Source organism: Caretta caretta, chromosome 7 (assembly GCF_965140235.1).
Source record: "Caretta caretta isolate rCarCar2 chromosome 7, rCarCar1.hap1, whole genome shotgun sequence".
NCBI lineage: Eukaryota > Metazoa > Chordata > Testudines > Cheloniidae > Caretta > Caretta caretta.
In genome coordinates, this window is record NC_134212.1 from 58,656,131 (window position 1) to 59,800,688 (window position 1,144,558).

General features: G+C 45.8%; 10 protein-coding genes and 1 long non-coding RNA gene across 35 annotated transcripts; 3 read left to right on the forward strand and 8 right to left on the reverse strand.

Moving 5' to 3' along the window:
* Positions 1 to 1,063: 1,063 nt before the first annotated feature.
* On the reverse strand, positions 1,064 to 130,585 carry FRMPD2 (FERM and PDZ domain containing 2). Of its 3 annotated transcripts, XM_048858767.2 has the most exons (47): positions 130,003 to 130,585; positions 103,943 to 104,071; positions 101,420 to 101,577; positions 98,585 to 98,650; positions 96,033 to 96,218; positions 94,191 to 94,308; positions 92,478 to 92,603; positions 88,636 to 88,720; positions 85,909 to 86,059; positions 83,921 to 83,992; positions 83,044 to 83,218; positions 82,186 to 82,336; positions 81,949 to 82,087; positions 80,380 to 80,532; positions 76,600 to 76,785; positions 75,029 to 75,185; positions 71,268 to 71,478; positions 68,751 to 68,854; positions 66,851 to 66,949; positions 64,568 to 64,675; positions 64,328 to 64,444; positions 62,675 to 62,910; positions 60,726 to 60,830; positions 59,017 to 59,110; positions 58,447 to 58,532; positions 58,129 to 58,276; positions 54,474 to 54,688; positions 50,864 to 50,962; positions 48,787 to 49,151; positions 44,276 to 44,561; positions 43,829 to 43,987; positions 42,852 to 43,026; positions 41,733 to 41,943; positions 31,693 to 31,730; positions 23,226 to 23,312; positions 22,695 to 22,759; positions 20,813 to 20,974; positions 19,054 to 19,222; positions 16,867 to 16,955; positions 14,481 to 14,554; positions 11,777 to 11,895; positions 10,486 to 10,634; positions 8,294 to 8,384; positions 6,811 to 7,145; positions 3,752 to 3,967; positions 3,438 to 3,500; positions 1,064 to 2,821 (listed from the first exon to the last, which is right to left on the reverse strand). In XM_048858767.2, exons 2-47 carry the CDS (start codon positions 104,064 to 104,066, stop codon positions 2,741 to 2,743), a joined length of 6,603 nt encoding a protein of 2,200 aa, XP_048714724.1. In that variant the 5' UTR covers positions 104,067 to 104,071; positions 130,003 to 130,585; the 3' UTR covers positions 1,064 to 2,740. The 3 variants fall into 3 exon arrangements, with proteins under 3 accessions (XP_048714724.1, XP_074986829.1, XP_074986828.1); XM_075130728.1 differs by lacking the exons at positions 22,695 to 22,759; positions 23,226 to 23,312; positions 31,693 to 31,730; ... (31 more) ...; positions 103,943 to 104,071; positions 130,003 to 130,585 and adding an exon at positions 22,911 to 22,974 and having other exon boundaries at positions 20,915 to 20,974; XM_075130727.1 differs by lacking the exons at positions 22,695 to 22,759; positions 23,226 to 23,312; positions 31,693 to 31,730; ... (31 more) ...; positions 103,943 to 104,071; positions 130,003 to 130,585 and adding an exon at positions 22,911 to 22,974.
* A 45,761-nt stretch (positions 130,586 to 176,346) lies between these two features.
* On the forward strand, positions 176,347 to 303,598 carry MAPK8 (mitogen-activated protein kinase 8). Of its 7 annotated transcripts, XM_048859122.2 has the most exons (13): positions 176,363 to 176,454; positions 223,133 to 223,218; positions 257,446 to 257,612; positions 262,041 to 262,170; positions 266,513 to 266,571; positions 266,692 to 266,830; positions 271,682 to 271,847; positions 276,676 to 276,747; positions 279,320 to 279,502; positions 284,360 to 284,484; positions 285,669 to 285,732; positions 296,080 to 296,157; positions 298,280 to 303,598. In XM_048859122.2, exons 3-13 carry the CDS (start codon positions 257,491 to 257,493, stop codon positions 298,423 to 298,425), a joined length of 1,284 nt encoding a protein of 427 aa, XP_048715079.1. In that variant the 5' UTR covers positions 176,363 to 176,454; positions 223,133 to 223,218; positions 257,446 to 257,490; the 3' UTR covers positions 298,426 to 303,598. The 7 variants fall into 7 exon arrangements, with proteins under 7 accessions (XP_048715077.1, XP_048715078.1, XP_048715082.1 ...); XM_048859120.2 differs by lacking the exon at positions 223,133 to 223,218 and having other exon boundaries at positions 176,347 to 176,454; XM_048859121.2 differs by lacking the exons at positions 223,133 to 223,218; positions 276,676 to 276,747 and adding an exon at positions 277,091 to 277,162 and having other exon boundaries at positions 176,347 to 176,454.
* On the reverse strand, positions 274,508 to 280,268 carry LOC125640531 (uncharacterized). The gene is made up of 3 exons (XR_007357802.2): positions 280,101 to 280,268; positions 277,878 to 277,989; positions 274,508 to 275,303 (listed from the first exon to the last, which is right to left on the reverse strand). It is a non-coding gene; the product is annotated as an uncharacterized LOC125640531 (long non-coding RNA).
* A 5,143-nt stretch (positions 303,599 to 308,741) lies between the features above and the next one.
* ARHGAP22 (Rho GTPase activating protein 22) lies at positions 308,742 to 547,163 on the reverse strand. 6 transcript variants are annotated; one of them, XM_048859114.2, is made up of 10 exons: positions 546,387 to 547,163; positions 519,762 to 519,961; positions 492,302 to 492,389; positions 366,633 to 366,809; positions 341,084 to 341,291; positions 329,612 to 329,744; positions 322,521 to 322,594; positions 320,243 to 320,364; positions 314,679 to 315,582; positions 308,742 to 309,693 (listed from the first exon to the last, which is right to left on the reverse strand). In XM_048859114.2, exons 1-10 carry the CDS (start codon positions 546,418 to 546,420, stop codon positions 309,465 to 309,467), a joined length of 2,169 nt encoding a protein of 722 aa, XP_048715071.2. In that variant the 5' UTR covers positions 546,421 to 547,163; the 3' UTR covers positions 308,742 to 309,464. The 6 variants fall into 6 exon arrangements, with proteins under 6 accessions (XP_048715071.2, XP_048715072.2, XP_048715076.1 ...); XM_048859115.2 differs by having other exon boundaries at positions 366,681 to 366,809; positions 546,387 to 547,162; XM_048859119.2 differs by lacking the exons at positions 492,302 to 492,389; positions 546,387 to 547,163 and having other exon boundaries at positions 519,762 to 519,877.
* An 11,175-nt stretch (positions 547,164 to 558,338) lies between these two features.
* Positions 558,339 to 799,837, forward strand: WDFY4 (WDFY family member 4). 2 transcript variants are annotated; one of them, XM_048858078.2, is made up of 63 exons: positions 558,339 to 558,393; positions 563,623 to 563,802; positions 571,979 to 572,247; positions 586,628 to 586,742; positions 587,395 to 587,498; positions 589,315 to 589,458; positions 591,997 to 592,186; positions 593,380 to 593,569; positions 597,134 to 597,294; positions 598,962 to 599,414; positions 601,677 to 601,781; positions 605,238 to 605,428; positions 608,636 to 609,249; positions 616,897 to 616,990; positions 634,354 to 634,568; positions 636,008 to 636,120; positions 637,535 to 637,742; positions 638,107 to 638,183; positions 639,192 to 639,410; positions 643,640 to 643,824; positions 647,223 to 647,454; positions 649,823 to 649,974; positions 653,293 to 653,404; positions 654,191 to 654,381; positions 656,199 to 656,351; positions 658,553 to 658,626; positions 659,934 to 660,095; positions 661,641 to 661,732; positions 662,823 to 662,922; positions 663,820 to 664,025; positions 664,649 to 664,818; positions 665,962 to 666,087; positions 666,597 to 666,758; positions 668,014 to 668,211; positions 670,780 to 670,906; positions 671,807 to 671,964; positions 676,890 to 677,128; positions 682,162 to 682,280; positions 683,954 to 684,145; positions 685,306 to 685,445; positions 702,112 to 702,189; positions 703,275 to 703,478; positions 706,345 to 706,381; positions 707,869 to 708,035; positions 718,578 to 718,726; positions 721,147 to 721,267; positions 723,132 to 723,217; positions 724,353 to 724,415; positions 739,352 to 739,394; positions 741,199 to 741,318; positions 742,299 to 742,416; positions 745,016 to 745,125; positions 751,177 to 751,330; positions 753,736 to 753,827; positions 763,130 to 763,342; positions 766,292 to 766,439; positions 774,275 to 774,432; positions 777,341 to 777,499; positions 782,291 to 782,470; positions 790,078 to 790,260; positions 791,038 to 791,125; positions 798,029 to 798,140; positions 799,228 to 799,837. In XM_048858078.2, exons 3-63 carry the CDS (start codon positions 571,996 to 571,998, stop codon positions 799,292 to 799,294), a joined length of 9,585 nt encoding a protein of 3,194 aa, XP_048714035.2. In that variant the 5' UTR covers positions 558,339 to 558,393; positions 563,623 to 563,802; positions 571,979 to 571,995; the 3' UTR covers positions 799,295 to 799,837. The 2 variants fall into 2 exon arrangements, with proteins under 2 accessions (XP_048714035.2, XP_074986830.1); XM_075130729.1 differs by lacking the exons at positions 668,014 to 668,211; positions 670,780 to 670,906; positions 671,807 to 671,964; ... (25 more) ...; positions 798,029 to 798,140; positions 799,228 to 799,837 and having other exon boundaries at positions 665,966 to 666,087; positions 666,597 to 666,728.
* LRRC18 (leucine rich repeat containing 18) lies at positions 728,218 to 735,163 on the reverse strand. Of its 3 annotated transcripts, none has more exons than XM_048858081.2 (3): positions 734,328 to 735,163; positions 732,215 to 732,351; positions 728,218 to 729,223 (listed from the first exon to the last, which is right to left on the reverse strand). In XM_048858081.2, exon 3 carries the CDS (start codon positions 729,214 to 729,216, stop codon positions 728,446 to 728,448), a length of 771 nt encoding a protein of 256 aa, XP_048714038.1. In that variant the 5' UTR covers positions 729,217 to 729,223; positions 732,215 to 732,351; positions 734,328 to 735,163; the 3' UTR covers positions 728,218 to 728,445. The 3 variants fall into 3 exon arrangements, with proteins under 3 accessions (XP_048714038.1, XP_048714037.1, XP_048714039.1); XM_048858080.2 differs by having other exon boundaries at positions 728,218 to 729,316; positions 734,328 to 735,111; XM_048858082.2 differs by lacking the exon at positions 732,215 to 732,351 and having other exon boundaries at positions 728,218 to 729,316; positions 734,328 to 735,158.
* Positions 799,838 to 820,946: 21,109 nt separating the features above from the next.
* Positions 820,947 to 874,795, reverse strand: VSTM4 (V-set and transmembrane domain containing 4). Its single transcript, XM_048858778.2, has 8 exons — positions 874,656 to 874,795; positions 869,053 to 869,451; positions 856,313 to 856,381; positions 853,339 to 853,446; positions 846,934 to 846,967; positions 839,417 to 839,523; positions 838,392 to 838,453; positions 820,947 to 821,157 (listed from the first exon to the last, which is right to left on the reverse strand). The coding sequence occupies exons 1-8, from the start codon at positions 874,708 to 874,710 to the stop codon at positions 821,032 to 821,034; spliced, it is 960 nt and encodes a 319-aa protein (XP_048714735.1). The 5' UTR covers positions 874,711 to 874,795; the 3' UTR covers positions 820,947 to 821,031.
* A 37,338-nt stretch (positions 874,796 to 912,133) lies between these two features.
* On the reverse strand, positions 912,134 to 948,311 carry TMEM273 (transmembrane protein 273). 6 transcript variants are annotated; one of them, XM_048858695.2, is made up of 7 exons: positions 948,041 to 948,304; positions 943,399 to 943,452; positions 942,313 to 942,423; positions 939,351 to 939,375; positions 928,852 to 928,917; positions 916,287 to 916,313; positions 912,134 to 913,089 (listed from the first exon to the last, which is right to left on the reverse strand). In XM_048858695.2, exons 1-7 carry the CDS (start codon positions 948,093 to 948,095, stop codon positions 913,071 to 913,073), a joined length of 357 nt encoding a protein of 118 aa, XP_048714652.1. In that variant the 5' UTR covers positions 948,096 to 948,304; the 3' UTR covers positions 912,134 to 913,070. The 6 variants fall into 6 exon arrangements, with proteins under 6 accessions (XP_048714652.1, XP_074986832.1, XP_074986835.1 ...); XM_075130731.1 differs by having other exon boundaries at positions 928,872 to 928,917; positions 948,041 to 948,300; XM_075130734.1 differs by lacking the exon at positions 928,852 to 928,917 and having other exon boundaries at positions 948,041 to 948,277.
* A 63,879-nt stretch (positions 948,312 to 1,012,190) lies between these two features.
* Positions 1,012,191 to 1,040,570, forward strand: C7H10orf71 (chromosome 7 C10orf71 homolog). 4 transcript variants are annotated; one of them, XM_048859166.2, is made up of 3 exons: positions 1,012,191 to 1,012,374; positions 1,028,648 to 1,028,859; positions 1,030,780 to 1,038,809. In XM_048859166.2, exon 3 carries the CDS (start codon positions 1,030,956 to 1,030,958, stop codon positions 1,035,561 to 1,035,563), a length of 4,608 nt encoding a protein of 1,535 aa, XP_048715123.2. In that variant the 5' UTR covers positions 1,012,191 to 1,012,374; positions 1,028,648 to 1,028,859; positions 1,030,780 to 1,030,955; the 3' UTR covers positions 1,035,564 to 1,038,809. The 4 variants fall into 4 exon arrangements, 3 of the variants coding, with proteins under 3 accessions (XP_048715123.2, XP_048715122.2, XP_074986837.1); XR_007357807.2 differs by lacking the exons at positions 1,012,191 to 1,012,374; positions 1,030,780 to 1,038,809 and adding exons at positions 1,012,453 to 1,012,757; positions 1,040,262 to 1,040,570; XM_048859165.2 differs by lacking the exon at positions 1,012,191 to 1,012,374 and adding an exon at positions 1,012,453 to 1,012,757.
* Positions 1,040,571 to 1,075,381: 34,811 nt separating this feature from the next.
* DRGX (dorsal root ganglia homeobox) lies at positions 1,075,382 to 1,102,854 on the reverse strand. Its single transcript, XM_048857628.2, has 7 exons — positions 1,102,723 to 1,102,854; positions 1,102,015 to 1,102,085; positions 1,097,820 to 1,097,917; positions 1,097,436 to 1,097,537; positions 1,094,745 to 1,094,917; positions 1,094,518 to 1,094,630; positions 1,075,382 to 1,078,836 (listed from the first exon to the last, which is right to left on the reverse strand). Exons 2-7 carry the CDS (start codon positions 1,102,046 to 1,102,048, stop codon positions 1,078,571 to 1,078,573), a joined length of 786 nt encoding a protein of 261 aa, XP_048713585.1. The 5' UTR covers positions 1,102,049 to 1,102,085; positions 1,102,723 to 1,102,854; the 3' UTR covers positions 1,075,382 to 1,078,570.
* Positions 1,102,855 to 1,126,260: 23,406 nt separating this feature from the next.
* Positions 1,126,261 to 1,133,811, reverse strand: LOC125639796 (bone morphogenetic protein 2-like). Its single transcript, XM_048857498.2, has 5 exons — positions 1,133,520 to 1,133,811; positions 1,132,736 to 1,132,875; positions 1,131,666 to 1,131,782; positions 1,130,184 to 1,130,385; positions 1,126,261 to 1,126,712 (listed from the first exon to the last, which is right to left on the reverse strand). The coding sequence occupies exons 1-5, from the start codon at positions 1,133,809 to 1,133,811 to the stop codon at positions 1,126,261 to 1,126,263; spliced, it is 1,203 nt and encodes a 400-aa protein (XP_048713455.2).
* Positions 1,133,812 to 1,144,558: the final 10,747 nt, after the last annotated feature.

A 1,144,558-nucleotide genomic window follows, 5' to 3' on the forward strand; every position in this document is an offset into this window, starting at 1 on the left:
CCTTGTTTACCTATTTGGTTGGTATATGATTCTCAAGCCTCCCCAGGAAAGGGGGTGAAGGGGATTGGGGGAATATTTTTGGGGAAACAGAAACTCCAAGTGGTCCTTTTCCTGAATCTTTGTCTAACTCACTTGGTGGTGGTAGCGATACCATCCAAGGACAAGGAAGAATTTGTGCCTTGGGGAAGTTTTTAACCTAAGCTGGTAGAAATAAGCTTAGGGGGTCTTTCATGCGGGTCCCCACATCTGTACCCTAGCGTTCAGAGTGGGGAGGGAACCTGACAACAGTATTAACTGAAGTGGCTTTAGATCTCTTGATGAACAAGGCTCTATTTTCCATTCTAGTTCTGATGACCATTCGTTGTACCTCAGACTGCACTTTCTGGAGGGATAGCTCTCTCCCACCATGCTGTCCATGCTAACCATCCCAGAGGATAGGAAGTCTGACTCTGTAGAACAGTGTAGCCCTAACACTAAAGTATGTTTTGCCTGAGTACGGATGGCAGGTTTGGACCCATTACTACAGCACTTGTCGCAGAGGTTAAGATGTTGAGGAATCAATCTTTGACAATGTAGGAACATGGTGATTGCCAGAATAGATTAGACCCACATCCATCTAGTCCAGCATCCTGTCTCAGACTGTGGCCAGTAGCAGCTGCTTCTGAGGAAGGTACAAGAAATGCCATAGTGGGCAGAGGTGGGACAGTATGCCCCCAGGGAATCACAGAAATGTAGGGCTCAAAGAGACATCAAGAGGTCATTAGTCCATCCCCCACGCTAAGGCAGGATTAGGTATCCCTGGGCCCATCCCTGACAGGTGTTTTTCCAACCTGTTCTTAAAAACTTCCAATAGTGGGGATTCCACAACCTCCATAGGTCACCTGTTCCACTGCTTGACTATCCTCAGAGCTAGAATGTTTCCTTCTAACCCCCAGGATATAGAAGTTGTTTTATGCCCCAAGGCATGAGGGCTTATATCACTCTCAACCTCTTGTTGTTAGTTTAAACTCTACTATTATTATATCTATTTCATAGCAAGAGACTGAAATGAAACGCAAGCCAGTTTTGTCAAACATCTCTTACTTTAATATCCCTGTAAAACAGGAAACATTTATATGTTCAAACAGCTGCAAAGATGATGCACATGTAAAAAGTGGAGCAACACAGGGTACCACCAGGATTGTCTTTACAAATCCAATAGGTTTGTTCACAGCCATCTTTGTACAAAGTCCAGAATGTTTCCATTGCAAAACTGGTTTAAATCAGTTTAGTACAAAAAGTGAATTGTGCATTAGGTTGTGCAATTTTATCTTACAAAGCAATAACATGTACAGTGCAGTAAATAAAACCAAAGTGAAAGGCCAAAACTCAATAGAGGTAACAGATTTATGAACATTTGGCTAATGATGCTTGACAAATCTGTGCAAATAACGGCTACTCTAGATGCAGCATGCAGAGAGTAAAACAAATTCATAATGCTTTCTAGAAGGCTAAAACTCAGCTAATTCAAGATAGAACACCAGGTTTACAGCCGTGTAAATCTGGAGTTGCTCCAATGACTTAAGAGGAGTTCTGGATTTCTATCACTGTGACTGAATCAGCATCTGGCTTACACTGTAAATTCTATTCCCAGTTACTCTTGGTTTAGCCCAGTGTAGCTGGGGGCAGAAAGCAGAAATTGACCTGGAATCTTAGAATAACTTTATAAGGATGCATTTTTCTGAAAGTCAGGCTTTTAAGTTGTATTTAATGCCATATTCCTCTTCCGCCATAAATTTATCACTCTGATCCATAATAAAATGAAACAAGAGTATTTATTATTATCTTGTAGCTTGCAGAGTGGCTTTGTATGCAAATACCTCTTAATATTACTACTGTCTTGAAATCAAGGAAGCAGTTTTTATACACATATTGCTGTTAATGTATTTCACCACTGTGTTGCCTATTTTTAACCGAAGGTAATCTTCTGTTGCATAGCTAATAATTCTACTTCCATAAATATAACCCTCTAGGCAAAGGAGTTACAATAATATCATAGCAGTAGTTTGCAATTTACAAACATGAACAAATGAACCCCCACAATGCCCCAGGCTGTGAGGTAGGTAAGATATCCCAGAGAGTTTTCCAGTTTAATGCAGATTTCAGTCTCATGGGATGAACTGGAGGGGAGGAAAGGGGAGAACAGGAGAGATTTACTCAAACTGGAACTCTCAGAAATTCAACCAGCTTTCACAAAAAAGATTATAGTACAACAGAGCTATTTAATGTTGCTTAAGGACCAAATTCAACCCTCCTGCCCCCGAAATCAATGGAGCTTTCCATCGACTTGAATTGGAGCTGGATCAGGCCCTCAATAAGGGACTATTAGGTAGTAAATCAATGGGAAGGGAAGAATTGCATGTTTACTATGACAATTATATATACACAGACTCACAGAGCTGGTTTAGTAATACTTTCCCTTTGACATGGGCACAGAATAAAAGGAGCCAATGATATCTAAACAGCTGATATTGCCAGTGATGCTGATCAATTCTTAAGTCAGTGAGCCAGCGTATCAATAATTTACCAACCTACTTTATGCTGATTTAGAAATGCTTTAGAAATCAGCATTTCCTAACACAGCGTGACAAGCAAGATAGTGCATGCAGTACAGCGCCTGTCCGTGCTGGTCTGGCTGCCCGTTAGAATAAGTCTCCAGTAGCCGGGGGCTCTCCAAGATGAGTGGCAATAGCAGAGGTTCTTATTGGAGGAGACGGGATTCCATGGCTTCAATGTTCTGCAGCACCTGCAGCACTACTTCGTAGCAGAACAGGTACTGGTCCTGGACATGTGGAGAAACCCAGTGACATTCCATAGACACATACATAGGACGGCCTGACTTGGGAGCACGTCTGTAACGTGAATATAATCTAGGGCTGCAGGAAACTTGGGGAGATTCTCCTTCCCCTCCACCACCCACTCTCTTGTTTTCTGTCCTCCCTAGCCTTAAGGCCAGTGCTTAATTTCTAAGGAAAGAGGTACTAGGGCTCAAGCAATTTTTTTACATTCATAACTAATGCAGCAAGCCCAGAGGGGCCGGGGCTCTGAGCTGCCAGGCCCAGAGGGGCCGGGGCTCTGAGCTGCCAGGCCCAGAGGGACCGGGGCTCTGAGCTGCCAGGCCCAGAGGTGTCGGGGCTCTGAGCTGCCAGGCCCAGAGGTGTCGGGGCTCTGAGCTGCCAGGCCCAGAGGTGTCGGGGCTATGAACTGCCAGGCTCAGAGGTGCCGGGGCTCAGCCCTCACAAGCCCTGGCACAAATTAAGCACCACTTATGGCCCCGATTCAGCAGAGCACTTGAGTATATATTTAAGTCTCTTGAACTTCAATGGAAGTGAAGCCTATGCCTTGCTGAATCAGGGACATTAGACAAAGTTAGCCTGGTCTCAAGGTGGAGACCTTACCTTGGTTTGAATCATGCCAAATCGCTGAAGCCTCATCTCTCTCACTATCTGCTTGATATTGAACTGTCAGGAGAGAATGGTGTTATTTCATTGCAGGCCAAGTTATTAAAAAGAACATGCTTGATGGGGAAATGTAAGATTGTTCCTTCGCTGCTTTACTATTAATTATTGTCCCGACACTCAACAGAAATCAGAACTTACTACCATTTCCTTTTGAAAACTGACTTGAGTTGATTTACACCAGGGCGAATTGGTGTCCCTCCCCAAGTAAGCCCATGGTAATATTTATAATGATTTGGTTTAGATATACTCACACATAGACCTTTTTCAATGCAGCTCAGCAAAATATCAATACAAAGCAGAACCCCGCTCCTTCCAATCCCAGCGCTGCAGTGGGCGGTTATGGGGCCCGTCTGGTGAACTTTTCTCATGTAGCGAATGAATTTTACGAGATGCTCTATCAGTCTGGGAGTACCATGATCTGGCCAAGTGGTAAACTGCAGGTGTTTTACGAAGCGTTTCTCTCCTGTCTGGAAGAGAGCGATCACCAATGTGAATTTCATTGGAGGAGTTACTCTTGTAAAGTCAACCAGAAAACTAAGGACTGTGGCTACTCACATGGAATAAGCAATAAAGAGAGACCCTGCTTTCAAGACAGATAGTGAGGGATTAGGACTAACCATTCTAAACATTCACAGAGACATTGTGGCACTTTAATATTTTTAAGTGCTCTGAGATCCTCAGATAGAAAGGACTATGAAAGTGTTACAAGTTATAACAAGCCATATCCTGAAGCTTTGTAAGGACTTACGTTCTCATGTTTTTAATAATTTTTCTTCCTGCACAACAGGCATTTAACATCTGATGTGGACTTTGATTTCCTCAGCAGTAATTCATTGTTGCACCTGTATAAGTACCCTTGGGCTCTTGGAGGTTTCACACAGGCATTAAAGAAGAATAAATAGGCTTCCATGGGTCAGTGTCTGATCTTCTTTATGCCAGTGTAAATGAGATCAGCCTCTTTGGCACAATCTACTTCTCTTCCTGGTTTGAGCATTGGGCATCTGCACTGACTTTGTAAATCTGGCCCACAGTTCACAGGTACTGAGCTGAATATGTTCCCAAAGCGTACAAACAACTGCCAGGTAGGGATCTCTACTGCAGTGTTCTCCATAGTGCCTATCACTGTTAGCAGCCATAATGGGCATCTTGGGATACTGAAGGAGTGGATGATGGGGATACTGCTTTAGACAAAAGACCTTCACCAGAACCTTCACCCAAAACTCAAAATGAACCTTTTGAGCTCAAAACTTTTCCATTAACTTTTGTCTATCCCATGGGATCCCTGCATCTCATAGTTCTGGTTAGGGCTGACAGTGAAATGTACTGGTGTCATAAATATAAAGGGAAGGCTAACCACCTTTAAATCCCTCCTGGCCAGAGGAAAAAACCCTTTCATCTGTAAAGGGTTAAGAAGCTAAAGATAACCTCGCTGGTACCTGACCAAAATGACCAATGAGGAGACAAGATACTTTCAAAGCTGGAGGGGGGAGGGAAACAAAGGGTTCTCTCTGTCTGTGTGTTTCTTCTTTTGCCGGGACCAGAGCAGGAATGCAGGTCAGAACTCCTGTAAAGGGTTAATAAGCAATCTAGTTAGATATGTGTTAGATTCTGTTTTGCTTAAATGGCTGATAAAATAAGTTGTGCTGAATGGAATGTATATTCCGGGTTTTGTGTCTTTTTGTAACTTAAGGTTTTGCCTCGAGGGATTCTCTATGTTTTGAATCCGATCACCCTGTAAGGTATTTACCATCCTGATTTTACAGAGGTGATTCTTTTATTTTTTCTTCAATTAAAATTCTTCTTTTAAGAACCTGATTGCTTTTTCCTTGTTCTTAAGATCCAAGGGTTTGGGTCTGTGTTCACCTGTGCAGATTGGTGAGGATTTTTACCAAGCCTTCCCCAGGAAAGGGGGGGTAGGGCTTGGGGGGATTTTGGGGGGAAAGACATTTCCAAGCGGGCTCTTTCCCTGTTATATTTGTTAGACGCTTGGTGGTGGCAGCAATAAAGTCCAGGGACAAAAGGTAAAATAGTTTGTACCTTGGGGAAGTTTTAACCTAAGCTGGTAAAAATAAGCTTAGGGGGGTTTTCATGAAGGTCCCCACATCTGTACCCTAGAGTTCAGAGTGGGGAAGGAACTTTAACAACTGGAAAGACCAGCCTAACTGTATGTCTATGCGAACTGGAAGCAGGAAGGACTGGACATCTTGCCCAAGAGCCTGTTCTCATCCAGCAGATTCAGGAATCTCCGAACGTTTGGACATCACTAGTTTACCAAATTCAGGGTCCATTTTGGTCAATTTCATGGTCATAGGATTTTAAAAATCATAAATTTCATGATTGAAATCTGAAATCTCACAGTGTTGTAATTGTAGCGGTCTCAACTCAAAAAGGAGTTGCGGGGGATTGCAAAGTTATTGTGGGGGGTTTGCAGTACTGCTACCTTTACCTCTGTGCTGCTCCTGATGGTGGTGCTGCCTTCAGAGCTGGGCAGCTGGAGAGTGGCGGCTGCATGCCGGAAGCCCAGCTGTGAAGGCAGAGCCCCCACCAGCAGCAGCACAGAAGTAAGGATGGCCTGGTATGGTATTGCCAACCTTACTTCTGCTCTGCTGCTGGTGGGGGCTGCCTTCAGAGCTGGGCCCTCAGTCAGCAACTGCCACTGTCAGGCCACCCTGTGCTGAAGGCAGTGCAGAAGTATGGGTGGAAATATTGCAACCCCCTTAAAATAACCTTGCAACCCCCCTGCAGCTCCCTTTTGGCTCAAGACCCCCAATTTGAGAAACGCTGGTCTCCTCTGTGAAATCTGTATAGTATAGGGTAAAAGCACACAAAAGACCAGATTTCATGGCAAGAGACCAGATTTCATGGTCTGTGACCCGTTTTTCATGGCCATGAATTTGGTAGGGCCTTAGACATCACATGTGGCTGCTTCTCTGAACTGAGTGCGGATTGCCCATCAGTGCAGCCAAAGAACCCCCCACCCCCACACAGTCATCCTTACTGAGGACAGAGATTTATAAAGGTCCTAATCTGAGCACATCCTGCAAGTGCCCTCAACACCCACTGCAGTTAAAGGCCTTCAGTTCCTGTCCTGAAAACTGCAGGGCCAGATCCACGTTTCTGCACGGAGCTAAGGAAAAATCACCCACTCTATGTGCACTCCTATAATTCAGGTTTTCATAAAGGTGAAAAATAATCAGAAAATCCTACAGAAGAAACTTACTCAACACTGCACTAAATACTGCCAGAGAGATACAATACATAGTGTCGAAGTCCCCCTCTTCAGGCATACAATAAAATATATTTAATTTACCTGCTTGTTAATTATTTCTATTATTCGGATGATAAAATATTCCAAGATCTGGTAGTTGTCCAGCCTCAGATGGAATTCACTGAGGTCTAGAGAGTCCTGTGGAGGTTCAGGCCAGTATCTGTGACACTTGACTTTTCCAAGCTCCACTTCTTTCGTCATCATGGCAATCACATCTGACTCATTCTCCCAAATCATTTGCCAGAAATCAGCCACAGTGCAAGGCAGAGGCCCCTGTGCTGAAATATAGAAATGTTCCTTTTCTCCAATATGCGCTCGGATGTAACTTGCATTAATATAGCCCTTGGTTGCTCCAAGAGGAACCCGTGTTGCATCATCTGGACAGAAAGAAAAAGTCCTCTGAAGTTTTGCTATTTCAGCTGAAGATCCAAATTCATGTCTCTGTCTAGGCTCTAAGGGGAGCTTGAACATCAGGCAGTTGAGTGCTGTCTCAGTGATATTCATGGTGCATTTGGCTGGCCAAGCAACATTAATATCCCTGCTAACAGGCAATTTCTACAATCATATTATATGATTCATCTCTTCCTGCTAAGAACTATATTGTTTCTTTAAGGCACTTCTGTCACAATCTGACAGGCCTTATAACAGGGTCCTATGGTAATAGTCCAAAACACTGCAGTTCACCTACTGTTACCTGAACCAGTACTATATGATACTGTAAAGTTTCTGTAACACAGGGAACTTTAAAAACATATTTCTCCAATATTACACAACACTGCAATGCTCCCGTTGTTGCAGATTACAAAGAGGTCTGTGTGTAAATGAAAATGGCATACTGCTCTCTCTGTAAATAGTGAACGTTCTGCTGTGGCAATCAAATCTTAATTCCAGAAGCCAGCTCCAATTGGTAGTGAAACTTTTGTGCCTTGCTTGAATTGATCAATGGGGATTTGGGGTCTGTGGGTTGGATCAGAAAATATTTATGTTCTCAGATGCTTTGGAACATAGGAAAGAATTTTACCCCTTTTCGGGGGCCTCAATCATGCTGGGACAGAATTCCACTGTATCACAGTCATTTGACTGGCTTTAAAGCACAGCCATTACAGTTAGGGTTAAATCTTCCTGTGCAAAATTTAGGAAGAGGTTCTACGGAGACAGAGAAGGGACTAAACCCCCCATTTCACCTCCCACCTCTCCTGCACCCCTGGGGACAATGTCTGGGGAATCTAGACAGCAGCAAATTCATTAGCCTTACCCTTGCCCTACTCCCAGAAACCCACTGTAGAGGGGAAGAGCAGGAACCCCTCGTGGAGCTGGGCTCTGTATCACTGAAGGGGTCAAAATCTCCTGCATGAACCCCACCAATTCTACCCACTGCCCATGTACCAGATTCCACTGTTTCTGGAGCCCCTGACGACAAGAGGAGGGACTAGATTTGCCTGCTATAACTCAGCCTACTAGCTGTTTTCCTTGGCTCCCATGTATTCCTCAAGTGTTTTTAAGCCCCTTTAGTGTACTTGCTTACATGGAAGGATATCTCGGTATCTGTTTTTCTCCCGGTTTTCTGGCGCTTTCCCAACTTGGCAGCCATCGAGCGGTTTCATGTGTTCTAAAGCCTAGATCAAAGGTAGATAGTCAAGACACTTCATTTCCTGCCTCCAAAGAGAAGCTGCAGGGTTAGCATTAGGACTCGCCATCAATGTATGTGACCTATGACTAGGAAACCGAGTTTCGTTTGGAATACACTCAATATGCTCTACTCTATATTTTCAGGTAACACAGAGGCCCAAAAGCAAGGCACTTTCATTTCCCACCTTCTAAATACTTTGAGAGACCAGTGACATTCTTCAGCCCCCATGAGTGAGTATTTCCAGGGATTTCCCACGAGATTTCAAACCAAGGTCTGAGAACATCATTGAAGATCCCATGGCATATTCGTTAGTGAAGGGCGTGTTCATTCTGGTGTCTTGGCCACATTCCAGCATGGGTAATGAACAAGCTGCTGCCCTAAAAAACACTTGTAATTGCTAGCACAGAGCAGATGTCGCATTTCCACCCCAGTGGTGGCTGCATTTCAGTGATTGGGGGAAGTGATATGTATAGGGCACAATTCAAAGGTAGGTAGTGTAAGTTACGTGATCATAAGTGTTTGTACATAGGTATAATGTTTAACTTGATATAACAAACACATCAAAGAACAGGAAGGTGTCAGTTAAAGTAGTTTCATTGACACCTTTTTGCACTTTCTTGTAAGTTGCTTTTCCTGTTCCTCGTTTTTATCGCCCTGGGGTGAGTTACACCAACTTACACTCTCCAATACCTACTTCCACCCTATTATCGACGTATATGCTACACTAGGGGTTATCAAATTTCTTTACACCGCAACCCCCTTCTGACAATAAAAATTATTACATGACCCCAGGAGAGGAGACTGAAGTTTGAGCCTGCCTGAGCCCCGCCGCCCTGGGTTGGGGGCCAAAGCCCAAGAGATTCAGCCCTGGGCAGGGGGCCTGTAACCTGAGCCTTGCCACCCAGAGCCAAAGTCAAAGTCTGAGCCCTGCTGCCTATGGCTGAAGCCCTTGGGCTTTAGCTTCAGACCCGTGCCCCAGCAAGTCTAACGCCAGCCCTGGCAACCCCATTATAACGGGGTCACAACTCACTTTCGGGTCCTGACCTACAGTTTGAGAACCGCTGTGCTACATACTTTTGAATTTGGCCCACGATCTGTAAAGCACTTGGCAATTCCACAGTGTGAAAGGAGCTCTGGACTAGTAAGGGTACCATGGGCCCAGACCTCATTCAGAGAAAGTGCAAACTGGTTTTGAATGACGGATCAGGTACAAAGAATGGCCTTAAAAAGGGACTACATCTTGTGTGACCAGACCCACAGGACTCAGCTGATAGCTGCTGTAGGACAACGTAGCCAAGAGTGACCTAGGGCACCCTCCTGCCTGAGTCACTGATAGATAGGAACTTTAGAGGCTGTTAGGCTTGTGGGATGGTTAGCAAACACTACACACTTCTGTCAAACACCGTTGTGTTGGCGGGATTTTGTTACCGGACGGCAAGAGCTGGACAGGAGGTAAAAGGAACAAAGGAAAATATAAAATAGGAATTACCATGGAGACCAGGGACAATTACCAGATTCTTCAGAGGAAGGTCCAATCTTGTAACAGACAATTATAGAATAACTTGTCCTTAAGGGAAGTTTAAGGCTAGCCCCCATCAGTCAATGGTTGGCTTATGCTCTGAAGCAGAAGAGTTTATAACTTTTACCATTTTTATCCCAGCTATTGTAACTTCACATGTTCTCATTATCCATAGAAGTGTCTAATCCTCTTTTGAATTCACAGAATCATAGAACTGGAAGGGACCCTGAGAGGTCATCTAGTCCAATCCCCTGCACTCATGGCAGGACTAAGTATTATTTAGACCAGTGGTTCCCAAACTTGTTCTGCCGCTTGTGCAGGGAAAGCCCCTGGCAGGCGGGGCCCGTTTGTTTGCCTGCCGCGTCCGCAGGTTCGGCCGATCACGACTCCCAGTGTCCACAGTTCGCTGCTCCAGGCCAATGGGAGCCGCTGGAAGTGGCGCGGGCCGCGGGACATACTGGCCGGGGGACATGCTAATCTTTGAGAGATTCAGTTTTTTTCACACATAACTCACTTTCCCAGCAGTGCCAAACACTTAGGCCTACAAAAGCAAAGCAACACATCTCACCACAAACTCTTTCAGGATCTCTTGTTCTTCAATCTGCCTCCGAAGGCTCTGGATCAGAACTCTGAGACGAGACCTCAGATCTTCCCCAGTCAGTGATGGCATAATGTGAGTCAGCTGAGTCAGCTCGTCTTCAGAAACAAGTTTTCTGCCTACGTGTTGACAACAAAGAGAGGATGAGTTTAATCTTTGTAGTGCAATGCGCACACACTGCTGGCTTTGAAAAGGAGGGGATTGCTAATCTTCAGTTTCTTTTGCCACCTACTTTTTGGAAGCAGAATCCAGAAACAGTTTCTCAACCTCGTTTATGTTTCCAGCTGACACAAGCATAAGTCAAAACCCTGGATCTAAACACCCCCAAATTTCATGGAAGATGGATTCTGAGCCAAACACTGAAGCTCATGGCCATGTGCATTTGCTAAACACAGCCTAGACTAAACACAATGCAGAACTGTATACTTCAATGCCTGCTTACACTGGTGCAAAAGACTCCACCCACATCTTCACTGTAGATCCTCTACTTCCTACAAATTAGTGCGGTCACTTTCCTGGTGCTAGGAATAATTACTGTACGTTAACTTTCCCCCCAAGTCAGGAAATATATCATGTTCTGTTTGTACCTCTTCCTCCCATTCCAGCCCAGGACTTACAATTTTTCAGCATGTTGGCTGCACCAAAGCAAAGATTATTTTTTATTGGTTGTAGCCCTACCTGAGGTAGGTGTCCCAATTTGAAACTGTGGTCTACTGAGCACATGGGTAAATGGTTAAGAAACCTGCATAAATGTCAAATATTCATACATGAAACACTGCTAGGTCAACGGAATTTGAAGACTCACATTTGGTCTATCTGAATTCTCGTGGGACAATACAGTGAGTCTATGTTCAGACCGCTGGTGACACTGGAACCAGAGATGCTGGTTTGAGTTACTCTGTAGCGCTAACAGCAAATGGAGATTCCTCGTTAGCTCAAGTTACAAGGGCCTGTAATGCTGGAGCAGGACAATCTAAGCTCTATTCCTGCCGTTGCCATGAAGTTCCAATGGCCACAGCATGCAGCATAATGATGAAAGTTGTGTTCCAAGAAGCCACAGGTGGGATAGACAGAAAGAGCCTCAGCTATTTATATCAGTGTAGCACCTAGAAGCCCTACTTACAGACCAATAGTGTTAGGTGCTGTACAAACACAGAACAGACAATCCCAGAATGGGCCTAATTCTGTTGAGCTCATTAAAACTACACTGGGGATCTGGGCCAGTATGTTAAAGAAAAGAGAGAGCCTTTCACACATTTACCCCTGGATAGAACAGAAATCCTCCGGGCCACATCATCTTCCTCACTTATCCAGCTGTCAGTCTCAGACTCCTGACTGTCTGTTCTAAAGCTGCTTTCACACGTGTAGTATTTCTGTGATCTGTAAAGCAATGCTCAGTTAACATTCTAGTTGGGAGTGGGAGCCACCATTACAATGAAGGCTGCATAAGCGTTTGAGTTCTAAGCTCCGTTTTAAACCACTCAGCACTTTCATGAACTTTCTATTTTCAGACACTGGCATGGGTTCTGGATGACAGAAGTCCCCCACAGCAAACGTTCCCTTTGTCTGTAGCAGTGTCTGTAAATACAGCAGCTAATGGTATCCGCTGCTAACTTTATGGAGCTTAATTTTAAAAGGTTGAGGAGACCTTATATGTAAATCCAAACAACTCTTTAACAACAGTTTAAGCGTGGTAAAGTTATGAGCAACTGAAAATAGGGTCTTATAATAGAAGAAGTGCTAACCTACCTTAGCTAATAGGCAGAGCTGGTAGGGCCTCCTAAAATAAATATCCCCCCAGAGTGTTTTACAGCATGGAAAAGAGATAGCCCTGAATCGAAAGTCCCAATCCAAACACCACTTCACTTTGGAAAGTCTGGATCTGAATCCAAACTTTGAGGCTACTTTTAACGATTCAATGGGCCAAACCAAAACCCCAGATCTAAATCACACTAAACTTTGGGAAAGTTTGGATCCAGATCCACACTTTTAGCTGGGACCCATTTCCAGTGTAAATGGTGTATTCTCTATAAGTTGAAATATTTAAATCATGCTGTGAGGACTTCAGTAACCCAGCCAAAGGTTATGGGTCTATTTCAGGAGCATAAGAGGGTCTATGGCCTGCAATGTGCAGGTGGTCAGACTAGATGATCATGATGGTCCCTTCTGGCCTTAAAGTCTATGAGTCTAGTATAGAACTAAACATAAGAAACATTAACTCATCTTGAACTGCAACAGTCCACAATGAAACTGCACTAGCAGGTCACAAGAGGGTCACATTCTCACCTCTTAACTACACAACGTCCAATGCCAGATACAAATATTTGTCTTTTTTATCATAGTTGTTAATTTCACACAGAAAAAAAAAACAATTCCTGTGCCTTTAAGTCCAAGAAAATCACACACAATTTCTTTCTCCGCTTGTATGAGGGATTCATAGATATTAAGGTCAGAAGGGATCATTATGATCATCTAGTCTGACCTCCTGCTCAACACAGGCCACAGAATCTCACCCACCCACTCCTGCGAAAAACCTCTCACCTATGTCTGAGCTATTGAAGTCCTCAAATCATGGTTTAAAGACTTCAAGGAGCAGAGAATCCTCCAGCAAGTGACCCGTGCCCCATGCTACAGAGGAAGGCGAAAAACCTCCAGGGCCTCTTCAAATCTGCCCTGGAGGAAAATTCCTTCCCAACCCCAAATATGGCGATCAGCTAAACCCTGAGCACATGGGCAAGATTCACCAGCCAGATACCCAGGAAAGAATTTTCTGTAGTAACTCAGATCCCACCCCATCTAGCACCCCATCACAGGCCATTGGGCCTATTTACCATGAATATTTAATTACCAAAATCATGTTATCCCATCATACCATCTCCTCCATAAACTTATCGAGTTTAATCTTAAAGCCAGATAGGTCTTTTGCCCCCACTGCTTCCCTTGGAAGGCTATTCACTCCTCTGATGGTTAGAAACCTTCATCTAATTTCAAGTCTAAACTTCCCAATGACCAGTTTATATCCATTTGTTCTTGTGTCCACAATGGTACTGAGCTTAAATAATTCCTCTCTCTCTCCAGTATTTATCCCTCTGATATATTTATAGAGAGCAATCATATCTCCCTTCAACCTTCTTTTAGTGAGGCTAAACAAGCCAAGCTCCTTGAGTCTCCTTTCATAAGACAAGTTTTCCATTCCTTGGATCATCCTGGTAGCCCTTCTCTGTACCTGTTCCCTACTGATCTTGTGGAAAACACAACCCACCAAACTTTCTAACAAAATTGCAGCTACATACTTCTGAAGGTTATGAAAATGGCTGATTAACATCTTCTTTTCCAGTTCATGTCCATATGTGTCTGCTGGAAAGCGGAGCCAAGTATTTATTCAACCATTTGAACTCCTTTTTCTGTTTGTGAATTATCCCCAAATAGACTTTGATTTTTATGGTTTTGTTTGTCATTTGATGAATGACTTATATAAATGTATTTCAGTCAGTGGGCTGCTCAGATGAATTAATTCATTATTCATGCTGTGAGATGGCTGATCTCTATCATGGGGGACTGTTTCTGATCACAGATTCAATGACTTCCAAGGTAGAGCCAAGCAGAACCAGGGACACCCAGCAATGTCAATGGCAGCTGAGGCCATTTCGTGCTGAGCACGAAAATCAGACCACCTGGTGCTGCACAGACAATATAAATCTTAAGACGTTTTTTGTAAGAGTACAATATGCCTTGATGTCCTTGTCTAAAATTCCCCCTCCTGTCACTGCTGTGTGGGGGCTTGTTGGAATCCCCATTGCAGAAGTAGCTGCATTTCAATAGTGCTGAATAAATGTAGCTTGGGACTCACTATGGGATGGATGGTGCTGTATAAATCTATGATATTAGGATTGCTCAAAGAAATAGAAGAACAAACTGGCCATGCTGTACATTGTCATGAATTTTTATGTGCTGGAAAGACTGACCTGTCTGCATTTGCCTCATACTCCAGTTCAGTTGATTGACTTTGCAGGGGTGAACCGCATTTACTTTCTGAATCCTGTGGAAACAAAATAAAACCATAATGAAAAATCAACGGGAGGAAGCATCGAGAATACCGTTAATTTCACTGATAAATTTACTTCTCATCTGACAAAAACATGTCCCTTGTTAAAGCCCGAAAAGGGAAATGGAAAGTTTCCCAGTCAAAGATACATGCACAAATCTCAATTCAGCATCGCAGGACCTACTCAGCGTAAAAAGTCTCTTCAGCTGTATTTGCAAGCTCCACAACAATCCAGACATCTCTGTACAAGTGCACATCATTGAGATCTGGAGGGATCCATATTAATTATTCCTCTGCTCTCACAATGAGAGTACAATCACTTACAGGATTTACGATCCACGCCATGCTCTCTGTCTCCCACATACCGTATTAACTGGCAGCAGGAAGCACCACTGGATGAGCATGAACTACTGGCAATAACTTGCTTTTTATCCCAGGCACAACAATGCCAGCTGCTAGTGGCACAGTGCAGCTGGTCTATGGAAGGAACACTTGACTGGCGGAGAAAGCAGACACTTGATTGTCCTCCAGATGGAGGAGACAGCGTGCAGATCGGTGGCTGATTGTATAGTTCCAGAGTGATAATTGGATTCTGCATTTAGATTATGATACAGAACATCTGCCTTTATCATATGCAAGTTGCTCCTTCTCAGTTGTAACGTTTGAGAGATATTTATCTAGATTTCAGTTCAGGATGGATTTACTCTCATTCTTTCCCTAATTTGTATTTCAGATGCAATCAGAAAACCATCTTTGCATATTACAAAGTGTAAACTGTTGAATCCCCAAAAGTACCTCTACAAAAGTCACCATTTCTGTCTTATTGCCATATATTCAGGCTTATTTTCCCCCATCAGAAATGCAAAATAAGCATGAATTCAGTAATCCAATTTCTACACGTAAGACCAAATTGAGTGGAGAAAACCATGGGGATTTTTGTTGGTCTCTTAGCAGAGAGAAGATATTTTGCTTTGCTCCTTTATTCATCCATTTTTCTCAGTACTTTGTCAGTTTTAAAAGCTACCCGTTGGGAGCAAATGGCAGCAGTGGTTTTGAAAGTAAAGCATATACACTACCTGCTTGAAGGAGATTGGGCTCAAGACATGCTGAAAATAACCAAGAATAAGACATGAGTTTTAGGCTCCCATTCAGCAAATACCTTAAACGTGGGTTGAATGCTAAGCATGTGCTTTGCTGAAAAGGGAGGGACTTAACCGTGTGCTTAAAATTAAACAAGAGCTTTAATATATTGCTAATTGAGGATTTTATTTTATTTTGGGGGCAAACTGATTTGCTAGATCATGTGCACAGCATAGGTGTGATTCTGTATTTTAGTGATCTTGGACAGTTAAGTTCCAGTCTAATCCCTCGCTCAAAACTTTGTCAAACAAATTCCTCCCACCCTGAAATTTTCTCAGCTCGACTCAACTCAAAGATGCCATTTTTGTTTTGTTTTAAATATGTGTGAAATTGGTTGAGCCTTTTTTTTTTTATCGTTTGAGCATGGAAAGAGTTACATTTTGGCCATATTTTTTTATCAGCAACTTTACAGCTGTATAACTAAAAAATGGCCGAAGCTACAAAACTTGGCATATTTGGTAGACCTTGCTGAGGCTTAGATACCAAACTAAGTTTGAGGAAGATAAGTTTTGTCGTTTCAAAGGCTGCAGTTGGTGGTCAGTAAGGTGCAACTTTTTAATATGTATCTCATTAAAAAAAATGGCATTAAAAATGTAAAAGTTGCGAAGTCAAACATTCAGAAGTTAGGAAATGCCAGAATAAAGATTGTCTGTGCAATCTGAATTCAGCCCCCTTGTGTGTCTGTGTTATGAGACAGTCTTTAATTACAGGATCACATAATATGTTTTTTCCATATGACCCCTGCCTCAATCCGGAGCTACCAGCTCTGCTTATAATAGCCCAGTCCCTTCAGCATGGTTTATTGCAGTGGTTCTCAAACTTTTGTACTGGTGACCTCTTTCACATAGCAAGCTTCTGAGTGCGACCCCCCCTTATAAATTAAAAACACTTTTTAATATATTTAACGCCATTATAAATGCTGGAGGCAAAGCGGGGTTTGGGGTGGAGGCTGACAGCTCGCAACCCCGCATGTAATATCATCGAGACCCCCTGAGGGGTCCCAACCCCCAGTTTGAGAACCCCTGGTTTATTACTTTATTAGAATATGATCCTCCACAGAGGGGTGGCCCATTAACTGATTTCTCTTCATTTCCCCAAACCCATGCCACTGAGACACATGTAAACAGGTCACCAGGTAACGTCTAGAAATTCCACTCAGGCTTCACCTTGCTGCACATCTGGCTGGATTCCTCTTCCACTCCTCTGAAAGTGAATGTGTGCTCGGCTTCTAGGCTTCCCTCGCTACCTTGTTCATCTGAACGCAAGAGAGTGAGAGCAAAGAAAAAGGTCTTTAGAATCTGAGAGGCAAGCTCCTCCTCTTCTGTGCAGTGTGACACTGGCAGCATGGAAAGCCCATCAGCAGAGACCTACAGAAGCAGACACTAGCTGTAAACCCCCCAGGCTCTGGACACTGAGCTTCTGGCTCCTCCAACTAGCACATATAGGGTGCAGTCCTACCCGCACTGAAGTCAATGGGAGTTCTGCCAGGGACTTTGTGGGAGCAGAATTTCCCCCAGGCTGTGTATCTGGCAGCTCTTCCCCACCTGCCCCACTTATCCCTACTCCCGCACTGGAGACGAGAGGGGAACAGGTCACCTCTTCCTTCCAGGCCAGCACCTAACACAGCTTTCAAGTCCTGTGGAGAAGAGACTTTTAATGTGACTTGTGGGACGGGCTTGCACCCTCAGCCTGACGCTCAGAAGAACTGGAAAAGAGGGGGGGAAACATAAACCTGCTCCCTATATCTGACTCCAATTCACAGGGGTCACCTGGGGGCCATGTCCCTCATGAGCAACCTAGCCTGATGGACCCCCCATCCCCATCCGACCCGCCTCATTCCTCAACTGCCGCCAACTGTCACACCCTCCAGTAGAACCTTCTCCCACGGTCTCTGTGACATCGCTGGCTGGCACCCCCCAGCACCCAGCCTGGGTGAGAAACCTCTCCCTACACGACACACCGGCAGTACAGTCTGGGCAGCGTTAGGGGAAGGATGGGCCAGCGCTTAAGAGTGCAAGCAAGGCTCTCAGGAGACCCAAGTTGGATTCCTTGCTCTGCCTCAGCCTTGCTATGTGACCTTGGTCCCATCACTTTGTCTCACTGTGCCTCAGTTCCCCACACTGCCCTACCTGAGCGTGGTGCTGAGAGGATAAATACACTGAAGGTGCTCAGATACCATGGTGACGGAAGTCGCAGATAGACTCAAAGAATTAATGGCCATTCAGAGCCAATGGAATGTGGAGATGTCAGAATGAGCAGACTGAGCATAGACATGGTTAACATAAGGATAATGAGCGAGGGAATAAAGGCCCATGTGGATAATGATAGCAGTGAAGAAAAGGAAAACCGTCTCCCTCCTTCTGCGTAGCAAGATAAATCTGCATCTAGTTCCAGGGACTGGGAAATGCTTGCAAGACTTTCTAGAAAACTGCAGCACTAAGAAGTCCCTATCCCCACAGCACACTAGCTCAACCTAAAAGCACCAGTCCCTTGACCCCTGAAGTCATCCACTCCTACCTTCTTTGATGAGCAAGCCAAAAAATGGCCCCAAAAATCAATCCATAACTCATATCCCACAAATTCTTGGACCTCAAAAGGATTATGGGATATCTAGGGCGATTTTCTGACCGTTTATTGGATCGGAAACCAACAAAGATTGAGAACCACTGACTCAGCAATGCCAGTTAGATGTTAAATGGCCAGCTATATATGTAAATTACCACAACTTTGTATACGATCAGTGCAATCAGTGTGTGCAAATTCTACAAGCCATGCTCTCTAGTGCAGCAAAACGTTTGTGTATATATATATAAGCAAGAATTCAGACCAATCTGACATTCAGGGCCTGATTCTTACCCCCGTTACACCTCTCTGCACCACTATGCTGGCTGGCTTAATCAGCTGCCTGGCATTCTCTGGGGCAAGGAGGATTTTGGGTGATGGAGAACAGACACTATGGCTGTACCCCAGCCCCGCTGGTAGCCTCTGGCACAGGGAATGTCTCCGTACTCCAGCTATTCCCAACTCTGGGAATAGCCCCCTGGGAACAGAAGAAACCAGAGCTAAGTTGGTGCATCCCTGTAGTTGCTATAACTTTGCCCCCAGCCATCCTCAGAATGAAGCTTAAAGCCACCTTTGCCTGTTCCCTGGGGTCCTGTGCCAAGCACTGCTTGGTCAGAGAGGAGAATCAGGGGCAGTGGGCCCAATTTTACTCTCACTTACAGTGGTGTAAAGAAGGAGCGACTCCTTTGAAGTCAATGGAGCTATACTGGTGTCGCAGAGGGGAGAGTCAAGCCAAAGCACACCACCTGCCCACTTTGAACATGCAAGGAGTGGACTGCGCTAGTGCTTACCAGACTGGGCTGTTGTGCTCTGGAGGGAAGAGGTATCGCACTGGCTGCCTGAATAAGCCCAATGCAATGCCGCGCTTCGGCAGACAGTGAGCTGAACAGTGCCTTGAGCCTTGCGTAAGAGGTCAATCACCGTATTGCGCGTTAAACCAGACACTAAATCTCCATTCACCTGGAAAGCACACAAAGACAAATGCCTTAACAGCCCTGGAGCAGAAGGGTTTCATATCGCACACTGGCACGGAGCACGTGTGCACACCTCCCCCACAGCTTAAAAAGGCTCTGATTGTCTGCATTCCCTTCACTGTTAATAACTCAGTAGAACCTCTCTCCTAGGTAAACCTTTGTACAGAGCAATACCACCAGACAGCCACCACCCTCCAGGAACTGACACATTTTCAGTTTTCCATGTTTTGCCCCTCTATCCAGTGGAAAGAAGAGAGAAAGGGAGCTGTGGGGATGAAACATGAACAAGAACAAATTTGGGGATTTGGGTTTTTTTCAGCTTTTTGTTAAAAAAAGGGAAAAATTTGGGGAAGAAAAACAAAATCTACAAACCTTCAGTCTGGAGCAAGAGGCCATTTTCTGCTGGAAATGTGTGACCAGCTCTTCAGCTACCCACCCCCTGCGCTCCCTGGGGTGCCCTCCTCCACCCCTCCCAACCTTCCTGGCAGCTGGCCCCAGCCCACACAGTAGTCCCCCTCATTCTTGACTCCTCTGTCCTGCAGATTGCTCCCTCTGTGGAATCCCCACCGTCTCCTCCCTCCTCCACACTTGCTATCCCCAGCGCCCCCCCACCCCGACCTGGCACTAACTGGGGGTGGGGAGTTGGGGGAGGAGGAGAAACCGTAGCTCCTGCCAGTGCTGCCCCTCCTGGCTTGGCCAGACTCCTGCTCTGCAGTCACTCAGCCAAGCTTGGGGTGTGGGGGGAGAGGGGAAGAAGCCAAGGCAGGCAGGGAGTTGAGCTCTACAGAGAGGAGCCCCAGCATGGGACAGAGTGACTCCTACAGGCAGCAGACTGTACTGCAGCTTACTCCCACCTACCTGAGCCCAGGGACATGATGCTCCACAGAGCAGCTTCAGACTTTCTTCTTCGCCTCCCTCCACTGCCTGCCTCCCTTCCCACACAGCCAGCCAGAAGTTAGAGAGGTCACAGATACCACTGCTGCCTCATAGGTTGGAAGTTGTGGAGGGCAATGTATTCCCCCCTCCTCCACAATCCTGCCCTTGCCCATCACTCTGGTATCTGGGTCTTTGTCAGCCTGGCTGTTTAATTAGCCATTAACATTACAACGGCTGGCGTGTGCAGTCTCTGCAGAGAATTGCTCAGCATTTCGGTCTGGGGTTTTGCTATCTCAAGCTAACTCATTAACACAAGCCACTACAGAGAGGCCAGCTGCTCTGAGTCATGTCAGAAGCAGGCCAACCCTTTTCTAGAAACTAGCGGCCTAACGTAGGCAGTAGCTCAGATACGCCCCCTCTGCAGTACATGGTGCCTGCCCTTATGAGAAGCACTATGCCCAGGAGTCGGGATCTGCAGGGTTTTGTAGATTAGGAAGCTCAGCTGCAGCCGGGCTAGCACCCCACCACCCACCCCAATTTTTGACATTTGCCCAGGCAGGTGGCAAGTCATGGGAACTCCTAATTATGATCTGATTACAGTGATCATGTTCAGTGTTTGGTTATGACTGCACAGCGTAACACAAACTCTCCCTAAACTTCCAGGGCAAATCTAGACCAAAGCAGCGAAGTCAAACGTTACCTTTAATAAAATGTCACCCACTTGAAGCCTCCCATCGAGATCAGCAATACTTCCTGGGCTGATGGCTTTAATTAGGATAGCCCGGCCATTTCTGCCACCTACCAGCGCAAATCCCAGGCTCCCGTTGGCTGTTTTCTCCAACTCAATCTTAATGATGCAGTCCTGCAATACAGAAGGGCCCTGTTCAAAATGAAGCTAAGTCAGGAGCCAAATGAACTGACAGTGATCATGACTGGAGATTCCTAATGTTCCCTTCACCCTACAGGATACCAATGTGCTTTACAATCTTCACTCATTGATGGTATAAATTATAGGGAAAATTCTTCTCTTGCGTAGACACGCAAAGGGACTTAAATGGCAGCTGCACACATGTACCAAAGAGATGGTATAATAGATATTTCCATCAAAAATAAACGTATTAAAAACAATTAAAGTGTCTTGAAGGGAAAGCCCATCCACATAAACCCTAAAAAGCAAGAAAATGTCTAGTTCAGGTGTCCTCCTTTAACAGGACAAATTTCACTGATGGGTAAGTCACATATACCTCCAACATGTATAGTAACACAATACACAGCCTCTCCACTGGCCTATAATGCAAAACCTTAGCCTCAGCAACACCACTATTCATGTCTGTTAGGCATTTGTGCACCGGTAAATAGTATGATGAGTTACTTTCACAGGCAGAAGTTTGAGGTCAGAGTTAAGGTTTTGTCAGACAAACGTATATCGAGTGCAATGCCCTGGAAATGTTTAAATTTTGTTCCTGAAAAAATATGTAGAGTACATTGATAATGAGGCACATTCTCTAACACTTGTGGCAATCTGTTCCACTCCAAAAGTCAAAGAATTGCTCTTCAGAAATATTTTAATGAGCTACCCAGATAGCAGATGATGATGATGCAGGAGATGAGATTGAGATGATGTAGGAGAATCCAGTGATTGGGGTGGGGGGGGAGGGTAGCTTCATCAGAAGCAGGGAAGTCATTCCAATTTCCCCTTGAGTCTGGTGGTTGAATTTTAACAAGAGGCCCCCTCCAGCAAACCACCAGCTGCATGACACTAACAAATATATCGTCAGAAAAATTCTACCCCCAAAATGGGCAATTTTAATTCCAAGCCACTTTGCAGCCCTGATATTTTTGCAGAAATGAGTATCTGCAGTGAGACATGGGAAATGTTGTCCATTTCAGTGGGAAGACTGATTTTCCTGCAATTACACATTTCTAATCTGGAAATTCAAACTTTCAAATACGTCACCTCTTCTGCTGGCAAGTCAGACTATATTTTTAAGGTAAAGCCATTTTGGACCAAAAATATTTGTAAAATTCCACAGGTTTATCACACACTGGCCCAGTTCAACAATCTCACAATGACATGCAAAAATCTCATGTTCCAAGGAGTTCTGGGGACTCTCACACTGGAAACGTGTTTCACAGCCCTAGTTACATTCATTTCCGCAGAATCCCCAGCTGTACCGTTAGATCTCTAGCGTCTGTGCCATTTTCCTTCTCTGTTCAGGCTCGATCCTGTGAGGAGCTGGAAACGCTAAACTCCTTGTGAGTGCTCCCAAGAGGGCACTGTGTATGATCAGGGTTTTTTATACTACAGAGCTAGTAATATATCGATATTACACATAGAAAAATAGCAGTAGAGGGACCCAGTCCTGTGAGCTGCTCAGCACCTTCAAGCCAGTGATCGCTCTGCACCTCACAAAGTATGGCCCTTGAGGAATATGCTCACTTATGCTTTCCTTACACTTGCAATGGGACAGAAGATAAAGCAAATACATTCAGTGTCGCTGTAGAAAATCCCACTACCGAAATCTGTATCGAGATCCTTCTGCTCGGCAGGCTGCCTTGCACTTGATAAAACAATGACTTACCTCATAATCTGCTGAGTCAGATGTGCTTTGCTCAACCCCACCACTTTCTTCCTCCGAGTGCTTTGCTGTGAGAAAGCAGGATGAGTTCTTACAAAGCTGCATTAGTTGTAGGTTTTACAGTGTAACACTGGACATCACACTACTATTAGACATAATGCAAGCTATTTTTGTTGTCACAAGCAAAAGACCACCACCAAAAACTCACTCTGCACTTACACGGTTTGCTTGTTCAGTCCCACTTCTTGAGCTGTTAACTGAACCCTGTGCCTGTCCTCTACTGTCCTTTTACCTCCCACATAGCAGTTTCCCAAGCAACCCTTAAAGCTGCACCTCACAGGGTCGGAAACATCAGCTGGACAACTGATAATGTACAAAAATGTTCTGTGATACTCCAGGGGAGGCCGTTTTGCTTACAAATAATTAATCTTTTCCATTCACAGTCAGAAGCACCTGCAGATTTTCTTTTTCTTTGAAAGAGATGGCATGAAACATTACAAAGCCAGACTGAGAAATACAAAGTAATTTCCTTACTATGTTGACGGGGTAGATGTTGCTCTTGGAGACTCACGTTTTCATTTGAGAGAAACACTTTGACTTCCTCTGGCTCAGCAGGTGGCTCTAAAAAACAAGCGTGTAGATTTGCTATAGCTGATAGGCACCCTGCTAAATTTAATGTATGTGAGAGACTGCGAACTAGGATTTAGATTAGCCAACTAGGTGCCAGGACTCCTGGATTCTAATCGCAGCTCCAGTACTGACTCACTGTATGACCCTGGATGAGACACTTGGGGTATGTCTATTAATGCAATGAAAAACCCGTGGCTGGCCTGTTCCAACCAACTCGGGCTTGCACGGGACTTGGGCTGCAGGGCTGTTTCACTGCAGTATAGACTTCCAGTCTCAGTCTGGAGCCTGGGCTCTAGGACCCTGCGAGGTGGGAGGGTCCCACAACTCCGGCTCCAGCCAGGGGTGTCTAGTTGCTGTGTAGACATAGAGTCCCTGTCCTGTGCTTAAGTTTCCTCATTTTCACAATGGTATAATTAATACTTGCATAACTCATGAGTATGTCATGCAGTTTAATCACCATAATTAATGTTTTTAAAATGCTGACAACAAGCACAGGGCAGAGTTAACATTATCTTTGGTTCATGTGGTCAAGTCGGATCAATTTGCTAAGGGAATGAATAGTATGTGTTTGTGAGTGTATATGTGAAAAGTCAAAGTATGTAGATATATAGCTTTACAGTACACTATATTTCCTAAAAAAAACAAACGAGGAGAACTTGTGGCACCTTAGAGACTAAAAAATTTATTTGGGCATAAGCTTTCATGGGCTAAAACAGACTTCAGTAGGCAGGTATAAATACACAGGCCAGTCCTCGCTTACAGACAGCCCCCCAGCCTGAAGCAAATACTCACCAGCAACTACACACCACACAACAAAAACATTAACCCAGGAACCAGTCCCTGCTACAAACCCCATTGCCAACTCTGTCCGCATATCTATTCAAGGGACACCATAATAAGACCTAACCACATCAGCCACGCTATCAGGGGATCGTTCACCTGCACATCTCCCAATGTGATATATGCCATCATGTGCAAGCAATGCCCCTCTGCCATGTACATTGGCCAGACCGGACAGTCTCTACGCAAAAGAATAAATGAAGACAAACAGATGTCAAAAATTATAACATTCAAAAACCAGTAGGAGAACACTTCAATCTCCCTGGACACTTAATAACAGACTTAAAAGTGAGGAGTACTTGTGGCACCTTAAAGACTAACAAATTTAGTAGAGCATACGCTTTCGTGAGCTACAGCTCACTTCATCGGATGCATAGAATGGAACATATATATATATATATACACACACACACATACAGATAAGTTGGAAGTTGCCATACAAACTGTGAGAGGCTAATTAGTTAAGATGAGCTATTATCAGCAGGAGAAAAAAAACCTTTTGTAGTGATAATCAAGATGGCCCATTTAGACAGTTGACAAGAAGGTGTGAGGATACTTACCCAGTCTCTATTCAAACCCAAGTTAATGGTATCCAGTTTGCATATTAATTCAAGCTCAGCAGTTTCTCGCTGGAGTCTGTTTTTGAAGCTTTTCTGTTGCAAAATTGCCACTCTTAAATCTTTTACTGGGTGGCCACAGAGGTTGAAGTGTTCTCCTACTGGTTTTTGAATGTTATGATTCCTGATGTCAGATTTGTGTCCATTTATTCTTTTGCGTAGAGACTGTCCGGTTTGGCCAATGTACATGGCAGAGGGGCATTGCTGGCACATGGCAGCAATATATGTTCCATTCTATGCATCCGATGAAGTGAGCTGTAGCTCATGAAAGCTTATGCTCTAATAAATTTGTTAGTCTCTAAGGTGCCACCAGTACTCCTGTTCTTTTTGCAGATACAGACTAACACTGCTGCTACTCTTAAACCAGACTTAAAAGTGGCAATTCTTCAACAAAAAAACTTCAGAAACAGACTCCAACGAGAAACTGCAGAACTGGAATTAAATTGCAAACTGGACACCATCAAATTAAGCCTGAATAAAGACTTGGCATGGATGGGTCACTGCAAAAACTAATTTCCTTGGTATTCATCTCTTCTTGTCAACTGTTGAGAATAGGCCACTTCCACCTTAATTGAATTGGCTCGTTAGCACTGACCCTCCACTTAGTAAGGCAACTCCCATCTTTTCATGTGCTGTGTATTTATACCTGCCTACTGTATTTTCCGCTCCCTGCATCTGATGAAGTGGGTTTTAGCCCACGAAAGCTTATGCCCAAATAAATTTGTTAGTCTCTAAGGTGCCACAAGGACTCCTCATTGTTTTTGCTGATACAGACTAACACGGCTACAACTCTGAAAACTATATTTCCTGTTTCTTCTGGTTTTGAGTTTTGCATTATTATCCCTTGGCAACTTTCACTGGCTTCACTACGTGTTTTTTTTTATGTTTGAATTAGATAAGCAATAAATGTTCTATTGTGTTACTATGGAACTCAAATAATGCATATAATTAGTACATTCATATGCCAGAAGGGACCACTCTGCTAATCTAACTGACGCCCTTATAACACAGGCTATAGGACTTCCATGCATAAATTCCTATTTGAAATACAGCAGATCTTTTAGAAAAACATACAATCTTGATTTAAAATTTTTCTGTGATAGAGAATCCACCACATTCCGAGGTAAATTGTTCCAGGAGTTCCAATTGTCCACACTGTTAAAAATTTGCATATTATTTCTAATCTGAATTTTTCTAGCTTTAACTTCCAGTCATTGGATTTTTTTATATGTCTGGCTGCTAGATTGAAGAGCCTTTTATTATCAGCTTTCTGTTGTTCATGTACGAACTTATAGACTGTGACCAACTCACCCCTGAACCTTCTCTTTGTTAACCTAAAGAGATTGAGCTCCTAAAGGCTATCACTATAAGGCATGGGTTCCCCCCCGCCCCAATCCTTTAATCATTCTCATGGCTCTTTTCTCAACCTTCTGCAATTTACCAATATCCTTCTTGCATTGTGGGCACCGGAACTGGACACCAGTGGTCGCACTAGGGTGACCAGATGTCCAGATTTTACAGGGACAGTCCTAATTTTGGGGGCTTTTTCTTATATAGGTGCCTATTACCCCCACCCTGTCCCGATTTTTCACACTTGCTATCTGGTCATCCTTGGTCGCACCAGGGCCAAATACAGAGGTAATAAAACCTCTCTACTTCTACTCAAGATGCCCCTGTTCATACGTCCCAGGATTGTATTAGCTCTTTTGGCCATGGTGTTGCATATAAGGAAGTTGTTACCTTGTCAACGCAGTCAATGCACTGAGAAGCAAATTATTATTATTTTTAAAAGGGCTTTGCTAAAAGGAATCATTTGGGATTATAAAAAGAATATGTAATCAAGGAGATGAAATTTATTGCGCCTTTGTGTTGCTTATCATCACAATAATACATCTATGGAAAGATGATAACTGGTTTTGAAAGCATCCTGGGAATATTCGTGAAAAGCTAAAGTCTCACTAAGATGAATGCAAATATGGGCTGGTGAGACATTTTGGTCCAGAAGTGACTTTTTCAGGCCTTCCTCATGTGGATAAAGATTTCAGTTAGCCATCAGGCATCAGAAACATCATCACTTGACTTAGGCCTCACATACATTCAGGTTTTGCACCAATTTAACTAAAACAGTTGAAAACCAGATTTAGTTACATCCATGCAACCCCCTAGTGCAAATGCAATTATAGTGCTAAGAAGGGATTTATAACAGCACCGTTTGTTTCTGTTTTTCTATCAGTGTGGTTACACTGGTGCAGTGTAGACGAGGTCCTAGATGACAAATCACATTGTGCAACAGTGAAGTATGGATAGAAAATAGTCAAAATAGTAATTGTTTGCAATCAACCCAGAGACTAAAATATGTTTGCAGAAAACTTCCATCCAATCTGTCTGAACAATGAAAAAATTCACCGAACTCAGAATCTGAGCATGGAGAATTCAAACAAGGGTTAAATGCCCTGAACAAATTATTCTTGGCCAATAGTTCACCAAGCTCTATATTTTCTCTCTTTTGGTAAAGTGCTGTGTAGTTCTATTCTCACTGTGGGTGTGATTTTAGTAGAAATAATAAATTAAGAGTGGCAATTTATCCACTGCATATTTTAAAATGCAACATATCAACATAGACATGTGGTTGGTGAGACGAAGGCAGCTGGGAGATTAAGGGAGTTCACCAGCAAAGGAATGCAGAGAACTAAGGTTGTTGTTTTCGTTCCCTTAATTTACAGGTACTCTACAAGGAAGAAGTCACAATAGGAGGAAAATGGTGTGCCGCTAACACCACTGCTAGCTCTTCCTTTGTCTGCAGGGGGGCCCTGGCCAAACAGGTGTCCTCCTGACCCTAAAAGCTTCTATCCAGGTCCTTATCTTGACTTGCTGGGAATGCGGCCTGCATGTCCCTGCCAATGAAAGCCAGGCATGGGGAACCACCTGGTGTGAGAGGTGTCTGTTGATGGAGTCCCTCAGGAAGCAGGTAAGAGAGCTGCAGGGGGAGCTGGTACATCCGTATAGCATCCAGGAGCATGAGGATTATGAGGATGCACATGGAGATGTCCAGGATGGAGAATGTTAGCTGGCTACAGATTGCTACAGAGCACCAGAGAAGAAAGGCACCTCTGCTGGAAGGAGACTGGCTGCTGGCCGCCTCAGGCAGTAGACAGTGCTCCACCCCCATCCAAGTTCCCCATCCTTCGCAGTCAAGAACCAGTATGCTGTACTGGCAACAGGCAGTGAGGGGCAGACCCCAATGGCTGAGGAGAAGGTGCCACCTGCCCCCAAAGCTGGGAGGGTCATGGCCACCAGACCCAAGAGGAGGAGGCATAGGGTGCTGGTGGTCTGTGACTCCCTTCTGAGGGGGCTGGAGACATCCATCTGCTGACCTGACATGAAGTCCCAGGAGGTCTGCTGCCTGCCTGGAGCCCATGTACAAGATATTACGGAAAGATTATTGAGACTCTGATCCACTGATCCTGGAAAGATTATCCCTCTAACCAATGCCCCATGCTGCTTATCCACATGGGCACTAATGAAACTGCTGGGTACGACCCGGAGCAGATCAGCAGTGACTACCAGGCTCTGAAGGTGAGACTGAAGGAGTTGGGGAGTGAGGCTATGTTCTTATCCATCCTCTCGGTTGAGGGTAAGGGCCCAGGCAGGAGCACACATCCTGAAGATGAATGCATGGTGGTGCAGATGGTGTCAACAGGTAGGCTTTGGCTTCCTTGACCATGTGATGCTGGGAAGAGATGTGGTCTGCCTGACTAAGAAGGGGAAGAGCATCTTTGGACACCAACTTGCCAATCTTGTGAGGAAGGCTTTAAATTAAGTTCAAAGGGGGGCAGATAAGCCCATAGAGAAGCATAAAAAGGCGACTTTAACAAAGGGTTAGATGTTGGGAGTGGGAGCAGAAAAAAAATTTACAATAGGGGTCATGGGAGCAATAACAAGGAAATCATTGGGGGAATCTGCTCAACATCTTAGATGTCTATACACAAAAGCAAGGAGCATGTGGAATACAAAGGAAGAACTGGAAGTATTAGTACACAAGCTAAATTATGAACTTATTTGGCATCACAAAGACTTGGGGACAAATCTCATGACATGAATATTAGGATAAAGGGGTATAGCTTGTTCAGGAAGGACAGGCAGGGAAAAAGCAAGGAGGTGTTGCAATGTTCACCAAGAATATATTAACACTTGTTCTGAGGTCCAGCAGAAGGGGAGAGGCAGAGCAGTTGAAAGTCTCGGGGTAAAGATAAAAGGGAAAAAAAAGCGGTGACACGTCATGGTAGGAGTCTCCTATAGACCATCAAATCAGGAAGAGGAGGTGGATGAGGCATTTCTAAAACAACCGCAATATCCAAAGCAGAAGACCTGGTAGCTCCCCAGACATTGGTTGGAAAAGTTATACAGCAAAATACAAATTTTCCAGTAAGTTCTTGGAAGCTATTAGGGACCATTTTTTGATTCAGAAAGTGGAGGAAGTAGCCAGGGGGACAGCCATTTTAGACCTGTTTCAGACCAACAGTGGAATTGGTTGCAAATCTGAAGGTGGAAGGCAATTTGGGTGAAATTGATTCTAAGGAAAAGAAGGAGCAAAGGCAGCAGACTAAGAACAGACTCCAAAAAGTAGACTTTAATAAAACTCAAAGAACTGGTAGGTAAGGTTTCAGGGGAAGAAAGGATAAAGGAGAGCTGGCAGTTTCTCAAGGAGACAATATTAAAGACAAACTGCAAACTATCCCTGTGCAAACTAAAGATAGGAAGAATAATAAGAGACCAATATGGCTCCATCAGGAGCTGTTTAATCACATGCAAAATCAAAAAGGAATCCTACAAAATGCAGAAACATGTACAAAATGCTAAGGAGGGGAATAAAAGAATAGCACAAGCATGTAGGGATAAATACAGAAAGGCAACGGCACAAAAAGAGTCACACCTAACTAGGGATATAAAAGGTAATTAGAAGAGGTTCCTTAAATACATTAGAAGCAAGAGAACATGAAGGAAATTGTAGGTCCTCTACTTAGTGGGGAAGGAGAGGTAATAACTGATGCCATCAAGGTTTTTAATGCTGATTTTGCATCAGTCTTCACTAAAAAGATTAATGGCGATCAGACACTCAACACAATTAATTTAACAATGAGGGGGAAAGAATGCAAGCCAAATAGGGAAAGAACAATTTAAAGAATATTTAGATAAGTTAAATGTATTCAAGTCGGCAGGGCCTGATGAAATTCATCCTAGGGTACATAAGGAACCAGCTGAAGCAATCTCAGAACCATTAGCAATTATCTTTGAGAACTCATGGAGGATGGGTGAGGTGCCAGAAGACTGGAGAAGGGCAAACATAGTACCTATCTTTAAAAACAGGAACAGAGAGGACCCAGAGAGTTATAGACCAGTCAGCCTAACTTCAATACCTGGAAAGATACTGAAACAAATGCATCCGATGAAGTGAGCTGTAGCTCACAAAAGCTTATGCTCAAATAAATTTGTTTGTCTCTAAGGTGCCACAAGTACTCCTTTTCTTTTTGAAACAAATTATTAAATAATCAATTTGTAAGCACCTAAAAGATAATAGGATTAGAAGAAATAGCCAGCACGGATTTGTCAAGAACAAATCATGCCAAATGAACCTAATTTCTTTCTTTGACAGGGTTACAGGCCTAGTGGATGGGGGGAAGCTATAGAGATGCTATATCTTGATTTTAGTAAGGCTTTTGACAGAGTCCCTCATGACAGTCTCATAAGCAAACTAGGGAAATGTGGTCTAGAAGAAATTACTATAAGGTGGGTGCAAAACTGACTAAAAGACCATAATCAAAAAATAATTATCAATGGTTTGCTGTCAAACTAGGAGTGCGTATATAGAGGGGTCCTACAGGGGTCTGTTTTGTGTCCGGTAGTTTTCAATCATTTCATTAATGACTTGGATAACGGAGTGGAGAGTCTGCTTATAAAATCCGCAGGTGACACCAAGCTGGGAGTGGCTGCATACACTTTGCAGGACAGGATTAGAATTTAAAACCACCTTCAGAAATTGGAGAATTGGTCTGAAATCAACAAGATGCAAATCAATAAAGACAAGCGCAAAGTCCTGAACTTAGGAAGGAAAAATCAAATGCACAGTTACAAAATGGGGAATAACCAGCTAGGTGGCAGTACTGCTGAAAAGGATCTGAGGGATATAGTGGATCACAAACTGAATATGAATCAACAGTGTGATTCAGCTGCAAAAAGGGCTGATATAATTCAGGGGTTTATTAACACGAGTGTTCTATGTAAGACAAGGGAGTTAATTGTCCCACTCTACTTGGCACTTGTGAGGCCTCAGCTGGAGCACTGTGTCCAGTTCTGGGTGCCTCATTTGAGGAAAGATGTGGACAAACTGGAGAGACTCCAGAGAGAAGCAACAAAGATAATAAAAGGTTCAGAAAACCTGATTTACTTGGAAAGGTTAAAAAACTGGGCATGTTTAGTCTTGAGAAAAGATGACTGAGGGGGGACTTGATAACAGTCTTCAAATATGTTAACGGCTATTCCAAAGAGGATGGTGATCAATTGTTCTCCATGTCCACTAAAGTTAGGACAAGAAGTAATGGGCTTAATCTTCAGCAAGGCAGTTTTAGATTATATATTAGGAAAAACTTTCTAACTCTAAGGGCAGTTAAGCCCTGTAACAGGCTTTCAAGGGAGATTGTGGATCCCCATCACTGGAGGTTTCTAAGAACAGGTTGAACAAACACCTGTCAGGGATGGTCTAGGTTCTTGGTGTACTTCGTCCTGCCTCAGTCCAGGAACTGGACTTAATAATCTCTTGAAGTCCCCTCCAGCCCTTCATTTCTATGAGTCTATGATTCCCACATTCAGACCTGTATTGTGAACCCATAAATAAAAATATAATTAGCATTACTTACTATTCTGCTGCTCTGTGGGAACCACTGGATTGCCATTTCTGCCAAAAAAAGGAAATGTTCTGAATGCTAAGAATTCCAGACTTGGTAATGCAAGTATGACTACTATATGTTTAAAATGCATATAGTTTAGTAATATTTTTACAAGTGTACGTCTATTATTATGTTATTTTTAAAGTCATGTTTTTATAAAGAACTTACCTATAATGAATGTATAGATTCTTATTCCATATTTACCCAACAGCAATACTCCTTAATTATATATGTTTGAGAAAGAAAGCACCTGTTATATATTGTCTGTCTCAATGTAGGACTCATCCACAGTACATTTGGTTGAATCCAACCTCAGTTCCCCATCTGTAACATGTCGATAATAACCTTCATTTCATTTACCATTTGTTTGGCTTGCCCATTTACATTGAAGGCTCTTAAGAACAGTGGGTGTCTCTACCTATGTGCATGTGCATCTCAGTTGGGGCCTTTAACTGCTACTATAATACAAATAGTGGATAATGATAAACTATTCAAGCTTCATGGGAATCCTATTGAGCATACTGCAACAGACTCACTAGTCAGCTCTTTAAGCAAGGTAACTCTTTTTGGTCTGTTTATATTATTTGATTTTCCACCTGAGATCCAGGGCTGGCCTCACCATGAGGCGAACTGAGGCGGCCACCTAAGGTGCCAGACTGTGGGGTGGGGGGGCACCACTAGGACCCAGAGTGTAGAAAATTGTGTCTGCTGCTGGTGCATATGTATTCTCTCTGCTCTAGATGCGCAGAGAGGGTGGAGTGCTGTGCTGGAGGAAGAAGGGCACAAGAGACATAACAGGCAGGCAGGAGAAAAGGTGAGAGGGAATATCAGAAAGCGGCAGGAACTGCAGGGAGAGAGAGGAGGAGGAGCCTTTTATGTACCTCTCTAGCACCCCCAGGAGCCTGGACTGATTAATACCAGCTTCTCAGGGAGCTTCCTGTTTCCTGCTGCTTCCCTGAACCCACTTGAGGAGAACAGGCAGTCAACTGCAGTAGTAGGAGCCAGTTAGGACCTTAAGACGCTGATATCTTCCCTCACTTAGGCCCTGCTACCAGCCTGCTTATTTGTTCCCTTCAACTGAGTGTTGAGAGCCCCTATAGCTGGCACAGAACAGCAGTCATGAGTGAAAGAAAAATACACCCCTCTGGGGCAGCAGTCAGAAAAAGGAAGAAAGCAAAGGAAGCTTTTCTATCTAAGCAGGAAGGAGCTCTCCTGAGATACATAGACACAAATGTTCATGGTGAGCCTTCCGGCCCTGGTGAGGAGATGCCTGATCTTCCAATTAGTTAGAGTGCAGGTGACCTGGCAGCTACTGCAGCATCCATATCTCCATGTCAAATGGATGTAACCATGCACATTCCTGAAGAAAAGTGTAGATCAGAGAAGAGTGTGGTGGAGGCGCAAGAAACAGCTGCTGCTGAGTTTAGTTCCTTACGTCTAGATGATCCAGGACCATGGACCCATTTGAGCAGTAGCCTGAGGGACTTCCTTGTACTGCATGGGCCACAGCAAGTGAAAAACGTCATGTTCCCCAAAGACAATGAAAATAGAAGTTTCCATCCAACACATTACTGGTGTGAAATCCCCAATGGTGACAAAGTGGAGAGGCCGTAGCTTATGTACTCAAAACCCCAGAATGCTGCATACTGTTTTTGTTACAAACTCTTCCAGTCTAATGTTCCAGCCACCCTGGGTTCTACAGGAACAAAGGACTGGAAAAATCTGGCTAGAAATCTGGCATGCCATGAGAAGGCAGCAAATCACCAGAGAGCATTCCATAGGTGGAAAGAGCTTGAGATGAGACTAAGGTTAAAGGCCACCATAGATGATCAGCATCAAGAGAAGATTGCATCAGAGTCTCTTTACTGGCAAAATGTTCTGAAAAGGCTCGTTGCCATTGTGAGAATGCTTGCTACCCAAAACCTAGCACTGCGTGGCACTTCAGATCAGCTGTATGTGCCAAACAATGGAAACTTCCTTAAAATTATGGAGCTGATGGCTGAGTTGGATGCTGTACTCCAGGAGCATCTAAGAAGAGTCACCACCCAAGAAATGTACACACACCACTACCTTGAAAAAAAATTCAAAATGAGATCATACAGTTACTGGCAACAAAAGTCAAACAGAAGATTGTGGCAGATCTGAAGTCAGCAAGATATTACTCTGTTATTCTGGACTGCACTCCTGACATCAGCCATATGGAACAAATGACTTTAATGGTGCGTTTTGTAACAACAACAGAACCTAGTGAAAATGTCCCTGCAATGGTGACTGTCAAAGAGCATTTTCGAGAATTTATTGTCATTGATGATACTACAGGAGCTGGTATGACAAATGTGCTTCTTAAAAAACTGGAAGATACAGGAATTGCGATAGCTGACACTGAAACCACTGAGTGTCACATAATGGGAAAGTCGAGTGATGGCGATAAAGCCTATCAAACACCAAATTGGGAAGATAGATGATGCCATAGTTGCCATTATGGAGGATAATGCTATGACAGGAACTGTTTGTGGGAGAACAGTGGTGGAGGAAAATGGAATCACCAGAAACATGCATAACTTCAAATTTCTGTGTGGCTTAGTGTTGTGGCATGACATACTGTTTGAAATAAATGTTGTACGCAAAAGACTCCAAGGTGTTGACCTTGATATAGCTGGAGCAATGGAACAACTGGACAAATCAAAGTCATACCTACAGTCTTACCGGTCAGATGAGGGATTCCAAAACGTTCTGAAGAGTGCACAGAAGTTGGCAGAGGAACTTCACACTGAAGCTATTTTCCCACCCATTCAAGAATACAAGAGTCACCAAAGAAGAAGACATTTTGATTACAAGGCATGGGATGATCTCATAAGAGACCCCAAACAACAAAATTCAAAGTTGAATTCTTTAACCAGGTGCTAGATTGTGCAATACAGTCAGTTGAAGAATGTTTCTTGGAGCTCAAGGAACACAGCAGTATATTTGGGATGTTGTATAATATTCCAAAACTCCTCACTATACCTGAAGAAGACCTACATCAGCAATGCAGGGCACTAGAGACAGTGTTGACACATGCTGACATGCACAATATTGATGCAAGTGATTTAGGTGATGAACTGAAAGCCCTTTCAAGATACATTTCAGCAGGATCAACTCCAAAGGCTGTTCTGGAATATATGTGCACAAATAAGATGACCACCCTCTTTCCAAATGCTTTTGTTGCTCTGCGCATACTTCTAACACTGCCTGTAACAGTTGCCAGTGGAGAACGCAGCTTCTCCAAGCTGAAGTTAATAAAGACACATCTATGCTCCACAATGATGCAGGAGAGGCTGGTCGGCCTTGCAACCATCTCAATAGAGCATGAGCTGGCCCAGACTGTGGACCTTCAGGAAGCAGTTCAAATCTTTGCAACCAAGAAGGCACGGAAAACACTTTGATTATTCAAACAGGTAAAAATGCCAGTGTTTCCTATGCAGACAAGAAAAGTTACATTTGCTGTTCAGGTGTTTGAAAGTTAAGTGTTTCTTAAAATTTTTGAACAAGGCATTTTAAGTTGTAAGCTCTCCTTTATTGGGGTAGGTAGCAGAGCAGTACCATGAGAGGAGTAGAACAGGAAGAAGGCAGAATTGAGACCTTTCAAAGTTTTGGCCCAAGCGAGGGGGCATGGGGGCATCACTTGAGCTCCCCGCCTCAGGTGCCAAAATGTTGTGGGCCGACCCTGCTGAGATCTGTAGGAGCCGTTTTGGGGTATCATGCTATAGCCTATGCAGACACACTTCATTGAATCAGGGACCAAAATAAATTCAAAAAGACTCAAGACCTGATGAGAGACGCTAGAGGCGCATGTGCAGTTTGAAAACTTCAGTGCTAAATAAAAGGCAGAAATCTGGGAGGGCACATGACCCCACATGCTCCCCCCCCCCAGCACCCCATTTTTCTGCCCTTGCAGCTTTGCACCCGAGGGCAGCTTCCCTTCTTGCCATGCCCTGGTTACTTCCCTAGGCCAGCTGCAGCCTGGGAAACCACAGAGCTGTAAAGTCAGGTCTTGGCAAGTATACAAAGGAGTAAATGCTTTTTAATTACTGCCTGAACAACCCACGACTCTGAGGATAGTTAGACCCTGATCCCAATTGTTGAGTCTCTACAGAATTGGTTTCTATTTGAGATCTTGTACTGTTTTCTTTGTTTTTAAGCATTTCACTTCACCTTTAAGAAAAGAAGGCAGTAATTATAGATGGTTAGGGTCACTGAGTTTGGTTTGCACCTGCTAAGAGCAGGAGCAGAGGAGAAATTCCTCTCGGTCCCATTGCTGCATCTGTAAGATGCTTCAGAGTCCAACAATGATGCTAAGAGCAACACCAAGGAAGAAGGTGCATCCTACACACCATCATTTTATTCTGTTGATTGAACAGATGGAAACAGGCCAGTGATACTCAAACCTCAGTGGTTCCGGAGCCAGATTAGCAATCAACATTATCCAAAAGAGCCACAGTCATGTGAATTTATTGGTTCATTTACTATACTACTATAAATTCAACAGCTCTTCATGAGCAAGGAAACAAGTGATATAGAAAAAGCATCCTGATTAGTTAACAAGGAAATCACACCATGTTTTAATATCATGTGCTGCAAAGAGCCGCAAAAGACTTATTAAAGAGCCACTTGCGGCTCCCGAGCCTCAGTCTGAGTATCACTGGAATAACCCATCCAGCTCCTAACCCACTTTTCTCCCCCCCCCCCGGCATAATCTCTCCCATACCGATCTCTGTAGTAATCTTTTGCTAAGAGATAACTAAGTTACTGCCTCCTAATAGATGGGTAACCCAGTAGTGAAACATTAACTACAAATTACAGTTAATCAGCTACTGGATCAGAAAAAATTACCACTTCTCCTGATAAGAAACAGACCCAAACTGAAACAACAAACATTCCCAGTCATTTGGGGAGTTTGGGTCTGAGTCTGAACTTGATGACTGGGGCCAGATCTGTCAGACAGATCTTAACTGGAACACTGGGAAAACTTCGATCCAAATCCAGATGAAACTTTGCTGGTTGGATCCATAGCTACTATAAATATTTGCCAACAAATTGTTCTGCCATGCATTCAGTGTAATGACAGCACTGCTCCACAGGACAAGCTGACATTCTCATCCACACCTTTTAAGTTGCATTAGAAAACAATGGCTTGGCAATGGGTGCGGGCTGAAAATGAAGTGATGGCTATCTGCTCCACCTAGGAGAAGACTGGTTTGTCCATGTCTCCTTGTTACCTTCACCACTAACTTCCTCACATCACAGCCATCTATGTTAGGTGGTATGGGTGTTTCCTGTTTCATGCGCTGCCTGCTGGGTAATAATAAGCAAGGACTCCATGTTTCTAATACTAAACTGGCTCTTTATTATGAGAACTATTTACAGAGGTGCTGCAATGGCAGCAGGCATGCCAGCCATGTGCACACAGTCTGGCTTCTGTAAGCAATCATGGGCCTCGAATCCAGGCCCACAGGAAGTGCTCAGACCACAGCTGCCATCCATCAGCTCACCTGAACAACTGGAGAAGGGGGCCAGTGAGGCTGTAGCTTGCATGAAGCTCCTGATTGGGGGAGTTGTCCAGCTTCACTGATTGGCTGGAAAGCTCTACTTAAACCAGAAAGAGGCAAAGGAAGTTGTCTGAGCAACTAGAGGGCTCCTTGGCTGGCTGGTACTATGGACCCTGCCTACTTGCCTTCCTGCCTGTTCCTGTCCTCCTTATCCCAGACCCCGACAGTTCCCAGTTCCTGTTTTCCTGCCTTGATCTAGGTCCCTGTTCCTATGCCCTACACTGACTCTGGCTTTGACCCCTGACTTGGCACCTGGATCTGGTTCCAGGCTCCTGATTCTAACCATTAGGCCTGACCGCCGATGCCCCAGTCCCTATACCTCCTCCAGATCTTTCCCTCCTGCAAGCTGTGCTCCTCCTTCTAAGTTTCATGCAGCTTGCTACATTTCCCAAAGTACATTTAAAGTACTAAGGAGAAGTTTGTACTAAGATAATTGGCCTGAAGGTTACAACCAAGGAATAATTGGATGGCCAGCCAGGTGGCTGGGAGGAATTTGAACTCGAGTCACCTGGGATGATCCACCTACAACCTGAGAGTTCACATTGGTACTTATTAATCAAATATGGGGCAACAGGCTGGGGTGAGTGAGGTGCTTCCACCAGTCATAATATTTCTTAACCCCTTGGAGGAAGGACTCTGAAAATGAGGGTCTCTCTGCACTAATCATAGTCTAGAATGAATTCTGCCACCTGGACTAGAAATGTTTTCCTCAGTAAATGATTCACCAGCAATTATTTTAATATTTAAAGTAATTTAGAATCAAACCCTCCCTTATATCCTCCTGCAACCCCACTGTCTTCAGAACTTGGCCCTCTAGTAATAACTAGCTCCGTGAAATTACTTGAAAAACAATGACATCTAAATTGGAGATTCCCCCTCCCTCAGGAGCCTGAGCTAAGGCCTACATTGTGGAGACCCTCCATGTTCTGAAAGACTGACCCGAGGCACATTTGAGCAGCCCAAGTCAGGTCCTACATTTTGTAACCAATTCCTTCCTCTCAATTCACCCTCTATGATTCCAGCCATGAATGTGGTCTGTAATGGCAAAGGACTGAGATGAAGCTTTGCAGATTGAGATTACAAGATTCTCTTTTTCAGATGCTGCCATGTGTTAGAAAAACTGTGTTAAAATTACATGCTGTTACTTTACATTGTAAGGGTCCTGCTTGCAGGTTAGGGGCTCTGAGGGAAGTTGTGTGATCTGGATTCTCTTTGGGAAGTCTGCAAAAAGCCAGCCTAGAGTAAGGTGGATTGAGTTGTGCCTGCCTGCCTCAGGGAGCAGCCTGCTTTGTTTCACTCTGGTTTTGGTTGTTGTGTGTTAGGGTGCTGGATTCTAAAATATAAAGTAGTGTTACATTTCTTACTTCCAGAAAGCAAAAAACCAAAACACTCTAACTTCTCTGTGTGTATGTCATGAACATAACAGATGCCAACACAGCAATATGACTTGCTACTAAGAGCAAGACTGACCTCTCCCACTCACACCAACACGGTAGTAAATCTGTGTAAATGCCTGCATGCCAACTGCAGACACAATCATTTCACGGGCCATGCTCATGTGAAATCAGTGTGGCCCACCTTTTTACCCCTGTTCCAACAGATCACATGCTTTGGAGCCTTCATTGCAAAGGGATTTCTCAAGGAAGAGAAATCTCACAAGATTTAATGTGGAGATCTTGCAAAGAGCCTTATTTTATAGGATTTCTCACAGAAGATGTTCACACCTTGAAAGTTCCTAAAACTGGCAGACTTTGGGAGAGTTTAGCTCTGGATCCAAAGTATGCAGCTTTGTATCTCTGATGGGTACACATGACAAATTTGCACATAAGAACACAACACAGTCATACTGCATCAGACCAATGATCCATCTAGCCCAACATCCTGTTCTCCAACAGTGGCTGGCACTGGATGCCCCAGAGGGAAAGAACAAAATAGGGCAACCCTCAAGTGATCCATCCCCTGTCATCCAGTCCCAGCTTCTGGCAGTTAGAGGCTTAGGGACACCCAAAGCATGGGGTTGTATCTCTGACCATCTTGGCTAATAGCCATTGATGGACCTATCCTCCATGAACTTCTCTACTTCCTTTTTGAACCCAGTTATAATTTTGGCCTTCACAACATCCCCAGGCAACAAGTTCCACAGGTTGACTGTGTATTCTGTGAAGTACTTCCTTATTTGTTTTAAACCTGCAGCCTATTAATTTCATTGGGTAACCCATGGTACTTTGTGAAGGGGTAAATAACACTTCTCTATTCACTTTCTCCACACGATTCATGATTTGATAGACTTGCATTATGCCCCCCCTCTCTTTTCTAAACTGAACAGTCCCAGTCTTTTTAATCTCTCCTTGTATGGCAGCCGTTCCATCCCCTAATAATTTTTGTTGCCCTTCTCTGTACCTTTTCCAATTCTAATATATCTTTTTTGAGATGAGGCGACCAGAATTGCACACAACATTCCAGGTGTCGGCATACCATGGATTTATATAGTGGCATTATGATATTTTCTGTCTTATTATCTATCCCTTTACTAATGGTTCCTATCATTCTGTTAGCTTTTTTGACTGCTGATGCACACTGAGCAGATGTTTTCAGAGAACTGTCCATAATGACTCCAAGATCAATTTTTTGAGTGATAACAGCTAATTTAGACCCCATTATTTTGTATGTTTAGTTGGGATTATATTTTCCAATGTGCATTACTTTGCATTTATCAACATCAAATTTCATCTGCCATTTTGTTGCCCAGTCACCCAGTTTAGTGATTGGGTGACTCTGTAACTCTTCACAGACTGCTTTGAACAAAACTCTCTTGAGTAATTTTGTATCTGCAAACTTTGCCACCTCACTGTTTTCCCCTTTTTCCAGATCATTTATGAATATGTTGAAATAGGACTGGTCCCAGTACAGACCCCTGGGAGACACCACTATTTACATCTCTCCATTCTGAAAACTGACCACTTATTCCTATCCTTTGTTTCCTATCTTTTAACCAGTTACCGATCCATGAGGGGAACTTCTCTCTTATCCCATGACAGTTCACTTTGCTAAAGAGCCTTTGGTGAGGGAGCTTGTCAAAGGGTTTCTGAAAGTCCAAGTACACTAAATCCACTGGATCACCCTTGTCCACCTGCTTGTTTACATCCTCAAAGAATTGTAGTAGATTGGTGATTTCCTTTTACAAAAGCCATGTTGACTCTTCCCAAAATACCAGCTATGTGTCTGATCATCGTGTTCTTTGCTATAGATTCAACCAATTTGCCTGGTACTGAAGTTAGCAGTACTGGCCTGTAATTGCCAGGATCAACTTTGGAGCCTTTTAAAAAAATCAGCATCATGTCAGCTATCCTCCAATCATCTAGTACAGAGACTGATTGAAGCAATAGTTTACACACCACAGTTAGTTCTGCAATTGAATATTTTAATTCCTTCCGAACTCTTGGGTACAGTTCAGATCTAGATCTACAATCAAATGGTGCAGAATGAATTTATCTCTAGACTTCAACTTGCTGTCATACTTTTTCCTTCAAGCTGGTGTTTGAGCAGGCCTGAAAGCTAGATCTTAGCAACAGGAAGTTTTTCATTGACTACGTGCAGTTCTTTGTGGGTAAAATGCACGTCTTGGCAAAACCATTGGAGGGAATTTCACCCAGTGTGAACTGAATATTTGCGTGCCTATGATTTAAAATACAATTTAATTGTATACATCATCTTGCATACAGGAACCACCAAATGCTTTGTAGAAAGTCAGTCATAAAGGGGTGTTTTAAGGTGAGTTATACAGCCCTAATTCATTTCTCTAAAGTGCTTTAGATAACGCAGCATGAAAGAATAAAGATTAACTGAGTTCAGCACAATGAGTTAGACCAGCAGCACCCGCGTTCTGCTTTAACATATCTCTGCACTCCCGGGACTTCCGTTCCAGTAAAGGCTGGCTCAGCCCCACGCATAATTTAGAACAGTCTCAGGGTTACTCTAAATTCTACTGACTTGCAACATCCTCCTAGAGGGTCATTCCACCAGCTAGCAATTGCTCCATCATGCCCCGTATGCTATCAGGATTGGGAGTGGGTGGTACAAAGCCAGCTATGCCATCTTTTAGCAAACTGAGGATTTCCCCATTCCAGGGGATTCTGGGTCCCATGCCAGCCCTAAAGGGCTAAAGCAGGAGCCAGAATCTGATCCAATGTCCAAAAGCCATGTCTATCTGTGTTCCACCATGACTGCCCACTAAATCAACAAATTACCTCTGATGTCATAATCCCACCAGCCACCGAGGAGCTGCACTGTTCACAGAGCAGCGGAAAAGGGGAGAGAGGAGCAGCAACAGACTAGGAGGAAGAGAGAAGAGAGGGAGATGGGGCACTTCACCCTGCACTAACCTGCGGAAGTCTCATTAAAGCATCACAGAGTCAGATTTACCTTGTTGCCCTGATGCAGACATTGTGGCTAGCAGCCTCACACACTCGCACTGCATCGTCCAGGCTGAGGCCCTCTGTCCATAGCCCGCAGATGTAGACAATCTGATCCCGTGGCTGCAGACTGCCTTCTATACTGGCAGGAGAGCCTGGCACGATCTCAAGCACATAGATACCCTGCAATTTGCTCCCGGCTCCTCCTGTTAACTTCAAGCCTGGAAGGATACAGATAACTCTATCATGTCACAGTGGTTTCTGAACGTTCCTTAGCGTGAGACTAGGACAGTGGAACAGTCTCCCACAGGAGACTCAGCTCCACTGACATTAGGCTGGACAAAGCACTGGATAATATCCTGTGGAGAACAAACCTGCACCAGCTGGACTAGATGTTAGAGTATGGGCTGGGACAGTGAAGCACAGGGACATGTTACTGAGAGAAAGGTAAGAACAAAACAATGAAGGGCCTACCTGCACCCAACTACTGGAGTTGTTATTGGATAGTTAGTGAAATCAGACTAGCCCAGGTATTTATACAGCTCTCATTATATCAGCACCATTCTTGAATTGATTTAACCTCCACACTTTTGTGAAGCAGGACTATTATCCCCACTGCACAGACGAGGAAATTGAGGCACAGAGAGATGAAGTGACTCACCCAAAGTCACACAGGAAATCTGTGGCAGAGCATAGAATTAAACCAAAGACCCAGGCTAGCACCCTAACCGCCAGACCACCCTTCTTCTCAAATACACACTTGTGTTTTTTTGGTCTAATGTTGCTTCATGTATCTCAGCTGATGGTAGACGCCAACATCTAGGCATCTGGCCTAAGCCCCTGACATCCCAAAATCTGATATTACAGAGATGCCCCAGAAAATATATCTAAAGCCAGATCTTACTGCCACAATGGATGTTTTGCCCTGACTTCAGGAACAGCAGCGTTCAGCTCCCTGCGTGATCAACAAAGATCTACAGACCTGGGCCAGCTTGAAGAATGGCATTGGGAAACTGGCAAGCTAACCCACCACTGCACAAATCTAGGACTGTGCCAGTTCTCATGCAGCTTACCACTAGCATCGTCCTGGCCTAAGGAAGGGACAAATTTCAGTCTCCACACCACATACCCAGTTGTCCATTGTCGCCTTTTGTGAGGGTGATTTCAGGAATCTCATCTGGTCTAACAGAGGCATAGGGGTCCTCGTTAACCCGGCCAACTACCAAGCTCAGATCGGGAGGAGAGCTGTGCAGCAACGCCAGGGTTTCATCAAAGGAGAATGCTGTGACATCAACTCCGTTCACCTAAGAAACAGAGAGAAGCTACAACCATGTCCCAGGTCTTTTATTAACTGACCACACGTTTCTTCCTTTTACAAAGCTCGGTATATGGGCTTCAGGCAGTTTCCACTCTGGTCTGATTGACTTGTTATAGCATTCACTGTTATAAAATTCTCTTTTCAAATAGACTTTCCATGTATTTTGCCCTGGTGTGTTTCTTCATGATGTACAAAGAAGGCATGAAAGACATTTTTAATGTCTTCCTCTCTTTTTATATATATTAGAAATATCAGCTCTTGTCTATCTTATTTTTGTTGGAGGCCTTTATGGAAGATGGGAGAACTAGCAGGATGACATCAAGAAACTAGGTATGGAAACCCCAGAAATTCAGAGGGGAGGGAGAATCTAATCAGACTGTCTAAAACTCTTTGGGGTTATTTTTTTTCTTTGTTTTTTGTTAACGTATTTAACTCAAACATCTGACATACACTTGCAGGGAAAGCTGCCTTTATTAAAGATTCAAACATTCCCAATACCCATCAGTTTGAGGACCGAAAAACCTCCTGCTCCACTTCTCTACTCATTGAAGGAGTTCTCTAGCAACAACAAGGAAGACAAGGCTTAACCCAACAAGCTGAGGAAGAACCTTTGAAAAACTAGGCTTTGTTTATACATCAAAGGAAGCAAACTATTCTGTTAATGCAGCTTGTTACATTTAATATAGTGAATGAATTAACATTTCTGGTGTCTTACTCCTGCTACAAAGCAAGAGGACACTGGTCTACTAATGTCTGTTCCTCCTTTTTAATTCAAAGGATTTCTGTACCATAATGAGTCTGTCCCCTCTCTTCAGCCTTCCATCAGACAGGGCAGGCTCAGACAGGATTTCCTCCACATACAGGCAGTTGTCCAGTTTGTTAGGAACCACTGTGAATCCATAACAATTGTTCTCCAACCTTGTCACAGTGACAAGCACCTCCGTTTCCTGTCAAATGCAGCACACAACGTGTTTTAACACCTTCCTTTCTATTGCCTTCTTCCTTCGTGTTTTAGATACAAATTAGGGGACAGATCTTCAGCTGGGATAAATCAGCATCAGTTGTAGCTATGCCAATTCACAGCATGTGGGAACCTGGCTGCAGGTCTTTAATGCACCAAGGAATACACCGATTCAGTGTTTGGGACCTGGTCAGATCAGACCCTGTATTTTTGGGCTGTAATAAAAATAAGGGTCACAGTCTAGGATGGGGCTATTACAATAGTTATCACTTACCCTGATATATTCCTCTTCCTTCTCCTCTCCCTCTAGTTCCTCCATGTCCTCCCACTCATTGTCACTATTGCCCAGTTCTCTAGCAGGCAAGGGGGCCGAGAAAGGGCCACGTGGCTGCGGGGTGGCGATAGTGGTGGAGGCCATGTCCGAGCTCCCGCCACATGAGAGCGAGGTCAGAGACGTGGAGCTCAGTGTGAGATATTCCTCATCGATAGGGGTGGGGGAGAGAATGTCAGGGACGCAATAGGTGCTGGCGAGGTTATCATCACTCCTCTCAAAGGCAGGGCTGGGAAAGAAAGAAAAACCCGTTTGATTGCAGGGCAGGAGGGACTTGCCTCCCAGAAACTTCACCAGAAGGACACTGAAACCTCTGCTGTAGGTAAATCATCTCCCTTTTGTCTTATCTAAACACTTATGATACTAAACTGCTCTCCATGGCCTCTGGGAAGTATACGGCTACGCAATACAAGTAATCAGTCATGAGAACAAGTACTGCATTTTGTACACTTACCCAAATCATTTCAGGGTTCAAAATCTGTCTGTAAAACAGAGACACATTTTTCACAAAGCATTTACCCCCAAATTTTCCTCATTTTGTGACTAGTTCTAGGGTTTTTTTTATTAAATTGGGAAGAAAGAGTCAATAATAAAACTTAGCTCTTATCTAGCACTTTTCCTCCCTCGATATGCAAGTGCTTCACCAAGGAGAGCAGTTTCATTATCCCTATTTTAAATATGGGAAAACTGAGGCACAGGGAAGTGACATGACTTGCCCAAGGTCACCCAGCAGGCCACTGGCAGAACTGGGAACAGCACCTAGCTCCCCTGAGTTGCAGTCCAGTACTCTGTCCCTGAGGCCACATTTTCAGTTACCCTGCTAGCGTTATAAATTCATTCATCTGCCATTAAGAGAAAAAGAATGAGCAAGTAACTTGTCCAACACATAGTAAGAATTTGTATTGCAATGTCTTGTCAGTTTTCATCTCCACCTTCTCCTTATTTGAAAGGCAATGCCTAACACATACAATTCCGAGCATGGCAACCGTGGTTCATGGGACCAACAAGTACATTATGATGAGGCAGTCATCTCTCTATAGTTAAGGTGGTAAATAACTTTCCACTACAAGCCCGCTTTTGACCCCATTGTGCTTTTTTGATGTAAAAAAAATATGCAAACAACATTTAAAACAATCTCAAAATGGTCTTTGATATGTGTCATTTACAAAGAACCCTGTTTCACAGAGGATAGACATTTTATTAATAATAATATCTTTTGACATTCTCCCCATCTCTTTGATTACAGATTGCACTGTTGCCTGGCATTCAAAAGCAAGTGAATAAATGCAATTAAAAGGAGTGTAAATTATCCTTTCCTATTTTAAGCCCGAGGGCCTAAGAGCTAAGTTTTGTTCCAGCTGCCATCTGTGGTTGGCCAGAAAACTGAAAAACACAGAGAACCCTTCTTAGCTCATGTGATCAGTCCCACTGAGCCATCAGATGGTACCGACAGCTGTTATGTGGAATGCCCCTGTGGAATGAAGACCCATTCCTGTTGGCTCCGGTGGGTTTCCCGGTAAGAGTAAGAGTGGCTGATGTGAACGAGGAAGAGTTTGGAGGAGCGGGGTGTGTATGCAGCTCAATGAAGAGAGCGATAGTGCTTTATTAGCTCATTGCTATAGAGAGTTGAAAGGGAGAGGAGCCGGCCATCTCAGATAACACCGCCACGCGGGGGGAATGAAACGTGTCACTGCAGGTGCTTCGATAGGGTGACAGATATTTATGATGTGCTGGAAGAGCACCTCGATAATTTAATGAAATATTTAAGAAGGGCAGCACACAGGCCTGGGGAGAAGGAGGAGGTCACAAGTTTAACAGAGATCTCAACCATTAAGCATATGGCAGAGGCTGTGTTACATGATAGTGAAGCACTAGGCCTGGAACGTACTTGGCAGACCTACAAATGCTCATGGCAATCAGCCAAGTAATGGCTCATACCACTGCAAGCAAGGGCTGCTTCTAGCCCATCTCTCCGGGCAGGGAAAACACTGAGATCCTGACCCTGGTCTCTCTTACAACAGCATAAATCAGGAATTCTACCTAAATCTATGGGCTGGATTCTGCATAGCCTGTGTATAATGAGCACTACAGCTGCAGTTTCCTTGGTAATTCTGGGCATGTCTACACTGGAGCTGGAAAGTATAATTCCCAGCTCAAGGATACATACCCACTTTAGCTCCCAGCGAGCTAGCATGCTAAAAATAGAGGGTAGCAGCGTGAGGGGCCAGCTGCCCATAATATGTATCTAGGGTTTCAGATGGAAGTGTACTTGGGGCAACTCATGCCACTGTGGCTCCACTTCTGTTTCTAGCATGGCAGCTTGATCAGAGCTAGCACAGGTACGTCTCCTCAAGTTGGAATTTACACCCAGTTTGAAGTGTAGATGTAATACCCACAAACCCTGCTCATCGGCGGGCAGAATCGAACCTGGGGTATCTGAAGCTTAATGCATGAGCCTCTACTACATAAGCTAAAAGCCACGTGGCTTTTTTAAACAAAAGACTATCTGAAGTTGAAATGAAATGAAAATCGCCTTTTTGAATGGACATTTTGACATAAAGTGTCAATTGTGTTTAGGTTTATTTAAACCCAGAAGCTGAAACAAACTGACTTTTTAAGTTGATACCAAACTCAAATTTCTATTAGACATTTTTCACAGGAAAAAATAAAAAATCATCATTTGAATTGCCATTTTCCTGCAAAATCTTCCATTTTTGATCAAACTATTTTCCGCCAGGAAAACTTCCAACACAATAAATGCCTATTGGCTTGAGTTTTCACACTAAAAATGCTCGAGTGCATAAATGCACAAGAGCTTTTTGAGGAATGGGTGAGCTAAAGATAGTGTGGTGTTGTAGCCACCCTCTGAATTGACCCTGGGCAAGGGTACTGGAATCCCTGAATTTCTGGTGTGGTCGCTGCTGTTAAGGGATTCTGGACAGCCACACCAGGATCTCAACTGGCTGTATGTGAGAATAGGCACAAGCACCTCCTAAAGCAGAGGTGGGCAAACTACAGCCCGCGGGCCATATCCGGCCCGCGGGAACCTCCTGCCCAGCTCCTGAGCTCCTGGCCTGGGAGGCTAGCCCCCAGCCTCTCTCTCACTTTTTCCCCTCCCCCATAGCCTCAGCTCACTGCGCTGCTGGCGCAATGCTCGGGGTGGCAGGGCTCTTGCTGTGCGGTGGTGTGGCTGGCTCCGGCCCGGCGGCACGGCTGCCTGTCCTGGTGCTCTGGGTGGTGTGGCTGTAGCACCGCCAGCCACCGGTGCTCCAGGCAGCGCGGTATGGGGGCAGGGAGCGGGCGGGAGGGTTGGATAGAGGGCAGGGGAGTTCGGGGTGGCGGTCAGGGGTGGGGGTGTGGATAGGGGTCAGGGCAGTCAGAGGGTGGGGAACAGGGGGGTTAAATGGGAGCAGGGGTTCCGGGGGGCAGTCAGGAAGGAGAGGGGGGTTGGATGGGGCAGTGAGAGGCAGTCAAGGACGGGGGGTCCAGAGGCGGTAAGGGGACAGGGAGCGGGGGGGTGGATGGGGTAGGGGTCCCTGGGGGGCCGTTAGGGGACAGGGAACAGGGGGTTGGATGGGGCAGGAGTCCCGGAGGGGCCGACAGTGGGCTAGAAGCAGGGGGCGGTGGATAGGGGGTGGGGGCCAGGCCACACCTGGCTGTTTGGGGTGGCACAGTCTCCCCTAACCGGCCCTCCATACAATTTCAGAAACCTGATGTGGACCTCAGGCCAAAAGTTTGCCCACCTCTGTCCTAAAGCAAATATCTCATAAATCTGCAGAAGATGACCCTCTGGAAGAGCTCTAACTCCTACGCTACAGTCCCAGAGCTCCCCTGCCATCCGCAGCAGAGCACTCATTTCACGGTGTCTCCTCTCTCATTTCTTTTGAGATGGGGAAGAGGGCTGGAGAATTTCACATTGCAGAATGGTACCTGAATGAACTTGGTATTCTTTCGTCTGTTCTTTTAACAGCCTTTCCTTTCTTTAAAAATTATGAACACTTTATGCTTTTAATATTGGTAAGCTTCGGCTGGGAAAAGACCATAGGCCTGATTCTCATTTACTCTGCAGCCCTTTTATACCACTCTGGTAGTACACAGGGACCTTAAACTAGATCTCAATTACTTTAATTCTCAGTTAGGTCAATAGGGGTCCTTCCATTGAGTTTAATGGAAGCTGCATGAGGTCCTGGCTAGACAATGCAGTTTATTTCCATAATGCATTATTCATTCAACTCTCTCACAATACAGCTTATTGCACAGTTCCAGGAAGGAGGCCGGAGAAGGTGGAGACAGCAGGCTGGGACAGGCATGAACAGCTGGTAAGGGGAAATGTTGGTTAATTAACACAGCAGTTAAAAGCACAGAACCTTGTGTTTAACCCCCAGCACTTCACTTGGATGCAAAATTCTAAGGGCCAGTGGAAGCAGCACAGGGGGGAGCTCCGCCCTTCTTACCTTTCAGCCCTTCCGCTCTCACATGGCGAGTAGCAGTTCCGCATCACCTCTTCCTCCAGAGAGAGGAACGTCTCAGAGGCAATGGCTTCCTGATGCCATTTCCAGAGGTGCTTGTAGGAGTGCTCACTGTGGGCTCCAGGCCTGTCACATGGCTTCTCTTGGGAAGGTTCCATGCCCTGCTCCTCAGGAGACAAGTTCTCCTCCTCCGGAGGGTCACCGCAAGAGGCCACTGCTTCAGAATCCATATGGTCTTCCAGTTCTGGAGAGGTACTATCCCTCTCGCTAGCAACATGAGCACCACGGCTGGGCTCTGGGGTAGCTGGTGTCACGGTCCCAAACTCCTTAACCGGAGAAGGCACTGGGGTCTATCAAAACGACAGAGAGAGGGATTAAACTAGCTTCGCCTCCCTTGCCCATCACTCCTTCACAATCTTCCTCTATTACAGGCCAAGAGGAACACAGCAGAGCCAATATCAACTGGCACTCCATGCAGGACACCACAGTGCTGGTGGCATGGTGGAAGCATACCTCTGAGACACTATAAAACACTGAATCTCCAGGGAAGGAGAGATATGGAAAATATTTTCCCCAGTGAAAGTATTGTTAGTGGGAGGTACCCGATTCCCCACTCTGGAGACTAGCCTGGAAGTTCTCGTCATCAAATAGATGCAGTATGAGCAGCAGCAGGATACATTTTCAGGCCCCACTCTCCTCCCCCTTTCACTGCCCTCTGGTGTGTGGACAATCTCCAGTTAGCAGTAAACGGCTTCCCGCCAATTTGACGCCTGTGCAAGAAAAAAGAGCAGACAGCCCCTGAAGGACAGTGGTATCGGGGTCTGTTTATCCCATGGGGACTATTCTAACAGGGATCTCCATCCACCCAGGCCCTGCGGCAGTGAAGACTGGCATGATGGTGGACCACAAGGTGGTCAGCCTGGCCTGAATCAAGTCTAACCCAAAAGCCTGTGCACCAATGGAGTGCTTATGTGTAGACATGAGATGTGGTACAGCGCAGGAGAAGTTTGGCTGGTGCACCAAATTTCTCTAGTGTAGACAAGACCACAGGAGGGAAATTAGGTTCAGGCTCCTCAGCCCATTCACACTTTGGCCTTTCTGCTGTCCCTGTTAATCAGTACCAGTCATGACAGTGGTTTCTGAGAGGTGGACATCTGCACACAGAAAATTGGACCGAGATCACTGGTGGCATTTCGTGAAGTTCACTAACTAGCAGCCTAGAGGTCAAAGGTTCAATATCTCATGTCCAATCTCAATAACGGTCCAGTCTACTCAAAGCTCCGGATTAGCACCCAGAAAACTGCTGCTTAGAACATTTGCAATGTTTGGGCTCGGCTAGAATGCCACAGTTCTGCCCCAGAGCCCTCCAGAACCCTGCCGTCACCCTTTGGCATCCCGCTGGCTCAGTGCTGCAGTGCCACAAGAAGATTAGACTAGAAACACCAGCGGGGCAGATCTGTTCCCCTCTTATTACTATGGCTACTGAGAAAGTCACTGCTCAGTTGTGGGAGCAGGGTTTGTTGTTGGGAGAGCGTACCAGGGCAGGCTGAGTCAGCACCCTGCCACTCCAATCCCCACTTGTTTATATTAACTGAGCTTTGAAGGTGGGCAGTTGAAAAAGCAGGCCAGTTATCTGAGTGGAGAGACAGCTGAGGGGCTCACTGGATGGAAGTATCCCCAGCACCTAGCACTATATAAGCACACAGGAAGGAAGTGCTGCACAGAGAGTGGAGGGCCTGGAGGAAGGCAGAAGTAGGTAGGATGGGCTTCTGCTACATCCCTTCCCCAGAAGCAAGCAGGGAAACTGGCTATTGATTGTAAATATAATATATTCTAAAGCACAGCAGTGGTTAAGAAAACCTGGTAGTTTTGGTCAGTGGCTGAGGCTGGAAAGTTCTCTCAGGGGACCACCCCAGGACAGAAAGGAAGGGAAAAGAACAGAGCTGCCTGATGGAGGGGGGAATAATCCATGTCCTTCTTGTTTGAGACTCACTAGCAAGTGCTGCAGTGAGCGTTTCCAGGCCTACGGATGCAAGTGCAGTACTAAGAAGGCTTGTCTTACCAGTGCACTCTGGTCTATTTCTGGAAGAAGACCTTTCGGAGGTCTGCAGAGAAGAAGCGTGACTTGTTGAGGAGCTCCTCTCAGCAAGTGCAGGACATCCTATGCAGAGGGGAAATATTGTTAGCCTGGTAAGGTAATATACAGCCCCCAAGCTGCAGCCCAATCCTTCTCTGCTCACGATTAAAGGAGCAAGGTTAATTGTGCCGCTAGTCAGCAGCACTTCAATGCCCACAATCTGCTCTAGGACATGCATCTGGAGGCAGAATTAGCCCTTTTACACTAGCTCAGGATTTGGCCTTCCAATGGCCACCTGGATTCAATGGCTCTTTGCTTTCAGTTGCAGTGACGGGTGTAAGTTACATACAAGGGGTATATACCATGTAACCTATAACTCAGTTGAAAATACAAACCCCTTGGGCACAAACACCGCCCCCACCCACAAGGTTTCTCCTGATTTGGTACCTTCTGTAGGAACTGCAGGCCTTGTTGGAGCCCTCGGCATAACTAACAGTGTAAACCAAAGGCTATGAACCAGAGTAGGCCTGGCCTTGGCAAAATAACAACACACCAGGTATTGGCTAACCAAGTAAGCACATTCCTGACCACAGAGGATGGTGCAAGGACACCAAGAGTTCTCAAGTAACTATGGAAACAAGTTCCCAAGGGATGGTACAGGAACACACTGGCCCCTCGTAAGATAAGGATGGGATGACAGGGTCATGGTTGAGGATGTTTTGTTCAAACTAGCAGGTACAAGCAGAAGGGTGGTAACTAACCACATTGGGAATGTAATGCGTAACTTGTTTGTATCAGCGTATAAAAGGAGAAGTCATAGGAGGGGCACCTTTGCACTCACCAGGGGACAGCGTCCTGGTGCTCTGATGAGCGGGTGCCATTGTATCTGTAACCCCGGAGCCAGTGGGCGAGCACTGTGCTTCATCGGCAATAAACCTGGCCGGGTGCCTTAGCCACCGAACCGAGCCTGTGGCGTTTCTTTATGAACAACATCGAGGTTCTGCTGAATTGGCCAGCTGCACTCTCTGCTCGTACAGCTGACATCAGAGTTCCCACAACAGCAGCACTGAGCAGCCGCAGCAATTCTTCACCGTGCTAACAACAGGAACAACGACCTAAAAGGCCAAACCCTGATTTCTGTGCTCAGACTGAATAAAGGGGCTGTGCACAGGGACATTACACAGGGAGCTAGAGGGGAGGGAACACTTTTCCTCAAGCCGGGGGCAAGGCATGACATCCATCTGCAGCCCTCCACAGTCGGCTTCCACAGCTGCTGCATGTGGGTTTTGGACCTATGTATTCTCAGGCCCATGGGCCATGAGACCATTTTTTTCCTCTGCAGACCTGCTGTAGAGGCCTCTGCAGAGTGGTGCTGATTGGTACATGGAGATAGGGGGAAATCCCACTGCCTGGGCTCTCTGTACTCTGCCTCTCCACGCACAGAGGAACTGTGCTGAATCTGCTGGGTTTGCCTCTGCCTGTGCCCTTCCCATGCCTGGGACGATCTGTCCCTAGCAGCGTATGGAGAGGATATCTAGCCAGATATGGGGAGGCCACTGACCAGAGGGGATGTGAATTCAGCACGCGGACAGAACACCGGAACCAGCGCAGAACATCTTAGCCCCAGCCTTGCCCACTGCACAGCGGGCACTGCCAGAAACCCTTCTCCACAAACATAGCGTGAAGACCCAGGAGCACTTTTCCTGCCCATTGAAGGCTTGCTCTAATGCTACAATACAGGTTACATCATCATACAAGAAGGATTGGCAAACCCCCCAGACGCTAGGATGATCTTTGAAGCTCAGCTGAGCAGGCTTCCCCTGGGGGATTTCTAGTACGGCCTGCTTCTAACCAAACTGAGGATGTTGCGGGAACAGCCCCTCCCTCGAGCCATTCCCACTTCCTGCCCTGGCTAAAAACTGGAAATGCAGAAAGGAGAAAAACGCTACTTTCCCCCTTCAAACTTATTCTCTAGTTATGTAGGGGAATATTTGCACTGGCAAGAGGGGCCTGTCTGAGCACTGTGAGGGCCTCGGACAGACTGCCAGGAATGCAGCCTCACATACTCATGTTGTCAGCAGCAGCAGGCAGGATGTGCACTTTGGGGGCAGCAATAAGGGGAACTACAGAGCATACTGCCAGAAAGTCCCCCTTCCATACACAAGGCAGAATGCCTCGAGATCCCTCAGGCTGTCAGCACTTTGCTGCCCCCTCCCAGAATGCTTCGCTCTCAGAGGGACGAGGACTGGAAGAGCCATGGAAGAGGCTTTAAAGTGTGATTCTACCATGGAATATGGCAGCTGGGGTTCCATATTCCATGTGTCTCACTGATTTCCGGGTCAGAGCTTCCCCGTTTGCTAGTCAAACTATGGTTTTTCCTACAGCCAGTTGTGCAAACTCAGCCTGGGATCTGAGAGTCAAGGTGGACTCTCTCCGTCTTGGCCAACAGTAGTGGCAGGGAAGATTGGGTATGCCAGATTACATTCACTACCTTCAGTTTATGCCCTCAGTGACGCCAGTGTTAGCCCACTTGGGCTACACAGTTATTTCTGAGGACATAATCTGAAGAAATTGGGGCTTCCTCAAGTGTCACTGGAAGACTAATTTGGCCTGCAAACCCTTTCTTATGGCGATGATGCAAAAGTGGAGGGGACCCAGTTGGACTCTCAAATCCTAGGTAGCGTTTGCACAGCTGGCTGTTCAAACCATACTTTTAAATGTCACCTTACCCAATCTGAACTTGAAACCAATGCAACATGGTGAATACGGAACTCTATGGTGTCATTTATACAAGGTCATTTTTTAACATAGCATATGAGTAAAACAATAATATACTGTTATATAGCCCGCTCCATCAGAGAAGCTCGAAGTATGTAAATATTATTATCTTCATTTTACAAATGGGGAAACCACTGCATGGAAAATTTAAGTGACTTGCTAATGGTCACATAAAGCATCAATGGCAGAACTGCGTTTCGAATGCAAATCTTCTAACTCCCTGTCCCTTGCTCTAACTATTTAACCACACTGCTATGCTTTCAATAAGAGAGTTACATAACATTACTCATCAACCCTGTTCAGCAATAGGCATCCTCATTAACCATGGTTTTATTCATGTAGGTCTATCAGGTGATTTCACAAGGAAAGAAAATATTATATTTTGAAAAATAAACAATAAAGATAGAACTGAGATCCAAATCTAAACCTATTGGGGTAAATCTGGAGTAATGCCCATTCAAGACAAAGGAGTTACTCCAACTTTATACCATTACAACCTGAGACCAGAATCTGCCACTTGGTATTTAGCATGACATTATAAAACACACGTGAACCCAAGGGGAAAGCGTGTCAACTCATATCTAAAAGCAACACAGACTGCAGTAAGTAACTGGTGTGTGTTTGCCAACAGATTTTGTATGTCAATAGTGGAGAGCAAGGAAATTAAATAGTGAAGGAAATTCTGCATAACGATTTTATCCAAACTCAGTATTGTATTGAACCCTTTGGGCAAGCATAAAATAGTGGGGTGAAACTTCATTTACACTTAATTAATATGTTACACAGAGGGAGGCCCATTCAGAGCCCTGCTTGGTACCTGATACGAGAGTCCTTGAATAGGTTTCTCATTAACAGCTAAAATGACGTCTCCGACTTCAATCTCTCCATTCTCTTCAGCTGGCTGCCCTGGAAACAGTTTTTTGATCCTCACAATCTCTCCTCCGAGGTGTTCACAAGCCTCTCTTTCCATCTGCAGAAAACTGAAGCCGAGGCCTCCGGAGTTCTTCGTCAGCTTGACTTCAAACATGTTATCTGTTCAAACAAGGGACAGGAACCTGAGAGTGCTCCACGGCACACACATCCCATAAAAAGAAAAGGAGTGCTTGTGGCACCTTAGAGGCTAACCAATTTATTTGAGCATAAGCTTTCGTGAGCTACAGCTCACTTCATCGGATGCATACTGTGGAAAGTGTAGAAGATCTTATTATATACACAGAAAGCATGAAAAAATACCTCCTCCCACCCCACTCTCCTGCTGGTAATAGCTTATCTAAAGTGATCACTCTCCTTACAATGTGTATGATAATCAAGTTGGGCCATTTCCAGCACAAATCCAGGTTTTCTCACCCCCCCGCACCCCCCCCCCCACAAACTCACTCTCCTGCTGGTAATAGCTTATCTAAAGTGACCACTCTCCTTACAATGTGTATGATAATCAAGGTGGGCCATTTCCAACACAAATCCAGGTTTTCTCACCCCCTGCCCTCCCCCACACACAAACTCACTCTTCTGCTGGTAATAGCTTTTTTTTTTAATAGTTTGTGGGGGGGGCAGGGGGTGAGAAAACCTGGATTTGTGTTGGAAATGGCCCACCTTGATTATCATACACATTGTAAGGAGAGTGGTCACTTTAGATGAGCTATTACCAGCAGGAGAGTGAGTTTGTGTGTTTGGGGGTGGGGGGTGAGAAAACCTGGATTTGTGCAGGAAATGGCCCAACTTGATTATCATACACATTGTAAGGAGAGTGATCACTTTAGATAAGCTATTACCAGCAGGAGAGTGGGGTGGGAGGAGGTATTTTTTCATGCTTTCTGTGTATATAATAAGATCTTCTACACTTTCCACAGTATGCATCCGATGAAGTGAGCTGTAGCTCACGAAAGCTTATGCTCAAATAAATTGGTTAGTCTCTAAGGTGCCACAAGTACTCCTTTTTTTTTTGCGAATACAGACTAACACAGCTGTTACTCTGAAACATCCCATAAGGTGCCGTTCAGCTCTGAAAAGTGCCTACATAAATACGACGCCCTCTGCCTCAGCAGATCCGCACCTGGTTTGCAGCAGAGGCAGCCTGCTGTCGGTAATGACCAAAATAATATTTTTATTCCTTTCAACTCTGTGAGCCCTGCAGTGTTGACTCAGTTCAGAGGGTCAGAGCTGCATTCTGTTCCACCATGTGCGTCCCCAGGTATAGTAAAGCCGAACCTGTGTATGACCACTGATTGAGAGGAACATTCATAGAATCATAGAATATCAGGGTTGGAAGGGACCCCAGAAGGTCATCTAGTCCAACCCCCTGCTCGAAGCAGGACCAATTCCCAGTTAAATCATCCCAGCCAGGGCTTTGTCAAGCCTGACCTTAAAAACCTCTAAGGAAGGAGATTCTACCACCTCCCTAGGTAACGCATTCCAGTGTTTCACCACCCTCATAGTGAAAAAGTTTTTCCTAATATCCAATCTAAACCTCCCCCACTGCAACTTGAGACCATTACTCCTCGTTCTGTCATCTGCTACCATTGAGAACAGTCTAGAGCCATCCTCTTTGGAACCCCCTTTCAGGTAGTTGAAAGCAGCTATCAAATCCCCCCTCATTCTTCTCTTCTGCAGACTAAACAATCCCAGCTCCCTCAGCCTCTCCTCATAAGTCATGTGTTCTAGACCCCTAATCATTTGTGTTGCCCTTCGCTGGACTCTCTCCAATTTATCCACATCCTTCTTGTAGTGTGGGGCCCAAAACTGGACACAGTACTCCAGATGAGGCCTCACCAATGTCGAATAGAGGGGAATGATCACGTCCCTCGATCTGCTCGCTATGCCCCTACTTATACATCCCAAAATGCCATTGGCCTTCTTGGCAACAAGGGCACACTGCTGACTCATATCCAGCTTCTCATCCACTGTCACCCCTAGGTCCTTTTCCGCAGAACTGCTGCCTAGCCATTCGGCCCCTAGTCTGTAGCGGTGCATTGGGGCAGATGAGGACAGAATCTGCACCTGGTCTGGGCTCCCTGTAAATACTTCGCAGACCCCAGTAGTGATTTATAGTATATTTACTGAGACTAAATCAGATGTCACTTGCACCAGTATCAGTCAGGAGTAAGGGGCGGCGGGGGCACTAGAGTACATCTAGGGCCGTGGAGAGCAGAATCAGACCTGTTGTTTTCTTCCAGGCTAGACAGAGGGACATGTCCTCCTCCCGAGACATATAGGGCTAAATCCTGGCTTTTGCATCAAGAGGGGTGCTGGGAAGGAGGTGAAGGAGTCGGAGGGTGGGGACACCCTGCGGACTGAGTGCTTCTGGGGGAACAGAGAAAGGGACCTGCTAGACCAGAGGAGGGCTAACTACGGCCCACGGGTTTCTGCTGGGGCAGCAGATTGGGGCCGCACCACGCGGCTTGGCCTTCAGTGCTCCAGTCAGGGCGCAGGTCAGGGCCACACCACGTGGCTCCTTGAAGCCATGGCATGACCCCACTCTGAGGGTCGGTGGCTGCTCCACACCTAGGAGCTGGAGAAGGGACATGTCACTGCTTCCGGGAGCCGCTTGAGGTAAGCGCCGCTCGGAGCCTGCACCCCTGAGTCTCTCCCCCACCCCAACCCCCTGCCCCAGCCCTGATCCCCCTCCCACTCTCCAAACCCCTTGATCCCAGAATGGCACACCCTCCTAACACCCCAAACTCCTCATCCCCAGCCCCACCCCAGAACCCACATCCCCAACCAGAGCCCTCACCCCCTCCCACACCCCAACCCCAATTTTTTGAGCACTCATGGCCCGCCATACAATTTCTATTGCCCAATGTGGCCCTCAGGCCAAAAAGTTTGCCCACCCCTTGTTAGACCATCAAAGAAGGGCAGTAACAGCTCTCCTCACCTCTGGTTTCCTGGCAGGGTAAGTGCATCATAGGCCACACCCCCACCCCAGGCACTCCTCCTCTGGCAAGAGTAACATGGCCACTCTGTCCTCATGTTCATGGCAGCGTCTGGCTGCCCCTGGCATGAGGATGCAGTGGAGGAGGAGAAAGGGGCTGTTTGCCCCATCCTGACCGGTGCACCCCTTCACAGGGAACCGTTATTGTTCCTTGATCAATTAACTGTGCACATGTAGTGCTTCAGCCAGGGGATAAAGCAAAAAGTGCCACTCACAATACCTGGTAGGCCTGATTTTGCTCTTGCTTACACCAGGAGTCACTCTACAGACCTCAGTAGGATTACACTGGTGTAAATTAGCTGGTGTATCTAAGTTGTACCCAAAATGCTTCAGAAATAACAAATTTATTTTAAGTCACAGACTAGCATCACCTGTTATGCTTCTATTTATTCAGTATGTAATTTACACTGTATAATCGGCAGGAAATATTCTGGCATATCTTTTTGTGACCAGTGCAAATCTCACATGATCTTCCATTCACTTCTTACAGAAGGGAATGAGTAAGTGGGAGGAAGACACCCCGGGTGCCTTTATCATCACTCACCATCTGTTGCAAAGGAGTAACCGTTGGGACCGGCTGACAAGGGCATTGCCAAGGAAACGATCACAGATTTCTCGTCCGTTCTGTCTTTAGCAGCTGGACACGGCTCTGCAGATTTGTGACGTCCCCTTTCTAGAAGCAGCCTGACAACCTAGCAAGATGATGGACAAGTTCCCCTGACACTCTGCATAGTCAGCATCGGCTTTTCATTTCTCTCCAACCAACAGAGCAGAAAATAAATGTTCCTGGGCCCAGATCTGCCACCCAGACTCACATGAAGTAGCCCCTTGCTCTATCATTGAGATCTCCCCTTCTACAAACCTGGCCAGATTTCTTCAGGCATTCCACAGCCTGCTTGTGCGTGATGCCACAGAGGCTGATCCCGTCCACCTCCAGCAGCCGATCACCTGAGGCAGACAACAATCGGGGCAAGTCGCTTTGGCATTTTAATCGAACAGGAATGAGCTACTAGCACTTTGCCAATTGTGACTGACCTTGGTGAGTTAGGCTTTACAACTGCGTACTGTTATTGCTGTTTGCCGTACTTCCTAGATAGCCCTTGTATTGAGAGACCCTTCAAATTATGCACTGATGTAACCTAGTTACCAAAAGCAACACTGAAAGATGTTCACGAGCGGAGTCACTGAACATATATTTGAGAACCACTGGTCAGATGTGTGGTTACGTAGAGCTCCCTGATCTGCAAAAAGACACCAGGTATTTCCAGTGTGAGCTACAGGAACTGCATATTCTGAATTCCAGACAGCTGGAAGTTCATAGCTGTCTGCCCCTCCAACCAGTAACGGTTAACACATTTCAAAGACCCCTAGAGAGAACGCAGAGCCAAATATTTAGTTCTGCAGCACAGAATCGTACTGTCAAATGCCCTACCTTTTTTTATTTGTCCATCCTTATCAGCTGGTCCTCTGGGGATAACTGACTTCACGTATATTCCACCATCACGCACGCTAGTGTTGATCCCACCCTGCAAAATATTCGCCCATCATTTACTTTAGTGCCTGAGCATGGTTTTCTCCTCCCTTGATAAAATCAAAGCCATATTTTGATATGTTGCCAAGCAAATTCTAAACAGAGTTTTTCAGAAATCAACAATGGCTTCAGAAATTACATATTTTTAAAATTGGGAGGGGGGGACTGGAAACAGATACTACTCTCCCACTTTGTGCCTAGTTTGTAACATGCTCCTCAAAGCAACAGTCATATCTTATTCTCTCTGTAAAGCACTGTGAAGATCGATAAGGCTACACACAATTGTTTAATCATATTCATTCATAAACACTCCCCATGCCACTGGGAATGTGGTTACATCTCAAAGCCTGCTAACAGCCCCAACTCCCTAAATCTGTGCAATGCACACAGTAGCTATTAATGTTTCAGAGGAAACATAAAAACAAAGTTGTGACTCCTGACCACTTGGAGCCATTCACAATCCTATGGCACTTTCCACAAGAATAGAGATGTTAGTCCCCGGGGAAATTCCAAACTCGCTTAATTCCATTCTGCCAAACCACATCCCCAGGCAATTTCAAGTGGACAAGACTAGATGCCTTTCTGGAAGATATACTTTAGCCACAAGTTATTGGGCTCACTAAGTATAGAGGCCACAGGATGGGATTCTCTGGCCTGTGTTATACATAGGTCAGACTAGATGATCGTAGCAGAGGCAGATTAGCCACTAGGTCAACCGGGTCCATGTCAATTGGGGCGCCCCCACAACCCGACCCACTCTGCCCACCTGGCGCTCCTGCTGGGGAGCAGGGTAAGCCCCCGCGCCCCAACTCCACTCCCTGGCAGGAGTGCCAGGCAGAGGGTGGGCCAAACCCCAACCCATCAGGAGTGCTGGGAGGAGGGGAGGGGACTGCAGGCAGAAGTGGTGGGGAAGGGCCTCCACTTGCTCTGGCTCAGGGCCCTACAAACCCCTAATCTGCTTCTGTATCACAGTGGTCCCTTCTGGCCTTAAACTCTATGAAATCTATGACACACTGTTAAATGGCTGTTGTTTTCCACCCCAGTGGCAGCTGCATTTCAGTGGCAGGTGAAGTGATCCTTGGATCTATGTGGACGACCGATTAATTCCCCTGATGCAGTAGGGGGTATTATCTCCCAGTGAAGTAACATGCAGCATGGCCATTTCTGCCCACCCTGGAGCTTCTGAACTAGGGAAGGAAACATTACATTCCCGCTGAGACCCCATGGTAGCCCCACTAGCAGACACTGTCTAGGGAATACTCTGAATTGGTGCATTTCCCAGATGTATTGGCCAGGCCCCTCCCTGGCATACCCTGACACTTTCAAGCCTTCAGCTGCATTAGGGTTTCAGAGTGCTTATGCTGCTGTGACCTTTATCCAGGCTGACTTTCTGACACTGCAGCCCCTCAGCCCGTGTTCTGATGGCGAGAATCGGGATGACTAGAACCCATGGTTTATAATCACTTCATCAAGCACTGGGATCTCAGGCTGAAATTCATGTGCTGGGTATCGCTATCAGTACCATCTTCCTCTAGAGCTGCACTATGCCATGTGGACTGGGTAACGCCACAGTGTTAAGGGTGCATTGTACGATCAACAATTGTACTTGCAGTCACACTGATTCCAAGAGTCCCGCCTTCTTTAACCAACTCCACAGAATAGATTTCATCTGAATTGCTTTCGGCAGACGATGGAAAGTGGGAGGAGTTGGCTTCCTGTCTCAAAATAGAAACACGAATGAGACTGTTACACGGGAGATCACGAAAAATATTCCAGCAGAAGTGAAAGGCTCAATCATGCTCTCATTTACGCCAGCGTAAATCCAGAGTAACACCACTTATATCCACAGCATTCCTCCAAATTTACACCAGCGTCACTCACAGAAAAAGGTGGCTCAAAACATGTAAGCTACAGACAGATGGGGAGGTCATTCAAGGCTAGAACCATCAGATTTTCTGCCTGGTTTTCTAGAGCTGGTTGAAATTTTCTGAAAAATGTGAATCAAAATCTTGACATTTTCACAGAAAAAATAGAAAAAAAAAACCAACAACATTTTTGTGCAACCTTCCCTCCCCCTCCCCGATTTTTGACCAGCTTTAGACTTGGCCAATATTTCCCCAGTTCAAAACTTTAATAAACAAAATCAGAAGATTTTTAAGCAAAATTTTCCCTTGATATTTCCCCCTCATTTTTTGACCCAGGGCCAACGGGCAGAAAGCACAAGGGGTGCATAGGTTTTACAGGGATCCCCTGGGTCAGATATATGCACAAGAGTGCACTGAGGGGTGGCATGTGAAGTGTCTACCGAGAGCCAGTAGCCTACTGGTCATCATAATCGTTGCAAAATGTATGTGTGGATAATATTTAAGGAATTATGTATCGATAACGAAAATATGTTCTCAAGGTCTTTGAGTTAAGGCAGGTCACCAGGAGGTGATGTACCTTGGAAATGTTCCTTTCAGGCAGGAGGTAACAGACACCTGTCTCCCTGCCTATCCACTTGTGTATTGTATGCCTCATAATGTATGCCTATTTGCATACTGAGCAAGTGATGAAATGAGAGATTGTGAAATTGACAAGACGATACAAACAGCAGCGGGTGTCCTGTTTATGAATAAAGACAAAGGATTGTTCTCGTATATCTTGGAGTGTAAGGAAACACACTGAGTCCTTCACCTAGGAGGCAAGCTGACAGCATGTCTGTCTCACGAAAGGAGGGTCACAGCCAAACCTGGATCTAAAATGCTGCAAAGATTTTGGGTGAACAATACTCTACAGACATGAGAATATCTTGTTAATTAAATCTAGGTTCTAGAACGTGTGTTATGATTTTGGTTTATATGTAACCATTTGTTTCTAATACGTCTACTTGCTATTACTTGAATCTCCATGCTTTGTTAAAGAAACTTATACTTGATTTCACTAAGTGCTATGTGTTAAGTGGAGCGGTGATCTGAGGTGGAACTGGTATGCTGGGGTGTATTGTTCCTTTGGAAGCAGCAAATCCGCAAATATTGTGAGTGTCCAGTGGACCTAGGGTTGGACACTTCAGGGAGATGCTCGGCAGGCTCAAGTGTTGGAGTGTGCGTATCGCGAACCTGTAGAGTGACAGCAGGGCCTATGAGGCCTAGAGTGGAGTGCTTGTGTTGCCCGTGGCCGCTGAAGTCAGGGATCTGATTCATGGCACGCAAAGACAGGGCTTCCTCATGCTAAGGGCAAGTGGTAGCGAGGTGCCTCACAACTCTGGGTACCCCTGGGAAGCGTCACAGTAGGATAAGAAGGAATCAGCTTAGTTTGCAGCAAGAAAAATGTAGGTTAGGTGTTAGGAAAAACTTCCTAACTATAACGCTTGCTAAGCACTGGCACAGGTCACCTGAGGAAGTTGTGGAATCGCTATCATTGGAGGTTATTAAGAACAGGTTAGAAAAACACCTGTCAGAGATGATCTAGGTTTACTTAATCCTGCCTTTGTGCAAGGGGATGGATCCTTCCACTAACATTTCTATGATTCTTTATTTGACGTAGTGTCACAGCTGAGCAGTAGCAAAACTGTGGTTACCTCCATATCCAAGCTGTCAACTGAAAGAACAGGAATCTTGGGACCCAATTTTGGTGCTAAATTCCAAGAAAGAACCTTCTTGAGTTCATCCGTATTTATGACTTGTTCTTTGGAAGGTGCTGTATGACAGTCTTGAATCCTTTTTCTTCCACTGTCTGCACAAGAGATCTCAGACCCACTAGTGCTGTTTTTTCTTGACAAATTCTTCTCCTCATTCAGTCCTTCTTCAGATATGTCTATGAAAACAGAACAAAAACAAACATTGCCAGCTGCAAAAATCTGGAGAGAAATATATTATTATGTATTGGCACAGGAGGAATAGTTAACTTCAAAAGTGGCTAGGTCCTGAAATCTCAACGAGATCTACAAAACAAGCTAAGTTTGAGTAATATTGATACAGCCATTGTGGAGATAAGCATTTCTGCTTAGAAAATGTGGGGCACATGTATTCATTTCACCCTTGCAGGACTCAAAAATTTCAGAGACTATTTTGCTGAAACTTTAGATAGAATAAGCCTTGTCCTTGCACTAAGATGGAGCATGGAAACTTTTAGCACAAAAAGAATTTTTAAGAAATGTATTAGCTCCTGAAAGGGGCAAGAGTGGATGGGGTTTCTGAGGGAAATCACATTTCAGTCTTAATTATTTTGATTGATAATGCAACTGCTTTAACAAGCTATAAACATTTCTTATCCCTATCATCTTTTTTGATACAATCACTATTTATTAAATACTGTAGTTGCTGAAGATAAGCACCTTTTCTTAACCAATGCAGATATCAGAACATCTTTAGGATTTTATGATTTCACATGTCCAAAATTTTGTTGTTGTTGGGTTTTTTCCACTTTTGAGTGAACTGATTGCTGGTCTGACAGCATCAGGGTCTCAATCTCCTTATAGCCACAGAACAGGTAAAGCACACAGCCGGTAGCAACCGTGTAAGCTTTACAACAGGGCCCTTCCAGTGTGCCTCAACACTGCCCTAGAGGGAGCACCAAGAGTGGATTAAGAGAGGAACTTTCTACTCTCCTCTATTCAGGCTCTTATACTGTGCCCTTCACCTTGGTATATGAGCTCCTGAGTACCTGGACGCTGGGATCCACGCCTGATGCAGCAGTTACTCTATGAGACATCAAGACCTTATGGGAATGCTGAGAGGGAAAGATCCATTAGATGGAGGAGAGCCAAAGAGGATGAGTCAGAGACCTGGAGGATGTAGTTTAAGGTATCTATGGGGGGGGACTGATGTTTTCTGGGAATGCAAAGTATGGTGCATCTGGGCCCTCATTAGTTTTAATCTGCTGCTTGTAACCATCTCTATAGCACATTCATTTCTTGGCCACTTGAGACGGGTGGTTTGCGAGATGGACACCTGCTGACTAAGAACTGGACAGTGGGATCAATGCTGAGTCCATAGAAGTCAATGGACAAGTTCCCAGGCTCAGGTCCTTCGAGCATCAGCTCATTTCACAGTGACTGCTGGACAGCTGGACAGGGTATCTACTTTTGGTCACGTGCACTCACTACCGACCTGGGCTGAATTATAACCTGCAGTTTAGAGGCAAAAGCCTCCAAAGGTATCCCATTACCAGTGCCCTGAGCCAATCACTCCCATGGCCCATAAAACCATTCACCTCCCAAGCCCTATTGTACCTTTGGGTTGAGAGATGATCAGTTCCACATCATCAGGAGAATTCTGTATAATTTTAACCGCTGTATTAAAAGAAGCACCTTCGAGGCTAACATTATTCACGGAGATGAGTCGTCCCCCTAAGAACAGGATTAAAACAAAACATATCGGGGGGGGGGGAGAGGGGGGGGAAATAAGGCCAGATCAGTTCATTTTAAACCATGAAAGCATTTGAATTCTAATTAAAAACTGGGGACAGTGACCTGGTTTGATATGCCCAGCTCTGTCTGCAGGTCCCCCAGGGATAATTGATGCGATAAATATTCCGAGGTCTAATTTCCCCACATTTTCTCCTCCAATAATTACGAAACCTGCAAAAATGAGATAGCATGAGAAGTTGGAAAAGCTGGTATTATTAGAAAAATGAACCTTAGGAGAACAAAAGCATCTTTTCCATTGCCATAAGTTATCTGCATACTCTGGGGAATGGAGCTCTTTGATTTTGCCTCATCGAAGCCCTGGTTCGGGAAGCACTTCAGTTTACATTTAACTTTAAGTATGCACTTTTTTTCCCCATAGATTCATATATTCTAAAGCTAGAAGGAACCACTGTGATCATCCGGTCTGATCACCTGTATAACACAGGCCAGAGAACTGCCCCAAATTCATTCCTAGAACAGATCTTTTAGAAAAACACCCAATCTCCATTTAAAATTTGTCAGTGGTGGAGATTGCTCCAATGGTGAATTACTCTCACTGTTAAAAATTTACACCTTATTTCCAGTCTGAATTTGTCTAGCTTCAATTTCTAGCTGTTGACTCGTGTTAGACCTTTCTCTGTTAAAGACTGAAGAGCTGATTATTAAATATTTGTTCCCCACTGGACCAATCCCTGGGGGACCCCACTGGAAACAGATCCATTCAATGATGATTCACCATTTACAGTTACATTTTGAGACCTATCAGTTACCCAGTGTTTAATCCATTTAATATCTGCTATGTTAATTTGATATCATTCTAGTTTTTTTCATCAAAATGTCAGGCAATACCAAATCAATCTTGCCTTACAGAAATCTATGTACATTACATCAACTCTATTACCTTTATCAATCAAACTTATGACCCACTGACTTTAGCGGCAAGTGCTTAGGTGCCCTTCCCGAATAGGGGTGCTTTCCTGAATCAGGGCCATGAAGAGCCATGCTCCCAAGTCATAGAAGCCAGTGTTTCCCAAACCCATCAGTGGGTTGCAGGAAAAGTCTAGGTGGGTTGTGCCTCCCTGGAGGTGCTCATCCTTCCGCCATGCTCTCACTGCAAGCAGCAGCATGGGGAATGGGATCCGGGCAATGGCAGAGGAAGCACCTCCAGGACATGCGCAGGATGGGGACAGATTACTGACTGCTGGCCCACTGGCTCCATCCGTTTCCTCGGCGCTACTGCTGCCTCCTGGACCTAGCTCTCACTTCCTTTGGGCAGCAGCATGGGGAGCGGGAGCAGAGCCACAGAAGAAGTGGCCAGAGCCAGCAAGCAGCCAGGTAGCGATTGCAGCCCCTTGGTACAGCTGGGAATAAAACCCAGATCTCCTGAGTCCCAGGCCAGTGCTCTAACCACTAGACCACACACTGGATCCAGACCAGACCTTTCGCAAGATTCAAGTTTGTTTGGATCCAGGGTTTAGTTTTGGGCTTAGCTCTAAATAATAATTCTGTACATACTCTAAGAACTCCCCACATGGGTTGTCAGCTGGTTTTGAACCCAGAACTTTCAGTACAGATCTCTGTCACTTAAGACTTCAAAGAGTAACTGTGTTAGCTGTCTGCAGTAGTAGGCTGCTATCCTCTAGTGGGACAATAACTAATAGTGGATGCAGCACACAGTTTGCCAGTGTGTTACATAATATAATATTAAGGTTGTACAGTCAGGCATTTAAAAGTCAGATAATATCCACGTTAAGGTTGCATAGTCACTATGCAGCTATGTAAGCTACTTATATAACTGCACAATGCATGCATTCATGTCACATGTTGGTATAAAGTGCTAAACAAACAAAAAAAAATCACATTTCCTAGGTGACAGATGTCTGTCCAGAACCTAGCACTTTTGATTCTACACCCAATGCCTACCCCATTAGTCCACCACAAACTTCTGTGTGTTGGTTACACCTGCTGAAAAACAGTGGCTAAATAATGATGCTTTGCCATTTTTAACCTGTAGACCTCAAAGTGCTATGCAAAAGTTGGCAGTCACATGGGATCAGCAAGATCAAGGAAGCTACCAACTTGCCCAATTTCACATAGCAAATATCTTTGGATAGAGACAAATTGCAACGTTTCTGTAACTGCTGATACCCAACCTGGAAACAGCTTATCTTGTTCACCAGATTTATTTTTCTAAATAGATGTCTAAAAACTGTATTGAAAGAAAGAAAGAAAGAAAGAAAGAAAGAAAGAAAGAAAGAAAGAAAGAAAGAAAGAAAGAATCTAAAGGCCTATATACATGCTCGGACAGTCCTGGTAACAAACATACCATTCATACCCCTTACTCACCAAAGCCATTTTTAGGATCTCGTTTTAAAGTGACACAAATGATTTCTCTTTCTAATCCAGCCAGCATATTCTCTCTTTGACTGATTGGGGAACCTGGGACTGCAGAAACAAAACAGCTGGAATAAACAGACAAGTGCAGACAAGGGGAGGACATGACATTCTTTGACCATTCGGGTGTTTAGAAGTTAAGATGCTTAATTTCAACATCATTATTCCCTTTTTTACATTAATATGCTGCAGATGAGAGGTGCTAGATGGAGAGCCCTGGAGACTGGCATCCTGTATGTATCTACAGAACGGGTAAGCACTACAGTGCAAGCTTCCCCGACAATGTCCCACCTATGCATATTTCCCCTCACTTGGAGGGACCACTTCTATTTAGACAGTCAGGGACCACCTTTTGTTCTGGGTTTGTACAGCACAAGATGTCCCAGTCCATGACTGGGGCTCCTAGGCGCTACTGAAATACACCTAAAAATGTACAGTGCCTGGCACAGTGGGGGCCTGGTCCATGACTGGTGCTATGATAATACAAAGAATAAATAGCAGTAAGGGGGCTGGGCCAGGCTGGGATCTTTAAAGGAGTTTATGGGAATTAAGTATCCAAATCCCACTATGCCTAAGGCCTGCGGTCATAAAAGACATTTAGGTTTTGCAAAAAGAACAGGAATACTTGTGGCACCTTAGAGACTAACATATTTATTAGAGCATAAGCTTTCGTGGGTAATCAAGATGGCTGATTATCACTACAAAAGTTTTTTCTCCTGCTGATAATAGCTCATCTTAATTAATTAGCCTCTTACAGTTTGTATGGCAACTTCCACCTTCTCTGTATGTATATGTGTATATATATATATCTTCTTACTATATGTTCCATTCTATGCATCCGATGAAGTCGGCCGTAGCCCACGAAAGCTTATGCTCTAATAAATTTGTTAGTCTCTAAGGTGCCACAAGTACTCCTGTTCTTTTTGCAGATACAGACTAACACGGCTGCTACTCTAAACCTGTCATTTAGGTTTTTCTACACTCAGCATTGCAACACCTAGCAGATTTAGCAGCCAAAGTCCCATCAATTGTCAATGGGATTTTGGCTGCCATCCCTGTTGAAAATGAGATGTCGGCTTCTAAATTAGTTAGGCATTGCCATGCCGAGTGCAGAAACGCCAAAGCGCTTTCTCAAATCGGGGCCTTCATCTCCATGCCCTTCCTGCCGGCTGAGGAGGCCGGTGCTGTCATGGGATCCAAACAGCACCAGTTGTGGCAATGGCTTTTTGGTTGGAGTCATCCGTCATACCACGTCACTTACTGCAATGTGGACATTGAAAATGTGGCTCTGCTCTGAAAAGAGGCTGTGTAAAAATGACAGCTTCGTCTTCATCAGATCTGCCCTGGCATGTGAGAGAGCCAGAGCTGCTGATTTCAGTGTCTAACATCGGTTTCTACGGCTTTTTACTCCTGCAGTGCCAGCACAGGCATAGAAGGGGGAGCTGCGTTCTCTGCGACCTCGTGCATCAACTACAGAAATGTTGTTATATTTCCATTGGAAGGCCAAATTCCGCTCTCACTAACACCTGTGCTGCCTCATGTCAGGCCTTTAGATACAGCTAAGCAACCTCACTGAAGACAATGGGGCATCACTGGAAGAATAGCTTGGTCTGCCGGGCCCTTATTACTAGTGTCAATGAAGGGGAAATAAAGAACCCAGCTTGAGTCGCTGAGCCCAGGGTTAATTTGCAGGCCTGGGTGTGAGAACAACGATCTTTTACATTGTAAAGTGAGTATATCTGATCTGCTATCATTGAGATGCGATGAACCTTGAGCCCCATGGTGCCAGTTGTTATGTTTCCTTTTCAGATCACTGCTGAACTCCGAGTGCATCACAATCTAGCATACTCACTGCGGGCTGTATTCGGAGTTGAATGGATAGAGAGATAGTCATAGCTTCGTTGTTTTTCATTTAAACTAATGTGTACTTCTGACTGGGACAATCCAGAGTAAGAGCTAGAAGCAACAAAGAAGACTGACATTAATGTAACAAATAGACAGCAGCACTCTCCATCTTCAAAAAACTTTCCAAAGCAGGTCAGAGCCAAGATGGGAACAGAGAAATTCCTGGCTCCGGACATATGCTCAGGCCACTAGATCTCCTTATCAGAGAAGGCTGGGCTTAGTCTGGCTGGCATTAGCTTTCAATTGATATCCACTACTCAACCGCTCATTAAAGGACTGCTATGGGGTGTCCACCCCACACAAGCCCTGAGCGAGTTAATGTTGGCCCGAAGCAGCCAGTTAACCTTGGATGCTGCACCTGGAGGGGAACCAGGAATTGCTAAGCTTGAATGGCAGGTAAAGCCCAGCCCGGGGAGGAGCTGGGCTAGGAGTGTAAAGCCAGGAAGTGAGAGCAGGAAGGAGATCTGCAGTCACTCCCTAGATGGAAAGGGAACTGGCCAGGGACAAGAAGAAGATCCATGGGAGAGTACACCCTGGGGTCCTGCCCTGGACTGGGGGGTCCTGCGAAAGGCCAAGAAGGGAAGCAGAGGAAGCTCCCAGAGATAGGCAAGGAGATAGACAGTTGGGATAGAAGGGGTCTGGGGAAAGAGCAACAGGGTCTGAGATCTGGATTGCTACATATATGGTCCCTGGGCTGGAACCCTTAGTAGCAGGCAGGCCTGGGTTCCCTTACCAGCCACTGGGAAAATGATACCGAACCTCAAGTCAGAATGGAAGACTGCCTGAAACAGCATACAGACAGTTTGTCTGGTGGGACTCTGTTACCCTGGAATGGGGGGCTCTATAGTGATCCTCTCTCTTCTAGGCTTTGTTCTACTTCATAGCACTTCAAATGGCATTCAAATCTCTTAAAGGCCTCAGGAGCCTTGTGCAGCTACAGCAACCACCCACACACTGGTGCATGTAGTAATGTCAATGAAAGGAGAAGTTCTCATTCTGTTTTCTATGTACTGCACCTTTAAACATAGAATCATAGAAGGACTGGAAGGGACTGAGTCCCCAGCACCGAGGCAGGACTAAGTATTATCTTGACCATCCCTGACAGGTATTTCTCTGACCTGTTCTTAAAAACCTCTAATGACAGAGATTCCACAACCTCCCTAGGTATTTTATTTCAGAGCTTAACTACTTGACAGTTAAGAAGTTTCTCCTGAGGCCCGAACTAAACCTCCCTTGCAATTTAAGCCCATTGCTTCTTGTCCTGTCCTCAGTGGATCAGGAGAACAATTTAAATAACAATTTACGCTCCTCTTTATAACAACATTTTATGTATTTGAAGACTGTTATGTCCTCACTCCGCCTTCTCATCTCCAGACTAAACACCCTACCCTTGTTCATTCAGGCCAAATGCTACCTGTCACAGAGGAGACACACACACACTGTGCTTTCTCATGAAGACTTCACTTTTGTTCTCTCTTTTTTTCATTGTTTCCCTTAATCCAAAATGAAAGGCATTCAGTCTGAAAGTAAATGGGTTGCTTTTTGTGTCTGGAAACAAACATGACACCAGTTCTGACTCAAGTTCTTACTTGTTAGATTGTTCTCTCTTTGTCTTCCTCTGTGTATGTACAGCATCTAACCCAATAGAGAACCCATCCTGATGGGTGTGGCCTTTGGGCGTGAACACAATACAAATATTAACAAAGGGCACAGGCTAGCTCTGAAATAAGGGGCCTGAAAGAAGTCTGCAGTGACCTGAAACAAAATAGTTAATTTCAGCCCAAATGGCAGCAAAGCCTAGGGACACTGTTATTATGACTAGACCATGTGATGTAGAGCAGGAAACTGGTGCTAAACAAATAAGTCCCCTGCCCAGGGCACAAGCTGGTAGAGAAGAGGACAGCACAGGAGCAAGGCAGTGGGTCATCACTTTAGGTGGAATGCCTCACAAGTTAACATCTGAAGGGAGAGGATGCACTTTGGTGGAAGCATATTGTGAAATGGGGTTGTATGACACTACAGAAAAGGCCAAGTAACTTTAACCACACAAGTCCAGGCTATCGTATTGGCAGAGTTCCCACCGTACTCTATATAGAATACGCACACATGAGACCTCTCTCTTTGCCTTTATTAACTTAACAATAAAATATAAACCTCAACCTAAGCTTTCTCCTAAATTTGGCTGCTTTCTAGGGTTTCTCACTACAGGACCTCTTCTGTGTCTGCTGCTAGTCCCCTCTGGCTCAGAGATTTTCAAACCTTTATATGCTCCAGGATTGGAGCTAATAGGACCCTCCTGGTCTGACATCAGAGTAAATCAGCAAAAGTAACACTGCACCTCCATGCAGGGTTCTAGAATCTGACCCTGTCAGACAAAGGTTTTAGGTAATAAATACAAGCCCGGTTGTTGAGCCAACATCTGCTTTTTAGTCCCATTCAGAGGAAAAAGCCAATTTAAACTCACCTGCCTAGATTGCTTTTGTCCCCGATCCCATTGTTGGTTTCCACACTGAGGTTATCGCAAGACTTGCTCATCATCCCAGCAGACATGTGCTCCAGGTTGGCCCCGTACAGGACATTTTCTGAGCAGGACAGTCTCTGAATCAGGGCAAGATGTTCGTGCTGAGTTGCATAAGCAGAATTTGATTTGACTATTTCCATAAACTTGTTGTCCTCTGAGGGAGAAGGGCGAATGAGAAAAAGATAAATCCACTGACTTTCTTCCAGCCTTTTATGTTCAGAACTGCTTTCTGTCTAGCCTTTTCAACATGCCAGCCTTACAAAAAGCCTGACATTATCTATAGTTGTTCTGATATTCCTAAACCTATCAAGAAGCTGGAGTGTGAGAAAGGGTTTTCAAGTATTTTCTATTATATCATAGGAGATATTGTGTTTTTCATTTGGATTTGGCTTTCATTCATGTGAACTTTTCTGCAAATTCAGTCTCCACCAAGGAAGATGCAGTGTGCAGCCCCATTAAACCTGAATGCATTTCTGAAATGTACATTTAACAAATCTGTCAATGGAACTGGAAGGTTCTGTCTGCAGAGGTCTGGAGCAGCTGTGATCAGCTGATGCTCACCTGTGTCATGGGCCACCAGCCCAACACATGTGTATCTGAGGAGACATGCTCCCACGACATCAGAGAGGGATCAGGGAGTGGGTCCTCAGCACCTGCACACTCTGTACTGGTGAAGAAGGGACTATTTTGGTGGCAGTGAACGACATCTAACTTCACACCTCTAAGAGAAACCACCAATTCCTTGTTGATAGCCAGATTTAGGGGCAGCAATAAAGGGGTCGGAGAAGAGTCATAAGAATGATTGAAAGATTAGAAAACATTCCTTATTATAGTGATAGACTTAATAAAGAGATGATCACGGTCTAAGTATCTACATGGGGAACAACCATTGGATAATGAGCTCTCCAATTTAACAGAGAAAGGTCTGACACACTCCAATGGCTGGAAGCTGAAGTTACACAAATTCAGACTGGAAATCAGGTGTCAATTTTTAACAGTGAGGTTCATTAACCATTGGAACAAGTTATCAAGGATTGCAGTGGATTCTCCATCACTGGCAATTATTAAATCAAGACTGGATGTTTTTTCCTAAAAGCTCTGAGCTAGGAATTATTATGGGGCAGTTCCTTGGCCTGTGTTAGGCAGGAGGTCAGACTAGATGGTCTCGGTGGTGCCTCTGCCCTGGGAATTCTATTAATCTATTTACATCCCTGCCTCCAGGCCCAATGGAAGTTAAAGCTGACGAGTCAATATTAATTTATTCAGGTTCTCTCTCAGTGGGCTGGAATACCCCTTAAAGGGGACTTGGGGGCAGCTGATAGTTAAGGACATACCTAGAAGTACAACAGAATCCCTGCTGCCATGACAATGCGGGTTGCAAGTTGGAGGGCTGGAAATCAATATGGCTGTACATTCCCCACTTCCTCCCATTTGACCCTGATCTCCAGTGCCTCTCCCTACTAGACATTTTTGTAGCCCTCTGGAATGTTGCTTTTTAGTTTCATTACACCTAGGCTGCCCGTTTCCTCAGTGGGTTTGATCAGAGGCATTTGTTAAGAGGCGTTGAAAGGGTTAACTGTCCATCTTCTCAGCAAAGTCTGAGAGTTGCCATAGTGATAGCTGAGTGGGGAGCTGCATTAAGATCTGCAGAAAATGTGGCAGATGCATCTGAGCCAGGCAACAGTAAAAGGGGAGCTCTCCTAGCCACTCGCGTGGAAGGGATTCTGCCTTGCTGGGGAAAGACCTGCACTGGGTTGCAAAGAGAGTCTAATTCTGAACAAGGGTCACTGCCACCTACCTTCAAGGAACCAATCCCATCCAGGAGGACCCACAAGGACGAGCTAACTCTGCACTCAGGATCTGCTGCCCCAGCCCATCAGGCTAATGGCTTGCACAAGACTGAACAGTCTGTGATTTTAAATGCTTGTAATCAGGGCTTGCATTATAATTTTTCTGCCTCCTAATTAATTTTGCTCCCTCATATCTTGAATGTAATCATTTTCATTACAGAATATTGTTGCTCAGCAAGCCTGATGGTGCAATTTCAGGTCTCATTTGTAGACTGATCACAGCTCTCTGGTGTTAAATCAGAAGTAAAAGGAACCCCAACAACACAGGGGGTTCCATGGACATAAGTAGGGCCCTACCAAATTCATGGTCCATTTTGGTCAATTTCACAGCCATAGGATTTAAAAAATAGTAAATGTCATGATTTCAGCTGTCTAGATCTGAAATTTCACAGTGTTGTAATTGTAGGGGTCCTGATGCAAAAAGGAGTTGTGGGGGGGTCAGAAGGATATTGTTGGGGGGGTTGCAGCGCTGCTACCCTTACTTCTGTGCTGCTGCTGGCGAGGCGCTGCTTGCAGAGCTGGGTGCCCGGCCAACAGCTGCCGCTCTCCAGCCACCCAGCTCTGAAGGCTGCACAGAAATAAGGATGGCAATACCATAACACCCCTAAAAAGACCCTGTGACACACACACACCCCCCCGCAACTCCTTTTTGAGTCAGGACCCCCAATTTGAGAAACACTGGTCTCCTCTTCCCCTCCCCCCATGAAATCTGCATAGTATAGGGTAAAAGCACACAAAAGACCAAATTACACGGGGACGACCAGATTTCACAGTCTGTGACGTGTTTTTCATGGCCGTGAATTTTGTAGGGACCTAGACATAAGCCTCCTTTCTGCTACTTTCTGACACCTCTGCAGAGTGATTTCCTGTTAATTAAATTGTACAAGAACTTTGTCTCCTATGAAAGAATTTTGGAAATATTAACCATTCTGTGCCCGTGATATAACCTCATTGCCCGGCATGCAACACTTCCACTTGAAAGAGGGGCAGTCTGACCTAATGGCTAGCACACTTGTATGAGAGTCAGGGTTCCTAGCTCTGGCACTGACTCACAGGGCCAAATCTGCAGCTGGCAGAAATTAGCATAACTTCATTGAAGTCAGTGGGCCAGATCCTCAGTTGGTGTGAATCAGTGTAGCTCCATTGAAATCAACAGAGGTATGTGAAACTTTGGCCAAGTTATTTCCCTCTCACCTCTGCCTCAGTTTCCCCATATATATTACATTTACCCACCTCTGCAGAATATTTTGAGAGCTGTGGATGCAGAGGGCTATATAATAATCATAACATCATAGAAATGTCAGGCAGGAAGGGACCTGAGAAGTCATCAAGTCCAGCCCCCTGCGCTGAGACAGGACCAAGTAAACCTCACTTTTGGTCCTCACTCAGGCAAAAACTCCTAATGGACTAAATTCAGCCCTTACACAAGTAGGCACAACAGCCATTGACTGCAATGGAACATGTCTCTGCTTGCACCAGGGCTAGATCTGATCTGTTGTCCTCAAAATTCCCAGCACAGTTCCTGCAGCTAAGTATAATAAAGCTTATTTCATACCAACCAAGTTTTGTGGCACACGTCACCAGAGCACCTCCCAGTGTTAATTCAGCCTCACAGACTCCCAACCCCTGTGAGGTCAGGAAACATTACAGAGGGACAGTTGAGTCAGAGTGAGATGAACTGATTGCACAAGGCCCATGGGAAGTTTCTGGTGGAGCCAAATGGCAAACCCAGATCTGATTCCCAGCTCAGTGCCTTACCCAACCAGCATCTCTCCTCTCCTTGAGCTTCCTCCATTCCTTACCAAACCTCCCTCACCTATTCCCCGTGTGACTGACAGTATCTATGGCACTCACCGGAAGAAGCTTGCTGAAGCTGCCTGGAATACATCTGGGCATTAAATTTGTGCTGGGCAGAGCAGAGGTCCAGTATATATTTGCAAGTCTTTGCCGTGTCGGTGACGAACGTGTGTTTTTTGCCACTGAAGTTGCTTTCAATCGTGAACTTTTTTCTCTAAAGGAAATAAAAATGCACCTTTCACTTTAAAAAAAAAAAAGGAGTACTTGTGGCACCTTAGAGACTAAGGTGCCACAAGTACTCCTTTTCTTTTTGCGAATACAGACTAACACGGCTGTTACTCTGAAACCTTTCACTTTATATTCCACCCAGGACATTTCCCAGAGGAATGCAAGGCTTGCCGATAGAATCATATTAGTTTGTTCAGGCATATATCTGCCCTGGGTCTATGCTCTGAAAGTGCAATGAACTCCTTCCACAACTCTGATATGGGTGAGTGGGGTGTCACTCATTTGCATTTGGGTCCTATCCTCACATCCACTGAAATCAGTGGGGTTTCTGACATGGACTTCAGTGGCAGCAGGATCAGCAGCCATCAGAAAACTTGGACCTAAGAATGATGACATTTTAGCCAGTCGGACTGCAGACTGCAAATGCATTAAAGGGGCAAGCAGGCTAGTGGTGGGAAGGGAGTAGATGGCTGTGTGGTGATTGGCTGATACACTTCTAATGTCAGAATGCCATGGCAGGGTGGGGTGTGGTATTGCAGTCCCATAACACTGTTCATAGCACATCAGTGTATAGAGAGGCAGGGGGACAAAGAGGGATCTGGGAGAGGAAGGGACAATTGCCACAGTGACCCAATACAGTAGCAGAGGGATCAAAAAAAGAGAAAGGCAGAGAGGGAGGAGAGGAGAGGGGAGGGAGAAATGGATATGGGTTAGAGCAGCAGGCTACCAGCTGTCTGATAGAATCCCTCTGCTATGGCCCACACTGAGGGCTATGTTGGAGCCATGTGACTAGCTGATTGTTCAGTTTGGTGGCTGAATCAAAAAAGTAAAAAGTGAATTAAAAAAATAAAAAAAATTAATTTGGGGTCAAATGAAATATTTTGTTTCATTTCTGGGGTTGGGGGGGTGTTAACACATTTTCACATGGTTTTAGAGGATATTTTTCTCCAAGATCTGGCCTTGGAATCTATGAAAACTGGGGGAAATTCCAAAACAAAAAATTCTGACATTTCCCCACCAAAAAAACCTTTCCTCCCTCCCCCAACTGAAATCGGCTCAAATTTGTGAACTGTTTTGGTTGACTTCAATTTGCATTTTTGTCCAAAAAATGTTTTACACAAATAATGTTCCTCAGGTCTAGGTTACGCAGTCCTACAGGGGGTGAACATCAGCTCCTAGAAGTGGGTTAGACCTCAAGATCCAACCATCACTGAGCATTGGGATGCTCAGAACCACACAGCTGGATCCCAATGTTTTTTGAACTGGGTCAACAATGGGCATGTCTTGTGCCTAATGATTCTGAGCATGGCTCTGAAGTAGATGTCTGTATTTACCAAAGGAACAGACCGAGGGGAGTAACCCAGTGTGGACGGGTAAGGGTTCATTGGGATCACACTCACATGAGCTGAAATCCTCTCCATTTCTCTCCATTGAAATCTTAAACTGGCAATTCTGGTGTGGTTTTTCATCTCGTACACAATGATGCCCTTGGCACAGATTCCCAGGACAGTGTCCCCTCCAGCTGCCTTCTTCTCTTGGGACACCCGATGGAACAGCACCCCATACTCCGGGAGTTGCTGAGTCACCTTTTCAGAGAGGAAGAGGGGTGCACTTACTCAGCGTTATGTGCAATCCATGCTAAATATCACACAGAGCCCAGTGCTGTGATCCAAGGATGTGAGCAGAAAGCAGCAAATCCAAGGGGAACCAAGGCAGATGATGAGCAGGGGAGATAGGGAGCAGTGACTCCCCTGTGTGCTCCCACGCTCTGTAAGTCTTGGAAACCCATTCAAAATTCTTGTCCCAGCTCTCCCACTGACTCACCATCTGATCTAGGGGATGTCATGTCACCTCTCCCTGCCTCAGTTTCTTATCTGTAAAATGACCGTAACCCTTCCCCTCCTGCCTCACAGGGGAGGCTGTGAGGACTCGCTACTTGTCTGTACAGTGCTCTGACAATTACAATGGATGCATGTGCTCAGTATCACTGCTATTTAGACACAGTGCAGATTCCTGAGCAGAAGTCTGCTTGGGGGTTAATGCCGCTCCACAAACATTCAGTTTTGTTCCTTCCCACCTTCTTCTCCAGGTCTTTGTTCCCCTGATCAAACTAAGATACAAAATGCAGCAAACACACTGATAGTGCTAAAACTGCTAAGAGATGGGTATCAGGAGTCAAGGCTGCCCGGGCACTATGTGCTTATGGGATTTGTTTTATGCATCGTAAAGAATCTCTGGAAATCTTAGCATCAAGGAAAAAACAGTTCTCTGCCTTCCATAATCTCACTCGGAGCTACTGCCCCACAGTTCTTCTTTCTTTTTTAAAAAAAATATACATTACAAGCTACTGACTCACCAGGAAGCTTCAGCTCTGAGGCTCGCTAAATTGTAATTAAAGTGCAGGCCAAGCCTGACAGCAGCTTTGGAAAGAGAGATTTGGTTTCCACCAGGACTCCATCAAATTCCAGAGCAGTTGTTCAGATCCATGCCCTTCCTGCACAAGGCTCAGCTCCAGGGGAATGGGAGCAGTGCTTCAAGGAGCCAGCACTGCAGCCGGGGGGACCAGCACTGTCCTTGCCCTGGAGCTAGGTATGCAGGCTGGAGTAGAGTAGGAGAAGCACCCAATTGTCCTCTTATTCTACAAGCCCTCCCCCCAACATCTCTACACCTCCTCACCCTGCCACAACATGATGAATAATCATTCTGTGACCCAAATCTCACAATCCCTTCCAAAGGGCTGGTGGGATATGGCAAGCCACAGGGTGATTTTTTCATCCATTTTGTGAGTTGCAGGCCAAAGCAACGCTGAGAACTTGTGATCTAGTTCATTCTCCGGCAGGCCAATCCAGCCTCTTAGCCCAAGCTTCTCAAAAGATTTTGGGAGACCAAAAATGAGTCACTTTAAAGGGGCCTGGTTTTCAGATTGTGCTCAGCGTCTGTCCTCTGAGAATCAGGACCCTTTACAGTGGGTTGAGCTGGGCACCCAAAATCTGAGGCCTTCAAAACCAATAGCCAAATCTTGGCCTTAGTCTTTAAATCCCGTTTCATATTTGGAGGAAGAATTTGCATGTCCTCGCTTTATGCACTAACTTTCTCACCATGTGTATGGCATGTTGGTGACACTTTATACAGATGTAGTCATTGAAACACAAACTAACAGAGCTACTTTTTTTCATTGGGTTTGCTATGCATGATGGGATAGCCATTAAATATCACCAAGAAAACTAATACTATGAGAATCAACAAACAACATGAAACACCCGGAATACTTTCTGCAGCTAATGGAGAAGAGGTCTGGTAGTTCATGTATCTTGGCAGCACTGTAAGTACAACAGGTGGAACAGATGAAGACATAAAGCCAAAACAGTGAAAGCCAGACATGCCTTTGTAACTCTAAAGCGGACCTAGAGAAACAGAAATCTTGCCTCCAAACTAAACTTTGAAGATTTAACACCATTTTAAAATCGGTCTTATGATATTGTGCAGAAACTTGGAGACTTATTAAGACCTTGCTATCTATACTCCAAGTTCTCATAAACAGCTGCCTCAGATAAATCCTCAGTATCAGATGAAAAAAATCACAAATGAAGAACTCTGAAGGACGACGAAACAGAAGCCAATCAGACAGGAAATTATGGAACGAAAATTGAGATGGCTTGGACACACAGGGAGGAAAGACCGAATAACATAATGAGACGTGTTGGACTGGAACTCTCAGGGCAAGAGGGAACGAGGTAGACCAAGGATAATATGGAAAGACACAGTAGAAGCAGAACTGAAACCTATCAAAATGACATGAGAAGATGCTAAGACGGCTGTAGGAGACGTGCAAAGATGGAAGGCCCTACGCTCCACATGGAATGGAGTGGCAGAAGAGAGAGAGCGAAATCAGCCCATCTAATCAATTCCAGTGACAGTGTTAGACAATAAACTAACACAATTAAGTAGCAATTCAGCTGAACTGATTATATAAATAAAGGCATGTGTCACTGCAGGAAAATGGCTAATGTTCAGAGAAGCTCTGATCTCAGATATTTCAGATGTAAGGGGAGGGAGAAGACAAGTTAAAAATCACACACACACACACACAGATAACTCACACCTAGACAAACAGTGGTGTTGTAGCCATGTTGGTCCCAGGATATCAGAGAGACAAGGTGGGTCAGGTAATATCTTTTATTGGACCAACTTCTGTGGATGAGAGAGACAAGCTTTCGAGCTACACAGGGGCTCTTCTCCAGGTCTGGGAACAGTACCCAGAGTGTCACAGCTAAATACAAGGTCGAACAGAGAGTTCATTCACTGCAACAATGGGGAGGAGGTTGCAGGAATGGACCCCAGAGCAACTAAAATTTTCCCAAAGAGAGGATCCTGCTATCAGGAGAGTCTGTGATTGGAAAATCAGCTGGCAAATGCAGTAACCCTGGAGAGTAGCATTCCCTCACACTACCACAGTGAAAGCTTTCTGGCCACAATGGGAAAGCTTGGAGATGAAATATTGTATAGGAGATAGGAGAAACTAGCATATGATGGATACAGGTACAAGATGGATCTAGTTGTACCAGATACATTGAAAAAGGAGGTTCTGAGGCAGTACTGGGTTTACAATGGCACCAATGGCCCACACTCAGAAGGGGCCCATTATGGTTGCCAGGCAGAAGCACCAGAAGCTCCCTAGAAGTGTGGGGGCCACCAGACCTGGACCATAGTCCCACCCCCACTCCACCCCTCCCCCTGAGGCCCCACCCAGTCTTTGCTCCCTTCTAAGGCCCCGCCCATGCTCCACCTGAGGCCCCATCCCCATTCAGCCTCTTTCCCTGAGGCCCCATCCGCTGCTCACTCCTCTCCGCCCCCTGTTCCGCGCCACGTCACTCGCACTTAAGGCAGGAGAAAAGTTGGAGTGCATAGCAATAGAGTAACCGCAATCAGCCTTTAGGTGTCTTGTCAGTTTATCCATAACTCTGAATGTCCTGATTTTTCCATGGTTGCTTTGCTAACTCCAATGTCTTTGAAAGGATTTCTATCCCTAACCTGCCGATACGTACTCTCAGCTTGCACAGATGTTCTGTCACCTTTCTGATGTTGTATCAGACTGGCGACAGAGAAACGACAGCCCGAGGAGAAAGAGACAGGGCCCTTCTGCAAAATAAATAAATAAAGTTGGATGCATTGGAGGATACCCTTAAAAATTCCAGCTCGGCTTCATCTTCAAAGAGGGAGTGGTTCATGCGGTGCAGCTTGGCGAGTTCTCGCTGTATGGACTCCAGGGTCATTTTCTCTATCCGGCTCACGGGAACGTAGTCTTCAACGCGAAAATAGTTCTTCCCATGCATCTTCAGGAGGGAAACAGAGAAACGAGAGGGGGAAAGGTTAGTTCCCAAGGCGCTGTAGATAGGGCTGAAAATGCAGTTCACGCAAAAGCGGAAGAGCTGTCGAAGGGAAGGTGCAGCGATCTCCAGCGTGCAACATCACAATGGCGTGGGGCCCCATTCTGGCTTTTGCTGCTGGAGGCGTGCCAGGAGGGACGGCATGCAGAGCCATAGCGGGCAGACGCAAGGAGACTGCCTCAGGGGAGTGTGAGGAGCACGGCTTCTCACATCCACTGCACAAGTGTGTAGCATCTCTCTCCCGCATGCCTGCCTCTGGGTACTAACTGGTTCATGAGGCGAGAGGCTCTGGCTTCCATTGCTCTTGGAGCACGATTAGTTCTGTGTCAGCTGGCCCCCAACATGCTTTCAGGAAACTAGCCCCATTCTGTCTGGCTCCTGTGCAGGTGTTCTTGGGAGAGGGAGGAAGAGATGTCCCCTGCCCTTCTTCTCCCTTTCCTTCCCCAAGACAACTGCACAAGACAATGCAGAATATAGCCTACACTGTAGTCTGGAAACTCTATCTATATTGTCCAGTGTACATAGCAACGTGTAGTGCCTCTGTTCCCTGTGTACTGCATCTTTAAATTCTAAAATTGCCTGTGGCCAGAGACAGCAGCCATTCTGTTCTCTGAGTTGCTGCAGCTGTTAGAGAGGAGGACAACACTCCCAGTGAGATCCCTATCACGGGTACTTTATTTCTGTTCTTTCTTGACTTTTATATTAGATTAAGGAAAACAACAACAGAGACTGAGAGCCAGATCCTCAGATGGCATGAATCAATGTAATTTCACTTCAGGTGATGGAGCCACACCAGTTGGAGATCTGGCCCTGGACTTAAACATCTGCTCTTTTGATATGAAAAAAACATCAATTATTACACCCAGGGATTGGACAACTGGTTCAGAAATATCTTCACTGACATCCCTATACCTTTGCCTATTCCTACAACCCAGCCCAAATGGCAACATTTAGAAGGGGCTCAAATGTTCAATTTCCACCTCTTCCTTATTTTTTCATCTCTGCAAACCCCTTCTGCACTTCTGAGTTGTATCCATGGCTGGAATTACTCTGGAGATATTCTGGGATTTCTGGCCTTACCATGCAAGCAGGAAGTACCAGGAATCTCCCAAGAAGGACCAGTCTCCAAGATTTCCAGCCAAGCTTGGCAGATTCATGAGTGCTGCATAGTCAGGCAAACTTTAGGGACAACTAATCTGAACTTGAAATGTGAATCCTTTGGGGTTCACTCACTCTATTGAGAAATGCCAGCAGAACTGAAGTCAAGGTGCCATTTAACTTGCATCTTAACTGTAAGTGATGGGGAAAACCACACAGGCTGATGGCGGACACCTCTGAGAAGAGGTGTATTATTTACCATACCTCGGGAGCATAATTTCCAAGTTCTGCCTGCAAGGCTAAAGCACCTAACTGCAGGGAGGTCTCGTCATTGCAGTACAGCCGCTCCTCCAGAATATCTTTACGAAGCTGCAGGTAAAACTGATGCCTTGTCAGACCATGTCTGAAAAACAAGAGAGACTGGGACTGTCACAAGAGCTTCGAACCCCAAAATTAAATGCCACCTTCCTCTTTGGCTGCCGACAGAACCCTGGCACTTACTGGATGATGTTAAAGTGGTTGACGAAGAATTTTATCCTCAGAAAGAGCGTGAAGTTAATGATGAAGGTTTTCTTCTTGGGTTGGTCATTCCAACCTTCTGGGGCTACTTTGTAGAGTTTAGTCTCATCGTCCAAAAAGAAAAACTCTTTACCTGAAATGAGAATTTGAGGTTCCGTGATGAGCGAAGCAGAAGGAGACCATCTGATAAAGCAGAATTCCACTGCTTTTCATCCACCCCTTCAGCAGATTGCCAGGAAGGGCTCAGAGAGTCACAGACCACCCTGCCCTCCATGATGGTTATTCATGGCTTATTCTACCCTGGAAATACCCAGGATAACTCCCTGTACAGCTAGCCAGATGTTTGACTAGGCCCTTTGTTGACACTCAAGAAGTGGGGAGGGCATAAAAAGACCCTGACACTTCACACAATCCTCATGCTCTGAGTACAAGGACTGCTCCCCACCAGCTCTTCGTGGGTGCTAGCCACTCCAAAGGGCCTTTTAAGGGGAGTAGCTGAGACTGCACTTCCCCACCAGATGAGGAAGCTTTTGGAGGCATGTGGTCTGCCTGAAGCACAGAGCTTCCTGGAACTCCTGATGAGGCAACATGGCTCTGCCCTACCTCAGGATAAGTCTGGGTCTAAGGCCTTATCTACACTGAGATCGCATAGCTCCACTGGTGCACACTCCTGCAGTGGACTCGGTTTACACCAGAGGGGCTTAATCCTGTTTGAAACTGAACTTCTAAAATGCCTTCCACCTGAGGATCTCAAAAGGTTCCACTCACACTCATCAGTACAGATTAGCATGACTCCTATAGTCATGAGCCACTGTGCAGCCACTAGACATGGCCATGTACCTTTCAGGTAAGCTAAGCCGAAGTAGAAATGTTCCACCAGGTTCGCGTAGGCCATGGCTGTATTGAAGACATCTCTCACCTTCGATTTGATGTCACATTTCACCTCGAGGCACTGCCCGCTGAGCAGAATCACATTGAGGTCCCTTTGAGACAAATAGGATTTCCCTTTTTTAGTCTGAAAACACAAACCAGAGAGTTGAGAATGAGTGCCGTGTTCATGCAGAAACACCTGCCAGATTCCTGGTCTCTGGGTCTCCTGGTCCCATGGCCAGCCGACAGGAATCAGCTGCAAGGCCTGCTGCTGCCTAGTCATGTCACAAGCATTGTAAACTTTTCGAAAATGTATGGAGTCCCCAGGCACACAACCAACCATTTCCAGACAGCGTCTGGGGTTCTTTCAAGTTGGACCTGGGTTTCCAGTACTTGTTTATTTCATAACACTGATATTCCTGTCAGGATTTTTACCACAACATCCCTGCTATGCACCCTCAGCTTTAGCTCCAGCTTAATGAAGTTTTTTGTCTGGGAAGTACACTACAGGTGTTCACTGCTTTAGCATAGGCAGCATAGTGTACATGATGTGCTGGGTAATCTCAGAGGACATCTATCCACCTCCCCAAAGTTTTGCATCAGAATGGCTTTCCCTAACTGAGGCTTGATGGATGCTCCATCAGTTTCACTCTAACCGCAGCAACAGGGATCAGGACGTAGCAATGTGAGGTGCTCACCTGTCTTTAGGGTCTCATTATGCTATCTCTATAGGACTCTCATCACAGGGAATACTGGCCTGGGAATTAAAGGCAGGTCTTACAGGTTAGCATGGAGATTTAATTTAAGAGTCACCAGATCAGGCCAAAATTCCAAACATTATATTTACCATGATGGATCCAGGCAGTTGTAAGGTCACTGGTGGTTCACTGGACAGAATGATAAATTCTGGCCCTGAAAACTGGGAAGAAGCAATTTAGAAAGTTAATAAAATGATTCATTCATATTATGAAGATCCCAGCTCTCTCTCTACATACACCCAGCAAAGCAGGGATATGAACCTGGCTTTTCTACATTGCAGGTAAGTCCCTGACCTCCAGGCTATTGGCTATAGCAGGGAGCAGCTTGCTCCCTCATTTTGCACAAAAAAGCTCCAGTTTCAACCTGCTGCAGAAATGGAAAGTTTTTGAATTCTCAAAATTGTTTGTAGGCTGGGAAAGCCCTGCTGAGCCCTACCCTTTACACTTCTCCAGTGGCCAAAAGGGGTGGGACCAGCTTAGGCAGCCCTGAGTCCCCCACTCCTGGGCATTCCCTGGCAGAGAGTCATGCTGGAGCGGTGCAGGGGCTTAGGAGTGACCTGTTTGAGTGTACTGGGTATTGTTAAACAATTCCAGGATTGGGATTATCAAACAATCCCTCTGACTCTATAGAACTATCCAGAGAAGCACAATAGATTTTCTATCTTTCCTTCACTATTGTTTTATACTTATACTGTCAGCTGTTTGGGGCAGAGACGATCTTTTTGTGCTGTGTATGGACAGCACCCAGTGCACTGGGGGCCGGTTCATGACTGGGGGCTCTGAGGTGCTACTGTAATATAAACAGTAGATAAATAATAGCTTGCCCTGCCCATCCACTTCATGCTCCCTCTTTCTTTTCTCTTGCAAAGTGTTTTATTGTGCGATTATTGGATTCCAATTACGAATCTGACCACACACAAAAAAGGTAACACTATTAAAATCTAAATTCCCCTGAAGAACAATTATTTTTCTCTCTCTAACAAGCTCCAAGTGCTGACACGGGTGGCTCTTGATCTTCAAAGCCCTGCCACTGCTCAGGCCCAAGACAGGAGGGAATTTGAATTCTCTGGGAGCAGCAGCACTGATTTGAAAGACAGAAGAAAGAGGACCACACCAGCAGCCCAAGGGGTGACGCAAGCAGCAACAAGCTTGAGTCGCTTAGAGGAAGACTGAAGACTGGACTTGGCATGAAAGAAATAAAGTGACCTGCAAAGGAGACCTAAAAGAGAAGTATATTTCCCAGCTCCACAGAAATCTGCTTGCCAGCATCTTTTGCTGCAGTGTTATGCAAACAAATCCACCCAAATTAAAATAGCGAAAGGCTCCTCTCTCTGTGTGTACATGCAGCTGGGCGATTGACAGTTCTGGAGGCTGACCTCCTCTGCTCTCCATAGCACAAGGATACCACCATCAACCACAGCTGAGGATGAAAGGGGAATTAAATCCTGATGGATCATTTATTCCTCAGCTTCTATGCTCAGACTGCTAAGCAAGTATCACCACCCCCATTTTACAGACAGGACATTCATAGCCACAGGTTATACAACATCTTAATGGTGGCACTACCAATAGCTCCAAGCTCACCCAACTATCCCATCAGTGTGTTAACTTCTATGCTATGCCTTCTGCCTGGGTGTACATTGTAAAAGAAGAGCAACATGGGATTGTTCTAAAGCTCTTTGATCCCTATTGACTGCAATGGGCTTTGGATCCAGCCCTTCTCTGATGTGTTGAAGGCACAGCTAAGGTGACTGATGGAAACACCCCTTAGTATGCATTACTGGTCACAGAAAGCATAACTAGAACCCCAAGAGGGAAAGTTGACCTTTTAGGGTTCAGTCCTACAGCTCCTAGTCCTTATGCAGACAAAGCTCCCACTGACGTCTCTGGGAATCTGACTGCCGGACTGAGCTCTTTATCACACCCAGATCCTGTGGTGCCCCTTCTGGGCTCGGCCATTATGGAAGGCCATTCTGATGAGCTGAGTCAGCTATCCAATAGACCCTACACCGTTGGGGGGCAGGTATCTGTGCGGGCTTTACATTTTGCAATCAGTGCACTCATTTTCACTAGTCACCTTTTCTTTCCTTTGAAACAAGCACTTCAGCGAAGCAGCAGCTGCTAACGAGTCCTTGGCAGACACCGAGAAGGTAGAGCCTAAACTCAGAAGGTTGGACTTGTCATTCTTCTGAGCCCCAGCAGGGATTTCATCCACAGCACTTGCTGATCTTCAAAGGAGTGAACAGTATTTCGGATTGCATATCCAGAGTAATAGACAGAGAGTTTAAAAGTCTTTGAGTGACACTGTCTTATGCAGTAAAGGACAATCTCCATGATCTACATGGCATGACCCCTACAGAAAAGTGTTATATGGATGAAACTATGAAGGTTCTACAGAAATTAATCTAAAACTCTATAGGATTTAAACAGAAGATGTGTTCCTTTCTATACTGCCTGGGCCAGATCCTCAGTTTCTGGAAATCAGCATAGCCCCACCAAAGTCAGCGAAGCTATTGCCAATTTACATCAGCAGAGGATTTGGCTGCAGGTTGTTTGAATTATCCTTGAGAAATCTACTACAGCAAGGATGACATTTTCTATTAAATTCTACAGGGTGATTAAAAAACAACTGGGGAAAGGATACCATTCTTCATTACTTTCTATAGGCTATTTTCAGGATGGGAGTCATTGAATCTAATCAAATAATTGAGGTTTCAGACAATCAAGGGGATTGTTGGTGTAATTAACAAATATTGAGTGCTGTGGAGAATCAAGGTTCAGATAATGACACCATACTGATGTTAAAACACTGATGTCGTCCACACTGCCAGACAAATGTATGCTTAGCAGAAATCTATACTGCGTATACACTGTTATATATAGGGAATGGACAATGGCGAGCTGCAGGTACGAAGGTTTTGCTGGCATTAGTTTGGGTTAGTTGTGTTATTAACAAATGGTGAGTGAGTTATGCCAGTCATTCCAAACTTCTGTACCCACCACACTATCATATATTCTGTATATACCACGTGTATTACAGCAAATCAATTTGAGAGATGTTTTGAAGGTTTCTAAATGTTTCCCTGAGAATATTTGTTGTATCTTGCTGCCTGGTAAATATCTTTTTTACCATCAGTCGAGCCTCAGAGGGAGAGAAAAATTAAAGCCGATGACCTAAAATAGCTTTTCTAGACATAAAAATGTCATGAGTTTGAAGCCCAGTGCCAAGCATAGTGGGTCCAGTGGGAAGATGAGAGTATCTCCTTGCCCATAGGAGAAGGCTGCCATTTCTCGTCCTGCACGGGGTGAGATAGCAGACTTCAAAGCTGTGACATTTTTATGTACAGGCTCCAATTCTGCATACACTCGCAGGCATGCTTCATTTGAATATGCTGAGTAGTCCCACTGAAGTCAATGTGGTAAAGTTAAAACACACGCCGATGGGCCTTCAGGATTAGAGTCATAGATCGTAAACCCGTCATGCGCCCAGGACTCTATATTGCCCATCCTGGCCCTGGACCTTACACCATAGTAATTTGTGAAGTGATTTCACCTTTGGGCAGAGAAGGAGAAAACACTTCTCTGGCAGACAGAGTTAACAACAAAAGTGTCAGCATGTTGACTTGGACCGCCCTGACAGGGACGGTTGATTGGGCAGAGGGCTAGTGAGATGCTCAAAAAGCACATGATAAATACACTGATCAATTTAACATGTGACTATCACCTCCACATGAAGTGTGTGGATACATGATACCAATTCCCCACAAAAAAACATTGCTGTCCTGGGGCATGCACTGCATTGATTTCTCATTGTATGTATGGGGGAACACGGAGTAGCTCACAACCCTGGTAATTGTGGTTAACTGTTGGCTGTTTAATAGGAAGTTCAATCAGTTTACTCAGGACATGGTTAATGGAGAAATCTAAATGCAACACTTCCCCTGGGTCTGAATTAAGTCAATCATGCTTGATGGCAGGAACTCCTGTTTAACTGGGACAAGAATTCTGCTTAACTGGGGTACCTATCATGGATTAAGGGGTACATAAATAGGGGATTCTGGTCTTTGTGATGCTCAGAGGCTAACCATTCTTAGGCCTTGTCTGCACTTGGATTAGCCCCAACTGCAGCTGCAGCATGCTAGCCCCCTGATTTAGACATCCCACGATAGGCAGAGGTGCAGCCTACCCTGTTTTCAAAAAGGAATTCACTCCAGTGATGCAAATCACAGTGTCCCTGGTTTAACTTGGGGTTTGCACTGGAGCAGTCACAACTGGCTGCTGGTCACCCATGGCTGAATCAAGGCCTATCCCACAAGTAGAGACAAGCCCTATAGCTTTCTGCTGGTGGCATCCGTCGGTTACCTTTAACTCTTTAGTGAGCTAGGGGGGTTGAAATAGTGACTCAGTCTGAGAACCTATAGGAAAAGCTAAACATTACTCTGAAAACCATGTAGTGCAAACTCGGCCTATCAGGGCCCGTCTCTTATAAATCAGACCTCTCATAAAAGACCATCAGCACAAGCTGGGGGCCCAAACCTGAAGTCTTTGCTCCATTTTCTCTTCGCCCTTATTCAGGAAAACACTCCCTGAAGGGAATGAGAGGTTTTCTCTGAGGAAGGACCGAGCAAGAGTGCAGTGAAGTCTTCAGGATTTGGCTCTAGATGAACAGTGTCTGCTACCTGATGGCTAACGGATCCAGTTGCTCCCTGTAGTTTCACATCAGAGCACTGGCACACTAGATCCCTTGTGCCTCCCGCAGTCATAAAAAAGTCCATCTTTTAAGGACAAAAACTTTACTGATTACCTGTTAATGAAGAGCTTGTAGCTACTGTGTGTCCTCGACCCATTCAGGTTTGGGTCCCACGCCCGCTGTGCCTGCGGAGCTCTCCCTAACGTTAAATCAAGGGAATATCACAATCACTGTCACTGAAGCAGCGCCAAAGGTGGCAAAAGCTTGCTTTACATAGGGAGGCAGAGGGATGGGAGGGGGAGTAGGGGTGGGTGCTCTGCCTGGGGAGCGAGGAGGGGAGCTTCTGAGACTCAGTGGGATGGGACAGCCGGCTCCAGGCTGGGAAAGGGGTCCTGGCAGTTCATGTCTCACTTTTGCCAGCCACCAGGTGTAGCTGCTCCCAGCTCCAGCCCAGTGACCCCAGTTCCCACCTGCTACCCGGCCCAATCACAGGCACTATGGTGGCTGCTCCAGCCCCTCCACGTCCAGCTCTCACTTCTATCACCTTCCTACCTAGTGCATGTATTCGTTCCCAGAATGCAGCAGAACAACACATATGGTGGAAAGATAGATCTGTCCCCCTCCCCAATATTTCCATTGCGAGGACACTAGCCCCAACTGCCCCCCAGTTCCGCCTCCCCTGAGGTGCGCACAGCATTAGATCCTGGGACAATATGGCAGGGAGAAGATTTGGACTGTCTGTCCTGTATCCTTGTTTGGGGGACATAATAAATGACTGCACGACAGAGCTGGTTGAACACTGCATTCAGAGCGTCCGTGACTAATCCTTCATATTGGGACTGGTTGTCTAGTTCAGCCATATCTGAAGCCCTTGTTATTCACTATTCATGGACGTTCAGATGAATGAATTTGGGGGAATGGCTGTTTGTGTGCGAATCCCTATATTTGCGTGAATATTAGGATCTTGTGTGCAAACAGGAGCATTTATTATTCCACTGATAGTCCTTATTCTTCTGTTTAAACGTTTTCCAGTCATCCGATCAAGAAAGAGAAACAATATTATGTGACATAGGTCGCCAATCACACCCCAGCAATACAAAACAGCTGAAGTGAACTGTTTGCAGGATATTTGGCCAATAATTTGCAGAAACAATTTGGTGAATACTTCTGAATAACTAATACAAGCACAGAAACCAGGGTTTGTTGGGGAGTGATTTGCAAATGGAAATGAGCTAGAGATGAGTGGGGTCTAATTCCCTCCAATTATGGGGGAGCTAAAGTCAGGTGCAGAGCCAGAAATGAGTATTATTATTGAGGCCTCTTTCTAAATGGCAACACAAAAATACAGTGTTGGATTCCAATAAAGGCATTAAAAAAAACCCAGTAACTAGGAAATCTACAGTTAACTTATGTTAAATAAATAAAGCTGAATAGCCACAAACTTTGGGGAAGTTTGGCTCTGAATCCAGACACAAACTCTGTGGGTACCTCTACACTGCAATAAAAAACCCCTCGGCACCAAGACTCAGAGCCTGGGTCAGCTAACTCAGCATTGTGGGACTTGGGCTGCTGGGCTAAAAATAGCAGTGTAGACCTTCAGGCTCAGGCCCCCTTGCAGGGTCTCAGAGCCTGGGCTCCAGCCAAAGTCTGAAGGCCTACAATACTGTTTAATAGCCCTGTAGTCTGAGCCCCTGGAGTCGGAGGTAGCTGACCTGGGCCAGCAGGCTGTGGGTCTTTTCTTACAGTGTGATTCCTGGTCCCTTGATACACAATACTAACTATTAAAATCTTGTGGAAACCCAGGTGCAGTAGGGTAATTGACATAGGATCCATAGTGACAAGTGACTGATTGCAGACCACAAGGCATTAGCCCAAAGATGCTTTTCTAATGAAAATCTGAGCCAATCTCTCACAAGACAGGTCATACCATTTTAAACATGTTTGGACATTTGGAGCTAAAATATTTAAAAAATTAATAGCTTAAACATAAGCCTGGTGAACAGCAACAATGGCATATGCAAAAACAAACAAATATGTAACTATAAATAGACTAAAAGAAATCGAAGTGTATTTTCTCAAACAGCAGATGGCAGTATTGCAAAGTCAGGCTCTTTGGGTGACTGGAGGCGATGGTGCTGGCAGTGAGAAATGAGAGGCTGAGAGACATGCCTGATATCAAGGCCAGATCCTCCTCTGATATCAGTTAACTTAGGCCCATTGAAGTCAACATAGCTGTGTTGATGTACACCGGCTGCGGTTCTCAGGAGAGCACATGTTTACACTCCTTTCTGATAAGACAGCCTTGCAAGTCTCTACTCTCCCACTCGCCCAGGACAAGTTACCTGAATGTATTCTTTGACAAGCACTTCAAATACCCTTAGCTTTTCAACATCCGATTGGGACAACCTGATTAATTCACAGGCCTCGATGCCATGCTTTTAGCAGAAATCAAGCCCATTCCTTGTTCTGCAACAGCCTTCCAGTAGGAGCAGTAGGGAGAAACAATTTATCAAGAGCCATCAGAAAATGAGTTAAATTTATGAATGGGATTATATGATGGGGTTGTTTGTGATTGAACTCGGTGACCCAGGAAGTCCCATCCAGTCCTATATTCCTGATTTAAGACTAGCACGTGGCTCTTGAAGAAGTTGCTTCACATGAAACAATGAATTTTTAAATGCAAATGAGCTTCCAGAGTACAGGCTAGAATACTAGCAAAGATCACTGAGGATATGGATCTCCCTTGATCATGGTGGTCTTTTCCTGGACTGTAATAGCCCCATGGGGAGGAGAATGTCTTTTTCGGATATATTATCCTGGGAAAGGACGGCTACGGTGAGCAAACTCTCCGAGTCTACTTGTGTTACTTAATATACTGTGCTTTTAGGGCCCTCTCCTGCAAAGTGCTGAGCACCCTCAACTGCCACTGACTCAACAGGAACTGACTGTACGCCATCCCACAGGACTCAGCCCTTGGTTCTGAGCATTACGGCCAAGATTTTCAGAAAGGGGCTAGCCCCTAAATCTACATTCAAGCACCTCAGTAAGTAGTGGCTCCCACAAAAATCAGCAGGAGCTGCATGCACACTGAAGCATCCATGGTCTGTTGTAGGTTTATATTGACTACAGTTTTGGAGCTTTAAGTATCCACCTCTCTTATAGGAAGGAAAGATCTTTTTCCCCCCTTGGTGATGAGGCAAGGGGTGGTTTCTGTGCTGTGCATCTTACAGGTGCAGCCCAGAACTTGCAGCCCCCAAGGAGTGGGAGTGGGATAAAGGGGGCATTAAAACCTCTTTATATTCTCCCAGACCTGGGCTGCTCTGGGAGCTGTAATAGCTCCTGGACCAAGTTAGACAGTCTGGGGCCTGTCTAATTATGGGCAGATCCCTCTGGCTACCCTATGGGCCTCAGTGCTACCCCGATGCCTTCTCCCACTCCCAGCCCCACTCAAGACAATCTGTTGTCTAAGGCAAAACTTCAGTGGGCCGCCCCCCTCCTACCTGCCTGCCTCAGCTCAGCCACTCTCTCTCTGCCCACTGCTAATTAACAAATCTGATTGCAATGCTGCATGGAAAGGAGAGCTGTGCCACCGGACCCCCTCCCCCAAAAACCCACTACAATCCAGAGAAGTTTGTCATCAGTCAGGCTGGGAAGGACCTCTCCGAGACACTAGTCCCCTGTGCTCTGGAGTGTGGTTTTGGATCAGTTTACTTCTACTATTTCAATTGCCTTTTACACACATAGCTCCCTCTACACCACCACACACAAAACAGAACCAGCAAAGTGGTTTCAATAAAATTTCAGGATCAGCCAACTTGTATTTGCATGTTTGCTGGCACAACATTGACCATTCAATACCTTTTCCAATTTCTGCACAGAAGGAAAGCTGGAAGTCAGTCTGGAGTTGACCTACTGCAAGGATAAATCATAGTAACCATTTCAAAGTAAAACTCTACCTCTCCTGCGGCCCCTGTTTGACAATGTCAAAGATGTGCTCTCCGAAATGCTGCTGGAGTCACAATAATCCACAGAAAGTTGTCTGTAATCCTCTGCCGACCGACTATAATTCAGTAACTTGGCCCCTGTGTTTGGAAACAGAACAGAAGCCTGGTAAATCACCATATTCTGTTTTGATTCTAAAATAGCAGTATCCGAGTGTCCACTTAGCTATCGCTTGGTCTTGGCTCACTTTGATCAAGTCTTCTTTGCTGTTGAATGTCTTGAGTGCTTTTCACTTCCCTCAGGAAGGCATTCACCAGCCTTTGGCAGAGCTGCTTCTGCTCCCTTGTACTTTTTAGAGCCCTACTCTGACAGAAAGCAGTCCCTTCAGCCCCTTCAGCAATCCTGGCCAACATGAGTCTAATGTACACGTTATTTCCGTCACGTTTTAATTGAAAAGTGTCAGGAAGCTTCAAGTAGCCAAGGAACAAGTTCTAGCTACTTCTGTCCTCCAAAGTCACACGTCTGAGAGACCCCAGCTATCTCCCTCAGGAGTGCTCCATATTGAGTGCCAAGACACAGATCCACCATACAGTGCAACTGCAGCAATTCCCCAAGAATGATGACCTAAAACATCAAAAAGTTTCAGCCACTCTTTGCTTCTGTTATATCCTACTCCCATCCTTTTCCCAGGCCTTACAACTTGGGGTGGTAATTTTCAAAGCAGAAAAATATTCAATGAAATGCACCCTCAATAGAAAATGCACCCCGAATGTCCCACACTTTAAAATAACGAAGGTACCGATTTAGCAAAGCATTCAAGCAAGTGTTTAACTTTAAGCATGTGCTTAATTCCTAAGTCAATGAGACATACGCATTGCTCACATGATTTGTTGAATAGAGACAAGGCTACTCATATGTTGTGCATAAGACCTTGCTGAATTGGGGGCAAAACCAAGACAGAAATACACTGATATTAACTTCTGCTGAGGTGAACATCAAGATTTATTGACCTGAGAGGAAACAAAAGGATATGAAGCCGAAGTCAATATTTATCTTGCAGCAGAGTTTTACCTAGAGGGACAATAACATCTTGAAGTTCAGTTAAAGTGAACCATGAAGTCAGGATGGATTGCTGCGTACATTCTGACCAGGGATCCAAAAGGATGAATCCCACTCGCCTTTCTCAGGTGGGTTGTCTAGTTGGCTACAGTATGGCTGCCTACATGGGTATGATGAGCAGAATTTGGCCTTGTTTCTTAAAACCTCTCTAGGAGTAAAAAAATCTTTTTGAAAGGAAGATGTAATTGTATGCTGACCTTTACTGGGCTATTCAAGAAGGAAAGATGTGATTATGCTCTTGAAATGCTCCTGAGCATGGATTCAGGGAAAACTATTCTTCACCTTTGAGCATTCAGTTGGATACATAGAATACCAAAACACTTTTTTTTGGTATAGTGTCTTTCATGCAGACCGTTCTAAGGAGTCAAATATATGCATGCTGATCACTTAACATTGCTCCATAGCCTTCAGATCACAGTCCTTTGAACCTGTAAACACTGGAAGTCTTGCCGAGTTGTCACAGATTTTTCTCCATCATACGCTCATTCAGAGGTAAAGCAATAAATAACATATTCAATTCTACATATAGTTGGCCCAACACAATTTGAAACAATTCACCTGGCCCAGGAGACCCTCTGAGAAGTGCAGTGTAAACCAGAAGCCTTTACCTTGATGAAAATTCAGCTGGGAGGGCAATGCTGAGCTGTCAGATGCTTTCTCGTGCAGCCTTTTCCTTATCACATGGCTTCTGTTCAGCTGGCTGTCTTCAGTGGCTACCTCTTCTACCTGCAAACCAATTGCACTGCAAGTCAATGTCAGTAGACCAGGGGACTTCAAACCTTCATGAGGAAGTGCCTCTTGCCCTCAGCTTGGTCTAGGCTCATCAGTGACACTGTATGTGAGTGTGTGTTAAATAAATGATACTTCCTACTGGAGTTGGAAATAAACTAATTGCAAATGGACTACTGGACAATTATTAATTATAGCTGATCAAACAACAGGGGGCATTTTATTTGAAAATCTCATTGACTTTCTCTTCCATTATTTGCCAGTCAAAATGTCAACAAAAGTGCTCCTTGAAAACATAAACTCTTGAAAACAATTTATCGAGCTCATTTATTAATACCACCACCTTTCAGGCTTGATTGTGACTTTATGGCCCAGCCCCACGCCAAGGGAGGTGCAGGGAGCTCACAGATATTGTACCTGATATAGGTAGGATGTCTTTGAGCTTGTAGAATGACATAGACCAGAGTGGCAAGTGGAAACTCTTTATATAGGGGACATTGCTCTCCTCCCTTGTGAAGCCAGTTCCATTGGCCAGTGTAGAGTCTCAGAGCCTGTGAAAAAGCTACTATCACTGTGGCATTAGCCTGGAGCGTGAAGTCTGGGCAATGATCCCATGGAGACTGGATTTGTATCTCTCCATGCATGGTGGTACATTGTAGGGGGAAGGCAACCTTGCCTCATCCACATGCCCAGAGGTCCCAGCATTCTCCTAACTAATCTCCCTCTATTCATCTCAAATTAACCCAATCCATCAACCTAACATAAAAATCAGTCAACCAGCTCTAAAACTTCAGGGCTTGCAGTCTTCCTTTAGCACCCTGTCAGCCTGGCCTGAGACTCTTGCCCCTCTGCTACCCCAAGCCTTTCTGCTTCCCTATCTCACTCTGTTCTCCTTGCTTTATAGCAGGGCTTGTTTTCCTTATTGGTCCCAGCTGTGGCTGCATGCTGCCATAGTTCGCAGTGCTGGCAGCTGTGCTGGGAAGTAGTCAGCCTGGTTGCCTGAAAGGGGGGAGGGTGCTCCTCTCCCTTTTGCATATGCCCAGATGGGGTTTGTAAACCCCAGGACAGCCACATAGTCTGGGTTTTTGGGAAATTTGGGCCAAATCCTCCCTCCTTTACTCTCACAAGTATTCCCTTTGAAATACAGTGGGGTTACTTGGATGGGTAAATCCAGCAGGATATAGACCATAATCCACAGCACAGTTGCTTTAAAGGTATTTAGCTGGTCTTAAAAGTCATCCAGCATTCAAGGTTTTCACCATGCTCTGGGCTGGGGCTTTTATGTCTGAGAATCCTAGGAGTAGTAATATTGTAATCCTGGGATTAGGGCCATGGCATCCCAATGTTGACAATACGTTGTATTCCTAAAACTTAATAGTATCTGGGTATAATTTTCAAAACTGCCTACCTCTGTGATTTAGGAGCCTAAGTCCCATTGATTTTTCAGGTGCTTTTGGAAAAATTCACCCCTTGCTTCTATGGTGTCAAAAATATGTAGAAGCCCAATAAAAAAATGCAACCTAAGCACTGAAGAAAGTACATGCACCTTCTTCCATGGCACAAGAGTCGTTCATTTCAAGCCATCACTGACTTTTTACAGGTTGTCTTGCTCTAAAATATTCTACCCTACTGTCCATACTCCCTGCCCCCTACTTCCCCCCAAAAAACCAACCACGACTACTATAGTATTGTCACTACTGGGAAATAAAAGAGATACTGACCTCAGTGATGCTTCCTAGCACACATTTGACCATTCTCTGGATGTAAACACTTGCAGGAGAAGAGGAAGATTCCTTCTGGTGCACTTCACATGCCTCCAAAATGGATTCTGGGGAAAGTCTTTTATGAGGCAGATCTTCACACAGCTTTAGTAGCAGGGTGTGTAACTGATCACTCAGCTGAAGGGACTGCGACAACAGGGAGATAATAGTAAATAATAGCTTTCATTTAGATAAAACACTGTAAAATGCTCCATGAACTAGGGCTGGAATTTTCTGAAGGACCTGTGAGTTCCAATGAGAATTCACTTAATTCCCTTAGCCCCTTGGGAAATCCCAGTCTAGATACATAGAGTACCACTGAAATGAAGCCACCCTGGAAAGGAGGATGGCACTGAAGGTAACTGTCATATATTATGACGCAGAACAGAGCATTGAGGGGGAGATGTGGTTACTAACAGCAACTGTGGCAGCTCTACATATCTGAAGTTTAGATTATTCATTTTTAACATCTCATCCTCAAACTGCATGGTAGTCCATCTATCAGTCTTGGAAGGGTGAAGAATTGAGCTACACAAATCTCTGTTTCTATGGAGACCAGATATTTAAATTCTATGTGGTTATTTAGCTTATGGGCTCCCTACACTGAGACCACGGAGAAGTAAAACATCCTAGAAAGGGAGCTCAGATGGACTAAATACTAATAGCTTCCCATATCACCAATGCGCAGTTAATAGCTTGGAGGATATGTTAGTGAAATAAGAGTGCCTCCTGCATATCTCTGAAGAGACACTGAACTGGCTGAGCAGGAAATGGTTGGCTACTAATAGCTGTTCTGGTGGTAGAAATCTGCCCAGGGAAGAAAGAGAGATCATTAGTCACTTCACAGTGTTGGACCATATTAAAGAAGTTCTGTATTAAAATCACAAATGAGTTTGATTCCCCATAGTTTAAATTCCAGGGTATTACTAATTAAGAGGTCTCTTGGTTTTTGGTACTGTTTCTCTCCCTCTCTGTGTGAAACTTGCAAGCTCCTAATTGTGTTAGTACATTCTAAGACAGAGTCTGTTCTCAAAGCAATTCTTTGTAACAACTACTCACACACAGAGAGACTCAAAGCAATACTCTGTAACAACAGAAACAGCACCCAGAGACTCCCCGCCCTTTTGTTGTATTCATCTCGCTTTGTTAATAATTGTGATTAAAATAGAGATAGAGGATGTATGTGGATGGATGCTTGGCGTGGATAATAAATGAATGATCAGGGAGGTGCCAGCCTAAGAATCCAGTGTCCATCGGCTGAAGAAGGAGTCAAGTGGAAATAACCAGAGGACCCCTGGAGGGCAGACTGGAATCCACCCAACAGCCTCAAGAATGGGAAAACCAAAGAACAAGATAACATCTGGCAGCACAGAGCCGTCGGGAATCTGCCATCTGCTGATTGATTCAGCAACAGCATGATGAAGCAATTCCCACAAACTGGCATAGGAATAAATTCCTATAAAAATGGACTCTAGAAACTGAGAACTTTGGGCTCTGATTCTGCAAACCAACTTCCAGGAGCATCAGATGTGCATCTGACAAGGTCCTCATGTCCAGGCCACCTGGCCAGTAGCTTGGCCTGAGCAACTCTAAGGCTGGTAACTATGATAACAACCTTGCAGAACCTGTGTGTGTGTGTGTGTGTGTGTGTGTGTGTGTGTGTGTGTGAATGAATGTGTGAATAAATATGAAATTGAATGGAATGTTATAGCTATAACTAACTGCTTACGATGATTCTTTCTGTATTCACAATAAATGTGGCATTTTGCCTTTTCTCCTTTAATAAGATCCTGCTGGTTTTTATTTTATTGGTATAACAACAGCCATCCCATGCTTTGAACAAAAGTCATCTTCATTTGCACGGAGCTGTGCATCCAATATACATACAGGTCACCAAAATGATGCAGATGTGACTTTCTTCAGCATAAGAACATAAAAACAGCCATATTGAGTGAGACCAATGGTCCATCTAGTCCTGTACCCTGTCTTCCAACACTGGCCAACACCAGGTGCTTCAGAGGGCATGAAAAGAACAGGGCAATTATTGAGTAATTCATCCCCTGTCGTCCACTCCCAGCTTCTGGCAATCAGAGGTTTAGGGACACGCAGAGCATGGGGTTGCTTCTCTGACCATCTTGGCTAATAGCCATTGATGGACCTATCCTCCATGAGCTTACCTGATTCTTTTTTTGAAACCAAGCTTGAAGCCCTATTTATCTTATTTCTGGTATGAAGGAAATTCCCCTCCCCTTGCCTTGAGGGAGGGGCTAGGGAATCCTGACTCTTAAACGAAAGATACAATTCAAATGCAAATCCTGGATTTGGATAATCCTGAACTTTGGCATCTGGCTCTGATTTTCCCAGCTGGTCCTGATCTCTCTAATGGACCAAGCCAAAACACAAGCCACTAACTTTCCACCTGGACTACGGAAAGTTCAACTCATACCTCCAAACATTCCAACCTGCCAATGTGTGACAAAATAAAGGAAAACAAAGATATTGATATTACTGACCTGGTTTGGAGGAACCTGATAGTCTGCTGACCAACAGAGGGTCATTCCCAAAGAATACACCAGCATCTGGCAAACAAGAACACCCAACCAACCAGTTATGAATTATATGTCAATAATTACAGAGAACTCACCTGGCAATGAGATCTTTGAAGCTGTGAGCCATTCTCCAAAGAGGAGTGATGGAAGCCTCATTGATTGGGACTTTTAAAGCTGGACTGGATAGAGCACACGTATATGTACAATGGGACACAGGCCTGACTAGCAGAGAGATGGAATAGGTGGGACATAATAGATCTTCATCTCTATGGGACAGATTGTCTCCTATGCATGAAAACACATTCTGGGGATGCTTTGACAGTCTGGCGAGCTAGCAGTTGAATGACTTAGGCACTAACTAGTTCCCCAGAGAAGTCCTGACTGAGGGGCGGAAGACAATTACCTAATCAGACTGTGGGCTGATGTGCTCAGGGGCTACTTATCCCATCAGCTGAGAAGCTGGTTGTAAAGCACAAGAAGGAAGTACAAAAAGGAAAGAGAGGAGCTAGCAAAGCCCAGGGGAAGCCAGGCCTCTGGCGGGTGAGATTGCTTCCCCTCCTTGGAGACAGCGCTGAGGATTACAGTGCTGCACTAGGACTGTGATGGCAGCGTGGTGGTAGGAGTATCAAAAAACACTCACAGAGGGGTTGGCAATCAAGAGGCATCCAAGAGTGTTTGTGAGTGATCCCAAGGCAGGAGAAAAGCCTTCCCTGTTACAGATGGAGAACTCTCATCCACTCCAAGGCCTTGTGCCTCTGCACACCAGCTGGGGTTGCTAGTCACAGGGGTGCATAGATGCTGTATGCCTTCCCCTGGCTGGTGGGATTCTTGGAGCACAGCTCAAGAACAAGATCTGGTGCATATTTCTGTCTTTGGAGCTAGGCCCCCACCCACCAGGGAGCAATGCTGCCCTACAGTTTGTACAGGAGAAAGTGGGTCCATTCACCTCTTTTTCTGTCCTTGCATAGCAGAAGATCTGGTCCCCATTGCTCTATGTCTTTTTCCTCAGCGCTACCATGGCCATTTCCTGCATTTCTAGAGTCCTGAGGAGGTTTCCGTTCTGTTTTGCAGCCCTGACATTATCCCTGTTTATTACCGACTGATTCCATTTGCCAGCGGGCTGCCACAAGAACAAACCTGGTAAAGATGTCTATTAAAATGTCTTTTAGTCTCATCTGCTTCAAAGGGCCAGAGCTCAGTTTGCAAATTACCCCAACAGAGCAGAGCTGCCAGGGACACCCATTTTGCAGGGTGTCTATTGAACAGTTATTAAGCAAAATCAGTTTGAAAGATTAGCACGTTCCTGTCTCATGTTTATACAGACAAGCTGCTTTCAATTAGCCAGGTTTCATACAGTCACTGATTTAGTAGGCAACTTGACTTTAAGACAGACCATTCCTCGCTATCCTTACTCTAGGATCCCTCTTTGCCACGGAAGGATGGAAACTCAATCCATGCAGAAGCCGTATACTTCCACCTAATGGTTTCCGGCCCCGCACAGCTCTGCCCAGTTCCTTGTCAGCCCAGATCCAATGAAGCCAGTGGCTGCTTCTGGGATCCCCTCTTGAGCAGAGAGGTGCCTCAACTAGAACAGTCCTACAGTTTCTGATCCACACTGAGCTAGCCCATCCTGCCATCAGCCCTCCTCATAGACTCATAGACTTTAAGGTCAGAAGGGACCAATAGTATCATCTAGTCTGACCTCCTGCACAACACAGGTCACAGAATCTCACCCACCCACTCCTGTAACAAACCCCTGACCTATGTCTGAGCTATTGAAGTCCTCAAATCATGGTTTAAAGACTTCAAGGTGCAGAGAACCCTCCAGCAAGTGACCCATGCCCCACGCTGCAGAGGAAGGCGAAAAACCCCCAGGGCCTCGCCAATCTGCCCTGGAGGAAAATTCTTTCCCGACCCCAAATATGGCGATCAGCTAAACCCTGAGCACGTGGGCAAGACTCACCAGCCAGACACCCAGGAAAGAATTCCCTGTAGTAACTCAGATCCCACCCTATCTAGTGTCCCATCACAGGCCATTGGGCATATTTACAGCTAATAGTCAAAGATCAATTAATTGCCAAAATTAGGCTATCCCATCATACTATCCCCTCTATAAACTTATCAAGCTTAGTCTTGAAGCCAGATATGTCTTTTGCTTCCACTGCTCCTCCTGGAAGGCTATTCCAGAACTTCACTCCTCTGATGGTTAGAAACCTTTGTCTAATTTCAAGTCTAAACTTCCTGCTCTTTCTATATACCCCAAAATGGCAGGGGGTCCTCCGCGGTAGAGAGAGTGCTGAGGAATAGGCTACCCATCCGACAGGGAGAGGTGAGATAGGCATGGAAGGACCCTCTGGATGTGAATCAAGGGAGCACTATCCTCCCACAGTATCTGACATTACAATGACCTTATTAGATAAAAGTCTTTTTTTTTTAAATGTTTCCTTCACAATGTGTGTGTGTGTGGAGGGGGGTGACTGGAAGTGTGGGGGGTCACTTCTCACATGGGATGAGGTGACTGGTGCAAATCACTTTGGCCCATTTCCACCAGACTCGTGGGGCCGTGGGATGATGTTTGAGATTGCAGTAGAACCCCAAATGCCCCTTCATTTCAGGGGGTTCTAGGTTCCAGGCAAACCTTTCTCGCAGCCTTAACTACAGTCTAACTTGGTTTTGTTTGCTGCCGTTGTGAGAGGGAATCTGATGTTAGATGCTGGGTCTGTTGTGCTGACACATTGGGACCTGGATATTTTGCCTAACAAACTCCAAGGTACAATCAGGCTGGTTAGAAACCCTCACCTTTGTCAGTCCAACATGCCTGTTTTTATTCTGTCCATGGAGCAGTTCTGGTGCCCTGAAAGGGGCAGCCTCTGGGTGAGACACATTGTCTTGGAAAGACAAACTTCCTCTGGCTGAAAGTACCATTGACCATGGGCAAATCACATGGATAAGTGGGTCTGAAAAACAGGACCAGCAGGAAAGCAGGGTTAATATGGTTCAATTCACTCTGCTAGGACAATGAGCTGCTGAGGCTGTAGCATCAAACTCATGTGGACAAATCCACCCATGGCCTGGCCAGGAGAACTAAACTGAAGCCACTGGGACTGTGCCCACCTGTGCCAGGGCTGATTTTGTCACTTGGATGCTCAGGGATCTGATTCTTGTCTCACATACACCACTTTTACACCTATATAACCCCATTGACTTCAGTGGAGCTATTCCTGATTAACACCAGTGCACAGGAGAGGAAAATCAAGTCAGTCACACGTGCAGACTGTCTGACCTCTACCAAGACATTTAATTTGTGATTCTTACTAGGCCTTGTAGGTCAAACCACATGAGGCTACCTGGCAAGCAGGAGTCATCTGCTAGTAAAGCATTAATACACTCAGGTTGGCATTTTCAAAGGGGCCTAAGAGAGGTAAGCACCCAACTCCCACTGAATTTCACCAACAGGATACTGAACTCTGCCATTTGCTGGGCCACTTTTTGCTCTATGCTGTCGCTCCACAGTCAACCAGCTCGACATGTAACCCTGCATCTTACAATAGTGACCCTGCAGTTGTTGACCAATTACTATCAGATACTATTGTGTTTTTTAAATGGAAACTCCGGATCCAAACCATCCCGCATGAACTTTGGGGAAGTTTTTATCTGCATCCAAGTTTCACAACTGCCCCATAAAATGGGTCAAACCAAACACCTGAATCCAAATCCCTGCTACTCTAGGTATGTTTGTATTCAGGTTTTGTGGCTCAGCCTTCTCTCTGCTTTATATACATAGTATATTTCAACCCAAAGGATCCAAAAGCACTTTACAATTGAAAGTTAGGCTCCCAAATCCATACTTAGACATCTAAATAACTGGCCAGATTTTCAGAACTGCAGAGCACCGAACAGCTCCCTCTGAAGTCAATGCTGAGTTTTGCTGAAGTGTAGCCCCCTCTGGCATGAAACTGGAGTAAATCCAACCAATCCATACACAGCATGCTGCAAAACAGAGTGTGTATGTGTGTCCGTCCATCCATGTGAGTTTGACCAAACACACCAAAGAGGATGGGTTCAAATGTCCATAAACACAACACAGGGGTTTATCAAAAAGACCCACACAGACTCAACTTGGTTTATTTCCATTCAAAAGAAGAAGGACTGAGTTGACTCTGGTAGTATTTGTACTCGGGGCTCCTGACCATGTATGTAACAGAAACAGGAGACTCGGGCTACTAAGTCATTCCCTCCAGCCTAGACCATGTAGACGGAATGAGGGTCTTGAAAAGATAAAAGCTAGGGTGTGAACCCTATATGCCTCTGTCTTTTGGCATTTTGACAAAAAGATTAATCATCTTCAGTTTACATTTGAAACATGACTTGTGCATCCCAGACATGAGGACAAGGAAGGAAAGATTAAGGAGTCATACAGCCATAGGGGTACACAGCCAAAGGAGCTATACACTCAATACTAGTGGCAAGTTCTGATGTTTGTAACAGCTTGGGCATTTCTTTACTTAAAAAATTAAAGGCCCTTAAAATAATAAAAATCAATTAACCCTGTCCCCATCTGCTTTCCCCCTCCATAGCACTATCAGAAAGCAATTATTAAGCTTGGTTGTTTAGACCTTTTATCATTTTACTTAAAACCAGAGACATTCAAGAGGCTTAATAACACCTCAAACTGTCGCATTCGCTTGGCATGACCGATACGTAAAACGTAAGCGACAGAATACTCAGCCCTACACCAACCTAGACTTCTGCTGCTGCCTGTTCCCCTTCGTCGTGACCTGCCTCGCAATTCTCAGCCCATCTGCTTATCACCAAGAAGAATAAAAGCCTCCTACTAGCTGAATGGGTAGCCACCTGGATTTGTCTTGTCTTCCCTTATTGCCAACACAGGAATGTTAGTTACACACTTTGATGGCCTAGCACTTTGCGTCATTGTAGCAGGGTGTGCCAGCTTTTTAACAGAGGACTGGAAGATACTTCCTGGAAGGGATTTCAAATCTCCTGCTGTCACAGACAACTCCATCATAAAGAATACCTGTGGGACGCTGGGCAGAGGACGTGACCTCAGAGCAGCAATTTAGCGCTTGAGGAAAAAGCTATCCTGTAATGAACTCCCTGCTGGTGTCCCAGCAGATTACACAAAGATAGCTGTCACATTTAAAAATGTCTCAGTCTGTTCTAAAGGATCCTACCTTTCCCATCACTGCTCTCTGTCTTGGTAATGGGGAATCCCATGAGTCCTTCAGAACAATATGAATGTTCCAGGGTGACCAGTGTAGGCAGGTAGATGGAGAGCTACCAAAACATAAACCATCCACTCACCTTTGGGCAGGTCCTGGAGAAGATTTTCTGTGGCCAAGTGTAAGAGAGCCCATATCTCTTCCTCCTCCAGAGGGTTTCCCTTCAGCTGCAGGACCTCAGCCAGAGTCACACACGAGCTGCTCATCCTTGCTACAATAGAAACCAGACAGCTGGAGCTGACGGAACTGTTCAGAACAAATCACATTCATTGCACATTTATCCCCTTTTCAGGGTAGCAAACCATTCACGAACCTTATTTATTAGACCTTAGGCAGCATGTATAACACATCACCGGATTGTTTGGGGCAAATGATTTCCATCAACCAGATTCTTTGTGGAAGTGGCTGGTATGATTATTCATTATTCAGGCTGCATGAGTGGTCACCTGAATCACATGACATCATTTCTGCTGCCTGATTGGATGACTTACACTTTCTAAATCAGAGGCATGGCTGAACAAAGCATTGCTGCTGTGATTTTCCCCAGGGAGGTGGTGGATGGGCCAAGAAGGGAGCATCTGAGAGTGAGAAAGAGCTGGAGAAGAAAGAGATGCCATGAGACAAGAAGGCCTATTAAATGTATGACATTTAAAATCCTTCCCTTGTGCTTTTTTGCACAAGAAAGAGCATAATATCTGGCTATCTACAAGGACCCTAGATTAAAAAATATCTGGGTTGCTTCCTTGTGAAGGAGAGGTGAACATAAGAACGACCATTCTGGATCAGACCAATGGTCCATTAAGCCCAGTATCCTGTCGTCCGACAGTGACCAATGCCAGAGGGAATGAACAGAACAGACAATCATTGCGTGATCCAACCCCTGTTGTACACTCCCAGCTTCTGGCAATCAGAGGCTAAGGACAGTCAGAGCATGGGGTTGCATCTCTGACCATCTTGGCTAATAGCCATTAATGGACCTAGCCTCCATTAACTTATCTAGTCCCTTTTTTGTATCCTATTATAGTTTTGGCCTTCACAACATCCCCTGGCAATGAGTTCCGCAAGTTGCCTGTGCATTGTGTGAAGAAGTACTTCCTTTTGTTTGTTTTGTTTCAAACCTGCTGCCTATTAATTTCATTGGTGACCCCTGGTTCTTGTGTTATGAGAAGGGGTAAATAACACTTTCTTATTCACTTTCTCCACATGAGTCACAATTTTCTAGACCTCTCTCATCTCCCTTCTTTGTCATCTCTTCTCCAAACTGAAAAAGTCCCAGACTTATTAATCTCTCCTCATATGGAAGTCATTCCATACCCTTAATAATTTTTGCTGCCCTTCTCTGTACCTTTTCCAGTTCTAATATATCTTTTTTGAGATGGGGCGACCACATCTGCATGCAGCATTCAAGATGTGGCTGTACCATGGATTTATATAGAGGCAATGTGATATTTTCTGTTTTATTATCTATCCCTTTCTTAATGATTCCCAACATTCTGTTTGCTTTTTTGACTGCCGCTGTACATTGAGCACATGTTTTCAGAGAACTATCCACAATGACACCAAGATCTCTTTCTTGAATGGTAACAGCTAATTTAGACTCCAACACTATTGATGCTGGTGAGGCAGATCTCCTATTGCCTTGAGACCCGTGCTTTTTCCTCCCTCTCCCCTCAGAAGATTGCATAGAGAAGGGTTTGGAGGCTCTCGCCGATTCGGCAACTGACGACGACTGAGGTCTGGAGCTCAGGGTGGACATAGCTCAAGGGTTTCATTCACCTTCACCCAGCATGACCCCATGGTGCGGGGCTCCAGATCTAATGCCCAGATTGACAGAGCTGCCTTATGGTCCTTGTGTCAGCAAACTCTGAGCACCCCTAGACATGAGATCACTGCTTGAGGGTCACCAGAAGTGAGTCTAGCTGGACAATCACTCAAAGGAGAAAGAACAGTTACTTACCCTCCTGTGGGCCTTTGAAATGTGTTGTCTATATGGATTTCACAACCTGCCCTCCTTCCTTGCTGCTGAGGAGTCCTATGTCACCTGGAATCTGGAAGGAACTGAAGGGTTCTTGCAGCTAACCTGCCCTTTATGCCCTCAGCTACAGGGCACCACAAGGTATTTGGGGCGCAGGCACAGCCCCAACAGACACTGCTATTCCACAGAATCTGATCTCACGCACATAGGGTGCATGTGCACTAGCAGTAGAATACCTGCAGACAGTCACTCAAAGAAGTAGTCAAGATTGCCCATGCAACCTCAACTCTGCCCCCTGTACAAAGGCATCATTACCACACAGATTCTAATTACATACTGAGCACATACTATTCCTTAAACAATATAAATGCATGCAGTTTTTTTCCTACAGTTGTCAATACATGTATGTAGCATTTTGTAGCACTATTCAGCACAGGCCAGACAGTCATTTATATACAAGATGCATCTTACAAGGTTGTAGCTACCCCTAGATGATCACAGTGAATGATCTCCCCTGTGAAGCCCAGCTTCATTCAGTAATACACTTCACAAGAAGTCTACTCCACAACTTTTAGTCACACACAGCCTATCTTCCTTCCAGAGGCAGCTTAACAAATAGGGAATGGCCTTCAATAATGCACTCCTCATATCTTTCTGGGAATTACTTTCCTTGTATACCTGCTATACACTTCTTCTTTGCCCCCAAAACATGTAAGTTACACCAGTGTAGACTCACTTGTTCTCAATGGGCCAAATTCAGAGCTGATGTGTAAGAGAGTGTAAGTTACAGTGATGAACAGATGTTAGTCTAAGTGAGTCTAACTTACATTTTATGGTGCCAAAAGGCAGTGTGAATTACCTCAGTTTAGATTCCTTTATAACCATTTACACTGAGATTCACCTTTGAATATACCCTGAAGTTTCTAATACCCTTCCGGCTCAGACTTTCTCTTAGAAACAAGCAGATGTACAAAAATCCACATGAGATATTCTAATCACCACCTTAACTCTAACTCCTAAGATATAACTATCAAGAGTCATAGCATTTCAGTTTATATGTTATACACAGACTGTTAAAAAAAGGCTTAAAACAAAAATTGCAGCCTATTAAGTGCAAATAAATCCACAGTAATTATAACTGCCTCGCACCAAACTACACATGGAAGTCTATGGCATACATGTACTCTGTTGAAATACATTTCAAGGTTTATTGCAGAATATTAACATTGCAATTATTTTGACATTACACAAAGAACACTGTTGTGTATCTAATATTGGTATTTAACTAAGACAAATCTTCCTATAGTACATCTTCTGATATACATATACACCCTACACAGTGTATATGTACATACATCTTCTGCTAAAATTACACCCAACACTGGCTTTATTCATTGTCCTTATGTAAGTTATGCCTTATAGCATACCATAAATATAAAAAAACATTGTTGGACAATTATATTACATAGCAAGATTACAAGGAAGGAAGAATTAAGGTTGCTCTTAAAAAATTTAATGTGACTTTTCACATCTATCTATTCTGAAGTGAATGTGTGAACAGTACGGGCATGAGAATTTTTAGGCCTGATTCTGGTTTCACTGATTCCAGTTTTACCCTTGTGTAACTCTGTTGACTTCTGTAAAGTTGTTCCTGATTTTTACCAATGTAAGTGAGAGCAGAATGAGACCCTTTTGCCTTCTGCCACCAATCTTACCATCCAATTCACGTGCACACATGAACATTATAAGAAAAGAGAATTTCTTTAGGGCAGATTCTGCCACTCGTACTCATGTTAAGCAGCACCCTCTTTAGAAACAATAAGTGGACTACTCATGCTACACAGTGTGAGTAAGGGGAGCAGAATATGGCCCTTAGTGACCCACACCCAGATAACCTTAACTCTGCTCCTGTGTTCTGCTAATCTTTTTCTGTGCCTTTTAAATATGAATTTTGGGGAATGCAGTAAATGCCTATATTTTCCACACGGAGAACTGAAAATGTGATAGATAGAACCAATTTGCATAATTGGGATTGTACATATTTGTTCAGTATATTAAGTGTGATCATTTGTTGTGACACTACCAGCTGATATTTTAGCACAAAGGACAGAGTATTATGCTCCTACATAGGAGTTAGGAGTAGGATATGATTTCATTACACATTAGTTTTGTGTCTCATGATATGGGTACATGGCATTGTTTGGCCAAATGGGAAAACACTGCTGATGGCATGGAGTCTGGAACTGTTAACATAGCTTTGTTTTTGCAGACTGTATATAGTTGCATAAAATCATGCATAAGCGTGACGTGTTAATTCTGCATGCACAGCTACGAGAGCAAGTTTTGCAGGCTATACATGCCTTGTGTGTGCCACTGAGCGTGGTTCCATGGAGCTCCCAGCACATTGTCCTATGTGAGTCGGATATAGGAACTGCCATTATGGCAAAGGCTGGTGGTGCATCTAGTCTGATGTCCTGTCTCACCAGTGGGCAACATCAGATTCTTAAGAGGAAAGTGTAAGAAACTCCACAGTGGACAATCTCCACAGGGGCAGATTCTTCCTAACCCCAGGCAGTTAGAGGCTGACTTGTATCCTGAAGCATGAAGACTTATATTCCTCAGCATGCTTTATTCCATTGAACAAAACTGCCGATGTTTTTGTTATTCACAGAAGAGTCTAGTTCTTCTCTCACTGACCCCATTACTATGCTGCTATTGACTTCAGTGGAGTCACTCCAGTCACTGGTGACAGTAAGATTGAATTCAGACTTAAAAAATGTCTCATCCTGTTTTGGAATCCTGCCACGCTCTTGTTCTCAATAATCTTTTGTGACATTGAGTTCCACAGGTTAATTGTGTGTGTGCGTGTAAAGCCTTTGTATCGGGTGAGTAGTGGCAGGACAGTGGCATGCCGAAGAAGAGTGGAGGGGACGGATTCGCAACTGTCCATATCCAGCTGCCATTGCCATCCAGGAGTAGAGGTGTTGGAGTTAAGGATGGTATTGCAGCTTTGAGTTTACCCCACAGCCTGAAAGCTCTGCCCTTTTGGGACACCCCTGTGCATAGTCCAGTTGCCACAGCTGCTTGCTTTCTGCACAGTGAAGAGTTTGGTAGGTCCAGCAGGCTGTTCCTCACCCAGCTTCTTCTTTATAATGCAGTCTTCACCAGGTCGCTCTGTGTATGCTTTGGTGTTCTGCATTATTTTCACTCTGCTCCATAAGGCTCTGTCCCCCGGATTCACTATCTTCCAAACCGGAAGCCACAGCTTTGGCAGTAAACTGAGCCCTGGATGCCCTCTCTGTGGTTTTCTCAACCAACTTGTTGGCATTTCAAAGGGGACCCAACATACTAATTTTAGTCCATGTGGCTTCAAGGAACAGTAAAGCTTCTTAAGGCCCAATCTTAATTAGAAAAGACAGACAAAATCTTCTTAATCTAAGCCATCTCCATTCTCTCCTAGTAATAAATTGCTGGGGCAGCATTTCATTTAACTCTGTGGTACTGGGACTCAGCAGCCAGTTCAAATCCACAATGCTAGAGTTAAGATGTTCCCCCCACCATAGGGTTAATCCACCATGCAGCTTCCTCCTAAAGAAAGCTGCTGTATCTATTTTAGTTGGAAACACTTCTGCCAAGTTAGTTCAGCATAGATGCTTCTAACTAGCTTAAATGGCTTAGTAAACTAAAGTGGAGGGTCAAGGCCGCCCTCGGTGGCATCCGGTCAATGAGGCAAGTGGAGTGACACCAGTTCTGCTTAACCTTCAGAAGGCACGTTTCTCTGAGGAGTCAGGCACGTGTCCCGGATCAATATTAAGCGTAAGTTAAATAAATTCTGCTAGCACTGACGTGCAAAGTTCTCAGAAGAAAATAATTAGGTTGTGTGGACAGGGACATCAGAATCACTTTAAAGGGTAATAAATTGTTGCTTTAATGCTCCTTTTCACTGCAGGGTCAATGCTTAAGCAGTGTTATTTTAAAAGCAAATTAACAATTGATTTTTAAACACACAACCCAAACGTTATTTATTTATGGAGTGTACTTTTGATTTTTGACTTTCAGGGTCAGTGGGAAGTGATATTTCTGTACCATGTTAGAAACAAACACAAAATTGTCCTCATTTTAAGGCGTGTATGCATTTTGTCTTTTTCCAGCCAACCCGGGACTTTTATATAAAGCAGAGGAGTAAAAGGGAGATATTCTCATTGTAGTGCCACACATGTGCCTGGTCCTTCCAATCAATGAAAGACACGATCCACGCCCCTGGCGGTTTCAGTCTTTAGTTGGACATAACACAAGTGATAAGACACAATGGCTAGGTTAGGAGGAAAGGCAGACAAAGTTAACAACTGTGCAGACTAAGGATCTAACAGCTCACAGTGGTTCCATATAATAGGAAGTGAAGAAGAGTAAAATTGAGCCTCCAGGGGGAATGTAGGTCAGCAGAAAGTAATCACCCACATGGGAACTTGGCCAGGATGCTGACGTTAATATCCCTGCTCTGATGATGATGAAAAGTAACAAAGGACCTTTAGCGCATAATCCTGCTGCCACTGAAGTCAGAAGCAAATCTTCCATTGACTTCAATGGAAGTGGGGGGCAGCTCCTTCACCTCCAAACACACAGATCTCAGTCTGGAAAAATCAGTGTGAAGGACCCTCCCCATTGCACAGATTCACCCATTGCATAATCCCTCTGAGATCAATGAAGAATTTTGTCTCATATGTTTGTGTAGCTCTCAGTAGTGCAATGAGAACAGACCTCAAAGGTCCTTCCTCCGGTACCCACAGGTTTATCATAGTCCCTTTTGTTTTGATATATTTCACATTTTGGCCACTGGGGGTCTCCTCCTATGCACACCTCTATCTCTCTGTGAACATTCATGAATTTGGGGTCAATGAAGGTAATAGAATTGATTATGCAGGATAATGAACTACAGCTTTGTACCTGAATATGACACTTCATACACCAGGGTCACTTTATGTGCAATTTGGCTTTATTAGATTTGCCAATGTGATTCAGTAGCATGTAAGGGAACAAGCTCACTTTTGTCAGCCTTCTCCTTTATTTTTGCTGTTTTATTCACCATGTAGCAGGAAAGAATTGCAAATTATGATTTGCATGCTAGTTAAACAGGCTTTCCTGTCGCAGACACAGCTAGGTGGATTTAAAAACCCAAGAGAATGGGGATATTTAGAATCTTAACTAAGGGAGAGGCATTTTTCATAAAAGCCTTTCAGGGGGACTTCACTGGGGATTTGGTTCAGCTGTGAAAGCAGTTTCTATATAATAAAGGGCACTGCTTGAGCCATATCCTTGATAATATAGTAAAAGGCAGCTGAAAGAGAGACTACAGGACTCAGTCAGTCCTTGGCAAGGTGCTGGGGAAAGAGTGGGACTCATTGGCTCAAATATTTCCCTGCTGTTGCTTCAAAGGGCTTGTGCCAGGGATGAATTTGGCCCATCAAGTTATTTGAGCCGCCTGAAAGAGACCAATAACCAGGAGGAGATGAAAAATGAGATAAATGCTTTGTGCATAAATAGTGGAGGGAAAGTAAAGCATCCATCTCAGGCTACAATCCAGCCCTCTGTGAACTGACAGGGGACTCTGCCTACTCCAAGCCATCTCCCAAATCTCACTGCCAAGGAGCCATTCCTGGAGAGTGCCTTGCCTTTCCTCTGACCAGGCCTCCAGTCCTGCTTCATCACTCCATCCCCTACAGCTGTGAAAGATCTGAGACAGGACCTCCAGTAATACCAACAAGTGAGATTGCTGCCTTGTCTAAACACACAAGTTCCACCTGTTTAACTAACAGGGGTTTTTTATATGCAGTGTGGTTGTAGCTGTGTCGGACCCAGGATATCAAAGAGACAAGGGGGATGAGGAAATATATTTTATTGGACCAACTTCTGTTGGTGAGAGAGACAAGCTTTCAAGCCAAACAGAACTCTTCTCCAGGTCTCAGAAAGGTACTCCAACCATCACAGTGAAACACAAGGTGAAACACCTCAGAGCTCCAGTATGAAACTGGAGAAAAGCCTGTTGAGAGTCTTTGGGTTAAGTTTAGAGGCAAGAGCAACAAGGGTGATGTCAGGGTGGGCATGTGCTACAGACCACCAGATCAGAAGGATGAGGTAGACGAGGCTCTCTTTGGACAACTAACTGAAGTTTCCAGATCACAGGCCCTGGTTCTAATGGAGGACTTCAATCACCCTGACATCTCCTGAGAGAGCAATACAGTAATGCACAGACAATCCAGGAAGTTTTTGGAGAGTGTTGAGGACAACTTCCTGGTACAAGTGCTGGAGGAACCAACTAGGGGCCATGCTCCTCTTGACCTGCTGTTTACAAACAGGGAAGAATTGGTAGGAGAAATGGAAGTGGGTGGCAACCTAAGCAGCAGTGACCATGAGATGCTTGAGTTCAGGATCCTCACAAAAGGAAGAAAGGAGTGTAGCAAAATACGGACCCTGGACTTCAGAAAAGCAGACTTAGACTCCCTTATGGCACTGATGGGCAGGATCCCCTGGGAGGCGAATATGAGGGGAAAAGGAGTCCAGGAGAGCTGGCTGTATTTTAAAGAAGCCTTATTGAGGGTGTAGGAACAAACCATCCCAATGTGCAGAAAGAATAGCAAATATGGCAGGCGACCAGCTTGGCTTAACAGTGAAATTTTCAGTGAGCTTAAACTCAACAAGGAAGCTTACAGGAAGTGGAAATTTGGACAGATGACTAGGGAGGAGTATAAAAATATTGCTCAAGCATGCAGGAGTGTAATCAGGAAGGCCAAGGCATGATTGGAGTTGCAGCTAGCAAGGGATGTGAAGGGTAACAAGAAGGGTTTCTACAGGTATGTTAGCAACAAGAAGGTGGTCAGGGAAAGTGTGGGACCCTTATTGAATGGGGGAGGCAACATAGTGTCGTGGAAAAAGCTGAAGTACTCAAAGCTTTTTTTGCCTCTGTGTTCACAGACAAGGTCAGCTCCCAGACTGCTGCACCGGGCCATACAGTATGGGAGGGAGGTAAGCAACCCTCAGTGGTAAAAGAACAGGTTAAGGACTATTTAGAAAAGCTGGACATACACAAGTCCACGGGTCCAGATCTAATACATTCAAGGGTGCTGAGGGAGTTGGCTGTTGTGATTGCAGAGCCATTGGCCATTATCTTTGAAAATTCGTGGCGATTGGGGGAGGTCCCGAACAATTGGAAAAAGGCAAATATAGTGCCCATATTTAAAAAAGGGAAGAAAGAGAACCTGGGGAACTACAGACCGGTCAGCCTCACTTCAGTCCCCAGCAAAATCATGGAGCAGGTCCTCAAGGTAAGGAGTCCATTCTGAAGCACTTAGAGGAGAGGAAGGTGATCAGGAACAGTCAACATGGATTCACCAAGGGCAAGTCATGCCTGACTAACCTAATTGCCTTCTATGATGAGATAACTGGCTCTGTGGATATGGGGAAAGCGGTGGATGTCATATATCTTGACTTTAGCAAAGCTTTTGATATGTTCTCCCACAGTATTCTTGCCAACTTCAAGTTAAAGAAGTATGGATTGAATGAATGGACTATAAGGGGGATAGAAAGCTGGCTAGATTATTGAGCTCAATGGGTAGTGATCAATGACTCGATGTCTAGTTGGCAGCCAGTATCAAGTGGAGTGCCCCAAGGATCCGTCCTGGGGCCAGTTTTGTTCAACATCTTTATTAATGATCTGGATTATGGGATGAATTGCACACTCAGCAAGTTCGCAGATGACACAAAAATGGGGGGAGAGGTAGATATGCTGGAGGGTAGGGATAGAGTACAGAGTGACCTAGACAAATTGGAGCATTGGACCAAAAGAAATCTGATGAGGTTCAACAAGTGCAGAGTCCTGCACTTAGGAAGGAAGAATCCCATGCACCGCTACAGGCTGGGGTCCGACTGACTAAGCAGCAGTTCTGCAAAAAAGGACCTGGGGATTACAGTGGACAAGAAGCTGGATATGAGTCAGCAGTGTGCCTTGTTGCCAAGAAGGCTAATGGCATATTGGGCTGCATTAGTAGGAGCACTGCCAGCAGATCAAGGGAAGTGATTATTCCCCTCTATTTGGCACTGGTGAGGTCACACCTGGAGTACTGTGTCCAGTTTTGATCCCCCCACTACAGAAGGGGTGTGGACAAATTGGAGAGAGTCCAGCGGGGGGCAACGAAAATTATTAGGGGGCTGGGGCACATGATTTATGAGGAAAGGCTGAGGGAACTGGGATTGTTTAGTCTGCGGAAGAGAAGAATGAGGGGGGATTTGATAGCAACTTTCAACTACCTGAAGGGGGTTCCAAAGAGGATGGAGCTAGGCTGTTCTCAGTGGTGGCAAATGACAGAACAAGAAGCAATGGTCTCAAGTTGCAGTGAGGGAGGTCTAGGCTGGATATTAGGAAACACTATTTCACTAGGAGGGTGGTGAAGCACTAGAATGGGTTACCTAAGGAGGTGGTGGAATTTCCTTCCTTAGAGGTTTTTCAGGCCTGGCTTGACAAAGCCCTGGCTGGGATGATTTAGTTGGTATTGGCCCTGCTTTGAGCAGGGGATTGGACTAGACGACCTCCTGAGGTCTCTTCCAACGCTAATATTCTATGATTCTATGTTTACTATAAGTAGTTAGCACATAATATAAGGGACCTTCAAGGTAGAGTGGCCCATTTTAATTAATTTAGTTACACTGGTGCAAAGCCCTGTGTGGACACTCGGTTGATCTGCAACTGGCTAATATTGATCTAGCTTAATTCAGGTACTAAACTTTGAAGAAGCATCTGAACTTTTGGGTGCCTATCCAAATCTAATAGGATCATTCTTTTGAGCATTGCCTCTTTTGATGAAGGATAATTCCATTGCTCATTTGCAGGGGCAAATTCCATTGCTCATTTGCAGGCTAAGGAGGCAGCCTCTGGCACCATATCTGAGGAGGCACCTACAAAGCTACTCACCAGCAGGCCAGGCTTGGACCAGTCTTCTTTAGCTATGATGTCACTGGCCTTCTCATCTACCCCTTTCAACTAGTGTCCTAAACTTCTCAGCTATGGGCCGTGGGCATCCTTTGGGTCACCTTTGCATTGTCTGCTATGGCATGATTTTTGAAGCACAGCTGCAGTCAGGACAGGGAACTTTAAGCACCCACTGTAAATAAGTGGACAGAAACAAGGGGGCTCAATACAGGTCAAAGGTGGAACTCCAATTAATGTCAGTGGAAGTAGAATTTGGGCCCAAGGACAACATTTTGGAAGAAGAAATTACACCATCCTATAAGACGCTGTGAGCACTCCACTTACTAGTCCAAGCAGGATCAAACACCAAGCAGGTAGCAGGAAGGTAACTTGGAGAGATCTTTCCTAACGCAGTGACAGAGACCAATTACAGTCTTTATGTTGAGGGACTGATTTTACTGCCTTTGAAAGATGTGATTGTCTGAGAGGTGGCTTAACAGTCTAAACATCTAGTCTCGCAACACCAACAGTCTCCACAGCCACAGGTTGCAATACAGTCAAATCAGCCTTTATCCTTCTTGGGGCAGATTGGGGAGATGAAACTTTAAAAAGCCTAATTCGGTGAAAGGTCTCACAGTGCTTCCTGTTACATACTCAGATGCTACAGTTCTGGGGTGACATCCCAGCCCCCTTTAAGCCAATGGCAAAACCCCCACTGACTTTGATGGGGCCAGGATTTTATCCATCCTGCCTGTATATGAACTTAGATAATGGATGGCTGTAGCTCAGTGCTGCTCTGCATACACAGTTTCGAAGGGAAGGGGTGGTATAAATGTAAACTACTTTAAACGTAAACTGCTTTACTGGAGCAGAGGGAAACGATTCCATAGCTGGGACCCTCCTCCCAGATGATGTTGTGGTATCCTCTCGCACTGAGGATACTTCTTTGGGGGAGGGTACTCCAGTTATTAGCAAGAGACAGGTATTAGTAATGGGCGATTCAATCATTAGAAACATAGATAGCTGGGTTTGCAATGATCAAGAGAACCGCATGGTGACTTGCCTGCCTGGTACGAAGGTTGCAGATCTCTCAAGACATCTAGATAGGCTTATGTGTAGTGCTGGGGAGGAGCCGGTGGTCGTAGTACATGTAGGTACCAACAACAGGGGGAAGGATAGGAGAGAGGTCCTGGAGGCCAAATTTAGGCTGCTACGTAAAGACTGAAGTCCAGGACCTTTATGATAGCATTCTCTGAAATGCTTCCAGTTCCACACACAGGTCCAGTTAGACAGGCAGAACTGCAGGGCCTCAATGCGTGGGTGAGATGATGGCGTAGGGAGGAGGGGTTTAGATTTATTAGGAACTGGGGAAACTTTTGGGAGAGAGGGAGCCTATATATGAAGGATGGGCTCCACCTAAACCAAAACGGAACCAGATTGCTGGTGCTTAAAATTAAAAACGTCGTAGAACAGTTTTTAAACTAAGGGCTGGAGGAAAGCCGATAGGTGCAGAGGAGCATGTGATTCGGACATCCCTTAGAGGAGGATCTATAAATGAAGATTCCCTGTGGCCTAATAAGGAGGAGAGGATGGAAAATGATAAAATACAGGGAGGATCTGATGAGAAACAGTCAAATGAAAAAAGTCCCATTCAATTACGTCATGCAATAGGGGACAGCCAAAAAATGACAAGTTTTTAAAATGCTTATATACCAATGCTAGAAGTCTAAATAATAAGATGGGTGAACTAGAATACCTAGTATTAAATGAGGATACTGATATAATAGGCATCACAGAAACCTGGTGGAATGAGGATAATCAATCGGACACAGTAATACCGGGGTACAAAATATATCGGAAGGACAGAACAGGTCGTGCTGGTGGGGGAGTGGCACTATATGTTAAAGAAAGCATAGAATCAAATGAAGTAAAAAATTTTAAATGAACTAAATTGTACTATAGAATCTCTATGGATAGTAATTCCATGCTTGAAAAATAAGAATATAGCAGTAGGGCTATATTACAGACCACCTGACCAGGATGCTGTTAGTGACTCTGAAATGCTCAGGGAGATTAGAGAGGCTATTAAAATAAAAAACTCAATAATAACAACAATGGGGGATTTCAACTATCCCCATATTGACTGGGTACATATCACCTCGGGAAGGGATGCTGAAATAAGGTTTCTTGACACCTTAAATGACTGCTTCTTGGAGTAGCTAGTCCTGGAACCCACAAGAGGAGAGGCAATTCTTGATTTAGTCCTAAGTGGAGCACAGGATCAGGTGCAAGAGGTGAATATAGCTGGATTGCGTGGTAATAGTGACCATAATATAATTAAATTTAACATCCCTGTGGTGGAGAAAACTCCACAGCGGCCCAGCACTGTAGCATTTAATTTCAGAAAGGGGAACTATACAAAAATGAGGAGGTTAGTGAAACAGAAATTAAAAGGTACAGTACCAAAAGTAAAATCCCTGCAAACTGCGTGGAAACTTTTTAAAGACACCATAATAGAGGCTCAACTTAAATGTATACCCCACTTTAAAAAACATAGCAAGAGAACCAAAAAAGAGCCACCGTGGCTAAACAACAAAGTAAAAGAAGCAGTAAGAGGCAAAAAGGCATCCTTTAAAAAGTGGAAGATAAATCCTAATGAGGAAAATAGAAAAGAGCATACACTCTGGCAAATGAAGTGTAAAAATATAATTAGAAAGACCAAAAAAGAATTTGAAGAACAGCTAGCCAAAGACTCCAAAAGTAATAGGAATTTTTTTAAAAAATACATCGGAAGCAGAAAGCCTGCTAAACAACCAGTGGAGCCACTGGACAATTGAGAGGCTAAAGGAGCACTCAAAGAAAATAAGGCCATTGCAGAGAAACTAAATGAATTCTTTGCATCGGTCTTCACTGTTGAGGATGTGAGGGAGATTCCCAAACCTGAGCCATTTTTTTTGGGTGACAGATCTGAGGAACTGTCCCAAATTGAGGTGTCATTAGAGGAGGTTTTGGAACAAATTGACAAACTAAACAGTAATAAGTCTCCAGGACCAGATGGTATTCACCCAAGAGTTCTGAAGGAACTCAAATGTGAAATTGCAGGACTACTAACTGTCATCTATAACCTATCATTTAAATCAGCTTCTGTACCAAATGACTGGAGGATAGCTAATGTGACGCCAATTTTCAAAAAGGGCTCCAGAGGTGACCCTCGCAACTACAGGCCAGTAAGCCTCACTTCAGGACCAGGCAAATTGGTTGAAACTATCGTAAAGAACAAAATGGTCAGAAACATAGATGAACAATTTGCTGGGAAATAGTCAACATGGTTTTTGTAAAGGGAAATCATGTCTCACCAATCTATAGAATTCTTTGAGGGGGTCAACAAGCATGCGGACAAAGGCGATCCAGTGGATACAGTGTATTTAGATTTTCAGAAAGCATTTGACAAGGTCCCTCACCAAAGGCTCTTAAGCAAAATAAGCAGCCGTGGGGTAAGAGGGAAGATTCTCTCATGGATTGGTAACTGGTTAAAAGATAGGAAACAAAGGATAGGAATAAATGGTCATTTTTCAGAATGGAGAGGTGTAAATAGTTATGAGGAGAGGCTGAGGGAACTGGGGATGTTTAGTCTACGGAAGAGAAGAATGAGGGGGGATTTGATAGCTGCTTTCAACTACCTGAAAGGGGGTTCCAAAGAGGATGGCTCTAGACTGTTCTCAGTGGTAGCAGATGACAGAACAAGGAGTAATGGTCTCAAGTTGCAGTGGGGGAGATTTAGGTTGGATATTAGGAAAAACTTTTTCACTAGGAGGGTGGTGAAACACTGGAATGCGTTACCTAGGGAGGTGGTGGAATCTCCTTCCTTAGAAGTTTTTAAGGTCAGGCTTGACAAAGCCCTGGCTGGGATGATTTAATTGGGGATCGGTCCTGCTTTGAGCAGGGGGTTGGACTAGATGACCTCCTGAGGTCCCTTCCAACCCTGATATTCTATGATTCTATGGTGTCCCCCAGGAATCTGTACTTGGCCCAGTCCTATTTAACATATTCATAAATGATCTGGAAAAAGGGGTAAACAGTGAGGTGCCAAAATTTGCAGATGATACAAAACTACACAGGATAGTTAAGTCCCAGGCAGACTGTGAAGAGCTACAAAAGGATCTCACAGAACTGGGTGACTGGGCAACAAAATGGCAGATGAAATTTAATGTTGATAAATGCAAAGTAATGCACATTGGAAAACATAATCCTAACTATACATATACAATGATAGGGTCTAAATTAGCTGTTACCACTCAAGAAAAAGATCTTGGAGTCATTGTGGATAGTTCTCTGAAATCATCCACTCAATGTGCAGCGGCAGTGAAAAAAGCGAACAGAATGTTGGGAATCATCAAGTATGGGATAGATAATAAGATAGAAAATATCATAATACCTCTATTTAAATCCATGGTATGCCCACACCTTGAATACTGCATGCAGATGTGGTCGCCCCATCTCAAAAAAGATATATTGGCATTGGAAAAGGTTCAGAAAAGGGCAACAAAAATTATTAGGGGCATAGAACAGCTTCCGTATGACAAGAGATTAATAAGACTGGGACTTTTCAGCTTGGAAAAGAGGCGACTAAGGGGGGGATATGATAGAGGTCTATAAAATCATGAGTGGTATAGAGAAAGTAAATTAGGGTATGTCTACACTACGAAATTAGGTTGATTTTATCAAAGTCGATTTTTAAAAATCAATTTTATACAGTCGATTGCGTATGTCCCCACTAAGCGCATTAAGTCAGCGGAATGAGTCCTCACTACTGTGGCTAGCATCGACTTATAGAGCGGTGCACTGTGGGTAGCTATCCGACAGTTCCCGCAGTCTCCATTGCCCATTGGAATTCTGGGTTAAGCTCCCAATGCCTGATAGGGCAAAAACATTGTCGTGGGTGGTTTCAGGTACATGCCGACTGTCTCCCCTCCCTCCATGAAAGCAACGGCAGACAATCGTTTTGCGCCTTTTTTCCTGGGTAACCCGTGCAGATACCATACCATGGCAAGCATGGAGCCCACTCAGCTCACCGTCACTGCTGCTGTTCTGAGCATTGTAAACACCTCGCGCATTATCCTGGAGTATATGTAGAACTGGGCTAAGAGACGCCAGCACAAGGAGGATTTTGATGAGGACATGGACACAGACGTTCCTGAAAGCACAGGCTGTGGCAATTGGGACATCATGGTGGCAGTGGGGCTGGTTGATACAGTGGAATGCTGATTCTGGGCCAAGCAAACGAGCACAGACTGGTGGGACTGCATAGTGTTGCAGGTGTGGGATGATTCACAGTGGCTGTGAAACTTTCGCATGCTTAAGGCCACTTTCCTGGAACTCTGTGTGTTGCTTTCCCCCACCCTGAAGTGCAGGAATACCAAGAAGAGAGCTGCCCTGACAGTTGAGAAGCGAGTGGTAATAGCCCTATGGAAGCTTGCAAGGCCTGACTGCTACTGGTCAGTCGGGAATCAATTTGGAGTGGGCAAGTCTATTGTGGGGGCTGCTGTGATCCAAGTAGCCAATGCAATCATTGACGTTCTGTTGTTGGATCATATTAAAGAAGTTCTGTATTAAAATCACAAATGAGTTTAACTCCCCATAGTTTAAATCCCAGGGTATTACTAATTAAGAGATCTCTTGGGTTTTGGTCTCGTTTTTACTGTTTCCCTTCCTCTCTGTGTGAAACTTGCAAGCTGTTAATTGTGTTAGTACATCCTAAGACAGAGTCCATTCTCAAAGCGATACTTTGTAACAACAGAAACAGGACACAGAGACTCCCCGCCCTTTTGGTGTATTTATCTCGCTTTGTTAACAATTGTGATTAAAATAGAGATAGAGAATGTATGTGGATGGATGCTTCGCGTGGATAATAAATGAATGATCAGGGAGGTGCCAGCCTAAGAATCCAGTGTCCATCGGCTGAAGAAGGCGTCAAGTGGAAATAACCAGAGGACCCCTGGAGGGCAACACCCAACAGCCTCAAGGATGGGAGAACCGAAGAACAAGATAACATCTGGCAGCACGGAGCTGTCAGCAATGTGCCATCTGCTGATTGATTCAGCAACAGCATGATGAAGCAATTCCCACAAACTGGCATAGGAATAAATTCCTATAAAAATGGACTCTAGAAACTGAGAACTTTGGGCTCTGATTCTGCAAACCAACTTCCAGGAGCATCAGATGTGCATCTGACAAGGCCCTGCTCTCTCCTCATGTCCAAGCCACCTGGCCTGTGGCTTGGCTCGAGCAACTCTAAGACTGGTAACTATGTTAACAACCTTGCAGAACCTGTGTGTATGAATGAATGTGTGAATAAATATGAAATTGAATGGAATGTTATAGCTATAACTAACTGCTTACGATGATTCCTTCTGTATTCACAATAAATGTGGCATTTTGCCTTTTCCCTTTTAATAAGATCCTGCTGGTTTTTATTTTATTGGTATAACACTGTTATTAAGGGTAGCGACTCTGGGAAATGTGCAGGTCATACTGGATGGCTTTGCTGCAATGGGGTTTCCTAACTGTGGTGGGGCAATAGACGGAACGCATATCCCCATCTTGGCACTGGACCACCTTGCCAACCAGTACGTGAACCACAAGGGGTACTTCTCAATGGTGCTGCAAGCACAGGTGGATCACAAGGGACATTTCAGCGACATCAATGTGGGATGGCCAGGAAAGGTGCATGATGCTTGCATATTTAGGAACTCAGGCTGTTCAAGCAGCTGCAAAAGGGACTTACTTCCCAGACCAGAAAATTACCATTGGGGATGTTGAAATGCCAATAGTTATCCCTGGGGACACAGCCTACCCCTTGCTCCCATGAAGCCTTACACAGGCAGCCTGGACAGTAGTAAGGAGTAGTTCAACTATAGGCTGAGCAAGTGCAGAATGGTGGTAGAATGTGCCTTTGGACATTTAAAAGTTTGCTGGTGCTATTTGCTGAGTAGGTCAGACCTCAGCGCAACCAACATTCCCATTGTTATTGCTGCTTGCTGTGTGCTCCATAATACCTGTGAGAGTAAGGGTGAGACATTTATGGTGTGGTGGGAGGTTGAAGCAAATCACCTGGCATCCGATTTTGAGCAGCCAAACACCAGGGCGGTTAGAAGAGTACAGCAAGGTGCACTGCACATCAGAGAGGCTTTGAAAACCAGTTTCTTGACTGGCCAGGCTTCAGTGTGTCAGTTGTGTGTGTTTCTCCTTGATGCAAACCCGCCCCTTTTGTTGATTTTAATTCCCTGTAAGCCAACCACCCTCCCCACTTCAAAATAAAGTAACTATTGTTTTGAAACCATGCATTCTTTCTTTATTAATTTAAAAAAAAAAAGAGATAACTGACAAGGTAGCCCAGGTGGGGGTGGGGAGGAAGGGGGGATGAGGGAAGGACAAGGCCACATTGTTTATTGTAGCCACACTAAAAATCAAACTGTTTGAATAACAGCCTTCTGTTGCTTGGGCCATCCTCTGGAGTGGAGTGGCTGGGTCCCGGAGCCTCTCATCCTGCGTTCTTGGGCGTCTGGGTGAGGCGGATATGGAACTTGGGGAGGAGGGCATGTGGTTATACAGTGGATGTAGTGGGGGTCTGTGCTCTTGTTGGCTTTCCTGCAGCTCCAACAGATGCTTCATCATCTCAGTTTGCTCCCCCAACAGACGCTTCATCATGTCCATTTGCTCCCCCATTAGCCTCAGCATCGTGTCCTGCATCCGCTCTTCAAGCTCACTTAATTCTTTCCTGGCCTCTGCCACTGAATGCCTCCATGCATTAAGCTGTGTCCTATCAGTGCGGGAGGACTGCATGAGCTCGGAAAACATGTCATTGCAAGTGTTTTTTTCACCTTCTGATCTGCGATAACCTCTGGGACGGAGATGATAGTGGGAGCATAGAAACATTTGCACCTGGGGGGAGATAAAAAGGGAGAGTAAAATTTAAGATGATACATTTCTGAAAACAAAAGGGAGACTCTTTCACAGTGAATCAAGAAATTCACAGCAGACAGCATATGTGCTTTAGGTACAAGGTTGCATTTTGCCTTTTATATTGAGCACCTGCTGGTATGGAGACACACGGCTGGGCAACAGAATTCGGTTTCCAGTCAGCCATGGGAAACCTTTTGGTATGTGGGGTTGGCTTCTTATGCCTTCATAACATGTGCGAATGTTTTCAAACTGCAGCGCCCTCCTTTCCCAGAGCAAGCAATGGGCTGGGTTTCACATTTAAAAGGAGGGGCTGTGGTTTTCGGGTGGATGTGAAGCACATACCTACCCCCACCCCACTGCGTGGCTATTCTCCAGGATGATCCCTTCACCCCTCCCCCACATCACATGGTTATTCTCTGAGATGATCCCTTTTATCCAGATGAAAACAGCCCAGCATGAACGGAGTCCTTTTACTGTTCCCTTACAAAAATTCCCCTATTTCAACCAGGTGACCATGAATGATATCACTTTACTGAGGCTAACACAGAAAGATATAGACCGAATGTTGCTTGAATGCAACCAAAACCCAGGACCATTCGCTGCCATGCTTTGTGCTGCAATGATTCCAGAATACTTGCTACTGGCTTGACATGGTAAAGTATCCTACCATGGAGGACGAAATAAGGCAGCTCTCCCCAGAAACCTTCTGCAAAGGCTTTCAGAGTACCTCCAGGAGAGCATCCCAATTCTTCAGGGCAAATCAAACATTAAACACGATTGCTTTTAAACCCTGTACTGTAGTTACAAATGTGCACTCACCAGAGGTGCCTTCTCCGGCTTCAGGGTCGGGGATCCCGCCTTGGGAGGGTATTGGCTCCAGGGTGATGAAAAGGTCCTGGCTTCTGGGGAGAACAGATTCACTGCTTGCCTGCTGCGCATTCTCCTCCTCCTCTTCCTCATCCCCATAATCCTCCTCCCTGTTGCATGAGACTCCCCCCTCTGCAGGTGTCCACGGACAGTGGTGGGATAGTGGTAGGGTCCCTCCCTAGAATGCCATGCAGCTGATCACAGAAGCAGCATGTATGGGGCTCTGACCCAGAGTGACCATTTGCCTCCTTAGTCTTTTGGTAGGCTTGCCTGAGCTCCTTAACTTTCACGCAGCACTGCTGTGTGTCCCTGTTGTAGCCTCTGTCCAACATTCCCTGTGAGATTTTGGCAAATATATTTGCATTTCTTCTTTTTGATAGGAGTTCAGCCTGCAGAGATGCTTCTCCCCATACAGCAATCAGATCCAGTGTCTCCCTTTTGGTCCATGCTGGAGCTTGTTTGCGATTCTGGGGGGACTGCATGGTCACCTGAGCTGCTGAGTTCGCCGCGCTGACCAAACATGAAATGAAATTTAAAAGTTCCCGGGGCTTTTCCTGTGTACCTGACTAGTGCATCGGAGTTCAAAGAGCTGTCCAGAGTGGCCACAATGGAGCACTCTGGGACAGCTCCTGGAGGCCAATACCATTGATTTGCGTCCGCACTACCCCAAATTTGACCCAACAAGGTTGATTTTAGCGCTACTCCCCTCATCGGGGAGGAGTACAGAAGTCGATTTTAAGAGCCCTTTAGGTCGATGGAACGGGGTCGGTTGTGTGGACGCAGTCATTTTTAAATTGACTTAACGCGGCTAAATTCGACCTAACCACATAGTGTAGACCAGGCCTAAGGAAGTGTTATTTACTCCTCCTCGTAATATAAGAACAAGGAGCCACAAAATGAAATTAATAGTTAGCAGGTTTAAAACAAACACAAGAAAGTATTTTTTCACGCAACGCGCTGTCAACCTCTGGAACTCCTTGTCAGAGGGTGTTGTGAAGGCCAATACTATAATGGGGTTCAAAAGGGAGCTAGATAGATTCATGGAAGATAGGTCCATCAATGGCTATTAGCCTTTGCCAGAAGCTGGGATTGGGTGACAGGGCATGAATCACTTGATGATAACCTGTCTGTTCATTCCCTTTGGGGCACCTGCCATTGGCCACTGTCAGAGGACAGGATACTGGGATTGATGGACCTTTGGTCTGACCCAGTATGGCTGTTCTAATTGTTATTTTAAACAATTCAGGGCAAACTTCTCCAATCCAGATGCCCAAAGTTGGGCTCCTAAATCCATATTTAGACACCCAAACAAGTGGCCTCATTTTCGAGCAGCAGTCCACTTCCCTCCCTGCAACTCCCCTGCCTCCCCCCCTCTAGTCTCACTTTCTCCTCTTCATTCCCACACACCCCATTTCTCTGATCTAGTTCCCACCATTTCCCTGCCGCTTTGCCTCTCTCATTCTCTGATCCTGGAAGACTTTTATAATGTCACACCCCTGGTCTGCACTGGGAAAAGGTGTTAATTAATACACCTTTAGCTAACTCATTTGCTAAACACACCTCATTCTTTCCTGTGAAATGCCTTGTGCATGAGCAAAAGCCCATGCTGATTTTGCAAACAGCCATCTCTGTGAAACAAGGAGCTCAGAAAACTCACCACTGCGGCTGAAAATTCATGGGAGACTGGGGAAAAAATTGAACTACAAAAAATATCTGATTAAGTACAAAAAATATCTAATGTTGAGCCTTCCAAATTCTCAAAGAAAATCCTTCCAGCCAATCTCAAACACCCCATTGTGCAGCTAAATCAGATACTCCAGTTCAAAGTTAGAGGGGGTAAAAAACAGGGCAAGGATGGAAGTCCAGACTCAGCCATAACTCTGAAGTCACTACCAGTGCCTCCACATTAAGTGTATAGGTTTGAGACATATTGATAAATGTGAATACACACAATTTTTGCAAGTATAAAAATCAGTCAATTCAAATTTATACATATACAAATTAAATGCTTATAATTTAAAAGAAAATGTCTGAAGCTGGATGTGGAGGTGGGGCAGTGGATGGAGGTGGAAGGAATCTGCTTAGGACTTAAATCAGGCTCTCAGGAATAGAGCTAGCTCAGGAAACAATCAATTCTGCTTTGTTTTGAAGTTTACACTCTCAGAAGAGACAGCTTCAAATGATGCTGAAACCTCTTGGTGCTCAAGACTGCAATGTTCTTGCTGCTTCAAGTGCAGCAGTGCCATAGGGGTTGTTATACCACGGCTGTACAAGCTAGCATGCAACTATGGGACCTTTAAGGACCAGTGCCAGTTGGAGGTCAACTCATCTATCAATGAGACCTCTCAACACACGAGTTCAGTCTCACACTCATATCTAATTGGCTGGTTTTTTGCTCTGGTGAAGACACTGGACAACCATCAACCATATTAGACTGTTACATGCACAAATGGAAAATCAAGGATTTGCTACAGGTGTGAATGTGGAGACCTCCCAACCATTGGACACACTGTGAACAAGTGCCCCATCTTTTCATTTCCAGGAGGTATCAAAAAGGTGCACTCTGCATCTCCTGAAGCCCTCGACTGGATTTCACACCTTTCTATTAACTTGTCAATGTTGCTATTTCCATATGAAAGAAGCAGAGGTGAAAGTAAGCCGGTACACCCCAGTACGATGTACCAGAAAGCAGCAGAGGTGAGTTATATGGGCTCATGGCTCCAGCAATATTGAGGGCCCAGGGACCCGGCTCCACCAATGTTTGGGGCCAGGTCTCCCACTGCTGCCGCCCCCCGCATGCCTCCCCCGAGTGTCCCCTGGTCCTCTCCCTGCTGCCCCCACGCCTCCCTGAGTCCCTGGGCAGAGCATCCCCTGCAGCTCCATGCTGCCTCCCTGCATCAACTGCCGCCGCAGGGTCCTAGTGCCCCCTATCCCCTACTGCCAGGGCAGGCTGCCCTTCCCCTGCCCTTCCCCCCAGACCCTTTCATTTTCTGGAGGGACCCTCCACCAGTACAGCCACCCCACCCGCGGTCACCACTTCTGCTCCATGCTGGGCAAGGGGCAGTCCCATCCCCCACCCCCAGTGAGGCCACAATGAGGGGCGGCAGCAGCAGGGGACGAGGTGCACATGTGATGGCAACCCCCCCAACACCCATCACAGGAGAGGTGAGGGAGATTCCTGGACCTGAGAGGGGCCCTAGGAGCACATGCAGTGACAGCGGTGGGGGTGAATATGCTGCCGGGGGGGAGAAGGGGGCCCCTACCCCAGAGCTCGCTGCTGCCGGTGGGGAGAGGGCTGGGGGGAGTCCTCCTCTCTGGCTCCATCCCGGGGCAGCCTGCCTGTACCCCAAGCTCATTCCCAGCCCTGCCCCACCCCAGAGCCCATACTCCGAGCCAGAGCCCTCATCCCCCCACACCCCAACCCTCTGCTCTAGCCCTGAGCTCTTCAACACCCTAAACCCCTCACCTCCAGCCCCAGCCAGAGCCTTCATCCCCCCGCACCCTAATCCTCTGCCTCAGCCCTGAGCCCCCTACCACACCCCTGCACCCCTCATCCCCAGCCACACCCCAAACCCATCCCCAGCCTCACCCCACAGCTCTCACCCCTGCACCCCCTTCCATCCCCAAACTCCCTCCCACAACCTGCAACCCCTCCCTCCACATCCCAGGCCCTTTAAATAGCCACCAGAGTCCCGTCGCCATTACCCCAGGGCTCCGGCAGCAGGGCTCCGGGGACAATTTAAAGGGCCCTGGAGGGTAGCAGCAGCCAGATCCCTGGGCCCTGCCCTGGACCCCCGGGGCTCTGTCGGCAATTTAAAAGGGCCTGGGGCTCTGCTGCGGTAGTGGCAGTTAGAGCCCCGGGCCCTTTAAATCTCCTCCTTTAAATTGCCCCCAAGTCCCAGGGGTCCCAGCCACCTCTGCAGCTGGGACCTCAGGGGGTGATTTAAAGGGCCCAAGGCTCCCAGCTGCTGCTACCAGAACCATAGCCCCGGGCCTTTAAATCCTGATTTAAAGGGCCTGGGAATTTAAAGGGCCTGGGGATTTAAAGGGCCCGCCTCTTCTGGTAGAGGCCATGCCTCTTCCAGTTGAGGCCCCGCCCCCTCCTTTGGACTCCGGAGTACCAGCAAGTCCTTTAAGCTACTTTCACCCCTGGAAAGAAGAAAAGTTCCACACTACTGTCTCATTACAACCTACAGAGCTGCAACATGCAAATTAGCTCTAGAGAAAAGGTAATGATTGGGTGAGTTATTTCTTATGTTACAGTGGTCCCAGTTAGAAGTGATCTAAGCTGTTAACCTGGCCTTCTCTATGTCCTATATTACGGAGGTGCCAGTCCTGGCTTCACAGTTGAGTTAAGTTTTGTACTTGAAGCAGACATTCAATCTCTTTTTTATATATTTAAAAATACCATATCCTCCCCAAATTAGAGAACATGCTCTTTGAGAGTAGAATGAATGTTCCAAAAAATTACAAATCTATTAATTAGTTTTTGAATTAAAAGTAATGCATAATTGTTCCTCTAATAAATGTAGCTCCCTGTGAATGTAAGGATGAGAAAGATGGAGAAACTGAGTCAAACATTCCAGCCGCCGTGCTCCACTGTAGCAATGCAAGTCAGCTCTAAACCCAGCTCAGTTGTCCAGTATTTTCTAGCAGCTTTGTGCAGCTTTGGAATGTCAAAGCCTCCAGAGCGCACAGGTGAATCTGGTCCTAAAAGCTCAGCATTTTAAAAATGATTTAAAATTGATACTATATATCTTCAAAACATCAGAACTATCACATTCTTGTTGGGTTTGCTGTTTGTGTATGACATTTTTAATAATTAAAAACTCCCAAGTTAATTCTCAAACAAAAACCAAGTTAAGACGGAGCTAAGAAAGATGGTACATATCAGTAGCTGAAGGTAAAATACATTGCAGAGGTTGAAATTATCCCCAGAACAATGCCCTTTAGTGCCATCATGATAGGGGAAATAGAAAACATCTGTGCCTTTAAAAATCAGTTTCCTCCCACCTTCCCTTTGGCCCAATACCTAAGGGGAAATGGCATTAATTCCAAAGTCCTCTCAGAATGTCTGTCTACTAGGGACTGGCTCCTGTCATTGTTTTATTTTCTCCAAACATCTCTCATAAAGAGCAGGTGTAAAAGGAGAACCTTTGAAGCAACCTATTTACCTGTAGGCCATCAGCTAAATCCACTTGCTAATGCATGCCAAGATTAACCCTTCAGAGATTTGCTCCCTGTCTCTATAAGGCCAGCTGTGAAAGGGCAGTAGAACTCACATAGTGCAGTATTATTTCTCTTTTCCATTTGTGGATTTTTATGCATCAGAAGATCCACCTCTCTTCCCTCTAGACTACTGTCTTTTACCAACACCTTTATCGTAATAATTCTTTGTAATGCAGTGGTGTCATCCCCTGGATAGCATACTGGACTACGAGTCAGGAGACAAGGATTCTTGGCTTTGCAATCAGCTGTGTGAGCTTGGGAAAGTCTCTATGCCTTAGTATCTCCATCTGAGAATGGGGACCATGAGATTTACTGTCTTTGGTTATGTACTTTGAGATCTTTGGATATAAGAGTTAAGAGCTAAGCATGATTATTAGTTGCACTCCTTTGGGATCTTTCATCTAAAGATTTCAAAAAGTTTTACACTTATTAGGTATACTTCACAATATCCTTGAAAATAAGGATTAGCCTTATTTTACAGATGGAGAAACTGAGGTTCAGAGCAGTTAAGTGACTTTCCCAAGACCAAGTAGTGAGACAGTAGCAGAGATAGAAACAGAACTTGAGAGTTCTGGTGCCCTTTGTGCTCTAACCTCTAGAAAACACATCCTCCCTTTCTCGGGTCTGTAGTATAAGGGTTAAAAAAAATTATTGTGCATTACAAGTCCATGAACAGTGATAATAGAGTCTCCCATTGAGTCTGACAGATGAGCTACCGTCATTATTATTATTATTATATTGTGGGTCCTGAGACCAGCAAATATAACTTAAAATGGTTTTATGGAACTTTTTGAGTTATGTCATATAAATGCAAAAATATTCAGCATTATCTGTGCCAAAAGAACAAACACCATCCAGCAATTTCTTTTCCTTCACTTTAAAGATTTATATCCAGATTCAGCCCTGGGATGGATGTTTCCAACTTCTCTTGAAATCAGTAGGAGCTGAGCAAAATCTGGCCATCCTAAATTACTGTGTTTAATACAAGCAACCGTCCTGTACAATCTAAGCAGCTAATGGTATGGGAGAAAAGAAATGATCTTTATTCTAAAAGCGAGGGTAGCTATTAAATACTGCTGTCCTAAGCGAGGAAGCCTCCTAATTCTTATTTAATCAATAATGGTATGAAAAGAAACATACAAGAAACTACCTGCAACAGCTGGACAGATGCTGCATCCAAAATAGTCCAAAATCTCGGATATCTTTCCCTGAAACCTGTAGCCTAAGTCTTCATAGACACAAACTTCCCAGTGAAGTGCAGGGTTGGTTTGTTTTTTGATTTCTTTCTTTCTTTCTTTTTGCTGCTTTGTTTATGTTTCGTAACTAAGCACTGAGTACTCTGGCAAGTGGCTAAGCAAGTGAACAATAAGTTCCCTTCTCTCAGTTGCACGCCCAGCCTAGTACCTCCTGGGTTGGAGTTGAGGGCAACGACATGGCTGCTGCATGTTGTTTACGCTTCTCTCTTTTTTCTTTCCCTCTTTTTTTTTTTTTTGACAGTTCACCTTCCAGTTGAAGCAGTCGGCATTTAGCAGCTGGCTGAATGGGAATCTGTGGGGCCGTGGGCATGTAAGAACTCAATTGGATTACCTGACGCACAAGGCAGCCTTAGCTCCAAAGCTCAGCAGCCGGTCTGCAGGCTGATGTCTCTTTCAGACCACAGCCGGTCCAAAGAGGGAGACTATGCACCAAAGAGCCGACTGACAGCCTAAGGTAGAGAATCTTTCTTTTATGATCAGGAAAATCGTCAGTCCTGAAGGACACCGATGAGGGCTTTTGAGACACTTCCTAGGAGAAAAAACGAGTGAAAGTTACAAGGGAAAACAACTGACTGGATTGCAATGCAACGCTCAAAATAAGAAGAGAAAAATCAAGGAAAACCCTGTAATACCACAGGACAGGTCTGACTTGGGACTGGTGCACATAAAGAGGAAGGGATGTGAAAGCAGGGAAGCTTCCTGCAAAGCAGCTCTGAGGTGAGCACCAGAGTGTAGAGAGGAGATAGCAACATAGGAGAAGGATTTCTTGGACTGATTCAATCAAACCCTCTGTCAAGGTTCCTCCCCCACTCTGAACTCTAGGGTACAGAGGTGGGGACCTGCATGAAAAACCTCCTAAGCTTATCTTTACCAGCTTAGGTCAAAACTTCCCCAAGGTACAAAATATTACACCCGTTATCCTTGGAATGGCCGCTACCACCACCAAACAATTACTGGTTACTGGGGAAGAGCTGTTTGGACGCGTCTGTCCCCCCAAAATACTTCCCAAAACCTTGCACCCCACTTCCTGGACAAGGTTTGGTAAAAAGCCTCACCAATTTGCCTAGGTGACTACAGACCCAGACCCTTGGATCTTAAGAACAATGAACAATCCTCCCAACACTTGCACCCCCCCTTTCCTGGGAAATGTTGGATAAAAAGCCTCACCAATTTGCATAGGTGACCACAGACCCAAACCCTTGGATCTGAGAACAATGAAAAAGCATTCAGTTTTTTACAAGAAGACTTTTAATAAAAAATAGAAGTAAATAGAAATAAAGAAATCCCCCCTGTAAAATCAGGATGGTAGATATCTTACAGGGTAATTAGATTCCAAAACATAGAGAACCCCTCTAGGCAAAACCTTAAGTTACAAAAAAGATACACAGACAGAAATAGTTATTCTATTCAGCACAATTCTTTTCTCAGCCATTTAAAGAAATCATAATCTAACACATACCTAGCTAGATTACTTACTAAAAGTTCTAAGACTCCATTCCTGTTCTGTCTCTGGCAAGAGCAGCACACAGACCCTTTGTTCCTCTCCCTCCTCCCAGCTTTTGAAAGTATCTTGTCTCCTCATTGGTCATTTTGGTCAGGTGCCAGCGAGGTTACCTTTAGCTTCTTAACCCTTTACAGGTGAGAGGAGCTTTCCCCTGGCCAGGAAGGATTTCAAAGGGGTTTACCCTTCCCTTTATATTTATGACACGCCCCCCAAATCTCAGCTAGGGTGAAACACTGGCTGGGATTTCTTCCTGGAGCTCTAGGAAAACAGAGTTAATAAGACACATGCATCTCTAAATATACTACCAAGTACATAAAGACTAACAATATTTTCCACATCTCAAGGACGATTTTAACCAGTTGATTCTGGGAAACTTTCACGGGAGAGTGCATCAGCCACTTTGTTAGAAGCTCCTGAGATGTGTTGGATGTCGAAATCAAAATCTTGGAGAGCTAAACTCCACCGAAGAAGTTTTTTGTTAGCTTCTTTGATGGTGTGAAGCCACTTTAGTGCAGCATGGTCGGTTTGCAGGTGGAAACGCCGTCCCCAAACATATGGGCGTAGCTTTTCCAGAGCGTAGACAATGGCATAACATTCTTTTTCAGTGACTGACCAGTTGCTTTCCCTCTCAGACAGTTTTTTGCTGAGAAACACTACAGGGTGGAATTCTTGATCAGGTCCTTTCTGCATTAAAACTGCTCCCACACCACGCTCGGATGCATCTGTGGTTACTAGGAACGGTTTGTCAAAGTCTGGGGCCCTTAGTACAGGGTCAGACATGAGTGTCGCTTTAAGCTTGTTAAAGGCCTTCTGACACTTTCCGGTCCACTGAACAGCATTTGGCTGTTTCTTTTTGGTTAGGTCTGTCAGTGGGGCAGCGATTTGGCTGTAGTGCGGTACAAATCGTCTGTAATAACCGGCCAAGCCTAAGAAGGATTGAACCTGTTTCTTTGACTTTGGGACAGGCCACTTTTGGATAGCATCCACTTTGGCCTGTAGGGGGCTGATAGTTCCTTGACCCACCTGGTGTCCAAGGTAAGTCACTCTGTTTAGGCCTATTTGACACTTCTTAGCCTTAACAGTTAGTCCTGCCTCCCTTATGCGCTCAAGGACTTTTTGTAGATGTTCCAGGTGGTCTGCCCAGGAATCCGAAAATATGGCCACATCGTCAAGGTAGGCGACTGCATATTCTCCTAATCCCGCTAGGAGACCATCTACAAGTCTTTGGAAAGTGGCGGGTGCATTTCGCAGCCCGAAAGGGAGTACCTTAAATTCATACAGCCCGAGATGTGTGATGAAGGCTGACCTTTCCTTGGCAGATTCGTCTAGCGGTACCTGCCAGTACCCCTTGGTTAAGTCCAAGGTAGAGATGAACTGGGCCCGTCCCAGTTTCTCTAATAGTTCATCTGTGCGTGGCATGGGATAGTTGTCTGGGCGAGTTACAGCATTTAGCTTACGGTAGTCCACGCAAAAACGTATTTCCCCATCTGGTTTGGGAACTAGAACCACTGGAGATGCCCATGCACTTTCAGAGGGGCGGATTACCCCCATCTGTAACATATCCTGGATCTCCCGTTCTATAGCAGTTTTAGCTTGAGGAGACACCCGGTAAGGTTGGACCCTAATTGGGTGAGCATTACCTGTGTCAATGGAGTGGTATGCCCGTTCAGTCAGTCCTGGGGTGGCTGAGAACGTTGGCGCGTAGCTAGTGCACAGCTCCTGGATCTGCTGTCGCTGCATACGCCCAAGGGTCATGGAGAGGTTCACCTCTTCCACACCACCAGCACATTTCCCTTCGTAGTAAACACCTTCAGGCCACTCAGCGTCGTCTCCTCCCTGGGCTGTAAACTGACAAACCTTTAATTCTCTGGAATAAAAGGGCTTTAGAGAATTAATATGGTACACCTTAGGCTTTCGGTTGGAGGTGGGGAATGCTATGAGATAATTAACAGCTCCCAGGCGCTCCTGGACCGTGAATGGCCCTTCCCACGATGCTTCCATTTTATGGGCCTGGAGCGCCCTTAAGACCATGACCTGGTCTCCTACTTTGAAGGAACGCTCTCTGGCATGTTTATCATACCAGGCTTTTTGCTCTTTTTGAGCATCCTGTAAGTTTTCTCTAGCAAAGGCTAAAGAGGTTCGGAGGGTGTTTTGTAGGTTGGTTACAAAGTCCAGAATGTTAGTTCCTGGAGAAGGTGTAAATCCCTCCCATTGCTGCTTCACCAACTGCAATGGCCCCTTAACCTCACGGCCATATACAAGTTCAAATGGGGAAAACCCTAAACTGGGATGTGGTACAGCTCTGTAGGCAAAGAGCAACTGCTGCAACACTAGGTCCCAATCATTGGAGTGCTCATTTACAAATTTACGTATCATGGCCCCCAAAGTTCCATTAAACTTCTCCACCATGCCATTTGTTTGATGGTGGTAAGGAGTGGCAACCAAGTGATTTACCCCATGAGCTTCCCAAAGGTTTTTCATAGTTCCTGCCAGGAAATTAGTCCCTGCATCGGTGAGGATGTCGGAGGGCCAACCTACCCTGGCAAAAATGTCTGCTAGTGCCTGGCACACACTTTTAGCCCTGGTGTTGCTTAGAGCTACTGCTTCCAGCCATCGGGTGGCAAAATCCATGAAAGTCAGTATGTACTGCTTTCCTCTGGATGTCTTTTTCGGAAAAGGACCCAGAATATCCACAGCTACTCGCTGAAATGGAACTTCAATGATGGGGAGTGGCTGGAGAGGGGCTTTGACCTGGTCTTGGGGTTTTCCCACTCTTTGGCACACCTCACAAGACTGGACATAGGTAGAAACATCCTTGCCCATTCCCTCCCAGTGGAATGACCCCCCCAAACGGTCTTTGGTCCTGTTCACCCCAGCATGGCCACTAGGGTGATCATGGGCTAAGCTCAAGAGCTTGGCCCGGTATTTAGTTGGAACTACCAACTGTCTCTGAGGATGCCAGTCTTCCTGGTGTCCACCAGAAAGAGTTTCCTTGTATAAAAGTCCTCTTTCTACAACAAACCTGGATCGATTAGAAGAGCTGAGAGGCGGTGGGTTGCTCCGTGCCGCCGTCCAAGCTCTCTGGAGGCTTTCATCTGCTTCCTGTTCGGTCTGGAACTGTTCCCTTGATGCTGGAGACATCAGTTCCTCATGGGATTGTGGACCTAGGCTTGGTCCCTCTGGAAGCGATATAGGGGATGGAGCTGTTTCTGTTGACTGTGAACCGCTCTCCGCTGGTGCACTATGTTGGGATTCAGGCTCCGGCTGAGCCTCTTGGGTCGGGTTATCGGCTGCTGCCAGTTCAGGTTCGGTGGGGCCCTCTGTTGTTGAGGTTGCAAGTACTGGATTCAGTGCTGACACGGGGTCTGGTGTTGGTTGTTCGGCTGGTTCCGGTTCTGGGACTGGTTCCGTCTGGGTCTCTGGGACTGGATCCACTACTGCTGTTGCAGACATTGGCCTGGGGTCCGGGTCCATCACCTCTGACTGGGTCCTGATAGAAGTTTCCGGAACAGAGCTAGGCCTCACGGCTTGTTTAGCCTGGCTGCGGGTGACCATTCCCACCCTCTTGGCCTGCTTCACATGATTGGCCAAGTCTTCCCCCAACAGCATGGGGATGGGATAATCATCATAGACTGCAAAAGTCCACATTCCTGACCAGCCCTTGTACTGGACAGGCAACTTGGCTGTAGGCAAATTGAAAGAGTTGGACTTGAAGGGTTGAATCGTCACTTGGATCTCTGGGTTGATTAAATTGGGGTCCACTAAGGAAGCATGGATAGCTGACACTTGTGCTCCGGTGTCCCTCCACGCGGTGACCTTCTTCCCGCCCACACTCACAGTTTCCCTCCGCTCCAAGGGTATCTGGGAGGTATCTGGGCCTGTGGACCTCTGGTGTGATTCCGGTGCAATGAACTGTAATCTGTTGGGGTTCTTGGGGCAGTTGGCCTTTACATGCCCCAGCTCGTTACATTTAAAACATCGTCCAGCTGACGGGTCACTGGGGCGAGGAGGGCTGCTGGAGAACGGGGTGGTGGGACGATAAGGGGTCTGGAGGGCTCTTTGGGAGGTAGGTGGGGCTTTGGGCGGCCCCCGGTAATAGGGTGTGGTCTGGGGTGGTCCCTTCTGGTCTCCGCTCCAACTGCGACCAGTTTTCTTCTTCTCTGCCACCTCCACCCATCTGGCTCCAATCTCTCCTGCCTCAATTACAGTTTTGGGTTTCCCATCTAGGATGTATCTTTCTATTTCCTCAGGAACACCCTCTAAGAATTGTTCCATTTGCATTAGGAAGGGCAAATTTACTGGAGATTCAACACTTGCTCCTGATATCCAGGCATCCCAATGTTTCACAATGTGGTAGGCATGTCGGGTAAATGACATGTCTGGTTTCCACCTTAGGGCTCTGAACCTCCGACGAGACTGCTCGGGTGTTATCCCCATTCTGACTCTCGCCTTGGATTTAAACAGTTCATACTTGTTCATGTGTTCTTTAGGCATTTCAGCTGCCACCTCAGCTAAGGGTCCACTGAGCTGCGGCCTCAGCTCTACCATGTATTGGTCAGCAGAGATGTTGTACCCAAGGCAGGCCCTTTCGAAGTTTTCTAAGAAGGCCTCAGTATCATCACCTGCCTTGTAGGTGGGGAACTTTCTGGGATGGGAAGTGGTACCTGGAGAAGGATTGCTAGGGTTTGTTGGTATATTCTGCTGGGCCTTTATCCTCTCCATCTCCTCCACATGCTTCCTCTCTTTTTCCCTCTCCTCCTCCACATGCTTCCTTGCCTCCATTTCTTGTTCCTTCTTCAGCTGCATGAGTTCTATCTGTCTTTCATGTTCCCTTTGTCTTTCCTCAGCCTGAAATTTGGCTAATTCGAGCTGTAGTCGAGCCGCGGATTTTGCCATTCTAACCTCTCTGTTTTTACTAACTTTACACCCGAGGTTTAGAAATAAACAAACAAAACTTGGCTGTAAAATTTTGCTGTGCTGGAATAGAATACCTATTCTCTGATAGTGATTGTCAGCCTACAGAAAAAGACAATTCCCTTGTCTCTGCTCTGGGCCCAAATTAAAGCAAAAAACCTCCAACTGCTTGGAAACCTGCTTACCCAGCCCAAAGAAAAAGCAAATGGGTAGAACACACACCCCCTATTTACTTTTAGGAAGAAAAGAAAAAAAAAAACCCTGGGTTGGAAGACTGTGAATTTCCCTGCTGGAGTTAAGTACCCTGCCTCCAGGCAAAGAAAACCTGCAATTCACAAGATAATCCCCTTTTGTCTCTGCTTGGCCACAAAGCAGAGAGAAACCAAGCTGCTTTCAGTTTCAAAGCTGCTTTCTGGACTTTCTTTCCAAAGAAAAAAAAATTTCCTTTTTAAAAACTGTATTTCTAGTTCAAAAAATCTCAACTGGATCTCAAATGATTTCAGGTTAATCCCACCACTGTGCCACCATGTCAAGGTTCCTCCCCCACTCTGAACTCTAGGGTACAGAGGTGGGGACCTGCATGAAAAACCTCCTAAGCTTATCTTTACCAGCTTAGGTCAAAACTTCCCCAAGGTACAAAATATTACACCTGTTATCCTTGGAATGGCCGCTACCACCACCAAACAATTACTGGTTACTGGGGAAGAGCTGTTTGGACGCGTCTGTCCCCCCAAAATACTTCCCAAAACCTTGCACCCCACTTCCTGGACAAGGTTTGGTAAAAAGCCTCACCAATTTGCCTAGGTGACTACAGACCCAGACCCTTGGATCTTAAGAACAATGAACAATCCTCCCAACACTTGCACCCCCCCTTTCCTGGGAAATGTTGGATAAAAAGCCTCACCAATTTGCATAGGTGACCACAGACCCAAACCCTTGGATCTGAGAACAATGAAAAAGCATTCAGTTTTTTACAAGAAGACTTTTAATAAAAAATAGAAGTAAATAGAAATAAAGAAATCCCCCCTGTAAAATCAGGATGGTAGATATCTTACAGGGTAATTAGATTCCAAAACATAGAGAACCCCTCTAGGCAAAACCTTAAGTTACAAAAAAGATACACAGACAGAAATAGTTATTCTATTCAGCACAATTCTTTTCTCAGCCATTTAAAGAAATCATAATCTAACACATACCTAGCTAGATTACTTACTAAAAGTTCTAAGACTCCATTCCTGTTCTGTCTCTGGCAAGAGCAGCACACAGACCCTTTGTTCCTCTCCCTCCTCCCAGCTTTTGAAAGTATCTTGTCTCCTCATTGGTCATTTTGGTCAGGTGCCAGCGAGGTTACCTTTAGCTTCTTAACCCTTTACAGGTGAGAGGAGCTTTCCCCTGGCCAGGAGGGATTTCAAAGGGGTTTACCCTTCCCTTTATATTTATGACACCCTCACATTCATTGTTTTTTTAAACTCTTCCAAAATATATTTCCTTTAGCATTTTATTTCATTTCTTCAGTCTTTGAGTAGTTTCCTTCTGGTTTGAGTTGAATGGTGTAAAACAGGCGATTTATTTTGGAGAATTAAAATAAAAGTTACATCAATAGATATCTTTCATCCCCAAATACCTACACAACCACCAAAATGCAGCCACCTCTGGGGTAGAACAACCAGATAGACAACTGGTGCTCAGCTTGCTGCACAGCACTGTGGGAAGGAGTGAAGCATACTGAGGCAAACCTGGCTCTTGTGAAAAGAACCATGGCATCTTTAAAGTTCTTGCAGCATGGCCAGGGCCTTCTTTTTAAAGAATACCCACAGAGAGTACATTGGATGGATTTCAAATTGATGACACACCAGAATGAAGACATGATACAACACAGACCATATAGATGAAAGCCCAAAATTTATATTAACAAACTACCCAAAGGTGACTGTTAGCTAGCCCTTGCAGTCCAGTTATAAGGCAGACATGAGTCAAGACATACAGTACTTACCACCTTCATTAGGCTATTAGAAGCTGAAGCAAACCCTACTCCGTTCTCATCCCCCTCAACTTGTCAGGTGCCTTGGGAACTGCTAATCACACTTTTCTTCTTGATATCTTGTCCTCCCTTGGCTTCTAAGGCTCTCTGTGCTCACCTCTCTAATTGCACCTTTCACAGGGCTCTGTCATTGGTTCTCTTCTCTTCTCCCTCAGCACCTCACCTCTAGGAAATCTAATCCACAAACACAAATTCAACTTTCATCTCTATGCTGAAAACTCACCGATTTACTTCTCTACTCCAGACCTCTCTCCTTCCATCCAAACTAAAATCTCTGAGACATCTTTGATTCAGCCCTCTCTCTCGACCCTCACATCCAGGAGGTGTCTAAAACTTGCCGAGTCTTTCTGAAGAACACCTCTGAGATGCAGCCCTTCCTATCCATCCACACAGCTAAAACTTTTGTTCAGTCTGTCATCATCTCATGTCTCAATTACTTCAGCCTCCTCTTCTCTGGCCTTGACAAATGCAATCCTGACCTGCTCGTATCTATTCAGAATGCTACTGCAAAGATCATTTTTTTACCTTGCCATTTTGCCTGTATCACCGCTCTCTTTGCATCCCACCACTAGCTTCCTTTTCTCCATTGCTTGTCTTCTCTTACAAGGCCCTTCATGGCCTATCCCCAACATACCTAGCATGTCTCATTCACTATTGAAATGTCAGCTCCCATCTCTGATCTCCCCAGGAGGCCAGCCTCCATCACCCACTTCTTATGTTGTCAAACAAGCCCTTCAGTGCTTTCTCCCAAACAAAACCCTCTCAAAAATGGTAGGCAGCTGGTGTTCTGAGGCCATCCTGCTGACCAATAGTATCTCATTGTTTCTTTGTATTCTCCTCTTTGTTTGTCTGAATCCATCTTTGGTCTCTTGTCTTGTGCTTAGATTGCAAACTCCTTGGAAATGACAGTCTGCTTTGAGGTTATATAGCACCTAGCACAATGGGGTCCTGTCCATGACTGGGGCTCCTAGTTACTACCATAATACAAATCATAAAGTAGTGTCTGAAGATTAGGATTCAAACATACCCCCTAGCAGAGTCGACCTGATTGCCTTTCCCAAGGAAGTACTGTCAGGGTCTGTGGAAGACCAGTGCTGGCCACCAGGACGTGGGCTGTCTGGCCTGATGGTCAGCATAGTGTTCAGGAAACGGAAGCCAATGGGCAGGACCAGTGTCAGGAGCCAGGTGTCAGAGCTGTGGTCAGACAGGACAGAGGAGCCAAAGCCGAGGGGCAGAGCTGAGTTAGAAGCCAAAGAGCCAAAGCCTTGGGTTGGAGGTGGAGCAGTTGGAAACCAGGGTGACAGGGTTCAGGGAATGGAACAAGGCTGAGGGCAGAAGCCAGGAACAGGATAGGGTGGAAGTCAAGAATCCAGGACAAGCCTGGGAGCCAGGTGGCAGACGGCAGGGTTTGTAGCAGCAGCAAGCCAGGATCTGATTTGTTGCCTGTGTCGCCTTCTAGTTTAAATAGTGTACTCAGCCCAAGCAGGGACTCCGGAGCTCTTCCAATCAGGTCCCGGTGGGCAGTACCTTTAGCGGAGCATAAGGCCTTAGGGCTCCCAATTCTCCAGTGATTAGTAGAGCCATTAGGTAGTGTTGTGAATGGAGCAGTGGCCCAAGAGCCTGTGGGCCCAGGTCAGGACTCGCATATCCGCACATCTAGGGACCAGCTCCCCCCATCTATCCATTCCTGCTATAGAAACAACAATTACAAGACTACACAGCCCGCCCACCAAGAGACTCAGCTAGTGCCCTGCCTGGCTCCAGTCCCCCACACATGCATCAAAATAACCCTTCTAACCATGACCAAATACCCACACTGAAGGTTTCCAACCAACTGCTGCCCCATCTGTGTACAGCATTCCTTAGGAACTGAACACTAGTGACCATGGGTGGTGTGCATGGTTGGGACCCTGGGAACATCCCTCTATTATCTTGCGGGCCACAAAGCCTTTCCAATAGGTCCCAATGCCATTCCATTTGTGAGAGGAGAGACAGTGGACAAGTGGAAGGCAACTGTTGAGCTAGGGAAACCCTGAGCACCTGGCTGAGCTCAACATGGTCCTCTGGTGTGGGCCACTCCTACGTGTAAACATAGCATAAAAGGGTTGTACCTGCTCTTTCTGTGGATAAGGACTGTGGGGGATAGATAGCACTACTTATAGTGGTTTATTCGGTAGGTCCCAAACGAAGTTTAAGTTGATAACTCTATAAGGGTGTTTGTACAGTTAATAGTGAGGTTTCCTGAATCACTTTTCTAGAAATAATCTGTTGTGTGAGTTTTCCCTATTATAATAAAGTTAAATAATAATAATAACTACTATGTCAGGTGCAAACACAGATTTTATTAACGCATCAACATATCTAAATATTGTCACCCCATTGCTATAATAGACCTAACCATCCCAGTTATGAACCCCTGTGGCCAGATTCTGATCTCACCTCCCCAGGTAAATCAAAACTAGCTCCACTGACTTCAGCAATTATTCTGGGTTTACATCTTGTTAATGAGATCAGAATCTGGTTCATGCTTTGTCTTCCTGTGTCCGAAGAGAAACTTTCCTTTTCAAAAGTTCTTTTGAAAACAAAGAAAATTAATTCAAGCGCTGAACTGGTTTGAATCTAAATGGTATTTCAGAGTCATAAACACACCTCTCTCAGAAACAGAATATTACCATGTGAAACCTGCAACTGGTTTATTATGCATCCATAGTACCCTTTATTGGATGACAATGATGGATGCTCATGGCAAAGTTTACATAACTAGACCACTGTGTAAGAAGGTTAACTAGATTGAAAGGTTGTTTAGCCTGGTGGAGGAATTGCTGGATGAAGGCTTAAAACTCCCTTATGTTCCATCCAGCTTTCTGAGAATTGGCAGGGGTTAGAATCCAATTATTCTCTGACATTAATGCCTTTTCATCCCAGCAGTGAGGCCGAAGAGCGGGAAGTGCTTAACATTTACTTAAAGGTAAGGATTATTATTTACACCTCAGCAAAGGCTGGTTCCAACAAGCTGCTAAAACGGCAGCCACAGGACAGCTCAGGTCAGAGGGGGACTCACACCGCCAATGTAGGGTTCTTTGTTTTTGGTCTAGGGTTACATAGTACAAGGTGTAACTGTGCCTTTGTTGGTCACAACTGAGAATGAAAAATGCAGGACAAACTGCTGAGAAATAGGGCAAGCACAACCCAAAACTGGTGGTTATTCTTCCATAAGATCTACCAAACCAACAATAAAAGGAAATTTCTGTCTCACCATACTGGCTAACAAAGAAGTCAGGAGAGCAGTTTCCTAAGGTATTCCAGACCTTGTATCACCACCAAAAACACAGGATTTAAAGATGAGTGGTTCTTTAAAACCAGGCTCATCAAACAAAAGGTTCTTCTGACCAGCCACATACCCCAGTCAATATATAACTCAGATCTTACCCAAAAATCATGCTGTTGCCAATCCTTTAGTATCTAAAATCTAAAGGTTTATTTATAAAAAGAAAGAAAGGTGAGAGATAAAATTGCTTAAAGAAATCAAATACATACAGTGATACAGCATGACCAGAGGGCAACAGGAGAGTGGTTTTTTTTGAAGCAAAAAAGGTGTTTTTATTTGCATAACACACTTACAAAACAAAAACAACAGCATATGCAATGTGTAACACAGCAACCAATCACAATTGTTTTCTCATTAGCTTCAGGGGAGGGAAGTGTTCAAGCTTGCCTGGGCCCAGGACCGGGGGCTTCCTCGACTCTTGTGGTCTTCCACCCTTCCGAGTTACCTGGTGGCCCAGAGCGAGGGGGCTTCATCGACTCTCAAGGTCTGCCAGCCCCTCGAGTTACCTGACACCACGCCCAGTGTCACCAACAATTCTCTCCTTTGAAAGCACCCAACAAGAGGGGCAGGCTGTGGGGTGGACAATCCGGGGGGGGGGGGGGTATGTGCACCCACATGTGAAAGGACCCCTCTAAGGTGGTGGTGTCCGCAGCAGCAATGGCTGGGACAGGGGTCCCTTACTCTCTCCCCCAATCAAAGGGTCAAACAAAGGGAACTGGATGGCGACACTGAGCAGAGAACCTCGGACAGTGCCCACCGCTCCTCAAAAGTATCAAGGGAGTTGGTGGACGCCACCCATAGGAACTCCGCCCGGATACGTGAAAGGACCGAGGATCGGAAAACAGCCCCACAGTCAGAGGAAACTCCACTGGCCAACCTCCTCTCTCTGGTTTTATAGATGGCTGTTTTAGCCAGGGCCAGGAGGAGGTTAACTAGGAGATCCCACGACTTTGTGAGGCCACGGATGGGGAGTGCATAAATAAAAACATGAGGGGAAAAATGCAACGAAAAACATAATAGAAGATTTGTGAGGAGCCGGAACAGGGGCTGCAGCCTGGCACACTCCAAATATACGTGAGCCAGGGTTTCCCTCACACCGCAAAAGGGACAAGTATCTGGGATGGGGATGAACCGCGTCAAGTACGTGCCCATGCTCACAGCTCCGTGAAGGAGCCGCCAACTGATATCCCCGACAGGCCTCGGAACCAAGGTGGAATATAGGCTGGCCCACCAAGGCTGCTCACCTTCCAAAGGTCGCAGAAGGTCTCACCACTTTGTGTCAGGGCGGGACACTAGGGTGAGGGCGTGAAGCACGAGTGTGTATAGATGTTTCCTTGGCGCGGTTTGGAAGCATATCGGCTTCAGTTCATGCAGCCGGCTTGCAGTAAAGGGGTGAGGGGGTCGATTGGGTTCACGGGGCAGGGGTCCAATTAAAAGGTCTGGTGGGCCTCGGGTAGAGGGTGAGTGGGGCGTGCCCTCGAGCAGGACCCGGTCGAGGTAAGCTCTAGCAGCGGGCGGCAAAGCAGCCTTCACCTCCTGAAGTACGCACCGGGGGGTACGAGGTCTGGAGAGCGCCATGCGCCAAGCGAGCGTCAGGGGATCCAGCCAGTCTCACCGGTCATAGTCCAGGAGGTCTCCGACTCTCGTGACTTCTGCCAGGATCAAGCTCTGGTGCACGGAGCAGGACTCTGCCACCTGCACACGGAGCTGGGGGTTGTGTAGCAGGGGCTCTGCGAGGAGATCTGCCCCCTTGGTGGCCGCCACAGACCTGGTCGTTAAAAACAGTTTCCAAGTCCGGAGGAGGTCCTGGTAGAAGACTGGCAGCCCAGAGAGGTCTTGCAGAAGACCTCCCAGACGGAGATAAAAGAGCTGCCGGTCATAACGGAGCCCACGGATGCGGCACAGGATGGCGTGCCGAACTGCCTGCACCATAAAGGAGCCTCTGTAGGGCCTGGAGGCAGAAGACGCGGACCTTAGTGTGCAGACACTTCAGGCCCTGTCCTCCTTCCTTCAGGGGTAGATGAAGAACCCCTACAGGGGCCCAGTGCATTCCTGACCAAAAGAACCCCAGAAACGATGTCCGGAGGTTGGTCAGGAAAACCGGGGCCAGGACCAGGGTGTTGAACCGGTACCAAAGCATGGACAGGACTAGTTGATTAAGCACCAGCGCTCTCCCTCGGAGGGAGAGGCATCGGAGTAGTCCCGTCCATTTCCGGAGCTGCTCTGTCACCCCGCCCTCTAAATTTTCCCAGTTCTCCGGTGAAGAGGGATGCGTGGCAGAAAGGTAAACGCCGAGGTAGAGCAGCGGACACGCGCTCCACCGGACGGTCTGAAGCGCGGGTGGGAGGGAGCTCGTCTGCCGCCAGTCTCCTACCGCCAAGCCAGAGCTCTTGACCCAGTTGACCCGGGCGGAGGAGGCTGCCGAATAGATGGCCTGGCAAGCCTCCACCCACGCCAAGTCGCCCGGGTCCTGGACCAGGAGGAGCACGTCATCGGCGTACGCCGACAGGACCAGCCGCAGCTCTGGCTCCCACAGCACCAACCCTGTCAACCTCCTGCCCTTGGTGCAGCCCCGTGGCCCACTAAAACGGGCAAGCAGGGTGCAGACCCCCAACAGGGTGCCTGATGGGCTGGAGCTTCTAGGCCCGCCTCAAACCCGGGGGCAATAGGGGGCAGTGGAGGGAAAATAGCAGGCCCTAATGGGTCAGGGCAGGAGAACACAAAGGCCGCTCCCTGGTCATCAGTTGGAAAAGGGAAGGAGACAGCCCCGGGGGCGGTGATAACATTGCAGGAGGTAAACTGGATAGGGGTAGGGGTAGGGGCAGGGGCGAGGTTCTGGGTTTCGGGAGGCAAGCAGCTGGATGGTGGCACCTCCCGATCAGGCTCGAGGGTTAAGGGGGTGGGGAGGGAGCTCTCAGTGATACCGGGCGCAGGCTCTATGGTGGATTTAGTGGCCACAGCATCAGGAGGTGGATTATCTTCTGTAGGGCCCCCGCCCGAGAAGGAAGTTGATTGCTCCGCACCAACAGGGGGTGCCCCTGGCGACTCGTGTCCTGGCAGCGTGGCGCCGGCTGTCACCTGAGCAGCCTCGGTGGTTGTCAGCGGGGTGCCATCAGCGGCCGGGTCGATGGAGGAGTCCAGGGGCTCCTTGGAGGTGGGAGCGGAAGCAGCAGTTAAGGGGAGGGAGCATGGGGAAAGGAGGGATGGAGTGAGGTCGCCCAGATCGAGGTTTGCTGGCAAAAGGTCAACCTCCCCCTGGGCAACCGGGGTCAGATCTAGGGCTCGATCTCCTTGAACATGGAGGAGAGGACACTTTCCGCCACCCCAGGGTTCTCCCCGCTGGCACCCGCCACGACGGTTGCCTCAGGGTTCACGGGGGCTTTGGGTAGTGTCAGGACAGAAGGGGCTTCCTCGAGGGTCTCGGAGGGGAGGGTCTCCCGTGGAGGGGAGACACTACCTTCTGGTGCTGCCACGTCTTTCCCGGCTGACACTGGTGGATGGGACGCACTCATGGGCAAAGCGGAAGGCTCGGCATCAGTGCCCCCCTTCCTGGTCTTCCGGGGGGCCTCCGCCTCGGGTGGATGAGGCAGAGCTTGAGCCTTCCGCTTGCCTCGCTTCCCCTGAACTAGGGCCCGGCCCTCCATGGCATCATCTGGTGGCTGGTTAGCAGGGGTCGTGTCAGGGGGTAGAGGCAATGGCTCAGGGACTTGGGGGGGAACGGTGGGGAAGCATAAAGGAGAGAGGATTCTCCCTGGGGCAGGCTCTCTCCCATGCCTGGCGGTATCTATGCCACACCCTCCTCCATAGGCCCCGCCAGAGTGTCAGCAGCGAGGGCGGGGCTCTCCCGCTCGTCTGGGCATTGTAGGGGAGGTGCCCCTTGGGCCTGAGCGGGAGTAGTGGTGGTCTGAAGAGGAGGGGGGGCAGGTTCGGGTACCGGGCAGCCAGGGGAGGCGGCAATGACGGGGCCGATGTCCTGCCGGGTCTCGGGGATCTCACGTGCCCCTCCTTGCCGGGCTAAGGGGCAGTCCCTCTGGACATGCCCCAACGCCTGGCAGAGGTAGTACCGGGCTTCCCCCGTGGAGAAGTACACCCGGTAACGAGCCCCCTGGTGGGGGACTAGGAAGGACCCCTCGAGCGCCTCTCCATCACGCGCCGCCGACGGCAGTAGAAGCTGCACTTGCCGGCAGAAGGAAAAGATGTGACGGAGGGTGGGGTCCTTGCAGCCCAACAGGAGAGGGCTGATAACAGAAACAGGGTTTCCCCAGAGTGGAAAGGGTGGGTAACAGGGCAGCATTGGGGAAAAAAGGAGGGACAGAGGTCAGGACCAGGCAGATGCCCAGGTCCTCTAGCGGCTGTAGGGGGACAAACACTCCCCCCACCGCCAGGCCCCTCTCCACCGCTTCCTGGGCGGCAGCCTCCGATGCTAAGAAGAAGACGACCTTCCCGTACATTTTGGAGGCCGCCACAATGGCTGAGGGCCTCACCACCCTCGCCAATGCCCACACGTAGGTCTCCACGTGGGGCGAGGCGGGCACCAGGAGGCATCGGACACCGTGTTTCCTTGTCATGGTGGGAAAGGGGCCCCGGCCGCTATTGATGGTGGCGGAGGCGGTGGGCGGGAGAGATGACGAGGCGGCAGGTGGGGGGGGCTGCCGCCGCCCAGGCATATGTCCTGGGGGCTGAGGGAGGGACACCCAAAGAGCTGGTGGAGGGGGCAGCAGGGAAGGATGCCGTGGTCGGTGGCTGGGCTGCAGCAGTGGGGGTGGCCCCTGCCACAGAGGGCCTGGTGGTTTTAGCGGGGCCCTTCCCCTTCTTCTTGCCCTGGCCTTTCCCGCCGGCTGGGGGTGCTTCCCTAGAGTCTGGGGAGGCGATAGGCATGACAGCGGCAGAGGTCACCCCGGTGCCCTCCATTGCCGATGCCCCAGCAGGGGCGGTGGCAGGTGGTTAACAGGAGTTGGGGTCAGGTAAAAAGGGACAAGCTGTTGGGTGGACAATTCGGGGGGGGGGGGCACATGAACCACCGTACGCTTGTACGGAGAGTTCTGTTTGGTTTGATGGATTGGGGGGCAGCTCTTTGCCACACCCCCTGTGTCCCTACAAACACAGTCAAGACACAGTCAAGGCCTCCCCCCACACAAGAGCACAGTTCAAAAGTTACTCAGTCTTAAGGCCCCCTCCACGGCGATTTGTAGATTCCCCGGGCGGTGTTCCTCCGGTGAGCGGCTTTTTCCCTTTCTTTTCTGGGCTTTCTTTGCAGCTGTAGCATTCCAGGGATGCCGGAACAGATGATAAGAGTCTCTCTCGGCCGGATACGGGTCCACAAACAAGCAACAAGCGGCTGGGTCCCTCCCACTCCCCCACTCCGGGGAGCGGGCCAGCAGGCCCCCCCTCTCTCAGGGGGCCTCACTTGGAGCAGCAGCAGCTTCCGAGGGAGGGCGGGGGGGGAGGGGCTGACAGCCAGCCGGCAGCCGACCAGCACCCAAGCAACAGCAGAAAAACACAAAAAAGAAAAAGGGGGGAGAAGGGGGGAGAGTGCCTGGCCCGGTCAGGGGGGAAGCTGAAAGCAGGGGCAAAAAGCAAGGAAAGCCCAGGCCAGAGGGCAGCAGGAGAGGGCCAGAAGGGAGCCTTCTTCCCTGTAGAGGGAAGAAAGTTTGCTATAGATTAATTAAAGCACCTGAAGCCAATTAAAGCACCTGAAGCCAGTCACACGATAAACCCCCCCTGCTTCAATCAGACAAGAAGAGGAGTTGAAGCAGAGTGGATTGGTGCTGAAGCAGAGGAGAGTTTGGAGAAGTGCTGCGGTAGGCTAAGAAGACCAAGACCCTAGTTAAGGAACACCTGGTTTGTGCAGAGGGAGGGTAGGAAGCCCCACAAGCTGAAGGGCAGGAGAAGGAAGTAGCCCAGGGGAAGGAACTGCTAGTTCAAGTGGTTTAGCACTATCCCTAGGGCCCCTGGGGTGGGACCCGGAGTAGAAGCGGGCCCGGGTCCCTCCCTCTCCACTCCCCTCCTCTAGGACACTAGTGGGGCAGTTAATACCCCAGTTCAGGGACAAGAAATGGTGCCCTGAAACCCCCCCCCCCAAGAAGAGAAAGTGTGGGACCCATCATAGTAGTGCCGGCAATTTGCCACAATACTATAAAGCAAAGTTCTTAGTTCAGGCTTGTAGCAGTGATGGAATAAACTGCTGGCTTAAGTCAAGTCTCTGGTTGCTTCCATATCATTGGAAGGACCTCAGTCCCTTGGTTAGAATGCTCCCATTAGTATAAGTCCATAGTCCAGAGGTTTGAGCAGGAAAGAGGCTGGAATAGAAAAGAGGCAAAATGGAGACATTTCCAAGGCCTTTTATAGCTTCTGTCATGTGGAAGAAAATCCATTGTTTCAAAGAAAGCTCTCTGTGGAAAATTACAGGTAGCAAGATGGTGTTTGGAGTCACATGGCATGCGGCCCATCAGGGTAATCTGATTGCGAGCCGCAAGTCATTTTGCTGATGTTGATGTTGATCCACAGGCACAGCCCCCCGCAGCTCTCAGTGGCCGCGGTTCACTGTTCCTGGCCAATGGGAGTTGTGGGAAGTGGCAGCCAACCTCCTTGCACTGGGATTATTCTTCCAAAGCCAGATACACACTGCCTCTATGGCTAGATTCCACCAGAGGTGGAGCATAAGGCAGCCACACTCCATTGGAAGGTCTGGGCAGTTAGCTTTCTTTAACTTTATCACCCTTTGGGAGGATAAGAGGGGGACATGGGTATAAATTAGGGCTGTCAAGCGATTAAAAATTAATTGCGATTAATCACACGATTAAAAAATTAATTGTGATTAATCGCACTGTTAAACAGTAAGAGAATACCATTTATTTAAATATTTTTGGATGTTTTCTACATTTTAAAATATATTGATTTCAATTACAACACAAAGTGTACAATGCTCACTTTATATTTATTTTTATTACAAATATTTGCACTGTAAAAATAAAAATATTTTTCAATTCACCCCATACAAGTACTGTTGTGCAATCTCTTTATCATGAAAGTTGAATTTACAAATGCAGAATTTTGCACAAAAAAAACCTGCATTCAAAAATAAAACAATGTAAAACTTTAGAGCCTACAAGTCCACTCAGTCCTACTTCTTGGTCAGTCAATGGCTCAGACAAACAAGGTTGGTTACAATTTGCAGGAGATAATGCTGCCTGCTTCTTGTTTACAATGTCACCTGAAAGTGAGAACAGTCATTCGCATGGCACTGTTGTAGCTGGCGTTGCAAGATATTTAAGTGCCAGATGTGCTAAAGAGTCATATGTCCCTTCATGCTTCAATACCATTCCAGAGGACATGCTTCCATGCTGATGATGGGTTCTCCTTGATAACGATCCAAAGCAGTGCAGACTGACACATGCTCATTTTCATCATCTGAGTCAGATGCCACCAGCAGAAGGTTGATTTTCTTTTTTGGTGGTTCGGGTTCTGTAGTTTCCGCATCAGAGTGTTGCTCTTTTAAGACTTCTAAAAGCATGCTCCACACCTCATCCCTCTCAGATTTTGGACGGTACTTCAGATTCTTAAGCCTTGGGTCAAGTGCTGTAGCTATTTTTAGAAATCTCACATGGGTACCTTCTTTGTATTTTGTCAAATCTGCTGTGAAAGTATTCTTAAAATGAATATGTGCTGGGTTATCATCCGAGACTGCTATAACATGAAATATGTGCAGAATGTGGGTAAAACAGAGCAGGAGACATATAATTCTCTCCCCAAGAAATACACTCATGAATTTAATTGACGTTTTTTTTTTTTTAATGAGCATCATCAGCATGGAAGCATGTCCTCTGGAATGGTGGCCGAAGCATGAAGGGGCATATGATGTTTAGCATATCTGGCATGTAAATTCCTTGCAATGCTGGCTACAAAAGTGCCATGCAAAAGCCTGTTCTCGCTTTCAGGTGACATTGTAAATAAGAAGCAGTCCGCAGTATCTCCCGTAAATGTAAACAAACTTGTTTGTCTTAGCAAATGGCTGAACAAGAAATAGGACTGAGTGGACTTGTAGGCTCTAAAGTTTTACATTGTTTTGTTTTTGAGTGCAGTTATGTAACCAAAAAAGTCTACATTTGTAATTTACACTTTCACAATAAAGAGATTGCACTTCAGTACTTGTATGAAGTGAAATTGAAAAATACTATTTCGTTTATCATTTTTACGTGCAAATATTTTTAATAAAAAATAATATAAAGTGAGCACTGTACACTTTTGTATTCTGTGTTGTAATAAAAAATCAATATATTTGAAAATGTAGAAAAAAATCCAAAATATTTAATAAATTTCAATTGGTATTCTATTGTTTAACAGTGCAATTAATAATTATTAATTTTTTTAATCAGTTAAATTTTTTGAGTTAATTGTGTGAGTTAACTGCAATTAATCAACAGCCCTAGTATAAATTAGAAATGTGGTGGGGGGAGGCAGGAGATCTGTGAACTCAACTGTGCAAACCTAAGAGATCCACATACTTACTACTCATCTTTCCCAGCCAATAAAAAAAGCATACGAGCAATTGTCTGTGGCACACAGACATTTGGATGTGTTGCCAGGATCCAGCCCTAAATATCTACCCAAAACAACAGGAAGTCCAGTTGTCCAATATTCTGGGCATATAAAGCCAAACCTTGAATTCCTTCCTAAGGCCTGCTCCACACTCAAAAATTAGATCAACCTAACTATGTTGCTCAGGGCTGGGGAAAATGTCGTGCCCTGAGCACCATAATTAAGTCAACCTAACCCCGGAGTAGATGTGGCTAGGTCAGCAAAAGATTTCTTCCATCGACCTAGCTACTGCCTCTTGGCGAAGTAAATTAATTGCATCAACAGAAAAACCCCTTCCATTCATGTAGAAAGCACTTACACTATGGCAGCACAACTGCTGTGACATTGCTATGCTACTGCAGCAGCTATTGCGCAGACATGGCCTTGGTTTCGACATAATCTTTACCCAAAGATTACTCAACCTCCCCCCTGAGTAAGGACTAATAGTGAGGGTATGAATAAAGAACCCACAGTGTTTTTGTATTATAAAGCATATATGGAAGTAAGAGGAGTTTAGAGTGGTATCTTAAACCTTGAAATCCCTTTCTTCTTTGGATTAAGACAGACCTCTTGCCCCTTAATAGTTTACAGATATTTCAGACACATTTACATTGCTGCCAAACACACTAAGTACATCCATTAATTTAAATGGACTGTTAAAAATGGAATTATAGCAGTTCAGGAAGAACCACACAGGACCAGAGACGAGGTTAACATATGTGACAGTTCAAGGAACGTATGGATTTCCTGGCTGGACATGTATCAAAGTCACTTTTGCTGGGCTGTAGTATAACTTCAGTGATCTCCACGAACAAGGCCCCAGTGCTCACATTCATAGCCTGTCCCAGGGTGCCCCATGGTGGCTGCTTTCCATCTATTACAACCTACTCAATTTATTTTGACATTTAAGAAAGCTATTTAAATTCCCAGCTCCTAAGTCATGCTTCTTTGCTAATATCCATTATAGCAGAATACAGCAATATTTTAAAATAAGAAACTGTTTCCAGTTGTTGTTAAAGAAGGAATGATGATTCCTTCCCACCAGTTACCTGGATTTTGCCTGTTATACAGTCATTAAAGAGACAGTCAGGTTAAAACTATTTTTAAACACAAATGTCTTTACCGTGGTCACTACTGATCCCTTAGATGATTACACCTGAAAGAATTCTCAACATTTAACTTACTTGCCGCCAGTTAAGATGTGTGTTTCTTTTTAGCATTTTTCTCAGTTTGGCCAATGATAACAGACCAACCAGTTTCACTTTTCTTTATAGTCAGTTTCTAGTGAATTTCAATTTCTCCTCATGCAAAATGCTGCAATATTTGGATTCCAAAAAAAGCTTATTAATTTAAATTGAATGATTCCCACCAGATTTTGGGGAGGTAGGTGGGCGGGGGGGAAGGGTGTCTTCATGGAAACGCTCGTATTAGTCCTAGGTTTTTGTAGAATTTGTTTTAAAATCAAACCAATGTTTTGTCCAAAATTTCATTTCTTACTCAAGATATTGAATGATCTGTTCTTATAATGGAACATGGATGGGGGTGCTGATTCTAGGCTGATTCTGGGCCTGGGTCTACAACCCTTATGAAAGTGCTACTCAAAATGCATCAGAGTTGCAGAGCTGGGCCCCCGAGAGTCGCTGAGCACCCACAATTCCTGTTGATTTCCTCTCAGTTAGGCCATTAGTGAGGACGGTAGGAGATTACCAAACCAAAGGCTTATGTTTTGTAAATTTCTACATGACTGCTTTCACTGATGTAAAACACCTGGGTGCCTTTGTGACAGGAGCCAACATATATGTCTAAAATAAATAAATGATAGAGCCAGGAAAGCTACCTGTTTGTACAGATACATCAGCCTGGAAAACTGAAGGAAATGTGATTTCCCCCCCCCCCCCCCCTTCTGGGGAGGACTGGTTAAAAGAAGAAATGTGAGAAGTCATTGCTATTTTCGCCCTTGCAAATATGTATAAATATTGTGATTCATTTGAAATAGATTATTTAACTACCATAAATACAAACTTTTTTTCATGTATGCAGCAAACAAAATATGTACGCTCTAGAGCAGCATATCTGAATGTTGCTGTCAGAATGGAGGAAGGATGGTCTCATAGTTTGGCACAGGCCTGGGTGCCTGCAGACCTGGGTTCTACTCCCAGCTTTATTGCAGACTGACTAAGTGATCTTGGGTGCGTTATTTTGGCAGAATTTTCAATTTTAGATACCTGGACTTTTTAATGCCCAGCTTTAGACACCGTGGGGACAGGATTTTCAGAGCCATTGATCAGATCCCAGTGACTCGAGTTTGCGTTGTAGTTGCTCAGAACTTTTGGAAAAATTAACATATATTACACCACCACACAGTATCCAAAATAGTGTTCGCTGCTAAAGAATGTAGTTGGTGTGTTTAAATAATTATAAGCATGTATGGTGTACGTACACTTACCTAAACGTACATTGCCATATAACTGCCACATTTCAATAAAACAGATCAATAATTCTAATTCTATTGATAAAATATACTTCCATACCAACACATTACAGGGAGAAAACCTGAAGTAGTTTGACATAATGCAGAGTTTATACATACTAACAAATATTTTAAATCAGCAGTATACAGACAACAGTATATTTTCAGTGTTTCTCAACCAGAGGTCCTGGGGGTTGTGGGATGGGTGTAGGGGGGGACTGCAAGCAGGGCAGGAGTTAGGGGGTAGGAAGCAGGGCAATTACCTGGGCCCCTGTGAAACTAATTTATATGTTTCAGCCCCATGCCGCGTGGGGCTGAAGCCCCAACCCCTGAGCTTAAGGCAGGGGTTGAATTTTTTCTAGTAAGAGGGTCACAATTTATTTTTTAAATACAAAGGGAGCCGCTGGCACAAAAAGGCTGAGAAACACTAGTACATTTCAATTATTGAACAAATGATGGAGCAAAATTAAGGTTGTGTGGGCAGCAAAAGTGGGGTGTGGGGTGTGACAGAATGGTGTATGATTACATGGAAGTGGAGAACTCTCTGCATTCCCATAACTATCCATTACCTTGACTTGTGAGATTGTTAAATATAACATACGGTTGCTCATCAAAGTTTTTGTGTGTGAATTTCCTGTATTTGTATTTCACAAAGAAAATTCAAGTTTGTGAATAAACATCTAGAGACATTGCTTTCACATACATAACCCTGCTTCCCCACAGAGCTATACTCCTTCCCTCATAGCGCTCTGGAAAGTCTGTTCCCCCTTCTGCCACCTCTCCATGCACAGCCTGGATTGCTTGCATATCCTTGCCACATCCTAGCCAGGCTCTAACCCAACCCACTTTATGTTCATTCCATTTCATTGCTCCCTACTGAGCCCCCTAATTCTCTGACATGTTCAGGGTGAAATCCTGGCTCCACCTACATCAGTGGCAAAACTCACATTGACTTCAATGGGACCAGGATTTTATATATTTTTAAAAAGAACAGGAGTACTTGTGGCACCCTAGAAACTAACAAATTTATTAGAGCATAAGCTTTCGTGGGCTACAGCCCACTTCATAGGATGCATAGAATGGAACATATAGTAAGAAGATATATACATATACAGAGAAGGTGGAAGTTGCCATACAAACTGTAAGAGGCTAATTAATTAAGATGATATTTTTAAGCATCAGTCAGCACCTCAGAGAAAACACAACCTTCACCTGGCCCCATTCCATACACATGTAATATCCATCACACTCACAAGCAAAAGCCTCATCAAAGCTTGAAAAATGCCCCATATAGTGATGCTGGCCTACAATCTTCAGTTCTTTGTTCCTTTCTTTGATTTTTTTTTTTAATTTTTTTATTTTTTAATAAACCAACCCACCCCCTATTCACACAATTAAGGATGTCCATAGTTTTACTTTTAGAGATGCATGCTCTCAATGTGCAGTGGCAGCGGACTACTTTTTTTAAAGAGGTAATTTAAAAATGTTTTTCAACTAAATAGATTATTTTTTTAACTGATACAGAGAAGTCATTGGCCCATGAAGGACTGTGTGAAACTGGGACCCTCACTCCGACTTCATGTTCTACTTTAACAGGACTGTAGTTTTTAACTGCAAATCTCAGTGCAACTTTAACTCTGGGGCAGCTGCTAAGGTGCCTCTACAAGAAGGAAGGAACAAGATATTCTTGATATTGTTAGGGGGTAACATGATTAACATGTAAGATGCCTCAACAAGAAAAAACCCAGAGAGAAAAAAAACTGGCCAATTCAAATGAGGGACATCCCCTCCCAAAACTTTAGAAGGCAGAGAAATTGGACTCCTCTATCTTGGAAACAAGTTCAAGAGCATGGAGAACTCAAAACAGGAACCTGTCCTAGAGATCAAGTCCAAGCAATAACACTTTCTGATTCTGTAAAGAGAGGACCATGTGACTGGCCTGCAGCTGTCTGTAATAGAAACATCTCATGAAGTGAAGGCTGCCTTGACTTGAATCAAGTGAGCCTTGACATGGCCTTCTAATTATAGACCAAAACAGGTTATAGCAGTGTGAACTGAAATCAGCCAGGCATTTAGACATGGTCTGCTTTGTAATAGCATTGCCAGCAAACTGGTGACAAAATAAAAAGTGGGATGGGCTTTCTATGGACTTTGCTCTGCTCCAAACAGAACTTCAAAGACCTTTTAATGTGGAGTGTTTAGAGAAAGGCCTCACTGAGATGGGTGTGTGAGCATGGGAAAAATATTAGCACAATGGCAGACTCATTAAGGGGTCAGACACCCCATTGGAGAGGAATTCTGGATAAGCAGCACCACCTGTTTTCTCTAAAACATGGTAGTATGTGGATCAATGACAGCAAGAGGAGAGGGATACCAATATAAAAGGTTTCCTGAAAACCTGATTCTGTAACCTAGCAAATAGTTCTCAAGACCCCTTTGTCTGAGCTGACCAGGGCCCACCTGGGATACAAGGCTGGCAAGTTGTTTGTAGTGACAAGCTGGCTATATGCTTGGGAACCATTCAGAAATACTCAGGATTTTATTGCTAGGTGAAAAGGGCTTTAGGACCCTTCAACTTTTGTTAGCACTGTTGGGGCTAAGCATCCTGTGAGAGTGGGTACCAAGCTCCCTGGAAGCCAGGCATCTGTGAACGCCAGCATACAAATGGAGCCATTCCCTTCCTTTCTCTCCCCTCTGAGGGGTGCCTAAGGGACAAGTCTCCTTTGCCAACCTACTCCCGAAGGAAGTTCTCTCTGGTATAAAGCAGGCCTTCAAGCTTCTTTTGGAGCTCTTGATAGAAACTGTAGACCTATAGCCAAGCAGATCCACACCTGAGGAAACATCTCTTGCCACTGCATTACCTTTATCAAAAACTGCCTGGGTCAGGTTTGCATGCTTTTGCACAAGCTTCTTCAGCTCCTGGTTTGTTTGTTTGTTTTTTCCTGCCCCTTGGGGAAAGATTCAAGCACAATGGATGCCTTCTCTCTTTCATTGCTCTACCTGATCTTTGGTCATGAGGGCCTGATAATCCATGATTACAAGTGCTGTAGCCACGAAATAGTAAACCCAACACCCCAAAAATCCCAGGCCCAAGTATCAGGGTGCTGGGTGGGTTGCTACTGCAGCCTCCATCACCAAGCTATCATGTTTCAGGGCAAGAGACATAGCCAGAGTCACTTCATAAAGGCAATTCTTTTTTCTTAGCCACTTTTGAGACACAGAGACGCTGTGCAGCACAGTGTCTTCCACACATTTTCAGTCAGCTGTTAAAACAGGAGAGGGGTAGGGTCTTGAATCAGGAACCTCTCAGTGGTGGCCTTTCTAGATTCCTGGACTGGTTTCAACTCAGGTCAAATGTAGCTGTCTTGGATTTCTTTTGTAAAAGCTGGGGAAGAGTCAGATCTCCTCAACACAGAGTTGCCATCTTGGTTTCCTCTGCAGGGAAGATGATGTACTTGGTATCTGAGGGATCCTCTGGTTCCACTGAATCCAAGTAACATCCCTGGAGTGTTGAGTGATTCAGGAGTCATTGAGACTGGCTGAGATGTTTCCCCCATCACAAGAAGCAGCCACTAATGAGGCCAGAACTTTCTGCCTAAGACCACTGACTCCCAGGGCACAGATTTGGATCTCAGCAGAAAAAGTGCTCCCACCACTGGGGGAGATTACCTTGAAGTTAGTATCATACCTCTCACTCTTGAAGCCTGTCATTGTATGACACAAACCACTAAAATGTGACAAATGACCAGAACGTGGAACAGGTTTTTTTTCAATTGTGCCTCATACCATAACTGACAGGTTATATATATTTACATTTAAATCTGTTTGTAAGGGTGTTTTCTCTTTGTGTAAATTAAACAAGTTTTAAATAAAGAAAAAGGGGGAAAAAAGAATTTCCATAAGGACCACCTTGTGGGTTTGAAGGCTGGACCTTCAGCACAAATTCTGCCACTTCAGCTAAAAGAATAACCACTAGCCTCCAGGAGGATCACCTACGAGAAGGACACATGTCATACACTTTGCCAGTGGATTATGCAACTATTTGTAAAACAGCAATAGAATGCTGGGAACCAGGATTATTTAGGGTTTAGTCCTGGCTCTGGGAGGAGTTTGTGGTCTCCTGGCTAGAGCAATGGTTGCAGACAACATAAGCTAAGCAAATAGATCTGGCAAATGCATTTAGTCTGAAAGGAAGTGTAGCTGAATGGAGGTGTCTTGAATCTACTGTGTTTGAGACCTGGATTCTAGCTCCAGTTCTGCTAGAGGTTGTCCTTTTGCAACCTGTCAGTTAGTTATTTGTAACAAGTGGGTAATGCTACTTGCCTGCCTCTGAAATTAAGGGTATGAGTGAGGCCTTGCTCAATAACAAGGGCTGTGAAGTACACAGAAATATGAACAGCCATCAGTGGAAGAGGTAAAATATGAACTGATGATACGCTGGCTCCCACTTCCCATAGGCTAAAGGGTCTGTCTCTCTTGCTTCTTTGCTCTCTGTGGTGACGCAAAACAAAAGAGCCTGCTTCAGCTGAAAAGCCCCGTACGAGGGCTTTGTGACAGAGAATCAAGTGGTTATCTGGGTAGGTCTCTGTCACAGGGTCTGATCTATGCCCCAGCCTTCAACCATCCTGGGAATGGGCTGGGCCCCAAGGACCCACATAGTCCATAGGACAGGCCTATAGCTTCCAAGACTGGGTCTCTGGCACCAGCGATCCCTGTCTCTATTTGTGGCTCCCTGCCGAGAATCCAGCCAAGCCAAATTCCTGTGGGAGGCTTGTACTGTAGCCCTTCAGGGCGCAATGCTTTCAGTGAGTATTTAGTGTCGAGCTGCCTTTCCAAAGAAAAGGTAACCATTTATTATCACCTGCAAGTCCTTAGGTTAGCACAGAGAGGCAGAAGTTAAGCCATAGTCCACTCTGGTCAGACCAGAGCCATGATGAGCCAACCAAGCTGTGATGGACTCCACCTCTTGCTCACTTGTTCTCTCTGTTCCTCCCTTTGTCTCCCCAGTTCTGGCTCCTAAGTCACTTTCTTCCAGTCACCTGACACCTTGTTTTCCAGCTCCATTCCCAAGTCCCACCTGCAAGGATTTCCTGCTGTTAGGTGTTGATTGTTCAGCCGTGGGGCATCTCTTTGTCTTGCTGGACCCTTTGTTGATTTGGATCAGTTTGAGCCAGATTTTAATGACTGTATTTATTCCACCCAGACAGCTAGGTGACACACAAACACTTCCTGCCGTAGGGAGCAATCTAGAGGCTTCGGAGCTATGCTGCCAGGAGTCAAAATCCTTGAGAGTGGCATGTCAGAATATGTCTACACTGCATTAAAACACCTGCAGCTGGCCCATGCTAGCTGGCTTAGGCTCATTGGGCTCAGGCTGCGGGGCTATAAAACTGCAGTGCAGACGTCTGGACCTTGGGCTGGATCCCCGGCTCTGGGACCCTTCCCTTTGTGGGGTTCCAGAGCCCAGGCTTCAGCCTAAGCCCGGACATCTACACTGCAATTTTATAGCTCTGCATCTCAAGCCCGAGTCAGCTAATATGGGCCAACTACAGCAGTTTTATTGCAGTGTACAGGGCTGGCTCTAGGTTTTTTGCTGCCCCAAGCAAAAAAATTTTGGGCTGTCCCCTACCCCAGCCCTGGGCTCCCCCCCCACCACGCGCACCCCCTGCCGCCCCAGCTCTTCACCCCCACCAGTGCCCTCCCCTGCACCTCACCCCCTTGCTGCCCCAGCCCAGGGTCACTGGTAACTCGCTCCCAGGATGGGTCATCAGCATCCCACTCATGACACTAGCAGGGGCAGAGGCTGCATCCACCAGACTCCTTCCCAGCACCCTGACTCTGCCTGCTCCGCTGTTGCCTTCAGCTGGTCCAGTGCTGACAGGGTAGGAGTAAGCAGCGGGGCTCCTGGGCCACGCCTCAGCCCAGGGTCCCTCCAGCTGGGGCTCCCGCCTCCAGGACTGACTGGGAATTGGGAGGGCAGAGCTGAGGGGACCGCCCTGGCAGGGGGCTGAGGAGCCGGGGCAGGGGAGCCCCAGAGAGATTGGCCGGCGGGGAGAGGAGCCCCGGAGAGAAGAACGCGGGCCCTGCACAGCAGCGCCCCAGGCACCAGTCCCCTCTATGGCCCCACTGCTGCTGCTGCTCCTGGCCGCCCTGCCGCTTCACCCAGCCCCGGCTGCGGCGCTGGGGTACGGCCGCCTTGCGGCACTTGCAGACGGCTCCATGCACCCCACGGGGCGGCCCCCAGCCTGAGTGTCCCACGCTCCACGTGTTGGAGCCCGCTGGCGGCGCGAACCACAGTGGCCCCAGGGCACCCCCGCACTGCTGCTGCTGGACCCCAGTCCCGGGGCCAGCTTTGGCCACCTGCTGCAGCTCTTCCACCTGGACTTCGGCGGCAGCTTGGGGGCTGGGAGAGTGTCTACCTGGGTGAGCACCCACAGCGCTGGCCCCCAAGCAAAAAAAAAAAAAAACAATGGCCAGAATGCCACCCCTGCAAATGTGCTACCCCAAACACCTGCTCGCTTTGCTGGTGCCTAGAGCCGGCCCTGAGTGTAGACGTACCCTCAAAGGCCCATGGCCTCCCTGTCAATGTCTCTCTTGCCTCAGCCTATTTTGTGGAATCTTCAACTCAACAAATGAACTACTGCTCAGAATGACAGGTTTCAGAGGAACAGCCGTGTTAGTCTGTATTCGCAAAAAGAAAAGGAGTACTTGTGGCACCTTAGAGACTAACCAATTTATTTGAGCATGAGCTTTCGTGAGCTACAGCTCACTTCATCAGATGTTTACCGTGGAAACTGCAGCAGACTTTATATACACACAGAAATCATGAAACAATGCAGGAAATAGCCCGACTTGATTATGTAAAGAGTTGTCACTTTGGATGGGCTAGCACCAGCAGGAGAGTGAATTTGTGTGGGGGGGTGGAGGGTGAGAAAACCTGGATTTGTGCTGGAAATGGCCCACCTGTTGATCACTTTAGATAAGCTATTACCAGCAGGACAGTGGGGTGGGAGGAGGTATTGTTTCATGATTTCTGTGTGTATATAAAGTCTGCTGCAGTTTCCACGGTAAACATCTGATGAAGTGAGCTGTAGCTCACGAAAGCTCATGCTCAAATAAATTGGTTAGTCTCTAAGGTGCCACAAGTACTCCTTTTCTTTTTGCTCAGAATGGTTAACTTCATGCCTCAGAGGCCCAAGGAGCCAACACTAGGCGGAGTTGGTGGTGGCGTGGTACACTGTATGATGAGGTAGCTCCACTGGCCTGACCAGAGGGAAGGTGGATTCGTGGTGGTCGAATGGTGCAGATGCTGAGTTCTGGTGCTCAGCAGTCGTCAATGACTCATGGTCCAATTTTGGTGGTTTACCCTTTGGAGCAATCTGGCCAGCCTTGTAATGAACTTATGGGAATCTCCATGCAGTGCCTTGAGGAGCACTTGGAGGTGCTCTCCCATGTCTTTAGTGCTTGGATTTAGATTTGCCTTGGCTCCCCGCTGCTCATCAGCGTCATCTCCAAGACAGATGACACAATGAAAGCATTTGTTCATCACAGACATGCTTCCACCACACTGACAGGGCTCAAAGCTGCTGAGGAGCCTCCCTTCTGCTGAAGCCTTGATGTTACTGCAAGAAAGAAGAGCACTGAAACACCAAATGAAGTGGTGCAAGGCCAGAACAAGCAGCTGAACTTCACACTCAGTCAGGCACTGAGAGCCAAAGACACTCGAAGTGAGGCACTCAGGAATCTTACACCGAGGTAGCACCTTCAGCTGTCACCTTCAGCCCCCAACTACACCTCTCCAGCGCATCATCAAAGATTTACAACCTATCCTGAAAAATGATCCCTCACTCTCACAGATCTTGGGAGACAGAACAGTTCTCACTTGCAGACAGCCCCCCAACCTGAAGCAAATACTCTCCAGCAACCACATGCCACACAACAAAAACACTAACCCAGGAACCTATCCTTGCAGCAAAACCCGATGCCAACTCTGTCCACATATTTATTCAAGTGACACCATCATAGGACCTAATCACATTGGCCATGCCATCAGGGGCTCATTCACCTGCATGTCTACCAATGTGATATGTGCCAGCAATGCCCCTCTGCCATGTACATTGGTCAAACCGTACAGTCTCTATGCAAAAGAATAAATGGACACACATCTGACATCAGGAATCATAACATTCAAAAACCAGTAGGAGAACACTTCAACCTCTCTGGCCACTCAGTAAAAGATTTAAGGGTGGCAATTTTGCAACAGAAAAACTTCAAAAACAAGACTCCAACAAGAAACTGCTGAGCTTGAATTAATATGCAAACTAGATACCATTAACTTGGGTTTGAATAGAGACTGGGAGTGGCTGGGTCATTACACATATCGAAGCTATTTCCCTAAGTTAAGTATCCCCACACCTTCTTGTCAACTGTCTAAATGGGCCATCTTGATTATCACTACAAAAGTTTTTTTCTCCTGCTGATAATAGCTCATCTTAACTAATTAGCCTCTCACAGTTTGTATGGCAACTTCCAACTTATCTGTATGTATATATATATCTTCTTACTATATGTTCCATTCTATGCATCTGATGAAGTGGGTTTTAGCCCACGAAAGCTTGTGCTCTAATAAATTTGTTAGTCTCTAAGGTGCCACAAGTACTCCTGATCTTTTTTCGAGGTAGCACTGGAGATTTAGGGGGAAAATGGTGCCAAAGCAGTTGTAGGAGCAACAGAAAATATTAGCACCAGTAATGCCCCGGGCATCAAAGTGCTGAGATATGGTGCTGTGCAAAACTCACCTCTTGAGCACCTCCTAGTGGCTGGGTGTGGACCACAGTCCTTTTCTCTCCCCTAGCACCTTGTTTAGGCTACCAGACAGCCTTGGTGAGTCTTCCATGGCTTGGTCCTCTGACCAAGTCACAAAGTCCACAAGAACCCCTTCCGGAATAGTAAAGAATCCACTAAATGAACAGTCCCGTCATCCTCACTAGGATCTACAGCCCCAGCTCTGTGCCATTTAAATGCAGCCCTATGTTCAGGCTCTTGGGATTTATGCCACTGTGGCTGGTAGGGAAACCCAGGTCCACCCACTACTGTTCTACCCAGGGACCGTATACACAGCAGCTATGCATGCCTCAGTTTCAGTTTGTTGCTGCTGCTTCTCTGGGCCTCTTCAATAGGGAGCCGCAGAGGCCACGCACACCCCGCCACGTGCTGATATGCCAGGTAACAATCACTGAAGCGTGGAGGCACCAGAACGAAGGAGGCCGACTGGCGTTGGACAAGCAGATGCATAAGTTCCGTGCCTGTGGGCCAAAGAACTGGATGAATGGGCTGAAGGCAAAGGCCTCAGAAAATATACTGTTTCTCAATGCACGTGACCGGACAGGAAGGAAGGACTGAATTCAGGAAAGGACACCAAAGTGCCTCAGAAGGAACTGGGTAGGAGAGCTACTGCACCAGCCAGAGCCATAGCAAAGATCTCTAGTCTCAACTGTCAGCAAGCTCCCTCCCCGTTCTGATTTTTCACACTTGATGTCTGATCACCCTAGGTGGGGGTAATTGGTGCCTATATTAGACAAAGCCCCAAATATCGAGACTGGCCCCATAAATCAGGACATCTGGTCACCCTAGCTGGGGAGCTCGTCTCTCCCCTGGGCTGGCAGCGATCTTTCTCATCTGCAGGGGAGCTGCGCAGGGCAGGATGAGCTGCTGTGGCTCCATGGGTGCCCCGTCCCTGAGATCAGATGCTGTGCTAACTTCACCATGGTCTGTTGGGCTGGCGGTGGTACCCATTGGCGTGTGATTGGACCTGAGGGTTTGCTGTTGCTACTCTGCCCCCCAAGAGGTGGATTTTGTGGTACTGCAGTTTTCCACCCATCTCCTCCTCTACTGCAGCTGTTGGACCAGCAGGCTGGGGCGTGAGTGAGTCAATCATGAAAGCAGTACTGTGCTGCCATTTAGATTGTCATTTAACAACTTTGTTTGCCAAAAATGCTTGCTAACAATCCTGAATCCAATTTCAATATTTTTTTTTAAAAAAAAATCAGTATCTTAGCCAAAAACAGAAAATTGTTGACAATTATTTGTGACAAGTTTGGTTTGGGGCAGGGAGTGGGCCAGTTTTCATCAGAGAACCAAAAATGTTGACTGGCTTTCCTATAGCCCTGTTACCTCTAAATAGAGCCCTCCAACAACTGTAATATGATCATCTCCTTACTAGTGTATAGAGTGACCATATGTTGTACTAAGAGTCTCTTGCTTTTTTTCCCAGTGAGTCAGCATAGCTTTTGCCAGCCCAGACATTGGGCAGCCAATGTCTTACATTTTCACAATGTTTTGTCCAACTTTCATAAAGTAAATACATGGTTAATATGAGTTAAAAAGGCCAGGGACACTTCCTTGTGAAGAATCTGTGCAGCAGATCATGCTAGAGCTGTGAAAATGTCAGTTTTTGATGGAACTTTAGAGGCAGTGATTTATCTTGTTGCCCAAAATATGCTGCTAGTGCTAATGTCTTTCCAAACAAAACTAAGGCACAATAGGACTTCTGTAACAGTTCTGTGCTGCCTTAATCTAGATGAGACGATTCTGTGCTGACTTCATTTTGGTCACTTTGTGCTTTACCTAGGAGTAAAACTAGGGTTAATTTTGCCACTGTTTGGAAACCCAGCTTATTAAACTGGATAATGCCATTGATCTATTTACAGTATAAGGTTGATATACAGTTGTAACTAACATTAAGACTGAATCCCACTACACATTTAAAAGTAAAAAGTGGCTTTGTAGAAATGACATGGGTTTCCAACTCTACTGTGTCTCCATCAGGGTGGAGCGCCTTGTGAGGTGTCTTCACACTAGCTCAAGGTCACAGGCTCACGACTATCCTATATTAGTTATTTTAAATAATATTTCTGATAATCTGATAATTTAAACAGTTATTTCTTTAAAAAACACCCTTATAAGTTATGTCATATCGAAAATAACTTTCCGTGTCACAAAAAAGAAAACGGAAAGATGAAATAGGATTAGCTGTATAAGCACAGAAGGGTTCTATACTTAAGTTTGTACATTATGAAAACAATGAAGTTGATCAAGATCATCAAGTAACTGCCGAAGAAAATATTTATGCAGACGAAGCTCAAGAAACGCAACAACACACAGAACAATCATTTGAAACAGATGCAGACACAAAACAAGAAATTACAACAGTTGAAACTGTGCTAGCATGGGATATAGATGACATTGGCACATGGCCGCAATCTTTAAACAACGAATTCCATGCCATTATACTTGAGAAAGGCCCTGGGAGAATAAAAGGTCTTGAATATCCTAAAGACACTAGAGGTAGGAAATTCACAGAAAACAATTAGTACAAAAGACTTTCTAATGGGGAAATTGTCAACAGACAGTGGCTTGTGTACTCTAAATGCAAGGATGCTGTATTTTGTTTCCCATGCAAGCTTTTCAATAGTTGCAATTTTAAGATAGCAACCATGGGTATTAATGATTGGAAAATCTTAGTCACATATTACCGCAACATGAAAAGGCACAACACCACATTGAAAGTATGCACAAATGGTGTGAGCTGAGTGTAAGCTTAAAAAATCAGACAACTCTTGATTCCCAAAATCAAAGATGGCTGGAGTCAGAGAAGCAGCATTGACGTCGTGTTCTTGAACGTCTATTATCCATTGTTGAATATCTATCAAACAACAATCTTGTTTTTAGAGAAAGCATTGAGAAATTATTCCAGCCCAAAAATGGAAATTTTTTGGGCCTTGTACAACTGCTGGGAAAATTTGACACAGTAATGAGTGAACATCTCCGAAGAGTAACTGAAAATGAAATACATGACCACTATTTGGGACCAAGAATTCAAAATGAACTGATCATTCTAATGAGTGATAAAGTGAGAGACAGAATTGTTTCATTGGTTACTTTGGCGAAATATTTTGCCGTAATTCTAGATTGCACTCCGGACATAAGTCATCAAGAATAGATGTCATTAGTAGTGAGATTTGTCGACATTAGTGATTCAGCACTGTCATAAATATAAAGGGAAGGGTAAACCCCTTTAAAATTCCTCCTGGCCAGAGGAAAAATCCTCTCACCTTTAAAGGGTTAAGAAACTAGGATAACCTTGCTGGCACCTGACCAAAATGACCAATGAGGAGACAAGATACTTTCAAAAGCTGGGGGGAGGGAAAAACAAAGTGTCTGTCTGGGTGATGCTTTTGCTCGGGACAGAACCAGAATGGAGTCTTAGAATTTAGTAAGTAATCTAGCTAGATAGGCATTAGATTATGATTTCTTTAAATGGCTGAGAAATTAAGCTGTGCTGAATAGAATGGATATTCCTGTCTGTGTGTCTTTTTGTAACTTAAGGTTTTGCCTAGAGTGATTCTCTATGTTTTGAATCTAATTACCCTGTAAAGTATTTACCATCCTGATTTTACAGAGATGATTCTTTTTTACTTTTTACTTCTATTAAAATCCTTCTTTTCAGAAACTGAATGCTTTTTCATTGTTCTTAAGATCCAAGGGTTTGGGTCTGTGGTCACCTATGCAAATTGGTGAGGATTTTTCCCAAACCTTCCCCAGGAAGTGGGGTGCAAGGGTTGGGAGGATTTTGGGGGAAAAGACGTTTCCAAACAATGCTTTCCTAATAAATAAACCCAGATAACCGTTTGGTGGTGGCAGTGGAAGTCCAAGGGCAAAGGGTAAAATAGTTTGTACCTTGGGGAAGTTTTAACCTAAGCTGGTAAAAGTAAGCTTAGGAGGTTTTCATGCAGGTCCCCACATCTGTACCCGAGAGTTCAGAGTGGGGAAGGAACCTTGACAAGCACAGATTACAGTTAAGGAATCATTTATCACATTTTTAGACGTAGAGGACACTACAGGTTTAGGACTTCTTCAAGCTCTCCTTGATAAACTAAAACGAATGGGATTGTCTGTAATGAACATTAGAGGACAAGGCTATGATAATGGTGCCAGTACGAGAGGATGCATTTCTGGCGTGCAAGCTAGACTGCTGGCAGAAAATCCACAAGTCTTTTTTGTTCCGTGTGCATGTCACAGCCTTAATTTGATTTTGTGTGATATGGCCAAGTTTTCTGTAGAAGCTATTTCTTTTTTTGGTTTGCTGCAACACATTTACGTGCTCTTTTTAGCTTCCACTCAACAATGGCAAATATTCAAAGCACATGTCAATGGTATTACAGTTAAGCCTCTATCTGAAACACGCTGGGAAAGCAGAGTAGAAAGTGCAAAAATGTTGAGATATCAATCTGAGGTAGTTTACAAAGCACTGGTTGCTATTTCGGAAGAAGCCAGAGATCCAAAAGCTAAAAGTGAGGCACAGTCATTGGCCTCTGAAATATCCAGCTTCAAGTTTCTAACATCTGTCATAATCTGGTATAACATTCTTGTTAAAATCTCTAGTGTAAGCAAAGTAATGCAGAGTCCAATGATGCAGCTTGATTCAACACTTACCTTACTAAAAAACACACAAGACTTTTTAGTGAAGTACAGAGAAAATGGATTCAAAGAAGCACAGGTTACAGCGAGAGAGCTTGCACAGGCACTCCGTGTAGAACCAAAATTTCCATGTCCACACGTGACAGGAGTTTCAAGGAAAAAACGGCAAGCGGAATATGAAGGCGCAGATGAGCCCATAGACAATCCAAAAAAGAAATTTGAGGTTGAGTTTTTTAATGTTGTGATGGATAAAGCAATATCTGCCGTTGATGGAAGGTTTAATCCTTACGAGCATACCATGAACAGTTTGGATTTTTGTATGACAGAACTAAATTCAACGAAATAGGAAAACAAAAGCAGCACATGACAAAGTGCAAGAACCTAGAGAGCCTCTTGAAGCATGGTGATAGTTTTGATTAAATGGACTTGAACTGTATGAAGAATTGAGTACATTGTCATCAATGTTGCCACATGCAAAATCGGTGATGGACGTTGTACAGTTTATTCATATCAGCAAACTTGTTGACATATAGTCTAATGTGTACATTGCCACTCATATTCTACTGACAATTCCTGTAAAAGTAGCATCAGGAGAACGGAGTTTCTCAAAACTAAAGCTCATTAAAAACTATCTTCATTCTACAATGAGTCAGGAACGATTGACTGGTCTTGCTATTCTTGCAATCGAACAAGACATCACTTTGTCTTTGTCATACAATGACATTATTACTGATTTTGCAGCCAAAAAAGCCAGAAAGATCGCTTTTAATTAAAAACAAATCCTTGTTTCAATACCTCTTCATAGAAATTTCCAATAAAATGTTGACAAATTTAAAAGATTATATTATTTGCATCATTCTGTCAATAAATCAGAATTTTTTCTATAGCGCTACTTCTTTAGTGCTAGTCCACCAGCATTACAGTGTGCTTAATGAAGTTAAAGTGTTTTTAATAAAGTGCATGTGGCAAGTTTTCCAGTACTGTAAGCTTATGTTTGTGTTGCTAAGAGCAAGTCAGGCATAGGGGCACCAGTTTAATACTCCCGCCTAGGGCACCATAAATCCTAAGGCAGCCCTGACTGAGGAGCTGCTGCAGCCTCTGGCTTGGAAGAAGAAGGAGCAGCCTGCAGCAACATCCGTGCCATCGTCACCCAACCTGATGTGACGGGGTCGAGCATCCCCACAGCCCCAGAGGAAGGTGCCCATCCACCTAGATGCCTGGGGCAGGTCCACAACATTGGCAGTCATCAAGGGGAAGTTCGGACAAGTCAGCCAAAAGCTGTTAGTGGACACTGGCACCTCGGTCTCTATCCGTTGTTTGGAGAGAGACCCCATTATAAATATAATTCCCGTTCAAGACACTAAGGTATTGGAAGGGTGTTGCAGGGGGCAACAACACTGTTTCCTTTACCATTCCAGTGACCTGTAAGATTAAGGACTTGGTCATTGAGATCACCTTCGGTATCCAATGTTTGGGTGGCCAAGGGATCTTAGGGATCAATCTTATGCGACAATTAAGGGTCATTGTGGATCTTCCCAATGGCCAATTCTTCCAAGCAGCAGACTGTGATCAATATAGGGTAACTGAGGTGTCTCACTGAGTCGCAGCCCTCAAAGCACCTGAGGACATCGAAAAGCTCAAGTGAGAAGCCGATGTGTCTGCTATAGCTCAGAAGCATTCTGGAGTGTTTGCCAGCAGCAAGCTCCAGTGCGGCAGGATCAACGCTGAGGTCCGGGTGGATGGCCTGGATCCAAAGCCGTTAAAACAATATTGATACCCTGCTGCAGCTGCAGAAGGCGTGAAGCCAACCATCGAGGCCGTTTTGCAGCAAGGGGGGCTCATAGAATCGGAGAGTCAGTGCAATTCTCTGATTTGGCCCATTCTGAAGGTGGACCAGAAGACTTGGCCCTTGACTGTCGACTATTGGGAGCTCAACCAAGTTACACCTAGGTTGGCCCTGCTAGTGGCAAAAAACAATGAGATTATGGCAGCGATCTAAACAGGCTTCAAGTGCTTGTCAGTCCTGGACTTATCCAACGCCTTCTTTAGCATCCCTCTACATCAGTCATCAATGCACAAGTTTGCCGTCACATATGAAGGCAGACAACTAACTTTTACCAGGGTTCCACAGGGGCTACACAACGCTCCTTCCATCTGCCATCATTTTGTGTTGGCCCTGTGTTCCATGGTGTGGAAGTCCCTGACGAATTGGTGTAGTACTCTGAGCTATGTGGACAGCATACTGATCGCCACCCCAACCAGGGAAGAGAACCTGGATATACTGGAAGAGGCCCTGGGGAAGATCCAGGAGAAGAGACGGTCCTTATTGTAAACCCGGCAAAAGCCCAGATGGCTCTGGACACTGTAACTTACTGGGAATCCATCTGCGTCCGGAGGGACAGAGGCTGGATCAGCAGTGCATGGAGCTGATCTGCAAGCTCCCAGTCCCACATGATGTATCAGCCCTCCAGTCCTTCCTAGGGCTCACTGGTTGCTCAAAGGAGTTTATTGACAAGTATGCAGAGTCAGCTAAACCACTATACCAGTTACTTTGGAAGGAGCAGGAGTGTCAATGGGAGGAAAGCCATCAGCAGGCTTTCACCATGCTGAAGCAGGCTCTGGCCAAAGCACCGGCCTTAGCCTACCCTAAACCGATTGTCCCTACTATTTGCAACTGGGAACATCTGATAGTGGCATCAGCGCAGTCCTCTTGCAGAATCAGGGGACTAGGCTGCAGCCGGTGGCTTATGGCTCCAGAGTCATGAGTGAAGTCGAGAGGCAGTTCAGTGCCTGCCAGCGGGAGGTACTCACCTTAGTTTGGGCACTCAGCCACTGGGAGTACCTGGTGGGAATGTCCCCCATCATCCTCAGGACTTCCTACAGCCCAGTAAGGTACGTCCTCTCTGGTCGGGTGAACGAGGGAAGGGTGTCATCCCTTCGTTTGGCCAACTGGACCCTCAACCTCCTGAATAAAGACATCACAGTGCAGAGATCACCCCAATTGAGCATACTACTGTATGCACTACAGAGCGAAGGCCAGGAACATGAGTGCCCACTTCCAGCACTGGACCCAGTCATCGTGTCACCTTTCCGTATCAAACCCAGCTACAGTAAGGCAAAGAAGCAAAAGAAGCAGGGTTTAACCATCTGGGCTGTGGATGGAAGTTACTATTACCAGGATGGCCACCCAAGAAGTGGGTATGCTGCTTTTCAGCCCTCTTCCCAGCAAGTGCTGCAAGGAACTGTCAAGCCCCATTCAGCACAAGCTGAGGAAGTGGTGGCCATAGTAACAATACTGTATGAGGGGGACAGGAGCAAGCACCTGTGCATCTGTTCCGACTCAGAATGGGTGGTGCGAGCAGCACTTACATCGTGGATGCCCATCTGGATGCAGTGGAGCATGAGATCTGCCAATGGAAAGCCAATCAAGTACACAGCGTACTTGAGGCGTGCATGGGAGCTGGCTTCCAACCGCAAGGGAAACACAGTCCTGTGTAAAGTAAAGGCTCACTGGAAGGACTCTGCCAAAGCCTCTAGATCAGAGGTTCTCAAACTGTGGTCCGCAGACCATTGCTCCATTCAGGTGGTCAATGGATAGTTCCCTCTAAGGTGCGCGGCTGCACATAACACAATGAAGGGCCACCCATCTAATTAGTGGAGCCACGCAGGCGTGGCACTCATGTGGTTCCTGGACCCTGTAGAAGACGCACATGTAAGGTGAGGTGGTGGCCTTGGGGGGAATAGGAGACAGGTGGGAGGGGGCAGTGGGGTGAGAAGAGGAGGTGGGGGGAATTTGGGGCGTGCAGGACTGCGGTGACCAGAGAAAGGTGAATTTCCCCCTCTCCCATCCCCAAACTCCCTCCCAGAGCCTGCACCCCCTTCTATCCTCAAGCTCCCTCCCAGAGCCTGCACCCCCATCGCCAGCCCAGAGCCAGCACCCAAACTCTGTCCCAGAGCCTGCACCCCTCACCCCCTCCTCACCCCCACCCCCACTGCTTGCCCAAGCCCAGAGCCTACACTCAGCATCCAAACTCCATCCCAGAGCCTGCACCCCCACCCCCTTCCCACACACCCTCTCCTGCCCCCAAACTCCCTCCCAGAGCCTGCACCCCAGCCCTCCGCACTCCCTCCCAGAGCCTGCACTGCTCACCCCCACCTGTACCCCCACCCCTTGCATAAGCCCAGAGCCTACACCCAAACTCCATTCCAGAGCCTGCACCCCCACTCCCAGCCCAGAGCCAGCACCCAAACTCTGTCCAGGAGCCTGCACCCCTCACCCTATCCTGCACCCCCACCCCGTGGCCTAGCCCGGAGCCTGCACCCAGCACCCAAACTCCGTCCCAGAGCCTGCACCCCCACCCCCTTCCCACACACCCTCTCCTGTCCCCCAAATCCCGCCCAGAGCCTGCACCCCAGCCCTCCGCACTCCATCCCAGAGCCTGCACCCCTCACCCGCTCCTGAACCCCCTGCACCCCTCACCCCCTCCTGAACCTGTACCCGCACCCCTTGCCCAAGCCCAGAGCCTACACCCAAACTCCATCCCAGAGCCTGCACCCTTCACCCCCTCCTCCACCCCCAGAGCCTGCAACCAGCACCCAAACTCCATCGCAGAGCCTGCACCCCAGACTTCCTCCCCCCCCAAACTCCCTTCCAGAGCCCAACCTCTCACCTGTCCTGCACCCCAATCCCCTGCCCCAGCCCAGGGCCTGAACCCCAGACCTCCTCCCTGCACCCAAACTCCCTCCCAGAGCATTAAGCAGGTGGGGGGTGGAGTTTGGGGCAAGTGGGGGATAGAGTTTGGGGGTGGGTTCTGGGCACCACCAAAATTTCTACAAACCTGCCACCCCTGCCCACAGATCAGTCACATCAGACCATAGTGGTAAATGAGAACTTAGATGTCTCGTCATCTCAGACCCTCGGTATTCCGTCAAGAGAGTCAGCGTCAGTCTGCAGGTTTTAGTCAGCAGCATGGAACTTAAATGCTTGCCTTTTGTAAGATCTGCAGTGCTAGGTTGGGAAGCATGGGTTCAAGGTGCGGAGCCCAGGTACCGAGATTGTGGGAGACGAGACCTTGCCGCTAAAATCATGGGAGGAGTTGGAGCTGGACTTGGGCTTGTAAGCTCCATAGAAACTGGGTCCCTAGCCGTAGAGTTAGCAATTTAGGTCGGAAAGTGGCCGCATTAAACCAGACCCTTTCTGAGGCCCTTAATAAGATTGGTGACCTTGGATACGACTTGTCCACCGTCATCAAGGACTGGTACCATGCCCAAAAGCAGGACACCACCAGGATCCTGCAGGGTGTCGAAGGTCTACAAGGTAACCTGTCTTGGGCCCTTGCTTATACCAAGGTAAAAGGATGGATACAAACTGTGTCCAGCGGTATCCTTAGGGCAGGCTTTCAAGGAACCCTATCTATAGAACTGAGGAACATCATGCATAAGAATGTCTCTCCATTTGAGGCTGAACATCATGCCTGGTGGAAGCTCCTTGACTTTGCGTACAACCTGGACACAAAGGTGGTCACAGCTCGAGTCTTAACAATTATGAGCAGCACTGTCCAACGGGCACATTCGCTGCTCCCTCTTGGTATCATAGCAAATGGCATCATTATGATGCCTACTGCTCTCCCCCACTGGGTAATCCGAGAATGGACAGACTAGCATGTGGTAGATGTCAGCTTGTGCTTATGGGAAGATAATCAGGGGTACCTATGTCCATCAGAGGTATTCCTAGGGAAGCACACTTGTCTAAGCACAGATGAAGGCAGGTGTCATTACGAGCTACAGCCCAAGACACCAGAGCATTCTCAGGTGGTGGTGATCAATGACAACTGTGTATGTCTCCACAGTACCTGTAAGTCTCTGGTGGTAAACACATTTAATGCCATCAACAATAATGTGTATTCAAATTTGTGCTTATGCTTTGTGTTGATGATTAAGGGATGTGATATTGATTTTCAGTCAGAGCAAATGACATACAGAAACATCAAGACTTCATTTTACAAGTATGACCATGTTGAACCTTTCAGTTTGGGCCTTAATACTTCACTCAGTCAACTAATGGAGCATCCTGAGCTGACTAGGCATTTGAAGTGATGGAACGGGGTAGCTCTACTTTAATCACCGTCCACCACTCGTCCAATCAAATTGAAGCATTCCTAAAAAGGGTTAAAAAATCAGCCTCAACCAGCAGATGGTGGAGATCTTTGTTCTCCGACCCCACCAAAGTGGTGGATGCCTGGCATTTGCTTGCACATGCATTGTTTGTTTTGTTTGTGTTACAATTTGTAATGTTTGTACCGTATCTAGCGCAATGCAGGTGGTCGCAACATAAGTTTGGTAAACTGAGGCACAAGTCAAGGTGTGCCAAATGTGCCCCCATGTAATTGTGTGCCGGCATTGGAACTCCCAATATAGGGTCCCTCACTGGCAAGGAGGGGAATGTAGGGGGAAAACTTCGGTGCTTAACATCATTGGTGCACCATCCTGAAATGCCCAAACAATAACTAGGAATCCAGCTTGGCTGCCCTTCTTCGCCCTCCTGAGGTATAGTTTCCTGCCCTTTTTACTGAAAGGCAGGAAACCACCTACCTGAATGGAGTCCGGAGCTGTCCTGTCGTCTCGAGAGTCCTCTTACCTGGGTCCCGTCCTAGGGGAGGGAACTTACCCCCAGTCACAGTCAACATACTACTGGTCCTGTACTTACCTTTATATCACCTGTTGTGAGGGTCCTTGCTTTACCTGTGTTCCTATTCATTTGGTTCACCTCTGGTTTACCTTGTTTAGAACTGTTGATGGTTTAATAAATACCTTGGTTGTTTACACCCACACATCCTAGTTGGTTTATTTTTTTTAAGTGTCTGACAACAAACCCCGATGATAGATGCAGGTAGGGGGACATTCCTTTAAATTGGTTCTCTGTCAGTCTTACTAACCAATCAACACACTGAGGTTGGGGGGGTCTGGTAGGACTACCTGTTCTGTTCTTTCCCTCTGGGGCACCTGGAATTGGCCGCTGCCAGAAGACAGGATATTCGGCTAGATGGACCTGTGGTCTGACCCAGTATGGCCGTTCTTATGATCACCTGTCCTTTACCTTAAGGGACATTCCTTGACTCCCTTATTTCATTGATTTGTCACAAGTAAGGGAAGGCCGAATCTGATCTGTGCAGATGAGCACTAAGCCACATAAATGTTGATCGAAGCTTGTTTTCAGCATAGAATTCAGCCTGAAGAAACATGGTCTTTTAATAAAAACTAACCACAAAGCTAAAAAATAAAAATAAAAAAAGCTTCACCTAAGACTATGCTGAATTGTACACCTAAAATAAAGATCATGGATGTTGCTTCACATTTGACACTTTGGCTGTTAAAACATTAAATATTCAGAAGTTTTTCCACCCCGGCCCTTTGGTTTTGCACTTGTAACACAGGTAAGGAAATGCTAGGACTGATTTAGAAAACTTCTGGAAAGGGAAAGGTTCATGAATGGCTAAGTAAACAGCAAATACTAACCACGGGCAGCACTGCTATGTTTTATTGCAAAAAAGATTCAGTGAGTACCGTATGCAGGGGAAAGGACAGGGCTTTGAACTATGGTAGCCTGCTTATTCTTCTCCCAAATTCTTAAAATTTGTGGAATTTATTATGTTCATTCCAACCTCAAATGCAGCAGTGGAAAGAATATTTTCCTTGATACACAGATATGGAGAGACTGCAGAAACTTGCTAAATATTGAAGCTGTTAAAGCTGAACTTCAAGTTAACGTTAATTTTGATTGGACATGTAAAGAGTTTTATGAATTGACATAAAAAACCCCACAAAGATGTGCTGAAATGTTTTAAAACAGGTAAGTACCATTTTAAATAAGCTTATGATGACTGCACTGTATGTTTGAGGGCAGAGGAAATGTACACATGCCCGAAAAATACCTGCTGTGCTACGGGAAATGGTATTTCCCTAAAACATCCCTTAAAACAAAGCTTTGTCCCTTACCTTTGATGTGGTTTTCCCTTATTTCCATCCAACAAAGGTGGTCACCCTTGGAGCTGGTCCCTGTTGGGGGAGGAACACTTAGCATGGGGGACTGATCCGTGTTGAGAGGCTCCGTGTCGGAGCTGGGGGTGGGGCTGATTCCTGTTTGGGGCATATGGAACTAGGGGGTCTGGTCCAGGGGGCATGGAGTGGGGCTCTGGTGCCGTGGCTGTCCAGTGGGAGGGGCACATGGAGCACAGGGGAACTAACCTGGTGGGGCAGGGCTGCGGGAGCACACAGAGCAAGGGTCTGTCCCGGGGGGGCACATGAAGTCGAAGGGGTATGTCTTGGGGGGCCTGCCAGGGCGGGGAGGAGGAGCCGATGGGATCTGTCCCAGGCATGGGGGGCATACAGAGCCGGGGGGGCTGTGTGCGGTTGAGCACCTGGAGCTGGGGGTGGGGGAGGCTGTTCTGGGGGCCTGTGCGGGAGGGCACACGGAGGCAGGAGGGATGTCCTGGGGGTCTATGAAAGGGGGCACACAGAGTGGGGGGGCTATCCTGGGGTGTGTGTGGAGGGGCACGCAGAGCGGGAAGGCTGTCCTGGGCCAGGGGGAATGCAGGGGGAGGCACACGGAGTGGGGGGATCTGTCTGGGGGGCCATGCAGGGGGGCACATGGAGTGGGGGGCTGTCCCGGGTAGGGGGGACACATGGAGTCTCAGGGGGCCATGCGGGGGGCACATGGAGCAGGGGAGCTGTCCTGAGGGGCCTACAGGGGGCACATGGAGTGGGGGGGATCTCTCTGGGGGGGCCATGTAAAAGGGCACATGGAGTGGGGGCTATCCTGGGGAGCATGGGGGGCCACATGGAGCAGGTGCATCTGTCCCATGCAGGGGGGACACACAGAGCTGGGGGGAGTGTCTGTCTCTGGGGGCCATGTGGTATGGGGAGGGCTGTCCTGGGGGGGCATGCGGGGGCACACAGAGTGGGAAGGCTGTGCGGGGGGCACACGAAGCAGGGGAATCTGTCGGGGGCACACGGAGCTGGGGGGGGTCTGTCCTGGGGGGGCACACGGAGTGGGGAGGCTGTTCCGGGGGGCATGCGGGGGGCACACGGACTGGGGGGCTGTCCCTGGAGGGCATGTGGGAGGCACACAGAGCAGGGGGGGTTTGTCCTGGGGGGACACAGAGTGAGGGGTGCGGGAGGCAGACAGAGCAGGGAAGCTGTCCCGGGGGGCATGCAGGGGGCACACGGGGTGGGGGGGCTGTCCAGGGAAGCATGTGGGGAGGCACACGGAGCGGTGGGGTGCAGGGGGCAGACAGAGCGGGGAAGCTGTTCCGGGGGGGCATGAGAGGGGGCACACGGCCTGGGGAGGCTGTCCTGGGGTGGGCATGCGGGGAGGCACATGGACTGGGGGAGCTGTCCCGGGGGGACATGAGGGGGCACACAGCCTGGGGGGACACGGAGCGGGGGGGGGTCTGTCCCGGGGCGGCACAGAGCTGGGGGGTGCGGGAGGCAGACAGAGCGGGGGGGGTCTATCCCGGGGGGGCATGCTATGGGGGGGCACACGGGGTAGGGGGGCTGTCCCGGGGCGGCACAGAGCTGGGGGGTGCGGGAGGCAGACAGAGCGGGGGGGGGGTCTATCCCGGGGGGGCATGCTATGGGGGGGCACACGGGGTAGGGGGGCTGTCCCGGGGCGGCACAGAGCTGGGGGGTGCGGGAGGCAGACAGAGCGGGGGGGGGTCTATCCCGGGGGGGCATGCTATGGGGGGGCACACGGGGTAGGGGGGCTGTCCCGGGGCAGCACGGAGCGGGGGGGTGCGGGGGGCAGACAGAGCGGGGAAGCTGTCCCGGGGGGGGCACGCGGAGCTGGGGGGCTGTCCCGGGGGGCAGCACACGGAGCCTGTGGGCTAGACTGCCTCAGGGCCCGGGGGGGAGAAGCTCCCGCTCCCTCCTCCCTCGCGGGCCGGCGGCGCAGGGGGCGGGGCGCTGCGTCTCTGCGCGCGGCCCGGCCCCGGCTTGTTACTCAGCGGCCGCAGCTGAGGCAGGAGGCGGCGGAGCGGTGAGTGCGGGGCCGCGGCCTGTCCCGGGGCTGGGGCCGCGGGGAAGCTCGGCCCGGCCCGGCCCGGCCCGGCCCGGCTCGGCGCGGGGGGTGGGCCTGACCCGGCCGCTCTGTGGATGTTTTTGTTGATCTGGGGTTGGAGAAGGGGAGGCGGGGCCGCGATTCCGGGCTGGGGGAGGGGTGCGGCGCCAGCACAGGGCTCTGTGGGGGCGGGGGTATGGGGGCAGTATGTGGGTCTTTGGGGGAGGGGCAGCGGGACGGGGTGCAATAATGTTCTGGTGGGGGCAGCTGGGGGGGCTCCGTGGGGGAGGGGCAGCTAGTGTAGATGCATGTAATGGGGAGGAATGCAATTATATTTGGCTTACGAGGGAGGAGGCAACTGGAAGGGGATAGGTGTTATGGGCCTTGGGGCAGGGGCAGTTAGTGGGGGTACGTTGCAAGGGGGTGGAAGAATATTTGGTTGTTGTTGGGGGGGGGGAGGGGCGGCTGGAAAGGGATAGGTCCAATGGTTTTTTGGGGCGGGGCAGCTAGTGGGGTGCATGCGAGGGGTGCAATAATGTTTGGTTCTTATGGGGCTGCAGTAACAATAGTGGGGGCAGCTGGAGAGAGAAGTGATCACAGTGGGGTGAAAGAGGAGATATAGAGGACAGTGGTGGGAAGAAGGGGTACCAGAGGCCGGGGTCTGTACACATGGGGTTCTTGTTGTCAGCCTTTGATTCAGGGACCTTCATCATCTGTTCAGCACCTTACACCCCTCTTGAATTTTATACATTAATCAGTAGCAGGGGGATGGCTCTCCACAGCTGTTCTGGGTTGTTGTTGCACAGGGGCTGGGTGACATACTGGGGATCAGGAGAGCTATACAAAACATGGGGATATGTTTGCAGGGGGGAGAGAGAGGAGGAATATCTCTTTGTTGGTTTGGCAGTACAAGCATTAGGCACAATGCACAACAGAGGGACTTTTCTCCTTGGGAACAAGGTAACCCAAGCTCAAGCTGTGGAAGGATCTTCTCTCAACTTACATACCTGCCTGAAATGTAGGCTTGGCAGAATTTAATTTTAATTTTTTAAATAATTTTGACAAATAATATAAATTTTATTTTAAAGTATTTGTTTTGGTCGATTTAAATGTTTGCAGTTGTGGGAAATGGTGGAGGCTGGTCAGACAATAATTTAATAACTGTAGACATTGAGATTCAAAAAGTTACAGTTTTATAGCCATTAAAACACGAACTGTCAACATCACACCAGAATCTACAAAGTAAACATTCTTAAGTCAAACTCTAAGAAGTTCTCAAGCAGCATTTTTCTTACTTGGCGCATCTGTAAATTTTGGAGGTATCTTTGGTTTCTTTGTCTACAGTAAAATCAGCATTTATCAACATTTACAGTACAGATAATTATTTTTTATCCAAACCTACTCATATTTTATTGTAAGCTTTTTTGGGGAAAGAGGCTTGAGTTGCTGAAGAGTGCAGCAGTTTGAAGTGAATGAGATCTGTAACAACATTCCAAATCACTGCTTTTGGAAAAAATGCCTTTTTGTTCCTCTGGGATATTTGACCTCCAAAGACAGCTGCTTAGGGAGTTTGGCAATATTTTTTGTCTCTTCTGCATTTTAATCCTGATACTTTTTGTCAAAAGTGAGTGAAGTGTTTGTTTGCAGCTTTTCTGTTGCCCTCCTCTAGCTTCTCTTTATCTCTCCTAGTGTCAGAATTCAGAGTAACAGCCCTGTTAGTCTGTATTCGCAAAAAGAAAAGGAGTACTTGTGGCATCTTAGAGACTAACCAATTTATTTGAGCATAAGCTTTCGTGAAAGCTTCTCATTTCTTCAGATTTCTCTGTGCAGTGGTTCCATCAATACAAAGTGTAAGAGTCTGTTAACTGGTGTCTGTTAATAAGCTGCAAATGTGAATCCCACAAGCCTTGTTTCTTCCCAATTATGGTGGCATAGTTGGGTTTATACAGTCTTGCTGAATTTCAGTGTTTTATAGAGGGGCCTTGCAAAATTATTATGAATATTTTTTCAGCCCAGGCAGAATATCTGCTTACCTAGCCTGACCATAATTATGTAAACACAAATGATGTTTTACTCACCCATCTAAAGAAATTAATTGCTCTAGGGCAAGTGTGGGAGCAGAGTTTTTCAAGCTTGTATTACAGCTTGGTTTTATTTACAGGTTTGGAGATTACTTTTGGTAACAGTCTGCGATTAATTCATTGAAAAACTAGTTTAATTTTCAGAGTTGCAGGCAAATGCCTCCTCTTTGGATGAATCGGGTGTTTAAAACAGTTCTGTAGCATGATTTATTTTGTTTACATAAACTGGTGCACACTCAAGTATTGAATTTATTTAGAATTAATTGAGATTGTAGCCTGAAGGAATATTGGGTCAAATTCCTAGCTAAGGGTACTAACAAAAAGTGAGTTCAATGACTTTTTAGACCCCTCAAATTGTACGTTCCATGAAGAAGAATATATAATAACAAAGACACAGCTGATGAAATTCAAATATGCCTATGCCTCTGTTTTGATCTCAGTCAATGGAGGCAGCCATCTTAAATTATTTTTCTCACATCTGAATCTAGTGGCGCTCTTCAGTGTTTCTATCAAGTAAGTTCTAATGCGTAGAGCAATACATTTTTCTTTGTATGTATATGTATTTTAAACTGTTTGTTTTCTTCACAGGTGAGGCCCTGTACTGGCAGAGTGGTGAATTTAGTGCAGGATTTTTATTGTACACTAACTAGTTTGGTGTCCAGTCTAGTTTCTCATATGTTAAGCAGTGCGATTTACACATGTAGGGAGAGGGTGATTAGGGAACCTGTTTGTGATGATGGATGAAATGTCCGGGCATGGAGTTTGGCTTCTGGGGACGGACTCTGAGATATTTCAGAGAAGTGACTTTTTTCTGAAAAAGCATGAGGTCTGAAGGATGTAGATTGTATTTGATACAAACTCACATACACAAAAACTTAATAACTGATTCCATTTCATCCAAACACATCTTTCTGAGTGTCCTGTTTCTCTCACTGAATGTATTGGAGTGAGAGTTTTTCTGTCTTTGTTAGCAGGTACCATAGCATGATTGTCTCTTAAGTTCTGACAGAGTTGTTTAACTTCGAAATGTTTGGAATAAATATCAGTTTACCCTGAAGTGTGGAGAGTGGGGTGGAAGAATGGACAATGGAGATCTAAAATTTTAGAAATGCACAAGTCGTTTTTCAGAATAAGATTATAGTCTTTTAAGAAGGACTATAGGGCAAAAAGGGCAGCATCTTATGTGGTAAATCTGCATCCTGTGCATACTCAAAACCATATAGTCTTGCTTTTTGCTGCTAATAAGATTTTACTCCTGTTGGCCCTGGAGAGCCAATTCAGCAGTGGTAGGATGAACAGGATTCACTTCTGGTTTGTGCATCATCACTGACAGAATTGCTAACCAGATTTCTGATTGTAGAATCCTCATTGCTGATGATTCAGGAGCCAGAAGGAACCCAGCTTGGCTTTCAGATTCCAGATCAGTTTTCAGAGTTGGCAGTTTGGGGGGGAGAAATCTGTTTTTGTATACTGACCAAATTTGAACTGGAGTTGATGAGAGAGACCAAATGTTAAACTTCACAATGCCATTTTTTAGATTCACTTTCCAGAGTAGGAAAATGAGTCTTAAAAAAGTCACAAAAGGATTTTCTAGGAAAAAGTATGGTTTGTCAAACTTGCTAATTTTAGGGAACAGTGCTTTTGAAGTTTTTTAGAAATGCAGGTACAGTTTATTTAGTAAATCCAGTAGGTGGACTTGCTTATAAGGTCAGGTATCTTATTTTAACAAATTTAATCATTATACAGTAAAAGCTGTGTTATCTGGCACTTTACCAATTGGAAAGCTCTAGAATTTGGCATTTCTGATATCTCCTAATACAAATCTTCAATAGGGTTGCCATTAAAAGTCTGGTTGGCGCGGGGCTGGCAGGCTTCCTACCTGGCTCCACGTGGCTCCCCGGAAGCTGCGACACGTCCCTTCTTCTCTTAGGCAGTGGAACGGCCACAGGGGCTCCATGCGCTGCTCCCGCCCCGAGCGCAGGCTCCACAGCTCCCGTTGGCCGGGAACCGCAGCCAGTGGGAGCTGTGGGGGCGGCTCCTGCACGCGGAGGCAGCACACAGAGCCACCTGGCCACACCTCTGCCTAGGAACCAAGGGACGTGTTACCACTTGTGGGGAGCTACTGGAGGTGAGCGCTGCCTGGATCTGGCACCGTGAAACCCCTCCATTGCCCCAGCCCCCTGCCCTGAGCCCCCTCCCTCACCCAAACTCCGTCCCTCCGTTCGTAAATATAACTCTTCGTTAACCGGAATTTTTGACTAACCGGAACCCCCCCATTCTTCCAACATGCCGGATAACAAAGCCTTGACTGTATTATACAATGTTTTGGTTCTCCATCTGGAATACTTATACCAAGTTTCAGATACTTTCATGTCACTAATGGCATGCGCCTCTGCAGCAGTTCTTCAGCTACAGGGATTATATTTTTGATGTGGCTGTTTTAAGCAGTGTGTTAATGTTATAGAAGCATTTGGGATTGTATTTCTTTCCATTTATTGTTCAATGTCAGTTTGCTACCTTTGATTCTCAGCTATAAGTACTTTTTCAGTTCTTACAGACTGTTCCACGAGATGTGTGGAGTACACATTGAACTTTCAGATAGTGAATGATCAGATAGTGTTGTGTTCATGTACCACAGAAATTACATGTTTTTTTCTCTTAACATCTTATTTGTAGTGTGTTGAGAAATATACTAAACTGTCTCTTAGAAATTCTCTCTCCTAGGTTGTGATTGAGGGGTCTCGTGTTGAGTAGAAATGTACTGTGTATTCTTTGACAAATTATGCTGCTGACTTTTTTGGGGGCCTAGGTGCCCTTTTAAGAAGGGGTATAACATATTTCATCTTCAAAATGAGTTAAAAGAACACTAATTCAAAAATAATGTTCTAAGTAGATTTCTTTGGCTGTGTTACTAATAATATCTTTTGGTTATTAAACAGAGACATTTTAAAAATCCAATTGAAACTGTGAATGCTTCTTGTTTACTTCTGCATTTATCTCAGCGTGGACAATGAAAAATCCATGACATTGTTTACACTCAGTGTTCTTAATACTGGGACATTAGGCTTTCAAACACTGCACGAAATTATTTGATAAAAGCAACTGTTTCCATTTATGTGTCTTTTTAAGGTTGGGAATGCTTCTGTTGGTTGTCTTTGCATAAGTGTGAGCTAAAGTTAAATTGACACTACCTCTTTAAATGCATTGTCTGGCAAGCCAGAAATCTCAATTGTTCTCTCTTGCAAATCTTCTCTTTTAGCAGCGAATTTAGTGTTTGTGAAAGATGTGAGGTTGGTGGTCTCTGGAATGCTTTGGGACAGATGTACCATAGGCAGCCTCACTACTTCCCCCTGCACTACTCTATTCTGCTGGTATTCCTCCGTGGGGTTATGGAAGAACCCCCTTTAATGCTGAGAAGTGTTCGCTTTCTAATCCCACCATAGACTGAAAGTGTGGTCACTTGTACTGGGAGAAACACCTGTTCATGTCATGTGGGGAACTGAATATTGACCTAGAACAGATGTGAGCTCATGACTTAGGGCTTGTCTGTACAGAGGACTTTCACTGATGTAGCTGAACCAGTGCAAACCCATGGGTTTACACCAGTCAAAAACTGGCTGTGTGTTTCTTACACCTGTAAATTTGCTGATGGAAGCTAAACCGATATAAACCAGATTAAAATGGATATGGCTGCCTGTCTACAAAGCTGCACTGATGTAGCTAACTTGGTATAAAATCACTCTTAGTTAAATCAGTGCAATTTTGTGAGTAGATCAGCCTTTGTGGTGAAGGGCTCCCTATCTCATTACCAATATCCTGAGCCATTTTAATTTGCTTTGTCTTCAAAAACTTCACTGGAAGCATGTTAATCTTAGAATTTAAGAATAGGTAACAATCACCAGGAGCTTTGGCAGAGTTCTTTTGCCCCAAGACTTGAGCAATAGTTATAGGGTAATTCGGCATGTTGTTAGTATGTGCCCCTGAAGTCGAATAAACTTGGAAATATTTGAAACAATCAGAGGGAAATCTTGGGTAAACTACCCTTGAAAAGGCAGAGAATTCCTCCTTGTAAAGCTGCTTTGCTTTTGTGATAGTTATCTTTAGGATGTGAAGTTTGTGCCTGTGTGTCTGTTTACATCATCCTCATCTATCTCTATTGAAGAAAGTTAAAATTGATCCAGATTGTTTTTATGGAATGTTCCAGATCATGAGGAAACTTGTCTATAAATAGAATTAAAATTTTTTATTCTTCCTAGGGAGTACAGTACTAATAATAGCTTATTTTAATGGTATCTTATAATATTTAGAAACTGATAGTTAAGGCCTCTCTCCAGGGAAAGATTTCCACTGGAATTCCAGTGGCAAGTCATCTTTATTTAATCTCTTCCTCTAATATCTATGCAGAGTAGATAACTTTAGAGATACCACCTTTCTCTCTCTCTTTGCCCCACCCCTTGCATGAAGTATGGGACTCAGTTTATCAGCTGGAATCTGAATCTGTGGTTCATGGGGGCATGTTGACAATAAGATGGTTTGAAGTGTTCAGTTCTTGCAATTTATTGGAGGTAAATATTGATGACTGCAGCTCTGGATGATGATATGCCTTTTAAAAATTAAAGGGAACTATAACATGAAACTGTAGGGTATGCCCAATGTGCTGTTTGTATGCTCAGTCTTTATTATCTCTCTTAAAAACTGAGATGTTTGTTTGACTTTGCATGTTCCTGTGAGAACTTCCCATCTGTGTAAAATGCAAATGTATTGAGAGCTGCTTGTTGTTTTTCCCCTCCTTCTATCTACTTTAAGTTGAATGTGGGTGAGAGCTGTTGCTGGCTAGCCAGTTTTCAGATGTATAGTGCCATTATACAATTGGGCACTGCATGGCTCTTAGAGCTCCTGATATTTGACTTGGGTACTATAGAAAACCCAAAGATTGTATATCACCTTGTTTGAGACTGGTAAAAAGGTAGCAGGAAGGTCACCTTCAAAGGAAAAACAATTGAAATTGTGTTCCATATGATCTATTTAAAAAAAAAAGGGGGGGCCTTGAGGGTTTGTTCACTAAAAACTACCTGGGTTGGTTTTTTTTTTGTTTATATCTACTCTTTATTGGAAATTCAGGTCTCATTTATCCTTGAAGATTCTATGATGACTTGAGAATTAGTTCAGCTATGAGATCACAAGAGAGTGAAGGTTGAGTAGTTGAGAACAGAATTTTTAGACTGCTAAACTTTGCCTTTTGGGTTTGTTTCAATTATTTTTCTGTTAAAACTTGTTTAACTTAAGCAATTAACATTGAGTAGAAAGGAAATGTTAAGATGTGAGAGCACACAATGCTCTGAGGGATGTCTGTAGTGCAGTGTGAGGTGTGATTGCAGCTCAGGTAGACATACACACACTAGCACCGTTAAAAATAGCCATGTAGATGTGAGAGCACAGGCTTCAGACAAAGCAGATGTCCAGGGTCCCCAGCATGCACGTACAGCCCAGGCTGAAAGCCTGTGCTGCCACATTTACATGGCTATTTTAACCCTGCTATTGCGTATGCGTCTGCTCGAGCTGCAGTCACGCTTCACACGGCAGTATAGACATCCTTGAGACATCCACGAAGTTCTCCAGTAAAACCAGAGTTAACATTGCTAATATTTGTGAAGTTAAATAATAAAAGCAGGAAAAAGAACACATTGAAAGCTTTCAGAATGCCTGTATACATCATAAAAAGACAAACAAAAAGGCACAATCCCTAAATCCAGATAGGATAAGTTTAAAAGGTATCCTGAAAAGTATAGGCTTCAAGCAACCTGGAAAAGAGAAAGTACAGACTTAGGCGGAGGTGTCATGCTGTGGAGAAAACCAAATGAACACTTAAGACCCCTGGGCTGGGGCAGCAGTATTCCACCCTCCACCATCTGTAGCAGACCTCTCATTGCTACCAATAAGATTCTGCAATCAAAGATTGCAGGTAGAATATGGCTCTGAAGAAATTAACGTTTTAAGCCTCTATACTCCAGAGGGTTCCATGACAGAGCGGGAGGGCCTTACACTTGTGTGGTGTGACAGCAGCATTGACCTCCATCTGCTTGGGCATAGGGGTCTGTCTACATAGATTCCTTTGCAGGATCAAGGTTTTGATAAAGTTAACTTGCATTCAGCAGCTCACAGTAGAAAAAATGATGGAGGGTGATCTTTAGACCACTGATGTTTCTGCCCTTTGTTTTCCTTCTGGGCAGAGAAGCCTAGGAATGGCTAGTTGCTGTCTGGACAGTTAGTGGAAAATTTGGTTGAAAGCTGGGGCTAAATATTGATAGTCTTAGAGGGAAAAGACAGCATGTTAGAGCCCTTCTATTTACTTCATTTTAAGCTTCTAAAACTCTATTTAGGAGCATTTAGTGCCTCACCTCTCTTGCATCCTAACACGGATCCATGGGATGTGCTTTGCTTCTGACCTTTATGTACTGTTCCTGGGAGCATACCGATAGGATTAGGCCTGGGGACCTCTACTTTCTTGAAGTGGTGAGCCAATCCACTACTCAGAGACTGGGTCCCTAGCTTCAGCAGTCCAATTTTTCACCATAGCTCCATCAGCAGGTCTAGATGAGCACGGACCTTGTTGGAGACTTGCCTTTGAGAGCTGTGCAAGCAGCAGATGTTTTCAGTGATGCAGGTCAGCCTTCTCAAAACAGCTGGAATACAGTATTTAGGGACATTGGATTAAAAAGTAAAGCAAAGCCTAAAAGCATCTCTCTCCCCTCACTCACCAACTTCTTCTTGCTTGGTTAGGTGTGTCCCTCTTTGCTCTTGCCTGAAAGGCAGACTGCATAGAATCATAGAACTGGAAGGGACCTCAAGAGGTCATCTAGTCCAGTCCCCTGCACTCAAAGCAGGACTAAGTATTATCTAGACCATCCCTGACGGGTGTTTGTCCAACCTGCTCTTAAAAAATCCCCAATGATGGAGATTCCACAACCTCCCTAGGCAATTTATTCCAGTGCTTAACCACTCTGACAGTTAAGAAGTTTTTCCTAATGCCCAACCTAAACCGCCTTTGCTACAATTTAAGCCCATTGCTGCTTGTCCTATCTTCAGAGGTTAAGGAGAACAATTTTTCACCCTCCTCCTTGTAACAGCCTTTTATGTACTTGAAAACTGTTGTCATGTCCTCTCTGTCTTCTCTTCTCCAGACTGAACAAACCCAATTTCTTCAGTCTTGCCCCATAGGTCATGTTTTCTAGACCTTTAATCATTTTTGTTGCTGTTCTCTGGACTTTCTCCAATATGTCAACATCTTTCCTGAAATGTGGCACCCAGAACTAGACACAATACTCCAGTTGAGGCCCTAATTAGCATGGAGTAGAGCGGAAGAATTACTTCTCATGTCTTGCTTACAATACTCCTGTTAATACATCCCAAAATGATGTTTGCTTTTTTTTTTTTTTTTTTGCAACAGTTGTTTAGCTTGTGATCAATCCACTGTGACCCCCAGATCCCTTTCCACAGTACTCCTTCCTAGGCAATCTTTTTCCATTTTGCTTGCTGCAAACCTCCCTAGCCTTACCTAACAGTCCTGGTTTGGATTACCCCATCTGCTGGGAGAGCAGTTTACTTATCCCTGTCTCCTAAGACTTTTAGTCCTTTGTCTCAAGTCACAGTCATGCTGTTTTCAAGTATATTGCTCCTCCCTCTGGTTCAGCTGAGGGAAAGGGGTTGTGGTCAGATGAATAATTGCCCATCTACATCCAACAGATCCCCTTGGCTGGCACTTGTATCTCCAAGGTATCTGCATTCACATTTCTTGGTCGACTATTCGCCCAACCCAAACATATCTACCTGACCCACATCCAATCAATTCACTGATTATGTCCTAGTCTCTGGAAAGAAGTTAATACCTTGCTCTCAAGTAGTTAGCAGTACAAAAGCTAGTGAGTAAACTGAGTCAAACATTTTCACAAAAATAATAGACATTTCTCATGTTCTCTGCACAGCTAACATTATCTGGATGTTTCTGCAGAAATAATCAGCAAATATTAACTTTGACGTTTGAACCAGCATCATTATGCTTCAGAATTAACACCTTACTTAGAAAAATGGGACAGTTTACACCTTTCAGTGCTGTTGCTTCATATAGTATCTGCAGACTCTGCAAAACAGCACTGTCTGGTCATATAAACAAGGTTATTTTTGCAACCAGATGGGCTAGATGCTTTTTTAAAATTGAAGCACAAGATCTGCTAGATGCAAAATCGATGTGGTGACTGGATGAGTATATCAAAGCATACCAACCTCCAGGCAGGAGTTAGAAACCATTGCTCGAATCATAAAGGAAGGAGCTGAACAGTGCTCCAGTTGACCATTTATTTCCAAAATGGCTACCCTAGAGCAGGACCCAGATGCTGCCCTAGAATTTAAGAAGCCTTCTGAAGGCTTTTGGAAGGACTCCACTACAAAAGGAGGGAATTTGGAGCTGATGGAGTCTGGGAGATAGAACAGATCCATGACTAATGCTGAAGTACCTATAAAGTGAGTGACAGAGTTGTCAAAACCTGAAAGACGGGGTGCTGATTTGAAATCCCTCTTGCACAGTAAGTATGTCCTTTTTGCATGTAACTTGTATAAATTCTCCTTATACACTTTTTTTTACAATGACATAACACTCATCCCAAAGTGCTCTATAAACTTAACTCTCTGATATCCAAACAATAATATATCTTACTATCTAGAGACTGAAACCCAGAAATTCTCCGAACACTGGCATCCTTCACTTTAAGTCCACTACTCTACCCTCATGTAATGTATTCAGCATTAACAATGGTCTGTGGCTGATGTGTATAAGAGACATTATTTTGTGATATATCAGGTGTTACCATTACCTTTTTTAACTTTTTTGTAAGCTTGGGAAAGATGTTTATTATTTCTGTGTACAAGTTTTGTTATAGTGCGGCCTACCTCTTCCATCAGCGTATGAGATCAACTGATTTATCTAAACTATGTATGTCACATACATTAATCTTTCTAACGTTTTAAAATAGAATATAGTGTTTCTAAGCTTTTATCTTCCCCAATGGTTATTGGACAAAGATACTGCTAATGTTCCATATTGTATTTCAATCAACCTTCATTGCATATAGACTTAGCAGTATAATGATTAATCCTCACATTTGTGTTGCCTATTTTGTTGTACTTTTGCAGTTGCATAGAACTAGCTTGATGTGCAACCACACTAAATGCTTATTCATCCCCTACTCTTGGGTACCATAAACTAATGCCATAATGGATATTAGCAGAAAATGCAACTTTAAATTACTTAATGGTTGTGATACTACATACTAACTCCTGAGTGTGCATGTTTCAGATGAACAAGGAGAAAAACATTAATTCCACAGCACAGCTGGAAGGCCTAATCACTGTAATTATGGATTTGTGTGTGGTGGTTTTTTTTTTTTTTTTAAAAGGCCATATACATACCTCTGGCAACGTCTCTTTATTTAATTAAACATACTATAGAAAGCATTACAGCATACAGTACAGTAGTCACTAATGTCTCTATAAGACCAAGATTTAGCTTTTAAGCAGTAAGACCATAATGTGTATATGGAAACATATATATTGGGATAACGTTGTGATGGCTGAGGTGCTTCCATTCTAAGGGTATGTCTACACTATGAAATCAGGTCGAATTTATAGAAGTCGTTTTTTTAGAAATCGGTTTTATATATTCGAGTGTGTGTCTCCCCACAGAAAATGCTCTAAGTGCATTAACTCGGCGGAGCGCTTCCACAGTACTGAGGCTAGCGTCGACTTCCGGAGTGTTGCACTGTGGGTGGCTATCCCACAGTTCCCGCAGTCTCCGCTGCCCATTGGAATTCTGGGTTGAGATCCCAGTGCCTGATGGGGCTAAAACATTGTCGCGGGTGGTTCTGGATACGTATCGTCAGGCCCCCGTTCCCTTCCTCCCTCCGTGAAAGCAAGGGCAGACAATCGTTTCACACCTTTTTTTCCTGAGTTACCTGTGCAGACGCCATACCATGGCAAGCATGGAGCCCGCTCAGGTAACCGTCACTCTGTCTCCTGGGTGCTGGCAGACGTGGTACTGCATTGCTACACAGTAGCAGCAACCCCTTGCCTTGTGGCAGCAGACGGTACAGTACGACTGGTAGCCGTCCTCTTCATGTCTGAGGTGCTCCTGGGCAGACATGGGCACAGGGACTAAATTTGGAGTGACTCAACCAGGTCATTCTCTTTAGTCCTGCAGTCAGGCCTATTGAACCGTCTTATGGTGAGCAGGCAGGCGATACGGATTGCTAGCAGTCCTATTGCATCATCTTCTGCCAGGCAGCCATGAGATGTGGATGGCATGCAGTCCTTCTGCACCGTCTGCTGCCAGCCAAAGATGTAAAAGATAGATGGAGTGGATCAAAACAAGAAATAGACCAGATTTGTTTTGTACTCATTTGCTTTCCCCCCCACCCCCCCGTCTAGGGGACTCATTCCTCTAGGTCACACTGCAGTCACTCACAGAGAAGGTGCAGCAAGGTAAATCTAGCCATGTATCAATCAGAGGCCAGACTAACCACCTTGTTCAAATAAGAACAATAACTTAGGTGCACCATTTCTTATTGGAACCCTCCGTGAAGTCCTGCCTGAAATACTCCTTGATGTAAAGCCACCCCCTTTGTTGATTTTAGCTCCCTGAAGCCAACTCTGTAAGCCATGTCGTCAGTCGCCCCTCCCTCCGTCAGAGCAACGGCAGACAATCGTTCCGCACCTTTTTTCTGTGCGGACGCCATACCAAGGCAAGCATGGAGGCTGCTCAGCTCACTTTGGCAATTAGGAGCACATTAAACACCACACGCATTATCCAGCAGTATATGCAGCACCAGAACCTGGCAAAGCGATACCGGGCGAGGAGGCGACGTCAGCGCGGTCACGTGAGTGATCGGGACACGGACACAGATTTCTCTGAAAGCATGGGCCCTGCCAGTGCATGCATCATGGTGCTAATGGGGCAGGTTCATGCTGTGGAACGCCGATTCTGGGCTCGGGGAAACAAGCACAGACTGGTGGGACCGCATAGTGTTGCAGGTCTGGGACGATTCCCAGTGGCTGCGAAACTTTCGCGTGCGTAAGGGCACTTTCATGGAACTTTGTGACTTGCTTTCCCCTGCCCTGAAGCGCATGAATACCAAGATGAGAGCAGCCCTCACAGTTGAGAAGCGAGTGGCGATAGCCCTGTGGAAGCTTGCAACGCCAGACAGCTACCGGTCAGTTGGAAATCAATTTGGAGTGGGCAAATCTACTGTTGGAGCTGCTGTGATGCAAGTAGCCCACACAATCAAAGATCTGCTGATATCAAGGGTAGTGACCCTGGGAAATGTGCAGGTCATAGTGGATGGCTTTGCTGCAATGGGATTCCCTAACTGTGGTGGGGCCATAGATGGAACCCATATCCCTATCTTGGCACCGGAGCACCAAGCCGGCGAGTACATAAACCGCAAGGGGTACTTTTCAATAGCGCTGCAAGCTCTGGTGGATCACAAGGGATGTTTCACCAACATCAACGTGGGATGGCCGGGAAAGGTACATGACGCTCGCATCTTCAGGAACTCTGGTCTGTTTCAAAAGCTGCAGGAAGGGACTTTATTCCCAGACCAGAAAATAACTGTTGGGGATGTTGAAATGCCTATAGTTATCCTTGGGGACCCAGCCTACCCCTTAATGCCATAGCTCATGAAGCCGTACACAGGCAGCCTGGACAGTAGTCAGGAGCTGTTCAACTACAGGCTGAGCAAGTGCAGAATGGTGGTCGAATGTGCATTTGGATGTTTAAAGGCGCACTGGTGCAGTTTACTGACTCGCTTAGGCCTCAGCGAAACCAATATTCTCACTGTTATTACTGCTTGCTGTGTGCTCCACAATATCTGTGAGAGTAAGGGGGAGACATTTATGGCGGGGTGGGAGGTTGAGGCAAATTGCCTAGCTGCTGGTTACGCGCAGCCAGACACCAGGGCGGTTAGAAGAGCACAGGAGGGCGCGGTACACATCAGAGAAGCTTTGAAAACCAGTTTCATGATTGGCCAGGCTACGGTGTGAAAGTTCTGTTTGTTTCTCCTTGATGGAAACCCCCCACCCCTTGGTTCACTCTACTTCCCTGCAAGCTAACCACCCTCCCCTCCTCCCTTTAATCATTGCTTGCAGAGGCAATAAAGTCATTGTTGCTTCACATTCATGCGTTCTTTATTCATTCATCACACAAATAGGGGGATGACTACCAAGGTAGCCGAGGAGGGAAGGAAAATGCCACACAGCACTTTAAAAGTTTACAACTTTAAAATTTATTGAATGCCAGCCTTCTTCTTTTTGGGCAATCCTCTGTGGCGGAGTGGCTGGTTGGCCGGTGCGCCCCCCCCCCCCCCCACCGCGTTCTTGGGCGTCGGGGTGTGGAGGCTATGGAACTTGGGGAGGAGGGCAGTTGGTTACACAGGGGCTGTAGTGGCAGTCTGTGCTCCAACTGCCTTTGCTGCAGCTCAACCATACACTGGAGCATACTGGTTTGGTCCTCCAGCAGCCTCAGCATTGACTCCTGTCTCCTCTCATCATGTTGCCGCCACATTTGAGCTTCAGCCCGCCACTTACTCTCTTCAGCCCGCCACCTCTCCTCCTGGTCATTTTGTGCTTTCCTGCACTCTGACATTATTGGCCTCCACGCATTCGTCTGTGCTCTGTCAGTGTGGGAGGACAGCATGAGCTCAGAGAACATTTCATCACGAGTGCGTTTTTTTTCTTTCTTTCTAATCTTCACTAGCCTCTGGGAAGGAGAAGATCCTGTGATCATTGAAACACATGCAGCTGGTGGAGGAAAAAAAAGGGACAGCGGTATTTAAAAAGACACATTTTATAAAACAGTGGCTACACTCTTTCAGAATAAACCTTGCTGTTAACATTACATACATAGCACGTGTGCTTTCGTTACAAGGTCGCATTTTGCCTCCCCCTACTGCATGGCTACCCCCTCAATCCTCCCCCCTCCCTGTGGCTAACAGTGGGGAACATTTCTGTTCAGCCACAGGTAAACAGCCCAGCAGGAACGGGCTCCTCTGAGTGTCCCCTGAAGAAAAGCACCCTATTTCAACCAGGTGATCATGAATGATATCTCAGTCTCCTGAGGATAACACAGAGAGATAAAGAACGGATGTTGTTTGAACACCAGCAAACATACACTGCAATGCTTTGTTGTACAATGGTGCCTGGAGTGGTAAAGGGTCCTACCATGGAGGACGCAATAAGGCTGCCCTCCCCAGAAACCTTTTGCAAAGGCTTTGGGAGTACATCCAGGAGAGCCGCGAATGCCAGGGCAAAGTAATCCTTTCACATGCTTGCTTTTAAACCATGTATAGTATTTTAAAAGGTACACTCACCGGAGGTCCCTTCTCCGCCTGCCGGTTCCAGGAAGCAGCCTTGGGTGGGTTTGGGGGTTACTGGCTCCAGGTCCAGGGTGAGAAACAGTTCCTGGCTGTCGGGAAAACCGGTTTCTCCACTTGCTTGCTGTGAGCTATCTACAACTTCATCATCTTCGTCGTCCCCAAAACCTGCTTCCGTGTTGCCTCCATCTCCATTGAAGGAGTCAAACAACACGGCTGGGGTAGTGGTGGCTGAACCCCCTAAAATGGTATGCAGCTCATCATAGAAGCGGCATGTTTGGGGCTCTGACCCGGAACGGCCGTTCGCCTCTCTGGTTTTCTGGTAGGCTTGCCTCAGCTCCTTAAGTTTCACGCGGCACTGCTTTGGGTCCCTGTTATGGCCTCTGTCCTTCATGCCCTGGGAAATTTTGACAAAGGTTTTGGCATTTCGAAAACTGGAACCGAGTTCTGATATCACAGATTCCTCTCCCTATACAGCGATCAGATCCCGTACCTCCCGTTCGGTCCATGCTGGAGCTCTTCTGCGATTCTGGGACTCGATCATGGTCACCTCTGCTGATGAGCTCTGCATGGTCACCTGCAGCTTGCCACGCTGGCCAAACAGGAAATGAGATTCAAAAGTTCGCGGTTCTTTTCCTGTCTACCTGGCCAGTGCATCTGAGTTGAGAGTGCTGTCCAGAGCGGTCACAATGGAGCACTCTGGGATAGCTCCCGGAGGCCAATACCGTCGAATTGTGTCCACAGTACCCCAAATTTGAGCCGGCAAGGCCGATTTAAGCGCTAATCTACTTGTCAGGGGTGGAGTAAGGAAATCGATTTTAAGAGCCCTTTAAGTCGAAATAAAGGGCTTCATTGTGTGGACGGGTGCAGGTTTACGTTGATTTAACGCTGCTAAATTCGACCTAAAGTCCTAGTGTAGACCACGGCTAAGTCCTGTTCTGTGGGGTGGGTCTGAATAAAAATATCCTTTATTCTGAAATTTCTCGTGTTCTTTCTAAACAAAAGCAATAGTGGTGTTTAGTTTATTTTAATAATTTTTGACAACTTTTTGTGATATCAAATCAAAGTGCTTATAAAGAAATGTGTTGGGTTTTTGTTTTTGCTATAAGCTCTTAACGCCCTCCTTGTAAAACTTCAAACTTTGTGTGCATGTGGGCCTGATTTGGTCAGGTGCCGGGAAAGCTCATTAGTTTAAGACTATAGTAGGACAAATTTTTAAAAAGCACTGCTAGACAGAGCCACCAGTGACAGTTTTTTAAGCCTAATTATTAGCCCTGATGCTTGGCAATATAACTTGTCCAGTACAGCACTCAGGTACACACCTCAGTAAAATGAGTCCTGTGTATGACTTTTTGTGCGGATTTGGGTCCTGATTCCTAATGTATACTGTAAGGGAAAGCTGAATCTCTTCCAGTGAAATGTGTGTAGACCATTCTGCCCCCCCACCTGCCCCGGCCTGGCAGGTCATAAAATCACATAATTTATTATTAACTTGCTTTGTTTCCTTCCTACCCCCAACCTCCCACTTCAGTTCCAGAATTATTTCTGTGGTAACTGTATCAACTCCTAGAAGTAAAAACGAATACTGTCACTGTACATTACCGGAAAGCCTGGAACCCATCTTTCAAAAGTCGTACAATTGTATCCTCTAACTTCAGCAGTTTCAAATCTGCTGCTGAAATCCATGAGGAAGCTGTTGAAAAGGGAATGGTGGTGATATGATCTGCAAAGGACAGTGCCCCACTACCTGTCAGATGTAAATATGCTTTGAAGGAGAAGTACAAATGGCTGCAGAACCAATGATTCCCTCCTCCCCCCTTCTAAGCCCTCGTCCAGAGCTAGTGGTCAGAAATGGGGTTGGCGAAACCCTGATCCTTAAAATAGTATGGTTATAGAAATGTTACTTAGACATAGCATAGTTACGGAAGTTTGAAAATGGTACGTATACACATGTACAAATTGCTGCATCAGGTAAAAGAAACTAACCTTTCACTCTGACACCCTGCTTCCGCCCATGGTGTGTTCACACACTGGCTTCTTTTTGCTTTCTTAAAAAAAAAAAAAAAAAATGCCCCCTAACTAATTTAATAAAAGAGAGAAGAATAAAATCTCAACCATTCCAAGTTGAGAAATTCAACATTCTGGTTTCTACTGCATCTGTAACTTTTGTTTTACACTAACTCATTATAAAATATTTAGAGAGAAAGAGAAGAAAAAAACCACAGAGACACACTCTCTATAATGTAATGCAGCATAATACACGCAACGGGGCAAAGTTATGGTTTTCAGAGTAGCCTTAACATTGAACTTCATGAGATTTGCCTATAAAATCTCAACCATAAAAGTGCATAAACATTGTTTCTTAATATAATTTGAATGTTATGTTCAGGTCGATAACAATAAAAAAAGATATAGTATATTGGTATGTTGATCAGCAAAAATCAAGTCATAATTACATTCACTGCTTAGGATATTCTGGATGTGGGGAAATAGCTGTTTTGTTTTTTTTTTAAATGTAGTTGAACACAGGAAAGATAATATTTTTAAACTATTTTTTCCTGAATGGAGGTGCTTTGTTGAAGGTCAGTTATTTGAACTAATTAGTCCAGTGATCTACAAAGACAATTATTGGTGGCATTATATAGTATCTAGTGATGTGTGTGTGTTTGTGTACAGCCTCTAGTAAGAAGGTTCTATGGGGTACCAAAGTTTGAGATGTTCTTTTTAATTATTAAACAGTTTTAACTACTTCCAACCTCAACAGTGTATTGCCCTCACTAGTTCATCAAGAGACTGTCCCTAAAATCACCCATTTCTGCTTAATAGAAAAGTCACTAGTACTGCTCTAATTGAACAGAACATTTTTTTTAATAATTGCAGCGTGACAAGATGTTGCCATATCTTAAAATACAAATAATATAGTCGAGTTTGGAATAAAATGAGATCAGACATATTAAAGTTCATTGAGATATATGTTAAAGTGTAGTGTGTCCCAGGAATTATATAAATAGGGTGAAAAATGTGAAAACTTGAGATTATAAAATGTACGGGATGATGCTTTAATTTTGTTTCCTGCTGTACAAAAATTGTATTTTTTTTTCACACTTGTCACTGTAGCATCTGATTTATCAAATACCGATGGTTCTTCTAATGTGTGTAGCTAGTTACTAGGTCTTCCCTGCTAGGACAGAGTGCTAGGCTATCTTTTGGGGCCTTAGGGAGGAACAGAGCAATCCTGCTCTGCTAACCCACAATACCATCCTTTAGTAGTAGTTCCTATTTATAGACCATTATACCTGGGCAACGCACTTTCTAAAACATCTGAAAAATCAAGGCCCTTATCTTGAAGTCTACTGTCTGACCCAAAATTTCTCCTGTTTGTACCACACTATAGGAAGCCATGACAGATTTGACCATGAGAAGATCATTATATTAGTAGTGGAATTTGTTGTTAGTTTATAAGGTACTAGTGATAAATACCTTTAGACAAAAGAATTCATGGAATACTAAAATATCTGAGTGTCTTATATTACTAAAGTACAAATTAACTTAATGAGAAGTAATATTCGCAAACAGACTTAACTGACAAGTTCCGAACTTGTGTTCTGAGTGTTCACATTGGTTTCTGCAAGCAACTTTGATTCAAAATTAAGATATTTAGGAATTTCCTTTGTTTTAAAATGAACTATCATACCAATATTTAACTTTTTAAATCTAAAGTCCTTTCTCAGCTATTTTATATCTCCATATTTCTTGCAGTGCTCTTCTGTCTCTTTGCTCCCTTTTGTTATTGAGAACTTAATGCCTATTCCAGATCACTAGATGAGGAAGCAGACAAGAAAGCTGAGAGACGAGAACCTGGGGTTCTATTTTTTTTTTCTGCTACTGACTTTTCTTAACACTTTGAGGCACACAGCAGTTAAGCGACTAAGCGAACTTCCTCCTTTTTGAGATGGGGTAAAAATACTTGTTAGAGAGCAGGCTTCATTTTCAGTGTTGTGCATCTCCCATCAGAGGATATTAAAGTATGATTCTCCCCACCCATAACACTAACTCCAGTATAAAAATTGTGACATCACCAACATTAAATATCTTTTAACCAGTGCTACTGGCCTTCTGTGTTACTGCTCCTCTCTCCAGCCTGCTCACCTTCAAGTTAGTGAGGCCCAAAACTGCAGGCGAAATATAACTCTGTGCTCTGTATAAGCAGATTTCTTGAAATGGGCTGAGACTGATTCCTAGCATATTTGTGCAAAGGACTAACCCTAGTAGACCACTTGAATTTTGTGCTATAGGAGAAACCACTCTGATAGGGTTTCTTGTGTATTTTGATAGGAAAGCAGGCAGTGTCAAATGCATACTTGTTTGATTGGCTGCCAGTTTGCCTATTTAAACTCCATTACTACTATGTCAATAGGATGGGGGTTGTCAGAGAGCCAGTATCTCCAGGGTAAACTTGTCTCGTATTGTATGACAACAAGTAATGGTTCCGCACCTAAAGTATTGAAGCAGAAGAGTGCCCGGGTTTTTAGGGTTTTCGTCTATTACGAAAGAATAGAAATGAGGAAAGTTACTTCGAAAACTGATATTTTCATTTTAAAACTTCAGCAGCTTCATATGCTTGGGTGCATTTTATACATGATTGGATGTGAATTCTGCATGAGTAAGAAGTTCCACTCGGCTTTGTGTCAGCTTTTTCATCTTTGCTGTTAGCACTTCTTAGGAAGCTGGCTTGAACATGTCTTGTCTTTTTTTAAATTCTGAAAATTGATCAAATCCCTTAGATTTTCACAAACTTTCTGCTTGTATGTCTAACGATACAGTGACACAAAACTGAGAACCTGCTTTGCAATTTAGTACTTTTAAGTAGTCAACAGCCATGGTTTAATTTAGTGCTTCCATACTTTAACATTAAAGCCTTCTTGAAACACCCATCAAACTTATATTTCTCCCTCTCCCCCTTTATTTGGGAAAGGATTAAGGGTTTGGAAGATGTCTTTTTCCCTCTCTCATTATCCTGTTATTTCTATAAGAGAACTTTGCTAAGAATACTTTTTTAATCTGCTGTCCTAACAGCTCCTTTGCCAAACTGTAGAATTACACTTGATGTCTTCTGATGGAACCATTTTGATCACAGCTTATGTGTGACAAAACTGACCTGAAAAAAAATAGTTGGCAAGGTGTCATTTTGTACCTTGTGATAATAGGATTCGTCAGAGAACCATCTGTGGTGAAGTCTCGCTGGACAATACACTGTAAAGTGTAGTGCAATAAAGCATTTATTTTTCTGACTGTATCATTCTAGGACTTTTCTCTTCAATGATGCTTGTCCCAGAAAAGTGACTTTTGTGAAATGGTTTTAATTTCTTAATTCAGGACACAGTTTGAAGGTTTGCAAAAATACTTAAATTTAGGAAAAAGACATTTCCGGTAACGTTTAACAAACAGCTGGTAAGCTGTTGATTGTATTCTGTTTTGTAAACTATACTTTTTCAATATCCTCCTGTTGACACACAGATTTTAAAAAAAGAAAAGGAGTACTTGTGGCACCTTAGAGACTAACCAATTTATTTGAGCATGAGCTTTCGTGAGCTACAGCTCACTTCACGAAAGCTCATGCTCAAATAAATTGGTTAGTCTCTAAGGTGCCACAAGTACTCCTTTTCTTTTTGCGAATACAGACTAACACGGCTGTTACTCTGAAACAGATTTTAAAAAGTCTTGAAACTAGATGAATAGCTTTCTTTTCCATCTTAATTGTTTCAATAGTTTGTCTGAAAAATGTATGCTGTCTAATCTATTCTTAATTAAACAAGTTTCTTAAGAATACAGAATATCTTAAGTACTTCACAGATACTTTCCATTAAGAGTAGATCATTCCAGCATAAAACCCCACCACAGTAAGTTTCAGTACCTTTAATGGTAGGCTTTAAGGAATGAGAACCTAGCTGCAAACCTTTGTCTATACTAGAGAATTTACTGTGCAAAGCAACACATGGTCCCCATAGCACAGCTGTCATAAACCTAATTCTAAAGTGAATCATGAGTAAGGCTATGTTTTAGTCATGGATATTTTTAGTAAAAATCATGGACAGGTCAGGGACAGTACACACAAATTCACGGCCTGTGACCTGTCCATGACTTATCATATACCCCTAACTAACACTTGGGGTGGGAGGCCGTGGGTACTTTGGGGGGAGGGGGGCGGTGTCCGAGGGCGCTGTGTGTGCTGGGGGAAGGCAGCCCGGGAGCCCTGCTGATGCTGGAGGGGAGGTGGTGCAGGACCCCCGCTGGCGCTGAGGGGGAGTGGGTGGTGGCGGTGTGCGGCCTGGGACCCCCGCTGGTGCTGGCGGGGGGGGGGGGGGGGGGGGTTCGGCAGTGGCAGCCCAGGACCCCTGCTGGTGCTGGGGCGGGGCAGGGTTGGTGGAGCTGGCAGGCTCTGTACCCAGCTATGACTGGCGTGTCCCTATAGCTCCTAGGGGAGGGGTGGCCAGGGGGGCTCCAGAGCTCCTATTGGTCGGGAACCCAGCCACTGGGAGCTGCGGGGCTGACGTCTGTGGGTGAGAGCAGTGTGCGGAGCCCCCTGGCCCCTCCGCCTAGGAGCTGCAGGTACATACTAGTGGGAGCTGGGGAGCCTGCCCCACCCCCGCCTGAGGCAAGTGTCACAGCCAGGCAGCCCCCAAACCAGCACCAGCCACTGCAGAAGTCATGGAAAGTCACAGAACCCATGACCGATACGCAGCCTTAATCATGACTTACTACTCTTTTGGTTTTTTTTTCCCCAATATCTAACATACAGTACCAGCAGTAAGTGTTGGTTATTGTTCTTGTGCTCATCTATGCCTCTTTTTCAGAAAGTATGTTCTCTTCAGTTAAACTAGTGTCACAGAATGGCCATGTAAACTCACCAGTCCAGATCTGGACAGTACACTTCAACTATTGACTGTGGTGAATGATGTTGAAAAACAATTATTCACCTGTCAAAATAAACCTTACTCATTGTAGATAAATAGGATATTTCAAGGCTGAATGAAATGTCAATAGAACAGCTACAAGCCTTGGATTTTTAATACTAGCAAAGTATGCAAAACCTACCTCATGGCATTTTAAGCACTTGTGACAATGATTTTGCCCTGGAATTCATATGCCGGCTCCATAGGCAGTGGGAATTCCAGATGGCACCAGGCTTTATATACACGATAGGGCTTTACTTGAACAAGATACTCTCAATGTTCTAGGTTTCACCCATTGTTCTCCCCTAATCCCAGCTTACTTCTCTGCTTGTCCATATTCCTCTTCCTCTAGCAAACATGGAATTTAAAATTTTATTGGGGCTGATAGCATGTACATGTGTGTACTTCTTGCTGCCTTTATTCTAAAAGTGGGGAAGTATATGGCAGAGAGAGAAACAGCAACTTTAGTCCACCAGTGCTAATTTAAAAAAAAAAAAAATTGCTCCTCTCCTGCTATCTCCAGGATAAGAGTTTTAGTTCACTTTGAATCAGGCAGATCTTTGAAAGCTAGGCTCCGTGAACAGTCAGGTTGCCACAGGATATAACAGCATACTGGCCTCCAACCAAGAAGAATGTTTGTTTGTTTCACAGGTCTTTGCATATATTGTACCCCACAAGTAGTCTTATTTTTGGACAATGTAATGAATTTGACTTCCTTTCTGAGTATCTTTCTTTGTTTTTGATTCTGCTGTTGCTACATACTGCTTGGGGAGAGGTTGGTGGCTCTATGGGGTCCATAATGCATTGTGGTTAAGTGCTGTGGAAGCAGAGTGTACATATATGGGGGGGGGGGGGAGGGATGGTTGGGCCGATAAGACTACCGCTTTTGTTTGTGTATCTGTGTGCATGAATTCACCTGTGAGCAGCTGCTCTCGGGATTGCTGCGAGAAGAGAGCGAGAGAGGTGTGTAACATTCAAAGAGACCAGGTAAATAGGCATGGGACCTGTGGGATCACATTAGCAGTCAGAAGGCTAGAAAGCTGAAGGGTGAGGCATCTTTATCTGCCCCCAGTGGTTGTCTTCTGCTGTAGCCTGGTATCCCCACGGTTGGGAGATACTACATCAACTTTTCATGATTAACTTTATACTCATTAGCACAAAATTCAGATGCAATTTGTGTAATCTGAAAAGCTTGCATTGCTGACCTACATGTATTAGTAGTAAATCCTGGATACTGGTGTCATACCTGCTTAGTAACAGACTAATTTTGTGTTTTGAATTCATGTATGTGTATACTTTGGACTTCTGAAGAAAATATAATCTGAAATTGCCACAGCTGCCTAATTCACACTCTACAGGGAGCTATGTTTGAATTCACTGCTTGAAGTGGGGTGGCCCTATCCACGCCAGCTGGCCAAACAGTGTTAAATAATGAATCCACTGAACCATTTAATAACATCAGTATTCATATTGCTTTTGGAGTGTTTGGTTGGGGCCTCACACTGTTGCCTTGAAGAAGGGCTAACAACAGCTTAATATTATGATAGTAACTATCCTCATTTTATTACCATTATTCAAAGGCCTTTCCTTATGGGTGAACAACTGAAAATTTTAGTTAGCCCAAAATAGCATCTGTAGTAATGCAAGGGATGGAAGTGAAAAGCTGATTCAAAGTCTTGCCTAATGCAACAATAAAATCCATTCTTATTAGGGCTGTCAAGTGATAAAAAAAAATTGTGATTAATCATGCTGCTAATAATAGAATACTATTTATTTAAATATTTTTGGATGTTTTCTACATTTTCAAATATTTTAATTACAACACAGAATACAAAGTGTACAGTGCTCACTTTATTTTTTATTACAAATATTTGCACCATAAACAAAAGAAATGTATTAGGTGAACTGAAAAATACTAAGTACTGTAGTGAAATCTTTTTCATGAAATGGAGAACTTACAAATGTAGAATTATGTACAAAAAAAAAAAAACTACATTAAAAAACAAAACAATGTAAAACTTTAGAGCCTACAAGTCCACTCAGTCCTACTTCTTGTTCAGCCAATTGCTCAAACAAGTTTGTTACAATTTACAGGAGAATACGCTGCCCGCGTTTTGTTTATGATGTCACCTGAAAGCGAGAACAGGCGTTCGCATGGCACTGTTGAAGCCGGCGTGCAAGATATTTATGTGCCAGATGTGCTAAACATTCGTATGTCCCTTCATGCTTCAACCACCGTTCCAGAGGACATGGGTCCATGCTGATGACGGGTTCTGCTTGATAACGGTCCAAAGCAGAGTGGACCGACACATGTTCATTTTCATCATCTGATCAGATGCCACCAGCAGAGGGTTGATTTTCTTTTTTGGTGGTTTGGGTTCTGTAGTTACTGCATCGGAATGTTGCTCTTTTACAACTTCTGAAAGCATGCTCCATACTTCATCCCTCTCAGATTTTGGATGGTACTTCAGTTTCTTAAACCTTGGGTTGAGGGCTGTAGATATTTTTAGAGATCTCACATTGTTACTTCCTTTGTGTTTTGTCAAATCTGCTGTGAAAGTATTCTTAAAATGAATGTACTGGGTCATCATCCGAGACTGCTATAACATGAAATATATGCAGAATGTGGGTAAAACAGAACAGGAGACATACAATTCTCCCCCAAGGAGTTCAGTCACAAATTTAATTAATTAATTTTTTAGTGAGCATCATCAGCATGGAAGCATGTCCTTTGGCTGAAGCATGAAGGGGCATACGAATGTTTAGCATATTTGGCACGTAAATACCTTGCAACACCGGCTACAAAAGTGCCATGCGAGCATCTGTTCTCACTTTCAGGTGACCTTGTAAATAAGAAGCAGTATCTCCCATAAATGTAAACAAACATGTTTGTCTTAGCGATTGGCTGAACAAAAGAAGTATGACTGAGTGGACTTGTAAGCTCTAAAGTTTTACATTGTTTTTGAGTGCAGTTATGTAACAAAAAAAAAAAATCTACATTTGTAAGTTACACTTTCACGATAAAGAGATTGCCCTAGATTAATTGTATGAAGTGAAATTGAAAAATACTATTTATCTTTTTTACAGTGCAAATATTTGCAATAAAAATAATATAAAGTGAGCACTGTACATTTTGTATTCTGTTGCCATAAAAATCAATGTTTGAAAATGTAGAAAAACATCCAAAATAATTAATAAATTTCAATTGATATTCTGTTAACAGTGCGATTTTTTTGTTTGAGTTAATCGTGTGAGTTAACTGCGATTAATCAACAGCCCTAATTCTTATAAATTAGTTTCTCCTACTTTCCATTATTAAACTCCCTCTTTCCTGGCGTCAGTGTTTCAACTTCAGATTCAGATGTTGCAGGATGTCACTACATTTAGAATGGGCTATGATTTTTCAGGCAACTAATCTTTGAATATAGATTTGATGTAGGGAATCAAGGTGGTAGAAAGTTGTGTATGAAGCTGTGCATGTTCAGCATTAAATTTGCCTAACCTTTCCCAAAACTCAGTGTGAATTCCCTGTTGGGACGGATAGCAGGGCTTCTATTGAAGTGTCACTTTTTTACTCTACCAGCGCTTCTGAAATATCCAGGAGGGGGTTTTCAAATTTTCTTTCCTGGCCTCTGCCTCCACTTCTTCTGGCTTGAGTTCAGTGGCTCTCAACCTTCCCAGACTACTGTACCCCTTTCAGGAGTCTGGTTTGGCTTGTGTGTCGCCAAGTTATACCTCACTTAAAAACTACTTGCTTACAAAATCAGACATAAAAATACAAGTGTCACAGCACACTATTACTGGAAAAAAATGCTGACTTTCTCATTTTACCATATAGTTATTAAAATAAATCATTTGGAACGTGAATATTGTTACTTACATGTCAGTGTATAGTATACAATCAGTCAGTATAAACAAGTCATTGTCAATATGAAATTTGTATGTACTGACTTTGCTAGTGCTTTTTATGTAGCCTGTTGTAAAACTAGGCAAATATTTGGATGAGTTGGTGTACCCCTTAGAAGACCTCTGCTTGCTCCTATGGGTACATGTACTCTTGGTTCAGAACCACTGAGTTAGAGGATGCTGGTGTTGCTCTGACATCTGAGAGAGCTCTTTAAAAGAGCAGTACTACAGACAGGCAGCATCCCAGTTTAAAGCGCCTGCTTGCATCCAGAAATGCTCCTATAAAAATAACCCCAAGAACCTAGCTTGAGGGACACAGAGGGACATCCTCTCCCTGGAGTCTGTCTCCACGTGTGCAGGGAGGGGGACGGGAGTATAGAGGGAGGCAGAACTCAAGGAGCCCAGAGAGACCACAGGTTACCAGCAGTTGCTACTAAAAAGCTGCATGGGAAGCAAATATGTTCCTCTCCACTAAAGAGACTCTTGACTGACTGCCAGGAGCAACCTCTCTCCCCCCGCCCCCGGCCATTGGTGGTTCCTATAAGTCATGCCTGTTCACCTGCTTGCTCCTCTGGTGACTGCAGCTGTCCTCACAGTCTCCTCCATAGGAGCCAGGGAGTGGCTGCAGCTGCCAGAGGAAGGAACAGGTGGAATGGCTCAAGATGGAGGATGGGCAGCATAATGCAATGTAAGGTGTGTTTGCTCTACGTTTCTGTAATTTGTAATGGTTTAAGGGCCACCCTAATGCTTTATATCTTGGCTTTCAGATATTTGTATTTTTTTTTTTTAAATTCGATGGAGCCATTTTCTCCTCCCTCCTTAAATAGCAATGTGCATTTTACAAACATAATACCAATTTAAACATGTTTAGCCTTGGATTTATAATTCCCTGAATGACTCTAGAGAACATAGATATTAAGGTGGGAAGGATTTAAATTAAGGAAATACGCTAATATAACTGGTTTAGAGTAGCAGCTGTGTTAGTCTGTATCCGCAAAAAGAACAGGAGTACTTGTGTCACCTTCGAGACTAACAAATTTATTAGAGCTTAAGCTTTCGTGGGCTATAGGCCACTTCATCGGATGCATAGAATGGAACATATAGTAAGAAGATATATATACACACACACACGTATAGAGAAGGTGGAAGTTGCCCTACAAACTGTAAGAGGCTAATTAATTAAGATGAGCTGTTATCAGCAGGAGAAAAATAACTTGTAGTGATAATCAAGATGGCCTATTTAGACAGTTGACAAGAAGGTGTGGGGATACTTAACTTAGGGAAATAGCTTCGATATGTGTAATGACCCAGCCACTCCCAGTCTCTATTCAAACCCAAGTTAATGGTATCTAGTTTGCATATTAATTCAAGCTCAGCAGTTTCTTGTTGGAGTCTTGTTTTTGAAGCTTTTCTGTTGCAAAATTGCCACCCTTAAATCTTTTACTGAGTGGCCAGAGAGGTTGAAGTGTTCTCCTACTGGTTTTTGAATGTTATGATTCCTGATGTCAGATGTGTGTCCATTTATTCTTTTGCATAGAGACTGTCCGGTTTGGCCAATGTACGTGGCAGAGGGGCATTGCTGGCACATGATGGCATATATCACATTGGGAGATGTGCATGTGAATGATGTCAGGTTTCAGAGTAACAGCCGTGTTAGTCTGTATTCGCAAAAAGAAAAGGAGTACTTGTGGCACCTTAGAGACTAACCAATTTATTTGAGCATGAGCTTCCGTGAGCTACAGATCGGATGACGTGAGCTGTAGCTCACGAAAGCTCATGCTCAAATAAATTGGTTAGTCTCTAAGGTGCCACAAGTACTCCTTTTCTTTTTGTGAATGATGTCAGTGGCACTGCTGTGGGTACCCGCATGGCCCCACAGTATGCTAACATTTTTATGGCTGACTTAGAACAACACTTCCTTAGCTCTCGTCCCCTAATGCCCCTACTCTACTTGTGCTACATTGATGACATCTTCATCATGTGGACCCATGGAAAAGAAGCCCTTGATGAATTCCACCATGATTTCAACAATTTCTAGACCACCTAGACCAATCCACGCAAGCGGTCCATTTCCTGGATACTACTGTGCTAATAAGCGATGGTCACACAAACACCACCCTATACCGGAAACCTACTGACCACTAACTATACTTACCTAAAAGAAAAAGAGTACTTGTGGCACCTTAGAGACTAACCAATTTATTTGAGCATAAGCTTTCGTGAGCTACAGCTCACTTCATCGGATGCATACTGTGGAAAGTACAGAAGATCTTTTTATACACACAAAGCATGAAAAAATACCTCCCCCACCCCACTCTCCTGCTGGTAATAGCTTATCTAAAGTGATCACTCTCCTTACAATGTGTATGATAATCAAGGTCCTATCTCGGGGCTTCTCCTTCAGCCCCGCCACCCGCACAAACATGATACAGTTCTGTGGTGACCTAGAATCCTATTTTCGACGTCTCCGACTCAAGGAATATTTCCAACATACCTCTGAACAACATACTAATCCACAGAGACCTCCCTACCAACACTACAAAAAGAAGGATTCTAGGTGGACTCCTCCTGAAGGTCGAGACAGCAGACTGGACTTCTACATACAGTGCTTCCGCTGACGTGCACGGGCTGAAATTGTGGAAAAGCAGCATCACTTGCCCCATAACCTCAGCCGTGCGGAACACAATGCCATCCACAGCCTCAGAAACAACTCTGACATCATAATCAAAAAGGCTGACAAAGGAGGTGCTGTTGTCATCATGAATATGAACAAGAGGCTGATTGGCAGCTCTCCAACATCACTTTTTACAAGCCATTACCCTTTGATCCCACTGAGAGTTACCAAAAGAAACTACAGCATTTGCTCAAGAAACTTCCTGAAAAAGCACAAGATCAAATCCGCACAGACACACCCCTGGAACCCCGACCTGGGATATTCTATCTACTACCCAAGATCCATAAGCCTGGAAATCCTGGGCGCCCTGTCATCTCAGGCATTGTCACCCTGACAGCAGGATTGTCTGGTTATGTAGACTCCCTCCTCAGGCCCTACGTTACCAGCTCTCCCAGCTACCTTCGAGACACCACTGACTTCCTGAGGAAACTACAATCCATCGGTGATCTTCCTGATAACACCGTACTAGCCACTATGGATGTAGAAGCCCTCTACACCAACATTCCACACAAAGATGGACTACAAGCCGTCAAGAACACTATCCCCGATAATGTCACGGCTAACCTGGTGGCTGAACTTTGTGACTGTCCTTACCCGTAACTATTTTACATTTGGGGACAATGTATACCTTCAAATCAGCGGCACTGCTATGGGTACCTGCATGGCCCCACAGTATGCCAACATTTTTATGGCTGACTTAGAACAACGCTTCCTCAGCTCTCGTCCCCTAACGACCCTACTCTACTTGCGCTATATTGATGACATCTTCATCATCTGGACCCATGGCAAAGAAGCCCTTGAGGAATTCCACCATGATTTCAACAATTTCCATCCCACCATCAACCTCAGCCTGGTCCAGTCCACACAAGAGAGCCACTTTCTGGACACTACGGTGCTAATAAACGATGGTCACATAAACACCACCCTATACCGGAAACCAACTGACCGCTATTCCTACCTACATGCTTCCAGCTTTCACCCTGACCACACCACACGATCCATCGTCTACAGCCAAGCTCTACGATACAACCGCATTTGCTCCAACCCCTCAGACAGAGACAAACACCTACAAGATCTCTATCAAGCATTCTTACAACTACAGTACCCACCTGCGGAAGTGAAGAAACAGATTGATAGAGCCAGAAGAGTTCCCAGAAGTCACCTACTACAGGACAGGCCTAACAAAGAAAATAACAGAACGCCACTAGCCGTCACCTTCAGCCCCCAACTAAAACCCCTCCAACGCATTATTAAGGATCTGCAACCTATCCTGAAGGATGACCCAACACTCTCTCAAATCTTGGGAGACAGGCCAGTCCTTGCCTACAGACAGCCCCCCAACCTGAAGCAAATACTCACCAGCAACCACACGCCACACAACAGAACCACTAACCCAGGAACCTATCCTTGCAACAAAGCCCGTTGCCAACTGTGCCCACATATCTATTCGGGGATACCATCACAGGGCCTAATCACATCAGCCACACTATCAGAGGCTTGTTCACCTGCACGTCCACCAATGTGATATATGCCATCATGTGCCAGCAATGCCCCTCTGCCATGTACATTGGTCAAACTGGACAGTCTCTACATAAAAGAATAAATGGACACAAATCAGATGTCAAGAATTATAACATTCATAAACCAGTCGGAGAACACTTCAGTCTCTCTGGTCACGCGATTACAGACATGAGAGTTGTGATATTACAACAAAAAAAACGTCAAATCCAGACTCCAGCGAGGGACTGCTGAATTGGAATTCATTTGCAAATTGGATACAATTAACTTAGGTTACCTTGCATAATGACTTAGCCACTCCCAGTCTCTATTCAAGCCTATTTCCCCTTGTTTTTTCCTACCCCCCCCTCCCCTCCTCAGACATTCTGGTTAAACCCTGGATTTGTGCTGGAAATGGCCCACCTTGATTATCATACACATTGTAAGGAGAGTGATCACTTTAGATAAGCTATTACCAGCAGGAGAGTGGGGTGGGAGGAGGTATTTTTTCATGCTTTGTGTGTATAAAAAGATCTTCTACACTTTCCACAGTATGCATCCGATGAAGTGAACTGTAGCTCACGAAAGCTTATGCTCAAATAAATTGGTTAGTCTCCAAGGTGCCAGAAGTACTCCTTTTCTTTTTGCGAATACAGACTAACACGGCTGTTACTCTGAAACCTATACTTACCTACATGCCTCCAGCTTCCATCCAGGACACACCACACAATCCATTGTCTACAGCCAAGCTCTAAGATACAACCGCATTTGCTCCAATCCCTCAGACAGAGACACACACCTACAAGATCTCTATCAAGCATTCTTAAAACTACAATACCCACCTGCTGAAGTGAAGAAATAGATTGACAGAGCCAGAAGTTACCTACTACAGGACAGGCCCAACAAAGAAAATAACAGAACGCCACTAGCTGTCACCTTCAACCCCCAACTAAAACCTCTCCAGCGCATCATCAGATTTACAACCTATTCTGAAAAATGATCCCTCACTCTCACAGATCTTGGGAGACAGACCAGTCCTCACTTACAGGCAGCCTCCCAACCTGAAACATATACTCTCCAGCAACCACGCAACAAAAACACTAACTCAGGAACCTATCCTTGCAACAAAGCCCAATGCCAACTCTGTCCACATATTTATTCAAGTGACACCATGATAGGACCTAATCACATAAGCCATGCCATTAGGGGCTCGTTCACCTGCACATCTACCAATGTGATATATGCCATCATGTGCCAGCAATGCCCCTCTGCCATGTACATGGGCCAAACCGGACAGTCTCTATGCAAAAGAATAAATGGACACACATCTGACATCAGAAATCATAACATTCAGAAACCAGTAGGAGAACACTTCAACCTCTCTGGCCACTCAGTAAAAGATTTAAGGGTGGCAATTTTGCAACAGAAAAGCATCAAAAACAGACTCCAACGAGAAACTGCTGATCTTGAATTAATATGCAAACTAGATACCATTAACTTGGGTTTGAATAGAGACTGGGAGTGGCTGGGTCATTACACATATCGAAGCTATTTCCCTAAGTTAAGTATCCTCACACCTTCTGTCAACTGTCTAAATGGGCCATCTTGATTATCACTACAAAAGTTTTTTTCCTGCTGATAATAGCTCATCTTAATTAATTAGCCTCTCATAGTTTGTTTGGTAACTCTCTCTCTCTCTCTCTCTGTGTATGTATATATATTAAAAAAAACCTTCTTACTATATGTTCCATTCTGTGCATCTGATGAAGTGGGCTGTAGTCCACAAAAGCTTATGTTCTAATAAATTTGTTAGTCTTGAAGGTGCCACAAGTACTCCTGTTCTTTTTACTACTATAACTAAAAGTAGGTCCAAAAATTAAAATAACTTGTTTTCAGGTATATTTGTGTTTCTGGAAGGAAGTCCTCTCCTTTCCTACCTTTGAATCTCTACCTGTTTAAGTGATTTAAAAACAGAACTTGATTCAACTTCCAGAATGTCTGAAAATATCGGGCTGACCCCTCTCCTGTCAAAGGGCTACTCTGAGCTACTTGGCGAAGAGACCTGATAGGTTGCTTCTGTTAATACAAGCAGCCTTTTTCCCCTATAGTTTTTGCCTTGAGCAACAGATACCCAATGCATTAGCCTCAGCAAATTTTGAGTAGTTCTTACTTCTACTTCAGTTCCAGGGCTGGACATGATTCACTGCTTCATCTGATTGTAAAACTAAATCTGGAAGTTTGTCCTTGATAATCAGTAGGTTTGATGGTCAGATTGGCCAGGCATAAAGAGATCCATTTCACTATGGATACACCAAATGTAATTCTGGCAGAGCTTTTAGTTCCCTAATACCTCCAGGTATGGGTGAAGTGCAGATTGTTTACCTATTGAGGGGTCTCACAAAAGGCTTGCGTACTGCCCAGATCGCTACATCTGAACTCCCAAATGAGCCATTTACAAATGGAGTCTCTACTTCCTCCCTTCTAACAGCCTCTGAATCGTGTATAATCTCTCCAAAGAAATTTCTCTGAGTTTCCAATTATCTCTTCCTGGTGGAGCCTTCTCCTCCTCCTTGATCTTTCAGCTGCTTTTGATACTGTTGATCCTTTCCTCTCCTTGATACCCATGATATCAGTGTCATAGAATCATAGAATATCGGGGTTGGAAGAGACCTCAGGAGGTCCTCTAGTCCAACCCCCTGCTCAAAGCAGGACCAAGCCCCAACTACATCATCCCAGCCAGGGCTTTGTCAAGCCTGACCTTAAAAACCACAAAGGAAGGAGATTCCACCACCTCCCTAGGTAACGCATTCCAGTGAACCACCACCCTCCTAGTGAAAAAGATTTTCCTAATATCCAACCTAAACCTCCCCCACTGCAACTTGAGACCATTCATTACTCCTCGTTCTGTCATCTGCTACCACTGAGAACATTCTAGATCCATCCTTTTTGGAACCCCCTTTCAGGTAGTTGAAAGCAGCTATCAAATCCCCCCTCATTCTTCTCTTCCGTAGACTAAACAATCCCAGTTCCCTCAGCCTCTCCTCATAAGTCATGTGTTCCAGTCCCCTAATCATTTTTGTTGCCCTCTGCTGGATGCTTTCCAATTTTTCCACATCCTTCTTGTAGTGTGGGGCCCAAAACTGGACACAGTACTCCAGATGAGGCCTCGCCAATGTCAAATAGAGGGGAACAGAGCAGTACCCCTACTTATACAGCCCAAAATGCCATTGGCCTTCTTGGCAACAAGGGCACAGTGTTGACTCATATCCAGCTTCTTGTCCACTGTAACCCCTACGTCTTTGGCTAGGCAGCAGTTCTGCAGAAATTTGGTCCCTAGTCTGTAGCAGTGCCTGGGATTCTTCCATCTTAAGTGCAGGACTCTGCACTTGTCTTTGTTGGACCTCATCAGATTTTTTTTTGGCCCAATTCTCTAATTTGTCTAGGTCCCTCTGTATCCTATCCCTACCCTCCAGCACATCTACCACTCCTCCCAGTTTAGTGTCATCTGCAAACTTGCTGAGGGTCCAGTCCACGCCATCCTCCAGATCATTAATGAAGATATTGAACAAAACCGGCCCCAGGACTGACCCTTGGGGCACTCAGCTTGATACCGACTGCAACTAGAAATGGAGCCATTGATCAATACCCGTTGAGCCCAACTATCTAGCCAGCTTTCTGTCCACCTTATAGTCCTGTTGTCTTGGCCACTTTCTTTTTTACTTTGGTGGACTCCCCCTACTTTTCCTTCCCTCTAGAGTCCCACTGGACTTCTTCTACTCCTTTTTTCTGGAGTCTTTGTCCACTACCACTGCTTTAATGTATTTCACTACTGCTTGGCCAATCTGACTCTCCTCACATCAGTCTAATTTGCTGCCATTCTAGTCCCGTGTAGTTAACTGGCATATTATGTATAGCACTTTCTAGTGATGGGGTTTTTTTGAATCAGCCTGTAATGATTTAAATCACCTTGTCTATCCCTTTTTTTTCTTTTTTTTTTCATATCAGTGTGAAATTTTGTTGTAATTTTAAATCCCCTCCCCAAGCATTGTTTGTTAGTATGGCAGAGTGTCTTTCTTGAATTCGGCAAAAAGATAGCCAAAGAACAAAGCATGGGAAATTAAGGCTTCGATTTTTTTGCAAACACCTGAGCATGTGAATAAACTTATTCATGTATGTAGTCCCATTGGCTATGAATGTATGGTGACTTTTTCATTAGTATTTTGAAAGAATGTATGCTGAAGGGCCCTGTCCTGCAACTGGGTCTACATAGGCCTGAGCTTCAGTGGTGGAACCCTGCTGTGCTAGTGGAGCACTGTAGGGTCAGGGTTCTGGTTCATATACACACGTTTACCAGGCAGTCTATGAAAATGTAAGTCCTTTTTTTTTTTTTTTTTTTTTTTTAATCGCTTCATCCAGAGCATGTCCTTGCAAAACCTAATACAATATAGCCTTGTGGATGTCTGGCTTATAAGGGACATGGTTGCAAATATAATATAGCTATTTATTTATCTTGCATTTTGAGTTTGTGTGGTTCTTGCAATACAGGATGTTAATGAATCCTTGGAACTTGTCTCTTTGGGGGTTGATGGAAAATTTTAAGTGTCAAGCTTCTTAGCACAGCTTTACATTTTGCAGAGTTTTTTTTTCTTTTTTCTACTTACAGTTGGGAAACTAAACAAGTGAAAAAAATCCACATTAGCTGTTTAAGGGTATAAAATGAGGCGAGAGGTAAACTAGTTATGTCACCAAAAATGAAGTAAATAAAAGATTTTTATTGTGCACTTTGAGTATACTAACTTGCAAAATAACACTTCTGTAATAATGTCCCAGTTTAGTTTTAAAAGGATTGATTGGATGTTTTAAAATCTTGTTGTTGACAAGACAAATGTCAACTTCTCATTTTTTCAGGCCTACTCATGCCGTGTACTTGGCCAAAGTGAATATGACCTTATATCTAATGGTAGAAGCTAATCACACATTTTAAACCCTTTTTGCTCTCTGCCTCGTCTACAGGTGGGTGAGGAGCTGTTGCCCACAATCAGATTGAAATCCAGTACACCGTACAGGTGCTGTTTGCATCAGCCTGTAGCACTTAAGAGGTGAAAAGCTATATTAATTGGAGGCTCCAAGCGGTCTTCAGAAGGTAGTCCTTAAGTAGAGCATATTACAGTATTGAGTCATTTTAGGTGGTAATGATATTGAAAATCACGGCAAGTATGTGTTAGACAAGAAAAGATAATTTATTTCTCTTTGCTGACTCTCAAAAGGTCTTGCAGGCTTCATATACGTCGTGGTGTTCCATCATTCAGATCAGACCAAAGCTGTCTCAGAGGGAAACAGATGCTTATTTCCTTCATGCCTCGCCACAAGACCACAAATTAAGAAATGGAGTTACTAACTGTATGAGTTCATAACTCTGACACTTAAATGGTTACAATCATTAGGGAGATTAGTAGGTTAATATTAATGGGCTTCATGATCTCTTCCATCCAAGAAAGTCATCTGTATATAACATACTGAGACAGCTTTGTTAAACTACATCTAGCTTTAAAGCTTCTTCAGCAATGACATTTCCTGAACAACTGAGGCAATTCGCAGGTATGGAACAGCTCACACTGTGTTCTTATATTAGGTTACATTTTGCCACCAAGTTTTCAAGATGTTTTTCACTAAAGCTGTATATCTGTTTTCTGTGGAAGGCCTGTCAAATGTTTTAGAATTATTTTTTAGTGCAGAAAGCTGTCTGGTTGTTCAGCAAGCCTGTTAAGTCAAAGACTTGTCTTTGAATTTTCTATAGGAAATGAATACCGTGTATGCATAGGGAAAAACTATATAATGGCCTCAAATTTAAAAGGAGTAAAATATATCTTAAGTAGTCTTCATTTTCGCTTGAGGACATCTACTTCTGTCTGCTCCTCCCATTTCTGAGCGCAGCCTTCCTGCCTTATTTTTCCAGCTAATCAAGGGCATATACAAGTTGCAGTAAAGTCCAAATGTGGTCCTCACTATGTGTGTCCCTGCCTTCTCTGCTCCTTTTACTGTGGGCCAGCATTACAAAAATCTAGTATCAGCGTAGCATACAACATCAGCATAGTTCTTAAAGGGCTGACACAACGATTGACTAACGTTGACTGCCAGCCAGCAAGTATGTTGAGAAATATGTTGTTTTCCCTCTTTCCGGAAAAGCACCTCAGCTGCACTTCAAGCCTTCTCCTACTATAGTCACGAGTCCTGATAGCACTCTAAACAAGTCTTATTTTACCAAATGGGCTGCAGTTCTAGCTTTAAAAAGCTTTAACTTTGCAAATACATAGCGTACATCAGAATCTTCTGTAGTGTAGCTATCGATTCTTTGAGGTACAGGAGAGTCAACTCCAACATATGATGGAAGATTGCTCAGTAACTGAATTTGATGGTGGCGTTGTCTGTCTGCATGAAATGGGCTCAGAGGTCAGTCTGTGGCTGTGAAATTGTCTCATGCCTGTCTATTAGTGACATAAGGTAAATAGAGAAATCATATAATGGAGATGTACATTAGACTGAGTGGTAGGCACTTTCAGTGTCAATTAATGCACAATCAAGAGACCTCATTAAACGTATGTCAGCACTAGCAGAAGCTAAGGCAATGAACCAGAAGTTGTTCAACTCATAACCATCTGATCTGTGAAGACCTAATTTAAATACTATGCAAAGAAAAAAGAAAGGGGGGGGGGGAACCTACAACAAACCAACAGGCCTTTTCATTTAGAAATGAGCTTCAGACTCCTCAGAGACCCGTACAGTCATAAAGGTATAGTGCAACCTTACTGCAGTGTTCTCCCAATTAAGATTTACTACTTATCTCAAATCCCTGATCTGTGTTTTAAGTGAGATTTAATAGAACTTCAATCATTGTGGAATTCAACTCTTCAGTTCCACAGGCAGCATGGAAGGTGAAAATGTTAATAAAACCAATATTGCTTTCATATATCTATGCAAATTACAAGATTGTTTTTAAGAAGCAGAGTAGTTCATTTCCAGCTTTTTCCCTTTGAGCATTTTGAAGCTTTCATTTGACTAAACATCTGAGAAATGGCTGCATTTACAATACACAATTTAGCAGATGTCCAGAAGCCTTTAAAAGTGACAGCTGAAAATTAGGCAAGCATTCAAGGCAACCTCACCATGCATGTCAATCAACTATGTATAAACTGAATTGCCATTTCACAAAGAGCTAAAATGGCAAAATCATTAATACTAGAGATTTTAAACACCACTGAATGGCACTTGCTCGACTTTCAGTGGTCTGCTACCATATATTAATAATCCCATCAGTATTGTGCTACTTTTTAGATCAATTAGTAATATCTTCAAAGATCAATTTTCTATACAGTTACAATCACTTAAATTATTGTAAACTGAGAAACGTACAAGCGGAAATTACTTCTCCTTGACCCTATCTGAAAAAAATAGGGTGTTAGCTCACAGTTTTTCAAACTGGCATAATTTAACCAGGGCTCCTATTTGCAGCTACTTGGTTTGCAAGAAATAGTCCCCTTGGAAAACTGGCTCCAAGAGTTACTACTAGGGAAGGGCACTATCATAACTTCTTTTTAGATCTTCTGCAATATATACTGGATGGCAAAAAGTATTGTCGGAGCTGCATTTTTTTTTTTAGTACTCATTAACATTGTAATGGTATGAATATGGAATCTCCATTAATTAGGTGTTAAAGTTACCATAATGCTATAGAGTGTGGCTTCATAACATGATGCAGGGAAATTCTGCAATGTGAGAGGCTGATGGAAAGTCAGAGTTGCTTTTTGTTTTCTAAATTGTAATATCAGATAATCGATGATTTTTTTCCGGTAGTAGCTGCTCGCCAGTCAGAATTAGTTAGAAAAATGATGCATTGATATCTCAGTAGCTTATTAAAAACTGCATACAGTTTCTAAAATGACCTTTTCAATTATGCCTCTTCATCTGTTCTGATCATCTCTTCTCTTCCTTCTCTCTCCCCACTCCCCAAAGTTCTGTTTTAAAAAGCTGATTGTTTTCTGCCCTTCTAAGTTTCCTAACTTCTATGGGAATGACTTTTCCAGCACAAATATTCTTGCTGCTGTCATTCAGTGGTATTGTGGTAGCTCCTAGGGGCTCCAATTATAGACCAGGAGTCCCACTGTGGTGGACGCTGTACAAACACACTATAAAGAGATGGTCCCTCCCTGCCCCAAAGAGCAAGAGCTCTGCCACCTACCTAGTTCTTGTTCTCTGACTACACCTCTCCATGCTCATCCCTGGGGTGAGACTTGATTAGTGGACATGAAATCTGATAACTGAATGTCTACTAAACATAGCTTCCTCTTCAAGATGCCTGCCTGTCTTTCCAACTGCTTATTTTGTATCTCATCTCAGGCTACCTGAGTTTATTTTCTTACAACTAACCCTAGTAGTGCCCGATGATATATACCATTTCTTTTTTGTTATGTGTGTGGAATGGATGCAGAAAGTGACTACAACATATTATGAGAGGAAGTTAATGTTCAATATAAATAAAATTCACTGTAAAAGAGACTTAAGTGTGCAGGTTGCAGAAGTGTTTCCACTGAATGGTGCTGCGATGTTTTAGTGACAGCTATTTCAGCTCATTGAATGTTAGTGTGGAACTGAACTTAAGTGCTGCGATGTTTTAGTGACAGCATGTTTCTCAAACTGGATTCCATCTGTGGAATATATGAACCTGCTGCGATTTCATTGGAAATGCAACTCTAAGCATTTCCTGTGGTGGGGAAATTTACCCAAAAAATTCCCACTAAAACTCCTGCCATTTCAGCTAAACCAGTGGGAGCCCTGGTGAAGACAGGCTTCTTGTGGCTGGAAGTATTTTTACTGCTGAGTTTGTCAGATTTCCTGAAAGTAAAGCTAATGATATGGTTGTTAGAATGGGTCTGGCTGCTGGAGGGAGCCCCTAGCACAGATAAGCCTTCAGTATTGATACCAGTATAACTCTAGTGGCACTAGCACTGATGGGAATATTTTTGTTAATTTCTGAAATCTAAATGCAACATTAGAGATGAGTGTGGGGAAAGATAATGAAGTCTAGTCTAGTAAGGTTGGTTGTATTTGCATGGTGGTATTTGTAATAGTAAAGTGTTCAGTTTGTAACTGGTCTCCTTGAAGGCACAGTAATTAGCTGTCTGAATGCTTTCCCGATGTGCCTATGTGACTGATCAGTGGGAGCTGTGGGTTCATAGCACTTCTGAAAATCTGGTCAAATTAAGTTGGCTGCCTAACTTTAGACAGCCACTTTTATAATCTTGGCCCTCCTATGTTTGGGCATGGAGAGGAATAGTAGCATGATGAAGGCTCAAAGATGGGAGTGGGAGAAAGCCAAAGGGGAAGCTGGTATTGTTGGAGCAAAAGAGCCGATTCGTGCACTGCGGTGTTGTCAGATGCTTCCTCCACATTATTGGCTGGAAAAGTCATTTTGCGTTAAACTACAACTGTAGGTCTAAGCACACTAGGGGACTTTCAGTATTCAGCAGCAGGGTCCACATGGGCAATTAGCGTGTGGCATGCTAGAGCGCTGTAGACTTACACCCCAGCTTGCTGCTCACTGACATGCCATATAGATATGCCCTTGCAATATAAACTCTTCTGGGTAGCGCCCATGTCTTGTGACGCTGTGACAGGTTGGATCACAGAAACTCCCTTGGGAGCTGCCGACTGATGTCCCAAGACTACTTCTGCCCCTGCTTTCCGTGCCAACTTAGGACTCCAGCACCCTGTCTTGCTGAGTCAGACATGCCAGTCTGTTCCAACATAGACCCAGGATCTGAACCACGCGCCCCAAAAGCTTCAGGCTTGATTGAAAGCAACTTAAGAAGTGTTCCTGCCTTTAACACTCAGAAGCCCAACTCCCAATGGGGTCCAAACCCTAAATAAATCGGTTTTACCCTGTATAAAGCTTATACAGGGTAAACTCATAAATTGTTTGCTCTCTGTAACACTGACAGAGATGGACAGCTATTTGCCACCTTCTCCCCCCCCCCCCCCCGGTATTAATACATACTCTGGGTTAATTAATAAGTAAAAAGTGATTTTATTAAATACAGAATGTAGGTTTTAAGTGGTTCCAAGTAGTAACAGACAGAACAAAGTGAATTACCAAGTAAAATAAAATAAAACACACAAGTCTAAGTCTTGAACAGTAATAAAACTGAATACAGATAGAATCCTCACCCAGTAAGCTTCCTTTTACAAAAAGAAAAGGAGTACTTGTGGCACCTTGGAGACTAACCAATTTATTTGAGCATAAGCTTTCGTGAGCTACAGCTCACTTCATCGGATGCATACTGTGGAAAGTGTAGAAGATCTTTTTATACACACAAAGCATGAAAAAATACCTCCCCCCACCCCACTCTCCTGCTGGTAATAGCTTATCTAAAGTGACCACTCTCCTTACAATGTGTATGATAATCAAGGTGGGCCATTTCCAGCACAAATCCAGGGTTTAACCAGAACGTCTGAGGAGGGGAGAGGGGGTAGGAAAAAACAAGGGGAAATAGGTTACCTTGCATAATGACTTAGCCACTCCCAGTTTCTATTCAAGCCTAAGTTAATTGTATCCAATTTGCAAATGAATTCCAATTCAGCAGTCTCTCGCTGGAGTCTGGATTTGAAGTTTTTTTGTTGTAATATCGCAACTCTCATGTCTGTAATCGCGTGACCAGAGAGATTGAAGTGTTCTCCGGCTGGTTTATGAATGTTATAATTCTTGACATCTGATTTGTGTCCATTTATTCTTTTATGTAGAGACTGTCCAGTTTGACCAATGTACATGGCAGAGGGGCATTGCTGGCACATGATGGCATATATCACATTGGTGGTTGTGCAGGTGAACGAGCCTCTGATAGTGTGGCTGATGTGATTAGGCCCTATGATGGTGTCCCCGAATAGATATGTGGACACAGTTGGCAACGGGCTTTGTTGCAAGGATAGGTTCCTGGGTTAGTGGTTCTGTTGTGTGGTATGTGGTTGCTGGTGACTATTTGCTTCAGGTTGGGGGGCTGTCTGTAGGCAAGGACTGGCCTGTCTCCCAAGATTTGTGAGAGTGTTGGGTCATCCTTCAGGATAGATTGTAGATCCTTAATAATGCGTTGGAGGGGTTTTAGTTGGGGGCTGAAGATGACGGCTAGTGGCGTTCTGTTATTTTCTTTGTTAGGCCTGTCCTGTAGTAGGTGACTTCTGGGTCCCAGCAGTCACTCACACCTCCTGTAGTTACTGTCCTTTGTTCCAGTTTCTTTCAGGTATCCTTGGGGGTGGGGAGGCTCTTTCTTTCTTATCCAGCTGAAGACCAAATGGAGGGAGTCTCCCAGGGGTTTAAATAGACTTTCTCTTGTGGGTGGAGACCCCCTCCTCTCACCTATGCAAAGTCCAGCCACAAAATGGAGTTTTGGAGTCACCTGGGCAAGTTACATGTCCATGCATGACTGAGTTCCTTACCAGCCAAGCCACATTTCTGGGAAAGCTCAGATGTGGATTGGCGTCTCCCAGTTCATTGTTGGCTTAAGGGCTTCTTGATTGGGCACTTACGGAGAATAGTCTTTTCTCAGGAAGCTGACCAACTGCTTCACTAAAACCTACTTAGAATCAGACAAGTATACAGCCAATATTCATAACTTCGAATACAAAAATGATTATATGTATACAAATAGGATGAATAGATTCAGTAGACCATAACCTTTACAGAGATATGTTACATGCACATGTAGCATAAAACATATTCCAATTATGTCATATCCTATAAAGTATTATGGAGTACAACATCACAGATACATGGACACTTAACTAATAACAATGTTCTTGCGCCCACCTTCAGTATTTGATCCCCTTGGGCAGCTGCAAGGTATCCTCGTTAGACCAGTCTTGGCTCAGAAGTTCAGTCTTTCCTGAATTCTGCCAGAGCCTGAATTTGTTCTTTTATTTCTTTAAAGAGCACAGTACATGGCACACTTATTCATTTATAAAGGTTTCAGAGTAGCAGCCGTGTTAGTCTGTATTCGCAAAAAGAAAAGGAGTACTAGTGGCACCTCAGAGACTAACCAATGCTCAAATAAATTGGTTAGTCTCTAAGGTGCTACTAGTACTCCTTTTCTTTATTCATTTATACTTTTTTCAATTTGGGCCTGTAGAAAGGGGTGAGGATAGGTGGTGGCCACTATCCTTTCAATGGGTGAGGGTGGTAGATATCTGCTAGTTCTCCTCCTAACTTGCTTGATTGTTCCATACGCATCTTTTGTAAAGGCTTCTCATCTTCCAGGCCCACCACACGTATCATTACATCTGTTGATGACCCTCAGGGTCCTGCCTTTGGTCTCCTCCTCTTCTTCCTTGTAGGCTACCTCAGTTGCTTCTGCAGTTCCAACTACCACTCGTGTGGCTTACTCCCAGATCTGTTGCTCTCACCAATTTCATGTCTCCAACTGTCTTTCTGCATTTGCCACTATCTATCTTAAATACTTATATGCACTCTCCCCTATCATCATAGTGCCTCACAATCTTTTAATGTTTGTTCTCTCAGTACCCCTGTGAGGTAGGGGATGAGGAGTGTAACGATCCCTATTGTACAGAGAAGCTAAATGACTTGCCCAGGGTAACATCTGCTTCAGATTTCCTGTGTGAGCAGGGGATAGAATCCAGGTCTCCCAAGTCCTTATTTATTGCATTAACCACGGGATCACCCTTCCTCTGTAATGGCAACCATCAACTTAGTCGAATACTGAGTGCTTCTGTGTCCCTCAGTCCCTGTCCTCGTTGACAGCTTTCCCGTCTTCTCTGGTTTTAAATCTGTTGCCATCTTTATGCTCCCCTCTTCTCTCCTTACATCCAGACTTTTGTAAGTCTGCTGCTAAAATCATGCCTTGATGACTTCTTCTCCAGCTCTTCCCCTAGCCAGCAGATGTTCTTTTAGTTGTTTTGTCCTGCAGTGCTGACCCTCTTGCTGCCTTCCCATGCCTTGTGCATGTTCCCTACAACATCAGATTCCTTGTTTTCACTGCAGAGGCCCTTTGTAAACTTACTCTAGCTTACCACTCTGTCTCTTCTCCTACTCCTCCCTATGTCCCTGAGCGCCATAGTATAGTTCAGTTATTAGATGAGGACTGTAAAATTGTCAGTAACAATTGAGAAGTGTTCAGTGAATATTCCTGTTCAGTATTTGGAAAGAAGCAGGATGATGTATTCATATTTTACAGTGATAACTAAATGCTTTCCATTTTGACAGGAAGTAGGGATGCTGTTAAATGGCAATTACTTAGAGTAACACACTCTCAAATCTGCAGGAGGTGATGACTTACTACCAAGAGTCTTAAAATAATTGGCAGAGGAGCTCTCAGAGCCAGTGATGTTGGTTTTTAACAACTCTTGGAACGCTGAGAAATTTTCAGAGGAGTTGAAAAAAATTATTATATTCACATTTGTTCTTTAAATATATTAAGACTCTGGTAACTGTGTAGGCCAGATAGACTGACGTAAATGATGAAAAGCCTGACGTGGTACAGTCAGTAAAGGACGGCAGTGTAACTGTTGCCTGTCAAAATGGTTTTATGGCAGCTAGGTCTTGTCAGATTTGATACTTTTTCATGAGATTACAGATTTGGTTGACATAATACTTAAACTTCTGTAAGATGTTTGACTTAGTATCAAACAAGAAGCTCAACCCCGAACAAGACCGAGACAATGATGGTGTGTTGGGAAGCAGCTGAAGGGATGACTAATATCAGACATTAGTTAACAGGGTTCACAATGTAGAGGTGTTTCTAAACCCCAAACCAGTCATAGTACAGCAGTGGCCCAATCATCATTTTTTTTACTATTTGCATCTGGCTGGGAGATCGTAACCTTTCCTTTTGGGTGCGGACCTTGCCACTCTTATCCATGTCTTTGTTACCTCAATATTAGACTATTGCAATATGTTCTAGATGGGATGCACCTAAAAATCATTCGGAGCCTGCAAATGGTACAGAATGCAGCCAGCCCACTTATTGAGCAGGGCATCTTTCTGGGCGCATGTGACCCAGTGTGCTGGGATCTGCACCGTCAGTCTCTGGGTAGAATTTAAAGTGTTTATTATGTCACAGAGTCCTAAATGACCTGGGGCTGGCCTGCACGAGGAATTACCTCTTTCCCTGTGCCATACTGCCACAGCTATGGTCATCCGGGTGGCTGACCTGAATCCCCCTCATTGTAAAATAAATGTGGAGGCTTGCAGGACATTCCTTGAGACTCTCTGGCACACTTGCTCTCTCCCCTGGTCTGAAAAAGCCTAGATTTGGTGACTTTTGGGCATGCTTCAAAACTTGGTTAGGGTTTTGGAGAGGGTGAAGGCATGTTTCCCGTAACAATGAAGCGGTGGAAAGGAGTTTCTGTAGGTGTTGAGTTCCTGTTGAAATAACTCATTCTGCTGGGATTGTATTGGGTCAGTGATGTTAAGGTGCCTAAAGACTTGTATAGACACCTCTTTATTTTAAATCTAAACAAGTGAAGTTCTGATTTAAAAAAAAAAAAGACACTAGCACTATTCAAAATTAATGTAGTATGTACTGAATAGATTAAAAACTGGTTAACTGGTAGACCTCAAAGTAACTCTAAATGGGGAATCAACCAGTGGCAGCTTCTGATGGGGTCCTACAGGCATCTTTTCTTGCACCAATGCTGTTAAATATCTTGATCAATATCTGGAAGAAATTTATAAATTTATCACTGGTAAAGTTTGCAGAGGACTCACAAATTGATCTGTCGTATTTACCACTTCACCAGTTGTGCAGACCAATCTGGGCTCATTTAGACAGTGTGCACTTTAATACAGCCAAATGCAAGGTTGTAATCTAGAACTAAAGAATGTATGTTACATGTACAGAACAGGGGACTGTATACTGGAAAGCAGTAACTGTGAAAAGGACTTAAAGGGTCATGTTAGAAACCACTAAACATGAGCTTCCCATTGCAATGCTTGAATATATTTAAAATTTTTATTAAAGCTAATGTTTAAAATAAAATTTACACAATCAGTTACAAGGTTCACAAGATACATACATAGCCCATAACCAGCATAGACCCAGATTGGGGTGCGGGAGTTTTTAACGTGTCAGTGAATAAGTGATCTCGGGTAAGCCACCCATAGAATGTATTTAGAGTCTAAGTCAGTATTGTTATAGCAAATAGGTACATGGGTGGGGTGTGTCCCTTGGTTTGTCAGGGGAGGAAGTGGGTTATTTCCCTGACTAGCGGGCTTGTTTACTTGTCCTAGTACTGATGGTGTCCCATGATGTGCTCTGTGCAGATGTCTCTGGACCACCTGATGGTGTCGGACACCATGAGCTGTCTCATGAGCCGGGCGGGCATAGTGCCGACTGACTCCACATGCTCTCAGCACCAGCTTGTTGTGGGGGGTCCCACGCACCCAGGGCTTCCACAACCAGGGCGTGGATCTGGACCTCGTAGCCCTGGGCTCTGAGGGTGTCGGCCAGCGGGGTGTATTTCAACACCTTCCGAGCTCGGGGCTCATGGAAGGCCAGGGACCTGTTTTCAAATGGCACTGTGATGTCCACCATGAGGTGGTGGTTTTTTTCTGCATTGGTCACGACAGTGTCGGGTTGCCGTTAGCTATCCATTCCCGGGATGGCGGAGTTGACAGTGATTTTTCCCAGGGATGGTGGGATGGCTTTCACCAGCTGGTTCTGGATGGTGGTGTGGCAGAATCACTAGGCTCCGGAGTGGTGCTTACAACCACACAGGACGTGGGGCAGGGTCTTGTTGGGGTAGCCGCACTTCTTGCAGGGCTTGTCCCGGTTTCCATGGCTGATGTCTCTGTTGAGGGGAATGCAGTTGAGCTGGGCCTGGTGAAGCTGCCCCCGGGGAAGAAGTGGTTGCTGCCATCCCACTGGCTGGTCACCTTGAACACTTTGCCCTGGTCCGGTTTCCGCTTAAGGTTTTCAGTATAGTGGCAATGGATGGCATCTTTCAGGGTTCTTTCCAGCATTGTTCTGGCGGTCGGGGTGATGATGGTGTGGTCCGAGGTCTTTATGCGCAGCCTAAGTGCTCTTGGCGCTCCTCGCACTACTTCCAGTGAAAGCCGATACTCTTTCCTAGACATCCCGAGGCATTGCGGGTGCAGCACCAAAGAGAGGAGAGGTCTCCCCTTCTCTCCCGAATTCGGCCTCCAGGAAGCTACTCAGGTAAGTGGCGACGTCCTGCTCGGAGGGGGCCCTAGCGATGCGTTTCCTGACCACATCCCATATGGCTTCATCCGCGATGCTCCTCTCCATCGGGCCCGGGCACGTCAGGAGGCAGAAGACCTGAGTGATCACTCCGTCGCTGCACAGGTCTCCCATCCAAGGCACGTGGTCCCCGCCTGTGTGAAATACAGATGTCAGTACTGGCCCTCTGGGGAAGGTAGAGCCATTTCCTCACCAGCTGCCTGATGGTGCTGTCAGCCTTGTTCAGGGGGACCTTGGCCGCAGCTGATCCCCTGAGGATGAAGGAGATGTGGGGGATTAGGAAGGTATTGAGGGCATTGATCTTTTGCCAGGGGGCGAGCATATTCACAAATAAAATAAGCTATACTGGCAAACGCACTTTTTTGCTGTTATAACTACATGTACGCTGGGGCTTTTTGCCAGCACAGCTATGAGCTGTATCAGGGGTGCGGTTCCTTTCCTCCTGCACTCCATGTTCATAGCTGACATAGAATAGTTATTCCAGCAAAACTTTTAGTGCAGAGTAGACCTTACTTGAACTGTTGTTCCTTGTATTGACTAGTAAACTGCAGGTTTTCTGCATCATGGATCATGTCTTATAGTTCTGTAAAAATCTGTGGTGCTCTAAAAATATTTGTGAAATATAGAAGATAAAATCGGCAACGTGGACTACGTCTCATTTATAACAAATCCCTGGATGTGGCTACCTGCCGCAGTTTAGAAGGAAACAGATTTCTACTTTCTTTGAGCCTAAAGTCTTTCATTTTAAAACATAAAATTTACAGCATAGCACAAAAGATGTTCTGAAGATAGGGGCTTATAACCTTTTTTCCCTTCCTCCCCCAGCTCTGCATCAACCCATAGTTTGTTTTTTTTTATTTTTGTAAAGGTACTATATTCCCATAGAGATGTTTTATAGCCCTCACCAGGGAAATTCTCACATTGCTTGCCCACCTCACTCTCCCCCCCAGAGAGCTGTTCAGTAATAAATTCAGGTGCAGATTAAAATCAAAATGCCTCTTCGTGGCATGACACTACAAAAAAATCAACATTTTTTCTTCATAGATGAGTATTAAAATATAATGTAAAACTTGTTGGATCTTGAATACCTTTATGTATATGCAGCCCTACTCATACAATACAGTTAAAATGTTTAAGGCATAGCTTTTTCTTTAAGTAATACCAGTAACTACAGATTCTTCTTGCATATACATGCATGAAACAAATTTATTTTCTATACTGAAGTTTTTGTTACAGTGAAAAAAACTGAGATCTTCATACTGTCTAGGCTAGATAGGTAAGTTTTTCAGCTGATGGGGTAGGGGTAGGAAATTGAATGGTAGAAATTAATTATAGCATTTTTTCTTTGAATTTTTTGTTTTCTTGGTGAACAGTTACAAATAGTAAAACATGTCTGTAATCTTGGAGCAGAATATGAATAATGTGTCTAATACAGTGAGGTCAGGGATAATGACTCAGTCAAGAAGTGCAGGATAACTGGAGGAAAACAAATTATTGAATGCTTCTAGGTATTGCAGCTTATAAGGGGTCTGCTCCCAGTTTGAATTGATAGAAGAGAAATGCAAATTTTGTTTTTCATCAAGATCTAACCTAGGTAACAGCAAGATTGCTGTACTATTTTTAACTGTAGGAAGAACCCATTATTATAGGGGTGGGGAGGGGGGGAATTGTTGTGCATATTCACATGGCTTGCTGCAATGCAGACAAAGACTTCCGAGCTCTATCTCCTGGAAAGCATACTGGCTTGAATGAAAAATGTATTTCCTGCCTGCAGTGTTGGATTTGGGTAAGCCTAATGCTTCCAAAGAGAGAGTCCTCAAACTCTTTCATAGCGGAGAGAGTGGCTTGTGGACACAATCCCTCCCATTTGTCAGTGCATGGACCCACCTCCCTTCCTGCATGGATTGCATAACATTCCTGTGAATAGAAAAGGAGTACTTGTGGCACCTTAGAGACTAACAAATTTATTTGAGCATAAGCTTTTGTGAGCTACAGCTCACTTCATCGGATGCATTCAGCTGTAGCTCATGAAAGCTTATGCTCAGATAAATTTGTTAGTCTCTAAGGTGCCACAAGTACTCTTTTTTTCTTTTTGCGAATACCGACGAACACGGCTGCTACTCTGATTCCTGTGAATGTTACAATAGTTACTCTCAGAGATAAGTAATACTAGGAAAATATTGTCTGCCTTTCTGGTGCAGCGTAGAAGCTAGAAATAAGAGCTGGCACCATGTGACCAGTCAACTCGCTTTCTACGAGCCAAATTATTGTTTCTATTAAAAGAAATAAATAAATAATATCATGGGATAGTGCCATCTTGACTTTCAAGTTGTTTACAGGACTTTTCTGTCTTCAGAAGTCCCGACTTCTGTGGTATTCATGATACATGGGTTTCAAATCATTTCACCAACAACTAGTTTAGCTTTAACTGAGTTAGGACAGGAGTTTATAGGATAGGGATCACTTCATCCACAAATTAAATACAACCACCTCTGGCTATGTTCCATCCCACAAGTGGCTATTTTTAGGTGGTTGGGAAAAAGGATTTTTTGGGGGGCATTCACTCAAAATGTAACTAACTTCATCCTTGGAGCTTGGGACAGGGTCACTATGAATTATTTTTGTAACCCTAACTTAGGGCTTGTCTATACAAACAATTGGACTGTATGAATCTACCCTACACTAACTTACTGTGGTCTAACTGGCAAAGAGTCCTGTGTCACCTTATAGACTAACAGACGTATTGGAGCATAAGCTTTTGTGGGTGAATTCCCACTTCGTCGGATGCAACCGATGCTGCATCCAACGAAGTGGGTGTTCACCCATGAAAGCTTATGCTCCAATACGTCTGTTAGTCTATAAGATGTGTGACAGGGTTGGGCCGGATGGCTACAGGAGAGTAATAGAAGGCAGATATATTAGCCCCAGGCTAAGTAGGTCCCTTTCCCCTGCGTAAGGTAACAGGGAAGGTTCCAGAACAATCAGGAACCTTCTGGAGACAAGACAGACAGGCTGATTAGAACACCTACAGCCAATCAAGAAGCTGCTAGAATCAGTTAAGGCAGGCTAATCAGGGCACCTGGGTTTAAAAAGGAGCTCACTTCAGTTTTTGGTGCGTGTTTAAGGAGCTGGGAGCAAGAGGCGCTAGGAGCTGAGAGTGAGAACGCATACTGTTGGAGGACTGAGGTGTACAAGCATTATCAGACACCAGGAGGAAGGTCCTATGGTGAGGATAAAGAAGGTGTTGGGAGGAGGCCATGGGGAAGTAGCCCAGGGAGTTGTAGCTGTTGCACAGCTGTTCCAGGAGGCACTCTAGACAGCTGCATTCCACAGGGCCATGGGCTGGAACCTGGAGTAGAGGGCGGGCCCGGGTTCCCCCCAAACCTCCCAACTCCTGGTCAGACACAGGAGTTGACCTGGACTGTTGGTTCACAAAAATGGCCAAACTGAGGGCTGCCGTGAAGCTCCAAGGTGAGCAAATCCGCCAGTAAGTGCAAGACCCACCAAGGTAGAGGAGGAACTTTGTCACAGGTGCCACAGGACTCTTTGCCGCTTTTACAGATCCAGACTAACACGGCTACCTTTCTGATACTTGTGGTCTGAATATTTGTGTGCACCCTGCTGCTGTGCATATCAATTTGTATTAACAATTTGTTAATACACTTTGAGTCGCATTTACCATTGTCTAATTGTTGTGTAGACAAGCCCTTAATTGAGCATGTATTTTTCTTTTTTTTAAATGGAGGCACTGGTCTCTTATCGTTTAAGGTGAGTTGAGTCTTGTACTTGAGGCTGAATCTGTTTTATTTATGAAAATACAGCATATTCTTGCCAAATTATAGAACTTGTTTTATGGGTACAGAATAATTTTTTTTGAGAATTTGCAACTTACTCTGTTGATTAGTTTGAATTAATTTTAACTTAAAATGGATCCTTTAAGTTAACACTTCTTTTATGGAGACAAATTGGGACCAAAAATGTAATAACAAACTCTTTCCATATAATTAAGGCTCACTGAAAATTCATGCATAGGAGACATTTTGAAAATATTGGGTTGTAATTAAGCTAAGTTGTTAGTCATGTGTATTACATTAGTGCCCACTGCCCAAGGATCACGCAAGAATCAGGCTTTATTGTGGTAGACACTGTACAAACATAGACTAGTAGCGGTCCTGGCCCCTATGAGGTTACAATGTAAAGACAAAACAAACACAGGGTAGGGGCAATAGGTATAACATACAAGAAGAGATAACAGTGCCATGGTAGCAAACATCACATTAGGTTTTGCATTAGAGAGCAAGTTGGGTAAAGTGGTGATATGTATTACCTTTTGGTATCTGGTAGAGATGGAAGTGAAAGGCTTAGAGAACAGGAGTGACTATTGATTATTTATCCCAATGCGAATTATGTTAAAATAGAGTTAAAGTTGAGAGTATGCGTCAGTAATTTAAGGTATAAAACATTATATGGATGTTGTAATTATCCCCAAAACAAGTATTATAAATTTTGGATTTCCTTTAAGGTTAGCTTTAATGCTGAATTTCCTAACATAAGGCACCCAGACATCTTATATTGACATCAGGAGGAAATAATTCTAATGTGGGTTCTCCAGCATGAATAGGCATTAATTATAACTGTATGAGTTGCTAAATGATATCACTGCAGGGCAGGGGCAAGGTTGTTTGGGTGTTCTTACTGTGCATTTTCGTACCTTAACGTGTTAGAGTTTCTTTTAAGGTTAGCCTTAACTTCTGTAATTTGTACTGAAAACAAGTGTTATAAATGTAGGAAATTGTGTGTCCATGTAATGTTGTTTTAAGTTATTGAGACATACACCCCCTTTAATGCCAGCTGGGAATATAAAAATTGGTTGGGGAATTATTCAACTATCTATCGCTTCCTGCAGCAGAAGTGAACACCTGCTGCTCTTACTGGAATATGTGCATAGTTGGCAGCATGTCGTAAAGGTTTTCAAAGGAAACATCTCAGATAAAATGGGGTGTTCCCGGCCTTTGGAAGCTTTACAAATATTAACTTAGTTTTTAAAAGGGAATACAGTAGTCGCCCATTAAGTTTTCATTGCTTTAGATCAAATTGTGTCAGTATTTGCAGTGTTCATTGTGTATTTCTGTCATTCTTATAAGTAGAGACAACATTAATTAATTATCTATGGCAATTCAACAGTTAAAGGCAACCACTGTACTTATCTCGGTTTCAGTTATGGGGAAACTCAGGTAGAAAGGATAAGTGACACTTGCCACATCAGTATGGAGAAGTAGTGGTCTGCGTATAGAAGTAGAGGGCTCTTAAAATAGCTTCCAAATGAACTCTGTACATTGTTTAGTACTGTTTGACTTGGGGGGGGAGGTAGCAGCTTCCAGCCAAATTGACCCTTGGTCAGTGGAGTGCTGAAAGGTGACCAAACAAGACACTTCTACAGTAACTGTTGCTCTGTAAGACAGCAATGGAGGGGCTGTTGGCTTTGAATATGTTGTTGTAGTGGGATGTGGCCACACAGGCACACAAATCAATTGAGCTAACAGTGATTGAAGCTCATCCCTGCAGGGAATTGAGGTAACTAATACCAGTGGATGGCCAGCAAAAAAGCCGGGGCATTTTCCAGTGATGGAAGGACGTAATCAGCCAATTATTTCTCTCTCTATAGTAGCTACTGTGTGAGTTAGTGTCAGCGCTAGGGGCTAGATATAGAAATGCCTTGATGTTAATACACTACTAGACTGTGCTGCTTCTCATGCTGTTGAAGTGCAGCTCCTTGTGGCCATAGGCCACAGCTGCTCAGCAAAGAAGCCAGCTATGGTACTGGGAGCAAGCTTGCAGCAAAATTGGCATTATCAACAGAAGTCCAGATGTCACTGCCCCCAAAGCTATGAATTGTTTTTAAGGTCTGCTTGCTCTCTCTTCTGCCCTGTTAGGAAAAACGGAGGGCATCAGCAGGGTGCAGGAGATGAATGGCAAATAACTGATTGTCAGCAGAAACTATTGACAAATGTTGAACCCTAAACCAGTGAACCTTTGAATCTTTGTTTGTCACTTCATATGTTCAAGATCTTTTGCACAAATAAAAGAGCTAGAAACTTTTAGATAGTGAAACCTGAGGTTTGGAGTACTCCAAATGCTGGCTGTCCATAGAAATTGAAGATGGAAAGTATAGAAGAATCCTATAACAATATGCAACTGTGGGGGAATTTAGGAAGATATGCAATTACCAGAGTTGGGATTTGGTCAGGACACTAGAGGTTAAAACTCCTACCTGTGAAAAGGTCCATAGGCTCTTCCGTGATCATGTGTGGACAAGACTTCCTATTTTACGTCTCATTTGTGTCTGAGTTAATACTGAACCAGAGTCCCACCTACTGTACTGCCAAAACCATGTCTTGCGACACTCAGCCCTGGCCTATGTTTAAAATTTTAGATCAACTTGGGGTGTGTGTGAAAAACTGACACCTATGAGCGCCATTGTTTAGCTCCGTGGTTCTCAACCAGGGGTCCCCTGTGGGGGCCATGAGCAGGTTTCAGGAGGGCTGGCATTAGACTTGCTGGAGCCCAGGGCAGAAAGCCAAAGCCCTACTGCATGGGGCTGAAGCCAAAGTCTGAGCAATTTAGCTTCATGGGGCCTCAGGCAATTGCTACTCCCTAATGGTTTGAGCATTGGCCTGCTAAACCCAGGGTTGTGAGTTCAGGCCAGCCCTGGCTTTTATATGCAGAAAAACAGTTGTTGCGTCATAGGCGGGCTGTGGCGTTTTTATAGCATGTTGGAGGGGCCTCAGAAAGAAAAATGTTGAGAACCCCTCGTTTAGCTGACCTATTCCGCAATGTAGGCACGGCTACACTGATGTAGGAATTTTCCTACTGCTACTAGCTACCATTTCTTGAGGAGAAAGGGTTTTTACGTTGATGTAGGAATTGTCTATGCTATATCAGCAGCTGTGCGACTACTGCATCTGTAGAATAGAGGTGCCTGAAGATAGATCTGGGAGGTATTTCATTCAAATGCTGACCCAGTCTGTCTCCACAGGCCAGTCCTTGCCTACAGACAGCCCCGCAACCTGAAGCAAATACTCACCAACAACCACATACCACACAACAGAACCACTAACCCAGGACTAACAAAGCCCGTTGCCAATTGTGCCCACATATCTATTCAGGGGACACCATCACAGGGCCTAATAACATCAGCCACACTATCAGAGGCTCGTTCACCTGCACATCCACCAATGTGATATATGCCATCATGTGCCAGCAATGCCCCTCTGCCATGTCCATTGGTCAAACTGGACAGTCTCTACGTAAAAGAATAAATGGACACAAATCAGATGTCAAGAATTATAACATTCATAAACCAGTCGGAGAACACTTCAGTCTCTCTGGTCACGCAATCACAGACATGAAGGTCGCTATCTTAAAATAAAAAAACTTCAAATCCAGACTCCAGCGAGAAACTGCTGAATTGGAATTCATTTGCAAATTGGATACTATTAATTTAGGCTTAAATAGAGACTGGGAGTGGCTAAGTCATTATGCAAGGTAGCCTGTTTCCTCTTGTTTTTTCCTCCCCCCCCCCCCCCCCCGAGGTGTTCTGGTTTAACTTGGATTTAAACTTGGAGAGTGGTCAGTTTAGATGAGCTATTACCAACAGGAGAGTGAGTTTGTGTGTGTATGGGGGTGGGGGGGATGTGAGAAAACCTGGATTTATGCAGGAAATAGCCCGACTTGATTATGTAAAGAGTTGTCACTTTGGATGGGCTAGCACCAGCAGGAGAGTGAATTTGTGTGGGGGGGTGGAGGGTGAGAAAACCTGGATTTGTGCTGGAAATGGCCCACCTGTTGATCACTTTAGATAAGCTATTACCAGCAGGACAGTGGGGTGGGAGGAGGTATTGTTTCATATTCTCTGTGTATATATAAAGTCTGCTGCAGTTTCCACGGTATGCATCTGATGAAGTGAGCTGTAGCTCACGAAAGCTCATGCTCAAATAAATTGGTTAGTCTCTAAGGTGCCACAAGTACTCCTTTTCTTTTTGCGAATACCGACTAACACGGCTGTTCCTCTGAAACCTGTCACTTAGCTTTTGAGATCCACTGCATCACAGCATAAGGTGGCATGGCTGCAGGCAGCAGCAAATGACACATTTCATTGCTTTGACAATCTTCTTTGGAGGCACAGAGTCAATTAAAAGCTGTGACTCATTCAGGGAAAACAAAGTGCCTAGTGATCTTATTCTTGGGCCATAAGATCATTAAATTTACCATGAGCACTAGTGGTTTATGATCCTGAGATGTCAGCAATGCATTTCTTATTTCCAGTCTTCGTAACGTTGTTTCCTAGAATTGATGCAGGTTTTAACAATAGAAAAACTTTAACGATCCATTATTAAATTTACTGGAGACACTCTGCCAAAGGGATTTTTATTTATATTATTTTCTAATATTATAAAAATGGCTTCAGTTAACAGTATTCAGTCTCACTTGCACTAGGAAGATGTTCAAATCTATGTCTGTACGGTAGTCTGTGTAGGGTGTTGGCCTGCAGTAGTAGACTAATGCGGTTCTCAGATTGGTTTGTCTTAACGTGAAACACTTCTGATGGAATTTGTACAGATGTTTAAGAAAGAGAAGGGGGAAGATGTTTCAGAAACTAATCAATTTTTGCTTCCTGGATGCTTTTTGTATGACACCTTTTTGTCACCTGTATTAAAACCCTACTTGTCTGATGTCTTCAAGAAAAGCTCAGCAGTTGCCATGGGAGGGAGAACAAGATGGTTTGGGGGATCTCTCCCCCATTGCCACCAGTGACAACATTCTAGCAGACTCCCTGCTGGTGATGGCAAATGTTAGCTTTCTCATTAATAGGAAACATTTTAATTCCACATTTCTTCTTTCTTCCCATATGTGCTTCTATAAATATCACTTGAAACTGGAACAGAATCTTAAACTTTAAAGAGGCAAGTTTATCTGATCTAGTTTAACTACGTTTAACTCACATATGGAGACTAGCTGTAGAAGAATTTTAAAAGTCTGCCTGTTTCTAAACTAGGTTTAGGTTTCTCAAGTATTCTTGAACCCTTAGGGTATGTCGGCATTGCAGCTGGGAGGTATAGATGTACATGCACTAGCTGCGATCGAGCTAGTGCGCTAAAAATAGGGGCGTGGCCATGGCACCGCAGGCTGGTATTGCGGTGGGGTTGTACTCGGATGACTATGGCAAGGCGCTGCCTGTGCTGCCATGGCCCCACTGCTATTTTTAGTGCGCTGGCTTGCTCAGAATTAGCGCAGCCGTGTCTACGCAAGCTGTGGTTACATCTTCCAGCTGTGGTGTAGACATACCCTTAGTGTTGGGGTGTGTCTACCCTACAGCAGCACAGCTGCAGCTGTTGTAGCGTATACAATGTGTTAGGTTAAGAAATTAGTAGAAATTCGTCTTTGGCCTAAGGTAGGCTAAGTATAGAGGAGTATGGGAAATTGAATGTATTAGTATGAGCAAAAGCTAGAGAGCAGTTGGAGACGTGAGATGGGAAAATCAAAGTTTGGTTATAACTGGTTTTAGCAGGATTTCTAATGAGTGAGAATTTAGATTGTAATATTAAAATGCTATCTGTATTGATAGCATTGGGAAGAACTGCAGATGTTAATTTAAATAATGTGTAATGTAAAGAGCTGGCAGAAATGTAGATGTGGTAATTGATAGGTTTATTGTTAATTACTGTTATAATGGGTTATAAAAAAAGAGAAGCCTTGATAAAATGCCGGAGAGCCCCAGTTAACACCAAAAGGGTTACCATTAAGTTATGAGTTATACTTCATTCTGTTGTCAGTGGCCTGATCACCCATTGATACACCATTCTGTCTTTGAATGTGAGAGTAATTGTAGTACTTGTGTAAATGGCAATTGCATGCCTCTTTGCTTAACTAAAGTTTAGTTCTATCATTCAAAGTGTCATCCAAGGTCCTCTACTAACTTAAATTGTCTGTAACTGACTTCGAGACTCAAACCTGAAAATTAAGTTTGTTAAAGTTTAGAATGCAATAAACCAATGTAATAATTGGGAACATTTTAAAATTCAAGGTTACAGTGTGCCATTAGTGTCGTAGCATAGACATTTCCTACGTTGATGGAAGTGGTTAACCTACCTCTCTGCGAGGCAGTAGCTAGTCTAAGGAAGAATCCTTCTTTCCACCTAGCCACATGTACACCAGGAGTTAGGTTGACCTAATTTCAGTTCTCAAAGCACAAAGTTTTCCCAGCCCCAAGCAATGTAGTTAGGACTATCAAATTTTTGTGTGTAGACCAGTCCCTAGGCTCTTTCAGCTTGCCATTGTGCTGGGCTGTTTCGAAGTCAGACCTCAGGAGACAAGGCACCAATAAATAAGCAGGTGAAGGAGCTAAGGTCTTTAGGCTTTATTCTAGGTAGCTCTGTTTACAGAGCTAGGTAACAGTAGGTCTTTCTCAAACAAAGAGATTCCATGCCAAGTGAGAGCTCAGCAGACAGAGTGAGCACAGAACAGTTTTGACTGTGTGGGAGTTTAAATTTAGAGTCCATTTCCCCTTAATGCTTAACTGTTAGTTGACTGAAAAACTAAAACTTCTAGAATCACACCTATCAGGGTTCCTTCCCCACTCTGAATGCTAGGGTACAGATGTGGGGACCTGCATGAAAGACCCCCTAAGCTTATTCTTTTCAGCTTAGGGTAAAAACTTCCCCAAGGTGCAAACTCTGCCTTGTCCTTGAACAGTATGCTGCCACTACCAAGCGTTTTAAACAAAGAACAGGGAAAGAGACTACTTGGAGACATCTTCCCCTCAAAATATCCCCCTAAACCCGACACACCCCCTTTCCTGGGGAGGCTTGAGAATAATATCCTAACCAATTGGTTACAAAATCATCACCAAATCCCTGAACCTTGGAACAATGGAAAAATCAGTCAGGTTCTTAAAAGAAGGATTTTATTTAAAAAAAAAAAAAAAAAAAAAGAGGTAAAAATCATCCCTGTAAAATCAGGATGGAAAATACTTTACAGGGTATTCAGATTCGAAGCACAGAGGATCTCCCTCTAGGCAAAACCTTAAAGTTACAGAAAACAGGAATAAACCTCCCTCTCAACACAGGGAAAATTCACATAAAACAAAAGATAAACTAATCCGCCTTGCCTGGCTTACCTATACTGGTTGCAATATTGGAGACTTGGATTAGGATGGGTTGGAGAAGATGGATTTCTGTCTGGCCTCTCTGTCCCAAGAGAGAACAACCACGTAAACAAAGAGCACAGCAAAAGCCCCGCCCCGCCCCTCCCAAGATTTGAAAGTATCTTGTCCCCTTATTGGTCCTTTGAGTCAGATGCCAGCCAGGTTAGCTGAGCTTCTTTACCCTTTACAGGTAACAGGATGTTGCCTCTGGCCAGGAGGGATTTTATAGCATTGTATACAGAAAGGTGGTTACCCTTCCCTTTATATTTATGACAACACCTGTCCCTGAATAATCAGACAACAAAAAATTGAATGCATCTTTAGTTGGTCAAAACCCAGTTTAACTATTGTGGCAGAGCTCCAACCTTGTTCCTGTGGGTCCCGTGCCTCCAGGCAGTTTATGCTAGCCTCAGAGGCTCACTGCGACCCTCCATGTAGCCCTTCTCTCTCTAGGGCCAGGGGTACAGTCTTCTGAGCCCTTTTCATCATAAGCCAGCAAGGAAGGAGGTTGGTGAGAGAACTCCCACAGTCTCTGTTGTCCCTATTGGTTTATTCCATAATAATTTAGCCTCCTGCTCTGACAGGGGCCTATCTTCCCCTCCCAGGAGGTGTTTCTATAGTGGCAGGTTGGGGGGAACCTGGGGCCACCCTCTACTTCGGGTTCCGGCCCAGGAACCCTAATGGCAGCAGCTGTTGGCAGCCGACCTTTCACTGCCAGAGTTTCTACGTTTCCCTGGGTCACTTCCGCAAAGCTCTCCCACTTCTCTCTTCTTCACCCTTACCTTAGGGCTCCCTTACTGATGGCTTAAGGGTGTCTTCCTTACTGAGTCCTTCAGCCTCACTTCCTCTCCTCTGGCTCCCTGGCTCTCCTCAACCTGACTGGAGTGAGCCCTTTTTATAGTATCAGAAGCAGGGGTGGTTCTAGCAATTTTGCTGCCCCAAGCAGTCGCCGCTGAATTGTGCAGCAGAGCTGCTGCCCAGAAGCCACAATGGTGGGAAAAGCGGCGGACCTTCTGCTGAATTGCTGCCATGGGACACGGACTGCCGCCCCATTCTAATTGCCGCCCCAAGCACCTGCTTGGAAAGCTGGCTTCACCTGACTCTTTGCAGGTTAATTGGAGTCAGGTGTTCTCATTAGCCTGGAGCAGTCCCTGTTCTGGTCAGTCAGGGAACAGAAAACTGCTAATCCAGTGCCCAGTATATCTGTCTTCCACTACTCTGTTGTACCCAACTGTCCTGGGTCCAGGGCTGGCTCCAAGCACTAGCGTTCCAAGCAGGTGCTTGGGGTGGCAGTCCCTCCCACCGCTGCGGCAATTCGGCGGCAGCTTTTCTGTGCTGCTTGCTGCGGCAGCAAATCAGCGGCAGCTTCTCTCCTTTGCAGCTGCAGTGGCAGTTTTTTTCCCTGCTTGGGGTGGCCAAAAGTGAAGAGCCAGCCCTGCCTGGGTCTATCACACTAAGTAGGCAAAAGATGAGCAGCAGACTAGTCAGGGTGGGCACCATTAATTTTAATGCACAGAGTGCAGAATATGCAACCACTTGCCTTATGACCGTGTGGTGTATGTATGCACTGGAGCAAGTAGTTCTCAGGCGCAGTATCTTGAGGCTAAAAGGCTAGAGTTGGTGACCTGGAGAAACAGAGAGGTGGAACTACATGTAGATGCGGCATATAGGGATGCTGTTGAGTGGGCCTGCATCAGAGCTGACTCCCCTAATCCTCCAGTTGAGGAAGCTAGTCTCATAATGGAAGGGACCTAGGTGGAAAGGGGGAACAATGTTCTCCTTCCAATTGAGATGGTGGAGGCTGGCAATTCCTCATGCACCGAGACACAGGCCGGCACAGTTTTGGCAAGCTAGTCAATTGACTGGTCAGTTGACTACCTGTTGTTTGACTGTGGTCAAATATTGTCAAATATCCAGCAAGAATACTCTGTAAGTTGTGGCCTACCTTGTTGATAGCATCATGGTGCCTACTTAAATGTCTTTATTGCTCACTGTACAGCAATGCCACCTGTTGGGGAAAGGTGACTTAACTAAAAGTGGAGCATCTTCCTTGTCTGGAATATTACACACAATGTTTGTTTTAGCTGTTTCATGGATTCCAAGGCCAGAAGAAACCACTGTGATCCTATAGTCTGACCTCCTGACAGAGTGGATTTGATTTAAATCACTAGTCAGGAAGACTCGATTTAATCATGAGTTTCTACATAAAAGTGAATTCTTGTTGGTTGTTATAACCTTAATACATATTCTTCACAACTCAGATAGATGTAGGTTTCATTTTTAGAAGGTACACACTATACATTTTTAAAGTGATTTATTTTGAAAACTTTTCAGGTTAGTTTTACAGGTCTATCAGAAAATGAAAGATTGTTTGGTTATTTCACTTACCAAAGGTAATTGAAGCAGATATTTATGAAGTCATTGGGAGGTGAACTATCTCCATTTCAACAGGTTAATCATTAATATTTGGAGGATTTTCTTGCTATGCTGTATTAGGAGGAGAACATCACCAGACAGACATTTAAATTGTTTTATTTAACAAAAACAACATTATGTATTCTGGATTTTTTTATCAACAACAAACTTACAATTTAACAAAACAAGCATATGAATTTTTGAATTTAGTTAAACATTCAAGTTTTTAAAAATCAGGTTTGTTTTTGTTAAAATTGTTTAACTAAAATAGTTTAAATATTAAAAAAAAACAAAAAAACAAATAGACTGTCAGCCAGGACAACATGAGAAACTTAAAATATTGGCTTCTGCAGCTAACTTAGTCGTCACCTTCATTTTCCTGTTTGTTCATAATCTGGAAAAGAAAAATAAGCTCGCCTGCTTTTTCAAGTCCCAAACGATTTCTCAATTTGGAATGAATTAGTCCAAAGGAAGAAAATATTCTTTCTACACCAGCTACTGCTACTTAAAGTGAGATTATCACTTCAGCAGTCTCTGGTGTGACTCTTTTTAAAACATCATCAGCAAACATATATTTCTTGAATGGTTCACCCTTAGCTCTGAAGTTTATTATAGTAGGCATTATGGAGGGATGATTGCTGAATGCTCATGTCATAGCCAACTCCTCTTCTTTAGCAGTTAAGGTTTGACCCTGGTACCAAGTATTGAGAATATTTGCAAGAAAATGAGCTGGAGATAGTGCTTGTCCCATTTGTTTTTTTTAATGCTTGTAATTTAACTCGGTCATTTTTTATTTCTCTTTTTAAGATCTCACTCAGTTCCTTCCAAATTTCATCAGCAATAAAACCGCTGTTTCCCTGCATTTTTGTTCAAGGCTACAGAAGTAGGCTTCAGGGTACTCAGCATGTGTTCAACATTTCTCTTAAGCCCAATGTTGAGAACTTTGGCTGTGACAGTGCCATCTATTTTTTCACGATTTTGTTCACAAACTGTCATCAGATTAGTTCTTGAGATAGTGCTCAAAATAGTCCACTACTGAGTTTCATCGCACGTCTTGTGGGAGAGTTTGCTTGGTTCCTCCCACTTTTTTCAGAGCAGCTGCTGCAAAGTGGTTGTTACGGAATTATTTTGCAGTTTCAACAACATTAGCCTTGATTTCTGGAACACGGAAGTCTTTGGCTAGGAGGTGCATCAAATGAGCACTGCAACTGTATGTTGTTGGCTTGGGACTCTCGTCTAAATAATTTCTTCTCATTTGCAGCATTGTCTGTGACCAAGTTGCATACTAGACATTTTGAATTTTTTTCACAGTTTGTTATAGCTTTTACTGCTACTTCTTGTAAGTATTCTGCTGTGTGTGCATTTCCTGATGTATCAATTGTTTCTGTAAGGAAGACATTCTCTTCTTCTGTTGTCACACAAGCACATAGAACAGGATCATTGTGGACATTGCTCCACCCATCAAGACTCAGGTTAACAATTTTACCCGCTAGACCTTTTGCACACTGCTTAATTTCTCTTTCATACACTTTATCCAGCAATTTGCCTGCGACATCTGCTCTGTTGGGTGGACTGTATCCTGGTCTTAATGACTGAACCATGTTAATGAAGTGTGGGTTCTCAATCACACAGAAAGGAGAGTTTGTTGCATAAACAAACTGGGCAATTTTTTCATCAATTACCTCTTTTTGTAATCTGCTGGTTCTTATCACATACTTATCTATGGTTGTTTCTGGATGATGGAGATTTTTTTTTCTTTTGCTACAGGTGATATACCGTGGCTATGTGACATACATGATGTGACTGAAACACTATCATTGGCAGATAACTCTGAAACTATAGAAAATGATGGTGATCTTGAAGGTGGATAGTCTTGAGAATCCTGTATGTTGAGGATGGATTCTCCTAAACAAAAAAGTCAATGCAGTTGTTCAATTATTATTACCATACTGCTCATTTAGTATTACTCATTGCATTCACTGACACTCAGTACTACTTTAAAGGTGAAATTGTAAAAGGAGGATCTGCCTACTTCAGCTATTTATTTTTTTTATCACAACTGCATCTAAAATGATAGTACCATAGAATAACAACTATATTTTTTGCTCAAACATGAGAATTCAAGAATAGTCCAGAAGGAAGACAGTCCTTAAGAAAGAAGTATGAAATAAAAAAGTTTACCAGCCTGAAGATCCTGCATGTTCAGACATGTTCCTTTCATCATCTTCGACGCAGCTTCCTTCTGAGAAGGAACACTTCTTATGATGTTGTTTCATTCAGGCAACCAGGCCTTGCATTTCTTGCACTGTATGCATTTTGCACGTATGCCTGTCTTCCCCACAGGTAGAGGAACTTCATTAAAATATTCCCAAAGTGGGTCTCTTTTATGGCCTGCTGCAGTGGCAGATTTAGAATTAGTGGGGCCCTGTGCTCAGCTTCATTTTTGGGGCCCCTCCTGAGGACCCAGCCAAGAAGAAGAGCATTTTCTCTGTCTCTCTCCTTCTTCCTCTCCCCCCCCCCCCATTTTTCATTCTTTTTTTTTCTTCATCCCCCCTCCTATAAGTAATAGGAAGAAAATGAAAATAAAGTGTGGTACCTTGTTTGTTTTTGTGGTCTAACTTATTTTTCCACAGACCACTTGAAAATCGCTGAGGGTCTTGGTGGACCACTTAATGATCTTTCCAAATATTGTTTGTACCGTAAGCTAACTATTGTAAAGCACTTTGGATAAGAGCGCTTTATTAAAAAAAAAAATGTAAAAAAGCGTTGGAGTGCGGGGTCTGGCCAGGAGTTATGGTGCGGAAGGGGGCTCAGGGCTGGGGGGTGCAGTGTCTGGGAGGAAGTTAGGGTGCAGGCTGGGGGTTCGGGTGTAGAGTCTGGCCAGGAGTTAGGGTGTGGGAGGGGGCTCAGGGCTGGAACAGGGGGTTGGGGTGTGGAGCACTTACTTGGGGCAGCTCCCATTTGGTGCGAGGGGTGCAGGTGGGAATGTGGGGGGAGGTGCAGGAGCTCCCATTTAGTACTTGGGGTGGGGGGTGCGGTGTGTGTGGTGGGTGCAGGAGTTGGAACGCAGGGGGCTGAGGGCGTGTGAGGGGGGTGCAGGAGTCAGGACGGGGGGTGGGGGTGCTCCCAGCCCACGGCCCATAGCGGCTCACGGCTGGGGGGTATGTGCGGGGGGGGGACCTTTGCTCTGCCCTGCCCTGATTCCACCCCCTTCCCCAAGTCCCCCCATCATCCCCCACCCCGGTCTCTTCGCCGCCGCCTCCCCCTCCCTCCCCGAGTGACCTGAATGCAGGCAAACAGCTGTGTGGCGGCAGGGGAAGCACGGGGGAGGGGGAGCGGGGCTGCAGCACGCTCGGGGGAGGAGGGAGCTTGGCTGCTGATGGCAGGGGGGTGGGGGGGGGAGCCTGTAGCAGGAGCCCCAGGAACTGGCAGGACCAAGCTTCTGCCCCTGCAGCTGTCCAGCCCTGGGGCCCCCTGTCGTTGGAGGGCCCTGTACCAGGGCAACCTGTGTTTCACTGTAAATCTGCCTCTGGCCTGCTGCCATTATAGGTTTTCCCTTCTAGTGAGAGGATGGTATGGTTGGTCTTAAATCAATGAGGGCTGCGCTCAGAAAGACCTCAAGACTTCTGGAATACGTTGCTCAAACAGTTTCCCTTTTGTTTCTACTGCCTGTCCCTCCCTTCTCACATTTATCTCCAGACTACTTCTCCTTGTCCAGATCTGTTCCGCCCCCACCAATCTTCTATTCATTGAACTTTTTGAAACTTTGCAGTTTTAGAGAGAGATAAGAGATTGACTCTGTGTACACAAATTTGAAGAGGGACAGTAGGGTTGAGGTCTGATATTTCTCACCTATATATATATATATATATATATATATAATATTTAAAAACATTTTTGCTGTTAACAAGCATGTTATCTCTGGAGACACAAATCCACAGTTTTGAGAACTGCAAAACTAAGCATCTCTGATGGTATCTTCTAGACTGAGCACTGAGTGCCATTGGGTAAATAGAAAGATTAACCTAAATAATCTATACAGAAGCCCCTGGAACCCCATAAGATTGGGTCTCTAATCCATGAACTTTTGGAACTCATTTACAAAACTTTTCTTAATCATTACATGAATATATTGTCTCATACTATAGAATTAGAATTTATAATGCCCATTCCATGATGAGATATCTTTGAGCTGTAATGTAGGTTAATCAAAACTATCTTTAGATGGATTTTTTTTGATAAAATGCTTTTTGAGGAAAAAACCTAATTTAAATTAAAAAATCTATTTTTATCCACCCTGCTCCTCTATAACATAAGCTAGTGGCACTCAACCTTTTCAGACTACTGTACCCCTTCAGGAGTCTGATTTGTCTTGCTTAACCCCCAAGTTTTACCTCACTTAAAAACTACTTGCTTACAAAATCAGACATAAAAGTACAAAAGTGTCACAATACTATAACTGACAAAGTGCTTACTTTCTCATTTTTACTATATAATTATGAAATAAATCAATTGGAATATAAATATACTTACATAAGTGTATAGTATATAGAGCAGTATAAAGAAGTTAGTCTGTATGAAATTTTAGTTTGTACTGACTTCGCATATATTTTTATGTAGCCTGTTGTAAAATTTGGCAAATATCTAGATGAGTAGTTGTACCATCTGGAAGACCTCTGCGTACCCCAGGTGTATGCATGGCCCTGGTTGAAAACCACTGACATAGGCCGTAGAACTTTTCCAAATAATTCCCAGAGCAGATCTTTTAGAAAAACATCCACTCTTGATTTAGTAATGGTCAGTGGTGGAGAATCCACCATGACCCTTAGTAAATTGTTCCAATGGTTAATTACCCTCACTATTAAAAATGTATCTAGCTTCCCAGCCTTTGGATTGCAGGGGGGCTGGAATGGGAGGGGGGTGGGCAAAGGCCCATGTCTCTCCCACTTGTGAAAGTGGATGGGCCTGGCCTATTCACTTTTTGCCATGGGCCGAGGTCCTGCCAGGCAGGAAGCTGGAGCCCGACTTGGATAAGACTGGCCTGGGGAGCCTGGGCAGCTGTGGGGAGCTGCAGACCCTCCACATGCCTGGGGTGCCCCCCCCCCCCGCAAGAGCAGCACCCGGCCTGTGTCCCCAACCTCCAGGGCAGAGGGAGGGTACATGGCTCTCCACAGCTGTCCTCATGGCTCTTATGGTCTGGCTGTGGTTCTTCAGCAGTGAGACACTGTTCCCAAGCCAGGCGCCGGAGCTGAGTTGGAGTAAGAGAGTCACAGGCTGGTGGAGGAGCCCGGGCTTTCCGGCCTAACTCTGGCTTTGCAAAGGGTGGTATCTTGTGGGGAAGAAGAGGGGCGGGGTGGGGCCACAGAGGGGGGACCTTGTGCCCCCCTTCCCCACACTTTTAGGAAGAATCAGTTGCTCCTGTTGAGATAGATAGATATAGATATATTTTTTTTGCTAGACTGAAGAGTCAATCATCAAATATTTGTTCCCCATGTAAATACTTATAAATTGTAATCAAGTCACCCCTTAACCTCCTTAACTAAATAGATAGACTCAAGGAACTCAATCACTATAAGATAGGTTTTTTAATCCTAACATTCTTTGTATGTATATCTTTATTTGTGTGCCAGACAGTCAATGATACATCATGGTTTACATGGTAGGTTAAACATGTTAAAAGACTTGCTTCCCTGCCCCAAAGAGTTTACAATCTAGACTGACTAGACAAATATACAGAAATTAACTCCAAAAGGAGGGAGAGGAGATTCACAGTCATGAAACTTTGTCCCCCAACACAAAGTGAAAGCCAGTTAAGCTGCTGGAAGAGTTAGCCTGCTGCCTGCCTAGTAAAAGTGCATTTAAAATGACTTTTCTTTTGTAATTGGTTTGTTCTTATTTCTGTTCAATTTAATTTTTCTTTTGTAAGTGTTCAACCTTGGGGAATGTTCATATTTAAATGCTAACCTAACATTGCGAAAAAAAGTAATTCTTTAATTTTTTAGATCTTGATTTTATTGTTACATTTATTTAAGTTAAAATAACTAAAGTAAATTTGTTGTAATTAGGCACAAGTATCTAAGGCTAAACCTGTTGGAGACCTGCTCTTTTTTTGTTGTTCTACTAAATAGTGCTTTAAAATATTTGACCATTTTTGACATGGACTGGTCAGATGCCCAACTTTAGGCAGACTGTGGTGGTAGGTAATTTGATCATGAGAAATGTGGGAGAGTTGGGTATGTGGTGACAATGAGAATTGCCACTTCACTTGTGGCAGGCATCATGAAATGAACTTCTGGGGAAGAACCTGTGGTCACGGTACCTGTTGGTACTAATGATGCAGCGATACGTGATAGAGGTTCTGGAAGCTAAGTTTAAGCTGCTAGGAAGATGGCTTATGTCTTGGCCTCCGTGGTAGCTTTCTCTGACATGCTGCATGTTCAGCTAGGTTGAGGGTGTCAGGGTCCCAGTGCATGGTTGAAAAGATGATGTAAAGAAGTGGGGGTTTGTTTTTATTTGGGGAAGAAGAGCCTTATACAGAATCAGACTCTTGGTGCGTGTTTTAAAAAAGGGGGTGAGTGTTTAAACTTAGTTGGGGAAAAGTTGACAGCAGAACAGGGATGGGATAAGAACACAGTGGTAAATTCTGTAAAATCAGTAGGATTTCAAATTAAGGCGTTAAAACAGTCACCCAAGAATAAGTAGAGGTATTTGCATGCAAATACAAGAAGTTTTAAAAGCAAAAAAAGTGAACTAGGATGCCTTGTGATGGACAAGAACCCTGATACAACAGGCATATGGAAACTTGGTAAATTGCAAAAACCAATAATATGCTGCTGTACCTGGTTACAAACTACCCAGGAAAGACAAACTAGGATGGGGAGCAGTGCTGTATCTAAAGGATTACATAGAATCTGATGGGATAAAAATTCTGAGTGGAGATGACCACACAGTTGAATCTATGTAGATACAAATTTCAGTAGGGCTATACTACCTGCCTCTGGATTAAGAAAAAAGAAGTGGAGTGCACAATTCACCGCACCCCTCTCCCCCCCCCCCCCCGTATGACATAAATTATGTCAATATAAACTATAGTGTAGCTATAGTCTAGATTAGTTGGGACCAGAGAGAACTGTGAGGAACTTCAGAGAAAACCAGAAAAGCTAGGTGAATGGGCAACATGATGGGAAATGAAATGCAGTGTCAATAAATGCAAAGTATTGCATTGGAGGAAGAAAATTAAACTGTTTGTTCACCTTAATGTTTTAAATTTCAGCTCAAGAAAGGGACCAAAGCATAATTTTAGATATCACAATGAAGACCTCTGCACAGTGTGCAGCTCTGGGATGTTGGGATACATAAGGAGTGGGATGTTGAATAATACAAATATTATAATGCCTTTATATTAATTAATGGTGCAGCCTCATCTGAAATAGTGTAGTATTCTTTCAGCCCATCTCAAAAAGGATATTGCTGAACTAATGAGATGACCAAAGAGCGGTGACCAGAATGATCAAGGGCCAAGAAAAAACTTTTGTATGAAGAGAGATTGAAAAGACTGGGATTGTTTACCTTAGAAAGAGGATACATAACCAGGGACATGATTAAAGAATATAAAATAATGATGGATAGGGAAGGGTGATGGAGAGCTTCTGTTCTTGTCTCATAACACACAAACAGGGTGACTCAATTAAATTAAAAGGGGCAAAATTAAAAAATGGATAAAAGAAAATGCATTTTTGCAGTGTGCAATGTAAACTTTGGAACTCACTGCCACATGATGTTGAGGCCAAGAACTTAACAAGAACCCAAAAATGATTTGACATTCATATGAACTGTCAGAGTTGTTTGAGGCTGTGGATGGCATTGTGTTCTGCATGGCTGAGGTTATGGGACAAGTGATGCTTCTTTTCCACAATTTCAGCCCGTGCACGTCGGCAGAAGCACTCTATGTAGAAGTCCAGTCTGTTGTTTTGACCTTCAGGAGGAGTCCACCCCGAATCCTTCTTTTTGTAGTCTTGGTAGGAAGGTCTCTGTGGGTTAGTATGTTGTTCAGAGGTGTGTTGGAAATATTCCTTGAGTCAGAGACATCGAAAATAGGATAATCATACAACACATTCTACAAACCATTATCCTGTGATCCCACTGAGGGTTACCAAAAGAAACTACACCATCTGCTCAAGAAACTCCCTGAAAAAGCACAAGAACAAATCTGCACAGACACACCCCTAGAACTCCGTGCAGGGGTATTCTATCTGCTACCCAAGATCCATATACCTGGAAATCCTGGACGCCCTATCATCTCAGGCATTGGCACCCTGACAGCAGGATTGTCTGGCTATGTAGACTCCCTCTTCAGGGCCTACGCTACCACCGCTCCCAGCTATCTTCAAGACACCACTGACTTCCTGAGGAAACTACAGTCCATCGGTGATCTTCCTGAAAACACCATCCTGGCCACTATGGATGTAGAAGCGCTCTACACCAACATTCCACACAAAGATGGACTACAAGCCATCAGGAACAGTATCCCCGATAATGTCATGGCAAACCTGGTGGCTAAACTTTGACTTTGTCCTCACCCATAACTGTTTCACATTTGGGGACGATGTATACCTTCAAATCAGCGGCACTGCTATGGGTACCTGCATGGCCCCACAGTATGCCAACATTTTTATGGCTGACTTAGAACAACACTTCCTCAGCTCTTGTCCCCTAATGACCCTACTCTACTTGCACTACATTGATGACATCTTCATCATCTGGACCCATGGAAAAGAAGCCCTTGAGGAATTCCACCATGATTTCAACAATTTCCATCCCACCATCAACCTCAGCCTGGTCCAGTCCACACAAGAGATCCACTTCCTGGATGCTACAGTGCTAATAAGCAATGGTCACACAAACACCACCCTATACCGGAAACCTACTGATGGCTATACTTACCTACATGCTTCCAGCTTTCATCCAGACCACACCACACAATCCATTGTCTACAGCCAAGCTCTACGATACAACCGGATTTGCTCCAACCCCTCAGACAGAGACAAACACCTACAAGATCTCTATCAAGCGATCTTACAACTATAATACCCATCTGCTGAAGTGAAGAAACAGATTGACAGAGCCAGAAGAGTACCCAGAAGTCACCTACTACGGGACAGGCGCAACCAAGAAAATAACAGAACGCCACTAGCTGTCATCTTCAGCCCCCAACTAAAACCTCTCCAACGCATCATCAAGGCTCTACAACCTGTCCTGAAGGACAACCGATCACTCTCACAGATCTTGGGAGACAGGCCAGTCCTTGCTTACAGACAGCCCCCCCAACCTGAAGCAAATACTCACTAGCAACCACACGCCACAGAACAGAACCACTAACCCAGGAACCTATCCTTGCAACAAAGCCCATTGCCAACTGTGTCCACATATCTATTCAGGGGACACCATCATAGGACCTAATCACATCAGCCACACTATCAGAGGCTCGTTCACCTGCACATCTACCAATGTGATATGTGCCAGCAATGCCCCTCTGCCATGTACAATGGCCAAACTGGACAGTCTCTACGTAAAAGAATAAATGGACACAAATCAGATGTCAAGAATTAGAACATTCATAAACCAGTCGGAGAACACTTCAGTTTCTCTGGTCACTTGATTACAGACCTAAAAGTGGCAATTCTTCAACAAAAAACTTCAAAAACAGACTCTGAGAGACTGCTGAATTGGAATTAATTTGCAAACTGGACACCATTAACTTAGGCTTGAATAAAGACTGGGAGTGGATGTGTCATTACACAAAGTAAAACTATTTCCCCATGTTTATCTCCACCCCCACCCCCCCACTGTTCCTCACACGTTCTTGTCAACTGCTGGAAATGGCCCACCTTGATTATCATCACTACAAAAGGTGTTTTTCTCTCCTGCTGGTAATAGCTCACCTTACCTGATCACTCTCATTACAGTGTGTATGGTAACACCCATTGTTTCATGTTCTCTGTATATAAAATCTCCCCTCTGTATTTTCCACTGCATGCATCTGATGAAGTGAGCTGTAGCTCACGAAAGCTTTTGCTCCAATAAATTTGTTAGTCTCTAAGGTGCCACAAGTACTCCTTTTCTTTTTAAGAATATCTAGAGTTACCATAAGTTATTGATCAATTTTGTGGAAAGGCTGTTGAGCTCAGACTTAATGTCTTATCTGGATCTCTAATAGTTAGAGGATGTCTTGAGATCTAATGTGAGTGGTGATGAGGGGAATTATTCCACATCTGCTTACTGAGAAGTTTCTACATCTGCCCCAGAAGCATCTTGTGCTGCCAACTGTTGGTGACAGGATACTGGACTAGATGAACTGTGGTCTGATCCAGTCTGGCAATTCCTGTGTTTGATTACTAATAACAGTGAAGTTTTGCAAACTGAGATAGTAAGGGTAAATTAATTTTAATTTATTGCTTCTGGAAGTCCAGAAGAAAATTGTTTTCACACTGTGCCATACACAGCATTGTACAGCTGGATAGATGCACATATATTTTCTTTCACCCATCCCCTTTTCATTTCCTTTTTGCTCAGCTACTGTTTGAGAAACTTGCATACCTGCTCATGGACCACTGCTTTACTCCAGGAGAGTCAGTTGTACATTCCTAAACATATGTTGCATTAATTTCCTCTCTACTGTAGGTAGCTACTTTCTGAGGGATCTCTCAACCCGAATTTCATTCACTGCTCAACTTTTTTCACCAGATAAGCAGTAGATAAAGTTAAAATGTTGCAACCAAAATTGTTGCGGTGTGCTCTAAGCTATAATACAGAATTAAAGCTCTGCACCCTGGAGCGTACACAGGCTTCTGCCAGCATAAACTCATGCACAGATTCCTGTTAGCAGGAAGTCTGTCATGGTTCCAGCTGGGAAATGTTTTTTAATTAATAATAAATTTGCTGAAAAATGCAGTTTAAGGGCAACCAAAACTATTTAGCAAATTTGGGTTGAAATTGTCAAATAGTTTTGGACAAATTAAAAAAAAATTTGGGGAGGGGGAGGTCAAATGTACATGTCAAATTGTAATGTCAAATTGTTTGGACATTTTACAGATTAGCTATGTTGTTGATACTAATTGACTGACCCTGCCCCCCCCCCCCCCAAAGTTTGTTTGAAATGAACTGAATTGTTTTTCAGATTTGGGCGGGGGGGTGGTGGTCACCAACTTCTCCCCCCCCCCCCATCAATTATTCTGTCAGCTCTCGTCACAGTGGGAAGAGAAGGTGCAACACAAGCGTGACTTCCCCTTCTCCAGGCAATTTGTAGGCATAATCCCAAGAATTGGTGTGGTGTGAAGATAAGAAGGTGGAATGTGCTCATGGAGCCATGTTTACGTACCCTAGCTGTAAACTAAAAGCACATTCACTGCTATCCTTTCCCTCTGCTCTCCCCAGCTTGCCAGTGACATGGTCTGCCCTTCCTCAGTTTATTTGCTGGTGGCATTGGGAGACATGGTTTATGCCTTCCTGTGCTTCAGTGACTATGAACCTAGATGTGCATCACAGGAAAATTATGTATTCAATTAAGGAACCAATAAGAAACCTAACCACAATAGTTCTGGCTACATACAGTTGAATTGTATCAGTTTAGCTACATGTGGAATCCTAGGACCTGTTACTAAAGTACTTATTATTTTGCTGTTAGATTGGATACTGCTTCCTGCATACGTACCAGATATTACCTTGCCATTAGTTGGGTGTCCACTAGGGTTGCCAGCCCTCCAAGATTGTCCTGAAGTCTCCAGGAATGAAAGATTAATCTTTAATTAAAGATTGTCATGTGACGAAATCTCCAGGAATATGTCCAACCAAAATTGGCAGCCGTAGTGCATTCATCCTTCTCTCATGCCATGAACAGTGTAGCATTCTGATGGGTGTTAAACAGTAGTGTTCTTCCACCGCGGATGAGTCTGTATTTCAGTGGTGGCTGCACTTTGGAGTGAAAGGCACTATATATAAGTATAAGACTAAGATGAAACATTAAGTGTGGAAAGTAGAGCTAAAGCTGGTCAATACACGTTGGTTTGTTAGATGGAAACATTTCCAACAAGATCTAGCCTGTGTGTTTTTGTTTGTGTTGTGGTGTGCTTAGTTTGATTTCCAAAGTGCCTGTTAATGTGAAGTTTCTCATGAATTCTTTCAACCCCTTATCTTCTGTACAGGATTTGAAAATAATCCCCTTCCCTGAAGTAATGGCTTATTGAGCATACAGGATATGTTCAGCTTTATTGAAAGCAGGAGAGCAGGGCTGTTTATTTTTAGCAGCTTATTTCTTTTATTTCTCCCACTAAACAATTTTTATGTACTTGCAATCTCAGTGCTGGAAAAAGGCTCTCCATCTCATTTTCTTACTCAACTCCCAGGGCTTGAAAATAAAATTGAATGATTAGAAGACAGCCAGCTGAGGAACATTTGAAATTCCAAGTCTATGAAGGCCAATTACGTTTGGAGCTTGGGAAGCAGCAAAATCAAAGTGGGATTAGCATTTTGATCTGCAAAATAGATGAAGTATACCTTTATAATATGGAGATTTTTTCACCAGCAGCAGAGTTTCTTGGCTCACAATGTGAATGTATCATTAGAATCAGCATGGATTGAAAACCATAGCTCACTAAGGTTCTTTAATTGACAAAAGAATTGAATAAGTATACACCTACATCTAAGGGAATTGACTGAATTACAGGGTAGTCTGAATAAAGGAAAGGTGTAGAACAGTTTTGGGTTATGTTCTGTTTTGTTCAGGTAGAAGGCAAGCCTCTTAATATCATTTTAAAAGAACCTAATATACAGGATATAGGATTTTAACTTTTAGTGTTTTAGTACAATATTATTGTATGGATTTTGCGGTCTGTTACTTGAAATGCTAATTTGTTCTTTACCTATTCGTTTCTCTCGATTTTTCCAATGCTAACTGTCATGATTGATTGTGAAATTAAACTGGTAATATTTTTTTTAACAGGGTGCAGGCACATTTAATTACAGCTGCCTGGTTGTCACTGAATCATCTCCCTCAGACACCTACCCAATTCTTTTTTAAACCAGAATCATAATTACACTGCTGGTGCTATGAATGTTATATTTTGTGTGGAATTAACAGATAGTCATATAATCCTTGAGATTTGGAAGGATTAGGGGCATTTCTGAATTGCTTAACTATTACTCCAGATTGTGAGGCAACGTGTCAACAATGGCTTTGGGGAACATTGGAATAGCTCTGGTAAAACTTTAAAAAAAAACCTCTTTGGATAGGATTAAAAGATTTCAAATTCGAAAACTAATCGTTTAACCTTTATTTATTAAATTAGATGTTCCCTTCCTCCAGTTAAACAATCCAACTGTAGTAGAAATTTTGTTCTCACTGATTTAACCCTTTGATGCAAAAATATCTTGCACTTGAATTGAGGCTTGGTCAAACCTGCTTGCTCTGAGCAAGCTTAAAATTTGTTTGGATGAGTGAGGGATAACTGTCACCTCCTCTGGAGGGGAATGGGAAAGCAGGGCGCAGAGCAGACCAGACTAGATGTGTGGGTGGGGGAGGCAAGGGGTGGAAGGCCCAGCAAGAACAGGTGGGCCTTCTGTATGCCCAGGAGGGCAGCAGCAGAAAGAACAACAAAGTAACTCGGTAAAGACCCTAATATTAAAGCCTATCATTTATTTGGTTTGGGGGAGTAAGGGTCAGGGAGGGAGGAGAGCATTAATTAGCCTCATGCATAGGGTGTTCTAGACTGATGGGTTACCTGTTAGAATTACCACACTCTGGGTATTAACTAAAGCAGTTTGTAGGTCAGATGTTTTGGCAACCAAGTGCTTGTATGTCAGTAGGAGTTGTGCTAAAAGCCACCTCCATTGTTCTCTCTGACTGGCAGGTGTGATGTTACCAGTCCAGAAACCTGCCGTCAGATCTCAGTGAGGTGTGGTTTTCATGCATTTGTTCTTGTTAGATTGTAAGATCCTGGGGGCTGCGACTCTGTTTTGTACAGTACTGAGCAGAGCGTTGCTTAGTGACCACATTTTACCGGGTACTCATCTGCTATACCTGTCGTTCAGGCAAACCACTGAAAAATCCTACACAGTTAGCAATTGTTACCAAAGAGATGCTAAATATGGTCTCTTATAGAATATCAGGGTTGGAAGGGACCTCAGGAGGTCCTCTAGTCCAACCCCCTGCTCAAAGCAGGACCAAGCCCAAACTAAATCATCCCAGCCAGGACTTTGTCAAGCCTGACCTTAAAAACCACGAAGGAAGGAGATTCCACCACCTCCCTAGGTAACGCATTCCAGTGCTCCACCACCCTCCTAGTGAAAAAGTTTTTCCTAATATCCAACCCAAACCTCCCCCACTGCAACTTGAGATCATTACTCCTTGTTCTGTCATCTGCTACCACTGAGAACAGTCTAGATCCATCCTCTTTGGAACCGCCTTTCAGGTTGTTGAAAGCAGCTATCAAATCCCCTCTCACTCTTCTCTTCTGCAGACTAAACAATCCCAGTTCCCTCAGCCTCTCCTCATAAGTCATGTGTTCCAGTTCCCTAATCATTTTTGTTGCCCTCCGCTGGATGCTTTCCAATTTTTCCACATCCTTCTTGTAGTGTGGGGCCCAAAACTGGACACAGTACTCCAGATGAGGCCTCACCGATGTCTAATAGAGGGGAACGATCAAGTCCCTCGATCTGCTGGCAATGCCCCTACTTATACAGCCCAAAATGCCATTGGTCTTCTTGGCAACAAGGGCACGCTGCTGACTCATATCCAGCTTCTCGTCCACTGTAACCTCTAGGTCCTTTTCTGCAGAACTGCTGCCTAGCCATTCAGTCTCTAGTCTGTAGCTGTGAATGGGATTCTTCCGTCCTAAGTGCAGGACTCTGCACTTGTCCTTGTTGAACCTCATCAGATTTCTTTTGGCCCAATCCTCTAATTTGTCTAGGTCAGACTAGATGATCACAATGGTCCCTTCTGGCCTTTGGAATCTGTGAATATAGGGGAAAACCTCTGAGATTCTGCTAGTCAAACTTTAATCCCAGATACAAAACTAGCTTTTAATTTTAAAAAGGAATTATGGTTATGTATGAAGGGGGAAAAAACCCAGCTTGAATGCAAAACTTATTACCAGGAATTTGTTTGCATTCACCTTCCACTTCTGCAAGAGTGGATTTACCTGAACCTTTTAGCCATCTGTCATCAGCACTACTAAAACAAGGATTCCTACAAATGTCACAACCCAGAACCCTTATTTAAATAAGATCACAGCTGTTCTGAAGAAATGGCTCTGGTTAACATCAGAGTAATACTTAAAACTAAAGAATAAAATCTGTAGGCACTCAAAAACCTGAAGCAGGCAAAGTCACTGGAAATTTATGAACTAACATTGCATGGAAAATGAGTGCACACGCTTTTTGGCATACACTAGCTATTGTCCTCTGGAACCACCATATACACAATGCATTTTTATGGCTTCATTGTTAAAAAATAATATTGGCTATAAACTATTCCCCCACCTAGAAGAATCAGCATGTAACCACAGTGCCCGTGGCAAGTTCTAATACAAACACTTTCAGTTGAATAAGTTTGATGTAATTTAAGAATAAAAGCAGTATTCCAAACCTGTTACTAAAACTGTATGCCATCTCCTACAGGAGTTGGAAACATTTGCCATTCTAGGGATAAAAGCAGACAACATATGCTTGGGGTGATTATGAGTTCTCTGAATACTTGCATTCCCTACTGTGTCTGTTTTTCAATGGTATGATTTCTGCAGTTTTGTAGTTTGCTGGTAGTATTAAGCACACACCAAAAAAATGTAAAATGCCCACTGTTAATGGTTAACTGGCATGACCTTCTGGTTACGTAAGTGAGGTAGCACATTACCCAAAAGCACAGTGCATGCACCTTTTTTTTAAAAGGTGATCTACCTATATATTTGTGTCTGTCTCCTGAGGTATTCCCAGTCACCATATATGGTAGAAACCTTTAATCCTCCCTTCTCAGAAGCTTTTTGACCCATTTTAGCATCAGTCGACCCTGGGTTCTTTGAGTTTGTGAGGCCAGCTACTGGCCAGGTACGTAATACAGTAGACCTTATGACCTCTAGGAAGTTGCAGATAATTATAGGGAACCAATTTTAAGAATAGGCAAATGTTTTATTCCAGGGAAAGAATGGGGCAAATTAAATAAAAACAGGAAAGGTCAGGAACCAAGGACAGAGGAGAAAGACAAGGGAATCGGGGATAACTAATAACTAGTCACACAGCAATAATTAAACATTCCCTTAATTTCTGAACCCCCTTCAAAAAACCATGAAAATGCACCCCAAGCCTCCCTACAGGCTAGTGGAGTTGGAGATGGATCAGGAGGATTAGTGCATTCCTTGTTGGAAAGTTGGTAGCTGTCTCTTTTGGCTGGAGTGGGTCTCTAGCTGGCTCCCGGTGCAGAGGAGGCCCACTGGGCTCAGCTGGCAGTCACCATTGTGGGCGCAGCATAGTATTGCAGCTCAGTCTCTTCTCTGGGTGCTCTGCATTGGCCTGACTGAAAAACAAATGTTCTCCTCCTCTGTTGCAGGGAGCAACTAGTAGGTTGTGTCTCCTGCTTATAGTCAGTGCCCTGGAGTCACTCCCCTTCTCCAAACATATGTATCTCTCCATGCACATGTTTGGGGGTCCAGCCAAGTGCAGGCTATCCGGACCTGCTGTTGATTGCCCTGGTGTGTCAGTAAGGCCTCTGGCCTGGTAATTCTTCTTCTGTCCTAGCCTCTACTACTGGGGTGGGTCTCAAGGACAGATTAGCAGGTAATTTTAGTTCCCCAACTATTGCCTCTGCTTTGTGTCTTTTAGACAGCACTTATCTGCTCACTCAAGCTCCACAAATGGTATGGGGTGACACACTATAAAAATACTTCAGCCTTGTAGACTGAAGCGGTGATGTACCTACTATGGAACTACAAATGAAAGTTTTGAATGGCTTAAACCAAAAGGGTTTTTGTAGTTATTTTAACGAATATGCCACCGGAGGCTGTGTGGGGCTGAAATGTGACCATTTCCTGGTCATTTGTGCTAAAACAAGTAAACTAAAGTGACATTTATATTATCATTAGGTTTTGGAATTAAGACACTTGGGGCTGTTCATGCTTCTTAGTACTATTGTTTCATACAGTGTGCAGACTGAAAAAAACAATGTTACTTCAGTTTGGTTGGTTCATGCGCAAGTTATGAGGGCTAGAACCAAATTGTATTTTAAAAAATAAAAGCTTAAATTCTGGCTCACAGTTGTACCCCCAGGAGAGGAGGATTCTGTGGTAAATCTCATGGGTCTGGAATCAGCTGTGTAATGCTGTGGTGCACTATATGAAGGTCCAGTCTCAACATGATGCATTTGTTTCTGTATTGTTCTCTGGTGGCTTATTTCTTAAATGTATTTTTTAAATTCCTCCTCCTAAAAACAAAACAAAAAAAAAAGGGTGATAATCATTCACTGAAGGGGAAACTACTACAGCCTTGTTTATACAGAAGGTAAGCTCAAGTGATGTAAATTGCAGCTTAGCTGGTGTTGACTGTGCAATTTTGCTGATTCCTGATGGCTATCCCTTAATATAACAAGGCTGAAGTGTTAGTGGAATCTTGGAAGAAAAACCCAAGTATACAAAGGAAACAGTTTGGGGACTTGTTTCCTTTGCTCCATGTAAAGGGGGGAAATAGGACAAAATGAGGTGGAAAAAGGAATGGAGTTGTGCAGAGCCTTGAAGGTTAGGGATGCAGAATGTGAGAGAATTTGAGCAGCAGCGTTATCTGTGTGCACTTCAAACAGGTCATGAGGAAGATGATCCCTAAAACAACATTTTGGGTGTGGTCGAGGGGAGCAAGTTGTCCATCTGAGAAGCCAGGGAGGAACCTGTTGCTGTAGTGGAGGTGGAGATGACATAGCAATGAGGAGGACAGGACAGATTTTTAGAGATGTTGCTGTAAAGGAAGAGACCTAACAAAACTGGTGCCAGGCTCGGTGTGGGGGAGTGGAATCTGAGCTGACACCAAGCATGGGTATTAGGATAGCAGGATTGACAGTGAGAAGGGTGATGAGCGGATTGTGGGAAGAGGCAGCGACTCCTCACTGTACTAGGTTTGAGTTACAAAAGCACTTGTCAGAAAACCATAGTCTGGAGGCTGAACAGGGTGGGAGTTGTCACCATATAACTTGGGGCTGAAGCCAGGCGAGCAGGTAAGCTCATCCATGAGCAGAGAGAGACCAAAGAAAAAACCCTGATGAGCATTTACAGAGCAGGAGAAAGGAGGAGCAGCCACTGGTGGAGTCATGTACTACAGGTCTAAGGGAAGTAAATACAGATCTGTATACTTGTCTCCATCCTTTGTTTATGGTGTGGGCTCAGAACTTGTACACAGCTTTCCTTTCTTGTCTTCATGACAGTCCTGTCTGCTCCAGTGAGGCTTTCCATATTGCTGATGAAGGGGAACCTCTACATCCTCTTCAGTGAGCTGACATCAGCTCCTATAGTTAGTGAATTGAGCCTTTGAGGTTTGTGTGACACAGATACAATTTAACAGTTGCAAAGAGCTAGTTTCACAAGCCTTTCTTCTCAGATAGATGATGCCCATGATGGCAGTTTATTTTAGATTATATAATATACTAAATAATTTAAAAATACACTATTTTAGTCCTCTGTAGTTCCCTTTATTTTATTGGAGCTGGTAGCTGAATTGAATGCAGAACAGCTAACTGAGAACTGAATTTGCTGAACTTTTAGATTCTTGAAGAATTCTAAGTTTAGAACACAATAGATTACACTAAAAGTATGACTTCTATGTATATAGATTAACCACAAACACCAATTTCTGATTCTCTCTCTGAATCAAACATTGTCCCCATTTTCAAATGTCTTAAAATAAAGCAAGTATATATAATACAAATAAATAAAATGCTGCATAGAACCTAAGAACCTGTCATTATTTCTGTTAAACAGCTGAATAAATGACTAAAGTAATGTATTAAACAACATGCTCTTTCTTAGCCATTAGAGTCAAACACTTCTTGTTCTAATCAAATGTGTGAGAGGTTTTAATATTAGATACCCTTCTAAGGACCATTGACTATTAATTCCACACAAAACCTGTATTAAAATAACATTAAGATTGCACAGTTAGCATTCATCCAAAATTCATTCACAACCATGCACAGGAGAGAGGAGAGAAATATTATTTAATCTCAGACTCTGGCAGTGCCTATACAGAAAAGAGGAGAGTTAAGGTTGCATAACGTAACATTAATATTTTTTTTTGACTCTTTGTTGGTGCAACTTTAACCTAGGGATCTTTAAGGAATATGTATCCTACGGTAAGACTTCCTTTCTTCCTGTGAAGGAAGATAAAAAATTTTTCCTTCCTTTCACTGATCACTTCTTTTTTTTGTCCATGTCTGTTAATCAGACCTTTTCCCCAGTTTTTGTAAACTGTTAAATTTCAGGGCATTTGAAAGTTACTCTTATTAGGTTAAAAGGTAAATCGTACTCCTTCCCTGGAACTCTTTGATTTGCAGTCTCACATTGTTTCAGGTTTGGGAGTGCAATGCTGTGGTAGGCCTCTGTTAGGTAGGATTTAGTTTTTAGCCTCAGGAGGTATATTAATAGTTTGTTTCTATTGCAATAGTCCCTCATGGGACCCTGATCCAGATTGGGGCTGGACAGATATGTACAAAGACACTGTCTCTGTCCTGAAGACGTTACAGCAGTGGTTCTCAAACTTTTTTCCATGGACCACTTGAAAATTGGTGAGGGTCTTGGCAGACCACTTAATCTTTCCGAATGTTTGTACCATTAGCGAACTACTGTAAAGCACTTTGGATAAAAGCGCCATATTAAAAAAAAAAAACTTTTTTGTTCTATAACTAAAAGCACACAACTCATATTTTAATACAAGTAGTCTTACCTTTCTAATGTGATGGATGTGCCCTCTCTTCCCTGCCGTGGCAGCTCCTGGGCTGGGGCTGTGGAGGAGGGAGGTCTCTCCTTCACCGCAGCGGGCACAGAACTGGGGCTGGGAAGGAGGTCCGTCCCTTCCTGGCAGCCGCAGCCCTGGAGCTGGGGAAAGTCGCCTATTTCTCCAGCCACCGCAGGCCTGCATGTCTCAAATTCCCCACACCCCCTTTTCTCACCCCACTGCCCCCTTCCCCCTATTTCCCCCCCAAGGCCACCACTTCACTAATTAGGTGCCTGGACCCTGGAGAAGACACGCATGTAAGGTGGAGCCATGCCTGTGCAAGTCCACTAATTAGGTGAGTGGCCCTTCATTCACTCGTGTGGCCACCCAGGCGCGTACCTTAGAGGGAATTATCCGTGGACCACAGTTTGAGAACCCCTGCCTTACAGTCTTAAACCTCAGAGTGGCAGATCTAGTGTCATCTCATTGGAGATGTTCCCTATACAATTGACAAAAGTGGATCTAGGCGAAGAAATCCTCTGAAAAGGTAACCTTTTGTATTTGATACTTAGAAAACCAAAGTTTGACAATTGTTTTTTTTGTTTTTACAGGTTGAGAGTTAATTTTGGATGAAGCGCTCTAACTAAATTGTCGTCATGAGCAGAAGCAAACGTGACAGCAATTTCTACAGCGTAGAGATTGGAGATTCTACTTTCACTGTACTAAAACGATATCAGAATTTAAAACCTATAGGATCAGGGGCACAAGGAATAGTATGGTAAGTTTTCTTTAAATTTGAGCATAAATAATCTTAATTTAGAAGAGAAAATTGAAAGTGACTACTGTATCTTACTGAAAGATAGGGTAGAGACAGTAGGATGGTGTGTGTGTGTGAGAAAATTTGATCCTCAAAGTGAGGAACTAATTGTAATGACATGTAATGCCCCTTCCCTCTCCAATTCAACCAGTGCATCTTGCCTCTAACCTAGAACATCACCTTCAGTTCAAGGTTGGAGCCACTTCAATACAAACACTGCCAGTTATGAGAGAGTTCTGTAATTTGGCAAACAAATGAGGGCCTGGAAGATTAGGATAGTGCTAAAAAACTGATTTCCCCTCCCCGTGACTTAACCCAACCCTGTTTGCAATGGAGTAGAAGCCAGCATTGCTCTTTGTTTGCACACTCTTGGTGTAGTACATGCTTACAGTTCTCAGAGTAGCTTGGTAGCTGCTTGAAACTGAGTGAATCCATTGCTCATCAGTCCCCAGGACCAGCCAGCTGGTACTTGTGATGTTGTCTGTCCACAAAAACACTGAAGGTCTGACATATTTTCAAGCCAGATTTCCTAAAGCTACCTTAACTGATTTGGTTATGAACAGTGCCATATGGACTGAAAATTAGGTGAGGGCTGCAGATTAAAGATAGTAATTTCAGGCAGAGAACTGGAATTGCCCCATGGATAAGTGTTAGGTCCAGGCTTATTTTATATTTTTCTGAATGATCAGGGAGAAGATGTAAACAGAGCATTCGCTTTCAGCTGATACTAAATCAGGAGATAATGCAGATACCAAGAGGACATAGAAATGACAAAACACTTAATGAAGTTAGGAATATGGGCAAGAAATAAAATTGCCTGAACCTCTACAATGGAACCTGTTATAATCTGTATTTATAAAGTACTGTGTAAATTTCTGAGAGTCATATGGACAAAGGAAAGCTAATATCTTTGAAAAAATGCAAGTAGTGCAAGTGAGACACTTGAAGAGTAACGATGTTGAACAAGGTATTATTAGGGTTGGTAGTTGCCAGCAAAGTAAAATAGGAGCTTGCACTGTGATGTGGTAGCAGAAGAGCTAATGTAAATTCTGGGTGGGTCTACATTCTCATGGATAAGGACAGCGACAATTTTCTTCGCAGTTATATTCAGTTTGGAGCCCCTAATACCAGAAAGGCGTATTACGAATTATTAAATAGATAGAGAGTAAAATCTAAATGTACGTAACATGGCTAAACTGGGGATAGGGAATGTAGATATACTTGTCAAATACTTGAAGGCAGTAGACACAGTGAGGAAGAGGAATTGTTTAGGGTACTAAAAGTGAGTATTACTAAGTGCAATGGGATGAGTTCAAAGGAAAACTCAGGCTGAATTTCTGGAAGAACATCCAGACTGTACAATAGGTTCTCAAGGGAAAAGGCAGAAGGCTCCTGTCACGGGGTTCACGCACTATTGGGGCATCTCCTCCCGGCCACTTTGGGCATTAGCTCTGCCAGGTCTATGACCCCCTTCTGCTGCTCATCCACATGCCCTGCCCCTCTCTCTGTGCAACTCGGGGTGCTCTCTTTATGATTTGCTTCTATTCTCCCCTTGGTTTCCTCCTTTCTCTCCCTAAGGCTACAGAGTGACTGTAGCCACTTCTGCTGCCAACTTCCTGGCTCTCTCATAATCCCACCTGTCCCTTCTCAGTTGGGCCCTGTTGCCAATCAGGGGTTGTTCATCCAGCCTAATTCCCCTCAGATGTGACCTATTAAGTTAATTGGCTCCCTTCTCAGGCTCATTAACCCTTTCAAGATTGGTATGATGTGAACCCCTGTCATAGGTTATCGGTAGTTCCCTCCCCCTCTGGGTCAGTGGGAGGCCACTCCACCTCACTGGACGTTACACACAGTCAGAGAATTAGCAAAGCACTGCTTCGACAAGAGCTCTGGCCTGCAATCCAGGCCGAGCCACAAATCAGTCTCTGGGCCCCAGGCCCTCGGTCGGGGCAGGGTGACAAACAGTCTATGGCCATGGCCTGTAGTCAGGACAGAGCAGCAAACAGTTAGGGGCTCTGGCCCATGATCTGAGCAGAGCAGCACAAGTCTATAAGGCTGGGCCCTCAGTTAGGGTGGGGCAGCAGTTTAAGGCTCCAGCCTACAGTCAGGGCAAGGCAGCACAGGTGTTGGGTGTCCTAGCTCCAGCTGACAAACACAGGCCTCTTGGCTTAGAGAGGGGAGGTTGCCACCCCTGGGGTGGGGTGGCCGGGATAGGAGAGCCCAGCCCACCTGACTCCACCAGGCCCTGACCCAGGACCTTAACAGTGGTGAAGTATTTCACAGCTGGGTCAGCAGGGAATCCAGGTGCAACATGCTGATCGGGTCTCTGGCAGCAACACAGCCAGACTGGGGTCAGCTGCCCCTGGGCCACTTCCTACCCTCCCCTTAGGGTGTACCTGGATCCATGGGGGGTCCTCCATTTCATCTGGGTAGAATGCCTGTGGCAGTCCCAGCAACTCCTCCGTGCCTTGGCAGCAGGCAGCTCTAGTCAGTGTTCAGCTTGGCAGGGATCTGCTGCAGTTTCCCAGCTCAGGAGTGGGCAGGAGGCATCTGTCTCCTTTGGCAACTGCAGCTAAACTAAGCTCCAGGAGGACCTGCCCTTTATACTTCCTGTCCTTCCTCCTGACTTCTGGTGGGAAGGGTGATCATGGCCTGGCTCCACCCATCTGGGTTCAGAGAGTGATCCCTTCCTCTCTGGCTCAGTGGGAGGCCACTCTGTCTCATTACAATCCCCATCACAGTTTCTAACTCAGTGCATGTAAAAGTAGACCATATGCAGTAGGGGACAATATTGACAGGAGCATGAACTAGATGCCCAAATAGGGCTCTTCCACATCCAGCTTTTGCCTTTCTGTGAATGCATACAATGCGGACATCAACTCAACTATCTGCCCTGCCTGCATGCCTCCATCCTTACCTGGAGAGACAGTCTAGGAGTTCAGTCTCTAGTCCAGTGCAATCCTTGTATGTGTCTGTCCTTGTGTCCTTCCCATCACAGTGTTATCTGAGCATTTTAGGGTGCAAGCAAAGGGGACCAACTGTAACATGCACTTAGAGGTAGACTGAGACACCACAGACTTGTGTCCTAGTAATCCAGGGGTGCAAAGACTGATGCAATATTGCAGGAATCCTGTACTGGAATCCATCTCTGCCCACCCCTCTTCACTTTTCATTTCCTCATCCATCCATCCATCATTTAAAAAAAAAAATCCATCTTTACTAAGGGGGACTTCAAACCAATGCAAATCTCCAATGTGTGTTCATGTTTCTTCTATTCTCATTAGAGTCCAGTCAGTCTTGATTAACTTTTTGGATTACTATGGTCCAAATCAGATGGTGATTTATAACATATTTGTTAAAGTAGCTAGTTTTAATTTAATAAACACTGAACATTTGCTGGTAGCCGATTTTCACTGAACCTGTTACCCTCGGTAATGCACAGCTGCCAAGACCTTTGCATCTGACAAATATCTACTGACTCTATACAGCTGTCATATTGCGTCTTGCAGCAAACAAATTCAGTGCCTGCCTGTCACAGAGGTGTGGTGATGTGCATGGGAATTGTCCCTTGTAATGATCTTCACCAGTAGCAAGAAAAATAACGGAACTGAAGTTAACAGCCTGTGTTAATAGGTAATATTAGTGTCCTGAATTTAAGCCATAAATAGAAAGAAATTTGGATTGAATCCTTTTGCAACTCGTTCAACTTTCCTCATCATCAGGGAAAATCGGTGGTGTCAGGCAGTTAAGTCTTCCTGAACCCATTTTCCCCCTTTGTATTGTGATATTGCCACTCAGGTGGCTTCTCCAGTTGGGAGGCCAGGGTACCATAAAATTGTGGTTAGCAGAGTACCTAAGCGCTCTGGAGCTGTTAGCCTGATGGCAGAAGCTCCTTCCCTTTTGTAGATTTTAGGTAAAAACCTACATGTTTCTCATGTTTGATGTCTTTGTATTTTTATGTAGTCTAATCTACAATGCCTTGATGTCCATTGGCATGTAGCAGGAATTCTCTGGCTTCAGTTAAGGAGGCTTTGATGTTTTGGGGCTCTGAGTTCCTGTTACTGTCTGAGGAGATGGAGCTGTGTAAGACTGGCAAACTGTGAAGCTGGAAAATCTTTTCTGAACACAGTTACTGCTCATTATGAGGGAGACTCTTGCTTGTACACTCGTTGTATTGGAGTTTAATATTAATGGGAATTCTGGATCACCTGCTGAGTTGCTGTGTGACCTTGGGGATAGTACCTTAACCAGTGTCAGATTTACATCTGTGAAATGGGAACAATGCTCTTCCTTCTCTCTGAGATGAAAGAGCATGTCTAAGGAATAATGAATTTATAAAGTGCTTTGAACCCATGAAATGATATAACAACGGTCTACTTTTAATTGCAGTGCAGCCTATGATGCCATCCTGGAACGAAATGTTGCAATCAAGAAGCTAAGCCGGCCATTTCAGAATCAAACCCATGCTAAACGAGCCTACAGAGAGCTTGTTCTCATGAAGTGTGTAAATCACAAAAATGTAAGTGAAGCATCTTGCCTTAAATGTTTGTGTTAAGAAAAAGGTCTTCAGGTACCGTATAGGTGGCTCTAGAGGGTAACACCTTACATAGGGTAGAGATGTGTTTAAGGGGTGGCCTGTGTGCATATAAAGTGTAGGAGGATGCTTCAGAGTGCCACCACTGTGCTTTTCCTTAACTCTTGTCCCCACCCTTGCTTCCAGGCTGAAGGCTGGAGTCATGGTGCTGCTCTGCTAGGTGTGGTACAGGCAGGCAATTGGCTGATGTACTACAGGTAACCATTCTCCCTTCTGTGCTGCATCTGCTAAAGAGTCTGCTTGAGAGGGATAGAAGTGGCAGCAGATTTTGGTGCGCAAGTGGGCCAGGTGGTCTTGCAGGACAACAGCAGAGCATTTCAGGTTCTGGAGATGGCAATAAAATCAGAGCAGAGCAGGAGAGGTACTGATAGGCCAAGTGGCTGCTTCTCAGAACTGCCCTGGAGATAGCTGGTAGGAGCCAGCTCCTTCCTTCGCTAGGGGCTGCATGCTATAGAGCCTTAATACGCCACTTGAACCCAGTGGGATCCAACTACAAGTGTTGGTTTCAGGTCAGATTGGGTCTAAAAACCTTGCCACTCTCAGGTCAGGTTGGGTAATCTCTGATCACCCCCTCTTGCCCCTGGGGCTGGCGTGGCAGTGGCCGCGTGCCATTCTCCTGCGGGTCATGCTCTGCTAACCACCGCCACCTTGCTGCGCTGTGTGCTGCGGTGTTAGTGTGCCGACAAGTCTCAGTGCCTCTTTTTCCAAAGCATGTGCAGTATGTCAAGGGTGGCTGCCAGGAATGGGGTATGCAGTCACCACCATGCTAACCTCACAGCCAGGAGTTGGCTGGAGATGGATTGTGGGCTTGAGGTATGTGGAGCAGGAAGCCCCCACAAGGCCGAGCCCCAAGGACAGGATGAAGTTGACGCAGGTTCGGGGGGAAGTGTCAGGTTCAGGTCTGACTTGAAAATGACTCAACACTCTTGGGTCGGGTTTGGGTTGTCTGTGCTCGGGTTGGTGTTTAGCTCTGGGTCAGGCTTTAAAATTAGCCCAGAGCACACCTCTAGCATGCTGTCCTCACCACCTCCTCTCCTGAGCCCCATGTGGGAAGTTCCAGCTTCCTCAGGCTGATAGGCGAGGAGGGCCACCATCTGCAGGAGAAGCTTCCTTCTACCGCAGACACCATCGCAGTGCCACACTGAGAATACTGCCTGTATGATCTCTAAGCCAGAGATTGTTACCCTCTGTGTATGGAAACTTCCACGCTCATTTTGGATGTTACCACAAACTATATAATGATGACAACGGGCCCTTTCTGCTCTGTGACTCTTGATGATTAGCAGTTGCTTGACCTTGCACTGCATTCCCCATCCACTCACTGCAGTTGGCAGATATTGCTTATCATCTGTGGAAGTTGGCTTCTATCCTCAAACTGTCTTATTGTACTTACCTGTAATAGGGAAGCTTCTGCTTGGGCAGGGTTTATCAGTTGCCTGCCTGTTCTTCCTCTGATATCGCTGAAGCAGCATCCCAGCCCTTTCAGTCTGGAAGCATAGGCAGGGGCTGGAGAGAAAACAAACTAGTTCTAAAGCACAGTGCAGCTAGTCTTACTCTAAAGGCCCTTCATACATGTATGTGTGTGTGGTTTGGAGAGGAGGTGGTAAATGTATGACCACCACTCTGACGCAGAGCAATAACATCTTAACCATGTTCAAACTCTTTAAACTGCACTGAACTTCACAAAGCTGCTTTGGAACATCCTGTGTTAATTCTGAAACATTGATTGCTGTAGGGTTATAATTTAGTGATTGTCCACATGGATTCCACTTCTGGTGTGCAGGCATTCAATGCACAGGAGATCTGATTCTTTTGCAGCAATGTCCTTTGGGGCTGTACCAGTAACCTGGGTGCCCTAGTGTTCCCCCACTTGAGGGCACAAGGAGTGCATGGGGCCAACCATCTTTCAGTTCCTTCTCGCCACCTATGGTTGCAAGATGGGAAGCCTTGCAAGATCTACTTATCTACTTGCTGTGTGATCTTGATACCCCTGTGTGTGTGTGTGTGTGTGTACATAAATAAATAGCATAGTTGGCATAATGTGTTTCTCTTTTTTATACCCTTTGGCAATATTAAAAAAAAAATGCAAAACAAAACTTATATTAAGGACTTCCCTGGTACTGGGATTTAGCAGCTATGGCTGAAACAAACTCCCCAGCATTCAAAACTTGCCTCTCTTGTGATGTGGCTGTTTCACTTAATGATGGGCACTTGAGGAGCCTATTTTTGGCTAGTTTTCTTCCCTGCTGTAATCAGGAAGGAAACCAAAATGCACACCCTGGATGTGATCAAGGCTTTTTCGAATTACCTTGACAGCTCCTTCAGGAGCACTCCCAGGCTGTCTGTAGCATTTGCAGACAGGATTAAAGGTCCAACAATATCCACCCAAAGATTGTCTACATTGACATTTAATTGTATTAAATTATGCTATGAGATAGCTATATTAGATCCACCCATGCAGGTTAGAAGCCATTCCACCAGGACTCAGATAGCTTTGGCTTCTTTTCTAAAAAGCATGCCCATCTCAGAAATTCACAGGGTAGCTACATGAGGATCAGTCCACATTTTCACCCAGCACTACTCCTTAGTTGTGGCCTCAAGATCTCACTCCCACTTTGGTAGAGCTGTCCTGCAATCCTCATTTAACTAGGACTCCTAGCACCTACCTCCTGATTTGAGAGCACTGCTTGCTAGCCACCAGAAGTGGAATCCATGTGGACAATCACTCTAGGAAGAGAGAACGATGACTTATCCTACAGTATCTGTGGTTCTTTGAGATGTTGTGTCCACTTGGATTCCGTGATCTGTTCTCCTTCCCTGTTACTATGGAGTCCTGTACCATCTGGATTCTCGATTGGCGAAGGAATTAAGGGACAGTTGGGGCCTACTTTGCCCTTTAATCCCATTAAGTCGGGGAGAGGATGAGGACATCCAGGGCACAAGCACAGCCCCAGCACTGCTGGCCAAAATATTCTGATCTTGCATGCATCAGAGTCTTCTCCTTTTTATGCTGAATTTGGTGGGAATTATAGTGTGGCATTTATAAAAGCAGTAAATTGGTTGCTTGAATGACTCTACTATAAATTACCTTAACTGTAAAACAGTTAGCCCCTCCTGCAGTGAAATGGTAAATCCAGTGTCCGATTTAAGCATACAAAGATCTGATATTTGTATGGTGGTGCTTATGTCATTTTCTTGTCCCTCAGCTAGAAGATAACAGGCTTGGGCTCAGCATAACTGTGTTCCCTCTTCATACACAGCATCAGTAATCATGGTGACTAGTAGTAACTCATGCCCTTCTTGTATGCAAACACTCAAGCTACTTCCTCTTCCAGCCATCCTTCCTTTGGAAGCTCTGGTTTCCTCTTCTGCTCGCTTATTCTTGTGCTTTTCTTTATTAAATGAAGTGCACCACTGATTTATCACAAACACTGAGTGTGCTTCCTAATCTATCTCTGGATTAATTTCTAATGAAATATTATGTTACAGGTAAACATACCATACCTCTTGAAGGGTTATTACCCTGCAGTAGCTGTCCTTAGAGAACCTGTATGCAACCCGTTCACTTCAGTTGAAGCATTTTAATCTGTCGTTCTGGCTGCCTGGCAATGTAACTCTTACTTCCATCACTCAGTTTCCATGAATATTATAATTTCTTCTTTTAGAAGTTATATTTCACCTTGAGTTTGAACACCACAAAACTTCCGGTACGGCACAGAGTCCTCTTCAGTTCTTCCAGTTGTCCAGGGCGCAAAAGAAGATTTTCAACCTTCCTGTGTCGCTTCATCCTGTTAATACATGGGCAGTTTATTTGGACATGCACTTTGCCAGTGATCATGCGCGTTACTGTGCAAAAGTGTTGTAGCCTCTGACTTCAGAGGTTAGGTTGGAAATAGGGTTACCAGTTTAGGTTGGACATATTCCTGGAGGTTTCATCACATGACATAACTTTAATTAGAAATCAGAGTAGCAGCTGTGTTAGTCTGTGTCTGCAAAAAGAACAGGAGTACTTAGTAAAGAGACTAATCTTTAATTCCTAGAGACTCCAGGATAATCCTGGAGGGTTGGCAACAGTTGGAAAGCTGGTAAACACAATTCTTAACAATGACTATTGGATTATGCGTACTAGAGAGCAAAGTTCACTTGTATGATCAGGAGACTTCTTAGGTCAAGTTTTACTTCTTTCCAGCCACCAATTTTGTGTTTTTGCACAGGTAAGCAAAATCTATTTGTTGACCTTTTGTGAGTTTTCTTTTTCTCTCCACAGATAATTGGCCTGCTGAATGTGTTCACACCACAGAAATCTCTGGAAGAATTTCAAGATGTGTAAGTCTAATTTTTACCCAGATTTGTAACTTGTCACAAACGTATGCAGTGGAATGGACTTCAGACAATACACCTTATCTTCTAATTACTCACTTCTTGTTGTTGTTGTTGTTTCATAAGTTACATAGTGATGGAGCTCATGGATGCAAATCTCTGCCAAGTGATTCAGATGGAGCTAGACCATGAACGAATGTCGTACCTTCTTTATCAGATGCTGTGTGGTATCAAGCATCTTCACTCAGCTGGGATTATCCATAGGGTTAGTGGTATACTATACTTTTTAAAATCCACCTAATGTTCTTGCCTTCAGTATTAAGGAGCCAGGAAAAATTCTATTAATATGGAAACTGTATATATACTTTCAAAGACTGCATTGTGTGTGTTTAAATTTGAAACAAAAGTCTGAGTCCATCCTGAACTGGATCTCAATTTGGCTAGACTATATTGTCCAAAATCTGTATAATAGGTTGCATCATCTCCTCTAATTTGCAGTAGAATTCTTATTCCAGTGGATATCAGAAGGAAAGAATACCTGGAAAAGAGTGACTTTTTATACTAATTGGTTAAACCAACTAAGTTTCTGTTTCATTTTTTGGTAACCAAACCTGAAATTCCATATATTTTTAAACTATCATAATGTAATCTTTATTTCTGCATTTTTTTAAAATAACAAACACATTATACATCTCTAAAATTCTCTGCATAATCAAATATTGTCTAGTCCTGTGAGTGAAACTTTATACAACCGTGTAGCTTGGAAAATTCTATCCTGTAAGCCTCCCAACTGTTTCCTCATTGTGTTGTTTATATTAAGTCAAGGTAGCTTAATTAGGCACTCGGGTCAGGAAATTGTGAAGTTAAGTTGTCCATGCATTACAGTACTGTCTACAGGAACATAATTGTGTATGATTTCTAAAATAAAATATATATATTTTTTACAATCTTAGTAATATGTAGCAACTTATAATACTTTGTTTGCTTATTCTGTTTTCATTGTTACAATATTTAATTATATATATCTGTGTATTGACTTCTTAAATAAGGTCCCATCTCGGTATGCATTTAATTATTTTTCAGCACCCATATACTATACATTCTCTTCAATCAGCAGTGCAGCCTTCCTTATGTGCAATTCGGGGGATGAGACAGTTAGCTATCCAAGGTAATTTACTTGGATATGTATATGCCAGGAACGTTTTTATTATTATTCTGATATACTTACCCTGTTGTACTTGACCTGTAGTTTCGTGTGCTATTACTATTTTTCCATTTACTCTTCCATTTCAGTGTTTGTATTACCCTTAGCATACCAGATAAAAAACTATAGAATATTGCATTTCTTTATTTAGGATGGTGCCAAAAAATTGATTCATACTATGTTGTATGATTTTTGTGACACTATTCTGTGTCGTCAAAGTCTCCATCATAATGCATCCACCCAGGGGTGCAAAGAAAGGCCACACATGCAACCTTGGCGTTTCCTGTCTTTTGAGTGCTTAGCTTTAGAAGCTTCATCTTTTTCAGAGGTTTATAGTATGGATTTTCCTAGGGTTTTTTCCCTGAGGAAAAGAAATCCCAATAGAATGGACATACTTGGCAAGAATGCCCTCCCCTAACCCATGTTGAAATACATAGGAGGGAGCCCCTGTTCTGTCAGTTTTAGGAGTTGCAGGGCAGTCTCCTTTCAGACCTTTTAAGCACACCATAACACAGAGCCCCTGCTCTCCGAGAACCTGCAGGTGAATGGAAACGTTTATGCAATCCTAGTTATAACAGGAGCTACTTCTCCACTACAGTGTTCAGTTCAGTTCCAGATATTATTGGTGGTGGGTGATAGTTTGAAAATCAGGAAATCTAGCTTCAGTGCTTCCTGGTAGTTGTAATTTAGAATTTGTACTGACATTCCTGAAGCATTTGAATTGCTTCGCAGCATAAATTCACAAGGTAACCTGTTCTGGCAAGGCAGACTTTTAGCACAAATGTAAATAATGATCTTTGAATGCGTTAAATGTGTTAATGGCTCTGAATGACACAGATGGATCAATTTCACCTGCAGGTCCTCATATTATGACATATTAAGATCAGCCTGCTGTTCATGAAAAATGTTACATTGCTTAATTTTGCATCGATTAATCATTTGTACTTAAAGGTATAAAGCTTTAGTGTTCCTTGTGTCTATCAAGCAGATAACAACAAACCTTCTGAAGAAAAGGGATTATTTGCAAAGGACCTTAGCTTTATGTAGAACACACAGTTTCAGCAGTGATTTTATTTAGCTAGGTCCTCAGCAACAATATTATTAATATGTAATGCCAATTTTCCTGTTGGCACTGTTCATCCCATATTATCTTTTTCTGTGGTTGTGTGTGGTGCGTTCGGAGTTTTGGTATGTCATGGCACCTGGGAGTCAGGAACTCCTGAGTTCTAAATCTTGCTCTGCCATTAACGAAGCGTAATTGGGTTATTTAGCTTCTCTATGAATTAGTAAAGTTTACCTCATATAGGTTGAGAGTTAATATTTGCACAATGCTTTGAGGGTGTAAAGTGCTGTATAAATGCTTCTATGCAGGACATATTGCATTGCTTGTGGAAATACTTGCTTTAAGCAGTAACATGCCAGAAACACAATACATGTACAGTGTAAAAGCTAAAAATGAAGGAAAGCTCCCACAATTTTTACTGACTAAGCAAATTGTACAGAGTGCACACATTTATAATTAAAATGCATAGCTTTCACATCTTTACTTCTCAGTATAGATTTGACTATAGATAGCTTAACCTTATTAATACCTTGTACATGAACACCTGTTCCCAGAATACTCAAAGCATTTTACAAGGGTTGAATCTGCAACAGCTCTAGAAATATGCTTTAGCCTCCATTTTGCAGGTGGAAGATGGTGATTGAGCTGAGTCCCAGCGATGTCTGAAGTGACTTGCTGAAGGTCACGCAGAATGTCAGTAAGATAGTTGGATGTACAATCCAGGAGTCTTCATATCAATTTCCTGCTTTAACCACTGCATCACTCCCACATCGGGCTTTTGAGCTCCTGCTATAATGAAAATGTGTACACCTGAATGAGATTTTAAAATGTACCTTGTGGCAGTACTAGCCATGAGAATTCTGAAGCATGTTAGGCTACATGTCTTGTTAATTTATATTTGCATTCAAATTTTCTAGACTTTCTGGAGGTCAGATACTGGAAGGAAATTGAAGAATGAATATGCTTTTGTAGGCATTAACTTTCTGCGTGCAAATGACATGGGCATCCTTGTGTGAGTGTGTGCATGGAATTATTTCCTGTTGATGATGATGGTAAATTCTTTCCTCAGTTCTAGCCTCACAATTTTGAAGAGAATGAATTTGGTTAATACAACAATATTGTGGCAGGCTGAGATGCCACATAATTTATTGATGGGGAAAGAGGACTGCTTCAGAGGTCCTATAATTATTCCATCCCTATAATAGAAACCTGCATATATACAACAGTAACTATTAAAACAGGATATAAACACAACTCCAGCACAATCTAAGTATTGTCTTAAGTAGCTGAAATGCCTCATCACACTTGAATAAGATAAATAAATGTTGAGTATCTTATAAGCAGAATACTAATCTCTAGAGTCAATAGAAGCCTTCATTATGCATCATATTTTCAAAAACATTCGATTTAGGGAGAGATGGGAAGGTGACTGACTTCACATGTTCCTGTACACTAGTTTGATTTACTTTATATTTTGTAGTAAGTGTTGCAGCATTTTTGTATATCTGAGAGGCTCACTGGAAGCCTGAAAATTACCATATTAAAAACTACCTATATCAGTATCTTCTCTCTCTCAAAGGGGTGCCAGATCTTGGTCTTATATCCCATGATAAGTCTGTCTTTTGGGGATCACTCCTCTAGTGATCAGTTAGGTGGGAATGAGAGATCTCATGATTTTTTTTCGGACAAACCTTCTGACGTTATGGCCAGCATTTGCTCTCTGACAGCTAAAGGTGTGGAAGATATGGCTTAGAACAAAATGGTTGCTTTGTATGCTTCTGTAGATGCTGTGTGAGTATGTAGCTCATAGGTTTGTAAAGCATCTTGGGAGACAGTTTAAAAGGGGCAATGGAAAATCAAAATCTGGTTATAGAGCTCAACTGAAGAGTTCAGTTGCAAATCTTCCATCTAATGTGCCTTGAAACTTTGAAGGTATTTTGGAGTAGCAGCCGAGTTAGTCTGTATCTGCAAAAAGAAAAGGAGTACTTGTGGCACCTTAGAGGCTAACAAATTTATTTGAGCATAAGCTTTCATGAACTACATCCGATGAAGTGAACTGTAGCTCATGAAAGCTTATGCTCAAATTTGTTCATCTCTAAGGTGCCACAAGTACTCCTTTTCTTTTTGAAGGTATTTTGATTCCTGTTTTTAAAGGTGCAGGAAGTTCTTCTGGAAGTTTTTGCAATGGCAGTTCAGAGTTCTGTCATTATTAAACTTAAAGTTGGTTAACTGATGACCAACCAAATCATTATTGCAAACCAAACCTTTGCAAGCATGAATTTCCTTCTGATCATTCAGAGAAATATCTACAACAAATCAAGAGGTAATGCAACCTTGATTGATAGAGTTGATGAAGGGTAACTCATTTTTTTAACAGATGCATTTTAACTATAAAAAGTTTTGCTTGATTAAATCGTAAGAATCTTCGTGTTTTGAATACCATTTAGGATGAAAAGTCCTGCTGTGACATTATCTCTAATAATTCAACCATTCTTGTTCTCCTTTGGTACTATAATTCCCTTGAGTAATTTGTAATACTTGTCTGAGTGCTAACATTTCATACTAACCCCAAATTATTTCAAACATTGCTAATATATCTGGTAACATTAGTTGTGTTTTTCTCCCCCTACTTGTTACATAAACTGCTGAAGAGTAATACCAGAGGTTTAATTCTTTGGTTGGCTGAAGATATAAACATTAATTCATACAAGAAAAAAAATTGGAAGAATGAAGTTATAATAATGGCCCAGTTTTTCATTTTTTTATGCCAGTGGTTATTTTCTTTAAGGTGTGAACTGCAGAGTGTTTTGTTCTTGTCTTAGCAGTCATGTATGATGTTTCTTTTTAAGGATTTAAAGCCCAGTAATATAGTAGTAAAATCAGACTGCACTTTGAAGATTCTTGACTTTGGACTGGCCAGAACTGCAGGAACTAGTTTTATGATGACGCCTTATGTAGTGACTCGTTACTACAGAGCACCAGAGGTCATCCTAGGGATGGGATACAAAGAAAACGGTCAGCAAATATAGTCTTTCTTTGACATAGCTTTTATTTTTTGTTTGGCACACCACATTTTACATGTTAATGTTTTTCAAGCTGTAGACACTTTTTTTTAAAGTAACACTGTGGCCAAAATGTGTAATATAGTTACACCCAATAGTTCATATTTAATAAAACCTATATGAAATGTTTACATTTGATCTAAAAAAGAAATTGGGGGTCTTGTTTGTTTAAAAAGATAAATAATCTACTTGGGACAATGGTTTGTTTCACCTGCAAAAATTGAGAAATGCACTTTCCCCATATGTAGTATCTGCCTTAATCTGTAGAATATCTTGGGTTGAGAGTTCATCACTGAGCAGGTTGGTAACTAATGTGACTGCAAATACTTCTCCTAAAGTGACATAAGAAAGGAAAAGGCTACATTGGAATATATTTGCTACTTCTTGAAAGAGACACTCCAAAGAGGGATATGCAAGCTGAGCCCACTCACTACTGGCATTAATTTGTTTCTATTTTAAAATGTGCCAGTTCTAATAAATTAGTTTCCTCTTTAGTTGAGTGTAAAAGAATTTACCAGGGCAACTGCCATGATGATGCAGAGCATGTTCTTTAAGAGGTGTTCTATTGGGGTCCATAACAAGTTATAGGTTCAGAGATCCAAAGAAAGTTCATGAGGTAGGCCAGTGTTCGCTCCCTCCCTTTTCTTGCTAGCCTTTTTATCACTTTAAATTGGTGATACTCTTCCTCTGGCTCTTCATCTGTAACTATATTATTAGTAGGTTTCAGAGTAGCAGCCATGTTAGTCTGTATCCGCAAAAAGAAAAGGCGTACTTGTGGCGCTTTAGAGACTAACAGATTTATTTGAGCATAAGCTTTCGTGAGCTACAGCTCACTTCATCTGATGAAGTGAGCTGTAGCTCACGAAAGCTTATGCTCAAGTAAATTTGTTAGTCTCTAAGGTGCCACAGGTACTCCTTTTCTTTATATTAGTAGTAGTAAAAGAAAGTAACAGGGGTGCCAGACAACATTTGTTTGAGGGAAGTTACGTATTCAGGTACTGTCTGGAATGTGTAACACCCTGGCTGTCATTCCTGAAATAACAGCATTCTGTTCCCAGTTCTGCCACTGGCTCAGCAGCCTTGTTTACCCTTGGGCAACAATTTCTCTTCTTTGCTGTCACTAGTTCAGGTCCACTGATGTTGGCACCATGGGGAGGCCTAATTTATAAAAATAATTTATTAAAAATAAGATGAAGCAAGGTCTCTTGCCTAGCTTGGAAGATTTGCTGTTCTATACTATTGCAGAAGGGCAAGAAAAAATTCCAGTTCACTAATTTATAAGGGTCATCAGCAGCTGCAGGCCTTATTGATTAGACCAACTCTGAGCATGGTTAAATGACATGGTGCTGAATGTGCTGTCAGCAGTCATCCGCTTATCTGTTTTAGGGCTCCTAATGTTGCTGCCATCAGTGGAGCTAAACCTTTTTTTCAGCATGACGGGGAAACTTTCTGAAAACTTACTCTAGGCTCGTTAAGGCTACTGTGTGGTGTTGGGCAAATCAGTTCATCTCTTGATTTCCCCGGATTGGTTTAATATTTATAAGCCTAGGAACAAAAACTAGTCAGCTGCCCTTATGAAGACTACTGCTACACTAGAGAACTTACAGCAGCACAACCGCACCGATGCAGCTGTGCCACTGGAGGCTTTCTCTTGTAGCTGCTCTAAGCCAATGGGAGAGAGCTCTCTTGTTGGCTTAACTACTTCTGTCCTTGCGAGTGGGAGTAGCTACGTTGGCAACATAGCGCTGTCTGCATTGACACTTATGTTGGTGTAACTACATTGTTCGGGGGGTGGTTTATTCACACCCCTGAGTGGCATACTTTATGCCAACATAAGTTGTAGTGTAGACATAACCTAAGACAGTGATGAAAAAGTTACTCCAGGTGGGTGAGTAAATAGTTTTTTGTGAGGCTGGGGCTATGTTTTCCTCCTAAGACTGTTAGCTTGTATTAGTGTGTATGTTCCTCCAAAATGCTGTATAAAGAGCTAGGTAAGAGCTATGCATTTGGTATTATTTAGAAACCCAGTGCTGAGTGAGGCAAGCAAGGGGTGAAGGGTTTTTTTGCTCTGATTTTACCTAGCTGATCAGGCTAGCTCAGGCACTTATTTCTTTTTTTCTGGGGCTTTAAAGTGGCTAATTAGAGAAGAAAAGGGACAAGCAAACCTTTTTAAAAAACAAACAGAACTTTTCCATGAGAAAGAAGCATTCTTTAAAAGCAGCATCTCATCCTTTGTGTTGTTTTGGCCTGTTGTACAATTAGGTATGAGACAATTATGTAAATCCCAATCTGGCAGCAGATTTCCTTTTTAAAAAATAAATAAGGGTTGTCTTTTGGGGGGCTAATAGTATTACCAGCCTGTTGACAGGAATTACCTTCTAACATACTCTGGAATGGAGCAAATGTATTGGTGAGTACAGACGTGTTATACAAGAATTAGTACACTTTAAAATTTCAGTGGCAGATTCCCCGGTGCACCAAAGGAGTCAGAACACACTGGCCAGTTAAAAAGTGGAAATACAGACTTATGTTGGAAATATGGACTGGGTAAATTAAGGACCAGATTTACTATTGCATGTTGGCTGATCAAAAAGAGCTGTAAAAGATTTAAGGTTGATAGTATGCAACTTTAATAGAAATATCACATTGTAGCATTCCCTTTGGGTTTCTTGTTAAGTGTTTTTGTATGAAATCTTAATTTTTAAAAAACAAATTAGAGAAGCTCCAGACCAAAAACTGTTAAAATGGAGTTACGGTTCAGCATGTGTGCCAGTAATTTAAGGATAAAAAACATTACAGGGATTATCTGAAACTAAGTATTATAAATCCAGGAAATTCAAACATTCCTGTAAAATTTTTACCCTTTATTACCAATATGTAATGTCAACTTTACTTCCACTTTAACATAGTTTCCCCCCCCCCCCTTGAGATTTAATTAGGAGTAAGTGCTTCTCATGTAGGGATTTTAGACAACAGACACTTTCTCACAATTAGAAGAACAGGAAAAGTGATATGAAAATGTTTAATCGAGATCATCTTTGACCTGAGATCTTTTATTCCAAACTTCCTGAGACCATCTCTTAAGGCTTGATTAAATTTTAGCTTCACAGAATCTTTGTAAAGAAACCTTTGTAATTGACAGTGTTCTTCAGAGCAAACTTCTGGAAATTTTGAAGGGTGAGCAAAGAAGTTGTTTCTAACATTAACTCATTTGAGCCTGTTAAAATCCCTGGCTTTCGATGCATGAAGAGAAATCCTTGATGCTCATATACTGTTGCTCTTCCCTCCACACAATTCACTTTTATCATTTTGGGCCCAGGCTATTTCCAGTAGGTTTCGGGTGCATTTCTCTTCACGAGAGCAGAGGGTTGCTTTGCAGGTGAAACGACCATTTACAATCTTCATTAAACTGTCAAGAACAAAATTTTACCTTTTTCAGTTTTGTGCCAAAAATGCTTTGGTCTTAAATACCTGAAAACAGTTTATAAGACAATATTAATACCAATCTTCAAATGTAGTGGCGATTTATATGCCACAACTCATGTAATTATGATCTGGGATTTAAAAGGAACAAACTTTTTAAAAATGAACCAGGCCCTTAATTTTAACACCTAATCTGTAGAGTTGTGATTGTAATCAGGAGATTGATTTAGGTAATATTTTAGAGGAACTCTTAAACATGGGGAAAGGGAATATTTTGAGTAAAAAGTTGCTCTGTTTGTAGTTTGTTTAACTCTGTACTATTGCACGTGCTTTTATTATGCAAGTGTTCTCACTTAAAACCCATTGTTTTCTACTTCAGTGAAATTCTAAGCTAGTGTCTGACAAGGAGCTAATAGTAATAATAAAAATTCACCACTCTGATTTCAAGAAAACTCTTGCATAAAAATCAGCAACAGTAGCAAAGAAAATTGGCATACCTGTAAAAAGTAAACTTGTACTTCAGTGAGGATGTCTTCCACGGTTGTTGAGGTTTTTTGAGAGAAAGTGAGAGGTAGGGCAGAAAGTCTAAGAACTTTTTATATACAAACTTGTATTATTATGAGTGTTTGTTTCTTTTGTATCAGACAATATTATGTTCCGATGTTGCTGGAGAAGTATTTTTAAATCAATTATTTCTAGTCTAACTACTTCCAGGAACATACTAATCTTGTTAACTGATCCTCTAAAATGCTAAATGATCTTTTACTGCTTGTATTCCTTTTTGTTTAAAGGGAGAGAGAATTGCACAGTAAAACACTTTTCAGGAAATACTTGGCAAAAGTTTCTTCTGTTCCTGCTTAATCGAATTTAGCCAGTAACCCATAAATTCTGCTCTAAAAGTATGCACTACTGAAACACGCTTTCTTCTTTCAAACAACAAGTTGGTTTGCTAGCTTTAAAATGACTGACTCTTGCAAGCACCATGAAACATGTAAACAAATATACTTATCTTTGCTATTCCAAGCAAATCTATTTGTGGAAATAATTACATGTTATTTCAAACCCCAGAACTTCAAGATGGGCTTTAAACTGTCTGATGTGTGTGCATCTCTCTCACTTTATCTTTAGACAGTGTTTTAAGCAAAAGGCTATTCTTCTGACTTTTCTTTATGAGCCAGATGAAAAGATCATCCTTAAAGATACTGTGTGTTAAAATAGTTTCATTGCTTAATACCACGATGATTTCTTTCTTTCCTTCCTGTGCTGTCTGCAGTTGATAGGATGCAGTCATGTTATGCTTCTTTAATTTTAAATGACCGTTTGCTTTGCTTTTCCTTCTTTTTGTGCTACAAACATAGTGGATTTATGGTCTGTGGGGTGCATTATGGGCGAAATGGTTTGCCACAAAATCCTCTTTCCAGGAAGGGACTGTATCCTTGTGCTTCTGCAGCAGGTTGAATTAGTTAGGTGATTAATGTTCTAATGTTCTCTCATGAAAATGCATATGGGTCAATTTTTTTCTTAAATGGACATGAATTTTTTTGTGATACATTTCAAAAATTGTTGAGGTAAGAACTTCAGTTATACTCAGGCTGCATCTAGCAGTAGGACATAGTCTCTGCTGGTACCGTAGTTAGCACACATTCATCCTCACTCATTTCCATTGTACACTGCTTTTTTATAATTACTTCACGTATGTGTGGATTATTTTTTAATTTTATTTTATTTTAATAACTACCTTTTTATGTTAATGTCATTGCATTTTGTTTTCAGTTGACATTTGGTCAGTTGGGTGCATCATGGGAGAAATGATCAAAGGTGGTGTTTTATTTCCTGGTACAGATCGTATCCTTACCTTTGGCCTAGGATGTAGTTTTGAAAGGTCCAAACATACAGCAGCATTTCAGGTCCATGTCAGAGTAGACTTTGTCTGCTCCACTGCTGACTGCTACGACATTGTTTAAATTACTGTTTCAAAATACCATTTGTGAGTTCATGATTTTTAATTTTGATTGTCACAAAGTTGTTTATGGGAATATCATTTTTAAAAAAGCAAAGTAAATAACTGTAGCTTGCAGTGCTGCATTTAGCAATTCATGCAGACTAACTTTAGAGAGACGAGAAGCTATCCACTTGGACACACTGAGGTTTTTACCCTTTTATTTTCACTTTAGATTTTTATATAGTGCCTATCCATTGCTTCTGGGTGTTGCGATAATTAAGTTGGACTTCTTTTGTTGTACAGTGCTTTACCTATTATATGTTTTGATTTTCCTTTTTAACTGAACATTTTGTGGAGTGATCTACTATTCTACTAATCTCAGCTACTGCCTAAATACTTCAGCAATGTTGCTTTTGTGTTTGTAAGTGGACATTTAAAAAATTCCTAACCAGTCCGGCTTGTGTCACGTCTCAGGTTACGCTTTGTACGCTACTTTAAAGGAAAGCTCCAGAGATGATGATCTTAGATAGCTGAATATATTGATAGATAAATCTATATATATATAATATAAAATATAGTAAAAAGTGAATCTTCAAAGCATCTTTTAGAAATACCTACCAGACCTGTGTTTCCATTCAGTGAATGAGTTGTTGTCTTTCTCTCTGGGTATTGCCATATTAAAGATACTTCCAGCAGAGGACTTGTTAGATGGAAACTGGACTGAAAGAATCTGCATCACCAGTAAACATTACTAAGAGTCAGAAGTTTTGTTTGTGCAGAGTTCTGTTCACTTCCTCCCCCAAACCCTTTTGACTAATTTCATTGGTTAAACCAAGCATTAAATTCCAGATTTGTTGGTTTTAAAGGTAAAGCTACTGGAAAAAGCCCAAACCCTTACATTTTTATTTCCAATATTTCCAGATAGGAACAGAATTATCGGTCTTGCTCTGCATTATCCAACTGTTGGGGCTGCAGTTATTTATTTGAGACACTGGCCCTGATTCAGCCTAATTTCTTAAATACATCTTAAATATATCTAACTTCACGCACATGAGTAATCTTATTCACTTCTGTGGGTTTTGTTGCATACTTCAACACAACAAGTACCTTATTGAATTGGACACACTTTCTGTTATGTTAAGACTCGAGGGCCCACATTTTGAAATATGCATGCCCAAGGTTAAGGTGTCTTAATAAAAATAGCTTCTTTTTTTTCCCCCACATCTGCTGAACAGTCCCAGTTTTTGTTTAGCTTTAGAGGGAGCTAAATTAGGCCCCTCTTATTTATGCACTGATCTTTGTTCATTCAAGTTTGAACACTTGGCTTTCATTTTATGCCTTATTGTGGGAATTAGAACTTTCTTGCACTTATGACATTTTAAATGAGAACTGCAATATATTTATGGGGCTTTGTTAGATACATCTGTATTCCATAGGCATTTTATAATGTGCTCATGACTGTAGTATCTAGCACTTAAGTGGGTAGGAACACAGGCAGAGTTCCCATTGACTTCAGTGGGGCCAGGATTTCAACCCTGTTGTGCACACCTACCTTGCCCAAATGTGACCTCTCTCCTAATTAGTACACACTTCATGTGTTGCACAGCCAGAGCTTGAGTCAGGCTATTGAGTATATAGATAAAACACCAATGAGTGGCTTTTCCCTCTAATGCCTTAATGATGCTTAGCATATTTGGGAGTTGAATCAAACAGAATTCAACTCTCTGGACAATTATACAAATAGTAAACGTGGTAGGTTTCTGTTAAACTTATATTTGAGATTTGCTTTAGCTCAGTGGGTTTTTAACTCCCTGTACTTTCTACAAGTGTATCGTTTGGCAGGTCTGGATATTTTATGGGCAAAATCAATATTAGCTGCACTGCTCTTCAGCCAAGCTTACAATTATTCATCATCACTGTTCTCTTGAACAAGCTGATAGTGTCTTTTTATTTATTATGGCCTGCTACCTTCATCTCTGTTAGATATTTTGTATTGTTTTAACATAGCCTTTATGCTGGATGTTAGCCATGCTATGTTTTTCTTAGCTGCTTGACCTTAGATATTGATCAGTGGAATAAAGTTATTGAGCAGCTAGGAACACCATGCCCTGAATTCATGAAGAAATTGCAGCCAACAGTGCGGACTTATGTGGAGAACAGACCTAAATATGCTGGATATAGTTTTGAGAAACTCTTCCCAGATGTACTTTTCCCAGCTGATTCTGAGCACAACAAACTTAAAGGTAAGATCATGTATGTTGTATCATTTTTCATATTGTAGTAGCCTCGTGTCAAGGTTCCTTCCCCACTCTGAACTCTAGGGTACAGATGTGGGGACCTGCATGAAAGACCCCCTAAGCTTATTCTTACCAGCTTAGGTTAAAAACTTTCCCAAAGTACAAACTTTGCATTGTCCTTGAACCCTATGCTGCCAACACCAAGTGTGTTAAACAATGGACAGGGAAAGAGCCCACTTGGAGATGTCATCCCCCCCAAACCTTCACCCCCTTTTGTGGGGAAGGCTTGATAAAAATCCTCACCAATTTGTACAGGTGAACACAGACCCAAACCCTTGGATCTTAAGAACAATGAAAAATCAATCAGGTTCTTAAAAGAAGACTTTTAATTAAAGAAAAAGTAAAAGAATCACCTCTGTAAAAATCAGGATGATAAATACCTTACATGGTAATCAGATTCAAAACATAGAGAATCCCTCTAGGCAAAACCTTAAGTTACAAAAAGACACAAAAACAGGAATATACATTCCATTCAACACAGCTATTTTACCAGCCACTAAACAAAAGAAAATCTAATGCATTTCTAGCTAGATTACTTACTAACTTTTTAGAGGAGTTCTGAGCTGCGTTCCTGATCTGTTCCCGGCAAAAGCATCACGCAGACAGACAGACCCTTTGTTTCTCCTCCCCCCACTCCAGCCTTGAAAGTATCTTGTCTCCTCATTGGTCATTTTGGTCAGATGTTAGTGAGGTTATCCTAGCTTCTTAACCCTTTACAGGTGAAAGGGTTTTGCCTCTGGTCAGGAGGGATTTTTTAGCACTGTGGACAGAAAGGTGGTTACCCTTCCTTTATATTTGACACCTCGTGAATGAAAGTATAAATTTTGTCCATTATCAGATGAATCTTTTAAAGAGTTAAACTTTAAAATGTTGTTACCAAGGGATGTATGTGCTGGGATTACTTCTATCTCCTTTTTCTTGTTTTCTCCTGAGCTACTGCTACGTATTCCTGTAGTAGGTTCTTTGTTATCCAGAAACAGATATTTTCCTTTATAGCTGACACTCAAACTGCTTTGAGAGGGGTGTGGCTGAGGGAGGAAATGTGGGGTGGAGGGAAACGGCAAAAAAGAAGGCAATTGTTGTAAACTATGTAGCCAGAATTCTTTTCTCTTTAGAGATAAAGTAACATATATGATAACATGTAAATGTAATGTACGTCCCTTTTTTGTATCCTGTCTAACCATGCCTTTGGCTCTGGGATCCCTTCGTTCTGGAAATAAGAATTTCTTGGTGCTAGAAGTTAGCTGCTACTTAGCACCGTAGACTAGCATGGGCTCATCGCATTTTGTACTCTAGCAAAAGATGATTAACCTGGTAGTGCTTTGAAGCAATATGGTCTGTTGTTGCCGGGTCTTACAGAGCTTTGGAAAAAGTCACTTGAGACTCAAAGGAGGATGGAAAGTGCTCACTATTATAGCCCCTGCCTGTCCTCAGGATAGCCCAGGTTGTATCTCAAATGGGGATTTTTCATTTCCACTATCAGCCAAGGAAGGGACTGACCAGCACTATGACCATAGCCCACTTAGGGGTAAGAGGATTCCTGGGAAGAAGAAAGGAAACACTGAAATGCTCATAACTCTCCTCTTTGCCTCTGGGATTACACATGGAGAATGGTTTCTTGTACCGTTTATTTATGCAGTGAGGTAATTTTGAAACACTGGAAGCTCCACATTGTATAAACACTTGCAGTGATAGAGGCTTTTATACTGAATTAACTGAATTTTAGTATGGCTTCCCTAATATGACTAGCTCTGCTGTCTACAAGATTTTACTTATATTTACTTTCTCTAAATATCCTTGCCTAAATAAAGAGTACATTTTTAATTAGGAGAGTAATTAACCATTGAACAGTTTACCAAGGACAGTGGTGGATTCTCCCTCACCGACCATTTTTAAATCAAGATTGGATGTTTTTCTAAAAAATCTGCTCTAGGAATTATTTAGGGGAAGTTCTCTGGCCTGTGGTCTACAGGAGGTCAGACTAGAAGATCATAATGGTCCCTTCTTGCCTTAAAATCTATGAATCCTAGGCACTATATATTGAAAAGTTATAATCTAGCATGTCCCTCTCCTAACCCTAACACTTCCTAGCTACTGCGAGACTTTCTCCTACATTACTTTATCCGGTTGAGTTCTGGGTAACTCAAGTGATATGGATACCACCCATTATTTTGAGAGACTGTTCTATGGTTCAGTTCCAGAGTCAGTCAGAAATATTTCCCCCTGTTGTCTAGACATTTTTCACCCTTTTACTCGTAGTTCTACCTCTGTGGACAGCCCTAAATGATTCTTTCCCTCTTCAGTGTTTACACACGTCAAACTCTTGTAAACTGGTTTTCAGATTCCCTTCTTTTTAATGTCGTGAACCAGCACAACTAAGCTCAGTTACCCTCTTCATCCCCCTTGGTTGCTTTTTTTTTTTTTTTTTTAGCGACTCTGTGAATTCTCACCCATTCTGTTTCTTTCCAGCACTGAGATGCCTAAATACAGCCTTCCCCTATGGTTGTGGTTTTGCAGGAGGGGTACAGCGTAGGGGGTGACTTATGATGACTCTGTGTGTTGCATCTCACATGTCATTGGCCTTTTTAGGTGTTTGCCACAATATTACGCTGCAAGCTCCCACCCAATTGCTTTCCTAGTATATCCAGCTTGTTAAAAGGATAGGGATGTTTTTTCCTAGCTGTACTAGCCCTACACACTTCCCCTTGTTCAGTCACATTTTATTTCCTGTCCATTTGTTTAGCTCCTCGAGGTTTGTTTCTCTGACCTGGTTGGAATTTGCTCTGCCTCACCTCCCAATTAGTCTGCTTTTTCACCATCTCCTCCAGGTGATCAATAAAGACGTTAAATAACATTGTACCCAACACTGATAATTTGACCATATGGTTGGAGACTTCTTCCTCAGTACACTGGTCGATCTCACCCACTTGCTTAGGGTCTAACTGTTTGCCATATTTGGGGTCAGGAAGGAATTTCCCCCCCAGGTCAGATTGGCAGAGACATTGGGGGCGGGGTGGGGGAGGTTCACATTTCTCTGCAGCATGGGACATGGGTCATTTGCTGATATGAATTAGAAGCCTTTAAGTCATGATGTGAGGATTTCAGTAACACAGCTAGAGATTATGGGCCTATTGCAGGGGTGGGTAGGAGAGATTATGCGGCTGCAATTTGTAGGTCTGTGATAAATGGGGGAGTGGGCGGTGGCATGGGAAGCTCCCTTTTATGGACACCCAGCCAGCCACTTAGCTGTAAAATCCCTCTTGGTAGCTGTTATCTGCCTGCTTTACCTGCAAAGGGTTAAAAAAATCCCCTAGGTAAAGAAAAGGGGCACCTGACCAAAAGAGCTAATGGGAAGGCTAGAAATTTTTAAAATGGGGACGGAAGCTTTCCCTTTATGTCTGTGGTGGTTCTCGGGGGAGGAGGGGAACAGAGCAAAGTCAGGGCTATGACTACGCTATAAGCAGCTTTAAGCCAGGGATGAGAAATCATTAGATTTTTCCTAGAATTACTTATTTGAAACCCCCCAAATATGTAAATAAATTAGGAATGTTTAGAAAGACGCAATTAGGTTTATTTCTGTTTATTTTTAAGGCTTGTGGACTTCCCTGTGCTAACCCCAGATGTTTTTGTTTGCTTGTAACCTTTAACGCCCAAGAAAGCTGTTTTGGGTGCTTAATTTTGGAATTGCTATTTTAAAATCTATCAAAAGCCTAAGTTCCAGATGTATTTTCTTCCTTTCTGTTTTTAATAAAATTTACCTTTTTTTTAAGAACAGGATTGGATTTTTGGTGTCCTAAGAGGTTTGTGTATGTTGTTTGATCAGCCGGTAGCACAGCTAATTTCCTTTGTTTCTTTCTCAGCTCTTCCCCAAAGGGGTGGGGGGGTGAAAGGGCTTGAGGGTACCCCACAGGGAGGAATTCCCAAGTGTTCCTTCCTGGGTCCAAGGAGGATTTTTGCATTTGGGTGGTGGTAGCATTTACCAAGCCTGGAGTGGCACATATTAATTTTTAGAATCCTTGCGGGCCCCCACCTTCTGCACTTGAAGTGCCAGAATGGGGATTCATCCTTGACAAGGTAAAACTAGATGATCATGATGGTCCCTTCTGACCTTAAAGTCTATGAATCTATCAACCTTTTTTCATACTTAGTCCAATTTTGACTCCATGTCACAAGGCTTATATACAAGCCAATTTTTGAATCCAATCTAGAGTTTAGTTGCTCTGAATTCACTCATCCTGTATGTGATGACAGATTTATTTGGGGAGAGGGGCAGGAGGAAAGCCTTCTTATTAAGGAATAGTTACTTATCAGATACTAGTTACCAGGTTTCTCTTTTTTACTTTGTTTGATGTTCTCTATCACATGGACATTTTTTTAGTCTTCTGGTAGCTGTCCAGCTTCTGATTTTTTCCCCCCAGAAATTGCAATTTCAATAAATCCATCTAGTCACTGGCGATATATGTATCAATAAAACTTATCAGACGTGAAAATATGTCCAGTTGTCATGTTGCCTCCTTTGCATGAAGGAGGACAGTGACCAGGTACTGATTAGTCTTCCATGTGAGATTTTGTTCTTGTTACATGTGACATAAATTCAAAACTCTCTTATCAGTTTTACTCATTATTTTGACTTTGCTTTTTAATGTAGTACCAGCTTTCCTAAATCCTGAATTCTGTGCAGACCTTAAAACTGTAATTTGTCTGCTCTCTGCTAAGCCTTTTAAGTGTGTCTGTTCATAAGATTTAAAACATTGTCTAATGTGGATTCAGCATAAACCTAAATAGAAAATTTCACTCTTGCAGCCAGTCAAGCAAGGGATTTGTTATCAAAAATGCTGGTTATAGATGCTTCTAAAAGAATCTCTGTGGATGAGGCTCTGCAGCACCCATACATCAATGTCTGGTATGATCCATCTGAAGCAGAAGCAGTAAGTTCTTGGCTGTGGTCTCTTGATAATGGGATACTCTACGGAAGAAAGCAAACTTGGAATGTGGTGATTGGTTTAGTTGCTTGCCATAATAATGCACTACATTTCTGACCTGCAGCTGTCAGAATTATAGCTGAAATTGGTAGATATGTTTGTTAGAATTTTCTCTCTAGGGGCCAAAATTTCAGGCAGTTGTGGTTCACCTGTATTTCTATGCATAATCATGGTGATTGTACCTACAAATAAGACATGCAAATATCACACTTAAATCTTCTGAAAATCAGGCCCTGGATTTATTAAACCAAATATTTGCCTCAGTCATTCCTATGCATACCTGTTACATTTACCAGGAATATGAGCCATTGACTCCTGGGTAAGAAAAGAGGAAGAAGGTATTTTTACTAGTTAGGGCAATTTGGTAGTATCTCAACACTAAGTAACAAAATAGGAGCCAGAGGCAAAACTCTAGTGTAAGAGCATGTGCTGTCAAATATCACCACTGGTGAATGTGATTTAGTTGAAACATAAAAATATATCACTTTTTAAACAATTAACTTCTAGTTTATTGAAATAAGATGAAAAATAAGTGTCTGAACAGAAGGGGTAGTTGGCTGTGACCTAGTAAGAACTGAAGAAGACACTTCAGTATCCTAAACAGGATTTCATGTAAATGGTGCAACTAGAATTCTACAGAATATTTACAGTAAATGTCCCAAAGAGGCAAAAGGGCAGTCAGGCATGGAAGATGCTGTACCTAGATACGTCTCCATTTAGCCACCTTTGTCAAACATAACTGTAACAATGCGAGGAAAACTATTAATCACTAGGTGTCTGAAACATCACATGAAGTATAGAAAAGTGGCCAGACATGAGATGACTATCATAGAATATCAGGGTTGGAAGGGACCTCAGGAGGTCATCTACTCCAACCCCCTGCTCAAAGCAGGAGAAATCCCCAATTTTTTTTGCCAAAGATCCCTAAATGGCCCCCTCAAGGATTGAACTCTCAACCACTATGTTTCTAACAGTTTTGGTCAGACATGATGCTGTATGTTTAAAAGATTGGGTTGGGATTCTGAAAGCTATTCTTTATACAACAGCCTTCCGGTTAGGTGATGTGCATTTTCCCTTTCATTTCACTGTAGTTGTTTGAGTTCTTTATCATGCATCAATTCTGTTTGCAGCCTCCACCAAAGATACCAGACAAGCAGTTAGATGAAAGAGAGCACACAATAGAAGAATGGAAAGGTAAGAACAATGTTTTAAATTTGTCTTTGGGGCTTGACATCCAGTATAAGGATTATTGTGTTACCGGAGTTCTGTTAAGAAGTTGGAATGACTAGCAGCTTGTGTCCTTCACAGCTCAGAAACCTGCATAATATTTAAGTATATGGTAAGGTTACATTATTGTACCTCTTCTGAATTCATATGTTAAGTGACTTGCACATAGCATGGTTCCAATTCTAATTAAGTTTAGTTATTGAGCCTTCTTAAAGGCACAGTTATGGTACAGTAGTTCTCTTCCATGGCATAGATCAAGTTCATACAGACATCAGGTAAGATGGTTGGGTCTCTGGCCAGTAAAGATTGCCCTGGTCCAGGAGATAAAGAACATGCTTTCACCCTTGGCACTGGTCTAACCTAGGAAAATTACTTGTTGCTGATAATGGTGTCAGCTGTGAGTGAAGCTGACCTGGCACTGAGTGTGCTTTAACTGCAAGTGTAGCTAAGGACAAGATCATGTTCAGCACTGTTTCTGGAAGTGTGATTGAAGGATTGAACCATGGCTTTGGGAATGGTTTTATTCCTTAATTATGCTCCCTGAAATGGTCTGGTTACACATGGTCCATATCTGAACGAGGGAAACCACACCACCTTCGAGTAGATGCAGCTGAGTATTCCACTTCGGCTTTGGTGCGCTATGTGTGCACACACCTAAGAAATTTGCCTGCCAGTACCCGGAGAAGGGAAGTATTCACACTTCGTGGCCATAACCCTTCCCCTGGTTACATGAGGCAGTGCCGCCCCAACCCTCCCTCAGTTCCTTCTTACCATCTGTGGCTGGAGTCAGGGCTCTGTGTGGTCTTAACCTCACAACCTTCAGCTAGTTTAGTTTTTTCTTATTATATATACTGTGAAGTAGTACCCTTAGCGTTAGCTTAGTGTTAATTGTATTAGTTTAGTTTCTTCAGTGATGCTCTTACGGGGGCTAAATGTTGTCCTTTGTGTGGGAGTGTGATCCCCACCAGCAATCCCTCCACATGGTGCTTGCTGTCTCAGCGAGGCCCATGTTAAAGAGCATTGTGCAATCTGCAGATCGTTCAAGAAATAGACTCAAGTGGCTCGGGACCTTTGCCTAAAGCAGCACCTGCTTGAACAAGCCATGTGGCCTGCTTCAGAACCAAAGCCCTTATCAGGTCAGAGATCGCCTTCAGGTTCCAAGAGTGAAGCTGTTTTGTGTTCAGGAGCAGGCACACTCTGAAGAAACGGAGGAGACATTCCCTGTTATCTGCATGGAGGAAAAGGTCAGATAAGACCGATGGAGACTGCTCCAGGTCTTGGGGAACCTCTTCCGCTTCCCCCAGGAAAAGCGTTAACTAGCACAGAGTTGGTGCCAGTGCGCAGGATGGTGTGGGTACCTCTAACCCTTCCCTGGTACCGAGTAGGGAGGTTAGAAACCCTGTACTGCTGACTTGGGTTCTGGCCTCTGCCTGTCCATTGAATCTGGTACGGACAAGGTAGATGCAAGTACTGTTTCCATGTCAGCTGCACATTGTCTACTTTTCGGCCCCGACCTTTCCTTATTCCAGGACTTTGTCAGGGCTGTGTCATCTATAACCCTGTCGACTCAAGCCATTGGACCCTTGGGTCAGTTGGCACTGGACCCCAATGTTCCCCTTTCACGGTTGTGGAAGCAGGGCCAGCACTGGGATTGGTCTGGGGGACCTGGGTACAGTGAATCTCCTCAGCACCATTGCAGTCAGCATTGCAAATGTTACTGTGGCAGCTTTCGCTGCCCTTGAAATTGGTGCTGTCAAACACTCCAGTACCGCTGCTGACTTTGGGATTGATAGCACTTCTGGCACCAGCTTGCTCAGGACCAACGGTACTGCTTCCAGTGGCAGCGCTGCTTCCTGCTTAGTTCTGGATGATGGACAAGTCCGACTGGTTACTTGCTGCCTCTGATCTCGCTCTGCCCTCATCCCAGTGATCCTGAGGCTCCTTGGCATCCAAGTCAGGGTCGTCCTCCCCCCATTGTCCATTGTTTGACGAGCATTGGGGGCCTTCGATGGACTGTTACGGGTACTGGGATTGGTGCTCGTCTCATGGCTGGGACAGTGGCCCCTGGCCTGGCACCTACTGGCCACCAATTTCTTATCCATGCCAGTGGCCTCCATGGAATCTGTGGGATGTTCCTTGGTCATGGAGGTCCCATTCTTTGTTTCACTCAAAGGCGAGATCACCAGCCACGTCTGTGGTGGTGACCATCGATCTTCCACCAGCCCAGGCACCAGCATTCCTCCTCCCTGTGGAGCCTCCAGAGTTGTCCCATCCAGATCTGTCACCCCTGGAACAGGATCCAATTTTAGCCCAGTTAAGGGCCTTTTCTTTGTCTCTGGACAATACTGTGCTACCTGGTTCATTCCTCTTTTGGTACTGGAGGATTTTAAGGCATACCGATACCTTTCACAACCTTGTAGCTGCTTCTCTTGGTATCCAAGTGGAGTTTTTGCAAGAGAACAACCACAAATTAGTGGATAGCCTGCAGCCATCTGCCTCTGGGAGAGTCTCCCTCCCTATCAATGATGCGCTCCTTGAACCTGCTAAGACCTTCTGGAGCATGCCGGCTTTGGTACCACCTGCAGCTAAGCGGTTGGAAAAGTGCTATTTTGTTCCTGTGCAGGGATCTGAGGGGTTTTACTCCTGGCCAGCACCAAATTCCCTAGTTGTAACTGCAGTGAACAACAGAACCACCCAAGGATAGGGACTCTAAGCAATTGGACAGGAAGATTTACACCTCCTTTTCCTTACAGATGCAAATTGCTAACCAGCATCCAGAGAATGTTTGCCAAGGTGGTCCCTTTGTCCGGCCCTCACCAACCAGATCAGTTGTTACCAACACCTCCCAGATGAGTTGGGGGACACACACAGGCTATGGTCAGCGCAGGAGGCCTCAGTCCGTATCAGTGTGCTGGAGCTTTGGGCCATCTACAATGCACGTCACACTTTTCAGGACTGTATCAGAGGCTCACATGCTCACCAACAATACCGCCGCAATGTGTTATGTGAACAAACAAGGGGGAGCACGCTCCAGGTTGTTCTCCCTACAGATGATTGAGCTGTGGCAGTTCTGCACCGAGGAAAACTGCTACTCTGAAACCTGTCATTACCCTGACAGCCATTCACTCACCTGGAGTTCAGAATCATCTTGCGGATTCATCTCAGTAGGTATTTGTGTCTAAGTCACTAGTGGTCCCTGAAGACAAGTGTCCTCTGGGTCACCTTTGCAGCTTGCGGTTTCCCACAATTGACATGTTTGCTCCACAGGACAACAGGAAGTGTCCCCGAGGGGGCCTTGGTCCAGACTCCCTGTCCCATGCTTTCCACCTCACCTGGCAGTTGGCTCTCCTGTACACCTTTCCCCCGATCCCAGTCATCCCTCAGGTCATCCTTAAGGTCATTCGCGTTGCCCTGACATGGCCGAAGCAGTGCTGTTTCTCTGACCTTCTCACACTCTCTATTCAGCCTTCCATACCGCTTCCTCCCCATCCCAGCTTACTCACTCAGAACCACGGCTGCACCTTGCACCCTGCGCTCAGTCCTCTGTCCAGGACATTCTGGAGTACCTGCTGCATCTTCAAGTGTCGGGGCTTGTATTTAGTTCACTGAGTGCATCTGGCAGCAGTATCAGCTTTTCATCCCCCCCGTTCAGGGAAGATCAGTCTTCTCCAGTGCCATGGTAGCAAGATTCTTATAAGGACACCTTCATCTACATTCTCCAGTCCAAGAACCAGTTGGACCCTCTGTTGGACCTTAACTCAGTCCTAGTGGCCTTAATGGGACCTCCGTTCAAGCCTCTGGCATCTTTTCCCTTTCTGCTTTTGTGTCAGGAAACTGCATTCCTGGTAGCAATAACATCTGCAAAGAGAGCGTTGAGAGTTGCAGGCTCTGATGGCAGAATCTCCTTATATACAATTCTCCAAAGGTGAAGTGACTGTATGACTGCATCCTATGTTTTAGTCTACAATGGTTTCTCAGTTTCATTTGAACCAGGTGGTATATTTACTTGTGTTCTTTCCCAAGCTGTATTCGTCTCTGAGAAGTGTCTCCATACGTTAGATGTCAGGCAATGTCTAGCTTTTTATCTGGACAGGATTAAGCGTTTCATTCTTCCCCTAGTTTCTTTGTGTCATATGCAGACCACATGAAAGGTCAAGTGGTTTCTTCACAGACAGTCTCCAAAGGGATAACATCCTGCATATGAAATAGCTTTGGCTTCCCCCCCTGAGCAGGAGCGAGCTCATTCTACGAGGGTGCAAGCAACATCCATAGCATTCCTCAGTGACGTTTGCATATTGGATATTTGCAGCGCTGCTGTGTGGTCATTGATCTATATGTGCACGAACCATTATGCCATAACCGCATCTTCCAGCCCAGGGTGAATGCAAGCTTTGCTAGAGCGGTCCTGCAGTCCTTGTTTAGGTAGACTTTGAGCCCCTCCTCCTGGGGCGTGGTACTTCTTGGGTCATTTAAAAGGAATACACAGCTGCATCTACCTGAAGAAGAAGAAATGGTTACTTACTGTAATTCTGGTTCTTCAAGATGTGATGCAGACTTGTATTCCAAGACCCACCCTCTGTCCCTTCTGCATTGGAGTCTCATTTTCAAGTGTTCGGAGTGAAGGAACCGACGGGTGGTCAGGGCAGCACCGCCTCATGTAACGAGCGGAGGGGACTGTTGCCGCAAGGTGTGAACTCTGCCCCTCTACCAGTACTCCTGGGCGCACACACACCTAAGTGGAATCACGTCTGTCACATCTCAAAGAACCACAGTCCCGGTAAGTAAACATTTCATTCAGTTGCACTCAGGGGAATCTTTTAGTGGACAAGGCGTTTACTGCCGTGTTAGTTAACCCTTCTAAGGAGCAAGTTTTAATTAACATGGTAGCTTTTTATTTAAAAGAAAGCGACCGTTCTCACTGCCTAAAGTATTGCTGGACTTGTACATGTCTACATGAGGACTAACACCAGTGCTGATGAAACAAAGTTGGAAAATTGGTGAGAATATTTTTTCCCCCTAAAATTCCATAAGGTAGACAAGACCTTGCAAGTCAGCTACAGCCATTGCTAACACTTGTTGTCAGAGAGGAGTAACTTTCCTAGGCTTGGGTGCACATCCGTATTCTGCTTCATGACCTTCTGTTATGGTGGTAAAACTTCTCAGTTCTAAAATGCTTCGGGAAAGTAGTGGCAAAGTATTCACTCTCCACTTCTAAGGCCTCCCTACCACCAAGAAACCTAAACTCTCCCCTGCTTCCTGTAGAGGCAGCATGCTGAGATTCTGGGGGAACAGGTCCAGCTTGTGGTGTGTCAACAATAAGCTTTGCAGATTGAGGGCTTGGCTACACTTGCAGATGTAGAGCGCTTTGGGTTAAACCAGCTTTCGTACAGCGCAGTAGGGAAAGCGCTGCAGTCTGTCCACACTGACAGCTGATAGCGCACTGGTGTGGCCACATTTGCAGCACTTGCAGTGGTATTGGAGTGGTGCATTACGGCCAGCTATCCCAGCGTTCAAGTGGCTGCGGTGTGCTTTTCAAATGGGCAGGGGGTGGGGTGGAGTGTGTTGTGTGTATGTGGGGGGAGAGAGTGGGTTTTTGGGGTGCTGAGAGTGTGTCAGCATGCTGTCTTGTAAGTACAGACCCCCCCTCCCTCCCCCGCCTCTCTCTCTCTCACTCAAAGCAAACATTAGCTGTTTGTTTTTTTCTCGGAGCTGATAAGCAGCTGCTCCTGTACTCGAAGACAAGAGAGGCCACTTCAGTTAATGGGATTATGGGATGTTTCTGGAGGGCAGTCGCGCTGTAACTCCTCGTTCACACTGACGCTGTAGCGTCTCACCCACTATGCAGCAAACCTCATCCCTCGTGGGGAGGTGGAGGACCAGCAGCGCTCTAGCCAGGGAGTCAGAGCGCTCTACGTGCCTTGCCAGTGTGGACAGGGAGTGAGTGAGAGCGCTCTGGGCAGCTTTATTGCATTATAACGTGCAAGTGTAGCCAAGGCCTGAGCAAAGAGTAGGTTGGGGGGGGGGGGGGAGTCAACTAAGCCTCCCTGCTAAGAGAAGTTTTTTCAGTAATGCAGGTGATCCACAAAAGAGATGGGAGGAAACTTAACATACCAATAGGCTTTCTCCTGTAGCCATAATATCAACCCTACTTCCTCTATAGGGTGTTTATACGTTCATTTACATTTCTCCTGAGGGGAAAATTAGTGTGTTCATTTGCATTTTCCTCTTTAAGGAAACAAGCATTGGCCTACGTCCAGACTAATCTTCTGATAGCAGTCTCGCTTCTTAATAACAAGTTCGTATATATTCTCCTGTCACGCCGTATTTGGTTTTTAATCTCTCCTTGCTTCAATTGCTTCTTATCGTCACTTGCATTGTCTGAAAGAGGCTCAGCCTCCTTTAGTTTTACAGAGCTTCCTCAGCTGTTTCTTCGAATAGAATTTTTCTTCAGCAAAAGTAAACGCTGCAATTTGATATACACTTCTGCTATTAAAGGTGGATTTTTGGTTCCATGTAGATGAGACTAATCAGTTATCATTGGGGAAAAAATGGGGAAAGTCATGACTTTTTGTGGCACAAAATAGAGATGTCACAGTTTTAGCTGAAGGAAAAAAACAGTGTATTAATTATTTTTGTGTTGTTTGTCATGGGAAGTTAAGAGGTCAAATCTGTTTTACAACAAATTGTTTTAAAACCTTTCAGTAATATCTGAAAACCACCCTCAACTACAAGACAAATATAGAGCCAAATTTAACACACAAAAAAAAGGAGCAGCATTGCTGTGAGTTGCAAAGCCCATGACTCTTGATATACCACCGTGCTCCCTTACCTCAAAAGGCCCAGTGTTTGTCACAAAGATCGTGTTCTCGCACATATAGCATTACTTGCGGAAGGTAAATGTAGGCCAGTGTTTTCTTTCAGGTTTCAGAGTAACAGCCGTGTTAGTCTGTATTCGCAAAAAGAAAAGGAGTACTTGTGGCACCTTAGAGACTAACCAATTTATTTGAGCATGAGCTTTCGTGAGCTACAGCTCACTTCATCGGATGCATACCGTGGAAACTGCAGCAGACTTTATATACACACAGAGAATATGAAACAATACCTCCTCCCACCCCACTGTCCTGCTGGTAATAGCTTATGAAGTGAGCTGTAGCTCACGAAAGCTCATGCTCAAATAAATTGGTTAGTCTCTAAGGTGCCACAAGTACTCCTTTTCTGTTTTCTTTCAGTTAAACATCTGCACCCACACAGACGTCAATAGCTATACCTATGGCAATACTAAGGCGTAGCACCACAGCAGTGACTAAAGCCTATACATTCTTTCTGGGTTACTTGCATGCATGATCATGAAGCCTTCTGTAAAGCCTCTACTCTTGAATTTTTTTGCACAAAACCCATTGTATGTTCACAGAACCTATGCAACAAAGAGGTACTTTCATATGCTGTTTCTGTATACTACCTAGTTGATACTAACCTTATGACTTTAGTCATACAGCCGATAACATTATGGTAGGTTTTGCGATATTGTTCTCAATGACCTTGTATCTCTTGGATTTTAAAGAATATGCTCGCAGCAAGTGGCAGCTACCTCTTATAGATCTGCACTTTTCTGTATCTCCTCCATAAGTTTATCAAAATCGATTGCTAAATCAGAAGACCGCTGATAGCAAATGTCACACTTTTATCCTCTTGAGTGTGTGTGTGTGTATGTACACATGTATGTGTATATATTTATACGTTATGTAACAGTAAATACACCACTCACTCTTTTGTGATGAGGTCTGAATGCTAACTTGGTAGAAAGAAGTCCTCGATCCAAGCCTCTATTGTTGACAATTGCCTTCAATGCATTACCGAATCTCTGTGGTTTTAAAAGCTTGAAAGAACAAAGAAGGGACTTTCATTGCTGCGTCCTAGATTTCTTGCTCTTAGGTTTTGTGTCATTCACTGCACTGGTGAGCAGGCAGGGGTAAATGTTTGTGTTTGTTTGTTTAGAAAAGTCTCTTTACAAATAACCAGAATACCCTGCCCCCAACGCATGCCCCCTCCCCAGTTGGACCTTGTGATCTAGCATATGACAGGATTTGGACAGCTTCAGGTTACAGACTTGGCGAAAGTAGTCCTGCCTTGTGTTGAGGAATAACAGGCACAAAGTTCCTTCCCTATCAGTTACATCTTGCAGAGTCACTTAGCAGGAGCTCAGAGCAGCCTGCATTTTCTTTTGTACATGAGTCACATGCTGTGTCTCTTGAGCCCTTTGACTCTGTGCATCATATTGCAGATTCAGCTGTCAAAGTAAAGTTGTAGAAGGTCCCACACCATAACCATCACCTGTTCCTCTGCCATGGCAAGTAGGCTTGGAACCATGTTTTTCTATTTGCAGAGTTTGCTTGTTTATCTAAAATTTCTAGTTAATTTTCAGTTGTTTGAGGTTTTTAATAGGATTAGTGATAGGATCCATTAAGATGGATCCAGAGAAGCATTAAAGTGTAAAGTGCTACATTTAATATGCGAATATAATGCATTGAATAGACAGGTACCGTTTTAGGTGCTTAAAATACCTGGGAGAAAGTTCAACCGTTACTGCCAGAAAGAGAAGGAGGTAGGAGGGGTGCTTCATGGTCCACCCCGGAGAATTTCACTGTGCATGCAGATGCCAGCTCTGACCTGCTAGCATAAGAATGTATAGGCCTTGTGCCAACCAAAGGCTTACCGCAGATAGTCTGGAGCCCTTTGCCATTAGACTCTGGACATAGTCTTCAACATGGGGGCCAAGCTGGAAAGGAAGGCAAATGCTCTGCTAATCTGGTTTGATCACCATCACCTCAAGAGTGAGGCCATGGCTCTTCCATTTCCCTCTTGAGGTAAGAGATGTGCAGTTATGAGCTTCCCAAGGAGACTGATGTAACCTCCAAGGGTGCTTTGAAACACAGTATGATACCTCTGTCCTGGCCTAGTGCCAAGTGCGGGTAGCCACGTGGGTTGCTATGCTACCCCAGTCTGTTGTCTCTGACCATTGATAGTGGCTCCTAAACAATTCCTTCCTCCATATTGTACTCGGAAATCACTTCAGTTTGCCACTTTTAATCTGTCACTGACAATTTGCATCTAAGGTATTGGTCCTTTTCTTCTACCAGTGCTTCTACCCAGCCAAAACCTCCTCTGGGTGGTTGGCCATCTTATCAACCTAGAGCACCCCTTGCTGACTTTAGAGGCATCTTTTTCATCCTGTGTGTGGCTTTTAATCACCACAGAAAAGGATGATCTGATCCAGAGTGACTTCTGGATATTTATGGTGACCTTCAGATTGGGATGGTACAGCTATACCGCTATCCCTTAGTGAGTCTCAGCCAGTGTCCTTGTGCCCACCCTCATCTGACCTGGATCTGTGGATATTGTAGCTGATCAATATCTGATCCTCCTGTTGGAAAGGGTTGTCCACACATCTCAGATAGGGTTATCTGCCAGCATCTCTCAAACAAGTTATGGCTAGGCCTCTGCTAAGAAAAAAAGATTGGACGAGACTGCCTTGGTTAGCTATCATCCAGGATCCTTCAGGCAAAGATATCTGGGAAGGGAGGGGCAGTCCAGCACCAGTAACGTTCGACACTTAGGTTGTTTGAACACCATTCAGTGCATCAGGCTTGGCCATGGCATGAATTTGCACTAGTGAGGAAAATCCGTGATGGGGTTGGGGCAGGGGAACATTTGTTCTTCAAGAAATGTTATGGTTTCTGATGCAGAGCAGTCTTGCAACTTGGCACGTAACCCCAAGTGTGCTTCCAAGGGGATAGTTATGGACTTATATAAACACAGTCTGTCTGTCTAGCAAAGAATCGTGGTGTTGCTGGGTACTAGTTCTTCTCAAAAATGTTGCCTTGAGCCATCCTAATCCCAGCTAGATAAGGCCTTCTGCGCTCCTTGTTCTTCCATCAGACCTGTTCACCTGTGCAGGAGGCCTCCATAACATTGAGTGAATGGATTGCCTCAGCCTCGTGGCTCTACTTCGACGTCCTCCATCTCAAACCGACCCGGACAAAATCAGCTACCAAGCGGTGAGCAATTTCAGTGCATTCTGTGAGCTCCAAACCTTTGACCTTGCAGCAGAATGGTGCTGTAAACTGATGCATCACTTTCAGTTCTAAATATGTTCCTTTCTTTGCTATCTTCTTTGTAGTCTAATATTGTCTAAAAATAGTTCTGAAGAGTAATAATCCTATGAAACTGGAATGTTAATGATGAATGCACATCTTATTAAAATGATCGGTTTGAAGTATTGGATTGGTATAACTACTATTTTTGTCATGTTTACAGAGTTGATATACAAGGAGGTCATGGACCTGGAGGAAAGGACCAAGAACGGGGTTATACGTGGACAACCAGCCCCTTTAGGTTGGTTACAATAAAAGCACTGTACAAGCCTGATCTATGTGGTAAGCTAGAAAGGCGCAAAGCTGATCGAATAGTAATAGTTAATATAGCTCAAAGTATGACTCTAGAATTTCAAGAACACTCTGGCAGAAGCTGTTTTCAGCTAATTCACTTCATCAGTGGTGATAATTGATGCTGGTGCTCTGCTTTGGAAATGTAAAGCACTATACAGAGATTAGTTAACTACCCCTCCCAACACCCCCATGAAGCAAGGCTTTGGGACAGGGACTGTTTTTTTTTGTTCTCTATTTGTCCAGCACCTTGCACAGTGGGATTCTTTCCTATGATTGAAGGTACAGCTACACGGGAAGCAGAAACCCTCAGAAGCGAGACTCAGAGCCCGGGTCTACAGACTCAGGCTCTTGCTACGGTACTAAGAATAGCTGTTTAGACATATGGACTTGGACCCAACCCCACCTAGGCTTCACAGCCCGAGCTCCAGCCCAAGCTGCAACAGCTGTCTTTAGGACTGTAGCATAAGCCCAAGTCTGTAGACCCAGGCTCAGAGACTAGCTGTTGCAGGTTTCTGCTTGCTGTGTAGAATACCCAAAGGCTCTTAGGAGCCACCACAATACAAAAAAAATCCCCATTTTACAGGTGGAAAACAGTGCATCTGGGCCAAGGTAACACAATACGTCAGTAGCAGAATTCAGATTAGAAATCAGTTGCTAGCCCTCTCTGCTCATCCATTAGATCAGTGTCTCCCAAAAGGGTGACTAGCTAATGAGATTCCAGTGAGCATCATCAGAGACGGGCATTTAATCAACGCATTCACACCAAGGTGGATGCCAAAACTTATCCTCCTAAATAAGCTTGGCCTGAGTTTCAAAAGTATTTAGTGCCCACTGTTTGTATTTCAGTGAGACTCCGTCTTCCTCCTGCAAATTCTTATAGCAACAGTGCCTGGGTTTGCCTGGCCAATGTAGAAAACTGCAGTGTGATGTCATAAAGAGGTCAGCCTTTACCAAACCCTCCTGAAATCTTGGCTGATCCTGATGAGCATGCTGCTCAAAGTGCTTGTTCCCATCCTCAGCTCTTCTGTCTTTTAATTTTGGGGCACCTGACACTGCTCCAGGAAATACCCCTTTTTATTTTCTGTGGTATTCTCTCCCATCAGCAACTCCTCACTACTTGACATTAATTTCTTATGTTCTGCTCTTGGGAATCCTATTATATATTTTAATAACTTTTCTGCCACAGTTCAATAGCTCATGATTAGACATGAGACTTGTAACTGTTTCATACCAAGCTGCTTTCCTCTTGAATTTGCTTTAAAATCCTCATTGTAACTTTGTTACATCTCTGCATAGCTACTATAAAAGTACACTTTAACACTTGCATTTAATGTCTACTAAATATTGAGATCAAATTTCTCACTCGTACTGTTTGCCTGAATAATTATTTTCTAAACAAGAACGGCCTTTGTAAGCCACTCTTGTATTTTTGTTATCAAATACAGCTGGGTCATTAGAGTACCCCCTTTCCATGGTTGGAGGATCTGTGGCACAGGGTGGGATAATAACTGCTATTGTTTCCCTATGTAATCTTGAGCAGCTGAAAGTGAGTAAAGCACCAGGAGTCCTGACTCCAACACCACCATTTTCTCAGGTGGCCAAAGTTCAGAAGTTTTGAGCACTAAGCAGTTCCCACTGAGGTCATGGAGCTGATGAATGCTTGGAATTTCTGAAAATTCAGCCACTTTTAGGCTTAAGTGTATAGTTAGGCGCCTGCTTTTAGGGTTTTGGAAAATCTTCTTGGGCTTATGTAGAACTACTTGCCATTACCTCCTTTTTCTCTCAGCCACACTTCCGAATTTGGCACTCAGCTGTAAGTGTTTATCTCAGATTTACAAGCATCCTGTACTGGAAGTTCCATGGTTTTTGGCACAGATTAATGGTTCAGAAATATAACCCTTCACTTAAATAAAAAAATCCTCAAATCTTATTTAATAATGGACTCCAAGAAATCTCTTCTTGAGTGGCAAGAAAAATTAATGACCAGTAGAGCGAGAAGTACTAATGCAAGTATTAAACCATGCAACTGTATCTGCAACTGATTTGCTGTTTTGTTTCTCATAGCACAGGTGCAGCAATGATCAATGGTTCACAACATCCGTCGTCTTCTTCATCTGTCAATGATGTGTCTTCAATGTCAACAGATCCAACATTGGCCTCTGATACTGACAGCAGTCTGGAAACATCCGCTGGACCTCTGGGTTGCTGTAGATGACTACTTGGTCTTTTAGGGGGGAGGGGAGGGGAGTCCTTTAGTAATTGATAGGGCACCTTTAAGAAAATCAGTGGTATTATTTTTGAGTGTTTTTTCAAAAATAATTGTAGGATTCATTTTAAAGTGCTGTAATTTTAAACTGTAAGTTGTGTTAAAAGCAGCCACAAAAATGTATTTTTTTTTTTGCTGTAATTAACTCTGTAAAATATTAAACCTGATAATTTTATCATGGTTTTAAGAAATCTGCATATTTGCTTTACTATTATGCTGCTGAACTTTTTTTTACTGAATTTGTAAGATTTGTTTGATCAAAGCACACATTAATGTTGTCTCTGCCGTATCATGTATTATTTAAGATTTTATAGGTTTTTCAATTTTTTTATTAGAATTTTTTCCAAATATTTTGTTCATGATTATCCTTCAAAGTTATATGCTTGGTCACTTGTCTTACCCATGTGGAAGAGAAATAATACGTTGTAGCCTGTCATAGCTTTGGGTATAGCTACTGTAGTGGTAGCAGTAAACACAGAATCCTTTAATTCTGTCTACTTGCCTATAACAATTGAATAAAAGCAGCAGTTAGTGAGTTTCATTAGGGAAACCGTTTATGACCCATGGCAAAGTCACCTCATCTGAGAGGCAACATAAACATAAAGCAAAGCATATCTTTATAGCTGCAGAAGTATCCAGCCTGCCAAAAGGGTATGGTGGCAGAACTGTGGCATGCTGAAGCTTATGATCTCATAAAACAAAAAGAGGATACTTCATGAATAATACGTTGCAATGCAAATAAACTGTTTACTTCTTCTAGCTGTTAGCCTGTTTTTGTACACAAAAAACAAGGTAGGCCCAGGATATCTAGATTGCCAACAGGGAAAACTATACCTGTAGTTATACTTTCACAGAGCATGTGGTTCTTTGGAGTTTAAGTTCCTTATTTTCTGTGTTAGGATAGAGCAGTTTTGTGTTGGGTGTGTGTATAGGAAACCCCATCTTTTTGACCACTCTTTCTTCACCCAGAGTAACTTATTCCTGTAAACCAATCACTGGTGGGAGAACCTCAGGTTGTAAGATTTCTGTAGCTAATGCATTAAGAGAGCAATATATGCCATGGTAAAAATGGGGGGAAATAGCAGTGCTGGATAAATCGTTTTTCTCTTTCACTTCACTGTCAGACCAGCATAGCAGAAATCTTAATAATGGTTCTTTTTAAGCCATGAATGTTCAGTATCTTTCAGCATTGAAGCCCCAGCTGTCAATGCTCTTTTTTAAAAAAAAACAAACAAACAAACATGTAGATCACTTGCTAAGTAGTCATGTAAAATGGTGCTGCTCCTTACAGAAGTATGTTAACTGTTTACATTTTATATTTACAGAATGATTTGTGTGTAACTGACTGACTTTGTTTATGAATGAGTAAAACAATCATCCGGAGTTTATTCCTTTGAAAAGTGCAGATTTCTCAAGAACCTAAGCTATATTGATTGCCTTGTGAAGATAAATATTTTGTGTAGTGAATTAAAATGTGGAAAGGGATTTAAATTAGTGACACCTACAGAAATGAACTTTTAAACGAAAAGCACAGGAGTCTTGCCAGGCACAAAGCTGAAGAGAGTGTCTAGAAATAGCTACTGAGATCATCCAAGAATGAAACTAATGCTGCTCAATGTCTGGTCTTTTAGAATTTGTTGGATAAATAGAAGAAATATCCTTTTTTAAATTTATAATTGGAAGAGGGAAAATTGCCTTTACCCACTTTATCGTCCCCAATTACGTTTTACTGTTTTCAATATCTAACAGAAATTAGACTTTTTAAAAAAATAAAAGAAGGGGTTGCAAGAAATAGTAATGTCTCAAAGAAAGCTGACAGTCAGTTGTTGAAGTGCAAAGTTGTATTTTCGCTACCTGGCTAGACCACTGGTAAGCGATAGCGGTGTGTAGTTTTGCTGTTCTCACTTATATCTGATATTTCAGTAGTGAGCTTTAAAACACACACTTACTAAGGCAATTATTTTTACAGAACCCCGCCAAACTGTATGTTACCTAAAAGCTGATAGGCCATACAATGGGGATTGGAGTAAAGCATACTTTTTTTCTTGTTGTATTTGGACCAACAGGGCAGTTTATTTTGTGTCTATCAAATTTTCAACTGTGACATAAAGCCAACTGTATTTGGTCATGTATTACAGGATAACATCATTATATAGGCCAAGATTATGTTCTGGTACACTGGTGTATACATCCAGAGTAACTCAGTTACAAGTAATGAAATTACTCCTGGTTTATGTCAGTGTAACAGAGCACAGTTTGGCCCCAATCATTCTTGTTTTAGCTGAACTCTGGAATGGTAGTCATCTCTGGCACACACACACACACCCCTCGTCTTAGATTCCAGTTCACTTAATTGCTCTTATTTAAGTGCTCTTAAATGAGTTGTAGTAAGACATTTTATTGGCTCCTCCTCCTCTCCCGCCCCCCCACCCCCTCTCCCATCTTAGATTTCTCTAGTGCTCCCCGCAGTAGGTACCGGAAGTGAAGAGGCCATTTATAGAGCAAGAGACCACTTCAGTCAGGATGGGGCATACCAGCACCCATAGTCCTCCTGGGTCCCACCTTTCTAATAAGTATCCAGATTATTGCGGTCTGTATCTTATGCAAATTAGGTGCCCATCACAGGCTCCTGGCAAATTTCCAGTGAAGCCCGCTCAGCCAGGCCAAGTTAGGGCTCTGCAGGTCTAAGCCATTGCAACAGTTTGCTAGTCTGAATTCTCTTTTTAGTCAGCGAAATTCATTTTATATTTCAAGGACAATTGCATATGGATGCAAACAATAAGCAGGTGGCTAGCTAGAACTGTCCTGCTTGTTCTTTAGAATTGTCCTGTCCATTGCTGTTCTCACATTATGTCTAATATCCAATACACGTTATATTTCTGATGTGTTAAGTATCATTGAACTTGGTTTATTATTTTGATAAATAGTTCCATAATGTTTCCATCCCAACAGTCTGTGCTAAAAGATACACAGCTTTTCCACCTCTGGGCTAGACTGCAGCTGGAATCCTAGACTAGTAGTGAACGAAAGTGACCCACATCTAATGTCCTATGTCAATTGAGGTGGACACCTGCCCACTAAGAACTGAATGAATTCACGCTTTCTGGCTAGTTGCAACAAGTCCCAGGACTGAACAGACAACTCCTCCTAGAAGTGGGTCCTTCCAGGTCAGTATTAAACACACTGGTGGGAGAAGTTTGTACTGTCTTTGCCTGTGCTTCTACCTGTTTTGTGTGTTGAGGACTTCACTCAGTGCAACACAAGGAGGCAGACTGTCTTTAGCTATCTTATCTTATATAAACTTCTGTGTGCTTAAATCAGCTAAAGTCCGTTTAAATCACACAACAATACTGATTGGTTTAATAACCCTGTATGCTAACATGGTTAGGCCCAGTCTCCACCAATTAGCTCATTCAGGTAAATGGCCCAATCTCTGATCCAGGGTAACTTTTCCAGCTTGGGGATCTAAATTAGAAGAGATTTTGCTATATATGGAATAGCAGCTTTCATGGTATAAATCCCCACAAAGCAAAAGAATAGCTGTACAAATTATCTATAAAATGTCAAGGAATTTGTTTAGGATAGAGCAAGCCTTGATTTTACAGGTTATGGGTGACAGTGCCCTCTACTGGTATACTGCACAAGTAAGTAGAACAATGAAGTTAGATGTGTAGATTTATGATAGCAGCGTTGGCCCCCAGACTAACCCATTCCAAGTTCGAATGCAAGATCTAAGCACCTGACAGGCCAGTCTCTAGTCTACACATGACTGTGCTGGTCCCACATTAAACATACAATGCACCCATCTCAAACTTAGATACACTCCTATAAACCATCAAAAATACTAGTAGTACACATAAACAGTGTTATACGCACTGTCAGTTCAGAACATTTGGGAGGAAGAGAACATTCCAGTTTGTGTCTGGTTTTCATGACTTGAGTCGCTGAAGTAGTCCAGGATGGACTGCCAATAGCTGAATATTTTTCTAACCCGCTTTATAGCGGTTTCTGTTGTTGTGTTAGGTCTTTGTATATTCCCATTAATGTTTCAGTTGACCTACCTTTCCCTACATAGTTATAAGTAAGTTGGAAGACTGGAGAATGGAGATGAATTAGAAGTCATCTGCATTTTTTCAATAAGGCTAGAGGTTCCTATTGGAGGAATATGTTGTATGTGTAACTCTTTTCAAACTTTCCAGCTCACTTAATTGCTCTTAAGTGCTCTTAAATGAGTTTCAGTAAAACATTTGATTGGCTTCTCCCCATCTTATTTTTCTCTGCATTACAGAAATTTTCTTTGAATAAAGTTAACTTCACACATTTCCACTTCCACTGCTAAAAGTGAAACTAGTTTATTATGGAACTACCTCACACAAACTTTCTGTGCTTTCTTGAGTAAACAGAGCTAACCTTCACTATTGGATCTACCCTGAATGTGAAACATAAAGTACATTTCCCTTTTTAAAAAGCCCAGCCTATTGGCCAATGTTGAGACAATATCCGTAAGTATGTATCATGTATACTTCCCGTACGATGTTCATGTGTAACATATAGCTCACATACAATAATGTACATCCAGAAAATTGTGTTAGATGTAAATTGGTGACTCTATTATTGTAGTCTGTTTTTTGTAGGTAAAAATAACTTAACTAGTAATATCAGTCCATCCTTTACATTTTACAAAAGGAATAATTCTTGGTAAGCTTTGCATACAGATGAATTACTTTTGTAGGCCCAATATCTAGTCTATTTTTGAGAGTTCTTAAACTTTTAACTTGTTACTAAAGTTGAGCAAAACTGGCTGAATTCTCGTGATCGCTCCTCCTGCCCCCTTCAATGTGGATATGGAAATGTATTCTGTCCTGGGAAGTGTGGAGGGGAAGGACACACCTTTTAAATATGGAAAAATGACAGTTCGTTTTCTTTCCCATGTGCCACCCTCCCCTCCCTCATTCTTTTCTACCCCTTCCCAATAAGCCACTGGTGGGGAAATACTGAGATCATTGTGGTTTTTATCATCTATGCCATCGGTCATGACACGTGCACCACTGGAATGTATACATTGTTATCTAGTATGTCAATTGGTTATAATGATATTTTAAATAAAAAAGGATAAAAAGTTGTTTGATGACCACTCTGTAGTTAGTGTTTCTTCATTGCAGCTCTGGGGCTCTAAAGCACCGTGTATTTGCCTCAGTCGTTTGGGGGAAGACTCTGTTCTTCATGGTGCCCAGGTCTGTTACGGTGGGTATGTCAGCCTGCTTGAGGGCACAGCCAGACCTGTCAGACACTGGCAACAGGGGAATGCACCACCCCCTCCTTCTCCCACCCGTTTTGGCTTTCCCAGCACTCCTTGCTCTCCTGAGGAGAATTCCAGTGTTGGAGGTCTGAGCTCTGCCCGCTGGGGTGATTCAGGCTCTGCAGCTCAGCTGTGGCCTCAGACTGTGCATCTACCCCTCAGCCGCACTGTCCCTGTATTTGGCTGGGGAGAGAACCAAGGGCATTTCTGTGGCTGCTCCTCCACTCTCCTCTGTCAAGTGTCTTGTATGGGAACAGCGTCTCCTGTTGAGTGGGGAGAAGGTCGTGTGTCCTGGTCAGGGCTGGGATGGATCTGAAAGGGTGTAGACACTGGACACAACACTGACCCTGATGCCGGAGAGTGCAGTAAGGGTCTTTGGGTCCCTGATCCCTCCACCTGCCACCACCTCTAACAGGCCTCCTGAAGCTTCCCTACTGCTCTCCCAGGCAGTGGCTCCAGGGATTCAGGCTCCCATCCTAGGCAAGGTGGGCCTGGGGCTTCAGGTTTGTGCACAGGCCCATTCTCACACTCCAGCCTGCTCTAGGAAGCCCAGACAGGAGGAGGGACAGAAAGACTTGCCTCTTTTGAGAGCCTCTCAGATATTCTGGGTGACTGGTGCTCACTGCACTGCTGTGAGAGATCCCTGTGACGGTGCCATGGGAAACTCGGCATATGAATCAATCCCCTATCTTAATGCAGCTCTCTGCTTTCTCCTCCAGCACACTCGGGAGAGTTATTTAAACTGTGAGAGATTTCTTACAGCCACTGCTGTGTGTCTCTGATGGGTAGAGTATTTTCAGAGGGAAAGGTGCCTTGTAAATGAAAGTTACCATTAATCTAGTCTGTGCCACTTGAGTAAAGTGTATGGGGACAGCTGTATTAGCGGCATGTCCCCTGAGGAAATACTGGTAACTTAACGATGATTGCTGTTTAATTGCAAAAGCATTCAAATAAATTTTTAGCAGGTGCCATGTAGTTGACTAATGTTGATAGCAGGAGTGACAGTCTAAGCTCAGCCTGAGGCTTTGGGTTTAGCTGGCTTTGGTTTTGGTGACGTCTAGTCAAATAGTTCCAGATCAGGGAAGGTATGTGGCTGTGGTCTAGCTGAAACCTCAGGTTTGGTTTTGGTTTTGCAACCCAGCAGTGCTTTGAACCCTTGGCGGTTGTATTTTATCATCTTTGCTCTCCCTTCAGTTCTGGCTAAAATGCAGCTCGGGATGGGGAGGGTGAAGGGGGCCGACTGGCATCCCATAGAGATCCCTTGTAAATTTCTGCCGAGATCTCAGCTCATTAACAGACTGGGATTCTCAATAAATCAAAAGAAATCTTCAACAAGAAGAGTGTGTTTATCTTGACCCTGTGTGGGGGGGTTCTTTGGTTTACAGATTTTTTTTCCCCTTGAATATAACAAGTTCTGACATAAAGATAGTGGCTAGATTCTTGCATGAACAGTGTGCCTTGCTTTTTGGGGGAGGGGCCCTAAAAGTATTAAACTCATTTAAAATGTCATTAATTCTAGGAGTGGCTATCTGGGTTCTAATAACCCTGCTTCACACACTAGAAGCATCGCAAGCAAAGAACCGAATAAAGCCGTTCGGCCGCTGGCTGTCTCTCCATTCAGCCCTGGGACCCAAGGAACATTCCTCCTTCCTGAGTTGCAGCCGCTTGGCTTTGTTGCCTCATGCGGAGTCTTGTATTTGCTTCATTGTTAATTTCATTTCCTGCCTCTCTTCCTCTCCCCTCCCCCATTGTTGGCCTTGTGCACGTGCCACCTGTTTTAGAGGGGGGTGGAAGGGAGTTTCTCCACGTGGGATGGTGGTCAAGGATGCCCTCCATTGCAAGGGCAGGCCTGCATCTTTTGGAAGAGTGTAAGAATGAGTCTGTCCCTTGTGGAATAGGCTCCACTCACTGCTGGGTCAAAGCCAAATCATTCTTTGGGGGTTGTCATAACACAGGATCATCACCTGCATGAAAGAGTCTTGATGACGAGGGGGCAGGGGCCAAAAATCTTCATGAAGCTGCTTCAGATGTCAAGGTGAAACAAACAGAGCTGTTGGCTCTTCCAGCACGTATGGGTACCCCAAAAAATTGAGTAAACCAGGCTCCCTCCTTTATGTCCCTGGAGCATGAAAGCCTAGAACAGCAGCCTCATGCAAACCTCAGTAGGAGCTCATCTCCCCCAGGCTGTAGCTGTTTCTTTTTGTGATAGTGTCTTGGCTCCCGTAGGAGCAGAGGTGTGTGTGGGGAGGGGGGGGGGGAAAGGAAGAAAGTGGTGGTACCTCCCAACACCACAGCTGTTAGATGGCATAGAAATGCACAAAAAATGCCCCTCCTCTTTCTTGCATGCTTTGATCAGCTGTGAATGGCTAACATTGGAATTGTCATTGTTAGGCTTCAGTGTTAACACCCACTGAGCAGCTCCTCCAGCTAGGGTTTCAAATGGCCTGCAGCCTCTGACAGACACCACTGCAGTGGTTAACGGACAGACTGAACTGAACGTGTCCTGCGCAACCGTAAGGGTTAGCGGCATCTTTACCAATCTAAAGCACCGTATAGGAACTGGATAGTATGTATAAAGAGAAGTTTATGCACACGGTAGCCAGCAGGGGGCGGTATTGGCTCCCTGAATTGCCTTGTCAGCCCAGTCTGACTTGCGTAAGTGAAACCACCACTTCATGTAACAGAGGCTGCTATGCAGGTGCCAGAGAGTAATGGAGGAAGACTGGATGGTTCATGTGGGATTTGGGAGAGAGCTTCAGTTCCCTGCTCTGCCATCGCCTTCCTGTGTGACCCTGGACAAGTCACTTAGCCGCTCTGTGCATCAGTGCAGTGGGATCGGTAGTACTTCCCTGCCTCACAGGGCAGTGTGAGGATAACTACATGAAGGACGGGGCGGTGCCAAGTTACTGTCGTGATGGGGGCCATAGATGTAAAACATCACAATTTGGTTGCTATGTCTGTGGATCAAGTGCCACAGAGAGGAAAATCTCCTGCTCACATTATGGAGCGGTCTCCTTGATTGTCACTGGAGATGCTAGTACAACATGTATCCCTCCTGCCTTTGCTGTCTAGTCACAGGAGGGATTTGTTTTATGATAATGTTGTAGGAAAAGTGGCCTGAAATGACCAAGGAGCCACTTCAAATGTTACTTATACATTGAATTTAAAAAAACTGGATCCTAATTCCCCTGGGTGCGTGTCAGGTGGCTGGAATGGAGTCAGCTGAAACAATTGCCAAGGCAAAATGCTGACAAGTACAGCTCCTTTTCAGGCCCTGCAGATGGCAGGCTACTCCCAGGAACAAGCAGCTGATCGACAGCTCTTTAGAGCACTGCGCTGGGGCAGAGGCTGGGTGTGGAAAGGCCGTTGCTGGCAGGGGAGGGGGTGTGTGACTGTTACTTCAGCAATTTCACACTGAGCCACGTTTTAAAGCAGTGGTTCTCAACCAGGGTATGCAGAGGTCTTCCAGAGGTAGATAAACTCATCTAGATATGTGCCTAGTTTTACAACAGGCTACATAAAATTGTATCTGCATCTGATCTGCAGAGATAAAGTGGATAGCTGCAGATTTGCAGAGCTCTATACATAAAAAGCACTAGCAAAGTCAGTAGAAACTAAAATTTCAAACAGGCAATGTCTTCATATATTACACCTTGAAATGTAAGTACGGTATGTATATTCCAATTGATTTATTTTATAATTCAATGATAAATGAGAAAGTCAGCGTGTTGTCAGCAATAGTGTGCTGTGACACTTATGTATTTTTATGTCTGATTTTGTAAGCAAGTAGTTCTGAAGTGAGGTGAAACTTGGTGGTACACAAGCCAAATCAGACTCCTGACAGGGGTACAGTAGTCTGGGAAGGTTGAGAGTCACTGTTTTAAAGTATCCAGCGTGGTAACAGAAGCTGCCCTCCTGCCAGAGCCTAGCAAGGTTTGAGTGTTTGGCAGAGGAAGGGGTTTCACTTTGCTTAACTCATTTGCCACACGTTCATCACTGTGGGAAGAAAGGGGAATGGTGGGATGGGTGTGCACATGAGCCAAAAGGAAACAAAGCGGCATGGACTAGCTAAAGGAGAAAAGCATGCCTCTCCTGCTGGTTACAGGGGGGAAGGCTGGGTTGGCACAGGGGAAGCTAAATGTAATCCATCAAGTCTTTGAAAAGCCTGTTAGGGAGAGAGAACTCAAAAGCAGCTCTGAAAATCCTACAGCAGCCCCAGCACTGTAACCCTACCCAAAGCATCCCTTGGGCACCCAGCCCTTTCGGGGCTAGCAGTGCCGGCCTCCTCTGCTGCCAATTTCTCCTATGCGGGCTACTGAAACTGTGGGGGCAGAACAGCGTGAAGAATGGGGCATGTTGCACCCAGCCAAGGGGAGCTCATGACGCTCAGGTGACGTCAGTGACAACATGCAGGGTGCACATGGTCCTGGGGTCAGGACCCAGCACTGCGCTGCGGTGGGCAGTTGGGCCCCCCCTCAGTATTGGTTGGAAGCTGGTGCCCTCTCTCCGTGTCTTAGCAGTGGGGCGGGGGGACAGCTGATACAAACTTCCTTGTTGAGAGCCACAGCCACACCCAGGACTGAATAGATTTGTCACCTCGAGCTCGGAGAGTGGCATTCCCCAGAGGAGAACTGGGGTAAATTGGCAAGGAACAGACTCTCTCTCTCTTCCATTAGAGCTGTTGAGAGAATAGCAGCCTTCAAGTACCAGTGGGTCAGTCAGGTCCCTTTAGGCCTACATTCAAAACTATTCTTCTACTGCCGTAACCGCTCTGGTAGTTTCAGTGCTGTGGCCTTTAACTAACACGGGCTTATTCATTTAAAACAAAAGCAAGAAGGAGGTTAGAAATCTCTCTCTCTCATCTCCCCATGTTGAGCTTCATTACTACAATTATTGGTAAAGTCGTCATTTCAGAACGAAGAAGAGAGAAGAGCCTGGCTGCAGAGGACCCTTGTGGCCAGATGTGTTTAGTTCAAGCTCCAGGGAGGTTGCCCCTCCAAGGTATTTATTAATCACATATTTTATTAAGTCACATTTGGTGCAAATAATAATATTTAGAGTCATAGTTTGGGCATGGCTGGGTTGGGGGTTAGAAATTGGGTGACTAATGAAGGCATGTGAAAGTCTGACACTTCGAGTGCTTGTCGGCTAGTTTTGCAAAACCCCTTCATAAAATAATACCAAGTACAGGAATAAGAACTTTCACCAAGCAGATTTTTAAACAAATTTCATGAAGATTGGAAAACCTGCCAAGTTCAACTTGATTCATCACGAGCTAAATCCGCTGCCAGGCTAGCGGTGTGCTCCTTCAGCTCCAGCCAGCCTGCCTGCCGCTCCCTTAGGCCATGGCAGCAGTGTTGGGAGCATTACTGTTGTCTCTGGACCAGCAAAGGGTGGCCCAGTAAAGCCAAAGACAGGGCTATGACTGCAGTGACAGAGTTGTCCCTTTGACATTAGGAAAGAGAGGCCCAGCTCTCTGCAATTTGGGGTCTACAGTTTCAAGCACTGCCTTTAGCAGTCAGTTTCCCTGACAGCCCACATACTATAGCATATGTAAACAAAACAACATAGCAAAAATCCTTAAGAGCAGGGACTCACTGCAAAAATACTCATGATGCACGAGTAACCCAGAACAAAATGACTTGTGCTGGAATTAAAAAACACGGTCGCTAGTGTACTTCTGCTGCCTTTACTTCGCCACTTTAGCTCCCCGGCTTGCAACAGTCAAATTTCCTAATGTCGAAAAAAACTCTTCCATTTCTGTCTGCAGGAGCTGGTTTCTCTTTTCAGCATCTTCACGCGCACGCTCCGAATTCCTCAGTTTGATCTCCAGCATTGTGTATTTCTTTCGCTCCTGGTCCAACTCCTCTTCCAACCTTGTCACTCGTTTTCTCAGGTCAGCGCTTGTTTCTTCAATTCTTAAAGCCAAGAGAAAACAAAGAGCATTTTAGTCTCGACAACTGCTACGGTGACTGCCATGAAATATACACGTTTGCCATATGACAGCTAGAACAAACATCTTAACGTGATGCCACCAACAGTGGGGTTTGTTATGGAGGTACCAACTATAACTTGGGAGGTAACGTTGAGTTAAGTTTTGTATGTTGATCAATGGTTCAACCTCTCTTTTGGGTATAAAAAAGACAGCGTGTCCTCCCCAAACTTACAGCACGGGCTTTGTGGGCAGACAATCAATCAACCTTCTCAGAATTTACAAATCAATCCATTCACGGGTTAGAGTAAAAATTAATTTAAGCAACTCTCATCTTTCTTCATGCCATTGCTTTTCCTTGTTGAGATACCTACAGGAATGTAACCTGCATTGGAAACCAGGAGTTCTAGACTCACTTCTATTAAGTCTATGCCCTTCAGAACCCTTATTAAGCAAAGAATCATAGCTCTCTACTCACTGATGGGAATGGAGCCCAAATCCCGTTCAATTAGAGCATGCTTTTGCATGAGAGGCAGCATGACTGTCTCTAACATGGGCCAGCTCACTGGTGACTTGTGCATAGCATAGTGCGTTATGCATCTCCCTATGGTGACAGGTTCATATGAGATCGAATCCCGGTGCTTCTGACTAAAATAGGTCTGAGTGTAGCTCCAGAGGTGAAACATATCCTTTAATGCTGGAGTTTTAAATCTTATTGACGGGGAAAGGAGTTGCAGTTGTGCATAATAAACATTTAATTTTTTAATGGCAAAAATAACTCTAGGAAGTTACATTAAAAAAAAAACCTACATCAGAAGAACATTAAGGTCGCAAAGTCAAGCACTCAAAAAGGCTAGACAGACGCTTTAATTCAGCCCCCTTGGGCTTATGCAGAATGATCCAATCTTTAATTACATGATCACTGACTATTTTTCCCTACAGCACACCTGCCTCATTCAGTGCACAGGCTGGACCTGGCTCTGCAAATGAAGCAGCTGTTAAATAATGAGGATAAAAACAACATATTAAACATAGCCCCATCTGTCAATCACACAACACCATCCACATCTTGCTCAGAACACAAACTAAATAATTTCCTCAGTGGTGTTTCTAGGGCATCTGTCACTAGAGTAGAGGGGTGCTTTGCCAACAACAATGAACTTCTCTTCACAGCACCTGTGGCTCAAGTGGGACTAGAACGCTTCTGTTACAGAAGGGAAAACGGAGACAAAACTCCAGGGACTTATCTAAGGCTACACCATGAACCAACAGCCCAGGCAGGACTGGAACGCAGAACCTTGTGACTCTAAACCCTATGCCTCATTAGAGTCAGGCATGCACAATGCTTGGTTTTGGGATCATTATAACTGTCACCATTCAGGGTACCTGCGCCTGTATTTCCCCTCACTGCTGCAACACGGGCACCCCGCCTCATGCTTCCGGCTCCCCAGCGGGGTCACCTCTGTGAGGGGAGACCTGCATCTCACTCCCTGCTGACTGAGGTACTTCCAGGCTGCAGAGACAGGCTGCCCAAGCACATCTGTTTGTTTTCTCTTCAGAGACTGATAACGGGGATTGTTAATACTTCTAGGGTACCACAGAGTTCTTCCTGTGCAAGCCTATTTTATTCTTAAGATAAAAGCACTACAGAGAAAGCAGATTAAAAGCAATAGAAGAACCTACACATGTGCTAATAAGGTTACCAGAGAACTCCCCACCACCCCTCTATTAGGGGCTCTGGCAGGAGCAGTCTCAACTTTCATCCATGGGGTTTCCTCTGTGGTCACAAGTTCATCACAGCTTCTGCTCAGAACAAGTTTAGTCCACCCTTTACACAGTTCAGGGATTCTGACATGGAGTTTCCAGGAGCAGGTGATTAGTAGCAAATGGGTTTTCCTTTCCTCCCTAGGGCCCAGCTTCAAAAGGGTGGAGTCCAAGTGGGTCATTTGCATGGCCCTCACCCCCCAGCTATTTCCTAAGAAACCCACTTTACACACATTGTCCCAGAAAGTCTTTTGATGGTCCTAACAAATACATTACTTGAGTCCCTAGAAAAATTACATACAATCTACCACCATCATGAACAAGGGCATTTTCAACATCCAAGGCACACAATCCAATTCAATAAAACTTATCTAAACTCCATATGGTTTGTCCAGGACATACAGGATACTGTCAGTCTGGCACAATAACAGCGCTATGATGTTTTTGACCCTTAAGTTATCAACACATTCTCTGAGCCTTAGCTCCATCTCCACCACGTTTGTGTCTGGGAACACAGTGGCCTACCAGTCATCTACCTAATAGTCTGCAACCCAGGTCTCCTTATGGGCCTACTTTGTAGCTTCATGTGTGAGTTAAACTCCAGCCAAGTCTCCTTGGGTTGGATGAACAGTTGCTCACAAGTATCTTTTGAATGCTCTTCTATGCAAGGAAACAAAGCTATTTCAAAGCAGTTCCATCACCTCCAATTAAGGATCACAGCCTTATCAACAGCACCTCCCATCAAAAATAACCGACAGACTTAAGAGTTGGCCAGGACACTGATCCTCCTCCACAGCCAGGTGATGGCCAACCACTGGCACCCTTTCTGTTCCCTACCCAGATGGCCCCAATGCCAAGGAAATCTTGCAGACCACTGCCTCGCTTGCTGAACAGATTGAGTGCTGGCCTGCTGGAGGGTCCTACAGTTATAACTGGGAATATTCACATATGTCCTGAAACAAATAACGGTCCAAGGCAGTTTTCCTAGCACCCAGCAGATTAGCTAGGGAAGAAAATCCAGCTTCTGTTTTGGAAAAGCCCTGGAGAATTTAGAAGAAAACTCAAACCTTACTGCAGAATTTTTAACCATCCTATAGCACTGACGTGCCAATTAAATCCTCCACCCGCCCGCCACACCCTCATGCGATTCTATAAAACAGCTGAAAAGCCTGCACTACGAGTCTCATTCTCGGCTAAAATACTAAATTACTTGAGTACCTTTCTATGCAGCCCTACAGCTTTCATCCCTATTACACTCTACAGGACTTTTCCATGAGGAAAGAATCTTTCCTGGAGCTGCTGCTATGCAGTCCTGGCTGTAGCTGTCCTTTCACCACCTGGCATTCTAATAGAGGGAGCCTGATCATTTTAACACCCGCAAATTGCTCTGGCACAGATTGCGCACAGGGCAGCTATAAAACCTGCCTCTTTCTGACTAAGAGTGAGTGAGAGAGAGAAAACAGGCAAACAGCAGCCCTTCCATCAACAGGGACTCCTGCCCCTGCCCCAGGCAGTGCGTTCACACACGCTCAGCTTCTCTTTGCGCCACAAAATAAAAGCGCAGAGTTCCTCATTAAACCATACCTTGCTACTGAGATGGAGCTCTGAAAACCACACAAGCACAGCCACAGATCCAAAACAACCAGCCAGGAAAGAGGTTTTTAGACAAATGGATTTAATCCATCGCTTTTTCCTAAATAAATAAAGCAAGGAGGCATAGCCAAAATTCATCTAATTCCGCCAGGCTGCATGCCCATTTCTGCAAGCCTGAGCCACTGCTCCTGCAGAAGTGGGCACTAGCTATGCAAACGGTTGCAGATGCACTCAGAAGGGGGGGGGGGCACCCAGTCACCCCCCCCCTCCCCCCGGCCCAGGCAGCCAGGCCAGCACTTAGTGTAGACTGGCAGCCAGTGCTTGGACTCCACATGCAGCATGCAAGAGTGAAGTCAGCTCAGGCTTTTCTCAGGAGAGTTATGCAAGGTGGGTTAGCACTTTCCGAGACAGCATTCCCTCCTCTACCTTTACCTGGGCTTTAGTCTCTGCAGTGGGGGAAATGTGCTGCTCTGGGTGGCTGTTTTCCCCCATTCCCAGGCAACCCCCATTTTTCCCACCTCACCTGTTATCCACCCAGATGTTTTGCAGGGGGGACACATGAAAGAGTTAAGATTTTGTTCCTCCCACATGCCTGGGGCCAACTTCAGCTCTCACTCACATGTGCACGAGTCCCTTGGATTGGGATGGGAGCTGTGTGCAAGCTGCTTGGTTTTGAAAGGAAAACTCTCTTCAAAGATGGGATGATTATAAACAACTCCAGCTTGGAAACCAGCATGGGCAGAGGCTCAGCAACTCACGTCCCAATCTGTAAGGGACCTGATGGCTGAGGAAAGCAGGCTGCACTAAAGAAGAAATGACCATTTCTCTGAGCATCTCTGAAGGGCTAAGTCACAATGCATAAAAGAAAGGAGTAAAGCCAGATTTCTAGCGAAGGAAACGTCTGAGCAAATATGTGTGTGTGTGTACTCAAAGAGGAGTCCCAGCCCAGAATGTCTAAGCTTTGAAAGTACAAGAACTAAGTTGTAAGTAGGGCTGGTCTAAAAATTGCAACTGAAATACATTCCTGCTGGAAAATGGGGCTCTGTCAAAAATCACATTTCCACCCCCCCCCCCCAAGAAAAGATGGATTTTGGTGGAATTTTCCACAGGTAAAAATCTTAAACCAAAGCTTTTGTTTCAAGCTGGGCTGACAGTCTTGGCGTCAGGCTGAGCTGCCACAGTGCCTCATGGGAGTAATAGTTCAGGTGCCCCATATGCCCTCTTCCCCCCTGTGCGCTGGGCTCTCCAGCTGGACTACACCTCCCATGAGGTCAACAGACTGAACTAAAACCCCGCCAACGTCCACTGAAAATGACAAAATACTGGAATTTCCCACAGAACGGAAATCTCACTTTTCAGCTGTGGCTAACTGGAAGATATTAGAGATGGGAGCGAAGCCGGAACCAGTCACCACTGAGCTTTGGGGGAGATCAGATCCAGATCTGTATCTAAACTTCACAGCCCCTTCTCCTAAGCCAACCTCAATCCCCACGTTGCAGCTCAGGCGCATTGCGGCAGAACTGGGTCTATTCCCCGTTTGGAGCAGGAATGTATTGCTCAGACAAGGACAATGCTGCAGTGAGAGATCCCGCTCACAGCTGACAGTCGTGTTACCTTTTGATACTAGACTCATACTCAGTCCTCTGTTTGCTCAGTCCTGTCTTTAGCTCTGAAACCAGGCTCTGCAGAGCCCTGGAGCATTTCGCTGAGTCTTTGGACGCAGCCGCCAGGTCACTCTGCTCGCTGCAGCTGCTGATGCACATTTCGAACCTTTCCATGCTGTTCTCCAGGTCCACAGTCTTGACCTCGCTCTGCGACAGCGAGCCCTGAGTGGCCCATTCCGTTTTGAGGGAGCTTAAAGCAGAGGAGTCACTGGCCCGGCAGGCCGGGCAGCTGCTGACAGAATCGACGACAGAGATCTCACAGGACGAGGTGGACCAGGCAGTGCTGGCGATGCTGTGTGTGCTCAGGGAGAGGCTGGAGGAGGGGACGTTGTCGTAGGTGGAGAGTCTTTGGGATGAACCTGAGTCTTTCACCCGCTCCCCAGAGGACGTCCGGCGGTGGCCTCGGAGAGAGTACAGCCCATTCATCAGCCAGTTCCCGCTGGAGGAGAGATTAGGAATGTCTAAGGACGAGCTACCCAGCTTGGGGCTGACAGACCTTGCCCCCTGTTGCCGGAAGGAGTACTTCCAGGTGGGTAATGTCTGCACCCTCTTGCTGGGGCTGGTGGCAGGCTGGGTGGCTTTGCTGCTGTGCTCCTGAGGGGCGTTTTTCGCCAGCAAGCTGGGCGTGGCGTCCGGCGCCATGGCACTGCTAGAAGGCAAGTCGGCAGGGCTGGAGGCGCTCTTCTCCGACCTGCTCTCCTCCCCATCTTCCTCGGAGATCCACTCCACCATGCTGCGCTGCAGCACAGAGCGGGCTTCGGGCTGAGCCCCGGCCACATCAGCCTGGGAAATGGCAAAGATTTGTCCGTGTTCACTTATCAACACCGTCATCAAGTGCTGGACCAGCGAGGTGCCTGCGGGGAGAGAATAGAGGCAAGAACTTAATGCGAGAAACAAGAAGGCCTTGGATATTCATTTTCTATCTGAAAGAAACCCGAGGGCTCTTCAGGGGCATGTCCTTGAGCACCAAGCACAATGGGTCTCTATAAGCAATACATAGCAAGGACTCTGGCCACCTTTCCTTCAAGGACTGCAGAAGGGGAGTGAGTATCATTGTTCCCATTATTAGAAAGGGGAGAAATGAGGCACAGAAGACCCTGATCCAGACCAGCTACCACAATACAGATCATTAACTCCCAGTCCCCCTTGCCCTAACCACTAAACCATGCTTCCTCCCCCAGTTAAGCAAAGAATCCTGGAGAAAGCTTGACACCAGTGTAATTTTCCTGTACATAGGTTATGTGGATGGGTGGATTCCCATATGTAAGCAGAACAAATGGTTTTCTGCACCATTCAATCCAAATACCTGTTTCTATACTTCTGTTCCAAATGGAGTTGTTGTGATCTTCAATCCTGTCCTGAAGTGTTAAACACCTGTGATGTCCCAACCTCAAAAGTGGCTGCTTTTCAAGATAGACAAAGTCACCCCTCGTTTACATATCAGTTTGGAAAGTGCCATAGAAATAAGATTTTTAAATTACTGGGATAGATTCATTTTTGGTGTAACTCCATTGACTTCAGTTGAGTTACCCTACTATAACTCATCAAAGTTGAGCAAAATACTCTATGCAGAATGTCAGAAAATTAACAATGGCCAATCCATAAGTGAACTCTAATTGTTTTTTCAGCAGTGAAACAGAAACTAGTAGAAAAAGCCATTTATCAAAGTATTTTCTACCATATAAATGAGAAAATCACAATCAACAGCAATTTCATTAATTACAGTTTATCTTTTTTGTTGAAGATCAATGAAGAATAAGGCCAAACTTTTCAAATATGGGCACTTAAAAATATGTACTTACAACTATATAATAACAACAACTCAATAAGAGGCCTGATATTTTGAGATGCTGAGATCCTACAACTTCTATTGAAGTCCACAGGAGATGGGAGAACTAAACACTTATAAAAATTAGACTGCTTATTTGGTACCTAAACACGGATTCAGGGCCCCAACTTTAAACATTTCGGTTTCTATGTTTAAGAAAAGCCCCCTTTTAAAGGTATATTGTTAATGGCTCAGAGTATTTCTCTGTATCTTTTTACACAGAACATAAGAATGGCTATACTGGGTCAGAGCAATGGTCCATCTAGCCCAATAACCTGTCTGATGGCAGCCAGTGCCAGATCCCACTTTACTCCTTGAGCTGAAGAGCAGCTATATTAGGCAGAATCCCTTCCCCCTTCCACCATTTATATCTAACTGATCTTTTGCCCTCAATGGACAGTAACATAAAGCATCCCTCATGTTGTCTGCTTAGGACTCGACATGTATTCTTTCCAAACATGGTCACAGGCTGCAAAGTTTAGAGCGGGATCCCAGCTTTTCTCCAGGTTGGAGATATTTGAATCCAGGATTCCGGTTCAAGTCAGTATCTAATTACTTCATTTGACAGTTTGAGAAGAGTGCACCCAAGTAAGGAACCTGTGGAAATGTACATACAGTATAAACACTATGATCAGCAGCTGAGCTCCGTAACATGCCCTGGGTCGTCATCACCTGGGCCCTCTGGCTCTAAAAGCATGGGACTCAGCTCGCTGACCTAGGTCTGTCAGCTGAGGCAGGAGATGGTATAGCACGGGCTCATCATCCTCTGTGTGTGGCCCAGCCACCATTAGAGAGGGACAGAGTACCCCAGTGAGTGGGTGTGGGTACACCTAATCACCCATGTGAGCTTGGGGAATAATCCCAACATGTGCAGCTCAACACAAAGCACAGGGTCTCAGAGACATTCCCCTTTAAGTTAAGTGTCAAAGTTACTGCTGGTAACATGGCCTATATCCTCTTGCTTGGCCTCCAGCCACTAGCGGGCAGTGGTATTTGTCGGACACACCGGGTGAAGTTGGGCCCATAGCAAGCTGAGCCTTAACCTCCTAGGCCTCCATTCATAGAGTGGGAGACCTGAAGGAACCATTGTGGTCATCTAGTCTACTCCCCTGTGTAACACAGGCTCGAGAACTGTCCCCTGCTAATTAAGGAGGGTGCCCACTCTCTGTGTCTTTAGGAAGCTCATTTGGACCTTGGACTAAAGGCAGCTCCTTTTCAGAGGATGAGAATGACTGTTTTAGCCGAAGTAATTCCATCACACATAGCACACTTCCCCTGACACTCCTGGAGTTCAGAACAGAGCAAGGGGCAGATTTCAGCCACTTTGCAATTAGCATCTTGGTGCCCGACGTTGGATGGCGCCAGCAGAACTGCCCCTGTTGCTCAGCCTCTGCATTGGTTGCACGTGTCTTGCTGAGATGTGCACCACTGTGATTGTAGACCACAGTTCCATGGAGCAGTAGGCTGTTCCTCGGCTCTAAAGCAGAACTGCAGCCAGAGAAAGCACCCAAGACCTTTGTTAGCCCTTGAGGAGGTGGATATTTCAAGCTTTGGGTGCTGGGACATGCTTCAGAGATGGGGAATTTTGTATGTTTGTGACAGAGACTTGTACAGAGCAGGGAGCGTCTGGTGCCATACAGCTCATTGTTTTCTGATTAGTTTTCTGCAGCCTCCTTCCTTTTTGAATAGCCTCTCTGATTTCTCTCGTGGGTCTAATAAAAGCAGAGGGCTGGGCGAGGAGACGATGTAGCTGACAATGTACATTACAGGTTTCTGTAAGAGGGTGGGTGTAATTATACACTGAGAAAGGCATAAGGGGAGGGAAAAGTAGCAAAAACAACCAACAGGAGATGTAAGAAAGTGCACAGTACAGCCAAGATGGCCTGAGGTACGTTGATTTACTGCTGAGTAACAAACACTGCCATTTACCACCATATCACATTGCCTCTGAACTTGGCTGAAGGGCCCACAGAATATGTTTGGAACACTATGATTGCCCTATATTCCAGAAATGATGCTTGGTAATAAATGCTTTGACCCAAGTCCCCATTTCTTGGCTACCACTGTCCAGCATCCCCAACTGAAGGGGCTCAACTTCAGAAGAAAAATGAGCAGATCATCACAAAACAAGAAAGAATTAAAGTGGGGAATTGCTTTTTAGGTGCTGATCATTGCCCGGTGCTTTGTGCCTGGGTTTCTCAGACAAATCCTTGGATCAGCCTTCATCAAACAACAGATATTTATAACTCCCCAACAGGACTAGGTCCCCACTGGTGCTGATCCCAGTCACGGGAAGGAGAAAGTGTTCTGCACCCCAGGAGATCTGCACTTACATGGTCTTGAATGGACAAATCTGCACTCAGCTCAAATGGCAATGAAAATGTTATTCTTAAGATTATGCATTTGTACAGCAAGGTCTGCATTAGGGGTGTGATTCAGGTGGTGTGAACAGTCAGGCTAAAACTTATAACAAACGAGCAGCCACTTTATAACAGTCACTGTGCTGCTCTCAGAGTTTCATGGAAACAGGGAGAAAACTCAGATCTTCCTGCTCTGAAAACACAGGCCTCTACCACTGGAGCTACACAGTCAAGTAGTTCTAAATACATCCACTAGCAGGGCAGTAGCACACACATGCGATACAGACCTGTCTGTGCAAGCCATCCTTGCGCTGGCTGGACCGACAGCAGTTACTGTGGATCTCGCACACTCAATATTGCCCCGTCTGTGTTGAGATGATACCAGCCACACTGCCCCCCTGGGAAGAGCCCATGCCTCGGAAGCCCAGAGCATGTGGAAGAGGAGAAGTCTGGCTCCCCCACCCCCTGCCCACACTTTTCTCACAGCCTATTTCACCCCATCATGCCACGTTCCATTCTCCCCAGCTCAGCAATCCCTGCAGTAGATTGCAAGAAGGACGCCCTACATGCAGTGAAGAGCCAGCTGCAGCGCAACCAGATATTTGTGGGCGCTTTTCTCTTTCTAGCTGAGCCACAAACACAGGAAAGGGACATCCTCTCGGTGGGACCGGCTTTATGAGCCAGCGTCAGGAACGACTCCATAGTTATGGCTGCGTCCAGGCTTCCGTTCTAAGCTCTGTTTTCTGCCCTCCTCATTTTGAATTGAAGCAACCGATTTGTTTGGGACATGTCAGGAACAGAATTTTTCTAGGGATTTTGTAAAGTTTAAGATTAAAGACTTTTAAAGGCAAGTTGATCCAAAACTAACAGTGATTTTAAACTGATGCCCTGGGTCTTGCCTTTGTCCCACATGTTCTCAGCACAGCAAGCATTTTGGAAGCCCACGCTTGGAAGGGTACATCTACACTGCAGCTGTGAGGCATATTTCCAGCTAAGAGAGACCTACGCGCACTCTCTCTGCTCAAGCTAGCACCTAAAAATAGTAATGGCACTGGCCGGCTGAGTCCAACCCTGAGGTACATATTCCCATATTACCTCACTGCAGAGGTGATACGGGAGGCTGTTCCAAGTGCTAAGGGAAATGGTGTGCCCCATGCACAGGCATTGACGGAGAGGATGCCCAGCTTGCTGCCAGTGATGGCTCCCCCCATGACATTATCTGTAGTGTATATGACAAATGGCATCTTATTTCTGGCAGCAACACTTTACAAGCGGCTTCCCTGCGGGTCCAGAACATGGCCCCCTCTCCTTAATGAGAGCACCTACCTTCCATGATGGTGACTGGATCTTCCATTTTGGGCCGCAGTATATTTGGGCCGAACACCGTAGCGAGGTTCTGGACGCTCATCTTGTTCACACTGGAGTGAGCCTGAACTTCATCGAGGAATCTTCAGGAGCCCCCAGAAAAAAGAAAACACAGCGAGAGAGAGAGAGGAGTAAATGGCACATGAAACCTTCCATCTCACTAGTTCCTTGTGCTCCTGTAGTCACCAGTTGTCTCTCGTCTCAGACTGTAAACTCCGTGGGCGGGAGCTGTCTGGATCTGTTCATACAGCACTAAGCGCAGTGGGGTCCCGGGGCCATAACCGAGGCTCCTCAGCGCTGCCACAGGACAAATATATAATAATAGTAACCCCAATTCCACTGGAACGTGGGAAGAGGAAAGGGCCAGCAGTCACTAGTGCTGCAGACATGGGACCATTTAATCTGAGTGAAAACTGAGGTTCTCGCCTCTTTTAACAAGGATCCACGATACACCACATCACCTGTAGGTGAAAGCTTTTCACAAAACAACCAGTCCATATCTGATCTCTCAGTCCTCAAAGGAAACCGACACAACCCCTTCAAAAGACAAGCTTGGGAACTTCAATTCATAACTCTGCTATACATCAAAAATCAGACACTTTATAAAGACACTGGATTTATGGCTCAATCTGTAACCCCCCTCACCCTCCTTTGTCCTACGACTGTAGCAGCGTTAGCTGACCACTTCACTTTGAATGGGCTGTTGCAATGTGTGTTAACTCCATATCTGTCTAGCTGTGACACACTTCGGCCTGCTCTACACTACAGAGTTAGGGCAGGTCTCCACTACAAACTTGCATGTAATGCTTCTGGTGAAGACACTCTAAGCCATCGGCTTATTAACTCCAGAAGTTATGTCGGCAGGAGAAGCTCTACACAGGGGGTTAAGGTCAGTATAACTATGTCACTCAGGGGTGTGGATTTTTCACACCCTTGAGTGACACTTATACCAAAGTAAGTTCTAATGTAGACCTGGCCTTCGGTTGACACAAAGCTGCTTACATAGACCTATCTATGAAAGTGTCTACATGTAAATTTTGCTCCTGTCGACATAACTGTTCAGCTATGCCAGTTTAATAACTCCATCTCCATGAGCTGCGTAGAGTCAATGTAGCTAGGTCGACACAGGGTTATCTATGCTGTATTACTTATGTCAACTGTTACGGTCTTTCAGGAGCCTTCCCACAATGCCCCACACTGACAGTACACTCAATACAAGCGCTCCTGGTGAGGATGAGCACCGCCAACACAAGGAGAAAAGTGTAGACCACACACAAGCAATGTAATTACTGTGGTGGCTGTATGCCGACCAAGTTAGGTCGACTTAATTTTGTAGTGTAGACATGGCCTAAGTACCTGTCCCAGACCTGAGGAAGAACTCTGTGTAGCTCGAAAAACTGGTCTGTCTCACTGACAGAAGTTGGTCCAATAAAAGACATTACCTCACCCACCTTGTCTCTCCAGGAATTCACAATGGTAATTTGAGCAAATTCCTGCCGTTTCTTACCCAGGAACACGGCAGAAAAGAGCAAACCACCATTCCCAGAAGAACTGCCATTCTCACCACCCTTTTTGTTTTGTTTTTTAAATCATCTGAGGAAAAACAAAATTCATTTTTGTGGAAAAGGGTGAAAAAACTGAGGTGAAAAGCCTCCCCCCCCCCAAAGTCTTGCTATCTTACAGTATGGGGGATGCTCTATTTAGATTGTAGAGAGACAAGGTGGGTGAGGTGATATCTTTTATTAGACCACTTTCTGTTGGTGAGAGAGACAGGCTTCTGAGCGTGCACAGAGCTCTTTCTCAGGCTGGAGAACCGTACTCAGAGTGTCATAGCCACACAGAAGATGGAACAGATTGTTTAGCATAAGTAGTTAATTAGACTGTAACCACTTTAGTGCAAGATCTGTCTGCTCCTCTGCATTAGCACAGTGTCTAGAGCAGTGTGGGCCCAGTCTTGGTTTGTCCCTAGGCACTACCATAACAAATGTGATTAATACCGAGGCCTATTGGCAGGGCACTGGGTGAGAGCAGCCTGTCCTCGAGATAAACCAAGCGCTTCATTTATCAGAACTGCATGAGCATTGAATCCACACACATATTTAAAGCAGGAGTTTAGTTATATGCAAATTAGTTTCAAATGTGCAAATCGGCTCATTAAATCATTTGCATATGATGTCACATGAAGCCGAACAAAAATTGGCAGCTCTGGCATTCCTGGGCGCTAATTAATGCCACTTACTTGCATATGTATTTGAGGAGGTTGTAGTTTGCCTGGGGCAGGGTCTTCACCTGTTTAGCCAGCTCTCGGGTGCCCTACAGGAGGAGACAAACAACTAGAACAGTGATGTAGAGCAGAGTGCAGCCTGGGCAAATCCTCTTCCCTCAGCCAAGCCCATGCCATAAGACACTGAAAGTGGGGTGCTCCATGGAACCTCAGGGTGGGCATGCCCTGTCACCCCCAGCAAACTGGTACCCCCCCAGGGTGGTGCACTCTACCTTGGGAAAGAGGAAGAGAGATAATGACATTGCAGATCTACCAGCTCCACCCTGTCTTCAAACGCACCCACCCCGGAGGAGAAGCTGGGTATGTGCAAGCCCCATGTGCTGGGCTCCAAGGATCTGCACTGTTTTGCTGCAGGCGATGGCTCCTCACCCCCAGGATGTTACCTGCTCAATGCTGCCTTCAAAACTCGTAAGAATATAAGAACAGCCAGACTGGGCAGACCAATGTTCCATCTAGCCTAATATCCTGTCTTCCAACAGTGGCCAAATGCCAGGTGCTTCAGAGGGAATGGGCAGAACAGGTAATCATCGATCCATCCCCTGTCGCCCATTCCCATTCTGGCAAATAGAGGCTAGGGAGCATGATTTTGCATCCCTGCCGATCCTGGCTAGATCTACCCTCCATGAACTTATCTAGTTCTTTTTTTGAACCCTGTTATAGTCTTGGTCTTCACAGCATTCTCTGGCAAGGAGTTCCAGAGGTTGACTGTACCTTGTGTGAAGAAATACTTCCTTTTGTTTGTTTTAAACCTGCTGCCTATTAATTTCATTTGGTGACTCCTAGTTCTTGTGTTGTGAGAAGGAGTAAATAACACTTCCTGATTTACTTTCCCCACACCAGTCATGATTTTATAGACCTCTATCATGTCCTCCCTTAGTCATCTCTTTTGCAAGCTGAAAAGTCCCAATCTTATTAGTCTTTCCTCAGATGGAAGCTGTTGCATACCCCTAATCATTTTTTTGCCCTTTTCTGAACCTTTTCCAATTCCAATAGCTCTTCATGTGCATAGCTGGGGGAGGGGGGGCTAGAATTTGACCACTGATTTGCAAACTCAATTCCTGCCATCAATTTACGTAAGGAGGCACTGATCTGACAGCGAGATCCCCAGCTCTGTGACCCACTGGCACCTCCCCCCGACACTATCCAACTCTACTCTCTGCATCTCCCAATTTCACCAGCACAAATTCTGCCACTGGCCTTAGACAAGACACTGCACCTTGGTGACTCAGTTTTCCCACCTGTAACACAGCACTTACACCATCCCTGTCTTGCAGAGAAGCAGAACTCACTCCTGCCAATAATGACCCTTTGCACTTCCAGGATGTTTTCCATGCAAGAATCTCAAGGCACTGTACAGACACCAATGGATTTAGCCTCAACAGCCCCTGGAGAGGTAGGGAAGTATTATTCCCATTTTACAAGCAGGGAAACTGAGGCATGAAGAGGCAAAAGGACTCCTCCATGGCAACACTGTGGTAGAATCAGGAAAAGAATCCAGGAGTCCTGACACCGAGTTTCATGCCTAACAGGCAGTTCTACTCTGAGCAGTGACTGCAAAAATGGCTTTGTGGGGCTTCTTGTTTAGTGCCTTTCTATGGGACTTGACCAAATGTGGTCACCTTATTAGTAAAGCTGGGGGACTGGGAAAAAACAAGCTGCGTGGTAGGGCACCACCTACTCCTGTAGCTTGCCCCTAGCCTGCCCCTAGGTCCCCATGAGCCAATGCGCACTGCATCCCCATGAAGCAGGGATACACACCTCTTGGAATATACACACCTTGTACACACCCCCCGCCCAATCTTGCCCCAGTTTGTGCAACAGAACCTCACTGGTTCTGCTGGAAAGTGACCGCTGCATCTGCATAGTAAGCAGCAGGAGTTATCTCTGAGCAGAGTACCTGGGCTGTTCCCCAGTCTGAAAACTCCTGCTTGGAATTTTCTGAAAAAACCACTCCGTTGGGGAAAGAGAAAAGGGCGGGTGGGGGGAGAAGAAACACACTTGTGGTTTATGAAGTGAAACAAGCTACATGCTCTCCAGTTCACCACGTGAGCAGACTGATTCCTCCAGTAGAAAAAGCACATACTGTCCAAAATGAAGAGGTTGAAAAATTCTGTACATCAAGCACCAGTAGATACTGATCAAGTCACTAAACCTTTACTGCTTGAGTCAGCGCTCATTAAAGTCAATGGAAACTGCCCCATGGACTTCAATGGTTGGTGGACAGGCCTTAGCTAGTTATGATCTGCCCTTAGATACCAACACAATTTGACCATCTTATTTGCCTGCTTAGCTAGCAGTTTGCTATGAACAGTGCAACTGATGGCTTGGCAGGAACGCAGGTTTTAAAAACGGACAACAGGCAACTGCTCCATTTTTCATGCAATGAGCTGTGACAACCTTCTTCACCACCATAGATTTGGGGTAGACAGCTGGATTTTCACATTAAAATGTGAGGAGACAAGGCCTGTGACTTATTGCAACTTCCTCCGAGAGATTTAACAAACTCCCACACAGCAGACGGTTGGAAGAACAATTCCTTCTTGTGCTGATAGACCAGACGGTGCATTTGAGGACACTAAATTATGGATTATTAAGTAGTGATGGGAAAACTTAACAAAAAAAGAGGCTAGTTTTCACAGGTTAGGGAAAAACATTTGATAAGCTTCAGAAAATAGTCCAAAGAAAGAGAAAAACACCCTTCTTGTAATATTTCACTATTTCTGCTTCCATTCCCAGCCTAATCCAGTAAATTCCAAGACATGGAGTGCAGAGAAATCTAGTTATTAAAAAGAAAAAGTTAAAGGCCAAGATTTTCAAAAGTGACTAGTCAGGTGCTTTAATATCTGGAAGTCCAACTTGAGACACTCTAAAAGGGTCAGAGAAAACAGGTGCTTAGTACTTCCTGAAAATCAGGCCTGTTTAATGGTGTCAAAAACTGCGGCATACAAAATCACCAGTCACTTGTGAAAATGCCAGCCATAGATGTTTGAACCTCTGAAAAGGTTCGATTCAGATAAAGTTGTAGCTTGGGATGAAAGTTCAGCTCAGTTTTTAAGTTACTCTAAACAAGTTATTTTACCATATTTTTAGAGATGGGCCTGATCTACAAGCAATTGAACTAACAGGGCAAATTCTTCCCTGGCTTTCACTTTGTGCAACCCTATTCGCTTCAAAGGTATCGGTCAGGGCAGAATCCGGCTTTGTGTGTTGATAAATTGCTCCATGCCATGGCCCCACAGGACTGAGCAGAGAGCTTTGCAATGGGAGCTGCACCTGATCCTTCTCATCAGTTAGAGGGTTAGTTTGATGCAGGGCCCAAAGGCGGTAGACAGAGAAAATGGGGTTAGAAAGATAGCATCCACGGACCGATCACAATGCAGATAAAACTTCTATCTTTACTGCTGCAGACTTTGCAGGAGCACTTGTCATTTTGTCACAAGCTGGCATCCATTGACAATGAGACCAACCCCTGCTGAAAGCCTGGGGCTAGCACCTCCACCACAGGAAAGTGTGAAAGCCATCTTCCTGAATGCAAACAGCGCCAGGCACAAATGGTCTAATAGCACTGGGCATGCGTGATGGTTGGGATCGTCCACAAGAGCCAGTTAGCTCCAGTACTCTTTCACTTACTAGTGCAGTGTGTTTTATCAATGGCTCAACCCTCTGGCATGACACTAATGTAAACTACCGTGTTTTGCACCAATCCCTACAGGAGACTGCTTCACAAGGACAGGTTTCAGGAATCTCCAAGGTGCAAAACAGACTAAGGCTAACATGAGAGCCCCCAGCTGGGCTAGGAGAACCAGGGTTTAGCAAAGCAACTCACATCTTTGCCCCAAATCTCCTTTTTAAATGTTCAAAATCATTTACTAGCTTATTTATTCCATGAATGCTGGGTTCCATTTGGAAATGGAGAAGCCAAAAATACTACCAGGAGAGCTCAGCCTGAACTCTCATGATTTTTTTAAAAAGTTTCAAAGTGTTCCCCCAATTTTTCATTCTCATGCACCTGGGCACTGCCCTGCCCTGCACTGGCTGGGACCAGAACCAAAGTGTCAAAATACCCTGAGAAAGAAAGATTGTGCTCCTGCCATTGTCCCATTTACAGCACTACAGCCATGCCAGCCATCGTTCAAGGACGCTCTTAAAAACCCGCCTGCATGATAGCCGCCACACTGGGGTTGTACCGGAGCTGAGGGGCCTCGATCAGTGTTGGAAGAGAAGCTGGGGAGCTCTGAGCAATCTGGATAACACACACAAAGTTTAGGACAGCTCCTGAGGCTGGTTTGCTGCAGTTGGTGAGGGCAGATGCATTGAGCAGTACTAAATGTTTTATATAACGATACCCATCTTTGCTCAAAACAGAACAGCGCAAAGGATCAGAGACATTTTTAGTGGCGTAAATTTTAAATGAAGAAAGTTTTTGGCCAAAAAATTTCAGTTCCCATGGGAAATTTCAAACGGCTTCAAAACCAACTTTTTGAAACAAAACAAAAGTTTTTGTTTCAATTTAACAGGTCATGATATTTTCAAGCAAAAGTTTTTTGTTAGTTTTGTTTTGAATTGACCTTTTGACTTAAAATATCAGTTGTTTTCAGTTTGAAACAAACTGAATGAAAAGACATTTTGACTTTTTAAGTCAAAACATCCAATTCAAAACAAAGATTTTCATTTCGTTCAGAAAAATTGAAAAACTGATGGCTGAAGTCAAAATGAACATTTGTTTTTGGGAGTGTTGATTCAAAACAAATTCTGGTTTCAAATTCCCCAGGGGAAACCTGACATTCTTCATCAGAATCAACATTTTCCCCATGAACAACTTCAGTTTCAATGAAACTGCATTTTTCAGAAAGAAAACCTTCCACACAAAGTTCAGCCAGCTCTATGGGCCAGTGCAGTGTTCCATGCTAAACTGTGCTATCGGCTCCACTGGGTACATAACGACTTTGGGGAAATCCCTGTCTGTGCTGCATGTGTTCCAGTTCCTTCAAGGAAACAACCCACACTGAGACTCCAAATCTTCTTGACAGCTCAGAAGTTGTGACAAGTGCATTTTCAGTAGTGGCTTAAAGAGACACCGCCAAGGCACTGGCAATGTTCTATGCCAGACAGAATAATCCAATACAATTCTGTCTCGCATCATTCACACAAAAGCAACTCAGATTGCTGCTTCCCAGATCATTGCAGCCAGGACAGACAAATACAGGCCAACTGTGTCGGTTATAAATTAAATGAGGATATAAAATGATGTTTGCCAAACTTGGCATTGAGTCTGCTCTTGTGTAACAGGCTTCGGAAATCCGAATCTCTCTCCGCAGTCTGTGCAGGTTAAACCCCGTCCACATTACCACCAAACTAAACCATCTGAAGTGCTGCTGCTTTTTATAGGCAGAGCGGCTGTGCTTGTGTCATAGAGTAAGAAATCTGTGTGCTGAATACAGAATCCAGGCCTGGCAGCTGCACCACATGCTTTACAAATGGTGGCCTCACCTGTACATCCTCAGCAGGGATTGAATCCGGGACCACCGGCATCACTACGCAGACCTTTGCCACTTGAGCTAGAGCATAACTAACTGTGCAACTCGCTTTAAGTAGCAGGTTTGTATTACAGGCCACTAGGAGCAGCTAACAGAGGGAGATATGGGCCTGTACTATGGACCACACATACATGGAAGAGGTGATGGAACCCAAGACTCTTGACTCCACAGGCATCTGTTCTTCTTTGGCAGACACTAGAATCAGGCTTGTAAAATCCCCACTTAGAAAGTGACAGTCATGCACACGACAGCAGCTCTGACATGCCATCCAGTAGAGAGCTCAGATATCACAGGGATAGGAGCAGGACTCTTGGATCAGATCTATCCCTTTGTCTATCACCCTGCCCCACCTAACAGGTCCATGGGAGGAACAACCCTCCCGAATCTCCACCACCACCAGAGAGCTGGAGGGCTCCTTCAGTCCCTTCCATTGCTTGGAATAAGATAGGGAAGAAGCTGAAGAAAAGACCCTCAAATGAAAGGTGCTGTAGAGGTGCTGTTATTTCCCCTCATACCCACATGGGAAAATATAATTTGCCCTTTTCTGGCTCCTTTCCTCTGAGAAACTCAAAGCCCTTTACAAACGTCAGTTCGAAAAACCTCCCCATCCCCCTGTGCGGTAGGAATTATTATCCTCAAGGAAGAGATGAGACACTGAGGCAAATGGACTTGTCCTAGATCACAGAGCAAGGCAGGAGCAGAGCTGGAAATAAAACCCAGCTCTCCTGACTCTCAGTTGTTACTGCAACGCCTAGAGCAGTGGTCCCCAACCTTTCTGTTGCTATAGTATAGTTTATATATATAGTATAGTATAGTATAGTATAGTATATATAGTATAGTATAGTATAGCCGCTGAGGAGCGCAGCTGCCGGACAACCAGCTGCCGAAATGCCACCTAGAAGAGGCAACGCCAAGAAGCGTCGCCTCTGAAATGCCGCCGCTGGGCATCCGGCGCCCACCACACTCTTCTGGAAACCTTTCCAGAAGAGTGTGGTGGGCGCCGGATGCCCAGCGGCGGCATTTCAGAGGCGACGCTTCTTGGCGTTGCCGCTTCTAGGTGGCATTTCGGCAGCTGGTTGTCCGGCAGCTGCGCTCCTCAGCGGCGGGTTGTCCAGCGGAAGCACTCCCTTGTCAGTAGGCAGGCGCACATAAATGCTCCAGTGGGCGCCATGGTGCCCACAGGCACCGCGTTGGGGATCATTGGCCTACGGGATAGCCCTGCTAAGGAAGAAACAGCCATAGCCCAAGAGTACATAAAAACGTGCACAATGGACACAGAACCACAGGATTTCAAGGCTAACTTGTGAAAGACGCCGGCTCCAAGCTGGAGCTTAGACTGTTAAGGCCTGATTCAAAGCCCATCAGAGTCACAGGGAAGGTTCCCATGGACTTCAGTGGGCTTTGGCTCAGGCCCTGGAGGAGAAAATGGAGAGGCTGTTGTTCATTGAGTCGCGAGGCTCCAGGAATGGCATGGAGGGTAAAAGGAGGAAGGGTAGAAGGAGCACTAACCTCTCCCTTGTCCTTGGAGAGCAGCTGTCCACATGACAGGAAGTCTTCATATTTGGCAAAGGGGATGACGGGCTCTGGCAGCTCTCGGAGATAAAGCTTCAGGAGGGATGCCACAGTGTGAACATCCGTGTTGCTGCAACAGGAGGAAAGAAGGGTGAATTTTAGAAACCTGCAAGCTGACTGTCCCACAAGCCCTATGCACCTTCTCCGGGAGGAACGCAGGGAGGTGGCTAACAGGCCCTTCTTATGATGTATGAAAGGGCAGGCCCTGAGAAGTGGAGGAGGAGGGCACTCCTGCCACATGTCCAACCAACATGGGCAAATCTACTTGAGGGAGTCACAAAACGCTCAGGCAGGCCATCTGGGAGCCCATGCATTCCTTTGCCATGGCCTGCCCCAGAATTCATGCCCTCACTCCTCACCACACAGCGTGACAGAGACAAAGCACTAGATCAGAGAGGAAAGCGCCTCCGTTGCTCAGCTGCTTACAGGTGCGTCCTGTTGGTGATGGGAAAAATCTCCGCATCTGTCAGGGAGAGTGTGTGAAGCCAGGTGAGCGGGGGAAGCAGGATGGTGGGGGGTGCGCACTCTTGTGAAGTAGGGAGAGCAGAGAAGGGTGCTGCCCAGGAGAGCATGCTGTTGTGACTGCTGTGCTGAAAATAAAGCTTTGTACCTTCTAAAAACCAAACTGATCCAGCGTTTGGCACAATAGTGTAACCTTTGCCACTTCTGATAGCTGTCGCTCTCCCCAGCCAGTGCCCATTGCTGTGACTGTCGGAGCAGAATTCAGCCATTCTGAGCTGTCTGCACCCTGCATGCTGTACGGCAGGTGACACTCCTGCCCAGGTTCCCCCCTTTGGCTTTGGGGCTCTCTGCCTCCCAAGCCATGCCATTTGGCACTTGCTGTTTCATACTCTACACTGGAGCACTAGCCCAGTGTCTCTCTGCTCCACTCACACAGCTCCTATTGCTCTGCTCAGGGTTCTGCTTTCTGGGTTATCCAGACAAGCTGACCGTGCTTGGGACAAATTGCTAAAGGAGAACAAAAGAATAGCACAAGCATGTAGGGACAAAATCAGAAAGGCTAAGGCAAGAAATGAGTTATACCTAGCAAGTGACATGAAAGACAATGAGAAGAGGTTCTTTAATTACATTAGGAGTAACAGGAAGATGAAGAAAAGTATAGGTCATCTATTTAGCAGGGAAAGAGAGCTAATAACTGAGGACATCAAGAAGGCGGAAGTGTTTAATACCTATTTTGTTCAGCTCCTAGGCAGAGGCGTAGCCAGGCAGCTCTGCATGCTGCCTCCAACCAGAGCGCTGGCTTCGCAGCTCCCATTGGCCAGGAGCTGCGGGGCAGGTGCCTGCAGGCTGAGGCAGCGCGCAGAGCTGCCTGGCAACAATATCCGTCTAGGAGCTGAGTGAGCAGGATGTCGCCACTTCCAGGGAACACCCAAGGTAAGCGCCGCCCAGAGCCTGCCTCACCCCGTCCCGTGCCCCAATCCCCTGCAACCTCCCACACCCAAACTCTGCTGTGTGGGGAGGGGGCGGTGGCCCAAGTCTGCCCCAGCAGCGGCCGGTGCCTGAGCTGCCCCTAAGCCAGGTGCGCTGGCCACTGCAGAAGTCACAGAAAGTCATGAAATCCGTGACTTCCGTGACAAACTTGCAGCCTTAGCCATGATTAATTGTTCTCCATGTCCACTGAAGGTAGGAGAAGTAGTAATGGGCTAAATCTGCAGTGAGGGAGATTTAGGTTGGATATTGGGGAAAACTTTCTAACTAGAAGGATAGTTAAGCACTGGAATAGGCTTCCAAGGGAGATTGTGAAATCCCACCCCCCATCACTGGAGGTTTGTAAACCGGTTAGACAAACACCTGTCAGGGATGGTCTAGGTTTACTTGGTCCCACCTCATTGTAAGGGGCTGGATTTGATGACCTCTTCCAGGACCTCCCAGACCTACATTTCTATGATTTTATAATGTTTTCATATTATTCTTAATCCCCTTCCTTGTGCATCCTAACATCCTGTTTCCTTTTTTGGCTGTAGCTGCACATTAAGCAGAGGTGTTCATTGAGCTATCAACAATGACACCCAGGTCTCTTTCTTGAGTGGGCAGAGCTAATTAAAACCCTGTAAGGTTTGAGTAATTTCTATTATTCCCTCCTATGTGCCTCACTTTGCATTTATCAACATTGAATTTTATTTGCCATTGTGTTGTCCATTCCCCTAGCTTGTTGAAGTTGCTCTGACGTTTCTCACCAGTCCTCTCTGGTCCCGCCTAAATAACTTTATGTCCTCTACAAATTTTCCTACCCTGCTGCTCACCCGCCTTTCCAGATCATTCGTAAGTCATCAATTAACTGAAATAAATCAAGTAAAGAACACAGACCCTAGTCTGGAACCTTGGTGTCCCCTGCTGTTAACCTTCTACCGTGATGACAATTGACCATTATGCCTACTCTTTTCCTTCTGACTCCTAGACAGTTTTTGATCCAGGGCAACACTTTGCCTCTCACCCCTGACTACTCTAGTGGTACTACAGTGGCCCCTTGTGTGAGGCCTTTTGGAAGTCTAAATACATTATACCAAATGGCTCTCCTACTCTGACATGTTCAAAGACTTCTAAGAAAGGTAGACCTGGTGACAATGGGGAACCAGAGGGGTAGAGCCGAGCACCTCAAATCCTCGTCTTTGCGATAACGCCCCATTCTATTTTGTTTGGTTGCTTTGTCATCAGTTTTTGTAACATTAACAACTCCATCCAACCTCTCAGTTTTTGCTCTTGCATGCAAGACACACAGCTGTGGAACTCAGGGGTTACTGGACAGCCATGTTTTCCATGCAGCAGATTAGCATCAACCCTCTGGCTCTCTCGCCCGTGCATTTCCAGCCGTTCTAATAACTATCCTGTAAGGTACCATAGTTTATCACATGCAGGGCTGGATTAAATTTGATGAGAGTCTGCAGATGTTATTCTCTTTGCATATTCAGTTCCTTCCCTTTACTGTTTTACCACCACCCTGTCTGATGCCAAACACTCTATTGTTAAATCACCTTGGTTATTTCAGTTCCAGGTTTTAAATGTGATAGACCAACTGTAAAGCTGCATGAAAGCCGAAGCAAACAAAACCATTTTAATTTCAACACTTAGCTGGCAATAATAAATATAGTAATGCCACAGCATTAATTAATTACCTACAGCAGTGGTATTCAAGGACATTTTCAGGTGGGCTGGATAAAGCAATGTCCAAATCTTGGCAGGCCAAATGGCTCTTCAGGGGTTTGCTCTCTAGTGAGCCTGCCATCAGCCAGGGATCGCAACGTTTCAAGAGTTGTGTGCTGGGTTGTACTTATTAATCTCAAAATAAAAGGTTAATTGTGCCACTATACAATATTCCAATTAAATCTTGAAAACAAACAAATAATTATACAAATACACTGTACTGAGATTCAAACAGCATGCTATTCATTCTATTAAAACTAATTAAAATTAGAAGTTAAACGCACAAGAAAAACTGACGTCTAATTTCTCTTTCTTATTGACCGAAATGTTGACACTCACTCATACAGTCCCTTTTTTGGAAAAGTACTGGGCAGCACATAAACAAGTTATCTAAAGAAAGCACGCAAGTTACGGATCACTTTGTGTTGCGCAAGTATCTAACTAAGTGCCTGATTAAAAGTGTACCACTGGAAGTCAAAATGCATCAACACAATCTAGCGCCAGTACATTTAAATGTAAATGAAATGTTTCTAAATTCAAGACATGGGATGAGGGTAAACACAGGGAAAACAAATCGAAGTGCGTCTGCCCAATCCCAATCAATTCATCCCCCAGTTTCCAACCGTTCTGCATCTATCTCCCCCCACTCCCCATCTGCCCAACCCACCATCAGCTGTGCCCACCTCACAATTACCCCTCTGCCACCACGGGGGTTCTTCAAACCCCTCCAGGCTGCAGTAGGGCCCCCTTCCTTCTTCCAGACAGAGGGGAGCTCCATGTGTTCTTCATACCACTCCTCCTTCCCAGGCGTTACAGGGAGACAGGGGGAAGGAGCAGGGGGGCATCCTTGCTCCTAGGAGGGGAGGACAGAAGAGGGCATGGAGCCATCATGAATTGCCAGGTTCCTTCTGCTCCCTCTCGTCCTGTCCCCTTCTGTGAGGGGGCACAGCACCTCTGCTCCTCCCCACTCCACATGTAATAGTTTGAGGGTGATGTGTGCAAACAAGGCCTCTTAGCAAGGTTTGGGTGTGGCATAAAGGGGATTTCTTTCACCCCAAAAGCAAGTGACTGAATCTCACTCAAAGCTGCAGAAAAACATTCACCTCTGGGCGAGACCATGCCAGGACGCTCTCTGACAAGGACGGAAAAGGCCAGAAGGAATGGAAACTGCAGAGGCAGGAACGGAAGCGGAAACGCAGCCTTAGCTATACTGTGCAATGCTCTGGCCTGTGCACTGTCCACACGCTTCACTATACACGGTGCCCTCTCCTTGCCCATGTGCTCCTCTCTGCCTTAGCTTTTCCGTGTGCTACCCACTGTCTTTACCACACTGTCCGCTCCCCTCCCCCTTAGCAATGCTGGGCACTCTCCTGGCCCATGTGCACTCCTCCACCAAGCTCAGGCTCAGACCTTAAGGCCAGAAGGGACCATCATGATGATCTAGTCTGACCTCCTGCGCATCACACAGAACCTCGCCCACCCATCCCTGCAATGGACCCCTAACCTCTGGCTAAGTTATGGAAGGCCTCAAATCATGGTTTGAAGTCTTCAAGTTACAGAGAATCCATCATTTACAGTAGTTTAAATCTGCAAGTGACCAGTGCCCCATGCTGCAGAGGAAGGCAAAACCCCCCGGGGTCTCTGCCAATGTGACCCATGGCAAAATTCCTTCCCGACTCCAAATATGGCTATCAGTTAGACAAGGGATCTCAAACTCAGGTCACCACGAGGGCCACATGAGGACTAATACATTGGCCCAAGCGCCGCATCACTGACACCTTTTCATACAAAAATACAAAAGCCCCCCCCCCATCTGCCCCTGGCCCTGCCCCCACCCCTTCCATGAGGCTCCACCCCGCCCCGCCTCTTCTCCGCCTCCTCCCCTGAGTGCTCCGCATCCCCACTCCTCCCCCCTTCCCTCCTGGAAAGTCCTAAGAGCAGCGGGAAGTGGTGGGAGGTAGGTGGAGGAGCAAGGACGCGGCACCCTCGGGGGGGCCGAGGTGGGAGATGAGGGGAGCTATTGCGGGCCACAGAAAATAACTCCGCGGGCCGCGTGTTTGAGACCCCTGAGTTAGACCCTGAGCATGTGGGCAAGACCCGCCAGCCAGACATCTGGGAAAGAATTCTCTGTAGTAACTCAGAGCCCTCCTCATCCAGTGTCTCACAGCCGGCCATTGGAGATATTTGCTGCTAGCAGTCACAGATCTGCCTTGTGTTATTGTAGGCAGTCCCATCATATCATTCCCTCAATAAATTTATCAAGCTCCGTCTTCATGCCAGTTAGATTTTTTGCTCCCACTGCTCCCCTTGGAAGGCTGTTCCAGAACTTCACTTCTCTGATGGCTAGAAACCTTGGTCTAATTTCAAGCCTAAACTTGGTGATGGCCAGTTTATAGCCATTTGTTCTTGGGTCCACACTGGTGCTTAACTTAAATAACTCCTTTTCTGTTCTGGTATTTATCCCAATGATGTATTTATAGAGAGCAATCACATCTCCCCTCAGCCTGTGTTTGGTTAGGCTAAACAAATGAAGCTCTTTGAGTCTCCTCTTGTAAGGCAGGTTTTCCATTCCTCGGACCACACTAGCAGCCCCTCTCTGCACCTGTTCCAGTTTGAATTTATCTTTCTCAGCCATGGGAAACTAGAACTGCACACAGTATTCCAGATGAGGTGTCACCAGTGCAGTCCTGTGCGCGCCCCCTGCCCAAGCACTACCCACTGCCTTCATTCTACGGGGTGGTCCCCTTGCCCGTGCTGTCCTCTAATGGGGTCAGCTGCCTCCCATGCACGCCCTCAAGGCCTCAGGGTCATGCTACAAGCAACATGCTTCAGTTTTCCCTCTTGGGCTGTTCAAATAAAACTTCACCTAGGCTTTTTATGGTCAAAAATACCCCTCCTTGGGGGCTGGGTTTATTTATATAAAATAACTCCAAACCAAAGTCCTAGAACAAAGCCCACAAAACAAACATTTCTGTCCCTCCCTGCATTGGCAGGCCCCTTCTAGCCCCTCCCTGTCTGGAGTCCCAGTCCTGACTCCCAAGACTCTGTCACAGCCTGCTCACTCCTAACTGTCTCCGATCCCTTAGGATTCCCACTCTCTGCAGCTTTCCTGCAGAGATGGGTTTATGTTTTCTTCCAGGTTAGTGATAAAAATGTTAAACAACATGGGCCAAAAACCAATCCCTTCGGGACCCCACAACCAACACAGCTGTTCAATGATGATTTCCCATTTACAATTACATTTTGAGACCGATCAGTTAGCCAGATTTTAATCCTTTTAATGTGTGCCATGTTAATTTTATATCATTCTAATTTTTTTAATCAAAATGCTGTACAGTACCAGGTCAAATGCCTTGCAGAAGTCCAAGCATACAACTGTATACTATTACCGTTATCAACCAAACTTGTAATAAAAAAAACAAATTTGTTTGAAAGGATCTATTTTCCATAAGCCCATGTCAATGGTCATTAATTATATTACTCCCCCTTTAATTCTTTATTCATTGCATCCCATTTCAGCCCCTCCATTATCTTGCCCTGGATCAATGTCAGACTGACATGGGTCATCCCATTTACATGTTTTAAATATTGGCACAAAATGGGTTTTCTTCTAATCTTCTGGAACTTCGCCAGTATTCTAATCAACAATAAAAGTCAAGCCAGTCCCTCAGCCAACTCTTTTAAAACTCCTGGAGGAAAGTTATCTGGCTCTACCAATTAAAAATTTTTAAACTGTCCAACTTTAGTAGCTGCTGTGTAACATCTTCCTGAGATACTAATGGTAAAGGTGCTATCGTCATACGACGAGACTACATCATCTGGTTTTTACCCATATACAGAACAAAAATATTTATTCAACGCTTCTGCCTTTTCTGCTTTATTATTGATAATTCTACCATTTCCATCTAGTTATGGGCCAGTACTACTGTCAGGATTTTTTTTGTTCCGAATATACTTGTATAATGCCTTGGTGTCCTTTGCTCTGCTGGCCACAGCTTTGCTTCCCTTATCAATTTTCTACAATTCTTAATTTCTGATTTATATTCCTTACAATCAACTTTCCCTTTCTTCCAGTTGTTTTTTATATATATACACACATACACACACACACAGAGTATATAAGTAATCATTACTTGATCACATTTATAATGTGCAAACAGAATAAAGTCCAGTCCAGTGCGCACACACACACATATACAGGCGGTGCTTTAAAAAGGCCAATTTCACAAAGCAGGAAACAATTTTGAGTCAGATCTGCTGACAGAAATAAATGGGAGTGGTAGTTGGGAATTGTTATAAGAACATTTTACTTAGATGCCCAAAAAGCCAACGGTGAGGAAGAAGATATTGGTTTAAAAAATACCTGGTTTAAAAGGGCAGTGAAAGCAGCTATAATTATATTCCTCAACATTGGCTTTTTGGGCATCTAAGTACCATGTTCTTAAAACAATTTATGATTAAATTATTCCTGTCAGCAGATCTGACTCAAAATTGTTTCCTGCTTTGTGAAATTGGCCTTTTTAAAGCACCCGTGTGTGTGTGTGTGTATATATATAATCACTGGACTGGACTTTATTCTGTTTGCACATTATAAACGTGATGAAGTCATGATTACTTGTACCTAAGCTACCCTTAATTTTTAGTTCTGTGATCAGTTCCTTTTTATCTGTTATGACAAGGTCTAATCTAGAGTTCCCCCGGGTTCACTGTAACACTTTGAGTTAGGTGACAATTTCCTACAATATTTAGAAATTCCAGGGATGTTTCAGTACTCGCAGCCGGAGACCGCCAGCATATGTCACACAAACTGAAGTCCTCGAGGATCATGAACCTTTTTTGCCTACATATTACAGTTAGACGTGTAAGGAGCTGGTCATCCTGCTCCCCATCCTCTCTCTTCAGCTTTAGCTATATACCGTGCACTTTCATTGCTGGTCTGCTCCCACCAGCCTTAGCTATACTGTGTGCTCACCTTGCCATGGATTTTTTTTTTTTTTTTGGTGTAACTTGAGTCGATTAGGAAGAGGTTCATGCTAAACTGAAGTAAGCTACTCAAACTAAGCGCTGGTCTTCACTACTCGGTGATCGACGCTGCAGCAATCGATGCAGCAGGGATCCGCTAAATCGACGGCAGAGCGCTCTATGATCAACCCCGGTACTCTACCTCTCCAAGAAGTGTAAGGGAGTTCGACCGGAGAGCATCTTCCATCAATGCAGCACAGTGAAGACACTGCAGTAAGTTGACCTAAGCTACGTCAACTCCAGCTGGAGTAGTGTAAAGTAGGTCCATTTACCCCAGTAGTCAAGACAAGCCCTAAGATAAGGGCATCAAAACAGGAGTTTAAACCAGTTTACTCCCAAGCTTGCACCGGTTTGGACAATGACAGTCTCCACCATAGCTGGGCCTCTGCTTCTTGGGCACATGTAAAGAAAGGTCTGATTGTAATACAGAATAACAGCATCTATGCAGAGGAGATGGGCCAGCAAATGGGTGATCAGAGCCACGATAGGCTGAAATTGGGGTTCACAGTTTGAGCTCAATTCCAAATCTGGCTTTGGGTTCAGATATGCCAGCAGCAAATTCTCAACAGGCCCAAGAAGGAAGAAAAATCTCCTAAAACCAGCTTAGCTCACAAGCTGTGTTATCAACCCCTCTCACCCCCACTTCTCCCTTTCCCTTGGAAATTACAAGACCCAAGTCTCTTCTGCAAAAGCAAACAGAGCCACTTCTCCCTACATAAAGAGCCAACTTCTGCCCTGTGATAGGCACCTGCAAGTTGGATTGAATTCAGTGGGAGCAGTATCAGAGCGTCAGAGAAGCTTGCTCTAACACTGCCAGGGCTGCACCTGGTCTGGAGCTACAGCTATCTTAGGACTTGTGTACTAGGGGACAAGCTGAATTAACTAAAGGTGTGAAGTTATAGTGCATTAAACTCCTGCATGGACACTCTCATTCAGAAGTAAAGTGACTTCAGTTTGTTGCAGCTGAATTCCCTTTGAAGGAGGCTGAAGCTAAAGAAAATTAAATTAACTTTGCGCCTTTAACTAATTCATCTTCACTTTCCTGAGTATCCCCATACAGACAAGCCCTAGGAGACGCGAGAGGAAGGCGTGGACTCAATCGAAACTTCCCCAAAGAGAAGAGCAGAGGCAGTTTCATGGGGTTTCATTCCCAGCAGCACCATTGCAAGCACCCAGAAGAGTGGCAGGTTGATTTTTCCCATCTGCTGAGCTGGAGGATGGAAGCCACGTGCCTTCCCTCCCATCCCCTTCCCTCTTCCCAGCAGGAAGCTGAACTACAGTGTAAGGAGTCATCCAGCCATGTGGGGGAGGGGGTGGACTCCATTTGGATAGTGCCATTGAGTGAGCAAATATTGACTGTGGTTAAGAATCAAAGAGGGAAGGATGGGTGGCCCGGAAGTGGAGATGGGGAGGGAAGAATTAGAAGAATGTCTTCAGTAAACTCTTAGAGACATTCCTCCCAGGCTGGAAATGAGCAACCCTGCGTCCCCCACTCAGGCCCATGCTACCTCTTCCTGCAGCAGCGAGTGTGGTGGGCAGACAGACAAAGTGTAGGCTGGCTTGCAGGGGCAATGAGATGGTGGCATCATTGCTAGGGGTCTGGCCACAAGACTTGGGTTCAAGTGCTGCTTAGATCACCAGTGAAAATTATCTCACCCAGCAAAATCACTAGCAACAGGTCACGGTCACGATATTAGGATCCAAACTCCCCCAGCGTCTGGACCTGGATCCATATCTCCCAGGGGTTCAGCTGTGCAGGGTCACTGGTGGGGGCCCAATTCTAAAAGCACTGTGCAGTTTGACAAACTGCATGTATGTTCAGGAGAGACTCAGGGCTGCAATGTTGGGTGTATTTGGCTAGACATTTTTCTCCCCACTGTATTCTGGGAGAGTTTTTTAAATCTCTTTCCTCTGAAGCATTGGGGTGGCCATGGCTGGAGATGGGACATTGGATGTGACGGGACAGGGCTCTGTGGGGGCACTGAACATTCTCTCTCTCAGGTGCATGACTGGCTAGTTCCTGCTCACATGCGCAGGGTCTAATCCATTGCCATAGGTGGGATTGGAGGGAATTTCACCACCGGTCAGATTAGCAACAAGCTTGGGGTGGGGTTTCACCTTCCTCTGCAGCATGGGGTGCGGGTCACTTGCCAGGATTATCTGGATATGTCTCAATCATTTCCCAGCCATTATGGGGACCTCAGGCCTGCTGCACCTCTTTCCCTCCTAGTCTCTGCCTGTGGCACATAAGAATCTCCTGCGGGTTGACCACTTGGTCTCATTTTGGTCCTGGGGTTTAGTGCACGGGGCTGGTGGCCTGTGATATAAAGGAGGTCAGGCTAGAGCATCTGGCCTTAAATTTGATGACACTATGAAAGTCACTTGGCAGGTCTGGGTGGGCCTGCTTTCCCTCCACCACCCCCCCACCGCCCCGCATGCACGCCTCATTTTTGGATAGGAAATGAGTTTTCCCCTAGTGAAAATTTCCAATAAAACCAGAAATCATCAACATTTTTGTCAAAATTCTGACTTTTTGTGTAAGTAAATGGAGAAATGTTTCAATTTTCTCCCATCCAAAAGCAGCCATTTTTCAATTTTCAACCCAAAACTGTTCCAGTTGCTGGAATTTCAGGGCAAACATTTCCATTTTTATCAAGAAGCCATTTTTGTTGAAAAAAATTGTTTTGATGGACAATTGTTAACCAGCTCTCCACACTTTAGGTGTAATGGCCAGGGGACATCCCTTTGATGCTTCTGACTGAGACTTCAGATCAGTCAAAGGGGAAGAACGAACCAGCCTAGGTCTTGCTGGAGATCTAGCACGTGGTGAGAGGACCCTGTGGGAACAGGTGGTCAGACACCCTGCTCAGACACAGTGTCATTCATGCGACATCTGTTCTATGGCTTGATCCCGTAAACTGCTGAGCACTCCGGCCCAGCAAAGCACTTCAGCGTGTGCCTATCTTTAAGCACATGAGCAGTCTCATCAGCTAGGCACACGCTCAAATTTCAGGTCATTCTTAAGCACCTTGGACCAGAGCCCAGTGGAGCTTGCAGGACTGAGCCCATAGAGAGCGTGTTAAATAAAGAGAACCACAGTCGGAAATTAGCATCTTCCAAGACTGACACATCTGGGATGTTATCAGAAGCCAGGGATGTTACAGAGACATGTGTTAAAGATCAAGAGTTTGGTGCTCACCTTGAGCGACTAAGATACCAACTTACCTGTCAAAGAGGGGCTTCTCTCCACAATCAAATGAATCCTGCAGGTCCTTGACAAGGTTAGCTTGACCAGGCATGCGAAAGAGCCCTTCCTCGGTGAGGCCTCGCTCCCGGATAAAATCCACACATTGCTCCACCAGCAGTGGGGCCAGCCGCAGGCCGTACTTCCGCTCGTATTGCACCGTGTCTTCCAATCGCTGCCCGAAGATCCCTGCCAATGAGAGACGCACGCTGGCATTAATTTTTATTCTCCACAAGCCAGCGGATGGGTGGGAGTTATATTTCACATGAAGGAAGCAAAACTGGAACATGAATCCAGCTATTGCCTGGATCAGCAAAAATCAACCAGGAAAAATTACAAACTCATAATTTTCTTCTACTTAGAATGAAAAATACTATAGGCCAAATTCTGCCCTGACATATGCAACAAGAGCTTCCACTGAGGTCATTGGCAGGTGCCCAACTAAGGGCAAAATTTTCTCCCAAGAAAGGCATAAAAGAATTCAACACTGGTTTTGATGACTTGCAGCTGTTCTCCATCTTTATGTTAGACTGAGTGATTGCATTGACACAGCGCCTTTGATCCAAAGGACAACAAAGCCCCATTTTTAAATAGATGCACTGACTTGGCACATCAGAATCTACCACTGGTGCACACCCACCTCTGGGAAGGGACACAGCTGCTATTTAACAGCTCACAGCAACCCAGCCCAAGAGCTAGGATAGGAAATGAAGCTTGGGACAGGAAGTGAAGACTAATGTCCCCCACTGACACTGCCAGGGGTACGGTAAGCAGGCAGGATGTAATAACCCATGCTGGAACCATTCACAGACCCAGGAATTAGTGGTAACACACTCACTGCTGTGAAAGATCTTTTCTGACCAGGGGCCTTTACTTTTACATGTCATTTTCAACCATCTCAGCTAACTAATCAGTCTCCTTTGCGGCCTTCACTGTGATTATTTACCATATATTGCAGTAGCATCTCGGGCCACCACCAGCTTGCGCCCCAGGGTGCTAAGCACTGTACAAACATATAGCAAGTGACAGTCCTGCACTGTGCTGTATAAATGGAGTCATGTTTTCTTGAGAGAAAATCCCTAGTGTAATATCCCTGCAGATCAAATACTCCAACCCAAAAGAACGTGGAAGGGGCTCTGGGGGTGCAGTTGAATGCTGCCTCTCCATGGACCTGTTCCACCACACACACACTGAAAATTAACTGAAAAACTCCATCATAAACACAATTAAGCTGCCTTCCTAGAAGAAGCAGCAACCCACACTATTCAATCATATGCACCTTTACTTACCACACACTGGATGCACCCTAATGAGCCATACATACAGTATGCTCCTGTACAGTCATGTGTAAATGTAAGCCACACCTACTCCATGTATGTAACCCACTCCGTATGGCACTCTGTCTCCCTCTAGTGGTGGCTGGGCCTGCTCTAGCCGGAGCTAACAGAGCATGATTTCTTAGCTCAGACACTACAGCCTCATGCTTTTAGATTCAAAGGTCCCAGGGTCAATCCCCACTGGTAGGGTCCCCAATCAGCTGCATGGCCTAACATATGCATTCTGAACCCTTAGTTCTGTTGCTCAAGATGTGGCCGTGGGGGCATAGGAGCAGCAGCATTCAAGCAATTGACCCTGCTCAGAACAGAGATTTCAGATAAAGAGTATAATCCTCAAATCTATTCAATTTCAGATGCAACCAGACCATGGCACATATGCAGCCTGATCCCAAGCACACTGATGTCAATAGGAGACTTTCCATTGTACTCATAATTAATCTTATGGCTCTGAAAATACAGCAGCATACAGAACTAGATTCTTATTGTACTCAGAGCCAATTTACTAGGAGTAACATCAGGTATGTTCTGTGCATAAGATTATAATATGCCAGAGAAAACATTTCAGTCAGCGTTATTAGATTATGTTGTTTTTAACACCCCACTTACTATTCCAATATTAACCACAGGACCTCATGTTCCATGTTTATTTTACTGCTGCTTTCATGGTTGGTGCAGGACTCCTAGCAGGAAGTTTTCCTAGCCACCACTCACTGTCTTTCAATGAAGCTGCCATACTAGATCAGATATACGATCCATATTTGGCCCAATTCTGTACACTAGTCCAGGACGCTGTCTCTGCTAATGATCAGTAGTTGAGGCTTCAGAGTAAGGCTTAATCTCCCCCGGTAATATACCTAATTGTGCATTACTGTATCATGGTTGGTGTGCAGGAAGGAACTCCCCTGCTGACCCCAACTAGTGATCAGTTTATGGAAGCATGGGGATTGGTCATCCTTGTCATTCTAATCCTAGCCAGTGTCCATGCAGATTTAAATTCTTATTTATATCAGTGTCTAATTCACTTGTGAAGCTTAGCTATATTTCTCAATAATATCCTCGGGCAAGGAGTTCCACAGGTTAACAATAAGTTCTGTAAAAACAATTTTTATTTTTTTTTTAGCTGTTGCTTTTTAAACTAATCAAGCGGCCGGGGCCCCCTGTTCTTGTGTTATGGCTCAGGGTAAACAGAAGTGCCTACTCTATGACACTCAGCATTGTATGTGGTTCTAAAAGAGGTCTTCTTTTAAAAACCAAAAACTACGTTTTTAAGTGAATTTTGTGCTGGACTGACAGCTCTGGTGTCCAGAGTCCCCACAGCACCTGACACTTTTAGCATGGGCAGCAGCAAAACATGCTTCCCTACACTATCCTATAGCCACAGCTCAACCCCGACTCTACAGGTGAGAAGGGATGTCTCCATAGCCCCATACAGTCTTGACTTCCCTGCTGAGGCTGCCAACAAGCAGGGTGCATTTGGCCTCTCTCAGGAAGGTAGGTTTTGTCTACACACAAATGGACACATAAGGGGAATCTCTAGTTACTGGAGTACCCCAATAATAAGGCTGCTCACTAGCTATGAATGGAGGAGCAGAGACTTTTACTCTGTTAGATTCGGTCCCCCATCTTTGCAGCTCCCTTCACAGCCTCTGTTTATTTTCCACTCTACTCTGCCTGTTTCCAGGCTTCCTTTCCTAGCACCACCTGGTTTTGAGTTGAACTTTTGATCCCATGTGCTGAGTGGGTTCAAAATCAGCCCAGACGATTCCCCCTCTTCCTTTAGTCAATTCTGGCTTTTGCCATGTTCCAAGCAGCAGCCCTGAAAGGCTTCATCTCCCATTATCTCCCACCAGCACCCCTCTTCCTCTTGGAACTGAGGATCTCGCGTTACAATTGCTTTCTTCGGGGAAAGGAGATCCATGTTCAGAGGATGCTCAAGCTATGGGAGACTTCAGGGGCAGTGTCACAGACAGCAGCCTTCCTGCCAGGGAGCTCCAGTCTCTATCAGAAATCAAACTGTCTTCTACCACCAGCCCCGTCTTCCCAAATCTCTCCCCTCCCCACCCCCATGCTTACACATCCCTCTCCCTCCACCCTGCCTGTCCCCCTCCCCCACATAACTTGCCAGTGATTTTCAGGGCCCTTTCTCTTTCTGGTTACACACATGTGGCTGGGAGGGAGAGAAGAGGCAATATGGACTCTGCGAGGAAGGTGGGTGAGGATTCAGCCACCTCTTGGGAAGACGATGGGATTAAAGCTACTTTATTGCTGCTCCGGAGCAGACCCCAGGCCTCTCCTCCCCACAATGTGGCACTGTGCTCTGCCCCCAATTGCTAGACCATACAGCAGTTCCGGGGTCTGCTACTGACCTCCAGCTAACACCCCCAGGCAGTGTCAGCTGGTGCTTTCACATCCGGAGCCCGGGCATGGCGTTCCACACCACCACCGGAGGTGGAGGGTACAAAGCGAGGTGCTACCGTGCTCTCTTTGAATTGGTCTCCCTTCTGCATCTCCTAACTCATCCAGCCCTGCCCAACAAGGGCTTGTGAAAAGGAGGCAGCCACATGGTCCCGTCACCTCCCCCACCCCGAGGCTGGATTGGCTTTGTCCTCACTTTGAAACAAAAAGCAAACTAAGAGCCAATTCTACTCAGCTCAATCCGTTGGCTCCTGGAGGCTCAGGCCTGTTTTTAATCACCGGTGCCTGCAGCTCCCGCTGAATTTGGCAGTGCTTTGCTCTCAGTCTTTGATGATCCTGTTGGAAGATGTTACTGCCCTGTGCTGCTCTCTCTTCCCATCCCAGCAGATGTGGGAGCCAATGCCACTCAGCCTACAGACCCGCCTGCCAGGGTTAGGCTAGAAATCAGGCCCAAAGCTATTGGCACCTAAACAGTTAACTCCTCTTGTCCTGTCCTTATCTAGAGTCAGGCGTTTTGTTTGGTTTCAAAGCAGTAAAAGAACATGCCTGGGACCACATCTTTAATCTCTGGAAGATCCAACAGATACCAGACAAATGGGTTAGAACAATTGGGGGCTGGGGAGTTCCAACAAGCTGCCTCTGTTCTTTAAAGAGTTAGGTGGATCTCTGCAGAAAACCAAGCCAGCAAGGATGCACTGACTCACAGACTGGCTCTCTGTCCCGGCCTAAAGGGCTCACCCACCGGCTCCAGGCATACAAACATGCTGTTCAGACATGCAGTGGGAAGAAAATATGTCTTCTCCATCCCAATGAAACTACAGAGAGAAACAAGGAAGGCAGATCTTGGTTCCCTTTAGCTCAGATTGCTGCTCCAGGAGAACACAACACTCAGTATATGCTCAGAGTGAAAAGATCAAAGCAGATGTGTGTAGCTAATGTGTGTGTGTGTGATTACACACACACAGCGAGACAGATTCAAGCACACATGCTCAACCTTGCATGCACATATATTCTCACCATGGACATGCATACTCACACACATCTGTCAGACTCAGACATAAATGACCACAAACACACACAGACCCAAGAGCTTGCACAGGGTTACATAATATGCTAACCCACGTAGGGACACCTGCACTATCTATCTCTTACACTCCTCCCACCCCCCATCTGTCACTCTCACATACACAAAATCATGGATGGGCACAGGGTCAGCCACACCCACACACCCCTCATTCCCACACACCATCATGCATGCTCATCTCCATGCATGTGGACACATGAACACACATTCACCATCATACACAGACATACTCGTTTTCCTCACTTGTGTATATCAACACACACTCTCCAGTGCACGTCATTAGTATTTCAGTAGCAGCTACAGGCCCAATTGTGCAAAGCACTGCGTGCACATGCACACACAGAGGAAGTTCCTGCTCCTAAGAGCTTATGCTCTAACTAGACAAGGCAGACAGAGTGGGAGAAAGGGACATAACAGACTATCAAGACTGGAGGAACAGAGAGATTATGAGACTTGCCCAAGGTCAAACAGGGAATCCCTGGTGGAGCTGGGAACTGAACTCTGATCTCCTTAGTCCTAGTCCCTTCAACAAAAGACCATCCTTCATACGTATTAGGACATGTTCACTCTCATGCTTATTCGTACACACACACACACACAAATACTGATGCAAAAAACTCCCCCGAAAACCTCCTTAGCAGTTTGTTTGGGGTCGGGGGGGGGGGGGGGGGGGGGAGTGAAGACAGCATTTCTGGCCCTAGACCATATCCTCCTCACTGTTTTACCTCTGTAAAGATCAAAGTTATATTTAGCCTGTGTCTGAGTTTCCCCAAGTATTAATGCAAAGATCTGCGTTTCCTCTAGCAAAAGGAAACCATAACAACAGTAAGCTCTGGAAAACTGTCGCGTACCTCTGGTTCTTGTGCAGCACTCAGCTACATGGCAGGCACTGAGCTTCAAGCAGAAGCCAGGCAGCGTCAGACAGCAGGAGCGGCAGAGAAAGAAAGTCCTGACTTCAGGCATCAGACACATTCTGAGTCCCAGCACTGGCAGCCTTCCATGCACCCAACGCTGGAGAGCGGAGAGCAGCCGGTGTGCCCTGGGAGATAATCTCAGCAGCACATCTGGTCTCAGCTCCACGACTCAGCATTAATTATGACTTGTGAAGAAAGCATTTGAAATATCCAATGAGATGCAGAGCTAGCCAGCAACCTCAGCAAGGGGAAAGAGAGACAGACAGGCAGGTAGGATCTTGCTCACCCTCCATGCTGCAGCCTGTGTAAACAGCTAAGTATGGGTCGCAAGTTTTAACAAAGGCATCCCCTATAGGCTGTGTAATATATTCATGCTCTAATTGCTTGTCAGATCTATTCCTGATAGCCGGGGGAAACTCAGCAACAGTTGCTGTCTGCATGTCATGCTCTTGGTCCCTTCATGCTATTAGCTGCCCCACAGACAGTCTGTTGCCCCCACCTAACATTTTGATTGAATATCAAGTGCCAGAGTCAGAAATGCATCCCTCCCCACCTGAATCAGTCATGGGGCATCCACTCAGCTCCAGGTTAATTTGTAGCTTCTCACACGGTCTAACAGAGGCAGAGTCTGAGCAGCAGGCCCAGCATAGCCTTACTGGCCAAACCACATTTGTTTTAGTCATCACCACAGAAGCTACCCAATGTTACTGTGAAGCACTGAGTGGGATAGTCAACAGGACAGAACAAACTAAGGGGCCCAGCCATATGGGGAGGGGTTTGCAAATGTGAAGGCAGACCCCAGATATTGAACCCATGACCTCCAAGGCTAGAGGCATGAGTTGCTACAGCTTGAGCCAAGAGATCCACCCACCCTCTGGATCAAGCACAGCAGGAGAATGCGTAACACACTGACCAGTGGGTTCCAAAGAGCTTGGACACAATACAGTAGCTTTACTTCACTCCATTTAAAAAATGGATCATAGAACTGCGGATCGGTGACCCATAACCCACCGGTACCATCACCCCAAAATTGTGAGATGTGCTGAAGTTTGGCTAACTGTTCCCCCCAGATAACTCCCATGAATGTAGCTGCCTATTCGCTTCTGGATATCTGGGGTCAAAATACCGCATATAAAGTCATTCATACAGCTTACGTTCATCTGAACTGAGAAGTCTAATGGTTCCAGCAGGGGCTTTCTAAACCTGATTATAACACTAACATGATGCATGATCATGCACAACTTGCTTCACCTCTCTAGGCCTCAGTTTCCCCATATATAAAATAGGGGAAACGCTACTGACTTACCTCACAGTCAGGCAGTTAGAGTTCAAGGTGGTTGCCACCACCACCACGACTCAAAAGACATGGGTTCTAATCCTAGACCTGCTAGGTAACCTTGGGCAAGTTGTTTCCCCTCCCACCATTTGTCTATCCTGTCTATTTAGACTGTAAACTCCTTGGGGCAGAGACTATGCCTTACTATGTGTATGTACAGCGCCTAGCACAACAAGGGCCATAATCTTGGTTGAGGCCTCTAGGTGCTGCTGTGATCCCAGTAACAATAATAAAACTCAGTGTTCGTTAGACTATTGAACTCTTGAATAGAAAATGTTTGCAAAGGACCTGGAATTGGTTCTTGTCCCACCAGGTGAATATGGCAGGCTACAGCTTACGGAAAACATGACCATGAGCTTCTGGAGGTCAGTAGGAAGCATGGGTGATAACTTGATGGTCCCATAATTATTCATAAAGGTTTCTGGCACTGCTTCCTGGAACACTGCCCCAAATTGTATCATGTGCACTAACAACAAGATAACAGAGACTGGGACTGCTGGGATGGATGCCCAGAGGATGGGAAAAGGCATGTGGAGGTTTTTATTTTTGTATATAGTGCTTCATTACTAACCCCTCATAGGGCACAGAGGGTCATCCCTGGTCACCCTCTCTCATTCAATGAAATGGAAAGGCAGCACCCAAAAAACTGATGAGGGAATCCTTTTGTACACAACACACAATTAACCTGTGGGACTCATTGTTACTAGGTACAAGTGAGGCCAAGACCTTAGCAGGATTCAGACACTGATCAGACATTTATACAGATAATGAGAACATCACCAGTTGCACTAGGTAAGATATAACCCCTATGCTTCATCAAAGGAAGAAAGAACAAACAAAGGCTCCATGCGAGACAAAACAACCACACTGGCTCATATGGCAACTCAGCTACGGTGACCAGATGAAATGGACAAAATATCAGGACACATGCGGGAAGCAAAAAAAGAGGCCGGAGTTGCCAAGGCAAAAAAAAAAAAACCAAAAAATAAACCCACCAGAGCAGCCAAAGGCGCAATATCATGCATCGGTCGGGACGCGGGACTAAAAATCGGGACAGTCCCGATTTTATTGGGATGTCTGGTCACCCTAAACTCAGCTGAAACACAAAATGGCAGATGCCTCATAGTTGTTGCCTGCTGGAGACCACCCTACAGTTCAAGGTACAGTACAAGGGCATGGGAACAGCAGGACAATGTCATATTGCAGTTACATCTGCCACTGTTACCATCTGATCTCCATTGGGTGGCCCATGTGAAGTAGGTCTCAGTCTAATTCAGAAGGACAGGATGCATGTTGAATACAGTATTCCCCATCCAAAAGCACGCAGAAATCATGAATCAAAGGCCAATCTGCCATGAGATTTTTCTTTTGTCTTTGGGTTTTGAGACACTAGGCTGGACATGGATCACACTTCCAAGCTTTTCTGGGCCAGCACAAGGGCAAGAACCATACTTTTTAATCAATATGAAAGCTGAGATTCTCACCTAAGCAGGAGCTGTGGATTGATGAAGGACACCCGGTATTGCTAGACTCATGAGAAGGATTTGAGAGTTGGTGTGAATGGGTTATCCCTTCAGTTCCTGGAACCCCTAGCTGGCAGGACCTCTTTGGGAATCAAGCAGACACACACAGTCCACAAGGGTACCATCTCTTTATTACTGCTTATACGCCAGGTATTTCATAACATAGCAGCAGTTACATGGAACCCCCTTCCTGCCTCCTAGCTCAGCCTTTCCTACTGCTTGTTTTATTCTCAGAGCTATCCAGCTGGTGAGCTAGTTACCTCATTAGCTCATCAGGCTCCCTACAGGTGCAAGTGTTCCCCTTTACCCATCCAAGCCCAAACTACCTAAGTCCCTCCTGCTCTAACTACAGCCAGAGCTCTTTGTGTTCTCAGCAACCAGGTCCTGGCTTCCAAAGGGCTCAATTTCTAGCTGCTAACAGCAGCCTACCTCAGCTGGCAACACTGCATACAAATGACCATCACAACTGGCACTAGGTTCTCCAGCTGGGCAACGGAGACTGACCACCTCTCTCCCCGGGGAAAAGGGGCTGCTGGGGGAAGCGTATGCTGCCACTACCTGGGCTGCTCTTGTTCTGTTGCTAGAGTCTTGATCTCCAGAGCTACGTGGCAAGAAAACCCACCATGGATGTTCTGCTGGGGAGCTGAGCTGAGCTGTTTGGGTCCCTGATACCCCAGCTTCGGCACAATGTACGGCTGGGGGTGGAGTCTCCTGGTATGCGCTCACGAGCAGTTAGTCCATAGGGACCACAGCTGTAGGAAAGGGACCTGGCTGCACATGTCTTTACAAGCTTTGAGACTCAACCCAGGCTTGCTGGGAAGTTCACTCAGGCTCATAAACCCCCACAAAAACCTGGGCAGGTTTCTAGTTTGGTATCTGCCATAGGCCAAATTCAACCCTGAAACCAACAGCAGAACTCCAGGACGGTGAGCCCCCAGGAACTGCCATAAGGCTCCACTCCAAGTCCGTGTGAATGGAACTTGCCTGCCTTCACAGCTCCCCAGGGGGGTGCAGGTAGACTGATTCTGGGCCCAAGCTGCTACATTCAGGGATGTAAGATCCTGGGGTTTGTTTTGCTTCTTTTTAGAGGTAGGGCCCAGTCTTAAAGTTTTAATCCAGATCTGACCTCCCTCAAAGTTTGGGCACATTCAGATCCAGAATTTCCTCCTAAGGCCCATTGGGCCCGGGGTGCTTTTGTTCGATCCCGCATCCGCCTCCTTCGGGAGATGGATCGCAGCTCCCGCTTCTTCTATGCCCTGGAGAAAAAGAGGGGGGCCAAGAAGCATGTCAACTGCCTCCTCGCAGAGGACGGCACCCCTCTCACGGATCCGGTGGAGATGTGCGGGAGGGCCAGGGCCTTCTACGCAGGCCTTTTCTCCCCGGATCTGACCGATCCTAACGCTTGCAGAGTACTCTGAGACGAACTCCCGACGGTCAGCGCGGGCGACCGAGACCAGCTAGAGCTGCCTCTCACTCTGGCCGAGTTCTCGGAAGCCCTCTGCCGCATGCCCACCAATAAATCTCCGGGCATGGACAGGATGACCGTGGAGTTCTACCGCGCGTTCTGGGACGTCCTCGGCCCAGACTTAGTTACCGTCTGGGCCGAGTCTTTGCAGAGTGGGGTCCTCCCTCTTTCGTGCAGGCGAGCCATGCTCGCCTTATTGCCAAAGAAGGGGGACCTCTGCGATTTACGAAATTGGCGTCCCGTCTCGCTCCTCAGCACGGACTACAAGGTCGTAGCGAAAGCCATCTCGCTGCGGCTAGGGTCCGTGCTGGCGGACGTGACCCACCCAGACCAGACCTACACCGTCCCGGGCCGCACCATCTTCGACAACCTATATCTGGTCCGGGACCTTTTGGAACTCGGGTGTAGGGACGGTCTGTCATTCGCCCTCCTGTCCCTGGATCAGGAGAAGGCATTCAACAGGGTGGATCACGGGTATCTCCTGGGCACTCTGCGAGCATTTGGCTTGGGTCCCCAGTCTGTGGGTTTTCTCCAGGTGCTGTACGCCTCTGCAGAGTGTCTGGTCAGGCTCAACTGGACTCTGACCGAACCGGTCAGCTTCGGGCGAGGAGTACGGCAGGGGTGCCCCCTCTCGGGCCAGCTGTACGCTCTGGCGATCAAGCCCTTCCTCTGTCTCCTCCGCAGGAGGTTGACGGGGTTGGCGCTACGGGAGCCGGAGCTGCGGCTGGTCCTGTCGGCATACGCCGACAATGTACTCCTCGTGGTCCAGACCCGGGCAACTTGGCGCGGGTGGAGGCTTGCCAGGCTGTGTACTCGGCAGCCTCCTCCGCCCGGGTCAACTGGGTCAAGAGCTCTGGCTTGGTGGTAGGGACTTGCGGCAGGCGAGCTCCCTCCCACCCGCGCTTCAAGCCATCCGGTGGAGCGCGGGTCCACTGCTCTATCTCAGCGTTTACCTTTCTGCCACACATCCGTCTCCGCCGGAGATCTGTCACGGTTTAGAGGGCAGGGTGGTAGAGTGGCTCCGGAGATGGACAGGACTGCTCCAGTATCTGTCTTTTCGAGGGCGGGCACTGGTGCTCAATCAACTAGTCCTGTCCGTGCTCTGGTACCGGCTCAACATCCTGGTTCCGGCCCCGGATTTCCTGGCCAACCTCCGGAAATTGATTCTGGAGTTCTTCTGGTCAGGACTGCACTGGGTCTCTGCAGGGGTTCTCCATCTACCCCTGGAGGAGGGAGGGCAGGGCCTGAAGTGTCTCCGCACTCAAGTCCATGTCTTCCACCTCCAAGCCCTGCAGAGGCTCCTTTATGGTGCAGGTAGTCCGGCGTGGAGCATATTGGCGCACGCCTTCCTGCGCTGGCTCCGATATGACCGGCAGCTCCTTTATCTCCATCCGAGGGGTCTTCCGCGAGACCTCTCCGGGCTGCCGGTCTTCTACCAGGACCTCCTCTGGACCTGGAAACTGTTTGCAGCGACCAGGTCCGTGGCGGTCTCCGTGGGGGAAGATCTCCTCGCGGAGCCCCTGCTACACTACCCCCAGCTCCGTGTGCAGGTGGCGGAGTCCTCCTCGGTGCGCCAGAGGTTGGTCCTGGCAGAAGTCACCAAAGTCGGAGACCTCCTGGACTACGACCGGGGAGACTAGCTGGATCCCCTGACGCTTGCTCAGCGCATGGGGCTCTCCAGACCTAGTACTGCCCTGCGCGTACTTCAGGAGGTGAGGACCGCTTGGCCGCCCGCTGCTCGGGTTTATCTCGACCAGGTCCTGCGAGAGGGCGCGCCCCACCCACCCTCCACCCCAGGCCCTCTGGACCTTTTCATCGGGCCCCTACCCCGTGGACCCGAATGACCCCCCCCGCCCCTTCACCGTGAGCCGGCTGTGCGAGCTGCAGCCAGTCCGGTTCCAGACCGCGCCAAAACAACATCTCTACACGCTCGTGCTCCACACCCTTCAGGTCCTCACCCTCACGTCCCGCCCTGACACAAAGTGGCGGGACCTCCTGCCACCTCTAGAGGGTGAGGAGCCCCGGTGGGCCAGCCTCTATTCCACCTTAGTCCCGAGGCCTGCCGGGGATATCAGTTGGCGGCTCCTTCACGGGGCCATGAGCACGGGCATGTACTTGGCGCGGTTCACCCCAATCCCGGACACCTGCCCCTTTTGCGGCGTGAGGAAAACCCTGGCACACGTCTATCTGGAGTGCGCCAGGTTGCAGCCCCTATTCCGGCTCCTCACGAATATTTTGTTAAGGTTTTGGTTGCACTTTTCTCCTCACCTCCTTATCTACGCACTCCCTGTCCGTGGCCCCACTAAGTCGCGGGACCTCCTGGTCAACCTCCTCCTGGCCCTGGCTAAAGTGGCCATCTATAAAACCAGGGTGAGGAGGTTGGCCGATGGAGTTTCCTGTGACTGCGGGGCCTATTTCCGATCCTCTGTCCGTTCACGCCTCCGGGCAGAGTTCCTCTGGGCGGCGTCCACTGACTCCCTTGACGCCTTTGAGGAGCAGTGGGCGCTGTCCGGGGTTCTCTGCTCGCTGTCCTCGTCCGGTTCCCTTCGTTTGATCCTTTGACCGCACTCCCGTCCCTGTTGTTCATTAGTTGTCCCCCGTAATTATTTGGTTTCCCAGGTCCTGTGGATCTCCCCCTTAGGCTGAGGGGGGATACTTTAGCAGTGGGCGAGCTTCGCCCACCCACTTCCTGGATCCCAATAAGGCCCATCTCTTAACCCAGCCAAACTCAGGTGGATGGATCACTTCCTTATGCCAACAGAAAGCTGCCAATCAAATAATTAAGAACAATCAGTCATACTGCTAAACTCAGCAGAAAATGATCTATCAATCCTCCTTCCCTGGGCACAGAACTATTCCCTTCTATTCCCTGCTCTCCCAAATGTTTGGGATAGATCCTCTTAACAAAACTCCACCTCACCTTGGCCCAGTATTCTGGACCAGGGAATAATTTACTGGTGTCTGAATGAAAATCAAAGCCTCAGCGTACAGAATCCTCTGTGTGCTGACTGAAATAACCTAGCAGTGTCAACCGGACCTGCATTTAGGACAAACATGAGACACAGCGCAAGCACTGAAAGGTTATTAAACATAACTGCTCATCTTCCCTTAGCAATGGGGGAGACTCAACTAATCCTGTCTAAACAGTTTTTCCATCTCTCTGAAGTATGACGGGAAGGAGCCTCATTAAACAGCGCAGTAAATTACACTGCAGCGGACTCTGCAAGGCTTATTCTCTGAACTGAGCTTATAACTGTTTGCATGGAGAAAACAAAAAGATGATAAACAGCCCTGAGCATTGGTTAGCCACAACATCCAGAGTGCCATGCCAAAACTAGCCACTTATTAGTCTGCTTCTCTCTAAACAACGACAAGAAATATTTGGAGAATGAAATGTCGAGAGCAACATAAAAATACCTTTCAAATGAACAGCAGTGATCTGATCTGAACAAATATTCCTTGGAAAACTTGATCCTCCACACAATGCTATAACAACATGGGGAAACATACATTTGGTAAAGAGCTCTTCAATCTATCAGGCAAAGGTATAACAAGACCCAATGGCAGGAAGCTGAAGCTGGACGAATTCAGACTGGAAATAAGATGTAAATTTTTTACAGTGAAGGTAATTAACCATTGGAACAATTTAGCAAGAGTTGTGGTGGATTCTGCATCACTGTTCATTTTTAAATCAAGACTGGATGTTTTTCTGAAAGACCTGCTCTAGGACTTATATTGGTGAAGTTTTGTTACACAGGAGGTCAGACCAGGTGGTCACAATGGTCCCATCTATGAAACCTTTCACTTCCATCACACCTTTCATCCAGGGACTTCTCACATTCATTCATTCTCACAACTCACTTATGTGGTTGTCTCCCATTTTCAAGATAGGGAAACTGAGGCAAGAGATTAAAGTCCAAATTTTCAGAGTTATCATTAGTTCACTTTTTGGATATCCAGCTTGGGATAGCTGGGTCCAGACTGGCATCTCACTCCCACGAGTGAGGTATTAGCTTGGAGGGTCTGGACCCCAGACCTTATTTCCCAGAGCTGTAGGCACCCTCAACTTCCATGGACTTTAATGGCAGTTTTGTTTGTACAAAGCAGCTAAATGAGATAGGAACATCTCTCCCCATTCCACTTCATCTGGAGCTCCCTGCTGCCTAGAAATGTATTATATGGATACTGGGTGTTAGTGAAGATCAAAATATGTATTACACAATAACATCTATTCCCACTAAAGAGCCTCATCATTAGAAAAGGGCTTGGAATCCTGCCCCCAGAGCCAACTGCAAGGATGATGGAGGGGTTCAGAATCTGGTGCTTGATCCAGGTCTGAATGTTGCTGCTGATCCCTGTCTTTTTAGTGGGCCAAACCAAAACCCTGGAAAGCCCTTGAACTTTGTTAGATTTGCAGGCTGGCTTTGGATCCAAATTTTGCAGCTTGGACCCATTTGAACTTATGGTGAATCTGTGACTTAGTGGGTAGCACACTGGACCAGCACTCAGTACTTGGCTTCTATTCCTGGCTCTGCCACTGGCTTGCTGGGTGACCACTTTCCCGTGCCTCAATTTCCCCATCTGTAAAATGAGGATAATCATACTGACCTCCTTTGTAACTTGCTTTGTGATCTCGGGATGGAAAGCAATAGATAAGAACTAGGGAATATTATTTTTTCAGACCAGTGATATGTAGATCACTTCACATAAAGTACCAATCAAAACCAGTGCCCCCAAACCTTGCCAGGGCCGCAGACCTCAGCAACTTGGGTACCTGGGAAATGAATGGGGTGATCACTGGAGTGCTTCTCCAAACCAAACCTCAGGAGTATCTGGCTCTGCTGGTAGCATACCCCCATAAACCTCTCATTGCTGAGTCAATTTCACACTCATAGTTTCACTTTGCTACATCCTTCAGGCTCAGAAAGAAAATCCAATCTATTTGCTAATTCTCATGCATGGTCTTATCTCTTAAATTTAAGTTGCAATGAACACAAAGCATAACTGAACAAGCCAAACCTTCTTTCTTATATGTGAAGGGTGAATTTCAGGTAAAAAAAAAAAAATCTAGCATAACCATGACACGCAATGCAGTAACCTACTCTTCCCATCTATGGAGCTGTTTGTGCTTGGGAGGCTGGAATGGCTGCCATTTGGCACTTTGAATTGCAAAAAGATTGGAATAGATATTGATGATTCCTCTGAGATCTGCATTTACAATGCAGCCCCGAACTCCTCCCACTTGTGAACTGATTCTGAACTGCCTGCCTTCCGTTCCCTTTAGAACAAAGGTGGGCAAACGACGGCCACATCCGGCCCGTGGGACCCTCCTGCCTGGCCCCTGAGCTCCTGGCCCAGGAGGCTAGCCCCTGGCCCCTCCCCTGCTGTTCCTCCTCCCCTGCAGCCTCAGCACGCCGCGCCGCCGGCACAACGCTCTGGGCAGCCATCAACGCAGTTGCAGAGCCGCAGCCTGACTTGATGCTCTGGGCGGCCCGGCTGTAGCACCACCAGCCACCGGTGCTCCAGGCAGCGTGGTAAGGGAGTAGAGGGGGTTGAATAGAGGGCAGGGGAGTTTGGGGGCGGTGGTCATGGCTCGGGGGTGTGGATAGGGGTCGGGGGGGTCAGAAGGTGGGGAACAGGGGGGTTGGACGGGGCAGGGGTCCCAGGGGGCAGTCAGGAATGAGGGAGGGGGGGTTGGATGGGGCGGCAGGGGGCAATCAGGGGCAGGGAGTCCGGGGGCGGTCAGGGAACAGGGAGCCGTGGATGGGGCAGGAGTCCCAGGGGAGCTGGCAGGGGGCCAGAAGCAGGGGGGTCAGATAGGAGGCAGGGGCCAGGCCACGCCTGGCTGCTTCGGGAGACACAGCCTCCCCTAACCGGCCCTCCATACAATTTTGAAAATCCGATGTGGCCCTCAGGCCAAAAAGTTTGCCCGCCCCTGCTTTAGAAGAAAGCACAGAACTGGGCAACAGTGGAGACTCATTCCCAGTTCTGCCAGTGACTTTCCCTGTGTGACTGCTCTGTGCCTACTAATACTTCTCTAGTTCACCAGAGGGTAGGGAAGCTGATTTACCAATGGTGCTCTCCATCCAGACTAAGATTCTCTGATGGAAGGTGTTCATAGCTTGCCTTCTGCTAAAGATATTTGTGGGCAACTAACTCCACTGCATCCCTGTCTGTCCAGCTAGGAAAAATCCTATTCTCTGAAACTGGGACAAGCGAAGTCGAATCACTCACTGCTCATGGGGAAGCTACCGACCTGCACTGAGAAACCACATGTCCTGACTGAACAGCAGTGTCCAGCTTGATGCTGAAAATGAGAACTGACCCCAGGCTCAGTCAGTGTCCTTGTCCGTTCCCCCGCAGGGTGGGATGTGGTAGTGGGGAAGAGAACACACACAGTTAGCACTGTGCCCCCTGTCCCCTGCTGCAGTCTGGGGCATAACAGGGCCAGAGAAGGAGTCCAGGAATCAGGAGGAAGGCTGGTCTTCTGGCTAAAGTACTGGCCTGGGAGTCAGACCTGGGTTCTAATCACAGACCTGCTGTATGACTTTAGGTAGACTCTCTGTGCCTTGGGTCTTCTTCCTACCCTTTATCTGTCTGGTCTGTTTTGAGTGTGACCTCTCACTAGGGGTATACACAGCCCAATGGGGCCTCTGCTTGCTATTTTAATAACAACAAAGCAGCACAGGTTCTTATTCAGATGGCATTTACTAATGAGGCAGGAACAAATCTTGTCTCAGGTCTGACATGCTCAATTTGCCTAGAATTGGTAAAGTTAGATCAAAATCAGATCAGTAACAGGCCCATTGCTGCTCCCCCTGAAACTCCTGTACACAGGTGAGCTGCCTGCTGCAGTTCCTGTACCTCCTCCACCAGGCCAGGTGATCCAGCATTAACCTGGGAATCAGGAAAAAGGAGGACAACTTCCTTGAGCTTAAATCCCAGTGGACAATGAGCCTGCATGGGTCAGGAATGTTACAACACAGAGATACGCAGTGGCTTTCACCCCTAGGGCAACAGCTGGATTCCAGCCAGAGCCCTTAGTGGCAAGCAAGGAAGAACCTCAGAGGAGCTGGAAAAGCACTGGAAGGTTCAGAAGTTTATTAAAACATCCTGGGGATGGAAAGAGCAGGGAAGCTGCCCTGTTTTGTGGCATTCAGGCATTCCTGAACCAGGACATGAGGAATTCTGTTTAAATAAGTTAAAACTTTTCTGAGCTGACTCAGCAGAGGCTCAGGACGGAGTGGGCCACGGCCCGGCCCGCAGCCCAAAAGATAGCAGGTGGGTGGGGACTGTAAAGCTGAAGGCCTACTACTGGGAGGAGGGGGGAACTTCCAGTACTTATGAGGGTCCCAGAGTAGCTGAAGAGATTGGAGGGTCCCACAAAGGGTTAAATCTGCTACCTACAGGCAGCTAGCTACCTTTCTCCTTTAATACAGATTCTCGCAACATTCAAAGAAACAACACAGAGATATTAAAAAACTTGCCTGCAAGCTGAGAAACACCACAGGTACATATTTGGCCTATTAATCACCCACTGCCATGGCCTGCTCTGAGAGCCAGGGGGGCTTTGAGCCTGTCAGCTTTCATAAACCTCGCACAAACATGGCCAGTGCTCGCAGAGGAGGCCTGTGCGGGAAACCAAGAGTGTGGCAGGAAGTAATGTGAATGACACAGTCAGGGGGCACTTCCCCTTCTGAGTCAGCCCCCAGACACTGCCCCTAGCAGGGCTGGAGGCAGACATTAAAAAATCTAATGTAACAAATCTGTGGCCATCTAAGATTTCACCGTTATCACTTGGTGGTGGCACACTATGGCAAACAGGAATGGAATTCAGATCAGTCTTCTGCCGAACACAGGCTCCCTCATACTTGATCTAGAGGAGAATCACCATCAGCAGCACAGGGCATATGAAACAGACATGAGCAGTTCTGATTGTCTCCAGTAGAGGGCTGAGGTACACATACACATACGAGCCTGTTGATGAGAATTTGTAATGCAATAGGGGCTCTTTTGGGAAAAAAACGTGCTGCAGTCAGACTATCTTCAAGGAAGGGATTGTGATTTCTGTGTCCACCCTGCACAATGGGGCCTGAGGCCTTTGGCCGCTGCTGAGAGCTCCATGTAAAGAGGAACCTCTTTGCAGGACACAAAAAGTGTTATTGGTCCCACAAAATCCAGGAACTATGCTACACATTCTTGAGTGCCATCTATTGGCACCTTATTTACATATATGCATTCAGACATCTTGTTAGAACACTCCGATATCAGGAGCTACTGTCATATTAATAATTTACTAGCACTGTAGTAGTGCAGAAGAGGCTGTGTGGCACAGAAACAGGGTACTACTACTTCTAGCCAATAGAGGGAGCTTGTGGTTTGTGGGCTAGTCCAGCACACCCTCTAACACAGTACAAGCCCCTGTCCTTTCATGGGCCCTAAGGACTTACGTGCTGCACTGTGACTATACCTGCCACTATATATAAGGAAGATACTATATTGCCCAGCAGACACCATTCTTGGCCCCTGGTGCCCATGACCTCACAAGCTAAGAGACAATGAGCCAGGCCCCCAGCTGGTGGAAGCCATAGAGCTAGTCCAATTTACAGCACCTGAGGGATCTGGCTCATTGTCTCCACTCTCTGCAGCAGCATGAACACTAGCCTTGCCCGCAGCTTTCAGCTCCAAGGTTCTGGGGGCACGTGTCCCTCCCTGGTTGGAGTGGTGCTAACACACTTCATATGGTGCCCCACACCGCTGGGCGCTGCTCTGAACCTTCCATATTCCTGGGCTGTCACACATCTCTATCTGGAGCCAGGCAAAGCTTGGGTGTTTCCGCGGAGTTGCAAAGTCATAGCTTTACAGACTATAAAGCCAGAAGGGTCCACTTTGACCACCAAGTCTAAGCTCCTGGGTAGCACAGGCCAGAGAACTTCCCTGAATTAATTCCTAGAGCAGATGTTTTAGAAAAAACGTCCCATCTTAATTTAAAAATGGCCAGTGATGGAGAATCCATCCCAGTCCTTGGTCAATTGTTTTCTGGAAGCTTAAAAGTCATATGTGTGGAGGGAGTGAACCCCACATGGCAGAAACCTAGGAGTTTCTCATGAAGCCCTGAGAAATGGAACAGCTCTGGTTCATCTCTAGACAGTAAACTCAAGGGCACTGGTTTTCAAACTTTTTGTATTGGTGACCCTTTTCACACACCAAGCCTTTGAGTGTGACCCCCCCCCTTATAAATTAAAAACAGGAGAGTAATTTAATGTAATGGGGGCTCAGGGCTGTCTGCCCACAGAGCTGAAGGCCCACGACCCCCATGTAACCACCTTGCAACCCTCTGAGGGGTCACGACCCCCAGTTTGAGAACCACTGCTCTAGGAGTCAGGGCTGTGGAAGCCCCCTAGGTCACTTAGGAACACAAATCCCATTGCTGTTCACTCCGGGCATAGTCTTTGCCTTGTAAGAGTCTATATGCCCTGTTCCAGTAGCGGTAACCTCCTCTGCAGTGGACCAGCGCAGGGTCAGATCCAGGGCTCATGCTTTCTGCAAGTCTGAAGTCTATGCAGGATCTGATTAATAGGTCCATCTTTATCTCTTCTCTAGTACAGATCAGAGACAGTAGCCAAAGGGAAGGACAGCCCCATGGTGAGGGTGCTAGCCAGAGATCTAGGCCTGCTCCATCACAGACAGCCTGTGTGATGTTGGGCAAGTCACTTGGCCTCTTTGTGCCTCAGTTTCCCCATCTGTACAATGGGGATAATAGTCGTGCCCTGCCTCACAGGAGTGTTGTGAAGATAAATACATGGTGAGGTGCCCAAACGCTATGACAATGAGCCCATAGGGGTACCTTAGATATTAGGTAAATCAGGTCTCATTGTATTCCAGGGGCAGACTTGAGAGGCAAAGAAGATGCGGAACAGACTGCTGTGTTTGGGGGGGGAGAGGTGCAGATAGCTTGGCCCCATACCGGACTCAGTCTTCTCCCAGTCCCGTGCCTCAGTTTCTCTATCTGTAAGAGGAGATCCTGACTTCTGCTGCTGCAAATATTGACTGGGGTTAAGCAGATCATAACCTCCTCACAGATACTTTGTCCTTCCACTTGTCCCAGGTGGATCTTTCTGAATTCATCCATTCCCTTAAGACAGACCCCTCCTCTATTCCTCTTCCATTGCCTGAGTCTGTCTCCCACCACCAGACAACACTAACTCTGGGTTGGAAGAACAAACAGTGATAAAACTAGCCAGGCTCCAGTTGTATCTCTGTGCAGAGATAACACCACACACGGGAGGCAAGGCAAACACCCAGCAGCTGCTCAGGGAGCAAACCAGGTTCTAGCCCGCCTCCCAGTGCACCCTTCCCTGCCCCATGTGAAGGAAGGAAAACACGGCACATGCGGTGCCTGCACAACAGAGACATGGATGGAACAACGCTAGAGGAGTCTGGCCTCCACTTCGTTCCAGGGCAGCATCTCAGCTGTGTAATTACACTCGGCATTGTGAAGATAAGAGGAGCCATCTACCTGGCCCATATTGCTACAGTACTGTGTGCACCCACAATCCTGAATGGACTCTGTGCTCACAACAGTCCCACAGGGAAATCCCCATTGTACACAAGGAAAACATAGGCACAAGACAGTTTAAATGATTTACCCCAAATCACACTGAATCTAGGGCTAATCTAGGATCTGAACCCTCCCCAAATCCGAGCGCAGTGTCCTAGCCACTGAACTGCCCAGCTTCCCAGTGGGCATGTGAGTCTGATGGGGATATCTGGCACTCCAGAATAACCGTGTTTTGCCTTCATACAGCAACTTCCATGCAAGGCAGAGTCATTAATTCAGCCTGGGTGGGGCGATCCCCGAGTCAGCAGTGAGGGCACAGACACAGGGACCCAGGTGCTCCAGGCAGGTCACTCAGCTGCCTCACCGTTTCTGGGAATTCCTGCATTTCCCTGGACAGATCCCAGATTAGAGGATCTGGATCCAAGGTTCCCCTGTCGGCTGAGCGGAGGGTCTCAGCGAATTAGGGTTTGTCTACATGGGGCAACTGACTGGAACAGCTCCTTGGGTGGACGCTCTTTTTCAGAATGAGCACGCTAATTACCCTGGAATAAAGTGCTGCATTGCAGAACAGACGGCAAACCCGGAGCTACTCCTGTCTACACCAGGAAATTGACAAGTTCTTAAAGCAGGGCTGGCTCATTCTGCTTGAGGCAAGCACACTCCTGCCCCTGGTGGTCTGATGCTAGCTATGGCCATGGCAACAGCCCCAGAGCAGGGAGATCTGTGTACTTGGGGGCTGGGGGAGGAAACCAGGAGGCAGGAGTGGCAGCAGAAAGGCCTAGCGTGGAGATGAGATGCTATCTAAGCTAGCCAGACCTTGCCAGGCTCGGGGGTGGGGGATAAGCTGGGCTGCCGGGGGCAGAGAAGGGCAGGCATTGCGTCGCAGACTGAACAGGGGGAATGAGGGGGAAGAGAGAAAGGGGAGCAGGGAGCCACCCATGTCCAGAGAGATCAGGAGGAAGAGAAAAGAAAGGAAATACATAACTGTGTAGCCCAGCCTAACGCAGTCTGGCTCTCTGCCAAGCTAGCACTGATCCAGCAGAGAGGTCTACGCATTAGCTGCAGCCTCACAGGTCCCATGCCCGGGTTTTCAGGCAACAGAGGCTCATGCTTTCAGAAGCACGTGCCCTAGCTTCAATCCCTCAGCCAACCTGAGCGGGGTTTCATTAGGTGAGACAATGAAGGAACAAGAACCCCGGGGGAAGTGAACAACCAGCCAGGCCCTGCTTAAAGCAGCCAATACTCACTGGCTTTTACTGGAATGAGCAAACATTACCATGCCCACTGAAGCGAAAACCTCACCCTTCCCCTCTGCCAAAGCAGCATCACACAGCTGCTTTGGTGGATGCTGGAAGGTGCAGCAAAACACAGCATTGTGCAGCAAGTCTGTGGTACCCTGCATCGCCAGTCTGTGCTGTAACCACTAGACCACACTGCACCATTCTGCAGTGCTGCTGCAAACACGCTGTAAGGGAGAATAGGGAAAAACAGCAGGACTGTGGGGACTGGAGGCAACTCTCCATTTAAAGAGAAGGGCACCCCTAGTGGCAAGAAGGGGAGGCATGAAGCAGCATTTGTGGGTCTGACTTGCATGTCTGTCATGGAGCCACACACAGGTGCCCCACAACGGGCAGATTCTGCTCTTGGCTACGGGGCATAAATGCAGAGTAACTCCATGAACGTCAGTGGTGCAAACTAGATTTGTTCCTGAGAGAGTGAGGCAGGGTCAGCTGGAGTTTTAATGAAGCCTGGATAACACTTCACAGCCCAGCTGTATCCATTCATTTTAAATGTCTGCTCTTTAAAATAAAAACCAGCCACAAACAATCCCAATGCACACAGCTCCTTTCTAAAGCTGAGCTCCCAAAAACCTCTGTTCTGGCTGCAACTGACTAGGCACAGGGGAACCTGTTAGAAACCACATAGGCCCTAAACAAGCCAGCCTTCTCCAACAGGCTCAGGAGCCCACGGATTTTATTTTAAGGCCGAATTTAAAAGTTGTTTCAAAGCATAAACTCTGTGTGGCATTTAAGTCTGCACCGGTCTCCAATTAATGAGGTGGGATTCTCAGCAGCTTTGGGGTGTTTTCAGATTCTTTTTTGAAAGGCTGTGCCGGTTCGTGTGCCCGCACCGACATGTCCCCCATCCTCTTTGATTGAGGACTTTCTTCAATACATCCACAAAGATGAAAGCATGTGGCTAAGCCGCCCCTTTTATCTTGGCATAATTCATTTTCACATCCTATCAACCTTCTCCAGGGCTGGATATTTACATAATAATAATAATAAAGCCTGATTTTTTCCTCCCTAGTTTCAAATATTAAAACGTGTCGACAGATAAGACTTGGAGTTAAAATTATTCGGTTAAAACACAAAGAGACCAGCTTTGTTTACAGCCTTCCCATGCCGTGAGCTAGGCTGAAATACCACATACAAAGAGCCCTGCTCTGATTCCAGGCAAAGGGGTGTGTGTGAATTTGGTCATTTCCTCAAAACCTGATAAATACTTCAGAAATGAATGTAGCAACTAGATCTCCTGGTGATTGGCATGCTATAAATACTAGGGAAAGGAAAAGAGACATAGATAAAACAGGCAGGTATGATAGCCAGAATGGGGTTAGGCATTATTTACAATTAATACTGGTCAATGAGCTGAAGTGAAATGACCAGAATTTTTTTTCCCAACTGCTTGGCAATTACATTGTAATGGCTCTCTGACCTAGTGAATAGGGCAGTGCAATGGGGCTCAGGAGTCCTGGGTTCTAGTCTTGGCTCTGCTGTTGGCCTATTGGGTAACCTTGAGCAAGCCACTTCCCTGCTCTGTGCCTCCATTTCCTCATCTATACAATAAGATAGGGATACTGACCTCCTTTGTAACATACTTTGAGATCTACTGATGATGAGAGCTAGATATTAATATTATTACAGGGCCTAATCTAGCTCTCACTGACATCCCTGGTAGCTGGGTTGGGCCCAGTGTGTCTGAAAACAGTGACAGAGGAACCACACTGCCTTTCCTTCTTTATTATCCTGCTCCTAGTCTACAGCGTTGCCACCTCTCATGATTTATTCTCAGTCTGATTATAGCTGTTTTTCCCCTAAATCTCCAGCTCCTGGAGTCATGGGATTATGGGAGAGCATCAGATTTAATTCTTAAACCCCCCCTACAAGTTTCTAGCCCTCATGGTTGCAGAGAAAAGCTTGGAAGCTTGCGTGCACCTCAGAGGCTCAGAAACCAGAAAGCCAAGCAAAAATACCCAAAAATGTATTTAAAAAACCTCTTGATTTTGAAGTCAATTTTGAGCTTTTTGGGCCTAAATGCAGATTTTTGGATTCCTTAGGGTTGGCAATGCTGAGTCCAGAGCCAGTGGATTTACCCTTAACTGTAGAAGTCAGCCTAACATTACTTCAAGAGAGTCATAAGTCCTTGGTCATGTTGACAATAAAAATACCCAAACACACGACAGCAGGAAAACTGACGCCATCTGCCCTGGAGGAGGACACTGTCACAGAGACATCTCCTGCACTGAACTGCTGCTTGTCTCAGTTTTCCTTGCAGTGTTTGCTGTGTGGGCCCGCTAAAGTGGTCTCTAACAGACCTACGAAGGCTCCATCAAAAGCACAATCTCTAGCTGTGGTTGCACCGATGCATTTTGGGATTCCTGACACCCCTGGAGGAAGCATCTTTGGGGTAAACTGAAAATGTGGGCATGGCACTGCGTACTGGGCTTAGGAGGAGCAACTGAATCAGTGCATCCTCTTGCTTGTGGGGACCCCGCTGCAGATTAAATTACATCCAACCAAACTGGGGCAGAGGCCTTGTCCTAGATATTGCGATGGACACTTATGCCCATGGTACAAAAGCTATCCCAGGGGTTTTACAAAGCACTGTACAGATACCGCAAGCAAAGACCACAGTCAGATAGGCAGCAAGGCCTTTGGCCTAGCTTGTCAGAGGTATTTAGGTGCCTAAGTCCCATTGATGGTGATGGAAGTTAGGCACCTAAATACCCTTGAGGATCTGGATGCTTCTGCCTAGGGTAGGCAGGGCCTCAGAGGAAGGGAGACATTACTGTGAGACTACCGCTGCCTCCCGACATTCCTCAATACAGCCGAATCTGGGCATTCCAAATCATGAGTCAGTCCCCGCCAAATTCAGCAGATAGGCATAAAAATCATGAGATTAAAAAAAAGTTGGGTTTTGTATTGGCCTTGGGATGACTGAGCCTTCTGGCTAGACAGGGGTCACGTTCTCAAGCTTTTCCCCACAGCCAGGACGGCCAGAAACTTAATCTCAGCATTAAAAAGTCTTGTGTAATCACAGGGCTCCAGGAGCAGGGGATTTAGGTAAAACATCAAAATCGTGAGACTGGAGATAAAAATCACAGGAGTCGGCAACACTGATTACCCTCTCAGGTGGGTCCTGGGTCTGACCCTGCAGTTCTTACATAGACAAAGACACCCACTGAAGTCAATGGGAGTTTCACTTGCACGCAGACTGCAGGATCGGGCCCTATCTTTGTCAAGTGGAAGTGACCCTGCCTTTCAGATGTCCTGAGAGTTTGGAAATGGGCATCTGGCCCAGTGGTGGAGAATGGAGGTGACTGGACACCCTCCTTCTCAGCAAAAAAAGGAAACAGGAGGCGGAGTCAGGGACTAAGGAATAAAAATAGCTGTAAACAATGAGTTAAAATAATAATAATACAATGTTATTTCTTCCACCAATCAGCTTCTTTGGTGGGGGCAGTTTTACATACTGCCGAGGAGGAGAAATGTGCGTTCACCCCCACCCCCAAATTGCGCTTTACAAAGCTTCAGGAAGAGGAGAGTTTAGCTAGGCATTGCAGCGATTTTACAGTGCTACATGTACCCTAGTATCACAAGAATATGTTTTACCTTGAGGCAACAGTTTTAATTTATGTGCATGTGAGCTATGTGCAATACCTCCACCAAAGGGAGCCCATATGACCCGCCGGATGGCTTTCACCCAATCTTCCATCTCGTTCTGGGAATTAGCCATGAGCAGGAAGGCTTCATGATTGACAGGCATCTTTTCTCGGTCCCCCGCACCACCTGCAAAACAAAACACACACCTCGGTTAGCGTCCAGCCCAGGAGTGAACCCTTGTCTCTAAAACCACCACAGGCCTCGCCCAAGCTAGCCTTGCTGGGTTCGCTTGGTGCCCACTTTGCACTGATGTACAGGATCACATAGGGCACATGTCCGTGGCCTGGCGTGAAGCCAGTGTCCCAGTGGGTGCTGCTGGCAGAACGTGCCACTAGGCTCACCAACATGCAAGGGGATAGGTGTAATCTGCATTATCCTAAGGACAGTGCAGCCCAGCCCTCCTGCCAGCGGCCAGCTATACCCATCTGTGCTGAGGTATGGAGAGGGTTGGCTCCATCCTCTTTAGTGTGATTCAGTGCCCTTGGGGCGCCAGAGGGAAGACGGGGCTAGACAATCTAGTTGTAGAAGTCACATGCTGCAAGAGAGAGGAATCAAGGTGTGGGCATCTGGCTACGATTACCCCAGTGATAGATTTAACAATCAAGATCATCACTGGAGCAGATCAGAAAGCTAGACATGCTGCATGATGAGCGTACGGGCAGAATTCAGAACCTGCCATGTCCAGGAAGATCCAGATCAAATCTAGACTCCAGCTTTGAGCTGAACCAGATATAGAGCTCAGGCTTAGTCTGGATGGCCCTTGGAACCTCTGGAGCGGTCATCAAGGAGCCAGAGAGATTATGAGATTTTAACATCTTGAGCAGCAGAAATCTCACAAGACCAGCTGTTCTCACGAGATTTTCAACATCTGGAGCCACTTCTGAACCTGGAGCTGGAAGAGTGCCACCCCCGCATTCCCATCCCTTCTGGTTTTGGATCCACCCCAGAACCAGCATTTTAGGGAGCTTAAGATTTGAACCTGACTCTCCTGTCTGAAATTCAGAGGATGGGATCCAATTTGGAATTCAGATCCAGGCCTACCTCTGCTTCGTACAGGATTGACTGGTGACACCCCAGAAAAGCTATTGGCCAGGACATCAAATACACACAGTCTGCCCTGTATGCTGTTCACCCAGGGATGCTCAGAGTACCACCATCCATGCCCATTCTCCCATTACAATTTTCCTCTCCGCTGCAGTACACAAGGCCCAATGCAACGCCCACTGCAGTCAGTGGGAATCTTCCCCTCCCCCCACCTCGTGCCCCAGACTTGGATACACTCCAGTGAGAGCCCACATGAGGACACACAATAGATGTACTGGAGCAACTTCTACCTAGGGGATGAAGAGACTGGCCAACCCAAAAGCTGTCACTAATGGCTTGCAGTTTCCCCCTTCTACAGAGACTGCCTTTGACTTTGTTACGTGGACAGTGTCTTTATTATTCTGTCACTGTCACCTCCGTACTCACTTGTCTCTGGAATATTAGGTCTATTGAAAAAGCAGGAACTGTCGCCCTGAGCTGAGCTGCCGAGATTGCTTGTTCATGGAATTCAGAGATAAGAATAGGGACAATGGTATGCGCTGGTTTCTATGGAATTACCTTAATATAAACAGAATTTACACCTACTAAATCCTAGTTAATCTGGGGAAGGGAGTGTGCTGGAAGGGCTACAAGCTGCCTGTAAGCCAAGGAAATGTTTGTTCTCACTATTAATTGTTGCTTAGCTTAAACAAACTCACAGGCCGGGCACTGATTTGCAAAACGAAAGGTGCTGCATGAATCCAAGCTCCTAGGGTTTCGTTGTTTTCTAAAAAGGAATTAACTTGAACCAAGAAGCCGATGGAATTTTAGCACATAGGATAAGGCAGCATGGCAGTGTAGATACTGTAGGAGAAATGAAAGCCTGGGTTCCCCTCCCAACATGCAGGTCTGACCCTTCTCACACCAGCCTCCTAGCCAGCTTCACAGTGTGGATTTTTCAGATGATTTACGTCCTGTACAATTTATGAACTAGGATTCCTATTAGAGGGGAGAATCAGGCACCAAGCCCAGATACAGCTCTGGTTTTTATGCCCCCTGCTTGCTGCCTTCTGACAGTCAGAACTGATCTATCTGATGCCACAGTCTCTACCTGCCCTGCTTCTTCCCAGCTCCCCACCTGTCCTCCCGCTCTTTATATAGGTCAGGTCAGGGATTCCCCCTCTGTTCTCTCAATCCCACCCCCCACCCAGCCTGGTTTAGTCAGATGACCTCAACACTCACACCCTCCACCCGGGGAAATAAGCTAACCATGGCAAAGGTGCAGCTGAGCCCCGACCCTCGTAAAAGGACAGCTCGCCCTGCGACAAGCCACTTCTTATTTCCCTTCAGTCGCTTGCTTTCTGAGTAACCCACCCTGTCCCCTCCCACCACAGATGACAGGCTAGACAATCCACCTGCCCTTTTCCTGCTGACCTTCTGGGAGCCCACGTCCCTACCTTAGTGCTCGTGCCCGACTATTACTCGAAGCACTGACCCCGTACCCATCACCATGGTAACTGGGAGCCTCGCAGGTTACAAAAGGAGACCAGAGTTCAGGAACAGAAGCCAAAGCTGCTGCTGCCTGCCGCTTTGGCTCTGAAGGAGGAGGCTCTACATCACCATGCTTGGATGCAGGGGGGCCTCAAGGATGCCCTCTCCCTCATACACACACCCACCAGAGCAGAAAACCAAAGGATGAGGAGGTCCTCGTGTAGCCCGACTCCTCCATTAGCACCAGAGCTACAGCAGAGTCCACAGGCCTCACTCTCACACCCCACCTGACAACGACCTCAGAGAATGTCGCTCCCAGCCCAATTTCCAGGCTCTCTTCTGGGGGAATCAATGGGTTACCTTGGCCAGATTCCCTGCTGGAGTGCAGATCCCTACTAGGTGGCCTCTCACAGCCCACAGTGCACATAAAAGCGGAAGCTCAGGGCTTGGCTTCTCACCCCAGTCATCAGAAAAGAGGCCGGGAGGTGTCTTGTAAATGGCCTGGTCTCCCAGCAGGGGCTATTTGCTGGCAGAGTAACCCAGCTTCCCCCAACAGAGTAGACATTTTTAGAAAGGGAGCTTCATTTTCAAGGGTCTTGGCTTGCTTGGGCAACTGTCATGGAGCCTATTCTTGGATTCAGGAGGATCAGGCTACAATCCCCTGTTGTGATAACTGGGCCTATAAATTTACTCTAATTGGGAGCTCAATTGTGAAGTAAGCAAAAGTTCCTAGGGGTACTTTAAATAGGAGCATGGTTGTGAACCTACAGCTGTTTGCGGGAAAACCCATCATCACTAGTCACATGGGGATGGGCAGAGTAATTATAGCTGCACACAAGGCAGAAAAATAGAGTGTGCTTCAGAAACGGTTCTTAGAAGAGGACATGTTAGTTTAAGGCTCATGCAGGGCAGTGGAGCACCTGCTGCCCTATCTAAAGGGGACTTTTCTGTAATGACATTTTGGACATGTTCCTTTTCTTCCCACTCACTGCTGGCTCTTCTCACTGCAGCCTAGAGGCAGCGAGCAGGACAGGTTAGCGGGTTCCCCTGACAATTATACCTCACTACTTGTCCAGCAAAGGGCATGTCTCCTTATTTTGTTGTAATATGCATCAGCTTTTGGAAGGCTTGGAATTCACAGAAACTAGAGATGTTAGCAAGATTCAAACCCACAAAGCTAGAACCCCACAAACTTTTGAAATCTAGATCCTAGCCTGAAATTCATGGCTTCTCCTTTTCCTGGTCCTGAGCCAAAAATGGATCTGGTTCTGGGGTTTCAGATCAAAGTTTGTAGCTCCAAGCTATCTTTATAATGATACGAATCCAAACACCCCGGGGTCTTTGGGAAAACTCTGATTAGGATCTGACATTCAAACTTCTTTGTCTGGCGATGTCCGGTTCTGCTCATTATAGCTATATGAAGTTTGGATCCAGATATTGAGCTCAAGCCTCCTCTCTCTCTATAACAGGCTGAACTGAAAATGCTTATCAAAAAGTCCTCATTTGGCTCTAGACTGGAATCTGTACTTTGTGGAAAGGGTCCATTGCTAATATAAACTAATGTTCAGCTGCAATACTCAAGGCACAAATTCAAGCCCATAGTAGTTAGAATAGTCTAGCCCTGAGCTGTCTACACCCCTCAGTGGAAACTTTAAGGTGACTGTGTACCGCCATTACTTCTTACTGTGAGGAATGAACAGGGTGCTGACTGCATTGCCTCGTGTAGGGGGAGAAAATACCCTGTTAGACACAGGTAAACATAGACAACTCCCATCCCCACCTTAACAGAACTTCTCATAACATCCTTAATCAATCTTCTGTCCAAATACGACTGGCCCTTGTGCACACACAGCCATCTCTCCTTAGCTTGGGCCAGCGTTTACCACAGCAGGCATTCCCAGCACTTTGGCTAAGAGTCATTTTCACTACTAGATTTATAAAAAATCCTGTTACAAACAGTCTGGGAGCGTGGGCAGCTCCATGGGGGTGGGTGATGGGGTGGTCTTGCCTGCACTTACAGAGGGGAAGAAAAGGAAGCACTGTCCAGTGGTTAGGGCACTAGCCTAGGATTTGGAAGTCCTGGGTTCAATTTTCCATGTGACCTTAGACACCATCTTTGGTGGCTTTGTGCCTACAATGGGGATGATAGCCCTGCCTTATCTCCCAGGGGTTTTGTGAAGATAAATCCATTAATGAGCGTGAGGTGCTCCAGATACTGCACTAATGGGGGTCACAGATGTACCTTAGATAGAAGCTTTCCACCAGGGCGCTTGAGTCCACAACAGGATACATTGGCTTGATCTGCAGATGTCACCAGACATGAATGCTTTCCCAGCCCTGCCTGGGGAGTCTACAGACTCATTGCTTCTGTGTATCCTGGTAAAGGTCAGCAGTCACTGTGTAAATAGCCATAAATGCACTAATCATGTACAACACCCACTCCCTCAGTTAGAGCCCCATTACCTTAAGGGACTGGATGCCCCAGGAGCACTGGTAATGGGATATGGAGCCTTTCATCTCTAGGTAACAGAGTGATCCTAGCTAGCAGTGCTCTCAGCAGCTGGCTGGTGACCTCAAAGCTTTTGTCAGCAAGTGGATATCCACAACACCTCACAAAGCCATGCCTGCAACTGGGGTGAACTGGCCCCCTTATTGCCATTTCAATACAGAAGCCCTTGACAGAACAGCAAGGAGAACAAACTCCTAGAGATGGTCCCTTCATGGCCTGCATGGAGGGGAAGCTTTCTCTAACATTGCCAGTGCTGCACTGTTCAGTAGATCTATCTATTAGTATATATACAGCCCTCATCACCACAGTACCTGGGCATCTCAGTCTTTACTGTATCTAACCTCACATTCCCCTATGTGGCGGGGCAGGGCTATCACCCCATTATACAGATGGGACCTGGGGCACAGACAGACAAAGTGACTTACCCAAGGTCACACAGAGAGTATGTGGTAGAAACAGGGACATGAACCCTGAGTCACAGGCCAGCAAGCTAACCATTGGACCATCCTTCTTTCTTCTCCCTGGACCATTGTTCCTCTTTACTGCTGGTTTCAGAGCTCTGGAGATATAAATTCACTAGGAACTACAGAACAAAGCACAAGTCTGCCATCACCCCCTATCAGAACTGCCCTGCTCTGTGCTCCTGTTCCAAGCTAGCTACAGCCGCAGCTCCACTGGGTGTCTCTCTTCACAGAGCTAATTCCCACAAGGGATACTCACAAGAACAGATTCATACACCTGGAGTCATTCCTCATCCACTTTCCAACCACCGCAACAAGACTTCACCTGCCATGCACCCACAATGAGCTTGGCTTTCCCAAACAGTTCTCTTGTGAGCCAGCATTAGAAAGGTGGAGTCCGCCCATTCTTGTGAAGGTACACAGCCCAACCCTGCCGCCACTGAAATCAACAGCAAGAACTGCAGTGGGAACAGGATTGGGCCCACTGTACATGGAAATGGAAAATAAAGGGGCGTTAGAAGAACACTTCTGCTGCTCAGTAAAACTTTGGGGTCAGGTAGAGTTCAAGGTTGGGATGAAGAGGCAGCTACATTCCTTTTATATCCACTAAGCTTTGCCTGTCCCGGCCTAGAATGTGTCTGTGTGTATTTGCACACCCGTGTGTTTGTGCACACCTAGCTCTGCATGTGTGTGCATGCCTGGAACTGCATGCACCTTAATGCCTATGTTTGAGCAAACAGACGGAGTAATATTTTAATGACATATTTTATTTTAAATATTTTAAAACCTAATATTTTAAGGTTTCAGAGTAGCAGCCGTGTTAGTCTGTATTCGCAAAAAGAAAAGGAGGACTTGTGGCACCTTAGAGACGAACACATTTATTTGAGCATAAGCTTTCATGAGCTACAGCTCACCTCATCGGATGCATTCAGTGGAAAATACAGTGGGGAGATTTATATACACAGAGAACATGAAACAATGAGTGTTACCATACACACTGTAACAAGAGTGATCAGGCAAGGTGAGCTATTACCAGCAGGAGAGAAAAAAAACCTTTTGTAGTGATAATCAAGGTGGGCCATTTCCAGCAGTTGACAAGAAAGTCTGAGGAACAGTGGGGGGTGGGAGTGGGGGGGATAAACATGGGGAAATAGTTTTACTTTGTGTAATGACCCATCCACTCCCAGTCTTTATTCAAGCCTAAATTAATTGTATCCAGTTTGCAAATTAATTCCAATTCAGCAGTCTCTCGTTGGAGTCTGTTTTTGAAGTTTTTTTGTTGAAGAATTGCCACTTTTAGGTCTGTAATCGAGTGACCACAGAGATTAAAGTGTTCTCCAACTGGTTTTTGAATGTTAGAATTCTTGACGTCTGATTTGTGTCCATTTATTCTTTTATGTAGAGACTGTCCAGTTTGACCAATGTACATGGCAGAGGGGCATTGCTGGCACACGATGGCATATATCACATTGGTAGATGTGCAGGTGAACGAGCCTCTGATAGTGTGATGTGATTAAGCCCTATGATGGTGTCCCCTAAATAGATATGTGGACACAGTTGGCAACGGGCTTTGCTGCAAGGATAGGTTCCTGGATTAGTGGTTCTGTTGTGTGGTGTGTAGTTGCTGGTGAGTATTTGCTTCAGGTTGGGGGGCTGTCTGTAAGCAAGGACTGGCCTGTCTCCCAAGATCTGTGAGAGTGATGGGTCGTCCTTCAGGATAGGTTCTAGATCCTTGATGATGCATTGGAGAGGTTTTAGTTGGGGGCTAAAGGTGATGGCTAGTGGTGTTCTGTTATTTTCTTGGTTGGGCCTGTCCTGTAGTAGGTGACTTCTGGGTACTCTTCTGGCTCTGTCAATCTGTTTCTTCACTTCCGCAGGTGGGTATTGTAGTTGTAAGAATGCTTGATAGAGATCTTGTAGGTGTTTGTCTGTCTGAGGGGTTGGAGCAAATGCGGTTGTATCGTAGAGCTTGGCTGTAGACAATGGATCAAGTGGTGTGGTCTGGATGAAAGCTGGAGGCATGTAGGTAGGCATAGCGGTCAGTAGGTTTCTGGTATAGGGTGGTGTTAATGTGACCATCGCTTATTAGCACCGTAGTGTCCAGGAAGTGGATCTCTTGTGTGGACTGGTCCAGGCTGAGGTTGATGGTGGAATGGAAATTGTTGAAATCATGGTGGAATTCCTCAAGGGCTTCTTTTCCATGGGTCCAGATGATGAAGATGTCATCAATATAGCGCAAGTAGAGTAGGGTCGTTAGGGGACGAGAGCTGAAGAAGCGTTGTTCTAAGTCAGCCATAAAAATATTGGCATACTGTGGGGCCATGCGGGTACGCATAGCAGTGCTGCTGATTTGAAGGTTTACATTGTCCCCAAATGTGAAACAGTTGGGGTGAGGACAAAGTCCAGCCACCAGGTTTGCCATGACATTATCGGGGATACTGTTCCCGACAGCTTGTAGTCCATCTTTGTGGGGAATGGCCCACCTTGATTATCACTACAAAAGGTTCCCCCCCCCCGTTCTCCTGCTGGTAATAGCTCACCTTACCTGATCACTCTCGTTACAGTATGTACGGTAACACCCATTGTTTCATGTTCATAAATCTCCCTACTGTATTTTCCACCGAATGCATCCGATGAAGTGAGCTGTAGCTCACAAAAGCTTATGCTCAAATAAATGTGTTAGTCTTTAAGGTCCCACAAGTATTCCTAATATTTTAATGTATTTAAAGGGTTCCACTATATTTCCAGAATAAAATTTCCAACTGATTTTGCCATTCCCCCATTACTCACAGAGCTCTGCTGTGTGTACGTGTATGTATGTGTGTCAGAGGTTTTGAGCATTTGTATATGTGTGCATATGTGTGCGAGTGTGTATTTCTGCATTACACATGGATGACTGTGTGCACTGGTTCATAGGTGGGTTGCAGGGGACTAGTTGTGTGTGTGTGTGTGTGTGTGTGTGCGCGCACACACACATACTGTTGCAACCTGGTAGGAAGTGAATGGAAGCCACAGGCTGCATATCCAAGTGTTGGCAGGAGCGTGGGGGGTGGAGGAAAATGGTCACACCATGATGACTTGTTTGCTGTGTAGGCTGGGGAAGCTGCGACAGGCAGCCTTTGATTGCAGGAAAGCAGCAGTGATGATCTCGACAAATGGGCAAAACTAGCATCCACAGCTAAAAAGATGGGCTGCACTGATTCCTCGTTGCTGGCCTGCTCTTTGTGGTTGCCAGCAAGGTGACTAACGCATTCAGGGCTTGAAGATTGCATTGCTAAGGAGAGAAGGTAAACAATGAGGTGGACGAATTCTTCCAAGGTTAGTTGACAAGATTGGGGGATCTGTTTCCGCAAGGTGGCACAAAACCAGTCTTGATCTTGGATTTCAGAAAAAGGACAGATGAACTATAGGTGTCCCAGTGCGAGCAGGAGATGCATGGTTGCTATGGAGCGGGTCAGTCGCAGCATTTGGGACAGTCACTTGAGCAACTATTTCAGTCCTGCCACTCACTGCCTTTGATTATGGCTGGCATTGATTCCCCCACCGAACACCACTATGGCTAGAGATGGACTCAGGCTGCAATACCCAGATCCAGATAACTCACAGCTGGAGGCGTGGGATGTGGGATTTTGGCCCATCCCTAACTATAATGGGATGATCGTGGAGTGGGTGACTTTTCCTCTCTGCTGCTGTTTATTCTGCATGTTGGCCCTTTGACAGAAGGGAAGGATTGTTGGGAACAGAAGCATCCGTGAGGTGAGAGGTGAATAGGAAGCTGATCTTGGAAAGTTCCATTGGGGCAGGCTGCAATCATCTGAAAAAAATACGAGCCGCAGGAAGGCCCTGAGGGAGAGGCAGGGATAGGGGAACAAGCAGCGGGCGTGTGGATTGGAAGAGCTCTGTGAAGAGCTAAGGCTATGTCTACAATACAGAGCACATATCGCCATCGCTATGGCAGCACAGCCCCCTACCGTAGATGCTGTCTGTTCTGATAGAAGCAGTTCTTCTGCAGACACAGTAACACTATCTCCTCAGATGACACTAGCTAACCTGACAGAAGCACGTATGTGTCAGCAGAGCCGTGTCTATCCCAGGGTTGTGCTGGCAGAGCTACGTCACCGAGGAATGAGAATTTTTCACATCTCCAGCTAATAGCCATGCTGACAGAACTTTGCAGTGGAGACCCTACCAGAGAATGGACAGTAAGAGGGGACATGCTGTTGAAGTACATGTCCCATCCTACATTTGTTTTGACTCAATCCATTTGGAGGCAGAGCTGAGCCGGGAGTTGCTAGAGTGGGTTTCTGGAAGTTGGTTGGTTGGCTTGCTGTTTTGCTCTCGATCACACTGTGGAAAATGAATGAAACCAAGATATGAGTGAAGCATTTTGTTAAAGTGCTTTGGAATTCTTCAAATACACCGAAAGGGTCGAGTGAAACAGATGAGCTCCAGGAGCCGAACAGTATTATCTGTCTCAGTTCTGGTGGGTAACATAGCAGCAGCCTTTTCTAAAGAAATATGCAAGTTATTTATGTAGCCACCTAGGGGGATTTGCTGAAAAGCTACCACAGGATGTGTCACATAATCAGGGACTGCGGCTTGGGATGAGTTTGACTGGTTTCTCAAGGAGACCTTTTCCGTTGCATGTCAAAATTGGGGAAAAATACGTTGCAAAATCAAACACCCCTTGTTGTGTGGGAGCGTTCACTAACTCCAGCTGAGAGTCTGTCTGGTCACGAACTGACATGGTTCACATTTACATCGGCTGGGGTATTCAAAAAAACCCTGGGTACACAACTCCCACTGACTTTCCATGGAACTGGGCCCCTAACTCTCATGGGCTCTTTTGACAACCGCAGCCTTAGTCTTGCTCTCCACAAATGGTGACCCTTTGTGTGGCATTTCCGAAAACACTTAAGCGATTTAGGAGCAAAAGTCCCAGACCCAAGTCCGAGAAGACATACTGCAAAACACACACACTCCATCGTGCTCTCTCCATAAACTCACCAGTCTGCAGAAGCTAACTTTTTTGTCCGGTGCTTTCAGAGCAACATTTCTGGGAATTTCAAATTCCCTAGAACTGCTTTAGAGAAGCATCAACAACATGCTTAAGGCCACAGAACTGTGGTTTGATTTACAAAGAGTTGGACAAAACATAACACAAATAGAAACCCAGCCCCATCAGAACTGCACTAGTACATAAGATACAGGAAGTGATTACAAGTGGAACATGAAACCAGTGTGGTTTGTCCCTGAGCTCAGGGCTAATGCTATGATCAGGAATAGCATATGTAAGTAACACATAACAAAAGAAGAAGAAATCAAGTCTTAGGCCTTGACTAACCATGAAAATTGTAGCAGTTCAATTTAAATCAGTTTTTAAACTGTTAATCTGGTGCAAATCCATGTTTAGATACTCTTTATTTGAGTGTAAGAGTGGCTAATATTGCTTTAGCTTAAACTTTTTTCTTTTTATCTGAATTAAGATAAATTGACATATCCAGTTAACCAAATGTAAGCAGGATCTGAATGAGCTCTCCCCTGACATCTAGTGATGCACCGTGGGAAAAGACTTCAGGAGCAGACTATATTTGCATATAGACACTTACTCTGCCTATGTGCTCAGCAGATAGAGCTGCTTTGCCAAAGTGATCTATTTTGGCTGTTTTGGGGTTACAGTTCACTTTAGGCAGGGGTAATGAAATATTGTTATCCTTACCATACACGTAAAGGGCAGCAAAACTGTGCTTAGCCTGTCCTGATTGAGGGGGTCACCGTAAAATGAACCTCACTGGCTCAGCAGGGAGCAGAGATTCCAAATTCCTCTGAAGATAAAAAGGAGTGGGGATAGGTTTTTCCAAAGAGTCCTAGATGTCACTTGGCCCTCTCCAGTATATAGAGACAGTTGTGACGGGTCTCAATGGAGATGCTTGTTTCTGGTCAGTGACTACTAGAGCTGAACTTGCTGATGAGCAGGACTAAGCAGGAGCAAGATGACCGATGTCAGCCTTAGCATGAGCACAGCGATGCAGTGAAAGACAATGAAGACGCAGCAGCATAGAGGTTCCCTGCTACCCAGTGAAATCCGTAAGAGCTGGGCTAAATGGCAGAACCTCAGAACATGGCATCAAGCGACAAGCAGCAGAGGCAATGGCAGCGACAGCGATCCGCCAGCAGAAATAAGCCAGTGGAGGCATCCTGTTCAGGAGTAGGAGGGGACCCCACCTCTGAACTCTGGTTCTTTGCTGACTAAGGACAACCCACTGTGAGTGGCATGCAGCAGAGGGAAAGGGCAGCAGCGTGTTAAAGGGACATTTGTTCATCAGACTTTCACACTGCAAGGTGGGGAACTGAGGCAAAAGACACTCCCAATGTACTGTGGGGTAGGTGTTTGCTTATGGCTACCTGCTTTTGATTCGTAGTTGTGGTGTTTCTCCAAATAAATGCTGGGTTCCCTTTCCCTTTTAACATGTGTTTCCTTTTGTTATACACAGACTCAGTGCTTGCCAGTGGGAAGCATTGCCTCTTAGAGGCGTCTGGGATGGGGTTTAGTTTTCCCAGATTACTGGGTGGGGGGCTCAAGCTGGCTCTTTCTTGTATTGTTAAGAGGAACCCCTAGATGTCAAACCTTACCCTTGTTGCTGCCAATTCCACCTAGCAGAAGTGTTACACCTACAGTATGTTTCTGCTAAAGAAGCATCCAAACCAAACCCCTGCATGTGAACAAGCCAAAACTTTGAGGAAGCCAGATCCCAGCTTTGTAATTCAGGCTCATTTTTAGGCTCCCAGAGATGGGATGTGAACAACAAGCTAACAGCAGAAATGGTGCAGAATGAGAGATTTTTACAGTTCTTTCCACGGTAATAATCCCAGGTGTTATTATAGATGGAGTGGATAGTTGCCTGACGTTGCCTTACACTTTCCATTATAAAATCCTGTGTCGGTTGCATATGACTTTGCAAAATGTTAACTGTTTGGGATGAAGTTTTCCATACTGGGTGTCTGCTGAGGCTGAAATTTGTAGAAAAATTTCAGTAAAAATGGTTCAGCTGTTTCTGATATGAGATTAGAGATAAATTGTTTTGCACATGTTTAAAAAATATCTTGAAATCATTTTATTAGGAAGCTCTAATGTCCTTGGGTTTGGAGCACAGACTTGAAATTTGGCTGGGACCTAGGATCAGGAATGAGCCTTTTGCCATTCCCATGGGAAAAAGAAAAATAAGTGTAATTACCAACAAAAGGAAGGCGATTTCTATTGTTTCATCTGCACAGTCAGGGCCAAGGTTTGGCAAAGACTTTATGTGCAGCTAATTTCTTTTAGCATACCAAACCACTTGCACCAGTGTAACTCTGGCCCCACAGCCCCCAGCCCAGTTTTTGGAGGTGGGGAGGAAGGCTGTCTGCCCCTTAAAGGTAGGGTTGCCAACTTTCTAATTGCAGAAAACCGAACACCCTTACCCTGCCCCTTCTCCAACACTCCTCCCCTGCCCTGCCCCTTCTCTAAGACCCTGCCCTCCACTCACTCCATCCATCACTTGCTCTCCTCCACCCTTGCTCACTCGCTCTTTTTCACTGGGCCGGGGCATGGGGTGTGGGAGGGGATGAGGACTCTGGCTGGGGATGTAGGCTCTGGGGTGGGGCTGGGGTGAGGGGTTTGGGGTATAGGAGGGGGCTCCAAGCTGGGGCAGGGGATTGGAGTACTGGACGGGGTGTGGGCTCCGAGAGGGAGTTTGGATGTGGGAGGGGGCTCAGGGCTGGGGCAGGGGTTTGGAGTGCAGAAGGGGGTTTAGGGTGCAGGCTCTGGGCAGCACTGACCTCAGGTGGCTCCCGGGAAGCAGTGACATGTCCCTCTGGCTCCTAGGTGGAGGGAAAGACAGAGGACTCTGCGCATGCTGCCCTTGCCTGCAGGCACTGCCCCTGCAGCTCCCATTGGCCACAGTTCCCAGCCAATGGGAGCTGCGGAGCTGGCACTCAGGGCGGCGCTTGCAGATTAGGGCATCATGTGGAGCCCCCCGGCCGCCCCTCTGCCTAGGAGCCGGACATGCCGGCCACTTCCCGGGAGCCAGGCAGAGCCACACAGGAAGCTTGCCAACCCCGCTGTGCTGCCAAATGGACTTTTAACGGCCCAGACAGTGACGGGGTGTTCCGGTTGAAAACCGGACATCTGACAACTCTACTTAAAGGGCATTACCTTTTCAGCAGCATCAGAACAGACCCAGCTGGCCTCTTCCCTAGAGATGTTTCAGGAGCTGGGGTGCCCAGGGCATGAAAATATCTACTGCCAGTGCTGTCAGTAGTTCCCAGTTTAACAAAGACCTTCAGCTGTACTGCTCTGGGCTTTGTCCATATTAAGTACTGTTAACTAGCTGCAAGAGATGAAAGCCCCACAAACACAGTGATAGCTAACTCAGGAAGCCAGGCAGCACCTACTCCGAATATAAAGACAGGTTTCAGAATAGCAGCTGTGTTGGTCTGTATTCACAAAAAGAAAAGGAGTACTTGTGGCACCTTAGAGACTAACAAATTTATTTGAGCATAAGCTTTTGTGAGCTACAGCTTATACTCAAATAAATTTGTTAGTCTCTAAGGTGCCACAAGTATTCCTTTTCTTTTTCCAAACATAAATTAAACAATGCTAATTAGCACTAGGAGCAAGAGCTAAACTGATTAATACAGCATTTACTGGTAACTGCGTGACACAATTCTGTCTCTGCCTTGACTTGAGTGCTTCATCCCGAGCATGAGCACTCTAGTGCTTACATTCCAAATATCTCCAATGAGGATGCTTCAGGGCTTGGATCATCAAATAAGTGATGGCTCACTCAAGTCAATTAAACTCTTGTGGCTGAAAACCAGAATAATAGGTTTCCTGATAGGGAATTGCTAACATAATGCAAATGTGTTCACTTAGAAACCCAGGTCATTAATGGAATTGGCAGCATGATGTGCTAACCTCTTAGCTACAGATTTCACTATAAACTGGGCACTGTGGCAACCTCTTAAAGAGACATCTGCAGAAGGAATAGACTAGAAGATATTGTTGCCCCTCTTCCAGAATTAGTAGGTCACTGCTAACCAATGTTGTCTCCCTGCTGAACACCCACACGTATTCAGAGCCTTCCAAGTTGGCTTCCCATTGGAGGAGAGATCAAGGACATTGAATCTTGGTATATTCTTAATGTAACTTGTTTTATTTAAACATACACCAGCCCTGGAACAGAGCCGGTCAGAAACAACATGCAGGCAATCCTCTCTCTCAAAAATCTTCTCAGCCCAATACCTATGAACAACTCCCAGGGAGCAACCAGTCTCAAGATTTACCTCTAGCTGGAGCAATGAAGGCAGAGAGAAAATTCTCCTGCTGCTGGCCACAGCTCCCCTACAACAATAAACTAAATACAATGCCCCATTGCTTCAAAGACTAAAAACTTGCATGCACTATAAGAAAAACTTGGACTACAATGTAACTGCCATCTGGTGACTCCTACCATAACAAAAACAAAACAAAACTGTAGTCTATAACCTATCATTTAAATCAGCTTCTGTACCAAATGACTGGAGGATAGCAAATGTGATGCCAATTTTTTAAAAAGGGCAATTACAGGCCGGTAAGCCTGACTTCAGTACCAGGCAAACTGGTTGAAACTACAGTAAAGAACAAAATTCTCAGACACATAGATGAACATAATTAGTTGGGGAAGAGTCAACAGCCAACAGGGCTTTTGTAAAGGGAAGTCATGCCTCCCCAATCTACCAGAATTATTTGAGGGGGTCAACAAGCATGTGGACAAAGGGGATCCAGTGGATATCGTGTACTTAGATTTTCAGAAAGCCTTTGACAAGGTCCCTCACCAAAGGGTCTTAGGCAAAGTAATCTGTCATGGGATAAGAGGGAAGGTCCTCTCAAGGATTGGTAACTGGTTAAAAGATAGGAATAAATGGTAGGAATAAATGCTCAGTTTTCAGAAGGGAGAGAGGTAAATAGTAGTGTCCTGCAGGGGTCTGTACTGGGACCAGTCCTATTCAACATATTCATAAACGATCTAGAAAGAGAGTACTGGGGTGGGGCCGGGGATGAGGGATTTGGGGTGCAGGAGGGTGCTCTGGGCTGGGATCGAGGGGTTTGGAAGGGGATGAGGGCTGGGGCAAGGGGTTAGGGTGCAGGAGGGGGCAGGCTCTGGGTGGTGCTTACCTCAGCCAGCTCTAAGAAGCAGCGGCATGTCCCCACTCCAGCTCCTATGTGGAGGCGTGGCCAGGCAGCTCTGCGCACTGCCCTGTCCGCAGGCACCACCCCTACAGCTCCCATTGGCCATGGTTCCCAGCCAATTGAAGCTGCAGAGATGGCGCTTGGGGCAGAGGCAGCACCTACACCTAGGAGCCAGAGGGGGACATGCCACTGCTTCCATGAGCCATGCGGAACCATGGCAGGCAGGGAGCCTGCTTTAGCCCCACTGTGCCTCTGACTGGATTTTTCATGGCCTGGTCAGCAGTGCCGACCGGAGCTGCAAGGGTCCCTTTTTGACTGGGTGTTCTGGTCGAAAACTGGACCCCTGGCAACCCTACTTGTGCCAATATAAATCAGGAGTAACTCCACTGAAGTCACTAATGTTAAAGCCATCACAAGTGAGAGGAGAACCAGGCCACAGAGACAAGACCAAACTGTGTTACGACACAATCTATTGTGTTGTAATATGGTGCCCCAATACAGTACCAATTGTACGCTGGGCCCATAACACTGATGTGCTGTGCACAAAATTCCCATTGTCAAGCATTCAAATATCATGAGTCAGCCCTCTGCCTCTCTACAATCATGAGAGCATCTTAAAAATCATGAGATTTTTAATGACAAAATCATAGAATCATAGAATCATAGAATATAAGGGTTGGAAGGGACCCCAGAAGGTCATCTAGTCCAACCCCCTGCTTGAAGCAGGACCAATTCCCATTTAAATCATCCCAGCCAGGGCTTTGTCAAGCCTGACCTTAAAAACCTCTAAGGAAGGAGATTCTACCACCTCCCTAGGTAACGCATTCCAGTGTTTCACCACCCTCTTAGTGAAAAAGTTTTTCCTAATATCCAATCTAAACCTCCCCCACTGCAGCTTGAGACCATTACTCCTCGTTCTGTCATCTGCTACCATTGAGAACAGTCTAGAGCCATCCTCTTTGGAACCCCCTTTCAGGTAGTTGAAAGCAGCTATCAAATCCCCCCTCATTCTTCTCTTCTGCAGGCTAAACAATCCCAGCTCCCTCAGCCTCTCCTCATAACTCATGTGTTCCAGACCCCTAACCATTTTTGTTGCCCTTCGCTGGACTCTCTCCAATTTATCCACATCCTTCTTGAAGTGTGGGGCCCAAATCTGGACACAGTACTCCAGATGAGGCCTCACTAATGTCGAATAGAGGGGAACGATCACGTCCCTCGATCTGCTCGCTATGCCCCTACTTATACATCCCAAAATGCCATTGGCCTTCTTGGCAACAAGGGCACACTGCTGACTCATATCCAGCTTCTCGTCCACTGTCACCCCTAGGTCCTTTTCCGCAGAACTGCTGCCTAGCCATTCGGTCCCTAGTCTGTAGCTGTGCATTGGGTTCTTCCGTCCTAAGTGCAGGACCCTGCACTTATCCTTATTGAACCTCATCAGATTTCTTTTGGCCCAATCCTCCAATTTGTCTAGGTCCTTCTGTATCCTATCCCTCCCCTCCAGCGTATCTACCACTCCTCCCAGTTTTAGTATCAAAAGAGAAGGCAAATTAAAAAACTCAGAGGTTCAGGGATTTTTTTGACCTTTAGAGATTATTACATTTTTCAAATTTTCTCAGCAATCATGAGGGCCAGAAACTCTCATTTTTAATTCTTTTAAAGAAGGGATTCTCTTATGATCACATGACTCCTGGAACTGGCACTTTAAGATGGATATCAGATCTCACAAGACTCGCAAAAAAAAAAAAAAAAGAAAAAAGAAAAATCCATGAGAGCTGGTGACATTGTGAAGTTCTTATAGAGTCATAGCATTGACGGCCAGAAGCAGCCACTAGTTCATCTGTAGATCAGAGGCCACCAACACCACCCAGCACCCTCACACTAAACCCAACAACCAAAGTGAGACGTAAGTATTACAGTTCAAAGTGGTGGATCTCAAACAGGGGCCTGGGGCCCCCTGCGGGATCATAAGTATGTTTCAGGGGGGCGGCCAAGCATGGTCAGCATTAGACCTTCTGGGGCCCAGGGCAGATAATCAAAGCCCCACCGCATGGGGCTGAAACCCCTGGGGCTGCAGCCAAACCCTGAGCAATGTGGCTTCGTGGGCCCGCCCCCAGCCTGGGGCCCCAGACAATTTCCCTGCTTGCTACCCCCAATGCCATACCTGGCTTTTATGTGAAGAAAACCAGTTCTTGTGGCACAGGTGGGCCATGGAGTTTTTATAGCATGCTGTGGGAGGGCTCAGAAAGAAGAAGGTTGAGAACACCTGCGCTATCATGTGCCACAGGCAGAGAATAGGAGGGACTGAGGTGCAGCAGTGGCCGAGGCCCCCAGAATGGCAGGGAAATGATTAAGTGAGATACCCAGATAATCCTGGCAAATGACCCGCCTGCCGCAGAGAAAGGCGAAAACCCCCCAAGCTCGCTGCCAATCTGACTTGGGGGGAAATTCCTTCCCAACCCCACATATGGGGATCAGTTAGACCCTGAGCACGTGAAGAAGAACTAGCCAGCCACGCACCTGAGAGAGACGAGGCATAACAAAGCAATATACATACACCTCTCAAAACAAAAAAAGTTACAGTTCCGCAAGAGCTAAATATTTAAAGAAAACGAATGGATTCCTGGATATTAATCCAAAACCAGCGGAAGCAATTTAAGCATTGCTCGCTCTATTATCCATGCATCACAGAGGAAGCAAAGTGCCCCTTGAGATTTAATCTTAAATTAAGAAGGGCTGGACCTAGTCAGTCCTTGGGTAGAGAGATCGGCAGGGTGCAGTAGTTGGAAGTCAATTCTAAACCAGTGTTACCCCATAGTGCTGGGCTTTCCTGAGGTCCCTCCTGACTATTTGTGATCATTACAGACCTTATGGCACTGTTTGCAAGAGTGAGAGAGAAACCATATTTAACAGTCCAAAGGTCAACTAGGGATCATGGTAGATAACCAGCTGAACGTGAGCTTCCAGTGTGCTGCTGTAGCTAAGAGGGCAAATGTGATCCTTGGACATATAAGCATGGGACTATCATGTAGGTGTAGGCAGGTGGTGTTACCTCTATATAAGGGATTACTGAGACCATCACTGGATACTTTGTCCAGTTCTGATGTCTGCACTTCAAAAAGGATGTTGAAAAATTGGAAAGAGTTCAGAAACTAGCTACAAGAATGATTCAAGGTCTGGAAAAATATGCCTTATAATGAAGGACCAAAGAAGCTCAAGCTACTTAGTTTACCAACTGGAAGGTTAAGCGGTGACTCATTCATGATCTACAAGGGGAAGATTTCTGACAGCAGACAACTCTTTAATCTTGCAGAAAATAGCATAACAAGATCTAGTGGCTGGAAGCTGAAGCTAAACAATTCAGATAAGGAACAGATTTTTAACAGTGAGCATAATACACCACAAGAACAACTTACAAAGGGATATGATGAACTCTCTATCACGTGAAGTCCTTAAATCAAGACTGGATGTCTTTCTCTAGTTCAAACAGAAGTTATGGGCTTGATGCAAAAGTTATTGAGTGAGATCTGCTAGCCTGTGATATACACGAGGTCAGACTCGATGATCATAATGGTCCCTTCTGGCCTTAAACTCTATGAAACTATGAACTAAAAACAACAACAACTGAGTTTATTGAGAGAGACTAACTTCTATTAAATATAAGTGACATAACATGCACCCAATATGGAGTCTCCTCCCAGATTCATCAAAGCCACCCTCCCCAACAAAGGAATGAGTGACATTAACAATCATATCCATCAATGATACAGCACCACATCAGATAATTGAACATTACATCAGAATATTGTCTCTCATTGGCGAATCCTGAACTGAGAACACTGCTGGCTAGCAACTACTAAGAGATGATTAACCCTTTTATGGCTGACATACACACGACAGGTAAAAAGTATTAGCTTAGGTACCCTGGCCAAATTCCAAACTCGGGTAATTCCCCTGGCGGTTCTACATGGAGAAGGCCTTCCTGCAAATCATGCTGAAAGAGACAATGCTACAGAAGGCCACTGCTCTCCACCACAGAAGGGACTGTGTATCAAAGATGGGCCTGTACCAAAGCTGCAGACCTCTGAGGTTATTCCTGCCCTGATCCTGCGCACTTCTAGGCTTCTTCATTATGGCCAGAAGAGAAACCAGAAGGGTCTAAATAAGAAAGGCTCTTCCTGCAGAATTTTGGTTTCCAGCATGACCAGAAACAGAGAGTGTCTAGAATTTTTAGTGAGGACTTACTGCAAATCTAATAAGCAAGTCTGCTAAGTATTGCCAATTCAGAGGTTAGGTAGGTTTAGACTGTTGAATTAATATTGGCATAGCTCTATTGGAGTCTGTGGCACTACACCACTTAAACCAGCTGAGAATTTGGCCTGTTGGTTGTGTGTTTTATTCCCTATAAGCAGAAGGCAACCATATACTTTTAGTATAAAATAGAGCCATCCGAAAATTGACAAAAAAATTTGTTGGAAAAATCTGATTGATCAAAACCCAAAACTGTTTGCAGGAAAGGGTCTGCTTTGATAAATTTTCCATTCTGAAAATATTTGGGCGGGGGGGGCGGGATTTCAAAATTTAATGCCCTGTGCTATGCAGGTCAGGCTAGATGATCTAATGTTCCCTTCTGGCTTCACCATGGAACTATGAAACCTATACTCGTCCACACACAGAGACCCCTCCACATGTGCACATATTAGCATTCACCCAAAGACACATCAATGCAGCCTCAAACACATCAGCCCCCTTCTCTAGCCACTCCTGAGGTGATCACTGGAAGGATTCAGTTCTGTCTGGTGGCATAGGCCAGAATAGCCTGAATGACTACTTAACTTGTCAAGATGTGTCCTGGAAAGCCCTTCCATTCTCACTAGTAGGTTGCATCACACTCATCTCCACCATAGTCCTCTGTTCTCGCTGAAACTGATACTACCTTTCCTAAACATAACAATGCCTGCCGGTAATACCTCTATATCTCTGCTAGCCATTGGGAGTCTCATGCTGCCAAATGTAAAGCCCATTCAAACTGTGGGTTTATATTTAAATGAGCTCTCCAAACTATTGAGATTTGGGTTCTGGTTGTCCCTGCTGCAGTATTCTCTGGGTCACTCCAGGCCTTTTATATGTTTTCTGTTCAAAAAAGACTTGTATACTCAAAACTCCCAGCTGAGCCAGTGGGAATTCTGTGTGGTCCAGGCACCCATGATCAGGGGACTTGACACAAGAATCTGTTTTTTACATTAAACTTCCCATGAAAATCCACAATGTAGAATAAAAGAAAAAATGGCTCATTAAACTCAAGAGAATTTTTGCAAACTGCCCCACCCCCCGAGCAAAGTAAGACATCCACGTGGTTTGAGGAACTTCACACACTCCCAGGGCTGCCCCATCCCCAGCCTGTATGACCAAAATCCTGCAGTCCCCATGTAGAAAAATATTCTCCCATGCCCACCAAGGAACAGATGGGAGCCCACAAGGAGTGAGGAGTCCAGACTGGGTGAGGGGAGGATGCCAGCTCTGTTGCATGCTCCCCCGTCCCTCATGCCCTGCAACAGCTCTTCAGCTGGATTCCTCCTGTGGCCTGAATCCCACAGAAATTCAGGAAGAGATAGAGCTATGGAGTAGCTTTTCTCCACGGCATGTTCCCCTTGCATCTCAGATTTCCCACTGGAAGTCACATTGGGATTTAATGCTGCCATTGCCATTGCATTGGACGCCAGCAATGCACCCTGCCAGTGCACCCCACATTGGTGTTCATGAACGTCCCTCTATGGCCTACCTCTAAGGCCCGCGTGATGATCCTTTCTGGTTGACATGTTCACATGCACCTTGGGTGGGGGAAGACAAGTGGCACACGTGTCATAAATGGCCCCAGCACAATTTGGGAACCCCATTTGTCCAAACCCTACCATTATTTCAGGGACATTAGCAATCTTCATCGCCTGTGGATGGCCCAAACCTCCATCACCACAGCACTGGCAAGTGACTCGCCAACACCAAGCTGATTAGCCACAGACCCCCCAGCAGTCTGGAATAGCCAGCTTCCAGTGGGTTACAGCAACCTGTTTGTGGACTGTTGCAGCCCCCTCATCTGCATGTCCTGGTGCTCCAAGGCTTGGGCAAGCTCCTTTATACAGCTCCAGGAAAGTGGCCTTCCTTATACAGAAGTTCTGGAGCCACTGCTGGTCAAGGCTGTGATCCCCCCAGTCTGTGCTTGAGGTCCTGCTCCAGAACCTCCAGTCAGCTATTAAAACCTGCATCAGCTGTCTCCAGTGCATGCAGCCTGCATGATCCCTCCAGCAGGGCATGACCCCCCCCACCTTCTCATAGTGACAAGTTGCTGCTGAAGTGACCTCCACAGCATCTTGCACCCAGTATCGGCCTCCTGTTGCCAAAATGAGAGTTGCATTAAGGCCAACAACTGGAACAGGTCAGTGTCATCAGCTGGATTGAGTCTTGGCACTGGATGGAACACAGACTGTAGACGGAAGTCTAAAGCATGACAAGCCAGAAGTGATTTATTTTACTTAGTTGGCAGCTAAGAGCACTTCTGCATTGTCAGTCCCGGGCACCACACATTTGTCCCACAATACACTGGAAATTAATTCATAGAACAGCACAGAGCTGAGAATCAACCATGGCCCCAGAAGTCCCAGCACCTCACATGGGTGAGTGCAGCACCAGGGTGGATGCAGCATCTTGGCTCTGGCTTGAGTGTGGATTTGCAGTGTGGACACATACACAAGCTAGTCCAGGTGCCTAGACCTAGGTATATTTTGCTGTAAGACACACCCTAATTGTCCTTCTTGCTGGAAGTCTTAGCAGAAAGGTTGGAGCCTGAATGGGATAGGCTGAACTCCCTCCAGGTTAGGGTTAAAGCACATTTGTGAGGTGACTGGGAAAAAGCTTTATTCATATTATGCAGACTGCGGGAATGCCAATGAAGTGCCACCCAAACACACCAAGAGAGACAGTTCCCATCTCCAGCAGCTCTTAGTCTTCCTCTTTGCAGCCTGTGCTGTGCTAGTTCTACAGAAGAAAACTCCACGGCTGACAGTCGGGCACCTTTCGTCCACATGACACAATGTATAAAAGATTAGCTACACCGATTAGATCAGACAGATTCAGCACTCGGGAGAGAAGTGGGGAAAGCATCCTCCAGATTGCCAACGGTGCTAGCCACTGTACATATGAGAGACTCATGTCTTTCTATACGTATCTGAACAATCCGTCCGTGGTGTAAACCCACCCGAGTTGCACCAGAGATGAATCTGGCCTAGTTGGTGCACTGAATACATTGTGAGCAAGAAACAAAGAAAATCTTTGGAGAGGGCTTCTCTGTTCTATGGTCTTGAAAAGGCTCAGGCTGAGCAGAGAGAATTTAATAGTCTTTTGCCCAAGGGATGGCTCTTGTTGTAGGATTTGTGTCTCCACATTTAACGGCAGGATGACAACCAGGAGACCAGATCTGCACAGCCAGTGACGCGGTATATCAACAAGCCTTCCGGGTTCTGTTTCGAAACAAAGAGCTCTCGATCAGCCTTAAGACGGCAGCCTCTGCCTACCGTGCGCTGCCTTCTCTACCTCGAGGACACCTGCTGGGCCACTGCCTCTTTAATAATACATTACAAAAGTGGCTTTCCGGAGAATGAATTATGCATCTGCCGTGCAAGCACTGGGACGCAGGGAGCAAGGAGATGCAATAACTGCTTGCGCTGCTGGTACTGCTGGAGAGAGAATCACTGCCAGCTCTGTGATTTGTCTGATCCCCCAAAGGTGGGGGGCCATGAGATGGCCTTTAATTGTGCCCTCCCAGTCTTGCATCCATAGATGGAAATCAGGTTGGCGTGTGAGTTGCTAAGGAAGTATGTGACTTTAAAGTAAAAATGACAGGGCCACAAGCAGCCACTTGCATTGCTTGTGGCCACAGCCAGCTGCGTTGGGCTCTCGTTAAAGACACAACGCGTCTATTTAACAAGTATTTTTATTTCAAGATTCACAGGCGTGAGAGCAGGCTATTAGCTGCAGCCAGGCACAGTCTGCTCTTCCCTGCAAATCCCCAGCCCAGCCGCCCAAAGTGAAGAATGGCCTTCAGCCCCTGCCTGAAGCCACACCCCATATTGTTACACAGCAGGGCCCCCGACTCCAGACACCAGCCAGGCTCAGTGGATTTCACAGTCATCTTGCCTTTGTTTCTTATACCCAGAAGGTTTTGGCTTTGGACAGCTATGCATTAAAATAGTAGTTACCACTAATGATTATTATTTAAGAATAAATATTCATAATACATTGTCAGCAGGCTTTGTGTACAGACTGTTCCTTTTGATGGCTCCCCAGATGTTGAAAAATCTGTGTTAAAGCTGAATAAAACCCTACTCTCAGAAGCAGGCACACAGTAAAAACAGCTCTTCACACCAGCTCAGTTCTAAGGACTGGTCTATGTTAGAGCCCTGCGCGGGACTATTTTTTAAATCCTGCCCCCATCCCACCTCACAATACCCGCTCCCAACCGTCCTGTATTGTTTCTTACATTTTTATCCCACTCCCACCTGCAAAAACCTTTGATTCCTCAAGAAGAGATTCCCTCGTGATACTAAAAAAAAAAAAAAAAGTTGATTATATATAAATGGAATTCAGACACAATTTTTACCTCTGAAAGAATAAAACAAAACTTGCTTAAACCATGTAAAAAAACCCTTTAATTCCTGTTATAATAGACAGTCCCTCTGCAGGGCTCTAGTCTACACTCTGGAGACTGTACTGGCATCACTAGGGCACTGTAGCTATGCCAGCGTAGCATAGATGCAGAGGACACTGAGGAAAGGGATTTTTCCATCAGTGTAGGAAAAACCCGTCCCCCCCCAGACGACAGTCAATGGAAGCATTCTTCTGTCGACACAGCTGCGTCCACACTGGGGGTAAGTCTGCATAACTGTATTGCTCAGGGCTGTGGCTTTTTCTCACCCCGCCTGATGTAGCTCTGTCAACCTAACGTAAGTGCAGATCAAGCCTAAAATTCAGACTCATCCGATCAGGAAATATGAACAATACTTTGTTACCTACCCATCCAATCAAAAATATCCAACACAGCTTGAATGGCACACTTCAGACAGTGAATAACAACACCACACTGATTGCAAACAACCTACAGACCAAGATCCATTCATAGAAATGAGCTGGGTAATAGTTTAGAACAACGAATACCTCTGAGGAAATCAAAGACTGGTCATGCACAATGAAATTCAGAAAACAAGACTACATTGAGGGAGTCCATTATGTGCTATGGATTATTCACTTAGTTCTGATTATCATCATCTTAATTTTACAGAAGGGGAACTGAGGCACAGAGAGACTAAATGCAGCTGACTGGTGGTTTTAAAAATATGAGGCGCACCTAGGAACCGATCTGCATCTTTACGCACCTACGCATCTTTAAAAATCTGGCCTTTAGTGACTTGCCCAAGGTCACCTAGCAATCGGCGGCAGGCCAGGAATGGAACCCAGCTCTGCCAAGTCCTACTGCCTTGCTTTAACCAAACGCCACTTCCTGGCAGGATAGGAATAACGCTGCGGGAGCTTTGATCTTGCCCTGGGCTGTGCCCAGTGACACATGCTGTAAATGCACAATGCCAGTGCAGGAGGGCATGAAACGGGGCAGAGCAACAGGCAAGGCAAGACAAGAAAGGCCTGGGGACATCAGGGAAGCACCCACAGCATGGGATGGGAAGCAGGCAGCTTGCTGACCAAAGGAGTGCCCTGAACAGTGGGAAGTTCCTTTAAAAAAAAAAAAAACAAACCCACAACACAACTAAGGGAGCCCATCACTTTCTTACCGGCTGCCTCCTCCCCTACTTGGAGAGCTTTAACTCATGAGACAGAGTCACTGTTCTTTCAGCAGCACGTGTACAGTGCACTGAGTGGCATAGCAGTGTGTTGGCCAACACTGCTTCCCTAGCGCTGTGCTTCTTGGCAGTGCTGGGCTCACTAGCAGACGAGTCGCAGAGCCCCGCTGAGAGAGTGGCCTGAATCCCACATGGTCAGCTGCTCACTGCTGCCTGAAGAAAGAAACCGCTAACATTTTAACAGCCCTCACGGTATGGACTCATGCTGGAGCCACCTGACTACCTGAGCTGCTCACTAAACGAGTCTCAGAGGCGCCCCGCCAACTCCTTTCAGAATCTCTGGGGGCCAGGAGCGCTGAGCTCTGCCTCCTGGCCTCCCTCAGCATTGCAGCGGCCGATCATGCAGAATCCAGCAGTCAGGATTTGGAAAGAGTCAAGAGTCTCCCTGTATTACGTTCCGCCTAAGGGCGCCTGTCAGGCCGGAGTTTTTACATTCATTTTGGGTGAGACGGGCCAGCCTAACAATCCTAGAAAGTTATTCCTTGCACCCACAGAACAGGGACAGCTCAGGGAACAGCAGCAAGGCAAGCTTTACCCAACCCTTCTGATCTCAGTCCGGGCCTGAAGGCACATTTATATAACAGAGGTAGGATCATCCCCCTCCCCCCACCATTAAAAGTAATGGTCCTGCTCTGCTTCCTCTGCTACATTATCCACCAGGTGCATGGGGAAAACAGTGAGGTGGAAGGAACCCGGACGATGCAGCCTGGAAAATAATTCCCCAACGCCACGAGTGCCACCTGGGCCTTCGTAGCAGCAGAGCTTGCATTGGCGTTCGGTTGCCATTCAATCCCCAGCCTAGCTACCCATGACAATGGATTGCTGCCGTGCTGTTGGCTGGACTGGTACTAATATTGAATCACAATAGCCGTAGGCTTTAGGGCCCTTTCCCAAGAGATCACAATGGGAACAGCAGCTGCTCCACGATTCTCTTGAACTCCAGTCCTGGCCACCCTCCCCCTCACACACCAGAGCGCCCAAAGTACTGGGCTTCTGCTGGCTGAGCAGCCAAACCAGTGCTCGCCTCAGTGAAATCCCCCTCCTTGCACATAAACACCCCTCTGCACACACAAGGGGAAGGGAACAACCAGGCCACATCAGTGAGGGAGAGAGAAGGGTGCAGTTGAGTGGGCGGAGCACAGGCCTAGGAGCCAGGACTCCCCTGTGTCCTTAGAGACGAACACTCGGTGCCTCCAATCCCTCACCTACATGGTGGGGACACTGGGAGCATCCAGCATCACCACTGTGATTCGGAGTGGGAATCACTAGAACTTCTGAGGCCCTGGCTCACTGCTCCTCCCAACTAGCAGCCAGAGCTTCTGCCATCAGCAGCAGGCCCGTCACTTGTCTCACGCACACAGCATCTCCCTGTCAGACCCATTTGCTGAACACAATGAGTGTGACCGCAACATGACAGAGCACAAGTGAACGCGTCCTCTCCTTTTAAAAGAGTGATTGTTTTGCTTGTCTGGCTAGGAACTGAAGCTGATCCTTAATCATCTGACTTTGAAGTACTATAAATCTACCGCTGCAGCAGAGTTGGAATCACTCGGCAATAGAAGATGCATTATTAATTTTCTGAATTGAGGAGGACAAGGAAACAACATATTCGGAGAAGATGAAACGTCTTTTCCCTTTGGAATCAACAGGCAGGATAAAATCAATAAGGATTTTCATGATTTGACTGTTGCAGGGCCCCACCTTGAAATTTCACCACTCCTAGCAACTCCAGTGGGGATTGCAGTTGGCCAGCATTGCTCAGGATGTGGCCCATGTTACAGCGCTACAAGTGTACACGGGGCTGGACAAGATACATAGAGACAGAGGGATCTTTCCCCAAAGAGCCAGCAAATACTGTACAATTCATTAAACTGCTCAGGCAAGAGAAGGCGGAGATATTATTGCTGAGGATGGAGCTCCGAAAGGTTGGAGAAAGAAGTGGGTTTTAATGGCAAATTGCAAAGAGGAAAACATTGTTGCTCCTGGCCTTGACAGCACCTATAGTGGGGTGTTTGTGTGTAGCTGGCAGAGGCTGACATGAGTTGAGATTGGTTGGGATACCAGTGAAGTGTCATTTCCACCTGGCCAGGGTGAAGTAGCTGGACCCCTGAACTGTGTGTTTCCAGACTCTGTAATGCTGGCGGGTTTATAAGTGCATGCTACAGAGGCTAAAAACACACTGCTGGGTGGGATCTGTGGGAAACGTTGACCCCTTTCTTTATTCACCACCCATGACTGTTTGTGGAAGAACAAAGCAGCAAGAAAGGGCCCTGTGCTTTTGGGTTGCAGTTCTCCTTTAAGGAGGGAAGGAGAGATGCTCCATGCACAGGAAATGGCAGCTGAGTCCAAGTGGGAACAGAGGCGCAAAGCCGAGAGCAGGACAAAAACAAAGGGCCTGATAGCAAGAGGTACGTAGCGGCCCTGGCTCCTGTCACAGCTGGGATCAGGCCCAAGGAGAGGAGGGATATGGAATTGCCTAAGGGAGCAGGGGTGATGTAGGATGGGATGAAAGCAAAGTTCACCATGGGACATGTACACACTTAAGTACAGTTTAGAACTTCACTGCACAAAGCCCTGGAAAAACATGCTACAAGGAACACCTGGCTATCTGATAGGTCTGAAAATTATGTAAATGTAACAAATTGTCGAGTGGATGTGTTTCCAGTGGGGTCCCACAGGGACTGGTTCTCAGCCTTACGCTATTTCACATTTTTAACAGTGACCTGGAAGAAAAGATAAAATAGTCACCGGTAAAGTTTGCAGACGACACAAAAATTGGGGGAGTGGTAGATAATGAAGAGCACAGGTCACAGATACAGAGTGATAGGGATTGCTTGGTAAATTGGATTTAATCCCCCCTCTGCCACACACTCCCTGTGTGACCCTGGGCAAGATCCCATCACAGCTGAATCTGGATCCAGGGGTCTTCCCTCTGGCTCCAGAGAGGACTGACCTTTCCAAGGCACAAGACATCTTTCCTGCCCTCCCAGCTTCCTACTGACCAGGCTGGCTTCTTGCCCATGGACCATTCCTTGCCCTCTGGCCATTCCCGGGCATGGGGGATGGTAGCTGCCACCGCTCACTACAGATGTTTCTGCCCAGAGGTTTGCGAGTAGCGAGCGAGGACAGACCCAGCGGAGCCTGTGGTGACACTAGCCTTAATGCAACCACACTTTTGACACAAAGCCCAGGGCACTTTAGAATCATTTAATGCCTTTTAACAGCCACATTTACTTACTGGAACAAGTGGCAGCCTCCTGCCTCAGACGGCAGGAAAAGCCCTTTGCTATCAAAGTGAGCTCTGGAGGGAACGCAGCAGGGAAGCACACAGGAACCGGATGGAACTCCTCAACACTGGCAGGAATCCAGCTTCCCTCTGACACCACTCGTGTTGGGGCAGAGGGACACCTAACTAGCAGCGAGTAGGGCGGCAATGGGCTCTCACATGGTGTTTCGGTGGCTCCTCTCCAGGAACTGGGGTGGAAGGAGGCAGAGCAGGATGGGAAGAGGACGAACGAGCAAATGGAGCTCGTTTGGGTTTGGGCCTAGCGATGCGTGAGGGTTCTGATTCTCCTGAGCCACGTCTCTGAGCAGGAGCTATTCTGAGGAGTTGTCCAGGTTACAGAGACTGATGAGTCTTTGCGCACTCGATGCAGAGAGAGGAATCAGGGATAGGCCCAGGAAGAATCAGAGTGCGCGCACGCCCAGGAAGAGGAGTTTGGGTTGCTGCTTCCTAAGGATTTGCACAGCATCACTGACTCACTAGGTACAAGAGTCCTGCATTGTTGGCTGAGCCAGCTGTGGCAGTCTCAGAAAGCCTGAGGTCACAGTCAGCCCTGCCACACACAGGGAACAGGAACGTAACAGCTAATCTCAGCTTCCAGTTAAACACTAAGTGTTCCCTTGCAATGAGCCTGGGCAACATATTCAATGTTGCAAGCCCACTGCCTGCCACTGGCTCTTCCCAATGGTGCCAGCTTAGTTACAGCATCTTACAGCCTCCTAGGGCTGGACTATGGGGCCAGTAAAACCACATCCATTGCTCCCTTGACGCTTGGGAAGGAACCAGAAGCCACGTGAAACCAGGGCAGGCGGGGAGCCTACCTTAGCCCCGCTGCGCCAGTGACTGGACCTTCAAAGGCCCGTCAGCAGTGCTGACTGGAGCCACCAGGGTCCCTTTTCGACTGGGCATTCTGGTTGAAAACCAGACACCTGGCAACCCTACCTCCATGTCTGGGAATGCTCATTGTAACCTCCCTGAACCGTGGCTCCCATCTTGGTGAAGCACGATTGGGATAACCTGTCCTACAGCAGAGGGATGCGGGCTGTTCCCAGGACCCTCTCCTGGGCATTCACTCACACACACACACACATACAGAGCAAGAACTTGGATCAAAACACTTACTCCAGTCACATTCTGACCTGAATTGTAGTAATTCCCCCCTCTCTCTGTGGCTTGTGCTCACTGCAACCGTCAACTCGAGTGAGGACACTGCAGTCGCTCCACTCCAGCTAGCCTAGCTCCAGGGAGAGCAGCCACACTGTCCCTTCCCACCCCACCCACCCACCCCCAGACCGTAATTCCAAGTGATGCATCCCCCTTGCATCACTAGCTCCAGTGTCAGCCTTCAGACTTCATCCTGCCCCCTCGATGGGCTAGACAGCTCGAATTTAAACCAACACTTAACTCAAGCTAGAAAGGTGTGTGTGAGAATGGGAGTCAAGCCAGAGATAAAAGTAAACAGCTCCAGATAACAATGCAGATGGAAAGCCTTAACACACACACACTCACACGCTCTGAATGCATCCAATGAAGTGAGCTGTAGCTCATGAAAGCTTATGCTCAAATACATGTGTTAGTCTCTAAGGTGCCACAAGTACTCCTTTTCTTTTCACACACTCTCTCTCTCCCCGTCTCTTAACAGGACACCTTAAAAGCTTTCTGAATTCCAAGAAATATATAAATAACAAAATTGGATCCCCAAAAAATTTAAAGTCATCCCTAAAAAGTCAGACCCAGCCAATGGCAGTAGGTTTGCTTGGTCCAGACTGGTTAATTCTCATTCCTTGACTCCATTAGTTCTGACTGCATGGTCACCTAGTCCACACCAGCCCGATAGAAAAGACAGCTTGAGGACAAGACAATTTTCATGTTCAAAATCCTTTGTCCAACTTTAAATCACCTTTTAAAATGCATGATTCTGCCTCTGAGTTTCGCCCTAGAACCAATGTCCATTCAAGTGATGGATCCCACAGGATCGCATGGGAATGAGTGTGGTATAAACGCTTAGTTAGGTAGCTAAGACAAATCTTAGGGAACTGATGGTTGATTCCCTACTATGAGAAATCACTGCTGTTCTCCTTATTGCGGGACTCGCATCCGGACTGACGGCTAGATAACCAGTCGCAATACAGAGATAAGCAGCAGAATGAGTCAAACCTATTTTTAATGTGATTTCTCATGCTGAAGGCTACAGCCTTGTTAATTTTTACAATGCTAGAAGCAAGCGGCTCTCAAACAGCTATACATCTACCTGAATGCAGAACAATTACATTGCTGAGGAAGACACAGACAGCCATTCTGAATGAAAACATCAACACAGCCACCCAAAAATCTATGTACAATCATGCACTCATGTCTCTCAAATATAGGGAAGGTGCTTGGAGAAAATGCGATTTTTCCATTTTGTGTCGTTATCGGTTATCATCTCAATCCAGAGAAACATGCAACTCCTTTTTGTTAACACAAATGAAAATGCTAGAGAGCGCATTATCCCTGTTCAGATGCATAGCTAACTTACATGAAAAAGACAAAAACGGAACACACACCACATGGGTTTTTTGTTCTGAAATAGAAAATCAGTCCATGTGACAGAAAATGCATGCAGTGTTTACAGGGTTAAACATTCTTCTGATTAGTTGGTTTTACTGAATGTAGAAAGCATAACACCACCACATACGATATCTCAGATCAAAAATGCACAGAGCAGAATAAAGCTCCCTTTGCTAACCGAACTGCTGCATGCATAGCTCTATTCCCTCTGCATGTTAATACAGGATAAATCCTTTCCCGTGATTTAAAGTAAAACACACAACACTGAACACATCAAAAATATCATGACTTACCCTTTCGGAGACACTTGCTTTTCTTAAGATATTTGGCAGTGAAAAATGGCATAGCTGCAATAGCAAGGTTTCAGCAAAAGCTGACCTTTTAGTTCCAAGTGCTAAGACCAAAATGACTGGACCAAAGAGAGAAAGCCAATTATTTTACCAGATCTTTAAAATGCTCAATGATGAGCAAATGGAATTCAGAGTGGGGTAAAGTATGTCAAGTTGCACAGTGGGGATTGCAGATATCTTTCTGCTCATTAGCACTGCTGTTCGAGTTATTTAAAGTGTGCTCAGGGGAAATGAGGACAATTTCCATAACAATATGTACAGTATCATATAAGGAGGAAGCATTTTTTCAGGCAGAACTTCTGCATTACTCAGCTGCCACAGCAACCAGCAGTATGTTAAGAAGGAAAGAAAGGGGGGGGGGGGAAGAATCCATCAAATCTGGGAAGGGTAAAAACTGAGCCTATTAACCAGCTCATGTCCCCAGTGGAAAATGTGCTACCACACACCTTCATACTAGCATACTGGGATACCCTCTTGTTTGTTCTTAGCAACCTCTCCAAAAAGGAAGCATTGTCAAGTGCTGAGAGTCAGCCAATTGATTCCTGGCTCTGCTACAGATATGCTGTGATCTGGGACAAGTCAAGTCAACTCTTTCTGCCTCAGTTTCCCCCCCTTTAAATTAGCTGTAATAATACCACCCTGACTCATGTGAATGCTGTACTGCTTAGTTCATTAAAGTTCATAAAGGGCTTTGAGAATCTTGAGTGGAACACAATATAAAGGTACAAATCATGATAAATAATAAATCCGTGGTGTTTGTGCTCCATCAGCATGCCTGTTTTTTAAGGCAACATTTACCCTTCAGAATAAAATGCCACTTAGTGTATCTTTTTTCTTACTCACCTACATCTCCTAACTTCATCTAGGACTCGTCTATGTGATCAGTTAGTACGCGGCAAGCCGGGGTGTGAATGTACCACACACTAGCCTGCCATGTGCTCACGGGCCATGTGATCTCTGCTACCATGCACTAGAGTTCCTGAGAGCTTTGATGTACTCCTGTTTCAAAGCACACTAAGTCAAAGCACACTATATGGCTTTTTAGCATGTGGTAGCAGTGTCCACTGGGCCAGTGAGTGAGTGGCAGGCTAGTGCACGGTACATTCGCACCCTGGCTTGCTGAGCATGAACTGGCCAGGTAGACAAGCCCTAAGAGATCATCATCTGTACCCTCACCATCTCCTCTACTTCCTTAGAGAACTTTACGGAGTCCAGAGCTGGTTTGGCACCCCTGGAACCTAAAGTCTTCTATTTCCACACAAGAGAGACAGCACACAACATGGCAAGGAAAGTATGCCACCCATGTGCCTCTCATTCACTGCCTCTCTTTGGAGTTCAGCGGCCTCCTTATGTCACAGGGTGCAGTTCAGCTGCAAGAAGCAGCAGCATGGCACCGTGAACAGACCACAGGATTGGGTTGGGAGATTTGGATTCTGTTCCTCGCTGAGTCACTGTGTGCTCTAGGGCAAGTCTGTTAGCTTCTCCATGCCTCAGTTTCCACACCTGTAAGAGTGAGGAGAGACGGATACCCCACTTTTATAACTCTGGGCTCTTTGATGAAAAGGGCTACATAAATAATACCAAGGATTAGCATTTCCTTGGCCTCTTGGATAAAGCTATTGCTTGTACGAATTCTGTCACCACTACTCTGGTGAATACTGAAACTAGTCACCTGGAGGCAAAAGGTGCCAACCTCCACAATCAATCACTGGCCAAACTCAGCTCGGGTTTAACACCCTGGATGAGGAGTCGCTCCCTAGCCTGGAAAGGCAAGGGTTCTGACTGAAGCCTTCCCAAATAAGTGACAAAGTCCACATACCGGCCCATCTCGGGGTGGGTAGCCAGAGTCAAGGTTTTTAAAATCAATCTGCTCTTAGTACATCCATATTTTATAATGAGAGCTTCATAAATTCAAGCTCCAAGGCCTAAGAAAACCCAGACGATTAGAGGTGCTCTGCCTTTGGTGGAAGATCTTCCCGCTGTTGAGCAGCTTCCGCATCTAGGAGGAGCCCAGATAGTCCAATGAAGCGCTGAGGAGGAATCTGTTGGATTCACTATACTGGAACAGAGCAGCGACCTAGCTAGCTGCTGCTCCTGGGAGCTGCTGATACCTCAGGCTTCCCAAGCTGAAAAAATCCAATTTTTTAATCAGTAACCACCTCTAACTGCACCTGTTGCACTCAAGGTCAGACCATGTGCAATGGTGGCCATCTATCCCCAGGCCAGGAAGAACCATGCCCAGAATCTGGCCAGGCCCTTTCCCCAGGGCTCCAGCTTTGTTTCTTCCACATAAAAGCTAGCACAGCACATCAATCATCCCTTTCCCCAACCAGGATCTTTTGCAGGGGCCTATCTATTCCCTGCAGGTTTCCACTCTACAGGCCACTCGCCCGAGAGTCATACTCTGCTTCAGGGTCTGCCCCAGGAGCCAGCCTACTTCCTTTCTCCCCTGGCCCAGAAGCTTCTTGCCAGATCCTCCTTGCTGCTTGACAGCTCTCTCCTTAACTGAGCTCCTTGCTGACTTTTTTAATCACCTAATCTCTAGCTGATCAGTCTCAGCCTGGAGGCAGCTGATCCATCACTGGTGAGGCTGGATCCAACTCCCCTTAACGGGCCAGCTACCCTATGACAGGTGATGATGGGGATATTGGGATGGGGAGGAGTGAAGAGTTGTCCATTATTCCATCAGTCTCCATCTGTCCCCATTTCAAACCGGGAACTATGCCTTGGTCCATTATGTTGCCTCACATACAAAGAGCAAAGTGGTACTTTCAGACACAATTATCTCTATTTTAAATGACGAGAACAACAAAACAAGAAAGAACAAAAGTAGTCCTCTCATGCAAGAGAGCACAGTCTGTGGTTTCCTCTGACATTCTGCACTGGGCTCTGAGAACAGAAAGCTTGCTGAACTGTGCACACTGAATGCCTAGAAAATGTAAAGATACAACACACACAAGAGAGCACCAGTTTCATAAAGCCAAATACATACAATCGATGTATGATACTTATTACTGTAGTATTTGAGCCCCTCACAATTTTTTCACATGTATTTATCCTCACAACACCTCTCTATGGGGTACTACTATCCCCATTTTATAGAATGGGAATTGCAGCAAACAGAGATTAAGGCTATGTTTCCACTAGAAACACTGCAGGGTAGATACTCACTATTTAGCATAGAACCCCTCCCGTTGCTGTAGTTAATCCACTTCTGAATTCTTCTGTATACCTAGCACTGTCTAAACCAGGGGCTAGGTTGGCTTAACTACATCACTCCTGGGGGTGGATTTTTCACACTCCTGAGCAACAACATAGCTGGGTCATCCTAACTTTTTGGGGTAGACCTGGCCTAAGTGACTTATCCAGGGTCACCCAGGGAGTCTCTATAGAGCAGGGAACTGAACTCAGGTCTCCTGAGTCCCAAGTTAGTATCCTAACCACTGCACTGTCCTTCCTCCAGTCAGGTGCTGCCTTTTCTCTCACTCCTCCCCACCCAAAGCCCTGCTAGGTCATGATTAGTAGCTGTCCCTTTGCTTCCCCCCTCCCCCCTCCTCCTTTTTTAGATTTAATGGAGGGAGATTTCTTTCCTCTAAAAATGAGAATTAAATCCAAACCTCCCCTATGGCAGACACAATCTGGTGCAGATGCCTCTTCCCACAGATGGCTGAAACATTTTGGGGATTTGCAACACCTCTCCGCTCACAACCAATGTGTTTACCTCAGAATCAGGCTACTTTAAAGCACTAATTAGACCATTTCTCTGAAAACTTCACTCCCGATGCCCACGCCTCCTCCTCCTCCTCCCTGCTGTCACAGCACAGCACACGGAAAGATTCAGAGAACAAAACTACAACTATAACTTCCCCTTTATCCTTTGGCTTCTTCGTCTCCCCATCGCTGCCTACTGTCCTCCCACAGAGCGATACAACAGGTGGGGCTTTTGCTGGAGGAAGCTGTCTACATTTCATTCCTGGCAAAAAAGTTCAGCTGAAACCACAATGACCAGAAGGGAATTTCTCACCCTGCACTTTAGTCAGGGCCAAATTTAGACCTATTTCAGGTTCTAGGGACCTGCCTTTCCAAGGATCTGTCACTGCACACCCCCTACACTTGCCAGCCACAGGGCCTACCCCACGTCCCCACCTGCAGCTGCATCTGACGCTGGATCTAGCAGGCAGAAGCTGAATTCCTGGAGTTACTGCCGCACCCCCCATTACTGCTGCACCCCTTGCTTCCCAGAATGGGGCACCACCCCAAGATTTCCAGAGAGAACTTGGTTTGTCTCCATCAAACAAGAACAGTCAGCCATCAAATACGTTTAAATCAGGACAATAATATACACACACTATCCGTATATATCACTGTAAGGACAATGGGGGCCTGTGCCCTGGGGAGTGGGAGTTACACCTTGTGTCTATTTTGTTTGCGCTGGCGCAGCTGTGTACTTCCAGCTGTCTGACATGCCAGCAATCACGTCAGAAACACTTTTCTGCTGAAATCTGCAGGCTTCAGGGAAAGATCTGAACTCTGAAGTTTACCCCGCCTTGTATGGGCTCTCCTTTCTGATCACTGATTCACTTAACAGATGCCACAGGTGTTTTTAGAAAGGGCTCCATGTAACAGAAATCCCTTGGGATCTGAATATCCCTGTGCTACGTAACGGGATCACATGACACCATCACTCCAGAGATTTCAAAGCACCATTCGTGACGAATCCAACCCCGCTAGCTCTGCTGGGGGGATTAAGCACAATTACCCCCCGTTTTGCAGATGGAGAGCCTGCTGCACACAGAGCTGACATTATTTGCCCAAGGTTATGCGGTGAGTTACTAGCGAGCAAGGAACATAACTGGGGGGGTGTCTCGATTCCCAGACTCCATGCTGTAGCTGCTACACAAGACTACTTCACTGCCTGAGAGGAAGAGAGAAGTGGCTGATTGAGATAGTGGTACAGACATGAAAATTATCCCCATCCACTATAGCCACTTGGTTGCACCCACACATTGGAATTTTTCACTGAAACACAGCAGTGGGGGACTTTCTCTTGTTATCTCCTACTGTGCAAAGTGAGTGTGAAAGTCTAGGCACCAGGCACTGGAGAATCAGGCCTGGGGTTTTTACATCTGAGCAACAGTTAGGTAATGTGTCCATGTGCTAGGCAACAACAGCTAGGCAATGTGTCCATGTACTTCTTCTTGCTGACTCATCTTCCAACCATTACCACTGCAGGATGCAAATCAACTGAAGAGGAAGGGAGAAGAGCAAAGATGGGTGTGTGTATGTGGGCAGGGGGGAAGACAAGTGCCTTCTGTCCCCCAGCAACAAGGGCTTATAGTAGGATTCCCAACTTTCTAATTGCACAAAACTGAACGCCCTAGCCCCGCCCCCTCCCCCTCCCCGGGGCCACATCCCCCCACTCACTACATTCCCTCTCCTCGGTGGCTCGCTGACCCCCACTCCCACTCACTTTCAGTGGTCAGGGGCAGTGGGTTGGAGTGCTCTGGCTGGGGGTGTGGGCTCTGGGGTGGGGCTGGGGATGAGGGGTTTAGAGTGCAGGAGGGGGCTCCAGGCTGGGGGGTGGGGCCGAGGGATTTGGAATGTGGGAGGGGGCTTCAGGTTGAGACAGAGGATTGGGGTGTGGGAGTGGGGTATGGACTCTGGGCTGTGCGGTGCGGGCTCTGTGGTAGAACCAGGGATGAGGGGTTTGGGTTGCAGGAGGGGGCTCCAGACTGGGGGGGGGTGGGGCCAAGAGATTCAGAGTGCGGGAGGGGGCTGGAGTGTGGGAGGGGGTGAGGGCTCCGACCTGGGGGTGCTGGCTCTCGGGTGGGGGTGGGGATGAGGGGTTTGGGGTTCCTGGCCAATGGGAGTGCAGAGCTGGTGCTTGGAGAGGGGGCAGCACATGGTGCCCTATGGCTCCCCCGCCTAGGAGCTGGACCTGCTGGCCACTTCCGGGGTGCAGCACAGTGCCAGGACAGGTAGGGACTAGCCCGCCTTAGGCCCGCAGCACCTCTGACAGAATTTTTAATGGCCTGGTCAGCAATGCTGAGCAGAGCCACCAGGGTCCCTTTTCGACCCGCGTTCTGGTTGAAAACTAGACACCTGGTCACCCTAGCTTATAGGGTGACTGCAGATGGAGGGACAGAGCCTTTGAAGCAGGATGCCTGGTGAAGGAGCGGCCTGCTTGGCAGGGTACATGCTGTGTGAAAGGGGTCGAGCTAAGTGAGCCCTGAAACAGCCATACAGGAAGATGATTGCAGCAAAGCTCTCCCTGGCCTGTCATTCAGCATCCCTCCCTCAGAGGCATATGTTAATGAATGGAATAAATGTATACATTGGGTGGTGGTGGTGGTGGTGGTGGTGGGGAAACGAGAGAGGGGGATCATTTGCAAAGATTTCTCATTATCTGAAACTGCCAAATAATTAGCAATCTGCAGGGTTTTTGCAGCCGTGTTGTTCCCAGGATATTAGAGACCCAAAGAAGAGCTCTGTGTAGCTCGAAAGCTTGTCTCTTTCACCAACAGAAGTTGGTCCAATAAAAGATATTACCTCATTCATTCCAATAATTAGCGAGTGTCTTCTAATTGTACTTAGAGGTGTCTTTATAGCTTGTGCAATAATCTTTGTGTTGTACACATTATATTTCAAAATCAGGATGGCTTTATTCTGTAGTTATGTATAAATTGTATTGATAGAACAAAAGAATCTCAGACTCGGTTAAAAAACTACGTGACTACAATATACTTCTGGGAAGCCTGGATCTATATATCCTTACTATTGCCTTGCAAACTCCTGCTTACTCATTTGCTTGGGGCCAGTAACTGTTTACCAAAGGCAAGTAAAATAATACATGGTTTTAGCATCATTGATTCCAGTCACTGTGGTTGAGATGATGTCTGGACTTATAAAAGTTCATAGCAATTTAGAAAGGCTGCCTTATTCTCTTATTGGTGTGTTCCCATCGTAATTTACTAGGACTTCCTTACAGCAACGCACCGTGACTCAACAAAGTGACGTAATTGTGTCTCTGATCCTGCAAACAGATCCACACAGTCGGAACCTTGGCACCTGTGTGGTTCCAGTCGCAAGCCTGGGGTCTAAGGTCTGCACTGTTCCTATCTGTATGCATGCGGATTCATGACTGAACTCCCAAAGCTGCATCCCCGTGGGCACAGAGTAAAACCAGGGACACAGACAATTTTGCTGGTTGTTTCAAAGTCCTGGGCGGAGACCTAGAGGGCATTTGCAGGACATTGGGGCTGGGATTTATGGGAGTTAGGTGCCCAAATCCCACTGACTTCCAGGGGGATTCCTAACTCCCTTAGCCATCTTTGCAAAGCTATCCATCTGAAAACTGGAATTAAAATTTTGGACCAATTCCTGTCTTCCTTATTAGCATCCCACTGACATTCCTGGGAGTTTTCCCTGGATAAGGACAGAAGAATTTGGCCCATATTTTTTTAAAGCTTTAAAGAAGAAAAGCAATGTAAGACATTCCCCAGGACAGTCCCCTTGGCTTCTTTCACTCCCTAAGGCTCCCTAAAATGAAGAGGATGATGTGTTGAAAGCCCCTTTGATACCATAGATTAATACATAGCATGAAGTGCATTTAAAATTTCCAGCCAGCATTTTTATCTTGATCTATATTTAAATGGTGTGTTTCTAAATGAAGTGACAAGCTAGAGTCTATTCTCCTCCTGCAGAATCTGGCTTCTGCGATATGGTTAACCCCAGACATTCCAAAATCTTGAGTCAGGCTGCAAAAATCATGAGAATGTTTTTATTTCCCTGATGGTTTCTGAGCCTTTATGGGGTCATGTTTTCAAGCTTTTCTCTGGAACCAGGAGAACTAAAAACCTCGCTCTCCAAAAAAAGGTATTCATAGGTAATAACATGACTCCAGGAGCTGGGGCTGTAAGAAAGAAAAAAGAATTGGCTATACTGTATCTAAGTTGCCTTCTTGCTGCCTTCTGACCACCCCCTTGCAATTTCTGTGGATTCAGCTCTTGGGGAGAATGTATTAAAAGCAGAATTCTGCCCAAGCTGCAACTTTTAGGTCTCAATCCAGATCTGAACTTTTCCTAGGTCTGGACAGGGTGCTACCTAGGCAGCTGCCCATTCATCAAGACAGGCCCCACCTGAAAGCATAGATCTGGATTCTGTTTGAGTGGTTCACATCAGGAGGTTTGGTTCAGACCCACTGATAACTGAGTGATGTACTGAGGAAGCTAGCTGCCCCAACCACCTTCCCATTAGTGTATTGTGTTCTCACTGGTGCTGCACTCCCCTGTGTCCCCCAAGAACATCTGGGGGCACATGCCAGGGTTCTTTGTGCTGCACTGAACCAAGCTGCTCTATGATTCTTTCCCAGTGAACTGTGGGAGAACGTGTCTGTCCTTCTGGGCACCTGGGGGAGAATTATGGGGAGGCACTGGAGAGCTATCAGCACTGAGTGGTTTACCCTGCATCCTCACTGCAAAGTGGGCAGGTTACCAGCCCAGGTGTTAGCTTATGCCCCCAGCCAAGCCAGCTAGCCCGAGTTAAAAACCATCACCACACTCCACTCAGAGAGTTTTTGTATGGACGGGAGGGGAGTTGAGGACAACACCAAAATAAGATCCTGGGCTAACTCTGTAGTGAAGACACAGCCTTAGAGTTGCCCTCCAAATGGAGATGGTTTGAAACACCGGGGGCGGGAGCTCTTTAGGACTCTGTCTGGCGATACATACCCTCCCCCAATGATGCTGCTGCTCTGACATTAGGCTGATCTAGCACTGCAACAAAGGCACTCACTTATTTTTTTTTTAATCCTGAGGAAAGGGACTGCACAGTGGGCTCTGAAGTCCCCTGCTTAAGTACAGAACATTTCCACGCTGGGCAGCACCAGTGCTGAATCTCTCTCGCACACTGCCCTGTCCCTTGTGCATACATACTGCAATCCAGCGATACTGGCCTGTTTCTTGGCTGCCTTGCCATGCAAGCCCCCAGAGGCCTTTATGGGAATAATAAAGGGAGGATGCTCAATAAAAAAAATCAAATAGCAAGATGCAAATCAGCCACACACTGAATTTCAAAGCTCCTCTTAATTCTTGTGTCTTCCAGTTTCTGTAGATGCTGCAAGCAATGCTCCAAGCCATACTGATGAACAGAGTCCTGATCACATTGTTAGCCTCACCCAAGTATCTAACTTCTTCAGGGGCAGTTCCTTTGTCTCCAATGGTTGCTGAATTAGCGGATGCGATCGCACTGAAATATCAGAGCCCTGCTGGATCATTTTGTTAATGCATTTACATTTCCACATCCCTCCACTTGTTCCAGCTCGGGTGGAGACAAAGAGATTGTGCAGTATTTGAGTCTCATGAAAAAGCAGGAGGCGGAGGAAATATCATAAAGCATGTTCTTGGGAGATTTCCAAACCAAGCAGCTTCCTTGATGTTTCTCAAGGGTTAAATTGCTATTCTGCTCTTGATCTGCACCTGACCTAGTCAGTCCTCAACTTAGAGTGAGGTGGGACCCCTTCTTTGTGGCTGATCCTCCCTCCACCCCCTTCTTCCAGAACTGACAGCAGGTAAATAGTGCTCTCTTCAGGGACAATAACAGTCAGGACTGTCCTGGCAAGAATAGGCAGTTTCAAATGAGATTCCATCAAACAAAAGCTGTCTTTATTTTAAGGTGCTGTAAAGGAACCAGAATGCAGAAAATAGTGATGCTGAGCCACATTCTCAGCTGGTGTAAATTGACGTAGCTCTGTCAAAATCAGTGCATATACGTCAACTCACCGTTAAACTGAGGATCAGGGTCTGTTTTTAAAAAAAATAAAAATACTCAGCATAATTGCTATGGAAAGTTTCATACATGCTGGCTGAACTCAGAGTAGTATCTGGTACTAGATTAGCATATAGAGGCCTATCTACATGGTGACGTTATACTGGTATGAAGTAGGGTGTGAAATGAAAGCACTATAGATGTATCAGTACAACTCCCTGTGCAGACACTCTTATTCTAGCCTAACATGGGACATTATAGCGGTGTAACTATACCAGTAGAACTAAATCTGCTGTGTAGACAAACCTTTAGGGTCTGATGGATAAGACTCCCATTGTTTTCAATGGGCTTTGGATCAGGCCCTATGGGTCAGCTGTGCTATGAAAGGTCCCATTGCTGACAATGCTAGGGTGGATGGGACAAAGCCCTCACCAGCAGCATTGCAGTGGCAGTGATGGAGAGCCGGAAGTCTGTCACGCTTCCAGTGCTGGTGCTGGAAGATGTTTTGCCCTATCTACCCTAGCAAGGGGGACCCATTGCTGATGGCAGCTGTCAACATCTTGGTCATTTCCCTAATGTAGACAGGCCAACAGGTGTGGTTACTGCTAGTCTGGGTTTAGACTGCCTGGCTCCCAAGATGCAGAATACTGTGACATGCTCATGCCACTGTGGGGAAGTGGACTGTAGCCTCTCTACATTGCATTTAGAACCTGGCAGTTCTAGCTAGAGCCCCGTATACTATACAAATCCACCCATAGCGCCCCCAATTGCACTCCACAGTCCAAGCTGTCATATGGAAAACATAGGTGCTCATTCTCATTATCCTGCAGAAAACCATCCAAACAGTGCACCTAACACAGTGATGTCTGCTCAGCTCTGCACAGCCAGAGACAATGGCTCCAAGAAAGGGGATCTGGGGCATTAACTCATGAATGCAACAACCATGTATGGATCAACATGGTTAACTAAGTCACTGTCGATCACTTCAGCACAAGCTAACACGCTTAGCCTCACAATTCCAGACTGCCTCCTGCATCATCACAAGTGCCCCGAGCGCCAGCTGTCCCTCCCCAGCTGCAAAAAGCTCCCTGGCTGCTTCTGCGATGCATTTCCAGTGAAGAGCTCAACAGCACATTGAGAATTTAATATTTGTTATTTATTATGGATATTACCATAGCATCCAGAAGCCTGAATCAAGAGAAGGTTGACCAACACAGAACCAACACATACCAACACAGAACCACACACAGAACACAGCCTCGACGGCACATGACACCCAGGACATATTTACTTTCACAGGGAACTCAATAAAATCCTCTGCTTTTAAGCTATATGTAAAGCGGCCCCAATCTCCCGCTAGTTGCGCTGCTGTGTGAGACGCTAGGCCCACTGCTGCGGAATTTAGGTTTGGCCTGCTACACGGTACACAGGATCTTGTTTGTAGCTATGTTCTGCCACCACAGTGCTAGATTTTAAAGCCAGAAGGGACCATTATGATCATCTAGTCTGACCTGCACCCCAAAAGATGGCAACTGTGGCTAGATTTAGGGTAGGGGTGGGCAAACTACAGCACGGGGGCCATATCCGGCCCTTCAGACGTTTTAATCCGGCCCTCAAGCTCCTGTCAGGGAGTGGGGTCTGCGGCTTGTTCCGCTCTGCGCGTGCCGTGGCTCCACGCAGCTCCCAGAAGCAGCAGTATGTCCTCCCTTAGCAGTAGGATGCCATAGTTTCCCCTCTGGCTTTCCACCACTGCCTTTAGGGCTAGGCAGTAGGTGGTTCAGGAAGGCATTGAAAGAGTCACTCATATACTGAGTGTAGGGGGACTGTTGCCCCCTTACTAACATTGAGTGGGGGGTGTTTCAGTTACTAGCTCCCAGTACTAAAAGGGGGAAGGGTCGATGGGGAATCAGGACCCTGAGACTGACACCCCCCAGAAACAATGGGGAAAGGCCAATGCTCCAGGTCAGCCTGAAAGACAGGGCGGGCAGGCTATTCAGGGAGTCAGGAGGTCTCATCCTCCGCGTGAGCTGGACTTGCCTGGGTCAGACAGAGTGGGGCCGAGCTAAGGAGAAAGCAGGGGCCTGAGCTGAGCTGGGAAGCAGAGCTGGGCCAGATCCAGAGGGGCCAGAAAAGCAGCCCAGAGAGAGCAGACCCTGTCCTGGGAGCAGAGCTGCAGCCCCAAAACCAGAGGCACAGCCCAGAGAGAGCAGACTTGCCCTGAGAGCAGAGCTGCAGCAACCAGAGCCAGAGGGGCCAGAAAAGCAGCCCAGGAAGCAGGTCAGTGCTGGGAGCAGAGTCACAGAAGCAGCCTGCAGAGCAGACCTGTCCTGGGAGCAGAGCTGTAGCAACCAGAGGCAGAGGGGCCAGAGAAGCAGCCCAGGGAGCTGGAGGCAGAAAAGCAGCAGCAGCAGTGCTGAGACCGAGTGGTGGAGCTAGGGCTGGAGCAGTCCGGAGCTGGGTGGGGTGAGCATCTGGGGAGAGCGAGGGGGACCCTGGGCAGCGGGCCCAGCACTGGGAGACGCCTCAGCCAAGAGGCTCTGCAGGCCAGGCTTGGATCGTAACCCCGACAGGGGGGCGACACAGGGAAGAAGGGTCCTACCACTTAGAGCCTCAGAGTGTGTGGCCACCATCAGAGCAAGTGTCCAACCCGTAGCATCCCTGCAGCACAGCCAGGGCCTGAGAAGAAGGCCTGGGACTTACAAGGAACAGACTGTGAACTGCCCGGACATTCCAGAGACACTGTGATGTTCCCTGCCACAGAGCGGATTGATGTGTTTCCTTTAACCTTTCCCATTTTTCCTTATTCTTTTTAAAATTAATTGTTGATTAAATAACTTGCATTTGCTTTAAACTGTATGTAATGGTCAGTGGGTCAAAGAAGTGCCCAGTGCAGAGAGAGCACCCCGGAGTAGGGACACCCTAGCCCCTGTCCTAGGTGACCACAGCAGGGTTGGGGGTCGAGCCCCGCAGGAATCCTGGGCCCAGCCTTGTTGGGGTTACGAGGACTCTGCCAGACAGGAGAGTGGAAGGGGAGTCCTCGAGGGCAGGGAGGCCACTGGGTAAAGGAAGTGGGAGCGAGGACTCAGATCCTTTCGCTAGCCCACTTCACCGGGGTAATGCAGAAGCCAGGAAAGTTCCCCATAGTAGCGGGACTACTCCCCCGCTTATACGAGGATAGAAAATAAACCTGTGGTGTCTCAATATGAATAGTTCAGGGAGAATGACCACCTACCTCCTGGGCAGACCACAGGGGGGATAGAGAGAGGGCCAAAATATTAATAGCCTACTCCAATATTTCAGACTCACTACCTCCTTAATGATACCTGATGGCCTTCTCCAATAGATCAGCATCCTTCTGGTACTGAGGGGGCCAAAATATTTCCTCATTGTCTAAATTCCTTGTTTTGCTATTCCCCAGCCCCCCTCTAGTAGAGGCTTTCCATTTGGAAGCTGCGCATGGTTTCAGAGAATTCTGTTTTTTGTTGTGCAATTCATGACTGGGAGCCACGGTTGGCTATTTTAGGGTATGTGAGAATGCTTCCTGAAGCTACCTCCTCAGGTCTTCCTAGAGTTACGGGAAGGAGGAACTTAATCCAGGTGGCTTCAGCCCTTGGCTGCTGGACTGGTGATACACATACAATATACAGTATTATTGGCGATCTAACTGTGTAGGCCATATCTGCAGCTGCTGGGCTGTTCCTACCAGCCCTGCTGCCAATTGATTCAAAGGGGAAGCTTAAACCAAACTGCAGAAGCTGTGGATTGCCAGAAAGGACTTGTCACACCACTTTCTACCCAGCTGCACTTATTATGCCAGCTTACAGTGGTTTTAGGCTATGTAAGGATCCCCGATGGGTAGGAGCCACTTTGTATTGGTGCAGCAAGGCTAAGCAGTCAGCATCCGGCCCAGGACGGGGATCTGTAATTTCATGATACAAAAGAACCAAGGGGCCAAATTAAGACTGGCATTGCCAGACTTTTCAGTGCTGAACCGTGTAGCCTTAGTGTTTTGTATTAATAGGTGCAGATGGTAGCACAACTTGTTATTAAAGTTGCCTGACACTTCCTATTATAAGACCCTGTTTTTAGATGCTTATAACTTTGCCAAACTTTAACCCTTCAGGCTGGAATTTTCCATGCTGGGTGACTGCCTCAGGCTGAACTGTTTTGAAAAGTTTCAGCCAAAACCGTTCAGCCACTTCTGAGAATAAGTGAAAACACATTGTTTTGCCATATTAAAATAAATCTGGTGATCTTTTCTCTGAAAAGCTCTAGTGGCCTCCAAGCTTTGGAGCAGGGGCTTGAAAGCTGGCAGGAGGGTGGGCCTTTGTGTCAGGGATGTGGTATCCCTGTGAAAATCTGCCTAAATTTGGCCAAATTATAACCCGGGGGCGGGGGGAGAGAAAAATCAAACCTCGCACATGCTCAGTAGAGACTTAAAACCAAAAGATTCCATCCTTGCTGAGCATGCGCCATCCCCCCCATAGCGCCTAGTGTGGAACTCAGAGGTGGGGAAGAGAGACAGGGACTGGGCAAGGAGACTGGGAGCTCTGAGGAACTGCAGGGTGTGGGTAGAAGAGTGGTTGAAGAGCCATTGTCGGGGGAAGAGAGGGATTGGATGAGGAGCTGTGGGGAGAGGAACTGGGACTGGCTGGGCAAGAAGACTGGGACTGGAAGTGGGAGGAGAGAGATGGAGACTTGGACAGGGAGCCCCAAGGGGAAAGACACCTCGGATCTGACTTTCCAAAGTACTTATTATATAGCACTTGTCATGTTCAGCGCACAGCTCCCATTGACATCAGTTGCAGCTGAGAGTGCTCAGCACTTCTGCAAATCAGACTGCAGGGTCTCAGCTGGGCATCCAGAAAATGAGGAACATACTGTTTGTGACTACATGTGAACAGTTTGGTTTAAGTCACTTTCCCAGCATTATACAGGAACTATGTGGCAGAGGCAGAGATAGACTCCTGTTCCCCAGCACTCAACTGCCTTAACCATGAGATCATCCTTTCTCTCCCTGTAATCCCCAGCTTGAGTCACTGCACCCTTCTCAACTTCTGCAATGAATGAGGCAGGGGTCCTACAGACAACAGCCTCCTTCACTGCACAACGCTGGCTCATCATCTTTTCTGTGCACTGAATGAGACAGGGATCCTGTGGAGGAAAATAGCATGTGATCATGTCATTAAAGATTGTATCATAATGCATGCATACGAGGGGGCTGAATTAATGTTGCAGGGGGAAGGTTAATTCTGAAATTTCCTAACTTCTGAGTGCTTCACTTGGCAACCTTAGTGTTCTTTTAATATACGTGTGTGTAAGTAACAGATCATAAAGCACCCCATTTATAATGCCCTCTGGGATCATGTGGGCTGAGGGGTCATATTACAGCAAGTACTCTACATTTATACTAAACCTAGCTAAAATCAAGGATGCATTTTATAACATACGGGTGATATGGTTAAATGCTCATTTCGGCAACTGACATTCAGAGGTGCTGACTTTCTAATGTGCTGTGCTCCCCACTGGCTTTGCCCCAGGCCCCATGCCTGCCCCCACCCCACCCTTCCCCCAAAGCCCCACCCCTATTCTGTCCCTTCCCCACCCCTCCCCTGAGCACATCCCACCCTCACTCCTCCCCCTTACCCCCCAGCGCCTCCTGCATGCCACTGAATAGCTGATCACCGGCATGCAAGAGGCACTGAGGGAAAAGGGGGAGGCACTGATCGGGGAGGCTGCCAGTGGACGCTGAGCACCCACCATATTTTTCCCATGGGTGCTCCAGGGCTGAAGCTCCCACGGAGTTGGCGCCTATAACGATATTAACACAGGCTGGATCCCTAAAGAGACCTTTTGACAACAATTAGTACTAGGCAATGCAGAATCCCCAAACCATCTCGTTTGGGCATCATTACTTTTCACGGTCAGCCTGAGGGAAAGTTGTTCTTGGGATTGAAGAGCTGGATTTGGACTTAGGAGACCTGGGTTTGATTTCTGGCTCTGCCAGAGACTTCCTGTGGGTCCTTAGAGAAGTCAAGCTGCGCCTCGGCTTCCAGATCTGTAAGAGGGGGATAATAATCCTGCCTCTCCCTCCTTCTCTATGTATATTGTATGCTCTTTGGGGCAGGAACCGCCTCCTACCAGCACACTGGTGCCCTGATTGCAGCTGGGGCTCTAGGCACTAGCCTGTAATACAAGTGATACACACTAAGAATTTTGACTGGTCACTAGGCGCCAGATGTTTTCATTTCAACGGGCACATCCCCTGATTGTAGGCGATATAAACATGAAGAGTCCAGACAGTTGCCTTAGGTGCCCATTCTTGGAGTCTCAACATGACAGTAAAGACTCCACAGCATCTGCGTGAGAGGGCTCAGAGCTAGTAACCTTGAATCATCCTTCAGTCTCCCACCACTCTCTGCGTGGAAGTGGGAAGTAGAGATTATACTATCCACAGCAGATCTAAAATAGGTACTATTACCCCAGGGGCTTAGGGGGTCACTTTTCATAGTTCTTTACACAGCACACAATATGAAGGAACCACATGGGCACAGTGGGGTCTAAATAACGGTGTTTACTAACCATAAACCAGCAAGGCCTAGCAAAATATACACCTCACTTTCTGGCAAGTTTCTAAATAGAAAACATGGTGAGTGCCACTAAAGGGCTCACAACCTATTTAAAGCAATACCACTAAATTTCACATCTCACTTTCCTAAGGACAAATGAGGATGGGGGAGATAAGGGGCAGTGAATAGAGACAGGAATAAAGAAAGAGAAAAGGAGGGATATGGAGATTTCCCTCTCCCAGGACACTGGGGAGTGAAGGCTAAAGGTCAGAGAAATTCCTTGAGCAAACCCTGGGGTATGGAGATTGTTCAGAATCCAGAGCACTGATAGTTCAGCCATGAATGTGGCACAGATATTACTCTGGTCCCTCTGCATCCCACATGGGTCGCAGACACAGTGAAGACCAGCAGAAATTTTGGAGCCCTAAACACCAGTGGGTAACAATCTGCTGATGGAACAGGATGCCAGCAGTGTTGGAATGGGCCCCCTCTGCAACCCGCAAAGGTGACTCAGGACTGGCTGTGAAGCTGTTTGGTTCAGAGCTGATCAGGTGGGAATAATGAGAACCTGCTTGTAGGCAGTCATTCACAGGAGGTGACTAGTCTCCAGCTACTGTCACTGTACCCTGCAGGCAGCACATCAGTGTGCTGAACAGCCATGACATTACTCTGGTGCCTGGCCATCCAGTAGGCAGCTCTTCTCTTGGAGAAGCCCAGCCTGAAAGCCCTACCCCAGCAGGACAGTAGGGATTGCTGTGCTAGTTGGAAGAGCTGAGAGAGAAAACTGTGGACATCCCCACCATGGACATCACTGGCTGCATAGTGACATCAGAGTGCCACGTGACATTGAACTAGACCAGCAGGTGAAGGCATTGTTTTGTACAGAAATGAAACGTTAGCGTTGGGTTTTTCTCCTTGGGGATTTCCCATTATTCTCTTACTGTGGTACTCATAATTGTCTCACTGTTATCTGGTGCTCCTGCCATCTGTCTCCCCACGTATTGTCTCTTTTCTTGTGCTTCCAGGTAAGCACTTTAGGGCAGGGACTGTCTTTTTGTTATTTGCGTGTACAGCACTTGGCACATTGGGGTTGATAGCTGATTGGGCCTATAGGAGCTACCTCAATATGAATAATGCTGCTAGTGAGACTGTGTGCGTGTATGTATGTGTGTGTGTGTATACACACACATCACTGCCCTCTACAGGATGGAATCAACAAAATTCTCCTGTGTGCCATAGACCCTACATGGCCAATACCAAAATAAAGATTCTCCTTTATCTTATGTGGTTGGGGCCTGTCCTTCACCAGTAGGATCTGGATTACATCTCCCTCCTCTCCCAATCGCTGTCACATTTCATCAAGCACAGTGATAAACATGAAGCTCTAGGTTAGTATTATCCTTACTTTATAAGTATAGTACAAAAGGAAAGAAGAATGATCCTGGAGCTACTGCCCCAAGTCTGACTCCTCCCCAACCAAATAAGAAATATTAGGCAGGCCAGGGCAAATCACTAAGCAACAAGATGACAAACATGATGAACAACAGAGACAACACAGGTTTGTAAAGAACTAATCATCCCAGACAAACTGGATTGTTGGTTTTTTAAAATGAGATTATGGACTCAGCAAAGGAAGGAAATGCTGGAGAGGCAGCGTGCTTGGAGTTGAGTAAAGCACCAGATTCAGTGTCTCCTGAACTCTCCCCAAATTAACTCAAATCACCTGGGATATTAACACTGTCACAGGGATTCAAAACTGTCAGAAGGACTGTAAAAAAGGCGAATGATATCTGCCCCCGATGGGCTAACGCACAAGGGCTAGAGAGGAATGATGGTCTTCTGGCTGCTTCACTTTCTCTCCCCGGGCCTCAGTTTCCCATAGGTAAAGTAGGGATACTACCACTACTACCACCACCACCTCCTCCTCCTCCATCTGACTTATCTGTTTAGGTTGCAAATTCTTCAGGCCAGGGACTGTCTCTCATTACAGTGATATACAGCACCTAGCACCATGGGACCTAGCTCCTGGCTTGGGTTTTTAGGCACACGTGCTAACAATGCTACCGCTGCTCATTCGGAGTGGAAGCTTTTGTCGGCAGGAGAGCTAGCTCTCCCCTGCCGACAAACAGCGGCTACACTGCGTACCAGCACAGAGAGATGATGTTGGACAACAAATTGGATATGAATGTGCGATGTGATCGGATACAGCAGCAAAGCCACTGCCATTTGGGCTGCTTATGCAAAGGCATCAGATCATGAAGGCAACATTCCTGTTCTAAATGGCACTGGAATATTACCTTGAGTTTTGGACACCATCAGACAAGTAGAGAGAAAAATACTTCTTTGCTTCCGTGGCTGAGCTGTACACCCAGCCAGGTCTTTGCCTGATCAGAACCTCAGCAATTTTGGTGAAAACTGGAAAAGGAAAATACTCTGGTATCTAGCTGACCAGAGTAGGGGCAAGGGCTGGCCAGAGTTGGATGAGAGGCCACTAAACCTAACCCTGAGGTCAGTGCATCTCCCCCGTTTCCAGAGTCACTCTGCTCCCCTGCCACGGATCCCTGCAAGATCACTGACTCGCATCTGAACCATGAGGGTCCAAATGGCACCAAAAAATCAGCAGGGTTCTGCCCACTGGTGCCTAGAACACTCCCGAGAGTTCTGGAACGGATCCTAAGCCATTTTCAAAAATGATCAAGTTACAGACCAACAGAGAAACGCCATTGAGCTGAGCGATGGAGGGCTTGATTTCAGAAGAAGGAGGAACACAGATTACTAGCGTGGTGCGGTTGTGAGGCCATAATTAAAGGCGAGTGCAGTGTTGCACTAAAAGCCGGGATTTGACTTCTTTGTTATGCATGGAAAACGCAGCGAGTCCGCCCCCGATGTACAGCACCCACTCGTTGGGCACAGAATTAATTCTCTGAGAATTTACAAGTAAATTTGTTCACTATTTTAAAAGTTTAAATTAATTGAAAATTGGGCCCTTAAAGAAACACACCATCGTGTGATAGTCTTGTAGCTCTGAAAGCTTTTGCTAACAGCACAACACAGACTCTTCAAACTTTCCATATACTTAAAATTCATCAACATCTTACACCTAGGCTACACATGAAGAAATTACGCTGTAATTAAGCTACATTTTGATGATTGTGCTCATTGTCATGAAACAGGCTACAGGCGGGGTCAGGTGGACAGTTCAGTGGGGCCACAAACCCCTTCTGAAGGACGCTCCCTAGTTTTACTAAACAATACCTGGTGGATCTTTTACTCCAGTGGGGTCAGTCCAACCAGTAGCTGGAGGTGTTACACTTTGGGCAAACAGCTCAGGTAACCCAGGGAGTCACTAAAACTGTATGGAGGTGGATGCAGAGCCAGGATTTGTCTCTCACTCTAGTTCCTCCTCCCCTGTCTCCCCCACATCTTCACCCAGCCCTGCCCCCTGTCAGGCTGGCTCTTACCCCTTCCCCACCTCTCTTATTCACTCCCCACCTGCAGGTAACCGGGGCTGGATGCTGCAATGACAGTTCTTCATTTCCATGGCCTCTCTGGATGGATTTGCAGTGATTAGTGCTGGAGCAAGTACGCCTTTTGACTGCCTTTATTAAACTAGTCCATCTTCATGCACATTCCCCACTCACATTTCTATGATAGCCAACCGCCATCTCATTACAGCAACACTCCAGCGCTTTGAACAAATCAACAGGGCCCAATGAACAAAACTAACCTTCCCAATACCAGAGCTTCTCCACTGAGACATCATTCAGCTCAAGCTCTTTGTCTTCTAATTCAGGCCTTGGGCTGCGTCTGCATGAGTCTTGGTTTTTGATCTGTCTAGATATTTATGTGGCCCTCCTGGTTGATGTAGTGTATTCAGTAGTGGATTTTAACACCTCGCCCTGCCCAACATCCCCGTGAGGTTGGAGGATGCAGGTGGGGACCTGAGGCAAAGGGTAGATTAAATGATGTCTACGCTGCAATCAGAGGGGTGATTGCTCGGGTCAGCAAACCTGCACTGGCTTTATTCTAACTAGTATGGCTAAAATAGCCATGAAAACACAGTGACATGGGACCCTAGTAGGGGTTAGCAGCCTGATCAAGCCTGCCTAGAACCCTGGGTACTGAAATACCCCCTACTGAAGCCCATGCCACTGCATCTTCCCTGCTGTTTTCCGCTATGCTAAGCTACAGTAAAACTAGCTTGGGTCCAGCTATGGCTGAGCTAGACATACCCAAAGGCAGTCTGTGGCTGAGCTGGGGTTTAAACCCAGGTGTCCTAAGTCCCAGCTCAATGCCCTATCCACTAGGCCATGCTTCCCCCCTGCCTGGGCAATCTCTCGCAGTTGCACTGCTGGTGCAACTAGTGAGAACAGGAGTCCCAGTACAGCCCCGCCAGGGGGCTTTTGTCATCACAGCACACTCAGGGCGGGTCTATACCCCAGGACGGTAAGAACTCCGGCTGCCAGGGCTGCTCTGAGACTGCCCCCATGGAGTAGAGCTGCACTAGTAACAGTGCCTAGTGCAGCCAAGGCAGACAGACAGGGGCCAGCAGGGTAGCCCATGCCTAGAGCTGGCATGGCACCAGAGTGCTATATTAAGCCTGGGCTTCATTTTCAGCCCTGGGCATCACAGCTACAACCACCTGCAACCCATGTAACCCAGAGATGAGCTGCTGGTTAACCCTTTATTTGCTGAAGACACACAGGAAGAACCTGATCTGGCAGGCAGAGCACACGGGAATGGTCCAGACTAAGGGTTAACACCAAGCTATTTGAATGATCCAGAAAGCCAGCACCACAGCTGGCATCCATCAGCATAAGGGAACTATGCTGATTTACACCTGCTGAGGATCTGGCCCATGCAGAGGGAAACACCTTGTGTTTGTATCAGATCCACAGGAGAACATACTGCCAATGTCACTCCACATTCAGATATAAGAGTTGTGAGCAGGCATTCATTGGAGGTCGTGAACTGCTAGCCTCTCCCATGCGCCTCACACACACAGCAACTGGCAGCGCTCTTTGGGAAACAGGTACTTATTGGCACTGGAGGTGGGCAGCTGCCTCCTGCGAGCCCTCTCATGGGCAGGGGGAGTCTCCACACTCCCCTGCTAACCACTTCTTCCTCAAAGCCGTCTTCAACAAACATGACACCGACCTGTCCTGCCCACACCCCAGCCCTTCTCCAGGATCCAGGTTTATTCCCATAAATCAAAGTCCCAAGCCCCAGGTCATCAGTTTTACCCCACAGGCTCTTCCTGTCCGTCTGTAGCCTCTGAAGAGCAAGCCCACACCCCAGCCCTTTCTGCTGGAGCCTGCTCAGCCCCAACAGTCTCCAGTTCACCCTACTCCCCACCAGGCCCTTTCCTGCTTTGGCAACCACACGCAGGCCCTCCCTGGATGAAGCTTTGGATTTCTAGCCCCACCTAGTATCAGGGTCTCGCCTGCAGGAGCCTTTTTTACTTCCTGCAGTTCCCAGCACTTTCCCCTTCACTGCAGCCACCCACTGCCCTTTCTAGGGAATTACCTTGATCTCTGCCAGCTGGGGCTAATTCTGCAATCAGGAGCTTCAGCCCTCAGGGGTGGTGAGCGCCCCTGTTACAGTAATCGTATCACGTGTATGGCAGTAGCACCTCTGGGCCCCAGTCACGGCTCAGGTCCCGCTGCGCTAGATGTGCTACACACCCAGATGGGGGAAACAGGGCAGAAGGAGGTGGCAGCCAACATTTCCAAATGTGGTCAGTGGCTTTGGGACTTTGGACCTGCTTTTCCAGAGGGGATGAAGCTGAATAAAGCACCCTCTCGGGTTTTCCCCTTCCCTTCCTGCCTCCTCTGACTCTGTACCTTCCCTCTTTCATTCCCTCCCTCACATTCCTTGCCACTTACTCTGCACTGCTCCCTCTTCTCTTCCTTTCCCTCCTTTTACCTCTTTCTCCCTTCTCTTTCTGCTTGTCCCCTTTGCAGTGGAGGGGAGGGTGGGAAGGTGGCCTGGCAGCAGGAGGTGGGGGAGCTACATGGAGGGCAGCCTTTGGAGCAGGTCTCTCTCTGGGGAATGCTTGTTCTGAGGGGGCACCTGCACAGGCGGGGGGCCTAGTGCTCTGCAGCCACTGAAGTCAATGGCAGCTGTGAGGGCTCAGCACCACTGAAAAGCAGGACCAAGGGGGCTCACGCTGGGCTCCCAAAATTACTAGCTACTTTTGCAAACATTGGTGTGAGTAGCAAATAGCCCCTGAGCAAGATGGTGTTAGCTTTGGGATCAGTGCTTGGGAGCGGAGGGATGTCTATTCCCAGGCCTGCGCTCCAGCCACTAGACTCTCTGTCCTCCGCCTGGAGCTCCCTGAACACTGAAAGCAGATTGGTGCACAGCTGAGAGAAAAAGAATGAAAATAAACAAGGGAAAGATCTCTATTAATAATAGCCCAGTGGAATGAATGAGCCAGGCGCGTCCTGGGCCAGGCTAGGGAGAAAGGGCAGCGTCGGCTTCGGGATGCCAAAGGGAACGTGGAGCTGTGAGAAAGAAACTCCCAGAATTAAACATTCTTTAAAAATAAATCCCCTCCTTTTTCAGCATATATATTTCCTATGCCGTGTACAGCCCTGAGTTACTGCCCACAGCAAAGGCTCGGGACTCCAGCCAAAGAGGATTTGAAAACTGTAGATCCTTTTTAAAAAAAAAATTTCCCCCTGGTTTGCCATATTTTTAAGCATTCCCACAGCTGGGAAAACAATGATGGACAAGAGAAGCTGGTGCCTGGGGCTTTGGGGGTCTCAGACAGACCCAGACACAGACACAGCTGGAATTGCTGATGGGGTCCCAGGGCAGCCCACGTTACAACCCTTTCACTGCCCTGCTCTGCTGCCTTGTAAATGGGGGCAGTGATTTGAAACTTTCCCATAAGTTTCTTACCGGGCAAAGCACAAATGATTGGAAAAGCGAATTTTCCCATAAGCTGACCTGAAAAATGTCTGGGTATTTCCACGTGCCAAGGGTTATGGAAGCACCGTGAATTCCCAGGAAGATGCATTATTGAGTCACTGCTGAGCATAATGGAGCCAAGGAAAGAGTTAATATTTATATTACAGTGGTACCCAAGAGACCTCAGCTAGAAATAGGACCTCACTGTGCTCTACAAGCATATAACTGACAGCCCCTGGCTCACAGGGCCCGCAGACGTAACAAGCAGTTGAGACAAACGCACAGCCGGGGTGGTGTAAAGGACAAGAGGTAACAAACAAACATACATGCCAGGATAGGTTTTTTCCCCCCACAGATTCAATCAATTTCAAGGCCAGAAGGGACCAGTGTAATGATCAAGTCTGACCTGCTGTATAGCACAGGCCATGGAACTTCCCCCCAATAATTCCTAGAGCAGATTTGTGAGAAAACATCCAATCTAGATTTTAAAATGGTCAGTGATGGAGACTCTACCACGATCCTTGACAAATTGTTCCAATGCTTAATTACTCTCACTGTTAAAAATGTATGTGTGGACAGTTCTTAGCCCAGAACAAGAGCCAGGCCCTGCCCTGATGAGCTTCCAGTTTTCCGTGCCATGGGAATCTGTTTTCCGTGCCGTGAGCATTTTCTAGATATCAATTTTTTTCCCCAAATTGGGACAACAGATGAAAATCTCAAAAGTTTATACAAGCCAAAAAAGTTTTCAATTCAGGTCAGTCAACACATTTCATATATTTGGAAACATTTTCTTTAGATGTTAGAGAGACAAGGTGAGGGAGGTGATATCTGTTACTGGACCAACTTCTGTTGGTGAGAGAGACAAGCTTTTGAGCTTACACAGAGCTTTGAAGGTAACCCACATTGTCTCTCTAATATCCTGGGACCAACACAGCTACGACACCACAGGGCATTTCGACAACTTCAGAAATTTTTATTCAAAACATTTTTAAAGTTGGGAGTTTCATCAAAACGGCTCCTATTTCATGAACAGTTCTGGTTTTGACTGTAACGGTTCTGCCTCACCACGGAGGCTCCTCCTGCTGGTTTTTCTGGGAATTAACTCGTCTTTTCGCAGGGCACTCTCCTCTGGTGGTGTCTCGCCTGCTGTTACTTCTGCTCCAGACCCGCGTCGCCTCAAGGATCGTGGCTTCCTCTTCAGGTCACAGACCTCCAGCTGTGCCCCATTCCATTCTCCCCCCTATTCCAGGGGAGCAGCAGTCCTCTATCCAGCCACTCGCCTCTGTGGCCAACTGCAGCCAAAGGTTCTAGCCACTTGCCTCAGGGGCAAACTGCAGCCCGTCACTGGCCACTCCACTAAGCGACAAATAGGGGTGAGGGAGAAAACCCAGGCCTGCCCACCACACTGGGTCCTAACCCAGGGACCCTCTAGGCAGCAGCCACATGCTGCATCTCCTTCAACCCCCACCATCCATTTCCCTGGGCCACCTCCCCGTAGCCTTAGAACCTCCTCTGCCCCTGTATCCAGGCTGAGGCTTCCTTTGATTTGATTTGATTTGATTTGCCCCCGGTGCCCTTAGCCCTTCAGGGTCCCAATCCTTTCTCCCTTGGCTCCCAAGAGGAAACTGACTCTTCTGCCCTGCAGCTTTCTTTATATATCGGCCTGCTCTACCCTGACTGGCTGCTCCTTGCAGCCCCTCACTGATTGGCTGTCTGCTGTGCAGCCTCCCCAGGGCTGCTTTTAACCCTTTCTCCACCAGTGTGGGGCAGATGCCCCATCACATTGACCAATCAGCATTTTTTGCTGAAAAAATTCCTGATCAGCCCTACTTATATACACAGACTAGATTTGTGAGGCGGAACAAGCTCAAAAAGAGGGAGTGATTCACCCCAGCCAGTGGGAGAGCTGGGACTAGAACCAACATCATCTGACTCCCAATCCAGTGCCCTACCCACTAGATCTATTACCTCTTTAGTGAAGGCTACCGTTCCACTACATATATCAATGCAATTCCTCCAAGCTTCTACACTTCACACGTGTTAGATTGTCTTAAGTACTATGTATTGCTAATTTCTGTGAGTTTGCTTGTTACACACTAATAATAAATGACTACACTTTTAGACTACAACACAGGTTGTCAAAAAAACAAAACAAAACAAAACTGGATACTTTCATAGAGTTACCACTTTTGGCCTGTGCAGTTAGCCAATTTCACGGTCTTTAGAATTGTTTGTGTGAAGAGGAGAAATTGATAGATCAGGTATTTCTTTGTAAATAGGATTGCATCAAATGCCTGTTTTCCTTGAATAAAGCAGGAATCAAACAGGACACAGTTTCTTTGCTTATAGCTCCAAGCCTCATTCAGCTGGCACTCTGCCCAAATCTTCTCTCTCTTAACTTTTTCTCAGGGTCACACTCTGTGGTTCCAAGCTGTCTCTTCTCGCTCGCTTGCTCACACACACACAGCTGCACTCAGATCAATCCCATGTCCCTGTGTTTATTATCAGACCTGTGGGGAACCCCTCTGGCTGCATGGCAAGACACTGCCTAGGTTTCAATGCTGTCTAGCCCTTGGGTGGTGGTTTTCCATTGTTTCAGCTATCATTGAACAAAGAGGAGGTTAATTGTTGCCTCATTACACACAGAACTGTTAGCTGAAATGTTAAATTGGTGATAGGTTTCAGAGGGGTAGCCATGTTAGTCTGTTCAGCAAAAACAACAAGGAGTCTTTATGGCACCTTAGAGACTAACAAATTTATTTGGGCATAAGCTTTCGTGGGCATAAGTCTGTATCAGCAAAAATAACGAAGAGTCCTTGTGGCAAAGCCAGAAGGGTAACCAGAAGTTACCTACTAGAGGACAGGCCCAACAAAGAAAGTAACAGAATGCCACTAGCCATCACCTACAGCCCCCAACTAAAACCTCTCCAGCACTTCATCAAGGATCTACAACCTATCCTGAAGGACGACCCATCACTTGCACAGACCTTGGGAAACAAGCCAGTCCTCGCTTACCGACAGCTCCCCAACCTGAAGCAAATACTCACCAGTAACTACACACCACACAACAGAAACACTAACCCAGGAACCAATTCCTGCAACAAACCCCATTGCCAACTCTGTCCGCATATCTATTCAAGGGACACCATCATAGGACCTAACCACATCAGCCACACCATCAGGGGCTCGTTCACCTGCACATCTACCAATGTGATATATGTCATCATGTGCCAGCAATGCCCCTCTGCCATGTACATTGGCCAAACCGGACAGTCTCTATGCAAAAGAATAAATGGACACAAATCAGACATCAAGAATTGTAACATTCAAAAACCAGTAGAAGAGCACTTCAGTCTCCCTGGACACTCAATAACAGACTTAAAAGTGGCCATTCTTCAACAAAAAAACTTCAGAAACAGACTTCAAGGAGAAACTGCAGAACTGAAATTAATTTGAAAACTTGACGCCATCTAAAGACATCTAAAGACTAAAGACTGGGAGTGGCTGGGTCACTACAAAAAATAATTTCCCCTCTGTTGATACTCACACCTTCTTGTCAACTGTTGGGAATGGGCCCCATCCACCCTGATTGAATTGGCCTCGTTAGCACTGACCCCCGCACTTGGTAAGGCAACTCCCTTCTTTTCATGTGCTGTATATTTATACCTGCTTACTGTATTTTTCACTCCATGCATCTGATGGAGTGGGTTTTAGCCCACGAAAGCTTATGCCCAAATAAATTTGCTAGTCTCTAAGGTGCCACAAGGACTCCTCATTGTTAATGTTAAACTGAAGAGTCAAGCAACAGGAAAATTGTTAAATGTAGAGGCAAACTTGCTCTCGGTGCACAATCTGATCACTTAGCATAAAGACCTTGTCGACACTCAGTTTTTTGCACTGATTTAACTAAATATACTCGAAAAGGAATCCAGTTAAAATGGTGCCAGTCCCTTAACGAGGCCACAGTTATAGTGAGATTAAAGCATTTATATTGGTATGGCTTGATCTGGTGTCGAATTAACAAAATTGATTTTTATAATGTTTTAGTTAAACGGATGGAATGTAGAGCAGGCCTAAGCAATACTAAAATCTCATCAATGAAATTATTTCTACCCTGGGCTTCCCCAGCACACGGGTGGCTGGGCTATCTCACTGAATAGGCAGCCTTGTGATATTGGTTTCATAAATCCTTAATTATGTGTATCGCTGATAGAGAACCCATCAACTGTGTCCTTTAAAAGATATCAGAAAAACGCAGGAGGGGGGGCTAATGGTTGGCTAGGTGTGACCCAGCAGGGCTTTCTCATCTTCATCGCCTATGTGTCACAATAAGTGGGGGCAGAATAACTGGAGGGGCACAATTCCCCTTCCTGGGGACTCCGGTATGTAGAAGAATGCTACCCTCTCAATAATCCAAACCATGAGGCTCTCTCCCGCTTGAAGTCTCTGTGAAGCCTTGCTGCGGTGCTCCCCCTTGTGGCAAGAAAACCTATTTGCTTCATTCCTAAAAATATTGGTCCACTACTCTAAATGATCCTATCTTCTCTGCAGGTAAACATCTCCTGGCGTTAGTTGAGGCACATTCCTGGGTTAATACATGCTGTGCTGTACCTGATCTGCAGCTAAATAGAGGACTTCTGTATTCCAGAGCTGTCAACCTGGCACCTTTAAGCAGCAACGTCCCATTATTTAAAGGGCTAAAATAGGCAGCATATGGAATTCAAATGTAGTGTCTATTTTAGATACAAGTGCATAAAATGGTACAGTACCTTAGCAGCACTAATTTGGGCTAGAAGCTAGATCAACACAATCCCTCCCCCAAGTTGCTTACTGTAAATAGCAGCGAGATAAGTGTTTGCACGGGAGCTGCGCATTCTCTTTATATACATAGAACAACATGTTCAGCCCAAGGCATCACCAATACCAACAAGATAGAAAGACACTGGAGGGAAAATGGAAAAGGGCAACAAAAATGGCTGAGAGACCGCACAGACCTGCCTGACAGGGAAAGTCCAAAAGAACTAAATTTAGACTGTCAGCTCCTTGGGACAAGGACTGCCTCTTTGTTCTATGTCTGTACAGCACCTAGCACAATGGGGTCCTGGGCCATAAGCGGGGCTCCTAGCTGCTACCGCAATACAGAAAATACGTAATACTGCTAGGTGTAGCTGCAATGAAGGAGGCGCATGATAACAGTCTACAGATATCTATCTACTAATTAGGCAAATTTGAACTGAAAATAAGGCCCAGGTCCGTAGCACAGCAGATGATTAAACACTGCAGCAGCTTACCAAGGGACATGGTGGGTTCTGTGTCACTTGGAGTCTTGGCATCAACATGAGATGCCTTTCTAAAAACCGGTCTAGGTCCACCACGAACGGATGGAGGAATCATTGGTGAGGTTCTGTGGCCTGTAGTATGCGGAGGCCAGACTAGATGATCATAATGGATCCTTCTGGTCTTAAAACCTACTCTCTCTGAAAGGTGTAAACTTCAAGGAGAAAGGGGACAGTACAAGGGAGAGCAACTAGGAGTACTGGGGTGGAACTGAGGACAGGTAATATGGAAACTAGGAAACTATCAAATGAAACTCTGAAAAGGATGTGTAGGCTGAATAATAGGAAAGCCTTCTGACAGTGGACTCTCACAGGCTGGGGAATAAGCTCCAAGGAAAATGGCTCAAGATGATTAAACAACAGGACAAAGCCCAGGAAAATATACCACTGGGGACAATCATGCACTGGTCTCCAGCAATGGGTGGTTTAGATGTGATTGATTTAGTCCCTCCCATCTATATTTCTATGAGATTTTCATTCGCTGGGACAGCAGCAGTGGCATTTCTGCATGGAAATGTGTGCAAAGTTAGAGGGAACATTTCTCCAGGTTTAACCTGGACCTTTGAAGTGGTGTATTCCACCTATGCTAGGACAGTCTCCCAGTGGATTCAAGCAAAGGGGCAGATACTAGACTAGCTGGAGTGTTTGGATAGTGGGCACTGGAATTACGTTTTTTGTCTGAGCGGACACCCTGGGGATGTTTCAAATGGAGCAGCAGAACTTGGCACCCACATGTTATGTTCCATGGGCAGTGTACACATGTTATGTTCCATTGGCAGTGGTGAGGAGTACCAGCACTGGCCACCCTGGTACCTACTCAGGTTTGGGCCCCCTGGCCCCTGTCGTGATGGGGGAATGGCGGGGCCAAAACTGAGTGAGTGGCATTGTGACCTGGTACATGGGGGTCTCAATGGCTCTGGAGCCATTCCAGCATGAGTGGCATTGCGACCTGGTATGCGGGAGCTGCAGGGCCAAACCTGAGCAGTGCTGCAACCCCTGGGCACCAGGTCGCAACACCACTCACTCAATTTTGGCCCCACTGTCCCCCCATCGCGATGGAGGGGTGGCAGGGCCCAACACAAGTAAGCAGTGGGCAGCACTGCTTCTCCTCACCACTGCTGTGGGGCCGGCTCCTGCACCAAGACTCCCCCACAGGAGCCTACCCAGCTTTGCCCCACTTCCAGCAGCCCATGTCCCCTCTCTGGAATGGGGAGTGACAGTGCACCTGGGCGGACCGGGCTGGAAGGCAGTGGCTGAGCGTGGATTAGGCTGGCAAGGTGCTGGGACCAAAGGTTGCGGCAGAGATGGCTCCACATGGATTGATAGTGCATACCATGTGGAAAATTTCTGGGAGTGCCCCATGTGGTATTGAAATTCCCTTTATAGTAAATCTGACAAACCATCTGGTGTGTGAGATGGGTAGGAAGAGAGAGATACAGGTACCCCATAAGGCCAGCTAGTTGGATGGCAAAAAAACAGAACAAGAATAAATTGCTTGTGGAATACCCCAGACTGATCCTGACAAATGACTTCTGCTCTAGTGGTTAAACCCAGTCTCCTTGCATTCTGGCCTGGGGGCAATCCGAGAGGTCAGCAACCGGCTTAACCCTATTTCTGAGAGCTTCACTCTCCGTCCTAAAGCATCTATGGCTCACTTGCACATGAGTACGCACAGTAACCCTCATGCATGCGAAAACCTTTGCTGCTTTACAATTCCTTGCACTTTGATGCCTAAGGGATATGGGAAACAATTCCATTTAAATGCTGATAGGAGATCGTCCGTGTTTTTGATACGATTAGGTCACAACCATTATTGTTATTAGTATTTATGCAGTTCCATAGACATGCATGACAATGTCCACAGCACCCTTTTATGATCTAAAAGAAGCAAAACAAGATAACACCAGAAGGGAGGGTGATGGCCCAAACAATATGGCAAACATCTTCAAACCTGGGCACCTAGAAATAGGCACCTAAATTCACATTTAAGCAACCAAATAACTGCCCTGATTTTCAGCGGCTCTGAAAATTAGGCCTCTTATTTAGGTGCCACCTGGACTTGGATGCCTAATGTGAGTTATCCAAATTTGGAAACATTGGCAATGCTGTCCCTGCCATGTTGGCTTTTCACTGGAGCTGGCTCTGCTGTCATTTTACAAGCCAAGAGACTGGTATGGAAGGAATGACTGCGCTTTAGTTTCAGATTACCATAGCATTCTCAGTGCATCACACTGAGATGCTTGAGAACAATGTTACAGAGTTTTATGTCTACTTAGAGCAATTGGTTTTACTGCCCACTATCTAGCAGTTTATAGGCTTCAGGCTAGGGGAGCCCATTTTCTATAAAACATGGCTTATTAGAACATCTAACTCCTTAAGAGGTGCTTCTGACATGAATCTCAGTAACAGGATGTGAATGAGGCCTATTACCTTGATATGGAGTTTTCACTGTAATTCTTTCCTGTCAATGTTTAATAATCAAATGAACAAAGGTAACAAATAGCACAGACAACTATCCAGTGTATTTCTCCCCAGCTATATTATTTAGTGCCTAAACATTTAATATAGCAGTTAATCTAGACTTCTTCCTTCAGAGTGGAATACTAATAGGATGGCAGAGCTTATGCACACTGTGAGCCCCGCGGGCACTTTGTATGAGAGCAATAGCATTAGCTAAGCTGCTTAAGAGACCTACAGGCCCAACACCTTTCGCTGTTCTATATGAGGACCAGGCCAGGATGGGGAACCTCCGTGGGAGACCTAGGTTCCCTGCAAAGTGAGGTTGGTCACTCAGCTAGGTAGGGGATACCCCTGTGTGATGGTAAGGGGTGCTGTGCTGTGACAGGCACTGTCCTTCAGATGGGAGATGCAACCAAGGTTCTAAATAAGGGATTCTAAACCAGCTGGCTTAGCAGGGTTTCCAGCCAACTTCGTGTCCAGTTTCAAGATGGAGCTTGATAAAGTTATGAGTGGGATAATATGAGGGGGTTGCCTGTGACAGCGGTGCACGGCACTCAATGACCTAGAAAGTGCCTTCCAGTCCTGTGTTTCTAATCCAAGTCTCACAATCACTCTGAATTTTGGCGTTGAATGAACCCCCAAGCTTTAGAACAAAGCTCTGCCAAAACTGCTTAATTTGCAGCTGTTCTTAATTGAAACGAGAAATCTGATTATTTCAAGAAACCATGAACCAGACCTGCAAGCAGGGGACAAATGCACTTTTAGGTGTGGCTGTCCTGAGTTCATAGCAAACCCCAAAGGCAAGTGAGGAGCCTTGCACTGGGTTCTGCTGCAAACAATGCACATGGCTCCGGTTCTGTCTATCCCAGATCCCAGCACTACTCAGTGGCAGGGAGACAACAGAGGTGTCAGGGATCAGGGCCTGCAGCAGAACCAGTCTCCAGGCAGCCTGAGGAGTGCAGCTGGCCTGTAGCAGGCTGCCTGCCTGGCAGGAAGAGACAGCAGACCAGCTCTTAAGCCCAGCAGCAGCAGTTTAGTGGCTGCTTATAGCATTTGCCCATGACTGTGACAGCTCCTGCTCTAGCCTTCGACCCAGCCTGGTCTCTCCTTGCCTTGCTCCAGGTAACCCGGTTCTGACCTTCGCTCCGCTTGCTGACTTCGGACCCTTGGCTCTGACCTCCGAGCTTGGGTTCCCATTCCCGGCTACTGACTCCTGCTCTAACCACTAGGCATGGAAGCACACATCCCGGTCTCTGACAAGAGGTGCCCAAAGATGCCTTTGCGTGAACCAGGATCTGGCCCATGATCAGAATGGCTCTGGCAAACCCCAGTCAGTATTGCTAGGAGAATCAGCCTTCTGGGATGGCCACAGATTGCTGGAGCTTTTGCTCGTAGTGCAGGCAATTTAATAAAAAGCCCTTTGCCTGCTGCTGAACCTATCCATATTATAATAGTGAGCACCATGGCCACTGGAAATTTGGTATAGGGAGGATAGAGCTTGAGTCCAAAAGCACAGCGCATGAACACATGCTCTCTCTCTCTCTCTTTCGCCAGGCCATTACAATAACACCCCAGTACCAACACTTAGCACTTATATATGCTTTATATTTCCAAGGCTCTGTACCTGATTAGGACACTGGAGAGAGTGTAAAGTCAGCACAGTCTGTACATTTTAAATGGCCTGATGTTGTGAGCTGCGACTCTGTCTTCCCTTATTTTTACAACCCAGCTGCTAATGCAAAATGAATTAGCGTTTAATAGCAGGAGAGCGGAAACTGCTGCTTCCCAAAGGGGAGAAGAGCAGAATCCTCCTAAATCACTGCGTGGTGATAACCACCCCTATATTGCACAGAACAAGCTGCCTTCGGATAACGCAACACAACACTGCCCTGCCAGGAAAGCCCCTTCTGAAGCTCTCCATCTGGCTTTATGTGCTTGCAGTCGGATGTGGCTGCTGCTGTCCTTCACTGAGACTCTCTTTCAATTAGTCCTGCCCCCCCAGCAGATTGCATCGTGTACTGGAATGAACTGAATTGGCTCACGGGCCCCCAGGCAATCCATCATCCTGATGGGCAGCAGTTGGGAAGGCATCAAGTGCCGCGCACCAGCCGGATGCTTCCTGCTGTACTAACCTTTGCCTGCTTCCCTGGCAAGTAGCCATGAGAAGGAGAAAAAACAAACAAATTGGCCTTAGTCAAAGCAAAACAACTGCGCTCCTTGCTGGCAAATGACTGGAGCAACCTCTTTTAAAGATAAGCAGAGTCCTGGGGCCAGAGGGGTTCGCCCTGAGGACAGCAAAAGCCAATTCAGAAGTAGCGAGGACTATTCCAAATGTAACCCACACACCTTCTGGGTGTGGTGTTCTGTCCCATCTCATGGCACTGAGACCGCTTAAAGAGAGAAATAAAATGAGTCTGCTCTACAACCATAGCTAACAGCTTGTTGGCTTTTAGCTCATGTGGTAGAGGCTCCTGCACTAAGCTCCAGAGCTCCCAGGTTCGATCCTGCCCAACAACGACCGGGGTCTGTCGGCGTTACACAAACACTTCCCAAAGCCCTTTGTAGGGGGCTAAAAAAATTTTCATTATCCTCAGTGATTTGCACTGTGATAGTGCCTCGCAGCCCCAGCCCCGTTGTGCTAGGCGCTGTACAAACCCAGCACAAAGCGATGGGCCCTGCCCCAAGCAGCTTAGACACAAGAACAACAGATGGATACAGCAGACAGCAGGAGAGCGCAAGAGAACAGTGAGAGGGGCCCAGCACACCAGCTGACAAGCGTTTTCTAGGCATCACAGCAGAGGAGAACTTTAAGAAGGATGGTGAGGTAGAATTTTTACAGGGTGCTCCTCCTATGCACGGGAGGAAATGCAGAAATGTTGGAAAATTTGATCCATGGACAATTAAGACTGTCACCATTAACAAAGCAAAGGTAGGGGTCAGGGGCTCAATAGCGTATCAGATAAGTATGGTGGGGATAGGCTGTGAAGGGCCTTGAAAGCAAAGACAAGCCTGTTTGTGTTTGATATGCTGGAGAAGGGGATCTGGAGGAGGGATGTAAAGAGGAGGGTGACGTGGCTGAAGCAACAAGCCAGGCTTGGGGTGTTTTTGGAGCTGCATCTTTCCTTTGCTGACTCCGGCCATGATCCCAAATGTCCCGGGAAGCAGGATGTTTTGCATCAGGATTCTCCCTCCAAGCCCTATTCTTAAGAAGCCAACCCTTTTTTTTTTTTTTTCAGAAGCAGGTTCAAAGTAACGTCCAAACATCTGAAAGCTTCCTTGAACTGCACATCTCTGCTTTGTTGGGGAAGGAGGTTCTTGCTGGTCATGGATTGGAATGGGACTTGGGAGTACAGCTAAGCAATTTTTGGGGTTGCTGGCAATTCCGAAAAGTTAAAAAAAGAAATCATTGGGGGTTGACCCCAACCCCCCCCCTTTTTTTAAAAATTTTCAGCCAATCAAAAATAAAATGGCTGTGGGTCAAATAAAGCATTTTGTTCGACCTAAAATGAAATGGTTTGTTTCAGATTTGAGCTGGTTTTGTACCTTATTTTTAAAATAAAATTGAAGGAAATTTCTAAATACTAACTTGGTTCAACTAGAAACAGTTTGATGTCGTCAAATCAGAATTTTTAACTGAAAAAAAATTTAGCTAAAAAATTTCACCCATCTGTGCTTAGAAGATGTGAGTTCAAGTCCTTACTCTGCCCAGGGCCAGCTCTAGATTTTTTGCCCCCCCAAGCTCAGGTGGGGCTGGGGCTCGCAGGCGGGCACTGGAAGCGGAGGGACTGATGTCACCTTCTCCCAGTGCCTGCAGGGGCTTTACCCCCTCCCCCGCCTGGCTGCGCAGAGAAGACCCGATATAAGGGGTGGCACAAGGCAACGCAGCAGCCAGTGCGCAGATGAAGCGGTGCAGCCCCGGTTCCCCGGCAGGACTCGCCCTCTCCTCCCCAAGTAGCGGCTGGGCCCTGGCAGTTCAGGATCCCAGGGCTGGGGCTTCCCCTTCCCGCTGTGACCGGGGGCACGGCACCCTCGTCCCATCTAAGTGGCGCTGCTCCAAGAGCGCAACTGCCCCGAAAAAAAAGGATGGCCAGAATGCTTCCCCTGGAAATGTGCCGCCCCATGCACGTGCTTGCTTTGCTGGTGCCTAGAGCCAGTTCCGACTGTGCCGCAGACTTCCTGTGGGATTCTGCACTTGTCACTTCCCCTCTCTGGGCCTCAGTTCCCAATCAGTCAAATGGGGATATTAATATCTCCTTTCTCTGACTTATTAAATGGACTGTAAGCTCTTTGGGGCAGGGACTGTCTCTTACTATGCGTCTGTACAATGCCTAGCACAATGAGGCCTGATGTTAGTTGGGTTTCTAAATACTAGTGGAATATTAATAATAATAATAGCTTGTCATTCACTAGCATTGCACTTTAAATATAAAATGCTGTAGCATAAAGTGGGATCTCTATAAAATGTCATTTATCCATCTGATTTCAGTGGAGTTTTTCCTTTTCCTTTTAAATCCACGTGGACACTCATAGGTATTAATTCACACAAATTTCCAGCTACCATCTTTTGGGGGACTTGTACTGCATGTATTACATGGAGAGTCTTTTCCCTTATTCTTGGGGTAGTATCAGAAAAAGGAAGACTGTAATCCTTCAACATTAAACATACAAACATGTTAGCACCTTGTAAAAACAGACTGTAGCTGCCATAAACGTCAGCATATATCAAATGACAGCAAAGCAAAGACCTGCCATGACTGCATTAAGGAAGGTGGAGGAAGACTAGTCCTAGCAAAAGGGAAAGCCATTTGCATGATTCATTTAGGATATAAACCTGGTCCATGCAATGCTCAGCACGCTGCACTAAGCAATCCGGAATATCCTATGGACAACTTGAAACCGCTGCTGATGTGGAGTTAGCGCTTGTATTCGTTCTCTATACTAGATATTTACACGAGGAGAAAAGATGACATACACCGTTCACACCTGCCTTTCCTCCCCCTAACATGAGCAGTGCAAAATGGGGTTATCGCATAGCTGCCAATCCAGGCACAAATTGTTGCATCTCTCTTGACTTGTTCTAGTTTTGCTCAGATGTGCTGGCACCATGGCTGATTTCACAAATTCCACATCAGGATCACAAGCTTGCCCAGGCCCTGTGGGCTATTGTTTATTTGCATTTACATGCACACAGTGCAATATATTTGAATGTATTATTTTATTGCTGCTGAATGCTGTAATGTGCTGGCTGTGATGTATTGTGCTAGTTCTGGTCTTCTATCCCACAGAATATCAAGCCCATGTAAATGGTTTCAGTTATGAGACCTCCTAATGGCTGAGGTCTCTCATGGAAGCCCCAGCTGAAAGCTTCCAGCTAGTTCCCACTGGTTCCAATTGACATCTAGGTTTTGGAACAGAACAACAGGTCTACCAGACTGCTGTAACTGGGACGAGCTTACTGGTACTGATCAAAGCGCAAGCAAGGAGATGGAGAATTCTAATGGAGTCTATTGCAACTTTCACAAGGAGAGGCCTGCAAAGGAGCATCTAAAACTTAATACGGCTGCTCTAAGGGAGGCTCCATGTGATTTTTCAAGTCAAAGATGCTGGTTTTTATTCTCCCCGCACACAGCTCTGTGGCTTAACTGAGTCTATACTCATGCAGGCATGGAGTCATTACCGAGCCCTATGTGTGCCCTGGCAGAATTCACCAGTCCTGCTGCTGAATATTCCCGTCATGCACGTCTTTCTTAAGACGTCAGCCTTGGCTGACATGGTGGGATCTGAGATTAGCACTGTGTCTCCTTCTCCTCCTCTCCCACCATTAGACCCTGTAGTAACAGCAGGCAGCTGTTGATTTAACAATGATTTCCAACTGTGAGTGCAGGTAAATCACTGAATGTTCCAGGTACGGCCTGGTAAATTGCACCTCCTCTGCTGTAGAATGTAATATCCTCACATTCCAGTGGCTTAAGCGGAACGGTTACAGGCAGCGCACAACAGGGTTTGCCAAGATCCAGCAAAGAATGGGTGTTTAACCAATGCCCAGGTCATTTTACTGCCCTACGGACCAATTGTGCACCCTTCTCATACTACACAGTGACTTTACAGCTGGTAGAGAAATGACTAAAAGGGCGGGGGGAATTGTCATGCTCTGAGCACCTAGATCTGCTCTTTCAATTGTCCTTAAAGACATTATCCAGAACGCCCAGTGACCTTCCCTTCTGGGGGATTCCATCTATCTCAGCTATATTAAATCGCCACCGTCTGGAGCCATGTTACACCTTTACCCTCAAAGGATTGGATGCACAGTATGAAGGAAATTAAAAACTGCACAGAAGTGATTGTTCGAGGGGAGATTTCCACTGCAGTTTAAAACATTCACAACATTCCAAGGCAGAAGGAAACCAAGGCCCCTGGGGATATAATATGGAATTACCTTTGGTGGTTCATTTTTAATCAAAATGTGTTCCCCCTCCACACATTTGCCATGCGAATGATCTCTCTGCACACCTTCTGAATCTATAGGGCACAAGAAGGGAGTTACTGCTTAATTTCCCATTGCAACTTCTTTCTTCCCCATGGGTTTTTACCCCTTCCCTAACTGCACAGTACAGAACAAAGCTACACTATCACCAGGCCAAGAGAACTATGCACCAGTCCTCCAATTCATCGCTGCAGTTAAGCGTGTGCCTTGCTGAACACGGAGGGACTGGGAGGCAGGATACCTGGGTTCCCTTCCCAGCTCTGCTGTTGACTTGCTGCACCACTTTGAACACGTCACATATGCCTTGATTGTAAAGATGTCAAGCACCCACTGCTCCCACTGACTTCAGCTGGAGGAGCAGGGTGCTCAAGGCTTCTGAAAGTCAGACTCTTAACTGCTCGGTGCCTCAGTTTCTCCATCTGTAAAGTGGGAATGAATGAGACTTGCACACCATCTGAAGCCTGCTGGCAGTGGGCGAAAAGCAAAGCCGATGGATGCAGCAATATATTCATTTCCCATCACTGCATTGTTCTGAGTCTGTGAAACCCGGGGCCATAGCCAAAGATTTACAGCTGCTGTGTGAGGTTTCCTCAGCAGTGCAGTTCTGGGAATACCACCTATTGTTCTAGCTGCATGTGCCATGAAGTTCACTAGTAAATTGTCCAGTAATTACTCTGGTTGGAATTCTCTGTACAACAGGTCCTGCTGGGAACTGAACCTGAACTTCAGTAGGTCACGTACAGCCGGAGCAGAATGTACAATGTGCCCTTCTAAAGAGCTGAGCTACTGTGCTGCCAGCTTATTAAACCTTTCCCTGGGAAACTTGCTGGCAAATATGTACTAGGCCAGGGGTGGCAGACCCAGCGGGTAGATTGAGCAAACGCCCTCACAATGGAAATATTGTGGGGGCTCTGCCCCCACATAAACTCACATGCTGGGGGTGGGGGTGAGGTGGGGGAAGGGGTGCTAGAATGAGCCCAGGAGTAGGGACTCTCCTTCCCCAGCCTGGATCTAGCTGTCCCCCGGCTGAGTTTCAGTACCTCCCCTCACTCCCTCTCCTATTCCTCCACCCCCACTCACAGGGAGTTTCCGGCCTTCTGCCCTAGGCTATGGTAGAATGGATGGTATCTGGATTTATAAGCTGTGTTTTCTCTCTGAGAAGAACTGCCTTGTCTTAGAGCCACGGACTTTCACACAGACATCAGACTGTAGGCAGATCATCTCACCACTTCAGCCAGGCACCATGTACAAAACTGAGGTTCTTGAGAATTCATACATGGATTTTTCTTCCAAGAGGGAGATATGGTTAAAGCATGGACCTGGGAGACAGGACTCCTGCCCTGACTCACTGTGCAACCGTGAGCAAGTTGCACCACCCTGTGCCTCAGTATCCCTACAGCAAAATGTGCACGATGCTACCGCACAGAGGGAGCGATTCTTATTGAGCTCTACATGGCCACACAGGGGCACAAGGGAGTGAAAGTTCCCCCACATCTGCCCGTGTGGCCATCCTGCATATGGAGTCCAGGCATTTTGAGGCAAACAGGTTCCATGAGGCCCATACTCCCCCACTGCAAGCAAGCCGATGGGATGGGGACAAAGAAGGGTAGGCTGGTGCAGCTAACAGAGTGCTGCTGTTGGACTGGCACAGCTGTGTACCACCCTTGCAACAGGGTTTAGATCTAGCCCAGAGATGGGAGATGCAAATCGCTGAAGAAAGTGCTTTGAGGTGCTCTGAGGAAATTGCCAAGCACTTGTGATATTTAATGGTCCATTAACAATCCTACCGGCTCCTCCTCAGGAGAGTGCTAGGGAAGGAACTGCCAGTGAGTGAGGAGGTGGATAGTAAAGCAGGGTCTGACCCTCATCTTTTGCAATGACTGCGATCTGAGGGCTTGGCAGAAGAAACAAGAACTTCTGCCCCCTGTTTCCCAACACAAGACCCTGGGGTACTTTGCATGAAATTAAAAAATGGCAAATCCAAAACCGATCAAATGACAGCATTTGAAAAGGGATGGGATTAAAGCTGTGCCAAGAACTGCACTGTTCAGTTTGCGGCAGCGTTGAAAAGTCAAAACAATATTTGGGTTTGACCCAAACAGAGTATTTCTGAAGAGTCCAGAGTACTGAAGTCAAACAAAGCAGAAGCTCATTCATATCCAAGCATTTGATGCCTGATCCTGAGTTAGCAGCCACAATTCACTTCACTGGTGTCCAGATCCTGAGCACCTGTCGTGCCCAGAGTGGGAGCAGATGGCATTCAGCCCTCCCAGGGCTGGGCTAAGAGGCTAGGAATGCAGGCTCAGGTCTGCTGTTAGGTTGTACCTTTCATTCTGGACAATCAGGATGCTGTTGCCCTGGGCGGGGGGTGGGAGGGGCTGGGTGGGGAGATGATGCAGTTGATAAGGCCAAGAACTTACGTGGGTGGCTGGGCTGCATGCAGCAGAGAGGATACAGAATGGTGCTGAGTGGGGATCTCAGAGGCTGCACACAAAGAGATGTGCTAAAAAGCAGTAATTTATACACCAGCTCTCCAGCTCTGTTCTCCGTGACACAATCTAACAGCCAGAGCAACTCTAGGGGCAGCATACCTAGCCAATTAAGCCCCTTTGTAAAGGGGAGACTTCACATTCCATCCCCCACACCGGACCTCTCTCCCCACGCACATCGAAACCCCTCCTCCTCTCTAGAATACAGGTTAATTCACAGGAGTGTCAGAGATCCCAAATGAAAAAAAGCAACCCATCAAACAAGAAGCACACAAACTACTCCCTTGGGAACTCCAGTGAAGTCAATGCTGTTAACACCAGGGGCAAATCTGGCCTAGGCGTGTCTATGGCTCAGACTAAACCAGCTACGACCAGTCAGGTAAGAGCCCCCTCCCGTACCCCATTGCTGTCATCTGTGTCTGCATTCCCAGCATTCCCCTAGACTCTCATTCTCTTCCCCACAATGAGTATGTTGCTACATTTTTAGCTTCCCAAGGGAAACATTGGAAGCCCCATCACTTGAATCACTTAAGGCCAGGCTGGACAAAGTGCCAGAGACGAGGCTGCAGGGAACAATGCCTCACATGGTTTCTCAGCAGACAAAAAGGGCCAGTAGTGCTCGCTCTCCCTGTGCTACTCTTACTCCCCAGGAGCATTTAACTTTGGGGGCTAATCAGCAAGGCACGTGCCCGCAGTTGCTGGATAGGGGCACCCAGAGCAGGGAGCCACAAGGAGACTTCCCCACATATAAGGTTTAGTCAACAGGGAGGCACAAACTTCTTAATCCATTACAGAAATCCCCTCATTACACTGAAACCAATCGCTGTGGATTACAGGGTAGGATGGGATGGCCATCGAATGACAGGGGCCAGACAGAACTTTGGGCATGCTCTTTCCTATCTAGTATTATCAGGTTTCTTGCACCTTCCTCTGTCCCTCTGGGTGCTGGCCGCTTGCAGAGACAGGACACTGCCCTGGTATGGTAGTTGTCTGTTCCTTGGCTTAGTCCAAGCACCAGTGGAACCACAGGTTCAGATCCCAGCAGGGTTAAGTGGGCCCTTCTCCCCCTGAATAGATGCACTGTGTTCTGGGCTCTTTACTGGAAGCTCTCAGACCCACAGCAGGCATTACCAATCCCATGACAGTCTACACGAGTACAAATCCACCCCATGTGTTTGGCCACAATGCCAGCTCCCAGCACTGCTGCATGGGGTGCTTGTGCACTGGCCACCCCCCAGATGTCACATAGTGTTTCAGGGAAGACACTGTCTTCCCTGGAACACTATGGGGAGAATGCAAAGGCTGCAAAGGCAATGCCAAAGGTAAGCTGCACGCTCAACCTGAACCCTGCCTGTCGCCCTGTGTCAGCACTGTTATCTTGCAAGATGCTCATGGCAGAAGAAGTGGGGGATGTTGGAACCAAAGGCAATCCCAGCCCTAATTAAAGCCAAAGGGCGCCAAGCACACTTTCAGGCTCAACAGGAGGAGCAATTATGTAGTAAAAACAGCTGGGGGCTGCAGGACAAAGGCATGAAGCTGCATGGCCAGCCATCCTGTGTGGACTGAGGGATTTCCCTGGGTGCAAACACAGTAGCTAGGATCAGTTGTAGCCCCTGTGGGTTTCTGTCACTTAAAGTCAGCAGGAGGAGTTGTGAGTGTGACCCTGAGAAGAAGCACAGGGCCAGAGCTTTTGGGAAAAAGAGCTCACCACGGTGGCAGGGTTGGAAATTTCTGAACAAGGAAACTACCTGCTGTTTGTTCCCACTGTGTTTAGGGAAACAGGACTTAGTGCATACTTTTTTAACAAATCACATTACACTAAGAACAGACCCAGCTCCCTTCACCAATTTCTCACCCTAATAGAAACAACCCTGCAAGACTCCAAATTTTGGCTAGCTATTTGGGCCAAAAGACAACTCTAAGATTACAATAGCTTTCTAGGATGTGATCACACATTGTTTCTCTAATACAACATCATGCACTTTTTTCTACAGCCTCAGATGCTCACTAACAGGTTTCAGAGTAGCAGCCGTGTTAGTCTGTATCTGCAAAAAGAACAGGAGGACTTGTGGCACCTTAGAGACTAACAAATTTATTTGAGCATAAGCTTTCGGCTCACGAAAGCTTATGCTCAAATAAATTTGTTAGTCTCTAAGGTGCCACAAGTCCTCCTTTTCTTTTTGCGGATGCACACTAGTAGCTCTTATAATTTTTTCCCCATTCCTCTGCACTTACACTAATTTTCCTGTCCTATTGATCCAACTACATTGCTACTGGCTTAGGGCCAAACCTTTGGAGCGACTGGCGACAAGACGCTCTTATTTGCTTTAGTGGCATTTTCAGATGCTCAGCTCCTCTCAGAATTTGATCCTTAGACATTTGATATGGTTGGCTCTCTGCTTTCTAGGATCTGCATTGCAATGATTTTCTCCACACCCACATACTATACAGATAAGAGGGCATTTTCTTCCCACAGGCAGAAAGACACACCACTGAAATGTTGGCTTTTATGCTGGTGTCTTGGAAGAACCAAACACACAGCATAATCTAACCCAGAGGTGGGCAAACTACGGCCCCCGGGCCACATCCGGCCCGCGGGACTGTCCTGCCCGGCCCTTGAGCTCTCGGCCGGGGAAGCTCACCCCCAGCCCCTCCCCCGCTGTCCCCCCACCCCTGCAGCTATGCTGCCACACAAGCAGCACGGCTTGCGCCCGCCCACCTCCCAGGCTTTCCAACAAGCCTGTCCTGCCGCTCTGAGCGGCATGGTAAGGGGGCGGGGGAAAGGGAGGACAGCAGGTCCCGGGGGGCAGTCAGGGGACAGGGGGCAGTGGGATGGGATGGAGGTTTGGGGAGGGGAGCGGACAGGAGACGGGGTGGTTGGATGGGGATGGGGTCTCGGGGGGGGTACAGGGAGTAGGGGGGGTTGGATAGCGGATGGAGTCCTGGCGGGGGCAGTTAGGGACGGGAGTCCTGGGAGGGGGCGGTCGGGGACAAGAAGTGTCTGGGGGGGGGTGGATGGGTCAGGGGTCCGGATAGGGGTTGGGGAGGTCAGGGGACAAGGAGCAGGGGGGTTGGATGGGTGGGAGGTTCTGAGGGGGGCAGTCAGGGGGCAGGAAGTGGGAAGGAGCGGATAGGGGGCGGGGGTCAGGCTGTTTGGGGAGGCACAGCCTTCCCTACCTGGCCCTCCATACCGTTTCGCAACCCCAATGTGGCCCTCGGGCCAAAAAGTTTGCCCACCCCGATCTAACCCCTAAGCACCTTAAATGCTCCACAGAGTCTCAGCCAAGCACTCTATTCAGCTCCTTACCTTACCCAATGCATAGAAAACCTCACATCTTTAAGTGCTTATGGACCTTTTGAGTTGGCCCCCAATGCCTTTTTGCACCATTTTTCACTTCACAGCTAAATTAGCTAATCACACACATGAGCAGCAATGTCTTCCTTAGGGGCCCAATCCAACTCATGGGATTCAATGGAAAGGTTCCCATTGATTTAAATGGGACCCAGGCCCCAGACACACACTTTCTGACCTAATTAATATCCCTTGTGTAAAATGTAGTGCACCACATAAATTTTTCAACAGGTCACACAACTCTCAAATCAAACCCAGTTTACACCAGGAAAATTACATGAATTTCTCTCAAACGAAGGCTGATTCCCTTCCAGACCTCAGCTTTCCGCTCCCACTCATTCCTGCGCCAGAGCCATTCCAAACACAGTCATAAGAATGTTTGTAATAACAGGAAAAGTATTTTAATTGTCATTCTCCTCATGTTCTCAAAAGGCAAGAGTGATTTCGCTCAGACTTCCAGAAACCACCCCACGACTTCACCTCTGGGCAGAGACCACACCTAGAAAATATTTGCCCAGAAGGTGAGCAATTCAGAAAGTTAGGAATGGCTGAAAACAGGGAGTTAGAATGGAAACTGTTATGCAGCCTTAGCTATAGCTATCGTGGCCACTCTAATACATCACTGTATATGCTGACTACATTAGCTTATGCTATATTGCAAAGTATCTACAAATACTGCATGATGTGCCATATTCTATTGGATCTAAATATGATAAATCTCTCTAATATGCTATATATTTCCTAACACACTATCGGATAGTAATGCCAAATAGCGTTATATCCTACATATTATATCCTATCTAGCCATATTGCACAGGACTTCACAGACAGATATCCATATATATTAGGTATGTCTATAGTTCTCATTATTGTAGTACCTGAGTACCTCATAGTCTTTAATGTATTCATCCATTCACAAAATGCCTGGAAGGTAGGGTTGTGCTATTATCCGCATTTTACCAATGGGAAAACTGAAACACAGAGCAACTAAGTGACTTTCCCAGGGTCACATAGGAAGTCTGTGGCAGAGCAAGGAATTGAAGCTGTCTCTCTCTTAAGTCCTAAGCTAGCGCCCTAAGCACTGGACTATTCTTCCTCTGTTACAATGTTTCATGACATCTGAAATACTCAACCCATCCTGCATGGTATCTGAGTGGCAGTAATTTGGGAGTGCAGGAACTGATAGTGTATTGTCTCTGGCATTTCTTGAAGACATAGCACTTTGGGACCAAGCACCACCAGATGTGCTGCCCACGGAGGGCATGACTGGCATGCTCCCAGGGTTCCTGAGTGGCCCAGGTGCTCTCCTGAAGTCTGGATGAGACACCAGGAAGTTGTTTCAGAGTAACAGCCGTGTTAGTCTGTATTCGCAAAAAGAAAAGGAGTACTTGTGGTACCTTAGAGACTAGCCAATTTATTTGAGCATAAGCTTTCGTGAGCTACAGCTCACTTCATCGGATGCATACTGTGGAAACTGCAGAAGACATTATATACACAGAGACCATGAAACAATATCTCCTCCCACCCCACTCTCCTGCTGGTAATAGCTTATCTAAAGTGATCACTCTCCTTACAATGTGTATGATAATCAAGGTGGGCCATTTCCAGCACAAATCCAGGTTTTCTCACCCCCCCCCCTTCCAAAAACCACACACACAAACTCACTCTCCTGCTGGTAATAGCTTATCCAAAGTGACCACTCTCCTTACAATGTGTATGAAAATCAAGGTAGGCCATTTCCAGCACAAATCCAGGTTTTCTCACCCCCCCCCCAAAAAAAACCACACACACACACAAACTCACTCTCCTGCTGGTAATAGCTTATCCAAAGTGACCACTGTCTCTACAATGTGCATGATAATCAAGGTGGGCCATTTCCAGCACAAATCCAGGTTTTCTCACCCCCCCACCCCCATACACGCACAAACTCACTCTCCTGCTGGTAACAGCCCATCCAAAGCAACCACTCTCCCCACAATGTGCACGATAATCAAGGTGGGCCATTTCCAGCACAAATCCAGGTCTTCTCACCACCCCCCCCCACACACACACACAAACTCACTCTCCTGCTGGTAATAGCTCATCCAAACTGACCACTCTCCTTACAATGTGTATGATAATCAAGGTGGGCCATTTCCAGCATAAATCCAAGTTTAACCAGAATGTCTGGGGGGGGGGGGTAGGAAAAAACAAGGGGAAATAGGCTACCTTGCATAATGACTTAGCCACTCCCAGTCTCTATTTAAGCCTAAATTAATAGTATCCAATTTGTAAATGAATTCCAATTCAGCAGTTTCTCGCTGGAGTCTGGTTTTGAAGTTTTTTTGTTGTAAGATAGTGACCTTCATGTCTGTAATTGCGTGACCAGAGAGATTGAAGTATTCTCCGACTGGTTTATGAATGTTACAATTCTTGACATCTGATTTGTGTCCATTTATTCTTTTACATAGAGACTGTCCAGTTTGACCAATGTACATGGCAGAGGGGCATTGCTGGTACATGATGGCATATATCACATTGGTGGATGTGCAGGTGAACGAGCCTCTGATAGTGTGGCTGATGTTATTAGGCCCTGTGATGGTGTCCCCTGAATAGATATGTGGGCACAGTTGGCAACGGACTTTGTTGCAAGGATAGGTTCCTGGGTTAGTGGTTCTGTTGTGTGGTGTGTGGTTGCTGGTGAGTATTTGCTTCAGGTTGGGGGGCTGTCGGTAGGCAAGGACTGGCCTGTCTCCCAAGATTTGTGAGAGTGTTGGGTCATCCTTCAGGATAGGTTGTAGATCCTTAATAATGCGTTGGAGGGGTTTTAGTTGGGGGCTGAAGGTGATGGCTAGTGGCGTTCTGTTATTTTCTTTGTTAGGCCTGTCCTGTAGTAGGTGACTTCTGGGAACTCTTCTGGCTCTATCAATCTGTTTCTTCACTTCCGCAGGTGGGTATTGTAGTTGTAAGAATGCTTGATAGAGATCTTGTAGGTGTTTGTCTCTGTCTGAGGGGTTGGAGCAAATGCGGTTGTATCGTAGAGCTTGGCTGTAGACAATGGATCGTGTGGTGTGGTCAGGGTGAAAGCTGGAGGCATGTAGGTAGGAATAGCGGTCAGTAGGTTTCCGATATAGGATGGTGTTTATGTGACCATTGTTTATTAGCACTGTAGTGTCCAGGAAGTGGATCTCTTGTGTGGACTGGACCAGGCTGAGGTTGATGGTGGGATGGAAATTGTTGAAATCATGGTGGAATTCCTCAAGGGCTTCTTTTCCATGGGTCCAAATGATGAAGATGTCATCAATATAGCGCAAGTAGAGTAGGGGCGTTAGGGGACGAGAGCTGAGGAAGCCTTGTTCTAAATCAGCCATAAAAATGTTGGCATACTGTGGGGCCATGCGGGTACCCATAGCAGTGCCGCTGATCTGAAGGTATACATTGTCCCCAAATGTAAAATAGTTATGGGTAAGGACAAAGTCACAAAGTTCAGCCACCAGGTTAGCCGTGACATTATCGGGGATAGTGTTCTTGACGGCTTGTAGTCCATCTTTGTGTGGAATGTTGGTGTAGAGGGCTTCTACATCCATAGTGGCCAGGATGGTGTTATCAGGAAGATCACCGATGGATTGTAGTTTCCTCAGGAAGTCAGTGGAGTCTCAAAGGTAGCTGGGAGTGCTGGTAGCATAGGGCCTGAGGAGGGAGTCTACATAGCCAGACAATCCTGCTGTCAGGGTGCCAATGCCTGAGATGATGGGGCGCCCAGGATTTCCAGGTTTATGGATCTTGGGTAGTAGATAGAATATCCCAGGTCGGGGTTCCAGGGGTGTGTCTGTGCGGATTTGATCTTGTGCTTTTTCAGGAAGTTTCTTGAGCAAATGCTGTAGTTGCTTTTGGTAACTCTCAGTGGGATCATAGGGTAATGGCTTGTAGAAAGTGGTGTTGGAGAGCTGCCGAGCAGCCTCTTGTTCATATTCCGACCTATTCATGATGACCACAGCACCTCCTTTGTCAGCCTTTTTGATTATGATGTCAGAGTCGTTTCTGAGGCTGTGGATGGCATTGTGTTCTGCACGGCTGAGGTTTTGGGGCAAGTGATGCTGCTTTTCCACAATTTCAGCCCGTGCACGTCGGCGGAAGCACTCTATGTAGAAGTCCAGTCTGCTGTTTCGACCTTCAGGAGGAGTCCACCTAGGTGGATTCTCATCTGGCTGCTGTCACAGACCCTATTCCTCTGTCTTGCCCTGGTTCCTGGTTTCTGACTTGGGCTCTGACCCTCAGCTTTGGTACATGGTGTCTGACCTTGGCTCTGACCCTTGGCCCGGCCCTACCTTCTAGGCCTGACTGCCCATGTCCCAGCCTTGGCTTTTCTAGCTTTCTGATCAATGTCAGGATTATGACATCGGGGCAGTTCAGCCAAGCAGTAGAGGGCTGGCTCAGTTCATTTGCATACTGCAACCCCCTTGGTTAAAATGCTGTTTGAGTTGTTTCTTGCCCTCCAATGAACTCCCATTTCTCTGACTACAAAGGAATGGCAGAGAGGTGATATCACACCTCCTGAGACCACCTGAGTTATGAAGTTTGACTTTCTGGCTGTTGGGTTGTTACAGTGTCTGTTTCACGACCTGGGCTGAGTGAGTGGCAGAAATTAAACAGACCACAGAGGTGGTGAAAAGTCCACTGGATTTGTCGTAGCCTTTCAGACAGAATCATCTAAAATACCTTTGATTACTAGGGAGAGGACTAAACTAAAACCTAAGCAATTCCTGAACTGATGGCTACTAAAAAAACTTGCCAATCGTTAGCCCACTGATGCCACTGCCTGTCATATTGACCAGTATTGTTTCCTTGTACTCCCCCATCAGTCTGTCTGTGTCCAGCTGTTGTCTCTTGTCTTATACTTGGATTGTCAGCTCGTGGCAGCAGGGACTCTGTGTTTGTACAGCACCTAGCACAATGGGGAACTGGTCCATGCCTGTGGCTCCTAGAAATTACCATGAACACCAAAAAATATACAGCAACTGCGAATTTAGGGCAGATTTGGATTTGCATCTGGTCCAGACTTCTTGGTTAACTGGATTCTCAATAACAAGCCAAATCAACACCCCAAATCTCATCTCACCCAAACTCTGGAAAACATCTGACTCATAGACTCATCTCTCTTCATAATATTTCTGGTAATTATTTTATGGTTCTTAGATACCACAGTGATCGCACCTTAGAACTACCTAAGAGAGAGGCACAGGTTCTGTAGATAGTTTTTAAAACACGTGAGTTTTCTTGCTGGTTTAACCTTTATGCTTTGTGAGACAAAATTACAGCCAGTCAATGATGTAAGATACTTTATTATCCCAGCAATAAACAAAATGTTCAAAAAGCAGGTTAAACAAACAGGAATTAGTCCTGCCACTGAACTTAGTCAATGTAACGGATCTCAAAAGCCCTTTTGCTTATGGCAGCTGCTAACAGCAATGTGACCACCTACAACAGCCACAAGCAATCCAACGTTAACGTCTGACCCAAGGATAAAATATTAATTACAGTGAAACCAGTTGATAACAACAATACAGCTGTTGTCAACACATGCCACAGAGGAGTGTTAATCCCTCCAAATCTGAGAACATGTCCCAGCACAGGTTCTAAGAAGACAGTTACTGAATCAGAGACTATTGGGGTGGAACTCACCTCATAAATCATCTTGTGCAATCCCCCCCACAACGGATCAGTACAGGATCCTTCCCTGAAATGTTTCTCCAGTCCTGTTGTAAATGTGCCAAGCAATGGAGCTTCCAAAGGACTTCTCCAGTCTAATAAATCTCACCATCAGGAACTTCCTTACGGTATTCAGCCAACATAGTCCTTTATCAATTACATTCCATTAAGACTCATTCTAGTCCATCATATCACCCTAGAGCAACTCCTTTCCCTCCATAGCATTCACACCATTCAGACAGCTAGAGAGAGTTAAGTCTCCCCCACTTTAATTATCATTGTGGCAAGATAAACGTACCAGGGGTGTAATTTAGTTTGGTTGAGATTTTGTTGAGGAATATTTAGTTATTTGAATCCATCTTGATCACCAAATCTTTATTTTTTTATGATAGGGCTCACCAGGGCTCAGAGTCTTCCAGACAGAAAAGGTGGCACAATCTTGGCCTTAACCTTGAGGCATAATCCCAGCCTTGTGGCTAAGGCACCTGGGACCTGGGAGACCTGGGTCCATTCCTGGCTCTGCCACAAACTGCCTAGGTCACACTGATCAAGTCACGTAGGGCTTGCCTATACCTGAAAATTAATCCAGCATAAAGCAGCGTGTGAATTTAACATGGATTAACTATTGCTGATTAACTCCTTGTGTGGATGCTCTTATTCCAGGGTCAGAGTGCTTTATTTCAAATTACCTTAAAGCAGAATAAGGCACTCTTACTCTGGAATGAGGATGTCCGTATGCGATAGAGATGGCAATTTCCTGCAAATCCTTGGGAGACCTTGAATTTAGTTTAAGTATCTTTGGGATCTATTGTTTTAAATGAATGATTTATGTATGACTGTGTCCTACTCCAGGAGGGAGGGCTACCACTGCTCCTTCAGGAACTGAAAGCAGTGGGGGGGTGGGATAATTGAGGCAAATCAGCCAGGTTGTAACCCACCAGACAGGTGTCACACCACCTGGAGAGGCTCACATATACTAGGTTCTCCAGAGATCAGCAGACAAAGAAAGGACTTTGGGATAAACAGCCTGAGTTTAAACTGATTCAGGCTCTGCTTTCTGATCCAGCACACAGACAGGACCTTCTGTCCAGAGGGCCCGCCCAAGCCTTAGGGAAGGGTTGGAAGGACTGACACCTGCCAGCACCTGAGGTTGGAATGGGGTGATTACCGGTGACCTTATTAGCATGCTTGTAGGTTCTTTTATTGTTTTTAATATGTTTTCTCTGTCCTGCTTTCACCTTAAGAATAAACATGCTTGCTTAGAAAGAGCTGTGGGGTAACTTCTAAATACTGGCAATTAACCCTGTCATAGCCTCTGGAGAGAGCAAAGCAGAGGCGCCGGCCTTGTAGGCAGCCTGGCTTGCAGGGAAATTCACAGTGTAGGCAGGGAACTGTGCAGCCTGGTCAAAACTCACGTCAGGAGGGAGAGGGACGTGGTCTCTACCCGAGAGACGTGATGACTGAGGAGCCGTCAGCCTAGAGTAGGTGACCTTGGTAGACCACAGAGGGGGAATACAGGGGCAGTTGCCCTTCACTGTGACACCATATATGGAGTTAACCAGGAACAGTGAGTCCAGATTTTCTTCCCTTGCAAACAAGCCCTGAGTTTTTCCTGAGCCTTCCAAACTCCTAGTATAAAATGGGGACAATAGCACTTCCTCTCTCCCATCCTTTGTCTGTCTTTTCTGCTCAGACAGTAAAATCTTCAGGGCAGGTCTGTTTCTTACTATGTGTCCATGCAGTACTTGGCACAGTGGGGCTCTGATCTCAGCTGGGGCCTCTAGGAGGCTACTGTAATACAAATAATAAGCAATAATGTGATCCACACAGCATAAGATACAGCTATCCAGACAATCCCTGCCCTGGGCAGTTATTCAGTCCTTCCCAGTCAAGCCAATGACATTTAAAGACACACCAGACATATTTGGCCATAACAAACCTTCACCCCACACTTACCATGACTCTTATGAGTTTTGCCCATCCCTGTAGGCATATGCTTGGATTCAAAGAGACATCTTATTAAAAGGTTCTCCTGGATGAATAGGGCTGTGAAGGGGTTAATATTGCAATATCACTTAGCTTCTGAGAGTCCTTCCTTCCATTGCTGTGTCAAGCCCTTATCAGACTGAGTTTATCCATTTGAAATGTAAACTCCAAACAGTGTGACCCTGACTGTCCCCAAAATAAAAAAAGGGAGTTATCTAGGGTAGGTTGATGCTAGAGTGCAAACTAAAGCAGGAGTTAGATGTGGGGTGGGGGGTTAATTTCTATCAGGACTTCTTTCATGTAGCACAACTTTTTATATCTGTGCCCCAGAGACAAATTAATGGTAGGCAGAGATGCATCAACTCTGGAACTTCAAATTCCATAATATTAAAGTGTGTTTAACTCTAGAAATTATTTAAAGAGGTTTTGGGCCAGTAACAAAGATTAAAATGAGTACCCTTGCAGCTACATGGTCACTAGGAGCAGTGCACTCAAGTGAACAGAGCAGTGCAAGAGGACTCTAGGGACCTGGGCTCTACATTTCCCCTCTCTATGCCTCAGTTTCCCCATCTGTAAAATGGGGATAATGATCATGACCTCCCTTGTAAAGCACTCAGAGATCTACTGATGAAAAGGGCCATATAAGAGCTAGGTATTATTATATTTGGAGTAACAGTGTCATTTTGCATCTTCTGGCTCCCTAGATGCCCTAGCATCTCATTTAGCTATGGGAGCAGGGGGGCTGCAGGACTAGCGGGGGGGGGGGGGCAGGAAGGTTGCCATATACAGACCTGTAATGTGATTGCATTTGATGTGAACACGTCCACAGAATAATCCTATTTTCAAAGGGGAGAAAAGATCTTTGTTTCAGAAAGTCTTTGCACGGCACATTTAACTGATTGATGCATTTATATTACTGTGCACCCGGGTGTGAGTTCTGACTGTAGACAATACAAGGTTTGGCTTGCACCAGCATGCCTTTAAAATCAGGACACAATTAGGAGATTTGGGTAAGTAGGCACTATATCAAAAATACAGAAAATGATAGAAAGCGATGAGAGAACAGAATCTTCACAGTTTTTTTTAACGTTTTTATCAGAAATGATACATTCAGAAAGGGCAAGATGGTGGCACAGATACACCTCTTACCTTACCTCCATTTAGGTAACTTTCCTGCGGCAAAGGCAAGATATGGGAATAGAATGAAGAAGAAATGTCACTGCAGGTGCCTCCAAGAGCATACATGAGCCACTCTCTAGGGAGAGCCTGAAATCAGATCAGATACTAAGTCAAGTCCATGAGCTGTAACCATTTAAACAAGCCAGAGGTCATGGATTTGGTGGAAGTTATGAAGTCTTCAGGTGTTAAGTTCAGTTGTACAAGGGGTTAAACATAGAAGGCCATAAAAGGCAGTTCATCCAAGGGGCACGTAGGCTGCCTGTTTGCCAAAGGAAGCTGGTGTCCAAACGTCTCAGCCAAGCCAAGCAGCTAGTGTATCCTCATTGTCCTTGCCTGATTGCTCCCACATAGCCCGCCTCCTTTTTCTCCTTCACATTGGTGCCTGCTTGTACACTGCCTGCGGCTGACTTTACTTGATCTCAGCAGCCTGCCATTGCTCTCTGCCTCATATAACACCCCTAGGGTGACTAGATAGCAAGTATGAAAAATCAGGGGACCCCCTATCCTGCTGCCACCCATGCAGCATGCCCAGAGATGCACATTTTGGGCGCAATCCTACAAGATGACCAGTGACCTTCACTACCATGGATATCAGTGACAGCTGTACTCAACCCTCTCAAAAATGTGTTTCATTTTCTGTGAAAAAAATCCAAACCCCTAAAAAGAAAAAAAATCAAAATTTTTGCAGGTGGTTTCTCTCAGAAAAACAAAAATGATGTTTCTGTTTTCTCCAACCAAAAACGGGGAAAAAGATGTTTTAAATCAGAAATCCATTTTCCATTAAAAAAAAAAGGGTGAAAGGAAAACCTCTGACCAGCTTTCCTCAGCAAGCACCCAGCCTCAATCTTAGAATGAGCACAGAGACTGAGCAAAAGCCTGAACACATGAGCAACCATGCAATGCCTTTGTAATGATATTGGTTAATTTCCCTCCTCTTTGGTGCATAAGGGATGGAGCCCATGAAGGTTAATGGGACTTCTGTATCCTATTGATACAGGAACAGTTTCACTTGCTTCAGGACAAAAGGACAGCGTTTGCTTTTGTGGAAACAAACAAAATCACAGATGGGATTTCCAGACTACAGTTAAAACTGCACGAATGCTTCCATGATTATATTCCTTATTAATTAGAGCTGCTCAAGTGTTTAAAAATTTAACTAAAAATTTGGAATTTCAATTAAAAAAGGGAATGGAAATGAATTTTTCACAAAAAAATCCTGGAATTTCATCCCGTTTTGACCAGTTCTATTATTAACTACAAGGATAAAAATAATCAAAGGATGCAGGGCTAGCCACCAAGCCACTTTAGGGACTGTGCAGTCTCATCTCGGCTGCTTTAGAGTGATCCTCTTTCTAACCAATGGCCTTCCCAATTCGGGCTCAATCTAGGAATAAATTCCATGCCCCGTATTATACAGGTCAAACTGGCGACCATCTGGTTCTATGCTTGTCCAGCACCTGGTCCATGACTGGAGCTCCTAGATGTCATGGTAATAGAAATAATAAATAATAATAATAGATGATCATAGTGTCCCTTCTAGCCTTAAAATCTACAGCCAAATTGTAGTAACTATTATTATGACAAAGACGAGGAACTGGGCTGACACTCACCAGCTCATTTGGCCCTCGGACACTGTCCCCAGGCTCTTTGATGGTAATAATCTGCTCACTGCTGACATGGAGCCTAGAGATTAATGGCTCCGCACTCCATTGCAAATTCAGCTGTTTGGCTAAGCACTGGCCTGGCAGGAAAGAGGTGTTTCCTAGCTATGATACAGCTTTTACTTCTCAGTGAGAGCATCTTAACAGGAAATGATTAATTGTGTAGTAGTTTGATCTGAAGCGGCTGGAGGACAAGATAATGGCTGCCAAGGAAGAACTTGTACAGGTAAACAAACAAATTGGTCCCTTCCCGTAAGCCATCCAGAGCCCCACAGCTGCCATTGTATATTGATTAGCTGCTGAGATGAAGGAAATCACTTTACATACCAGCGCAGGACGTGCATGCCTGATTTAGGAAAGGTACCTGGCTGTAGGAAAGTGCTTCAGTCCTATTAAACATCAAAGGAAAACATAACACCTCCTATGAAAGAAATGAGATTTCAGTGTGACAGAGATGCATACCTACCCCACACACAGCCCAGCAGCTGACTGCCTGAACCCAAACGGCTAGAAGTGTGCTATCTTTCACCCCATGGCTCTGCACAACCTCACCATGGGGGAGCCAAAGAGTGAAATCACAGTCAGTAACCAGGCCACAGTCCCGTTTGCCAGACATATCATTTTTTTTGGTGGAAGACTTTTTTTTTTGAATAAGAACTATGAAAACTGGAAAAAAAATCTGGAAAATAATGAGAAAAAAGTGAAAAGAAAAGACAGTGAGCAAGAAACTTCCCCAAGTTTTTGATTCTTAGGAACACTCCATTCTTTAACTCACAGAGGTAATATTATGAGACCCAACTCAGTGTTTGTAAAGTGCTTTGAGATCCTTGGCTGAGCTAGGTTAAATGAAGCTTAAAATATTTATTATCAATAAATGTATTGCTAAATACCATCTTCCCTGATTTTCTTGTCTGCTCTATCACAACAGAAGCTCCCCTATTCTTTGGATGGGCAAATGAATTCTTTTAATGGCTTTCCCCGCTCAACTCTCCACATCAGATTACAGGTGGAACCCCAGCTAGCTGTAATATTTCAAATAAAACCCCAATCTCTCACTGTGCTCACTGGACTTCGGCCTTAAGCACAGGATCCAACCACAAAGCACTCAGTGGCAATCAACAGCCATTCTGACGCCAGATAAAATCTAATAGGCAAACAGCAGCTGGCTGCGAACTTGAAAGGTCTGGGCTCATGTTTGCCTGAGCTTGGAATTCGTAGTAACTAGTTCACTGGGGTTTGATTTTTATGGCAGTGAATGCACTATATATCTCTTAGCAGAGTTAACTCAAACAGAGCAAACTGATGGCCAAATTAATGGCGGCAAACGGAATATTTGTTGATCTTCACAGTTATATTGCCCCATTGGAAAGTCACTTATAGAAAAATGCTCCTGTTATTGGTTTGCAGATATTTTCCTGTAGGTGTTCTAAGGGAACAACAACTGATGTCAAAAAAATCAAGGACAAAAAAAGGAAGGGATACAATTAAAACGAATAAGCCTGGCTCAGGGGACTTGGCAAGGGGTCTGGTCACTTTCACCTACAAGATGCATGTCAGAATCTGGCCCAGGCTAGCAGGGACTGCAAGCAGCTGGAGGGTGGCCTCTCTCTCCAGTTTCATTCCAATTCCTAGCAGTCACTCTCCCTCATCCCCCCAAAGTCTCATCACCTTTACTGACAATCATGGATGGACAAGATGCCTAAGCACTGGACTGATCACTCCTCCATGGCAAGCACACGGTCTCAGTGAGCCTACTGCGTAGATGCCGCGCCACAGCCAGTGAATCTAGCACCTTTCACAAGCGTGGCAAACCCACTTGTGTAACCACTGCTGCAAATGCTGTTGGCCTTTCTTTGCCACTTATTCCTACCTCTTAACTGTTCTGATGAAGATGTTGCTACTCATGCATTACCATTTCAGATTAAGTGGACTTCTTGTTACTTAGGTCTCTCTCCTGCTGATGGGCAAGACAAGCACACCACAGCTGTTTGCATGGGCTCAAATTTCTTTCCGCACTAATCTCTCCTAAAGCAATAACGTGGGGCCTTATGTTATGGCCCGGGACGTAGGCAGGCTTGCCTAGTGGTCAGGGTAAGAGTCAGGTCTAGTGGGCAGAGCAGGCGTCCAGGTTGGGGAACGAAGCCAAGGGTCAGCACCAGAGTCAACTGCCGACCATCAGAACCAGGAATCAAGCCAAAGTCAGAGCGAGGAATCAAAGCTGAGGGTCAGTGCAGAGGTCAGGTATAAAATGCCAGAGCCAAGACTCAAATTAGAGCCAGAACTGGTAACTGATGGAAGCAAGGTATAGCAGCAGGAATCGGAGGAGAAGCAAGGATCAGGAATGGTGCAGGAGTATGGTGGGAGCATAAGCGAAGGCATGGGTGAGTCAGGAATCAGGAACAGGGGTGCAGGAAGCAGGCACAAGCAGCGACCGGTGCAATCACAACAGGAAGTTACCTTGCTTCTCAGACAGCTTCCTGTGCCTCCTTTTGGATTAAATAGCCTGTTAGGACCAATCAGTGAAGCCAGGCGATCCTTCAATCAGCGCTCAAGTGGGTGGGGCCTTGGCTGAGGCTCTAGTCCTATGAGCTTCTTGGCCCAGCAGGTTTTAGCAGACATGGGGTGGAGGTCAGGATGTGGTTGGGTGTCTGGGCACTCACAGGCCTGGGTGCATGACCTGGGACACCACACCCTTGCTGATCACTCACAGACATGGAGATCTGTGATTTGGTCTCCCTCCAGGTCATAATCCACTCACCTGCCAGCCGCCCTGAGGTGCCAGGGACAGACCGAGCTGTTCTTTTTACCAAGGCTGAAACTGGCAGGATCAGCACAACAGCCCAAGGTGTGCAACCGTCAGTGCCTTGGCCACAAGCCATGCCATCTCTCCTGCATCCACCACAAGGATTGCCAGAGCCCACCAACAAACGGTGCCAGTTAAAGCGCACGGGCAAAAGGCCAGAGCAACAGCAGCACAGAGCCATGCTCTGAAACCACCCGCCAAGAGCACAAAGTCTGCCAACAGCGCTGCGCTGCAGCAGCAACAGACCCAGAGAGAACCTCCACGGAAGCTGGTGTGAGAACAGCATGGGGATCAGAACCACACACACACACACACACACACACACACAAACACACACAGGCAATCTTACTTCAGTGGCACCACACCAAAGGAGAAGTTGGCTGAGATCCCAAATCCAGGCCCCAGTTCTGCAGCTGAGGCTCATCTCTAATATGGATTGAGGTGGAAAATACCCAGCCTCTCTAGCTGCCCATAAATCAGGTTGATACAGTACAAAACTTGCACCAGTCTCCAGTTTTATAAAAGCTTGTTTGTCCATAACCAATATTGGGAAAGAAATTTAACTGGGACTTTTTCCTTCCAATCAGCCTGAAAGAGAGAGTTGTTACAGTGGGAAACATTTATACTGTACTAAAAGAGGCATCACGTATACTTTCAACATAAAATAATCCGTGGCAGGCACTGCAATGGGCTAAGCTGGAAAGAAGGCCCTGCAATGTCTGTTAGTATGAGGTACTCCTATACTGTATTTTCTGGCCTCTCTGCCTGGCCAGGTGGCTCTGTAGATAAAGAACAGCCTGACTAATGCTGGACTTTCATCTCAACTGGGATAAAAGTCTGTGGTGTTGCCAAGCTTTTCAGGCTTAGTTAATGGTACAGATCTGACACAGAAACACTTGACACTTCTGAGCCTAAATGAAGTGTGCTGACTAAAATGCTCTCTCTTTAGAAAGGGTTTCCCCTTGGGCGGGGAATGATGTTGGGGGAGTGATGTGGATTAGTGTATTAATCTTCCCCTTTTGAAGACATAGAGCCAGATTCTGATTTAACTTGTACCAGTGTAAACTGGAGTAATTTAGCTAAATTCAATGTAGTGACTCTGGATTTATACCAATATAACTGGGATCAAAGAGTTTGGACTCTGGGTTCAAGCCTCATTCAATCCAGGAATGAAATTAGTAGAACTCCAGAGCCAAAACTCAGGGTTGCTTTGATCTGGGGGTTTGGTTTGGGCCCACCTGTAGTGAGGAGAGTGATACATCTTATCGTGGGTCCTCATTTGTGAGCCTTAGCAGAAGGGATAATCAGCTTTGGAGTCATGTTAACCAAGTGTCTGTTGTCTCTGAGTTAAATTAAACAAGGCACATTTATGATCACCTTGATTTGACCCTCGCCACTTCTGAGCTCCCATCCGAGAGAGAGCCCAGGGGGACAAATTGCGCCTCATCTGGTTTGGATTAACTCCATTTCAGCATCTGCCCCTTTCAAATGTAGCTGATTAGACAGATATCACCTCATTATTTGTTCTTCATTTAGCTTTCTTCTTGGTATCAACTTTTATTTGTTTGAATGAAGCTCATACATTCTGACTTATGACTCATTGGAATAATAAAATTGTATGGAGTGATGGACGTATAGAAGCTACATGTTGCATTAATGCTGTACCAAACATTTTATATTTTTTTTTAAAGATCAAAATCAAATACAATCTGTTTAACACCCTACAACAGTGGTTCTCAAAGCCGGTCCGCCGCTTGTTCAGAGAAAGCCCCTGGCGGGCCGGACCGGTTTGTTTACCTGCCGCATCCACAGGTTCGGCCGATCGCGGCTCCCAGTGGCTGCGGTTCACCGCTCCAGGCCAATGGGGGCTACGGGAAGTGGCACAGGCCAAGGGACATGCTGGCCGCCCTTCCTGCAGCCCCCATTGGCCTGGAGCGGTGAACCGCGGCCAGTGGGAGCCGCGATCGGCTGAACCTGTGGACGCGGCTGGTAAACAAACTGGTCCGGTCCAGCAGGGGCTTTCCCCGAACAAACGGCGGACCAGCTTTGAGAACCACTGCCCTACAACTAAAACTGTGACCCTGAAGGCTAGAGCTCGTCAAAGAGTCTATTTTCACTTTCCAGGAAAAGTTTAAAAGAAAACGGACATTTTTTGACTATGTCAAAGACTTCCTAGAATGTTTAGGGTTTTGATCAAAAACCTGAAAAATGTTGGTTTTCGATTGTCGAAAGACATTTTTTTTTTGGTTGTCAAAAATGGAAAAATTTTGGTTTTTTGACAGCCTCTTCACAAATTATTTATTTTTTTCAATGAACCCACCAAAAAGATTCAGTGAAAAGTGTAATTTTCTTACAACGGTTTCTGTATTGTAAAAAAAAAAAAAAAGCAGTTTTTCATCCCCCAAAATTTTGAGATGAAAAATGTTTGACCAACTTTGCTGACGGTTTAGTTGCCAAATCACATTGTTCTTTCCAATATGTGTTATAGTTTAATTTGAATACGGCTACAGGACCAGTCAGGACTCCTGCTTGGAGAGAGACAGAGACAGAGACAGAGAGTCCAGACTCCTTTGGCTTACCTGCACCCTGAAACTATTCCTAATCCCCTGAAGGTCTTGTTCTTCAGAAAAGAGCTAAGTCTCACAGGAAATAAATGGGAACAGATGAGAAATACAGTGCCTGACTCCCCCGGGGCAACCTTTGTAGTTTATTTGTCTAGTTTCACTTTACATTTTGGAAAAAGAAAAAAGATTGAACTGTATTTTTAATATAATTCACACCCACAGCGCTTTACCACTGCGGCTGTTTATTAACCATTTTAGAAGTGATCTCACCTTTCAAAGGATTTGATAGTCTCAGAAAATAGGGGGAAATGACCCAATTCGCCATTCCACTGTATGCTGCTAAAACCCAAGTCATATATATCCAACTTACACTAGGTTAGGTAAGATTGGACAAGTAATAAATTGGGGTGGCAAGACCCAGTTTCGACCCATTAATGATTTTACAGAACACCGATCGCATGCACTCAGAGTCCGTGAAATGTACATATTGTGCACTGATCACCGATGGACTGAAATAAAAGTGAAATAAACTGAGAGCAGCCACTGCCGCCCCCCCGCCACGCCGAGCCCCTTCAGCCAGCATCTCCTAATGTAACTGCTTGCTTTGGTTCAGAAGCTGGCGCGTAGCAAGGGGCTGCCCTTGCAGCACTGCCGCTGAATAGCATTGCTCACATATCTCAGCACTGGGTAAAAGGGGGGGAACAAAAGGAACGGCTCTCGTTCTGACCGAATCAGACATCAGGACATTAAAACTGAACTTCAGAGATAGGAGCCTTTTCAATGCCAATGTGGCTTAATGAGGCCACAAGGTAGTGCCATTCCAGAAGCAATTATACTATGCAAAATAGCAACCCATGGGGGAGGCAAAGGTGGGGGAGGAGGAGGAAGACTTGCCTCTGAAGCCTGCAGGGAGATTTTGAAAGGCAAAGTTACCTTTGGTCTCCCGAGAGCGGCCTTTCCAGTCTTTGCAGCAGCACAGCCCCATCTCAGGTGCTGTGTCTCTCCAAGCCTCACAGCCAACTGGTCATCATTATTCCCACGAGACTGCTCCCCATCACGTAGGTACCCCCAGCAGCATCCTAGGCAGCAGGTACCACAGGAGGATGTAAAGGGCCAGAGCTACATCGCTGGCCCCAAATTGAGTCTTCCCGGGCCGTCGGCCGATGCTCAGACATTCTGTTCTCTCTGATCCCCCTGCACGTTTGTAACACTGCTGGCTGGACAGTTTCTCCTGCTTGTTTCCCAACTCACACCAACCCTCTAAGATGTGCAGCCCAAGCTCATTCCCTGCCAAGTCCTGCAAACATCCCAAACACAAACAGACCCTGCTAATCAATTTGAGAACTAGCAGATTGTTGCCTCGGGTCTCTGCTCCTTTATCTCCTATATTTCTGGCTGGCCACGGCGCATTTCACTGGCTCCTTTGCCTATTAAACTTCCACCGCTTATTAATTATATGCGCCCCTCTCTGAAGGAGTGAAAGGCCACGAGAGGGGGCTTTATGTGAGCAGCAGATGCCTGTTCTCTGATAGCCGGAGGGCAGCAGACAGACTCTGAATGTAAACCCTAAGTGTGCAGAAAAAGACACCAGAAAGGCCATGTAACCTCATGCAAAACGATGTCAGCAGAAGAAAGAAACGTCTCATTCCCCTGCCTTTCCCCAGATTAAAGCCTTTACAGTATATCTCTGAGACACTCTACTGGGAAGCACCAAGGCCTGTGGAGACCTCGCTTTCTCTTAAAGGTCAGTGCCACTGTAGCAATATTCCATGGGGTTATTTAAACACCCCCTTTTAATTGCATTAACCCAGCAAAGCACCAGCCGCACAGACGAGGCACCAGTCACATTCTGACGTTTGTTTCAGGTCAAAGGGAAAAGGTTATTAATCACACTGAGGTTTACTGACTCTGATCATTCCAGGTTTGTTTTCTAGGCCGTTCAGCTCTCAGTTTTAAAACAGGCATGGTCCCTGTTTCTTGAAGACCTGCTGCCTCGGAGAGTGTATCCCTGCTGTATGTTTGACAGCGCAATAATGCAGCTTTGTTTTGCTTTGAGCCTCTGATACACCTGGGCCCCTGTAAAAAGCTAGGGTTGAGGAGCTCAATAATAAGAGACAGCAGAGGGAGAGAAATTAGGAGGCACAAGCGAAAGATTGGAAAAGAAAGATACAGGAGAGCAGTTCTGGGGGCAGGAGGCCAAACTGCAGAATTGACGGCCTTTCAACAACAGCAATGAAGACACGTAGGGGATCAAAGAGACAGAGAGAGACTGGCTGGGGCAAGATTATGGAGGAGTTTAAAAACAAGGAACCCCATCTTGAAAAACAATTAAATCTATTCAGGACAGGCCTGATCCTGAGAGGCATACAGGACCTGTATCTCCTATTGATTTCAATAAGAGTCTCAGGTGCCTAGAAGGTCTCTAGATTGGGCTCCCAAAGCAGAAGAGATTGTCCCAAAGCACCCAGAATGAATTATAGGGTGGAAGTTTACTTGCTCTCCGACTAGTCAAGGTTCGTTTTCTAGGTGATTCAGAGGGAAGAGGTCCCTGCTGGACACACTGTTGCTATTGTTAGTGAGAGTCATCCCTAAATGCCAGCATTCTGTACTGACCAAGCACCAGGTGGTAGGAGATGCAAGTCCATCTTTTCCAAACCAACTGCTGCAAGAGAATTAGTTATTCTGTCTGTCTCTTCTTACTCGCAGAAACTACTGCAAGCCACTCTGAAATGAACTACGCTGGGCAGGCAAATCCTGTTCGGAAATGCCTTTTAGCCATCAGCATCTCTGAAACCTTTCACAAGGAGAAAAGAGAAGTCTGTGCAAAGAACATTAACAAAGCAAGAACCCGCTCTCTTCTCTGAAGCAAGATTCATTTTCTGAGCTTGCACTCCAGCCAAGGAGTGGGAGGGTGGACACACAAACCACCTGTCCACAATGCCTGGGTATTAAGCTGGCAAAATTCCCTGAGTTCAGCACAAAACCAAACTCCAAACAGTCCACAGGAAAGAGGAAGCTTTCTACTTACCGGGCTCTCTATATAACACATTTTCACTAGATCCCCCTGACTGCCAGGTCAGAGAGGAGCGGGCAAGGGTTGTGGTCAGAGCACACTGTGCACCAGCAAACACTGTCTAGCAGATGGGCCCTTGGGAGCAATTACAAGCAGGTATACTTTAAAGCAGTTTCTAGCCTCTGGCTAGCAGGTACTCAGCCTTTATGCATTTTAAGGTTTAACTATTGCTAAGTACCACATAATCTCCAAGGCAGGCTGTGGAATCCCCATCACAGGAGGTTTCTAAGAACAGGCTGGACAAATCCCTTGTCAGGGCTGGTCTAGGTTTACTTGGTCCTGCCTCAGTGCAAGGGGCTGGACTTGATCACTTCTCAAGGTCCCTGCCAGCCCAACAGTTCTATGGTTCTGTGCTCTCAGGTTGACCAATAGAGGCCGCTGTTTAGTTAAACACATTTCTCTTTTAAACAATCCAAATGTCAGTGTCACTTATTGAGAAATGCACATGCCTTAGAATGTGTTATGAATGTTTACGTTTACCAGGTGTCACTTCTTCACATTTAAATTCTAAGTACACTAAAGTGTCCCAAGGAACCTTGGGAAGCCAACAAGAAGCTTTTCTCTGTTTCTTTGTGAGCATTAAACTAAGTGGTCCCATGAGAATGCAGACAAGGTTGTTGTCGTTGGATTTCACATACAGTGACACTGTGATGCTTTTAGAATAGAAACCTTTTCAAAATACAGTCTAAATAAATACAATGCCAAGAGAAATGGGGGCGGAAGCTTCTGATGTGTTGACCACGTGGCACTTGAATGCATTTTACATTGCAGGAGTTTTAGAATGAGTATTGTTTCTATGCACATAGGCAGGGATTTTCAAGAGTGCTCAGCATTGGTCTAACTCTGTTCCCACTGAAGACAATGGGAATTTTACCAATCATAGAAACATAGGGCTGGAAGGAGCCTCAAGACAGATGCTTGTCTAACCTAATCTTAAAAATCCACAATGAGGGAGATCCCACAACCTCCCTAGGTAACCAGCTCCAGGGCTGAACTATCATTATGGTTAGGGAGGTTTTTTTTCTAATGGGAGCAGAGTTAAGCCAGTGCTGAGTGCTTCTGAAATCTCACCGATAATTTATATGCCCAGGGCTTATTCAGACTCCCATATTCACACAAAACCAAGTCTCAAGATCCTCCAAATCACAGAAGCAAACTCCTCACTCTGAAAAGTTCTTTTGTAAATAAAGCTCTTTACCGTAAGAGATTTTCAAAGTGTGAGTTTCAGAGGAACAGCCGTGTTAGTCTGTATTCGCAAAAAGAAAAGGAGTACTTGTGGCAACTTAGAGACTAACCAATTTATTTGAGCATGAGCTTTCGTGAGCCACAGCTCACTTCATCAGATGAAGTGAGCTGTGGCTCACGAAAGCTCATGCTCAAATAAATTGGTTAGTCTCTAAGTTGCCACAAGTACTCCTTTTCAAAGTGTGAGTGTATGTTTATCAAATATTGGTTGGCAAAAAGAAGAAGGAGGAGGAGGAAGAGGTGGTGGTGATTAGGAAAATGCTCAAAGAACAAAGGATTAGGAACATTTCACATCATTATAGCTGCAAAGTTATTTATTCCTACCAAATAGATTGGGGGTGAGAGGGGGAATTGCATCCAGTTTAGCTGTGAAATTTCAGTAAAATAGCTGTGGTTTGAGAGAGAAGGGGAGGTTAGAGGGAGGTTGAAAATAGCAAGCTACAGACAAATCATGTCTCTCCCTAATAACCTAAGACTCTGTATACCCAATACGCACTATGTACCCATAGGACCCTCTATATGCCCTGTTAGTATCTACAGAACCTGAAAACCCCATATACACTAGTATATCCTACATACAACAGCATGTGTATGCTGCATGTATTCTGTATACATTGTTCAGAGTAGCAGCCATGTTAGTGTGTATCCGTAAAAAGAAAAGGAGGACTTGTGGCACCTTAGAGACTAACAAATTTATTAGAGCATAAGCTTTCGTGAGTTTATGCCATTGAAAATCCTGGCCTAAAATCCACGTTGGTAACTGCAGTTCAAGAGAAAGATATACAGTTAATATACCTTTAAAAGGCCAACATATTAAACACTATGGCAATCCCAAGCCAGTTTGAGTGATTCCCACGAATATTACGCAGAATAATGGTCATCTTTAATTGACCATGATGAGAATATTACTTAGCTCTTCTATAGCACTTTCCATCCTTACATCTCCAAATGCTTTATGACAGATGTCAGTATCATTATCCCCATTTTACATATGGGAAAACCGATGCACGTGGAGGAAGAGTCTCATCAAACAACTTCATTACCAGAGAGCATTTGGTTTCTATGGCTGGAAAGATATGACTATCTCCATATGTCCCACAGCACAAATTGTCCTGTGCTTGTCCCAGTCTGAGGTCAATGGAGTATATGGGGAGCTGTCCGATCGCATGGCACTTGATCTTCCTCCTTGTTTCCATCTCAGAGAAACAGAACAGATGGGAGGGAGCTGGCTGCAGGCTGCCCACTCAGCCATTCCATGAAGAGCAGGCACTCAGGGGAAAACTGACTAAAGCCCTGCTCTCCTACTTGCATTCTGGGGATGCTAGGATCATGCAGTTATGGTTGCTGCTACTTCCCTGCCGCAGCTCAATTCTGGATTTTATGGTTTGTTGGTTTTTGTTAGAGGCTCTTTTAGCAGCGTTTACTTTCCATTTCCTAAAGTGGAGACAAATGCCCCCCAAATGATCTTGCTGCATGCTTTTCACGATGCCCATATGTGCCATCGCTCTGGCTGCTGGGAAGACCCTCCTCTTTTTCATTTTAAACACTGCTGCTGTGTTTACAGTTTCTTTCTTTTTGTTTTCAAATCCTTCTTCAAGGACAGAATTTGGTTGGATAGTGATCAGTGTCAGTGTCACTGTACATCCCTAAAGGAAAACAAAATCAACTGTAGGCCCCAGACAGAACAGCAAGAGACATGAGCCAATCTGCCAGCTACTTTACAGCAGGTACATATCGAGAAAACTAGCCATCAGGCTTCTACGATGTCTGTACTGGGAATTAAAGCAGGAATGAGTTAACATTGACACAAGTTTTTCCAGATAAAAAGCAAGGGGTCTGCTTCAGATGATTTACATAGGTATTTATACCATGCTATACACCACAGTATCTGAGCACCTAGGTGGTCTCTTCTAAAGCTAACCACCTAGGAATCTAGAGGTGATTAAACTCTCTCGTTTGCTCAAAAGTTAGAGGGAGTTAGACAGCCTGTCACAGGGTGAGCTGGCCCTTTATGGGCAGTTGGGCTCAGTCTGGATTTGCCCACTTCTCAGGTGATGGGACTAAAAGGCTGGGGCATGTTACGGTCACATGACCTGTGGGGCTACCCTATATAAGAGAAACCTGTGGATGAGCCAGACAGAGCTAAGGTGGGCTGTAAAGGACTGTGACTCACTGTGGGGAGGCCTGTATGGAGGGCAAAGCCCTGGAAGATTGGCCTTTGCTCCAGCAGAGGAGAGTTAATACAATAGTATCGGGGGGAGGGGAGGGGATAGAATTGGCTGGGAAGAATGTAGGCTGAGGCAATGGATGTTGGATGAGGCAATGGAAGGGTTTCTTCAGGTATGTTGGCAACAAGAAGAAAGCCAAGGAAAGTGTGGGCCCCTTACTGAATGAGGGAGGCAACCTAGTGACAGAGGATGTGGAAAAAGCTAATGTACTCAATGCTTTTTTTGCCTCTGTTTTCACTAACAAGGTCAGCTCCCAGACTGCTGCGCTGGGCATCGCAAAATGGGGAAGAGATGGCCAGCCCTCTGTGGAGATAGAGGTGGTTAGGGACTATTTAGAAAAGCTGGACGTGCACAAGTCCATGGGGCCGGACGAGTTGCATCCGAGAGTGCTGAAGGAATTGGCGGCTGTGATTGCAGAGCCATTGGCCATTATCTTTGAAAACTCGTGGCGAACGGGGGAAGTCCCGGATGACTGGAAAAAGGCTAATGTAGCGCCAATCTTTAAAAAAGGGAAGAAGGAGGATCCTGGGAACTACAGGCCAGTCAGCCTCACCTCAGTCCCTGGAAAAATCATGGAGCAGGTCCTCAAAGAATCAATCCTGAAGCACTTGCATGAGAGGAAAGTGATCAGGAACAGCCAGCATGGATTCACCAAGGGAAGGTCATGCCTGACTAATCTAATCGCCTTTTATGATGAGATTACTGGTTCTGTGGATGAAGGGAAAGCAGTGGATGTATTGTTTCTTGACTTTAGCAAAGCTTTTGACACGGTCTCCCACAGTATTCTTGTCAGCAAGTTAAGGAAGTATGGGCTGGAAGAATGCACTATAAGGTGGGTAGAAAGCTGGCTAGATTGTCGGGCTCAACGGGTAGTTATCAATGGCTCCATGTCTAGTTGGCAGCCGGTATCAAGTGGAGTGCCCCAAGGGTCGGTCCTGGGGCCGGTTTTGTTCAATATCTTCATAAATGATCTGGAGGATGGTGTGGATTGCACTCTCAGCAAATTTGCGGATGATACTAAACTGGGAGGAGTGGTAGATACGCTGGAGGGGAGGGATAGGATACAGAAGGACCTAGACAAATTGGAGGATTGGGCCAAAAGAAATCTGATGAGGTTCAATAAGGATAAGTGCAGGGTCCTGCACTTAGGACGGAAGAACCCAATGCACAGCTACAGACTAGGGACCGAATGGCTAGGCAGCAGTTCTGCGGAAAAGGACCTAGGGGTGACAGTGGACGAGAAGCTGGATATGAGTCAGCAGTGTGCCCTTGTTGCCAAGAAGGCCAATGGCATTTTGGGATGTATAAGTAGGGGCATAGCGAGCAGATCGAGGGACGTGATCGTTCCCCTCTATTCGACATTGGTGAGGCCTCATCTAGAGTACTGTGTCCAGTTTTGGGCCCCACACTTCAAGAAGGATGTGGATAAATTGGAGAGAGTCCAGCGAAGGGCAACAAAAATGATTAGGGGTCTGGAACACATGAGTTATGAGGAGAGGCTGAGGGAGCTGGGATTGTTTAGCCTGCAGAAGAGAAGAATGAGGGGGGATTTGATAGCTGCTTTCAACTACCTGAAAGGGGGTTCCAAAGAGGATGGCTCTAGACTGTTCTCAATGGTAGCAGATGACAGAAAGAGGAGTAATGGTCTCAAGCTGCAGTGGGGGAGGTTTAGATTGGATATTAGGAAAAACTTTTTCACTAAGAGGGTGGTGAAACACTGGAATGCGTTACCTAGGGAGGTGGTAGAATCTCCTTCCTTAGAGGTTTTTAAGGTCAGGCTTGACAAAGCCCTGGCTGGGATGATTTAACTGGGAATTGGTCCTGCTTCGAGCAGGGGGTTGGACTAGATGACCTTCTGGGGTCCCTTCCAACCCTGATATTCTATGATTCTATGATGTGCCCAATGCTGCACCTGGTAAGCTGCTGCTACAGGCCCCAATGAACACAATGCCTCCTCGCCCATGAGATCTAGTCTGCAGAGGAAACTTAATCCTAGCTTCTGACCTTCCTGCCTCAGCCAGCTGTAGAGTTATAGTAATTATCTGGAGATGTGTGCACGTCCTCTAAAGGGACATAGTAAAGCCCACTGAATGCATCTTAAAGCACAAAGAAAGCAGCACCCTGAGTAATGCCCAGGGGAGAGGAGCAAGGAAAAGAGACAGTACTGGGATGGAACAGAATCCTTTGGGTGAAACTGAAAGGATGAAGATCCTACTGTGGATAAGGAACACAGGCCTACGTTGGTGTTGGGTGGTACCCAGCTTGAGTCACCTTCATTTTCAAGAGGACAGGGCAGGGTGCTCAGCGCTTTCTGAAATTCAAGCACCCTCAAGATGTCAACTGGGCACCCAAAATAGCAAATCACTTCCTAAAACATAGACACCTCTGTGAATTTGCTCTCATTTTCTGTGATGGTGAAAAGTGCTGGAGAAAAAACCTTGAAAACCAACGGTCTCTATCTATCCAAAGGCAAGGGATAGCACTGTCAGTATCAGTGCAAGCAAAGGACTGTGGACACTTTTTACAGAGTTATGGATGGGATAACATGCTCTTGCTCGAGATTACTGAGGTGGCCACAAGTGGGTTCCTGATACTATCCAAACTCAGAAGGTACACCTGATGTGATATGGCATCGTAACATCGAGCAGATTCAAGATTTACCCCCAAAACAAAGACACCGTCTGTACCTGCTCTGGTTGATCTGAATTCTGAAGTTCAGGACACTGCAGGTCCATTGATTACTAGCATGAAGGAACCAGAACATGAATTGTCATCTGAAGCATCTGCTCAAGGGTCTACTCCAAAACCTGAGAGGTGTTACCCTGTGCACCAAAGAAAACCACCTGAGCAACTCAGTCTGGAGTTGAAATAGTTGATAGTTAAGGCTGACGGGTGATACAGAGGCAGAATAATCCTCTCACTCTGTCTGGAGTGCTCAGATGCTATATTCTGACCTCCTTAGTTACACTGGCAATTTATAATGTTAGGTTAGACATGTTGGGGGCTGGGGTAGCACCTCAATAAGGAGGGAGGACTGTAATTGTGTGTGTTCTCTGCCTGATCACTAGAGGGCACCTGTAGATATCAAGAGCCCTAGTAGTGGAGCAATAGAGAGAGTGTCAGAGCAAGAAGCAATGCAGTAGCTGAATAAAACAAGCAAGCTACTTAGCTCTCTGTCCATGTATTAGCTACTAGTCAAGCTGGTCAGTGACGCAACCCCATGCTCTGGGTGTCCCAAAGCTCCTACTGCTAGAAGCTGGGACTGGATGACAGGGGATGGATCTCTTGATAATTGTACTGTTCTGTTCTTCACTATGAAGCATCTGGTACCGGCTACTGTCGGAAGACAGGATACTGGGCTAGTTGGACCATGGTCTGACCCAGTACAGCCCGTCTTAATTGGCAGGTCCCTGGTTCCAGAGGTAACAAATCTAACAACGGGGGGTGGGAGGGGCAGGCACACCACTGCTATCCCTGCACCCAAAGGCCCTTTGCTCCTAGAGCACTGCCCATCTGAGGATCTCAAGTGCTGCACAGGCCTGAGGAAAACCACCCGCCCCCTGGGCCTACAGGGCATACAGGAAAAACAAAATTCATTCATGTCAGCTCCTGATCCCTTGATCCCCTCCTGATCCCCAACATCACCCAACTTGCAACTCCTGTATTGCCAGTTACTCCCTCTGTGATACCTTCATGGATCTCAAACAGGCTCATACTAATAATGTTCAGGAGAGAGAATTGCTTATGCCAAAGAAATATCTTGAACATGGCGCCATCTACCATCTTCACAGCTGTTACATGTTTGGGTCACAATGCTGGCAATAAGGTGTGGGTGTTTCTGTTGCTGCACTGGGTGTGGCCATCAGCAAAAACTGATGAGCAATCAAGACCTCTGAATCCACGGGGACAGAAACAAGGGCTGTACAAACCCCATTGAACTCTGGTTTGTTCACCAGAAATAAGAAGGAACAGAGTTTGCACGAGGAAGTTTGTTCTCATGAGATTTTCTGCTCGGCTTTGCAGGTCCAAACAGGGTGACCAGATAGAAAGTGTGAAAAATCAGGACAGGAGGATGGGGGGAGGGGAATAGGTGCTTATATAAGACAAAGCCCAGAATATGGGACTGCCCCTATAAAATTGGGACATCTGGTCACCCTAGGTCCAAATGACACAGACACGGTTCTACAAACCTAAATGCTCCACTGTTAGCACCCAGGGTCTGTCTACTTGAGAGATTTTTGCACTGGTGTAACTTGACTGGCAGACATAACTACACCATTGTAACTAGACTGGTGCAACTCCATGTAAATGCCCTGCATTGGTGTCAAACGTACATCACTGCAATAGTACAGGGGGCCTGTATCTTCACAGGAACTTTGCATCAGTGTCGCTACATTGGTGCAGGGGTCCCTAGTGCAGACAGGCTCTTAACAATCTACCAGTTTCGCAGCAGCCACAGGTTGGCCATGTTAAAAGCACAGCTCAGATCCTGGGGAGGCCAACAAGGGTTGCAAGATTGTCTGTCATTGCAAAGAAGGCAGGTTCTCTTTTTACCAACCCTATTAGCCTAACCTCCCAGACCTTCTCCTGTAATGTAGGACTCTCCCACTTTCAAAGCTCTTATCTCCATTAGCCCCCACTTATTTTTTTTCCCCAGACGCATTTAGCGTCAGACACCTGGTGCTTTAAAAGCAAAAACAGAGCTTACGAACTGGGCTTGAGTTCAGCATGATATAGAGCCTGCCTGGTACTAGGTGCGGGTGCAGTTATCAGCATCTTAAGTGGATTGCAATTAGATCAGCTCTGGTTTATGGATGTCAAGCACACTATAATCCTACATTTACAAAGCAATCTGTCTACGCTGGCTGGGATTCAAGTCAGCCGTTGAAAGAATGTGCATGCCGGGAGGGGGTGGGGGTCAGGGGGTTCTGCACCTGCCAAGAAAATGGGGATGGAGGAAGGATGCTTCGGGGAAAGTAAATGTTTAGAGCTGGTTAAAAATACAAGTTACAATTAGCATGACCTGAACTCTAGTTTCTTTACGGAAAAAGCTATGTTCCTATCACCCCTAAAGGGTCTCGAAGGAAATAAGGAAAGCTGCACTTCTTACAAACATGCTACAGTAACAGGGCTTGAGTCTGATCAGTTATTTTATCACTGTTTATTTGTATTACAATAGCACACTGAGCGATCTCGACCAGGTTGGGGTCTTGTTGTGCTCAGTGCTGTACAGACGAACTGTAACCCATAACCCCTTCCGCCAAAAGCTTACAGCAGCAAATCTTGTGCAACTCCACTGAAGTTTACACCAGTCATTCTCCACAGAAGCTGCTGCATGCTGAGCTCTTTTGAAATACTGCAGGTAAACACACAGGCACGAAACGAATGTATGTGCTTAACTTTATTCATAGATTTTTAAGCCCAGAAGGGACCACGCTGATCATCCGCTGTGGAGCACAGGCCAGAGAATATCACCCAGTGATTCCTGCCTCAAGCCAAGATTTTGTGGCTGAGCTAGTGCATACGTTACTTCAACACTTAAGTTAACAGGTTGCAACATATGAATTACACTTACATCACCAGGACCACGCAGGAGGATAAAGTTAAGCACATCTGCTGAATGAGACCCTTAAACACCACTAAAATGAATGGAAATTGAGCAGCCAAGACCCATCAGCACTTTTGAAAACATCAGTTCTACCTAACAGGCACTTTAGAAACACATAGCAAAAGTTAATGAAAGCCTTTAAAATTCTGTTTCCAAAACAACAGTTCTGTTGCATGACGTAAACACTTAAAAGAAAAATACAAATCCGAAATGTTCTGCCCAACGCTGCATGCCACATCTTTGTCAATCTCTCCCCTGTCTTGTTTAGAAAGCCTGGTGCAAGCTGGTGCCCACTGATAGCACAGTAGCATTTCTGGAGAATTTCAGATGCAAACACAAGGAGGGCTTTGCGTGGGAGATCCCTGCAGCTGTTTGACAGTGGGCCAGCTGCCACTTCAAACTGGCTTTAGTAGATCGTTCAGAAAGAAACAGGTTCATAAACACACCGGATAGTAGTTTACCAATTAGAATTCCTTCTAGATGTCAGAGTGGCACATTATCAGCTCTGCCTGCCCCCCTCCCTCCCACACACCTTTGGTGCTTTCTTTCTCCTACCTTCATGCCAAAGAATCACTCCCAGCTGATATTTTCAAGTCAGTATATTTTACTGAGCAGTTAAGCTGCCAGCACTAACAGGCACTCCAACTGCACCAGAAACATCACTGTAGCTTTCTGGATTTTTTTCCCCCCTTAAATAAGTACCTTGAAACATTTAACTTGTTGGAGCAGAGTTTCCTTCACTAGCATTATGAGGAGCAAAATGCCTGGTCTATGTTTGATCTGCATGCCGTGGGGAAGGGCTCCAGCAGCAAGGAGTCAGTGTAAATAGCCATGTAGTCATGGGAGACACTGCGTGGGCATGTGGCGAGCCATACAAGGTATATATCCTAAGGCTCTGGCGTGTCTTTACTAGCCTAAGCAGTGCCTCACCATGCACACTGCTATTTATACGGGTGCTAAAGGGTGTGCAGTGTATGTACTCTACACGCTGCTGTATGTGTAGACTGTGACAGTTTGGGTCACAGAAACACCCTTGGGACTGCCACCTGATGTGCTGGGACTACCTCTTAGCCCGTTTTCCCTGGCAGCTTGGGACTTCAGTACCTTGCCTTGTTGAGACAGAGACACTAGCCTGCTACAAACACAGGCCCAGGTCCAAACCACGTCCCCCAAAAGCTGCAGACTAACTGAAAACAGCTTAAGAAGTGCTCCTGTCTCCAACACCCAGATACCAAATTCCCAATGGGATCCAAACCCCAAATAAATTCATTTTACTCTGTATAAAGCTTATACAGGGTAAACTCATAAATTGTTCACCCTCTATAACACTGATAGAGAGATATGCACAGCTGTTTGCTCCCCCAGGAGTTAATTACTTGCTCTGGGTTAATTAATAAGTAAAACGTGATTTTATTAAATATAAAAAGTAGGATTTAAGTGGTTCCAAGTAATAACAGACAGAACAAAGTAAGTTACCAAGCAAAATAAAATAAAACACGCAAGTCTAAGCCTAATACAGTAGGAAACTAAATGCAGGTAAATCTCACCCTCAGAGATGTTCCAATAAGCTTCTTTTACAGACTAGGCTTCCTCCTAGTCTGGGTCCACCAAGCACTCACACACCCGTAGTTACTGTCCTTTGTTTCAGTTTCTTTCGGGCATCTCTTTAGGGTGGAGAGGTTATCTTTTGAGCCAGCTGAAGACAAAACGGAGGGGCTTCCATGACCTTATATAGTCTTTCTCTTGTGCAACATCACAGCCACAGGATAGGGTCTCTAGCCACCTGGGCAAGTCATATGTCTATGAATGATTCAGCTTTTTGCAGGCCGATGCTATTGTTTACATGTTAGTTTGAACGTTCCCAGGAAAGCTCAGATGTGGATTGGCGTTTCTCAAAGTCCATTGTTAGTTAAGTACTCCCAATTACGTAAATAACCCCTTCACTCTATGTTGACCAAATCTGTCTTATGTGCTTCCTACAGCAAACACTTTAAATACAAGCATAGAGCCAATGCTCATAACTTCAGATATAAAAATGATACATGCGTACAAATAGGATGAACACATTCAGTAGATTATAACCTTTGCAATGATATGTTACATGGCATATCTAGCATAAAACATATTCCAGTTATGTCATATTTACACTCATAAGCACATTTCTGTAAAGCATTATGGGGTGCAACGTTACATAGATGTAGCCATTCACAGAGCCTGCAGCTACATAGGGTTGCCACCTGTCCAGGTTTTACCCAAATAGTCTGGTTTGGCTTCTGTGTCCAGGTGCCATTTAAGGTTGCCAGGTGACCAGTTTTCGACTGGAAAGTCCTGTCAGAAAGGGGACTTGGCAGTGTCCAGTCAGTACAAAGTCCAGTTAGCACTGGGTTGGGAGAGGTGCCAGGTAATTAACCTGCACCAGCCTCTGCTCAGCCAGGGCCACTTCCTACCTGCAGGCAGGCTGCTTGTCAGGCTGCAGTAGCTCCTGTTCCAGGCCTAGAGTAGAGGGAGGTGGAGGCAATCCAGCAAGCAAGGGGTCTGGAGGTGGAGAGGATCCAGTGAGCGAGGGAGCTGAGACTGGAGAGGAGCGAGCAATGGGCGGGGCCTTGTAGGGAAAGAGGCGGAGCAGGGGCGGGGCCTCGGGGATCCGGTTAACAGCAATTAGAAAGGTGGCAATCCTATATCTGCTGCATGTCAGATCTATGAGACCCACTCTGCCCCAATGCACAAGGCTCTGTGAATTTGTGGCTCAGTAGATCCACAGCCATTGCCCCTTGTGCAAGTGAACACAAGTGTTACAGCAGCTCTGTGAATGCAGAGCGGGGTGGCGGTGGACACCAGCCATCTAAGATACCTTCTGCATTTATCCCCTCCCCTGAAGATCTTTTGCTGTAAGGCATGAAGAGGTATAACAAAGGGGCAAGGGGAGGGCTACAGAGTAGGCCAAGGGACAGAAGATATTTGAAGGAGGAGAGGGAGGCTGTTCCAAGGACATGGGGTGAGACATAAAAGCAGGCCTCAGATGAGGAGTGGAAGGAGACAATACACAGGAGAATAAAGCAAAAAGCTTGAGTGGACTGTCATGAGCAGCCGGGGGAGGCAGGATTAAACCAGGTCCGAGATTCAGGAAAACGTCTGTGCGGTCTCTGATCTGGGATCAATGAGTACTCACAACCCTGAGGGCCTACTCCCACTCCCACTGGAGTCAATGGCACTGGTGGGGCAGGGGCAGACCTGAGTTGCCTTGGTACAGAACAGCTTCTTGCTTGGCTCTTGGTTTTCCCCCATATGCCACGGGTCTCTTGTTGGGCTCTGCTGTTTGTTGGCCAAGATGTCCTTTGACTGCCCTCCACATGGCTCATTACAAATGCTTTAAAAGTCCTACACCAAACAGGCTGTTGCACCAGCGAGCTAGCCTGCATGGGACCACCATCGTACTAATACATGCGCCGAAAGCAGCACATCAGCAGGGTTTCTAAGACCGCCAGAGAGGCGGGGCAAACCGGAACAAAACAGGTGGCGGGAGGAGAGAGAAACAATCCGGGTCGCAGTTGGAGCGGATAGCAGAAGGGACAACCTCAGACCACACCCTACTACCGGGGGCAGCCCAAGGCCCCAACTACACCCCAAGGAACACTCCAGACACCTTATCGTCCCGCCACACCGTTCTCCAGCAACCCACCTCGCTCCAGTTACCTGTCAGCTGGACAATGTTTTAAATGTAACGAGCCGGGGCATGTAAAGCCAACTGCCCCAAGAACCCCAATAGATTACAGTTCATTGCACCGGAATCACACCAGAGGTCCTCAGGCCCAGATACCTCCCAGATACCCTCAGAGCGGAGGGAAACTGAGAGTGTGGGCAGGAAGGTCACAGCATGAGGGACACTGGAGCGCAAGTGTCGGCTATCCATGCTTCCTTAGTGGACCCCAATTTAATCGACCCAGAGGTCCAAGTGACAATTCAACCCTTCAAGTCAAACTCTTTTGACTTGCCTACAGCCAAGTTACTGGTCCAGTACAAGGGCTGGTCAGGAACATGGACTTTTGCAGTCTATGATGATTATCCCATCCCCATGCTGTTGGGGGAAGAATTGGCCAATCATGTGAAGCAGGCCAAGAGGGTGGGAATGGTCACCCGCAGCCAGGCTAACCAAGCTGTCACACCTAGCTCTGTTCCAGAAACTTCTACCAGGACCCGGTCAGAGGTGATGGAACCGGACCCCATACCAACATCTGCAACAGCAGTAGTGGATCCAGTCACAGAGAGCCAGACAGAGCCAGTCTCAGAACCAGAACCAGCGGAACAACCAGCACCAGACCCATTGCCAGCACTGAATCCAGTACTTGCAACCCCAACACCAGAGGGCCCCACCGAACCTGCACCAGCAGCAGCCGATAACCCTACACAAAAGGCTCAGCCGGAGCCTGAACCCCAACATAGTGCACCAGCGGAGAGCGGTTCACAGTCAACAGAAACAGCCCCATCACCTGCATCGCTTCCAGAGGGACCAAGCCCAGATCCACAATCCAATGAGGAACTGATGTCTCCAGCATCAAGGGAACAGTTCCAGACCGAACAGGAAGCAGATGAAAGCCTCCAGAGAGCTTGGACGGCGGCACGGAGCAACCCACCGCCTCTCAGCTCTTCTAATCGATCCAGGTTTGTTGTAGAAAGAGGACTTTTATACAAGGAAACTCTTTCTGGTGGACACCAGGAAGACTGGCATCCTCAGAGACAGTTGGTAGTTCCAACTAGGTACCGGGTAAAGCTATTAAGCTTAGCCCACGATCATCCTAGTGGCCATGCTGGGGTGAACAGAACCAAAGACCTTTTGGGAAAGTCATCCCACTGGGAGGGAATGGGCAAGGATGTTTCTACCTATGTCCGGTCTTGTGAGGTGTGCCAAAGAGTGGGAAAACCCCAGACCAGGTCAAAGCCCCTCTACAGCCACTCGCCATCATTGAGGTTCGATTTCAGCGAGTAGCTGTGGATATTCTGGGTCCTTTTCTGAAAAAGACACCCAGAGGAAAGCAGTACATTCTAACTTACATGGATTTTGCCACCCGATGGCCGGAAGCAGTAGCTCTAAGCAAAGTTTGTACCTTGGGGAAGTTTTTAACCTAAGCTGGTAAGAATAAGCTTAGGGGGTCTTTCACCCTAGAGTTCAGAGTGGGGAAGGAACCTTGACAAGCTCCATCTGACTAATCAGCAGCCTACCAGCTGTGGTGGTGAGGCCAAGGATCAGGTGACAGCTTGAAGATTACCAGGTCCTCATAAAAGCCAGTAAGTAGCTCAGTGGGGCATAAGACCTGTAGGTAGTAGAAGGCTCCTGCGGGAATCCCTGGGTCAGGGGAAAAGAAACTCGGTCCACATCCACAAAGGTGCCCATTGAAACCTGGGCTCTATTTCCTATGCTGTTTTCAGCAGACATCCTGTAGGGGACAGAATAGAGCTGGATTTTCATGGTAAATAGTAAATTTGCACCCCACCCCCCAAAACCATCTGGGGGGGGATAGGTCATTGAAAGTAGTGAATTCAGGCCAAATGCAGCCAATAATTTTAAAGCTGAAAAAAAAGGGAAAACAAATTAGAAAAGTTGAAATGTTTCAGTTTGGCCATTTCAAAAGGGAACATTTGAACTTTTTGTTTTGAAATGTGTTTCACTTTGAAATTTAGTTATTAAAAACAAAGCAAACACCCCAAAAGGACCTGAAATGAAAACGCCCCCCAAAACTTGTTTTGACCCCAAATTAATGTTTTGTTTGACCTGAAACAAATGTTTCATTCAACCCAAAATAAAATTTGGGTTTTTTTCTTCCATTTTGGTACCCCCAAAAAATCAAAAAACAAACCAATTTTTGTCAGATTTTGTGGGCAGGTCCCCAAACTAAAACAATCAATGATTCACTCAGCTCTGGCATAGACTCACTTCTGCAGAAGGTTCTAGGTCAGGGGACATGGACCTTATTTGTATTGTGAGTGCGCCTAGAAGAACCAATCGCGGACCAGGACCCCATTGCGCTATGCGTCATACATACTGTATGTCACACATACCCAAAGATTTGACAATCTCAGTATAAAACAGGGGAGTGTGAGAAACAGCCTAATCATTGTTGAGTGTTTTATAGTCAGCACAGCAAAAAAGCGTTTGGGAATCATTTCGGTTTAGGCCTATCCCTAGTAATGGACAGTACAAACGGATGATCTGTGCCCCAAAGGGCTTGCAGTCTGATGGCTGAAAATACTGAACTTATGTTAAATAGTTTTTATTTTGAAAACAAATGGCAGTGGGTAATTAATGCCTGTTGTTAGCCACTCCACAGATTGTTTTCACTAATGCACTGGGAAGTCTGTTGGGTGGACTATTTATGTGTCTGGCAGAAATCAAATGTTTGTTTCACCCAGAGAGAGCAGCTGTGACTTTTCCTTCCCTGGTTAAATTTGCTTCTCCCTTCTAAACATACTCCTGCACCTAGAGTAATGGTGAAGAGTTACTGTAACAGCAGTCTGGAGGTCACCTATGAAAACTACTGAGTATAAAAGTAAGAGATTAATTCATCTGAGCTCAGCTGAAATTGAATGAGCTACTGGAGGGGAAGTATGCCACAGAAACTCATGGTGTGTCTATGGCCCCGTGATGGGGCAGACTGGCCCCGCACTGGGACTGAGGGGGTTAACTCTTCCCTGCTGGCAGAGGAAGCCACGCCCCTGAGGCTCTTCTGGGCATGCTCCAACAGGGAGTCAAGTATAAAAGCCTGCAGAGCTGCTCAGTCAGGGCTGGTGGCTGAGGAAGGAGGAAGCCTAGTGGAGGTTCCAGCCCAGGAGCTGAGGTGACTTGTGCAGGAGGGAGATGAGGGGTCTGGAAGTGGGACCACAGACTGGTAGCTGTTGGAACCCCAGGGAGCGCTGGGGAACCTGAAGACCCTGATGCCACAGGGACTGCTATGTTTGGAGAACTGGTAGGAAGTGACTCGGGGAAGGGAGTGGTATTTCCCACCACTCTGAAGGCAGTGTGTTGTGGTAGGATTCCCCTCTGACCTGGGGTGGATCACACAGTCAATTTCAGGGCCCTGGGTTGGAGCCTGGTGAAAGTGGGTGGGCCTGGGGTCTCTAAACCCCCCCACCTTTTTTGTGATGACATAGTTCACTGACCCTCCCTTACCTCAAAGGAGATAAATGAACTCTGGGCTGCACTATCCTACAAGGGGAAGAGGACTTAGAGGGACTCTGGCCCTTGGGCCTTGCTGCTTTAGGACTTCAGCTGCTAGGCCATGCTATCCTACCAGGGGAAGAGAGTTTTGGGAGACTTGGGCCATACTGCTTTAGGAGTGCACTGTAGGGACTCTGGCCACTAGACTGTGCTATCCCACCAGGGGAAGAAGATTTAGAAGGACTCTGGCCATTGGGCCATACAGCCCTGGCTACCAGAGAGGTGGTAGAACCGGTGTAGGAGGTGGGGTTAACAACCCCCCCTGGAATCAAAGGGTTTTGACGAGGTACAAAACCCACCCCAGGCCCTGATTACCATGATATCTGAGAGCCTTAATGTGTTTACTCTCACAGCACCCCTGTGAGGTGGAGCGTTATCCCCAGTGTAGAGTGAGGCACAGAGACTATGGGCTTGTCTGCATGGGGAAATTGACCAACATGACTACAGCTGTATAATTCCAGAATAAGTGTGTGCTTAGGGAGTCACATCACTATAGTGATGCCAGAAGACAAGCCCAAATCTAGACTTTTAAAGGTATGCAGGCGTTGCTGTACTCAGCATTGCAAGGACTCCCTGATTTAGGAGCTCACCTCTCATTTCCAAAAGGAACTTAGGCTCTTAAAGGCCTAAATCCCCTCTGAAAATAATTCAGGCTCCTAAATCAGTAAGGTGTTGCAACACTGAGAACAGCAATGCCTAAATACTTGTTTAAAATCTGGGCTTAAGTGACTTACCCAAGGTCCCACAGGAAGTCTGTGATGAAGCCGGAGTTTGTACCTAATCTCACAACTCCTCGGCTAGTGCCCTAACCACTCATCCACCCTGCCTGGGTGGGAGGTCTAAATGCGCTTAGTGTTGGCCTAATGCTGCTCCAGTTGAAAGGTGTGGGAACTTTACCAATAGGAGCAGTTAGACCATTGTGGAGGAACACTCCTAAAGTGGGAATCGGAAGGATGCATCACAAGGCAGGGTCAACTGTGATGGCTGATTTACCAAGAGGGCAGGACCCAGCTCCTTAGGGCATATGGGGGGCAGCTGACTTCAAAAAACTAATCCTTTCACGGGTACCCCTGGGAATTGCTTGAAGATATGCGACCCAAGCATACATTTAAACAGTCTATTTGTCTCTCCTCCAAGTTATCCTCCTCGAGTGAGGAGCTGGGATATCTATGCAGGGTGTCTGGCTTACAGAGGGTGGAGGCCAACCTGTCTGGGAATAGGAGGGAGCCTAGTCACCCAGAGCAGAGAGGACAAGACACACACAAGGGCGGGACAGCGACACCAGACTACAGACTCTTAAGAAATCCGTGCTACTTGAAATGTGTGGTGGTGGAGGGTCAAAAACAGGCAGGCATGTTGCAGGCATGTCCCCAACATCAGTTGCTTTAGAATTAATGGCAACAGCACACAGAGCCTGTGGCTGCATGTGGAGCCCACCTTCTTTCTATCAGAGGTTTGGTAAAAGCATTTTTTCCTGACAAAGCCAAAATTTCAGGCCTGATCTACATTACATCATCATCCCTTTCAGACGAAGTGAGCTGTAGCTCACGAAAGCTCATGCTCAAATAAATTGGTTAGTCTCTAAGGTGCCACAAGTACTTGTCTTTTTTCAGACAGTAAGGCTCCCTGCTGCACCACTGGAGTTGGTGGGAGTTCAGATCCCTATTTAGGCAGCACTGTTCCTTGTGTTTTGGGGCTCAGTGCAGGAAACGCTGGGGGAAATCCTCTGGCCTGTGTTGTGCAGGAGGTCAGAAGGGATCATTATGATAATCTAAGATGGCCGGATGTGGCTTTAAGAAAATATCCAGCATAAGAGAAGCCGTTTGAGAGTGAACTGCATGAGCAGCTTTCTGCTTCTATTGCTCTGCTTCAGCGTCTCATAAATTGAATATTAAAAGAACAAATGGCAAGACAAACATAAGCATTAATATACTGCACCTGAAACATTATCTGCCCCCTGGAGACACATTGATTTACTCCTCCCACTGTCAGAGTGAAAGAAAACGTGCAGCCTCGGCAGATATTCTGACCACTGGACATCTCAGCTGCATGAGATCAAGAGGGAAGACAGCGCAAGTGAACCTACCTGCCATCTCAGCTCAATATTGCTGGTAGGCCCTGGCCAAAGAGCCCAAACTTCATTATAGCCATAATACAAGTTATGCCAAACCAGAAAACAGCCTTGTGTTTAACTCATTTAGGGCTGTGAGGCCATATATCAATTACACAGACAGGCCCTGATCCTGCAAACACTTGTAGACAAGGGGAGTCCAGCTGTCTTCAAGGGGACTTCTCATGGGAGCATGTGTGGGATCAGGGCCTAAACCCACACGTAGCTCATTCATGGATTTTCTTTTCTTTCTACTCAGTAAAAGGGAATTTCAGGGTTGGCATTTACTATCATCTACAGTAGTGGTCCCCAACCTTCCTGTGGGAAGAGCATATTGCTATTCCCAGAAGACTGTGGTGGGCGCCGAACACTCTGCTGCCGAAATGCCGCTAATGAGCGCGGCCACCTTGGGGACCACTGACCTACAGTGTAATGTGAGCTATTAAAGTGCTGCACGTAGTCCATTTTATTGCACTATTTTATATAATACCCACCTCTTTAGATCTTAAAGCACTTTATAAAGGACTGTTTTATTATCCCCATGTGGGGAAACTGAGTCACAGAGGTAAAGTGACTTGCCCAAAGTCACCCAGTAGGTCAGTGGCAGAGCTTACAGAAGTCAAGTCTCCCTGGGTCCACTTCAGCGCTCTGTCTATTAGGCCCATTTCTATAACACTGATGATCCTGAAGAATCCCAAAGCAATGCATAAAAGGGATATGCCAAACTGCATCAATCAGATCATTCACCCAGCAATTAAATGCAGCTACTTCTGGGGTGAAACACACTGTAATCCCACTGCACAACATGCAGGAACAGGTCAGGAAGTGAAGAACAATACTGCTTCTGACTGAAATTGGCAGGAAACTTTATGAAGGCAGAATACCTCTACAATTGTTATAAATTGTAATTTGGCCAGGGCACTGGTACCCAATAAAGCTGCTCTAGCAAAGAATGCTAGAGGGGTCTTCAGTGGTCACAAGAGGCTTTGGCCTTTCATTTCATCTTGAAGGCAGTGCCCTCAACAGTAGAGCATGCCTTAACACCTAGCTGGAGCACTGGCTTACTGGGAAGAAGCTGCAGGGGTTGATAATGTGAAGCTCGTTACAGTTTTAAGTGGAGTACTTGTGGCACCTTAGACTAACCAATTTATTTGAGCATAAGCTTTCGTGAACTACAGCTCACTTCATTGGATGCATTCAGTGGAAAATACAGTGGGGAGATTTATATACACAGAGAACACGGAACAATGGGTGTTACCGTACACACTGTAACGAGAGTGATCAGGTAAGGGCTCTCCCTAATCCAATCCTTATAGATAAGGGTCACACCATCCGTGTACAGCTAGCCTGGCCCATTGTTCTGCATCAGCCAAGCTGCTGGGTACATGTTACAATACACTGTCTATTGGGCCATACATATTTCCCGTTGGTAGACACTGGGCTTAAGGAATATAAAGTGTTAAGGAAAATCACCTGGGAACAGCTGGTGAATACAGTTTAACAACACTCTGCTAGCAGGAAATTATTTATGAAGCTATTTAGGCTTAATGCTCCTCTCCCACTGGGCCATGTGTTGATTTGTTTGAAGTTGTTAAAACAGCCCTTTCTCCTGAAAGCCGGTGTGTGCACTGAAAGACAGCCAGGAAAAGGGGTGCCCCTGAGAGTGCCTGTAGCTATCTGAAGAGTAAACATGCCGGCATGAGACACTATTAGCCACGGAGCTGGTTGCTGCATGCTACCAGAGGCTACAGGGCATTTCCTCCCAAAGGAAGCCAGGTTGCTGATGCTTCCAGAGGGAGGGCAGTAGGGTTGCCAGGCGTCTGGTTTTTGACCTGAATGCCTGGTTGAAAAGTGACCCTGGTGGCTCTGGTCAGCACTATTGACCGTGCTGCTTAAAGTCCAGTCGGCAGTACAGTGGAGCTAAGACAGGCGCTCTGGCTCCACGAAGCAGTAGCATGTCCTCTCTCCGGCTCCTAGGCGCAGGGGTGGCCAGGGAGCTCTGTGTGCTGCCCCTACCCCAAACACTGGCTCTGTAGCTCCCATTGGCCAGCAACCATGGCCAGTGAGAGTGGCGCCTGCAGGCAGGGGCAGTGTTTGGAGCCCCCTGGTTGCCCCTCTGCCTAGGAGCCGAAGAGGGGACATGCCGCTGCTTCCAGGAGCCGCCTGAGTTAACTAGAGCCTGCACCCCTCACTCCATCCCACACTCCAACCCCCTACGCCAGCCCTGAGCCCCCTCCCACACCCAAGCTCCCTCCCAGAGCCCGCACCCCCTCCCACACTCCAAACCCCTTGGCCCCAGCCTGGAGCTCCCTCCTGCACCCCAATCCCTGGCTCCACCCCAGAGCCTGCACCCCCAGCTGTAGTCTGCACCCCAACCCCCTGCCCCAGCCTGGTTAAATGAGTGAGTGAGGGTGGGGAGAGAGTGAGTGATAGGGGGGAGGGGGTATGGAGTGAACAGAGAGTGGGGCCTCGGAGAAGGAGCAGGGCAGCGACTGGGCCTAGGGGCATCGGTGTTTGGTTTTCTGCAATCGGAAAGCTGGCAACCCTAGAGGGCAGCTTTAACTTGAGGCCTGGGTTTCAAAAGCCCTGCTGGCATATTGGAGCTATGGGTCCCAGGATTGTGAGAGCCTTGCATTGTCACTGCCCCCTTTCCTGGGGGATTTTACACTGCCCCTGAGCCCAGGGTCATGCCAGCTGGAGCCAGCATAACTTGGGATGGATTAAGCATGCAATATAACTGAACCAAGGCAAAATCAGTTTATAATCTGGAATAAAAGAGTTCCTGGGGTCACTGTCCCCTAGATGTCCAATGCAGACGCAGCCCGTAGGCCCTGCATACCCTAGGAAAGGAACCCATGATTGACAAACTATGGCTGCCTCCTGGTTCCCCTTGAAATATGTTAGTTGCCAGTATAGGCTGGCCCAAACCATTTTCAACACCAGCTGCAGAAAGCATGAAAGGAGGTCTAAGTACACTTTCAGTAAGTGGAGTTGGAAGTGGTTTGGTCTTGTTGGAGAGGGTCCATGGGGTCCCATGGCTGAGTCATTCTCCCAAGGTCAGTAGTCCTACACAGCACTGTCAGATCCTGAAGGGTTGCATGAGTGCAAGGGACAGGATGTTCCAACTGGAAGTAGAAATTGATAGAGCCTGTCCCCAGCCCTGGGGCTGCAGCAGAGAGAAATGCCTCTCCCCCCGCCCTGGGGTTTTTTGTTTTTGCTGGTGGCATACATCACCTTAATATTGGTGCCACACAACAAAATTCATTCCTCGTATGGGTAGAAAAAATTAGAGGAAACATTGCTCAGGACTCCTGGGTTCTGTTACTGAAATCCAGGGAACTACAGGTGCTCAGGGCTATAAATACAGCCCATGGATTTATACAGACAAAGATACCCCAGGAAGGGAGCTCATCTCGCCTGTACTGAGTCACTTTTATTATGGATGTTGAATCAAAATCATTTAAATTCATTTTAGTGAAAAGCCAATGCAAAGAAAGAAAATATAAAATGCCAGACTTTGTTCACAGTCCCAAGTGTGTGGTAGCTCAGTGTGTGTGGGACAACGCTACTGAAGAACTGTAGTGTATTGATGATTTGCTTTTGATCACTCAATGACTGTGGTTAATAATTTTTCATTTAAAGAAGCGCTCTGATTGAAAGGTTCTGGTCACTTAATAAAATATAACTGAAAGTGAGCCCTAAAGGCATGGCAGCAAGAAGCAGCACCATCTAGTGCTCAGAATGGGAGTGGAACCTGCATGAGTAAAGGCAGCTGAAAAGATATTGCAGTGTGGGCCAAAGAGACCATTTCTTGCAGACCACAACTTGAAAGGTGGCAATTCAGCACAGGAACACAGGCAGGCTCAGGCTGTGTTTAGCTTGCACGTAAAGGGACCTGCAATTGACAAAAGCTAAGCAGATCTCAAACGTTATTCCCAGGCAAGATGTTATCTTAAAAGGGACAGCAGTCCAGGCTCTAGGGCCGTTCTAGAGCATGTTTTCCCAGGCTCAGTGTCTGTGCAACTCCTGGCAGAACATCTTTAAAGCCACCGCAATCCTCTTTCCCTGCACGTGTGCCAGAGTGATGGGTCACAAGACACACCTTACCCCTTCACTTGGTAAGAGGAGAAAAATCTATCTAGCTTTCCCAAAGACAAAGCTGTTACTAATGATACAGAAGGGCTGCTACATGTTAGCACATACTCTGAACCATGGGAGGCTTGGGCAGGGGGTAAAACCAAAGCTGGGGAAAGGTCCTGTAACCCTGACCCCAGTGCAGGCACAGCAGCGTTCGAAGCTACTGGCAGCTCTCCACTCTCTGTCCCCAGACTGTGAATGCAGAGCAAAGGAATTTCTTAATCACAGCCACTTTTCTCTAAAAGCACTAGGGAATTATAGATCTCTGGAAAATAAAGTCCTGATGGCAACCTCTCAGCCTGATCTCAGTCTTTCTGTAAGTCAGCATCCTTAGGTGAGTCAGAGTCTCTTCCGCTTTCACTCCCTCCAGCAACTCCTGCTGACATATGGCAGTAGAAAAGCCCCTGGCTTAGATCTGTCTCTGTCCCATTTCTGCTCACGTGCTGTTGCAGGGGAACTGCAGCTTTTTGTGTAGGGAGCTCATGGTTCTTGTGGATGGGTCAGTAGCTGAGAGACAATCAGAGTTGATTCCCCCTTTATGGCTTTCACTGAACATCTTCTCTGAGGTATCCCCCATTCTTCGGAGCACCCACTGTCTAGTAGACACTGAACTTGTCAGGACAAGGCTGTTTTTTTCCAACACACCCTGGATGGTTTAATTGATGTTACAGTGTAAAAGGGAAGGTTACCATCAAAATGGAGTTTGCAATTTGACACAAACACCCCCAGTGGAAAAAAGGGACATTTGGGAGAGAGGAAGAGAACAGAGGGAAGGTGGGAGGTAGAGGATGGGGGCTGGTCCTGGAGTGACAGACAGGGAGAGAGGTAGGGTGTGAAGGGCAGAGCAAACAGCCAATCAGCAGATGGCACATGTCCTGCAAACTGAAGAAGGCAGAGTCTGATGACATCAGCCATGGTCAGGGGTTTATGAAAGCTGCTCCAGCCAGGGGAAGTCTCTCTGCTTTTGGGAAGACATTTGGGCTCGGTGCCCCAGGGGGGCGTTCCTTCCTCCTCAATCTGATCTGGGGTGCACTCACTCCGCTGGTCATACTGCTGCCTTCAGTCTCATTTCATGCAGATCAAAAGGTCAAGATCATGACATACTAAGTGAGAACACTGGCCTGTGTCGCAGAGCTTTAGTCTGGGGGTTTCTTCCAGCCCAGAGTGATAAGTATACTCCCAGGAGGCCGTGCATACAACCCCTATGAACTCCCTGCTCCACCAGGAGCCCCTTACAATACCCAGAGGAATCAATCCCATGCATCTAGTGCGAAACAGAACACCCTGCTTGGAGAAGCACATTAAAGCCATGAGAAAAGGAGTACTTGTGGCACCTTAGAGACTAACCAATTTATTTGAGCATAAGCTCATGTAGCTCACGAAAGCTTATGCTCAAATAAATTGGTTAGTCTCTAAGGTGCCACAAATACTCCTTTTCTTTTTGCGAATACAGACTAACACGGCTGTTACTCTGAAACCTGTCATTAAAGCCATGGCATATCTACACTCTGCGTCTATAAGCTGTGAAAACCAGCCATGGGGGTGGGGTGGGGGGGTAGGTGAGCAGCAATGGGTATCAGGCTCTCAGGAGTAACTGATAATAACTGGAACTGCCGTAAATCAGGCTGAGCAGAACACAGGGCTTTCAGCACTAAAATATTCCTCAGACCTGCCAGCCACAGGGAGGGCATTGGGGGACTGATCCTGTAAACACCAATGCTCAGAAGTAATCCTTACTGGGATATCTCCACTGAAGCCAGTGTGGTCACTGACATACTTAGAGACCATGTGTGAGTGTGTGTCGGATTAGGCCAACAATTTAAAGTAAGGCTGATTATGGGTCCTCTAGTTTTACTGCTTCCTGTCTGGAACCATAAAAAAAGCCCAGTGTCACACAAATGTATGCCCAGAAAAGCAGAGACAGTTGCCAACACTGGGCTTCTGGAGTTAACTGAACTTCAGGCAGCAATTCGGATTTCCTGCTGTAATTAGAACATTGAATTATATTTAAATGGAGGCATTAAGCAATTTTTTCCCTCTAATTATTTTAATTAAACCCTGACATGGTAAGGACTGGGGAGGAAAGGATGAGATGACTTCACATGTCTTGTTCTGCTGGGCCACACACAGCTCTAGGATTTCAGGTGTGTGGGTGACGTTCATCTTGCCATGACAAAAGAAAAGCTAATGTCTTTCAACCTATGGCCTGATCGCCTTTAGTCATACGCACCAGCCCTCACCCACTGGAGGCACAAAAGTCAGTCCTTGGTGCTGCGTTGCGTGCTGAACTCCGGGAGGCAATGTGGCAGACACAGATGGAAGCCCTCCTGGGGAGCATTTGCAACACGATCCATAGAAAGGGGGGCAGCATCCTTGCTGCACTGCCTGGCCCATTCACCCTGTTTCCCCACCACCACCACCACCCCTTTTGGGCATACAGTGCATGCGGGAACAGGGTCTCTTGTGGCTCTGTGCAAGGTCTGGATAGGACCCAAATTGGGTTCCTCACTGCACAAGATTTGGCCAGAACCTGGCCCTCAAATAAAGTGGCTTCGGTAGAGCTACTCTCTTATTAGAAGCCATTACTCAAGTGTAATGATGGCAGAATTGGGCCCATAATCTTTTATATCTGCTGTGAAAGTCATGCTACAAAACATGGAATTTGAGCAAATCGCAGTAATTCCATGGCTAAATTTTCTTTTTAAAAGGGTTGCCAAAGCCCTTGTGGTTTTGAAGATAACCTTCCAAACATGTGGCAAGTGTAACTGATGCACTGATGTCTGTCTGAGTCTGCAGGCAGCCTGAAACAACAGCTCTAAGGAGAGGTATGAACTGCTCCATTCACCTCAAGGGGCTGTTAACGCTGTTGTCATTGAGTTTCAATGTAAATAGCAATGTTATTAACTATCACATCAGCAGAAAGGCCTGGTCAGTGTATTGATTCATCATGGTTGGATGCAGCGGGGGCTATTGGGGTGGGAGGCAGCACAGCAGTTGGTTACCATCGGGGCTGTTCAGAGGCCTGAGGTACTCTTGCTCCATCCTCCAGCCAAGCACCTCAACTGCCTCCTCAGCCCCATTCGTGTATTCCTTCCTTGGTCCCAACAGTTCTTTACCCTCCACCCTATAACAACCTCTAGGGTAAGCTTGCCAACACAGAGATCTCTGCCCTACTGAAAATGGAACATTGGGACAGCTTAAAATCAGCTGAACTTACCAGGGAAATCAATATCCCAAGAGGCACTGGGGAGACACTATCATTCAGATTCCATTGTAGCGCTGACTGTGCCTGATCCTGCAGAGGAACTTCTAGCCAGTGTCAGACTGCTGCAGAAACCAGGAGGCCTGGCAGCTGAACTTAGAGCCAGCTTGCCACAGGGCATTAAAGTATCACTGCTGCCAGATCAGAGGCTGGGAGCAGTCGTTATTCTAGCAAAGCTCCCCCTGATCTCTAGCGAGACCAGGCCCTACATCTCTAAGCGTGTCACTCTATTACAGAAGTGGGCAAACTATGGCCCACGGGCCACATCCGGTCTGCAGGACCGTCCTGCCCAGCCCCTGAGCTCCTGGTCCGGGAGGCTAGCCCCAGGCCCCGCCCCTGCTGTTCCCCCTCCCCCGCAGCCTTACCTCGCTGTGCCGCCGGCACAATGCTCTGGACGGCATGGCTGCAGAGCCTGGCCTGACCCAGTGCTCTGTGCTGCGCGGCTACCTGTCCTGATGCAGCTGTGCTGCCAGCCACTGGTGCTCCAGGCAGTGCGGTAAGGGGGCAGGGAGTGGTGGGGGGGAGGTTGGATAGAGGGCAGGGGAGTTTGGGGGGTGGTCAGGTGCTGGGGGGGTGGATAGGGGTTGGGGTGGTCAGAGGGTGGGGAACAGGGGGTTGAATGGGGGCAGGGGTCCTGGGGCAGGCCAGTCAGGAAGGAGAGGAGGGGTTGGAAGGGGCGGCAGGAGGCAGTCAGGGGATGAGAAGCACGGGTGGGTCGGATAGGGGGCGGGGGCCGGGCCATGCCTGGCTGTTTGGGGAGGCACAACCTCCCCTAACCGGCCCTCCATACAAGTTCAGAAACCCAATGCGGCCCTCGGGCCAAAAAGTTTGCCCGCCCCTGCTCTATTAGATGCTCCCAGCATTGCTTACAGCATTTTACCATCCTGGTGTGCCCTTGTAATCCAGGCTAACACTGTGGCTGTGTCTTCCACCACTGTCCAGATTTGAGTCAGCTACTGCCTTCATGGTTTAAGTCTGCTACTGCCTCCATGTTAACAGAGCTGGTCCTTCACCTCCAGCAGTAGTAGTTTACTCCTTTAGATCCAGAGATCCTAAGTTCCCTGTAAACTGCACGGCTGCGCAGCATCCTATTAAGTGCTGCGCAGGTGCTCAGGGAACCGGCCACAGCTAGGGGAGACACGTCCCTCCCCCAGCCCCAACTCAGCCCCGGGCTGAACCTGCATCCCCCGGCCCCAACCCAGCCCCAGACCTGCCGGGGCCGGGGGACAGGCACCCCTTCCCTGGCCCCAACCCAACCCCGGACCAGATCTGCCGCGGCTGGGGGAGGGGCACCTATCCTGCAGCCTCAGCCCCAGAGCTGCCAAGACAGGGAGAGGCGCCTCTTCCCCGAGCCCAGGTGCTGCTGCGGGGAGAGAGAGCTGTGGGGAGTCTTCTCTTCCTACCATAGCCCTGGGGCAGCCTTCACCCCAAACCCCTCATCCTGGCCCCACCCCAGAGCCCGTACCCCCAGCTGGAGCCCTCACCCCCCACCCTCTGCCCCAGCCCTGAGCCCCTCATACCTAGCCCAGCCGAAGCCCTCACCCCCCACACACCCCAACCCTCTGCCCAGCCTGAGCCCCCTCCCACACTCCGAACCCCTCGGCCCCACCCCCACCACATGAATTTTGTTATGTGCACCAGTGGTTGGAGCAGTGGAAATTGGGCCTAGTAGTCAGTGCAATGGCAGTCAGCCCAGGAAATGGAGCTGGAGGTCAGACCCAGAATCAGGAGTCAAAAGCAGAGTCCAAACAAGGCAAGCGTAGGACTGGGAGCTGGACTGGAGCAGGTGGAGTCTGTCACCACTATCAGACAGGGGAGAGTCCCAAGGGCAGACTGAACAGGTGCTATGGCTCCTGTGAGGCTTATACATCTGCCCTGCAGTCACCAGACCAGCTCCTGGCTTGTGGATTGACTGAGCCTAGCACAGGAATGACTCACCCACTGCATGTAGCTTAATCAGGCTCTAGTTCAGGGACTCCTCATGCAGCCAGCCTTCTGCCTGCCAGGGAGTGGGTCATCGAGCCACACCCCCAGCTCTCTAACTCTCCTTTGGCTGGAGAGTAGCTTCACAGCCTCTCTCATGTCCCTAGTTAACCCTCCCCCCAGCTGCATTATACAGCTTGGAGAGGGACTCAATGAAACATGAATAATACTAAGTGCCCATCATTAGCTCTTGTTACGCAGCAGAAAATCAATACAGGCTCTGTTACAATATGGGACATGCTGTTACTACTGGCCCTGTGTTTTGAGGACACTGCTACAGCAGCCTGCAGCATAGAAAAGCTGATAAAGGCCGAGCAGCAGTTCTGGGAACTAGGCTACTGCAGCCCTGGCTATTAATCACACATTTATTTGCAGGTGGCTTGTGCCAGAAAGACTTTACGGAGCCTCAGCATTTCCTTGCGGACCAGGTAAGACAAAGCTTTCACCCTTCCACTGTACCAGACACTGGGTTTCTGCAGATACCTGGTGGCAGCAATATTATCAGTAAGGATAACATACTTTGGTCTTGAATTTCTTTCTTTAAACAATTCTCCCTTCCAGTCACATGTACAATAAAAACCATTAACACACACAGATTGCCCTTGTTATCCCAAGATCCCAAACTCCACTATGAAGAGTGAGTATTGTTATCCTTGCAAGTGTATAACCCCCATTTTACAATAGGGAAAATGAGTCGCAGGGTGATGAAGTTCCCCCAGTCACACAGCTTATCTGGGTCAGAGCTGGGGACTGAACCCAGATGACCTGACACTAACACCTAAACTTTAGCCATACAATCATCCATCCTTCCTCTTCTATACAGCATCCATTAAAGAGCTGTGCATGGCAGGCCTGGAGCTGTCCACAACCAAAGCCATTTCAAATAGCACACGCAAAACAATGACATCTCAGGCCAAACACAGCCTGGGGCAGGTGCGATGCAAGCAGGATATGGACAGCTCCAGGCCACATCCACCAATGATGCAAGTGCCAAGTGACTCTCTGAGGATGTGCATTAGCTAAATATAGACTTTTCAATAGCCTCAACATCATGCTGTCTGAGCAGCTCAGAAATATTAATGGCCATAGCCTCACAGCACTCCCACTACGTAGGGAAGCTTTATACAAATTTTCCACAAGCTGAGCTGAGGTACAGAAAAGTTAAGTGACTCACCCAAGATGTCTTTAGTAACAGCAGGTATTGAATCCAGATCTCCTAGGTCCCAGTCTAGTGCCTTAAACACAAGGCCACCCTTCCCCTGTGTGCAGGCTAACAAGCTTCCTGACCAACAGCAGTCTTTATCCCAAAAGAGCCCAAATCACTCTGCAAGCTAGTCACATGGATTGCTGCACCCACCCCACGAAATGCAGCCACTTCTAGGTTGTTTAATAGGACACAGTAACACCATCTAACAGTTCAAGGCAGGAAGTGAAAAAATAACCTCTTACCCCAGTTGAATTTGCAGGACAAATGGAGAGCTGCCAAAAGCTGAAATTCAGCCAGGACAACAGGGTTAATACCGATTGCTACTCTAATAAAGATGCTGTGAGATCTTGAATAACCAAGCTTTGCTTTTATGGCTCATGTGAAAGGCACACCCCAGGCAGTACAAGGATAAAAGGGTGAGAAAAATCTGACCTGGGAGGAAAAGTTTAAAAAACCCAAAAACTGGGCATGTTTAGCCTTGAGACAAGACGACTGAGAGGGGGACCTGAGAAGAGTCTTCAAAATATGCCAAGGGCTGTTGTAAAGAGGATGGTAATCAATGGTTCTCCATGCCCACTGAAGATAGGACAAGAAGTAATAAGCATAATCTGCAGCGAGGGAGAACTAGGATAGATATTAGAAAAAACTTTCTATGAGGAAAGGTAAACATTGGAATAGGCTTCCAAGGGAGGTTGTGGAATTCCCATCACTGAAGGTTAAGAACAGATTAGACAACACTTGTCATAGAGAGCCAGCTCTAGGTTTACTTGGTCCTGCCTTTGTGCAGCTGGGCAGGATTAGATAACCTTGTGAGGGCCTTTCCAGCCCTATGTTCTCTGAGTCTATGATAGCACCACGCTGGGGAACTGGCTTAGAGGAAGGAACCCCAGGTACTAATTGCTACCCCACTTCCTGGAGGTCTCCCAGCTCCCATGCAAATAACGACCCAGCCCCCACCCCCACTTGGGGTGTGGGAATACAGCCAGTGTGGTGCAGCCTGTCTGATGGGTAACTCACATGAGTATTTATGACAGACAGTGATGAGGGAGAAGAAAGTGTCCTTCTCTTCCAGGAAACTTCTAGCGAGTCAACTAGAATGCTGTTGCGGTGGCGTATTCCGATGGCCTGGCTGCTGCAGTAATTGAAAGCTTTTCAGCACTATCTGTCTCCCATACTCTGCCGGATACTGTGACAAGAGGAGTTAAGATAGAACATGGGCCGTGGAAGTCCTGTTGGGTTAGATAGCAGGAGCAAGGCACCCCGACACACTGTTAAAAGCACACCTGCCTCCAGTGCTAATGCACAATGCCTGGACAAATGTACCCTGCCTTGGGAGAGCCAGTCCATTTAGATGTAATTGCATTAGGCTGGAGTTTGTTGAGATACGATAGCAGCAGCAGCACCCTGGGGAAACAGAACACCAAGGAAGGAGACAGCTAATCCATGCAGGGGAGATGGACAATGTGAACAGCAAAGCAAGCAACCCACCAGCACATATAAACCACTGCTAGAGAGTGCACGGATAACCTCAGACACCTTCCTCGGCTCCCCATTCCTTCCAGGAGCTCATTCATAAATCCTTCCACCAACTAGCTCCAGCCAACCTTACTGGTCTCATCTATCTCCCTTCTCTCTCCTCTTGCAGTGATCTCAGTTTCCCTGCTATTGGTGTAAGAGCTTGCTCCTCTGCAGCTCCTGCCATCTGCAACAGTCTCCCTGAAGCTCTCAAATGCATTTCAAATTCCAGCAGAAGGCATCCTTGTTCCCCCTTGCCTGTGCCTCTAAATTGCTCTCCCATCTTCCTTGCATCCATCTCTGTAACTGCATTGCTGAGCTCTGGAAAGCCTTTTGGGATAGAGCCCACAGAATAGACGTGAGACAAAATAAAGCTGTAAAAGGGAAGAGTCTCTCTTCCAGAAGCTATGAAAAGGCGCATAATTTTCAGCTGCAGGGAGCATACAGGAAACAGGGGACAAATGTCAGCCACATACTGCCCCTGGAGACACCTGTGAGATGACCTAACAAGGACTCGACCTGGGTAACAGAATGACTGACAATAACCACAGAGTCTTAAGGCTATGATTTTCAAATGCTCCCTTTGAACATCCCAGTCTAAATGACTGTGAACCACTTATGGGTCCTTCTTCCCAAATTCACCTACAGGTTACAAAATACTGTGTACTGGAATGAGATAAAAACATTGTGAATTATTTATTTTCACGGGATCAGTGAAAACTTTGAAAAGCCAAAGAACTTCCTTCCAACAGCCAGGTAAATCTGTGACAGAGCAGAATGTGTCCCTAAACATACCTAGAGCTATCAAACCAGTCCATGGTAAGTGATTACGTGGCCGATAAGGCTAGGTCTGAGCTGGTCTACAACAGAACCTGATGGTTGGATACTGTGCACATGGCATCAGACCTCTCAGAACAGAAATGGGCCTGGCTGGTCAGTTACTGTGTTAAATGGCGGTTGTGAGCAGGACCACGTCAGGTATGAAGGAAAAGGAAATGCTGGCCTACCTGGGGCAATTTCAAAGAGGTGTTTCCCTGGTTCCTCAGCATGAGGGGTCAGCTCGCTCACCTGATTGCCTTGCAGTGGAATGAAACCCTGTAATGGACACAGAAATACCAGTGAAGGGGGAAAGGCCACGAGGAAAGCAGGGAAGGGATGATAACACAGAACAGGGTTTTGCAGATTTAGACCCCTCTCTCTCACTGATAATCTCTCTTTTCCACCCCACCCTTTTCTTTCTGGTCTCTCCCTCCTTCTCTGGGTCTGCCTGTCTAACACTTGCCTCCTCTGTCCTTTCCCACAATCTGGCCACTGTTGATGCAAGAGTCTTCTCCTCTCCCTCAACTGATATTTCTTACTGAGCCCCAGCATGTTCAGTGCTCTACAGTCAGATAAGGAGATACTCGCCACTCCAAGGATCTCTATTTCTGACATCAGCACTACCTCTGCCATTGGGAACAGCCTTCCTGTATCTCCTGGTCTGCTAATGCCATTTCTTATTCGTCTAGTCTGAAAACATCTGTTCTCCTTAACTTCTCTCTCTCTCTCTGATTGTGGTCTGAAAGCCAAACTTCTCATTCGCAGGTGGCTAAGGTTACACACCAACATCCATATTTAGGTGGCCTGATTTTCAGAGGTGCTGCACACCCAATTGCTCTCACTGGCTCCCTCGCTGCAGAGGGAGGCATTTGAAGCAGATCAGCTGACCCAAACTCCCGTGGACCTTGGAGGAATTTGAATCCCAGTCCAAACTCCTCTCACTAGTCCCAAAATCGCAGGCTGTATCTCAAGAGAGGGCTGAGCCACTCCATTTGCTTCCATGTCCAAATGCCCCCAGAGTTTATGGCTGTCTGCAGCTGGGGGCACTGATGGTTCAATGGTATATTTGGATTTGCCAGAAAGGCCTTTAGAGGGATGTCACAGCCATCCACCATCTCCCAGTGGTGCACAGCTGGGCCGCCCATTACCATGGAGAGGAAAGTCCCTCCCCTTATTATGGGCTGGGAGAGGAAGCAGCACTTCCCTTTGAAGTCCTGCTGTGGGAGACCAGAGGGAGCTGGCTAAAAAGTTCCCACTTCAGGTTCTTAGGAATCTATGTGAGGTAAAGAGTGGAATGGCGGGCCAGAGTGGCTGGCAGATGAGAAAGGTGGTGAGGGGCAGATGGGCCTGTCCCCCATGGATGTCCTGTCCCCAATGAGCCCACCTGCCTTTGCAGGAAGCTGTTTGTGGCCCAGTGACAATTTTTTCCACTACAACATCCATGACACCCAGATTCCAAATGAGAACACAATGTTCGCCCTGCAGTCATAATTTATATTCATGCACACAGTTGTTATCGGCTTTCAAATCATTTTAACAATAGACAAACCCAAGAGACAATGGAGCGTGTATAATATGCAATGCTGATAATCAAAATCAATCCCAATTAGATTCTCCATCTGCTTCCAAGTTTGTGTTATTCAAGTAACACAATTCTGGTATTTGATGGGGATGAGAGAACCCAGAATTTCGATTAAAGGAATAAAACCTGCAATGTGACCTTTGCATTCTTCCTTGGGTAGCTGGAAAGACAGTAAATTAATTTTTTCATTTATGTTATTGCATAATTTTTTCTCTAGGAATAATGTCTTTTGCACAGTTGCTTTCTTTGGAGAAATTACTGTAATAAACCAAGGAGCCAGCTGGTATTAAATGTAAATGAATTAAGAGTTTACTCTTTTCTTTGAGTGTATAATGTTGAAATTACCAGACATAAATTACCGAAGCAGCAATTCTTGACCTGGAAAATATCGTCAGCTGGTAAATAAGCTCGGATTCATCAAGCCTCATGATGCAATGAGTTGGGACTCACTTTCATACAGCCCACTTCATTAAAATAACTCACTGCTCTGAATGGATGGATCATCCTGTCGCTATAGAGGGGGCAAACAGGCATCTCACTAAAACCTGGTAGGGAATGAAGAGTCGGGTCCACTCCTAACACAGTGGTGGGGGAGGCAGCCCCCTTGTCTGAGTCGAGTTGTCTGCCGAACTCTTGTCGTGGTATCTATGGACTCTGGAGGGAGCTTTATTCAGCTCCTCTTAATGAGGGAGATTAGTGTCAGTTGAGAATGGTGACACTCAGGAAAGAATCCACTCCAGAGTTTGGTACTCCATTCCAGTGAAGTACATGTTACAATCACTCCAGAGTTTATAAGGCTACAGTCCAGTGAACTAATAACCCACTCAAGATTTTATGGGACTCCTCAACTAGGGAACAGACAATAATAAATGCTAAAAAACCCACCAACCCTATGTTGCTGCATCATTAAGGTTAATAATCGCAAAAAATTGGGAAATGCAAAAGTTAGTTTCAACAGCAAAATTACCTTGGTTACACTGCACATAATACCTAGCTCTTATATAGCACTTTTTCATTCATACATCTCAAAGTACTTTACAGCAGAGTATCATTATCCATATTTTACAGATGGGGAAACTGAGACAAAGTGACTTGCCCAATGTCACCCAGAAGGCCAGTGACAGAGCAAAGAACTGATCCCAGGTCTTCCGAGTTCCAGTCATCTATCCACTGGGCAACACTGCTGCATCTGTGCTGTATATTTAATGAAACACACTATTGCTGTTCCTTTGTAGAGAGCAAGAGGAACAGTGTACCAGAAGAAGAGGAAGCAAAATAATATCACCCAGCCTGGTTAGGGGTTCTGCTGGGACTTTAAATAACAAAAAGGCAGGGGCTGCAAAAGTGAAACTGTGCAGTCTTAATGCATTCATGTCATTTTCTCAATTTAATTTCCCTGGATTCTCAAAGAATCCCCCCCCCTGTACTTAATATAATTACAACAGATGGGTTTGCCTGGGTTTAAAAAAAAATTGTTAAATTCTTTATGGAAAATTTGACATGGCTTTGAAAAATGTTCATTTGAAAGAGAAAGGAAGGATGGAGTTGAGTCACAGAAAGCCAACAGCTGGCACACAGTGCTTGAAATCAGAGTGCTAAGAGGGCTGGCCAAGCTCCGGGAGGGACTTGGACCATCTACTGCTGGATGGCCCACCCATGGCTCCTGTGGCAGAGCAACTGTCAGGAGGAGGCTGATGAAGAGGTCTCAAGACTTTGGGGTACATGGGAGCAGCCCATCTGAAACACTGGAAAGGTGGGCAGAGCCCACCAGAAACTAAAGGCCCACCCCCCGCAGGCAAGGGAGGGGCCACAGGATAGGAATCAACTGACCGCATAACTTAACTTAATATTGCACTACTGCTGTATTCTTGTTTGGATTGGAACGTTTGTGTTTTTACTAACAGTGTTAAAATATTGAAAACTCAGCTTTTCCTTAAGGGTGAGTGATGCCACCATGCAAGTTGCGGTTCCAACCAGTCAGTACTTCTAATTCTACTGGGCCTGAGAGTCTGGTGCTAGAACTGATCAAACCTCAGAGGTCTCATCAGTTTGCTAATTAGGGATTTTAAATAATCAATATAGCCAATAGATGAAGCAAGACTCCTCAGTCACAGAGAGCTTCCCTGTGAAGCTTCCTCCTCCTGGACTAGAAGGGGTTGATGAGGAAGTCTCACGCCAATGTGGAACATGATATCAGGCTGATGGTCCTGAAGATTGAGGTCCTCTATTTATCCACATCTAATGGAGAGACCAATCTCCCCAGTGCTGCCCTGTCAAAGAGCCTCATTGCTGAGCTAGAGGGACCATGTTTAAGGGTGAGAAGGGAGTTCAGTTTCCATGGCCCATTCTTTCTTCGGCCTCTTGTTTTTGACTTGCATCAAGGGAGCTAGTTACATAAAACAAGACAAATACAGATGGGTTACAACAACTCCCTTGGCTTCAGTTGAGTTTCATCTGCTTACACCAGGATTAGATTTTAGAGCTAGCCAAAATCTTCCATCAAAAAAAAAAAAAAAAAAAAAGGGTTTCCTTCTCTAAAGGTAAAAATGTTTTTTGATGAAGATTTGTGGTTTTGTTGAAAATCCAAAAACCCAAAGATTTTTCCGTTTTAAACCCAAATTTGTGTGAGCTTTTGGTTTGTCATCAAAAACTTGAAATTTATCACATGTAAATGAAATAATTTCCCAGACAGGTCTACTGAATTTGGCCCAGTATTTTGGCTCTCCTAGACAGAGAACCCATTCTCTTCTAGGATTTGCACATTATTTACAGTATGCCAGGTTTAGCCCAGGAGGAAATTATTTAGATGAAATTAAGATAATGAATATACTGCTACAAAGATCTTCACCTAAACTGCAAAAGCACAACATGGCAACTTAACAAGTTGAGCTTCCATTAGCCAGGGAGCTGTTGGATCCATCATTCCACGTCATTAATGAGACTAAATGCCACAGCTGCAACAACTGGCTTCTTCCTCTTGAACTCTGCATTTGTCAGCAGGACACAGATCAGGAATATGCCAATGAGCACTAAAATGTCATTAATGCAAACACGCTGGGAAAACACAATGATTCAACTCTCTATCACAGAGACAAGTGCGCAGAAAGGGCCTTTAAAAGGGAAAAGAATTATCAAGAGAGCACAGAACTGACTCAACAAACTTTTTCATGCAGTTGAAGGCCATGTGCTCATCAGCCATTCATCGGGATGCATATACATGCAAACCATTGGCAGATACAATATAATATAGACCCAATCAGGAGTTGATCATCCAGTTATTTTTAATTAGAGATGGGCACAAGCCTCAAAGTTTGGACTGAGATTCCAAATTTTCCCAAAGCTCAGGTGTGTTCTGGTCCAAGTAATCTCAGATTTTGGCCTGACATTCCATTTTATTTTTTGTTCATTCTAACATAATATCTATGACTCTCATATTACATCAGTTCTCGCCTGCCATAAGGCACATGGACTTCCAAAAGCTGCTGGCAATGATGGGAAAAAGGATAAGGAAATTACACAGGGAAGCTAAAGAGCAACGGAAAGGAATTATTAGCCAACGGGTGTTTCAGAACTGCTTTCCGGCCCCTCTCCCGACTCAGCAAAGCATTTAAACACAAGCTTAACTCTCACTAATTTCAATGGGACTTCAGCACATGCTTAAAGTTCAGAATAAAGACCATTAGAGTTTCCTCTTTTGGGACTTAGTGCATTCCCCTTCCGGGATAAACAAAGAGTAATGATCTGACTGGAGGATGAAGCCACAGAAAATGACAGATCATCGTGGAACCAGAATGGCTAAAGGGGGCACTAAACTAGAAAAGCGGCTGCAACCCCACACCTGAACGTGCTCTGAAGGTGAGAGGGTTGTCTACAGGGACATTTTGGTGGGGAATCAATGAGGGTCTCTTTTGCCCAGCCTGGCTTTTTCCAGGCAGTTTGGAAATCAATACAGCCAAATCAGTTCTATTCCAGACAAAACCCAATATCGACACTGACGTGTCAGCATTAGCTGTTTAACTACTGATCGTTGTAGAGAATGGAATGGGGGAGGGGGGAAGACTTGGACATCTAAAGCAGGGCAGGTCAAACATTTTCCATTAGCACTGATTTTTGAGGGAAAATTGGGTTTGTGTCTAAACAATGTTTTTTGTAAAAAGTGTCTTTCTGCAGAAAATTTAGATTTTTCATTGACAACCCAAATGCCCGAAAACTGGAATATTTTGGACAAAATGTGGATATAGTTTGCTGTGGTGCCTCATGGGAGTTGTAGAGTGGTTTTCTCCTCCCCCTGTTCTCCTCCATGGGCTTAACAGCCAGATTACTTCTCCCATAATGCACCTTAGCCAGAGAGACCGGTGCATCACAGGAGATATAGTCTGACCAGGGAGCCTAGCCTATAGGGGAAAATAGGACCTTGAGGCACCTAAACCACATCTCCAAATCAAGATGTTTTTGTTTTCACTTTTTCACTGAAAATTCCAACTTTTCAGTGAAACTTTTTGATTAAAATGAGTTTCCGTGCATGGTCTTTAATATTTTCCAAGGCAAAAAGCCCATTTTTCAACCAGCTCCACTGCAGAGGGAAGAACAGTGGAGACACACAAAGACAAGGAGGAGAAGGAAAGACAGAGAAAAGGAGGGCGGAGAAGGAAAAGAAATACAGGGTGGTGAGACAACATAGCAACAGAGTGATGCTGAACAGGACTATGAGGTAATGAATAACTAGAAGGCCACGTATTAATGACAGACCATATTTTACCCTTGATCTTTGTCCCAGCTTCCAACTGATATCCGCGGGAGATCAGCAGTGGATCGAGGGTGACATGTCTTCAGTTCATCCCCCAGCCCATAAAAAGGTACAAGACACAAGCTTGAAATCTGAATTCAGATTTCGGACACCCTTGAATTTAGGTAGAGGTTGGATCAAGAGCTGCAGTTTGCCATTCAGGCCTCTCTCTGGAAAGTACTTTTAGATCATGGGTCCATGGCGAAGGGACAGATTGTCACAGCAGCCTCCAGTATGGTCTTCCCCACCTGCATATTGTCTGACTGACCTGGGTGGAGTTGCTCTCTCACAACAGCTCCCATCAGGTGATAAGAGACTTCTCTGGTGGATAATAGAGTCTAGCTCACTACTGTCCAATCTTTCTGGCATTTCGTAAAACACCCTGTAAATAAACTAACAGAAAGTCGGAATGGTATGAAGAATCTATATAAACAGGCAGGGCATATTGATTCCCACAGCTGCTCTCACTGGTGGTGAAACATTACTGAATTTAAACAGATTGATGTGACTTCTCCACCAGTCAATAAGGTTGCATTAGCAACCTTACTCAGGAGCTAAATTAACAATTTTTTAAATCAGTTTCAATATCACAGGGTCCAACTTCTGTATACCAAAGCAGAGTAAACTCCAGCAGGTCCAGAAACAAAAACACACCAAATCCTAACTAAACGTACCTTCCTGAGCATTCTCTGAGGGTGGTCAGTTAGCCATAGAACACTGCTGGGTCAGAGGTTCAAATCCAACCTATGTCAATACTAGCTGGAGTTACCACCGTCTCTATGAAATGAGTTCTGAGGACAAATCTACACATCACAGAAGCCCCCATTTGGATTGTGTCAACAGAGAGGCCAAGTACAGTAAAAGCTTTGTTATCCGGCATGTTGGGGAAATGGATTTCGGAGTGCAAGAGGGGATGAGGGGTGCAGGCTCTGGGAGGGAGTTTGGATGCAGGAGGGGGCTGGGGGCTGGGGCAGGGGCTGGGGTGTAGGAGGAGAGGTTAGGGCGTCCTGCAGCTCTCATCGACCACAGTTCCTAGCCAATGGGAGCTGTGGAGCTGGCAGTCGGGGAGGGAGCAGCGCACGGAGCACCTGTGGCCGCACCTTGGCCTAGGAAGCGGAGGGAAATGCCGGCCGCCTCTGGGAGCTGCATGGGAGTGCTGACTGGAGCTGCCAGGATCCCTTTTCAACCAGGGATTCAGATTGAAAACTGGATGCCTGGCAACCCTATCTACATCAGGGAATGTTACAAAACATTTCCCACCAGTGCAACTGCTGGTTCAGCTGTACCAGCATGGACCCCAATATAGACAAGTCTCCTGTGGCCAGACATTTTACTATGTTAGCCTCCTGTTGGTGCTGGTAGGATTTTTTTGCAGTACTCCTCATGCCCATAGAGTCAAACTGCAAGAAACACTGCTGAGTGAAACCCTGGAACACAGCCACTTTCTGGAGCTATATGAGCTTCAAGCCTTGGTGGGTAGATTCTAAGGCCAGAAGGGACCACTGTGATTATCTAGTCTGACCTCCTGCATAACACAGGCCAGAGACTTCCACTGCTGCTGCTTTGGTTGTTTGATATATTTCTGCGCTCAAAGGAACAAGAACTCCACGCTTATTGGGAAAGCAATGCAGCCTAGGGAAAAATATCCTGAACCTGCAACTACTCATTTCTCTCCCAACAAGGAAAAAACTCACTCCTGGAGTCCAAACTCCTTCCAGTGGCTTGGAAGCAGTGACACCGTTACAAGGACAAATCTGTTCACCACACCTCCTGTTCCGCTCTGACCCAGGGAAGATGGACAGCTGTTCATGGTGAATCTCAGGCAATCAGCCGGAGTGTCTTTTGGGAAGAAGAAAGGAAAGTGGGTCAGAGTCCTGTGTTTCTTACTAACTTTTTTTTTGGAAGGGGGCAGTGTTTGCATGACATTAAAAATTTGTGGGTGGCTATCTTTAACCTGAGACAACAGCAAACCAGGGACCTCCAGAGTCAAACACATCGTTTATGCTGTAGCAGCTCAAAGAGCCAAGGCTCTTTAACTAGGGCTGTACAAAATTCACATCCTCTGCCCAGTCAAGCCCAGCAGGCAACCCGTAAGACACTCTGTCCAGTGGATTACAAGAGCTTCAACAGTAGGAGCAGTAGGCCATTGATAGAGTGTCCAGTCTGCTCGATCAATAAATTGCATGGATGCATTCTGGCTATTTTTAGAGGGTTACCTGCTGTTTGCGGAAGCAGAGACAAGAAAAGAAGATTCCCAGAAGCGACTGGCTGTCCCCACAGTGGTTTGTGGCAGGATAAAGCTCCACCATACTTTACATAATGTATGATTTTGCCCACTTTGAAACTGCCATCACGCTGCTGCTAAGTGCCGTGCGGTATGTTAGGGCCAGTGGGACTGTGTTGTATAGATGCTCCTGCCAACACAAGGGGTGGAAAATGGAAGTATGCAAACAATCTTCAGGTCTCAGAGCACAAGGAGCCAAGCAGAGAAGTGTGCAGCTCCTTAGGTGCTGGGCTGAAATGTCTGATTATTACCAGGTGTCATCCGGCAATTTACTAATCTCCATTATCTCAGTGAGATAGCTCCAGAAGAATCTAGAATTCCAATCCTAAACAAGTCAATAAAAACATTTTGCAAATGCTTGACAATGTGCTTTGATCACTGCTTATTATACTCATTATAATGGCCCCACTGTTCCTCTGTGCTCCTGTCTGCTCATTGCTGCATCCACCTGATGTGCCTCATTTCAGATTGCAAACTCTTTTGGGCAGCCACCATTTTGTTACATGTGCGTACAGCACCTACCACAATGGGCCTTGATCCCCGAATGGACCTCCAGGAGATACTGCAATATAAATAATTATGATGACAATGCAGGGCTAGATTATCTGTCCAAAAACCACACACATCTGGGGATGGAATCTAGGAAGAAGACAGAACACCATCAAAATCCAACCTGAAAGTTGTTTGTTTTTTTAAAAAAGGAATGGGGATCAGTTAAAAAAAAATCGAAGAGATCAGAATAAAACAAAAAACAAAACAAAAAAACACACACCCACAAAGCCATAAGCACACTGTGAATGAGGTTCACTTAAGATAGAAGACACACTGAAAGCATCTGTAAGATACAAAATGGGGAAGCAAAGGAAGGTCAGAGCCAAAAACAATTCCAAGGAAGAGAATGGAAAAACACAAGAAAAATCAAACTGAAGCCATCTCCGCCCAAGTACAATAGACAGAGCCAGAATCCTGGCATGTTTTGGGTGCTCGAGATCCTTAAATCATTTTCAATATAAAATGTTCAATACAAAAAGAGAACAACAAATTAACTAGAGACCTGCTCCTGCTCCCCTTGAATCAAAGGGAATTGTGCTACTGGCTACCAGACCCACAGCTTCTTTAAAATACTCTAAAATACACACCCATCCATCCCTTTCCCATGAAGAAACCTTGCAGGTAAACACAAGGGAGCACCTGCTACCTGAATGGCAATGTTCAAGAAGGGCAGTGCCTATAAAAGTTCACTCTGCGACTTAGATTGGGGAGTTTTGTTTGTTTGATTTAAAAATCAAAACTTTGCCACTCTTCTGGAAAGCACCCATCTATAATTCTTACAAGAGCCTTGGATCAGCCTCAGTACAGACAGTACAGTGCCCAACTACTCTGGCACACATCTTCTAAAGAAACAATGCATGCTGGGAGACACTAGCTCTGGGGAGTGTTCTGTCATGTCCAGGAAATCTGCTGCCAAAGCTGGAAGGATTTACTAAAATTGGTTGTTTTATGTTTCCATACACAAGGAGCAAAGAGATGCTTTCAGCCTGAATGAATTCCTTTAGATCAAGAGGGCAAACAACCAAGAGTTAAATCTCTATGGGAGAGAGAGCACGGGGTGTGTGTGTGAGAACACTTCCGTACACAGACAAACCCATAACAGTTTCAACCATATGCTTCACCTTAATTACTAGTGCATCAGCTAGAGATGGCCCAGAAACTGTAAGACACACTCTGCTCTCCCCTGAAACTTTGCACATATCTAGAATCAAACTAAATGTTGGGTTAATTACTCTTCCCCCACACACACACTGTTTTTTTTTTTCTTCACATGCAGCAGAAGTGATGAAATCCCATGGCTGAGATTTTCAAGACCAGCCACTTAAGGGATTTGGATGCAGAATCTCTATTAAAATTAATGTGAATTAGGTATCCAAATCCCCTAGGCACATTTAAAAATCTCAGGCTGGATGGCCTCTGAGCTGGTGGCAGGAGGTATTTTCTTGAGGAGCACAGTTCTCCTGAATTTTTTCTGCCAAGGTTTCCCAGACTCAGGACAGCAGGGTAGTTTGGAAGCGCATGCAAACTTATGCGTGGGTGTGTGTATAAAAACCAAACCTTCTGAAACTGACTCCTCACACTTAACTCTGGGCTCTTGGTTCTAGCATGTAGCCATAGTTCTAGCATGTATAGCTTCCCACTGGCTCAATAATGGCTCCCAACGTGTGGGTGTGAGGTGGGGGAGCAAGGAGTCCCTTTGTTGGAAACCCCCCCCCCCCCACACACATATATTCCTTCTCTACTGCTAACACCAGAGCCCTATGTTTCTCATACTGTCATTTCTCTAAGGGGAACATATTTATAGAATTTCCTGTAGAGAGCTGGAGTCACAAGATTTCCTTTAAGCAAACAATGCAGCATCCATAAATGAAGTTATAAATGGTGTCATCCAAGGTTCGTTATCCCTTGTAGTATTATGGCGGCCTCTGACAAATCTCAGTAGGCTTCGACCAATAAGCAATCAACACCTGAGCCTCCACAGGAAGTCAGATAAATAACCTGCAGGAAAGATCAATGGGATGGTGAAAAATTCTGCTACGCTAAGCTTTCTCCCCACCCCCGGTAATTGCAGATGATGCTGAATACTGATGTTGGCAGAAACACAGATTTTAAAAAACAGCAAGCGTAACCTAAGAGCTGGAGATAATTAGGGATGAAAAAAAAATTGACCTAGCACCATGAGGTCTTCAACAAGGAAGGTCTCCTAAGGACATAGCTGACCTGGGAACAGACAGCTAAGTTTTCATGGGTCATTTCCAACCCATGCCCCTTTAAAGTCCCAATCCACAATTATCTATAGGGATCTGAGAAGTCACACACTTCCAGTGATAAAATTCAGCAGGTGCAGTTCCTATTGATGTAAAATGGTAAAGAACTATCCTATCAGGCACTCTGACTTGACTTTCTCATAGGACATGAGGTCATCCCAATGACTAGGCAATGCATTCAATATTGAAAGGAAATACCTTTTCAATTACCTGAAAGTTAATTTGGTCAATAAACTTGTGGAACTCACTGCTACAAGTTACAACTGAAGAAAAAGATTTTGGGGGTCATGGTAGACAATCAGCTGAACATGAGCGTCCAGTGTGATGCTGTGGCCAGCAAGGCTAATGTGATCCTAGGATGCATCAACTGGGGAATGAATCTCAAGTAGGACTAGAAAGGTTATTTTATCTCTGTATTAGACACTGGTGAAACCATGTTGGAACACTGTGGCCAGTTCTGGTGCCCACAATTCAAGAAGGATGTTGATAAATTGGAGAGAGGTCAGAGAAAAGCCACGAGCATGATTAAAGGATTAGAAAACCTGCCTTATAGTGATAGACTCAAAGACCTCAGTCTATATAGCATAACAAAGAGAATATTAAGAGATATAGAATGTAATCAAGTTAAGTATATGGGGAACACATTTAATGAAGGGCTCGTTAACTTAGCAGAGAAAGGTCTAACATGATTCAATGGCTGGAAGTTGAAGCTAGACAAATTCAGACTGGAAATAAAGCGTACATGTTTGACAATGAGAGTAATCAAACGTTGGAACAATTTACCAAGGATCATGGTGGATTCTCCATCACTGACAAATTTTTAAATCCAGACTGATCCATTTCTAAAAGATCTGCTCAAGGAATTTTTGAGGGGGAAGTTCCGTGGCCTGTGCTATACAGTTCAGATGAGATGATCACAATGGTCCTTTCTGGCCTTGGAATCTATGAATAAGCAAAGAACATAGCCAGATTTTTAAAAGTTAGTTACGTAATTCTCAGAGATCGCATAGAGGCCACCAAAAGCATTCTGTACCTGTTTGATGTTCTGTCCTGCGCCATATCTGGCATGTTACAAGGTAAGATGTCTGTGAGGGACAGATGTCTGTTGATGCCTTCCAGCCAAAGTGTTTTAGGTTTTCAAGGAGGTCTTTTCCAAACCCCTTTCACCGGGAGGGGGAGGGATTTGAAAATGATTCTTGCAGGGAAGTTGGTAATCATTCAGAGCAAAAGACCATACCACTTTAGAAAGCTTTGGATGACCGTTTGAGAGAGCAGGACCTATTAGTTAGAAGACAGGTCTCTTCATTTGACTTGAATTCAACCCATTTGACATTTTTGATCATTCACAGATGCTTCATCTGGATGATGTCCAACTTCTTGTCAGTCATGAGGGCCATGTTGAAGACCCATAGGTCAGGATACTGACAACTGAAGCATTATATATCCTCAGCTTCATCTCTCAACTTATCAGGGTGTTTGGTTTACAAAAGACATTCTTGAGGAAATGCCCCACTACGGACAATGCTTTCGCAGTGCGAGGTTCAAGTTCTTTCTTGATGCAGCCCATATTATACATTTATATGAACAACAAGAAATATATGAACAACAAGAAATATTACACTAGTGAAAATAAAAACATACAGAGGCAATAAAGCCTCATGCTTCATTAGCCAGCCACTTGCTGATGGGGGCTAGGAAGAAATTGCTCCTGAGGGCAGGTTACTCAGAAATCTTTCCACCTGGGGATTTTTACACTTGCCTCTGAAGTAGCTGGTATTGGCCATTCTCAGAGTCTGGATGAAATGAATTATTGGTCTGATCCTGCTTGGCAGTTGCTAGGAGGATTAAGGCAGGTTCTGCAGCTCTGGGCCCCTGACACAGTAATGTGGATCCACAGGTAAGTGCCACCACCAGAGACAGCTTCAGCCTGCCATGGGGACTGCAGTGCAGAATGAAGCCCGCAACATGATAAGGGGCGAGGAGAGCAGGTTAATGGCAACTTCCTGGCCAGTTCCCCAGCCGACTCCGGCTCTGCCCACACCCAGCCAGCCAACAGCAATGATATTAGGAGTCTGGGTGCTATGTGCAGGCTGCCAGGGAAGAGAGAGCAGCTGCATGCTCCCTTGCCCAGTCCACTGGAGCTTGCGACAGATTTGTTTTGGCTAAAAAGGGCCAGAGCAGGATGGGCCCAGCCTGGGATAATGGGTAGTTCAGCCAGCCCAGCCAGCAGAATATCTGTGCCACTGGGAGCTGCCTGCACGCTGCAACCCACTGTAATGCAGCAAGCTAAAGGCCAAACGGTGCACGCTGCTGATAGTATTATAATTACCTGTACTGCTGTAGTCATGGACCTGATCATGCTACCTCCATGAAAGCCCACACACAGTCTAATTAATGCCAGTATGTCAGTGGGTGAATGGTAATGGACACCACAGCCTCCTGAAAACAGGACTCCTCACTTAACATTGTAGTTATGTTCCTGAAAAATGCAACTTTATGCGAAACGATGTTAAGTGAATCCAATTTCTTCATAAGAATTAATGTAAATAGGGGGGGTTAGGTTCCAGGGAAATTTTTTTCACCAGACAAAAGACTATATTATATAATATATACATACACACACACACACACACTATAAGTTTTAAACAAACAATTTAATACCAGTACACAGCGATGATGATTGTGAAGCTTGGTTGAGGCGGTGAAGTCAGAGGGTAGGATATTTCCCAGGGGATGCCTTACTGCTAAATGATGAACTAGCAATTGGCTGAGCCCTCAAGGGTCAACTCAGTGTTGTTAATGTAGCCTCACACTCTACAAGGCAGCACGAATGGAGGGAGGGGAGACAGCATGGCAGATAGAGACACACACCCTGTGTGTGTGAGAGAGAGAGAGGTGCATTGCTCCTTTAAGTACGCTGACCCCACTCTAAGTACACTGCCTTTTTACATCAATCAGCAAGCTGAGACCACAGTTGCTGCAAGGAAGCTCCCTCTGTCCTAAGCCCTGTCGTGTGTCCCCCATGCTCTATGGAACATGGGGTAAGTGGGGTGCAGGAGCGGGGGGGGCAATATCCTCACATTAGCCTCCCACTTCTCCCCCCACCCCTCCACACAGCAAGCATGAGGCTCCCTGAAGCAGCTCCAAGGCAGAGGGCAGGAGCAGCACAGAGCAGTGGTGGGAGGGACAGCTGAACTGCCAGCAATTGATAGCCTGCTGGGCAGCTGCCACACAGGGAACTTAGGGGAGCGGAGAGCTGATGGGGGGCTGCCGGTCCACCCTGGTTCCAAGCCCCCACCAGCTAGCTGCAACGGGCTGCTCTTCCTGCAAGCAGTGGACAAAGCAAGCAGCTACCAAATGACTTATAAGGGAGCACTGCATAACTTTACGAGCATGTTCCCTAACTGATCAGCAGCGTAACAACAAAACGTTAACTGAGACGACTTTAAGTGAGGGGTTCCTGTATTTGTTCAGCAGTGACAGAGTGCTCTACGCTGTCCAAAATCCAAGAGAGCATCTACCTAGCAACGTAAGCTGTTGTGAACACATGATGCTCTGCTCTCTGTGAAACTCTTGACCAATAGCAGGAGGCTCAACCCACAAGCTATATGAGAAGGGCAGCTGACTGATGACCAAGCCAGTTCCTTCCCAGGATATTCAGGCTGTGGCCAAGTTGCAAACCTAATTCAGTACACTGAAGATGGTTTTGAAACCTGTAAAATTACAAGGGCTGCGTTTGTTGATCTGTTGGCCGCTTATGACACTGGAAACAATCATGCACTTTTACTGAAATTGGCAAGAATTTTGAGTAATAGTAAGATAATCCAGGTCATCTCCTTGCTGCTCAAGAACTTACTTTTTTTGTTGAGGTGAATGGTTAGAAAAGGTGACGGTGAACTCAGCAGAATGGATTGCCTAAAAGCTCAGTGGTAGTACCCTTGCTATTTAATGTCTACACAAATGACTAACCAGAATTACTGTGAAGATTCATTTACGCAGGTGATCTTTGCATCACCATCCAGCTGGAAAGATCTGAGGACCTTGAGCTCATCCTAACTGGCTCCGAGCGTACTTGGAGAATACTATCACACATGTTCCCTGAATGCCAATCCCAGCAAAACACAATGGTATGCATTCCACCTGAAACATCAGGCCAAACAAAAACTCCAGACATCATGAGACGGTACAATCTTTGAATACTACAACTGAACAATGACATACAAAGAGCATATCAAGAGGCTGAAAAAGAAAGTGAAGTGAACTTTAGGAACTGTGTACTCCAGTAAGCGGCCAATACAAAACAGGGAGCTGATCCCAAAGCACTCCAAGCAACCAGTGTTGCCTTGTGCTACTCAACTGCAGAATACTATGTCTCAGTATGGTCACACTCAAGCCATGCATACAAAATTGATTCTGAATTCACTCAATCCCGTAGGATCATCACAGGGACCATGAAACTGCCCTTCACACTGTCGCTGTACTGCCTGGCAAGGATCGCATCACCAACAGTGAGGAGGGATGCTTTCAGCAGAAATGAGAGACAAAGGGTGACTTGGCAACAAAATAGCAGATGAAATTCAATGTTCATAAATGCAAAGTAAGGCACATTGGAAAACATAATCCCAACTATACATACAAAATGGTGGGGTCTAAACCAGCTGTTACCTCAAGAAAGCGATCTTGGAGTCATTGCGGATAGTTCTCTGAAAACATCAGCTCAGTGTTCAGCGGCAGTCAAAAAAAAGCTAATAATGTTAGGAACCATTAGGAAAGGGATAGATAATGAGAGAAAAATACCATGATGCCTCTATATAAATCTATGGTATACCCACACCTTGAATGCTGCGTGCAGTTCTAGTTACTCCATCTCACAAAAAGATATATTCTAATTGGAAAAGGTACAGAGAAGTGCAACAAAAATGATTACAGGTATGGAACAGCTTCCATATCAGAAGAGATTAAGAAGACTGGGACTTTTCAGCTTGAAAAATAAATGACTAAGAGAGGGGTTATGATAGATGCCTATAAAATCATGACTGGAATGGAGAAAGTGAATAAAGAAGTGTTATTTACTCTTTCACATAACACAAGAACCAGTTTAGTTGTATTCTTATCACTTAGCTAGTTATAGAGGTATAAAAGAAAGAAGAAAAGGAGTACTTGTGGCACCTTAGAGACTAACCAATTTATTTGAGCATGAGCTTTCGTGAGCTACAGCTCACTTCATCAGAAGCAAAATCACTGTCTGCTGGTGTAAGGGACTTCTCTTACTGTGACAGTCTGAGGCCCTGTTCTTAGGCTAAAGCCTTTGGCTAAGCAGCAGAGGCAGCCATAAGCTGGGAAGCGACCAGTCACATCCTCACATTCCGAACTAGTCATATTGAAATAAAGTGCTATTGGGCTGTTAGGAACACAATCCTGTCCTAATAGTGCCCATCACCTCCAGAGAAAAGGAAGAGCCTAGAAGATGTAAAAGGAAACTTAGTTTGGATAGCATCCTGTCTGGCAAGAACTCACTTATCAATAGCTAGGATTTGAAATCCTCATGTCTTTGTTGTTTATCAGTGTAGTCCCTATTTCCCTATTGTTTGTCCGTATAATCTCTGTCTGGTTCTGTGATTGTTTCTGTCTGTTGTATAATTAATTTTGCTGGGTGTAAACTAATTAAGGTGGTGGGATATAATTGGTTAGATAATCATGTTACAATATGTTAGGATTGGTTAGTTAAATTTCAGTAAAATGATTGGTTAAGGTACAGGTAAGCAGAACTCAAGTTTAGTCTGCAGTCAGTCAGGAAGTAAGAGGGGGGGAAATGGAAATTAAGTTTTGCGAAGTGATGGGAATGGGAACAGGGACAGAGGCAAGGCTCTGTGGTTCAGAGCTGGGAAGGGGGACACTAAGGAAGGAAATTGGAATCATTGCTTGCTGGAAGTTCACCCCAACAAACATCGAATTGTTTGCACCTTTGGACTTCAAGTACTGTTGCTCTCTGTTCATGCGAGAAGGACCAGGGAAGTGAGTGGGTGAAGGAATAAGCCCCTAACAGATATAAACCCAGAGCAGAGAGTACATTTTAAAAAAAAAACTAAACCAAAGAAGAGCCCTATCAAAACAGAACACTCCACTGTGCACAAAATTCTCCTTCTGGGGGGAGGTTGAGAGAGAAAATAAACCATACGTGACAGATGTTAGTCACGTTACTCAATGGACCACTGAAAAGCGCTCAGATACTACAGTGATGAGGCCCCCATAGCATAGGACTTAGATTTCCCTTATATGCATGCATACAAACAAACCTAAATAAAAATACACCAAGCCTTTTCTTCTACAGGCTTGAAACAAAGGCAAAATAGAAAGAGCTTGCACTTTTAAATATGAGGGAGGAGTGCAGATGCTCTGGTAATGTGGGTCATTTACATAAAAGAGGGATCTGTGTAGTTACACCTGTGACATCTGGGAAATTTTTGACATACGTTTCTTCCCCCATCCCTCCATCGTGAATGGCAGTACATCTGGAAGGGAGACAAGGAAAAGTTTTGATTTAGCATCTTGGATAAAAAATTACTGGCCTAAATAGCCAACATATGGACAGGAGTGTTAGCCTTACCATAAGACATTTTGCATTTCTGCGTGGGAGCATAGTGCAGCCAGCTGTCTGGGTTCTGAAGGAAAGTTACTGTCAAAACATGGTATTTAACGAGCTGAAGCCTGAGTAGCTGCAAAGTGATCTGTTCTGCTCAGGCAAAAGCAGGGACCTCTTGTTCAGTCTATTGCTGGGTTCCACACCCAAATCCTTAGCAGTGCCAGCCTGGTTACTGGGGTTCACATGCAACCTGCTATGGGTGTAGATGGTACACTGAGTTCTGTTTAACTGCCTTGGAAGGTATATTGCAAATGCAGCCTTGGCTCTCCAGGCCCACAGGGACAAAACGCAGCTTCCTGCTCCAATTGGCAGAGTACAACTAGTCTCTCCCTTCCCTGCTGTGCAGCGCTCCTCCAGGGCCCAAACCTTTCCTTTTAAAAGCCTGCTCTTAAACAAGCCTAGATGTCAGCTCTTCCTCTCTCCAGGGCTGACAGCATGGCAGGGTCTTTTCCTCCCAGGTCAGGAAATTCATGAAGTCTATTTCCTGGGTGTTTAAATCTGATCTCCTACCTCTGTGATAAAAAGGGGTTTTTATTCCCATTAGCCCTGCAGAACCAGCTCAGGGATGGAGCAGGAAGCTGCGTTTTGTCCCTGTGGGCCTTGCAGAGCCAACCTATCCATGGGAGGTTGGGGAGCTGGATTCTTTTTACATGTACATCAGTAGAATTGTTCACTGAATCACTGTCACACCTGTGCAAACTCACTGAAGGCAGTGAAAGTGAGAGAGAGAGAGAGAGTATGTATGTATGAGGAGTGTGTTGCACAGATACCAATGAAGGTCTAATCTGGCCTGCAGACTTTTGTTGTTATTATTATGGTGGCTCCCAGGGACCAACCAACAGGGCCCCCTTATACTAGGCATTGAACATAGTAGCAGACAGTCCCTGCCCTGAAGCACTTACAATCTACATAGACCAGCCAGACCCAGGGTGGTGGGAAGGGACAGGCATCTCAGCCCCAATGGATGGTGTTCGACTAGGAGGGGACTAGCTAATGGAAGGACCAGGGAAGGGGTGAGGGGAGGAAGACAGAGGGTCTGAAGGGCAGGTGTGCAGTAAGGCTCTATAGCTTGTGATGAGTAAAGAATGCATCTTGACTTTCTAATCCCAGGGTGAGGTTGCAGGGCTGCCAGGAGCGAAGATGTTTTCCCTAAGCACAGCCCATACTTGAGCCAAAGGCACAGAGAGAAGTCTTGGGGTCCAGGATGCTATTTTCCCCACAGAGAATAACTGCACTCTATTAAGCAAATGTAGTGCTTGTTCAGGGATCATCCCAGCCATTTAGTCCTTGCTATTGCCTTGAAATCCCTAAGGCAGACATAATCCACTAGTCACTACGGGGTTTGAACTTTTCTGCTGCAGGCAAGGTGCTCCATAACAGTTACCAATCCACAGAGCCATTCAGAACCTTAGTCCTCCTTTCTGGAAAGGTGTTTGATGTCCATGAAGAACAAGTCTTCTATCTAAGAAGGTGCAGCATGATAGCGTCCGTACACTTCTCCCTGTACAGCCCTTCCAATTTGCCTCTACCATTTCTAGAGGCAAGAGGGTGGGTCTAGTCTCTGAGGCCCATGCAATCCTTGTCATTTTCATTGACACTATAAAGAAGGGTGTCAGCTGGCTGACAGGTCTCTTTGGCCATGCCCACATTTACATAGCTAGGTCAGCACAGCTCCCTAGTGTAAGGCGCAGCACATGCAGACAGAAGGAGTTTTTCTGCAAGCACAGTACCACTACCTCCCCAAAGGAGGCTAGCCGTGCTGACAGAAGCACTCTTCAGTCAGCATAGCTGTGTCTGCAGTGGGAGTTTTGACAACATAGCTACGTTGCTAGAGGTTGTGTATTTTTCCCATCCCTGACCGACATAGCGATGCCAACAAAACTTTGTCATAACAGCCACCAGGACAATCAGCACTAAGAATTTGGTTAGACTGTGTTTCAGGAAAATGCTGGAGCCAAGTCTCATTTTGTGGATCTGGGAGAATTTATTCCCCAAAGAAAGAAGAACTGACAAAATTCTTAAGGTTGGGACAAATCTCTAGTGAGTTACTTAGTCCATGAGCTCTCCAGGATGGCAGAGCAGATTTGGAACTAGGTAATCTCATTTTAAGAGATAAAATGGTACCAACTTCTTCCTATCCATTATGCAACCTTCCTCAGATATTCCTGCTGGATCAGACTGGAGGAATATCTTGAATCCTGAATCATTGAGATTTATCTGTAGCATTTTACTCTTCAGTCATAACCAATATTTTAATAATTATCCCTCATAAATGCATGGATGGTAATGGTATAGTATGGAAGCTTGAGCTGTTGCATTTGCTAACCCATCAGACGGCAGCAGTTCAGGAACATGATGTCTGACTCGTTCAATTATCTTCTGCCTTCTATTCATTGACTTTAGTTTTATGGCATCTGGATAATATGCAGATTTTGTGAAATATGCTGCATGACACATCACAGCAGCCAAGGAAGCATTTACCCCAAATGCCATTATCAAGATAGGTACACCTGTCCAATAATTTATCAGAGAATTTAAATATGAAACTATATCACAGTAATAGGCTTCATAGCAGCTTGTAATATAGAACTACACAGCCTTCTCTCTCCATTCAGAGTCACACAAATGGAAGCGATCAATTAGCAGTAGTACATTAAACAAAAAGCAGTAAATTTAGTGGAGAGTCCAGACTGACCATTGCTGGGACTGAAGGGCTGCAATCATTCACATCCAGAAGCTACGACACCTGCCCCATAACAACATGTCACAACAGTCTTCTGGAGGGATCCCAGCTAGGGCTGAGAGGATAGCTTGGTTTCCATGTCAATTTTGCAGACTTTGGGCACCAAAATCCCTGTTTTAGGCACCTGTGTCCCAGTTTGGGAACACTGCAATGCACAAAACCCTGTAGGAAGCTAAACTCACTGAGCAGCAAAGTTTTTGCAGTAAAAGTTTTCCAGGTGTCTGTATTTCTGCCTCTGGGCCTGCGCATTGCGGCCTCCCAATTCCGATCTCCTGCCTAACCCCCAGAGCAATTCACAAATCACAAGGATTTTCCTGTCACAACACCTAACTCCTTTTATGCATTCAGGCCTTAGTGCGTGCAGCGACTGTCGACTTTGATGTGGACACTTGTTCCCTGGAAATTGGGTTGAAAACCACTCAAATCTTTCAGTAATGGTCACTGAAGAACATTGATAGTGCAATGGCTCTCTACAGAGTTTCTCATCAAGGGTGGACCGGCACCAGTGATCTAGAACAGTGGTCCCCAAACTTTTCATGGTCGTGCCCACCCTTTGCCCTGTCAGCATCCCCCACCCCGGGGAACCAGTGCCGGGAGCGGGGCCATGGCTCCTGGGAGCAGGGGGCAAGGCTGGGGCCAGGAACGGAGCCGTAGCTGGGGCCAAGAGTGGATCTGAGGGCAGAGTGGGGAGCAAGGCCTGGGCCAGCCCCTACATGTTCCTCCACACACACCCCAGGGGGGCATGCCCCACAGTTTGGGGACCTCTGACCTAGAAGTGAGAGGAGTTGCATTTCCTGTGTCTCAGACTATGTCAGAATAAACTTCCTGTTAGGAAGCATCAGTGTGATGGGGTGCACTCCCCTCATGTGACCACTTCCTGTTGGCCACGTATGAACCTAAACTCTTCGCTCTTCTTTGCTCTCCTTTTGGCTGTTGCTCTCATCAGACGGGTCTTCAGTGGCTCAGCCCTCCGACCAAATCACACACAGTCAACATGTGAATGAACAAACCCCCTCCAGGGTAACAATGTTCAGTAAATGGTTGGCCCTCTTCAGACCCATCCCTGGGCCTCTTTAAACTCCAAGCCCCTTTCTTGGGCTTTTAAGGCAGCGTCTTATCCCCTCCTTGGGGCTTAAGCTACTTCCCCAGTGGCTGGTGGGGGGACCTAGGCCAGCCTTCAACTCTGAGTCCCAATCCAGGGACCTTACAAACAGCAGTCCCCTGCTGCTTCCTTTAACTCCATTGCTGCTGTTATGCCCTGGGCTGCTTCCCACAGAGCCCCTTCCTCTTCACTTGTACCGCAGGGTTCTCGGTCTGCTCCCTGCCTGAGCAGAGTCTCTCCCAGGCCTCCTTACCTGGAGAGTCTCACAGTCCTTCCTCACCCTTCTGGTCCCAGCCAGCAACTAACCTGCTCAGGCCCTGCAGCACCTTTAAAGGGAACCTGCTGTGCTCTGATTAGCTGCTTCCCTGCAGCCTTTCTAGGCAGGCCTGGAAGACCCACCTTCACTGCTCCTTTTCCAAGGGCAGGATATGGTAGGACTGGAAAGCCTTCAGCAGAAGGGTACACCCTGTCACAATCAGTAAAAGGTGCTTGGCCAGCAACACGCAGCAACGCAGATACTGTAACAAGAGAGATTTGTAAAGAGAACTATTCCGAGTACATAGCATCCACCACACAAATAGCCACCAGAGTTTTCCAGCAGGATACAATTTTGAAGTTGAGCATGTTCCCAATATGTCCTTTGAAAATCTGCACAGTGACTAATTATCTATTACTCTGTATCCCTGGCAAGTCTAGCCCCAGAGCTGTTCAGCAAATATCAAATTAGAACTTCCTGAGCACTAGTTTGCAGTACCAGAGTGCCCTGGAAAGCTGTCTCCGGCACACATCTGTTGTCCTTCAAAGGAACTCAATTAATCAGGAAAGTGAAAATCAGATGATTAAGTAGACCTTCTTCAGTTAGCTTTATTAAGTCATTCTCTCACTCCCCCTTCCCCTTCCAAATAACCACCAGCTATTTCTCTTCTCCTGCTTAAGTTCCTTAACATTCTTCTCTCACCATCCTCTCCCTGACGTCCTTTCTTCCTTGCCTCTGGCCACCTTCCCTAACAAACGCACACTCCCATGAGCCACCTCTGCTGTCTCAGGACTCCCTTTCACTCCCCCAACATTCCTTTTAGGAGAACTCCTAATTAACTTGGATTGTTTGGCGAGGCTCCCTTCTCTGTTAATCACTAGCATTGCAAACTCGGAAGAGGAGCCGTGGGCGGGTGGGAGTCCCCCGGCAAAGGGGTTATGCCACTTTCCAGATTTGCTGGATGCCTGCACGTAAAAGAGAAAGGCTGAGATTTGCCCAGCCTTGGCATGACAGTCCTTAGGTCCTGAACCAACATGGCAGCTGGAGAGTCCCCTCCCACAGGAGGCGTCTTCATCAACCTGCAGCGGGACAGTGATAATGCTGAGGAGGCCTTTCCCCCCCACCGAGGACGATGAGGATTTGGATAAGACCTTGTCAATCCAGAGGTTTGGGGACCTGATAAGCAAGTCAGCATCAAGGGATCTGGAAGAGCAGAGATGCAACTACAGTGAGAGAGATTTTGAATTCCATTGCCAAACCTCCCACCACATCCACCATCCCCTTTCCACCCACCTGCCTCCTGCCCTCAAGTTCCAGAAGAGGCTCTCCCATGCCAACTGGAGGAAGAGGAGAAAGAGAAAAAAGAAAAAGGAGCAATGGATGCCTGCAGAGCAGGAAAAACACATCATTTACTGACACACACCACTTGGCTAGCACCGATACTACAGGAAGAAATCAGTCTGAGATGCTGATGCTCCAAATCTTACTTGGGTGCCAGAACTGTCTTTAGCAGGACTTGGAACTTTTCTGGCACCTTTCGCCCCATGATCTCAAAGTGCTTTCCAAACAAATGAAGCCTCCCAATCCCCTAGGACAGTGGTCTGCAAACTGCAAGGTTTGGGCCAGCAGGGCATGGGCCTGCAGTAGGACATGGGCCAGCATGGCAGGGCCCGGGCCAGCCCAGCAGGGCCCAGGCAAGCCCCCACAACAGGGCAGGAAGGGAGCGCCACCCAGTCCCGATCTGCTCCCAGTACTGCTCTGACGCTGGCCCCAGCCACAGCCCTGCTGCAGGCATCAGCCCCTGGTCTTGGCTCCTGGCCCCTGCTCTCGTCTCCCGCTCCTGGCCCCAGCCACAACATAACACACCCGAGCGACATAAGTTACACCAACAGAAGCGCAGTGTCAGCACAAGTCCTTCTGCCACTGACAGAGCTACTGCCACTCGTAAAGGTGGTTTTATTATGTCAACAGGAGAGAGCTCTCCTGTTGGCTTAGAGCAGCTACATGAGCGATCTTACAGCAGCACAGGTGCATCATTCAGCTGTCCCGCTGTAAGCTCACTAGTGTAGACATGGCCTCAGTCATCCAGGATTGCAAAATACTGTAACATGTGTTATTGCAGTCTCCGAGGTGGACAATTATTAATTCCTTCATCTGTAAAATAGGGATAACTGATGCACAGAAAGGGTAAGGTCTAGATCTGAAAGGTATTTTTGCAACTCCTAAGATGCCATAGGATCCCAAGGGCTAGGTTTGTAGAAGTATTTAAACAAACTTAGTGGGGGGTTGCAATGCTGAGCAGAGCAATGCCTAAATATCTTTACAAATCCCTGGCCTAAGTGACTTGGCTGTGATCACACAGTGACACAGCACCGGAGCCAGGAACCCAGGAGTCCTGAGTACAAGCACCCTTCTTTAATCACAACACACACTACCTTCTAGAAGAACTCAAGTGGCATCCAAAAACAGAAAATAGAAGTACTTTTTAAGACAATGTAGTGTAGACTCCCAGCACATCTTGTTCCCTTAAGGTATCTGGAATTTCATCCCAGACACATGGAGTCAAGCCAGAACAATTTTTGCAAGGTTACTACTGCACGTGGTGCGCTCTCTGGCTACGGACACCAGCGGAGCCATCCTCAGCTAGTTAAGATCATATCACTGTTAGCAAGAACCTGAAACTCTGAGCTCCCAACAATGAAGTAAGTGATTCCAGCCTGTGTTTTTCAGGGAGCAGCATGCTTGAGGTGGAAAGAATTGAAGCATAAATGCGTTGTTCGCATCTCTTTACACAATGGCATATCCATGTGGGTTTAAGGCCCTTTGACAGCATGACCTTCATCCATCATGGCTTTTCATCAGCCAATCTGCAGACAAGAGCTGATGGAGACTAGAGTGTTGAGTGGGAGAGTCTTGTGGGGTGAAAGTCTGTTTTGCGTCAGTGGGAGGGGTGGTGACCCCAAAGGGGCCTGCCCCTGTAGGAGAGAGATTTCCTGTTATAGATATTGTTCCTTGGAGCCTAACTTCCATGGCTCTAGAATTCCAGGCACGGAATAAACAACAAGAACCAATGAACTGCTAAAGAGCCTGTTCTCATGCAAAACATTACTGCTGGGACATAGTCCAGGTTTCGTGCCTCACCTTCAAAGTTCTCCATGGGTCTGGGGGCAAGGTTACCTAAGGAGGAGGTGGTTTCACTCTGCATGATTGGAACCACCCAGGACAGCCGCCATCCTCTAAAACTGTCAGCCCCAAGAGCAAAGTTCCTGTGTGTTGGACACAGAGCTCTCACAGTGACCAGCTCCTGCAACTGAACTCACTCCCAGAAGAGAGGAGGCAGGATGTCAACAGGAAGGGTGGTGCAGTGGTGAGGGTGCTAATCTGGGATTTGGGAAACCTAGGTTCAATTCCCTGATCCGCTACAGACTCCCTATGTGACCTTAAGTCAATTCACTTAATCTCTCTGGGCCTCAGTTCCCCAGCTGTATAATGAGGCTAATACCCCTGCGTCATAGAGTGAGAGGATAAAAATATTATTGTGTATGTAGTATCAGGCCCTGATAAGTACTTATGCTACCTAGAGAGATGAACATTAGCCATTTCAGAGCACAACACAAATCCCGCTTCTCTGACCTATGTTCCTGCAAGATGTGGACAAATCCAGCCCAGGCTGACTTGTGGGAAGAGAGAGAATGTCTGTTTTCGTATTCACTTTTTAATCTTGGAAGATGCTCGGATACTATGAGGCTAGGCACCATATAAGAATCTAGAGAGACAGAGGGGTTAGCGCAGAAGGGCTAGGGATTGATAGCAATGAAAAATAAGGGCAGAAAAAATACAGACTATATGGACAATACTAATGAAATTATCTCTAAATCAAGACTCATAAGACATCAGCAGCTGTTTAACAGACCCATCAGATCCAGATGTTTAACAGAGGAACCCCTTGACAATTACAACTTGTGCTGGGAGCCCTTTCATTAAAGAGAATTCAGATGACAGATATTTACTGTGGTTTCTGAACTGTGATCAATGCATATTTTTATTGAAACCAGATGGCTCAGATTAGTCCATAATAAATAATAACACACTATTCCATGTAATTGGACTTCCTTGTCAGGAAAGCTGCAGGGTAGAAAACTAAAGATTCACCTGGGAAACTTAAAAACCTTAGTGATCCAGTAGGAGGGCTGCTCCATTGCCAGGCAATACTGAGAAGTCTGGGAACAGTTAGTAGGAAAGGTAAGAAAGCCAGGGGTGCTAGACTAGGTCTGTCTGACTTGCAGCAGACTTCTGACCCCCATGCCTCTTTGCGGTGCTGGTGAGCCATGCAGAGGGTGCCGCTATGCTCTCTGGAGTCCCATCCCATAGCTTCATCCTGAAGGTGGTACTGCCTCTACATCTGAGGGGGGCTTAAGGTTTAGATCTGGATTTCTAACAGTCCTGAGTTTGGAGGAATAAAAGGAAATACTTTTGCATGTAACAGGGAATTAGCCTGTGAGACTTACTGCCACAGGAAGTTCTTAGGCCAAGAATTTAGCAAAACTCAAAAAGCAATTGGACATGTATATTGATACCCAGAATATCCGTTATTATAATCATTACACATAAGAATTTTGGAAGAGATATTAAACCTCATGCTTCAGGGCTTAAGCCAACTGTTAGAGACCAGGGTGACACCCATTTGGGGGTGGGGGGGGGCAGATTATCTCACAACTGCTACTGCAGGGTTTCTGGCACTTTCCTCTGAAGCAGCTGGTGCTGGGCACTGCCGGAGACAGGCTACTAGACTAGAAGGACCTCAGGTCGGATTGCCTCTGGCCATTCCTATGTTCCAGATCAGATCCATTGTGTCCGTCTCCTCCACTGGTTCCCACCCCAGCATCCATCCCATTTACAACCGCAGCCCCCTCTGTGGATGTGCTTTCTCCTACCTCCCACTGCCGGGGCTTAGGTCCTTTCCTCCTGGCCTCATCCCTTCATGTGTGTGTGTGGGGGGGAGGGTCTCTCCAGCTGGAACTCCAATCTGTCTGTCCCTCAGAGCCACTTCTTACTAGTCTGGGCTCCCATTCCATCCCATGCGGGCAAGGACACTCTGGCAATGCGCCCTGTGCCAGTTGCCTTGGGTCTGGTCAGAGGCCCTAAGAGCATTAGGTACTCAGCAGATTGCTGCCTCCAGGGAGCGGAGCTAACATGGTGACCTGCTTTGTTAGTGAGGAATTGCCCAGCATTTCCTGGGCACTCTGTATCCATGATCACCACCCCGCGAAGCCCCAGTAGTGCCTCCTAGCTATGCTATCACTCTTGCTGTTGAGCCTTCCCAGCACTGGGAGTAACCAGAAAAGGCTCTGAGAGAGGTCTCAAAATGGAAGACTGGTCCCACTCATACCTCTGGGAGCAGGGCCGGTGCACAGTATCACAGTGTGGCCTTACCTGCGGTTTGGTTTCCTCCTCATCCTTATAGTAGAAGAGCTGGTCCCCACGCAGCACAAACCACCGTTGCTGCCAATTCTTCATGATGCTCCTCTGCTTCTTCAGCCAGCCAGACTTCAGCACTCGATCCTGTGGGCTAGGGGATGATGGCCTGGAGGGTAGCCCGGTCTGCTCGCCCATCACCAAGCTCTTCGACCGGGCTGAAACACAAGCACACGCTGCATGAAACCGAAGCACCAAACACGGAAGGAGACGCCATTTTGAGTATGAAGAGAACATTCTAAATTCAGCCTATTTGTCCAACTGCTCAGGTCTGGCTTCCTGGGCAGGGATGCCCCCTTGATTCCCTGCCCCCACTACATTCCCCTCTATGGCCCATCCTCCTAGCAGGGTTGCTTCTCCCGCACAGCTCTCTTTACCTTGAGGGAACACCTGCTTTTCAGGAGTCTACCCCTGAGTTGATACTATTCAGACACATCCCTATTACCAGTTCTAATGGTATTGCACATGCTAGGGACCATCCAGGCACTAGCTATCACCTCCATGTCAGCGCCACTGCTCACTTTATTTCTTATGGAAGCAGGTCACTTCCCTTCTCAGTGAAAGAGGAGTGATGACCCTGGCTCCCCTGCTGGGGGGTTGGGAGGCTCAGTCAGTGAAGGTGTATAAAACGCTTTGAAGGGTTTGAAGCAGAGGGGTAACGGAAGTAGAACGGGGTGGAATTAAAAGATAAATCCAGGCTGGATCTCAGGAAAAGCTTCTGGACAGGGAGGCCTACAGAATGGAACAGTCCCCCACAGGAACTGGTGGGAGTCTCATAGCTCGGGCCATTTAAAACCAGACTGGAGTACCAGATACCATAATATACCGCACAGTGCAATCTGGTGCCCCGGGGTCTTCTCCATTTCTACTCCCTCTCGGTTTTATGAACAGAGCAATAGCAATTATTATTCACTACCCATGTCATTTTCCTTCCCTAGTACTAACCTGAGTCCATTCCTTCCCATGTACACACGGTGCTTTTCCAGCTATAGGAGCCAGTTGTGTTTCCCAGCAGCTCCCTTTTTCTGAATGGAGTATTGGGACTGTGCACAGTGTATGTGGCCTATTCCAGTCTGCCAGCGGCCAGGTGGGTGAGAATCTCTTTTATCAGACCAACTTCTGTTGGTGAGAGAGGCAAGCTTTTGAGCTAACATGAAGAGTGCTGTGTGGCTTGCATGGGCGGCAGGTACACCAAACATGACGCAGCATACCTCCCTGTGAAGCGCGGCCACTGAAAGGGCACTGGGGCCATGGCCCTGCCCTCGCTCGCCCTCTTCCCATCCCCACTCCTCCCCTACCTCCATGGCCTTCCCCACCTGCCACTTGCATCCCTCCATCCCGGTGGGCTGGGTAAGGACCTCTGGGGAGGGGGCGACGAGTAGAGTCCTGTGCAGATATAAAAGGTATATCCGCAGCTCGCACAGTCCCGGCCAGGAGATGCAGACCGCCGTGTGGCCGGGACTCCTGTCTGGGAGCGTGCGAGCTGCTTGCGCGCACCAGCGTGAGCAGGGACAGTTTCCAGGCAGCCGAGTGCCTATCCCAGAGGGCAGGGCTGGCGGCGGTACAGCCACGCCGGAGGAGCTGCTGGCTCGAGGTGCTGGCTCCTGGGAGCGTCAGCCCGACAAGCTACTGCTTTCGCCGCTGTGGTTCCCAGTAGAGCCCTGCAGCTCCGTGAATATAAATTCTGTATCTGCTCAGGACTCCAGTGAAGAGACACAAATGGTGAATGAGGGGGATGCCCTTGCAGGAGGGAGCAGAGCATGGGCAGAGCTTCAGAGGGGAGGAGGCCAAGTGGGGGCAGGCTTCCAGGGAAAGAGGCTGAGCATGGGTGAGGCTTCCAGGGAAAGAGGCCTCAGGGTGGAGCAGGGGGCATGGCCACCCCACTTCTAGGGAGCGTCCAGTGCTCGCACCCAGCCTCCCCAAAGGCAAGAGTCATGCATCGCCATAGTGGCTCAAAAGCTTGTCTCTCTCACCAACAGACGGTGGTCCAATAAAAAGATATGACCTCCCCCATCTAGTCTCTCTGATATCCTGGGATTGACACAGCTACGACAACACTGCAAATACCAGAGGCCATGCAGTTTTATGTGTTTCCTGTTCAGCTACCATGTACCCAACCAGTCTTGTCCTCTAGAGGATGAGTTGTGCTGTCACACAAGTTTCCCGAGGTGGCCTGGGCACACACAAGATGGTGGCCAGCCAGTCGGAAGAGGAAGCATTCTAACAGACAACTGTGCCTTTCCTCGCATTCCCAGATGCACGGGCGCTCTGACAGGAAACCACTACAGGCTATTTCAGCAGAGACGTCTGTGTGTGATCTTACTGGCTACTGACAGTAGCAGTTAATCAGCCACAGACTGTGTCCTTGGCCATGAGACCAGAGCAAAGATGCCATGAGGTAACTTCTGACCTTATTTGGCTGATGTGCCGCACTGGATCTCAGAAGATCACGGTCACTCTGGAGTGGGGAGGCACTTAACATTGAGACTGTAGCTCTCACAGAATCGATGCTGGCTACTCTTGCCATGTTTCAATTGTTCATAGTAAAGCATCTGCCTCTGCTGTAACCACATGTGGCTCTCTGGGCCGCTTGCTGCTGCCTCTACCATGATGCCACATGGCGTGGGACTGGCTGGACGCCACCTCCAGAGAAAAGAGGAAGTGAAGGTGGCCAAAATTTTGTTGGTAGCTTTGTACATGGCCCTGCAAGCTGCACAGCACCTTCTTCTATGTGGCTAGTAGGTGATTGGCCAGGAAGGGCTCTGAATCTCAGCACAGCAGGTCCTGGCCTTCTCTATTTTTTTCTTGCAATTCCTCAGTGTAATCCACTGTTAATGAACATGTTGTTCTCCATGGCAAAGCCTGTCACTGCCTCCACCCAGTAGCCGGGCCACTGCCTGTAGCTTATCATTGGAAGTATAGAGCAACAGCACTTCTGGCAGGCTTACCCAACAGCAGTTCTGCCCGGACTCTGCTCTGCAGGGTCACGAGCTGAGGGGTTTCCTCATTATCCTTTCCTGGAAAGCTCTGTGATTGACAGCATCCCCCACTCATGTAGCAATGGGGAGCTTTTCCACTGGCCCAGGAACCTACTCGTCTCACGTACAGTGGCCCAGCTGTACGGCCATTCTGCAATCTGCTCAGTCCCCAGTTTTGCAAGGGGAAGACCCTGTGGTTTCATTATCCCTTGAAGTGTCTGGTACACAGCAAAAGCCTTCCAGGAAAACACCATGGGAAATTGTGTTTCCAGAGCGGTTTGCAAGGTGAGCTTCACTATCCTCACTGATTTTTATTCTTTTCACATATCCAGAAAGGATAAAAGCTCCTTTCAGACAGAATCCACTTCAAATAGCCACAAAATCCCAGCCTCAGATATAGTTGGGGGAGGATGGGCTGCCCATCTCACCATATTTATATTCATTTCTGGGCTTCATAAAGGATGGGACGTGAATGTGTAACGTTTCGAAGAATCCTTAACCACCACTAGCTCCCCTGTCTACATTAACTATCCCATCCTCTTATCATGCCTGCTGGACATCAAAGTACCCTCTAGCTCCCTCTGGTGGATATTTACAAAAGAAATACTAACTTTTTTCCTTTTCCCCCCTCAATGTTTATGAAATGGAGGAACCAGATCACCCCGCACATGTGTACAATCAGCAAGAGTTAGTTCTCACTGAATTAAGTCGACTTTGCAAAAGGTCTCTAAAGAATTCAGATGGTTGAAGTAAACCCTTTGGCTTTACCAGGGACACACATTTCATCAAGGACTAAACTGACATTTGTAGTTTAAAACTCCAGGGGAACTGCTTGATCTTCCCCTTCTCTTTGTTAAACTAAATAGATTGCTTAATAGTGATTGAGCTCCTTGAGTCTAAGTTTTCTAATCTTTTAATCATTCTCGAGGCTCTTCTCTGACCCCTCTCCAATTTATGGACACCAGAACTGCACACCGCATTCCTGCAGCAATCATACCATTGCCAAATTCAGAGGTAAAATAACCTCTCTCCTCCTACTTGAGATTCCACTGTTTATGTCCCAGGAGCACATTAGCTCTTTTGGCCACATCACACTGGGAGCTCATATTCAGCTGATCATCCACCATGACTCAAATTTTTTTCCAGAGTCTCTGCTTCCCAGGATAGAATCCTGTATTGTGTAAATATGACCAACATTCTTTGTGCTTAGATGTATACACTTAGCCATACTAAAATGCATATTATTTGCTTGAGCCCATCTCTCCGTATCAGTGACCTGTCCTCTTTACCACTCCCCCAGTTTGTGGGTCATCTGTAAACTTTATCAGTCATGATTTTATCTTTTCTTCCAATTCATTAATAAAAATGTTAAATAGTGTAACACCAAGAACCGATCCCTGTGGGACCCCACTAGAAATACACCCATTCCATGTGGATTTCCCATTTACAATCACATGTTGAGACCTACCAGTTAGCGTTTAATCCATTTAATGTGTGCCATGTTACATTTATATTGTTCTAGTTTCTTTTAAATCAAAATATCTTGCTGTACCAAGTCAAAAGCCTTACACGAGTCTATTACACCAACATTGTTCTCTTTATCAACCAACCCTGTAATCTCATCCATAGACCCATGTTGATTGGCATTAATTATATTATCCTCCTTTAATTCTTTATTAATTGAGTCCCATATCAGCCACTTCATTATCTTGCCCAGGATTGATGTCAGATTAATAGGGCTATAATTACCCAGGGCATCCCTTTAACCAGTTTTAAATATTGGAAAAAAGTTGGTATTGTGCCAGTCTTCTGGAACTTCCCCTTCCCTTTTGCCAACTTGATCCTTCCTAAATGGGTTTGTAATCATTGACTTTAACTTTCCAGTCATGGGAATCATCCTACCAGGTTTCAGTCTTACCAAATGGATCAAATTTAAGCTCATAAATGAGCCATTCAAATTTCTCATGTTTGTTATGCAGGCTCCTAGTGCTGGCATAGAGGCAATTCAAGAATTTCTTCTCATGTCCTTTGGCTACTTGATTAATTTTGTTCTCAGCATCTCAATTTTGTGCTGAGTGCTCAGATCTTCCCTTTTTTACCCTCCCCTTTTGCTATTAGTTCAATAGCTGACTTGCTGCAGGGAAGCGTTAAGGGTGTTTGGGCACTTGGGAGGATTGTTCTGTTAACCAGCACATGCATGTGACTTGGATGTAGGTGTCAACTGTTCACATTACCTTTGTTTTCGATTTCCTTAGGGTACGTCTTCGGCAGGTAGTGATCGATCTATCGGGGATCAATTTATCGTGTCTCATCTAGACACGATAAATCGATCCCTGAATTGATGCCTGTACTCCACCTCGGCAGGAGGAGTAAGCAGAGCTGACGGGGGAGCCGCCGCCGTGAGGACAGCCAGGTAAGTCGAACGAAGATTCTTCGACTTCAGCTATGCGAATAGCATAGCTGAAGTTGAGTATCTTCATTCGAACCCCCGCAATAGTGTAGCCCAGGCCTTAGACCCTATCTACACTACAGGGACTACACGGGCATAGCTATGGTGCTGTACCTATGCTGGCATAATCCCGCAATGTAAGTGCACCTCCAGGGACAGAAGGGGGTTTGCTACCAGTGTAGAAGCACCACCTTCCTGAACAATAGTAGCTAGATTGACAGAAGCATTCTTCCATTGACCTAGCTGTGTCTACACCAGAGGAATTTTAAATGCAGCCCTCAAGTATCTGATGTTTGAGGGGGTACTAGCACGGTGTGTAATGGTTCATGTGGTTAGCAGCCTCATCAGTAAGTTGGCAAAGCTGTTTGGATGAGAATTTTAAAATGAGCTAACAACGTATTAGGGCTACACAGCTAAGGTAGTGGGAATAACATCTCATGCTTTAGAGAATAAAGTGATCGCCATATAGGTCAGCAAGGAAAAACTTTCCTGCATGGACATCACTGCACAATTGATTAGGGGGAGTTGTCACCTTTCTTTGGAGCAGCAGTATTTAAGATCCCTGACTTCACAATCAATCCAATATATCCTCAATCAATTCAATCGTGTTCTTAATGGTGTTGTGTTTGCCTGTCTAGAGGAGTGACCACCAGAGCATAAGGGAGAAGGTAACTGAAGTAGTGAGACTGTGTGGTTCTTTATAGCTTCCTGAAGCTGACTCAGCAAATACTTTAACATGCTCTGGAGTTCTAAATACAATAAATTCCTTAAGTAGCCCCAATTAATTAGGTTTTGCTCTTCACATTTTCATTAACAATGTAATTAAAGTAGCCATATGCAAAAAATCTGCACAGTAACCGAGAGAGAGGATTTAAGCTTCTCCAGGAAACAGATCAGAATCCAATTGCAAGATGCAGAGGTTGCTGAAACACAAACCCAATGCTCTCTGCAGTGAGCTGGAGCCATAGCTACTTTGTGGTCTGCAGAGCCTGCAATGGGCCATTGACCCAAGCAGACGTGCCCCATAGCCATACCAGAGCTGACCCAGCTATCCAGCATGCTAGCTCCGTGACAGCACTGAAGGAGGGACCTTAAAGCTACAAGGCTTGACAAGGCTCCCGGGACTAGAAGTGGCACTGGCATATGGAGGCTTTTGCATCTAGGCCCGCAGAGAGGAGCCAGCGAGGCTGAGAGTGAGGTGTGACTGAAGGCTGCCACTCAGTCAGCTGTGTGATGGCCTGTGGTACATGACGTGTGTTGTTGGGCCGAGGGGAGATGGAAAGTCCCTAAAAGTGGGAGGTCACCTCCCCAAGACCTTGGGCCCTGCTCACTCCTCTCTGCCCCTCCCCCACATTGCTTGCCCTTACAGCCAGTAAAAAATGATGGGGTCATAGTCCCTGAACCCCCACCCCTGTTCCAGCACACCTGTTTCGGCCTCACACCTATTGTTAGTGGCCAAGTGCATGCACACACACACCCCACAACTGGCATGATGCAGCCCCTTTAGTAGAAGGCCCCACTCCCCAGCTCCCTGGCTTTGTTCATCACAGAGCACCCACCTGCTCCCATATAGGTTCTATGCAATCGATGGGAACCTATTTAAATTGAGGACATTGGAATCAATCAAATCAATGCCATGCAATATCAATTGAAAGTGTCATCTTCTACAATTTCATAGACAGTTAGCTTGAATCAATAAACTCATTAAAATTGATTTTCATTAAGATCTCCTGGCCTTCAGCACTCTGGTCTAGTATTACTGGAGAATTTGGTTTAGTGCATTATTTGTAAGGTGGTCTTTGTTTAAGCTGAGAGACATAAGGGGAGATGATTCAATGAACAAGTGATATTTTCAACTGTTTGGTTGTAGCCTACCTTTGAAAGACTTAAAGAAAAGATTTCACTCAATATATAAGACATGAACATTATAGAAAACTCTTAAACCTTTACATAAACTATTGCATTTCCTTCAGATTAGATTTCAGGAGGCTGGAAACTCCCATCTACACATCTGTATTTGTGTTTGGATTTGATCGCGGAGATGTTGCGAACATCTGTTTTCATCTCCACTCAGTGTGGAAGCCCAGATGCACTTCCCCAAAGCAAATTTAAGAGAATTTATCATCTTGGAAGACCACAAACACAAAGAAATTACTAAGAGGGGACTGGATGCCTGAAGTGAATGGAAGTGAGGTACATCAGGGTCATCTGTTTAAATATGGACCCAGTCTGTAGTGAGCAAAGATCACTGTGGTGTACAAAGTTATTCAATTAGTCAGACTAGTTACATAACTGAGTGTAGTTTGTAGAGACAGGTAGCGATTTTTCATTCAGCACAGATTGTTACAGATCCAGGAATACACAGACTTTGCTCTCTCCTAGAGATTTTACCCTTTCCACCTTGTTTTGTGTCTTCTTCACCCAAAACAAAAGGATCTAAAGGACCTGTTTGCTCTTTGCCCAGAAGGATAGAACACAAGAGGCAAGCTGTGAGAATGTGAAAAAAAAAAACACGAAAACAGAGAATGCTTCCAGTTTAATATGAGAAAGAGAAAGGATCTGAAATATACACACAGATGCTTAGATAGTGATATTATACAAATGCTACTGAAGCCAGGGAAAGAGGGCGGAAAACAGATGTGCAAATGCTGGTTTGACAGTATGTCATTTATACCTGTGCAAAGAGAGAGTGCACAAGGCACAAGCTGGGGGGCAGGGGAGAATCAGGCACATTGGTCCCCAGGGAGGCAAAACTCCACCTTTAGCACTAGTAAGAATGCAGAGATGGGGCTTCAATCTTAGCTGCAAGGTACAAGCCTTCAAATGCATTACCCTAATCACCACTGAGAATCCAGACCCGACAAGAAGTAAAATCATCCAGCAGATGCTCTTTCCTGGAGGACCTTCCCCCTACAGCCAATGGGGTAGAGATGTGCTCTGCTCTCTCTAGCAGCATGGAACAGTCAGGACAGAATGACTGTTTATCCAGAGGCTCCTGAAATCAAGTTCAGGAATTCACGGCACCTGGAGCTCCAGAGCAAGGGAAGAATTTGCTGAGTCACCACTGAAGCAGCATGTTAGTTTCTCTGTTACCATCTCACATGGGACCTGGGGACCCCACTGCTGACTTCCCTAGTAAATGAAATAAATTTACAGAGCCTGATTCATCTCTCAGTTACAGGGGGATCAAGCTGTGCAGGCTCCAGTCAAGTCTTACCCCTGGGTGCTGATCACCCCAAGTTAACTCTGCAGAATAAAAGGCTAGGGGATTTTCAAGGGCACCTAAGCAAGTCATGCATCCAGTTCCCCTTGAATTGCAATGAGATTTTGGCACCTAACTCACTTAGGTTCCTTTGAAATCCCCCAGCCTTTTATGCTGCAGAGTTAGCTTGGGGCGATCAGCACCCAGGGGATAGCAGCCACTGTCCAAAGCCTGAGTGACTGCATCCTCACTGGTGCTGAGCTGCCCTGTGTGTGGCTCTAAGACATCTGGGGGCACGTCCCAAGGATCTTAGCACTGCCGTGAGCTGAGCCACTCTGATTCCTTCCCAGTGATGTGTGGGATCTCTGTCCCTGTGGGCACCAGGGAGAATTGTGGGAAGGCACTGGAGGACTACCAGCACAGATATACCCTGCGTCCTCACTGCAAAGTCGGCGGGTTACCGGCCAGAGCAAAGCAGCACTTGCACTTTAGCCTATAGCCCCTTCACACTTAGGTGAGAGGGTTGTGTGTGTGGACAGGAAGGAGAGTTAGGAGTTCACTCTGCTGTGAAGACAAACCCTTAGGTAGGGAAGGGCTATTACTATGTACAGATGAGGAGCTGAGGCACTGAGAGGCTAACTGACTCTTCAAGATCACACAGGAAGTCTGGGACAATGCAAGGAACTGAACCCAGGTTTCCCTGAGTCCCAGGCTAGTTCTCTAACCACTGGACCATCCTTCCTCTCAACTGATGTTGCCACTAGAAACATACAGGTTGTGTGTTTCAGCTCAGCCAGACAATAGCTCCAAGAGGTGTGAACTGCCCCATTTATGATAAGGGGTTTAACTCAAACCTAATTATGACAATTTAAGGCAATAGTAGCCATTTTGACACTGATCATTTAGCAGAAACAGCCAGCTTCTTTGGGACAGAGCAGAATCGGAGTACAGTCCCATCCCTTGTCCACTGTTCCCTCGCACTCCCTGCTGTCTCTGTTTAATCTGCTGGCTCTTGTCCTACTCCTAGATAACAAGCTCTTTGGGGCAGGGCGCATCTTTTTGGTTTGGGGTTGTACAGCACCTAACACCATGTGTGCTGCTCCATGACTGGGGCTCTGAGGAGCTACCACAGTACCCCATCATAATAATCCAGCCCTCAGGATCTGTCTGTCCTCTATTCTGTACCCCTCCTTTTACCAGGAACTGACTTCCTCTCCCTCCAACAAGGAAACTGCTAATAGAGTTTTGCAAAAGCTGCTGTTGGCCCTATTTTGAAGAAACACCATTCAGTCTAGCCATCTCTAACCCACGCAGATACCATTGGCTGAGTGCGAAGAGGTAATAACCTATTCCCTCCAGGTCAGGGGGCAGTGCTGCAAGCTCCTGCCAGGTATCGAACACTAGTCACTCAGTGATAAATAAAGCAAGTGAATATTATGTGTTAGGTAAGCACAGGAAGGGGGATACTAGCTACTGGGTTATGTCATGATGGATTATTTATGATAATCCATTCCAATAGACAGCAGGTTCTGCTGCGTTTCACCTTCAGATGACAGGTTCGATACATTATTCCTTTTTTTTTAGCAAGAAAAAAAATCAATAACAGAAGATTTTTGCATCTTCTCTTTTTTTTTTTTTTTGGTGCTGAGCAGGAGTGAATTCAACATGCCATGGGTCAGGGCCCAGCTTCCATCAGCTTTGTCCTTGGTTATTGCAAGATCATGAATACCGAGGCCTCTGCTGTACTGTCGAGGAAGTTTGTGTTCAGAGCCCAGCTGTCAGGTTAGGTTGGGGTGGGGTGGGAGTAAGGGGGGAAGAGGAGGAGAGGGGAGTTGATCCTTTCCTGCCAGCACCATCTTCAGAGAAGGATTTCCTACTGGGCCCACTGCAGAATGTTCAGTAGCTAGCTGGCTCCACACTCAGCCTTTTAGCACCACAAAAGAAACTATGAAATTAAAGTGTCACCGCAAGACGCTGTATTGCGGCTTGAGTACACACACCTAAGCTAGGTATCTCTGGTGTCAGAGCAGTGAAGCTGTGGCAGGGCATGGACTAGTGCCACAAATGGTTATCCAGGGTTCTGGGCAGTCTTGGACAGCCCATGCTTCACTGCTCTAGACCGGAGCTAGTTTGATTAAAGCTAGCAGGGGTATGTCTGCACGAGCTGACCTCACACCCCAGGACTGCAATGTAGACATACCCGGAGTGTGAAAAGGAGTGTTGTCTAATGGTTACAGCAGGAGACAGCCACAAGGTTCCCTTTACAGTTCAGCCTTTCGCTTATTGTGTGATCTTGGCAGGAACTCGCTTAATCTTCTGTGCCCGAGTTTCTCCATTTTTAATAGCAGGATAGTTATAATTACCTGCCTGGGAAGAGTTTTGCAAGGCTTATGTCACTAGTGTTTGTGCAATGCTTGGAGGTTCCTGGGTGAAGAAGGCTCTAGAAATACCAAGTGCAAATATTTTAAAATAGTGTTGCCCCTTTTTTATGAGTGGCTAGTCAAAGTTGGGAGCTCTGGGGACATTCCAGGAGGAAGCAGAAATATATGGAGTTTGGTATTTTCTTTGATGCAGTCTTGTTAATTTACAAGGAATGTACAAAGTCCTGTGTCTCCAAATGCAGAAGGAACCAAGAATGGAATAAGCAGTTTCTTCCAGCTTCCAAGCCTCTTTCACTAACACTAGACCCAAAAGCTGTCTCTCCCCACTGTGCTTACAGGTCCCTGCTTGCGTTTGTTGCTTCTCCCTCTGGTCTTGTCTGTGTGATCTCTCTTCCTCTCCCACCTATCCCAAACAATACTCCACCCAAAGCCCTCGGCAGGTTGACATATCTTTTGTCTTAGGTGGGGGCTTATGCTTACAGTTACGTTAACTGAAGGGTGAGTTCATACCTATCCATCTCAATAGGGTTTTAATTCAACCCATAACAAGGTTACACTCAGCTCATACAATATCAACCACTTTCCCTTAGCCAGACAGTAATGGCTTGCAGACAATAATGTGTTTGCACAACAGTTGACGAAGAAAAATAGCTCAAAGAAATACTGTCTTTGCTGTTAAACCCTCAGTTTTGGGGGGCAGGGACTGTCTTTCTGTTCTATTTTTGTACAATGCCTAGCAAAATGGGGTCTTCATTCATGATGGGAGCTTTGAGGTGATACGACAATACAAATAATAGAGTGGGCTGTGGTGGAAGGCAAGGTGGCTACATCTAGTTCACCACAGCTCCCAGTGACATGGGGCACTGACATCAGTACCTAGCACTCCTCTACCTCCTTTTATCCAGGCACTTCGGAAACATTCATTCCCAGCACTCCCCTCTGAGGTTGAGAACTACATGTTCACCCTTACTCTATTCTATAGAAGTTCTTATCCTGCAATCACCAACCATCTGAGCACCTTCCCCACGTGCCTTAAGAAACATTTCTACACATCTGCCACCTGCGGTTTGTCCTCTCAGCCTTTCCCCAGGGGGAGAAGCCTGTGCAGTGGAATGCCTGGTTTTGGTAGAGTTATTATTATTATTTTAAACAACACATGTTGCTATGTAGTTACACTAGAGAAGTCAAGGTCAAAGCAATGCACAGACGCTGCAGGGGCTGCAAATATTGCAGGTGGTGCAAAGCAATGAATGTGTGGCAAAAGTTGACCACTACAGATGTGATCTACATCGAAGGGGCCCTCCACAGAATGACAGGCAGAACTTCCAGAACAACAGTTTGGAGGTAGAAGAGCCAAGCAGGGGAGAGGAGCAAGTAGCATATTCCTGAGATATAAGAATCTCAGCAATGGGGAAGACATCCAGGCATGAGACAGGAATGGACAAATCAAGAATTCTCAGATGGTGGATCCAGCTGTCTCACAGCTGAGATGGTGGGAAAAGGATCGTCTAGCCCAAGAAGCCTGAAGCAGCAGTCCTGTCTCCATCTTTTGGACTCACTTCTAGGAACAAACTTTGGAAATTCTAGGGCAGTGATTCTCAACACATGGGCCACTTCCAGCCCAATCAGCACACAGCTGCAGCCCATGTGACATCCTCATGGCCACACAGGTAGTATATATATATGTGTGTGTGGATGCGGCCCACAACAACACAGGGAGCTGCATATGTGGCCCACAATGGTGAACAGGTTGAGAACCACTTTTCTAGGTTAACTTCTAAGGCTGATTATATATTTGCACACATTCCTGGGGGAGATGAGAGTTTTTAGTAGGACTCCACCAAGGGCTGGAGCCTTCAGAGTCCATCGCTTGGCATGCTTTTGATACAGTCTCCCACAATATTCTTGCCAGCAAGTTAAAAAAGTATGTATTGAATGAATGGACTTTAAGGTGGAAAGACAGCTGGCTAGAGTGTCGGACTCAACGGGTAGTGATCAACAACTCAGTGTCTAGTTGGCAGCCGGTATCAAGCGGAGTGCCCCAGGAGTCAGTCTTGGGGCCAGTTTTGTTCAGCATCTTCATGATGATCTGGATGATGGGATGGATTGTACCTTCAGCAAGTTCAGTAAACTGTGGGGAGAGGTAGATATGCTGGAGGGTAGGGATAAGGTCCAGAGTGACCTAGACAAATTGGAGGATTGGGAGAAAAGAAATCTGATGAGGTTCAAGGACAAGTGCAGAGTCCTGCATTTAGGATGGAAGAATCCCACACACTGCTACTGGCTGGGGACTGAATGGCTAAGTGGCAGTTCTGCAGAAAAGGACCTGGGGATTACAGTGGATGAGAAGCTGGATATGAGCCAACAGTGTGCCCTTGTTGCCAAGAAGGCTAACAGCATATTGGGCTGCATTAGTAGGAGCACTGCCAGCGGATCAAGGGAAGTGATTATTCCCCTCTATTCGGCACTGGTGAGGCCACATCTGGAGTATTGTGTCCAGTTTTGGAGCCCCCACTTCAGAAAGTATGTGGACAAATTGGAGAGAGTCCAGCGGAGGGCAACGAAAATGATCAGGAGGCTGGGGCACATGATTTATGAGGAGAGGCTGAGGGAACTGGGCTTATTTAGTCTGCAGAAGAGGAGAGTGAGGGGGGATTTGATAGCAGCCTTCAACTACCTGAAGGAGGGGTCCAAAGAGGATGGAGCTTGGCTGTTCTCAGTGGTGGCAGATGATAGAACAAGGAGTAATGGTCTCAAGTTGCAGTGGGGGAGGTCTAGGTTGGATATTAGAAAAAACTATTTCACTTGGAAGGTGGTGAAGCACTGGAATGGGTTACCTAGGGAGGTGGTGGAATCACCGTCCTGAGAGGTTTTTAAGGCCCGGCTTGACAAAGTCCTGGCTGGGATGATTTAGTTCAGGGATCTCAAACTCAAGTCACCACGAGGGCCAAATGAGGACTAGTACATTGGCCCAAGGCCACATCACTGAAACCTTTTCATACAATGATACAAAAGTATAGTCAAAAATGAAAAAAAAAGTAATATAGTATGCTATTAAAAGTCAGTGTATTAACTTTTTTAAAACTGTAATGCGAAGAGAGGTTTTAATAAAATATGAACACTCAGTAATGCACCTCACTCAAACAAAACACACATTTACTTTTAGTATTACTTTGATTAAAGCCTCCCCCCCACTGCCACCGGCCCCACCCCCACTCCACCCCTTTCATGAGGCTCCTCCCCTCCCCTACTTGTTCCCACCCCTTTTCTGTCCCCATTCCAACCCCTTCCCCAAAGTCCCTGCCCCAACTCCACCCCCTCCATGCCCCTATCCAACCCCTTCCCCAAATCCACACCCTGGCCCCACCTCTTATCCGCTCCTCCCCCTCCCTCCTGGAAAGTCCTAAGTGCCGCCAAAAGCGGGGACACAGCGCACTCTGGGGGGTGGGGGGAGCTTGGCTGCCAGTAGAGTTGGCCCCTATGGTGGGCTGCAGGAAATAACTCGGTCACATGTTTGAGACCCCTGATTTAGTTAGTGTTGGTCCTGCTTTGAGCAGGGGGTTGGACTAGATGACCTCCTGAGGTCTCTCTTCCAACACTAAACTTCTATGATTCTATGCCTATAGCACAGGGGTGGACAAACTTTTTGACCCAAGGGCCACATCAGGGTGCAAAACTATATGGAGGGCTGGGTAGGGAAGGCTGTGCCCCCGAAGCAGCCTGGCCCCTGGCCCCTGCCTCCTCCCACTTCCTGCCCCCTGACTGTCCCCCTCAGAACCCCTGACCCATCCAACCCCCCCTGCTCCCTGTCCCCTAACTGCCCCAATCCCTATCCACACCCCTGGCCCCTGACAGGCCCCCTGGGATTCCCACGCCCTATCCAACCCCCCATTTCCTGACCCCTGACCACCCCAGAACCTCCACCCCATCCAACCGCCCCCTGCTCCCTGTCCCCTGACTGCCTCCCGGGACCCCCCTGCCCCTAACTGCCCCCTGGAACCCCCAACCTAACCTTCTCACCACTGCACGCCACTGCCGCCCCCTTACCATGCCGCTCAGAGTGGCAGGAGCTCACAGCCCCGGTGCCCATCTAGCAGTGTGGCTGCAGGGGAGGGGGAACAGCATGGGAGGGGCTGGGGACTAGCCTCCCGGGCCAGGAGCTCAGGGGCCTGGCAGGACAGTCCCGCAGCCCAGATGTGGTCCACGGGCCATAGTTTGCCCACCTCTGCTATAGCACCTGCCTCCAAGCCTGCAATACAGGCAGCACTCCAGATATATATCACAAAGGGTCTGGTGTGTCACAGCGTGCAGTGACACCCCACCCTTGGGTCACTTATCTTTTGCCCTTTCCTAGTGCCTTTCATCCAAGCACTTTACAAACATTCCTTCCCTCTCAGCACACCCTGTGACACTGATAAGTGTATTGTATCAGGGGGTAGCCATGTTAGTCTGTATCCACAAAAACAACAAGGAGTCTGGTGGCACCTTAAAGACTAACAGATTTATTTGGGCGTAAACTTCCGTGAGTAAAACACCACTTCTTCAGATGCATAAGTGTATTATCATCTCTATTGTACATGTGTGGGGGTTGAGGTGGGGGGTACTGATGCCTAGGGCTATGGAGCAAATGGATGGCAGAGCCAGAAAGACATCCAGGAGTCCTTACTCCCAATCCCAGCAGCCAAAGGACTACACTGACTCCAGCAGGAGTTTTGATCAAGTAAGGAGTTCAATATTGACCCAAGATTTTCAGTGCCCCATCCCGACAGGTCACAGTCAAGACTAGAACCAGGCAAAAATCATTTTTCACATCCTTTGAGAAATTTGATATTCGGAAAATTTTTTCCCACCCTGAACTGGGACAAAGTCAAGATCTCAAACTTTTGCAGGCCAACAAACGGAAGAAAAAAAAATTTGGTTGGCGGGGGGAGGGGGGGGGGGAAGGAAAGAAGTTTGTTTGGTCAATTAAAATATTTTGTTTTAGATAATTTTGAAACATTGTGTTTGATTTTGACCTTCTCCTTTTTTCAAAAAAAAACTTTGATAGAATAAATTAAGTTGAATTTTGAGATAAAAAAAATCATTTTGAACCAAAATCCCAAAACTTTTTCTAAAAAAGAGAATGTCAAAAGGAGCCATTCCAACACATTAAAAAAAAAGTTACCATTTCTTTGTGTCAGGAAATTTGTCAGACTTTACCTGTTTCCATGAAGAGTTTCAGTTCTGACAAATCAGTATTTTTCCATGAAATGACCAGCCAGCCAGCTCTGTTCAAGACTCCAGTCAGTGACAGATCACAACACAAACCTCTCCCCTAAAGGGTGAGTGATTCTAATCTAACATCAGTTCTGCCTTGCAAACTCTTCCTCTGTTCACTTAACCCCTTTCAGTGTGCAAATGTAGGTGCCGTTCTGGGAATCAAATTTAAAAGCAGCCTTGTCTCATTGAAGCATAAATAATTCTTACCGCATGCATTTAGGAAGCAGGATGTTATCAGTTACTTTCCCAGATCCCACCAACAAAGCACTAATCTCTTCCTAAAAGGGATTATTAAGCAGATGTTTATACGGAAGAAGAGGACCAACACACGCTAGTCAAATCTGCTGGACTTTAAATATCTTGATGCTCCGAAGAACCACAAAATAGCAACTAGCTAAATTTTCATCCTGCAACAGACTGAACTGGTCAATGGCCTACGTGAAAAGGGTCTGAGTCCATCTCCACGGCCCAAAGCCACCAGCACAACTGGCATCAACTGCATCTTTTGTTTATACTCTCAGCAGGTTAATTCTGAGCACACATGACAAGGAGGTTTGAGAGGTGTAAATCAGCTGTTACCACTCAAGAAAGATCTTGGAGTCCTTGTGGATAGTTCTCTGAAAACATCCACTTAATGTGCAGCAGCAGTCAAAAAAAAAGCGAACAGAATGTTGGGAATCATTAAGAAAGGGATAGATACTAAGGCAGAAAATATCATATTGCCTCTATATAAACCCATGGTATGCCCACATCTTGAATACTGCATGCAGATCTGGTGGCCCCATCTCAAAAAAGATATATTAGAACTGGAAAAGGTTCAGGAAAGGGCAACAAAAATTATTAGGGATATAGAACGGCTGCCTTATGAGGACAGATTAAAAAGACAGGGACCTTTCAGCTTGGAAAAGAGATGACTAAGGGGGGATATGATTGAGGTCTATAAAATCATGACTGGCATGGAGAAAGTAAATTAGGAAGTGTTATTTACTCCTCCATAACACAAGAACTAGGAGTTACCAAATGACATTAATAAGCAGCCGGTTTAAAACAAACAAAACGAAGTATTTCTTCACCCAGTCAGTCAACCTGTGGAACTCTTTGCTAGAGGATGTTGTGAAGGCCAAGACTGTACCAGGGCTCAAAAAAAAAAATAAAAAAAAAAACAAACAAACTACATAAATTCATGGAGGATAGGTCTATCAGTGGTTATTAGCCAGGATGGGCAGGGATGGTGTCTCTAGCCCCTGTTTGGCAGAAGCTGGGAATGAGTGACAAGGAATGGATTACTTGATGATGACCTGTTTATTCCCTCTGGGGCACCTGGCATTGGTCACTGTTGGAAGACAGGATACTGGGCTAGATGGATGTTTGGTCTGACCCAGTATGGCCGTTTTTATGTTCTTAACAGCAGTGGAAATGATGGTGCTTATACTGCTGTGATGGCAGGCAAAGGGTTGCCAGCCGGTGACCACTGAGGGGAGGGGAAACCTGTGGGGAAAGGAATCCTGGCAGCCAGAATCCCCTCTCCCTGAGCCTTGCACTACCAGCTGTCAGCAACATCGCTGCCTGTAATGTACTCATAACACCTTGGCTAAATGTATCACATTCTCCTCTAGGGGCTGCTTGGCATAGAAGTTAAGAACCTATTACTGTTACCAGCTGTCAGTTATTCTCTTAGCCCCTTCCCAGCTCTTTGTTCTATGCCCAGAAGCCCAGCTCCCCTTGGAGTAGGGGTTTGTGGTCCCAAAGTCCCTCTCAACTCAACTTCCTCTATGAAGAGCACAGGTTGGGACCACTGGATAGTGCCAAGTTCCCCTTGGCCTCTGCTCCGCTCCGCTCAAACACCCTCCTCCAGATCCAAGGAAAAACTGATCTTAGTCTAGCCCTGCAGCTCTTCTTATACTAGCCTACTGGGTCCTGATTGGCTGCTTCCCACACAGCCACTCTAGGCAGCTTGGAGGACCTCTCCACTGTCCTTTTCTGGGGCAGGGTGTAGCAGGGTACCGAGGTCTCCAGCAGGGGGCCTCCAGACCTAGTCCATCCCGTCACATGGGGTCCTTCCCCTGTAATGACTGAGCAAGTGTCAGGCACGGAGGGTCATTAGGGTGACCACCTATCCCATGTTTTACTGAACCATCCCTTAGGGTGACCGCCTGGCCCTTATTTTAAGCCATGTTGAAATGTATTAAGTACCATTTTAAGCATTACATTGAAGCTTACGATGACCGATGACTGCACTGTATGCTTGAGGGCAGCAGAAATGTACACACGTGAGAAAAATATCTGCTGTGCTACAGGAAGTGGTATTGCCCTAAAATGCCCCTTAAAACAAAACTTTGTCCCTTACCTTTCATGTGGTTTTCCCTTATTTCCATCCGACACAGGTGGTCACTGTAGGGGCTGTGCTAGCCGCTGTGGCTCATTTGGCCAATGGTAGGGGGAGCTACTGAACATAGAAGCCATAAGCCCTGGAGGGGAAGGGAAGGGTTGGGAAAAGCCCCAACTGGAGAAGAAAACCCTCTCCTCCCTCCGTGGGGGGAGCAGGGTTAGAGGTTTCCTATAAGAGGGAACAGAGCGGAGATGCTGAGGAGGAGCGATGGCACTGACCCTGCTGCTCCCCAGGGCCGCCATGTTGGTGGAGGACGGGTGTTATACACTGCGCTCTCCCCGGGTTCTGTTTGAGCCATGCTGAAGAAAACTGTGCTTGCGGGGCTCCACCGTGGACCAGGCCAGAGAAGCAGTCTTGCAGCTTCCTTCTCACTCAAATGAGGCTGAGGGAAGCTCTGACTGATGCACTGACTTCGGGACCTGGTAGGAAGGACCTGAGGACTCCAATGCTGTCTGCCTGGGCTGGGCAGTGTGGTCCAGTAGTACCCTAGCTGCTAGCCCTTTATATCCCCCCAGCAAGCTGAGTCAGCAACTTCACACAGGCCTGAGCTGTGACAGCAGCCCACAAACTGGAGATGCAACTGTGAGCTCACAGAGACTTACGACTGGCCATCGGCCTAGCAGGTTGGTTATGGATAGTCAGCCGTAATAAGAGGAAGAGTGCCCCCTTCCACTGCTAAAAGCATCAGGAGCCTGGTCCTCCTTTTTACTGGCTGGTGGGATAAACAAGAGGTCCTCAGGCATGTCACTGCACTGAAAGGGAGCAGCAGGAGGTGTTGGTGCCTGGCTGAGGAATGTCAGGATTGGGCCCTTTATCTGGGCTTGAGAGCTAGCCCTGCAGGTAGATCAAGGAGCTCAGATGAGTTGCAGTAGGACTGGCCAGCCTGCCCCTGATGGCCGAGTTTGGCAGCTGCAGGAGATCATTGGCTGCTCAGTGCTTCCGCCTGCAGCAGTGATTGGTCTCGCACAACCCTGTGCTGGTCCTGCCTCAGCCCTGCTCTTGGTTCCTGATTCCAGCTCTGCCTCCTAGGGCTGGTTCCTGACTCTGGCTCGGACCGTTGGCTCCAGTTTCCTGTGCCCTCAGCCTAGTTCTAACCATTAAGCAGGACTGCCAGTGCCTGGGTCTGACAGGGAGTTCACAGGGCTCCAGCACCCACATTTGACCGGAGAAATATTGTCCATGATGGGTGTCTCCTACCTGCCTCCTGTCTCCCCCAGGAAAGTCTGTTCTCCACCCCTCCCCCCATCTAAAGAGGTAACCTGCTCACAACTGCTCTGACCAGTGAGCAAATGTGCTGCTGGGCTTTTTCACATCTTAAAAAGTGATCCAGTGATGAGCAGGGCCAGGTACTTTCCTCAGCACTGAAGGATTTTGCCTGAGATCTGCCATCATTATCTTCTGTATTGAAAAAGCCCTGCCTCCAGGATGGAAGGCCGTACTTCCCAGACCCCAGCGCTGTAAGGAAAGGGAGAGAATGTGGACATAGGAGGCATTTTTCCCCTGCAGTCCCTTATTTTAGAACCCAGGACTCTCTGATTACTGTAGGTAAAACACTGCAGATGAGAAGAATAATGCAAAACCCACTCAGGCCTAGCCAATATGAAAGATTTTCCATTATGCCCATTATGCTTTTCAATCTATAAGGTTTTACTCCTCACATAAGTCCATACTGGGTCTTATGAAAAGATAATGTGCATCCAACTGCATGTTTCTGTACTGTATGGTCTTGATTTAGTGGGTGTAATGACTGTGACTCTGGCAGACCATGTGCCAGCTCATGCCAAGGCCTCTAGGCCTCACTGAATGCTGACAAATGCAGAGCTGGAAACCAATCTGGCTCACCCGTGTGTTAGCATTGTTAAAACAGATGTTAAGTTGATAAGAATATGTTTAGACCTGATTAAATGCTTCTAGGATGCTGCATGCATTGATCTCACTGATCACATCTGTAGTCTATGGTATAAAGTTATATTGAGGGTTTGGCATTGTAAGTCTCTGTAACTGAGTAACTCACCAAACAGGAAAGAGGCATTAATTACATGTAAAGTGCTGGTCCTGCCGACAAGAAGGGCCATTGAAACCAAATAAGCCATTGTGAAAGATCAAAGGACAAAGACTTTGCTGAAACCCCACACACATGCCCATGAAGAGGAGACGGCGCCATGCTTGTTCCATCTGCTTGAACTCTGGGGGAAGGGAATAAAAGTGCCTGATGAGAAGAATTGCTGCTTAGAATCTGGAGAGGGCAAAATTTCTAAGCATAAGCAAGGGATCCCCAAGCTGCTTGGCTTGGGTTAGCCCTAAGGGACACATAGAACTTGCATATATTGCAGCTACTATCAACTTTTGGAACTTAAGACTAACTCATTTGTGTGTGTACAGGGCCGTACCTAGCTATTTTGGTGCCCTACGCAGCCCCAGGCCTCCGCAGGGGGGCTTTGTGGGGCCCTGCCCCAGGCCTCCACAGGAGTAGTGGGGGGGGCTGGCCCCAGGCCCCGGGGACCGGGGGGCCTGGACACTTCCTGCGGGAAGTGGAGTGACCCAGCCCAAGCCTGCTCTGCTCCCCTGGCTCCCAGGCTTGGAGGGAGGGGGAAACCGCCCCCCAGCACTTGCCGGTGGCACGGCTGGGAGCCAGGGGAGCGGAGCAGGCTGGGGCCAGGTCACTTTACTTACCCATGAGTGCAGGCCTGACCTCTTCTGGAGTCCTCAGGGGAGTCGGGGTGGGGCTGCGGCGGAGCAGGGGTGGAAAGAGGCAGAGCAGGGGCTGGAGCAACACGCAGCTGCCCAGGGCCCTAGGAAATTTGGTGCCCCCAATTTCCTGGTGCCCTATGCAGCTGCGTACTTTGCGTATGGGTAAGAATGGCCCTGTGTGTGTATGTTCACCTGCTTTAACCTTGTAAATAACTCTCTTCTTTTTCTTAGTTAATAAATCTTTAGTCAGATTATTACAGGATTGGCTACAAGTGTTGTCTTTGGTAAGAGATATACGGTGCACTTGACCTGGGGTAAGTGACCGGTCCTTTGGGAATGGGAATAACCTGAATATCATGATTTTAGGTGCAAGGGACCATCTAGCACAAAGGCAGACTCGCCTGGCTGGCAAGATAGAGGATGTGCCCAAGGTGACTGTCTGTGACTCCATGGTAAGGCTGTTATAGTACTTTAGGAGTTCACAGTTGAAATCTAGTTATAAACCAGTTTGGGGTTTATGCCCTGGTTTGCGACAGTCTGCCCTGAGGTTGGCACTCATAGGGGTGAGCCACTCTAGACAGCTTCACAATGACCACATAACTTTGGCAATACACTCTAGCAATACAATGTAGCTTTTGTTGCCTGTACCATCTTTTATAGAAACCAAGAGCTGGACTCAAGATGCCAGATCCAGGTCCAAATTTGGAACCTCTCTCTTTCCCCTCCCTTCCTTTCCTCCTCCACCCCCCACCCAGCTTGGTTTGGGACCATCCCAAACTCAAACTGTATCTTGAAACATTCTAGACTAAGTAATAAGATTATCATAGAATCATAGAATATCAGGGTTGGAAGGGACCCCAGAAGGTCATCTAGTCCAACCCCCTGCTCGAAGCAGGACCAATTCCCAGTTAAATCATCCCAGCCAGGGCTTTGTCAAGCCTGACCTTAAAAACCTCTAAGGAAGGAGATTCTACCACCTCCCTAGGTAACGCATTCCAGTGTTTCACCACCCTCTTAGTGAAAAAGTTTTTCCTAATATCCAATCTAAACCTCCCCCACTGCAACTTGATTACAGAGTTAACTGAACAACCCTAGCCATGGGAGACCCAGACACAGGCAAGGGGGGTGGAATAGGCTTTCAAAGGAGATTTGAAAACATGTGGAGAGCTGCTGAAGCTGAAAGATACAAGAAAGCCCATTTGGACAGCAAGGAGATACAGAGAAGGCTCTTGCATCAACGCGGAGGGGACTGTGTGAGAGGTCAAGAGGGGAAGACAAGAGAAGGAAGTGGATTTCAGTAGGCAGTCTCCCCAGCTAAGTATTTGTGGCACCTTAGAGGCTAACCAATTTATTTGAGCATAAGCTTTCATGAGCTACGGCTCACTTCATCGGATGCTCCTGAAAGCTTATGCTCAAATAAATTGGTTAGTCTCTAAGGTGCCACAAGTCCTCCTGTTCTTTTTGCGAATACAGACAAACACGGCTGCTACTCTGAAACCAGCTAAGTATATATCAGGATTGGGTCCAATATCAATAGGCCTTTTGTTTTAAGCAGATCCGGAGTTCCCCTTTAAAGTGTATCGATACTGCCTGTGGCTGGATAATACCCAAAGCACATGGTAAAAATCTCCTGGACAAATCAATGGCAGTCTTGATGCGTTATACGGCATTGAACCATACTAGATTTAGGGTCTGCCTGCTGGCTCCTGGGTGAGCTATGAAATAGGTTGGGTACAGGCTAGCCTATGTCTAGTCAACAGGGGTCCATGAGACCAAATCCACCTGTGAACAGGTGCCATTCCCAATAACGCCTACACCTGCTGCATTAAAGTCATATTTATCCCCCTTCCCAGGGTTTGGCTTTATTACTGACAGCAGTGGAAATGGAATATAAGCCCCACGTATGCTTTGTCCTTAGGCCTGGCTGTTCTGAGCGCTTCCTGCAAGCCTGCCCTGCCTCTTCTAGTTTTCTCTAGCCAGACATTAGACCCATCGTTCTTAGAGTCCTAGGTCCTGGTGAAACTAACACTGCAGCTGCCACTGAGAGTCAGCAGATTTTACACTAGGGGGCTACACTGCGGGGGGGGCGGGGGAGTTTCGAACTAAGAAATGCAACTTCCACTACGCTATTCGCTTAGCAGAAGTAGAAGTATCTGAGTTCGAGTTATCTGGCCATCCTCATGGCGGCGAGTCAACCACGGCGGCTCCCCTGTTGACTCCGCTTACTCCTCCTGCCGAGGTGGAGTACAGGTGTCGAATCGGGGATCGATTTATTGCATCTAGTTGAGACACGATAAATCGATCCCCGATAGATCGATCACTACCCACCAAGCCGGTGGGTAGTGAAGACGTACCCACAGCTGTCTGCAGGGTTTTTGCTCCTGTTGTCCCACCCTGATAGTAGGAGATCCTGGTGCCCCTTTGCTGGATCGTAGATCTTGATGCCTGTTACACCACCGATACCGCATGGACCCTTGTTAGCAATCTCCAGAGAGGCCAAGGGGACTGACCTACCATTTCCCTCTTGGCCCAATGCTACAAAGGGTTCATCACCTTTCAGGAGGCGCTCAGCTTCTTCAACTCCTGGGTAGGTCAGAAGGAGCAGAGGGCACTCTGGCACCTTGCAAGATTCGGACCTCCTGCAAGCAAGCCATTTGGCCCAGGGTAGCAGCACACTGAGGAGGAACTGCGTGGGTGGGAAGACTGCCCTCCTGCGTGTGCGCACTGTCCCAGCTCTGTGGATAGACAGAGGACCCTTCGTTTCCAGGGCCAGCAAGCCTTTCAGAAGTCTGCAGCTGACTTAAAAGAAGAATCCTACTGGAGCATGGCTCTTACTATGAAAAACAAATACTAACAGAGCCAAGGTAGCTTACTGTCCACCAATTCCAGGGCACCACAGAACTACAGCAAAGTCCATGCATCTATCACACATGGGGATCATGTGCAATACTCACCCCAACTATACCCCTGTTAGTTGAGTGCTAATATAACTTATCTTCAAGATGAGCTGAAAGAAAGATTAGTGCTAGCCTCGAACTGGGGCGTGTGTGTGTGTGTGTGTTTCCCTTCCCTGCTCTGCCACAGACTTCCTGTCTGACCTTGGGCAAGACACGTAGCCTCCCTAGCAGTAAAAGAGGGATCATAGCACTGCCCTGTCTCACAGGGGTGGGGGAGTGGGGTGAGGATAAATACAGTAAGGAGTGTGAGGTGCTCAGATACTACAGTAATGGGGACCATGTACCGTGGTAGATAGGCAGCACTGATTGGAATGCAAACATCTCCCAATGCATATAAAAAAATCTGTCTAATGAAAAATCAAATGCATATGTATTTACTATGGCAGGGATGGTACACATGTATTCCCAGAGCTCCAGATTGTAGACAGGCTCTTTATTTTAAGGAACTCTGTGTTATTCAGTGGACTTTGGGTGTTTAAGGATGTATGTATACTGTATTGTGCTACATGTATTTTACTGTATGAACCACAGTAACATTCACCTAGAAGCGCTCCTCTCTGAATTACTGCAGGTAACTATTAAACCATTACAATGTTATCCCTTCTTTGTAAAGAAGCTGGTGTGCTTGAAGAAAGCTCTGGGCTGGTCTACCCTGAAAACTTATGTCCACACCCCTGCGAGATGTAGCTATGCAAACCTATCCCCCAGTGTAGACAGTGCTAGATCGATGGAAGAAGTCTTCCATCGACCTAGCTAACGCCTCTTGGGGAGGTGGATTAACTATAGCAAAGGGATAACCTCCCCCTGCAGCCCATCGCTGTAGTGAGTGTTTACACTGAAGCGGTACAGATGTGCCACTGTAGCGTTTGAAGTGTAGACATAGCTTCTAAACCTTAGGTTTTCTTCCACACTTCCCGACTGCACACTGATTCAAGTCTAAATGATACTGATCTAGTCTCTATTTCTGATGCCTCTGAGATTGCCACGAGGCTGTGAATGGCGAGGATGCTCAGCACAGTCTGCAAATGTGATGTCAAGCTCAGAGCTGCTACTGCAGCACGAGATGACACAATGCACCCCCTCTGCTAGAAGATATCCATCTTAAGGGAGGGAGGGTAGACACAAGCCATGGCCAGAGGACAGCAGTTCTGTAACATGGTGCTGCCTGTGCGCCATACTTGTGAAGTTTGCAAATCTAAGCTTCTGCACTCTGAGCTGTTTCAGAAACAGGACAGGTTTCCCCTCCTTTGTCTTCTTCAGCAGCAATCACTGAGTGACTTTCCCATTTCTGCCTGCTGAGCTGGAGGGATAAGGTGCTAAGATACTTGCTAACAACTACTTCTTCAGGATGCTTTGGGCGAGGCTACCGTACCACAACTGTCCATCTGATCGTATTAAGTGTAAAGATTCCACGGCATGTTCTGCACTAGAACGGTTCCAGAGAAACACAGTGTAATGAAATATGCACACCTAACTACACATACCCTTTCTTAGACTCCGGACAGATTAGAAGTGATGTACAAGTGATGCAGCTCTAATTCCGAGCTGAAACGGCACACAACGCTACTGATCAAAAGACCAACTCCCCTGCTCGTAAGTCGCAGGCAGAAAAGAAATAACTCATTTGACTAAGTGCGGTTGCAAGAATAACTAACTCACTCTGCTAGTTTAATGTAGTTTAATTTGGCAATGGAGCGTAATTGTGCGATGGCACACTCAGCAACACCGCAGCAACTCAGCTGACACTGCTTTCACAGATTCATGGATTCCAAAGGCCAGAAGGGACCATTTGTGATCATCTAGTCTGACCTCCTGTATAACACAGGCCAGAGAACTTCCCCACAATAATTCTTAGAGCAGAGCTTTTAGAAAAACATCCAATCTTGATTTTGAAATTGCCAGTGATGGAGAGTCCACCGTCACCCTTGGTAAATTGTTCCAAGGATTAATTACTCTCACTGTTAAAAATGTACACCTTATTTCCAGTTTGAATTTGTCTAGCTTCAGCCTCGCTTTGCAGAGTATCTTGAAAAAATGATGCATGTTATTGAGGATGCTACAGTAATTAAAGTGCAACAGCATTCAGAATATGAGCCATCTTACAGGGCAAAATTCAAAGAGTCAGTTGATGTGTCACCATGGAGAGTAATAAAAAGTTTCCTTCTTGTGCTGATTTGGAACAACCCCCCTCCTCCCCCACCTCCCACCCATCCCCACACACCTGGGTGTATTTTTCAGGGAGCAAATCCCAAGATATAGAAGAGATCCTGTACTCACCTCTCCTGGCCTGCCTTATCTTGGGACTCAACATATTCCTGGTTCCAGCGTCACCTTCCTCGCAGCCTTCAGCATGCTGTCATCCTCCTTCCCAGCCTCCTCACCCTGTTGCAGCTCATCACGGCACAGCCTGTCCTGCCGGTAGCAGCCTCTCCCCAGCCTGCTCTGCACTGAAGATCTACTTCCCTGCACTCCCAGTACTGGCTCGGGAGCGAAGCCTTGCATTTGGCTAAATAAACCTTAATGCATTATTTATCCAGCCCAGAATTAATTCCCATCCAAACTAGCCATTAAGTGCCTCAGTAATTACTGTCGATAAATCACTAGAGCCAGAGACACAAGGCTGGACCTGGCTCCTTCTCCTAATTGGACATGCATCAGTGTTATTAATACGTCCCTAATAGGGAGTCCAAGCAGAGTCCCTTGCAGTATTTTTCTCTGGCTGCGCTGAACAGAAGCTTCGATTTGACAAGAATCAGATCAAGAGTTGAACCTGCTCGAGCCAGAGAGAAAAGGGCACAAAGACCACGGCAGTGTATAGCTCGCAGCTCTGATAAGGTTGCACATTAGGAGAAATAATAAGTGCACTGGTCCACAGGGAAGTGGCATGCTGGGTTGCTTACTGAGTAATGCATTCAGAGAGCACACAGGCTGAATCAGAGCTGGGTTTGTATTTCAGAGCGAGAGACACACCGGCATCGCTGAAGGCAAGGCAATTATTGCGGGGAAGAAAAAAATCCCTCTTCCGGCATGCGTAGGTTTGCAGGTTGGGCGCTGTGGAATGTCATCATTCCCTCTTAGCACAGGGGCACGCGGTCATTTTTTAAAGCTGCCTCCCCTCCTGCTGAAAAGGGAAAAGCCGGGAATCAGCAATTACAGGGGAAGGACAAAGAGATGATGTAACAGGGAAAAACCGTTAACTGGAGGGGAATCTAATCTGTCCTGCTAACTGAGATGCATCCTGCACGCTGCTGCTGTTAGCATAGTCCTGCCTCCCCCTTTCCCTCTCCCTGCAGGTCCCTGGTGTAGAAGGTCCCTCTGCCACAGGGAAAGGGATGTAGCTATTTTGCTGGCAAGGGGCACACCCTGCCTGCAGTGCTCTGCACTGCTAAGTAGCACTTATGAAGAGTAAATTTATGTGCTAAAAGCACTGCATGAAGCATCCTCTTTCTCTGGGCGACAGTAATACCTTGGATGCTGAATGCTGCGCGTGCCATCTTGGCATCTCCCCACAGCTAATGAGCTTATCAGAGCCCCAGCACAAGCCAAAACCCGGCTGCCCCAAGGCTACGTGGGGGAGCCGCAGCAGAGCCCAGGCTGTGCTCTGGGCGCACCTTGGACCGGATACCTGCTAGACACCGCAGAAGGAGGGCCGGCCATGGGCCATGGAGAGACAACAGGGCAACAAAGAACCTGTCCAAAAAGACAGGGGCATGGCCCGGGCACTCATCTGGGATGTGAGAGACCCAGGCTTGAATCCCTGCTTTGGAGCAAAGACTTGAACCCGGGTCTGCCACATGCCAGGTGGGCACCCTACCTGCTGGGCTGGAGATTTAATTATTTCTACAAAGTGGAACAGCTTCAACAAGGGACCTAGAGAGACCCCACCCAGGATACCCCATGGTCCTGCGCTTGGGGCACTCCCCTGGGATGTGACAGACCAGGATTCCAGTCCCTGCTCCAAATCAGACAGAGCCAGGATGTGAACCTGAGTCTCCTATATCCCAGGGGAGAGCCCTACTCACTGGGCTGTTGTCTACTGCAGGGTCTTGTTCCCGGGTTTATCACTGGCAAGGGCTGAGCTAGCCGAGGTGCCTAATTCCAGGAAAGGGTTCGTGGCTGAGAATCCCCACCAGAAAGAAGTGCCTGTCACGGGAGTGTTGGCCAGGCGCTCCAGGCCCAGGTCAATGGGATTTAGGCACAACTCCCCATTCAGCTTGCTGGCTCTTAAGAATTCCTTTCTTCAGCGCTAACTCTCCCCACACATTGTGTGGGGAGTCTGGGACCTAATATGACACTCAGAATTCCCCTAGTAGTAGGGGGACCAGAGGTCCAGATTTTATAGGGACAGTTCCAATATTTGGGGCTTTTTCTTATATAGGCGCCAATTACCCCCACCCCCTGTCCTGATTTTTCACACTTGCTATTTGGTCACCCTACCTAGGAGTGAGGTGTTGCAATGCTGAGTGCAGCAGAGCAGTGCCCAAGTATCTTTGTGAATCTGGCCCCGGGTGCACAGATTTACTCAGCTTGGGCCCAATCCTACAGGAGACCCTTTGCCTCTTGAGTGGTGCTGAGCATCCCTTCAACTCCCTGGCTGCAGTGAGAGCTGGCAGTGCTCTGCATCTCTCTGGAACTGTGCTGGATCATGCCACTTGCAAGCACTTAGGGCTAGGAGCTGGAGGCCCGGTGTAAATCTGCAGTATTGAGTGCAAGGGAGCTATCCTGGATTTACACAGGTGTAACTGAGGACAGAATTTAACCCAATGGGACTGGAAGTTTTGTGGATAGGCCAAATGCGCAATTTGGTGCAACCCCCACCCATTTGGTCTCCCTGCAAATTTTGCCTGTACAAGTATGAGTCAGCACTGGGCTCTGTATAAAGTACCAAAACTTGTGTTTTCATTGACCAATCCTCTTAGCAAGGCTCTGCCCATAGGTGGGCTATGAGGGATGGGAAGGCTTCAGAAGGATCACAGTTCAGGCAAGCTTGGCTTTGCTGCCCTTACTCCTGACTCATGCAGCAACGAGGTCCACAGCACTGGAAATCTCCTAAAAGTCTGTTCCTTTCTCAGCATTGCTTCCAGTCAGGCTGAACAGTGCGAGAACTGCCTTTCTGGTGGCTTTTAAGCCCATCAGCTTCTGCCCGAAAGCAGGAGGTACAGAGGCGCGGGAAATAAAACACAACAAGGAATCATGTTAAATGAACCTCTAACCTCACGAGAAACTCAGGGATCGTAACACCTCCAGGCCACTTAATGTGAGAACACGACCTTCTCCTCTTCTGCTAGAAAGGGAAACACAGGTGAGGGCTGGAACAGGCCGTTGCCAGCTGGAAGAGAAAGAGGGATGCAGTCAGCCAACAACTACTAGCTAAAAAATGGCCTCTTTAAGGTTACAGCTGCTTTGCTCCGCCCAGTTTAAAGGGCTAACTGCAGAAAGGCAAGCTGGGAAAAAAGGTCCTATAAAGAGGGAGTCCTGCAATGAGGAGAGTTAGAAGGAATCAGTTGCTAAGAAAGGTCCTTCTAGGGAATGTTTAGCCTGCTCTCTTGGCAGCATTTTTTATTTGGCTGGGCCTCCAAAGATGTCCAAAGTGATCATACCACTGAGTGCACACTAGAGTGTAGAAGAGACCAGCTGTAGGCTGGAATGTGCACAATTTAAGGGAAGGAAAGTAGTAACAGTGATCTGGGGTCCAACCCAGGTGTTCTTTGCTATGGCCTGGATGCAATGACTTTTTAAATCAGCAGCTACTTCAGCAAGGGGAGTGTAAAGACACCGTTATAACAGCTTCAACTGCCAGTACCAGCACCTGCATCAGCTGTTGGGAAGTGCAGCATACATACAGAGAAATTAGATAAACACATAAATACTCTTGCTGGAGGGTTGCAAAATAACACTGCTTTATTTCAGAGACTTCAGAATGATAACACCAGAAAACAGAGAGAGACAAAGCAGGCTGCTCCCTGAAACAGCAAGACAAAGCTCAACCCACTGGCTGTTGACTGACTGTGATCGCAGGCTTCCCTACAGAGCCGTCTCACCACAGGTTTCTCAACCAGTGGGTCACACCCCAAAATTAGGTCACCTGCATGTATCAAAGCGTTCTGTGGAAGGCATGGGGTTGCAGATCCCATCCCGCAATTCACCCCACAATGGCAGTTCTGTTTCCGCAATACTGGCTGGGCTTATCTCCCTGCTCCGGGTGCTGTGACCTGGTGCATGGGGTCACAGCGCCACTCACGTCTGGCCCAGATGCCCCTCTGTCTGGATGATGGGGGGCATGGTCGGGCCAATTTTGTGTAAGTAGCACTGCAACTCCATGCGTCAGGTTGCAGTGGCACTCACACAAACTTAGTCTGGCTGGTTCCCCTGTCAGGGGCTAACCCTGAGCAGCGCTGTGACCCTGGTGGTGGCAATGCCCGGACAGAGGCGCCCCACTTGGACAGTGCCGCAGGCCAGGAGCGGTCACTACGGTACACGCAGTGTGCTTATTTAGTACTTATTACTGTAGTGAGGGACATGGCCTCCCTCCTGGACGGAGGGACAGCCACAAGGCTCTCCTCCTCCGCCTGGTGGACGGAGCTGGGACACCTACACCCGCCCTGCCGGAAGCAGAGGGGCAGGACAGGAACCAGAAGTATAAAGGACAGCCCTCCAGCTCAGTTACAGAGGAGCTGCTGGAGGAGAAGGAGTCTCTCACCCGCTGCTGGAGCTTGGACCCGGCAGCAACTGTTGCAGCGCCCGAGATCTGGAGGAACTGCCAGAGCTGCCGGTCACCGGAGACCTCGAGGAGTTGCTGGGGCTGCCATTAGCCGTTTACTCCAGCAAGACAGACGACGACGGATCCAGGTAACCCCCTTGAATGGGAGTGTAGGAGGTAGCCTTGGGGAGCTGAATATCGTTCAGCTGTGTTGCTGACTGACAGCCGGCCAGCGTGTTGCAGCTGGATTTCCCCACTGACCCAGCCACTGTTAGAGTCCTGGAATGGGACGTAGCGGAGTCAATGGGACTGTGTCCCCCTACTCCTGCCATCTCACCACGGGGGGTGGGGGGAGCAGCCTCCCCACCACAGGCCAAGAATCATAGAATATCAGGATTGGAAGAGACCTCAGGAGGTCATCTAGTCCAATCCCCTGCTCAAAGCAGGATCAACACCAACTAAATCATCCCAGCCAGGGCTTTGTTAAGCCGGGCCTTAAAAATCTCTAAGGATGGAGAGTTCACCACCTCCCTAGGTAACCCATTCCAGTGCTCCACCTAGTGAAATAGAAGCCTGCGTTTGTTGGCAGTCTGTCAGACCCAGGACCCCTCACTGTTTTTGCCCCACCCTGTGTGAGGGCCTGGGCTTTAAGACTTGTTATTGCTTGGTCCTGAGTACAAGTCCGAGTGTCCTGACTTTGCTGCCCAGCCCTGTTTGAGAGCCTGGGCAAATAGACTGGTTACTGCATTGTCCCAAGTACAGGCCAGCACTTTGGGACTTTGCTGCCTGCCCTGTTCGAGGTCCTGGGCTAATAGATTCCTTATTTGCTCTGTCCTGAATACTGGCCAGGGCCACCTAACTGCTTGCTGCCTTGCTTGCTAATTCCTCCCTGAATTGTGCTCTTCCAGAGGACTTATAGCGAGGGGGTACAGCCTCCCACCCAGATGGACGGAGGGACAGCCGTGACCGCCTTACAGTTACGCTAATGTGTACATTATGTTGTGGGTAAGACCTATTTAGTAAGACAGATTGTTTTGCACTAAAGCTACTCACTGGGTCGCGACAGCCCATCAAGATTTACAAATGGGTCCTAAGCCCCAAAAGGTTGAGAACTGCTGCTCTAGCTTGCAAGCAGGACTTGGACCTCTCCCTTTCTACTCTCAAAGTGCTAGCTTGCAATTCTAGCCCAGTCCTCAATACACCGCAATCATTGCTCCCACTAAGAGAAAGTACGACAGTGACTGTTCAAATCCTGCACAGTTGCTGTTACTGTAGGACACTGGCACATTCATCTAAAGGGCTGAGAGATGGAAAGCAGGGGTGCCGGAACAGGGGGAGCCATGGGGCCCTGGCCCCCTCACTTTTTACTAGCTGTAAGGGCAAGTGGAGGGTGGAGGGGAGGGGCCTTGTGGGGAAGGGGTGGTGTGGGGGCAGGGCCTTGGGGGCAAGGGGCAGCGCTGGGGTGGTGAGGCCACGGTTCAGGCGCCCCCCCACTTTTAGGGACCTTCCGCCACTCCTGATGGAAAGCTGTGTATAAACTTCCCTGAACTACACAACAACTAGAGAGGATGCTCTCCCCTCTGCCTCCCCTACAAATGTTAAAATAAAGGCCTAGATATTCAAAGGTATTGATTTCAATGGCTGTTAGGTGCCTATATACCTTTGAGGATTTGAACCTACATGTCTATTAACTACCGATTTACGGCAGAGGAAAGTCATGGCCTTTGACACTTCTGTAGTGTACCATTCATAGCAGCTAGTCGTAGCTCTTGGCAGAACAAACATAACCAAGGAAGGTTGTGTGGACTAGTGGTTAGAGCCCAGGAGTAAAGTTGGGAGACAAGTGCTCTAGACCTGAGGCCACTGACTTGGTATGCTCACTAGCCAGCCCTTTCCCCTGTACCCCGTCCACCTGGGTAAAGTGCTTTGCAAGCCTGGGACAGGGGATGCTATAGCAATGCAGAGGGTGTTGATTGCTACAGGATCCTGCAGCTGTAACACTCGCCAAACACGAGTCAGCAGCTGGCACCAGTTCTGGTGGTTCTAGGCTACAGAACATCTCGGGCACTTTGGAAGGGAGAGCATGTGGGCCAGCGTTGCTGCTCAATTCCTGTTTCGAGGGCTGAGTGGAGCTATCCTTCCCCAGGCTGCACACGCAGAATGCTGCTGCTAGCCAATAACTGCAAAGGATGTCTTCCTCCTCCTCAGCTTCTGCTTCCACATGCTAGCCAAGGACATGTTGTAAATAGGTGATTTATATAGTCTTACTCAGCAACAGAGATGGAGCTGGGCCAAAGCCCAGGATCTGCTCACTCTGGGGGGGGTGAAATGCTCATCTGATTTTTGTAGCAGAACCTGCTGTTCTTGATTGTAACCGGTTAGTCTCTCCCTCTAGGAGCCAGGGGGCCAGGCCCCATTTGACTATCAGACCCAGCTGGGAAGGGGTCGGATAATTCCTATAAGACTGAGAGAGCTTGAAGGGCCTGAACAGACTATAAGTGAGGGGGTTAGTCCTTCCTGGGCTGGGGTTCAAGGTCCAAAGAAGCAGCAAGACCTTTGGAGGTAGCCAGCAGAGCAGTGGCAACAGCACCATCTTTCACAATGGAAGCTACAGGGCTGGCGTAACCATGCCTGTGGGAACTGTGGGGCTTTTCTTGCTGGAGAAGGCTGGACCAACATTGTGGTATGAACGGCTCGAGGGACTTGTAATGGGTTTCTGGGATTTGCGTCTCCAGGTCAAAGAGTCATGTTCAGATCAGGTAACTAACAACCAAAAGCTGCTTCTGTGTGAAGGCCTCTTGGTCAAGCGTGGCATGATTTGTGGTTTAGGGTGAGGTAGTCATTGGCTTATTTCCTGGAGGAGCCATCGCCTTTGTGAGAGTGCAGCGTGGCGGTCTGCATGAAATGGGCTGGCTGGGTTCAAGCCACTTCACAACCGACTCTAATCAGTCCTCTTTGTTGGTCGCCTCAGCAGAGGGACCAAGGAACAGATGGACTGTGGTGAGTGTTTCCCCCCCCCCACCCCATTGTCCCCTGGGTCACACCAGCTGCTGTTGCAGGCTGAAGAAGGCTACACGGTTGCTCTAGACCTGTTTTGGAGATAACTAAGAGGTCATTTGTCTCCAGAGTGTTCCTCAGCACAAGGCTCTCTTTGCAAAATGTACACTGTACAAATAAGCTCTAGTCCAGGGATAACCCTGTGACCAATCTGTAGTGTAACCGATGCCTTGTGATAAACTGTAAGCTACAAAGCGCTTTGTAGAAGCTCATGCTTGGGTAAGCAGCACTGGTTTGTAGAGGAGCCATTCAAAGCAGTGACCATACCTAGGTTGAGGAGGGTCTGGGCTACATGAGTGGAAGATACCGTAGGATTTCATCAGTCCAGATTCTGGGAGGATGAGGGAGAATTTAAGTGATTGCCCATGAGAATTGGGGACAGAGTCTTGCCTTTTTTCAAAGCTTGGTAGTCTCTGGGTGTGACAGACCTGCTGCAGTTGCTATTACTCCTCATCTAGACAGGCGTCATTGTGTTAACCCGAGTGGGCCGCTCTGATTTCAAGGAGGACGTGAGTAATTTCGGATAGCTCAGTAGGGGGGAGGGATAGCTCAGTGGTTTGAGCATTGGCCTGCTAAACCCAGGGTTGTGAATTCAATCCTTGAGGGGACCATTTAGGCATCTGGGGCAAAAATTGGAGAGGAAAATTTGAGCAGGGGGTTGGACTAGATGACCTCCTGAGGTCCCTTCCAACCCTGATATTCTATGATTCTATGATCAGGTGAGACAGTTCAGTCCAGCTCAGGCTGCGGGAGCAGCTCATCTAGCAGAAATCACGTTGATGGAGAGTCTGAAACATGAAAACTTAGATCAGTGACTTTAATTCATTCGCTGCCCTGCCAACTTGATGAGAATAATGTCAGCAATGTATTCCTTAGTCCGCCTTTGCAGTGTCTCAGGGATCAACCACCACAGAAAGCAGCAGTTCTAGCATTAATCTGGACAGTCAGTTATCCTGGATGTGTCAGCCAGGCGCCTGGATGAAATGGGGTCCTCGTTTTAGAGAGCAGCCACAGAAGTGTGTGGTTTAAAACTGAAAAGCAGCATCCCTGGAATGGAATTTGTTTTCTTCTAGCAGCAATAGCCAAAGCATCTGCACAATTCAGAGAGCGTGGGCCGGGGCTGGCGATCTCTGGAGCAGCTACTATCCTGCTGTCTCAAGGAAACATACAGTCATTTGGGCAGATCTGATTCAGAGTGAACCTGGGGGTGGGAAATGAGAGCTGGCTGGTGAACAAATTGAGCCAACAATTGCAAAGCTGGTTTCATTTCAAAATGTTCCATTTTTTGTTCATTTAAAAAAGATTCATCAACATTTTTAGCAGTGAAATTACTGAGATTTTTCCTTTAACAAAATCCCTACAGCACTGGACTGGGACTCAGGAGACCTTGGTTCTGTTCCTGGCCTGGCCACTGCCCTGCTGCAAATCATTGGCCCTCCCTGTGCCTCAGTTTCCCTATCTGTATAATGGGGATAAAGATACTGACCTCCTTTGTAAAATGCTTTGAGAGCTACTGCTGAAAAGCGCTCAATAAGAGCAGGCTAGGCGCTGAGTAAGCACAAAAGTTGGTTAACCTGTCATTGAAAGTTTGAGCCAAACCATTATTCACTATGTCATGAGGTATCTTCACCATTTTGAGGGGATAATGTCAATTTTTTGGACAAAAATTTCATTTTGGGGGAGAGGCCTTTTTTATGAATACACTCTTTGTCTGGAAAAATTCTGATCAGCCATAGGACAAACAGTCTTGGAATTCCGGTGATCAACAGCTTCAGTGCGGCATTGTGAAACATGTTTTCAAAACAACAAACAACTCCATTCCTTAAGGTTAATTAAAAGGAATTGTGGTGGGTTGGGGCAGTCTTGCTCCTAGCTCCCCACCATACTTCTGGGGGTGCTCCCATGGTTGCTTATCACAGATCCATTGCAAGGAGGAGTTCACTTAAACATGAATCATGCTCACCTCTCTCTCCTACGGGGGTCTACCCTTCCTCCCTCCGGCAGGGAGATTTTTTTCTAAGGCTCACCAGAGCTTTCCATCCAGCTGGTGATGAGTGCTGGGCTCTCAGTCATGTGGCTTATGGAACAGCCATGTTGCAGTCATGTCTCATTTGTATTGGTTGCTGTTTGTTTACAACACTCAGTCCCACAGTAAGTAGGAGGATATATCAAAAACTAATATACACATTTTTAACAGTAAGGGAGACTATTGGAAGAAAGTGCCAAAGGAAGCAGTGGATTCTCCATTGTTTGGTGTCTTCCAATCAAGCCTGTATAGTGTCCTGAAAGATGCTTTTGTTAAACACCAGTGATTGGGCTTAACCCAGGGGTAACTGGGTGATATTGTCTGGACTTTAAGCTTTATGAAAAGAGCCACAACTGGCTGTTTTTTGGACCAGACCAGAGCTTCAGGAAAGTTTAGTTCTGGGTCCAAACTTCAGTCTTTATCATTAGCCAAACCTCAGGCTCCAAATCCCTCTGTACTATGAAGATGTTTCAATAATCTGGATCTGAAGTTACTAGCCCAGACCTATTAGTCTAAAAATAAAAACAGAGCCCTTGAATAATTAAACTTAAAAGGACCTGTTTAAAAAAAAGAGCGAATGTGTCTCTAGGGTAAGAACAGTGCTTGCCATTTGCACAGATTGTACCCAGTGTAATGCTTAAATACATGTTTGCATCTTATCACTGCAGTTGGCTGGCAGCAACCCTGACTCAAGAAATGATTCTGCCCAGAGTCTCAAGGATAGAATAAGCTTTTCAGCTCCTGCTAGCTCTTGAGGGTGGTGTTTTCCTTAAAATAATTGATTGACTGAGCATCCCAACTTTCCTTTAAAAAGTACGTTTCTAGCCCTCGTGGTTGCAGAGAAAAGCTTGAAAACATGATTCTGAAGGCAAATAAACAGAGCTCCCAATGTATTTGGCTTAAGAATCATGATTTCAGAAATAGCTCATGATCTTAGGTACAGGGGGCTGATTTATGATGTAACAATGAACTGCACCCCAGTAACTATGCAAGGGCTAACCCATTCAGAGCAAGGCAGACCTTGTCAGGATTTCTGTCCTGGCGCCACCTGGTGGCACCCAGATAAAATGGCACCCAGCACAGCATGCAGGGATTGCTCAGGGTGCATTTACCCGTGTGTGCTGAGCCCAGCTCAGGACAGGAGCTGCTGAGGAGTGTATAGCTCCTTGGGAACACTGAGGGGTGAAGGCAGGCAACTGCACTGGCATCAGGTCAGGAGGGTGGCTGGAGGGTCTGATGAAGGAAGTGGCAGCATCTCCAGTTCTACTTTTTGCTCAGCATGGAGGGAAACGCTGCAATGGGGGTCACTGTCCATTGCTCAGGTGTTGGTGTAGCTGCCACTAATTCCAGGAGGGGGACCAAGATAGCAACTGTCTCCCTCACTGCAGCGAGGGCTTCCCGTTGTGGTGGCTCGCTGAGCTCTGTGCTTGCTGGTCAATGCCCTTTGCTTGGCCGGCCACTCATGCTCTGTGCTGGCTGCTGCTGAAAGTTCTGCCCCTATGGGAAACTGAGCTGGGGTGTCCTGCCCCAGTCATGCAGGGAGTCTGGCAGAGCTGGGGCTTCATTAATACAGGTGGTGGAGGATACTGAAAAGTCAGGAGTGATTAAAGGCAGGGGATTATAATGGAGACAATTTGGCCACTTGGGCTATAGTGGCAGTTATTAATGCTCTAGCCATCCCCCAGTCCTGGAGCTTCCCAGCACCAGGGAGGAAAGGCTACTCAATGGAAGGGGCTTCAGCCAGGACTGTGTATCCTTCAGGTGATACATAGTTTACCTGTCTGGCCACTAGGTGTCAGGATTGCTCAAGATAAATGGAGCGAAAAGCTGGCTGGCCAGAATGTAACAACCCAGGCCAGAATTTAAATGGTTCTTGAGCCACAATTAGGGTCAGATTGCAAATGAATCCAGCCTTATGGGGAGGGGTGTTGAGCTGTTTGGAAATCTGCCCCTCAGTGCCATACTTGGAGCTGGGGGGCACTGGGCACTTTTGAAAATCTAGCCTCTGATTAGCATCTAACTGGGAGCTGAGCTCTCTGGAAACCCTAGCAAACGCAATGACCCTCCTGTTCAAAGTGCTCTTGAAAAGGGGTGGCTGCTGGCAGCCCAGTCCTCCCAACCCCATGTGTTCATAAATCACAAGTCAGGCCCCCAAAATCAGGAGATTGAAAAATAATAATAAACGTTGAGTTTCTTTGTCTTCTGGTGTCTGAGCCCTCATGGCACACTGGGGTTACCTTGTCAAGCTTCTCTCTGCAGCCAGAATGGCTAAAAACTTATTCATTTACTTCAGTGCAAACTGAGATTCTCATCTAATTCTGTAACTCCAGGAGCTGGGACTTTAAGGAAAACACCAAGTGTTGTGAGATAAAATTGCAAGAGTTGGCAATGCTGCTGGGCTGCCTGCCCCTCCCCCGCAAATCCTACCAGTGTGCCTGGGGCAGGGAGGTTAGACAGCATTTGAAAAGGAATGGCTGAAGCTCACAAGCTAGTGGTTTCAGGTGAGACTGATTTCCAGGTGGTGTGGGGGATTGATGGTTTTGATGAAATGTCGGGGGGTTTTCTTGAGTTCAAGCCAATGTCTGAACCCTCAATATCGGAGTCACTCATTAATTCCTCTGCGGGGTCTCAGGTATTGTGAATCTTTAACCCAGCTGCACCTGTCACCAAATAAGGGCAATTGAACAAGTCCACGCTGTGATCTCACAGAGGATTTTGTGATACAGTAACTCCTCACTTATCCTGGTCCTGGTTAATGTGTTGCATTGCTGATCAATTAGAGAACATGCTTGTTTAAAGTTATAAGGGAGCGTTGCACAACATTGTTTGGCAGCTGCCTGCTTTGTCCACTGCTTGCAGGAAGAGCAGCCCGTTGGAGCTAGCTGGTGGGGGCTTGGAACCAGGGTGGACCGGCAGCCCCCCATCAGCTCCCTGCTCCCCTAAGTTCCCTGTGTGGCAGCTGCCCAGCAGGCTATCAATTGCCCTGCAGTTCAGCTGTCCCCCCCTGCACTGCCCTGTGCTGCTCCTGCCCTCTGCCTTAGAGCTGCTCCCAGGAGCCTCCTGCTTGCTGTGCAAGGGGGAAGGGGGGGGGAGAGGGGTGCTAATGTCAGGGTGTCCCCCTTCCCCTGCTCCTACCCCCCACTCCTTTACCCCATCTCCTCAAAGCTGGGGGAATGGAGGGGGAACAGGATAGGGCTCAGGATGGAGGGAGCTTGCTGGCGCAACTTGCTGATCTACTTAAAAAGGCAGCGTACTTAGAGTGGGGTCAGCATACTTAAAGGGGCAATTTACATTAATTCTTATGGGGAAATTGGATTTGCTTAACGTCATTTTGCTTAAAGTAGCATTTTTCAGGAACACACCTACAATGTTAAGTGAGGAGTTACTGTAGATGTTTGAACCAGTCGGCTGTATTATGTACTTTAGTCGCCTTTGGACCAGGGGGCACTGCAGTATTAGCCCTCTAGTACAACTTTGCCTTGAGACAGTTCAGGGAAAATCTCTCTTTTTCTCAGTGTAAATGCCTACAAAACTATGAGCTGTGTGAGAAGTGCAGCCAAAATTGTTGTTCAATTAATGAAACACCAACAGGTTGTGGGAAAGAATTTCTTTCATTTTGTGAGCGACCAAGAGAACAGCTCAACCTGTGCTAACAGGAAATAACCTCCCATGCCAGACCTGCGTGTAAACCTTAGGGAGGGTTCTGGAACCCAACTCCCAGAGCAGAGCACCCCTCAGCCTTTAGATCTTTGCATCACGTCAGCAAAACCCCTTTCTCTCACTGAGTGGCAACTATAAAATCCTTGGTTTCAGAGTAACAGCCGTGTTAGTCTGTATTCGCAAAAAGAAAAGGAGTACTTGTGGCACCTTAGAGACTAACCAATTTATTTGAGCATAAGTACAGCGCTGTAGCTCACGAAAGCTTATGCTCAAATAAATTGGTTAGTCTCTAAGGTGCCACAAGTACTCCTTTTCTTTTTTTTTATAAAATCCTTGACAAACCAGTCATGCCCAGGGGCAAGCTGGCTGGAAAATGGCAAGTATGCTTTGACAAGTTTGAATGTTCAGAGTTTTCTGACAGAAAAGCAAAAACTGATTATTTAGGGCTGTTCCCTTCTCTCCCTTCCCTGCACCCTACGATGCCACTGGGGGGGGAAAAGGGTGTGTGTGTGTGGGGGGGGGAGGGTGGAGTTAAAAAAGGAAGGAAACCAAACTCAAATATTTAAATTTTGTTTCTGTTGAAAAGTTGTTTTATTTTAAAGAAAAGTTTGTTTTAGAAAAGAGGCCTGGCTTCTCAAAGTCCTGCAGGTTAGGAGCCTAACCGCTTTTGAGGATTTGGGCCAAAAGAGAATTTTGAGTGGAGCATTCTAACGAAGTCTACTCTTGGGCCCTCTCGATGGTGCCTAAAACTCAATTTCTTTCTCACGGGCAGGGCTGTTCTCTAGTGACGTTCCGCCCCAGTGCAGAAGCAAACGTTGTGGAACTGTTGGTTAGGCAGATGAAGGCGTTCCACCTGGGCAGTCCTGGCAGCTGCACTAGAAGTTGCCATGGCCATGTTTGCTTTGATGGCCAGGGGTGGAGTGGCTAGCTCTGCAGGGTAGTGTCCTTCTGGGACACCTGTTTTTAAATTCACTGTAAGTGTCCTTTCAGAGGAAACATGCAGCCATTGAGAGCATCAAGCTGGGGGAAAGGAAATGGCAGCTAGCTTGTAAGGATGGCTAAGTGATTGCAAGGCAGGGAGAAGAGACCAGGGTTGGTTAGAATATAAAGGGGCAGGGGTTCTCTCCAATTCTCAGCATCATGCTGCCTCATGCCTGGCTTTGCCCATCCAGTTGGAAGTAGGATGCAGTCTCTGTATAACCGATTGCTTATTTCAGGCAGATCAGCCGTTAGCTTTCTTTGCTGGCTTCATATAACCACACAGGGCCTGCTTTTTGAAATGTGCTGAGCAGGCCCCCAAAAGTCTTCTGAGGGTAAGCCAGCCTGAGGATGCCTGGCCGTGCAGGGATCAAGGTTTTTGTCCCAGGAATGCTCTTCAGTTGATCTTGAGTGGCCTTCTGGTCAGTTCTGGGAGAGGCCTTCCCTTAATGCAAATGAGTCTGGTGCTCCTTGGCTAATGTGGCCTCTGTCAGTATCCCTTTCCTGTGAGGTGCAGGCCAGACTGGCAACGACTTGATCTGTTCTGCTGTTCACCCACCAAGACGCTAGGGACTCAGGAGATGGCTATAGAGCCCACCAGCTGCTTCTGTGCTGGTCGGGTCCTTGTCCCATTCTGATGTCAACGGAATGTTGGGTACAGCCAGCAATTTATGTCGCACGGTGCTGTGATGGGGGTGTGGGCTCTAACAGAGCAGGGGACTGGACTGGATGGAGGCCAGGACTCCTTGGTCCTGTCCTTGCCTCTGCAGGTGTCTTTGGGTCAGTATCAACCTCATTGTTCCACAGCTTATCCATAAGACTAAATGGCACCGAAATCTGACTCTGAATCATGTCCGGCTCTCGGGACCCAATCTTGCGCTCCCTATTGAGGTCCGGCACCCATGGACATAACTGGGGATTCTGCCTGGGGAAGGCACTCAGGGCTGGGTCCTCTTCTCTCCGGTTCACAAAGCTGACCACTTCCGTTACATGCCGACTTCCTATACACCCTGATGGAGTTAGGCATTGACCTTGCTAAAGCAATGGGGATTATTGCCGTAGATGTCCCAGTGGAGACGAGGGCTAGGCACTGCACAAACACACTGTGTGAGATCGTCCTGCTCTCAGTCTAAACAGATGCAGGTGAGAGAAAGAGGATTATGACCCCCATTTTACAGATGTGGGAACGGAGGCAAAGGGATGACAGATGACATACTTAGGGTCGGGGGCTCTGGGCCACAGCTAGGAGCTGAACCCCAAGGTCAGGCCCATGTCTGAGCTGCAAACTTATCCTTCCTCCCTTGTGCAATTTTTACTCCTTGATCACAGCTATTCTGCTGCAGTGATGTGGGGATGATGTGAGAGGCCCAGGGGTGCTGTGGCCTCTATGCAAAATGAAGAGAAAAATGGGGTGGCTTCTACACTCTGGCTTTCAGGGAGATTTTCTTCCAGCTCCCCAAAGCACAGACCTCTTCGCCAGGCCCTGTTGCTCCCGGAGGTCATGGCAACACCAGGCGAGGGCTTCCCTCTGGGATAGGAGAAAACAGCCTGAGAAGAACAGGTCCCTGATCACATGGCTGCAGCCAACAGCAACAGACCATTTTCGGCTCTGGTTTAAGTTGACTGAAAAGGGGAAATATAAGCGCAAATGGTAACATTCGGGCTTGTCTCAGAGCGAGGCAAGAGGCATGTTTTGTGAAATTCTCTCCTGGGCCGTGCAAACTCTTTCTCTCTGCCTGAGCGTCATCCCCTCTGACTTGTACTTTACCTGTCTGGCTTTGTGCTGACTGGAGTTTAGAAGGAATTAGCCAACAGCCTAATGCAGCCTAGTTTGTGGAGCTTGCCCCTTCCAAACCCTGATTTGCCCAAGGCCTATATCTGTCTGTGGGGCCTGACATGGAATCTGTTTTCTCTCAGGCTCCATTGGTGCAGTACTGCTTGCTTTAGAGCTACAGGGCTGGATTAATCCCTGGACTAACCTGCACTGGCCTTACACAAGGGAGGAACTTGGCCTACAATGTGTTGCTGCTGGCTCCATCACTGCCTTCCCCCTTGGTAACTGCACTCACACATGCAGTGAGGAGAACATGCTGTGCACCAGGCATACTGCTGTGTGGAAATGGAGCTGCCAGTGGCTGAGGAGAAGAGGAAAATCCTAGGCTCTCTCCTGTTAAATCAGCTGTGCCCCAGACACCAAGTCCTTTCCGTACAGTACCATGAGGGCGTGTTGCTTTGGAAACATCAGGAGTGTTACATCTACTTTGCCCTGGCTTTGCTGGAAGAGGGAGGAGTTTTAACAAGGACATCTTTCCTCCCAGTTATTTTTCAGGCATTTGAGTTAAATAAGTGTTAACAAAAAACAAAAGGATCTAAACACCCTGCATAAAATCCCTTTCCCTCCTCAATTAATCAGGTTTCACTTGCTTGATATCTCTGATGCCATAATCCTAGTTCTCTAGTTGACCACAAAATCTGCCGGGTAGAACAGACTAGAAAATACCTGAATTTCTAATGTTAAAAAATAAATACATAAAATAAATGGCAAGCTTTAAAACTAAAGAAAAATCCATCCAGGCCTGTTGTTATAATGAAAGGGAGTGGGGGGGGAGGCAAAACCCCTTTGTTTTTTTTATTCCTAGGTGGGTCACCAAGTCCAGTTGTGTCATCAATGCAGTTTATGTTGTCAGCTTCATAAAGCCACCGAGCAACCCCCTTGTTAGCAAGCTCAGTGGGGAGGCCAAAGACTCAACAGCATTTAGAGGTGACCTCTCCAGATCAGAGGCACTCTGGTGAGGGAAGCTCCTGCTGCTTCTTGCCCATGTCCTGTGGATGGAGAGAGAGGGCTTCAGTCTCCGGGGCTATCAAGCCAGCACCTTGCCCTAGCAATTCAGCAAACCGTCAAGAAAACACCATTTATTTGTTAATATTGGAGCAAGGAAACTCTCTTATGTATGGGGCCAGAAAGAAGCCCAGCTCCCTGGCAGCTCTATACACCAGCTGAGCTGCTCTGAGTCATATGAGCTGGTTTGAGTGCCTCTTGGCTCCAGTAGCTTGTGGTTCATTTTGTGCTTCTCCACTTCTGCTTTCCCCAGGAAATAAGCACAGCAGCTAACCAAGTGATTCACAGTGGAAAGTTTAAAGAGTAGAGTGGGAGCTGTTGAATGCTTTAGGATGCCTGGCAGGACAACTGTGTCACAGACAAAAGAAGAAAAGCCGGTTTTCCTGGATATAGCAACTGCTAGCTTTGGAAGTCGCTGAACCTGCATGCCCAGGTATGTCACCTGCTTTTCAGATTTGCTTTGAAATTGGAAGTGACGGGTTCACTGCTCTAGCAAAGCAGGTGGCGTCTGTCGTATTGACCAAACACTTTGTTTTGGCAGAGTCACTTTTAAATGGGAGAGGCTTTTGTGAAAGTTCAGCATGGTGTTGGGCTGTCGGGAGAGAGTGGAACAGCAGGGATACACACGTGAGTCTGTGTTCTCTGTTCTAGGGACAGCAAAGGGATTATAGGTGCAGAATGTATCAGCTGCTGTTGTTAACAGAGTTATTTGATTTGCTGTAATTGCCTCCAACTCTCATATACTTCTGTTTTTGTGTGATTTATGTTGAGCTGGCTTCCATTCTACTCTTCTTGAGGGTCTTTCTCGGAGATTAGTTTTTATCGTTAGGCTGCCTGTGGGTAACTAGCAGCTTACAATGTTCTACTTAGCATCAGGGAACAATATTTCACTGACGGCTGGACTGCACCTTACAAGTGCAATTCCTCACTGCATTATCCCCTATGCTACTCCGACTGACTCTAACAGGTGTGCAGGGTATATTAATCAATGTAGAATCTGACCTGACAAGGTGATTGCAAGCTCTCTCTTTCCCGCCCCACCCCGCCCCAGGGGAATGAACGAAAGCAGGCCAAACCTTAACATTCCATAACAAAGTTTTTGTTGTGCACGGAAATGCTGTCCAAAGCAAAGCAAACAGAGAAGCCCTTAAGAACCTGAGAAAGAATTAATGATTTGCCAAAATGCCGTATAGAAAGACCTGCTTTGAAATACAGGCAGCAAACCACCCGCACAACTGAAATGTGGTCTAATAAGAAGAACATGTTGAGCCAAATTCAATCTTGATGTAAATCTATTGGCTTTAACGGAGTCACGCCTGCTCATGCTGTGTCTGAACTGGACATGTTGTAACATTAATCATATTGCTGCAGAAACCAAGGACCGTATCCTATGAAAAGACACCTGTCCTTCAGACAATGTACAACCCTCTCTACATTTGTCAGTATGTTTAATAGTCCATCTTCTCTTATTTTTTGTTTAGTGAATACTTAAGGGCCCCAACAAAGAGAGGGCCCTACTGTGCTAGGTGCTGTACAAACACAGAAGAGAGAGGGCATGCCTCAAAGAGTTTACAATCTAAAGAGACAAGACAAAACGTGGAAGGGGAGTTGCACTTAGCAACGTTAACTAAGTTCTTAGTTTTTGTATAGCATATAGTCTGGGTTCACACTGTAAATCTATATGTTTTTAGATTTTCCTTGTGAAATGTTATTCCCAGTTCAAACACTAGATGCATGGTTGAAAGTTGTAAATAACGGATCAGATCAGAGGGAATTCTGGGAGGAGGAGCAAAGATGATTTAACTGGGAATTGGTCCTGCTTCGAGCAGGGGGTTGGACTAGATGACCTTCTGGGGTCCCTTCCAACCCTTATATTCTATGATTCTATGATTAGGAGACAGAAGAGATTGACTAAATGGAATGATAAAGGAAAGTAAATATGTAGCATCTGACCAACTGACTATTATGAGGGAATAGGATGCTATCTACAAGCATGGAAGGGCGCAAACAACCAGGAGGGAGAGAAGTCGTGGTGGATTCTTCATCAGTGACAATTTTTAAATCAAGATTGCATGTTTTTCTACAAGATCTGTTCTAGGAATTATTTGGGCTGTGTTATACAAGACTAGATGATCACAACAGTCCCTTCTGGCTTTGGAATCTGTTAATTTATGTATTAATTGAGGGAGTTAAGAGTGAATAGACCTATAGTGTTTGGGATGAAATTAAGTAAAGGAAAATGTATACTGAATATCAGGAGACACTTTCAATCAGTGAGATCTGCCAGGCAGTAGAATAATCTCTGGATGGAGCTGGTTGAAGCCTCATCATTTGGGGCATTTAAAACTAGTCTCTGAGTATTCACTGGAGAACAGTGGTCCTTGCCTGGCTGGAGAGGAATGGAGTAGGGGACCCAAGAATGCTTCCAGCTTTGATTCAGTGACCTAGCTGTTTTTGGTGCTCTCCAGAACATTGGAGTTTATTGTACAGTTGTAGCAGAGAACTGCTTATGGAGAGCAACCCTGGCTGCAGAGTTTGGAGCCAAACTTCCCAGATGTTTTGATCCAGCATCTTGCTTTGGGACTTGTCTCTAACTGACTATTTTCTCATTTCACAAGATCGTTTGGTTGAATCTCTCGAGCTCTGAGCAGTCTAGTAGTTGGTAGACAGAATAGAACAGTGGACCAAAATGTGGTCTGGTTGGGGGATTGGTGCTGTGTAGGAACAACTTATTCTCCATAAAGTGAACCACAAAAGAAGAGCTACACTATTTCAACTAGTGAGGCTCTTTGATTGTTTCTCACCGCCAGACCCCATTTTCCATTTGCCCCTTTTCAGTCAGAGAAGGCCCAGCCACTTGCACTGTGATTTCTTACAGATGTCATTTAGAACAAAAGATAAAATTGTACTAGTAAGTATCACTTCCCCTTTTTTTACTTGCTGCTACTTTCTGAGTGACAGCAGTGGGCCTTTTGTATATTTTTACTTTCATGTCCCTTTTTAAAACCACTATTGTATTTTAGAGACTTTTGTTCCATGTCTTCTTGCTATGTAAAAATGTTTCATAACTTGTCAAAACTAAAAAGAAAACAGTGCTTAATAGCTAGATCCGAAGCGATCACCATCAGTGTTGAAGGTGGGCTATAACACAAGCACAAGGGGCCCCTTAAATCTGTTTAGACCAGTGGCTTTCAACCTTTTTTCATTTGCGGACCCCTAAAACATTTTGAATGACGGTGCGGAACCTTTTGAAATCTGAGAAATAGTCTGCGGACCCAGGGGTCCATGGACCACTGGGTGAAAACCGCTGGTTTAGTGGTCTCAGATCCTAGCTTCATGGTAGCAGATCTTCCCAACAGAATAATTGTCTTTTAAGAGGAAAAGAAAATTCAAGGGATTCAGAGATTTTAAGGCCAGAAGGGACTGTTATGATTAAGAAGGGACCATTATGAAGAGAAATATTTGTTCAACAGCAGTCAGCGGAAAAGTTGGGACTGGACTAACTCAGTGTCTCTTGGCTTGAAGTTTAATGCATCTTCCCCCTAGACTAGAGGTTTGAGTAATGGGATAGGCTATAGCCTCCGTTTTGAAGAGATGACATGTACACCTAGATTTAGACATCAGTGGTTTGTGTTTTCCCTATATAAATTTCACTTCTGGGAGGGAAAGAGTGAACTGAGTCCTAAGTGAAAGGGAATGTAACCAAGCCTGGGCTTTTTGAGTTGCACAATGATCTCCATTTAGGGTATTTTCAGCCCTGATTAGGTACGGGCCACTAATACTTTCCTGTGTTTTCCTCTCTTTACTTAACTTTACAGACTCAGAATGACAGAATCATAACTATCAGGGGGCAATCCTTGCCCCATTGAAGTCCCTGACAAAACTCCCATCGACTTCAGTAGGGGGCACGATTTCACACTAAGGGACCAATACTTCAGTGCCTTACTCATGTGAATAGGCCTCATTTAAGCTTGGCTAATACAAAAAAAAATTAGTTTTAGTTTTAAAAAAAAGAGTTCATAAATTTGTCAATTATCAAATAATTTTATATATTTCTGGATCTGCCACTGGCCTGCTGGGGGACCTTAGGTATGTCACTTGACCTCTCTGTGCCTCAGTTTCCCCATCTAGAAAATGGGGATAATGATCCCTGACCTCCATTGTAAAGTGCTTTGATGTCTAGTGATGAAAAGTGCCATATAAGAGATAGATAGTCTTATTATTGTCATTGGATCATCTCTGGTCTTTACTGATGCAAGTAATCCTGCTGAGTTCCATCGGACTATACTGTGTTACTAACCTGAATAAGCATTTGCTGGATCCAGCCATAGAGGCGGAAAAATACCTAAATCCGGTGTTCTCCCTGGTGGTGATAACTGGCTTTACTTTTGCAGTGCCACCACCAAGGTGGTGAGACTACTGTTATGAAGAAGGGATGCCCTTCAGACTTGTTGCGAAGGGCAAGGGCTGCCTCTTTGACAACGACTGGCTCTGAACACACTTTTCATTAGCCCCCTTAGGAAAGTCCAGACTCTTCTGAGGCAATACACAGCTCAGAAGTGGGCTGAGGCCAAGCAATGTCGTTTTACCAGAGCCAAAAATGAAGCATGACAAATGGTTCGCCCGCTCAGTCATGGGGCACATGGTCTTCCTGTCTATCTTCTGCAGTACTGTCGTTGCACACATTCTGCCCATGGCATGGTGTTGTCTTCATTAATTACTTATTTTTTTTAAAAACTGGATGCTGGTGACAAGTGGCAGATCAACAGCCTTTGGAGACGGACGTCTCCTGATTATCCACGGTGATGGAGCAAGCTTCCCCTTTGGTGCCCTACCTACAGCCCTGACTTGAAGGTGCAGAACTAACCTCATAGTTCTGTCTCCATGTCCATTTCCCCCTTACCTTCCTGCTGTGACTGCTAGCAAAGAGTATTGACTAGTGCTATGACCACCGATTTGTTCCACATGGGCCACTGAACAGCCATGAAATGGCAAAAATATCCCCATCACTGGAGCCCTGGGCTACTGCGTGAGAACCAGGGACTGAAACTGACCAGGCTGGTCTCAGTGCCCAAGCTGGGCAAAGTGCCAATAGTAAACAAGCAGCATACGTGCTGGAGAGCAAATGAGCATGAAGCTTTAACAGTTTAATCTGGCTGTGGTGAGGGAATTTAAGGTATGTTTAGTAGAGATGGCTGGGGATTTTCCCTCAAAATATTTTTTCAACAGAAAGTACAGTTTCAGGAGAACAAATTGAAATTTTCCAGCAGAAATGTTTTCTGTTGGGAAAATCAAAATAAACTATTTCATATCATCCCCAACATATTGATGTTGACTATTTCATTTTGAGTCAATTCACCATTAATCTTCTATGTGCCTCATGTCCCATATTCTCCTTTAGAGTTTGGGCTCCGTGGTTGTACTACATCTCCCAGGGTGCACTGTGGGTCTTCTCTCTGGTTGAACTGATGTGGTGCATCACGGGAGATGTTTGGTTGGGAAGCATAGCCCATAAAGAAGAATGGGGGCAGGAGCCACTCGAACTACAACTCCCATAAGGCACCAGGGCACCTCAGGGGGAAACAGATTAATATCCAGCCAACCTGAAAGTAAGTGTTTCAGTTTGGTTCACAAACCGAAATAAAATATGTTGATTCAGAAATGTCAAAATGTTTCCTGTATTTGGAACTATTGAAGTGAAATCTTCTGATGTTTCTGAACCACAAATTTTCAGAACTTTGTTACATTACACTTTTTGATATTTTGACTTTTTGTCCCAAATTGGGATAAAAACAAATGCTGAAATATTGTAATTTCTCATGGAAATTTTTCCAGTTTTCAGTTAGTTCTATTTTTTATCTTGAAAGTGATTACAGCATTGCCAATTTTCATGATTTTATTGCGAATCTCATGATATTTGGTGTTTTTAGTTAAAGCCCCAGCTCTGAGAGCCATGTGAATATATGAAAATCTCAACTTTCATTAAAAAAATAAATAAATAAAAATTCTAGCCCTCATTGTTGGTGAGAAAAGCTTGGAAATGTGACGAGGGCTCAGAAAGCAGCAGGTAGAAAATAGAAAGAATGTCAAATATAGTATTTTCTTAAAATCTAATGATTTTTAAGCCAAGCTCATGATTTTGCAGGGCCATGAATTTTGACTGCTTGGGTTGGCTATACTGCCTTTAACATTTTTATTAACTATCTGGAATCAAGAGTAAGCAGCCCATGTAGAAAAACTTGTATTTCATATGCATAGGAAGTATGCCATTGTTTTTTTTATATATTACTTGTGTGGAGTGTACTGTTGTACTAAAGGTTCCGCTCTCATGTTAGTTCATGTATTAATAAATTGGGCAAGTGAAGTGAGCTCTTACATTCAACTCCATGGCATTTCTCTGTCTGTCTCATGGTAGTTTTTTGAAAAATGCATCTGATCAATTCCAAAATTCCAGGGAATGATCTAGGTGTCAGTGGGCAGAATCTTATTGATGTGGGTGAGAATTGGAAAAACCTGATTTCCTCTAATCTAAGTATTATGACTCTGGATACAGGAGTGAGGCTTGACCTCACAGGGGCCCATGGCAGGGAGCAGACCCTCTGGATATAGGGACAAGGCAGTGACTTCAGGGAGAGAATAAGTTTAGGGCACCATAGAGCTTCCCCTGCCTGCAGCACCAAAAGGGCGCCCTGTGGGCTTAAATTGAGGCTATTGGCAGACTCACTCCCCTACTTTGGCCAGTTCCCCCATCAGTGGGTCCCTCTCCCCGACTCTGGCCTGCATGGGCATCAGCTGGCTCTAGTGGTGGCAAGGTTCTGACTGTCGCCTGTGTGGGCGGAGCTGTACATTCGAAGTGTGCCACCCTCTAGTAATAATCCCTCACTTGTAATCCATAGACATCCGAGTGTTTTACAAAGCAGGTCAGCGTCTTTATCCCCATATTACAAATGTGGAAACTGCGGCACAGAGTGAGGATGTGACTTGCCCAAGGTTATCCAGCAGGCCAGCGGCAGAGCCAGGGCTAGAACCCAGGTCTCTTGAGTCCTAACCTAGTGCTCTATCAATTGTCTCTGTCCAACAGGTAAAGCCTATGCGAGTTCCATAGCATTCGCATGTTGCGCTTGTGAGGGTTGCTCTCAGCAATGAGTAGAGAGCTTATATGTAACAAACGGTTGCAAGGAGAGATGGTAGAAAGCGGTAACCAGACCCTGCTGTCTTCAACAGTCTGCAGGTCCCTGATTTCCCCCGATGCCACCTTTCAAGGCAGAGGCAGGATAGCCCGGTATCATGCATTCCCCCAGCCCAGCCTGAATTGCGTGTGGTTGGCTGAGCTGCAGTTGCACCTGGTGGCCACTAGAGGCAGCCGTGCTGCATGGTGTTAAGTGGCTGCCAGTGTGGAACCTGCCCGGAGGAGGAAGTGGTGATGATGGCAAATGGAATAGACAAGGAGTGAGGTGGACGGGGGGAGGGGGAGGGGGCAGATGGAACTGGGCTGAATGAGAAGGAAGAGGCTGGAGGGGAACTGAGGCAGGGAAGCACAGAAAAAGGGGGGCAGGCTGTGACTGAGTGGGGGGAAGAGGGGCACAGAATAGGGGAGCTGCTCCAGTCACCAGTGATCAATCCCCCCCTTCGTTAGGGTTATATGCAAAGCTATGCCAATCATCTCATTACACATGGCAGCTCCGAGGAGGACAACCCCATCCAGCAACACACTGAAGCAGGCACTTGACTTTAAGTACGTGAGCAGTCCCACTGACATGCTTACGTGCTTTGCCGGCCAGAGCACTCCACATCCTGCAGGATCGAGCCCAAATGGCCAGGAAGGATGTGGGAAGCAGTAAGACTTAGGGGTGACAGTGGACAGAAAGTTACATCTGAGCTCACAAGGGGATATGGCAGCAAAAAAGAGGCACTGAGTGAAACCCTGGCCCCAACTGAAGTCTATTGGAATTTTGCCGTTGACTTCAGTGGGGCCAGGACTTCATCCCATGTGATTTGGTGATTTGTGACCAGGTGAGATCGTGTCTTGGAGCAGGGAGGCCTCTCTACATGAGTCCATATAGACTGCATATAAATACTGCATCCTGTTTGGAGCATACTGACACCCAACAGATGTGCACAAAGTGAAAGGGATTAAGAGAAGACCAAGAAAAATAACTATGGAGCTTGGGGGCTGATTAGCCTTTCTGACTGGGAAAGATTTAACTAACTAACGACAGGGATCTGTTACTCAGCAGCTTCTGAGTGTTGAGACTGTTTCTGGGTATCGCACCTTCAATGGGCTGCAACTGCCATTTGGTGAGACAGCAAGTGCAGCATGTTACAAGTGAGACCAACACCGTGTGCTCTCTCCTGTAGAGTTTATTCTGGTGGCTGCCCTTAGTCTGAAAAGAAAGCCACTGAGATTCAGTCTGGCTGTTTCCCCTGTGCAAAGAGCAATAAATCAGCTCTTCATGGAAAATCCTTCAAGAAAATAATTAAGGTTGACAATTTTGGTTGGACATATTCCTGGAGGTTTCATTGCATAACATAATCTTTAATTCCTGGAGACTTCAGGATAATCCTGGAGGGTTGGCAACCATAAAAATAACCCTTGTTTTTAAACTCAGGTCTGTTTGGCCACGGCATGGACCCAGTAGAAGAGCTCCCAAAGCAGCAGGGGGATTTTCTGGACGAGACAGGGCAGGAGCCGGGACCTGACAGTGATGTGGAAGCCCCGGCACTGCCTGAGGCCAGCGGGGAGAGGCAGCACCAGTGCCCTGCTCTCCTGTGGGAGACCCTAGCCAAGGAGTTTCTGGAGTACAAGCAGGCGTCTCCCTACCTCATCCCAGAAGAGCAGCAGAGGAGGCTGCTGGGCTTCCTTCCCCTCTTCGTAAAGGTTTGCTCTTCTGCTGTCTTAGTGGCCTGGCTAGAGGCTTTACCCCTAATTCTCTCTTGCCCTGCACCTAGCGTGGTCGTCATTTACACTGTGGGTGGGGGTATGCCCTGTATGCTACAGGGTCTGTTCTGTAGCTCCTTTGTGGGGTGCTTTTGTCCTTCAGCCACCCTTCTAACAGCCCCTGCGGTGTGTGTGATTACATTGGGGAGCTGTAGTTTGGGGGACTGGGCAGATGGAAGCAAAGGATCTGCCAGTGGATGAGCATGTTTCAAAACGGGAATGGAATTGGTGTGGCATGGGAAGGGTTACACCAGCGGTGCCCCTTGTTAAGAAGGGATGAGGATCCGGTCTGGGTACAGGTTAGGCTGGGATGGGCAAACTGTTTGGTTTATGCAACCTGATGGACAGAGAGCACAGAGTAAATGATGTCCGGATCAATTCTTGGAATAATAATACCTAGCTCTTACACAGCCCTGTTCATTGGTAGATCTCAAGGTGCTTTACAAAGGAAGCAAAGAGCACACTTCTGCACGAAAGCCAGTTAACTGTAACAATCATGCTGTTGATAGTCCATGTGTCTGTTGCAATATGTACTTTGTGCTTTAAGACATTTTACAGAGGGGAAAATAAGGTACAGAGAGGTGATGTGACTTGCCCAGGGTCACCCAGGAGGCCATTGGCAGAAGTAGGAATAGACCCTTGATTTCCTGAGTCCCAATCAAGTGCTCTAACCACTAGACCATACTGCCACTTCCTACAGATGCTTCTCCCAGAGCTCCCATTTGCAAGAGGTTTTCAGGACAAAACCTAGTGATTGCTGCTTCCAGAGGGGCTACACCCACCATCTCCCGCATCCCCTGCTGTTGATTGAAACCTGGAGTGCTGCTTTTGTTTGACAGGGGCAAATATGTACCCACAGTGGTGAAAGAAGCTCTGCTCTTACAGCAGTAGACACGGCAATAGAACCTAGTGGGATGGATAGAAAATTGTTCCTAGTTTCAAATACGTTATGGCTGCATAAATGATGCTGTGGCTTCAAACTCAATCTAGCTGCAAATCTCAGCATGTAACAGTCACACTCTGCTATTGAAGATCCAAGTAGTGATGGGTCAGAACATTTAGATCCAGATTTCAGGCACCACCTCCCACAATGACATTTTCCTGCAAAAGAGTCTTGGTTTTGATGGCAGTCCATTTTGGGGGCAAGTTTTTGCTATTCATGCTGTGTGAGTGATTAGTCACCAAAGTCACTGTTTATGCTCCCCAACTAGTCAGGGCAGTGTTTCGCAATAGGAGTGTGAGGAGGCAGGAACCAGAGGTCTGGACTGTTCATAGCTTTTACATACCTGCACAGATTGCTGTATGCAAATTGTGCCCCCGGGGGCCAAATGGCCCCAAAGGAGTTGGGAAAAGGCAAGGAGTGGGAGCATGTTGCACCATGTGTGCTGGGAGACACAAATTCAATTACACCTGGCAAGGGACATAAAAGGCAATAAAAAGAGGCTCTTTAAATACATTGGGAGCAAGAGAAAAGGAAGGAGAGCTTATAACTTATGACATCAAGAAAGCTGTGGTGTTTAGTGCCTCATTTGTTTCATTCCCCACTAAAAAGTTGAATGGTGACCGATTACTTCTGAGTAACTGATCTTCAATAACTCCGGGAGGATGGGTGAGGTCACAGAGGACCAGAGAAGGGCAAACATAGTGCCTGTCTTTAAAAAGAGGACATGGGAATTATAGACCAGTCAGCCTACCATTGATACCTGGAAAGATACTGGGACAAATTATTAAACAATCTGGGGGATAAGGTTATAAGGAATAGCCAGCATGGATTTTCCAAGAAAAAATTGTGTTAAACCAACCTAACTTCCTATTTGATGCAGTTCCTGGCCCAGTGGAAGGGGGGAAAGCAGTAGATGTGATATATCTTCATTTTTTATTAAGGCTTTTGACACAATCCCATGTGACATTCTCAGGGAAATGTGGTCTAGATGAAATTGCTGTAAGGTGGGTGCACAGATGATTGAGAGACCGTATTCAAACAGGTTTCAGAGTACCAGCCATGTTAGTCTGTATTCGCAAAAAGAAAAGGAGAACTTGTGGTACCTTAGAGACTAACAAATTTATTTGAACATAAGCTTTCGTGAGCTAAAGCTCACTTCATCGGATACATTCAGTGGAAAATACAGTGGGGAGATTTATATACATAAAGAACATGAAACAATAGGTGTTACCATACACACTGTAAGGAGAGTGATCACTTAAGATGAGCTATTACCAGCAGGAGAAAGGGGGGGGTGGGAGAGAGGGGGGAGAAAACCCCTCCCACCATCAACCTCAGCCTGGACCAGTCCACACAAGAGATCCACTTCCTGGACACTATGGTGCTAATAAGCGATGGTCACATAAACACCACCCTATACGAGAAACCTACTGACCGCTATTCCTACCTACATGCCTCCAGCTTTCACCCAGACCATACCACACAATCCATTGTCTACAGCCAAGCTCTACGATACAACCACATTTGCTCCAACCCCTCAGACAGAGACAAACACCTACAAGATCTCTATCAAGCATTCTTACAACTACAATACCCACCTGCTGAAGTGAAGAAACAGATTGACAGAGCCAGAAGAGTACCCAGAAGTCACCTACTACAGGACAGGCCCAACAAAGAAAATAACAGAACGCCACTAGCCATCACCTTTAGCCCCCAACTAAAACCTCTCCAACGCCTCATCAAGGATCTAGAACCTATCCTGAAGGACGACCCATCACTCTCACAGATCTTGGGAGACAGGCCAGTCCTTGCTTACAGACAGCCCCACAACCTGAAGCAAATACTCACCAGCAACCACACAACAGAACCACTAATCCAGGAACCTATCCTTGCAACAAAGCCCGTTGCCAACTGTGTCCACATATCTATTCAGGGGACACCATCATAGGGCCTAATCACATCAGCCACACTATCAGAGGCTCGTTCACCTGCACATCTACCAATGTGATATATGCCATCATGTGCCAGCAATGCCCCTCTGCCATGTACATTGGTCAAACTGGACAATGTCTACGTAAAAGAATAAATGGACACAAATCAGACATCAGGAATTATAACATTCAAAAACCAGTCGGAGAACACTTCAATCTCTCTGGTCACTCGATTATAGACCTAAAAGTTGCAATTCTTCAACAAAAAACCTTCAAAAACAGACTCCAAGGAGAGACTGCTGAATTGGAATTAATTTGTAAACTGGATACAATTAATTTAGGCTTGAATAGAGACTGGGAGTGGATGGGTCATTACACAAAGTAAAATTATCTCCCCATGTTTATTTCCCCCCCCCCACTGTTCCTCAGACATTCTTGTCAACTGCTAGAAATGGCTCATCTTGATTATCAGTACAAAAGTTTTTCTCCCCCCCCCCCCCCCGCTCTCCTGCTGGTAATAGCTCATCTTAAGTGATCACTCTCGTTACAGTGTGTATAGTAACACCCATTGTTTCGTGTTCTCTATGTATATAAATCTCCCCACTGTATTTTCCACTGAATGCATCTGATGAAGTGAGCTTTAGCTCACAAAAGCTTATGCTCAAATAAATTTGTTAGTCTCTAAGGTGCCACAAGTACTCCTTTTCTTTTTGTGTATTCAAACAGCAGTTATCAATGGTTTATTGTCAAACTGGGAGGGTGTATGGGGTCCCTCAGGGGTTGGTCCTGGGTCCAGTACTATTAAATAGTTTTGTTAATCCATTTGGATAATGGAGTGGGGAGTATGTTTATAAAATTCGCAGATGACGCCAAGTTGGGAGGGGTTGCAAGCACTTTGGAGGGCAGGATTCGAATTCAAAACCACCTTGACAAATTAGAGAATTGGTCTGAAATCAATGAGCTGAAATTCAATAAAGACAAGTGCAAAGTACTTCACATAGGAAGGAAAAATCAAATGCACAACTACAAAATGGGGAATAACTGGTTAGGTGGATCTGGGGGGTCTAGTGCATCAAAAATGAAATGTGAGTCAACAATGTGATGCAGCTACAAAAAAGGCTAATATCACTCTGGGATGTACTAACACAGGGGTTCTCAAACTGGGGGTTGGGACCCCGGGGGGTCACGAGGTTATTACGGGGGGGGCTGTCAGCCTAAACCCCTCTTTGCCTCCAGCATTTACAATGGTGTTAAATATATTAAAAAGTGGTTTTTATTTATAAGGGGGGGTCGCACTCAGAGGCTTGCTATGTGAAAAGGGTCACCAGTACAAAAGTTTGAGAACCACTCTATTAACAGGAGTGCTGTATGTGAGACATGGGAGGTAATTGTCCTGTTTTACTCAGCATTGGTGGGGTCCCCACTGGAGTGCTGTGTCCAGTTCTGGGTGCCACATTTTAGGAAAGATGTGGACAAATTGGAGAGTCCAGAGGAGAGCCACACAAATGATAAAAGGTTTAGAAAACCGAACATGTAGAGAGAGGTTAAAAAAATTGGCCGTATTTAGTCCCAAGAAAAGAAGACTGAGGGGGGACCTGATAAGTTTTCAAACATGTTAAGGGCTGTTATAAAGAGGATGGTGATCAGTGGTTCTCCTTGTCCACTGAAGTTAGGACAACAAGTAATGGGCTTCATCTGCAGCAAGGGAGTTTTAGGTTAGATATTAGGAGAAACTTTCTAACTGTAAGGGTTGAGCTCTGGAACAGGCTACCAAGGAAATTGTGGAATCCCCTTCATTGGAGGCTGTTAAGAACAGGCTGGACAAACACCTGTCAGGGATGGTCCAGGTTTATTTGGCCCTGCCTCTGCGAAGGGGCCTGGCCTTGATGACTTTTTGGGTCCCTTCCAGCCCTGCATTGCTCTGATTTCGTGCTCCGGGAAGGACTGTGAAATCCACACCTAAGCTCCCCCACCTCCAGTTCTGCCCATTCCCTAACTCAGGCCTGTGCCTGTCAAGTACAACATGGCCCATGACAGCTAATCAGTAACATCCTTTCTAGTCCATGTTTTCAGAGAAATAGTTGCTTGTGGTAAAATCCATGACTCTTTCAGGTTTGGCTGATATTTCACCAGTAAAACGGCAGCCGTCTGAACTCTCAGAAGCCATGAATGATCTGACCCAATGAATGAATGAGCAAACACTTTGTGTTCATCCATCACTCCTTTTTTGTACTGCTTAACCAGCCAACGGCCTGTCCGGTCCCATTGCGACTTGAAGATTTGCTGCTGGTGAGCCTGAGTGTTTTAAACCTGCAGCTTCCCCCACTGCACCTGTGTGTTTCTGTAGCACAAAGGCCTGGTTAATGTTCTATCAGGTGAAAAGTGAAAGCCTCCCTCAGCTGCCACTTTCTCCTTCCCCTGGGGCTTTGTTCACATACAAGCGTGACTGTCCCAAGTTCAGGAACCTGCCTCCTCCTGCCTACAAGCATTGAACAGACTCTGTATGTGTCGGGGGAAACCCTTGCCCCTCTGAGTCAATGGCAAAATTCTGACTGACTTCCAGGGGGCCAGAATTTCAGCCTTGACCTTTAAAAGACACACTACTTTGACTCAGGCGCTTATCGGCTTGTCCGGTTTCTGTCAACAGGGCCCATGTGCTTTTTAAACACTGTTGCACTGCGCCATGCTGCGCTCCCCTCCCCATGCATTGCCTAGATCAGTGCAACAGTGACACACAACCCTTGCAGAGGGCACAACCTTACTCTGAGTTTCTGTTCTCCCTTCGCTAGCTGCGCTTCTCTCTGGGTTCCCCCTTTGCGCTCCAATTGAATTAGGGGACGCCCACTCCTTAGGTAGGCTTGGCCAGCCACAGCCCCCAGTCAGTATCTGGCCTGGGCTGGCACACACCCAGGAATCAAGGCTTGTTAAGGGAAGGAGAAACCATCTCTGTTGGGAGGGAAAGAAATCAGAAGTGAAGCTGCTTTGGCTTTGCGGCTCTTGCCCCTAAGCTAGCTAGATTAACGCTCGCGTGGGTATGTCTACACTGGCTGCAATTGCACCTCATGACTGCAGTGTAGACATACCCCTAAAGGCAGGTTGTTGAGGCAGCAGAGTGGAGAGGACAGGGAGAGGCAGCTGCTCTTCTCTAGAAGGCAAGGGCCCAATCCCACCCAGGCACCCACATCACCCTGTCCCCTGCGAGGACGAGGAGGCTCTGTCGTTTCACGAGACTCCTTGTGGTAGTAAATTTAGAGGATTGGGCCCTAAAAGCTGGTTGTGCAACCCCTACTCTTAGGGACTGGGGACTGGTTTGGCCCTGGTATGGGTTAGGGCATCCCTGACCTCTGAAGTGGCCCCTCTGGGCTACCGTAAGGGTGTAGAAATCACTGGGGTTCATGTCCTGCCATTCTGCCTCCTGGCTTGATCCACCTCTCCCCCCCCCCCCCCCCCCCCAGCCCCGTCCCCATCCCAGAATGCTGGCAACGCAGAGCTCGTGGAGCTGGCTCTAGGAGTGGACCAAGGATATTCCCTAGGAGAGGTTGTGGGGTACTTGCTTATCCTCCGGTCCTAGTACACCAGCCTAGCTGGCAATAAGGGGCCACACGGGGCAGTTGCGATCTGGCCCCTGGTCAGCAAGTGTAATTCCTCATGGGTTCTGTGGGGAGGGGAGTCCTGATTCTACCACCAGAGACCTGTGGAAGTGAAATTGTTCTGTAAAAGCTCCCTCACGGGTCCCTTTAGGCCATCCCAGGACGGTTTAGGCAGTGTCTCAGCAGTAGTGAAAATTTTTTTTCCGCAACACTTCAATGCAAAGTTGGATTTGTCTCAAGGAAATTTTAAAATCCAGAATTTTAAACCTTGAGGGTTTCACCCAAGATGGACTCACTTCCATGTGTAAAAACAGTTACTCCAAACTGATGCTATTTTGGAGCAAAACATTGCAAGTTTCTTGTGACTGATAGGGAGGAAAAACACAAAGTTGCAATGAAACACAAAAGCTTCAGACACCAAGCAATCAGAGCTATGTAGGCCTGGAAGGGACCCCAAAAAGTATCAAGTTGCCAGTATTTCACACAGCCTTATTCAGGAGTTCACACCCCAGTCAATCAACAAGAAGTAAACTGGAGTTAGCCAGAAGTGACTGTATATAGTAGCTTCAGAAAATCTTCTTTGCTATTCAGTATTACTTCTATGGAAGGGATTTTTTTTGGAGTGAAACTTTCAAAGGATTGAGGATGTTAGACATCCAGCTTGCTGTTGCAAAAGTTCTTTTGAGTGTCCACCCAAAGCTAGAAATCTAAGGATTTAGAGCTATGCAGAAAGGCAGGAAGTCATGTTTTTTTTTTTTATCTACCACTATGAAGAAAAAAATGATCTTTAGCACACCTAGGAGGAAGGGTTTCTCTTCCCCATGATGCACGCGCAGAAGTGCAGAGACAGTCACATTTATAAACAAGGTCTCCTTGGACATATTCACACCCCTTGTGCGTTTGCTTTCCGCACACATCCTAGTATGACTGCTGGTGGAAAGTGGATTCCCAGAACTCACTACTGCCCACTGATAGTGAACTTTAAATTCCTAAGAACCTTGAATGGCTACGCTGCAATCCAGAGAGGGAGCCGTGAACTCCTTGGGCCATAAGTTCATTATAGTGTTTTCAGTGAAGAGTTTTCCCAGTTCCCTGGGATGAATCAGCAGAACTTTGCACAATGTGAGCATTCTGGGCCAGATGACCTAGAACTCTGCAGATTTGCATCACAGAGAATTGAGCCCTTTAACTCTAAAGAGAATCAGGATTTTTACCATGTGGTCTTTTTCTCCTTTCTTGTGAAATCCTCCCTCCCTCCCTGGCCTGTACTTGGGGACGAAAATCCTAGCTCAGTTTGTGTATGTCGTAAGATTTTCAGCCACGGGAGGTTGCCTGGGGGCTTGTAAGCCCCAGTTCCTCGTTCTAATTAAGATGACTGCCCTTTGCAGTACCTTCCTCCCCATCTTTGCTTTTCCCTTCCTCTGTGCATCACTCCATGGCCATTACACGTTTGGAACCTTTGCACTTAAGCAGAGTTTTGGTTCTGTTTCCCGCGGCTGTAGGCAGGAGGAGGGGACGGTTGCTTCACAGGCGGAGCACAAGGGCTCCATGAGTCATCCGGGCCCACGGTCTGACAGGGTTAGTGGAAACATTGTGCATGTGACTCACACCCAGGGCAGGGCAGCGTGACCCCCACAGCTTCTCCTGTGGCTCTTCATGCTATTGAGAGCATTGGAGTTATTGATTTATTATACGGTTGGCCTTTGATCCAGCCAAGATCTCCTATCCTGCCATCCAGCACTGGGCAGGAGCTGATGCTCCAGAGGAACATTAAGTCCTCCCCAATGGAAGTGTGACAAGGTCTATGATCTTGCATAGGAAACCAAGGCTCCTCTGTTGAACTACCTTGTTAGTAGAGTTAGAACCCTGTGTAAAACCGCTGAGTGCATTTTGTTGATTCACTGAGGCAGGTGCAGCTTGTTTGCGCTAGCAAGATCCGAGAGCTGGGCATGGCCGATGCCACAGAGACAGGGAGGTGTCCTAGGAAAGAAACCTGAGGAATATTCTGGGTTGGCGAGAGAGCTCAGGCTGAGGTTTGTTATATGAGTTACCAGTAAAGGAGGGGAGTCGGTTTGACCTTCAAGTCTAGGAGCAAGTTGGGCATGACACCTGGTTCTGGGGAGACAGAATATCCAGAGTTGGGAGAGTGGCCCATGTTTAGCCATTGAATCCAACTCCTCTCTTGGAGTATACAATGGGAGCATGGTGGCCTTTCAGCAAGGTTTTTGCACTAGTACTGTGTTATGATGAAGCTGTGGGTGTACCATTGCTGGATCCAAATGGAACTGCACAGCTTTGTGTCCTGGGCCCTATTCTGCTAGTGGCTAGTGAGTCTTCTCCTAAGTGGTAGGGGCTTGTGCTTTCAGAGCAGGAAGATTGGAGATCTATTCCTGTTTCACCCTGAAGTGGCAAGGGTACGCAGCATAGAGACAACCATTACATCTCAGGTTTCAGAGTAGCATGTTAGTCTGTATTCGCAAAAAAGAAAAGGAGTACTTGTGGCACCTTAGAGACTAACCAATTTATTTGAGCATAAGCTTTCGTGAGCTACAGCTCACTTCATTGGATCTCAGTAAGGGTCCCCATGGATTTCTTGCAGTTCCATTTGCCCAGCTGAATGATCCCCACCACTACAAACCCCTGTGTCACATGCAAGGGCAGTGGTGAAGCAGTATATGACCAAATATCTACAACACAGGTTCTCAGTTACAAGAACATTATTTTAAGTTGGCTTGGCACTTATATACACACACACATTTTATATATATATTATTGATTGGGTTAAAAATTGAACTGGTAGGGGCACAATGCAATCACACTCTCTGCTCATTTGTAGCAAGGATGTACAAAGTCAGTACAACTTATAATGTACTGACCCAGCAGGCCTGGAAATAGAACCCAGGTTTTCTGAGTCCTACTCCAGTGCTCTGTTCACTAAGCCACACTATCTAACAACCAGACCAGGGAATGGGAGATCAAGGCTTCTGGGTTTTGTTGCCAGCTGTGCCACTAACTCACTGTCCAGCCTTGGGCAGGTTATGTATTCTCTGTGGTGTGTCTTTTCCTCGCCCACCCCCGCATCTGTAAATATGAGAGAATACACTGGCTCAGAGGTGCTTGCCATGCTTTGTGGAGTGGTTGCAGACCCTGGGCTGTGAGTGTCTGTTGTCATTAGTTGATTTCTGAAGTGTTGAAATATTTCCTTTAGTCAGATTTAAGTTGTACCAAAGAATCAGTTTGTCAGCTGAGTGAAATAAGGCCCTGTGCTCAACTCAGTGGCATTTCTCTGTCTGTCTGTAATGTGATAACTCTCTTGAAAACCGCATCCGATCAGTTCCAAAATTCCAGGGAACATTCTAGAGAGACAAGGTGGGTGAGGTAATATCTTTTATTGGACCAACTGCTGTTGGTGAGAGAGACAAGCTTTTGAGCTACACAGGGGCTCTTCTTCCGGTGTGGGAAAGGTACCCAGAGTGTCACAGATAAGTACGAGATTGAACAGATAGTTTTAGCATAAGTAGTTAGCACATATTCTAAGGCAGTGGTATGCAAACGGGGGGCGCAAGAGGCTCTCTGTGGGAGGGCACAAAGGAACATTGTTAATATCACTTTTCACAGCAGACTTACTAGCGCCATCTTGCCACCCTTACTTCTGCAGTGCTGCTGGTGGCGGCACTGCCTTCAGAACCGGGTGGCTGGAGGGCGGCGGCTGCTGGCCGGGGCAATGTTCTTTGCGGAGCAGGATTTAAAACGTATTCCCACACAGGGCACTACAGCTAGGCACAGATTTTGGTGCCATAAAAAGTGCCAAGCAAAGACTCTAGGGACAGTCAGTATCGACTGCACGGTTTATGTACGTATTCCTAAAGGTTAGTTTGATCTTTTTCAAACAAAATGGTTAAGCTGGTTGTGGATGGTAGTAGTAAATGTTGCCGTGTTTCTGATTCCTCATCGGATACTAACGTTACTCCAACAAAAGTTAAAAACAAACGAAGAAAAAACCAACAACCCACTGATATGGAGGGTAACGCAGCTGTATGGGAACCTTCAACAAGTCTTAGCGCGAGTGAGTCTGCTGTGAAAAGTTATATTAAAGAACCCTAAGTTTTAACTTAAGAAAATGTCAAATTACATATATAAAACTGGGATTCTCATGGACTCTTGTCAAGCATGAGCAATGACAGCTATGTGTTTTGCGTTTTGAGGTGTTAGCAAATGACAGCATTAAACTGTCAAAGCACAGATGACACATTATGATTGTAATGCTTCTGCCAGGTGGAGCCGGCAGCAACCAGGGCTGGGTTCAATATCTAGGGATTCCTCTTCAACAATAAAATACAGAACAGGCTCGAGCCCCCACCCAGTAACCTGGGAAAATTACACCTCTCCCCGGGCTCCTCTGAGAGGAAATACTTCCCCACTCGCAAGTACAGAGTCTGAATGTAGAAAAGAAACTTTTAATGGGAGAAGGGAAGTCACCAGGCCATAATTAGGGGAAATGCCACAAGCAGGATTCATAAACATAAAACTGTGAGCAGGACACCCACTCCAGTGTGTGTGGGGCAGTGTCTTCTGCCTCATGTTCTTGAGTTTTACAACCAAAAGTTCCTTTACTGTGCCCCTCTCTGCTCCCTCACCGGACCGCACTCACAGTGGTTGTCCTTGGTCAGTGAGGACCCAGAGTTCAGAGGTGCAGCTGTATGCGTTCACCTCCCACTTGGGGAAGAAGGCACTGTGCTTGCTCTGCTATCTGAGCACTTGCTATAGATGGCTGCCCTGCCAGCTATGGTTCCTCTTTGCTGGCTGCCCTGCTAGCCACTTTTCCACTCACTGGTCACCTTCTGCCACCTGCGTCTCTGCTGTGACCTCTGCAGGTCAGACCCTTGAAATTCCACCCAGCTCTTAGTGATTTTCAGCTCTGAGGCTGGGCAGAGATGCTGTCCCACCACAAGTGATTGTTAACTCTTTTAAGCACTTATAATAACAAAAAGACTCCTAATGGAGCCTATATAGATTGATTGTTGAGCAATGGGGAGGAACAGGTTAAACCAGATGTGGGACCCTTAGGGAGAGTCCACATCTCCTGGTTGGGATATCTCTGTCCAGCCCTTGTACTTTCACATGGCTCTGGCATTCGAGCCCCTGGCTTAATGGGGTCCTTTCAGATGAGAGTGACCCCCTCATTTGGGACAGGTTAAGCGCAGTTCTGCTCCCCTTTATTCATACAATAAAGACAACAACATTGATAACAGCATTTCACTACCCCTGCATTCAATATTAAAGTGATTTGTAACCAAGCACCAGCCACTTGATCACTTTGAGCGACATCTGATGGATATCTATGCAGAGTAGGTGGGTTCATGTAAATACAGTTTGCTCCTGAAGTCTCTCCCTTTCCCAGCTAGCTGTTAGGGGAGAATTCATTTATACCCTGCTTACATCCTCCCGCCTACAATTACGAAACATTCTGAACGTGCAAATAAGATAATTTTTTTCAAAAGCCATGCTAAATTATTGAGCGGTCAAAGAGACATGATGAAAAAACAAGTGAGTGTGCCATTAAAAGCTCCGAAAGCATCCCTGGAAGTAGCATATTTGATTGCTAAGTGGATGAAGCTGCATACCATTGGTGAGGTATTAGTATTACCAGCTGCGGTAAAGATGTGTCAAATTGTGCATGAAGATAGATATGGTGAAACTTTGGAAACTATTCCTTAGTTATGGGATACAGTGAGCTAGTGGATCAATTAACTTTCTGAAGCTATCAAATTGAAACTTTTGACTAGAGTTAAACAAAGTTTGCCAAACAACTTGGTGAGAGCACTGATATTGGGAATTTGGCTCAGTTCCTTGTGTGTGTTAGGTATTGCTATGAGGAGGAAATTCTGAAAGATATGCCGTTCTGCAAATGAATTGACGGGCAAACTATGGGAGAAGACATCTTCAGTCTTGTGAATGAATTTTTCAGAGCACATGGCCTGTCAAGGTTAATTGCATTGGCATGTGTACTGATGGTGGAGCTGTGATGGTGGGTCCCACGAAGGGTTTCATAGGGAAAGTACTCAGCATTGCTCCCTACATTAAATTCACACATTGCAAGATACACTGTGAGGCTCTGGCTACTAAAAAAACTAGAACTTGAAGCAAACAAGGTTTTGAATGATGCAGTAGTAATTGTTCACCCACAGGTGATGTGGTGTTTTTGTCTCTTTCCTGTGTGAGTTCATTCGAGAACATAGTGATTGTCTGGTTTCATCCACATAGTTGTTGTTGGGGCATTTAGTGTACTGGATGAGATACACCACATGCATGTGTAGGACCCATGGATCTCTTGAAAGGCATATTATGGTTGATGTTCGTCATTGTAGCACTAGAGCTAAATCTGCAGGTTTTGCATCTGTTGTTCTGGCAGATTCTGGTGCTGCTTTGAGTTGTTGTGTGGGTAGCTTGCTTCTGATGAGGAGCTTGGTGAGGTTGGGGGGTTGTTTGAAGGCCAGAAGAGGGGGTTCAGGAAAGATTTCTTTCAGAATGGGGTCCCCATTGACTATGGGTTGTAGTTGTTTGATGATATCCTGCACGGGTTCCAGTGTGAAGTGGTAAGTTCTAGGCATCAGTGGGAAGAACCCTATTGATTTTGGTGAGAATTGGGAAAACTGGAAAAGCCTGACTTCCAGTAAAATTTTCTGACGAGAATGGTGCGTGAGGGAACTGTCCACACTGGGGGTGAGGGCCCAGCAGGGCATATGGCTCAGCTGTATTGAAGTGTGTACCCCTCTAGTTTTACATTATTGTAGCTAAACCCTACCCAGCTAGGAATTTCAATTGCCGCTATGCTGGCCTACTATGACCTCTGAACTTCATAGACATAAGGGACCTGGAACTCAAGCTCCCAGTCCAAAAGCACAGTCTATTACCTAATGAGCCAGAGGAGCATGGTTGTCCTGTCCCTTTCCCCACCCTTTGTTTTGTTTCCTTGTAGACTGTAAGTAGAGCTGGTTGAAAAACGGCATTTCCATCCTGCAGGAAATTCTGATATTTCAGCATTTGTTTTCATCCCAAATTGGGACAGGGTTGAAATGTTGAAACCTTCCAAAAAATTTTTGATCTGGAAATGTTGAGTTTTGCTGATTCAATCCAAACAAAATGTTGATGTTCTTGACTCAAAACATTTCAGTCTGCCAACCTTTTCTTTTGGGTGAACATTATCTCTGAGTCAATCTGCCCTGCTGCCGTGCCTCATGGGAGTTGTAGTCCTGGATCCCTCTGTGGTTTGTTTGTGCCTGAGTTGACACGGTGCCTAGGACTTTGACAGACCAAAACGGTTTTATTTAGATTTTCTCGATGGAAAATTCCACCAAAATCTCTCTCTCTTCTTTTGGAAGACTTAACTGAAATCCCATTTTCCAATAGGAAAATGTTTTGTTCAAAATTTTTCAAACAGTTCTAAATGTAAGCTCCCCAGGGCACGGAATGTGTCTTATGTGTTTGGAAAATGGCTAGTGCGTTTTGGGTGCTACTCAACACAATTACAGATACCATTGGCAGTGAGCAGTATAGGACCTATGAGACATAGTTAAGCAATTCCAGTTCTATCTGGTAGGGAGCAGTGGCATATGCACACGATCACCGGTTCCTTACATTATTCAAAGTATCTTCTTGGACCTTGTTTCTAACTTCAGACTCCTGCAGTTTGAGTCTGGCAAATGTTGCTTGAGGAATTATCTTGGTGGGATTGGCTAAAAACCTTTGGTTTGGCCAATTTCAGCTCTGCCCACTGGGCTCAAGTGCTTCTCCAGCCACACAGACATCCTGCATCAGCAACACCTAAACAGTTGCTCCCATTTTCTGTATTTCAGGCCTGGGAAGAGTCTGGCGGGATAGTCTCTTTCCCCAACGTTCAGTTTTTAGCAAGTGAGGTTTCCAAACTTCTGACCAAAGAAATCAAGAAGAAGCTAAACGGCAAACCTGCAGGTAATAGCCAGAGGGCACATGGCCTGGGATGTGCTCAATCCTGTGTGTTTTGTGGTCCAAATTTAACCATCAGCTGTAATGTATTATGCTATGGATTTAGGAAGGGCTGGGAAACAACAATAGAAAATACTAAGCCGGATCTTCAGCTGGTTTAAACTGGCATTGACTTCAATGGAGCATCGCAGAGTTACACCAGCTGTGGCCCTGGCTCCAGCTGTGCCAAGTTAACTTGCTTTGAACCATCTGCATTCCCTGGTTTTTGATCTACCTGGGGACCATTGTAATAACTCTTCACATTTTATTTCTTAAATGTTTGTTCTTTCTTAAAAATAAAAACAAAAGATCATGAGCCTTGCATTGCTTTCCCGGTGACCATTGTACATTCCTTGAACTATTTGGCTGGCAGAGCTTATGAACTACGTTGGCATTGCCAGGGGAGTTTGTAAACTCCACCAACCAACTAATTGGCATTACCTAACTGCTCACTTGGTGCCCCATCCAAAGCCTATTAAAGTCCTTCCACTGACATCAGTGGGCTTTGGGTTAGGCCCTTAGTTAATGTAGCTTTGCTAGTTTCACCCAGTGCACTAAGAGTTGCTCAGTACAATGCTGTCAGCTTCCTTAATGGAACTGAAGTCTACTGTTATGATAGAGGACGCTCGGCTGGCCGTGGCGCGGTTGCTGCGGCTGAAAGGGGAAGAGGAAGATGGCTGCGTGCTTCTGAGATCGGTGTACCTCCTCTCACAGATTGACTCGGTAAGAGAAAGCAAAAGCACCTTCTCCCTGTAAAGGCCTGGGAGCTAGAGGAGTGAGGCAGCCGCTCCAATAACAAAACCCCCAGTTTTCAGTAAGTGAGTATTGTCTCCAAGGCTTTATCCTTGAGCATTAATGTCAGAGTTTATATCAAAACGTTATTCCAAGCATAAAATCAAAGATAAGATGCCCAGTGTGGGTTACAAACTGGCCTTCAGCGAAGACAGGGGAGTTCTGCCCCACTCTGCCTGCCAGGCAGCTGTTTTTGCTCCGTTCCCCTGAATCGGCTTCATTCCTGCTTTATTATTCCAAGCTATACACCTAGGGGAGACCTGAGCAGGGCACTAGTGATCTGCTGCTGACATGCTTGGAATCTGCACCCTTTCACCCTGAAGAATCCTAAAGCACTTTGCAAGCTGTCTACATACAGCAGCACTGGAATGCAGCCACCTCTGGAGTGGAGGATGGCAGCAGCAGCACCACTGCACAACAACAGGGGAGGGAGAAAATCTGGCCCAGGGTTCCATTGCATCCGATGAAGTGAGCTGTAGCTCACGCAAGCTTATGCTCAAATAAATTGGTTAGTCTCTGAGGTGCCACAAGTACTCCTTTTCCTTTTTGCGAATACAGACTAACACGGCTGCCACTCTGAAACATTGCAAACCCTGTTTCCTATGAAAAGAGCCAGGTGACAGTTGATGTCCATGCAGCACAGACAGGTTTCTTTTCATCCAAATATATGACACTAAATCGTACACACAGCCGTTAAAGAACATTATCTACGTAACTGAGAGAGGCCATTTTGGCTGATTTATTGGTAGAGGCACAGTGTGATAGCTGCGGTGCGATTTGTGCTCTTCATAGAGTTTAAAAGTTTGATGTTTCATCTAGCACAAGATGTCTCTAAGCTTTGTACACTACCCACCCCCTCCTCTATTTAGCTTGTTTCTGATCACTTCCCTGTAAGCCGAAGCAGCCTCACTGTTACGTCCTCATTCCTGCGGTTGATTAGTTAGTACAAGGCCTTGTTGGAGAAGGGAGGAAATTAATTCATTAGTGCCAGAAAAGTCAAGTCTCTTGGAAAGGTTGCCTCTTACTTTTTTAATCATGCTCTTCCTAAAATGTAGGTGCAATGACTCAGCAGACTGCAAACATGCAGTCATCACAGCCCTCTGCTAAACTGCATACATGCTGCTCCCAGCTTAGCATCACAGATCTCAGTTGCTATAGTCTGTTCCCAGTGGCTAAAGATGAGGCAGACATTGATATGAGCTGCCTGTCAGACTGATGGTTGGATCCCTGGCATGACTCCACTACAGACTTCCTAGTGCAGGACATTTCAGGTGTCTGTATAGTAGGGGTTCTCAAACAGGGGGTCGGGACCCCTCAGGAGGTCGTGAGGTTATTACATGGGGGGTCACGAGCTGTCAGCCTCCACCCCAAACCCCGCTTTGCCTTCAGCATTTATCATGGTGTTAAATATATTTTTAAAATGTTTTTAATTTATAAGGGGGGTCGCACTCAGATGCTTGCTATGTGAAAAGGGTCACCAGTACAAAAGTTTGAGAACCACTGGTATCTCGGCTCGGAGCAGCCATAAACACAGAACGTGGGCTGTAGGAGGTCCTGTAAGGATGCCTGCTGCCCCCTACCAGGTACTGCCCAGCTACATGACCTTATCACTATGCTGCACACTGTCTAGGACTTTCGAGTGACAGTAGGGATAGGATGCAGGAGTCCCAAGGCCGCAGGGTAAATGGATAGATACTCAGGGAGAAGTAGAATAGTCATTGTATGTGACGTTGTTTTCTGTATTCAGGGAACGCTGTGGAACATCATCAAATCCGGCCTCCCGGTCGCTCTGATGCAGTGCCTGTACCTTTTCTTCACCTTTCCTTTGGGGAAAGCCAGTGATGGAGAGACAAGGGAGGAGGACGAGCAAGTTCAGGAGATGTTTGTTCAGGTAAGGGATCCCCTCTAGTGCTCCTTGGTTTTGAGTGCTCAGGGACCCTGGAAGAGGAATGGATGCTGGTGCTCACTCAGACTTTGGGATGGAGTTCGAATCAGTTTATCATGCTAAGCCGGACGTGCTTGGATTGTGCTGTTCTTTCCAATACTAGCTTGAAACTTTTCTGTCCAAAAGTTTCAGTTTTCCTATGTTTTGAACCAGCTGGAAACGAACGTTTTTCTTTTGAATCAACATTTTGACTTAAAATGTCAGTTTGTTTTGTTTTTTAAAAGGAATGTGACATTTTTAAGTTGAAACAAAAATGTGTTCCTACGTATCAGCTCAAAACGAGTCTTCATGCTGACATTTCCCATAGGAAAATCCAAAGTTTTTCATCAGAATTGACCCATTCCTGGGAAAAACGTTGCTTTGGCTGAAGCCACATTTCTCCTTGGGAAATGTGCTGCATGAAAAGTTCTGAGCAGCTCTGTGTCAGAGCCTGCTTGTTAAGTTGCATGAGTTTCCTAAAAAAAAAAAAAATGTTTGCAGAATTGTTGTAGCTGTGGTGATCCTAGGAAATGAGAGAGACAAGGTGGGTGAAGTAATATCTTTAATTGGACCAACTTCTGTTGGCGGAAGAGACAGAGACAAGCTTTTGAGCTACTAGAGATTGTCCTTGTCTCATCCACCAAAAGAAATTGGTCCAATAACAGACATTACCTCACCCATCTTGTCTCTCATTTCCTGAAAAAGGGCACTGTTTTAGTCTCGTTTAGGTTTGCCTTTGTCTGCAGTGATGTAAGTGTACTGTTGGCTGTCCCAGAACTCAGAAGGCTGCATGGCTGTACCATGAAACCCATGGGAAGCATATTCTAGACATTTGAGGGGGGGATGAAATCTAACAGCTATTGAGTAGCATGTGAGTAGCTTTGATCTGGTGGGAGTCCAGGACTGGAAATCACACCTCCAGGAATCATTAATTGCCTGAGCTCACTAAGGTGGTGAAAGAGAGTATAGGGAAGAAGCAAGGATTCCTGAACAGCCTATTCAGTCCTTTTGAAAAAGACCATGGGACTTAATAGAGAATGATAACTTTCCATAGAATTTTTAAGCCATCCTATAGAATTCTAGAACAAGGGTCTATTGTTCTCTGACATTCTGTATGTTGTCTTAACAGCTCTAGAGAAAGGATATCACTGTCTGTCAGATTCTATAGAGTTTGAGTAATATCCATGGAGCCCTATTGATTTAATCACTGTCAAGTTCAATAGGGATTTTCCATAAGTACAGTTTGGACCCCTCCTTCATGAGAGATTAAAGGGTGTGAGCAGTAAAATTTCTCAATGGGCCAGAAGAGAAATCCAAAGGCTCCCTCTGGAGTGGTACTTCATTGTATCTGTAGTATGTTGCTGGCACAGGCTAGCCCAGAGTTTTGTGTTACACTGAATTACCAAGCTGATTTTCCCCCTACGTGTATTGGCTGAGATTTCCAATGCCAACATAAACACACAGCCCCCATTGAAGGTAAATGTTTGCTTTGAAAATCTCAGATACTGTTTAGAAATCTAAGTGACAGTAAAGCATGTGACGATGCTGACAATTGCGAGGGGGTCTGAGTGGTATCTTCTGACCAGCCCACAAAATAGGGCCTAGTTCTGCAAAATGCCAAATGGCCTTAATTCCCATGGAAGCTAATGGGAGGAGACCAGGTCTGTACCTTGGACCTCCTGTAATGTAATACATGATATTTATTATGAGTCTGCCTTTGGCGTGCTATGTGCTTGGCTTACAACGAGCAGTGAGCTACATATAAGCTACAAGCAAGGGCAGGGAGAAGGTAGAAAGATGCCATCTATCCTGTATTAAGTATGGGGCCAGAGATCCTTACTAAATGTGATTAAGGCAGGGATCACTATTCTTAGGTATTTGAAGGTGCAACGAGGGATTGTGTAGGTGCAGGAAAGATTTACATATTAAAACTAAGGAGACGTTCTACTGGGCAGAAGACATTTCTTGAAGGATCACTTCTGCTTCCAGCCATGAGGTCCTATGAGAGTTCCACCAGAACAATGACACTGTCAACCAATTAGCAGAGACCAGTGATAGTGGGAGACTGACCTTCCACTGGAGCTGGGACCAAGCTGTGGAACTCCCTGCTGCAAGAGATAAGAATGACCCTGGAAGTGGCCAGTTACAGAAGAGAATGAAAATCTCATTCCATCAATTTATCTTTCCCTCCAATTTTTACACCTGCATGGCCCCCTACACACCTGAACTATAAACTAATCATGTTACGTCTGCAGACTGGGAATGAAGACAGATCTTCTTGTTCTGATGGTTAGATACTTGGGAGAGGCTCTGATATTATGGTAATAGGGGCCATAGCAGTAACTAGTTACACAGCATAAAGTATTCAGCTGCTTTTGTTTTCAGTAGAACTGCATCCACTAATATAGGGTCAGATTTGACCCAATATATTCAAGTCTATGGAGCCCTTATATGCTTCCCAAAATTCTGCATTTAATTTGCATTGCAACCAATTTTCTTTTCCAGACAATGCTCAACTTGTACAGGGAGGAACAAGGTTTAGAGGAACTTCTGTCAGCTGCCGAGCTTCAGTCTCTAATTATAGCAATGGCCTCCCTCTGGGACCAGTGCAACCTTTCATGGAAAGCACCCACAGGCCGTGTGCTTCGAACAATTTCAAAGGCCCAGACCAAAACTGCCGTCATGTACTTACAAGGTTTGGTTTTTCCTGAGCACCTGTGGAATGAATTCCTCTAAGAAAAATCACACTTGGCTAGGTTTCATTTCTACGTACCTCCATGAACTTCTGGACTAGAGCTCAATTTAGTGCTGGTGGGAACTGAAGTCCTTTATTTATGCATAGAACAGAAAGTTACAGGCAGCAGCATGTCATGTCCTGTCCCACTTCCACCAAAGGTACCCAAGCCAAGAGATACATTAAAGAGTTACACGTCACATGACCCAGAGCCAATTGGCATCTCTGGGGTTCCCCAGCATTCTAAGTATTGCTCTCCTGATATTTGCATGGCACCTTGCTGACGTTTAGTCAGCTGCAGCGCTTAGTGCATTGGGGAATCCTGACTGGTTGCCAGTGATAGTTTGGCTTCTTCCTAGAGGGAATTTTCCATTAGATTAGGAGTGTTTTCATCTTTAAAAAAATGCAAAGATTACTTAGCTCCACCCTGCAATAGAAAAAACAATCCAGATAATTTATAATCAACATCCTGCCATCAGAACCTCCTCATAGGGTGTAAATGTGTTTTATTTTTTATGCAAAAGTGCCCAAACATGGTTTCTTCATTCACACTACTTGTAAGATCAGGTCCTTGTGTAGTAAGAGGTAGTCCTGACAGCAGGTGAGTTGTCTAAGAATTGCCAGCATGATCACACTTGGAAGGTGGGCTACTAGACTAAATGGAAAAGACCAGTCACCAATGGTAGCTTCAGAACAAAACGTATCCTCCTCCTCATTGTGCAAAACTATTAATCTCTATCTGAGTATATGTGATGATCTTAATACAAGATAATTTAATTGTCCATCATCCACTTACCATGTATTAAAAGGGCTGGACTCACAGTATGCAGATTTAATTGGGGGCAGATTTATATTCATGAAGCTGCTTGTGTTTCTGTGGGTCAAATACAGAAATGTAATGGGAGTTGAGGAATGAAAGTTTTTGGGTTTTTTTAAATTTTTTTACTCTAGTTACTAAAGCTAGCAGTGTATTCCTGTATTCTGCCCCCCCCCCCACTTCCCCCAAATCTCTTCTCCAGCCAGAAGAGGAATTAACTGCCCTGTTTGATTGGGAAATGTAATTTCAAGCATGTTGTTGCGTTTTGTCTGTGATTTTGCAGTTGTTTGTAACATCAGGCTGTCAGTACTAAACATGTGCCCTCATTTATTCACAGCTGCGGACTGCATTAAGATAGCCATTCAGAATCTATTCAAGTTGGCTGACACCTTGCCGGCTTCTGACATGTGTGAGGCAGTTAGCATCATCCTATGTTTTGTGAAGGATTCCTATCCTATCTCCTCAGCTTTGCTTTTGGAGTTTGAAAATAATGATGGATACCAGCTCCTGGTAAAAATTTTACTTAGGTGAGTATGGAGTTTTCACTGGGTTTCTAGGGGATGATAAAGCATGGGTGTAATTAAATATAATTTTCAGAGGTGATGATGGCTTGTTTTAAAATTTCAATTGCATTTTAGAAAGATGCAGGTAACATAGTGGGCAGATGAAGCACTAAGCTGCTGATAACAAAGGGTCACATTTAGCAAACCACTAACAACACCGCAATGCTGTTTAAAGAGCAGAACCACAGCGTAACTTCTCCAGGAAGAGTACCCGGAAGTCACCTACTACAGGACAGGTCCAACAAAGAAAATAACAGAACGCCACTAGCCATCACCTTCAGCCCCCAACTAAAACCCCTCCAACGCATCATCAAGGATTTACAACCTATCCTGAAGGACGACCCATCACTCTCACAGATCTTGGGAGACAGGCCAGTCCTTGCTTACAGACAGCCCCCCAACCTGAAGCAAATACTCACCAGCAACCACACACCACACAACAGAACCACTAACCCAGGAACCTATCCTTGCAACAAAGCCCGTTGCCAACTGTGTCCACATATCTATTCAGGGGACACCATCATAGGGCCTAATCACATCAGCCACACTATCAGAGGCTCGTTCACCTGCACATCCACCAATATGATATATGCCATCGTGTGCCAGCAATGCCCCTCTGCCATGTGCATTGGTCAAACTGGACAGTGTCTATGTAAAAAAATAAATGGACACAAATCAGACGTCAAGAATTATAACATTCAAAAATCACTTGGAGAACACTTCAATCTCTCTGGTCACTCGATTACAGACCTAAAAGTGGCAATTCTTCAACAAAAAAAAAAATTCAAAAACAGACTCCAAGGAGAGACTGCTGAATTGGAATTAATTTGCAAACTGGATACAATTAACTTAGGCTTGAAAAGAGACTGGGAGTGGATGGGTCATTACACAAAGTAAAACTATTTCCCCATGTTTATCCCCCCGCCACCCCCCACTGTTCCTCAGACATTCTTATGAACTGCTGGAAATGACCCACCTTGATTATCACTACAAAAGGTTTTCTTCACCCCACCTCGCCCCCCTGCTCTCCTGCTGGTAATAGCTCACCTTAAGTGATCACTCTCGTTACAGTGTGTATGGTAACACCCATTGTTTCATGTTCTCTGTGTATATAAAATCTCCCCACTGTATTTTCCACTGAATGCATCCAATGAAGAGAGCTGTAGCTCATGAAAGCTTATGCTCAAATATATTTGTTAGTCTCTAAGGTGCCACAAGTACTCCTTTTCTTTTTGCGAATACAGACTAACATGGCTGCTACTCTGAAAACTTCTCCCATTGAAACCACAAGGGGAAGTGCCAATTGAAGAAGTTAATCTAGAGGTAGGTTAGGGAATTACCTAAATTGAGACACAGGCCAGGTTTTGTTAATCAAACACTAGGATACGGATAATATCAGGAGAGACCTCAACCGGACCCACTTTGCTCAGAAAGGCTCCCCTGATCGTGAAGTCTTTATCCAGAGGAAGCATTTCACCTGATGGAGCAGATCTCTAAGTAAAAAGGTAAATCCAATGGGCATGTCTAGGATTAATATGCTCACACCTGAACAAGACCCACGGGTTACCCTGGGTAGAGTGGGCAAAATTTTTTGACCAAAACTTTTTTTGGTGAAAAATGCAGATTTGGCAACACTAAAACAGTTCACAAAATGTTGATTTTGCCAAATTGTTTCAGTGAGGATAAAACATTTTTTAAAAAATTCTGAAAAAAATAAAAATGTCATCAACATTTATGATACATTTTGATTTTTCAGTTCAAGATGAATTTTTCTTTTAAATTTTTCTCTTTTTGTAGAATTTAATTTTTTTTTAAAGGCTCAAAATTGATACCAAGTGTTTTTGTTTCAGGTTGAAAGAAATGTTTCTTTCAACCTGAAACAATTTTTTTTTTAAATGGGCTCCGTGGATATTACTCAAAAAAATAAATTGCTTCAGAATTTCCACAAAATCAGAAAAATCCATTATTTGCCCACCTCTGATCTTGGGTCAAAACACAAAGCAGTTTTGTCTGCTGTTTCCACCATTATTGCCTTCTTCATTAAGGCCCTGAGTTTACTACATCAATAGCCGGTGGAATAACCATGAACCAGTTTCCCCAAAAGCACTGAGCAGTCTTGTTCCCACAGTTACGTCCTCAAGTTAAGAGGGTCCCTCCAGACTGTACCATCCAACGTAGTTTCCACCACAGCTGCCAGCCTTTGTATTGCGATTTTCCTTGATAACCTGTTTGATTTTGATAGTTCTTTTGGACAGGCAGGGGGAAAACACTCTTCCCATCTCAGTTCACAAATTTAGAGCAAACATTTTCAAAGTTATAAAGCAAAACGTACATATTTCCTTACAGAATGGCATACAAACATTACAAAGAAGATAAATACGTTCAGCCACTTATAGCCTAAACACTAAATACATTCTTATAAAACCAATACCTATTTTGCACAACACTAATACATAAGTAACCTGGTCTGGTCTCCAGCTATGAGTTTGTCTGTTCTGAGCTAATGCGTTCAGCTTTGGCAAGAGCTGCCACCTGGCCTGCCAGTGTCACAACCAGCTCCCCATCACCCCCATTGGAAACCCTAGAGGGGGAAAAGATGGTCTTTTATTCCCTGAGGCTTTTTTAATTCCTAATGATAGCTTGTTCTGGCATACACCTGCACACAAATAGGTTTGAGGAGAAAGATTGCATTAGTCTCAATCGTAAGAGCACTGGACGTAACAACACGATACATGGCTGACTGCTTTTCACCACTTGCTCTTTCTCCCTTTGATCTAAGCTACTGCAAATCTGGGAGATGTTTGGAACCAGCCTATGGCTTAACAGAGACTTCAATGCATTATCCATGTGTCTAATACCATATGGATAGCACACATCTGAGATTAAACAATGTCTTCCCCTTCTAGTGGGCCCATGGGTCTGTAAATCTCAGGCAGTTTTGTAGAAACTAAAGAATTATATATGTTATATATTTGCTAATTGTGTTTCTTTTTTTATTTTATTTTTAAGTACAGGGCTAGCATTCTGTGTTGGATCTCTAGAGCTGCCTGAAATATTCTAAATTTTGATTTTTTTAAATTATAAATTTGTTAATTTTGACCCAAAAAATCGGGATATATATTTTATGAAAAATTTCCCTTTTTCCAGCTGGTGCTGTGGATCGCACTTCTACTGGTACATGTAATGGGACTTAATTTCAACATTGGCTAGTTTCTTTCCTCTTTTGTAGTCACTTATTGACCTCAGCCCTTTAATTATCTGGTTCAGTTTTTTAGTTCTTCCCCAATCCAACTTTGGAGTTAGTCAGACTGTAAGATTGTCTGGAGAGCAATTCAGTTCAATCAGTCGTCCAATCAGTGTAACAGAAAGCATAACAGATTACTGTGGTGGAGGGATCTGGGGGAGGGAGAAAAGTGAGAAATTGTTACTTCAGTATCTGAAGTCCCTGTAGAATGTGTTAGTGAAAGGACCGGTTATTTTAAATATTACTGAGCCACAAGCATATGACTACCCCGTTCTTTGTTTTAGATGGGAGGGATCTCTGCACAGTGAAGGAGACCACCATGTCGAAGAGGTGCTGGATATACTGACTTGCCTCACAGTCTGTGGGAAAACTGAACTGAAAGTTTCTGGCAACGTTATACATCCTCAGCTACCGCACTTTGATTTTGAACAGACACAATCCTCTGGTACTGTATATACACGTACAAATATTACTGTGGGCTTAGCATGGGAAAAGCAATCATTATGCACAGCATGTGCATGATAGAGAAGAAAATGTACATGATCGCATGTGTGCACCTGCAGTGCTAAGGTGGAGAATTTAAACATGCAAATCAGGAAATTCCAAAGTTAACTAAGGTTACATCGACATTGTGACCCGGGGTATGAATGGCAGCTCATGTCTGGTTTAACGGCAGCTAGTTTGCTAAAAATAGAACTGAGAACTGTGTGATGTGGGATTCAGCGTGGGTTGCACAGGCCTGCCTGACACTGCTGGGGTATGTACATGCTTGTGCAGCCAATGCTGAGACCCGGGCACTGCATCCTCACTTTTATTTTTAGCAAGCTAACTAGAGTACAGCTAGTGTGGGTACATCTACACAAGCTGCCGTTCACACTGCTAGCTGCAATGGAGAGGTGTCATAACCCACCTGGCATGGATAACATGGTCAGTACAGCTGGCTGGAAAATGGACAAAATATCATATAAATGTTCAAACTCATTTATAGTATTTCTTTTCAAAAAAACATGAACTGTGCTTATATTAAAAAAAAATTCTCATTTTACAATGAGAAATGTAAAAAAAACCCAGATTATTCTATCACCATCATCACATAGTGGGACTGTTTAAAAAAATCACTTTTGAAAACTTTCTTATTTCTAAGGCAGTGGGGACTTATGCAGATGTGTAAGTGTTTGCAAGATGGGGGGGGGGCCTAAAGGATACATGGAAAATTTGATGAAAACTTAGCAAACCAACAATTTTTCATAAAAAAATGCTGACATTGTAAGAACATTCAAAACATTTCTATTGTCTCTAAATGCAGTTTTTTACCTTTTCTGATTAGTAATTTGGTACTGTCTGTGGACCACCCACAATTGTACCACCCACAAAGTCCCTGACCTGAACAGCTTACAGTCTAAATAGACAAGATAGGCCCAGCGTGGAGGAAGGGGTAGAACCTACAGAGGGATCAGTGGGATGGTTTCCCAGCACCATGCTAGCATCACTATTTCTGTTTTTGTTTCAATTTTGTGGAGTGGGATTTGGTTGGAAGGCGACTAGCTAAGCCGAGAGACCAGGAGAGGGCGGGAGTGGGACAGGGCAAGGGAAAGAGGCTATGGAGGGCAGGTGGAGTGAGGCTGAGGTGCAGAGACTGGGAATCAGAAGGCAAGAGGGGCCAGGAGCAAACAGCAAGTCAGCACAGGACAGAGAATATCTGGAGTCAGACCTGTAGAAAACACGCTCATGGCATCTGCCGTGCCTGCCAGTCCTTCCTGTGGTACCCACTGCGTGCTCTTGTGCTTGCTCCTGCCAACTTCAGCTTCTCTGGCCCCTGGGGCTGGCTCCTCCCTGGAAACTTTTCTTCTCCAAGCCCACATGGCTCAGGGGAGTTGGGGCACTGCATAAAGTTATGATGAGGGTCACCCCTGCACAGTTCTGGGTCCTGAGGATGATCAGGAGAGGGGTGTTCCCACTATTCGCCTGTTCCCCTATGCGCCGATACTTGCTGAGATTGGATCTGTGTCTGACTTGTGCTCTTAGATATGCCTTAATAGTGCAGATAGGGCATCTGTATTGGGCCTGAGGTAAGCGTGGTTAAAATGATCTGGATTGATTTCTGTTTCTCAGGAATGACAGTGAAAAACCTCCAAGCTTTTCAGGTGTTGCAGTCCATCTTCCAGAAAACCAGTGACCTGCACCTCTGTAGGAGAATCTTACTGGCTATAAAAACCATGTGGGCCTGGGACACAATGAACTTCTTCCTCTTGGAATGGACGCTACAGCCCATCTCCCAGTTCACTGACATTATCCCCCTCAAACCGCACCTGGTTCAGATACAGTTCTTCCAGCTGGTGGAATCAGTGGTGCTAGAACTGTCCTACATCCCCCATGAAATCCTGAAGAAGGTTGAGTGTTTGATAAAGGAGAACTTGGTGCCGTTCTGCACCATAGCTGCTCTGCGGTGTCTTCACAGCATCACCAAGAGGGACTTGCTCTTCACTGACATATTTAGAGACTCGGGGCTCTTGGGCCAGCTGCTGACTCAGCTGAGGAAGCAAGCCAAGATCTTGAGGAAGACAGGTACAGCTTGTTTCATTGGCAATGAGTGGTTGGGCAGGCAGAGTTGTAGGAAAGAGATCTACACTGAGCATGTAGAGAGGCCAGTGTTACATGCCAAGGTGCTAGAGTTTGTATGGAAGCTGCCTGGCCCTGGCTTAAATTCCTGAGCTGCTGATGCCACACCAAACTAGTTTTCTCCTGAAATCCAACTCTCTCCAGTTCCACGCATCATATGACCCAGCTTATGGGCTATGCATCAACCACAGGACTTAACCTCTCAGCAGTTTCGTCTCCAGTGGCAGCCATTAAAAAGGGGGCCCAAGTTACCAAAATTAGCGTTTCAGTTTGTGTTCCTTGGGAGCCCAATGGGTTCCTGGGGAGCCCAACTTGAGAGCCTGGGCTTGACTTTCACAGGTGCTGACTATTCTTGTTTCCAGTTAAAGTCACTGGGTGCTGTAGCATTCAGCCCCTCTGAAAATCAGGCTTAGGTTGTCTCATCGAGGGCGCTGCAAGGTCCCCGGAGCACCCACAGCCACTCCCAGAGTCTCTTCCCAGGCCCAGTTTTATCTTCCAAACAGAGAGGAAAACAAGGAGAGCATGTCCTTGGCTCCCTGGGGGTTTTCCCCTACCCTTCACTCAGTCCTTCCTGCTTCGGGCTCACTGCAGTACGCTATTGACTGAGCACTGCCTCCCAGGGCTCTCCCCCAGAGGCCCTGTTCCTCATTGCCCCTCCTTCCAAGGGACTGTGGCAGCCTCTCCAAGGAAACTTACTGCTGTTCCTGCTCCCCCTTCCTTATCGACAGCCTGGCTTTTTATAGCCTCAGGTGCTTTTATAGTCCCTCTTAATTGGCCAAACTGGGCGCATCTGTTCTAGACAGGGGAGCCAGACTGGCTTCATTTAAAGGGCCAGTCACCCCGTGCCTGGCACTGCAAAAGTAAGGTATCCTTAATGAGAGGCCACAGCTCTAATTGTTACTGTCGCAGGCAGAAAACAAGGAATGCACACAAAGCACATACAAATCAGAGCAGGGCACCAGATGTAACACTGGGGTTGAGATCTGGACTTCCAACGCCCCAAAGATGGGGTCATTTGGATGTGGGATTTGAGCTGGTCTTCTCTAATTATCAGGGCTAAAGATTCTGTCAAGTGATGGATTCAGATTTTGAACCCGCTTGGGACAGGGAGTTTGCAGGCCCACTTTCAATACTATGTCATAATACATGAAACAGATTACTTGGATATAGATTTCCAAGGAAAGAGATCATGGCTCCTGAAAACTCACATCCTGGTTAGGAGTTATGGTTATGAGTGAGCTTGTGAGTCTCTCTCCTATCTTTGCCTGAATGCCATTCAGTTATGTCAATTTTCTTGGCTGATTTCTAGTCTATAAACAAAGATAATAAAGGGCAAATGAGAACATGGCAGTGTGGTCATTGCATTAGTATGTTGGTTTTTAGAAATGTAAGATGTCCTTTGCCATAGTGTATGAACTCCTAAAAAAACCCAACACATCTGACAATGTAGGGATTTGATCCTGGAAACACTTAGTTGTACTCGTGGGAAACAGGCTCTAGGTACAAAAGAAACACTGACAGGAAGGTTGGAAGCTGGTTTCACTACAGGGGCAGAGGTTGTTTGGGTGCTTTCATGGTGCGTTTTCAGACTTTAAAGTGTTTGGCCTCCTTTTAAGTATCACCTTAATTTTGAATTTCCTGGGTGGGTAACAATTTGGTTTTTGGTCACTACTATATTCTTTAATGTATTTTCATCCTTATGTCACTGACATGTGCTCAGTCAATGAGCCTTAATGAAGAGTCTTGTCTGGGAATGGAAGGAGGTTCTGATTATTCTGCCAGCTGAAAAGACAATATGGACATATCTATCATAGGTCCCTTTACCATACTGTCTGAGCACCTCACAGTCTTTACGGTATTATCCTCACAGCACCCCTGTGTGGTAGAGCAGAGCTATTATTTACATTATACAGATGGGGAACTGAGGTGCAGAGAGACTAAGTGACTTGGCCAAGGTCACACAGGAAGTCTGTAGCAAAGCAAAGGTATTGAACCCAGGTCTCCAGAGTTCCAGATTAGCCCCTAACTATTGGACCATCCTTCCTCTCTTTCAGTATTTTATCAGGTGCTGTAGGTTTCATGTAGACTGTGCCAGCATTCAAGGGAGTTGTATTTGCTGAGCACTTGTGCTGCGAGGAATTCTAGTTACAAGTAACCAGGTGTCTTGTGGGATATTTTGGGGGAACTCTCTTTGTTTTGAATATGCAGCCGGGACCCAAGCACCCTGTCTGGAGCAAGGCACTGAGCAAGAGCTAACCTGTGTGATGCTGAAGATGGTTGCTGCCCTTGTCCTGGGATCTGTGAGGAATGCTGGTAAGAGAAGGTGATGATTCAACTGTCACAGCATCGCCTTTGTGATACTTGGTATTAGATGGCTTGGGTACAGCAGAGAAAGCATCCGACTCCCTTCTTCTGTTTGTATGTTTTATTCAGAAATCATGTTGGACAGCCAGGAATGTAGCAATGGCCATATTGCATCAGGCCATTGATCCATCTACTCTGGCTCCCGTCCTCCAGCTGTGGCCAATACCTAATGCGTAAGAACATAAGAACGGCCATACTGGATCAGACCAATGGTCCATCTAGCCCAGTATCCTGCCTTCTGACAGTGGCCAATGTCAAATGCTTCAGAGGGAATTAAGAGAACACTGCAGTTATTGAGTGATCCATCTTCTGTTGTCCAGTCCCAGCATCTGGCAGTCAGAGACTTAGGGACACTCAGAGCATGGGGTAGCATCCCTGACCATCTTGGCTAATAGCCATTGATGGACCTATCCTCCATGAACTTATCAAATTCTTTTTTCAACCTTATTATACTTTTGGCCTTCACAACATCCCCTGACAACAAGTCCCAGAGGTTGACTGTGCGTTGTGTGAAGAAGGACTTCCTTTTGTTTGTTTTAAACCTGCTGCCTATTAATTTCATTGGGTGACTCCTGGTCCTTGTGTTACACGAAGGAATAAATAACACTTCCTTATTCAATTTCTCTACACCAGTCATGATTTTATAGACCTCTATCATACCCCCCTCTTAGTTGTCTCTTTTTCAAGCTGAAAAGTCCCAGTCTTATTTCTCTTTCCTCATATGGAAGCTGTTCCAAACTGCTAATCATTTTTGTTTCCCTTTCCCTATACTTTTTCCAATTCCAATGTATCTTTTTTGAGATAGAGAGACTAGAACTGTGCTCGGTGTTCAAGGTGTGGGTACACCATGGATTTATATAGTGGCATTATGATATTTACTGTCTTATTATCTTTCCCTTTCCTAATGGTTCTTAAAATTCTGTTAGTTTTTTTTGACTGCCACTGCATGCTGAACAGATGTTTTCAGAGAACTATCCACAATGACTCTAAGATCTCTTTCTTGAGTGGTAAAAGCTAATTTAGACCTCATCGTTTTGTATGTATAATTGGGATTATGTTTTCTAATGTGTACTACTTGGAATTTATCAACATTGAATTTCATCTGCTATTTTGTTGCCTAGTCATCCAGTTTTGTGAGATTACTTTATCACTCTTCACAGTCTGCTTTGGACTTAATTATCTTGAGTAATTTTGTATCATCTGCAAACTTTGCCACATCACTGTTTACCCATTTTTCCAGATCATTTATGAATATGTTGAACCGCACTGGTGCCAGTACGTATTCTTGGGAGACCCTTGTATCTACGTCTGCACTGTGAAAACTGTCCATTTATTCTTGCCGTTTATTTCCTGTCTTTTAACCAGTTACTGATTTATGAGAGGACCTTCCCTCTAATCCCATGACTGCTTACTTGGTTTAAGAGCCTTTGGTGAGGGATCTTATCAAAGGATGTCTGAAAGTCCCAGTACACTATGCCCACTGGATCACCCTTGTTCACATGTTTGTTGACCCTCACAAAGGATTCTAATAGATTGGTGAGGCATGGTTTTCCTTTACAAAAGTCGTGTTGACTCTTCCCCAACAAATTGCGTTCATCTATGCATCTGATAAATCTGTTCTTTACTATAGTTTCAACCAGTTTGTCTGGTACTGAAATTAGGCTAACTGGCCTGTAATTGCCAGAATCGCCTCTGGTGCCTTTTAAAAAAAAATCCACATTACAATAGTTATCCTCCAGTAATCTGGTACAGACAATGATTTAAGTGCTATGTTATATACCAGTTAGTAATTCTGTAATTTTACATATGAGTTCCTTCAGAACTCTTGGGTGAATACCATCTGGTCCCGGTGACTCACTACTGTTTAGCTTATCAATTTGTTAAAACCTCCTCTTCTGACACCTCAATCTGGGACAGTTCCTCAGATATGTCACCTAAAGGGAATGGGTCAGGTATGGGAACCTCCCTCACACCCTCTGCAGTGAAGACGGACACAAACAATTCATTTAGCTTCTCCACAATGGCCTTGTCTTCCTTCAGTGCTCCTTTAGCACCTCGAGCCTCCAGTGGCCCCACAGATTGTTTGGCAGTCTTCCTGATTCTGATGTACTTATTATTATTTTTTTTGCTGTTTAGTTATTGTGTCTTTTGCTAGTTGCTTTTCAAATTCTTTTTTTGACCTGCCTGATTGTACTTTCACACTTGACTTCCCAGAGTTTATGCTCCTTTGTTTTCCTCAGTGGGATTTGACTTCCAATTTTTAAAGGATGCCTTTTTGCCTCTGACCACCTCTTTTACTCTGCAGTCTTGCCATGCTGGCATTTTTTTTGTCCTCTTACTATTTTTTTTTTAATTTGGGGTGTACATTTAATTTGAACCTCTGTGACAGAGTTTTTAAAAAGTTTCCATTCAGCTAGCCAACATTTCATTCTTGTGACTGTTCCTTTTAATTTTCCTTTAACCAGCTTCCTCATTTTTGTATAGTTCCCCTTTTTAAATGCTACTGTGGTGGGGACTTCTTTGGTATTCCCCCTCCCAAGGATGTTAAATTTTATTACATGCTTTAGAGCAGCAGCATGAAAACCCCCATAATCCACTAGGCCAAGAGGAAAACTTCCTCTTCATTTTTAAGGTTCATTTCCTTTTCTTTTCAAGGTTCATTTCCTTTCATTTCATTAAGTTTCTCTTAATAGTTCAGACATTATTACAACATGTTTAATTGTATTACTGTAGTGCTTGCATGCCCCAGCTGAGATCTGGGCCCCATTGTACTAGGTACTGTACAAACACTGAGCAACAGGCCCTGCCTGTAAGATCTTGGTCTAAATAGGCAAGACAGCCAAAGGATGGGAGGAGAAACTGCAGCACAGAGAGATGAAGTGACGTGCCTAAAGTCACCCAGTCGCTGAGTCAGGAATAGAACCCAGGTCTCCTGAGTCCTAGTCTAGTGCTCTATTCACTAGATGCCAAGAAGGAACTATTTTAAAAACATTCATATCTTTACAATTAGTGAGCCCCTCCCCCAATAATCCCTAGTTTGTCCCTAGTCACCTACTCTGTAGTGATACCCTGGGATGATTTATATAATGACTTGGTTGTAGACTAAGGAAAATAACACAGCAGTCCCTTCTATTGGATTTTCTTGCATGGTACCTGTTACCAGTTATCTACATATCCACTTAGATACTAGACCAGTTGTGTGCTGTCACTAGTAACTGATCTGTGCACACAAACTGGATACTTTTACACACACACTAGGTGTGTGCAATTGGAGCCTTGTGATAGTGCGCAGTTGACATGGAAAATTTGCCTTTGTGTTCAAAACCATATTGTGATTGGACATCAATTGGTGCCCATATAACTGAGCATGGTTTAACTAACAAATGGCATCTGATTGATTCCCAGTTGTTATAAAAGATTATGGGATGGTACCATACATCAAGATATTTCTGGATGATGAATGCTACCGAAGTGACACCCTCTGTATCTTGGAGCAGCTGTCTGTCATCAACACCGAAGAGTACATGAGCATAATTATTGGGGCCCTCTGCTCTTCCACTCAAGGGGAGCTGTACCTGAAACTGGACCTGCTGAAGGTGATTAACATTGCTTCCTGTTTGCTTTGTTATCTGCTCTGAATGTGCCTGGTTTAGATGGCTGGTGGCTCCCAGCCTAATTACCAGCAAGAAGGTGAAGTCAAATTCAGGGGCAGAGTTAAGGTTGTTTGGGTGCTAGTTACTGAGTGTTTTAATCATTGGTGTGTGAACAGCCATTCCACAATGTCTTGAAAAATGCTTTAGAGAGTTAAAATAGATGGATAATAGAGAAATAACAGCTACAGAATTGCAGTGTACGTACTGACAGGTTTCAGAGTAGCAGCCGTGTTAGTCTGTATTCGCAAAAAGAAAAGGAATACTTGTGGCACCTTAGAGACTAACAAATTTATTTGAGCATAAGCTTTCGTGAGCTACAGCTCACTTCATCGGATGCAATTTGTTAGTCTCTAAGCTGCCACAAGTACTCCTTTTCCTTTAGTGTACATACTGTTGAGTACAGCTACGGCAGAAGGAGAAAAGAGAGACAGATGGGAGAGGAAGCTGAGACTTGCAAAGAGGAAGTCAGAGGAAGTAGAACAGGGTAAAGGTAGCAGCTGAGTTGGGTGTGGGGATGAAACAAATGGCTTGATTCATGTTTCGTTTGCAGAGGTGTAACTCCATTGACCTCAATGGGGTCATCGCTCACATATACCAGTGTAAATCAGAAAAGGATCTAGTTTCAGTTGGAGAGAAGGTGATAAAGAGGATGGAAAGAAATTTACTCATATTCTCTAATGCATTCCTAGAGGGTCTGATCAAAAATCCATAAAGTAAATGAAAAGAATCCCAACGATTTACTCTGGATTAGGCCCTTGGTTGGCAAACTAGAAAGCAGCAGCATTGTGAGCATTAAGCTGGGATTGCATTCCACACTCATTAGCTGGCCGTATTTGAAGTCCCCTCTTAGCTGCTAATGCAGCAGCTAGTCTTTGTGGTACAGTAACTGTGCTCATTAAAACAATCTGACAAACCAGGGGACAAAGCCTGTTGCTCTGACCTGAGCAAACAAACTTTTGCCGTAGTTTGTGGAGAAGTTAAGTGCAGCTCCTGAACTGATATGAGAACAAATGCAACTTTGATGTCTAATTCTGACAAATGATAACCATGTTAAAACATAATGTAAGCAAATTAATTTATTATCTGTGCCCTTTGGGACTGTGATTGTGTTAGGCACAAATTCAGATTGATTTGCTAATATATATTTAGCTGTTAAACTGCGAGCCCAAATGTGATTAGCTCTCCCGTATTCCAGAGTGGCATGTGGACAATTATGAGGAATAACAAATAATGGAATGTGAAATAAATTCTGTTAGCTATAACTGAGTTAGGAGTTTCCAGCAGGCATCCAGTTGTATAGATTCAAGACAGAGGAATACTAACTCATAGGCGATTAAATTGTAACTGAGTTAGAGCTGGAGGAAATGTTGTTACTGCTGACCTTTCCTGAAATGTGTCAAAGCCATCCTGATAACTTCAACTCCAACTTATTAAATTTACTCCCTGTTCAGGAGTCTCTGCCTGGTTTGATACATTATCATGCGAAATTGAATGACAGTAATAAAGTCCCCCTTCCTACAGTTCTGGCAAGCCCTTTCTCATTGTAATAGCTCCTGTTGTAGAGAGATATTTATGATAGAAATGCTTCTCCTCAGTGGGTTTGGAATTAAGCCTCTCGATTTGAGAGGCTTTTCTGTGTGACTCTTGGCCAACATAAGGTTTAGTGCTCTTCGAAGTAGCAAGAGACAAACCCAAATGCCAAGTGTGTTACCTCTGTTTATCTTTTGTGGCTTCTGCATTTAATAAATTGCACAAGGAAGAAAAGTTAGGGATGGGTTAGATGCAAATATACTGGGCCTCATTCTTCTCTCACTGATTTTTACACTCAAGATTATTCCAGTGTAAGTGAGGCCCGAATCAGGTCCAAAGTATCTCTGACTTACAGTGGAATGGCTTAGGTTTTAAATACATGCAGTGATACATGGCACTCATTTATAGCCTGATACAAAGTCCATTGAAATCACTGAAAGACTCCTATCGACATGCGTGGCCTTTGGATCAGACCCACAGCACTTTTTGTCTCCAAAAGATTGTACAAGCATTAACTAAGTTTGTCCCTGGGAGACAGGAAACTATTATTGCCTGTTTAGTGCTAGGAGAACCTACTCTCTGCAATATATTTTGGACCATGTTATGTTGCTGGGTTCTGGTTAACACCTGATGGGCCATTACGGCTCTGTATGGTCACTCTATCCGTGCTAATTGAATGTGGAATATTTTTCAATACATTGGTTGTAGCCATTAGTAGACTCTGTTGGAAAAGTCCCATCAGCCTCTAGGAGTTTTGCTTAAACCACTTTAAAATAATCTCTGCTCTAAGGTATGTGGAATGCTCCGGGCTGGTTTAAGGCCTTGGCACTGTGGGCCCATGTCTATAGCCCTGTCTCCTTGAGTGAGGCGATTACGCTGAAATCTCAGCTCTCACTTTTAGACAAAAGTAGGTTTCTAGCCCTCCTGGTTGTGAAGAAAAGCTCACAACCATGAGCAAAGTCTCTGTTGTGGTGAGCTCTGCCTACATCTGCAGACAACCTGAAGTGATAGCTCAGAGACGGAGTGAACTGCCTCATGCATCTCTGTTGGGTATTCACTCCAAGCCTTGCTGCTCTGGGGCACCCCGCCAACCTGCCCCACCTCATCAGGGGGCTCTTTATGAGTCAGGAGGAGATGGGTGCAGCTGCCCCCCCCCCCGCAGTAAAGCAGATATACTCTGGCTGCTGGGGAAAGCAGTGGGGGCACCTCTTCTAGTGCTGTTGACGTAGAGTTCCCTGTAAGAGCAGCATGAATCCTCCCTTCTCCTGGAAGTTGGCTACTCCTGGTCTCCGCTTTGTCCAAACAGGGTAGCAACAGGCCGTGTTTAGGACTGGAACTTCGCCCGCTGGGTTGGAGCCTTGTAAGCACCATCCCCGAGTTGCAGGGCTGGCTGCATAGATGCCTTCGGAAAACATGTTAAAATCACTGATGTTTGAGGTGGTTGAAAAACAGGCGGGAAAGTTTTGCAAAAATGTCATTCCTCCTGTCCCCCGCATTTTTGATCAACAATTGAAATTTCAGTGAAATCAAAATTCTGAGAGCATTGTCTAGTCCCACTTGGTACCGTAGGTGATGTGAGGTTGAATGCTTGCTTTGACTCCCTTCTCTCTGATGCCGCAGTCTCTCCTGAGGATCCTGGAGAACCCCAAGTGCCATTCGGCTTTCAGAACATGCAGTGGATTCAATGGACTCCTGTCCCTTCTCTCCGACATGGAAGGTGCATTACAGGACCCACCGTCTGGGGCGTGGGCAGCCACGGGGCATAGCCCCATCCTGGAGCTTGTTTTGTACACGCTTCAGGGGATAGCCGCTGCTCTGCATCTGGACCCCATCAACAGTGACTTCTTCCAAAGGAATGGCCTCTTTGAGAAGCTGGCGGAGGATCTCGGCTCACTCGGCTGCTTCTGGACACAGGAGGGGCAGCAAGTCCCCGTGCAGCTCGAGAAAGGAAGGACATTTGCAGAGTTCTTGAATGCAGCCTTGTACTCGTCAGAACCTTTCCCAGCATGGCTCAAGAGCTGCATACAGATTCTGAGTTTCCTTGACCATATGATCAAAGGGACCTTGCATCTGGCGAGCTTCCTCCCGGAGATAAAGCCTGCTGCAGAAGAACCACCATGGGATGTTCAGAAGGGACCACAAGATCAACAGGAGGGGCATGGTACTAGCTTCAAACAACTGGAGAATAAATTAGCTGCCTCCGACTACAGGGCATGGGCAGACCCTGAAGACAGGTAGGTCTTTGATTCTTTATTATAGAAAGACCCCAGCATCCAAGAGCAGTAATACTTGGGTGTTCTCTGGTGTCACTGAGGACCCCACAGCATTTTACATGTAGTAGTAAAATAAGCCTGACAAAGCCCCCTGAGCTGCAGGTTGATAGTATTATCTGCATTTTACAGGGAGAGTGGTCATAAACCGAGGCCCAGAGGTGGTGTGACTTGCCCCCGGTCACACAGTGAGTCAGTGGGAGGGTCAGAAATCAAGCTGAGGAGTCCACACTCCCAGGCCTGTGCTCTAGCTGGCAGACAATGCCACTTTATAAAAGGTGAATGACTGCAAACATCACAGCATAAATGTCTGTTTGACTTCAGAGGGACAAAGTGGGTGTAGCACAAGCGTGTCTCTTTTGCCAACAGAGGTCGGTCCAATAAAAGATCTGTCCTCACCCACCTTGCCTCTGTAATATCCTGGGACCAATAGGGCTACAGCACTGCACATGATTGTTTGGTTCAGTGGGACAAGGGGCTACGAGAGCTTTTTGGCTTATCCCTGGGGTCTGGATTACATACCGGGTGATCTTTGAGAGTGATCCTGTGTCTTTGATCAAATACCAGAGAGAAGCTATTGGTCACTGGAATTTGAAAACCATTTTTTAGCCTCTGCTTGAAACCACCCAAATCAATGTTGACTCCTGCAATGGGATAGAAGACTGCTTCCAGTCAGTGGGTGTAATGTAAATAGGCCTAAATCACTATTATTTCAAATGCTCTGTACCGGAAACATGAAGAAGGAAGCAGCCATGCTGTCTGCCTCATTATATATATCAAGACAAGAAGGTCAGGGCTGCAGCCAGACATTCAGGGAAGGCCGGGAGATTTCCGCAGCACTTTGAAGGTCAGTTCTGTGTTTCTGGGTATCTTTTATTAAGTAGCGACTTCCCGCAACGGTTACATTTTTTCTCTTAAGAGACAGGGGAAATCTCTGACAGTTTCCTGTGTCCCTGGCTGCAGCTCGGATCTCCCTGTGCTCTTACATACTATCCACTGTATTTCTGGTTGGAGCTAGAAACCAGGCGGCAGGGATTACAGAGCTGGTCATGTTGCCATGGAGGGAGGCGTCTCCAGCTATCTTTAAATGTGACTTAGTCATTTTACTTCTTTAAAGGCCGAACCTTGACGTCCCGACTCATAGGAAATGCTTATTGAAGTTAATAGGAACCTTGGTCGAGTAAGTGCTAAGTGCAGACTGGGTTAGCACCTCAGCATTTGGCCCTCAGTGATTCATCTGTGCATTATCTGAAGCTGTGTGAAAAATCCTTGTAGTTTTCCTTGGCCAGCAGAATTGCTTCAATCAGGTCACAAGAGATCCCCTGCTTCTCCCTGGTTTGTACTGAAGGTGGAATTCCCACTGGGGATGGGCCAGCTAATTCAGATGAAATGCTCTGGTGACTAAGCTGAGTGGCATATTCGCTAGTGTTCTTCCCCTGGCCTAGGAGAGACTTGGAGGGACCTAGGTCAGCAGACAAGGGGCTCGCTCAGGCTGGGCAGTGGGCTGAGCTGGGGCAGAGGCTGGGTGAGAAGCAGAGAGCCAAGCTGGGACTGGCAGCAGCAGGGGACAGGAGGAATGACTGGCAACCAGGAGTCATGAGGCAACAGCTCTGGCTGGATGACAGCAGGACAGTGGACAGCTCCCCCTCCCCAATGTCACTGATGACATGTTTTGTGCACTGAGACGCACCAGCCTGTAGTTAGGTTCCCTTATGAGAGGGAAGGACTAGAATGCTTACTCCGGGACACTAGGCCTTAGAAGTGCCCCAGGGAAAAGCCCTACTTGGACCCCTCTCTAGTACTGCCTCCCAGGGACTGAGTTAGGAACTGTGGGGTTGTATTATGGGACTCTGGCTGGATCAATCAGATACAAGTGGCCTCTGATTTTGGGTGCCTCAGCTTTTTGACAGGTTTCAGAGTAGCAGCCATGTTAGTCTGTATCTGCAAAAAGAAAAGGAGTACTTGTGGCACCTTAGAGACTAACAAATTTATTTGAGCATAAGCTTTCGTGAGCTGCAGCTCACTTCATCGGATGCATTCAGTGGAAAATACAGTGGGGAGATTTATATACACAGAGAACATGAAACAATGGGTGTTACCATACACACTGTAATGAGAGTGATCAGGTAAGGTGAGCTATTACCAGCAGGAGAGGAAAAAAAAACCTTTTGTAGTGATAATCAAGGTGGGCTATTTCCAGCAGTTGACAAGAACGTGTGAGGAACGGGGGGGGGGGAAGGGGGGGAATAAACATGGGGAAATAGTTTTACTTTGTGTAATGACACATTCACTCCCAGTCTTTATTCAAGCCTAAGTTAATGGTGTCCAGTTTGCAAATTAAGTCCAATTCAGCAGTCTCTCATTGGAGTCTGTTTTTGAAATTTTTTTTGTTGAAGAATTGCCACTTTTAGGTCTGTAATCGAGTGACCAGAGAGACTGAAGTGTTCACTGACTGGTTTTTGAATGTTATAATTCTTGACATCAAAACTTCAAAAACAGACTCCAATGAGAGACTGTTGAATTGGAATTAGTTTGCAAACTGGACACCATTAACTTAGGCTTGAATAAAGACTCACAGTGGATGTGTCATTAAAAACTATTTCCCCATGTTTATTCCCCCCCCCCCCCCCACCACCACAGTTCCTCACACATTCTTGTCAACTGCTGGAAATGGCCCATCTTGATTATCACTACAAAAGGTTTTTTTTCTCTCCTGCTGGTAATAGCTCACCTTACCTGATCACTCTCATTACGGTGTGTGTGTGGTAACACCCATTGTTTCATGTTCTCTGTGTATATAAAATCTCCCCACTGTATTTTCCACTGAATGCATCCGATGAAGTGAGCTGTAACTCACGAAAACTTATGCTCAAATAAATTTGTTAGTCTCTAAGGTGCCACAAGTCCTCCTTCTCTTTCAGCTTTTTGAGCTCCCTTGAGCCTGGAGGAGATGGTGCATGGAGACATGAGCGGAGCCATGTTCACCAGAGGCATCAGCAGAGGAGGGTGCTGAGCTCAGAAGCCAAGAGGCTTGCAAAGAGGGTGGGGAAACTTTCACTGCCACTGCCTAGGCCTCAGCTCTGAATGCTCTGCAAATAGACATGGGAAATCCAGTGCACACAGTTGGCTTTCCTGAGAACCTGCAGCTTCCCTTTAGCCACTTCTCCCTTTTCGCACCTCCCCCATAAGAGGCTGCAGCCTCTGGTGCTCTTCTAGGTGGGGCAGGTCTATAGGGGGAACCAATGTGCAACAACCATGCGTGGCCTCTGAGGCCCCAACCTGCAGGCGAGCATTGAAAAGTTAGTGAAAAGTAGGTGCGTGGGGAAAGGAGGGGGTGAAGTCCAAGGGCCTGGTGACTTCTGCAGTCACTTCCCCGTGTGCCCAGTGGGTGTGAAATCCTGCTATTCTGATCTGGTAGTATTCCACGCCCGCTTTGCCCTACTATAAATGACTATACAGGGTGCAGAGCCATGCAGGATTGGGCCCTTCAATCTCATCTGAAGTGCAGCCTCTTTGAGTGAGGACAAACTCCTTTGAAACCACTCCACAGTTCCATCCACAGGCTATGGCCTATGAGAAGATGCGGGGGGTTTCTGGCTCCAGTGCAAATGCCTTGAGCAATTTGTGTGACAGATGCGTGCTTTCCCTCTTGCGTTCCTGTGATTAGAGAGAATATTTTGCTGCAAGCTGTTTTAATGGAGGCTGATCTCTGGGAACCAGATTGCCCCCTGCTGCAGAATGGTGGCTGCAACTGCCTATCCATAGACTTGCTGAAGAGTCATTAAGCAAGGTTTCAACGGGGCAGCTCGCTTTGTCCCTAGCGCCCCCTCTGTCTTAGTTTTAAATAGCTGTGCCTCCCGACTGGATTTGGGATCAACAATGTGATGGCACCTGATGGCCTCGGGCAGGGCCATGCAGTGGGAAGAGGGAGACGGCCTTTCACAGGGTAGTAGTGGGGCGGGAGCTGTGGCCTGTTGGAGTGTGGTAGGCAGGGAGATGAGGCCTATTGGAAGATCATGGGGGAGGTAGGTAGGTGTTGTACTGAAATTGCTCTGAAAGGCCTAAAGAGTTAAAGGTGTTTATAAACCCTTTCACTATCCAACATTAAACAGTGATATGCAGGTAGGGTTGTCAAGTTTGGTGGAAGTATTTGTGGCGGTTTTATCCCATAACATAATCTTTAATTCATGGAGACTCCAGGACAACTCTGGAGGGTTGGCAACCATAGGGTTTGGGGTTGTTTTTAAACAGAGTGCTTGGTTTTCCTCATTTACGTGGCAAACAGCCCAAAAGCTTTCATTCAGATTGAAACTTTATTGATTTAACACATGAAGGTAAAACTAGTATTTCTGTTGAAACTTTGGTGAGTGATTGTGCAAAACAAACGTCGTCAGACCTTATTGAAATCTGTTTCCTTTTGGAGTCAGAATATCAGAGTCTTTTATTTTCAGAACTTTCCCTTGATGAAAAGCAAAGGGTTAATTTTATTACACCCTGGTGTGTAGAGGGCATTCACTTATCCTGCTCTTAACAAGCAGACAAACCCAAGGAGGAGGAGAGACAGGATAGAAAAGTTGGGGAAATACGTCTTGTGTTTGATGTTTTGGGAACTCGGGACCGCTGGTTAGTTACAAGTGGATGCTTTGGCTGGCAAGTCAACCATGAGACCTGCTGCTTTGATCCTGGTTAGTGATGGTCTGGTTGGATTCTCTTTCCTTAGGCGAGGCAGGTTTGGATGAACACAGAATAGTTGACTTCAGGATTCGATGAAAAGCCAAGAGAGTGAGAGAGGCTAGGAGGAAAGAAACAGCGTGGCGAGAAAGTCACACAACAAGGGAAGGGAATATAATATAGGATCACAGGAGCCTTTGTGGTGCTGGTAATTTGATCTCCCCACTGATGGGCTGAGGAGTGGATGTCCTAATGTGATGACTTTCAGCACTCACAGGTGAAAACAAAGTTCATTAAGCAAGAGCAAGGCCAGCTGGCTTCCTGTCAGGAAGAAAGTCCCTTAGATGGGTCGAGATGAGTTGCAATGCTGGCAGGTCGGGGAACAAGCTGGGAGGGGAGGAAGATGAATTTTTTTTTAATCCCTCAAAGTCTCTTCTTAAGAACGCCAAAAAGGAGTAAAAGGTTTGGAACATTGTGTCCTCATTATTTTGTCCACCAGTTAAACTCATTTCCATAAGGCCCAGCTTGGCATAGTAACTTTGTTCCCAAATTTTATTTTTGTACCAAATATGATTTCACCACAGTCCTTGACTTATATCAGTAGCCGTTTTCATTAGACTTATACAGTTTCTCCATCTGGTTTTGTTGCACCTATTACAATAGTCATTTATTGAAAATAACTTGACCTATGTTTCATTGTTATTGTACCCTCTTATGAACGTTCACATACTTTTTACAGCTGAGCTTAGGGTAACTTTGTAAGTCCAATAATCAGAACAGGTCTTTTGGATGATTGTGGGGAAGAAAGGGGGTGGGGCCCATTGGAAGATCATGGGGAAGGGGGGTTGTATGCAGACCTTGTAGGTGCAGTTCAGGAATGGGCAGAGATTCAAGCTGGTTCTTCTTTGTGATCTAGCCCATCCATAATTATGGCACTATTTGGGCACTTGGACAGCATTGTCAACCCAAAGCATTCAGAAATCATAAGTCAGGCTCTAAAAATCAAGAGAGAGGCTTAACATTTTTTAAAATCATGAATTTAGCTCTTTTTATTTACCTCCTAGTGTTTGAGCCTAGCAGGGGCTGGTTTTCCAGTTTTTCTCTACAACCACGAGTGCTAGAAATGTCTTTCTTTTTTAAACGAAAGCTGAGTTTCTCATGTAATCACAGGACTCCGGGAGCTGGAGCTTTAAAAAAGGCACCATATATTGATAGAATGGTGATAGTTGGTGACACTGCTTGACGTTGTCTCTTCTACAGTTTTGCTGGCAGGTTCGGTGTTATAACATCCCCAATCACAAGGGCTCACTTTCTCCCTGGTGTAACGAATTCCCTTGATTTCAACTGCCTTATGCAGCAGATGAATTTGGCCGAAGGAGCACAGCCAAAGAATAAAAACTACAAATAATGAAATCCTGGCCCCAGTAAATTTAATGAGAGTTTTGCCCTTGATGTCAGTGGGGCCAGGATTTCACCAAAATTTTGTGTTTGTTTAAAAAAGGTGCCTCCTTGCTTGTTTAGCCATCAAACACCAGAGCCACATTCCTCCTTGGTGTAGATGTGAAATCAGTGGAATTGCAGCATTTGCACTGGAGCTGACTTATTAAGCTTAAAGAATAACAAACAAGTAATTTTTTTCTGCAAGCACTATTTAACAAGTATTTGCCTTGAGGGTGCAGTAATAGTCATTGGTCACTGTGGGGCAGTGTCCCACATTAGTCACTTTGCACTGGTCTGTTAGCATTGGCTCCTGGAAATGGTAAACAGGGTGTTTGTTAGACATTTTTCTCTCTTAGTTTCATTATAAAGGCCTTTTTTATTCCTATCCTGTTATTTATTCTTCCTGTTTTACACAGTTTGATAGCGCTTGCTGTTTTATTTTCACATCCGGATAGCGCTGGCAGACACTGTCTGAGTTTCGTCCACCAGGATCTATTGGAAAGAACAGTGTATCTGATAATACTGTACTGCACCGTTCCCTCTAAGCTGTGCGCGCGCACATAGATCCTAAACCCCGCGCACACGGCGGAACACCGCATGCACAAAAATTTGCACAGAAGCACAATTTGCACAGAAGAAATTTTTTGCGCACACGGCCTGTCAAAAATTAGAGGGAACATTGCTGTACAGCCCACATCTTTCATCTGGCTGGAGCTTTGGTTCAGCTAGTAATTTGTGTGCTTCTCCAAACATCCTGAGCCTACAAAGCCTGAGCTAGAAATCTCATGAAAAAGCAGCTCTCTCATCATGTTACTGGAATGTCCTTCTTCTAGCCAGTAAAATGCCGTGAGCAGACTTCCCTGTGAATTTTGATGCTTCATTTTCCTCTCCCTGAATGGGCAGAGGCATGTGGCAAAAATGAAAAATGGTGGGGAAAAGTAAATAACCACAAACTCTTTCTCCCCCTCTAGGCAGGTTCTGAGTTGGTTTGATGTTTGGGGAAGGGTTTAGTTGCTCAGGAAGGCATTCTGAGTTTATTTACGCTCTGTACCTTCCCCACTTGCTGCTCTTGGTTTGGGGAATCCTAGAGATCTTGCTCGGTGCTGGATCCTGGGTTGTGATCTTGGGATCTCAGTAATAGAGAATGTGGCACTGGCTCTGGAGGCATCTGAGACTTTTTGTAGCTTACTCCTTCTGGAGCAAATTCTTCAAGCCTGGGTCATTTGAAAAATGGTTCTGCACACCTGGGTGTCTTTCACGTCATGATCCATGAGGTCAGATTTGAGCTTTGGTTATACCTTTTGGTGCTTCTAGAGGGTGCATCTTGGTGGTGTTTCTGTTTCTGGCCATCCCAGGTTGCTGGTCCATTGGTTTATTTTTTAGCACTGAATCTGGTCAATGCAAGCAAAGAACAATGTGGTTATCTGCTGGGGAACTGGCTCACCTTGTGTGACCTTATCAGTAATGTTGTTACAGTTTCTCCTCATATTTTTCCTGCAGGTTGGAAGGGGGAAACTGTGCCATTATACATCCAGGTGCTGTCTGTGTCATGGTGAGGCTGCTTCCAAAGCTCTACAAGGAAGAACACCCTGAGGTAAATCTCTGTCTAGATGGTGCTTTGAGCTGTCTTTCCTCCACCCCTTTGACCTGGCCCGTGCTGTAAGTACCATTCACTCCTGTACACAAGCATCACTGAAATCAGTCCAGATAACTAGCAGAGAAATAGTTCATTGTTCTCATCGGGGCAAGAACAACAGAAGAGCTCTTCTTCCAGGGAGATCATAGAGCCAGAATTAATGGATCTTTACATTTAGGAAAGCAGTGCCCTGTGGGTTGATTAAAAACTTGCATTTATATAGCACCATTCACATTAAAGGATCTCTCATATCAGCTAGACTGTGTCCTTGGGTTCTGATCTGGTGCAGAATACAGCCCCTGCTGCTCCCTGGATACTCCCTGCAGCAAATAAGAGGGCTGCTAGGTGGAGGCTTGGTTCCATTCCCTCTACTAGCTGGCCAGAGTACCTGATCAGGCACGAGGGGATGGGGGAATAAGCTGCACCCTCTGGTCAGCAGCAATTTATTTCCCTCCCAGAGCAATAATGGAGACGGAGGGATTGGTCCCTCTGTGTCCTCAGTGCTTCCCATGGCTAGTCATAAATGGGTCTGGTTATGCTCAACGATCACTTCAGTCACCACTAAAATGCAGCCACCTCTGGGGCTGCATATGGCTGCTGTTTAACAGAGGCACAGCAACTTACAGAACAGTTTAGTACAGGAAGAATGTCAAATCCATTGATAACCGCAGGGGGGGATTGAGGTAGAGTCGGAAGAAGACACCCACTTTGTCCAGGACAGCTGGGGCTAACGACTCTGCTTTTCAGATGAGTGGGTCTCTAACTGCCATCAAATGAACAGTGATCAGAGACCAGGCTTCTGTCTGATTTGGATTGTTAATAGCCCGATGTGTTCAGGAGTGCATGGATTCATGCTCTTTCTTTAGCCAGTGCAAGCAAAGCCACATCTTTCAAATAAAGGGGCAAGGGACAGGTTGGTTAAAGCAGGAGGGACTTCTGAGTTGCATTGGACTTTAGGGTCACATCTCATCCAAAAGCATCCTCTCCTAAATTAACCCTTTCTTATCTTTTATAGCCCCCATCACTGGACTATTTTGTCTTCCGTGTAGCTAATGTATTTACCCTCACACCCTCCTGTGTGGTAGGGAAGTGCTGTTATCCCCATTTGACAGATTGGGAAACTGAGTCACAGGGAGTAAATGACAAGGTCATAGGTCACACTTGAAATCTGTGGCAGAACATGAATAGAACCCACGTTTCCCATGTATCAAATGGTAGTGCCCTCACTACTGGCCCCTCCTTCCTCTCTTTCTGCAACACGCATCCAACTACTGGCTATGTCTGACTCTGTTTTGTTTACAAGGCTGATGTGATTGCAGTGTGGAAGTTTAATGGAGAGGGTGGCAGATAGAGATGGGCAAGAACATTTTTGGATAAATTTTCAAGTTTGGGATGTGTACCTGCCTCTTTGTGGAGCTGAGGTCAGCTGCGTTACAAGGCCATACTCAAAACTCCCAGCACTTCCTGGGTTAGGCTGAGGGGAAATCCAGCAAGATCTGCCTCTCCTGTAGAATTCTGGGATTCTTGCTGCCATCCCACCAGGAGCCAGGGAGTGCAGAATCACACAGTTGGGGGAGGGGGGGCGGGAATGAAAGGGCACCATTCCATGGCCCAGGAAAGGGCTGGGTATGATTCAGCTGAGTCTAGGACAACGGGTCACCTTGGATCTTATCTTCTCCAAACAGCTTTACTGATTTCTACTAGCAAAGTACCACACAGTCAACTCCCTGTTCTTCTTCCTTTTGAGGCGAATCAATTTCCTCCAAGCACATCTGATCTGTAGTGGCCTTGGATTGAGTCCTGGGGCCGGATTTTCCAAAGAGCTCAGAGACTGGTTTTGAGAAGCTCAGCACCCACAGAAGTGCTCAGCACCCACTGAGCTCACTTCTCTAAACTGTGTGGCTCCAACTGTGGGTGCTGAATGCTTCTGAGCCTCTAGTTCCTAATATAAAGGGGCGGCCACTTACATGCTAGGGCACCACTGTGCTACCATAATACAAATAATATATAATAATAGCAAATGTCATTAGTTGGAGGGAGTTGAGATCTCAGGGCTTTGCCCGGTTGGTCATTAATTGCTAAGAACTGTCTATCTTGGCGGGAGTTAATGCTGCTGCTTTAAAAGCATGTGAATGTATTCAGTTAGGAACATATAAAGGGTGGATTTAAAGGCCTGATCTAACAAAGTAAGCTGCATATATGGACAGCTGCTTCTGCCACTGTCTTCACGGGTTTGGGGGGGGAGGTGTGTGTGTGAGAGAGAGTAAGGGCGTGTGGTATGGGGGTCTCTTTGCAGGCATCCCTGGGGGGGGGGATTGTGCTGGGAAAAGGAAAATGGGGTGGCACTCCTGTGGGTGTCCCAGGAGGCATGTCTGTTCCATGTAAACTACATGGACTCCTTCGTAAAGCACCTATTTACAGAGGTGCTGCAACTTGGCATTCCAGCCATGTGCACACGGACTGACCTCCTGGTGCTAACTACAAACCCTTCCCTCCTGCAGCCTCCCACTTGCCACTGCAGAGGCCAGTGGCGGGCATAGCGCTCTGGGCGCAATATACTCACTAGTGACCGCTGTGAGCTCTGCTCTATGGATGGGGTTAAAACTCTCTCACCCACTGGCTAGCACACAGCAGAAACCAGGGAGGTGCTTTTCTCAATCCAGATATGCCCCATCTGGGTAGGTACTCCCCACTCCGCATCATTCTCCTAGGACCCAAGAGCCCACATGAGAGGGAATGGGCTTCCCGCACCTCACCTGTCCTGCAGTGCATCTCGTGCATGTACAACACAGCAGCTGTTGTTTGGGCCAACACTTGGGATTAGGGTGAGCAAATGTGAAAAATCGAGACGGGGGTGGGGGGTAATAGGAGCCTATATAAGAAAAAGACCCCAAAATTGGGACTGTCGCTATAAAATCAGGACATTTGGTTACCCTACTTGGGATCAGCACTTTCCCTGGTATCTCTCTCCAGCAATGCATGATGCATTTTTCTGTTTGCAGTCCTGGGGCTCAATTCTGCTCTTGATTACACTGATGTCAATCGCTTAAGCCAGTGGGGTGATACCAGGGCAATTATGGTATACGTAAGATCAGGATCAAGCCCTGGCCTCTTACTAGGAGTTACAGACTGGTGCAGCAATTAACAGGAAATGGGCACGCAGTTAGCTTCATCACAACTAGGAATCTGCTCAGGTGAAATTTCCTTTTTTAAGGCTCGCCCCACACACACCCTGACCGAACGAGTAAATTATCCAGTGTATGTCTGCTGCCTTTTCTGAACTATTTGGATTCAACAAGCATATAAATGGGAGGTTTGGAATAAAACCAGATTCCTCATCAGCATCTCTGGAAGGTGGGAGTGTAATTAACTGCTGATGTTTCTTGACTCTTCATTGCAAGCCAAGCCAGCAGCTATTAAAATTTCGACAATTACTGTAATTAATTTCTGAAAAACAAGTAGAACAGTTAATTGGATGTGAGAGAGGAGCTGTCAGGGAAGTTGCTGTATCAGAGCTGGCTCTGCAGCTCTGCTGGATGAGGCAGGGAAAATGAAAACCCCACAGACTTTCAGTAGATGGCAGTGTTATTAAAAATATGAAGAGCTGGGAAACAAATTCCATCAGTCTCAATAACATATTTAAATCTATTAATCTTTCCTTCCCTTCTCTTTTCTTCTTCCCCCTTCTCTCATTTGATAAGGAATCAGTAGTAGTTGTAATTTATTTAGTATTATAACAATGGAGATCAGAGCCCCATTGTACACGCTTAATAAGAGGCAGTCCCTGTCCCGAAATGCTTGCAATCTAAACAGATGCGAGAAAGGGTGGGAGGGCAAATAGAAGCATAGAGAGGTGAAGTGACTAGCCCAAGATCACATCGGCAACACAGACAGGAATAGAACCTGTGTCTCTAAGTCCTCTGCTTCTGTCTGGTAGAAAATGCTGCCTTCCTTAATATATGTGATTTGAAGTCTCATTATAATCTGAAGATGAACTCTGTGAAGCTGATTGTGTGAATCTCCATATTTTATTCTTGCTGTGATTTCTGGGCCAAATTTGTTCTGCATACAAGCTGTACTAGCAGCTAGTGCTTCTGAGGTTTTTCTGCCTCCTAGTGTAACCCGCGATTATGATGTAGTCTCCCGAAATTCTCTGGTGATGGGTGAGACACAATAGACTGAAGCTCTGCCATGGCTGTGTCAGCTTTCTGGTGTCAGCCTCTGACACATTCCTGGTATTGAACAGTGCTGGGAGCCCACTGGCAGAGCAGCGAGCTACTCAGGCATCAGGGGGTCATGGTCTTGTGCAAAAGCTGTAGCTCAAGGAGCCCTGACAGATAAATAACTCCCCATGGTGGTGGAGTGGTAGCAGATAGAAGGGAAATGAGGAAACCTCTTGAAAAGCCAGCAGGGGGCTGTGGCACCCTGTGTGCACGTCACACTGGACACAGCATGCCAGTTGTTCTTCCCTTCCCATCCATACGCTGGTTTGGGAGTCGTATTGGAGGTAGCTGGAATGTTTTATGGTTGGACCTTTCCAACAGTGGGCCCCATGTACTCAGGGTATCTGTCCTGTAAACGGGCAGCATCCTACCTGCTGGAAGGGGAATGGGCTTTGGCATGTGTTTGGCCATATAAATGCTCCTTTATTTCTGCTTCCAAACAAGGAAAGAATCCTTGCATGTGGCTCACTATGTGTTCTCTGCCTGACAGCCCAGGAAGCAGCTGCAGCAAGGAATGGAGATGCCAGTTGTGTTTTTCAGTCCCTTATGCGGCTATACCGTGGTGGTGGTGTGGCATATGCTCCCTGTGCCCAATTCCATCTTGCTGAAATCATAGAAAGGGCTTCCGCTGAGTTCATTGGGGACTGGATTGGGCTCTCTGCCCAAGGGGGCTCTTACAGCTGGCTGGCTGGTAGCGCTTGTGCTTTGTCATGAGGCACATCTGAAGACCAGAAGATGACAGAAGACAAAGCTCTCCTCTGATAGCTCAGAAGTGGATCTTGACTCAGATGTTCAGCTTTCCCAGAGGTAGGAGCCTGTTTCTAAGGAGAACAAAATGTCTGTCAGGATCCACACAAAGGTCTGGGAGAAGGTTTTTGGCCTAGAGTTTGGGGCTGAGTTGAACAGCATGTTCTTCAACAGCAGAGATGGACAATGAGTGGGCGCTGAGCACCACTTTGCTAGTCTGAATGCCATGTAAAAACATTTTGGATGGAGCATGGAGTTATCTTCCTGAAGGAATCAGTCCAGCTTCATATACAAATCCTTCCATTTCACCAAAGAGGGGAACCAGCAAGCACTGCTCTGCAGAAGCATTAGTGGAGCTCAATAAACATTAATGCATTCTGATTCTGACCTAAGGAAATAGGATCCATTCCCAGTTGGATTTGCTGCTTCTTGGTGACCTTTATCAGACCAAAGCAGTGATTTGCTGAAGTAACACTGAGCATGTCAATGTACTGAGAGTGATAATAAGTAGCAAGACAGACAGGAGACTCGATCTCACACAGCAGCCTATTCTTCTGACCTGACCAGTATGACAATTAACAGCTGATGAGAATAGATCTGTGGTTGTGTGTTGCAGTCATCTCTACTGGCAATTAAAAAAACATATGGATGTCAAATGAGACATATGAAAATTTGCTAAAAGCCCTTAAAAAAAAAAAGGCAGAGGTGCTGTTTGAGTCTTTAAAGGAAATTTATCGAGCATCACTCATGTGAGCACTCAACCCTGGTGCTTTTGCAAACTGTGTCCATTCATTGTAATGACCCCATTTATGCAAAGCAAATATTCTCTTTCCTTAAATGCAAAATCATCAGTGTCAAAATGAAATTGATGCCTATTTGGAAAGCTAACGGCAAAATAAACTTATTTACCGTCCCCCCTAAGCAAGCTTTGTGGCGCAGGGCATTTGCCACAGAAAGATATTTATATTGAACTTTTACATATTGCTTCTCCTCTTTAAAGTTATCTCGGCATTTCCTGCTTTCTGGATGATTTCCCAGGATGAAGCCTCTCAGATGCCAGAAGTGTCACTGCCGGGCCTGGTCTTTGTGACATCACAGAAAGATGCATTCCGTGCTCTTGTCAGTGAACCAGGAAGTACAAAGAATGTATTTCCTAGGGGGAACAACACTTTTTAAAATGTATTCCTGTGCTGAATGTTCCTCGTGATCAGTTTGTAGAGTCGTTCAGTGATGACTGGAGGTGGAGGAGTTGACTCCTTCATTCAAAACCTGTCACACAGTTCATCATTTAACCAATCTTACAGATTAGCTTTATCTCCGCAGTCTGAGTTTGGCCCAGTTTTCCATTTTGTGCTGCAATTACCTTTAGCAGGTCTCTCTCGTGATCAGGTTGTATTTGGGAGCTTGTGTGTGACTCGGTTGTATGGATAGGGGAAGAAGGCTGTGCATTCTCAAAAGATTGTGCTGACTCCCTCACTCCAAGCATACTGAGATCCAGAGAGACAGACAGTGGTTGTTTTAATACCTACTTGCATCTTACCCAGTGGTGCTGCTTTTAGGCCTTTTCTCACTACTTTGCCTTTGGAGGTAGTCCTTGATTTAACCGAAACTAAATGGTTTGCTCTTGTTGCTAACTTTCATAGCAGGGCACTTCACAAAAACTGCACAATTGCACTTTCCAAGTGGTGAATTGCTGCTTATAACGTTGTGGCAATGTCATAATTAGCCACTTTCATGTTTCATGAGTTATGTTTTGATATTTGACACTTCTCACCCCATGAGCATTTACTATTATTATTTATATTACAGTAGCACCTCGAGGACCACAACCAAGATCGGGGCCTATTCTGCTATAGCCTATACACAGGCACATAGGAATAGATTGTGAACCCTCCAGGGTCAGAGACTATCTCAATAGACAAGACAAAGGGAAGTGGGGGACACAGAAGCCCAAAGTTGGGAAGTGACCTGCACAGTAATGACAGAGTGAAGACTAGAACTCAGCTCTCCTAGCTCCTACTCCGGTACTTTCTCCACTATACTGCCTTTTTAAAAAGAAGAAGGTGTGATTTAAAGTGTCATTATCATAGAACCATATAACGGAGGGCTGGAAGGGACTAGGAGAGGTCATCTTGTACAGCCCCCTGCGCTGAGCCAGGACCAAGTAAACCTAGACTGTTCCTGCCAGGTGTTTGTCCAGCCTGTTCTTAATAACCTTCAGTGACGGGGATTCCACACCCCCCATTATAGCATCTATATTCTGTTATAATCTCTGTTCTCATGGGGTAGCATTTTACACTGGTGCAAGTGACCAGGGGTGCTGGAACAATGTGTATAGTGGGGGTGCTGAGAGCCACTGAAACCCTCTATATGATGGAAACCACAGGAGGTGTGGCAGCCCCCCCAGGATCTGTAGTTCCAGCACCTATGTAAATGACTACCCAAGATGCAAAGCAAATGAAGAATCTAGCCCTAAGTCACAGAGTTCAAGGCCATAAGGGACACCCCAGATCATCTAGGCAGCAGTGTCCAATAGAAATTCGATGCTAGCCACGCTTGTGGTTTTGAATTTTTCTTATTAGCTACATTATAAAAAAGCCACAGGCATTAGCCACAATTCAATAGCCTATTAGCCACATGTGGCTAGTGGCGAACGTATTGGACACCGCTGATCTAGAGTGACTTGCCTAAGCAGAGCCAAGAACTGAATCCAGATCTTCCCTATCCAGAGTTAACCACAAGGTTACCCTCCCCCTCTAGCATTGATCTCTTCTTCCTGGGGATGTATGTAGATGCTGTATCCTTCCTTGCTGCCATTCTCATTTGGACTTGTTGGGCTCCCTTTAATTCTATGTTTATACATTAATTTTAAAAAGTCAATTGCAGATGAGAGAAACCAACAGCCAGGTGTCCTGCATGTAGAAGATGGGTTTAGGCAGCATTAATAATGGAGTAGCTGAGGGACAGAGAAGGACCTACCTGGCTGCTCTGTATCAGGGGTATCTTACTGTTCTTATTAAGCTGTTGAATTGTCTCGGATTGCCAGACACAGTTAGTGGGGTGGGAGTGCTAAGGGGTAGATATCTCCCCTCCCATGTGGAAAAGGAGATCAGCTGCTGTGATAGCACAATTTCTTTGGAGTCCTTCAAAACTCTTCTCTGGGCCTGGAATCTGTGTGTGTGCCGAGGGGGTGGGAGTGGTGAAATGGTCTGGGTGGAGGCACATCATCTTCTCTGTTAATGCCATAGCATTCCTTAGCTTATGGTAATACACTCTTTAAGGGGTCCCCAAGGCATCTGAGGTCAGGGTTCAATTCCTCCTTTGGAGCTGCACTGCCAGGGCCTGCAGAGAGATGTGCCTGGGGCACAGAGCTGGACAGATGCATGGGCTGGGGAGATCGGCAGGGTGTGGGGGCAGGTCCTGCAGCCTGTTTTGGGGAGCTGGGAGCCAAATCTTCCTCTCGAGCACCCCCCCTCCCCCGCCAAAGGCTTTACCCTTGAAGGAGGGGAGCTGACCCAGCTGACTTGTCTGGCTTTGAGAGATGTCCATGCAAAGATGTCATAGCATCTGGAGGGCTGCAGGATTGACTTAACATGAGATTCTCTGTGTAGATGCTGTCCCAACTGTAACAGAACAAAAAACCTGCAGGCTGTCTGCACATCATCTCACTGTGCTGCTCTGACCCTGGTGCAGTGTAATGTGCTCTTCACACTCTCTCCATAAAAACCATCCAAACTCTCTGGAATCACCCAAACTCTCAGAAATGTACATTTGCTTAAAAATCAAGCTCCAACTATGGAATCTTCCAAGAAACCCTAGCAAATTATGCAGAAATGTTCTCTTTTTGCTGCGCCTTTCATCCAGAAAGATCCTACCAGGTTTTACTGACTGTATATCAGGACCACTACATCCACCTATCAGGCCAGACTCAGAGGTCTGATGGCACAGCACTACAAAGAATTTAGAACACAGTGTGGAAAAGACAGTATTCAGCCGAGTCTGCAGGAGGATGTTAGGGAAGCAGAATGTAATTCAATGAGTTAGACTTTGGGCAGGACCCCAGAGTTAATACCTCTGCCCTTAACTTTCCAAGAGGTCTTGATTGCCTTGATTACTAATGGTTAAGTCCCCAGTTGTACATCTCTTCCAAAAGGCAGCACTGCTAGCATTCTTAGCACCAGGATGGTTCGATGCTGATTCCGGGGCTGGGAGGGACATCATCGACTGATTCCCCAACAGGAATTACTGCAGCCCAAAGAGACACCTTTCATCCTAGCCCTGACTCCCGCTTAGAGTGTGAGATTCAGTACAAGGTGGAATGGCTGCAAGGCAGTCCCAGCAGCCCTTATCTCAGTGCTGATCTAGACTCTGAAGCTGTGGTGCAAGCCATGCCATTTCTTTAAAAGCTCACTCCAGAACTTCTCAGGAACTGTGCTGGGTGCAGGACCCTCTGGAACAGGAAAGAGCCCCAGGAGCACATGGGTGAAAAAGCAAGGTAGAAATGGTTCATTCAAAGAAGTCAGACAAGCCATCTTTGTATCTATATGGAAGCGAAGTATATACAATTCATATTCATATACAATTCATAGGAAGTGCCTACTTCCTGCTCCCCCTTCTCACCACACATGGATGCTGCAAGCCATAACGTATGGCTTCAGTTGCACTGTGGCATGACAGAGCCCAGTTCTGCAAGCATTCACTCAAGCAGTTCTTACTCATTAATACCAATGGGTAAGCTCCTAATTAGTAAGCTGTTGTGCTAGAGAGGGACTGTGTCTCATGGCTGCAACAGGGGACTCAAGTTCTGGGTTCTTGTCCCAATTCTGGCAGTCCTGGCTTGGTGTGACTTACTCGCTCTGGGTAATATTTTCAAAAGCACGTAAGTGAGTTAGGAGCCTACGTCTCATTGAAAGTCAGTGTGTTAGGCTCCTACAAATGGGATTGTCAAAGGTGCCGGGTGCTTAACTCTCAATAATTTCCAGGGCAGTTAGGCACCATAGCTGCTTTTGAAAATCCCTCTATAAGTGGATCAATGAGATATAGCATCAAATAGTACCTCCCTCAAGGGTGTGTTGGGAAGTTACTCAATGAATGTGTGCAAAGGGCTTTGAGTTCCTTGAATGAGAGGTGCTAGGGGAGTGCAAGATTTATTTGTTTTTTGTGGGTCTATGCCTATCTCATTTTTAAGCCCAAGGGGACCGTATCCTGTCAAAATGAATCCACACTTTGAACCTTTTGAGGCATTTGTCTGTCCCCTAACAAACCGACATCATTTGGAAGGGAGAGAAATTCAACTACCGAGTTTTGAAGTGATGAATTGTTAGAAGGAGGAAGCTGGGACTACTTAAGAATGTCGGGCAAATTACTAGATGACATTTTGCCCTCAGACTTTAATCTGATGCAGAGCTGTGAGCCCTGCTGTGTTCTAATTGAACCTCCAGTTCCCTGACTCATGGTGCAAGTAATATGTGTTAGGAAAATCAATCCATGTATATGGGGAAATGTAGACTGGTTTCCTGCCACCATTAACGTTTTCACTAAAAAAACATTTTACTGGAACTAATATTCCTGAAAACAGCACATTTTATTCAAAACAAGGCAATCTCGATATTGACAGCGCTGCTGTGATAATGAGAACAATCAATTTTTTTGTACTCCATTATGGTTCTATTGGATTTATTTTGGAGTAAACCTATAGTTTCACTTAGCCAAGATCTGTATCTTTTTTATCTTTTTTTCAACTTTACGCAGATTGTAAATAATAATTTGTTTTCATCCCGTGGAAGAGTAAGTGAAAAAACGGCAATAAAAATATAAAAGAGTTATAAACTAGACATTCATTTCCACAGCTCACCCAGTCCTCTTGCTAGAAGAAGAGAAATGTGTATTGTATCCGGAAGGGATCTTATAAGTGTAGTGAGAGAATATACGTTTCTGCTTGTGTAAAGATAAAAGAATAAATCATTGAGATTTAGAGCTAGATTTCTAAAGAGCTTAATTTCCATTGAGACACCAAAATAAGGGGGCAGATTGTCCAGAAGGCTCTGCAGGTTGGGTGCTGGGAGCTGTCTTGAAAATCTGGCCATTAATGTTGCAGTGGGGGCTGCCAGGTGGGTGCTCAGCACTTTTGAAAATCTGACCCTAATTTAGGGTGCCTGAATGGGAGCTGAGCTCAGGCCCTGATAGTGGGCATTGAACATGTCAAATTCCAGCCCTGAGCACTTCAGAATCTAGCCTACATGGTCAAAGATGTGAATCTCCTCTTACTGATACCAGTGTTATACCAGTCTACTTCACAGTGAGCCTGGTGGAGTTATTTCCAATTAACATTGCAAGATCAAGCCCAGAATGTGGACATCAGCTACATTTTCTGCATGTCTGATGTCATCGGAATCTTGCGCATATGCTCAGGGTTCAGCTGATCGCCATATTTGGGGTCGGGAAGGAATTTTCCTCCAGGGCAGATTGGAAGACGCCCTGGGGGTTTTTTGCCTTCCTCTGTAGCATGGGGCACGGGTCACTTGCTGGAGGATTCTCTGCACCTTGAAGTCTTTAAACCATGATTTGAGGACTTCTATAGCTCAGACATAGGTGAGAGGTTTATCACAGGAGTGGGTGGGTGAGATTCTGTGTCCTGCGTTGTACAGGAGGTCAGACTAGATGATCATAATGGTCCCTTCTGACCTTAATATCTATGAATCTATGTCATCATCTGTAATTCTTTACTACATAAAGTTTGTATTAACTATTTCCCTCAACAATATTTAACACATCCAAATGCTTCTCCTGTGAGAAATGCCCCAATCTTACAAAGATTTATGGTGATATATACTATATACAGTTACTCCTACAGAGTCCACTTGGGTCTCTGGGCCTTCCTACATCCTGGCTGGCCTACAAGCTGCTTTAAAAATCAACACAAATTCAGTTTTTTAAAAAGTGCTTAAGAACAACTGAAGGCCTCCATTCAGCAAAGCACTTAAGCGGTGCTTAAAGTTAAGCAGGTGCTGAAGATTTTTACTGGATCAAGGCCTTAATTCATGGTTGTTTCTAAAGCACTGAGTAGGTCACATTAAGAAAAGGAGTACTTGTGGCACCTTAGAGACTAACCAATTTATTTGAGCGTAAGCTTTCGTGAGCTACAGCTCACTTCATCGGATGCATACTGTGGAAAGTATAGAAGATCTTTTTATACACACAAGGCATGAAAAAACAGGTGTTTACCACTACAAAAGGTTTTCTCTCCCCCCACCCCACTCTCCTGCTGGTAATAGGTTATCTAAAGTGATCACTCTCCTTACAGTGTGTATGATAATCAAGGTGGGCCATTTCCAGCACAAATCCAGGGTTTAACAAGAACGTCTGAGGAAGTGGGGGGGAGTAGGAAAAAACAAGGGGAAATAGGTTACCTTGCATAATGACTTAGCCACTCCCAGTCTCTATTCAAGCCTAAGTTAATTGTATCCAATTTGCAGATGAATTCCAATTCAACAGTCTCTTGCTGGAGTCTGGTTTTGAAGTTTTTTTTGTTGTAATATCACAACTTTCATGTCTGTAATCGCGTGACCAGAAAGATTGAAGTATTCTCTGACTGGTTTATGAATGTTATAATTCTTGACATCTGATTTGTGTCCATTTATTCTTTTACGTAGAGACTGTCCAGTTTGACCAATGTACATGGCAGAGGGGCATTGCTGGCACATGATGGCATATATCACGTTGGTGGATGTGCAGGTGAACGAGCCTCTGATAGTGTGGCTGATGTTATTAGGCCCTGTGATGGTGTCCCCTGAATAGCTATGTGGGCACAGTTGGCAACGGGCTTTGTTGCAAGGATAGGTTCCTGGGTTAGTGGTTCTGTTGTGTGGTGTGTGGTTGCTGGTGAGTATTTGCTTCAGGTTGGGGGGCTGTCTGTAGGCAAGGACTGGCCTGTCTCCCAAGATTTGTGAGAGTGTTGGGTCATCCTTCAGGATAGGTTGTAGATCCTTAATAATGCGTTGGAGGGGTTTTAGTTGGGGGCTGAAGGTAACGGCTAGTGGCGTTCTGTTGTTTTCTTTGTTAGGCCTGTCCTGTAGTAGATGACTTTTGGGAACTCTTCTGGCTCTATCAATCTGTTTCTTCACTTCAGCAGGTGGGTATTGTAGTTGTAAGAATGCTTGATAGAGATCTTGTAGGTGTTTGTCTCTGTCTGAGGGGTTGGAGCAAATGCGGTTGTATCATAGAGCTTGGCTGTAGACAATGGATCGTGTGGTGTGGTCAGGGTGAAAGCTGGAAGCATGTAGGTAGGAATAGCGGTCAGTAGGTTTCCGGTATAGGGTGGTGTTTATGTGACCATTGTTTATTAGCACTGTAGTGTCCAGGAACTGGATCTCTTGTGTGGACTGGACCAGGCTGAGGTTGATGGTGGAATGGAAATTGTTGAAATCATGGTGGAATTCCTCAAGGGCTTCTTTTCCATGGGTCCAGATAATGAAGATGTCATCAATATAGCGCAAGTAGAGTAGGGGCATTAGGGGACGAGAGCTGAGGAAGCGTTGTTCTAAGTCAGCCATAAAAATGTTGGCATACTGTGGGGCCATGCGGGTACCCATAGCAGTGCCACTGATTTGAAGGTATACATTGTCCCCAAATGTAAAATAGTTATGGGTAAGGACAAAGTCACAAAGTTCAGCCACCAGGTTAGCCGTGACATTATCGGGGATAGTGTTCTTGACAGCTTGTAGTCCATCTTTGTGTGGAATGTTGGTGTAGAGCGCTTCTACATCCATAGTGGCCAGGATGGTGTTATCAGGAAGATCACCGATGGATTGTAGTTTCCTCAGGAAGACAGTGGTGTCTTGAAGGTAGCTGGGAGTGCTGGTTGCGTAGGGCCTGAGGAGGGAGTCTACATAGCCAGACAATCCTGCTGTCAAGGTGCCAATGCAGGAGAGTGGGGTGGGGGGAGAGAAAATCTTTTGTAGTGGTAAACACCCATTTTTTCATGCTTTGTGTGTATAAAAAGATCTTCTACACTTTCCACAGTATGCATCCGATGAAGTGAGCTGTAGCTCACGAAAGCTTATGCTCAAATAAATTGGTTAGTCTCTAAGGTGCCACAAGTACTCCTTTTCTTTTTGCGAATACAGACTAACACGGCTGTTACTCTGACATAGGTCACATTAGTGTGACTGCCCATGTGCTTAAAGTTAAGCATGTGCTTACATGCTTTGCTGGATCATGCCCTGTGTATCATGGGAGACTTTAACTTCCCAGATATAGACTGGAGGACGAGTGCTAGTAATAATAATAGGGCTCAGATTTTCCTAGATGCGATAGCTGATGGATTCCTTCAGCAAGTAGTTGCTGAACCGACTAGAGGGGATGCCATTTTAGATTTGGTCTTGGTGAGTAATGAGGACCTCATAGAGGAAATGGTTGTAGGGGATAATCTTGGCTCAAGTGATCATGAGCTAATTCAGTTCAAACTGAATGGAAGGATTAACAAAAATAAATCTGCAACTAGGGTTTTTGATTTCAAAAGGGCTGACTTTCAAAAATTAAGGAAATTAGTTAGGGAAGTGGATTGGACTGAAGAATTTATGGGTTTAAAGGTAGAGGAGGCCTGGGATTATTTTAAATTAAAGCTGCAGAAGCTATCGGAAGCCTGCATCCCAAGAAAGGGGAAAAAATTCATAGGCAGGAGTTGTAGACCAAGCTGGATGAGCAAGCATCTTAGAGAGGTAATTAAGAAAAAGCAGAAAGCATATAGGGAGGGATCAGTAAGGAAAGCTACCTTATTGAGGTCAGAATATGTAGGGATAAAGTGAGACAGGCTAAAAGTCAAGTAGAGTTGGACCTTGCAAAGGGAATTAAAACCAATAGTAAAAGGTTCTATAGTCATATAAATAGGAAGAAAACAAAGAAAGAAGAAGTGGGACCGCTAAAAACTGAGGATGGAGTGGAGGTCAAGGATAATCTAGGCATGGCCCAATATCTAAACAAATACTTTGCCTCAGTCTTTAATAAGACTAAAGAGGATCTTAGGGATAATGGTAGCATGATAAATGGGAATGAGGATATGGAGGTAGACATCACCATATCTGAGGTAGAAGCGAAACTCAAACAGCTTAATGGGACTAAATCGGGGGGCCCAGATAATCTTCATCCAAGAATATTAAAAGAATTGGCACAAGAAATTGCAAGCCCATTAGCAAGAATTTTTAATGAATCTGTAAACTCAGGGGTTGTACCGTATGATTGGAGAATTGCTAACATAGTTCCTATTTTTAAGAAAGGGAAAAAAAGTGATCCAAGTAATTATAGGCCTGTTAGTTTGACATCTGTAGTATGCAAGGTCTTGGAAAAAATTTTGAAGGAGAAGGTAGTTAAGGACATTGAAGTCAATGGTAAATGGGACAAAATACAACATGGTTTTACAAAAGGTAGATCGTGCCAAACCAACCTGATCTCCTTCTTTGAGAGAGTAACAGATTTTTTAGATAAAGGAAACGCAGTGGATCTAATTTACTTAGATTTTAGTAAGGCGTTTGATACTGTGCCACATGGGGAATTATTAGTTAAATTGGATAAGATGAGCATCAATAGGAAAATTGAAAGGTGGATAGGGAATTGGTTAAAGGGGAGACTACAACGGGTCCTACTGAAAGGTGAACTGTCAAGTTGGAGGGAGGTTACCAGTGGAGTTCCTGAAGGATCAGTTTTGGGACCAATCTTATTTAATCTTTTTATTACTGACCTCAGCACAAAAAGTGGGAGTGTGCTAATAAAGTTTGCAGATGATACAAAGCTGGGAGGTATTGCTAATTTAGAGAAGGACAGGGATACCCTACAGGAGGATCTGGATGACCTTGTAAACTGGAGTAATAGGAATAGGATGAAATTTAATAGTGAGAAGTGTAAGGTCATGCATTTAGGGATTAATAACAAGAAATTTAGTTATAAGCTAGGGACACATCAACTAGAAGTAACGGAGGAGGAGAAGGACCTTGGAGTATTGGTTGATCATAGGATGACTATGAGCTGCCAATGTGATATGGCTGTGAAAAAAGCTAATGTCATCTTGGGATGCATCAGGAGAGGTATTTCCAGTAGGGATAAGGAGGTTTTAGTACCGTTATATAAGGCACTGGTGAGACCTCACCTGGAATACTGTGTGCAGTTCTGGTCTCCCATGTTTAAGAAGGATGAATTCAAACTGGAACAGGTACAGAGAAGGGCTACTGGGATGATCCGAGGAATGGAAAACTTGTCTTATGAAAGGAGACTCAGGGAGCTTGGCTTGTTTAGCCTAACTAAAAGAAGGTTGAGGGGAGATATGATTGCTCTCTATAAATATATCAGAGGGATAAATATCAGAGAGGGAGAGGAATTATTTAAACTCAGTACCAATGTGGACACAAGAACAAATGGATATAAACTGGCCACTAGGAAATTTAGATTAGAAATTAGACGAAGGTTTCTAACCATCAGAGGAGTGAAGTTTTGGAATAGCCTTCCGAGGGAAGTAGTGGGGGCAAAAGATCTATCTTGCTTTAAGATTAAACTCGATAAGTTTATGGAGGAGATGGTATGATGGGATAACATGGTTTTGGTAATTAAATGTTCATGGTAAATAGGCCCAATGGCCTGTGATGGGTTTTTAGATGGGGTAAGATCCAAGTTACCCGGGAAAGAATTTTCTGTAGTATCTGGCTGATGAATCTTGCCCATATGCTCAGGGTTTAGCTGATCGCCATATTTGGGGTCGGGAAGGAATTTTCCTCCAGGGTAGATTGGAAGGCCCTGGAGGTTTTTCGCCTTCCTCTGTAGCATGGGGCACGGGTCACTTGCTGGAGGATTCTCTGCTCCTTGAGGTCTTCAAACTACAATTTGAGGACTTCAATAGCACAGATATAGGTGTGAGGTCTTTTTTAGGAGTGGTGGGTGAAATTCTGTGGCCTGCGTTGTGCGGGAGGTCGGACTAGATGATCATAATGGTCCCTTCTGGCCTAAATATCTATGAATCGTGAGAGAGCAAGTGGTGTTATCTCTGTCTTATACAGGGGAACTGACTGACTTCTACCTTAGTCCCTTCACAAACATGGTGTTTCTGCAAGAGAGCTTGACCACAGATGACTGAGCAGTAGTCAGATGGGAGAAGATGGCTGGGCTCTCCTGATGCTGAATTTTATGGCACAGCCACTAATGGATTTAATCAAAGCAGTATTGCTGTAGACGCCGATCCTGCAAGCTGCTGCTCTTGGGTGGACCTCTGCAGCTCTCTGGAGCCCATTGAAATCAAGGATCCGCATGGAGCCAGTCTGTGGAGTTAGGGTCTCAGGCACACTGACACCAGCCCTCTCTTTGTTTTAGCTTTCCCAGGAAATCCAATGCGCTGTGGCCGATCACGTCCAGTCCTTGGTGAAATCGGAGAAGAGCCGTCAGGTGATGTGCGCATCCGGCTTGCTGAGCACCATCATAACCTCCTGTCAGCATGCTCTGAACAATGACAGCCACCCATTGCACCTGCCTCTCATCAGGATTTTTGAGAAGCTGGCCTCACAATCCATTGAGCCAGATGTATTAAGGTACCGGATCTGTATTTAGCAAAGTGGTTTTATAGTGTCTTTCTGCACTAAGGCTGTGGATCCTTTAAGGAAATAGACTAACACAAACTAGCACTGTGATTCAGCAAGACACTTCACCCAGCTGGGACACCCCACAGGGTGAAAGTTAGGGACATGCTTGAATAAATTGCAGAATTGGGACCTAGGGTAGTAAATCTTTGCATTTCTGTAGAACCTTCCACCCAGGGATCTCAAAGCACTTGATAGATGTTAATTAATTAAAGAAGTGCAGTACACCTAGGAGGAAAGGATTATTTTCCTGTTTTTCAGATGGGGAAACTGAGGTGCAAAGAGATGCATTGATTTTCCCACATTTGCGCACACTGTCAAAGACAGACCCAGGAGTCATATTGCTCAGTCTCTTGCTCACATCAATAGACCACACAGTCTCCAATAAAGCTAACAAAGGCCAGTGTGGCGTGGGCTTTGGAAGGAGTGGAGTGCAGGCTGGGTTTGAATGCGCACCACAAATTTGTCCAGATTCTCCGAACATCTTGTCCAAAGCTGAGCTGTAGATTGTTTTCTTGTGAGATTTCTAAAGCTTCCTCCTTCTGGTTTGGCTGGAAATTCAGCTTTTCTCATGGCACTGTGGAACTTTGTCTGCAAATCGCAGCCAGCACCAGACAAAGCAAAGATTTGGGAGAGAGAAAAATATTGGGGAAGATATAACCAGCCTTGTGGTGCTAATATTAGGGATGTTGAAATCCGCGACTCCATCACATCATATCTGAAATGCAGAGGATAATCAAGAGGCAACTGATTTTTTTTAAGGATTTAGGGGACACCTGGTTTTAGGAATGTCTTCCTTTAAGAGTGTCAGGTGGCTTGCAAGATCCTTATGAAATCAGTGGCCTCTTGATTATCCTCTGCATTTCAGATATGGTGTAGTGGTGTTACTGATTTAAACTCATGCCCAGGCCGGTGTACACATAGGCTTTTCTGCAGAGCTGGTCAAACAGCTTTCTTTCTTTCTTTCTTTTTTTTTAAACCAAAAAATAAGAGAAAATCCATTTATTTCATTCCATTTGAAACTTTTCCAGGAATTTTTGAAAAAAAGAAATTTGATGAAAACAATGAATATGAAGATTTTTGTTTTGTTTCAAATGTGGATTCCCCCCTCGCCCCCCCCCCCCAATAAAAAACAAGTTAAGAAAGTGAGGGATAAAAGAAGATGAAACAAACAATGTTTTCTTTAATTTTGGAAAATGTTGATTCCGCCAAAAAGCCATTCTTTTGTGTGGGGAAAAGCTTTAGAGTGTGATTTCTATTTTTTGTCCCACTCTGCCTTTCAAAGTAAAGTTGGCCTCACTAGCTAGAAGGCAGTAACCTCAGGGCTTTGCTGTGTATGCATTGATGGCAGTGCTCCCATATATCCTATACAAAGGTGTTTGTGTTCTCAGGCAGTTCCTCTGGCTTGGGACCCCTCCGCCAGCCGTGACTGGGGCGTGCGGAAACCCGGCTAAGACTCCATTGTATCAAGAGACTAGTTTGTGTAAAGCAGCTTGCAGTGAAGGTGAGAGCAGCAGCGTGGAGAATGGAGTTGGTATTCCGGGTGCGCATGCTGGGGAAGGAAAGCTGCTGCCAGACCTACTTGCTGAGAAGCCAGGCACAGCGCAGATCTAGCGTGCCAGAGAACATTAGTCTCTAGAGTGGGCCACTGTGACAAACTGGCATGTTGATCAACAGCAGGAGCTGAGCCAAGAGCGTTCAGAGCTCAAAGCCGAGGTTTGATAGCTTGAGCTCATGATAGACTCTGTCCCCGAGGCTGTGATAAACTCAAATCCTCACACAGAGTGGGATGCTGACCGGTGGTTTACACTAGCTCATCCAGCAGTGCTCCCCAAAGGTGTATGGCCTACTGGGCTGGGGGCATGAGCATACCTGCCTTCTCCTGTGGATCTAGAGGGAGTGCATCTATACGGAGCATTATTCACTTCAGGCAGCACACGCCCTGTGCTCCTCACCGGTACAAAACCATAATGATAGAATTCCCACCCCATACACGTGTTTTGCACATGCGCCAGTAACTCCATAAGGGGCAGGGTGGTGGAGAACCAGCTCCACAAGTTCTGCACAGGCACAAACGCAGCACTCACCTGCCCGTTGGGTTTAGCCCTTCAGCTATTGAATGATGGAGGTGGGGAAAGGAACCAGCAGGGTTAGGCACCTGCCCCAAGGAGGAAGAGGGCAGGGAAGTGCACTCCTACCTGAGGAGCTATGTTGGGGAAGAAGAGCTGCTTCTCAGAGCTCTTCTCGCAGACCTCACCTACAACTGGGGGACGCTTTTGTCTGAAACTTTTTTCGCTGACCAATGCAGGTTTGTTGACACTGAAATACTCTGTGAATTTGTGCACCAAACTGTTTGTATAAAACAAAAAAAAAACCCCTACCACCACCGCCGGCTCCTTCTCCCCCCACCCTGCCCGTCCCCCATGGCAACGTTTTGATTTTTCAGTTTGAACCAATGTTTCTTTTCAAAATTTCCTTTAATTTTATTTCAAAGTTCAAAAACATTCAAGAAACGTTGACATCAAAATCAAAAGTTTCAGTTTTGTCCAAACAAAACGTTCCGTCTGATCTGAAAGGAAACTTGTTTTGGCTTTTTTTCGATTTGCTGCAAAAAATTTAAAATTTCATTTTCTGTTCAATGTGAAAAAATGTGGTTTTTTTTCTGATTTTGCAAAATTGCTGACTGACTGAACAATGCATCATTCCCCCAGCTCCACTCCTATTTCACCCCCCACACCCTCTGCAGCACCAGAAAGATTTCTGCAGCCCACTGAGGACTAATTGAGCATAGAGGGAGAAGCTGTGACTGATCAGATGCATGCTTTGTGGCTGCAATCAATGAATTGGAAAGAAGCATGCTACAGAATGGAAGCAATGACAGCACTGTGCATTGCTAATGACGGGCTTTATTGTCATAGATTCAGGAGCAGCCGTACCAGACAATCCTGTGGTTCCTCAGCTAGCCACGCGGAACACCAGTTCCCCACGGGCGTCCAGGGGCTCTGCGATGGCTCTCCAGACATCTATGAGTCTCATCTCCATGACGTCGCCGCGGAACTTCCAGCCACACAACACTTCCTTGGCACCGTCCTTCGTGGAGTTCGACATGTCCCCTGAGGGATACGGGTATTGCTGCGATTCATGCTGCTTTTTGTATCACTTTACAGAGCCTCCAGTCTCTTATTTTGGACCAAACAAGAGAGTCATAGCAGATCTTCCTGCTCCCATAATTCCCCTCCGTGCAGCACTGCTAGCAACTCATACAGTCTACCCACAGCCCTCCTAGTGATCCTGCATTGGCCCCTGGAGGATCTGCTAGGTCTCCTCCATCTCTGCCATGCTCTTACCCTCATCATCAGCCTGGACCCACTGAGGGGCTGAGGCTGCAGGATTGTAGTCAGTGGGAGGTTGGCGTGCGGAAAGAGCACAGAGCCAGGTCCTTAATAGCTCGCTGAGACAGGCTTGAATTTCTGCTTTCTTTGTTTTGCAGCTGTTTGTTCCTCCCCACGCTCTCCACTGTGATGGGCCCCAATGTGGAACACTCCATCTCAGGAGGGATTGGAATGGGTAGGTACCTGCTGGTTCACATGGAGCCTTCTGAGAAAGATGAACATAGCCCTCCTGTTCTCAGGCATCCTGCGGTAGCCAGAGATGGCCGCATACAAGACCACTGCTTCAACACCCTCCCAACTCTTGCCTCAGATTCAGCTCTGAGGTATAGAGCGCAGGCCTCTCTCTGCAACAGGCCACGCTGCAACATCTGCTCTGACTGTTAGGAGTAAAGGCGTGACTTAAGGCAGGGCAGATACCAGGAAAACACTCTAACAGGTGAGATCCATTAGACTGTGGGATAATCCCCCAGAGGAAGGGACAGAAGCTGCATCACTTGAAACATTTAAAACTAGGCTGGATAAAACACTTGGAAACATCCTGTCTGTAAGAATCTTGCATTGGCCCCTGGAGGATCTGCTAGGTCTCCTCCATCTCTGACCTCTAGAATTCTCTGAACTCTGGGGAAGCTCGGTTCCAATTCCAGATCTGGACTCCCCCCACAGGAGGCAAACCTCTAAGTGTCTCTCTCCTTAGTCAGTGGCCTGGTGACCCCATTTCTCTTCAGGTTTCAGAGTAGCAGCCATGTTAGTCTGTAGCTGCAAAAAGAACAGGAGTACTTGTGGCACCTTAGAGACTAACAAATTTATTAGAGCATAAGCTTTCATGTATCCCATGAAAGCTTATGCTCTAATAAATTTGTTAGTCTCTAAGGTGCCACATTTCTCTTCAGTTAATCCTGGGCCACACACATCCTGTCTGGCACAATAGTAAGAGAGGCAGTGCTGTCTAGTAGGGGGGCGTGGGAGGACTTGGAATTAAAGCTCCTGGATTCCACAGTTACTGCTTCCACTTACATGCTGGGGGACTTCAGAGAAGTCATTTGACTGCTCTGTGCCTCACAGGGCTCTAGATTAATATTTGAAAAGGGCTCTGAGATCCTCAGATGAAAGGAACAAAGCCCTGTTGTTAGGGACGGGGCAGGGGAGCCTGTTTCCTCACATTCATTTTGTTTCCTTCCTGCAGGTGCTAGACTGTTCCCACCCTCGGGCGGCCTGACTGTCTCCTCCTGGTTCCTGGTCAGCAGGTTCTGCTCTGTCCGCGATGCCCACCGCCTGCGCTTCCTCACCGTGGTGCGGCACATGTCGAGGATGGAGCAGGAGTTTGTCTGCTTTGCTGTCAGCTTCTCCCCCACAGACCGCTCCTTGGTCATCTCTACAGAGGAAGTGGAGTTCCAGCCACTGGGTAAAGCTTTCCATGGTCAGCCGCTGGGCACCACAAGGCCAGGGCCTCAGTCATTCGGCGGAACTAGATATTTAAAGGGCAATCTCTACTTTCCTTTTAAAAAGGAATTCTAGCCCTCTGCCTTGGAAAGAGCATTGGAAAACAGAAACAGCTATCCACTAATCACTGGGGTCGAAAGGGAAAAGGAGTGGAAGGGTGGGGGACCAAAGATCCCTTCCCCCTCTTACCTGTATCTATTTATCTCTGCGTTCTGTACTGCCACCCATCACTGCAGCATCAGACGCCTGTATTCACAAAGGGACTTCAGCATTATGATGCTGGGTGTCGCAAGGCTTAACTTCCTGGTGCCTAGAAAATCCTGCAAAGCCTGAGTGAGGCACCTCCGCTCCCTAGACAGTAAATGGGGAGAGACAGCCCCCTTTGACAGTGATTCACAAAACCCAGTGCACTAGGCAGCTCCTTGCCTAAGCCAGCCAATGGGAGGGGCCAACGAAAAGGCTGTGCACTGAGCCTGTGGGGATAGGTGCCTACATCTGGGCTGCAGGGCGGCACCTAGCTCTGCTTGTGATCCACAATGCAGGAACCTTCTTTGGAGTTAGGCATCTCAGGAGCTCTGAAAAGGAAGCTGGGGGGTCACACGCTGTGGTGGATGATGCTGGATGACCTCCCTCATTATTTTTAGCCTCATGGTTGGGGTACTCACCTGGGATGTGGGATTCCCCTCATTCAAGCCCGCCCCCTCCCCCACCCCCCCCTGATGAGGAGAAGGGATTTGTACAGGGATCTGCCCTCACCACTGTGCCATGGGATACTGTGATGTGCGGTCTTTCAGTCTCTCCCATGGAAGCTGTTCCATTGTGGATACAAGTTACAAGGGAGGTCCTCCTCCCCTCCCTGATCTGGGAGGTGATCTCTGAGCATGCCCTCCAGCCTGGACCCCACACCTGGGTTAGGCAGCTGAATGCCTGTCTTCCCCTGGTTTGGGAATCGCTCTGGAGCTTAGGCAGGAGATGGGTGCCCAGGAGCCTAGAAGGAGGCAGCAGCACATAGGCCAGAGGCAGAAATGGGCACGGAGTTCAATGGGAGTTTTGTGAATTGCAGTGGAACCTAAAATGTAGGTGCCTAAATGCTTTTTGAACCTAGCCCTGGGTGCCTTCCACATACAATCAACAGCACTAGTTGGCCAAGTGAGAATTCCCTGGGGTGGTGGAGCTGCCGGTGTGTCTGGTCGCTGTGCCAGCCCCAGTCCAGTTTTAGGGGGTGGGAGAGGGCCAGGGCCAGAGTGCATGCGATCCCTTGGGGAGCGCTGCTGGCTGGAATATGTAATGTCAGCCAAGTAAGCTTGAGGCATGTCTGAAAGAATCATCTCGCTGTCCCTCCGCCAAATCCTCAGGCCGGACTCGTGCAGAGTGGTACAAAACAATCTGCGTCAGGTGTTTGGGGGTTGTTGCTGTACAACACTGTCAGCAGCTCGTGAAGCAAACACCAAAACGCATCATCTGGTGTGAGTCAGTGTAATCCTGGATCCTAGCAGGACATAGATGGTGGTCTAGATTCTCGGTCCTGCTGAATTTGTGCTTCGTACAGCAAAGACATGGAGCTGCTACATCTCCCTGATTCTCAGGGTGGATCTGTGCCAGCATCCGTGTGGGTTAAAGTAGCCCCCAGGCTGCTCTGTTATATCCCAGATGACAACCAATCATATGTATTCTGACATTCTCCTTTCCCAACCCCTCTACCAGGATTAGATTGGGGCTGGCTCAGTGGCCAGGCACACGAGATTTGTACTCACCCAAAAGATCTGGAATTCACCCAAGAATTAATATCGATTCTATTTATTACTCCACTTCTATTCTTTGCACTTGATTTTCAGTGCTCTACTTTGGACAGTATAGTTTATTGCAATTAGCAGAACTTTGTACTGCTTGGAGTGAAAGTGGAGTGAAATTGATGCAGATTTCATTGCAAATTAAACAGATACATTGTGCACTGTGTGCTCTTTTATTCTTCTTTTTAATTACATTTCTGATTCCTTTCCCCAACCCTCAAGAGAATCACTGAACACGTGTGAAAGATCCTGTCTCCTACTTCCATTATACAGTGTGTGAATAGCATTGTGTTATCCCAGGTGGGATCTGTAAACCTGACATCAAAAACAGAGGCCATCTGGCTGTATTTAAGCAATCATTTGATTTGTCTTACTCAGAGCTGAGCAGATCATTGGGTTTTTTTTCCAGTTTGGCCACTGAACAGAAAAAAAATCCGTTCATTTTGAACCAAAATGGATTTTGTTGTTGGTTTTTTCCTCGACATAATGAAAAACTGAAAATTTTATCCAGGTTGAGTGAACCATTTTGAACATCTATTCGAAGCAACATTTTCAAAATGAAGTGTCTAAAGGATTCATTTAGAAAATGTCAAAGCAAACCGTTTAGGTGTTTTTCAGAAAAATTATTTTCATTCATATTTGTCCGATACTATTCACAAAATTCAACCTTTATTCACAAATGAGTTTGTTCACCCCAAAACTGCATTTCTGGCACATTTACTATTTAGCCAAAACATTTCACCCACCTCTAGGCTTAGTAAGAGTTGGTAGCGACTTATAGGTCCATGTTGAGCTCCTGCAGAAATGGTTATGTTAGGCTGTGGAGCAGTGCATTGAAATGTATTGGAATATGACGTAAGTTCCCTTTGATGTTTGGTAGAAGGTGTTCTGGAGCTTGCTCGTGTGTTGCTGTATTACTGTGACTGGACTACAAAGTCCCAGTTGTTGAGAAGTACCTGGAGTGAGGGTGTGTCTCCATGCATGCGTGCACGCACAGACAATACGTCATTCTAGGTTACTTCTAAAGAACAGAAATTCTGTAGTCCAGTTGTATATGTATGTTACTGTGTGGCTGTGTAAGAGCTAGTATTATTGCTGTAAGAAAAGGAGTACTTGTGCCACCTTAGAGACTAACAAATCTAAGGTGCCACAAGTCCTCCTTTTCTTTTTGCGAATACAGACTAACACGGCTGCTACTCTGAAACCTATTATTGCTATGTCTGCCCTAGTCACAGTATTAGATAATATAGATCCCCTTGTTGCTGTACCCTGGCACCTGCACGAACATCTAATGTGTATCTTCCCCACAAGAATGTGAGTCTTCTCCAACAAGAATGGTTTCTTAGGTATGTAAAATGACACCCCTTTTGCCATTAATATTCTGCTGTTGAAGGAGACGATGCTAAATTAATGTGCTAAATTGTGCCAGGTGCCCAGAAGTCTTTGAGAATAGTGCAGTGTATAAATTAATACCTGTTCTTATTCTCACTGATAATGACATGAGGGCCGTGCACAGATCTGGAGCATAGAGGGGACTGAGATGGCAGTGAACACCCCCTGATCTCCTGGCTTCCAAAGCAAACAGCTAGTTAGTTTCCCTGATTTTTGAATGGCTATTCTCAGGCTGTCACTTATCCATTTCTTCTTATCCAATTATCAGAGCTGTGCTTGGTAATTCACATGTGACCCTGATTAATCCCTGGGAGAAGGGGCTGGGACTGGGAGTAGGGGGTACAATGCAGCTAGGATTTTCAAAGAAGTCTAATGGAGTTAGGTGCCTGATTCCCATTGAGCTGGGTGCCCAGCTCCCTTAGGCACCTTTGAAAACGCCAGCTTACCTGTCTCCATAATGCAGTCACCACATACAAAGGATCTGCACTTGTTCAGCCTCTAAGAGATCCTTTCCATAGCAACTCAATCAATGAAGACTTGAGGCTTTGTCTTGTTTAGAATCAGTTTCATTTTACAGCACTCAGGACTTTGGGAACAAACCATTGTTCTTGAGAGCTGGCGGTATTTGGGAGCTCAGCTCCGGTACACACTGTGTGAATTTCGAGGCTTAGGGAAACCTTAGGTCTTGATAATAGGACTCCAGTAGTTTAGATAATATATACACTGACTTTTATTGCTCCCTCCCTCCCCTCCATAACTGCTTTCCAGAAGCTCCGCAGTCCTATCCCTGGCTCTGACACTGACTGACTCTGTGATCTTGGGCAAGTCACTTCACCTCTCTGTGCTTCAGTTTCCCAGTCAGTACGTTAATATTAGTTGCATTGAAATAATGCCCAGAGGTCCGCATCAGGATTGAGGCTGTATTTTGCTGGGCCTTGTGCAAACACACAGTAAAAGACAGCCTCTGCTCTGTCTGCCTGCCGCTTAAGTGCTTGTTCTTTCTGTGCAGACATCATGGAACCTGAAATGGAGGTCCCAAATCACCCCTCAGCCCCAACTCAGATTGAGTTCAGCTGCACCCAACAGCTAGCCACAGGGCAGTGGCATCACCTCACAGTGACGCTTGCTAAGGAAACAAAAAGGAGCTGCATAGTTTCGGCATATATCAACGGACAGATACTTGGCTCCGCTAAGGTAAAGGTTCTCTTCATAAAACCGTACTTGGCAGCTGGTCATTTGCATTTCTTGGGTCGGTTTCTCCCTGTCTTGTTAATCCCACAGCTAGGAGACCTCAAAGAGCAATGCTGTCCATCTCTGTTGGAGCACGTGGTGCTCAGGCTGGCACTGGAAATCACACGAATCCTTAGAGATCGAGGCTCAGATTTTCAAAAGTGACCAGTGATTATGGGGGCCCAACCTGAAACACCTTAATAGAGCCATTCTTAGGAATGCTGAGAACTCGCCCTCTGAAATTCAGGACACATTTGAGTCCTCTCAAATTGGGGATGCAAAGGCTTTAGGCCTGTATTTTCAAGAGGGAATAGTCATTTTGAATGTTTCAATGTTGGAGTTGCAGGAGGAGGCCCTGGGGAGCAGAGCAGAGACACTGATCCTCTGTGTTACTGCCCAGCCTTCCACAATAGTGCTTAGACTGATGGGATTTCCCGCTATGTCTCAGACATCTATGGGTTTGGTGTGTCCCACGGATCCCCTGCCCTGCCTGCTGCATCCAATGGAACACTCTAAGTTTCACATCCCTCAGGCGGTCATTCCCTGCATACCGGCCAATCTTCTCCCAGCTCTAGTATCAGACCGTCTGTGAATTAGCTCTTCTCCTCAAATAATAGACTTGGTCTGTTTCCAAGAGGTATGTTCACATGGGTTAATATGAAATAAGAAAGATGGCTCAAAATGAGGGAGGGGGGGAAGAGGATTGCAAAATACAGTGATTTTTTTTGCAAGTCTGGCAAAATTTAGTTATTTTTAATAAAGCCCCAGCTCCTGGAGTCATGTCATTTCGCAAGTGTCTCAGCTTTCATTACAAAAAATAGTTTCTTCACCTTTTGGGTGTGGGGAAAAGCTTGAACTCAGTGCATCTTGAAGGCTCAGAAACAAGAAGGCAAATAAAAAGAACCACCGATTTATTATTTTTATGTTACTTTATTTTAAATCTCAAGATTTTATAGCCAATCTCAGGATATTTTTGAGGCCTTACTTGTGATTCTTTTTAAACACTTGTGGTTGGCCATGCTGAAACTGTCATCCAATTCTAGGCAGTCCCTAGATCCCTTCCCCACTCCGCTGTCATTCATTTATAGCAACCTTGGTCTCTTCCTTCTCACTCCTCTATTCCGATGTACGCAAAGCTTGCCTGTGTGTTATACTTTCCCTGTAAAAGCAATCTGTTTCATTCCCAATATTCTCTTTCCCATACTTGAGAAAAATTATGTCTCCACAGTACCTTGTGGGACCTATAGCCATTCTGAGAATGAAAATTTAATTTAATTTGCCTTCTTTTAAACGAGACTGGAAGTCATGGATAAAACAAGCCTTGAGCATCACAATGGATTAAAGGATTAACAGCAAATGTTTATCATAAGTCAAAATAAAAATAAAACAAAGCTTTAGTAAAATAAGAGATGGGCCCAAAGTCCGTGTCTTGAGGAAATGAAGTGATGCTTTTTTCATGATATGGAAAACAAAGAGGAAATCGGGCAACAAATCAGAATTACACAAAGGTCATTAATATCTAGGGCCAGGATTTTAGGATCATGGGAATTGGAGACAGGATCAGACCTGAGAGCCATCTGATCCAGTCTCCTTCTGTCCCCAGCACCAAATGCTTCAGAGGAAAGGATAAGGACTCTGCAGTAACAGATTTGGGATGATCTGGCCCCATAAAAGTCATATCCCTACCCTAATGGAGGCTGCATTAAGCTCTGAAAACTATTGCTTAGTATTTGTGATTATAACTGAACATTTTTCAAAAATTGGCAGGCACCTATGTCCATATTTCAGCACTTAAGTGGCCAGATTTTTCAAAATGCTGATCTTCCATTGAAGTAAACTGGAGCTGCTGAGTGATCTGCACTTTGGGGAAAATGGCTTGTTTAGGTGCCTGGTGTAAATGTAGGTACCTAGCCTTTAGGTTCCTCTTGTTGAAACTTGTCTCCTAGGTCATTATGGATTTGCAGTAGCCTCTCTACAGTTATGGTTGCTACACAGTTTCCATTACAAGCCTGATTCTGGATCCTTCTCTAAAGTCTATCCCCCCCAAAAAAAGAACATTGGCCTCAAGGACGTTTAAATCTGGGATTAAGGCAGAGGATTTTTCTACTATATTTGAAATGAACTGGATGGGTGTTCTTTAAGAAAGACACATTGGGTGGGGTTTTCAAAAGTGCCTACGTGACTTGAGGAGTGCAAGTCCCGATGGTACTTTTGAAAGTGATTTAGAAGTATAAATCACTACGATGCTTTTGAAAATCTCAGCTCTAAAATAATTATCTATTAAGTTGTTAATTATAGTAGAGCCTAGGGAGGGACTAACCAAGAACAGGGCCCTGCAGTGCTAGGAGCTGTACAACCACAGAGTAGTACATAGTCCCTGCCCAGGAGATTTTACATTTTAGATGATCTAGATCTCAGTCTAGATTTTATAATCTAGAGGAGCACAATAGAATTGCTCCTCAGAGTCCAAAAAGGCATCTTAACTTTTTTGCTGCATTGTAGTTGACTAGCCTTCCTCAGAGCCCAGCTGCAATGTTGACTTGATTACGATCAAAGCTGAAAATTGACAAGTTATTAAATGATAAGCCCCGGTTCTGTAACTTGATCTACCCCTGGCAAATAGCCCTGTTGAAGTTGATGGGGTGCAGGAGCAGGGATCTGCACAAATGGAACACGTTGCAGGACTGGGGCTTTAAATAGTCATGTAGAGTGACAGCTGATTCCTGGAGGCCAACACCAGGATTTCCAAGTTGCTTAAGGAGTTAGGAACCCAAAACTCATTATTGAACATCCTTGTTACAACTATAGTAATTGCTGACATGGATATCTAGCATCAGGGAAGTATTTAATGTCGATTTTGCTTCTTTGCTGCTCTTTAGCAGCTGAGAACAAAGAGGTGATTTAGCAGGCCCATGGGAATCAGAAGGTCTTCACAGATCGCTGGAAGTGTACTGTAGGTCACCAATAGCACACAGAACACTCTTTGGAGACTGTTGATCCCACTAGGGGTCTACCTGTTATCTTGTTCCAGGAAGGAGAGACCAGATGTATCAGGTGACTAGGTTACAAAAGCCTAGTTTAAGTGCTGCAAAGAGTGGACCAAATTAATCCCTGGTGGAAACCTGCTCAAGTCAGTGTGATTGTACCAGGGATGACTTTGGCCTGATGTGGTTATGTCTCGTGTTAATGTCAGTCCTTATGTAACTGGGATTTTCAGCAAGTAAGGACCTAATCCTGTGACGTCACATGCAGAGCACCTGTGACTTCCCTTGACTTCAGAGGGGATGAGGACAGACAGTATCTTGCTGGGCTGAGGCCCTACAGCTCCGCAGATACACAAGTGAATTCTTTCTCTGGAGCAGATGCAGTACATACAGCCCTTACCCGGGAACAATATTTCCATGGAACCATCCTCCTTTGTCGACATCTATGGCTATATAGCTACCCCCCGCGTTTGGAAACAGAAGTCCTCCTTGGCTTGGCGCCTGGGCCCGACGTACTTGTTTGAAGAGTCTATCTCTGGGGAAACGGTGGAGGTGATTAACAAGCTCGGGCCCCGGTACTTCAGCAACTTCCAAGCAGTGCAGCTTCCAGGTAAGCGGGGACTCTGACGTGCTGCACCGGACATCTGCCGTGGTTTATTATTATCATCCATTATTAACATTACCAGTGTGCCTAGAGGCCTCCAACAAGATGGGGCCCCATTGTGCTGGACGTGTAATAAGGCCTTATGATCTAAATAGACAGGACAGCTGAGAGTGAGTGGAATGAAGTTCCTTAATAATTATCCCCATTTTACAGGGCAAACTGAGGCACAGAGAAGCCTCCGCTAGGAGTTAGGGACCTAGTGGGGTTTTCAAGAATGCCGGAATTCCTATCTGCATCTTCAGACACCTAGATACTTTTCAATATCTGGCTCTAAGTGACTCGCCCAGGACATCTGTGACAGAGTCAAGAATTAATTAAGATTGATTGATCTGTCATGCCTCTATGCCCCTCATCGCCATAGTATCTGAGCTCTTGACAATCATCAGTGTATTTCTCCTCAGAATCCCTCCCCCCACACCCTGTTGGGTAGGTTAGTGCTTCTATCCTCATGTGACCCGTGGGAACTGAAGCCGAGAGAGACTCAGGCTATGTCTATGGTGTCAGTGGCATGTTGAGTAGAGACACTACACGCCCCCCTAACATGGGTATAAATCGCAGCATAGATGGTGAGGCACTGCTTAGGCGAGTAGAGTACAGAGACACCAGAACCCTAGGGTGTATACCCTCCATGGCTTGCTACACGCCCCAGCCATGCCTCCCCTATCTATACGGCTGTTTTTAGCAGTATAGAGTCGTGCTGCCTCCCTGTTGCCGGAGCCTTTCACTGCTCCCTCCCCCGGCTGCTGGAGCCTTTCACTGCCTCGTGTAGCTATACGCTGCAGTGTGGAAGCAGCCTGCTTTTCACTGGGGCGTGTACCTTACACACTGCTGCCAGAGCAGACCAGGCCTAAGTGACTTGCCTGGGGTTACACGGGATTTTTGTGGAGGAGCTGGAATTGAATGCCAATCTCCCCTAGCCCAGACTAGAACTCTGTCTCCTGAGTTCCAGCTCAGTGACTTGATCACAGGACCAACCCTCTTCATTTTCTGTGGGCATCTTGTTATTTATGGAGACTACAGTCTGGGTGAGGCAGACATTAAGGAAGAACCTTTGTAACTGGGATGTGCAGTGCTAGACAAAAACATAGCAGAAAAGGAAACAGCAATCTCCTTAGCTGCACAGGCCCTCAGAGGAGAGTGGTGCAACACAGCGGGGGAGAGAGCGGGAGGCAGGGAGCACAAAGTTACATTCAATTTAATGAAGAAGCTTTTTAACTAAAGTATACTGTTAGCTTCAATTATTAAACAGGCAGACAGAGCATCTCCAGTACATTTTAGTTATTGATTGCTGCTTGTTCAACTGCTGAGTGTATCCACCTCTGCATTAGGAAGTCAGTGGGCTGGGGATGTCTTCTCCCACTTGAAAAGAGTGGAACAAACCCATCTGCTGAAGCTGCAGCCTAAAGCAAAGGGTATGGGAGGGGTGAAATTTTTCATCAAAACTGGTTTTCAATGGAAAATTGAGTTTTTTTTTATAACAAAACATTTTTCATGTAAAATGTCTGCTTTCCAGGGAAAGCTTGGATTTCTTTTTCTTTTTCTTTTTTTTTGGTCAAAAAATTGAATGCCTGAAAATCAAACTATTTCAGCCAAAATATTTTGATCCTGCAGCAGTTCCTTGTGGGAGTTGTTGTTTGGGAGCCTCGTGCTCCCATTCTCCTCTACAGACTGGGATCCCCAGCCAGACTTCATTTCCCATGATGTTCCATGGCCATGTGACGGCCGTGATGCACCACCTCCTCTCCCCAAGAAGGGGGAGACTACTGTGTAACAAGTGAGGTGTAGTCAAATCCGGGAACCCAGTGACCTGACAGTTTCCAAGCACAGGGCTTCGGAATCACTTGGAGAACAGGGTATAATCGCTATCGGGTAAACCATTCCCCAGCTCTCAGAGGGTGGGTGTGGAAAGTCCTTCATGGTGTGGCTCCACTGCCCAGCTCTTTACTTGGATCGTGTGGAAAAGCAAGGATTTATCCTATGAGAATAATTATATAGTGACAGACACCTCCTTAATGAAACCTGCACTGTGTGTCGTGCTCTCAACTCTTGGGTTCATGGAGATGCTGGTGGTAAGATCTGCAAAGAGCAGTTTCCAGTGGAGAAAAGCTGAGTGCAGCTCCTACTGGTGCGCATGCTGGCAAGCTCCAGCTTCTGGGCTGCAAAGATGTAGATACAGTTCTGGTTCTGGTTAGATCAAAGTGGAGCCCTTTCTAAACGCCCCTTTCTCCCCCACATTTTATCCACTTACCTGTTTTAGTCTCACGGGCTGAGAATGTGAAATTGCTCATGGGTTTAAAAGTCTCTCTTGTTTTAGCTAATGGTCACTCCAAAGAGCCTCAGCTCACAGCCTTGGTTGCAGAGGAGAGAATTTCATTTGGGATCAACGCCATGTGCTCATCTACCACCACCATCCAAGACATAAAGAGCTGCTACAACGAAGTGGACGGTCGGCTGATCGCCAAAGAGGTCACAGGCTCTCTTCCTTTGCTTTCAGCCAGGCACCTTTGCATTTAGATTTTCTTGGAGCAAAGTCTCTGGTTTTGTTGTAACTTCCTCGCTCTGGTGCTTTCCCTGAATTCCTGGATCTCAGTCTCTTCCCATGTACACCAAATTTACACTAATATAAATCCATTCATTTCAGCGGAGTTACTCCTGATTTGCATCGAAGGAAGCGAGAGGAGATTCGAACCAATTTATGTTACAGGAGGAACTTGTCTTCTTAAACACTATGCGCACCAAAGGCTGCTATGTAATTGAGAACTAGAGCTGAGTGAACAATTGGTTTTGGGGTTTGATGGTCAAACCGAAAAATAAAAATACCCTGTTTTATTTCAAACAGAAACAGAATTGTTTCCTATTGTTCTTGATTAAATGAAAAACAAACAAACAAACAAAAATTGGCCAGGTCAAATGAAATCCTTCAAATGTCTACTCAAAATAATATTTTCAAATCATGGTTGACATTTTAAAAGGACATTTTCTAAGTAAAATGTTGTTCTGAGTCAAAAATAGCATGACGAAATGAAATGTCAAAATGGCTTGTTTTAAAAACTGCAAAACAAAACATATTGACTTTTTTTCAGCTGAAACTATTTACTAAATTGGACCCGAAATAGTTTTGGAGTCCTGAAAAATGCATTTTTGGCAAAATTTCTGTTTGCTTGAAAAAATTCATCCAGGTCTATTCATAGATTCCAAGGCTAGAAAGGATCATCTTGTGATCATCTAATCTGACCTCCTGTATAACAGGCCAGAGATCTTCCCCCCAAATAATTCCTAGAGCAGATCAATATTAAAAAATGTTGTCTAATAACCAACAAACTGGGTTGGTACATTTGTCCAATAAACCAAATGTTTGTATCATAAGAACACAGGGAGCATAAAAATCACCATAGTGGATCAAGGCTATGGTACATCTAACTCAGTACCCTATATCTGACAGCGGTTAGCACCACATGTGTCAGAAGAAGGTGCAAAAATTTCATAAAACAAAATTATGGAATAACTTGCCCATAGGAGCCTTTTTTTCTTGATCTCAGTCAATTAGTGGTTGGTTTATGGCCTGGGGGTTACGTTATATGACTGTAATTTTTAAATGATTTAAGGTCCATTGTTACAAATCTTCGATCCATTAACTGTCACGTGGTAGCATTCTCTTTTAGTATCTTGTTGAGTGCTCATGTATGAAATTGTTTGACAAAAAGAAAATTCCTAGGCCAAAAACTATATGTTAAAACTGGAGTTGAAATTGAGTGTATATCGATAACTTAGGGGTTAAAAACGTTACAGGTGTTTTGTAATTATCCCCAAGTGAACTGTTACAAACTCTCATGATTCAGGATGCAAGTTACTCTTAAAAGAAATGCAGACATGGCAATGTAAGGGATGCACAGTTAAAGCTCTCTAACAACCTTAACTCTGCTCTGGAGTGATGCCAGGAGGAAAAAACACTTGATTGGCTCATGCCTCTGCATCTGAGACGCCTGACCATCCCTTCATCCAGCCACAGTCTAGCCCCCAGGGGAGTCCGATGAGAGGCATTAGAGTACAAACACTACGGTATTTCCTCAGTGACAGTCTTCAAGTCCCTCACCCACAAATGTCAGGTGGGGTATTATCTGCAGTGTTCTACATGGGGGAGCCAGATGGTAGCAGACTCTGGATGTGTACACACCCTTTACCACCACCAGCTCCTCCAACAATGGGTACAGAGCAGAACCGTTCCATGCCTAGGGGGTTAGGTATGGTGGTGTCTTCCACCAAGAGAATCTCTTTGTTCCAAATGTGAGGGAAAGGGAAATGGTGGAGACTCCAGGAAATGGTGGAGAAGGATGCACTGCGTCACATCCGTGAGCTACTATGAGTGCAGTGAATTGTGAGGAAGCTGCAGCCCACTGCAGCAGTGTGGGAGTAGTGGACTAACCTCCCCAGGGACTCCTGTAGCTCTACAGATATGCTAAGTTCTCCAGGATTTCCCTCATCCTCAGCCCAATGTGTACAGGGCTCCTCAGCCCCACAGACTTTCCTTAGCCTCCCACATCCTATAAGTCTATGGTTCTTAGGTAGCTTCCCTGATTGCTCTGCACATCCCTTCTCTGTTTAACAAAAAGTTTTTTGCCTAGGAATTTTCTTTTTGTCAAACAATTTCATACATGAGCACTCAACAAGATGCTAAAAGAGAATGCTACCATGTGACAGTTAATGGACCGAAGATTTGTAACAATGGACCTTAAATCATTTAAAATCAGGCTTGAAGTCCTGATTCCTCCCCCACTCCCAGATTTTGCTGCCGGAAGACTTCTTAAATCCAGAGGAAGAAGCTTTGGATCTTAGTAGAGTCAACACTGGGCTCAGTATGGCTGTTTGGGTACCTTAGCTCTAATTTCCAAAGGTTTTTTACCCTTAAGTTACCGGCGAGCACTCTTGACCTGAACTCCATCTTCTCCATGTTTTCGTTTTAGCTGGAGAGGGACATACAGCTCGAGCTCTGACAGTGCTCAGGCAGTGTAAAAATCCTGGCTTGAAATAATGACAGAAGCCGGGTTATTCATGCCTAAGGCTGTGTGAGGGGGTGTGCTGTGCCGGTGTGCCCCTGGAGGCCAGGGGAACAAAACCAAACCCACTAATCCAAATGAGTATGTCTCCTTTAATAAAGTCTCACGGAGGGAACGTTTGTAAAACAGGTAGAGAGGCCCTTGCTCCTCAGCAGTCAGGACCCCTGGTTAAAACACCTCAACTCAACATCCTCCAGCAAAGTCTCTGAGCCTGGTCCGATGAGTCCCTGTGAGCTGGGTGGCCTCTAGTCCTCTCCTTGCTGCTCAGCAGCCTTTCCTGTTTCAGTGGGGCAGGGACCTCCTTGATCATACCCAGGCGGGTCTGATTGTCAGTGCCTGATTGGCCCTGGAAGGGGGAGTGCACTCTCTCACTGGGTGCCTCATTTCACTCAGCTGTCCCTGGGGTTTGAAGCGTATACTATAGGCTATCCACATTGCTGTTCTGAGTCCCTTGCAATGCAGTACCCACAGCAGGAACAGTAAGGGGCATGTGTGGCGGAGCTGGAGGAGATATTTGGGCTGGATGAGCAGTTCTGACTTTGAATCCCCTTGTGTTATTCATTTTGATCAACAGTTTATCTTTGTACATGAAATGTTCTATGATGGTCTAAAAATACTAAAATAATCCCAAACAAATACAATCCCCGATTCCTTGCTTCCTTCTCTGCTCCCCAACCCCCAATTTAACCTCCAACAATGTTTCCTACGAGGTCTCTTTGGTCTATTTTAGATGGGGATCATCTCTCGTGACAGTTCAACACCTGTTTTCCTGGCTACAAACATTGCTGGACACCTCGCTGGTCCCTTACGAACTATTGGATCGGTGGCTGTGGGCCAATTTGGTAAGTACAAATTGGGGAATGGAAAAGTAGAACATGAGAGCTGGGGCTAGTCAGACTGGATCTTCAGACGTTTATATGTTCTGTCCTGAAAAGTGTACATAGGACTCCCAATGTAATCAATGGGATCCCAGCATGTACGTGTATCTGAGGGCATAACTTGCCTCTAATGCCTTAAGCTTCAAGGCACTTGGTAGTGATCTTGTTCAGATATATGTAATGGATGTGGCTCCAAAGTCTCATAGGCATCATTGGGAATGATGTCATGGTCACATACTGTAGAGCAATGAGTCCTTTTGCCAGACTCAGTTAGTTAATGGCATTTCTACCTTTTCCTCTTGCAGTTTCATTTCTCTTCATCTCTCTTATGCTGCGTTTTCTTAAAGATGAGCCCAAACCAAAACCCTGGCTCAGAATAACCTTGAACGTGGGAGAGATTCAGATCTAGAACCCAGCTTCATGGCTGGTCCCTACCCTGACAATAATGGCCAGGACTAACATTGCAGATTGTCTTTCTCTGGAGTTCTGATCCCAATTCAGGCGTTGCTGCTCAGACCCATCTCTCTCTTGGTTGGGTTGTTTAAGCAAACGCACCACCCTCACTTTCAGATGCAGCAGAATTCCGAGATTTACTGCAGTCTGCTCTCGGGATGAAAGTTCTCCCCTGCCCAGAGATGCAGCATGGTAACAGGGTGTCTCTGTTGTACTGCAGTCATGTGCCCATTAATGTCCAGCTCTAGATTTGTTCCATATCGGTGCATGGATTAGTAACTGTTGGTCTCTCCCCAGGAGTACGAGTGTTCCAGTCTTGCCCAGCAGCTAACAGCCTGAACTTTATTGGTGGCCCAGCTATTCTGCTAGGCCTCATTGCCATGGCCCGGGATGACCATGCGATGTACGCCGCAGTCAAAGTCCTGAACTCCGTCCTGAACCGCAGTCCCATGAGTGAGAAGCTGATGAGCCACATCGGCGGATACCAGGTGAGAATGAGCCCCTCTGGTTTCAGGTGTTGTTTGCCTCACTTGCATTATGTGTTCTCGGCCTCTCTGAGGGCCTGGCCCAAAGGCCATTGCAGCTAATGGGAGTGAGGCATTAAAGGCCTACAGCCCTTAAGGTTAGTCCCATGGAAAGCCTGAGAGTAAGACCTGCAGGACTGAGCCCTAAATCCTGTGCCCATCATCTCCATCACAGCTCAGCTGCTGCTGGTGAAAACAGCCAGGCAGGGCTCACTCCCAGACACAGCCAATGAGACTCACAATCTTCAGAAGATTCACAGCATCTTTGCTTACTTGTTACGATAATGGAAGGTGTCACACTGGCCATTGTATTAAGACCTTACCCTCAGAGCAGGTAATGCATAGGCAGCAGCTGTGCAAACTCCCCCCAGGTACTGCCCTCTGTCAGCATGCTTCAACCCTCATCCGGAAAACTGCTTTTAGGGCAAGAGCTCTGTTCCTTCTCCATGGCCTGTGAAGTCCTCAACTTCTCTCTGCTGAGCCTGCCAGTAATGGGGACGGTTAGTGATAATTGTGGAGGGTCTTTTTTTTGCTAGGAACTGGGCTGAGGCAAAAATGTAGTCTGCATCTCAGGATGTAACATTCGAGCTGCCCCAAACTCAGCGGTACCGTGCAACTTCGAAAGTAGGGTTGGCTCCCAGAGTTTTGAATGAACTTGGGGTCTGGCTTGTGGAAGAAGATGATGATGTATATTCTACTGTACTTTGGGGTGGAAATCAGGTGCAAGTCTGCAGTTTCAGCAGAGTGTGTCATTGGGTAAGTGAAATGATTGGTGTCACCCAAGATAAAGAGAGATCTCAATAAATAATTAGTCCTACTGCGCATAGAAGGTATCTTTAAAAGAGCAACAGAGAGGACCCCCTGGATCTGGAAAAACACACTGCATTATTTGAATGAATGTTAGAGCTGGCTGAATTATTCATTGTGAATGAATGATCTGATGGATTTAGCCCATTTTCCCCATCCGATTCTGATTCCTGTGACTGTCTTCATTATTTGTAAGTGTTTGCCAGTTTTTGCAGTTTGTCAGACTCTGGATTCTTGACTCTTTGCTATATGTTGTTCAGTCTACGCGATTGGTTACCTGTGTCACATGGAATTGTTTTTGCTCTCTGTTTGGATTGCTGAAGCTTTCTAATTGGGAGACTAATCAATGGTGAATTACCCACATACACACTTTCTGGTGCATATTTCTGGGTGAATAATCCTTCCTTCTAACTTTTGTGAAACTCAGGAGCTTCTTGAACACTTTCCAGATACAGCAGCGATCACCCAAACACTCACGACTAGACCCAGTTGAAAAACGAGAAAATTTTCACAAAAACGTGTCCCCGTTTCTCATAAATAAAAGTTGAAATTTGAATTTTTGATCTGCTCCTCTCACAAACAACTAATAACATGAGTAACAGTGTAGTGAGCTCTCCATGTGTATTCACACGTTGTTCTTGGTAACTTTCCTGCAGCACAAGTTTATATGTGTTTCACTCCTTCCTGCTGCTTCTTACCCAAAAATACTCCTGCTCTGCTGTTAAATTCCTCCTGCAAGCCAGCCTGCCAATTACAACCCCCCACATTTTCAATGTATATTTAAAAACTTCACTCACTGCTTGAAGTGACAGTCTTATGCTGCATGTATGAATACTGTGTCTGGAGTGTGCTGGGCATGTCATATTTAGTAATAACGCTGGATAATATGCTATAAGGTCAGTGAGGCAGACTGTATTTTCTACTGTGCTTTCTACAGCTTTTGGGCTCAATGAATGCACAATAACTCTTTTCAGCTCCTGGCGTACCTACTAAGGAGGAAGAAAAAGCTGCTAAACAACAGGATTTTACAGCTGGTGCTCTCCATAGCAGGCACGGCAGAGCTGGGCTTGGAATCCTCGACTATAAAGAACTACAGTGCATTCCAATACGTTCTCAGTAACTTTGAGGTAAAGCTACTAAATATTGTATGTGTTCCCTTAGCTATATTAAAGGAGGCTCTAGAGTATAAATTTAGTTCTGTGGCTGTATCTGATGAGAAGGCTACAACTTATCCGGTGTGGGTCTGAACTAAAACCCTGCATATAAGTACCATCCAGACCTGGGGTGTTTGAAGTCTGAATTCCAGTACAGTTTGGGTCTGTCTCTAGATTCCCCCAAGGAGAGTAAGTTATTTTTATGTCTTGCTCCAGCCAACAGATCCAGAATAGTATTTTTGTAATTTGAGATGGGCTGGGGATTAATTGCTTGTCCTGTTGGTGCTGCCACCCCGTCATCAGTTGTCCAAGTGCCCTGATCATTCCAGGAGCTGAACAAATATGAGATTGTTTCCTACTCTGGAGCGTGGAACCTGCTTGTAGGGTGAAATTCCCCCCAAGGCAGAGGGCCCGTACAAAGCTCTATACATCACTGAAGTCAGGGCTTAGGGATGGATTCTGTGAGTAAATGAGCATCTGCTGGGTGGTGCTGTCAGCACTACCCTGGATTGGGTCAATAAATGGGGTTTATGTGCTGGATGGGCCCTGCTTTGGGATCCTAACAGTGGGGTGAATTTCTTCTATCATGCACTCAGATGGGGTGAATCCAGTTTCATAGAAATTAGTGATGGGAGAGACCTATAGTTCATCTCCTCCATTCCCCCCCCTCTCCACCTACTGGGCCAAAGCAGGATAGGTCCCTGCAATCTGTTTTCCAGTGCTTTGTTTCCAGGGATGGCTCCTTAGGCACTTCCCCTGGGAGAAAAAGGTGAAAGTCCCAGATTGGCTGAGTGTGTTACCATGTGTGCCCTGCAATTCAGGCTCAGGCTACACTCAAACCTCCACTTAGTGTGGAGTTGTTCTTTGGTAAAGATGGCTCCCCTGCAAAGAGTTTCAGCTCTACCAGACCTGTCACAAAAAGTCTCATTGAATAAACCCACCTTGTTCTGCACTCTGACTGAGAACTCTGACCACAGAAAACCCCTGCAAAGGAGGAAGCTTCTGCATTTGTGAGCATTAACCAGGCCAGTTCCGACAGTCCTGCTGCTGTCCACGTGCCTCTGAGCTGAATCTGAAGAGTTCTTGGTGTTCCAGGCCCCAGGGTGGACCAGGCTATGTGATAGAGGAGGATCTTTATAGAACAAGGAGCCTCCAGAGTTGTTCTCTAGCTCTCTTCTAAAGCACCTGCATTCTGCTGTTACTCTGCTCACGTTATGTGATCTCAGTGCCTGCAATAGTCCCTATTCAGGGCTGCACAAGTACGTGTTTCAGAGACAGACTCATGGCAGATCTCTCTGGGGCATGTCAGTCAGAGTGATTGTGGAAGCTCATTATCTGGGTGCAAACTGCAGCTTGCCTGCTTTTGTGCACCGTGCGATCAGATATATTTTCTCTCCCTCTCTCCGTGATCATTCATTTCCATATTTCTGAAATTATCCTTTTTTTGTGCTTTATTTTACTCCTTTCCCCCTAAATCCAAGACACACTTGATGCAAATTGAAAAATGTCATTTTAAGTTCACTTAAAAATGTACTCTATGGTATATATATTTTTTCCAACATAGCTTAATCCATGTGCTTTTACATGGTATAAAAATACATATATTTTATACAGCACTTTTCAGCCACAACACTTTACAAAGGAAAGTATTGTTGTCCCCATTTTGCAGATGGGAAAATGGAGGCACCGAGACCTCATTTATATGGCAGAACAGTGACAGAGTCAGAACCCAAATGCACTCAGTCCCAGGCCAGTGTGCTTTACACTGGGCCACACTTCCTCCAGGCATTTCTGACTCATACTAGATTGTATGTGTTGCATGTTTTCTGATCTGTTTTTAAACCAAATGGGTGTAGTTGGGATGCTATCAGTTGGTCAGAGAAGAAAAAGTGGGAACCAGGACACCGGATTCTATTCTCCTCTGCCACTAACTCACTATAGGCAAATAGCACTGTGCCTCAGTTTCACCATCAGTAATAGACACACTCTGTTACCTCATGTGGATGTTGTGAGGCCTCACTAATGTTTGTAAAGTGCTTTGAGATCTCGGGATGAAGGCATGTGCTGCAGAAACACGTTTGATTTTTTTAAAAACTTATTTAATCTCATGTCAATAGAGAAAAAGGAGCTGAACTCGAGAAGCTGTGAAATCTCTGGTTTCATTTGTCTTTCAGCTTTGGTCAAATGCACCAGAAAATCTTGACCTTGCCCTCTTTTCACATCTTGTGGAGATCCTGCGGCCCTCAAGGTACATAGTTGGCATCTATGGCAGAGATAGGATGAACTAATAAGCTTAGGCTGGGATTTTTGAATGTCTCTAAAGGAGTTATGTGCCCAGATCCCATTGAAAATCCATGGAAGATGGCAGGCAACTAGCTCTTCTAAGGCCCTGTGAAAATCCAAGCTTTCATTTACTGGTTCTGTTGGCCATGTCGCAGAATCATAGGACCAAATTGCTAGCTGAAGGCATTGCATTGTCTTCAGTGGGGTTACACCAGCAGAGTACTTGACCCATAGCACTTAGAGAAAGAAAGTAGGTCATCTTGCCTGATTAGACTGGATGGTAAGTTTTTCACATGTTTCCATTCAACAAGTCCAGATGATTGAGTTTGGTAGTTACAGTCTAGCTCTATGCACACAACTGCTCTGGAAAATGGCATCTGTAAGGACTGGTTGGAGCAGTCGCTATTCTGCAGTGCAAATCTCGGGACGTAATGCCCTCAAAGGGAGATCAATTTAATGTCAGAATTCTTCAGATCTTCAACTTTTAGAGGGAGAAGATGGCTTATTATTTTTCATTGGTTATTTATTCAGTGCCCAAAGTATGCTGGATACACTACAGACAAGTCCTAATAGAAAGCCAGATGTCTATTTATTCATTTGATTTTTTAAAAGTAATGAAGCTGGTTGAAAACATCTTTGCCAAAAAAAACCCCAAAACCTTTTAGTCAAAACATTTTCATTTAATCAAGGGTGAAATTCCCCCTCCCCCCCCCCCCAATTTTTTTAATGAAAGATTTCAGGTTTAAAACTGAAATTTAGACCAAATAATTTTGAGATTTTTAAGAACGTTCCCAACCCAAATTTGCACAGAGGAAAGAATAATTTCCCGACCAGCTCTACGAGAGAGTTAAATATTTTTGGAGAGACAGGGCGAGACAGACCGGCTGCCCCAATGAGGCCTGTAGATTCCATTCTGTTGGCACTGAAAAGCCAGGCATGATCCCATCTGATGTCTCTTGCTGAGTTTTACAAGAACAGCATTTATTTCCACCAATTCAGGGCTTTCCAAGTCAATAACTTTGTTTTGTTTGAACTCGCTGAAAGGCGGACGTTTCCGGGGAAGGGCGAGGGGGGAGGAGGAACACACTGAGAAGGCTTCAGATCCCCATCTCCGACACATATTCAATTTGTCTGTCGGAGTTTTGATTGGTTGCCAAGGCAACATCAGAAGTCCGTGGTACAAAGAGTGAACGCAGAACCCTTTTAGCAGAAACTTGGCAGAATTGGCTCTTTCCAGTAAAGGCTTTTAACGTTCCTCTTGCTTTGATGCAGAGATGGATGTCGGAACGCCAAAGTCGCCTACCAGATGCAAATGGTGCCCAAACTGGTTTTCCTCCTCAACGACATCGAGATCAGTTGCTCACGAGTCACCACTATCTGTACCATTTTCTCCTACCTGCTGCAGGGCTATTTCAACACCAAAGACATTCTTAGGTAACCCCAACCATGCAGTATTTTCTCAGCTCACAAGTGAGCAGTCCCCCTACAAGCACAGGAATCCTATTGTGTGATCACAGTCGCCACATCCAGCCCTGCTTGGTGCTCTGGACAAAGACAGAATCCCTGTAGATCCCTTCCAAGGAATCGTAGGGGAAAACTCCACTGACAGCCAATTCAGCATTTAATTCAGCCCTGTTCAAGTGAGTGAGAATCACCCCCGGCCAAGTTGTGACCCTTACAGTGAATATAGCACAGGTAGCCCCTTGACCTCAGTGGGATGACCCAAAGCGTAAGGAACTACTCAAGGTAGGTAAGATTACCGAGGCTGATGGGTGTCTGATCCCGTTGCTTAGATGATGTCCAACTGGCCATTTTATTCTTGAATCTCATGGAGACTGCCTTTGCCGGGACCTTCTGGAGAAGAGAATTCCAACCCTTGATTGCTGAGGAAAGAGCTGCTTGAAACACAATACTGCAGTATTTGATAGCTCATGCCCAGACTGGTCAGTCTCTACCCTTTAGACCAGCTGAGACCCATCCGGTGCTGTCCACAACCCTCACACATAGGGGTGCGGGCCACCAAGATGACACAGGCCAACATTCAAAGCTCTATCTTGATTTTAATGAAATCACTCTGGTCCGGATGCAGCATTGCATTCTGGGACATGCAGTCTCTATTGGCAGCCTCTTTCTTTATTAAAGATGAGGGTGGCTGCAACTTACTAAGTTTTATTTATTGTTAATTGCTTGGATCTGACAGTGTGCATGGTGCTGTACAGTGTGAGCAAATAAAGACAGCCCCTGTCCCACAGCCTCCAGGAGAGCAGCTCGTGCAGCAGGCCCCGAGCATCATTAAAAAACAGGGGACCTGTACTGTCCCGAACCTGGGGGAATGCTAAAGTATGTTGTCATGTCTGGAGTGTTCTTATAGTGTGGTATTTTAGTCTATAGGGAACACCACTCCCAGAGTCAGATGAATGCACATCACTCACTTGCTTTGTGCGTGTGTAACGTTCATCCATTTATGATGAGAACTGAAAAATGGTATTCAAGCATTTCACAAGTGAAAAGGAGTTGTCACAGCAGTTTCCTGCTGGGCTGCTAGAGATTCCATGTTGGGTGTTGCATGCCTGGAAGCCAGTGAGGTGTCACTCAGAAACACTATGAGGGGAGCTCCCAAGGGGATATGGACACCAGGCACGAGCAGTATTGCTTTCCCAATATTACCAAATCCATTGGTTCAAAAATCATGAGTCAGGCCCCCAAAATCACAAAACTGGCTTTAAAATTATGAGGTTTTTTTTTAAAAGGGGGGATCATTTTTATTTTTATTTTTGAGTCATTAGGGGGTCATATTTTCAAGCTTTTCTCCACAAGGGCTAGAAACGTACGCTATTAATGAAAGCCGAGATTCTCACATAATCCCATGACTCCAGGAGCTGAGGCTTTAAGAAAGGCAACAACTATCATGAGACTCACAGTACAATAGTAATAGTTGGAAATGCTGCTAACCAAAATGATTTCCTCTTTCTCTGAAAGGATTGGATTGTTCCTTGTTTACACTTTAAAGCCCTCGTCTGTGGATGAAAGTCAGATATGCCTGGATGGGATCTCTGATCCGCCAGGAGAAGGTAAGGAGGTCCCTTTGGTGAATGAATTCTGATGGATGCTGCCCCTCATCCCTGGGGCAGGTCCTAAATGCAGCAGGGCTGTGCTCGGGGAGGGCAGGGGAGAGGAGGGCAGGAAGGGCAGACCCCTGAGGGACATGCTGCAGAACTACTCAGGAGTCCAAATTTAATTGCTTTGCTGGGTCAGGGCCCTACTGTGAACAGCTCAGGGGTAGTAAAGGGACAGAGAATAGTCATGTCTGGGAAGGTCTGTTCTAAAGCCAGGTGATGTGCTTAGTTATGCTTTCCCCCCCTCTGGTATCTCTCCTGCAGTTAGGTTGGCAGAGCTTGGTCACTGCACCAAAAGCCCCTCAAGTGCTGGTTTTCACAAGTCTCCAGGAAGAGAAATGTCCATTTGGTTGAAATTTCACAGAGAGCAATGTTTGTGGGTTAAAAACAATGGAATGAAAGGGTGAAAGTTCCCTCCCAGGATTCCATGGGAATGTGGTTGTTGCTGCTGGCCCGCTGTAGTTTTTGCATTGTGCTGGAGTCCCATGTGGGTGAAGGGGCATTCTCTAGGGCAAGTGCATATTGCAGTGCAAGGAGCCATGCATCTTCTAAATGTCTACCCCATTTGTGTCTGACTTGACGGCTGGGAGAGCCAGCCACCTTGACTTCCTGTTACTTATTGTCCTATGAGTGGTCCCAATGGAGGTCCTACTGGATACAACACATCCACGCAACAGAATACATTATGGAGACACTGGTAGCCTGAGCTTCAATGCACAGAGTTTAGAGGTGGAAAAACACCTCTGAAGTCATCCATTCCAGCCTTCTCTTCCACCCAGTCTAGAATTGTTCCCTACAGATTATTCATTGCCCAGCATTTTGTCCAGTCTAGTTTTAAAAATCCCTAATGATAGGGCTTTGGGAACAGAACTCAGAAATGACTAGTACTTACAGTGGCAGGATCCCCACTTCCAAATGTTCACACGTACTTCACCCAGTTAACAACCAATTATATTTGTATTGGCTACAAACAAGGTTGTTCATCAAAGTGCTGGAAACACGTTTTGTCTCCTCTTTACTTTTTATTTCCTTCTGATTATTGTAGCCTTAAGCCAAACATCTGGGAAGACAATCTGGCTCCGAAACCGGTTACTGAAGATGCTGTTAGATGTAATGTGTTCAGACAAACTTCATCTGTCCTCTGAGTAAGTAGAACCATTTGGGGATAGAGTGGGCGGAGGAGGGACTGTGGCTCCTTCGCGGTTCCCCCTCTCTCTCTGTGTTTGACCAGTGCTCAACATCCAGTTAGCATTTATGAGTGTCATCAGTCAATGAGAGAGAGGCGGAATGTGTCAGGTGTGGGTTCAAAGTTTTTTTTTTCCCCAGTGTGATATCTGAGGTTTAGAGTGATATCTATTAAATAGACAACACTTTTCCCACAGTTGCCAAACAGTCAGATCAGAGAGATCACGGTTTCCATATCTGTTCTGTGAGGGGAAAAGAAATCCGATGTGTCTTTAAAAAGCAGTTTCATCTAACTGAGATTACAAATACTACAATGTCTTAATCCTAATCACACAGTTATTGCATCACTACAGGGCAGAGTTAAGGTTGCTTGGGTGCCTTAAGTGTGCATTTGCATACATTAGCATATTGGAATTTCTTTCAAGTTTAAACCTTAATTTTGAATGTTCTAGGTTTATAATGCTTGGGTTGGGATAATTACAACATCCCTGTCCTGTGTTTTACACTAAATTACGGAGATGTTAACCTTAACTGTGACTCCATCTTGATGTAGTTTGTCTGGGAATAAATTAAATTGGGTTTCATAGGGATCAGATGGCTCAAACTATGTGGACAAACAAGCTAATGAATCTCCTTAGCACCAGATTGTGGGCACGATATCCAGAGCGTAAGTGACTTAGGGGCCTAAGTCAGTTGCCCAGATCCTCAAAGGTCTGGGAGTTAGGCACCTAAATATTCTTCAGAGTAAGGGCCTAAGTGATTTCAGAGAATAAACTCTCCATTGTGATGTAGGCTCCTAGATCAAATCTTCCCCAGTGTCTTTAACGTGTTTACTTCTCATGCTGTGTTTCTCCCAGGGCTCAAGAAGAGATGTTCCTGGCGCTGGGGCCTGATTGGTTCCTCATGTTCACACAAAGCCATCTGCACCCAAGCACCGTTGTGATAGGGGTCAAGTTGCTGCTGCACTTCCTCCACAATCCCACACTACTGAGCAAATTCAAGGAGGGAGTGGTGGCCGGGCGCTGGGTAGAAAACAGCTCCATGGGGCTGGATATCCTAATGGGTACGTCCCAGATATGAGACTCACTCCCAAAATAGCCTCTTCCAGGGAGAGTTTCATGAAAACTATGTTGACCCTGGTGCAGAAGCAATCGGCTGGGGCTACCAGTCCAGTTGCATAAAATAGCAAATCTCCCATTGACTTCGATGTGAGCTTAGTATGGTCCAAGCAGCAGGATGATCTCTTACTGCCGGGCTGGGAGATACCTTCTCCATCATACTGCAGGCTGGGGATTCCAGACCAGAAATCACTGGGTGAGGAGATTGTGTGGTCTGATCTGTGCAGAAGGTCAGTCTAACTGGTCTGTACATCTGTGAGTTGGTCAGTCACCACCTTCTAGTCCCTCTGAGATTTGCTGCAACCCTGTTCTGCTCACTCCCCCAGGTGAGACTGGGGAGTGCACAAGGAGAACGTCACACCATGCGTATGAGAGTGGAGGGTGGTTTTCTATTTTGTTAGTGTCAGAGAAATTCTTCTAACGGCTGGGGTTGTTGACAGTAGGAAGGCAGGGTGGTTTGGGCCCCAGAGAACTGCCGGTCGTTGTCAGTCAGCCATCCCTCTCCACTGCACCTAATGCAGGATGGAAACTGAGCCGTTCAAAGCATGTTTTCTTCCTTTGCTTCTAGACAATTTGAAAAGAGGGCCCCCAATGCCTGACTATGGCCCCTACCTAGTTTTCGGACTAACGGTGCTACAAGTATGTCTGATTAATCACATTCACCTTCCTGAGATCTACCTGCTGGTCTCTGGGCTATTCCTGGGAACCCCACAATGTGACCCACCAGAAGCGTCCAAGGTAAGGCCCCCACAAAGGCCGGTGTGGGGGGTGAATGAGAGTTTGCACCTTGGCTAGGTGACCCTGCTGTGCTCCCTAGGATTCCTAAGCTGCTTCTCTGTAGTGGCTCCAAACGGAGAGGCAGCCCAGCAACGTCTGCCCTGGACAACACAAGCATCCAGGCTGGGGAAGCTTGTGGTGGTTGGAGCTACAGTAGAACCTCAAAGATACGAACACCAGAGTTACAGACTTACCAGTCAACTGAACACCATGTGGACCCGGAAGTCCTTGATCAGGCAGCAATGCAGACCCCCCACAAAAAAGCAAATACTGTACTGCCTTGGGGCTGCAGCACCTGGGGAACTGGGGCTGCAGCCGCAGGGTGTGTGTGGGGGGGGTCAGGGCTCCCGGCGGACGGGGGGGCTCAGGGCTTCCGATCTTCGTGAGCACCGAGGCTCAGGGCTTTAGACCAGAGGGGAGCGCCGGGAGCTCTGCTCTCAGTTTCAGCCAGGGGTGGGGGGACGACTGAGGATCGGGGCTTCAGCCCCACGGCTCTGGTTTTGGTTTCAGCCCCCCAGGGGGTGCCAGGGATCAGGGCTTTAGCTACGGGGCGAGTGCCGGTTTCAGCCCAGCGCTCCCCCGTAGCTAAAGCCCCGAGCCCTGGTGCTCCCCCCTGGCTGAAACTGGGAGTGGAGCTGCGGGGCTGAAGCCCTGATAACTGGCGCCCCCTTCAGGCCTGAAGCCAGAATGGAGCTGCGGTGCTGAAACCCCAAGTCCCAGCATTCCCCCCAGGTCTAAACCCCTGAGCCCTGGTGCTCCCACAGGGCAGAAGCCCTGAGCCCCCCTCTGGGAGCCCTGATGGCCCGTAGGGTCAGAAGCCCCATCCTCCAGCCCTGCAGCTGCAGCCCCAACTTCCCCCTGGCTGAAGGCTGTAACGTCTTGTTCATAGTTATGGACCATTTCAGAGTTATGGACAACCTCCATTCCTGAAGTATGCGTAACTCTGAGGTTCTACTGTCCTTGTGCTTGATGCGGCTGGATGTGGAAAGAACAGGAACCTCCTGGAGGTTTCACCCATCGCTCTAGACTGCTCCGAAAGCAGTGAAGGGTGCAGCCGTGCCCCTGTGAGCAGCCTCCTCCTCGAACGTCTCTCCCTTCCTTCAGGCAGATCTGGACTCCATGCTGCAGTGGCTCCTGCAGAACCACCAAACAGAGGACGTCCTTAAAGCTGGGCTGTGCACAGAGGCAGTGGCCCTGCTGCTAGAGATGGTTAAGGCCACAGTGAACAAGGTGAGCAGCCGGCTGTGTGTGCGCAGGCCCACAGAGGGAGTGGAGGAGAGTTCTGCTTGAGGCAGCCCATTCCCTCCCCAAGGGGTGACAGCACAGTGGTGGGCAGGGAGCTGATGGCTGCCAGCTACTGACCCGGCCATTTTATCATTGCTGGGAGTAGGGGGCTTCAGAGAGACCCTGTCTGCGCTTACGACTAGGATCTGAGAGTTGCAGACTGGATCCTGGCCCCTCCTAATGTGCTTCTGGGCCCCAGCCCCTGCCCATTCTGAGTGGAGAAAGCCCCAGCTTTGTGGTTAGAGCTGTGTTCAGGCTCAGGAGAGGAATGCGTGGCTCTAAGCAGCTGCTCCCTGTGGCCCTTGGAGCAATTCGTTCGTGACTTCTCCAGCTCTGGCCAAGCCGAGGCCACTCAGATCTCTGGGGACTGCTGAGAAGAACAAGGCAAGGTGTGCCAGCTCAGCACGCGTGCAAGTGAAGCGCTGCCCTGACGAGATGCACCTGTCGGTGTTCAGCCCTTTGCAGGTACAGAGGGCTCCTGGGAGGTGGCCTATCCTGGGAACGTCATGCAGTTCCTGTGTCTCATCTACCACAGCTACCCCCAGGACCCAGTGTGGTGCTGCTCAGACTTCCTGCAAACCTTAGCCAGTGTCGTCTTCCATGTGGGGGCGCACCAGGTAAGTGTGAACCAGCTTGGACGGCTGTGACTGAGCCAACTGAGCCAGGTTGGACTACCAGCTGACACCTTTGCCCTGGTAGTCCAACCGAGCCCCTGCTGATGCTGTTGTGAGTCGTACCCGGTCAGAGCTGTGGGATCTATCCCATGGTCCGTGCCCCTCAAGCTGTCAGCCTTTGTGGAACCTAAATGTAGGGGCCAATGTATTGAATCCAGTGTTCCCTGCTGGGTGTCTTCACCCTTCCCTGTCTCCTTCCTCTTAGCCATGGCCTGGATCACTGGTCAGTGATAACTAATGGGTGGCTCGGCTCCAGGTGTGATGCAGCCAAACTCTTTAATCCCAATGCTCCTTGTGGGGCTGGGGCCATCCCTGTGCACTGCCATCCTCCCTACTAAAGAACCACCCCTCTGAGTGTGACCCCTTCACCAGAGTATGTAGCACTCATTTCCCTCAGCCAGCTGCTCGCCCCTCACCCACTGGGGACGTTGCTTCTCCCTTGCATCCCTACCCCAGCAGCCGCCCCAGCCCCACTGCACTCACCAAACCCCACTCAGCTGCCAGCTGATTCCCCCATTCCTGATTTTAAAACAAGTCGGCGGAGGGGTTAACAGTGCTTCACACATACTGCAGCTCCTTTAATCTGAGTGCATCCTTCAGCTTTGCTACCATTATTGTTATTTGGCACCCTTGGGGCACTGGTATGTGTATTAGGCATCACTAAACCCTTCTTGGTGTTAATATTAACAGCTGAGGAAACTGAGGCACTGAGAAGTGAAATGACTTGTCCATAGTCAGAATGATTGTGGGTATGTCTACGCAGCAGCTTGGAGGTGTCATTCCCAGCACAGGTAGAAGACATGCACTAGCTCTGCTAAAAGTATCAGTGGGCTGTGGCAGCTCGGGCTGGCCATCTGAGAACAGTCCTGCCCAACCTCCTGGATACACTCTCAGACAGCTAGCCCAAGTTGCGCCCATGCCATGGCAGCTGCACTGCTATTTTTGGGGCACTTGCTTGAGCGGACATAACGCACGTATATCTGCCCGTGCTGGGAAGCATCCGCCCGGCTGCTGGGTAGGCATACTCAGTGTGACACAGGCAGGTATAGAATCCAGGAGTCCTGGCTCTTAGTTTTTATGGCCATATTGCATTGCCTCCCCTTTGCTCTCTGTAGCAGCTGTGCTCAGTTGTGGGGAGAAAGCAATGCTTTTAAAATAAGCTCCCCTGAGTGCCATTGTCTCTGCTGTCTTTACTCAGGGAGGCTTTGAAGGCCTGTCGCCCCTCAACAGTCCAGCTGCCGCTGAAGCAAACAGCTGTCCCGACCCCCCGGCTGCCCCACTGCCCCAGCACCCTGCCAAGAAGCAAGTGTGGGACTTCCTGCGCATCCTGCTGATGGAGAGTCTGGCCAGCATCCCGGCGCACAAACAGGGGCACCCGTTCGAGCTACTTCTTGAGGTCTCATTGCCGTAGACTCCAACCCTCGCTACTCTGCATTGGGAGTCGGGGAGGGGGGATGACACAGGAGGCATCCTGCAGTGATGTAGGGACTCAGAAGGGTCTGCACCCCACCTACTCCTTTCAAGTTCTCCAGGATAGAGCTGGGCGGGTACCAGATTTTTTTATTTTGCGAGATATTCCACAATTTCCAAAACTTTCCTTTTCTGAAACAGAACAAAAAAAATGTTGAAATTTCCCACAAAACAAAATTTTTAGAAAAGTTTGTTTCGGGTCAATGGAAACGTTTTGTTCCGGGTTTGACCTTTGTGAACTTAAAAAGAATAAATTAAAATAACGAATTTGACTTCGAAGGCTGGTTTTGACATGACAAAATCAAAACGTTCTGTTCTGAAAAATGTCAGAATCTTCCACTTCGACATTATCAAAATGCTTTGTTCCTTTTTTCAGTGAGAATTCATTGAAATCAGCATGTTTTTCAAACCGCTTAGATTCCGACAAAAACATGATTTTTCATCAAAAAAACTGTTTTGACAAAAAAAAAAAAATTCTGAGCAGCTCTACTCCGAGAAGGGGTTGTCTGCAGTTCCTCCTAGCAAGCACCATGTGATCAAGAGGGCCTGAGGCCAGACCACACTGCTGGGATATGGGGCACCTCCAGTTATGTTATTCAGGATAACCAGCTAGAATTGAAAGCCTAACTGCCCTGTAGGGAAGAGATTCCCCTGTGCTGCATGCATTCATATAACCCAAGGCAGGATGCTACCTGTACACAGCACCAATAGTAACTTGCATTGGAGAAATGTATTATGCTGGAGTTAGATCTTGGCCAGTAAAAAATCTTTCCCTGTCCGTTTATAATGTGTACATGACATTCTAAGGCAGCCCATGGATTCTGTTAATGCCGTGAGATCCCATATGGGGTTGTCTTGTGTGCTGATTTACTTAAAAAATCATTTATTTTCAATGGACAAAAAAATAAATAAATAAACCCCCTTCTAAGCACAGATGGATGGATGGCTGCTGCACCAGTTGAGTCTGGACTCAGGTTGCACACACTCCAAAGCAGGGGTTCTTGGATCGACCCACTATAAAGAAGGGAGTAGTTGCAAATTTAGTATCCAGGTTTATATTTTGAATATCCCAAGTGCAGGTGTGTCTAGATCTGGGGTTTTGATTCAGGCCAGTCACTGGTTTTAAGACAAGTAGAACTGAACCTCAGCTCTTGATTTTGGCTTCCATTTTCTGTGAGTCCGATCCACTCAGAAGAGACGAGTGAGGGGGAAATCTCTGAAGGCTTAAAAAGTAGTTGGGGTTCAGTCCAGAGAAGCTGTCAAAAGCAGGAACGCTTCTCCAGGCTATCCAAATCTCCTGAGCCTGCCAAAAGGGCTGTGAAAATCCCCAGAGAACCGGTTCTCTTGGGAGGTCGCTGGGAGTCCTGCTGCTGCTCTCTGTGAGGATGGCCTTTCTCATGGTGCTGGGATCCCTTTAATCTCAGGAGCGCATAGGGCGTGGCAGAAATGCATTAAGCTTTATCAGAGCCTCCGTGAAGGTTTGGTTGTAGAATGAGGTTAAGGGTTGGCTGAGGCGACAGCCCTTGTTTTCTCTATACCAGTTCCCACCTCCCTAAGAGGGGTGCTCCAGGAGATCAGAAACTGGCATTTGGACCAAAGACATCTGGAGTTATACCCCTGTCAGGCTCCTGGGTGAAGGCAGGCAGGACTAGTGACAGGAGCTTGGGATCCTGTAACTGAAGCCGGAGTCAGAGCCAGTATCAGGGTCAAGAGTCAAGGTGAGAGTCAATCCGGAGTTGGAGTCAGATTCAGGAGGTAAGCCAAGGGTCAGAGCCAGGAATCAGGCCAAGGCTCAATACCAGGTATTGGGGTCTGTGTTGGGATTCCAGGGGTCAGTCAGGAGCCTGAATCCAAATCAGCACCAAGGTCAATACCGGGAGTTCAGTAACAGAGAAACAGGGTGGTCGCAGCAGCTAGCTAGGGATCTGTGTTGTTGCCTGGACCCTTCCTGCTAGGCCCCATGGGCTGATATAGGGACCAAGAGCCAATCAGGGATTGCTAAAACCATTGTCGTCAGATCCCTTGAGGCAGAATGTTCCCCTGGGATCAAACCTTTGTGGATTGTGGTACAAAGGGTGTGGCTGGGTTATGGCTGTTGCAGTGTGGGGATGTTAGTTAGGAGTAGCCCTGTGGGTCTGGGTTCAAGTCCCACCAAACCTTACATCCCTGAACCCAAATCATCCCATGTTGTTCTGAGCTTGCACACTAGCCATCCCACATTATCCTGGGCCTATACCCTGCACTAAAACTATCTGAGATTATCCTGGTCCTAAACCATCCCAGATTAAAGTGGGCCCTTAACCTCAACCCAAACCACCCTGGATATATTGGATCATACCCTGCAATCCTTACTCAGTTGAGGCAGATCCTCAGCTGTGTATATTGTCATATCTCCAGTGGACTTTGCATGAGTAAAGGCTGAGTGAGGTGGTCAGCGTTTGTGCCCTTTGTTGTGTTAGCACTGTGCTGATGGTTTCGTGCTGTGGTTGTGCAGGCTTCTGCAGAAAACTCCACCAGGGAGCAGAATAGACATTTCCAGACAGAAGTCTTGCGTTCTACTATGGATATCTTCCACATCATCAGCCAAGGGGGTGGGAAAACTGGCTCCTCCAGACCGAGAGGTAAGTGATGAGCTTCAGATCTTCAGCTAGATAGTTTTTAGGTTGGGGTATCTGACTGTGTTCTCTTAAGAGATTTAGAAACACCAGCTGAAATATCGGTCTGGTATCTTAGCATTGTAGGCTGCATGGGGCATTCAAATGCTCCCAAGAGCAAGTGCATTGAAAGTACTGCGGTCCTGCCATGTGACCGGCAAGCTTCTCCATCTAGTGTTCCCTGCTATAAGAAAGATTAAAAATCTGGCATTGAGAGCAAAGACTCCATAGGGGAGGCAGTGTGGGTCTAATGGACAGAGCCCCTGACTAGGACCCAAGAAACCTGGGTTCTATTCCTGCCTTGGCTACTGGCCTGGTGGTTGACTCTGTGCCTTGATTTCCCCATCTCTAAAATGAAAGTAATGATTCTGGCCCTCCTTTGAAAAACTCTAGGGGTTGCTGCTGTTATTAAAGCAGACTTAGTGAGAATGGAGCTGAAGCATGGAATCTAGCGCAACCAAAATAGGACTTAGCTGGCTGTGCTATTACCTGCCTACAGGCATAACAGCCGTGGCTGTGATCTCAGATGAGACCTGAGTGGGCTTGCACCTGGGCACTACTTCAGTGGGAAACCTTTAAGAAAAATCTAAAGCACTTCAGGAAGTGGAGTGGGTGACTTACTAGCTGTCCCTCTTGTGTCTCGGCGTGGTAGTGGGGAGCAGTCCACTGTGGGATGGATTCCAAATTGGCCAATGGAATTATGCCACTACTAAACCAATAACATTCATTGCTGCAGCACCTGCATTGTTCTTGGGGGTCTCCTGTCTGAGTCCCCCAAGATCCCCGCCTCAGATGGGACAGCGCGATGGTAGCATGGCTTATGCTCCAGCATCTGACAGCGCTGTCCCCCTGTTGTATTCCCTGCAGGCGACAGTGACCCTCATGGCGGGGCGGAAGTAGCTGTGCCTATGTCTGTGGTGAACGTTTCCTATTTCACTCAGAAGCTGGCGGAGAAGCTTTACAGTGGAATGTTTGCTGCAGACCCGAAGCAAATCCTGCTCTTTGTTACCGAGCAGGTCATGGTGGTGAGTGGGACACTGGGGTTCCTTCTGCTGCTGTTGATGTATTTTGATGTTTCTTATGTCATGCTAACTCTGAGATCTGGGAGTTCACAACACAAAGGGCATGATCCACTGGCTTCTCATCCTCATTGCTTGTATTGCACTGGCCTCAGTCAAGGATCGGAGTCCCATGGTGCAGACAGGCCCGGACAACCACAGTTCCTGCCCGGAGTACCACACCATCTCACTTTTTCACCCTCAGGTTTCACAATGTCTTTACAAAAATCCAACCCTTCATCACTGAGCAATTTAAAAAAAAAAAATCAAAGAATGGTCCCCTTTTTATTATGATCATTTGCGTTGCTGTGCCACCACAGAGCTCCGGATATGGACCAGGGTCCCACAGCACTAGCTGCTGTATAGACACGCAGTCACTGCCGGAAAGAGCTTGCAGCCTAAGAACTTCAGAGCCGTACAACATGAGAATCTATCTTCAATAATTATTTGGCTTCCCTTACTCTAGTATCTGAGTAGCTCATCCTTTCTAATGTGAGGTCAGAGATGCAAGATCCTGGGTCTTGAACGGAGGCCTAAGACCCCCTGAGACAGCTGCTGCATCCTGGCCTCTGCTCAATGCCTACTGAAACCTGCTGGGCTGAGAAGCTAGTTGTGCTATAGCCCCAGCCAAGGCACCCCCCCCCCACGGGACCTCTGATTGGAGGATCTCCTGGCTCCATCGATTGGTCCAACTATGCTATTTAAGCCAGGAGGAGGCACAGGAAGTTTGTCTGAGCAACAAGATGTGTGACTGCATTGGACCCTGCTTGTGCCTGCCTTCTGCTCTGCTCCTGTTCCCACTGTGTTCCTGCTTCATGCTTGATCCTTCCCTCTCCTCAAGTTCCTGCTCTTACACCTCCCCTTCAATCATCAGTGACCAGTCCTGGCTCCAACACTAGCCTCCAACTTCTGACCCTGACTCTGGCTTGACCCTTGGCTCTGGCACTTGGTATCTGACTTCGGTTCTGGCCCTTAGCTTCAATTATTGGTTCTGACTCTGGCTTGGCCCCTGGCTCGGGTAACTGGCAGCTGACTCTGGTGCTGACCCTTGGCTTTGTTCCTCACCCTGGATCCCTGCTCTGCCCCCTAGGCCTGACTCCTGCTCTGGCCACTAGGCAAGACAGCCTATATCCCGGTCCATAGCAGGACAGTGCTTTTATCCCCATCGTACAGATGGAACCAAGGCATGGAGAGACAGAGGGTATGTCTGCACTTGGAGCTGGGGATGTGACTCCCAGCTCAAGGAGACATACTCGCACTAGCTCTGATTGAGCTAGTGTGCTAAAGTAGAGTGTGGCCATGGCCGGGGCTAGTCCCCCACCGATATACCTGGCTGAGACACTGGGCACGCGCTTCGGGAAGCTAGCCCTTCCTGTTGCTACAGCTGTGCTCTATTTTTAATGCAGTAGCTTGATCAGAGCTAGTGTGAGGATACCTGCTCAAGCTGGAAGTTACACCTCCAGCTCCTAGTGTGGACGTACCTTAAGTGACTTGTCTAAGGTTACAGAGCAAGTCTGTGGCAGAGCCAGGAATTAAACCTGGCTCTCCTGCGTACTAGGCTAACACTCTAACCACTGGACCATCTCCTGCTGCTCTGCTGCAATTGGGACCTACCAAGTACATCCCTGATGACCTCCAAGGGGCAAAAGGCAGCTGCCCTGTTGATTTCAGCTCCCTGAGATATAAAGAACCTAAGAACGGCCATACTGAATCAGACCAATGGTCCATCTAGGGCAGTTGCTGGTACCAAATGCTTCTGAGGGAATGAATGGAAGAGGCAACTTCTAGTGATCCATCCCCTGTCATCCAGTCCCAGCATCTGGCAGTCAGAGGCTTAGGGACACCCAGAGCATGGGGTTGCGTCCCTGACCATCTTGGCTAATAGCCATTGATGGATCCATCCTCCATGAACTTATCTAGTTCTTTTTTGAAACCAGTTATACTTTTGGCCTTCACAACATCTGCTGGCAACAAGTCCCACAGGTTGACTGGGCATTGTGTGAAGCAGTACTTCCTTTTGTTTGTTTTAAACCTGCTACCTATTAATTTCATCAGGTGACCCCTAGTTCTTGCTTTATGAGAAGGAGTAAATGACACCTTCCTATTCACTTTCTCCACACCATTTGTGGTTTGTATAGACCTCTATCTTCTTCCCACCTTCCTTTTCTCTTTTCTAAGCTGACCAGTCCCAGTCTTTTTAATCACGCCTCATATGGAAGCTGTTCCATACCCCTAATAGTTTTGGTTGCCCTTCTTTGCACCATTTCCAACTCTACTATACCCTTTTTTTTAAATGGGACAACCAGAACTGCACACAGTATTCAAGGTGTAGGCATATTGTGGATTTATATACGGCATTATGATATTTTCTGTTTTGTCTATCCCTTTCTGAATGGTTCCTAACATTTCTGTTAGCTTTTTTTGACTGTCGCTGTACATTGTGGATAGTCTTCTGAAAACACCCACATAATAACAGCTAATTTAGCCCTCATCATTTTGTATGTGTAGTTTGGATTGTTTTTTTTCCAATGTGCATTACCAACAATGAATTTCATCTGCCATTTTGTTTTCCGGTCACCCAGTTTTGTGAAATCCCTTTGCAACGCCACAGTCCACAGTCAACTTTGGACTTGACTATCATGAGTAATTTTGTATCATATGCAGATTTTGCCACCTCACTGTTTACCCCCATTTGCAGATCATTTCTGAATATGTTGAACAGCACAGGTCCCAGTATAGGTCCTTGGGGCCTTGCACTATTTACTCCTCTCCATTGTGAAAACTGGCCATTTATTCCTACTCTTTGATCCTATCTTTGAACCGGTTACTGATCCAGGAGAGGACCTTCCCTCTTATCCCATGACTGCTGAAGAGTCTTTGGTGAGGGACCTTGTCAAAGGCTTTCAGAAAGTCCAAGTACACCCTTGTCCACCTGCTTGTCGACACGCTCAAATAAGCTAATAGATTGGTGAGCCATGACTTCCCTTTACAAAAGCTGTGTTGACTCTTCCCTGATGTATCGTGTTTATCTATGTGTCTGATCATTTTGTTCTTCACTAGAGTTCAACCAATTTGTCTGGTCCTAAAGTCAGGCTTCCCTGCCTGTAATTGCCAGGATCACCTCTGAAGCCCTTTTTAAAAATTGGTGTCAGATTAGCTACCCTCCAGTCATTTGGTACAGAAGCTGATGAAAGTGACAGGTTACAACCACAGTTAGTAGTTCTGCAATATCATATCTGAGTTCCTTCAAAACTTGTGGGTGAATCCCATCTGGTCCTGGGAACATATTGTTGTTTAATTAATTAGTTTGTTCTAAACCCACCTCTATTGACACCTCAATCTGGGACAGTTCTTCAGATTTGTCATCTGAAAAGAATGGCTCAGGTGTGGCCATCTGCCCCCACCCCCTGCCATTCCCTGCAGTGAAGACAAATAAAGTTTGATAAATGAGGAAACAAAATTGCTGGGCACAAACATTTTATTGTTAACTTTCTAAGACTGTGTTACAAGTAAAGAAGAGTCAATGGTAAACCAATACTTGTCCGTGTCTCTTTTTTGAAAGTATAAGGAATGGACCAGGAGTGGACTTAAAAAAAAATTATTTATGCATCATACTTGGCATTTAAAATCCAGCCAATATGAGCAAGATTTTTCAGGGCTCAGCCAGATTTCCAAAGAGCCTAGCTGCTATTTAACCACAGATTTTTCCAAAGTGCTCAGTGCCCGACAAGCTGAGCTTCTATTGGCAATCTGGCCCTCACTGTGGGTGCTGATGGCTTCGGAAAATCTACCCCAAGACAGCTTGAGGATTCATTGATCCTATTTCAGCTGGGATTTCACTTCTCTTCCTTGAGATCCTTGTTTTCTCTTTGACACTGATCCCTCGCTCCCCAGCTCTCCTGGTAGGCTGTTGAGTCAGGAAATCCCCAGCCACGCACACCAAAAGGTTAAGGTGCTTTGAAGTTGCACTGTGTATGACACAGCTAGTTACTGTTGCTCTGCAGTGGAAAGTTTTGGCAAACTAGAAGAGACTGTTTTTGTGTCTCTTGCACAGTGCCAAAATAGCAGCAACAAATATATAACAGGATGGAGCAGGTGGATGAAATCAGCATGCCCTTTGGGTTAACACCACTGGTGCATCAGGAAACGGCCTCCTACCTGCCCCTTGTGGGCTGCTTCAAGATCCAGAGGAATAAGGAGGGAACTGTGTTTCCTTAGAGTGCCGGGGCTGCAAGCCTGCCTGGATGTTATGTGGGCTGCACAAAGGGAAAGGCTCCTGTGCCCCCTGCCACACTGTGCATCTGTGTAAGGACCAGGCTGAACTTGGTCCTCAAACTAAACAAGAATTAATATGCATGGGAGAGTAAGTTACATGGTGGTAACTGGGTCCCAGCCTACCTCTGAGAATATCTGCACTGGGGTAACTTAAGTGCCAAGGGAGCTGGGACAAGTTGTTACTTGCAACAGCTTAGACACACTTTGATTCACCTCTGATTGTTGCCTATGAATCAATGAATAGTGGGTGCAATTTTCAGGAGTGCCTGAGGAGCACAAGTCCCACTGAAGGACCCTGGGAATTTTGCTCCTGAGTCACTTAGGTGCTTTTGAAAATTCCACTGTTCAAGACCCTCCTTCCCTCCACAAAGACAAATAGTCACCTTGGGAGACAATGAAAGTGTCAGTGTTTAAAGGCTTCCTCTCTTTAACAGGGCCAGATTTATCCCTGTTGTAACTCCCAGGGACTTCAGTGGTGGAATGGTTTTGTCCCATAGATCATAGGGGACATCAGGGTGGAATGAGCGTACAGAAGCCCAAGTGGGAGAGGTGAAGTGGAGGGGAAGAGGGTCTTGTACCAGCCATGTGCCAGATCATGCTTTGCTGTGTTTTAACAGGTCATGGAGAACACCTTTTCCCAAAAGGAAACTGTCATCAGCACCCTGTACAGCAGTTTAAACCGAGCCATCCTGTATTGTCTGTCCAGGCCGCAGCAATCACTGCCTGAACAGCTGAGTCTCCGGAACACCCTCCACACCCTGCAGGAGCAATGGGACATCATCTTTGCAACTTACAACTCAAATATTAGTTTCACCATCTGCCTTATGCACTGTCTGTGTCAGCTGAGCTCTGGGAGGTACATGCACTGCGCTTGGTGTGACTTCTGATTAACTTTCTCTCCTGATGTTTATTGCAGTGGGCGGTGCACACAGAATAGGAAAGATTTCACATGCTCTTTCAAGGTCATGGTGCCAAACGTTCTGAACTGTGGAAGTTGAGAGCGCTCAGTGCCTTGCAGGATCTGGGATTTAGGATGTACTACATCCTAACAAATTACTGGCCCAATCTAATAGTCTGGTGCTACATGTGTAATTGCTTGCATGGGCCCACGGGTCCTTACTGATTTGCTCCCATTAAGATTACTAAATTGAGTTGCATGGGAACATGGGGTTTTTTTCCCTCATGAAAGCTTTTGACAAAAACATAAAACGCATTTCTTAATTTCAGTTTCAACAAGACGAAAAAATATTTAAAAATGTCAATATTTTTATGAGAACCTGAAAGTGTTCAGTTGACAATGGCATGTTTTTGTGAAAAATTCTGTGTAGTCAAAAAACTGTTTTCCTGTAAAAAAAAAAAAAAAACCACCATTTGATGGAACAACTTCTACCAGTTATATTGCTAAGGTGTTGTCTAAAAAATATATACAATAGTATGCGTAATGAGAAGCATCGGGTATTAGCAATGGAACTCTTGATTTCCATTTGTTATTTTGAAAAGTGATTGTGTAAACCTCCAGAAAAACACCCAACTGATCTGAATTTTATCTGACCCGTCTAAAAACTCTGATGGCTCAGAACTTGGTCTGGATATCTCACAAGAATAAGCTTTCCTATGGTGTGTTGGCACTGCCCCTTCCAGCTGAGGCCAGAACATGCAATTACAGAGACTAGACCTGGGCCCAGTCTGAAAGTATGTCTCTAGACTTCAAATATCCCTCCAAACCTAGGGATGTTTTTTTTTGTGGGCATGGTCCTGCACCCATTGAATTCACTGGGAGTCTTGTCATTGGTTTCAATGGGTGCAGGATCAGACTCTGTGTGAGAAGGTTATGGGATGGCTGACCAGTGTTGGTGCGCGTTTTGAAGTTGTCAGGGAATATTTTGTTGCAGGGCAGGTCGGGTTCATTGGGAGCTATCTGTGAGGATTTTTCTCTGGTGTGCGGAAAACTAGCAGTAGGCATTGTTGGTGTAATCGTTGTGTGTGATTTCCGCAGTGTTCACTGTTTGGGTGTTTCTGGTAACAGCACGTCTTCTTTTGTAACATGGGTAGCAACTTTCACTATAAGCTAATGAACAGCTTTGGGGGGGAATATGTGTAGGGGCCAGCTACAACATTCAGATTCGAGGCCACTTCAGAGGTAATTGGGGTAGGCTCGTAGCTAGCAGAGAGAAATGTGCAAATGAAAAGCAGATCATTTCTGAACCTTCTGTTGACGACGACAACAACACAAAAGAGCATGTGTGGATGTCACTTGTATCTGGGAAAAGTCATGGCTGGTTCCTATTTCATCCAAATGGCTTTGTTCGTCCCTGATTATTATGTCTTGTGCTTGGATTCTGGGGTTTTCTGCTGCTACATGAAATTCTCCAGAAAACAAAAATGAAGGTGGGGGGGTGGGAATCATTACTGAGTATGATCTCTGTAAAGGAGACAGGCAAAGCTGTGTCTGTCCCCGCAGAACAAAAAGAAGGAATTCTAGGAATAACAGAAAAATTAAACAGGGCTCCTCTTTCATTTCTGTACACTGTAAAACTTGGCACTACTACAGCACCCTACCCCTGAGCATCTCAAAGCACATTTACAGTGGTGACAATGCATTGCCACTCCATGTGACAGGTGAGGAATCTGCACAGAGGTGTAAAGTGATTTGCTCCAGGTCATACAGTGAGTCGTTGTCCTGGCTCATCCCTCGCTCTGACCATTAGATCACGGTGCTTCTTGTGAACTGCAGAAAAGCAGAATACTGCAGTGGTTGCATCCTCAAGAATTCTGCACACAGAAGGGGGCCTCAGGAGGTGTGGATGGAATTTAAAGGCACCACACCAACAGCCGGATGAAAAGAGATACTCCCCCCCACCCCCAACATACTGTGAACATGAGTTGATCACTGCTGCAGGATAATATTGAAGCAAATTATTTAGTAGGCAAAACAGGATTAGATAGCTGAGGAATCGGTGAAAGCTCCTGAGGGCAAACAGGGACTACCCTGTAGACTGTATAACAGATTCTTTAACTGCTACTGTGAATTGGATTTTTATGAGCATTTTTATGCGTCTGCTGTGCATTCCCAGCAATGGTCAGATTACGATCGGCCTCTGCTGATGAGAAAAACAGCTGCAGTTGCATGAGCTTGGGTTGATTTTATTGGGATTGACCTACCAGCTCCTCACCAGATGGGAGTCTGGAAATCGTTTCTCCTCATGATATAATACTACTGTTCAGATGCATTACATATGCATTTAGGTGGCCGTTCTCTGGGAACATCTGTTACTGGTTAATTTTGGAGACTGAGGACTCAGATGGACCATTCTGCTCCAGCATGGCAGTTCCTGTGCTGCTAGATTTAAAGCAAAGAAAGCCAATGCATGAGTCTTTTGAAGCATCTCTGAGTTCATTGCTATTATTACTGCTTCTTGCACACCGGGGATGAAGTCCTGACTCTGTTGAAATCAAAGGGAGTTTTGCTGATGACTTCAGCAGTGCTAGGAACCCCCCCCCCCCCCCCACCCAGCATGTTGACTTTTCTCACAGGTGATATACCCAAGGAATTTTTACTAACTTTAGTTGCAGAGTAACTTTAGAGTCTTTTTGGCAAAAGAAGCAAGTGCTTGGCATTTCTTTATTCATCAGAATGGTGCTAGAACTAGTTACTTTCTGTGCTCTGTGGAGGTTTAGGAATCCATTTAATGTATCCTAGCTAAACTGAATCCAGTGAAACAATAGAACATTTGAGGTGGGCCACTTTTCCACATGGCTTTTTCAGATCTGTTTTTGTTCTTATTCCAATTTAATAATTCCTAGACAAAAACGGTTAAGGTTGAGAGTATGTAGCAGTAACGTAAAGGTAAAAAACATTATAACAACACTGCAATTATCCTAAAACCAGGCACGACAAACCAAGGAAATTTGGGGTTACTGTTACCTTTGCATCTTTGGATTACTTTTAAGTGTAAGAAATGCCCACATAAGGTACTGTGACAGGGTCGGGCCAGATGGCTACAGGAGAGTAATAGAAGGCATATATATTAGCCCCAGGCTAAGTAGGTCCCTTTTCCCTGGGTAAGATAACAGGGAAGGTTCCAGAACAATCAGGAACCTTCTGGAGACAATTAAGACAGACAGGCTGATTAGAACACCTGCAGCCAATCAAGAAGCTGCTAGAATCAATTAAGGCAGACTAATGAGGGCACCTGGGTTTTAAAAAGGAGCTCACTTCAGTTTGTGGTGTGCATGTGAGGAGCTGGGAGCAAGAGGCACTAGGAGCTGAGAGTGAGAACGCGGACTGTTGGAGGACTGAGGTGTACAAGCATTATCAGACACCAGGAGGAAGGTCCTATGGTGAGGATGAAGAAGGTGTTGGAAGGAGGCCATGGGGAAGTAGCCCAGGGAGTTGTAGCTGTTCCAGGAGGCACTCTAGACAGCTGCATTCCACAGGGCCCTGGGCTGGAACCCGGAGTAGAGGGCGGGCCCGGGTTCCCCCCAAACCTCCCAACTCCTGATCAGACACAGGAGGAGTCTGTGGGTTCAGAAAAACAGCCAAGCTGAGGGCTGCCGTGAAGCTCCAAGGTGAGCAAATCCGCCAATAAGTGCAAGACCCACCAAGGTAGAGGAAGAACTTTGTCACAGTTCCATAACAGACTTAACTCTGCCCTGTAGTGACGCCATCCAATAACATACCACTATGATTAGGGCATTGTAGTGTTTGTGGACCCACATTAAATTAAACTGATTTTTAGACACGGATCAGATTTTTTCCCCATTATTCTTCTGTTTATGGCATCACTACAGGGCAGAGTTAAGGTTGTTCATATGCCGTCCATTTCTTACCTTACCATGGTTGGATTTCTTTTAACTGTCACCTTACCTCTGAATTTCCTGCCTCCTGCTACCCCATACTGTGGTAAACTCACTCCAAAAAAAGGTTTAAGAACATAAGAACGGTCATACTGGGTCAAACCAAAGGTCCATCTAGCCCAGTATCTGGTCTTCCAACGGTGGCCAATGCCAGGTGCCCCAGAGGGAATGAACAGGACAGGTAATCATCAAGTGATCCATCCCCTGTTGCCCATTCCCAGCTTCTGGCAAACAGAAGCTAGGGACACCATCCCTGCCCATCCTGGCTAATAGCCATTGATGGACCTATTCTCCATGGACTTATCTAGTTCTTTTTTGAACCCAAAGGCTTGTTTGTTATGGTCTCAGCACTTTTGGTGGTAGCACCATCATTACTATTGTCAGCCACGTTTACTAGGTCTTTGCTATGGATCAACCAAGAGCAGGGACCCATTATGCTAGGTGCTGTACAGACACAGAGCAGTAGACAGTCCCTGCCACAAAGAGCTGACAGTCTAAATAGACAGAACAGATGAAGGGTGGGGGAAAGGGGTATATAGCTCGCAAGAGAGAGCCATCAGTGTGATGGCGGCAAACGCTATTGGGCCATTATCAGTCATCAGAAGCTCAATTGTGGCTCTGTAGTGATTTTGCCTCCTACCTTAAGTACAGGAGGGGAGGCAATGTGGCCTAATGGGTAGAGCACTGGACTGGGACTTTGAAGATCTGGGCTCTATTCCCAGCTTAGCCATTGGCATGCTAGGTGATGTTGGTCCGATCACTGTGCCTCTGTGTGCCTCAGTTTCCCCATCTGTAAAATGAGACTAATGTTATTGACCTCCTTTTTAAAGTACTTTGAGAACTACAAATGAAAAATGCTGTGGGCTCTGATTATTGTAGGTATAGAGGGTGGGGAATTTTGGCTTTTGAGTAAATAAAACATAAGAGGTTAGGTGGAAATCCCTGGAGTGTGTAGTGTTCGTATTCTTCGCATTGATGGGATGCTGAAGGGGTCTGGGTTTCTCATGTTGCCTGTTGTTCTGTTTGCTCCAGCTATCCAGAAGGGTTTGGCGTGGATGCAAAACCAACACTAGCTTCCTATCGCCAAATTTTTCTGGCCCCAAGTGAAGAGGAGAAGGAAAGAGGGGACAGTCACGCTGCTGCGGGTGATGGTAATGTATGACCGAAGGAATTCACTGTCCCCAGAGGAGCACGACAAGGAGTGGGTCTAAAGGGATCTTTCAAGCAACTTTGACGAGTGCTTGGAAATAGGGAAGACAAGGTGTCTCTCTAATACCTTGGGGCCAGCACAGCTACAGCAACACTGCATACAACAACGGAAATAAGACGATATTTTGCTGTGTAACAGCTACCTCAGAGAACAGAGGGAACTGTGATGTGGTGGTCAGAGAATGATAGTAGGAGTTAGTATCTCCACAGTCCTAGTTCCAGTTGTGATCCTGAGATCTGCTGTGATGCTGGGCAGTCTTACAGTGCCTCCGTTTCCCCATCTGTGAAATGGGTACAGTAAGCCTTCTATAGTACACAAACCCCTGTGAGGATTGGTGGTGCCACAAATGCTTTCACTTTGCAGGAACAATGGCAGCTGGCAGCAGGAGGCTCAGATATACCAATTATAATTAAAAGCTTCATTTCCCAGCGCAGCTCCTTCCCCCTACCCCGGTGCTGGGAGAGGGGTGACTCTGCTCCGTGGGCTGCTGCGCTGAACTGGGAATTTGAAGAAGCTTTTCTGTGCAATTTACTTTACTTTAAAAGGCTCCCTGTTCTGAGAGAGCTGCCACTCTCGTTCTGCTCAGCACAGCAGCCCCCAGAGCCTCAGGGGCGAGAAAGGGCCTGTGCTGGGAAATGAAGCTTTTAATTAAAATTGACATTTCTGAGCCTCCCGCTGTCAGTTGCCGTTGTTCCTGCAAAGTGACAGCATTTGGGCACCAGCAGTCTGGCGGCCGAGCCAACTGGGAGAGCAGGACACTCGGCAATTTCTACCTTGGTCTAACACTTGTTAAATATCAGGAAATTTCACAAGGGGTTATTTTAGCTCACTTACTCCAGCTTCTCTTTAAGGCGGTGTAAGCTATCTCTGCTCTCCACAGAGCACTCACATCAGAGGTTATTGTCCAAAATTATCCCCCCCCACACACACACCCTTTTGAGGTATCCTGTTATTTTTAGATAACCACAAACATAAATCCTAGCCTGACTTTCCTTTAGAGCTGGCTATTTCTAGGATTTTTCCCAGCTGAAATATTTAACCCTCCCCTGAGTTCTCCTTTGCCTTAGAGAGAGGCTCAATTTTTTATACTCCTGCTGTGATCCAATTGGTCTGGTTTCCAGAGTGAGTCAGCAAAATAGCTCTGCATCTCCATGTAGAATATCCAGTCACAATGGCCACAACAGTTTTACAGTCCCTGATGTGTGGCTCACATCCTGCCAGGATTTCTATTGACGCTGTCTCAAGGATTAAAAAATGTCCTATACGTGCTTTAAACCTTATATTTCAAATGTTAAGTGTCCAGAGACAGCTGATCAGGTGCTTATCCAGAGCAATGCATGATTGAATCAGCTGTTACTCCCACTGGTATTTTGGGGGTTGGATATGGAGGAAGAAAGGTCCTATTGATTTTCCACAAGGGAGTTGGTAGTGAAGCTAAGAGGCCTTTTTAGATAGTGCACAAAATGGTGATAATCTAGAGTAACTCCAGTGGCTTCAATAGAGTCACTTCAGATTGGCACCAGTATAACAGAGAGGCACTTTTGGCTCCTACGCTGCTGACTTCACATTCTCAAACAGAAGGTCATTCCTCATTGACAACTCTTTGGTTTCTAGTTCAGCAAGAGATTCTGAAAACAGTCGAAGTCATCTGGAAGCAGCTCATTTCTCAGAGGCGGCAGGCCCTGGAGGACACCTACAAGATAGATCTCTCTGTGAAGCCAGGAGACAGAGAGAAGGAAGTGAAGATAGCCGAGATCACTCCTCTGTGGGAAGAGACGATGACGAAGGCTTGGCAGCACTTCATAGGTCTCTGTTCTTTAATGGAGCACTTACCTCAGTGAGCAAAGGCATTGCAGGAAGCATCCCGATTAATGGAAGGATGCTGACGCCTCAGTTATAGTCTCCCATTGCACATCATAGGCCAGATACCTTGGGTCCTCACTCTGTTTTTTCTCAGTCCAACTCCAGAGTTAGAAGGAGGGATTCTGTCCCACATGCATCCCCTTTACACTGCTCTGGTGATGTACAGGCATTGGCTTGGTGCCACAAGGAGTTGGAAGAGGATTCCCCTGGTGCAACCACACAGCATAGGGCTCCTCAGAAATGGCCATGCCAGGGCCAGAGGGGAGCCTTGGCAGCATATACCACTGCAGTGATTCTGAGCTGCTCCAGATTGAAGAGCAGCGGTTGGGAAGCTGCTGTGCATTAGAGCACCCCCAGGGCTGCTCTAATTTATGCCAGGGGCCATTTTGGCCCCCTGAAGCAGCCCACAATCCCAAAGGCACAAAGCCACCATTGCTTCCCATCTCCAGGGGATCTTACATCCCCAGGAATAAGTACCAGACTGAATATAACCTGAGTAAGGCTGAGTAGAGCCCCATACAAATCTCACCCACAGACATTTGGAGATAAGCAGAGTGAGCTTCTCTGCAGATGAATGACCACGTGATTCCTGACATTTGCTTCAGTATTTGAAAAGCCTGAGAAGCTCTTGTAAGGGTTTTCCTGATGGTGCTTCCCATCTCTGCAGAGGGCGACACTTGGAGACGTTGGGTTAATTTGCCTCCAGTGTCTTCTCTTGAGGTCAATGAGTTTATGCCTGGGGTACATTGGACCCCATTAGTTTTGTTAGAAATAAAGTAGTACAGGTGGGTTGGTGGGGGTGAGGTGCGGCTTACCCTCACCAAGCTTATGGAGATACTAAAATAGGGCTTTGTAGTAGAAGCTGGTTGCAACCATGTTTGGCCACAGAATTGTACAGCGTGTGGTCTGAGGTAGTACATAGTCCATCGGCTACAGGGCCTGAGAAGCACATGCTGATGAGTGAGTGAGATAGCACAGAGATAAAGCATGTGGAGTTTGCACCATGGTACTGGGTCATGTCCCATGCAGATGCCAGCCTGCCACTCATGCTCAAGACCTGGGTCCACTTTTCCTTCCTAAGCATTTTATTTTCTGGTCTACAGCATCTGAGAAGAAGACTCTCCAAAGTAAAGCAATGCCAGCCCAGTCCCAGAGCAAGCCCAGTTCCTGGAGCGAAAGCTTGTCTTCGGCTATGAGGTTGATGCCTGGCAAGAATGTAAAGGAAACAGTGTGCAAATCTGAGGTAATTTCTATTTCCCTATTATTAGCCTACATCACCCACTCGGAAGCTTAGGGGGATGGATGGCTGGGTTCAGGAGGCATCAGCTAAGATTGCCTGGGGTGTTCTCATAAGAATCACGTTAGTAATTATATAATTATAGGGATAAGTATAGTAGTAATTATAGGCATCTGTATTACCATTAAGCTTCCTTTCATAGATGTTCAGGCTAGAAATGACCATCATGATGATCTTGTCTGACCTCCTACATAGAAGAGGTCAGAGAACCTCACCCAGCTTTAAGCCCAGGTCTTGTAGTTGACCTCTAGACTCTCCTTTCATCTCAGGCTTGGTTCTTTGTTGGTAACATCTCTTTATTAAAAGGCTTTTAATCAAGTAAGGCTCTCATTTAGCAAGACGCTTAATTGCACGCCTAAATTTAAATCTTTGATTAGTCCCAGTGGGTTTAAAGTTAGGTGTGTGCTTACACACCTTGCTGCATGGAGGCCTAATTGCAGAAAATAAGAATAGAACATTGCACTCTCCCACTGACGAGAGGGGTGAGGCATTCCCAGGTGTTGCTGCTACTTCTGGTTTAGATCACTGTGTGGACCCCATCTCTCTTGACGTGGTACAGGGGGCCCCATCCAAGGCACTATCCTCTCCTCCTCTGCCCACGCTGGAGGCCCCTCCTTGGGGACTAGGCAGGCTGGGAGGAGGAGTGTGTATACCAGGCATGGGGCCAGAGGGCATGCATGTCACTACCCCATCAGCTCCACAGCTGTTCTCAGGGAAAGACAAGGACAGCCAGACTGTCCATGCAGCTGCCCAAGAGGAGTGAGTCTGGATTAGTTGGAATCGGACCATGTTAGCAGAGCACTCCTATCTTCTCTGGCTGGGAAGCAATAATGGGGTCATGGCTCCCTCCAAGCACCTAGCGGACACTTGTCCATATCACCAGTAAAGAGCACAGGTTAGTGGCTGTTAGCAAGCACTTCTTAAATGGCCCCTGGCATAGAGTGGTGGAGGATGCTGCAGGGCAGGGTGCAGTGCATTGGGAGGGTATCCTGGGCGATGCGTTCCAGCCCCTAGGATCCTGGATTTAATCCACTGGTGAGTGTGTTACTGGTCTCTACCCTCCCTTGCTGATTGGCAGAGGAGATGGCTCTGTTACAGCCCCAGCTGGGTGCCTGAGCTCCTTACGTCAAGCTGCACCACCCCATGCTTTTAGCTGTGTAGAGTCCCCGGTTCAGTCCCCACTGTGTCAGCCAAGATGGCAGCCCTCATATAACCACAGCACTCACCAAGGTTTCTCTGAATAACATCCTACTCATTGCTTAAGATCTCTTTGTTGGTTACAGAGCGAGCAACTTCTTCCCAGGTACACATGTAGCCTGTGATGTCATGCTGCCAGAGCACCGACTATTTGCCCTGGGGTCTGTTTAATTATTTTTTAAAATTAATTTTGATTATTACAGCTGATTACACCTCAGTGAGCAATGTAATTGATATTTGTTAATGTATCCCAAGGAACATTTTGTACAACATGCTTTTTGCTGTTGAAGGTTAAAGACTCCGTTATTGGTTTTTCCCTAAATATGCCCACATCATTAGTTCCTCCAGTGAAAAGGTTGCCATCTGGAAAAGGCAGCATGGAGACATTATTCAGGCACAAGTGCATGAAATTGGTGTTTCTGCATCTTCTGTCTCTCTTCTGCAAGGGAGAGGCTTGTAATTAAAGGAGCTGGGTTGGAGGAAACATTACTCATTCGGTGTTATTCCTTATCATGTCAGCGACTGACAGCTCTGCAGCGCTGACAAATTGTTCCTCGCATTGAGACACAAAATGACAATTCCAAATGTTCTTCTTCCTCCAACTTCTCTTTGCGAGAGTTAACAGCACTTTTCAGCCAGACCTACTTGAGAAGCGGGAAAATGGATCTCCAAGCTTCTCTGCAGCCTGCAACAGTCCCTCTATACAGGATCCATTCATAGAGTATATGGGGGAATCTTCAGAAGTGCCTAAGTGAGTTAGAAACAGAGATCACATTGGCAATCATTGTGCTCCCAACTCACTTAGGTGCTTTTGGCAATCTCACCCCGTTGAGCTCATTGGCAAAGTTCCCTTTGACTTCAGCGGATGGAACCCATGGTTTAGTTGCAGATATAACATAATTCCTGTGGCCAGACCCATCTCTACCTTTTTCAGTGGCACTGCTCACATGAGTAAGGTGGGCAGGAGTTGGCCTTTGGTCAGGAGGGCTGCTGCTTTGGTACAGTTCCCAGAACTGGTTTAGCTAAATATTAATGAATGGGAATACCTGCTGCCAAGTTGGGACCATATGGAAATGATGCTTAGTGGGCAGCATACTGGCAGTGCCTAGGGTTACGTGGAATTGAACTCGGTATCAAATTTTGACCTCTGCTCTTTTCTCCTTATTGCCAAATAAAGTCTATGGAGAAGGAAAAAGGGGGATGACATGTAGGGATTCTCACTTGTTAGTTGTCCTTGCATTTGTTTTCAGTGCTATATTGTGCATAGTGTTATGTCTTTTCATGCTGCTTGAAAAGCTCAGATTCTTCTCTTAATCAGGAGAGCTAATTGGTCAGGATGTCAGGTCTCCACCCAGGGGGTCTGAATCAAGAGGATTACATTCTATTTATGAAGGGGAAATAAAGCATGAGATCAAACTCTCCATATTCCAAGCCTATTGTTAACGAACCTGTCAGTCTCATATGTGCTACTTCTGGCCAATATTTTCAAATTTAGGGCCTTTTCTTTTTAAATGGCCACCTAAAGTTATGCTTTAAAATCCACATTTGGACACTAAATAAAAGTGACCTAGTTTCAGAGGGTGCTGAGTACTTGCAACGTCTCATTAATTTTAGTGGCAGCTGGGGGTGCTTAGCAGCTGTGAAAACCAGGCTGTTTTTATGTAGGTTGCTACTTTTAGGCACCTCAGTTTGACAATGTTGGTCATAAACTTTATCTTTTCTTATCTTTCTTCAAAGACTCTGGTTGTTCCAAGATGTGCTGTAAAGGGATTGTCCTTCATGTATTGTCCTGTCTTACTTGGGGAAAAATCTTAGAACAACCAACTCTACCCCAAGCGCTTTTGACCTTGAAAAGGGGTAAGGGCCAGGGAGTCCATGGAGCCCCGTTGGTTTTATGTGGAAGCCACTCAGATACTGTGGTGAGGGGAGGTGGTATGAAATCCTATGGTAAGATAAGATAAAAAATGTAGGACTACTGGTTAAATAGTAGGGGGAAAAACCTTAAAATCCAAACATCCTAGGGCCAAGTACAAAATTCCTGCTTCTTTTTACTCAGGGCTAAGTCCTGTGGACCCTAATTGAGCAAAAGTCCTGTTGGAATCAAGGGGAAATTTCCCTGAGTCAGTAAAAACTCAGTGAGCCCCTCAGGATTTACCTCACAGAAACCACAGATGAAAGGGATCTGGTTGGGTTATTAAATCCATTCCTCTGCTCCCCAGAATGTAGCTAATAGAAGGTGGAGAAGTACCCGTATTTGATGTGATAAAAATACATTTCTAATAGCTTTTTTTTTTCCAAATTGTTGGTCATAAAGTAATCCTAATCCATTGAGCTGTGCTGATTTACACCAGCTGGCTCGCCATTCCTGCTGCACCTTTCACCCCAGGATCTCAGTGCTTTACAAACAATGAATCAACCCCCCGTTTCCACTGCCCGGCTGTTCATCCGTGGGTACTGTAATGGACAGAGAGGCTAAGCAACTCTCCTAAAAGCTGGGTGGGCTCTCTCATTCATGCCCCAGCTCTGTCCACTAGCCACCCCCCGCTCCTGTGCATCTGTTGCAGAACGTGTGCAGGGTTAAAGAAGAGTTTGCAAAGCCAATTGATGGCATTTGTGGGAGGAGGGAGAGAAGGAGCACAGTCTGGTAATTGCTCCATTTTTCCTACTTGGAAGCCTGAATAACCATGCAGGAGCCACAGGAGCGCTGTGCCAAGCCATGTGATTCTTTGAGATCTGTCAGCTGGCAGAGGGGGAAGGATTTTCCCATGTCTAGCTCCATTCCTGCCTTTCAGAGCCATCTCAGAGGGGAGTGTGGGATGAGAGCTTATCTGCCGTGAGGGCTCTCGTGCTTGGTCCTGCAGGGTTCTGATCTGCCAGCCAGTCTGTTGACCCTCAGCACATCTTGCGCAGGATTTTGGTGTTGGGGGAAGGAGTATTAGGGTTATATTTAGATTTGATTTTAGGGTTAATGTTGGCTGATTAATTTTGTTTGGCTCCTTTAACAGAGACAATTGTAATGGGTTCCTTATTCTTTTTCTAGTTCAGTGTGTATGTTCTTTTTTTCCCCTCCAAGGCACAGATGCCTTGAGGGGCTGGGGAAAAATAAATCTTTTAAACTCTGAACTGCAGAATAAAAAGCTTAAGCTGAGCCCGGGCTACTTACACTGCAAGAGCAGAAACAACAGACTAGCTTTTTAGTCATTTTTTAGTCTCTTCCACGGGAAGGTGCAAAATTGCATTGGCAGATGGATGTAGCACACCCAAACTGCATCTGTAGAGAGGGCCAGATTGTGCCTTGGCCATTGTGGGAGCTTGAGGTGAACAGAGGGTGCAAAGAGTCTTCACTCATCTTGGACTCTTGTGTATGGGGCCAGGCACAGTATTGCTTCTTGGGGGGTGTCTAGTACTGAAGTCATGTCAGCAAGTGGAGCAGAAGCAGCACAGTGGGGAGCCTGTCTCTGGCATGCTGGGAGCAGCCAGTAGAGTGTGCCGCCCCTCCTCAGACCTCTTTTGTGGCTGTGTGGTCAATGACCCAGCACCCCTCAATCTGACTGCTAGATCCTAGCATTCAACAGAATGTAATCAGCACTTGCATTAAACCCACAAGCAGTGGAGGCAGGGCAGGGTTGTGACTAGGGTGACCAGATAGCAAGTGTGAAAAATCAGGACGGGGGTGGGGGTTAATAGGTCCCTATATAAGAAAAAGCCCTGAATATTGGGACAGTCGCTATAAAATTGGGACATCTGGTCACCCTAGTTGTGACTGAGGGTAGAACAGGGCCCCTTGATTTCAGCGAGATTGCACTGCTGTAACTATGGCACGTATATTCTTTGATTCCTCTGGCTAGGTACCTACATACCCCCATCACCACAGCCTTACAACACCCCACTAGGCAGAGGAATGTTCGTTCCATTGCACAGATGGGAAACTGAGGCACAGAAAGACCCTGGAGCTTTCCCAGGGTTACACAGTGGCAGAACCCAGCTATCCTGAATCCCAGGGATTTCTTAACCACAAGCCAGTCCTTCCTCCTCTCTGGATTGGAAATCAGGGTTGATGTTTGCACCCCACTTCCCGAACAGTGTTGGAGACACCACAGCAGAAAGAGAGACTGCCTGTTCTGAGCAGTAAGCTATATAGGTGCTCAAGCAAGGAGATAAATACTGTTAGAGGGGGGGAGCAAGGGATTTGAACTGAAATGGAGAACCTGCTGATTTCTACAGAACATTTTAGAGGCAGAAGGAACCTGTTGATTATAGCAGCCTACAAAGCGTGTGAACTGAAGATGGGGGTAGATGAACCAAAAACACTTTAAAGCAAATATTTTTCTTACCAGTCGTTCTGTTTGGCCTTTTCTCAGTTATTTCAAACCAAACTAAAACAAGCAAACATATAATTATGAAATTTCTTTGCAAAGTGCATCATTTGTGTAACATCTTTATCTTTGTAATAGAAGGATAATTAACATAACTAATTATCTAATTAAGTTCATTAAGCATCCACCAACAGTGCACCGTGAAGTTGACATTATGTTCTACTGTCAACAAATGCTTTGATTTCTTAGGAAGTAATTAAAATGTAAATTAGCATGCCGTTAAATGCACAAGGGAAGTGTGGAATTTCATATTCATTTTAAAACTGCTCATAGCAACATAACTTTTTTCCCCTTGCAATGAAAGCAGGCACTTTGCTATTAATGATGTATATTGAACAATTCCCATTATAATATTATTGTCTAGTTTGATAATTGACTCACAGCTAAATTGCACTGGCCTGTGGCAAGCTGGAGAAAATTAAAGAAACTTTAAACAAAAAAACTTTTTAGTTCCTCTCAAACAAACATATCCAAGTCACTGTGCTCAGTTATCACCTTCGTATGAGGAGTGTAAGGGAAATAATATAAGATCTGTGCATATTATGAATTAATAGAGGTCGGTCTATGTATCTATCATCGCATGGAACCAATCACCATACTATCTTAAATATAAAGAATCTATATATCCTTTTAAAGTAACTATTTTTATGCGAAATTGGTAATGAAGGTGCCATTTATAAGCACATAAGCGTGGTTAGATAGGATCAGCCTGAGGTCTGTCTAGCCCAGTATCCTGTCTCTGACAGTGCCCAGAACCAAATGTTTCCAAGGATGGTGCAAGAACCCTACAACAGCAGACGTGAGATAACCTACCCCTCCCCCAGCCAACATTGTCACATCCTGATCTCTATTAGAGAGCAGTTTTAAGCCCTCATGCAGGAAGTTTAGTATCCATTCTAATATCTTACCATCACTAATTATGATAACTCTGGACATTCCTGTTCTCCATATAGGGATCAATCTCTGTTTGAATATTATTAAGTTTTTGGCCTCAATGACATCCTGTAGCAGTGAGTTCCACAGTTTAATCACACATCATATGAAAAAGTATTTCCTTGAATGGATATTTTCTGGGTTTTTTCCCAGAAGTATTTTCCTTTTAAGCAACAGAGTATTACTGGATCAGATTTAGAGGGGCTTCAGGGTTTGAGTCTAATATTCAGAGCCAATGTTCTCGTGAAGTTTTACATCCAAATGGCAGAAAGCTGTGAAGATTAGACAATTTATATTTGTGTAGATAAAAACAGATCCTTATTGAGATCAGGAGAGTTCTCCATGCAGGAAGAAGCTTAACAGCAAATGCTGACTACTCAAATGTGTGTGTCTAGAGATCTAGATACAAAGTTTCAGCAGAGGTGAAAGCAGATGTGCGGTGGGAAGTATTTTGCATGAGTGAGCTGGCCAGAAACTAGATAGGTAATAGGTCCAGCAGTGCAGACATGACCCTAGGAAAATGGCTGGAAATCTGCCAGATTCTCACTGATGGAGTTGTGAGGTGGAGAATTTAAATTTGCAAAACTCCAGAAGTTCCAGAGTGAATTTTTTTTGCACTTAGACACCATGGTGATAGTTGCAGCATAAAAGCCTGAATAGAAAGTGGTGTGACTATTGGCAGCACTGCTTATATGAAATATTTTATATAAAGTTACTCTTTTTAATAGCAAGGGTGGATCTAGTGGGAAGTACAAGTATGGGAAAGCAGGAGACTTGGTTGTATTTATTGTTAGCAATGCCAAAGACTCACTCCCCCTCCCCCCCCCCCGCCAAGGAAGGTCAGTGTCATCATCCCCATTTTAAAGATGGAGAAACTGAGGCACAAGGTGGTTGAGCGACTTGCCCAAATTCGCACAAGAAGTCATTGTCAGAGCCAGGACTAGAGAACCCAGCTGTCCCGTTCCCCAGGCTTGTTCTCTGCCTACTAGAAGATAGCCTACTTCTACCTGTGTTAATTTCCTAGGTAATTTTTTTATTGCTATAAAGTCAATGCTGCTTCCATGCTGTCTGCTTTTAGCTGTGCAGTATGCTCTGGAGTTCTGTTCTCTAAGGTCAAACACAGACACCATACTTTTGTTTTTAACTCTGCAAAGCCACCCTTGTGTACGTGGTGAATTGAAATTTGGGGCTTTTTCTCATTAAGTTTGCTATTCCCCAGCTAACTGGTGATGCCAGGAATCTGTCCATGATCCTTAGGAGCAGTTGGCAGTATGCATTAGCCTCCTAGAGGGTCGAGGCACAAGGCTTACATGCAGCATTTAGCTTCTGGAGCTACAGTCTGTTGAAAAGCTAAATGAGTTTTGGCTGTGTAACGTACAATCAAATCTATGCAGTGATGACAGTGCTGTAATTAATAAGAGCGTGCCAACAGCTCTCAGTGACGGGGGTGTCTGCTAGTGAAAAAGAGTAACTCTCTTTTTGTGCTAAAAAAACCCATCCTTTCCTTTAACTTTACATTTGTAACCTGATGAATAATAGAATGTGCCCTTTGCTACGAACTGATCATCTGGCTTTCTCTGTCCCCGCAAGTCACTAGAAAAGAAATCTGATCGCAAGACTTAAATGTGGCTTATTGGTTAGAGCAGAGGACCGGGCATCAGGACTTCTGCAATCTATTTCTCAAGCTACCACTGATTTGCTATCTGCTTTGGGGCAAATCTCGGTGCCTCGGTTTCTCTGTCTGTAAAATGGGGGAAACTATTCGTCCTTCACTGGGGTTAGACTGAGTGATAGAGCCAGTTGAGCTGTCCATGGAGGAATTCAGCCCCTTTCTTTTGCAAGTGAATTGTCCATGGTACAGTCCTGGGTTTTGTATGTTTGTTACTTGTAAGGACTTTTTGAATTCCGGACTGACTTTTTGTTCTGTGTCTGTACAGTGGCTAGCATAGTGGGGTTCTTGGTTCATGACTGGCTTCTAGGGGCTACGGAAATACAAGTAATAAATGATCATTATGATAATAGTCCCTGAAGCAGGCACAGAGACTGTTGAACATTGAAAGCGCACGTGTTGCATGTGTTACAAAAATCAGTGCATATGCCCAACGTGTCTTTTTAAACTCTCCTAACTTTGAAAAAGCACAACAGTTTCGCAGAGCAGTGGAAGAAATCCCTGTGATGTAGGAACCAAGCTAAAGCTGTTTAGAAAAATCCAAGTTTTTATAATGGCCGGGGGAGGGGAGTGCATTTTTCCTTATTTCATTCTGGAAATGGCTGAAAAGTTTCTCTTCACACTTTTAAAACACAAAACTCCCAGACTGAGACCAAATGTGATGGATTTCAGCCTATAAGTAAAAGATTGAGGTGATGAATAACTGAAAATGTCCTGTTGGGAACCAAATCAGGAAAGCACTAAAGCCCTTAACATTGAAATGAGTGAGTCTAAGTTCACACTTACAGTGCTTTCCTGAATCAGGGGTCCTAGAATGGAAATGCTTATGCTACCTCAGCTGTAGCTGTCACTCTGCCTACAGTTGTTGCCTTTCCACCCACAAACCTGTCTACCACCCAGTCCAAATAGTACAACAGAACACACCCCAGTAAAATAAGTTGGTGCACACGTTTAAAAGCCAATCCATTGCTAGACACCAACCCTTCCTGTATGTATAACAGCATTACATACTTTCATACACTGATTCCTGACCCATCAAAACAATCAGTACATCGGTCCTGATCCTGCAGTATAGTCATAGGAATGCTTCTTACTCATATGCATAGTCCCATCAACTTCAGTGATACTCCAGGAATGCCCGTTAATCATGGGAGTAATTCTGACATGGTCACACTCAAGTTTCCATGATTTCCAGTAAATCTGCCCTTGCCTGTATCTTTGGAATCATTCTCTCCTGCGATGCAATCTGTACTCACCTCTTCAATCCTGCTGAACAAAGGCCGGAATATTCTTTGCCGTTATTTCTCCAGCTCAAATCCATGTTGCTTTCCCTCAGGAAGTGCTATTCAGATCAGGGTGTGGAGAGAGAGAGTTGGTGGGCTGTGAAGTCTACAGCGAGGATCATCTTCATTTCCTCCTCCCCAACATAAAACATGTGACTGAACCGTCATAAAGCATGGAGAGGGCCTGAGTCTTCTGTCTTTCCTACTGGTGTAAATCAGGAATAACTCCTTTGAAGTCATCAGGGTTGCACAGGGATAAAACCCATGTAAGCGAAGAGAGAATCAGTTCAATAATCACCAGCGTGTAGCTTCATGCAGTTCTGGAAGGCACTCAGGTGGTGGTGTGATCAGGATGGTATGTGAACCCAAACAGAATGGAATAGGAGGTGGTATCCACACCTCCATATTGAAATCATACATCCAGGTGCAAACTGCTACAGCTGGTGCCGATACTATTTACGTAAACATTTCACCTAGAACTGGACAGGAATTTTCCATCCAATTTAAGCGCGTCCTCTTTAAAATCTCTAGGCATTACTTAGACATCTATGGTCTGATTGGGAAACTTTCATGTGCAAAAAAAAGAAAAGCCAAACGAGAAATGATCCTTCCAGCAATAGGAAATGTGACATCTGTCAAATCAGCCCTATTAGAATAGTATCAGGCATAGCAATGGTCAAGTTACATACAATATCTTCCATTGTTGTTTGCAGTGTTGTTGTAGCCAGGTTGATCCCAGGATATGAGAGAGACAAGGTGGGGGAGGTGATGTCAGGAGATTGAAAGCTTGTCAGTTTCACCAACAAAAGTCAGTCTAATAAAAGATATTGTCTCTCCTACCTTGTCTTTCTCAAGTTAAAGCTGCCTTGGTCTCCCCTCCCGAGTTATGGGTGGGCAAATCAGTTCCAACGGTGGCTAGTTTAACTTAATCTTAACAGCTCTTTACTAAAGCTGGCTGAAAATCTTCTGCTGAAACTATTTTCCTTTGGATGGAAAATTGGGGTTTTGACATAATTTTTTTTTTGGGGGGGGGGGAGGAAGGGGGACCAAAATGCCTCAAGCTGAAACATTTTGACTGGAAACTGGGTTTTTGGCAGTTTTTGACACTTTTTTCAGTTTTGGGCTGAAATTTTTTGATGTGCAGTTGCTAGAAACCAAATGAAAAGTCCACATTTTCTGCTGAAATTTGACAAAAATTAACATTTCTTTTGCTGAAAATTTTCCACAGGAAAACAAAAATTCCACCAGCTCTTTTGCTTACTTAGTAGATGAGTTGAGACGTGAGATCTCTTTCACATGACCAAAGTCCTCTCTACTTTTTTTTCTACATTAAATCTCCCCTCCTACTTTTCATAAAAGCAAGGGTTTTCCTGGAACTTTGACTGAAATAGCTCTCTCCAGCACCGTTGTTAAATGTTCTGGTTGTTGCCACATTCTACCCTAGAGATCGTTATGCTGCCTGAGGGGAAGTGGGCCTAACGATATAACACTGCATTGAGACTCAAGAGAGATGGATTCTATTCCTGTCTCTGTCACTGGCCTGCTGGGTGACTGTGGGCAAGTCATGTCACCTTCTTGTGCCTCAGTTTCCCCATCTGTTAAATGGAGGTGACCTCTGTTGTAAAGTGCTTTGAGATGCACTGATGAAAAGCACTATGTAAGAGGTAGGTATTATTTTTGCTGTATGTATGTAAGTGCTGTGGGCTTGAAAGCTGCTTTATAAATTCCCCTACCCCCCCCCCCCCAAAAGAATTAAAGTTGCAGACACATATCAGCAGTTGGAGGCCCTGATTCAGCAAAGCACTTAATCACATGTCTCACTTTAAGCATGAGTAGTCTCATTAACTTCAATGGGACTGCTCATCTGCAAAGGTGTGCATTGCTGGATCAGGGCTAGAGCACTCAACACCATGCAGAATTAGCCCAGACAAAGGATCTTAGCCACTTGGGCTCTCAATTTGGCACTTCTCCTAGGTTGTAAACCCCCCTCTCCTGAGCTACTGGCTTTGGAGTGTACTGTGTGTGAGAGGGATCATTGTATTATGGGCCTATAATTCCTCTAAAGAAAGCACCAAAGTGCAGAGCTGCAATTACATCACGTTTCTTTAGGAGAGAGCTGTGTGTCACCCATGCAGCGTCTGTATCATGCAGTGGGAGCTTGTTATGGCAAGAATGAATTTTTGTGGACTGTGGTGCTGTTTAAAAGTCATATAAAAAATTAGATATAAAACTTTCTAGAGCTCAGTACAGCAGGATATTGATAACTTAATAGTCACACTTCTCGCTGAGCAATTATTACAAGTAGTACCTCTGATTCCTCTCACTGACAGAGATTAGGAGAAATGGGTCTCTGTTCTTTCAGTTTGCTTATGTTGTACATTTGCCAGTTCTTTGTGCTGTCTGTTTCTCTTTTCCTCAGCATTAGTCACTTTCCCCAGCATTAGTCACTTTCCCCTTGTTTGCATGGGCCTTTTGCATAACAAAAGGGGGAAGGGAAACATTTTTTTTAAAATAGGAAAATATAATTGTAAACCCAATTGTACTGTAAAACCACAAAAATTGGCAGGGGACTTGTGAGCAGCAAAATAACCTGAATCTACTTGTAATGTAAGTGACAAGAAGAAGTCATCTAACGGCTTGTCAATATGAATATTTAGTTTTCAGTAAGCTGTGGTGGGAATCTACCCTGCATTTGCCTGCCACGCACTGACTATCCAGGTGGACTCTGCTGATATGCATTAACAGTTTGTTAACGTGCCTTGATCTAGTCCTGTTGCAAAGAGGGCTAGAACAAAGTGCGCTAGTGCAGGGTAGATTCACATCCCAGTTTGCCATGAACTAAATGTTGCCATAGAGAAGCCCTAAGTGGGACGTGTAGCAGGGTGATGTTCCTTCATGTTAAGGGTATAAGGGACTGCCATGATCATCTAGTCTGACCTCCTGCATAACACAGGTTAGAGACTTTGACCCAGTGAGTCCTGTATCAACTCATGCATGTGACAGCCCCTATCTTAAACTATTATCATCCACATACTGACAATGCAATATTAACAATGACAAAAACAAATTTATCACTTCTAGTTTTAGCCAGATATGCTGCAACAACACCATTGTGTTTATCCACTGGGCAAGGTGCTATGTTAAAAGATAAACCTCCTTATCTTGTTCAGGACACATTGTTTCTGGGGATTTTTTTAAACTGGAAAACCATTCTGTCTTTACTCAAAGCAGACAACAGCAAGCCTGGTATAGTTATTAATATTCTTAAAACATGGTCAGATGCATGGGTTTTGGTCAGAGTATTGGAGAAATGGTAATCAGATATCTAGATATCTGTTTAATATTATTATTTATATTATCGCAGTGCCTAGGAATTGCCCTCTCTTTTGCTGGGTACATCTCTCACGCATTAATTTTTCTCTCCCATTAACCTCCTAGATTTTTTTTACCATTCTTCTAATTTTGTGAACACATGCTTGTCTTGTGGTGGTAATCCCCTGGGGTTTGCTCCAGGATAGGTGATTCTGGTTGAGGATGGTTGGATACAGCTTCAATACCAGTCCCCAGCTGACCACAAATGGTTGCTAGAGGAACCCTTCTTCCCTCGGAGTCAGCTCTAAAGACACCTAAGCCCTGCCAGCTCCAAAGCATACCTAAACCCTGTGGGGCTGGAACCTCATCCAGAGCCTAGGGAAGTCTGTGGGAGTCCTGGATCAGAGCTCTGAGGGTGATGGAGCATCACTGAAATGCCGAACATGGACTGCTTTGATATGGCTGCCACTGGATCACTGACCTGGCCTGGCCTTTTAGAACTCTGGGGGGGTCTCTGACCGTTGCAGGCACATAAAGGAGGTTCTTGTCTGATCTGTGTGGTTTTTGCCATAGTTCTGTAATGCTGGAACCTGAGCTCCCCTTTGGCCTGGGCCCATCTTGGCAGCATGGGAAAGTGATTGCTGTCTAGGTCAGTCTTTATGGGAGTTTTATATGAATTTATGGACTAGTTTTGTGAGGCCGCAACTGTGATTACAGGTTTAATGATGCTTCACACAAACAAAATGTAATGGCTTCCATCAGTGTAAAACAGGAGCTTCCTGCAGGGAAACACCACTAAATGGGACTTCGCGGCAGGGGGACGGAGCTGGTTCTCTGCCAGCACCACATAGACCTTGTGTGTTAACTCAATTATAGCACAGCGCCAGCAGCAGCTAGGCAGTTTGCTTTGAGGAATCGCTGCCCAAGTGGCATGGAGTTTATGCATTTAAAAGTTACCCATCTGATTCATGGCTTTTGGTTGAGAAGGGCTGGGATTAGTACACTCAGCTCAGTGCAATCTGACCTCCCTGACCCTTGGAAGAGTACTGTGTGTGGGTTCTGGTGGGATGGAGGTCTTTGCGTGATAGTCAGGCTTTCTGCAGTCAGGGGTTTATTTGTAGGAGATGGCTGAAAGGAACACTCCTTAGGATCACCTGTACGGGCTGTGCATTCAGTGCCTTCCTGGCAGCAGGGTATTTCCCTCTTCTCTTCCAGTTTGCCCGAGGATCGTATTCTCCTGTGCTGAATACATTTGAATACTCTCCTCACCTTGCCCTGCACTTCTGAGGTCTTTGTGCAGTGTTTGTCCCAGCCAGCCTCAGCAATCTGTCAAAGACATCACTGTCTGTGAAACTCCCTGCAACTTCGCTGATGTTCAGCAAACCCCTTGTCTAGCCGTCTCCTGGCTACAAGTTGCTGTCTCTAATTGCTAAGAGGGGAAACAGTTCTTCATCTGCTTAAATACCATCTACAAGTAACAGCGTGTCTATTCTGTGTGCGTGCAACTGCCACATTGGGGCACCTGTTGTGTACGCAGGTACCCTTATATTATTTAGGATTTGTACTGTGGTAGCACCTAGGAGTCCCAGTCACGGACCAGGACATCGTGGTGCCCGGCGTGGTACAAACACAAAACGAAAAGACAGTCCCTGCCCCAAAGAGCTTGCAGCATGGAAGGTGTTAAAGCAAGTGAGCATCTAGCTGCAAAAGGCAGATGGCAGCGTCTAGTAGTTAGAGCAGGGGGCGGCCAGGACCGTTTTCAAGCAAAGGTTTTATGTCTCCCTCAAGAGAATCTTTTGTGTGTGTGTGTGTGCACACGCAGGTGTAGGGATGGGGAGGACTACACCCGCCCTCAAGAGTTACCTTGCCTGAGGCCACGTAGGGGCATTTGCCTACATGATTAGTGTTTGAGTGGGAAAAGGAGCGAACTCACAAGTCACAGTACTTAGCTCGGCCCTCTAGCATGAACGGGCGGGTAACTCTGCAGCACCCATCAATTCCTCACTGCTCCCTCTCCTCAGTCTGCTCCCTCATGAGACCCCACATGCTTCTCAGCAGGCTAGAAATATCATGGAAACAGCATTTTCACGTCACAGCCCTTCTGGGACGCAGATATTCAGAAGCAGCCAAAAGGGTAAACCTGCCATTTCAAAGCGGAAAGTTTGGATTGCTTTGAGTTTAATGCAAAAGTTTGAGGGGTTCTAATAATAATGATGAATACTTTAGGCCTGATTCTGCTCTCACATGACACCAGTTTTCCTCCTGCCTAATTGCATGGCATTGGGTGGTGTCACTCCTGATTGGAGATCTCCCTAAAAGTGAAGTTTTAACTCAAACAGGAAATGCTGGATGAAATTCTGTGGCCCGTGTTACACAGATGATCACATGGTCTCTTTTGGCCTCAAAATCTATGGATCTATGATTTACACGGGTGCAAGTGAGCCCAGAATCTGGCCCAGTATGTTTCTTTAACCCCCTACCGCTGAGACTCTCGTAACACTTCACTAACATTAATGAATTTAGCCTCACAACTCCCTGCGAGGTCCGGATTCTTGTCCCCATTTCAAAGATGGGGAAACAGAGGCACAGGCAGGTGCATAGGCACAGGCTCAAGATCACATAGCAAGCTATTGGCTGAGTTGTGAACGCAACCCATATTTTCTGACCTGCCGGTTGTACTTTCCTTGGACTAGCACAGAGCTGCTGAGTTTGAGAGACGCATTCAGATAAAAATGTCAATGAAATAGAGAGGTGGTGTTAGATTAATTGTTGTGTGGGACAAGTCCAAACCCTCCTGCCTGGGGCAAGGGAGGCTGGCCTTGTGGGTGTAGTGCAGGAGTGAGACGCAGTAGCTGTGGTTCCATTCCCAGTTCTGCCACACACTTCCTGTGCGACCTCGGGAAAGTCACTTAGGATATGTCTACACTGCTCTAACTCAGGTTTGAGCCTGAGCCCCATTTCCATCCACACACTGATCAGTTTGACTCAGGCCAGGGAGTACTCAGGACCCACCTCCGAAGACCCTGCTGGAGGGAGAGGGGGGTCAGAGCCTGACTCCTACTTTCCAAGGCTGTGTAGACACACCACTAGAGTTAAATTTTCAAAAGCACCTAAGTGACTTAGGAGTCCAAGTCCCATATTCAGAAGTGATTTAAGAGTCTGAGTCCTATTGACTATCAATGAGACCTGGGCTCCTGCTTGCCTAAATCACTTTTGATAATAGATGGAGCCTCCTAAATCACTTAGGCACTTTTCCGGCTGTTGTCCTTAAACTCTCAATTGGCCATCTGTAAAGTGGGGATAATAATCCTTCCCTTGTCTGTCCCATCTATTTAGACTGTAAACTGTTTGGGTCAGGAACTCTCTGTTATTGGGTGGATGTGCAGCGCCTAGCACGTTGGGGCCTTAACCTCAGCTGGGGTTTCTCGGTGCTGCAGGAATAGAAAAAATATTTCTAATCTTGCGCTATTCCTGTGCTGTTATCTCATTCATTTAAACAAAGGAAGCCTGAATACTGGTTTGTGTATAAATGTTGCCTTATTTGCTCTACTTTCTTTCTCCTTCTAAATAATTCCAGGGCCAACACATGTGTTGAGTTCATGGATATATTGGGCTCACTCAGGGTTCCTTTCATTGCTCTGCTCTCATGGGTTGTAAACAGAAGAACTCCTGTCATCACCCCATCATTCTGCTTTCAGGAGAGTTCCCCAAACCCACCTGGTCTACACTCATAAAATCCCAAGTGACCAACGGTTGCTTAACTCTGCTTCTGACCCACCACCAAACCTGTGCATGCAGTGCCTGTTACTGAGCATTGCAATGTCTTCTGGTGTTTCCTCCAGGGCTTTGTGTCATGTATGGAAAAGTACAGAAGGAGTGGGCAGGAGCTGTACGCATCTTTGTACAAAGATCATGTACAGGTAAGGGATTGAAGATCTCATAGTTTGTTTCTATTGTGAAGATGACATTTTTTAACTTCTCAGACTGCCCAGTCAATGCAATGTTGTGTCAGAGGTGAGATGTTGTCCCTACTGTATATACAGCCTGCAGAGTGCGTGGTGAAAAATTCTGGCTCATAACTGGCTGAAAACAGTCATGTGATGAGTCAGTAATTTTATATTTACCTCCTGTGTGAGTAACAGTACTGTGGAGTAGCATCAGTCACCAATCAGATTGCACATCCCCAGGTCTGTCCTCATTTCCACTGGAGTAATTTAAAGACTAGTCCAGATTTACATCGGTGCAAGTGTGAGTGAGAATTTGGCCGTGTTTCCTGATTGGCTCTTCAGCTGTCAATAATAGTTTTCATGGAACTCAGCCTTACAGACAGTTAAATCCCACATGCAACTCTTTGCTTCCTGATTGGCTCATCAGAGCTCAGTGCCCTGGAATTCTAATCTCATCTCCCCTTCAGAACGGTCGTATAAAACAAAACCCAACCTGGGTATACTTCAATTCATGGCCACAATGGAGAGATTTCCAGCTGTTTCTGATGAGACATTCAGAATGTTTGTAAAGGTATGGATACTGCCTGTGTTTTGGTGAATATCAACATTTGCTGTCACTGGAGATGCACACTGAGCAGGACAAGCACAGGTGCATAAACTTTGATGTTCATCTCAGACAATGTCAATATCTGTTATTTCATGTTATTTAATATTTTATTGCAAAATAGTTTTGTGTTTCCTATTTTACTTGGTGACTTTGTGTGATGTTGGGTTAAATATATCTGGTTGAGTATTGCTATTCAGTGAAATGTAAATGGTTCCATGAGGTTCCAAGAGTTCCAGTATTTAGACTTGATCATGTAGAGTTCAGTGAGGGTCACTACCTGCTGGATTGGCAACACTCCTTCCTGCCGTGTCTGGGGTTTCCATGGAGGGTTCCATCCCAATCCCAGCTCATCGGGGTCATTAGATCCATTGAGATTGCAGAGATAGAACAGCTGCGGGTGGTCTGGGAAAGTGGAGCGTGACGGAGTGATGCGAGTGATCCTTTCCTACAGATGCTGCAGTGTGGTTACAGCAAAGCGGCAAAAGATTGGGCCACACTGGAGGAGCAGCTGTTCACCAGAGGGGGCCCATGGGGAGCCGTATCGGGGTTGTCAGCCCCACGGTGGGGTCTCGATGGGTACGAAGGGCCTGAACGGATGCGGAAGAGGATTCGGTTCGAGAGGTCCTATGGGACAGTGATGCGAATGAGAAGCGAGGTAACAAGCTTTTGGATGTGGTGTGCAAATTCTCTTTCTTCCTTTCCCCCTGGAATAACCCACAAATAACACTCTATGCATGTGGCTTTTTAATCCTCTCCGCCCAACTAGTCCTCCTTTCCTAATCCCATTGTCTTGACTCACTGGGTCATGGTCCTCAAGGTTGGAAACTGCAGCGGTCCCTCGCTCTCAAGTGGGGAGGGAGGCCACTCCACCTCTCTGTATTAGGCAATAACTTTTGAGCTTGGGCCTCACTGCCGGGGTCGAGCCGCACGCAGTCTATAGTTTGGTAGCCTGCTAGCAGGGGTAAACCAGCAGGAACAGTCTAGCCCTCTCGTCCCCTTGGGTGAGGCAGGGCAAGGCAGTGAGCAGTCTTTATCCCGCAGCTTCTTGGCTGGGGTGGAAAGCAATTAAGAGTTCGGGCTCTTGCCCTTTGGCACGGGGCCCAGGAGGGAGCAGGCTTTAGCCTCAGCGTGTAGGCTTAAGGCAGCCAGCTAACACACAGTCTAAGGGCTCAGGTAGGGGTGAGCACCCAAACAGTCTAGTGTCCCAGCATGACAGGCTGTAGACTTACACAGGCCTCCTGGCCTAGGGTGGGGATGCTGCCACCCAAGGGGTGGGATGGCAGGAGGAGGAGGACGCCAGCCCGCCTGACTCCACTGCGTCCCAGCCCAGGGGCCTGGGTGATTTAAAAGGGCCCAGGGCCCCCTGGCCACTGCTGTGGTAGTGGTGGCTGGGCGCCCCGGGCCCTTTTAAATTGTCTGGGCAGGCCGCTGGGCTCCTAAGCATGCACAGGGTGGTACCAGCAGCAGTAAAGGCAGCCAGGTGGGCATGTGAAAGCCCTAGCCGTGTCAGAAGAGCGTGCCCAGCAGTGCAGCCGGCAGCAGCTCACTGGGCACCAGCCGGCGCAGCACCACACACAGACCCACACAATGCAGTGAATGCCATTGTTGCTTCACATATTTGTATCTTAAAAAAATATTTAGCAATATTCAGGAAGGCATCTTTGGCTATGATGTTTTCAGGCAGTTCAGTAAATCACTATAAATAAGATTGCTCTCTGGCCAAAGATACAAAGCCTCACATTCAGCACATGCATACAAATGACTTTTCCTCTCAAGATCAGATAAAGTCCAATATTTTTCATAGCAATGAAAATTTGTGTTGTATGTTTTATTTCAACTTCCTTTTCCATAGCATATGTACTGTATGTGATCCTTCATATACTATAAAGAATTAATTTCATACCAGGTAATTGAAGGCTGCTATCAAATCCCCCCTCTTTCTTCTCTTCTGCAGACTAAATAAGCCCACTTCCCTCAGCCTCTCCTCTTAAGTCATGTGCCCCGGCCCCCTAATCATTTTCGTTGCCCTCTGCTAGACTCTCTCCAATTTCATTCCATAATGTATTTATTTAATTTAAATATATAATTCAAAATAACAAATTCTACATCTTATATTTAGGCTCACAATTTGTTTAATACTGGTGCTGTAACTGGAAAAAAAAAGTTAACTACATCAAGCATCGCCACAACTTATGTATATTGGGTTCTAAGGTGTTAGCAATAGGATAAAAAGTAGTGTCGTAAACCTCAGCCATCCCTTTCTAGGGGGCCCATTGACTGTTCTGCCCCGAGGCCCGGAATTGCTGTCGGTGGGCCTGAGTGGCAGAGAGGTCAGTGAGGATCCAGCCGCAACACGCTGACCTAGGGTCAGTCAGCCAGCAATTTAGCCGGACAGTCGTTGGCTGCCCCAGGGCTACTTCCTACCTCCCTAGGGTTTGGTACCTCTCTAATCTCCCAGTCCTCTGGATCCTCTGGGTACACAGCGGATGGCAGTCCCGGCAACTCCTCTTCAAGGTCAGCCTCCTCTGGGGGCAGGTGCTGCAGAGCACAGATTCAGCTCCTAGGTGCTGCAGCAAAGTGGAGGAGTCCTTCTCCTTTCCTGACTCCCACTCAACTGAGTTGCAGGGCCCTTCTTTTATATTTCCTGTCGTTCTCCCCCCACACCCCCAACATACTTCGGGTAAGGGGGGCAGGGCAGGTTTGGCTCCACCTACCAGGGGGAGTGTAGTGGTCCCTCGCTCTCAAATTCGGAGAGAGGCCACTCCGCCTCTCTACAGAAACCCATTGAGATTAGCCATTTTCGAGGGGCTTACGCGAGGCTGCTACATGTTTAGTAGTGGTGGAATGACTGGTAGGCACTATATGGAATGGCATGCACACTCCTGCCTAGTGAGATCTTGCAATTAGACAGGTTTTCTTTCTCTCTGCAGTATCCCAGAATTATAGCATGCCCTCCTGGTGGCATTTTGTTTCCTGAAGTCCAATGTAGAGAAGGTTACTCTGCCACCGCAGGCTTTAGTGCATCAGACTGACCATCCTGCTGGACAGTGGTTAAATGAGTCTTGCTTGTGGAATTAGAGCAGTCTGAGTCAGGTGTCCAACTATCTTATCTTAGTCTTATGTCACTGCCCATCACTGTAGGATTTGAGATCCAGCTCCTATCCGCAAGAAGCAGAAGGACTTAGCCTGAGTATTTCAGAATATTCGCTTCTCCTGTCTTTGTGATTTACAAATGGAGCTCCAATTCTGCAGCCCTTCCATAGAGTAGAATATGACTTTGTCCTGGCATTGGCACTGTTCAGGAGTCAGCAATGAGGTCCTGATTTTAAGAAGAGTGTGGGCTTTTCCCCTTTGATTGTAGCGCATGAATGTTCATTTTTATGTTGTTTTGGTCATTTGGGATCCCCTCAGAGGCATTCTTTGCAGCTCAGCTCTGAGTCTGCAATCTGTGCCATAGCTTGGTGTTGGGGTATGTTGCCAGCCTGCGTATTCCATTCTAGTGATGGCTGTTTTCTTTCCAGGTTCACCAAGCTACCCCAATTCACGGAGAAAATCAAGGTAACATTTAAACTGATTCATAGAAGAAAATGAGCTCATAGGTCCAAACTTTGAGCTGAAGTAAGCAGATGTGACTCCAGGTCTAAATTTGTCCCGGGGATTATAATATGGTGGCAAGTCTAGTCTACTGCTGTCTAAAGTGATCTGAATTTTTTAGGGTAAAATTGAAGGTATCATTACACATAGCACTTAACCAGATGCTGATTTCATTACTGTCTTGTGGCCAGTGGGAGAAAGAAGAAGCCAGAAACCGACTCTAAAATCAAAGATTTAGGCACCTCACAGAGAGGACTGGAAAGCACTTGCCTTTAAGGGGTGTGTGTTCAGCAGATTAACTGTTGTTTGCTGAATGTTTACCTTCTACAGCAGCACCTTCTCTGTTGCACCCACTACTTCTCCATCCTCTGCTGCGTGCCATGAGACACCCCTTTAAGATATCGTTTGAAAGGAAATGAACAGGGCACTAATTGGCTCAGGGAATGATAATAGGAGATTGTGACTTTCAAAGAGCTGGAGAAAAAATGGGGGTAAAAATCCCAATTTTTTTTTTGACTTTTCAAAGTTATTTCTGTTTCCCTGGATTCAAAATGGAGCCCTTTTTTTCATTTGTTTCTAAACTGTCGACATTTTTTCCAAATTTTTCTTGCCCTAAGTTTTGGTTTTTCAGTCAATACAGGAGATGTTTGGATAAATTTTTTTGCGAAAAATGAAATAGTGTGAAAAAGTCACTGAAAATTTTGTTTTAGGAAGAAAGGCCGTTTTTGGGGTGTAAAAATTTTTGGTTTGATACATTTCAGCTTCCCATGTCGCTGCACTGGGGCAAACCTTTAGGGTAGGTTGGTGAAACTGTTATTATTAAGTATGTTTGTTATGGTAGGGCCTAGGTACCAACAGAGAACGGGGCCCCTTTGTGCTAGGCACTGTACAGAGTACTAAGTAGTCACTACCCTGAGGGGCTTACAGTCTAAATAGAGAAGGCAGACAAAAGGTAGGGGAAAGGGATGCAACATACACAGAGATCATGTCTGCACTGCATGAGTGTCTGCACAGCACTACGTGAACTCCCAACGTTCTGTTGCAGCATACGCTGGGCTCTGTGAGTGTCCCCAGGATATTACAATTACCAGTTCTTCCTAGTTTCATCTGAGCAGCCTCTTGTTTGATTTTTTTTAAGTACTTTTGGTATCGGCCAGAGCTAGTACAAACATGGAAATAAACATGTTTTTTTCAGTATTTTCCAATCTTCAACTATTATCGGAGCTCAGTTTGAGTTATGGTTGAATGCTGGGGCCAGTTCCTAGTTAGTCCTTCCCTAGCAATTAACAGATTTCACTTCTCTCTTGCCTAGTTTAACCATTGTGGGGAGTGGGGTTTGGCAAATAAATAATGCCATTTCCCAAGACAGAACAGATTGGGTGAAAGTCTAATGTTGCTGTTCGTGGCATTCGGCTGCCACTAAAACTGTGATCTCCTTCATATTGATGTAGAAGAGCTGATGCTAAATGGAGCAGAAAGGGAGATGGATGAGAGGGGAATGGATTGTAGCCAGCTGACATTCTTCCCTGCCCTACATGAAAGTTTCCACTCAGAAGACTTCTTGGAACTGTGTGTGGAAAGACAAATTATCCTGCAGGAGTTTGCTGAGAGGGAAAAGGTACCGTCTGACAAACCGGGAAGATCTTTTGTGGCAGGAGGCACTTTGTGGTGGAGCTGGGAATGGACAGTGGGTGTTAGGGGACTTGGGAACAGTCTATAATGACACCATTGTTGTTGTTCTTTTATCTGTATTCCTGGGAGTACCCACAATTTGCTAGACACTGTCCAGATATGAAGACCTGTTCCTGAAGTGCACACGAGGTTATAAGGTCTTTGGTTCTTTTTGTTCTGTCTCTGTACAGTGCCTAGCACAGAGGGGTCCTGGGCTATGATTGGGGTTCCTAGGGGCTACCACAATACAGATAATAATATTAATCAAAATCAGCACTTACCCTGGTGGGTTATTTATTTGACTTTCCCCTTGTACTTCAAGGCCCTGGAAGAGCAAATATCACATTAAATTTAACCACTAGGGACAATAAAAACTGACTGTAGTTTTTGGTGGCGCTGCTGGAAATCTATTCCCATACCTTCAGCAAGGAGATTAGTGGCCCATGTCTAGGGGGTCAGGGAAGGTTTCCGACAGCTGGGAGATAGGATGGGTCAGCATTCGCTCCAGACATACTACATTCAAGGTTCCTAAGATTCCGCCCCAATTCCGCCCTGCCAGAAACCTTTCCCAGTCCCCAGTGCAGTGCCCTGCACTTGACTCGCTTCCCGGCTGCCTTGGGACATGCCAGTTCTGTACAGGCAACACTTTGTTGCTGCCATAACTGCTGTTTGAAATGATGGTCAAATGGCTGTCACTTTTCTTCTCTGTTGCTCCAAGAGGAGATGCCTTTAATGCCCTCAGCCAGCCCTCCCCGCCCTTCCCCCTCCCCCAGGTGTGCTGGAGCAGACTCCTACTCTCTGAGCGTGCACACAGCCTCCCAGTCCCCACCCTGACTGTGTCCCACACCTAGCCACATCAGTGCTGGTGCCTCCTGGATCCCACTCTTACCATGCTGCCCTTCCCCATGATGCCTCCTAGGATTGGGGAGAGGACAGGACCCAGCAGTGTGGCCCATGCACTAGACATAAGGAGTCCCAGCAAGGGGCAGGTGAGGCAGAATTGGCTCCTTCCAGTAGCCCCAACCTACCCTCCGCCACAGTCAGAGACCCTCACTTCTCCCCATCAGATGATTCCCATGATAGCCACTGTCAAACCCTAAGAGAAGGGCTAGTTCTTGGTGTGGGAAAGAGATAGGGATTAGCCATTTTCCAGGGAGTTCTGAGAGACCCATAAACGTTTAGTAGCTATGGCCTTATTTTCTGCCACTTTGCCCTATACATGCTTCTTTCCAGTGGGTCCTTTCCTGGCGTTTGGCCCTTCAGTGTGGGAAGCCCAGCAGTTTGCGTCCATCTAACAGTGAAAGCCACTCGTGAAAAATATGATTTTACATTCTCTGTGATTAAAATGTTCCACTTTGGAGGCTCTATATGGATATAGATTAGAGTTGGCTGGGAATTTGCCGCTGGAATGATTTTCTGATGGAAAACATCCTTTTCACACCTTCAAAACTTCCCTGGGGAGCATTTCAGTTTTACTGAAAAAAGGCTCCCCAGGGAAGTTTTCCACCAAGACAGTTGAAACTATGGCTCCCCGGCTGCCCACCTGGGAGAAAGTGAAGTTGATGACAGCCTTCCAGTTTGGTTCTTCTGAAACTGAACTTTTCTGGAAATCCCTTCCTCTGCAAGAAATCAGTTTTGACTTTTCATCCTCATTCGGGGTGTAAAAATGTTCAAAACAGCAGAATTTTCTGTGGGAAGGGATTTTCCATTTGCTGGCCAGCTCTAACAGAGAGAGAGAGAGCTTTTATTTTTTTGTATAGCTTTTTGTGGCACTTTCCCAACAAACAGCAGTCATGTTCTGTCTCTCCAATGCGCTGCCTCCCCGTCCCATTTTAGCTGTAGGTACCATGTAAAACAAGGCACCATAATTAAACATTCCCCACCCCCAGCAGAAGGAGAAGGGGATGAAAATGTGAAACATGTTTTCCATGCCTGGTCCTAATCTCATTCGGAGGCTTCAGGCTCTCGCTCTCCTCGTGTAACTCCACGGGAAGCCATCAGAAATGCCAGACGTTTTCCTCCAGCAGCAGTCACTACATTGCCAAACTGACAGAGTATTAAAAAAAGCAGTAGGGGGTGACATTAGCTGTCCTGTGCTCACTTAGTACGCGGCTGCCTCATGAGCTGTTTGCGCTCTAACCACGCAAGTGGAACTGGCTTACCTACCGTATTGCAGAGAGATGTCATGGCGATGCCTTGGCAGCTAGGAGATTGATTTGCTCCAGCGCAGGGTTGCAGTGGCTCTGGAGAGCACTGAGTGTTTTATAACGTTACAAGGTTTTGTTGCTGTGGCACAATCAAAGAGAAACCTTTGTAACATTTTCAACTACACAGCCTCACTTTACACACAGCTGCAAATTCTCTGCTGGTGTGTGACACCGCTGAAGTCAGTGACGTTACACTCGTAGAGCATTTAGCTGCACTCACTGCAGCTGAGTAACACTGTCTGCAATCTGCTCGTGCCAACTCCACCTAGCCCCAGGCTGGCAGGCATTTGCTGTGTGCTGGGACCTGATCTGAAAGCCATATTTCCTGCACTGCCTAAGGATAAGATGTCTTGTGTGCCATCACTGTCACCTGCCCCCTTGGGTGCACAGAGGAGGAGGTGGGTATAGGCCAGCCTGAATGCTCACGCACCCCTCTGAGCTGCTTGCGGAGACTGAGTCTGAATGCAAGGAGGCGAGAGCAGGCTCAATGCAGTGGCCACTTTCCCCTTAGCAAGAGAGGGGGGAGAGGCAGGTCAGTGGGGGACGTTTTTGCTGCACCCGCTTCCCTTTTCCTCTGATGCAAGTAGAGTCCCGCACAAGCGGGGAGTAGCTGCATCCTTTGGAGGGCTGCAGAAAATTGCTTGCCCCCTGTGAGTGCAGTGGGGAGCAGTGAAGGAATTTTGCTGCTGTCATTACCCAGGGCCAGGAGTTAGGTCACAGTCTCATCCTCACAACAGATGAAATTGGCACTATAGTTATGGAAGGGTAGGGGGCAAAGTGTAGGGTTTTTCTCTATTGGAGTAAGTGTGTGTAATATGCTGGAATGTGTGTGTGTGTGTGTATCTAAATCTCTGTGCAAGGTGTGTAGAGAGGATGGAGCATTAGTCTGTGTGTGTGTATATACAGTATGCTGAGGCTGTGTGTAGGTTGGCTGTGAGGGAAGCTGTGTGCATGGGAAAAGGCATGTTAGGTGGTGTGTAGCTTGGCTGTGAGGGAAGCTGTGTGTGTGTGGGACAAGGCATGTTAGGTGGTGTGTGTATATACAGTACGCTGAGGCTGTGTGTAAGATGGCTGTGAGAGAAGGATGTGTGTGTGCGACAGGGAGTGTTTGTGTTTGTGCAGATTGCTTGGTTGATGCAAGAGAAACACGACATGAACCCGCCCAGCCTGTTCTCCCTGGGCCAGCCCTTTAATAACCCTGGCTCACCAGATGAGCAGGGGAGATTTGATTCTTGTACATGTGTTGGGTTCACATCTGCAGCCTGAGCCCCCCTGCTGGAGAATGTTTCCCTGCTCTTGGCAAGTCTTGGCTACTTGTGCCAGGGTATTAATGTGTTGTTTGCGTGCCCAGACTGAGGAGGAGCAACAGCACAGCTTTGCTGACCAGGACAATCCAGGGGGTGGTTTCTCTTTGGTGGAGAGATTGTGAGTTTTGGAGGAAATAAGCCATCAACTGCCAGCGAGTTACCTGAGACCAGAAGCAAGTCAAGCACCAGTGGGTAATGTGTCTGGTTACCAAGAGGCCTACGGTCTAGCAGGGATGTAGCACCAGGCCCTTCCTTGAAAGGGGGCTGAAGGTGCCAAGGACAATAGAAGCAAGTAGCAGAAATCAGGGAGCTGGACACATAGTTGTAGAAAACGAGCTAGTCAGTCAGGGCATCCCTTCTGGAGGTGAACTGCCGTGAGGTCATCGAGGGTACTAATACTTGGGGCAAATAGGGGGGCTGGCCTGCATATGCTTCGATGCAGCCAGTGTTCCTAGGTACGCCAGCCCTGTCACAGGGACCTGCCAGTTCAGTGTGGTACTGACACGGGCAGTTTTCACAGGGGCACCATTATGAGCTACCACAGCACAAGGACACAGCTGTGGAGGGTTTGCACAGTGTTGAAGTATACTGGAGACAGGAAGCCAGAATAGTTATCAGAGCAGGGAATTGGAAAGGAAGATACCTAGGTTCAATCCCTGGTCTGGAGAAAGTCAGGTCTTGCCCCTTGCCTCAGTTTCCCCATCTGTAAAATGGGAATACCAATGGCCACCCACGTCACAGGGAAGGGTGGGGTTGAGTGTTAATCAATGTGTGCAAAATACTTTGAGACCCTCAGATAGCAGGAGCCAGAGATGGGCAAAGTTTTTGTATGAACTTATTTTCTCCACTGTCAAATCAAGGCTGGCCCTGTGTGCGTCTTGCTGGGTTGGAGGGGGAGCCGGGAGACCCTTCCCCACCAGCACTGGTGCACAGCAGGTAGCTGGAGTCTGGGTGGCTGGGCTAATAGCGCAAAGGACAGGGATTCACTAGCTCGGGCAGAAATGCTCACCAGCTCCGTGTGCTAGCCAGGGCTCTGACAATGTAGAGGAGCACCAAGATGTGGTCCATGTTGCCACTCGTGGCCCCGAGAGGCATTTTGCCCTGTAGACTCTCCCTCCAGCACTGCAGTGGCTTGTGGAGCCATTCTTCGTCCCTGAATCTGCAGAGCTCTTCACAGACCCCAGATCTTGGACAGCCATCCTGGGTGACAGCCCTGGCTCTTAGCGCAGCAGCCTCGTGAGTCTTACTCACAGCAAGAGTGGTCAAGGCTGAGGAGGAGTCGATAGCAAGACATCCAGCTGGGGGGATGTGGCCAAGGTTATTACCAAGTGGCTAAGGGGCATGAAGTCAAGGGAACCGGCTGGAGGGGAAATTTAAGGGCTCAGCTGGCTGGTTACAGGCACAGAAATCAAAGCTAGCGCATGGCCCCAGGTTTCTATGGCCGTATATGAGAATGGGACCTGGAATTGGGTGGGACGGGCACAACTATGTGTGTTTTGCAGGATGTTTTTTCTCACCCCTGTGTACAACACCTTCCCTAACAGAACTGAGCAGTGCTGAGGAAGTCAGCCAAGCCAGACAGCATGCCCCCCTTAGTCCATGGTTTCATTTCTACTGTGTGTGAGCAGTGCTGGGGGGGCGGGATCCCAGCGACCGTCAGCACTGAACTTCTGTTACATTTTGTGTCCTGGGCTTTCCTGAGGTCTCCCGTGTTACAAGGTGAATGGGAAGAGCTGTGTGCATGGGCGAGATCCTTCCCCAGGGTGGCTGCATTGACTTCAGTGGAGTCATGATGACAGCAATTAATTTGGCAGAACCTCAGTACTTGTGATGGCTCACACACAGATGAACTTCAGACTAGTGCCCCTAATACTAAAGACGGGGTCAAATAGATTTCATTTCCTTTAGTGGTGGACAGATGAGGTGCTTGAAGCAGCCACATACCACTGTCCAGAGCTAGTAGGGCCTTAAATGGCCTACGACCTTCTTAAACTGACAGAGCACCTTTCCCCATGCCATGCTGCCACAGCAGATGTGCTCCAGCTGGAGTTCTTTGGCATATAGGGGAAGGGAGCTGCTGACAGGAGAGGTGGGCATTCACCTCCCTGCCTCTGAATTTGCTGTCCTTTCTTGGCACAATGCAAAGCCTGTCTTTCTGAGCAGACCTCTGGGTCTGGGTGAGTGAGGTCTGTTTGGAAAATGTATAAGATGGGATTTGGATTTGCTCTGTAAAATATTTTGCCCCCTGGTGTTGTGTGTGGGGTGTGTGGAGAACTTGTTGCTCTGATGGTTTTGTGGTGGTGTTTTTCTGGGGTTTTTTTTGTGTCATACTTTTAGCTGAGGGGAAAGGCCCACAGGGCCAGATTATCCCTTTGAAATCTATGGGAATTAGACTAACCTGCTCTGGAGCTATTGAAAATCACATTGAGTGCCTGTCTGACTCTAGGCTCCTAACTGGTTGACCTGATGGTTGGAAAAGTGCCGTTCCATTGAAATGGATACTTGTTGTGGGTGGGTGTCCATTTGACAACATTTTGTTTTGGAAAAAACAAACAAACCCAAAAGGAAGGATTCTGAGACTCTCAGAACATCCTGCTTCAATATTTTTGGAATGGAATGTCTTGATTTTTGATTTTGAAACGTTTCATTTGACATGCATCTTCTCTTTATAAAAAACAGTTGAAAAGTTGAAAATGAAATGTTTTGATTGAATGGAAAGAAATTTTTTCAAACCTTTTGTCTCCCTGGAAATTTAAAATTTTTGGCTTTTTGGTCCAATTTGGAATGAAAAAAAATTGAAATGCCAAATTCCCTGAGGCACAGAAATTCTGGTTCCTTACCAGCTCTACTGAAACACCTTTAAAAACTGGCCCCTGGACTCCCGGTTAGATATATGGGTGTTTGTTTAAATCCAAATAGATTCATTTAAAAAAAAAGTAGCAAACCTTTACCCTCTAGATGATATCTACTCTAATTCCTTTCTTGCGTCTGAATGAGCGGAACAATCTGTAGTTGCCTTGCTTTAGGCAATACCTTAGAAGGTAATTATTCAATTATTTTATGTCACCTTTGCATCATTGATTAATGATTCTAGCAACCAGTGAACTCGATTCTGTTGTGAAAAAAAGGGGAAGTTTATTTAATCTATGTTAATTTCAGGCTGGCTGGTACCTCATTAGATTGGGGCCCTGTAGGTACAGGGATGTCCCGGTGGGTACACCTCTTTGTTGTCAGATCTTTGTTACTCGGCGGGAATGAAATTTGCTCTGAGTTCAGACTGGGAAGAAATACCTCAGCCCAGGGCTTTGTTTATTTTTAACAACATGGATATATATTTTGCTAGAGGGCAGTGGTTGTTTTAAAAGAAGTGGATTTAGCATTAATGACAGGTATCGGATTGACAATGCAGGAGGCAGAGTGCTTCTGTTTATTCACAGCGCCAGCCCACATCTGAGAGAGATTCCCTGCTGCCCCAGCCCCACCTTGGGTGGTCTCCTCCAGGGGCCATTCCAAAACACCCCCATGAGCACCAGTAGGACCTAATATTGGGTGCATTTCCCTCATGACCACCACTAGGTATTGTGAATAGTTAGGTTGGGAATAGCTCGGAGGCCATAGGGCTGCGGCATTCCCACCATGCCACAAACCACTGGGGCAAGTCTGTTGGGCTGATCTTCTGCAGACTGAGCCCCCACCTTCACACCCTTCTGATTGTATCAGTTTGTAACAGAGCTCCTGGTGAGTCTAGTTTTTAACCCCATGTTGCCCACAGGGCTATGTCAGGGCCATGGGATGGAGCACTCTTGAGGGGTTCCAACCCTTCTAACGCTGTTGCTCAGACCTCCCAGGCTGGTTTTGCAGCTGATGACCCCTGCTGGCCTCTCCTCCTGTCCCATGCATGTCACACCTCCCAACTCTGACCAACACCAGTTGCAGCTCCTCCCCTGTGCTCTGCCAGCATGCTGCTTCCCACTTCTCCATCTGTCTTGTCTGCACTAGAAAGTTATACCACTTAAATATATCAGTGTAGTCATTCTGATACAACCCTGAGTGTGGATGCAATTATACTAGTGTAAAGGTGACCTATACCTGTATAGCTACTCCCGTACAGAAGGGAGAATAAATTAAGCGGATACAGTGTACCTTTATACTGGTATAACTGCAGCCACACAAGGTTTTTTAAATCAATACAACTAAATCAGTAACATATTTACCTACTGGACATAGCTGTACCAGCATAATTGTGGAATGGTAATTAAGACTCAAATCTTGAGCACACAGAAAGTGTGAGATACAAAGGTTGTATAATATAATCAGTAGCTCCAGAGGTGGGTTGATAACCAGTTTTCCTGGCAAAGTGGTTCAGGACTGGGAGTTTTATAAAGTCTGTATTGGAGGAGGAAAGAGTTTCGGGTACTGGCTGTCCTGGGTGGACTGAAGGGGTGGTAATTAGGTAAAGTAGCTATAACCTTGGCTTAGGCCAGCAGAGAGGAAAGGACTTCCGTGATTGAGTCATATCTGAGAAAAAGGTATTGTTAGCCCTGTGTACCACTAAACTCATTCACCCCGGTGGCTGTGAGAGCCTCTCTTCCCAGCCTCAGACATCCAGATGAGAAAACCAGCCTCGCAAAAGAAAGAGATGATGTTAAAATGGCTTCTTGTTCAGTACAGGAATTCACCAGCTCTATGGTGTACCTCTCAAACAAACAAACAAATAAACCTGTGGAATAAAGGCTTTCAAATGAGAGATGAGACCAACCCAGATGCTCACATTCCCTTTGGTGGTTGTGGGGAGAGGATCTTCACCCACCCATACAAATTTGGTTATGTGTTGAATCCAGAAATGGAAAGGGCCTTGTAACAGATTGCAGGGCCCCACACAGGAATGCTAGGCTCTTCCACCGACTCACCCTAATGGTTGGTGCTCAGAGCACCTTCAAAGATGCAGAGCTATTTATTGTCACTCATGGCTATGCTAGGTGGGTCCCAGGAATGTGTGTGTCTGAGGCCGAAGGAACTAGGTGTGGAGGCAGAGAGGTCCTGCAGGGAAAAACCTAGGTGTATCCAGGTTTAGGAGAGTCAGGTCTAATCTGTGTACCTTGTCCATATCAGGATGGGAATTCCATTGGCCTGCTGATACCAGTACTATTTCCAGGCCCATTCTGCATGTGGATGAAATCTTACAAACCAGTTTCATGACATTTGGAGCCAAGGAGGTGAAAATCTCGTAAGAGCTGATCTTGGGACACTGGACCCCAAATGGCAGAGGTTCTCCCCAAAACAGCTCTGAAGGTTTCTGAACATGTCCTGTCACCTACATCCATTTCAGGTCCAATTGCACTCTGTGCAGGCCGTCTCTCATTCAGGACGAGCTTGTGTTGCAAAATTTTGCAATCCAGATCTGGATTCCAGGCCTCCCGGAGTATGTGAGGTTGTGGGTCAGGGCTAGCTCTAGTAAAATTCCAGCATAGGTGCTGGAACTTCGGGTGCTGCCGCACCCACTGCCTTGAAGTGGTTTTCATCATATACAGGGTTTGCAGCTTGATTCAGTGGCTCTCAGCACCCCCACTATACAAACTGTTCCAGCACCCCTGCAGTGGAGTGAATTGGTTCAGGAGGGGTACGAAACAAAACACAAAACTTTTGCCCTTTCTAGAACTGACCTCAAACCAAGGCATTTTAAATGTGATGATTCTGGAATCCCATAGCTCCTGTGCTCCCTGACTTTCCATCCTGAGTTTGCTGGCTCAGCTGGCCATATAGCTTGGATAATATTGGGATAAATATCTGGAATATCAGCTGCTTTCCCAGTTCATTCATTGCTCCCTGGAAACCCACAGCAGTGCTTTCTGAGCTATGTATTTCACTGGGGTCCAAACAGGAGTGTCTGGTTTTTCTCTGTAGAGTAATGTGAATAAAGATCCTTTTACAAACAAAAAAGATTGATAACCTCAGCAGTACCCTGGGGGTTTTCTGTATGGAGTTCCCATCTGTGTGAATGGGTATGTGTTTGTGTGTTAGTTAAAGAGGGGGCTAATTACCCTTTGCATCAGTGGGTCTTGCTCAGGTTCATGGCGGGGGTCACTGAAATCAGCTGGCCCCAAATCTGGGGACACGCAGAGCCTCATTTTTTTGCCATAGCTCATTGCTCATGGCTCATTGCCTGTAGGTGCCCCACAAGAATTAATTTGACACGGAGGCTTTTCCCGCTGTGTTGCTGGTGGGAAACCTCATTCGGTTTGTCTGTCCGGTGTTCCTGCCAGGGCTCTGGGCACATGGCGGGCCAAATGGCACCTTGGTGCTGACCATGACTTATTACCACCTGATTGCTGTTGGGAGGCCCGAGCGAAATGAATTGGTCTCAAGTCAACTCCCAATGGGCAAGTATCCAGGCCACAGAAACCAACACCACAACATGCACTACCTGCCCTGCTGATTGACCGTCCCAGGAGGGAGACCAATGAAGGAGTGAGCCAGGGAGACTCACTTCCCTTCTGATTCCCAGAGGGGGATCTGCTAGGTTAGGGGTGAGGAACACTGGGGGAAGCTTGCATTGATGCATCTTGTGCCATATTTGTTCAGTGGATAAATAGAAGACTGCAGCCTTCAGACTGTCCTTTCTGAAGCCTTCCACCAGCACATCTTTGTGTGTGTGTCCAGGTATAAATGCCGAGTTGGTTCATAGTGGAAGGATGGCCTCCTGGCTAAGGCTTTGACTCCTGTAGTTCAGAGACTCATGAGATATACCTGTGTGACTGCGGGCAAGTCATTTCAACTCTCTGTGCCTTAGCTCCCCCTCTGTATCATAGGGGTCACACTTCCCTGCCTCATAGGGGTGCTGTGAGGCTAGGTTAATGTTTACGAGATGCTCAGATGCTACAGGGGGGCCTGATTGGTAACTAGATAAGCAGTGTACAGTACAGGCAAAGTGTATTACCAAGTGCTGGCTACATCTCTTCCTTCCTTCCACATTAGGTTACATTTAGATACTCCGTGGTGATTGTGCAAGGACACATGGCATCAGAAGGGGTGCTTCTCCTTGGCAAAGAACACTTTTACATCTGCGAGCACTTTGTCCTCTCCCAGTTTGAAGAGGTTTATTGCACCAAGCACTGCTTGTCCAGGTGAGTCATTCTTCCCTTCCTGCAGGCACGCTTGGCCAAGCTCAGAAGTGACGCACCCGGCCTTTGGGAACCCTTTGACTTCAGAGAGCTGCACAGGGTGTGCATCAGCGCCAAGTATGGCCCACTGTGCTTTCCTTCCGGCTGCAAAGGTGCTTCTAATCTTTAAGGAGGGGGAAATGGCCAAAGGGGCTGGAGGGTCTGGTCAGTATGGAGAAGCACCCCAAAATCAGGATGCTGCTCCAAATGTGGCCTGAGACAGGGCTTCTGGAGCTGGATGCTACCATTGCTTCCTGCTTTTGATCCATCTGGAATGGCTCATGGGAACCCACTTTCTCATGTCTGGTCCCAGCTGGAATCCAGAAAAAGCAAGGCAGCTGCAAAAATGGAACTGGGTGAGAAAAATGGACCAAACCTTTGTGAGGCCTGAAGGCTCAGCTTGAGCTTTGAGTAAAGGTTCATGATGGGGGAGGAGAGGGTCTGATTTTATCCAAATCACTCCTGCCATTCTTAATATAGCACCTCCATCCATGGGCTGAAGGTGAGACAGACCTGTGACAGAGAGACCAACCGGCAGGACGAGAGAGTGTGAGCCAGGGCTACAATACAGACTAAGGGTTCCTGCACAGCCCCCACAGCTATGACCCTTCTGAGAGAGGATGGCAGCTAGTCACAGCACAATCTCTTCCCGTGCTTCTAGCCCACTAAGGCAGAGGACTCTCTATGTAATACAGTGCAGTAAGGTATGGACTCAGGAATAAACCCGCTGACCACATCTGGATCCAGGGAAAGGAGGAATGGACAGCAATGAGAGAATCCTAAAAGGAAGGACTTTGGAGTCCTGCAAACAGCCACAGATGAGTTCTGTTGGGAGCTGCTCAGGGACCACATTCCAGTGTCTGCGTCCACGCCCAACCTTGGGGCAGCATGGAAAGACACCCTCGCTTATTTCAGATGCCTCAACAGGACATAAAGCCAAGGATAGTGCCTCAAGTACCTGGATTACATGGGGCCAGATTACGATACCCTTGCTCCTGTTGAATAGACACTACTCATGGCACAAGTAAGATCACTGCAATCAATGGCACTACTTGACAAGAAGGTACTTATTGCTCAGTGTGAGTAAGAATATCACAGACTGAGCTGAAGGGTTTATACCAGCACTGGACTTCCACCTTCAGCTGTATTGATCTTTACCTGCTTATCAGTAACAAGCATTTTCCAAACATCGTTTAGAGTGAGGAGTACTTAGCAATTAGAGTTGTTTTACTGGATATGGCTATTATTTATACTACAGCACCACCCAAAATGTGCTAAGCATTTCGAGAGAAATAGGAAGACAGCCCTATTACAGACGGAAATTATTCTCTTTTTCTGGTGTCTTTAAGTGTTGTTGGTTCTTCATCTCTCCCATCTTTAATTCATATGGAACATTCTTTAGAAGAGTCTTTTGCTTCACTGGTTGAAAAGTTCCTATTTGTTTCTCCAAGGCCAAAAGGATCATAATTAATACTTTGCACACTGACACCGTTTTTATGATTCTTGTTCTATTGAAAATGGGTTTGTAGGCTGGCTTTCTGCTCATGCTCTGTGGATGCATATGGGTGTGTTTGTGCTCCGAGTCCACTGGGAAGTGAGTGACTCATTGTTTTTACTCATTGACCCTGCATCGATGGTCACTGCTTTACATCCAGTTCCTACCGGATCAAATGTTAGTGATCGGATGAGTCCGTATGATTGGATGAATCAAATAGTGACCAGATCGGCTTCTGGGAAAACACCGTCTCATGCTTTCACTGGATTTCTTTTAAAGGACGTGATCATTTTGGACCTGATTATTGTACCTGTTATCACACTGAGTAGTATGTGAAGACCCTTTCAAGTCAATGGGACTATCTGAGAAGTAAGGTACTACCAAATGGGGGTAAAGATATCACAGTGGAGCCCTTTGTGGTCAACAACATCCCCTGGCCATGGCTCTACTTCATCCAGACCTCCATCTCCTCCCACCTCGACTACTGCAAATCCTTTCTCTGCAGACTTTTTGTGTGTAACTGCTTTTCAGACAGCGTGTACAGAATGCTGCTGCTGTCCACTTTCATGTCCCAAAAAGCATGATCACACCAAATGCACCTTCATGCTCCATTAGCTCCCTCTTTGTTTCAGGATCCAGTATGAAATTGCCTTCAGGGTGCTCGAAACCTTCCATGCTCTGGCTGACATCACAGACCTCCTAGGATACCAGGCTGTGTAGAAACGTACATAAAGCCATTTGTGCATGGATGGAGGATGCTCCTAGACTACATGGTGGTGGCTGTATATGGGGTTATGCCTGAGGCTTCCCCCACATCCAGCATGTTTGTTGCAAAGGCCTTGCTTGTTCTTGTCCATCTCAAACACATTTCTGTTTTTACCTCTTTCAGCATCACCGATCCATTTATTTTCAGCTTATGCCACAAAGAGCAGGGCATGGGAGATCAGGCATGTTCCCGTTACGCATACAGTGACATTAAAGAGATACGTCTGATGCGCTTTCTTCTACAGGTAGGTGTCAATATGCCATGTTGTTTGGGAAACAGCTGCAAGAAAAGTGCTAAAATATGACCAGGAATCAGAGCTGAACCCTACCTGCTAATAGTGAGGGTGGCTGGGGGGCGGGGGGCAGAGTGAGGGCAGCTGGCTTCAGCAGAGTTACTGGGCATGCTCAGTGCAAGCCAAACAGCATATCTGGGGGGCCATGTGACCCCCATACCCCCCCATGGCCTCTGCCAGAAACTATTTGCATTATAACGCCTCAGGATTGGACTTGCTCCGCCCCTACAGTACTGTTCTTGTCCCCATCTCTGCTTTGCTAGCAGTGGATGTTGGAAACTTCTGTCCCTGCTAGCCAAAGTGTTAGCCCTGTTATTCCAGTGTATGACTCCTCAGGAACTGAATCAGTATTACCAGGGAAGAATTGCTATGGAGATGTGTCGCTTATAATTCAGGTCAAGATTTTCAAAAATGGGTGCCTTAAATCAGGCCATTAAATCCTGATTTAAGCTCCTAAGCAAGTGGACCCATTTTCCATAGTGCTCAGCTCCCATAGACACACAAGGAAGGAAAACACAGATCTCAGTTGTTCCTACTCTTGCAGGATAAGTTTTCAGACAGTGAATCTGAACCGCTACTAGAGCTGAGTGAATAATGGGTTTTTCCGTTTGGGGGACAACTCAAAAAATATGAAAAAAAAATTGGTTTGGTCTAAACTGAAACTGAATCGTTTCAGGGTTTTGGGGTTTCTTTTTTGTCAAAATGAAAAAATGCAAAAATAATTGAAGTAGAACGAATCATTTTGTGTGACCCAAAATGGATTCCCCCACACACACTTTTCATTTACTTTTTTTGAGTGTTTTTCACCTATTTCTTTCAGTTAGCTACGTTTCTCAGCAGAACCGCATTCTGTTTCAGAATGTCAAAATGTTTTATTTTGACATCACTGATTTTTTTTTCAGATAAAACTACTAGCCAGATACAACCCGAATATAGGAATACTTTTAGTGCTCCCCACCCCATGCATTTTTGGATAAATTTACTATTCACCAAAAAAAAAAAAAAAAATCACTGGCTCTAGTCATTATGGCTGCAACTCCTTTGCCTTTAGTAGAAATACATCAAGGTTGCCCATTCTGTTTAGTCTGTTTTAGCCTTGATCTTGCAATGAGAATCCCACCAGAAGTCCTTTCAGAATCAGACTCTTAACTTGCCATAGAGCATTTGTGAGTTGTTTATTACAATCACTGCTTTCCTATTGCCTCTTATCTTATACTTAGATTGTAAGCACTTGGGGGCAGGGGCTGTCTGTTCTGTGTGTGTACAGCACCTTGCACAGTGGGCTCGTAGGTGCTATTGCAGTGGAGATAATAAATAATATTAATGCATTTAGTAGAGCAAGTGGGAAAAAACAAATTGATTTGGCCCAGTATAAATAATAGGTTTATAAACAAATTGTCAATATTTTCAGGGGAAGGGGGGCAAGGCAACTTTAATCACTTAAAGCTTCACTAAAGAATAGCATAATATCCACCCAGTTTGGAGGAGATGTCTCAAAGGTTTTCCTTTGAGCTTGATTCAGAGTTTAGGAAGGGGTGAACTTTCTTGGTAAAAGACCTGTTTTAACTAGTCGATGGGCCAAAGGTTTGAAGTTTGCATTTGCCTCTTGAACTCTGTCCAGTCCATTGGATCTTGCATATTGGACTGGGAATATTGTGAAAGTCGTCCCCCGTGATCCCACCCACACAGAGCTCATTACAAAAATTGGCCCTTAGTGCTGAAAACCCTGTAAAATTGGGCAAATGATACGTTTCTCTCTGCTTTGCTCAGCCCTTGCACCAGGGGTCTTCACGGTACAAATGGTTTATCCTTACAGGAGATCGCTTTGGAAATATTCTTCAAAAATGGCTATTCCAAGTTTCTCGTCTTCCATGACAGCGATAGGAATAAAGCTTTTAAGAGGTAATTACTGCTTAAGTCTGGCACGTTAGCACCGAGGTCACAGCAGCCGGTATTGTGTTACACTTGTGGCATCATTCCCCCCCATTCACATGTGTCTCCCGAACAACAACCCTAAGGGTTCACTCTAAAATTGCAGCTCCTGGGTCTTTGGATGGTTCCATGTAAGCAAAAAAAACATCATTCCTCCCGGCCAATGTCACTTTCCCCTTGCAGAGTTGTAATTTTTTTGGAGCATTACTTATGATTTTTTTCTCTTACTTATAATATTTGAAGTAGCATTAGGTACTTAAGCTGAGTTTGGTTCTCTGGCCTTTACTTTAAATCTTTGGCATAAATAGAGCTGACATGACTTTTTAAACAGTGACGTTTTTGTCTAGGAGTGAAGGCTTTTCTTTTATAGCTGCCTTGTCCTGGTGGCGTTTTCCTTTGCTGACATTAGAGTACAAAGTGGATGATTTGCACATTGCTTTTATATCAGCCACATTAATTTAACCATGATGGTCTGGAAAAACTGCAGCTCTGGTAATATCATTAGGTATAATTTGGCTGTCCTTACCAAGGCAAAATGCTCATGATGCAGAAATTCCCAAGTGAAATTCTGTGGCCTAGATTGATCATTATGATCATTTAATCTAGCTGATCAAAATGATCCCTTCTGGCCTTAAAATCTATGGATAGGCCCCAGTGGAACCTTGCCTAAGTAACAACTGCAGGTTTGGAACCATTTTTCCTATCTAAATTCACCTTGCTGTTTCAGTTAGATAGGGAAACCTGCCCTAAAATGCTGCATACTATATCCATTGGCAATTAACCGGCAGCTAGATTCTACCCCAGAAGCAGCTGCATTTTACTGATGGATGAAGTGCTTCTTATCTTTGTTGACTGAATATCAGTTCAAGGCTCCGATTCAGGAAGCTCTTAAGCTGAAGTCCATCCCTATCCAGGACAGCATGTAAGTGCCTAGTTAACTTTAAACACAGCAGATGTCCCATTGACTTGAAGTGCTGTCCTGAATGTAAGGGGCCTCAGTTTGTAAAGTGCTTTGGCATCCTTGGGGATTAAACCTCAGTGATTATTACAGGTAATAATAACCAGTTTAAAGACCATGTTGATTTATTTTCTCATCTCTGTTTAGATTTTGTTCATTGCAGCCTGTTTTGAAGGCAAAAGGAATAACTGAAGAGTCCCTGAATATAAGGTAATAAGCCGGAATCATTCCCAATCGTTCCGATATTTGTCTTCAATAAATGTAATTTTAGAAATAAGTTCTACTTTAACAAAGGACACTATAAATCAACATTTTTGTTCCCTTTAAAACCTATTTTGAGTGTTCAAAGGCATCCCAAAATCTCCCCAAAGCATTTGGCTGTAAAATATCTTCATTACAAAGGCATGAGGGATGCATTAAGTAGCTGTTATCCATAGTTAATTAATAATGATTATCTTTTTAATATGACTTTATTGGTAAACTCTTATGTGGATGGTTAGTGTGGGGAAGAACAGGGAACAGACAGTCAATGACGTGAGGTTAGAGAGCTAATCCATAATGCTGCTGCTGCATAATGGCCTCTTTAGTGGGCAGTTAGAGCAGACAGTGACAGATGTGCCTCACGCACAGTAATGCTGCAGAACCAACTATAATAGCTTCACAGTAGAGATCCCAATGTGCTGCCCCTTGCCAAGTGGGTTTATTTCCAAGCACAGGGTGATGTGACTGGGTGAGTATTCTGTGCTGATCCCGAAAACCTGTGTACCCAGAACTTCTCTTGAGCTGGATGCCCAAGGAATACTTCCTTACGCTCCTAATTTGCATCTTCAGTATCCCTGGGTGACCCTCCCATGGGTTGGCAGCTCCTTTTGGTTCGGATAAACACTCAGAAGTTTGGATGCTTCTCTTAACCCACCAGATTGTTTGGGCTGGAAATCTCTCAGGAAGAGCCACTTCCATTACTTCCTCCACCCAGGTTCTAATGCAGGTCACTGGGCCCCAGACCCCACAGAGCTTTGTAGGCATAGCAAATGGCTTAAGCTGTTCCTGGAAGGGAACAGGAAGCTTGTGCAGAGCCAGGAGAACAACTCTTACGTTGTGGGTCCCAAATAGTTAACAGTGTTGAGATGTAAATGATCACCATGGGGCATGAGCATCATCAGATGAATGGGGCAGGTTGTGCCTCTCTGAGCAGTCGTCCCTGGTCCTTGTCAGGCTCACATAGGTGTCTCCATTGGTTACTCTCAGATCATTGGTTTTAGGTTTACAGTTACAGAGTTACTTTTTGGGACTTGAAAGCTGACACTCCAGAGTGAGAAGGCAGGTTAAGACAAGTACCACCAGTCCTGGCCCAGGCTGAGCTCTGCTGGGAGTCATCTGTGTCTCTGGGAAAGCCAAAAAAGATCCTAGATTCAGTGTGGAGCAGCACATTCCGCAGTACTAGGTGACTGATATCTCTAGACAGAGTGAAACAGCCCAAGGTCTGGTGCCATAGGGATAGATTTATCCTATGTTTACCTAGCACTCATCGATCAGTAATTTTCCGAGCCCTCCTGGATCCTGTCTTCATGACCTTTGGGCTGGAGTTGGGCTCACTGGTAGGTGAGAGAGGTATAACTTGTGTTAGGCCTTATCTTTGCTGAGCTTTAAGGAGCCTGATGCTGCCTGTTCTGAATCTTGGAAGCACAGCTAAGCACAAAGGGTTTTTAGTCTCCATGGGGATCTGGCTGGAATGTTATCCCCTTGAGGGGAGAGGACCTCGCCTACATTGTCCCCTCTGAGGAGCGGGGCTAGAAGCTTGGGGAGGGCTGGCACAGCTCTCTCTGGGCCACACTGTAGTGTGTGCTGGGAGACACCAGACGCCACATGCTTAAGCGGAGGATTAGAGAGAACATCCTCCTACCTGGAAACGCCTCCCTGTAGTAAGTGGCCTACATAATCGCCTCTTCTGCTCTGGGAAGTGGAGGGCAAAGAACTCCATGCGTTCATTGTATCTTCACTTTTGCTGGTGTCATTCCTGAGTCAGAGGGTGGGGTCCCTCACGAGGAGCACAAAGTCCTCCCTCCCCAGGGGATAGACATGCTGCTTCCACAGCGCCCCCAGTCCTTGCTGTCCCAGCCAAGCTGCGGAGTGGGACCTGACTCTCCCTCCTTGCCCCTGAATGCTTGTGTAATGAACACACATCGGATAGCAGTATCGCCTGCTACTCATGCAGCCCTCTTCACCTGGGAATCTTGCAGGGCTTTATCAATTATTATGCTTTGCGACACCCTGTGAGAGAGGAATAATCATTTTAAATTGGGGAAACTGAGGCATGAAGGTGCAGTTTCATGTAACATATTAAAGTAGTTGAAAGCTGGGAATAGAGCCCAGGGGTCCTCATTTCCCAGTCAAGTGCTCTTAACCACTAGACAATGCTCCCAGAGTTGGGAGTAGAACCCAGGAGTCCCAATTTACTCCCTCCAGAATGGGCTGTTACTAGACTACTGAGCAGTTCCCCACCACCCCACCCCATTTTATTCTTCATTTAAATATGTTTAACTCTCTGCCACCTCCCATATGTCGCTGTGGCCTTAGCCAGCACCTTGTTCAAGGTCAGCTTGGCTTGGCTGCTTTGATAATCTACTAGTCTAATGCACCTGTATGTCACTGTCTGCCTGCTGTCGGCAGGGTATGCCCTGAAGGTGCAACAAAGAATGCAAGTTAATTTCTGTGCAGAGGTGAAAGAGAGTGAGAGTGTGTGTGTGTGTGAGAGAGAGAGAGCAAGTAAGAGAGAGAAACACACCATGGGGACACCAGGATTGGGACTGGGGGTGAGATTGTAAATTCACCTGCTGCCACCCCGAGATTGCCAGAGCAAGAGAGGGACCTGGATTATGGGCACTATACAATGCACCTTAAAGAAGGATCAGAAGACACTTTGGGCTAGAAGGGAGTTATTTCCTGCCCCTCTCCCTTAGGGAGGAGGTGAGTCCGTGACAGCTTGGAAGTGAATGGGGGATGAGGAAGCCGTGCGAGGGGAAATGAGGCCAGTTGTGATGTCTGTGATAAATATTTCAGCTCCCTGATACACGGATGCAGCATCCAGCACTGAAAGGCCGTGGGACCTGCTTGTGTGTCTGAGCAAAGAATGTGGCTCTTTGATTACAGTCAAGGAGTCAGAATTGTGTATCATTATGCATTGCGTTTCACACCTAAATTACTCCTGACTAGTGTCTGTGTCGGTACTGACTGCTGGTGGACAGAATTGAAACTGTATCATAGGCCCTGTACTGTTAACAGCTAGTGAAGATTCTCCTTTAGATGCAGCTCTGGGGCATGTGCTATGGCAACAGGAGAGTCTGAGGTTTATCTCTGTTGGGTCCAAGTGCTATTCATTGGGGAGAATTTCCACAGCCCAAGTCCCCAGGAAGATCCAAGGGGCTGTCTTGTGGAGCACACTGGCAGTTATGTGGTTCCTAAAGAGAAAGATTTGTGACACTTTCACATGATAGGCTTGTCCACTCTGCTTTCCCCTCAGCCCTACAGAGTCCCTGCCCCCAGAAGACAGATGGAGTGGGACTACAAAGAATCCAGCTTTGCCTGCACTCTCCAGAAGTGAGATGCGAGGAAGGTTTCTCTATGTACAATGATCTTGTATAAAACTAGTAGATACTGGTTCAGATCCTGGAGACCAGTCCTTCTGCCCAGTACAGCTCTGGGCCATAAAGGAAACTTTCAGCAACCTTTATGCCTGTCTGGCCTAAGGTTCTCCAAGTCATGCCAACTGGTCACAGCCCTCCAGGGGACTGAGGGCAGTTGGTGATAGGCTGGATGGAGCAGTTTCTTGGCCCTGGTGGATGGGGGAAGAAGGGTTGCAGGAGCCTTATGCTACCTGGAGGTTTCATTACGCTGCAGAAATCCCCAGGCAGCTGCTTCCTGCTTCATTCTGTTGAAGCAGCTCAAAGCAGGGGGGACAGGAATCAGGATCTGGCCCATGGTGTCTCATAGTAAGTAAAAGCCAGGAACCAAGCATGCTCTTTCATCTTTATTTTTCTGCACTTCTATTGCTTTGGGGCCCATTCACTGGTTTAGGAGAAACAGCAGGTCCTCTCCACCTAACACCAAGCAAACCCTTAAATGAAGAGAACTGTGGTGAGGGGAAGAGCCGTTTATTGGTTTGGGCTGGACACTGTAAGAGTCGAATGGACAGACTCTGTGTAACACTGCCACCTTCGTGTGACCCGTGGATGCTGCCTCTTCACCGCCACTCTGTTTGGTTATCCTTTGCCGTGGAGTTGGGCGTCATGAGGGAAGAAAAATTTGGCTTCCTCAGAGAGGTGGGCACCGTGTTCTTCAGCTTGTTCAGCTTGTCCCTCTCCTCCTGGCATTTCTTCAGACAGGGGCCACACAGGTCTTTCTCATCCACCAAGTACAGGGCTTCAATGCGCTTGATGGTGTCGATTAACAGTTCCTCCTCTGTTGGCTGGGGGAAGGGGTTCCTCTTCACATTCATCTTCTTGAGCTTGGGGAGCTTTGCTACACTGTTGGGGATGGTCGTTAGGTAGTTGTCAAAGAGGCCCACGTCCTGGAGCTCCTTCAGGGCCCCAAGGGTGGTGGGGAGGTTGTCGATCTGGTTCAAGCCCAGGTTGAGGGTGCGCAGGTTCTTCAGCTGGCTTAGCTCCACTGGCAGGCTCCTGGTCGTCAGCTTGTTGTTGCAGATGTTGAGGTAGAAGAGGTTCTGGAGCATGCCGATCGTCTCTGGCAGCTTCTCGATCTGGTTGCTGTGCAAATCCAGCCAGCGCAGGTTTTGAAACTTCTCAATGAAGTCTGGGATTTTCTTGATCATGTTCCTGCTCAGATCTAGCTCGTCCACATCAGCCAGCTTGAGGATGCACTTGGGGAAGGTGGTGATGCCCATCTTGCTCAGGTCAAGGCGGCGTTTTCCATCAAACGTGATCTTGATGGAGTTTTTGGCGACTTTTAAGGTGATCTTTTTCCCCTTGGGGCCTTTTGCTTTCCCCTTGGCCATTTTTTTGCTGGGGGAGAGAAGTGCGTCAGTTTATGTCAGTAAGGAGTATTCAGATGGAGGGGCCCAAGTGAAATCTTCTGAGGTTGCTGGCTGTTAAACCCTGGTTCGAAATAAAAAGTGACCTCATTAGAAGTTAACACATGACCACTGGACTCTTTAGAGTCACAACATTTCTCTAGGGGCATGAGTTCTCCATCTGGGGGGCATGAGTCCCAGCAATGTCACACATAGGTGTCGGGGTCATGACCCAGTGCAGAGGAGGTTTTGAACCACTGGTCTGTGGTGTCCCAGGGTTTTAGTGATGGAGTATAGGGACTATGGAGCCTTTCACCACTAGGGTGCTGGTTTCAGTCCAGCCTGTGCTGATAGGGAATAAAAATGAATGCTACCCATTAGCTCTTTCGTGGCCTGCGTGAAATAAGTGGTGGGTCTCAGTCCAGCCCCCAGGGGGCACTTGTTCACCTCACAAAAACATATTGTCCAAAAGGGTATTAATTAGATCAGATGCTTTAGAGACCAACTGGCCATACCCCTTTGAGGGCAGGTGTATAGCAGCGCCCTCTTGCCTCAGTGCAGCCTGGTTACACAGGCTGGACAGAGGGACCAGGATTGGGCCCGAGGCCCCTGTTCAGCAAAGCACTTGTGTACTTTAGGCACATGCTTAAGAGCTTTGCTGAATGGGGGCCTTGAGTTGTCGTCAAAGTAAACATAATAACAGAGCTAAATCCGGCGCTATTTTGTACACCTTCCCGTTTCCATTGACTTTAACAGTGCTACAGCCAACATAAATCTAGACACAATTTGATCTAATGCTTTAAAATGAAATTGTTACCTTGGGACCATAAAAGAGACTTTTAAAGAAAAGAATGTCTGTGTTCCTTAAACAGCACCCGCAGCTGCCCTTCCTGTGTGCAGAGAGAGGGCACTGCCGAGCAGGGATGCTGCAGGTACAGCGTACCCCTAGGGAGCACAGGAAAGTGTGTCCTAGCAGTTCAAAATGTTTTGATATCAGCTGAGAGGTGATGCTACAGAAGGGCAACAGGAAAGGCTATAAAACCCTTATAAGGCCTGGTCCGATGCCCGTTGGAGTCAATGGAAACCTTTGGCTGCACCGATTGTGACACTGGTGGGCAGATTTTCCAAAGGCCTCTCCACCCAGATACTACGGTGATGGTTGGTGGTATAAAACCCTAAGGTAGAACATCCGATCTACCTCCAGTTGTGGAGTGCTTCTGAAAATCTAGCCCATAATAAAGGACAGGACTTTGCTGAATGGAGGCCTAGGTGGCTGCTAATACACTGCAATCGCAGAGGTGTTATTAGTAGGTGAGGCTATCAGAGGTAACTAACAATATGCATCAGCAGTAAAAGAAATAGGAGAATTCATTGGCAAGGAGTGACAGTGACTGTAGCTGCTGGGGAGCTGAGAGGAGCACAGGTTACAGCTGGCTAATCTCCAGCTGATCTGGGTGCTCCCGCATTTAATTGTAAAGAGTCAAATCACGGCTTTGATGAATGATTGTTTGGGAAGCAATATGGATTTGTCTACAATACACTTCTCCATTAGAAAGGCTTCATTACAAACCCTTCAGGCTTTTTGGCTACTCATTAATCATGTGCAAGTACATCAAGGGGGAGCTCAGACTGGAGATAAGACATATCGGCTCCTTTCAATTATATGCCGTAGCCCAAAATAATGCAAAGGCAGGGTATCTGTGCCAGTCACCCGCGCCCTGCCAGGCCTTCAGAAGTGAGACAGACTCTTCGGGAAGTTCGGGAAACAGTGCTGGGTTTCAATCTTCCTGAGAGTTGAATGCATCTTTCGACCGCTTTTATTTTTAATGTTGTTAGATAGATTTCAGTGCCTTTATCAGTCTAGCCCCATACACACCCATCACTCTATCCATCTATTGTGCTTCTCTACCATGGTAGTCTTTACTGCATTGATCTTTACCCACCCCTGAGAGCTAAGGCAGGGCTGTTATCCCCATTGTACAGATGGGGAACTGAGGCACAGAGAGACTAGGGGACTTGCCCAAGGTCACACAGGAACTCAATGGCAGGGCAGGGACTTAAACTCTGGTCTCCCATATCCCAGCAATCAAGGTGTCTGTATTGGTGTTCTCAGGAGGGAGGGGGTGGAGTTAATCTCCAAGGGGAACAAGGGATGATGTCAGGATAACCACAAAAAGAAAAGGAGTACTTGTAGCACCTTAGAGACTAACAAATTTAAGGTGCCACAAGTCCTCCTTTTCTTTTTGCGAATACAGACTAACACGGCTGCTACTCTGAAACCTGTCATTAGGATAACCACAGTGATGTTCATCCCTAGTGCCACTCCACTGACGGTAGGGGATGAATTTTGGCCTCATCCTTCCCTGTGTTACTCATAACACCTCAGAGTCCAAGCTCTGGGCCCAAGTTGCACTGTCCTGGGGAGAGGCTAGGAGGGGGTGGTACCAGGACCCTGGATGCTCTAGGAGGGGGACTTGGGAACAGTAGAGGGAACCTGAGTGAGGAAGGCAAGGTGGCTGGGGCTGTTATTTGAATAATGAATCCAGTTTAACCCTTCTGGGTGCCTGTGCATCGATGTCCTTGGCTGGGTCATTTGTAGGGATTGAATTTGGGACCTTTGGGGGCTGGATGCATAAGCCTCTATTGCTCAAGCTAAAAAACCAGCTGCATTCGCTGGAAGGAAGCAGCTGACTCATTAACTGCATTGTGTGATTCCGAGGGGGACAAAGACACACACTGGGTTAACGTGGGTTGTACTCTGGTTCAGATTTGTAAAGGTATTTAGGTTCCTATCTGCATCTTTAGGCACCTTGAAAAATATGGCCCATCATTGCTTCAATCAAAAGGCAATATCCTCTTCTCCTCCCCCCGCGCCCCCGCCCCGTGTGCATCTCCACCACAGGATCTGGCTCCAGGAAGCGTCTGGAATCTCTCTGAGAGACGTTTCCTTTGAAGTAACGTAGTGGCTGGGTTTCATACTTACAACAATTGTGATTTCCAAGCCCGCCAACAAGGTTGAGCATTAGAGCTCTTCTGAAGTTCTGGGGTGAGGAGGCAGCTCAAATGGGATGGAAAGCTTTCCTCTCCGCAATGGTGGTAAACTAATTAGCAGCGGTAGGTCTGCGGTTGGAGATAATGAGAGCTTGTTTAGCCACGTCTGGGACTGGTTCGAGCTGAATAAAAGGGCTCCAACTCCTTAGCTATTGACATTAAAAATTCAGGAATGGCAGGGGCCAGCCTGTGGTGGCTGTTAATTATAAATATTGGATATCACAATTACACTCCCGGGGAGGAGCCGGAGAGTTCGGGCTGGAGACTCATGCCCTGCCACCCGAACAAAGACTCGGGAACACAGCAGACCTTTCTTTTAGCAAACTTTCTTTCTTTGCTCACCCTTGGTGTTCTCCCTCTGAGTTACTGTGGAACCTGTGCCAAGGCGGCACTGCTGGAGGCGCTGACTTGCCAACGAAGCTCCTGACCATAAAGCCCCCTTTATCCATACTCCCTGGCTAGATTGGGCCTTTAAAGCCCAGGGCTGAGATTGCAGATGGTGCAGAGCTGTGCTGCCTAGGGGGGTTGTGCTTCCGGGTTGTCCAACCTATCTCCCCGTTGTTGCATGCAGAACGGTGATGTGCAGGATGTACCCGATGCATAAGGTGTGTGTGTAGGTTAGAACCATGGCCCTGCCTCCTTTGGGGTGGTGCAGGGAGGGGAAAGACCTTATGTTCCCTGAAGCACTGGGACTATGATTCTGACTGGTTGGCTCCCATGCAGGGTGTGTAATGGGTGGGGACTCCTTGTTCCTTCCCAGCCCCTACGCACCTGTGCAGGGCCAGGTATATGACATAGCTGCTTAGACCCCTCTGATGGGTGAGTGGGAGCTGAACTGTCCCCAGCCACCAGGAGAATTCAGATCCTCTCTTGGTCCTGATGCTCTCTGTGCTGCCCCATCCCCAGTCTCCCCTTTCTCAGAAAAACACTCTGAGGATCAGCCCCTCTGCCCAATCGCCTCCCACACAGTACTTTGTAGAGGTCTCCCTACTTCAGAGTCTCCTCCCGCACCAGGCTCCCTGAGCCCAGTGCTGGCTTGGTCTCTGGAGCTCGCTCAATAAATGCGCTTTCTCTGGCTGCAGCAGTGACTCCTCCTCTACACCAAGACTCCTTCATCTCCCACAAATGCCACGGGGTGCATATCTGCTCCCTGCCTCTCTGTGCCGCCTTTGACCTTAGCTACCACTTGACCCTGCTTAGGCTCACTCAGCTGTACATATCTTTCAGGACTTTTAAGGACTCCTTCCTTTCCATTTTCTCTGGTCCCTTCCCATCCCCCTTCCTGTGCTGATTTTAGTTCATCTCCTTGGGGCAGGGGACATATCCATAACTGGATTACATGGCTAGTGCTACATAAATAATAGCCATACGGGTAGGGAGCCCATGGATAAACCTTTCTCTTTCACGTGCTGTAACTTAGACTTGTCAAATACAAGAGATCAGCTACCGAGCTACCCATTCTCTACAAATCTGGTGGCTCAGAGCTACACCTTTTGTTTGCTTTTTGCCCAGACACGAGAGTGACTGGGCCTATAGACCAACCTGAGATTGATACACGATCAAAAGCCAAACCAGGTGCCATTTGTGTTTTGCATTATGCCCTTCACGCAAATCATAGTAGAATTCATTTTCCTGTGTACTGTTTATTTGTTGTCGGCTACAACGTAATGTGAAGGAGAGATTAATCCACTGACTCTCTTAAACTCAGTTTCTGCTAACAGGGACTGGCTTAGATTAAATGGATTCTGTTAGCAAGCAGGAACTGCAGCTCCCTTTAAATTCCCTTAATTTTCCACACTTCTTCAGAAGTAGGGTGACCAGACGGGGGTGGGGGGTAATAGGAGCCTAAAGAAGGAAAAGACCCAAAAATCAGGACTGTCCCTATAAAATCAGGACGTCTGGTCACCCTATTCAGAACAACCCTGTTAACCTGCAGCACAAACACTGACACCCCCCCCCCCCCCCAGAAAAAAAGTAAAGAATATTTCATCTAAACAAGTCTCTGGAATTGCAACGCTGCTGTATAGAGCTGTATGAGATCTTACCGGCTGGCACCTAGGAAGCATCTACTCCAGATGCGTACACATCGCAAGCTGCCTGCTTTGTCTGTGCAGCAGAATGAGCTTCCATGCTCTGTCAGTGTGCAGTTGTCTTCTATCTAGTCTTCTCTGAATAGTGAATTAGTCCTTCTCCCAGGTTTTGTAAATAAAACCCCAGTGTGCAGGGGAAACCTGGGCAGATTTGCTTTTCGCAGGCCTGTAAATTCTAAAGTGCGACTTCCTTTTTTTTTTTTTTTTTTTAAATGGCAACCTTTCAAGAAATCGTTGTGTGTGTGTGTGTGTGTGTGTGCATGCAGGGGGGAGGAGGGGTTCGAAGGACTTACCCAGCTACAGTGTCACCCTATTCAACTCTCCTTCCACAGCCTGTGAAACTTCTGTTCCTAAGCAACTGGAATCCCAGGTCCTTGGAGATCATTAGCATAATGTTTTGTTCCAACGTGCAGGTTCAGACGAGAGCCGGACAGGACTCAGCGGCATGCACGTCCTGGAAATATCAGATTTGGATTTATGCAGAGAAGGAGACCATTACAACTGGGTTAGGAAAGTAGAAGTGGATCGAACTGTTTGCTAGCTGGGTGCTTTAGTTGTGGGTTTCAGTTATTTGGCCATTTCATCAGACTCTGCTGTAGTGCAGGTGCTTGCTGTGTGTAGTTCTGATCTTACAACACTTACGATATCATCCCCTATGTCGATCCATGGCAACCCAGCTAGGCGAGTAGACACAGCAGGGAGTAGACATGGCAGAGAGAATGACCACAAAGTAACCCCAGTGCTGCAGTAGTTGGTATGAGCTGCTGTCCGTATGCAGCTGCCTCTGATCCCCTCGGAATGGAGTTATTCATTCCACCATGACTCCCTAGTGGATCTTCTCCTGTTATGACGTGTGAATTTACCATAATTCTTCTCCTACGCCTGGAGTAACAAGCTTGTGTTTTCCATGGCCGGGTATGATGGCTTCAAAGTGGAACCAATAAATCACTGGGGAAAAGAAATAGCTCTGATTTAAATATGTGGTGCAAGGGGCTGCCGGAGGTGCTGTCTTTCACTTGAGGTGTAAAACCAGGGAACTGTTTGAAACATTTGTGGTCATTAAAGATCCCAGGATGGTCTGAGCATGAAAAGGGTTAGTGTTAATGCTGGTGTGCTTGACCGGTTCCAACACTGGTGAAAACAGTCTGCTTCCATCTCACTGCTGGTTACAGTGTACTCAATATATTTGACTGCCTGTGCTTCTCTGCACTCTGGCTGGGTGCTACATTTCAGTAGTGGAAAAGGTACCCCGATGTCTGTATAAGTTGTAAAAGGCCTGTGGTGTCAAAGGCATTCTGTAAATATAAGATATACTTTTGTACCACTCCAGGGTCTCAGCACAATCTGACCAAAATGAGTTAAGCCTCACCACAATCTTGTGAGGTGGGTCGATAGCGTGACCCTCATTTTGCGAAGAGGTAAACTGAGGCACAGAGCAGTCACTATCCACCTCAGGAATACAGCCACAGTCTTGTCACCTATTGATATTTCCCTAATGCTCAGGGAAGGGTTGGGAGGCTAAACTGACTGATGTTCATAAAGCACTATAAGATACGCGGGTGGAAGGTGCTACAAAAGTTCAAGCTCCTAAATTCTTATTATTTACATATTTCATATTTTCCCACCATCGTTGGAGTGGTAGAAGAATATCAGGGACAGGTAAACTGGAACAGTCAAACAGCAACCTTGCATCACTGCCCACGTGTCACCTAAACTGAACCTCACTAAGGCTTGAGGAAAAGCTGTCTAACTTTAAAGGGAAAGCAATTATTTCCCTGCACCTCTGCTCTTCTTGGTTGGTGCAGGGAGCAGAAGCTGGATTGTTGATACTCCAGGGCAAGGTTTGTTCATAGAGTATTTTCAACCCAATGCAGAGTAGGTAAATACTGGAAATTCCTCAAGGAAGCTGCTGCTTATGAGAATTCCTGCCCTGTTTTGCAGACTTTAGAATTTCAGATAGTTGAGTAAAAACAACAGGAGTGAAATCCTGGCCCCACTGAAATCAAGGGGAGTTTTGCCATTGACTTCAATAAGGGCAGAATTTTACCCCAGAGCTTTGATGAAATCTTTTGAGCTTCACCCATTGCTAATGCACAGAGAGCTCTGGCTGGCTGTAACTTGAGTGAGGCCAGAGGCTGATCTTCATGGGACAGGGATTAATTAATCACTCCATGGATGGCCCAGGCAAAGGTAAATCATCGTGAGCACACATACATGGTGCTCCGATATTACAGTGGTCAGCACCCTGGAAATAGCATACAGTAGATGGACACTTCTGTTGAATCCAGGTAAACTCACCCCTCAGCTATTTATGTTTATAAAGCTCCTGTCCCCCTTTCCTTTTTGGCACTAGCCCTGGGTTTTGTTTTAAGTGCACTCACTGCTGTGTGGTAGCTGCTGCTGATCTACTCTCAGCCTCCGCTGTGTTAGCTGAGGAGGTATTGGCTGGAGGCACGTTGTTTGATGAAAGATGGTCAGGAAAGTGGGAGGAATTGTCTTGACCATCCCAGGCCTGTGGCCAACATTCTGACCTCTGTGAGTCGTCATGTTCTGGCACAGAATTCCAGAATCTTTGAGACTGGGAGGGGCTATTGAGTCTAGCCCTCTGCATCCCAACAGGATATGCTTGAGGTGGGAATATCTAGACTTAGCCTTGAATACCTTCATGAGCATTGTTGACTCTTCAATCTCTTTAAGTTCTGCAGAGACCACTTAGAACTGTGTGGCACTGGCAGAGGTCTAAGTGGCCCTCAGAGAATTCCCGTTAGCTGTTAGGAATATAGAGCCTATGACACACAGCTGAACAGTTCTGTTTCCATCAGTAGAGGGCAGTGGCATACCCACATAAATATATGTACACTTGGCCAGTTGATTGCAATATCTTATATTTTAACCCACCCCCCCCACACACACACAGAGGTGCCTCTTTAAAACTCTGAAGGACTGAAGGGGTGCAGCAAGTTCATACGTTGCAGAACTCCTTCAGAATTCCCCACCAATGAGTTCGCCATGGACCCTCGATTAATGTCAGCAGCCTGAGCATCCTTGCTAACTCATCCACCCCAATGAGAAGCAGGTCGATCCAATCTTGCCTGCCAGCTGCTAAAACCCAACCTGATCCCTCTGTGACAGGCTCCCTAATCCAATCCCCCTACAGCCTCATAACCTGACCACAGACAAGCTCCTTAACTCCTCTTGTAGCATACCGTCTGCTTTCCTCCCTTCCAGAATGTGCTATGGAGTTTGCAGAAGTCTAGCTGAGGCGATGCACAAAACTCTGCAAAACCTACACATAGGAACATAAGAACTGTGTGACAAATGGCAGATGTTTATAGTACCCCAATTTGCTACTTTAGAATTCCTAAATTCCTGGGCCAAATTCTGCTCAGAATCAGTGGTGAAAATCCAAAGTAATCCCATTGCAGTCAGTGGAGTCTCTCCTGATTTACACCATGTAACGGAGAGCAGCATTTACCCTCTTGTCTTTAGGGCAAAGAGCCAAGATCCATCCTCCCGTATCAGATGTGAATGACACTTGTTGTTTGTGTGCATGGTTGCTATAAACTTAACCTGATTGGCTGGTCACGCAGGGGAATTACACAAAGAGGTGTATGAGTTTTAGTTCATAACACAGAATCAGTACTAGATTTTATTGTTTGTTCAAAGAGATTAACCCATAATCTGCACTAAAAACATTGCCTAAGCAACAGGGAAAATAATACCCTTATTCTGAGACATTTGCTTGTCCAATAGAAATTATACAGCAAGATAATGATAGAGAGAGAGTTGGGTGAATAATTGATTTTTCAGTCTAAGGAAAAATTCATTTCACACTGAACAAAATGTTTCATTTAATTTTAGAGTGTTTTTTACCTTTTTTGGGGGGGGAATTAAATCTTGCTATTTTTTAACAGAACCCCATTTTGAAACAAAAATCAAAATGTTTCATTTAGTAAATGTAAAAATGTTTCTGTTCTGTTCTTTTGCCAAAACTATTTGACAAATTTGACCCAAAGCTGTATTTTTGGGGGTGAATAAATTATTTGACAAAATAAATTGCTTGGTTCTAATTATATAATCATTAGGGTCATGTTACATGGATTTATTCCTAATAATTCATTAAATAAAAAGTGATGGTGAAAGTAGAAAATTCTAGGTTTTCTCCTAGATCATTGATTTTATGGCCAGAAGGGACCATTATGGTCATCTACTCTGACCTCTCGCATGAAACACAGGCCAGAGAACTTCACCCAATAATTCCTGTTGCAAGCCCATAGCTGGAGTTGAGCTAGAACATCTGATTTTATTTCTGGAGAGTTAGTAATTCTGTTTCTGAGAGGATCACCATGCTGGGGCAATGTGCTCATAAGAAAAAGCCCCTGCTGCCCAACTGAATCAGCAGTACCACACGGCCACCCCTTGGCAGGTGACATCCGTCCAAGAACCAACCAGGCACTTCCCTACTTAACTTTTTGGATTGGACAAGAGCACAGCCCAAGGTAATAGGTTTGAGGGAACTGCTACTGAACAACATACTTGGTTTTGGTAGCACCCCACTATTTAAATATATTCTACACCTTATTTTAATTTGCTGAGAACTTTTGATGCTTTCACCTTTAAGGCTGAAATTTCCCCAACTTCTTCAGAGCTATTTAGAAAAAAAAATTGAACAAAAGTTGCTGAGCATTTATGAGAATGAAGAGGACAAGGATGGGCAAATACACTTTCCCCATTATTAAAAAAATACAAAAAATACAAACCTGGCAACCATTTTTTTCAGAACTGCTCTAGGTCCAAAGTGGCTAGGGTGGGAAAGCAGATATTTATATGAAGATTGATTGGGAAATGAGCAAATTGTTAATGAGCAAAGCCTATTCAAAGGAAGTTGGGGTGCGGGGGAGGGATTGGAATATTAATGTAATTTCTTAATCATTCTCCAGTGGTTTTGAAGGTGACAATAAAAACTTTGTTTCATGCAGGAAGAACACGGGAGGGGAAAAGACAATGCTCCAGAAGTGGCAGGTAAATGTAGACAGATCTCTGGCTAACTCTCTGATGAATAAAACCATGTCAGTACCTAGCTGAGGAAAGAAAAGGATGGACCAACTCTCTCTGCCCTACTGCAGTGTACCAGGAACCCAAACAATACTGCTAAAAAGACAAACCTCATCCTGCAGGGTTTAGAGTCAAGCTCTCACTATTGGGATTGGGGTGAGACCCTTCATGGAGTGCAGATTAGCCCACACTGGGTTATTGCAGGGTTCTTTGCACCTTCCTCTGAAGCAGCTATTGCTGGCCACTGTTGGAGACAGCACACCAGGCTAGATGGACCTCGGGCATTAGTTCTTTGCTGCAGTGATGCCTAAGATGGCCACTTTAGTCAAGATGAGGGGATGTGTAGAAGGAGATCTGCAGCAGGTGTAAATAAGCAAAGCTCCATTGATTTCACTGGAGTGACATTGTCCTATACCAGCTGAGTACCTGGACTGTAGCTTCCAGTGGCTACATGCCTCTGATAAAGATCTTGATGGCCATAGAAGACAGTGTAGAAATCCATGGGCTACCTCACATTTGGCTCTGCAGGATGTTGGCCAGGATTCTCCTGCACATGGATAACAATAAAACAGTTGTGTGTGTTTGGCTCTCCATCAAACCATATGAAAGCAATACAGTACCCTATTACATACATATACCACTAGCGCATTTAGTGGTTTCAGCCAGTATGCAAATTACATAGTCTGAAGAAGATCTAATGAGAAAACTTATTTAACATTTCGGTGAACTGATTGTTATAAAATAGTAGCAGGCTCATGTAGTCTTGTGCTGATTTGAATAGAGGTTGCTGATTGATTATAGCATTTATAACACCGTGGCCCAGCTGAACAGAGGCTCCTTGGAGTTCTGAGAATGCTTCCAAAGTTTAAAAGCAGCTGCCGTCTCTGATGGCTCAGAATCCAGGCCAATGGGCATTGCTACCATCTGAGCATTGTTACCAGCTGAGAGCTCTTTTTAATGCATGTGAAATGAGCTGGTGGGTTCAATCCAGTTTCTGGAGCACAGATGTCCAGTGATTGTGTGTGTGTGCACACAGCACCTAGCAAAGCACATGCCCTTGATCCCAGATTGAGCCCCCTAGGTGCTAACACAACATAAATATTAATAATCATCATCACAAGAGCTACCATTACAATTGGCACCCTTGCTGGTGTTTCAGCACAGAGATCTGGGTGTACAAGAAGAATGAACTCCCCTCTCACCCAGAGAGGAGATCTCTCCAGGTCAGGTTCAAGGCACTTTGCCCTGTGCACACTGGGACAAGGGGACAATGTGTGGGAAATTTGCCTTGTCAATTTCCAGGCTGTATTTGTTTTGTGAATTAGTAAGGGGACTTCACTTGCCAGGACAGTCACTCTGGCACCATTCACAATAAATTGAAAGACCAAAAATCATGCAGTGGCTATGGGTAGCGAGTAGACCTGGTAACTATTTTTTCTTCAAAACATTTAAATGAAAACTGGCTTTTTTGTCCAAATGGAAATTTATGCTGGAAATGCCCAATTTTGAAGGCAATTTTCATGTTTCCATTGAAAACCCATACACCAATTTTTTCTGTTGCTGTTTTTCACCAAAAACCCAAAAGCTTTGTGAAGAAAAATTTTGGAGAAAATAGAAATTTTTAACTTACCAATAAAAACATTCCCATGTCCCAACTGGCTGTGCTAATGAGTTGTGTTTAGCCTGCGCCGGGTTGGCTCTTACTGATTAACATGGAGCCAAGAGCAGCTTCACCGTAGGGGTTTGTGATGATTGTTCCCTGATATGGCAGAAGAGAGAGATCAGTAACTTTGACTACCTGATGTACCTGAACACGCTGGCCGGGCGCACATACAATGACTACATGCAGTACCCCGTGTTCCCCTGGATCCTGGCTGATTACCACTCCCAGGTGAGCTCTTCATGCTTAGTAGCTTTTCTGTACTTTCTGCAGTAGAAGCCATGCAAAGCGTTCTTCACTGATGTGAATGCTGGGGTGGGCCTAGTTCTAGAACCCACTCCTGAGGTCTCGAGCCAGGGCTGGACTGTGCCAGAGAGTGGGCTCAGAACAGGGCCAGGGCTGTGACCCCTTCTGCTTCTTGCCCCTCCAAAGGGCTATGAAGGGAGCAGGCCCTGTGCTCCCCTGAGAGCAAGTACTGCCACTTGTCCCTTCATGTAGGCTGTGCCAGTCTGGGTACATCTACACAGCAATCGTCTGGGACCCTACAGACCTGGGCAGCTGGCCTGTGTCATCACGGCTCCATAGCTATGTATTGCGAGCTAGCTCAGTCCAAGCTAGCTCATGTATGCCTACGTGTGCTGTCCTGATTGCAGTGTGAATGTACCCTCTGGGTGGGAGGCTCCTTGCACACACTGAGCTCTCGGAGGCACACGCCCTCTGCTTCCAAGGATCCTTCCCTCTCCCTTGGGAGGCGGATGTTGGTAGCATTGAACCTCTGCCCAGAAAGGCAGATATGCTGTGGTTTCTGCACTATATGCTGGAGTCACTCCATGAACCAACCAGCAAAGGGGTGATGCTGAAGGCAGGGCTCATCCCCTTTCCCCAGGAACTGCGGGTGTCATTTCTACCAGCTTATACCTGCCCAAGGCTTAGCTGTGATGCATCTCCCAGTTTGCCGTGGCCATACTGACTCCCTGCACAAGGTTAACGTAGTTCCCACAGAGTAATGGGGAGGCGTTCCATGCTGGCAAGGGCATCACACCGGGTTTGAAGGGGTGAGCACCAAGCTCAGTGAATTCCCCTGGCTGTGGGTGTGGCTGACACACCTGAGCCACCACAGCTAGGCAGGTCACAGAGCTGAGCCTGGTCAGTGGGGTTCCAGGAGAGTTCAGCTGCTCCCCTGCCCCCCCCCCCCGACGTTTGCCTTGCAGATGCTGAACCTTGCTAGCCCCCAGACGTTCCGAGACCTTTCCAAGCCCATGGGAGCTCAGACACTGGAAAGGAAACGCAAATTTATCCAGCGCTATCATGAGGTGGAGAAGAGCGAAGGTGAGTGCTTTCGGAGAATCACGGGAGGCACAAATCCAGCTCCCACTGAACCCCTTGGACGCTAGGTTAATTCCTAGGGAGATGTCTCCTGCAGGAGGACCAGTTGATTTTCAGGGCTTGGGCAGAGTCAGATGAGAGAGGGCCTTGGGTTCCTGGGACGTGCCTGCTATGAAGAGTGACTCCCATCCTGTCCCCCATCCCGATGTGTCCTGCACTGCTAAGTCCCGTCCCCATCCTCAGGCCAGAGACCAGTATTGGGCCGGGGGCTTAGCAGCAGAGGCCACTTGCCCAGTGAGGGTCCTTGCAGGCATCCTGTCTGATAGCTGCAGTGGGGGATTGGGGGAAGTGAGGCAATTTGGCCCCTGGGGAGTGGGGCTTTGCTGGGGGACAGAGTGATGTGGGAGAGAATGGGGGTGGGGGTGCAGGGCTTAAAACGGGCTGAAAAAGGTCTGTGCGCTGGGAGGAGGGTCTGTCATTTTCTACTAAAATGAAAACAATGTCACCTCTGCCTGTCCCCCATCCCACAGCAACTCTTCCCCCCACCTCCCCAACCGTCCTGCCCCCCCTCATCTGTTCTGCCCTTTCCAGCCTCATCGCTGCTCCCCCTGCAGCTCCTGGGGTTCTTCAGCCCCCTCTCAGGCTGGGCGGGCCTAAGCAAGGTTCCCTCTCCCCCTCCCAGGCAGGGATGGAGGGGGAAAGGGAGGGGTAAAGGCCTCACAGGAAGGGAGGGGAGGGAGGGCGAAGGAACCCCCTAGCTGCTAGGTTCTTACCCCCTCACCCCCAAGAATATCTTTGGCCCCTGGGGGTAGGGGGGAATTGCTTCCTGCAGCAGCCCTGGCTGGCTGCTTGTGCCCCGAGAGGCAGGGCTGAAATGTGCGCCCCCCCAGGGACCTGGCTCAGAGGTAGACATTTTATATTAAGTGTGCCAGGTCTGTGCCCCTTTTGACCTGGCACACTTTAAGCACTGGGGGGATGGAGCAGGAGCAGGCAGGATGGCATGGAAGGAGGAGGGCATTTGGGATCTAGCTCCACTAATGTTAAGGCACCTGTCACCGTGGTATCTGCATCATCTGCCAGGCCATAGGGATTACATGGGACTCCATCCCGTCCTTATGTGGCCACGTAGCTGATCACTGTGGAGGTAACCCTCTTGCAAATGCAACAAAATAGCAACTAAGGACCCCAGAGACATCAAGGGGCATGGGGTGAGGTACATAGACCCTTTAGGGCCTGTGCTTCCCTCTGGTATTACATTCAAGGTGTGTGCAATCACATGTAAAGGGGGTACGCACAGTGGTGAGCTGGAGCCAGTTTGCACTGGTTTGCTGGAACCGGTTGTTAAATTCAGAAGCCTTTTAGAACCGGTTGTCCTGTGGAAAAGTGGCACCCACGGGGAAAATTTGGTGGGTGCAGAGCACCCACCGGCAGCTCCGCGCCCGGCCCCAGCTCACCTCCGCTCCGCCTTCACCTCCTCCCTTGAACGCACCGCCCCTCTCTGCTTCTCCGCCCCCCTGGCTTCCCGTGAATCAGCTGTTCGCGCAGGAAGCCAGGGAGGGCTGAGAAGCAGGCAGCAGCTTTGCACTCAGCCCCAAGGAGGTGGAGGCGGAGCGGAGGTGAGCTGGGGTGGGCGGAGCACGAAGAGGGCTGCTCGCACTGCAGCAGGTAACCCGGGGGGGCGGGGGAGGGCGCAGGGGACCTGCTCCCTGCCCCAGCTCGCCTCCGCCTCCCTGGGCCTGAGCGCCAAGCCACCGCCTGCTTCTCAGCTCTACCAGGCTTCCTGCGCAAACAGCTGATTCGCAGGAAGCCACGGGGAAGGGGGGCGGAGAAGCAGAGCGGGGCGGTGCGTTCAGGGGAGGAGGTGGAGCAGAGGTGAGCTGGGGCTGGGTGTGGGGCAGGGAGCTGCCGTTGCGGGCTCTGCACCCACCAAATTTTCCCCATGGGTGCTCCAGCTTCGGAGCACCCACGGAGTCGGTGCCTAAGGCACCACTTTTGATGTGATCAGTGGGGGGAGCGGTCGCTCCCTCTGCTCCCTGCCTAGCTAAGCTACCCCACCCTTAGGAGTCAGAGGGACCTGCTGGATGCTTCCCAGGAGCTGCCCCAGGTAAGCACCGCCGCGACTCCCCGCCTCGCCCCCCGGCAGGCCCCTCTGGCTCTTAGGGACGGGGTGGGCACCCACCTCGGTGGCCCACGAGACCCTCCTGCCTGGTTCTGGGGGCAGTCAGGGGACAGGGGAGGGGGGTGGATGGGGCAAGGGTCTGGGGAGGGGGCGTCAAGGAATGCGGGGGGTTGGATGGGGCCGGAGTCCCGGGGGGCGGGGGCGGGGCAGGAGTGGCGGGGACAGGCCACGACCCCCTCGTGGGGTGAGGAGGGAATCGGTTGTTAAGATTTTGGCAGCTCATCACTGGCAGCACATGTAGCCAGGTTGCAGTGTACCTGCCTGGTTGTGTGAGCACACATCCTATCGGGCATGCCCTTGCACATGGATCTTTGCACACCTGTTTTTCAAACCCTGCCCCTCACAATTGTGTTGTCGTAATTTGCAGCTGTGCCTTCAAATGGCAATGTTTCAAACTGAGACCCGATCACCTCTAATTTACAGGAGACCCGTCAGCCCAATGTCACTATTGCACCCACTACTCTTCGGCCATCATAGTAGCGTCGTACTTGGTCCGAATGGAGCCATTTACGCAGACCTTCTGCTCTCTTCAGGTAAAAGGACCTTCTATGCTACGTAGAAAACGATAGCTGATTCCAGCTACTGGCTAATGAGCTGCCCGTTCGTTCTTATGTCACAAGCAAAGTCTGGGATTGGCAGAGGCCCCATCCTGTTCCCGCTGAACTCACTGGCAAAGCCTCAATGGGAGCAGGATCAGAGCCGTGTGTATATATTACATTCTAACAGAGAGTCCAGTCATAGGAGGGGGGAGGCTAGATTATCCATCACACCCTTACACACCCTTATGGGCCTTACACACCCATCCCAGTGCACCTGTTATGCCCCTTGGGGCCGTAGGGATACGTCTGCACTGCAGGGACTGTTGTGTGGTGAAGGAGGGCTGGCCGCATCCCTCTCCAGTTGCTTTGCTTTGCTGCAGCTCTGCTTTGTTTTGTTTTTTCTTTCAATGAGCTAATGTAAATAATGTGCTGTGTTAATTAAGCAATAAGCCCCATGAAATCGGTTGTTCCCAGCGGTGGGTGATGGGCTTGTGAACCACCTGAGGCAATGCTCTTCCACGGCGCTCTGCAAACCATATGTTAGCTGCAGTCATCAATGACTGTGGAGCACTTAGCGCTGTTGTAAACTCCAAATGCTGCTCCTGCTCACCGGGATGCTTTTTATCCATAACAAGCCACCAGTCTGTGTGGCTGCATTCATGTGTGATTGGTAGATGACTCCAAAAGCATCCGAGATCTAGATAAGCACCCAAAATTTTGCATTGAGGTGAGTCCGGTTAAACCACTGACTGGTTCCACCAGATGCCTCGTTCCTCTCGTCTTGCACTGATGCATGTGAATCAGAGCTGGTATTGTCTTTCCCCCACATATACCTGGTCCTGTAGCAGCTTAGGGACTGCTAACTCTCGGGTACAGTCAGGAGAGCAGCAGACTTGAACAGCCTGAGCTACACGATTGGTTCAGCCAGGACTTGCAGCAATGTCCATAGCACATAGTCTAGCTTTGCACACCTGTTTTTCAAACCCTGCCCCTCACAATTGTGTTGTCGTAATTTGCAGCTGTGCCTTCAAATGGCAATGTTTCAAACTGAGACCCGATCACCTCTGGTCACTGCAATCTAACTGTAGCACCTCCTGCTGGCAGGGCTACTACATGCTGTTGCTGAAACAAATCTCTGTACTAGATGACTGAAAGGTAGCTAATGTAATGCTGATTTTTTTAAAAGGGCTCCAGAGACCATCCTGACAGTTACAGGCCATTGTGCATAATGCAGTACCAGCCAAACTGGTAGAAACTATAGCAAAGAACAGAACTATCAGACACATCAACACGATATGTTGGCAGAGTCAACATGGCTTTTGCAAGGGGAAATCATGCCTCACCAATCTATTGGAATTCTTTGCGGGTGTCAGTAAGCGTGTGGACAAGAGTGATCCAGACCACACAGTGTACTTGGACTTTCAGAAAGAACCTTTAATAGGGTCCCACACTAAAGGAAACTAAATAGTCATGTGATAAGAGGGATAAGAAGGAGGATGAGGTGAGGGCTGCCTCTTAAGAAGAGGAGAGGCTTTATTGTGATGGGCCTGCTCCAAACCCGCCAGTCTGAACTCATCTGAATGGGAAACACAGCATCTCAGACCCAACTCCCTTTAAAAGGGCAGAGTTGGCTGGAGATCTTAATTCCCCTAGTCCACAGAGCTGATAGCACCCGGCAATCCATGGGGGGCTAGGACAGTCTTGTTTAGTAAGGTAGCATACAGAAAAGGGATTCCAGAGCCTGTAATACTTCATTAAGTATAATGGGCCTCAATGTGAGTGGAAGGGGACTGTTGTGTTGAGACGCTGCACTGGGACTTGGGAGATGTAGGTTCTATTCCCAGCTCTCTCAATGACTCCAGATGAGTCACTGAAACTCTGCCTGTAAATGCAGATAATGACTGGTTAGCCTCTCTTGGGAATTTGTAAAGCTTCGTCTCTTTATAGCCATCTGAGAAGTGCTTTGAGCTCCTTGGATTTAAGGCCCTATTAGGACCCAGTATTATAATCCCTCAACATTATGATCAATGGCACATGCTCGGCCCCCACAGAATCAATTCTTATAGGAGCGCAGTTTGATTCTTACTTAGATTCTCCCCTGTGAACTCTTTGCCTAACTGCTTTGCACAGCCCCTATCATACTGTGACTATAACAGTATTTAATTTAACCCGAATCCCTGATCACTGAAATGGCTTCGCTGAAAGGAAAAAAACCCTAGGTCTTACTCCATGCGGCCCATGAAAAAGCTGTCAGAGTTTATGTTAATGCGCAGTTGAAAAGCATAACGTAATTCCAGATTTTCTTTTCCCCTCTCAGTGCAGTTTTTGTATTTCAAGAGAGAGAAAACCCATTAATTCTGATATAAATATATGCAAATAAATGTATTAATATAAGAAATGGGAAAATCAGTTATTGCTTCCTTTATAAATAATACAGGCTTAAGTTTTAAAGATATTACTTTTCCTTAAAGTGAATTAGACAGCCAGGGAAAAAATCACATTTTTTCTTGGTGGTAATATCTTTAACCAGATTTGTCACACTAACAGCATTTCCTATGTATATATTATTTTTATTTAATACAGGTAATCTTTTTATTACAAATCATATTGTTTCTCAGGAGATTACCATCAGTTCTCATAAAAGCTGCAAAAAAAGATGAAAAAGCATCAATCACTACCAGACACAGTGCGCTGTGTGAAGATTAAATATACAAAGCCCTTTAATATGCTTCAATGAGATACTTGTTAGCTGTTGATTTATTTATAGTCCTCCTTCTACCCTGTTTTAATTTCCATGTGAATTTGACTCCAAGGGTCCCTGCTTGATACTGATCAAGAGCAAGATGACCTTGTGCATCAGATTGTCTCCTAGCTAGGCTTGCCTGTGTGATCTTGGTCAGAGGTCCGTTTGTGATCCCTTGAGTTGGAGTGGAAAGGCTCCATGATGCTCAGTGGGCGGGGTAAGAAACAAGGAAGTGGAGTGGAAGTCATGCACGGGTGTTGTGAATTGGAGATGAGGCTGGACCAAAATTCTGATCCAAACCGGCTTTGCTAAGTCTACAGCTGGGTGTTTCCCTTTGTTATAAATAAGGGACTGCGGCCAGGAGCGGCCTAGTATAGATCTTCAGGGACAGGAGCAGAACAGCCATATTCCAAACTTAAGCTCCATTGACTTCAGTGGCATGCACCTGCTTACCCAAAGGTGGAGTTTGCTCTGCAGTGTGATATGGTGGACGGATAGATGTCTCGTTCTTTGCACACACACAGCTCCTCTCTTTGGACTGCGTGGATGCTTATCTGACACTTTTATATTTAACAGACTGAAAGGTAAACCCCAGTCAACTGTAACTAGATAGAAGGGACATATTAGTCTTGATCTAGCTCTTGAAGCAAACAGGAGGAGGAGAGAGGTAAACAGAGGAAATAAGGTTATCCCAACAAGTCAGCAACAGACAGAACCTTCCGGGCTTGCTTGCAAATCTGGCACTATTTGTGCTTATGCAATGCCCCCCCTCCCCTCTCCGGGACCGAACTGGGGATCTCCAGTGTTAAAAGCATGAACTGCTACAGCTTGAGCTAAAGGGATGTCCCTCTGTAGCTGCGGGCTGTCACAATTCATATCCGCTACAGATCAGCAGAGCTAGGGACCTGTAACACACATGCACCAGTGGGTTACACTAACTTTATGTCAGTGCCTGTACAGAGCAAGCTGATTGCATGTAGGAAAGTAGTGGCTAGGAAATTTAGTCCTTCACAAAATTAATCACTGGGGATTCATGTCAGCTGAAGTGCGGCCTGTAGGCATCCAGGTCAAGTTTACTGTTACCTGGCCTTTGACTTCTCAAATCCAGCTTGGGAAGCTGCCATATGTGAAATGAATTGCCCACATCACCAAACCCTTACATAAAATTAGGCCCAAAGAAGCCTGAGTGAGAACGTTTTCTCTGGAGAGGCGTAATGGTCTGGCTAGCCCAAGTGCAGCTCAGTGCTAGAATTCAGCTTCCAGAAATAGCATCCCTGGATCCTCTTTCATTTGGTCCAGTCTCCCAACATAAGAATGGCCAAGGGTCAACCTTGGATTGGTGAGGCCTAGCCCTGCTATAAATGAATCCAATGCAGACTGTACCTGAAGCTACCATCTCTCTTGGTGAAAAGGATTGTGGAACACAGTAGCTGAACTGGAAGCTGCTGTTAATTGCCCTATTATTCCTACCTTCCCTATGGATGGAATTTAGGGTGCTATCTACTGGCTGAGCATAGGGCTGTTCCCATGGTCCCCAAAAGCTTCCTGGCTTCTCTATAACAAGTGGGCAAATAGCAGGAGTGAAATGAGCTCCATAGATTTGTCCAGGTACTTCTATGTTCCTCATCACTATAATACCTGAGCACCTCATAATTAACAGAGTCTATCTTCACAGCACAGGCAGTAAGGAAGGACTAGCCACATTTTGCCAGTGCAGAACTGAAGTGCAGACTAGAATAAGTGACTTTCCCAAGATCACACAGAGTATCTGAGCCTCCCGAGTCCCACACCTCTGCCACATCCAGTGGACCATCTTTCCTGCCCCAATAAAGTAACTTCTATATCCAACCTTTCCTTCAAAGATACTAGGAAAGCCCATATTCTCCAGGATTTGCCTGGGACTTGGAAGAATTTGGTGTGATATTCTGTGGTGGTGTTTGGAGAAATATTCTGAGTTAGATGGTGGAGTTACCCCAAGCCCCGAACTAGAGGCCGTGCGGAGTTGCGTTTCATCAGTATCTCAATGGGTATGTCTGCACTTGAGGTGTGATTCCCAGCTCCCATAGACATACCGTACTGGCTGTCATCAAGTTGTTAGTGTAGCCGCAGTGGTGGGAGAGGTTAGCCATGCTGAGGGAAAGCCCATCTAGACCCCATGGGTATGTTCTCAGGTGGCTAACTCAAGCCACTGCCTGTGCGACTGCAGCTGCACTGCTATTTTTAGTGTGCTAGCCCGATGGGAGCTAGCAGGGGTATGTCTGCTCCAGCTGGGAACCACACCCTTAGCTCCAAGAGTCAGCATACTTGAAGTGCAACCGTTTTGAATCTTTAATCCATGTTTCTAGGATAAAGAGGGAGTTAAGAAAAACAGCCTTCCGCTTTGAGTCAGGTCTCACTAGCTAAGCAGGCTTGGGCGGTCGTGGATGGGAGACCTGCAAGGAAAGACCTAGGTGCCTGGGCAAGTCCTGAGCACTTCCAGTCAATGGAGATCCCATGGCAGCAGGGGCATGAGACCGAAATCCTTAATGGGGCAAATTTCCCTCTGCAATTTAAGTGAGGCATGGCTGTCTTCACTATTGGATAAAGTGGCTTAATGCTGATCGTTACTTTATGCTAGAAGTACATGTGTTTTGATGGTGGGGGTCATGATCCCAGTACAAATATAAGAGGGGCGGGGCTTTCTAGATGTGCCTAAGTGACTTGGGAACACAACCCCCTTTGGGAGTTAATAGGACTTGTGCTCCTAAATCACTGTGGCACATTTGAAAATGATGACCTGAAATATATCATGGCCTCCATCTGAGGCAAAACTCCCGATTTAAATCAATGGGAGGTTTTCCCGAAGGCCCTGATTTTATGAAACCATCCCTGTTCAGGAAGGGCATTTGCACTTAGCGCCCATTAAATTAAGCGTGTGTCTGTGGTGTATGTAAGCATGCGTTTAATTGCTTTCCTGAGTCAGGGAGTAAGGAAGTTTCCCAGAGTCAGGTCCATTGTTTGTAAAGCACTTGGATGTAAGAGGCGCTGCAGAAAGCCATGATCATTATCAGCATTAATGTAGGAGAGCCACATTTCTGCTTGGTTCCAAGTTCCTGCAAGGGAGACAATGTCTCCAGGCCTGGTTGCCCTCTCAGTTACACCTGCATAGACGAGGGCAGAGTCAGGCTCTTCCTGATATGTTCCTAGATTATCGTTAGAAAACAGGCTGTGGTTCAGCATTTGCCTCTTGGTTAGTGTAAGGTCACAAAGAACATTGGAAATCCAGCCCTGATCACTGCCTGGTGCTCTCTGTCTGTCTGCAGGGGGGAAGTTTTGATGTAGCAGACCGGATGTTTCACAGTGTGAAGAACACGTGGGACTCGGCGTCGAGAGAGAACATGAGTGATGTCCGGGAGCTCATCCCTGAGTTCTTCTACTTGCCTGAATTCTTAACCAACTGCAATCACTTTGAATTCGGTAAGTACTGGGTGGAATGTGGGCGCTCCTACCGGCATTGTGCTGGGAGATGGGATCTGGCTGCCTGGGCTGGCTGACCTGGGGCTGAGCCGTGAAATTTGGATCCAGACCCAAAGCATCTCAGTTTCAAGGGGATTTAGTTTCAGTCTCCCATTTTAGGGCTGTCTTCTGTGGAGATATTGAGAAGGCTTGGCAAGGGTGGCCCACTAGTTAGGGTATTGCCCTAGGTCCTTGGAGAACTGGTTTCAGTTCCCTGCCACAGACACCCTGTGTGACCTTAGTCAAATCACTTATCCTCTGTGTGCCTCAGTTCCCCATCTGCACAGTGGTGATAATAGATCTCCCCTTAGTGGTGTGCAGAGCTGAGTCCATGGAAAGATTGTGAAGTGCTTCGAGAAGAGCTATATAAGGAATTCATACACGTTCAGCAGGGACTATTGTGATCATCTAGTCTGGCCTCCTGCACAGCCCACGCTACAGAATGTGTAGCTGTTACACTACAGTTACACTCATCTTCTGCAGATTTCCCTCTCCAGGCAGGTCAGATTTCCCATTAAAGGAAGGCTCCATAGGGACACACTTTCAACACTGGCCATCTAAGTTGTTCCCACAAAGGGTGCACCTCCAGATCCTGCCTTTCCAGGCTCAAATGGGCTTGTGCTTCCAAGTTGTCACTGCGCCTGCTGAAATGTCTGTTTTATCAGATGCTGGCAGGTTTTTGCTGAAGCATTTATGTGACTGCTTTTGAAAATGTGGCCCACGTTGTGGTCTATAAACCACCTGGTAATTTTTACTTCATCTAGGGCTCAGGAGTTGCTAAATGATTTTGATGGTGGTTCTTTTTTACTGTGTCTTCTCCCATTGGTCAGCGCTGCCACAGGCAGCCTCGCCTCCTTCCGAAAGGCTCAGGGTACATGATCGGTCTGGAGTGTGGTTCCTGTTCTCAGTAAATGGTATCCTGAACGCATCCCCTGCCAATGGGCCCTTTCTCAATCAGCAGTGGGGGCTAGCAGAGAGTCCAGGATAATTCTCAGTACATAAGAGCTGGCCAGGCAGTGTTCTGTTCCTGACCCAGGACATAAGCAGCTCACTCTGCACGCAGACTGTGACCTTTGCAAGACAAGGCATCTCACTGCAGTGTACATTGGCTGGTTAGTAATTAAGGGGAAAGACAAATGTTTCACATCCTTATGTGAGAATCATCCCAGATTCATGCCAGCCAAGGCAACTTAACCAGCCATGTCAGTGTCCAGCTGCATGTTGGTCACATTACAGTATTTAAGGTCTAGGTGAGGTGAGCCATGGGCAAAGGAAAGCCAAGGCGGGGAGAGATTGCTAACAGGCAGCAAGACCTAGGATGATTTAGCCTTGAGAGGAGAAACTTTAGAAAAGCAATGGACCCAAACACAGTCAAACCCTTTGGGTGATTGAAATCAGAACCCAGACCCTGATCTGAATGGAGCCAAATGGGGTGAACCAGAATGTAGATCTGAAATTTACATTTATACCTTCTATTCAGCCTGTCTCTATAATGGGCAGAAACCCAAATCCACACACTCCTAAATCTTGGAGATCTTTGTTGTCCGGACCTTAACCTTGGTCTGGATTTTGTGATCAGAGCCCAGCTCTAGAGAGATGGGACTTGGCTGAGGTATTTAAGGTGATGATCGGTGCAGTGAAAACTGATTTGCACATCCCTGTGACACTGTCCCATGATGCAAGAAAAAGGGGACGCTCTATGAAAGTAATGGCAGGCAAAGGATGATTACAGATTTTATAGGGCAGAATCCTTCAGGGAAGTCCTACAGCCTGTGTTAGGCAGGAGGTCAGACTAGATGATCACAAGGGTCCCTTCTGGCCTTGGAATCCAGGAATCTGTGAAAATTGCTGGCAATGGGCTGTTTTAGCAATTATCTCCAGTGATTAGCACTGGCCAGTGCTGAGGCCCATAGAATGATAGTGTTTCAATAAAGCAGGTGCTGACAGGTTTGCCTGGATCCAGTCCATAGTCAGGGCTAGAACAGAGCTCATGTTGAGAACATGTGTGATTTTATTATGGTAATGATGAGAAAAGAGAGATCTTTCTCAGGTTCTTCTTTGGGCAAGCACCCGCGAGTTTGCATTCTCACTAAAATGTCCTCTCAGCTATTTGATCACTCTAGATGTACCAAACTGGACTGGGAATCCCCGGAGAAACAGCTTCCTGCAGTATTTTAGGAGACCTCATCCATATTTTCCTAGAACCCAAAATTGCACAAAGGAAAACCAGTGGGAATAGGGAGTTATCTGACCTTCTTCAGGCCCCCAAGCTCTCTTGGATTTTGGAAAAGCTCGATTTCCATTTGCAATTGGGCGATGACTCCGGCTCGTTCTTGTATCTAATTTTCCCTTTGTAAATGTTGCAGGCAGCATGCAGGACGGAACTGTGTTGGGGGACGTGCAGCTGCCCCCCTGGGCGGATGGAGACCCTTATAAGTTTATCCACTTGCATAGACAGGTTAGTATGTAGCTCAGCTCTTTGTTAATAAACAAATAGTCTAGACGCGATAAATCGACCCCACTGTGCGCTCCCATCGACTCCCATACTCCACCACCACAAGAGGCGCAGGCGGAGTCTACAGAGGAGCGGCAGCAGTGTAAGGCTAAGTGAGTTCATGGATGAGAGCGAAAGTTAGAAATGGCTACAAGCAAAAGTGAAAACACGCATCTAAAAGTCTAAACTTAGTCTAGCGAGTTTTGGTTGAAGGCTTTGTTCAAGATGGCCTTTCTCACCCCAACCCCCGGCCCCTGTCTTCCAGCAACATGTGGCTGACCCCCTTCGTGGTCAGAATCTCTCCCATAGCGCCCAAAAGTGCTGGTGCCTTTGTCTTCTCAGATGAAAGAGAGAACTTGGGGTTTTCTGCCCTTTTTTTTTTGTGGTCCATTGAATCTTTGAAGTGGATTCTTCTGAAGGATCCCCCCACCTCCCAAGTCAAGTTTATTCAAGCTGTGCAGAAGGTGACATAGAGTCTGGTGGAGAAGGAAGCTCTGTGCTCTTTCTTTCCCCGCTGGTGTTTGCTCAAATGCAAATTGCTCTGTCTCCTGCCATCTCCTCCCCCTGCTGTCTTGATGGTCCTGTTTACTGCTTACATGTAAATTGAGGTAAACACACATCCCTTTAAAGAAAAAGAGTACTTGTGGCACCTTAGAGACTAACCAATTTATTTGAGCATCAGCTTTCGTGAGCTACAGCTCACTTCATCGGATGCATACTGTGGAAAGAGTAGAAGATCTTCTTATACGCACAAAGCATGAAAAAATACCTCCCCCCACCCCACTCTCCTGCTGGTAATAGCTTATCTAAAGTGATCACTCGCCTTACAATGTGTATGATAATCAAGTTGGGCCATTTCCAGCACAAATCTAGGTTTTCTCATCATCCCCCCCACCCCGCACAAATCCACTCTCCTGTTGGTAATAGCTTATCTAAAGTGATCACTCTCCTTACAATGTGTATGATAATCAAGGTGGGCCATTTCCAGCACAAATCCAGGGTTTAACAAGAACGTCTGAGGAAGGGGGGAGGTAGGAAAAAACAAGGGGAAATAGGTTACCTTGCATAATGACTTAGCCACTCCCAGTCTCTATTCAAGCCTAAGTTAATTGTATCCAATTTGCAAATGAATTCCAATTCAACAGTTTCTCGCTGGAGTCTGGTTTTGAAGTTTTTTTGTTGTAATATCGCAACTTTCATGTCTGTAATCGCGTGACCAGAGAGATTGAAGTGTTCTCCGACTAGTTTATGAATGTTATAATTCTTGACATGTGATTTGTGTCCATTTATTCTTTTACGTAGAGACTGTCCAGTTTGACCAATGTACATGGCAGAGGGGCATTGCTGGCACATGATGGCATATATCACATTGGTAGATGTGCAGGTGAACGAGCCTCTGATAGTGTGGCTGATGTTATTAGGCCCTGTGATGGTGTCCCCTGAATAGATATGTGGGCACAGTTGGCAACGGGCTTTGTTGCAAGGATAGGTTCCTGGGTTGGTGGTTCTGTTGTGTGGTATGTGGTTGCTGGTGAGTATTTGCTTCAGGTTGGGGGGCTGTCTGTAGGCAAGGACTGGCCTGTCTCCCAAGATTTGTGAGAGTGTTGGGTCATCCTTCAGGATAGGTTGTAGATCCTTAATAATGCGTTGGAGGGGTTTTAGTTGGGGGCTGAAGGTGACGGCTGGTGGCGTTCTGTTATTTTCTTTGTGAGGTCTGTCCTGTAGCTCACGAAAGCTTATGCTCAAATAAATTGGTTAGTCTCTAAGGTGCCACAAGTACTTCTTTTCTTTTTGCGAATACAGACTAACACGGCTGTTACTCTGAGACACATCCCTTTGTTTAGGATAGGCCTGTTGAACCAGTTTTCCCTAAGCAGGGCTGTGTGGTTTTGAACATGTGCTAACAACAACAACAGGGGAAGTCCGTAACTTTGCATATAATGTCGCTACACGCATTTCACCATGATATTATTGACCAGTGAGTTATTAGTTTTCAAATGATGCCTCACAAGCATGTTTTGTACCAAGATAATTACAATCATGTGTAGGTTGTGAATACAGGGGTGCTTTGGGTTGCAGCTGTGTTACACTGGTTTTAGTGCAGGTCAGAAAGCAAACAGCTCTATAATACTGGGGCGTATGACAGTCAGTTCCATTTATTAATGACTAGAAAAGTCCTGCAGTGTCTCCTGTGGGACAGACAAAATTAGGTGATGATGAAAGCAAAGGGGATTCTGTACTGAGCTTGCTGGAGATGGACAGACTGTGTGGTACTGTTGAACTCCCAGAATGATTAAACAAAGCTTATGCGGCCAAAAGTCACCGCACAGGATCTCATTCGATTAGGGACTGAACTAAGGATGCAATGGGCTATGCTGCAGTCCCCCTGCTAGAAGTTGTCTGGGGCAAGATGTCTTGGATGTGCCATGGTGCTGAGCTCTCATCAGTGAAAGAGTAACATGTTGCTTTTGACACTGTGTATGCATTCTGGTGTCATACCGAGTTTATTACAGAGGGGGCCAAGCCTCAACATTCAAAATCAGGACTCCCGCAGAGTTCAGGGTGGTTCAGACCTGGAGTTTTGGTCCAGGTCTGTCTCTAGCTGTGATCTAAGTCAGGTACACTGCATCCACTGACAGATGTGGAACAAACCACAGACATATCAACGACCTGATGCATAGGCAGCATCAAGCCCGTCTTCCCCATGACACAGTGTTCCTGAGTCCAGAGTGCAGGATTTCCCTGCACATAGACTGGGAATTACCATAGCTGCGTTACCTCAGATACCGCTGTGGGGTAAATGCTAGTAGAAGCTGACTTTTTAGTGCGAATACATACTTGTGAATTGTGAGATATGCAGGTTCTTGTGGTGTAGAGCGTGGCGTGGTGACCCATAAGGTCATTGGGGGAGAGTGAAGGCTCTACCTAATTTCAGCATAAATAAATAAAAAGCCAGTGGTGTTCATGACTCTGTCCTGTCCTGATTTTCCTCTGGCGTTGCTCTCAGTGTCCGTTTTTTGGGTTCTTCTCCCTGAATCCCTGCTCTTCATTGAGGTCTCACAGGGCTCTGCCCTTGTATGAGATTCTGGGGTACAATCCAGACCAGTGAGGGGCTGGGTCACCCTTTCCCTGCAACATGGGGTGCTTCACAACACTTTGCTCCTGCAGCACCCACCTGGGCTGCTCACAACCAGCCAAACAGCAGGCAGGTCACACCCTGAGTGTCTGTACATGCTCAGTCCAGCAGCTCTGACCCCAGTAGCTTGTCAGCAACACACCATCCACACACCAGCAGCCTAGGTTATTACCTGCAGGGTGACCCCAGCACACTCCCAGTCCTGAATTTCCCCAACAATGTGTGTTCTGCACTGTCCAGCCTTCTCCTGGGCAGTCCAGATATATTAGGTCCATTGCCCTCTACGATAAATGGAGTTACCCGCATAGTTGAGTTTAAAGACAACACTGGATAAGTTCTAATGAAAGAATAACACAAGTTTATTGAACTCCAAGGAGATAGGTTTTAAGTGAGTACAAGTATAAGGCTTTAAAGTTAGAAATGGTTACAAGAGAAATAAAGATAAAATGCTTCCTAGTACTAATACTTAATTAACTAGACTTGGTTCAAGGTGAAGTCCCTTCCCACATGTTCCCAGTAACATTGCTGACCAAATTCTCAGGCCAGGATCTGCTCCCAAAGTCCAGAGGCTTTTTATTTTGTTGTGTTAGGTAGAGGAGACAGAGATGGATAGGGAGAGTTACCTTTGTGGTGTTTTGCCCCTCACTTTATAATCCAGTTCCCCTTTTGAATGCATTTTCCTGAGGGTTACTCCTACATAAAGTTCATCCCTGCTATGAGGTTGGAGTCATGGAGTCTCATGATGAAAGAGCTTTCATGCTGTTTGCTAAGATTCAGATCTGTACCTGACCCCCTTCCTTGCTAAAGAATGGCTATTTAATAGGTGATGGCCTACCAGCTTTGATGACACCTGGCTAAAGGCGTCAACTTGTCCTTTGTCTTTGAGAAACTGGTTTACCTAGACTTTTCTGGTAAACACATTTCAAACATTATTTCAGCTTGTGTTCACAACTTTACATATAACATTGCTACACACATTTCACCATGATATTATTGACGAGCGAGTTATTAGTTTTCAAATGATACCTCCCAGGGCATATTTATTATAGTGTGCAGGGTGTGAATACAGGGGTGCATTCAGTCACGTCTTGGCCCTCTCCTCTCTCCCACTACAGCCTGTCTTTGGGTGATCTCATACACTCCCATGGCTTCAGCAATCCTCTCAACATTGACCACTCATGAGTCTGCCTCTCCTGACTTGTCTCCATTCCTTTCTGCATTTCGGCCTGTCTGAGGCGTCTCCCCCTGACTGTCTCACTGTACGTTTCTCCCCGAAGTGGCACCAAGCTCCTGTTCTTCCCTCCATACCACCACCTGTGTCATTGTTGACATCACCCTCCTCCCTGCCACTCAGGCCTGTAACTTGGGGATCATCTTTGCCTTTCCCATGTCTCTTACCCCCCCCCCCCACCTCTGCTCTAGGCAAAACCGGCTGTCTCTTCCTTCACAACACTCCCAAGATGCATTCTTCCCTCTTGTCCACACCCACATCCCCCACTCCAGGCCACACAAAGACAGCTGTGAAAATATCTTCCGTGTCTGTCATTCGGACCAAGTCTCCGCACTATCCTTTGAGTCTCTCCACTAGTTCCCCCTCCGCCCTTATCCTCACCTTCCAAACAGCTTCCTTCATTACCTGCTCTTCTCTCTTTTTCCATCACCTCCTTGCCCCCTCCCCTCTGCTTTGCCAGCACCGTGTGTGTTAGCTTCTCCACTGCCGTCTGCATTCAGATCCCTCCAGAAGGCCATTTTCTGCTGTGGCGCCTGCACTATGAGAACTGACTGTCCCTAAATACCCACAACCTCGTCATAATCAGTCTGTGGACCTTGCAAAAAGTAAATTGTTGTTAAAACACTGTATTCCCAAGACATGGCCAATTATCACCTTCTGCAGTTGGCTTGTAGGTTTCCCCCATGTCCTGTACTTTCTGTCTTTTAAACCCCAACCCTGCAAATGCTTATGCTTGTGAGTCACTCTGGGCATGCGAGTAATCCTGTTGAACTCAATGGGGTAGTGCGCCTGAACAAAGGTAATCATGTGAGTATGTGTGCGTGTGATTGGCAGCTTAGTTTGTACGGTCTTCAGGACAGTGGCTTTGGCTTAATTTCTGCTTGGAGAATGCTCAGCGCATCCTGGAACCCCCAGAAACATTAATGAGAACCATTAATAAGTGTTTTTTGTTGCTTGCAATAAACGGATCATACAACACACTTGTTCTCTGTGGTACCCTTTATTTTCTTTTATCAAGATGCTCCATTTAGTCCATATTATGGATTAATGACCTGAATGTTTTCGCTTTAAAACCATGGGCAGTTATTTAGTGTAAAAGCTAAATACTATCCCAAATGAGTTAAATTTCTACCTCTCTTCCTTTAGCTCCGTTAACTTAAAAATGACTGAATAGCTTTTGGATATGCTTTTTAAAATACGTTCCCTTTGATCACCTTAAAAGGATGATGAAAATGATCACCAATGGTTGCATTTAACCAGATCTCAATCTGATGTCTTGATGCACAAAAGCTTGTGAATTAATGATCTTCCAATTTATATGAGATGGAGAATAGTTGCTTCCTATTATAAGTGCTGTGGTCTCAAGTGTCCCCATGCCTAGTAACTTGATTCAGTTATATATTGCTACACCTTTTAGTAATCTAAACCAGTCCATTTAATTTACAAGATATTCTTTAACTAACCAGTCTCTTTACAGAAGCTACAGTAATATTCTTGTTTGTTGTTGTTTTACTTGGGTTCCAATAGCACCTAGAGGTCCTGATTGACATCAGAGGCCCATTACACTAGGCATCATACAGACACACACATAGTGAGTAGATTGGATCAAAACATTGTCAACGGAACACTTTTCCATCAGAAAATGCAGTTTTGTCAAAATCAAAATTCTGGTGGGAATGTGCCAGGTTTCAATTAAATTTTCAACAGGAAAGAGTAACTTTATCCTTTTGTTTTCAACTTTTATGTTATAATGTAATTTTTAATATGTTGTATTTTATCTCTTTAATATTTTATATGTATATCATATTTTATATTCATTATAACATGTTAGAGAGACGTGGTGGGGGAGATCATATCTTTTATTGGACCAACTTGTGTTGGAGAAAAAGACAAGCTTTTGAACTTATGCAGAGCTCTTCTTCAGATCTTGGAAAGGTAATCAAAGTGTCACAGCTAAATACAAGGTGGAACAGATTGTTTTTAGTGTAAGGACTTAACACATCTTGCAAGAGACAGTTCAAGGTGAAGCGGGCAATTAGCACCTCTGCAGTCGTAGGACAAAGAGGGGTTAGTGGGTTATAGACTGTTGTAAGGAGCCACAAATCCAGTGTCTTTATTGAGTCCGTAATTTTTAGTGTCTCGCAAAGTTATGAATTGAAAACTCCCAGGATCATCTTGTGAAGGTGTTGTGCCGGTTTCCGTTGAGGATGAGAACTGAGAGGTCAGATACAGAATGGTTGCTTTGTGAGAAGTGTTCACCCACAGGTGATGTGATGTTTTTGTCTTTTTGTGCGAGTCCATTTGAGAGCATAGTAATTGTCTGGTTTCACCCACATAGTTGTTGTTGGGGCATTTAGGAATCAACACGGCTACAACAGCACTGCAAAAAACAATGGAGGATAGTGAATGTTGCCATTTATAAAGCATTGGCATTATCGAAATGCAATGATTTTAGGTTTCAGAGTACAGGGTTTTTGGACTCTCCGTTCCACAAGAAATTCAGAAATTTCAGTGTGTTCCAATTGGGAATGGACACAAGTTTTGAAATGCTGGAATTTCTCGTGGAACAGGAATTCTGTTTCCAGCCACCTCTCCAGTGAGAATTAGCCCCTGCCTCAGAGAGTTTACAGTTTAACCACACAAAGGGAGAGAGAGAAGCATCATTAGCCCATTGTGCAGATGAGATGAAGTGACTTGCCCAAGATCACACAGGAAGTCTGAGGCAGGGACAGACCAGTCCTTACCCAAATTTGGAGGCTGAGGGTGGAGCACCCAAACAGCCCCTCTGCAGAGTTGTAGAAGCATCTATACCCACTTCCTGCTCCCATACATGTAGGTCTGGCCACTAGAGTCCAGTAGACATGGATTCCTTGATTGTACATCCCCTGGACTTGCTTATCAGGCTCTTCCCTGCCTCCAAAGAAGGCACAGGGATTCCTGTGATTCAGGAGACCTGGATTTAATTTCCTGCCCCGCCACAGGCTTCCTGTGTGACCTTGGGCAAATCACTTAATCCTTCTGAGCCTCAGGTCCCTGTCTGTATAATGGGGATCATAGGCCTGACTCCCAAGGGTGTTATGAGGATATGTTCATAGATATTTGCAAGCTGGTCAGGTACTGCTCGCCATAGAAAAGACTGGAAACACACAGTGGATTTTACACTGTCTGCCTGTTTAGACTGTAAGGTCTTCAGGTCTTTAGTGCCTTTGGTGTTTTGTGCAGTGCTGTGCATGCTCTTGGCACTTAAAGAACCACAACTAAAGCCATGTTCCTTGTGCCAAATGGCTAAGATTCTCATCTGGGTGCAGTTCACCAAAGAAACAGTGTCAAGTTTACAAGATTGCCCATACACTGATCTGCAGTAGACCAGGTCAGACTCAGGCTATAGCCCAGTGTCCTATATCTGACAATGGCCAGCACTGCAGCTTCAGAAGAAGGTGCAAGATTCATACAGTAGTGAAATATGGAGTAATCGGCCTCCCAAGAAGGTCTCGCTCTAACCCTGAGTAGTCAGAGGTAGGCGTGAACCCTGAAGTACAAGGGTTTGTGTCTTTTCCCAAATAGAACTGTTCTAACTCTGGATGTTTTTGTTGTCTGTATAAATGCCCAATCCCTCTTTGAATCTCGCTAAGTTCCTAAAGAAGACCATTAAAAAAGTCCATTCCAACAGCGTTGAACACCCCAGTTCTTGCTTCTGAGGAGATGGGAAACAAAGAGCTGCTCTTAAAATAAAGTTGTGATGAGCCAGTTCACCCCAAAATGAGGAACTGTGAAGCAGCCCCCAGGGTTGCTGTTAAAATGCATGTTTGTCTCCCTGTGGCTAGTGGGGCTGGGGAAAAATGACTTTCAAACACACACTGAACAGCTGCTCTGTCGCCTCTGAATCTGTCAGGCGCTTCCTTGTGCTTTGCTGACCAGCGCCAAGCAGTTTGCTGTATGTAATTCATACGCTACCTGCTCTCACTAAGGAGAACAGCTTTGGAGCCCAGGCGTTGTGTGTTTTTGTTGTTCAGGTTGTATGACATGCCTGTTCTCTAAGCTACCCTTTAATCCCTGTCGCTGCGGACAGAGTAATTTAGACGGGCTGCATTTGGCTAGTTGTCTGCTCTGTAAAATGAGCTGTTCTTCAGGCTCCCATTAACTCATTTGTTTCTGCTGCATGCTGGGTGGAAGGGTGCTCTTCGGAGACCCGCTAATGCAGCACCAGGCATCGTCACAGGGTCAGGCCAGAGAAACATGGAAAAGCTCTGTCAGTAACGCGTGGCACTGGCATGGCGTGTTGCAGTTTCAAAGCACCGGGTAAATATTTAAGTGCCTTCAAGGTGCAGTATGGTGGCACACAGCCCCACTGGGAGTTCCCAGAGCACAGGGATGGCAGGGAGCATGGAAACGACACTGTATTGGCCACAAGGCAGGGCAAACTCTGCCCTGCCAATGCCACTCAGTCCTCACTTGCAGCGCCCCCTGCTATTTGAGCAATGGGCTTCACCCAGCCCTGCCACTGCCCCTCTGTTCTGACCTGCAGTGCCCCTGTACTTCTGCACCTCTCCTGAGTAGCAAAAACTCATTTCTTGGGACCGTGCATTGATTGTGTGATGGAAACAAAGTATCCTCTAGGTGAAAGCCACTGAGCTTGTTTGACTTGTGACAATGACCAGGCCTGGAACGCCTGTCTGTAGAGGTAGAGTTAGCACCTGAGCCCACTTACCCGCTTTGGGATAATGTCCGCTGAGCCTGCCTGTGCTGAGAGGTGACCGTGTAAGAGGAATTAGAAGCATCCAAAGGAGCTCATTTCTGAATCTAAAAGCTCTGTATTTACCCAACCAGTCTGAAGGGCAGCCTGGCAATGTATCTAAAACAGATGCACCTTATTGAACAAATTTTGGCTCTTGGTTCCAGGCGCTGGAAGGTGACTATGTTAGTGCACATCTCCATCAATGGATAGATCTCATTTTTGGTCATAAGCAAAATGGCTCAGCTGCAGTGGAGGCAGTGAATACCTTTCACCCTTACTTCTACGGAGACAAGGTGGACCTCAACAACACCAGCGATCCTCTCATTAAAAGCACCATATTGGGATTTGTCAGCAACTTTGGGCAGATACCAAAACAGGTACAGCACCGCGTTTGTTCTTCCACATCTGTTTACTTTGTTGTTTTAATTACAGGGGCTGGACACGAGGCAGGTTAAAAAGGAGAACAGATGACTCATTCAGACCTGGTAGTGTGTTCCCCCCCCCCCACACACACACACATTTTGCACAGGTGTAAATGACAACGCCAGCCGTGAATGGGGAGAGAGGGACAAAGAGTTTGTCTAGGGGTAGCTGAGAGCAGAACTAGAGACCGTTAGGTTGCATAGGTGTCGCTCAGAGTACGATTTGGACTGCAGAATTTTTATCACTGATGGTGGTGCATGAAAAGAAAAGAGCTCAGCTTGACTCTCTCAGCCCAGGGTGTGCTTGCAGGGCTGGCAGCTAGACAAATTATATTTTTACTTGTGAACTGAGCAAATCTGATCCGGGTTCTATGACAGCCAGTACATATGGTCCATGGTACCATTTGCACGTAGTTGCCTTTAAATGCTCTGCAAGATGAAAATTAAGGGCCCGATTTTATTCTCAAGTGCATCTGGTAAATCGGGCATAACTCTTCTTAAATCAGTAAGGTTGTAGCTGTGTAAATCTGGTGCAAGTAGCTCAGAGTCAGGTCTGAAGATTTCCACTCCCTGCCGTACACTTAATAATATGAATAATACCGGTTTCCTATATAGCACTTCTCTTCAGTGGATCTCAAAGTGCATTGCAATCTTCAGTGGGGTTATCCTCACAACACTCCTGTAAGGTAGGGCAATTATGCCCCTTGTACAGAGTTGGCTGAGGTATAGAATGGCTAACTGACTTGTCCGGGGTCACACAGTAAGTGTTCTGTGGCCAACACACTCCTTTGTGAAGTGAGATTTATTCTGTGTGGTAGAGAGATCACCCCCTTTCTGTACCTAGGGAAGAAAATACTGTCTCAGTGAAGGCACTCAGATACTACAGTGATGAGTGTAATATACAAACCTGTATAGTCTAGAACAGAATAGAATTAGAGATGCACCCAAAGAAAACACATGGGTTAAGTTCCAGGGTAATATTTCATCCCGTCATAGAAGAAGGGGCCATTTTCAAACACCAGAGCTGGCTCTGGGGTGGATTTCAGACGCCCCTTATTTGTGGGATGTTCAGATCTCAGCAGAGAATATGTGAAACCTTGCCAGGGCATAAAGGTGCCACATGCACAGTGCTTACCCCAAGCTCTGCTGGCTGGAAGTGGGATTGCATGTGGAGAAAGACAAGCTGTGAGCAGGGGAAGTGACCAGCTTCGGAGAGTAAAGTCTCATGCAGCGGAGGAAATACACCTACACACTGTTCTCTGGACTAGATCCTCAGCCAGTAGAAATCAGTGTAATGGAGCTTTACACCAGCTGAGGATCTGGCCCTCTGTTTCTCCAGTCTGTGCAGTACACGCATACACAGGGCTTTCTGGCCCATGTTGTCTTTGTACCACAGAACAGTAAAGGATTTCCCATTTCCCAGGGCAGTCCTCAGGAAAGTGCCAGGTTCAGGGTGTGTACGTAGATGGGCAAAGGTGGTTTAGAGCTGCCTATGCCATCCTCTCATTCTTGAAGACCCTAAGATTTAGCTGTCTATTTTCCTAGTGGGTGTGTACAATGTATGAACACACACACACACCCTGCTCCTTCCCTTCAGTATCTATGAATTATACACACACACGAAGGCAGCTCGGCGTGCTGACTCCTAGCATCTCCGCAAGTTTTACTTTACATTGGGATCTAGGATGTTTGCTTTTAGGCAGAGATGGAACCGAGTTGCCAGGCTTTTGGATCTGGATTCAGATCAGAAAATCCAGGTTGTTCTGGTTCAGGCCCATTACAGAGATGGGCCTAAGCTGCAGTGTCCAGACCAGCTCTGGATCTAACCCTCCCCGGACTTTAGGGGGGTGAGGTTGGGTTGAATCCAAGGTTCCACACCGGCTCCATCCCAGGTTTTCGTCCAAGAGTCGTCAAAGCAGCAAGGATTCTTTAGAAGAGAGCAGGCTTTCCCCGGAGCAGCTTCACCCCTGGAGTGTTGCCACCCGTAGATCTCTGGCCTGTGCCTTGCCCCCTGTAACACACGCCGATTGCTCTACTGGTCCAGTGGATCAGCACGGCAGGTCAGGAAGCAGCACAAGTCAGGCTACACTGGGCATCCTGTGCAGCCCAGTCGCCCTGGCTTTGCGTTCATGGAGAAGCTAGGATTGCTGTCGGATTTGCAGAAGTAGGTAGAGGGGGCTATTTGAGCTGCATGGTCCTATTGCCAACATCTTTATCCTCTTGTTAAACCATTTTGACATTAGTTTTAGCTTGGGGGAAAGAGGCTACTTCCTCACCTCATTGTGCCGCCTTTACTCGGCACCCTGTAAAATCTGAAGCTCTGTCTTCTTACAATCAAAGGCTACAGCAGCAGAAAGGCTGAGAAGCGGAGATATAAAAAATAATAATAATCCCCCTTAAGAAAAGCCACTCAGCTATTTTCTCTAGACATTTTGTTGCTGAGTACTTCCTAGAGATGAGGCTAGATGGCTGCATTTCCCCTGAATCCCATCAGAGCGAGGAAGAGCACAGAGCTGGGAGGGAATCAAGCTATCGGCAAAGCAATAGGAAGGCATTCACAGGGCAAAGCTGAGACCACCAAACTCGTTTCATTTGTGATCTAATCATAGTTAGGGTGCTAGCCTGGGTCTCTGGAGTCCTGGGTTCAGTTCCCAGCTCAGCCACAGACTTCCAGTGTGCCCTTGGGTAAGTCACTTAGCCTCCGTTCCCCGTCTGTAAAATGGGAATAACAGCTCTTCCCTACCTCACAGGGGTGTTGTGAGGATCAATCCACTGAAGTTGGTGAGGTGCTCAGATACTGTGGTGATGGGGGGTTTAGAAGTACCACAGAGAGACAGATGTGTCCACTACACATAGTGGCAGATTGTTTTAAATATATTTTTAAGTGTTATCCCTTTGTTTTAGCTCTTCACTAAATCCCACCCATCCAGGAATGCCACGGGCAAGAATGCACCAGGGAAAGAGGCTGCGTCCTCAATGCGATCAGCTGGACATGTGCCTCCATTGCTCATCAGCCTGCAAACTCTGAAGCTGTCTCCTGTCACAATCAAAGGTGCTTGGCAGTGCCACGAATTCAGCCGTCTTCCATGTAAAAATCCGTGAAAAGTCCTTGACCAGGCAAAGAGCTGGATGTGTTTGAACCCTACAGCTGGGCATAGCTTTATTTTAGCAAACTACTGAATTGATCCCTTCAAGGTCCATGTTGCCATGTCATGTAGTTTTTATTATTTATAGATAGAGAGGGAGAGACTGAAAAGGGGAAGAAATAATTTCATGAAAAAATTCAAAATTTTGAAGTCATTCTTTTTTCATGTGGTCCAAAGCAGAAAAACATTTTAGGGTTTTTGTTTTTTAATTTTTGCAAAACTTTTTTTTAATTTTGAATTTTTGAAATGTTGTTTTTTCTTCTTTCTCTCCCCCCCCCTTTTCTGCATGGAATGTAATAAAATGAGTGATGTCCGTGGTTCCCCCCACCCACACACACTTTTTCATTTTCCTCCCTACCATCCCCCCTTTTTCTATTCTGTAACTTTTCCCATGTAGTTTTGAAAAGCTAGAAAATTTAAAAAGGAAAAAAAATTAAAAACAATCAAACCCTCAAATCCCTTCACTCATTCTATTGGCTTCAGGGGGAAATAGGGAGAAAAAATAAAATATTGACTTTTTGATAGTTGAAATGTTCAAGTTTTCAGTTTCATCAAAAACCAGGACATTTTGCAACACCAAAAAGCTTTTCATGGCATTTTTCATTTTTGAAGGAATAAAAACTATTTGAGGGGCTGGAGAAACATTTTGGAAAGAAACATTTTGACCAGTTCTGCTCTCTCTCAGTAGTGCCTACATGCCCGGTCAGGGTCAGGGCCCCATGTGCCAGGTGCTGTACAGACAGAATAGAAGATGGTCCTTATATTCGAAACAGACACGCTAGACAAACAGATTGAGCCAAACAACAAATATGCAATTGTCAAAGGTACAGAACTTGTGTGTGCTTCTTTGAGTGATTGCTCATATCGATTCCAATTAGGTGTGCGTGCCGCGTGCACAGTCATCGGAAACTTTTCCCTTAGCCGATCCTGTCAGACTGGCTGTGGAGCCCCCTGGAGTGACGCCTTCATGGCACTGGATATATGACCCTGCCACCCTGGCCCCTACTCAGTTCCTTCTTTACGATAGTGGTGGTCCTTGGAACTGCGGTCACTTGCATAGCAAGTGCTTCCCTTAGCTTACTTTGTAGTTGTTTGTTAGTAGATTTGTAGTTGTTAGTTAGAAGGTTAGGTAGTGGGAGTGCGGTCTAGCCCCAATCCCGTATCCTTCCCCTTGGTCCCGGGGCATGCCTCAAGGGTTCAAGCCCTGTGGAACCTGCAGTAAGCCTATGCTGATAGGTGACCCCCACAACTTTTGCCTCAAGTGTCTGGGGGAGCACGCCAAACAGAGAGGTGCAAAATCTGCAAGGCGTTCCAACCAAAGACAAAGGAGGAGTGGAATTTCTGACTGAAACAGCTCCTAATGGACTCTGCTCTTCGTCCCCAATCTGCCACTGATTGTCAGGACCCAGCATCGGGCGCGTCCATGCGGAGTGCCCCAGTTTCAGTACAAGACACAGTGCTGAAAAAGGACTCGGGCCAAAGTGACCCTCGGCACTGGTGCTCCCTGGCACTGGGACTGTGGAGAGAAACCGGCACTGATTCCACTCTCTGGTGCTGCATGAGTGGCACAGGAAAACTGACAAAGGCCGTTCTCCTGGGTTGAGAGCGACTGTGCTGGCGAGTGTGACAGCAGTGTGTCCCAGGCAGGAGCATTTGGCGCAAAAACCTCAGTAATTGGGACTGTCGACTTCGGGCCCATTAAGGGAACCATTGAGTCTGGTTCCCAGCAATACTCCTGAGAGACAGTGTCGGGTGGAAGAGTTGGAGCTGCCATCCACCCCGGACACTTTTGTAGCTGTGAGGGATCTGATTGCCATGACGGCACCTCAGTCCCCGGCAGGTAGAGACAAGCCTCCAGTGCCGCATCATCCAGTACCATCTAGAGGCAAACCTGCCATGATGAGGCAGTTGCCCTCTCAAGATCAGCACCGCTCTCCATGGCATTGCTCCAGAACACCCCTTTCTTGACACCAATCGCCAGCACCAGCCTCCAGGAGGGGTTCCCCAGCACCATCAGGGTGACGCGAGCCTTCCCTGTCACCGACAGGGGAGCAGCGCTGGTCTCCAGCACCAGGTGAGTGCCAACGGGTAAGCGGCACCAGTCTCCTGCACCAAGGGAGTGGCACTGGTCCCCCGCCCTGGCTCCTCGTCACCGGTCTCCAGTGAAGTATCGTTCGGCGCCACCGTGGTAGTCAAGGTCTAGGCCTGCCTCATCAGACTCTGACGCCAACTTGTTCTATTCCTGGCATAGCCGGCACATATCAACCCAACGCAGGCATTTTAAGCCGCAACAACAATGCCCCTATCTTTCTCGGACGAGGCAGGACTTCTATAGAAGGGGTGGGGGTAGAAATGGAAGGCGCAAGCCTTCCCATCCCCGCTCTGGGCACGGCCAAGGCCTGACCAAGCCATCGTTGGGCTCAAAGCAGACCTTTTGAAGGTGTGCACGTGAACAGTGAACCTGCCATGACACCGGATCCTTCCCCTTGTTTCATGAATCATCTACCCACTTCTACCATGCCCTGTCCCAAATAACATCAGACCACTGGGTTCTTCGCACTGTAGAAGTGGGATATTCTCTCCAATTCTGCTCCTTCCCTCCCTCCCACCCCCTGTTCCCTGTCCCTCTCCAGGGACCCTTTTCACAAGCAACTCCTTATCCAGGAGGTGCAGACGCTCTTTGGTGGAGGAGGTTCCTCAGGAGTTCAGGGGCAAGGGGTTCTATTCCCATTATGTCCTAATCCCCAAAGCCCAGTCTCAGACCCATTCTAGACCTGCGAGGACTCAACAAGTTCAGGGAAAATTTGAAGTTCTGCATGGTCTCCCTGAGTGCTATTATCCCTTCCCTGGATCTGGGAGACTGGTATGTCACCCTCGACATGAAAGACACGTACTTTCACATAGCTATATGGCCTACACACAGACGATTCTTCGGGTTTGTCATTGACCACAACCATTATCAGTTCATGGTCTTCCCCTTCGGTCTGTCGATAGCCCCCCCGAGTGTTCACCAAGTGCATGTCAGTTGTAGCAGCCTTCCTCTGAAGGAGGCAGGTGCAGGTATACCCCTACCTCGATGACTGGCTGCTCAGAGGCTGCACCAGGGAGCAGGTGGAGTTTCAAGTTCGATTGGTCAGATCCACTTTTGAGAGACTGGGTCTCCTCCTCAATGTGAGTCGACTTTGTTACCAACCCAAAGAATAGAGTTCATTGGGGCGGTACTGGACTCGATATAGGCAAGAGCATTTCTGCCCAAGGCCCGCTTCCAAGTGATGGCAGACATTATTCAAGGCCTCAGGCAAGGGGATGCCTGAGTCTCCTTGGCCACATAGCAGACTGCACCTACATGGTCCGGCATGCCAGAATGAGGCTCAGACCCCTCCAAGCATGGCTTACGTTGATCTACTGCCTGGGGCATGACAGCCTGGACTCAGTAGTCGCTGTGCCAAAGCAAATACTCGAGTCCCTCCAATGGTGGCTCGACCCTCAGACAGTGTGGGAGGGCGTCTCCTTCAACAGCCCCCAGCTCTCGTGTCCCTGGTAATGGACACATCAGCTCTGGGATGGGGTGTGCATTTCGGAGATCTCCAAACACAGGGCCTATGGTCGCAGGACAAGCTCTCCCTCCATATCAATATCAAGGAGTTGAGGGCTGTGCGGCTAGCATGCAAAACTTTTCAGGCCCAACTACAAGGACAGTGCATGACAGTTTTGATGGACAACACCACTGCCATGTTTTACATCAACAGGCGGGGTGGAGCCCGTTCCTCTCCCCTATGTTGGGAAGCCCTCCGGCTATGGGAGTTCTGCATAGCCCATTCCATTCACCTGGAGGAATCATTTCTACCAGGAGCTCAGAACGAACTAGTGGACCACCTCAGCAGGTCCTTCTGCAGTCACGAGTGGTTCATCTGCCCGGATGTCATACACTACATCTTCCAGAAGTGGGGATTTCCCCAGGTCAATCTGTTCACCACCCGGAGCAACAGAAAGTGCCCGCAATTCTGTTCCTTCCAGAAACACATCCAGGGCTTGCTTGCGGACACATTCCTGCTCCCCTGGGCAGGACGTCTGTTGTACACCTTTCCACCAATCCCCCTTGTCCACAATGTCCTACTCAAAGTCTGCAGAGACAGGGCACGGACGATTCTGGTGGCACCAGCATTGCCTCGCCCACATTGGTACACCACACTCCTGGAGCTGTCGGTGGATGCCCCGATCATGTTACCACTACTTCTGGACCTGATCACATGGGACCACAGTTGTCTTCATCACCCCAACCTCCAGTCCTTCCACCTCATAGCCTGGAAGCTTTCTGGCTAAACCCCATGGAGTTCCTCTTCTCAGAACTGGTAAGAGAGGTCCTACTCGGCAGCAGAAAACCCTCCACTAGGGCCACATACCTCGCAAAGTGGAAGAGGTTTACATTCTGGTGCACTCAGCATCGTACACCCCCACTCCAGGTGCCCATACCACTCATCCTGGAGTACCTACTGCACCTGAGACAGCAGGGTCTCACAGCGTCATCCATCAAAGTGCACCTTGCAGCCATTTCGGCCTTCCACCCAGGAGTGGCCAGGCATTCCGTCTTCACCAACCCCATGGTTGCCCATTTCCTCAGGGCCTTGAATGGTTATACCCACAAATTGGACAACCGGTCCCTGCGTGGGACCTTAACCTCGTCCTCTCCCAACTAACGGGGCCCCCTTTCGAACTGCTGGGGACTTCCTCCCTTCTCTACCTGTCATGGAAGGTAGCTTTTCTGGTCGCCATTACCTCAGCAAGAAGGGTGTCGGAGCTAAAGGCCTTCACATCCGACCCTCCGTACACGGACAACGTACAACTTAGACCTCACCCAGCCTTCCTTCCAAAAGTGGTGTCACATTTGCACGCCAACAAGGACATTTTTCTGCCTGTCTTCTTCCCTAAGCCTCATGCTAATATCCAAGAACAGAGGTTCCACTTATTGGATGTTCGGCAGGTGCTAGCCTTTTACATCGAGCACATGAAGATGTTCCATGAGTCAAACCAGCTCTTCGTGGTGGTGGCAGACCAGATGAAGGGACTCCCGGTCACATCTCAGAGAATCTCATCGTGAATCACATCCTGCATCCAGACATGTTACGACCTAGCCAAGGTTCCAGCCCCGGCTCTTACAGCACACTCCACAAGGGTGCAGGCTTCATCGGTGGCGTTCCTGGCCCAGGTCTCAATGCAGGAGATCTGGAGGGCAGCAACGTGGTTCTCGGTGCATACGTTCACCTCTCATTACACCACCATCCAGCATGCCAGAGATGATGCAGCATTCAGCAGAGCAGTGCTCCAGTCAGCGATTCCATAACTCTGACCCCCCCGCCTAGGTAGGATATGGGAGTCACCTACTTGGAATCGATATGAGCAATCACTCGAAGAGGAAAAACCGGTTACTCACCTTCTCATAACTGTTATTCTTCTAAATGTGTTGCTTATGTCCATTCCAAACCCACCTGCCTTCCTCTCTGTCAGAGTAGCCGGTAAGAAGGAACTGAGGAGGCGCCAGGTCGGCAGGGTCATATATCCAGCACCATGAAGGTGCCGCTCCAGCGGGCTTCACAGCCGACCTGACGGGAGCTGCTAAGGGAAAACTTTCTGACGACTGTGCACGTGGCGTGCGCACACCTAATTGGAATGGACATGAGCAACATTTCTCAAAGAACAACAGTTACGAGAAGGTGAGTAACTGTTTTTTACAACCCCCCCCCCCGCCCCACATAACAGCCTTTCCCACAAACCTCCCATCTGGCCAGCTCCCAGAGACAAACGCCTTCCCAGCCCTAGTTCACCCCATGTGCCCGCCCTCTCCACTCTCTAGGGAGCACTCTACCACAGTCTGGGGTGGGGAAACACAAAGTGTCTGCAGGTGGGCCCTGGACTCTTCTCTCTTCACCCCATCCCATATGGCTGGTGTCTGCCCCCCATCAGTTCTGGAGTGGTGGCTCATGCTGCTTCTTCCCCTGCAGGGGGTGAGGTGGGTGTTGCCAACTTAGCAACTTTGTCACTAGATTTAGTGACTTTTTGGTTTCCCTAGCGAGAAAATAAGTATCAAAGTGACCCGTGACAAATCTAGCAACTGTCACTGCCAATTACAGGTTTCAGAGTAACAGCCGTGTTAGTCTGTATTCGCAAAAAGAAAAGGAGGACTTGTGGCACCTCAGAGACTAACTAAAATTTATTTGAGCATAAGCTTTTGTGAGCTACAGTTCACTTCATCGAAAGCTCATGCTCAAATAAATTGGTTAGTCTCTAAGGTGCCACAAGTACTCCTTTTCTTTTTGCCAATTACAGTGACATTCAAAGAAAGAAGTCACCAATATCTATAGTCACAAAGTCCTTCACAAGCAGCTCAATAGTGTTAATCCATTCCATGCTTTTCTTACTACATTTTGTTGCACACCAAGTCAATGTCATTACCTCTCAATTGAGCATGTCCTCGGAAGGAATCGCATTCCAGGGCTGCTTGGGCTGAGATCGCTATAATCTGCAGGCAAGGAAAAGACATTTGTGGAGGCTAATTAAATACTTTGCTAAAGCCAGGCGCACTTTGGAGAGAGCAGCACATGAGCCAGGGCTTGTTTTTACCCAAATGTGGTTCTTTCTCGCCGCTCCATAGTAGGTAGCACACCCTGTGATGCAGGGAAAGACGGCTAATGAAGCAGGCTGGGCAGGGGAGGCAGGTTAGCCAGTGAGGAGAGCCGCACGGATGGAAGGTGGGGTGGGATGAGACAGGGCCATGTGCCCCAATGCGTGGGGGGCATCGTGCCTCCAGGAAGGAAGCCCTTGCTACAGGATCAAAGGTGGAGCTATTTTGCTTTCAGTTGCCCTTTACTCCTTCTCCTGGCTTGGCCTGGGGTTAGCTGCCCAGCTCTTTCCAGAAATGAAACCCTGGAAACCCTGATTTTTGTTTTTAAATCTACTTTCTTGGCTCCCGACAGCACCGAGCTCAGGTAAGGCGAATGCCCTCTTTCCCCCGGCTCTGGGCTCTCCCTTTCACTAACCTGCCGGCTCCAATCCAGGCTGGCAAGAAAGGGAGGCTCAGCTGAATTAACCAACCCCAGCCAACCTGGGCTGCAGTGTACAGAGCGCCCTTCCCAATGAGCACCTCAGGGCGCCCTCCTGATGATGACAATGTGCTGTTGTAGTTGCTTCAGGTGTGCAACAGTATATTGTAAGAAGAGCATGGAATGGATTTTATTAACACAATTGAGCTGCTTGTGAATGATTTTGTGACTATACTTGCCTGTGTGTGCGTGCGTGTGTGTATAATTCTCTGGAAATTTTGTTCGATGACATTTTTGACGCCTTTTGAGTGCTTAAACAGCTACATCTAGCAACTTTTCAGGGTTTGTCTGGTGACTTTCTGCTATGTGGAGTTGGCAACACTGGAAGCAGGAGGAAGCGTGTGGCCCATATGGCTTCACTTGCACTGTGAAGTTTAATGTGATGGAATGAAGCATTGTGCATAGATGATGGGACTTGGTGCCACCTGGCATGACATACCTTCCCCCCGGTGTGTGTCCATGTGTTTCCATAGCCCTGTCTGGAATGTGGCTGCATCTCGCCCCCAGGGTGGCTTTTAGCCTCTGATGCTGGTCATATCACCCAGCACAGTTACGGAGACACGCACACCTTGCGAGGGCAGGGAAAGTCACTCTTAGCACTCTAGAAACAATAGGATGAACTGTGATCTCCTTCTTCTGTTCAGAGGCGCCGAAGGGAGCCATCGGACAGATCATCCATACCGAGAAAATCATTCTGGCCGTCGAGAAAAACAAAGTTTTGATCCCCCCGCTCTGGAACAAAACCTTCTGCTGGGGATTTGACGATTTCACCTGCTGCCTTGGAAACTACGGAACTGACAAGGTAAATGAGAACAAAGGCCAAGGGTTTTGAAACACTGGAGATGGTGGACCAGTGCTCTGAGGTGGTACAGAGAATCCTCTTTCAAGATGCTTGGTGAGTCTTGCTCATGTGCTCAGGGTCTAACAGATGACCAGATTTTGGGGTGAGAAGGAAGTTCTCAGGTCACATTGGCAAGGACCTTGGGATGTTTCACCTTCCTCTGCAGCTTGGGGCACGGATCACCTGCTGGGATCATCTTGGCATGTCCCACCTAATCAATTCCCTGCCAGTGCAGGGGCCTTGGTCATTGGTGGCACCTCAGTCTCTCCCACTCTCTGCCTGTGGCTCATAACAGTGTAGTCTGCTGGGGACTGAAATGCTTTAGCCTAACTAAAATCTTTGACTTTAATATGGGAGTGTCTGGGTGAAATGTAATGGCTTGTGCCATACAGGAGGTCAGACTGGATGATCTAAATGTTCCTTTCTGGCCTGAAATTCAATGGAAAGTGGCTTGTGATTTTGGGTGTCTTGGTGTTTGAGGTGCCCAACTTGAGACATCGTAAAGAGGTCTCATTTTCAGAGGGTGGGTGCTCAGCACCTTCTGGAAATCTGACCCCACTGAAAGTGTCTCAGATTGGGCACCCAAAATCAGTAGTTCCTCTTGAAAATCTTGGCCAATATCGAACTGATCTGAAATTCTTCTCTAGTTCCAGTCACTATATTGTCTGTTACACTGAAACCGAAACTTGTGTGATAGGACGTAACAACAATACAATGTCTCTTGGCCCCTGATGAGAAATTTTGTGATGCAGAACTTTCTGCTGGGATTAAGATAGGACCATCTGTCAATTTCCTCCACCCCCCGAGCTTAGCACAGTGCTCTCATTCAAAACACTAATTCAGCTTCCCCTAGAAATCTGTAGAGCCCTGCAAATCTGCAGATATCCGCTTTATATCAGCTGATATCTGTGGACCATTTTTGCTGATAGTGCGGATGTGGGTACAAATTTTGTATCCACGCAGGGCTCTGACTGTAAGAGCCGGGCGGACAGCTGTAAGGAACCGTGGCGCAGACCCTCCACCTGCCCTGGGTGGGGGCCTGGGGGGCAGGGACACTGGGTGGGGGACTGCTCAGGCCCCCTGCCAAAGGCAGATGGAGGGTCCAGCATGGCTCCCCGCAGTTGCCCACCTGGCTCTTAGCGTGGCCGGGCTGCGACTCTGAGAGCCGCCCCACCCCCCCCCACACACACACACAGCTGGAGCTGGGTTGGGGAGAGCCGTGCTGGCAGCTGTCGGGAGCCTGGGTCCCTCCAAGCCCTCCCTGTGCAGGGGTCTGGGGGGCATAGACTTGGGCTGGAGGCTGCTTGGGCCTCCTGCCTAGGGCAGTTGGAGGGACCCAGGCTCCCCACATCTGCCAGCATGGCTCTCCCCGACCCAGCTCCAGCTGTGTGTGTGGGGGAGGAGGGGGGTGGCTCCGGCCAGAGAGCGGCTCTTGGAGCTGCAGCCTGGCCACGGTAAGAGCCAGGCGGGGAGCTGTGGCAGATCCTCCCCCTGCCCTGGGTAGGGAGCCCGAGCAGCTCCCAGGAAGTTCCATAGGTCGCCCACCTGGCCAGATCAGTGTGGAGCCCAGCCAGGGAGCCATGGGGAACCCTGGCGGACCCTCCACCTGCCCTCAGTGCAGGAGATGGGGGCTGAAGCAGCCCCTGACTGTGTCCCCACCCCCAAGGCTCCCCGCCCGGCCAAAGGTAGGTGGAGGGTCTGCGACTCCTCACAGGTTCCTCACAGCTGCCCGCGGCGCTCTCGCCGACTCGGCTCCAGTGGGGGGTGGGAGGTGCCTCGGAGCCTCAGCCCAGCCCTGGTGCAGAGCCCTGCAAATCCACAGATAGCCACAGATAATTCTTGCAGATTGGATGCGGATACAAATTTTTGTATCCATGCAGGGCTCTAGAAATCTGATCCTCTGACTTCTTTACTGTAAGAAATCAACAGCACACATGGCAGTGCTGCATGCATGCTGGAGTGCCAGCGGCCAAGGAGAGAGCAGTGTTCTCTCTTAAAAGGAGGGATGGCCAGTGCTAGTGTGGGGCTCGGGAGACCAGCGTTCAGTTCCCTGCATAGTTCATCAGACGTTCAAAGTAGCAGAAACCTTTCCCTTTCCCCTGGAAAGCTAAATGTATACCGAACCATGTGCTGGGAGAACACAAACAACCAGGGGTCACCAGTGGGGACAGAACCCGGGGATCCCTGTACCAAAAGCACCGGCCTCTACACTTGAGCAATTCCTCTACCTATGAGTAAGTAGCAGGTTGTTCTCCTCTCTATTTTAAGTACTTACATGGTGCCCCATCACTGTAGAATATGACAGCATCACAATCTGTAATGTATTTATCCTCACAACATGCCTGTGAGGTAGGGAGCTGCTTATTCCTATTGTACAGGTGAGGAACTGGGCACAGAGAGACTAATTGACTCACCCAAAGTCACACAGGATGCCTGTTGGAGAGCAGAGAATGGAACCTGTTCCTTGAATCTTAAGCTAGTGCCCTAATTGCTGGATCATCCTTCCAATCCAGCCAGCAGGTAAAGGTTGATCCACTCCCACACCAACATACACATAACCATGCTGTTACACATGCAGGCTGTGAGAGCAGAACTGAGAGGAAAATTTAGTCTTTAGTCTAACTTCACTGTGAGTTGAGGATGCCCTGCACCTTGAGGGACTGGGCCCTTTCTTTGGACTGACCTTTGATCCCAACCTTCCTTTGGTTCTCAAGAATGGGTAGGAGGAACATTCCTTTCCCAGTCTCGAAGGGAAGATGAGAGCTTGGTTCTCAAGCCCCAAATCTGTTCTCTGGTTTAAATATTGACAGGCTTCAATCAAAGGAATCTGTGCCACAGAAATGACTGCCAGTGTTTTTACCTTCTGCAGAACACAGTGACACTCGAATGCATGACAGATTGGGGCAAGTGCCTCTGTGCTGTATGTCCCACACCAACTACTGTCATTACCTCTGGAACGAGCACCGTTGTGTGTGTCTGGGAGCTTTCCCTGGTCAAGGACAAAGTGAGATGCCTGAACTTGAGACAGGTACAGTACCACAGCTAACCTGACGTGCCAGCTTAGTAAGTGCAGGTCTGAGATCAGAACTGGGAAGGGGTTTTGATGAAAGCTGTTCCTCTATCAGGGTGACAAAGAAAGATGGTATAGATGGCATCACACAGCATATCAACCTGCCACCCGTTTAGGCATTGACAGTGACAAATGGACTCAGGGAATCTAACCCAGAGTTGTTTTGACAAAACACTTTTTCAACATAAAATGCCATTGTGTCAAAAACAAACGTTGTTCTGCAGAAACATGTCATTTTCAATGAAACTTTTGTTGGGGAGGTTTCTCAGGTTCAAAGTAAGGATGCTCTGGGTCTCCCATACTGTAAGTGTGTGTTTAGTGACTGGGCTATTGGTTATTCTGGGGTGGGGCTCAGGGTCGTGATTCACAGCATGGATTGATCTTTCTCTCAGGTGAGTACCCTAACCACTGGCAGTTGGCTGTTCTGTGATGAGTGGGCGTCTCTTTCATTCTCTCAGGTGTTCAGCTGAAAATTTCAAAAGGTCTCAGGTTTGATACAAAACCAAATGTTTGAAACATCAACTTTTTGCATAAAATAGAATTCTTGTTTCCGGCCTTCCCTATGTGTAACCCCATATGGGGTTGGCCGTACCTGCCTCTAACAGACTTCTGAGCAGTCTGTCTTTTTCTCACACTTTAGCAATGCTAGTATAGCTTGCTATGCCCTCAAGTCTTGAAAATAAGAAATATACCCCTCCACTCCAACCGCCCGTGGACCTTCACCCCACCCAGCTCCATCCGAGTCGTTATGTATTGTTCAAATGGTTCCCATTTCCTTTGTTCTAGCTGGGTCAGGAGGCAGGAGCACCAAAACGTTGTAAGACTTCTCTAACCAGATTTCCAGCCCAGTATTTCTGATCAAGAAGGTTCAGATAAGTAACCAGAGTTCTGGATACTTTACCTATCCTGAATTTGGGACCTTTGTGAGGTCCATCCATCACTCCCATAAGGTGGAAAATGGCCCAAGTGGCAGAATATGGATCTCTATCCAGATCCAAACTGCCTTTCTCTAGCTTTCTGCTGGGGTAACTCCATTGTAACCAGGATTTAGACTGCCATAAAACTGAAGTAATGCCATAGACATTCAGGCCTGAAATTGTGACCACCTGGGCTGCTTTTCTGAATACGCTTTTGATGTTCTTCAGTGATATCTAAGGAAATAGACAGCAACTTGTTCCCTTTTCCCCTTAGACCAAATGAGATAACTCTCCTCTGATACTCTCAGGTGAAATAATAAGGGGAAGCGTTCGTGGGGTTTGAGAGACATGAAGGTATTCAATCCGAAGAAATATGCTCTGTCCATTAGTTCCTGCAGAAAAGACTCAGGAAAAAATGCAGGTTTTCCCAGGTCCAGGACAAGAACATATTTCATTTGCCATAGGTGATGGGGAAATGTCAAAAGGCTGAGTCTGGGTTGAGCTTGGAGAGGCCCCCAGAATATTATCTATTTAGCTAGACCTCTTGGCCCTGCAAATTGGAGCACAAATTGACATGAGTTTCTAATACTTCCTGCTTCTGAAGAGGCTCAAAACACCATCAGAAGGCCTTGTCTCATGAACGTTAGCCTGTCTGTTTCCTCTCAGAACCCAGGACACAGATATGGAAGGGAAAGAAACAGCTCTAGGGTAAAATCTAAGCAACACATTTTGGAGATCAAGAAAAGTTCAGTTCAGGGTCAGTTTGCATTTTGGGCAAAGGTTCAGGGAGGTTCTTTGTTTTACCTTTACTGGTTTGCCAGTCTCATTAGCGGCCCACAATTTATGGCTGACTTTTGAGGAGCCGGTGTTGCTAATGTGTATGCTGCAATTAAATGATATTGCCCATATTCCACAAAGTACCGGTGTGAATCACGCAATGCCAAAAACGGCCTGGATTTCCTTTCGGTCTCTACTGGCAGAAGGCATTAATCATTTAGATGTCTCTGTGGCCTAGATGTCAATCTGAACTATGCCCCTAAATGACTTCCAGTGAATTACGTGCTGTTGTTTCATGGTCGTTGTTTATTCTGCTGAACAAAACTATTGTATCGTTATCCCTGAGATACTGAGCTTCACTTAAGTAAAGCTGATGTGCTATAAAGCTCATGCTATTCACTTATCAGCCTTCTCAAGGGACTAATCTGTTCTTGTTTGAGTTGGAGTAAAAGACAGAAACTGTGTTTCAGCAGGAAGATCTTATTCCCTTCTTAACGGGCTGCCTCCAAAGTTTTGTGTAGCACTGAAGATGCAGCGTAATAGCCACGGTATCCATCTGTGCAGTTTTATCTGTCTGAAAAAGAGTGGCCCATGTGACTCACACTCCCACAACTCTGCACCAAGGGAAACACGTAACCGGTTCGGATAAGCATCCAGAAGAGCTGTGTTGCGCCTTTCAAGCACAGACCCATGGTGGAGTGGGTGCAGCAAAGCTGCAGCACACCCCTGCTGAGTCACCCTTTTTGCGGGTGCAGTGTTTCCTTTGTGGCTGGCCAGTGTATGGAGGGGATGAAGAGACCACTGACTACTGCTGCAGGCCAGGTGCAGTCTTTGTGCACAAGCACTGCAATCAGAGACCAGGGCTCTGTCTGTCCTGAATTGGCAGCACTGACTGGCTCTGCCTGAACGGAGAAGTCCTGTGATGGTGGCTTCCCTTGTGCTGTCGCACTGCTGTCCAGCCTTAGAGAACAGGGACCTGCAAACCAAGAAACTAACGGCAAAGGTCTGAAACCTGGAGAAGAGCTCTCAGCAGGTTGGTGTGAATGGTCTGTTTCCTGCTCCAGAGATGCACTCACTGCCAGCTCCACAGCCTGAGCCCCAGGAGCCCAAATCAGCGAACCTGGGCCAGCAAAGGCCGCGCCGCCAGTCTTGCATATCTGTGTCGATGTAACCAGAGACTCAGGCTCACATCCCTGTTCTGATTCAGACACGGAGTCGCTCTCTCTCTCTGCAGCCACTGAATATTTAATTATCTATAAGTGGAAGAGCTCCGACAGCAGATACGGAAGGAGCAAGAGGATGGCTCAGTAGCGTGGTGGTCAGGACGCTTACTTGGGTCTCCCACGTCCCAGATGAGTGCCTGCACCGGTGCCTACACCGGCTATTCAGGAGTGAGGTGTATCTCACTCTCTTGAATTCCATCCAAAATTCCACCCTCAGAAACTTTCCCAACAAAATTTTTCTCGAAATCAACATGTTTCCGCAACAAGGCTCAGTTCTGATGAATCAGCATTTTCTGACAAGTTAAAAAGTTTTATTTTGTGTGAACCAAAAAACTCCAGGTGAAACTGATCAGCAGCCACTGTGTTCTGTGTCGCATGGGAACAAACTCCACTGGGTTTTGTCTGGTTGTGACCTACAACCATAAATCGCTCGCAGGCTGCCCTGAAGTTCCAAGCCTGCCCCAAACTCGCCCCACAGCCTGGAGCCCCCCAGAGCTCAGTTGGGAATGGGCTTCAAGGCTGGGATGAAAACTTTGCACAGCTTTGCTTAAATCCCCTCTTCTGCCATTATCTTTTACCCATGAGCTCATACTTTGATAGGGTCTAAAATTATATCAAACCCTGTATCTCAGGCCCATGTCATGCCTGTGACACCTGAAAGTCATCTCGGTCCCATACAGCCTGGTGCAACAGAGCATGTTGACCCGAGGGGTTCATATTTAAATGCTGTTGTCCGAACAACCTTGGCAAATAGCATTTATTAGGCGGCCAGCAAGAAGTTGGGCTGACATAGGAGGAGAGTATATACCATACGTGTTCTGAGAGGTCAACAGGGACGTTCAGGACCGAGACCCACGCTGAACCGAGTCAAACCCTAGAAGTTCATTGATTATTCCATGCAGAGAAAGCCAGCGGGGAATTCACCTCTCCAGTTAAAATTCGCATTAAAACTCTGGTGTGACATTCAGGGAAGTCGAGTCACAGCACTCATTGACTTCAGTAAGACTGAAAATCAGGCCCAGGAATTTTAAAGAAAGCAAGTAGGGCCCGATTCTCCATTGTCCAAAACCTTGTACCCTCATTTACACCACTGCATGTTGGGTGTAAAATCAGATCGGCATATCACATCCATTAAGTGAAATGAATGTATTAGTTTCTGTCTGTAAGACATTGACTAAAATTAAGGGGCTTTTTTATGGAAGACCTAAATTTTGGGGCTAAGCTAAACTGGCAGTGTCTCTTATGATAGAGATGCTTACAAAATAGGGGGGAGGGGTAAAAGAAAGTAATGTTTAACAGAAAGGTTCCCAGAGAGGTTAATTTTAATTTCGCAAAACTTCAGTATTAGAAAAAATATTGAGACGGTCTGTATCGGGTAGAATAATCGGGAGAAATGTCTCCAAAATGTCATTGAAAATATTTTTATTTAAAAATTTTACAAATGTTGAACAGCTCTAACCTCTGAGTATGAATTTCACCTTGATAAGGCCAGAAGGGCAGAGGTAAGAGACGTTTTACACTGCTAACCAGAGCTAAAAGTGTTTTATATGAGGCAGTATGGTCAAATAGCTATAACACAAGTCTAAGGACAAGGAGATCTGGGTTCTGTTACCACCTCTGATTCACTGGGTAAGTTTAGGAAAGTCACTTAATCTCTCTGGACCTCAGTTTCCCCATCTTTAAGTTAAGGACAAGGGAGCTTTGAGATTCCATTTTAGACTCTGATTTTGTGGAGTAAATCACATGTTCTTGCTAAACTAATCCCAGTGGGAATGTGGATCCCTAGTAACCCAGCTGCTTGGTTATGGTTTGGGGTCGCTTTGTACTCCCAGGCTTTGTATGGACACACTCAGGCCGTGACCTGTCTGGCTGCATCTGTGACCTACAGCGTCCTTGTGAGCGGATCCAATGACAGAACCTGCATCATATGGGACCTGAACAAGCTGACATACGTCACCCATCTCCCTGCCCATAGGGTCAGTCTCTCTGCTATTGCCATCAACGATTCAACGGTAAGAACTTCATTTATCATCTTCCTCCTGATGTGTCCATGAGCATTTCATGATAATGTAAGGGGTGCTCTTCCCAATGTAAAAACATCCTGAGATGCTGATCAATTGATTTTCCCTTTTATAGAGGTTGCTAATAGTATTCTTAAGGATGAGAAGGGAGCACTAAAAGGTACAATATAGACGAATAGCTAAGTAGAAGCATCCGTGTGTGGCTGGATAGGAAGATTAAACCTCTTGATTTGTGAGCTGGCTTGAGAAGCATAGCAGTATAGTCCCTTGCACTTCTGCCTTTGGCTCACATGTGACCCTTCTGCTTCCAGTGATTTCTCCTGACATGCATGTGTTACGGCTGTGCCAGGTGGGACTAATTACACCCAAGTCCTGATCCACAGTCTACCGGCTCTGGATGTTCCTGAATCAGCGGTCTCAGCCAGCAGACAATTACCTGATGTGCTATTGTTTTCCTTCCCCCTCCAACCCTCTCCACTAGAAAGGGGCTCATAAGAACAGCCGTACTGGGTCAGACCAATGGTCCATCTAGCCCAGTGTCCTGTCTTCTAACAATGGCCTGTGCCAAATGCTTCCAAGGTAATGAACAGAATGGGGCAGTTATCAAGTGATCCATCCCCTATCATAGAAGATTAGGGTTGGAAGAGACCTCAGGAGGTCATCTAGTCCAACCCCTTGCTCCAAACAGGACCAACCCCAACTAAATCATGCCAGCCAGGGCTTTGTCAAGACAGGCCTTAAAAACCTCTAAGGATGGAGATTCCACCACCTTCCCAAGTAACCTATTCCAGTGCTTCACCACCCTCCCAGGGAAATAGTGTTTCCTAATATCCAACCTAGACCACCCCCACTGCAACTTAAGACTATTGCTCCTTGTTCTGTCATCTGCCACTGTTGAGAACAGCCGAGCTCCATCCTCTTTGGAACCCCCCTTCAGGTAGTTGAAGGTTGCTATCAAATCCCCCCTCACTCTTCTCTTCTGCAGACTAAATAAGCCCAGTTCCCTCAGCCTCTCCTTGTAAATCATGTGCCCCCGCCTCCTAATAATTTTCGTTGCCCTCTGCTGGACTCTCTCCAATTTGTTCACTTCCTTTCTGTAGTGGGGGGGCCCAAAACTGGATGTAATATTCCAGATGTGGCCTCACCAGTGCCGAATAGAGGGGAATAATCACTTCCCTCCATCTGCTGGCAATGCTCCTACTAATGCAGCCCAATATGCTGTTAGCCTTCTTGGCAACAAGGTCACACTGTTGACTCATATCCAGCTTCTCCTCCACTGCAGTCTCCAGGTCCTTTTCTGCAGAACTGCCGCTTAGCCAGTTGATCCCCAACTTGTAGCAGTGTATGGGATTATTCTGTCCTAATTGCAGGACTCTGCACTTGTCCTTGTTGTCTATCGTCCAGACCCAGCATCTGGTAGTCAGAGGCTTAGGGACACCCAGAGCATGGGTTGCATTCCTTACCATGTTGACTAATGGCCACTGATGGACCAGTCCTCCATCAACTTATATAATTCTTTTTTGAACCGTGTTATGCTTGTGGCTTTCACAACATCTTTAGGCAACGAGTTTCACAGGTTGATTGTGTGTTGTGTGAAGTGGTACTTCCTTTTGTTGGTTTTAAACCTGCTGCCTGTTAATTTCATCGGGTGACTCCAGGTCCTTGTGTTCTGTGAAGGGGTAGATAACACTTCCTTATTCACTTTCCCCACGGCATTCATGATTTTATAGACGTCTCTCATAACCCTCTCCCCTTAGTCTTCTCTTTTCCAAGTCCCAGTCTTTTTAATCTCTCCTATTAGGGATGGTGGTAGAAACGAAAAATCCATCTGCAGTCTGTTCCCAGAAACACAGCTGCTTGCACATCATTATGAAAATAATCTGGATTAGATTTAATTGTAGGCACTCAACTTGCTTGGATGTGAATTCCCCCAAATCTCTGCTTCCTGAGCAGGCTGTTTATATACGCCCGTGTTTCTGTGTTCAGTTGATCTTCACAAAAGAGAGCAGCGGTTGTCAAGTCACAGAGTACTGTGGCTTGTGCTGAGAAGTGTTAGGGGTGTATATTGAGGTCATAGCAATAAGAAGTCCCAAAACATCTGTGTACCCTAACAACTGAGGTTGTCAGCACTTTGGGGCAGGGACTGTTTATTTCTTCTGCATTTGTACAAAACCTAGCGTGAGGGGACTTTGTCCATGACTGAGGCTTCTGGGGTCCATGACTCCAATGCAAATGAATAATAATAATAATAATTTCCACTAAAGCCCAAGGAGTGGGATTTTCCATACACTTAATGGCAAATACCAATGGTCAGTGGTAAAACTCCCACAGAGTTAGGCCAACACTTGACTGTTCTTGTCAGACCCCCGCAAAGTAAACTGGAGAAGCCACACATTTTAAAATAAATAGGAGTGCTGGTGAAAGATGCTGGGTTAAGATGCTAGAGGATAAAATTATCTGTTTCCAAAGCTTCCTCCACTGTGTCCCACCATAAGTTTCCCCTGGAGGGAGAGTGGGGTCCATTGTCTATAGCCCATGCTGTCCTTGATTCCTTTGCCAAGCAGTGGGCCAAGCAGGGTCCATGACAGTGGTGATGATTGTTGTGATGTGGAATTAGTGCACTAGGGATTGGATTGAGACAATCAGTACTTTGATGGGGGTCACTGAGCAGCTGTTAGATCGGTGCTAATTGAAAATTTTCCAACAGAAGGCTTTTCTATCAGAAAACATCATTTCATTGAAGCCAATACATTGATTTTTGATAAAATCTCATTTTGGGGGGGAAACCATGAGAATAGTATTTCTCTAAGGTCAACACGTTCCATTTCAGTTTTTTGAGAACATAATATTTCCATTTTTCAGTCTGAAATGACTTTTCGTTTCAACATGCTTCATTTTATATTGTAAAGACAGACATTTAAAAACGTCGAAACTGAAATGGAATATGTTGAAACATATTAAAGAAACATTTGGCTTGATCCTTGAGGATTTTTTTTTTCAGAAAGTTTGTGTCATGGGAAATTTTGAATTTCTTTGTTTTCATTCTGATTTGAAATAAAACAAATTTTGAAATGGAGGAATTTGCTGAAAAACAGAAATTCCAGTCTCCACATAGCTCTGTGTTACATTCTTATTATTTGTCCTGTGGTAGCAAGTAGGGCCCCAATAATAGGTCTATTGCAATGACACCCGGGGCCACAGTCATGGACCAGAACCCCATAGTGCCAGGTTAGGCATGGTACATTATTAGGTTTAATACGGTAGTGCCTAGGTGCTCTAGTCATGGAGCAGGACCCTGTTGTGCTAGGTGCTGTACAGAAATAGAGCAAGAAGGTGATCCTTGCCTTGGAGAATTTACAATCTGAGTAAGAAAGTAAAGGTTTTCTGTAGCTGCTGATCTCTGTTGGAATTCAGTCAGCGATGTAGACCTGAAAAACTCTATAGCCCATTACCAAATCCCGGAGCCTCCCAGGCTCCCATGCAGTTAAAGTAGTTTAAAGGCTGGTTTACACTGAAAAGTTACGTCGGCATAGCTACATCTCTCAGGGGTTTGAAAAATCCACAGCCTGAGGGACATAGTTAAGCTGATCTAACCCCCAGTGTAGACAGCGCTAGGTCAATGGAAGGATTCTTCTGTTAGCCTAGCCTACCACCTCCTGGGGAGGTAGATTAACTATAGCGACTGGAGAACCACGCCTGTTGCTGTAGTCAGTGTCTACACTGAAGCACTACAGTGGCACAGCTGTGGTTGTACCAGAGTAGAGTTTCAAGTGTAGCCAGGGCCCAAGTTTCAATTCTTTCCGTACTGGCCATGCAGTTTCAAATAAACCCTTCTCAGTCTGTCTTGATTTTTTTCCACTGCGATGTGAAGAGCCCTGGTCCAAAATCAGGAGGAGGGAAAGGCGCAGCAGTAGTTAATTTAAACCGGATGCACGCTGCTTACTTCAGGACACACCAGCCTCTGCCAGGAGCAGGTGGACTTGCTGCTGCTATTCTATTTTAGCTGGTTCCTAGGGGTTGGAAAGTTTGGATGGAATTTATATCGGGGAGGATGAACCCAGGAAGTTTAATAAAAATGCACTTGTAGATAGATCAGGGGCAATATTATAAAGACCGCATCCTAGAGGCTGCTCCTGGAGCTTTGAATATCTGCATTTTCCTTGCTCTTAAGGCTTTGGAGATCTGTGACTTTCTGCTCCCACTGCACACACACAATTGCCCTTAAAGCTGTACACACAAGCATTACAAGGAGAGGAGAGACTCAGTTGCGAAGGGTGTTATTGGCACTGTGAGCCAAGCTCCCATGAATGCAGAGCTCTCCAACCATATGTGAAACATAATTTTAAAATACCATAACACTAAACATTCTGGGGGGCAGAGGAGGATGCTGAACTGGACAGAGGTTTAGGAATCAGTGTCCACATGGTGAATTACTGATTTATGAGAATGTTTATTAGTAGTAGTATTTTGTATTTGTATCTCAGTAGCATAAGAATGGCCACACTGGGTTAGACCAATGGTCCATCTAGCCCACTGTCCTGTCTTCCGCCAGGGCCAGGTGGTTCAGAGGGAATGAACAGGAGAGGGCAATTTTGGGTGATTCATCCTTTGTCATCCACTCCCAGCTTCTGGCAGTCAGGGGTTTAGGGACCCACCGAGCATGGGGTTGTGTCCCTGCCAATCTTGACTAATAGCCATTGGTGGACCTATCCTCCATGAATTTGTTTAGTTCTATTTTTAACCCAGTGGAAGCCCCAGTCAGAGACCAGGACCCCATTGTGCTAGGCACTGTACAAACACAGAATGAAATGCAAGTCTGTGCCCTAAAGAGCTTACAATTATCTACATTAAAAGTTAAGGCTCAAATCCTGGGGCAGTTCTTACTCTCCCCTTGTTCCCATGAAGTCACTAGGAGTTCTGCCAGAGCAAGGACCTAGTGAAATCTAGTTAAGGAGCTAAGGATTCAGCCCTCAAATTTTATTATTATTTTTCCTTTATTATCTACATTTTCTGTTGGCTGTGTTTCTTTTTTAACCCTTCAGGGTTGCCAGGGTGTTTGGGCATTAGCTTATCTGGTCTAGTGTTCAGTGAAGCAGATGGTTGCTTGTATCAAGACCGAGTCTTGCATGTTGGGACCAGTAGGATCTACCGGCAGGCTGACTGCCTCCTTGCCTTCAGGATGGCTGTAGCTGCGCTGTAGACCAATAGCAAATGTCGGTAATGGAACCCGAGGCTCTGTTTGCACTTTGGGATGATGCAGGCACCACTTTCCCCATGATCCGGCACGGGGCTTTGGCTCGGCTCCAAGGTGGTCCCCAGATTTCTTCCACTAGATGCTACAGCAGCTACAACCCATCCCAACCAGAAGGAGGCATTGGCAATTGCCACATTGCAGACAGGTGGGGAGCAGTGGTAGTGGTGATTATTTGAACAGAAATGCCAAGCCAAGTTACCCAACACTCAGGAGCAGCCTGGGATGGGACAGTCTCCCCTGCAGGTTTCAGGCTTTTGCACACGTGATAGCCAAACCACTATGCCTACCATTCTAGGTTACAGCCTAGACGTGTCCATGGAGGGGAGGCATACGAACCACATGCAAGTTTGGTTGCTCTGCATCTATCTATCGCTCTGTCCTTGGGGTGTTGTTGAACAGAGTGGGATTACAATTAGGTAAAAATCCCTACTGTTGAGGAACAGGTTCTGCTGGCCAGTTACAACAGCCTTGTATCAAAGAGAACATCACCATTCGGTGTCTGAGTGAAGGGCACCTGGGGTTCAGGAACACGCCCCGTTCTGCAAATCTCTGGGGTCATGAGGAATTTTGCAAAGCAAATTTTGTTCTTCAAAATGTCTCCCAGCTTCATTCTGTCTTGTAAACGATCGTCATCAGTCTCATGGAATTATTCAGTAATTTGGCCAAAATGTATGAATATCTCTGTGACAGGTTCCCTGGGGTGCAGCTTGGAATTGGGGAAACCGCTGAGCCCTCTAGCTTACCAACCTGGGCTCCCTCTCACACTGTGAAGTTGTGACAAGTGTAAACCTCTCTAGGTACTGCACTTACACAGACATCCACAGGCAGGGACACACACAGCTGAGTTATATGAATGCTTTTGCCAGCCACTCAGCACCAACAACAGAGAGGCTCCAGCCAATTCCTCCAGCTCCCCAGCCTAGGACCCCAGAGCTGTACCATCTTGCACTGGTCAGAAACCTGAACAGTGTAAATTTATTACCCAGTCTGCCACTTCTATAAAGGAAAGTGGATGTGAACCAACCCTTGCAACCTGAGCAGATTTCCCAAGCACTTCAACCAAACTGCACTGTTTTAGGTAAAATATAAAACAGATTTAATACCTGCAGACAGATAGATTTTTAAGTGATTATAAGTAATAAGAGTACAGATCAAAGTTGGTTATCTAAGAAATAAAAGTAAAATCACAATTTGAGTTCTATAAACTAGATAGTATTTGAATCAAACAGTGTCTCACCCTGACGGATAGTACAAGCAGGTTACAGATCTTCCACATACAGTCTGGGACTCTCCTTTAGCCTGGGACCACCTCCCTAGTTCAGCCTTTTACCTCCAAACGTGTTTCCAGGTGTTGAGCTGGGGGGGGGGGGGGAAGAGAGGCCAAGCGGTGATGTCACTTCCCCTCTTTTATAGTCTCTTCCAGCTTGCTGGAAAGACCCTTTGCTATGATGTGAGTCAAGCAGTCTCCATTGTCTACGTGCTATCTCTGAGAAGTCTCCATTGTATACGGTTCCTTGGATAGTCCTTGGGAGTATGGTTTCCTTTAATGGGCCTTCAGTGCATCTGGCTCCTCCACTGTCGCACCTGAAAGACTGGTTGTGGGTGTTCCCAACTTTACAACATATTTCAGTAACACATGCACAGCAAAACTTCATATCTTCATCCAAAGGCATCATCGTTCCAACACTGGTATTGTGCCTATTCCTTTGGCAATACTTGACAGCCTCGGCTTTCCAACACCCGATGTTATTTTTCTTATTTCTTTGCTAGTTCCGATGCGTGAAGTTTACTTGCATGTACTGCCTCAGCTGACTTTTGTCCCTCAAGAGCAGAATGTAGTAAAAAATATCAGGCTGTTAACTAGAGCTGCTGGAAAATTTTCAAATGAAAAGTCATTTTGTAGGGAAATGGCCTTTTTTAAAAAAAACAATTTTTCCGATTTTTTTAATTATTTCACAATTTTATGTGATTTTTTTAATTGAAAATATTTTAGAAAACGTAATCAAAAATGGTTATCAGTGTTGTTCGTTTATCAAAAACTGGATTTCTCATTAAATGAAAAAGAACCGTTTTGATAAAACTTTTGATTAAAAAATGCAACAAAAAAAGTGAAGAACCTGCAAGTGAATCTGTTTCAAACCCTGCAAAATGAAATTCCAGAATTTTTGCTTTGAAATTCTAGAATTTTGAATAAAAAAATTCATTTTTTGATCAGCTCTTATGACAAAAAGAGTGGAAGAGAAATAAAATGAAGAAGGGCAAATGCCATAGATTACAACAAGGGCCTAACAGCCACAGGTGGTGTTGGTGGGATCCTGAAATAATGCTGCTTGGTGTGTTCTAGGGTGACATTGCCTCTTGTGCCGGATCCTATTTACATTTGTGGACCATCAACGGCCAGCCTCTGGCAAGCATCAGCACCGCCTGCGGCCTGGAAGGAGCCATTGTTTGCTGCTGCTTTGCTGAAGTAATGGAGTGGGACACATGTAGCGTCATCATCACGGGAGGCACAGATGGAATTGTGAGGGTAGGTGTCATGTTTTTGCTAAGCCAGCTGTGGATAAGAGGCAGAATTTCCCATACTGAGTGGGGCGACAATGGTTTTCATTAGCTTCACATCTCCCCCTAGGCACATTACGAACAGAGAGCGATAGCGTAACCCAGAACTGAAGTGGTGTAATTTGTGGCGCTGGTGTGGAAAACACTAAGTATTCCCCACAACAAATTTAGAAAGAAACCAAACGATGTCATTTTGTTTGAAATAGTCCTCAGAAGTTTTCAGTACCAATTATTTTTTTCCGAAAACTGGAAAATTGTGTTTTTGACACAAAAGCTGACAAAAAGGAAATAGTTCGTTTATCAAAAAGACATTTTTCATTGGAAAAAAAGTGTTTCAGTGAGTTGTTTTTCACCCGCTCTGATCATTTGGAACAGGGGGAAGGTTTGGGGGCAAAATTTTTCAAGAGGCCTCTCATCCTCCTAAGAAACTGTTTTGAAAATGCTGTTCACTCTGGTCTATTCCAAAGGCAAAAACAACATCGCTGATCAGAAGCGTGTTTAGGCTCCTACCTTCAGGCTGGTGGTTGAACTTCAACAAGGGAGTGCTCACTCTAACAAAGTCCCTGTCTAATTCTCTAGCAATTGCATGGAACCCAGCAGGCCAGCTGAGCAGGGACAGAGCAATACCAACCTCTGATCCAGCTAGCGTACCTTTGACCTTATAGAGATTCTACGAGCCCCAGAACTGATGACTTACTTTCTTACACCTCTGCATTTTCTAACCCCTCCTTTCTTACCGACACAGTTATGGAAGACAGAATATGCAAAAGCCCCAGGCCAGGATGTTGGATCAGGATCACAAAAAGCCACAACAGAAGTTCTGGATAACAAAGGTACAACCTTACGATCCTGAAACGAAACACTGCTGTGTCGTGTGCACTGCATACTTGTGAAAGAGAAGCAGCTAGGGCTAGGAAAGGGTGTGGAGATTCAGAAAAACTGAGGGAACCCTCCTTCTCCATCCCCGACAAAACCTATCTAGATCTGAACCTGAATCACACTCTGGTGAAGGTCCTGAAGTGACCCATGGGTTTCCAGCCTTTGTGATGTCTTGGCTCTGGTGGGGCCGAATGCTGGGTGAGTTGCTGCTGTTGCGGTGACTGGTCCAAACCATGGCAGAAATGCTGGAGGCGGAGGGAGAATTCCCAGCCCCAGCTTCGCCAAAGGCTCAGGTAGAAGCATCGGAAAGTCCAGGTGCTTAGCCTCGCCTGACCCCAGACTGGAACCTCTTACACTTTGCCTGCAGTTAGTGAAGACCAGAGGCGGGCCTGAGCCTGGAGCCTGATCCAAACTGTCCCTGTGTCTGTGGGTTTGGTGGGTTCTCCTCTGCTACAGACACAAAGAAGGTCTCTCCCATGGGCATGGGGAGCACGTACCCTGTAAAAGGCACATGGCAGCGGAGAGGAGATGGCTTGAAATCCAGCTCTTGGACTGGATTGAGTTCACCTTAATGAGATGAGCTGTCTCTGGCAAGGAGCCTGCACACCGCCGCAAGGCAGGGCAGCTTCTCTCCCCCTCCGCCTGGAGGACAGGACCACTATGCCACAGTCAGCAGCCACAGTTCTTTTCCAGTACCTGCAGAGTGACTGTGGGTTCACCCCTCCCATCACTCCAGGACTCTATGCAGCTCCCCATTCATTTCTGGGTCTGAGTCAAGCTCCTGTCCCTAATCTCAAGGTGCCACAGTGAAGCAGACACTAGCTAGCTTAGAGACATGCCTCTCTGGGATGCTGAAGCTGAGGGCAGAGCATCCTGGGTGTACATAAGAACGACCAGACTGGGTCAGACCAAACGTCCATCTAGCCCAGTATCCTGTCTTCCAACAGTGGCCAATGCCAGGTGCCCCAGAGGGAATGAACAGAACAGGTAATCATCAAGTGATCCATCCCCTGTTGCCCATTCCCAGCTTCTGGCAAACAGAGGCTAGGGACACCATCTCTGCCCATCCAGGCTAATAGCCATTGATGGACCTATCCTCCATGAACTTATCTAGTCCTTTTTTGAACCCTGTTATAGTCTTGGCCTTCACAACACCCTCTGGCAAAGAGTTCCAGAGGTTGACTGTGTGTTGTGTGAAGAAATACTTTCTTTTGTTCGTTTTAAACCTGCTGCCTAATAATTTCATTTGGTGACCCCTAGTTTTTGTGTTATGAAAAGGAGTAAGGAAAAGGAGTACTTGTGGTACCTTAGAGACTAACCAATTTATTTGAGCATAAGCTTTCATGAGCTACAGCTCATTTCATCGGATGCATAGTGTGGAAAATACAGAAGATGATTTTATACACACAGACCATGAAAAAATGGGTGTTTATCACTACAAAAGGTTTTCTCTCCCCACACCCCACTCTCCTGTTGGTAATAGCTTATCTAAAGTGATCACTATCCTTACAATGTGTTTGATAATCAAGGTGGGCCATTTCCAGCACAAATCCAGGTTTTCTCCCCACCCCCCCACCCCACCCAAAACCACTCTCCTGTTGGTAATAGCTTATCTAAAGTGATCACTCTCCTTACAATGTGTATGATAATCAAGGTGGGCCATTTCCAGCACAAATCCAGGTTTTTGTGCTGGAAATGGCCCACCTTGATTATCATACACATTGTAAGGAGAGTAATCACTTTAGATAAGCTATTACCAGCAGGAGAGTGGGGTGGGGGGAGAGAAAACCTTTTGTAGTGATAAACACCCATTTTTTCATGGTCTGTGTGTATAAAAACATCTTCTGTATTTTCCACACTGTGCATCCAATGAAGTGAGCTGTAGCTCACGAAAGCTTATGCTCAAATAAATTGGTTAGTCTCTAAGGTGCCACAAGTACTCCTTTTCTTTTTGCGAATACAGACTAACACGGCTGTTACTCTGAAACCCGAAAAGGAGTAAGTAACACTTCCTGATTTACAGTCCAGTCCAGTCCCTGGCTGTGGAGTTCCTTCCAAGTGGGGGTCAACAAGGCCCTAGCCAGGGGCACGGGAACAGGGGAGGCCAGTGTGGCATAGCCCCATCACTTTTAAAAGCGAGAAGGCTAAGTAAGGTGCTTAGATACTGCCATGATGGGCCTTCAAAAATACCTAGACAGCTAGGGCAGGATTCCCTTCTGCCCCACCACCTTGTGTGCACACACAGCCATGTGCTAAGTTGGGGTGAAACGCTGCCACGCCAGGAGGGCTGCATTTCACCCCCACTCTTTGCAGGGGTGCAGAGCTACCCTGGGACTCACTTCCCGTTTGTCTCACATTCCTAAAGCTCAGGCTTTAGGGTTTCAGCTGCCCAGGCATCAGGAAGGGAGTCTCATCCCGCCACAGTGTGTTCTGGGTTGTTCGTTTATGTCCGTCCTTTGATGCATCAGGGACGGCCACAGCTGGAGATGGGACATTGGACGGGGCGGGCCAGGGCTCTGAGGGGGCACCGAGCTTTCTCCTTCTCAGGTGCGTGATTCGCTGGGTCCTGCTCATGTGCATAGGGTTTAACTGATCACCACAAGTGGGGCTGGAGGGAATTTCCCTTCAGGTCAGATTGGCAGGGACCTTGCAGGGGTTTTGCCTTCCCCCCACAGTGTGGGTGTGGGTATGGGTGTGGGTCACTTGCAAGGATTATTTGGGTATATATATATGGCTCCTTCTGGCCTTAGGCTCTATGCCTTTCCCCTCCCTATGCGAGCAGTCAGCCAGTCCTGCTGTTGCCCTGTTCTCCTCCCACCCTCTTTCATTTCCTCCCTGGCCCACTGAGAAGCCCCCTGCTGCCCTCTGGTGCCATCCCCATCATGGAGATCCATAGCCATTCCAGCAGGCCAGCCATGTGTCCCTGTCCTGTGCACTTGCCCCGCTCAGAGCTGCTTCTGACTGCCTGGCGCGCCAGCATGCACAGGTCAGAATGCAGGGCCAGAGTCCGGCCAGCCGGCATGGGGATCAGCATGACAAAGTGTTCAGCCAGCAGGGGCATCACTGAACATAAAGCACCAGACTGGGACCCAGGAGACCTGTTTCCTTTAGAAATGTTTGGGCAGAGTCAGGTCTGCATTGCCTCTCTGCTTTCCACCAAATAGTGTCCTTGCTTCCTGTCCTAAACCATGCTGCAAAATGGCTACACCAGGGGTCCTAAACTTGAATCATCAGGAGGGCCACATGAGGACTTGTACATTGGCCCGAGGGCCGCATCATCCCCGCCTCCCGCTGCCCCCAGCCCCCACTCCACCCCTGCCCCTGCCCACGGGGTGCAGCAGGGGGCTTGGGTGCAGGAGGGAGTGTGGGGTGCAGCAGGGGGCTCAGGGCAGGGTGCTGGGGTGCAGGAGGGAGTGCAGAGTGTGGCAGGGGTTTTGGGTGCAGCAGGGGGATCAGAGCAGGGAGTTGGGGTACAGGAGGGTTGGGGGTGTGGCAGGGGGCTCAGGGCAGGGAGTTGGGGTGCAGGAGGGAGTGCAGGGTGTGGCAGGGGGTTGGGGTGCAGGCCCCAGGGGGAGGGGGAGCAGAGAACTCCGTGATCTGTTCTTGCCTGGGGGTACCTCCCCCGAAGCTCCCACTTGGGAGCTTGGCAGGCCACAGGGAACAACCCCATGGGCAGGATGCAGCCTGTGGGCCGTGTATTTGAGGCCCCTGGGCTACACGTTCCACCCCAGAGGTGGCAGGGAGACCATTCCCCCACATGTGTGTGGACAGCGCTGTGAGAGCCTTGTGCTCTGTGAATGGTGCAGCATTACCGTGGAATGTGCATAGCCGGGGGAAGGCCTGCCCTGCCTTGGAGATATGGGGCAGCACTTAGACACAATGCAATGGGCAGATCCTGCCTGGAGCTGCTGATGCTGCAGCCAGGGGAGCTCAGTACTCACCTGTGGCAGGATCAGGCCCTAAGTGAGCCCTGGTTACCGGCTCAATAAACGTAATGTGCTTAATAAACAATCCTACTGCAAAACTATTTACAAGAGGACACTGGCTGAAAGCCCCATTGTGTCCAAAGGGCCTGAGGAACTGCAGAGAATCTTACCATAACATCTGTGCTGTTGGCTGTAATAAAGTGCCCTGGCCTGATTCCAGGAAGGAGCCGTGCCAAACTCAACACCTGGCTGGAGGGACAGAGTCTGGCTCTGCTCAGGGTACTGCCTTTGCCACCCACAGTGAAGTCGGGAGGCTTTTCAAGGCAGTGTGAGGCCAGCAGGGGGCCCCTGGAGCCTGGGTTTATTTATGTTTCCCCAGCTGTATTCCTGAACAGCCAGTGGTTATGCTGAGCTGATGGCGAAGCTATTAAAGGTAGCTCCGCAAGCCGGAGGCCTACGATGTGTTGAAAGCTACAACACTGTCATGGTAATAAAAGTAATCGGAGTTAAACGTTCCTGACCTAGCAGATACAGGCGCCAACGCCTACCAGGGATCTTTAAAGCAGGGCTCCGTTATTTTCCCTGGGTATTTTAAAATGCGTGTGTGGGGGACAGAGAGAGAGCAAGAGAGAGACCAGGTATAATTTATAACATTTATTTTTGTGACTCTCATTGCGGAAGGCATTCGTGCTGAAGGCACTCCCTGTTTTTCCAGGATTAGGTTTACAGCTTGGTCATCTGAATACTAAGATATTCTACAGTAATCAGACATTGCGGGGGGAATTTTCAAAAGCACCTTGGTGACTTAGAAGCACAAGTCCCATTAATGGGACTTTGGCTCCTAACTCACTTAGGTAGAAGGGTTTATAAACACCTATACAGGACCATAGGATTTAGCAGATTGGATCAGTCCAGGGGTCCGGCTAGCTCAGTATCCCATCTGCAACAGTGGTCAGTACCAGGTGCTGTGGAGGAAAGTGTAAGAATCCTCACTTGCCAGTTGTGAGATAACCTGCCCCCCAAATTAAGTCTCAGCCTGGTTTCTAGTAGTCAGAAATTGACTTAAGCCCTGAAGGAAGAGATTTAATAGTCCTCCTACATTTTATTGGAACTAATTATGATACGTATGATATTTGGTATCCATATTAATGTCCAATCCATTTTTGAATCTTTGTAAATTCTTGGCCTCACTGACTTCCTGTGGCAATGAGTTCCACAGTCTAATTACATATATATAATTATGTTGGTAGATCTAATTACATAGGTGTATCTTTATGCAAACTATGGCCACATTTTGGGCTTTAAGCCCTGGTCAGTCAGGAAGGGCTTTCAGAGCAGAATGTGTTTCCTGGGGGAAGTCTGAAGGCAAGGAGAGCAGCAAGAGGGGTGTGCCGTCTGATCTTAAACCAGAGAGTTGGGGCCAGAGGGCTGAAGGTGGGAGGTGCCTGCTTGCTCTAAGCTGGATTTCTAACTAGGGCTGAAGGCAGGGGAGCAGTGGAGGGGTTTACCTGATGATGTCTCCACACCAGAGAGCTGAACCCAGGGAACAGGGGGAGTGAGGGATACTTCCCTGGTAAAGATGATCTCCCAGCAGAGAGGCTGGGGGGTGGGGAAGTCCTGTTAGGAAGAGTGGAAGGGCTGGGATACCTGTCCTGGCAGAAGGACAGAAGAAGACTTATAGAGTCCCAGTGAGTAGAAGCTATCAGAGAGTGGAAGCTGAGGTGTGTCAGGATGAGCTGTCCTGGGATGTACAGGGGGTGATAAATGGACTTTGGTCTGTTTACACTATGGTTTTGTACTAAACTAGCCCCAAGGGGGCAACAGAGTCCTTGGGTTACTGGGTAGGGAAAACTGAGGCAGGTGTACCTGTCATGCCGTGGGCTGTCACAAGAGGGTGTTCTTGTCGGGGCCATCATATGTTAAACCCAGAGACTTTAGTTAGACTGAATCATTTTAGTCCTCAGGAGATAAAACTCTTGTGGCTGCAGACAAAGGATGGGAGAGACTGAGGTGTAGCAATGCCTGTAGTGGTGGCCCCTGCAGTGGCAGGGGATTGATTAGGTGAGATATGCCCAGAGGATCCCAGCAGGCAAACCTCACGCCATGCTGCAGAGGGAAATGAAAAAAAATCCAAGATCCCTGCCAATCTGATCTGGGGAAAGTCCTTCCCAACCCCAAATCCAGCCATCACTTAGAGCCTGAGCATGTGAGCAAGAACCAGCCAGCCAGGCATCTAGAAAGAGGATCTGTCATTTTCTCACACGTGCACCCACAAGCAGCATCATTAATTATTAGCCAGTCGTGATGTTTAATTACAGCAACGAGACGCTTCCCAAAACTCTTCGAATGACTTCAGAATGATTTTAGATGGCCTAAATATTCCCACATCTCATTCTATCCATTAAAGGAAATAAAATTTAAGTCAAAATGTGGCGATTAAGAAGACTGAAGTAACAATGACTGAGTTACATTGTTGGGGGCGTGTGTGTGTGTCCGTGTGTGCATATGCACACGCACATTTAATTATCGGTTCTGTTATGAGCGGATTTAGATAAGTTGATGATACCGGGCTTTATGTAATTTATTTTTAGTAGGCAATTATAGGCTGCATTATATCCTGGCAGCAAGGTATTCTGGGGCATCTTATTAAGCATAGAGCCAGTAAACACTGATGAACAATTTTGCTGAACTAGGCATGCAATTTAGAAAGCAATAATACACAAATCCAATTTAGCGCACAATTGGTACAGCCGCACGTCAGCACATGTAACTATCATCGCCGCAAATTAAATTGGGATGGGCCTATTCTGCAACAGCACAGGCCAAGATTAAATATATTTGTTCTCAACTTAACAACTTGCTGACCGTAAATAATCACGCACACACACCCACCCCTGCCCCACAAGCAGTTTCTAAATATTTATTCTGCAGGTAACAAGTGGGGGCAACATCTGCTTCTTTGCCGGGAGTTGAACATCAGTGTCACCTTGACTGGGAAACCAGCTAAGAATAATCCCACAGTGACGGCTCTTGCGGTAACCAGGTACAGTAATTTCCATTGCAATGTATCGTTTGTCCAGCAGAGGGCACAGTAGCAGCCCCAGTGATTCCAAGTGTCTGTCCTGAGTTATCGCTTATTTTTATTATTTCTTAAAATATCCACGTGTCCTAATAAGATGCAGCCATCCTGTGATATGGTCTTGTCAGCTCTCCCAAGCTAAGCATGGTCAGGACTCAGCTGGGAGACCGCCAAGGAAAGAACCAGCTGTTGTAGGAAGCTGTTCGTAGTTGCCACTCCTACCTCTGAATCGGGTTGAAACCGCCGGCCCAGTACAGTGCTAGGGGCCACTGGAGTTGCCATCTCTTGTCTTCGGGGAGATGTGAAAGTGAGGCTTAGACCAGAAGTGCTCTGTAAAGATCTTGTGATTTTATTCTCCAAAATGAAGAGGCTGTTGGACTCCAGTCAGATTCCCAGTAGCATAGCAAGTTAGCATTTGCCTCACTAACTACCTCCTGCCATTTCAGTTGGCTCTGAGGTTCAGCCTCATTTCCTGTCCTGTCCTGTCGCTATGCACTGGTAAACAGGTGCTGTGCTCCTCTCCAGAAGTGGTGGCTTTTCAGCGGTCAGCCAAGTGATTTCTGTAAACAGCATCATTAGATTGCAGGAACTTTGGGAGCGGGGTGTATCTGTCCCCTGCACTTTTGAATCTTCTGGGGCTCCCGAGTGTGTACAGGATTTAGAGATGTCAGAGAATAACTTGATTCCTATAATTGTCTGCTAAACAGATTTATTGGGGGCTGTGCTTCATTGTATTGGAGATGAATGAATCTTCGAGCTCTTGGCAGTTCAGATCCAAATCCCAACTGGCCACAATGTCCATAATTGGCCAGACCAAACCTCGGATCCTAACCCCGTTGAAATCTGGGAAAGTTTGGCTCTGAATCCAACTCCAGCCTTTGGAAACTTAGACCTGTATCTAGTTTACGTGAGAGTTATTCAGGCTTTAATGGTGGGCGCTCTCTGTCCCAATTGCTGCACAAACCAGAGAGCATCTCAAACGTGCAGCACCAGTTTTGCCTTTTGTTATTGAATGCTATCTTTTTTTTTTCTTTTTCTTTTCTTTCCCAAGAAATTCCTCCAAGATCCTAGTTGGTGATGAGAGGGGGAGGATATTCAGTTGGGCTGTGGATGGGTAGGAAGAAACAACAAGGAGCTCTTGGTCTCCTCCAACCCTGTGTGGTGTCTATGGATGGAATGAAAATTATCCTTCAGAGTACACAAGATTTGTAAGGAAGAGCGGAGTGAAACGAATCTCAAGAGAGTCACCAACCTGTAGGGTCAAGTTGGGAGCAGAAAAGGAATTTGACATCCTCTGATACAGCTCTGCCCTGTTATTAAAGTAAAAAGGTATGAAGGTCTAGTCCTGCCCCTGCCGCATATACAACCCCCGTCACTGAATTTGCCAATGAGAATCACTGCCAGTGGTATAATGCAGTGTGCATGTTCTATCTGCTGTGTCTCAGTGTCCCATCCTGCTCCCAGTGAAATCAATGGGAATTTTACCACTCTTCAATGGGAACAGATCTGGGCTCTGAATTGTGGGCCACTGTATAGAATACAGCAGGTAAATGCTATCAAAATGTGTTTAAAACTGATCCTCGTTGGCACGTGCATTTGAACTGCACATGAATTTCCTCTGTACAAAGTGGTTTTTGCGTTAAATAAAATCCAGCTGTTTATTTGTGTGGTTTAACAGGATGGTAATTGCTCAGTGTACTCAATTGATGGTGGTCTGTGTGTGTGTTTTTTTTTAACTTGGATCCAGAGGATGGTACGCAAACCTCGTGCTGGGATGTAGATTGAACCTCTCAGACACACTTCATGCTGGGAGGTTCCAACTGCAGGGCTCCCAGAGTGATCCTGGCCAGGGTTTAGATTTTATGTCACTGTTTGGGGGGAAATTTCACCCACTGAAGTGGATGGAGCAGCAGCCAGGCACAGGAGCTCGGAGTGTGGCCCCCTGGAAGGCCAGGAGGGCGTTAACATGTGAAACCAGCTGGGACCTATGAAACAGTCTTGCTTGTGGATTGGTACTAGGGTTTCTAGAGGAGAAGATGATACACGTGCATTAGAGATGTCAGTGCTGTGCGGGGGGGGGGGAGTGTCAGTCTGTGTAGCCTGGAGTCCAGAGAATGATCTCTTCAGAGCCCCTTCCCGCCGAGCAGGGCTGACAGTCCATCCAGCAGGGGGCAGAGGTGGCACTCCTGCGCCTCATTATTGCTAAGAGGTTGGTTTCCACCCATCCTGTGCTGCTTGGTCCTGGGCTGCACCCCGAGGGGTTCAGGAAGAGGGTGCCAGGGGCTGGGGACCGGAATCTCCCAGGTAAACATTTAATGCTGACCCGCTTCCTCACTGGCTGCTGCTGAGAGAAACGGAGGGAGAGGAGGAATCAAATGCAAGTTGAAAAGGAGAGAGAAGGAGAAGATCTCTCCTGCTTCTCCTGTTGCAGCTATCTTGCTGTAGCATCTGTGTCTGAGCCCCCAGCATCCACATGGTGTGCCGCCCCAGGCTTGGGAGCCTCCTGGGACCTAGCCAGGCCAGGCCCCCTATCACAGGGGCTTAGCTCATCCCGAACACAGGCCCTGTGCAGAAGGGCCCTGAACATTGGTGGCGCCTGGAAAGACCCCAGCACTGGGGTATATTTGCCCAATAGCACTGATACAGGTAAGCAAGTCTGGGGGGATGGAGGTGGATCAGCGTGTGGATTTATAAGGTGCTCCTCTGAATGAGGAGGATAAAAAGAAATGCTGGGCGGCTGTCTTAGTTCTTGAGCCTGGCCCATTCTGTGCCCACGAGGAGGCAGGGGTCACACGTTTAAAGCTTGAATCATAACCTAAACGCGCAAAGGGCTGAATTAAGTTTGCACGGGCGGCCTTAAATCTGGCATGGCCTCACTTTTGAGTGGCTGACTTTGCAAAACCTATTAAGAAAACATTCTTCTCTCACAGTTCTTGGCTGTAATTTCTTCAATTTTTTTAAAAAAGGAAATCAGGGGCACCCAAAGCCCCACCTATTCCTCTGTGTACAGGGTCATGCCGTCCCCCAGCTGTTGAAGGACTCCTACGCTAGCGATTAAGATTTTCAGCAGCACGGCGTTCCCTGAGAGACGCCAGCAATCCAGGCCCTGGAAGAACATCCCTCCTTAACAAAGTGCTTGTCTCCTGAAGCGCAGCAGGGAGAGGGAGCTAAATGAACTGGTGCCAAGAACCTCAAGCAAGAGCCTGGATCTCTAATGAGAGACTAGCCTGGGGGAAGGCTTGGATCGCCGGCAAACACCACATGTTCTCTCATGGGCGGGAAGTGGGTATCACTGTGAAAGAGTCCTCTTCCTTTGTGGGACGCTAGGCAGGGTGACCACAAACAAGGCAGCCAGAAGTGATTGAGCGCAGGTCCAGTGGCGTTGCCAGCAGGAACTGCTGAATGCCTGTGGGTTTCCTATGCTGTGCAGCCTCTGGCAAAGTGCTGGGGGGATCTGCTTCCTCTAGGCAGAGAGAACATGTAGATCAGCAGCAGTTTTTGCATGTCAGTTTTGCACAGCTCTGAGCTTCCGCTGCAAACCGGACCGTGACTCGCAAACTTTCTGACGGGTCGCTTATCCTACAGGCCAGCTTTCTAGCCATGGTACTTATCCCACCCTCCTTCCCATAGTATCCGTGCACCTTACTGTCATTACAGTATCATTACAGTATACTGTCATTACAGTATAATTAGCCTGCAGAAGAGAAGAATGAGGGGGGATTTGATAGCTGCTTTCAACTACCTGAAAGGGGGTTCCAAAGAGGATGGCTCTAGACTGTTCTCAATGGTAGCAGATGACAGAACGAGGAGTAATGGTCTCAAGTTGCAGTGGGGGAGGTTTAGATTGGATATTAGGAAAAACTTTTTCACTAAGAGGGTGGTGAAACACTGGAATGCGTTACCTAGGGAGGTGGTAGAATCTCCTTCCTTAGAGGTTTTTAAGGTCAGGCTTGACAAAGCCCTGGCTGGGATGATTTAACTGGGAATTGGTCCTGCTTCGAGCAGGGGGTTGGACTAGATGACCTTCAGGGGTCCCTTCCAACCCTGATATTCTATGATTCTATGATTCTATCTAGTATCATACACCCTGTGAGGTAGGGCAGGGCTATTCTGCCCGTTGGACAGATGAGAAACTGAGGCACAGAGGGCCTAAGGTCCAGATCTTTTCAAAGGTTTTGAGGCTCCTAATGTCCATTGATTTCAATAGAAGGTTTGAGCCTAAACATCGCCGAGGTACCTGACCACTGGACCAATCTTCCTCTCCTCTGATACAGACACCTCTGCCCTCTGGAAGACCATGGCCAGCGGGTGAAGCTTCCCCTTGGAGAGGCTAGCTCCCTGCCCCGTTTCTTCCAGCTGAGGCCTGCCACCCCTGCTCACTGCTCTCAGGCCCCCGCCATGGCCCCAGCCAGGGCCGAGTTCTAGACTTAGCCTCAACTGGGACCACGGCAGAGCTCTCGGCCCTGGCTGGAGCCCCGAGCCCACCCCCCATTCCACCGCTTCCACCTCCGGCCCCACCCCCATTCCGCCCCTTCTCCCAAGGCCCTGCCCCGCCGCACACTCCTTCCCCTCCACCCCCGCTGCGGCCCCGAGACCAGAAAAGCTCTTTGCTCCCGCCGTGGCCCTGAACCCCTGGCTGAGGAGATTTTTCAGGCTAGACTGGAACGACTGCCCTATACCCAAAAGGCTCCACTTCCCTTTACCAGCCCTTTGACCTCCCATTCCTGCCCAGCTGCTCTTTCAAGATAAGTATGGGGTGAATTATATTTTCCTGTTGATCTTGGCCCCTGGCTATCAATAAACTTGGCCAGGGCGCTGGTGGTTCGTCCTCTTGGGTGTTACCAAGACTACAGGGAAGCAGAGATGAGAAGGCCCCTAAAGTTAAGTAGGAGTTGATGCCTTGCTAATCATAGTAATTCCCTTCCTCACGCCCTGCCCCTCCAGTCCTTGCCCAGCCTCAGCTCTTTCCTTGGGGCTGCTGCCAGCTCCCAAGTTAGAAGCTGTGTCGAAAGCTGTGCCTGCAGAGCCCCTAGTTTCAGGGAGACATTTTGTCCCAGTTCCTTGCCAGTGCTGGGGAGCTCCAGAAATCCCTGCATCAAACCTGCCAGGACAGGGAAGTTGCTGTGACACCCAAATTCCCAGTAGCCAAGCTCTAAGCCACAAAGCAAATCTGGGGGATGGAGGTGGATCAGCATGTGGATTTATAAGGTGCTAACCCACCCTATTCATCTTAACGTACGTTGTGTTGGTGAGACATTAAAGCACTGTAGGGCATAAGGTTCAACAAGTCAAAAGCAAAATCCCAGCTCCTGAATGTGGAGAATCCAAACCCCAGTCTGGATCTGATCATCACAGCAGGCCCCAATGCACTGAGCCACGCTCCCAGATCTGAACCTGCAGGAACCCATGCTAACACAGCCTGCGTGAGAGAGGTGGAAAGGCGAGGGCCTGGAGCCCTGCATTTTCCTGCCAGCCCAATTTCTATCAACTCTACAAAGCCCTGTCACATGGTGACTGCGTGGCCAGCAGGGCAGAGGGTCCATGGCACCTACTGGAATTAACAGCTGGTGCCCAGCATCCCTGGAAAATCAAGTCACTGTGACTCTTTGGGCAGTGAGCTGCTGGGGCAGGGAGTGGGAGTGGTGATGTGGTTTCTCAAAAACAACAAGGAGTCCGGTGGCACCTTAAAGACTAACAGATTTATTTGGGCATAAGCTTTCATGGGTAAAAAACCCACTTCTTCAGATGTGGTTTCTGGCTCTCCCTGCATTCAGACGCACATCACCTAAGGATCAGGCTAATTGTCACCTTACCACTTTCAGCCGCCAGAAGAGTGTGCAGTAATTACTGTCATCAGAGTCATTAGGGTTGCTGGGAAGGCAGGGAGAGGGGCTGGAACTGATGGAAGGCCAGCCTTCTTTGTGTGCTCTCTTTACAGGAAGGTTGTCATTAGTATCAGTTAGAGGCCAACTCTACCCGAGTTTTATGAGACACCTGGAAATTTGATGCACAGGATTTTTAAAGGCACAGACCCAAGCCAAGCGTAACAGAGAGGGCCGCATGGTGCGGGCGAGTAGAACCAGCCACGCGGCGGCAATACGGATGTGTGGGGAAACCTTGGGGAGCAAAGGAAGGGGTTGCTGCTGTTAGTGATGAACAAATGTAGCGGATGAGGGGATCGCTGACCCACGCGCTCACGTTTACACGGCACGTTTCATGCCAAATCACTGTACTAACTCCATGCTGTGTGCATGCAGCGCTGGTGCAGGGCAGCCACTCCTAGGGCAGGGGGTGGTGAGCTGGCAAACCCCTGCTCTTAGAAACAGCATCAGGGTTTCCAGTGACTATCCAGAATGGGGGAGACACACACACACCCCATGTGGGGACTACGGCTGAGCAAATAACTGATTATGCAGCTCGGGGGCTGAACCAAAAAAATCAGCAAAAAGTATTGGCTTGGAGCAAAAAAACCCACCCAAAATGAAGCAAAGCTGAAAAAACCTGAAGTGACACTTTTTTGGGTTTCATTTTGTTTCAGTTTTGGTTGTTTTTCAGCCCCAACCCTTTTTAAAAAATAGAGCTAAATTTTGAAACCAAACAAGTCAAAATGTTTCATTTTGAAACAGCTGAAATGAATGTTTTCGGCTCTTTGGTGAAACTATTTGTCAAATTCAGCCCTAATTAGTGACTGGTTTTGGTGCACTGAAAAAGGCAGCATTTTGAACTCACCCTGTGCCACTTCTGGGTGTGTTTCGTTGCTCGCTTTGTCTTGGTGGGGGATGGGTCTGGAACACTCCCATTGCCCTCACCTCTGCAGAAATGGCAAGGGGCTTGCATTTATGAAATACTATATTTAAGAAGGGAGAAAGGGTTCTTCTTTCTAAATGTGTCATTGAAATAGTCCCATTAAATGCAGGCTGGCTTGGAAAAAGTATCCTAAATATGCATCATGGGGCACCAGGTTTATTGGCTCTCAGCAGCTTCACATCAAACCTGCTCAGATTACAAGCAAAAGGATTTCTTTTTTACCCAGCTGCCAGCCCTGCAAACAGCCTGGGATCTGAGAGTCAAGCTGGGCTACTTCTTTCTTATTCATCATTAGTGTCAAAAGCTCTGCAGGCCAATTTATGACAGCAGTGATATCTGTTTGACCCTGTGAGCTTCAATGGGCTTAGGCTGATTGAGAATCATCAACAGAGTCCTGCCAATCAGGAACAGACTCCCACTCGCTTGTTCTCATCTTTACTGGTTCTATGGGACAAACCACAGTGAAAAAAACTGTAAAAACGTATTTGAGTCACTAAAGTCACTGCGACTCTCATACATACAGGGGGCGGATCTGTTAAGTAAGAAAGTGCCATAGTTGCAGATGTGCAGCGTTGTTGTAGTCGTGTTGGTCCCAGGGTATTAGAGAGAAAAGGTGGGTGAAATAATATCTTTTATTGGACCAATTTCTGTGGGTGAAAGAGACAAGCTTTTGAGCCACACGGAGCTCTTCTTCAGGTCTGGGGACTGCACTAAGCGCAGGTCTACACTGAAAACGCTGAATTGGCACAGCTGCATGGATGCAGATGCGCCATTGTAGTGCTTAAAGGCATGTCTACAGGTACAGTGCCGGTGCAGCGTGTCTGGTGAAGACTCTCTCTGCTGATGGGAGACCGTTCTCCCATCAGCATAATAAAACCACCTCCACAAGTGCCAGTAGCTATGCTGCCGGGAGACGCGCTCCTCTTGACACAGCACTTTCTACACAAGAGGTTACGTCTGGTAAAACTACGTCGCTCAGAGGTGTGGATTTTTCACACCCTTGAGCAAGGTAGTTAGGTCAACATAGGTCTGTAGTGTAGACCTGACCTCAGAGTGCCACAGCTAAAAACAACGTGGACCAGATTGTTTAGTGTAAGGGATGTACACATATTTCAAGGGACCATTCAAGGTGAAGTGGCCTGTTAACACCTCTCCGGTCATAGAGAAGAAAGGAAGGAAAAAAACGCTGGAGGTGTGCGGGGGTTTGTGGGTTGATGCAATAAGCTATAAATCCAGTGTCTCTGTTCAGTCCATGGTTTTTAGTGTCTAGCAAAGTTATGAATGTAAGCTGTCAGGCTCGTCTTTTGAAAGTCTTGGGCAGTTTTCCATTGAGGATGAGGACTTATAGGTCTGATCTAGAGTGATCACTTTGCGAGAAGTGTCCACCCACAGGCGATGGGGTGTTTTTGTCTTATCATTTCCCTGTGTGAGTTCATTCAAGAGCGTAGCGACTGTCTGGTTTCACCCACATAGTTACTATTGGGGCATTTAGTGCACCGGATGAGGTACGCCACGTTGTGATAGTCATGTGTAGGACCCATGGATCTTGAAAGGTGTGTTGTGGGGGAGTGGGGTGCTGATCATTGTAGCAGTGAAGATACGTATACAGGTTTTGCATCTGTTGCTCTGGCAGGATCTGGTGCCGCTTTGAGTTAGTGTGTCTTGGTCCAGGGAGAGCTTGCGTCTGATGATGAGTTGTTTGAAGGCCAGTAGAGGGAGTTCAAGAAAGATTTCTTTCAGGATGGGAGTCCCCATCGACTGTAGGTTGCAATTGTTTAAATATACCCTGTATGGGTTCCGGTGTGGGGTGGTAGGTGAAAACTAGGGTTGTGTAGTTGGAGGGGATTTTATTTCTGCATTGAAGCAGGTTATCTCAGGATATTTGGGTGGCCCATTCCATGACATGATTTACTTCTCTGGTGGAATGTCCTTGTTTTGGTGAAGGCAGTTTTAAGTGTGTTAAGGTGTGTATTCTGGACATATTCTGCAGTATCTGAGTGCCTGGCTGTAGATAACAGATTTCTGGGTGTCCTTGAGTTGGTTGCTGGATCTGTGAATGGAATCTGGATCTGTGGCAATCCTTGGATTTCTTGTACATAGTTTTCTGTAGGGTTCCATTGTTGAAGCTGATCATGGTGTCCAGGAAGTTGCTGCTGGTGTGGGAGTACTCTAGAGAGAGTTTGAGGGATGGGTGGTGGTTGTGGAAGTTGTGGTGGAAATCTATGAGGGAGTTTAGGTTGTCTGTCCAGATGATGAAAACATCATTGATGTACCTCAGGTATATCACTGCTTTTGTGGTGCGTTTGTCCAGAATTCTGCCTCAATACAGAGCCATCCTAGTACCCCTGGCTGTTCCCATGGTTTGGACAAAGTGTTGTTAAATGTAAAATTGTTATGGGTGAGGATGAAAGGGGTGAGTTTGGCGGTGTGTTTTTGGTGGAAAGCTGAGGGTGGTCCACTGTCCACTGTCTACTTGCAGAGTCACTTTGGGCCAGACCCCCAGCCGGTGTGATCAGGCACTACACCAATCTACATTAGGGTCTATTATTTCTGAATTTTGGCTGTTTTGCTATCAGCCTCTGCCTTCGTTTGCAAAGCTAGTCTGCCTCCTTTCCCAGACCTGAGGAAGTGCTCTGTGTGGCTTGAAAACTTGTACCTTCCACCAGCAGAAGTTGGTCCAATAAAAGATATGACCTCACTCACCGTGTGTCTCTCAGATCCTGGGACCAACACAGCTACGACAACACTGTAAATAGCATGACACTCGTTGATCTCATCAGTTCAAGGTATCAGTTGCAGACTACATGTCATCCAATGCCACATGGTTCTCTTTGGCTTCCGATGGGGGATTTTGGGTAGCTCTGAGGGTTTTGGATCCCAGTTCTGAGCTGAATATGCATTTGATATTTGGGATGTATATTTACAAGCCCTTCTTTGTGCCATGCCAGAGCTGTGATAAGTGGGAGTAGGCCCTCTAGAAATCTACTCAAGCAGGTCTAATTGTACCAAATAGAACGGCTCAGTAGAGTGGAAAATAGTCCTCATATATCTAACTGAAGAAGATAATGACCTTTTAAATAACAGAAGCAATTTTATTTCAATACCCCAATTACTCTGAACTCTCAAATGTCAAAGTGCTGGGCACTTTCAAAATAACTTAATTTAGACATTTATAGCACTTGGACACTGCTAGTTTCTTATCTAACCTAATTATGGGTTGTACAGGAAATTGCAAAGCATCCCAATTAATGTTATTTTTTATAGTGATACATAGAAGCGGCCTTTGACATTTGCCGCCATCTCGCGCGCCATGATTTACTCAGTAGGGTTTTTGATTTAGCTCCCTTGAAAGACGAAGCTCTTCCAGTCTCTGGTATCGCTGGGGAGCAGCTGAAAAAACTGGTGGCAGAAGTGGCTGTGATCCTGTCTTGCTGATGGCCTCCATCTAAAGGACATGCTTGTTTCCATGAGAGCAGAGCGCCTTTCCGTGGGCGGGGCACTCTGTGCCGTGCATATGATAATAGTGAACGCTCACTTCACTGACTGACGGATTCTCACAGGCCAAGGCACCCAGGGAAGAGACATCCCTGTTTTGACTCTCTTGTGCTATGATGGCAGCATATGGGGGCTGTGAAAGCCTCTTAGCTGGCTGAATGAAAAAGACCTCCTCACACAGGTACTGTGTAATTCCCTTCTCCCCATGTAGGGGGCAGGATTGAGGTTGGAGGGGTTGAGGCCATAGCACACAGTGGTAAAGGGTATTCTGGGCAGCCTGCTATAACTTAAAGCAGCTATCGGAGCTGCTTTAAGTTATTCCAGGCACCACACCAGCACAGAATGAGCAGGGCAAAAAGATCCCTTTTAGGGATCAATCTTCTGGTATGCTCAGCGCACAAAGTGCCCATGGACTTCTGTGCGGGACACAGGCACCAGCAGTTTGCAGTGTCAGACTTTTGATAATCAGGAGGTTGAGCTGCTTATTATAGGCAGGGCTGGTAGCGCCACCTATTATTATTAAGGTTGCCTGACGCTTCCCATTATAAGACCCTGTTTTCAGTTGCTTAGAACTTTGCAAAACTTTCACTGTTTGGGCTGAAAGTTTACATACCTGGTGTGTGCCTCAGGATTATTTTGTTTTTTTGAAAATTTCAGCCAAAACAGTTTACCTGTTTCCAAAGAATTCCGCTAGGGAAAAATACAATGCTTTGCAATGTTAAAAAAAAAAAAATCTGGCAAGCTTTTCTTTGACCAGCCCTAGTGCCCTTTTGCTGCGCTGGATTTGAAATTTGGCAGGAGGTGTGTGGCTTTTTGCCAGGGATGGCCATGTCCCCCTGAAAATCCACCCAAGTTTGGCCAAGATATAAACCTTTGAAAATTGTAGTTCACACATGCTCAGCAGAGACTTCTTTGATTTTGGCATTTAAAATCAGTGAAGAGTCTGTGCTCACTGAGCATGCTCCATCCCCTCACAGCTGTTGTGTGTGATCAGATTCTGCATGCAACTGAAGAACAATTGAATATGCTCCAGCCAGGGGCTGAAGGGCTGAAGCTGGACTTGCGCTGTAACAACTGCACCAGGCGGGGTTGGGGCTGGGCATCAGAACTGAGAGCAAGGAGCCTGTCTCTCCTGTGCTTTTGATGGCCTCTGCTGGCACCTAGGCAGCATGGAGGAAGAGGCTGTGAGATTCAAATACAGAGGGGACAAGAGAGGGACCTTGGTGGGAGGGGGAATAGATTGGGAGCCAGGGAAGGTAAGAATGGGACTGGAGGCAGGGGGTGAGGGAAAGTGGGACTGGGAGTTGGGGGTGTGGGGAGACTGGGACTGGATAGGCAGGGAGACTGGAGTGGGAGCCAGGGAGGCAAAAGGGACTAGGAGCCAATGGATGGGGGAAGGCTGAGATTGGGTGCAGAGCCGGGACGGAGACTGGAACTGGGGAACAGTGAGGTAGAGGGTAAGAGGGGGCTGGGGAAAGGGCCAATGGATCTGATGTGGCACTGAGGCAAAGAGACGGGGACAATGAGCTAGCTGGGGAGGACTTGGAGACTGGATGAAGACACTGGGATTGGGAGCCACTGGCACTGTTGGCAACTGAAGGTGGGGGAGGGAGACAGCTTGGATGGGGAGATGTGAGGGGACTGGGACGGCCTGGTTTCTTTTGAACGTTTCACCAAAATTGACACTTTCCCATGGGATGTTTTGAGCTGAGGAATCGGCATTTTCCGATGTGACTCTGTTCTGGCGGGAAATTTCTGACCTGCTCTAGCTGCAACACACTCTGAGCAGTGGGCTGCACTAGCTCTGGCTTTAGTGACTGACTGCAGACTCCATTTCCTGAAGCCCAGTGAGCCATCCTTTCTGGTACTGCTGGAAACCACCATGTGTTTCTGATCAGACTGTCCCTTTCTCACACACCCCTTTGGGGAAGGCATTTCCCCTTGGGGTAAAGGAGAGACTAGAGATCGACCTGAGCTACACAGCTGACATTTGCATCCAGTCTGCCCAAAGGGAACCAGCCCTGACCCACTAAGGTCAGTGGAATGGGTGTCTCTTTCCAGGAGACACTCTAGCGCCGCCAAAAGTTATGGGCTTAATGCGGGAATTGCTGGGTGAAGCTCTGAGGCCTATGTTACGCAGGAGGTCAGGGTAGATGATCACAACCGTCCCTTCTGGCCTTCAAAGCTATGAATCCATGTTCACTGAGACCTGAGAAGTCACACACTGCCTCTGTCTTGGTCAGATTCCTGCTGTGCCAATGCAATTCGTGGGGGGTGGGGGGGGGGGGAACGGGGAAGTTCTGTGCGATGAGGTGTGCAAACTCCACGCTGGCACTGAAAGGGTTAGGGGAGCTGGAGAGCTGAATTAGTGCACCTGGAGGGTATGTGAGGTTTAGTGAATGATGAGACCCAGCTGAGGAGGAGCGGGGTGGCTGATTTACAGGGAGGGAGGAGCTGCCGGAGGGAGCTGGTATCCTAGGATGGGCCTTGGAGGGAGAAGGGGGACCCCAGTGAAGGAGCCCTGAGGGTCAGTGGCCTGAGAGAAGCCAGGCTGAAAGTCCTGGAAGGCAGTGCTCTGTAGCAGAGTGGGAAAGTACAGTGCAGAGCCTGGGAGGGAGGGGATGAGTTTGCTAAGGATTGGGCCCAGGCAGGGTGGGATAGTTCAGTCCTATGTGTTTCGTTTGGACTTGGTTCTTCGGCTAGATCACATTCTATCCCAGCCCTTCCAGGGCACCCCAAGTCACAGGAAGAAGTGGACCACTAGCAGGTGTTTGGGGGAGACAGCTGTGGAGAAAGCCCCTGCAATGCCATGGCCAGCCATGCTCTTTTACCCTTTATGGTTAAAATCTTCTGGTAGAGAGACAGCAAGAGACCAGAGTTACCTGCCAAAGAACCAGATTAAAACAGGGTTGTTGGCTTTTGTAATGGTTGCAAAGTACTTTGAAGGCCAAGCGGCTATAGATGTGGAAGAGGAGAGATTAAAAAAACTGGGACCATTCAGCTTAGAAAACAGGTGATTGAGGGGGGATATGAGAGAGGTCTATAAAGTCATGAGTGGTGGTGTGCACAAAGTGAATAGGGAATGGTTAGTCACTTTTTCACATAACACAAGAACCAGGGGTCACCAATGAAATTAATAGGAAGCTGGTTTCCAACAAACGAAAGGAAGTACTGCCAGGGGATGTTGTGAAGGCCAAAAGTAGAACTGGGTTCAAAAAGAATCAGATAAATTCATGGAGGATAGGTCCATCAATGGCTATTAGCCAAAATGGTAAGGGATGCAACCCCATGCTCCGGGTTTCCCTAGCCTCTGACTGCTAGAAGCTGGGAGTGGATGACGGGATGGATCACTTGGTAATTGCTCTGTTCTGTTCATTCCCTCTGAAGCACCTGGCACTGTTAGAAGACAGGACATTGGGCTAGATGGTCCTTGGGTCTGACCCAGTATGGCCGTTCTTATAACTGGCCATTGGCTTGTGTAATGGTTGTAAAGTGCTTTGAAGCCTTAAATAGAAGCTGGTATAAAAGTGGAATTGTTATGGTATTGTAACTTAAATGATTCCCATAATACACTGTATTCAAAAGCCATAAGGAATAGATAATATCCATCATAGGCGCCGACTTCTACTGGTGCCAGTGGGTGCTTGCCCCCCCCCCCTCTGCCCCTGGCCTCACCCCAACTCCACCCCTGCCCCGCCCCCTCCATCCCCCATTCCAACCCCTTCCCCAAAGTCCCCGCCCCAACTCTGCCCCCTCCCTGTCCCTATTCCGACTCCTTCCCGAAATCCCCACCCCAGACCCACCTCTTCCCCGCCTCCTCCCCTGAGCGTGCCACGTTCCCGCTCCTCCCCCGCCCCTCCCGGAGCTTGCTCCAGCTGTTTGGCGGCGGCAAGCGCTGGGAGGTAGGCGGAGGAGAGGGGACGCAGCGCACTCAGGGCAGGAGGCGGAGGAGGAGGTGAGGCGGGGCTTGGCATTGAGCTTGGCTGCCGGTGGGTGCAGAGCACCCACTAATTTTTCCCCATGGGTGCTCCAGCCCCGGAGCACCCACGGAGTTGGTGCCTATCATCTCCCTTACATATATAATTCTGCCAGTCATCTCACATGGACCTCTCTGGTACAAAAATGTTGCCTCTTAGTTTTTGAGGTGATAAGAAAAATCTCCTGGCACGCTCTAATTTCAGTTTCCTTAGTTCCTGAGCCCAGCCACTTTAACAGAAAGCATCATATATGTTTGCTGGAGAGCTGCCCATCCCACCACTGTCTATCTTGGATGAGGTGTGGGAAAGGTTTTGTAACAGAAACAAAGTCCAACATGCTGTAAATGCTGCCTCCTGCACTCCATCGGTGGCAACTGGCGTCAGATTCTCTCCCGTTCTTGTGGGTGGGCTCCTATGTGTTGCTCAGACCATCAAATGCTGCCCCATTCCCTGGGGTAGTCTGAGGGCAAATGGCAGAGGGAGGCAGCCATGGCAACATTTTTTATTCGGATAGATCGGGTGTCCGATGTGAGCTGTGTGCAGGATGTGGAGTCAGCAGTGGCTTTCTTCCTGAATGATTTTGGCTGCTTTAATAAAACTTTATAGCACCTTCCAATTGAGTCCTCAAAGCATTTTCCCAACACGAATTAAACTAACCTCACGGTACCCCTTTGATACGGGTGTTTATTGCCATTCTACAGCTGGGGAAACTGCAGCCCGACAAGGCAAGGTGACTTGCCCAGGGTCACACACACAACTGATCTCAGAGCCAACAATAGAACCCAGGTTTTCTGACTCCCAGACCCTGCCCAGCCATTTCAATCTGTTAGGACTTCCTACTGTAGCTATGCTGGCCTCTTGGCAGCAAGTCGGCCAGGAAGAACAACTGCATGCACTAGTGGGAGTACACTTACTTCCTCTGGAACTACTTGTTCCTAACCCACAGGCAGGATTCTCACTGGAAACCATTAGTCTTTCATATAAGGCATAATACAATAATATGACTCCTCCCTTTACACCACATCATTCACTAATGAAATGCAGCTTTTGCTGGGGTGGAACAACACATAGCATCACTACTGTGTCCTAGTGGAGAGGGCACTGGAGTGGGAGTCAGGATTACCTGCTTTCTAGACAAAGCTCTGGCACTAGCCTGCTCAGCAACCTTAGGCAAGTCACGTCTCTATGTGCCTCAGTTTCCCCATCTATAAAATGGGGATAGTAATACTGACTTCCTTTGGAAAGTGCTTTGAGATCTACTCATGAAAAGCGTGACGTAATAGGTAGGTGGTATTACTAAAACACAGGAAGTCCAGGAGAATAATTGCAACTGCAGGAAGCATTAAGGACAGAAGAATGGAATTACACATTTTATCCTGCACACTGGGACTAAACACCCCAGTCTTGCAAACGTGCCATGGGGTAGTCATATCCCGATTCTGCAGCCCTTATGCACGTGAGTTGAGGTCCAGGGGAGCACTCAAGGAAGCAGAATTGGGCCCACAAATCACTATTGGGGTAAATATTTGAAATGTCCATCTTATCCGGCACAGCACTCTTTAGCACCATGCTGGGATGCTGATTCTGAATTACCCAGCTCTGCTTCCTGCAGCATCTTTATTAACCCAGTCACATCCTCGGGCTCTTCTTTTGGGTTTTATGCAGGCAAAACTCCCCTTTACTTCAGCTTGAGCAAGGACTGAGTTGAAAACAAAATAAAAACCTCAGGACGTGACCCATGCATGTTAACGCAATGGCATTCATTCTGAGTTCTGCTGTATGGGCAAAGCCCTAGCAGAGGACATAAGTCGACTGTCCTTAACAGAGAGAACCCCACAATGATGTTACAGTTATTCTCAGACAAATGATCTCTTTGTAAATGGGGAGATAACGACATTCCAGCCACACCTATGAATTAGAAAGTTGTAATCAAGAATAATAACCCTCCCCCCTTTCCTGGAGCTGCAGAATCTGCCCCCACACAGCATCTGACACTAATGTGATTTACTCCTGTTTGCTGATGGAGGATTCTGGCGATAAAATTTAATGTGGAGGAACAAGGTGCATTTAAGCAAAGCTGTAAACATCTCTAATTCTATTTAAAGCTATAGAGTGCAGCTCATTAACATTTAACAATCTGCCACAAAATCGGTGTGGCGCTAATAGAGCTGCATTTGTTAAAATTTCGGCACCAGGCCATGTTTTACCAATGACAACAGAAGGAGTAGTCCAAATAGTATGATTCAGCAGAGTCCAACCGCTGCTCCATCAGGTTTTAAAAGAGTCCTCTTGGGAGCTCCTGGCACCTAAAAGGAGGGCAGGCCACATTCAACTCTGCAGTAACTCCACGGAAGCCAGAAAAGTTGGACCGGAGATGTATTTGGCCCTGTGTTTCCTATTAAATTGACTGGACACGGCATTCTCCTGTCAAGGGATGTTATGCCCAATGAATTTTCTTGTTTGTACGTCTTTCAAAATGAATTGTAAAGCTACTTAAAAATGGACCATTATTTGGAGGGCAGGGACAGGGTTTTTTCCCTATAACGTGCTCTGAAATTCCTAACTCTGGGGGGACTCTGCTAAGAAAAGCCTAAGAATAGAGCTACGTGAGCACAGCTTTGGTATGTGGTTCTGCTAAGAAAAGGGGCTGTGATAGTCCAGCCTCCCCTCCCTCAAATGATCTTCTCCACCGGGCTAGATTAACCCTGCCATCCATCCCAAGAAAGGGAATAGCCCAGGAGCAGGGCAGAGGCTGAACTCTAACTCTGGCAAGCATAGTCCCGTCTCTGCTTTCACTCGCTCCAGGAGGAAGTAAACTGCTGTGGTACATCTTACTTCCTGCTCTGCGCTGGCTCACAGAAGGGGCGAAGGCTCCACCTACTCCTTGCTCAGGAAGGCTAGTAGCAGCCTGTCCATGACTGCTCTCCTCCAGTGCAGGGTCTGCCCATGTGGGGTAGCCCACGCAGAGGATGATGAGAGCTCATTACATCCCCTTATAGCCTTGCAACCTGGGCTCACAATGGAGTTCTCTCTGTTTGGAAGTCTATCGGCCTCCTACAGTACGAAAAACTATTTTTTATTCTCATTGCGGCAACTTCTGAGGGAGAAATGGAGGGGGGTGCTGGGTTCCATTCTGCCTCATCAGTCAGTCTCCAACATTGTCAACAGCTCGCAGCTTGAGCGCATGGCGTTGAACACTTGGGAAATGGAACAGAAATGAGAGGGAATGGGCCCACCGTGTCAGGACCATTTAAAAAAACTAGGGAAATTCCCATGCAAAAGCATTGGCATGGTCCAGTTAAGGTTGCAGCCACAGAGTATGTTTTGAGTGTAAGTTACCATTTAAGAACATTTGGAGTTAAAGAAAAAAATTAGAAACCCAGGAAATTCAGAATTAAGGTTAAACTGACAAGAACTCAAGTATTTGAACGTTTGTAAATTAACAGGTAAGGTTCCCAAATGACTTAACCTCTGCTCCCCATGGCCATCCCAGTTTTCCTTTTGTCGTTCCTTTTGGTGGCTACTTGGTAAGGTATGAATACTGTGGAATAAAAGGTATGAATAAAAACATTTTCATGTCCCTCACCCCCATTCTAGAAACAAGGGGAGGCTCTTTCTTTTTTTTCTTTTTTTTGTGTGCAGGGGAAAATGGGATTAATGCGTTCTTAAAGTTAAGCACATGCTTACGCACCTTGGTGAATCTTTCTCAATAATTATTGGAGCTAGTCGGAATTTTTTTTATGGAACATTTCTCTGTTGGAAAATGCTGATTTGCTGAAGGCAAAACATTTCATGGAAATGTGCCGAATTCGATGAAATTGTGTTTCAAGAGAGAAATTTTTTAAAAAGTGTTTTGGTAAGGTCAAATTTTGACCTCTTTGGAATGGAATGTTTCAATTTTCTGTTTACAAACAACTTTTCATTTCAATTATTTAACATTTTATGTTACATATGTTTTTTTTTTTTAAAAGTCAAAATCACAAAGACAACCTTTTGATTTAACCTAAATTAAATGATTCAAGGGACTCCAAATGAATTTTTGGATTTTTTTTTTTGCAGGAAATTCAGATTTTTTTTTTGTTTTATTCCATTTTGGAATGGAAAGTCGGAAATCATGGAATTTCGCACTCAATATCCATTTGACCTTTCTACAGCAAGCAAAAAATTCTACAGAGGCTGACTGAACTTCTCACCGAAAAGGAAAAGGTAATTTATTTAGCTCAATCAACTGTTAATGTGGGAAATTAGATATAGGCAAGACTACACATAACTTTAATACATGAACAAAGGTATTCATTAAAATATTGGGCAAAGATTAAACATGGAGTAGTGCATTTTTCTAAACAAGGGGCCCAATGTCCAGCTGTTTGTGACTAAAGTTGTTTAAAACCTAGATTTTGGGATATTTTCATAAATAAAAGCACATGACCAGTTCATTGATGTTTATGGGGTCAGATTATTCATGAAAATGAAATTCACCAGTGTGCACATGGACAAAGCATCTTTTCAGTTTTCTGTACAAGGTGAATTTCACCTGTTGGGGGCATTCAGTTGATAACCAGATGTTCCAAAAATGTCCATAATAATCCTTGAATGTTTCATGAATTTTAGCACAAATTATTATTGATTAAAAGATTCCACTGGAAGAGTGTTGTTAACCTTTGGTTAGTCTCACATTCATAATGTGTGTCACCCAATGAGAGAGCAGGAAAAATATCATCCCACTTAGATAGACAACACCATCCTCTGAATGGCAAAATGAACATTTTCTCAACAGCTCACAAGCCTGAATATTATTCATTCAAATAGTTACTAGCAACAAACTACTTACAGAAATCGGGGCCAGCTTGAGAATGATTGGTTGTTCTGAAAAGGGGCTGAATATGGTATTAATATTATACAACAAGTTTACCTAGTTGTTCTTAACATTTTCTCTTTCCAAAGCAACTTAGCTAAGATGGAAACACACAGATGACTGCATTATACGTACCATGTTTACAAGATAAATTATGTTGACTATGTAAAATATTATGTACCCATTTAAAAAAAGAGGTTTAAAAACCTGATTTATACAAAAACTAATCTCTTCCAAGGGAACCCTCATAAAAGGCAAAATTGTGCTCTCTACATGCAAAACTTCTGCCATCCTAGCTGTGCAATGGGTGAGGCAGGGGTTCTGCAGAAATAATACAATGTGATTAAAAATTGTATAGTAACATACTATATATTCAACAGCTCAGTATTAAAGTTGCATACATGACCTCAACTTTATACTTCCTGATTTATTTATTTTTGAGTTCTTGACTTTGCAACCTTAAGTAGAGTGCTCTTAATGTAGTTTCTTTGCATGATGACAGGTTTCAGAGGAACAGCCGTGTTAGTCTGTATTCGCAAAAAGAAAAGGAGTACTTGTGGCACCTTAGAGACTAAGGTGCCACAAGTACTCCTTTTCTTTGCATGGAATTTCTTAGGTTGTTTTGACACACTAAAATAAAATAAAGTAGTGCCTTACATGGTCAGTTTGGTTAGGCAGTGTAAGAATGCCCAAAGTGAAAAAAGGGCATGCCATAAATACAGGCGTGATCTGTCTGTGTGCACCTGAGAGCACAATTTTGCCCAAATCCACCACAGACAAAATATCAACTCACAATCTTAGGCAAAAATGAACGAGTGGGGAACGTGATTTTAGAATACAAGGGAGAGATCTTCAAAAGCACTAAGGGATTTTGGAGTGCAAATACCTTCTTCTTTCAGTGGGACTTGTGATCCTAAACAGGCAAAGGTCAGCCCCTCCCACACCGCACACGCACCTGTTGCTGCATCTGCAAGAACTTTGGAGAGGGTTTGCAGCTACAGGCAGCAGGGGGCGCCACACACTGCATGGGGGACTCTAACCTGCCCTTTGGGCTCTTAGGTGCCTTTCTAAAGCTGCATTGCGAGGGGATGGGGGGGGGGGTTCATCAGAATGGCAAGGACTGTTCAAATCCCCAGGCAATACCAGAATTGAAGCATTAACTACCGCATGCTACATCGATGTGAAACTGTCATTCTAAAATGGCTAGTGCCCATTCCCAGTCCTTGCACTTTGGCCTGTCGCTGGATTTCAGCAGCTACAATGTATGTGTTAACCGGCTGGAACCGATCCGGATCGGACAGGGATAGAACCCAACCCACACTCTGCATCTCATGCTGCCTTGGGTGACTCTAGCTAAGTGCTATACTTGAGGGGCATCCCCAGTGCAGGAGGAGTGGAAAATACTTCCCATAGGCTGCAAATGAGGATCTACAAGGGTCCAATCCAGCGGGGACATCTGCTACTGCTGGTCTATAATTCTGTGTGGCTTCCTTGGCTCTGCTGCTACAAGCCTCTCCCCTTGGGAAGGGCAGAAGGCTGTGACTTCACTCAGGCCACACGCCGCCCGTGGCCCTCAAGGCTGCAGAGGGAGAGGGCTGGTGTTCTGCTCGGTGCACTAGCCCCTGCTACCACTGGGAGACTCCTGGTTGTGCTCCAGCGCCATCAGGCAACCCTCTCCCTGCAGCAGGTGGGCTCCAGGCAGTAAGCAGAGCCCAAAGGGCAGGTTAGAGTCCCCCATGCAGTGTGTGGCGCCCCCTGCTGCCTGTAGCCGCAAACCCTCTCCAAAGTTCCTGCAGATGCAGCAACAGGTGCGTGTGCTGTGTGGGAGGGGCTGACCTTTGCCTGTTTATGTGTGTGAGTGTAGGTCAGGGGACGCTGAAGGGGGGGTAGCCAAGCAGGAAAGGCTCCCTGTGTGTGGATTGGGTTTCAGAGCCTGGGCCAGGGGTTAGGAATCTGGGGGGATGGGACCTGAGAGAGGTTTCACGACTGGGTTGGGTTGGGAAGGAAAGGGGGGTGAGGAGTGCTGCACTTTGGAGGGGGTAGTTTTTGAGCTAAAGGGGAGCTTCTCCTTTACGTTGTCACCCTTCTTCCCCACTCCTCCCATCCCTGCAGATACCTCTGACCTGGTTTTCTGCGTCCTCCCCTCATCAACATCTCTCCTCTCTTCCCCTGCACTTGGCACACTGGCTGCAGGGTAGCGTCTGACCATTTCAGAAGTGGGGTCCCAGCTGCGCACTGTTGGGCACCTGGCTGTGACATCATCAAAAAGGCCCAGCCAGCCCGTGAGGATGCAGCTTTTGCCAATCTGGTCAAGATTTTCAAAAAATAAGGGCCCAAAAGTGCGGCTCCAAAGTCCATATGTAGGAGCTTCAATAAGTGGCCTGATTTTCAAAAGTGCTGAGCCCCCAGCAGCTCCCGCTGACGTCAGAGAGAACTGCTGAGGGCTCTGCACACTCAAAACAAGGGGCTCGGGAGCCTAAAGGGGATGTAGGAGCCTAACATTGAAAATCTTGGCTTTGGTGTCCCCACCCAGAGACGAATTACACATGGGCCATGACCTGGAGAGGCAGAAGGGAGCCCAACTCCCACTGACCTGCAATGGGTGTTGTGCCTTAACACTCACATGTTCTTTTGAAAATCCCAGCCCATGTCTCCTCCCTGGTGGAGCGCTCTGCAGTGCGTTTGCCAGAGATCAGAGAAAGAGAGGCCCTGGGGCTCAGCACCCACCTTCTTTTAAACTAAAGGAGAAAGGGGATCCATGCTAATCAATTCAGAGAGCAGAAAGAAGTGAGATGTCTTAACATCCTGGGCCCAACTCACAACACATTAGGGGGCTCTAGGCTCAACTCTCTACCCGCCCTGGTCTGGGCAGATTTGTAGAGGGTGAAGCGAGTGGATGAGTTTGCCTAGACCTGGATGGGAAACAGCTTTCCTTTCCCTATGCTTTTCAAGATATCCCCCCGCCCCAAAAATCCCATCCAAAATCTGGATAAGTCAAAATCTTCACAAATTGGGAATGTGGAGGGCAGGTGGCCGGAAATTGGTTCGGGTCAATTAAAATGGTTTGTTTCAGTAATCTCAAAACCTTTTGTTTCAATGCTGACCATTTTTAATTCTTTTTTTTTAACTATCGTTAGCTTCGATTTAAAAACAAAAAGTAGTTTTAAACCAGAATTCTTTAGTTAGAAAATATCAAAATGAAAAGTTTTGACAATTTCAAAACTTGAAAAGAAAATTTTTTTTTTAGTTGAAAAATTCATTAAAACCAACTCTTTCCTGGGCAAAGTTCTGGTTTTGATAAATTGGCATTTTCTGATTTTTCACTGAAAAATTCCTCACCAGCTTGACTCTTGCCCTGGGCGTCAGGCTTACCGCGGTAGATCCAATCACCGGAGCTTCTGGGCTTGCTTGGCTATGGACATCTCTATCTCAACTGGTCTCTTTTGTGTTCAGATCTCAGATTTGCATGGAAGTGGAAATAACATTGCAAATGACCCAGGGTGCTGCTGAGTGCTACAGAAAGGGGTTCTGTGGCGATGGTTTGTCATTTTACACTTGCTACATTTCCTTTCAACTACAGTTTTTTAAAAAGTCTCATAAAAAATCGAAGTGCATGAATGGAAGTAAAAAAATAAGAACATTTGTATGATTTTTATAAATAAACAGCACAGCAAGAATTAAATACAACGCGGCCAAAGAACATTTAGCCAGACACCGGCTTTTACAGCTTGTTCTCCTCAAACAGGATCTGGGCGTAGACCGTCGTGGTGGGCACACCTTTGGCTGCCTGATGGGGCTTGATCAGCTCAAGTTCGGCGTACGTTAAGTTCTCCTCTGCAATTTTAGGCTACAAAACAGAACCACAAAATAGAACCATAGGGTTAGAAAGGATTGCAAGGATCATCATATCTAACCCCCTGCCAAGATGCAGGATTTGTTGTGTCTAAACCATCCAAGACCGACGGTTATCCAGCCTCCTTTTGACACAACCGCCCTAGGCATCTGTTCCACTGTCCTACTGGCCTTACGGTTAGGACGTTTTGCCTGAGATTTAATCTAAATTTAAAATAAATAGTTACAAGGTTCTTATGGCCCTCCCAGTGGAACGGCTGAGTACGAAGGACTGCTGTAGTGTCTTACCCAATGAGCCAGATTTTAAAGGTGTTCAGCTGCCTACCTCCTATGAATTTCACTGGGAACTAGATGGGTAAATACTTTAAAAAAATCTGGTTCAATAGGCCTTGTTTTCCTCTCAGCTCTATGCTGCAGCAAACCAGTTTACTCCTCACTAGAACTTGCTTGGGGTTGGCGGGAAGGAAGAGAGAAAAAAATCATGAACATCTGTCAAGGTTCCTTCCCCACTCTGAACTCTAGGCTACAGATGTGGGGACCTGCATGAAAACCTCCTAAGCTTACTTTCACCAGCTTAGGTTAAAACTTCCCCAAGGTACAAATTAATTTTATCCTTTGCCCTTGGATCCACTGCCACCACCAAACTTTAACTGGGTTTACTGGGAAACATAGTTTGGACACGTCTTTCCCCCCAAAATCCTCCCAACCCTTGCACCCCACTTCCTGGGGAAGGTTTGGTAAAAATTCTCACCAATTTGCATAGGTGACCACAGACCCAAACCCTTGGATCTTAGAACAATGAAAAAACATTCAGTTTTCTTACAAGAAGACTTTTAATAGAAGTAAAGGAATCACCTCTGTAAAATCAGGATGGTAGATACCTTACAGGGTAATTAGATTCAAAACATAGAGAATCCCTCTAGGCAAAACCTTAAGTTACAAAAAAGACACACAGACAGGAATAGTCATTCTATTCAGCACAGTTCTTTTCTCAGCCATTTAAAGAAATCATAATCTAACACATACCTAGCTAGATTACTTACTAAAGTTCTAAGACTCCATTCCTGTTCTATCCCCGGCAAAAGCAGCATACAGACAGACACAGACCGTTTGTTTCTCTCCCTCCTCCCAGCTTTTGAAAGTATCTTGTCTCCTCATTGGTCATTTTGGTCAGGTGCCAGCGAGGTTACCTTTAGCTTCTTAACCCTTTACAGGTGAGAGGATTTTTCCTCTGGCCAGGAGGGATTTTAAAGGGGTTTACCTTTCCCTTTATATTTATGACAATATTTTTGGGGGGAATTTGTACCTATTTTTTTTCCAAAATTTTGCAATTTGAATTTTTGTTTTTGTATTTCTCAATTCAAAAGTTCAGTATTTGAAAAGTGGCCACCAGCCGTGTGGTTGGTCAGAAAAATGTTCCATTTCCCCCTTTATTTTCAAATTTCGAAGTATTAGAAATTTCTACCAGCTGTGCTCCTCACATGCACCAGTGTCCATCACACAACAATCAGACTCAGAGGCAGCCACTTTTACTCACTGTTATTGGTATGTCATGTTTTTACATTACCTAAAACTCTCCTCAGTGCCTTACAGAATAAGCCAAAGGCCAGTTTCTCCTCTTACCCTGACTGTACACCACTGTGGTGCTTGACTTCAATGGGGTCTCTCCTGTTTTAGATGAGGTCAGACTTAGGCCAAGGTCCCTGCCCCAAAGAGGCTAAAGCATTGTTAAAATTGGTGAATGTTTGACCCAAAACAAGATACAGACAACTGAGTTAACATGTGTCGTTTTATTTAACTAATTATAAATATGCCACAGAACAGCCATCAGGTGATATATCACTGTTCAATTCATCTGGATTCAGACTGGTTTCAGGACATGGGACCTATATCCTGGGTCTTCCAGTCTCTCACACTCTGAAGTGACTAGTGTTGATATATGCAGTGTTGTAGCCGTGTCGGTCCCAGGATATTAGAGGGACAAGGTGGGTGAGGTGATACCTTTTTTGGACCAGCTTCTGTTGGTGTGAGAGACAAGCTTTTGTGCTTACACAGAGCTCTTTTTTGGACTCTGTGACTATTCCCTCTGAGTCAGTCCCTTAATCCTCTTCTGTTGCTATTATCTGGACTCTCTTCATTTTTGCCTTGAATATCATTCAGTATCTGTGTTTATTTTCAGATATACTCGCTTGCGTTTTTCCAGCACAAATCTCATTTCATTATATCCTCTCCATAGGTCTGTTCCTGCACCCCTGTCCTCGGGTTGAGTCTGCTGAGGAAGTGGTATCTCGTTGAAGTCAACTCACAGGAAGAGGGGCTAGGTGGGTGAGTAAGGGTGGTTTGCAGGATTAGGACCAATGGCCTCACTCCTGCAAACACTCATGTGTTTATCTTCGAGTACATGAGTAAATCCCATTCAACCTCAATTTCTGCATGGCACAATGCTGCAAAACTGGGGTATCAAATTTCTGTTCATTTTCATAGATCATAGACGTTTAAGGCCAGGAGGGCCTATTGTGATCATCTAGTCTGGCCTCCTGCATGATCACCCAGTGATTCTTGCGTCAAGTTCGGACCTCGTGACTGAGCTAGAACATCATTTTTACAAAATGTGCATCCCATCTTGATTTGAGGACTCCCATGTTGGAGAATACATCACATCCCTTGGTGGATCCAACAGTTAGTTACCCTAACTCTTAAAAAGGTGCTCCTTATTTCTAGCCTGAATTTGTCTAGCTTCAACTTCCAGCCATTGGATCTTCAGCCTTTCTCTGCTAGACTGAAGTGCCCTTTGGAGGTTTCATAATCGTCTGTGCCCCTCACCCCACCCCCAAGCTGGCTTTTATTTAATACAAAACCTAAAATAGGGAGCTCTGCTAATTTAATGTCCCATTAATCAGAACAGTAAGAATACGCAAATCATTTAGGCTACAATGTAAAACATACAGCACGAGATCCACCCTAAAAGCCTGAAGTGACTGGGAGTTTTGCCATTGCCTTCAATGAGAACTGGAGTGGGCCCTAAATGTAAAATTGCATGATGCAGGTGGAGACTCTTCCAAGACTGAATCTGGTGAGCTTTGGCAAACTGGTCATTGCCAGTTTAAAGCTCTGCATTGCTCAAGACTGTGCCAGTTCATCCTTTGCAATGGAAATGTTTACATAGCTTTGTAGAAATCAATAGCTAGGGGCAAACTCAACCCATGTTTGCGTTCCCCTCTGCTGTTTAATTACATTTCACGTTTGTTTCCATTTAGAAAATGCCGTGTGTCCTAAAATAGCCACCCGACGCCCAGCTCATGTAAATTTTAGAACTAAGATTCATGAAATCATATTGTCCAGGTGTTTTATTATATTATCTCAAAATTGCATTGTTTTCTAGTGTAGATTATCTCTTTATTCCTACTTTATTCTATTATGTTTGGATATGAAAAATAACACTAGATTCCCCAAAACAGGTCATCGGGCAACGTTGGCTGATGTGTTGCTTTCATACATTTTTATGATGTTCCTATAGTAAACATAATTTAATAAAGCCAAAACATACTAAATAAATAATTGCATCTAGAAAAGCAATAAAACCAAATAAAATTAGTACTTTCATAAGTGGAAAAGGTACTGCAATTACTGCTACAAGCAACAGCACACCATAAAATGTGTAGAATAATTTCCCATATGCATATTTCTAGTATGTAATAATTTGATTGAAAATATGAGGAAACACACAGGAGGTTCAAAATTGAGAAGTGTGTACGGCTTTCAGCAGAGGATGTGTAATAACAGTACATGGGAGCCAACACTATTTTAAAGGTCCTATAATATCTAGGGTTTTGTGTGTGTGTATGTGTGTGGGGGGGTTCCAGGCACTTTTCTGTATTTCACTCATTGGCCATGTGTTTAATACTATTTTGCTGAATTTGCTTATCTGAAAATACATTTTCAGACAGGCAGGCAAAGAAAACGAATTCTGCAACTCCACCTCTCGTTTACGTTTGATAGCATTTTGGCAAGGTAAGAGCTGGGAAAATGCCACCCCTCTGTTACCGGAACGGTACCACCCCCTTAATAACAAAAAAACTCACCAGCAGGGCTGGAAGATGAGAGAAATGAACGACTGGCCATTCACCCTCTATGTTTCAAAGAAGTGTGTGGGTTAGTTAGCAATGCAACCACAACTATGACTGACCACATTGCTACACACTTTGGAAAATTAGACGGTTGGTCTAAAATGGTGTCAAAAATGAATTCTTCGGAATCTAAATCACTTCCAAAGCAAGGTTTCTAGATTCAGAGCCTTCATCTTGGTAAATATCATTTTTTCAGGTTTCGTGATCAATACAGTGTAACATACATCACAGAATCATAAAACTAAAAAGAACCATCATGATTCTCCTTCCAAGTCTTCTTCAGGTTAGTTTTTAAGTTACTCCAGTAATGAGGCTTCTCCAGGGAGACTATTCCATAGAGCTCACCGCTAGCTATATCTTTCCTGATAGTCAGCCTGCATAACTCACTCTCTGAGATGTTAGAGTTGAGCTGGAAAAGACTTTTTTTAAAGTGGGTTTGTACCATTTATCGCTTTTTTATGGCTTACAAAAAAGGCCTGAAAGATGTGAGGTTTAAAAAAATAATTATTGTTTAATTTTGACCTTAGAATTATCAGGAATGTCAAGTCTGGCTTAGCTAGAGAACTTCTGGGAGGTCTCAGGGATGTTGATTGTGAGCTCTAGCTGAAGGAGTGAAGGGTTTAGAACCTTTAAGCAAGGATATCTTTATCCAAAGTGGTAATTTTGAGCAGTCTGACAAAATAGCCCATGTTCCCCCCCTTCTTAATAGCTGAACTTTCACTCTCTCGGCTCTTGTGATCTCACCATTTTGCTAGCTCTCTGCTTCCAACCCCTGCTGAATGTGAATTTCTAATTTAAAAAACAAGCAGATTTTTTTTAAACCAGCCATTTGGGCTTCCTCTATCCATCGTAAAGAGGCAAAAGAGGCCCAAACCTGATCGATTCCACTTGGGGGTCATTTTTAAATCTCAATGGACAGAAAAACTTTGGCAACTACTGCATCAGCTACAGATGTTAGCAATGAAGTTCAGTGTCTCCACATTCTTGCACCACTATCAGACTGCCATGGTGAATGACTCTAACAAGGGCGAGATGGAGAGAAAGTGTTATATTTACTTGCCCCGGTGAATTACCACCTGTTTATTTTCTGGCCTGCACAAATACATGAGTCCCAAACAGGTACCTCAGAGAGCTGCGTAAATATAAAATTTATACTAGCTCTTGTGTACTACAGAAACCCTTCAGAGTGAAACCCTCCTCTGCCTGGCTGCACTGAACTGGGGGTGTGTAAAGACTAGGAGAGCGGGAATGAAGCAGTACCAGTTGTACATTAACTCCCAAAGCTGTCTTGCCAACAGCTGACTCGGTAGCTCAGGGTGGGTGACTGCACTGTGCTGTCAGGTGTCGATTGCTACTTCAGAGAAAAGATGATTAGCTTAAAAATGCCACATGTAGACATGAGTTGTGACATTGCTTCTTTGATCCAAATGATCTCTGACATGAACCTTTCCAAGTCTCCCCCCACCCCAATCCAATCTGGTCTCTCAAGAGTTGAGTTTTTCAACCATGCCCAGATGCTATAAATTACTTTTTCCTTGGTATTTTCCCAAATGGACACTCTTTCACTCATTTTCTTTTGCACATGCCAGACACAAAGCTTGGGTCCTTTCCACTTGATATTTGAGTAACATCCTGTTTTGCACTCCTGCTCTGTGACCGCTCCACATGAAGAGGGCTGATGTTATCCAGATGGTGCAGCTCAGACGCATAAATATACAGTGTCACATCCAAATATTTACAGCAGCAAAAAGCATTGACAGGCCTCTCCAGGCCAGATGAAACTGTCCCAGCCCAAGGACAGATCATTGGTCCTCTCTGCAGAAAGGCAGCATAAATCACAGAGTGCAAGGGAATGAAACTGAAGAGACACCCTCAGTCCAGATAGTCTTTTGTGCAAGCCCCAGGCTGTTGGAGCCAGGACTATGTGGGACAGCTGCCATGTGGGCCAGCCCTGGGAATTGAACTAGGGACCTCCAAAGGGAAAAACATGAGTCTCTATAGCTTGCGCTAAAGAGCTAGTATGTGTAGTGGGGGGCTGTAACAGACTCTCATCTTCTCTCAGGAGGGTGCGGTGGGAGGACGTGTAGCATCCACTGGCCAGTGGCTTATACATGTGCCCTACAGAATGCCCCGTAGGAATTCCCATGGTTAATGTTGCCAGATGCAGCACAAACTCCTGCTCAGTAGCTTCAGCCTCCTCCTATGGGGCACAGGGGGATTGGAGGGAGCAGCACACAGCTCTTTGGGGCAGAGCCATTGGCATCATGATACACCGTGTGGCTGTTCTGCTACAGGGAATGAGCTCTTTGGAGCCACAAGCTTTCCTCGGGATTCTCTACAGATCCTTAGGATGGTGGGGCTGACGGACCGCGTGCCCCACCCCTGAAGAGGCTGCTTTAAAGCCTCCTTTTCTCCAGCTGCACCTTTTTTCCCTGGTTGGGGGGACGGAGTGGCGGATTCAGCTCACTGCATTCTTATGAGTCCTCAGGCCTTCAGCAGCCATAAGCCACATGGGACTTTGCAGGAAGGAGTCTTCCTGGCTGCTCCGATCTCCTGAGCCTCTGCAGGCCCTGGGACGGTGGAGCTCTTTCTGGGGATTTCCCCCTGTTTAGCAGATGGGGTGAGCACACGGGGGGCAGAGGAGGTTTTATTCATAGATCCCAAGGGCTGAAGGGACCATTGTGATCATCTACTCTGACCTCGTGTATAGCTCAGGCCATAGAACTACAAAATAAATTCCTAGACCGGAGCTTTTAGAAACACATCCAGTCTTGATTTTAAAATTGCCAGTGATGGAGAATCCACCACAACTCTTGGTAAGTTGTGCCCATGCTTAATTATCCTCACTGTCAAAAACGTACGCCTTATTCCCAGTCAGAATTTGCCTAGCTTCAACTTCCAGCCATTGGACCATGTTAGAACTTTCTCTGCTAGATAGAAGAGCCCATTATTAAATATTTGTTCCCCATGAAGGGACTTATAGACTGTGATCAAGTCACCTCTCAACCTTCTCTTTGTTAAGCTAAATAGACTCAAGGAGCTCAATCTATCACTATAAGGCAGGTATTCTAATCCTTTCGTCATTCTTGTGGCTCTTCTCTGAACCCTCTCTGATTTATCAACATCATTCTTGGATTGGGGGCATCAGAACTGGACACAGGATCCCAGCAGTGGTCACACTAGTGACAAATACAGAAGTAAAATAACCTCTTTACTCTGACTCGAGATTCCCCTGTTTATGCATCCCGGGATCACATTAGCCCTTTTGGCCACAGCATCACACAGGGAGCACATGTTCAGCTGATTATCCACCATGACCTCCAAATCTTTTGTTTTTTGTGAATGCTAGTGCAAATCCCATTGACTGTGAGAAGCCCCAGGGGATTCTTGCTACCCAGGTGGCACACAGGAACTTGGGCTCAATATTCAAACCTGAGTGACTAAAGCGAGGTGCTGAAATCCATATTTGGGCACTGTAGTGAGACAGAGTGGCCTCCCTCCGAGTAGGAAAGTGAGGGACTACTACACTCCCCATGGTGGGTGGAGCTACATCCGCCGCACCCCCTCCCCCCACCCCACTGGAAGTCCTGAGTCTGGACAGGAAGTATAAAAGGACTGCCCGGAGCTCATCTGGGGCTGGAGCACCGGAGGGAGCAGACGGCTCTTCCAGGGAGTTGGGCTCTCAACAGGATCTCAAAAGAGGCTTTGAGTGGAGCTGCGTCCTGCAGCCAGAGGAGACAAATAAATGCCCCGAGGAGCTGCCAGGACCACCATCAGACGAATGCCCTGAAGAGCTGTGGGGACTGCCGGCAGCCGAGTACCCCAAGGAGACAGAGGACCTTTGGACTGCAGAGCCCTACGCTCAGACTGCGGAAGGAAGTAGCCCAGGGGAACCAGACTCTGGTCCAGTTCTGCTTCCGGAGTGTGAGTCAGCGTGTTGCAGTGGGATTCCCTGCTGACCCAGTGGCGGAACACTCTGCCACAGTTAGGGCCCTGGGCTGAGACGCGGTGGAGTTGGGTGGGCCCGCATCCCCCTATTCCCTGCCATTTCACCTCTGGAGCGACAGCCTCCCCACCTGAGGCCCAAGAGGCCTGCGTTTGTCTGCCGTGCACCCGAGCCAGGACGCCAGATCCCAGACTGCTTTGTCTGCTGTGTCTGGTCTGCCCCTGCCTAAGGGCCTGGAGCTCACAGACTGTGCTCCGCCCTGCCCAGGGAGACAGTACTCCCTTATAGACTGTTAATTACTGTTGGCCCCAGCCAGAAGGTGCCGGGCTATAGACTGTGCTCTGCCCCACCACGGGCCCGGAGTTTCTCCTACAAACTGTGACTTGCAGTCTGCCTGTACTGAGGCAGAGTGACCTCCCTCCCCATTTTGTATGTTCCACACAAAGGAGCATGGGCAGGTGCAGAAGGTTTCCGAGACTCCTGCAGTCCTGTCCTTCCAGAGATCCCAAGAGCTAGGGAGGATGGACCCTTTCACCCTCAACACCGTTTGAGCAATGAAACAGTTTACAATTCAGAAGCAGAGATAATGCTACAGCCTTGGATCGAAAAGCCTGAGCTAAAAGATCCCATTTTGTTAACCAAGGCTTTAGCAGTCTCATCAACAACTATCTGTGATCCAACCACTGAAGGGGGTCAGTGTGCAACACTGAGAGCAAGTGGCCTACAAGAACACTTCACTTTCATTGAAATTTTCCAAACTGCTTGGTGCTGGTTTAACTGGCAAAACTCCTGTTGGCTTCAATAAGAGCAGAGTTTGGCCAACCCAAGGTGCTTTTGACAATCCCACACTTTATACCCAGCGGAAAATCCAGCCAGAAAGTCAGATTTTCCCTTGGAAGAGAGGAGTTTTAAAAATCGCTTATGCAGACACTTGTGACAAGTTAGCGCTTCTGCAAAGATGCAGCTGGATCTGCAAGTTGAATTAGTCCTTGGAAATGAAAGCAAAATGCAATTGCTGGCCAATGTGAGCTCTGAAATGTCAAGGGTTCAATTGAGTTTCCACATGAAGGGATCAATAAATATGACATTGGAATGTCAGATGCTGTCCTTAGAGTTAGAAATATGAATCGAGCTTTCCACGGTGGGGACGTCTGCTTGCCCAGGACAGAAGGGTCGTTTCTCTCACATAGCGTTCCCCCTCTCCAAGATAATGTATGTGCCCATTCTTTATTCACCAGGAAAGTAACTGCTAGAGGAAAATCCTACACTGTCATTGCACAGATGGACTTTGGCACTAAGCAGGAGGCTCGTCCATCCTTAGTTCAAACAGGTTTTAGCCCCTCTTAGTGTAATAGCTCATCCCTAGTATAATGCCACCAAAGTCATCAAAGTTACACTAGGGATGGATTTGGTCCACTGAGTCCCATTTTGATCACCTCCTCTTAAGAAGATATCATGGGGATTAAAAAGATCCCAAGAAGGGGAATAAAAATGGTTAGAGTTCTACTGGGACTTTCATTAGAGAGAGACACATCAAAAATGTCATTACACAAACCTCATCTGCTAAGGGGTTTTGTATATTTTCAGTGCTTAGCCCAGTTCCATCCAAAGGTCTGACAAGGTTTCACAAACTGTTTCTGTTCATATGTGAAGCTAGGAGGATTTTTGGTCTTGGCGTGAAAGCCGCTGTGACTCAACAGGTTTGAATGCATTGTGCTTTGAATTTGAACCTGAATGTGAATGCAAACTTCAGGGAGTGCAAAAGAAATGTCCTCATGAACCCCTCAAATTCCCAACTGCTAATTTCACCACAACTCCTACAACGTGTCTCTGAGAAGAGATTGCAAAAAAAAGATTTATCTAGTGTGGAAAGGAGATGAGTAATGGGACTGGATGAAAGGCTTCAAGATGACAGAGGGACTGTGAAAATGGATCAGTCCATTTTTCTATGTATATTTGCTCAATTTCATATCACTCCTACAGAGATCATTAATATCTTGAGAGTTCACAGCTGAGTCTGACACATCCTGGGAAAAATAACCTTTCCAAAAACACATGGCACAGTCTTTGACTCCTACTCAACAAGGGGGAGCTCATGTCTGATCATTCATGTGGTCAGACTCACCAGATCACTATGTCTATATATATATAATGTACAACATACTTTTCACTCAGGGAATGAACCAAACTCATCCCTGGTATAACCCCAACTGGAAAAATAATCATGCAAACGTACCAGTTTAGGCATATAATTGACTGCCTCACTGTTACCAGGTTAATAATTGTAATGGGGAAAACAACCTGAATGGCATTTTATTCAATCATTAAAAAAATCTCTCACCCAAGGCACATAGATGAGTACAATGTTGTAGGTAAAGGATGAATTTGTTCCCATGCCTGCAAGAGGCTACAGCTATAAAATGACTAGTTTAAAAATGTCACCCCAAAGTCACAATCAGATATTGGAAAGTGTTTCACCAAGCAAGGGTTTGTAAAGCAGCTAAAATCATGTCTTTGTATTTCACAAGCTTATATTTCTGAGACAGTAATTGGATTGTTTCTAGTTCACGGATACTTAAACCCCTTAATTATGCTATGGTGCTAGCTCCTAGGACATACTATTCATGTTCTCCCTGCAGTGAGTGTGGAGTTACTATGGTTGACTGTAGTGCCAGGAACATTTTCCTGGAAGCTAACCGTCAAAGGGATGTTTGTTTAGGAAAACATAAGCTGTAATGCTTTTAACCTGCTCTGTGTAGGCATGCGCTCTCAGTGTCTTCTTAAGAAGATGACAGTGATGTGAAATATTTAACTACATTCACTATACTTAAAAGTAAATGCTTATTATGGGGAGCCACACTGAAGGAAAAGTTTGATTTATAGGGAAATATATGCACTAAGAAATATGACCAAATCATATCTTCCTTGGACATCTTCACTGGTTTCCTGTCCTCCTAGACTTAAAAAAACACCCCCGAGGTTTTGGAGTTGTCCTTTTGGAAGAAATGTTTGCAGGGGCTAGTCATGTTGATGAATTAAGCATTAGACTCTAATTTCTTCAGGGCAGGGCCTGTCCTTAGTGTTGTGTACTGTACAGCTACTGAGTGGATTGTCAGCGCTTAACACAGAATAATAATTAAGGCTGAGCTTTTCAAAGCTGCAACAAAATTTGGGCACCCAGTTAAAATTAATAGGAATTGGGAATCCAAAACTCCCCGGTGGCTCTGAAAAAAATCCAGTTTAAAAGTAGGAGCTTTATAAGCATATATCAGAAAAGGGAGCCTGCATCAGCTTTTGGAAGTGTTCTGCCCTTGCTTACCTATAGCCAAAGTGACTTCTTTAGCCCTGTCTCAGTCTTCTATAACCCTGGACCTCTCCCCTCTCTCAGATGGCTGTGACATCATCAGAAAAGTCCAGGAAAAGGTATGGAAACCAAATCCTGAAGAAGTAAGACCCTTAATAATGAAACGGCTAGTGTGCTTTACCTTTCCAAAGCACTCGACTACTGTAGCTGAGGGAGTCATTTGTAAGAAATAATTTATCTGACCAATTTGGAGGCATGGAGAAGTTACGTAATTGGGCCACGGCCACACAAGTCAGTGGCTGAGCAAGGAATATTCCCAATCCTGTGTTTTAACCCCCAAACATTCCTCTCTTTAAAAACCTATGTCTAGGTGTTCATGTCAGTGCTTGATTAAGGATTGCAGGCTATGGGTCTGATCCAAAGTCCATTAAGCCCATGGGGAGTCTTTGACTTTCATGGCTCAGGCCCTAAATTTGCTAAAGCTCAGCAATGTGACAGATATCAAAGATGTTTTATTGAGACTCTGTTCTGAAGCTGGAACTCTGTGCTCCTCCGAGGGCTTGGGCAACCAAAGCCAATCTCTGCGTGACAGCCGAAGGCCAGGCAAAACAACACAGATGAGGAAGCGTAAAACCATAAGACCAAACACTTCTGGATACGTGCAGACAGGACTCCCACTGGCTACAACAGAAGATCCCCAGGGGCATGGAGGGCAGAATTTGGCCCATGGCTTTCGGCCTTTCTTACTCTCTGAGCTTCTAGCATCCCATAAATATACATCCCTCCTTGCATTTCAGCATCTCTGCTTCCTTTGATCTGCGCACATCTCCTGCTGTCACTAAAGGGAAAGGACCGCAAGGGGAAGGCATAAGCATCAAGGGGACCATATAGTTTTTATTCCAGATAAAAGAAGAGCAATATGACTTGAGAAAAGTTTTTTAAAAGGCTTTTTGCAGGGCTGTGGATTTGAATGCATTATTATGTTTTTGGGGTTTTTTAATTTTCAATTGAGATTATGTTCATATTTTACGCAGGTTACCATATTCGTTTCTTTAATTCTTTTGTAAAATTCAACTGCAACCAATTCTAGCATATTAACAACAAAAGAAATTCTCTAGCTTATTATAAACATCCTTCCAGAAACCTAAAGCACATGTCCTCTGGAAACAATTTTGCTGGTATTTAGGTTATTATAAAACTTCTCCCACAACACTGGAATTATTTGGTAATGTGGCTCTGAGGCCTACCTTGATGGCTTAGGATTTCCCGAGCACTCTGTTTCCATCATAGTTGTGGTACCTTATCTCAGGTTGGGGGATGGGGAGAGGCTGCAAGAGAAGCTCACAACGCAACAGCTCTGTCTAAGCAAGTCTATCTTTCCACTATCATCAAGTGACCATACAGCACCTGTGAACGCAGATCTAGTGCAGAAGGCATTACTATGATGTCCTTTAGCCTAGCATAGGTAGCTGTGCCCTTGGGAGAATGCCAATAGGAAATATGCAGTAAGTGGTGCAAACAGCCCTCCATCCATGGCACACCTCCTCCTCAGGTGTGCCCTCAGATAAAGAGTGAACTGATGCGTGATTGAGGGTCACACAGTGCTGGGCTTCTTGAGAAGTTCTCCTGTCCAAATCCCTTGGGGGAGACAGCCTGCTCTGATGGTCAGTGAGAAAACAGGTGTCAGGACCTCTGGGACTTACTTCCAGCTCAGATGGAAAACTGCCTGTGGGACCTCTGGCAAGTCAGTTAAGATTTCTGTGGTCCAGCTTATCCATCAGGGATCATAAGGACCATCTCCCCGAGGTGCCATGAGTGGTCACATGTCTAGAGCACTTTAATGATGGAACATGCCACATTATGCCCTGTTGTGTGGAAGGGGAGAGGAGTGCGTGTGTGTGTGTGTGTGTGTGGGGTGATTCCCACAGGGAGCATTAGGATAGTGCTGAGTTTCATTAAACTCTGCAAGGAGAAAAATGAATATTTCCCTTCTCACTTTCCCCTGTGCCTATGTAACTCCACTGATTTCAGGGGAGTCACTCTTGATTTCCACTGCTGTAACTGAGCTCAGAATTAGACCCGAATTTTCCTCTCACTTACCCTCATAGCAATAACTACACTGATTCACACCAGATTAATCAAAAGCAGAATTTGATCCTTAACATTCAGACCTCTTTGAGTGATTTTTTTTTAACCAAAATCCTTGTGGTGGGCTTTTCTTGGGCATATGTTTTATTCCATTTTTAACAGCCCAAATCAAATTGCTATGGCCTACTTAGCGCTGTTCACTAATTTGGAATCTTAATTTTTGAGCACGCACCTTCAGTAACTCAGCTGGGGCACCTGAAATTTCAGGCACTTTTGAAAATTTGCATCTTAAATGTTTTGATGGAAATCTGAACATAACGGCTACAAATTTCTTGGTAATTTTTATGAACTGGCATAAGGAAATTGCTACAAAAGTGTAACAAATTCCTTGCACATTCATGTCTGTTAATTCATTTAGGCTGCATTATTAATCTGATTATGGAGAGATGTAATAACTGTTATTGATTATGGGACCTAGGCTTTCATTCCCATGCTGTTTATAGCTTTAACTAGAGCCAACCAGAGGATGACAATTTCTTGTGACAGCAACACTTGCTTTTAAATTTGGTTTGGTTCTGCACTGGTATGAAACCAGAATGTTTTTGCGAAAACAAACTTGCATCAAAATATTTTTGGATCATAACTGGAGCTTTGCAGGTCTGGAAGGTCCGTGTATGTGGAACACGCAGTTCAAGTCCCTGCACCGCCTGATTCCCAGCTGAGTTTTTCATCCCAGAACACTACGGATCAGGAAAAACAGGAAATTCTTTCCTCCAACTAAAAAATTTTGTCCAACCAGTTCCAACCCGATGTACTGTTACCCCCAGCGGGTCTGTAATGTCTTCTTTTTACACTCCACATCATGAAAGGGACATTTTCTCATTGATAAGAGACATGGCTTATCAGAGGCGCGAACTTTGTGGTTTCCCCAGGGGTGCTTGACTCCCGCTCCACCCCAGGCCCCTCCCCCACTCCACCCCTTTCCCCAGGGTTCCGCCCCTCCAAACCCACCCCGCCTCTTCCCTTCCCATTCCACTCCCCCCCCGAGCGCACCCCACCCTCGCTTTGCCTCTTGCTGCCCCCGTTCCTCCCCCTCCAACCCCATGCCTCCTGCACACCGCTGAACAGCTGATCACTGGCAGGCGGGAGGTGCTGAGGGAGGAAAGGAGCTGATTGGTGGGTGCTGAGCACTCACTATTTTTTTCCTGTGGGTGCTCCAGCCCCAGAGCACCCACAGAGTTGGTGCCTATATGGCATATTAAGTCAGATTGTTTCACCAATCAGCTTTGCTGTATGAGGAGGGTTACTATACCCAGGAATGGCTATTAGAGTGTGTCTATATAGAGGCTGTGACAAGTATAATCCATTTTGTGCAGGTTTTGACTCTGCTGGGATATTAGGCCAGACCCTCATCTGGTACAGATTGGGTCGCTACACTGAAATCCACAAAATGATGCCAATTTATGCCATCCAGGATGTGGTCACACACCTTTACTGCAGGCATTGGGTTCAAACTTTGCCCGGGAACTTATATACGAAGGCTAATGGCACCTTGCAAATACCTGTCTGGGAAATTTCCCACTGTTGCTAACACTGCAGTAGTTCTAGTAGGCCTGTACTTTCACATTGTTTTTGTTGGGTGAATTCTGTTCTTTAAAAACAAGCCTGGATCAGCAGATGAACTGTACTCCTCATGCTCCAGTGGGTCCCCAGGTGTAATCTGATGTGAAAGAAAAGACAGCCAGGGAGGGAGACAGCTTCCAGATTAAAGCCTGACAGCAAGGCACTAACCCAGAGTCTGCTGACTGCACGGAATGGGAGTCTTCACTTACTTTGGAAAAATGAAGCAGATCACTTTCTTTGAAAAGCCTTTTTTTCCTGTCCACCTCCAAAACAGACAGAGAGACTGAGCCTCAGCAGGGGCCATATGTGATGTAGCCGGCTGGAGAGTGAAAAAATATTTGGGGCCAGATTCACCAGCAGCATTCCAGAGAGACGAAAGCAACTGGAATCAAATGTGCTTAAGTACAGTGCTGAACGGAGGGCTAAGTCTGGCTGCTCATGTCATCTTTAAATAGGAGGTCTGAAGAAGGAAACATCTTAGCTACAGCAGCGGCCCTCAGGCACAATAAATAAGAATAATAGTAATTAACATTTGTGTATTTATATCGCATAGTCTATAGGGTGGCAGCAGTCTCATGATTTTGAGTGTTTTACTCTGTGACCTCAATGTTCTTTGCACAAAGCGTTTGGATCATATAATAACCTCCATTTATGTAATTCCTTTCATGCACTTTGCAAACTTCACACCCTGCACTAGTGAAACCTGCCCACTCTGGGGAGGAATGCAACAGCCTTTCCAGGAACTCTCGCCTGGCAGGATGTTAATGAACCCAACTGGAATTAGGCCAGGACTCCACAGTTAGCACCCATTCATGCATGAAGGGGCATGGAACACTGAACGACCACTGACAACCAGGTACCCAGTTTTTCTCTTATCTGAAAGCAAAGCCATTAAACAGAAGCTTTGGGGACACAGTGCTCCAATGCCCTGCTGGGGTATTGATTCATTAGCAACAGTGAAAAATGTCAGAGTCTGCTTGGCTTGCTGGAGGTTCAGTCCATCAATGGCTATTAGCCAAGATGGTGAGGGATGCAACCCCCATGCTCTGGGTGTCCCTGAGCCTCTGTTTGCCAGAAGCTGGGAGTGGACAACAGGGGATGGATCACTTGACGATTACCTGTTCTGTTCACTCCCTCTGAAGCATCTGGCACTGGCCACTGTCAGAAGACAGGATCATAGGCTAGATGGACCACTGGCTGTTCTTATGTTCTTGATCATTTGAGCCTGCAGACTAACCCTGAGACCAGGACCACATTGTACTAGGCGCTGTAGAAACACGGGACAAAGACAGTCTCTGCCCCCAAGAGCTGACAATCCAAGTATAGGACAAGAGACAACTGATGGCTACAGACAGACTGACAGGAGTACATGGAAACAATGAGACAACATTAGTCAGGATGCCAGACAGTGGCATCAGTGCAGCAGTATCTGGAGGTTAGTTTGTTTTAAAGACCCATTCACCAACTGTCTTGGAAGTTTTCTTTTCTCTTAAGCTTTACAGATGGGTAAGGTCACTTACCTTTGTTACTCCTGATTTCCCCAGTTTGGAGCAGAATCAGGCCCTATATTTAGTATTGGAAAACACTCAAACCAATGTTGCCATCTATCAAGTTTTGTGTTATCTGGTATTTTTCTCAAAGCTCCAACTCTTGGAGGCATGTGAGACTCAATCTCAGCTAAAAGAAAAGGAGTACTTGTGGCACCTTAGAGACTAACCAATTTATTTGAGCATAAGCTTTCGTGAGCTGCAGCTCACTTCATCAGAGTGAGCTGCAGCTCACGAAAGCTTATGCTCAAATAAATTGGTTAGTCTCTAAGGTGCCACAAGTACTCCTTTTCTTTTTGTGAATACAGACTAACACGACTGCTACTCTGAAACCTGTCAATCTCAGCTTTCATTTAAAAAAAATTACATTTCTAGCCCTTATGATTGCAGAGAAAAGCTTGACAAGACCCAAGTGTAAGCTAAAGGCTCAGGCACCAGAAGACAAAGGTGAAATATCCAAAGTGTATGACGTTAAAATGATCTCTTGATCCAATCTCACAACTTTCTGAACACTGGGTGTTAGCAATACTGCCAAAATTATATTGAGAGAAACAAATACAGGGGAAAATAAAGTTATATAAAATAACTACTCACCAGAATAATTTTTCTTTGAGGTTTCAACAGCTTAGGTTTCTGAAAAGTATTGGCTATTGGAGCTATAAAAATAAATATCAAGAGATTACTTCACATAATGCAATTTGGGATTACTTTTAGCATGTGCACCAGCAGTTATACACCTGGATTAATAGCAGGTTAGCAACAGCAGCAAAAAACCTACATGCAAGTCTTGAAGTGTGAAGCACATTTGTTATTAAAACCTGTAACATAGAAAGAGCACAATTTTCAAAGCATGGTCCTCGTTTGTGTGTAGAGAGACGTGCCTGTGCGTCTCTGAGTGCTATGACTCTCACGCACTCATGAGACCCAGGCACACTGCACCCCTTGCATGACACGGGCAATGGTGCTCAGAAAGTCACATACAGTGGCCTGCATGTATGGAGTTGGAAACCCACTTTGAAAATTAGACCCTGAGGACTGGACTTTCAAACACTCAGTCTCTACAACCCAGGCAGGATTTTCGCAGGAGTTCAGCATGCTGGGTGCATTTTCTTTTGAAAATGAATGGGAGCTGAGGGGAGCTGGGCCCATTTGAAAACCTGCCCCCTGCCGGGGTGCTGAGCACTTGACAGTCTGGCCCTAGATGTATAAACAGGTCTAAACAGCATGACATGCCCTAGCAGATCTCAGGTAACAAAACCCCTCTCTTCACTGCCTTGCCAGTGAGGATTACAAGGCCCAGAGTCTCTAAGGCATTTAAGCGCCTATCAATGCAAGTTAGGCATCTAAATACATTTCAGGATGTGGGCCCAAAGCCTTTCACAAACATTGGTTACACATCATAGCACTCGTGGGAAACACTCTAGGTATGTAGGGCCCCCATTTGTCATGTGGGAGATCACAGGCATGGAGACATGAATGAATTTGGCCTAGCTCATGCAGTGAGTGGTAGAGTCCAAGATAGAACCCAGGAGTCCTGGCTCCCAACTCCTTGCCCTCCCTGCTCAATCACACCCCTTGGCAGAAATACAGCTCTGTGGGCTGCGTTAGTTGCCTCATACCTTTCGCTGGGATAGCTGGGGGTTGCTCAGCCTTCTCTTTCTTTTTCTTTACTTTTTTGGGCTGTAGCGGGGACAGACTTGTCACACTGGTGACCGTCTCCCCTGAGCTGGAAAGCAAAGAGAAGAGAAAGGGGATGGTTATGGCAAGAATGAAATCTGTGCACTGACGTGTTCCAACTGATTGTTTTCACACAAACAAAAAATGTTTTCATGGTCCGTGGCAAATGACTTGGATTCTGACTTCAAAACATTTTGAAAATCTCTAATAATGCTTTGTAACAATGTCCCACTCCACCAGGCCCCACTCCTTGTCTAGTACACAGGCTATACGGTTGATAGACTTGTAGCTTCATCTGCTCTGGCTACCACAGGAAGTGCACGGTGTCCACATGGCCAGATTTCGACACAGGTTCATTTCAGTGGCAATTGTACCTTTAGCTATGATACTTACATGACCCAAGAACTACAGTATCTGCACATGTTACAATTTGTAAACTCCCACCCCTTGGAGGTAGGAAAGTGCTGTTTTTCTCATGGGGACCACAGGCACACAGAGACTAAGGCCCAGTGATTTAAATGAGAGTTAGGCAGTTGGAAGATCTGGGAATTGAAGGATCTGGGCCGATGTGACTTGCCCGAGTCAGATAGAAAGTTTGTGGCAACATGAGGTCTTGACATCAGGTCTCTGATTAACACTCTAACCGGTGGACCATCTACCCTGTGAATTTTTGGAACTGAGAGAAGAATTTGGTTCAGTATCTGGAGGGACATGAGCCTGCAGTCACAGAAGGTGTCAGAATGACTGCAGCCCCTACAGGTAAGGTCAAGAATTTCTGTGCTTACTCTTAAGCCATTAACTAGCGTCATTATGGGCCTAGCATGGGGCTGAGAGCCTCCCAATGTCTCTTCTTCAACAGGACTTGTGGATGCTCAGCGTGACTCATGAGCAGGCCCCAGTTTTCAGTGGATCAAAAAGTGCCTTAAAAAAGAGCAAACATGCTTAACATCGGACCCTAGTCTGTAACGGAAGCACCTAGAGTTCTGTAGGATGTCTGTGCTCCTGAGCACTAGTTGGTTTGGGGGATTATGATAGCTATGGCATGTCATAAACACACCTGTAGAAAGAGGACCTCTGCCGTTGGGCCACTACGGTTCAGCAGCCTATAAGTCCCACAGAGTTCTCTTAGCTTTGCCAGCGTGATTATCAGTTCTGAAGGCCAGGATTAAAGCAGTCCTTCCTGGTTTGAATATGTATGAAAGTATTCAGGCATGTAAGCTGATTGGGTCAGGGACTGTCTGTCTGTTCTGTTTGTACAGCACCTAGCACAATGGGGTCATGGTCCATAACTGGAGCTCATAGCCACCACAATAATAATTAATAACAACACTAAAATCTATTCATCCTAATGCTTTTTCAACTAAGCTTCATGAAGAGGCAGTCACATCGTCCACTCAAGAGTAACAGAAATCAGGCCACATTCTCATTTTAAACAGCTGTAAAGCTGGGGTAATGCCATTGCCTTCAGCGGAAGTACTTTGGATTTACACATGCATCCCTCAGAACAGAATCTGGTTCACTGTTTTTGATGGACACCATGGTTGGAATATTTAGCCGGAAGTGTAGGTTTATGTTAAAAAGCGCTTTTGTAAAAGTGCATGTTCAGTTTTTTTTTTGTGATTTTGAAAATTAATTTCAGCTATGCAAACTAAGTTTGAGGGCAATTTAAAAGTTCCCCTGCACTATTGTGAATCTGAACACCACCAGCAAATTGTTACTGCATGAAAACCACAAAGGGAAACTGACCTAAAAACCCCCAACAACAACAGGCAACGCAACTGAACAGCCTTTTTTGACTAATTGAGCACAATGCCAAAAAGGAAAGCTCAAACCATAATGAAAAGGAAATTTGATTGTTTTAAAATTCTTCTGCATTGAAAGCGTTGTTAGAGCATAAATACGGTTTAAACATATGATTATCCTGATGTTGGCCAGTTAAGGGCAGCAATCAGAAAGGGCTTAACGTCAATTCAGTTCATTCATTATTATTCCTGCTTGGCCACTTTAAAGACAAACCACTGAGAAACTTATTTGTGGCTTGCCCTTTTAATTATAAATGCAGGGATTCTGCAGGGTTAACTAGCACCAGAAGATACAATAATTGCACTTGCAATCTTAGAAGCTAGGTCCTCAAACTAAACAAGGAGATTCATAAAGACTCCTTGGCTCAGAAACACTGTGTCTTTGTCTTGCTTCTCTTGTCCAGAGTTGAAAGGAAAGATTCTTTTTTAATCTTGGGATTCCCCCCACGGCTACCCCCACCTCCTGGTTTGTACTTCAGGTCACATTATGCTTTCCTCATAGGATCTAGCGGGCTTTTAGAGAGCAAAGAACAGCAAGGAATTTGGAAAAAATAGGCATGCAAGTTGTCTTAAGATTAGAGCACCGGGAGAGAGAGTGATTTGCGGGTCTGTTATTGATGTTGAGCATCAACAGGGCCGGCTCTAGGTTTTTTGCCGCCGCAAGCAAAAAAAATTTTGGCCGCCCCCCTTTTTTGGCTTTTACACATGTTTGCACTTTGTAATGCTTTTGTTTTGTTTTGTTTTTTGGCTGTTTAAAATTTTAAAAAAATGAAAGCAAAGAATTTGTAGTTAGTGAAATAAAACAATTTCCTAGTAGTGTACTCATTTAATTTTAACAAAATCACAATTACAAACAATTTGGGTTCAACTATACACTGTCCTGAAAAACGTTAGTGTCTTCGGATGTGCCCAGTTTCTCATAAATTAAAAGAATTGACATGAACTGAATTTTTCTGGTTTTTATACTTGCGTGGTCTTTTAATAATTCAGCGAAATCTAAATTTTTTGCAATGGTACTTTCAACTGAAATTAATTTTAGCCCTATAACCACTGGCACCGACGCGACACGGAAATTGGCGTGAATGGCGCCGATAGGGCGGCACAGTACACACAAGTAATCGTGATTCCTGATTTAATTAATCAATAACCGTTAACATTTACACATTTACGCACGTTCACATTATGAGTGACCGTGTCATGACGTGACACGATAGTTTTCACGTCACGCTCCTATCACACTACTGGAGATTTTTTTGATCTTCATGTATTTTTTTTTTCCGTACATTGGTGGATTTTTCCGGAAAAAAAAAAAAAAAGGTGGCCGGAATGCCACCCCTGGAAATGTGCCGCTCCAAGCATGTGCTTGCTTTGCTGGTGCCTAGAGCATCAATGCACTGTGTTTCTGAATTTCAGACTCTTGCGAGAGCTGGCAACATGCTGAGTTTTAGGGTTTTACTATCCACATTAATGTCAAGAAAGCACCACTTCTCCTGTGTTTGCTTTGATCAAGTACTCTCCCTCCTCCAGACTGCTGCAGGATAACAAGAGATTGGACCAAGCCATGAAATTTGCACGTGGATTTGAAGCAGAATCTACACTTTCCCAATGGCAGTGAGATGGAGGGGTTTCCAAGGGGAAGACTGGCTGTTTGGTATTGGCTCAGAAAAGAAGGCTGGCTTAGAGTTCAGAGTGCTACTGTGGGACTCAGGAAACCTAAGTTCAATTCCCCACCCTGTCACAGACTCCTTGAGTGACCTTGGGCAAGTTTGAGTTCAGATCCTCAAAGATATTCCAGATCCTACATTCCATTGATCGGAATGGAAATTGGGATCCTAAATACCTTTTCTGAGGGTCTGGGCCTTAATCAGTTTGTGCCACACTTCCCCATCTATACAATAGGGCTAATAGCACTGTCCTACCCTACGGGGGTGTTGTGCAGATACACACATTAAAGACTGTGAGGTCAGGTGCTCAGATATGACAATAATCAGGGCCATACAAGTCCCTTTGCTAGCCCTATCTGTGCAATTGGGACCTGGATTTTGGTTCAAATCTGAACCGTCCCAAAGGCTGGGTGGAGAGTTGGATCTGTCTCTAACCAGGATCTCAGCTATACACAATGCAATAGTTAGGATTTGCAAGAGTCTTGTGTAAACTGGTTCAAGGGGTTTGGTTCGATGGATTCTCACACCCCTAGATGCATGCTCAAGTCCCAAGCTGAATTGAGGCACTTTATTAGCAAGTATTTCTCAATCAGTCTCTCCTGGATGGATTGGATAGATTCTATGGGATTCATGATCATGTTCCAGGAGAGAAATTATCTTGATTATAGGGTGGAAAATAAAAATGATATGCACATTATACGTTAACTAAGGCCCAGATGTGGCAAACACTTAAACACCGGAGTCAATGGGAATAGTCACGTGCTTAAAGTGGGGTATATGTGTAAGTGTTTGTCAGATCAGGGCATCATACTAAAAATGCTGTTGCTTGCTGATTTTAATCCTGTTTCCTCCCACAGTTTTTGTTTGCTGTGATTCCATTCCTCCCTTCCCTCCAGCGTTCAGTTATATGTGTTTCCTATTTGATTTTTACAATATTATCTCTGCTACACCAGGCACTGGTGGGACGGCAGACTCTGACTTACCAAGGCTTTGTATCTAACTACCATACGCTTATTTTTGTCTCTTTGCACTTGTGGGCTTTTTCAAGTGGTTTAATTTTCTCCTTTCACTGTGTTCTCCACTGATCTCTTTTCAATTTTTTCCCCTTCCTGCTTCATCTGAGCTGCTTTCAAAACAGAAACAAGTGGCAATCATCAATGAAGGGAAAGATGGAACTGCTGAGCTGCCTCTTCTGAATCCATGCTGCAGTTGCCGTGACTGGGAGGGTCACAGAACAGAGGTCATTCCAAGAGTAACATCAAAGCCTTGGGCTGCATTGACTCTTCTTGAACTATCAATTGCTTTATTGTGAATTCACTTAGGGCTCAATGTAGGGTAGGTTGCTATGCATGAATGCAATAATTATCCCATTAGAGGGGATTGAACATTACACTGGCAGGATCTGGGATATGCTATACTTAGTCCAGGACCAGAGCCAAAAAGCACTACTAGACCGAAGGACTAGTGATAGAGTTGAGGTCCAACATCGTTCAGACTATAAGAGCTAGAAACAAATGCTTTATGTCACTGGAAAGCTGCAAACCTCTGCTTTCTTTGCACTGATATGAAGCATCCACTTCTGGGCCTGGCAGGTCATATGACATTTGTCATTTTTTGTTTTTATTTTAGTTCCAGTATTATTTATATCTCAGGAAACTCAAGAGTTGGGAATCGGTGATTAATACAATCTGAAAACTGGAATTCTGCCCTCACAGCTGTGCAAAGTAATTAACCACAGCAGCAGCTTATCAAGGGACCTGGTGGATTCTCTCCAGTCTTAGAAGTCTTTAAATAAAGATGGGATATCCTTCTTAGAGATCTGCTCCAGCTCAACCACAAGTTATTAAGCTGTTTGCACAAATCATTAATAAAAATCGCTGGCCTGTGCTGTGCCGGAGCTCAGACTAGATGAGAAATGGTTCCATCTTAGTCCGACAGGGCCAGATTTCTAAAGGCATTTAGGTGCCTAATTCCCATTGAAATTAATGGGTGTTTGGTGCCAAATAACTTTAAAATCTGACCTTAAGTGACTTAGAAACTTCTGAGTCTTAGGTTCCTAAGTCACTCAAGCACTTTGAATCCTCCCCCCTCCCGCAATCTATGATGACCCTACAAAGCTGCAAAATCAAGAGTAACTCCACTGAAACTAATGGAGTACCACCACTATAACTAGATGACTTCCTGAGGTCCCTTCCAACTCTGATATTCTATGATTCTGTGAACTCCCATCTGAGGTTGTAAGTAGGTCTCAGGTCTTCAGAAATTTAGGGGCACAAATCAATGGGACTTGAGCTCCTAAATAACTCCTGAAAATCCCACCCTGTTTCTAACGCTAAAAGTCACAGTTGCCATAGAGGGTCAAAGTAAATGGGAATAGGAATGTTGTGATTGCAAGGGCTGCTCCCCGGTGTTAGGAACCCTGCGGTGGGAACGACAGCACAAATATTTACAGGAGCAGTAAAGTTATCTGCGCACAAGTCCTGCCCCTGCTCTCCCAAGGGGAAGACCTGTAAGATCCCAGCTCTCCTTTTTTAAATTCAGTGCTGACTGTTACATGTTGTTAAACTGTTAACAAACCAACTGCTGCACACAAACACGTCACGTGTGGTGCCACAGAGGCCATACAGATTTTTCCAGTTTTCACTCCAGCAAGGTTGATGGTTCAAATCCCAGCAAGGACCGATGGTCTGGTCACACCGGCATCCATTTCATGCCTTCTCTCTCCCTTCTGATGTCTAGAATGGAATTGTGCCCATGCCAAGCAGCCCTTCTGCTGGGACAGCTCAGAGTCTTTATGCACTGGGGATTAAGTGCTTTCTTAAGGGGGAGGAAATACATGGTGATGTTGTCCTCTAGTGGACAGGAAGGAAATACCATAGCTAGCTGGTGGCATTACCATCTGGTAGCACGCTGGCTGACCACCAGCAGTGAGAGCCCATGCTGGAATAAGCCTATATTGCTCTCTGATTGGGAGACCCAGCCCCTGATAATTTGTTTTGGAAGTTCATGCCTGTGGCCCTAGGCATGGTGTACTTGTGGCAGACACAAACAGGAATATCAGGATGCAGTCTCTGTTCCATCTCCTAGAGGACATCCTCCTGCAATCCAGAGTTGAGGGATTGTGTTCACCCCCAGCATACCACACTGACTTTACCCAGCTTCAACCAGGGGCTCTCCCCTTCCAATCCACCCACCCCCATTGTTCCCTTGTCTCAGTCAGTGTCTCTCAAATAAACAATGTCCCAAAGGAGGCCGTGACCTCGGCCATTAACATTAACCAATCAAAACACATTTCAGTGAGTTCAGCTATAAACATTCCCTCCCACTTCAATAAGCATTCCACTCATTGTCATGTCATCCCATGACCCTTCCAGGCGACTTGCAGACCCTTGCAGAGTTCTTTTCATCTAAGCATGTCCAGTTTCTACCACTCTGTCTGTCTCAGTGATTCACTGACTTTTATAACCATACCAGACTATGATGGGCTTTTCTAAGTTGTCCATGGTAACAGTACTGGCCTCTGGCCTGTGTGTCTTTGATTGCCGCTGGGCTAAGTTTCTGCTTTCAGTAAAGTTTCACTTGCACAATGGGATCTTGCTGAAGGAGTCAAAGGCAGGAGACAACTATGTTTGTGTACCTTTGCTGTGCATTCTGTGCTAGAGATGAGAACAGCTGATCTTTGAGATGCATGAAATCCAGAGCTGGATTTCATCCAATATATGTCTGAGAATGGACGTAGTCATGTCACCATCTTCACCACCATTATTTATTATCTATACAATGCATGACAGAATGCTGGGTGCGTTACACACAACCCATGCAAAAGACATTGGGTAAGATTTTCAAATGTGCCTAAGAGATTTAGGAGCCTAAGTCCCACTGACTTTCGCTTAGGCACATTCTGAAATTTTACGCATCTTTTTTGGAGCCCCAGTGAAAATAAAACAAGATTGGTACAACAGCTTATAATAAACAGAAGTGCATCCTCATTACCTGTTCTGGGGACTTTTCACCAGATAATGCTTCACTGTTAAAGAAAAAAACAACAGCAATAAATAAAGAAATGTGGCTTCACATATCCAGGATTTATGCGCTACAAAGAGACACAGCAGATAGGTCCTAGCATAGCCACTCCTGGAACGGTATAGATGCCAACTTTTTACCACCAGAAAGCTGCTAGCTATAACCATGCATTATGCTGCAAATTAGAACATATTCTAACTTGAATAAGATTGTAAGGCCACGGAGAAAGAATGTAGCAAACAAAGCTAGGAATTGCAGGGCTGCACAAATTCCAGTGGTTAGCCCAGGCAAGGGAGAGCAGGCTAAGGAGAGCCACTAAAGGCTGAGTATCTGTCTTAAAAGCTTTTGATTCTCTCCTGGTGCTTCAGTTCTGCATTCTGTCCCCAAACTTCCTTTTTAAAAAATGTATGTTTCTGAAAACCTGAAGTAAAAAATAAACCGTCCGCCCACAGGAGCTGATTGAGTTCTTAACATACGGCTAGGTCGTGGCTTTAGGCACAGAGGCATTGCCAGATGGGATCAGCACCAAAGGCCAATATCTTGTCCCTGCCAGTGCTCAGCACCAGCTGCTGCAGTAGCTGGTGTAAGAACCCCACAGTAGCAGATGTGGGATGATCTGCCACCCGGGAAGGTATCATCAGACTGGCTAAGGCCCTGAAGCATGAGGCTTTATATCACTTACAAAACAATTTTTTTTAGCATTAACTATTCTAACTCTGGGTGTCTTTGTGATCCAATCCCTCTTTCAGCCCTGAGCCAGTGGTGTGCCCCCGCCCTTGAGGAAGGACTGAGGAGATATTGCCTCATTGACACCCTTCTGTGGGGCAAGCTCTGCTGGCTGCCATGTGGAGCTCTGACTTGCCTTGCCCACTTGCAGGGGGGAAGGTTGGGCATATAGCTCCCATTCTCTTCCCCATGCCCTGAGCCAGGATGCCTGGTCTTATGTGGCATATTCCCCCAGATCCCCTGAATGGCTGTGTAAGACTGGGGCCCAGTCTAGCCCACATCTCTGATCAGGGTGTGTGGGCATATCTTTGTTTATGTTAGGCCCCACAATGCTTCACCCATTTGGGGAAAAAATGGTTACCTGTCCTGAAGGACTGCATTTTAGCACTAAAAGGAAAGCTGATGACTCAAGGGATGGTCTTGCTAAACTACAGCTAGGTCCCCAAGTCTAATCTAGTTCAGGTACGTGGTCATCAAACGTTGTTACTACTTGGCAGCTGTTTGGTGGCTGACGTGATATAAGTAGAACTGGTCAGGAAACAGAATTTTTCCCCACACAAAATGTTGGACTTTTCAGCAAAATATCAAAAACTGAAATATTTCAGCCAATACCCAAAATATTGTCGTTCAAAATGGCTCCTCAGTGCCTCATGGGAGTTATAGTTTAGGTGTCTTATGCCCCCATTCTCCTGTATGGGCCAGGCTCTTTGACTGACTACATCTTCCATTAAGCATTATTTTCCTCCCTTTTGGTGAAGGGAGGGGTGCATCATAGGATTCCCTGGCCATGGTGCCTCATGGGAGATGAAGTCTGGTATGGAAACCCAGCCAATTGAGAAGAATGGGAGGCATAAGGCATCAAAAGTACAACTCCAATGAAGGCACTGTGGCAGCATTTTGAATGAAATATTTCAGTTTTTGGCCAAAATATTTTGGGTTTTGGTTGAAAACCAAAAATGTTATGGTTATCAGGTATTCAGATTTTTAGTGAAATGTTGAAATATTTTGAGGAAAGCAGTCACTCAAAAAACAGTTTTGAGGAAAATTTTTCACCAGCTCCAGATGAGAGTTTAGTGGCCTAGAGGAGATCATTCAGCGCTTCATATCCAGGGGTTATCTGGAAAAGTCTAAACCATTGTTACTTGTCCTGTGATTAGAGAGTGGACTTCAGTCTTTACTAGAGACACACAGGGCTTTTGAACTGCACAAGTTGCTACTCTGCGTGATGGGCCAATTTCCTCTGTGACACAACTCCACGGAATTCAGTGAGTTAAACCTGTGATGAATTAGCCCCAGTCTTACACGTTTTCACATTAGTGCCGTGAAGCTAACCACAACTTTGGTCAGGTTTTTCACACTGACACCACAGACATCTACTGTTTCACCTGCTGTACATCATTATATGAGTTGCTCATTATTACAAGGTGGACTGGACCTTTAAGGGAGTTGGGGTCAGCCTCACCTTTGGCTATTTATCCACCTGCCAGGTGATGGACATGGGTTGGGTCAGGTGATCATGACATGGTAGCCTGGGTGTGAGGCTCCTATAAGAAGAAGCATGAGCTCAACAGGTGCCTGAGTGATGATAGGAGCAAGGAAGGGCTCTCCAAAATCAGGTATAAAAGGCCTGCAGGAAGCTAGTGGGTGAATCAGCTAAGGGGCTGGGGAAAAGACAGAGAATCTGGCATGGGCTGGACCACCCATAGTGGGTTTAGGAGACTGACTGACTGACTGACTGACTGTCCAGGAAAGGGTTACAGGAAAAGCTATGAGACAGGCCAAGGTAGGCAGTAGTCCAGGGAAGTGAAGCAAGGAGCCAGAGCACTTGGATCTTCTTTGCTGCAGTTGGGTCCCTGGACTGGGACCTACAGTAGAGGAAGGGAGGGTCTGGGACCCCCTACAAGGTCCCAGAGGAAGGAGGTGTGACAGCCCTGAGATGTGGGATGGCAGGATTATTGAGCCTGAATCCTGGCTGAAGACACAGAGTGATATTGCTGCATGACTATTTTGTTGGCCTTTCTGTTTGTTCCCAGCTGGAAGATGGGCTGGGCTGCACGATTTGGCTGGAAGGGCCCATCATGAAGAAGCCTGTCCCAGAAGGGGAAGCTGACGTGTGGAGCACAAGGACCCAGAGAAGGTAAGCAGATCATATCACTGGGTATTATTGGGGGAGCTGGGGAAGCCAATTAAAGTTGGCTCTTGGTGTTATGTTCTGCATGTGAATGTCAAAGGGAGAGGGAAGCTGTTGAATGAGAAAAGGCAGATTTGAGATTCAATGGGAAGGAGCCAGAATGTGACTCGTGGTACTTGCCTATGCAGGGGATGTAAGGAGCCCCTCACTCCCCTGTGCTTGCTACCTGTGTCACACCGTGAGTAGGGAAAGGAGCTTCCATGGCATTGCTGCTCCTGTGCAGGTTGGCAGAGAGTGGCTGGGTTGTGCCCTGCCCCACTCCCACCTCAGTTGAGCCAGCCCACCAGGGGGATTAATCTGGGCTGGGCATAGTGGTGGTGCAGACTAGATCCCCACCGAGCAAGGGACCAAGCTGTGATTCTCAGAGGCAGGCTGGTTCCGGCTCTGCTCTAGGGCTAGAGACAAAGCCAAAAGTGACTCCTCAATGTGGACTTAGGAGAATACATATTCATGGGGCGCTGGTCTGAGCAGACACTTGCCCTAACAGTATTGCCAATTATCAACATGTAGCATACTGAGAGCCTCTCCCAGGTAAGGTTCACCCATCCAATACAGAATCATAATGTTGGCACTTCTTGCTTGGTGATGGTCAAGATTTAAATAAAAGTTGAATTCAGCCTGCCATTCATTTAATTCTAGGGCAGCCTAGGAAAGACAGCTTTCACACACACAGAAGGAATTACACGGGCCAGGACCCACCCTACATTAGCGCTAGCTCAAGAGAGGGCTTTTCTCGAGGCTGCTCATTCAGTTACCCCAGTGTCCATAAACAGAATTGGGAGCAAAATCTTCCCAGATGTCTCTTGAAGATCGGCCAGAATAAATTAGTGTGTCTTATCCATGTGACTCATTGTACAAAACATTTAAGTTAGTGTTTTGTTGCTGTCTTGGCACAGAGATTCTTCTACACTCTGAAGTGGTAGGAAAAGTACTGTGTGTTTCTTTTGGTTGCTATTCCTATGAAATCAGATCGATTTGGGTACTGGTGGCACCTCAGTCTCTCTCCTGTTCTCTGCCTGTGGCACCCAGTGTAGTCTTCTGAGGATTAAAATGCTTTTGTCGGAGTAGGATCTTTGGGCTCAGCACAGGAGTAGCTGAGTGAAATGTAACGGCCTGTGGTATAGAGAGGTCCAACTAGTTGATCTCATGGTCCATTCAGGCCTCAAACTCTGTGAAACTATCAATCCGAAGCAAAGCAACTTGGTTAGGTGCTCCACCTGTAAAAGGCAGCCCCGGCTTGAAATGTGCTTATGGTCAGACAAGATTACCTGTATAAATTATCCCTCTTTTCCCCGACATGTCTGTTCTGTGTGTATCTTTGAGTCATGAGAGCCTTCCTTACTGACACAAACATATTAGTCCTCAAGAGCCAGCACAAGATAACAAGATGGATTCTCTTCTGTCTAATGCACCACAGAGAAAATCACTAGCTAAGTTCCCATTTTAGGGCCTCTCTGTCTCTTAATGGGGATGACGTGAGAGGCATTTCATAGCTGGGCTTTCAGATCTCCAGGTAGTTTGCAAGACTGGCAGCTGGAAAACTACTCTTTTCACTTACAGTAAATCTGACATAGATCCCACTGAGAGAGAATAAGTATAAAACAGAGTCTGGGTCCAGATCTCAACATAACCAGGATTTTGGGCAGGTTCAAGCTTCTCACTAAATGCCCAGTCATTTCACTTTTCAAGTAACAGCTGCACTTTAAACACGAACATAACACGTACAGCCACAAAGTCGCAGCTTAGAACAATGCCTTTAAGTAGAGCTGGTCAAAAAAATTTTGGCAAATAAACATTTTGTTCAGACTAGCTCTTTGATTTGCTGAAATTAAAAAAAAAAGTTTGGGGTTGAACCAAAAACAAACCTTTTTTCAACTTTTTTTTCCAAACTGCCAATGAACCAAAAAGCCATTATTTACCCAGCCCTATTTCTAAGCACAACTGATTTAAAAAAAATTATTTTGTGAGAATTTGTTAATTTAACTGGTTTTGGGTTTTTTTCAAATTTCAGTGAGATTAAATTTTTTTTTTCCAAAAATTGAAAACCCCAACCAGTTCTAGAGCCAGTTGATGAAAAATTGCTAGCACTTTTCAAGGTTTCTTTTCTACCACTACTTGTATTTTTGAAAAATATAGTCCTTCAAAAGTCAGAACATTTTGACTCTGCTAATGCAATTGCTCCCGGAAAGACTCAAAGTTTATTCCGCTTAGAAGGGCATTATTGCTGGGGTTCACCTTCTCATGCATTAGAGATTCACATGTACCAGAGGCAGGATACAGAACTCAATAGACCAAATGTGTCATCTGATATGGCAGATCCTCAGAGGTGCAGATCACCAACCTGCTCACTGAAGTCAGTGGGCCTTATCCAAGCACAGCTTAAAGTCAATAGCAACAGATGAAGGAACTCCTTAACAGCAAGTTTAGTGAATATTTTAACACCCCCTCCTAGAAGATATAATAAGTAGCATTATATCTGCAAGGAAATAGGCTAAATGACTGAAGTCCCTTCCACCTTTATATTTCTATGATTCAACACTCTCTGATCTATGAGAGGCCACAATTCTACTTCGGTATAGAATATTTTGTATAAGTTTTTGTTTTACGTGAATTACAAAAGTATTAGCTTATGTCTTGAAAGATCACTTCTTCCTCACACTTGCTGATACTAAACAGCCTTCAGGACAGAGTGATCCTTTGGTGGTGGCAGTAGTATTAACATTGGTGATGTCTCCTATTTCTAAGAGTATGGAGTAGAAGTCTGAGGTAATAACTGGGAAAACAAAAGGGGAGCTAGCCTCTGCCCACTGCCACCAAGTGAGTGGTGGGGCTAGATCCTGAGGGGAGAGACTGGTCTGCTTTCTCTGGACAAGCAGGCAGTACAGCCCTGTCTATACAATTTACAGACCTAGGGCAAGTCTGTTTCTCCCCCCCTTTCCCCTCCCCCCCCCCCCGACACACCCTCTGCACACATCTCTTCAAACAAAGGGTTTTTTTAACCTAGATGTTAACTAGCGCTGGTCACATTTTTAGTTAAAATGGAGTGGGGGGGAGGGGGACAGTTTAAGTCTCAATATTTTGCAAGAAGTCTGATTCAACAAAATTCAGGGGGGTTTTGATGGAAAAAATGAAAACATTCATTTTGTTCTGAAAACCAAAGTGAAGCAAATTTCAGTGCCAAGCAAAATTAAAATGGCTTTTCTTTTTGATATAATTTTTAAATCTAAATTATTCCCTGAAAAATGTCAGTACAAATTGTTCAAAATTTTGGCAGAAAATAAATTGGATTTTTTCCCCCACCTTTGAAGCTGGAGGACTGTATTTGTAACTTCAAGGAAAGCTGGTTATTTTTTTTTTTGTCTCCTCCCTCTGCATCATCTGCCGCCTTCTCATGTTTTTGTTCTCTTCTACAATCCAATCCCCTCGTGCCAATGGGCTGACGCTTGTCTGTCACTCACCTCTGGATTTTTTCTTGTTCAGCAGCGACTGGCAGAGAATGACAAGTGTAAAAAGGAGGACGCTGATGATGCCAATGGAGCACACAAACACTGCATATACATACAGGTCTGAAAGGCAAGCAGAGAATTACTCAGCCTGGCTCTTGATATGATTAACATTTAACACAGGAAAAAGGATCACCTCTGTGCAAGACAGAAATAAACAGGCCCTGCCTCATAGCATAGGGTAACATTTTCAGAGGTGTCTAAGTCACATAGGCACCTAAATTGAAAGTCTATAGGATTTAGGCACTTACCTGTCTCTCACAATCTTACCCCCAACCTTTAAACTGAGCAAGACAATTAGGCTGGGGGTCTCAAATGTACCCACCGTTGGCCTAAATCTGCTCCCATTGAAGTCAGTGAGAATTTGAGCATCACAGATTTTGGCCAACATGGAGCACTTTTGAAAACTCCTGCCTTCTAAAATAGGGCCTCATGCTTCTTCTTGTTCCTGCCTTTCATATAACAATGTACATAGCCCATTTTATTGAAGGACGCTTTACACACACTAATTGCCTTCAATGCCCCGGTGAGGTAGGCCAGTTTTACCTCTGTTTTGCAGAGGGGAAACTGAGTCAGAGTGTTCGAGTGACTTGTAGAAAGTGGCAGAGGTGGGAACAGAATCCTGACTGGTCGCCCTCTGCTCTACTCACCAGTCCATACTCCCTCTGCCCAGGACAGTTGTATGTTTTGTAAACTGTGTTTTAAAGAATGTAACAAAAGCTCCCAAGTGGAACCTTTGTACATTGTCAAATATAGCAGCAACTGAGCAGACACATACCCAGAATAGCTGTGAACATTTGCAACACCTGTCACTTAATCTGGACTGGCATGCATTGGAAAAAGGTTGATTGATCCCAGTACCACTATGGTTACTCACCAGTCTGCCTTAAGTACTCTACTTGGTATTTGCTTTATAATGGGCACTAGAAATAACCAGCCGGTGGATCATCTCACCATAGGTGTGGTATTATCAGGTACAAGTGCAGTCCAAGAACCCGACATGGGGGGTGTCGCTGCAATCAGTGTTCTTCTGGAGCAAGAGCAAAGTGCCAAAGACACACACTGTGGCAAAGTGATATATGAAGGCTGCAGGCCAGACTTCTAAAAATGTAGGGGTTGAGGTTCACATGCCCCCACATTTGCAGAACTAACTGTGTAATGGCATGCCAGGTCCTGAACAAACTGATTGCACTGAACAGGTTTTTGCTTAGGGCTAGAAAGGTTCTTTGCTTAGGGCTAGAAAGGTTGTCATGCAACAGACCAGGCATCATTTGCTTGGGTTGTTACTATAGTGTACCGTTGCATGTCCCGGAAGTGTTAAACTCACTCAGCCAGCCTCCACTGAAGTCACTGGAAGATGAGGAAGCTTGGAATGTCTTAAGAGGTGATCAGCACCAGGCTGGATTGAGTTCTGTTTGCATGGCAGTCTTGCCTACAGGCCAGATACAAATTAGTTCCCTAATGGTCTTAAAAAGAGAACCCAGTCATATGAGAACTTGGTGAAGTAGAGACCTTTCCCTCTCTGGTTTCCCACACTCTGTAACATAAGAATGGCCATAGTGGGTCACACCAAAAGTCCATCTAGCCCAGTATCCTGTCTTCCAACAGTGGCCAATGCCAGGTGCTCCAGAGGGAATGAACAGAACAGGTAATCATCAAGTGATCTCTCTCCTACCATCCATCTCCACCCTCTGACAAATAGAGGCTAGGGACACCATCCCTGCCTATGCTGGCTAATAGCCATGGATGGACCTAGCCTCCATGAACTTCTCGTTCTTTTTTGACCCTTGTTATAGTCTTGGCCTTCACAACATCCTCTGGCAAGGAGTTCCGCAGGTTGACTGTGCATTGTGTGAAAAAATACTTTCTTTTGTTTGTTTTTAAATCTGCTGACTATTCATTTCATTTAGTGACCCCTAGTTCTTGTGTTCTGAGAAGGGGTAAAGAACACTTTCTTATTCACTGTCTCTACACCAATCCTGATTTTTATAGACCTCTATCATATTCCCCCTTAGTTATCTCTTTTCCAAGCTGAAAAGTCCAGTCTTTTTAATCTCTCCTCATATGGCAGCCGTTCCATACCCCTAATAATTTTTGTTGCCCTTTTCTGAACTTTTTCCAATCCCAGTATATCTTTTTTGAGATGGGATGACTACATCCGTATGCAGTATTCAAGATGTGGGCATACCCTGGATTTATAGAGAGGCAATACCATATTTTCTGTCTTATTATCTATCCCTTTCTTTATGATTCCCATCATTCTGTTTGCTTTTTTGTTGACCGCTGCATGTTGAGTGGATGTTTTCAGAGAACTATCCACAATGACTCCAAGATCTTTCTTGAGTGGTAACAGCTAATTTAGTTTAGTTTACTTTGCATTTATCACCATTGAACTTCATCTGCCATTTTGTTGCCCAGTCACCCAATTTTGAGAGATCCTTTTGTAGCTCTTCTCAGTCTGCCTGGGACGTAATTATCTTGAGTAGTTTTGTATCCTCTGAAAATTTTGCTACCTCACTGTTTACCCCTTTTTCCAGATCATTTTTGAATATGTTGAATAGGACTGGGCCCAGTACAGACCCTGAGGGACACCACTATTTACCTCTCTCCATTCTGAAAACTGACAGTTTATTCCTGCCTTTTGTTTCCTATCTTTTAACCAGTTACCAATCCATGAGGACCTTCCCTCTTATGCCATGACAGCTTATTTTGCTTAAGAGCCTTTGGTGAAGGATCTTGTCAAAGGCTTTCAGAAAATCTAAGTAATTCACGATAAGCACTCTGGGAGCAGCCAGGCTTTGTACAGCCCTTAGCACAATGGGGCTCTGACCCCAAACAGGGCTCTTGGTTGCTACCACAATATAACTACAGCCAGCGTCTTAATGAGAAACTGCATGTAAACAAATGATACATTTAACGTTATCTTTACCTTCAAAAAATTTCCAGGCCTCATGGTTTTTCTCAAAAGTAGGATCTTCTGAAGCTTTCGATGAAATCACTGTGAAGGACAAATAAACACGGTATACTGACTATGCACGTGGGGTGAAATTCTCTCTCCATTGAAGTCAATGGGACCAGGACTTCACCCATACTGTCCAACAGAATGTTCATCTCTCATGATGAAACAACTGAATTTATAAAATGGCAAAATCTCTTTTGGCAAGACTTGATCCTTTTTGGCACCAAATATCTGCCACTCTCGTAGAAATGGCAGGGAGCTCTCCAGACTGAGTCCTGGGCTTACATGAGGAAGACACTCAATGATGCAACAGAATGAGCTGGCAGCCTGCAGCTCTGTCCCACCTTGGACTATGACAGGAGATAAATAGACTGATCCGTGATAGCAATATGTTTGACTGATCTGGTGCTGTGGCAGAGTGAACTGTCATGGGGGAGAGAAAAAAACCTGAGCAGTTGACTCCAGTTATCTAGTCCTCTTGAAGGCTGCTGCGAGTGGGAGGGGTCTGGGGACTATATAAACCAGACCCAGCTCATTCCAGAGGGGAGGAGAAGAGGTAACACCTAAGAAGACACTGGGATGTTGGAGGAAAACCAAGGGGCAAGCAAGCACCAGAAATGGACAGGAGAGGCAATTACCTTGTGAGCATGGGCACAGGCTGAGTAAAGTGAGGACTTGCCTGAGACATAAGAGAATTTATGGGGAAATAGGACAAAAGATTTCGGTGTAGATGATGATAAATTAAATACTGATATGCCCCTTTTATAACTACTTCTACCTTCTCTCTGCTTCCCTTTTTCTTCCTCCTTCATCCCCCTTTTTTCTGTGGGGATCAGGTCATGCTGGCCCTCCAGGCAATTGCACGGTAGGGTGACCAGATAGCAAGTGTGAAAAATCAGGGTGAGGGTTAATAGGTACCTATATAAGACAAAGCCCCAAATATTGGTACTATCCCTATAAAATTGGGACATCTGGTCACCATATTGCACAGTGACTGGTGACTTTCAAGTATGGCTCTCAGAGTGCATGACAAATACAATTTGATCAAGTTGTGCCCCAGCTCTGTGGGGCAGGTGGAGTATGGCAGAAAGCCCTGTCGCAGAGGCTGTATATAAATGTTTCCATTCTGATGCCTTGCTTTCGTCAGAACTCTCCAAAAGTTCTGTCTTAGGGGAGGTACTTTTCCAAACCTCATCTCTGTCCCAAAGTGAACTATTCTGGAAAAGTTTGTAGGCCAACAAGGAGAAGAGAAAAACATAATTAATTTCCCACTTACATCTCCAGCAACAAAAGTCTCTTTTAAAAAAAAAATAACAGGTCTCGTGCTAAAATGCCAGGAGTAAAATAGCCTCCCCGAGGAGACGTGCTTTGAAGAGTTCCTGAGAAAACTGACTTGGGTTGACCAAGTTAGGAGCCTTTTCAACATGATAGTGTATAATAATGTGACAATTGTTCTAGCCACATTCAAAGCTAAAGGAGTCACTGCAGGCTTAGCCTTGCTCCACAGCTAACTCCATAGTCCCTTGAACAGCTAGGACTCTCCCAAATATTTCAGGGACACGCCAGTCCTGGTGAATGGGACACTCCTACAAAAACATTGTGCCAGGATAGCTGCCACCTCAGCGCACACACACAGCCTGGGGTGGCTTTGCAGCATTCTGCCTCAGTTTCCCTCTCTCACAAGGCTCCCCACTAACCCACCCAGTCCATATCCTTTTAAAATAGAACTCTTCTGAGGGGATCCATCCTATTCAGTCTATACACACAATACCCCACAGCCCCAGCTGGCCATTGGTTCCAGAGTTCAAACAGTTTCCTGACCTTGCGTCAGGAGTCCCCAGCCCACCTTTCCAGTATTGGGTTATCGTTCACACTGTCCCTTTACTGCCTGCAGCTGCTTCCTCAGCCAGCTACAGCCTCCCAGGAGTCTGTCATGTCTGGCACTCTATGCTGGAGTGTTAGCAGCGCCTCAGGCCTCTCCTTTACAAGAAACCTGATTTGGTCACCTGACCTTCATTCTCCCCACCTGAGGAGGTGAGTTAAGCCTGTCGCAGGTGGACTGAGGCCCATCTCCCTTAATGAACCAGCCACCCTGTGACAAGCACCCATTCAGTCCATCACAATGAACTCTGGGCTGAGTGTTAGAAGCCCCCTATGGTTTATTTCAATTACAGGTTTCCGTTTTCTCCATGTGCAAACCCTTCCATACCGCTCCCAGCGGAGCCAGGCCAACCTCTCTGCTCTGCAGAAATGGTAACTGAAGCACAGCGAAACATTGTGACTTGCCAGGCAGCGTGTAGCAGAGCTGGGGAGAGGTCCTTATCAACCAGACCTCAGTGGCTCTGAAATACTGGTTCAGCTCTGTGTACTTAGTTACATTGGTCTAGAGCTTCTCAGATGGTGTAAATGGCCAGAGCATCAATGAGTTCAGTGGAGCTGCTCCAGCTGAGGAGCTGGCCTTCCCATCTGTACAATAGTACAGCTCACGCTTACACAAGTGAGTGCTACTACCAGGTCAATTTTAAAGATGGGAGAACTGTGACACAGGATGACTGAAGAACTTCAGACTTGCCTGAGGGGCAAGAAGCTGATTTGAAAATAATGAGAGAAGACACCTACAGCTCTTCACACAGGACTACATTCTCCATTGTACAGAGAAGTGAACCTCAGCCATGAGGGGCTAAGAGACATGTTCAAAGGCACAGAATACATCTGCCACACAGGCGGGACTAGAACCCCCAGGCTGTGACTGGCAGCACCTCACCATGCTCCCCAAACAGATGTGTAGTCATGCCACAACTCTGGCTAACCTCATGTGAGAGATTATCCCAGCTGAGCCTACTCACTGATTGCCAGTAAACAAAATCCAACAAAACTGCAATTTGGTAATAGAATATCATTTTCCAGCTAGGTGGCTCCCAGACCTAGCTCTCCAGAGAATGACTTTCTAATGGCTTGCCACTTAATGCTCTGTTCATCAGCCAACAGCCAAACTGCTTGAAGAAAGACTATATTTCAAAGAGTACTTTGGGAGTATGTCAGCATGACCCAGCGGGCAGGGAACTGGCATAGGGGTAAGAATCATAGAATATCAGGGTTGAAAGGGACCTCAGGAAGTCATCTAGTTCAACCCCCTGCTCAAAGCAGGACCAATCCCCAATCCCCCCCCGCCCACCCCCCCGAGTGACCCCTTCAAGGATTGAATTCATAACCCTGGGCTCAAACTACTGAGCAATCCCTCCCCCGAGACCATGGTTCTCGGGCTAGCTCTGCAATGTGACCTTGGGCAAGTTATGTCACCTCTCTTCGCCTATTTCTTCTTTCATGCTTTATTTTTCCTGTTTAGATTGTAGGCTCTTTGGAGCAAGGACTGTGTACAATGTCCATGCCTTGCCCAATGGGCCCTGATCTCAGCTCAGGCCTCTCGGTGCTACCATAGCAACTATCATTGTGGCAGATTTGGAGCTACCTGTAATAATTTATGAATATTGTATCTTGACTGGGTTATTGTGTTTATTGCATGCATATATTGAGTTAATTCACAAGCAAGTTTGGCAGAAAACACACCCAGAAGCACACTGATGCTGAAACTGATGCGGGTGCTGAGAGCCATTGAACCAAAGTATCAACCCTGTATATGATGGAAACTACTTCAAGCCAGGAGGTGTGGCAGCACCCCCAGCACCTATGCCAGAAGGAGCTGAGCCTGTGTGTATCCTGATACACACTTCAGGGACCAGTCAGAAGTCATTCACTTTGATGCTCTGGCTCCAACCCTCTGCAGAGCTCACCAAACTGTTTTTGTATTAGTAAGGGAGAGAGAGAGCCCAGGAAGAGAGCTCAAAGACTCTTTCTAGAAAAAATCCTTCAAGGCTGAGCTAAGGTGAACCTAGACCCCAGAGATTGGGGTGTGTGGAGTAAGGTAGGCTCACCTAGGACTCTATGTATATGAGCCATGTGTGGATCTTGTATTGTTTTCGTAACCTCTTCTCTCAGGTTCTGCTTTGTTCCTAGCGTTAAGATTAAACAATACTTTGATAAAACTGCTAGGAGGTGGAGATTCTCTCCAAGAAGACAGTATCATAGGAAGGCTCAAACCTGGCTTTCTTGTGAGGAAATTATGTCTTAACTGTGGCACTTTCAAGGAATGGCATCAAACCCACCTGTGTGCTAATGACTCAGGCCCAGTCTTCCCCTCTGCTACTGTGTTTAGAGGGGAAGCAGTATCCTGATGTGGATATTATGCTGTATAAGAAATGACTGGAGCGTATTTTAATGTCACTATCTAAACCAATGGTATACCCTGATTTGGAAAATAGTTTGCAACACTAAGTGGAATTGGATGGAGAGAGTCATATGGGTCATATGCTGAAGAGAGGCACAACCTACCCTGAGATATGGCGTTACTACAGTTATTTGCAATCTGTTAGCAACCATATACTGTCGACACATAAAGACACAGTCCTTGCCCCAATGAGTTGACAAGCCAGGGATGGAATATTCAAAAGTGCCTAAATCACTTGGGGTTTGGGCTCACTTAAAAATCCCCTTCCCCCAAAAGGATAAATAGTCAACTATCCTTGACTGTTCCTTAGCCTAAACAATTATTCGTAGGGTGGCTTCTTGCATGCACCACAGAAGTGTATCTTGAGGAGAGGCTGAAAAGGAGAGGACAGTGGCATCTCTCAGGTGGTCAGAGCTGGGGGTACGGGTGGGATGTGGCAGAGTACCACCAATACTTTGATTCCCTGTCATTGCTTTTAACGGTATTTGTAAATATGGAGAGCAGGATTTGACCTTCTGGCTAGATTCAAGATTTGCCCTTCTTCTTTCCTGGAAGAATTAAACTTATCTGAACCTCAGACTTCAGCTGTTAACAGCAACTTGACAGCTGTCACTTAGGACTTTTCAGAGGTTTGTATAGTGCAGGTATCATGAGTCTGTGAGGCTATTAGAGATACAGAGCAGCAGTCTGCAAGGGTGCCTGCCCATATTTTATAGTGTCCTTTGTTCTGCTGCCAATTACCTGGAACATGTTCTCATTCCCTATCCATGTGTTCCACATGAATCCATGTGTGCCTGTTTTGCAGGCATTCAGGAAATTCCATTGTTCAATATGTGAAATACACAGACGAACATCTCTTTAATGGCCAGGCTATATTTAAATGGCTTATGTGAACTGTGTGGAGAAATGTTGCATAAGCAGAAAGGGCCTGACAATCTGACCTGGTTGAATAAGGAACAAAAATGACCATGTATTTCACTTGCTGTTAGCCTTATAGTCCTGCAGATCTTGTTCTCCATTATTTGGATGCATTCCTCATAATACTTTGCAGATCCCTGAAGTTTTCCAGATTCATGCCAGAGATGCTATGGCCAATTTTAAGCCACGCTTCACTTGTAAATGACTGTATGAGCACGCAGCTCTGAACAGGGCTGGAAGGTTTGCGGGAGATCATTTAGCATGCACCCCAAATGTAACTAACCCTTCGCAATTCTATTTATTTGCCTTTTTTGCATCCCCACGCCCATTCCTTCCACCCCACCTACCCTACCAGTTTGTCCTCTTCTCCTATGGCCATGCTCATCCCCACTTCCACAAAGCCCCATACTCATGGAACGGGCATGTGACACATGACAATTTCCTGCCATGTCTTTAGGAGCTCTTACTGTATTGTGTTTAGGTATCATCATGAGTCAGGGACTGTCTATAATTCCAGGCGAGGAAGGTGACCTCAGCCCTCTAGGAACTAAGAACAGTGAGGGGTAATTAGACAAATTCTCCTAGGTTGTAGCACCTCAAGGTACCACCTCCTGGAGAAGCTCGCATACACCAGTTCAAATTGGATAAATCAGAGACCAGTAGATCAAGAAAAGTCTTTTGATTAAACCGCCCCAGTTTAAACTGACTCAGAATCTTCCTTCTGATCCAGCAAGCAGAGAGGCCTATCTGTCCAAGGGGAGCCCCAATCCTTAGGGAAGGGCTGGAAGGACTGGCACCTGCCGGCACCTGAGGCTGGGGTTGGGGTGTTGGATATAGGTTCTGTATTGTTTTCTCTGTCATGCTTTCACCTTAAGAATAAATGTGCTTGCTTAGAAAGAACTGTGTGGTAACAGTTATAACTGTGGGCACTTACATAGTTAACCATCTCCAGAGAGAAGCCAAGCAGGCCTACTTAAGCAGTCTGGCTTGCTAGGAATATCACTGTATAAGAAAGGGAACTATGCAGTCTGGAAAAACCCCGGTCAGAAGGGAGAGAGAGACATGGGTCTCTGACTAAAATAGGTGATGATGAGGGATTGGGAGCCTATTGTGGCCTTGCTGGACCATAAAGGGGGAACACAGGCGCAGTTTCCCTGAACTGTGATAGCACATACATCCCTGAACTGATCTGCTAAAGCACTTATCTCTCCTTCCCATCCCGCCTCACGACCCACCAGCAGAGATGCCCACAACGCATTACCCCAGCTGGGCTAGCTGAAATGGACAGGAAGAAGCAAGTAATAGAAAATACTTATTATGGGCTGGGATCAGCTCTGCATTCAGTCAGCCCCTGATGCTGCACCTGCTCTCCAGCTGCCCTCTGGGCAGGGGATGCCTTGGCAGAGGAGTGGGCTAAGACTCAGACCGCAGCTGCTAGGGGGTTTCCAGTAGCCCAGTGCCCTCAGCAATAGCCTGGTGGGGGCTGCTCGCTACAGATGACAACTGAGCCAGCATCTTCCCAACAGCCCCCAGAACAAAGGCCATGGTTTTACTGGCCCCATAGCTCCTCGCAACCTCTGGGCTGGGCTGTGACTAACCTGGCATCATTGGGAAGAACCAGGGATGGGCAGCGAGCTTGGAGCATTGGATACGTTGTCCAGGCTCTTTGCAAGGGAAGGGGCTAGAAAGTGATTCTGCTGAGCATGAGCTCCCAGTGCCATGCTGGGGCCAAAAAGGCTAATGTGATCCTGGGATGCATAAATAGGGGAATCTTGAGTAGAAGCAGAAAGGTTATTTTATCTCTGTATTTGGCACTGGTGTGACCACTGCTGGGATACTGGTGCTGATAACTTGGAGAGAGCTCAGAGAAGAGCCACAAGAATGATTAAAGGCTTAGAAAACCTACCTAATAGTGATAAATAGATAAACTCAAGAAGCTCAATTTTAACAAAGAAAAGGTTAAGGGGTGATTTGATTATAGTCTAGAAGTACCTACACAGCGAACAAATATTTGATAGTGAGCTTTTCCATCTAGCAGCAAAAGGTATGACACAATCCAATGGCTGGAAGTTGAAGCTAGACAAATTCAGGCTGGAAATGAGGTGTGAATTTTTGACAGTGAGGATAATTAAGCATAGGCACAACTTACCAAGAGTCGTGATGGATTCTCCATCACTGACCATTTTTAAATCAAAACTGGATATTTTTCTAAAAGATCTGCTGTAAGACTTTTTGGGGGAAGCTCTCTTGCCTGTGCTATACAGGAGGTCACACTAGATATTCATAAGTCTTTTCTGGCCTTGCAATCTATGAAATGGAAGCTGAGATTCTCCTTTACATCCCTTGTCCCTCAAGTATGTGGAAGAGTTGCCACCTTTCTCATTGCTGGCAACTGGATCCCCAGGCCCCACCCCCTGCTCCGCCTCTTCCCCCAAGGCCCCGCCCCATCACTTGTTCCTCTCTCTGCACTGCTCGCTGAATCACCTCCACCTCCCTCCTTCTCCCCCAGCTGGGTTCCCTCTGCTCCAGGACTGGGACAGGAGCTGCTGCAGCCTGACAAGGAGCTTGCCTGCAGGTAGGAGGTGGCCCCAGTTGAGCAGGGGCTGATGTGAAAGCCAGGCACCTGGCAACCCAAAATAGCCCCTGGACACAGAAGCCAAAAACCGTCCTGTCTGGGTAAAACCCAAACGGGTGGCAACCCTAGGGTGCGGGGGAGCTGGCCATGGGCTTTGCCAGGCTAAGTAGTCTGCTGAGAGAGCAGGACATCAGTAACGGAGCTTCCTGCACAGGATTTACAGAGGCCTCCAATCTCTGCGGGTGGCCCTTTTCACCAGCCCAGAGTTTAATTAACACACACGCAAGGAGCAAAACTCTTTGTTCAGTTTTTTAAAAAAATCCCTAGTAGACGCAGTTTGGCCAAGCAGCCATGGAGGCCTCTCTCCAGCTTGCTGCTGAGTGCTGGTTGCTTGGCAATGCGCCCCTCCCGGCACGGAATTCAGAGCAAGGCTTTTGCCAACACTCCCCTTCCTTTCCCAGACCCCTACACAGCAGTGAGCCCCGGCTCTCCCCCTTTCCCTGTATGGACGGCAACTCTCATTGAGCTTGTGCCCACTCTGACTTATTAAAGGGACTGTCAAGTGCAGGTAGCCGAGGCCCCCGCAATCTGTTTATTTTAATATACAAATTCTCCGGCTCTGCTGGAAACCTCGGGCTGGCGCATGAGAAGTGGAGAAGGAAACGAGCAGGGATTTTGGGGCAGCTCTCTGGGTGACACCGCGTTGTGGCTGGATTGGAGAGGAAGAGGCAGAGCCTGGGAGCTGGAGGAAGCACGGGGTTGGATGGGGCATGAGGGTAGCCAGAGCTGATGGTTTTGGGGCAGTTGATAGAGCAGGGTGGCTGGGCCGAGGGGGTGGCATGGGAGGGCCAGTGGGAACTGCGTGAATCTGAAGGGGAGCAGCAGGAAGTGGGGAATAGGACCTCATGCAGAAAGGAACAAGGGGAATGAGAGGTTGGAAGTCATTGTCCTTGAGGACTTCAGTGCTTGGGGATTGGAGATGTTGGGGCAGCTGATGCCAGGGGCCAAGGGGAAGTCAGGGCTAGTTCCCATATTCACCCAGCATTCCTACAAGATGTGCACAGCCCAGGAGCCCACCTCAATCCTGCCCAATGCCTTGATGTCCTGCACAGCTCCAGTGCCCCACGCCCTGCTTACACATCCCTATAGCCTTAATGACTAGACACAGCCCTAGCGCCCATGGCCCAGCACAGCCTTGGAGCCACCAGTTCTTCACATCTACTGCCCACAGCCTGCTTCCTAGTTGCCCACAGTTGGGAGGCTGAGGCAGCTGCCCACCTCTCCTCCTCACTTTCTTTTTAGCAGTGGCTGGCTCTTTCATGGGGGCTGGGAGGAGCAGTGGGAAGGGAGGAGGAGAGTTGGCATGTCATCACCGTGGCTGGCCAAAAGCCTAGTAGGAACCCTGACTGGTGCTGGGCTGGACATGTGACAGCTCAGCAGGGCTAAGGTTATGAGACATGCAGTCAAGTTGCATTGCACACAGTTGAGTCATAAAAAAGACTGTGACTGGCCACAGTCACCTGACATAGTCAGAGCTACAAAGACTAATACCCTGAGTGGGTAGATCACCATGTTCCAGAGATGCTCAGATCCAGCAATTTGCTTCAGCCCGGTGCAAAAAAAAGTGGGGGGTCACTTTTGAAACTTGGCCCCAGGATTAGGTTTGGAACATCTGGGGGTGCTAACTCTTATGACTTTGATTGCAATTCTTGCAATATTTGGTGGCTTTTTCCCTCAAAACCCCAGCTCCTTGGGGCTTGTGATTGTAGGATAATCTCAGCTTTCTTTTTTGCTGTGAGAATTTCTAGCCCTCCAGAGAAAAGATGGAAAATGTGACTCAAAAACCAGCAGGCACATAAAGAACCTAAAATGCATTTTTTTTTTAAATTGTGATTGTTTTAAAATCTCATGATTTCTGGGTCCAGATTCATGATTTATGTTGAATTCCTCTTACAGATTTTGAATCTTAAGATTCCACTTGCTCTGTAGTGGGTGAGTGTCCTTTTTTTGTGCATGAACGTCATGTTTCCCAATAAAATTCCCCCTTCAGGACAGGTGGATTTTTAAGGTCATTTTTACCAATCATTTTGTAATGGCTACCATTAGGGGTTGTCACAGGGATTTGAACTCCAGACCCTAAAATCAAGATCCTCAATCACTCAACTAAAGGACTGACTCCAGTCAGTAGCTGTTGTATGACTTCTGTCCTCTGCTCCAGTCACTGGAGGGGGCTATGTAGCACAGCCCAAACAGTGGATTACAATCAGTTTTCCTGGCTGTGAAAACTCAGTTATTTTCACAAGTCACCATTTAACACCTTTGCTGCCCTCCTTTGGCTTCTCACACATTCACTGTGAGCTTTTTATTTTAATACGAGGGTCGGTGGGCACGACCCAATGCTCACTGACATTGGTGGGAGTCTGTCCATGGACTTCACAGGGTGTTGGATCAGGCCCATGTCAGGTTCTATAGGAAATCCAATTGCAGCTGGAAGGTCAGAACTCCACTGTTGATATGCTGATGTGTGGAGCCCTGCTTTGAGGACAAACACACCACTTGGATAAACGAAGACAAACACCCTTGGCCAAAACTCAAACTAAACACGAGCTTTCTCTGTGGTCTGGGGAAGTGTGACAATCCTCTCCTCCCTTCTCTTCCCAGCGCCCTGGTACCTTACCTATTTGCATTCTCTGTGCTTCCTTTCACATTTTGACCAGGACCTGAAGCAGACATGCCAAAATAGTAGAGATATTTTGACACCATTGAAAGGGAAATGCAAATCTAGCATTGAACTGCTCCAAAAACTGGGGGAATTAAGATCTGGGGTAGTTAGCTAGGGGCCAGAGGAAAAGAACAGATCCAGATTTGGATCTGTACATTTCCCCCAAATAAGTGAGGGTTGCTTGGATCTGAGATTTCAGATCAGGTCACTCTTCTCACATTATGGCTGGCTGGCTGCATACAGGAAGCATACAAAATCTTGCAGAAATCTTGCCAAATTTTGCAGACCCAAGAGGATCAGATGTTTTAGATTATGACTTTTGAAAAAATTCACATTCATACAATTTGGTACTGAGCCAAACTGAACTTCAACTCTAGATCTTTGGAAAAGCTTCCACAGCTACTAATAACTTCAGCTAATTACCTTACTTTAATCCTCTGATTTTAATCAAGGCACATATAAACATTAGTGGGTAAAATGCAGCTGCTATTTATTTCTGATCATATATTTTTCATATTCTGTCTTTTATCTGTGAGATAGCAAAGCAAAAACTTGTGATGTCTATGAGCTATCAATAGAGATCGTCTGTTGCACTGTTTGTCTCCCTCTGTGTGTTAGTACAAAGATGCTATAGGAAGCTTAATTAGAACTATGAAGCTAGCACCATGGGAAACATGGTTTAGGTTTCTCTGGCACAAGATATTAACGAAATGAGACCTTTGGGCCTGATTCTGATCTCCCAGCAGTTGTAAATCAGGAGGAACTCTGCTGAAGTCAGTGGAGCTCCATCAGTCTAAAACTAGTATAAGTAAGAGGAGAATCAAGTGCATGCCCTCCCTCACCCCAGAAACACATACTAGTTAATTAGGAATACATTTTCCTAAATATTTACTGCTGCTTCTTAATTTAAAAAAACCCACCCAACAAATCAAGTGCCAACAGGGCTGGAGGAAATTTCATGAGGTGAACCCCAGAGTTTTCATCCGACAGGTTTTTCTGTGCTGGGTTGGTGATTCCCCCGTAGGTCGTGCAGACATTCACACCCTCCAGTTCCAGTAACTTAGGGCCTGATTCCCACTGACTTCAGTAGTCTTTGGATCAGGCCCCAATGAACTTAGTCAACACTTCCTTTTACCACACACCCACATCTATGAGGAGACCATCTATCAGATGCAGAGGAGCGTTTCCCAGCCAGTATTGACACTGCAATGTTGAGCATAGCTGCCTTCTGACATGAGCCCAATCTATGAAATCCAGATCCAGAACACAACCCTCTCTCAAAGTCTGCGTATGTTTGTACCAGGGGCTTTGATATGGCCCACTATTAAGAGGGGGCAGCTGTAAGTGTGGGATCTGGATTTGGAAGGCCCACCTCAGATCATATTTACGCTGGATTTCAACCCAACCTTTCTATGCAATTCTGGAACATTCCAATCAGTGCTTTTCCACTTTCAGGCCAAGACTAGAGCTGAACATCCAGAAACTGCATTAGAGAGACTGCTCCTGAGCTACTTCCAGCTGGGACTAGAAATGAAAGCAATCTCATAAGGAACATCTATTCTCTGGAGGTTTCTACAGGCAGAATGGAGAACTGGGACACAGGAAAGCCAGATTCTATTCCCAGCGCAGACACTGACTCATTGTATGACCTTTACTCTTTCTGTGCCTCAGTTTCCCCAGGTTTAAAATGGGGATAATATTGTTCAGTCCCTTTTTCAAGTTCTCTGAGACCTATGCTTGAATGAGTGCAAAGTATTGTTAACTATCATCATTTTGGCTGAACAGCTACGGTAATGACCTAGAAATCTACGGCGGTGGATTTCCTGCCTTTAATTTTTCAGTTGTGAGGTAATTATTATTTATGAAGCTAAGTATTTATTTCTAAATGATTTTGGGGGAAAAAACCCTAAATTCAAGCATCTTCTGGACAGGGCCGGCTCTAGGCACCAGCAAAACAAGCAGGTGCTTGGAGCTGCACATTTCTAGGGACGGCACTCCGGATTTGGGGAAGGGGTTGGGAAAGGCCGGAGCTGGTGCGGGGGCACACAAAAAAGCGGGGGCGGCCAAAAAATTTTTTGCTTGGGGCGGCAAAAATCCTAGAGCTGGCCCTGCTTCTGGATTAATTTGACATGGGGAGAAAACCAACAATTAACGATAATGAGCAAGAAAAAGGTTAGGATCAGACTCAGTAGCATCAGATGCATCCTCACCTTTAACTTCAGTAGCTGCTGTGCCATTTGACCATGCAGTCCACTTATTCCTGTGCTTGCCAATTTCCTGGACTTTGCATATATAATGGCCTTGATCCGTTGGCTGGAGATTCAGAATTAGGAATTTGTACGTTGCTCCGTGTCTCTCTTTGAGAAGGCGAAGTCTTTGCTTGTGGAAGCGGTGGGTGTAATTTCCATAGTACTGGACAATCCCAAATTTAGTCATTTTGATCATCAGATACTCCTGTGTGGGTGAGAGGGCAAAAACCCATCGGACAGCAAGTAAGTTGTCTGTCCGTCTCTTCTGTGAAACGTGACAATAAAGAGTAGCATTGTCTCCCTCGGCGTATTGCACTGTCGGTCCTGGAGAGACTGTCACATTCAGAGCCTCGCAAATATCTGCAAAGGAGAGAATGGATCATGAGACTCTTCCATGCATGGCAGCACAAAAGCACCTGAATCAGCGAACAGTTAGATTGGCAGGTGACTCTGAGGCAGATAAATTGAGGTCTGTGCAGGTGAGTTTATAAAGACTTTCTGATGAGCTTTTAAACCCTGAAATCTTGGGTGCTCTCCATGGATATTAAAGATCCCATGACATTTATTTCAAGGCATTTGCCCTAGTGTTCTTGCCTAAACTTTCCCCATGTAGGAATTGCCAGACTGGGATCAGACTAGTGCTATGTCTAATTTGCTATTGTGCCTCCAGCAGTGGCCAGTACCAACTGCATCAGAGATAGGTGGAAGAAATCCCGTAATAGATAGTTATGGCATATCTACACATACAGGCAATTGCTTCCTGACCTTGTCAGACAGATAGTGCTTGACTTATACCTTGGAGCACGAAAGATTATATTCCTATTTCTTCCTTTCTAATAGAACTATAGATGTTCTCATTATCTATTATCTACTTTTGAAGTCTACAAAACTCTTGACCTCAACCTTGTCTTGTGGCAATGAGTTCCACAGATTGTCTCCAATGTGTTATCGAATAGTGTGCTGCCCTCTACCCTAGTTGTAGCTGTATTTCAGCAGCAGACAAATGGTCCTTGCAGTCCCCTTTGCAAAGTACTTTGGGGTCCTTCAGGATGAAATGCACTTTGAAAATGTGAAGTATTATTCTGGCCTCTCTGCCTCATTTGTACAAACAATAATGGCATATACGCAACCAAGGGCAGAATGGCTCTCTCCCTTCTAGTTACTTTTTCAGCACATCAGCAAGGAACAGGATAACCAAGAGAGGATGAGCGTTTGGTAGAGGATTTTGTTTGACATCAACTCCTGAAACACAAACATATACTTATCTTCAAAATAAGCAAGTCAAGTATTTCCATCTACTGTTGCAGGAGTATTGGAAGTAGAGGTGCTAGTTCTAAGCTGTGAAACTGAGTGTTGTGCTGTGGTTATATATTTTATTTTAGTAGGCTATGACTTCAAATAAAGCATTACATATCACAGATACTTAAATGTAGACCCTTTATTCAAAAAGTAGGGTGGCTTAGTGAATCAAGCACTGAATTAGGACTCAGGTGATGTGCATTCTGTTGGTGGTTCCGGCTGCTGGCTGACCTTGGGCAAAGCATGTCCCCTTTCTGCCTCAGTTTCCCCATCTGTAAAATGGGGGTATTGATACTGACCTCCTTTGTAAAGTGCTTTGAGATCTACAACTGAGAAAAGCTAGGTTCTGCTATTACAGTAACGGCTCCAAACACTACAGTAAAACCATGGATTCCTGTACTGTTTTGGGCCTTTTTTATAGACCATTCTCCTTTTTTGTGTTTGGTTGGTTGTTTTAGAAAATAAGGGCCATTTAAAAAAAGAAAATGAGAGGAAAATAAAAATATCATCCTTATTATCCCATAATACTGAATGGTTCTTATTTGAATTGATTTGTAAGAAGATGTATGACCCAGCTAGGCATAGTCTGGATCAGCTATATTAATTGAGGGATCATGATAACTGTCCATAAACACAGAAAATTGTAAATCCCAAGGAGAGAGGTTATTTTGGATTGTGCCGGGGTATGAGTAGAAATAGCAGCTTGCAATAAAGAAAAGGAAATTTAGGCTGAATAGCAGGAAAAGCCTGCCTGCAGTGTGGTGATGATGGTTTATTACTTATTTGTCTAACACTAGCAGAGCACTAACTAGGTGCTTTACTGTGAGATATGGAAATAGGCTTGCTATCTCAAAAAGCTTACACCCTCAATGAGATCTTTAAGGTTGTGGATAACGCTGATCAAAAATGAGAAATTTAGTTTCATTAAAAATATCAGGGCTTTTTCTACATTTTCATGACCTATTTATCAAACGTTATTAAATATTTGAATTTTTTGGTTGACCAAAACCATGTTTTTTCATCAGTTGAATACACTATAAAACGTTATTGGAAATTATTCAAACGTCCTGACATTTTTCCGGACAAACCATTTTTATGATGTCCTTTTTTGATATGTAAACTTTTTGTTCAAAAAATGCTGACCAGCTCTAATTGTGGCCTAGTTTCCCAGAGTAAGAGACTGTTGTTTGAGTAATTTAAAACTAGACAGCACACAATGCCAAAAAATACACAACAGAGTACATAAAAGAGGAGTTCAGATACTGCCGGTGGCAGAGACCAGCATAAGCAATTCAAACTGCTTCTCCAATTTCTCTGATCACTTCTACCTGATTATTGGCCCCAGTATAAAAGTTTTCTTTTCTTTTTTTATGTCCATGAGTCCAAGTTTTTGGCTTTTTGATAGGTTTTGGGGTTGTTCCAAAGAAATGATCAAATTCAGCTCTCCTCTCCCAAGCAAGAAAGCCCATAGACTCTAGAGCACCAATTGCATGGGTAAGGCATGTAGGATTTGGTCCAAACACTCAACAGCAGACTCTTTTTCCTTAAACTTCCTGCTGTTGCTATCACCAGAGCTGCTCCGCAGGGGTAGCACTAGGGAGAGCTTTATGTATTTGAAGCCACTAGCATTTTAATCACCGTGTCAGCTAATCCTGCGGCAAGCAGAGTTAGGTAATGCTGTATTTAAAACAAGCAAACATAGTGACTGATGGAGCCAGTGGGGCACCAGTGGAGCCAGCATGATAGTTGTAACAGTAGGAGATTTGGGGAAACTGAGGATATTGTAGACACATTCAGTAATGAAAGCTCTGACCCAAAGCACATTGAAGACAGTGGAAGGCCTCCCACTGACTTCGGTGGGTTTGGCTCAGCTCCCAAGCGAAGGATACTCCTGTAACAGGTTCCTTTCCAATAGAGGAGAATCCTCCATCAATTAGAGAGCAGCAGACCTTCGCGTGCACACAGTGCTGAGTGTGCAGACTTTACACAATTGCTGCTTCAAATGGGGAGCAATTCGGGAAGACAGGGAATGAAAACTATGTGGCATGGATGACGCTGCAGCACAGACAGAGCTCACCACAAGAGTTTAGTCTTGCTGTTCCACTGCCTGAGAAGGGAACTTATAGTACATGGAAGAAGTAAAACAAACAAACAAAAGAGTCAAATATTCAGGACTCATTTCATACATTCATAGATTCCAGGGCCAAAAGGGACCACTGTGATCATCTAGTCTGACCTCCTGTATAACACAGGCCAGAGAACTGCTCCACAATAACTCCTAGAGCAGAGTTTTTAGAAACACATTCAATCTTGATTTAATAAATGTCAGCGATGGAGAATCTACTGCGACCTTTGGTAAGTTGTTCCAAATGTTAGTTACTCACTGTTAAAAATGTACGCCTTATTTCCAGTCTGCATTGTCTGAATTGCAACGTTCCTAATTGTCAAGGGCCTTTGTCTGGTCTAGCTTTATTTACAACTGGCTGCTGTAATTGTCAATGCTTTAGTCTCATTTGTCTCCTTTGGCTATCCTAAACGCCTTTTTCCCTGGCTCGCTGGGAGGCAGCCTGGGATAGTGGATTAGTTGCAAGACTGTCTACACTAGGGACATCTGGCAAAGATTTCCCCCTGCTGCTAAGGCCAGGTCTACACTTACAAGCTTACAGCAGCACAGGTGTACCGATGTAGTTGTGCCACTGTCAAAGTGTTTGTGTAGCTGCGTTATGCCGACGGTAGAGAGCTCTCCCTCTGACATAACACTGTGCACACGAGTGCTTGGGCCAGCAAATGTATGTCACCCGGGGGAGTTTTTTTCACACCCCTGAGCAACAATAATAAAATATTTAATAAAAATAATTAGTATGGGGCAAGAAAGATCACAACAAGCAACCAGCTGTTTTCAGTTGGACTGAGATTTTTTTTAATTTTCAACAGTTAGGAGGCCCCTCTCTCAAAGAAAACTTCTCAGCCTAGCTCCAGAATTTGGCCTGAACCTCCATTCATCCTTCAAAACTTTGACAGGCAGATGCAGATCCAGAACTCAAAGCCAGACAAACAAAAATCCCTCCTTGCAATATCCCCACACTGTGAAGTTTAGGTTTGGAGTGGTGTGCGCATCAGAATATTAATTCTTGTTAATCAGCAGTGCCCAGGTGAACCCCATATCTGGGAAGCATAGAAGTCACCGGTAAAAATTACAAAAGTGCCTAAATCCCATTTTCAGAAAGGACTTTGAGTCTCATTGAAAGTCTGTGGACTTTCTCATTGGACTTAGGCTGCTACATCACTTAGATGCATTTGAAAATTGTCCACCAAATCTCTCACTGCTACAGATTCACCTCTAGTCACACAAGAAATGTTTTCATGTTTTTTTCTTAAATTCAGTGGAAACATGATCTTTTATTAAGCCCTCCCACCCCCTCTGCAGGAAGCAAGCAAGGCTTATGTTAGTGGAACTGAGTAGAGAAGTCAAAATGACAAGTCTAGTTTCAATTGCCCAAGCTGAGAGAAATGCAAAAAGTGACCAGGAAACCTAATGTAAAGTAAACTAGAGGTTTAAAATTCCTGAAGCTTTAGTACTGTACAAGGTGTTAGTAAAGAGAGTAATTTTGTTGTGGTTTTTTAAATATACTGTGAGCTGTATGTTGTTCCTGCCCTGTTAAACAGAAAGTGACAATTGTCACAAACTATATATTCGGGGGAGTGGGGTGGGGAGGGTTTTTAACCCTTTCAGTGTCTTTTCCTTTTCCTCCCGGTTTTGTTTACGAAGTTGAGGCATTGTCTGGAGTTTGGGGCCGAGTATCTGCACCAGCTTCCAGGGTCTGAACTGATCGGAGCCGAAGCGGCCCGGAGCCGAGAGAGAGCCTGAAGAAATGACTGCGAAAGCGCAGGGACCCCGCTCGGGTTACAAGCGGGTCCCGGGGCAGGAGTCGGATCAGCGGGCTCGGGCTCGGGCTGGGCTTGGGGGATCGAACAAAAACCGTGCCAAGCAACGGGCCGAAGTCAGCCCGGCCCCGGGGTGCGCGTCTCGGGGCGGCGCGGCCCCCTTTCCTGGGCCGTCCGCGGGGTGGGCTCGGGGCAAAGCGCAAGGGGGCTGTAACTTCTCCTTGAACAGGCGCCTCGCAACCCCCCCAGTTATTTAACCTGAGACGCAGGTTTCCCCAGAGCCAGCGCGGGGGACAGGGGTCCGCTGCCGGGGGGAGGCAGGTTTTTTTGGGGGGGGGGGGAGGGCAGAGATTCCGCCCCCGCTCCCCACCGCTCCTTACCTGGGGTGGGCGATTGGGCCAGCAGCGCGGCCAGGGCCAGGGCCAGGAGGCGCATCGCCCACAGCGCACAGGGACCCTTCTGTTTCCTCTCCTAGCCTGAATCTCGCCTCTCCTCCCCCTTCCTCTCTCCTCCCTCCTTCTCCCCTTCCCCTCCATCTCCTCCCCTCCTCCTTCCCGACTCTTCCCCTTCCCCCTCGTCCCGGATCCCAGCCTCTTTCCTCTTGCTCTCCTCGCCCCCGCCCTCCCAACAACTCCCGCTAGCCGGGGGAGAGCGGTGGAGTTTCTCCAGTCCCCCTGGGGAGGTCTGTGGGATCCCTCCCCCAGGACCTGCTCTGTGTGGGGGGTGGGGGAAGAGAGCGGAGATCTCCAGCAGTGGCTGTGGGACCCATCCCAGGAGGGTAACTGGGGATCTGCTCTCCCAGGACGCAAAGGGTCTGGGGAGAGCTCCCTTCACAGCTGAGGCTCCCTGCTGGCGCCACGGTATTTGGAAGGGGAAGAGGGGGCGTTTTTCCTGCCTCCAGCCCTCTCTCCATTGTTGGAAGAGTTTGAAATCTTTCCCACACCGCCCCTGGTTTGCCCTCAACACTGATGGAGTCCAGCTGGAGATCCCAGCTTCTGTAGAGTTCACTAGGTGCATTCCCGGTCACAGGTCTAGTCCAGGCCCATCTCCATTTTCTTGGTGTGACAGGGACCACAACTACCACGGTAGTTGGCGGGGTAGCTCGAACCTGGGACCTCTGAAGCTAAATGCAGGAGCCTCTACTGCATGAGCTAAAAGTAACTGGGCTCTTAGTTAAGGCTGTAGCAAACTCAGTCTCTAATTGGTGGGGGTGCCACTAGAGGGGACAGAACACCACACCCAGGAGGTGTGCGGGTTACAATGGCACTCAGCCTGACTGCAGCTCCCTGGGGAAGGTGTAAAGCCCTTTGTTTTCATGTTTTACTGACTTTTACCCCCCAAATTCCTGGGTTTTACCAATGCTATTACTTGATTTTAACTGACTTTTCACCCGCATTTTGGACCACTCAAGTACATGAAAATACTGATTATGTTAAGAAAATGCAATCCATTACGTTTGGTAGATGTGTTTATGCTGATAATAAATTAGTCTAAGTCTAAATCCGTGGCTGCCTGTTAAAGAAGGCAATGTAGTGGAAGACACACAGGGGCATGCATCTATGTACACACAGTTAATGTGTAGTTCATGAAATAAACAGCACTATTAAACTGCTTTTACTTTCAGCACCCTGATATTTCTCTATTTGTTGCTTTTTAAACTGTGAAGTTAATTTTTGGTACCAATTTTCAGCCGCTTTTTATCTTTTGTAATCAGCTGATAAATTCCTGGGAAATTTTAAACAAAAACCAAAGGGCCTGACATCATGTGCTGTCATTTAGAGCTGTGCAGGGTGGGTCTAAAACACAACCCTCTTGGGTTGCACTGGACAGGGTTATAAATGGCAACACAGGATGCAGGGCAAGGGACCCAGATGGACCTTCAAAGGTATTTTGGTTTGAAATCAATAGCCATTAGGTTCCTAAACATCTTTGAGGATGGGGCCTAAGTGTCTTAAAAAAATGATCAAACTGATCAGTCATCTGGTATCATCATCATCAGTGATCCCACAATTTGAGGATGATCTCTACAAATCGTCTGGTATAGCAGGATGCGCTTAGGGTTTCTCACCACATAGATATTGCACTGATTTAGTTAAATTCATACGTTCATAGAGTTTATGGCCAGCAGGGACTAGTTAGTCTGACTTCCTGCATATCACAGACAACCCCTGGGGTGCAATCTTTTGTCTGGAAATTTTTAAAAACTGATTTAGAGTGGCTACTGTCAATGCTTCACATGCTGTGTTGAGGGGGGAGCTGACAGTGTCCATCTGTGCATCCAGAGGTGCTCCAGGTGATGAAGATGTTTGAACTCCTGTGGTACAACCAAAGGATTGCCAGGTGTCCAGTTTTCGACCGGAACGCCTGGTCAAAAAGGGACCCTTGCAGCTCCAGTCAACTGGGCCATTAAAAGTCCAGTTGGCACGGGGTTGGCAGGCTCCCTACCTGGCTCCATGAGGCTCCTCGGAAGCGGCAACATATCCCTTGGCTCCTAGGCGGAGGGATGGCCCTGGGGGCTCCGTACGCTGCCCCCACCCTGCTCCGAGCATCAGCTCCACAGCTCCCATGGGCCATGAACTGCAGCCAATGGGAGCTGCAGGGGCAGCGCCTGCTGGCAGAGGCAGCATGCAGAGCCGCCTGGCCGCATCTCCGCCTAGGAGCCGAGGGACATGTCGCCACTTGCAGGGAGTCGCCCAAGGTGAGCACTGACCAGAGCCCACACCCCAAAACCCCTCCCATGTCCCAACCCCCTACCCTAGCCCTGAGCCCCCTCCCGCTTCCAAACTCCCTCCCAGAGTCTGCACCCTGAAACCCCTCCCATGCCCCAACCCCCTGCCCCAGCTCGGAGCCCCCTCCTGCACCCCAAACCCTCAGCCCCAGCCCTACCCCAGAGCCCGCACCCCCAGCCAGAGCCCTCCCCTCCCCAACCCCTTGCCCCAGCCTGGATCCCCCTCCCACACCCTGAACCCCTTCATTTCTGATCCCACCCCAGAGCCTTGACCCCCGCAGCCCAGAGCCCATACCCGCTTCTATACCCCAATCCCCGCCTCAGCCCGGAGCTGGTGCCAATCAGAGAGGAGCAGCACCAGCTGGCTCAATGGGGAAAAAAATCACAAGGTTCCACCCTAAGGGCCCAATCCTGCTGGATGCTGAGTACCCTTGACTACTCCTGATTTCAGTGGAAGTGGGGGGGGGGGGGGGCGGGCGCAGATACCATGGCTGAGTAGTCTGCAAAGTGAAGTGATTTTTAGCCACATGATGTCAAGGTCTTTGGTCCACATCCTTTAGCAATTATTAATCACGTTTATTGTGGTGGTGCCTAAGAGCTAGGCGCTGGGCAGAATAGCAGATGATCCCTGCCCCGAAGTGCTTACAGTCTAAACAGATGTGGCCCCTGCAGCGCAGGGAGAGGGGGTCTCGCAGAGTGAGCAGTGTGACGGCCGTAAGTGGCCTGTTAGTGCCATGATTTGGGGTTGGGGAGTTAGTTAGGAGGGGATCAGCGAAATGGAAAGGGAAGGGAAGGAGGTGAGGCGGTTGGGGCAGGGTATGGGGGGCAGGTGTGGAGTGACACTCAGGTGAGGAAGCTGCGAGGGAGGGGAGGGTTAGAGCAAACAGCCTCACAGCACAGGGCAGAGACAGTCGTGTCACAACTGTAGAAAGTTTTCTGCATGTCCAGCACACCTTGCTTTGGCACCATCTCTGCTTCTGCTCCGACTGGCTGGCTCAGCAGCTCTTCTACCTGCAGTTCTCCCCCAGACCACATGGTGGGGAAGGGAAGGCACCATCTGGGACTTAGTGCCCCCAGAGTTGGACAGGGGGCTGCACAGTTCTGGGTCCAGGACTGCCCTGATTAATACCCTGTGCAGTCCCATTGACTTCAGTGGAGGACTCATCAGATCCCTGTGTTCTGAGACTGGACCACAGTGCCCTTCTTCCCTCATCTCCGGCCAGCCCCACCCTGACACAGGGCTCCTCCAGGCCACCCCACCAAAATGGAGAGACAATCTGTTTATGGGGGGAGAGGGGCAAGGCTGGCAGTCTCTCACTGCCCCTACCCTCTCCCCATCTGAGGGTGTTTATCACTTGGCGGCCCACAAATATCCAGAAGTGTCAGTTAATCCTTTTATTGCCAGTTGTGTAGGATCACATCAAATGTTAGTGTTAAACCTGTGTGATGCGTGCATGGTACAAGCCCGTTGGAATCCTGGCTTCCCTGCTTAGGGTAATTAGCTGCTCCATGCCAGAGCCAATAATCTTCTAGTCAAAGCAATACGTGTCTGTTTTATGAAAATTGGGCACCTCGAGGGACTGACCCTGAGATGTGCTGAGCAATTCCTGAGTACCCTTAACTTCCATCGACGCTGCTGGGTAGTGAAGGCCACTGCAGGACTTAAATCCTCAAAGGCATTGAGGTGCCTACCTCCCATTGAACTAAATAGCTTTGAGGCTCTAGGTGTATATGGCCCTTCGTTTTCAGTTTGTATTTTATTTAATTTTTTTCTGGGAATTTATCAGTGTTTATTATCACAACAACAAAAACAGGTGACCATTAGTGCAAAAAACTATTACTAATTTTTCTGGGTAAATATCAGGGTTTATTCTGGTGGACAGAAAGTTGGCAGGGAAAGTAGGCAGTAGATTAATGCTTTGAATTCCGTTCATCAGTGCGGTTTGCTGCAGAACTAAAACAGAACTCAAAACACAATGCCACCTCTGAGTTTAAGAAAACACTATATCCCTAATCCCCAAATAAAAGTTTTCATTTGAATAAACAGTTTACTGTTGTAGACTTGGAACTATTAGCCTATATTTATATTTAATAATTGGGCCAAACCATGTGCAGTGTGTACACTCAACTTCATCCTTTTCTCCTGTTTGTTTTTTTAAAACTTTTGAATACTTCCTTGAAACGTATTCTCATACAGATTTTCATTTTCTTCCCATTTGAATGTGTCAAATCTTTAAACCGTTATCTGCTTACAGCTTGAAACATGTATGTGGTGGGTGTGAGATTCATCAGTACGTTCAGATGTGCATGCACTTCATAGCTTGCGCGTGTGCCTGTTTCTTTATTGTGTCTAGCTAGACTAACACATAGCCTTACATCAACAGGCAGCTTTGTGTGTACACACAGACTAATTAAGGTATTATCATAATACATATATCTCATCCAATGTATTGTATATTCCTAATAAAACAAGTTTTTTTAATACATTTGAATGATACAAAAGAAGGGTGAAAATTGAAAAAAAAAATTTTTGTAAAACCCAGGAATTTTTCAGTAAAAATCGGTTTAAACGGAAAACGAAGGAGCTTACTAATGTGCTATACGGTTGGCTGGGCCATTGGCCAGTCTGGTTCTTTCAGTAATGGTCTGAATATGCATTAATTGCCATCACAGTAGATCAACATAGTTGCCCAAATGAACGCCCCATGTTGGTGGCATACCAGAAAGAATTACAAGGCAGGAAGGTCCTGAGCACAGAGGCACTGGAATTAGCATTACGAAAAGTTAATACACAGGGAATTCAATGGGAATCTGTCAATCTAAATCTTCCCCTTTTTCATGAGAATTTCCAGGACTTTGATTCCATGGCATCAATGGGGCTGAGGTTAATAACTGAGCAGTGAGCAATGTAAACTTTGCTGTCCCAGGCCTATAGGCAGCATGATCGATGGCAGCATTTAAATCCCCCAAAGCTGTGGGGCTGTTTTGTTTGGGGGGTTCAGTAGGTCCATTGCAGAGGTAGACATCAGCCATAAATGCAGACCTTGCTGAGGGTATTAGACTGCACGGTCCTGTGATTAGAAAGCCATGGACTTTCTGGACTTGGATTCTGGACTCCTGAGTCCTGTTCTTGTCTCTGCCACTGACTCACTGTGTGACTTTAGGCAAATCATTTCACTTCTTCTCTGTGTCACAGTCTCATTATGTGACAAGCTTCTGCACATCAGGGTTGTGAGGATTTATTGATGGGTATAGAAATGCTTTGGCTCTGGGTAAACGCTTGCACTTATACAATACATATCTCTCCGCCTAACCTTATATCTCTTTTCTTGATCCCTTTGTGGCAATTGAGGTTTTTTCTGCTTTTGAGACGAGGTTTTCACTCATCTCTGTGCCTCCCAATGGAGCCAGCTTCCAGTGTAGCCACACAGAAATGACAGGTCCCCAGTGAGATTGATGGGTGTGCATTAGACTCTCCCTGACCTGGCATAAGTTGGCATAGCTCCATATGCCGATGCACGCCCCCTGAGGCTCCAACCCTCTGGATACAGCTTCCACTGCCTTGGCAGCACCTATCTGGCCTGTTTCCTGTCAGAATGGGTCTGTTCTAACCGGGAAAGGGCCTACGCAGCACTTTCCTGGGGCAGCTGACTCAGATCAAATGGCTTTCTCAATCCCAGTTTGGAGCCCTCATTCCCTGGAGAAGCTGCTATTCAAATTCCTCAGCTATCGGGGGGAGAGGGCTTCAATTCACATTCCTCCTGCTCTGCTAACCCTTTGCAGAGGGGTGGATTTGCCGCCCCCCCCCCACCCCTTTCCCACCAGCTGCTCTTCTCAGTCTAGCTTTTCCTATTTACCTTCTTTGCAGCCCTCCCAAAACCTCCGTCCTCCCTCCACAGAGCCCTGGCCGATTTCAGTCGCTGTGAGCAGGGATGCGTGACTTTCCCTTATGACCGTTTTGGGGGAGTAAAGGGGCCGGAGGGGGGCTACCCACATTGTGGTGTGGGGTGAGCATGCTCCGTGAAGCTCCTGGAGCCATACAGCTCTGTGCCACCTCTTACTCAGGGCAGACTGTAAAGTCACAGTCAGCAGCAGCTCCCATGGCCACTAGTGTCCAGTTGATGAATGAATGTTTTTAGTGATCAAAGATGAGGCCAAGTCAAACCTGTGATTTGGGACATTGCCAAGTATTGGGGGAATTTGGATCTGCTTCTGAACTTCACAGCTGCCCCCACCACATGCTTGTGCTCATAGGGCCATGGAAGATCCAACAGCATAGAGCCCCAGAGAGCTTGGAACTAGGGTGGAATACAGGCTGGCTCACTGGGTCTCCTCACTCTCTAAAGGTGACAGTAGGTCCCGCCAGGGATGGGACACAAGGAGGAGGAAGTGAACAGTGTGGAGCACAAGCACGTAGCAGTGTTTGCAGGGTGCAGGTCAGAGACAGACCAGCAGGATGGCATTCAGCCCGCTCGGGTGGTTCGTTGGGGGCAGCTAGGGTGGGGAACAACCTCCTGCAGGACCTGCTGTAGATAAGCAAGAGAAGCAGAGATCAAAGCTGCCCATGGAGTGCATGGCAAGAAAAGTGCTGTTCCCGCCTCCCCCCTGTGGAATGGACCAAGCTAAAGTTTGAACCTTAAAACCCTAGAGGTTCAGAAAAGTTTGAATCTCGCTGCAAACTCAGGCTTTGGGGTTTTCACATAGCTTTTGTGATGGGAAATATTTGAAGGAGGAAATGAGAAGAGAGGAACTGGTTTAGGGTGGTACAAGGGGATAGAAGTAGCCACCTTGGGTTGAAACAAGGAATGGGAAGAATGTCCTAATTGAGAATACTATCCTGTAATGGTGTAGTCTCTGAAAGGAAATGGTGGAAGCCCCCCCATGCAAGGGCCAGACAGGGAAAGTGCTTTGTGAATGCCTCCTCTCCCATTTGTGATTGCACCACGTCCCTGTGGCTATGTCCTTGTGGCTATTACAGCACTCACTCCGATGGAAATGTAGATGGTTATTTTTAACCAGACCCCGAGGATAGTTCCTGCTTCCAGCGGCCGCTGGTGGAGACGTCCAGGCTGGCTCATTCTCCTTGTTTCCAGCTGCTTTTAAAGGCATCCAGGGAGGCTCCTCTTTGTCTGGGCATCTTTAGAAGCCACTGGAAACAGGAGATGGAGCCAGCACTATGTGTGGTCACCTGCTGCAGATCTTCAGCAAAGTTCTCCATGGAGCACCAGCGTTCCACAAACTACTGTAGGTAACAATCCTGCATCAACATAACAGGTTATACCAGGGCTGCCAGAAGGTGAGAGTCAAACCTGCAAGTCTCTGTCACAGGTGAGTACAATCTGCTCACAATGGGACTTCATACTGAGTTTGTTTGTTTGTTTGTGTGGGCTCATTTGTTGTTACTGTCCATTTCTGATCTGGTGGCATGCTGCTAGAAAGTATTATGTCATTTCTGCCATGTCTTTCCTTTTACCCAGGGATGGACACAGTTTTTTCCTCTTTGCTTTCAGAGCTTGGAGTGGCATTGCTTTTTTTGGGTGGACACTGATATATTTTTCTAGAAAGCAGAAATCCTTAATGCTGGTACTGTTATGGCAGGTGTCACCAGGTGTCACTGTTACACATAGTTTCCCAAGTTCTTTTTTCATCGAGTGCGAGCGAGTTTTTAGTCTGGGAAGAAATGCTTAACGTATTGTAATTTCTGGTTAGAAAAGGTTCTGGTTAAAGGTCACTATGAACAGCAGGAGAGTTTTTTCTGAGTTTCTAATTAGAGTCAGTTCTTGAGGCAGAGTTGCTCTCTGCGTACCAGTCATTAATGCTGGGCTGAAATTCCCATAAGAACGGCCATACTGGGTTAGACCAAAGGTCCATCCAGTCGAGTATCCTGTCTGCCAACAGTGGCCAATGCCAGGTGCCCCAGAGGGAGTGAACCTAACAGGTAATGATCAAGTGATCTCTCTCCTGCCATCCATCTCCACCCTCTGACAATAGAGGCTAGAGACACCATTCCTTACCCATCCTGGCTAATAGCCATTAATGGACTTAATCTCCATGCATTTATCTAGTTCTCTTTTAAACGCTGTTATAGTCCTATAGCCTTCACAACCTCCTCAGGCAAGGATTTCCACAGGTTGACTGTGCGCTGAATGAAGAACTTCCTTTTATTTATTTTAAACCTGCTGCCCATTAATTTCATTTGGTGGCCCCTAGTTCTTATATTATGGGAACAAGTAAATAACTTTGCCTTATTCACTTTCTCCACACCACTCATGATTTTATATACCTCTATCATATCTCCCTTTAGTCTCCTCTTCTCCAAGTTGAAAAGTCCTGGCCTCTTTAATCTCTCCTCATATGGGACCTGTTCCAAACCCCTAATCATTTTAGTTGCCCTTCTCTGAACCTTTTCTAATGCCAGTATATCTTTTTTGAGATGAGGAGACCTCATCTGTACGTAGTATTCAAGATGTGGGCGTACCATGGATTTCTATAAGGGCAATAAGATATTATCCATCTTATTCTCTATTCCTTTTTTAATGATTCCTAATATCTTGTTCGTTTTTTTGACTTCTGCTGCACACTGCGTGGACATCTTCAGAGAACTATCCATTATGACTCCAAGATCTCTTTCCTGATTAGTTGTAGCAAAATTAGCCCCCATCATATTGCATGTATAGTTGGGGTTATTTTTTCCTGAAAGAAGAGATTGCCCTTCATCTGTTTTGGTAAGTTCTGCAAGTCTGTTTAGAGTCTCTATCATATCAGATACTCTCTATGCTTTATTTACACTCATTATATTAGTTCAGTATAGGTAAAGTTGTATTGAATGAAACTTTCATGCACACAGACATTTCCTCAACTCCATATAAAGGTACAGAGCAGTTTCAATGCTTTGTCATATAAGGCCCTATAAACAGTGCACTCTAATTCCATCTCAGCTGCATAAAGAAATTAATATTTGGCTTCTAGCTGTTCTTGTTTCTGGCAGGTGATGTCCGTGTTACCATAAAACAGATTCCAAGGTCTGTTGAATACATTATATGAAATCAGTTTCTGGCCACACCTTCCCATTAAGAAAAGGAGTACTTGTAGCACCTTCGAGACTAACCAATTTATTTGAGCATAAGCTTTCGTGAGCTACAGCTCACTTCATCGGATGCATACTGTGGAAAGTATAGAAGATCTTTTTATACACACAAAGCATGAAAAAATGGGTGTTTACCACTACAAAAGGTTTTCTCTCCCCCCACCCCACTCTCCTGCTGGTAATAGCTTATCTAAAGTGATCACTCTCCTTACAATGTGTATGATAAACTAAACTTTCTAATCTACTACATGCCACAAGGGGCCACAGCAATGGTTCCCTCAACCCACCCAGCAATATTGTTAATCTATCCAACTATACTCTTAGCCCAGCAGAAGCAGCTGTCCTATCTCGGGGCCTCTCCTTCTGCCCCTCCACCCCCACGAACATGATACAGTTCTGTGGTGACCTAAAATCATATTTTCGACGTCTCCGACTCAAGGAATATTTCCAACACACCTCTGAACAACATACTAATCCACAGAGACCTCCCTACCAACACTACAAAAAGAAGGATTCTAGGTGGACTCCTGCTGAAGGTCGAGATAGCAGACTGGACTTCTGCATAGAGTGCTTCCGCCGACGTGCACGGGCTGAAATTGTGGAAAAGCAGCATCACTTGCCCCACAACCTCAGCTGTACAGAACACAATGCCATCCACAGCCTCAGAAACAACTCTGACATCATAATCAAAAAGGCTGACAAAGGAGGTGCTGTTGTCATCATGAATAGGTCGGAATATGAACAAGAGGCTGCTCGGCAGCTCTCCAACACCACTTTCTACAAGCCATTACCCTCTGATCCCACTGAGAGTTACCAAAAGAAACTACAGCATTTGCTCAAGAAACTCCCTGAAAAAGCACAAGATCAAATCCGCACAGACACACCCCTGGCACCCCGACCTGGGATATTCTATCTACTACCCAAGATCCATAAACCTGGAAATCCTGGGCGCCCCATCGTCTCAGGCATTGGCACCCTGACAGCAGGATTGTCTGGCTATGTAGACTCCCTCCTCAGGCCCTACGCTACCAGCACTCCCAGCTACCTTCGAGACACCACTGACTTCCTGAGGAAACTACAATCCATCGGTGATCTTCCTGATAACACCATCCTGGCCACTATGGATGTAGAAGCCCTCTACACCAACATTCCACACAAAGATGGACTACAAGCCATCAAGAACACTATCCCCGATAATGTCACGGCTAACCTGGTGGCTGAACTTTGTGACTTTGTCCTTACCCGTAACTATTTTACATTTGGGGACAATGTATACTTTCAAATCAGCGGCACTGCTATGGGTACCCGCATGGCCCCACAGTATGCCAACATTTTTATGGCTGATTTAGAACAACGCTTCCTCAGCTCTTGTCCCCTAACGCCCCTACTCTACTTGCGCTATATTGATGACATCTTCATCATCTGGACCCATGGAAAAGAAGCCCTTGAGGAATTCCACCATGATTTCAACAATTTCCATCCCACCATCAACCTCAGCCTGGTCCAGTCCACACAAGAGATCCACTTCCTAGACACTATAGTGCTAATAAACGATGGTCACATAAACACCATCCTATATCGGAAACCTACTGACCGCTATTCCTACCTACATGCCTCCAGCTTTCACCCTGACCACACCACACGATCCATTGTCTACAGCCAAGCTCTGCGATACAACCGCATTTGCTCCAACCCCTCAGACAGAGACAAACACCTACAAGATCTCTATCAAGCATTCTTACAACTACAATACCCACCTGCGGAAGTGAAGAAACAGATTGATAGAGCCAGAAGAGTTCCCAGAAGTCACCTACTACAGGACAGGCCTAACAAAGAAAATAACAGAACGCCACTAGCCGTCACCTTCAGCCCCCAACTAAAACCCCTCCAACGCATTATTAAGGATCTACAACCTATCCTGAAGGATGACCCAACACTCTCACAAATCTTGGGAGACAAGCCAGTCCTTGCCTACCGACAGCCCCCCAACATGAAGCAAATACTCACCAGCAACCACACACCACACAACAGAACCACTAACCCAGGAACCTATCCTTGCAACAAAGTCCGTTGCCAACTGTGCCCACATATCTATTCAGGGGACACCATCACAGGGCCTAATAACATCAGCCACACTATCAGAGGCTCGTTCACCTGCACATCCACCAATGTGATATATGCCATCATGTGCCAGCAATGCCCCTCTGCCATGTACATTGGTCAATCTGGACAGTCTCTATGTAAAAGAATAAATGGACACAAATCAGATGTCAAGAATTATAACATTCATAAACCAGTCGGAGAATACTTCAATCTCTCTGCTCATGCGATTACAGACATGAAAGTTGCAATATTACAACAACAAAAAAACTTCAAAACCAGACTCCAGTGAGAGATTGTTGAATTGGAATTCATTTGCAAATTGGATACAATTAACTTAGGCTTGAATAGAGACTGGGAGTGGCTATGTCCCCTTGTTTTTTCCTACCCCTCCCCCCACCTCCTCAGACGTTCTTGTTAAACCCTGAATTTGTGCTGGAAATGGCCCACCTTGATTATCATACACATTGTAAGGAGAGTGATCACTTTAGATAAGCTATTACCAGCAGGAGAGTGGGGTGGGAGGCGGTATTTTTTCATGCTTTGTGTGTATATAATAAGATCTTCTAAACTTTCCACAGTATGCATCCGATGAAGTGAGCTGTAGCTCACGAAAGCTTACGCTCAAATAAATTGGTTAGTCTCGAAGGTGCCACAAGTACTCCTTTTCTTTTTGCGAATACAGACTAACACGGCTGTTACTCTGAAACCTTCCCATTAAGTGGCTCTCCTATTTAAAATGATACTGTCAAAACCATGCCAAACTCTTCTGTCAGCTACCAGTGTAAACCCGCAGAGATCCCAGGGAAGTCTGTACAGACTGGCATTACAGAGCAGTTAACCTGAGAGCGTTAACACGATCAGTGTGTGCTAAATGAGAGAGAGTGTACTACATTGTCCTTGTGCCAAATTATCTGCTGTCAGAAAATAACCATTCCAACATGCTGTTGAATGTGGGGGTTGCACAGGCATGGTACATCTGAAAGATTCACTGCTGGAGACAGTGCGGCCAACGTCATCTGCAGATTTGAAATCTTTCATACATCAAGTGCAGAGCCCATTCCTTGGCTTCAGGCCCCCCACCTAACACTGGGAAGGTGTCAAATACCCTGAATACTGGTGAGGAACGGATGGATCAACCATATCAGGCACTTCTTCAGAGCCTGTGGCAGGAACCCGTAAGCTGTGCATTTGTTGCCCAACCCCCATGAGCATGGTGGCCCCAAAGCGACCTGACACTGGAGTAGGGCTTGGAGATAATAAAACATGCATCTTCTTTGTTTAAACAGGAAGTAGTGGGCAGGAGTCTGATGGGTTAGGGGTGTGAGCATGGGAGCATCACTGCGGCTGGGTCCACATGAGAAGACTGTCACCCCTAAGCAAGTCTCAAACTGCCTTTAAAACTATGTTAGACTTGCACTGTACTCCTTAGATGGGATAGCTGGCGCTTGTCTCTGCATCTGAGAGCTAGTATCAGTGTGTTCACACTCATTCCTTGAACAGCCATATTGCTACAAGAGGCAAGCTAATGTCAAAAGATCACAAGTTCAGATTCAGTTCAGCTGAACGCCCACGAGATCAGATGCTCATCTAGAAGGTCTTGAACAGGAGATGGGTCTGACCTAGCAATAGAATTCAGATCTGGATCCCAACTTTCCTGCCGTTCGAGGGGCATTGTGCTAGGGTTCGTTGTTGTAGCTTCCAGTCCATCCCTAATCTGACTCTTTTGGGTTAGCAAGAATGGGCTGGAAATGTCACGAGAGCAGGGCTCTCATGTGAGTTTGCTGGTCCTACCTACTTCTGTGTGGTCCAGAAATACCACAAGAAGAGCTTCTTTCACAGTGTTTCTGCCCTACCTTTTCCAATTCAGCTAGAACCCAGCCAGGTAAGCTGGGTACAAAAATGAACATAATGGAGAAATACGAAAGTGAATTCTTTTGGATCTCAGGCTTTTGCTTGAAGATTAAAATGAGAAGGTGGCTGAGTAGGTTTGCTCTCATTTTAAGCAAACCTACTCAGCCACCTCTGCTAACTCATACATCCCTGTGTGTGTTGGCACCTATAAATCATGTGCCATTCCTCTTAGCCACAGAACTTTGATACAGTTAGAATCCTCCTCATCCAAATAGCTTTCTTGAAATAAGACAGTGCCTATCCATTTTTTAATTTAAAGAGAGTTCCAAATACAATCTCTGGCTCTCTTAAAACCATAACCCTTCAGGGAAGTTTGGAGGAAATCTAAAATCAGACTTTATAGTGGGTATGACTTCTATAATATAATGGGCTGAACCAAAACCCTGGATCCGACCACCCCTGATCTTTGCAAGTTGACATCTGGAGCTGACCTTTGCAGCCTGGGCCCATCTTTAGATGACTTTATTTCCCTTGATGGAACTATGAAGGCACTGGACGTCACATGGAAGAAACATTAAGCTCCTCCCGGTAGCTCTCAGAAACAATCCAGTTTTCTCTCCAACGGCTTTGTCCTGCTCAGAGTTGGAAGCCATTCAGTCCCATGTCTCTGTTTTCCACTGCCTCCCCGACAGTCTTGTTCTGCTCTCTGTAACCTTCGGTTTTAAGACTAAATCCTGCTGCTTTGTGGTTTGTTTTGCATTTTTTAAAACATTCTATATAGGATGCTAAGTATCCACGCAATGCATGGCCCTGTACGTGTCACCGGAAAAGCAGGGAAGCCTTCTCTGCCTCAGGAATCTCCCTGGCAGAGGAGCCCACCATCCACTCGGCTTTGTTGCCAGCCAGAAAGGAAGCTTCTGAACTCTGACATCTATTAAAGAGAAAACAGATGCTTCAGGGTAGCAGGAACCTGCTGTTTCTAAGTAATGTTTTTCTTCAAACAACAACTGTGGTGCTGTGATGCAGTTGCTCTTGTATGTTAAGTAGGGTTGAGTTGGGCCAGTACTTAGATGCGAGACCACCTATGAGCTTCAGGAAGTGTTACCGGTGAATCAGTTGGTGGTTCTCCTCCCTCGGAATCACGAATGAACAAATGGCCCAACGAGGTGCTAGCATGCTGCTGAAAATGCTGCCTTTTGGATGACATGTAAAATCCTGACCACTTGTTGTTATAAAAGATCACACAATGCTTTCTTTATGAGCAGGTCTTAACCCGGGGGTTCTTGCCAAATTCCTACTGTGATCATTACATCCTGTTTATCTCTCCTGCAACTTCAGTTGGGTAAGGGTCCTCCTTTAACAGTGTATAGCAACATTATACAGCACATTAGGAAGTAAACAGCTGCTGCGCTCCTCCCCAGAACTGACTGCACTTCAGTACAGGATGGAATGATCCCTACATCCCTTACATACCTCACAGGCCTCTTTGTTGTAAGAATTATTTAGTCAGTGCTACTTAAGTGCTTTGAGATCTTCAGAGGATAATGCTGAGGTCAATTATTATTTGTTAATTAAAAAGAAATTATCCCAGTTCTGAGGAATTCTCTTCCATTTCAAAGGCGTGCAGTGCATACTGTAAGAACCATTACTGTGTAGACTGATCAGATGTGTCTAGGACTTGGAATAAGAACAGTGTCATGACCTTTTGGGTTTATGAATGACTGGCTGTGCAGAGTTGCAGAGTTTGTGGCCACAGTTCATTCTCCTTTGGTTGAAAGCATGCACACAAAATAGGTCAGTTCAGTCTGTGGTTTTAGAGTGCTTGGATCCCCCACTGCTGCTAAGCTCTTACAGCATCTGCAAGTAATGCTTTCTACCATCCCTGGATGGCTAGGAGACTACTCTGGGCCAGATTTGTAAAGATATTTAGGAATTGCTCTGCTCAGTGACTTAGGCACTTAGCAATGAGTGCTCAATGGTAATCAATGGAGGGGATAGAATCCAGTTCTCCAGGGCACCATTCAACTGCCTTAACCATGAGACCTTCCTTCCTCTCCCTGCAGTCCCCTATTCAGTGACTGCACACCTCCCTACTTCCGCAACAAACCAGGCAGGGGTCCTACAAACAACAGCCTCCTTCACTGCACATCCCTGATTCATCCCTGGTGCAGGTCTGTCCTGTGCACTGAAGGAGGGGGATCTGCCTGGCTCAGGCTTATAGGACCAATAGGACCAGGCACTTAAGGAGGCAGTATGTAATCAGTCATGTAATTAAAGACTGCATCATAATGCAGATACCCAAGAGGGTGTGTGATAGAGCGCCTGCCCCACACTGAGCTCTTAGGGGTTAATAGAGTCCTAGGGAGGCTGCGCAGGAGGCAGCTGATCACAGAAGGGCTTATAGGAGCAGCCAATCAGGGCTAGGCAGGCCCATATAAGAAGAGCTGCAGAAAAGAGAAGCTTTGGTCACTTCCTAGAGCTTGAGGAGGATCATAGAATCATAGAATCATAGAATATAAGGGTTGGAAGGGACCCCAGAAGGTCATCTAGTCCAACCCCCTGCTCAAAGCAGGACCAATTCCCAGTTAAATCATCCCAGCCAGGGCTTTGTCAAGCCTGACCTTAAAAACCTCTAAGGAAGGAGATTCTACCACCTCCCTAGGTAACGCATTCCAGTGTTTCACCACCCTCTTAGTGAAAAAGTTTTTCCTAATATCCAATCTAAACCTCCCCCACTGCAGCTTGAGACCATTACTCCTCGTTCTGTCATCTGATACCATTGAGAACAGTCTAGAGCCATCCTCTTTGGAACCCCCTTTCAGGTAGTTGAAAACAGCTATCAAATCCCCCCTCATTCTTCTCTTCTGCAGGCTAAACAATCCCAGCTCCCTCAGCCTCTCCTCATAACTCATATGTTCCAGACCCCTAATCATTTTTGTTGCCCTTCGCTGGACTCTCTCCAATTTATCCACATCCTTCTTGAAGTGTGGGGCCCAAAACTGGACACAGTACTCCAGATGAGGCCTCACCAATGTCGAATAGAGGGGAACGATCACGTCCCTCGATCTGCTCGCTATGCCCCTACTTATACATCCCAAAATGCCATTGGCCTTCTTGGCAACAAGGGCACACTGCTGACTCATATCCAGCTTCTCGTCCACTGTCACCCCTAGGTCCTTTTCCGCAGAACTGCTGCCTAGCCATTCGGTCCCTAGTCTGTAGCTGTGCATTGGGTTCTTCCGTCCTAAGTGCAGGACCCTGCACTTATCCTTATTGAACCTCATCAGATTTCTTTTGGCCCAATCCTCCAATTTGTCTAGGTCCCTCTGTATCCTATCCCTCCCCTCCAGCGTATCTACCACTCCTCCCAGTTTAGTATCATCCGCAAATTTGCTGAGAGTGCAATCCACACCATCCTCCAGATCATTTATGAAGATATTGAACAAAACCGGCCCCAGGACCGACCCTTGGGGCACACCACTTGATACCGGCTGCCAACTAGACATGGAGCCATTGATCACTACCCGTTGAGCCCGACAATCTAGCCAGCTTTCTACCCACCTTGTAGTGCATTCATCCAGCCCATACTTCCTTAACTTGCTGACAAGAATACTGTGGGAGACCGTGTCAAAAGCTTTGCTAAAGTCAAGAAACAATACATCCACTGCTTTCCCTTCATCCACAGAACCAGTAATCTCATCATAGAAGGCGATTAGATTAGTCAGGCATGACCTTCCCTTGGTGAATCCATGCTGGCTGTTCCTGATCACTTTCCTCTCATGCAAGTGCTTCAGGATTGATTCTTTGAGGACCTGCTCCATGATTTTTCCAGGGACTGAAGTGAGGCTCACTGGCCTGTAGTTCCCAGGATCCTCCTTCTTCCCTTTTTTAAAGATTGGCACTACATTAGCCTTTTTCCAGTCATCCGGGACTTCCCCGGTTCGCCACGAGTTTTCAAAGATAATGGCCAATGGCTCTGCAATCACAGCCGCCAGTTCCTTCAGCACTCTCGGATGCAACTCGTCCGGCCCCATGGACTTGTGCACGTCCAGCTTTTCTAAAAAGTCCCTAACCACCTCTATCTCCACAGAGGGCTGGCCATCTCTTCCCCATTTTGTGATGCCCAGCGTAGCAGTCTGGGAGCTGACCTTGTTAGTGAAAACAGAGGCAAAAAAAGCATTGAGTACATTAGCTTTTTCCACATCCTCTGTCACTAGTTTGCCTCCCTCATTCAGTAAGGGGCCCACACATTCCTTGGCTTTCTTCTTGTTGCCAACATACCTGAAGAAACCCTTCTTGTTACTCTTGACATCTCTGGCTAGCTGCAGCTCCAGGTGCGATTTGGCCCTCCTGATAACATTCCTACATGCCCTAGCAATATTTTTATACTCTTCCCTGGTCATATGTCCAACCTGGTTGCCTTGCAGGTGGAGGGCTGTAAGCACCCTGGACATAGTAGTGCTGCAGGCAGAGACCCAGGGAACTAAAGGCAATGCCTGGCAGGTTGCAGGGATCTGCGGCTAAGGCCCTGAAGCAAGGGCAAAGAGGGTGCTGGGGCTGTGGGGAAGTGGCCCAGGGAGATCTACAGAGGAGTCGGAGGGGGCGCAGCAAGGGGCAGCCATCTACAGGATCACTAGGCTGGGACCTAGAGTAGTGGGTGGGCCTGGGTCTCCCCTGCCCCCATTTGCCACTGAGGAAGTGGCTGGATTGAGGGACTGTGATACTGACCCCGGGAAGGAGGGAACACAGAGTGTGGCACAGCTGGAGGGCTGTGTTGTTGAAGAGGATGCTGCAGTCCTTGGTGAAATGTGGGCCTTAGAGCAGGAGTGATGGCAGTGTGGCACTCCCTGGAGAGGGTGCACTACAATGCAGAGCTAATTCCCATGACAGCTGGAAGGAGGAGCCAGAGTGGTGAGTGAACCCCATTATATGGACAAATTAAGGTTGTACAGACAACCTTAATACTGGCATTTCCTAGCTTCTAAGCACTTGACTTAGTCTCCTTATCAATATTCTTTTAACACTTGTTTGTGTGTCATTTCCTAGATTTTTTTTTTTAAAGCAAACTGCTAAAACAGAAATTCCTTTAGGTGGCAACATATTGACATCCTCATCGCTCATCAGCAAGGCTGGAACCTTTTGATCCTCCACCTGGACCTCTGTCACTTCAGGTAATGGAGTAACTGATAGAAATAGTAGGTTATCATCCCCTATGTGGACCAGAAGGGGAAGCAACCCTATTCTCACGGGTTTTACAGATATCTGCTGACAGCAGAGGAATGACCTTCAGGAACATAGGGTTCTACTCCACACTCTGGAAGGGGAGTGTGCTCTAGTGGTCAGATTCTTTTGTTTGTTCCTCCACAAACTTGTGTCCCCCTTCTGCCCAGTCTCCTCAAACCTGTCCCTGTCCCATTCTCCTGTCCTAGCCAATTATTCTCCACTCCTCATGCTTTTCATCCCACTTCCAGTCTCCTTGTCCAACTGGTCCCAGTTTCCTGTGCTGCCCAGCTCCAAGTTTCCTTGCCCAGCCACTCCGTCTCCTCCCAACCCAACTCCTAGTTCTCCTCCCCTGCCCCAGTTCCAGCCCTTCCTAGCTCCTTGTCCTAACCTACTCCGTGCCTCCGTGTAGGTCTAGTACTTGTCCCCTCAGCATTCAGATCATGCGGCTTCCTTCTCCACACTACCTGAGCCCAGCAGGGGGCATCCCCCTGCTTTCAGTTCCATAGCCCACCCCTACCCTGCCCCACAGCAGAGATGTAATTTCAGGCAAAGTCTTGCTCACCCCAGTGCCCGTGCAGACTGGAGCATGCTCAGTGCAGCTGGAATCTTTGGAGTTTTGAGCTGCAAAGGTCCAAAAGGTTAGAGCATGTGCAGGCTGCTGTTTTTCAGAGGCGTAATACATGGCTAAATTCACAGGGACAGCAAAGGCACATTGCTGACACAATGGCTACTCCCTCTGCTCTAAAGCATGAGGGTGCTAGAATTTTCAAAGAAAAAGTCCCCAGAAGTTTTTTATATGGGCAAAACAATGGATTTTCCCCTAGCTTTGCTTCCAGGACCGGCTGAATCATTTTGGTTGAAATTTTCAAAATAGTCCAACCTGAGGCAGACACCTAGCACGTAAAATTTCAGCCCAAGATGGTTAACATTAGGGAAAGTTGTATGCAGCTGAAAACAGTCCTAAAGTGCCAGGCAATGTTAATATAATATGTAGTGCTAGCAGCCATTCCCCAAAGCTTGGTCCAGTCCCGTTATAAATACCCCCAAATAATGCCCCACTTCCCCTCAGTCAGTTCCCCAGTCCAATAGACTGAAGCTCAGACAGAGCATTTTTCTTGGTTTCATCCTGGCACTCCTGCTTAAAACCCATTTACCACCTTAAGCAATTCTTCTGCCTCCGTACATTTTCCCTCCTTGTTTTGGATTCCCTGCATGTCTCAAGCAAACTTGTGAACCAGTCCACTGTCTCCCTATTCCCTATAAAAGTTCTAATCTGATTAATTGATCTGAAAGTCTCCTCACTTCTTTGTTCTCTGCTGATCCTCTTATAGCATTTCACCACAGCTTTGAACACAGGGAAATGTTACTCATTTGGTTTTAATGTTGGTATATTTCTTTTTCAGGACATGGACTGCACATGTCATGGAGGAGGATGTGTAATAGCTGCCTTTAGGGGGGGAAATCAGGCTGGTCTGGTAGGTAGAGTTTATTTGCTCTCTCCTTTGTAAAACCACAGATGCAATGTCTTTATATATGTTTCCTCATCTCTTTAAAGGTGAAAAATCGGAGGTGTCCTGGGGCAGGATTTCTGCACAGCTTCCAAACACTTGCCGCCACACCCAGTTTCCTTAATACAGTCAAGCAAAGCTACACAAAGTGCCAGCAATGCCCCTCTGCCATGTACATTGGTCAAACTGGACAGTCTCTACGTAAAAGAATAAATGGACACAAATCAGATGTCAAGAATTATAACATTCATAAACCAGTCGGAGAACACTTCAATCTCTCTGGTCACGCAATCACAGACATGAAGGTTGCTATCTTAAAACAAAAAAACTTCAAATCCAGACTCCAGCGAGAAACTGCTGAATTGGAATTCATTTGCAAATTGGATACTATTAATTTAGGCTTAAATAGAGACTGGGAGTGGCTAAGTCATTATGCAAGGTAGCCTGTTTCCTCTTGTTTTTTCCTACCCCCCCCCAGATGTTCTGGTTTAACTTGGATTTAAACTTGGAGAGTGGTCAGTTTAGATGAGCTATTACCAGCAGGAGAGTGAGTTTGTGTGTGTATGGGGGTGGGGGGGATGTGAGAAAACAGCCCGACTTGATTATGTAAAGAGTTGTCACTTTGGATGGGCTAGCACCAGCAGGAGAGTGAATTTGTGTGGGGGGGTGGAGGGTGAGAAAACCTGGATTTGTGCTGGAAATGGCCCACCTGTTGATCACTTTAGATAAGCTATTACCAGCAGGACAGTGGGGTGGGAGGAGGTATTGTTTCATATTCTCTGTGTATATATAAAGTCTGCTGCAGTTTCCACGGTATGCATCTGATGAAGTGAGCTGTAGCTCACGAAAGCTCATGCTCAAATAAATTGGTTAGTCTCTAAGGTGCCACAAGTACTCCTTTTCTCTCTACACAAAACAGTCTTTCAGCTCATTCCTTTTCTCTCGGGCTTCAGGGCCACCCCTGAAGGGTCTCCCGCACACCTGCTTCTGGTAGCTTCCCAGTTCAGGTCAGCTATGCTCCCTTCCTGGAGCAGTAGCCCCAGGGCTGCTTCCATAAGCACCTGGCCCTTCACGCCAGGGACCCACCACAGGAGTTAGTTCCACTCCACAGTGGCTTCCCTTCCCCAGGCACAGCTAGTCCCACTCACTCCCTTCCATCTCCTATTTCCTATTCTCTGGTAGCCCTTTATAGGCCCCAGTGTAGTCTAGCCCCCTTTAATTGGATGGATTGGGCTCACCAGCTGTGACACACGGGCACGGAGCCCAGTTCTGCTCACAGGGACCAGCTACCTTGTGATGGGGGAAACCACTATTAAAAAAGGAACAGAGATAGGAATTTCAAGTGCTCTTTGTTAAGGATGCTTTGAGTGTTCAGAAGAAGCCAAATTTTACTGTAGCCAAGCACACATTAGGCAGATTTTTTTTTCTTAGCAACAGTATGGCTACGTAGATGAGACATGGGTTTGCCATTCACAAAAATGGGCTGTCACAGAGCAGATCTGAGAGTTTATACGAAGTCACCTATCTGTAAAAAGGGTGTTTCGTTACCAATCTGATCTTCAAAGTGGATGGGGAAGTATAGTTGCTTACCTCCTAAGGACTTGCCCAATAATAGAGGGTTGGGAAGTATGCAGAATTCTTTATACTGTGCAGTGGAAGAGGTGAGACTAGAATGCACCAAAGGTATTTTGATGTGCTGCTTTCCCCAAAGAACATCCATTTTGCCTGTGTCCTGTCTGGAGCTCTAGCCTGTGTGCATCATATTGAATGTGATGTAATAGGCAGAGCAGGACTGCAGAGTGTGCAGGGTTATCACAGAATTAAGAGCAAGAATCAAACAAATTCTGGTGCACAAGTAAAGACATGCTTCCCCCCATGTCTTATAAATTGGCTTAATCTGGATGGATTTTCATGGGGGTCAGTGTAAGACACCTCTCTGATCTCTGAATTGTTCCTCTGACAAATTTCAAGTGCCATCTCCTAACCATGATGGTGCTAAAGCTATTAACATTTTTCTGACTCGTTTTGTGTTTAACATTGGCAAAACTCTCAGCATTTCAAACAGCTGAACAAGTTTTGCTCAGTCTCTCCAAACAAACTCCCAACCTGGTGCAGAGACCAAGCCTGGAAAATTTCGACTCAAAGACATAAATAACTGAAACATAGGATTGTGATGGAAAGTGAGGGAATTGCAGAGGAGCATTAAACATGTCCTTAAACTTTAAAAATTTTGGGACTCAAGTTAACCAAAGCAAATGCTGCCACCAACCTAAATACTCAATCACGCCCACAGACCATTAAGCCTCTGTTTCACGTCCTCTGATAAGGAGCAGCTCCAGCGGCCTAGTGCCTTCTAACGCCAGGCTGGGATTGGTTCCGCAGTGATTGGCAGAGGAGGGCACCACCTACACTGTTTCCTGCATCACCGAGGTGTTCCTTGGAGGTCCCCTGTGCGAATACTGACTCAGCCTGCCACTGCTTAGTTTTTGAGCTGTGGCAGTGATACAGCAAAAGGTGGGACATCTGCAAGATATAAATGTGGTGTAAAACCTCCGGACAAAGCACTGAGGCAATCCTATAGGGAATAATCAAGGGAAAGACGTCTATTGAGCAATTTTACATTGTTTTTGATGATTCTATGAAATGTCTGTGATAAAACCAAAAAAAATCTATTCATGGCAGCAGCTTGATTAAAAACCTTGTCGTGGCCAAGTTTCTGCTCCGATAGCTTGATTTTCAGGCAGACTCCTGTCCGGCTGCCAGGAAATGGGCAATCCACCATTTGACCAAAAAGAAACTAGGTTTACTGTAGCATGACCATTAGTAAATAAGCATAATACAAGCTGCAGCATATGGAAGTAATTTTCTAAGAGGAGTACACTGGCTGTAAAGAATGAAAGTTGGTAGGGAGAAAAAAGGGAGACTATATCTCTTTTAAAAATAGTAGTATATGGGGCATGCACTAAAATATACAGTAATTATGGGGTACAGGCTTAGGCTAGAGAAATATAATAATTGAGAAGGAGGAATTTGAGTGAAGTTGGGGAATCTTAGCATTCTGCTTACCAGCTGCAACTGTGTCATGCCAAAACACATGTTTCTGATAATACATGGAGACCTTCTCTGTTCCTTTGATCCATTTGCATGTTACAACTATAGTTGCCTTCTCCAGCAGTAACCCTTAGGAAAGTAAATAAAATCAAAACCTTACTTAAAACACGGCCTACTTGCAAAACACAGCATATGCTCTATTAGTCACTGTAATTAAAAAATCTGCACACTGCTGTTTTAAGATGAAATGTGAGTAATGTCCCACTAATGAATAACATCGGTAGCATTTTCTCACTATTTCCATCGTAAATGACCGTACATTTGGTGGGTTAATAAAACATGTGAAAGGGGTTAAAGTTGCTGATCCTCCTGGGCCAGATTCTGATCTTAAGTACCTTTGGCAGAGACACTCTGGATTTACACCATTGGAACTAATATCAGAATTCTCCCTGGCCCCAATATTTTTCTGCTCAGTTTTTCAAAAGGAGGTGTCAGCGTTTAACCACACAGGTAGGATACATTCAAAACACACCCTGAAAGACAAGGCACATGCATGCTTGAAATGTAATTTATACTGCAATCCCTGGGGTAAATTAGAACTGCCAGAGTCATTCTAATTTACCATAGCCTCTGGAAGACTCCCACTGAGCTATGTCACCAGCCAGAAACTCCACAGTGCTGTGTGCCCATGGTGCACCCTTTTCATCCCCCAATACACTTCCCTATATTGGGGCTTGTGAGGTGGCAACGTACTGTGGCCATCCACAGAGCCTATGAATTGTCCCCCAGCCCTTTGCGGAGTATGAATGGGTCTACCAAAGTGGTGTACCAGGGCTGGAGCAAATCTGGCCCAATAGTTTAAAAAAGCTTTACCTGTAGTGTTAACCACACCTTAGAGAGTTAATGAAAGACCTTTCAAAGGATAAGACCTGACTCTGCAAAGACTTATGAATTTAACTATAAGTAGGTGAGAGTAGTCTCATTTACTTCAATGGGACGTTTACTCAGGCAGAATTCCCACTGAGGTGAGTTGGACTTTCTCCTGAGCAAGGCTCGCATAATAGAATCCTTCATGATAATATTTTTTTAGAAAAGTACTTGCATATAACCAAATTCAATAGACTACACTCCTTTAAAGCATGAAAGTTGGTGGAGTGGGGGGGAAAGGGAGACTGTCTTTTTGCCTGGATACACACAGCCTTGGAGAAAGCACAAAGAAGGGAGGGCTAAGCGAGCCACAGAAGAAGAGGGTCATGCATTACTGTACATTCTCTTCAGCACAATTTCAACACTGCTCCACTAGTCAGACTGGAGTGAGTTGTATCATATTAATATATATTGATATTTTTCAATTAAATAGGGGACTATTGCAATAAAAATAGAATAGGCCTCATTCTCCTCCCACTTCCACCACTTTTACCCTGTAGTAATTCCAGCGAGGGCGGTGGAGCAACTCGAGGTAACTGAATGCAGAATCAAGCCCATTGTTACTTTTTGAGTAACTCGTGAAAACATTTCTATTCATATTAGGTCTCATACTACCTAATTTACCATGTATATTTAGGGCTTAAATTACTAGACACGGTCTTCTAAAAACACCAGGAGTTTCTCAAACGCTGGATTAACATAAGGAAATCTATTGCTTGTATACCATCTCTGCTGGGATTGAGATGCATTTTTAAAAGCAAACCTATAGAAATAACAAAGGAAATGTCTGTATTTAATATATATATATATATACACACACGTATAAACTCACTCCCTCTATTATGTGAAAAAGTAGTGTTTTGGCAACAAATCCTCAGATTCATAGATTTTTTTTTAAAGGTCAGAAGGGACCAAATGAACATCTAGTCTCACTTTCAGCATAACTCAGACCATAGAATTTCATCCAGAGATTCCTGCATCAAATCCATCACTCCTGGTTGAGAAAAAGCCACCCAGTCTTAATTTAAAGACTCTATAAGATGTAGAACCCACCATATCCCTCGGTAAATGGTTCCAATGGCTAATTACATTTACTGTTAAAAACTTCCCTCCAGTCTGAATTTGTCTAGCTTCAGCTTCCAGCTACTGGATCCCATTCTACCTTTGCTAAATTAAACAGCATTCAGCTACACAGTGTGACCAAGTCATCCCTTCAACTCCTCCGGGATAAATTAAATAGATGGAGCTTCTTACGGCTCTCACTGTAAAAGATTTTGATTGCTCAGGCAGTCCGGTGTCCTTTTCGTTTCGGTGGCCCTGCATTAGTCTCTGGGGCAATTAGAAAAGGGCATAAGCTGGAGCAGCCCAAGAATGGGAGATGCAGGATTTGAACAAAATGAAGGTGCTGTTTCTTGCTCACATGACCCAGCCTTCCTCAGGCTGCCATTGCACCCACTGAGCTCTCATTGTCATCAGTGGGAGTTTATCTGCACAGTCAGTGCAGAAGCAGCCTGAAGTTCGCATTCTTCCTCCTCCTGGGACATTTTCCTGGATGCACACAAAGCACAAAGAAGGGAGGGCTAAGTGAGCCACAGAGAAGGGTCATCTATTTACTGTACATTCTCTTCAGCACACTTTCAACACTGCTCCTCTAGTCAGATTGAGTAGATGAAGTGCGTTGTGTCACATTACAGTATATTTATACTGCACCTAGTTCTATTACATTAGACACACAAACTCCATTGGCTTCAGGGCATTTGATTTACCCCAGTGTGAATGAGTCTAATTCTGATCCAGTGTCAATCAGGAATGATTCCACTGAAGCCAATAGAATTACATTAGTATGAAATTGGCAACACCATTATAGAAACAGCCTACAGAATTAACCAGGAAACAACATTTCAGCAGGTTCTCCAAACTATCTTATAGAATTCAATAGATATAGCAGGGGTGGCCAACCTGAGGCTGAGAAGGAGTCAGAATTTACCAATGTACATTGCCAAAGAGCCACAGTAATACATCAGCAGCCCCCCATCAGTCCGTCTTCCCCCCGCTCCCAGCACGTCCCACCCACCACCAGCCCCTCTGATCAGCACCTCCCAATCAGCTGTTTTGTGGTGTGCAGGAGGCTCTGCGGGGGGAGGAGCAAGGGCACGGCGGCTCAGGGAAGGGGGCAGGAAGGGGCAGGGCCTGTGGCAGAGCCAGGGGTTGAGCACTGAGCAACCCCTGGCCCACTGGAAAGTTGGTGCCTCGTAGTTCCAGCCCCGGAGTCGGTGCCTACACAAGGAGCCGCATATTAACTTCTGAAGAGCCGCACGTGTGTCCAGAGCCACAGATTGGCCACTCCTGAGATATAGGGTTACAAGCAGGTAGTTGTGGCCACCCTGCCCTTCCAGTTCTGCTAATTGGCTCTGGCTAGATGGAAGGGAAGTCCCAGGGGGATCCCAGGTATAGAAAGGTTGAGAACCACTGTATTGGGTAGTATATGTATGTATGTATGTAGGTATATATATGCACACTATAGGATTCTATAGGATGGTACAAAAAATTGATAAATATTATCAGGTAAATTCTGCAGGCTTTGACCCCAATTCAAGAAAAGCACTCTATTCAGGAAAGTTATGAAGCTTGTGCTTAAATGCTTTCCAGAACTGGGGCTCTTAAGGGTAATTTCTCTAGAGCCCTGTTGCTTTTGTACCTATGACATTCTATCAGACCCCTCCATAAGGGAATCAGACCTCTTACCTCCACATTCTCTCTGGGGTAATTAAAATCTCAACTGTAATGTTCCATTAACATAGGATTTTGGGCACCTAATGATATTTTAAATCTTCCCAAATTATAGCTAAATTACAAAATGGGCTAATTTACCCAAACCAGTTAATAAATGTTTAGAAAAGGAAGCCAATTGAATTATCCCTCATTTGTCAGAGACGGATAATCTCCTTGTGAGAAATCTCATTTTTTCTGAGCCATGATTAATTGGCCTGACTAGTCAGAGATTATGACAAATGACGCAGGAGGAGATAATAAATAAGTCAGCAGGAAGGGCTGGGAGCAGAGGACGAACAGCTGCTGTTTGGTCTAAGGCCTAGCACTACTTCCGGACTCGGCCTGACATTTGTGTGGTTTTCCTCGAGGCCAGTACAGATCTTACTCTATCTAAAATGCAACAGTGGCAAGTGGTAATTTGACCCTTTCCTTCTGTGCCCTCTGCACATCCAACCCTTTCAGATCAATCAAATAACCTCATAGATAATAAGCTTTCCTGAAACTCGCTCTTACTGTGAAGCCTGGTGTTTAGTAATGGATGAGCTACAGCATATATTGAATGTCCTATTTGTTCATAATTGTTTGGGTTTTGTGACCCAAGTTACCTAAGGAAACAATTTATATGTGTGCCATAAATATCAATGCTTAAGTGGCCAATCTTGTTCCCATTATGCTAAATATAAAATATTCCCATTGAAATCAAAGGAACAGACCCAGGCCCTAAATACTGGTGAGAGACAATTGACTCCAATGCCTGCTAACACAAAGTGGCTTTGTTCCCACCTCCCTTTTGGTTAGGCCATATGTGAGGTTTAGGAATCGATTACTTCCTGCCAGCAAGTGACCTGGTCCTTTAGTTCAGCTAGGAAATGTGTGTAACCTTAATGACCAGAAGTCAAAGTTCAGTCCTGGTAGACAACCTCTCCAGAAGCAGCATTCCTTACAGTAGGAACAAAGAGCTGCATTAGCCCAATTGGGAAACTCATTTATTTAGGGTCTTTTTTACCAGCAGAATGGATTTTAGCTGCAAAATTGGGAACCCCTTCTGGATCCAGATTTAGAAACTTTCCCCCAAAGTTTATGGGTGCTCAGGTCTGAGGTTTTTTTCTGTTTGGTTCATGTTTCAGTCCAGGTTTCAATTCCAAGTCCCCCGGAGTTCAGGAATGTCTGGTACAAGCCATTTCTGGACATACAGTGATGCCCGTTTTCACTAGCCTTCCCTAAGCCCTAGCAGTTGCTAAGGTGTGCCTCTTGATTTTAGATGTGAATCAGAACAAATAGGCAGGTTATTTCACCTGAGTTTGAGAGGAGGATCTCCCCCTTCACATCTTGGGGAGGAGGGATAGCTCAGTGGTTTGAGCATTAGCATGCTAAACCCAGGGTTGTGAGTTCAATCCTTGAGGGGGCCATTTAAGGATCTGGGACAAAAACTGGGGCTTGGTCCTGCTTTGAGTAGGGTGTTGGACTAGATGACCTCCTGAGGTCCCTTCCAACCCTGATATTCTATGATCTCACTGCCTGCCCCTCCCATGTGTTCCCTATTTCAGAAAGTAATTAAGAACATAAGAACAGCTGGTGAAGCCAATGGTCCACCTAGCCCAGTATCCTGTCTTCTGACAGCGGCAAAAGCCAGGTGCCTCAAAGGGAATGAACAGAAAAGGTAATCATCCAGCAATCCATCCCCTGTCGCCCATTCACAGCATCTGGGAGTTGTAGGTTCACAGACACCCAGAACATGGGGTTGTGTCCATGAGCATCTTGGCTAATAGCCATTGATGGACCTAGCCTCCATGAACATATCTAATTCTTTTTGAGCCCAGTTATACTTTTGGCCTTCACAACATCCCCTGGCAATGAGTTCCACAGGCTGACTGTGCCTTGAGTGAAGAAGTACTTCCTTATATTAGTTTTAAACCTGCTGCCTATTAGTTTCATTGGGTGACCCCTGGTTCTTGTGATATGAGAAGGGGTAACTAACACTTCCCTGTTCACTTTCTCCACCCCATTCATGATTTTATAGACCTCTCTCATATGCCTCTTCCTCTTAGTCTTCTCTTTTCTTAGCTGAACAGTCCCAGTCTTTTTAATCTCTCCTTTTAAGGAACCTGTTCCATACCCCTAATCATTTTTGTTGCCCTTCTATGTACCTTTTTCTAGTTTTAATATATCTTTTTTCATTTGGGGTGACCAGAACTGCATGCAGCATTCAAGGTGTGGGCGTATCATGGATTCATATAGTGGCATTGTGATATGTTGTTTTATTATCTATCCACTTCCTAATGGTTCCTAAAATTATGTTACCTTTTTTGATTGCCAATGCACATTGAGTGGAGGTTTTCAGAGAACTATCCACAATAACGCCAAGCTCTCTTTCTTGAGTGGCAACAGCCAGTTTAGACCTCATCATTTTGCATGTATAGTTGGGGTTGTTTTGTGCTCCCTGCCTCTGGGAAAGATGGGACCTGGTTGGTACCAGCTGCAGCAGAGGGGCTGTCTCTGTACTCTCTCCACTAGTAAACAAATGTGGTTCTGTTGTTTGCTGAGCTTATACCTGAAATATTTCCAAACCCAAGTATTCCAAAATCACCGCTCAGGCCCCAAAACAATGACATAATAATAAATAATATTAGTAATTGTTTTGGGGGTTCTTTTTATTTGCTGTCTGGTTTCTGGGCCTTTATGGTGCATGGGGGTCATACTTTCAAGCTTTTCTCTGCAACCATGAGGGTTAGAAATGTACTTTTTACTTTAAATGAAAGTGAAGTCTCACATAATCACATGACTCCAGGACTTGAGGCTTTAAGAAAAATTCCGAATAGCACGAAACTCCTGGTAATATCATGAAAGTTGGCATCACTGTGCCTGCATCATTATTCCCAGCTGTGCTAACCCACAATAACTAGATTATCAGGCCATATGACAATACAACTCTCCCCACAAATCCCACACCACAGTACATCGGCCATTCTCCCCCACATACACACTATCAGCTCTCTCGCTTCAAAAATCAGCCCACTGTCCATCTCCAAACCAAGCTGCTCTCCCTTCTCAAAACCAATCACTTCCCCAACACCCCAAACCCAGCACTCAAAATCAGTTCCTCACTCCGTGTCCCCTCAGGACTCAGGCTGCTCTTCATTGCAATGAGCTCGGGTCCCCTTTGTAGCAGCTTGGCCTGCCTCTGCCTGAGGCATGGTGTCCCTGGGTGGGGAGGATTTGGGGGGAAGAAGGGCAGAGCAGGGACCTCTCAGGGGCTTGAGGCAGGGGGCAGCCTCAAATGTTATGGGGCGAGGCAGTAACCACAGAGGAGCAGCCCCATAGGATGCAGGGGCACAGTATCCTTACGTGGGCCAAAGGCAGGGGGATGCCCCACTGGACATGGGGATCAGTGACCTCTCAGGGGTCTTAGGCAAGGAGCAGCCCCCTTGGGCCACAAGGGGGAAGAATCACTGAGGTGGGGGTGGGGGCTGAATCACAGCATGCAGGGAGTAACAGCACTGCCAACCTCAAGAGATCAAAAATGATGAGTCAAAACCATGAGACTGGCCCAAAAATCATAAGATATATTTTTTAAAAAGCTTGATTGTGTTTTTTGGTCTGTCTTCTGATTGTTGATTTCCCCCTGCCCATCCCCGGACGCATGGTGTGTGTGTGAGAGAGACTCAGTGTTGTCTCAGATCCCAAATGTATTAAGGTGAGTTTGGCCCCCACTGTAGAAGCTTTCGCCCTCACATCAGTTCCCTGCCCAGCAATTAATTCTGCCTCTGTAACCTCCAGATCAATCCCGGATGCCCCCGCCAGAGACATCATTTACCATGGGGCAAAGGGAGATGTTCCCCCCCCCCAACTTTTCATAGATTGATATGCTCCATTGTCTTCCACTTTTTGCACCCCCAGACTTTGGACACGGTCATGAGGAAAGCAATAATTGCCTGTATTTTCTTATTTGCAATGCTGTTTAGGACAGAGATGGTTCTATATGCTGCCAAAACTTTGACCCCCAACAGAATTTTTGTGAACTAATACACCTGCCCGCTCCTCAGTTTTGCTCCCCACTGCCTCTCCTCTACTCCCTCTGCGGCCTGGCCAAGCTGACAGTGTGTCTTGTCCCATGAAAAAGGGATTACAGCCTGCCTGTTTCATAGCTGAGAGTATCTGGTTAACTAAGTCTAGGCTCTAGAACGCACGATATCATTTTAGTTTCTGTGGATCAATCACTTGTTTCCAATATTTCTATGAGCTATCACTTGACTCTCTATGTATTGTTAAATTGATAGTGGAACCCAGTAGAAATTCATTTATCTAAGTGCTGTATGTTATGTGGTGCAATTATCTGAGGGTGAAACTGGTAGGCAGGGGGGCAGTGACACTGTGAATACTGTGCTTGTCCAGTGGACCAGGGGAAGGTCACTGAGCATCCCCCACGGAGAAGGGGGTTAGAGCGTGCCCATGGCTAACATGCGTAGGCTGAGAGGGCAGTGCTTGTGTTGCCCGTGGCAGGAGGAGTCAGGGAGCAGACCCTGGCAGGCACAGCTAGGGCTTCCTCATGCTAAGGGCAGGTGCTAGCGAGGCGCCTCAAAACCCTGGGTACCCCCAGGAAGCGTCACAGGCAGGTCCATGGAATTTAGGGGTGTGGTGAGGCCTCAAGACCCTGAGGCAGAGGGGCAGTCACACAGGATACAGAATGGAAAGGGGAGCAGCCTCCTGGAGACACATGGGGTGGAGTGACCTCAGGGGCCTGAGGCCGGGCAGCAGGCTTACAGGAACCAGGGAGGACATGGACCTCACCTGGCTCTGAGATGGGGGAGTAACCCCACAGGAGCTGGGAGAAGGCAGTGATTTCTCAGGGGCCTGGGGCAGGGCGGTAGCCCCAGTGGTCTGAGGCCTATTGGGGGGAGGGGGTGGAGCAGTGGTCTCTGAGGCAGGGGGCAGCTCCACAGGATATATGGTGGGGGGGAGGAGAATGACCTCAAAGACATGAGGCACAGTGTAGCCAAAATGCTCTGTGTTTTCTATTCAGTGGACATGAGTCATGAAGCACTAGTTTAAGCAGGGGTATGGTCCCGCTATTGTGGGTAAGTTTCCTGGCTTATACACTACCCCGGTGAAATGGGCAAGCGAAAGGATCTGAGTCCTCGCTCCCACTTCCTTTACCCGGAGGCCTGCCTGACCTCAAGGGCTCCCCTTCCACTCTCCTGTGTGGCAGAGTCCTCATAACCCCAACAAGGCTGGGCCCAGGATTCTTGGGGGGCTCGACCCCCAATCTTGTTGTGGTCACTTAGGGCAAGGGCTAGGGTGTCCCCACTCTGGGATGCTCTCTCCACACTGGGTGCTTCCCTGACCCACTGATCATTACATATGGTTCAAAACAAATACAATTTATTAAACAGCAGTCAATTAAAAAAAATAGGGAAAAAATGGGAAAGGTTAAAGGAAAACATATCACCCCACTCTGTGGCAGGGAACATCACAAACAGTGTCTCTGGAATGTCAGGGAAGTTCAGACTGTTCCTCCCAAGTCCCAGGCCCCTTCTCAGGCCTTGGCTGTGCTGCAGGGATGCTGCGGGTCAGACACTTGCTCTGGTGGTGGCTACATGCCCTCAGGCTTTAGGTGGCAGGACTCTTCTTCCCAGCGTCAGTCCCCCCTTGGGGTTACAATCCCCCTCCAAGTCTGGCCTGCCAGGCATCTTGGCTGGGGGCCTCTCCCTGCACTGGGCCTGCTGCCCAGGGTCCCCCTCACTCTCCCGAGCTGCTCACCGCACCTGGCTCCAGACTGCTCCGGCTCCAGCTCCACTAAGCCTCAGCTCCAGCTCCACTCTGCCTCAGCACGGCGGCTGCTGCTGCTCTTCCTCCAGCTCCCTGGGCTGCTTCTCTGGCCCCTCTGGCTCTGGTTGCTGCAGCTCTGCTCCCAGGACAGGTCTGCTCTGCAGGCTGCTTCTGTGACTCTGCTCCGACCACTGACCTGCTTCCTGGGCTGCTTTTCTGGCCCCTCTGGATCTGGCACAGCTCTGCTCCCCAACTCAGCTTGGGCCCCCGCTTTTTCCTTAGCTCTGCCCCACTCTGTCTGGGGGCAATTCCAGCTCACAGGGAGAACAGGACCCTCCCTGGCTTCCTGACTCCCTGATTCGCCTGCCTGCCCTGTCAATCAGGCTGACCTAGAGCAATGGCCTCTCCCCATTGTTTCTGGGGACTGTCAGTCTCAGGGTCCTGATTCCCCATCAACCCATCCCCTTTCTTTTGTTACTGGGAGCTAGCCAACTGAAACACCCCCACTGAGTTTTAGAAAGGGGACACAAGTCCCCTTACAATAGTCACAAGAGAACGTGTCTGCATTTGGTCCCAGGCCTTTGAGTTTTCTCTGAGCATCCTGGAATTACTGAAGAATACGGTTAAAAGTAATAATTTTAATCATGCATAACTCAGAATTAATTCTCTAGCCACAAGTGTAACATAATCTGTCTGGTGAAATGCCTTTGTGATGATCACATTCAGGAGAAACCATGAGTTAGCACTGGGGCTGGTACTACAAGTTAGACTTTACCACCGTCCTATGCCCACCCATTGCATGGTGTACAAAGACTGAACAAGTTTGTAAAAGGAACACAGAGGATGGGCTTTATTCGCAGGAGAACATTTGTATTTGGTTCTGAGTGTCAGCTCACGCTGCATTTATACCAACATAATGCCACAGAGTTCTCTGCCGGGTCGCCTGGTTCACATTGCTGTGAATGAAAAGAGAATTATAGGGTCTAATTTTAAGGTATCTGACAAGAGCATGCATTAGGTAAGACAAAACATGGTAATCATCACCCAGCAGCAATATTAGAGAGGCGGGATTGTGCAGTTGTAAAGCCCCAGGCTAGGGAGGGTGCTTTTCCATACTCTGCTGTATGTGTCCTGAGGGGCTTTGAACAAATCATTTAATCCATCCTATGCCTCATGGCCCTCTCCATAAAATGGGGAGAACACTTCCCTACCACTCTGGGGTCTTGGGAGGTTCATTACATTGAAGATGGTGAGGTGCTCAGATGCTATGGTAATGGGGGGCCAGATAAGGACGTAGATATCAAATTAGAGAAGATAAGGGCCTTGTGTATGATATAGCCAAGAGCAACTCATTTTTATTTCACTCCCTTCTGATTATGATAGACCGGTACATGTGTAAGGGGGGTTCAGAGGTACTGAACCCTCACAGCTCCCACTGGAATTGTAGGTGCCCCATAGCTCTTAGAAAACCACACCTGCTGTTCCATCACCACACGTACCTTTCTCTGATTCAGTCTTGTGTTTAATTAGTACTCTGTGGATGTGTCATGTCTTCAGGTATTCTACCCATATGCCATACTGGTGTGGTAGGTATATATTTTCCTTTGGCTATATTTTTTCCTTTTTGTCATTGGTGAGTCAGACAGAGCCCCTTCTTTGGTAATTGTCTGTTTCTGTTGCACTTGATTAGCGAAGGGCATTTTTGTTTCCTGCATTTAAAGCGACCTGATTTTCCAGTTATGGGCAGGAGAATAGTTAAGGGATATCCAGGAGGCAACTGTTTTGCCTATTGACATGTTTCACAATGTGTCCTGTTTGGGAAACATGGGAGAAGATTCTTCGCTCATTTACCAGATGTATACGAGTGCGGCCTGTTTCACTGGGACTGATTGCCATCTCACTGCCACTGCTTTTATACCAATGTAACTTCAGTGAGTTCTGTGGAATTACTCCTATTTTATACCAATATGAGTAAGAGCACAGTCAGGCCCATTGACTTCAACAATTACTCCTGATTTACAGTGGTGTAACTGGGAGGAGAATTTGACTCTCTCTCTTTGTCTAGTGAACAATTCCAGCTGCTGCTGGACAACTGTTTGTCACTAAATGTACTGATTGCTTACTTCTTCGTTAAAAATGCATGGTGTGTATGAAACCCTAACTGTTAGTAGGTGGCATACAAGTAAACATTTGTTTTCTCATCTAAATGAGCCGATCCATCATTATTCTGTACATCTGCTAGGAGGAAGGAGCATGGTCCAGTAGGAAATAGTGAAAGTAGTTGTCTGCATATCAGGGGGCTAATTCTGAAATCGTTGACACTGGTATAAATCCAGAGTCACTCCAATGACTTCACTGAGCGCTTTGGGTGCTCAGCATCTCTGACAACTAGGCACAAGGTGTCTCAAGTTGGGCACACAAACAGGACTTGATCATGGGCAGAGGTCCCATTGAGTTCAATGGTGCAGGGTCAGAGCCAGTGTGAGGTGGAGCCGGTTCACACCAGTTCGCGCGAACCAGTTGTTAAATTTTGAAGCCGGTTTAGAACCAGTTGTTAAAGGGGTGGGGAAGCTCAGGCGGGACAGACAGGATGTGGCCTGCGAGACTGTCCTGTCTGTCCTGCCTGAGCTCTTGGCTGGGGAGGCTCCCATGTGAATTTTTACTGACTCGGTGGCACTCTGAGCCTTCAGCAGCATTTTGGCGGCAGGTCCTTCACTTGCTCCGGGTCTTCGGCGACATTTCAACAGCGGGTCCTTCACTCGCTCCGGGTCTTTGGCAGCATTTCGGCTGTGGGTCCTTCAGTGCCACTGAAGACCCGGAGGAACTGAAGGATGTGCCACCGAAGTGCTTCCGAAGACCTGGAGCAAGTGAAGGAACTGGTTCTTGAGCTTCTGGCAGCTCATCATTGGTCAGAGCCCTCCAGAAGAATACAGAATTAATGAGCACTTCTGAAAATGTTGACCATAGTGCATTAAAGTGTGTGCTAGGCACTTTATAGACCCATTGTAAGCCAGGCCTTGCTTTGAAGAGCTTGCAGTCTAAGTAGATAGCACAGAGGCAGAGCATGGGCGGTGGGTGAAGCTTCCGCTGGGGTAGGCTAGCTCCCTGTCCCACCTCTTCTTTGCTTGACTCCCACCTCTTCCACCCGGGGCCCCGTTCACACTCTACGCCAGTCCCCCCTGCTCACCCCGCCCCCCGTTGCTGCTTGTTGCATTCCTCCTCTCCTCCACACACCCCTTCTCCCAAGGCCACTGCTGCATGCGCTCTCCACGTCCCTCATCCCTTGCACCCCCCTGTCCCCAGCGAGGTCTCCACCGCCCACGAGGATGCGTGGAGTGGTGGGGACCTCTGGAGAGGGGGGATGGAGTGAAGGAGAGGAAGCACTCAGCTGCCAAGTAGTGGTGGAGGCCTCGAGGAAGGGGCAGAGCAGGAAGGAAAAGAGGTAGAGCACGGGCGGGGCCACCATGGCCCAGGCATCAGGTGGCATGGTAGCAGCAGCTGCGCCACGGGAGGGTTAGTCTTCCCTGGCCTATTATGCCCATCATCTATGAGACAGAGCTAGTGGGGGAGAGTTATCATACATTCACATTGCCATTGATTTCAATGGGAGCAGAGCGAGGCCACTCCTGAGTGCTTTTGAAACTCCCATCCATAATATATTTTTTATTCCTAGCCCATGTTCTCCTGGACAGAGTATTATTCTTCAGCCCTTTAAATTTACCTGATCCATATTATTAACCCTGACTCCCCAACCCTGCCCATTCACTGCCTGCCTGTAATGTCTCATTTTCCTATGCAGTTCTGCAAGGGTGTGAAGGAAAGAGTTGTTCATAAAGATAAGTAAAGGTACAGCTTCCCTCCATGACCACATCCTCTCTCCTGTTCCAAACCAGAAGTCTTAATGAAAATGATGCTAAAGGAAGCAAATCAATCAATAGATACCCTACACAATGGTTTATTCTCTCCCCCACCCCCACAAAATTACTTACAAGTATCACATTACTGCTTTAGGTGATCTGTTAACATAGCAGTTCATTAGCAACATTTGCTATTGAATCGGATAAAAGACACCTTGGGAATCCAGGCAAATCATTCTAATATAGCTCTTTTCTTTGTCTCGACTGCATTTCCCCCTTATTCTGAGCAATGAAAGATGAGGTGTATTTCAAAGCAGAGAGATCCACGGTGACTAGTTTCACTGACATATCTGGAATTCCCCAGTTTGCTGAGTATAGAACAAATAATGGTTTTGTCATGATTTTAGACACAGTAAACATATTTTTTCTTCACAGGCGCAAAAAATTGGCATTACAGCTGTGCAGTTATGATATGGCCAAGTAACGAATGTGCATTGATCATTAAGACCCTCATTCAGCTCTTGGTTAACCATGTAGGATCAACTGAGTCTGCTCCTGTTCATTACTGAATTTGAGGCCTTTGTTTCCATGGTTCGGCAAACACATGAACAAGTGGTCAGTCCTTCTTATTGAGACACAGTGTTTCCAGTTTGGGGTTCAGGCTACCACCACTAAAAGCACTGTTGAATAAAAGGACAAATTCTGGTGCAGAACTGGGGAAACTCCACTTATTTCAACTGAATTACTCCAGACTGATACTGATGTAACTGAGAGCAGAAGCTGGCTCTAAATTCAGATTTAGCAATCAAGCCCAGGATTAAAATATGATATTGTAGAATGTATGTGTCTGTAGAGATGAGCCAGAGCTACAAAGTTTAGATTCACAGCTTAAAGGATGAAGCTGAGTGTACAAGCTGCACATGGTGTGGCCCAATCATTAAATGTAAATATAGGCTAATAGGTCTAAGTCTACAACAGTAAACTGTTTATTCAAATGAAAAGTTTTATTGGGGATTCGAGATATATTGTTTTCTTAAACTCAGAGGTGGCATTGTGTTTTGAGTTCTGTTTTAGTTCTGCAGCAAACCACACTGATGAACAGAATTCAAATCTACTGAATACCTCCCCCCCATCTTTCTGTCCACCAAAATAGACCTGGTATTTACAAAAAAAAATTCATAATAGTTTTTTGCACTGATTTTCACCTGCTTTCGTTGTTATGGTAATAAACACTGATAAATTCCCAGGAAAAAAAAATAAAATAAAAAATGAAAACAAAGGGTCCTAAATATATATTAAAGAAAGATCATGAGTAATCCCCTTTCTCTACCTTCTAGTTCAGGTACAGAATTGAGGCCCCAATTCAGAACACCCGTAGCTTTTGCATCAAGGGGCTGGTGTTCAAAAACTAAACCTTACTCCACATTTTCCAAATGGCCCCTATATTTGCACTGGGCTGAGCAACCCCTCTTGCCATTTTCTCTCCCTTCAGCCCCATCTCTGAGGTGCTTGCAATGTCAATGCAGATGAATGTTGCTGCTTGAACCCATCTCTAGTTTTGGGGCACCTTTGATTTCATTCATTTAAAAAAAATCATATACTTATCATAGCCCAAACAGGACCTGTTCATGAACAAAGCCCATCTCATGTGTATTTCCATCATGCATTCCCCTCAGGCACATAATATGAGTGCACAATGTTTTCTGAGTGCAGAGATAACCTTAGGTTGTGCACACTATAAAGCCTTTCCTGTAATCAGTCACTTGGTTCACTTTTTCAAAAAAACGAATTTGGGGCTGCTGAGACAGCCCCGTGGACGAAGGTCTTCATTGATGCAGAGATCAGGTACAGCAGTAGTTAAATGTCCAGTCTGAATGTACCCCATTCCAAAATGGCTGGAGGTCAGTTGTATTTTGCTGTTCTTATAAATCGACTTCTTCTCTGAAAAAGAAGAAAAAATATCCTAGATAAACAAGACTTTATTTCTCTCCCTTTGGCAGCAGTGATCTAGGGTAACATACTAAAGTTAGAGCTGGAGAAATGTTATTTAGTAAATAAAAAAAAAATTTTTTTTAAATGGAAGGAAAGTCATTCTAATCCATTATGCCAGTTGTTTCTCAAACTTTTTGTATGAGTGACCACTTTCACACAGCAAGCCTCTTGAGTTAAATAGTTACTATTTAATATGGGGGGGCGGATGGGGGGGCGAAGAAACTTTGTCAATATCATTGTTCACATTGTGCCATTGCCACCCTTACTTCTGTGCTGCTGTTGGCGGCAGGCACTGCCTTCAGAGCTGGGTGGCCAGAGAGTGGTGACTGCTGGCCGGGTGCCCAAATCTGAAGGCAGCGCCGCCACCAGCAGCAGCAGAGAACTGCAAAGGTAGCAATGCCATCCTATGCCATCCTTACTTCTGTGGAAAGTTTCCCTTGTGCTGGGATGGGCGGCTATGGGTGAGCTAAGGCAAATTTTGGGGTGGCTATAGCCCCTGCAAGCCTCCCCCAGGACCACCCTTGCCTGTGAGTCTGACTGTTAATTATAAATGAGGGTTTTTTTGGCCACTCTTAATATTCTGATTGGTCTGCAGTTTAATGCAGCTCTTCAGCTGCTGAACAATCAAGCCCTATAATGACAGGTTTCAGAGTAGCAGCCATGTTAGTCTGTATTCGCAAAAAGAAAAGGAGGACTTGTGGCACCTCAGAGACTAAATAAATTGGTTAGTCTCTAAGGTGCCAGAAGTAAGTCCTATAATGTTGTCGTAGTCTCAGGACTGGTCTTAGAGAAAATTGCACCTTGGATGAACTTCTATTTTGGCACCCTTTCTTTAGAGCCAGAGACCCGCCATGTGCGAGGCTGACAGCCAGTGACCCCCGTGTAATAACCTCAAGACCCCCAGTTTGAGAACCCCTACATTATTCTAATATTATTTGACCATTTCTACAGTCATAAAGATCCTCACAGTTAACTCTTGTCTGGCAAGACATCTCTGTGTCTTTACAGCTGCCCTGTTTTAACAAATTGACTGATGCACAAATATGTATTTCCAACCTGTGGATCTAGTTGTGGAAATGACTGCAGATGCCATCTATCCCTGCAAGAAGGGGTCAACTAACAGCATGCAGAGTCCCTGGCTGCAAGTAGCCTGCAGGACTGAGCACAGTGTTGGCAGGGGAGACAGGAAATCATGTGACATAACCCCAGCTGGGAAACTCAGTTGATGTGTGGTTTCATCAAGTTGCTTCACTTCAGTTTCTCTTTGTGCAAGCTGCAGATGATAATACTGATCCACCTTTCTCACAGGGGTTGAGGCATAGCTGATGTTTGTAGAATGCTTTGAAGATGTAAAATGCTATAAATGTATTATTTTTATTACTTCAAGGAACCCTGTTCTGCTTTTCAAACATAAAAGATATTTATAATGTCCGGTGCAGAAATGACTAAGGAGCTCATTTAAACTACTTCCCCATGCTAATTTCCCCCCTGCTGTTACTCACACCTTCTTGTCAACTGTTTGAAACGGGCCATCCTGATTATTACTACAACAGTTTTTTTTCCTCCGGCTGATAATAGCCCGCCTTAATTGATTAGTCTCGTTACAGTTGGTATGGCAACACTCATTTTTTCATGTTCTCTGTGGATATATATCTTCCACTGTATTTTCCACTGCATGCATCTGATGAAGTGGGTTTTAGCCCACAAAAGCTTATGCCCAAATAAATGTGTTAGTCTCTAAGGTGCCGCAAGGACTCCTCATTCTTTTTGCTGATACAGACTAACACGGCTACCACTCTGAAACCTGGAATAGTTCTGTTTTTCACATTTATATTTCTGTGCAAAGACATGGATTCCAACATGCATTCTGATAATAAAAGATAGCAACATTTGTTTATAGTATTAGTTTTAATTTTGTACTACAGTATTTCTTAGGGGCATTAGCCAAGAATCAGGACCCCATTACACTGACTGTACAGACACAGTAAAAGACAGTCATGCCACAGAAAGCTAACAATGTAGGGCGTTGAGTCTGGAATCACTTATGCATGTGAGCAGTGCCATTTACTTCAATGGAATTGCCCTTGCAGTCAAGCTCATGCATAAGCGTTTGCAGGATCAGGGCCTAGTTTATGACAAAGTGCAAGAAGTAAATGCGACAAACAGAACAGCAGGAAGGGGAGCACAAGCTATTTTACCCTAAGCAGTGGGTCTCAACTTGCTATGTAAGCAAACCATTTCAACTGGTAGTGCTCTGCAGGAGGCACAGTTGATCTGAAGGGAGGGACTGGAAGGAAGATAAGGTGAGGGGTTTTCCGGATTTTTTCCAGTTTTTCCCACTCACAAGGGGTGGCTTTGGAAAGGGTATAGAGAAACAATCTACCTTTTCATTGCTATTTTGATTGAATTTTATAAAATTGGTTGTGCTGCTTAATCATTTCACAATACTGGCCTATAGCATAAAGATATAGTTTCCCTTTAAGTAACATAACACATAGGGAAGCAGGATTGTGTGTGCATCTGAAATTTACTTTCTGTATTTTACTTTTACGGATTCCAATTTCCCTAACGATCATGCAAAATCCACATAAGATTGTTGGGCAAAGGAGTTATCCAGGAGGAAATTTACATTAGCAAACACATGTTATGGGTCTGACATTTGATTGATACATATCAGAGAATGGCACTTCATAATAAAATCACTTTAGGCTTCCCCATCACCTTCCACCCAAGGATCTGAAAGCATTTTACTAACATTAAAACAAATAGCCCCGTGATACTCCTGTGAGGTAGGTAAGTATTATTACTACTTTTTTACAGGTGGGGAGCCTGAAGCACAGAAAGGTTAAGTGATTTGCCCAGGATTGCCAAGGGCATGTCTACACTCCATTGTAAACCCGGGTCTGTGTAAACCTCAGTATTTCCAAGCCCCCACGAGTGTCCACACTGCATTGTAAACCTGGGCTTACAATTGCTGGACCTGGGTCTCACAGCCCTCCTTCATTGTTGTGTATGTGGCCACATTTATTCCTCTTTGTTACTGGCTGCCACCAAAGACTCTGTGTTACCCTCCACCCCATTCCTGCTGCATCAGACTGGAGGAAGATCCTGAGCTCTTCCCACCTGGCCCCTTCTGTAGAACATACCTGATCGCAGCTGATTCCACGTGTGACCTGCAAAGTGTAAAAGAATGAGACAGGGAGTGTGAGTACAGGAGCAGCCATCCAAAAGTGCTCACTCAAAGAATCAACCCATCAAAACACGGATTCTTTTCTTCCTTTAACTCTTCTATGGTTTCTTTACTTCTCTCCAACCTTTTATTCTGTTTTACTCCCCCTAGTGTCAGTTCCTGGAAATGAATGATCTGCAGAGTTTTTTTCCTTCAGGACTAAAACATTTTCAGACAGCTACAGAAAAGGAGCTGTTCAGAGCCTTGGCAGGCAGGAAATGTTTCTTCAGTAGTTGGCTTTTCATGAGCCTTTTTTCCTCCCTCAAAGAAATTTTTAGCCAAACTATTTTTCAGAAACATAGATTTTGCAAGAGCAGAGAAATTCAATACAAGTCATTAGGCCTCAGCTTTTTCTTAAGGACTTTGATTCTCCTCTCACACAAGTGTAAACTGGGAGTAACTCCACTGGAGGCCAGGTAATTACACCTACAGTTGCCCCATATTGTAAGGGATGTCCTTTATTTAAGTATGGGACAGGCAATATGTTCTTTAATCAGTTTGGGTTGCCTTTGATCCCATATTTCAACTAGGATTGCCTCCTGGCCAGTTTTTGTACAGCCATGCCGAGTGCGGTGAAAATGTGTCATTTATTTTTTCACTGGGATCCACTAAGGGAATGCTGGTCCCAGTGAAAAAAACCCAGAACATAAGCTGCAAGCATGCATGCCCTGGCAGCGATACCAAACATGTCACAGTCTCACGTGGATGGCAGCACAGCCAGGGCAGTACCCCGGGCCCTGATCTGTGTGCTGGTCCCGGGCTCTCAGCTCCTAAAATCTTGCTGGCTCCCTGGGAAGTGAGACGGATCTGAGGTTCACCAGTAGGGAGGGGCAGTGGTGAGCTGAAGTCGGTTTGCACCAGTTCGCGCGAATCGGTTGTTAAATTTTGCAGCCGGTTTAGAACCGGTTGTTAAAGGGGTTCGGCGAACTCCAGCCCGCAGGCCACATGCGGCCTGCGGGACCATCCTGTCCGTCCCGCCTGAGCTCTACTCACCTGGCGGCTCTGCAGTCCTTCGACAGCACTTCAGCAGCATGTCCTTCAGTCGCTCCGGGTCTTCGGCGGCAAGTCATTCACTCGCTCCAGGTCTTCAGCAGCACTTCGGCGGTGGGCCCTTCAGTGCTGCCGAAGACCCGGAGTGACTGAAGGAACCGGTTCTTCAGCTTCTGGCAGCTCATCACTGGGGTGAGGTAAGGAGTAGGGACCTGGGAGGGGGAGGCAAAGGCTTCTGGGAGGGCACAGAGTGAGGACTCATCTCGGTGCCGAGGACCATGAAGTGGAACAGACATGAGCCAACAAGGGGGGTGAGGAGCAGGATGGTACTAAGAAAACTGTCCAGTATTTCTGAAATACAGTGTTGGCAACCCTGGTTACACCAGTGTAGACGGAATGAGAAGAAAATCAGGCCCTTCATGTCCTTTTTCAACATGCAAACCAGTGGCTGCTCTAGACAGGGTCCACGGGTGCAAGTGCACCCACAGAAATCAGGCCTGAATGCACATTCACACAGGCAGGGCTGCCCACTGGGGAGTGGGAGAGAGTAGGGGGGTGAGAAGTGGGGTGGAAGCAGGCAGGGACTCCTGGAAGGGGATGGTGCAGCCACTGAACTGGGAGGCTACATTTGCCCCTGTTTGCAAACTCCACACTTATAGTATTTACTCAACAAACAGTCCCTCGATTTCAGTGAGATTCACGGAACAAGGTTCTACTCAACTTGAGCATGATGGCAGAATATGGCCCATAATGCTTTGCATTGCTATAGCACCTTTCATCCCAGTGCTTTATAAGCATTAGTTCATAGAATCATAGAATATCAGGCTTGGAAGAGACCTCAGGAGGTCATCTAGTCCAACCCCCTGCTCAAAGCAGGACCGATCCCCAATTAAATCATCCCAGCCAGGGCTTTGTCAAGCCTGACCTTAAAAACTTCTAAGGAAGGAGAGTCCACCACCTCCCTAGGTAACGCATTCCAGTGTTTCAACACCCTCCCAGTGAAAAAGTTTTTCCTAATATCCAACCTAAATCTCCCCCACTGCAACTTGAGACCATTACTCCTTGTCCTGTCATCCGCTACCACTGAGAATAGTCTAGATCCATCCTCTTTGGAACCACCTTTCAAGTAGTTGAAAGCAGCTATCAAATCTCCCCTCATTCTTCTCTTCTGTAGACTAAACAATCCCAGTTCCCTCAGCCTCTCCCCATAAGTCATGTGTTCCAGTCCCCTAATCATTTTTGTTGCCCTCCGCTGGACTCTCTCCAAGTTTTCCACATCCTTCTTGTAGTGTGGGGCCCAAAACTGGACACAGTACTCCAGATGAGGCCTCACCAATGTCGAATAGAGGGGAACAATCACGTCCCTCGATCTGCTGGCAATGCCCCTACTTATACATCCCAAAATGCCATTGGCCTTCTTGGCTACAAGGGCACACTGTTGACTCATATCCAGCTTCTCGTCCACTGTAACCCCTAGGTCCTTTTCTGCAGAACTGCTGCCTAGCCATTCGGTCCCTAGTGTGTAGCGGTGCATTGGATTCTTCCATCCTAAGTGCAGGACTCTGCACTTGTCCTTGCTGAACCTCATCAGATTTCTTTTGGCCCAATCCTCCAATTTGCCTAGGGCCCTCTGTATCCTAGCCCTACCCTCCAGCGTATCTACCACTCCTCCCAGTTTAGTGTCGTCTGCAAACTTGCTGAGGGTGAAATCCACACCATCCTCCAGATCATTAATGAAGATATTGAACAAAACTGGCCCCAGGACCGACCCTTGGGGTACTCCGCTTGATACTGGCTGCCAACTAGACATGGAGCCAGTGATCCCTACCTGTTGAGCCCGATAATCTAGCCAATTTTCTACCCACCTTATAGTGCATTCATCCAGCACATACGTCTTTAACTTGCTGACAAGAATACTGTGGGAGACAGTGTCAAAAGCTTTGCTAAAGTCAAGGAACACCACGTCCACTGCTTTCCCTTCATCCACAGAACCAGTTATCTCGTCATAGAAGGCAATTAGATTAGTCAGGCATGACTTGCCCTTGGTGAATCCATGCTGACTATTCCTGATCACTTTCCTCTCATCTACGTGCTTCAGAATTGATTCCTTGAGGACCTGCTCCATGATTTTTCCAGGGACTGAGGTGAGGCTGACTGGCTTGTAGTTCCCAGGATCCTCCTTCTTCCCTTTTTTAAAGATGGGCACTACATTAGCCTTTTTCCAGTCGTCCGAGACTTCCCCGGATCGCCATGAGTTTTCAAAGATAATGGACAATAGTTATGCCTCACAGTTGCCCAGAATGACCTGTAAGGTATTATTTGCATTTTTACAGAGTGATAAGTGACTTGCCCCACATCACAAAAGTCCAGAGCAGATCTGGGAGTAATGCTCAGGACTCTGCATGCAGTCACATTAGTGTAACTGAAGCGCCATGGGGCCTGAAGCCTGGAGTTCCGGCAGGCGCCTCCCGCGGAGCTGAAGCCCTGAGCCCCAGCAGGTGGACCCCAGCTCTCAAACTTCTGAAGATTGTCATATGCAGCTCGGAGGGCCAATAAGTTTGGCCAGCCCTGTGGTATAAATTAAATTAAACTAAATCAAATTAAAGTAGCCTTTTTTCTCTGAAATGGACTCTATAAAACAAGCAAAGCCCCTGGTCTTGCAAACAGGTATGTGCCTGCCTGAATTTACTTACACAGCTAGTCCCATTGAAGTTATGGAGCTGTAAGCATGCAATTAAAGTTATGCAAGTGTTTGCAGGATTAGGACCACAGTCATTTAAAAAAGCGAACACAACTTTCTTTTGATTATGTCACCAAAATCTACCAGCTGAATGTAGAATGGGACATGTTGCAAATTGATGTATTTCCCCATGTAAAATAAAACCTGTTGGGATTATTCTCGCTGGCTAACTGAATACAGCAGTGGTCACTCTATGTGTTGCACTCTCTCAACACACTTAATCTTAGGCCAGGACTACACTAGGCGTGGGGGGAGGGATCTATCTAAGATACGCAACTTCAGCTATGAGAATAGCATAGCTGAAGTCGACGTATCTTAGATCGACTTAGAATCACTTACTTCGCGTCGTCACGGCGCAGGATCGACGGCCGCCGCTCCCCTGTCGACTCCGCTTCCGCCTCTCATCCTGGTGGAGTTCCGGAGTCGATGGTGGAGCGATCGGGGAGCGATTTATCACGTCTACACTAGACGCGATAAATTGATCCCCAATAGATTGATCACTACCCACCAATCCGGCGGGTACTGTAGACGTGGCCTTAGTGTGGTCAGAGTTAAAGATATAGTAGTGGTAGACATATAATATTTGTACAAGAGAAAGCATGACTTCTGAGTTACAAGTTAGGAAAGGAGTGTGGCTGTCAGGAATTGGATGTGTGCATTATGAGTTATTCTCAATTTGACAAAACATTTGCAATAGGAGATGGAGTCTGTGTGTCTTGGGATATTATGACTGGCAAATCAAGTATGTGAAATGAGGTGCTCTGCAACTTAATGTCTTAACTGGTGATTTCCTTGATGTTTGGTGATTGCATTGATACAAAATGCATTTGAGCTACCTGTTTTTTTATAGGGCAATAATAAATGGGTTGGTGGTTGGGGGTTGATGGTTTCTTTCACACTGCTCTCAGTAGTGGTTATTTGACTGTAACAATTTTCTTGCCATCACTCCAATCTTGTGTGTTGTTTAGCTCTTTCAACTTGCTGTTAAAAACTTGAAAAACATGTTGTGTGAGAGAGCAAAGTGCACATATTGGGCTGAATAAGAAGCTAGATAATTATTAGTGCTAATTAAAAGAAATGAAAACTTAGCTTTGCTGATGTCTAATACAAATTTGTTCAGATGAGCACATCAAGAGAGAGCGAGAGCAAGATAGAGACAAGGGTACAGGATGAAAATGTCCTGACTGGAAATACAGGACAGTATAGGAGGATATACACACACTTATTAGCTGAGGAAAAAAAGTCTACTCAGAGTCAGTCTGAAACAATAGTGCTTTTTTCTTAAGCTAGGTATGAGCTCTGCCAGAAGTTATGTGCTTGATTCAGGAATCACTGGGTAGGGTTCTACGGCCTGTCTTATGCAGGAGTCCAAACTAGATGATTACCCCTTCTGGCCTTAACATCAATGATGCTATGAATCTGTGGCTTGCTCAAAATGAGCCATGTTCAGGTGTGGGAGTTGAAATTGTATTTTTCATTTTTTTTTTAAAATTTGTGTGTCTTTTAGGAACATGTGTTTGGATGTTCCTCGAAAAGTATTTGGCATGTTTGTACCGTGGCAGCTCCAGGGAAGTGAAGAGCTCCTGCAGTGTTGCTGAAATCAGTGGTATCCAAGGTTTTGTCATATTCTGACATCTGTTCTGAGCAATTACACCCAGGACCCTCTTGTTCTGTTCAGTTTGACGAAATGTATTTTCTTCTTCTGCCTCAGCAAATGTTTGGACTAATCCCGGGATTAGTGATCTAGGGCTACATCATGACTAGCCCTTACGTGGCTGTGCAGCACAGTAGGAAGGAATAAGGATTCTTCTCACTTTTGCAGCTGTGTAAGATCCAGCCACAAATGCAACCCCAGCAGCCAAAGGAGCAGAGGAGTGGCAGCCCAGATGCTCCCCCCAAGGTACAAGGAGAGGCAAAGATTAGGTGGAACCATGGCTCTGCCACCCACCCACTCTAGCCAGTGGAACTGGCTGGCAGCATGAGTGAAGTATGCTGCATCCTGCAAAGGAGTATAACAAATTACTCTGTCCATCCCCCATACAAGCAGGGAGCCCCACAAGGTGTTGTGCATCTCTGAGGCACAGTGCCTCTGAGGGATCCTCTATGCACTGCCCCTTACTATGGGCTGTATGCTTAGTAATGATGGGCCACATCCTCCCTGGCGAAGCCAACAGAACTATGCTGACTGACACAGCTGAGGATCTGGCCTGATATATTTTGAGGTGGTATCATGTCCTCCCTCATGTGGAGCCAGAGCAGATAAGAGGTAATAGGTAAAGTAGGGAGAGAGAGAGACATTTGACAGCAACGATGGAATAGAGTCTGAATAGTGCTGTTGGAAAAGATCTGGGAGAGGTTAGCTGGAGGAGTACAGTACTAGCATCCGCAGAAAGAAAGGTGGCAGCAGCACAATGGTGACATGAGGAAAAGGTCAGGAGTAGTTAGTGCATTCTGTGGTGGTGCTGGAGGAACCTACGACCAGCCAACCTGAACAATTAGATTTGACTATGAATTGTTGTAGTAATTCCGTTTAAACCCCCACGTTTCCCAGGTCAGTGAAAATCTTGGTGTCCTCATTAAAGTGTGCGAGGTAATAAATAAATAATAACAATAATAATAATACCTAGCTCGTATACAGTACTTTTCATCAGTAGATGTCAAAGCATTTTACAAAGAAGCTAAGTGGTATTTTCCCCGTTTTAAAGATCGGGAAACTGAGGCACAGTGATTTTTTTTTCCATGGTCACTCAGCAGGCTAGAGTGAGAACAGCTCTCCTGAGTCCCAGTCCAGTTCTCTAGCCACTAGGCAACATGGCCTCTGTATAGCAGGGATATTTAATTTTTGTTTCTGCAATATGTATATGTGAATGGGTTGGGTAGTTATTTCTTACTGCAGTTGCACATTTCTTTTATATATATTGCGTCCTTTTGATTGTTCTCTAATTTTCTAATAAATATGTTTATTCACGGTGACATGTATTATGTGGCACTTGCCTGGGCTAAGGAGTATTATGCATTCAACTTAATTTCTGGTATATTTGTTCAGAGAGTCTGTATTAGAAAATTACATATGCCACCGCGCATGGCCTCCCTCCAATTCCTCCAGCACTCCTCCTCAGAATAGGAAATCAGGCTCACCAGAGCAGGACTTCCCTCTTGCAGGGCAAAGGAAGTTTGTCAGACACAGAACGTGTCTCCTCATTAGCAGCAGTGCAAGCGCTCATGCTCTGGCTCAATGGGCAGCAACTCTTCCCCTCGTCTGCCCCCTGTGCTTCTTAGGGGCTAATGTGCGGGGATGGGGTAGGCAGATGAGGAGCCTTGTAGCTTAAGCAGGCCACAGGGGATTTGCATTTTGTATTTCACAAACTTTCTGATGGGGAAAAGCAGCCCTTCAGCCCTGCGGAACGGGAGAAGGCTTGGTGGGGAGAAACTGTAGAGAAGCCCCTTCTGTAGAGCAGCCTATGGCTCATCAGAGGGGACCTCTGCTCTGTCCACCTTCCTATGGTTTGGCAGAGTGGAGCTCTTCACTGCAGGACGACCTGTGGGTTGACAGAGCCAAGTCCCTCACCCGTCCCCTTTGGAGGCCAACAGGAGGGGAGGGGGAGTAACTTACGTGGAGCTGTGCAGCAATAACTTAAGAATACTGTATGTTGCACTAGTTATTGGGATGTTTACTGTGTGAATATCAGGGCTTAGTTTAACAGGGGGCTGTGAGGAAAAACAAGCAGGAAGCAAAAGAATGGCTCAAGGTAAGTCGTCCTTCAGCAAACACTTGACAATGTTGAAGGGACAATGACAGAGCCCTTGGCTCTGAGGATTCTGGCTCGACCTCCTGCTAGCCTGGTTTTTAGGAAGTCTGGGGTTGTTTCTTTCCCCACCACTGGTCACAAACTCCCATAGAGGGAAGCACCACATGTGCCATTACTCAGTTGGAGCTGCTGGTTAACCACGGCTGATACATGGGTGCTGTAGTCCCGGGCCCAGCCTAAGAGTGGGAGAATTGCGTGAGGAGTAAAGGCATGGGGCCTGACAGCTGACGGGATGCACTCAGTGAGACTAGCAAGGACAGAGGTGCATCTAGCCCTGGAACCATAAGAGTGGGGAAGCCGTGCGGGCAGTGGGATGCTCTGGAGGGGAGTTGAGGCTGGAATGGGGAGGGGAGCTCAGTCAGTATGCAGTGAAGCAGCAATATTTCAAGTGCTCCTTATGGGAGATGAGCCGGGAAGTGGAGGTTACAGTGGGGAAGTGAGAAAGTCACGTGTGCACAAGGGGATGAGCAGGGCTGCTGGAGCCAGGGAGGAGAATGAATGGTGGGGTGGAAGGAGGCCGGCAGCCATTAACTCACCCCTGCCATCAGGGACCGGTTGAACTTCCTGTGGATCTTCAGAGGGCAGGGCCGGGGCAGCAAATCACAGGGTGTCTGTGGGCAGGAAAAGCAAGGCAGGGCTTGTGGTCTCTTGATTTCTTCTCCAGAGCATCTTCTCTGCCTTTCCACAGCTCCACACCAGTCTGCCCACACGCTAGACTGCCCCCGGCCTCCTTGCTCTCAGAAACGGCAGGGATGTGTGTGAGGAGAGCTGGCCGATAGCTGATTGATCAGGGCAGTTCCATGGGGGAATTAAGTTAGATGATGATTGTGACATGTCTGATCCAAACTGTGAACTTTGTTTGGTTTTGTGCCTTCCATTTAAACTGCTACGTGTCATTCTGTGTGGGAATGTCAGTGTGACCTTGAGAAGGTCAGTCTGTTCCACAAGCTGCATTGCCAAGGAGGGATGATGAAAGAGCCATCGAGGGCAATCAACTTTGAATGACACATGAGGACTGGCCTGCCTCAGGAGACATGGGTTTCCTTCATGTGGGACTCACATGCCTGGGGGGGAGGGTCCAAATTTTGCAGTCTGGGCACATGGCAAACAGCACCAGAGAGGGGGATGCTCTCTGAAAATGGGGGGTAGGGGGGCTGTCCTCTGCCACATGTCAGAAGCCCAGCTGTAGGGAGGGAGGGAGAGAGGGTAAGAGGGACTCTGCCTGAAAAGCTGACCGGACCTTTGACTCATAGAAGGGGTCAGATCGGACGGGGGAAGTGTGCCTTGGGACTGTTGGTTGTTTTGCAAAGATCTGTATCTCTCCTGTGCTTTCCTGAGAGTAAAAGTGATGTGAGTTCCTTGCTTGCCTACCATGTTGTTCTTGAAGGGGTTAGTTAAGAAGCTCTGAGTGCTCATAGTAAGGTAGAGCTCTCAGCAACTGGGGGCTTGGGAAGGCTGGGGCACTGATTTTGGGAATTCAAGTGTCTGGGCTGTGGAGCCCCACATCCCAAGGAAAGGTGACAGACATAGGGTCTGTGCTGGGATTGTGCCAAAGGCCCAGAGCTAGGAACAGTGGCTTGGGTCTAACCAGACCCCGGGGGCTTAGAAGTGCATGGGATCTGGCGGTCGGGTCCCCTCAACAGTGATGTCCACCCAGAGACGGAGACAGTGCAAGCTTGTGACGAGAAGAAAAGGAGTACTAGTGGCACCTTAAAGACTAACCAATTTATTTGAGCATAAGCTTTCGTGAGCTACAGCTCACTTCATCGGATGCATTCAGTGGAAAATACAGTGAGGAGATTTATATACACACAGAACATGAAAAAATGGGTGTTATCATTTAAGATGAGCTATTACCAGCAGACGGGGGGGGGGGGAGAAAACCTTTTGTAGTGATAATCAAGGTGGGCCATTTCCAGCAGTTAAGAGGAACGTCTGAGGAACGGTGGGGGTGGGGGGAAATAAACATGGGGAAATAGTTTTACTTTGTGTAATGACCCATCAGCTCCCAGTCTCCATTCAAGCCTAAGTTAATTGTATCCAGTTTGCAAATTAATTCCAATTCAGCAGTCTCTCCTTGGAGTCTGTTTTTGAAGTCTTTTTGTTGTAATATTGCGACCTTTAGGTCTGTAATCGAGTGACCAGAGAGATTGAAGTGTTCTCCGACTGGTTTATGAACGTTATAATTCTTGACATCTGATTTGTGTCCATTTATTCTTTTACGTAGAGACTGTCCAGTTTGACCAATGGACATGGCAGAGGGGCATTGCTAGCACATGATGGCATATATCACATTGGTAGATGTGCAGGTGAACAAGCCTCTGATAGTGTGGCTGATGTTCTTAGGCCCTATGATGGTGTCCCCTGAATAGATATGTGGACACAGTTGGCAACGGGCTTTGTTGCAAGGATAGATTCCTGGGTTAGTGGTTCTGTTGTGTGGTGTGTGGTTGCTGATGAGTATTTGCTTCAGGTTGGGGGGCTGTCTGTAGGCAAGGACTGGCCTGTCTCCCAAGATTTGTGAGAGTAATAGGTCGTCCTTCAGGGTAGGTTGTAGATCCTTGATGGTGCATTGGAGAGGTTTTAGTTGGGGGCTGAAGGTGATGGCTAGTGGCGTTCTGTTATTTTCTTGGTTGGGCCTGTCCTGTAGCAGGTGACTTCTGGGTACTCTTCTGGCTCTGTCAATTTGTTTCTTCACTTCAGCAGGTGGGTATTGTAGTTGTAAGAATGCTTGATAGAGATCTTGTAGGTGTTTGTCTCTGTCTGAGGAGTTGAAGCAAATGCGGTTGTATCATAGAGCTTGGCTGTAGACGATGGATCGTGTGGTATGGTCTGGGTGAAAGCTGGAGGCATGTAGGTAGGAATAGCGGTCAGTAGGTTTCTGGTATAGGGTAGTGTTTATGTGACCATCGCTTATTAGCACCATAGTGTCCAGGAAGTGGATCTCTTGTGTGGACTGGTCCAGGCTGAGGTTGATGGTGGGATGGAAATTGTTGAAATCATGGTGGAATTTCTCAAGAGCTTCTTTTCCATGGGTCCAGATGATGAAGATGTCATCAATATAGCGCAAGTAGAGTAGGGGCATTAGGGGACGAGAGCTGAGGAAGCGTTGTTCTAAGTCAGCCATAAAAATGTTGGCATACTGTGGGGCCATGCGGATACCCATAGCAGTGCCGCTGATTTGAAGGTATACATTGTCCCCAAATGTGAAATAGTTATGGGTGAGGACAAAGTCACAAAGTTACATACAGTGACAAATAAAGGGGATAACTCAATATTTAAGAAATAAGCCACTTTTCAAATGTAATGAATGTGTTTGTGTGTGTGTATATATTTTGTGGTGAATGTGGTTCTTTATCTGTTGGGAGGCAAAAAGAAATGTGTGCATCAGAGGAGCCAAATTTCCAAGCTAGGGCAATTTAAAATAGCACCACTCCAAAACTGTACGTGAAAATCTGATGGAAAATTCACCTGGCCTCTGAAGAGTTGATCTGCTACACGTGGAAAGTAAATTCACTCATAAATTGTGAAATGGAGGGATTATAAATCCTGCTTTCAGAGGAAATCTCAACACAGCCTCAATTTTGGAGTTGCTGCCGATGCCTCCATAATCTCACTGCTTCAAATGCAGCTGGGGTGAATAGTGGTTATAAGCAGTTTCTAGCTGCTGACTAATCAGTGCCCTATGTGAAATGACTTGGTGTTTTCAATCCATTTCCTTATGGAAAGGTGTCCCCATCACAAAGGGCATTACCCTCACATTGGCAGTCTCCACAGAGAGGAGGACATTCAGCTGAAAACGTTAAAATCCACAAAACAGCTGTAGTGTGTGTTAAAATAACAGGAAATTCCTGGCCGCCTGTCTTGCTCTCTTTGTGTATAATCTCACTCACCACCCACCCCACGCCAAGGGAATGAACTCTGAGAGAAATGAGCTCTGAGAGAAAGAGAATTTCTCTGCAAGTGTATTTTTGGTATCTAGCTATTCTGAGTGCTCTTCTCTGAGAACTTGTTTACAGTACAGTATGTGTCAGCCTCTTAAACAGATACAATTTCAATGGATGGTATAGCTGCTGAGATTTTAGCCCTCACTTGGGTATAGATGGAATGTATACTGCTGTGTGTGAATAGTTTGTACAGTATATTAGTCAAGGCATGCATTGCAAAGCCCAGTGTCTTTCACAGAGTGAGGGATACTAGCCAAGAGTCAAAACCATCTTTCTGTGCCATATTAAATCAAATGCTAGAGGAAGTTTCAACTCATGGAGAAAACAGATCCCAACATGGCATCTTGGTTAAAATGGAGGATAATTAGATTACGATGGCAGGTAGCATTGTAGGACATGTCTTCTATCAACAACACCTCAATATTAGAAATGTAGGTGGCCATGAACCACTTTGTAGAACTCCATGGATCACATTTGACCTGTAGGTGGTGCTTTGTCCACCCTCGATATAAACAGAGATGTACATTGCAATAGAGAAAATTATGTATGTTGTAGTGTTATATAGAGAATGGTATGCTTTTTGCTGTTAAATTATCTCTTGCATCTATTTCAAGGGGAATTTTCCTTGGAGCTTTTCCTTGGAGCTTGTTTTTTATTTACAGTACTATAAGAAATATGTGGTAGCCAAGGACTTAACCATTCTCAATATGCTAGGTTAGGAGAAACAGGATACTAGGGGATTTGGTGCATTACATGTGCCTAAAATGAACAGACAGTTCATATGCTGCACTCCGTGGTCACAAAAGCACAATCCCTACCATTTGGCCTACTGGAGAAAGAATCTCCATTAGCTGTTAATAGTATAGGGACTATGACACAGAAGTGAGCAGTTCTGATTCCATCCAGTAGTAGGTATATGATACATGCTCAAATTAATTTCACATGCTCATGTGTTAGTCAAAGGAATGGTAAACATGCTGCAAAGCCATAACTCACAAGAGCAAGCTGTATCTCACCAGCCTTACTGGCAACGCCACAGGGCCTAGCAAAGGCAGCAGATACCTTGGAAGAAACGAGATGGAAAAACAGATAACATTCAGAGGCTATTCCTAGTAGCAGAAAAGAAAAGAAAAAAAAAATCCTTGCCGGGCTTGGCAGTTGGGTATGCAGCTGCCAAGCTCCTTCCCTCCTTCCTCAAATGTCCCAATGACTTGTGCATGGCATTTAAAACACGATCTCACACTGAGTGATTTACATTGGTGATTGATACAGTGAGCTGTATGGGAGCGGGGGTCAGTGTATGTGTTGCTCAGGATTCGTTGAGTTAAAAAATTCCTGCTGGCTATTGCAAAGGTTTTAAAATACATATATTTTCTTTCTGAGTAAATATTCTGTCTCTCTGTCCTTCTCCTTGCCTCTGTCTGTCTCTTTCTTTGTCTCTTTCTGTCAAAATAAATCTGTCTGCCACGTACTGTAATTAACTCAAAATACTGCCAACATTAAATGTGCCCAGACATTTTTATTAATACATTAAACTTGCATGATATTTTAGGCATTATAATTTACCAAGCTTACACCAAGATGGCATTTGAAACTGATGTGAGCTATTAATTTTTTTTTAAATGACACCTAATAATTGTCAGTTGACATCAAAATGACTGTTTCGTTAACTGACAGCATGATGCCTAAAACCTTTTAGGCTTTCAAACTATTAGTAAATATCCCATTGTGTTTACAGGCATCTCATTATGAATTTATTGCTTAAATAATTATATGTACCTGTGTAAATAAAGAGGCAAATGCTGTTAATTACTTCCTAATGAACTGCCAATGTGATTTTGGGCTGCATACACTTTAAGGCATGTGTCTCTCACTGCTTATTTAGTGCTTCTGTACCAGGGATGTGGTGCTTGATTCTGGAAACTATAATACCCAAAAGATGTTGACATATTGTGGGAAACTCAGATAAATTCTACAAAGAAGTTCAAGAGGCTGGAATGATTGACTTCCAGGAGGAGTGGAAGTGAACTAAATACTTTGGCTGGTGTAAATTGGTGTAGATCCCTGGACTTTAATGGAATTATACTGATTTACCCCAGTTCAGAATATGGCCCAGGGAGTGAGAGAAATTATTTTATGTGAGGCATAACAAGAAGTAATGGGTTGGAATTAAAAGAAAAATTAGTCTGAACACAGATTTGGGGACGCTTTATCAGCTGGATTAAGCTGTCCTACATCAGTTCTCAACCAGGAGAACACGTACCCCTGGAGGTATGCAGAAGTCTTCCAGGGCGAACTCAACTCACCTAGATCAGTGTTTCTCACCTTGCGGATTGCAGCTCCCAGGAGGTCACAGGACGGGTTTAGGGGGCTCGCAAATGCAGGGCTGGCATTAGGGGATGGCAAGCAGGGCAGTCGCCCAGGGTCCCACATCACTGGGGGCCCTGTGAAGCAATGTTACCTCTAATTTTTCCCATCCACACGCAGATGAATTTTGTTCTGTGCACCATATGTGATGTGTGGCAAGGGTGGGGCCAAGGGGTTCGGAGTGTGGGAGGGGGCTCAGGGCTGGGGCAGAGGGTTGGGGTGTGGAGGATGAGGGCTCCAGCTGGGGTGCTGGCTCTGGGGTGGGGCTGGGGATGAAGTTGTCTGGAGTGCAGGCTGCTCTGGGGCTATGGCGGGGAGAGACAACTCTCCCCAGCCCTCTCTTCCTGCAGCAGCACCTGGGCTGGGTCTCTCCCCGCCATAGCAGCTCCAGGGCTGGGGCCGGGGGAGAGGTGACTCTCCCTGCCACAGTCCTGGGACAGGGGGAAAGGCATCTCTTCCAGCCGCTCCAGGGCTGGGGCCAGGGGAGAGGTGTTTCTCCCCATCATAGCCCCGGAGCTGGGAGGGAGAGGCGTCTCACCCCACCACAGCCCTGGAGCTGGGAGGGAGAGGCGTCTCAGCCAGTGTAGCCCCAGGACTTGGGGGGAGAGGTTGGGGGAGTTGCCACAGTCCTGCACACCCCAAGCGCCCCCATCATCATCTCCACCTCTCCCCACTACTCCCACCTACCACCTATTCCCCACCTTAACCCACTGCCATCTTCTAGGCCCACCTGTGGCCACACCCCTGAGTACAGTGTGCACGTCTGTGCAGCTCTGCTAATTAAGTGTGCAGCCCCTGGTGGCCTCCTGCGCGGCTGCACAGGTGTGCACCTTAGATGGAATGTAGCCGTGAAGCTAAGTTACCTGTTTCAGCCCTGACGCCTGAGGATCAGGCTTCAGACAAGGCTCAGAAGTGAAAAACAGGCTCAAGTACTGTATTGCACTGAAATGTATGTACAAAATTTATATTCTAAATCGATTTATTTTTATAATTATAGGGTAAAAATGAGAAGGTCAGCACTTTGTCAGTGATAGTGTGCTGTGACACTTGTGTATTTTTATGTCTGATTTTGTAAGCAAGTACTTTCTAAGTGAGGTGAAACTTGGGGTAGACAAGACAAATCGGCCTCCTGAAAGGGGTACAGTCATCTGGAAAGGTTGAAAACCACTGCTTTACGCTAACTCCTCCAGCTGGGTGATCACCAATAACTACATTTCAGAACTATTCACATTACGGGCTGCCTGCTATCCTGTTGCTCTTCGACACAGCCCTGGAACTCTTGGCATGCACAAGCCAGGGCTGTGTGGATATAATGAGTATTAAGACTGGACATATAGAACAAAAAATTATGTTGTATGCAGATGATGTGCTGGTTCTACTCCCTAACCTACAGAGGTCCATACCCAAATTATTAGAATTCATTGAAAGGTTCAGGGGCTTCTCCAGATGGGCGGTGGGTATAATAGGCCAGGGGAGGCAGGGGGGTGAGGAGGTGAGCTATGGGTGGGGAGTCTCGCAGCGGGCACAGGGTTCTGGCGGGGGAGTAAGAAGGTGAGCGGCAGGCAGGCAGGGGGTGGGGAGGGAAATGGGAAGAGATGTCGGAGAGGGGCCGAGCAGGGAAGGGGTGGAGCGGGGGTGGAGTGCAGGCAGAGCTGGGGACAAAGAGGTGGGACAGGCAGCTAACCTCCCCCAGGGGAAGCTTCACCTGCCACCCATGGATATACAATCAACTCCGTGTTAAGATTAGCTAAATAGGCATACAGGGCCTTGCTTAGTCAGTGAGGTTTCCAATGGCAGCCGATGGCATTAAAATATCTAGAAATCCTAATCCTCAGAGATATAAAGCAAATAACTCAAATCCGTTTAGACCTGATTATCACACAAGTCACCAGTGACCAGAGTAAATGGGAAACTATACTCCTCAGCCTCTGAGGAGAAATAAACATGGTAACATGGACGCATTACCCAGATTAATATATGTTCTCAAGGGTCTCCCACACCAAATACCCCAACCCTATTTTCAGAAAATCAGTGATCTCCTTAAAACTAAAGTATGGAGCTGTGGTCTCCAAACTTTTTTGATCGCGCCCCCCCAGGGGGAAAAAAAAATTGACACAGGCGTGCCGCCGCAGGAAAAAACATGGAAGAGCTGCCGCAGGCGTGCCACCGGAGAAAAACCAAGGGAAGAGCTGCTCTGTGGAAGAGCTGCCGCAGGCGCGCTCCTCCTGCCGCCGCAGAACCAAAGGTAGAAGAGCTGCCGCTGGCGTGCCGCTGGCTCGTCTTGCACACCCCCTGTGGTGCACGCACCCCACTTTGGAGACCACTGGTATGGAGAATGGGGAACACCCACCCATTTCCTTGAAGAGACTTCAGCTACCAGTTGAACTAGGGCAATTATATTCCCAAATCTGAGGCTGCCCCATCATGCCTTTGTAAGCAGGGCCATGCCATGGGCATACGCTATCACAAATAAAATGCCTACACAGGTGAGCGTCAAGAAGGAGCTGCCCTCCCTTTTACATCACACAGCTATTTTAGGCTCTGGATACTGTAGATACCATAAAGATCTAATCCCCGCCATCCATACAGGCAATCAGTGATGGGCCAACTTTGCATGCCACCCCAAATTCCACCCTTCTTCTCGTGTAGAGTTCCCAGTCTGGTGGAATCCCCTGCTAGAAATTGGGGGGGAAGATAAAGTGGAAAACTGGATGGAATGTGGCATGCTATATATATCCCACTTAATAACTGAAGGCTGGATCACACCACTGACCTCTCTACAACCCCAATACAACATGCCAAGTACTGCAATATGGCAACATATTCAGTTCTGTCACCTCAGAATTTGGCCTGGGAAGCACCTGTGCTGTCCGAAGTGCCTGAACTCCTCCAGTTTTGCAGAGAGCTATACTATTTCCCCAGACTGGCAACTATACTGTGTGAAAGCCTAATAACCCATCAAAGAGTTCATATAGTTGCAATGAGGCCAAAATAAACCAAAGAACTGGCAATAGATATCTTATCCCCATAGGGGAATACAGCAATCAGAAAAAGAAATGACCTTGGACCTCTCTTTATGTCTCATTCAACAGAAATATCCTCTTTCTGGGGTATTGGTCACAAAATTACAAAATTAAAGCTGCCCCCAAAGATCTATTTTGGAGGTGTGGGGATGGAGGAGCTACACTTGCATATGTGTTTGGGACGTGCCCAATTGTTTCAAGCTTCTGGGATGGCATTAAAACCTGAATTAACATGGTCCTAGAGACTTTCCTTGACTTACAGCAGATACCTGCACACTGGGTCGTGCAAAGGGCAAACTCCAGAAAAAATTAACTCACTTTTGGACAGTTTCCTGGCGACTAAAGATCCCTGCAGGCGGTCTGGATAATACGCAGAAGATAGATCCATATGCTCCCTCCCCATCCCCTCTCATATTAGGGTATGTCGGCACCGGAGCCGGAAGATGTCATGTCCACCTCAAGGAGACATACCCGTACTGGCTGTGATTGAGCTAGCATGCTAAAAATAGACATGGAGCAGGAGGGACCAGCTGTCCTGAGCACAGTTCCAGGTGAAACACTAGGCACATGTTCAGAGCAGCTAGTCTCCCCTGCCACTCACACTGCCATGGCTGCACTTGAGCTGTAAATCACACTTGCCAGCTCCAGTGAAAGAGCTCTCATGTTATTTGGATGTACTCGAATAAGGAGAAAAGAGGTCACTAGTATGGTGCAGCAACCATCTGATACTGGTTTGGTAGCCTCAATCCAGTTGGCAATGGTCACGACAAAACCAGCATCACAACTACTTCCCTCTCTTTGTTTGCAGTCTCACAGCCAGGCCAGGGCCTCAGTGACAGTATTTAACTCTCATATGGCACTTTTCACCTGTAGGTCTCAGAGCACTTTATAAGGAGCAGGGTCACTGTCCTCAATTCCAGCTGAGGGAACTGGACACGCAAGCTAGGTTAGTGACCGACCGCAGATCTGAAACTCCCCATCCCAAAATGCTGGGAAATGTTGTGACCAGACCCTGCTTCCATAATGGGAGGAAACAAAAGCCTAGCTCTCAACAGCCTTGAACTCAGGGACAGTCAGGATGAGAAGCTGAGCTGTGTGACTCTCACCCATTCGGTTTGTAAGTGAACCTGCCTCAGCCTTCCAGCCTGCAGGGAGAAACTCCCGCATCTGTCATGCATATGTGTGTATAGAAAATATTTGATTAAATTTCAGAAAACCCTGATACTTGATTAACTTTTTGAGCTCTACTTGCCCAGAAGTGATTAACATAAACATTCTCCCAATCAGTTCAGAGGCTTTGTCCCATATTCTGGTGGGGTCAGGCTATGTCACTGAATATCTGACATGTGTGCTGCCATCTCCGGTGGCATAGGAAAGGCTGGCTACACTTGTTCCTATCCAGCTAAAGGAACACAGATGCACGTTAACTCTGAATGAACTATGGTTTTCAGTTGAGTTTGGATCTTGACATGAGTGATAGGCTTAAAGCATGCGACCAAAAAGAATGAGATCACAAGAAACAGGCATTGTTTGTGCTAAACTTGTAGTGATCCTGGAAATACCAGTGTTATCTGATTTAAGGTTTGGGTTGAGGTAATAGAAATAAAGAAAATATGGTTAATTGGGCCCCAGGTGCAGTAAATAATTGTTTTGTTTAGTTTATTATGAAGAAATATATAGTTTAGGAGTTAGAAAGGAATATGGCAAAATGAGACGAGAAGGTAGTTAAGGACATTGAAGTCAATGGTAAATGGGACAAAATACAACATGGTTTTACAAAAGGTAGATCGTGCCAAACCAACCTGATCTCCTTTTTTGAGAAAGTAACAGATTTTTTAGACAAAGGAAACGCAGTGGATCTAATTTACCTAGATTTTGGTAAGGCATTTGATACTGTGCCACATGGGGAATTATTAGTTAAATTGGATAAGATGGGGATCAATAGGAAAATTGAAAGGTGGATAAGGAATTGGTTAAAGGGGAGACTACAACGGGTCCTACTCAAAGGTGAACTGTCAGGCTGGAGGGAGGTTACCAGTGGAGTTCCTCAAGGATCGGTTTTGGGACCAATCTTATTTAATCTTTTTATTACTGACCTTGGCACAAAAAGTGGGAGTGTGCTAATAAAGTTTGCGGATGATACAAAGCTGGGAGGTATTGTCAATTTAGAGAAGGATAGGGATACCCTACAGGAGGATCTGGATGACCTTGTAAACTGGAGTAATAGTAATAGGATGAAATTTAATAGTGAGAAGTGTAAGGTCATGCATTTAGGGATTAATAACAAGAATTTTAGTTATAAGCTAGGGACGCATCAATTAGAAGTAACGGAGGAGGAAAAGGACCTTGGAGTATTGGTTGATCATAGGATGACTATGAGCCGCCAATGTGATATGGCTGTGAAAAAAGCTAATGCGGTCTTGGGATGCATCAGGAGAGGTATTTCCAGTAGGGATAAGGAGGTTTTAGTACTGTTATACAAGACACTGGTGAGACCTCACCTGGAATACTGTGTGCAGTTCTGGTCTCCCATGTTTAAGAAGGATGAATTCAAATTGGAACAGGTACAGAGAAGGGCTACTAGGATGATCCAAGGAATGGAAAACTTGTCTTATGAAAGGAGACTCAGGGAGCTTGGCTTGTTTAGCCTAACTAAAAGAAGATTGAGGGGAGATATGATTGCTCTCTATAAATATATCAGAGGGATAAATACCAGAGAGGGAGAGGAATTATTTAAGCTCAGTACCAATGTGGACACAAGAACAAATGGATATAAACTGGCCACTAGGAAATTTAGACTAGAAATTAGACGAAGGTTTTTAACCATCAGAGGAGTGAAGTTTTGGAATAGCCTTCCGAGGGAAGCAGTGGGGGCAAAAGATCTATCTGGCTTTAAGATTAAACTCTATAAGTTTATGGAGGAGATGGTATGATGGGATAACATGGTTTTGGTAATTAAATATTCATGGTAAATAGGCCCAATGGCCTGTGATGGGCTATTAGATGGGGTGAGATCCGAGTTACCCAGGAAAGAATTTTCTGTAGTATCTGGCTGACGAATCTTGCCCATATGCTCAGGGTTTAGCTGATCGCCATATTTGGGGTCAGGAAGGAATTTTCCTCCAGGGCAGATTGGAAGAGGCCCTGGAGGTTTTTCGCCTTCCTCTGTAGCATGGGGCATGGGTCACTTGCTGGAGAATTCTCTGCTCCTTGAAGTCTTTAAACTACGATTTGAGGACTTCAATAGCACAGATATAGGTGTGAGGTTTTTTTTGTAGGAGTGGTGGGTGAAATTCTGTGCCCTGCGTTGTGCAGGAGGTCAGACTAGATGATCATAATGGTCCCTTCTGACCTAAATATCTATGAATCTATGAGATAAGAAGGAAACCTTGAGAAGAAAGGGGCCCAGCCATGAATCTTGTCTTAACAAAACCAGAGGGCAGGATTCAACCCTAAAACTCCTAGCTTTAGCTAAGGTCCAGTAACTGGCAGTGACATCACTTGTGTATAAAACAGCCAGGTTTTCTAGGGGCTCTTTGTCAGAGCTTTTCCTTACCCCTCTGGAGGATGCTGTGATGGGACGGTAGCTCCCAGGCTTGATCCTGTTGTGGGTATTTTGGCCAGTGCTTATAACTGAATTGCTGTGGGGTGCAGCATATGGGTGGATAGGCTGAGTCATGGTAATCCTTAATAAAATGTTTAGATGCTGAGCACTCTGGCAAGGTACTGAGTGCTGCTGACTCCCGTTCAAAGCAATAGGAGATCAATGCCTCCCAGGACTGGGTCCATAACATTGCACTGAAGCAGCTAAACGCTAAAAAACAACAGTCAGGTCATGCATACCCCAGTCATTGCAGGATTGTTATGGTTGTGGGCTGGATTCAAGCTGTAAATGGTCAGCAGAGAATACCCTTTGTGGAAGGCAACACCTTACTGGCATAAAGCCAGCATAGCCAACTCTGGTGCCAGCCAACCCATCCATCCCTAGAGTAGGGGGCAGTCTAGGGGCTAGTGGAGCTCCACTCTTCTGATTCTACACTGGCATAAGTTACAGCAACTCCTAGGTTGCTCTAGCAGATACTGGGGCTGGGCTGACATCGAATCAGGGAGCCTTAACTGGCTCTGCACAGCAGAGAAGTAATTCTTCTGTTTTCATGGGTTTTTGTCCAGTCCAGTTTTAATTGTCCCAGGCAATGGAGTTTCCACAATTTGCCCTGAGAGCCTATTCTACAGCCTAAAAGTTCTCACACAAAAGAGTGTAGTCTCCTGAGGGCTTTAATACCTTGGTCTCAATTCCGTTTTTGGGTTTGGTGCACGGACGCTGAGTGGTGCTAGTGGCTTGTGATAGACAGGAGGTCAGACTAGAAGATCTGGTTGTCCCTTCTGGCCTTTAGTTCTGTGACTCACTCTTAGGAACATAGGAACTGCCGTGCTGGGTCAGACCAAGGGTCCGTCACGACTATTATCCTGCCTCTGACAATGGTTCCACCAAACAAGGACATTCCACTAGAGAAATAGATCACATTATGAAACAGGTCATCAAAATATCTCAAGAGAATCTGCTTCAATGCGGAAATAAAATCTCCTCTGATCACATATCCTAGTTGTCACCTACCCCCCGTCCACACACACACACACACACATACACACACTGGAAACCATAGTGGGTATCATTAAAATTTCTTCCCATACTTGATGGGGACCACATCTGGAAATAAATCTTTCCTGAACCCCATCTTATGGCCTTCCAGTCTTGCCAAGTTCATCATCAAACACAAGCTCCCCATAGACCAGGACACACCAACTCAAGGCAGTACCATACCCTTACAGTACAAGATGCAAAACCTGGAGACATATCTCCATTGCTGTGATGATCACCACCCTCCACAAAATTTTTTCAAGATCCATGGGTCCTCCACATGCCTATCACAACATTGATGTACCTCATCCAGTGCACTAAATGCCCTAATAACAACTATGTGGATGAAACCAGATAATCACTATGCTCTCCAGTGAACTCTCACAGAAAAAAATATAAAAGACAAAAACACCCTTATCACCTGTGGGTGATCACTTCTCACAAAGCAATCACTCCATAGCTGACCTCTCAGTTCTCATCCTCAAAGGAAACCTGCCCAACATCTTCACAAGATGAGCCTGGGAGCTTCAATTCCTAACTCTGCAGGACACTCAAAACTGTGGACTTAGCAGAGTTTTATGGTTCATTACAACAATTTGTAACACATCCTGCTGCCTGCTAGCCCTTAATTGCTCACTTCATTATAAGTGTTCTCCTCCAACATGTGTGAACCCCTTCTGCTTAGCAAGCTGTCCCACCTTGTATTTTGCTGTGAAATTCAGGTTACCTTCTTCAGACCTGAGGAAGAGCTCTGTGAAGCTCGAAAGCTTGTCCATTCCACCAACAGAAGTTGGTCCAATAAAAGATATTACCTCACCTACCTTGTCTCTCTCAATTGTTTCCATAGCAGTCAGGCACCCCAACCTGCTCAGGCACTTATGTAATTCCCACTGGGCATCTATCTGCATCTTTAGGTGGCTAAATGGAGCTGGTCAGAAAATGTTCTGTGGTAGAATGAAGTTCCATTAAAATAAAAATGATTCACAAAATGGTGTCAATTTCCCTGAAATTTTGTTTTGGAGAAAAAAAGGCAGGAGGGGTCCCATTTCAACATTTTCAAATCAAAACATTTTAATTTTTCCTTTCAAAAGTTTGGTTTGAATTTTTGTATTTTGTGTTATATTATATATTATAATATCATAGGAAAAATTCATTTAGATTCTGATTTTATATATATATATATATATATTGGCAGAATTTTGAAATTTTGGGATTTTGTTCCTAATCGGACTGAAAATAAATTTTTTAATTCTCAGCTAAATGGAATTTCCATTCTCTGCCCAACTCTACTAAATGCCTTTGGAAATCTCACCCTTAGTGACTTACATGCAGGTTTGTATCCTTTATATATTTCTATCTAAAGCATTGTCAGTGTTAGCAGTAATACATGTAGGGGGAGGGGAATTTGAACTTTACATTTCTCATGCCAAAGCACCATAGAAACTGCTGACAGCAATGACCCTTACCTTTTATCCACTCTGTTGTCTGAATCTGAAGAGAGAACAGTAAGAAAAAGTGGTTAGGTGAGATACCAGGGATAGAAATGCAAAGCTGATCGGCCTGTTTGGATACCATGGTGATGGGGCCATGAGAACCTAGGTAGTGTAGCTAAGGAGGGAGATCTACCAAATCTTACAGAGGCAAACTCATTGACATTAAAGGGACTGTTGTCTCACAATGGATAGCAGGATCAAGCCCAATATAAAATGTAATATATTATATTATAATATTCCAAATTCTTTCTGAACCCTTTAATTTGGAACATTTGATATTCAGCTTTTTCAAAACTGCACAGTAGCTAATACCACAGCTGGTTTTGGTTCATTTATCAGCCCCAAATGTAGTGAAAAACAATTCTGAGAACAGATAAATGATGATGAGGGAATTAGGAGGAATGGACATGATTTTTTTAGACCTGTTATATAGTGGCAATAAGAGAAATTTAGGCCTCCCCTCTTAACAGCTAATCTTCAGTGTCTATACAGCATAAAGTGGGATGCCTAAGTTCTCCTTTAAATACCCACATTTACACAAAACAGCATAGAATCAAATTACCTACCTTAGAAGAAAGGGGTGAGGCAACCCTAACAGGATCTGACCCTGTGGTTTCAGACAGTCTGTTGCCACACTGAAGGTGAGGCCACTAAACCAGTGATTTTCAACCTGTGGTCCACGGACCCCTGGGGGTCCTGCAGACTATGTCTAAGGGGTCTGCAAAAGGTTGTCATTACCATACAACTGTGGTCTTCAACCTGTCAGGGGGGCAGGGGGGTCTGCAGACTGTGTCTAAGATTTCCAAAGGATCTGCACCATCATTCGAAATGTTTTAGGGGTCCGCAAATGATAAAGGTTGAAAACCACTTGCATTAAGCCATCCCCACTACTGAGCTAGGTGGTGGGGCTGGTGTTGGAGCTACTTGTCCTGCAGTGCTATTGACCTAACAGGCTTAGGTGGTTACCATGTTGGCAAAGCCTTTACTTCTGTTGATTGCATGAAGATTACCACAATGTTCCAACCACAGAAGCAAATGTTTTAAAATGCAGAATACGGATGACAAAGCAAATACCTAGCCATGCTCTCATTCTTTCTCTCTGTGAACATTCCAATGTCTTTCACAATATTTTCCTCTTTAATACGTGGCATGGTTTTCATGGCACAATCTGGCTACGTGCTTAAAATTTCCCTTCATCTAAACAGCGGCTAGATTAGCATCAGTTCCCTGCATGACTGATAAATTGTGCTTCACCTGCTATTGGGCATGTAAATGTCCAAGTGGAATTCATCACAGAAATGTTGTTAAAGACAATACCTGCTTGGGTCCTAGGTCCCACAATAATTACATTTCCCTCAAGTGGGGGGGGCTTTCTTTTATCTGTTTTCCATGGTCATGTTACATGAAATTGCATCATGACTCCATTTTGTACTATAATGCAATTCAAGATGCCTTTTTTTTTTAATAGAAGGTGGCTTGAGAAAGGTATTAAAAATCAGTATTTTGTCATTCAAGACAACACAAGTTTTCAGGCTATGAGGCTGAGAAGGTTTTTTCCAAGGATTCCCTCAGCACTGGGGTGTCTGGATCTGGGGTACTGGTTGAGGCCCAGCTCTGCAGTGCTTGGGACACAAGACCTCCAAGAAAAACCGAGGATACTGGATGAAGGGTTGCTGGTGATTCGGCAGGCAATATGTCCCCCTCTAACCCATGCTCTGGCTATTGGAGGTGCTGACAAGTACAACTGAGCTCCTGAGATCTTGTACTTCTTAAAAATCCCATGGGTCTTTTTGCAAGAGTGGGGCTGTTAAAACTGGTGTTCTGGAAAAATTTCAATCTGGGTAAGTATTTTTTGCGGCCTCATCTCTCATTATAGTTGCAGCAGGGTTTGGTATTCCTCTTTATTCCTTGCTCTCAACTGCTGTGGAGTGTTGCTATGTGCTGTTATCATGTCCTGCACCAGAGCTGATTGCATTTCCATGGTGGGAGAAATTATCCCTTTCTTTACTCTGTGTTTTAGTTCATAAAGCATTTTGGAATCTTGGTTGAGAGGTTCTCTGTGCAGAGGATGTATGCCAATGAGCCAAAGTCTGCACTCAGGGAAGTCAAAGGGTCAAAATCTCCCCACAGGGAAGTGAGTGGGGCAAATTATGCTCTCTTTTAAACTGCTATATATTCACATGAAAGGAGGCAGTTTCAGCTCAGTTTCACTTTAAATTGCGGGTTTGAACTCAACACTCTATGTGGCCTGTGAAGTCATGTGGTCTGAAACCAAAGGAGGTGTGGGTTCCAAGAGCTATGAAGTGAGACCACTGAGCTTTTCTCTGCCCTAAATACTGCAGCCAGTAAAAGCATACATTCCTGCAGCAACTGGCATCCCAGAGAACCCAACAGCATCTTACAAGCCAAGCTCCTGTTCCTGCTCTCTTTAGACGCCAGTGAGAGTTTTGCCAGGCATATACCTTGATGGAAGTTACAGGAATCAGACAGTACCCTCTGAGGAGGAAGGCTGGAACCAGTACAGTGGGGGAAGTGGAAATTCTGGTCAGGATGCTTGTGCAGGCACCTACTCAGAGCTAACGTGCCACGGGATCTTTAACGTACATGCAGAGTAGATAGGACCCTTTTTAAAAAAGGTCTCCTCCAAAAGATGCTTACACAGTATAGAATGCAATTTATTTCCTTTGGAAAGCTGAGTTGACCATGTCAGGATTCAAACATGGGGATCTATGGATGCCAGGGATTTCAAATCTGAAATTTGCACCCCTTTTCAAACACAATTCCCTTTGCAGCTCCACCCAGCAGATACTCTGCTCTTACTACACACAGATCTACTCTGACCAAGGGAGCAGAGTAATGGAGTTTAGATTTGTTCTGTTGATGGGTGAGAAGAATTTCTGTCAAAAGTCAGAAAGCAAGAGTATGTTTCTCTTACCTACAAAGTCACTGTCAGTCAATTGCCTTTTGATCATGCAGATCTTTAGTGCTAAAAACCCAATTGCTAGGAAGGCTCCCAGGGTAACTCCTATGATAACATACTTGGGGTCTGCAAAGAGAAATGAAAATAAATCACTGAATACACATTATTAAATAATAAAATATTTGGTGTTTTGGGGGGTGGGGATATAGGACAAAGATTCCAAAATTAACCTGAGCCTTATTCTTGGCAAATGGCGGCCACATTAGTTGTCCCACTTTAGAATAAGTTGAATGTGTGGGGCTAGCTAGTGACCCTCCTCAGCCGCACACCTGCAGTGCTAATTCACATCTCCCACAGTAGAACTGTGCTCATTGGAACTGGTGACTGGGGGACCCATGGCAGGTTTCTGAACTTTGTGAATCAGTGAGTAAATGAACAACCTTCAGTAAGACATGGGGTCAGTAGGAGAACCTGTGTGGGCTAGAGACGAGGCTGATGGCTTGTATTTCAGGAGACAAGGGTGCTGTTCCTGATTCTGCCATTGGCATCCCATGTGACCTTGTCTATTTGGATTGTAAGGTCTTTGGGGCAGGGACTATCTGTAACTGTGTATTTTGTACAGCACATAACATAATGGGGTACCACACTGATTGCTATGTTAATATTAATAGTAATTTTAAAAGCCAGGCTACGGCATTGCTATGCGTAATGTCTTTATATTCGCAATTGTATTTCAGTTTTAATTATAATAATACTTCCTGGGATACTAGTAAGTGGCTTTGTAAAAGTCAGGAAGGCTTGGAGCCATGAGCCCCCAACTCAACAACTCTGCTGTTCGAATTTTTGCAGAAGAGAGAGAGCAGCGTTTTTAGATATGACTTACGAAGCATGTGATGGCTCTACTCTGTTAAAAAAGCAGGTTCGCAGACCGTATATTGCCCCTGCTCCGAGCCTTTGGGGTTCCGGTCTGCATTCCCGTTTCATGATCTCATGAAAATACAAAGTCTAAAATCCTTTAAATACAGCTGTTGCTGTGACTGCACTTTCTTAGTTCCTGGCTCCTACCCCTGTACAGAAGGTAACAGTCTGAGATGGACTCACCTATTTCCTCCTCCTCGGATGTTCCAGAGGCAGAGACCTTTGCACTCCAGAAATCTGAAATAAAAGTGATATATAGGAGAATGTATTGTATCCTGCTAGTGACTGTACTTACCTGATAAATAGAGCTGGAAGGCATCATGCTAGGATACAACATATGATCAATTAATAGCTGTACATAGGGCTTATAAATGGATCTAAGTCCTTGTAAAGCAGAGATGCATCATCAGAATGATATTTAATGGGGACATTCCTGAGGAACTGGCATCAGCCTTTCCATTCTACAAGTCTGTAGGCTGCACGCATGGGAGACAAGTCTGAAATGTCATCATTCCCACTGGAAACAAGCGAGAGATTCCAAATCTGATGACTCTATTAAAACATCTTGGGAAAGGCAGATCCACCCATGGCAAACCTCCCCAGTAAAAACATCTGCTCCGGTCCTGCCTAAACCACGAGTCCAGCCTTCAGCATGAGATTGCTGACAGAGGGGGTCTCCTCGGGGATGTTGTCTCACAAGGGAAAATGTGATGGTGTGAGAGGGAACTTTCCAGAACCCTCAGCCCCAACCTCCCACTTCATCATAGGGCCACTTGCCAAGCTCCATCCTTTCCCACAAAGCCGTGTGCGGCCTACATTCTGAGCTATCAGCTTCTGCAAAACAGAAAATACTGTTTTTCATGGACAATTTCAAGCTGGGGGGGGGGCAGGAATTAACATTTCCCACTAAAAAAATGTTAACAATTTCCCCTGCCCCTCCAGATTTTGGTCTTTCATTGAAAATCTCTAATGAAATGAAAATTTTCAGCAAAAACTTTGGTTTAGGAAAAAAGGCCATTTTTGCTAGAACATTTCCGACTAGCTCTGCTCAGAATGACAGCAGTGGCACCTGATGGCATTAGGCACACAGACACCGAGATGGGATTTTTATGCAGATTTTAAAAAGTTCACGTAAGGAATCATTCCTCCTCGGTGTGTTTCGTGAAGGGTGCAAGCTCTTGTCTCCTTTACCAAGATGCTAATAACAGAGAAAGGGCTCCAGACCTGGAGGCCTGGATTAATCTCAGTGATTGACAATGGATTTATGTTGGAACAAATCTAGCCTGCATATTAAGGCTTCAAAAAATCTTGAGATTGGCTTGAAAAATCATGAGATTTTAAGCCATATAAATGTCCAGATGCTTTTTGAGCCCTCAGTGTTCACATTTTAAAACTTAACTCTGCAATCAGGAGGGCTGTAAACTTACTTTTAAAAAATGATTTGTTTTCCTATTGTAGTCACATGACTCCAGGAGCTGAGGCTTCATGAAAAACAGCTATGATAAACCCGCAAGAGTGGACAACACTGCATGACCAGTGTCCTGGTTACAAAAGAGGAAATTAAAATGATGTTGAAAGGCTCTAAGGGAGGAAAGGGTGTGGAACACTTAGGTTTTAATTTAGAAACCAAAGAACTAACTTAATTCACTTTGCTTCAGCATGTGAACTTCTTTCATTATAAATGTAAAAAAAGCCTTCCTTCTACCCATCCCCTTAATTATTCTTTCTGCTCATATGAAGAATGTTTTAAATTCAAACATAATAAAAGTAATATTGTATTACTTTTATTATCCTAATGATCATAATACAGAGACCTTCATGACTGCTTTCTAATGGAATTAAACTGGTGGTGGATTATGTGTTTTATGGCAGGAATCATATTTTACATGGACTATTTCATGTAGGTCAGTTTAATACATAGAGATTTAATTATTAGTTTCTTTTTAAAAAGGGAAGGACAGAGGCCTCTGGAAGCCCATAGGAATTGGGATGATGCTTTCAATTCATACGCTTCAATATGGATTTGATTTAATAATAGCTAGTGGGTGCAGTTTAAATACCATTTGCTTCTGAATTTAACTTCACTTATATGTAAAACAATCGGGTTGTTTTCTTCCACGTGACAAGAGCTGTGTCATGGAGACCACACCTGAAACCATGCATTGCTCGCATGTTTGTTGCAACCCACAAAATCAGCTTGGTTTGTTGAAATGTTTGCAACTTCTCAGCAGAAAGGAAGGGAATAGCTTTGAATACCCCCCAAATTCTGGAGAAGTCCAGATCCAGCTTTACGACTGGCCGCCATCTCTATAATGTGCCAAACATAATTCCCAGATCTGAATCCCCCATAATTTTGGAAATAGTTAGATCTTGATCATAACTTTGCAACTTTACAGAACTATCTCTGGTTTTGAGCGACCACTGGACCATTTTCAAGCAAACCTGGGCCAACTGATGGTCCTTCGTCCTGTTCCCTTCACTACCAAACTCACGTGCAATATGCAATTTGCACAATAATGCAAATATATTTGTATTGTGGTGGTACCCAGAAGCCCCTGTCATGGATCAGGATTCCCTTGTGTTTGGAAAACACAGAACAAACACAGAACAGGAAGATAGTCCCTGTCCCAAAGAGCTCACAATCTGTCTTATGAGGGTTTAACTCAGCAGCTTTAACTGAGTGTTGCTCTGAGTTCTTGTTTGAACCTGAAATCCAGCCTGACATTCGTGTGAATCCACCCAGTTTCAAAGAAAAGGAAAAGGTTTGACTGTGTCATGAGCACAAAGAGTGAGACCTGCATTTCCAGTCTAGGTGGATTGCATTTTAGATTAAAGAAAACAACAAACAAACAAAGAACAAATGCAATGTCTCCATGAGCAGCACCAGAGCATCTCTCAGTCTGAAAGGACCTCCACTGTGAATGCTCTCCCCACCCCAGCAGACCTTAAATATAAAGGGGCAGAATACAGAGAATAGAATCATAACTAAATGACCCACACTGTGAACTGCTGCAATGTGAAATGGACCCTTGTGTACAACTCTGCTGGCGAATTTCACTGTGTACGTGTGTCCATGGGCCAAGGTGCAGAGAAAACCAGGGCTCTGTGGTGCACTGTGATGTGCGGACTGGTGTGGAGGAAACATCAATTGCTCACCCCTCACATCTCACTGCTGAACAATAACGTGAAAAATAAACCATGTCAAATGTTCCCATGTCATCACCTGGCTGTGAATTGTATCAATACGATGCCTCACCTCTCATGGCGATCAGCACTTTCTCCAGCCTCTTTTCATCTTCTAGTCCCTTGAGACCTTTTCCCTCTTTACTTTTTCAGATCTCTCCCTCCCTCCCATTCTTCACAGCATTCCAGCAATCAACAAATGGCCTTGTGGCATCTCAGTAGCCACCACTGGCATGTGGTCAGTGCTGTTAGTGCTGGGGAAAGCAAGTGGGTAGAGGGAGAGAGAGGCAGAGTCCTGGAATATTGAGAGGTGGAGTGGGGGGAAAGGCAGATAGCAAACCTTGAGTGGGCAGACAACTCTGGAGACAAATATAGACTACCCATGGACATGAAGGGGAGAGAGAAATCCAGGGAGGATGGAAATCATTCCTGAGCTATTAGAAAAAGGAAAATATTTGGGCTAGGTACTATGGCATTTGCACACCAAGAATACAACAGTTAGACTAATGGGTTGGTTCATGAGTCAGGCACTGTTGAGGTCCAGGCAAACTGAGTCCTTCCTTCTTCATCACTATGGGCCATATGTTAACACCCACCCAGAGACAGGAATCTGGGCCCCTCCCTAGCTTTATCTGCAGTGGAGAGATGTGGCATTGGCTACAGCAGTACGAGTAAAACACACACACCCTGTTAACGCCCCTTGCCTCTCCGCCAAAGGATTTACAGCTCTGTATGGTGCCACTGCAATGGAGCAAGTCTCAGTGCAGTTGCATCCACAGTGCAGTTGAACTAGAATGACCTGTGTGCACATGTGGGACTGCTGCAAGCTGCACTGGGGTAACTCTTTGAGGCTGTATGAGGCTAATGAGTTTCCTATGATTACTCCCATTGAGAAGGAAGGCTGGGGCGTGTCCCCCAGTAGCAGCAGATGACTCCCCAATCCCATAAATCAAAAGAAATGAGGCTAATTTGCATATTGGCTGGATGTTTTGCATGAGCTGCAGGCTCTGCTCTGCCCCTTCTTAGTAGGGCTCTTCCTGACACGTCCCCTCAATGTGCCTCAGTGTCCCCATGTGTAAAATGGGGCTGGATAATCCTAACCCATCTCATGGGAGGGCTGTTGTGAAAGCAAATGTGCCAGATGCTGGCAGGTGCTCTGAGAACACCCAGAAAACTTTATGTTCTGCATGTCCAGAGTAGCATGTGAACTGCTAAGCAAGGTGTATGGAGAGGTTAGAAAGGGGCTTGCACACAGAATGCACATAGACTATTGCTTTTTATTTACCCTGTAAGTGAAATCCCTAGGGGAACGCTCTGCAGCCATCAGCTCTCTCACCAGCAAAGAAGCAGGTATGTAACTGAACTGTGCCTTTTGTTTTGTCATGTCCGATCCCTCATATATCTGCTGCACTCCAGCTATGAAACTCTGTCTAGAAAGCTCCGCGAAATAACACCACCCCGTCGATAAATATTCCCTCTTCACTTTGCAGAGAAATAAACTTTAAAACCCAGCATGCACATAATCCAGCTGAGAAATAAACAGCACCAGCACGATCAAGAGATAAACAGTATAGCACCACCCCAGAGCTTAAATATTTAGCCTGTGGAAAGAGATAAAAAGGAAATACATTGGATCACTTACATAAGAGAAGCAGAAACATAGTTAGGACAGGAATCCAGCTTGTCAGGAAGATCATTGTATCGTTCAGTGACACAAAAGTATCACCTAAGCTTGCTGGATTTCTTTCTTTTGCAGTGTGGAAAAACAACCACCAACTCAGGTCACGTGTTTGTGATAGGAAACAGCAGCCACATCCTGAGTATCTGTGCGTTTGCAGATATATCGGTTCCCTTTTTTGGATTTAAGTTCAAGGTAGCAAACATGTCCCTGCTTGAAAGGGTGGCATGGAAATGGTGGATTGCAAACAGACTCAGGCCAATACAGACCTCTTGCTTATTTAGCATAACCTGACCTAGCAACAAGTTTCTTCCAGAAGCAATGACTGAACTGCAAACACTATCAGTAGTGCATCCGATGAAATGAGCTATAGCTCACGAAAGCTTATGCTCAAATAACCTAGTCTCTAGTTAGTCTCTAGGGTGCCACAAGTACTCCTTTTCTAGTAGTGAAATGGTCTTTGCAATAGTCCTTTAAATCTACAGGGGTGTGACTTTGTCATGCAGGGTTGCCCTGGTTCAGATTTAATAATAACCATCTACCAGAAACCCCCTGAACGCTGCCAAATATTTGGAGCTCAACTTTAACTATTTCATATATTCTTTAAAGAGACAAGTCTGAGCCACTAGATCTACATCCAGATCCCAACCCCTCCCAGTGTCTGGATGTGGGTTTTGTTTTGGCCCCTTGGTGAGGGGTACTGGCCTTTCAGGACTCCGGGGAAACCTTGTATGAGCTGACAAAACATCAATCCAAGCCAGTGCCTGGAAAGGAAACCCACAGTGCCCGTGTCTATTAACAAGAAGCATAGAATCATAGGACAGGAAAGGACCTTGAGAGGTCATCTAGTCCAGTCCCCAGCACTCAGGGCAGGACTAAGTATTATCTAGACCATCCCTAACAGGTCTAACATACTCTTAAAAATTTCCAGTGAAGGAGATTCCACAAGCTCCCTAGGCAGTTGGTTCCAGTGCTTAACGACCCGGCCAGTTAGGAAGTTTTTCCTAATGTCCAACCTAAACCTCCCCTGCTGGAATTTAAGTCCATTGCTGCTTGTTCTATCCTCAGTGGTTAATGAGAACAAGCTATCTCCCTCCTCTTAGTAACAACCTTTATGTACTTGAATAAAACATGCTGACCTGGGGTGAAGACAGGACACAGAGAACAAACTGGCAGATTCATGGATTCAACAGATTCATGGCTTCAAAGGCCAGAAGGGATGACTGTGATAAACTAGTCTCATCTCCTGTATAGCACAGGCCAGAGACCTTCCCCAAAGTATTCCTGTTTGAACTAGAGCATTTCTGGAAGGGAAGGTTTCAGAGTAGCAGCCGTGTTAGTCTGTAGTCGCAAAAAGAAAAGGAGTACTTGTGGCACCTTAGAGACTAACCAATTTATTTGAGCTTAAGCTTTCGTGAGCTACATGCATCCGATGAAGTGAGCTGTAGCTCATGAAAGCTTATGCTCAAATAAATTTGTTAGTCTCTAAGGTGCCACAAAGAACTCCTGTTCTTTTTTCTGGAAGGGAACTTTCTCTAGGGGTTGGACTGCCTTTTAAAAAAAAATTGCTGTAGTGTGATGGAAAACCTTGGCCTGGGGCTCTGTGAAGAAGAATCCATTGTGTTTTCTTACTGTGTTCTGTTCAGGGCCTAACAAACAGGAGGTTTGGACCAGTTTCCAGTGTCTCTTTTACAGAGGTGGGAGACATGAAAATTTGGATGTTTGGCGGTCCAAACCTTTTGGTCAGGGTTGCCTATTCAGAGCCAGAATTTGGATCTCTCATGGTTGTAGGCCTCCCTGATATACAGAAACCAGCAATGGACAGGAGAGGATCAGGCTTCATGTAGAAATAGTCCTTTTCCTTGTGAAGCTAATGTTAATGGGTGACTAGTGATGAAAGGAACAAGATGATAGGACTCACTTCTGCAATGGATAACTGGAGAAGGGCAGGGGTCTTCAGATCCATGCACTGCATATGCACTATTTATATCAATGAGTTGGTTAAGCGTGGGCTGCATGACAAAGAATCATCTGACTAGCCCCTAGCCAAAAACTTATGCTGGCCCTGTGCACACTGGAGCTATCAGGATGGACAGGAAAAGGATTCATACAGGAGTAGGGGTATTCTCTTTTCTTCACCTTCCCTCACCTGGGCTTTTCTGGGCTCCAGAGCATCTCTGCCAAACCACAGATTTTTGGGGAAATCCCTCAGGCCTAACCCAAAAATCTTACGACTTTCAGTGTTGCAGCAGGGACAGTGAATAGAATAGAGGAGAGATTGGCTTTGTTTCCTGCCTGCATAAACAGGTTCTATCTTGATCTCCAGGGTGTGGCGTCCCGTAGGCCTACTTTACACAAAAAGTTGCACTCATTTAACTAAAGCTGGGTTTTGCACCAGTTTAACATAACAAGTGTGGATGCTCTTCAATGGATTTAAGGGCATGGCTACACTTGCAGATGTAGAGCACTTTGAGTTAAACCTGCCTTCGGAGAGCACAGTAAAGATAGCGCTGCAGTCTGTCCACACCGACAGCTGCAAGCACACTGGTGTGGCCACATTTGCTGCACTTGCAGCGGGTTTGGGAGCGGTGCATTATGGGCAGCTATCCCACAGAGCACTTCTTCCCATTCTGGTGCTGTGGCTTGTGGGAAGGGGGCGGAAGGTGCTGGGCATTCTGGGTCCTGTCCCAATGCCCCATGATGCATCGGTTCACATCCCAGCAATCCCTGTGCTTCCGTCCACATTTGGCGCCATCTTTCAATGTTTTTTGTACTGAACGCTCTGTCTTGCCTTTTGGCCTGCGGGAACGGAGCCCAGACAGCTGAGGAGTATGCTGATGAGTCTCGCCAGCATGTCACATTTGGCAGTTGAGTTATTCCTTATGATCCAAAGTGACAGTGAGGGCTCTGACGACGATATCGACTTGAGTAACACATATGACACAAGTTTGCTTGTGGCATTCACAGACATGCTCACCACAATGGAACGCTGCTTTTGGGCTCGGGAAACAAGCACTGAGCGGTGGAATCACAGCGTCATGCAAGTCTGGGATACGAGCAGTGGTTGCAGAACTTGCGGATGAGAAAAGCCACTTTCTTGGGATTGTGTGAGGAGCTCGCCCCAACCCTGCAGCGCAAGGACATGAGATTGAGAGCTGCCCTGACGGTGGAGAAGCAGGTGGCTATTGCAATCTGGAAGCTGGCAACTCCAGACAGCTACTGATTGGTCGCTAAGCAGTTTGGAATGGGAAAGTCTACCACTGGCATCGTGTTGATGCAAGTTTGCAGGGCCATTAATCACATGCTGCTCAGAAGAACCGTGATTCTGGGTAACGTGCATGATGTGGCTGGCTTTTCACAAATGGGTTTCTCTAACTGTGGAGAGACGATAGATGGCACACATATTCCAGTTCTGGCACCAGCCCACCTAGCCTGCAAGAACGTTAATCGGAAGGGGTATTTCTTGATGGTTCTCCAGGTGTATGTGGATCACTGTGGGTGTTTCATTGACATTAACGCACGCTGGCCCAGAAGGGTGCACGACGCACACATCTTTTGGAACACTGGCCTGTTCAGGAAGCTGCAAGCTGGGACTTTTTTCCCAGACCAGAAGATCACCATAGGGGAAGTCAAAATGCCCATTCTGATTCTTGGAGACCCCGCTTACCCTTTAACGCTGTGGCTCATGAAACCCTACACAGAGAGCCTTGACAGCAGCAAGGAGCGGTTCAACAAACAGCCTGAGACGGTGCAGAATGACTGTGGAGTGTGCTTTTGGCCGTTTAAAGGGTCTCTAGCACTCTCTGTATGGGAAGCTGGACCTGGCTGATGACAGCATCCCTGCAGTTATATCAGCGTGCTGTACTTTCCATAACATTTGGAAAGGGAAGGGTAAATGATACACTCAGGCATGGAACTCAGAGGTTCAACACCTGGAGGCTGAATTTGAATAGCCAGAGAACAGGGCTATTAGAGGGGCCCAGCGTGGGGCTGCAAGGATTAGGGATGCCTTGAGGGAGCAATTTGAGGCTGAAAGCCACCAGTAATGTCTGGTGCCCTGCACGGGAGTGAAGTGCAGTGGTTCCAATGTTAGTAGGAATCTGTGTTTGCTACGCTGACTTGCGGTGCCTGTTTCTTTCCTAGGCTAAGATATTTTTACTTTATGCAATAATAAAGAATGTTTTCAAAGCCAAAAAATCCATTTACTGAAAAGAAAATTCATTTATTGAAAAGAAACACAACTGCTTGGGAAACAGAAAGGGCAAGAGGGTGGGGTGGAGAATGGTACAATCACAGATTTGCGTATGTCCTGTTCTCATACTCAGCCTTCCTGTCTGGAGTGCTATGCAATGAGTGCTGCACTTTAGGATGGCTATACTGCATGGCCATAGGGGTTGAGTGCAGAGGGTAAGGGTTGTAGTTTTCAGGGCTGGGTGGTGAAGCTACAGGTGTTGGAGGCAGCTGGTGGCGGTAAGAACCCAGATGTTGGGGAAAGTGGGTTGGAGGTAACATGGGGGCACAAGGGAAAGAGTTTTGGGACAAGGGCTGTGGGGCGGGGGGGGCGCGAGGGGCGCGGTAGTGCTCTGTCTGCATGGCTACGAGCGCCTGGATAGAGTCCCCTTGACGCTCCATTATGCTTATTAGCCAGTCCGTGCTTTGCTGACGGAGCACCGTGCTTTTGTGCCAGCACTCCTCATTCTGCTGGTGGATCCTCCTTTCACTGTCCCACCACTCCTGCACTTTGATTTTCATTACTTGCATGCTGCATTACTTCATGCAACATGTCTTCCTTGCTTCTACGGGGCCTCTTTCTGATTCTTTGGAGTCTTTCAGCTGGTGATAACGTGGACGGCTGAGATCTCAAGGTTGCATCTGTAAAGGCAAAATGCAACACTTAACAGAGGCAGCATTGTTCACACCAGACAGAGCAATGATTCCCCCAAACTTAAGGGCAAGCACAGTCTACACAATAGCATAATTTGCCCATCCCAAAGCGAGTGCACTTAACCCATGGGAACCCCAAAATGGTGAGTAAGCACAGGGTCAAGCGTGACTGATTGTTTCATGGCTGTACTCTCCTCTTGATTTCTGTGCCTTAGGGAGAGCCAACAGTGGCAGGGGGCCCCTATACTGAACACTGTCCCCACATTATCCACAGGAGTTCGTCCTGGAAGATATCTTGCTGCTGAGGGTGACCTGGGAAGCAAGGGAGGGTCTTCTACTGCAATGCAGCTTCCATCATGGCCCATATGCAGCTTGCCTGTGTGCAGCAATGGTCCCCCCACCCCTCATGGCACAGTGGCACGGACACATTAACCTTACTGGGACAAGGAACACAGTGGCATTCCTGAGGAACCTGTGCAAGCGCATTGCCCAAGTTCTGGATGAGATCTTTGAAGAGATCACTAAGGCCGATTACCATGATGTGAGAGAGCACATCAACGCCCTATTCCGCATCTAGGCATGCATGCAGCCCTAACCCTCCTCGCCCCAAGAGCCCGCACCAAATAACTTCCTTCCCAAAATAAAAGCCGCTTACCGGGAACCTCCTCTGGCATTTGTCCTTCCCCAAGCACTGGCCGCTGTGACTGGCTACCTTCCTCCTGGCTGCATGCATCTAGGAATTCCGGAGTGTATTCTTCTGCCTCAGCATCCTCACTCCTGCTCTCCCGCTTTGCTCCTCCTCCTCATTGCACTGGGCTCTGAAGTGTCCATGGTGGTCCTCAGAGTGGAGGTGGGGTCGCCCCCATGTATCGCGTCCAGCTCTTTGTAGAAATGGCAGGTCGCAGGGGCAGCACCGGAGTGGCAGTTTGCCTTGCGGGCTTTGTGGTAAGCATTCCGCAGCTCCTTCAGGTGAATCCTGCATTGCAGTGCATCCTGGTCATGGCCACTTTCCATCACGTCCCTTGATATCTGCCCACAGGTATCGTAATTCCTATGGCTGGAACGCAGCGGGGACTGGACAGCTTCCTCCCCCCAAACACTGATGAGGTCCAGCACCTTGCCATTGCTCCATACTGGGGATCGTCTAGTGTGTGGAGACATGGTCACCTGGAAAGATTCACTGAGAGCACTCCACACCTGGCTGAGCAAACAGGAAGGGGATTTTCAAAATTCCCAGAGAATTTAAAGGGCGGGTCTGACGGTTGGTCACCTGAGGGCAGGGCAGTAGAATTCAAAGTGATGACCAGAGTGGCTAGAACAGGCATTGTGGGACACTTCCGGAGGCCGATCAGAGCACACTAACAGACCAGGGAGTCCACACTGGTGCTGCGGTGCTCCAGCGGGGGCGCATCAAACATTATTCCACTTGCCGAGGTGGAGTGCCAGGAGCTCTAGCTGCAGAGTCAGAGCGCTCTACTTGCCTTGCCAGTGTGGACGGGTCATGAGCTAGTGTGCCCAGGGCTCCTTTAATGCGCACTAACTCGCAAGTGTAGCCAAGCCCTAAATCTCGACTTTATTCCATCCTGTACAGGTTCTTATCCTGACCACTTCACTGGAGTATCTGAGCGCCCTCCACTCATACATTAAGTGAGGTTCCTAATGTCTGTCACCTGGTGTTCATTCTCTCTCATGCTTTCCCTAGGGGGAGAATTGTGTGTGCAATGGCATATTTTGTTTGGGTAGGGTTGGTTTTTGTTTTTTAATTTTTTTAATCAGTTTTGTTTGTGTCAGTAAATATAGAGACACAAGTTTGTCTGACATGACCCATTTTAAATCCAGATAAGAGGATTCAAACTCGGGCTTTGTAATGGTTTGACTAACTCAGATTCAAAACTGATTTTCATTAACCCAATGCAACTTCTGCATGTAGACAAGGCCTTAAAGTCAGGCAGGAGATTCTGTCCCTGGTTTAAGGTATGTCCATTTTTTGTCAGAGGTCACAGAGATACCACAGGCCAGAGAACCTCACCCAATTACTCCTGTGTTGAACCCAATAATTGTGTTTGACTAACACTAATCTTCCAGAAAGTCTTGATTTGAAGGCATCAAGAAATGGAAACTCCACCACATCCCTAAAGAGTTTGTTCCAGCAGTTAATCACCTTCACTGTAAGATTTATGCCTTATTTCTCATTTTAATTCATCTTTCTTTAACGTCCAGCCATTGGTTCTTGCTGTGCCTTTCTCTACTAGGTTAAAGACCCCTTTAGCACCTCATATTTTCTCCCTGTGATGTTACTTATACTTCATAATCAAGTCATCTCTCAATTTTCTTGATGCTACAGACTGCAGAGCATCTCTGATAAAGAAATCTCATGCCTTTTTGTTTCATACTGCAGAGCAGTGCCACCAGACACCCTGCTACCAACAGGCTTTCAGCGTCTTGGGCTTGGAAGAAGCACCTGGTCATTCAGACAGTCCCATGGCTTGGACCCAGACGCCAAACAGTTTGAGATTTGTCTGGCACTTAATTCCATGCCAGGAGAAATTCCTCTAACACAGTTGATGGATGAGTGTCAGGCAGTGACAGATATGTGAGGTGGGGTTGTGGGGGATGGAAAATATGATTTCAGTACAAAGATTTGCTCTCATCCTTTCCTAGCCTGGATGTTTTATGGGTTCTGAAACTTGTCCTAAAATAGCTCTTGTCAAAACAACTGATTACCAGATAGACCCAGGTCCTAGAGCACAGAGAGAGAGAGAGAGAGAGAGATAGGCAGATGCATCTTAATTCCCTTTCTGAATGGATTGCAGTTATGAAGAGACATGCACAGTTAGGATTCAGAATGGGGTCTGGGTGAAGTTGGGGTTCTTACTCACAACACCTTATCCTCTTCACTGCTCTTTCAAGGAGACAGTACACAGCAGCTTATTGCCTTAACTGGAGTTAACAAACACTCTGTTTCAATCAAAGCACTGAGCTGGTTTCTAGTAAAAGTAAAGTACGCTTATTAATAAAAGAATGTAGGATATCCAGTGTAAGGACTTAAGATAGAAATGGTTACCAACAAACAAAAGGAAGAATATTCATCTAAAACTTCAGTCTAACTTAACAGACTAAAGTCCTTTGTTAAAAAAAACTTTCCCCACCAGTTATTCTCGCAGCATGGCAGCAGTTTTATTTAGCCAAGACCCTTCATGGAGCTCCAAGTGCTCCGCTTCTTTCCCCCTCTCTTTATAGTCCAGTAAACCTTTGAAATGTATTCTTCAAAAAGTAAACCCAGAAAAAGTTTCTCTGTCCTGTTGGAGTGGAAATGCCACGCTGTCTTCTACCATGCTTCTGAGCTTTGATGTAAATATACCTTCATGATCTCTGCCTGAGGAACAGGCTGGTCAGACAAGCAAATCCGCATTCCTCTGTTTAGGGCAGACTGGACTATGCACTGCTTGCCAAACAAACAATTCTAGCACATAGTTATAACCCTTTGTACACACCCCACGTAGTGATTTTTGGGACCAGTGTGTCACTGGTTTGTGTATATGATACCTTGCAAGACACCTTTTAGATACAGATTATGACACAGGTGTGTTAGGTGTAGTGAGTGTTTCAGGTGTTTCAACCCTGGCAAGAGTTGCTGACACAGAGCAATGAACTGCCAAAGGGTCTCTGTGGCCTAGTAGGATCCAGCAGCTTCAGAGAAGGGAGCTGGAACTGGGGATGTGTAGCAAGACTTTCCTGTGCTCAAGAGGGTACCTCTAGATCAGAGGTTCTCAAACTGGGGGGGCGGGCCCTGCGGGAGCAGGCATGGAATGTATTCCAGCAGGGGAGGTGAGGTGAGAAGCTTTAAGGGGGGGGTGTGTGGAAAAAAACCTTACTGTGCACATTTTACTCACAGCAATGAATAATTAGCAAAACTGATTTCTCCTGCCCTATCAGCTCCTCAGATGGCGCTATGCATTTGACTCTAGATGGTGCTGTGCATTTTGATTGATTTCTGTTAAGCTTGCATAGCATTAATCAAAGTCATTGCCATCTGTATGTTAAGCCATTTGCTACAATGGATCATTGGCGCTGTTTGACAAAACGTTAAAAACAGTAAGGCATTGATTCAGAGTTGCATGTTGTTTTTTTAATCAGTATATGTACCTGTGTGGTGGGAAGGGGAAAGCATAAACTACTACAGACACAAAGAAGGCGGGGCACAATCACATACGTTGGAGAACTACTGCTCTAGATGAACAGCAGCTGAGTTCATTCATGGGTTTACTTGTAGTTAGTAAAGTAAGAGCTTGTTAAAACATGTCTGGAGTGAAGCTGTGATGACAGTTTTCCTGAAGTAGCCTTTGAAAAGCACCTACCATACTTACCAGCAAACACCCTGCTGCTCAGGACAGGGTGCTTGGAATAAAGGAGCAGTGTGAGGAGTGACATGAGGTAAAAATTTCCAAGTGCAAAGCTTGATAGTGGCAGCAGTTACAGAGATGTAGGAAAACTGGGGTCATGAGAGTAAGTTCTTATGTAAAAGATGTTTATGGGGGGTGGATTTTACACCTGTCTCTTGAAGCATCTGCTGCTGGCCACTGTCAGAGACAGGGCACTGGATTAGATGGACCACGGCTCTGATCTTGGATGGCAATTGATTAAAAAACAGCTATTGAGAACAAGCATTGATCAGACACATTCTGGACTGGCATGTCATGAAGAGCTCCTCCGTAGCTAGTGAATTACATTTTGAAACTCACAGTTGCTTAAGAGAGCATCTGTGGATGCAGCCTTATCATAGCTAAGGATGGGCAAAAAGATTTGTTTAAAATAAAATGTGAGCCAAAACTTGCATTGAGTCCATCTGTTTATTTAAGACTCACACAAGATTGGTTGACTATTTCCCGCCCCCTAATTTTTCATGCTTTCTGGTTCCAGCTGGGTTCAGAAGTAGAAGCACTAAAATACCATGAGAGAGGCTGATCTCACTGTATTTCCGGCTTAGCTTGAGGCAGGAAGCATCAGACCTTCTAAGAAAATCTCAATCCTTACCTAGCTCATGTTGCTGCTGTGCAAGGAAACCCAGGCAGCCAAAGCCTCTTGAGCTCCTCAGATGAAAAGGGCTCTATAAATGTGAAGTGTTATCATTTCTAGCCCAGCTCTACATGTTGCAGTATTTCAGAGAAGCAAATTTAAACAACTGCATCTTTATCTGAACCCTTTTGAGGTTTTTCTTTTACTAACTCGTACTAAAATGCTTCAGACGCTCAAGAAAATGACCACACACCGCCCAATGTAGATACTTCAGTGCTGCTCAAGCTCTCATTCGTGGCATATCTCCACAAAGGAGGAGCATTGATCAGAATGAGCCATGCTTAATAAGCTCTTACATACAGTGGATTTACCCTGATTCTTGACCGATCTGGGAAATGTGGACTCAAACCACAGTCATTATTGCTCAGCCCTCTGCTCCATTACCTACTCCCCACCATCCAGCCACAGGGCAGGATATATATGTTTAATTAATTCCACTGTTACCTTTGACCTGTGAATAGTGGGAGTAGTGCCAGATTTATGTGAGATGAATAACAAGGGTTTCTCTGGAGACTCTATCCTGGTGAAAGAGGCTAACTGTAATTTTCAGCCATGAGTAATTGTGTATAATATCATCCTAAATGATTTTTCTTCTGTAATTTCATTAGAGTTTAGAAATTTAATTAGATTTTGAATCGCTCTGAAATAAAGTAGCAAAACACCCAGAGACTAAGAGCAGTGGTTATTTTGTCCTCTGAGACCAGAATTCTTGGTCTCAAATTGGCATGTGTTCATTAGGAGGGAAGTTTGCAGAACTTCTTGATATATTATTGTCTTTCAGAATGGACTCTGAATAGGTCTTTAGAGAGCATTAGAGGAGCACACAATTATTACGCACACTCTTCTCGAGGTTTAAGATCATCTGCCTTGCATCTCCTTAATAAAAATATGGCTCTAAAGTTGTTTAAGAAACTGTGGAGATAGGATAGATGCTCCTTCAATGCCCCAATGCTCTTCCTGGTTTATTAGCAACTCTAGTACCTGGGCATGATGATACAGTGAGGAGCCGTTTGCTTTACTTTAATGATTAGGTAGGTTTATGGTTATTTTTATTGCTGCAGCATATGAACTGTCATGGTGGCTGTAATTAGAGGCATGCTATAATGCTGCTCTTTCCTTCCACCAGAGGCTCAGGGAAAACATCTCCCTGAGCCAATTGAATCCATCTAGAAGTTGCAAAACAAGGGGGAAATGAAATCAAATTGTGTAGAATGTTTTTGCGCATTCTACACAAATCAGGGGCCCAACATGGCAGCTTCTACTCACCTGAAAGTTCCCACTGAAGCTGGTGGGACTGCTTGCTGAGAGAGGACTGGGAGATTGGACCCCAATAAAGACTTACAGAAGGACTGGCCATACAAGGATGCATTCACCGTTCACTGTCACCAGTATAACTCCATTGACCTCAGTGGAGATGCTCCTGATTTACACATTGAAAGGGAAATGAGGCCTTTAGGGTCCAATCCAGAAGTCCCTCCAGAAGTCCCACCATTGATGTCAATAAGGCTAGTTGCATGAATCAGGACCATTCACGCGAGTACGGTTTTGCAGGATTGTGTCTTTAAAGACCTGATCCTGCAAACTGATGAGCACCACCAACACCACTGTAATGAATGAAGGAGCTAGGCAAAGGTGAGGAAATGGTTAGACTCAGCATGGAGGCGACATAAGTGATCATAACAGAGTCAAGGAAACCCTCTGAATGAAAAGGGAAGTAAAAGACAAGGAAAAAATAATGTTGTCGTGCATAGAGGTTCATCAGGTTTTACTAGCAAAACAAGCGTTCAGTGAAAGAAGGGAAATCCAGCCCAAGTGAAAGAAATAGGAAGGAACAGAGACTATTACAGATAAGAAATCAGATGGAAATGAGAAGGGCCAAGTCATAAAAGCAAATACCAAAAAATGTTATGAGTGTATCAGAAGCAGGAAGCCTGCAAGAGAATTGCTGAACTACAAGTGGATGAAGGGGGCAATTAAGGAGAACAAGGACATTTTAGTGAAGATAAATAATTTCTTTGCACGAATGTTCATCACAGAGGATGTTGGGGAGATGCCTACTCCTCACGTAATAAAAATGAGATACTAACAGAGACTAAGATATCAGATGAGCAAGTACTGGTACAAATTGATACCTTAAGTATCAACAAAACATCAAGACCACATGGGTACACCCAAGAGCTCCAAAGGAAATTAAGAATGAAAGGTGGGGTTTTTCAAGTAGTCATTGTTGACCTCTCTCTTTGAAGTCTCTTTTACCATTAACTTCAATGGGTTAGAAGAGTTAGGCAAGGCAGAGTGTTTTTGATAATCCTACCTTACACGTCTGAACTACTAACAAAAAAAGCTCTCATTAAAAACCAACAACAACACCAAGTTACTGGAGAGTAACAAATGCACCTTTTTAAAAAGTTTGGTACAGCAAGGGCTGACCTCAGGAATGACCAATCAGGGAGCCTTATTTCACTAGCAGGTAAATTGGTTGAAACCATAATTAAAGACATAATTAAAATACACCTATATGAACAGGTTCTGTGGACAATTGGTATAACTTCTGTAAAGGAAAGTTGAGTTTCTCCAATCAATGAGAATTTTTTGAGCATGTCCTCAAAATAATGGATAAAGGAGAAGTAGTAGATATAATTTATTTGGACTTTCTTAAAGCCTTTTCTAAAATCCCTCACTAAAGGCTATTTTGAAAACTAAGCATTGATGGGCAGAGAGGTAATATTCTGTCACAGAGTAGAAACTGGCCAAGAAACAGAAAACAGAGTAGGTGTAAATGGTCAGTTTTCAACATCACAAAAAGTTGGTGGTGTGGGCCACAAGTTTCTTAATGATCTTATAAGATGGTACAAAATTATTCAGGTTGGTCAAGACCAAAGAAGACTGAGGTACTTCAGAGAGACCTAATTTAATCAATGCAAATGGGCAGCATGAAGGCCGATGAATTTGTTTGTTGACAAGGTAGTGTACGTTGGAAGGAATATTTTGAACTACTCACATGCCTTACTGGGTTTTAAATTAACTGGAACAACTCAGGGGAAAGACTTAGGCATCAGATAATGGCATAGAGAGTACACTTATAAAGTTTGCCGATGATACCAAGCTGGGAGGGGTTGCAAGTGCTTTGGAGGATAGGATTAAAATTCAAAATCTGGACAAACTGGAGAAATGGTCTGAAGTAAATAGGATGAAATTCAATAAGGACAAATGCAAAGCACTCCACTTAGGAAGGAACAATCAACTGCGTACATACAAAATGGGAAAGGACTGCCTAGGAAGGAGTACTGCTGAAAGGGATCTGAGGGTCATAGTGGATTGCAAGCTAAATATGAGTCAACAGTTGTCAAGGTTCCTCCCCCACTCTGAACTCTAGGGTACAGATGTGGGGACCTGCATGAAAAAACCTCCTAAGCTTATCTTTACCAGCTTAGGTCAAAACTTCCCCAAGGTACAAAATATTCCCCCCGTTGTCCTTGGACTGGCCGCTACCACCACCAAACTAATACTGGTTACTGGGGAAGAGCTGTTTGGACGCGTCTTTCCCCCCAAAATACTTCCCAAAACCCTGCACCCCACTTCCTGGACAAGGTTTGGTAAAAAGCCTCACCAATTTGCCTAGGTGACTACAGACCCAGACCCTTGGATCTTAAGAACAATGAACAATCCTCCCAACACTTGCACCCCCCCCTTTCCTGGGAAATGTTGGATAAAAAGCCTCACCAATTTGCATAGGTGACCACAGACCCAAACCCTTGGATCTGAGAACAATGAAAAAGCATTCAGTTTTTTACAAGAAGACTTTTAATAAAAAATAGAAATAAATAGAAATAAAGAAATCCCCCCTGTAAAATCAGGATGGTAGATATCTTACAGGGTAATTAGATTCAAAAACAGAACCCCTCTAGGCAAAACCTTAAGTTACAAAAAAGATACATAGACAGAAATAGTTATTCTATTCAGCACAATTCTTTTCTCAGCCATTTAAAGAAATCATAATCTAACACATACCTAGCTAGATTACTTACTAAGAGTTCTAAGACTCCATTCCTGTTCTGTCCCTGGCAAGACGACTACAGACAGACACAGACCCTTTGTTTCTCTCCCTCCTCCCAGCTTTTGAAAGTATCTTGTCTCCTCATTGGTCATTTTGGTCAGGTGCCAGCGAGGTTACCTTTAGCTTCTTAACCCTTTACAGGTGAGAGGAGCTTTCCCCTGGCCAGGAGGGATTTCAAAGGGGTTTACCCTTCCCTTTATATTTATGACAACAGTGTAACGCTGTTGCAAAAAAAGCAAACACCATTCTGGGATGTCTTCACAGGAGTATTGTAAGCAAGACACGAGAAGTAATTCTTCCACTCTACTCCGCTTTGATTAGGCCTCAACTGGAGTATTGTGTCCAGTTCTGTGCACTGCATTTCAGGACAGATGTGGGCAAATTAGAGAAAGTCCAGAGAAGAGCAACAAAAATGATTAAAGGTCTAGAAAACATGACCTATGAGGGATGACTGAAAAAACTGGGTTTTTTTAGTCTGGAGAAGAGAAGACTGAGAGGGGACATGATAACAGTTTTCAAGTACATAAAAGGTCATTACAAGGAGGAGGGAGAAAAATTGTTCTTCTTAACCTCTGAGGATAGGACAAGAAGCAATGAGCTTAAATTGCAGCAAGGGCAGTTTAGGTTGGACATTAGGAAAAACTTAACTGTCAGAGTGGTTAAGCACTGGAATAAATTGCCTATGGAGGTTGTAAAATCTCCATCATTGGGGATTTTTAAGAGCAGGTTGGACAAATACCTGTCAGGGATGGTCTAGATAATACTTAGTTCTGCCTTGAGTGCTGGGAACTGGACTAGATGACCTCTCGAGGTCCCTTCCAGTTCTATGATTCTATCATTGTGGACAGCTCAATGAAAACATCTGGTCAACCCACAGCACCAGTCAATAAAGCCAACAAAATGTTAAGATGTATAAAGAATGCTGAAAATCTTATAGTACCATTATATAAATCAATAGGATGCTCTCACTCACGGTCATTTCTGGTGATGGCATAACAGGAATAGAGGAGTCACAGAGAGGCAACAAAAATTAGAGAGCTGGAAAGATTTCCATAGGAGGAGATATTAAAATGATTAATACATTTAAGGACCCTGTGACCCTAAGGACTCCTCAATACCAACTGCTAAGCAGGTTACAAGACTATCCTGATATATATGTTCTGGTTCTATAAAGAATATCACGTGACGTCTTAACGAAAACCAGGGTCATGCTGAGCATTAATGTCATCCTGAAGCGTATGTACAGATGCTTGTAGGAGTTAGGTATGTACACTGAAAACATGTTCCCAAAGCCTTTATCAAGGCAGAGTTGACAAACAGGTTTTCTGCAGACAAAAGATGTGTAGTCCTCTGTCTGTCAACTTGTAAATTAAGCACTGTTTGTAAGCCAACACCATGGAAGCCCCATTTACATAGGAAGTCTTTGGGGGGACCTGAAATCCGCAGGGAGGCAGAACAGGAGAGAATAAACTGTCTCTGTGGACAAACAATGAATTCTGGGGACTATATAAGGGAAGGCAAGGAAGACAGCCCTGCATCCAGGAAGTAATCGGGCAGTGCAATTACACTTATGAAAATAGGATCACAACCAACCATGGCTGAAATGCTGCAAAGGACATTTAGGGTGAGATAAACTTGTTTAGACTGTCCTCAGGCAGCCTGATAAGCTCAGACTCTCAAAATCTCATTATGATTTTCATTTCTCTGTAACCCTGTTGTTCCCATTGGCTCTTGATTCTGATAGTACAAGTATTGTTGTTGTCCCTGTAACTATCTCAGTTCTGTGGTGTTACACAAGGAGCTGACCCAGAGTTGAATCATTCAAGCTGGGGGGAGGGATAGCTCAGTGGTTTGAGCATTGACCTGCTAAACCCACGGTTGTGAGTTCAATCCTTGAGGGGGCAAAAATTGGGGACTGGTCCAGCTTTGAGCAGGGGGTTGGACCAGATGACCTCCTGAGGTCCCTTCCAACCCTGATATTCTATGATTAAGCTGTTGTGTACACCGGTGTTACTGTGAGTTTTCTGCAGACAAGGGGCTAGACTCTACAGGAGAACAATTCAATGGGGCTCAGGGACTGGGATGCATCATCTGTTAACCTGTAAGGCAAAGTAAGGGCTTGCATAGCCCAGAAGAGATTGCCAGTAACAGACTGGCAGTTCCAGGGAGAGGACACCCAGTTAAGCACAAGCAGGTTAACTTCTCCAGGGGAAAGCTGGAGGCAGGGGGGATAACAAGGAGACCCTCAGTCCTGAGTAACCTGAGAAATATCAAAGACCCAAGCAGCCATAGCAGCTCTGTTCCTTTGAAATATCAAAGGCCCAAGCAGCTCTGTTCCTCCGGGGATATACTGAGGGAAAAAACAACCCTCCCCCCCTCCCCCCCGAAACTTTGAGACAGCCTTATGTTCCAGTGTCTTCAACAGGAAATGAGCCTCTCACTGAGTCAGGTCCTTAGGGCATACTCTGCTCTCAGGGTCAGAGCAAGAAAGCCAGCCATCAAGGCAGGAAAACTAGGGAACCCCAGGCTGTCATTTGTGACTACTCATGTACTTTCAACAAGCCCACAGCGGGCTAGGGGTGTGCTAGAGCTGCCCTGCATCACATCACACAGTGGAACAAATGGAATGACACATGGTCAGGCTGGTTATGTCAAAAATCAGGGTTCTTGTGCACCGGACATCTGGAACTACGTTTGAGAATTTACAGCTGCTCTTCCTCGGCTATTTTCTCAATCTCCTCTAACTGTCAGGGCTCTGAGCTGCTTGGACAACTGTGCAGGATTCCACCTCTTAGCAGGGCAACCAAGTAACAGATGTTGGATGCATTAACAAAGGAAAATACCACGCCACCAATTAGTCAGCACCTCCCTTCTCTTACCTCTAAAGGAATGATAAGGGAAAGTATCTCCATGTATGAGTCTCCGAATCAGCCATCTTCTCTCTATTTGCCGGATTCTCATTCCTGTGGCTCTCTGTCTCTCCCTTTCAGTATGAAGATCCTCTGCCTTGTAAAAACTCATGTTCTTGACTGTTACATGAGGAATCCTACAGTTAAATGCAATCAGAGACCAAACAAGGCATAAGAGAGAGCAGAAAGCCTCAGGGGACAGATACACAGGGCAAACAAGAAAGTGCAGAAGCAGTGCATGCCCTGACTGAACTCTGTTAGAGTCTCTGTTCCCACAGAGCTAAAAAAACACCTGAGAAACATTTCCAAAAGCAAAATTCCTGTCCATTATTTTTAGAAATCGTGCATCTCCATTTGACATGACAAAACCACCACATTAAGTGCATGAATGTTACTTAGCTAGCTGCATAATCCAAAACACCTCAAACTTGGATGGAAAACAATCGTTTGGGAGGAAATGACATTTAACATTTCCAGTGGCCAGGTATTGTTCTGTGCAAATTCTCTAGCTGTGCATGCCTAGTACAATTTATTGTATGCTGTTTAATACACATCCAGAGTTCAGTCTCTTGTCAGCCCACCTCACATGTGCTCAGATCCCAGTCAGACTCCTGCACTGTTTCATAACTACACTGAGTTTTAAAGCTGGATACAGACTGAAGGAAATCTTCACCCTTACTCTCCTTTTCCTGCGGCATTTGCACACTAAATACCCCTTTGGCCTACAGTAAGGGATGCTAGCTTAAGTGTTACGCAGTTGTGTTCTATTCTTACCTCTTCCACCAACAGGATCAGTAATTCTCCTACCCCTTCTCCAGGCAGCAGTCAAACAGTATAGTGGAGGGAGGCAAAATTCTTGGCTACTTTCTTGGAAGAGCTCTAACATCTGCGTGGATTGCAGCAGGACTGTGAAATTTGGCAGTGGGATGATGGTCCTGAGCTCAGGGCATGTGCCTTTTGTCATTCCCACGAAAATCTGTTCAGATTTGGCCAATGTATAAATGGTTGAAAAGTCACCTTCTCCCGTCTGGGGCTTGTGTCATATAGCTTGTTTGGCAGCAGACACCCCAAGATTCGATAGCACTGCAAACGTACTGCCCCCTGGTGTTTCACTTCAGCATTTCATAGAAAGCTCAAACTCCAGGTGGGATACAGACAGTGTCCTAATGACAATGGTGGTAATTCACACTTCTCATAGAATATCAGGGTTGGAAGGGACCTCAGGAGGTGATCTAGTCCAACCCCCTGCTCAAAGCAGGACCAATCCCCAACTAAATCATCCCAGCCAGGGCTTTGTCAAGCCTGGCCTTAAAAATATCTAAGGAAGGAGATTCCACCACCTCCCTAGGTAACGCATTCCAGTGTTTCACCACCCTCCTAGTGAAAAAGTTTTTCTTAATATCCAACCTAAACCTCCCCCACTGCAACTTGAGACCATTCCTCCTTGTTCTGTCATCAGCTACCACTGAGAACAGTCTAGATCCTACCTCTTTGGAACCCCCGTTCAGGTAGTTGAAAGCAGCTATCAAATCCCCCCTCATTCTTCTCTTCTGCAGACTAAACAATCCCAGTTCCCTCAGCCTCTCCTCATAAGTCATGTGTTCCAGTCCCCTAATCATTTTTGTTGCCCTCCGCTGGACTCTTTCCAATTTTTCCACATCCTTCTTGTAGTGTGGGGCCCAAAACTGGACACAGTACTCCAGAAGAGGCCTCACCAATGTTGAATAGAGGGGAATGATCACGTCCCTCGATCTGCTGGCAATGCCCCTACGTATACATCCCAAAATGCCATTGGCCTTCTTGGCAACAAGGGCACACTGTTGACTCATATCCAGCTTCTCGTTCACTGTAACCCCTAGGTCCTTTTCTGCAGAATTCCTTTTCTCCTGTAACTTTGGCCTAGCGTAACACACTGCCTTGGGAACCAGGAAACTGTGTGTTTTAGACTCATTCCTGGTGTTAATAATTCTAAGCTTCATCGCAACCCATTTTATTGAGCAAGATCTCATCCCTGACAGAGGAGCTCTGCAAGGTAAGAATAGAACCTGAATCCCCTAGCCACATTGTCTTGCAGAAAGAGCCTGCCATATCTTTGTCCTTGTCTAGGCTTTCTGTAAACTGGGTCTACTCCCGCATTGGTAACCCACTGCTTCAGTGCCTCATTCATCTGTCTCTAGTGGTTGGTTCATACAGGAAAACAGCTTTCTGATGCTGACTGCTAAAATAGTTTCTCTTTTAGCTCAAGTGGCTACCATGCTGAAAATTCAGAGTTCACACCCTGTTTGTAATGCGTGATGAGAGGCTAATGCAAGGGCTTGTAACAGAATCTGGTTATGCCTATTACTAATTTAAAAAAAAAATTAGTAAATTACATGCAAAACACAGCTTGAAAAGAATTTTACAAAGTCAAGCTCTTGGGTGTTGGGAATGCCAGATTTAAGGTCGCCTGTGCCACCTTAATTATACTCCTGACTGTATCATAATGATTATACATACGTCACTTATATGATCGCATGCTATTTTTCCACAGGACTCATGATGAATTTCAGTGCCCAAAGCCAGCTGAGCCAGGGATGGAGGAAGAGGGTGCCCCTTATAAGAAACCACTTTCCAAAGCACAACAACTCACAATAGAGACACCGCTGTGTTTGGGGTGATACTAGAATCTTCTTAGAAGGGCCTGGGAGACTGGAGCAAGGAACTCCAATCCCACAGAGTTTATAAAACCTCTAAGAGCAGAGCTGCAAAACCAGCTGTCCTTGGGGAAGATGCCAAGCTCTTCATAATCAGGGGAGTGAGCCTAGGGTGGGGTGACCCCCGATCAGCAGATGGCACTGGATTTTCCACCATCTCTGAGCTGATAAAGTACCCATGCTGAGGCAGTATCAATGAGATGTTTCCTATGTAGGTTTTGCATACAACATGAAAGAAACATCCCAGGCAGCCAGGCTATGTCATTGTTGCTAGTTTCTGATAGACCCAGCTGTGTCCTAAAATAGCTCTGAAGTAGCTAAATGGTAACTTGAAAAGCTCCGAGATAGCTTCTAAATAAAGCTGAGTGTTTACTCTAACAGGCAGCGAGCACAGAATCTGAGCAAAATGAGGAGTACAGATAAAAGGGACAAGGCAACGGGGCTTCCCATCAAGGGTACTTAAGAGAAGCACACAGTGAGCGCACTGTGCAGATGTCCTCTGTATAATCAGGTACAACTTAGATGAAATCCAAGACATAAAACTTGATTCAATTGGAGTCCAGGTTGAGGGTTCACATCAGTAACTTCAGGGGAAAAGCCTCACAAGAATGAGCACTAACAACCCAGGAAATTCAGGTTACATTGAAAGGAAATTCAAACCACTGAAAGCCTGGAAATGCATAGTTAGGGCACCTGAGGAGCCTTAACTCTGCACTGCAGTGACACCAGCATCCAACCTTTATTTCTTGTTTTCTTTCCTAGTAGGGCCTGATCCTGAATGGGCCCTTACTCAGTGATTGAGGCCCAGATTCTCAAATGTATTGAGATGCCTCACAACCACTGATTTCAGGGAGAGCTAAATGTCTACATTCTTTTGTAGATCTGAACCTAAGTATTTGCATGATCTGGCCCTGCGTTGTAGGGTGTGTTAATTTAGGCTCAAAGATTCTTTCAAAGGGCTTTAGGAAGTGCACAGACTATGACTGTGGGCATCTTCAACTTGTAAAAGCCAGTCTACTGACGTAGGGAAAGTGACACTGGCATCTTCCCATCTGCATCTGTTTTCCTCCACACAGGGTCTATGAGGAATCTGCTATCCAAGGAAGCTGAAATCATAAGTCTGTAGAAGACACTGATCTTGTCGAGCTTGGACAGACTCGGATGTCGGGTGCCAGTTGTAAAAGTGATGCTTTGTCACCACATTTAGTCTTTGCTCTTTCCATGGAAATGCTAAAATTCCATGAGCTGGACCTAGTAGATTTGTATCACAGAACCATATGGTTAGAAGGGACCGCAAGGGTCATCTACTCTAACCCCTGCCAAGATGCAGGATTTGTTGTGGCTAAACCATCCAAGACAGATGGCTATCCAGCCTCCTTTTGAAATATTTAGAGATTCTAAGGTTAATATCCTTAGATATTGTTGCAGACCCAACTCTGCAGCTCTGGTATAGCTAAAGTTAAGACCAACTTTCTGTTTAAAGCTCATCCATTCACAGTGCTATAAAATCCATATGGTTACTTGGATTGCCTTGAGTTTTGGTGTGCCTTATCGTGGCTCAGGGTAGGGTCAGTGATCCTAATTCTGGCAATTTGGCCAAGGAATTCCAGAGATCCAGCCTCCCAAAACCCCCAGCTTTTTCCTTATAATTGATGGATTCAGTACTTTTTTGCACACGGATAGTGATCAAACCAGGGCTCGGATCCTTGCACCAGGGTCTCCAGAACTTGAGGGTTACCCCAACAGAGTGCATGGCACCCCCTAGCCCTTGGGCAGAAATCAAATTAAAACGTTAAAAAATAAAAAATAAAAAAAGTTGTTTCTCCATTTAGGCACGTGCCAAGCAGTTCTCAGGCTCACCTGCCGAATGCTTACACTGAACATACACAGTCAGAAGAGTTAGCAGGATTTTGATCCTTCCAAGTTTCACACCAGTAGAGGAGATAAGCAGTATTCCTATGAATCTCACCCATCCAACTGGTACCAGTTCAAGTTCTGCCTTCAGCAGACATCTGGAAAAGTCAGAAGGCATATTGCCAAAATGTGTCTCAGGGCTGGGGGTTATTGGTGTGTGGGGGGGGTGATGGAATAGTAGTATTCTGGTTAAAAAAAAAACAACAGACATTTGAGTGCTTGCAGGCCAGGTATTTGGTGGGGGGGGGGGGAATAGGGTGAAAGGGGCTTGGGGCAGCATCAAGGGGAGGGGAATAAATGGGGATGGGCGATAGGGGAGGTGAGAGGGCTGCGGGGCTCAGGTGACAGGGAGGGACACTGGGAAGGAAACACGGAGTGAGAATAGGGGCAGGGGCACCTGTCAGCCCCACATTCTCCCCTTCTGTTTGTGTGCCAGGCTTTGAGTCCCTCTCTGTCTCTACATTTCTGTGTGTGCTAAACTCTGGGGGCCCCTGCCCCTCTAGTGGGGGGTCTGCTTAGAACAGGCATGCTGGGAGCATGCACCAAGATCGCGATGCTGACACTGGGGTCGTTGGGGCACAGAGCTGCAGGGTGGCAAGCGTGTAGGGCCAGGGTTAGTAGTCCAGCTGGCCTGCATGCTAGCTACAATTCCCCAACGACCACTAATTCCTACCAATGAGTTTTCTTTCTGTTAAAAAAATAGGAAATTCAACCGCAAAAAACCTCATTAATACAGAGAGAAGGTAGCCAAGGGACAGCTTGTGTTCTTCCAGAACATTGATCTTAGCACAACTCAAGCTTTGGAAAGCCCAGAAATACCTAGCTGAGGTAAACGCACATGTTACCTTAACTCTGAGCTCTCTGAGCAATGTCCCAACGCATCCATAACACACATATTTGCACTTTGCCTTTCCACCCTAAAGGAAAAGAGCTGCACCGGCTCTACACTCGGACACAGCCCACTCTCCCGACAGAACACCACACCTGTGAAATGTGACAACCACAGCACACAATACCAGTTAAACCTAGGCTTGCCTTTCCTCACCAGAAACCCACCGACAGCCCTCATAGCCCACGCCTCACCACTTACAACCCCTCCCCCACCACCTCATGCCTTGCTGCTGAGACAACCTCCAAAATTTTGCAATAAAATGATGCAGACTGGATCCTCAAGAGGCACATGTTCCCCTTCCCTTTACCCCCACACATGGGGTGGAGGGCAAACCCTGATCTCCTCATGTCACAGTCACAGCTCTGTGATGCTCCTAAACAAATCCCTGTATCTTCAGCTCACAAACACACCTCTGCCAACCTGACCCACTGACTGCCTCCACTGAACCTCCACTAAAACATAAATTTGTAATCCGAACCAATATTCCCCGGTAGCTCTTTGTTGGATATGGATCACGGAAAAACATGCACCAAATAAGGGGCATCTCTTAAAATAGATGCTGGCTGGTTCCCTAATGAATTTGGGGGGTTACTTTGGCCTACTATAGAAATAATGAAATTCTAGTCTCGATACACATTTGGATTCTTGAACAAACATAGCTCCTGAGTTCAGAGGGGATCAGAATTGGGTGGGTTGCCTACCTAAAATTCCCTCTGGAGTGTGTCAGGTGACACAGTATTATCCATTTCCTCACTTAAAATGGGTGCTCTTTACTTATCCCTTTTGAAAAATCATCCAACTTATTTAGGAGCCTAACTCAAGATCTTGGCTTCAGTCTTTAGCCATTATGTAGGACACTGTAAATGTAAATAGCTACGCTGATGGAAAGTTAAGGTTACCAGTAAAAATGAAAACGTCAGGAAACATGACAATACTGTAGCAAGCACTGTCCTTGAGCAGAATTCTCTCCCCTTTTTTTTGTTAAATGTGTGATTTAATAGACTGCTGTTTGTGTTGTTAAATACAGGCCATGAAAACCACAAGATGTACAACATGGCAGAGTTAGTTTGGCTGTAGGAACCTTAGTTTTGCCATTTCCTGGCTTACAATTTTTAACAGGCCAGGTTTAAGGAAAGTTAGGGTTTTTAGACATACTGAATATCCTTGTTTTTTTTTTTTTTTTTTAAAAGGAAAGTGAGGAGAGAGAAAAACTGCTCTCATTTAATGTTTTTAGTTAAATGGACCCACTTAGGCTTCGAAGGTCCCCAGAAGATGAATGGGAAGAAGGAAGGTGGAGGTCACAAGCTTGGTGTTGCTATTGGGTGCTGTTGCTAATGGCTAGTAGAGTCTTTGGTCTTGTCTACACACAGACATTGCACCACTTTAACTGTACTGGTATAGTTAAAGTGGTATGACCCCTTAATGTGGTCACAGTTATACCAATATAAGCGTGCCTATGCCAGGATAGCTATTCTCGTATAGGAAGGGGAATAAGCTATTCAAGTATAATCACGTTTACACTGGTGTAACTGCATCCATACTAGGAGTATTACTGGCATGCCTAGAGTTGTAAAAATATCACATCCCTAACTGGCATAGTCATACCACTACACAAACTGCGCTTAGACCAGGTCAAGACGAAGGTCTTGATTAGATAAGACCTGCCTAAACTTCACCACTTTTCCTAATCAAGGCAAAACCTAAGAGTCTACCTCTCTCCCTGCTGCAGCTGCAATTTATGGAGGCATTGGAGTTAACAGCCCCACTGTTTACAAGGGTCTTTACTGCCTGACCATCCCTCCATATTGACCTGACAGAATCTAGATGCACGGATTGTGTTATGCAGCTCCTTTGCTTTCCTCTTTTTTTCTGGAATGGGTGGATTCCAGGACCTTGGGGAAGTGACTGTTTATGGTGGGTACTTGTGCCACAAGTACTCCTCGTCTTTTTTGCTGATACAGACTAAACACAGTTACCACTCTGAAACCTGTATTTATGGTGGGTTGATTAAGAGGTCAATTTATATTTTAAGGGTTGGGTAACTGTGGGAAAACCATTAAAATTGAGACATCTGTTTTTCTGCCATCCCTCTTTTTTTTTTTTGGAATCATTGTGTGTATTTTGGTAACATTTGCGATTTCCTTCATAGAAATTGCCCTGGCAGCAGCATCTTTTCTACCACAGAGCGCAGCAGCCATATACCGCTCAAGCTAAGCAGGAAGAGTATCTACCTACCTATTCCTAGGCCAAAAGTTTCATGAAGGTGAAGTTAAGGCTGACAGTAATGTGTAGCTGCAAAGAACAACCAAAGAACAGCTAGGAAATTCAGAGTAATACCTGACCATAAAAAGGGACCTAGTGTACTCAAGTGCACTATGTGATATGATCTTTTGGGAAAAAAGGTTATGAAGTGATAGTCCTAGAAAGTATCTCCCATAACAATTGTCCTCCTGTAGTGGCTAGACCACATATGTAAGTTTATCAGTCTGTTAGTTTAGAAACTTAAGTAAATATCAACTTTTAACTCAGACAAAGGAGGCTCCTAATTTTAGATCCAAAGGTCCTGGTTTCAATTCCTGAAGATGACTAACCCAAGGGTGCTGTTAATAGGGCTACTTGAAAATTTGCTGCCAAAACTGTTTTTCCAGTGTAAACTTGGGTTTGACAAACCCAATTTTCCATTAAAAAATTTCTTCTCTCTGTGGTTTAAGAGTAGCAGCCGTGTTAGTCTGTATCTACAAAAAGAACATGAGTACTTGTGGCACCTTAGAGACTAACAAATTTATTTGAGCATAAGCTTTCATGGGCTACAGCCCACTTCATTGGATGCACAGACTGGAACATATAGTAAGAAGATTATATATATATATATATATACCCACACACAGAACATGAAAAGGTGGAAATAGCCATACCAACTGTAAGAGGCTAATTCATTAAGATGAGCTATTATCAGCAGGAGAAAAAAAACTTTTGTAGTGATAATCAAGATGGCCCATTTAGACAGTTGACAAGAAGGTGTGAGGATACTTAACATGGGGAAGTAGATTCAATATGTGTAATGACCCAACCACTCCCAGTCTCTGTTCAAATCCAAGTTAATGGTATCTAGTTTGCATATTAATTCAAGCTCAGCAGTTTCTCATTGAAATCTGTTTTTGAAACTTTTCTGGTGCAAAATTCCCACCTTTAAGTCTGTTACTGAGTGGCTAGAGAGGTTGAAGTGTTCTCCTACCGGTTTTTGAATGTTATGATTCCTGATGTCAGATTTGTGTCCATTTATTCTTTTGCATAGAGACTGTCTGGTTTGGCCAATGTACATGGCAGAGAGGCATTGCTGGCACATGATGGCATATATCACACTGGTAGATGTGCAGGTGAACGAGCCCCTGATGGTGTGGCTAATGTGATTAGGTCCTATGATGGTGTCACTTGAATAAATATGTGTACAGAGTTGGCATCGGGCTTTGTTGCAAGGAAACGAACAAGGAAGCAAAGCCCAGTCTCTATGCAAAAGAATAAATGGACACAAATCTGACATCAGGAATCATGTCTAATGGGCCATCTTGATTATCACTACAAAATTTTTTTCTCCTGCTGATAATAGCTCATCTTAATGAATTAGCCTCTTACAGTTGGTATGGCTACTTCCACCTTTTCATGTTCTCTGTATGTATGTGTATATATGTATATATATCTATCTCTTCTTACTATGTTTCAGTCTATGCATCCGATGAAGTGGGCTGTAGCCCACAAAAGCTTATGCTCAAATAAATTTGTTAGTCTCTAAGATGCCACAAGTACTCCTGTTCTTTTTCCTTCTGTGGGAAATTTTGAATCTGTCAGAAATGAACATCTGAAAACCAAAAAGTTTAAATTTGGAAATGTCAATGCTGTGCCTCATGGGAGTTGTAGTTTGTGTGCCTCATGACCCCATTCTGTCCTGTGGGCAGGGTTCCCATGCTTGACTAATACTCCCATGATGCACCATTGCTAGCAACTCTAATGATGCCTCAGCAAGAGGAGAGACCAACAGTGGTGTGCCATGGGAGATGCATTCTAGCTAGGAAGCCCAGTCAGTAGAAAGATGGAGTCATGCAGGACCCAAACTACAACTCCCATGAGTCACCGTGGCAACATTTCTGAATAAAAATATTTCATTTTTTGACTTTTTGCTAAGAATTCAAAATTTTGCATGTAAAAATATAGCATTTTCAATCAGTTCTAGTTGTTACATATACAATGGTAAGAAAACAACGTTATTTAAAATGCTAGTTAAAGATAGCAAAAATGTCCTTTGTTGGAAACATCCCAGTGGACAGTAAAGAAGGGGATCATGCAAATCACATCACATTAATTTCTCTCTTTAAATAAAAGATCATATTTCACCTTCCCCTAGAACTCCTACTATTGAAGTGAAATTTTTGAATTCACCTAAAACAGAGGCAGTTGAACAAATTATTAGTTCTGCTTAAAAGTAATTGCCACTTGTTTTGTTTAATTTGAGCTCCGCTGGTGACATCGGATTAGATTTAACTGCTTCTTATTTTGATGCTAACTAACATTTTCCCTAAGACTAAGCATCAACAAATGAGTTTCTCCTGAGACAAAGCAGATTATTGCATCTTTAAAGGGAGCTAATAGGCATAAGCAAGCCAATCACCCCACTATGGGATTAGAATTGTGTGTTAACAAACACTGTGGATTGCACTCTCAGCAAATTTGCGGATGATACTAAACTGGGAGGAGTGGTAGATACGCTGGAGGGGAGGGATAGGATACAGAAGGACCTAGACAAATTGGAGGATTGGGCCAAAAGAAATCTGATGAGGTTCAATAAGGATAAGTGCAGGGTCCTGCACTTAGGATGGAAGAATCCAATGCACCGCTACAGACTAGGGACCGAATGGCTAGGCAGCAGTTCTGCGGAAAAGGACCTAGGGGTGACAGTGGACGAGAAGCTGGATATGAGTCAGCAGTGTGCCCTTGTTGCCAAGAAGGCCAATGGCATTTTGGGATGTATAAGTAGGGGCGTAGCGAGCAGATCGAGGGACGTGATCGTTCCCCTCTATTCGACATTGGTGAGGCCTCATCTGGAGTACTGTGTCCAGTTTTGGGCCCCACACTACAAGAAGGATGTGGATAAATTAGAGAGAGTCCAGCGAAGGGCAACAAAAATGATTAGGGGTCTGGAACACATGACTTATGAGGAGAGGCTGAGGGAGCTGGGATTGTTTAGCCTGCAGAAGAGAAGAATGAGGGGGGATTTGATAGCTGCTTTCAACTACCTGAAAGGGGGTTCCAAAGAGGATGGCTCTAGACTGTTCTCAATGGTAGCAGATGACAGAACGAGGAGTAATGGTCTCAAGTTGCAGTGGGGGAGGTTTAGATTGGATATTAGGAAAAACTTTTTCACTAAGAGGGTGGTGAAACACTGGAATGCGTTACCTAGGGAGGTGGTAGAATCTCCTTCCTTAGAGGTTTTTAAGGTCAGGCTTGACAAAGCTCTGGCTGGGATGATTTAACTGGGAATTGGTCCTGCTTCGAGCAGGGGGTTCATAGAATCATAGAATATCAGGGTTGGAAGGGACCCCAGAAGGTCATCTAGTCCAACCCCCTGCTTGAAGCCAGAAGAGTTGGACTAGATGACCTTCTGGGGTCCCTTCCAACCCTGATATTCTATGATTCTATGACTGAAAAGCACTAGACGCCGTTAAGTTTCCTCCATAAACACCAAGTAAAAATAAAACAATCCTTCATTCTCGCACACAAAAGCTTGCACGTGCTCTAAAATATACTGCCTTGTCCTGAGAAGCAGGCATTCTGTCCACGGGTCTGAGCTCCTTTTCAAACCTTCACGTCAGTGGAGGTTGAGGGAATTCATCATCTCCTAAGAACCTCTCAGGAGGGGACTGTACATGCTTGACCTTGGAGCAAGTGTAATGCCATCAGCTGGGATAGACTCTGGGATTTCTGAAGTTTAGTGTATGAGCCTCTACTACATGAGCTAACAGCCACATGGCTCTTAGCCAAGGATATAGCAGACTTAATCTCTAACTGGCTACGGGCCACTAGTGGGGAACAGAGCGCCACACCAAGCAGGCATGAGTTACACAAGCACACTGGGGAAAGAAACACACATTTAGCCAAGCTGACACAATAGTCAAATAGTCTAACATACCTGAGGCCCATCCTCCCCTCAGCAGTAGAGCTCACCTCCCACTGATGTCAATGAGACCTGAATGCAGCCACTTGAGGGGATGATCTGATTCCTTTGGAATAAGACATTTCAATTAGATGCAACAAGTATGGGGTCCTTTGATTTCCCTCATGTTTGTTCTCCTTATTTTTCCCTTTGTTCTCTGCACTGAAATACTCCTCTCTCCATCTCCTCCCCAGCCCCACACTGCTACTTCCATTATGGTACAAGATGAGGGTTGTTCAGGGGCCTATGGAAAATAAAGATGGCCTCTCAGTCTGATTCCCAATGAGACAGATGTGTACATGACAATAACCACTGCTCTACTCAAGCTAGCCAGTCCCCTTGTCAGCTGTCTCACCAGCAAGTGAAAGGTGCTTCCTACAGGGTAGGGCTGAGGCACATTGAGAGGGAACTTGTTTTGCTGCTGTTCTGTGGCTAAATGGAGGATGGCATTTTCCAGAAGCTCCTTTCACCAGCACAACATTCATTCAGACAGACTTCTGCTGCTCCACATTTCTGGCCCTGCTGTTTGGCTGGGGGAATTGGTGGTGGGACAGCAGGGATTCTGCTCTGTTTCCAAGCCCTGTGGATGGGTAGGCTAGGTGGGAGAAGGCCAACATTCAACTATGCGTGCCTAGAATTAGAGACCTCAATCCATATTTAGTCACCTACATACTCCTATGTGGTCATTTAGGGATCTAAACACCCATTTTAGGTTCCTCCATAAGGATCTCAGTGCTTAAACATGCCTAACTCAGACACCCAGGCTGAAAATGTGACCTGTATTGTTGGCCACTGGTCAAGCCTGAGAAGCCAGTGACAGTGGTGGGTGATGACTGTCTCACTGCAGTTCCTTGTTCAGCAAACCATCACTATCCATAACCTAGTGACAGCCACAGTGTCGAGCTTTGTTTGTATTATTAATGCCTGGCTGTGGGCAGCCTGAATTACTTGTATGAGGGCAGCGCGTAGGACCCTTCAACCTGCTAACCCAACCTCTCTTTGGTGCCTCACAAGAACCCTGGCAGGGACCCCCCATATCAAGCCCTCCATCCCCCCTAGCCACTTGGGCATGACCCGCCACTCCTCACCCTGCCCTCCTACGAAGCAGATTGCAGACCAGATTTATTTGATTTGCACAATGAGGAATATAGCCTTAAAAACCCAGTATAATCAGTCAGTTGTGGTGAAACACACAACATAACCTAGGTGTTCCACATTTTGGCTGTTCCCTCACATTTCAAGGGTTGTGTCACACACCAGCAAATTCAAGATGGAGAGGGGTGTACACAAAGCCTCCCTGATCTTCAGGGCTCTATACAATCTGCAGTAGGAGGTAAAAAGGAAATGAGCAGATGAGCACAGCAATATGTCTCTTGTTCACCTGCTCCTTTTCATGCATTACCAACTCCTTGGCAAGGCATATATGAGCTATGCCAGTGAGGAGGCAATATGAGGCTATTTCAAAAGTGCTGCACCTGATGAGAAGGTAACATAGAATGACACATATACAAAGGCTGTTTTTGAACTAGATGATCTTGACATCACGTGAGCTACCCCAGAAAAGGGGATGTGAGGTTATTCTAGTCATTCAAGCTTAGGTAAGTATTTGTCATTCCAAAACTATGGTGTTGAAGGGCTTTGGATCAGAGGAGCAAGCAAGAAAAGCAAATGGAAAACAGGAATGTAGCTTCTCAGAATCCCAGTGTATTTAGAGCAAGGGGTGTCTGATGTCACCGCATTATCTGGCTCCCAATCCTTGGGATGGGGTGGGAACAAAGGCAATAAACTTCTGTTGGATTTCTCAGGATGAATGTTAACGGTTTATGGAGGCATGGGTCAATTTAAATTCAGACATCTAAATTTAAGTCTGGTGTCCTATATCCAAGGGCAATCCCAAGTACACTCTTGTCTCATGTCGGTTCTCTCTGCAGGCGCACTGTAACCTGAGCTCCTCCCTGAAGAATGAGGTCTTAGATGGGCTGGGTGGACCTAGGAGACTGTGTGGGCTGTGACTGAGATCGCCTCCATGAATGTGGGTATCAGCAGTGGGGAAAAAACCAAAAAACCAAAAAACAAAGACTAGCTCAGCCCGTGTGTTACTGGAATCCTACAATCCCAGCAGCAGCCACTGCCAAGAAGCAGGAAAAGAGTTCCTCTCAGGGCATGTCCAGGAGCCCCTTGCTATTGGGTGATTTGGTGTGTATAGCATGCAGCTCTGGATTCTGCCTGGCAGCCTTTGCAAGATAGTTCAAACTGAATCATAAAATGCTAACCAGGCAGGCAGCATCTGTCATCTCCTAGATGCCTGTGTGGCAGTGCTTTTTCCTAGCTCCTGCTTGCACTGGCCGAGCGATGCACAACATACTTAGTCCCACAAGGTGGTGAATGCCTTTCAGTGCCATATGACCTCAATGAGAGCCAAGAGCCCGCAGCACCTTGCAGGTTTAAGCATTGCTGCAAAGACATTTCTTAGGATCTTCACTATTAGAGCTGGGGGAGAGGATGTCTTCCTCTCCCCCATTTTGGTGGATGGACATCACGCTTTTAAGTACTTTGGGCCACTTCTGGTTCTTTCCTTGCACCTCTGTTTTCCACAGTAGGTGGGGCATAGCCACACTGGGTTCTCCTCAGAAGACTCCCCTTCACAAAGTTAAACACTACAGGTACCAAATGAACATAAAATAAAAGATATGCCGAGGGAAAGTAGGAGGCATCAACTAGGAGGAACAGAGACATGTTCAGGTGGGATCTGAAAATACCAGGAGCCGCAGTGTGGGCGAGAGATGTAGGAAGGTTCCTTTAGTCAGCTGCAGAGGAAAAGGCTAAGGTGAGACTGTGGGAGGAGATACACAGGAGGCCTTAGCTAGATGGGTGAGGAGGGAAGGAGAGAGAAGATTTACACAGTGGCTGGAGCAAAACACAGGAGGGTTCATTGAACAGTGAAGGTGATTTTGAACTGGCTTCTGAAGTGAAAGTCTGATGGTGAGGTCGGTGGGTGATGCTCCCTTGTATTTATGTGAAGGTGGGCAGCAGAGTGCTATGGGCTGGGATGTGGGGAAGCCATCGAGAAGGGAGCTGCAGTAGCGAGGGCAAGAGGAGATGAATGCCTGGAAGAGGACACCAGTAGGGCGGAGTGGAGGCAGTGGCACTCATAGGGTTGCTAAGGCAGCGAGATGAAGAGGTGGGAGGCGGAAAGTACAGGGTTGATGTTCACACCAGAAGCATAGACAGTGGAGTCCAATGGAAAGACCAAGTCAAAGAGGGAGGCAGACAGAGGAGATGGAAATCTCTTGGCAGGTGCTTCTTCTCTCCCAGCCTTTGGAGAGCTTTAGCTGTGGGGTGTTAAGATGAAGCCACATGTTCCCTTGGCCAAGTCAGGTGGGGAGGAGTCACCGAAGGAAGCAGTGCATATAGAACATTCAGGATTGTGCACCAAAGTGCACACTAAGGCTACAGACAGATCATAAATCTGACCTGCCAGATTTATAAGAGTCAGAGCAGAGATCTAGTAAGGGGGGCTTGGATCTAAGTTTTGAAAGCTTCATAGAGTGTGCCTGGGATTTTCAAAAGGAGCTCAGGAGAGCTACTACTTCTACTGAATTCCAGTAGGAGCTGGGCACCTAACTCCCTTAAGATCAGGGGTCTCAAAGTCCTGGCCTGCGGGCCATCTGCGGCCCGAAAACCTCTCCACTGCGGCCCGTGGAGGAGAGACACATGCAGCCATGCACGACACGCCAATGTCTGCTGAAGGCGCCTCCCTACCCCCACCCCCTGCTGCTTCCATTGGCCAGGGGAGAGGGACAGAGATACCATCACTAGTCGCCGGGCAGAGTCAGCCATGGATGCAGCATCTAAATCCCGAACACAACTATCTGATGCCCACCTTGCTGCAATCCTGAAGGTTTCAACTGCTCAGTCACTGAGGCCAAACATCAACAAACTGACAGCACTGAAGCGTTGCCGGGTATCTGGCAAACACTGAAAACTCTGTCAGATGAAGAATTGTCTACAGTCGTATGACAGTTTTATTATTTCTAAGAAATTTGAAATAAAAAATACAATATAGACGTTTTCTTTTCTGAACAACATCCTCAGTGACATTACTGGCCCCCTGGGAGGATTTGAGGATTGGCACCGGCCCTAAGGTAAATTGAGTTTGAGACCCCTGCTTAAGATCCTCAGGTCATCCCAGCCTCTCTCTATTCAAAGGGCTCTGCTATCACACATGGAATAAAAGAAACCATTAAAACTGGAGGCCTCCAAATGCCGGGCTGCCTCTGCTCAAATCTCTGATGAGCTCCTCCTTGTAGCTCTAGGTTTAATTAGTTTTCATTGCAATATTAATGATCCAAACAAACCATTTTAACTTTCCTGTTGCACAGCTGGAATCCTCTTATTTAGCATTCTGTCTCTATAAGGGACTCACACAAACTTCCTTTCCCCCCACCCCCCATTTGGGCCATTAATATGCATTAAAATCACAATCTCACTTGCTCTAGAGCTTCCAACCCGCTATATAGCTCTCATCATTTCCCAAAATGTCAGGGTTGAACTAATCACACAGCCTCATCCAAATAATATAAAGATGGATCACTCCACGGTTTTGACGATGATGGTGATTAATATTTCATTTATTTACAGTATCAGCCTTTATGAAGAGTATGCACATTTCTCTGGACATACATATGCTATGGCAGTAAAACAATATTCATATTACCAGAATTCATAATTTGTTACCCACTATCAGCAGCAAATAGACCAGCTCCCAGTCAGCTATCAGCTACCCCCGGAAATGTGTGCCATAGTATTCCCAGCACAGACACCAGCCAGGCACCCCAAAGTTCTTCCACCAGGTCCCAATGGGCGGGGGTCCAGCTCACAGCTCTCTCCAACAGAAACATTGAGCAAAAGACAATCAGAGAAGATAAGACGTTTGTCACCCCCTGTTGAGTTGTTGCCCCCCCCAGCACATCTGGGATTCTGCAGTTGTTTCACTTTGGGCTAGGATCTTGTAAAGGAGGCATGGTTGGACCTGGTGAGCACTTGGACGGGGGACCTACAAGGAAAAGCCCAACCACTGCTGGAAGTGGAGTTGCTTATTCAGTAGATGGGGCTCTCCCCTCTGACTCAGTGCTGTAACTATGCCCCAGGTGGCTTTATGGGGTCACTCTCTCCTTAGGGGAGCCATCTTCCAGCTGAGATACAAGACAGAGAGTCGTGGCCATCAAAGGTCTCATGGCACTTTTTGCAAGGGTAGAAATGTGGCCAAATTCATTTCTTGTCATTTCAATGAATATTCTGCACTTCCCATCCTACACTCTGTCATGCAGCGGTGCTGCGCGCTATTAAATCGCAGCTGTGTTCCACCTAGTGAACATCTGCATGTTAGTGGGGAGTGAAAAAGAGTCTTGTATGCAGTTTGTAAATAGTTTGGGGCTCTTTCATGCTGAAGGGTACTAGAGAAATGTTAACTTCGCACCTGCTTAAGGTCTGAGATTGAGTCCTTGTGAAAGGCACTCTCCTTTTCCTTGTCCAGTTGGGGTGACACAGAGCTAACTGCAGAAGTTGCACAACATCATTTAAAGCAGGCTAGTTTTGGAACCAGACTCTTTCAGGATAAACTGTCTGGCCTGTCTCAGTAGGAAGTCAGATTTTGTTGGAAACAATTATGATGGTTTGTTTAGCATATGAAGATGGAGGTGTTGTTGCCATGCAAGAAGGGACCCAGTACAGAAGCATGTATACAGTGAGTATCAAAGGGGACCGGGGCTGCATTTCTGCATGTTTATTAGAGATGGACTGAAGCTGAACAATTCAGATCAGGATTTCCAGTGTCTCCAAGGTAAGGGGTGGGGTTTTCAAAGGAGACCACCCAAAATTCCAGGCTAGGAATATTTGGAGGGGATGTTTTCCTTTGTCCTATTATAGGCAGCAATCAGGGGTAACATTTTCAAAAATGCTTCCGTGACTTAGGAGTTTAAGTCCCATTTTACAAATTGTCTTTCAGTGACAGTCTCCTAAGGCCCAGATCCTCAAAGGTATTTAAGCACCTAACTCCCACTAATTTCAATGGGAGTTAGGTGTCTAAATACTTGTTATAGGAGCCTAAGTTTCTTTCAAAAATGGCACTTAGGAGCTTTTGAAAATTTTACCCCAGAATTAAAAAGAAAAGGAATACTTGTGGCACCTTAGAGACTAACCAATTTATTTGAGCATAAGCTTTCGTGAGCTACAGATCACTTCATCGGATGCATACTGTGGAAAGTACCGAAGATCTTTTTATATGCACAAACCATGAAAAAATGGGTGTTTTACCACTACAAAGGGTTTTCTCTCCTCCCACCCCACCCCACTCTCCTGTTTTTACCAGCAGGAGAGTGGGGTGGGGTGGGGGGAGAGAAAACCTTTTGTAGTGGTAAACACCCATTTTTTCATGGTTTGTGCATATAAAAAGATCTTCGGTACTTTCCACAGTATGCATCCGATGAAGTGATCTGTAGCTCACGAAAGCTTATGCTCAAATAAATTGGTTAGTCTCTAAGGTGCCACAAGTATTCCTTTTCTTTTTGCGGATACAGACTAACACGGCTGCTACTCTGAAACCTACCCCAGAAGTGAAATTCAAATCCAGTTTTGAATTCCCAAACAGCCTTCTACCCACCCACACTGAACTGCAAGAGGGCTCAGAGCTACCATTATGGTTTGGACCTCTCAGTGTGAAATAAAGAAATAATAATAAGTAAAAACATCATGAAGTAGATCCATTAGGGATGAGCCAGGCAGTCAGAAAACAAGTCAGATGACAGCAAAGATGACTGCAACTTCCTGAACAGCATAAAATTCCTGCTCTGGCCAAATGTTCACAAGCATGAGGAACCCAAGGCTGCACCCTACTGCAAATATACGACTGAGTCAGGGACCATATAGGAAAACTCTGGGGTGGGGACACTAGCAAGTACCCTGTAATGTTATCTTTGAGGGACTGGGAGCACTCACTCTGGCAGGCCCTAACCAAGGCATCTGAAATGGGTCCAGGATGAACTCCAGGACAGTCAGTTCTGACTCTTTGACTCTCCTTCTCAACTTCAGCAAGGTAGAGATCAGAGAAAGTGTCTCAGGGCAGGGTTCCCTCACCCTGGATTCTTACCCCAAACCGTCCTCTCCTTCAGTGATCGGTTCAACCCCAAGTGCTTTATTTACAATGTGCTTTAAAAGTTTCAGTTCCAGGCAGCATAATGCTTTTCTCAAAGTCTTTTACCTACTACCAAGGCGCAGAGCGGGGGGAATGGAGATCTGTGCTCTTGAGTTTCTCTAGCCCTTTCTTCCAGTCCTCTCCCTCCTGCTGTCTCTTCCTGCCTCTCTTTTACCTGTTTCCAGGTGATAAGCTGAATCACCCAGCTAATTAGTTAAATCCTTAGTACTGGAACTATTACTTCATCAATTTACCCCACATGAGGACACTGCCAAAGTGCACAGAGTGGTGAGTCACCATAGGGTGTTCAGACATCTCCCCCCATTCTTTTCCTCTACCAGAGTCTTCTCTCCTCCCTCAGGCTGTACTGTTCCTCTGGAGGCTACTGTCCCCTCTCATGAACTAGGCTTCTTTCCCCGGCTCTCTGGCATTTCTGTGGAGGCCACCTCCATCTTCCATCCACACAAGATGCACTCTGCCAGCAGAGTAACCCCCACATCTAATAAGAAATATAAGAACGACCATACTGGGTCAGACCAAAGGTCCATCCAGCCCAGTATCCTGTCTACCAACAGTGCCCAATGCCTGGTGCTCCAGAGGGAATGAACCTAACAGGTAATGATCAAATGATCTCTCTCCTGCCATCCATCTCCATCCTCTGACACACAGCGGCTAGGGACACCATTCCTTACCCATCCTGGCTAATAGCCATTAATGGACTTAGCTTCCATGAATGTATCCAGTTCTCCATTTCTGTCCAGCTGTCCTTATGCCAGGGCAACCCTTTCCCCCATCGGACACCTCCTCTGCTCAGAAAAAAGTCTCCTTTTCTCCTACCTCACCCAGGTTACTTTCAACGTCCACATCCACTTGATCTTGTCCCAGGTCCCTCTGGGCCTCAGTATTTTTGCCTCCCCGTATGCCTTCTTTATTTGCTAAGTTGTGTTCTATGTTTACCCCCTTTTCATTCTCCTCTACCTTGGGGTCCTCTCCCAGGCTTTTGGTTTCATGGCTTATCCCCCATCTAGTATGTTTCATTTCTTCATCTCTAGCCCTCCTTGTGCGCTCTGCCTTATTCTTTGACACCTCAGCTGTTTTGGTTCTGCCCTTTGTAGCCACATAAGTTCACAAAAGTTCTTCTCCACCCTTAAAGGAAAAGGGTCCCTGTCTATCACAATCAGTACTGGTTGGGGCAAGGTCTTGACCTCCCCAACTGACTTCCATCCAAGTGTGCCCCTAGTCTCCAGAGGTACTCTGGCCACTGGACAGGTTTGCTCTTCCCAGTACACGCCACTCTTAATTTTTCTCCCAGCACCATCCAATAGGGCTTCACTTAGTCTTTCCTGACCAGCAAGACCCATCCCTTGCCTGAACGCCAGTCTCACAGAGACAATACGTAACTGTTTTGCCTGCCCCCCTCTCCTGCAAAGGTTTCTGTCCACCCACAAGATTCAGGAAAGTCACAATCCATGTAGGGGCAGTCCCTTTTCAAGTGCCCTGCACCCCCACACTGGTTACATACAATTTGTCATTGTATGGGCAGGGTCTCCTCATCCTCTCTCTTTTCCTGTGGCCTGACCATCTGTGACCCTCCACCTTTCCTTCCTTGGTTGTGTCCTCGCAATGGACAGGTGATTATTAGGGACTCCTGCCTCCACAAGTTTCTATGGCTGCTTCTAAGGTGACAAGTTGGTGTCTCCTCACCCAAGTCCTAGTGACCTTGGGGAGACTCTGTAATAGCTGCTCCAAAATGATAGAGTCCATGACCTCCCTGATACCTCAGTCATCTGGCCTCAGCCACCTAGTTGCCCCATCTGATAATTTTTGGGCAAAGGCCCTCGGTCACATCTCCTCTGACCACCTCACCACTCAAAGCTTCTGTCTAGACCTTTCTGTAGGCAGCCTCATTCGATCTAGGATGGCAGCTTCTACAATATCATAATCAGCTACCTGCGCATCACTCAGCACCAAATCAATGGTGTGGGTTTCACCCAAGCAGCGGGGAGCCAATTGGAGGACCCATGCCCTCTTCTCCCATCCCACTCATGATGCCACCCTCTCAACTGTTAATAAAAAGGCACCAGAATTGTCTGACAGGACCATTTTACACAGATCTGTGCCCACCACCTGGTTCTTACCCCCTGCCAGGGGACTCACCAGCTTCTCCAAGAGCTGTTGTGGCATCTGCACCTGGCCTATAATAAATCACAGGAGGTTCTGTTGTTCTTCCCACCAGGATAACTAGGACTGCCTCTCTTGTCACTGGGTCTGCAGAAACTCCTGGAGAGGTTTCTGTAACTCCTCCTGCTAGTCTGCTATCCAGTGCTCCATGTTGCCCGGTCTGCCAAACCTTCTCGTCAGCTCCCTTCTCCAACACCAGAGAGTGGGATATCCCGGAAAAGCCCCCAGTGGCAAGTTCAACCCCACAGCCTTATTTGGGGTGCTTTATAAATGTTCATTCCCCACAGCATAAGGCCTTTACCCCAAGTCTTTACCTGCTACCAAGGCACAGGATGGGCAATCTGGCCTCTCTGACCCTTCCTTCCAGCCCACCTCCTCCTAATATCGCCTCCTGCCTCTTAACTGTTTCCAGCTGATGAGTGGAATCACCCAGCTAATTAGTTAATTACCTGGTACTTAAACTACCTCATCAATTTACCCCATGTAAGGACACTTCTGAAGTGCATAGAATGGTGAGTCAGCTGATCACACCTTGTCCCAAAGGGAAACTGAGGAAGGTTTAGGTGTGTGGGACCAAAGAGGCAACCTCTAAACAGAGATCTCCCCACCTCAGCTCTAGCTAGATTCCACCCATTTTGTGGCCAACTTGCTTTCAGACACCCTACAAAATGGTCCATGAGCAAAAGAGCAACAAACACTCAGTCTTAAGTAAGGGAGATAACTGGGCTGTCCCTCTAGCGCAGCTTCTCAGCTTGGGGGTCCTTTATTTGAGTCTATAGCAGAGATAAGAATTGAACTCACATTGCTTGAGTTGCCAGCTAGTGCCTTAAGCACAAGACCATCCTTGCTTTCAAGGGGCACCTGCTGAGTAGACAGACATCCCCTTACCAGAGAGGTACAAAGTCAACCCCTGATATCCTGGTCTGCTCAAAAACAGCTCCTTAAAAATCATGATTATTTAAAAAAAATACATTTTGGGTTCTTTTTATTTGTTTTGGGTTTCTGAGCCTTTGGGTCATAGTCAGTTTCAGGCTTTTCTCTGCAATCATAAGGGCTAAATTTATTTGCTTAAAGGAAATTTAAAGGAAAGCTCAGATTCTTGCATAACCAGAAGCTGAAACTCTAAGAGAAACATCAAAGCTCATGAGCCTCACCATAAAACCACAAGAGTCGGCAACACTGCGGATCTGATCTGGACTCGCCGAGAGCTGATAAACATGGAGCCTCCCAGTGCTATTTTGACAGTCACTCTCCTGAGCAGAACTGCACTTCAGGAGCCAAGTACCTTTACAGTGCTGGATAAATAATTAATCATCACAATGAAGGTGTGGAGGTGGCAGGGCAGGCTTCTTCTACGGGGACTGAAATATCAGAGTGAAATCCTCGGCCGTTGGGTGTTTGATTGAAAGCTACACGCAGTGTGGCATTTCCACGCATAAGCTCTTCCAGAGAAAGGCTTTGAGCTACCAATTGTTGTGAGAGCTAACGCAGGCATTAAAAATGTAGCTGCTTACTGGGGCACAGTGGGGAATATGTGTTATGAGCGTATGCTGTAACTAGATTGTAAGTGTCTCTGTGATTTAGTGAGCTATGGCTGACCTCCCCTCTGCTAGGGCACACATGTGGGTGTCCATCATGACAACACACTCTGAACTTATTCCACTGGAGGCTCTTGGGAAAATATCTACCATGCCCACCTCCAATTATAGCCCTGCCAGTCTGCAACATAAGGCAGTGGGGGAGAGCTGCTTGACTGAAGAATCATTTGGAAACTGTGCTGGGTTTCTAGCCACCGAGATCCTCAGCATGGGTGGTGACAATCTCTGCTAAGAGGCAAGTGTCTTCAGGTTGTAGAGACAATGCCTTTGAATGCCTCTCTGCTTTTAAAAGCTCCCCACTGCCAGCACAGCCGCCCACGTGAAACATACAAAGCAGCAGCAGCTTGTACTGTATTTGCTCTGGGTGTATATATGCTGCTACACATAGATACATACACGGAAGCATTGTGATCTACCGCTTAGATCAGCGGGCTGGGGGTCAGCACTGTTGGATTCTATTCCTGGATCTACCAATGACTAGCTATGTGACCTTCGCCAAACCACTTAATGGGAACAGCAGGTGCTCAGGGCCTATGAAAATCAAGCCATCAAACTCTCGGTGCCTCAGTTTCCCCATCTGTAAAATAGAGCTGATAATAGCTCACAGGGGAATTGTGAGGATAGTTAATTAGAATTGGAAAGTTCTTCAAGATCCTTAGACGAAGTGCTTCCTCCGTGGAAGAAATGTGCCATATAAGGGCAGTAATTAATAATATCAAACATAATTCTTTTATTACTACTGTGAACTCACAGGGGTTTGGTTAATGTTACTCGAGCATGGTTTGTTTTTCCCTTTTCTCTGCTTTTAAGACAAAGAACAAATCACTTTTCCTATTTCTTTTTAAACACAGTGAGTGAAAATGATATATTACTATCTTTTAAAAGAAAATTAAAACTTTAACTCTACGGTATATGTAATAAAATGGCACTTAAATCTCTAGTGTGCCATGCGGGCTTCTTCTGTTAATATATTCTTTTTTTTCTGTGCTACATGTAATGTTCTGAAAATTATTAATGTGTGAATATATTTGACCACAAAAACTTGCCTTCTACAGTTGTTAAGGTCGTGAATTAAACACATAAACAGAAGGAAATTCAGAGTTCAGGTTGTTTTCTTTAAAACAATTAGCAGCTAGACAGATAGATAAAAACATTGAGGGTGACATTTTCAAATGTGCAGATTTAGGAGTCTAAGGGCTAGATGCACAGAAGGACTTGGACACCTACCTGCCACTTTAGGTGCCTAAGTCTGACATGCTGGCTCTCCTGAGATCCTCAAACCCGCATTCAGCTACTGCCTAAACCCCACAGCTGACTAAATATCTGACAGTAAAGTCCCCTAGATGCATAAATTTCCACCAGTGGGCATGTGCAACCCACCTAAGTTCTCATTATGCAGAACTGCTCTTGCCCAGCAAGGTTCTCAAACTAGAGGTCCTCCCACCTATCTTGTTCGCAGGGCCCGATCCAGTCGGCGTGCTCTGAGCACATCGAGCCCTGACAAAAAACGGTTCTAATGGGGTGGGTGCATCTATCTCCCTGGGCCTTTCTGCGAAAATGTTCACTCATCCAGCCTGACTTCCCACACACACTGGCTGCAGAGTTTCTCCCAGGAGCTGGCCTAAAGCACATCTTCAGAACGATATCTAATCCTGTCTTCAAACTCCCGGCGAAGGTGAGCCCACCTGTGGCAATGTTTCATCACCCGCATGGCTAGGAAATTGCATCTGATTTCAAGGTTAAACTGGTCTAACTTCAGCTTCCAGCTGCAGGATCTTGTTCTGCCTTTGTCAGCCAGGTAGCAAAGCCCCCTGCTCTCAGAGCTCTTCCCCATGTGTCGGGACCTACACACTGTGATCACCACCCCACACCTTCTCTCTGATAAGATGAGCTCCCTTAACCCCTCATTGTAAGTCTGTTTTCCAGACCCTGGATCATTTCTGTGGCCTCCTTTGAACTCTCTCCAATCTTTCCACAACTTTCTTGAAGTGCAGACACCAGAATTTAGCACAGTGTTCTAGAAGCGCTCTTACCAGCACTGTGCACAGAGGCAAAATCACCTCCCCACCTCTACTCCCTACACCCTCTTTACACCTCCGGGGCTCACATAAGCCCTTTTTGCTACAGTATTGCACTGCATGCTCAAGTTAAGGCAACTATCTTTGCTGACTCCTAAGTCTGTCTCTGAGTCACTGCTTTTCAAGACAGAGCCTCCGTTCCTGTAGGCATAACCTGCGTCCTTTGTTCCCAGAGGTATTACCTCGCATTTGGCTGTGTTCAAACACACTGTGTTGCATTGTGACTATTTATCCAGGTGATTCAGATCACTCTGTAACAGTAACCTGCCCTACTATTTCCTACCCCACCAATCTCTGTCTCATCTGCAAGCTTTAGCAGTAAAGACTTTAAATCATTGTCTAGATCTTTAATAGAAACATTAAGTAGGGTTGGACCCACAATCAAACCCAGGAGGCAGAAGCACTAACTTCTGGAGTTCCCGGGGAGGGGTGTTCAACCCCCTGCTCTGCCTCAGGCCACGCCCCCCACTCCACCTCTTCCCCCCTGCCCCAAGCCCCAGCCCCAGCCCCACCTCTTCCTGTCTGAGCACCCACTGTTTTTTCCCATGGATGCTCCAGCCCCGGAACACCCACGGAGTCGACGCCTTTGTCTGAAGGACCCTGTGAGAAATGGCCTTGCTCACTGATATCACCCCCTTAACAACTACATTTGGAGATCTATCGGTAAACCAGTTTTTAATCCCTCTAATGTTAATTCCATATAATGCAAGTTTTTTCATCAAAATTTCACAGGGTGCGCTGTAAAATGCCTTGGATAAATCTAAGTACCCAGATAGCTCTGGATTTGTGTTTTGGCAGGGAAGTGAAAGGAGAATGATTTGCAAAGATTGTGTCCTGAACAGTGTTGCTGTGCAGTGTTGGATGTCTGCCCTGTATGCTGCTAGGGTAAGAGTCACTGCTCCCTTAGGAGAGCTCGCGTACTGGTTTTTGCGGGGGCGACTGGCGTTCACCCTCCCCATCTGACTCACAGGCTGCACTGCAGACCCCCTGCCGTCACTATCTCCGGCTGTGGGCTGCGGGAGCAGATATTGCCCCAGGTCCCACTTACAGGGTGTTGAGCCACTTGCATTCTACGTACGCGTGGATTCCGTGGCCCTACCCCAACATCCCTCTCCATAGCAAGCTAGCAGAAGCTCCCATTGTGCAGGGGGTGTGGAGGAGGCCTGTGCCTCCCGCTCCATGGCAGCCCCATGCCCGGGTCAGGCGGTGAGCTGTCCCTTGGCTTGCTGCACCCTGACCCATTTTGGGACATCAGAAGTTTGTTTGGACGCCTGGTATTTTTAAATCCCTTCTGTTCAATGTTAAGCCTTTAAGGCCATCCCTTAGAGGGCTGTGATGCTGTTTGCATAACTGCCTTGGATGTAGGCCAAGATTTTTAAAATACGTTATTTGCCAAGGTCGTTACCTACATTGTCGCTATCTCAAGAGGTCGTTATCTTGGGGACTTTCTGTACTAAACATTTTTATTATAACCTTAGAATTATTTTTTTCATAAAAACATAAGAATGGCCATGCTGGGTCAGACCAATGGTCCCTCCAGCCCAGTATCCTGTCTTCTGACCATGGCCAATGCCAGGTGCTTCAAAGGGAATGAACTGAGCAGGCAATCATTGAGTGATCCATCCCATGTCATCCACTCCCAGCTTCTGGTGAAGAGAGGCTAGGGACACTGAGAGCATGGTGTTGCATCCTGGCTAATAGCCATGGATGGACCTATCCTCCATGAGCATATCTAGTTCTGTTTTGAATCTTGTTATAGGCTTGGCCTTCACAACATCCCCTGGCAAAAAGTGCCACAGGTTGACTGTGAATTGTGTGAAGAAATACTTCCTTCTTTTTGTTTTAAGCCTGCTGCCTATTAATTTAATTTGGTGACCCCTAGTTCTTGTGTTATGAGAAGGATTAAATAACACTTTCTTATTCACTTTCTCCACACCAGTCATGATGTTATAGACCTCTATCATATCCCCCCTTGTCGTCGCTTTTCCAAGCTGAAAAGTCTCAGTCTTTTTAATCTCTCCTCATCTGGAATCTGTTCCACACCACTAATCATTTCAGTTGCTCTTCTCTTTTCTAATTCCAATATATCTTTTTTTTTGGGATGGGGCAACCAGAACGGCACACAGAATTCAAGATGTGGGCTTACCATGGATTTATATAGTAAAAGTGGAGGAGCTTGGTTTGCCAGACCGATCAATAAAGCCAACGTTGACAACTTACATGAAAAGGCTGCAAAACTCCAAGCCTCAGGACTGCATTGACATCCAGAAAGCCTTATAAGCCAGTCACTATATAAGCCAATTTTAGAAGTACTTAAGGAGGCTGTTAGGAATGCTGGAGACTCAAAACGCAGTTCATGCAAACAAACATGGCTGTTGCATCATTCTTTCTACTTAAGCAAGAGATACCACACTCTACAAACTGGAGGCCAATGTTAAGTGCATTTTCACTGGTTCTGACCAAGACTGGAAAATGATCACTATCTTTCTGCAAAAAGAAAAGGAGTACTTGTGGCACCTTAGAGACTAACCAATTTATTTGAGCATGAGCTTTCGTGAGCTACAGCTCACTTCATCGGATGCATACCGTGGAAACTGCAGCAGACATTAACATTTCCACGGTATGCATCCAATGAAGTGAGCTGTAGCTCACGAAAGCTCATGCTCAAATAAATTGGTTAGTCTCTAAGGTGCCACAAGTACTCCTTTTCTTTTTGCGAATACAGACTAACACGGCTGTTACTCTGAAACCTATCTTTCTGCAAGAAACTCAACTGACTGGTTAGAAGCATGCAGTGCAGCAGTGAAAGACTCAGCAGTTGAAAAAGTGAAGAACTTTCTCACTGCATTCAGAAAATGTGCATACATGGCTGAAGAATGCACCGATGCAAATGGGTATCAAGTATTAAGTCATAGTGGTTATCTTCATGTCAGTGGTAGGCCAAAAGATGCCCGTCTAGATGTTCAGGTTATAGAAGACACATCAGCTGCATTTGTGACAACCCACATCTTAGAAGAGTTAAATGCTTGTAAACTGAACCCCAAAGAGATGGCTGCTTGTGCATTGGTGGACCTATCCTGAAAATGTCTCTGGAAGTCATAGTGGAGTACAAGCTTTGCTCAGGGAAAAGAGTAACCCTAATCTCTCCTATACACACTGCAGAGGCTGTCTACTCCAGCTAGCTCTAGTGCGAGCTGCAGAATCCTCAAAAGACATTAAAAAGCCATAACTGTCTTTGTTATACTCTTTTTTCAGCAAGAGTCCAAAAGGACTGAACATCTTGGAAAAAATAGAAGATACACTGGGACTGACATTCAAATGAGTCCAACCTGGGTAAACCCATTGGCTTTCTCATGAGTGATCCTTGACTGTTGTCTTAAAATTACTGCAACCATTATTATTGGCTTTGGAAAGTATCCACCCAGAAGGGACAGATCTAAGTAGTGAGGCTGGTGGCCTACTTTTGCTACTAAGTTCAGAGAAGACTACTGCCATTCTCTCTATTGCAGTAGATCTTTGTCCAGCAATAGAAGCTATACTTGGATCAGAGAGAGAAACAGAGAGACTGAAAATGTACAGGAAAAAGCAAAGACTTCAGTCCAGAAGTTGACCAATGAATACACTTATATTGAGTCCTTAAGTGAAGAGGACCAGATGTGTTTATTAAGCCGGCTGAAAAAGTACACAGACTTGAGTCTTAAAAATCTACAACAGCAACTTCTGGATTCTACTCAGACTCTATGCATAGGCACCAACTCTGTGGGTGCTCCAGGGCTGGAGCACCCATGGGGAAAAATTAGTGGGTGCTCTGCACCCACTGGCAGCCCAGCTCCCCTCCCACTGCACCTCACCTCCTCCTCCCCTGCTGAGCGCGCTGCATCCCTGCTCCTCCGCCTACCTCCCAGCATTTCCCACCCAGCCACCGCCAAACAGCTGTTTGGCAGCATTAGCTCACTCTAGGAGGGGGGAGGAACAGGAACATGGCACACTCAGAGGAGGAGGCGGGGAAGAGGCGGGGTTGGGGCGGGGATTTGTGGAAGTAGTTGGAATAGTGGCAGGGAGGGGGTGGAGTTGGGGTGGGGACTTTGGGGAAGGGATTGGAATGGGGGCGGGGAAGGAGTGGGAAGAGGCAGGGCAGGGATGTGGCCTCATGGAAGGGGTGGAGTGGGAGCGGGGCCAGGAGCAGGGGCGGGGGTCGAGCACCCACATGAAAGAGGGGAAGTGAACGCCTATGCCTCTATGTAGCTTTTACAGATGCCTGTCTTATAAAACACCAACAGTTAAGTGGAGTGAGGCACTACCAGCAATGGGGCTGCCATGTGCTCAGGACAGAACACAGAATTTGAACACAGAGTGGAATGTCATACGACAAACGACTGAAGATTTGACTTTAACTTCTTTTTTATCATCACTAGTGGTTCGACCCAATCTTTGTGCTATGTTTCCCAGGATTGAAAGAAGTAGGAATCCATCTCTTGCTATTCCAAGTCACAACAGCTACAGTTGAGCGTTCTTTTTCCTCACTGAACAGAATTTTGTGTTCTGAAAGAAGTCGCCTTCTGCCTGATCATGAGCATATCATTAAGGACTGGCAGTACCAGACATACAAGATGCCACCAAAGATGAATGCACTGCATTCGAGAAGTTCATTAAAAGAGTTGTGAAAAACTACAACAAGAAACCAAGAAGGATATAGAAGTTGTGATTCCTAGTAGGGTTGAGTAGCCAATTTTAATTTCTGTGGGGATTTTAAAGCATGAGTTAAATCTAATAAAATGGTTGTGAAACATTTTTCAGTTTTTACAACCCGCCTATGCCCTTGCTGTCTCACCCCTTGGTCAGCCCTTACCTCTCTGTAAATTGAAAAACCACCTTCTCATTTCAGTTCCTGGGGAAAACACTGCCAGAAGGCTTCATTCTCCAGGGCTGTCAAAGAGCAGTGGAAGAAAACAAAGGCCCTCTTTACTTAGAAAAGGAGGCATCTGACTTTTTAAGAGCTCCTGTCTGCTTGTCACTCCTGTCAGCAGCACTGGCTCTTGCTGAAAGGCCTTTTAGGCACCTGATTAGGCAGGAGGTGGAGTTATTTCCTTGTGCAATGTTGCTGCCAATAAACCAGGAGGTGGATGGCAAGATACAGAGAGGGGGAAGAAGGGTTAAATATCAATGCCCAGGAGTATTCCCCTCAGGGCTGCTCAGTACTGGGTCAGACACGCAAAGCAAGCCCAGCCACATGAGTAGTGTTTGTTCATATGCCACCCCTAGCTTAACTGTTCTAGGGAGGCTCTACACTACGGCAGATTTTCTTTGCTTAATAACCAGAAACTACATATGTCTTTGGGGTGTGCTGTGGCTTCCTTCCTGTGTCAGTGTGAAAAACAGACCCATTGTGTGAACCTGACAAATAAACAAGTTATCGTGTTTTGAGCTTGTCAACAGTTTAAATTTGTTTTTTTTCCTTAAGCTTTACCCCAAAATCCTGCTGCATAGAAGTTGACAGTAATGATATTGTCCGACAGAAGTAAGAAGTGACTGCAAAGGCAACGGGTGGTAAAATCTATAACTGCGCATGCTACTGGTGCAGCTTGTGAATACACGGGCTGCACTCTGTTCACTGGAGATTTCATGCATAGACAGATTCCTCGGTATGTTTCATTTAGACCTGCACAAAGTCATCTCATGGGAAGGTTCAGGCAGTACCTGACTATTTCACCCTGATATAGCTTGGAAAACTTGGTCTACCTTCTTACTCATGGAGCTAGATTATAGGTCAAGTCAGTTGACTGTGGTTGAGATTTTTAAAGGGACCTAAGGGAGGTAAGCACTCAACTCCCATGAAATTAAAATGGACTTGGGTGCTCAATTCCCTTAGGTTGCTTTGAACATCCCAGTTAGTTTCATTATTAAAGGCCTGACCCTGCAAAGCTTTACTTACATGAGGAATTCTTTCTCACCTGAGCAGTCCTAGAGGAGTCAATGGGAAACAATATCAAGCCCACACATGTTAGAAGCAGGTAATAGCTCCATTTTCCAAATTCCGTCATTGTCTTCATTCTTCCGGTACATTTTGGAGTCCCCCTGCCCTGCCGTCTATTCCTCCATATTTTCCTTTCCTTACCCAGAACCTATCCTCCATGCTTCTCATCCATTGCTGGGTTTCGGTTCTCTCTTCTAAATACTCAAAAAGAAGGAGTACTTGTGGCACCTTAGAGACTAACCAATTTATTTGAGCATAAGCTTTCGTGAGCTACAGCTCACTTCATCGGATGCATTTTGCAGATACAGACTAACACGGCTGCTACTCTGAAACCTCTCCTAAATACTGACTCACATCCCCTTGCTTCACTGGGACTTTCTTGGGCAAAGGCTTTGATCACCATCAGGTCATCCCCCTCACTGCGTGTAAATCCAAACACTGAAACTAGCATACAGAGGTGTCTCTCTTCCCCTGAGGTAAGCTGCTGTGATTCTAAGTGTTCCCTAAGAGTGATCATATTTTACAATCATGAAGCCTCCAAAAGCCACCTCTGAGGTAGAACGTACCAGCTGCCAAAGAGTGTCCGGCAACGGTAGGCAACAGTTTAGAGCAGAAATGAAGAAGAATGAACCCCATTCCAACTGAAGATGGGATTTAAATCAGCAGAAGGTAATTACACAAGCTATCAATTATTATTGTTCTTTGTACGGCACTAGATGCTAACGTGATGGGTGCTTTATCGATCCTACTAGTAGCTGAAAGCCCAGGCTGACACACGGTGTAATTCATAAAGTCATGTGTGTAAAAAATTGCCAAATGGCTGAGAACTGAAAAACTGGACAGTAACAGACCACGAATCCCAGGGATGAGTCAACCTGGTGACATTCTGAACAAAAAGAGCCTTCAACCATCCTTGTAGCTGTTCCCATTGCTTCACACTGACTAAATGATATTTTAGATCTCAACATGACACATGGAGTGACAATCCTGGAATCTTAGGCTCTACACTACCCCTTTTGTTGGCATAGCTTATGTCGCTCAGGGGTGTGAAAAAACACACACCCCTGAGCGAGGTAAGTTACACCGACAGAAGCGCCAATGGGGACAGCGCTATGTAGGCAGGAGAGCTTCTCCTGCCGACATAGCTACCGCCGCTCGTTGAGGGTGGTTTAATTATGTCGACGGGAGAGCTCTCTCCCGTCAGCATAGAGCAGCTACATGAGAGATCTTACAGCGGCACAGCTGCATTGATACAGCTAGGTCGCTGTTAACTCGCTAGTGTAAACATGGCCTAATTATATACATAGCTAGGAAGGCAGATACACAGAGGACATGATAATCCTACTGGGCAATTTTCAGTAGACAGAATGTGCTGAAGTTGATTCCTAATTGATTTAAGATGAATCAAAATAAAACTATTGGAGATCTTAGATTTTACAATCTCCAATTTTAATTGTTAATTTAAGGGCTTGGTTAGTAGGGTGCTGATCACTATAGAAAATGCTAAAATAGGGTATATTATAAACTCATCAGTGTGTAAGAGATATTATGAAATAAAATAGCATGAGTGCTAAACAAATGGGGCACGTGGTCTGAAAGCTGGAATACTTTGTGGAAGAGGTGAGTTTTCAGACAATGCTTGAAGGAGAGCGTGAGGGTTTGGTGAACATTAGCTTTGAGGCTGACTCAACAGAAGTGGTAGAACTGTAGAAAATGCAAAGCTGGATGTGAATCAGGTCACTGGAATTAATATCCCCTGCAAAAAGTGCCTTGATTAGAGTGGTGTAAGATTTCTACAAATATTTGAAGTCAAAAGCAAATTTCAGTTTGAGTGTGTTTGTAGTTCTTTCATGATTACATTCCATGAGCATTTGCATACTCAAGCTTTAGTGGCTCAGTGACTAAAACAAGGTGAATTTTCAGCTTCAATACTCAAAAGTGAATTTTTAATTGTGTATTTGACAGTGAAATTCACAATTCACACACAGTTGGCTAGTTACATACATCACCTTGTATTGATTCCAAATTAAATGAAATATGTAACTAACCAATGCAGAGCATATTGAGATTTCTGAATACTTACAACTGAATATACAATCTGAAATTCACATTCAGATAAAGATAAAGAGATAAAGAGAAAACTGATAAAGAGAAGATAAAGAGAAACTGCTGACTTAAAAAATCACTCAGCTGTCTGAAACTCTTATTTACCTCTTATTGTTACAGTTCTTGTTAAAATACTTCATCTGAAACCAGGGTGGATAAAAAGAATGGTTTAAAAACCCCTGGTCTTTAAAATTTAAATATTGATTTTTTTTTAATTTAAATTGATTTTTATCTACATGTTGCTAGTTCTTTACTTTTCTTGACATTTTATAGTCTTAAATGGCTAAAGTGAAACTTTTGTAATTGTTTCTATAATTAGTTTCCTGTTAGTAGAATTTCTGATTTTACAGAGCAATTTTTTTCTATGAAGAAATTTCACTCTTACAATGTTCATCCATACTGACAAAGACAAGCCCAGGGCCTCATTAACATCCTTACTGTGGGAACAACACAAACTAAACTAAAACACTGACCTGATGAGCAAATAGGGCCTCGCCAACTCTTGCTGAAGTTTCTGGGAGTGTTTCCATTGACTTTAATGGGAGCTGGACTAGGCCAATAGTCCATGCTCTATTTGCAACCAGTATCACCTTCCAGTATATTGAACTTCCACATGCCAAGAAAGCTGAAATGCTTTGACAGGCTATATTCTTCATCGGGGTTTGCATTTTGAGGTCAGTGAGACTTATGCTCCTCCATCACATAGGTGCTTTTGAAAATACCATCCTTAGGTGCATTATTCTTCTTTCATATGGAAGTAGCAACACTGACAAGTTAATAGACAGGTCTGAAATCCTTAGGAGAGCTTCAGGAGATGTGGAGTGCACCTTTGCAATATCTCCTGGAAATGAAAAGATGGGGCACTTGTTCACAATGTGTCTGATGGTTAAGAGATCGCTGCATTTGCATTGTGGCAAATCCTGAATTCTCCATTTGTGTATCAGGTACATGCATCTTCCACGGTCATCTCCATTCTTCAACGGAGCAAGAAACCTCGGGGGTCTGATGGTGGGATCACCTATGAGGTGCTTGTTGTTTACATCAGAGCCTGCCCATTGCATCTGCCAGGTGTTTTCTGAGTTGAAGTTGGAGCACAGAAGAGCTTCTCCAGCCTCCCAGAATGCAGGATTTAAGGCGAGTGCAAAGTGGGTGAACAAGGTTGTCATGGAGCAGAAGCTTTTGATTAGTGAGAACTTTCTTGTACTCGCACAAGATAGCCATCTCCCGCCGAGTGGTTGGAGGGAGTATGTTTGTGAGGACCTGAAGCCAAGGCAACAAAGCAGATTTCAGGGTGCCAGTTACAAGACTCATAGCCACATTTAGTGGATATCAATGAGGTCTGTTTGCAAGCTTCTTCCCCAGGTAGGTGCATAGTACTTGGCCAGAAAATAAACTAAAGCTAGGGTTGAGGTGGGGAGCGATGGTGGCAACCTTCTCTATTAAGTACACTTTAGTGTATGTGTATGAACTAATGTCACCACTTTGGAGCCCGAAGATCATTCATCGATCTCACAGTCAAAATAGCAACTTTCCAAGAAAGGCGCCTTTCAGAGTCATGCTAATCGATTAATAGGCCCGTCAATTCATCTAGGCCAATTTAAATGTTGAGGGCTTAGGTGCATAAATATAAGTTTAGGAGGCTCACTTTAGGGTCCTGTTTTTGAAAATGTTGGCCACTGTGTGTAAAAAGTTCACAGTAACTTTGTTAATATACTGAAAGTATAAATCATGTTCCATTGTTAACACTGCTGCGATTTTATTTTGTAGTGAGAAATCTTTTATGCCACTAAAAGTTTTTAACGCAAATACAGGTGTAGCCCAAGGTCTTGCAAACACAAAAGCACATGCTTAACTTTAAGCACATGCAGAGTCCCCGTGAAATCACTGATATTACTCATGTGAGTTAAAACATGTACCTGCTTCAAGGCCCAATTCCACAAACACTTCCGCACATGCTTAACTTCGTCACTATGAGTAATCCTGTGGAAGTCAAACGGACTACTCACAATAATAAAAGTAAGCACATGCGTGTTTACAGGATCAGGGCCTTAACTTGCAATATTTTGTTAATTACTGTTTTGTAAAATTCAAGTAAAAACCCTACCAGTCGTGGCATTAAAAAACCCTTAGTATTTATAATTTAGTTCATTGTAATTTTAATCAAAAGTTGCAATAACACATATTTTCAAATTAGTTTTACAGAGCCCCAACTTTTAAAATCTTTTTTTTAAGTCAAGTGATTTAAATGAATGATTTAAATCATCTCAGGTGAACTTGAACCACCCTGACTGCAAGAGATTAGAGGAAAACAGTGCTTTAGGGGGAGGTTTTCAGTGTTTTTACTTTGGCCATCCTGGAATGTTGCATATAGTCAATGTCACTGTTTTCCCTGCATAGGCCCATGAGTCACTTTACTCACCAGAGTAGTCCCTGATTACTGGGAGCTCTTTAATTCAAGGCACTGAAACTTAATAAAGGGTTACATAAATGCTTGCTTATTTTCACCGGCTGGGGCAGGGCACTGGGATACAGGAGGAGTATGCATCCGATGAAGTTAGCTGTAGCTCACGAAAGCTTATGCTCAAATAAATTGGTTAGACTCTAAGGTGCCACAAGTACTCCTTTTCTTTTTGCGAATACAGACTAACACAGCTGTTACTCTGAAACCTACATAAATGATGAGCTTCATTGGGGATACCTGTACTGCATGAGTATCCACACAGCACCAATTCACCTAGCAAAGTCCAGCTCCAGAAAAATGTGGACAGTAGCTTTTCTGTCTGCTCCAAAATCCTGGTCTGGATTCCAAATCAGATTGTCCATAGGATCGTACAACCAGCACTAGGTCTGCCTTTATAAACCCAGTTTCACATTGGCCTGAGATCAGGACTTCCTTCTTTTGGAGCAACATACATTTCTATTTTATTGTCTTTTATGCAGCTGTACCTTTCTCTTCCTCCATTCTGTTCTTTCCTCCCAAGATTCATTATTTAATAATATCCTTCTTCAGGGAAGTGCATGTGCTATCTTTCAGACCCTTCTGTGTTTGACTCAATTGATCTCATTAGTTGCTAATAATCTATGTACCCTGCCATCTGTATGCTTGTTAATCTTGCATTCATGGCATTCAAATAAGGGCTGTACAACAAAATGAACTGTGAAAAGGTGGGGTTCTACATTGCATTTTCTTTGGCACTGCTTCCTGGTTGACTGGATGGCAAATTCAGATTGTTTAGTGTTCTCACTGTATCATTTTGCAAAAATGCAAAAAATCTTTGTTTCTCACGATTGACGCTCTATGTTTACATTTTGCATTTCATTCCGCTACGAGGGTGGATAAAGGCTCATCAGTTTCATTTTCTGCTTCTCCGGCAGTAGCACTCATTCTTCTGGCTCTGCAGAGCATGGTATGGTGTGACACTGGCATATCAGGGGCCAGCTCATGCCCAGGTCCCCATGCCTCAACTGAATACTGACAAATTCATAGCTGGAATCAGTCTGGTTCACCTGTGTGTTATAATTCCAATACCCATTTTAGCAACCCTAAGAATATGTTTAGTATTTAGACTTTATGGAATACTTGTAAATTACTGGTGGCGTTCATCTCACTTATAATATCTGTATCAGATAAGGTAATATTTGAGCAGTTGTACTGTGAGCCTCTGTAACTGTGTAACTCACCAGATGGGAGAGAGACATCAGCATTCACACTAGTTAGTCTCCAAGGGAAGGTGTTATGTCCTGCCCAACAGAGAAGACCCATCAACACTAGAGAAACTATTGTGGAACATTAAAGAGGATAAAAAACTTTGCTAATTGCTCTCCACCACCAACATGAAAAGGAGACATGCAAGTGGATTCATTCCACCAACTGAGTTAGGAGCTTAGAGCACAAGGGAGGAAGGGAATAAAAAACCCTAGCAAGAAGGAACTGTATCTTTATGCTGCTTGGACTCCGAGGGACAAGGATTACTAGGCATGAGCAAAAGATCTCTAATGCATAGCCTGGGTTAGCCCTAAAGGACATACAGAGCTTGCTTATTATAGAAGCTTCTATTACTTTTTTGAAACTTAAGGTTGGAACTCATTTGTGTGTATCTATGTCTACCTGCTTTAACCTTGTAAATAAGTCTCTTGTTTCCTTTTCCTAGTTAATCAATCAAAATGGAATTGTCCTCTGGTCAGCTCTACTCAGCAGTTACCACTTCACAACCCACAGCAAGGTCCCAAGGCAAATCACAGGGTGAAAAACTCTGCTAAGTTCAAGCAAGCTTCCCACCTTTTAACAGCTCTAGTGTTGTAATTCCCCTCCTGACTCCTACAGCGCCTAAGTGCTCCAAGTATGCATCGCATCTGCTATGCACTGAGGGCTTGGCTACACTTGCGAGTTAGAGCGCATTAAAGGAGCCCCGGGTGCACTAGCTCACTACCCATCCACACTTGCGAGGCACATAGAGCGCTCTGACTCCGCGGCTACAGCACTGCTGCTGGTCCTCCACCTCGGCGAGTGGAATAACATTTGCTGCGCCCCCGCTGGAGCACTGTGGTGCCAGTGTGGACTCCCTGGTCTGTTAGTGGGCTCTGATTGGCCTCCGGAAGTGTCCCACAATGCCTGTTCTAGCCACTCTGGCCATCACTTTGAACTCTACTGCCCTGCCCTCAGGTGACCAACCATCAGACCCCCCCTTTAAATTCTCTGGGAATTTTGAAAATCCCCTTCCTGTTTGCTCAGCCAGGTGTGGAGTGCTCTCAGCGAATCTTTCCAGGTGACCATGCCTCCACGCGCTAGGCGATCCCCAGTATGGAGCAATGGCGAGGTGCTGGACCTCATCAGTGTTTGGGGGGAGGAAGCTGTCCAGTCCCAGCTGCATTCCAGCCGTAGGACTTACGATACCTTCGGGCAGATATCAAGGGCCATGCTGGAAAGGGGCCATGACCGGGACGCACTGCAGTGCTTGATTAAAGTGAAGGAGCTGCGGAATGCCTACCACAAAGCCCATGAGGCAAACAGCCGCTCCGGTGCTGCCCCTGCGACCTGCTGTTTCTACAAAGAGCTGGACGCGATACTTGAGGGCGACCCCATGTCCACTCCGAGTACCACCATGGACACTTCAGAGCCCAGTTAAACAGGGCGGGAGGATGAGGAGGAGCAAAGCGGGAGTGAGGGTGCTGAGGCGGAGGAAGACACCCTGGAATCCCTAGATGCATGCAGCCAGGAGCTGTTCTCAAGCCAGGAGGAAGGTAGTAGGGTCCACAGGAGTCCAAGATGCATGCAGCCAGTCGCAGCGGCTGGTGCTTGGGGAAGGACAAACACCAGAGGAGGTTCCCGGTAAGCGGCTTTTATTTTGGGAAGGAAGTTATTTGGTGCAGGCTCTTGGGCGAGGAGGGTTAGGGCTGCATGCATGCCTAGATGCGGAATAGGGCGTTGATGTGCTCTCTCACATCGTGGTAATCGGCCTCAGTGATCTCTTCAAAGGTCTCATCCAGAACTTGGGCAATGCACTTGCACAGGTTTCTTGGGAGTGCCACTGTGTTCCTTGTCCCAGTAAGGCTAATATGTCCGCGCCACTGTGCCGTGAGGGGCGGGGGGACTATTGCTGCACACAGGCAAGCTGCATATGGGCCAGGGCGGAATCCGCTTTACAATAGAAAACACTCCCTTGCTTCCCAGGTCACCCTCAGCAGCAAGATATCTTCCAGGATGAACTCCTGTGGAAAATGTGGGGGCAGTGTTCAGTATAAGGGCCCCCTGCCGCTGTTGGCTCTCACCAAGGGAAAGAAACCCGGAGGACAGTACAGCCATGAAACAATCAGTCACGCTTACTCATCATTTTGGGCCTCCTGTGGGTTATGTGCGCTCACTTTGGGATGGACAAATTATGTATTGTGTAGACTCTGCTTGCCCTTAAGTTTGGGGGAGTCATTGCTCTGTCTGGTGTGAACAATGCTGCCTCTGTTAAGTGTTGCATTTTGCCTTTACAGATGCAACCTTGAGATTTCAGCCGGTCTGTGTTATCACCGGCCGAAAGACTCCAAAGAATCAGAAAGAGGCCACATAGAAGCAAGGAAGACGTTGCATGAAGTAATGCAGCATTCAAGTAATGAAAACTGAAAAGTGCAGGAGTGGCGGGACAGTGAAAGGAGGATCCGCCAGCAGAATGAGGAGCGCCTGCATAAAAGCATGGTGCTCCGGCAGCAAAGCGAGGACTGGCTAATAAGCATAATGGAGCGTCAAGTGGACTCTATCCAGGCGCTCGTAGCCATGCAGGCGGAGCACTACCAGACCCCTCCCTCCCCCCACCCCACAGCCCTTGTCCCAAAACTCTTTCCCTTGTGCCCCCATGTTACCTCCAACCCACTTTCCCCAACACCTGGATTCACCGCCACCAGCTGCCTCCAACACCTGTAGCTTCACCACTAGGCATGAGCCCTGAAAACTACGACCGTTACCCTCTGCACTCAACCCCTATCACCATGCAGTATAGCCATCCACAATGTCATGCACGTTACCCAGACTCACGGTTCTTCTGAGCAGGATGTGATTAATGGCCCTGCAAACTTGGCATCAACACGATTCCAACAGTCGACTTCCCCACTCCAAACTGGTTAGCGACCGATCAGTAGCTGTCTGGAGTTGCCAGCTTCCAGATTGCAATAGCCACCTGCTTCTCCCCCATCAGGGCAGCTCTCAATCTCATGTCCTTGCGCTGCAGGGTTGGGGCGAGCTCCTCACACAGTCCCATGAAAGTGGCTTTTCTCATCTGAAAGTTCTGCAGCCACTGCTCGTATCCCAGACTTGCATGACGCTGTGATTCCACCGCTCAGTGCTTGTTTCCCAAGCCCGGAAGCAGCGTTCCATGGTGGTGAGCATGTCTGTGAATGCCACAAGCAAACTTGTGTCATATGTGTTACTCGAGTTGATATCATCATCGGAGCCCTCACTGTCACTTTGGATCATAAGGAGTTACTCGACTGCAAAATGTGACGTGCTGGTGAGACTCGTCAGCATACTCCTCAGCAGTTCGGGCTCCATTCCCGCACATCGAAAGGAAAGACAGAGCGTGCAGTACAAAAAACGTTGAAAGATGGTGCCAAATGTGGACAGAAGCAAAGGGAATGCTGGGATGCAAACCGATGCATCATGGGGCGTTGGGACAGGACCCAGAATGCCCCGCACTCCCTGCCCCCTTCCCACAAGTCACAGCACCAGAATGGGAAGAAGTGCTCTGTGGGATAGCTGCCCATAATGCACCACTCCCAATGCTGCTGCAAGTGCCGCAAATGTGGCCACACCAGTGTGCTTGCAGCTGTCAGTGTGGACAGACTGCAGCACTTTCCCTGCTGCGCTCTACGAAGACAGGTTTAACTCACAGCGCTCTACATCTGCAAGTGTAGCCATGCCCTGAAATGCAGCCACCTCTAGAGTGGAACTCAGCAGCTGTACAGCAACCCTACACAACAGTTTGGGACAGGGAGTGTATCTGATGAAGGGAGAATTTAGTTAACCCAATTAGATATGTGTTTCTGATGCAAAGATTGTATCAGTGGTTTTGTGGGGAGGGCTGAATTGTTACTCAGAAGACAGAAGTGCATGTCACTCAGTCTCTCCGCTCCTCAATTCTTCAGCAGTAAAAAACAGCAACAAAAATACTTCCTCCGTCTGGTAAGACTTTGCTGAGGGACTCTTTCCGATTATGACTCTGGTCAGTGCCTAGCACAATGGAGCCCCAATCTTGGCTGTAGTTCCAATAAATATGAATAATAATTAATAATAAATCATTAATAATAATTTATTTATCATTGTTGTTATTATTACATTTTGAGCTTTTCCCAACTTTGGGGGTGTTTGGCTCTGGGAAGATGGTATAAGATCCATCTCTAAAACAAACTGGAATCTGGTGCACATGACAGGGTTACTGGCCTCGTGAAATATGCCATGGAATCTTTAATGCCATCTGATCCAACATGTTGTGTAAAATTCAGAGTACTGCCTGAAATGTTGAGTGAGGTGATGATGGGAGGCTGGAACACAAAGTGCCCTGGCTGATTCACCTTGTCTGTTGTGGAATAATACAGTGCGAAGTATTCCGAGAGGAACCATGTGACACAGGCAAGTTGACTAGCCTTCTAGCATGCTGGGCTTTCAAAACAATCTCTCATATGATTTCCTAAAAATAGTGCCTTATGTTTCCCATCACTATTTTAATCAGCCCATAGTCTCCCCTTCTGCTCTTGCTTTGTAGTTTGTAAAGAGGAAATACTGGTGTTATACCAATAATGCTGCATTCCTCATGTCTTTTTTCCAAAATGGAGGGTTTATAAAAATGCCCGGTAAAGGTGATGTTTATAACATTTCTGGCACATGTGTTTTAACATTGGTAAATGTCACTGTCTTGTACTAAACACTTTAAAGCCTAATAATGTCTCCTAGTTAATTTGGAGTGCTCACACACAGTTTCTTATTTCTTATCAACGTGAGTTGTCACATGAATGTGCCCACTGCCTTGATTTTGAATAGAGATGCAAACTTAGGGTATATCTACACTGCAATCAGGAAGAGTGATTGCAGCACATGTTAACATACCTGAGCCAGCTTTGATCTAGCGAGCTCAAGTAACAATAGCAGTGAAGCCATGGCAACACGGATGGTCACCATTTTACTATGGACTGGGATGGGTGGATGGAACAAGCTTGTGCAGATTAAAACTAGATTGGCTATGTCTTCATTTGCTGCAGTGCAGACATGTCTTTAGTGCCGGATCTTGTGAGAGGCTCTTCATTTCCTGCAAAGCGCTGAATGCCTTCAATAGCCTCTGTACTCACTGGCAGTTCAGGATGGTCAGGAGGGGCCAGGTTTTTCAAGGGTATTTAGGGCCCTAACAATGCAGATATGTGCCTTTGTAAATCTGGCCTGAGGAGCTTAGCACAGCATCATATTGAGCCTCCTTGCTGTGCGTCTCTGCTGTTTCCATTTTTCCTTCCAGCCTCATGTAGTAAGTTCCCTTCCTGCAAAATTTGTCTCCTGGGTTCAGTGCAGTTTTAGATAGTGAAACAACGGTGCAAAAATGATCCCTTTGTACTCCACGAATCTGCTCCATGTATGTGTTTGACTCTGCAGGATTGGTCAGCAAAGGGAGCAAATCTCACTCAATGTGGTTGTGGGGAAATGAACTGGACTCTGTTGTGAGTCATGAAACCTTCCCAGGACTGATGACAGAACTTAGCTGACAGAGTCCTTCTAGTGTGACGCAGAGAAGGAGCCCAGATTGAGTTTCAGATCCCAAGAGGCGTCTGTGAGGCTTGAAGCTAAAGGAATCACTTCTGATTTGTGTACTTGAGCCAGCTGCAACTGGATGCTGCTGAACGAGCAGGAGCAGCTGAATCAGGCCGTATAGCAATATGTTTTACTCTAACTTATGGTGAAACCCACCTCGGTGTAGAACCCAACACGAGTAGTACCACATAAACCCCACAGTGTGGCTGTGTGGAGGGTGATCTGTGAGTAGCCATGTCCACTTACCCAAAGCCCTGCATAACAGGTGTGGAGAAGCAACTTCCTTTCTGGCTTGGAGAGCGGTTGTGGAGATCAGGCTCTAGACCCAGAGCTGGCTCACCACCTATGGGCTGCATTCTGTCTCCACCCTCATCTGCTTTGTTCCCCCGTTTGTTTTGTTCAAGGAAGGGTGGATTTTGGCCAAGGGATGGATGGGTTTATTCTGTTGACTTTGTTAATTGCTTTTGTGGGGTATGCTCAGCTGAGACTGGTGCTGTTGCATCCAGCTATTGCTCCTCACTGCTCAGGCTCCGCTTATATGGAATAATTGTGCGGATTTAAGTAGAAGAGCTGTCATAAATATAAAGGGAAGGGTAAACACCTTTAAAATCCCTCCTGGCCAGAGGAAAAGCCCTTTCACCTGTAAAGGGTTAAGAAGCTAGGATGACCTCGCTGGTACCTGACCAAAATGACCAATGAGGAGACAAGTTTCAGAGTAACAACCATGTTAGTCTGTATTCGCAAAAAGAAAAGGAGTACTTGTGGCACCTTAGAGACTAACCAATTTATTTAAGCATAAGCTTTCGTGAGCTACAGCTCACTTCATCAGATGCATACTGTGGAAAGTGTAGAAGATCTTATTATATACACACAAAGCATGAAAAAATACCTCCTCCCACCCCACTCTCCTGCTGGTAATAGCTTGTCTAAAGTGACCACTCTCCTTACAATGTGTATGATAATCAAGGTGGGCCATTTCCAACACAAATCCAGGTTTTCTCACACACCCCCCCCCACACAAACTCACTCTCCTGCTGGTAATAGCTTATCCAAAGTGACCACTCTCCTTACATTGTGTATGATAATCAAGGTGGGCCATTTCCAGCACAAATCCAGGGACACAAGATACTTTCAAAGCTGGAGGGGGAAGAAACAAAGGGTCTGGGTCTGTCTGCCTGTGTGATGCTTTTGCAGGGGACAGAACAGGAATGGAGTCTTAGAATTTAGTAAGTAATCTAGCTAGATATGCGTTAGATTATGATTTCTTTAAATGGCTGAGAAAATAAGCTGTGCTGAATGGAATGGATATTCCTGTCTTTGTGTCTTTTTGTAACTTAAGGTTTTGCCTAGAGGGATTCTCTATGTTTTTAATCTAATTACCCTGTAAGGTATTTACCATCTTGATTTTACAGAGGTGATTCTTTTTACTTTTTCTTTTATTAAAATTCTTCTTGTAAGAAACTGAATGCTTTTTTCATTGTTCTTAAGATCCAAGGGTTTGGGTCTGTGGTCACCTATGCAAATTGGTGAGGATTTTTATCAAACCTTCCCCAGGAAGGAGGATGCAAGGCTTTGGTGAGGATTTTGGGGGGAAAGACGTTTCCAAATGACTCTTTCCAAAAATAAACCCAGTTAGACGTTTGGTGGTGGCAGCAAAAGTCCAAGGGCAAAAGGTAAAATAGTTTGTGCCTTGGGGAAGTTTTAACCTAAGCTGGTAAAAGTAAGCTTCGGAGGTTTTCATGCAGGTCCCCACATCTGTACCCTAGAGTTCAGAGTGGGGAAGGAACCTTGACAAGAGCTCAGACTTTTTTGTTTGTTCTTTTCTTCAAGACAACGCAAATCAAAAGAACAGCCAAGCTTCCTGGAACGTAGGCTCCCTTCCTCTGTTTAGCTAGCGCTCTGCAGTGACTCCTCTCCATCACATTTCTCTTTCAGCACATCTGCTCCCAGTTTCACAATCCCAGTGCAACAGAATCCTTGTGTTTCTTTGTTACCCTCGCTCATTCGGGCTTTTCTACTATGGAAATTAAGGCCTGATCCCCACAGACACCCACCAGTGTGGATAGCCTGACTCAAGAGAGGTTGGGGCTCCTTACGTGATAGAAGTTAGCCATGTGTGTAAGTGTGAACAGAAGTGTGGGGCCCGATTTTGTGCCATGCCTCTCACAGCCCAGGACTGAAGTCTGCTCCAGGACTTAATGTGGGCCTGGCATATGTTAGAGCAGTCACAGGGACTGTTCTAATTTATGGCAGTCATATCTGGGCTGCTCTGCCAGCCATAATTGCTGGAGTCCCATCTCTGCTCCACCCCCAGAAAGGCCCACTGCCAGTGGCTGCAAGGAGGCACATCGCAGGGTCACAAATGCATATTCTCCCAAGGGGAACTGCAGCCACTTGAATGCTACCAAAGCAGTGCAAAGGGGTTGCAGCAGTGCCCAGAATCTGACCCTTTGTCTTCCCCTAGCTTGCTTTTGGACTATGTAAAGCTAAATAAATAATGCATCATACTAATGTGATGTGAGAACCAAACCTACATTACTCTACTTGATTGTGTAAAGAGATATAGTACAAATAAACAAAACTCAGCTGCATCTGATGAAGTGGGTTCTAGCCCACGAAAGCTTATGCTCAAATACATTTGTTAGTCTCTAAGATGCCACAAGGACTCCTGGTTGTTAAAACTAATATGATATTTTTAAAAGTTTCTTTCCTCTGTTACTATGTAGCCCCTTTGTTTATTAAGACAGACAGAACTGTAAATCCTCTATGTTACCTTTCAGAATGGAGGCTGTTTGTTTGATTTTTGCATTTTACTTACAGTGGAACCTCAGAGTTACGAACACCAGAGTTACGAACTGACCAGTCTACCACACACCTTGTTTGGAACTGGAAATACGCAATCAGGCAGCAGCAGAGACCAAAAAGACAAAAAGCAAATACTGTAAAGTACTGTGTTTAATGTAAACTACATAAAAGGAAAGCAGCATTTTTCTTCTGCATAGTAAGTTTCAAAGCAGTATTAAGTCAATGTTCAGTTGTAAACTTTTGAAAGAACAACCATAATGTTTTCTTTAGAGTTATGAACATTTCAGAGTATGAATAACCTCCATTCCTGAGGTGTTCCTAACTCTGAGGTTCTACTGTAGTTTGCCTAGTGAAAAAAGACTGGTCAGTTTCCCTTTCTGTTTATAATCAGTTTCACTTCCTGGTTTCCAAGCACTCCCCTCAGGACAGTTGTGTCTAGATGCGCAACACGGTGGGGGAAGAGCTAAATAATCTAATCTATCTATTATTGTAATTGAAATATTTTTATAAACTATAATAAGCTTTTATGTAACTTTAGAATGTGTTCAGTGCAGGATCCAGTCTAACTAAATTCTCATTGCCCTTTTAAAGGGATCTGTTACTGATCCACCATCCAGTGAAATCAACAGGAATTTTTGCTACTGACTTGTGTGCCATTGTATTGTGTTTGCTGTGTTCTGTTAAGCTGTTTCAGCCCAGAGGTGGCTTCATTTTAGCAACAGGCAAAGTTATCTCAGCATTTAGTTTATGTATTAAAGTTTGTATATGTATCTATTCGTTATCCATTCACTTGCACAAATCGAATGATTAGCGCTTCGGACGAGCTTTTCAGGATCTTTAGTCTGGAAAGCACATTTGATATTTTTATTAGCCCACAGTAACATGACGGTGCCTTTTCCAGATAACAGGCTGCCCTGGCTTTTCCCACTTGACGCTTTTCTTGCCAATAATGCACTGCACTGGAACAACATGCCATCTCCTTTGCATAAAACAATCAGCTGCTCCTTCCAGCACTCGCAGGCCATGGTTAATTTCCACAGGGACCTTTTCAGCTGTGATTTAGTCACCTATACAGAGGGGTCATGAGCAGTTGGCAGAGACTAGGTTGTACCTAACTCTCTTCACAGACAGTGGGACTGTTCTATCTTTAGCAGAGACATTGCAGAGCTTTTCAGAGCTGTGTGTGAAAGAGACAGTTTCCCCTTCATCAGTGTTTGTGGTTGCCTAAAGGTCACCCGGCTGCCTTTCGTTTTCAGCCCAGATCTGAGGGGAAGATCTCTTTTTTCACCCTCATTCTGCAACAAACATGAATTCTCACGAGTTGATGGTGTTTCCATACTCCAGTTCTCATGGTATACATGATCAGGGGCTGGGGTGCAACTAGCACTTGGAAATATGAGCAATATCAGGCCACATCTTGGCATCACAAGGGGAAAATGCCATGGAGTTAAATAGGACCTGGATTTGGCCCAAATCTACAATGGAGACATGGTCTAGTGGTTAAAGCACAGACCTGGCACTACTACAGACTCTTTGGGGGGATTCTGGGTGAATCATTTAGTTGTCTAAAGTTTGGTATCCACAAGTAAAGGCCACCTTTGAAAACATGGGCCTTAACTAATTCGTGCCTCAGTTTCTCCATGGGTTAAATGGGGGGTAAAGATTCTGACCTACCTCATGGTAAGGATTAGTTCATTAATGCCTGCAGAGTGTTTTGAGTTCCTCAGACAGAGGGTGCTATATTACTCTGATTATTATTCACATTGCCATGACTTGTGAATTTCATGTGTAGCTAAAACCTTTTTATAATGCAAACAAGCCCAGGGCCCAATCCTGCTCCTAGCAAAGTCAGTGAGAGCTTTACCATTGACTTCAATGGGAGCAGGCGTGTAATCAAGAAGGTTCTGCCTCTTGTTTTTGCTACAGTAAGTGTGCCAAGGTCCTGATTGGTGCTGAGCAGCCACAGCTCTCAGTGACTTCAGCAGGGAGCTGGGCAGACTCAGCGCTGCTCAGAATACATCCCATTGTTTATATTTCTGAGACCAAAACTTAGCTTGCTGACTTCTTGACGTATTCCCCCTATTATTTCATACCCTGCTGCAATTCTCATAATGAACAACATGACAGCGCCCCTCTCACGATGGCTGCTCATGATGATGACAGCAAAGCAGGGGTCTTTACACTAAAAATGCAGCATACATTTGGCCAGGCCTGACGATGAAATGACTAATGAGCTATTTCTGAACTGGCATATTGGGACAATCATGTGTTACTCATGAGCTCATGTTTTAGATATTGTCTTTAATGGTCACTTTAATGAACATTTTCACCCACCATCTAGAGACCTAAAAACGCAATGCTTTAAGGTTTGAATCGTTGGCAGTGGCCGGCCAATCACATAACATTTTCTGCCAAGTATCTCTGAAGCATTACTACTGGCAATGTAAAAATAGCTGATGAGTGAGTATGTCTGTTACTTGACACTGCATGGTTATTCTAATACGTATATTTGCTTCTTCCCCAGCATGAACTCCATTTGGTTTCCCCTTGCCTGATATCTATTTAAGTACATTTTAGTAACTTTGAATTTCTTGCTCACTTCATTTCACCTGGCTAGGCAGGTCTGTGAGGGCTCAGAGCTTGGTCTTCTCTACTTTTTGTTGTTTTGTTTTCAGTTCTTATTCCCATTAAAGAGTCATATTAAAAAGGGTATCCTGGAGCATATAAATAATGGGAAGTGTTAGTAGTAAGCTAACTTTTCTATAGAGCGGGGTAAGTTTTTGGCTTAACTGAAGAAAGCACAATGCTGTACTATTTCTGATCAGGAAACTGGATCACAGAAGGTAAGGGGGAAAATTACATGGACTTTTTAAAACAGGGAAATGATGCTGTGTGTGTGTGTGTGTATGAGCACGTGTGCACTTGAATATCAACTGTGCAACTGATCAGACGAGAAACATTAAGCAACATTTATATTTTTCCCTACAGTAATTAGAGGTGAAAAGACTCTTTGGTTACTCTTGTCCATCTCCTCCCACTCTGCAGAATGCAGGATTGTCCCTAGTCTCCAGATGGAAAGTTGTTGGGTTTTTGTTATTTTTCACGTCAGTAGTGTTTATGCAATAAAATGTAACGTTATATGGAAAAAATAGCTCGATGCTTTAAAAAGGTTACTAAGTTGTTATGAATGTCTCTTTAAGTGTGTTGTTTAACTGTATATTGTGCTGTAAACAACTTTAAGCAATACAAATAGATTTTGTTTTGCAGCTGGTTACTACATACACAAAAGATAGTTCTAAAACTCTGGGGGGGGGTATGTGTAGGGTTTTGGGGGATATTTTTCCTTTTTTTGACAAATGGAAAAATTCTATGCAATGAGCATGCTATGAGTGCATTAAAAAACAAAGACAGGTTTCAGAGGAACAGCCGTGTTAGTCTGTATTCGCAAAAAGAAAAGGAGTACTTGTGGCACCTTAGAGACTAACCAATTTATTTGAGCATGAGCTTTAGCTCACGAAAGCTCATGCTCAAATAAATTGGTTAGTCTCTAAGGTGCCACAAGTACTCCTTTTCTTTTTAAAAAACAAAATAGTTCAAATGTGTAGGCAATGCAAAGGGGCCAATATAAATGACTGGGACTATGACATGTATCCAATTTTAATTGCTGGAAAATTTCTTAAATGACATGAGCTTTTGGAGGGCAGTTGTTACAGGAACGTCTCAATCTGCCAACATAGGGAACCGTGTTTTATTATCCCAGCTGCAAAGCTCATCAGCGCAAAAAAAAAAAAAGTCCAAATAATTCAGATGGATCTTGAGAATCCAGACTGATTATGCTTAGTTAATTAATCTATAATTAGGCAGCCCTTTAAGAGAGCTGAGGAGGAAAGAGGATTCAAACCCTGGGCCTATGGGGCTGATGGAAGCTGAATTTGCCATTGAGATGTTTAATTTTATACTGGTATTGGTCAGAGGGACACTGCACTAGTTTACCACCATTGCCAAGACGCAGGCTGGAAAGAAAGAATGGGGGAAATAGAGAAGGGGTGTAAAGGAATGGAAAAGAAGTAATAATCCTGGGGTCAAACGCTGAAGCCCGTATACTTTTTTTCTTAGTCAATGAGATTTTTATCTGCACAAAGACCAAAACTCCTGAGTAAGGACCTGAAGGTTTAGCCTACAGAAAAATATTGATAGGTAAAATTGATCCCATTGTATTTTGGACTACACACAATTAAATCTATCTATCCACCATGTTTGTCGCTGTGGTATCTGAATGTTTTCAAATTATGTGCACGTTATGCCTCCCACTCCCAACTTGGTTAGCAAACTATTTGTAACAGGGGCTTATCTACTGAATTTGAAGGCCACAACAAAAAGTGGGTAAGAAATAGCTATATCCCTGCAGTGTAAACCAGAAATTGATTACCCTAATCCTTCATTCCTACCTGTTGCTCTGAGCTGTTTGCCTTGTCTGCTCTCAGGATTTGATTGTCTGTGCTGGTGTTACCAGTGCTGAGCAAGGGTGCAGATCAAAAAGAAATCAGAGTCAGGACCAGAGAAATTCCACTTGCCTGAAATGCGGTTTTGTTTGTTCACTTTATCCAGGTTTATTGATATAGTGAGAGTTGCTTGACCAGGCAAATTCAACCGCTGGGGTTTTTTTAATCTATTTAGGATTTTGTTCTCTGCATATAATGCAGTGGAGTGTAGCATGCAAGAAGACACATGAAGTTTTGTGTATCTTACATGTCCTCTATGTATGCCATTGTGAGAGGTGTTTGTGGAAGTTGTGTGTTGTGTTGCACCGTGAGGTGGTTTGTGTTTCAGGATCTGGGTGTGTGAAATATTTACCAGACGCGTATGGCGTATGTAACCGAGAGCATGTATCTTGGGGTGTGGGCGTGTGAGTTGTGCACTGGTGGTGGACAAACTTTGCCTAGAGGCAAGTGGTTGTAACTCCACTTATTTCAGTGAAGTTGTGCCAGCTGCATTTGGCCTGAGTTGGTTGTTTGCCACGAGCTGGCTTGTGCAAGCTGTGTGATTTGGTGCACATTCATCAGGATTTGTGTCTAGATACAACATGATCAGATGGTGAGTGTTGTGCTGCCTGTCAGGTGTATGTGCACTGCTTGTGTGTCCATGTGTTTTGGGGGTGATTGCCACTTGCATAAAGTCCTGGCCCTGTATGAAGTGGGTGGCTCTGATCTTTGCTCCCTTCCAGAATCCATTTGAATCCATTTGTGAGATCATCAGAGGGTGCCCTCTCCCTTTGGACTTAGGATTATGGCTTCCCCTTCTCTCAGAATTCCCTTGCTGTCCTCCCACATGGTCATTGATGGACATGGGGAGTGTTTCTTTAACTGAGTTCCCTATTGCCTGTCTCCTGGGCTTGTTAATAGTGATGTATGCAGAGGCACTAATTGGGAATGATTAATCTAAATATTCCAATGATGGAATCCAAGTAATCTAGTCACAAATAGAAGAGGCCCGGTGGCGGTGCAGACTCATTTCCAAGTCTCTCACCTAGCTACATCCCAGCAGCGCTTCCTTTACATCACAGCCCCCCCCCCCCCTTTCCTTGCATTGTGTGTGCTCTCAAGTGTTACTTCTGGAGCTATTTGGAACAATATGCTAGAGATTTGGATCAGAACAATGCTTGGAAACTTCATATCTCATGTCCTACACTTAGATGGGGGGGGGAGGGGGCGGAAGCCCTTTAATTTGTTAGCAAAGTCTCTAAAGAAGCTTAACAAGATTAACTCTGGCCATGCATCAAATTAATGTGTGAAGTCAGCAAACGGCAGAATCTGCCAGTTCACAGCTACTGTAGATCCTGCCTCTCCAGCTCTGCCTCTGTCATCAGCTTTCATTGGATCACACATGTGTTGCCATACCTTACAGTCAGTTCTGCTTGGGTATCAGCTTTATTTTAGATTACATCCAAATTAGCTCATTTTGATGTCCCCCTTTGCCCTGGCCATGGTATATTTCAGCTGTGTGCGCCATGCCCTTGTTTGTTTTTTTCACTGTACAAGACATTGTGTTCCAATGCACAGATCTAGGAAGAAATGCCACACAACGTGATGTAGCATCCACACAAAGTAGTGTAGGTATACGTACTGCGTCATGCCAAGGGAAAACATAGATCCTGCACCTATGGAAAATAATGGGAGTTTTGCTATTGATTTTCGTTGAGGCAGGCTTGGGATTTTAGTGGAGAATGGACCAGCCCCTGTAATCGTTATCCAGGCAAATCTGTCAGTCTTTTTGCTTGAGCCATTGTGGAATGACTTAGAATTTGATATATGGTATGTTTCCACAAAAGGGTTGGATTGAGAAGTAATTTTGTTTACCTGCGTGGTCTAAGTTCTTGAGCATGCCTTTGAATTGCATGTAGAGATGTACACATAGGTACACCTGGGCCCAAAAGGCTCCTGATTGGAGGGCGACCATCTGCTCAGCAGGACCGTGGAGTCTGTTGCTGCCTGTTTGCACTGAGCGGTGCTGTTTGTGACACACAGCGTCCAGCAGTAGCCAAGCACACTTCTGGGAAACAACCTGGTTTAAGGCCTTTTCCATCCTCTCAGCCAGGCAGGTGGGAGAGCCAGGAGTGAGGAGATCTGCTAGCCAGTTCCCCACTCCCGCTGTGTATAGGAAATAGGGAAGGAGGATCAAATGAGAGAATAAGTATCTTACAATAATGCCTTGCTGGGTGGGTTCCAAAATTCCACGTTTGACCCTGGATTAAACACCTGCTGTGGCAATGGATGCACAGAGAGGGAATGGGCCTTACTGAGGTGATGGCGAGTTATGCAGTATACAGGATGGGTGAAAACAAACTCATCTATGAGCAGGACTAGATTCTGGTCAGAACTGGATACTTGTCATTTTTCTTTGTTTTTATAATAAATTTCTAAAATCAAAAGCAACCGACTGTCAAGGTCTCCGAGCATTGCCTTAAAAGAGAGCACAGGAACTAGGACATAGGCACAGCAGCGCTGAGAACAAATCATCAAATCAGGTTCCCAAAGAGGAACAGTAAATCCTAGGAGCCCATCAACTATCTCCCAGAAAGAAGCCCACACCAAACGCAGCCAAAGAGGAAACAGGAAGAACATCCACGTCACAGAGAAGAAGGCCGCTGGTGGGTTGCTCATTAACAGGAAGAGAATCCAAGAGCACAGCTCCCTCAAGAAAGAGACAATAAAAGAGAGAGAGAAAAAGAGAAAAGGCCCTGTGTCCTGTCCTCTCAAGGTTATTTCATGGATGAGCACCTGTTCCACACACCTCTCCAGTGCTCTGTAGGCAGATGGGGGCCTATGGTGTTTAGATGTTGCTTGTAATTATTAGACTTGGGAGCACTGGCTGTTGGGAGTCTGAAAGGACAGGGAACAGGAAGGAGGGGGGAAGAGTTGAGAGGCTGGGAGAGAGAACAGAGGGTGCAGCAGCAGCTTGGTAAAGAGGTTTCCACTTTGCAAATAAAGTCCTGTTGAAGCTTGTTAGTACCTTGCCTGGTTGATACAACAGGGCCCTGTCCTCCACTAGACTGGTGCTATACTCATTTCATATGATTACAGTTGAGGCAGGGGCAAATTCTGAGGAGGAGGATATAATCAGAGGGAAGATATTACTATGTCAAATTGATTCCTTTGTAATTTTGGCTCACACACGCTGGCATGTATATGAAGCTTTCGTTCCTTCCCCACCCTCCCCCTCACTAGGTTGGCAAAACACTTGTGACAGGGCCTAATCTGCTGAGCTTTGAAGGCTACAGCAGGGAGTCAGAATGAAATAGCTGTATTCCTGCAGCATGCGCAAGAAACCTTGGAAATTGAATCTCCCAGCCCTGTATCCCTATCGGGTCTGAGCTGTTTGCCCTGCCAGCTCTCAGCTCAGCTCTCGGTCTTATTTCAGTTGTTGGGCTAGTGTGCGGGTGTGGGGTGGTGTCGGTGGCCTGTGATAGACAGGAGGTCAGACTGGATGATATGATTGTCCCGTCTGGCCTTACGTACTATGATTATGTCTGTGCTGGTGTTAACTAGCACTGAGCCCGGGGTGCATGGAAATGCAGAATCGCCGGAGAACAAGAAATAGTGAGTCGGATCCAGACTAACAGTAAAAGGCCTAAAGTTTGGTTGCACTTTTTCTGACACTGGTTATTACTAATGACTCAGATGCCAAGGCCTCTACTCAGGCTCAAATTCTGCTCCCATGTACCTTGCTGTAACTCTGCCATAACTCCAGTGGAGTTGATGAAATTACACAGGTATGAATCTGGAATAAAGGAAGAAATTCGGCCCTCGGTTTCTGTCAGAACTTACCCAGACAATCTCCTGGGTGTTTGAGTAATAACTGAGTAAAGACCTCAGTCTCTGTCCCATGAGTGCATAAAGAGGGGCTGGATTTGGAGAAACTGTTTTTTATCTGCTTATGGCCTAATTCTCCACGGACTTATACCCCCCTGAGCCCAATGAAGTTCCATGGGATGCAGGTCAAGCTAGACTCTGGCTTGGTGTGTAGGATGTAGCCTGGAAGTGCTGCGCCTGGTGCCTGTTTAAGAAGGATGTTTGATGGTTTATGATTGTGCTGCTGAGAAATTTTCTGATGAATCACTTGCACCTGTCTGACAAGCCAGATTTGCTATTTGCAGCTAGGGTATGTTTTCCCATGATGCATTTTGAATGAAACCTCTGAATTTGCATTCAGTGATGGAGGATCAGGGACAGGTCCTCAATAAATAAAAGTGTTATACTGTTTTTGATAAAAACTGAAACACAAACTTCAAACCTTGCTGTCCATTTTGTGCATGAAGGAGTTTGGGTTAATAAACCCTGCGATGTTCTGGATTTCACAGGATCTTTAGAAAGTTCTGTATGGTTCACAAATCATCGTAGACTCGTCCAAAATGTTTGCTTGGAAATATTAGACACAGCCCTGCAGTAGGAGTTAAATGTACTTAGAAATTTATTGGCTGCACTCAACACCTTAGAGGATCCAGAAATATGATTTTTCCCCTCCCCAAGAAAAATAAGTGCAACAAAGTCCCTACTTCAACAATCAAAAAGAGCAAAGTAGGGATAGAGGGGGAGCCAGCAAAAACCAAGTGATTGCAGCACGTCTGGTCAATGGTGCCAATTCAGATATTTCTGAGTGAGGGGAGCAAATTCTGGTCCCAACCCATACCAGCACAGACCCTGTTCTAGTCCCTGCTTGCCCTCCACAGGGACCCTGGGTCTTTCTCGACCAGGGAGTCTCCTCTCTCTCTCACCACACACCCAGGGTGGCTAGGAGTCAAGTTCTCAGAAGATGGCCCCATACTCTGACATACAGGAACAGACTCCCCAGGCCCCAGGTCACAACACCATTGGGCAATTTGGTCTGGACAGAGGGGTGGCTGGGCCAAATTTCAGTCGCGTTGTGACCACCGCAGCAGGAGCAACGCTCTGGCCTGCTCAGGCAGCAGCTGTACTGATGTAGTACAGGAACACTGCTTAACAGCAGTCGGGGCCCCTAACTCCATGGCCTATGGAACTTTGAGCAAGAGCAAAAACCTCAAGGGGGGCCACATTCACCCTCCCCAGGGCTTCCCTTGACTGACGCCACTGCATCTTGTTAGTTCCTCAGGTTGTGTTTGTGCATGGGTGGGTCTGAACTTCCTTCTGGGGCGGACTGGAGTTCAGACACTTCACTGACCTAAGGCTGGACTTGAAAGAGGAGAGGGCGGAGGTGTAGTGGATGGGGTTATGCAGTCCGGCTCAGGTGGATGTCAGTCTTATATTCCCCAACTGGGATGGATAAATCTACCAAGGTCAGATGCTTACTGCACATACTCTTGTGTAAGTGACAGGGGGAAGTGCCACGGGGTCCCCATCCTCTGGTTCTCACTTTCCAGAGTTCAGTAGCATTGCAGTCTCCCCATGACTGCAGCTGTCACTCTGCCGATCTGGGTCTCTCCTTCCAGGGCCTTCTCTATCTCTGCTTCTGGGCCTCTATCTACCTTTGCTTCCAGGCCCTATTTCTTTCTTTCATCACCTCCCTCTCTGTGGGAACTTGTCTTCCACTCGTGTCTAGCTCCAGCACCTTCTGCTGCGAGTTTTGTGTCTTTTGACTCTGCTCTGGGATCTTTTGCTTTCCTCCGCTCTTTCTCTGGGAAATGTCATCCTTTTCCTTTTACTGAAGAGGGGAAGACAGGAGATGAAAACCTGCCTCCATGGCCCAAATTTTGTCACTAGAAAGGAGGTTTGAACCCACACATCTGACTCTGGAGAAGCTCTACCACAGTCTCGGGGGTGGGGCATGAATCTGCTGTTTCAGAGAGGGACAGAACCGAGGGGAATCCTCAACTTACCCAGGGTGGTGGTGGATTCTCAATCATGGACAATTTGTAAATCAAGGTTGGATTTTTTTCTGCTCTAGGAATTATTGGGGGGCAGTTCTCTGGCCTGGGTTATACAGGAGGTCAGACTAGATGATCCCAGTGGCCTGTCCTGGCCTGGGAATCTGTGAATCCTGGTCTCTGTGGGATCATCCCCCAGCACAGCCACAAGGATTTCTCTATACAAGATAAAACTGGCCTGTGGATTTCTGATCTGTGTTGTCAGCTCTGATCCTAGGGATCACATGGAACTTGGCGGCTCTCCATTAGCTTTGCCACTGCAGAGATCCACCATGGCATACCTCTCCTCCAGTTAGTTATTTAATGGCAAGAAACGCCTGCTCTTCAGTCTCCAATGCTTAAATATCATCCGCTTGTGTCAGTCCCAGGGCAGTGCACATGGCCCCTGTCCTGTGGCTCTCTAGGACCCTGACGCTCTGCTCTCTGCCTTTCTGTCCTGTACCTTGCCACGTTCCCCACACTGGTTTTGCCTCTTCATTCCTGGTTATTTTTGCACTTCATAGGATCTTATTTGCTTCAAAGGTGATGGGCAGGGCACAGGTTCTGGAGATGGCATAAACAGGAGGAGCAAAAAACCTTTCTCAGTAACATGCATTGTGTTGCAAGCAAATCTTTTCCTCCTTCCAAACGAAACAGGCCACTTGCTAGGATTTCCTTTGTTGAGGGACATTCAGGGGGTGCTAAATACACTGTGGCACCAACCTCTACCACTCGAGCTAAACAGCCGGGCTTGATAGCAGGGTGCTGTAATAGACCCACCTCCTCTATAGGTCAGGTGCCACAGGGGACATATAACACACACAATGAGAACTATGCTTATCTTTCACGTCACGCTCGAACTTCCTCCTAAGCAGTGTTGCCAGCTCTCATGAATTTAACTTAAATAATGGGATTTTGGCCACTGCTGGTGCCAGGCTTGGGATGATGTGAAAAGCTGCAGCATTCACGTGCATTTTGGGAAACCAAACCAGGGCGCAGCACTTCCCATCACAATGCCCTGTAGGCTACAGAGCATGCACTGATCTCCAGCCATGACTTCTAGTGCTTACTTTTCTTCTGACCGCTGTCGATATCTCTGGGCCCGTATTATTAGCCAACATTTTATATTTTCAGGGGAACTTATAAAGCAGATTCACAGCTAAGATAACAGAGGACTTGCACAAGGTCACTTCAGGCAGAGCTGGGAATTGAAACCATGGTTTTAATAAAACAGATCTAACTCTCATCCACTTTGCAGTCTTTCAAAAGGAGCATGTCAGCCAGATTAAGTGTGTGTATATAAACTCATGCTACTACAACCACTAGACCACATTCTGCTCCAAGAGCCAGGAATAGAAACCAAGAATCCCAATGCCGTGTTTTACTGATGTCTCACAAATACTTGTGTAACCCACTGGCAATGCATGTGTTGCATCTCCCTGTATGGGCCCATCCAGGCAGAGAATAACACAGTAGTCACTGCTATAGTTGGAGCAGATGAGGTCTGTAGTATGACTGGGAAGGTTTTGTATTTAGAAGTAGGTTTGGATATTGTGCTAACAGTTTGTTTTACTGTTGCATTTTTATTATTTGCATATGACAAACAGGAGAGGTCCCTTTCTGAATAGAGCGTTGCAGATTTAGCATGTGCTTGACCTCTTAATCCATGCTAACTTTCAAGTGCAGAGAAGCCTGTGAGATTTTTGTTTGTCTTGGCAGAGAATGGCACGCCCTGCCGGTGTCGGCTCCAATGGATCTGGATGTAATAAACCTTTCTTTCCAGAAAGCAGCCTCAGTTAAAACAGTGTCAGCTTAGCGCTTGTGTAGAAATGAATACCCTCAGAGTTATTAATGAGCAATGAAAGCTTGCACCTGTAGATCACCTGTTTGGAGCCTGCCCAGCTCAGCAGGGATTAAAAGCCATTCCCATCTAATGGAGGTTTGGTGGCCCCTACATGAGACTAGTTTAGTAAATCCTACCTGCAGATCCCATATCACAAACTCCCCCCCATGCTTTGCAGTAAGATCTTAGGGTGTGTCTTCACTGCAGCTGGAAGCAAGCGTCCCCATCTGTGCAGACAGGCTCGTGGCAGTGGGGTTTGAACTACTGCATTAAAAAGAGCTGTGTGGATGTGACAGCAGTGGCAGAAACTCAGCTAGCCACTCAAGCTTGGATCCCAGGGGTAGGGAGGACTTGAGTTCGATAGTTAGCCTTAGCCTCTGCCAGTGCCCTAGTGTCCACACAGCTATCTTCAGTGCACTAGGGCCAGACCCGCTACAACAAGTCTGTCTAGCCAGGCTGGGAGGCTCGCTCCCATTTGCAGTGTAGACATGCTCAGAAGGGCAGGAACCATTTCTTATTATGTGTGCGGCCAGTCCCTAGCGCAATGGTGCCCTGCTCTCAGTGGATTCTCAAGTGCTCCTGCATGGGGGAGCAAAGTCGCCATACTCACTATAAACCTGTGAGAACCGGCAACGCAAATTGTCACAGACAATTGGTAAGGAGAATTGTTAAAAATTTGGGAGTGACCAAAAAGCATGATTTAATTATTTCTTTTTAAAGCTCATGATTTTGGTGGGGGTCTGACTCATGACTTAAATGTTGGGGCTTAGCAATACTGGACAGATTTAAAATCCCTCGGCTTGACATGTTAGTCACAACGTCACCTTGTGGCTATGTTCCCCCTTTACTATGTTATGATCACAGTTGCTTAGCCAGACCCCCTCACATAACACAAGAACAAGAGGTCACCCAATGGAATTAATGGGCAGCAGGACTCACAGTCAACCTGTGGAACTTGTTGCCATGAGATATTGTGAAGGCCACAAGAATAACTGGGTTCCAAAGGCATTAGATAAGTTCATGGAGATAGGTGGATCAATGGCTATTAGCCAAGATGGTCAGGGATGCAACCCCATACTCCAGGTGTCCCTAACCCTCCAACTGCCAGAAGCTGGGACTGGGCAACAGGGGATGAATCACTCAAAATTGCCCTGTCCTGTTCATTCCTCTGAAGCATCTGGCAGTGGCCACGGTCAGAAACAGGATATTAGGCTAGATGGACCATTGGTCTGACCCAGTCTGGCTGTTCTCATGGTCTTATGAGTAACACACAGGAGTTGGCCATGGACGTAAATGTAGTTTGAGTCACACAGGGCCAAATTCTGCTCTCAGTTACACTGATGTAAATCTGAAGTAACTTTCCTGATGTCAGTATAGTTACTCTAGATTTATACCAGTTTAACTGATAAGAGAAGTTGGCTTGAAGTCAAGAAGAGCCTCTGCTATGGTTCAGAGCAAGCTGTCCAAGATACCATTGTTAGAGCAGATCTTCAGCTGAAATGGAGCTACACCCATTTATACCAGTTGAGGATTTGACCCAGGGTTTTTCCAAATCATCTGCCACTGCAACATTCAACCATGTTATACTTGGATAGTTGGAAGGCACGCACACTACTTCTAACATCATTGTTGCCTCCCTGATCAATCTCTGCATTCACAATCCTTGTTCTGGTCTGGAGGGAATCACTGAAACATCTCAGTCCTGATTCTCCACGGTCTTGCACCTTGTGTAGTTATATATACCTCAGCAGTGTTGGTGCAGTATGCTAATTCCCTCCCAGCCCCAGATTGGAGAAATCCGATTGGTTCCCATTGACAGCCACTTTGTGCTCACTTTGCATAACTGCAGATGACCCCACAGGGGGTGGGACAGGGTACAGGCCTGCTCACATATTGCACCTTATGGTCATCTCCACCCAGAAATTCTCTTTCTGCAGAGCCCATGGAATCCTGTCTATGTGGCACACACCCTTCCGCCATGCCTCGGCCTGTCGTTGCTGTGGATGTCAGAGCTAGGAATTACACCCCACCCCACCCCCCACAGTTATTATCTGATCCCAGGTTATTTCAAAACACTTCTGAGGCGGTTTTAAGTTACACCGTGGGCTGACACAGTCCCCAGCAGGCCCAGGCTTCAGGGAGCACAAAAATGACCTTTGATTCCCTACCCTCCGTTGCGGTGAGCAGAGCTCTGATCGAGCTGAGACTGTGGCCCGTTATGTCCCGGGGGGTCTCTTCATTCCAACCATCCCAGCTCACCCACTGTTAGGTTGAGACTTCACACACCAGAGTAGAGGTGTCTGTGATTTTCTATGTACAGAAGCTTTGGGTTCTTGTCTCAACCCGACAGTGACTCACTGGGTGACCTTTAGCAAGTCATTGAAGCATCTTTGGCCCAGATCCTCAAAAGGTATTTAGATGCCCGACTCCCACTAAAATCAATGGGAGCTAGGTGCCTAAATAGCTTTCAGGAGTGGGGCCCGTGTGCCTCAGTTTCCCAATCTGCAAAATGAAGATGATGATACGGTAATAAATGACTGACCACACAGGACTTCCTAGTGGTCACTGTGCTGAATAGCATGGCCATGTGGAACTATCCCTGCTGTTGCCAGGAAGAACTCTGATCCTCCTTCTCCAAAGAAACAGACCACTACTCCTTGAGCCAAAAGAGAACAGCCATTAGCTGTAAGCAATGGAAACCTATGACACATGGGGGAGCAATTCTCCTCCCACCAAACAGAGGGTTGCGGTGTGTGTGTATGCACAAGCAATGGCCAGTTCATTAGAGATTGATCTGCTTCAGCAGGGTATGTGAGAATTAATTGCTATTTGCAAAGAGCTTAGGAATCCTCTGATGAGAGGCTCTGGGGAAGTAGTAAGTGCAAGCAAAGCACTCCATTAAATAAACCTCGCCCAGTATTCACCCTGTGGATGCACATTTTGGAATTCCTTGCAGACGAATATCATACAGCAAGTGCCACATGGAGAAATCATCACATAAAAATAAAAAGATACCCACCCGCCAGGGCAAGGCTGGGCTGATGACTCCAGGCTGCAATGTAACACGCAGGGTCCCTGCCAACATGCCACAGTGATGCATCATGGTGCGACATTTCAACCAAACGCCGACCCAAAGGAGAAAAATAAAAACCTGTCTTCAGATATTGCAGCAACAGTGATGTCACAAGCCTTCAGTCAAGTTTACTGCTTACCTAGCCCCTGCCCAAAAGCTGACATTCAATCGTTGCCAGAACAGGAATAGCCTGTGTAACCTTACCTCCTAATCACAACTGGCTAGGCATGGAAGAGCTCCACTGACAACCTGCGATAAGTCAGTTAGGAAAGAAACTCAGCCTTTTTACCCAGAGTTAGCTCCCTTAAATATTCACATTTATACACGTGTTTTAATTATTTCAGATCAGAGACGAGCCTACACTGAAAACTCTGTGCTTTAGAGTATTGTCAATCCACCTCCAAACTTTATCCCTTGCTGCAGCCTCTACAATAGGCCAAACACAAAGTCCCTTGAATGGAACAATTTGAATTCTGATCCACGCCTGAATTTTACAGCTATTTCAAATGTAATTCCAGGGCCTCACTGAATGCAGCTGGCTGCCATGTATGTGCAAAAGGGTAAAGGAATGTGGCTTCACCAGGTTAGTCAGTGGGTTATAAACAGCTTCTTTGTCCAATATTTCAGCTGTTGTATCATGCTGGGTGACTTTAGGTTGCTGACATTCTGATCCTCTAACAGATTATGCTGTATTCTTAAAATGCTTATCCCTTTATTTCAGTTTTGCCACTTTAGAGGGCTTTCAGTTACACTGCAATGATGAAAGGTTCTTCGAGCCAGTGTGAACACTCGGTTGCTACCGCTGTTACTACTTCACATCTGTACACAAAGCACCCCACATCTGACTCTACCTGTGCGCAAACTTAAAATATGTTTCACGGCAACAAAAAGGCAGCGTGGGCCCCAAAAACACCAGAGCAGGTATCTAGTCAAACCCAGCCATACAGGACACGATCTAGAGGTTCCTTATACATACAACATTCCCGCTGAAGTCAGTGGGAGTTTTCCCTGAGTCAAGACTAAATTGATGCTCCCCTTAAAACCAAACTACAAAGGAGGAAAACACCTTGCACCTCACCCAGCAGTGACTGTGGAGTGATGCACTGTGGGTTTACTTGCTGGTGAAGCTCATCATCACATTGATGGAGAGCCTTTCTAGAGTTTCTAGGGGTCAGCATTGGTAAATTCCCAAGAAGTGAGAATAGTTTTGTTTTGAGGAGAGTGTGTATCCATGAGCAGGGAGAGTCTATCAGGTGGAGCCCACATAAAGGTTTTCTGATCCTGTTTTAGCCTAGTTGCTAGGTTCTTCATCCCAGTGCCAGGCCTGCTAATGGTTAAATCCAGTTTCAGTGCTTTTTCTAACAGTAGTTAGCTGGTTTTCTTTCCAGGTAGGTGGCTTACTCTCTTAGGTCTTAAAACATCAAGACTTGCTCTTCTGTTGCTTGTGCATTGGCAGTGAATCTTGTCTTTATTGCCAAAGACAACAGTGGCAAAAAGGCACAAGAGCCCAACCGGGCAGGTAGATATTGAATAGATATGGGCCTGAAATCAAAGCACCAGATCCGGACCTGGCTGAACTTGGGTGAAGTTTGGATCTGGATTCAGATCCAAACTTCACAGTTGGTCCCATCTTTATAATGGGCTGAACCAAAATCCTGGATCTGAATGCTGTGGGAATGTGCAGATCTGGATTCGCTATCTGTGGCTTGATCCCATCTCTAATACAGAATCTGTACTGTTTCCTTTTTCTGATCTTTGCTTATCCTTTCTGGTGAATATGAATCCATGTTGGAAAATTCAGTCTGTTTATATTTAACTAAAACATGCCTGAAATTCGCTGCATTCTCCACAGTAGAGGGGCAGCACTGGAAACAGCAGCGTGTTTCCCCCGATACACCACTCCTCTTTTACGTGTCTTGGCTCTACACACGAAGGACCACCCTTTGGAGAGGGAGGAGCACTCAGTGACCACAGCTCATTCAGTCACTGCTCTCTGCTTCAGCTGCTACATAGGGTCTGTCTACACTGCAATTAGACACCTTTGGCTGGCCCAAGCCAACTGACTTGGGCTTTCAGGGATGGGGCTGTTTAATTCCAGTGTAGACATTTTGGCTGCAGCTCAAGCTCTGGGACCCTCCAATCTCGCAGGGTCCTACAGCCTGGGCTCCAGCCCGAGCCTGAACGTCTACTCCACAATTAATCAGGCCCTTAGCCTGAGCCCCGTGAGCCCGAGTCAACTGGCATGGGCCAGCCAAGGGTGTCTAATTGCAGTGTAGACGTACCCTGAGTGTTAGAAGGGTGGAACTGGACTAAACCTCATCTATTCATAGACTACCAAAATGCCAAGCATGCAGTAGCAATTCCTGGCTTTCATCAACTTGGGCTGCCATCAGATGAGCAGCCTAAAGATGAAAGGCTCCCTACCCTACTACCCTGAAGTGTCGAACCTGGCCGCAGTAGCTTTCCTGGTGCCATTTTTTTTTAAAAAAAATAAGTTTGTAGTTCACTTTCATAGCTCTCAAAATTTCCCCCCTGCAGTGCCCTTTTTGTCAGCTGTCTGGGCGAATACCCGATTCTCCTGGCAAAAATACACGAAATACTGTTGTGTTTTAAAATGAACTAAATTTGGCTGTATGCAGTGTTGTTGTAGCTGTGTTGGTCGCAGGATATTCGAGAGACAAGGTGGGTGAAGTAATATCTTTCATTGGACCAACTTCTCTCAGTGAAATAAAGATCCAGTAAAAGATATTACCTCACCCACCTTGTCTCTCTAAATTTGGCCAGACAGACATAATTTACTTTAATTCTCCTGCGTTTAATACCTGGCTAATTTCCAAGGGTTTTTCTCATGTGTTGGAGGGTACTGGGCTGGGGAGAAGTAGTTTCTTGCTGCTGGGAGACTGAGGGGATTGGTACAAGCTTCCTGCCTTCCTGCTGTATAAAACATCTCTCCCCTTTGATTAGGCTGCCAATATGACCTAGCTCCCCAACTGGTGCGCTGGGCCAAAAACCAGCAAGGGAAAGCAGACTACACTGGGGTGTTAAGCTGAGGGCACAGAGGAACCAGTATGGAATAATTGAGCCTGTTGTCTTGGCTGCATTAAGGATTAAGGTCCAGATCCTCAAAAGGTACTTAGGCCTCTAACTTCCACTTCGAGCTGAAAAAGTGGAGCAAAGAGAAATTATTCATAGCTACTAAGGTCAGAAGGGACCATTATGATCATCTAGTCTGACTTGCAGCATCAGAGTTCATTGCAAATTGTGCTGATTTTGTATAAAACTGTGCTAAGTTAAGAATTACAGAGCAGCAATGACAGTCTGCAATTGGCCACTCAAATGGTTATTCCAGTGTGAATGAATGAATGAATAGCTCCAATACATGAGCCAGTCACACCTAATTCAGCTCACACAAACAAATGAATTTGTTTTTGAATTGCAGAGTTCACTAGAGGTCAAAAATGCTGAAGGTCGAAAACATATTACGACACTACATCTGCCAAATCTACTTCATTGAACTATTTTTAACTCCTCACTAAAGATGGGCAGCAATGAGGCCAAATGCAAGCATGAGAGGAAGTTCTAAATACACCCAAGCACGGATGACAAAATCACACAAAAGGTATGGGCCTGCAGTATCCACTCACATAACAGGTAAGAGCCCCAGCAAGAATGGGATGGCATGTCATTTGTGTTCTCTTTGTTTTGGCTGAACATAATTTATGCTGGGTTAGGAAGGTTAAACCATGTCAGAAAAATCCTAGACAGAGGGAAATGTAGTATCAGTATGTATTGGGCCTGAGTGTGGTCTTATTCTGGAGTAAATCGGGATAAGCTCCACGGAAATCAATGGAGTTATATTGCTGTGGGGACAGAATCAGGTTCCACTATAGCCAGGAGAGTCTAGGAATAGGTTGGCTGAGTTTTTAATGAGAGCAAGAGGATAAGAAGTGTTAAATCTGAAGAAAAAACTAAATCTGAATAATCCATCTGAGCAAGACTTTTCCCTGAAATATCCCTGATATGGGCCACCCCTGAGCCATGTTTGGGGAGTTTATTGAAATCTCAGCATCCAGCTTTCAAGCCATTTCTATGGGAGACCTCTTTAAAGGAGATATGGGCCAAACAGGAACCCTGGATCAAAACATAGGGGGAGTTCAGATCTGGATCCAGACTTCATATCTCAGGTCTATGATGGGCATTTTATTCAACAGCCTGGCTCATGCTACTGAATATATATATACAGGTAGAATCAAAATTAGTTTAGGGCTGTACTGTGCCTATAAAGCTCAGCTCTGCATTGGAGGTAGAGTGGAGCCACACCAGCCCGCCACCGGGTCCAGAATACTCCCCAGCAAGCCCTGGTCCATCTCAGCAGGCTGCTGTAGAGGGGGCCAAAAGCTGTTACAATGTGGCCTTTAACTTGCATAATACCAGTGGATTAACGGGAGGCCCAGACGTCCTCTGACTGAACTATTAACAATTATTGCCTTTTGTTATTGTCCCTTCTGGAAATTGAGAACAACTGTTGCTTGTGCTCGTTTAGTGGGTCTAATGGAGTCCCCCTAGGCTGTCCTGCCTTCTGCTGGCTATGCTGATGTTAGCAGTCTCCTCAATTTCAAGATACCAGATCCACTGCGTTCTAACATACTTGGCAAAAATATTTTGTAGCAAGAGCATTTGCCTGGGATTTGTTAACACACAATGGACTAAATTTATCTCTGGTGTAATTCTGCTTACTCAAGTGGGTTGATGTTAGGGATAAATATGTCCTGAAAGACCAAGTGTGATCTTGGTGAGGGCAGGGGCAAGTCTATTGATGTCTTTTAGCACAGGGCTGAGCAAGTACAAGAACCTGAATAGAATGGAGACAGGGTAGGTGAGGGAATATCTTTTATTGGTCTAACTTCTGCTCATGGAAGGTACAAGCTTTTGGGTTACACGAGCTCTACTTCAGGGCTGGGGAAGGAAGCAGAGTCAACCCTGAAGAAAGGCTCTGGGTAGCTTGAAACCCTGAACCTTCATGTTTAAGCACCTAAATAAGTGGTCAGATATCAAGTAAACCCCTGAAATCAATGGGAACGATTGGGTGCTCAATTCTTTTGAAAATCTAGCCATTTATTAGGATCCTAACTATGGGATCACATTTTTTGAAATCTCAGCCTATAACATCTAGATTTTACTCAATCTTTGGTTATTACAGGTCTCTATAGGGTGTGTTCACTGTCGGAAAAATTAAGTCTTACCATGTATTGTTTAATATTTGGTAACTAACAAGTAGTTAAAGTTAAGCATGTGCTTAAGTCCTATTTAAATCAATGGGTTTTAAGTGCCTTGCTGAATCAGGACTCCTGTCTTTCTTATTAATTCAATGGCACCTTCCAGTGATTGAACTATCCAGCGATACCTGTTTAAGGTGACCAACATAAAAATATTTTTAAACACTAATTATTTGATTCCTGATATTTTGACTCAATTAAATATATGATCAAAATAATTGAAGATGCTCTATGTAGGACAGGATGATTGTATAGTGTATGCTAATTTTTATTTTCATGTCTGTTGGTTTTGCAGAGGAGAAACTCCCGTTTTGTGATTCCATAAGGTGAATTAATATAAAGCAATACATTCTGGAAGAAGAATTCTAGGAGAAAACATTGCAAACAGTTGGAAATATCCAATAGAATCTTCTATCTATTTGACATATGCAATTAATGCTTGGGATAATTTATTCATGACTCACAAAGACAATGCAGGGAAATAGGAAACACATGGATGGACTTAGTGACTCCTCTAGTTTAGGGAGCCTCCTGGATGATACAGACAGAGAGGTATGCAGCCTCACAGACCGAGCATTCAAGAGTTTGTGCGTGGCAGAGCTTGAAGCATGTGACAAGGAATTGGAGCTTGTCATTTCACCGGAAATCACCCACCAGTTATCTAGTAAAATTCACCAAGGGACACTAAACCATGCCATCAAGAAAAGTAATATCTGCAATAAGTTATCACTGAAAAACAACGAGCATACAACACGGGCTTCAACATTCCAGCAATTACCAAAACCTGTTCAAGAAGAGAAAAAAGTAGCTAAAAACAGCACCGTGGAGAGGAAAAAGCCAAATTTGCCAGCATCTGGGCCAAGGAAAAACAAACATGTCTCTAAAGTGTCCTGTTTGATTAATACATTTGATAAGGCTGAAAACCAATGTCCAGAAGGTTCCCTGGGAGCAGTCAAACAGCCAGTTAAAAATAGTTCTCAAAAATACAGATTAATTCAGGGAAATGACATGGCTTTCTGGGATGACACAGCGATTTTAAACATCCAAAGGGAACTTTCCCAATTTTCTGGTGTGTGTCGAGATAACCACTGGCTCAGTGACAAACGTGAGGTCCAGAAAAGACATAATAAAATTGATGTGGGCTATTGTGGTCCAGATGGTTATCATCCTGCACTGATGAACACTTCAAACGTATTTAAGGCAAATCTCACCAGCTCTTCTAAAAAGACAGTCAAAAGCAGGCGTGGGAAAGTTAAAGAGCCAGCCAAAAAGGGCAATTTTCTTCACAGTGAGAACAGTGCTTTTGAATCATGGAATGCCCATCATAATAAACTGAGTGAAAAAGAGGAATCTGCAGATATTATACCAAAAAAGGAGGCTATTACACACTTTGAAGAAACACCATTGGTTACAGAATCCTACACATCTAAACATAAACCACCACCCAGAAAGGCCACAGGTGCTAGAATTCAGGAAAAGGATTTCCTAATGGATCTATTTCCCCGCACAACTGAATTCCAGGACCATGTCACACCAGCAATTGTACCTCAGGTCCTTGGCCCACTAATACCTGTACACCCTGTCCCTCCAGCAGCTGAGTTTCAGGTTCCTATTCCACCAGCGCCTGTACCCCAGGTCTCTGGCCCATCAACATCTGAACCCCAGGTTTCTGTTCCACCAACATCTGTACCCCAGGTCTCAGGTCCATCCCTAGCACCCATGTCCCAGGTCCCTGCTCCCCCCACATCACCTGAATCCAAGGCCCCTCCTCCACCACCATCTGTGTCCCAAGTCACTTGCTCTCAGAAGAAGGCAACAAAACCTGAATTGGACTATATCTGTCCACCATGGAGGAAACAGAGGAATATAAAAGGGGTAGCGGCGAAAGCACAGGAGAGTTCAAATGAAAAGTTACAGCTCAGTGGAGAAGAATTCTCTTTTTATAAAAAGCCATCTGCTGTCGAACCTTTTGCTGACACAACTGCAGTGGGTAACCAGGTAAACTCCCCTGAATCCATTAGCCCCTCTTTCAACATCACAAAACTTTTAACACCCATCATACCATTAAAACAAGAGACAGAAAATCAACCAGTGCTGGTGACACCACCAATACCTGACACTGCAGCAGCAAAAGAACATGAGGGAAGTGGATTTAGTGATTGTCAATCTCGGGATAATTACAAGTCTAAAGCACCAAGTTTATTATTCAACCTGAAGGATGTCCGAAAACGTGTTAAAAGCACTTATAGTCCCTCTCCTCTCTTAAAAGAGAAAAATAAGACTAAGGAAAACATGAAACAAGAAAGTATAAAAATGAATGCGACAGTGTCCACTTTTCTAGAAGAAAGTAGCTTAGAGGTTGCAGAGAGAGATGAATTAAGCCATGGCCCTTTTGTACAAACTGACAGTATCCAGAAAAAGGACAATAAAACTGATTTAGAGGGACACTTCACAGATAATTACCTATCTTTAAGTTCACCCCAAGCAACAGTAAATACTTCATTTTACCAAAATCAGGACAATGTGCAACAGGATGATTCAAAAAACAAGGACCTACTGAAAGACACTGAGAACAGTGAAAATGTGTCTATCTCTGGACACCAGTCAAACGAACACGGTTTAAGGAAAAGTCGACATTATCCGTCACTGAAAGGCTGCAGTAGAGACAATGCAAATGCAAAAGCTGCACAGCAAATGCAAATGTATAGTTCCAGTGTACAAGGCCACAAAAGTGAGAGAGCTGCTGAAAGCCAGGATGGAAATGATGACCCTAAAATACCCCCCAAACTTCTTTCACCAGCAGAAGATGGTGTTCCTTACAATGCAAATCAAACCAGTGTAAGAAGTAGCAATGAAAATAAAGGCAAAACCAGCAGTAGTTCTTCCGAATACTCTTTTGTGACCACAGTCGATCAGCCATTTCAGGAGGAGCCCTTTTCACTGATTCGGCTGTTTCAGAAAGCATGCCTTGAGGAAAGTCACAGGAGTAGGAATAAAATGAATGTAGATGACAAGGAAAGCAGTAAAGGGAAAGGGAAAATGGTAGGGAAAGAGGAGTTGCAGTATTATGCTTTTAGTAACTGTGACACTAGCACGGAAGAGCGGTGTGAGGGAAAGGTGGCACAGGGTGAGAGTGAGAGCATGGCAGAAGAGAGATTGATGAGTGAGAAGAGGGAAGAGGTCAATAGAATGAATTCTGCAGCAGAAGGCAACAAGGATACTTCCACCTCCCAGTCAGAAGAGCCAGCATTATCACTTTCTTCAAATTCATTCAAACCCAGTCTGTTTCTGATTAAAGACAACACATTCAAATCATCTCCTGTGATAAAGGCAGTCAAGCTACCTCTGCTTAGGTCCTTGTCCTCAGAAGACACAGTCAGTAGTAGTTACAGGGAAACAGAAAGCAGATTGGAAGCTACCGTAGAGAAGGACAAGCAGCTTTACAGGCAGGGCCAAGGTACACCTAGCATTCAAGAGATTTACCGGTCATTATCAAGAAACATAAAAGAACAGGATGCAAGAGATGCACTAATCAGAAATGAGGATGCCAGTGCACTGGGATCTACTCCAGCTAGCATGGGCTTTCAAGGGGCAGATAACACCAAACTAATATGGGAGCCCACCCTTTCAGAAGATGTAGGGAGTTTTTCATTAGGGATGTCGAGGAAAGATGGTGAAGTGACTCATACTTTATTAAATAAAGTTGTGAAAAGTAATGAGGAAAGTGTGCACCGCAGCAAAGAGAAGCCCACGGTTGGAAAGACGAAGCACTACTTAGCACGGTCAAAATCAGCTTTAGGAGCTAGCTCAGCGCAAAACAAATTGGGCTCCCCTTCAGAAGAGAAGGCAAATTATTTTAAGAATTATCTTTTGTCTAATCGAAGAGGTGGGTCATGTGCAAAAAAAATAATCACTAGGGAGATAAGTTCTCCGGCAAGAAGCTTGGTGTTAGAGAACCACGTGTATTGTCCTGTAACAAGTGATGTTTCAAGAGACATCAGACACTTGGAAGAAACACCTGCTGTGTTAGACGATCTTGCGTGTACCATTGTAACAAGCCCAAGGTCAGACAGCATTATGTGCTCCGCTGTTACCAGTCCACTGTCAGAGAAAATTGCCAGTGTAACGAAGGCAGAGGATATTACAGATTCCACTTCGTTGAATTTGGTACCAAAGAACCCCGCTGATATTTCTGCAGAGGAAATACTCGAGTCAACGCGGAGGAGCCTGCTCACTGAGGACACCAGCGATTCTAGACTGACAAACGAGAGATCACAGAGTTGTATGGAGAAACCGCTGGGCAAGCCACCTGCGGTGCCACCGAAAAGCGAAAAGGCCCTGCGCCGAGCAAAAAAACTGGCCAACAAGAGAAAAAAGATAGAGGCACAGCAGAAGAACCTTCCAACGGAGCACCCAGCTACTGTTGTGAGAAAGCTGTCCCATTCTGGACAGATTCCATTATCCCCCGTAACCCTGATCCATTCTCCACCATCTCCTGGGTCCCGTTCGCCTTTCCCTCCTTCAGAATCGAGCATGGTGAGACTCAGAGGTGCCCAGTCAGTAAGCCCCACACCCTCTTTACCTGCAACTCAGCGTAAACTCCTTCAAGATCCTGACTCAGGGCAGTACTTCGTCGTCGATCTATCCGGTCAGGTTCATTTCAAGACCTTTTATGAGCCAGAAACTGGCAAATACATCCAAGTACCAATCCGTTCCTCAGAAAGGGGCTTACACCAAACCGCCTCTTTGGAAAATTTTAATTCTCCTTGTGTATTGTACCCTAGTGCGCTACCTTTACCCATGGCAACTATGAGATCAGTTTCCCAACTCTCTGAACCTCTTCCACTAATGCAGAAAGTACCAGGAGCATCAGCAGAAGCAGATGAAGACTGGCAGCAAGACGGCAGAGATGCTCAATTGCTCGAGAGTCAACCCTATATTGAACCTGTATCTGACTCTCACAGTCAACATGCTGAGGAAACTCAGTGTAATTGTACAAGAGACACGAGTCCAGCTGCAAACATGGACATCATTTCAATCAGCGATTTAGAGGATTTTGCTGTTGAAGGGATATCTTAAGAACTGAAATGATAAATTAATTGAAATATAAATCTATTCAGACACAGACTCACATTTGATATTTGTAAACACTTACAGTCTGAATCTTGTTGTGGCTTGGTTGGGTGTGAAGGAAAATGAAGGCTTGCATCTCCAAAGGGGAGAGGTGTCACTGTGAAGAAATTTGCTGTTGGGGTCAACCCCCAGCTTATCAATAAGACAAAGGGGCAATGCTAGCAAAATACAAATCTGATGGTAGGAAACCACCCACTGCTGCTGCTACTGCTGTTGCTTTGCCACTAGGGTCGCAAAGATGGCAAAATTGGAGGTGATCTTGTCCAGTGCTTGGAATGGTGCTATGTGACAGGTGACAGAGAGTAAGAGTGCTGAGTAGAACAGTCTCAGAACAGATGCCAACTCTAGTTAAGACTCGTCACTCTTTCTGTCTTGGACCCACGTTTACCAATAGACAATATCGGGCCGTGAACATCAGATATACCTGACAGAGTCACTTTTTTGCGTACACTGAAAAGCCAGAATTTAATGACTAGATTATTGTATATTGGATATACAATACAGCACCTGAACTGAAAGCAAATCAAAACACTGAAAAGTAAAAGCAGCAGCTCTACTCTTTCGAGATACCTGTACATGCCCGCTAAAGTGCTGCTAGCATTTTAAGACTGATGAATATTTCCACATATTCCCCCCCAGTCTCAGAAGTTACTTATAACATAGTTCACTCCAGATTGAAACTTGGCCTGGAAATAGTCTACCAAGGAGCGAAATGGAAGGAGATGCACTTGCAATATGTTTTGTTAGAATGGGAAGACTTTGGATGACTGTATTTCAGATGCTTTTCTTTTTCTTACCAAGCTCTAGTGAAACACAAAACTAACTTTAAAAAAAGTGAGAAATATTTAGTGGTTCTTTATTTTGGACTGGTGCATTCTGTGATTTTAAAAAGTGACAAGGAACAGCCAAGTTAGTAATTTCTAGGAAGTGCAGTAAAAAAGCAACTTATTTTGATCGTCACTTTTTTTGAAAGATCTGTATCAAATTTATACCACCCTTTTTTAGCTCTTTTTTTCACCTTTATACTGGATGGTACCTTGTCAAAGATCTGCATAATCAGAAATGCATGGTGACAAGATGGCGCAAGTATAATATATAGTAATATGTCTGCTTATACATGTCTCTATTCTGTGCACTGGTTTCTTTTTTTATCCTTCCCCGTTCATTTTGTCCTCCCCAAAGGAAATGAAAAAGTGAAAGCTCTATGGAAGAATAACTTCAGGCCTGATTCTCCTCTTACACCAGAAAAACTCAGTTGTCTTCAGTAGAGTTTCTCTTGATTTACAATTGAGTAAGAGGAGAATCAGGCCTTTTGTCTATAGTTGAAGAAGAACAGACAAAAAACAGAATTATAAACAATAAATCTGACAGAGGTTGTTCTTGGGCGTAGCTTAACCAGCCCCTGGAAATTCTGGATTTCTCATGAGAGAGCTTGTTCTCACAACGTAGATCAAAGGGGTTTGATTAAACTTCACTTTTTGCATACCTCCCCAAACTGAGCATTGGGTGAACCTCAGATGGTTTGAAATCATCGCTGGCACACACCTGTACATTCAGAACCTATACTAGCCAAACAAATGATGCCATTCATTGCACCCATTCAATGATGCAGTTCCCTTATAGTCAATGGTCTATGGGAATCATTCTGTTTATTTCAGTGGGCTTTGGATTGGGCCCTAAATTATTTTTTCATGCATATTTTAACGGTTGTGCAGAAGTGTGCAAAACTGATGCAATTTTGTGACTTGGGGGCCAGTTTGCACCTCTCAGATTTAGGTTTTCAATGAAATTCAACAAGATGTCTAAATATAAGCATATATTCTGTGAAAATTCAAATTTCTATGCAATCTTTGACTTGGCGTGGGCTCATTTTACCTCAGAAAAATGCATTCCAGTTTCCCCTGGAACAGGGGCTCATTTTTGAGCACAAGCATTTGCAAAACATGAGTGTTGCAGGAACAAATATCCCTTCTCAAATTGGTATGGTAAGGCACGAGTCCAGTGTTGAACGCTTTTCTCTTTTATTGCCAATATTTTGCAAAACTTCTAACATGGTACCATCCACATTAGAATCATAGGACTGAAAGGAACCTTAAGAGGTCATCTAGTCCAGGCATTATACTTTCCTGTCTGCTATGCCAACCTTTATACAACACAACATCTTATCAAGCACAAAACAAGTATGACGTATTTATACAAATATTTTTAGGCTTGGAATGATTAGATTTGTATTGGTAAATGTTGATTTCACTGAACATACACAAGCTATTGAAAACATATTTCCATCGATAATAATCAAAAATTATACATAGGCAAAGAAAGAAAAATGCTGCTTGAGAACTTATTAGAATTTGATTTAAGGATACTTATTTTGTATATTTTGACATGATAATTTGTGTTTTTGCAGTTATAAAGCTTTAGTTTTTTGAATCTCAAAGTCTACTGTCATTAAATAATTATTGTTTGACCCCTTTATTGTCTGATTCCCCATAATTTCCTGCAACTGTGAAAATTTAAACAGATACAAATTGAAAAAAAAAATGCTTAAAACCCATAATTTTGTGCAACTGAAAATTTAAACAAAACAAATGCTTAAAAATAAATATCAATATTATCTGTCAAAATTATAAAAAAAATAAAAATTGAATTCTGCCATGTCTAAATATTTGATATAAAATATTCAGTTGCATGGACAAAGATGTTGCAATTTGCTTTTTTCTCCTGCAAATGCATACTCTGCATTATTTATTTGCTTTGCACATGTAGCTGTATATTTTGTGGGCCTACTTACCCATTTGTGCCAGCACACTCAACAGCCTGGCTCACGCTATTGGAAATGAGTGTGCTGGCACAACTGGTCAAGTCTTAGCAAAATAAAGGCTTATGTATTCAACATTCAACAACACTAAGTACAGTCCTCCATTCCTTCCTCACCTGAAACACTAACTAAAGTCACTGGGAACTTTGGGTGTGAAAGGGATGAAGGAGCAGGTCGAAAATATACTGCCATGCAGGACTTCTTTTTACCCATTTCTGCAGTTAAACAAAGCTCATTATTAGCTGGTTGAGTCTCTAAAATAGTAGATACCTGAGAGGGAGACATTCCTTAGAGCGGTTTCAGAGTAGCAGCCGTGTTAGTCTGTATCCGCAAAAAGAAAAGGAGGACTTGTGGCACCTTAGAGACTAACCAATTTATTTGAGCATAAGCTTTCGTGAGCTACAGCTCACTTCACTGGATGCATGATTCATCTGAATGCATCCGATGAAGTGAGCAGTAGCTCACGAAAGCTTATGCTCAAATAAATTTGTTAGTCTCTAAGGTGCCACAAGTCCTCCTTTTCTTTATTCCTTAGAGTGTACATAGAAAGAAGAGAAAAACACATACACAGAGAGTTTTGAAAACAAATCTGAAAATAATTCCTGTTATGTGTCTGGAGTTTTCCTTAGGATCCTTCTCTGGGGGGAAGGATGCGGCTTTACTGCCCTGTACCCCAGTCCGGCAATGACTCTGCATGAGTGACCAATGACTCCATCCACCGTATGGAGCTCATTGTGGGGTCAGACTCCTAGTGGGTACAAACACTGCTTCCCTGGAATTCTGGGTTAGGTTCAGAAAAAATATATATATTCAGATTAGACTTATTAATAGTAACTAAAAATGCTTGGTGCTTATATTTCATGTGACTACATCTTAAAATCAAAATATACCTAATGAGAAAATGAGCAATAGTTTGCTATGGTATGGCACTTTAGTAAAGCTTAATATGTGAAGCAAGTATGGTTAATATTCTTAAAAATAGGGGGCCAGATACTCAGCTGGTGAAAAACGGTGCAAATTCATTGCCTTCAATGGAGGTGCACCCATTTACATCTGCTGGAGATCTTGGCATAGGACAAACTTCATATTATTCTTTCCATCCATTTTTGAAATGCTGTTGTTTTAGATTTTTATAAGCAAACTGCGTATAGGCAACACAATGACTGTAGCATTACTGTCAGGTTTCTATTTTTACATATTAGTATCACTTAGCCTCAATGGTTCTTGTTACTAACATCAAATGTTTGTGCACCAGAGGAAAAGCAAGTGATATCAACTGTGAACTGCTTTAAATTTTTTACATCACTGCACTTAGAAGTTTTGCGATGCACAGTCCATCTTCTATGATCACAATGCAAAAGTAGTAAACATAAGCTCTGACTTGTGGGGGGGGGGAATGTGCAATATTCATAAAAAATAATGGACAATCACTGGGTCGGGAGTCTAACTCCCAAAGAATAATGCTGACTTTAAATAGAAGTGTGAAGCCAGTTGTAGACCAATAAATCTAGAGCAAAGCCGGGTTTCATCCTTTCCAGAGAAATAATAGGACTAACAAAAACAACATACTTTTCGAATGCACAGAGGTACAGCAGATTGAATACAGTTTATGAACCCTGATTTCACAAAAGCCTCTTTTTGTCTTACAAGTGGCCTCCTTTGCATGCTGCATTTCTCGGTGCTCTGGGGCTTTTTCATGGTGGGTCTTCCTCAAAGGGCATGGCTTGTTTGAAAGCTGAACCAGAGAGGGACCTGAGATTCCATAGTCATTTGTTCTGGGCACCAGTATTTCCTCCCTTTGAAACTCACTCCTCTCACCTTTCTAGACAGCCACAACTCCTTCTCTCCAAATGCCACTCCTCAGACTGAGGCCGGGCATCCACACCACCAGCTGCTGCCTCTCCACCCCAAGAACTCAAGTGGCCTTTTCTCCCTCCTGAATGTTGGATTTGTTTTGGTGAATGCAGTTTGATATAACTGGCCCACATGTATGGATTTTATAAACAGCTCCCTGATTGTTTAGTCTCTGACTGGATCATCTGTTCCCGAAATATCTGTGGCTGGCATATTTTACAGATGAAACTGTATTTACAAATTAATAATTAATAACAAAATAAACAGGACTTGTTTTACAAGGCTGTTACCCAGCTTGTTCTCTTTAATTACATTTCAATTGTTAATTGTGCAAAAGAAGTCAAAAGACAATAAATCGGGGAACTAGCTGGCTCAAGGGACAGTAAGGGCCTAGGGTAGGGATTGATTGAAAGACACCCACACCCACCCACACACACATGCCATCTGCTAGGGTTGCCAACTCTGAGGTACAAAAAACTGGGACCTCCAGGATGATCCTGAGCCCACAAAACTGGACAGCTGTCAGTGTATACTGAGCACTCTGACAGATTTCCCAGGACAGCTCCCTCCAAAAGGGATGATCCTGAGAAAACCTGGATAGGTGGCAACCCCACCGCTCACCTAAAGTGAGGGATCAGCAGACCCAGGAGAAAGGCCCCAGCCATAGTGAAGGCCAGGATAGCAGGCCCCCTGTCTGCTAGATCAGCAGAGGGCCTTTGTGTGGGAAGGCTTGGGGTGGCAGAGCTCCGGTAGGGAGGTGGGCTCTGTCTGACAGCCTGGTGGGCCTACATCTGATGGCCTCAAGCTGAAGGCTGTCTGCTCCTCCTGGGCTCCAGGCTATGTAGGATATGATATTGTCCCATACATCATATCACCCCAGGGCCAGGGGCCTATTGTGCCTAGTAGTTAATCCAGCCCTGCTGGTAAATGTGGTGTCACATGGACATCTCTGGAGAGTGATCTTTTTTTGGCCACAGAATATCCTCCACACTGTGCCTCAACCCTGAACTTCTAGGGCTGAGTGAATGCGCTCTCCATGGCCTATTCAGTCCTGGGCCTGTGCTGAGATTGCCAACTCAGTTCTAAGTGTGATGGGGGAAAGTCAAGATTTACTTTGAGGGGGTCAACAAGCATGTGGACAAAGGGGGATCCAGTGGATATAGTGTACTTAGATTTTCAGAAATTACCTTTTACTACAAGGTCCCTCACCAAAGGCTCTTAAACAAAGTAAGCTGTCATGGGATAAGAGGGAAGGTTCTTTCATGGATTGGTAACTGGTTAAAAGACAGGAAACAAAGTGTAGGAATAAATGGTCAGTTTTCAGAATGGAGAGAGGTAAATAGTGGTGTCCCCCTGGGGTCTGTACTGGGACCAGTCCTATTCAACATATTCATAAAAGATCTGGAAGAGGGGGTAAAGAGCGAGGTACCAAAATCTGCAGATGATACAAAACTACTCAAGATAGTTAAGTGCTAAGCAGACTGTGAAGAGGCAACAAAATGGCAGATGAAATTCAATGATGATAAATGCAAAGTAATGCACATTGGAAAACATAATCCCAACTCTACATATAAAATGATGGGGCCTAAATTAGCTGTTACCACTCAAGAAAGAGATCTTGAGTCATTGTGGATAGTTCTCTGAAAACATACACTCAATGTGCAGCGGCAGTCAAAGCGAACAGAATGTTGGGAATAATTAAGAAAGGGATAGATACAGAGACAGAAAATATCATATTACCTCTCTATAAATCCATGGTACACCCACATCTTGAATACTGCATGCAGATGTGGCTGCCCTATCTCAAAAGAGATATATTGGAATTGGAAAAGGTTCACAAAAGGGCAACAAAAATGATTAGGGGTATGGAACGGCTGCCATATTAGGAGAGATTAATAAGACTGGAACTTTGGAAAAGAGATGACTATGGGGGGAATATGATAGGGGTCTATAAAATCATGACTGGTGTGGAGAAAGTAAATAAGGAAGTGTTATTTACTCCTTTTCATAACATAAGAACTAGGGGGTCACAAAACGAAATTAATAGGCACACTCAACCCATGGAACTCCTTGCCAGAGGATAGTGTGAAGGCCAAGATTATAACATGGTTCAACAAAGAACTAGATAAGTTCATGGAGGATAGGTCCATCCATGGCTATTAGCCAGGATAGCCAGGGATGGTGTCCCTAGCTTCTGTTAGCTAGAAGCTGGAAATTGGTGACAGGGAATGGATCACTTGATGATTACCTGTTCTGTTCATTCCCTCTGTGGCACCTGGCATTGGCTACTGTCGGAAGACAGGATACTGAGCTAGATGGACCTTTGTTCTGACCCAGTATGGCCGCTTTTATGTTATTATGTTCTTACATTTCAGGTATTTCTACGTGGGGCAGGGGTGGAATCCAAGCAGAAAAAAACCAACACTTTAAAAAACACTTTCAGGTAATTTTTATTCTCCATAAAGAAGAAAAATGTTTCAATTGAAGAAGTACTCAAAAATCAGAACACCCCCGATTTAAGTTTGCCCAGACAACCTTCACTTTCTCGTCTTGTGTGTATTTGTTACAATACTGGCTCAGGTTCTCCCATTTTTACACCACTCAGGAAGTGGTAGAATCAGGCCCTAACTGGCCAGCTGAGAATTCCCCCAGTTTATGGGAGCTCTTGGCTAGCACAAAGTCAGAGCACCTTGTGGGCTACCCTAAGCTACACTGACGGGCCAGGGCTGGCACAGATGAACCATAAGAAGCACGGAGGTACATTTCGCTCCCTAAGGGCCTTCTCTCCCCCTACACCAAGCAGATCTTAGTGCAGGAGATAATATAGGCCACTGTCTTTAATCACCTGATCACAAATCCAGACCTCTAGCCAGCCAACCAAAACTGAGATAGTTGGAGGAAGCTTTGGGGAGGCTAAGAAAAAGGAGGTTCGGAGGCAGGGCGGGGGGTTCTCCGTAAGAAGATTCTCTCTGCATCTGCATTTGACTAACTTGTCATCGTGCCAAACCTTGTTTCACTACAATGTCAACAAACATACCCCAAAACCACTGTGCCCTACATGCCCTCTTGCATTTTCCAGCAGCTGCACAAGAAACATACAGAAAAGATATTCAAAAGCCAGACACATTCTTGTGGGGAAAAAACCAAGCTTGAGAGTCCAAAACTCATGAGCCAGTCCTTAACAAAGCATGAAATTAAAATAAAGAAAGAAATGTGCAGGATCGGGGCCTAAGTGTACAGTTTTAGGCAATGTTTTGGCACCAAGTTGTCTATTAAAAAATTAATAAATAAAAATGATCCAAACAGAATGCCACATGCTTCACTTTCTATTCCAGTCGTGCCAGCTTTCACTGCTGCCTGCTCCCTTTCATTGGCATAGTGTGCATTTAGACCACAACCTCTTCAGGGCAGGCCCTGCATCATCTGTCAAGCGCCACGCACATTGCCATATAATTAGTAAATGACAAAGGGAACTCACTGGGTCTCCCTGTATTTCTCGCCTGCTCCCTCCACAGTTTTCAGGCCCATTTCTCTCTTCTGTCTCCATCTTTTGCAGTTTAATTTTCTGCTCTTCTGTCTTTCTTCCCCTTTCCCTCCCTCTGTCCCAACACTCTCCCCCTGCCTTGGCCCACGCATTTGTTCCCCCCAGTAGGGACTTCTTTCCTCATTCCTCTGTCCTGGGATCTCCCTGTTCATGTCCTGTCCCCCTGGGGCTCACTCCAAATCCCTCTCTCCCCATCCTGGATCTCATGCTCCTCCCCTTCCTTTCACTCCTGGGGATCTCTCTTACCCTCTGACTCCCCCATTTCACTACCTTCCCCTTTTGGTCTCCACCCTCACTGTCACACACTACCCTTGAGACAGGTCTCCGCTACAGTTCTCCCCTCACCCTTGCAAGTCTTTCTCCCTCCCGCTCACTTCGGGGGAGGGTGTCTCTCTCTCTCCCCTTGACCCCCTGGGAGATCTCATTGCAGTCCCTCTCCCCTCCCCTTTGAGAATGTCTCTCTGTTTCCCCCATCCCTGCTTTGTGGGGGAGGGGAGACAGGGATGGCGCATCCTCTCCCCCTTTGAGGCTTTCTCTCCACTATCTTCATACGTATGTCCACGTTTCCATGGAGAGAGGATGTCTCTCCTCCTGCCCTGTCCTCCATGCTGGGGGATGGGTCTCCATTTCCATGTCTCCTGCTCCCCAGTAGGAATCTCACTCTCTCTTACCTGGTGTCTCTTCACCAAGTCAGAGGTTGCTAGTTTCCCTGTCCTACCCCTTACTCTGGGTGCGGGGGAGTGTCCCTGCTTCTCCTTGGGAGTCTCTAGCTTCCCCTCATGGGGGCACTGACTTCCCCTGTGCTCATCTGAGTCATCCCCACCCCCTTTGTTGGGAGGGAGATGTATATGCATCTTTGATCCTTACTCTCTCTCTCATTGGGAGAGGTAGCTAGATCCCCTCCTCCACCTCAAGTCTCCCTCTTGTGCACACTCAGCTTCCGCGGGGTGGTGGGTACTAGCTGCCCCTCAGCTCTGCCCTGCAGAGAGGCATGCTGAGTTGGAGGGGAAGCAGCAGCCACCAAACCCAAGGCAGAAGCAGCACCACAGCAGGAGGCCAGGCAGGGCTGCAAAGAATGAGGGAGAGAGTGACCCCCCAACCATATTTAACACACCCCCTAGCAACTACCTCCCCTAACAACAGGACTGGCACAAACACCCACCTTAGCAATGGTGCCTGCCTCCCCTCCTGTGATGAGCTGGCCGTGACAGGTCTGCTGTGGACTTGGGAAGCAGCTGCTCTGGATGCCTGTTACTCACAGGTGCTGCTGAGATCGGTTTGCTGTTAACTCTGGGCGTGGGGAGCTATTGCTCTCACTCGTTGTAAGTGTTCTCAGGTGGCAGAGGCCTGTGGCTTTGGAGCTACAGCACCAGGGTTCTCATCCCAGCTCCCTCGGTGGGAATCCCACACACAGTAATGGTGCTTATACTCTGCGGCCCAAGGATCCCCTGCAAGGAGATACCAGATTGCCCTACCCAATAGGCCATGTAACTCAGAGTTGTTGATTCTCAGGCTTCTCATCTATAAACCCCCAGGAGGGCCTTGTTTACACAGTTAGACTGGTGGGGACACTCTTATTTTGGTTTATCTCAAACCGGATGTCAGTCGACTTAAGCTAAGCCAAAATAAGTCACACTGAAGCTTCAACCGAAATGAGTGTCCACACAGAGATTTCCACCAATTTGATTACGTTCACATTAATTCACACTGTTAACTAAAGGGTACTACTCTGTTTAGACAAGCTCTAAGACTTGCTCTCGTATGGGTCTCAGTAAGTAGTAAGTCCCACAGAGTGACAGGGTACCCCCAATCCCACACACCTTGTCTGTTTTGGCAGTGCACATCCAGAGAGCCGGGGCAGACATTGCTCCCAGTGAAGTCAATGCCAACTCTCCCACAGACTTGGATGGCGGTTGGAGTAGGCCCACCGATAACTACAGAACTAAACCATGGTTCTTCCTTCTCATAGAAATGCAGGGCTGGAAGGGATCTCAGCAGGTCATCTAGTCCAAGCTCCAGCCCCAAGGCAGGACCAAGTAAACCTAGATCATCCCTGAGAGGTGTTTGTCCTCCCTGTTCTTAAAAACCTCCAGTGACGGTGATTCCACAGCCTTCCTTGGAAACCTGTTCAGTGCTTAACTAACCATATAGTTAGAAAGTTTTTCCCCAATGTCAAAATTAAATCTCCCTTGGTGCAGATTAAGGCTGTTACTTCTTGTCTTACCTTCAATGGACATGGAGATCAGTTGATCACCATCCTCTTCATAACAGCCCTTAACATATTTGAAGACTGGTCTTAGATTCCCCCCTGCCCGCCCGCCCTTCCAGTCTTCTTTTCTCAGAAAGAAACTTCCCCAGTTTTTTTAACCTTTCTTATAAGTCAGGTTTTCTAAACCTTTTATCATTTTTGTTGTTCTCCTCTGGACTTTCTCCAGTTTAACCACATCTTTTCTAAAGTGTGGTGCCTAGTGGACACCAGGGCCATCCCTACACATACACAAAGTACGCAGCTGCTTAGGGCACCAGGAAATTTGGGGCACCAAATTTCCTAGGGCCCTGGGCAGCTGCATGCTGCTCCAGCTCCTGCCCTGCCTCTTGCCCATGGCCCTGCCCCTGCTGTGCCCCAGCCCCACTCCCACTCCACCCCTTCCCCAAAGCCCCGCCCTGCTCTGCCCCCACTCCACCCCTTCCCGCCCCTGCTCCGCCCCAGCCCCACCCCCACTCCCCTGAGGATTGCAGCAGGGCTGGGCCTGCAGTCACCAGCAGCGGGAAGTGCAGCGACCCAGACCCAGCCGCGCCGCCAGTGAGTGCTTGGGGACAGTTCCCCCCTGCCCCCTAAGCCAGCCCCCACCCCGTGGAGGCCTGTCTTCCCTATGGGGGGGGGGCTGTTTAGGGCCCCAGAATAGCTAGGGACGGCCCTGGTGGATGCAGTACAGTGAAAGCCTCACCAGTTCTGGGTAGAGGGGGACAATTACCTCCCATGTCTTACATACAACACTCCTGGGAATAAACCCCAGAATGTGGTTAACCTTTTTTGCAATTGCATCCCATTGTTGAGTCATATTCAATTTGCAATCTACTATAACTCCCAGATCCTTTTCAGTAGTATTATCACCTAGCCAATTATTCTTCATTTTGTAACTGTGCATTTGATTTTTCCTTTCTAAAGGAAATACTGTGCACTTGCCTTTATTAAATTTTACTTTGTTGATTCCAATTCTCTCATTTGTCAAGTTTGTCTGAATTCCAATCCTATCCTCCAAAGTTCTTGCAATCCCTCCCAGCTTGGTCTCATCCACAAATTTTACAAGCATACTCTCCATGCCATTATCCAAGTTATTAATTAATATATTGAATATTACTGGACCCAGAACAGATCCTTGTGGGATCCTCACCAGATTTGTCCCCCAAGTTTGACAGCAAACCAATGATAACTAGTCGTTAAGTACGGTCTTTCATTCACTTGTGCAACCTACCTTACAGTAATTTTATCTATAACACTTTTCCCTAGTTTGTTTATGAGAATGGCATTTGTGTCAAAAGCCTCATTAAAATTAAGCTAGATCATGTCTTCTACTTCCCCCCATCTATTAACTAGACCAGTAACTGATTAACATACTGATAGACAAGGTGGGTGAGGTAATATATTTTATTGGACCAGAAAGATATTACCTCACCTACCTTTTCTCTCTAATGTCCTGATACCAACAAGACTACAGCTACACTGCATATAACATACTGATAGTCCTGCTGATTAACATACTGAAGTTTTAAATTATAATGGATGCTTGTTCTCTCTCCACTTCCTCCCTTCCTAATTCCTCCCACGCTTGCCTCTCAATTTGCTAAATCCAAATGAAAGAGACAGTGTGAGTTGAAGATGCAAAGTGAAGACACAAAAAACTAATGGCATAAGGAGCTTTTATCACTGTCCAGTTAATTTATTTGTTATAAATAACACGGTCTAGAACTCCAGCTTCAGGATTCCACATCCTTGATGGCAAGATAACATAGAAGTGGAAACAAGACAGCACAAGATCAGCATAGGACAGAGGCAAACTAGAGGTCTAAAATGGCTGACATCCCTTCTACTGAGGGACAGTTGCAAGACATGCACCTAGCAGGGCCAGTTCAGCCATGCCGGAAGGGGTCCCACCAACCCGAGTCTGGCTATTCTGGCTCATATTCCAGTGCTACATGGGGTGCAGCAGGAGAGGCATCACACGGACTAAATTGATAGTAACTTGGTGAATCAGGATGTCTTTCTGTGGCTGAGGATTAGTGCAGACTGCTCTCAACTCCTGTTTAACATGTGTAAGCAGTGTCAGGATGAGCTCCACCCTGACATCTGGTGGTGAGGTGTGGCAAGTTGTGGAAAAGAACTTCAGGGGCCGATCTCATTTGCATAGGCACACCCACCCCGCCTAGAATGAGACCATAGCTGCCCAAATGGTCACTTTGGCTGCTGTGGGATCCCCAGTGTCTCTGTTATTGGGGCAGGAAGAATAAATTGTTATTACCCTGATTATGGGAACTGTGCTTGGAACTGTACGTGGCCTTTTGTTATGATGGAGGGATTCACCATCAACTAAGTAGCACTCGCTAGGCAAGGGTCATGGGTTCCAAAACTGTGTGAATGGAGAGAGGCTGGGGACAAGTATTAATACTTGGTGGCATGGGCCCCTTGGTAAGGGCCTTACATGCTAATTGCACTTCCTCCTCTCTCCACTGTGGAATATCAGAGCTAATTTTGATCTCATTAGAAGTCTAGTTATAGGCTGCTGAGCTCACTTTGGGCTGACAGTGCACCAGCACTGGGGCTCCCCTACTACAAGCTGAATTCGCCTAAGAGCTGAAATCACTGAGTGTTGTGTTAAGTAGTGGGGGAGCCTGAAGATATATTGTGGAGCAGTTTGCGGGACGGCTGGTGAAGCAGTTTGACGCGGAGCAGTGTGTGGATGGCAGGAGCGGCTTGTGGGCCGTGGAGCTGAGCGAAGGAGTTCGTGGGGCGGCTGGCGGAGCAGAGCGCAGCTGAGTGAAGGAGTTTGTGGGGCGGCTGGCGGAGTGGAGCGGAGCGAAGGAGTTCGTGGGGCGGCTAGCGGAGCGGAGTGCAGCTGAGCGAAGGAGTTTGTGGGGCGGCTGGCGGAGCGGAGTGCCGCTATGGAGCTATGGGGCGGTCAGCTTCAGATCATGTAAGGTGCCTCTTACCCCCGTCCCATTTCCACCCAGGTTGGGAGGTAAAGCTCCGCAGATAAACTTTCGAACTCTGGGGCTGCCCTGACCAGGGACAGAGACTTTTGGGGCATTGGACTTTTGGGACTTTGGGTGATTTGGGGTTGCTGGACTCAAGAACCAAAGGGAAAAGGGCATGCCCCAATTTGCCTGGGGTGGGTTCTTTTTTTTGCTCATGGGTTGTGTTATGAATCCTGTTGGTGGTGTTTCCCCAACATAATGCCACATTGTTTCTCTCTGTTATTAAAAGGCTTTTGCTACACTCAGACTATGTGCTTGCGAGAGGGGAAGTATTGCCTCTTGGAGGCGCCCAGCGGGGGTGGTATATATTTGTCCCAGGTCACTGGGTGGGGGCTCGAGCCGGTTTGCATTGTGTTATTGGAATGGAACCCCTAGATATTGAACCCGGCCCTTGTTGCTGCCAACTCTGACGGGCAGAAGGGTTACACATGAATTCCTCATCCCTCTAACTGCTGCCACCCCAGGTTGCCTTGAAGTAGCCAACTGATTTATTTACCATGCAGCTCCTCAGTTCTGTTGATACAGGAACCCCAAGAGGACTGCATCTGTGGTTTGGTTTGTGATGTAAGCAGAGTCTGGATGAGCTCTCCCCTGACATCTAGTGGTGAGCTGTGGAAAAAGACTTCAGAAGCTGATCTTGTTTGCATGGACACACCCACCCTACTAGGTACTCAGCATGATGGGATTGCTTGCCCAAATGATCAGTTGTGGCTGGTGTTGAATCCCCAGTCTCCTTGTTATTGGGGCAGGAGTAATAAAGGGTTGCTATCCTTGTTGTGTGAACTGAGGGCAGAAGAACTGTACCTGAAAGTGGAAGGCAACTGTAAACCTGTAGCCTTTGCCAGCCGCTGGTTGTCTGATAGCGAAACTTGCTACCCCATCCACAAGCTAGAGTTCTTGGCCTTGAAATGGGCCATTATTGAGAAATTTCAAGACTAGTTGTATGGTGCTCAGTTTCAAGTGTGGACAGACAACAGTGCAGCGTGTAAGGTGCCTTCTTATCCCCTCCCGCCCCCTCCCACACAGGGTGGGAGGTGAACTCTGCGGATGAACCTCTGAACTCTGGGGCTGCACTGGCCAAGGACAGCAACTGTGAGTGGGGTACAGGGAAGGGACGGGCACTTTAAAGGGACTTTTGAGTTGCTGGACTTAAGACCCTGAGGGGAAAAATGACACTGCCCAACTTACTTGGGGGTGGGTCTTTTGCTCATGGTTTTTGTTTATGAGCCCTAGTTGTGGTGTTTTCCCAAATTAATGCTGAGTTAATTACCTCCTTTTATTAAAAGTTTTTGCTATACTCAGACGCTGTGCTTGCGAGAGGGGAAGTATTTATTGCCTCTTAGAGGTGCCCAGGGCGTGGTGTGTAATTGTCCCAGGTCACTTGGTGGGGGCTCGAGCTGGTTTTGTGTTGTATTGTTGAAAAGGAACCCCTAGATACTGAACCCGGCCCTTGTTGCTGCTGGCTCCACCTGGCAGAAGGGTTACAGTATAATTACCCAAAGAGTGGATTGCACAATGGAATATCATCCAAGCAATCTACCTGAACCCTGAGTCTGCACAAACACAGCGGGAGAGCTCTGGGGAACAGACTCACAATAGAAGTACTCCAAGAACTAGTCCCAGTCTTTTTCTGCGGGGGGGCTTGTGGAACCTTCACTTCTGATCCTGGCTGGCAAGTGGAAGGGAAAAACCCGACTGGAGGATTTCAGAACCTCCAGAGCAACTCCATGAGAGTTCCTCTCAAGCCAGGAGTGATGGTCTGAAGGAGAAGGGGGAGTTACTGTTTTCTCCTGAAAATCTTCCTTTCCCACTGTCCTTCATGCAGCTGGAGCCTGCCCACCCTTGATTGTTTTTACTCCACAGAAACATTTCATTTAAAAATCCAACCACGCCCAGTGCGTCCTTCAACTTCCCCATCCCTCATTTCAGGCTGATAACAACTGGCAGCATCAGCACTGAACCTAAGGAGTGAAGCAACTGTGTTCTCTGTCACACTTCAGGGAGGTCTACACTTACAACGCTGCACTGCTGCAGCTATGCCACTGTAGTGCTTCAGTGAAGACGCTACTAGACAATGGGAGAGCTTCTCTTGTCAGCGTAGTTAATCCATCTCCACAAGAGGCAGTAGCGATGTGGACGGGTGAAGCTCTCTCGCTGACATAGCACTGTCTACACCAGGGCTTAGGCCAGTACAACTGCATCTCTCAGGGGTAAGGATTTTTCACTCCGTGGAAAGACATAGTTATACTAATGTAGACCATGCCTTAGGGCAAGGCTACACGGGAAACTTCAAAGTGCTGTCGTGGGAGTGCTCCCACGGCAGCGCTTTCAAGTGCGAGTGTGATCATGTGCGAGCGCTGGGAGAGAGGTCTCCCAGCACTCCTGGTAATCCACCTCCATGAGGGGATTAGCTCTGACCGCTGGGAGCGCGGCTCCCAGTGCTCGGAGCCCGTCCACACTAGCGCTTTAAAGCGCTCAGACTTCCTGCACTCAGGGGCAGCAAGCTAGAGCGCTATAAAATGTAAGTGTAGACAAGCCCTTAGAAACCTGATCCATTCAGTCAGCATGATGGTGCCAGCTTAGGCGCCCACTGCGTGGGTGCTCCCACAGAAAAAAATTAGCTGATGCTTAGAGCCCACTGGCAGCCAGCTCCCCCAGGGCCTCCCATCTGCCGAGGGCCCCACCGATCAACTCCTCCCTGCTCCCCCCCTCAGCGCCTCCGACCTGCCATGGAATGGCTGATTGCGGTGGACGGGAGGCGCTGGGGGTGGGAGGACCGGGGACAGGGCATGCTCAGGGGAGGAGGTGGAATTGGGCGGGAAGAGGCAGGGATGGGGGCGGAGCGGGGACAGGAAGAGGCAGGATGGGGTGGGGCCTTGGGGGGGATGGAGTGGGGGAGGGGTCTGGGGCTGAGCGGGGGTTAAGCACCCCCAGGCAAAAGAAAAAGCCAGCGCCTGTAGGTGCCGGGGTGAGCTGGATAGAATACCAACAGGCAAAATTTATGATCCTAAGGCATCTGTGCAGAGTTGGACTTTTTCATTAAAGGTGGCTTTGGGACTCATTTGACACACCAACTCTTACACATGCAGATCTAAAAAAGCTGTGCGCATTTTAAAAAAAACAAACCCACAGGCTCGACCTTGCCTATGGGAGGACTAATACATTTGCTCTTGTAGCAAATGTTAGTCTCTGGGGAAAATACTGGATGCTGAAGTTTAATAAAGGATAATTCTTAAGCAGAAGAACTGAAAGGGGAACCAGTTCCGATGACAAAGCAAATACAATTTAATTAGCAAAGAAACTTCCACACACTAAGAAACATAAAACAAGAGAAGCACAGCAGTAAAAACAGTCACTACCCATTTGCACCTGTGGGAATTATAAAACCATCTATTACCAATGTATAAAGAAAAGGAGTATTTGTGGCACCTTAGAGACTAACCAATTTATAATAAATTTATTATAAATTGGTTAGTCTCTAAGATGCCACAGTACTCCTTTTCTTTTTGCGAATACAGACTAACACGGCTGTTATTCTGAAACCTACCAATGTATAGTCAGTCTGAGGCTTCTCATTATCAGTGATATCAGCTCTGTAGTCAATTCTGAACATCTATACCATTGCCCACCGTTGTGTATATTGTTACGCTGGAAGGTGTTAATGGCTGCCACCAAGCGGGTCTTTGATCTATAGATAATCACAGATCAGGGTAATGCTAAGGGGTGTGCTAAGCACCCTTATTTCAAGCTAAATGCAAGAGCAATTAAGCCCTTTTATGTAGTATTAGCAGGAAACAATGGGAGGCTACCAGCCAAGGCGCAGGGCTGCATGGCAAGGTATGAGCAGAGCAACGTCTTGTGGTGTGTGTGGTTTCAGCAGAAGACAGAGCTTCTTGGTCACAGAACTTACTGGAGAGGCAGGCTTGAAGATTTCTGAACATGGAAACCAGCTATTATTGTTTGTGTTCAGGGGAACAGGCCTTTTTCTGTGCAGTCTTTGTAAATAAACAGCTTTACACCAAAGTTATGTCTGATTCATATCATCCATTTCTTCAGGCCCAGAATACTGATTAACAGCTCAGGCAGAGGGACAAAATCAGCTGGAATTAAAAACCAGCAGATCCTGGCTCCCTATTCTATGCTCTAACCACTAGACTAGACCAAGACCTTCTGTGTGTGATTCCAGAACAATGCTTTGAAAAGAGAGCTCGTATATCTTTAGAAGACAATTCTATTCCTTTCCGTTGAGGCTTAAAACCGCATGGTAAGATGGAGACCAATTCTAAACTAAGATTCAGTCTTTATCTCAATATATCTTATCCTAGTAAAATACTTCAGCTTCAAATATTCAGCTCCACAGAATGAGCCAAAATAGCAGACTCTTGGTCATGTCTTGAATCTCCCTTCATGTCTGATCTCTGCATTCTGGTTGTTTATCACTTAATTTCCTATGCCTTGACTGGTAGCTCTGATATTGATGATTTACACTAGATGTCTCATATGCTCTTTCCTGTCCCTTCCTTTTATTTCTGTGGTTACCCATATTGCTAATTTCTTCCTGCCCAGTGATTTCTCAGGGGCATGCTTTTTCCTTGTGCTCGTCTAATTAAACTCTGATCACTATCCCTTTCTCATCAGAGTCATTTCTGCTCCAGATTTCTCCTTGGTGAAGATGAACATCTTTTTGCTTGCAGAGTTGAGGCAAGCCTGGCCTTTATATAGGAGCTACCTGGACTCTGATTACTGCTTCCTACATGTTCCCCTGTTTTGGGGATCAATTGCAGGGAAACCAGGGCAACATCTTCTTGTTAAAATTAGAGATGAGCTAAATTCACATCTAAATTCAAACTTTCCCAGTGCTCAGGCTGCTCAGAGCCAGGATTTTGTTTTGAACCTTTCTAGAGAAAAGGCCTGGAGCAAAGTCTGGATCTAGATAGAGATGTCTGTCATGCTGCCTGGAGTGGCTCATGACTGAGACTGCCAATTTCAGGGCAGACTGTCAAAAGAAGGGCAGACACCCCAAACTGGTGGTATGTTCTATAATTAGATTTCACTAACACAATAATAAGTGTGAACTCCTGGATCACTAGTAACAGCCTTACCCTGGAGTCACAGATAGACTGGACAGCCCAAGAGAACTATCTTAACATAAGAACAGCCATACTGGGTCAGACCAAAGGTCCATTTAGCCCAGTATCCTGTCTTCCAACAGTGGCCAATGCCAGGTGCCCTAGAGGGAATGAACAGAACAGGTAATCATCAGGTGATCCATCCCCTGTTGCCCATTCCAAGATTGTGGCAGAGGCTAGGGATACCATCCCTGCCCATCCTGGCTAATAGCCATTAATGGACCTATCCTCCATGAATGTATCTAGTTCTTTTTTGAACCCTGTTATAGTGTTGGCCTTCACAACATCCTCTGGCAAAGAGTTCCACAGGTTGATTGTGCGTTGTGTGAAGAAATACTTCCTTTTGTTTGTTTTAAACCTGCTATTAATTTCACTTGGTGACCCCCTAGTTCTAGTGTTATGAGAGAGTAAATAAGACATCCTGATTTACTTTCTCCACACCAGTCATGATTTTATAGACCTCTATCATATCCCCCCTTAGTCATCGCTTTTCCAAGCTGAAAAGTCCCAGTCTTATTAATCTCTCCTGAAATGGCAGCCGTTCCATACCCCTAATAATTGTTGTTGCCCTTTTGTGAACCTTTTCCAATTCCAATATGTCTTTTTTGAGACGGGATGTCCACATCTGCATGCAGTATTCAAGATGTGGGTGTACCATGGATTTACAGAGATGCAATATGATATTTTCTGTCTTATTATCTATCCCTTAATGAGTCCCAATATTCTGTTTGCTTTTTTGACTGCTGCTGCACATTGAGTGGATGTTTTCAGAGAACTATCCACAATGACTCCAAGATCTCTTTCTTGAGTGGTAACAGCTAATTTAGACCCCATCATTTTATATGTATAGTTGGGATTATGTTTTCCAGTGTGCAATACTTTGCATTTATCACCATTGACTTTAATTTGCCATTTTGTTGCCCAGTCACCCAGTTTTATGAGATCCTTTTGTAGCTCTTTGCTAAAGGCAAGCTGGACGTAGTGATAAATGGTCAGTTACATACATACACACAAATCACAAAAAATTCAGGTTGCTTCTCATCCTGAGACCAGTTTCAGAGTGGTACCCTAGATCAATTTGTACCTTAGATTTCACACTAAAAACACCACCTGTAGCCAATCCTGTAATAGACTGACTAAGGGTTTATTAACTAGGAAAAAGAAATTAGAGTTATTCACACATTAAAGCAAGCAAGCATACATACACAAATGAAAAGGAGTACTTGTGGCACCTTAGAGACTAACCAATTTATTTGAGCATAAGCTTTTGTGAGCTACAGCTCACTTCAAATGAGTTTCAGTTTGTCATTCACAAGGTGACAGACTTGTAGTAATCTGTCAATTCAAAGTGTCTTTCAGGGCTAACCCATACCAAATAGCATGTGGACCTCTTTGCTTATGTTTAGGAATCTTTGCTCCTCAGAGTCCAGACTGTGTGAAAGAGATTCAGTTTCTCCTTGACAGGGATTTTTATCCCCACCATTCCAGAGTCCAGACTGATGGGATGAGTTCATGCATAGGTCTGTCCTTCCAGGAGGGAATTAGGAATGCAATCAACAAAGTCTCTGTCGTTTGATGCTACACAGTACGTCATTTGCCTTCAATGGGCCGTGGATAAGCACTTTACCTTAATCAATGCTTCTTTTCCTGTTTGGTGAGTTACACAATACCGAGGTTTACAGTGCAAACATGCAATATAACTTTATATCATGGGCTTAGAGGTGATAAGTGAGTTCAATACATGCAGCATCCTACAAGCGTATCATAACGTCTAAACACTAGCCACATATTTATTGACTTCACATCTAATATCTATTTTAATAATGCTAACACACAGGTAAGCAAAACATTTTCCAGCTGTGTATTTGTAAGTGTTCAGTGAAGCCTGGGGCCTTGGCAGGAGATGACACCTGGTCTGCCAGCATTGCGACGTGGATCCTGATTTCCCCAAAAGTTTGGGGATGTTTGCTCCACGACCTATCTTGTGCTAGCATAAATCACGTACTACAATATCAACAAGGAGAGTTCAAAGGCAAGAGACACAAATCCCCCTGTTACATATTTACCAGTGCTCTGTAATAAAGGGTGGTCTATGTTGGGTTTATAAGGTCCTATTGGGCTACCCCATTCACATCACCATGCCTTATATGTTCTTCCCCCATAGTATACCACTATGTACTATGGGGGAAGAACATATAAGGCATGGTGTACTACATGCATCCTAATTAGTTACCCGTCTCAGGACTGTTTTAATCACCACAGGCCCTTTAGATCCTGTCTCTCATCTCCTCAATCTTCTCCCACTCAGATGGGCATGGTCTGTCGTATAGAGAGCATCACTTGAAAAGTGAAAAGAAAAGGAGTACTTGTGGCTCCTTAGAGCCTTACAAATTTATTTGAGCATAAGCTGTAGCTCACGAAAGCTTATGCTCAAATAAATTTGTTAGTCTCTAAGGTGCCACAAGTACTCTTTTTCTTTTTGTGGATACAGACTAACACGGCTGCTACTCTGAAACTTGAAAAGTGGTGGACCATCAGGGTCTTACAACATCCCTGGGAACCTGTCCTCATTTGGTGTTTGACCCTTTTGATGGATGTTCACTGCTTGTTGCTCCTGCCTATTCCCAAGGTGCCTTCCCTTTTCCTGTGCCCAGTGACCCTGCTTACCAAATCACTTGCGTGAGATCCCCAAAGAGCAGCCAGAGGATAACTGTTTCAAAGATTCCCCTGTCTGGCACTTGCCTTGCTCAGCAGCACTGACTGTGTGTGCAATAGCAATGCGAAACATCGAGAGGCAACCACAGTGACGTGCTCCTTATTACTTAGCACTTCCTTAGAACTCCCACAGCGCTGGCTATAAATGTGGCCTTGGCCTGGGTTTGAATAACATCAGATGCTTGGGTCACCCGTTGGGAGGCTGAAGCATCATCTCACGTGTTTCAGTGCCAGTCTCTTCCATTCCTATTTCGGCACCAGAGATGGTCTTTTCCTCACAGCCTTGGAAACGAATGTCTCCTGTGGATTTCTGTGGACTCCACACTGGTGCTGAGGCAAATCCAACTTCCTCTTATACCAGAGTGCTGATCAGTTCCCCAGGGTGGTTACCAGCCTTCAGAGAGGGTTTCAACTCAGCAGCTGTGGTGCCTCCCAGTGCCCTACTTAGCATTTAATTACACTGTGGCATTATGGCGGTGGATTGCAGTAATCCCAGAGGCTCTCATGGTATCTTCTGATGGGTCAGAGCACAGGACAAATTCAAACATGTATAAATATCTGCCTAGAGGGTCCCACTTGATGGCATGTTATTTGGGCAGGGTGGGGATTGAAGGGGAATAGCAAGAGATACGAAGAGCAAAAACATAAAGATAAATAGAGTATGCACCTTCTGGCTCAGAAGTTAAAGTAAGGGAGTGGTGGACATATGACTTCCCGTCATTTAAAGCAGAGGGAGATCTCATCCCCTTCTCTGGTCAGAGTATTGAGAGCTCCTCCTGATTTAATTGACTTTAACCATTGTTCGGACCTCACTACCTGGATACCGTGGGCCTGATTCTCCATTGCCATGTGCCTTGGGCAGCCATTTATACCATATTGGGAGTAAGATGCACTCATTGCACTGGTGTAAACAGTACAGAGTGCAGGGCAATGGAGAATCTGGACTTTTCTTTCTCTAACTAGTTAGGTCACTAACTGCATGGTGACCTGGTGTCAGAAGTGGCCATGCCACTCCATGGGGATCTAGCTAAATATGTGGCCACCATCCAGTTGTGCTGTCTTGTATAGTGGCCTCTAGAAAGGGCCACGCTGTGACCCCTAGGGTACTCCAGTCTAGCTCTCTGCAGGGGTGTTCATGTAGCAGGCAGAGAACCAGCAAGAAGCCAGTGGGAGGACTAATACTTGACTTCAATGGGCTTTGGATCTGGCCCTATAAACAGGTAGCCTAGCATGACCCAGAACTCAGCTGTCTTTTGTTACCACCCCTCAGTCTCATCTACTGAGATTATGATCTCGGCGGGGCAGGAACTCCCTCTGCTGTGTTTGCGCAACTGTAACTCAAGCTCAGCTGGGGACTGGAGGATTATAAATAATCCTTTATAAAAAAAGTCTTTTTTATTTCACTGTATTTGATTGTCTTTGACAACAATCAAAGTGTTAGCAATATATTGACCGGCAGGTGTGCAGTAAAGTTATGTTAGCACTGGGAAGGAGTGCTAGCCTAGTTGTTAGTGCAGGGAACAAAGAGTCAGGACTCCTGGGACTCTGCCACTAAATTTGATCTGTGACTTTGAGCACATCACTGATTTAACCTCTGTGCCAATATTCACCCCTCTATAAAAGGGGTCTAACAGCATTAACTACCTACCTACTTCAGAGGAGGTGCTGTGGTGCTTAATTCATCTTTTTGAAGCACTTTTAAATGCTCAGATTACAGTTCTATAATTGTACAGTTTTAAAATAAGTAACAGGATCCTTCTGCATTAGGGACCAATCACTCAACAAACATGATTTCCTAAAACAAAGGGATTTTTAATTAATGCAAACCACACACACACACACACGCTGAATGCATTTTCCCTCTTTTTTCTGCTGATGGACAAGCTTTGGAAGAGATGGAATTTTTATCACAATGACAAACGTCCTGAAAAATAGGCTTTTTCAATGAACTACCACCTCAGACCTAACTAGAGTGATGATAGCCGTAGCCATGTGACAATAGGTTACTGTATATAAATGCAGCCATTTAAAAAAATGCTAGATTTTGCTTATGGAAACTGTAGCAGAAGCTTATCTACAGCAGTGTTAGTGGTGCCCAGGGTGACCAGATAGCAAGTGTGAAAAATCAGGACAGAGGTGGGGGGTAATTGGCACCTATATAAGAAAAAGCCCCAAATATCGGGACTGTCCCTATAAAATTGGGACATCTGGTCACCCTAGTGGTGCCTTTGGGTTCCTTTGGGATGATCAGCCTAACCTACCCACTCATGAGCAAGGGGACCCAGTCAAACTCATACTGATAAATGGCCAACGACCCCAGCCTTCGTCACCCACATGTTAAATTGTCAAACGAACACATGTGGGCTTTCTCCCATGCTGCCCCTCATGTTTGAGAGGTCTTCCCTGCAGACATTCACAAAACCAACTTGTTCTCCTTCTTCAAATCCCTCTTCAAAACTCTCCTTTGCCGTGATGCCTACAAAAAAATGGAGAACAAATAGGGCTCTGCTGTGTGGAGACCACTGCTTGACCAATATTGTCTCATTGTTTCCTTGTGCTCCTCCTGTCTGTTGCTGTCTCTTGCCTTATTCTTATGTTTTCAGCTCTTTGGGGCAGGGACCACCATTTTGTTGTTTGTACAGCTCCTAGCACACTGAGGCCTTGGGCCATGCCTGGAGCTCCTAGGGGTTACCACAGCACATGTACAAATATTAATACCTTTAGAATACACCACCTCATCCTCTATTTCCTCTGCATGCAGCAGAGTGTGGTAACCTCATGCCATCAGAAGCCAGAGGTACCTATGTGAAGCTATATACCCTCAGCTTTCATATAATGGCGTTGGAATACTTTTAACAGCGGGGAGACTGAAAGCAGTTTTTATTTTTTACCTCATGCCCCCCGCTATCCCTGACCACTCTTCTCTCTCCCCCCCCGAGCTGGGGCTGGGAGCAGGGCCGTATTTCCGGGCGGGGAGAACCCAGACGGGGTAAGGGGGCCGAGGCTGGGGCCACAGCTGGGGGCAGGCATGGGGCCAGGAGCGGAGTCTGGGACCCCAGGAACAGAGCCCTGGCCACAGGGCTGGGAGAAGGGGGCCAGGCACCAGGCCAGTGGCCAGGGACCCGAGTCCCAGGCACAGGGCCCCACTCAGGACCGGAAGCAAGGCCCCAGGTGGGGGGCCAGTGGCCGGGGTCCTGCATAAAACCTGAGGGTGCTGCAGCACCCCCGCACCACTAGTTCCCACACCTATGCTTTCCTCCACCACATTATACCCATTTCAAGGCTATCGCCATGTTTTGCAGGCAAGTTCATGTATAACCTATCTTTCAGCCCTTGTGGGGCCTGTTTATAAGGAACAGACTAGGTCAGAGGAACTGTGTGGAAGGGAAAGAATGGCAATATTTATTTTTGATTGCAAGAGCTGAGCAACCACTTATTGTTGGAGGCAGATACTGTGACATTGGAGGTCATGCAGCCAAAGAGCTGGCTTTAGTTCCTCTGCATAAATACAATCCTATTGACTTATACTGGTATACAAGTTGTGTTTCCTTGACCTGTTTCCTACCCCTGACATTACGGCTGTGCTATAAAGGCAGAGCCGTCAAACTGTACTCATGGGCCAAAAACTGAAAGATTTAGGGAGGCAACCTTTTTCATGAAATTTGGAACTGGGAAGCTTATTGAAGATTTTTCATTTACCAAAAAAACAGATTACAAGGAAGCCTGAACTAGAACCCAAGCTCTTGGATACGACATCAGAACCATAACTTCAGGACCCTCCTGGGACACAGGAGTCATGGCAGGCCCGTCAGGGTAATGTTGTGGGACCTCCTTACTAAAGTATTGGTAGCATGTCACCTGAAACAGGGCTGGCTTCGCTACCTGCACAGGAAATTCTGATACGCACACGAGATATATGGAAAGATCTCACTGCTGGGTATAAGGGAAAGATCATATTTTGTGGTAACATGGTCATCTAAAGTCGATATTTCCAGACAGTAAAAAGGAGGTTTTTTTATGTGCAAGAGTAAAGTATTATTTACAGGGTGGAGAATTGCAAAGCATGCTGCCTAGGGATGTGCACTGAGTCTGCTCTTTTATTTACTGTGAGGGTGTCAAATGCATTATGGGGAGAGGCCTGAATTATGCCTTGAGAATCAAGTATAAATTCACAACTCCACCCCCAGTCCACAGCACAGCTCCCACAGCAGGAGGAGCAAGACTAGACCGTGGTCATTATGTGGTAACTGAACTTTGTGGCTAGCTCATGGCATGAAGATTTTAAGATGCTCCCAAAGAATTGTGGGCTAATGGTCTATCCCAGTGACAAATTATTACCTCCCATGCCACACTGGTTCAGCTCTCCTGGCTGGGACACTGGGGACTGGATCCAAAGCTTCACCTACTCCCTGCTCCTGTCATGGTAGTAGCAGGTACATAGTGCCCTTTCCCCCTCCCCGCCCACACACGTATCTGCTGCTAGGCCAGGTAGTTCTCAGGCTTTGATCCAGAGGCAGGGATGCAAACAGCACAAACGCCCAATGGTAACAATGCCCCTGGGCGGTAGAGCTGTATGAGAGTCCAGCTTTGAGACAAGCTCTGAAAGTTGCTTTCTTCTCAAAACAGACACCTCTTTTTCTTTTTATTAATAATTAAAGTTTGTATCAAAGCCTCATTCCTCAGTAATCAGAAAGCTTTCGTAACCATTGTGACAACATTTTCCATGAAAAATGTCATGAAATTTTCCACAAACAAGAAAAATACTGACAAAGTCAACCACTTTTCACAAAAAACAACAACACTAAAACCAAAAATATCACCTATGAAATAATTCAGGCACGTTCACAGGGATGCCTGTAGGTACTGAATGCGGGGCCTCCACCTCCAAGAGCAGGGACTGCTCTTGTTTGAGGTAACAACCTGCCGCTGCTGGGCTTTTAGTGGCAGACTCACAGCCGTTTCCTGTGCTTTAGCCTCTAGAGGAGGACAAAGATCCACACTGTATTATGGTGGATCGCACAGAGATGCAGTCCAGGCACAAGCTAGTTCTTAGTTATGTTCCTTATTTACTGTTAGTTTAGTAGCTTAGCTAATTGGTCAGCTGAGTCTGTAGTTTAGGATTGCTCCTGGATTCCTCACTGATGCTAAGCTCTTACGTAGCAGTGACCACGAGTAACATTTTCTATCCTCTCTGGTTGGCTAGGAAACTCCATCCCATCCCAGCAGGTGCCTGACTCAGCTATTCACTCCTTTGTCACCTCTCGGTGGAACTACAGAAATGTGATGTAGCTGGGCATGAAGGCATCCTCCCTTAGGAAACTTTAACTAGCACAGACTGCTGCAGCACGTCTCCTCAGCAACGCTGACAACCACAAGCACATCAGAACTGCCCTTTGCTCTCTGCACTGGCTTCCCATGGACTAGAGAGTCTAGTTCAAAAGTCTCAGTCTGTATCTTCGAGGAACTCCATGCCCTGGACTCGGGGGATGGGTCCCATGGTCAAGAACTGCCCTCATCAAGCCCAGTGGAACCCTCCACCTCAGGGCATGGGCCAAGGCTGTGGAACAAACTCAGTTAGGAACTAAGCATACCTTCCTCTCCTGGTGCACGTCTCCAACCTGCCTTCACTTCACTAGTAGAAACACAGGGCAGTACAGACAAACACCGCCCCTTCCCCCCGTCCCACTCCCAACTCAAAACAGAACCCTATCAAACCACTGCACACACAATTCTCCCCCAGGAGAAAGGATGAGGAGACTGAATCACACCTGACAGATGTTAGTCACACTGCTTAATGCACTACTGGCTGCAGCTCAGATACTAGAGTATGATTTAAGAGCCTTTATAGAATAACTTATTTTCCCAATGAGTGAGGCTGAATGTGACAATATTTTCCCTTGAGGGCTCACTTACTCTTATAGCTATTTAAAGCTATTTCTGCTCATTTCTCTTCTCTCTCCTTCCCCACATCCCCTTTTCTCAGTTTCTCTCTCACCTGCCTGTCTCTCTTCTGTTCTTCCTGCATTTCTTGCCCTGCAGCAACTTTCAAATTCCACCAGGTCAGCTTCACTCCCACCCACTCAGCCACCCCAGCTGCTGAAATGATTGCCAGTGATGTAGTTAATGCAGACAATTAATAACCCAATTACATTCCTGGGGGGTGATGAGTGTTCACACCTCTCAGAGCTATTGTTTCAGGCTGTCTGCAGACTCTGGCAAATGTCACTGTCCTTTATGCTTGGGTCATATACAGAAGCTTTTCTTTGCAATAAAGAAGGCCAGAAGTTTACTTTTTAGATGAGAGAAAGCAGAGATTCTGCAGAATCTGAATGTGTCATGCAGGCCACATGAGTACATCAAACAGGTCAGATCTGCCCCATGGACCAGGGGTTTGACACCAATTACTTCTTGTATTTGTTTTTATTTATGGCTAGGTTTATCACAAAGTTGTTGTGGTTTTTTTAATGCCTCATGGAGCCATTTATGGGGCTGAAATAGCAAGAGATCTAGTCTCCTCTCAGCTTTTCAGCTGAGGTAACCCATGAAGATCAGACCTCATGTTATTTCATGTGGCAAAACAATCCAATGAAAAACAAACTCAAACCATCTGCACTTGGTTTTGTAGGAGTTTCCATTGCATCTGCCACTGATTGAACTGAAAAGGTCCTCTTCCCACCAACACTTGTACCAAACTCAACCGCTCAAGCTTCTCTAGAATATGAACCCAAACAATCAGACCCACAGCGAGCTCATTTCAAAATCAGGATGAAAATTGATGGGCTATTCTTTGAATTACGCCCCATCGCTGAGAAAGATACAGACAAATGAGTCAAGACCATTCAGTATTATAATCCGACTTCCAGCAGCCATTCGTCCCCCTCTATTCATGGGATACTTCTTCCACACATTTCTTTCTACACTGGATCCTGCTGTTTCCCATGTACCTACCCATGTATTTACCCAGGATGAGTCAAGGGAACACACTTTACAGGCACTCCTGAGGGAGCTTGTATTTGTGCTGGTTTCTCTGAAAATTCATTAAGCCAGCTGAGGTGAGGATTTTAAAAACCAATGTTCTTCACCTGACATGATGGCACCCTGTGGTTGACAGCCACACCAGAGGCCAAAGAACCACAGACACAGTGAACCTTATGCTGTGATCTTATCAGGTCTCTCACACTAACCAGGCTTGGGCCTGATCGGGGCTAGGATGGGAAACTGCCAAGACAGCCCAGATGCTGCAGAGGGTGGGATGGGTAGTTCAGTAGGTGGTGCTATTCCCTCCAGTCAGTCCTGAACCAGTTCCCCAGCAGGATGCTCAGGAGCACTCCCTATCAAGGTACTTACATGGCCCTCATTGCCATAGTAACCAAGCACCTCAGGACCATGAAGGGATTTGTTCTGGTTAGTATGAGAGACCTGTGAGGTGGGGATGTATTAACCTCATTGGGCAGATGAAATGACTTGCCCAAGGTCACACAGGGAGTCTGTGGCTGAGCTGGGAAGTGAATCCAGATCTCCTGAGTCCCTATCCACATGACTAGACCATCCTTCCTCACCCTCTGCTGCGACAGGAGTAGTTTTTCACATGAAATGCACCACTGAAGTCCCCTGACCACTCTGAGCTATGAGGCCAGAGGTGTGAATTCTGCCCCGGGGGAACATTTATATCCTGCCTCCCTGGCATGCCCCATCTTTTCCATCAGGTACGGGCCTTTGATCACCTCTCCCTTCCCGGGAAGGCAGGCCCTGGGCTTCTTCAGAAGGAGTGATGTCATAAAAGGCGTACCACCCTGGCAATTAGGGACCTCCCTCTGGCTGCCAGACATTCTCTTAACACACACACCCTCTGCCTGACTCCCACTGGCCTGCTTTCCAGGCACACTGTAAACCAGCTGTGTGCTGTCAAGGAGCAGACCACGAAGGCCCCTTCCTGGCTGCCAAAAGAGACACCATGGCAGGGCCCTCAGTGCAAGGAGAAAGCCAGCAGAACCTAGAACACAGGTGCCATGCCACTCTTCCTCCCAAATGCCAGTTAGGGTGGTCAGAGCAATTTGTGACATTTTATGCAAATATTTAGTGAGCTCACTTGCATGTTTTGCAACAAGTTTGCATATAACTATCTAAGGTATTTCAGTGGCCCCTCCTTCCATCACCTGAGCATCTCACCATCTTCAATTTATTTATCCTCACAGCTTCTTTGTGAGGGCAGGGCCGTTATCTCAGTTTTACAGATGGGGAAAACTGAGGCACAGAGGGACTAAGAAACCTACCCAAGGTTGCACAGGGAGTCTGTGACAGCACAGGGACTTGAACCCACATCTCTGGCTAGTGCCTTAACATCTGGACCATTCTTCCTCTGCCAGATTTAAAAGTGCAGGCTTAAAAAATAGTGCTTGTACTCAGAGCTGGTAAAAGGCAGGAGCCAGAGAGCCCTGGCCAATGAAGCCTTCAATTTGTCCACAGGGCAGCAGCAGGACAAGCTTCCAACACATGCTGCCCTGCCAGCAGGCATCTGGTGCTCCTTCTCTCTATCGCTCCCTGCCAAGAGCCGCAGGCTCTGCAGCGATCAGCCTCTTCTTCTTACTCAGCCCTCCAACCAGGTCACACACAGTCCCACCCCTTCTGGGAAAACAAAAAGTCCAACAGGTAAGAGTCCATCGTCCTTACAGGAGGATCTTCGGCCCCAGCTTTTGGTCCCAGGGTCCTTTCACCCTTATCTCAGGGCTTTAAAGTGTCCTTATCCCTGTACTGCCAGGGGCATCAGGCCACTTTCCTGCTAGCTGGCAGGGGATCCCAGGCCCTCCCACTATGCTGGGTTCCAGTCCAAGGTCTGCTCTGTCAGATTCTTTGAAGCTGTCTTCATGGACTCCTTCCTACGGAAGTCTGTCAGTAGGCCTCTCTCATGACCCCTCTACGGTCACCCTTCTCTCAGGGCTCCCTCCGCTCTGCAATCATCCAGTAAATCCCCAATTTAACCCAACTTCTGTCCTCCTCTGGTTTCACCTTTAGTCTCTCATAGATTTCCCTTGCTCTGTTCCTCTGAACACTTCCCAGGACTCTCTCCCTGTGTCATAAATATAAAGGGAAGGGTAAACCCCTTTAAAATCCCTCCTGGCCAGAGGAAAACTCTTCTCACCTGTAAAGGGTTAAGAAGCTAAAGGTAACCTCGCTGGCACCTGACCAAAATTACCAATGAGGAGACAAGATACTTTCAAAAGCTGGGAGGAGGGAGAGAAACAAAGGGTCTCTGTTTGTCTATATGCTGCTTTTGTTGGGGATAGACCAGGAATGGAGTCTTAGAACTTTTAGTAAGTAATCTAGCTAGGTATGTGTTAGATTATGATTTCTTTAAATGGCTGAGAAAAGAATTGTGCTGAATAGAATAACTATTTCTGTCTGTGTATCTTTTTTGTAACTTAAGGTTACTAAAAGTAAATGGGGGGGGGGTTATTCTACCCATTTGCCTGGAGACAAAAGTGGCAGGGGTTTTTTTTTAGGATTTTGATTTTTTACAAGGAGCACAAGTTTGAAAAGGATTTTTTTTTTTCCTTTAGGCTGCTGGTAAGCAGGTTTCCAAGTAGTTGGAGGTTTTTTGCTTTGATTTGGGCCCAGAGCAGAGACAAGGGAATTGTCTTTTTCTGTAGGCTAACAATCACTATCAGAGAATAGGTATTCTATTCCAGCACAGCAAAATTTTACAGCCAAGTTTTGTTTGTTTATTTCTAAACCTCAGGTGTAAAGTTAGTTAAAAACAGAGAGGTTAGAATGACAAAATCCACGGCTCGACAAAAGCTGGAATTAGCCAGATTTCAGGCTGAGGAAAAACAAAGGGAACATGAAAGACAGATAGAACTCATGCGGCTGAAGAAGGAGGAGAAGGAAAAAGAAAGGGAGGCAGCGAAAGAGGCAGAACAACACCAAGCGGCTGCTCACAGGAGAGCTATGGAGGCAAGGGCCAAAGAACTGGAGGCAAGGGCCAAAGAACTGGAGGAGAAAGAAAAAGAGAGAAAGCATGTGGAGGAGATGGAGAAGATAAAGGCTCAGCAGAATATCCCAACAAACCCTAGCAATCCTTCTCCAGGTACCACTCCCCATCCCAGAAAGTTCCCCACCTACAAGGCAGGCGATGATACTGAGGCCTTCCTAGAAAACTTCGAAAGGGCCTGCCTTGGGTACAACATCTCTACTGACCAATACATAGTACAGCTGAGGCCGCAGCTCAGTGGACCCTTAGCTGAGGTGGCAGCTGAAATGCCTAAAGAACACATGAACAAGTATGAACTGTTTAAATCCAAGGCGAGAGTCAGAATGGGGATAACACCCGAGCAGTCTCGTCGGAGGTTCAGAGCCCTAAGGTGGAAACCAGACGTGTCATTTACTCGACATGCCTACCACATTGTGAAACATTGGGATGCCTGGATATCAGGAGCAAGTGTTGAATCTCCAGTAAATTTGCCCTTCCTAATGCAAATGGAACAATTCTTAGAGGGGGTTCCTGAGGAAATAGAAAGATACATCCTAGATGGGAAGCCCAAAACTGTAATCGAGTCAGGAGAGATTGGAGCCAGATGGGTGGAGGTGGCAGAGAAGAAGAAAACTGGTCGCAGTTGGAGCGGAGACCAGAAGGGACAACCCCAGACCACACCCTATTACTGGGGGCCGCCCAAGGCCCCACCTACCTCCCAAAGAACCCTCCAGACACCTTATCGTCCCACCACCCCATTCTCCAGCAACCCACCTCGCCCCAGTGACCTGTCAGCTGGACGATGTTTTAAATGTAATGAGCCGGGGCATGTAAAAGCCAACTGCCCCAAGAACCCCAACAGATTACAGTTCATTGCACCAGAATCACACCAGAGGTCCGCAGGCCCAGATACCTCCCAGATACCCTTGGAGCGGAGGGAAACTGTGAGTGTGGGCGGGAAGAAGGTCACCGCATGGAGGGACACCGGAGCACAAGTGTCAGCTATCCATGCTTCCTTAGTGGACCCCAATTTAATCAACCCAGAGATCCAAGTGACAATTCAACCCTTCAAGTCAAACTCATTCAATTTGCCTACAGCCAAGTTGCCTGTCCAGTACAAGGGCTGGTCAGGAACGTTTACTTTTGCAGTCTATGATGATTATTCCATCCCCATGCTGTTGGAGGAAGACTTGGCCAATCATGTGAAGCAGGCCAAGAGGGTGGGAACGGTCACCCGCAGCCAGGCTAAACAAGCCGTGAGGCCTAGCTCTGTTCCGGAAACTTCTATCAGGACCCAGTCAGAGGTGATGGACCCAGACCCCAGGCCAATGTCTGCAACAGCAGTAGTGGATCCAGTCCCAGAGACCCAGACGGAACCAATCCCAGACCCGGAACCAACCGAACAACCAACACCAGACCCATTGCCAGCACTGAATCCAGTACTTGCAATCTCAACACCAAAGGGCCCCACCGAACCTGAACTGGCAGCAGCCGATAACCCTACACAAGAGGCTCAGCCGGAGCCTGAATCCCAACATAGTGCACCAGCGGAGAGCGGTTCACAGTCAACGGAAACAGCCCCATCCCCTACATCGCTTCCAGAGGGACCAAGCATAGGTCCACAATCCAATGAGGAACTGATGTCTCCAGCATCAAGGGTACAGTTCCAGACCGAACAGGAAGCAGATGAAAGCCTCCAGAGAGCTTGGACGGCGGCACGGAGCAACCCACCGCCTCCCAGCTCTTCTAATCGATCCAGGTTTGTTGTAGAAAGAGGACTTTTATACAAGGAAACTCTTTCTGGTGGACACCAGGAAGATTGGCATCCTCAGAGACAGTTGGTAGTTCCAACTAAATACCGGGCCAAACTCTTGAGCTTAGCCCACGATCACCCTAGTGGCCATGCTGGGGTGAACAGGACCAAAGACCGTTTGCGGGGATCATTCCACTGGGAGGGAATGGGCAAGGATGTTTCTACCTATGTCCGGTCTTGTGAGGTGTGCCAAAGAGTGGGAAAACCCCAAGACCAGGTCAAAGGTCCTCTCCAGCCACTCCCCATCATTGAAGTTCCATTTCAGTGAGTAGCTGTGGATATTCTGGGTCCTTTTCCAAAAAAGACACCCAGAGGAAAGCAGTACATACTGACTTTCATGGATTTTGCCACCCAATGGCCGGAAGCAGTAGCTCTAAGCAACACCAGGGCTAAAAGTGTGTGCTAGGCACTAGCAGACATTTTTGCCAGGGTAGGTTGGCCCTCCGACATCCTCACAGATGCAGGGACTAATTTCCTGGCAGGAATTATGGAAAACCTTTGGGAAGCTCATGGGGTAAATCACTTGGTTGCCACTCCTTACCACCATCAAACAAATGGCATGGTGGAGAAGTTTAATGGAACTTTGGGGGCCATGATACGTAAATTCGTAAGTGAGCACTCCAATGATTGGGAACTAGTGTTGCAGCAGTTGCTCTTTGCCTACAGAGCTGTACCACACCCCAGTTTAGGGTTTTCCCCATTTGAACTTGTATATGGCCGTGAGGTTAAGGGGCCATTGCAGTTGGTGAAGCAGGAATGGGAGGGATTTACACCTTCTCTAGGAACTAACATTCTGGACTTTGTAACCAATCTACAAAACACCCTCTGAACCTCTTTAGCCCTTGCTAAAGAAAACTTACAGGATGCTAAGAAACAGCAAAAAGCCTGGTATGATAAACATGCCAGAGAGTGTTCCTTCAAAGTAGGAGACCAGGTCATGGTCTTAAAGGCGCTCCAGGCCCATAAAATGGAAGCATCGTGGGAAGGGCCATTCACGGTCCAGGAGCGCCTGGGAGCTGTTAATTATCTCATAGCATTCCCCACCTCCAACCGAAAGCCTAAGGTGTACCATATTAATTCTCTAAAGCCCTTTTATTCCAGAGAATTAAAGGTTTGTCAGTTTACAGCCCAGGGAGGAGACGACGCTGAGTGGCCTGAAGGTGTCTACTACGAAGGGAAAAGTGCTGGTGGTGTGGAAGAGGTGAACCTCTCCATGACACTTGGGCGTATGCAGCGACAGCAGATCCAGGAGCTGTGCACTAGCTATGCGCCAATGTTCTCAGCCACCCCAGGATTGACTGAACGGGCATACCACTCCATTGACACAGGTAATGCTCACCCAATTAGGGTCCACCCTTACCGGGTGTCTCCTCAAGCTAAAACTGCTATAGAAAGGGAGATCCTGGATATGTTACAGATGGGTGTAATCCGCCCCTCTGAAAGTGCATGGTCATCTCCAGTGGTTCTAGTTCCCAAACCAGATGGGGAAATACGTTTTTGCGTGGACTACTGTAAGCTAAATGCTGTAACTCGCCCAGACAACTATCCAATGCCACGCACAGATGAACTATTAGAGAAACTGGGACGGGCCCAGTTCATCTCTACCTTGGACTTAACCAAGGGGTACTGGCAGGTACCGCTAGATGAATCTGCCAAGGAAAGGTCAGCCTTCACCACACATCTCGGGCTGTATGAATTTAATGTACTCCCTTTCGGGCTGCGAAATGCACCCGCCACCTTCCAAAGACTTGTAGATGGTCTCCTAGCAGGATTAGGAGAATATGCAGTCGCCTACCTTGACGATGTGGCCATATTTTCGGATTCCTGGGCAGACCACCTGGAAATCTACAAAAAGTCCTTGAGCGCATAAGGGAGGCAGGACTAACTGTTAAGGCTAAGAAGTGTCAAATAGGCCTAAACAGAGTGACTTACCTTGGACACCAGGTGGGTCAAGGAACTATCAGCCCCCTACAGGCCAAAGTGGATGCTATCCAAAAGTGGCCTGTCCCAAAGTCAAAGAAACAGGTTCAATCCTTCTTAGGCTTGGCCGGTTATTACAGACGATTTGTACCGCACTACAGCCAAATCGCCGCCCCACTGACAGACCTAACCAAAAAGAAACAGCCAAATGCTGTTCAGTGGACCGAAAAATGTCAGAAGGCCTTTAACAAGCTTAAAGCGACACTCATGTCTTACCCTGTACTAAGGGCCCCAGACTTTGACAAACCGTTCCTAGTAACCACAGATGCGTCCGAGCGTGGTGTGGGAGCAGTTTTAATGCAGAAAGGACCTGATCAAGAATTCCACCCTGTAGTGTTTCTCAGCAAAAAACTGTCTGAGAGGGAAAGCAACTGGTCAGTCACTGAAAAAGAATGTTACGCCATTGTCTACGCTCTGGAAAAGCTACGCCCCTATTTTTGGGAAGTATTTTGGGGGGAAGGACGCGTCCAAACAGCTCTTCCCCAGTAACCAGTATTTGTTTGGTGGTGGTAGCGGCCAATCCAAGGACAAAGGGTGGAATATTTTGTACCTTGGGGAAGTTTTGACCTAAGCTGGTAAAGATAAGCTTAGGAGGTTTTCATGCAGGTCCCCACATCTGTACCCTAGCGTTCAGAGTGGGGGAGGAACCTTGACACCCAGGAAGTCCAAATCCTGCCGTGGCTGTGGTCCTGATCCACTGCAACCCTCACATCCAGGCTCCTGACAGCGTTCCACTCCCCAGGTCCCTCCTCCTGCAAGTCCTACCCCTGCCACACCTTTCCAGGGTCCTCCTGTTCTCTGGCTCTCTCTCTTCCTGGCTGAGCCATTTCTTCCCCTTTACCTCTGAGCCCTGCATGAGCCCTCTACCCAGCAGTGTATCCCAGCTCCAGACAGCTCCATCATAACCTGCTCTGCACCAGCTCCTGCTGCTCCTTTGTGTTCCTCCACAGCCAGGAGACTGGCTGATGAATTCTCTTTTCTTTCCTGTATCATCCTGTTCTGCTCCAGGCTTTGTAGCACCACCCAGTTCCTCCCCAGCTGGGCTTCCTCTTTAATTAGGCCTCCTCTCCCCACTTTAGACGCAACCAGATGGGTTATTTGGCCTTTCAGGCCCCCATTAACCCTTGCAGAGCCAGGATGAGGTTGGTATAGACCCCATCACAGTTGGTTGGTATAGACCCCATCTGGATGCCATCCAACAGAGATGCTCCCATGACATGACACTAACTCCAACCCCGTGAACAGTATCGTCCCCCAGAACAGCAGCCAGCCCAGTGCAACAACCACTGCACTCAGTCACCATTGACACTGCTGTGTCATTACACATTGATATTGCAGTAGTGTCAAGAGGCTTGGGGTCTGGACCCAAAGAGCTTATGCCAGGCAATTGGGGCCACTGCCAATCTCTTACCTACTCTCCTGTGTGCCCAACCCTTATTGCTCCCCCACAGGCCCAGGACTCTGTCAATCTCACCCTTCTGCCCTCAGTCCTGACCTGCCTTCTTTGGGAGTTACTTGGGCAGATGCTCCTGCCTCCACTGACTTTGGCGCTGCAGGGAGGGAGGGATCTTGACACGGCTGCTCCTGGGCTCTGGAACTGGGGCTCAGGATGGGAGCAGTCCTGGAGCCTAGCTACCCATGCTGAATGGCATGCTAAGCCACTTTCTAGCTAAAGCTGCTCCTGCTTACCCAACTGTCCAGACCTCTAGGCAACTGGTGGCCGCAATGACAGCAGAACAGCAGCTGCAGGCAGAGGAGCGTGGTGTAACAGCCAACCAGCCTTACCATGAGTGACTGACAGCAGCCATATGGGCCAGTTTACATGGTTAACCCCCATCAGAGGTCACAGTGCCAAGGCCAGATGCAATGTTAGCTAGTTACATGCAAACGAGGGCACGCTGATTGATGCAGGAGAGGACAGTATTAGCTCTTTCTGAAATACCATTGCAGCAAATCAAAGCACACCTGCCCATCTCTCCTTGCCAGTTGGCTTGGCAGGGATCAGAGATTTCTCTGGAGTGGCTGCATCAGGGCCTGATCTGAAACTCAGCAAAGTCAATGGAAAGACTCCAATGGATCCGCCTGGATGGGCTTGAATTGGACCTTTAATTTGTGGCTATGTGGAAGAAAAATCCACTGGACCCAAGTAGGCCTAAACTTCCCAAGTAGACCTAAAACTTTGGTCAAGCTAACTGTGTGTACACAGCATAAGAAGAGAGTCAGGAAAAGTCCATTGTAAGGCAATTGCAACAGCACAGCTTAAGAAATGTAACCCTAACAGCTAGAAATTAGGAAAGACCCGTTAGCCGCAAAGAACAACCTGTCAATAACAGGAAAAGCTTGTTTTGCTATATTCCAAACAAGGAAAGCTGCTGTTAAAGCTTGCACTATATGCCAAATAAGGGGAAATGCTGTTAAAGGAAACGTGCTTAACAAATTGTGGTTTTCACCTATATAAACCCCTGTATTTTCTGTTTATGCAGAGCAGCTTCGGCTGACTCTCCCTGTACGCGCATGCTTGAACAAACGGATGTCAGGCTTGGTTCTGTTCCAAACACAACGCGTGGTTAATTTTCCACTACAGCTATGATAGAAAGGTTCCCTGCTATCCCTGGAGCAGCTGCCCCCACTTTACCACTTCCCTCATGCTGGGTTAATGGCCTCCTCCGTGAGTGAATCTTCTCCCTCCTCAATAGGGCTCCACTGGCAAATTACACCTCCCAGGAAACAACAGCAATTAATCGGGACCTGTGATGGGGCCATGCTCTACCCCCATCCTCTGATGCCCCCAAACCTGCCCAGACCCACTTTCTTTTTGGGTTTAGGCTGCATGTGATTCTAACCCCATCCGCCAACACCAGTGTAGTGAAACACCACAGTTTTAACCTCTACTCCATTCAGCCCTTCTTTGCTAGGATCCTAGGAGGTCTCCCTCTCTTGAGGGAGCTCCTTCATTGCAGCCTCAGCTAGCCTTGTCCTTGTCCTCCATAACAAGTCCATCCCGGGGTTTTTATCAGGTTGGTCAGCTGAGGGCTAATTAGTTCCTTACCTCCCCAGTGTCTCCTTCTGATTAGTTAATTATTCTATCAGCTGTGACTGGGGGAACTAATTTAGGCTGCAGTGATCAGAGTGCTGACCCACCTGTCAGAGCTCAGCACTCTATCACAGGACTCTTGGTAGAATCCTAGACTGGAATAGCGGAGGTGCTGGGCAGGACTGAAGGAGGGATGTTGATGGAGTGGTGAGTGTGAGTGTGAGGGGGGAGGAAGTAAAGCCTGGGATAGTAGCCGAGGGGGAGGCTACTGGGTGGGGTTGAGGGACATCATCTGAGCTGTGTTTGTGATGGATGCCAAGACTGGAATAACAGAGTGGGCTCTGGGTCAGGAGGACTAAGGTGCATCAGCAGAGCTCTGTGTGTGTGTGAGTGTGAGAGAGAGACACACACACACGTAAGGGAGCCCAGGGCTGGACTGAGGTTTCTTTGCCAGGATGATGTAAGTGAAGTGTGCATTTAGCCTGTTCATACTACACCTGGCTCACACTAGTGTTATCAATTAGTGAACAATTAAATCTCTTGATCGACTTCAGCCCAAAGTGAAGTAAGTCATTTCAAAAAATTCTTTGCATGTGAAATGCCTCCCAAACCTGAGGCTTCTAATTTTTACTCCCAGAACTGAAAAATATCATCTGTGCTGGTTTTGAATTGTGTGTGTATAAATCATCCCCTGGGGCTAGGGCCTTTTGTGCCAGGTTTCAGCCTGAGTGACTTTTTATAGCTGAGTTATAAACTTTTAAAGGCCAGACTTAATCATAGCGATACTGAGACAATCGTTACAGTAGTGGTTTAAGGGACATGGCTCTGATATATCTATGTGACATCTCCAAGTACACTTAGCACAGACGGCAGCTGGGTATCCCATTTGCAGTGAGATTCCCCAGTCTGGAAGAGAGTGAGGTCTAGTGTTTAAAGTGTGGCTCAAGACTCAGGACTCTTGGATTCTAGCCTTGCCTCTGCTACTGTGTCACCCTGTGACCTTGAGCAAGTCACTTACTCTCTGTGGGACAAACCCGTCCCTGTATTACACAAGTGTAAATCCAGATAATTCCACCAAACTCTGGATTTACACAGCTGTAACTAAGAGCAGAATTTGACTCTCTGTGTTAAATGTGGATGAGAATATCTACTTTCTTCTAAATGAGGATGCAAGAGTTGTTTGTGAACTGCTTTGGGGTCTCAGCTGGATGGTGTTCTGTAAACCTAGGAAGTGCACATCCACATTCTGCAATTAGTGCTGCTTGGAGTTATCACCTTGGCATCATATTGGCATCACAGAATCATCCAAAACTGGGGAGTCAAAAGACCTATTGGGTCATTCCCCCTGTGGGTGGCCAATGGAAGTTTGTTCCCTACAATATACAGGAACAAACTTCCATTGTTTACAGTATCTGCAAAGCTCTGAGCCACCTAGTTCTGAAAAACTGCAAGATAGCAGGGCTCCAATCATGTATCCTGGAGTAGACTTCCCATTCCAATAACTTTGATGGTTAAGCAGAATCAGCATTTGATCAATATGAGAACAGAACCTTTCATGGAGAAACTGCCATGAATGAAAACAATACAGAACTCTTCTTGGTGTTGTTTTTCTAAATTTATTTGTTTATTAAACAAACAGAAACTACAACATGCATCAGATACTTTTCTTTATTGTACAACAAAACTATGGTGTCATTTGTAATTGCAGCATTTCCAGCAACATCAGGCAGACTTTTTGATGTTATCCCGTTTTGCACAGTCACTAGAGTGTCGCATCATGAATTATTAAATCAGTGCTTTGTGGTAATACATAATTTCTTATCAATTATTCATGCTAATGTGCGTGTAGTTTACTTAATTGTGTTATTGACGATCAAAAGTAATTTCCTGAAAATCCTCAAGGACAGAAAATTTAATCAGCGTAACTACTTTTCAGATGCAATGCTGTTAAGTATTCTTAATTTGCTCAACAATTCACTTATTTATGTACCTTTCTGGAGGAAATACGAGTTTAATCAAACAATTAGATTGAAGAGTTAGTGTACAGAGGGGCTGGAGTGTAACTGAATGCAAAGTAATTATGTTGAAATGAAGTTGGGCTTGCCCGTTTGAGACAGATTTTTTTTTTTTTTTTTGCTCCAGAAATCTAAAACACAAACTATGACTGGAGAGATCACTATGAAAACAGTGATTTCCCTGTCCCTTAGGACATATGCTCTTTTTTTCCTTTGGTGGTAGGAAGGAGTTGGTTTGTTGCTGTTGTTTAAATGAATAATAATAGCTTGAATTGAGACATAATTTATAGTCAGTGAAATCTTCATTACTTACTGTTCAGCAGCATTGGAACAATAATGATCACAAGCTATTGCACATTCCCCCTTTGTTAGGACATGGTTTTAGCATCAGTGCAGGAGAAAAAGCTCAAGAAGGGCCAAATTCAAAAATGAATCCCATTCTACCAGTGTCAGATCCACTGGAATTTTTCTTGTGACCAGACTGATGGACAGATTAAAAAACGTATCCCAGATCAGCCTGTGTCAACAGGAGCGGGATTGTGCCTTTTACCTGTGTTTGCCCTTCACTCATGGTCCATTCCTGATAGGTGCTGAGGGGTCTCGACCCCCTCAAAGTCAATGGGAGTTGAGGGCATTTTAGGATTGCAGGATTGAACCTTTATAGACCAGGCCTGCATGTTCGTTCCCCCTCTCTGCTTTCTAACGAGTGATGGTTTAGGGTTAACAAAATCCTGCCAAAGAGCAGGGTTGGCGAGACACCGTAAGCCAACAGGTGTCCCTTTGTATCCCAAAGGGGTCATGAGGTCCTGTGAAACTCCTGGGCTGAGATCCTACAGGCAGGAGCAGGAATTTTGCTGTCAATAGCAGTCAGCACGGTCCTATTCCAGGCATGGCTCACCAGAGCAGAGCTCCAAAGAGTCAGGTCCTGTGAAGTGCTGAGCACCACCCCGTCTAACTAAGGAGGCTCTCAGCACACCATGACACAGGATGAGATCCAAAGTGATAGCGCAGTGCCTGGGTGGATAATGCAGCACTGCAGACAATGCTTGGCTGAGATCATGCATCAAATTCAGCCCTTACAATAAGCAGCACAGCTCCGGTGACTTCAGTGGAATTTTCCCCATTTGCACCAGGGCTGATTTTGGCTCTGTAACCTGATTCATTTAGGCCCTGATCCAAAGACCACTGAAGTCAATGGAGTCTTTCCATTAACTTCATTGCAATTTAGATTGAGTTCTAGTGTATTAGTTCATATGCTAGTATGTTTAGGGTGAGTTTCGGGCTGGAGAGAAGACTGTATTTCCGGTATGGTCATTTTCTTCTTCTCACTGTGCATACAGCCAGCAAATTAAGATGTACTCCTGGCTTTCCAGTAAACTGACAAGCATCGGGAGATAGGACAGCCTGCTTTTGGCTAGAATAAAGGAATATCCAGAGATCCTTTCTTCCTCTTTATTAAAAATACAACACACAAGGAAGCGTTTGCCCTTTTGCAACTCCATTTGCCACCTTCTCTTTCCAGACACATTTGCAAATGTGCATGGAATTGTCCTAGAACTTTTTTCAAAGCTCAACAATCCCACCTAAAAAAAGCCTTTAAATTCCCAGAAATGTCTGCCATCTCCAGTACAATGCTGACATTGCTGCGTGCGAGTTATTCATGCTGTCGTGGTACTTCCATTGTTTCCTATAGTGGATACAGGAAGTATCACAAACAATGGAAAAACATTAACATGGAGCCCAGCGCTGGGATTTCAGTCACTAGCAATTTCATTTTGCTGGTGATCACTGTATTCCGCTGAAACACTCGATGGAAGTTTCGCTCTTTTTAGTATGATTGGAATGAGTTTGACTCTGTTTTCTGCTTTTCAGACAGAGGCTGGCTGGGACAGATTCAGTGAAAGTTGGTGACAGTGGAAAGCAGCACGCAAAACTGGCATACAAAGCATTATGTGCTCTCCTCTGGGGTAGAGCTAAATGGGCCAGGGCAGCCCCCAAACACACAGTGCCTCTGTGGCTTAGTTCCCCCATCGCACCAGAGGCAGCAGGAGCCATGTTGTGTGACAGCCCTGCGGCTCAGTGGTTTTGGCTGGCTTGGCCGAGAGCAGAGCTTGGGAGTCCCTCTGCAAGGCACTGCACTAGTTAGCACTGCTGAGTCTCCCCCACCAGCCCCCTGTGCCCAGTTCCCTCCCCACCAGACGCGAAGGTGCATGGCCAATGGCAGTGATATGTGGCTTTCCACCCCCTGAGCTGTCTGTCATTTTCTAGGCACCACCATTTTGAGAGGCAGATGGTCTGTGAGAGGCACCCAGGGGATTCCTGAGTGCTGCTACCTTTCCTCTGGGAAGTGGGGGCTCGTCATGCAAAGGAAGCTCAGAGCCAGGTAAAGACCCGCCTGTCCCTTACTCCAAGCCGGGAAGGCCCGGCCTACCCTGAGGCACTGTCCGAGGCCAGGCCAAAGGTGTTTGGGGTCAATCCTGCTCCTGACAAAGCCAATGCCAGGGGGCATCGCTGAGTTCAGTAGGAGCAGGCCAGAGCCCTGGATGATTTGGTATCACTGGGATGCAAGAAGGCTAAAGATGGTATCACAGACGGTTCCAAACTCAGAAGGTGCCAGTAAATCAAAGGAATAAATCTACAGTGGCATCAGGAAAGCAGGGATGTGTGATGTGCAGTCGGAGTCCTCTTGTATTTGCTCTGGATCCTCAGGATCCATGGTGGCCTCAGGGCATCTGGTTTGGAAGGGCCCACATCACAGTCCATTACATGGCATTTCCTGAGGTTGAGGCCAAGGGTTTCTTGCAAGGAGCTGGTGGGGGGATCTTCCATCCTCATACGCTCTTGTCCCCATCCATCTGTTCCTTGGCCGGAGATGACCTGTTCTCCTGGCTGTTCTCCGGGCCAGGTTTGGCCGGGGGGGTGGGGCTGCTGCTGGTGGACGGCAGGAGGTTGGCGGACTGCAGCACGGCCTCCGAGTGTTCCCGCGCTTTCATGCGCAGTGCTGCCACGCTGGCTGTGCGGTTGCTTTGGCAGCCATAGGTGGGGAGGAAGGAGAGGCCCATGGGGTCTGGAACGCAGCAAGAGCACAGAGGGCTCCCTGGGGGAGGAAAGAGACAAGCCACTATCAGCTTCAGATAATGTGGTGTCACAACCAGTGTCGGGTCCCCGGCTGGCATAACCCCCACAGCGCCATTGCCTTCAAAAGAGGCTCCCTTATTCACAGCAGCTGGGGATCTGGACCTTCACTGGGTCTAAAGCCACAATCAGCTTCATTATAACTTAGACCTGGTAGGAAAACGGATTTTCCATCCCTGAAAAATTTCTAGAAAAAAATATTTGTCACCGTTCGGGATGAAAACCCAGCATTTAAAAATCCTGGTTCATTTTGCCCATTTTTTGGTCTTTTTTAAAACAAATGTATACAAAATAAATTACATTTTGAAACCGAAAGAGGTTGTGAAGCAAATAGTCAAAGGTTTCCTTTCCAGAAACGTCACCATGTTTTTTCCCCCCCGATTCTTTTTCTAAACAAAAGTTCATTGAAAAGTGAGACAATGTCATGAAAAAATTTCAGTTTAATCAAAATGGCATTTCCTGTTGAAAAGCCATCTGCCTTGACAAATAAATTTCAGCCAGCTCGAGTTGATGACACAAGTCGGGGCCGATTCCCAGCTGGTGTAAACCTCTCAATGCTATTGGCAGCAAGAGAGGATCCCTGGTCCACACCAGCTTGGAATCTGGCCCTTCTTAGCTCTGAAGCTGAAAGTCTCCATGAACAGTAAGGTGAACCCAACACCCTGAAGTTGGGATCCAAACTTTCTCCTGTGTTGTTCTTGACAAGGGCCCCCCCCATTCCAATTCTCCTAGCTTAGGAGAGACAACAAGACGCCAGATAGAGGTACCACAGGTGCAGAGCAAGGGGAGTGGGTGTCTCTTGAAATACAAGGTGACTTGTTCCACGCTAAGAACTTGGCTCCTTTGTAGCTAGATGGGCACCATGTTTGCCTTAACAGGTTGTACCCACCCATTGAGGGGAGCCCTCGGGGCCAGGTTTTCCTAGGACAACATCTCTGGGGCAGAGGACGTGACTCCTGAGGGGGAGCGGAGGTCTGGGGAAGTGGTCTGAGGTTGTATAGCTGCTGACCTGGTTTTAGGGCCCAAACCTGGAGCTCCATTAGCTGAGTGGGCAGGAGATAAAACAATAAGGAACATGGCTTCCTCCTCCCCACCCCACTGCTAAAACCAGAAGGGAGAGCCCCCTCCTCTCCCTCGCTTGGGGTGCCCCCACTCCTTGGCTGGAGTGATGAGAGCTCTTCTTTCTCGTTCAATTGACTTTAAGCCCTGGGCTCTGGGTGGTTCCCAGCCAGGCTCCCCCAAACTGCCAGGACATCAGGTGTGATGGGAAATGTAGTCCCTGCCATCGGCCATATTAGTAATTCTAGATTCTTGTGAGGCCTGCTGGGATATAGGAGGGGGAGCTTTGGAAGGAAGTAGATTGTGCTGATGGACTCACCTGGGGGTTACGTGCCAGGAGTCCCATTACATCAGTGCAGCTGTATTTTACTTTGTGAGGATTTGGGGGCAGTGGGGCCGGGGAGACATTTATTTACTGGCCTGGGACAAACTGAACGAAAGCCCCTCTCCTCTTTGTCCCCAGCAGGGCAACTTAATTGTGCCTTTTCTAAGTACCAGACATACCCACCTTTTCTGTCTGCCTACCCCATGCTGCCACTTCTCCCCTCGACGTCCTGGCAAGTGTGTGCTAAATAACCCATAGCAAGTGCTGTCTAACTGCCTCCCCTTGTACCACTGAGCAAGCCAGAATCCCAGAATGGGGGCGTGAAATCCCCGTTAATGCCTCCTTGGGCTGTGTCTGAAAGGCATGGGAAGTTCAGGGACAACCTGAGAGCAGAGCCAGGGCCCTTCCCCCTCTGCAGCGTTGGCTGAGCTACAGCTCCAACATGCACTCCCCATAGAGAGTTTCACAGACAGAATTTCTCCAAGGGGCTCCAGCAGCCCCACAGCTCCTGTGTGCCTCCTTCAGTACTCAGGGCAGAATCCTACCCTCAGCCAATCCCCAGCAGGCAACGACAGAACAGAACACAACTGATGCAATGCAGTGTCTCCGTCTGATCTTTCCAAGCCAAGGACTTGCGTTAATTTCAGCAGTTAATATCCAAGTTAAATGGCTCATGACAGAGTGATGGATTTTATAACCTACATGAAGCAGGTATTCTTTCTATTACAGAGCTAATCTTAGTGCCACTGGGTCAACATGAATTTAGACAGTTGTTTGTTTTCTGGACATTAGCAAAACTTCCCAGTGACAGTTACTGGACATTAGTTACTTGTAGGAAGGCTTCTTGAGAAAATGCTCTCTGAAAAATCAGGAGGAAGTGTGGAGAGTCTATTAATATAATTGAGCTGTCTTTTTAACCCCTGCAATACTCCTAGACACAGAGCTCATGATCGGTGAAGTAACACTTCTGCCGTGCCTTACTTCCAAATTAATCCCACAGTGCTTGCAAGTGTTCTAGTGTAGAAGCGTAACAGCAGTGCAGCTTCACCAATGCAGCTGAACCGCTGTAGCGCATCTGGTGAAGATGCTCTATGCTGACCGGAGAGCTCTCCTGTCAGCATGATAAAACTACCTCCAGGAGAGGTGATGGCTATGTCAGTGGGAGCAGTCCACACCAGCGCTTAGGTTGGTGTAATTTACATCGCTTGGGGGAGGCTTATTTGCATCCCTGAGCGACATAAATTATACCGACATAAGTGGTAGTGTGTACGAGCCCTAACCCATTGCACAAACCCTAGATCCTAAACCTTCCCAAACCTGGTGGGCTGAACATCTTTACCTTGAGGGTGTTTGATCTCAGACCCTAAATTTGGTAGAGACAAGGTGGATGATCACAAAGCGATCACTCTGTATCTGATCTCTCAATTCTCATCCTCAAAGGAAACCTGCACAACAACTCCAGAATTTGAGCCTGGGAGTTTAAATGCGTAACTTCGCTAGACACTAAAAATCATGGACTGAATAGAGACAAAAAGAAAAGGAGTACTTGTGGCACCTTAGAGACTAACCAATTTATTTAAGCATAAGCTTTCGTGAGCTACAGCTCACTTCATCGGATGCATTCAGTGGAAAATACAATAAGGAGATTTATATACACACAGAACATGAAAAAATGGGTGTTTATCACGCATACTGTAAGGAGAGTGATCACTTAAGATGAGGAGTACTTGTGGCACCTTAGAGACTTGTTTCATATTCTCTGTGTGTATATAAAGTCTGCTGCAGTTTCCACGGTATACATCTGATGAAGTGAGCTGTAGCTCACGAAAGCTCATGCTCAAATAAATTGGTTAGTCTCTAAGGTTCCACAAGTACTCCTTTTCTTTTTGCGAATACAGACTAACACGGCTGTTCCTCTGAAACCTGTCACTTAAGATGAGCTATTACCAGTGGGGGAGGGGGAGAGAGGGGGGAATAAACAAGGGGAAATAGTTTTACTTTGTGTAATGACTCAACCATTCCCAGTCTCTATTCAAGCCTAAGTTAATTGTATCCAATTTGCAAATTAATTCCAATTCAGCAGTCTCTTGTTGGAGTCTGTTTTTAAAGTCTTTTTGTTGAAGAATAGCCACTTTTAGGTCATGGCTCATTACAACAATCTATAACCCACTAACCGCCTCTGCCCCCAGATTTTTTTTTCTCCTCCCCCCTCCCTGTGACTGGAGAGGTGTTAACCTGCCACTTCACCCTGAATGGTCCCTTGAAATATGTGCTAATTACTTATTACATATGTTAAACAATCTGTTCCAACTTGTATTTAGCTGAGACACTCTGAGTACATTTCCCAGACCTGAAGAAGAGCTCTGTGGAAGCTTGAAGCTTTTGTCTCTTCACCAACAGAAGTTGGTCCAATAAAAGATATTATCTCAGCCAGGTTGTCTCTCTAATATCCTGGGACTAACATGGCTACAACAGCACAGCATACTGAATTTTGTGACAGGTTTCAGAGGAACAGCCGTGTTAGTCTGTATTCGCAAAAAGAAAAGGAGTACTTGTGGCACCTTAGAGACTAACCAATTTATTTGAGCATGAGCTTTCGTGAGCCACAGCTGATGAAGCTGATGAAGACACATCTGATGAAGTGAGCTGTGGCTCACGAAAGCTCATGCTCAAATAAATTGGTTAGTCTCTAAGGTGCCACAAGTACTCCTTTTCTTTTTGTGAATTTTGTGACTTGAGTTTAAGTAACAAGGTGAAGCTTTGAGCACATGAAAAAGGGGATTTATAACAAAATCTGCACAGTATGTAACATGAAGTATAATTTTTGCTACCCACAAACAAATACATCAGTACGCTTAGCCCAACTGAAATTCAGCCACCTCTGTGGTGAAATGCAGCAACAGTTGAACAGCACAGAGCAGCACATCATGACAGTTTAGGAAAGGAAGCAGCACTATGATGTTCTACAATAAAAAAACATGATTCGGTTTTTCCAGGCATTTAAGAAATTTGCTGCTTTTTCTCACTTATGGCAAAGAAACAGATAGGGAAAGAAAATATCCAAAAAATAGATCTCAGAATGAGATCTGATCCAAAGCTTAGCAGGAACTATCATTCATTTGTTTATATGTACTGCACCTAGCAAAATGGGACCCAACCCAGGTGTGGCCACCGCGCCAGCAGATTCTACCACAATATCAATGCTAATATGCAGCAGTTCTTTTAAAAATCCAGATAGTAATGCTGTGTTATTTCTATCACTGTCATTATTTCCCACTGGCCATCAAGTGCTGTAACATTGTGATTTAAGGGCATGTCTACACTACAAAGATAAGTGGACGTAATGCAGCTTATGTCAATTTAACTTTGTAAGTGTACACACTACAGTGTTCCTTCTGCTGCTGTAACTCACCTGCTATGCCGACCTAATACACCCACCTCGACAAGAAGTGTAAGGCTTAGGTCGACATAGTTCAGGTGACACAGTGTCTATAGACCCTGTCTGTATGGACACTGCTTTACTTGCACCCCCTATTGGCTGTCAGGTTGGCTGACAGCCAGCGTGGTGAAATTGACAAGAATGTCAATTTCACTACTGTAGGGTCCCTGTTTTGAAATGGAGGTGGGAGGGGGTGTTCCAGCTCTGAACCCCAGCAGTGCTGCTGACAGCTGCAGTCTTGCTGCTTGGTGCTGAGAGCCCAGGCTGGGGGCTCCCTGCAGAGCTCCCAACTGGAGCCTGGCTGCTGCCCAGACTCTCAGCTTCCCCTCCAAGCGGAATTCCCTCCCACAGGGAGTCGAGAGCCTGGGCAGTAGCCAGGCACCAGCTGGGAGCTCCCTCCCATGGGGACCGGGAAGCTGAGATAACAGGCTGTAGCTGAGCTGGGAGCTCTCAGTCCCCCATGCTGCTCCTCTGAAGTCGGTGCAAGCACTCCTGGTGAGGATGTGTACCACCAACTGAAGGAGGGTAGTGTGGACACGAAAAGAATGCAGTAATTACTGCAGTAGCTATAAGTCAACCTAACATAGGTCGACTTAATTGTGTAGTGTAGACATTAGTCACAGAGCACCTGACACAGCCTGCATTGGAATCAATAGCAAAACTCCCACAGTCCCACTGACTTCAGTGGCAGCAGCATTAGGTCCTGAATCGAGAGAGGAAAAAGTCCTGCTGTTTCATCAAGTTCAGCACCCAGCTCAGCTAGTCCATTTTTTTGCCACCTTTTTGTGAGAATAGTCGACCTCCCAACATGACCACTCAATCAAAGTCCTTTGGAAGGGAAAGAAGTGGGCCCAGGTAACACAAAAGTGAGGCTAGCATTAATTTGGCCAGCTGTATGGAAGGAGAGGGGAGTAGAAATTAGTATCTCCCCTTCTGAGGCCACCCTGGCTGAGTTCAGATGAGTGGGAATAGACTCAATCGAATAAGAATAATTTTTGCTCTGTGGTTAGCAAGGGATAAAATATTTATCAGTTTTCAGTACCAATCTAGGTTCTTTGCTTAATAATTAGTTCTGTTATTACCCACTGGCTTTCTGCAGTTGAATGCAGTTGAGCTACCCCCGGTGAACACATGGATAACCCCATCAATAATTCATCCAAGAACTGCTTGCCTAATTTTCTTTGCCACTAAAATGCCTGTATGATGATGGGTCAAATTCCATTCTCAGTTATCCTGTATAAATCCAGAATAACTCAATTTAAACTAGTGTCGTTGCTCCAGGGTCAGGCTGGTGTAAATTAAAGCAGGAACTGGCCCTTCATTATAATACACAGGAGCAAGTCATGTGAAGGCAGACTTGATTCTAACCTCACCTGTGTAAATGGGCAGTAAGTGCAATGAAGTCAGTGGAGCTATATCAGCATAAAGCAGCATAAGTGATATTAGAATTGGTCCCCATGCCTTCTACATGTTTGTCAATGGGCCCATGGTGGAAAAGCGCATTGACTTCACTGGTATATGCATCCACTTATGCCAGGGAAAAAGAAAAGGAGTACTTGTGGCACCTTAGAGACTCCTTTTCTTTTTGCGAATACAGATTATGCCAGGGAAGAACTTGGCCCATTATCTCATTGCAATAACCTGGGAGTGCATGCAACACTACTGGAAAATAAACAGTTGTTCTTAATTACTGAGGGTACGTCTACACAGCGATTAAACACCCATGGCTGGCCTGGGTCAGCTGATCTGGGCTCAGGTTCTCAGCGGGGCTGTAAAATTGCTGTGTAGATGTTTGGGCTCCAGGACCCTGTGAGGAGGGGAGGGTCCCAGAGCTGGGGCTGCAGCCCAAGCCTGAACATCTACACAGCAATTTTTAGCCCCACAGCCTGACACCTGTGAGCCGGAGTCAGCTGATCCGGGCCAGCCGCAGCTAGGCCACAAGTCTGAGTCTTTTATTCCAGTGCAGATGTACCCTTAGTGCCTGAGCCACCTCCCCCTGAAATCTATGAGAGTTCCTCCATTGACTTCAAAGGGAGTTGGATCAGGCTGCTCAAGTACAGCATGTGAACTGTTTTATTTCAAGAACTCTCTGCCTCCTGGATACTAAATTAAACTACACAAGTAGGGTTCCATTAAGTTACAGCAAATTCTGCTGAATTGATTGAAACCTCCTTGCATTCCTATATGACATCATGCTTTCAAGGCTCAGCCTGAACATAAATATTTAATGTAATAAATACAGTCTGAAATATTTGATCCACTTGGCAGTTTAATTGATCTACTACAGAGACTGACAGGAAAAATTAAATTAGTTCTGTCTTGTCTCTGCCAACAGCACATTTTAATTGGAAAGGTACTTGAACTACAGTTTGGGTTACACATAGAACCCTTTTGCACAGGCTGCGTTGTTCTAATGTTCAGAGTCAGCCTCGGAAAATGGAAGTGGAGCGGGCATATATTGATTTAGGAATATTCAAAAAAATATACATATGATTTTAGCTCAACAGTTTCAGAAATTCAATAGATCATCTTCTTGAAAGCCAAAAACCGATTCTCTTCCTCTCGCAAATTCTGTGAGTGGGGATGAAAATCTTAGCTGGAGCCTGAAATTGTAGGAAATGGAGTATCTAACTACCTTCCACTCCTTTGAAATCCTCATTTAAAACCCTGGGCTGTGGCACGCCACTACATGCTGTTTAATTTACAGTAAAGGGCAGGTGGGAGTAGAGTTTAAATGTTTTTTCTTTATAATATTCAGCTGTTTTTTTTTCAACTTGTTTGCACCAGCATGAACCCCACACAGTAAAATTGCCTTTACCAGGGGGGCTTAACCCAGCGTTCCACGACTACTACAAACAGCCAGTGTAGCTAGCTGCACTCAGGACCGATCAGTGGGAGGGTAAAAGTAGCTCTTGCAGCCTAGAGCTGGTAAGGGCCTACCTGGCCCCTGGTGTAACTTAGAGCAGCCTCATGCCTGCTGTAAATTCACATTCCCAAATTGCCCTAGTGCAGGTGAATGTCACCCACATCTCTTTTCCTCCAGCCACACCCTCTGCATTGGAGGCTGGGAAAGGGTGACACAGAACGGGCTATGGTGGCTCTAATAGTCTAATGCCACCAGGATTTCAGATCTGCCAGGTTTGCCACTGGAGCAGCACAAAGCAGGCAAAACGGAGCTGACGTGCTGGCCCGGTTATTTCAGTGTGAGCTTTGGTTGGCATACAATACAGCTTTGGGCCCAGGATATTTACCAGGTTTTCACGTTACATGAATTGTACTCACATGTTTTACATTAAAGAGTAGCTCATTTTTCCATTATTCCTATTATTGGGGCAGTATGCATGATGCACTAAGCATTGCCCAAATACACGAGAAGAGATAGTCCCAGCTGCAAGGAGTCCGTGTCCGGCCTCTATGTGCTGTTAGTGCAATTCCAAAAATAATTTAGGAATCTGTGGCCAGCTTCTGCCTTTGGCTGCATGGGCAGGGAAGCCCACAAGGGCAGGGCATGTGTATCGGAGACCAACCATAATCCTTAGAAACAACCAGAATTTAGCAGCTCCCCCACCACCTTTTCCCTAAGCATCTTCAAGTCCTCCCCAAACAGGTCTACAATCTTTCACCTTGTAGACTTGTGCCATGCTATGTGAGGTCGGAGTGAACACCTGCACCAGTAAGGATCTGTCTCACAACCAAGGCTTCCCAGGATTCAATCTTCCCACCATCGCTGCCATCCCCCAAGAGGAAAGCCATGGCACAAAGGTCCTGACCCTTCTTCCCACTGAAATCAACAGCAGAATTCCCATTTACTTCATTCTATCTTAGCTACTTATCCGGCCCCCATTACCATGGTATCTGAGCACCTAACACTCTCTAATGTATTTATCCTTGCAACATCCCTGTGAGGTAGGGCAGTGCTAGCATACCCCTTGTACAGGGGCAGCTGAGGCACTGAGAGACCAAGTCATGTGTCCAAGGGCTTCCAAAGGGAATCAGTAACAGATCAGAGAACTGAGCCCAGGTCTGACAACTGTACCAGCCTTTCCCCCATAAGGCAGCAGCGCTTTTACCTCTCTGCAAGAGATGAATCAGGATTTGAACCTGTGTCCACCTGTGCACAAAGCAGCAGCTTTTCCACCTTACCAGATCACTGCACTGGGTTAGCAAAAGGAGATCCAGACAGATTAAATGAGTTGCCCAAGGTCCCACACTGAGGAAAGCATTTAAGCACGTAATTAAGTGCTTTCCTGAGGCAGGGTCCAAATTAGTGACAGAGCCAGGGAAGTGTACCCGGGAGTCCTGATTTCCAGTCCCCTATTTTTTACACTAGACAACATTTCTTTCATCTTGTAAACACCAGTTCAAGCATAACTGGGTTCTTGCATGTTTCATTCCCAGTCTCTCTCTACCCAAGTGACGTTTGACAAATTCTCATCTGTCCATAATAAAAATTGAAGCACAGTGGAGCTACATTTCTAGCCTGTTTACTGGACATTACACAATGAAGCCTCCATAATGCTCCCAACTGCAAGCACGGCAGCAAACAAACCGTGAAAGATCCTAATCAATGTTGCTTTGGAATATCCGCTTTGGTATATAACATCACGTGCAATGCTGCTTCTCTATCCATGGAGTGGGGCTGCTACAAAAACAGAGCGAGCTATCACTTGCACGGAGAGGAGCTGGGAGTGAATTATGAAAGTAATTCCCTGGCAAGTGTAATTATTTTTCTCCACATACGCTGCACTATGTATCGCAGGTTCTCAGGAAGTTTCAGCTGAATGTAACGGACGTGCTTTTGGCCTCAGCCACAAGAACAGCAGAGCACTTCCGCTAAAAACGGAGTTTCTTGTTTACACGCATTAATAACCTCTTCTCCATTAATGAATTGCATTCATACTGTCATCCATTAAGGAGGTGCTCTGAGGTCTCTCCATTTAGAACACTAGCTTCTCCTGATGGCTATTGTTATGCAGCCCATAAATAAAGCTAGTATTTCCCCTTCATATTTGAGGCTCTGCAATTAAATCTGCTAAATGGACTGCATAGGCATGGCTTATGGTAAGTGATTTATCTCGGAACATCGGGGAAACAGGAATTGCCATAGTGGACCAGTGCAGTGGTCCAACTAGTCCAATTTCTGATGGTGCCCAACCCCTGATGCTTTGGTGGACTAAAGCAAGCTATTTCCGAACCCCAGGAACTTAATAGATGACTAGTATCCTGAAACATGAGGCTTCATATCCCTCATAACGGCTGATCCCATTTCAGAATGCCATGGTGATTCTTCAATGGATAAACCGTATCATCTAGATTCATAGATTTATCGATTCCAAGACCAGAAGGGTCCATCGTGATCATCTAGTCTGACCCCCTGTCTAACACAGGCCAGAGAACTGCCCCACAATAATTCCTAGAGCAAATCTTTCAGAAAAACATCCAGTCTTGATTTAAAGATTGTCAGAGATGGAGAATCCACCACAATCCCTGGTCAATTGTTCCAGTGGTTAATTACTCTCACCTTTAAAAATGTACACCTCATTTCCAGTCTGCATTTGTCTAGCTTCAACTTCCAGCCATTGGAGTGTGTTAGACCTTTCTCTTCTAGATTGAAGAGCCCACTATCAAATGTTTGTTTCCAAATGTATAGCTCTCATGGTGGCTTGATGATGACTGTCTAAATACCGTATTTGATGGGATAAACACCTAGGAGGGAGAGGAATTGTCCCAGGTGATAGAAGGGGTTAATAGGATACAATTAATATGGGGAGAATATAGGCTGAAAATCAAGAAAACTTCCTGATTACCACATCCTGATGGTAAGATGTGCTACTCTGTGGAATAGTCTACGTTCTGCACCACGATTCTCTGATGTTACAGTACCAATGCCCTGTTTCCTTCCTGGATGGTCTTAGAGTGGGAATATTCCCTTTGGAACAGATCTGAATTCCTGAACCAGCAGAGGTCTTGAGGCATGGGGCTCTTTTCCTGAGAGAGCAGGGTTGACTTTGTTTTGCTCTACAGGAACATTTCCTAGTCTGTCGGAAGTAGCACTCACTGTGCTCGGGCCAGAGTTGCAAAGCTGTGCTGAGTGAGGGGTGATCTCTGAGGATGAAGCTCATCTTGAATCTTAAATCTCTTGTCTCAACTGGGTTGCCTTCCTCTAGGAAGGCCCCATCCTGTGATGGTTTGTAACACAAGGTGTCAGATTCAGATGGCATTTGTGGGTGGCTTTGGAGAACTAGGGCCAGGTGATCCAAAACAGAGAGAAGAAAATGTTTTGGTTTCTTCACACAGGCTGCCCCTTGTTGTACAGCTTTCAGGTGGTGGGATGAAAATGAGCCTTGGGGGTAGAATAATGGTTAACTAGGTGAATCATCATCATTTATTATTAGCAGCATTAATTTTGAATTGCCTTCTTTTAAAACATCCATCAAATATTGTCCACTGATACCGGCCTGTTACTGAACTAGATGGCCCAGCAGTCCAATACAGACCAGCAAATAATTTTTCCCACTAGGAACTGTAAAATAACCTAAATTTTCCAGTAACATTTGATTCACTGGGTATGCATGGCTCATCTGTGAGTCACTGCTTGCCAGGCAGGCTGCTTTCACTGTCTTCTCAAGGAACACATTAGCAGGGGCTGTTCTCCCAATCATGGGCATGCACAGCCCTTGCTGCCATTCACAGGATCCACCACAGATGGACCCAGAGACACTGGTAACACTGTTCTGGGGAGATTCATGCTGGGTGATGTATGACTGTAGAAAAGGCACCTTAATTCTGGGAGCCTCATTTTACCTCCACAGGATAAAATACTTCTGCTGGCTCAAAAAGCTGTCACTCATGGCCAGCATGACAGAAATCCTAAGAGTTTTAGGTCATCTGACTCCTGCAGTTTGCAAATATGCTTCAGATCTTCCCTGCAAAGTTAGACTCCCTTTAATTCTCCCCTCTCCTCCCTTCCCCATCCCTCAAAGAAAAAATGGAAGGCCTGATTCTGCCACTGTTACTCACCCTGACTAGCATCTTACACCCCTCATTGATGTTGATGGGACTACTTGCAAGATAAGGTCCTACTCAGTGTGAGTAACTGTGGAAGAATCCAGCCCTGATTCCTCTTGCAAAGTGATTCTAAAAGCAGTTTCTAGCCATGTAGGCCACTTCAATCATCACCAAAGATAAAAATGTAATATCTACCCAGGGGATTGGAATAGCTACAAAGTAATATCTACCCAGGGGGTTGGATTTTCCCCTACTTTGCTACTGTCCTGGGTTACAAATTAACTCCCAAATCAATGTAAGTTACTCATAGTTTGTGAGGCGCAAGAAGAGAGGGACAAACCAAGCCTCTGGCTGGTTGAATTCAACAAGATGCAAAAATGATTTACAGACTTTCTAAAACACTGTGTCTCTCTCTCCTTTCCGTACTTCTCCTCCAAACTGACATCTGGGGTTTGGTTCTGCTTTCACACTGGTGTAAATCAGGAGTAATTCAGTAGCATTCCACTAGTGAAAAGCTAGTGTAACTGAGATCAGGATAAGGCTCATGACTATTTTGCCCAGTAGTTCTAAACCAGCACCGTTTAACCCATGAAACTAATTTACCAGTTGAGGACTCAATCCTGCAAATGTTGAGCTTCTGTTGATGTAAATAGGGGGTTTATCAATTATGCAACTGAAATCTGCAGTGTGGTCAGAAACCAGTATTTTACCCAACATAGCTAAGTCCTAATAATGAGGATATCCGCCTAAAAACTGATGGTATGATATGGTCCAAGATTTGCAAACCTAGGTCCTGACTCAAGAAACAATTTAAAGTCATAGACTCATAGATTTTTAAGGCTACAAGGGACCATTATGATCTTCTAGTCTGACCTCCTGAATAACAGAAGCTAGACAATCTCATCCAGTAAACATAGGTTTATGTCCCGTTTTGCTCAATGGGACTTGGCTAAAGTTAAGCACATGCTTAAGTGTTTTCCTGACTCAGGGCTTTAGTGAGCTGGGAAAGCATAAGCAAATTAGCTCCCACAAAAAATCCAGAGTCAATAAAACATTCAGTTTGGCTTCCACGCTAGAGATCATGTCCTGAAAGGCCAGGGGACTGGGGTTTGTTTGGGATCATATGGCACAAACAAGGGGAAAACATTTGTTAAATTGTCCCCAAACCTTTTGTTACTCAGTCCTTCCTGCCTGTTCATACATGCCTGCTTTGAGATTTGCTTTATGACTAATCCTATCAGATAAGTCTGTCTGCCTTTCATCATATCTATTGTCTTTTTATTGCACCCATCATCACAGCATTTAGGTGCCCTGCACACCCGTTAAGAAAGGCTGAGATGGATGCCCACGTTGAACCACCTCCCTGTGCATAATTTTCTTAATCCTGTTGCTTTATCTCCAGGGCCACTTCTGCAGTCACTGATCTTTGAGGAATCCTTGTGGCACCTTAGAGACTAACAAATTTATTTGGATATAAGCTTTTGTGGGCTAAAAATGGGTTTTAGCCCATGAAAGCTTATGCCCAAATAAATTTGTTAGTCTCTAAGGTGCCACAAGGATTCCTCGTTGTTTTTGCTGATACAGACTAACACGGCTGCTACTCTGAAACCTGATCTTTGGGGGAGGCCTTTGCAGAGATGCAGGTGGCAAAACTTGGGTTCATCCTATCTCCACTAATATGATTGCCATAGCGGAAGCTGACCAACCCCACTCTCCAGGTGTCTCTCCTTCCTCTTTGCCACTGACACTCCGATGGAGATCACAGCAGATCTCTTAGGTCAGGGAGAGAGCTGTGTTCTTCTCTGAGATACACCTTTGTTGTGTACCACTTCCACATGCTCTCCTACCTCCACAGCCCCTTCTCACTCTGTGTGGATTGCAGTCAGTGCTGCAGAGAAAGGGAACACACTGGAGGTGGGAAGGAGCAGTGTCAGGGAAAGGTGACGATGTTTTGCATGCAATCACCATAAGGGGATGCTACAGTTATTTTCCAAGGGCTAGAAATCAACCCTACCACATCAAACAACAATAACCAACTCCCACACACATACAACAGAATACAATGCTCCCAAAAATGTAATGGTACAAAAATGTATCCTGTGCTCAAAGCAGCATCTCAGGTAACCAGTTCATCTCTGCGACTGGCAACGTGGTAACATGCCAGGCAGAACAGACCCTTCCTAGCGCTCCCCCTATCCCCCAGACAGATATGCAAATCCACCCTGGATTTCTTAAGCTAACACCATTCTGCAATAGCCCAGGGCTCCTAGTCATACTCAGGACTTTCCCCTGTGCAGGGTAGTAAAATATTAGTGATTAATCTAAGCCATTAAATCTGGGTCTGGGTGCAAACTTCTCCAAAGTTTGTGGGGGAAGGGAATGCTCAGCTACCTAGCTTTGGTTCTGACCTGTCTCAATTCAAAGCGCATATTTGGAGCCAATTCAGGGAGCAAGTCCCAGACTGAGTAGCTGACTGTATAATCTGTGTGTCCCCTGGAAACTAGGGTAAAGGAATCCTCCTGCCCGGAGACTCTGGGACTGCTCCAGGGAGACTGTTTCAGCCCAAGGGATGAAGCCAACCTCCATAGCCCCAACCTGCCACTGCTGCCAAGGATTTGTGCAGAAGATCTGTGTAGTAGCAGATTTTCTAACTTTTAATGTGCTCCTGCCCAATTCCTGAGCACTGCCATGCTGGCAGCCTCTCTGAAGCTGGGGTCTGGTCCAGGGCACTCCCTGTGTGACTCCTCCCAAATCCAGTCCTCCCGCTTTGTCCACCAGAACTACACTGGCTCCACAACCAGTGTGGATTCTGCAGCTGTAGAAGCAAGGGCTGGATTTGTCCCAGAATGCCAGGCTCAGCATCAGCAAATATTAACCTGCTTTAAAATTCACCAAGGTACATTTATTGAAATGATAACACTTGTTACCAGCCCAGGTGGCATGAACACAAATCAAGAGAGTATTCTGAAGGGGACAAGGTTCCGTTTTTACTCCCAGGAGATGCACTTAAACTCTGGGTAACTTTCCTTATGAAATGTATTTAATACATAGATGTATGTGGCACAGAAATGTTCCACTTTGTGCTTTGCAGTATTATGAGACTTCATGTTTTATAAATCTATAAATTGAATTCATCCTGGTTACACCCATAGCCTTATAAATTGCTAGGCAAAGAACAGCTAATGGATCAGCTGGTAATTTATTTTTAAAAGATGCATACTGCGGCATTTTGGCAACACTAAGGGGCGTGGGTACGGACTGTTCCCATCTCAGTGCATGGGCCTGAAGTAATCGGAAATTACCTTTGTATATCCTCACACACTGACACTCAAGCAATGTAATTCTTTAGAGAGGTCCTACCATGCAGAAAAATAAAGATTGGGCTTTATGCAGATATCTGCTGCATAAGCAACTGCACACAGAGAACGGGTGGGGCACTCAGTAATAGTGCCAGGTAATGTATAATGCAAAAGGACATGTATAACTAATTTATTAGTATAAATTTGAATCTGAAAAAAATGCATGCAAAGTACATCTTAAAGGGCCAACTTTTGTTTGCCTTACTTCTATGAGTAAAACTACTGACTGCAATAGGACTAGCTGCTAGAGTAAAGAGAGCAGGCTTTGACTGAAAATCATGCAAAATATTCAATTAAGGATCCAATCTGCACCTGTTCCTTCCCATCAAAGTCAGCGGGGTTAACCGCATGAGTGCAGAGAGGCAGGATTTGGCTTTTCATGGGATTAGGCCCTTTAACCTGAAAAATCCACTTTTGTCCTTCACTCCACATTTAAACAAAGAGACTCTTTACCTTTCAGAGAAGCGACGTGTGATAAAGCTTGAGCATAGGTGGTTGTGTTGAGAAGAGTCCCAGGTAGACATGAGGGGAAGAAAGGCCCGGTGGGGCCAACTGATCGGCTTAGGCTGACAGAGAAGAAAAAGTAACTTAGAAAAACAGAACTGTTTGATTCAAGACATAAGTGAGTGCATGTGCGTACTTTTAGAGAGAGAAATTATTAATGCATTCATTACCCTTACCTCTGCTGAATCTCTAGGCTCTCCTTCTTGTTCCGAGTTTGATCAACTGGAGAGGGGGAATTTAAATTCCTCACTGGGGGTGCCACCTCAGTCATTGTTTCTTTAGAGCCTTCCTGGTCTGATGCTCCTCGTTCCGTCTTCCTCCATTTAGCCCTTCGATTTTGGAACCATACCTAAAAGAGGAGAGAAATCAATGATGAATGCCCTGTTTAACCAGACATGAAGCAATAAAGCTGCTTGTGAATTACTATTTCAGTAGAGACAGTCGTCTGAAGCTTGCCTAAAACTTCTCCTTTTCTCTTGTGAAACAATCAAGTGTGTCCTCAGCAGGATTTTTGCTAAGCCCTTACGAACACAGTTACTTCTGTCTCTGAAAATCAAACTGTGTTTAAAAACACTCAATAGGAATATTTTTTAATGACAATTTTCTTCAATAGTAAGGCCCCAATCCAACACAGTGCCCCTACTGACCAACGCATATCAGCAGGTGCTTAACTTTAATTCCCATTGACTTCTTTGGGACTTAAGCATGTGACTAAAATTAGGCTCCTGCCAAAGTGTGGGATAGATGCACTTAAGGACTTGTCTAAGTACTTAGATGATTTCAGCCATAAATCTTTACTGAGTTTCAGTTAGGATCAAAGAAGTCAGAGATGAAAAGGCCCATGAGAGGTCATTTTTTCCATCCAGTTTCTAGTGGTAGGATGTTGCCTACAGTATATTCTCTGGCATTTTTGCCCAGTCCACATTTAAATGTCTCAAAGGATGGTAGATTATCATTGCAGAAGATTATTCCAGTCTAACAGATCTCACTGTCTGAAACTTTTTTCTGACATTCAGCTTAAATGTTCATGTTCTTAATTTCATTCCATTATTCCAGGTTCTCCCCCACCCCACATTTCATTCTTCTCCCCCCCTTGGTGTTTACATCCTTCAAATAGTTAGGCAGGTTGAAAATGCTGAAAACCCCCCTTGAGCCATGGGGCAGGAAATGCGCCTCATGATCACAGAATGGCCAGCATTGTTGTTATAATTATTTTTCTCCTACAACTTAATTTTTATTTAGCTAGCTTTTAATTGCATGTATCAGCAAATGTTGAATAATGATTTTATCTATAGACTAAATTTAGGGCAGTTAAACGCACAGCAAAATGCAGACACTTTCTTGTGTCTTAATTGAATGAAGGTCACAGCTATAACAACATTTAATTGAGCTATTTTTCATTATCATATTTTAATGACTTTGCACTGACAGTTGCCTGCTTCTGAGGAAAGAGCATGATGAAGTCGTTTATTTCCCTATTTAGTTATTGTTTGACAACATCATCTTCGATTAAGACTCTGCTTTATAGCACATTAATCATATTTGAATGAGCAAGGGGTATAAATGTAAACATATCTCCCATCCTCTGTGTTTCCCCATGTCCCTGCATGAAAGCAGACTAAACAAATGCTTGCATCTATTGTCTGTTTGCATAATAGCCAACAAGAAGGCTAAACACCAGTCCTCAGCAATCTAATTGTCACCACCCCTATCTCACCCTTGCACCTTCCAGAGAGAAGTTATGATCTTCCACTTCTGAATGCTCAATAATTGTCCCATTTATCTCAATTTGCAGTTCAGTCTTTAGGCACCAGTAGCCAAAATGACATTATTTAAACAAAAAAGCAAAAAAAAGCCAGCACCTACAATGCACTGGCAAAAGGAGATTTTCATTTCCAAATAATAATCAGTTTAATTTGCCTGTATATGACCAATGATTCATGTTCAGATTTAGTAATCAGGATCGCATAATCTGATTATAGGAGAAATAATTTGTTTACAATCCCCTATTTACTGCAGTGAATTCCATTATCGCTCTTCAGCCATTGGGTTTTAAGAGATACTAACATGACCCTAGGGAACAAAAGGCAAGCTATTATATTTCCTACAATTAGATCTTTGCATAGTCTTAACCCGGAGCACCTACACTGGGGTGGGTGGGGGGTGGGACAGCATGCAGAAAAGCCCCATAAATAAAATGAATACATAATTGTGCTCAAAGAATGGCTTGAAAACCAGCGATGGATGCTTGCAAAGCTATATGCATCCATCTCATGCGACTGCAGGACTGCAGCGCTCAACAGACTTTGAAAACACTTAAATAAAGTTAATCTATGGATATGGGGAAAAAACAAAACTTTTTTTTAAGAAGTGGTGTTTGTGGGCCCTGCTAATTATGGGATCAAATTAAAGCTGTTTAAATAGCATTGTAAGATTTTTAATCCACAGAAATGCAGCATTTTGAAAGTAATGGGAGGGGAGGAAAGTTAAAGTGATGCAGAAGGGTTTCTATTCTGGCAACTGGACTCCTGCAATTGACTAGCCCCTTTGCTTGGTAGTGGTCTCAGCTCTTTTTTTATTTTTTCCAAAGCAAGGAAATGGATGTGCATTGATGTAATTTAGTACCTTAGAGACGCGGACAAATTAGTGTAGAACATTATCACTAGTTAATTATGAATGACCGATTAATCAACCTAATCTAATATTCCACATTATGTTGATGTTATTAAAGTGCATCATGAAAATGACAGATCGTCTTCATTTGCTTTCTTTGGCCAAATGTGCACTCTGCAATCATGATGTCAAAAGGGAAAAAAAAAGTTTGCCAGTTTTAATATTAGAGTTAAATAATTCACCAGAATGTTTACCTGCACCCTGGCTTCTGTGAGGTTGATTTTCATGGCCAGCTCTTCTCTAGTGAACACATCGGGGTAGTGGGTTTGAGCAAAAACGGCTTCCAGTGCCTCCAGCTGGTTAAAGGACGAGAGGAAATATCTATCAAGAGGAGAGGTTTGGGTTTGCTGTCTGTCTGAGTTGCTGGGGTTTATCCACGCTGGTAAAGGGGGGGATCTCTGGATGCTGTGTTCCGCACAGCACAGCCACAGGGCAGACTGAGCCAGCCACGTCAGACTGTACCTTACGGCTGTAGGGAGCAGACTCTGGCTCCGCTGGATCCGAGGGGCTTTTTGAACTCTGCGGGGAGGGGCAGGAGGTGAGCCTGCAGGGACAGGGAAGGAAGGAGGCGCCAGTACCTGCTGCAGGGTGAACGTGGTTCTGTTTCTGCGTTGTTTCCTGCGTAAGAAGCCATCGTCAAAGTCTCCCGTGGAGTGGCCTCCGAAGGGGGCAGAACCTATGGGGGCAAGGGACAGGGCAGTGCCTGAGGAATGTGTGGCGCTCTGCGTAGGATACCGCTGGGAACCCTGCACTGCCTGCGCCCTGCAGCGCGCGGTTCCCCCTAACCAGTTCTCTGGGGCCAGGACTCGGACCTCGGTGCGGTGTAAATCCGGAGTCACTCCAATGGAGTCACCCTGGATTCACATCAGTCTGGCTGAGATCTCCAGCGGGCCCTATGTCCACTTTGCCTGTCCTTTCCCAATAATACAATAAAATGTAGCAAACTATAAATATCCACTAAACCTCTCCACGTACCCAGCGTCAGGTGTAAGGCGCAGAGGTGCTGGGAGCGGACACTCTGCTCTGAACTTCTGTTCCTGAGCCTGAGGCCGACGCAATCAATCAATTTCACAGCAGAACTCTCCGCTGAAGTCAAGGGGCACTGCTGCGGAAACCGAGATGGCAGCACACCAGCCAGGGTGACCACTTTGGGCATAGCGGGAAGGAACAGAGGGTGCCTGCTTTCAGGCACTCAACTCCTGACGTCGGTGTTTTGTGGTTTATGTCCTCTTATTGGACGGAAGAAAGAAAGAAACCTATCTTTAAACTGTTTGGGCGGAGAGGGGACCGAATAGATGGTTATTGTTGTTCTGTAACTTGGGGCAGGTAGGGCATTTACAAATACATATTATGTCCGAACTCTATCAGCGCGCCAGTTTCATTATGATGAATACACATTTATATGTCAGGCTGGAGTCTTTCAGGTAAATAATATGCAGTTGATAATGTGAGAAGCTAATTTCATTTCCTGATCAACCACAATGGCTATGATCTATAGTGTAAATAGAAGTAACCACTTATAGCATGAATCTGAATTAACAAGTGAACTTTTCACCTGACGGACTGCATTCATTCCCTTCGATAATTTATGCTAGCGATTCAGTGGTATGTGTTTCTAAAAGATCAGGGGGAACAGTTGCATGCTTGCATAGCAGCTAACTCGTAAATATTCACATTCTGCCCATTCACAATTGTAAAAAGAATAAAACAAGAGCCTGGTCCATACATTATGGATGATTGAATTGCGGATTTCCCTTTTAAAAACAAACCAGGTATTTTAAAAATTAGATTAGTCTTTGAAAAGTCCCAGATCAGTGCATTTCTATGTTTGTTAAACAACAAAACTTATTTTATTTGAACGTTTAGACACACCCACCCACAAGCACTCAAAGTAACACTAGAGCTAATGCTTTGTTTGCTAACCTCTACCCCCGAAAGCCGAATGATGTGTTCCGAGTTTATGGTTGTACAGCTACAAGCACAATGGGGTCCTGGTCCATTATCTAGGCTCCTAGGTGCTACCGCACTAGAAATAAATTATAATAATAGGAATCCCAGGAGTCTATAGAAACTCTGAAGAGCGAGAAAATGCACCCTTTACTGGCTCTGTGATACTGATCTTAGACAGGCGTTGCATTAGGGCAATCTGTATTATTGTAAAATCAACTCCTGTCCATTCTTGTACAAGGATTTTCTAACAGAAGCAGTGACGGCCCTTTCATGTCTCAGCTCAAACCCTGGTGTTAAACGGAGGAAATTCCCCTTTTGTTGAGAGCTGGCGGTAGGGAGACAAACAAACAGTCTAGATTTTAAATAATGCATGCGCCCCCACTTTGAGTCTAACCTTTTTTGTCTGTGTGCCCAAGGAGTTAGTATTGTTTAAATCTGGTTTTTATACTTCTTTTCTTTCCCCTTCAGTAACAACAAAGGAACAGTCAAGAGTTATTTGATCAGATGGCCCCTTTCCCAGCTAAATGTTTCTTTTCTGCTATTTTATGCATATTTTACACCGGATATTGTTCTGAATGGTACCTGTTCAGAATTCACAAAACAAAGTATTTACAAATACGACGACTAATTAGTTGAATGGCATGTTGGTATTATATGCGCTAAGTGTAATGTGTTGCATGTTGAATATCTGTACCTGGCATGTCTTTAGGGTTCTGTATTATATGTCATCAGGCACATGTAAATTAATAAGGAGCTGTTATAATGCGCGATAAGGAGGTGTTTTCATCTATCCTGGGCGTGTATTTTGCATGTGTATTAATTTTGGAAATAAGAATTAACTCATAAACTAAGCTTTAGATACTTATAGAAAGTGGATTTTGATCCGGGGGAAGGCTCTGAAAGAGGGTCTATTTAAAAAAAAATGCATAGATTAATAACCTGGTGGTATCATGTCCGATTCTCTACTGCACATACAGACCGAATCTGCATGTCAGAAAATCATGATGCATATTGTGTGGAAAGTTTTTCGCTCCGCATGCACAGTGGCTAATAATTTAGTACCTCAGCCGGTTTCGCAAGTGGAGATACTAACTAGAGAAAAGAGTCATTCACTAATCGATTGTCATTTACAACAACAACAACAAAAACAAACAAAAAAGTTATGACACTTTTGTGCGCGCGTGCGTGTGTGTGTGTGTGTGTGGAGAGATACTAGAAGAGCATTTTGAGCTTTGAAAAAGAGTTTAACTTCAATTGCCAAAATATTGTCCCCAAATTGTTTTGGGTTTTTTTTAATCACATCATGGGAAAACTCACGAAGAAAGAATTTATTTTTGAGGCTGTTCTGTAGGAGGGGTGCTGACAGCCTTAACTCCTGCCCATATGCCAAGCTTCTGCGTCTTCGTCTAAAGTGAAAACAACTTTCAGTAGGTAAGTGACATTTTCAGGAAGAAGAAAAGGAGGACTTGTGGCACCTTAGAGACTAACCAATTTATTTGAGCATAAGCTTTGGTGAGCTACAGCTCACTTCATCGGATGTAGCTCACGAAAGCTTATGCTCAAATAAATTGGTTAGTCTCTAAGGTGCCACAAGTCCTCCTGTTCTTTTTGCGAATACAGACTAACACGGCTGTTACTCTGAAACCTGTCCTTTTCAAGAAGGGGATTTACAAGATCGGCTTCAGGCTGATTTCTGAACACATCACGGTCGGTCTCTGGATGTGTCGTTTTTAAAAAAAAGTCAGCGCGTGTTTGGTTTTGAGGAATAAGCTACATGAACAAAATTGTCTAGCGTGAAATGGGAGTTTTGGGGAAGCCCTGTATAAAACACTTGGTTCACGCTGCTCCGGTTTAATAGCTGGAATATAGGGGATGCCTGTACAAAACTGGGCACATCGAGGCTAATGATTCGTCAAAGCTCGGGTGAAGAGGTGGGGTAGTTTCTGTCCGCTGAAATCCCCGAGTCTCGGTGTTTGCAGGCTAGTTCTGTAGGTGGTTGAAGGGCGGGGGGGGGGGGGGGATCCCCTGTGCTGGGTGGAAATGTGGCAGCTGGGTAGGAACCCTCCACTGATTATTTAATCATCGGGAGCACATGCAAAGGACAATGGGAGAGTCAGCCCCACACGGGTTTTCCGCTCCTAAAATGAACTTTAAATGAGTTGAATCTGGTTTCATTCCTAGCCTCTGACCAGACAAGAGGAGCTCCTTCAGCCTCGGCCCGGGTGACAGGGCAGATCTGATAGCGGGATTACAGTGGCATCGCAATTGCTGCAAAGAACCATCATTAAAAAAGCCCTTTTAAAGTCCTCTCCTTTCTAGCCGCTCCGCAGCACGTTTGTAAAATAGCATTAAAGATTTATGCGGCCCCTTTGGCTACAAGGGGGGGAGGGGTCCGGAAAGTGTCCCGATTACAGCCGTGAAACCAACATCTGTGCTGGGAGGGAAGGAAAGCATTTCCTTCCTAGCCTGGGGCTAATCTGTGGGCTCTCTATCCACAGAGGGGAGGCAGGTGGCAAAATGTCATGGGGGGTGGGGGAGGGACACAACAAAAACAAGGCACTTCCAACATAAATCAAATTTTAAAAAATACACACACCCCCTCCCCGCATCCCTGCCTCCATCCTGAGGCTGGAGGAAACACCAAGGGGTGCTATTATATTTCCTCTTCGGGAAACGCTGCGCTTTTCTGCTGTTTCCCGATGAAAGGGGAAATCAGGCAAGAAATGGCAAAATCTGCAAGGTTCACGGGGGTACACTGCCCAGACGCCGCCCCGCCCAAAGGGAAACTCCGGTACTTACACGAATTTGTGCCACAACACTCACCCTCTAACTGCGGAGGACAGTGGAAGTAAAACATTGCCAGGAGTAAGGCAAAGGACGGCGGCTGTCCAGAGCTGCGGAAGAAACACCAAAGAGTCATTCTCCTGATCGGAATAATACGGATTTTTTTTTTTCAAAAATCAACCACACCCACACCCCCCTACCACCACCATCATTCACACAAAACAACTACAAACCCCAGCGGCGAGATTTCATCAGGCGGCAAATAATTATTAATGAACAGACAATAAACTGAGCGCTCCTACAGAAATTTAGTGGTGAGTCCTCAGCCCATCTCAACAGTATCAGAAAATAATCGCCTCCAATACTGCATACAGTGATCTTAAAAGAAGAAAGTAAAAGAGTTCATTGCTAGCGGACAGCATTCAGAACCAATAAAAGTTTCTAAATACTATCTCTCTCTCTCGTCACAGATAAAACACTCACCCAAAGGAGAACTACCTAGAGATACTAACGGATTGATTTTTTAAAAAAGAAGTTATTTTCCAGTCTAAACTATTCTGACCCAAGTAAATAGCAGTAAAGCCTTTCATAACTCTAAAGGCTGTCTTCATTTCAAATGATCCAATCCACTGGAAGCTGCGTTCAGTTTGGGCACCAGTTTCCTTTTAAGCAAAATAACTCATAAAATGTATACAGCGTGACATCCCAAATCCGGAAGGTAAATAATCAGAAAAAAAAATTCCATACCTAAAACAACCAGAGGTAAAAATCAGCAGTAAGATTTGGGGTGGTTTTTAATTGGAATAAGATGCTGTGAGTTGTTGGCTGCAGAGACAGAAGGGCTCTGCGGAGTTCTGGAAGTGGCCAGATGTCTTTATATCTGTCTACAGCATGCTCTGCCTCTCAGCACTTGCCTTTATAATCTCACGCATAATTGGCCTTAATCTGATTATTTCCAGCGCTGTCTACAGTGAGTAACTTGGATAGGTCTATTGGGCCCTACAAATGGCCCACGTGGTGTGTGGAGGAGGAAAAAAAGAGCGTCATTTCTCAGCAAACATCAGGAATGTGAACAAAAAATCCCATTATTTTATATGCACTTCGCTTTCACCGAGCTCCCCAGACCCTCTGTACATCCCCTTTGGGTTGCCCCCTTATTGGTGAGAGTGATGCACGACCACACGGCATCTTCCCCTGGATGCGGAGTCTGACAAAGCGCTTGTTAATTGCCCGCTGGATGGGTTTTTGGGGGCCCCGCTTTGCACACTTCTTGTCTTTCCAAGCGACCGTACAAAAGCAAAGTTTGATTTTGTTCACAGCGAGGGGTCCCTGGATTTACGCTCGCTTCCCGTCTGCGGCGGGACCCTTTGCAATTACTTTTAAAATGCATCCGAGACACAGGCTCAGCGGAGGGAGATAGCCCTTCCCTCAGCCCGGGTGAAAATTAGACTTTAAAGTACCCAGATGAAATTTTCAAGTCAGGGACGCGGGATTGGATCAAATCACATAAACTGCAAAAAAAAGCAAGTATAATGGCGCATAATTGGTTCTGTAATAGCATTACACAAGGATAATGGCCTGTTATGGCCCCCTGCACTATTAAGTGCTTCCCTGGCGTAAAGCCTTTATGATATTAAAGGGGGAATATAATGATATTTTGGTTATTAAATGCGTGTAATTAATTTATGCACCACTGAAAATAAAGTTGGTATTATGACCCACTCAAGATGCATCAGAAGATGCAAGTCAGACAACTGTTGATCAGCTCTGGTGTCTATGTTTCGTCTAGACTACTGATTTTATTTGGGAACAATTGCTTCTTGGGCAGACTGCACAGATTTAATATTTTATAAACACTGTAATGTTCTGTGCAGGAACAGCAGTCAGGGCTAGCAAACCTACAGAAGCTCTCTCAGACCTGGTGGGAGCTTAAAGACACCGCACGTTTAAAGACAAGCACGTTTAAAGATGGATGGAGATTGCACAACTGCAGAAGCAGAGAGAGATTTAAAACGAAGAGGTCTTTAGGTAGTTAGTCCACATATATGGACTCATTAAATAAACACGAATACGCCTTTGAAAATTCGTCTATACATCTGCTTTAAACGAGGCATGGATTTGGACGTTTCCCCAAAGAAGTGTACACAGACTAAAAGTCTGTTTCAGACTCGTTATTTGTGAAGCAGAACTAAAACAGATTGGATATGGAATCTATCTAACACGATTATGATATATTTAGAACCTGCACGTGTTCTATCTTGCAAAGCGCCCTCTGACAACATATATCGCTGTTGACTTGTCCATCCGGGCAAGTCTCTACAGAAAACTGTATTATGAATTTGAGCTGGTTATTACAGGACCAGGCACCAATTCCTGCAATGGTCTAGTCCAATCTTATCCTCAAAGTAGCTGTAGAGGGTCATTTTTACACACACACACACACACACACACACACACACACACAACGAGAGAGAGAGAAGAAAGAAGAAGGAGAAGAAGACAACAAAACTCAAAAGTCAAAGCTGAATCTCCCATCTGCAGCCCCTACACATCCACTGCTTTCACACCCAATGGCAGGACTGGCACTGCAGGACCCCTGTGCATGTAGACAGATGTGCCTTTTCCTTTCTCTCTGACGTCGTGTGTGTGTGTGTGTGAGGGGGGGAGAGGACGGGGAAGAAAGAGAGAGTGTTTTATCATAAGAACTCCTAATAAAATAATAATAACTTCATTCTGGCGCTTTCAGGCCTTGCTCTTGTCAAGGGATGCATTGCTGTTTTGGCTCCAAGTCTCACTTCCCCCAGCGGTTTAAAGTCTGCAAGTTCAGCGTATTGCAGGAGGCAGAGCTGATCAAATGGAGTAAGGGTAAGTGCTCTAAGTTGTTTTCTTTTTAAATAGAACCAGAAGGATCTCTCGCTAAGCTCCCACTTCATAACCGGGCGAGGCTGCCTTTTCTCCAAGAAACAGCCGTTGCAAGAACAAGCAAAATGACTAAGCAGTATATAATTCCCCCACCCCTCGCCTGTTTAATTTTAATGCATAAAACGTATATTTGACATAATGAAAAGTTATCTGATTGGAGTCTTTTTCTCCAGTGGTCAAAATCATAAAGCAGATTCAATTGGAACGATTTATTTCAGCACCTGGGACAGCGCCTTTGGTATCACATACAGCACAGCTCCAGTTGTAGCCCCCCAAACCCTCCCTTCCTCCTCTTCATTAAGATCCCTTCACTGACGCTTCGATTTAACACGGTCAGGGGGAGCTGCTGGAAAGACGAAACTCCAGATTACATCTTGATTGTTCTCCTTGTTTCCCCCCCAAGTCGGTGCAGCTGGAAAATATCTAGGAAGTTTCAGTAAGAGGCACTATCACCTCACTATCAAAGACCAACATTTTAAAATCCAAGCGTAAAATCACCTCTCAGTGCGCTAAAAATACATTACAGCACAGCTCGCCTTTCCAGGGACGGCAGGGAAACATATTACTTGTGGGTAGGCTTTCTCTTTTGCCGTTGGTGTTGGAATCTTACAGCAAAACTGGTTTTGTGCTCTACGCGCCCACCCGCCTCCCCGACGGCAGACTGTGTCTTTACAATAAGAAAAGGAGGACTTGCGGCACCTTAGAGAGGGACAAACTTATTTGAAACCAGTCTTTACAATAAATCACAGACATGGACTGAAGGGACCGAACAAAATCATGCGCGGAGAAAATCTTTTCCTTTGGAAATTTAAGCTTTGATTTGGCAAAACTTTAAGAAACTCGGCGTGACCAAAGTTTGATGAAGCAGCTGCTGGCCTCTCGCTGTCATAAACACTTGCTTTCTAGGTGATGCTCAATACCTGGCCACCAAAAAAGGCTAGTAGCTAAAAGGTTATGTTACCTTAATTCATGTGCAGTAAAATGTATTTTCCAATTAACCAAATCTGCCGATTTGTCCCGCTTGGACACTCTTATAATTTATAATGTAAAAGTGTTCTTTCTTTAGCTAAAGACCAAGGTGACTGCTTTTAATTTTCTGTAACCTCTTTACACTTGATGTTCACCAGACTCATCATGTTAATTGGCTTCATATACGGATCATCAGTTTAATGAAGGAATAAATCCTATGTTGCTTTATGTCCCTCTGTTTTAACAGTGATTGCTTTAATGAAGAATGTGACGTGTTCAACATCAAAGCTGCAGGAGACATTAGAGCCTTTTTGATGGTGACTGAAATGCTTATTTAAAGCTAAACCCATATTTCAAAAGGTTTTATTTAAATCACTTCCAATGGAAAACACCACCGGGTTCTCCGCCCAAGAAAAGTTTCTCTTTCCTGCAGCAATCAGACACTAAGGGTAACACACCTCTATTACATATACACAGCCTAGTTAGGTTATTAACAATATTTCTGGTCTGAATTTGTAAGGTTGCAGTCCTCAGTGAGTTCAAAGAGAGTTTTGCTAGGGAAAGGGTTACTCCTAGGTGGCGAATATCTCTCTTTGTTATCCTGTTACTGTTTCATTGTTCAGATTTCGACTAAGGAGCAGACATCTTAATTCACCTAAAAACTCTCCACATTGCTAGAGTCCCTTTCTCCCAGATAGGGACCTTAGAATTGGGAGTGGGAGGGTAAAGTCTAAGGAAACAGAGACTAATAAGGAAGCCTGCAAATCAGAGGGAGATCATGGAAAGCAGCAATAAGGTCAAGCAGTATATAGGGATGATAGGAACTATAGGAGGTTTAAAAGGCACAGATTAAATGCACTCTGGTAAAGTATTCTTACATGCACTGACTGTGGAAGCAAACCTTGCTTTCTCTAATGGGGATTGCATATATTTTTTCTCACATAAGGAGTGTTGTCTGGAATGAAAATATTTGCTCCGTAGCTAAGACAGCAGGCAAAATATAAGGCAAAAGTTACTATTTCAAAGCCTGGGCTATATCATATACTCAAGCAGAGTCCCCTCCCTGTCCCTCAAAGGTATTCACAGAGCTCCAGATAGCTCTGGAGGAATCTGGTGTCTGAAGGAGCTGAGTTTGCCTCCCCAAGAAGCATTGTTCTTAGATCCTCCAGGGAATGCTCAGTGCAGAGTTCCCAGCCTTCCATTCCATGTTCTGAGATCCTCGGAGAAATCAGGCAGAGTCGGTGGCATCTGTACATGGCTGGGACACTAGTGCAGAGAGTTAGCTCCATCTCAATGGCAACACTTCTCCACCTGGAGCCCTGCCTTTACCCTTCCTTACCTAGCCCCATGTGACAGCAGAGATCAAGGATCCACAGGGATGAACGGTGACAGAGTCAGCATATCTCCCAGGGAGTATGTCCCCATGGGTTTGCTCTGGCTGACAACATACAAAGCAACTCTCTGCTGGTCACGTTCTCACCCCACCCAGCTGTGCCCCAAAGCAGGGTTAATGAGGAATGGCTTCCAAAGGGTCAGTAAAGGGTAAGATCTAGCCATGTATGGTACTCCTCTGCTCCCCATTACCATAGTACCTGAGCACTGCAGAGGCTTTAACATATTGATGCTCACAACACCCCTATGAGGCCAGGCAAGGATATTTTCCCCCATTGTACCCCATTGTACCCATAGGGAACGGAGGCACAGAGAAGCTAACACCGAGAATTCTTACGATTTATGGTAAGGATAATGTCTGTGTTTCACATTTATGTTACATTAACAAAAATAATCAAAGTGGTCTCCAGAAGTATAAACCAAATAAGGCTGAAACCCAGAAAGTTATATGCAGATATTTTTGTGTCATCCAGCTATTCTGATTTAAGGATATTTTCTTTTTCCATTTTGAAGAAAGAAAATAAGAATAAAAGAGAAATAGATGATAGGCTGGCAAAGTTTGCATGAAATACCTCACCTTGTTAGCAAGTGTTGATTCTGCTTCAAAAGTATTAACCAGGATTTGAGGATCCACCAAGGCAAATGGCTTGTGGCCCAGTTTATAAGGGCTGTGGGAGTGACTCTCTAGAGAGGATCTAGGGTGTGGGCTGAGCAGTTCTGAAGGAGGGACCCTAGGAGCAGATAAACATGGGGAGAAGGTTTCAGCTGAACTTTATATTGTATTGTTGTTAATTTCTGTGTTAATAAAGCCAAATTGCAGGAAAGGGATTAGTCTGGACACTACATAGAGAGCACAGACACTACATACTGAGAGCAGATTGAAAACAGCACCTGCTCACAAGACGATCTGTGTAGTGGAAAAACAATAAGATAAGAGAGCATATAACATTATCTCCTACATCTACTGTGGCACCTCCTAGATATGCCTGCAGATTTTCACTATTCCTCTGTGTACTGCATACTTTTCAGATAAATGACTTTTCTGGACTTGGTTGGTGTGGCATACACAGAGTAATACCCTCTACTTTAAGATGTTCCATGTGTATGTGTAAGGATGTAGAAAAAATAAATATAATAAGTTGTGTTATTTTAAACTTAGTATGTGATCATGCAATTAAAAACTGTCTGAAGCACACACATAGTGGGGCAGAGTTTAGATTGCAAAGGCAGCCTTAGCTTTGGCCTCTGCTGCCTGCTGAGTGTTTAACGTTGCATCCTTAACTTTCTTTTAATGAAGGTTTGTGTATGAAATGTAGTTATGGGACCAAATGTTGCTCACTTTTACCCCTGCGCAACCCCAGTGAAATCAATGGAGTTACATGGGTTATCTGATTTAGCCGTAAGACCAAATGCTGCTCTCATTTGTACCAGTATAAATAGTACAATTACTACCACTAGGTTACTCCAGATTGACAGCTGTGTAACCGAGAGAAGAATTTGGCCCACAGCGTTAATTTTACAGTAGATACAAGGCCAAAGCACAGTAGAGGAAATGTGAGAATAAAAGGGAATTGTAAATTACTGACTACTAGTGAAAAGGTTATGGCAAAACATGATGGTACAGAAAAGCAGAAATTGCACTAGATGCTTGGAAAAAGGAGGTGAGATTAACCAGACATGCACAAGTATGCTGCCCTCATGCATACAGCTAAGTAGGTAGCAAATATGGCTGTTAAAGAGAAGTCACAAGACAAAGTGGAAAAAGGGGGCCGTGTCATGTTAGAGCTCAGACTAAATTGCAGTGTGCTCCTCCAAACAATGCACCATTCCCAAAGGTGGAAGGTAGCTTTACAGTATGTGGGTGTTTATACACTGTACAGGTTTCAGAGTAGCAGCCGTGTTAGTTTGTATCCGCAAAAAGAACAGGAGTAATAAATTCGTTTGTCTCTAAGGTGCCACAAATACACAATACAGGTACCATACAGCTTAGCAGTGTTATCTGGCATGGTTGTTCCCCATTTCTTTGGATCTCTATGTTTTCTGTGCGCTGAGGTATTGAGGGGACTGAGGAGTTCACATCATATGATTAAACAGTATGCGCTTGTCCTCCAGACCCTGTGTGTGTGATCAGCATACGAACAGTGTACACCTGTCTAGGGAGTGCTCTCTGGGCTCCCGTACAACATTCTGTGCTCATCATGTGAGCAATAAGTGTCAGTTGAGCCTTTGCTGTCTCTCTTTGCATTTACACATCACCTTGTGGGAAAGGTCACAGGCAGTGGCCTATGGGATACTAATTCTTTTATGCCAGGTTGTGAACCTGGCCTTTGTGTTTCCTTTTCATGGTTCTTTGATGCATTTGTGTGTCACTGAATCATCCCTCTCTTTGAGAAAATACAACATACAACTTTGGGAGATATGCTGAAAGTTGTGACCACATAAATGAGAAGCAACATTTCAGCAGCAACAGTATATCATGGACGGAGAAAAAGATGGAAGAATTTATATAGCTTGAGCATTGCATGCAAGAGGGAAAGGAAGAAGTTATTATATGTCTCGCGGACTCAGGAGCTGGGGATAAAATCATGAGCTGTCATCTGACAAAATGTGGAGAGGAATGGTGATGGTCTTCCTGCTCATCTCTCTGTTTATGCTTTATGATCCAATGAGACTGGAATACCCAGTTAGTGGCTTCCAGATTTGTATCCATATGTTGCAAAGCTCAGACCTTGTTATTTTTGTGTTAAGGGGCATATTCTTAGTCATGCAAGTGAAATTTGAACTCTCAAAATCTGTGCCCACATTTTAGACTTGCATTTGAACTGCAAGTGCAGATCTGAGAACTTGTACCTTGAATCGTACTGTAGAGATAACATTTTCAGATGTGCCTGTGTAGCCTATGTTCCACTGAAAGTCAATGAGACATGAGCTCCTAAGTGATTTAGGACGTATGAAAATTTTACCCTGGGTCTATAACTGATTTACTGGGTTCCAAGTGAAAGACGGTCTTGTGGTGGTTCTTCGAGTGCTGATCCTTGTGTGTCTTCTACACTAAGCGGGCATGTGCACGCCATAAGCCCGAGTCTGGAAAGTCCTCAAAGTGACGTCTGTTGACCTGCACATGCGCAGTCGTTTCCGTCGTGCTCCTGACTGAGAGTATAAGGGGCGGTGCGGACGGACCCCTTTCCAATTTGTTCTTACCATTTCCTGGCCTGAGCAGGAATCATGTCCTCCATCAGGACCACAAGACAGACCAGATTACACATAAATTTACTAGAGCTACGAGTGATCCACCGTGCAAGGCCTTCCTTCCCCTCGTATGCTCACTCCATGTACAGATAATGTCAGACAATAGCCCCACAGTGGTTTATATAAATAAAGAGTGGGGAGCAAAATCTCATCAGAACTGGTGTCTTGGAAACCACATTATGATACAAGCTGCATACCTCCCAGGCATTCACAACTCCTGGGCAGACAAACTAAGCAGAAGTTTCTTCATAGATCACAAATGGGAGATATACAACACAGTTCAAACCAACATATTTGCACAATGAGGGACCTCTCTGCATCCCAGATGAACCGGAAGCTCACCAGGTATTGCTCCAGGGGATCTAGAAACCATGATTCCTAGGCCGATGGTCTCCTACTCCCCAGGATGGCCAACCTCAAATTCGCCTTTCCTCTCATCCCAATTCTGCCACAAGTTCATCTTCACAGAAGATCTGTCACAACAGAGGCAAGCCACCATCCTCCTCCTAGCACTCTACTGGCCCAGACAATTTTGGTTCACAGAACTCCTAACCATGTCTGCACACCTGCTGATCAGAATCTGCCTATTCCAGGATCTCCAAACCCAGAATGGGGTCAAAAGCAAGCACCCTGACCTGGGCGCACCCCACCTCATAACCTGGCTTTTGGATGGGCATTGGAAATAGAGTGCTCATGCTCCACCCATGTCCAGGAAATACTTAGCCAAAGTAGAAAGGATTGTACTAGACCCTACTGCCAGGCTAAATGACGGTGTTTTTCCACCTGGATACACCACCACCACCATTTGCTTCATACTGTGGATGTTCCGATCATCCTAGACTACCTGGTGTCCTTAAAGACTCCAGCCTCCCTGTCCCTTAGTTCACTGCAGGTACTAGTAGCAATCAGTACCTTCCTCCCCTGTGGAGGGTCTTTACACATTCGGTCTTTACACACCTGACATTCTGTCTTTATACACCTGACTACTGTGAGATTCATGAAGGGCTTGGTCAGGATCTTCCCTCTGGTTATTAAGCCTATGACTCAATGGGACTGTAACCCCTACTCACAGATCTGCCCTTTGAACCTATGGCGACATGTGCCTTGACTCACCTCTCTGTGAAGGTGGCGTTCTTTGTGGCAATCACTTCGGCCAGGAGGTTCAGAGAGCTAGGAGCCATGATTGCAGACACGTCTCTCCCCCCCCACACACACACTCACCTCCCCGTACACAGTATTCCACAAAGAGAAGGTCTGCCTTGGGTTCCACCCCAAACTCCTCCCCAAGATTGTTTCTGAGTACCGCATTAACCAATCAGTCCACTTACCTGTGTTTTCTCCGAAAGCCCATGCTTCTTCCAGAGATGAGAGACTTCACTTCCTCGATGTCAGGTGTGCCCTAGCGTTCTACCTACAAAGAACCAAACCCATTAGAAAATCTCCAATGCTCTTTGTTGCCATAGCAGAAAGTACGCATGGACGGGCCGTGTCTTCACAGAGGATTTCTAAGTCGGTTTCGGGATGTATATTAGAACGCAACAAAGTAGCTAAGAGAGCCCCCACCCCGTTCCAAGGGTATTACGGCTCACTCCACACAAGCACAAGCAGCCTCCAGGGCATCCTTAATAGGTGTTCTGCGGCAGGACATCTGCAGAGCGGCAACTTGGACCTGTGTCCACACATTTGCATCACACTATGCTCTGACTCAGGCTGCAACGGTGGATGTGGCTATAAGAATGGCAGGCAGTACCACAGTCACTTCTGCTACCAGCTTCCTTGTGCCCCCCTCCACTCTGAGCATTGCTTGCTAGTCACCCACATGTGGAACCATGCATAGGGACCAGCACTTGAAGAAGAAATGGAAGTTACTTACTGTAACTGGAGGTTCTTTGAGATATGTGGTCCCTGTTCGTATTCCACTACCCACACTCCTTCCCCTCTGCTTTGGATCCTGTTGAATTGCAATAAGAGGGAACTGGAGAGGCCTCAACCTGCACCTCACCTTACACCCTCTCTTGGGAGCAGGAGGGAAACTACTGCACAAGTGCAGGTCAACCCGCACTGCTTTGAAGAATTTCAGCACTCAGGAGCATGGCACGCATGCATACCCCACATGTGGAATACAGATATGGACCACCCATCTTGAAGAATCTCCAGTTACAGTAAGTAATTTCTTAAGGTACTGTGTAGGGCAGGGGTGGCCAACCTGAGCCTAAGAAGGAGCCAGAATTTACCAATGAACATTGCCAAAGAGCCACAGTAATATGTCAGCAGCCCCCCATCCACTACCAGGCTCCAGCCCCCAGCACCTTCCACCCCCCTGCAGCCCCGCCAATCAGCGCCTCCCCCTCCATCCCCACTCCTCCTGCCCGCCTCAATCAGCTGTTTTGCAGTGTGCAGGAGGCTCTGGTGGGGAGGAGTGAAGGCATGGCAGGCTTGGGGGAAGGGGCAGGGGCCTTGGGGGAAGGGGTGGAGTGGTGGCAGGACCTGGGGCAGAGCAGGGGGTTGAGCAGTGAGCACCCCACAGCATATTGGAAAGTTAGCACCTGTAGCTCCAGCCTCAGAGTCAACGTCTTTGCAAGGAGCCGCATATTAACCTCTGAAAAGCCGCATGCGGCTCCGGAGCCACAGGTTGGCCACCCCTGGTGTAGGGACTCAGGTGATCAATTTCTGGGTTCAGGTACTGGTTCTATCATGGATTTTCTGCCTGGCTTTGGGTAAGTCACATAGGCCCAGATCTTCCAATGTAGGTAGGTGCCTAACTCCCATTGAAATCACTGAGAGAAAGACAACCTAAATATCTTTGATAATCTGGGTCTTAATCTCTGTGTGCTTTAGCTCCCTATCTGTACAATGGGCATTTCCCTCCGTCTGGCTCATCTATGTAACCTGCAAACTCTTCAAGGCAGGGGCGGTGTCTTTGTGTACGTGCAGCACCTAGCACAATGGGACCCTGATCTGGGTAGGGGGCAGGTCACTGGGTGTTACTGTGCTTATATAAAAAAAGAGGCTGAGCCTCAAGCACAACTGGAAATTTACTGCTGAATGTAATTTTGTTTCCATATATGGAAACCGGGGATGTGTCAAATCCACTTTTAAAAATTATTTATTATTTTGAAAGAGTGTTAATGAAAAAACAAACTAAAAGCAGGATTAGAAAAGGAAGGAAAATATCATAGAACAGCAGAAGTAATCCTGACATATTGTACAAGATCATGAAACAACTCAGGATTGATAAACACAACATGTTAATTAGACACAAACTCTTTTTCTCCATGCAGAAAACTACATAGCAACATCTGGTATAATGATACATAAGGCATATAAAAAGAAATCAACCACTTTAAGATCAGAATGTAGGCAATTATTGAGTCAGTAAACTCTGAGGGCGCAAATCCCCTGGAGCCTTCAAAGATTAGTTAGTAATTTTATGAGAATTTAACAATGCTTTCACATTGTCATAATTGTGGAATAAACCTGTGTTTTTCTTATACTTTTAACAAGACAAAGTTTTGTGGGCTAAATGGAAGTTAAATAATGCAATGTAAATTGACATTTCTTCCTGCTTAGCTTTGGATAAATCCAGAAAGAGATGTACTCTGATATTCAGCTAAGTAATAATTTTTTCCTCTCACTACATTTGCTGCATAATTCTGCTCTATCTATTGAGGATACAAAGATGCAAAAAAATTCCCAAGAGATATATTAAGTAATCTGAATAATGTGGATAACCAGAGGAGAGAAGCAAATGCAAATAAGGAATTTTTAAAAACAAAACTATTTTCACTGCTCCTTTCTGAAGTGCTTGGAAAAATCCCAGATTGCAAAGTCATTACATGTTTTTCAAAGAAAAAGGACGTTTTTCTTAAGAAGTGTGTTTCCCATTTAAGTAACTGGACCATATACAATGATGTATGAGTCTGCTTCTGCTCCCCAATTGACAAAAGGAGTCCTTTAGCTCAAGCAGTAGAAGTTTGTGTTCCTATGCAGGTCTTTTTGCTTCGATCCTGTAGGTAGCAGAACTGATCTATCTCAAATTTCTCCTTTTTCTTTTTGATTTCATCAATATTTGAGTCTTATTTTCCACCCCTTAAATCTTAACAGAGAAAGGACATAATTCTGACTTGAATGCATCAAAGCATTGGTTTGAAAACGCTTGCCATTAAATTGTACTCAGCTGCTCTTGTTGTCAGTAAGAGGTCATTTTCCTAATGCTGACAAAGTGTCAAAGCCCAGATTTGCAGGTCACTTGCTGTTGCTTTTACAGTAAAGAAACAGGCGTGACTTAGTTTCTCCATGCAGCTGTATCCACACATGCTCTTGTAGGTACAGAAACTTCCCATTATGGTCTTGTACATTGTAATAAGGGAAAGGCTCTCTTATTTCTGTGAATGGCTTTTAATAACAGGCCACAGTTGACTCATTCACTAAACATCAGTTCACACCTGCTAAATGCTCTCCCATGGTGGAGCCCCAACAACACCAGCAGGACACTTAAATGGACTAGGTGTGACATTTTTACACAGAGCCATTGAAATGCATCCCCTTGACAATCTTCTCAATTAACTGTGAGAGCTCCTGTACATTGACAGTGAATGGCACTGTCCTGTAGGAGGGAGTGCCAGCTGGGGTGGGTGGGGGAGGGATTGGGTTACTCATTGGGTTGTGCAGCAGGGGAGAATTGGAGGTTTTGAAATTTGGGAAAGGGCGGGGCTTGAGACCTTTGTTAGGTACTCTGCTTCTCTCCCCTCCCTTCCTAAGGAAAGAAATTTAGAAAAGCTGGACATGCACAAGTCCATGGGGCCTGATGCAATGCATCTGAGGGTGCTGAGGGAATTGGCTGATGTGATTGCAGAGCCATTGGCCATTATCTTTGAAAACTTGTGGTAATTGGGGGAGGACCCAGACAATTGGAAAAGGCAAATATAGTGCCCATCTTTAAAAAAGGGAAGAAGGAGAATCCGGGGAACTACAAACTGGTCAGCCTCACCTCAGTCCCCAGAAAAACAATGGAGCAGGTCCTCAAAGAATCCATTTTGAAGCACTTCGAGGAGAGGAAGGTGATCAGGAAGAGTCAACATGGATTCACCAAGGGCAAGTCATGACTGACCAACCTGATTGCCTTTTATGATGAGGTAACTGGCTCTGTGGATATGGGGAAAGCAATGGACGTGATATACCTTGACATTAGCAAAGCTTTTGAAATGGTCTCTCACAGTATTCTTTCCAGCAAGTTAAAGAAGCATGGATTGGATGAATGGAGTATAAGGTGGATAGAAAACTGGCTAGATCGTGGGGCTCAACAGGTAGTGATCAATGGCTCGATGCCTAGTTGGCAGCTGGTATCAAGTGGAGTGCCCCAGGGGTCAGTCCTGGGGCCGGTTTTGTTCAACATCTTCATTAATGATCTGGATGATAGGATGGATTGCACCCTCAGCAAGTTCACAGATGACACTAAGCTAGGGGGAGAGCTAGATACACTGGAGGGTAGGGATAGGGTCCAGAGTGACCTAGACAAATTGGAGGTTGGATATTAGGAAACACTATTTTACTAGGAGTTAGAGGCTTTTAAGTCCTGGCTTGACAAAGCCCTGGCTGGGATGATTTAGCTGGGGTTGGTCCTGCTTTGAGCAGAGGGTTGGACTAGATGACCTCCTGAGGTCTCTTCCAACCCTAATCTTCTATAATTCTATGAACTCCAGGGCTGGTCAGCACCCTCAGCCAGGCACTACTTTGGACAAGGAGGCCCTTTCCCATAGCTCTATCCTCTGCAGCAGCCGGGGTAGAGGAGCTGTCACATAAAACATGGGACATGGCAGAACAAAGGTGGGTTCTTAACTCGGAGTCACTAACCTGAGTTAAAATATCAGTGAAGGCATGGCAACTTGGATCAGCAGCTCCACTTCAACCCCAGCCTGCCCTATAGGCTTAAACTCAAGCTGCTAACCCGAGTTGCTGTGTCTTCACTGTTTGTCGCCCGAGTTAAGAATACACCTTATTTTTTTATCCAGTGTAGACGTGCCCATAGAGAGAGGACATCAGCACCCATCCCTTACAAAGAGGTAAGTGACATCTCCATAATAACTATCCCAGGCAGCCAGATGCAGAACTAGGGTGTTGGCTTGACTAGGATAAAATGTGGGGGGTTTTGGCCCCTGTTAGCTAGGACGATCTAACATGTTATAATGCTCTGGTTTAGACAAAGCAAACTGTATTTCAGCACGTGCGAAGCCAACTGAGCTGAAGCACAGGCTCTTGCTCTTGCTCAACTTGACCAGTTTAGCACGTGCTAGAGGCATCCTACCTTCCCTCATCCACAGTCCCAGCCCATGGCCTGGGCAAAAGGAAACCACTCCTGACTGATTCCCATTATACACACCCACACAAACACAATGTAACCAAGCTTTTTCTCCCCAATAGGAGCCCCCTTTCCCCAGCTGCACTATTGTCTTCCCCTACTCTAACACAGCAGCTCCACCCTTTCAAGGAGCACCATGAAAACGCTCAGAACAAAAGAACAGCTGGGAAACATCAGGATTTGGAGAACTGCAACACCACCCCCTGCAAGGGACCCAAATGTTCCCCACCCACACAAGACCTGTAGCCTGTGGGGCTGCCTCCTGCCTCAGGCCCTTGAGAGGTCAACTTCCCCCTGCCCAGATCCTCGGGGCTACTCCTACCTTAGGCTTCTGTGAGATCACTGCCTCCTTGCATCCTATGAGGCTGCCCCCCTGCTTCAGGTCTCTGTGAAGTTACTGCTTGCCCCCCTATTCTGTGGAGCTTCCTCTCTGCCTCAGGCCTTTAGGAGGATACTGCCCCTCCCCTCTCAATCCTAAATCCCAGGTTTGGCTCCACTGGCATCCACAAAACTCCCACTGAACCCTGTATTTGCCTAAGTTCACTAGTTGGCACTTACATTTTTGGGGTAAAAGTTCCCTAGGCACCTACATTCCTGCCTCTGGGCAAGTGCACAAGTGCATCTGGAGGCCTAAGCCCCAGGGCGATTCACAAACCAGGGACGACAGGTGTTCATCTGCCTAAATGCCCTACAACAGGAAGGATGCCTACCAAATGGGGTCCCATTCAAAGTCCAGCAGGAGGAGGAGGCCACCCATCTTTTAACTTTTATCAATTTCCATCTCTGCCTGAGGGGAAGAAAGGATTTGAACAGGGCTCTTCCATCTCTCAGGAGAGCGCTGTAACCAGTCAGATTTGGGATATTCCTATCTGGAGCTTCCTCAGTCTCTCCTATTGCACGGTGGATAAATATTTAAGTAGTCACTGGACGGGAGGGGGACGGAGAGAGAGACAGACTGACTTTTAAAACACATAATAGTATCAGAAAAAAAACAGTAAATTACAGATTGAAAAACAGTCGCTCATCCCAATACAGAGTGCATGTCCAATAGTCCACTGCTAAATAATCTGATCCAAATTGCTTATGAGAGTAAAATATCTAAACGCTAAGTGAAGACATAAAAATCTAAAAAACTGAACAACATCAGCAAGCCCAGTACCAGATCATTGACATGGTCTGTTTTGTTAAAATGGCCATGTTTGCTTGACCCAAAATAAAGTTTGCAAGGCATACCACACATCTATTTGTGAACCTATACTTAGCAGTAAAAATAAATACAGTAGGGGGAAAAAATCAAGGGACAATAACCAAAAAATACTCTGAGGTAAAAGAAATAATGTCTGTAAACTGGAACAGGCAAGAAACGTATGAAAAACCGCCTCCTCCGTGTCACAAAAAGGGCAGGACGTGGATACCTGTGGAGCCAAACGATGCACAAACACGTGTGGCTATAGCTCTGTGACGATTTCTCCATTGGAGATCACCCCTCCTCTTCACAATTGGAGGCTTGCATGCAGTTTGCCAGGCTGGATGGATGGAGTCCGTCACCATCGATGCTGTAACAAGCATTCGAACGGGATGAATCTTTACCATAAGCACATACGAGGACTTGTGGCCTAAGCTATTAAAAGTAGATTCAGCAGACCCAAAGGCAAGAAAACTGCCGGGCTGGTCAACATCCCAATCCCCAGGAAGAACAACAGGCAAGAAAACAGAAGCATTAGTATAATCAGGAATGGCTCGCTCAGGGAGGCAACTGCACTGACCAAACTAGCCCACTTCACAGCACCTTAGAAACTAGACCCCTCCACTTTCTACGGCTGTTTTTCACTTTGAGGCTTTGCCTGCAAGCCAGAATCCTCAGCCAAGGCCACCGATTCCATAGCAACAGGTTCAGCCTCCATTTCACAGTCAGGCTCAGGCCAAGAGTCCGCTGAGTCAGGAGCCAGGAACCCCGTGATGCCATCTCCCCCAGGTAGTAAAGGGGGTGCTATCTCCCCACCAACCAACATCCCCACAGACATCTGGAGGCTCTGCCACAGCCACCCCACCCTGTGCTTTACTCTCAGAAACCCCCACATTCCCAGGCACAGGGTCCCCATTCCCAAGGGCAGCCTGCCTCATCTTAGGGCACTGACGGACCTAAAGCATCCAACTCCCACAATGAAATCAGGCCACGTCCTCAGTGTCAGCGGCCAAAATGTAGTCACACTCCCCAATCCCGTACTTCAGGGAAACTTCTAAAACCTGGGAAGCATTGTTTAATATCATACAAACCTGCTTATGAGAGGCATGCTGAATCTCTGGAGCTTTACAGCCCAAAGGAATCAGCCTAATAGGGCTACTGATCTTATCATAACTTGCCAAGTCTCTGGCCAGCTGCTCACTTCCTAATAAAGGAGGAACATTAGAGATAGCAACAGCAGGTGTCGCGAAGGCCACTACAACAGGGGTTCTCAAACTGGGGGGTCGTGAGCTGTCAACTTCCACCCCAAACCCCGCTTTGCCTCCAGCATTTATAATGGTGTTAAATATATTTAAAAGTGTTTTTAATTTATAAAGAGGGTCGCACTCAGAGGCTTGCTATGTGAAAGAGGTCACCAGTAAAAAAGTTTGAGAGCCACTGCACTACACGGACAAACACCACCCCCCACAACAATCTCCTCCACAACCACCTGCTAAGCAAGGCAACAAACACAATAGCCTTGCTCATGCGGGAGGCAGATCTCACATTTTTAAACCCACTCACCTTCCTCACAGTTACAACACACTGCTCCACAGAGGAAGAGGCTGGAGGCAAAATTTGCAACCCATGGCTACGGGTTAAACCCTCAGAATCCACAAGAAACTGAGGGCTCCGTCTCCCCTCAGGGGACAGATAAAAGCCTGCTAAAACAAAAGAAATCCTGAAATTAAACCCACAACAACCATAAAACTAAACACACACACAAAGAAAAACAGAGCACACAGTGATGCACACCGACACTCGACCTCACTCCTAAACACTCCCACAATCCTCAGCGAGGTCCAGCCCTACTGCTTTATAATTTCTATGCTTTATTTTTATATATATATTACATGTATATATTTGTATGACAAATATATATACTGCAATAATTTACATAATGGTCTTTCATAATTTATCCACAGTGGAGCAACTTCAACAGGAACACCTGAGAAAGCCTCAAATCAGAATATTGCATAGCTCAGTGGCTGGAGGAGTCTTCTGAGACAAGAGAGACCCTTGTTCAAATACTTGGTCCCCTCAGGGAGAGGAGGGAATTGAACCTGGATCCCCTACATCCCAGGTAAGGACTGTAACTCATCAGATAGGTAGCTCCACCACTACGGCTGCCACCTCTACCCATTTTGTATGGACAAGGCAGAAGACCTTATTCATGTCCCCAAAAATAGCCGAGGCACCTAAGCCTCCTGACCCCAGGCAGCAAGTTCCCATTCGTGGATCGCTAAGCAGAGCTCAGGGCCTTCCTGCACCCTGGATTTAAGCGCCTATCTGTGTGAGGGGGTGGGGCATAGCACATCCCCCTCTGGTCAGCATCTCCCATTGGCTAATTTAGACGGCTCCCCGCCTAGCGTGGTGGCTTTTGTGGATCCTGTTCTTAGATGCCTATGTCTTCCCATTTATTATCCTAGCCATCTAAATCAGGCTTGGTGAATTGCAGTGGTCTTCTGGGTGCCTTTCCTAGATGCCTAAAAGTTAGGCACTGTGATGCTGAGCACCACAATGCCTAAATCCCATTTTGGATCCCACCCTCAATCCCTCTGCGTCTATTTAGAATGTAAGTTCTTCAGGGCAGGGGCTGTCTCTTACAATGGGTTTAAACAGTGCCTAAAACAATGGAGCCCCATTAAGAGTTGGGGCTTCTAGATGCTATGGTAATTCAAATTAATAAATAATAATAATAATAGATATAGGTAGACTCCAAGTGAGTCACAGCCCTTTTCCATACTGTCTACTCTGGTAGAGATCCACATTCCCTTCAAATCTCCTGCTACTTCTTTGATTAGGTCACGTAAACACATGCCTGGTTCAAATGTTGAAACTAAACCAATGCTCCAAAATCCATCAATTCTTATTCTGGAATTCTTACTTAATACAGCTATTTAACAACAAGAAATTCACCTTGTTACTAAAAAAATAAAAGCCAACTTATGTGTAATTGTTATTCTAATTACAAGTCCTGGAGCAGTTCTCATTTTCCCCTCAGCATTATTATGAACCTCATTTCCTTACGAAGTCCAGGATAAACAATTCCAATATATTTTATTTTAATTATCAGTGTTTAATGAGCCATAATGAAACTATGTTGAGTGGTGCAGAAAAAAAATAATTTAAAGAACTGAGTGGCGGTAACTTGCTGTGCATATTTCACCTGTTGTGGCACAGAACTGTATTATCTAGTATTCAGCTATGCCATCACTTTCTTATTAATTATATCTGCTCTTTAATAGAAAACTTTCTTCTTTCTGTCACCTGAATCAACAGGGGCCCCATAAAGATGTCCCAGAGGAACCAGGTGACTCTTTGATGTGCGCATTGAGGGATATTATTGAATTGAAAGTGATTGCATTAGGGGGCCACATTCAGTGTGTTTGTGTGCTTATATCTCTTGGTGGCATTGGGCTAATGCATGGAGATCTCTATTGTGCTGCGTGCAGATATTGTCTAAACTCATGGGTTCCCAGGTTTTTAGTGCTAGCCTTATAGTTGGAAGAATTTTCTCATCACAAACAGCCTTTCCCTCATAAGAACGACACTCACTAACACCGACACAGCCCAATCATCCCTACCAATAAAAAAGAGAGGAAGATATTACAGCAGAACCTCAGTTTTACAAACACCAATCTTACAAGTGACCAGTTATAAGAATCATTTTTTTCAGCAAGAAAAAAACCAAACACATAATGCCGGCAGCGGTGACAAAGAACAAGTCAACATCCCTTCGCATTCCGATGCCTTTGGTGCATTGGAAAGCCCTTTGCAGTGGTTTGAAGGACAAGCAAAAAGTAATGCAGTGCACCAGACTGCAACCTATGCACCAGGACTCCTGTAGTTTTGAGGTGTTAAATTTTATGCACTTTTTGATTTTACGAACACCTCAATCCACTATTAGTTCATAAAATAGGGGTTCTACAGCAATAAAATCTAACTTGAAAAGAAAAACCCTACCCCAAACCAAATTTTTACCCAAAAATGGAGAAGAGCCGGAGACTCCAGGAAGGCTTTCGCTGCTGCTATTGTCTCTACATGGAAGGCACCCAGATACTATGGTGATGGGCAGTGCTATAAAACCCTAAAAGAGAAAAAAAACAGCAACTTTAAGTTAACAGTGTTTTGTGTGTAGGAATATATATATTAGGATAGGGAGCTTACCCATCTTGCTGGCTATTGTCATGAGTCTCAACTTTACGTGGTGATGCAGCATTGGACCATCTTGTGGTGCTGGGGCACAGGAAGGGGAAGAGAACATTGGCAGGAGAAGAAATGTACAGTATCTGAAAGGAGTTTGGGTTCTCAAGCAGGCCCACAAGCAGCCACACGAATGTCTATGAGTCAGCAGCAAGGGTTTGAAACCGAGACCTCCAGCACCAAACCACAGACTTCACTTGCTAAAGGAGTAACTCCCTTAGCTGGATAAAGTAGTAGGCAGTTCTCCTCTTTGCCAGTGGTGTCCAACCTCCACTCCCTCCCAATTTCACTCCCATTCTGAGTCCCATCTCCACAAACTCCCATTCTCCCTTCTCATCCCTCCTGAAGTCAGTCACTGCCCCTCCCCCCAATATAGGGTGCCAGGACAGGGAATAAAGTCCCTTGGACCATTTTGTTGCCTTCACAGGAGAAGGGGAACCAGTGGCAGAGATTCTAGTTCTTCCCCTCTCATCCTGGGAGGGTGGGGGAACCAGCAAGGAGAAAGACCGTTCTAAGAGAAGAAGTGAATTGGGATCTCCTTGCTGGGACACCTCTTCTTCCCCTGTCAAGGGCTCCTACTTCTCCCCGCACGGGTGGGAAGGCTGGGAGCCCTCAGTAGCTGCTACTAGGCACCGACATCTGCTGCTCCCACTTCAGATTCCCAAGCCTGGTGAGTTGGCAAACCCAGTGAGGAGGTGGAAGGAGGGAAAACTCCAAGAGACTCCTGCTCTCTCCATCAGGGAGAGGTAGAGAAGCAGGAGCTCGCCTCTTACTTTAACCCCCTGTACATTGTCTCTGCTTGTTCCTATTTAAAGTGTCATAACATATTTACATATTGAATGTTATTCCAAGGGATCTCAAAGCACTTTCCAAATGTTATATTATTTTATTTAATTAATTTATATTTAACTAATAAAAAGATGCCTAGGCAAGATTTTAGCACCTTACCAAGTAATCATTATTTTAAATGATTTGTACTGCAGAGGGCTGTCATGGCCCAGGACCCCATTGTGTCAGGTGCTGTACAAACAGAACAAAAAGACAGTCCCTGTGCCAAAGAGCTTGCAGCCGAAATAATAAATACAGGAAAGTCCCAGCAGCACTGAAATTAATTTTTCAAACAGGAATGCAGTCACCTGCAAAAAAAGCTCCTTTTTGCCCCATCATCATTCTGGGAAGCAATCCTCAACCCTCTCCAAAATGCGCATCAAACATGTCTTTTGCAGCAAAGGTATTAGGAATCATTTCACCCAACACTGGCATGCAGCTACCTCTGGGGCCAAACAGGCTCACTTTAATAGTTTTCCAAAGATGGAGATCTGAGAATGGTAGCCTTTGGCCTTTGAGAGTGGCCTTGGCCAGGTGGTTCAGAGGAAGGTATAAAACATTCAAGGTCAAAGTCACTCCTAGTGTAATTACACATAGGGCCGGATTACCAGAGGTATTCTTTTTAAAAGCATTGTAAGTGCCTAACTCCCATTGATTTCAATGAGTTAGGCAGCTCACCTTTGGAAATCTGGCCTGTACTGTCCTCAGTGGAATTACACCAGGGCTGAATTGGCCATCTAATCACGTGGCGCTGTACCATAAGAGCAGATGCCTTTCTGACCCAAGGTGGGAATCACTTTATGCTCTGAAGTTTATACACTTTATTGACAGGCTCTGTGGTTTAATGGGTTGCGCATTGGCCTTCTAGATGGATGACAGAATAAGTTATTCAATGGGCGTGAATTTGAGCTACATTTGGGGGTTAGACTAGATGACACTTGTGGTCTCTTTTAACCCTATGGCTCTAAAAAGCAGGAGTCTTTACAATTTGGATCTGTTAATGTAATTGCAATAGCTTCATACAACTCTATATTCCTGGGAGTGTATAATATAGAAACACAACTGGGCTTTTGGTCCTTAAGAACTTTACTTGCCAACAAACTGAAACAATCTTTCAAAAAGTGTAGCTTGGGACTCAGATAGGCACCGGCACGAAAAGTGAATGGGGCTAATCCCAGTGGATCTGAGCTTGCTGATGGTACTCAGGCAAAAATCCTAGCAAGCTTTAGTGTGAGTTTTATTTGAATAACGACTATGGGATCAGGTGCATAGGGATAGATATTTTGTTTTGTTTATTCAGTTTTGCCATGGGAGTTTAGGGCCTGATTCAGCACCCACTGAAGGCAATGGGAATGTGTCCATTGTTTTCAGTGAGCATTGGACCAGGCCTTAGAAGGGAAACTGACCAATGTAATAACATTGCAATAACATACATTGAAGACGTATTTCATAATTGTATTGGAAAATTAAATTACTCTATTACAGATTAATTAAAAATATTCCACACATTCATTTAATACAGTAAAAACAATTTGGCAATTTGCTAATTGCAGAAGTTGCTATTTACAGAAACAAAGATAGTTCCTTACAGTATAAATATTTTCTCCAGCTCCCTGCAGCAGACGTCTCCAGAAAGTTACTGTTGAACTTGAAGAAACTACAATATTGCTTAACAATGTGTTTTGCTATTTCTAATGTCTGTCCTGCATTGTTGACCTTTAACATACACAGGTCCAGAGCATGTGACAGAGTGGAAAAAGGCACCAAGACATAGCAGATATTTGCCATGTACACTCAGCAGAAAAAGCTGTTCCTGCAGCCTGAGCACCATGGTCTGTCTCCCTCTTGCTTCAGAAACGGTAGGTGTCAGGGGAGAGTAATGGGCCGTGCTGGGCAACTGCCCATGCGGGAGCTGGTGTCCCAGGCAGGCGTTGGATCAAGGCTGAGGAACGGCTCTTCCACTATCTGTCCAGCACTGTCGGGGACCCGTTGGTACTTGGGTGGGACCTGCCCTATAGGACTGTAGGCCTGCAAATCTGGAGCCTATGCAAATAAAGCAATGCCATATTTGATAAATATGTATTATTTCATTTGCATAAAATCTCTCTCTTCCCACCCCCATGCCTGGTTCCCTTGCCCTAGCTCCTCTCTTTTCCCTTCCCACCTCCAGGTTCCAGCCCACTCTCTGAATCCGCCCACAGACACACTTGACCATAGAGCCCCTGCCTAAAGCATAGTCGCCAGATCTCCTGGGCTGGGGGAGGAATATGCTGTTAGTGTCCTGGAGGACTTTTGGGGGTCTCTATAGTTTAGTGTCATAGTGGCTGTGAAGGACACTAACCGTAGAGGAGCAGTCTACAGAGGCCCAGCTCCTTGGGAAATGGACAAATATGCAGACTGGGAGTGGGCTGGCCTGGCCTGAGAACCAGCTGCAGAGAATGCCCCCTACTCCAAGCAGGGAATAGAACCCAGAAGTCCTGACTTCCAGACTCCCCTTTCCCCACTCTAACAACTAGACGTAACTCCCCTCCCACAGCTAGGGATGGAACCCAGGAGTCCTGGCTCCCAGTCTCTGTCTCCCAGAGCTGGGAAAGAAGCCAAGAATCCTGGCTCCCTGCTCCAACAACGAGACTCTAACCAAACAGAGGTGTTTTCTAACAATGGTTCTGCCTAAAATGCTCAGGGTTTTACGTTATAGCCCTGATTAAACCAAGTTCCGCTCTGTCCCACTGGTTTGTATATACAGAAACACCCCCCACACCTTCCCTGCATTGTCACCACAGGCCAGGCAGCATGGGACCCTTTGAAAAGTCAGCAGGTCTGTAGAATTTGGAAGCATTCTCCTCTCAGCTGCTGTTCCATGGGTGGAGCCTGGAGGTGGAGCCTTTTCAAAGCTGACTGGCTGGCTCCCCCCTGATCTGACATGTTATTAATCTGAACATCACAAGAGCTGTGAATAGGTGCTGGAACTAGGGGTGCTATCATCCCCCTGGCTTGATGTAGCAATAACAACCCAAATACATGGTATCCGCCTTCAGCACCCTCACTTTAGAAGTTGTTCCAGCACCACTGGGGCTGTGGAGAACGGGTGCACTGAGTCCAGATGCGAGTCAGTTGCAGGCAGAATGGACTCTTGTTAATGACAACCACAGCTTGTGGCCACCATGTCTTTATAATTCTTAAGGACAACATTCTCATTGTCGTCAAAGTACATAATACTGATGGAACTCAGTTTGTCTGGGACACAGCACGGCGTGCTGACGTCTTTGGTCAGTTTCAGCGTATGCACTATGGACTGGACGGTAGCATGGTTGGTCGCTCTTAGACTTTCCCCTAAGGGGAACAGGCAGGCCCCTTTGCAATAATAAGCCTTGTAGCCACGTGGGGAAATGATCCACCCCGCCCAACCAATTTTATGGAAGTCGACGAAGAGATCATTGAGCTGGCATGGCACAATTTTGTCTTTGTGGGAGAAGGAAGAGGTATCCCGAATTCTTCTGCTTTTGTTCACTCTGATGTTTGCAAAGACCTCATTTTGGTGAGGTAGGTGTGATGAAGTATCATCTTCAGGCGAGGATGGCTGGAATTCTGAAAGCAAGAGGACATGACAGGGGTAAGTAAACCTTTGTCATGAAGAACACTGTATTTCTGTCTATACGTTGGGAGGAGTTTATTGCTCTCAAAGGAGATAGTCCTCATGAAACACACAGATTTAAACAAAACTGGGAAAGGACAATGACACTTATGGTACATCTATACTATGAGTAAGGGGTGCGATTGCTCCTGTTCGGGTACACATAGGCGAGCTTTCATTGAGCGAACACGAATACAAATAGCAGGGTAGCCGCAATAGTGCAGGTAGTTGCATGCTACCCATGGCTTAGTCATGTCTCCACCGTGCTATCTGTGCTTCTGTAGCTACACTGCTACTCAAAGATAGCTAGTGTGAGTATGTATACACAGGCAGGGGGATCACATTACCAGCTCATAGTGTAGACATAGCCTTAGACAATGACAGTATTATAAATCTTAAATACTTAGACATTAAGCTGCACTTCCCTCAGGACCAAATCCTGAGGTCTTCTTCATAGAGTCATAGATTCCAAGGCCAGAAGGGTCCATTGTGATCATCTAGTCCAGGGGTTCTCAATCTGGAGGTTGGGACTCCCTCAGGGGGTCGTGAGCTTATTACATGGGGGGTCGCGAGCGGTCAGCCTCCACCCCAAACCCCGCTTTGCCTCCAGCATTTGTAATGGTGTTAAATATATTAAAATGTGTTTTTCATTTATAAGGGGGGTCGCCCTCAGAGGCTTGGTGTGTGAAAGGGGTCACCAGTACAAACATTTGAGAGCCACTGGGCTAGTCTGATCTGGGTAACACAGTCTAGAGAACTCCTCCAGAAGGGTTCCTTTTGAACTACAGCCTATCTTTAAAAAAAATAAAAATCCAATATTGATTTAAAAATTGCCGGTGATGGAGAATCCACCATGACCCTTGGTACGTTGTTCCAAGGATTCATTATCCTCACTGTTCAAAATGTATGCCTTATTTCCAGTCTGAATGTGTCTCGCTTCAGCTTGGCATGCAAGGCCCAAAAAGCACTGAAAATACAAAACAAAGGGTCAGGAAATAGTGAAAGTATTGGAGACTGCACAGCTCCCTGCACTACAGAGCCAAGTCTGGTTGTGTCTCTGTATAGGAAGGTGGAGCAGAAACGGAGAGAACCAGAGAAACATGGACTGCCCAGATTTATTGACCACAAATTGTAGATGGGGCAAAGGTTCCCTACACTGAGAAGCAGGATTCTGTCTCCAAGCCACCACATAAAGTCCTTTTACTGGACAGGGAGCCGGAATTTCACTGTAAACTTGGCACTAGGCTGGTCTGTTTTACTTTTGTTTCTAGTCAGTTTCACTGTCTGGTTCTCATGAGCCAGCACAATGTTGTCTTGTTTGGGTCCTTTCTGGTGTACAAATAAGGCTGGAAAGTTTATTTTTAAGTTTTATTTATTTGGACGTATCAGGACTGCAAAGACTAATCTCCCTTAGCTCTGGTGGAGGATCAGTGGGAGGTGTAAGGAATGTTTGTTATAATTTAAGAGGTGAGGTATTGAACAGTCAACAAAAACTTCCCTTATTCAAAGCGTCAATTAGTCATTGCAGTTAAATCGACATTTTAGAAAACAAAGAAAAAGCAAAAGCAAAAAAAAAGTTTTAAACTGCCCGACTAAAAACCCCCTTCCCTCTGGACAGCTGAACTTCCATTTTGTGATATCACCATTTGCATAAGCTCTCCAGTCATGTAGAATCTTCCAGCCCAGACAGGACCTGCAAGTCTAATGTAAATCAAGAAGAAGCAGAACCCTTCCCCCTTTTTAAACAAACAAAACAAAACACCCTTTTGGCTTTTATTATGAGTCAAAGAAGAAAAAATAGGTATAAACACAATATATTTTTCCTTAGCAGGTCCCTTTCTTACTTAAATAAAACAACTAAAAGTTTTCTACTTCCTTTTCCTTGCAGAGATAGACCTAAAATTGTAACTCAGACCCTAAGGGAACCTTGGCACTGGATAAAAGAGTGCTACAGGGTTCCCGAGCCTCCTGAGTGAAGGGCCAAGAAGCCTCTTTAGTCTCTCCACGGGCTTTTGCGGACCTCAGAAGTTCCATAGGAGTGAAGGGGTTGCCTTCCTGATCTTCTGTCCCTCAAGCTTAGTGCTCACCGAGTCCCTTCTCTCTGTGGACCTCCTGAGAGGATTTGTAACTTGCAGCAATAGCATTCCCCTCTGAGGTACCCTGGGAGGTTTGTCAAATAGAGAATACAGATTCTGCACACTTCCGTTTGCTAACTGCTTATGGCCCTGTCAGGATGTTAGATACATAAGAAGTGACAAATCATCACACTTAGTATTAAAGACATGATTGTGGGAAATGAAAGATAAAAACCAACGTTCTTTCAAGCATGCTTTCAATAGTCTACAGGGAAAGAAGGAAAGATGGAATGAACATCTCTCTACAGGGGCAGAGTTAAGGTGGCTTGAGTGGCTTGTTTGAGAAGGGAAACCTTACCTCTGCATTTCCTGGGTTCTCATTTTTGTTTGTGTTATGATGTTTGTTGTTTATCTGCTTGAAAGGTAATATGCACTGAAACCCAATATGAGCCTGCAACCTTAGCTTCATAGCCAGCACATTTTTTGTGGGAGATGCATTTCATAAATAGGAAACCTTTGTAGTATAAATTCCAATTTTTTTCTTTAACTTACTAAAAAGTTGTATGGTGGACACGAGCGTGCACATGCACACACACAAATCTGAGTGACATTTCCAGCCCGTCTTCCCTTCTGGTCCTCTTCTCTCCCTTCCTCAAGTGTATATATCTGCTTTCCCTCCTTCTGCTTGCTACCCTCCCTATCATCTTTTGTCCTCTTCCCCAGCACTACCTTGCATCCCATGGGGTCCAGAACTCCATATATTGGTGGAGTTGACATTGCATGCTCATAGGCTGGAAGTCACTGGTTCTACACCTTTGACTAGAATGATGGGCATGAAGAGAAGACATACTTAGGCCAGGACTATAGATGGAAGACTATAAACTTTTGCTGGCATAGCATACTTGTGTTGGTCAGGGATGTGATGAGTTGTGTTTTGTGACTGACATAGCTGTGCTGGCAAAAGCACCTAGTGTTGATGCAGATATACCAGGAAAAACTACACTTTTGTCAGTATAATTTGTTTCGCTCACGGTGGGGCTATAATAAGCTTCAGTTTTGCTGGTCTAAACTGCCTCCAAACTACATTTGCCTGTATAGAATACTAATATAACTATACCAGCAAAGCGCTCCTACTATAGACCTGGCCTAAGATGTCTGGTGACCCACTACAGGAGGCAAATAATAAAATGATTATATCAAAGCAAGCTTTTGACAGTAGCAAACCAGAATCAGTTTCAGTGTCAGAACCTGCTTGTGACTAATGCAACTATCTGCAGAAAATGCATGAGGAAGTAACAGAACTAATTAAAGGGAGCTTCTGTTCAAAGAGTTACTGTTGCATTATCTTACCGGTGGAAGAGGGTAGGAAGCTGGAAGATTTCTGTCTGTCATTATTGGTGAAGAGGACCAAGAAAGCATTCCTACTGTCTCGCATATTGTGCTGGCTCTTGGCAAACTTGACAAAGTTGGATTCCATTTTGGTTTTAGATAGATGAGTTGTAGTGATCAAAAAGCCATGGTTAGTGCTGCTGTGTCCCACCCATTTGGAAACCTCGGAACAAAAAAGAAAAGTGGAAAGGATCATTTGAGTAAGTCTATCTCATTAGGACTAAGCAATGTTTATATGGGGGAAGAAGGAATAGGCTAAAAGATTGCCAGGACATATTATATTATTATGAAGACAATAGTTGTAACTGCCTAGTTAAGGTTAAACTGAGTTTTGTACTTAAACCAGGAACTCACCATCTTTGTGCTGTACGAAGCATACAGTGTAACTTCCCCAAAACCACAGCCCTTACCTTTAAATACAGAATTATTTTTTGGAGAATTTACTAGTACATTGATTGATTAATCTAGGAGTCAAAATTAATTTTAAAATTGATCCTTGCCAGGAATTTAGAACCCTTTGTCAGACCTCTCTTTTCCCAAGTAATCTTAATAATGGAATAATATAGACTCCAGACTTTCCATATTGTTAAAACTCATTTAAATCTCACACACAGGCTACATCGGAGGAAATTAGCAATCAAGCTAAATTATTAACAATTGCTGAATCTGACTATTATGATTGTGGACTAACAGGTAAAGCTAAATCACTGGCTCAGGTCACTCTTAGCTCAGGCCATTGTAACCTCAGAGGTAATTCAACCAGTCAGCCACAGCATGCTTGTGAATCTGATCTTAAAGATAAAATAAAATAATTATATAAGGCTGATAGTAATGAGTTGCAAATCTATACTGATATCAGATGGTTAATTTTGTTTTTTAAGTGAAATTCCCCAGACCAAAAACACAGGTTCAGCTGGAGATAAGGTTGAGAGCACATATCAATAATTTAAGGGCATCTCCAAAACATGTATTACAAACCAAAGAGATTTAGAGTTAAGGTTACATTTATAAGGATCTAGAGACATTAAGGTATGGAAAATACAAAGCTAAAGCCCTAAATAACCTTAACTCTGCCCTGTAGTGATGCCATGAGCATAAAAAGAAAATGAAAAACCAATTTCTCCTAAGAAATTGACGCCGTCTACCCTGGGACTGCAAACATTAAAATGCTTTAATCATAATTATGTAGTTATTGTATGTTGTTACTATGAGCAGAGTTAAGGTCATTTGGCTGTTGCAGGTCGTACGCTGCTACCAGTTAATAAGCTCAGGTTATCAGGCTTGTGGCTTTGGAGCTAGAGAATTTACGGTTCTGTCTCTGCTAATGCCCTGAAGTTTTGGTATCCAGCGTAGTGGCAACCATGAAGTTCCTAGCCCATGGCCATGAATTTGTTACAATATCTTTAGCATAAAAAACAACGGAATTAAGAATTCTCCGCTTACTGTCTGCGTGACATTGAACACCTCCCAGCCTTCGGTATACAAAGACAGTAGTCTGGATGAAATGAGATTTCTTCTCTGCAGCTTACTTCCTCTGTCCAAAAGCTCATACACATCCACCTTGAATATGGTAATACAACAAAACAAAATTAAATGGGGAACAATTGATTGTCTCCAGCAAAGAGGTCAGCATCAAAGAAACACGTTTCCTCCACTTCCAGGATGGATTCACCCTGTCTGTTGACCTGGACTGAGACTAAAAAGTGGCTTCTGGTCAGCTTCACATAAGGGCAAGAAGTAATGTACATCTACTAGATACCTACAGATAGATCTATCTATATCTCTAACCCTCGATAGATATATACCCCTAATCCTTAGTAATTTTTTAGGAGTAAGTAATAAATAAGAACCTGTATATCTGGTAATCATAATGAAAATATACATAACAAAAACAAAAAACAGTGAATATTCTCTCAGCACTTGGATATTATCTCATGTACTAAGAGCCACACAAAAACAAATATCTGCAAATGGAAAATCACCTGGCCATCTATTTTTTGTCTCTTTTGACTACTTGATATTGTCCCAAGTTTCCTATTGCCCCACATATTTGCCCATTGGGTTCAAAGGCCACCTGATTCCCTCGAGATGGACTGGAGCTGCAGAATTTGGATCTGGATTGCAAATATCTCAAAATCTGGGATAGCTTGGCTGTGGTTTGAGCTCACCTTCAGGATCACCGAACTGTCCTGTTTGCTTTTGCACAGATAAATCAGTAGATTGTTTGGCAGCATTGATGTTTCATTGAAAAAAGTTCAGAGGAAAAAAAAAATAGCATAGCAACAAAACCAAAACCCTGGCTGTATTTCTTTGCTTGTTGGAGTCAAAGAAATAGATGAAACTTCTACATTGCTGGCAGTAACCACATAAAACACAGGATAGTTTCATGGGGTAGTTGGTTTCAGTCTCATTTCTTTCATGCTTGATTTTTTTAACTTTGTTAGCTTAAAGACACTATCTGTCGATTAATTATTCATTTGTTATTATTGTTAATAATATAATCGCCCACTTACTTTGAGAAAATGTTGCCAAAAAGATTTTTGAGGCACATGTTTTTTATTTAGTTTGAAAACTCGGAGCTCAGCTTTTAGCATTTGTTCATTCCTCCCAACCGAAGAGATGTTGAAGTAGAAATAAGACTGATCAAAATAATCTAGAAAAAAAACAACAGGATTATTAATAACCAGTCCAACATACAAGACACAGAAAGAATACTCTGATTTTCCAGGAAATGGCAATATGTCACCTGCAGTAACAGAAAGAACTACTCAAATGTGTGTGTTAAAACAGTGATAGACATAGGACACTGAAGTGAAAATAGAATTAAAAATAGGTCTTCAGAGCAAACCAAAAGCATATAACCATGCAAGAGCCAGGCATCTAATAAAATGGAGCAAATTAAATTTTCTGTGCATGGGATATTTTAAAAGAATTAAAAAAAAAAATCAGACCTATGTTTATTTTGAATTCAGAATGCCCCACCCCCCACCCAACATTCACTAAGTAGCAATGAGTTTGTATCAAAGGCTTCCATATAAAAGTTTAATCTACAGGGGTCAGGTATATACAAAACACCTTACATCACCCAACACCCTTCCACATTCCTACACACGTACACATCTGCACACTCTTAATCCCCCACTCTCCCTCCCCGCCCCCCGCCCCCCGATACAGCCCTGCTCTCCCCACAAACCCATTAGCTTCAGTGGAGTTACACTGGGGTGAATTTGCCTCCCTAGCTTTGTCTTGTCCCAGTTATCCAGCCTCTCCCCCATCTTCTCCCTCTCTGTGGCTTACCTCGGTCTTCAAGGCTCCGCACCACGTTGCCCTCCAGCAGCCCTGGGGCTTTCGTGATCCCATTGGAATCTGCCACCTTATTGAAAAGATCTACCATAAACTGGGGTGGTTTCCTGTGAGGCAGGACATCATGGGGCAGGGCCTCAATGTCAAAGACCTCCTGCAGTCTCCGCATGGCTTCGGCGAGAATCCCTTTTCTCTGCGTCCGCACGGACACCCTGGACAAGCGAGCGGGGTCACAGAGCAGCAGGAGCAGCAATACGAGGCAGCGCCAGCCCTGGGATGCTGCCATGTCAACTAGATCCTCTTTGGCTGTTACAGAAGGAGAAGTGCAGCTGCAGCTCAGGTGTGCTCTGGTCTGGAGTCTTTGAGGAGTGCAGAGCTCCAGGAGGTACTTGTCACTGGCAGCCAAGCCTCCCAAATGGGCTGAGAAATCCACCCCACCAGCTCCTATAAGGCAGTGTGCAGGGAGTGCTTGGTTTTGCATGACAAATCTGAGCACCCGCTTGGTGGTGGTGTGGCCATGGGTGGAGTTCCTGCAAGTGACGAAGTGGACAAGCCACAGAACTAGCTGACTAAGCAGCTTGAATCCACACATCTGACATAATGCTTTATTCCAGGCCTTTGTCAGTGTCCCTGCTGCAGCTAGTCACCCTCCAGTCACCAGAAGGGGGTTGGGGCGGGGGAGATGGACTTTTGTGTTCTTTCTAGGTCTAAGATACAGTCCCCCTTTTCAGTCCTTGGCCTTAAACCTGATAATTGTGCTAAGCATGCTCTGCTTTCCCTAATCAAACACCCCATTGGATGGTGCTTTCCCTGGCCAGCTGGGTTATGCAGGGATGGTCTTGTAATGAGACCCACACCCTACCCCCATTATTGAAGCTTAAGGACTGTGAAAGTACAACACACAGGGATTCAGTCTCAATTAGGGGAGTGTCATTTCCACTCTTGTAAGCATCAAACAAGCCATTTGTTTGTAGTTCCCTGAATGTGCAATACCTTCAGTGATAGGAGAGATCAGTTTCTGTTCCTCCAGCTGCTTCTCTTCTTTGTCCTTCTGTACCCTGCATGCACTATTCCTTAGAGCAGAAAGGAAGGATGGGCTTGTGGTTAAGGCACTGGAGTGGGGCTCAGGAGATCTATAGTCAGTTCCCAGCCTCAGAGAAGAAAAGGCAGAAGTTGGCTGTGTGTGATCCACACAGTGGTTTAAAGCAGTGGTTTTCAACTTGGAGTCTGGGGCTCACTGGAAGGCCGCAAGCTGGTTTCAGGGGGTCCGCCAAGCAGAGCCGGCATTAGACTTGCTGGAGCCCAGGGTAGAAAGATGAAGACCTGCTGTACGGGACCCCTGCCATCTGGGGCTGATGCCAAAGCCTGTGGTGTGGGGCCCCAGGCAATTGCCCTGCTTGCTACCCCCTAATGCCGGCCCTGGCTTTTCTATGCAGAAAAACAGATGTGGCCCAGGCAGGCCGTGGAGTTTGTACTGCACGTTGGGGGTAGACCTCAGAAAGAAAAAGGCGGAGAACTCCTGGTTTAAAGGACGCACACGGCTGGTGAACAGAAGCAGCAGCGAATTCCCTTTGTTTTCATCTTGGCCTCTGTCATAAATATAAAGGGAAGGGTAAACCCCTTTGAAATCCCTCCTGGCCAGGGAAAAGCTCCTCTCACTTGTAAAGGGTTAAGAAGCTAAAGGTAACCTCGCTGGCACCTGACCAAAATGACCAATGAGGAGACAAGATACTTTCAAAACCTGGGAGGAGGGAGAGAAACAAAGAGTCTCGGTCTGTCTATATGCTTTTTCTGCCGGGGATAGACCAGGAATGGAGTCTTAGAACTTTTAGTAAGTAATCTAGCTAGGTACGTGTTAGATTATGATTTCTTTAAATGGCTGAGAAAAGAATTGTGCTGAATAGAATAACTATTTCTGTCTGTGTATCTTTTTTGTAACTTAAGTTTTTGCCTAGAGGGATTCTCTATGTTTTGAATCTAATTACCCTGTAAGGTATCTACCATCCTGATTTTACAGAGGTGATTTCTTTACTTCTATTTACTTCTATTTCTATTAAAAGTCTTCTTTAAGAAAACTGAATGCTTTTTCATTGTTCTCAGATCCAAGGGTTTGGGTCTGTGGTCACCTATGCAAATTGGTGAGGCTTTTTATCCAACATTTCCCAGGAAAGGGGGGGTGCAAGTGTTGGGAGGATTGTTCATTGTTCTTAAGATCCAAGGGTCTGGGTCTGTAGTCACCTAGGCAAATTGGTGAGGCTTTTTACCAAACCTTGTCCAGGAAGTGGGGTGCAAGGTTTTGGGAAGTATTTTGGGGGGAAAGACGTTTCCAAACAGCTCTTCCCCAGTAACCAGTATTTATTTGGTGGTGGTAGCGGCCAATCCAAGGACAAAGGGTGGAATATTTTGTACCTTGGGGGAGTTTTGACCTAAGCTGGTAAAGATAAGCTTAGGAGGTTTTTCATGCAGGTCTCCACATCTGTACCCTAGCGTTCAGAATGGGGAAGGAACCTTGACAGCCTCATAAAATGCAATTCACAGAAGCAGGCGTGGATGTGGCACTAAAATGCAATATCAGACTGGAATGAGAAATAAGCCCAAATCTTAGGCCAGCTAAGCCACTTGATCGCCCTACCCCAGGAGCCTAATTGTGTTATTGTTCCCTGATACCAGGTCTTCCTCACCAGGTGAAGGACAACTACCAGTTGAGCCCAGAAACAATTGAAAGAATCATTATGTGCATGTACAGTGCCTCGCACAATGGAGCTGGGGACTCAATGCTACCATAATACAAATAAATAAAAATACAGAAGAACAGCTGGGTCTGATCCAATCCCCCTGGCCAAGCACTCCCAAATTTTGCATGTATGAGGCTCAAATTCTGGATCTGGAATTGACACTGTCCAGGTCTATCTCTGCCTTTTGGGAACAGCAAAGGAGCCATTTGCCCCTCTGTACATCGTGCATAACAACATCTCATGGAAATGCAATTGAGCAACATGGCATGGAGAATTTTGCTATTGTCCTTTCTGTTTCCCTTGTGCTGTTTTAAGTTTTAAAGACACAGCATGACAACAGGAGCCTAGCAGCTTTGAGAGTCATCCGCTCTGTAGGATCCCAAGCAGGTGACATCCACCTCTTCATGGCAGCTAAGCATGATATCACATAAGAAGATGACCTCAGGCAGAACATGAGCAGCAGAAGCAGATGAACTAAGCAACGAAGGACCCTAGGGCAGATCCTCTGTCTCTGTGCAGATGTCTCTCAGGCTTTGTCTACATGAATGTGTAATTTAAATCAGCGTCTAAACCAATTTAGTTAAGCTGATGTAGGCTCTAGTGTGGATGCTCTTATTTTGGTTTAAGTGGCTTACAGTGAGAGAGCTAAAACCAATTTCTAATTGATTTATGTTAAACTGCAATAAGTCCTTCTTACATGGAAATAAGAGCATTCACACAGGGATCTGCACCAGTTTAGCTAAACCACACCTTGAGTCAAAGCAATGCAGTTTTCTCGAGTAGACGAGACCTCAGTAAATAAAACTGCACAGGACCACCTGCCTGCAACCCATCCCCTCTCAGGAACTAGGTGAAGTATCAGCAGACTTGCGTCTAATAGAACATTTATAACGTTTTCCAGGACATGTTGTGTAGTGGGGGACAGAACTCATGCATTCTCAGCTCTGCCTCTAGGACAAGTCACTTCATTGCTCTGCATTTCATTTTTCCCCATCTGTAAAATGGATCTAATAATAATGAAACTGTGCCTCTTTTTGGTTCTTTCCATATGAGGGAATGAAAGGATTTTACAGAACTTGTTTTGTTTAGTGCCATGATACATTTGTATTAAGTAACAAATCTGTTGCTGCTTGGGACTTCAAGGTGGTCACTGTGCTGCACACTACGGCCACTTGTCTCTTCGGGGTAACAACCAGTAGAGAATTCAGATCTTCCTGCTCTAAAAGCACGAGCCACTACCACTCAGAGGAAGAAAATACCTACCAGCTGCTAGCAGAATGGGGCTTGTGATACGCAACTGAGCACTTAGAAATCCATCCAGTTGAGGGCCATGGTGCACCTCCTCACTAGCCAGTTACTTATAGTATTATCAGCCTCATTTTGCAGATGGGGAAACTGAGGCAAAGAGAGGCTGACTGATTTGCCGGGGTCGCACAGGAAGTCTGCAGCACAGTCAGGCATCTGACCCAGATCTCTGGAGTCCTAATTATTAGCAGGCTATCCTTCATACCTGGGCACAGCATGCTTATCGTATGGCGTAATACATTGCTTGTAAAAACATTGGTGTGAAAACTAAGTGTGAAGTATACATTATTTTGATTTTAAAATAAGGCAACTCTCCAAACTGAGCATTTTACTAAAGTACATTCTTATTGTAAAGACAGATACATCTGTTCAGAGTTCAGGAACGTCACTACGTGTGTCGCATGAAGCCTAAAATGTCTGGTAAGTCAGTATAACACGATGGAAGCAACTACAAGCATGGCCGAGAGCTCTTTGTGTTCAGTAGATCAGCAAGGTGAATTGTTACTGGGTGTCATGGTCAGTTATCATGCAATTGTTAAGATCTGAGCCATTTTGACTTTACACATTACACCTGCATGGTTCACAGCTGCAGTAAGGCGTGACTCTATGCCATGCCAAGAGTCCTAGACCATTGTGATATCAGAGTTAACTCAACCAGTCATCACCCTTACTCCACAGCTAATTTGAATGCAAAGATTTCATTGGTTATCTGAGCGAGAGACTGCACAGATCATGAATTACTTGGCTCAGTGGCCACACCCGTGCTCCCAACTGCTGCCTGTACAAATCAACACAAATCTCCCAGCAAAACTCCTCCGATACAAACCAACACAACCCCCCCACAACACAATCAGCACACAATGACCCCCAAACACACATTACTGCAGCACACACCCTTTATTTACCACCCACACAAATCAATACAACTATCCAAGCACAACTCACACAGGCACTCAACCTCACTCATACCATAAAATCATACACTTAAGTGGCAAAGCTGTTCTCCTGTTTATAGCCAATTGGTGTGCACTGCGAGCAGGGTTGCATTTGAGAAGGCTGCATATGAATCCATGCGCTTCAGAAACACTGTTCACTAATCCGTCACTGCTAATTGTTAGTCGCATAAAAACAAAGCCAAGAAAAAGAAAATATTGATGAGGATAACAACATCTCACAGTCCCATTCCACTACTCAGGCTGACAGTTCTCAAGGGTGTAAGAAATCATTCATGTACAGCAGCACTGAAATGCAGCCACTTCTGGGGTGGAGTTTGGCAGCCGGACGGGAAACACTGCAGCCTATATAACACTGGTGTAGATGGGAATGATCTTTTTGGCCAAGGTTGTAGCGGCAAATCCCTGCTTTTGTGAGAAGAGTCATGGGATCATTAATGTCTATGCTGAAAGGATATGCTTTTAGATTATGTTGTCTTGGGGGGCGGGAGGGAGGGAGGGGTCCTTCTTAACGTGGCATCACATGCTGTGTATCACTTAGCACATGCCAGCACAAAGCTAGCCTGTATTCATAGAATCATAGAAGATTAGGGTTGGAAGAGAACTCAGGAGATCATCTAGTCCAACCCCCTGCTCAAAGCAGGACCAACACCAACTAAATCATCCCAGCCAGGGCTTTGTCAAGCTAGGCCTTAAAAACCTCTAAGGATGGAGATTCCATCACCTCCCTAGGTAACCCATTCCAGTGCTTCACCACCGTCCTAGTGAAATAGTGTTTTCTAATATCCAACCGAGACCTCCCCCACTGCAACTTGAGACCATTGCTCCTTGTTCTGTCATCTACCACCACTTTGAACAGCCGAGCTCCATCCTCTTTGGACCCCCCCTTCAGTTAGTTGAAGGCTGCTATCAAATCCCCCCTCACTCTTCTCTTCTGCAGACTAAATAAGACCAGTTTCCTCAGCCTCTCCTCATAAGTCATGTGGCCCAACCCCCTAATCATTTTCATTGCCCTCCACTCGACTCTCTCCAATTTGTCCACACCCTTTCTGTAGTGGGGGCCCAAAACTGGACACAGTACTCCAGATGTGGCCTCACCAGTGCCAAATAGAGGGGAATAACCACTTCCCTCGATCTGCTGGCGATGCTCCTGCTAAATGCAGCCTGTTATGCCATTAGTCTTTTTGGCAACAAGAGCACACTGTTGACTCATATCCAGCTTCTTGTCCACTGTAATCCCCAGGTCCTTTTCTGCAGAACTGCTGCTTAGCCAGTCAGTCCCCAGCCTGTAGCGGTGCAGGGTCTTAAGTGCAGGATTCTTCCATCTTAAGTGCAGGATTCTGCACTTCTCCTTGTTAAACCTCATCCAATTTATTTTGGCCCAATCCTCTAATTTGTCTAGGTCACTCTGGACCCTATCCCTACCTTCCAGCATATCTACCTCTCCTGCCAGCTTAATGTCATCTGCGAACTTGCCAAGGGTACAATCCATCCCATCATCCAGATAATTAATGAAGATGTGGAACAAAACTGCCCCAGGACTGATCCCTGTGGCACTCTGCTTGATATCAGCTGCCAACTAGACACAGAGCCATTTTTGTAACGTATTAATTATGTATGGTGTGTCCTGCCCATGTGTCTACACCTCTGAATTTCATTAATATGCTGCTTATTGTAATGAACCTCTTGTGATGGGAAGGAGCAGTTGTATAAGTATAAAAGAGGCATCTGTGGGAAGAGAGCCCACCTAAATCTACCTACCACAATTACGGTGATAAGAGTTTTCACTAGGTGGTGTAAGTCAAGTACTTTGAGAGTTAGATGAAAGGTGCAATTTAAGTGCATAGTATTATGGCTGGGTGAGGGTATCTGCATAGGCATGGCAGGGGTGGAGTCTGAGCAGGGAGCAATACGGGGATTTCCTGCCTTTTTGCTAGTCTCTAAGGTTCCACAAGTACTCCTTTTCTTTCTGCCTTTTTTGGTAATTGGAGGATTTGCGGCCACAAACATGGCTAAAAGGAACTACACATCAGGGATAGGTGTAAACCGAATCCCTGGATCAGAATACCAGGAAACTTCAGAACACAAACCCAGCTCTGGTTCCAGATCTCATGGCTGGCTCCTTTTTGGCTTTCGGTCTGAACCAAATCCCAGACTCTGAGCGCCACTGAATATTGCAGGCTTTACCATGTACCTCCAGATCCAAATTTTGCAGCGGGCGCTGGTGTAAGAGCCACCTGTGCCCACTCTAAAACCACTTGTGGGACTCCTCCTCTAGGGGAATCCCCAGCTGGAGGGATCAAGCTGCTTTCTATGCCACTGGCTGGACTGCAGGTCCGACCTCTCTGTTGTGAAGTTAGCCTTCAGAATAGAAACTGGATGCTAGGGCTATGTCTGTCCTTGTGATTTCACCAATTATTACTGGCTGTTCTCTCCTCTTTCTCCCGTGCAAATATCCCACCTTCCTCAGGTGCCTGCTTCTGATAGCTGGTCTCTTCCCGCCTCCCACCGAGAGATGGAAACTCTGCCAACCTCTCCATCCAGGGATGCACTGCCCTCTTGGGACTTGTCCACCCTGGAGATTACATCGTGTTAGAATACAGGTAACACTAACTGTGTTAAACACAACGCAGTAGTCAATGTAGACAAAGTCTGCAATGCTCAGCGTTCTGCCATCTGCTTGTGGGACCATGCGTTAACCACAACCAGCAGCTGGATTAGAAACACAACAGTTGTTGTCTATGCTGAGGGACAGACACTCAGTTGGGGAAAACTGGGGTTGCTCTATTGGTGTCAATGGTTTATAGCAGCTCAGGAGCCACATGGCGTGGTTAACGTTAGATTAGTTAATGTTCTGTAACACCATGCAATTTCCCAGAGCCCTTGGGGATTGTACATTGGGAGGCCTATTTGAACAAGATGCTTTCTCCAGTGGTCTGAGGAAAGCTTGATGTGTATTTCCTTGCTAAATAAAAAAAATAAATCTACAAGTTGGAAACAGCTAAGTTATTGAGAAGGCCTTTTTTGACTTCAGGTAGCATTAGGATCAATTTTGCTGGAGCACAGGCAGTTGCCATTGATTTCCATGGGCATTGTGACAGCTCAGCATTTCCAAGGTGCTGTGGAAAGGCTACCATTGTTCCAGTTTTCACAAGGTCCTGGTGCTGCTAGACATTTCCTGTCACGGCCAAGAATTCTGGCTCCTGGGGAAACCCACAATGAATGTGAGATACAGACCCTGTAACGGGGGGAAGTTACATGGGGAATTTCATATTCGCTGTAAGTGTAACCCACTGGTCAATGTGTGTTATATGGCCCACTCAGTGCCCGATCTACAGAGGATGAGAGTCTGTTACAACCCCAACTATAGAACTTGGCTATTTAGCTCAACGCACAGTGACTCATGAGGATTACTGGTTCAATCTCTGGTGTTGGTCATGACGGCGCTGTCACACCACTATTAGAGGTGGTAGTCAAGAAATTCACGCAGGGCAGAGTCAAGGTTGTTTGAATGCCTTAGCTGTGCATTTTCATCCCACAGCACGTTTGGATTTCCTGTAAGGGTAATGTTGACTCAAAGTTCTGAGTTTGTAGTGCTTGGTTCTGGTGTAATTACAACATTTCTGTAATGATTTTTACCCTTAAAGTTAGTTACATACTTTCAACCTTAATTTCATTTTTGCATAGTGTGTTGTCTAGGAATGAAGCAGGGTGAAGCTTGCTTTCCTCTCTCTGGGCCTCACAGCAGCCTTCCCCATTCTCCCCTGTCTTTGCTGCATAGCCCCTGACTCTTTGCTGGCCCATGATGCATTCTCCTCTCACCAAGAAGGAGAACAACTGTCTGCCTGAGCAGCTCACTTGACCTCTTCTGTGAGGATAAGGGACTGGTGCAGCCAAGGCACAGTGCAAACACCATCAGCTCTTCCGCACATAACTCGACACCTCACCCCAGAGGGAGACAGGCACTGGCATATGAAGAACTGTCCAAACTGGCCTGTCAGGCTCTCTTCAGCCCAACAGCTCCCACAGCAGGGAGGAGGTTAGACTAATCTCCTTCTCTCAGCTTAATAAAAGCACCTTGCTCAGAGTCCTCCAGGAGCACAAATCCAGAAAGGCATGGCTGAAGGAGCAAGACTCACACCACATCAGCAATTTAGAATGAGGCAGAAGTGCTGAGATCACCTGAATCCTTAGAATGGCAACTCCTTAGTGGGTAACAAGTAGAGAGAACTGGTGATTTAAGAAGAGTAAATTCAGCATTTACTTTGAACGTGAATGGATCAGAGAATAAGGGACCCTAAATGAGTGTTTTTAATCACTTGTCTACTACCCTTCCCCGTGAAGATTTGCTCCCAGCTCTAGGTTTGCCGGCACATTCTGGTGCTTCACTAGGGTTCTGAAAAGAACTTTAGAAGCATCAATTAAGTCTTTAAACATGCCTGTAATAGATTCACAGGTCTCCAACTGCTTTTCAAAGGAGGCCAGCATTACTCCCATTGTACAGATGGGGAAACTGAGGCACGGGGGTGAAAGGACTTGCTGAAGCTCATCCATTAGGCCAGTGGTGGAGCCAGGAGTAGAACTCAGGTCTTCCGAGTCCAGTGCTCTGTCCCCTAGGCCAACGGATAGAAATTCATCCTTCAAAGAAACCCACCAACTCTGGAGTAGACTGCTGTGACTTTTTAACAGCTCACAGTGACAGTGTAAGGTAGGCAGTGAACAACGGTGTATCCAATTGAAACTTTAGGGAAATTTAGGAAGGAAGAAAAGAATTACTTGAGCTGGAATTTGGGGTCAACTCCTAGGCTAGGGATAAAACTGACATGGGATCTTTAATGGTCAGTAACTTCTTTTACATCAAGAAAAGGAGGACTTGTGGCACCTTAGAGACTAACAAATTTATTTGAGCATAAGCTTTCATGAGCTACAGCTCACTTCATTGGATGCATTAGCCTCTAAGGTGCCACAAGTCCTCCTTTCCTTTTTGCGAATACAGACTAACACGGCTGCTACTCTGCCACCTACTTTTACATCGTATCTGACATCGCAGCCAGCAGCACAGGCACCCCTTAACACCATGTGGGGGCAACGGCTCACTACTGACAGAAGAAAAAGTGCTTCCTACTGAATCACTAACACTACTGCTATCTTTCAGAGTAGCAGCCGTGTTAGTCTGTATTCGCAAAAAGGAGGACTTGTGGCACCTTAGAGACTAACCAATTTATTTGAGCATAAGCTTTCGTGAGCTACAGCTCACTTCATCGGATGCATGCAGTGGAAAATACAGTGGGGAGATTTATATACACAGAGAACATGAAACAATGGGTGTTACCATACACACTGTAACGACAGTGATCAGGACCTTGATTATCACTAGAAAAGGTCCTCCCCCCCACTGCCACGCTCTCCTGCTGGTAATGGCTCACCTTTCCTGATCACTCTCTTTACAGTGTGTATGGTACCAGCCATGGTTTCACGTTCTCTGTGTATATAAAATCTCCCCACTATATTTTCCACTGTATGCATCCGATGAAGTGAGCTGTAGCTCATGAAAGCTTATGCTCAAATAAATTGGTTAGTCTCTAAGGTGCCACAAGTACTCCTTTTCTTTTAACACTACTGCCTGCAGCAGCTGGCTGTTCCTGGGAAACCTCCCAGCCTAAATCATCTTCACTTCGAGGATATGACAGATCCACAGTCCAAGTTGGAACATTAAATAGATTCCACAAGGAATCAGCCCTGTACACAATGGGACTGCAAGACTTAATACATTATCCCCCCTTGGTGCTATTTATTCATATACCTAGCTCTCCCCCTTAACACTAATGCCAGCCTCCTCTATTAGAGCAAGGTATTACCCTTTCCTTGAAACAGCTTTGTCTGCGTTCCCCAGGTACTCCGTGTTTTCTAGGCCCTCGTTTTAAAGCCCATCCCATTTTAACAATTTCATTTTGACAATCTATCAATCCCTTTCATAACTTTCCCCCAGAAGATGCAGCTTTTGTTGCATATGCGATGGCTGCCAAGACGTTTTTCTCTC

What these genes read in the sequence shown, in the direction of transcription:
- ARHGAP22 (XM_048859114.2), bottom strand. Translation starts at nt 546,420, where the DNA reads ATGTTGAGTCCCAAGATAAGGCAGGCCAGGAGAG. An exon ending in GATAAGGCAGGCCAGGAGAG is followed by an intron (nt 519,962 to 546,386) that starts GTGAGTACAGGA and finishes CTTGTGTTTCAG; the next exon opens with CCCGGTCGAAGAGCTTGGTG. An exon ending in ATTAAAACTGTTGCCTCAAG is followed by an intron (nt 341,292 to 366,632) that starts GTAAAACATATT and finishes TCTCATTGGCAG; the next exon opens with GGATCTTCGGGCAGCGATTG.
- MAPK8 (XM_048859120.2), top strand. Translation starts at nt 257,491, where the DNA reads ATGAGCAGAAGCAAACGTGACAGCAATTTCTACAGCGTAGAGATTGGA. An exon ending in GGGGCACAAGGAATAGTATG is followed by an intron (nt 257,613 to 262,040) that starts GTAAGTTTTCTT and finishes TTTTAATTGCAG; the next exon opens with TGCAGCCTATGATGCCATCC. An exon ending in CACAATAGAAGAATGGAAAG is followed by an intron (nt 285,733 to 296,079) that starts GTAAGAACAATG and finishes TCATGTTTACAG; the next exon opens with AGTTGATATACAAGGAGGTC.
- LRRC18 (XM_048858081.2), bottom strand. Translation starts at nt 729,216, where the DNA reads ATGGCCAAGGGGAAAGCAAAAGGCCCCAAGGGGAAAAAGATCACCTTA.
- LOC125639796 (XM_048857498.2), bottom strand. Translation starts at nt 1,133,811, where the DNA reads ATGGCAGCATCCCAGGGCTGGCGCTGCCTCGTATTGCTGCTCCTGCTG. An exon ending in TTTGGCAACATTTTCTCAAA is followed by an intron (nt 1,131,783 to 1,132,735) that starts GTAAGTGGGCGA and finishes ACCATATTCAAG; the next exon opens with GTGGATGTGTATGAGCTTTT. An exon ending in TGTTCAATGTCACGCAGACA is followed by an intron (nt 1,130,386 to 1,131,665) that starts GTAAGCGGAGAA and finishes TTTTGTTCCGAG; the next exon opens with GTTTCCAAATGGGTGGGACA.
- TMEM273 (XM_075130730.1), bottom strand. Translation starts at nt 948,095, where the DNA reads ATGATCTTCCTGACAAGCTGGATTCCTGTCCTAACTATGTTTCTGCTT. An exon ending in TATGTTTCTGCTTCTCTTAT is followed by an intron (nt 943,453 to 948,040) that starts GTAAGTGATCCA and finishes CTTTTATTTCAG; the next exon opens with ATTTCTGGAGTGCAAAGGTC. An exon ending in GACAACAGAGTGGATAAAAG is followed by an intron (nt 928,918 to 939,350) that starts GTAAGGGTCATT and finishes GTTTCTTCCAAG; the next exon opens with GTATCTGCTGCCTTTGCTAG.
- DRGX (XM_048857628.2), bottom strand. Translation starts at nt 1,102,048, where the DNA reads ATGTTTTACTTCCACTGTCCTCCGCAGTTAGAGG. An exon ending in AGCCTAGAGATTCAGCAGAG is followed by an intron (nt 1,094,631 to 1,094,744) that starts GTAAGGGTAATG and finishes CTTCTCTGTCAG; the next exon opens with CCTAAGCCGATCAGTTGGCC. An exon ending in ACACGTCGCTTCTCTGAAAG is followed by an intron (nt 1,078,837 to 1,094,517) that starts GTAAAGAGTCTC and finishes TTCCTCCCCCAG; the next exon opens with GGAGCCCTCTGTGCTCTTGC.
- C7H10orf71 (XM_048859166.2), top strand. Translation starts at nt 1,030,956, where the DNA reads ATGCAGGGAAATAGGAAACACATGGATGGACTTAGTGACTCCTCTAGT.
- VSTM4 (XM_048858778.2), bottom strand. Translation starts at nt 874,710, where the DNA reads ATGCGCCTCCTGGCCCTGGCCCTGGCCGCGCTGCTGGCCCAATCGCCC. An exon ending in AGCAGCTACTGAAGTTAAAG is followed by an intron (nt 856,382 to 869,052) that starts GTGAGGATGCAT and finishes TGTCCTTCACAG; the next exon opens with TGATTTCATCGAAAGCTTCA. An exon ending in GAACAAGAAAAAATCCAGAG is followed by an intron (nt 846,968 to 853,338) that starts GTGAGTGACAGA and finishes TTTCTTTAACAG; the next exon opens with TGAAGCATTATCTGGTGAAA.
- FRMPD2 (XM_048858767.2), bottom strand. Translation starts at nt 104,066, where the DNA reads ATGAGCAGCTCGTGTGTGACTCTGGCTGAGGTCCTGCAGCTGAAGGGA. An exon ending in GACAAAAGCAATCTAGGCAG is followed by an intron (nt 68,855 to 71,267) that starts GTGAGTTTAAAT and finishes TGTTGCTTCTAG; the next exon opens with CTCTTACTCTGGATTGTCCC. An exon ending in GATCATCTCTCAACCCAAAG is followed by an intron (nt 62,911 to 64,327) that starts GTACAATAGGGC and finishes CTGTTTTCATAG; the next exon opens with ACATATCTGAAGAAGGACTG.
- WDFY4 (XM_048858078.2), top strand. Translation starts at nt 571,996, where the DNA reads ATGGACCCAGTAGAAGAGCTCCCAAAGCAGCAGGGGGATTTTCTGGAC. An exon ending in ATTGAGCCAGATGTATTAAG is followed by an intron (nt 634,569 to 636,007) that starts GTACCGGATCTG and finishes TTGTGTTCTCAG; the next exon opens with GCAGTTCCTCTGGCTTGGGA. An exon ending in CGTTCGAGCTACTTCTTGAG is followed by an intron (nt 668,212 to 670,779) that starts GTCTCATTGCCG and finishes GTGGTTGTGCAG; the next exon opens with GCTTCTGCAGAAAACTCCAC.